The sequence below is a fragment of the Typopeltis vanoorti genome, chromosome 9 (assembly GCF_054136105.1).
Source record: "Typopeltis vanoorti isolate ZY-2024b chromosome 9, IOZ_Tvanoo_1.0, whole genome shotgun sequence".
Classification (NCBI taxonomy): domain Eukaryota; kingdom Metazoa; phylum Arthropoda; class Arachnida; order Uropygi; family Thelyphonidae; genus Typopeltis; species Typopeltis vanoorti.
The window spans coordinates 68,936,548-69,806,573 of NC_143557.1; the positions used below are offsets into that span (position 1 = coordinate 68,936,548).

Sequence of the window (870,026 nt, forward strand, 5' to 3'; positions counted from 1 at the left end):
ATTTACAGTCTAAACAATAATTTAAAATTACAAAACTGAATAAAATTTGACTAACAGGTAAATTTGAAGTAAATGAAATTTTAGAAATGCATCATTAGTTACATGCAAATCTATTTTCCCTATTTTAGATATAGTTGTACTGAGGGGGAAAAAAAGGAAAAAATGCTTAAACTATTTTTATTAAGGCATCTTATTCAAACTTGTTTATGTGGCTAAATCTAGAAAGGACTACACACTTATTTAAAAAAAAAAAAAAAAAGCATGATGAAAGGCTATTAAATGCAGAAGATGTATACATTCTATTTTGATTCAGTTTTGAAAACTAATAACATACCACATATTAACCACAAAAAAAAGTCCTTATAAAGCTACTTTTTTTTTGACGATTGAACAATTTAAAAAGGGAAAAAATTTCAAATTCTCACTACGTAGGCAAACATCTGTATTCCTTTTAATTTCGGCAATGCGAAGAAAACTCATGCCAACAATCACGTAAGCTGCACAAGCTACAATGTGAGATTTTTGAAAGTTTCTTGGACAAACAGTTTAGTTTGTCTACTTGGTAAGAAATGAATAACTTCTATAAAACTTTTGTAACATATCATTTATTTTTTCTTGCTAAAAATTTTTAAAAACTCCTTTCCAAGATGAACTGATACACAAATTTTAATATTTACAGGTGCTAATGGTACATTAAAAAACTTAACATATGCTACTAAGCAATTACCAGAATCACCTCAGCAAAACAAAACCATATTTTAATGCAAAATAACCATATATGGTAATGAAACTAATTTATTAATAATAAAATGAACTGAAAATCATAAATCACTTTAATTTTATACAAGGAATTTTATCACTTATGAAATTAGATCCACTAGCAGTTCATTCATAACTTAAAAGGACACTTTAAATAAATCTAGAACTTCAATTTAGCAGTTTACATCAGAATTTTTTAAATCAGTGTCCAAATCAAATTAAATAATGAAATTTCAGATTTTTAAAAACAAGGTAGATTTATTATATAACTATTGTGAATAACAGCTTACATTTCAAAGATACATCAAATATTAATGAGTACACGAATTTCCTGATGTAATTACAGAAATCAGTAATTATATATACATCAAATATTTTAGAAATCAGTTCTCCCTAGCATAAGCTAATGAAAACTATATTGTGGGGTACCGTTCCAAAGTAATGCCATGAAATTGGACAATGTTTTTCATATTCTCAATTTCTTTATTCCTAAATCCAACATATGAATACTAAATAACCCTAATTTGGGTTCTAGAATATATACTTAAAAACAATTATATTCTTGGAATAATGTTCACACATGATATACAAAAGCACCAAAACTGCTTTTCAATTATTTTTACTATAATACATATTTAAATGCATAATTAGGACTTATGTAATACAACTGACAGTGAGTTTTGATTTTTATCTGTTATATGAATTCTGGATCTGGGAAAGAAGAAATACCAAGTGAAAATACACTTTAATACACAACATCTGCGTTGTACTTCTGAAAGAGCTGGTCAAATAGCTATATTGATGTGACAAGAACAAAAACATTTTCTGAAATTGAAAAAGTAAACAGAAAACGTTTTATAAAAAAAATTACATTTCCAAAAAATGATAAGAACAAATATATAAGCTGCACACTTTTCACTTTTCAAATATAACTGCATAAAAGGCAGGATAAAAAGCATCTTGCAAAATGCATCTAAATCAAATGAAAACAGCAAGAACAAAAACTTAGGGTGCTAATGCTCTTTAATTTTGATGTACTGGATCTTTTAAAATCAGTTAATTTTAATACTACAGGCTAATTTTATGACTATATTAATCAAAATTAATTTTATATTCAAAATAAATATTAATCAGATGAAGTATTTTTATTAATGTTTATGCAACTAGATGTAATACATGATTTCACACTGAATAATAAACATTAATTTTATATACAATATATTAATGCTTGAAAATTTAAAATGAAATGCTGCTTATAAAGTTAAAAAAATAGCATTTTTTTTTTGCGTGTGTGTGTGCATGTGGGAGAAGAGTCAAATTAGTAATCCATTAAAAAAAACTGCACCGTCATAAAAAAGCATTAATGAGACTCAAATAAAAGTGCTTGACCATAGGTTTTACGTATTTAGAAAATAAATTAAACAAGTTATTACCAATCTCTGATGCAAATATGTAACTTTCTAAATTTAAAATAAATGGTTTTGAAAGTAATGTTTCCAATTTCAAAAACTTGAGACATTTTATTCACCTACATGATTTCAAACTATAAAAAAGTTCCTAAATTTTTACTATAAAATAGATGTTACAAAATAAAATATTACAGAATATTTAATGTAGTTCATAAAAAAATTAAAGTATTAGAAAGAATTGTATACTGCAGGTAAACAGCCTTCATTTTTATCTGCCATAAACCACAAATTAGCACTAGATAATAGGTGCAAGCACAATATGATAATATACATTACACATTCATCATTGCATGCATGTAAATAAACTTACACACACACACACCAGTACAAAATGAGAAATACCTTGAATATTGATTGGAAAACTTGTCTAAATGTCTAGTTCATAAAATAAGTGCAAACAGAGTTTGAAAAAACAGCATAACCTGCTAATCATCAGCCCATTTTTTGAGATTTTATTCATAAACAAAAAAAAAATAAATAAAAATATTTGCTTTCATTTTTAATACACTTGAATAGTTTAACTTTTCAATCTATTCTGTAATACTCTGAAAAACTATTTGCATTAAAACTACTTAATATTAAACTTTAAAGCATTTTTACTTGTAATTTAAAAAGTTCAATCACTGCTCAAAAATCCTACAGAAGTTAGAATTCCCTTAATAATATTAATTATATATTAAAATTATTAAGAAAGCATTTTTTTTTAGCTTTGTCTCAAAATTACATAATTAGTTGAAAAATTGAAATTGTAAAGCAGTGATTATTTCCAATTTTAAGATTTAACAATGTTAAATAATATTAAAAATATATATAAACTTGTATATAATACATTTACAAATGCTCCACTTATTGTCTCTTTTAGCTAGTCAAGCGAGATGCAAGTATGGCCTGCAAAACAAAACAAAAGGTTGCCAAGTGGAATGCATGGAAAAAAACTTGCAAGCATGCACTAATTTTTGTATGCAGTCCACTAGTTCAAATGAAACAAACAATTTTTTGTATATGGCCTTTAAAATAGAGACATATGGCAATTCATTATATATTCATCAACTCACTTCATATTATGCTATAATGGATCAGTAAAAATCATTTATTAAAAAAAGTAACTTTATCATATGAAGACAGAATATTTGCATCTCAACATTCAAAGTTAAAAAACATTGCTGAAATCTTAGTTGATTGTTATACATTTTCACATATGTAATAACCTTCTACAGTTCATGAAAAAATATCCAAATTAGGTTATTTAAATAACAAAGGAGATTCTGTTAAAAAAAAAAGTAAGCCTATAAAAAGCATAAAGACATGCAGCCATACAGGGTCATACTCTCTAAAAATACTGTGTTTAACAATGCTTTTATAGTCCTCTAATGGTGTACTCATTATGGGTTCTACTATAACAGCTTTCTGTATCAGAAAAAAAAAAAAATCAAAATATATATTTTTTCCCATTTAACTACTACTAGTCATGTCATTTTCTTGAACCAAATCTGCTTTAAATTTACCATTATTTTATTAAAATGAAATGATCAGGGTTAAATTACAAACTGAATTTCTTTGTATTTCTTTGTAAGAAATACAGGTTTTATTAACATAGCAGTATGTAGACAAGCTTTCACAGATATTTTGAGTATATGTGCACGCATGCATAGATGTCTGTTGCGTGTGTGTGTGTGTGTGTAATGCATACAAAAGGAAGCTACAATGATTTTCTGTCATAAAACTACTTCACCGATTCTTCTTATTTATTCTCCCTCAAATATTTTCTAAACTGAAAACAAACAAGCTGGGTCATCCACAGCTTGTTAAGTTTTATCTGCAATACAACAAATGCATTATGTATGTTACATGTGAGGTATGCAAATAAAACACATGCTGAAGTCCACAATTAGTAAAACATACATAAAAGGGGTAAAAATGTAAGTATACTAGAATGTTGTAGAAAGTGCTGCAGGTGTTGCAGATATTTTCTGCTTTTTTTTTCTTTTTTTTCTTTTTTTTTTTTGTTAACAACTGTTTTAAGCATCCACATATTCAAGTACGATACATGATGACAAGTATGTGGACCTTATTCTTCTTTTAATCTAATATTACCATGTATGCATGCCCCACACCACCAATAATATGAAGGGGCAGCTGCATACCAGTTGAAACTGTCAGGCTTTTATGAGAACAGAAATACTGAGAAAAATATATATAAAAAAATAACACAACAACAACAGAGCATCTGAATTGCATGTCACAAAAGCAACAGTCAGAAATCCCTCCAGAGTAAAGGTTATCTAATAACAGGAGGTAAGTGGAGACAGTTATCTGCCTAGAAATCTGTTCTAACACATTATTTCAATAGAGAAGGAGAAACATTTTTAAAGTCTGCCTGACCAAGGGACGTGGTAGAGCTGCCCCACAGCAGAAAACAATAGTTTTTCTAGTGAACTCCTGAAGGAGCCTGCCATTCAGGCTTGTAAGGTGAAGGTCTAAAATGGCTAGGGCTCAAAGTAGGAGCAAGACTGAGGCTTGGGGGGGGAGCTAGACTCAGGCTGGTACTAGTTGTTGTAGGGTTAGGTGTTGGACTTCCTTCCATCTTGATGCTAGGGCTATTTGAAGTGCTGTTGGTATTATTAGCATTGTTGCTAGGAGCATTATTGGGGACATTATTGTTACCTGCTGGTGACTGGTTAGAAGTACCATGACCCATAGCTCTTCCGTGACGATTTGTACCAGGAGATACTGAAACAGAAAGAATACAATAAAAAAGCTAATTAATGGTAACACCAAAACACTAAAAGTAATACTTCATTTAAAATATTAAAGACCACAAGCAGCAATGAAAATTTCTTTATACAAATAAGGCGTATAGCTTGACAAAGTGCAACCTCTGAGTTCTAATCAACTCATCTATTTGACGTTATAACCTACTCTTCATAATCTGACCACCCAATCTCTGCCTACTTGACCTATCTCCACCATGGCTTGGATTCATCAGAGATGTCCAGGCAAAGCCTCCTGATTTAGATGTTGGATCAAGGAGCACTAGATGTAGGTGGTATTTCACACAAGTATTTGAAGCAAGCTTAATCAGTCTCTGTAAACAACGGAATGCTAACAGTTTCAATTTTATGTAGTTTAACGCAAGTCCCATGGCAAGCTGTGCATCAGCATAGTTGATGTACTCCAATGGGGTTCAATAAGATTCTGAAAGTTTATTTTTCACTTAGTTAGAGTATAATAAATTTAGTTTAATCCTTTATCCAAGTGTGAGCAAACAAAGTTTGCACCTGAAAGTATCTTCAGGACTGGGGTAAGGTGGTACAACACCAGGGCAACTCATTGCAAAGGTGGAGCAAGCTACCAACTCTCCTGTCTTAGTATCTCCTATAATGCAAAACACATCTCCTTGCGGATATGTCTAATGTTATGCATTAAGGGAAGGGCCACTACCCAGACTAGTTTCGACCTTTATTGAGGTCTCTTCAGTGGGAGCCAGGCCCAAGTTGAGATACCAGGCAGAAGCATTAGCAGGTCATCTCCACCTATTGGAGTTGCCAAATGGTGTGCCACCCTTTGAGTTGCCCTAGTGTTGTACCACCTTACCCCAGTCCTGAAGATACTTTCAGGTGCAAACTTTGTTTGCTCACACTTGGATAAAGGATTAAACTAAATTTATTATACTCTAACCAAGTGAAAAATAAACTTTCAACATCTTTCTCTAAATCCAGAGTAATTTATTAAAAAAGGGTGGCACACCATTTGGCAACTCCAATAGATGGAGATGACCTGCTAATGCTTCTGCCTGGTATCTCAACTTGGGCCTGGCTCCCACTGAAGAGACCTCAATAAAGGTCGAAACTAGTCTGGGTAGTGGCCCTTCCCTTAATGCATAACATTAGACATATCCGCAAGGAGATGTGTTTTGCATTATAGGAGATACTAAGACAGGAGTGTTGGTAGCTTGCTCCACCTTTGCAATGAGTTGCCCTGGTGTTGTACCACCTTACCCCAGTTCTGAAGATACTTTCAGGTGCAAACTTTGTTTGCTCACACTTGGATAAAGGATTAAACTAAATTTATTATAATAAGATTCTGTTTGGGAAGAAAGCAGCTCCAAACAAAACCTCTGATTTTGAGTATTAAGAGAAAGTGTAAGGAAGATTTGTTTTCTTTAAAAACAAATGTTCCTGACACATTTTACCTAAAGGCCACAATGTTCAGTTTGTTTTTTAAACCCCATATTATACAAGTATTGGGTTGGCAAATAAGTTCGTTCGGTTGTTCAGAGTGGAATGAAACACATTTTATTTAATATATATAATACATAGTAGTCAGTTATATATTGACCCTCTTTATCAATGACCTCTTGCCCTGTCCACCAACTTCATTATGCTGCGTTCATAAAACTCCTGAGGTTTACTGGCGAAAAACTGATCCAGGTGTCTTTTGACAGCCTCCTCATTAGCGAAGGTTTTCCCGTTCAGAGAATTCTGCAACGATCGGAATAAGTGGTAATCAGAAGGTGCCAGATCCAGTAAATACAGAGGATGCGGCAAAACATCGAAAACAATTTACTCCGGGTTGTTAACGATGTGTGGAGGTCTAGCATTGTCATGGTGAAAGACAACCCTTTCCGATTTGCCAATTCAGGATGTTTTGTGCTAATAGCATGGGCCAGTCGTGTTAACTGTGAGCAATAGACAGTTGAATCAATCGTTCTGCCTGATGGTAACACCTCGTAGTGGACAACACCTTTATAATCCCATCACACACGCAGAGAGCATGATCTTTTTTGAGTAATCCCGCTTTCGAGGTTGTTTGCAGTGGTTCGCTCTTGTGCTCCCATGATCGTTTATGTACCATGTTATCGTACACGACCCATTTTTCATCTCCCGTAATCATCCGCCTCAAAAATGGGTCATTTTCTTGGAGATGTCGCAGCAAATCACAGATGGATCTGCGAGCAGTCAATATTGGCCTCAGTCAATTCATGCGGCATCCAAACATGAGTTTTAAAACATATTCCAGCTTGTGCAAATGGTTTTCAATGTTTGTATGGGTTATGTTCAGTACTGCAGCAATCTCCCGCACTGTTTGTGATGGATTTTTGTCAACGATATCCTTCACAACACTCGAATCAACCTCAGTCAGGCGACCAGCGCAAGGCGCATCACTGACATCGAAATCTCCAAAACGGGATTTGGCAAACCACTTTTATCATGCGCATTCTGTTAAGGCACCATCCCCATATACGCTGCATATTTTTTTATGGGCCTCTGCAGCTCGTTTGCCTTTTTTGAAATAAAAAAGGCAAACGAGCTGCATTCATTCCCTTCCATTTCTAAAAATATGTTATACACATGCAACTGAATTAGTCCGAACGAAAATTCACTGAAAGATTATGTGAAATGTCACCTTTCAACTGCGCAATAGCGTTGCGTGGTAGTGTAACAATAGTGAGAGGTGAAGCGGCATAAAGTTTTACTAACGCATAAACCAAGCGAACTTATTTGCCAACCCAATATATTTCCCTGTACTTGCACACAGAGACAATGTACCATGCATTGTCTCTATGTATTTAATTTTCTACCATGATAATTAGACTGTAATAGTTCTTTGATAAGCAAACTTCCAGGCATCAAACAAAAACATGTCAGATTATTTGGTAGGGATTTTTATTTCATACTATATATGGTTGCCTACATCAAAAGGAAAGCAATGGTTTATTCACTATAAAATATATACTAGGAATAAATGATTTGTAAAATGCACCAGTTGCTGTTCTAACTGACAGGCTGGGTGATGGATAGCATCCAACCATCAGAGTGCACTGTTTCTAGCAGAGACAAACCTGTGACCTGTAATCTAATTTTGACTGGATAAGTGCTCAGTAAATACAGAAAAAAATAATATTAGTTTGTATCCCAAGAGCCCCCCCCCCCCCCCTTAATGTGGCTCCTGGGTGGGAGCTACATTAAAACACAAAATTCCAAGTTGTGTCCTATGCTTTTTTCCATGTCAAAGAAAACTAATTCTAAGTGCTTGTTTTTAGATGATGGATCTATAAATGCTTTCCTAGAGGATATGATTGGTGTTCCGGACTCGGAAAGTAAAGTATTTTTATAAATGTTTCCATAGATTAGGTGATGTAATGCTGAATGATTTTTATGGCATGGAAAAATGTCCTCAGAAACAGTAAAAAAATAAACAAGATTTGACTCCCCTCCCCCCACTAATCAGAGTCACTGGACAATAAGTGAGTGGTTGAAATTTCTGGATCCTTGCCATGAATTAAGAAATTTTCTATAGTTCTGAAGAAGACAGAATGCAAAGGATGTTTGATGACACATAGAGAGTTGAACTGTTAATTTTTTTAACAAATAACTCCAAGAAAATAATCTCAGTTGCATTTGTCACAACTAGGATTACTGTTTACACTAGTCTTAATTTTGGTTTACACTAGTCTTGATTTTGAAGGAGACCAAGTGGCTTGGGAAAATGTCCTCAGAAGCAGTTTAAAAAAAAAAAAAAATCTTACACAAGCATTTAATCAGGTATTCAGAATTATTGGACAGTACATCCAATAACTCTGATTACCTGGTTCCTTGCCATGAATCAAGAAATTTACCCTCACTGAAAATTTTGCTAATAGTTATCACCATCTTACATGGTTTATCACCATGTAAGATGGTGATAAACGTTCCAACGCATTTTCTTCACGGCTCTTCTTCATGGCCAGGAGTGGGGAAGAGTGGGATGATGATGTTGCCAATATTTAGCCAAAGTTCACCCTCAAGAGTATCTGTAATTGCTTTAGGATCAGCAATTGTATATCATATTCCAGAAGATGGTATATCTGCCTTTCATTTTCTGGATGTCTTGTAGACACCTCTTTGATGATGTTGATCCAGCTGCAGAAGATGTTACTGGGTTCTAGGATGGATTTAATGCTTGAAAACAAATTTTTTGGGGGTAGGTTATCTAACAACAAGAAACTTAGTTATTCAAAATTGGGGCATCTATACTTCAATTTTGAACTTTACTTCTGTTAACAATGAAACTTGTGTTCTAGTCACCCTGATTTGTGATACATTATTATTATTATTATGTGACACCTCCAGGGAGTCAAAAGACTCATCAATGGAGATTGTGCCAACAACAACGAATGAATGAACCCTTCCAACTACTAACCATGCTCAAACTTGCTTAACTTTTTGCGAGCCATTAGTAGCAGAGGCTCTACCAATCGACCAACCTTTGCTGGCTACATGCAATGAGAGGAAGGGGAAGAAGTGCATATCATAGGAAAATTCACTCCTGAGGCTGAATGAATGCACTGTAAGCAGATTGAGTCCACAACAGAGAACATTTAGGTAGATATGTGGGAAAAAAGGTGTTACTTTATGTTACAGAGAGAGAGATGTTATTGTTATCAAGTGTGTATTCAATAATTCTCCCCCCCTCACACCCAAAAGTATTTTGGACATATAAATTGCCCATAAGGAGAATGGGTGTGACTGCAAAATGAGATTATCAAAGTTGCCCTGAGAAATATCAGCACTAGATAGTAAACAAATGTTTCATATAGTAATAAGAGGCCCTACTGAAGGGCCACTGGTGGTTACTATATTGGAATAGAGTATGGTTGCCATAAGGATGGCAATTCCTCCATACCTTATCCAGTCCTTACAGATAATCAAGTACCATAATCTAGGGACCTCCGAGTCACTGATGTTTTGCCAACCCACAATTCCACTGCAGGAATGTGTTAATTGTTTCCTGGATTTGTCTAATTTCCAACTTGGGTTCTGCGAGGTTCCTACCTTTATTGATATTTATCTTGTTTTTGGTAACGTGTAAGTGGCTAGTGTCCATATCTTCCTTTTCAGCAAAAATCTCCATGATGTCTTAAATTAAACTCTATCCAGGATGCTGGAAACTTTTATTTTGGATTTTTCTGTAAATGCAGAGGCATCTATTATTTGCCCCCCCCCCCTCCTCCCCCCTGCTGAGGATGCATGGAGACTTTTCTTTGTGTGGTGCTCTTGCCATTATTCGTGTATTTTTTTAACCAACAGATTTTCATTTAATGAGATCATGTTCTGTGTATTTTTGAAGCCATACACATTAAAAGACAATGCACTCTAATGAAAATTAGATCAAATCATAGCATTCAGGAATGATGTAATTGGGAGAAGTTTGACAGCTTCCCAAGTCAATGACCCCTTACATACTTTTTTTGTTACCTTCTTAATATGAAGATTTTCAACTAGATGATGTTGTAAACTTTTTATTTCAAAGAGATCAAAACAGCAAACATCATCCTGATATGGGATGATATTCTACTCTTCTGATCCTTTTCAATCTCTTTCTGATGCTCCTTTAATATGCTCAGGAGTAAGCTGGAATTTTTCCCTCAGCAGATATTTTTCTCTACAGTAGTGTTTAGTTTCATACTCTTTATTGCCACATTATGCCCAGGCTGTAGAACAATGACAGGCATTTTGAGCATTACTGCATTTCTTCCACTTAAAACAACTTCAAGAATTTGGGATGTAAAGCATAATAAGGCAGTTCATATAGACTAAAGTGGATGTTAAATTTAAAGATAATATTCCTGGTTGTTGCTAAATTACTATTCCCATGTATGAGAATTCATTTCAGAGCTGTTACTTCTTGAATCTAATTCAGAGCAAATCTCATCTGAAACATCGAGGAGATTCTATTCTATTACCTCTCTTGAATAATAATTAAAGGTTTTATGAAGAGTTATTGTAACTTATTTTTTTTTGGTAAATTACCCAACAAATGCTGCACAAAAAAGTTTCTTTTTTCGATGCTGTTATCTCTTAAATGGTTTTAACTGGTTCTGGCAATACAGTCAACCTTTCTAAACAGAGAAACGAGACATTTTCCTAATAAGGTATTCATCTGTTGAATAATGCATTATTAGGAAAGATGCCATATGTGCTTGTGGTGTTTTTCATTGCTTATTCTTTGTTCATTTGCTGTTTACGTGATTTCTGAACTGAGCCTTGAGAAGGTATCTGATGAAGGATAAATACTCAAAAGAGATACAGATTGATGGCAAAAGGTTCTTCCACCTAGCATAGAAACTATACATGGAAATTATATATCATAATCAAAAATCATACATGAACACTATCTAGCAAGCAAGCCATAGTTGGGCTCAAAAGGGAGATGACATGCTTGCAACTGAGCCCACTAATTCAGTGATTCTAGTAAGACCATGACTACCCCCCATCTTGCAGAAGCAGAGATCAAAGCATTAACATGCACACCACCAGATCTCACCTCCAGTACACTGCACAGTGCCCCCCCCTCCCCACGTGCCATTCTTCCAGTTAGTGGTGGTCTAAAGAATGGGGGAGGAGAGGGGAAGAGAGAGAGAGAGAGAGAGAGAAGCACATTGTGGAAAGGAAAAAACAGAAAATGAAAAGGGCCAACAACCATTGGGAGATCCCTACCATGAACAGGTGTCCTATATACAAGAAAAAATGTACATAAAAACTGAATAACACTGTTGTCTAGTTCTAATAGCATTTTTAAAAAAAAAAGAGCAAAGAGGCATCTGCATTGTCAATGAGTTAGTATTCTGTTCAAATTATAAATTCCAGTAGAATTAAACCAAATATCTTTCTTCAGAGTTCTAGTATAAAGACCACATAACTACCAATTATATATTTGGTTTAATCCTTTATCCAAATGAAACCAAACAAAGTTTGTGCCTGAAGTATTTTCAGGACTGGGGCAGCTTGTGGTAAAGGTGGAATAAGTTCTGATCACTTGCCTTAGTATCTCCCATAATGCCTCAATGCATAGCATTATACATGTCCACAAAGAGATGTTCTTTGCATTATGGGAGATACTAAGGCAAGTGATCAGAACTTATTCCACTTTTACCATGAGCTGCCCTAGTCCTGAAAATACTCCAGGTACAAACTTTGTTTGCTTACACTTGGATAAAGGATTAAACCAAATATATAATTGGTAGCATAGCCAAGTGAAAAAACTTTTATCAACCATATAACTAATTCAACTAATTCTAAGAAAACACTATTATTACAATTCTGTACTAGTTTTGTATACAGGCAAACTACTATTTACGAACTTTTAAGGAACAAACAATTTGTACTTATAAATGTTGCATGGATTCCTAATTCATTTAATGAATCCAAAACTCTATGATTACAAACATTTCATATTGCTTAAAGTCACCAATATTTTACAATGCACAATGTAAAATGTTTAGTCTGGTAATTCCATCCCCTTTGTATGCCATGCTAAAGATTCTTCAGCTGCTGAACATATTCCACACTTTAATAGTCTGAGTGTATTCAGGGATAATAAAATTCAGAATGCATATTTAAACAAACTGCTCTCTGAAAGCGCTATAAGTATGGGGAGGGGAGAGACTGACTAACTTCAACAAAAACTGAAGTGAATATAATTAAGTGATCTGAAATGGCAAACTGCTTGCATCAACTAGTCACATTTTTAACATCAACCAATGTAACATATTGCAGCAGTTTTAAAAGACAAACAAAAAATTTGTGATTACAATTGAAGCTACAAGTTCAGTTCAGTCAATAATTATTTGTAAAAACGAAATATCAGCATTGTAGAAATGGAACACTAATAGTTTTGACTCAGAAATCATAACAGGAAAGAAAAAAAGGCATTATAGAGCTTCTACAAATGTACAATTAAAAAAATTTATTAATTTTCAAATTATTTATTTTTAAATAAAATTTTATTGTAAAATACATAATTTCATACTAATATGAAAAATAACTTGATATTGGATTGGTCATGCACTAACAATTATTTTGTATCCTGTACTTTATTCCTTTAAAATGAAGAAATCAAAAATGACTGTTTAATTAATCTGGTTTATTAATCAGAATAAAATATTTTAAAATTATTCACTTTTGCTATCTTTTGTATTAAGGTCATTTATTTCAGAAATGCATTAAAAATGTAACAATATCTTATGGGGGGGGGGGGAAGTAAATTCAACTTGCACATTTCCAAGAATGCATGTTCGTAACTTGGAGTTTGCCTGTACTACTGTTTTGTACAATTCAGGGTAGTTTGTTATATACAAGTCAAATGTTAAAAGACATTTACTGTATCAAAGCTAGAATGGTATCAAGTTAAAAATGGTTTAACAATGTAAGTGTGATGGCATTATGTACTAGTTGGAATCACCATATATTTCATAACAATGTGCATCATACACAAGATTCTTGACAAATGATGAACAGACTTCTGATGCAAGATAATGCTTGGACTGGGAGAGGGAAAGTTCACAAATATATCTGACTATATGAGCAAGTTTTCTGTATACTACAAGAGAATTAGAAGATGTACAAAAGATTAGGAAGATGTACTACTAAGGTGTTTAAGGCTAGACTATTCTCCCAGATATCTTGGCAGTCTTTTACATACAAATCTCTTTGGATTATTAATATTTAATCAGAGTGCTTTTCTTGAAAGAAAGAAGCGATTCAAATAAAATATTGAGGGGCATAAATTTTATGCTTCCTTTCTTGTTCACAGTACTCTCTATTTCATGTTTACTGCTATCATGGGAACAACGTGCTGTTACGTCAATAAGTTTAATAAATAACATAAAATGAATTTAGCTTATGTATATATTTTTATTGGTATAAAATTTTTGCTTTAGTATCAAGGGCATCTTCAATATGACTTAAATTAAATAACAAGAACAGAAACTGGTAGATTCAACAATGAAATGCAAACTGTAAGTACATGATGCAGGGTGTCATGGTCTAATTATATTAAGGTTCTTAGTAAAAATAACAAGATTAAAAATAAATTAATTTATTAGAGACTGACTAACTTCAACAAAAACTGAAGTGAATATAATTAAGCGATCTGAAAATGGCAAACTGCTTGCATCAACTAGTCACATTTTTAACATCAACCATTATTTCTAGAATTCGTGAAGAACTATTTCCCATAAGAAGGCTAATTTAAGTCTATCTATTAATGGTTTCTATTTAGATTCTGTCAATGTAGCAAAGTCTCACAATTCTTTGCATAAACATAAAAAAAAATTCGTATATATATTAAAAAAAAACTGTCACATTTAAACTTGCTGCAATGGTTTTTTCGCTACTTGATAATGTAGATGGTTGTCCAAAGAAAGGCCTGATAGACCTAACTATTCCATAATGAATGCTGGTATTTATGTTTTTGTAAGCAGAAGTTGAGTGATCTTATCTTTCAGTCTGCCCACAGTACGCAACATGAAAGAACAAGTAACTTTATAAGCACCAGGAAATGAGAAGAAGGACCAATTCCTTCCTCTCGGGTAGTAATAAATGGAGTAATAAGACAGTGCAGAGATTTTTTTTTTTTTTAAATTCTGGCATTTATTTTTTATTTTTATGTATCCCAGAGAAAGGGAAAGTGACTGCATTACTATAATCTGTATGTAGAATATTGAGGAGGAAAGATTAAGTTGCTATTTCTGTAGAAACTGTAGCTATTAGATAAAGTGTAGTGAATATGGTTAGGTTCAGCTATGAGAGACCTCACTGGAAAAGAGATTGATGGCTTTATTAGTCAGAGTTTTAATGTTACCACACCACTGGGAGATGGAAAGTTCATGAATATATCTGACCATATGAGCAAGTTTTCTGTATACTACAAAAGAATTAGAAGATGTACAAAAGATTACGAAGATGTACTATTAAGGTGTTTAAGGCTAGACTGCTGTTAATCTCTTCTTCCATAGTAAAGCAGATTCTCTGAAATTGATTGGTGAAATAAAGGAGTTGTCTATGCCATGAAGCCAAATTGAAAACACATCATCAGTATATCTTAGCCAGATAACGACTGGCTAAAGTAAGGCTGCATTAAGTAAATAAGTGTCCATTGCAATATGTTACTTCATCACAGTTTTCCAACAAATGCCAAATTAGCAAAACATTATGCAAGCAAATTAAAGCACTGTTTGGGGAAATATCTGGTTATGAAATCTATAGATAAAACTTCAGGATGTAATGTTCTAGAATAATCCACTATAGCTGTGGATGGCCTGCAATTTCTAGTCGAAAGAATCACTAGTTTGAACACATTGAAACAATTACTGCCCTTTTCAGTAATTTATGTGGTCTGCCTAACTGTTACTGGAGTTTCTTCTTACCACCAAGTTTCATCACAGTTGATCCTGGATGTAATAAATGACTAATATGGAAGCCTATAAGAATATCTCACAGGAAGTCACAGATAATTCTAAACCACTCCCCATATCCAATACTATTATCAATGTCACATTTATCTTTACCATCTGTAAACTAATTCTTCACACCTGGGAAAATGCAGAAAAAAATAAGTAATGGTAACACAAAATGCCATAAACACATTTAATTAATGCATAAAATCATTGTTTATAAGAGTAATTTCTGTCAAGTATGCACTAATGTTACAAGATCTTCAGAACCACTAACTAATATATATGGCAACAGTCAGATCCACTTGAACTAGGCTGCCAATATCCTTACTTAGTTGGTCTTAGAGAGAGAGAGAGAGAGGGGGGGGGGGTTAGCAACTCATGCACAAAACAACTCATATTACCAATCCTGTGAATTTAGCTTCAAGGGAGATGGTTTGCTGCACAGGATGCAAACATTATAATGGAGACCTTTACAAATAGTTCAAATAATCAAGCAAGAATAAAAGCAAAAATTAAGCTTAAATCTCTCTTTACTTTCCTAATTATGGAATTAGCATTTCATAAAGAATCAAATATGATAAAATTTCAAGTTACAAAGCTACTTGCAGGTAGTGATCAAAACATCACCTAAGCTGTTGCATGTAACTATTACTTGTTACATTGTACTCACTTGTTAAAATCAAAAATATGTACCAAAAACCTGTTTGCCTCTAGGTGATATGTGGGCAAGTGCAGTTTTTAAGTTACCGAGTAGGGATTTTATGTGCTGTATTTTCATATACCAAAACACATGAGAAAAGTCACATCTTAAAATGTTAAATTTTCCTATACTTAAAATAAAAACAATGATAAATATGGAAATGCTCCAACTGACAAGGAAATAAGCCAGCATTATATGTTTAAAAAAAAAAAAATCGTGAGTTACATATCAGAATTGAACCAATTCAGGTAATTCTCTTTATAATGTATCAAGAATATTCATTGTAATAGTCAGGGCATGTCGACTTTGAATTGAATTAGAAATGTATGAAAAATATATTCAGTTTATAAACTAACCTTAGAATACAGAAGAGTCAAAAATAAAAATTATGGCAATTGAACAATTTTTCAGCAATTTAGCCCACTAACATGTGAAAATAATAATTTTTCCCCCCATTTAATGCCTTATACAAGTATTCATTAAAAATATCGCAGTCATTAAATTGAGAGAGTGACTACAATGCATTTCTCAGTTTATCGTTTACTTTTCATAGTGCTAATAAACGCTAACAAGACTAGTCCTATTAGTGTTTATTAACACTCTCTAAGTTAGTAAATACATTATTATTATTCCATATGGATGAATGATGAACAACAATCTGCTGAACGAAAGCTTCACATTTCATGGTGAATTCATATATCATCAAATGTCAGTATCCTGTGTGAATAGAATATAAAGTGAATTTATGTGAAAATTATCAAAAAAGAAATAATTATTATAAGTTTAGCTTTATAAATATTTATTTGAAATGACTACAGGGAGAATTTTTTTATAAAAAATGTATATGAAAAAAATTTCAGTGATAATTGTGCATAGAAATGCTCTATATATAATTTCACCTCTAACTGGAGAAATTTAGAAATTCCTAAAAACAAAAGCACATCTTTAGATGTCAACTTATCCTCTAAAAAGAAAATATGTTCCTTTTAGAATACATATGAAATAATAAATTCAAAATTTTGGAAAAACTGCATTTTTTAAATAACTTTTCAGCAGTAATTCTAGCAAGTACTTAATGTGTTTTCTAATTACATTAGTGTTCTCAGGTAAAAGAACCTATTTTCATCATTCCATAACATGTTCAGTGATGCACCCTCCCCTTCCATTCACCTATGCACACACCAAGTGAGAAAGTGAAAACGAAACGAACTAAATGATTAGTGCAAAAAATACAGAAGACATTCGTGTAGAAATGCTGTATACCTAACATCAGTAATAATAAAAAATGATTATTTAAACTAGTCACCTGTATGGATACGCCTGTGCCGTGTCAGTTTGTCTTTCCGGTAAAAACCTCGTCCACAAAAATCACAAGGAAATGGTCTCTCCCCTGTGTGGATCATGGAATGGCGAGTTAGGTGATTCTTTTGGGAGAAGCTTTTCCCACAGACATCGCAGTGGAAAGGTTTATCACCTGTATGAGTACGCATATGGTCCAACAACTTGCAACGGTAACTAAAACCACTTCCACAGATGTCGCAGGAACAAGACTTCTCACCATGAGCTGCACGGACATGAATGCGTACTCTTTCTGCAGAAGCAAAGAACTTCCCGCATATCTCACACGGCACCGTCTTCTCTCCTTTGGTATGGGCTGAAAGATGAGCCTGTAGCTCTGAAGCAGCTTTAAATGGGACCTTACATGAGGGACATGGCCATAACTTATCTTTATCATCATCTTCTTGTTTCACTAAGTTTGATGGAATTACTTTCATTCCTCCATCAATACCAGGAAAGGCAGGTGGTGCTGAAGCAGCAGCAGCAAGCAGATTTCTGGCAGAAGCAAAGTCACTATGTGTTGCATTGTGAGGTTGGACTTTCACCCCACCACGATTGTTGGGTTTAGATTTGACAGAGTCTTCTGGGTGTTGTAGTGGAGGTGTCGCACTGGCAGCAGCAGCATGGAAATTAGCCAAATGAGGACGTGGATCAAAGCCTTAAAATAAAAAAGGAAATATTTCTGATATGTATTTATATATAAGTTGTATTTCTCACAAATTAAACATACAATTAAAATTATTTTTTAAGAAAATATTGAAAATCTGCAAACCTTAAAGAAAAGATGAAAAATTTGAGAGCAACACTTCTAAAGTGCAGGCACATGAAAACATTTCCTAAATTTCATAATATAACATAAGTGAACACACAGAAGCCATAAAGATTAGAAAAGCATTGTTTAAGTGTGAAATATGAATCTATACAAAATTTGGATGATCAATTGTGGGGAGGGACATATTCTGATCAATACTTCAGATTTCACATATATTGAACTTTTAGTCTGCTGTTGTGACTATTTTTCAACCTCAGATAAATACAAAATTGCAAGGTGATTCACCATTGTTTGAGGAAATTGCCACAAGAATAGAGATAAATCACTACAACAGCTTGATTTCAAAGCAGATAACTTGTGTTTATTGAAATCTACAAAGCAATTATAGCAACCACGAAGAAAGAAATTCTGTTCACTATTAGATTTACTAGTCTTTAATAAGCATATTACTGATAATTTCTTTTTCAGCTACTATGATAAATGTCTCTGCCATCTAACTAACATGAGGATGTTTATGAAAGTTTTATCAGGTGACACAATTTTTGTGGCTTGTGTATATTCACCACCCTGGCTGCTAGAGGCTGTAACTTGAAACAGTTCCATTTTGTTTCTAGAATAAAGTTCCAGACTATCCAATATTCCCTTTGTATACCCACAGGACTAAATGGCTAACAGGTTACCAAATTTCATGAGTGAGAATGCAAAAAAAACTATGATAAGCTTACTGTTTTATACTTTTGTAATGTAATTATTCAATCAGAAATGCCATAAGCTCATATTATACAAAGTTAAGTGTATATTAATAGAGAAATGTGTGTGTGTATATATGTGTTAAGCTATTCAAGCAAAATGTAATGCTGAGATAGCATAATATGCTGGCTAGTATTTTGAAATGCGTGACCAACACAGAAAAACTGGTAACAAAATTTTAGTTTAAGTAGCCCCCAAAATTTTTGGGACTACTTGAACTCAAATTTTGAATGAATTTTCATGTTCCAAAAATGTTTTCTTTTAACTATAGGATAGGACTTTTAATTCTAATGTATAGAAGGGATATCCAACCTATGGATCTCCAAGTCGGATATCGCTTGAAAGTACTTTCAAATTGGACTCACCAGAAAACATGACACATTATTGGTGTAGGGCATCGGTTCCCAACCGGTGGTACGCGTACCCCTGGGGTGCGTGCTGAGCCGTTCAGGCGTACACGAAAAATAATCAGTAATGGCGGAAAACAAGTAAAGTAAACAAAATGTTAGTTATGGAACAATAAATGTTAAGTTTGAATCACTGCCAGGGGTATTTATAGAAATGAGTTTAAAAGGGGTACACACAAGTGGAAAAAGTTGAGAACCACTGATGTAGGGTATTCCAAATGAAAAAATATCCTATTCATTTTGGAATCTTTTGACCTGCAAAAACTTTCCATTTTTCAAACCATGAAATATTCTGTTTTTTAAAAGGCTAGAATATTGATTGCTGTTTTCAGGTTGTTTTCAAATTATTGTGGTCAAAAAATGTTTTTAAAAAGTAATTTTTAAAAATGTTTTTAAATGTAATGTTAAATAAATTTATTTTTTTTAGTTTAAACGTCCCAAAAAATTTTTTGAAAGTTGGTCACAAAGAATAGTTCTCGTTTTCTGTTGTCCTAAGGTATTGAATCTTACAGCTCTAAACTACTTTTGTGGGTGGACACATACGCATCATATGACTAGCCCAATAAATATATACATATCTACTGATATATGTAATAACATATAATATGTATCTATAATACATATATTATCATATATGTATGATATGTATATCACACACTCACTCACACACACACACACGGCATACAAATTACCCTTCTGTCTATAATATCAAGAGTACAATATAATGTGAGAATATTATGAATAAATAAATAAAATAACATACGGTAGGACTTTGGATTACTGAAAAAAAAAAAAAGCTCCCTCCCCCCTTTTTTTGCATACATGTCATTCTCCAAACTAGTTTGGATTTGGCATTTTCTATATGGAGTAAATTTTATGCAGATATGAGCAAAATCATCTGGAATATGTTCCTCAATCCTGTCATATCTCATTTTCCAAAACAGCATAGATTTCTATAATAATGTCATGATTCAAGATGTTCCCAATCCAGTTATAAAATATTCAAACAAGTAATATTCATTAATCATTCTGATAGCATGTATGGCTACTGGAGTATTTTGTACATATGTATTACTTTTCATTTAAATATATTTAAACATATTGCTAAAACTAAAGAATACAACATGTTATAACAGATAAAGGATATTATAAATTAAAATAGAGCATTGCATTCTTCAAAAGTTTAGGCTCTTTCTTCAGAAAGTTTAATTATGTCATTTTAATTCTTATCTAATAAGATAACTATACAACCAGGGACTATGGATTATTAATCTATAGAACTTCTACTGGTCTTTATAAATAAAATTAATTAATTTTTTTTTCTTGTGGCATACAAAGAAAGTTTTGTGAATGTTTAGAATAAAATTTAAGTAATAAAACAACTATAGTATGCCTCCACTTTCTATAATACTCAGAATTAAGAAAATTCGACACTCCAATAGTAAATGCATTCTTCACCCACCAGCTGTAATGTATAAGATAACAAATGAAGTTACAGCACAACACCACACTGAATTTAAAAAGTACTAAGAACATCCAACAAGTATATAAGGACAAAACAGAAAAACTGATCTAATAATTCAAACTGACTTTGAATTACAACGGTTTGAAAGTGATGAAATAATTCAAGCTGATAAAAGCGATTTTTCCCCCCCCTATAATTTTGTGTATCCATAGTAATGAAACAAAAATTTTTGAGTTTTAAATAATATAAAAAGGATTCACTATATAATTTATTTGTACTATTATTTCTGTGAGTTTCCCTGAATAAAATATTATTAACATTTGACCTCCATGGAGTCAGAGACTTATCGTGGGAGGTACACACTATAGCACATAATGCTCATCCAACTGTGCCTTAAACTGATTTAATGTGTCTACGCCCACAAAACATTCAAGCAATGCATTCCACTCACCAACCACTCTTCATGCAAAGAACCTACTGCTCACACCCTCCTTATACCGTTTCCAGTGATGACCGCTCCCTCATTCTATGAAATATGGAGAACTTAGAATTTAAAAGAAAAAGGTTTACACTAAAATCTTTAAAAAAATTTTGATTAGTTAAATCCTTGCATTTCAAACTGTCCCCCTTTTTTTTTAACCATCTTGGGACTTACTGGTAAAAAAACATGTCAAAAAATAAACCTATTTACTCATCCTTCAATATGACTGTCACAAAGTCACATTGAAGTCACAGCTTTGCTTAAATAATCTTTTAATGCCTAAGACAATGTTATTTAAGCAAGGCTGTGTGTGCACACTACGGAAGTGTGGTAAATTATAGGAAGCCTGTGAATAGATTTCCAGAAACACCAAACCTGTCTATGCCCTCTACACACAAACACACACAACAGTACAGAATCATTAAAACATCAGGGAACAGGATCTGAATATGTATTCTTTATCTCTAATCTACACCCTGGCCAACAGATCCAAAAAATCTCCAAAACACAGACCTATTATCCCAACTGCATGTCCGACTACTGCTGAAAACACAGCTTGAATTTTAAAAAAGTACAACCACCACACAACATATAACATATAGTAAACTGGCATATCTCAGCCTCACAAAAAACTATTTCAACAACAACCACCTATATTTGATGAAGACCCATGTTCTTGAAAACTGACAACAATTAAAGAGATACAGCTAGTAATTAAACTGGGAAATACAAAAAAGTATATCCATTGCCTTCATTTTTATGGCCAGCTCTGGTATTGCAGACAATGCTTTGGATTTGGTGGTAACAGGATTCATTGGAGTGGGGAAGGGGATCCTTCATGAGCAAAACTAAATATAAGCCTTGTTTAAACCCATTACAGCTTGAATACATATGCAACCTACACAAATATGATTTGCTCAGATGTCCTTTAGAAGATGAACCCTAAGATCCATGTCTCCAACTCCTTAATTAATTACAATGTTAATATTTTACCCATTTCACTTCAACATTTTAGTTAGACCTTTGTCTTTAGAAAATTTTCAAGCCCGATGGTCAGGATTGCTTGTCCACTCAGAGGTCATGTTAAGGAACTCAGGATTTTCCAATCAGTCTATGTTCATTCTAGTATAGTGGCTGCATGTATGCTGCCTTATTGTTATCTTCACATACTCTTTGACAATATCTTTATAATAAGGAAAATTATTGGAATATATTAAATTACATTATTTTTTGGGATTAAGTTTCAACATGAAAGATAATCGATGTTTGCACTTTCATTTGTTCTTTCTTAGAACATGAATTTTTTTTAAAACGGAACCCACTGCTCAACTCAGTTTCCTAAATAAAATATATCAGAGTTAATAGCAGAAGAAACCAAACAGTAAAGTAGCAAAGTTTTTTCCTTCACTATCAGATCATGGTATTCTTTCAACAGCTTAAAAATCTTACTATTTCCAACTACCTACACAGATTTCTGTCTGCCAGTCTTGACCTTGGCAACTTGATTTTTTTTTTTAAGCATTTAAATATTTAACATGTTTTCAAATCTACAATTTTTCTTCAGATATACATCAAAGCATTTTAATTTAAATTTTTTGGTTCTGTTTTATTTTTTTTAATCTAAAGCATATTATTGAGCTATTTAATACCACACAGTGTCCAAGAAACTGAAAACACAAATAACACAAACTATAAGCTTAATGGTTAGTGAAAGTACAGAAGAAATTAGTAAACCAAAGGATATGGAATATCTAACATCAGTAATAACATAATAGATTATTTAAATCAGTCACCTGTATGGATACGCCTGTGCCGTGTCAGTTTGTCTTTCCGGTAGAAACCTCGTCCACAAAAATCACAAGGAAATGGTCTCTCCCCTGTGTGGATCATGGAATGGCGAGTTAGGTGATTCCTTTGGGAGAAGCTTTTTCCACAGACATCACAGTGGAAGGGTTTATCACCTGTATGAGTACGCATATGGTCCAACAACTTGTAACGGTAACTAAAACCACTTCCTCAGTTTTATTTATAACATTTACTTTGATTTCCATAATGTTCATTAAACATTGTGAAAATCAAAACAGAAAAAAAGAAAATCAAAAAAGGAAAGCTTGTTAAACACATTGGCCGATTTCCAATTCTTATGTATACTGAGTGAGTGAGTGAGTGTGTGTGTGTGTGTGTGTGTATATATATATATATATATATTTATATAATTCTTCCTTCCTTTTCAGGTTTTCCAAATATAAAATTGTCTACTTGCTCCAGTATCTTGTTACTGAACTACAGCTGCTTCTCAAACTGTTACTTATAAATTCTATTCTTCTTATCTGTTAGTCTTTAAAACCTACTCACATTTAGCTATATTTTTGAAAAAAAGATTTCATTGACATCCTGTTATAGATGATTTTCAATACCTTGTATAATATTATTACTTGCTTAAGAGGCCTGAAGTTGCATTAGAAAGCAATGTTTGGTCTCCAGAGCAGATTTCTTATCAGATTTAATCCTTAGCCAAGCCATAATGCTAATGAACCAGAATGTTTGTTTATCTTTCATTTGTAGAGATAAGAGAAAAATAAATAAATAAATAAAACCACGTACCATGTTAGTAAATATCGATCAATAAATCATGCTACTTTATTGGGGGGGGGGGGGGGGACTTTTCAGCAGTTTATTTTAAATTATAATGCTGAAAAAGTATTAAAACATCATTCACACTATGAAAGCAACAGAGTGGAAATAAACTTTCAGCAATTAAATGCACTTTAACTGTTGAAAGTTTATTTGAATTTAAAAAAAATCAATGCACTTTTTACTCCATCATGTCATGATCAACCAATTTTCTTCCCATTATTCAAGTAAAAGTTAAATACCCCTCCAGCCTCCTGCCCTAACACACACACACACACAGAAAAAAAAAAAAAAAGAAAAAAAACTTAAAAAAATAAAATAAAAATACAGTGGGAGAACACGTGTCTCTGAAAACTATCTTCCTGACCTTCAGTTTTCAAGCACACTTATCTCAAAAAGATAATCCACAAATTCAAATATACCAGTCAATAAAGTAATGAGACCTTAACATTTATAAATGAAAAATTATCTTTATCATATTAAATTAAAAGAAGCTATGCAAGAATTTCAGAACTTTTCACAATTTAAAAATTCATCAAAATAATTTTCTGACATTTAAATGGATTGTTATACTCTGATCAATATTTTCTAAAGAAAAAGTAAAAATGTAATCCTTTGTAAGTTATTTTAAATTTCAGAAAGAGAACGGAGTGAGATGGAAAACTAAATTTGATACAGTTTAAGAATTATTTCCTTCTGTGCCAAAGGTGCTCCTATCACCATTTTCTGATATATATCTTCAAGGGTGCACTAGATGTGAGAGAATTGCAACTTGATTGTGTTAGACTGCCATAATATATGGTATGCAACACCTTTCTTTCAAACTGATAGGTCAGATATCTGATTTGATTAACTTTTACATTTTGATCTTTTAAAGTACTCTAAGGACATCAATTCACCTACACGTTCGTCACTCTATGAGTTTGTCCTGCTATTTTTGCACTGAGTACTTGTTTTAAAAATGTTTGCCATTCTGTTTAAGTATCCATATTTTAAAACAGCTATACGTACACTCTTGATTATTAAAACTATCGAGTTCTTTCTTCTGAATTATTCAATTTCATTACAGTTGACAATTTTCTTCTAATTGTGGTCTTCACACACACACACACACACACATCTGCTAGACCACAGACATGAAAACTTCATATCTACAGTTTCCCAACTTCATTGATCTACACTTCATTTCTAACCCAGCTCTAAAAACCATGTTAAAATTAGTTTGAAACTGCTTTGTATACTGTTAGCCTGACCTTTTGGGTGATTTCTTTCTTGTACATATAAATTTATCCTGCTTGCTTTCCATCATACTAGTTTAATTTATATATTTTCCATCCTACTAGTTTATAAAAAGATAATTCTATTCAAGAATTAACTTTTTAATTTACTATCTTCACTAATAATTTCCTGAATATCACAGGTTGTGCAGAAAGAATAATGTGGAGTTTGTGAACGTGTGTAGTGAATTTAATGGAAGGAAGGACTTCACAAAAGAAATTACTTTTCAGTGGGAGTTCAGAAATGCAGTTAGGGGAGATGCAGGTGAGTGTAGATCCAGGCAACCAAGAGATGAGTAAGTGGGACAGTGATCACAAGCAACTGAATATAGCTCTCAAGGTTCTAACTTTAGTGAAATAATCGACACAAGGTATAGATTGTTTCAGAATAAAGGAAAAGAGTTTTTTGACAGTTAGCTCAACTTAGCCAAAAGTTATAGGCATCAGTGTGATTGCGATGATATAGGAGCAGAATGAAATCAATATAGCATCTTCAGAGAAGACAAAGAACAAGAGAGGAAGGAGGAGTTTTGCTAATGATAGCAGAAGAATTAGAGCCAAAGAGAGTAAAAGAATGTCAGGAGAACATTGGTAGAGAAGGCAGTACATTTGAGGCTATCTGGTGTTAGATAGAAGCCAAAAGCATGAAATACATCATTGGTGGTTACTATTAGGCTGGTGGTATAAGGGAGATTGTAGATGCAGTGCATTGGTAAATTAGCACAATGAGTATAATCGAGTAATTATTATCGAGGATTTCAACTGCTATGGTTGGAAAGAAGTCAACAGAACAAACCAATGGGAAAGGTGCATCTTGCTATGTAACAAGTCAAGTGTTTGTAGCCATTATAAATTGAAGGAATATAATGCTCCCAAGTCAGTGTGCAACTGTCTCTGGGTGAAATGGCTGCAAGAATGAAATTAAGGGAGTTTTAACAAGGTGTTGTGATAGGATACCGTGCTGCAGGTCTATCTGTTCAGCAAATTATTGACAAATTGGACCATCCCAAATCAACAACCGGCGATACCATACTGAGATGGAAGTAGAGGGATTCAACTGCAAGTGTTACCTGCAGTGGATGACCCACCGCACTCGCCAAATGTGACAATAGGGTGCTTTGGTCATGGTTGGTGAGTATAAGGATAATGTGTAAAAACCGCCATTCATCAGCTGACAAAATGAGCATAGAGTTCTGGGCATAGACTGGAAGACAAATCTGCACAAAAGCATTCAGAACTGAGGCTTACAAAATGGGTGTCCATGGCAGAGCACAATATGCAAGTATCATTACCCTAACTAACATGCAGTTGTTTTCAGTGGTGCAAAGAGTAGGTACTGTGGGACATGGAAGCTTGGAAAGCTGTGTTATGGGGCAACAGATCACGTTACACCCTCTATCAAGCAAGTGGCAGGTGTGAGTGTGGCAATGCCAGGTGAATGGCTCTTAACAGAGTGCACAGCGCCAACTATGAAATTCAGAGGTGGTGGTGTGATGATATGGTCCTGTTTTTTCTGGTTTGCCCTCAGACCTGTTTGTGGTGCCATGAACACTAAACTCCATGAGCTATTTGAACATTCTCAACAATACAATGCTTTCTACTTTGTGCCATTTCTATGGAAATGACCATTGTCTTTTTTTAGCAAGACAATGCACTGTGTCATAAGGCTGATGCTGTAACTATGTGGTTTGTGGACATGAACATCACCACACTTGACTGGCCTCCACAGAGCCCTGATCTCAACCTACTGAACATCTATGAGATGAAATGGAGCATCAGGTGAGGTCAAGGGATTCCCCCACTGTGGGACATGGAAACTTGGAAAGCTGTGTTATGGGGCAACAAATCACGTTACACCCTCTACCAAGGTATGAGTGTAAGTTATCATACACTTGTGGAAAGTATGCACCGTAGTATTGCTGCAGTCATCTCAGCGAAAGGAGGTCCTACATCTTATTAAGGTGGGTGCCATGGCTGTTTGTTCCTCACACTGTGGTGTCTATTGAGTTCTTTCCAAGGATATAGATATAGACTGTAGATATGTAGGGATATAGACTGGAAAATAAAATGGTCTTAGGAAACAGAATTTATACAGCTGCTAAGAAATAATTACCTGAGATGGCTTGTAATGGATGAAATATGACATTCAAGAGTGCTGGATTTTATCACAATATCAGTGAAATCAGCAGTAATCAACCAAAACAGCACATCAGATTAAATGATGAACTGTTTTAACAAGCCCATGAGATCTATTCAGATTAGGGTGATGCAAGGTTTCACAGCTTTCTTTTATACAACTGCTCCATCAGAAAAAAGCTTTTATGTAGAGTTGTAGTCTTTTTTCCCAAAGAATGGCATATTCATGCTATCTTCTCCAAATGGTATACAAGATGAATGGCATTGGCCTTTGTTAAAAAGTCCTGAAGTTCAGAGGGAGAACCTTGTCATACTACAAAGGTATCCACAAATGTTATGGAGCAGTTGCTATTCAAACCATTCCATAAAGTAATTCACCATGAAAGGAGAAAGAACTACCCAGAGTGGTACCTTTATACCTAGCTATACTTTGCAGCATAGCAAGGTTTCTTCTATGAACTTAAAAACTTTCTTACAAAAATCATGCTATTCATCTTTGTATATAATCTACTCTATATACTGAAAATGACCAATATGCCTTACTAACTTCCATATTCACCAGCCAGATTGGATCCTTCAGTTTTATCATCTGTAGAAAGAAAATCCACACCACTCTTTATATTCATGCTGTCACACCACTAACCTTATGAAAAATCTAATGTCATTAAAACTCATTCACTAGACTCACTCCTGGTATTCTACCGAAGCATTACTAAGACAAAAAACAATTTTATCAAAACCACCTTGACAACTTCTTTATCAGTTTCCCAAGAAGTTTTCCACTGTATCACCATCCCAAAGATGCATAAGAGTATTAATAATCTTGCCTAATTTTTAGTCTCTGCATAGAACAGAATCCCATCCGCTGGTTAACCTGATATTCAGCAAATTCCTGGAACTGTGGTCTATCATAATTTGACCAAACCAGCATATATGCAGCTGTTGTCGTTAACAACATTCAGCGTATATTTCATGAGATGGAACAGTCTGGACAAGATGAACATACCATCTCTACCAACCACAGAATTCTCTGGAAAAAGACTAAGGTCCTACATAAAACTATTTTCTTATGGAGTGACTCTATTAAAGAAAACTGTGAAACCTTGCAGCACTTAATCTGAACAGGTCTGCTGGGCTTAAGTTATCCCCCCACCTTTATTCTTCTCCACATAGTTTGTCCCAGTTATTCACATACAGGCAGTCTCCGGGTTATGAACGAGATACGTTCCTGAGAACATCTTTAAGTCGGATTTGTATGTAACTAGGATCCCTGATGAACAGCGCATATATGGTAATAATAATAATAATACCCGTGTGCTAGCCGCCGCTAACATAAAGATGCTGTGCCAATGAACTGCTTATGCCATGCGGGTTTGTTTACATGTGCGGAAGGAACTAGTTCCTGAATTATTAATTTAATTATTTAATTATTAATTATCCTTATGGGGAGCCTTGGGAGCCCATTCGTAAGTACGGAACGCTGTGAGTCAGGTCATCCGTAACCCTCTTGTATATAAAAAATGATCCCAACTGCTATATTATGTGACTGATATATTCTTATTGTTGATTCTTCATTTATGTTGCTCATGCCTTGTTCAATTTTGAATTCATACCAAATATGCTTCCCTTGATACTAGGCAGAAATGTTATGCAAATAAAAGTGAATTCTAATGTAGGTGTTCTATTATATTAATTTTTCTTTAAATATCTACTTATGTTTTTAATCTGACAAAATATATATATAAAAAAAAAACCTATCACCACCTGAAACACCATAATACAGACCTATACATCCTAGATAGCATTTAAACTCGCATTCTTACCAATCAAAGGGCATCATTACTGATTGTGCTACAGAGGCTTCATCCAATAATACAGAAATTAATAGAGGAAAAATGAGTCTGAAAACAAGAACAAACATTAGGAACCCAGTAGCAAAATATGAAGCCTGAGCCAAGGAAGCATATAATGAAAAATAAAATATATATAATAAAAAAACTTTATAGTGACTCAAGAAGATGCTCTTTTTTTATTATCATTATTAAAGTCCTGCAGGGAATCAATGACTCATCACCAACACTATCTGTTATACCTTCTCTTAACATGCACTCGCTACACTTCAATGGACAAATTTACTCACTCACTGCTTCTGTAGGAGAAACATCTAGTTTCACCCCTGTCTTAACTGCACACAAACCAAACTTTGATGGATGTTTCTTTATCTTCTCCCTACCTTCCAAATAATGAAAAATTTCATCAACAAAAATCTACAACACCCTTGCAAAAGTTTATAGACTTGAAGTGCATTGAATTCAATAATATGATCCCCATTATTGATCCAGATATTCAAACTCGGCTATTTACTTTAAGAAGATAATGTTTCCTCCTAAATTCAGTATAAGTAATCAGGACTAATTGCGTAACAATTTGGTAAGAGAATTGGCAATAAAAAGAAAAAAAAAGGTTTTAATTAATGACTTTTTTTTTAGTAATTTGTGAACCTTTTTCTTTTAAGTATTAGAAGAATCATGATTATCATAATCATAGTTGCAAGAACGTAGAGATAAATTTGAGCTGTGCTAAAAAGTGTTTTTAAATAGTGTATAGTGTGGCTTTTTATTATAAATTGAGCTGCATTTTTTTTCAGTCTAGATACAGGTGTCCTCCAGTAGTGTTTGTTGTTGGAATTTTTGTTTATTTATATTGTGTTTTGCTACTTGTTTGTTCTTACTGCTTCTGCTTCTAAAAATGGCATCTGTAAAAAAGCATACATCAGCAGCATGGAAAGCTTCGACACGAAGATCAAGTTCTGCCTTGGATTTTTTGCAGTGGGTGTGTTGTGAAAATGCTTCAAGTATGCACCGAAAAATGTCAGAGATTTGTGTGCTATTAGATTACACAAAAAGAAGAAACGCATTAATGTATGTGAAAAGTGTATTTATAGATTAGGGCGATTAAAAATGGGACCAAGAGTCAGGACTATAGTAGAAGAGCTTAGGCAAGAGATAGTGAAAATAAAAAGTGAAATGAAACATCTAGAAGATGATGGTAAAGACAGCAAACATCTAAAGAAGAGCTTAAAGTGCACAAAACATGCTTTCCTAGTGGAATAACAACAAATAATCGATGTGTTGCAGAGAAGGAAAGTGCAGGCATCAAAATTAGTGGTAGGTGTGGATCAAATAACTTAGTTGGTGGGGGGAAAAAAATTTTGATAGAGACTTGAAGTTTTTGCAGCAGGTGAAGGATTAATAGAGTTGTTGGAAAAGTCATTAGTGTGTTACCCATTAGGACAATAGTGAATTGAGAAGGAGAGCAGAGATAATGAATAGAAAGATGGCTGAGTTTGTGAGGCAAACAGGGTTCAGTTTGTAAATCTATTTTATAATATGTATATAATAAAGGTGAATTTGAAGGAAAGATGGAATGGTTTAAAGTTGATGGATTGCATTTGAAAGGGTTTGGTGTTGGCCATTTAAAAAGGCTACTATTTTCTGCAAAGACACAGAATCAAGAAATCAATGTAGCAAATGATTAGCTGACTTGTGAAGCAGGATAGCACAGCTAAACGGATTGTACAACAGGAGGAAAATGTATATGAGGTTGCAGCAATAGAAGGTGATGGAATGCATAAAGGTATGAATGGAAATTAGAGTCAGGATCAGGGAACCAGGAGTGGTCAGTCCAAAGAGAGGTGTGGTATAGCAGAGAATGTTGGTGCTGGTAGAAAGGCCTCAAAGACAAAGGGATGGTTATATTTGTACACAAATGCAAGATGTATTCAAAATAAGAGAGCAGAGCTGGGTTTGCAATGAATAAGTCAGTATGCCCAATGATAATTGGTATAAGTGAAACTTGGTTGCTTGAGGATGATGTGATGTCGGGAATAGAAATGGAAGGATATGGCAGGCCTGGTTGGCTGAGTGGTTAGCATACTTGCTCTGCAACCAACAGGTCGTGAATTCGAAACCTTTTGTGGGCATGGATGTTTGCGATTGTCTTTAGATGAAAAATGAATTTCATTGCCTGGTGTCGGACCACTGCACTGCTTATTGGAGGCTTGAAGTGGAATGAAAAATGTTCCATGTTTGGTGCTAGAACAAGGTTTTCATCCATATGGTCCATATGTTCACTGGGCATCCACAAATGCTCAGTGATGTGCCACACCAGGCCTTGCCATGTAGTCCTGTTGTTTGCTTTTCTGGAGGCCTCAACTCTCTGAAGACCAGTCACTCCACACACACCATCCATCCATCAATCCATCTCATTGATGGTCTACCCCTTTCTCTTTTTCCAGGAACTTTACCTTCTATTAGTGTTCTGAGAAGTTCCCCTTCCATCCTTTCAATGTGTCCAAAATATTTTAACTATCTTCTGTCAATATCCTTAAGAAGCCTTAAAGTTCTACTGATCTTTTCTAACAACCATTCACTTGTACGCCTTTCGGTATATGATATCCTCAACAGCCTTCTGTAACACCACATCTCAAAAGCAGATATCCGTTTCTTATCTGACTTCTTTAGGTTCTAAGTCTCACATCCATAATCCTCAACTTTGTTCCCATGGAGATAGATCCATCCTTCCAGATTTTAGACAAGTCTCTGACTGTTGTTTTAGCCATTCCTAACATTCTTCTGACATCATCTGAACAGCAATTCTTTCACATTAATAATGCATCCCAGGTACTCGAACTTGCTGACTTCCTCAATTCTTTCTCCATTAAGGTACACTTGTTTCTCAAGAGCTTCCCTGTTTGTACTTCCTTTGAGAATTGAGAATCATCATCTTTGTCTTGCTAGGATTCAGTTGAAGTCCTCTGTTATTACTGATCTTATCTTTGTCAAGAATTAGTCCTAGTTCTTCCATGTCATTACAAAGGAGTACTTCATTAACATACCTCAGGTTTCCAAGACCATGTAAAAATAAAATAAAATAAAAAAATCGACAAAAAAAAATTTTTTAGCCCACCTACAAGTGTACTATAGGTTTAGTAATAACCTTCCGTGGATGGTAACCACATAATATATAATTTTCCAGAAGGTGAAAAATGGAGGGAGAGGGTGCTGTTAATGATTGCAGAGGAATTGTGTCAACAAAGTGTGGAAGTGTGTTGATAGTACATGCACAGATATTGAATATGTGATAGATGTAAAGTAGAAATTAACAGGCTAGTATATCTGATAGGATGCTGTTATAGGCCAAGGAATGCAGAGAATAGTGATTATGAAATGTTTAAGCAAATTAGTTAGGCATGTAAAAAGAAAGTAATCCTGATGGGAGACTTTAATTACAGGCATATAGAATGGAAGGAGGAAATAGTGTATGGGAACAAACAGTGAGTTTCTTGAGTTTCTGAGAGATAAATATCTTAAACAGCATGTGACTGAAGCAACTCAAGACTTTTAATGTTTTGGATTTGGTGATAACTTCACAAGATGTAGTTGTTAATGAGGTATTAACATTGCCCACAGTTGGTGAGAGTGATCATGAGGTACTTGTTTGGGAAGTGGTGAAACAAGAAAAAGTTACTGAAAAAAAACAGACATGGTTAACATCAATATGTTGAGTAGATGAGCTGTGCAGAAAAGATGTTGACAGTGCATGGAAATTCATAAGGCAGTATCTCACACAAGCAATTCAGAACTGCACACCAAGGATTAAGCGAGGAAATAGAGTAGGAGTGAAATGGATGAACAGTAAAATCAAGCACGCTATGCTGGAAAATAAAATGCTATGGAGGAGGTCGAGACATTTGGTGGTGATCAGATCCGCGAAAATTATAAAGTGCAAGATAGGAAGTGAGGAGCATGGTAAAGAAAGAAAAGGTGCGGTGTGAGAGGAGACTGGCTGTCAGGATAAGGTTAAGTAAAGGGAATTTTTCTACTATATGACAAGCAAGAGAAAGAATAATTATGGTAGATTGATAGTCATGGCAGCAGAGTGACTGCTGCAAAGGATATAGTGAAATTATTGAACTAGCACTTTATCAGTGTATATCACATTGGTGTCAACGATGCCAGGGAGACAAGTATTAGGGGAATCAGAAGTGAAAAAAAATCAGGTGTTGATTGGGTTAGATGCTAATAAGGCTGTGGGAATGGATGACATATCACCATGTATTCTTAAGAAATGTGCACAACAGTATGACCTTGACCTGGTTGTTTAATGGAAATCCTGCAGTAGGCAGGATTCCTAAGAAGTGGAAAGATGCAAAATAGTATCACTCCAGAAGCATGGTTCTAGGACATAAGTTTTCAATTATACACCAGTCTCTATAACTGCAGCTGTAGTTAAGGTAAGGTGTTGAAGAGAATAGTTAGGAATAAAATATAGGATTGGGTTGAGACATAGGATTCTTTATGATGATCAGCATGGATTTGTTAAAGGTAAGTTTTGTTTTAGCAATCTGCTTACATTTTATGATAAGGTGACAAATGGGTGGGATAAGAGAGATTCATATACAGTAATTTCCTTGGACTTTGCACAGGCATCAGATAGATTACCACATGACAGATTGGTGTATAAGTTGCAGAAGATGGAATTAGATAACAGATTGGTTAGATGGATTGAAGATTAGCTTTCTGAAAGATAACAGAAAGTTGTGTATGATGGAGCACAGTCTCAAAAAAGGAGGATAACCAGTTGCATTCCCCAGGGTTGTTCTTGGACCAGTGCTGTTTAACTTGTTTGTAAATGATATATCATGTAAACTGACTGGGAATCTTCAGTTGTTTTCTGATGATGTGAAGATGGGGAGAATTATAAGTAATACTGATTATGTTAACTCTCTACAGTTATATTTGAATAGACTTTTAGCTTCGACAGCTGAGCAAGGTTGTAGTTTTAATATTGATAAATGCAAGGCATTACACTTTGGGATACAGATAAAGTTACTTATTATATTGGTGGAGATGTATTTCATGAAGTGGATGAGATTCGAGAGTGATGGTTGACAGTAGACTGAAGTTTAGAGAGCATGTTGCTAGTGTTGCAAAGGCTACACATCACAGTGATGCTATGATAAGAAATACTCTAACATGTAAGGATATAAAGGTGGTTGTGTCACTGTATAAAGCACTGGTCAGACAACACTTGGGCTATTGTGCTCAGATTTGGTTACCTGGTAGATGATGTGAAAACATTGGAGAGGATCCACAGAGATGAGTAACTAAGTATATTAGGACTATGGAATGCTGGCTGAGGAGAGAGGTCAAAGAAATGTGGATTGCAGAGTTTAGTGGATAGGAGGAAAAAAGGTAATATGATAGATACGTTTAAGTTAGTAATAGGATTCTGATTCTATCAGATTAATTCAGAAACCATAACTTCCATCACTTGATGTAAAGCTTAGACATTTTTGCAGCTATGGTAGAATGACTTTAAACAACACCCATGGTAAGAAGGTGACTGAACCAAAAGAAATAGTTGAGTTGCTAAGTGATCATTTTGCAAAGGATCCAGGTGGTGATTTCCCAGTTGCCAATGTTACAGAGATGCATATCAACATTGAGGTAGATGAACAGGTGTTCAAGCATATGAAAAAATATGAATGTGAGCAAATCAGTAGGAATAGATGGCATATCAGCCGGTACTATGTAAATGTGCAAGAGAATGGGCATTGCCTCCTACGAAGTTGTTCAGTGTAAGTCCCAGCTCAGGCAGGGTTCCCTTGGAGCCCTACTAGAGGGTAAGATAGTACCATTGCATGAAGGTGGCTCCAAAACAGAGGTAGCAAACTACAGACCAATTAATATATCGGGAGTGGTTGTTAAAGTACTGGAAAAGTTGGTGAAAGGTAAATTACAACAGTGGGTGGATAGGGATGCAATACTGTATAGTGGGCTGCATGGCTTTGTAAAGGGTAGGTCCTGTTTAGTATCTCATACACATTTTATAATAAAGTGACAGCAGAATTGGATAAAGGTAATGGCTACACTATAATACTGCTCGACTTTGCCAAGGCATTTGACAGAATACCACATGGAAAACTATTACAAAAACTGGAAAGGATGGAAATGGATATGACGCTAGTAGCATGGATGGGGGGCTAACAGACACCCGAGAGTAGTAGTATATATGATGGAGAACTAGACATTGGTCTAGGACAGGGGTGGGGAACCTTTTTAGTATCAAGGGCGAAAATTGCTAATTTAAAAACTTCCACGGGCGACTGGTAAATTTTAACTCTTTTATATAGTGTATGTAGTATGCAATATATATCTTACCAGATGTATGACGATCATATTATATGTAATATAGCTATTTTTAGTTTTGTATATTTAATTATTTAAATTTAAATAAATTTAATTATAATAAATTTAAATTATTATAAAATTTCATTTACATGTACATACGAGTACATCAGCAAAGGGGTGAATTGGAATAGACTTGCGGGCAAAATTTCGCCCGCGGGCAAGGGGGTTCCCCGCTCCTGGTCTAGAAGAACAATGGCTAGTGGTCTCAGGGTTCGGTACTAGGGGGCCACTACTCTTTAATTTGTATATCAATGACATTAGGAAAGATTTAAGAGGTCATTATTATTATAATATGACACCTCCAGGGAGTCCACAGCTTCACCAAGGGAGGGCACCTACTCTACAACTGTCTCCACGACTCAAATCGACCAACTATAAAACAAACTGCAACTACCATCATCATCATTATCTACACCAATGCAATCTACTGCCCATCATCACTTCTAGCATTTTCACAGACAATCACAAACATCCATGCCCATGGCAGGATTCGAACCCGCAGCCTTTAGGCTGGAGAGTTTATATACTAACCACTCGGCCAACCAAGCCAGCTATTAAAAATGTGAATATGATGGTGACCAGTTGAGTACCTCAAGGTTCAGTACTAGGGCCACTACTCTGGAATTTGTATATCAATGACATAGGGAAAGATTTAAGAGGGGGATATTTAGTTGTTTGTTGATGCAAAACTGGAGAGAGCAATAACTGATAAAGGTGATGTAGATATTTTGCAAGATGATTTAAATAAATTGGCACTATGGGCAAAGGATAATGATTGTCATGCTTTTCAAGGATTTAGGCCTAGAATGGCCTGTTCCAATCTTAGAAGTCATCGTTGAATCTCTTTAGAGGACGCTCTGGTTTTCTTTTTCCTAATTTTGTTGTAATTTAATACTTGTTTTGGCAATCTTCTTGTTTTCATTCTTTCAACATGCTCCATCCATCCATGTTTACATTTTTTTTTAATTATTTCTATTAATGATTCCTGGTTTAATTCTTTCATAATTTCTCTATTTCTTTTGTGGTTGAATAGAGTATACTTTGCAGTTTTTGTCATAAATTTCATTTCAGCTGTTATTGCTCTTTGTCGTTTTGTTTTGTCCAGATTTCAATTCCATACAATGGGACTGGAAGGGCTAACGTATTGTATACTTTTAATCTAGTTTGTATTTGAACTGGGTTAGGTTTCAATACCGAGTTGATTACACCTGTTGTTTTTACTTTTAATCTAGTTTGTTTTTGAACTAGGTTAGGTTTCAATACAGAGTTTATTACACCTATTATTTTTAAATATTTCACAATATTAGGTTAATAACGTTTCATTTTCATATATGTAATCATACATCCTAGGTAGTTAAATGAATTCATCTGATCTAAAATCTTACCTATTACTATTTTAGTTCTTATTGAATCTTGTCCTTTAAAGATTTTGATTTTTCTGTTGATATTATCATTCCATGATCTTTGGCTATTTCATTTAAATTTAAAATATGCAAGTTATCTTCAGAATTTGTAATTATTATTTGATCATCAGCAAAAAAGGAGTATTTAAGTTCACATTATGATCAGGGCTTACTCCACCTTTACCACGAGTTGCCTCTGTCACGAAAAGTTTGCTTGTGCTTGGATCCACCAAAACTTTTATAGTTTCTATATTTAGCATGAAACTCTTGTAGTTTCTCTATTCAGCTTTGAAATAATGTTGGATTCAATATCCACTTAATTTGAATAATTAAAAAGAGCTACTGAAAGGGGCCATTCCTGTCAGACTCCTTGATTTATCTCTCTCAGATATGATAGTTCATAATTTAAACTTATATTTGATTATTTTCATATATACTTATAGCTTTTAGAATATTATTTGATATTTGTCTTTCTTTTAATATGTTAAATAAAATACTTCTTTGAACTTTATCGAATGCTTTGCAAAGTCGATAAATGTGACATGTGTGTTTCTAAATTGTATTCTCTTCTTTTCTCTATTATTAATTTTAGGCAAAAGGAAAATCATGTCTACACATGATTTTCTTTTTCAAAATCCATTTTTTACTTCTAAAATAAAGCTAAGCCTTCAGAATATTTTATTAATTTGTTTTTCTTTTAAATTCTGCTAAATAACAGGAATTTAGAATTCTTATACCTCTATAATTTTTAGGTCATCTCTACTACCTTTTTTAAAAATAGGGATCACTTGCTTTTTTCCCATTTCTGGTCTCTATTTATGACCCCTCCAAAATCTACTTTTTCCTCTTCTATATATCCTATTTCTCCTATGGGTCTAAATTTGGAAGACAAGTTCAGAAGCCTTCAGGTAGCAGCCCTACCACTGGACTATCCATTGCCAGGCTAGTCACCTGACGTGGAGAACATTAATCTACTTTTAAGCCAACAGAGAAAGGTAATCGAAATGAATCTATGAAAAACAATCCTGGAATAACATATAAAGAAAAAACAGAATTAGATTAAATATTAAATGAAAGAAATTTTCAAATAGCAGTAATCGTTGAAACAAAAAAGATATTAAAAGGAACCATGAGAAATAAAAATTTTAATGTAATATATAGTGGAGTTGACAGAGACCAAAGAGCACAAGAAGGTATCATAATTTTCTTTCAAAACAGTTAAAATATTATAAATTATGGAATGAACAAATAATAGAAGCTAGAATAAAAATTGAGGTTATTTAACAATAAATGGTTTATATGCCCCAGATGAAGGAAGAGAAGATGATAATACTGAATTTTATAATCAATTACAAAATATATATAATAAAATAAATAAAAATGATTATGTAGTATGAGCAGGAGACTTAAATGTAAGAATTGGAAACACGCAAGAATTGAAAAAACGCAAAAGTTTGGAATGAAAATTTCCATAGATAAAACTAAAACAATGGCATTTTGTGGACAAACTCCAGTTAGAAGTAAAATAGTTATTGATAATAAAATAATAGAACAGATAAATACGTTCAGTTATCTTGGATGTGAAATTTATGAAGGAGAAAAAGACAAAATTAAAAACTTCAAAATTTTTACAGATTATAGGCATGATAAATAGCACACTCAACCCAAATATAGTACAAAAAGAAGCACGCTTGAAAATACACAACACTTTAGCAGTGCACACATTATTATATGGCAGTGAAATTTGGGCAATAAACAAACAAGATAAACAAAGAAGAAGAGAAGAAGAAATGAGATTCATGAGAAGAACTGCAAAATACACATTATTAGATCAAAAAAGGAATGAAGACATTTTAAAAGAACTAAAAACAAAATCAATAGAAGAAAAATTAAACAATTATAAACAAAAATGGATTGAACATGTAAATCAAATGGCCACCACCCGACATCCTAAACAAATACTAAAATATAAGCCAACTGTAAAGAGAAGGCAGGATAGACCTCAAAAAAGGATGTTGGATGGATAATGAGATCGGAACAGACAAATATGGTCTATACCCATAATTAGTTATGATGATGATGATGGAAACATGAAAATTAATAATATAGGAATATGTAGAGAACATACTCTAAACAGGAATGGTAAAAAATTGATCCACTTTGTGGTTTATAATAATCTTAAAATAATGAATTTTTCTATAAACAAAGCCATAGATAAATATACTTGGACAGCAAGAGGATGATGGACATCAATATTCTTAAATGACAAGACAGAGTTTTCTATGGATGTTAGAGTCCACAGAGAATATGAAATAAGTAGTGGCCACTTCCTCGTTAAAATAAAATTAAGATTACCTCCTAAATGGCTACAAATAACAAGAACAGAAAGAAAATATAAAACTTTTTTTTAATAAAACTAGATTACTAAACAAATATACAATGGCTATATGAACAAAGAATTAACCAATATTTAGATAAAATAAACAAAATGAAGAAACAAAAATAGAATGGTTTAATATAAAATTATTGTCAATTTAATGCTGCAAAATGTAAGGTTGAAAAGGTTGCATGTGGTGTATAATATTGATGGCATTGGGTTGCAGGAAATTCATGAGGTAAGGCAATTAGGGATAATGGTGGAGAAAGAGTTGAAGTTGAGAGGGCATATTGCAAAAGTTGGTAAAATAGTTCAATGAATTACTTGGATGTTGAAAAACATGCTAAGTAAAGATAAGGAAATTATTATTCCTCTTTATAAGAATCAGCCACATCTTGACTACTGCGCACAGATTTGGTCACTTGGGTTTCTTGGGGACCAGGAGGTTGTTGAGAGGATTATTATTATTCAGGCCTCCATGGAGTCAAAAGACTCATTGCGGGAGATCCTTCCTAAGAAACACAAAGTCTATCATACCACTCCTTAAACTCATTGATCGTTCTCACTCTCACCACTCTATCAGGCCAGGTATTCCATGGTTCAACCACCCTCCATGTAAAGAAACCACTCCTCACCCTGTTCTTCACAGTTTCCTTTCGTAACTTCCAGGGATGGCCCTTTGTCATCACTCTTTCCTGCTGTTCAACCAAGCGAAACAACTCCCTAGTGTCAACCCTGTAACCACCTCTCAACAGTTTTAAAAGTCTCAATCACCTCTCCTTCTATCCATCAAACTCTACAGTCCACATTCCCTCAGCCGATCCTCATAACTAACACTGTACAGTCCTGAAACCATCTTTGTTATCTGCCTTTGTACCCTTTCCATAGTTACATTTTTGAAAATTATGGAGACAACTACCGTGTTTGAATAAAAACTTTAGTTTAATATAACTAAAATCAACATTCGACGTTTCGACCTTTATGTCATGGTCATCTTCTGGAGCATACAACTATACACAGAAAACAAGCTACACTACAATCAAACTGGTTTGTTAAAGATACTGACCAACCACTACAACAATTGTTGGCCTGACCTCTGGTGGAAAAAAAATATATATATACCTCAACACTAGAGTCCTATTGTTAGTGTTATCTGTTGGCTGTAGAAATACATTGGACGCAACAACAAGTATCTATCTATATACATACACATATTAACATCATGATTATACTTGTACATTCCAGCCAGTTGGTATGGAATGGTTTCTAATACTAGCTGAAGATTGGTTAGAGTCCTGACTTATGCTGGATCTTATATATTAGGTAGGCTGAATGTGTGCCATCCAGATCCTTGGAATTTTCATGCCATCTTTGTTGTTGATATTTGGGTGGTTTATCAGGATTTTGCAGGCTTCCTTAAAAATTCTTTCATACCAGGTTTTTGTGTGGTGTAAAGAGCGGGTGCTTTTCCAGTTGATTTGGTGTAAGGTGTTCAGTGCATGGTCTGAGAGGCCTGCTTCACCATAACGGTTATATTTAATGTTTCTAATGTGTTCTTTCTTGCGTATGGGGTTGTCCATCCTGTTTCACCAATGTACGGTAAGTTACAGGTGCAGCAGATGAAATAGACTCCAGGATGTGCTAATGGGAGGAGAGGATCTTTAGAGGAGTTGTATATGGTTTTAAGTTTAGTGGGTGGTTTAAAGGTGGCATTGAGGTTATAATGTTGTAGGATTCTGTTGATTTTTTTCTGATAACCCTTTAATGTATGGGATGGCTAGGGTTTTACTGTAATCTAGATTCGTTTTTGTTGTTGTTTTATGGAGTATTTTATTAATAGTATTTTTGTTATAGCTATTATTTATGAATGTGTCGCTGGTGATTTTTAGTTCTTGTTTCAGGGCTTGTTGGTTAGAGCAAATTGTTGTAGCTCTCTTTTTAAGGGTGTTAATGACTCCATATTTTTGTGATGGGTGGTGGTATGAATTAGCATGTCTGTATTGGCCAGTGTGGGGCGGTTTTCAGTAGACCGTAAAGGATAGACTACCTGAAGGAAGACATGTGACTAGTGTGTCTAGGAACAGGAGCGAATTTTGATTTTCGATTTTGATGGTAAATTGTATGTGTTCGTGTTGTTTGTTCAGGTGGCTAAGGAATGTGTTTAGCGTTTGTCGCCCGTGCGGCCACATCGCGAACACGTCGTCAACATATCTAAGCCAGACTGTCGGTCTTAGCGTGGCAGAATCAAGAGCCCTTTGCTCAAAGGTTTCCATGTAGAAGTTAGCGATTGGGGGGGGGGGGGGGGGAGAGAAGTGGTGATCCCATGGCTGTACCTTCTTTTTTGTAGGTAAAATTTGTTTTGCCACATGAAGCAAACGGACTGTAGTACGTGGGCAAAGAGGGCCGTAATGTCAGGCGGAAATTTGTTCTGTAGTAGGAGAATTGTGTCATTGATGGGGACATTAGTGAAAAGGGCAGAAACGTCGAAACTGACTAATAAGTCATCTTTGTCGAGTGTTATGTTTTTAATTTTGTTTATAAAGTGTTGTGTGTTTTTTTATGTAGGAGGGAGAATGACCTACTAACTCCTTAAGTGTTGCCGCTAATTTTTTGGCTAAGTGGTAATTGGGACTGTCTATTCCTTCCATGATTGGTCGAAGAGGCGCATTTTGTTTGTGTATTTTTGGGACCCCATATATTCTGGGGGGGGGGTTGAGTTTTTTAATTGTGTCTGGTGGCCAAGAAGTGACAGACTTGAGTAGGTTCTCTGTTTTATCCTTTATCCTTTTTGTTGGGTTATAATTTACCAGCTTATATGTGTTGTTATCGGCTACTAGTTGATTCATCTGAAGTACGTGTGTTGACCTGTCAAGGACGACAGTGGCATTGCCTTTATCCGATTTCGTTATTATTATGTTTTGTTTGGCTTTTAATGACTTAACTGCTGCTAGTTTTGTTTTTGTGGGATTGTTCTGCATGGTTTTCTTAGTGTTCAGGACATTACTAGTTTCTAATCGTATTTTATTGGCTATATTGTTAGGTAGGGACCTGATGCCTCTTTCTATGTGGTAGATAAAATCCAATTTGTTTACCTTTTTAGGTGCTATTGCGTAGTTAAGTCCTTTATTCAGTAGCATAAGTTCGGCATTGTTTAGGGTGTGGCTTGATAGGTTGATCACATGGTTCTTGCTTGCCGATGGTTGGTCACTTCTTGTCTCCCTTGTTTGTTGTTCATTGTTGGTGTTTATCGGGGAGGGGGGTCTTCTGATTGGATGGATTCCTGAGATTAGTTGCCATATTTTGCCATTGTTTCAAACTGTGGAATTTGGTCTTGAGTTTTTCTTTATTCTTTTCCAAGGTATATTTGCCCGAATTGTCATTAATTCTTTCAAGTACTTTTAGAATGCCTGGATTAATATAGCTCGATAGTTCAGATTGCAATTTTGAAACCAGATTTTGTTGTTGTTGCTAGGTTTTGGCAGGCTGTTTGGATCTGTTCTCTGAGCATTGCTTTTTCTGTGCGGTTATAAATACAGAGTGCTTTAGTGGACGTACATTTCTTTTTCAGCCTGATGCAGATAGGAATAAGGTTATTGTCTCTGCATCTCTTTAAAAAAGACTGTCGATTGATCAAGAGGGAAATGCGAATCTTTAACTTACCATACCGATTGCATAGCTTGTGGGTATCATTTCCATGGATGATCTGAATCCTTTCTTTTAAAATTACACGGTGATCCACATTTTTGAAAATTATGGAGACAACTACAGTGTTTGAATAAAAACTTTAGTTTAATATAACTAAAATCTACATTCCATGTTTCGACCTTTATGTCACGGTCATCTTCTGGAGCATACAACTATACAGAGAAAACAAGCTACACTACAATCATACTGGTTTGTTAAAGATACTGACCAACCGCTACAACAATTGTTGGCCTGACTTCTGGTGGGGGAAAAAAAAAATTATACATCAAAGCTAGAGTCCTATTGTTAGTGTTATCTGTTGGTTGTAGAAATACATTGGGCACAACAACAAGTATCTATATACATACATATATTAACATCATGATTATACTTGTACATTCCAGCCAGTTGGTATGGAATGGTTTCTAATACTAGCTGAAGATTGGTTAGAGTCCTGAACTTATGCTGGATCTTATATATTAGGTAGGCTGAATGTGTGCCATCCAGTTCCTTGGAATTTTCATGCCATCTTTGTTGTTGATATTTGGGTGGTTTATCAGGATTTTGCAGGCTTCCTTAAATTTCCTTTCATACCAAGTTTTTGTGTGGTGTAAAGAGCAGGTGCGTTTCCAGTTGATTTAGTGTAAGGTGTTGAGCACGTGGTCTGAGAGGCCTGCTTCACCATAATGTTATATTTAATATGTTCTTTCTTGCGTATGGGGATTGTCCGTCCTGTTTCACCAATGTACGGTAAGTTACAGGTGCAGCGAATGAAATAGACTCCAGGATGAGAGGATCCTGGAGTCTAATGGGAGGAGAGGATCCTTAGAGGAGTTGAATATAGTTTAAAGTTTAGTGGATGGTTTAAATGTGGCATTTGAGGTTATAATGTTGTAGGATTCTTCTTGATTTTTCTGATAACCCTTTAATGTATGGAATGGCTATGGTTTTACTGTAATCAAGATTCGTTTTTGTTGTTGTTTTATGGAGTATTTTTGTTATAGCCATTATTTATGAATGTGTCGCTGATGATTTTTAGTTCTTGTTTCAGGGCTTGTTGGTTAGAGCAAATTGTTGTAGCTCTGTTTTTAAGGGTGTTAATGACTCCATATTTTTGTGATGGGTGGCAGTTGTAGTGTAGCTTGTTTTCTGTGTATAGCTGTATGCTCCAGAAGATGACCTTGACATAAAGGTCGAAACATCGAATGTAGATTTTAGTTATATTAAACGAAAGTTTTTATTCAAACACGGTAGTTGTCTCCATAATTTTCAAAAATGCATTTGGATCACCGTGTAAGCTTAAAAGAAAAGCTTTCCACAGTTAATTTATCCCCTTCAAATCCTGGGGACCAAATCTGAGAACAATAGTCTAAGTGTGGTCTGATCAGAGTCTTATACAACGAAATGATAACTCTTATCTCTGCAGGTCAGTGTTCTTCTCATTATTGCAACAATCTTCTGTGTTACCTTCACCACATTTGCAATTGTCCCCTCAATTTCAGGTTGCTATCAGAGACAAGTGACCAAGATGGTGACAGGTCTGTTGAATACACCCTACAAGGATAGGTTGAAGGTTTGTGGGTTAACAAAGTTTAGTTGATAGACAGAAATTAGGGGACATGATAGAAACTTTTAAGATATTAAAGGATTTTTATAAAACTGATGCAAGTGAAAATTTTCAGTGTATGGCAAATAGAGAACTAGGGGCCATCCGTAGAAGTTATGTAAGAACATGGTTAGTAGAGGTGTGTGGACCAGAATTTTTGCATGGAGAGTGATGAGTGAGTGGAATGGATGGCCAAAATTCGTTTTGAGTTCCCTGAAGATGTATGGATTCAAGGAGAGGTTTCATAGGATTTAGAACTCCTGTGATGAGACTCAATGGAGATGCCGTAAAATAATAATAATAATTTATGAAGGAAAGTGGCATTATATAACCTGAGTACAATACATAAAATAGTTGACATATTTCATCCATATGGATGGATAGGTGGCTAAATCTCATAACAATCTTGAAAATATTATACTCAGCTCTACTTTATGCAGACATGTCACATTTCTAAATAAATCTAGTACAAGTTAAAGAATCAGAAAAAGTTAGAATTATTTAACTAAATTAAATAACTGCTGTAACTGATATCGCATGCAAATTTGCAGTAAAAAGATAAATACAAAAATAGAAACATGGGAAACATTAACTACATTCCTAATGGAATATCTAAAGGAGAAGCAAAATATTTCAGTTATTTAGGCAGAAGTTTTAGTGAAAATTATGAATTAAATAATGAAATAGAATGCAGAATAAGTGAAGCTGGTATGGTGAGGAATCCAGATGAGTAAATTCATGTGGAATAAGATATAAATTAGTCAAAACATTAACGTAGCTTTATACAGAACAGTGTTCAAATAATTTTAACCAATGGATATGAGTTGAAATAAAGCAAGTTACATAAAGTTGCGGAATAAACTTGCATAGAATTGGAGGGGAAAGGCTAGCAAAACACATATTTGATGCCAGGATCACAATAAAAGCTCCAGATGAAGACCAAAATATAAGATCTGATGTTTGAGTTCTGACAAATAACAGACTAATTTGAACGAATTAATTGAGGCTACATATCAAGAATTGGATGAATGTTTCACTGATGAACTCCCATTCTTGGTTCTACTTCTCATCATCACTTCCATTCTACATTCCGCCATAAACTGGTACCAGGTTGTGCCTGTTTTTGCCTGTTTCCTGCAAACAGCATACTAAAATTTGTTCTGGTTACACACTCCCAGAAGAAGTTCAAGAAAGAGTGAGCCTGTTGTCTTATTTTAATGTTTTTGAATTTAATATTTTTTTTTTAATCCTGGAGAAGTGTCCCAAAAGAAATGAGAAACCTGTTACAGTTAAGTGACTAATTCAGGCACATCTTTTAAAAATGAATTTAAACCAGAAGCCTAAGAAGACTTTGCAAGGATTAAAAATTCTGAACTTCATAGTGGATACTAAGTTTAGAGAGGCAATTCTGAAAGAGGAAAAAGTATATATAAAGTTTCTAGTGAGTATATCCAAATAGTTTCTATTTAGATTATTTTAACAATGAATAAGTTTATGCATCCTCATTTTGAAGGAAGAAAAATGCTTTGTGAATGTATTTATTCACATATGTGTGGATAAGTACACTGTGTGAGCACTTATTGGAAATGAATGTTGCTGCTACCAGTATGATTTTGAGAAAAAGGCCAAAATGCATAATGGCAATCACAATCCCTGTAGCATTACTTTGATAAGTGATTTTGTTTCTAGAAATCACATATCATAACCACGCTGATTCATTCTTTGATCACAAAGGGATAATCCACAAAGAATTCATTTAAGAATCAAGGGATCTGTAATGATCTGTTAAAGTTATAATCACTAATAATTATAACTTTGGGATACTCTTGGTGAGAATTAAGTGCATGTGAATGTGAAGTGCATGAATCTAGTTCAGTGGTCGACAAAGTGCATGTGCATGTGAATTAAGTGCATGAGTCTAGTTCAATGGTCGCTAAAGTGGTCGATATCGACCCCCAGGGGTCGTATAACATTGTTAGGGGTCGATAAAAAATATTAAATATTAGACATCATTGTACGGGTAATATTTAATTCGATTAATTTGGATTATCTCCATCCTGAATGACAATGCAATAAGAGTGAATCATGGGAACAGTGACATGAATAGGACCTATAAGATGGAGCATGGTCATGAAAATAGTTACGGAGGACAATCAAATAGGCCAAAATGATGTATTTACCAATAAACGGATGTCGGTGGTTCGTGCCCAGCCGGCGCGGCGGGAGCGAGATTGCAACACGCGCGTGGTTGCTTATTTACTTATACTTACACGTATTCGATCCCAGTCTCATTTTTGCGTATAGACATACAAGTGAGCGTTAATTTTCTAAAATTCATCAACATACATATTACGGAATAGTAAAATAAAGGGGGGGGATAAAAAGAAAGATACTCTTGAAGGGGTCGACAGTCAAAAAAGTTTGGCGACCCCCCCCCCTGGTCTAGTTAATGACTAGAAAGAGTCTATAAATGTCTGCTTGTTAACCTTGAACAATTAACAAGGCAGACATTTCTAGTTTAGGAGACTGCAGGCCTCAAATACTATCTGACTGGGCTCCAGCAAAATTCTATTTCCAAAGTTGAAATTGGCATGATCTCCTGTCATCCAGATGATACCACCATAACATTACTTCAAGAGAAACTGACCTTCTGACATCAATCTTCTTCTTGAACTCCTGCATAGATCCTTCCTACCATATCAGGAATTTTGTTGTCTTTAGCCAAAAGGACATTGAAAATTTCAATAACATAGGCACCAAAACACCTTCTGGTCCTGATAGTCTTTCCTCCACAATTAGAACTAATACACATCTCGTATTGTCTTCACAGACTTTTATACTCAGCTGGTTACTAAATTACTGGAGAGGTTTTATAAGATAAATGCCAAATTTTTTTTTCAATACATGACAGGATGGGAGGAACTTGCACACTGCAAGTGTTACAAAGACTGCACTTTGTATTGCTGCTATGATAAAAAAATAAAATAAAATACATAAGGCACTGGTCAACCACACATGAACTACTGTGATCAAATTTGGCTGTTTGATTTTTATTGTGATGTTGAAACACTAGAGAGGATTCAAAGATGAATGACTAAGGTGATATCAGGACTCTGGAGTGTTGGTTATAAAGAGCGTTTCTGGGAATTTCAATTACAAGAATTTGGTGGAGAGGAGAAGGAAAAGAGGAGATAAAACTAGACCTTTCAAATTAGTTAAGGGATTCTACCAGATTAATACAGAAGGAATTATAAAAAGAGTAGATGTTAAGATGGGAAGAACAAGAGAACATCACTAGAAGTTGTAGAAAGATGTGGAGAAGAGTGTGAGGAGCAGCTTTTTTTACATAGAGTTGTGAGTGCAATGCGAATGCAGGAAGTGCAAATAACTTCAGTTCATTATGACAGACATGTTGCTGGCTGACTGGGTTTCCCATGATGAGTCTGTTGACTTCATCAAGGTCACAAGGTATTTAAATCAATCCTCTATGGGTGTATCCTTGAGTAGGATTTTTTTCAGTTTCTGCCACAGCACTTCCTTCTTGGTCAGAAGCACAGGTATTTGTCATTGTTTTTGATTTTTTGATGCTTATGGCTCAGCCATATTTTTTAAGAGTATGAGCTAATTTGGTGATTTCCTGAAGATGCAATTTGTTTTCTGTTAGGAGATCAGTATCATCTAAAAACTTTAGATGGTTTAATTCTTCTTTCTCTTAGTGTCACTCCAATATCACAGTTTCTCAAGGGTTTCATTTACAACATATTCAAGGAAGCAGTTAAACAACATTGGTGATAATATGCACCCCTATCTCGCTCCATTGGAAAGGGAATTATATAGTTCTTAATCTCAACAATGTTTCAGAAGATGAGTTTCTGGTTGAGTGGGCTTCCCACAATGAGTCTGTTGACTTCACGAAGGTAACCAAAATAATAATATTCATATTCTACATTCTATTTTCTCTATTTCTTTCTTATTTCTATATAATTTCCAAAACCTAGGCAATGCTTAATATGAAGAAAAGCAAAAAAGCAAATAGTGCAAACAGTTAATATTAACATATACAATGCCACTTAGCATTTGCTCTAAAACTATAGTGCATTTAGTTTTTTTTTTGTTTGTTTTTTAACCTCTTCCAAACGTCACATGCTCTGACATGACTAATGACACATTTACCAGCCATAGTTCATAAAATGTAATATTTATGTTTTTTAGTGTTAAAATTGGATACTAGATACAATAATGAAGCATGTTTAAGTTGCAACTGGTAAATGTATTTATATGTAACGTTTGCTAAGAAATTATTCGCTTTTACTTATGTTATACAATCAACAATCAATCATTATACTGCTGCTTTTCATTGGAGCCTATAATCTCATTACTTTTATATACTTCTTATAAACTTATATACTTTTTATAAACTTTGTATACTTCTGGTCATAACATATGGAAGTGAAACATGGACTTTGACTAAAAAATTTAATAACAAGTTGGGGATTACCCAGAGGAAAATGGAAAAATCATTACTCAGTATTACTATTCCAGATATCAGGTCATCACAAAAGTAATGTCACTTTTAGCATTGAATTTTGAAAAGATATAAAAGATGAATCACTTGCTAATTTAATCAAGTATATATTCTCCATATGAATCAATAACGCTCTTCCAGTGTTGTGAAAGCTTCATAATGCTATTTCTATGGAATTCAGGAGGCTTGGAAGCAAAGAAGCCACATAGGCTCAATTTCAGTGTCTCTAATGTGTCATATTTTTTATCATCAATGAAATATTGTAAACTTTGAAATGAGTGGTAATCTGAAGGTACAAAATCAGGAGAATACAGAGGATGTGGAAGTTTTCCCCAGCATAGTTCTTCAATCTTGGTACAGGTGTTTCTTGCACTATAAGGGTGTGCATTGTCATGGTGAAAAACAACACCCTTTCGAATGACCAGAGAAAGAGAACACCTCTTTTCTTTCAGTTTCATTCAATTGATCGAGTTATTCACAGTATACTTCAGCTGTGATTGTTTGGTATTGTGGCAGGAGTTCAAAGTGTATATAATACCAGTCATATCCCACCAAATGCTAACAAAGTCATCTGAGGGTGAAAGTCTCGTTTTGGCTGAGGCTTAGCCTGTTACCTGAATGAACTCGCTGTCTTCGGCACTTAACATTCTTGTCAAGTATCCACTTTTCACCATCAGTGACTACATGACTTAAAAACCAGGACTGAACCTCTGAAAGGATAAGAACCACAGATGTTGATATTCCAAGTTCTTGCAAATACTGATGGATGGTTGATGACGATGAATTAAGATATTTTGCTAAATCTTCAACAGTTGTGGCATTTCTTGCAATAGCAGAATCCAGCATATCATTATCAAGAGAGACAGGATGATGCCCAGAGCAAGGGGATCTTCCAAGCTAAAGTCCCTTGTCAAAATTTTTGAAACCATCGTTGACACTTTTGTACATTCAGAACATTATCACCATACACTTCTTGCACATTTTTTTAGTGTTAGCAGCATTGCTACCATTTTGAACTCAAAGTATGATGTGCTCTTCAGTGACCTCCATAGTAATACTGGGTTATTTAAACAACATGTTTTTGCAAGGTGGAATTCCTTATTCTGTACATATCAAGATTTTACAACAAGAACTAGCACACTATGAATGGTCCATCACTGGTATATGTGAGACAAGATAGCCAGAATCTGGAGAATTAACAACAGATGAAAGTTGATTTCTTGATCTAAAAGAATATTAAGCACTGTGCTTAAGCGTCTTTATAACTGTGAATAGCAAACTTGTACTAAGATTAAAAGGTAAACCACTAAAAACATATTATATAAATATATGCATCAACAACTTCATACAATGATCAGGAAGCATATCTCTTTTATGACCAAATCAATAACCTGATCCATGAAACATCCAAGAAAGACTTCCTGATAACACAAAGGAACTGGAATGCAAAATTTGGAAAAAATAGAGGAAGTAATTTTCTCTCCTTTGTCAGCCCTTTTGGATTAGGAGAAACTGACAGGGGTATGAATTTGCTTTGCAGATTCTGGAAAGAGAATGCAGTATTAATAAACTGTGGATTACTCAGAAATATTAGAGATTTCTAATCAGTGGAGAAGATTGCAACCAATTCAGCACACTGTGAACACCAATGAACAGTATAATTATCTAAATAGCAAATTAAAAAAATAAGTGGTTATCCAATGAATGCAATGAAATTGAGGATAATCTTCATAAGAATAACCATACAACAGCATTCAAGTAATTAAGAAATTAACAAAGCTTTTTTTTTTTGTAAGAGCTGGATAATTGGGGATGAGGATGGAATAAATATTCCTGATCATGAAAAGTACTGAAAAGATGGTACGATTATTCAAGTAAGAATGCAGTTTGGACCAACAAAATTAAAAATTGTCCCAATAATAACAGAGAAGAAATTATACTATACTTAGAGAAGTAGAAGAAAGCATTATCTTAAGATCAAAAATGAGAAAAACAGCAGAAATTGAAAACATCCCACTAGAAGTGCTTAAAGAATGTGGAGAACCTATTATGAGTACACCCCTCAAAATTTGTCAGCAAGTGTGGAACATTGAGATCTGGCCAAAAGACCAATGTACAGTTATTCTTATTCCCATTCAAAAAGTGCAATCGTTTGAGGACAATTAGTCTCATCAACCATCTAAGCAAACTTTTTTAGACATCTTACTCTTACATACTGAAGCAAAAATGGAATCCAATTTTTCAGGTTTGCAAACTAGCTTTAGAAAGAGTAGAGTATATAGAGAATAGAATTTAGTATAGTTGACCACATATTTACACTCCATATTATCAGAGAAAAATATGCAGATAATGTGCCATAACATCAATGACCTACAGAAAGCCTTTCACATGATGCTCTCTGGAAAATTCTGCAACGTTATAGAATAGATAGCAAAACAATATGACTAGTGTAATCCCTGTACTCATCTTCTGAAAGATCATTTGAAATCAAGGAGAAGAACATTCCCTTTCCAATGGAGCATGGAATGAGACAGGGGTGCATATTATCACCAATGTTGTTTAACTGCTTCCTTGAATATATTGTAAATGAAACCCTGGAGAAATTGTGATATTGGAGTGACACTAAGAGGAAGAAGAATAAACCATCGAAAGTTTGTAGATGATACTGATCTCCTAGCAGAAAACAAATCACATCTTCAGGAAATCACTACAAAGTTATCTCTTAAAAAATATAGCTGAACCATAAGTATCGAAAAATCAAAAACAATGACAAATACCTGTGCTTCTGACCAAGAAGGAAGAATTGTAAGTGCAATGCATTGCACTTACAATTCTCCATGCAAAAAATTATTCCTCACACTCTTCTTCACCACATCTTCATACAACTTCCAGTGATGGCCTCTTGTTCTTCCCATCTTAACCACTCTTTTTTGTAATTCCTTCTGTATTAATCTGGTAGAATTGCTTAACTTGAAGGTATCTGTCATATCTCCTCTTTTCCTAGCCACCAAACTTTGTAATCCAAATTCCCTGAAACTCTTTATAACCAACACTCCAGTCCTGATATCACTTGTTATTCATCTCCTGTTATTCATCTTTAGACCCTCTATAGTGTTTCCACATCAAACCAGGTGACCAAATTTGAACACAATAATCCACATGTGGTTGGACTAATGTCTTATATAGGTATGGGGGGGAGGGGCATCACCACCTCCTTATCCCTACATGTCAGTGTACTTTTTTTTTTTTTTTTATCATAGACAATAAGATATGAATACAGGAGATCGCTTGGTGGTACACTGATTAGATCGTCGGCTTGTCGAGAGCTCCTGAAAAGATTAGTAGTATTTTGTGTTAACATTGGCAATTTTACTAGAATTTTAAGTAATATTGTTTGCTATTTGTTTCTTGGTGCATCTGTGCAATTTTTGTGTGTTTTCTGTTATTTTAATTATTATTTTTAAGATAAGATAGCGTACATATGGCACCGATAAAGAAAAAAATGGCAGCCAGGTCGCCATGTTTGTTTAAGAGTTTTGAGATGTATGCTTTGCGAAGAGCGGTGGGAGTCTGGTTAGAGGGTGATAGTGGAGTTAATATGTGCAGAAAGTGTAAGGAGAATGAGGATCTCAAGCGTGTTTCGGGTGGCGAGAGTGATATCGTTAACGATAGTCAGAATGTAGAAAATGGCGGTGTGATAGGCAATTGCGTGGTAGTGCCAGATAGTTGTGAGAGTGTCGTTGAAAGTGTAAATGAAGGTAGAAATACAGAATGAATGGATGATTTGATTGATAATGAAAATGGTGAGATAAATGCGAGTAGTGAAATTGCGCGTTTGAACGGTGCAATACACAGAGCAAAAAGGCAACTGGAACGTATGGAAAAATGTGTGCTGAACGTACCAACTAATAACCGGCGAAAGTCTGCGACGATAAATAATAGAATGTTCGTAAACGTCAATAAAATGAAGGAGCGAGTGGTGTATGGGGATTCGCTATTAAGACGTGTGATAGTTGAGAGTTTGACGAAGTCATACCAGCCGGGTGCGAACATAAAGGACGTCAGCGAATCTATTCGAGTGCAAAAACAGAGGATGAAAGAGATGATAATCGTGGCAGAAACAAATTATTTGAAAGAGGACAAAATGGAAATGATAGAGGATGTGAGGGAATTACTTGAGGTAGCAAAAGAGAAGAGTGAGAGAGTTAGGATGGTGAGTATTTTAGGTATGACAGTGAAGTGTTTAGAAGGAGGGCCATAATTGCCAATGACTTTACGCATGGGTTATGCATGGAGAGTGGTATGGAATTTGTGGATGTGTGGAATGAGTTCGATGGGCGAAAGGACTTATATAAGATGGATAGGTTACATTTGAATGGAGTTGGTGTACGGAGGCTTGAAAAAGTGTTGATGAATGATGTGGAAGTGGATGTACAGACTCAGGGAAACTAGATTTATTAAGAGGAGGGGGGGGAGTAGATATGCAGACTTCAGGGAGGCAGTTGAGTGTATGAATGAGTATATTATGCCCGAGCGAGTACGAAGGACAACAAATCAGAATGGGATAATTAGTATAAGTCATCAAAGTAGGGATGGGACTAACGGGCTTCTGCAATTCATGTCCACTAATGCCAGGAGTATTAGTAACAAGGAGGAGGAGTTTTTGGCCTTGGTTGGCACTTCCAGGCCACATGTTGTTGGTATTAGTGAAACATGGCTGACAGAAGATGATAAAGCTAGTGGGATTGAATGTGACGGGTATAGCATGTTCAGGAGTGACAGGGTGAATAAAAAGGGGGGAGGAGTGTTATTGATGATAGCTGATGAGTTGCAGCCAAGGAGTATAGAAGTTGAATTGCAGGATAGAGAAAAGAGCACATTTGAGGCTGTTTGGTGTGAGATAGAATCTAGCAGAACAAAATATACAATTGGGTGCTGCTATAGACTAAGTGATGGAATAGATGGTGGGGATAGTATGCATAGGCAAATAGAAGAAATGAGTGGAAGGAGGGTAATTATTATGGGTGATTTCGATTATGGTAACATTGACTGGAAAGAGGAGAGGGCACATGGGAGGAAGGAATTGGATTTTATGCGGTTATTAAGGGACAACTATCTGTGGCAGCATGTAGTGGAAAATACCAGGGGGAAAAGAGTGCTTGACTTAGTAATTGCAACTGAGAATGTGGCTGTAACGAACATGACCATATTGCCACCAATTGGTGAGAGTGACCATAAGGTCATGACTTGGGAGGTGGCTAAAGTTGGAGTGGAATTTACAATTAAGACAGGGTACATGTGGAATTACCAGGCTGGTAAGTATGACAAGCTTAGGTGTGTGCTTGGCTCAGTGCCATGGCATGTAAAACTGCAAGGGCTGGATGTTGATAGTGCATGAGAGGTGGTTAAGAAGTGTCTGCAGGAGGCAATGATTGACTGTATACCAAGAGTCCGAATAATAAATCAAGTAGGGGTTAAATGGATGAATAACACTATTAAGCTTGAGCTGCAAAAAAAGAAACAATTGTGTGAGGGAATTTAAGGAGAAAGGTGACCAGCAGGCACAGGAACAGTATAAAGCTCAGGCCAGGATGGTAACAAGGGTGGTAAGAAAAGCAGATTACGAAAGAAAATTGGCCATGCAGGCTAAAGAGAATCCCAAACAGTTTTTTCAATATGTTACAAGTAAAAGGAAAAATGCTCATGGTAGAATGATCTTAAAAAATGCTGAGGGTAGGGAGGTAACCGAATCAGTCGATATAGTGGAATTACTGAGCAAGCACTTTGCAAGAGTATATCATCCAGGTGGTGACTTTGCAGGAATGGAAGAACCCACAGCTCATACTGGAATTGTGATGAATGAAGTAGAGGTAACTAGTCTATTACAGAACCTCAATGTTAATACATCTGTGAGATTGGATGGTATACCAGCTCGTGTCGTATGTGAGGCGGCTAAAGAATTGAGTCTCGGATCTGGGTCAGTCCCAAGGGGTTGGAAAGAGGGGAAAATAGTTCCGCTGCATAAAGGTGGTTCCATGGCTGCTGTTGAAAATTACCGGCAAATCAGCATAACAGGAATCATTATCAAGGTCTTGGAGAAAATAGTCAAGAGAAAAATACAAGATTGGATAGAAGAAAATGGGATACAGCATGGTTTTGTGAAGGGTAGGTCATGCCTCGGTAACTTGCTCACGTATTATAACACAGCAACGGCTGAACTGGATAAGGGTAATGGGTTTACAGTGATTCTACTGGACCTTGCTAAGGCCTTTGACAGGATACCACATGGAATTCTAATCAGTAAATTGCAGCATATGGGGATGGATATAGGGTTGGTGAGATGGATAGGAGGGTGGTTGACGGAGAGATATCAGAGAGTGGTTGACGGAGAGATATCAGAGAGTGGTTTATTCAGGAGTAGAGTCCACAAGACGGCCTGTGACTAGTGGTGTGCCACAAGGATCTGTTCTTGGACCACTGCTGTTTAATTTGTTCATTAATGATATAGGAAAGGATCTGAGAGGAACAGTTCATTTGTTTGCGGATGATGCAAAGTTGGGTAGGGCAATAGTGAATGCAGATGACGTCAAAATTTTGCAAGATGATTTGGATAGATTGGAGGTCTGGGCTAAGGAGAATGGATGTCAATTTAATGTGACAAAATGTAAGGTTATACATTTTGGGGTGAAAAGATTAGCAGCAGTTTACTACATTGGTGAAACTGTACTCCAGGAAATTGATGAGGCACAAGATTTAGGAGTGTTGGTGGATAAGGAGTTGAAGTTTAGGGGGCACATTGCAAAAGTGGCCAAATCAGCTCATCAAATCACTTGGTTGCTGAAGAATATGTTGACAAGCAGAGACAAACAGGTTATTGTTCCTCTGTATTGAGCCTTGATAAGATCCCCATCTCGACTACTGTGCCCAGATTTGGTCACCTAGGTTTCTTCTTGATGGGGAGGAGGAGGATCCAGAGATCCAGAGATTCCAAGATGATAGCAGGTCTGTGGAATGAACCTTATGAGAATAGGTTGAGGATTTGTGGGTTGCAAAAATTGGTTGATAGGCGGAGGAGGAGGGGGGGGGATATGATTGAGACATTTAAATTACTGAAGGTTTCTATAAAATTAATTCAGAAGATATTTTTGAGAACAGGGCTGATTGTGGAAGGACTAGGGGACATCCATGGAAACTGGGCAAAAGTGTGGTTAGTAAAGGTGTTAGAGCTGGGTTCTTTACTTTTAGAGTGGTGAATGAGTGGAATGCGCTCCCAGATTCTGTGGTGGATGCTGTGACAGTGAATGAGTTTAAGGCGAGGTATGATAGATACTGTATGAATGTTGAATAGTTGTGATGAATATGATTTGGGGCCTCCCTCGATGAGTCTAATGACTCCCTGGAGTTGCCCGTAATAATAATAATAATAATAATAATATTAGAACAAAACCGCAAAGACAACAGAAATCCAAAAACTGAAACCACTATGAACCTATAGATAAGCTTACAATTACAAACAGATTGCAGCTTATTGACACACACTAGTTAATTCAGTATTTCCATATGGAAGCAAAACTTGCACCTCTTAAAGGAAGTTTCTGGCATTTGAAATGAGATGCAATGACGACTACTAAAGATACTATATACTGATCATGTCAAAAATTTTGAAGAGAAAGAACCTGTCTAAGATATATAAAGATTCAAAGGAAATAACTCAACTCAATTGGTCATATCAGCAGATCTAATGGTCCCCCAATGCAAGTTATTGAAGGACTTATTCCAGGAACTTGAAGAGGCAAACCTAGAATAAACTGGACAGACAATATAAAAAAAGTGACAGGCGCTTCACTTACAGGGCTGAAAGCCAAATGTCAATCAAGGACTGAGTGAAAGATTTCTGTGAGGAATATCATGAAGACTTTGCGATAAGTCTTCAGACTCCACAGAGACACGGTTATAATATTTCACAATACTTCCTAATATTTCCTACAAAACAAACTGACCAGAGAATGCATCTGAGACACAAGTCTATCTAGGAGGCCCAGTGGGTGAGTGGTTAACTTATCAGCTATGGTTCAAATCTCTTGAGCTGTCTTTATTGATAAGTGTACAGTAAGGACAGAATAGATGTTCAGTATGGGAAATGAGAACCGTAACTAACAAAATAGTGCTTATGCTTGTATTGTAAACAAAACGAAAGAGACATAACATTCATGATGATTTGGCAGCAGAAGACATAGAAGAAAGATTTGTAAACTTTGAAAGAATCACTTTTCATTAAAATAATGGGAAGGGGATTCGTTTTATTTTCAACTTTATAGTATTTATTATATTACAATTTGAGATTTTAAAAATGATAGGTTCACCAACAGAAAAAACATACCTCCCCCTACCACAAAAAAACTGCACATTTCAATCACAAATATTACGGAAAATTCTTCAATTTTATAAGAATTTGATTTATATGTTAATTTTCAGAAATGCAACCATGCATATTGAGAACTACTTATATAGTGAATCACATTTGCTTGCACACTTGTAAATGTTTAATAACTACTTAGTAAGTGTGCATTTTTTTTTTAATTCAAGATAATCTCACTAGTTTAAAGTTATAAACCTATAACATATTAGAGTCATAGGTGAGATAAGGATTAGATAATCTAGGGACTGTTCCCAACAAACTAAACATGATAGTAAAATAAAGAGCCAAAAGGCTTAAGTTCGGCAATGCAAAATTATATAAATCAAGTGGATATTAAATCACTAAATAGATAACATTTCTACACTCCAGCCTATAGGCAGCATTTGAATCCCGCTATGGCATGGATAAATGTTTATAATTACGTTCAGATAGTAATTGCTATTATCACCTGGTGTGAGATCTGCTTATTTGGAAATCTGATACTGGCTTGAAAAGTATCATGTTTAATTTTATAAATCAAGTGGATATTAAATCCAGCATTCTTTCAAAGCCTAATGTAGAAACTATGAAAGTTTTGTAAATAAGTTAACCAGAGAGCTTTACGGGAATACACTCACCGGCACTTATGAGTTGACCTAGTGCGAACCTTATAGAAACCATGATCACTTGCCCAAGCATCCATATATTCGCCTTCTATTGGTCCATTTTGATAAGGTTTCACTGGCCTGACAGCTGTTTCAAACTGGTTGGTTCTCCTCAGGAACCAGGTAGAAACATTAAGAGAGCAAAAACTCTAGTTCAAAAACCTCTCTGACACTTCAAGTTCCTTAGTACTTAATGAGAGTTTTTGCTTTCTTAAAGTTTCTGCTTGGTCTCTGAGAAAAACCAACTAGTTCGGAACAGCTGACAGACCAGTGAAATCTTATCAAAATGGACCAATAAAAGGCGAATATATGGATGCTTGGGCAAGCGCTAGTCTTCTATATGGTCTGCCCTAGGACGACTAGTGAATGCCACTGAGTGTATTCCCATAAGCTCTCTGGTCAACTTTTTTTTTTTTTTTTTAAATGAAACTTTCATAGTTTTTACATTCGGCTCTGAAATAATGCTGGATTCCACTTGATTTATAAAATTAAACATGATACTTTTCAAGCCAGTATCAGATTTCCAAATAAGCAGATCTCACACCAGGTGATAATAGCAATTACTATCTGAACGTAATTATAAACATTTATCCATGCCATAGCGGGATTCAAATGCTGCCTATAGGCTGGAGTGTAGAAATGTTATCTATTTAGTGAACTATGCTGCCATAATCCTTGATGCACACTAACTTTTTTTACCATACTTACAACATACACAAGATCAACATAATATATGTTGATTTTGTCTGTGTGGTGGTGAGAGTCACTACAGTGAAAAATAATTCAAGATCGGAAGGGTGAGGGTTAACAGTAGACTGATCTTTAGAGCCAACACTGCAGGTCCTGAAAGACTACAACATTGACTGTTGCTAGGATAAGGAGGTAATTGTGCTATTATATGAAGTACTGGTCATATAACAGTGAAAAGGTGACCAGATTTGAACATAATACATGTATTGTCTGACCAATGCTTTATACAGCATTGGTCAGACAATACCTAGCAAGAGTGCACACTGTGTAGTCCAGTGAAAACATTGGAGGGTCCAGAGATGAGTGACCAGGGCAATAATAGAACTCTGGAATAGTAGGTGTGAAGAGAGATTGAAGGAATACAAACTGCAGAGTTCAAATAGAAAAGCAGAAAAGAAGTGATATAATAGAAATAGTAATGAACATAAGTAAACAGAACAAAAAGAAACAGAACATAAGTAATGTCCATGTTTTGTTTTGTTTTTTCCTCAAAAAATATAATTTATTTATCAATAGATTTCAACAAAATCTCCATTGTCCTCTATGCACTTTTGTCATTGCTGAGCAAGATGCTGTATGTCAGCCCTGTAAGTCTTTACTTAAATGATATTTGTGGGTGATAAGTAACATACTGGCTCCCAAAAATGCTGGACAATAGACAAAAGGCAACCCCAAAAGTCATCTGTAGAGAGCTTCTCCAGCACTACGAGAAGAGGGAGATGAGATTTTCCTGTTGCACATATTTGCAGATGATCCCTTTCTTTTGAGGGATGGATTTGCCACTGTACTTCACTATTCATCATTATCATCAGCAACTGGATGACCACTTCAGTGCTTATCTCTGACTACAGTTTCACCACTCTGGATCAAGTGTCTGATCCAGCATCTAACATTTCTCACGTCAATAGTATCATCTCCGTACACATTTTTTAGACACACTTGTCTAAAAAATGTGTATGGAGTAATTCCTTAGACTCAGAATAAGGAATTCAATCACCACTCCTCCCTGCTTCATACATGAATCTTTAACAGCGGCCATTTTGAACTACTTGTAATGCATATGTGACTGATCACAGCACCACTCACTGTGGTGGACTCGAGATAGTACTTACTACTGTCCACTCAGTGACATGTAAAGCTTCGTACTAGACTCAAATTGAAAGAAAAAAGAGACATTACTCTAGTACTGTCCCTTGTATGTCATATCATCTCCTCTATGGCTCTTCAATAGGAAGGCTATGTTTGGAGCAATCAGATCAATAATCAATCAGTACAATCTGATTTTACAATTTCACATGAGATAGATGTACAACTGAATGGACATCAGAACAATCAATGGAAAGGCTGGATGGTCAGATGTGAAAACATAATGACATGCTTGATAAACAATTTATGTTTATTCCAAGTATGATTTTTTTGGCTTATAGTGAGAACATCCTTGCTAGGTTACTTAAATTTAAAATGAACAAAATGGAATAGAACATTAAATTTAAATATAACAACATGATTTGCATGATGCCTACAGATAGAAAACTTATCCATTTCAATTTATCCAGTATAGAAAGTGAGATATCAGGATTTCATGTAACTCACTAAAAGCATTGGATTCTATACAGAAAAGGGCAGTTAGATTGATTGATGACCCTCTCTCACTAATGCACTCCACTCCCTTTAGCATAGGTGTTCAAGTGTCTGCAGTCTGCATACTTCTATGGCCACTGCTTATCAGAACTGGCATCAATTCTCACACTCCTCTGTCAAATCCACCCAAATGCATGTAGCAGTCAATCAACACCTTATCATAATTCAATCCCAAACTCACAGAACCAATTTCTTCTCCTCTTTGTTCCTTTCCACTACTGTCCTCTGGAACAGTCTCCCACCACGTTTGCCAAGGAATATAATGCACAGCTTTTCAAGTCAAATGTGAACATGTTCCTTATTGTCCTCTCATGGATGGGTTTTCCATAAAAAATCTTGCTGTATTATGAAATAAGCAAGAGATCCAACAAGCTAAAACACTGCTTTTAATATCACAAGCTTACTAAGAACCTGAAACAGGCAGGAAGAAAAGTTTTATTTCTGTCTCTAGAGCAGTGGTTCTTAACCTTCTCAAAGTCACGGAACACTTTTGATTATAAGAAAAATTTGGGGAACACCAAAAACATTAGTCATAAAACTAACAATAAAAATATGCATGGACTTGCCTTTTATAAAAATGGAACCGATTTTAATGCGATACTTGAGCTTGTCGGCTTTTGCAGGTTTCAGCAATATCAGGCCTAATATGTGATATAGCTCTTCTCATCTCTTTGTCAATATCAGTAAGTCTTTCACGCTTTTTCTTTTTTATATGGGTTAATATTGAGAAACCGAGCTCACAGAAATATGATGTTGAAAACTGTAACAAAATTTTCAGTGCTCTTGTGGATAGCTGAGTAATCGGCTTGACAAAAATACAAAATTCCTCAAGAGTTATTTCAGAGAATTTCATTTTTAGAGTGGATCCGTTGACAAGATAACTAACTGTTCTTCTTCTTGCAATGAAACTTCACAACTCGATGTATTAACTGTGACAAATGGATTTCGTATCCAGTCATAATAGTGTGATTTAAGGAAGGAAAGTAACTTGAAATCTTTTCTTCCAACATTGTTAAATGTTCTGTTATAATGGAAATAATTCCATCGATATTTTTATTCAGAGTAGTTAATTATACTCAGAACTGTGTCATGTGACATCTTTCACCAGCAGAACACTTGTGACCAGTTCACGGAACACAAGTGTTCCAGGGAACACCAGTTAATAACCACTGCTCTAGAGCAAGAAAACCAAATTACATAATTACTATCCACATAGGGCTAACATATCATAAGTTTAAACACTTTCGTAGATGGATTTGTCATAAAAACATCGTGAAATTAAAAATCCCTCATGCTTCGAGTGAAAACTCAGTACTGCTTAATATAATACATTTTGAAGCACTAATTTCATCAAAAACTCTTTTTTAATATTAATTAAAAATAGTGCATCATTTCATAGTATGCATAATGAAGGGATGTGCAAGATACCAATAGTACTAAATAAGCTTATTACAGCATTATGACAAAGATTGCTATTAACAACTTTCTTCAAAATTAATGTCAATAGTATTAAACCTTGTGTTCATTTTTAAGGCACTACAAATGACCTAATCCTCACAGACCTTGGTATCTTACTTTGGATTGGTTTTCCCTTCACCTGATATTCTAGCAAAACCTGATTGTTAACCATTATTAACTTCACATTAAATTATCTCTGCTCACATATTCCTGAATGCTAATGATCTCAAATTTGTTTGCAACAACTTCAATTTTTAATATGATTCTAGCACAGATATCCATATGACTTTTTTTTTTTTTTTTTTAATAGCTCCCATCCACGAAAGGTTTATTTGTACACCAATAGTACATTCATACCATGGGCAGGCTAAGGGCTTCTATTTTTATTGTTTTCATTTTTGTATATTTATTTTTTTGCATAGCTAGAAATACTGCTCTAAAGGCCATGGAACTTTCTCAAGCCGCTTCAGGCCGCCATTAAGCAGGGTGGTGGTTTAACACTGGGTAATGAAAATTCATCTCCAACCTAAAGACAATCACAAACATTCATGCCTACAGTAGTATTCAAACTTGCAGTTTGTTGGTTGAAAAGCAGATATGTTAACCATTTGGCCAACCAAGCTAGCAAATTATGTTTTTTGAATTTTTGAATCTATGATATCTAGTCTATAATCACATTTTATTTCTAACCCAACTTTCAGATCTATAAGTTAAAATCAATCTTGTATACTGATAGTTTATAGTTTTGGCAAATTTCTTTTTTACTGCATATAAATTTATTCTACTAGCTTCTTAACAATCATACTAGATTTGCTTATTCCATAAAGTGTTCCATATTTCATAAAATATATGTCTAAATAGATGATATGGTGCTCAACAGGTTCTCCATTAAGAATGCAGTTGGTATTCATGTTTCTGCTTATTTTCATTGTGTATCTTTTTTTATCGATACTTTTCATACTAAATTTGTTACAGCAGTTATATTGTTTCATTATTTCATAAGACTAGCAGTGCTAGACGTATTAATTTTTATGTGAAATCCATCAAAAAGATTGCAAGCTTAACATACATTAATAACATAAATGGGTAAGTTATATGATCTAGAGACTAGATTGCTCTAATACATGGAATATTTCAATTCACTTCAGGGCTCCAAAATAGCATAGTGGCAGTAGCATGCTGAGCAACAAAATGAATATATCACCTAAAGACATACAAATAGCATCCATGCCAACAGTGAGTTTTCAACCACGGCATACTGATTAGAGAGTATTGTCGACTCAAGACTGTCAAAAAGTCTTGAGTCGATGACTTGGCTGATTCCAGATGTGATATCTGGTTCAATGCTCCTTTCTTTCAAAATGTAATCCACGTTGATAATGAATAACAGTTGGATAGCAGACATTCTCTTACACATACTACTCTAAAGAGCACAATTCTAATTATCTGGAATTTGACTCTCTGAATTATGCAGTTTAACACTGTATAAAGTCAAAAGTACTTACATATTTAAGTGTTGGTCAAATGTCAATTCTATCTACACTTCAGTTTTTTTTTTTGTTGTTATTTTGTGACTCCCATCCACAAAAAGGCAGAAACCTACAGTACATTGGTAATGTGGGTGGACTAAAAATTTTTTTTTCTATTTTATTAATTTTTATAATATTTTTGTATTTTTAAATTTATTTTTTACCTGGTCTAGAAACTTTGCTCTGCAGAAAACATGGGAATTTTTCAAGCCTCCAATAAGCAGAACAGCAATCTCAAACCAGGCAATGAAATTCACCTGCCACCTAAAGACAATCACATGGCAGGATTAAAACCCATAGCCTGTTGGTTGCAAAGAAGATACACTAACCACGCGGCCAGAAAGGCCAGCTTTCTAACATTTTCCTTTATTCTGTTAAACCTACAATACGATACGATTAACTCCCATTATAGCAAACTCTCATAGACCACAGGAGTACTTTGTTACTGTGATAATTTGCTAGAGTAAATTTTGTTTAGCAATGCATTGTACTGATACAAAATTAATAACGGAAAATATCTCAGATATAGTTGACTAACTATAGCAGACTGCTGTAACAAGCTATCAGATCTCTGCCCAAAGTTCTATAAGTACAATGCATTAAGTTTTAAAAGAGGTATACCGTGAGTAGACATATCGATACAAAATTAATAACAGAAAACTCACGTACAAAGATTATTTAATAGTACAATTTTCGCCTGTGTGTGTCACAGGCATCTTCAGTACATTTTAAGCTCAAATAAACAATAACTGACAATTCCAAAAAGCGCCACCTAAGTAGCTGGAGTAAGATAACTGAAAATGTCAATAAATTTCCTAACAAAAAAAAAAAAAAATGTATACAATAAAAAGTTAGGCAAGATTAGCTGATTTATAAAGTACTATCTCCCATAAAGGCATTCCATTAGGAACCGACTTTTGTGAAGGACTCTTGTCTTTCTCCAATGAACTTGATTTTGAGAAGGCGCTTGTGAGTCAAGCGCAGTGACATGTATAAGAAGAGCTCCTGATTGAGATAAGTTTTCTAGGAATAATTAAATATATATGCATAATTGTTTGAGTAAGAGAGACTGTAAACGTTGTGCGCTGCCGGTTTTATTAGTGTGGGGGATTTTTTTTTTGCCAAAACTTAATTAAGAAATCATTATTATTAGACTTAGTAACCTGCAAAAAATGGTGACGGCATTGTCATTCCATGACTTTAGTTTAGATTTCAATCGTTTCGTTAAGTGTGAGGACTGTTATATGTATTCTTTCGATTACATAAATGATTTGTCGATATTTGGCAAGGATGGAAGGAGGGTGTGTGCGAAGTGTGACCTGAACAAGGAATTGATGAATACAAATAAGAAATTGATGACAGAAAGTGTTAGTAGCGAGATTGTTGCAGGGAAAATAAGTGCACGTTTGAAAGAGAGGCGAAAAAATGTTAAAAAATCAGTAAAAAAGAAAAAGAATGATTTGAAAATCGTAACGGCTTTCAAATCACTCTTTTTCAAATCATTCTTTCAGTCCAACATGCGTTGAACGAAAGTTCGACACATGTTGGACTGAAAGTACAGAAACAAAGAAAGATGAATGAGTATGAAAATGGGAAGAATGATAGCGAAAGTTGGATGCATGTTGGACCAAAAGTACAGAAACAAAGGATGAATGAGAGTGAAAGTGAGAAGAGGGGGATGAGAGTTAGAACGTTAGAAAGATTGAATGATAGAGAGAATGTGTTGCGAGATTCGGAAGTTGAATTGGATTGGATGAGGCAAGAAATGAAATGGATGCAGTATGAAATTAAGAAAATTCTGGTAAAAACTATTAAAATAAATAATGATGACATGAAAGAGTTAACGAAAGATGAGCGAGTGGTGTTGTATGGCGACTCCATTATTAAAGGTGTGCTGGAGGATAGAATGCACAAGGTATGTTTTCCAGGCACTAAAATGAGTAGAGTGATTGAGGCATTGAATATGAGGCAGGAGCAAGCAAAAGAGTGTGCCAGAATGGATATCAGGAGGCTGCTTAGAAGGATAAAAGAGAATAATGTGACAGGAAGGGTAGTTAGCGTGTTGCCTAGGTATGACTGTGGTGAAAAGAGGCGGAGAGCAAGGATTATGAATGATATGCTGGCTGAAATGTGTGAGGAGACGGGAGTACAGTTTGTTAATGTGTGGAATGAGTTTGAGGGACGAAGTGAGCTGTATGGGAGCAATGGACTGCATTTGAGTGGTTATGGTGTGAGTCGCTTGGAGAGACTGCTGCTGGAAGGTAGAGAAGTGAATAGAGAGAATGAATCAGATCAAGTGGGAAGTGATGTGGAAGAGTAAAACAGGAGAGATTGAAGAGGTGGTTATGAATGGGCAAGTGAGTGGTGTGAGTATAGAAAATGAGAGAATGGGTATGCAAGAGGAGCAGGGAAACAGGGAGGCTCAGGGTGGACAGGAGTACACAGCATGAGAAAGGTGGATGTTTCAAGAGGAGGTAAGCATGTGTAGGCAGAAAGGAATGGGATGACCAGGGATCAAGAGGAAACAGTTGGAATTGAAAAGGGTTTTAAAATGAAGAAGCAGAAAGGGAAATGGCCCCAGTCCAGCATGGAGAGATCACATCAAGTGAGTAGTATCAGTGGAACTAGCTGTAGATCCAGAAATGAGCTGTTGTGTTTGTATACAAATGCTAGAAGTATAAGAAACAAGGCAGATGAAATGGTTGCACTAATTGCGTCTGTTCCCCCAAAGATTGTCGGAATAAGTGAGACATGGTTGGAAGAGGATGACATCCTGACAGGAATAGAGATGGTAGGGTATGATGTGTTTTGTGAGGACAGAAGGGGTAAAAAAAAAGGGGGGGGAGAGTGCTATTGATGATAAGAAAGAGTTATATCAATATAAAGTAGAGATGCAAGAGGGAAATAGTGCCAGTGGTTTTGAGGCAGTATGATGTGAGATAGAGGTCAATGGAATCAAATACTTGGTGGGATGTTGTTATAGACCAGGTAATGTGGAAGGTGGTGATAATGAAATCTACAATCAAATTAGCCAAGTAAATAAGAAAAGGGTGATCATTAGGGGTGATCTTTGAACAGCATGATTTTAATCATATCAATATAGACTGGAATGATGAGATAGCAACTGGAAGTAAAGAAAATGAGTTTCTTGAGTTTTTGAAGGATAACTACCTCAGACAGTATGTAACAGAGGGCACAAGAGGATTAAGGGTCTCGGATCTGGTCATCTCATCAGAGGATGTAATTATAAATGAGGTATCAAATCATCCACCAATTGGTGAGAGTGACCATGAGGTGATTACTTGGGTGGTTGCCAGCAGTGCAAGGACCTCTGTGAGAAAAGGGTATATGTGGAACTACAGGGGGGGGGGGGGATTATGAAGAGCTCAGGAGACAGCTTGCGGGTGTAGCGTGGAATGAGGAGTTAGCTGGAAAAGAGATCAATGCAGCTTGGGGGATTTTCAAAAACTGTTTAGTAGATGCAATGTCTAAATGTATTCCAAGGGTGAGAAGGTTAAATAAGGTGGGTGTGAGATGGATGAATAAAGAGATTAAGCATGCAATACAGAGAAAAAGGGCATTGTGGAGGCAGCATTAGAGAAGTGGAAATAACCAATTCCACGAGGTCTACAAAGACCAAGCAAGGAGGGTGACTTGGTTAGTGAGGGTAGCTAAAGAGAGGTATGAACAGCAGTTGGCTAATGAAGCCAAAAAGAATCCTAAGGAGTTATTTCGATATATAGCCAGCAAAAGAAAGAATAATTATTGAAGGATGACGTGGATTGGAGAAAATGGTATAAAGACAGCTGATGCAGAATGTGTGGTGGATACTTAATGAGAAGTTCATAAAGATCTTTCAATCTTGTGAATGTGACTTCATGGAGGGATTGAGAGCAGTTGATGATGGGGAGGAGAGACTGACTGTAGGTGAGCAAGAAGTGTATGGGGAGTTGAATAAACTAGATGTTAATAAGGCTGTGGGACTTGATAATATATCACCACGTATTCTGAAAGAATGTGCCAGGGAGTTGACACCTGCCTTGACATATTTTTTTAATATGAGTCGTGCACTCGGTCAAGTTCCTAAGGAGTAGAAGGAAGACAAGATTGTGCCACTTCATAAAGAAGGTGATCGAACTCAAGCATCAAACTATAGGCCTATCTATGTGTCAGGTGTTGTGGTTAAGTTGTTGGAGAAGCTTGTGAAAACTAGGATCCAGAGTTGGGTTGATAACAATGGTATTATCTTTGATGAACAGCATGGATTTGCTAAAGGGAGGTCATGTTTTAGTAATCTACTTACTTATTACAATAAAGTGACCGTTTCCTTGGACAGATGAAAAGGATACACAGTAATATACTTGGATTTTGCAAAGGCTTTTGATAGAGTACCTCATGATAGGATGACAGTAAAACTAGAGCAGATGGGGTTGGATACTGGATTGGAGACTGCTATCTGATAGGTATCAACAAGTTGTGTATGGGGGAGCGATATTCAGGAAAAGGAAAGTCACTAGTGGAGTACCTCAGGGGTCTGTTTTAGGTCCATTACTGTTTAACTTGTATATTAATGATATAGGTGAAGATTTGGATGGAGATATTCAGTTGTTTGCAGATGATGCAAAGTTGGGAGGAACCATGAAGTGTAGTGAAGATGTCATGGCCTTACAGGAAGACTTGAATAGATTGAGTGATTGGGCACGGAAATGGGGATGCGAGTTCAATGTTGCAAAATGTAAGGTTTTAAAATTTGGAAAACAAAGATGGGATGCAGAATTTATGCTTGGTAAGAATATATTGTTGGAGGTAGAGGATATAAGAGATCTGGGGGTGATAGTGGATAAGGATCTAAAATTTAGGGCACACATTGCCAAAATTGTGAAGACAACACAAATGCTTCTGGGAATGATGCAGAGGACACTGACGTGAAGAAGTAGGAAGATTCTTGTTCCATTCTATAAGGCTTTGATTAGGTCACACATGGACTATTGTGCCCAGATTTGTTCACTGGGTTTTCAGAAAGATGAAGAGATGTTGGAAAGGGTCCAAAGGATTTTGACTAATGTAGTTTCTGACCTCTGGAATGTCGAGTATGAGGAAAGATTGAGAAGATGTAATTTGCAGTCTGGTGGACAGGAGAAAGAGGGGAGATATGATAGAAACCTACAAGTTGGTAAGGAGTTGTTATAGGATCAATGCTGGAGAAGTTTTACATAAAATAGTGGGAGATAGGGGAGAACCAGAGATCATCCCTGGAAACTGTATAAAGAGGGTGTGAGTAGGGGAGCGAGAGGCAGGTTTTTTTCGTGCAGAGTTGTGAATGATTGGAGTGCCTTGCCTGAGAATGGTGTCTGCAAAGGGTTTGAATGTGTTTAAAACACGGTATGATGAGCTGTGTGTGTGTGATAAAAGGACCTCCCAGATGAGTCCTTGACTCCATGAGGTCTTGGGGTAATAATAATAATAACTCTATGTCTAGTGAAGATGGCATGTTCTGCAAGTCCAGACTTTTCAGGTTTAAAGTATTCAATATAAGATTGGTGTTCTTCTAGCCGAATAGAGGCAGATCTTTCTGTTTGTCCGAAATAAGATAATCCACAAGAGCATGGAATCTGGTAGACACCTGGATAATTAAGATGTGGAAGCTTGTCCTTAGGAGAAGTGAGAAAGGTGGAGATTTTTCTAAACGGTCAAAAGGCAACAAAAATATTCAGTGGTTTTAAAACTTTTGCTATATGTTCATTAATGCCTTGTACGAATGATATAGATAAAGTAATTATAAATGTTTCTGGACGTCCACTAACAGACTGTGAACGTTTTGTTTTATCAAAAGGACATGATTTCGCATTTACGCCAAATAAGGTGCCCCTTATGGATTTTTTTCATAACATAGACAGAAGTATTCGATCCTTATCCCAAAAAATAGCCAACAGGTTACGTTTTGAATGTGCGAAAATTCTTTTTAATGCCAAGCCTTCTTGTCCTATTCTTTCTTACTCTGAGTTTAAAGCATTGAAATCACCGAAGAACAACCATAATTTAATTATTATGAAAGCTGACAAAGCTTTCGTAACTATTCAACTTATAGGCCTCTTACATCGGATCCTACCAGGACTCAATTGAAGAGACTTAATTCTCTTATAGATAATGTATCTACACGGAATGAAGATCAAAAAAAAAAAAAAAACTTAAAACCTTCTTCGGTCGTCCACCTAGATTGTATGGTCTTCCAAAAGTTCATAAACCAGGCATTCTGTTTAAACCAGTCGTAGAGTGTATAGGTTGCCCCACTTACAACATCTCAAAATTTTTATCAAATTTACTCTCCTCTTCAACTCGAAAAACTGATATTTATATAAAAAATACTTCGGATTTCAAAAATAAAATTTCAGATCTTCATTTGGACGTTTCTGATATCATGATCAGTTTAGATGTTTCTTTATTTACAAATGTGCCTCTTTCGGAAAGCATTGAATTACCAACAGAAATTTCCTTCAGACGTAAAATTATTTGATTTTGTAATACATTCTGGTTATTTTTCCTTTAAAAATAAGTTACATCAACAAATTGAAGGAAGAGCAATGGGCAATCCTCTTTCTCCTGCTATCTCCAATTTCTTTATGGAACATTTTGAACAACGTATCTTTGACAACATTTCTCCCAAAATTACTCTTTGGTTCAAACTTGTCGATGACATTTTTGCTGTATGGAATGGCTCTTCTGATGAACTTCAACAGTTTCTCTCTAAGTTCAATGCACTTCATCCTAGGATCCAGTTTACCCTAGAAATAGAATCAAATAAGCAGTTAGCATTTTTTTAGATCTTCTAATTCTTCGTCAATCAGATGGTAACTCTACATTTCTCAGTCTATAGAAAGAAGACTCATACAAGCCATTATATCCATGCTGAATCTCATCACCATCCCATCAAAAGGCAGTAACTATTAAAACACTGATTCATCGGGCCTACTCCTTTTGTTCTTCAGACGATCTTTTACAGAAAGAACTGCAATATATAACTTCTTCCTTTCTATCTAATGGATATAAGAATTGCTTCATTAAAAGAGCTTTGAGTAGTTTTAATATGTCTTCCTCTTCAAATACAGAAGAAACGTGCATTCCTATTCCTTATGTACAAGGCATTAGTGAACGTATAGCAAAAGTTTTAAACCACTGAATATTTTTGTTGCCTTTCGACCATTTTGGAAAATCTCCACCTTTCTCACTTATCCTAAGGACAAGCTTCCACATCTTAATTATCCAGGTATCTACCAGATTCTGTGCTCTTGTGGATTATCTTATTTCGGATAAACAGGAAGATCTGCCTCTATTCAACTAGAAGAACACTAATCTTATATTGAATAATTTAAACCTGAAAAGTCTGGACTTGCAGAACATGCCATCTCAAAAGTCGGTTCCTCATGGATCGCCTTTATAAAGAAACGTGAAACTTTACTTCATTCTCCTAACTTAAACAGATCCGACGGCTTACGTCTATCCCCTTTATGGGAGATAGTACTTTATAAATCAGCTAATCTTTCCTAACTTTTTATTGTATACATTTTTTTTTTTTTCGTTAGGAAATTTATTGACCTTTTCAGTTATCTTACTCCAGCTACTTAGGTGGCACTTTTTGGAATTGTCAGTTATTGTTTAATTTGAGCTTAAAATGTACTGAAGATGCCTGTGATACACAGGCGAAAATTATACTATTAAATAATCTTTGCACGTGAGTTTTCCGTTATTAATTTTGTATCGATATGTCTACTCACGGTATACCTCCTCTTAAAACTTAATGCATTGTACTTATAGAACTTTGGGCAGAGATCTGATAGCTTGTTACAGCAGTCTGCTATAGTTAGAGTCAACTATATCTGAGATATTTTCTCACCACTGCTACCAGACATCGAGAATACTTCATATGACATATTTATCAGTTGCTTCCTTTTATAATAGCATTTTTCATTTCTATGGTTTTTCAACTAAATATGTGATTTTAATGATATTTTCTATATTTTTACCAGTCTTCCTGATGACTTTTATACATAATTTACATGTTTTTCCCCTCTGCATTTTCTAAGGGCCCATGCTGACTTATCAGATACCTCTGATAACTTATTCTTTTTCCAAAACATTCCTGTTTTCACAGAAAATAATATCACAATATTTTCTGTGAAAATATTGTGATATTGTCCTTACTATCTTGTCCTTACAGAAAACTTTGCCAAGAGATAGATAGTTGAATGTAAAATAAGGTGTAAGATGAGGATACTATTTTCCCTGTACTATGTAGTAATGCAGACTTACTAGTATAATCAAATATTAGTCTATGCATTATACAGAACAATTCATAGCTTATGTATTGTTCTGTACAATGTTCCATTTAATCTATAACTAACATTTTGAAAGGCTTTCTTCTTGGTACCTTATCATATGCTTTTTCCATATTTATAAAACCTAAGTACAGATCCATGTTTCATTGCCGTGATTTTAGCTATTTGTTGTAAAGTGAAAATGTGATCCTGAACAACTGTTGGAGGCATGAAGTGGCTTGAAAAGTTTCCTGTTCGGTCTCTAGAGCAGAGTTCCCAGACTATGCAAAAAATAAATTAAAAATACAATATATAATTGATAAAAATTAGGAAAAAACTTCTTAGAACATCCACAGTGCAAAGTATACTATAGATTTGAAAAATAACCTTCCACTGGTGGGAGCAACTATATATATTTGTCCTGTACACAGCTTATGTACAGGAAAAAATGGTCCTTTCCCAAGTTTCTCTTTCCACAATTCTGTAACACTCAGTAGGAAAATTCCAATCATCCAGAATTTTACCTTTTGATCAAGGCTTCTGAATTATATAGTGTAGCTATTACTGTAAAACTTTAATGCATCCAAATTTAAGCTTTTCTAGTTGAATGTAATCTATTCAAGCTGTCTTTCCATACATTTCTGGTTTCTGATGACTTTTCCTACCTCAAGGATTAATACATATTCCTGACTGTATTCCTTTTGAATATTATCCATTACAGTTTTGTCTTGTGGTCTCAATAGCAAACTGAAAAACTTTCTCTTTACTCAGAGAGAGAGAGAGAGTACTGCACCATTTTCTATCTCTCAGAACATTTGCCAACTTACTTGCTAAAAACTTCTATGCTTTTTTCTTTTCTAGGATTGCCTCTATGTTCTTGCATCCACCATGAACATCAGAATTTTTCCAAGAACTTTAAACAACAGTTTCTGACACCTTCACCACCACACATCTCTTTAGATGAATCAAAATTTTCTTCAGTTTGCTACTGAGATCACAAGTTCCGATTCTTGTTTTCAATCTTTCATTTTTTCTTGAATGATATCTGTATGGTTGAGTGTACAAATTCACCTCTAAAAGCTACCCAAATTTTAATTCTTTTTAGAACTTTCTTACAACTCTGCCATTGCAGGTCCCAAGCCCGGATGAGAAAGGAGGAGGGTTGTACTTGTGGATAGCAACCACAATATTGAAAAAACATATTGCTACAGAAACCTCAACCATTGTTGGAAAATTGACACAAAACCAAGAGGGAGAAGTACTGGGGGAAATGAAGCAATCCAGTGAAGGCTTGCTTCATTTTCTGGGGAAGCTGACAGGTGGAAAACTCCAAGAAAACACCACTTTAGCCCAAAACTTTTAACCAGAACTGGATGCTTGAATATTAGGACTTTGTATGAAAGTGGAAAAGCTAATTTACTAACCAGAGAAATGAACAGATACAAAATAGAAACACTAGGTCTAAACGAGACAAGGTGGAACGATAGCAGAGAAATCCAACTAACAACAAACAAATACATTTTATATTCTAGAAACCAAAACGAAGATGACACACATAAACAAAGGTGTAGCTTTCATGCTAAAAACAGATGCTAGAAGAATGGAAACCAGTTTTTGAAAGAATCAAAGCCAGATTTAAACCTAAATACAGAAATGTGACTATAATAAACATATATGGACCAACAAACAATGCAAAAACAGAAGAGAAAGAAGACTTCTATGATATGCTGCAAAAGAAGTAGATGAAGTAAAAAGTAAAGATATGCTTTTAATTATAGGTGATATGAATGTAAAAGTAGGAGATAGTAATGTGGGATGTGAACGAATAATGGGAAAAGGAGGTTTAGGAAACTGTAATGAAAATGGGGAAATCATAAAAGACTTTTGCACTTTCAATGATATGATTGTAGGAGGAACCTTATTTAAATGTAAAGACATCCATAAACAGACTTGGATATCACCTGATAAGAAATCCAAAAACCAAATGGACAATATTTTAATAAACATACCTTGGAGAACCTCTTTGATGGATGTAAGAGTTTGGAGAGGTGCAGATGCCTTTACAGACCGCTTATTATTGATTGCAAAAATAAATATCAAATTAAGAAAAATATTTAAAAGCAAGAACCAAAGAGTTACATACAATATATCCAAACTGAAAAACAAGGATACAAAAGACAAATATAAAGTAACATTAAGGAATAAATATGTAAGCCTTATAGAACAACATAAGGAAATAGACATTGAAGAGAACTGGGAAAAAATAAGGAATGTATATAATAGTACTGCCAAAAAAGTTCTGGGAAGGCAGAGTAGGAATCACAAACAATGGATCTCTGAAAAAACCATCAAATTATGAGAAGAAAGGAAAGCTTTATGGAATACACTTCTGCAAAGTACAGAAGAAAACAAAAGAAATGGGATAAATGAAAGATACAGGCTTAATAATGGACAGGTAAAAAAAAAAAAAAAGTGCAAGGAAAGATAGAAGAAGAGATTTCCTGGAGGAAATGTGTAAAGAGGCCAAAGAAGCAGCTAGTAAATTTGACTCAAAGAGGTTGTTTGAGTTAACAAGAAAGTTAGCTAGGAAGAGTTTTAAAAGAGAAGAACCTGTAAAAAATAAAGGAAAGTTACTCACAAATGAAGCAGACATAGAAAAAAGATGGGTAGAACATTTCCAAGTAATTTTAAATGGAAAAATAGAAAACCTAGGACAAGAAATACCAGAAACACCAGAAGAATAGATACTTAAAATAAATACAGGAACTATAACTAAACTAGAAATAACTCAGGCAATAAAGAAACAAAAAATAATAAAGCAGCTGGGAGTGACAACATACAGGCTAAACTACTTAAAACAGATATAAACACTACTGTTGAAATGCTACATCCACGATTTAATCAAATATGAGAAAAGGAGGAATGGCCAGAAGACTGGACTCCTAGTGAAATTACCAAAAAAGGGAGATATAACACCGTAAAAATTGGAGAGGGATTTCACTTCTAAATGTTGTAAGTATTTAGTAAAATATTGCTAGAAAGAATGAAATAAGAGTGGTAGCCTATATTTGGAATTCATCGACTTTGAACGTGCATTTGATATCATAGACAGAAAGACTATATGGAGGTAATGAAGCACTACAGGATTCCTCAGAAAATCATAAATATAACAAAGAGAACTCATGAAAAATACAAAATACAAATAATAAATAATGGCAAACTATCAGAACCATTTACAACAAACACAGGAGTAAGACAAGGATGTATACTCTCCCCAACAATCTTTCTGATTGTTATTGATTGGGTGATGAGGACAACATCTGAATTAACATCTGGCATTCAATGAGGATGGTCAAATAAAATCAGTGACCTGGATTTTGCAGATGATATATGCCTTTTGACACAAAAACCTCCAAAAGAAAATAGATAATTTAAACCAGGAAGCAAATAAATGTGGATTCAAAATAAATCATAACGACTAAAATAATAAAGATAAACCCAAACAAGGGTTTTTCCCTAGTATTTCAAAGAATTAGTCTTTGAAACAGGTAGATAACTATCTACCTGGGATCAGTGATTAGTACACAAGGAGGAACCAAACAGGACATACAAAATAGAATCCAGAAAGCACATTCAGTATGATGAAGAAAATTTGGGGGTCCAAAGAAATAAAATTAAAAACCAAAATTAGGCTTCTCGACGTTAATGTTAAACCACTTTTACTATACAGAACTGAGACATGGTCACTAACAAAGGAAAACATAAATAAAATACAGATCTACATAAACAAATGCATGAGGAAGATACTAGGAATATACTGGCCAAATAAAATAACAAATATCGAATTTTTTTTTTTGGGGGGGGGGGGGGGTCAAACCAGCATCAGAAACGAAATCACTAAAACAAAAAAGGAATTGAATAGGTCACACAATCAGGAGCCTGGATAAAGAAATAGCAAAAATTGCACTAAAATGGAATCCCCCAGGGCAAGAGGAAAAGAGGTAGACCCAGGATAACATGGAGAAGAGAACTAGAAACAGAGGCAAGATGGCTGGGGTGTTCCTGGAAAGAGATCAAAAAAGAAGCATTGAATAGTCAGGTGGAAGTCGATGATTGAGGCCCTATGCTCTGCAGGGAGCAAAAAGGATAGGTAAGGTAAGAACTTTTTTACCTATCTTATCTTTTCAATATGAGATTCATTTTTATTCTCAAATCTAAATGATACTCACTTCCTATTTCAAATCCCTTGTATACCCTGTATTCTGAACCAGGATGAAGATACTGCTATTAAAAATAGCCTATCAATGAGACTTCTTATTTATTGTCTGTATTCTATGTAAATTTGTGTACATCCTTATGCAAGAACATGGTGTTAATAATGACTAGATCATGGCCTGAACAATCCAGAGAGCAACCACGAAGCATTATTATTACCTCTGTTCTTTTCTCTGAATTTCCCCAAAACATTTCTATATGCCTCGGATTAATTTAGTGTTAGAGATCTATTTAGATCTCTAACACTGACCTGCTTTTTCCATTTTTCTTTATGTCAGCTGCATTCTCTATCTACAATGATTTCAAAACTTCCTCCACTTCTTCCTTAGAAGAAACATCTGTGGGACCAGAGGGACAAATAAGTTTCATTGTCCAATTTTCCATTTTGAAATTTGCCCACACAATTTTACTTGAAATTCACTGCCATTCAAAAATGTTGATCTTTGTGTTTAGTGTATCAAATGATATTGGTACTCTTCCTTTCCATATCCCTATTGCTAAAATATAACACCTATATTCAAAAAGATTCCACTTATCTAGTGCTGCCAGTTCAACTTCTTTTCAGTTTATAAACAATTTATAATTACATATTTAATTCTAAATGATTTATAATAACTTATAACTCTTAACACAACTATTAAATGATTTAAAATTAAGATTTTTAATTATAAATTTCTTTAGAAACTGCAAAAATTGAATTAATGATTTCAGAGCACGTCAATTTTATAGTTTAACTGTGACAAGTTTTTTGCTAGGAAGGGAAGTGAATTATACTTGACAAGAAATTACAACCATATTTTGTCCAAGTAAGTACACCACGGATAATGCAAGTAATTGACCTTATCGATAAAAGAAGAACATGGAAAATGAGAGCAAATGAAGAAAAATATTAAGATATAAAACAATGGATAAGAGAATCAAACAACTATGCAGGAGATTGAAAGAAGAATGGAAAAATAACCAATGTGCCCAGATAGAAGTGTTACAAAAAAAGAACAAAAACAGAGAAGCATTCCTGAAAGTGAAAGAACTTAATGGAAAAGCAAAATGAACATAATCTAACAACATCAAGGACAAAAAAGGAAACAATTGCTGATTGAAAAGATAAATGAGAGATGGGTGGAATATTTATCAAACCTCTATGATGATGATGAGAACATGAGCGACAATTTATGACACTATGACACCTTAGGTTATGTGCAGCAACAGATACCACTCTACCTACAAGAAATGAGCTACCACACATAATCAAGAATCTTCCTAATAGTAAATCCCCTTGGTGTGATAAAATCCCTGCAGAACTGTTGAAAGCTTTGACTGATTACAACGACACCTACTTAGTGGACACCATTTGCATGCATTTAAATCATTTTAACCACTGTTCCCATTCCTCTTCTGAAACAGAAAGGTTTCAGAAGCAGAATGGGAACCATTAATGCTATCCTGGAACTAAAAATATTACGGGAAAAATCACTTGAAAAGAACATATACATATGCTTCATAGACTTTCAGAAAGCCTTTGATCAAGTAAAACACAATACACTTTAATATTCAGAAAAACAAGACTTAGAAGATCATATACATACGAGGTGTGGCTATTAAATAAAGAGACTGGTTACAAAAATGTGGCGAGCTAAGTCTAGTGAGTAAGGGGGGATGGTCCAACACTGGAATCTTCTTATCAGCCAGATACTGTTTTACAGACAGTGCACTGGGCTGGAGCGTTGTCCATTAGGACAACCCTCCAGCCCACATTTTCCATTCCTCTTCGTTGTCCTGATGGACCCTCTGGTACTCATTCAAACATTACCACAGCATTGATATTAAAAAAAAAAAAAGAGAGAGAGAGAGAGAGATTAGCATTGCCTTCAGTTTTAACTTGCTCATTCTTGGTGACATGGGGGGTTCCCAGTGTTGGACCATCTACCTTACTTGCTGGACTTGCAACTTTTACCTTTTTCAAAGGTTGAAATTTGCATTGAAGGGCAGCCATTTTCAGTCAGTGGATGAGGTAAAGGAGAAAACGGCAGCGCTACTGAAGCAGATAACACCTGATGACTTGCAGCACTGATTCCAACAATGGAAAATTCGTATGCAATGGTGTATAGATAGAGGAGGGGAGTATGTTGAAGGGAATAAAATTAAGTTGTACAATTGTAATAATAAACCACATTTTTGCAACCAGTCTTGTTATTTAATAGCCACACACCTTGTAAACATATAAAAATGATTTGCTCCAAGCAGAAAATGCAGCTGTTTAACTCTGAGACTTCTGAAGTGAAAATAAAAAGCAGTTAGACAAAGCTGCATCCTTTCACCAAATCTGTTTAATATTTACAGTGAGACAGTGATGAAAAATATTAAAAAACAAAATATAGGAATCAGTATCAATGGTATAAAATACAACAATCTTAGATATGCTAATGATACCATTCTAACTGCAGAAAACAAACAAATTAATCAAATTACTGCACTTGCTAATTGAAGAAGGTTTAGGTCTACATTTAAATGTAAAAAAGACTAAATTTATGAGAATCTCAAAAGAAAATAAATCCAAGCCAGAAATATTCATAAACAATATAAAAATTGAGCATACAACAGAACACAAATATTTAGGTACCTACTTTACTGCAGATGGAAAACAAGATAAAGAAATAAAAATAAGTATCGCCATAGCTAAAGATGCCCTCTGGAAAAATAAAGATCAGCTCAGAAGTTCTGTGAGTATAGAGACAAAGAAGAGAATGATAAGAACATTAGTTTGGCCAGTTTTCCCATATGGAATGAGACCTGGACATTCAAAAAGAGAGTTAGACAACAGATAGTGGCCTTTGAAATGTGGTGCTACAGAAGAGCGCTGAAAATCTCATGGACAGAGCATGTGACAAATGCAGAGGTATTTGTCAGAGAATGAAAACACCATCTTTATTGCAGGAAATGATCCAGAGAAAGACGAGACTGGCAGGACATGTATTGAGGGGATCAGCAGGACAGAGGACATTAAGAGCTTTAGAAGGAAGGATTACGGAAAGAGGATCAAGAGATAAAAAAGGACACAGTTCGATGATATAATATATGGACAGGATCATGTGACTATGCTGAAACAAAAAGAACAGCTGCCAACAGAGAGGACTGGAAGAACATGATGCTGCATCCTCGCATTGAGGAAGCTACATGAAGAAGAAAGTAAACAAAAGTTCTTCTTCTTCCCTCTTTTACCTTGCTGTGTCAAGGGTTTTCTATTCACAAGGATAAGGTGGTTAGACCTATGCCTCCCAGTATAGCTTATGTCTATAGAAGCATTGAGTTCTCAAGGTCAGTTTGCTTGTTTGCAGGATGAAAAACCCCAGATATACTGGGTAGAAAATGGCTGTGATCCATGCCCAAGACCAGCTAACTTGGCTATGTCTGAGAAAGATCCTAAGCTCCTCACGTCAGTGATGGGAATCGAACCCAGGACACTCCTTTCCCAGGCATGGTTGCGAAGCACATAGGCTAACTGTGCAGACTTGTAAACAAAAGTTTGCATGTGAAACACTATCAACTATAATACTTGGACTTAGTGCTTCATGTCAGGTTTCTACAGTATCTCATAATACACAGTACTTCCTCTTCAGTCATATATAATGTTATGCATCATGAAAAGGGTCACTACCCAGACCAGTCTCCACCTTTCATGTCTCATGAGTCAGAGGTGGAAATTATGAGATCTCAATAAAGGTAGGCATGTCATTAGCATGTCTATTAGATGTGCCAAAGAAGGCTACGAGGGCAATATGATGTGAAATTAACTGATCCATATGCAAGCAGCCTAGCTACCACTAATATCAAAGTGAAAATTGTGACTGCTCATACTTCAGTAAAATAAGGATGGAAACAAAAAAAAGTATAATTCATTGCCAAGTATCAATTCAGTCTATAGTTTAAATTCGGATGCACATCAACATATGAAGTAAAAGCAGTTTACCTTTAATGATGTGCTTTCTCTTTGATCTTCAATGAATCGTTTAATCGCATAATAAATGGACTTAAAAGAGGAAGATAAAACAGGAGAAAGTTGAAAGAATAAGAAATTTAGAAGTATGAGAAAGGAAGTGGGGAAAACAGAGAACATCAGCAGACAGATATAAATAAAATAAAAAAACACTGAAATTTTTTTATGTTTTAAACTATAACTGCAGGCACCCTGAAATCATTAGCACTTTGTATCCTAAAGAATAATTTACCTCAGAAAACACTGATATATTAGAAAAGACTTCTAACATAATATAAATGTCTTTATACAATAAACAGCTTTATTTAAGAGAAAAGTAATAATATAATGATCCCATACCAAAAACATGTTCTACTTCTGTATACCAGGTAGCAGCCAGTGCATGTTTCCCGTTTCAGCATTTTACAGTGAATGTGGCATTATTTTTTGATGGCAGCAGCAAACTGTTTGAATATCCAAGGTGGAAAAGTGATTTACATATATTATCAATGTTATGAAAAATAGGCAACATTTCAGAATGCTACATGTGCCCAAGCTCAGTGTAATTACAAGATTTTTTAAAATTATAAGTGGGAGATGAGATGTGAAAATTAAAGTAACTCATATATAGCAATAACAGGTGGAGGACAACAGCTAAACAGTTTGGAAATCTATATTGTTTCCTCAAAAGAGGTAGGTGTGTCAGCTATAGCTCTCCTGGAGTGACTCCAACCATAACTTCAGCCATGTTCTACAGAATGATGTTCATCTAGTCAATTGCAGCCACACAAGACACTACAAATTGTACCAATTTGGATGACCTCTGATTTCTATGCCTCTTCCCAAGGTCTGATTATGATTGTGTCTACTCTTCTCATCAAACACTGGCTGACTGAATAACTGAAATCTTTGTTAGAGTGAGGGCCTTCATTCTCCATATCCCTCCCTACCCACTATCAAAGCCTTGGTACCCAAACAAGTGAGCCAAAGTCGTCCAAGAACTGAGAAAGTACTATCCATTATGCTTCAATGAAACAAACACAACTTCTTTTTTAAGAATCAGCAGATTTAAAAAAACCACCTAATCTTAATAAATACAGTTGTGTCAAACTTCCCAAGATTTGGGAATCTAATTCTTAGGCCTCCTACTGAACAGCATCAATAGAGGTAGCTTCTCATAGGAGTTGTATATTTTTGTGTGCGCTTTTTACAACTTTAAGGTTATATTCCTGATGATGTCTCTGTGACTGAGATGAAATATAGGATTTATTAAACTTTTATTTAATAGGACGAATATATAGCACTGTGTGCTATATATTCGTCCCATTAAACCTAATTTTATCTCATGTTGTACCATCATATGCATTTGTGTCAGCAATAAAAAGACCAAAACTATGAAATTAGGCAGGAGCAGAGAAAACTTCAGCTGCATTCTAAATTGGAGATCCTACAGAACAAGTAAAATATTTTAGCTATTTAGGCACAGTTTTTAGTGAAGATGACAAGTGGGTGCCAGCTGAATAAACTGAATAAATTTATATGAAATAAGAGAAAAACTAGCTAAAACACCAAACTAGCAGTATACAAAACAGTGTTCAAACAAGTTTTAAGTTATGGATCTGAGAGTTGGGTTAGAAATAAAGCACTTGATCAAAGACTAAAAGGCAACAGATATGAGGGTTCTGAGAAAAATTAAGAGAGTGAACAGTTGGCATCAATGTAGAATCATATTAAAAATGAAGATATTAGAAAGGAACAGGAAATTGCTGGCATTCAAGAATGTGTAGGCAGAGCTAATCTAAGGTGGCATATGGCGACTTAAATAGAATTGGTGAGGAAAGGTTAGCAAAACAGGTGTTTGATGCCAAGATGGCTGGAAATAGACCTAAAGGAAGAGCAAGGTCTAGGTGGATTGATTCAGTCAGAAGTGGCTTAAAAGCATGAAATATTAGATATTACAATATTGGAGTACTCACAAGTAAATTGATTTGGAGGAGAATTGTTGATAGGAGATTAATAATAATGTAAACTTAATCATGTAGTGCTGTCATAGTAACCTGAACACCCCTTGAAGTACATATCACGAAATTGATGATGATAAACCTAATTTTAGTCCAAGATAAATATTCAACATATCTCATATAACTGAAATCAAAATCAAAAATTTCAGTTCCACATTCTGCAACATCAGTTAATAAAACACTATCAACAAATTCAAATATTTGAAATAGCCAAATACCAAAAACAGGCCACTTGCTGGAACTGCTTATGTTTAATGTTTAGAGGCGAGTGGAGGAATATCTGACCAGTAATGATGGTCAGTCCAGAGCAACAACTATGAATACATCTACTGAAAATACAATGCGGAAATGTCTAATGTGAATGAAGAAAGTTCGTTTGTGCAAGAGAGAGAGAGAGAGAGAGAAAGCAAAATGTCATCTTCTGGATAACAGATAGGCCCCTACAGCACCAAAGATCCAATAAAACACCCTCTCCTAATTGAAAGTCACTGTTCTAAGTGGCTACCTACTGGTACTGTGATCAAAGCATGCTGATTGGACACCAGCATGGAAATAGGTATAATGGTCAAGATGTAATTCTTGCTACAACGCATATTAATGACTGTGTATAACACAAACAAATAAATGGATTACTCATGCATAGTTTCCATTCTCCAGACTAGGGAAGATAGTATCATGTTATGGAATATGTGTTAAGAATTAGGATCCCTGTCATATACTGTAATGAATGAAACAGTATGGCTTAACAGGACCATGTGCATTGCCACATTACACTTGTTTCCAAATGACAGTCTTCCAGGATGATAATGTGCTAATTAATGTGTCATGTTGCCAAAGCACGTGCTCTGTTCAAGAAATACAAGACAATTTTGAATAGGTAGCAATTTTGCCACATGTCAAATTAGTCAAAACCCTCTGGGATGTTTGGGAACATGCTGCAAGACATAATGACATTACATCCTCTTCCAATGAGAGCATATGGGATGCCTAGCAAATATTGTGGCTAGATTTGCACCAACATCATTAGATATCATAGAATCAATGTCAAGATGGACAAAGGCTAATTACACTAAGCAAAAGGTATGTCAGATTAAGTTTATTACTAAAATATTCATTTTTGATAATGTCATTAGAAATGCAAATAAATATAAAACAGAATTAATCGCATTCAAATGTGCATTACAAGAACAGCTTATACTCCTTAAATTAATGAATTAAAGAACAACCCATCAGACCCAGAAGCTAATTGCCACCATTTATCAATGAAGCCAATCTTAACTTATGCACTGGCTACCATTACAGATATGGCAAGGGCTGTAGTTCATTACAGCCTTATCTAGATATGCAATGAGTCACTTTTCTGAGCAAATGGAAGCAGAAAACATTCCATTTTTTTTAAATTGCAAAAATATACATATATATATATATTTTTTAAAGTAAGAATATTTACCATCTCTTTTGAATAATATGACAGTAGTGATGGATGTACTAATGAAGACTTCAAAAATAACATTTACAAACCATATATCAAATTAAAGTAAAGTTAAAAAAAAAAAAAAAAAGAATAAAAAAAAAGCACAGCAAACAATCTCACATACCTTGGCACATGGGAAATGGAGGTACAGGGAGATTTGAACTCAGTTTTTTTACTTCTTTCCAATAGTTTAGTTGTAAAATAAAAAAGGGAAGAAAACTTCTTAGTATCCTGTCACAGGTTACATGTGAGTTTCCAGTATTTCATGCATTACAAAAAAATATGTTTCTAGAATTTTGATGGTGGGGAGGAGGAGCTGAATTATGGAGTTCATTCAATTTTTAATGAAAGTTTTAAATAAGGGGGTTATAAAAACATTTGGATAGGTGCAATATTTTAAAAAAACTTTAGGTTAAAAAAAAAAAAAGATTGCCAAATATTAATTCAGTCTTTATAAATAAGTAGTAGTTTTATAGATATTCAAAAAACTGCAGTTCTATAATCCTTCTTTCTATTTTGTAAAAAAAAAAAAAAAAAAAAAAAACCTCTAAAAGAACTTTGAAAACATTTTTAAAGAAGTCTACATGACAATCAGATGGAAACACATGCATATGAATCAAGATACCAGTTCACAAAGGATTGAATCCATTTGCTTGAGGTTAACAATAAGACTGCAGGATGTCAAAATTAGATTACTATGTACCTGCCTTGTGAAATTGATTTTTGCAATAATTAAGTCTAGTAAAATAATTTAAATCAAAACCGGTGAACGTAATCCAAATAATAATACCATAATGCAATAACCGTAAAAAATCAAAAGGAAAACATTCAGTAATTTATTTTTTAATTGTCATTCAGTAGCAATTCTACAAATGTTTCCTTGATAAATTTTCATTAGTTTATCAATGATTACAATATGTATAAGAAACAAGTTCTGGATTTTCTGAAGACACAGTTATGTTTAGGTATTGCTTTTAATTACATGCATGAATGTATAATATAGAGTAACTGTACTTCCACAAGAAGCCTATTCACTGTACAAGCACATGTGAAAAGGAGTATAGGTTTTACTGCAAGAAGAGTGGCACATACGATATTTTTGCATTCTGGTGAAGAATCTTAAAGCTATTATTTCACTGAACTAACTGCACCAATATAAACCATCACAACTGTATCTGTAGAGAAAGATGACTTTTCCCCCACACTTACTGATTGCGGCTGGATATTTCACTGTTGTTGTCAATAGAAGGAGCAATGTTATCACACTGAACTCTTTTAAAAAAATTATAAATTTTGAAAATAGTTAAAAAAAAAAAAAAAAGGAAACCAACTGAACAAGAAACAATCTACCAAGATATTAACACAAGGCATTTATTACTGAATTATACCCCAATTTTATAGAGCTTCATAGGCCTAGAGATTAGGGTACACACACTCGCCAAGAAACAGATAGATGATTCAAATATCCTTATGGGCATGGAGGTTTGTGATTGTCTTTAGGTGAGCGAGGATTTTCACTGTCTGGGGTGTGAGATCACCACCCTGCTTACCAGAAGACTGAAATGGCATTTGAAAAAGTTCTGTCTTTGGTCTGTAGAGTAGGGTTTCCAGATTATGTAAAAATTGAATACAAAATAAATAAATAAATAAAATAATCTTAGCCCAACAATGGTATCAACATACTAGAGGTTTATAACCTTTCATGTGTGGAAGTAAAAAACTTCCTTTGTGTGTGTGTAAGCACTTTTGCAAATGTCCAAGTAAGGAAATTAAGACAATCTCAAAACAGTGCATTTCATCAGCAGTCTTTTGTAGAGACAATTCATTATCACAATCACAACTGAACCCAGAGCCATTTCTGGAATATGTACTACAATTTTGTTTTGTCTAATTTTGGCATTCAAATCATCCAATTTATTTGAATAGCTCTACCAATAAAAAGAAAATTATAATTTGGATAGGAAAGAAATCCTCATCAAGCAGTATTGAGCCCATGACTTTAAAAACTATGGAAATTGCTAACTGTAGAAAACCCATTCAACCATAACCACAGTTATAGCTATTTATATTATCATCATCATCACACCCTCCATAGAATCAGCACTCATCATGGGAGGTTCACTCAATTGACAACATATTATACTGAACCTTAAAATCCTTAATACTCAGCATTCCCAACATGTTCTGATAATATGTTCAACTCATACAATTCTCAATGTAAAAAACTATTCCTCATACCCTTCTTCACCATGCTCTTACACAACTTTCAGGGATGGCCTGTGGTTCTTCGCCTCTCAACATTTATATTAATTTCTGTATTAATCAAATAAAATCCCCTCGTTAAATTAAATGTCTAGAGTTCTAATAGTCTTAGTCACTTGTTTCTGGACCTTCTCAATGTTTCCACATCACAATGAAAACTAGGTGACCAAATTTAAGCATAGTAGTCCAAGCATACTATAAAACACTTGCAAAATGTCCTTTAAACTTCAGTCTGCTCTCAACTGCTCCCTCCAGATCTCAAATCTCATTCACTTCCTTCAGCACAATACCATCAATAATATAGTACAGTCATATAGCTTTGCACTCCAAAATGCAACACCTTTCACTCCAAGCTAAAAGTCTATTCAAATCTTTCTGAAGGAAATTAACATCAGCAATGCTCCTTATAATTTTCCAACTTTGCATCATCAGCAAACAATTGAAGATCCTCAAGTCTATCCACACAAAATATCATTAACAAGTAACTTAAACAGCAAAGGCCTGAGAATAGAATCCTAGGGCACAAAACTGGTTACTCTCCTTTTCTGAGACAACTCTATCATACACAATTTGTTGGTGTCATTCAGAAACTCAATCTCTGATCCATCTACAATACAATATCCATTTCTTTCTTGGTATCTTTAATTTAGAGTATAACCAAGTGGAAAAACTTTATTCAAGAGTATTTTAATAATTACGTGTGACACCTTTCGGCAGCTCATATTTGAAACTATGACTTCTGCATTACTTCAACCTTGGTATCACCTCTGGGTCTGGCTCCCAGTAATGAGACCTCAATAAAGATCGAAACCTGTTTGGGTAGTGACCCTTCTCAACATGCATAGCACTGTACATACCCGTAAGGATATGTGCTTTGCATTATGCAATACTATGCAAGTGATGTGAAGCCATAATCAACTCGTTCTATATATGAGTCGCTCCAGTCCTGAAAATAGTTCAGGCGCAAACTTGTTTGCTTATACTTAGTTAAACCAAGTATATAATTTCTTGGTATCTTTCGTTTATAATATTCATTTCCATCCTCTGCTTGTATGCCAACCTATCATTGTACACTGAGTTAGCTTTGCATTAGGAACACCACTACCCTATTTACATATACTTAGTTCAACTTAGTTATACTTAGTTAATTACATATACTTAGTTAAACCAAGTATATAATTTCTTGGTATCTTTCGTTTATAATATTCATTTCCATCCTCTGCAGCTTGTATGCCAGCCTATCATTGTACACTGAGTTAGCTTTGCATTAGGAACACCACTACCCTATTTACATATTCGGTGTGATAACAAAGTACCACATAATATCAATATCATACGTGGCTAAAATAAATTGGCACACCTATCCTCGGTACATAATCAATAAACGTTTGTCAGTAATGGGGAAATGTGGCGAAGCAAGCCAATTTGATCGCTGGCAGATAGAGTCCAAAGGGCAGGTGCCAGTATTTCAGAACCAGTCGCACTTATTGGTTGCACCCATACCAGTGTATCAAGGGTGTACCAGGACTAGATTAACCATGAAGAGACATTCAGCAGAAGGGCTTGCACTGGTCTGTATCAAGGGTGTACCAGGACTAGATTAACCATGAAGAGACATCCAGCAGAAGGGCTTGCACTGGTCAGCCATAGATGGTTGATCCTAGAGGTGAGTGTTGGGTGTAATAACTGGTATCTCAGTAGCAACAAACAGCAGTCACACAGCTCACACACCAGCGAGGCAGTTCGACCCATTTCCACATGCACCATGTGCCATACCTCGGTTTGCCTGGGGATCCACAGCCAGAAACAAACAAGGGTACCCAAGATGATGATGGCAAGGCATTGCAAACAATACCTTACATGGACCAAGGAACAGCAGCAATGGACCCTTGACAGAGGAAGAAGGTCATCTGGAGTGTTGAGTCCTGTTTCCTGCTGTACCATGCTGATGGAGGTTTGCATTTGGCATGAGGAGCATAAAGCCCTATCTTCTGACAGAGTTGGGGTTCAACAGGCTGGTGAAGGTGGTGTTGGAGTCTGAGGAGCTCTTTCCTGACACACCCTAGGTCTGTTGGTTATCATCCAACAAACACAATAGTGAACACTATAGGGACCTGTTAGCCAATCGTCTTCATCTATATCTGCAGGAGGTCTACCCTGATGACAGTGCCATCTTTTAATATGACAATGCACCTTGTCATTAGACTCGTACAACTACAGAATGGTTGGAGGAACACGACAATGAATTCACCACATTGCCTTGGCCTCCAAACTCCCCTGACTGTAACCCAATTGAAGATGTGTGGGCTATGCTAGAACAAGGTGTGAGAACTGCTGATCCTCCCTCCACGGAATGAGCATGAACTGGTAGAGTTGCTGCAGCGTACATGGGTAGAGTTATGCATGAAGAATGTTCAACACTTTGTGGAATCTGTTCCAAGGCATCTGCGAGCTGTGATTGCACAGAGAGGTGGATTAATGTGCTATTAGGTAGGTGTTTTAATGCAAAGCTAACTCAGTATATATGAATCTCCCTTTATATAACACATCCATTACCTAATCATAAAATTAAAGTAAATTGTCAAAACAAGATCTACCCTTTACCAACCCATGCTGACCATCATAAAAGATCCTATGTGCATCAACCCAATCCTGTATTCTATTCCTAACCCACCTATCTATTACCATGACTAGATCTGCAGGTATGTAGACTGGTCTATAATTAGAAACGTTTGTCCTAGAACCATGCTTGTGGATGGATCCTATTTTGCCTTTTCTCCACACCTTAGGAACATTACCCATTGCAGATTTGCATTAAATAACCAGGTCAAGGGTATATCTAGTCTAGCCATAAATACTGTTACAACTTGAACAGCGCATAAACCTTTAATCTATTAGTAAATCATTTGCAGTTTTTCAGTACATACAAACTACATGTATAATTTGCATATAGCAGCATTCAACATATGAAATGTCTCAATTTTGTCTTCATGCATGCCTGAAGTCTGTCAGCCATACATTAATGGTGGCAAGCACAGCATTTCCAATGGAAACGTTTCCACTACTTACTCCAAATCCACCTTCAGGATAGTGATGCCGGAGTGACGTTTCTTTCAGGCTACTCTCTCAAGCTCTGACCACAATTTGAAGTCCAATAGATTCAGATCAAGACTTCCAGATGGTGATATGTGGTCAGGCACATTCGTCTCCAACCACCATTGTGTGGTCTTTGCCTTGTGTGCAATGGCTGGGTCATGTTAGAAGGTCCACTGTCTACCATGAAACAAGGTGTTGTTCGGGGTCATACCACAGGTTCCAGCACGGTGTCTTGATGCACTTTGGCAGAGGTTTTGAACCCCCCGTTCTCACAGAAATGCAACTTGGATACCCATGATACATTACTCTCCACCAAACCATCACTGACACATGGCGATGACCTCTCTGAATACTGGGTGCCATGGCATGTGCTGTGCAACCATTTAGAGTATATCACTGATCATTTTAGTGGTAAAATGACTCTTCAATGAAATCCTCTATCTGTGAAGAGGATATCTATGTGGCTGTTGTTTATCCCCAGAAAAGTGCCTTTGATTTCATCACCCTCTACCACATAAGTTGTGGTGTTAGAAGTGTCCGTTAGAACGACGATAAGCTCTCATCCCCAGGTCATCAGTTAGTACAAATGACATCATTCTTTGTGAAAAGTTCATCTCTCTCATGACATCGCTTTCTGCATTCTCACAGGATTATGGCAGAGGTGTGCCTTCACAGCCCTCACAAGCTGTTGCATCCTAATGCAGCATAGCTGACCTGTTCTTTGGCAGTTAGATACATTTTCTGTATCGTTATAAATAGTCTGATATACAAACATCCTACTGATCCTGAGTGTTTTTAGCATGCTGAATATAGCAGGTGGCTGAATTACAACTTTGTGAAGTGCTATTACAACTACACGGTTCTCATAATCTCCCCAGTGCATGTTTACCTGTACAGCTAGACAATTCTCTCTCTCTACTGATAAACATGTAAATGTTGGCTGTGCACAGCTCCACTAACAAAACTGGGCTCTTGCAATTCTGTAGGGAAGCAAAGCACTGTGTAGAAGTTGGAACAGTCTTTACAGCAAGACTGTGTAGTTAATTTGTCTTGCACATTACTTAAACATGTGTGATGATATGTGATCCATTCCCCACAGTCTTATTAAGATCCAACCTAATCAACACCTAACACACCTCTGATTCTTTCACATCATTCCAATAATACTGGCTTCACTTCCACATGTTGTACAGCATCATTACACCAATATGATATGCACACTGCTGAAGTGCTCATTAAATAATTCCACTATATCCTGCTGCCATAACTACCCATTAGTGTCAACTGTTATAATTATTCTTCCTCTTGCTTGCAATATAGGGGAAAAATTTCCTTGAATTATCCTTAGCCCGACTTTCCAATCTTCTTTCTAACTGCATTTTTTTTTTTATTTACCATGCTTGTCATATTCCTAGATTGCAGTTTATACTTCTCATGCATCTGATCATCGCCGACTATCATGTACTCTCCTCCACAACATATTTTCCAACACCGCTTGTTTGATTTCACTATTCATCAATTTCACTCCTACTCTATTCACTTAATTCTTAGTATGCAGTTATATAGTGTTAGATACTGCCTTTTGAATTTCCAAGCGCTACAACTTATTTTCTGTACAGCTCATCCACCCAATGTGTTGTTGCAAGCTGATTATAGAACTGTGCATAATCACCTATCTTATACGTCCACATATCCATTTTTGACAGTAACCTCTTCTTGTTTCACCATTTTCCAAACAAATACCTTATGATTACTCTCACCAACTGGCAACACAAGTTTGAAACTGTATAGTGCTGAATTTTCAACTGCCAATATTTTTGTAGTTTTCGCAATAGCTATCAACATTTCACATCTATGATGATCTAATTGTCACAAAACTATGTACTTTTCAATAAAATCCATCCAGATTCCAACATATGAACCATCAAAAACACAATAGATGTTTATGTATTTTGTAAAATGCACCTAAATATTGCTCAAATGGTTTGCCATAAAAAAAGTTAACATGAACAAGTTATTTTGGTCACGTTTTATCATTTTGTTAATTACAGGTGTCATAAACACAAGATAAGTGAGTAAACTTTTAAATTTTAATCCCTTGCAATTTCTGACAGCATTATAGGTTATCTATCAGGTAAAAGGCTATTCCCCCCCCCCACAAACAATCATAACTTCCTGCAGTGTTAAAGGGTATACAGGAAACTATGATAGCACTACACAGGTAACACTCCTCCATACCTCCTGTTCCATCGTTATCATCTCAAGTGAGGAGTGGGAACAGTGCAATTCCATTACAAAATCTCGGGATCAGTCTTAGGCAGTGTCCTCCTTCAGAGTTAGTAGAGTATCATCCTCTACTAACTATCTAGGAGATCCCCGCTTCCCTATTTTCTTCAATTATGTCAATGAAGAGTTTTTTTACTCTCCTCCAAGTTATATTGGCTACTATCTTGACACAACCACTAATAATGCTATGTCATTTGCTGATGACCTTATACATAGCCTCTCCTAGAGAAGGCTTGCAGGCACCCCATCTCAACCAAGTACAGTCATCCCTCGACTTACGTCCGTTCGAGTTACATCCTTTTGAAGATACACCCGTGATCCATAAGGCAGTGTTTCTCAAAGTGTGGTATGCGTACCCCCCCGGGGGGATACATGAAAGGTTGTTAGGGGGGTACGTGGCAATTTTCGGCTATGCATAATTAAAGGAGTCATATTTTTCAATAAACAGTGCAATTAGAGACAACCAGGATAAAACGGCACTGACTAATGAATCACATCCCCTCTCCAATAGAAACTCCTATATAGATCAAGCAAAACCATATGTTGCCTGTAAAACACATGGTTTTGCTCGACATCGCCCCCGTCATTAACATCTTAAAACTAAGAAATATATAGTGAATGTCAGCTCTTTGCTTTATGCGGATGATGTTATACTTCTAAATAAATATGCTACAAGTCTGCAAGATTCTCTGACTAAATTGAATAGCTGTTGTAATAGATATGGTATGAAGGTCAGCAATAAAAAGACAAAGACAATGAAAATAGGCAGAATCATTGAAAATGTCAACTGTGTTGTGAATGGAGAACCTGTGGAACAAGTAAAACATTTCAGCTACTTAGGCACAATTTTTACTGAAGATGGTAAACTAAATATAGAAATAGACAACAGAATCAGCAAAGCTGGTATCGTGGGAAGTCAATTGAATAAATTCATATGGAATAAGAAAGAAATTAGTCGGAACACTAAATTAGCTGTATACAAGACTGTGTTCAAACCAATTTTAACTTATGGATCTGAGAGCTGGGTCAGAAGTAAAACACTTGACCAAAGACTAGAGACCGCAGATATGAGAGTCCTGAGAAAGATTAGAGGCGTGAACAGATGGCATCAATGGCAATATCATATTAAAAATGAGGATATTAGGAAAGAACTTGACATTGTCAGCATCCAGGAATGCATTAGCAGAGCTAATCTCAGATGGTATGGTCACTTAAATAGAATGGGAGAGGAAAGATTAGCAAAACAAGTGTTCTCTGCCAGGTTGGCAGGAAAACGACCCAGAGGAAGACCAAGACATAGGTGGATTGATACGGTACAAAGTGCCTTAGACGATAGAAATATAAGATCTGATAATGTTGGAGTCTTGACAAGTAACAGACTGATTTGGAGGAAAATTGTAGATAGGAAGTTAGTAATGATGTAATTTTTTCATGTAGTACTGTCATATCCTGTACACCCCTTGAGGGTACATGGCAGGAATTTGATGATGATGATAGTGAATGTGTTTCAGATATTACGGAATTCAGTTGAAGGGAATTAGCATTTCAACTCAACTGTTGAAATGCTAATTTGTCTTTGGTTCGCGCGATCTTTTGTACCGCACCAATCATATGCAGTTCTTTGCTGCTCTACGTATCTCAAGTCTTGTAAATTACTGGTAATTTTTGCTTGAAATAGTGGGAAAGAAGATGACGCTATTTGGGTAGATGACTGACGATGCATAAAGAAACTGTTCTCGATGCCAAAATTAGTGATAGCGAGTAGGAGCTTCTTGGTAAGTTGCACCATTTTCAGTTTTTTTCTGAAAACTTTAGTTTCCGAAAATTCCCGCACATATCTCGAACCCGATTTTTTAGCTTTAATTTTGGGAAAAAAGTTAGTTATATTCGAGTAAATACAGTATTTTTTTTTTAGCTTTCAAATTCTTACGTGTGGATCATTGGTTAAAGATTGGATTTATAAAACCCCCAAAAGAGAGCAATATAGCAAATACAAGTAGCTGTAAGCAACAAGAAAATGTTGATATTGCATCTGGATCAAATGAAATTGATGAGTGTGTGACATCTCTAGAGAACCAAAATTTAAAAATAATCATATTTTTTGTTTACATGAACATATAAATTCAAATAAAATAGATATTTAATTTTAATTAATATTTTAAATTAATGTATTAATTTTAATTAATTTATTTTTAATTAATTAATTAGGGATACTTGGTAATAATGAAAATTTAAGAAGGGGTATGCAAATATCTAAAGTTTGAGAAACACTGCCATAAGGGAAAAAATAACATTTTTGGCTATACTTTCGAACAAGTCACAAGCGAGCATAAGGTAAAGCATGCACAGTGGCAACCTCCCTCGGCAGTTGGCACGTGTCTTCAACAGTTCCTCTGTTGATTTTGTGTTTGAGAAATGGGTTATTTATGTATTTATTGTTAAGTATTTTGCAATATTTTGTGCAACATGGCCCCTACATGCACAATCAAAAAACCTAGTGAAGAATCACAGAAAAAGAGGCGAGCAATTGATCTTGAAACAAAGTTTCAAGTTATAAAGCAACATGAAGCTGGTAAGCCCGTCAATGTGATCACACATGACTTCAGATTGTCTCATTCTACAGTGACGACCAAATAAAAATAAAATCATAGAGGCTTGAAAGGATCTGCTTCCATTAAATCGACGAGAGTGACGAAGCAAAGACAAGGTCCTATCGGTGATATGGAAAGCTACTTGCATCATGGATAGAGGACCTGAACCAAGAGCATACACGCCTTAGCACTATGACCATAACCGCTAGGCACTGTCTCTTCAACATGTTGAAGGAGAAAGCAGAACCCAATTATGACTACGAATTCAACGTTTCTTCCAGTTGGTTCATGAGATTAAAGCAGCATTATGCGCTGCTTTAATGTGAAAATATATTGGAATCTGCAAGTGCTTAGAAGGCTGTCAAGGAGTCTGTGGAAAAATTGGATAAAGTTATTACGGAGGAAAATTATTTGCCCCGGCAAATATTTAATATGGATGAGCCATCCTTGTTTCAAAAAAAAAATGCCCGAGCGGACATTCCACAAAAAGCTAAAATCTATACCTAATTTCTTAAAGCTTTTAATGCCTGTATTATGATTCTGTTAGGGGTAATGTGGCTGGATATAAACTAAAACCATTTGTAATATGGAGAATCCACAAATCTTCAAAAAGATTAGGAAGCACACTCCCAGTTCATTATCGGAGCAATAAGAAGTCGTGGATAACTCAAAAATTGTTTGAGGATGCCTTAATCAACTTTTAAGTGAGCAAAATAAAAAGCTATTGTGTGAAAAAAAATGTAGAATTTAAAATTTTATTAATTCTAGATAATGCTCCAGGTCATCTGTCTTATTGCGGTGATCTTCACCAAGTTAAAGGTCATGTTTCTCCCTCCAAACACTACTTGATTGATCCAACTGATGGATCAGGGAGTTCTTGCAGTGCTTAAGGCTTATAATCTACAGATAACTTTTTCACAATCCATTTCTGCCACTGAAGGAAATGACCAGACTCTCATGCAATTCTGGAAAAGATTCAATATTTTTCATGCTATTAAAAATATTGCTGTGGCTTGGGACAAAGTGACCTTGCAATGTATGAGTGGCATATGGAAAGAGACATTAAAAAGTTCTGTAAGTTTGTAATGGTGGGCCTAGAAAACAATCTGAATCTTGAAGTGAATGATGACGACATAATTCAACTCACAGAAAGTCCCCCCCCCCTCCCCCTGAAGAGTTGACCAATGAAGGATTGGTCGGACTGGAGAAACAACGTGTGTTGTAGAAGAGGAAGAACGAGAAAAGGAAGAGGAAAAAGAGAAACAAGGAGAGGAAGTTAAACAATTCACAGTGAAGGGTCTTGCAGAAATGTTCTTTGCAGTTAGCGATGTTCTCAAAATGGCTCAAGACATGGACCCCAATGTTGAATGCTACTTATTAGTAGAAAGGAAAGAACATGATGCGTTTGCTTGCTATGAACAAATTTATGATGAAAAGGAGGAGGAACGAGCAAAGCACATTGGACATTTTCATCAAAAAAAAACAAAGGTTACACCAGAAGAGCCACAGCCTGATCGTTTACACATGGAAGGTAACGAAGATGTGATTGTGCAGGAAGATTTGGGTGATTATTCACGTGTTTTATAGTGGCAGTAACACACAGTACAGTTTTATAATAAGGTTTAAAAATTAAAATGACAGTATACTTATTATGGTTAAGTCCCTAACCCCTATAACTCTGTTGATTTAATGTATTGACTTATGTCCGATTCGACTTACGTCCTGCCAGATGGAACGAAACCCTGACGTAAGTCGAGGGATGACTGTAGTTGACTTCTTATAAGTTCGAGGCTTAAACATCAATGTGACGAAGTTGAGTATGCTTTCTCTTGTTCCCCTCAGGAAGAGACAAGAAATTGAACATTGAGAACTTTGAGCTTTCCCTGCATGGCATTTTCCTTGCATTCCATCTCGGTTCTGAAGGAATGACGATACCTTGGTATTCTCTCAACAGGCTGTTCCTCTTTTTCATCCACTCTAGGTGTTTTTCTTTCATCTCTCCATAAAGTTTCACTTAAACATCAACAGAGGCTCTTCATTCTGATTTGCTTCTTCTTCTTCCTCCTAGACTTTACCACAGGTTAGTCTTTGGTAGAGTCTCTCTCTCTCTCAGTACTATCCCAGATGGATGTGGCAGTTCACTCAGCAGTCCATTCATGGATGTCTTTCTCATGATGAGCCACTAACAGTTTTCCATGCCACTGTAAACTATGGAGGTTTTGAGATTCCCTTATTGAGTTGGTTAGTGCCTAGATTATATCTATCCAGATAACAAAATTCTCTATCTCCACTTCAGAAGTATGCCTTGCCGCCTCTAGGACTTCATGTATTAAGGATTTTTATAGGATGTACCTCTGGATGGGATGTTTGATGAAAGGACACTTATTACGACTGCCTTGGTTGAACAAAGGAGATGGGCTTTAGCGTTGCATCATTCAGTTGATGGAGCTGCATCACAAGAATCTAAGCATGTTCCCTAGGCTATCAGAGCACAGAAACTCTGACTCATGTTGTTCAATGTTATTATTGCACACATGGAGTACATGACAGAAGATATAATACAACAGTGAGGGTGATAGAGAATAGGTTGAAGAACAAAAGTTAGATAACAGCAGTAGAACCTCACTATAGGACTAAAACTAGATTAGGATAGCCTGACACTGCAAAACAAAGATCTCATACTAAACCAGCTTTACTGTATTTTCATGAAAGACCTGAAAGTCACATTACAACAAAGCATTCATGCAACATGTCAGCATAGAATAATATCAAGTATTTTCTTTTTAACAATGGTTTTAATTTAAGAAACTTCTTGTTCCTGGTGAAGAATGCCATAGTATATAGGAAACTAGTAAAATCAAAAAACATTTTACATTTATATATGGTAATACCAGATTTATTCAACAGGATGAACAATAATTGTAGAGCTTACTATGGCTAGTTTTTAAAATGAAGACATAAACATTATGCTTTACAATGTTTAGAGAAACATCTTCAAAATAACATACAGCTATTTTTATATCCACCCAAAAACTGTTTTTAACATATAGAACCTATTTAAAATTAATATATAGCAACTGCTAATACACTATAATTGCTATTAACTGTTGTACAAGATCTTATCTCAGACAGCTTTATTTCACCTTTGATTCTATCCAAACAACCACCTTTCCATTCTATAAGGGAAGTGGATATAATTCATTGCATTTGTAAATCAGCCCTTCAAACTTGTTATTTGTCCTATTGTTCTGCAAAGTTTTAATGCATGTCATAGAATGCGGCCAGCTATATATTAAACCACACTAAACCTTTTGTGCTGATAATGCTACATGTTCCAAGCTTTATAGGAATCTAACATGCTGCCATTTGGTAATGGATATCAAATTTTCCAGATGAAATGTGAAGCTTACCAAAACAGTCACACAGTAAAATTTAGCCAACCAAATTTTCTTTATAACTGACATCTGGACACGCCACCAATTGATTGTCTAGCATGACAAACATCCCATCATGAATCAGGTACTATGTACCAATAAAACTGTCACTTGGTGTGATGTTTTGAGACTACAAAAATCACACAACAGAATGTTCCTTGCATGGACACAGAAGAGACACTATGTTTGGAATGCTGTAATAGGTAATACACTGTCATCGCTTTTAGTAAAAAAAAACATTAAGGATTATTTCATTTGTAGATTCTAAAATGGTTATAAATAGATACATGTTCAATATAAAAAGAATCGGCAATGATTTTTGATTAACTGTTGGTGTTAGAAAGTCTGTAAACACTTGAATGTCCAACTTCATATGAGACTAGCTAACACCAGTTGAAAAGCCACATCAGCACCACAGTGGGTTGCAGTAGAAACTCATGCCACAAGTTGGTGCTTACATATGTTCTACCAAAAATTTAAACTGGAAATAATTTAAATACTATTTAGAAAATAAAAAAATCTTGAAAAGCAAGAAGACAATTCTAATCTGGAGAATAAGTCAAAAAATCAGAAAGTTTTTACAATACAAAGTGAAACTAAAGTCCTATCTAGGTGGTGCGCCCTCTATGGGCATTTGCAGGTGGCCTGGGATGTAAAGAGGGATCTCTGATAATTAAAGTTTCCCAAATTTTGGGAAGTTTAATGCAACTGTATTTGTTTAAATTAGGTTGATTCCTGAGTACAGATTCAAAGAATAGTCTTTCTTTTTTGAATTTACTATGGTGGAGCATGGTAGTTTTTTTCCAGGAGATTCTATGGAATGTATCCAAAACATGGTCTGCAAGGCCAGACTGACCATAATCGTGTTTGCAGATGTAAGAACTGTGTTCTTCTAACCGGATGGATGCTGACCTGCCTGTTTGTCCGAAGTAGGCAAGTTTACAGGAACAAGGTACTATATATATACACCAGGCACTGAAAGAGGAGGCAGCTGGTCTTTAGTGGAGTGGATAAGGGCAAGTTTACGGTGGGGTTTTAAAGCTGTATGGAGGTTGTACTTTTTTAACGATCTGGCTATTTTTTTTTTGAAGTACCACGGATGTAAATAATAGTGATGGCATTTCTGAAGTCCTTCTGAAGAGATGGCCGGGGAATGGAGAAGGACTTGATTATTTTTTTAATTTTGTAGTCATTATAGCATTGGAAAGGAAGGTGTTGTGTATGTGTTTGAGTTCGGTTGACAAGGCAGTTTTACTGGAACAAAGATAGTGGGCCCTATTGGTCAGAGTTTTAATAATACCATATTGTTGGGAGGGGTGGTGGTGGGAGAGTTTGTGAATGTATCTACCTGTATGAGTAGGCTTTCTATATATACAGAGAAAGAAAGGTTACCATTAGGAAGGCGTGTTACTAAGGTGTCTAGGAAGGGTAAACTATTGTTATTTTCCTTTTCCATCGTAAACTGGATTCTTGGATGTAGACTATTGAGGTGACTGAGGAAGGAATCTAATGTGTCTGGGCCATGAGGCCAAATAGAGAACACATCATCTACATAGAGGGGGAAGACTAAATGGCTCGTTTTTCAAAATTTTCCATGTAATAATTGGCAAGAAGGAATGAGAGGGGGGGGAACCCATAGTAAATTCAAAAAAGAAAGACTATTCTTTGAATCTGCATCTGCACTCAGGAATCAACCTAATTTAAACAAATACAGTTGCATTAAACTTCTCAAAATTTGGGAAACTTTAATTATCAGAGATCCCTCTTTACATCCCAGAACACCTGCAAATGCCTATAGAGGGCGCACTACTTAGATAGGACTTTAGTTTCACTTTGTATTGTATTTGTGTTGTTACAAAAAGTTTTTGTAATCCCCGAAGATGTCGCTGTGATGGAGACGAATATTGGAAGTATTAAAATTAGTTTTTAATCCTTTCTCAGTGCTGTTAATATTCCATTAAACCTCTAAAATGAATTCTACACAGCACTGAAGCCTCAACACAAGTACTAGATTTTATGCTTGGTGGGTGGTGAATGGGTGCTTCGTCAGTGAATGAGTTTAAGGAGAAGTATGATAGGTATTGTGTGAATCATGATTAGTGTGTGAATAATGGATCTCCCATGATGAGTCTTCTGACTCCATGGAGATACTTGAATAATAATACCTTCACAAATAGAAATCCATATTAAAGAGTTGAAATTCCCATTGCTTATATCCATACTTTTTTTTTTAACTAATAATTGGAGAAAACCATATTAAAAAAAATAAAAACACTTTATAAAAATCTATGACTAGTTTTGTCATTGATTTTATCAAATGTTTGAACAAACCACAATGAGAGATTCCATACCAAACCAAGATTAAGCCAATGTGGACATCGTTTCCATCATTCGGCCAGGCTCAGAAGAAACTCTTCATAACTTTAATTTCCTTAACAGCTAAAATCATAAAATTGAATTTACAATCAGAAGTAGAAACAGATAGATACATTTCCTTCCTGAATGTTCTCACATCAGTTGAAAATCATAGTAATCTTTCTTTTGAAGTCTTCTATAGAAAAAAATTCAATACCAGTCAGTATCTACTTGCCAGTTTCCACCACCATCTGCATAAAAAATGAGGCATTATCAAAACTCGAAACCATGAAAGAGAGAACCTTTATGATATCCAGAGATAACGATGATAATAATAATAATAAAAAGAAATCTTATACATGAAAAATAAAAAATAGTAGTCCTTGGCTTCTATTAAACAGGGTGGATATCATATCAGCTTGCTTGCTTCCTTAAATTTACATACATTTATTACAATTATTGAATTCTATGTATGGCATTATTGTGAATTGCTTGTTTTCATTGGTGGTGTGAAAAATTAGTCCAAGTTTATATGCTCGTTTCTTCTACACATCTCTGATGTTGAAATTTTTTTCCCCACTTGGTTAGACTATAATAAATTTAGTTTAATCCTTTATCCAAGTATAAGAAAACAAAGTTTGTGCCTGAAGTATCTTCAGGACTGAGGCAACTCGTGGTAAAGGTGGACTAAGCTCTCATCACTTGTCTTATTATCTCCTATGGGCGATAATAAGACAAGACAAGATAATACCTAAAATTTTTCTACCTAAATCTTAAATCAACTCTGGGTGGCAAACCTCAAGGATCTTCACATTAATGAAAGTACACTATATCTTGTAACAATAGCCACTTATATGATTCTCATTCCTACATTCAATATCTGTCACATGCTAAATTAAAAATCGAGTTTGTAATTCTGAAATCTCTTCAATATCTGTCACATGCTAAATTAAAAATTAACAGTTTGTAATTCTGAAATCACTTTATAAGATACCTTTACACACACACACACACACACACACACACACACACACACACACACACACACACAACCAATCGACCAACCTTTGCCGGCAAAGGTTGGTCGATAGGTAGAGCCTCTGCTACTAATGGCTCAGTTAAGTAAGTTCGAGCGTGGTTAGTAGTTGGAAGGGGACAAATCGTTCAATGCTGTCGGCACACTCTCCCTCGATGAGTCTTTGGACTCCCTGGAGGTGTCTAATAATAATAATGATATATATTTTTATCAATATGAAGAAGTATACAATAGGTCTGTACAAAATTAGTCATTAATTTTATTGAAGTTTCTTTACTTTTTTTATGTGGTTTTTCTCCAGTTATTAAAAAGAAATTAACATTGTTTGGGATCATGATTAATGCTACTGAGGCCATTTTTGCCTGTTTTACGAGGAAAGATCTTGAGTTACCAGGTGCAAAATCCATAACAGGTTATTTTGAAATATAACTGAAGTGTGATGTAAGCATAATTATGTATGTTAATTGGGGCTTATATAAGTTCTACCTAAAATTTTTATTATTTTCTAAGACCTCCAGGGAGTCAAGGACCCATCGAGGGAAGCTATAACTCACCCAAACTAGCTGTTATACCTTCCTTTAAATTCATTCATACTAGATGCACTCACTGCCCCTAAAGGAAATTATTCCACTCACTCACTGCTCTGTGAGAGAAAACCTAGCTCTGATCCATCCCTTTGTCTGTGAACAAACTTAACTTCCATGGATGTCCCCCATGTTCTCTCCCCACCTTCCATATAATGAAAAATTTCATCAGACACTATCCTATAATACCTGTTCAAAAGTTATAGACCTCTATCATATCACCCCCTCTTTCTCCAGTTAATCAGTCTGTAATTCACATACTTGTAATCTATCCTCATAATCTAAACACATAATCCAGATATAATATTTGTAACTCTTCTTTGCACCTTTTCCACAGCTTCTTTATTCCCTTGGAATCCAGGAAATCAAATCTGTGCAAAATAATCCAGATATTTCTTATCAAAGCCTTATAAAGAGGCAAAACGACTATTATCCTTACAGGTCAAGGTTCGCTTCAACATCACAATCATCCTGTGAGTTGTATTTGCAACTTTTGCTATATGACCTTTGAACTTCCAATTCCTATCCACCAATACGCCAAGATCCTTTGCCTCTTCAGTTTCTTGTAGCTTAACCCAGCTAATATAATATGCTGCTGGAAAACTAATCACACCAAAGTGCAGAACTTTACAATTACTAACATTAAACTGACAGCATTTTCATTTGCCCAAATTTCCCAAATTTCCAGCCTATTCAAACCATTTTGTAAGTGCTGAATATCAGTGGCATCCCTAATTGCCCTTTCTATCTTCGCATCATCGGCAAACAATTGCACGTCTGATGTTAGACCCTGCCTGACGTCATTAATGTGTAGATTGAACAATAATGACACAAGGATTGAACCCTGAGGTACACCACTGGTCATCTTAAATATGGCAGATTCACACCCACTATATACCACTTTTTGATACCTGTCAACCATCCCTTGATCCAAGTCAACAGCTTATATTCCAATCCCATATTCTCCAGTTTATGCAACAGCCTTTCGTGTGGTATCCTATCAAATGCCTTATAAAAATCCAACATTATTAAAGTGTATCCATTCCTTTTATCCAACTCAGCTGTAACATTGTTATAAAATAGCTTTTAAAAGAGAAAATCCTCATAAACATCACACTAAACTCATGTGACATTGGATGTGTTAGAGACTAGGTAATGAAATGGCATAATACGTTTTTACACATATTCTACACATCCAAAAGATTTAGCCACCAATATCGACTCTTACAGATTGCCCAAAGTACTAATGTAACACAGTTTTACAAGGTTTTTTTTTTTTTTTTTTTTTCCATGGATGGGATTCACAAACAACTGCAATTTGAGAATCTCAAAAATATCATTTGTTTTGGTACAATTTACTTTTGTCCGTAACTTCAGATTTTTTTTTCCTTTTGATAAAGTTAGACAATTCAGTATAATTATGGACTGGCTGCTATGGTTCATCATAGATACATTCAGTGGTTTTATAACAAAAGTAAGAACCATACAGGTGGCTGAACAAGCAATACATCACATCACCATAAAAGAAGAGAGCATATGCCAAATGCAAGTCTGGCTGGCTGAGTGGTTAACATATATGCTCTCCAACCAACAGGCTGTGGGCTTGAATCCTGCCATTGGCATAGATATTTGTGATTTGTCTGAAGAGGGAGAGAAATTTCATTATCCATTGTGCGGCTGCTTCCTGCTTATTAGAAACCTGAAGGGACTTGAAAAAGTTTCATTTTTGGTCTCTAGAGTAAAATTTTCATACAAAGTAAAATATTAATAAAAAATAAAAAACAATACTAATAAAAATGATAAAAACATTTCCTTAGCCTGCCCACAGTATGGATATGCTGTATGTTTACAACCTTTGGTAAGCATGAAAGAGAGAGAGAGAGAGAGAGAGAGAAAAAAACATCATTTAACAAAATTCATGGAGCAAAATACCACTGTACAGAGAGATATCCAGACAAAGCAACCTTAGAGACTAAATTTTGCAAGACACCTAACAAAAATGCATGCTATTTCTTAATTTAATTTGGACACACCTAGACAAGATAGAAATTGAAATAAGTGATAATACTAATGCTTTACAGTACATTTCCATCAAACTGGCAACATAGCTTTAATGCTTCTGGATTCAAAGTGGTAAAGTGTTTATGAAAGGTATTTGTTCCTCTGACTCCAACCACTAATATTTGTTGATGTCAAACTCTGGTTATAATGTAGAGAAATATTTATTTATGCCAGTCTCAAAGCAAGAGACATGTGCTAATATGGTATATCATGGATTAGGAAAAATCTTCCTGTTCAGTTTGTGTCTGCACAACACTTGCATTCTTACAAGAACAGATAATATTCACTAGCTATGAAGACTGGAAATGGAGTGGAGCTGTACTGTTATTTATAAAAATAAGACCTTATATATTACTTATCTAAAAAAATTCAAACATGATTGATACATTATACTCTATAGTTCATCTGCTATACAATTAGCTGTAGTACTGACTCATTTTTATTGCAACTTTTTTTGTTGTTGTTTTGATAAAACTTCAGTAAGCCCAAAACCAGCTTTCTGGGTTATAGCATAGAGCCTGCTATGACAATTTGATGGTATTCGGTGATAAACTGGAGGGATCAAACTGTTATATGTCGAATTTTCATTAATTGCAAAAGTTAACTGAATTCATAAATCCTCAAAATATGAATAACTATATAACTATTTTCAACAAAATCTATTAATGAAGAGCACACAGTCATGAAACTTAGGTATATGAAAGGTGGAAATCTATACTACATTTAGTACTTTCATGTCGCACTTTAATACAATAATTTGCAGCAAAAGGAAATAATTAAACAACAGGTTTAATTGATTTCAATATTTTGTCTCAGTCACAGAGACATCAACAATATACCAATAACACACATAAAAACACAAAAGAAACAATAAGTGGAAGAAATGAGATAGAATACATAAAGACTAAAGTTCTATGAGGGGCACCCTTATGGGTGCTGTTGGCTAGCATTAGATGTTGGGAAGGAGGCCTAAGAATTAAATTTCCCAAATTTTGGGAAGTTTAATACAACCATATTTATTAAGATTACGCTGTTTTTTTAAGTGTGCTGCAGATTCTAAAGAGTCTTTCAAGTTTATACTTGCTGCAATGGAGCATGGTCATTTTCTTCCATCTGATTCCATGTAAGGTATCCAAAGGGTTTGTTAGACCTGAATAACAATAGTTGTGGCAGCAGATGTATTTTTTTGTGTTCTTCTAGAACAAGGAACCTTGAAACCACCTGGAACAGGGGGGGGGGGAAGCAAGATCCTTCGGAGAGCAGAGAAGGGAAGCCAGCTTCAAATGAGGTTTGAAAGCAATGCAGAGATTATATTTCTTCAAAAGTTCTGGTTATTTTTTCTGAAGTGCCGCAGATATAGGGTATTATTATTATTAATGGTCTCTCATCGCAAGAGACCCAAATCAACCATCATACACACAAATCCTATCATACCTCTCCTTGAATCCATTCACCATCAGGAAACTGACAACCAATTCTGGCAATCCATTCGCTCACCACTCTGCACACAAAAAATCTGGTCTGCACACCCCTACACAACTTCTATGGATGGCCCCTAGTTCTGAGACTATTTGTCATATATATTGAAAAATTTCACTTGCTTCAATTTTATACAACTCCTTCAATATTTTAAGTTTCTATCATGTTTCCACTTTTCTACCTATCAACTAAACTCTGTAACCCACAATCCTTCAACCTATCCTCATAAGGAGTATTCCACAGACTTTTCGACATCTTGGTCACTTATCTGAATCTTTTCAATCACCTCCTGGGCCCCAAGAAACCCAGGTAACCAAATCTTGTGCAATAGTCAAGATGTAACCAAATCATAGCCTTATAAAGATGGATAATAACTTCCTTACCATGTTAGTGTTATTTCAACATCCAAGTATTTCGTTGAACTATTTTACCAAATTCTGCAATATGCCCTCTGAACTTGAACTCTTTGTCCACCATTATCCCCAAGCCAATTTCCAGCAAACTAATACATCAATATGATACACCATGTGCAACCTTTTCAACTTGAAGTGCATAGCCTTACATTTTACAACATTAAATTGACAATCAATATCCTTTGCCCACAATGCCAATTTATCTAAATCATCCTGCAGGATATCTACATCACCTTTATCAACTATTGCTCTCCCTAGTTTTGCATCATCAACAAACAGCTAAATATCCCTATGTCATTGATATACAAATTAAAGAGTAGTGGCCTTGTGCTGAAACTTGAGGTACTCCACTATCACCATGTACTACTCTCTGGTGTCTGTCTGTCTGTCAGCCATTTCTCCCCCCCCAATCCATACTACTACCCTCATATCCATTCCTCTCCAGTAAGTTTTCCATGAGGTATTCTGTCAAAGTCGAGCGTTATCATGGTATAGTCATTATATTTAATAGTAATGGCATTACTGTAGTCTTTATGTTGAGAGGGATGCGATGAGGCAGAAGGGACAAATAATTTGTAGATTTTTTTTTGGCAACGTAACCAGGTTTGGCAAATAAAGTTCCACTGTAAGGGAAGCTTGTGTGGAACAGAGGTTGGAGGCTCTATTGACAAGGGTTTAGAATCTGTAGCAGACTTTTAAAAAACAGCCCAATCTTAATAAATATGGTTGCATTAAACTTCCCAAAATTTGGGAAACTTTAATTTTTAGGGCTCCTGCACAACATCTAAGGCTAGCCAACAGCAACCCATAGAGGGCATCCCTCATAAAACTTGAGTATTTATTTATTCCATCTCATTTCTTCCACTTACTGTTTCCTGTGTGTTATTACAATTTTAACATTGTATTCTTGATGATGTCTCTGTGACTAAAATGAAACACTGAAATTGATTAAATGATTAAACCTGTTGTTTAATTATTTCTCTTTGTGCTGTAAATTATTTCATTAAAATGCAATATGAATGTAAACCAGTACCGAAGCATAAATACCCATTTACATTTAGCACTATTGAGAGTTAAAAGTTAGATAATCTGTGAACTCTGTTCTAAATGCTAAACATGCATTTTAAACCACAAGTTACTTTTTTTTTTTTAAATCTCTCAATAAGAAAATAAGACAGCAATTCCACCAAGCAAAGAAAGCATATAAGAGTATTAAATATTCCCAGCGTTTCATTTAATAACTAAATGAATGATATTTTGCAGATATTTTCAATGTACATATGGATTATGTGTATCATAATCTATTTCTTGGGACACTGGCAAGCTGGCCTTGTTGGCCAATGGTTAATGTATATATACGCTCTCCAGACAAGAGGCTGTGGGTTTGAATCCCCAACAGGGGTATGGATGTTTGTGGTTGTCCTACTAACCATTTACCATGAGTACTGTTGTAACCCGTGTGCTGGCGTAGTATGATTTTTGATGTCTTTACCCCATAAAAATCAAAAATAACTAACACTGTTCAAGTGAAGGACAATATTTAATGCATACTGCAGTCAAACCTATGTACCGCTCTCATCCAGGATACCTTAAACATGCTTCTCTCTTAATATCCTTTGCTGGGTCAACCTGTGTTATATAGTTCTTATTTTTCATATATGCACATATATAAAGTAGCCCACAAATGATAAGACAACTGATGGAATGATAATTACTATAATTTCATAATTTACTATATTGATCATTTATTGGTTTTTGATGTTATTGATGATATTGCAAGCGCAAACTTGACTTTTAGTCTGTTTGCTTACTTGGGAAATGGAGTAAAACCAGGTTTAAAATTGCTTGGTATCTTTTACATATTTATACCCAAGGTAAAAATACTTCCTACATTTATATCTCCTCCAGAGATTTATTTAATAAGGTTAAAACACCTTATGGTAACTTGTTTTGGCGAAATACTTACAAGCTCTGTATTGCTAAATCTTGGTATTTCTAGCCTAGCTCCCACTGACGAGACCTCAATAAAGGTCGAAACCGGTCTGGGTAGTGGCCCCTTGCCTTTAATACAAAACATCATACATCCCCTTCTTGGAGATGTGTTTTGGCATTAAGGGTAAATATTAAGATTAGTGATCGGAGCTTGTTCCACCTTTGCCACGACTTGCCCTGGTCCTGCACTACCTGTGGGATCAGTTAGACTTGCATCAATTGCAGGCGCAAACTTGACTTTTAGTCTGTTTGCTTACTTGGGAAATGGAGTAAAACCAGGTTTAAAATTGCTTGGTATCTTTTACATATTTATACCCAAGGTAAAAATACTTCCTACATATATATATATGTTAAGGATACCAAGCAATTTTATAGACTTGGTTTTAATCCTTTTTCCCAAGTAAGCAAATAAGCAGGTAAGTCAAGTTTGCGCCTGAAGTATTTTCAGGTCTGAGGCAACTAGTGGTAAAGGTGGAGTAAGCTCTGATCATTTTCCTTAGTATCTCCCATAATGAAAAGCACATCTCCTTGCAGACATGTATGATGCTATGCATTAAGGAACGGGCCACTACCCAGACTGGTTTTGACCTTTATTGAGGTCTCGTCAGGGGAAGCCAGACCCTGAGATGCCAAGGTTGAAGTAATGCAGAACTTATAAATTTTACCTATACAAGTTGCCACAAAGTGCTTTGACCTTGTTAAATAAAAATCTCAGGATGAGAGAAAGATGTAGAAAATTTTTTACCTCAGGTGTATACTATACGTTAGAGATACCAAGCAATTTTATAAACTTGGTTTTGATCATCCTTTTTCCCAAGTAAGCAAACAAGCAGGTAAGTCAAGTTTGCACCTGAAGTATTTTAAAGTCTGAAGCAACTCGTGGTATAGGTGGAGTAAGCTCTGATCACTTTCCTTAGTATCTCCCATAATGCAAAGCACATCTCCTTGCAGTACCTGCTTGTTTGCTTACTTGGGGGGAAAAAGGATTAAAACCAAGTTTATAAAATTGCTTGGTATCTTTAACGAATAGTATACCCAAGGTAAAAAACTTTCTACATCTTTCTCTTATCCTGAGATTTTTATTTAATAAGGTCAAAACACCTTGTGGCAACTTGTATAGGTAAAAAAAAAAATATAAGTTCTGCCTTGGCATCTCAGGGTCTGGCTTCCACTGATGAGACCTCAATAAAGGTCGAAACCTGTCTGGGTAGTGGCCCTTCCCTTAATGCATAGCATCATACAATAACAACAAAATAAAATTAATTAGAAAATTCGAAGCTCAAAAGCAAGAACAAGAAAAATCATTCAAATGAAAGTTTAAACTCTGTCCTGACAAAATTGTTATAAACAAATCCAGTTACAACTTTTCCAGTGTTGAAAAGAATATTCTTGATAAGGGCTTTAATTTTGTGATATCAAAATCCATTCCAAAGGAGTTGTTACTTACAATTGAAAAGGCTACCTCTTTCCTTCCTACTCAAGAAGCTAATTTACTCCATATGGAATCCACTTTTATCAGCAATGCAAAACCCTCTAATGACAATATTGCTCCAGCAGAACGACAAGCAATAAAAAATTTACAAAAAAAAAAAAAAAAAAAAAAAAGATATAATTCTTCCTGCAGATAAAGGTAACTCCACTGTCATCTGAAGAATATAATAACAAAATGTTCCAATTATTACAGATACTTACTCGATACTTGACAGAGATTCAACTTGTGAACTTCATAACCATACAAACAAACCTTCTAAGAACAACTACAGAGTTTCCAAGAAATATTCGATTGTCTCTTCGTTCACTTCATCCTTTAATCCCTCGATTATATGGATTACCAAAAATTCATAAAGAAAATACACCACTGAGATCAACTGCGGAAGGCATTGATTCACCTACTTATAAACTCTCAAAGCATTTAGCCAAATCTCTAAAATACTTATTCAGCTTGACCTCTTCTTTCATCCAAAATTCTGTTGATTTTGTTATCTAGTGTTAATAACATACATATTCAAAAAGAAGAAATTATGCCTAGTTTTGATGTTGTTTCCCTCTTCACGAATGTGCCTACAGAAGTAGTTCTTATTCTGTTAACAGATAAATTATCAAAAAAAGTATGGGTAATCCTTTATCGCCCATACTGGTGAATTTATATTTGGAATCTTTTGCTATCTCTTCTTTCCCATTGAAACCAAGATTGTGGAAAAGATATAGCGATGACATCTTCCTAATCTGGAGTCATAGACCAGAGTCTTTAAAGAATTTTATAGACCACCTCAACAGTAACACCTGAAAATTCAATTTATTGCAGAATTAGAGATGGCTCTCTTCCATTCCTGGATGTCAAAACTCGCTCGTGTATCTGAGAAATTAAAAATCTCTATTTACAGGAAACCAACTGACACCAATAGATACCTCCATGCACAGTCCCATCGCTATCCAGCACAAAAACTTGGCATTATTTCTATGCTAGGCAAATGTGTTCACTCGCTCCTCTGTGAAGAAGATATTAACAAAGAACTTCTTCAATTTCTCCTTACAACCTTTCAACAAACGGGTTATTCAAAACAAACAGTTAATAAGCTACTATTTAAGCCACCTCTTCACCATATTAAAGACAGAAATAGTGAAAAAGGCTACATATCCCTACCATATATCAGTTTCATTTCACCAAAATTAGCCAAAGCTCTTAAAAAATATAACATCCGGACTTCTTTCATTCCTCTACTTAAACTCTGTTCCTTGTTCAGTACACCCAAACAAAAGCATAACCTAAAATATTCCAGCATTTACCATATTTGGTGCAACTGCAGCATGCCATATTCTGGCCAGATGGAAAAAATCCATTGAATTATAACTAGAAGAACATGAAAGAGATGTGACATATGACAGAACCTTGTCCTGAATTCTGCTGAAGCTAACAAGGAAAACTAACATTCATCCACGTAGACAAGCTTATACGTTGGTTATGCATTATTAAAACATTTAAGGAATAGAACAACGTAGTTAAGGATATAAATTAAATTAACTTTAATAAATATTTTCCAATATTTCGGCAATGTCACATTGCCATCTTCTAAAGGAACTTACAAAAAAAGCACGTGCACGTAGGCACTACAAACACAGTAACTGGGAATGAAGAGATGAAGCTATTGTTCTCCTAAAAGTCCTGATGGTGCCCTCTAGCGGGCTAAGTAGGTGTTCTTGGCCGTTGGGCTGAAGGTCTGCTGATGTAAGCCTCCCAAATTTGGGGCAGTCGCATACAACCAAATTTGTTGAGGTTTGGAGAATTTCTTAGGGCTGAGGCTGATTCCATAAATAGTCTTTCGTATTTGTATTTGCTACGGTGTATTACTGTAGCTTTCTTCCACCGTATTCTGTGGCATGTATCCAGAGCATGGTCCGCAAGACCAGAATGGCTGTACTTGTGAAACCGGATGTAGTCCTTGTGTTCAGAAATTCTGATATTCGCTGTCCTGCCTGTTTGGCCAAAGTAAGACAGATTACAACTGCAAGGGACCTGGTATACACCAGGTAGGTCTAGGGGAAGTGGTTGGTCTTTAGTGGAGCGGATAAGGGATGCCAATTTTCTGTAAGGTTTGTAACAGGAGGTCAGGTCATGCTTTTTTAAGATTTTGGTAATCTTTTCCGAGGTGCCTCGGATGTAGGGAATGGTGATGGATTTAGAGTAATCCTTGTTGTGGAGGGGGGGAGGGGATCTGTAGTTTGTAGGTTCTAATATTTTTTGGACTTTTTTTGGGGGGTAGCCATTGGCTACCAATACCGTAATCAACCTTTCTTCAGTCAGCCTGAAGCAATCAACGCGCTGTCATGTGGCCACAACTTCGCGATTGCTCCCAAAAAAATACCCAGTGAGGATATTATGATCCAGATCGAACGCGGAATCCGCCACCTTCCACATCAAGTCGCCAACAGTGTGAGACTGGATGTAGCTTGTGTCCTTTCCAAAGCAGTCCCACCAAAATCCAACATATCCAACAAATTATTTTTTGGACTTTTTTTGGGGGGTAGCCATTGGCTGAGAAAGTGTTGAGGATGTGATTTAGTTCAGTGTTTAGGGCCAAGTCGTTTAAACAGATTAGTTTAGCCCTGTTGTATAGTGTTTTCACTACTCCATATTGTTGTGTGTGTGTGGGGGGGGGGGGTGATTGTTGGTGAATGTATCTGCCTGTATGGGTGGGTTTTCTGTAAACTGAGAAAACCAAGGTTCCATTAGGCTGGCAGGTGACTAGTGTGTCCAGGAAAGGGAGGCTGTTTTTTTCCTCTTTTTCCAGGGTGAATTTGATTCTGGGGTGTTGGTTGTTTAAGTGTTTCAGAGCCATGTGGCCAAATAGCGAACACATCATCAACGTAGTGAAGCCATATGGTTGGTTTTTGTGGGGCAGAGGCTAAGGCGCTTTTTCTTCAAAGGTCTCCATAAAGAAATTGGCCAAGGGTGGGGAGAGTGGTGAACCCATGGCTGTCCCCTCTATTTGTTTGTAGAATTTTCCTTGCCAAACGAAATAGCCTGAGTTCATTGTGAACTGAAATAAGGCTGAGATATCGGGAGAAAATTTAGCTTGGATTAGCTCTAGAGTTTCCTTGAGTGGGACATTTGTGAATAAAGAGGAGACGTCAAAGCTGACCATTATGTCAGTATGTTGGAGTGTAAGGTTTTCTATGCTGGCTTTGAAATGGGCTGAGTTTTTTATGTGTGATGGTGTGTTGCCAGTATAGTGTGCGAGCTCTTTGGCCAAATGTTTAGCTAATTTATATGTGGGGGAATCAATGCCATCCACTATGGGACGTAATGGCACATTATCTTTATGTATTTTTGGGAGTCCGTAAATATGGGGGGGGGGTATAGAGTTAAATGGCTTTAATCTGTTGGTAACTTCTACAGGCCAAGAAGTGACTCTCTTAAAGAGCCTGTGAAGTTTTCTAATTTGAGAGTTGGTGGGATTGTAATTGATGGGGAGGTAAGTAGCCCGATCTAAGAGAAGAGCATTCAGCTTACCTGTGTAGTCCTTTTGGTTAAGGACTACAGTTGCGTTTCCCTTATCCGCTTTGGTGATAACTATTTCTTTATTATTCTTCATTTCCTGTAGAGCTTTATATTCCTTGTTGGATATGTTGGATTTTGGTGGGACTGCTTTGGAAAGGACACAAGCTACATCCAGTCTCACACTGTTGGCGACTTGATGTGGAAGGTGGCGGATTCCGCGTTCGATCTGGATCATAATATCCTCACTGGGTATTTTTTTGGGAGCAATCGCGAAGTTGTGGCCACATGACAGCGCGTTGATTGCTTCAGGTTGACTGAAGAAAGGTTGATTACGGTATTGGTAGCCAATGGCTACCCCCCAAAAAAAGTCCAAAAAATATTAGAACCTACAAACTACAGATCCCCTCCCCCCCCCTCCACAACAAGGATTACTCTAAATCCATCACCATTCCCTACATCCGAGGCACCTCGGAAAAGATTACCAAAATCTTAAAAAAGCATGACCTGACCTCCTGTTACAAACCTTACAGAAAATTGGCATCCCTTATCCGCTCCACTAAAGACCAACCACTTCCCCTAGACCTACCTGGTGTATACCAGGTCCCTTGCAGTTGTAATCTGTCTTACTTTGGCCAAACAGGCAGGACAGCGAATATCAGAATTTCTGAACACAAGGACTACATCCGGTTTCACAAGTACAGCCATTCTGGTCTTGCGGACCATGCTCTGGATACACGCCACAGAATACGGTGGAAGAAAGCTACAGTAATACACCGTAGCAAATACAAATATGAAAGACTATTTATGGAATCAGCCTCAGCCCTAAGAAATTCTCCAAACCTCAACAAATTTGGTTGTATGCGACTGCCCCAAATTTGGGAGGCTTACATCAGCAGACCTTCAGCCCAACGGCCAAGAACACCTACTTAGCCCGCTAGAGGGCACCATCAGGACTTTTAGGAGAACAATAGCTTCATCTCTTCATTCCCAGTTACTGTGTTTGTAGTGCCTACGTGCACGTGCTTTTTTTGTAAGTTCCTTTAGAAGATGGCAATGTGACATTGCCGAAATATTGGAAAATATTTATTAAAGTTAATTTAATTTATATCCTTAACTACGTTGTTCTATTCCTTAAGTGTTTTAATAATAACATTCATCCAGTCTTACAGAAGAAATTGGAGAATATCTTTTGATGCTATGATGAACTGGAAAGAAGAAATTCTTTAGGATCTAAAGAAATCGTCCTCAATCCAGTACATCTCAACACTAACCTCAGCTATAATTTCTCAGACTATCATTGCACTGCTATCCAACTTTGGCATTCATGAGACCTTGAATGCATGCACATGACAAACAAGGAAGAGATACACAGAACAGCTTCAAATGTTAATGCTTTAATGTATAGATTTTTTGTCTTTCGCAATTTTTGTTAGTGGTTCCCTCTTTTATGCACCTGAAGAAGTCTTCTACAAAGATAAAACTAGTTGTACAGTCTACTTAATTAAAATAGTGTTTCTATTTTTATCTCTCGGATTATAGTCATTTAATCTATTTTTTTTTTAAATATATATACATACATACACACACACATACATAACTTGTTATAACACTACTGAGTTTTGAAGTATGTACTTATGCAGTGATAAACTTCACCGAAGCAAAGGGGGCAGTTTGATACTATTCAGTTGTAGAGTTCTTTTCTCACAGCAAGCACAATAAGATTGGTGCACACTAAAAATAATGAATAATTCCTCCTTGTACATATTGTTTATAATTACTTATAAGAAAATAAGAATAACTGCAAGACATTGCTAAAAAATTTGCTATTAGAAAATAGCTGTTATTCCTTGAAAATGAATCTTAATTTACTGCTAATATTTTTTGTAGTGACTGTTAATCACTCATGAGTTCACAGATTTAAGTTTTAATCTTTTTTTTTTACCATTTTAAATTACTGCAAATAAGTCTAAATTAAATTTTTCCAAAAACAACATGATCTCAAAATTCATTCAGAGGTTAAGAATATTTTGCATACTTAAGAAAATAATTATTTAACTTATTTGATGATATTTCACTAGTATTATATCCATTATCTTCAGAGTGCAAAAACAGTTTGTCACAGTTCACAAACAGCAACAATTTAGTTAGCATTGAGACCAGTTTAAAAAATTGTAATGGACAACAAGGAACTAGTCCCAACTGGCACCATCTATTGTTAAGTTTATGCCACTTCACCTGTTGCTATTGTTCAGTCGAAAGACGACATTTCACATAACCTTTCAGTGAATTTTCATTTGGCCTACTTCAGTTGCATGTGTAACACATTTTTAGAAATGGAAGGAAATAACGTATATTACCGGCATATTTTGCTTTTTTATTTCAAAAAAGGCAAACTAGCTGCGGAGACCCATGAAAAAATATGCAGCATACATGGGGATGATGCCTTAACAGAATGCATATGCCAAATTCCTTTCTGGAGATTTCGACATCAGTGATGCGCCTTGTGCCAGTCGCCTGACCAAGGTTAATTCAAGTGTTGTGAAGGATATCGTTGACAAAAATCCATCACAAACAGTGTGGAAGATTGCTGCAGTACTGAACATATCTCATACAAGCATTGAAAACCATTTGCACAGGCTTTCAAAACTCAATGTTTGGGTGCCACATGAATTTACTGAGGCCAATATGACTGCTCGCATATCCATCTGTGATTCGCTGCGACGTCGCCAAGAAAATGACCCATTTTTGAAGCGGATGATTACGGGAAATGAAAAATGGGTCGTGTACGATAACGTGGTAGGTAAAGATCATGGGGGCACAAGAGCGAACTGCTGCAAACAACCTCAAAAGCAGGATTACATCCAAGGAAGATCATGCTCTCTCTGTGTGGTGGGATTATAAAGGTGTTGGCCACTACGAGGTGTTACCGTCAGGCAGAACGATTGATTCAACTGTCTATTGCTCACAGTTAACGCGAGTAGCCTGTGCAATTAGCACAAAATGTCATTAATTGGCAAATTGGAAAGGAGTTGTCTTTCACCACGACAACACCAGACCCCACATATCGTTAACAACCCGGAGTAAATTGTTCCGTCTTGGCTGGGATGTTTTGCCATATCCTCCGTATTCACAGGACCTGACACCTTCCAATTACCACTTATTCCGATTGTTGCAGAATTCTCTGAACGGGAAAACCTTTGCTAATGAGGAGGCTGTCAAAAGACACCTGGATCAGTTTTTCACCAGTAAACCTCAGGAGTTTTATGAATGCAGCATAATGAAGTTGGTGGACAGACGGCAAGGGGGTCATTGATAAAGAAGGTCAATATATAACTGACTAGTATGTATTATATATATTAAATAAAATGTGTTTCATTCCACTCTGAAAAACCGAACAAACTTATTTGCCAACCCAATATATATATATATATATATAGAGAGAGAGAGAAGTATTTATTTGATCTTAAAATGACTCTCCCAGATCTCTGGTAAATTGATACAGCCATATTTATTGAGGTTTGGGGAATGTATTTAAGCTGCCAATTCATAAAAAACATTCTCTCTAATTTATGACATCTATGTAGCCCTTTAGTTCTGTTTGATCCTGTGTGAAAGGGGGTATCCAAAGCATGGTCCATGTTCTGCTAGTTATGACTTGCCATAATGATAGTGCCAAATGCATTTTTATGTTTCCAAAGCAGGTAACAGTTTTTCCTGTCTATCCATAGTAAGCCAGGTCACTTCATACATTGCTGGATGTGATAAAGGAGAGTATCTGTCCTTAGGTGAATGGATGAGAGTTGCCAATTTCATATATATGATTTAAATGTGGTGAGGAGCTGATATATATTAAGCACTCTAGATATCTTTTCAGATGTGCCCTGAATGTATGGGATAGTAACATTTTTGTTGTAGTCTTGTGTATTAGGCAATGAAAGTGATTTCTGGTAATAATTTGTCTATTTTTGCAGATTATAGGATCTGAATAATTCAAATATGTAGATCGTATAAACAGTCCTACATGCAAACTTGTTAAAAATTTGGCTAAATTATTAGTCCTCCCCTCACATGTAATTCTTCCTCTTTTGTTAAAAGTTCTGTTCACCTAAAAAGTATATTAAAAGACTATCATTATTAGTTTTGATATTACTTCACTATTTATCAATATACAATTAATTGATTCGATTTGTTATACTTCCCCCTAGACTATTTGAATTAGTGAAATTTATAGTACAAGATGGTCATTTTGCATGGAAAAGGAAGATATAAAAACGACTAGTTGGAGAGAATATGAGGCCTCCTTTTCTCTCACGTCAGTTAATTTCTAAATAGAACACTTAGAAAATTAAGCAATGAATACAGCCACTCTCTCAAACCAGTGGTTTGGCTGCACTATGTTGATGATGTGTTTGCTATTTGGCCACATGGTCCAGACACATTAGATACATTTTTAGTAAATTTAAATAGCCAATACCCTAAAATCCATTTCGCAATGGAACAGGAAGCTAATGCATGCTAATGACTGTCTACCTTTCTAGATACACTAGTGACAGGCCTTCCTGATGATTCATTCTATTTTTCTGTTTATAGGAAATCTACACATACTGGGAGATATTTGTACAATCACACCATCATCTAGCTTAGGGTTCGGCAAACCTTTTAGACCATCGACCCCTTCATGGAATCCTTGATCCCTCATCGACCTCCATCATGTTAAATAAATGAATAAAGGTTATCAATAATAAATTTCTCAATTAAAAATTAATTCCTTCATTCTTTTCATTGTTTCATTGGTAAACGATGGTATAAATCCAAATTTTAAATATTCTTGCGAATACTGTTGGCATTTCTAACTATCAGGGGGCTGCCATTATGGGCACTATAACTTAAAAAAAAAAAAAAAATTACACAGTAAATTCAAAGTTATAAGATCACTGAACACCACTCTGAAGCTATGGGCGATAAATGCACACTCCCTGATTGTCTCTGTTATAGATGTCTTCATCAGGGAGAGTGTGTGTGTGTGCTTCTCCCTCGTTGGCTCAGCTGATCAGCCAGTTGGCATTGCATGTTTACTAAGTGTTACTCAAAATTGTTTTAAGTGTTTATTGACCCCTTTTGACCCTTAGACATTTATCGACCCCAAGGGGGTCAAATATTGACCACTTTGCTGACTCCTGATCTAGCTCAACAATTTGGTATCCTAAAAACACAAACTCAGAGCCAGAGCTACCTGTTCTGATGATAATGCTATGCTCTTACCACTACCTGTTCTGATGAGAATGCTATGCTCTTATCACATGTATCGCAATTTTTTTAGCCAATGGCTGTAACCTCAAAATTAGACTATACTTAATGCTCCGTGGAAATCCTCTTCATCACCTAATATGCCAGACTACAGCAAAAATATTACTGTCCCATGCATTCAGGGCAAATCCATAGAGAAATCTAGAGTGTTTAATAAATATCAGCCTCCTCATCACATTTAAACCATATATCTAACTGGCAACTCTCATCCATTCACCTAAGGACAAATTCTCTTCTTTATCACATTCAGAAGCGTACGAAACAACTTTGCTTACTATGGACAGACAAGAACAACTGTTGACATCCACCTTGTTGAATGTAAAAAAACTACATTTGGCACTATCGTTATGGCAAGTCAGGACTAACAGAATATGCCTTGGATAGCCCTTTATACAAGATTAAATGAAAAAAAAAAAAAAGTGCTGCTCAGAAATCTCATTAAGTCAGAGAGATTATTTTTGGAATCAGAAGCTTTAATACATTCCCCAAACCTCAACAAGTATGGCTGTATCGATTTACCAGAAATCTGGGAGACAGTCATTTTAAGATCAATTAAATACCTTTTTTTTTTTTAAATATATATATCCAACCATAGATCATGCCAAATGGGACTTTAGTTCCTTGGGTTGTCCATTACAATTTTTTAAACTGGTCCCAATGTTAACTAAATTGTTGCTGTTTGTGTACTGTGACAAACTATTTTTGTGCTCTGAAGATGCTGGATATAATACCAGTAAAATATAATATCAGCAAATAAGTTAAATAAATATTAATTATTCTTATTTTTGTGTTGTGAATTAATACCATTAAATAAAGCATGAACTGCCAACACATGAGCTTTTCTACTTGTTTGCATACTTATGTATTTTTGTTTACTGGAGAAAGGATATCAGACAGATTTGCAAAAAAAAATGCAAAAATTATTGCTTCTATATGCAAAAAACCTAATCAGTTAAAGATGCCAAGAAATAATATTCTTGGTTTGCTTACACTTGGATAAAGGATGAAACCAAGAATATTATTTCTTGGCATCTTTAACTTATAGTATAACCAAATGAAAAAAAAACTTTCAACAAAAAACAATAATTTTCAATGATTTTTTTAAGGAAAGTTTATTGTATTACATCTGAATGATGCCACATTCAATGAGAATGAAACACCTTAATGAATTATTACATAATTTTTGTATTGTGGATTAAGTTTGCAAATTCTTCAGCATCACTTTGATAAGTGTGGTCAAAGATTTCTCATGAAGTTCTGGACACAGAAATATAAAATATAATCATGAAGATTAAATTAAGTTATATCTGACAAGAAATTATATTCTTGTTTAATCCTTTACCCAAGGTGTTAACAAAATCTGCATGTGAAACATCTTCACTACTGGGCTATTTATGTACAGAATCTGTTGAATTCACATAAATTGACTCAGTTTCCCATAATGCAAAAACATATGGGAAAGGCAACTAATCTGATGAGTTTCGACCTTTACAGAGGTCTTTTGTCAGTGAAAGTCAGAGACCAAAGAAGTTACCAAGGTTGAATTAATGCAGGTCACATACTTTCCATATACAATTCATAAAAAGGCATATCACCTTATTACAATACTCTGGATTAGAGATAGTTAAGTTTTTCAACTTGGTTACAAAGTAAATTACAAGATTCGTGTGTCAAATAAGTCATGTGGAAAATATGACTTCTGCTTTGATTCAATCTTGGCATCTTCCTAGGTGTGGTTCCCACTGACAAAGGCTCAATAAAGGTTAGTAAAGGCTCAAAAACATCATGGGATATTGAAGCAACCAATGTTAAGTTCATCAGCCTCTATATACAAGTAGCTAGTCATGAAGACCCTTCATATGCAAATTTTGTTTGCTTAAGCTTGGGTAAAGGAATGAACAACAATAATTTCTTTTCAAATATAATTTACTTTGTAACCAAGTGAAAAACTTTCAACAACAAAGATCAAAGATGTATATGTTTGAAATATAGATCAAAAGCAGTGAACAACAGAAATCATGAAGTAATGATTAAGATCAATAATCTAAGCTATTTTTCCATATCATTAGATACTTCAAATAACCCGATATCCAAATTCCAGGCAACTGACTTGTCTAGTTATCACTGTTCTTCTGAAATTAATCACCACAGAAGTTATACTCCTGTCAACATGTAATCAGATAAATTATTTTCAGAAAGTGGATATTGTATCATAACTGGAGTTATTCTATGGTATTATTCTTTACTAATGACTGTTAAATGCTATTCTTTTACCAATATATCATCCACGATTTCAGCTAGTGCTTTACAAAACAATCCCAATAAAGCATGCATTTCTTCGCACTGAGCCAAAAATTAACAGGAACCATTGAATAAGCTATAAAGCTCATTTAAAGACAAGCATCAGGTGTAATTCTTTGAATAATTAACTTCCTTCAGACCTAATTTCAGAGACTGCTTGCTGCATCTTTGGCAGTTAAACTAGATCAGATATAATCTTGTTGCACCAAGTGATAAATGATCTGTTAGTTCTTTATGTCTTTTATAATTCAAAACTTGAAAATATTAAAATTTCATATAAATATTTCAAGCACGTTAATTATGTATTCATTAACAATCAAAATTATGACAAGTTCAATAAAAATCTAGCATGCACTAATTTACAAATATGAAATTAATACCATTTATTAATTTAAACTTTAAAAATTTTAATAAAGAAAAAAGGAAAATTCTCTAACCTGTTAACACTTGTACTTCAAAGCTTTGGGGACCTGAAAGTTTTGAAGTACAAGTTTTAACAGTCAATAAAATTATTACATCTATTTTAATCACTTCATATGTTTAGTATACATTTATATGTAACATAATATGAACAATGATTATTCATACTTCAAAAATATCTTATCCATTCTAATTAAAAACACAGTCTAAATGCAAAATTAAGTACATGAAATTTGCAATACTTCTGACATTAAAATACATTTCAGCAATTATAAAGTCGCTTCCCCATTTTGGAAGTGAATATTTGAAAAATGACCAATTTACATAAATGCTAAAGCATTATATAAATCAATTGGACTAGTCTTTTTTTCTTTTCCACAATAAGGATCAAGAAGTTTCATTAACACTGAATTTATAAAACTTTCACAACAAATTCCTTTCCTCCATGCTTACACGGTGATCAGAATACATCATGAAAATTATGAAAACAACTATCGTGCTAGAGTAAAACTTTAGTTTAATATAAACCAAAATAAACACTCAACGTTTTGACCTTCCCATTAAGGTCATCATTGGAGTATACACGTATATATAAAGAAAAACAAGCTGCACTACAATCTACATGGTATATTAAAGTTACTAATTAACTGTTAAAACTACTGGCCTGACCTCTGGTGAAAAAAAAACAATCTTACTACATCAAAGCTAGAGTCCTGTTATTATTATTATCTATTAGGTTACAAAATTAAATTAAGCTGGAGCGCAACATGTTCACATAAAAAATAAATAAAATAATAATAATAAAAAAATTACTTATATAAAAGCATACATATAAATTACAACAAACTGGTATGGATAGTGGCAATAAAAGCTGAAAAATTGCTTAGAGTCCTAAAGCCTGGGTTTGCTGGTAAACAAAAGTGGGCTGAAGCCTGTGAAAGCTTAACCACCCAAATCTTAACAATAATAGTGGCATAAAAATCCCAAGAATTTGGATGGCAAACATCTAAAGGTCCAAGCGCCTCCGTGGCGCATTTGAAAGAACGGCGGTATGTTGCACCCTTCGATTAGAAAAGACCTAAGTTCGATTCGCGTCATGATGAAAGGAATCTTTATATGGACTTTTTTCGATTGAAGGTGTGTTGGCCGATCTCATACAAAGGTTGTAGGATTTTTTCTGCTGGAAATTCGTGTTTTTCATCCCGCATACAGACAAATCGGCCCTTCAGAACACACGCAATTTACTGGTAAACAAAAGTGGGCTGAAGCCTGTGAAAGCTTGATTAACCACCCAAATCTTAACAATAATAGTGGCATAAAAATCCCAAGAATTTGGATGGCAAACATCTAGAGGTCCAAGCGCCTCTGTAGCGCAATTGAAAGAACAGCGGTATATTGCACCCTTCGATTAGAAAAGACCTAAGTTCGATTCGCGTCATGATGGGAGGAATCTTTATATGGACTTTTTCGATTGAAGGAGCGTTGGCCGATCTCATACAGAGGTTGCAGTGTTTTTTTCTGCTGGACATTAGGGTTTTTCATCCCTCATACAGACAAATCGGCCCTTCAGAACACACGCAATTTACAGACAAAAAATACTAGCTGTTGTGGTGGTGGTGGGCAGTAAATGGTGTTAATGTAGGTGATTGGTAGTAAAGGTCCTGTATAGTAGTGGAGACGGAGAGTTGTACAGTGTGTCCTCCGGCGATGAGTCTTCAGACTCCTTGGAGGTGTCACGAATAATAACAACATTCAGCCCACTTAGTTTTCCAGCAAACCCAGACTTTAGGACTCTAAGCAATTTTTCAGTTCTTATTGGCCACTATCCATACCAGTTTGTTGTAATTTATATGTATACTTATATAATTTTATTATTTTTTTGTAAACATGTTGCTCTTCACTTATTTTAATTTTGTAACCTAATAGATAATAATAATAACAGGACTCTAGCTTTGATGTAGTAAGGTTTTTTTTCACCAGAGGTCAGGCCAGTAGTAGTTTTAATGGTTGATCAGTAACTTTAGCATACCATGGAGATTGTACTGCAGCTTGTTTTTTTGTATATGTGTATACTTCAGATAATGAAGTATACTTCATCAGTATGTGAAGTATACTTCAGATGATGCGAAGATCGAAACATCGATATATATATATATATCTCAATATATATATATACCTACTCTATAATATAAAATGATAAACTTTTTTTGTAACGTTTTTGTGTCACGTTTTTTGTCAAGTTATTTGAAACGTTTTGAAACTCAGGGTCTACCCTGAGTGTCGAGTCTTCAAGTCATCAGAATTCAAGGAGAACCGGCCTACCAGTCCACAACTCAGGGGATTGGGCGCCATAGGGGCCGGGGGGGGGTGTCCCCTGGACACAAAGATTGAAGAAATAGCTGAAATGTATGAGCAAATTGAAGATATATGGAACATATTCAAACAAAGAGACAACACAATAATAATGGGAGATTGGAACGCAATCGTAGGAGAAAGAAAGGAGGATAATACTGTAGGAAAAGTTGGCTCAGGACAGAGAAACGACAGAGAACAACATCTGGTAGATTTCTGCAAACAGAAGGAAATAATAATCACAAACACAATATTCCAAACACATAAAAGAAGAAGATACACCTGGTAGGCACCCGGGGATGCAAATAGATACCAAAATGATTATATAATGGTTAAAGCAAGATTTAAAAACCAAGTAAAATTTAGTAAAGCCTTCTCAGGAGCAGATGTTGATAATGATCACAACTTTGTATTAATGAAAACACACTTGGAATTCAAAAAACAACAACACACAAAGATCAACATATTGAAACTAAAAATGAAAACATCAAAAAAGACAATTTCAGGAAACCACCAAAAAACGAATACAAGAAAATACAAACAATAATGATAAGTGGAATCAAATAAAAGACAGCTAGTAACAAAATACTAGGAAGAGAAAAGCAAAATATAAGAAAACCATGGATAACTGAAGAAATATTAGATTTAATGGAGGAAAGGAGGCTATACAGGCTATACAAGAACACAGAAAAAGTAGAACACAAAGAAAAATACAAGTTAAAAAAATCTGATAAGAAATTTTAAGCAAGCAAAAGAAGAATACTTCCATGAAGAATGTAAGAAGACAGAAGAACTGATTAATAAAAGAAATCTAGAAACAGCTTATAACCAAATTACAAAAATCAGAAATTTCCTATTACTGAAAAAGAACAAACTGAAAAAGGACACACTGAACAGATGAGAATGGTAAACTAATTATTTTTTCTGAAGAAATATTACAAGAATGGAAAAAATATCATGAACACCTGTATCAAGGAGAAAAGGAAGAAAACGACACAGAAACTGAAGACAATAGTGGTCCATTAATAATAAAAGAAGTTTGAAAAAGCACTTAAAGACTTAAGCCAGAAGAAAATCCCAGGAACTGATAACATCCCAAGTGTAGCCTTTCAAAATCTGGATGAGGAAACAAAAAATGATATATTTGAAATAGTAGCTAAAAAAGATGAAAATGGAGATCTCCCAGAAGACTTCACAAAATCTCTGATAATACCAATCCCAAATAAAGCAAATGTTCTCCAATGTAACCAACACAAAACAATAGCCCTGATTACACACATTAGCAAAATCCTATTAAAAATAATACAAAACTGAATATATAAAAGAATAGATTCACAACTTGAGGAAGACCAAAATGGATTCAGGAAAGGAAAAGGAACAAGACAAGCAATACTAAGAAGCAAATGTTCTCCAATGTAACTAACACAAAACAATAGCCCTAATTACACACATTAGCAAAATCCTATTAAAAATAATACAAAACTGAATATATATAAAAGAATAGATTCACAACATGAGGAAGACCAATATGGATTCAGGAAAGGAAAAGGAACAAGACAAGTAATACTAAGCCTAAGAACTATAATCAAAAAAAAGAATGGAGCTAAGCCAAAAAACATATGGATTTAGAAAAAGCATTTGACAAAGTTAATTGGAAAATTGGATGTGGAATATTATGAAGAAAAGTCACATTGACTGTAATGATAGAAGAGTAATCAAACATATATGTAAGACAAATGGGATACATAAGAACAAATAATAAGGAAGAAACCGTACATATTAGATGTGGAGTAAGGCAAGGGCACATATTATCACCCTTGCTCTTCAACATATATATTGAAAATGCTATCAGAGAAGTTAAAGAAAAAACAAGCAGTGGCATAAAGATTGGCAGAGAAGAAATATTTTGCCTCAGATTTGCAGATGATATCGCATTTATAGCAAAAAACAGAAGACTAAAAAAGTTAAATCAAAACAACAAATGAAATATTTAATAAATACCACAGTGTTAGGGACCACAAGATGGCAGCACTTGTTGGGCCGTGTCTCTTCACTGCGTGCTGCTTAATTAGTGATAGCCTTGGGGCCAGCTATCTCTGATTGGGAACCAGTGGAGATTGAACTGCCCATTCAGTCTCCAAAAGTTAGATTGGGCTAAAACGGCCTCGCTCACCCCCTATATACGGGAATAGAAAGGCATTAGCTTTTTTTTTTTAACGTGAAAAAAAATGTTGAAAAAAACAAAATTCTACTGGCAAGCAAGAAACCAAAGATCATAAAGAAAATTAAATGGGAAAGAGATAAAACAAGTAAAGAATTACAAATACCTAGGGAGTACAATAAATGAGGAAGGAAGATCAAAAGGGAAAAATTATGGAGTATAGCACTTTAAGGCAGCGAAACATGGACAATGGGAACAGGAGATATTAGAAGACTACAGGCATTTGAAATGTGGTGTTGGAGATGAATGCAAAAGATAAAATGGCCACACAAAAAATCTAATGAAAAAGTGCTTAAGTAAATGAACCCAGAACATTGATAAAAAATATTAATAACAAGAAGAGACAGATGGATTGGACATATCTTACGACATGAAAGTCTGACAAGAAGAATAATAGAAGGCAAAATCAAATGAAAAAGAGAAAGAGGAAGACCAAGGAAAAGATACTTTGATCAAATAAAACAAAGCACTGGACTAAAAACATACTACGAAATAAAGAGGAAAGCAAACGGAAGAGAAGAATGGAAGGAAATGCTGCTGAGCTACCAGTCATAAGACTGATGCAATAGAAGAAGTTCCTATCAGGTGTTTCAACTTTAAAGAATATCATTTGGAAAGCACTGTCTGCAACTTTATGATGCCCTCCTGACAGACAAAAGATGCCACAGAAATTAAAAGATAGTTCATAAAAGATAAACACTGGTAGTGCAACCAGACTCTTAAGATGTTGTGGACAAATCTAGTAAGTAGGAGACAAGTGTCTTAGACAAAAGAGATGCTTATACAGATTTTTCTGGATTTTGCTAAGGCATTTAAGAGTACTTCCATAATAAACTACTGCTGAAATTGAGCAGGATAGGAATGGATAGTTAGTTGGTAGCTTGGATAAAGGAATGGCTGGCTGACAGGAGCCAGTGAGTTGCGTATGAGGATGCAATGCTCTAAAAAAGAAAGGTGAGAAGTGGGATATCAAGGCATTCTGTTCGAAGACCACTACTGAAGCAGGTTCATTCACTTAGTTAAAGTAAATTAAACAGGACAAAAAGTGTAAGGCAAACAAAGTTTGCATGTGAAGATTAACTTGGATAGGGGATTAACATGTACATATCAGAGCAATTGTAGCTCTCTCTCTCTCTCTCTCTCTCTCTCTCGCCATCAGCCTAACTATCTGACGAGGTGAAAGAAAATACTGTGTCCTGCAGAAATTTCATGCTTATTTCAGCAGATGTGCTATATATCATAACAGTTCTTTAAATGTAACCAAATCTGCATAGATGGGGGAGAACAGTGTGTTTATTTTAGAAAACAATATTTGGTTAGTATATTTGAATTACTCAAAAGGTGTAGATATTTTAATAAGTCATGTGAGAATCAGAAATGTAAAGGAAAGAACAAGTGTGAGTAGAAATACTTTCATTACTGGCAAATAAAATATTAATAATTAACATTTATGATATTACACATCCTGTAAGTTGCTGGGTGGAGTGAATAGCACGTGATCCTATAAATTCTAGACATGCATAAGCGAATTTATAATGGCATAATTAAAAAAACTTATGAGAGGAGAGAGAAAGATTTGTTTGCAATGTATAAATCACTATTCAATAATAAACAGCTGCTGAATACATTTAGTATTTCAGTAAGTAACTATAGGGAGGGGGGGATAATCCAACGAACTAATAATGTTGATCAGGCGATTCATTTAGGTGTGGCAGGAATACATGTGGGTTGATGTAGCAGCAAATCATCTTGTACAATTTGTTGTGTTTGCTATGTGTATTTATTTCTCTATTTTATTTATATCTTACTTCATTTTCTAAGAAGCTTGTTTTTTACTAAGGATCCATACATTTTACATAGTGATAGATGATATCCCAAATATCCAATCATTATTGGAATTATCTGCACTTGAGAATCCTACATTCATTGCTTCTTTTTTTTTTTTTTTTGTCAAATGGCTCTTATAGTATTTTGTAGTATGCTGGTATTTTGTTGTAGATCAACCACTTCTTATTAGACATAGAAGTATTTATTTTCATACACAGAAATATCTATTCAAGAATAGATAAATTTTTACTAGGTCTGTTGCTTCTGAAAACTGGAATAAAAATGTTCCTATACTGCAGAAGCAAGAAAAACAAGTAGCATTGTTTATTGCTAAATACAATACATTTACAGTCGGTATACTACACTGAGCAACAATTAGTGTAATTAGAGACAACTGGAATGAAAATCATGGAAAAACACTCTCCTCCACAGACTATGCTGCATGGATGCAAGCAAAACATTTATTGTAACACTAAACATAGCAGCTAAATAAACACATTTGTGCTAACATCTTTCAAATTTTCAGTTCTATAAAATATATATAACAGATGTTTATAATGCACTCCATGGATACAGAAGGCACACAATCCATATAAAGCAAAAAAAAACAATATGGGAAAATATACATAACATGAAATTAGTTCGCATTACATTTGAAATATCATCAAGACACTTCACAAATACTAATTTTACAAATAAAATTCTACTAAAAAAAAGTGGCAACTAATATACTATTATAAGCTTTGTGAAAATGTAACTATTCAATGCAAAAGCAGCATATGTACTTTCCACCAGCAGTTTATGCATATGCAGACACTGCTTGGCATGAACATGTTAAATAATATAATTTGTCAAGTATAATTTACTAAAACCACTGTTGTTTAATTTATCAATGATATAGTTCAAAGTTTGAGAAGTAGAAATTAGAAAGAGCAATGCCAAGAAGCTCTGCTGTGATGATGTATAAGAAAATATAAATGGATTAGTATTTTGGGCTGAAGAATGGGGGATGTAAACTGCATAACTACAAAATCATGCACTCTGGCCACAGAAAAAAGAACAAGTTTATAATATTGGAGGAACTCTGCTCTGGGAAGTGGAGGGATCTGAGGATCTTGGTGGATAGGGAACTGAATTCAGGGAATGCAAAAGTTGTCAAGGTTATCCAGGAAGCTGCTGCTATAATGCAAAGAACCCTGATAAGTAAGGATAAAGAGGTGATAGTTCCATTGTATCGGGCCACATTCAAATTTCTGTGCACAGATATTTATTGAGCAATAAAGAAACATTGGAGCATGAGTAAGACGGTCTCAAGACTCTGGTATGAGAGACTGGCAGATGGGGGGGGGGGTGATACAACTGAGACATAAGTTGGTGAGAGGAGCCTATGAGATAGACATAAAGAATTACTGCAGAGAGAGTAATAGACAATGTGAGAATAAAGCCATTCCTGAAAACTGTACATAGGTCATATGAATAATCAAGTGAAAAGGAGATTTTTCTGCATGGTGAGTGGATAAATGGAATGCACATTGACAAAGTGGGTGATGAATGCTCCTGTTGAATGTTTTCAAGGCAACTTACAATATGTATTGCAGCCTGTGAGTCCATGGCCACCCACTGACAAATCTTGACTCCATGGAGGCCTAGAAAAATAATATAATAAATAAAATGCACATCACCATGCTGTTGAATTGAGGAACATGGTCCTGAAATTAGTATATAATTATATCCATGCATTTGTCAATGATCGAGGTAAGGTACTGTTTTAATTCACGCTATCAGTCATCTTTGAGGAAATGGACCGTATGGATTTTAGAATTGTACAGTATCTAACATCACTGCAGCCTATTATCACAAACATTTTAATTCCAATAACAAAGAATTAAGGTTCATCATCAATATTTATTCCCATGAAACCAATCTTGTAAATTATATTCAAAAAGAACGAGATTACCAAGTATTTTCCCAAAACGTGGCCACCAAAATAATCCTTGTAGATATGGCTGTGACTGAATGAACATATTTATCAAATCTCTATAATTCTATTATGCAATTAAAGAATTCATTATTATTAACAAACCTTAGTGGAATTTCATGATTCACGGTGAAAAGTCTTACATGATTTGTAACATATGTTCATACAATATCTCAAATTGAGTCAGTCTCCACACTCATGTGACAGATTGACAAGTACAACACATTAAGTAAAAAGTATCTACACTTTCATATAACTTCCAGGGCTGGCTTCCTTTCTTTTCCTGCTCTATGGATAATTCCCATCATGTTAATCTGGAAACATCTCCATATCACTTCACACGTCCACCAAGTTCCAAATGACAATCCTCATTAGTCTGAACTGAGATTCAAGAATCCCAGTACCTTAGCCGCTCATCTCTGAACCTTATCCAGTTTCCCCATAAAAATTAGGTTTCACCAAAATAGGGCACAATGCAGTACAGACCAAAGTCCTATATAAGCTTCTTTTCTCTGCTTATAGTAAGCAGAGAAGATGAGGTTATATAAGACTTTGGTTTGCATCTGGTTCTCTGTCTTCAGTAAGAAATATGACATCCAAATTGCACCCGTCCTCTGACTTCTAATTACTCCAAACAATCGAAGAGCTCAGTTGTTTGGGATAATTAGATGATGGAAAGAATGGAGGGTCAATGTTGAGATAATAAAGCTACAAGTGACAGATGCAACAAGTGATTTTTAGAGTTCTAGCGTTGAATAAGTTTGATGTTTCAGATAACAGCAAAACAACAAAGTGAACATCTTAATGATTGATTTTTTGCACTATTCTGATGTTAGATAGTGATTTGATGTTCAAATAATTAGTAAAAACTGTAACATTGAAAAGGATGAATAAAATGTAACCATACTCATTCCTTAACTTTCATACTTAATTTCATTCATCTATTTCGCTTTTTATGTAGCTTCCACCCATAAAAGGCTTTTGAAAACCTAAAACTAAGAAATTTTTTTCTATTTTTATTAATTTTATATATTATTTTGTAATTTTTAATAATTTTGTACAGTATGGAAACATTGCTTTAAAGATCAAACACAGAACTCTGGGTTATTTATGTTTTCCAAATAACCAAGGTTGTGGTCTCATATTGGGTGATGTGATTTACAACCTAAAGACAATCACATACATACATACATCCCTACAGCAGTAGGTGAACCAGCCACCTGTTAGTTGGAGAGCAGATATGCTAACCACTCAACCAGTCAAGCAACAAACTTACTTTACCATCTTTTTTCCTATTACCCCCGAACAATTAAAATACAACTAAATCAAGCAGTAGCACCTGCTTTTTTCAGTATCATTCCATGATACTGTTCCAAGCTGACTATGAAGTTTTGCAAATACAGGCCTTTAAGTAGCAAGATGTAGTTCTGCAGAAAGGATATCGCTTTACTGAAACCCTTGCCTGACTTGACATCTTCTGAGTCAGAAGATCTCTGTACATCCACTTTGCTCTCACCAAAGCAGAATTGGCATATCATTCATAATTATTCTTTTATAGATATCCAAATCCAGTGATTCATGATGCTTCCATCACATGCCAATTAAGATAGTTATTCCTCAAAACTCAAGGAATGCATTCCTTTGCTTCTATATGCTGAACCCTCCTCCCAATCCTTTATTTCCATAATTAAAATAATCCACTGGGATCATCTTTCATTCACCTGCCCAATCAGTCTGCCAAATAAGACTTAAGAAAATAAGATTATTAAAACAAACTATCAAGAAGCTTGAAATCAGTGAAATTAATGAAAATAGAGAAATAACCATAATCATCACCAGACTAAGGATGGAAAACATTTTAAAGGCATGAAAATTCAGCTGGACGATGCTAGAAGCTATGAAATATGCAAGAACTGTCCAGGAGTCAAACTAACACTTGCCCATATCTATTCTTGTCCAGCAACTACCACTGTTCTACAGAAAATTGACAATAACCCCATAGAAAAGCTCTATTCCATCAAAGTCCAACAGATTGCGAAAGCAGTTCTACAGGTTCACATTCATATCTAGAAGCTCTTCAATGGACTCGACAACCAGTTTGCCTAAACATTTCATAATCATTATCCTCTACATTCCTAGACTATCACAACATCCTGAATGTCTTGCTTTATTAATCTCAACCAAATAGCATACTGCCTTTCTTGTACTTCCACTTTGAATGGGCATAATTTCTGTCATTAAAAGTACTCTCCCAAACAGTATGATTTCAAATACGTCAGCGCATTTGCCTTCTGGTTGGAAAGACTGGAGTTTGAATCCCATCTAGAACATGAGAAATCATTATATGACTTTTCAAATTAAATAAGTTAACTGGTTGCATACAAAGGTAATATGGTTTTTCCTCTTAGAAATTACTTTTTTGTTTGTGCCATAAAGCAGATAAACTGGTCAGAAAATGAGCACAATTAATAGACATAACCTACCAACCTCACAGTGGTAGTTACTTTACCCATAATTCCAATCAAAGCCCAGTTCAAAGGAAAGCTGGCTCATTTTGTATATTTGCAAGCACATCTTTTAATATCATTCACATCTCCAAAACCTGCTCAGACTTCTTGCACTTTCATACTTATTTTATCCATCTTGAAGCATTTCTTCTATTCCTGAAGAAATGCTTATATTGTTGGTAGTGTTATATGACTTGGTAATATGAAAGATCCTTTCTTGATCTTTCATATTACAATAGACATGTAGCATTATCACTTCCCTGCTTGCTAAGTTTCCTGACAATCTTGTAATTTTAAGGTATTTCCAAGATAAAGATGAGACTTTATAATTAATCTGTATTTAGCATCAAGTCTTAGTTTCCTAGCCGTAGATTACAGATCAAATATTTCAGAACTGAGTTTATTCACAATAGTGCTTCATGGTATAAAACAACAGAGGAAAAAATAATTTAATAAACTTACTAATATTTTATTGGTTTTCTACACTGCATCTTCAGAGTACAAATTATAACTGTGACAAGCACACATGCACTAAACTAAATCATTAGGAACAGTTCAAATTGTAACTGAAACAGACCTAATGTCCTAATATGGTGCTCTCTATGGGCCAATTTGGAGAAGTCAGGCTATCTGTTTCCTGACAATCTTGTAATTTTAAGGTATTTCCAAGATAAAGATGAGACTTTATAATTAATCTGTATTTAGCATCAAGTCTTAGTTTCCTAGCCGTAGATTACAGATCAAATATTTCAGAACTGAGTTTATTCACAATAGTGCTTCATGGTATAAAACAACAGAGGAAAAAATAATTTAATAAACTTACTAATATTTTGTTGGTTTTCTACACAGCATCTTCAGAGTACAAATTATAACTGTGACAAGCACACATGCACTAAACTAAATCATTAGGAACAGTTCAAATTGTAACTGAAACAGACCTAATGTCCTAATATGGTGCTCTCTATGGGCCAATTTGGAGAAGTCAGGCTATCTGTTTCCTGACAATCTTGTAATTTTAAGGTATTTCCAAGATAAAGATGAGACTTTATAATTAATCTGTATTTAGCATCAAGTCTTAGTTTCCTAGCCGTAGATTACAGATCAAATATTTCAGAACTGAGTTTATTCACAATAGTGCTTCATGGTATAAAACAACAGAGGAAAAAATAATTTAATAAACTTACTAATATTTTGTTGGTTTTCTACACAGCATCTTCAGAGTACAAATTATAACTGTGACAAGCACACATGCACTAAACTAAATCATTAGGAACAGTTCAAATTGTAACTGAAACAGACCTAATGTCCTAATATGGTGCTCTCTATGGGCCAATTTGGAGAAGTCAGGCTATCTGGTCTCAGCAGAATGACTGTCTCTCAGATCTTTGGCAAATTAATACAACCATATCTGTTGAGGTTGGAGGAGTGCTACTTCATAGCAAATGCTGATTATAAAAATAATCTTCTGAACCTACAGCGACTTTGTTTAAAACTAATGTCTTCTTCCATTTAATTCTATGTGAAGGAGTATCCAGAACATTACCTGCTAGTGCTAACTTACCATAAAGATGATCACTGTAATTTTTGTTTGTAACACAACAAACAAAATTACAATGATCATCTTTATGTGTTATCTATAACTATTCCACAGTTATAATTTCTATTCAGAAGATGGATAGAAACTAGCAAAATATTAATCTTCTTCTCTCTTCCATCATCTATGTGGATGATGATGATGACGAATGAACTCTTTCCACTTCTGTCTGTCCCAGGAGAGTCTGAACAATTCTGTTCAGTTTGTTGTCACTTGTTGTGATTTGGTTTTCAGGTCCTCTTTTATTTTGTCTATCCATCTAATTCTGGGCCGTCCTTTGGATCTTTTACCTTCCATCGTTGTATTCAGGGCTTTAGTCTTCTTTCTTGGATTTTGTCTATTATTGTTATTTCTTGTTTTAGTCGTTTCCTTATGTCTTCGTTTCTTAGTCGATCCAGCAGAGATACTCCAAGTAATCTTCAAGCTAACCCATTTCAGTAACTAATAATTTTTTCTCTTCAGCCTTTTTGAGATTCCAGCATTCACTTCCATAGAGGAGTATTGGGAGGACCATTGTTTCAGAGATTCTTACTTTTGTTACTTGTTTGATGTCTCTTGACTTCCATATTTTATTAAGTCACCCAAAAGTCTGGGATGCTTGACTGATTCGTCTGTTTATATCTTTTGTAATTTCACCATTGTACTCAATAACTCCTCCAAGGTAGGTGAAGTTTTCTACCTGCTCTAGATTCTTACTATCAATTTCAATTTTCGGATTGGTGGTGCTTTTTCCTATTTGTATAATTTTTGTTTTGTCTATATTTATGTTTAATCCAGATTTTATACACTCCTCCTTTATTTTATCAGAAATTCGCTGTAGGTTTTCTTCTGTGCTTGCAAGTAAAGCAATGTCATCTGCAAATTTTAAATTTGTCACATTTTCCCCATATATTTTGATTCTTGAGTCTTCATTGTTTAAGGCCTTATTGGTTGCTTCTTCCAGTGTAAGATTGAACAGGTCTGGTGACAGATTGCATCCCTGTCTCTCAGCTCTCTTTGTGGAACCAGTTGGTTAAGGTGTCCTCCATTCGTACTACACTTTCAAATCTCTCATACATATTCTTTATTATTCTTATTGTTTTGTTGGGAATTCCAAATTCTTCCATAGTTTTCCATAGTTCTCTTCTATGGATTGAATGAAATGCCTGAAGAAAGTCTATGAAATTTATGTAGCAACTTTGGTTGTACTCTAGTGTCTTTTCTATTAACTGTCTTAAGGTGAATAGTTGATCAATTGTGATACTGTGAAGCACTATTATGAATAATAAACACCACCTAAGGCTTTCAAGCTCAGAGAACTGAATAAACATTCTACAACTTATTTCTCCGATAACATTAAATTAACAATAAATCTGAACAGAAGCAAAACTCAATTTAATACAATTCTTACTTTTATACATATGAATTCCAAAATATGCATGGAGGAAGTCATAAGTTCTTATTTTATTAACTATCTAACAAACTAACACAGAAGCTGAGAATGAGACAAGTTAATATTTTTGAGTTGGAATAGGCAACATCAATGATTTGTCTATACACTGAAGTAGTGTTAGTTAGAAAAACCAAATGAACGTGTATAAAATGTAAGACATTAATTCATCTTCTGGGAATAAATCATATTCCAATGGTGGGAATCCATTAAGAGCTCCTGGAAGCATACAGCTGGTGTCATGTCAGTGAAATATGAAACAATATAAATGTTCACTTGATTGCAGTGAACAAAAACAAGGACACACACATTCATTCATGTGATCATTTTTGAAATTGCAGTACCATACTTCACATGATGCACTACAAGTCAAAACCATAAATACTTACACAGGTATATAGCATGAGTCAACTTCCATTAGTAGTGTGTTTTGGTTTACCTACAGAAAACAAATTAATGCTTGGATCTCTTTCTTCATACCCACATTCATTCATTCAGAATGAATGTGCATCAGGACGTGGTCTTTGCCAGCAGATGTTACCATACAGGAATTTTTCAGTGCACTGATGGTATATTATAATGGAAAACCCTGTATGGTGGCAGATACTAATGCACATCTACAAGTCATAGCTATCTATAACAGTTCATTAGGAATAAAATGGCAATCATATTATGTGGCTTTATATTATGTAAAAAATGGCAATTACACACTTACACATCTACAAAAAAAAAGTGCTTTAAAAATACACTGTAAAGAAAATAATCATATTTCACATTCTGTTAGCCTTCTTAATCTCTAAACTTGTTAAATTCTAAAATGAAAATTTCAGAAAATGCTAACAATCCTAAACATTTCATATTATGAAACCATGAAAAACTGTTTAACACAAACACTATTTCTTAATTTTCTGAATGTATTTTTTCAAATGTGACAAACTATGCTGCAAAATCTAATAGTAGGACTAATTTTTTTATTATTTTTATTGTGCACGAATTGTTAGCTAACTATTTAAGTGAGAGAAAATGCTTATTAATATGCAACAATCATACTATGCATCTGCACAACATGCTATGCATATTGTTCATGTGCACAATATGCATATTGTGCACATAAACATTATGGGCTATAAAGATCCTATAAATAAAACTGAAGTATTATGCTTCAAAAAGTTCTTATGTTTATATTATATGAATGATTTAATCGTGTAATGAAGCATTCACATATGGAAACAGTTCTTATAATGCATGGAATGTTTAATTTACTAAGCTGTAACCTAATTCATTAAAATAACAATAGACTACTTGAAAGTCAAAAAATTATTTTCACCGTGGCCTTTTATTTTTATGGGCTTTTAATCTTTGTCCCTGAATCTAGTCTGGTATACCTATTATGAGGGAAGGACAATGCAAGCTATTGGCAATGAAGATAATGGAAGTTCACAATTTCTGCCAAAATAAAAGCAGTATGGCAAGAGATGAGGACTCCATTAGGGCTACATGAGACAAAAAATGTTAGTCATGCATCCTACAAGAAGGGCAGACACTAAAACTCATCATGTATTTTAAAACCACCATGATATATATAAGAATGACAAAACTGGAGTAACCTCTTTGGGGAATTCAACATCTACATGATGTAATGAGAAAAAGTGGACCACATATGGCAACATGAATACAAGGACTCAAAAAATATAAATTATAATCTATTTAACAAGAAATGAAACAGATGAAGAACATAACCATCCTTGGAATAAGTCAAGTCAGACAATCTAGAGAAATACGTATTTTAGTATGTTTGCGGGGGAAGTGAGTTTATAATAAAAGTAAGATTTTTATATTTATTCTAGTTGCACTTTAGAATTTTAAACTGCTTCAATTAATGCCACAAATATATGCTCATATCCTGAATCACCCATATGACAAAATTATATTGTAGAAAGAGATATAGAAAAGCATTAAACATTAAAAAAAAAAAAAAAAAAAATTAAGCACCAGGCATGAATTTAGTCATCATCAATTTCCAGTTATGTGCCCTCTTGGGGGGGGGGTAAGGCTACTATAAAAGCACCACATGATTGAGTTTATCTTATTAATCTCCAACAACATTCCTCATCCGCACCCCAATATTGTCGTATCTAACATTTTGATTTGATTGCACTTCTAACAACCAATCCACCTAGGCCCTGGTCTTTTTCATGCAACTTGGCATCAAACACCTGCTTTGCTAACTTTTCTTCTCCCATTCTTTTTAAGTGACCATACCACTTTACATTAGCCATACTCACACATTTTTGAATGTAAACAATGTCACATTATTCCTAATGACTTAATTTTTAATAAGATTCTACCAGTGATGTCATCTGTTCAGGCATCTAACTACTTTTCTCAGAACACTCATATCTGTGATCTGTAATCTTTGATCATGTGCTTTAGTTCTAACCCAACTCTCCAATCAATAATGTAATTGGTTTGAACACTTGTACTCTGCTAGTTTAGTGTATTGGCTAATTTCTCTCTTACTCCATATAAATTTATTCAGTTGACTTCCTGCCACCACACCCAGTTTTGCTAATTCTGTTGTCTAATGCCATATTTAACTTGCCATCTTCACTAAAAACTAATTAAATAGCTGAATTATTTCACTTTTCTGTAGTCTTACTTCTTTTTAGGAAATAGCAACAGATTATATTATTAATTATAAAAACTTTAATTAATAACTACCTATATTTTGAGAATGTTACATCCCCATCTAGTAGCACAGCCAAAGGGGGGCCCCAAGGGGGCCCTTCCCCCCCCCCCCCCAAAAAAAAGAAAAAAAAGAAAAAGGGAAAATAAAAACTACAAAAATTTCCAAAAATCTTTTCCTAATTAAAATTCTTTTTTTTTTTTAATTTATGTTGTGTCATATGTTCTATTTCTATACTGCTTATGAATTAGTGATCATTGCAGATGCTCAGTCATAGGTTGCATGCGATGCAAAATGTGTATTCTCAAATCGTCTACTCAACTCGCCCCCCCACACACACACAAAGATTAAATCCTGAGTGTGCTACTGTTCCCATCTTCAGGGATCACAAAACAATTTAACTTCTTAAGGAGTCCCCTAGCAGACTAAATTGGGTTATCTTGGCCGTTGGACTGATATTCTTAGAATGCAAGCTTCCCTAATTTGAGGCAGTCTCATGCACCAAAATTTGTTCAGGTATGGGAAGTTTTTCAGAGCTGAGGCTGCTTCAAGGAATAATCTTTCATACTTGTAATTGCTGAGATGTAATAAAGTGGCTTTCTTCCCAGCATATTCTGTGGTGGGTGTCCAATGCATGGTCAGCAAGTCCTGAGTGGCTGTATTGGTGAAACCAGATGTAGTCCTTGTGTTCGGATATACTGACATTGGCTGTCCTACCCGTTTGGCCATAGTAGGACAGTTTCCAACTGCAAGCGACCTGGTATACTCTAGGTAGGTCTAGGGGAAGTGGTTGGTCTTTGGTGGAACAGATAAGAGATGCCAATTTCTTATGTGGTTTGTAACTAGTTATGAGGTCATATTTTCTTAATTTTTTGGATGTAACCAGGATATAAGGAATGGTGATAGTTTAGAGTAATCTCTGTTATGAAGAGGGGAGGGTTTGTGATTAACTGCTTTTAATATTTTTTGAAGTCATAGCCATTGGCTAAGGTGTTAAGGATAGGGTTAAGTTCAGTAGTTAGGGCATTGTTATCTGAACTGATTAATTTTGCCCTGTTATATAGGGTTTTTATAATCCCATATTGTTGAAGGGGGGGGGAGAACTGCTGGTGAATGTATCTACCTGTATGTGTAGGTTTTCTGTAAACAGAGAAAGCCAGGGATCCATCAGTAGCATTGATAACTGTAGGCTCTCCATTGACAATGTGGCTGAAGTTCCTGCCTATTTTTATAATTTTGGTCTTTTTATTGATATCTCGATTCTAATGTCAAATTTAATGCCACTTTCTTTTATAATGCAATCCATATAGATGATGTGCATCCCTGTCTTCACCTGTGATTTTACATCAAACCAATACTTCTATGACTAGACTATGTATTGATGTGCATAATGTTTCATTTACTCCTGGTATCTTTTCTCCTGGTACCTTTTTTTGATCTACAAAACTTAAATACAAATCATTGCTATACTCCCATGATTTCTCAACAACTTGTCATAAAGTGAAAATCTGATCTTGACAACCTCTATTTGGCTTTAATCCAGCCTGTCCAGTTTCTTTTCCACAATTTTTCTTAGTCTCTTTTCATGTATTGTTACATAAATCTTACCTGGAAAACTTGTCAATGTAATAAGAAATAAGGCATGATTCTGCAGACTTAATGTCTTTAAGTGACAGATGAATTTCATCATCTGCTGGGAAACCACCATGTGTAAAGAAATTCCTCTGTAATTCTCACATATGCAAAATATGCCTAGTTCTTATCTGAGATAATGACCTTCTCAAATTGTTTTGCATTTCATTTTGTCTTTTTGCCACTGATTTGATGAGTCCCAATGGAAGAAATAGAAATTACCAATTTTAGCGTGACAGAGTTATTTCAAAGGAATTATCACACATTATTTCATGTGTGATAGGAGCACCAACTAAAGTTTTGAACACAGGTGCTGGACACTACTGGCATGCCACTGTTCCCAAGAAAGGTGACAAGTCACTGCCATCCAATTACCATCCTATCTCGCTTACCTCAGTCCTGTCGAAGGTAATGGAAAAAGTTATCAATTCCCAACTCCTACACTATCTTGAAGATACTCACCAAATAAATGACTGCCAGTATGGATTCTGCTACTGCCGATCAACAGGAGATCTACTCACATACGTCACCCATCTCTGGACGAAGGCTATGGAGAGGTTTGGCAAATCTCAAGTGATTGCACTAGATATCTCCAAAGCCTTTGACCGGATCTGGCACAAAGGCCTACTAGGCAAACTACCATCATTCGGTCTGACCCAGGACTTCTGTAGGTGGATCGCCAGTTTTCTGTCTGGACACACACTCTGTGTGATGGTGGACGGCTCCCTATCCTCTCACCACTCAATTAATGCTGGGGTTCTACAAGGTTCTGTCCTCTCACCAACCCTCTTCCTGCTATATATCAATGACCTACTGCAATTGACCTCCAACCCAATACACAGTTTTGCAGATGACAGCACACTACACTCTTCGCTTGCATTTGATAATCCTTACCCTACACAACTCACCTCAACCTACAGAACATCAACCACCGCGACCCTCAACTCCGATCTCCAAGCCATCCTCCAATGGGGTTCAGATAACCTCATAAATTTTAATGCCAATAAAACCCAGTTCTGTACTATTTCCCATAAAAAAAAACAATTTTTTCCCACTATCCTTTTTAATGATACCCAAATCTCCAGACAGTTGGAGATCTCACTCCTTGGAATCACCCTCACATCAAATCTCTCCTAGCATAAGCATATCTCAAACATTGCATCCTCAGCCTCAAAAAAACTAGGATTTCTCTTTTGCTCAAGACATTACTTCACTCCCGAACAGCTATTAACATTATACAAGTCACAAATCCGCCCAACTATTGAATACTGCTCTCGCATATGGGGTGGGGTCCCAAAAAACTCTCTCAAGATGCTCGACTCAATACAGAGGATAGCAATTAGACTTATCAATAATCCATCTCTTACCAACTCCCCCCCCCCCCTCTTTCACACAGACGTATGGTCTCTGCAGTATGTATATTCTACAAATATTTCCATGGGAAATATCATCAATAATTCCTCCGCTCAGTACTAAACTCATCGGAACACGTACAGCTGCTACACAACATCCCTTCACAGTTCACCTAGAAACAAACAGAACAAGTTTCTTTTCCTCTTCCTTCATCCCTGCAACTGCTGCACTGTGGAACTGTCTCCCACCTGCTGTGTTTCCCAGGGAATACAAATTAAAGTCATTCAAATCAAATGTAAACAAATTCCTCCTTTCCCAACCCACCACCCCTACACGGTACTAATGTACTATAGGTTGACCAACCAACCAACCTCCTGTGTATGGGCTCAACATAAAAAAATAAAAAAAAATTAATCTCTTGCTTAATAAGATTATGCATCCATTTCACTCCTACCCTATTTATTCTACGAATTCAACGGGCACATTCAGATACTGGATCATTTCAGCATTTTTTACACTTCCCATGCACTGTCGATATCCTTTGCATCTAACCACTGATAGCATGGTGCAGAACCCAACTCCTCAGTTGATCATAATTTCCTACTTTGTAGTTCATCCTGTAACCTTTTCTGAATGAAACATTCCTAAACTTAGCCACTCCCCAAGTGAGTGTTTCATGATCACTTTGCAGAACCAAGAGACAGAATAGTTACGGCTTTAACTGAAATCCTCTCGAACACTATAATCAGATTTAACACTGTTTGATGTAGAAGTCCTTCTGTCACATGATACTTGAGGAAATTGTCTCACAATAGCTCAATAAATTCAGTTTCATTCATGTTAAAACAATTTTTTTTGTAACTGAAATTAAAGTGCAGCATCACTTTAATTTCAGCAATTTCATGTATTTTAAGATGCTAAATCCAAAAAATTATCATATAAGACTTGTTTTCATAGGGTTTTGAATATTTAATCACAAATCAACCCATACTTCTAAAATTTTAAATTACTGTCATTTAAGTAGTTTTTTGCTGGAGTGATTCAAGGCATGCAGTGGCAGAATGCATGATTTGAACCTGTCAGCTTTTCTGGTTCTTTACTATTGTTATATTTAAAAACAATGGTCAGTAAACCAAGTATGAACTAAAAGCAATTGAAATATTTATGTGCAAGTGTTGTTGCATGGGGAGATGAGCATTAGATTGTGGTCGGAATTACCTAGGGGGCCCACTACATTTACTGTATATTTGGAAGGATCATTGGTGAGGAAGATATCTAGAGTGTTTGGAGAGTGGTTATCTCATATTCTGGTTGGCATGTGAACAATTTGTGTAAAGTCATTGGTTATGGCAAATTTTTCAGCATCACTGCCTGCTAGATCTGTACAACTGGAGGAAGAAAGCCAGTTGGTGTTGTGAACATTAAAATCTCCTAGGAGGATGATTTCACTGTTTGGGAAGTGGGACTGGAGAAAATCAATTTTTTAGGATAGAAAATTAAAGAGCTCTAAGTGATTGGTGGCATTAGTGGAGCAATAGAGACAGCAAATGAATCTGAGTGGGGAAGGGAGATTTTCAACCAAAGAAGGTCAAAGTTGGGAAATTCTAGATTGGGTGCTCTCTGGCAAGATATGTCAGAGCAGATATGACAGCAACATGATTCGGTACATGATAACAACATCATATACCAAAAGAAACTTGCACAAATTGTAAGTTTCCTCCAAGTTTACTGTAGCTGTGACATAAAAAGAATTTGAAAATATGTGAAAGTTTATGGAATTAATAAGATATAAGGACTACCATTAGAACATCTGTGCCAATTTAAAAATAAACGTAACTGCTGCGTATACAAGGATGACTTACAAAATACTGCTATGACATGACAAAGCAACAACAGAACATTGTCAAAAAAATATTTTTACTCTAGGAAGTATAAAAAAATTTCTAGAGCAGGATATCCAGACTGCCTAACTCTTGGCCTGCACACAATACTAATAAGTATAGGTTAACCAGTTAAACATAATACAGACTTTACTTACATAAATTTTTTATTAGAATAAAATTTTTGCCCCAGTATCAAGGGCATCTTCAGTATAACAGCAACCAGTAGATTCATCAATGAAAATTCTTGAACAGCAGCACATAAATGATGTAGAGCAACTTTTTTTTCAAACTACTGGTTGCAACCCAATAGTGGATCATTATTGGCATTTTTTTTAATGAAATATAATAGAAATATCAATGTATCATAGATTTTGTAGCTTTCATATGTTCATGCCAAGAAGCATTACATCTCATGCTTTTAGCTCCTAGAAGGAACTCGCTTGATGGCATAATATGACCTCTTTGTGTTGAGTGGAAATGTCTATCAGTTTTGCTTAAATCAGTTGGTTTCTGTACAATTTGACTGCATTATGAACAGAAGCCACTGCATATTTTATGCAAGTGAAAATTTGAAAGAGGATATTAGGCCATCTACTTAGTTACATACGTGTTTGGGGCCACAATAAAACTGTTTTATGTTGACTGCAGTAGTGCGAGGAGGAAAATGTTTTTCATTATGAAAGGTCATTTTCATTCCAGGGATTTATACTAATTGTCACTACATATAGTACATAGATTGTTTCTGTACTGTATTTAGTGATACAACAAAGCTACTTGTTCTTGCATCTGCAATACTAATAAGTATAGGTTAACCAGTTAAACATATTTCAATTATATCCATTCAGGAGGGATGTTTATCACTATACAGTGACATTTTCATTGTGGTTTTCTGAAAGAATCAAGTGTCATGAGCAAAAATTTGTTTATTCCAGTGAATAAAAATGAATCCTCCTATAAAACAACAAGCATTTTATTTTTTTTTATTTTATTAGAATTTTATTTTATTTTTATTAGAAAATATTTCATTCGTTTTTTTGTTCGAGTTTTTTTTTCTATGTTGTACTTAATTGTTAATAAAATCATATTTATTAATTATGTTAGGATTTTTTTTTAACTTTATCATGTATTAAGGGTAGAGTATTGTTCTCTGAAGCTTTTAAATTTAGTGTATGATTTTTTTTTTACATATAATTTATATATATATACAATCATACATATTATACATGTATAATGCCGGCCTCGAACCTCCATAGCTCAGTCAGTTTTTATTGTAAGCTGTCACATTGGTGGCATGTTCATATGAACCATTGCCACTCAACTGGAGCATACAAAAACAATGGTTGGTGATGTGATCAACAAATGGAGATGTTCTGGCATCACTAGTGAAAGAAAACACCAAGGGTGGCTGCCAAAAATGACTGACAGGGACAGGAGGGTGTTAAAACGAGTGACATGTAAAAACTGGCGACAATCAGCACAGATCATACATGATGAGTTCCAAGGTGCCAGTAACACCATGGTGAACTAATACTGTACGAAAAGAACTCCATGTACTGGGTTTACACAGAAGAGCAGTGTCACACAAGCCGAACATCACAACAACAAACAAGGCAACTCATCTGGAATGGTGTGAAGAGAGTGTGAACTGGACAATTGACGAGTGGAAAATAGTACTCTGGACCAATGAATAAAGGTTCACCTGTTTCCAGTCTGATGAAAGGGTGTGTGGGTGTGGAGGTAGCATGGTGAACCCTTGTTACCACAGCGTGTTTTGTTCTCACAGTAAAGTTTAGTGCTGGAAGAGTAATGGTGTGGGGTGCATTAAGCTGGTTTGGTGTGGGACAACTGGTCCATGGTTCCAAGAAGGCAGCTCTTGACATTCTGGATAATCAGGTGCTGGCTACACTGTGGAGTTTGATGGAATGGACCCCTGTTACTATCAAGACAACAATGCCCCATGCCACAAAGCAGCAGCTGTTAAGGAATGGTATAAAGAGATAGGTGTTAAACAACTGTCTTAGCCTGTGAAGACCCCTCACCTCAACCCCACTGAACACCTGTGTGATGAATTGGAGCACCAATTGAGGTCCAGAGCAACACGTCCTCGATCTGTCCCTGAACTCAGTGCCGCTTTGATGGAGGAATGGAGACAACTTCTACCTGATGTCTGCTGCACATTGGAAAGCCTCCCTCAAAGGGTGCAGGATAATCAGGTGCTAGCTACACTGTGGAGTTTTTGTGGAATTTATTTATTTATGCTTATGACTACATGAAACTGATAAGTGAAAAGTACAATCACAATTTCCAGAAAGAAATTATGAAAATCTTAATATATAAAAGTTCATTACATAAAAGGCACAACCTGCTTTCTAAGTCTTCATTTTTTTTAAAAAAATAAAGCAAAAGTAACTTGTCATAATCAAGAGTGCAGTCCTGCTTGGCATCATAATTCAAATACAAGTTACATGTATCTGTCCAGTTAGCTAGACTATTACCATCCTGGTTGTTAGAGGAATATCCCCACATGGTGTGATGGGAATTGAAGTCACCAACATAGATAGCACGGTGAGGGGGAGGTCGGTCCATCTGACAACTTATTTTTATAATTTTATAAGTTTCACAACTTATTATTATAATTATCTCCACTGAATTTATGGAATGAATCCCTGTTACTATCAAGACAATAATGCCCAATGCCACAAAGCTACAGCTGTTATGGAATGGCATAAAGAGATGGGTGTTAAACAACTGTCCTGGCCTGTGAAGAGCCCCCAAAGGGTGCAGGAGGTGATCAAAGCCAAAGTTGGACATACCAATATTAAGGTTCACCTTCTCTTATCAATTGTAAACTGCTAAAGTGTCCAGACAATTACTGGTAGATAGTGTGATATATATAAATATAATTTGTTGGTCTGTGTCTTGTTAAGGTTATTTTACTAGAACCTAAACACATTAAGGTTCTAGTAAACTTTAACAAGAGATTAAAAAAAAAGTTAATTAAAGAAATTATTCTGGAATATGTGAAGAACTATTTCCCATAAAAGGATAACTTAAGTCCATCACTTCTCTTCAGATTTGTATGATGTAGCAAGATTTCATAACTTATTATTATAATTATGTCCACTGAATCAGAAAAACATTGAGAGATCCATTATTTACACAATACCTATCATACCTCTCCTTAAACTCATTCACTGATGAAGCAATCACTTCCCTCTGGCAAATCATTTGCAACTCTCCAAGCAAAAAATCTAATCCTTACATCCTTACTAACACACTCGTATATTTCCATGGGTGACTCCTTGTTCTCTCCCTTCCTGCCATGTACTGAAAAAAAGTCTTAAGTGTCAATCCTATAAAACCCCTTTAATAACTTATATACTTCTATGTCTCTTCTTTTTTAACACACCATCTGTTTTTCACTTATGGAATTCTCTTAAGGAAAATTCCATAAACCTACCACAATCTGTTACTGACCTCTGGATCCTCTCCATCACTTCTTCATCTCTGTAGAATCTGAGTGTCCAGATCTGCAAGCAGAGGTCCAGATGTGGCCTTAAACTTTATACATCAAAAACAACAATAAGAGAAAACAATCCCTGCTTGTTAGTGTGTTCTTCAACAGCCATGTAATCTGATCGCTGTTTTGATATTTAGAGGGGGGGGGGGGGCCTCAACAGCTCAGTCGTTATAGACAAAGCCCTTTGGTTGAAAAGACCTGGGTTCAATTCCCACCCGTGACATAAGGAACCATCTAGTCTCTTTCGACAAAAGGTGAGTTAGCCGGTCTCATACAGAGGTATGAGGTTTTTTCACCCAGAAACATAGGTTTTTCATCCCAGAACAGAACAGGCAAACTGGTCCAGTGAACACACAAATAACATTAAGGAATACTTAAGACCCAACCATAGGCCTGATTCGTCAGCTATGCCGGTTCCTGAGCCTGGATAAAATGGGGGGGGGGGGTTGAGATGGTGCCATACCTCCCTGTAAAAGGGGCTCACCCTGCCTGCAATCACCCCTAAGTCCCTGGCCTCATTAGTTTCTCGCAGCTCAGTTCTATCAATATAGCACACAGGTTGTGATCTCTTCTTTCCAAAGTGCATCATCTTACACCTGGCCACATTAAACTAGCGTATTTTAAATCTTCCTGAAGGATATCTGTATCACCTTACATTGCTCTTCCCAGTTTAGCATCATCAGCAAACATTCTTGTCAATTCATTTCCTATTTATTTATTTATTTCAGTAATAGTGCAGATGTGGCAGCCCTGCAAGAGGATTTGAATAAACTAGACAGATGGACAAATAAATGGGGTTATTGGTTCAATGCAGCAAATTGTAAAGTCTTGAGGTTTGGGATCAATCGATGGGAGGATGCGTACTCGATTGGAGGAGCTGTACTGGAGGAGGTAGGGGAGACGAGATCTGGGGGTGATGATTGATAAAAAACTGAAATTCTGGGAGCATATTGCAAAGGTGATGAAGGTAACTCAGAGGATTGCTGCAATACTGAGAAGGATGCTGACCTGCAGAGATAAAAGAGTTATCAATCCGTTGTATAAGGCCCTGATCAGACCACACTTAGACTATTGTTCTCAGATTTGGTCCCCAGGATTTGAAGGGCATAAATTGACTGTGGAAAGGATACAGAGGCGAATAACAAAGATGGTTCCAGGACTGTACAATATGAGTTATGAGGATCGACTGAGGGAATGTGGACTGCAGAGTTTGGTGTATAGAAGAAGGAGAGGTAATATGATCGAGACTTTTTAACTGTTGAGAGGCAGTTACAGGGTAAACATTGGAGAGTTCTTTCACTTGGTGGAACGGAGGGAAGGAGCGATGACAAGGGGCCATCCCTGGAAGTTATGAAAGGAGGCTGTGTGCAAGAGGGTGAGGAGTGGTTTCTTTGAGTGGAGGGTGTTTGAACCTTGGAATGCATTGCCTGAGAGAGTGGTTGGAGTGGGGACGGTTAATGGGTTCAGGGAGTGGTATGATAGACTTTGTATTTCCTAAAAACGACCTCCCAGATGAGTCTTTTGACTCCATGGAGGCCTGAATGATAATAATAATAATTTCCTATATCATTGATATACACATCCAAATAAAAAAATAAGAATAATCAAAGAAAACGTGCTGAATGATTTTCAATTCCAATTTATTACATAGAAAATAATTATTATCAATGAATTAGCATCATCTAAATGTATGTACTTTGTAGATTATATAACCATCATGTAAACACATAAAAATGTAATATAAATTACTAATATAAATATAAAAAACTGTAATTTGAAAACATTCACAAAACTAGCATTTTTAACATGGTTCAAAATATTAGAATAATGCAAAAATAAATGCACAAAAATTACAGTCAAAGGGAAACAACATGATAATTAGTGCTTTTTTTGCATTCCCCTTAGCTTTTATGACTATTCATAAATGGTTGGGCATATCATTCACTAGCAGTTCACAGTTTTTTTTTACCAAAACATGTTCATATGGTCTGCAGACTAGAAACAATTTCATTTTTGTCTCTTGGGGCAACTTCTTGAAGACGTTTCTTCATAATTCTCCACAATTCTCAATGGGATTTAAATCTGGTGAGTTTGCTGGCCAAGGAATTACACTGATTTGCCTTTCTTTGAGCCAAGTAGTGATCTTAGATGTGTGTGACAAGAAGCTGAATCTTGCTGAAAAAGGAAATCACCATCACATAAATCTTCCGATCCAGTAACATAAACTGCTCAAGAATTCCTTGGTGCACTTTGGAATTGACCTTTTCGTACACAATACACAGCCTACCTGGACCCTCTGTGTTCATACAAGCCCATACATGACAGAGGTTGCAAATTTCACTGAATATTTCATGCATTCTTTATCAAATGCTTCTTGCTTAAGATGCCAAACACATATTCCTTGAATGACCATGGGACACACAAAACATACTTCCATTGCACTCTAGCTGCCTTTTGCTTGGAAGTCATAAGCGGCTTCGTCTTAGGTACACGTGATTTAAAAGCCAATTTGTGAAGTTGTCACAACTTTAGATTTAGACACAGTCATACCTAGTTCTTTCCATCTCCTATGAAAAGAGCTTATACTTTTGATTGAAGAATATCTTCACGATATTCTTCAATCTCCTCTCATCTGTTGATGGAGCTATTACCTTTTAACTGCTAATGCAGTGATTATTTTGAAAACTCCAGTTATTAGAATACTGTCTCAATATTCTACTTATGCTTGATTGAAAACATTTCAATTCCTTAGCTATAAACTGTTGAGTTTGGTCTTCTTTGTGTAAATACATCATATGAAACTTCTTAGCTTCTGATATGTTGTCACTCATTCAACCCAAGTTTAACAAATGATTAACTGAAATGCATGCACAAACGATTCCTCACATGAGTAAGCCTTGCAGCTGAAATGTATGCTATTTCTATGCTCTCCTCAAAACCAATCGGAAAAATTTGGCATATTCTAATATTTTGAACCACATTAAAAATTATTCTAATTTTGTAAATGTTTTCAAATAATAGTTTTCTTATAATTCATATTACATTTTTATGTGTTTACATGGTTATATAATCTACAAAGTATGTAGATTTAGATTATGCTAATTCATATTTCATAATTATTTTCTATGCAATAAATTAGAATTGCAAATCATTCAAAACATTTTCTTCGATTCTTCTAATTTTTTGAATGGGAGGTGTACAAATTAAACAACGGAGGACCAAAATATTGAGCTCTGTGGTACACCACTTGTCACTTGCTTTTTCCTGGATAACTCCCCTATAAACCGCTCTTTGATATGTCCATCAGCCTCTAATCCAAATCACCAGATTCATATCCATCCCCATTTGCTACAATTTATCAACAGAGTTCTATGTGGAATCTTGTCAAATGGCCTTTGCAAAATCTAGCAGTATCACTAAACAGCCATTTCCTTTATTGCATATTCTGCTGTCACTTTATTATAAAAAATAAGCAAATTACTAAGGCAAGACCTACCCCTCACAAAACTATGTTGTCTTTATAGAGTATCATATTCCAATCCACCAAGTCCTGAATTTTATCCTTCACCAATTTCTGCAATACCTTAATCACCACTCCTGAGATACTGATGTCTATAATTTGCAACTTGTCTTGGAGACTCCTTTATGCAGTGGGACTATTTTGTCCTCTTTCCACTTTATTGGCACCTTCCCTGAGCCTTCACCGAGGAATTCACTTTAAGCCTTCACTGAGACTTAAAATTAAGCAGCTTGGTCATGAGAGCTGATAATTCCCTTGCATTCTCGTAACACGAGCTGATATGCCATCTAATCTCATGGCTATGAGGTGCTGCAATATTTTAACATCTGGCAATGCAACATCACCACCCAGATCGCTCACTCAGTAATTCAATTATCTGAGATGGTAACAAATGCAAAACAATTACCAGCACTTTTTAAAGCCATCCTTTCATAGTCATTACTCCTTTTACTTGCCACATAGCAAAAGAACTCTTTAGGATTTTTTTTTTGGCCTTCATCAGGTTGCTTTCTTTCATAATTAGCTTTGGCCTTCTTTACCATACAGGACATCTTTCTTGCCTGTGCCTCGTACTTCTCGTGAGCATGCTGATCACCTTTTTCTTTATGTTCCCTACAGAACTTTCTTTGTTTGCAACTTTTGCTAAATGATGCTATTCATCCATCTAACTTGTTCTTGACTTATCCTTCTGACTCTGAAAAAAGCAGTATCAGAATCTACACCCAAACACCCCCTTGACCACTTCTTTCCTCCAACTTCTTATGCCATGGCACTGCTGAAAGCTGACTCCTCAGCTTGTCGCAATCATCTGTTTTGTAATTCCACATATACCCCTTCTTAACAGAGAATTCTGAATTTCTGGCAATTCCCCAGGTCAAGACTACATGATCACTTCTTTTTTTTCCAAATGGAGGCAGCATAGATTGGTTACTGTTATGTTCTGATACTGTGATCAGATCCAACATTCTCAAAGCTTGTGTTCCCTCCACTGCACTACATGCTGCCTCAAATAATTATTTCTCAGCAGCTGTCTAAATTTCATGTCTTTCCCTGCCTGTAACCATTTCTACTCCCAATATAAGTATCCATAGTTGAACTCCCTTGTATGCACGTCATCAAATTCTCCCTCATACTCTCTCTCTCTGGATTATAGCAGCAACCAATTACATAGTTCATCCTGCTAGCCTCTAACCCAGGAGATAGCCTCAAATGAACTATACTCTGAATTCCTGTAAGTCCATCACTGCAGCAAGATGTAGCAAGGTTTCACAACTTTCTTTGTATAAATGTTATAAGAAATTTTATGGAGATACCTTAATTTTCTTCCAAAGGATTCGATATCTGGTGGTCATAGCTTGTTCCGCTACTCTTGATTGTTCTAGCTTATGGAACTTAATGTAGTCTAAATGTTCATCATGATATATGACTGCCGATCAACTCGATGATGGTGAAAAGTTTGATATTATTAACTCTTTGTAGATCTGTAGATGATGTTTTTGTGGTTTCGCACTGCCATACATATCAACAAGAGTTCATAAATAAGATCAACACTTTTTCAGATTTCCTGTTACTTCGTCAACCAGATGGTAGCCTTCATTTCTTGGTATATACTTTTTAACAAGATATATACTTTTCTGCTTGGTTTTTAGGAAGAAAATACATACCAAAATTTATATTCTTGCTCTTTCACACTATCATAATTATCAAAAATTTGGCATCATTAAGACGCTGGTACATCGAGCATACTTTCTCTGCTGTACTGAAATGCTGCTCTCTCAGGAAATAAATCACATCAAGTCCATCTTCCTTGCTAATGGCTTTACCGAATCTTATGTCAACAAGATTGATACTTATAATTTTCATATCATCTGCCACTCATCATGATGGTGATAGAGGCGGTTTATCGTTACCATTCCTGATGTTAAAAGGTGTTTCTGAAGCAATAGCTGCCAACAAGATATATACTTTTCTAGACTCAGCTAGAAATAAACTTCCACCTTTGGCCCATCCTAAAGTTTATCAAATTGCTTGCCAGTGTGGATTATCATATTTTGGTCAAACAGACAGATCGGTGACCATGCGTCACAATGAATGGACAACATTAAGTGCCATGAAGCAGAATAATTAGGACTTGCAGAACATGCCATCACTACCAGATATCAAATCCTTTGGAAGAAAATTAACACGTTCGCTGCCAACTACGAGTATACTCATAGTTGGTATATGAGTCCCACAAGCCAGCTGCGAATATACTCGTATGATGCTTACTGCCGGCAACGAGATTACCTGTACTGACCTTGAAGTGAAAATGCTTGGCATGTGGAGCTAGCATCAAAACTGTATACTCGTAGATGGTATATGCGCCCCACAAGCCAGCTACGAATATACTCATTATGATGCTTACTGCCGGCAACAAGATTACCCGTACTGACCTTGAAGAAGTGAAATTGCTTGGCGTACAGTAACAAACTATGCCCGAGTAGCGTGGCAGCGAATGTGTTAAGGTTTTCCATAAAAGTAATAATAATCTCTTACAACATTTATACAAAGAAAGTTGAGAAATCTTGCTACATCGTCTGATCTAAATAGAAGTGATGGACTTAAATTACTCCTTTTATGTGAAATAGTTCTTCTACACAAGTTCCAGAATTATTTTTATTTTTTTAATCTCTTGTTCAAGTTATTTACTAAAGCCTCAATGTATTTAGACTTTGACACTGTAAGTCATGTATGTGCAGTTCGTGTTTTCTTTGTTGAATCTATCGGGGGGTTTTTTCGGTTCTAGTTGTTTAAGTTGAAGTTACTGAAGATGTCCTTGATACTAAGGCCAAAATTTTATGCTAATAAAAAATTTATGTAAGTAAAATCCATGCTTAACTAGTTATGTCATACATTCCAATTCATCAAGCTATTTGTGTATAGGTTACAACTTTTTTGTGGGTGGAATTTATATAAACGAACATTAAATATATACATACCCTTCTATGGTACTGCATAGAAATGACACATTACAATAAAAACATAAAATTTAGTAACAAGTTTGAAAAATTTACTGTATGCAAATAGCATTAATAAACAATAGGCTGGTCTGTTTTGTGTCTGCATTTCAGACACAAAACAAGCAGGATATTAAAATAATTCACTAAACAGAGATGGGAAGTTTCTAGTTCAGGTCATTAAACAGTAATATGACATAGTTGATGGGGATTACTATGACAAGGTCCTTGAATATATTATCAGTTCTACCTTTGTTCCCCTCTAGACAGTCCCAACTTGGGCATTATGTGTAAATGTCATACAGTGATAACTGCTGATGTTTTTTTATAGAGTCCATACATGAGAGGTTGGTTGATCAATCTATAGTCCATTAGCACCATAAGCCTGTATATTGTATTCCTCAGGAAACACAAAGGGGGAAACTGTTCCAGTAGCAGGGATAGAAGAGGAAAAAAAACTTGTTCTATGGGTTTCAAATTGTGCTGTGAAGGGACGTTGTGTAGCAGATGCACGGGTTCCGACATATTTAGTATAGAATAGAGAAATAATTTATGCTATTTCAATGGAAATATATATTTATAGAACATACATATTGCAGAAACTAAACACCTGTGTGAGTAAGTTGGTCAGAGATGGGTTATTAATTAATTTGATTGCCCTCTTCTATATTGAGTCAAGTATTTTCAGGGAGCTCTTAGGAGGCCCAACCCAAATGTGACAGCATATTCAATCGTTGGGAAGATTTGTGTAACAAATCTTCCCAACGATACATATATATATATATCTGACCTACTTCAGTTGACCTCCAACCCAATATATAGTTTTTGCAGATGACACCACACTGCACTCCTCCTGTTCGTTTAACAAACCTTTCCCTACACAAATCACCTCAACCCATAGAACATTAACCACCACAGCCCTCAATTCTGATCTCCGACCCATCCACCAATGGGGGGAAGGGGGTTCAGATAACCTTGTCAGTTTCATTGCTAGCAAAACCCAGTTCTGCCTTATTCTCACAAAAAAGAACCATTTTCTCTCTATTACCTTTGACAACACTCAAATTTCCAGATAAGATTGAGATTTCTCAATGAGATGAGATTTCTCTTCTTGGAATCAACCTGGCAGAAAGCCTCTTCCAGCATAAACACATCACAACCATTGCCTCCTAAGCTTCCAAAAAAACTAGGATAAGGCAGAACTAGATTTTGCTTGCAATGAAACTGATGAGGTTATCTGAACCCCATTGGAAGATGGGTCAGAATTGAGGGATGTGGTGATTGATGTTCTGTGGGTTGACGTGATTTGTGTATGGTAAGGTTTATTAAATGAACGGGAAGAGTGCAATGTGGAGTCATCTGCAAAAACTATGTATTAGGTTGTAGAACTGAAGTAGGTCATAGATATATATAGAAGGAAGAGGGTTGGCGAGAGAACAGAACCATGTGGAATCCCAGTGTTAGATGAACACTGAGAGGGTAAGGAACCCTCCGCCATCACATATAGCATGTGTCCAATTAGAAAGCTGGCAATCCCACTGCAGAAGTTATAGGACAGACTAAATGATAAGAGTTTGCTTAATACGCCTTTGTGCCAGACCCAGTTAAAAGCTTGGAGCTCAAGTGCAGCCACTTCAGATTCACCAATCTTCACCATGGCATTTGTTTGCATATCTTTGAAAAATTTTATACATATACACTTTTCAGTATGTTTTGTATTTTCAGTATTTATATAAAAGAAAAACCATCCCTATATTTGCAATTATAAAACTAAAGATTTTATAATTGCTAAACTAAAGCTTGTAGCAAACCAGCTAACAGCTGAAATTGCAACAACCAGAACACACACATTCATTAGTTCTGTTCATTATAGAGTAGTCCTTTTTATTATCCCCCAAACACATTACAATTAACCTAATGTTTTTCATACTTTGTCAGCTGGGAAAAAAAAAAAAAAGAGTTAACACCTTTTATTCCCTTATAGAAAATAGGTGAGGTCATTTTAGCCCCATCTAACTTTTGAAGACTGAGTGGGCAATTCAATCTCCACTGGTAGCAAATCAGAGATAGCTGACCCAAGGCTATCACTAATTTAAGCACCACACAGTGAAGAGGCTGCTAACAAGAGCCACCATCTCGTGGTCCCTAACACAATATATTTTCAATGTCTGAAATAGTGTGGGTCTAGTCGATTTTCTTGAGTTTACGAGAAGAAAAAGCAGAGTTTCCAGGAGAGGAAAAAGCCTGCTTGTGCCAGAAATTTATTAAGTAGGGAACCAGTCAAAAAAAAAAAAAAAAAAAAGGCTTAGAAACAGTTCTTCTAGTCAGTGAGTAGAATCAAACTCAGGAAGCTCTTTCTTTGGGCGGTTAAGCACCGAGGAGTGCTAACACCACTTCCACTGAGCAACTACACACGGTTTTCATACTTTGTTCCTCAGCATTATTTAGTTTCAAATGAATTTGTAAAAAAAAAAAATAAATAAAATTAAAAATTTATTTTAAAAGGAAGAGGAATGTTCGGCTATAAAATTTAATCCGTGTGTGTTCACGGGCCAGTTTGCCTGTTCTGAGGGATGAAAAACCTGAGTTTCTGAGTGGAAAAAACCCTCTACCTCCATATGAGACTGGCTAGCTCACTTATAGTCGAAGAGACCAGATAAAGGTTCCTCAAGTCATAGATGGGAATCGAACCCAGGTCTTTCCGACCAGAGGGCTTCGTCTATACCGACTGAGCTACAGAGGCTCCCATATAGAGGAATAAGCAATATGCATGGGAGGTCTGAAAAGTTCTCAGCTTAACGATCAAAAAATGAATTTAAAATTTCAAAATTATTTTTATTTTTCAACATAATCTCCCTTAAGACTAATACATTTATTCCAGCGATGCTCCAGCGCCATTATCCCGCCTCCCTGTAGTGATTCTCAGTAAGATCTGCAAAATACCTGTCTACAGCTGCAATCACCTCTTGATTCAAAGAAAAACGCTGACCAGCGAGGAAGAGTTTTAGTTTTGGGAAGAGATAGAAGTAGGAGCGAGCTAAATCTGGGGAATAGGGTGGATGTTCCAACAATTCATAGTGCAGATCCCTTAATTTTCCCAATGCCAAAACACCTTTGTGGGCTGTCCTGATGAAAGATGCTTTTTTTCTTCTGCAAACCTGATCTTTTCTCATGAATTTTTTCATCTAGTCTAGTTAAAAGAGTGGAATAATATTCCCCAGTTATTGTTTTACCCTTTTCAAGATAATTAATAAACAAAATGCCTTTAGCATCCCAAAACATCGATGCCATGACCTCGTCTTCTTTGGTGCTGAACAACTAGCTTCTGTCCACTGTTTTGACTGCTGTTTGGATTCTGGTGTGTAATGGTGAATCCAAGTCTCATCCATAGTAATAAATCGACACACAAAATCAGTTTTATTGTTGTTAAAATGCTCCAAGCACTGTCTGAGATTTTCATGCGATTGCATTTTTGATCTGTGTGTCACCCATCTTGCGCAAAGCTATTTCATTTGCAATTCTTCTGCAAAATGTATCCTACACATTCTTTTGAAATGCCTACAGTCTCAGCAATTTCAAGCACTTTGACTTATCAGTCATCCAATACTATATCGTGCACTGATGAATGATTTCTGGTGTTGTTACACTTTTTAAATGTCCTTCATGTGGATTATCTTCAAGGCTGGTATGGCCACGTTTAAACTTGGCAGCCCATTTCTTAATTGTCGAAAATGAAGGAGAAGAGTGCCCATAAACTTTTATGAACTTCAAATGAATTTCTTTTGGCATTAAACCTTCTTTCACAAAGAATTTTATAACCGCATGATACTCAATTTTATCCATTTCAAGGGATACAGACAACACTTTGGTCTCCGATAGCTGTATAAAAAAAAATTACTTGATAGAATGACTTGCAATTTCACATCAATGCTTCTGAGAGATGTACCAACTTAGATAAAAAAAAATCTTGCCGATGGTGTTGCCATTTATAGTTGAGGCCGAGAACTTTTCAGACTACCCGCGTAGACGGTGGGTTATGTGGTATACAGCATCATGCATCCTCCCATGATCAGTCCTTGAACCCAAAGGAGAAATTTCAGATTAGGGTTCTGAACAACTTTTCAGATTAGGGTTCCCAAAGGAACCCTAATCTGAAAATTTTCTAAGGAAATGGTATTTTGATAAGTCAAATATGTCAAATCTCCCACAATTATCTTACAATAAAAAATTGCAAAAAGTTCTGCCTATCATAATGCAACTGGAAGAGCAATGATATATTGCACCCTTTGATTGAAAAAGGCTCAAGTTCAATTCTCGTCATTATATGGACCTTTACAGAGGAACCTTTATATGGACTTTTTGATTTGAAGGAGAGTTAGTAAATCTCGTACAGAGGTAACTATTTTTTCCTCACAAAAACTTGGGTGTTTCATCCTGAGTACAGGCAAATTGGCCTTCAGAACACATGTAATTCACAAACAATTCAGAACACATGTAATTTAGAAACAAAAAATGCTGTTTATGGTGGTGGTCAGTAGAGGGTGTTGATGGTAGGTGTGTGTGCATTATGAGAATTAAGTAGTAAGGGAGACAGATGTATGTAGCAGAGTGGAGTACAGTGCCCTCCTGCGATGAGTCCTTGGACTCCTTGGGGTGTCAGATAATAACAATAATCATTTAAGTATGATCCCTTAATTATTATAGTCGTTTATATTAAGTTTTATCTCAGCAAATGTAAGCAAACACTAAAATGTTAGTTAATACTACGGACATACAATAACCGCCAATATGCATTCACTCAACAAAACAATCAACATGACTAAATAAAGAATGACACTGGACCAAGAAAACAGCATCTCTATTCTCCAACATATGGAGTTCAAATTCTACAAGCAGCAGTCTTTAGATGATTTACATGGTGAAGTGCAGGTTGAAATTATGTGGGCAATTTGATTTGTGAGAAAACAATGACACCTTCATTGCCTGGAGATGAGTCCTACCCTGCTTATTTGAGGTCAGAAGTAACTTGAAAAAGTAGGATGTTAGGGAGTGGAGCAGGGATTTTGAATTACTTGGTGGAAGTATATAATTCCACCTATGAAAGGTTAAATTTTTTTTTATAGGTTGAACAGCCATAAAATGTAGATAAACATATGTATATCATTATCTTGAGGTTATGTTGTGACAAAACCTGGTACATGACAACTGGGCGATAGCCAGGTGGGTGATGGTTAATTGGGCGACTGTCATGTGAGTGACAGAAACTTACAAATTTTTTTACGCTTAGCAGGCATACGATTTGATGGGATTTTTTTTTTTTTTTTTTGTAAATATTGGTAAAATATATATAAATATAAAGACTTATGAGGTATGAGTTATAAGTTATGAACTATGAATTATGAGTTATTTCCACATAATTGAAAAAATAAATAAAAATAATCCAGACTAACCGACCTGATCTGACCTAAGCTTTCCTGTGTGAATTTGCCTCTAATTTTCGATAAATTAAAAATTTTATTTTTTCGAAGAATTGATCATTCGAAAAACTTACTTTGTAAGAATTCATTTTTGAGGAATTATATCATATATCAAAATTTGTAGGATCATTTAAGAAAGAGATGGTTAAAAAGAAAATGATTTAAAAATGAAAAGATATAATTGCACAATATTAAAATGAAGAAAAAATACATTTTTTAATTCATTTATTAAAATTATTTTGTAATTAACAAACATTTACACATGTTACATATCTGTACACCAGAGGTAAGGAGCACTATGTCCATTTTTTTATGCATCCGAAGTAAAACGGCTACTTGTCCACTTAGTGCTCTTTACCTTGATTCGCTTATTATAATACACAGGAGATGGTGCTTTGCACAACCACAGAGCGCAAAACGAAACATTAAAATATACCTAAAACTCAATTTCATAAAAAAATGGACATAGTGCCCTTTACCTCCAGTATACAGATACATTAAAACAAAAAAGTATATGAAGTTCAAAACAAAATTTTTATTTTAAATTTACTGATTCATATTATAGTTATATGCAATACCACGTAAATATTCTATTATATTTTCCCTATCGTAATTTATAACTTTTTTTCAAAATTCTTTGGTCAGCTTCATCATAACATCTACGTTTCTGCTGATGTTGAAAACCTGCTACTGCTCTTTCATAATCAACATCATATGTTGTTTGAATTTTTTGTAGTCCATTTATAAAAATCCATAAATTTGGATGACTCATGTTGCTGCCAAAGCTCAATTGCAATTTTCGATGAAAGGCTTCGGCAAAAGTTTTTGTCCTATCACTTCCATTTATTGTTCTTTGGTACACAGACCAAATGTTTGAGGGAAAAATCAGAGGTGCACTGGTTCTATTATTCCTTAGACAACCTATGTATGTGTTCGTAAATCATCCTAAAATTGGTTCAAATTCATTGGATAAATGATTCTCAAGTTCAGAAATAGCATAAATTATATCTTGTTCCGGAACGAAAGCAAATGAAGTGAACATTTTTGAATTTAAAGACAAATTGCGCATTCAGAATATATCGGGTTAAAAGTTTGCATGAAGCTAAATGTTTACAAAGATTTTATATGAGATGAAAAAAAAAGCAACCATTTATGTTAGCTTGTGGAAATATTATGCATAAAGTTTGATGAATGGCAATTTCATAATCAACATTTATATTTTTGGGATCTAGTAATGGCCACATTTCATGTATCATATAAAATAATTTTGTGTATGTTTCAAGAGTCTTATTAGGTAGTAAACAATACAAAACAGTGAAAACAGGACCTCCATCCTTTCTAGCCAAAATAACAAAAAATGAGCAAAAAGAGGGGGAGAAAATAAAAATGTGCCATTCAGAATTATTTTCAAATAATTCATTCATGCTTTGACTCCACATTGCAAGACTTTCACAATTAAAAATTGATATTCTCATTATGATATAAACGAAAATATTTATTAACTAGCTGACTCATTTTTTGTATGGGAAATTTCAATATAACTTCTAGATAATTTTGTAATTCTACACAATAAAAACAAATTAATTATAAGTGAGATTTTTCAAATTTTATGTATATACCATTCTTTTAACTCGTTTCTCAAAAAAATATTATTTAAATTTACCGGGTAGTAGATCAATAGAATAGAATAGAATAGCATATTTGATCTATTATTTTGTTGCCCAGCTGTCTGTTGTGCACTTGGCCATCGCCCAGTTGACTGTGCCCCACAAAAACCTGTTACTGCTTGCTGTCAAGAGTTTTTAATTCTTTTACTTGCTCAACTAATTCTATTAAAATATTCATTAAAATTACCTATTTATTCAGATATAGCAGCACTAGCGACCTCAACAGTGCACTACCATTCTGGTGTATATTTCATCATTTATTAACCCAGAAGAGAGAGAGAGTGTGTTCAGAATCCATGCCACTCTCACCACATACACTGATGAATAGAGAAGAAGCATTTACTTTCAGTAACACATCACCTTCAAAGGAAAGCTGGCAGAAAGGCAGACTTATGCCCTTTAAATGGAAAAGATCCGATTTTGATTATCATCATCATCATGAGAGGAATCTTTATATGGACTTTTTCAAATGAACATGATTTAATCCATCTCACAGGTAGTAGTTTTTTCTCCTGCAAATACTCAAATTCAACACAAAACAAATGCAATGGTGATATACAGAGTGAACTATGCTGTGTTGATAGCAGATTATGTAGAGCAGATGGATGATAATAATAATGTAGAGCAGCCTCGTGTGATGAATCCTTGGAGTTCAGAATTTTGGGTTTGAAAATGTCATACACAATAAAATTATATATTTTATTATGTATGACATAATAATAAAAAATTAAATGTGACAAAAATTACTTTTGCTGGCCTGATTAGTCTATTGGTTAACATACTTGCCAACCAACAGGTTGTCAATTCAAATCCCATTGTGGAAAGGGATGTTTGTGAACATCTTCAGATGAGAAATGAATTTCATTACACGGTGTAAGAATATTGCAACTGTTTTAATAATGAATGCTCACTTTAATAAGACTTATCAACCTGGTGTACATAACAGTGTACAGTGCTAACACTATATTGGATGAAGAGATAGTGGTACATGAGAAAGAGGTTTCAGGGCTGTAGACCTTGATAAGAATTGGGCAATGGGGACAGATGAGATATTGGCATGTATACTAAAGGAATGTTCAGCTGAATTGGCTTGGCCATTGACATCTTTGTATGAGTCTCAGCTCAGAAAAGATCCCACAGTAATGGAAGCAATGTATGATAATTCTGTTGTAAAAGGGTGGTGAATAAAACAATGTGTAACTACTGACCTATCAGTATCTCTGGATAGGTGGTGAAGATTTTGGAGAAGCTGGAAGAACTCATATACAGAAATGGATTGACAGACAAGCTACACTCTGCAAAGAACAAGCATGGATTTAATAAAGAGAGGTTTTGTTTTAGCAATTTCCTCATTTTATAAAAATGTTATAACTGAGTTAAATAAACGTAATGGATGCACTATGATACTGCTGAACTTTGCTAAGGCATTTGTTAGAATACCACATGTAAGACTTTTTGAATAAACTGGAGGATTGGAATATAAACTACTGACTTCGTTAAGAGGGTGGACAATGACCAGGTATCAGAAATAGTATGGGTGTGAATCTGCCATATTTAAGGTAATCGGTGGTGTACCCCAGGAATCAGTTCTTGGACCACTGTTATTCAATTTATACATTAATCATATTGAGAAGGACCTCACAGGAGAGTTTAAATTGTTTGCTGATGAAGAATAAATAGGCAGGGCAATTAGGGATGCTGCTGATATACAGCAATTACAGAATAATTTGAATGCTGGAACAGTAGGGAAATCATGGGTCTCAGTTCAATGTTAGCAAGTGTAAAATTATGTACTTTGACATGAGATTCCCAATGCCTTATATATCAGTGGGAAATGGATAAGGCTAAGGATTTTGGAGTTATAGTGGATATGAAACTGATGCTCCAAGGTACACTGTAAAAACTGCAAATATACAACTAAGAAAATAATCTTGATACTGAAACAAACACTGATATGTAAGGACATGGTAACTTTGCCTCTTTGAAAGGCACCCCACACCACTACTGAGCAGATTTCGTCTCCTGGGTTGAGAGGAGATAAAGAAGCTGTAGAAATGGTACAAAGAAGAGTAATAGAGATAGCAGTATTATGAAATGTAGATCATGAGGACAGATTGTGAGTGTGTAAAATGTAGATACTGGTTGATAGGAGAAAGAGAAATAATGTGACAGAGGTCTCTAAACTTCTGAAAGGGTGTTATAGATCAGGGCTACCCAACCTTAGGTAATCCGAGGGCCGCATTACAAAAAAATATTTATCTGAGGGCTGCATCACAATGCATAATCTAGTAATTTAGTGAGCAGCAGCAGCAACACAACCTCGACAGCTGAACAAATGAACAACACTAATTGCAAGCTCATATTTGTGAGTGCCCAAAACATGCATGTTGGAACAAAACAGTATAAGAATGCTTCTTTGACAAATCTAATATTTGAAAAACACGTGGGTATGTACTGTTCAACCACAGATACGAGAACTCAGTTGGCTCGGTGCCAAGAAGGTCAATTCATGTTGAAGGGGAGAAAGAAATAAGGCAATGTACAGGTTGGTCACCAACATGTGAAATCACATGCTTTATACATAAAATTTTCCACCTGTTATACAAGTAAAACAGTTAGCACTTTATAAACTACAATATTCATAAAAGAGAAGTTAATTTTCCCGACATGTAATAATAAATAACTCATTCCACATTACAGACTGATTACCGGAATGGATTTTCCTTCTTCTGACATGCGCAGAAGTGTCGAAATGTCTTGCATCTGTGGGCATACAGTAACGATGTAAAAACAACAAATAAAATTGCCAACATCAAGATTATCAATTAGTGATACAATTAAATATCTAATACGCAATTGATTCAGATTATTTTATTTTTTCGCTCGTGAAAATCAAAACCTACAGGTGGGCCGCACAAAATTGCACTGCAGGCTGGATACGGCCCACGGGCAGTGCTTTGGACAAGCCTGTTATAGATTATTGACTGATGAAAATTTTCATTATATGGATGGCAGGAAAAGGACAAGTCATCTATGGAAGATAAATTTGTGTGTGGTTAAGAAACGGATGAGAGCCAGATTTGTCTACTGCAGAGCAGTGAGTAAGTGGACCAGTTTATCTGTTGAAGACATTAGTCAAGCGAGTGTGAATGAGTTTAAAAAAAGGTATGACAGCTGGTGTGGGTGTTATATAATCTCCGTTGATAAGTCCTTGACTCCTTCTAGGTCTTATGTAATAATAATTATAACTGCAGCTAAGGAAAAGTAAAAAGGAAGGTACAGGATAGGACATTACAATGTACTGTCACCACTAAGTAGTCTTCAGACTGATGCACCTGAGATTATATATATAATCTTTGGACTGATGCACCTGAGAAGATTATATATATAATCTTTGGATTGATACACCTGTAAGGAATCACTTCTATGTTATGCACTTAATGAAGTCATCTAGCAAGAAACAACTAGCTGTACCCTTTTAGAAATAAATAGAACTTTTTCTATTTTTTTTTCCCAACCTCGAATTTATAGTTGCCTGTTTTTAATTTTTTTTCAAATGACTAATGTTTCGTCATACATATATAATTTTTTTAATTAAAGGTTTGAATTATACATTTGAAATGTATTGTTTGTTTATCTGTTTCAGAAAAATTTATAAAAGAGTTTAACAAATCTCACCATATTTGGATTATTTTAAATCTTAATGTAAAACTAAATGTACTCTGAATTAGCCAAATATAATATTACTGGCTGTCATCATAACTATACTTATTCAATGGACTTTTTTTTTAATATCTGACTCACAGATGAAAGGTCAGTAAGTGTCATGCCGTGTGTGTGGGCCTGGCAAACTAAGGTCTACTGTCCATGAAATAATACTGTTTAGATGTTTCTCATCTGCATTTAATCAAAACTAAAGCATGCGAAATTGGTCTCTTTAAATATTATTTGTAAAATTGCTTATACTAAAGGTCAATACATTTTCATATGTCAACCAAGCTTTCCAAAGACCTCTGAATCTCCAGTTGTTCAAAAAACACAGATTCCTGCCTTCTCCTTAACTTCTTTTCCTTGGCACAAGTGCTTTTATAGTATATGTGTGTGTGCGTGCGTGCGTGCACGGGGGGGGTATGATTAAATATCAATATTGACTGAGCTTCCTCCTGTACCATCCATGTTCCTTATATGTACACAAGTTCTGCTGTTGAACATAACTTCGCCAAAAGATTTCACGTCTAGGAGATATCATATTTGTATTTATGCCAAGAGGGTAATCATATAAAAACATTAACAGGCAGTGATTTTTCCCAACACAACCGAATTAATATACATAGTCAAGAACTGCAATGAAGTGTAAAATATTCAAAATCCCTAATGCAGTGAAACGGCAAATGATTTTCGTCACAGTCGTCAGTAATAAGCAAGGATTAGCTCTCCGTTGAAAGAAAAACTCATTACAATCTACTGGGTGCGTCTGTTGACCGCTTTTATATAAACTAAAAATAACATCAACTTGCGAAATAATAATAAATTCAATCAAAACTTCAGATAAGCGCATTTAATGCTACTTATGGTGAAAATTTTGACTATATAAATGAATCGTAAGTGAAGACGATGCAATAGGTCAAACCTCTGAATTCGAAGCCATTTAATTCAACATTATAACTGAAGTTCTCCATTCTCCCCCATTTTCCCCTTCACAGATAGCGTTCACAAATGACCAGTAGGACACTGAGGGCTGTCGGACGCGTCCATTGGTCATACGTCATAGTAAGCTCTCGCGCCTAGGGAAACAAGCACTACAAACGATGAACTATGGGCACAGCAGGGGACCAAGGGTAAGAAACAAAGAGGTTCTCTAGTAGAAGCCATAATACCTCTTCAAAATTCACATTATCACACATAGCACCTATTAAAATCAACCCAAATGATAAATTAATTGCAATAAAGGAAAAAACAATACCAGGAAATGCTGCTGGGAACACAAAAGTCGGAGTGCATACAACCTGTTCTGACGTCGAAGCCATTTTTCGCCCTCATAGTGTGCTGCCACCTAGTTAATGAATAATAATTTTATAGCGCCACCTACCTTTCAAAGACTGACAATTAGACATAAATTGAAATTAAATAGATGAGAACTGTTAAATTCATTTAAAATATTATCTCTTAGGTAATTAATGGGGTTGAAAAGTTACTGCCTTACCATTATTAAAATTTTGCAGTTAAATTATTGTATACAAGTAATAACTAATGTTAATTACTTACACAAAATCACATTGATTGAACTCAAGATATGTTCATGCCCAACATTCCTATTCAGGATATCATTATTATTATTATTATACGAGTATCTCCATGGAGTCAGAAGACTCATCGCGTGAAACCCATACTATCCACAGACTTACAGTATCTATCATAGCTCTTCTTGAACTCCTTCACAGACAAAGCATTCACAACTCAGTCAGGCAGCGCATTCCATCACACCCTTGTTAACCACACCCTTTCTTAATTTCCAGGGATGACCTCTTGTTCTTTCCCCACTAGCCAACAAGTGAAATGTTTCCTCTGAAATATTCCTATAAAATCTTTTTATAAACTTAATTATTTCTATCATATTCCCGCCTCTCCACCTAAAAACAAACTTCTGTTTCTACAACTTTCTACTACTTCCTCAATATACGGAAAATTCCTCAGACAATTCGCCAACTTGGTCACTCGCCTACGAGATAGGCAGCGCATGTTCTCTGAATTTTCTAACACTTCCTCATTTCCAAGCTATCCAGGAATCCAGACCTGTGCCTAGTGATCCATACACAACATATCAACGCCTTATAAAGACGAATAATTTCTATGAGCTATTATTATTAATATTATGTGACACCTCCAGGGAGTCCACAGACTCATCGAGGGAGGGCACCTGTTCTACAGCTCTCTCCACCACCCACTCAACTAACCGCAATTACACTAACGCTATCTGCCGCCAACCACAGCCACTAGTTTTTCCACAGACAATCACAAACATCCATGCCCACGGTGGGATTCGAAACCGCAGCCTTTTGGCTGGAGAGTGGATATGTTAACCACTCGACCAGCCTGGCCCGCCTACCACCATTAGTGATTTCACAGACAATCACAAACATCCATGCCCACGGCGGGATTCGAACACACAACCTTTTGGCTGTAGAGCGGATACACTAGCCACTCGGCCAATCAAGCCGGCAAATCTTGGACACCACAGCTATATGCCCTCTGAACTTCAACTATTTATGCACCAAGAGCCCCAAGTTCTTAACCTCATCAATTTCCTGGAGTACAGTCCCATCATAAATATTTCTTAAGGGAAGTTACCAGTTGCCTAATTTTCCGAATAAAAAGTAACATAGCTTTTTATAAGAAGTTCTAATTCTACAAAGGAGTGAGTATGTATCCTAGCATTTAAGGATCCAAATCCTGGAAGATGAACGCATGGTAAACATACCATCCATTGAATAAGAACCTTTATGCAGATGAACGTCAATGTCACTTATGCAGCATTCATGCAAAATGTATGGTCACAAAGTGTTCAAGACGTCTAATTAAGAACGCTGCAAATCAGTAATCATGAATAGCGTGGAACATAATAGGAAAAACAAAAGAAAGCTTTCGGAGTTCGTAAAATGGCTTATTGTAGGTGATAGTCTGGCTGGAGCCATGATTTTAAAAACAGCATAGTTGGCTGGTTTCTCAAAACGTGAGATACCTGTGGAGTTTAATCAGTGAAAAAATAACTCACTTTGCTTATATAAGAGGCGTAACTGTGGTCCTAAGACAGTCCGTCAGAAACGAGATCGCAGTTGTCTGAGAAGGTTAATATGAATAAACAGAACTTCCTGTATGCAGCAATTGACTGAACCATTTAATGAAGACTGTTCCCCACCCATATCTGATTGATCAGTTCACAGGAAATTGAAAAAGATCAGTATAGGCAGTCGTATGCATACGTGGAAACCAATGATTTCTGAGGGAGTCCCATAAAACAAACGAACCCAAATGTCTTGTAAACACAAATCAAGATTTGGAGGTGATGTCATGGTGTGGGGCATGGTCTGTTAGTATCCAACCGTTCTCCTGATATTGCTGGAAGGTCGATGTCCTCCAAGCTATATTTCGACATCGTTGATGATGACGTCCATCCTGAAATGTTGAGTTTTTATCCAAAAGGTGAAAGTTTTGTGGACCTCGCACAAGAATGGTTCAGGGAGCATGACAACGACTTCCACCATTTTCCTTGACAACCATAAGGCCTGATATGAATCACATTAAGAATGTATGGGACATGTTACAAAAACAGAGCGAGGAGCAAAGTGCTCTTCCATAAAATCTGAGCCAGTTGAAAGACTATCTGGTGAAAGCCTGATATAACATCTTGTGGAATATATGCCAAACTGCATATGTTTGCTGTAATTCGGGCTAATGGATATCCAACGCGGTACTAAATAAAAGTTTCTAATTCGGTGAGCAGTATGTGTAGTAATAGACAAAAGGAGACACACCATCCAGCAAATGAATTTCACTATTTTCTTTTCCTAATTCTAACTAGTATATTATTGGAAGCAATCATTCAGTGAGCCAACTTCGGCGGGGGATGGGTTACAATTACAAGTTTCTTCTGAAAATTATTAATACTTTAGATTGATTCGACTTCATATTAAAACGTTTGGAGACTGAGTAGACAGTTCAATCTCCACTTGTAGCCAATCAGAGACAGCTGGCCTAAAGCTGTCACTAATTTCATCGGCGTATAGTGAAGAGACGGCTAACAAGTGCTATCCATCTTGTGGTCCTTCACCTTACACATTTCTAATATCTGCAAACAGTGTCGGTTCGACAGTCGATTTTTTTAGTTTACGTCACGAAAAACGCGAGTTTCTGGGAGAAAAAAATTCGCTTGCCTGTGCCAGAGATACAATAATGCGAGAACTAGTCAAAAAAATACTTAGAATATGATACTCAAGTCGGTAACTAGATTCAAACACAATTCTTCCGTCTTGTGGTCAATCCCTGTGCAGTGCAAACACCACTTCCACTGAACTACACAAGCTACATGGGTCAGCAGCCAGATCGGTTTGAAAGCACCAGTTCTTGTCAACCCATCTTGCATTATTAAAACTGGAGAAGTCAGATTTTGGCAGATAGGATCGAAAGCAACAAATCCAGCAGTTCAATGTTCGATTTAGCGAATCCATGGGAAAATGTACCATGTAGGGCAAACGCCACTTCTATTGAACTACACAGGCTCTAAATGCGAACCAAAGTTGTTATATTCATAATAGCAGGTGAAAATACATTCAATTAATGATAAGAAAAGTGATCTGATTTTATTCTTGAGCCATTGCTTTTTACATATGATAATGATATTGTGAGGGAGATAATTAACTAGCTCATAATGCAAAGTCGGATAGTGTGACAAACGGTTCTGCAGTTGTACCTAACAATGATTACCCTATTTGTAAATTTGAATCTCATACAGGAAAAGGAGAAGAAGAATATATATATATATATATATATATATATATATATATATATATATATATATATATATATATATATATATATATATATATATATATATATATATATATATATATATATATATATATATATATATATTTAAAGATATATATATATATATATATATATCTTTAAAGACTTTTGAACTCAGGCTGACTTAGTTTCTAAGATTAAATTGACTGCTAAGGAAAGTATTTAACAATGCATATCAACATACTTTACGAAAAAATAACATTGCACAATTTAGTATAAAGATGAAACTTTAGCTGTGCAATGTTATTATTAGAACTCTTTTTCAAAGGTTTTATTGTTATTCATTAAACAGCAATAGATTAAGATAGTGTTTCACCTCTCAACAGATGAAGTGTGTAAGCTGAAAGAAGTTTAATGTTTTACTCAAGTTATGGAAATGCTGCATAAACAGTAGCAATTGCAAAATGCAAAATAGAACTTACGACAATCTTTTTTCAGGAGGTCTAGTGCCATAAACCGCACACAACACATCCACTGAGCTACAGAGGTGCTTAGTACATTGGTTGCCGCTTATAATTATTGATAGTTTTGGGCTGGTATCTCTGAGTAGCTACCATGGAAATTAAACTTCTCACTAAGTCCTCCAAAAGTTACACAGGGTTAAAAGGCGTCACCTAAACCCTATAAGGGAATAAATAGCAGCTATTTTTTTAGTTATAAATAAATCAATAAATCAGCTAACGCCTTTTTATTCCCTTATAGGGAGTACGCGAGGGCTTTATACCCAATCTAGCTTTTGGAGACTGAGTGGGCAGTTCAATCTCCACCGGTAGCAAATCAGAGATAGTTGGCCCATGTCTGTCACTAATTATAGCAGCCACCGATAAAGAGGCTGACAAATAAGTGCTGCCATCTCTGGGTACCTAACTCTAACAAGATATGTTACTGTCTGAAATAATGTGGGTTCTACGGTCGATTTTCTTGAGTTTACGGGATGAAAAACCGGAGTTTCCGGGAGGAAAAAACCCACTTGCCCGTGCCAGAGATAGACTAACTCGAGAATCGGTCGAAGTAAGTCTTAGAAAAAGTTCCTCCAGTTGGTGACTAGACTTGAACTTAAACTTCCAGCAACCAAGCGTAGAGGATGCAATCACCATTTCCACTGAGCTACACAGGCCTCTTCTTATTAGTTATATAACAATAATTACGTTTTTAGCTACCATCAGTTTTGTACACTTATTCGATTTGTTTTACTATTATTAATACTAGATATAGTATTAATAATAAAATATATAATAAAATCAAACCCAAAATCAGCTAACGCCTTTTTCTTCCCATATAGGGAGTAGGCGAGGCGGTTTAGCCCTATCTAACTTTTGAGACTGAGTGGGCAGTTCAATCTCCACTTGCAGCCAATCAGAGATAGCTGTCCCAAGGTTATCACTAATTAAGTGGCACACAGTGAAGACTGTGTGCCACTTAATTAGTGATATTAATTAATCAGATGGCAGCACTCAACAAGTGCCGCCATTTCATCCCTAACACAAATGTGTAAAATAATTTGGGTCTTGATTTTCTTGAGTTACGGGACAAAAACCCGAGTTTCCGGGAGAAAAAACTCCTTGCCATTGCCAGATATCGACTAACTCGGGAACCGGTCGAAAAAAGGCTTAGAATAATTTCCTCTAGTCAACGACTAGTTTCTAAACAAAGTCTTCCATCGTACGGTCAAGCGCCATGGTGTGCAAACGCCACATTCACTGAGCTAAACAGGCTCTAAAATTACACATTATGAGTTATTAATTTTCATTCAGTATTCCGTATATTGTATTGTGACTGATTTCAATTATTTTTTCTAGAGATTTTCTCTCTCTCTCTCTCTCTCTCTCTCTCTCTCTCTGAGGCCTCTGTAGCTTAGTGGAAGTGGCACTTGCATTCTTTACGCTAGGCCTCCCGTAGATAGACTTCAAATCAAGTCTAATCGCAGAGTAGAGTACCTTTTTCTAAGCATTTCTTCTACCGGTTCCCGAGTTGGTAGATTACTGTTATGGGCAAGCAGGGTTTTTTTTTCTCAGAAACTCGAGTTTTTCGTCTAGTAAACTCAAGAAAATCGATATCCGGATTTCATTAGTACCCAAGAGATGGAAGCAAATGTTTGCCCGTATCTTCATACCGGCAAACATGTGCTGCTTATACTTAGTGATAGTCATGGGCCAGCTATCTCTGACTGACTAGTGATGGAGATTGAACTGCCCACACAGTCTCCAAATGCTGAACAGGGTTAAAAGGCCTACCTACCTCTATAAGAAAATAAAGGCACGCTGATTATTATTATTGTTGTTGTTCTTGTTTCTTCTCAGACACGCAACATGTACACATATAAAGTTCTCTACTTCAGCTATCTAGCTGATTGACTTGATTAGTTTGATGGGAAGTAAATCCGTTAGGATTTCTGCATTGATATCTTTTTACATAAAATCTTTTTCTAAAAGGATTCAGATCCTCATTGCACCTTAAAGGTATTGATGGAACTTTATCACGATATTTTCACTGTCTTCTTTTATACATATAATCATACCTGTAATACCAAGTGGTATACTGAACTACACAAGCTTGTTTATTTTTTAATGATTTTAATAAATTATTTAGTTAATTATTAAGGAGCCTGTGTAGCTCAGTGGATGTGGCGTTTGCACGCCACGGCGCTTGATGCCACGGAGGAAGACTTTGTTTCGATCTAGTCGTCGACTAGAAGAAATTTTTCTAAGCCTTTTTTTCGACCGCTTCCCGAGTTACTCGACCTCTGGCACTGACAAGCGTGTTTTTACTCCGGGAAACTCGGATTTTTGTCCCGTAAACTCAAGAAAATCGACCGTAGAACCCACATTATTTCAGAAATTAAATATATTATGTTAGGGATTACGAGATGGCTGCACTTGTTGAGCCGTCTCTATTCACTGAGTGCCACTTAATTAGTGATAGCCTTGGGCTAGCTATCTCTAATTGGCTGCCACTGGAGTTTAAACTGCCCACTCAGTCTCCAAAAGTTACATAGGGCTAAATGGCCTCGCCTACTCCCTGTACGCGATTAAAAAGGCGTTAGCTGATTTGCTGATTTTTGTTTAGTTAATTATTGATGACACACTGGGTGCATCTGTTGACCGCTTTTTTTTTTTATATTGAAGTTAAGCACTTTTTTCTGCTAACATAACCAGCTTTAAATATTACCATCTTAATATATTAAGCTCAGTGTTTTATTTTTCGAGACTGTTTACATATCGACCTCTTTCAAAAAACGACAATTAAAAAAATTAAATCAATTGCAAGATAAGGAGAATTCGCTGGATGATATTACTGTCAAAAGTTAAAAAAGAAAATCAGTGGAAGTGGCACTTGCGTCCTCAGTGCTTGGTCGCTCGAAATCAGACTTAAGTTGAAGTCTAGTCGTCGACTGGAGGAACTTTTTCTAAGCCTTTCTTCGACCGATTCCCGAGTTAGTCGATCTCCGAAAAACCCACTTGCCCGTGGGTTTTTTCGGAAACTCGGTTTTTTTTATCCCTAAACTTAAGAAAAGAAAATTGAACATAGTACCCACATTATTTCAGACAGTAACATATGTTGTTAGGATTAGGTACCAACTCTTCTTCAACCACTCTTCATCAGTGGCTGTTGTAATTAGTGATAGACATGAGCCAGCTTTCTCTGATTGGCTTCCAGTGGAGATTGAACTTCCCACTCAGAATCCAAAAGCTAGATAGGGTATAAAGGCCTCGCCTACTCCACAAAGTGGCTATTTCCTGCCAGCAGAAATTGGTTGTGGATTTTCTTCTCGGTAGAACGTATTAATCAAATATAAGAAACTCTGGTTTTATAGTGTAGCTGATAAATTAACTAGCAGAGACGTGATTAAAGTTATTAAATTACGGATTATACCTTATTTTAGAACAGCAGCACAGGTAAGTGGACTGTAATTGCAACGAGGGCGATTCGTTAGGCCTAATAGCCGTTAGAATCGCCATTGTCAGCTCATCTATTTCAGATACATATATTTGCAGGATTTACTTGCGTAGTCCATCTAGGACTATAGGATACTTATCTGGCAGGCCTCTAGCCCTGTGGTATTATTTATACTGGTATCAACCAATTTCTGCTGGCAGGAAATCGCCAATTTGACATGGAAAACATCAAAGAACAGATCCAGATCCTTAATAAGGAGCAGTCCCTAGAGGTACTGAAACTCATAATAGGCAAGTTAGAATCTCACTGGTCAGGATTTATAAAACAATGTATTCACTCTAATAATCAGGATAGAGAGGAGGAGGAGAATGAGATTTCACAAGATGAATTAATTGTTGCGCTGTCATCAAAATCCCCCTGTCAAAACATCTCTCAAGGGGAGCACTCTAACAAAAGAAGAAGAACAATAGAAGAACAGATGGATGAAGACATACAAACATCAGATGTCCCTAGGAACACCGAAAAGGTTCCACCTGTTATTCTAAGGGACAAGGACAAATGGACCACTGTCAAATCAGCCCTTAGGGAACATAAAATCCCATATTCCTGGGCTAAAAATCAAGATGAAGGAATCAAAATCCAGCCAGCCTCAGTCACTGACTACAGCCAGCTGACAAGGTTAATGGATAACAAAAGCCTACCATATCACACTTTTGCTTTACCCAGTGAAAAAAATCTCAAAATAGTACTTCACAGGGTAATGGAAGGTGTCACCTGTGAAGTAATCACTGCTGATCTTATGAGTCGGAGTCTAACGCCAGTGAAAGTGAGCACGATGCTCAGGGCAGATAAATGGCCAATGCCACTGGTACTCGTAGAAATTGATAAGGACACAGAAAGAGATATATGACTGACAATGATCTGTGGCTTCAGAATTTCTACTGAACCACTAAGGTAAAAGTGGACAGCTGGGCAGTGCCATAGGTGTCAAAGGTTTGGCCATACCCAAAAACTTTTCAAGGCAAATTACAGGTGTTTAAAATGCGACGAAGGCCACCAGACCGTCATGTGTACAAAACCAAGATCCACTCCAGCTAAATGCGCCAATTGTGGAGGACCTAACCCGCTAACTACACGGGATGCATTACACACACCCAAATAACCGAGGGTCATCAAAGACTACCCTTCCAACACATTTCAGCGATGCTCAAGACAGCCGTGCAAGTCACACCACGGTCCGAATTATTTCCAGCTTGACAACTCAAGAAAGGAAACAAATGCCTAAAACTTATGCAGAGGCAGCACGAACAAAGGCTGCTCCATCTCATGATCATACAAGCTCAAATCTAACATCAGTACTAACTTCCTCACTAGCTACCATGTTACAAGAATTCGGTATGAGATATCCTTCGCCGTCCGCCACGAAAAGATTCCTACAAGGTACCCACTCGATTTTGACAGCCTCCAATAATGAATAAAAGAAAATTCCATCCCAACTCTCTCATGATCACTGCTTGGAACGCCAATAGACTTAATAACAAAATCGTAGAACTACAAGAGTTCTCTCACAGACACAATCCTGACATAATACTGGTAAATGAAACACATCTCAGGCCAGCTAATAACTTCAAATTACGGAACTATATTATGTACAAAACAGATAGACTCACCAGCAGCGGAGGAGAAACAGCTACATACATTAAAAACTACCTAAGTCACAATGTTCTGACCAATCTACAAACCAATAACCTAGAGATAACAGGCATTGAAGTTCATACCAACAATGCTGGCAGTATCAAAATCTATGCTGTATATAATTCACCCAGCATTCCATTACTGGTATTTGACACAGACACCATTCTCGGCTTCACAGGCTCCATCATCATTGCTGGTGACTTTAATGCCAAACATACAGCCTAGCATATCTCCACAATTAACGACAAAGGTCGAACTCTAAACCGTTACTCAACGCAACAGTCTATTGCTGTAACTGGACCCACGAAGCCCACCCATCTCAGCTCAACTGGAAATTCAGATGTACTTCACATAGTCGTCCTCAAAAACATGAGATACCAATATCAGCTGGAAACAATAAATGAACTTTCGTTCGATCACAACCCTATTCTGCTTCAACTCGGTACACAAGAACAATTCTCCCCTCCCCACTCTTTCATATCTTGGGACAACGCTCCAGAATCCTACCTGATCACATTGGCCCAGTCCCTGCTATTCACACTAAAGAGGAGATAGAATTGGCTGCAAACAACCTTTCCAGTCCAATCAAAAATGCAATAAAGTCAATTACCCAAATTACAGTCTTTCACCCAAGTGGTCGGATCCCCGAGAAAATCATGGATTTAATCAGACTGAAAAACAAAACCAGAAAGAGGTATCATAACACAAGAGCCCCTCAAGATAAAACAAATTTGAATAAATTAAACAGACAAGTCCGAGAAGCGCTCCAAAAACATTGAAACCAAGAATGGGAATCTAAGCTAACGAAATTAAACCCAGAAGACAACTCCGTTTGGAAGTTTCTGAGAACCTACCGCACTAAAAGACGTTTTTACCCCCAATTCAGACCACGAAAGGAATAGCCCATACTGACAAGGAAAAGGCAGAGGCTCTGGCTGACAGCTTGGAAACTCAATGCAGATCCACTTATGAAAATTTGAACATCAATCTCATCTACAAGATTCACTGCCAAGTCAGGCAGGCCATAACACAACAAAAAGATGACTTAGAACCTCTCACACCCACTTCTCCAACAGAAGTTATAAATATTATAACCCACCTGAACAACAATAAAGCTCCAGGTTCAGATGGAATTACAAACAAAATAATCAAAGTACTCCCTATAAAAGCCATTGTACATCTAGTCAACATAATTTATGCCATACTGAGGCTCAAATATTTCCCCTTTAACATGGAAGATAGCAGATGTCACACCAATCAAAAAGATTGGAAAAAACACCCAACTCCCTGAAAGCTACAGACCTATCAGTCTTCTGTCTAACCTTGGAAAGATCGCAGAAAAAGTAATCCTTACTAGGCTTCAATTACAAACGGATAAACTAGGTATAATCCCAAATGAGCAATTTGTATTTAGAAAAAAACACTCCACCGTTCAGCCGATCCACAGGCTGATCGAATACATCTCCGAAGGCTTCAACCGGAACCTTCATACAGCTGCAGTCTTTTTAGATGCTGCAAAAGCTTTTGATAAGGTGTGGCATCAGGGTCTTCTCTACAAGCTCATCACATTCAATATGCCTACTAATCTAGTTAAAATAATTCACTCTTACCTCAGAGACAGATACATGCAAGTCAAAATAAATGAAACTGTATCAACCAGATGCAAGGTTCTGGCGGGAGTGCCGCAGGGCTCACTCTTGTCCCCCCCCCTTGCTGTTTTCTATCTATATAGCTGATATCCCTCAAAACCCAAGCTCAACAATCACTGCATTATGTGCTGATGATACTGCATTATTAGCAAGACCTCTCAGCTCCCAAACTAGCTATCAAAAGATTCCAAAACAGTATTCACACACTAGAGAAATGGTTGATGGACTGGAGAATCCAAGCCAACCCACAGAAGAGTTCAGCCATACTGTTCACTAGAAAAAAGTCTCAAATCAAAAAACAATATACATTTATTAGGTGTTAAAATCCCATGGCAAAATACTGTCAAATATCTCGGCGTAATTCTCGATACAGGAAACGTAATTCGATACTCAGAACAAACTACTCATATACAAGATGATAATACGCCCCCAGTCATTACTTACACATCTCTTGCATGGAGTCATACTTGGAACACAAATATTCAAAAGCTGCAGAGGATATAGAACAAATGTCTGAGAATGAGTTTGGATGCCCCGTGGTTTATCAGAAACTTTCAAATTCACAGAGAAGTCAACATTCCTTACATCACATCTCTCCTTCACGATCTAGCTGAAAAGTTCTTCATCAAGACAATTAATCATCCGAACCCATTGATCAAGCAAGCTTTAGACTATAATGAAGCAGATTTCTGGAAATACAAGAGACCCAAATCAATTGTATGCTCAGCTGAACACAGCTAATCTCACTGCCCTTTCAGGACGAGCTTAAAGCTCAATAATTCTCCACCCAAAGAACTTTCCTTTTCAGATGGAGGGGAATATGAAAAGCATTTATGCTTCACCCATCAAGTCAGTATCGTTCTGCGTTTAAATCAATAAAAGGCGTTAGCTGATTTATTTTATTTTATTTATTTCTATATAGGGAGTAGGAAAGGCTGTTTTAACCCTATCTAACGTTTGGAAAGTGAGGGGGGGGGACCTAGCATCATGGCATAAAAATCATATCCACAAGGGTATACAGGCAGCCTGAATTCATCTCCATCGGCTAATAATCTCGCTTATGTATTTTCTCGTGCAATCGTTCTTCTAATATCATAAAAGGAGAGGAGTTGGTATTTCGATCTCTCTATTTGCTTTATGTAAAAGAATAGACCATGTGTGATTACAATATAGTACATGTTATGTTTCTAAAAAAACGGTGTTACCCTATTTTTTTAGTGTTGTATGTGCACGCACACACACACACACACAGATTCTGAACCGTCAAGTTATAAAAACACCCACCTAACAATAATTCCTTCCTTTCTTGGCTTAATGACTTCACAAAATATTAAAATCATTCTATAGAGATACTGATCTATGAAGAATTAATCATATTAGCAGTTACCTCATAGTGCAGTGCAAGTGATTCCTGACGTTTTAACTTTAATCTGGAGTTCAATTAAGTTGAGATCTAATAAAGTCAGAGAGCCATTGAAATATAGTATAATCATCATCATACGATTTTAAATATATAAGGATGATATTTTCCTTGTAGCATATGAATACCTCCATTCAGCTGCAATTCAGTGAGAAAATGAATGCAGCTGGTTATTAATTTGAACGAGAAATATAAGCTCTGTCATTGGGATTTTACTACATCTGTATCAGAAAATATAGAGTGTGTTATTATTGTTGTTAAGACACTTTTCACCTCTACATGCAGATTTATTATCTATAACATCTGTTCTTTCGTGCTGCTGCAAATGTATTGCTGTCTGCTGCTATTAGTGAAGCAAAGGGAACAGATGCGATATTCAGCATGCCAGGACCTTCTTCCATTTTTAAGCTTTTTAATATTGTGATTCTGGTGCTCTTCCTTTCATACTTGTTTTATTTCTTCTTTGCGTTCGTACTGAATTAATGACAGAATTTGACGTAAGCGAAATTATTGCCCATCAGATGATTGGCAATAGACCAGATGGTATCTAGGTATCCAACAATTTGATGCATTGTGCACATTATTATTAAGCATAAATACACCACCAGAAGACTGTTTATACGATACTTGCAGCTACACCTCTAGCACTGACTATTATTGTTATTTTCTTCTTTCTTAATCCTCCTCTTTTACCTTTTACGGTGTCAAGGTTTCTTATTCCTGTTACCGTCTCTAGGATGATGGTGTGTCCATGTCTGTAGTTATGTATGTTCCCGTGGCCGGTTTGCCTATTCCTGGGGACGAAAAACCCGAGTTTTTGAAAAAAAAAAAAAAAACCTACTCACGTCTGAGAGCGGTTAACTCACCTTTCTTCGAAAGAGACTAGACAAGTTTCTCATTGATTACCTCACTGAATTGCGGCTGAATGGAGGTATTCATATGCTACAAGGAAAATATCATCCTTATATATTTAAAATTGTATGATGATGATTATACTATATTTCAATGGCTCTCTGACTTTATTAGACCTCAACTTAATTGACTTTATTAGATCTCAACTTAATTGACCACCCACGTCAAACGGGATTGAACCAAGGTGTTTCCAACCAAAGGACTTCGTCTATAATGACTGAGCTAGGGAGGCTACTGAGCATTATACTGTGCTCAAAAGTAGTTTGTCCTGTTTGCCTATTACACTATGCGATTACAGTGTGGACTGAGCATGAAATTGAACATTTTCATGATCCTTTTTATAACATGATAAATATTAACTTAGGATCATGAAAATGTTCAATTAAGATCGTCCTAATTAAAAGGAATTACCATGAGGTAATTGCTCTTAATTAGGACGATCTTTTCCGAATTACGTTGTATTTAGAGGTGGGAACACGTTCTTGCAAGCCGCATTGTCCCAGCTCATAGTTTTTAATGTAATTAAGATGCTCCTCCTATTACACTACGGAATTGTAGAGTTAACCCGCATGGAATTGAACATTTTTACGATCCTTCGTTACCATTTATCGTGCTACAAAAATGATTACGTTATTATTAGAGTATAATATGCAGCTAATAGAAATTCGTACTTTTTTTTCAACTCAAAAAAGTATGCTAAACGGCAATAAAAACGTACTTTATTAAAAGTACGTTTATAATACCTTACCATGTTTTTAATACCTTACCATGCATCCTGAGTTGCTTCATCTAGAATTTATAGACAGCTGTAATAAAGTCGTTGCAAGTATAGGACTTGCTGTATTAACCTAATTTGTTTATATTATGGCTGAAGTGGCTAAAGGAATTAGGGTAATGCATTATGTCTGCTATTGTTGCGTTCATTCCCTGGCACGTTTTTCTGCTTTGTGAGACAAAAGAGAATCTTTGTCCTTCATCACCACAAAGCATAGTCCTTTTAATATCAGGCAAATGTCGGGAGCTCCTCGGAACTGCTGAAAGATACGCCCGGTAAACAGAGACATTATTGTATAGGATGAAGAGATGGATCATAAGAAAGATGAGTTGCATCTAATAAAATAATTGCTCAGTGTACACAAAAGAAAATGTATCTTTTTCCTTTAAAAATAAGGAAGTCAATAAAAATTGCTGATTGCAGAATTATGAAATACATAAGGAAAATGTATAGGGATAAAACAGTTTCTGTGTAGCTCAGTAGAAGTGGCGTTTGCTTGACTGCACGACGAAAGGTGTTCGAATTTAGTCGCCGACTAGAGGAACTTTTTCTAAGCCTTTTCTCGACCGGTTCCTGAGTTAGCCAATCTCTGGCACGGGCTAGCGGGTTTTTCTTCCCGGAAACTCAGGCTTTTCGTCCCGTAAACTCAAGAAAATCTGCCGTCGAACCCACACTATTTCCAGACATTAAAAATATTGTGTTAGGACCACCAGATGGCGGCACTTACTAGCCGCCTTTTTCACTGCATGCCGATTAATTAGTGATAGCCTTGGGCCAGCTATCCCTAATTGGCTACCAGTGGATATTGAACTGCCCACTCAGTCTCCAAAAGTTAGATAGGGCTAAAAAAAAACAGCCTCACCTACTCCCTATACGGAACAAAAAGGCGTTAGCTGATTTTTTTTAAACAGTTTTGATATAAATCGATCTAGAGTGGTTTTGTGAACAAAGTAAAAAACGAAAAATCGATAAGTTCGTCATTAGAAAATTTTTATTTTTTTTGCAAGATATATAAAATTGGAATATATATGCACAAGAAAACAAAAGAAAAAATAGTAAATTCATACTTCATTTTGTACAAATTTGCTAACGATGTCAGAAAAAATTACATAACTGTGGCAAGCAGTAAGAATCCTTAACCCCAAAGGGTATACATGTAATCCCGTAGTTCAATTGAGATTGGGGAAATGTAAAAAGCTTCAGTGTTTGGTATCTAAAATGTTCAACCAGGTTACTGCATTTAATTAGGACTTGATCTTTACAAACGAACATTGTATTTAATTGTGACAACACGTTGTTGCAAGCCACATTGTTCCAGCTCGTAGTTTTCAATTACGATGTTCCTCCACAAAAAGGGCTGTTGATCAACCACAATGGCTAAGGTTAGATAACCAGAGATCGGTGGATGTAATAAACATAATGAAGAGACGTGCAAATTAAGGAAGTGTAGTCTTTAATATTGAGAACCTAGAAAAGAAAAATCTTCTTAAAAAAATCAGCTAACACCTTTTTATTCTCATCTTATGTACAGGAATTTTGTGATCTATTGAAGTAAGGCAACTTAATTATATAATTACCTATTTATACATGAATTCAAATGTGCATTTAGATATGCATTTTCCAGCCTCGTTGGCCAAATAGTTTGCATATTCGCTCTCCAACCAACAAGCTGCAGTTTAAAATGTGCCATGGGTATGGTTTCTTGTGATTGTCTTTAAATGGGAAATAAATTTCATCACTCAGTGCCAGACTACCACAGCACTTAGTGGTGGAGTGTGGCTCTAAGCCTGAAAAGGCTTAACAGTTCCTATTTGATCTCTAAAGCAAATTTCGGAATATAAATATAAATAAATTCGCTAAAGTCTTTTAACTTCTAAAGGAAGTAGGCGAAACCATTCAGCCCTAACTTTTGATCAGTAGTGGGTAGCTAGCTCCACCGTTACACAATAGCTCGCACAAGACTATTTCTGATCAATTAACAGCACAAGAAGAGAGTATCGCTGCCAATTGCACCTATCTCCCAGTGCTTAGTTCTTAACACTATCAGGTGTTGTTGTTGTCTGAAACAGTGTGTTCTATAGTCGACTTTTTGTGTTTACAGGAAGAAAAACCAAAGATTTCCGAGAGGAAGATGTCGTTCCTATTGCCAATGCTAGAGATTGTATGATTCTGCAACTGGTCTAAGCAAAGCTCGGAGATTTTCCCTAATCAGCGACTAGAATTGAACTTGAAACGATTTTTCTATGGGCAGCATACCGCTAGGGATACAAACGTAATTTCCACTTATCTACTAACTACTCGCAGCATCATGTGCCATTAGGCACATGATGCTGAGAGTAGGCAGAAAGACTTCATGATGACTAACTACTCAGCCATCCCTGCTGGCCAAGCGGGTTGATTTGTTCTGATTTTGAGACTCTGTGATATATATATATATATATATATATATATACACACACACACAGACACATACAGCTGTTTCTCTTTTTACAATGTTTTTTTACATGATTTCGAAAACAAAATCAATTTTATTTTTACACTATTTTTTGATTTAATATGGTTTAAATGGAGCTTATTTTTAAAATTTCTGTTCAAAAGGGTATTTCCATTATAACTATCATTTCCTAGAACAGTATATATATATGTAGTCAATCTCGAATTTTGGGGAACCCCTACTCGATGTTTTAAATATCAGAGATTACTCTGCGTTACAGAATATACACAAATGCCAAGTAGAATTTATATATCGAAATAACAAAAAAAGTGTTAGTAGCTTTAAAGCACATAAGGATCGTGTGACTATTATTTTGCAGCAATGCTTCAGGAAATCGTATATTAAAATGATTACTCATTAATCGATCATTAAGACCGCGGGCAACGAAAGGTGTGGATTTTAGTATGTTACCAATACATAAAACTCAGGAAATATTTTTTTTTTATGAAGTTCATTTTTATATGAAATTTTGTACTACGTACTAGGACTACTTGCATTAGCTCACGGTAATTATCGTCGATACTTTTATAGTTTACTATATTCGGCATGAAACTCTGATTCCAATCTTTGAGTTTCTTATTCGGTTTTAAAACAATGTGGGATTTAATATCCCTTAATTTAAATAATGTTTATATCGCCGAAATGAAGCCTATTGGCTCTTTATATTTAAGTAACTTAATGGGTGCACCTTTTTGACAACTCATATGGCAGAGTATATAAGTTCTTTTCGCTATACCCTTTGGTATTAACTTTGTCTAGCTACTCACTGATGAAACTTCAATAAAGACTGAAACTGGTCTGGGTAGTGACCTCCCATGTAATGTAATAACAGCATCCATTTCCTAGGAAATATGTTTTTAAATTATGGAAAATACCAAGAATAGCGATCAGAACTTTACCACCTTTGCTGGGTGTTGCTCGAGATTGTACTACGTACTAGGACTCCTTGCATTAGCTCACGCTAGTAATCGCCGATACCTTTATATAGTTTATTATATTCGGCATTAAACTCTCTGATTCCAATCTTTGAGTTTCTTATTCGTTTTAAAACAATGTAGGATTTAATATCCCCTTAATTTAAATAATGAAATTTTTGTTCTTCAACGAACGTCTACCCAATTCTCAACTTTATATAAAGACTAATTTTGTGAACAAAAATTCTATTCGCAAATGGTTGTAAATCGATATTACAGTTATACCAAGGCTGTAAATGCTAAAGCGGTAGATGATTCACATTTCTTTTTCTAGTCGAAATGTGAAAATTTTCAAAATACTCCAACCCTTTAATATACCTTCTGTTCAAAAAGAAACCGAACTTTTCGAAAATAGAAGAAACTAATGGCGCCACTTATGGTATCTTTCTGTTGTCGAAAGCGGCAACCTTCATTAGTATTGTATCAACTTTTTATGATAATTGTTTCATTAGAAGCCGAGTTATAATGCCAAGAGTGACAGTGTGTTTTGATGAATGGTCAGTCGTCACGATATTCATGCCGTACGCGACGAATTCTCGCTATCCGTCGCTTCAAAACTTCGAGATAAAACTCACCATTGACCACTTGCCCAGGCGGAATGAATTCTTTGTGGATAATGCCCTTGTAATTGTAGAAACAAATCAGCATTGTCTTCACTTAACACTCTGGCGCTTTGTTTCCGGATCATAATCATACACTACGTATCGTCAACAGTACGATCGTTTCAAGGAAGTTTAGGTCCTTGCGAGCGGTTTTAATGAGGTCCTTCCAGTGCTCAATTCGATACATTTTTGGTCGCCGGTCAACTTGTGGGGGAACAAATCGTGAATTCAATTTACGAAGGCCCAAACTCTCGGTCCAAATGTTGTACATAGTTGATTTTGAAATCCCCAATTCATCTTCAATCAATCCCACGGACGATTTCTGGTTTTTTGATGAAATCACGCAATTTTTGGATATTAACTTCGCTCAGTCCAGTTTTTGGACAGCCCGGATTTTCGTCATCCTCAAGCGTTTCACGACCACTTTGAAATATCTTAAAACACTCGTAAACTTTAGTGCGGGATAAGCATTCATCGCCGTATGCTTTTTGAAGCATTTGATGCGTTTTGGTAAAACTTTTAGCAAGTTTAACACAAAAGTCAATCGCAGCTCTCTGTTCGAAACTCGTTTTCGGATCGTTCGTCAAAACACACTGTCACTCTTGGTACTATAACTCGGCTTCTAATGAAACAAATGCCACAAACAGTTGACACAACACTAATGAAGATTGCCACTTTCGAAAAAGATACAACAGGTGGCGCCACTAGTTTCTTCTATGTTCGAAAAGTTCGGTTTCTTTTTGGACAGAGGGTGTACTTATTCAGGGTGGTAATCGAATTGCAAACTGTCGATTGCGAGGAGTTCTTGGCTTTCTGAAAGCCACAGCAATGTCGTATATATAAAAACACATCGACTATAAAATAATTAACTTTAATTGTATTTGAAAGAAGAAGATATTACATTAAAACTTTGTTATTGAGCAAAACGTAGTAGCAGTAATCAGCCCAAAATAATTATTATCCATCTGAAATGAACTAATCTCAATTAGTACTAACTATATGAAGATCGTTTTCATAAGTATTAGTCGTGGGAAGCGTACAACGCTTCAAATACACATAAACAAATATTAAAAACCCTCTGAGAGGTGACTGTCCAATCTTTAGCTGTATGATATGAGAAATCTTAAGAACAATTGATTATTCACAATCTTTACACATCGTAATGTAGTATAATGCAAATGAATGCATTCTACTATACTATACCGTTATTATTTTATTTCGAATATCAGATTAGATATTTTTTCTCGAAACAATACTGTTCACTGAATACGATGACAGAAATTTCAACTTAAAGGACATTCAAAAACATACTACCAACAGGGCATTTAACCAATCAGGCCAACAATTTAGCCATGTTGTATTCCTACTTGTAAAGCTAGACACCCTTGTGAAAGAAAATAATCAAAATGCTTCTGTTTCTACGTTCTGTGAAGATTGTCTTCCTTTCACACAACCAGAAAGAAGTCATTCGATATTTATTTCGCTCATTTTATAAAGTGATATGAAAATCATGCCAAACAGAGTTGATATGCTGCAAGAGGGTAAATCAATGGAGGTCACGTTTAATGTGTTGGCTTTTTTCAGCCGATAGCTAATACAGCATTGTCTTTGGCTGAGCGCAACTGATTTATCGAAAGGTTTCGCACATGATGTGCGATTTTATTTTTCAAATTCGATTCGACGTGAGGAACTTTGCTCCAATATACCATGCTTTTGAGGTAAACCCAATGCCAAAAGTTAGTTTCGTTTCTGGTGAATGTGGCAGCGATTTCTTAGAAAATGAGTGGCTGATTATTCTATCTTCCGTAACATGTTGATGCAATATTTGTTGAATTTCATGTCCTGTGTGTCCAGGTGTTCCATCTTACTTCAACACGTGCCGATAACGCGCAGCTACAAAGGGCCACATATAGTGTTCAATGGATTTCTTCGAAGAAAAGCGTCCCGTTAAGACTTGATCGTAATGTTATCAATTAATGCTGTGACCTTTATCGAATGTAAGGAAACTTTTTGAAATTCCCAAAGATTGGCCGTAGCCCAGATGCGGCAGTTTTAAGTGTTTATCGTTCCACAAACATGAAAAAAAAATACTTGATCACTCTTTGGGATGTACCAAGGCCAATCCTCCTCATTTCATAAAACAGTGATATGAAAAACATACCACACAGAGATGATATGCTACAAGGGGATGAATCAATTTAGGTCACGTTTAATGTATTGGCTTTTTTTCAGTACCAATAACTAATACAGCATTGTCTATGGCTGGGTTAATATTTTTGCACGTGTTTTTGTGCCAGAAATATCAACGCAAACGTTACTCTGCATCTCCGGTTCGTAACCCTTGCTATGGGTCAGTTTATGTGTACCACTGGTACGCTTTACACAAAGTTCACCAAGCTGTGTACGGCTTGTTCAGTCCATGAACTTACAGCATTCCTATTTCCTTTACAACTGCAGTTGCCACATCTTCAGTCATTTGTAGAATTTCAGATATCCACCTTCTTCCTGGTTAGATTGTGAAACTGCCTCTCTTCAAATGAACGAACCATGTGTCGAAATGCATTTAGTATCACTGCACCTTCTTGGACAGTTTTCAGGAGTCTGTACTCGCTAAGGGATAGCCAGCATTTTCCCGAATTCCTATATAAACTTCACAAGGAAGGCAAGTTCATGTAGAGTGAGATCCATCCCACAAGCCGAATGAGTGTGTTGCATTTATATCGTCTTACGTGATATACAAATTAACTATTTTCTTCTCGATCACAGCGCGATATTTCCCTTATCAGTCATTTCATGAACTGTTTTTTTTATTCTCAAAATCTCTTCCCTATGATATATTAAGGTACTAATCAAATTTGAGGGTATTTCGTCTAATGGTTCTATTTACAGATTTCTAAAATGACACAATAATTTTAAACACCCTATATCTTTTCCCATACGTCAGCCAAATTGCGCCTCGAACTGCTGGATTTGTTGCTTTCAACATCTATCTGCCAAAATCTTACTTCTCCAGTTTTGATTTGATATTGCAATATGCAACTTCGTGACTAACGATATCTACGTAGCTCTGGTTTTCCTCATATTTTAACATGAATTTTACTATTAATTGTCTCCTAGATAATACTGTCATTTTCCATTTGAAAAATGTTCTGCTTCCTGCAACTTTTTAAATTGATTATACTAGATATTGTGGATATTTTACTATTATTATTGAAACAGACCTTCAAAGGGTCAAGAACTCATCGAGGGAGGCCACATGCTGCACGCACTATCGTACTTGTTCTTGTATTCATTCACACTGCTTGACCAGCACATGCAATTGCAATCCATTTCAATCACGCACTATTTTATGAGAAAAATCTAGATCTCATCCCCTTCTTACTGGCATTTATTCTTAGCTTCCAAGGATGACCTCTTGTCTTTTCCATACCTTCCATAAAATGAAGAATTCCATCAACTGAAATCCTGTGACCTGTTCAGAAGTTTGCAAGTAAGTCTCAATCATATCGTCCCTCTTGCTCCTGTTTGCTAGTATCTGCAGTCTATAAATTCTCAGTCAGTCTTCGTAATCGGTATTCCACACTCCTGATATCATTTTTAACTCTTCTTTGCACACTCTCTGCATTGTATTAAAATCACTATAGAAACGAGACCTGCACACAGTAGTCCAAGTGAGATCTTATCAGGATCTTGTAAAGAGACAAAATGACACATGGTGCCTGAACTTCAACTTGCTATCTACTAACATTCCGAGAGAGATCGTTTTCTTATAGTATAATTATAGCCGGCCTGGTTGGCCAAGTGTTTAGAGCATCCACTTTTCAACCAAAAGGCTGAGGGTTATAATCCCACCGTGGGCATGGATGTTTGATTGTCTGTGAAAATACTAGTGGTGGTGGTGGTAGATGGCGTTGGTGTAAATGATTAAAGTTGGAGACTGTGCCCTCTGCCAGAGGTGTCTAATAATATATAATCAGCAGAGGCTCGTGCCTAGGCCCCAATTTTTCTCGATATAAAAAAAATCATTTAACGCCTTTCTATTCCCTATATATAGGGAGGAGAGGCCGTTTTAGTCTAACTTTTGGAGACTGAGTGGGCAGTTCAATCTCCACTGGTACCCTATCAGATAGCTGGACCAAGACTTTCACTAATTAAACAGCAAGCAGTGAAGAAAGACGGCTCAACAAGTGCCGCCATTTCGTGGTCCATAACCCTAACACTCGTATTTAATCTGAAATGATGTGGGTTCTACGGTTGATTTTCTTGAGTTTATGGGAAGAAAAACCGGAGTTTCCGGGAGGGAAAAAAACATTGCCTGTGCCAGAGATTGACTAACACGGGAACAGGCTGAAAAAAGACTCAGAAAAATTTCTTCTAGTCGCCGACTAGATTCGAAACCAAGTCTTCTTTCGTGCGGTCAAGCGCTGTGGTATGCAAACGCCACATCCACTGCTACACAGGCTATTTTTTTTTTAAAAAAAATCAGTTAACGCCTTTCTATTCCCTATATATAGAGAGATAAATATATTAATTTATTTATATTTGCTTCTAATATTTAATTTTACCAAAAACAATCCTATACAATTCTCTGATTTTGTATAAAAAAATAAGAGAAATCCATCTTGTAGCACTTAGGAGGGCAAAAGACGCTAGCAGCACTGTTTACCACAGTGCTGCTAGCGTCTTATCATATTGCTACGCGCACAAGCATTGTACGTCATAGTGAGATGCGAGCTGTTAGCATAATGCGGCACTGTCCGTCCAGGAGTCAAGTCATCTTGTGTAAAATCTGAGCCAGTTAAAGGACTGTCTGGTGAATGACTGAAATGTTGCAGGTGCAATTCAAAACCTTTTGGAATTATTGGAATCCGCATACTTGCTGCAATTCGAGCTAAAGTAGGCCCAACATGGTATTAGTTTCAAATACAATGGCTATGCTATACAATATGCTACAATTTCCACGACTTTGTTCTTTAGTATTTACGGGCAACGAACGTGTTCCGACAGCTAAAGTTAAAATGTATTTGAGCTAGATTGTCTACTTCTTTTTTTTTTTTTTTTTAATCCTTGAGCTATTGGAAATGAATCTGTTAAGTCAGTTTGCATTTTAACTTGCGTATCTGAATTTTCCATCTTTATTCTCGCGAATTGTATTAGCTTAACTGGCACAATTTTCCTCTATTAATGCACTTGCTGGAAATCGATAAAAAGCTGAATATTTATATCAAATTCCCCAAACTTCAATACCTGTGTATCTCTGAGTCATGAATTGTAGATTTGCCTTTCTTGAACTCAACGGCTTAGACAGACACCGATTACCTTCTGCGTAAATGAGTTTAACCTGTTTTTGAAAATAGAAGTATGTGTGCTGTACACAACAGAGAAATTTCTTAATTTTCCCAGATTGTTGTCATTCTTTTTAAATATCGGATGCCTTGTCGTAAGCTTTTCACGAACTTTGAGGTTCTTTAACCGTAATTTCACAGCTGCGACCGTCTCGAGGATAAGGTGGTTGGCCCTATGCCTGCCAATGCACGTGTTCACGAGGCGGGTTTGTCTATTCTGAGGGTATAAAAACCAGTTTTCTGGTGAAAAAAAAAAACCCTACCTTCATATGAGACTTGCTAACTCACCTGTAGTCGAAAGAGACCAGATTCCTCGTCTTGGACGGGAATCGAACCCGGGTCTTTCCAACCAAGTGGCTGAACTATGGAGTCTCTAAATATCTGATAGTGTCGAGTATTTTAATTTGCTCATGTGTAAAAGTTTTCTCATTCGATTATATAATCTCACAGAAATTATGTAAGAAAATGGAATATTATTGGATATTAATGCAACAAAGTGAATTTTTAAAAAAGTTATTACATCCAGTTATTGTGTTATACTGAGGTTGCTTGGTTGATTCTGCGTACATCGGGATGTGAAATCAACCTCATTTCATCTCTTAGATGGAATTCGGTAGACAAAACACTGCACAAAAGTTAAATAATTCACCAGTCCAATTGAACACTGATCTTCGTATACCAAGTTGTGAAACGAATCTTTTTACTATCTCTTAGCCCTTGCCAACTTTATAATTTATGTGGCCATAGCCATTGGTGTAGCTAGATCTTTTGCCGCCCCTTTACCTTTTTACAGATAGACACCAATTACCTTTAAGAACGTAATTGGTGTCTATTTATTTTTGAAGTAAAACTTTAATTTCAACATTCTAAAATGTTATTTTTCTTGCTTTTCTGTTAGCAAAATCGTCGATGACATTGTCGAAGTCTATTTCATAGTAATGTAGGTGATTCTTAATTTTATTTAGAAAAACTCCTTTCACAACTAGCAACACTTACAGCAACTGTGAGGAAAATTCACTGTAGTATTACAATAGTTGGAACTGAGTTCTCGAGACTGTATTTTAGAATCAACTGCAAAAGTTCAAAAATGTTCAAAGTGCAGCCTAGGGCAGACCTTCCTCTCTAGCCATAGCTAGAAATAAGACACCGTACTCTTCAAAAGAAACTTGTGTAGCACTGAAGCAAATTGAAGTGGCATTAAAGAAGAGTTTACTTCACTGATTAAAAAATAAATAAACTAACACCTTTTATTCGCGTATAAGGAGTTACGAGGCCGTTTTAGTCCCATCTAAGTTTTGGAGACTGAGGGGGAAGTCGACTAGTTAAATTATAACATAAATTACGATTTAAAACTTTTTTTTTTCACATCACACGTACATTCATTAATATCATAGGATAATTTTACTACTTTAATAATAGCTCACTGTCTATGCGGCACAAATTAGTGAGGCAAGTTGATACTTATCGAGACATAGAACTCCTGTGATTCCCCCCCCACCAAAAAAAAAAAATTTTACCTTTTAAAACGATCACCCCCTCCTGGGAAGTTTGTCACCAAAAAATAAACCTCGAAATAGCCCTATTTGCACTGGCCATCACAAGAGCTGTTGGTAAAGCTAGAAACAGAAGAAACCATCAAAAATAATAGGGTAGTATGTAGAAAATAGGCTATTCGTAAGAGTGAGTGGACATGCGTAAATTATCACTTATAAAACTACCCAAAGGCAGGGTTATAATTGCACGAGAAACTCTACTGTCTGAAAGACTTATGTAGATAGTATGGGTCTCTCATATCTATCGTAACCTTTCAACTCATGAACAGACAATGTGCTCATAAAAATAATTGGTTATTATGACTGTGTAGCTCAGTGGATGTGGCGTTTGCACACCATCGCGCTAGGCCGCACGAAAGAAGTCTTGGTTTCGAGTCTAGTCGGCGACTAGAGGAAATTTTTCTAAGCCTTTTTTCGACCGGTTCCCGAGTTAGTCGATCTCTGGCACGGGCAAGCAGGTTTTTCCTCCCGGAAACTCGGGTTTTTCGTCCTGTAAACTCAAGAAAATCGACCGTAGAACCCACGTTATTTCAGACATTAAATATATTGTGTTAGGGTTAGTCACCACGAGATGGCGGCACATTTGAGCCGTCTCTCTTCACTGCGTACCGCTTAATTAGTGATAGGCTTGGGCCATCTGTCTCTGATTGGGTACCAGTGGAGATTGAACTGCCCACTCAGTCTCCAAAAGTTAGATAGGGCTAAATGGCCTCGCCTACTCCCGTATATACGGGAATAAAAAGGCGTTAGCTGATTTTTTTTTTTTTGATTTTTTTTACTAAATTTCCAGCGATGAATTTCCCCCACTCTGGAAAGTGCGTAAGTTAATGAGAAAGTGATGAGAGCATGTTTCCCAGGTGCGAAGACAAAAAGGATGTAATGAACCTGAAGTTTGCAGATGAAAAAGTGAACGAGTTATTGAAAAAACGAAAAGGAAGGGTAAAAAAGTAAAGATTGAGAGTCTGCTGCCTCAGTATGATAGGAGTTGAAAATAAGGCCAATGATTGCAAAGGAGATTGTGTAGGAGGAATGGTGTGCATTTTACAGATGTGTGGAGCGAAGTTGATTAGCATAATGTTAATTGTGCTAATCTGCCAATTAACACTGTGCCGCCCAAGCAATTCTCATGGGAGACTTCAACTATGTAATATAGATTGGAAGGAAGAAAGGGCACATGGCAAAATGGAAATTATACAGTTACTAAGGGACATACCTGAAATAGTACATGATGGAGGGGTCCAGATTATTGAGAGCATTGGATCTGGTAATAGCATCATAAGATATATCTGCAACTACAGTAACAACTCTACTTCTGATCGTGGAAAGTGACCAGTCAGACTTGTCCTGGGAGGTTGCTCAATATGTGGAATTTTCAGTCAAGAAAGGATTTATGGGGAACTACAAGGCTGGTGATTATGACAAACTTAGAAGGCACCTTGGAGCAGTGCCATGACAAAAGAAGGCCAAGTGGAATAAATGTCATTAATGCATGGGAGCAGAAACGGATTGTTTAAGCTAGGCATTACAACTGCATAACCAGGGTCAGGAGGATAAACTGAAAAGATTAACTGAATGAGCATAATTGAAATGAGAATGGCAAGGCTTGCAAGTGGTGTAACAAGATTGGACAAGATCAAAAACTCACTGATCGGGGGGGGGGGGGGGTCTCAAGTATCTGAGAAGATTAGAGACTCAAGACTGAGGTGGTTTGGTGATGTTATGTGGTGAGACAAAATCTATATGGGAAGGAAAGTGCTGTAGATTAAGCCACCAGTCAAAACATGTAAGGGGAGATCTAAACAATGATGGCTGGATAGTTTGAGAAAGGATCTTGATATTGATAGGTCGATAGTTGGATACATCAGTCTCCATGCCACCCCAGTGCAATGGGATTACCATACATTCTTCCACAAACCTGTGGAATTTTCCCTGTTCTGAGATTCAAATTATATAGCCTGGTCAAAGGAATAGCCAGTTCAGATGAACACTATTTAGCATCAATGTTGATATCCTGCAGCATTCTTATTCAGTTTGTTTGTGCAACAACTATAGGTTCTTTGATAAGGATCTCTCTAGATAGTCCCATCTGTCAAACGTAGCAGATACTGCATACGCAAAAAATTTTGTATTGTTGAGAGGAGAATGAGGCTGTTAGGGTGATCACAGATATAAGATAGCAGAAGTGCTTTAACAGTACTACTTAAGAGGGTAACTTTGAAGTTGTACTCATAACTTAAATAAATTTTTCATATATTTGTCAGCAGTATATGCAAAAGACCATGACATAAAAGCAAGCACTTTGGAGTGAGAACAAAACATTTCAAGATAGCAAAATCCTTTGATATGACTGCAAAATTTCATTTAACTGATGAATTCAGATGGCGAGTTATCATAAAACTAGAGAATGCCCAAAGTCAGGGAGAAGTACCCAGATGATGGCATGTGATTCGTTTGTAGTTCACAAACTGTGGAACCAATTCCGACCACAGTTGATGACTGATATCTCCAATTATCTGCTCACTGAAACAGGAGTGCTACCCAAATCAGTTACGGAAACATTGATATCAGCTTCCACTGTGTGTGTTTGTGTGTAGAAGGCCTCACAAAAGTAGTCTGTATGCCAGACAACTGGTAGTTTGCATGCCCCTATCCCCCATAGCACAGGAGAGAATATTTGAATTGAGCCAAGCTCCATGTCACCTGGATTCAGGACCAATGGGGTCAGTCTGTAAACAATAAAGATCCAAATCTAAAGACCCAATTTACTCTACTATGATTACCAGGTGTGCTCTGATCTGGAGAGAACCAGGGACTTGTTATCATTCCTCTAATATCTGTGAAAGGGGCACTTTTGGTGGAGGTAGTGTGATAGTTTGGAAAAGCCTCTCAATGTGTGGACACATTGACTTATATGCACTTCCCAGTGGAACCATGAATGTAGCAACATGAAAGACAAGTTCCTGGACACTTATGTTCATCTGTATCCAGGTGCAATAGGGTATACATTTATCCTACAAGATGATAATGCTTGTCCAGGTCTCCTCACCTTAATCTTATTGAGAATGTCTAGGATGCTCTAGGTAGATTTGTTGCTGCTCCCAAACTTTGAGGACTTAGGAAAGCGATGCAGAAGCAATGGTTATGACCGAGCTCCTGGACACCATTATAAACAGCATGAAACACTTGAGCAGTGAGGAGTGACCCTATTCCTTATTAAAGGACTCTGATAATCTCATTTTGACCTTTTGTTTTTGGATAGTGTCTTCATGTATCCATTTGTCATTCAACTTTTTATTCTCAAATTTTGTCTTTCACATCATCCTGCTTTCAACTGCTGCATAAAAATCCATCATACAGTCTTTCAGTTGTCATTTTTCTTTGTTCCTTAATTTATGAAAACCAGTAGATTTTAACTTTTATATATATATATATATATATATATATATATATATATATAAAGGTAGAACCACGTGTTCTATCTATATATATCTTCCTAACATCATTTCCATATCCTTCATCCTATTTATTTTGTGTAGTTATGGTCCAAGTTTGTGAATGAACTAAATCTTACATAACAAGGGCATCAAAATTATACTACCTTCCCCTTAGCAGTGGACTATTGCAATAGTCCTTTGCTAAAGTCCATGCCAAATAAACTATAGCTATTTGAAGTTTTTTTTTTTTAAATCAAAATTGATACCATCTTTTGGAAAAATTTTGATAATACTAACAATATTAATATTTCATAAATGTTAAAAAATAAATGCTTTATGGTTATTTTAATATTTTATATATACAGGTACATCATGGAATATCCTATGCACATATATGGTTAGAGCAACCGAGTAATCCACAAACAGTTATACAATTTCAAGAATCAGAGTAGTCCTTGACAAAAAAAAAAAGCCACTTTTCTTCACTGGGCAATCAGGGAAAAAAAAATCCTGTCTTAAAAAAGTAATGCTAAAAACAATCCTTGCTTTATACTCAAACTGGTAGCCTAATTAAACATTGATGAAATCAAGAAATATACAGAGGATGATCGGTTAACGAACATAATCCGTTCAAAGACGATATTCTCTACCCGAATTGTTCGTTAACCGGTCATAGATTTACCATAGATTTTTATGGGAATTTGATTAATTCGTTCTGGATACGCAAAAAAATAAATAAAAAATTATATAATTTCTTACTATGTTTATTTATAATAACAATAATACACACATACACCGTCTTGCATTTTCATCAGTCATGTTTTTTTTCCCGTTTGTGAGGCGTTACAGAATCTGTCCAATGTCAATTGCTTTTCTCTCTTCTTCAGGATTTTTCAGAAGTGATTAATAGCATTGTCGTTGTAGAGATTCTCAAGCCTATTGACCTCAACCTGATTTGGGTGCCATTCTAAGACCATTGTTCTGACATCATCCAACTTCTTCAAAAGATCTTTAATAGCAGATGTTGGCATTGGTCCTCTTTTGTCTTCCTCTTTTTCAGAAGAAAACACATCTCGCAGAGTTTCTTGGTGTTCTTCATTCAACAGTTTTGGAGTACTTCTGTCATCAGATCATTTTCATGTTCTATTATGAGTTCTTCAATGTCAACTTCATTCACCTCCAATTCCAAATCTCTAGCAGTTGTCACAATTTCATCAGCAATTTCATGGACATCATCTCCGTCTCCCTGAATGCAGGATGGACACAGCTTTCGCCAAGCAGAATTCAACTGTTGTTGAGTGACTTCTGACCACGCCTTTTGAATGAGCCAGATAGCTTCAAGAATATCAAATTTTTCTTTCCAAAACGTTTTTAATGTCATCGTTGAGGAGAACTGGCATGCTTCAAAACACCGATGAAACAGCGCACGAGTGTACAATTTCTTGAAACCTGCAGTAACTTCCTGATCGATTGGCTGAACCAACGAAGTGGTATTTGGAGGCAGAAACTGAACTGTCAGCTAGGGAAAGTCTTCAGGCAAATGATCTTCAAGGTCTTTTGGGTGTCCTGGTGCATTGTTCAATAGCAATTCATTGGTCTGAAGGTAATCCTTGATGCTTGGGGCACAAACTTTAAACAGCCATTCTTTGAAAAGAACCTGCATGACCATTGCCCTTTCATTCAATTTCCACAGGCAGTCTTTCTTTAATTATGGAATTTTTGTTGAATGCTCTAGGGTTTTCAGAGTGATAGACAAGTGGTTTAAGCTTCATATCACCACTAGCGTTAGCTCCCAAAAGAAACATCAATTGGTCTTTCATGGGTTTACGCCCAGGAATAATTTTCTCATCTTTCGTGATGTAGGTACGGTTCGGCATGCGCTTCCAAAATAAACCAGTTTCATCACAATTGAAAATTTGTTGTGGACAATATCCTTCTTTTTTAATGAATTCTTGAAATTTGAGACAGAACTTCTCAGCTTCTTTATCTGCACTAGCAGACTCACCGTGCATTACCACATGTTTAACACTTTCATTGCCAAGCTGAAAATTGGAATTTTGTGTGGTGGCCAAATTTTTTTAAATTTTTTTTAGTTAGCAAAGTCCACGCGATAACACGTGATCGGCCGTTTGGTGAGAACTCGCATCGCGTGATCTCGTTCATTGCCAAGCTGAAAATTGGAATTTCGCGTGGTGGGCAATTTTTTATTTATTTTTATTTTTTTTATTTAGTTAGCGACGTCAACGCGATAACGCGTGATCAGCCAAGAGGTGAGAACTCGCATCACGCGATATCGCGTGATTGTCAATGGACGTGTTAATGCCAGATCTCCTTCTAAACTTTGCAAACCAACCATTGAAGTCTATCTCCTCATGTGACGAATGTGGAGTTTGTTTCTTCAGTTCTTCAAAAATTTCTCTAGCCTTCTTTTGAATGATAGTCTTACTAGTTATATCTCTTTTCATTTCCCTTTCTTTTATCCAAACTAAAAGCAATCTCTCCATTTTTTCCATGGATGGCACATCTTCGTTTCTCAGATGCGATTTTCGTTACTCCTTTAGCTGCTTGAGTCTTCTTGATCATATCTTTCTTAGCTAAGATTGTGCCTACTATAGACCTGTTCAAGCCATACTGCCTAGCAACATCAAACATCTTCTGCCCACTCTCTACCTTGGCTATTATCTCTTGCTTGGTTTCTATGGTGAGCATGGTTCTTGATACTCCACTCTTTTTAGGCCCAATAATACATATTATCATCAGTTTTTTTTTTTAAATAAAAAGTTCAGAAAAGCACTTACAAAAATTCAGAGAACAGAAATCAATTAGCACACAAAAAGATTATGTATACAACTGTCAAAGTCTTGTTCCAGAAACCGTTCATAGATGCCAGTTAAATACAGTTCTACAAATCTTACACACAGCGTCGCTTCTTCTTGTGTTTGTTCTGTGAGGTGTTCGTTATCAGAACATGTGTTTGTTGTCCGAACTGTTCGTTAACCGATCACCCACTGTATTATTATTATGTGACACCCTCAAGGATTTATTGTGCAAGGGCACACTACTATGCACAACACATTGTCTCCCCTCCTTAATCTTCAACTACACGACACTATTGCCATCATCATATCAGCACACGCCATTTAATGCCCACCACTGATAGTGTTATTTGTCTATAAATTGCATGTGTTCTCTTGGCTGATTTGCTTGTATGTGGGATGAAAAACCACCGTTTCTAGAAGAAAAAAACCCTGTTACTTCCACATGAGATCAGCTGTATTGAAATCAGGAAGGAAAAAAAAACCTTTCATTATGATGAGAACTGAACTCAGATCTTTTCCAGTTGGAGGGCACAATATCATGTTGCTCCATTGTTCATTCTGTTCGAAGGAACACATGGTTATAAAGTACCCATGAAATGAGTCAGATATGAAATGTGTAAATTTTATGACTCATCTGAATGTGTAACAAATATGATAAAATAAAAGATGAGGTTAATTGTAAGTATATGAGAGTTGTCTGAAAAGTTCTCGACCTAACAATGAAAAAATGAATTCATAATTACAAAATTATTTTTATTCTTCAACATAATCTCCCTTAAGACTAATATATTTATTCCAGCAATGCTCCAGCACAATTATCCTATCCCTGTAGTTGTTCTCAGTAAGATCTGCAAAATACCTCTCTACAGCTGCAATCACCTCTTGATTCAAAGAAAAATGCTGACCAGCGAGGAAGAGTTTTAGTTTTGGGAAAAGATAGAAGTCAGAGGGAGCCAAATCTGGGGAATAGGGTGGATGTTGCAACAATTCATAGTGCAGATCCTTTAATTTTCCCATTGCAAAAACACCTTCGTGGACAGGTGTATAGTCTTGATGAAAGATGATTTTTTCTTCTGCAAACTTCGTCTTTTCTCATCAATTTTTTTGTCTAGTCTGGTTAAAAGATTGGAATGATATTCCCTGGTTATTGTTTTACCCTTTTCAAGATAATTAATAAAAAAATGCCTTTAGCATCCTAAAACATCGATGCCATGACCTTTCCTGCTGATGGAACCGACTGTCTTCTTTGGCGCTGAACAACCGGCTTCTGTCTACTGTTTGGATTCTGGTGTGTAATGGTGAATCCAAGTCTCATCCATAGTAATATATCGATGCACAAAATCAGTTTTATTCTTGTTAAAACGCTCCAAGCACTGTTCAGAGATTTTCATGCGAGTGCGTTTTTGATCTGTTGGAGGGCACATCTTGCACAAAGCTTTTTCATCCTACACATTCTTTTTAAATGTCTATAGTCTCAGCAATTTCACGTACTTTTACTCGCTGGTCATCCAATACCATATCGTGCACTTAATCAATGATTTCTAGTTCTTGTTACACTTTTTGGACGTCCTTCATGTGGCTCATCTTCAAGGCTGGTACGGCTGCGTTTAAACTTCGCAGCCCATTTCTTAATTGTCGAAAATGAAGGAGAAGAATGCCCATAAACTTTTATGAACTTCGAATGAATTTCTTTTGGCATTAAACCTTCTTTTACAAAGAATTTTATATAACCGCACGATACTCAATTTTTATCTATTTCAAGGGATACAGACAACACTTTTGCTTCAGACAGCTGTATAAAACAAACTACTTGATAGAATGACTTGCAATTTCACATGGATGGTTATGACAGATGTACCAGATTAGGAAAAAAAAAAAAAAAAAATCTTGCCAATAGTGTTGCCATCTATGGCCGAGAACTTTTCAGACCACCCTCATACATCTCTAAATGAAGTTGATCCAAACTTTAAATTATTTCAGACAGCTAAAACTTCAAAATACTGAGTATGAAAGACACTAAGGAGAATAGTAAAAACAGCATTATTACTTATATATTTCTTGGAATAATTCAATGCACAAAAAATTTAACAAAATTCATATACAAAAACACTAATTATTAATAATACAAAAACTTGAGAACATCGATAACAAAATCTGTAGCTTTCCGAAAGATCGGAAACAAAGAAATGGCTAATTGCAAAAGGTCTCAATTTCTTAGTATAGTAATGAGAACTTGGCACTTAATGAAATCATGTACTATAGGGGAACAAAAAATATGACAGTAAAATTGGGGAATAATGTAGATTTTACTAAAAATTGTGACTTATTTCTTGCAATGGATTGCAATGCTTATTTTCTTTAAAGGCTCAATGAAAGTACAGATGGGGAAAAAAAAAAAAAAAAAATCTAACTGTTTATGCTTCCAAATTTCTATATATATATCAATGAAATATGCTATACAGTTAACTTAAAAATGCCAAGAAATCATATTCTGTTCAATCCTTTATTCAAGTGTAACCCTTACATGAAGCATGAAGATTCATTGCAAACTAAACTAGATTACTTAAGGTATATAGAGGCTAATTACTTATGACTTCTGCATTATTTCAACCTTGGTATTTCTTCTGGGTCTCGCTCTCATCGATGAGACCTCAATAAAAGTCAAAACCAGTCTGGGTAGTGGTCCATCCCATAATGCAGAGCATTATTGATGCCTGAAAGGATGTGCTTTTCATGATGAGATAATACAGAAATTAATGTGAAGTCATCAGCCTCCATATACAAGAAGCCTAGTCATGAAGAAACCTCACATGCAAACTTTGTTTGCTTATCTATGCGTAAAGCATGGATAAAGAATATAATTATAAAGAAAGAATACAAGAATTTCTTGGCATTTTTGATTTAATTTATAACCAGGGGAAAAAACTTTCTAGAACTAGCTCTAATCCAGAGTTTTTTAGTAAGGTGTTACAATTTTTCGTTACTTGTATATGGGATATATACGACTTCTGCATTACTTCAATCTTGGTATCCCTTCTGGGTCTCTCCCACTAATGAGACCTCAATAAAAGTAGAAAGTACGTGCGCTTCACATTATGGGATACTAAGGCGATTAATGTGAAGTCATTAGCGTCTATATACAAGTGGCCTAGTTATGAAGAACCTTCATGCACAAGCTTTGTTGCTTACATTTGGATAGATAAATTCTTTTCCATTAGTTATTCAGTTGTCTGCTGAAATTGTTCTAAGAAATACAATAGCTGAAATACAAATATGTTTCATGTTATATTTTCCCTATATAAAAATTGTTCATATTTATGTCACAAAAAAGTTTACGTTTTAATATTAGTTTTTTTTTTCTCTCTCTCAAACAAAAAATCTTAAACATTACTAGTATTACTGCAGCCATTTCTGAAATAAGATATGGCTTAGAAATTGTAAGTTATAATCCTCTCTGCAACAGAAAGCCCAATCAGTAGTGGTATTTTTTGTGAAAATTAATTCTGCCTAACCACTCTTATGATCATGAAGATTACATAATGTCTTAATTTATAATCACTTCAGTTTTATCATCATCATCAAATTCCTGCCATGTACCCTCAAGGGGTGTACAGGATATGATAGTACTACATTAAAAAAAATTTACATCATTACTAACTCCCTATTTACAATTTTCCTCCAAATCAGTCTGTTACTTGTCAAGAATCCAACAATATCAGATCTTATATTTCTATCATCTAAGGCACTTTGTACCATATCAATCCACCTATATCTTGGTCTTCCTCTGGATCGTTTTGCTGCCAACCTGGCAGAGAACACTTGTTTTGCTAATCTTTCTTCGTCCATTCTGTTTAAGTGACCATACCACCTGAGATTAGCTCTGCTAACACATTCCTGGATGCTGACAATGTCAAGTTGTTTCCTAATATCCTCATTTTTAATATGATATTGCCATTGATGCCATCTGTTCACGCCTCTAATCTTTCTCAGGACTCTCATGTCTGCGGTCTCTAGTCTTTGGTCAAGTGTTTTACTTCTGACCCAGCTCTCAGATCCATAAGTTAAAACTGGTTTGAACACTGTCTTGTATACAGCTAATTTAGTGTTCCAACTAATTTCTCTCTTATTCCATATGAATTTATTCAATTGACTTCCCACCATACCAGCTTTGCTCATTCTGTTATCTATTTCTATATTTAATTTACCATCTTCACTAAAAATTGTGCCTAAGTAGCTGAAATGTTTTACATGTTCCACAGGTTCTCCATTCACAAAGCACTTGACATTTTCAATGATTCTGCCTATTTTCATTGTCTTTGTCTTTTTATTGCTGACCTTCATACCATATCTATTACAACAGTTATTCAACTACCCCAGGAGGCAAAAAGTTGCAGACCTATTGCTTTATTGAGTTGCACCTATAAAATGTTAGAGCGCCTTCTGTACAATAGATTGTCCACACCAATTATGCAGCATGTCCCGATTGAACAAGCTGGTTTTAGAGAAAAACGTGGTTGCTGTGATCAAGTTCTCACTTTCACATCATACATAGAAGTTGGATTTCAGAAGCAAGAAAAAACATCAGCTGTCTTCTTGGATCTAACAGCAGCCTATGATACAGTATGGCGTGAAGGTCTTATATACAAATTGCTTAGCATTGTCCCATGTAAATGGACTGCATATTTAATTTCCTCCATGCTCACTGAACGTTTCTTTCAAGTTATATTAGGAAATAAAATGTCCCGACAACGAAAACTTAATAATGGTCTTCCACAAGGGTCAGTATTGGCACCCTTACTTTATAACCTATACGCATATGACTTGCCTGCTACCATCTCACGCAAGTTCTGTTATGCTGATGACACTGTAATTGCCATTCGACACAAAAACATGAGTCAGGACGAAGACGTACTTACAAAAGATCTGAAAACTATAGGTGAATATTACAAAAAATGGAGGCTTCAGCTCAATCCAGACAAAACAGAAGTATCAAGCTTTCACCTTAATAATCACATGGCAGATGTCACTTTACATATCTTCTTTGAAGGATGTTTACTACGACACAATAAGTTTCCAAAGTACTTGGGCATTACGCTCTCTTACAAGCAACACCTAACAAACGTTTCTGCTAAGTTAAGAACCCGTAACAACATAATACAAAAACTAATAGGCACGACATGGGGAGCAACAGCCGATAATCTGCGGATTACTGCTCTTGGTCTAGTTTTCTTTGTTGCCGAATATTGCTCACCAGTGTGGCTAAATAGCACACATGTTAAACTTGTTGATAGCCAACTAAATAATACAATGAGACTGATTTCTGGCACAATTAAATCAACGCCCACTCACTCACTGGCTTCCAGCTCTTAGTAACATTGTTCCACCGAATCTGCGCAGGACTAAGGCTCTCTTACATGAGTATAAGAAAATCTTGGAGAACACAGCCTTACCAATACATTTAGATCTCCCAGACTTAAGTGTACAACGGGTGAGATCAAGACATCCACCACTACAATTAGCCCAACTACTACTACATTCTAACTTTGACTTGAAGCAAAAGTGGCAAGAACAGTGGGAGAGCCATACAGATGACATCACAAAATTTTCTCTCAATGAATTACAAGATAGTTTTGATGCTTGCTCACACCTCCCACGAAAATCCTGGACTCAGCTTAATAGAATACGAACTGGTCATGGTGTATGTGCGGACATGCGTTTTAAATGGGGTAAACGACCATCCCCGCATTGTGATTGTGGAGCTCAGAGACAAATTGTGAACCATATTGTGACTCAGTGTTATCTCAGAGCATATTCAGGAGACAAATTGGACTTTTAAAGTGCTACACCCGAAGCCATGAACTATCTGACCAATATGGATGTAACCTTTTAATTTTATTAGTTTTTAAAATGACTTTTGACTTTTAATTTTATATGTTATTAAAGTGTATTGTACTGTATGTTTTGATATTCATGCCATACGAATAAATAAATAAATAAATACCATATCTATTACAACAGTTATTCAATTTAGTCAGAGAATCTTGCAGACTTGTAGCGGATTTATTTAGAAGTATAACATCATCCGCATAAAGCAAAGAGCTGACATTAACATCTCCAATTTTGATATCATGTTTAATACCACTTTCCTTCATAATGTGATCCATATAAATAATGAATAACAGATGGGATAATGTACATCCTTGTCTCACACCAGATTTAACATTAAACCATATTCCTGTACTTCCTTCAATTCTAACTGCTGACTTACAACTCAAATAAAGACTAAGTATTGCTTGATATAATGCCCCATTGACACCATATAACTGTAGCGTATTGAATAGCTTCTCTCTTGGCACCTTGTCATATACCTTTTCCAAATCGACAAAACTTAAATACAGATCTTTGTTATATTCCCATGCTTTCTCGACTATTTGTCGTAAAGTGAAGATCTGATCCTGACAGCCTCTATTTGCCCTGAATCCAGCTTGTTCTTCACCAAGCTTTTCTTCCACAATTCTTCTCAACCATTTCTCAAGTATACTTGCATAGATCTTGCCAGGAACACTCAGTAGGGAAATACCACTGTAATTCTCACATTCAGTTTTATTTCCCTTTTTATATATTGGTACTATGAGAGCTCTACTCCAATCATCAGGAATTCGTCCCTCTGTCCAGGCTTTCTGAACTATGCAGTGCAGCCACTGTAAGACTTTTATACCACCATACTTCAGCATTTCTGGTCGAATATCATCTACTCCTGCTGCCTTTCCACATTTCAAGCCTTTGATGGCTTTTTCTACTTCAAGTATGGATATGTATTCCTGACTGCATGCCTGGTCAGTGTTTTTTTATCACTGTGCTGTCATCACTGCTTGTTTCATTTAGTAGTTTTTCAAAATAATTACTCCATACTTCAAGGATAGCTTTTTCTCCTGTTTTCATGTCACCTTTATCATCTCTAACTCCTTTTACAGCACTCTTTCCTCCATTCCTAAGCTTCTCCAACAACCTCCAGTATATTTTGCCGCCTTCTTGATATTTATTTTCTATATTCTTGCCAAAATCCTCCCATGACTTTTGTTTAGCTAGTTTTACACACTGTTTAGCTTCCTTACATTTGTCTCTGTATTCTGTAAGAGTAAAAGCTGACTTATTTGGCAGGAACTTTTGATATGCTTTCTTCTTTTCCTTCACTGCCTCTTTAACTTCCTGTGTCCACCAGGGAGTTCTGATTTTTTTTATCCTTGCACACAACCTCACCACATGCCTCTCTGGCAGAATCAATCAATGTTTTCTTCAGAGTTTGCCACTGAATCTCCAAGGCTTGATTCCTGTTCTCAAATTCTTTCATTTTCTTTTTCAATAATCTTTTATTTTAGTCTACAGTTCACATCTGAGAGCTGCTCAACTTTTATTCGCTTTAAAACTTTCTTACATGTTATTCTTTTCAATATGAAATTCAATTTTATCCTGCTCAAGACTAAATAGTGATCACTTCCAATTTCAAATCCTCTGTACACTCTGGTGTCCTGCACCAGGGAGAAAACATCACTATCAACAATAACATATTCAATGAGACTTTTCTTATGCCTTGCCTCTTCTCTCCATGTGAATTTGTGCACAATTTTATGTTGGAACATGGTGTTAGTAATAACCAATCCATGTCCTGAGCAGAAAACCAACAGATATTTGCCATTATTATTAGCTTTGCACTTTTCTCCAAATTTTCCCAAAATATTTTTGTATGTCTCACAATCATTTCTAACTCTGCTATTTAGATCCCCAACAAGGACCAACTTTTCCTTCTTCATTGTGTCAGTTGCTTTTTCTAATGCCTCAAAAAATTCCTCCACTTCTACCTTAGTAGAACCTTCTGTGGGACCATAGGCACAATTAAGTCTCATTGTCCAGTTCCCCATTCTCATATTTGCCCACATTACTCTACTTGAGACTGCCTGCCATTCAAGAAGATTAGCCTCGGAATTCAAGGATATTATTGCTCAGAAAGATCTCACCAGTTTTTATCTTTTTTGTTTCAGTCATCCCTATTATGTCGATCTGGTACTTATCTAATTCCTCAGCTAGCTCCATTTCTTTGCCATTCAGGCTTCTTATGTTGATCGTACCGATCTTTAACTCTGGTGATGTTGAGTTGGGGTGTGTTTTCAGATTTGTTCCAGTAGCTGACTTTTCGTTGTTCACCCTGGTTTCCTGGCGAAAACAACGGGGGCCTTGTTTAACCGGGCGACGCCCCAGCCGGCATGAAATTTTGTCATGTTGTACCATCATTTTATATTTTGGTTTAACCAATAAGAATACAATTTGGTCGGCTAAATCCCAAATTGCCAGCCCCTCCTCGTTCATTCAGTATCCAAGTAGATACCCAACAGGGTGCACCATGAGAAGGTGAGGATTGGACATTAAATCAGAAGCCCTGGTCGGTTCTCCGCATTCCTTTAAAGGCTATGCGGAGGTCTCCTCTCAGTTATACAGCTTTGACCCTTCTTGGAAGAAGTGCAGGTATGTTACATAGGTAACAAACTTTTTACCCCCCCCCCTTTGGAAGTGGGAAAGGGGGAATTTACTCACCTATATTCAAAATTGTATATATTTCAGATTATCAATTATTTTAAAAACCATTCACAAAACAACTGAAAATGCAAATCACTTTGAGCACATACTCATACATTTTTTAGTGTAAAATATGAGAAGGGTGGGGGGAGAATGGAAAGTTCTGATAAACACCTAGAGCAAAAATTATATTAAAGCAGCTGATATAACCACAAGAAAGAATATATGAGGACATAAGAACATAAGCTACCTTCATAATTCTGCTACTAGTATGTTCTTTCTTGTGGTTATATTAGTTGCTTTAATATTTTTGTTCTAGATGTTTACCAGAACTTTCCAGTGCTTTCCCCCTCCCTCATAGTAGTTAAAGTATACCTACTTCAAAAATGTCACATATTCAAAACTAGCAATAAATGTATTATTTTTAAATATGTTGCAATTTCTTCTTTTTAGAAGTAGAAAATATCAAATAATAATAGGTGGTATTTTTTTCTTCATTAGGAATGATGACTTCTCCATTACTTTAACCTTAGTATTTGCACCTCTCGGTCTGGCTCCCACCGATGAGACCTCAATAAAGGTTGAAACCGGTCTGGGTAGTGACCCTTCCCTTAATGCATTTATACATGTCTGCAAGGATATGTGCTTTGCTTACACTTGGATAAAGGATTAAACCAAATATATAACTGGACAAAAGATTCTGTTATTTGTTTTTCTTGGCTGATACAAGAGTTATGTGTAATAATTGAATGCAACCATTTTTTGTACACATTGAAGGCAGTATAAAAGTTTCTCTTATTTTGTCCTACCATTAACAATGACCTATATGATAAAAGCTGGAAATATAAAAATATATTGCATATTTTAGTCTTTGTGTGTCTGTTTAAAATTACAGTTACACTGCATGTACTGTAATGAACTACGCATTTCATGCTGCTTAGTAGCATGAACTCTGAGATCCATCTACAAAAGCGAGTTAATCTGGTTAAGAGTTCTCCCGAGTGTGAAGGATTATCACCTGTATTAGCAGAGATAATTGATGGCTTCTTATCCATGTTTCTCTAATTCTACTGTATGTTTCACATCCACATTTTGGTCAATATGTAATTAAACTAATACAACTTCTTTCCTGCTATAATTAACTACTCCACTTCTGTTTCTCTGGCCTTCTCTCATTTTCCTGATGACTGCATCATCATCACAGGAATTTGGTGTCATGATGGTATTTATTAGTTACAAACTTTAAACCGAATACTTAATTTCAGCAATAAAGCAATTGTAGTCATCATAACGCGGACTGGAGGAAAAGCACATATTGAATGCCAGAAGAATATAATTTATTTATATACCAATTATACTATTAGGAGAATGGAAGAAGGGAGTGTGTTACTATATGTTCAAATCTTCAAATTTGTATAATTTTTCCCAATTTCTGCAACCCCCATATAAGCTATGTTCACTTATACATACCCACCTTTCAAAAATAAAATTCTAGAAAAATTAATCTCATTTAAAAGCCACATTAAAATTTCACTCAAATTTGCTATGCTCATAAGTTACTAATCCATCATATCCACCAAACTTAGTTATCAAAACATGAATTTTTATATACACTAGAAAATGACCAACAGCTTCAGCATCAAAAACTTTGCATAACATCTTTAATAACATAAAACTTTAATGCATCTTATTATGGCAACTTGTCTTGAGTTAGAAAGTGTTTCTGATTACTATGTCAGCTTTTATTACTCCTATATTTTCATGCAGTCCATGCGGTTAGTCTAGTGGCTGTGTGCTTCGCAACCATTTGGCTGGGGGAAGAAGGGTCCTAGGTTCGATTCCCGTCGATGATGTGAAGAGCTGAAGGATCTTCCTCAGCCATAGCCAAGTTAGCCGGTCTTGGGCATGTACAGTAGGGTTTTTTCCTCCAGTTTGTCTGGGGTTTATCCCACAAAGCAAGCAAACCAGCCTTGAGAACTCAACACTATAGGACACAGGATACACCAGGGTGTAGGGGTGACCACATTATCCCGTGAACAGTTTGAGGTCCGATGATTAATAAACCCTCGACACCGCAGGATAAAAGAGGGAAAAAAGGAAGATGAGATGAGATATTTTCATGCCAGTAATCATTTATTACTGTATGAGTACTGTAGCATGTATAAGAGACAGTTTCATTAAAGTATTTCATACTGAACTACAATTTTTAGTTGAAATTTTTGTAAAGCTACTTGTCTGAAAGAACTTTTTTTTTTTTTTTAATCATCACTGAGTAATTAGTCATTTATTAATGTTGTGTGTGTCTCATTCAAGAATATTCTAACTGGTTCTCTAACTAAAAACTCTCAAGTTCAGATTAAGCCTTAATTTTTGATTGTCAGTTTTCAGGAAAAAAGTGTGGTTAATGCAAGCCAAAAATGAGGTAATGTTTTCGATGCTAATGTTAAAAAAGAAATGTCTCCAAACAAAGATATAAAAATATATATAATTCAAAAATTTACTTTATACATAATACAAAATACGAGCATAGAAAAAGAAGTACTGTAAAAGTGCATGATCGACACACATCATTTACAAAACTTTCGTTTTTGCATTTAAATACTAATGGAATGTTAAGCATATTTCTACATATCAGATATACATCTATCTCAGGAATTATTACATACATTTACACTTCAAGAGAAAACAGATATAACATCTGTATAATACCTAAGTAATATTATAGGGACGTAACCGCCTCCCCAAGCAAAACTACTGTGATGTTATAGCCAATGTCAGTAATAAATATAAGCTCTTCTTCATAATGGCCAACTCGAACGGGTTTGAAGTGGACAGGCACACATAAGTAATGCTTCTTTCTATAAAATAAACAAATGAAAGAAGGATGTAAATCCCAGTATTTTATTACAGAATTTCCATAAAAGAATACTGCTATTGAAATGCAAATATTCACTGAAAAAATGAAGTTATAGCAGTAACATATATTGTGAATGAAAGCTGAGTGTAGCAATTTTTTTTTTTTATCTGGAAGTGAGCAAGTTCAATGTTCAGCATACATCAAACTTGTAACTCAGGGCTTGCCATTTGCATGTTCTAACACTAATGGATTATGAAAGTTTATTTTTCACTTGGTTAGACCAGTGCTTCCCAAACTTCTGGATGTCAGGGCCCCCTTTGCAAAAATTAAAATATTTCACGGCCCCCCTCGGAAAAAATCGTAATAGAGAGATATATTATTATAATATTTATTGTATTTATATTCAATACAAAACATACGCAGCGAATATTGCAAAAATCAAATGCAAACGGTAAGAGGCAAAAAAAACTTTTTTGCCTCTTACCGTTTGGTTCTGAAAACGATGCGAGCTGTTCTGGAAAATATGAAATACTGTCCTTTTTTTTTTGAGTCTGTTTCTGCTTCTTCTGATTGTTCGCGGGATTTTTTTTTATATTTTTTATCAGCCACTTATCCATCGCAGGGTTAAGCTTTTTATGTAGAATAGATCAAATAATATCACCACTTACCGATAGTGACACACCACAGACTGATAACATGAAATTAGTGAATATTACCTGAATAAGGGAATCCCCGGACCAGGAACATTTTTCTGTTTTGTGACTTTTCTCCCTTTACGGTAATTAAGCGTAACGAGAAACAGACAACAAAGGCAGATTATTAAAACGTGCATATGATTGGTGCAGTATTAACAAAAGATGGCACAACCAAAAGATAAAAGCATAGCTGACAATTGAGTTGAAATGCTAACTCTCTTCAACCGAATTCCATATGTGAAACTGCCATAACATTCATTATATATATATATATATATATTACTTAGTTTTAACACTTTAACGAATTTTAACACGTTCGGCTGAATTTTATTGCTGCCTTGGGAAATCGAACTCACACACATCTAATTAATAACAATAGTTTTTAGTTAGATACTGTGTTTGCCCATGCAACATATGGTTTTGTTTCAGTCTATAGAGCATAGTTTCTGTATGAGGGGATATGTGATTCATTAATTAGTGTGTTTTTATCCCAGTTGTCTCTAATTGCACTATTTGTTGAGAAATATATTACACAGACTGCTCATACCTTATTCACTGGCATAATAAAAGTACTTGTTTTTATTGCCTCTGCAGTATAGTGGCTATTAGGGAGGGGTGTTGTTTACCAATGCAAGCGAGTTACTATCTCTCCACATGAACTTGTTTAAGCTTTTTTTCATGTGTGAAGTATATGTGAAACTTTTATTGGTAACAGAAAACTATCTCGGATGACAGTGATAATACAAAACGTGTTTTGATATGTATATAAAGTCAATATCAACAGTCCCCGATTACGAACGCAACGCGTGATGAAAGGGACAGGAAGATTTGGAGCTTCCCTGTAGAGCATTCGAAGTAAATACAATTAACCACTGCTTTGAAATGAAACATATGAATAAGCAATATTTACTAATATTCATTAAGCGCCGAAATACGCAGGAAGCAAAGTTTCTGAACCAACACCAAAGTGTGAATTTTTCCATTAAAATATAAAAAATAACAAAAAATAAATAAATAATAAAAGTTGAATACGTTTCTTTTAAAAAAAAAAAAAATCTACTTAGTCTTAAAACATTTTAAATTTGTTTTCATTATATCACGGCCCCCCTCAACAAAACCTACGGCCCCCAAGGGGGCCGCGGCCCACAGTTTGGGAAGTGCTGGGTTAGACTATAATAAATTTAGTTTAATCCTTTATCAAAGTGTGAGCAAACAACGATTGCGCCTGAAAATATCTTCAGGACTGAATATAGTGTTGTACTACCTTGCTGGGGTAAGGTAGGTGTTGTACTAAGGTAGTAACAACACCAGGCAACTCGGAGCAAAGGTGAACCAAGCTAACAACACTCCTATCCCAGTATCTCTCATAATGCAAAACACATTTCCTTGTGGATATGTATAATGTTATGCATTAAGGGATTGATTCTCTAAATCCAGAGTGATTTAATAAAAAAAGGTGGCACACCTTTTGGTCTCTAATAGGTAAAGATGACCTCGCTATTGCTTCTGCCTGGTATCTCCACCTCTGGTCCTGGCTCCCACTGAAGAGACCTGAATAAAGGTCGAAACTAGTCTGGGCAGTGGCCAATCCTTTAATGAATAACATTATACATATCCGCAAGGAGATGTGATTTGCATTATGGGAGATACTGGAATAGGAGTGTTGTTAGCTTGGTCCTTCTTTGCTACGCGTTGCCCGGTGTTGTACTACCTTACCCCCAGTAAGGTAGTACAACACCATATTCAGTCCTGAAGATATTTTCAGGTGCAAACTGTGTTTGCTCACACTTGGATAAAGGATTAAACTAATTTATTACAGTCTAACCAAGTGAAAAATAAACTTCCAACATCTTTCTCTAAATCCAGAGTAATTTAATAAACAAGGTGCACACCTTTTGGCAACTCCCATAGGTAAATATTACTTCGCTATTGCTTCTGCCTGGTAACTCCACCTCTGGGCCTGGCTCCCACTGAAGACACCTAAATAAAGGTCGAAACTAGTCTGGGTAGTGGCCAATCCCTTAATGCATAATATTATACATATCCGCAAGGAGATGTGTTTTGCATTATGGGAGATATTCGGATAGGAGTGTTGTTAGCTTGGTCCACCTTTGCAAGGAGTTGCCCGGTGTTGTACTACCTTACTAGAGTAAGGTAGTACAACACCTACCTTACCCCAGTAAGGTAATACAACACCATATTCAGTCCTGAAGATATTTTCAGGCACAAACTTTGTTTGCTCACACTTGGATAAAGGATTAAACTAAATTTATTATAGTAACCAAGTGAAAAAGAAACTTTCAACATCTTTCTCTAAATCCAGAGTAATTTAAAAAAAAAAAGGTGGCACAGCTTTTGGCAAATCCTATAGGTAAAGATGACCTCGCTATTGCTTCTACCTGGTATCTCCACTTCTGGGCCTGGCTCCCACTGAAGAGACCTCAATAAAGGTCAAAACTAGTCTGGGTAGTGGCCAATCCCTTAATGCATAACATTATACATATCTGCAAGGAGATATGTTTTGCATCATTATTATTATTATTATTATTATTCAGGCCTCCATGGAGTCAAAAGACTCATCGTGGGAGGTCCTTCCTAAGAACATAAAGTCTGTCAAGACTCATCGAGGGGAGGTTCCCCCTAAGAAACACAAAATCTATCATACCACTCCTTAAACTCATTGACTGTTCTCACCACTTTATCAGGCAATGCATTCCATGGCTCAACCACCCTCCACGCAAAGAAACCACTCCTCACCCTCTTGCTCACAGTTTCCTTTCGTAACTTCCAGGGATGGCCTCTTGTCATCACTCCTTCCCGCTGTTCAACCAAATGAAAGAACTCCCCAGTGTCAACCCTGTAACCACCTCTCAACAGTTTAAAAATCTCAATCATATCACCTCTCCTCCTCCTATCCGCCAAACTCTGCAGTCCACATTCCCTCAGCCGATTCTCATAACTATCCTTGTACAGTCCTGAGACCATCTTTGTATCTTTTCCACAGTTAATTTATCCCCTTCAAATCCTGGGGACCAAATCTGAGAACAATAATCCAAGTGTGGTCTGATCAGAGACTTATACAACGGAATGAAAACCCTCTTATCTCTGCAGGTCAGTGTCCTCATAATTGCAGCAATCCTCTGTGTTACCTTCACCACCTTTGCAATATGTCCCCTAAACTTCAGGTTTCTATCAATCATCAACCCCAGATCTCTTGTCTCCCCAACTTCCTCCAGTATAACTCCTCCCATAGAGTATGCAGCATCCCATCGATGTTTCCCAAACCTCAAGACCTTACATTTTGCTGCATTAAACTGACACCCCCCATTAATTTGCCCATCTATCTAGCTTATTCAAATCCTCTTGCAGGGCTACCACATCTGCACTATTACTAATAATCCTTCCCAGCTTTGCATCATCTGCAAACAACTGAATATCCCCTTGCAATCCACTGGCAATGTCACTGATATAAAGGTTAAAGAATATAGGTCCCAGTACTGAGCCCTGTGGGACCCCACTTGTAACCTTCTGTCTCCTTGAAACTGCTCCACCATACACAACTCTCTGATACCTATCAGAAAGCCAATCCTGAATCCAGTTGACTAATCTGACATTCGGACCCATGTGTTGCAACTTAAACATCAGCTTATCATGTGGCACCCTGTCAAATGCCTTTGCTAAGTCTAAGAAAATTGCAGTATATGCCTTTCCCTTATCTAATGTTTTTGTAACTTTATTATAAAAGGCTAGCATATTGCTAAAACAAGAGCGCCCTTTCACAAATCCATGTTGACTCTCACAGATAACATTACCCTCATCTGCCCAATGCTGTATACGGTCCCTCACTACTTTCTCCAAGATCTTAACAACTACTGATGACACACAGACTGGTCTATAATTAGACACTTCCAGTCTGTTACCACCCTTATGCAATGGCACTATCTTACCTTCCTTCCATTCCCTGGGCACCTTTCCCACAGCCAGACTTTCATTGAAAAGCCAGGTTAAAGGCACTGTCAGTTCCCTAGCATATTCTCTCAAAACTCATGGTGAAATACCATCCAGTCCAAAAGCTTTATTGACATCTAGAGTTCTCAGTATCTGAAACACACTCTCCTCCTGTACCTCTAAACCTTGAACCTGCCCTATCCCTCTAGCATTAAAACTGACTCCTCCAGGATGAAATACTCCAATAAAGTGGACATTGAACAATTCCACTATGTCCTCTGCATTAGTCACTCTATTCCCATTTTTATCCCACAATATCATTCTTCCACGGTCATTTCTCCTCCTACTGGCCACATAGCTAAAAAATTCCCTAGGATTTTCTTTGGCTCTTAGGGCCAATCTCCTCTCATATTCCAGTTTCGCTTTCCTTACCACACTAGTCACTCTTCTGGCCTGTGTCTTATATTCTTCACGCATCCTCTCCTCACCTGTCTCCTTATATCTCTTCCATAGCCTCTTTTTCACATGCAATTCCTGTTTAATATTGTTTGTCGTCCACTTTACTCCAAATTGTGTCCTCTTCTTCACTCGTGGTATACAACTTACCATTGCTGCTAACAAATATTCTTTCACAATTTCCCATGCACTAACGATATCCTGTCCTTCCAATTCCTCCCTCCATGAAACTTCCCAAAGTCGGCGTCTAAGACTATTATAATCACCTGCATTATAATTCCACATAAGTTCCCATCTCTTTGATACTCCTGCATGTCTATTCATTTTCCAAGTCAAAACCATATGGTCACTCTCTCCAACTGGTGGGAGAGATGTCATCTCAGTTATTATCAACTCTTCTGATGCTATAACCAAATCTAAAACTCTTGAACCTCTTGTTCCCTCTGTTACATGTTGCCTAATATAAAGCATATAAATGCCCCTGTTTCTATACCCAGCATTATCCCTTCTAGACTCCACTGGGCTCAGTGTTACCTGACATCGTCTCCCTTCTCCCAAGTATCCATTCCCACAAGAGGCCACCCCTGCTATCATCCTCCCTGGGACACACTGACTCTTTCAGAACAGCAATCTCTACAGATGCCTACATCCTTCCTCATTCAAATGTAAACGGTCTCTCGCATACAATTCCTCTCTTTCCTCAAACGCACTCCAAGCATCCACATATACCAGTCCTCTCTTGTCACACATTCTTGCTATTATGCCATTCAATATCACCGCTCTTCTGCTCAGCTCATCATTATCATACCTAGGCAACACGCACACTATTTTTCCTCTCTCTGTCTTCTTCCGTACAGTCTCAAGCAAAAACCTCATATCTCTCGCTGCCCGACTTACATTACCACTCAAGTCATTCGTTCCTACCATCACAATCATCTCATCCACCCTTTCACCTCTCTTAATTGCCATAGCCACCCTTTCTATTGTTTCTCCTGGCAAACACTCCTCACGCATTATGGGAGATACTGGGATAGGAATGTTGTCAGCTTGGTCCACCTTTGCTACGAGTTGCCTGGTGTTGTACTACCTTACTCCAGTAAGGTAGTACAACACCATATTCAGTCCTGAAGATATTTTCAGGCGCAAACTTTGTTTGCTCACACTTGGGTAAAGGAATTAAACTAAATATAGCATTTCTAACATTTTTTTTTTGTTGTTGTTGTTTTTAAATTTTGTAGCAAAGTTGCTTTTGATGTACACATTAATCATTAATATAAATAACCTCACAAGAAAAACATCTCAAGGATAAGACTATGGCAGATGTCTTGGAAATTGGACAATCAATTATATTAAGTAATCAAATAAGAACAAGTAATTATACCATTACTTATATATTTCTCATCAGTTACTAACTTGATGGATTTGCAAAATTCTTGCTACATACTTTTTGATCAGGATGAAAGGCACGCACAAAACTGAGTAAGTGAACAACTATTTTAGGTTAGGTAACTTATAACAGTTTGGTTTACAACTTACTTGAATTAAATTAATGGTATTATTTTGTGGAAATCCTGTATATTATTAAACAGAGAATATATTATCATAATCAGTGAAAACTAAGAATAGAGAAGAAAAAAAAAATACTTGCCTTATGGTTACAGAATCATATTTGACAAAAAATGGGGCCAAAGGTTTAACAATATTTACCTAAAAATAACAAAGCAAAATTAGACAGCATATGAAATTTCAGGATGAATCTTCTTACCTCTTTTATATAATATCACAAATTATAAAATGAAATTTAATATCAATATTATGTTATCCTATACCCTTCTTGGAATTTTCTTAAATGTTCAACTATCAAACTACTCAATATTCTCAACCAAAGCCCCATAGATATAGTCTATTCCAAAGGGAACTTGCTGGAGTTCCTATAGGGGGCAGGGGTCTTCAACCTTTCGGACAGTGCAGGTAGCATTAAAAATTTCATTGAAGCCAACGGGCCACTAAGCTATACTGCGGCATAATATCAATATTATGTTATCCTATACCCTTCTTGGAATTTTCTTAAATGTTTGACTATCAAACTACTCAATATTCTCAACCAAAGCACCATAGATATAGTCTATTCCAAAGGGAACTTGCTGGAGTTCCTTTAGGGCAGGGGTCTTCCACCTTTCAGACAGTGCAGGTCGCATTAAAAATTTCAATGAAGCCAACGGGCCGCTAAGCTATACTGAGCATTTAGAATTGCAAGATGCTTTCCAGATTCACAAGCAATGCTGTGCATTTGATACTTTACATAAAATCTTATAAAAATAAACAAACTCAGCTTTAAGAGTCAGGTACATGATAAGTAAATACAATCAATACTTGAAAAAAGATATTAATTTTTTACAATGTCAATGGGCAACTTGGCAATGTTTTTCTTTAACCAGTTTGGCGATGTTGGCATCAATGTTGGAAGTTGCTATGTGCAGAGTATTCTCGAGATGTTAGTCCGTAATGTGAGTTCTTGTCTTGGGCTTCACATGCTTCATTCTAGAGAAGAACTGCTCACATAAGTATGTGTTTCCTAACAAAGCATACATCTCCAAAGCATGCTGGCAAAGATTAGGGAATGCATACTCAGAAATGTAGTCTTTGTAAAATGTAAGCAAGGCATTTTGAATAATTTTTCCCTCAGAAAAGAGTTGTTTTGGAGTTCAAGCAGCTTCATTTGTACTGAGCCTGACATTTTGGCAACATTGACACTGAATGACATTGAAAATAAATCTAAAGAAGATTGTTGGTTACGAAAATCACTAAATCTCTCTTCGAACTAACTTCGCAGCACAGCTAATTTTGTAGCGTATTCATCAAGAGACAAACAGTTGGACTCAGTGAGAAGCTGAAAATGAGTTAAGTCTTTTTTTGTGAGTTGTGCCTCCCAAAGTTTGAGCTTGGCTACAAAAGCTTTGATGTGATAAAACAGAGTGTGCACCAGTTGATCTTTGGATTGTGGCTGTGTATTTAGGTCATCATATGCAACGAGATGTTCAGTCACAAAGGCAAAGTCTGTCATCCACTTCAGATCGGTAAATTCCGCAATCGGATTCCTCCTTGGTTTGCATGAACTCCTATATTTTGCTCCTTAAGTCAAAGACTCTTTTAAAAACCTTCCCTCTACTCAACCAACGCACATCACTATAATAAACCACACGTGATCTGCTTCGCACTGTAAAAACTTGAATGAAAGGAAAACTTGTAATAAATTGCATTTTATCCAGATTTTACAAGTATGCTAAGTCCCACTAAAATACTTGTGTGTTAATAGAAAAACTTGATGTTAATTGAAATGGAAATAATGTTTTTTTTTTTTTTTGAAATTGTTGAATATTGTATTATCAAAAGTTTTGTGTAAGAACAAAGAAAATTATAAGGTAAATTGTGTCTAAGTATACCTCTAGTCAACAAAAATTCCAGACAGAAATTAAGGAATTAAGTCATGACCTGAGGCCACTACAAATGCGAAGGTCAACATTACACAGGTGCAGAACATCTGGGTACCCAGGGGACTACGACATAAGAAAAATGAAGGTCATCGGAACCACATAAATAGCAGTTTGCTGCATCAAGACAGAACTTGCTTGGTTTAATCTGTTCCTGGGAGTTCAAGTTCGAGTATGTTCGGGAGTGGAGTTTCTGTTTGTGGGGCAGGAAGTCAAGTTGAGTTCCAACGAGAGAGTTTAGACTCATGACAGTATCAAGGTCAACGTAAGCTTAGGAGTTTAGAAGAAGGTACGATGATTGTTAACGGCAGCTGAGCTTCACTAGAATCGTAGGTGATGAATCGTTATCCTATTCGGCGAACCTGTATTCACGAAGCAACTAAGGCATGTCATATTAGGTGAAACCAGATGCTGAACTTCCAAGCTGTAGGAATTAAATTGTCTGCCAATAACAAGAAAGAAGTCTTGCAAATTATGAAAAGGATGTTCAGGTACAGTGACGAGGTCTAACGGGAACAAGAAGGGATATTCAGCTATAGAGGACCAGACTTACTGAAGTCTGGTCCTCTATAGCTGAATATCCCTCTATAGCCTCTATAAAAGTAAGAACTTTCCATTATTTAGTCAGAAAGAAACTTAAGATTGTGATGGTGGTTTGAATTGATGGAATTGTTTTAAAATTACAGTTGCAGGACTTCAGACCTTGAGCTAACAATTGAATTAATTTGCTCTATGTAAGAGAAGGCTTAGCTGAATTGTATAGTGAATATACTTGTATTTAATTGTTGTAGTCATTCCTTTAGGCTGAAGTTTTAAATGTTGATGATCTGATTATATGTAAAGTTAAGAAAGGGGGGGGGGTAAATTTCTAGACAAGTAGTCCTGCTGAGATTCAGATGATTGTGAGAAATGATCGTATAAGTTATATTGAGTTGTTAGATATAGCGTACATATTAGATTTAAGTCAAATTAAATTGTGTCATTTGTGTATTTTTTTCTTAGTGATGAATAAATTGTTTTTTTGTCAAAATAACTTGATTGTTCTCTAAGTCCAATGCACTACTCATAAAATTGAACCTATGTGTCTGAAAGTAGATATTACCATGACTGCAGAGTAAGAAATATATGTAATTTGGTATAGAGATAAGTTGGAAAGGAAGGAGCTGTGTGTTCTATTCTTCGGAGGGAGATACACCTCTTATCCTAGAATTTTGGTGGTGCAGCTGACCAACAAACAAATTTTCCAAACTTTAATTTAGAATAAACACCAGTAAATCAAACAAAGTCGAAAGTATAGTAAAGGTTAAGAAGATAAGTTTCAAATGAGAAAACATAGAATTTTACAAAGACGCAGCTGAACAAGAATTAATTAATAGGAATTAGATTTAACAATAAAACGATAGTTTTAACAGCACTCTTGGGTCAAAAACTCTTGGAACTGATGATTCAATCCTCTTGCCCTAATAATGTTGACAACAGTCACAACAACTTTCATGACATTCTCAAATCCAATAGTTTTTGCACACAAATTCTCCTGGTGGATGAAACAGTGGTAATGGATGAAGTCTTTTCCTTCTAGTTCCAGTTCTTTCCGTAGCAGCGCAACAAACCCTTCGTTCTTTCCCATCATCAGTTACCACATCCTCGAGGTTGGTCAAGCTTAGGTCGAAACACTGGAGCGTTTTCTTGGTGACTTCAAGAATATCAGTGCCTTTCATCGTTCCCTTCATAGGTACAAGCGCTAGCAGTTCTTCTGTCACACTGAATTGTTGATCAATGCCACGAACAAAGATAGCCAGTTGTGCTGTATCCTTCACATCTGTGCTCTCATCTAAAGCAAGTGAATATGACATAAATCCAGACGACGGTTTTTTTAAAGTTCCTTCAATGTCATTGGCAAGTTCTTCGACACGTGCTACAGTTATCCCAGACAAACTCTGTTTTTTAAATACTTCCTTATTATTTGGGCACAGAACTTCCCCAGCACTGATGAGACACTCTTTCACAAACTCGTCGTCCAAGAAGGCTTTTGATTTTTTAGCAATTTTTTCACCTATTACATAACTTACTTTGATGCATGCTTCACTCTCTTCCCTCTGCCTTTTAAACTTACCCTGCTGGCATTTTAAATCAATTTGGAGACGGTTCACTTTGTCCACACGAAGCCGCCCTTTGCTTCATGCATTCTTTGCCTGCATGACAAAGCATGCTTTGCCTCAATGTGTTGATTTATATTGTATTCCTTTGATACTGACACTGACTCACGACAAATTAAACACACTGACTTATAGTCGATCAGCACAAAAAAGTACAAATTGGTCTATGTTTCATTAAAAATCCAACAAGAATCACTTGATTTGCGCTTTTTACTTGTAGACTCCATAGTGATGGATGGATGAACCCAAAAAATGATCCAAAATGGCGTGTAACGGTTATTATCCACTGAATATGCCTCATACTAATGAAAAAAGTCTGTCAATATAAAACCACAATAGGCTATGGCTAACACGATGAACCTGCGTGTGCTTATACACAAATATCACACTGTTCATGACTGACTGAGAAGGAGATCCTCTTGTATTTATTTGAAAATAACGAAGTATCAAGAACCTTCGAGATGTATCCGGAAGGCCCTAGACAGTGCACTCGAACGAACTACTGCTTCAGCCATCTAGCTGTGACTTTAGTACTAGTACTTAAGTACCGCTTGGCACTGGTAGATGGCCGAAGAAGCATGTCTATTTAATATTTATTTTTATAGGTTTTATGTAAAGTATCAAATGCACAGCGTTTCTTCTGAATCTAGAAAGCATCTTACAATTCTAAATATCGCAGTATAGCTTAGTGGCTTGGAGGCTTCGTTGAAATTATTTTTTTATTTAATCACGTTTTAATGTTAAGTAGTTATTTTTTCAAAATGGGTGGCGGGCCACAGCAAAGAGCTCCGCAGGCAATGTGTTGAAGACCCCTGCTTTAGGGTTCGCTATGGAGAATCAACTGTAGCTTAAAAAATGTGTTGCTACTTCAAGCTTTACATAAGAAAATTCAACTCAAATAACTTTTCTTCTCTATAGAAAAACTTCTTAATTAAAAGGTACTCACATTTTACTGAAGACACATTTTTATTAAATGTTTCAATAAGATACAATTTGGTGGCATTCTGTTTCTGTCTGACAGGAGTACCTCCATAATGCTGTTGCAAGAACAATTAACTACTTGCCTTCTAGCAGGATCAAACCATATTTAAGGATGTACAGTATCTTTATAAAGGCTTTTCAAATGTAGACAAGTTAGCTAGTTTCATAAATAGGCATTATTTTCCTCCTAGAAACTCAGAATTCTTATATCACAAAATAGGCAAATCAGTAACAGAAAAGACAATTAAGAGAAATAATATACTGGTCTCATAGTCTTAGGCGATTTGGCTGTAATTCCAGCCAACCAACAACAATAATGTATAGAAATTTCTAAGATCTGGTGGCACTGCAAAAAGTTACCATTTTGTAGTAAAAGTTTGACTTATTTTTACATTTATGTACACATTTTTCTGTGAGGAATATTATTATATTATGATTACCTGCCACCTATAATGTCTACACTTATTAAATGCATTTTTGTATGTTAAACTGCACTCAACAGTTCTACTTGCCTTAGTGGATGAAAAACTCCTACCTCTATATGAATGAGACTGACTAACTCACCTACAGCTGAAAATTTTATTATTGTTGTGTCGGAAAAAGTGCCAACTCACTTTCAATGAGTCATCCTATTTCCGACCCAACATAAGGTGACGTTAAAAGCCATGGATATGGACATGCTTATGCCTTCCAGAAGAAAATGTGCATCTTGGTAACTCAGAACTGTGTCTAAACATTCCTTTGTAGATATTAAGTAAATTTTGAGAACCCCAAAATTGAAATAATGTTAGTGGATTATTTAACAGAGAAAAAATATGTATAAATTACTGAAAGATGTATATAAGATAATAAGTGTATTGAGCCATGTCAAAAACAGTTCAGAGCTATGGTAACCAATCGGCCGCCGCTATGTGCGTGACGTAGTCATCAAGAGAGGGCGCTCACATGAGGTATGTAGGTTTCGGCGCCGAATTCAATCGTCCTCTATTTTCTGTTCCTGATTCCTGATTCCAAGTGCTGGATAGCTGTGAAGCTTGCTGCCGTGCCCAAGCAACATTTCCCGTTGCTATATGTGCCGCGATGACCATAGTCACAACTAAGGAATGCAGCCAGAGTTCCAGAAAAGGGCCGTTGGTTAGCCATGCCAAAGTATAAAGTCAGTGAAGAGGTGAACCTCTATCGAAAAGAATAGAAATGTGTCGCAAACGGCATAAGAAATATACGGTGAGAAAACCCAAAGGCCTAGTTAAGGAAGTCCCAATAACAACCAGAAAAAAGCAAGAACGGTAAGATGCAAGTTTTCGTATTATATTGAATAATAACCAAAGAGGGTATAAGAAACAGAACATCAAGGAGCTCCATATACTACTTTATATCTTTACTTCTACTTTATATCTAAAGAACTGTAATCTTTTGCACATTCTGTCTATGTCTAAAGAGCAAGTAACACCCTAAGCTTAAGCTGAGCTGAGAACCAAGGCTTCGGACTGTTTATGTTAGAAGAAACATTGTTATTATTGTATTAAATTTGAACTTAAATATTAACTGAATTTTTGGGGAGGATAAAGCCAGAATATAAGAGAAAATATTGTCTCATGTGAATTTAGCAAGACGGAGTACGTCTAATATGCTTCACACTAGGATTGTAGAATGTATCTATGTATATGTGTTATTCCCATGAATGAGAACTGAGCAACTCAGTAGAAATTAATCGAGCCTGAATATAGTTATACAAAGAAGAGTGTGAAATTGATACCATAAGATTTCAGAGTAAATAATTTTGGATATGTAAATTTAAGAGGGGAGAAATTCAGGCTCCTTAGAATTGAAATTTCTGACTAAAGTGTATATACGTGTTTTGTCTAAATAAATGTATTTCTTTAATTCAAACCACATGAGTCTGTCATTGTTCTGAGAATTGAGTTACCACTTGTTAAAATTCGGACCGTGCATAAGTAATAGGGGAATCCATTAGTAACTAAGAAAGGGGGACCACGACTGCAAACCACTTGATCCCTATATTGTTTTCAGTAGCTTAAAATTGTGTCTCAGACTTCAGTTGCCAGCTGGCGCAGTCAACTTAAAGAATATAAATTTGTCGGCAACGGAAGAGCTGTAAATAAAATAATATAAATGAATAAATAAACAGGGAGAACCAGACATAACATTATAAATATCCAAGTCATGATAAGATTCAAATCTGGATCTTTTCCAAACAAAGGATGTACACTGCAGTCTTCCAACTGCACTAAGTACTCATCTGCATTTACATAAAGTATTTATGGCTGTGCTCAAATTTGGTTTCAAATCATTAGGAGAATGCTTATAAGACAAAGAACGAAATGTGGCCAAATATCAAAATGAGGAACTGGAAAATGAGACCTATTTGTACCTATGGTCCCACAGAAGGGTCTACTAAGGTAGACGTGAAGGAATTTTTTGAGGCTTTTAGCGAAAGCAACTGACACAATGAAAAGGGAAAAGTTGGTCCTTGTTGGGGATCTAAATAGCAGAGTAGGAAATGATTGTGAGACATACAGAAATATTTTGGGAAAATTTGGAGAAAAGAGCAAAGCCAATAATAATGGCAAATACCTGTTGGATTTCTGCTCAGGTCATGGACTGGTTATTACTAACACAATGTTCCAATATAAAAATGTGCACAAATTCACTTGGAGAGAAGAAGCAAGGAATAAGAAAATTCTCACTGACTATGTTATTGTTGATAGTTATGTCTTTCACACTGGTGCAGGACACTAGAGTGTACAGAAGATTTGAAACTGGAAGTGATCACCATTTAGTCTTGAGCAGAATAAAATGGAATTTCATATTGAAAAGAATGACATATAAGAAAGTTTTAAAGCGAATAAAAGTTGAGCAGGCTCTCAGATGTGAACTGTAGACTAAAATGCACAAACATTATTCAAGAAAAAATGAAAGGGTTTGAGTAGAGGAAAATCTCCAAACCTTGGAGATTCAGTGGCATGGCCAGAAGAAAACATTGATTGAAATAAGTTAATTGTGTGATACGCAAATTAATAAAAAATTGCAAGATAATCATTAATTGTGCAATCTCAACACCCTCTGATAGCATTAATGAGTGTTACAAAGTCATGCATATCATGAACTGCCATATTCTCTATCAATTACTATGTTAAAATAATGCTATATGTAACGAAAATTGCTTACATACACACAACATGCTCCAATTTATAGAATTTTTGTGTAAAAACACAAAAATAACACATTTGTGCACTTTACTAAAAAAATTTATTTTTTCATGTTTTCAAAAAACCTTGAAATCAGACCGATCTGTGCTTATTTCCTGTAGTTGTCAAAAAATTTCACACATTTCAGCTCACACTATCCTATGAGCTGTTATATGCAAGCAATTGCTTGTATCGCTACACTGATTTTTTTTTTTTTTTTTTTTTTTTTATGTAGCTACATGGCAGTGCTAATATTAAAACAGTACAAATAAAAAGTTAATCAGGTGATATGTAAATTAATAAAAACTTGCAAGGTAGAGATTGTCTGCAAGGATAGAAAAATAAGAAATCCATGGTGGACACAGGAAGTTAGAGAGTCAGTGAAGGAAAAGAGAAATCAAACCACTGTAAGCTACACACACACACTGTGTAAAACTAGCTAAACGAAAGTCATGGAAAGACTTTGGTAAGAACATAGAAAATAAATATCAGGAAGTTGACAAAATATTCTGGAGGCTGATGAAAGACTCAGAAATGGAGGAAAGAGTGCTGTAAAAGGAATTAGAGATGATAAAGGTGACATGAAAACTGAAGAGAAAGATATCTTTGATATATGCAGTAATTACTTCAAAAAAATCATTAAATGAAACAAGCAGTGACAGCACAGTGGTAAAAAACATTCAACAGGCTTGCAATCAGGAATACATATCCATATTGAAGCAGAAAAAGGCATCAAAAGACTGAAATGCGGATAGGCAGCTGGAGTACATGCTATGACTAGAAATGCTCAAGTATGGAGGTATAAAAGTCTTAAAGTGGCTGCACTACATAGTTCAGAAGGCATGGACAGAGCAACGAATTCAGGATATTTGGAGTAGAGCTATCATAGTACCCATATACAAAAAGGGAAATAAAACTGAATGTGAGAATTACAGAGGTATTTCCCTACTGAGTATTCCTGGCAAGATTTGTGCAAGTATATTTGAGAAACGGTTGAGAAGGACTGTGGAAGGGAAGTTTGGTGAAGAACAAGCTGGATTCAGGCCAAATAGAGGTTATCAAGATCAGATTTTCACTTTCTCACAAATAGTTGAGAAACTGTAAGAATATAACAAAAATCTGAAGTATTTAAAGATCTTCTGTATTTAAGTTTTATAGATTTGCAAAAGGCATATGATAAAGTGCCAAGAGAAAAGCTATTCAAAATGCTACATTTATATGGTGTCAATGGGGCATTACATCAAGCAATACTTAATCTTTGAATTGTAAATCAGTAGTTAGAATTGAAGGAAGTACACTACCCTCTCTGTTATTCATTATTTATATTGATCACATTATGAAGGAGAGTGGTATGAAAATTGGAGATGTTAATGTCAGCTCTTAATTTTATGCAGGTGATGTTATACTTTTAAATAAATCCAGTACAAGTCTGCAAGATTCCCTGACTAAATTGAATAACTGTTGTAATAAATTTGGTATGAAAATCAGCAATAACATCATCATCATCAACTTCCTGACATGTACTTTCAAGGGATGTACAGGATACGATAGTACTACACGAAAAATTTACGTCATTACTAACTTCCTATCTACAATTTTCCACCAAATCAGTCTGTTACTTGACAAGATTCCAACATTATCAGATCTTATATTTCTATCGTCTAAGGCACTTTGTACCGTATCAATCCACCTACATCTTGGTCTTCCTCTTGGTCGTTTTCCTGCCAACCTGGCAGAGAACACTTGTTTTGCTAATCTTTCCTCGCCCATTCCGTTTAAGTGATCATACCACCTGAGATTAGCTCTGCTAACGCATTCCTGGATGCTGACAATGTCAAGTTCTTTCCTAATAACAAGACAATGAAAATAGGCAGAAACATTGAAAATATCAACTGCATTGTGAATGGAGAACCTATAGAACAAGTAAAACATTTCAGTTACTTAGGCACAATTTTTAGTGAAGATGGTAAATTAAAAATGGAAATAGACAACAGAATCAACAAAGCCAGTATTATAGGAAGTCAAATGAATAAATTTATATGGAATAAGAGAGAAATTTCATGCCGCCTTGGGCGTCGCCCGGTTAAACAAGGCCCCCGTTGTTTTCACCAGGGAACCAGGGCGAACTGCGAAAAGTCAGCTACTGGAACAAATCCGAAAACAAACCCCAACTCAACATCACCAGAGTTAAAGATCGGTACTATCAACGTAAGAAGTCTGAATGGCAAAGAAATGGAACTAGCTGAGGAATTAGATAAATACCAGATCGACATAATAGGGGTGACTGAAACAAAAAAGATCAAAACTGGTGAGATCTTTCTGAGTAATAAATACAAAATGTTATATTCAGGCAATGATAATCAAGGAAAAGAAGGAGTAGCCATAGTATTCAACACAAAATATGAGGCTAATCTTCTTGAATGGCAGTCAGTCTCAAGTAGAGTAATGTGAACATATATGAGAATGGGGAACTGGACAATGAGACTTATTTGTGCCTATGGTCTACTAAGGTAGAAGTGGAGGAATTTTTTTGACGCTTTAGAAAAAGCAACTGACACAATGAAAAAGGAAAAGTTGGTCCTTGTTGGGGATCTAAATAGCAGAGTTGGAAATGATTGTCAGACATGCAAAAATATTTTGGGAAAATTTGGAGAAAAGAGCAAAGCTCAGGACATGGACTGGTTATTACTAACACCATGTTCCAACATAAAAATGTGCACAAATTCACATGGAGAGAAGAGGCTAGGAATAAGAAAAATTCTCATTGACTATGTTATTGTTGATAGTGATGTTTTCTCCCTAGTGCAGGACACCAGAGTGTACAGAGGATTTGAAATTGGAAGTGATCACTCTTTAGTCTTGAGTAGGATAAAATTGAATTTCATATTGAAAAAGAATAACATGTAAGAAAGTTTTAAAGCGAATAAAAGTTGAGCAGCTCTCAGATGTGAACTGTAGACTAAAATACACAAAGATTATTGAAGAAAAAATGAAAGAGTTCGAGAACAGGAATCAAACCTTGGAGATTCAATGGCAAGCCTTGAAAATAGCCCTGATTGATTCAACTAGAGAGGCATGTGGTGAGGTTGTCTGCAAGGATAAAAAAAATCAGAACTCCCTGGTGGACACAGGAAGTTAAAGAGGCAGTGAAGGAAAAGAAGAAAGCATATCAAAAGTTCCTGTCAAATAAGTCAGTTTGTGCTCTTAGAGAATATAGAGACAAATGCAAGAATGCTAAACACTGTGTAAAACTAGCTAAACAAAAGTCATGGGTGGACTTTGGCAATATAGAAAATAAATATCAAGAAGGTGGCAAAATATTCTGGAGGTTGTTGAAGAAGCTTAGGAATGGAGGAAAGAGTGCTGTAAAAGGAGTTAGAGATGATAAAGGTGACATGAAAACCGGAGAAAAAAATATCCTTGAAGTATGGAGTAATTACTTTGAAAAACTGCTAAATGAAACAAGCAGTGATGATAGCACAGTGGTAAAAAACACTGACCAGGCATGCAAGCAGGTATACATATCCATACTTGAAGTAGAAAAAGCCATCAAAGGCTTGAAATGTGGAAAGGCAGCTGGAGTAGATGATATTCGACCAGAAATGCTGAAGTATGGTGGTATAAGAGTCTTACATATACTGCATAGTTCAGAAAGCCTGGACAGAGGGACGAATTCCCGATGATTGGAGTAGACTCTCATAGTACCCATATATAAAAAGGGAAATAAAACTGAATGCGAGAATTACAGAGGTATTTCCCTACTGAGTGTTCCTGGCAAAATCTATGCAAGTATACTTGAGAAACGGTTGAGAAGAATTGTGGAAGATAAGCTTGGTGAAGAACAAGCTGGATTCAGGCCAAACAGAAGCTGTCAGGATCAGATCTTCACTTTACGACAAATAGTGGAGAAAGCATGGGAATATAAGAAAGATCTGTATTTAAGTTTTGTCGATTTGGAAAAGGCATATGATAATGTGCCAAGAGAGAAGCTATTCAATACGCTGCACTTATATGGTGTCAATGGGGCATTATATCAAGCAATACTTAGTCTTTATTTGAGTTGTAAGTCAGCAGTTAGAATTGAAGGAAGTACAGGAAGATGGTTTAATGTTAAATCTGGTGTGAGACAAGGATGTACATTATCCCCTCTGTTATTCATTATCTATATGGATCACATTATGAAGGAAAGTGGTATTAAAAATGATATCAAAATTGGAGATGTTAACGTCAGCTCTTTGCTTTATGCGGATGATGTTATACTTCTAAATAAATCTGCTACAAGTCTGCAAGATTCTCTGACTAAATTGAATAGTTGTTGTAATAGATATGGTATGAAGGTCAGCAATAAAAAGACACAGACAATGAAAATAGGCAGAATCATTGAAAATGTCAACTGTGTTGTGAATGGAGAACCTGTGGAACAAGTAAAACATTTCAGCTACTTAGGCACGATTTTTAGTGAAGATGGTAAATTAAATATAGAAATAGACAACAGAATCAGCAAAGCTGGTATGGTGGGAAGTCAATTGAATAAATTCATATGGAATAAGAGAGAAATTAGTCAGAACACTAAATTAGCTGTATACAAGACTGTGTTCAAACCAGTTTTAACTTATGGATCTGAGAGCTGGGTCAGGAGTAAAACACTTGACCAAAGACTAGAGACCGCAGATATGAGAGTCCTGAGAAAGATTATAGGCGTGAACAGATGGCATCAATGGCAATATCATATTAAAAACGAGGATATTAACGCATCCAGGAATGCGTTAGCAGAGCTAATCTAAGGTGGTGTGGTCACCTAAACAGAATGGGCGAGGAAAGATTAGCAAAACAAGTGTTCTCTGCCAGGTTGGCAGCAAAACGACCCAGAGGAAAACCAAGATATAGGTGGATTGATACGGTACAAAGTGCCTTAGACAGAAATATAAGATCTGATAATGTTGGAGTCTTGACAAGTAACAGACTGATTTGGAGGAAAATTGTAGATAGGAAGTTAGTAATGATATAATTTTTTCATGTAGTACTATCATATCCTGTACACCCCTTGTGGGTACATGGCAGGAATTTGATGATGATGATGATGATAAGAGAGAAATTAGTGAAAACACTAAATTAGCTGTATACAAGACAGTGTTCAAACCAATTTTAACTTATGGATCTAAGAGCTGGGTTAGAAATAAAACAGTTGATCAAAGACTAGAGAATACAGATATGAGAGTCCTGAGAAAGATTAGGAGTGTGAATAGATGGCATCAATGGCAATATCATATCAAAAATGAGGATATTAGGAAAGAAATTTGACATTGTTACCATCCAGGATTGTGTTAACAGGCTAACTTCAGATGGTATGGTCATTTAAACAGAATGGGAGAGAAAAGATTAGCAAAACAAGTGTTCTCTGCCAGGTTGGCAGCAAAACGACCCAGAGGAAAACCAAGATATAGGTGGATTGATACGGTACAAAGTGCCTTAGACAGAAATATAAGATCTGATAATGTTGGAGTCTTGACAAGTAACAGACTGATTTGGAGGAAAATTGTAGATAGGAAGTTAGTAATGATATAATTTTTTCATGTAGTACTATCATATCCTGTACACCCCTTGTGGGTACATGGCAGGAATTTGATGATGATGATGATGATAAGAGAGAAATTAGTGAAAACACTAAATTAGCTGTATACAAGACAGTGTTCAAACCAATTTTAACTTATGGATCTAAGAGCTGGGTTAGAAATAAAACAGTTGATCAAAGACTAGAGAATACAGATATGAGAGTCCTGAGAAAGATTAGGAGTGTGAATAGATGGCATCAATGGCAATATCATATCAAAAATGAGGATATTAGGAAAGAAATTTGACATTGTTACCATCCAGGATTGTGTTAACAGGCTAACTTCAGATGGTATGGTCATTTAAACAGAATGGGAGAGAAAAGATTAGCAAAACAAGTGTTCTCTGCTAGGGTGGCAGGAAACAGACCCAGAAGAAGACCAAGATATAGGTGGATTGATACAGTAAAAAGATCTGATAATGTTGGAGTCTTGACAGATAACAGATTGATTTGAAGGAAAATTGTTGATACGAAGTTAGTTACATGTACCCTCAAGAAGGTGTACAGGACAGGAATTTGATGATGATCATAATCTTATAAGTATAAGAGACAGCACCAGACGCTGTGGTGGAAAGCTTGCTTTTATTTATTTATTTTTTTTTTTGCTTCCTACTTTATAAGATATTTTACTCAGGCCTGATTCATCTGTTATCATTGGCATGACTAGGAGAAGGCAAGATGTTCTCTCTCTCACACACACATAGTTCATAGATTTTGGCAGAATGCGATTAATTATGATACTTTTCGCTACAATACTGTACACAGAACCGTGGCAGACAGTTTGGACAAGCCTTTATTTCTGACATTTCAAACTTTAGTAGATTAGGGCTAACGAGTTGCACTAGGCAGTTGAGATATCCTGCTTTGACTGATGGAGGATTAGATGTGTTATAGGATGATATTCTTTTTGTTACCAAAAAATATGTTTTGAATAATGGATTCACACAGGTAAGAGAAAACTAAAAATAATTAATTACTCCTATATATATTTTGCTCAACATGTCATGAGCTTCTTTCTGGGAGAAGATAAAAAAAAAAAAAAAAAACTAGCAACAACATTTAAATTCTGAATACAAGAATGAATCATACAGTATGCATATATTATCATGTGTCTCAGGTGCTGCTGTCCAGCAAGAGGAAACACTATTAAAGTTCAGAGACATGGGAATAGACGTATAATTAATTAATTTAAAAATAATAAATAAAAATATAAACTTATAAACAACAATCACTTTCCAAAACTTAGAAGGTATCCAGTCTGTCCAATTAAGATTAGGACAGTAACATAGGGGTTCACGATTCAAAAAATAGACAATCAAATTTGTCTATTGTAGTGTAGCATCTTGGTATGGTTCTAGTGAACTCTCTGTTTAGTGTTGATGGCATGAGAAGCAAGGCCTAAATCTTCAGAATACAACTTTCCTGGTGTTTATTTGATAAACACCAGGAAAGAACAAAGGAGCCAATGTATCTGTGTATTAATGTATCCATGACATGGCCAGCATATTTTCTCGATCTTCACCTCCAAAAAGAAATCTATCATCTTGCCAACTCAGTGCCCTCAAGAAACAACACAAAGATAGCAGTATAATCATCATCAGAGTTGATAAGGAGAGTGCTAATGTTATTCTTAATACCAGTGAATATAATATAAAAATGGATATCATTCTCAGAGACCACTTCAACTATAGACCTTCAGATTATGATCCTACCAAATCTCAGATCAAAAAATTGAAAAGTCTGCTCAAAAAAAGTTTCTTCCTGGCATACATCAATATTGTCTTATATGATGATACAAAACACTGTACAAGTTATATGTATTACTAACACTAGACATCAAAAATGAAAAGATAATATGAAAAGAAATTCGTATTTATTTACAGGTATAATGATTCATGCACTGTTAACGAAGAAGCAGCAATATGATTGCTTTATGAAAAGTCTGGCCTAGCCTATACACTAATGAATGAATCATAAAATATTTATGCTAATTAATTAAATTAAACTAATTAATAACAGTTAATTTTATGCAGTTGTGATTTTATATTGCATCTTTATGTTTGCTTACATTTCTCTCAACTGTGAATGGCGCTGTGTGTAGTCTGTGAGTGTTTGTGCATGTAAGTTTTGATAGATTTTAACTTTTTATAATAGATTTGTGTATATTTTATGGTAGTAAATGACAAAATAGACTAATATCTGCATATATTTTATGCATTCATGACATACCTAACTTTTTAAAAATTTGTTTTGATATTTCTAAGCTACGCGGTTCATCTACAAATTTTTTCAAATTGTTGCGAATTTCCAAAACATTTTCCAATATATTTATTGAAAAAAATCCACATATATAAGTGGACCCATGCAGTTCAAATCCATGTTGTTCAAAGGTCAACTGCAGTTCTGTTTCAGAGTGAGACCATGTTGCAAAGATGTCATCCACAAAACGTAGCCAGATGCAAGGTTGAAGGGAAATGGTGTTAGAAATCTGATCCTCTATATGCTCCAGAAATTAATCAGCATGTGCTATAAGACTACCCATCACAGTACCTTTGATCTGCTGAAATAATTTATTACACTAAGCAAAATAACCGGCATTGATAGTAAACGTGAATAAACCGATGAAGTGAACAGGAAAATCTACTCATAAAAGTTGTCAAGTTTCTTGAAGTGATATATGTCAAAAAATGAAACTACACAAAGAAAACCATCATTTCAGACTCTTGATGATGAAGATCTTTAATTATTTCTCCAAAGTGAAAACTATTTTTTATATAAGAGGTGGTTTTTCCAGTAAAATTTCGTAGAAGTCTTAAAAGATATTTTGCTAAATAATAAGTAGGAGATTCTATGCAATCAACTATTGGATATAATGAATAACCAGAAGTGTGTGCCTTAGGGAAGGCCATAAATACATGGGGGGACAAGGATGATGAACCTGCAACTTTTCAGTAGTATTGGTATCTAAGGAATATGTTTGATCTAAGAATTTATTCAATTTATTTAGCTGGCTTTGCATAGGATATTTGTCAATTATACTATAAGTGGATATATCACGTAGTAAATATTTCATCATTTTAAATATTAAAAGATCCTATTGTGATATAACTCCTTTAGAATGTTTTATGTAATGGATATTTCATCATCAATATTGCTCAGAGTAGATTTGAGTACTGCTGATTGATACTTCTACAAGAATATCACCAGAATTGAATAAATATGTGATTTGGAAGATCATTCCAATTCCTCAAAAGAAAAAAAAAAAAGGGAAAAAAGTGTGGGGAGGGAGGGGGAAGAATAACATCAGTACTGGGTTGGAGACCCTGTTAAAAATTAAGAATGAAAAAAATTCATGCTCAAAGAGATTTGAATTCAGCAGTGCCAGAAATTTCCACATGGAGTCATGTTCTCAAAAGTGGGAATTATTCCAGATGCTATATTAGCATTAATGACCTTCACTTGCGAGTCCACTATCAACTGACCCCAGGCAAGGCTCTCTACATCTTTCTAAACATGACAAAGCAGTGTATGCATATCACTAGTCCACCTGAAAGGGAGGAAAAAAAACTCAAGCAGAGGAAAAAATAAGGGAAGTATAGAAAAGGATAAATGAAGAATGAAAATTACTAGTATCATCATTCAGAAGTCCCTCTCTACTACCACAAATAAGTGCTCCCACACTGAGTGATTCAAATCTCTGGACAAGAATGGGATTTTCCTTCATGGAATAACTTCTTCTCTTTTTTTTTTTTTTTTTGAGATAATAAACATACCAAGTATTGTCTTGTTAGCATACAAAAGAAATGAGGTTTTCCCATAGATTTCAGTTACCTCAGAACAACTATTAACTCAAATCATAAATCCATCAGATCGAACACTGTTCTCAAATTTGGTGCACCCCAAGAGTTCTCTAAAAATTTCTAAGAGAAAATAGCAATCTGGTTGATTAATGACTCATGACCCACCTCATTATTTCACTGCACCCTTTAAACACATATACATTACATGCTGCTTGAAATTTCTACAGATTCTATTGTTCATGAGAAATGGCATTAGTAATTCCCCACTCTCCTCTATTAAGACTCATACATGAGTATGTTTAATACCTTTCATAGTTCAATCTTTCTTCTCCATTTTCTTCATTGCTGTCTCTTGGAAGAGCTTTCTCTGCTATGGATTTCCTAAAGCGATATAACACAGGACTTCAAATAATACGTTACTAAGTATCATTTTCCCCTATACCAATAGTGAGTTCACTAATAGCAAGGACCAAATTTTCATAACAGTTTACACAATTAAGGTTTAATTAGGACCATGACAAAGGAATTGCACCAATACTAATGCAAAATCCAAATTAAATATTTTATATAAGCCCATCCAGTGTAACTTACCATAAGGAATACAAAAGAATACAATTAAATGTTTATAATAAAAAATAACTCTTTCATATCTATAGAAAAAGAATAAGTTAAAGAATTATTTAAATTGCCAGTTTAGGGTTAACTGGAAAATGAAAGAGGCATAAAAACTAAGTGGATTATCCACTGTCATCTTGCATCATGGCAGATTTCTACTGGATCATTAAACTATTATAGGGTCATGAAGATTAACCTAATGAGGAATTTTGCTATAAAAATCGTATTCAATGCTAGTTGACCTTCCATAATCTCCATTATATTACTCCTTCACATAAGTTTTACTTCAGAATGCTAAGGATTCTGAAGTAAAACTTACATAGTCTTTGCTTCATGATCTTTAGTATTCTTAAGAAGTGTGTGAATTGTCATCTCTGGAATATTGGGACATAGGCAAAGTCCTTTACTTGATCATAATTTTGCTTATGCTTAATAATATATCTTTTAATATCCAGTCCATAGCTAGTACATTTTCTTTTATGCACAAGAACTGCCTTATCTTTTACGATCTACAGAGGTGGGGTAGAATTATAATATGCAAATTAAAAAATATAGCACTGTAAATCCAAGTAAAATGCATTAAGCAAGAGAGAGAGACAGTGCAACTGGAGTGAGTGTAATTCTGGCAAGGGAGGGGAAGGTATTGGAGATTATATGAAGGAAATAATTTGGAAATTATGGAAATAATTTCCATTGTGATGGAAATTATATAAATGCAGGACTCATTTAATGAAGACTAATATAGCAGTAAGAGCCTCCGTAGCTCAGTCAATATAGAAAAAGCCTTTTGGGTGGAAAGACCTGAGTTTGATTCCTGTCAATGACGCAAGGAACCTTTATCTGATCTCTTTCGATGAATGGTGAGTTAGCCAGTTTCATATGGAAGTAGGGGATTTTTTTTTTTCACCCAGAAAGTCGGGTTTTTGCCTGTTCCCCCAGAACAGGCAAACTAGTCCTGTAATTACAGTCATGAATATTGCCCTTAGGGGATGCAGCAGAGGAGTGACAAACCAGCTGCATTAATTCATTGTAAACCCCTCACTAAGGAGGACTCAACCCATCATAAGGGATGAATGAGAAGGATAGGATAAGAATACAGCAGTAACCACTTGTATTAAAGTCCTATAAGTCCAATTAGGTTCAATAAACGTCCTTTTTGGAACTGCCATAAAAATCATGACAGGTTATTCCAATTGCACAGAACTGAGTACCTTACTATTATTATTTATTGCGTTGGGAAAGAGATCATGTTCATAACAAGAGCTAGATTTCATCAGTCGTGAATGTTACATGATCAACTGAAATTCTTTAAAATAATAATATGTTGCTATGTCATCTACAATCTAAAGCAACTGCATGGTGAATAAACTGAAAGATGTTATACTAGTGAAGGTAATGACATCTTGGTTAATGATTTTATTAAGTTAAAAAAGAGAAAGAAGAAGAATGAAGAACTTACTTTATGATCTACAGTTGATCTATTCTTCAACACAAATCGAAAACTTCTATCTTCATTACATTTTGTCGGGTGAAATTCTATCTTATCTGTATCAGTAAAAACCTGAAGGCTACATTTGGCATCACCATGACCACCACACCCTTCATTTAAAGGCACACTGAAATACATACAATGAATAATCAAACAAAATGCCATTTAAACTTCACATTATAGTTATAAGAATATATATAAGCAAGATTTTTCTTTTGAGTGTTACTCTAAACCTTAGGTTCATGTTGCTCCTTAAATTTAAACATATGAATACACACACACAATTGTGTTAATTATCTATTAACTTAGCAAGATGGGAGGAGGGCAATGTGCTACTCCTAGTAGTAAAAAATCACAAAATCAGAATGTAGCACAAAATATGAAATTCACAACAGTACATGTAATTTAGCAAAAGGATTTTACTTAACTGACAATGCTGTTTAAGTTTAGCATAAATTTAAAATGCAATAAACTGATCAGCTTATAGGTCTCAAAAAATGGGGCCACATTGGGACTTCAAAAAGTGTTGTTAGTTTAAAAATCTAGGGGGGGGGGAAGAGAGATCATGCTTAGTATCTAGAATTAATTCCAGAGGAACAACTCCCTTTTCAGCATAATGATCATTTCTTTCTGCTCTCTCATATAAAGCTGTTGGCTTGTGAACATTTTAAAATGAATAACTTATAACAGCACTAATTAGCTGGAAATATTTTTGTTCATGATTAAATCATAATCTTCGTTACTGTTTAGGATATAAAATTACTTCTTTTTTTTTGGAATGAACCTTCCTTATATTGTATACCCTCTTCTCCCCTTACACACACATACACACAAAATAAGGTCCTTACTGCTGTGCTTTTAAGTGTGCAAAGTTTTAGTATTCATCTAGATTGCCTACTAATATATATATATATATATTTTTATATATATATATATATACAGGGTGTTCGGGATAAATTTGACATATTTATAATTAATTATATTTTTCCGTAAGTTACATGTATTAACACACACTTCTCTTCATTTAAAAGTTTGGACCCTTCTTCATTCATATACAAGATGTCAGAAAGGATGGATAGCTGGAACCCACCTGAATCATGGAAGAGAATAACTTGTATCATGATGATTCGTGCCCGCCATCAAAATAAGGATATTACGACTGCTGCCCAATGCTCCCTGAATACAGTAAAAACAATCAGGCATGAACTAGAGACTTGCAATGGTGACTACGAGGATGTAGCAAGAAGAAAGATCCCTAGCAGACGATCTGATTGCGTTCGTACAGCAGAATTCCTCGCAAATCTGCAGGAACAGGTGTTGAAGAACCCTGGCATTGGAATTCGGGCTTTGTTCGTGGAGTTGCTAACTGTAGTCAAGCCCTGGATAACAAGGGTAGCCAATGGTAGGCCGTATGTATGGCAGCAGGATTCGGCCCCTTGCCACACCTCTGGGAAAAGTCAAAAATGGTTGTCTGAAAATTTCTACGACTTCACCAGTCCAAATGTTTGGCCTCCAAACTCCCCAGACCTTAACCCCATGGATTATTTTGTATGGGGCGCAGTTGAAAAAGACACCAATCGCACTTCCAGTAATACAAAAGCCCAGTTAATGGATAAAATTAAAACAGTTTTTGCGGCCCTTCCCAGGGAGACTGTAGCATCAGCTTGTTCGAGGTTCCGAAGCAGAATTGAAGCTGTGATCGATGCTAATGGTGGTTATTTTGAGTAAATCTTGTTGATAGTATTGTAATTAACTCTGCCTGTAATGTTTTTTTGTCAATTCATTAAATTTAATAGATACAAAGAAGATTTTCTTTTTCCTTACGAAACTGTCAAATTTATCCCGAACACCCTGTATATATGTATATCTGACCCTGTTCTGAAGGAACTGAAAGCATAATTTCAGTAGTGTCTGATATTTACTAACAGAAATGTAGGTTATATGATAAGACTTATGGTGAATGAACTTGAACAACATGGCAGATGTGTGCATATATCACCAATACATATCCCATGAAAACAACACTTGCTAGCACACTGCAAATGATGAAATATCAGTTCTTGATGAAAACAGGTTGAAGCTATAGAGCAACTCTTGCTGTATTTATTTAAGTTTGGTGAATATTAAATTAGTTTTTTATGTACCATACTGTTATGAAAATAATTTACATAGACATTGTAGACCACAAATCTTTGTAATTTAAACCTGTGGCTATAAATTACTGAATCTACTTTCATGAAAGAATATAACAAAAATAAATATTTTAACTCTTTGACCTCAATTCTTATTAGGTGACCTGATTGTAACACTAAAGTTTATCGCAAACTTTCAAACACATGAAGTATTTGCACTCCTGATCTTGCCATTTGTAATGCAACATAGCATGCTGTCAAAACAATTTATTAGCAAATATTCTTCTGCAAAAACCACTACTTAAAGCTAGATCAAACAATTTTTTAATTATACTATTCTCAATAAACAAGCTTACACCTATTATGCCACTTACAGAATTAAATTTCTCTTCGGAAATTTTTTTTTTTTTTTTTAACAAATCAAAAATTATAAAATTCTAAGGAATAAAACAATATTAACCAAACAAAGGTTATTGCATGCCCAGAACGCTCAATAATAAAAGAAATGAAAGGCTTCTACAGGAAATAAAAACCATTGAAATGTTAATAGATGCAACACAAACCAAATAAGTCCCAGCTACAGCCCAAGGCTCTTATGATTCAGACAAACAAATGCACTATAAACCATCACAGACTATATGACCTCTCATCTGGCTGATGGCTTGAAGGATGATGAATAGATCCAGGATCAACCATAACATTTGTATAAATATTTCTATAAAATATATGCACCATGCATTGCACAGCTTTTTGAAAATGTATACCAAAATGGCAGTCACACCATATAAGATTGGCTTGGATGAGTGGAGATGCTCATTATATTACAACAAAACAATATTATTCCAAACTCACACAACAGTATCTTGTATGATAGATTTCTGATTTGATTAGCACTCAATTTATCTTCTAAAGTACTGCTAACTGCAAATATCCATCTATATCAAATTCAAAGATTCAAACACCTGTTTTTGAATCTCATCTTCGATTCTAGTTAAGTGATTACACCAAGTCAAATCAAGCTTAATAATTTTAAATATTAAAATTTGTCGTGTTCTTTTCTGATATTCACTTTTAATATGATTCTACCAATGAAAATTTATTCCTTCTCATGATTTTTCTCAGAACTCCTATCTGTGGCATCACACCTCGAGCAATTGTTTCCTTTCTAGTCTCAATGTCAGAGATCTACATGGTAAATTGGTCAGCCCTGTTCTCATTTCTTTCTCTTGTACCATGTAAATTTATCCAACTGACTTCCACTCAGCCTTACTTAATCTATTAAGCATTTCCCTATATAATTTGCCATCTTCATAGAAACTGTTCGATCTCTTTTGCAGGTAGTTCATTTAACATAATATTGTCTACAATGAATAACAAACTAAGCTTAATGTCTCCTATATGAACATCAACATTAATACTGCTTCCCTTAATAACATGATCCACATAGATTATAAATTGTGTGCATCCTCCAGTTCTAACTATGAAATGCAATTTATGTATAAGCTATGTATATCACCCAATATAAGATTCCATTTATACCTAAGCATTCTGAACATTTTATCGCTTGGCACTTTATCACAAGATTTTTCAAGATGACAAAGCATAAACAGAAATCAGTATATTTCCATGACTTTATGAATATTGATAGTAAGGTAAAAATCTGGTCTTGGTGATTCCGCTAGAGAGCCACATAGCGAAAAGCCATTGAAAGTTTGTTGTTGAGAAGATAAGTTTTATTTTTGTAGTAAATTAGTGATTTGGATTTGTGTTCTGGTGTAATTTTATTTTTCATAGCTTAGTTTAACTGAGTGACTGTGTCGCTATTTGTGTGTTTAAAACAGACTTCTCTTTTACTATTTTTTGAAGCCTGCTGTGAATGATGACAAAACAGTGGTACTAATAAGAGCTGTACATTTTGCAGTGCAAAAATCAAAAGTAATTAATGGCAAAGACTTTTTTGGGAATGGTTCATTGTCATGAGTGCAACAGAATGTAGAGAGAGTGATGCAGCTGCAGAGAGAGAGAGAGACTGAACAGGAGGCAAGAGATGGTATGAATATGTTATAAGTGTGATATTTTGTTGGACTTTGAGTTATCATTAATACAAAACTGATCAATGGAAAAAACGAGTTTAATTGCAAGAGCAAATGACTGTATGAATCATACATCAGAAGTGAGGGAGACTATGGAAGTGAGAGAAAGTATAACTGATGAAATGAAAGTGATTGACACTGTGGAAGCAAAGGAAAGCAGAAATGAGGAAACAAAAGCAACAAATCAGACTTACAGATAGTGTAATTGTCAGGATATAAGACTTGAAAAATGAGTTCATCAGAATGAGAAGTGAGATAAAAAAATATGCATAGTGAGATGAAAAGTTTGGTGGACAAGAGAGAAAGACTCAAGAATAGCGTATGTATGGAGATTCCATTATTAGAGATGTGATAAATGAGAGATTCCATAAGGTTTGGTTACAGGAGGAAGAATTAGAAAGATAACTGATGCATTAAATATGAGAAGCAGATTGGCAATGAATTGTTGGTGGTGGTTGTTGGAACAAATGACTCGGTTGGATATAAGAATGTGAGGACTCAGTGTGTTGCTGAGTTACGATAGTGAGAAGCTGAGATGGAGAGTAGGAATCTGAATAGTATGTTAGAGCTATGTGTGTGTGGAAAAGGGATTGGAGTCCATCCCAGATACCAAGCTGAATGGGGGCCAAGAGCATGGAATATCATTGCTATTCACCAGATATTTGTATAAAAATTTCTGTATAATTTTCAGTTCTTAAAAATTATTTAATATTATTGATATTCGTAAATAATTTTTTTTAAAAATTTGGTGCTAAATACGACATACATATACAATATGTAGATAGTTAATTTGAATTCAAACCAAAACGCACAAATTTTGTTTAGTTAGTTTTGTATTATTGCAGCGTCAAAGCTAGAGGGCATGTAACATTCTAATTTACAGTTAGTGGGGATGAAGTGGTGTGGTGTTAAGACAGAAACATGTGTGACCTTGATTGAAAACAACCAATAAACTTGACTATTTTAAAATTTTATTGTTTTAAAGACAATCAAAGCAATGCAAAGACCAGTGGAACAATTTCATAGTAAAATCACACATTATTTATCCAAATGTATAAGTCTACACATTTGTATCTTTGTGTTTATAGTGTGATAGAATACTGTGTGTTGAAAATAGGCCGATTATAAACAAACTTGGAAAAAGTATTTTTGTGTTTGTACTACATAGCAGATACAGTCATAAGTACAGTTTTTAAAAGTACAAATTTAAAACTTTTTTCTACTATTATTTGTTGATTTGCTTCTGATCGATACAATCTATACTAGTCAAACACCAATCAAATCCTATTTAAAAAATTATAGGAACATGAAACGACAAAGACCAAGTGGATATCAAAGAAGAAAAATAAAAAAAATGAAAGAAGCTGTTACAAATATGTCGGGAGCTATTATAAAATACATAATGCCAGCGACATCAGTTTCAACCATAGCAGGTGAAATAGAAGAAATAGTGGCGGAAGAACAGCAAGATGATGAGAGTGATGCAGCTGCAGAGAGAGAGAGACTGAACAGGAGGCAAGAGATGGTATGAATATGTTATAAGTGTGATATTTTGTTGGACTTTGAGTTATCATTAATACAAAACTGATCAATGGAAAAAACGAGTTTAATTGCAAGAGCAAATGACTGTATGAATCATACATCAGAAGTGAGGGAGACTATGGAAGTGAGAGAAAGTATAAATGATGAAATGAAAGTGATTGACACTGTGGAAGCAAAGGAAAGCAGAAATGAGGAAACAAAAGCAACAAATCAGACTTACAGATAGTGTAATTGTCAGGATATAAGACTTGAAAAATGAGTTCATCAGAATGAGAAGTGAGATAAAAAAATATGCATAGTGAGATGAAAAGTTTGGTGGACAAGAGAGAAAGACTCAAGAATAGCGTATGTATGGAGATTCCATTATTAGAGATGTGATAAATGAGAGATTCCATAAGGTTTGGTTACAGGAGGAAGAATTAGAAAGATAACTGATGCATTAAATATGAGAAGCAGATTGGCAATGAATTGTTGGTGGTGGTTGTTGGAACAAATGACTCGGCTGGATATAAGAATGTGAGGACTCAGTGTGTTGCTGAGTTACGATAGTGAGAAGCTGAGATGGAGAGTAGGGATCTGAATAGTATGTTAGAGCTGTGTGTGTGTGGAAAAGGGATTGGAGTCCATCCCAGATACCAAGCTGAATGGGGGCCAAGAGCATGGAATATCATTGCTATTCACCAGATATTTGCATAAAAATTTCTGTATAATTTTCAGTTCTTAAAAATTATTTAATATTATTGATATTCGTAAATAATTTTTTTAAAAATTTGGTGCTAAATACGACATACATATACAATATGTAGATAGTTAATTTGAATTCAAACCAAAACGCACAAATTTTGTTTAGTTAGTTTTGTATTATTGCAGCGTCAAAGCTAGAGGGCATGTAACATTCTAATTTACAGTTAGTGGGGATAAAGTGGTGTGGTGTTAAGACAGAAACATGTGTGACCTTGATTGAAAACAACCAATAAACTTGACTATTTTAAAATTTTATTGTTTTAAAGACAATCAAAGCAATGCAAAGACCAGTGGAACAATTTCATAGTAAAATCACACATTATTTATCCAAATGTATAAGTCTACACATTCGTATCTTTGTGTTTATAGTGTGATAGAATACTGTGTGTTGAAAATAGGCCGATTATAAACAAACTTGGAAAAAGTATTTTTGTGTTTGTACTACATAGCAGATACAGTCATAAGTACAGTTTTTAAAAGTACAAATTTAAAACTTTTTTCTACTATTATTTGTTGATTTGCTTCTGATCGATACAATCTATACTAGTCAAACACCAATCAAATCCTATTTAAAAAATTATAGGAACATGAAACGACAAAGACCAAGTGGATATCAAAGAAGAAAAATAAAAAAAATGAAAGAAGCTGTTACAAATATGTCGGGAGCTATTATAAAATACATAATGCCAGCGACATCAGTTTCAACCATAGCAGGTGAAATAGAAGAAATAGTGGCGGAAGAACAGCAAGAAATCGAAGATACTTTGGAACAAATAGTCCAGCAGGATATGAAAAATATTGATGAAAAGAATATTGAACTCAATACAACAGAAGCAATAGAACAACAAGTAAAGAACGTCATTAGTAAGGAAATGGAATGGACAAATACAAATGAAATATTCTGCGATGCTGCTGCTTGGTCAATCCCAGTACCAGATGAAATTAAAATTGATATTATTAAGCAAGGAAAACACAGATAGATCTGGAATAGGAATTAAAGGAGATCGTTGCCAACTTACAAAATCATGGTTTTATAAAGAACTACCAAATGGTGAAAATGTTCTTAGAACTTGAATGGTTTATTCTCAGACAGCAAAAAAAATTATACTGTTTTTGTTGCTGTCTATTTGCCAGTGGCGATACAACTAGAGTATCGAGTTTTGTGAATGGTTTTAATAAATGGTTTTAATAAATCCAAAGATTTCGCAACATGAAACTTTGGAACAACATCTTAATTGCTTAGAAATGTGGAAAACTTTAGCAAGGTTAAAATTGAATAAGACTATAGATTAAGTTACTTATCTATAGGTAATTATAGATAAGTAACTTGATCAAATAGATCAAATTATTAAGGAAAAGACAAGAATGAAGGATGTTTTGAAGAGAGTTTTGGATAGAATTCTCTTTTCAGCTCGTCAAAATCTTCCTCTTCGAGGTCATAGAGAAGATTCGGCAGCGACAAATTAAGGAAATTTTTTTGGAGTTAATTCAGTTTCTATCTCATTATGACTCTGTTCTAAAAGAACATTCATTAAGAAATGAACATTCTGCTTTACATAATAGGAGATACAACTCATACTTATCTCCCAGAATCCAAAATGAATTCATAAATTTACTAGGAAACCATGTAAAAGACAAAATATTGGAGGATATAAAAAAGGCTAAATATTACGGGATCCTTTTCGACAGTATTCCAGATGTATCTCACGTGGAACAAATGTGCGAAGTTATCAGATATGTGCACATCGAAAATGGAAAAGTTGAAGTAAGGAAGTCATTCTTAGGTTTTTTTTTCTATCTCAGGAAAAAAATGCAAATGATATTACTTCTGACATTCTGAAGAAATTAGAAGAGGACACACTTGACATCAACCTATTCCGTAGCCAGGGATATGATAATGCTGCAACTATGTCTGGAATTCATGGTGGAATTCAAAGTAAAATAAAAAGTATCAATTCTAAAGCATTATTTATGCCATGTGCAAATCATCCACTTAATCTTTGTCGAGTTCATGCTTTTGAAAGCATTTCTACTTGTGTAACATTTTTTGCAGTTTTGGAAAAATTATATTTATTTTTTTCAAGTTCAACTCACCGTTGGAAAGTATTGAAGGAAAATGTAGGACTGAGATTAAAAGATTATCAGACACAAGATGAAGTGCTTACTATGAAGCAGTTCATACAGCAAGATATAATATTGAAAAGTTAAGTATATTATTTCTGGGAAAACTCCCATGTTACTCCTCTTAATAAACTATTATAACCTGCAGATTGACAAGGCCATCATAGTAGACAGACAAGACAATGAAACAATGCTAAGAATATCGGAAACAATAGCCATAAAATGTGACGAACTCTATCAACGTACACAGGCCCTACATAATCTCCGAGGTTTGGACGCTTCACAACATAAAATTGAGGTGACAACCCCGACCAATAGGTGATAACACAAACACTTCAAAAACAGAAGCACCTACCTGACCTGACATATCATCCACTTTCCCAATGTGTTCAGATGACGACCGAGAATAGTCGAAACGGACCACACCCCGTCAACCTCCCTTTCCCCCACCCTATACAATATATATGTTTATATATATATATATATATTACGGGAAAAAAAGCCGCGTTTTTCTAATTTAATTCTCCCAAATTGCCTCCCCCCCCCACGCACTCAATAGTTTCGGACATCGCATAAAGAAGAAAAGCCGCAACACCCAGAAAAAGGTATGTGTAAATTTCTCTTCCTTATGCTACATATACGTTTTGGTAAACTTACATCTACAATGCCCTAAGAATCCGTGAGTAAATAGCCAATGACATTTAAACAGGGGCACTCCTAAACTGAAGCAGGCAAAATAGCCGTAATTATAATAATATTGAAAAGTTAATTTTAAGTTTAGAAGCACTATGTGATATAAAAGAAAATATCGACACATGAGGATCGGCTCAAAATTTACTTGGTACAATTTGCGATTTTACTTTTTTGTGTTATCTGTCTTTTTGGAATGAAGTTCTAGAAGAAGTAAATGGTACTCAAAAATACATGCAAACTAGCGGAATAAGTTTAGAAAAATGTAGTGCGAGACTCAGGGCTGGTTTTATCATTAGGCGAACCTAGGCAATCACCAATGGGTGCCAAGACTTCGGGGCACCAGATTTTGCTACATAAAACTAACAGGAACTCCTGTATTCCATTAAATTCACGTACGTGAGCGTACCATTTCTTTGCTGAACGTATATACACGTCCAGCAAACCTAGATAATATTCTGTTCACCTGCTGAAAGAACATAGATAAGAAGGGTAGTTTGAGAGTCATTTCATTAGAAGGGACAATAATCCTTCACGCTGAAAAGAACACTTAACTAGATTACTTGGCATATGTAGTAGCTATGTTTAGTTGCCTACAGCAAGAAACACAGTTGCTTGCAGTTTGCTCAGTAACCTGGAACTAAGTTATATCAGGCTAAATACCTATGAGTTATATTCATTTTGCTGCTTGTTTTTATTGTATAATTATAGTTTTTAATGCCAGCACAAAATAAGAAATCCTTTCATACTTTCTTCACTTCGTATTGTATCACTATGAAAGATCAATGTCACTAACAATTTTTTGGCTAATTATTTTAATCACCAATATATTTTAAAATTCTCCCAGAACTTGATTGAAGATAATTATTTTTTGCAAACAATTTTTTTATAAATTCATGAAAATCCGAATCTAAAAATGAATACAGCCTCCATCTGTTCCAAATTAAGTTTTCTTTTTTTATTCATAATCTTAGTTCGATATAGTAAATCTTGAATCATATCATGTAATGCATAATTTTTATAAACGTAATCTGTAGGTTTTTGCATTTCAACTTTCTTGGTTTCCCCCAATCACTCCCTATAAATCGAAATAAACGGCAGTTATGAAGTGAACTGTTATGTACATATTTTCGGTATTATGCAACCGTTCTGAAGTAGCGATATTTTCCCTACACTTTATCCTTCGAAACCTGTGTAGGTGCATGCGTCAAAATAAAATTTTATTTCCAAAATTTTCATAAAAGAATTAATTTGCCTTTAATTGCTAACTCCCCCCACTCCCAAAATTATCACCACACACACAAAATACTGCTAGATAACATATGTGCACTTTCTTTTTGTTTGAATTCGTTATTTTTCCAAAGTAATTGTACTGTTGCAGTTTTAAGCAAAAGACAAAGGTGAAGAATCTGTGATAAAATATCACTGGATATAAATTTTTGATATTAAAAAGACTCACAATCGGAAAATCCCGAGTAATGCAGTTCAACATCATTTGTTGTTCATTAAAAAAAAAAAATATCGTTCCTAAAATTGAAATGTGCGACCCATATAATTTTATTTTGCAAGGAAAGAAAGCAAAATGTCATATTTATTTCAATAAATGTTATTTAAAAAATATAAATATTTGACATAATATTTCCAATATAAACAAACGTTTTGATTATTTTCCCACATGTGAAATTCTTTTTTATTTGGGAAGAGACAATAAATATATTGTGCAGCAAAAAAAGGATCGAATATCGTAGGACAGTAAAGAAAATACAGTGCACATAAAGACAATAATCGGTTAAAGGAAGGAGGGGGAGAGTAATTGCATTTTAACAAGATAGAATGTTGAAGTTTCATCAGTATTCTACATTTTTATTAGGTCAAAGGGATTTTGAGTATATTTGCAAACAGATATATTCAACATAACTCAGCCAGTTTTGTTGTAAAAAGTGCTACATTTGAAGAAATATTAGTGGCATAATACAGGGTTGCCAGATTGGCCATTTCATGGCCAAATTTCAAAAATTTGGCACTTTTTTGAACTCCGATGCCATGAAAAAATTAGTTTGGCCATTTATGCAAATGTGGCCACTAATTTGGCCATTTTTACGAAGATTTCAATCATATGCATTATTTACATAGTTTAATAGTGTTGTCGCATTGTAAGGCTAGCTGTTGGTACCCCTTTATGTGGTGTTTGGTTGGCGGTGGAGCGCTTGATGCAAATTGACTGTTACTGAAAAGGTTTGTTCGATGACGTCATAATGAGCTGGCTTATAGTTTGTTACTATGACTCCCTCAATAACACCAAGCATGCTTGAGCTTCATTCTGTACTTGTATAAAACAAGTACACAAAGCTCCCGCTTGCTATTGTTGCTATAAACTTGATCCAGTTCTTTTGATAAATACCACCAACATGATGCAGCTTCGTTTTGTACTCGTATAAAACACGTACGCAACAGCCATACCAGCTTGAGTCCATGTCTGTTTTGATCGTCTCTAGTTAGTTATGGCATAGACTTTCATACTGGGATATTTTGCACAAACTTTACCCGCATTGTGACAATATGCAAGTAATATGTTCGATTTCGTAAGAATGGTAATTAAGTGATTTTAGTATAATTAATGAATAATTTTTTAATATTGTTTATAAACTCGATCTTTATCTTGCCTATATTTTTGTTATTTTCCCTTTACCAGATTAGTATTTGCACTACAAATTTTGTAGTACTATTATTATCTATGATTTGTTTTCTGTTAATTTATTTTCTGAATTGAAATATTTTGTTTTTTTCAAGCCCTTTAAAATGCCTAAGTACAAAAGTGATAATAGAGGTGGAAGAAAATATTTGTGGCTGAAATCTTCTAATGATGAACAACATACATATTGCACGTATTGCAAAACTAACGTGCTGCGAAAACTTTATAACATATCTGTTCACGAAAAATCAAAGAAACGTCAATATAAATCTCCCAGTACATCACAAACAACTCTAGATAAAGTTATCAAATCGTCCATGAATGACCAGGAAAAACAAGCAGAAATAGAACTTAGCCTTGCAATAGCATGTCATTCCTCAATTCGTGCTGTAGATCATATAAGTGAAGTAGTTAAGAAACATTGCCAAAATAGTGTTCTTGGTGGCATTAAACTGCACAGAACCAAATGTATTACAATTATAGAAAATGTAATTGCTGCTTCATTGAAAGAGCAACTGAAGCATGATTCAGAAGGTAAAAAGTATGTATTACTAGTAGATGAATCTACAGATATTGCAATACAAAAGCATTTGTGCATAGTTCTTAGATTATTTTGCAATGAAACAAATAAAATTCACTCAGCTTTCTTGGGTCTTATACCTGTTGTAGAGACAACAGCGGAGGTTTTATTTAATAAAATTTCAGAAGTGTTAGCTTCATATAATCAAACTCTTAAGAACTGTATTGGGTTTGCTAGTGATGGTGCTGCTGTTATGGTTGGAAGTAGCAATTCCCCATGGACTAGGATTAGAAATGAAAATCCGAACTCTATTCAAATGAAATGCATTTGCCACTCTCTGGCAATTTGTATACAGAATGCATTTTCAAAGCTGCCATCCAATGTTGGATTCGTTTTGATTGAAATTCCTTCGTGGTTTTCAAATAGCAATATGAGAAGAGAAGATTTTAAGGCTCTTTTTAAAGTGATGAATTCAGCAGTTGAAAATGACCAGGAACGAGATGCACCCCTTCCATTTATGAAATTGTCAAAGACAAGGTGGTTAGTGAGAGGTAAAATCTTCAATAATATACTGCTAAATTGGAAAGAATTAATTGCCTACTTCACCTGCTGTGAACAATCTGGAGGTCAGGATACAATGTATAAGGCATGGTTGACAAAAGAGATGTTACAAGATAGGATGAATTATTTTTACTTTATAATTGCTACTCCCATTGTTACAGAGTTTGAAAGGCTTAATGTTTTGTTCCAGCAAATCTATGCCGATTCTTACGATCTTGCCAAAGAACTGCACGCACACACACACAGAAATAGTCTTAAACGACATATTTCAGTGATTACACTACATTTTTTATTATTCAGTTATACAATATATTGAAATAATAGTTCCTGACAAGTTTCGTAAATCATGGGATTTACATCTTCAGGGGTAAATAGTATAACTTAAAGTTTAAACAAGAGAAATTAATAAATACAAATCATAACCGTCTGGCTATTCATAAACTCAAATAACAGAATGCAGATATAAAACGTTATTGACGTTGAACAATACTGGACGATGTCACGTGTTCTTGTTCTTGTTCATACAGTCCGAGCTCAGATTGAGGTAGATTAATATGCTGAAAAACCCAATCCAATGCAATAAAAATCAAGGTTTAATTCTCCATCAAGTGTGGTCAGCTCTGATAAAAAATCTACCCCAATCTGAGCTCGAACTGTATGAACGAGAACAAGAACATGTGATATCGTCCAGTATTGTTCAACGTCAATAACGTTTTATATCTGCATTCTGTTATTTGAGTTTATGAATAGCCAGACGGTTATGATTATGATTTGTATTTATTAATTTCTCTTGTTTAAACTTTAAGTTATACTATTTACCCCTGAAGATGTAAATCCTACGATTTACGAAACTTATCAGGAACTATTATTATTTCAGTATATTGTATAACTGAATAATAAAAAATGTGGTGTAATCACTGAAATATGTCTTTTGAACCAATTAGCCACAAAAGTCTACGCCTGCAAGAGATAGTCTTTATCAAAGGCTGTACAACGAAGATGGAACATGCAAAATAGTAGAAAATATAGACTTTGGAATTAAATTTGATCAAGAAATTAAGACGTACTTGATCAGCTTTAGCACTTCTCCTAATATGGAACAAGAAAATAATAAAATAAAGTCTGTGAAATTTAGGTGCCAAGCCATGCTTCAAGAATCATTGAATCAAGTGAACAAGCGGCTCTCTGAGTCAGCTGATATATTTAAAGGTCTGTCACTTTTAAATTCTACTGTTATTCCAAGCCAAACAGAAAAGGGAAAATTTTCTGATCTGCCATTTTTCCACCTAACGATGTTGATGTAGTCGAAGACCAATACAGAAAAATTAGCCTTGTTGCATGGAATGAAGAAGAAAACTTCAAATAAGATGGAATCCCTAAGGAAGCTTTAGAATTTTGGCAAGCAGTATAAAAACACAATAATTTTTATCGTGCCAGCAAGTAACGCAATAGTTGAACGAATTTTTTCTTATGTAACATTATCAAAACTAAACCCAGAAACAGGATGCAAATTAAACTGCTGGATTCAATTGTAAGAATAAGTTCATTCTTAAGTGATAACAATATGTGCTGCCAAAACTTTAAATGTACTCCCAAAATGCTACAAATGCACAACAGCAAAACCCTTTACGAATGGACTGCAGAAAAAGAAGAACAAGATATTCAATATCTTGAGGAAGTGCTGCAAATTAACAGCTGAGTTTCACTGTAAGTATTTTAAGTTTAATTAAAAGTATTTCTGATATGTAATCAAATATATAGGCATAATTTATACACACTTAATTGTTGGTATGTTAATTCACACAATTCAATCATTTTATAACTTTGGCCATATTTTCTTTAAATTTTGGCCATAAGCTGTTGTGTTCATCTGGCAACCCTGGCATAATAATAAAATAGCAAAATTCATAATGCTTCAGAATAACTTGATAATTTTGATAATACCAAAACAAGATGAGACACATCTGTGGAATTCTATTTTCTTCTTCTTATTATTATTAGAGTCCTTTTAATTATGAACTCTATAAAGATATATTTAATAAATTGGTTGTATTTTTGTGTTTTTAATTAAACTAGTTTCATTTTGTCACAGATGGTGGTTTTCGCTTCTGAACTACCTGGACTATTGTTCTTATCAATATTACTAAATTCCAATCTCCTTCTCTGGAAATTTTCTCTTAGTAAATGTTTGACATGTGTTGACCAATCACTGACTTAGCAGTTTAATCCATAGCGTTCTTAAGAATATTTCACCCTGTGATTTCCCAGAATCCTGTTAGGAAAAACAGATCGCTGAGTATTGAATTTTCGATCATTTTGAAACACGTTTCTGAGACAACAGCTGTTTTTTTTTCGTGCGTGCTGCTGCTTTTTGTATTAATTAGTGGGTAAGAGCAGTTTCTATATTACATAAATAGAGCATTTGATTTTCAAGTTTATTATTATTTATAAATTTAATTGATTTTTCAGTTCATTTTTTCTGCATCAAGATTCTAGTTAGTTTAGGGTAAAATGTCGAGTAAAAAAGTGGACGTTAGCGATCATAGCAAGTTATCGTTACTATTGATTGCCTCTACGTTTTAACTAAAGCTGGAATTATTATGCTTATTACTGCAACTTAAAAAAATCAAATCTGGAGTTGAATAAATCTTAATAATTGTGCGATAAAGTTGGAACTGAATTAATCATATATATATATATATTATATGCTTTTTATGTGAATCCCAGGCCTCCAGTAAGTAAGGTGGTCTCGCACTAGGCGACAAAATTTACCTTTCACCTAAAGTTGGATGGTTGGAAAGCAGATACGTTAACCATTCTGTCAACCAGGGAGGTATACTGTGCATGTTACTGTAAACTGAAACGTTTTATATTTCTTTTTTTTTAAATAACTTTTATCATTATACTAAATTATTACCATACCTTTTAATATTTTTTCGGTATTCAGAATTTTTGTAGCAACTATGATCATTTTCAGTTGAAACAAATAAAAAATTATTTAAGAAGCAACTTGCACCAAAATAAAACAAGTGACCTGTTGTTATTATGGACTTGATTAATTATGATGACATTATAGATATACAGTATTTGATAAAACCAAAGCCAAACTAATAATAGCCAAATTAATAATAACTAATATTATTAAAATTAGTTATTATGGAAATGTTGACTTTTATTTTCAATAAACTAAAAAAAAAGTGCTTATTTTTGAGACCTCATAATGATGTTGTGCGTCGGGCCTCCAAAAGTATAAATGTGGCCCTGGACACTGCCTGTTTGTAATGCTAGTGGTGAACGCTCATTTTCTGCACTTAAACGCATTAAAAATATTTACAGAATTCGCTGTCAGATGCATTTGAGAAATTTGTTAATTATGTTCATAGAAAACGATATTGTTGAATTATTAGATTATAAATGTATGATAGATAAGTTATATAGTTATAACTTATAAGGTATATATAATTGATAAATACTTCATTAAGTAAATGTATAAAAATTTATTTGTGAATTACTGAATAGTTTAAAGTCCATATTTTTTATAATTAAGTTTATTTTTATTTATAAATATTTCAGTTACTGGATTTTGAAAATGGATAAAAAGAAAATGGGTTTTCAATATCACAAACGTAAAGCGGAAAAGGAAAAAAGATTGAAAAAACAAGAAGATGGTTTTTAAAATATCTTTGCCAAGAAGATCGTAATCGCATACAAGAAGAAAATCTTCAAGATAATTCGTTGGATAATTCGTCTATAGTTTCGATTAATGAATTGGAGGAGAATTCTACAGATACCAAAAATTGGATTAAAACATCGAAGGAGAAATCTACAGATCATATGAGTATTGTTGATTCTGAAGTTGGTTGTTCCACAGATCCAATCATAAAAGGATTTGGTTTTACAAATTTAAATTATAATGATCCAGCAACTTGGTGTCATGTAAAATTTTCCAATATCAATCATGTCAACTATTAGTTGAACATGGACCTGAACAGATTCATAATTTTGATTTTCCGTAAGTTAACAATAATAGAAGATTTTCAATGACTCATTATACTCGAAGACTATTTAATGGCGAGACAATGCAGCATTTGTGGTTATTATATTCAAAATCCACGGATTCTGCAATTTGCTTCTACTGGTTATTATTTGATCAATGGCAGATTAACCTTGCTGATTCTGGATTGAGGGACTGGAAAAATGCTTCTATTTTAGCTGTGCATGAAAAAAGTCAAAGACACGTTGAAAATTACCATAAGTGGAAATAATTAGAAACTCGAATAAAAGAAAAGAAAACCACTGATGAAGAGAACTTGCTAGTTATTAGAAAAGAAGAGAAACATTGGGGTGTAAGTATTAGAACGACTCTTTGCTTTAGTTCAGACGTTAGCTATTCAAAATTTATCATTTCGTGGAACAAATGAGACATTGTTTTCGCATGGAAACGGAAATGTTTTGAAATTTGTCGAATTTCTAGCCAAGTTTGATCCAAAAATGAATGAACATCTTCGAAGAATAAAAGATATACATATGTGCATTATCTTGGAAAAGATATTCAAAATGAAATAATAAACATCTTCGCTAATGCGATAAAAAAGAAAATTTTAGAATCTGTTGTTGCCGCAAAATATTTTTCCATAATTATTGACTGTACGTCCTACATTGGTCACACGAAACAAATGAGCATAGTACTTTGATTCGTAGACACTAGTAATAGCACGGCTTCTATAAAAGAACACTTTTTGGGATTCATAGAAATAAAAAATACCACTGGAGAATTTTTATCAAATGAAATACTAGGAACTCTAGACAAATTTTCATTACCAATACAAGATTTACAAGTCAAGGATACGATAACACCAGTAATATGAAAGATGATGTAAAAGGTGTGCAGCGACGAATTTCAAATATTAACCCGGCATGTATGTACCCTGTAGTTCACATTCATTAAATTTACTATTGAATTGCACTGCTAATACTTTAGATGCCACAGCATTTTTTGACGGGGTACATTGTCTATATGTATTTTTTTCCGGTTCGACTCGTCGATGGGAATACCTCAAAGACACAAGTAATTTTACACTCAAACCAGTCTGTGATACACGATGGGAGAGTCGAATTGACTCATTAAAGCCCCTAAGATATAATTTGTCCCATGTTTGCAAAGCACTGCAAGAAATATCTCAAGATGATAGTTTATGTGGATTAAGTGGAAATACCATGAAATTAGAAGCAAGTAGTCTTCTTAAAACTTTAAGGAAGTTAAAATTTATTGCATCCTTAGTAATGTGGTATAATATACTTTTTGAAATAAACTTTACAAGTAAACAACTTCAGAATACGAGCCTTGATATAAATGGTGCCATAAATTGTATTAATGATACAAAGAATTTCTTAATGAAAATCCGAAATGAGGATGAATTTGAAAAGATGTTAACAGATGCGGAAAAAATAGCTGAGGTCTTAGGTGTAACGCCTAATTTTGAACAAGAAACAATTTGTGTATGAAGCAGAAGATGAATTCATGACAGATTTTAAAAATTTACACTTGATTTTTATTTTTCAATTATTGATACCACAGTTGCATCTGTTGATGAAAAATTCAAGCACGTCTACAATTAACGAAAAGTTTGGTTTTCTTTTAAATATATATGAATTTCAAAAAATTACTTCAGCAGAACTGCTTAAAAAATGTTTGATATTGGAAAATTATTTAACACATGATAATTCTATAAATATTTCAGTTACTGGATTTTGAAAATGGATAAAAAGAAATCGGGTTTTCAATATCACAAACGTAAAGCGGAAAAGGAAAAAAGATTGAAAAAACAAGGTGCGTTTTTAAAATATCTTTGCCAAGAAGATCGTAATCGCATACAAGAAGAAAATCTTCAAGATAATTCGTTGGATAATTCGTCTATAGTTTATAATTCTAGAGATATTGACGGAACAGATTTATGTAGTGAATTACAAATAATAGCAAGGCGAATTCCAGAAAATACTTCCTCGTTAGATGTTCTGTCATACATATGCAAAAATAATTTAGAAAATAGTGTTCCAAATGTGTTTATTGCTCTGAGAATTTTTTCGACATTGCCAGTATCGGTAGCAAGTTCAGAAAGGAGTTTCTTGAAATTAAAACTTACAAAAACTTACACTCACTCTACGATGGCTCAGTAACGACTCACTGGTCTAGCAGTAATAGCTATAGAACATGAAATTGCATCTACAATCAATATAGACAAATCAATTCAAAACTTTGCCAAAGCAAAAGCCCGAAAGATTAATTTTTCAAAATTTTTGTATTTAAGATGTAATAATTTTCTTGCTATACAGATATTAGGAGTAATCATATATGTATACAAATGTATTGGTTTTGATTAATAAATTTTATATATAAATTTTCATAATGATATTATTTTTATAAATACCCACATGTGTAGGTGTATGTGTGCTTGTGTGAGTATGACAAAATATATACAGCAATCCCTCGATTAGTGCGCCTAATGTGTTCTTTAAAACAGGTGCATTAATCAAATATAATAACCTATGGGAAAAAGTATAATTCATTCCTCAAATTTCTTTTTTGAACCTTAATTTTTTTATAAAAGAATTAAGGTATGTCTCAGGGCCTAGTTCAAGTAAAATCATGAAGCTGAAAGACTGTAAAACATATTCAGAATATACATTTTATTATTCTACTTCTTAAAAAAGAATTGAGCTAATGTAGTTTGGTGGGCATTTTGTTTCTTTTTTTCATACAACCGACGGTATGGCCCTGTTGCCTCTTCTACTCTTTTGCAAATTTTACTGCTTCTCTATTCATCAGGGTCAGCCTCTGCATTGCTGCTTAAAAACTTTGCTTGTATGAAAAATATCATACACCGCCAATTGTTATAATCGCTTGCAGGAAATTTTTATGACCGATCATAAACAGCGGTGTTCTCTTTCCCAAATGTTGAAAGGTTTCGATGTGTGAAAATTAACGATACACAAATGTTATTAGGCGTTCTGGGTCCGAACTTTTCGACATATTATTGAATATTATTCTCCTCAGAATATTTCAACTATAAAATATTTATTCATAAAAAATGCTTAGAAAACTAAAATGACAAATTCCAGAAACTTCTCGCGGAACACTTATTCACCTTCCGCAAACACAGTTTGGGAAACCCTGGTATACAATAGTGTACATGGATGTAGTGTAGTAGTATGCCATTAAAAATAACTGTAAAATGTTTTAAAATCGGTATCTAAATTATTTCATTCCGGTGAGTGATTTTTTAAAATAGTTAGGCATAAAAATGTATAGACAGAAAATCTGTAACATTTATTTTTAAGATGTATATAGGCGCACTAATCGAATTTGGGTATCGAAAAAAATGATGCACTAATTACGGCATAGAGACATTGTATAGGAGCGCCTAAATTTTTTTTGCCTAGGGGCGTCAGATACTCTCGCACTGGCCCTGGCAAGACTTGAAAATGAATGAGAAGGAATGGCCAATAGAGCAATTGAATATGCAATAACAAAATGAGATAAATTGGACATTCGTATAGAAGAAAGGGGAAGAAAAAGGCTAAAAAGAAAAATGCCAGGAGAATTGTTAGATGATGTTGGTCTTACACTTCAAGAGGAGGTGAGAGAATCAATGTTTGTGTGCCTCGATCGCTTTTTTCTAGAATTATGTAGCCATAACAAAGCAATCTATGAAATAATGACAACTTTTAGGATTCTGCAACCCAATATTTTAATACATGGCACAGAAAAAGATTTCGAAAATTGTATCTGCAATTTAACAAATGTCTATGATGAATTTCAAAGCGAAGATATAATTCTGAAATAAAAAGACTTCAGCGACATCCAACAGCTGTTAATATTAGCAAACAAGAAGCAGAAAAATGGACAGCTCTTCAATTATTACAATTCATTGTAGAGTGGGATTTTGTGAAATCTCTTCCAAATATTTCATTGTGTTTAAGATTTTTTTTAACTATTTGTGTATCAGTGGCTTGTGAAAGAAATTTTTCTAATTTAAAATTAATAAAAAGTTACCTGCGGTCCAATATGACAGAAGAGTGACTAAGTAATTTATCCATACTTTCTATAGAAAATAATTATGTCAAAGATAAACTTGGACAAAGTTATTGAACATTGCATAAATGTTACGTGCCACAGAATGTAAAATAAAACGTGTTGAAAGTTAAAACAGATGCGTTTTTTTTTGGGGGGGGGGGAGGGGGCAAAAATGTCACCCCAGGTACCAAAGATTCTGGGTACGCCACTGGCTTAATTATCTGGATTTTCTATGAATATTAGTAAGTAACATCATACCCAAGCTTAGCATATGCAATAAGAACAGGGCCTCACTCTTTACAGCATCTGCTCCATCATCATCACTGCAACATATATACATCATGGGATAATACATACTGATACATAACTCTCTGCTTCTGTTATAGATAGGAAGTCATTGTAATTGGATGAAACATTTACTTTAACAATCATATGAAATGCTTGGATTTGATCTTCAACAATGGAACGTACTCCAGGAATGAAAATCGTTAGTTTTGTGATATATATGGCTTCTAGAGAAATGAAGTTCATGAACTGAAAGACAGTTGCTTGCGGACTCTCCCAAAACAAGCTTAACCTTCCTACCAGCTGAGATGGACGATATAGTGAGACCAAAATTGCACTTCTTATCCATGTTATTCAATAGGTGTTACAGAATCGTATCCAGATTCAGCTCGATGTCTATAGACAACATGACTGGTTGGTGTGTGTGTGTGTGGGGGGGGGGAATTAAAAACAATTTTGTAATATAACATATAAGACTTCTATGCCCACGGCACATGCAAAAACCATGATAGCAACTTTGAAAATGTGTCTAAGTTGAAGAAAAGGATAGGCACAAGGACTACCAGTGGACTATTTATGACAATTTATAAGTACAGTTAGAATTTTATGACTTAAATGGTTCCTGGAAAAGTGGCATTAAGCAAAATCATAAGTGTCATAAATTTACATATTATGCTCTTGTAAATAGTTTGAATTATATAATACCATAACGGCAATTAAAGAATGAAATAATAAAGAAACATTTATTTAATCATGCGAAAAAAAAGTAAAAAAATATTACTTTTTAGAGTTTCTTAAAATAAAAATCCATATGTAGCTTCTTCTGAACTAATCCCCCCCCCCCCCAATAAATTACACCATGGCATTAAAGATATCCCTGATCATGGCTAATTCCTTCAAGCTCTATTTTATTCAAAATTTGATCATCAGTTTTCAGATTTTTCTGATGACAGTCAATTTTTTCAAGATCTGACATTCTGATATGTTCCTCATCAGCAGACTTCTTTTCATGCAGATTCATTTGTCTTCACTAAAGATCCCTAGAGCCAACTGACCTATCTTAGTCATTGCCTTTCCAACAAAGATTCAAAACTTCAGTCTTCAATTAACTATGAGCAGATTTATTTTTATTATTCTCCCCCCCCCCCCCAAATTTCCTTAAGATTAGCATTTATCCTAGGTAACTCTGATTTTGTAGCATCCAAGTGCTAAATTTTAGTCAAAACTCTTGATTATTGGGATATCTTCACAATTCATTGCCTGTATCAGATGCCGTGAATCAATGGTTAAAAAATTATACGTATACAATATCTCATCATCATCGAATTCCTGCCATGTACCCTCAAGGGGTGTATAGGATATGATACATGAAAAATTTACATCATTACTAATTTCCTATCTACAATTTTTCTCCAAATCAGTCTGTTACTTGTCAAGCTCCAACATTATCAGATCTTATATTTCTATCGTCTAAGGCACTTTTTACCGTATCAATCCACTTATATCTTGGTCTTCCTCTTGGTCTTTTTCCTGCCAACCTGACAGAGAACACTTGTTTTGCTAATCTTTCCTCGCCCATTCTGTTTAAGTGGCCATACCACCTGAGATTAGCTCTGCGAACACATTCCTGGATGCTGACAATGTCAAGTTCTTTTCTAATGTCCTCGTTTTTAATATGATATTGCCATTGATACCATCTGTTCGTGCCCCTAATCTTTCTCAAGACTCTCATATCTGTAGTCTCTATTCTTTGGTCAAGTGTTTTACTTCTAATCCAGCACTCAGATCCATAAGTTAAAACTGGTCTGAACACTGTCTTGTATACAGCTAATTTAGTATTCCGACTAATTTCTCTCTTATTCCATATGAATTTATTCAATCAACTAGGGTTCGTATACGTCCCGTATTTTATGGGATTGTCCCTTATTACGAGTTTGTGTCCTGGCATCCTGTAATTTGTGTTAAACATTTCCATTCTTAAACATAAAACATGTAATTGCCAAGAAATCGATATTAGTTATTGATCATAAAATTTCTTATCAATTGACAATACTGACATGTTGCGAGAATAGTGCAACTAGCAGTTGTAATAACTAAGCACAGCTTATTTGATATGACACAGATCTGTTATGAAACATAATTAGTTTTATTATTTTATATGCCTTTAAAATGCCAAAGAGAAAGTGTGTTCTCACAGAAAAGCAAGGACTGAATACCCTTTTATTATACCATGTAATTGTGATGGCAAAGTCGACAAGAAAGTGAAATGTAATGCAATATTCAGCATACAACACAGCAGTCAGTCAGACATCACGCAGCACATCGCTACGAAGAGACACAAATTAGTAGAAAATGCAAGTGTAAGTAGTAAAGTGTCAGATTATTTTTCTAAAAAAACAATGGGTGAAATGGAAAGAAATCTTGCAGCTGATGAAGCTACATTTGCATGTCATGTATGCATGCACAACCAGAGTTTCAGTTCGATGAACTGCGCGTCGAAAATAATCCAGTAACTATATGACAAAAAGTTCACTTGCGGTCAAAAGAAGACTCAAGCTACAATTGTGAGTGTATTAGCACCTTATGCAATGGCCGTTTTCAGAAAGGAACTTGAGAAAGCTAATTATGTGTCAATAATGATAGAAAGTTCTAACCACGGTGCTTTGAAAATAGTTCCAGATCTAGTTCGATACTTCATACCAGAAGAGGCCATCAAAACTATGGTTCTAGAGTTTTTAGATTGACCATATGAAACTGCAGACCAACTTACAGAATATGTATGGCAACTAGTGACAAAGTGGAATATTGAAAAGAAAGTTGTTGCCTTATCAGCAGATAATACTAATACAAATTTCGGTGTAAGTTCCAGAAGAGGAAAGATCAATGTTTTTCATAAAAATTGAATCGTACATTGATAGGAGTTGGTTGTTCATCCCATATTATAAATAATGCTATACAATGTTTATTGTATAGCATTATACAATGATGCCATACATTGCCCATGGACGTTCAAGCTGTCATTGAAAAATTATATCAGCATTTTTATATCTATATTGTTAGAGTGCATACACTCAAAGGTTTTTGTGACTTTTTAAATACTGAGTACAAGACAGTGTTAGGGCACTCAAAAACATGATGGTTGTCTCTGTACTCTGCTCTCAAAAGGATGTATGAGATGTACGAAGTTCTCAAATCATATGTTCTTTCACTTGATAAACCACCATTGCTTCTAAAAAATTTCTTTAGTAATCCAGTTTCAGAGCTAATAGCCACATTTCTAGAATGCCGATCTGAAATGTTTCACACAACAATTTGTGCAATTGAAGGTGAGAAAGTCACTCTTGCTGAAGCAAAATCCATTATTGAAAGCCTCTTAGAGAAACTTCAGCAGAGACGAGATAATGATTTCGCAACAAGGAAAGAACAGTCCTTACTGAAGGCATTAATTGAAGATGGATTCATCACTGAGAAGAATTATGGTAATGATAAAAATGAATTTTATAACACCCGTATAGAATACATCCAAGAATGGTCTTCTGACACTCTTACTTTTGAAAGTGTCTTGGATTTTATTGAAGAATCCAGAAGCCAGTCTCAGCTGGAAAAGTGAATAACAACTATTGAAGAGGTCTGCCCAAACACAAAAATCAATGAACCTGAACTGTTTGATGAGGTGATGATCTTGAAAAAGGCAATTACAGAGAAGAAAGAAAAAATTAAAGCAAAATCTACAGGAGAAATTTGGTATGAATTATTCAACAGTGTTGGAGAAAATGAATTAATAAATTTGAAGAACATTGTTGAGTTCTTCTGCTGCATTCCTGGCACAAATGCTAGTGTTGAAAGACTGTTTTTCTGGATGAACTCCATATGGACAAACGAAAAGAATAGGTTATCTGTAGAAACTGTGAAAGCTATGCTCATTGTTAAAGTGTTTTTCAATAAGGACTGTGTGGAATTTCATAACTTGGTAAAACAATCATTCTTTATTTGAGAAAATACAGTCATCTGAGAAGTATATCACAGGTAAAGATCAATGATTTAGTATTGTTTAAAGTTCAATTTTAAGATTGCTATAATTAATTAAATTATTTTCCCTTTGCTGATGTTCGTAAGTAAGAAAAGCAAAAAAATGTTGTTGGTTTATTCAAACTGAAAGTGTCCTGTACTTTTTTTTCAAAAATATATGAACCCTACAATTGACTTCCTATCACACCAGCTTTGTTGATTCTGTTGTCTATTTCCATATTTAATTTACCATCTTCACTAAAAACCGTGCCTAAGTAGCTGAAATGTTTTACTTGTTCCACAGGTTCTCTATTCACAATGCAGTTGACAATTTCAGTGATTCTGCTTATTTTCATTGTCTTTGTCTTGGTATTGTTGACCTTCATACCATATCTATTACAATAGTTATTCAATTTAGTCAGACAATCTTGCAGACTTGTAGCAGATTTATTTAGAAGTATAACATCATCCGCATAAAGCAAAGAGCTGACATTAACATCTCCAATTTTCATACCACTTTCCTTCATAATGTGATCCATATAGATAATGAATAACAGAGGGGATAATGTACATCCTTGTCTCACACCAGATTTAACATCAAACCATCTTCCTGTATATTTCCTTCAATTCTAACAGCTGACTTACAACTCAAAAGACTAAGTATTGCTTGATATAATGCCCCATTGAGCATTTTGAATAGCTTCTCTCTTGACACCTTCTCAGATCTACAAAACTTAAATACAGATCTTTGTTATATTTCCATGATTTCTCCACTATTTGTCAAAAAGTGAAGATCTGATCCTAACAGCCTCTATTTGACCTGAATCCAGCTTGTTCTTCACCAAGCTTTTCTTTCACAATTCTTCTCAACCGTTTCTCAAGTATACTGGCATAAATCTTACCAGGAACACTCAGTAGGGAAATATCTCTGTAATTCTCACATTCAGTTTTATTTCCCTTTTTATATATGGGTATTATGAGAGCTCTACTCCAATCATCGGGAATTCATCCCTCTGTCCAGGCTTTCTGAACTATGCAAGGCAGCCACTGTAACTCTTATACCACCATACTTCAGCATTTCTGGTCGAATATCATCTACTCCTGCTGCCGTTCCACATTTCAAGCCTTTGATGGCTTTTTCTACTTCAAGTATGGATATGTATTCCTGACTGCATGCCTGGTCAGTGTTTTTTTACCACTGTGCTATCACTGCTTGTTTCATTTAGCAATTTTTCGAAGTAATTACTCCATACTTCAAGGATATCTTTTTCTCCAGTTTTTATGTCACCTTTATCATCTCTAATTCCTTTTACAACACTCTTTCCTCCATTTCCTAGCTTCTTCAACAACATCCAGAATATCTTCAGAATATCATGTTTAAGCGGGCGACGCCCCAGCTGGCATGAAATTCTGTCATGTTGTTCGATCATTTTGTATTTTAATTTAAGCCAATAATAATACAATTTGGTCCGCTAAATTCCATACTGCCAGCCCATCCTCATTCATTCAGTATCCAGGTAGATACCCAACAGGGTGCACCAAGAGAAGGTGAGGATTGGACATTAGGTCAGAAGCCCTAGTCTGTTCTCCACATTCTTTTAAAGCAGTGTTTCTCAACATGGGGCGTATGCCCCACAGCAGGGTAATCTGAATATTTTGAGGGGCAATTAGAAAATGTACATGTACATATTTATATTATACTTTTTCAGAATTTGGCTGCCTATTATGCTAAGGGGGGGGGGACAAAATGATCCAAAAAAAGGTTGAGAAACGCTGCTTTAAAGATGTGGAGGTCTCCTCTCAGTTATACAGCTTTGACCCTTAAGCACCCCGTATACTTTGGGATGCAAAATGTAGTTATTGAATAAAAAATAAACTATGTTGATTCAGGTGTTAGAGATCACATATGCTAGTTAAATTGTTTTGTTTTTGGTTGTTGTTGTATGTATGCTGAGGACTTCAGCACAAACTGCTGTTGATATTGCTGCTAACTCTGAAGCTCAGCATTCCATATAGTTATAACAAAAAAAATATACTTCACAAAAGAAGGTGGGGGTCATAAAGTATGAGGCAAAACAGTAACTATTTTACTATTGGCTATGCAAGGAGAAAATTCACTGTGTCCTTGGGGACAGCAGAGCAAAGACATCAAGAAAATAGGACATTTTGAAAAGATTTTACACCAGAAAGAGAGAAGAACACAAGTCTCTTATTGATCCCACTACAAATCTTTCTTTACTCCAATTGCATATTAAATTAGGTTCATATGAAAAACTTGATTAAAGCAATTAATAAAAATCAACTTGCATTTGACAAGTGAGAGCAATATTTCCAAATCAGAAGTTAAAGAAGTTTGTTGAACCTTAAATAAGTATTAAGATGAATTTGAAATAAGTTTCACTAAAATAAAACTCTTCATCACCATTCTAAGGAAGTTCCTATAACTATGGCGAGTTCATTCTTCTAGGATTCTCTATCTTCAGATTTTCTCTTTATTTCCTTATAACTCCTTCCAGTTAACTGAGGTACATTCTCAAATAACACATTTGGCCTGGTTGGCCGAGTGGTTAGCATATCTGCTTTCTGGCCAAAAGGCTGTGGGGTCGAATCTCGCTGTGGGCATGGATGTTTGTGATTGTCTGTGAAAATACTAGTAGTGGACGGTAGATGGCATTGGTGTAGATGATGATAGTAGTTGTGGAGACAGTTGTAGAGTAGGTGCCCTCCCTCGATGAGTCTTTGGACTCCCTGGAGGTGTCACGTAATAATAATAATAATAATTATTATTATTATTATTATTTCTGGAGCCTGTGTAGCTCAGTGGAAGTAGCATTTGCACTCCACAACACTTGACCACGTGAATGAAGACTTGGGTTCAAATCTAATCACTGACTAAAGGAACATTTTGAGAATCGTACAGCGTGGCCTGTCGAATAGTCCACAGTTATGTTAAATTACTATACTCAGTTACATCAAACAGCATGGGCTGTAGAATAGTCAATGCCAACCTGGTTGGCTGAGTGGTAAGTGTATCTGCTCTCCAGCCAAAAGGCTGTGGGTTCGAATCCCACTGTAGGCATGGATGTTTGTGATTGTCCGTGAAAATACTGTTGGTGGTGGTTGGCAGTAGATGCCGTTTGTGTAGTTGCAGTTGAATTGAGTGGTAGAGACAGAGTTGTAGAGTAGGTGCCTCCCCCTCGATGAATCTTTGGACTCTGGAGGTGTCATGTAATAATAATATCTGGGCCATCTTCCTCTTCTTTTCCCTGCTATCTTCCTATGTTCATAATCCATTTCATTCCCATATGTCTTCCAGAAATTTCATCTTTCTTCCCATGATTGTCTTTTTACTTTTTTTTTTTTTTTTACTATTTCATTTGAGATTTTTTAACCGACCCCTCTCTTCAATTTACTTTTATATAATACTCTTCAACAGCACATTTCAAATATTTCAATTATCTTCCAATCTTCTGTGGTAATAACTCAAGTCTTGCAACCACATAAAAATGCACTTCACACAAATTTTATTTATCTTTTCATGTCCTTACTTATTTTTTGTAATAAATGACCTCTTTTTCTTTAACATTTCTTTTGATATGGTAATTTTTCATATTTCTGACTTGCATCTTCCTTGATAGTTCCTTCAAGGTATGTGAATGATTTTATCTCAACTTCAAATATAATTCAATGTTTTGAGAAGGCTTTTCACTAGATTTTGGTACGTAGCTGCAGAAATTCCCTTACATTCTTCCAGAAGAGCATTAGTGAGGATGTCAAATTTGCCCTGACTCACAATCAGCATTCAGTTCATCCCACAGCATTCAATGGGGTTGAGATCAGTGTTATGCAGGCCAGTCCATCTCTCCAACACACAATCTCATTAATTCCTGAACAGACTGTGCTTTGTGGATGAGGACCATTGTCATGTCAGTACAGGAAAGGACCTTTGGTCTCTTGCCAAAGCAACTGGCAAGAGAGCAAAACTACAACTATGCCCAATACACGATGTCCCCTGTATCGTTTCGCCAGAAAGAGGTCAGAAAAATATTGTCCAAATTAGACACAAAAAGGTCTCCTGGCTCTAATGGCATGCCTTTATCCCAGAGTCTGGAAATTGGTCTATGTCTGACTGCCATCAAACTACTGCCCTATCTCACCCACCTCAGTCCTATGTCAAGTAATGGAGAGAAACATCCAGCTAATAACTGACACCAGTATGGATTCCGTTGCTGCCAATCAACAGGAGATCTTCTCACATATATCATCCATTTCTTGACAAATGCCATGGAGAAGTTTGATGAATCCCAAGTGGTTGCACTTGATATCTCCAAAGCTTTTGAAAGGGTCTGGCACAAAGGTTACTAAACAATTTCCAATCATTTGTTCTGTCTCAGAAGTTCTGCAATTGAATTGTCAGCTTTCTGTCTGAACACACACACTGTATGTTGGTAGATGGTTCCCTATCCTCTCACCATTCAATTAATGCCGAGGTTCCACAAGATTCTGTTCTCTGACCAACCCACTTCCACCTCCTATATATCAATGACCTAGTTCAGTTGACCCCCAACCCCATACACAGTTTTATAGATGACAGCACATTGAACTTTTCCCATTCATTTTATAAACCTAACCCTACACAAATTACCTCAACCTACAGAACATCATTTCCCAAAAATTCTTTGGAAAAATTTTACAGAACATCAAATTTCCAGACAAGATGAGATTTCTTTTCTTGAAATCACCCTGACATCAACTCTCTCCTGGCATAAATATATCACAAGCACTGCATCGTCAGCTTCTAAAAAACTAGGATTTCTCTTTTGCAAGATGTTACTTCACCTCTGAACAGCTGTTAACCTTATATAAATTATGAATCCATCCAGCTACTGAATACTGATCTCACATCTGGAGTTAGGTCCCTAAGAGCTCCCTCAAAATGCTTGACTCAATACAGAGGAGAGCAATTAGATTGATTAATAATCCATCTCTTATGAACTCACTCCTCCCACTTTTGCATAGGCATTTGGTTTCTGCAATGTGTATTCTATATATATTTCTATGACAAATGTTCAGCTGAAATAGCATCAACAATTCCCCCACTAAGTGCTAAGTCCATTGTAACATGTGCAGCTGCCACCCAACCTCCTTTCACAGTATACCCTGAAACCCAAAGAACAAGTTTCTTTTCCTCTTCCTTCATCCCTGCTACTGCTTTATTGTGGAACAGTCTTCTCCCCTTATGTGTTTCCCAAGGAATACAATATACAGGCTTTTAAATCAAATGCAAACAACTTTCTCCTTTCCCAAACCAATACCTATACATGGTACTAATGTACTAGAGGGTGATTACCAACCTCTCGTGACTAAACATAAAAATAAATATATGTATTTTTAAGAATTTTTTTATTTTCTTACTTACTAAACAAAATAAATAAATAAATAAATAAAACCTTGGCCCATAGAAATAAAAAAAATAAAAAAAAAAAAACTGGAACTATACTGTTACACTACCTCAGATATATGGGATTTCAAAAGTTCACAAATTTAACACCCTCCCCCCATCCCAATGTTGATATCATAGACTGGCTTACTTACAAACTCACAAGATAGTTAGCAAAATAAATTTTGTTAACTTTATTCTCAAAAAATCAGAAATCATGATCAGTTTTAATATCACTTTTCTATTTTCTAGTGTCCACGGATAGATATCCTTTATCTGATTAAAATCTCCCTCCCATCCCACCAGCATGTTGAAATTATTAAAATTCACTGCATATGCAAGCTATTTTACAAACTAGATGTGACTGCAATGGTTCTTCCATTGCAGTCACATCTAGTTTGCAGTCACATCACATCACACTCCACTTCAGTTAATTTTTACATATAATACTTGGAACATTGAAAAAGCACACGATAGTGTTTCATTCAAACCAATGGTCTGGCTATCTACACTATCGAGATGATAGATATGTTTGCTACATATTAGATATTTTTTTTGTGCATTTAAACAGCCAACATCCAAAAATACACTTGCAATAGATAAAAACTTTCCTTCCTAATTCCCCAAAGCTTTTGGTTACACACATCTTTCAAATGTTTCATTATTTTCTTGTTTAGAGGAAACCTGTATGCACTGAAAGCTAATTACGTAAGCAGTCACACCATCACCTATTTCAACAGTATGGTATTTTCAAAACACTTGTATACAGAGCCAGGACTACTGCTTCAAATGACACCTCTTGCCATAGAATTCAGAAATCTTTAATCAGTCGGTACCGCTTCTGTAAAATAGATTAAACACCACATCTTCTTCACCATCCTTCCTCCCTAACCTCACACAGATCACAACAAAATTATTTCCATCCCTTATATTTGGAGTAGATCTGAAAAGATAGCTGAAGTTCTTCATTAAATATAATTTCTTTGCCATTTTTAAACCACCACACACATTCTTCTAAAGACAAGTTTCATCCACTTGCACAAGTGGATTTGCCAACAGCATATTTTAGACAGACCAACAAAACTGTTAGCTGAAGAATGTAACAAGCTGCATTCACTATCACCATTATAGCATGTCAGGACCTGGTATACCACAAGAGTAAATGGAAAAAGATTATTGAGCTGTATAAAATTTGCTACAAAATCCAAGAGACTATTTTTTCAATGAACTATGAAATCCCTCCCTCCACAACTTCAATAACTATGGCTGCATTAATTTAGCAAAGATTTGGGGCACAGTCATTTTAAAATCATATTCAGCATAACTTTTTATACAGCACAAGATGGTGCTATGAGAAGACTCTCCCCGCCCCTGGTTACAATGCAGGTGCTTATGCAACTGTGTGAGTACTTCTGTATTCTATAAGATGTTTATGCTCTGAAGATGTTGGTTTGAAATCCAGCAAAATATTATCAATGATCCTAGTTCTAATAAAACTAATAATAATACTATCGTTATTACAAGTTTTTTTTTTTTTTTTGTCAGCTGCCTACTCTAATGACTTAAGAAATTCTTATATCCCATCCATACTAGAACCTTCTAGAACTGTCTTTGTCCAATTTTTCTTTTTTTATTCGTTTTAAATGTGAATCCTAGTGACCAAAGTTGCAAACTTAGAGCACATTAGTATTAATACTGTAGTAGGGTGAGCACTTTGATTAGAGGAATTAGATAACCAGAAACTTTGCTCTAGAGACCAAACAAACTTTTTTTAAAAATTCAAGCCATCTTAGGCTTCCAATAAGCCATGTGATGGTCTCACATGAGATAATGAAATTCATTTTATCGTTTAAAGATATGCGGTGCTTAAGGTTCAAAGCTGTATAACTGAGAGGAGACTTCCACAGAGCCTTTAAAGGAATGTGGAAAACTGACCGGGGCTTCTAACCTAATGTCCAATCCTCAATTTCTCATGGTGCACTCTCTTGGGTATCTACTTGGATACTGAACGAACGAGGATGGCCTGGCAATTTGGGATTTAGCCGACCAAATTGTATTCTTATTGGTTAAATCGAAATAAAAAATGATGGCACAACATGATAAAATTTCATGCCGGCTGAAGCGTCGCCCGGTTAAACAAGGCCCCCATTGTTTTCGCCAGGGAACCAGGGCGAACAGCGAAAAGTCAGCTACTGGAACATATCTGAAAACACATCCCAACTCAACATCACCACAGTTAAAGATTGGTACTATCAACATAAGAAGCCTGAATGGCAAAGAAATGGAGCTAGCTGAGGAATTAGGTAAGTATCAGATTGACATAATAGGGATGACTGAAACAAAAAAGACAAAAACTGGTGAGATCTTTCTGAGCAATAAATATAAAATGTTATATTCAGGCAATGACAGTCAAGGAAAAGAAGGAGTAGCCATAGTATTCATCACAAAATACGAGGCTAATTTTCTTGAATGGCAGTCAGTCTCTAGTGAAGTAATGTGGGCAAATATGAGAATGGGGAACTGGACAATGAGACTTATTTGTGCCTATGGTCGCACAGAAGGTTCTACTAAGGTAGAAGTGGAGGAATTTTTTGAGGCTTTAGAAAAAGCAACTGATACAATGAAAAAGGAAAAGTTGGTCATTGTTGGGGATCTAAATAGCAGAGTAGGAAATGATTGTGAGACATACAAAAATATTTTGGGAAAATTTCGAGAAAAGAGCAAAGCTAATAATAATGGCAAATATCTGTTGGATTTCTTCTCAGGACATAGACTGGTTATTACTAACACCATGTTCCAACATAAAAATGTGCACAAATTCACATGGAGAGAAGAGGCAAGGAATAAGAAAAGTCTCATTGACTATGTCATTGTTGATAGTGATGTTTTCTCCCTGGTGCAGGACACCAGAGTGTACAGAGGATTTGAAACTGGAAGTGATCACTCTTTAGTCTTGAGTAGGATAAAATTGAATTTCATATTGAAAAGAATAACATGTAAGAAAGTTTTAAAGCGAATAAAAGTTGAGCAGCTCTCAGATGTGAACTGTAGACTAAAATACTCAAAGATTATTGAAGAAATAATGAAAGAGTTTGAGAACAGAAACCAAACCTTGGAGATTCAGTGGCAAGCCTTGAAGAAAGCTATGATTGATTCAGCTAGAGAGGCATGTGGTGAAGTTGTCTGCAAGGACAGAAAAATTAGAACTCCACGGTGGACACAGGAAGTTAAAGAGGGAGTGAAGGAAAAGAAGAAAGCATATCAAATGTTCCTGGCAAATAAGTCAGCTTGTGCTCTTTGAGAATACAGAGACAAATGCAAGAATGCTAAACACTGTGTAAAACTAGCTAAACAAAAGTCATGGGAGGACTTGGGCAAGAATATAGAAAATAAATATCAAGAAGGTGGTAAAATATACTGGAGGTTGTTGGAGAAGCTTAGGAATGGAGGAAAGAGTGCTGTAAAAGGAGTTAGAGATGATAAAGGTGACATGAAAACGGGAGAAAAAAGATATCCTTGAATTATGGAGTTATTATTTTGAAAAACTGCTAAATGAAACAAGCAGTGATGACAGCACAGTGGTAAAAAACACTGACCAGGCATGCAGTCAGGAATACATATCCATACTTGAAGTAGAAAAAGCCATCAAAGGCTTGAAATGTGGAATGGCAGCAGGAGTAGATGATATTCGACCAGAAATGTTGAAGTATGGTGGTATAAGAGTCATACAGTGGCTGCATTGCATAGTTCAGAAAGCCTGGACAGAGGGACGAATTCCCGATGATTGGAGTAGAGCTCTCATAGTACCCATATATAAAAAGGGAAATAAAACTGAATGCGAGAATTACAGAGGTATTTCCCTACTGAGTGTTCTTGGCACGATCTATGCAAGTATACTTGAGAAACGGTTGAGAAGAATTGTGGAAGAAAAGCTTGGTGAAGAACAAGCTGGATTCAGGCCAAATAGAGGCCGTCAGGATCAGATCTTCACTTTACGACAAATAGTTGAGAAAGCATGGGAAAACATAACAAAGATCTGTATTTAAATTTTGTCGATTTGGAAAAGGCATATCACTAAGTGCCAAGAGAGAATCTATTCAATACGCTACAGTTATATGGGTGTCAATGGGGCATTATATCAAGCAATACTTAGTCTTTATTTGAGTTGTAAGTCAGCAGTTAGAATTGAAGAAAGTACAGGAAGATGGTTTAATGTTAAATCTGGTGTGAGACAAGGATGTACATTATCCCCTCTGTTATTCATTATCTATATGGATCACATTATGAAGGAAAGTGGTATTAAACATGATATCAAAATTGGAGATGTTAATGTCGGCTCTTTGCTTTATGCGGATGACGTTTAACTTCTAAATAAATCCGCTAAGAGTCTGCAAGATTGTCTGACTAAATTGAATAACTGTTGTAATAGATATGGTATGAAGGTCAGCAATAAAAAGATAAAGACAATGAAAATAGGCAGAATCATTGAAAATGTCAACTGTGTTGTGAATGGAGAACCTGTGGAACAAGTAAAACATTTCAGCTACTTAGGCACAATTTTTAGTGAAGATGGTAAATTAAATATAGAAATAGACAACAGAATCAGCAAAGCTGGTATGGTGGGAAGTCAATTGAATAAATTCATATGGAATAAGAGAGAAATTAGTCGGAACACTAAATTAGCTGTATACAAGACAGTGTTCAAACCAGTTTTAACTTATGGATCTGAGAGCTGGGTCAGAAGTAAAACACTTGACCAAAGACTAGAGACCACAGATATGAGAGTCCTGAGAAAGATTATAGGCATGAACAGATGGCATGAATGGCAATATCATATTAAAAATGAGGATATTAGGAAAGAACTTGACATTGTCAGCATCCAGGAATGCGTTAGCAGAGCTAATCTCAGGTGGTATGGTCACTTAAACAGAATAGGCGAAGAAAGATTAGCAAAACAAGTGTTCTCTGCCAGGTTGGCAGCAAAACGACCCAGAGGAAGACCAAGATATAGGTGGATTGATATGGTACAAAGTGCCTTAGACGATAAAAATATAAGATCTGATAATGTAGGAGTCTTTACAAGTAACAGACTGATTTGGAGGAAAATTGTAGATAGGAAGTTAGTAATGATGTAATTTTTTTCATGTAGTACTATCATATCCTGTACACCCCTTGAGGGTACATGGCAGGAATTTGATGAAGATGTTTAAACATATTCATGAGGATGGAATTCAAAACCTATTAATTGGAAAGCAAGTCAGCTGAATAGCTTGCTTGGTTAGCTGAGTAACTGAAATTAATATTTCTTCATGAAGTTTATGTGAATGTTTAGTGTTGAATATTAATAAATAATAAAAAAATTTCATATAACTAGACATATGGGTAATAGGAATAGGATAAAAAATAAAAGAAAAAAAGGGGCAAACTAAAATGTAGACATAACAGTAATTCAAAATATAACATTTGGCTGTTGCAAAATGAAATGAAAGTGAAAACCAATAATCCAGTTGCTCACTTGAAGTAGTAGTAACCAAAACAGTAATGAAACATAAAAAACATAAATTAGTTTAAAACATGAAACAAAATATTTTTGTAATTTTTGTTTTCAAGAAACAAGTAACAAAGCAGCAAGAACAAACTTCAAGTATAGATGAAATGTTAATTACCTTTGTTGTTCCTGATTAGTAACATTTACTAAACACATCTTTAAATCTGTCACATCTGAGTTCATAGTCAGATCACTGGATTCAGGTTCAATATTTTTTTTTCCTATGGTAGACAAATTTGCAGAAGAAACACTAGATGTGTCTAGACTTTTTCTGCTGAACTGAACAAAGTCAAGTTGTTCTGGAAGCATAAAATTTGATTCAGGGATGAGATTACCATGGAGATTTCTAACACTTGATTTCTTTGGAACAGAATTATCTCTCTCTGGAGGAGAAAAAGCCTGTATATGAGGACTGAAATAAAAAAAATTAAAAATTAGAGGTATAAAATTTATACAAATGAAATGAATACTTAAGTTCATTTGTGAAAAATGTAAACTAGGGTGCTAAGTAATCAATCCTTGGTTGATGAGCTTATGCTTGTATGGCATAAGCAGTTATGCCACACAAACAAGGTGCTGAGGACATAAATTTAACTAATTAAAAATAAAATTTTAGATAATTTGGTTTGATAAAATGGAATTGAAAAATAATGGGCTAGCCAAGTGATTTGTGTATCCCCTCCCCCCACACCTTCCAACCAACAAGCTTTGGATTCAAATCCCTCCACAGATGTTTGTGATTGTCTTTAGATGAGAGATGAATTTGCCTTGTGTGTGTGACCACTGACACAAATATTAGAGGTCTGAAGTGGCATGAAAAAGTTCCATCTTTGGCCTCTAGAGTAGCGTTTCCAAATTATGTAAAGAAATAAAATATGAAATACATAAAATTAAACAAAAAATCCTTAGTCCACAAACAATACAAATGTACCATAGGTTTACCATCTTTCATGGGTAGGAGTCACATAAAAAATGAAATGAAGTACACTAAATTCCCATTAATTGATGCACATCAGGAAAAGGATAATTTGTCCCAATTAAGTGGCTGTCCTAATTACATAAAAAGATACAAATTTAAACAAGTTTTTCTATTGGACAGCAAAATTATTGACTTATAACCATAACCAACTGGGCTTAATTAAAGTAAAATATTTGCATAAAAATAGTTAAATTTCTTCTTTTTTCTCATCTGTGAGCTAACGAGTTAAGTCTCCTATGGAGTCCCCATCTCTCTCTGAAGTTCAATCACTGTGACCATTCCTTCAAAGACCAAGTTCTTTTTGGTCTGCCTCTTGATCATCTTCCTCCAACAACTCTGTTCAAAGCTATGTATGATAATCTCTGAGAGGACATTCTCTGAAGATGTCCAAGCCATCTTCAGAGAATGCCTTCTTTATTGTTTAATTAACTTATGTTTAACTTACTCATTTGTTTTATAATAAATTTAGTTTAATCCTTTATCCAACTGTGAGCAAAGAAAGTTTGCGCATGAAAATATCTTCAAGACTGAGGTAAGATAGTACAACACCAGGCAATTAGTAGCAAAAGTGGCCAAGCTACCATCACTTCTATCTCAGTATCTCCCATAATGCAAAACACATCTCCTTACGGATATGTATAATGTTATGCATTAAGGGAAGGGCCACTACACATACTGGATTCAACCTTTATTGAGGTCTCGTCAGTGGGAGCCAGGCCCTGAAGTGGAGATACCAGGCAGAAGCAACGGAGAGGTCATCTTTACCTATAGGAGTTGCCATAAGGTGTGCCAACTTATTATTAAATTACTCCGGATTTAGAGAAAGATGTTGAAAGATAATTTTGCACTTGGTTAGACTATAATAAATTTAGTTTAATCCTTTATCCAAGTGTGAGCAAACAAAGTTTGCGCCTGAAAATATCTTCAGGACTGAGGTAAGGTAGTACAACACCAGACAACTCTTAATGCATAACCTTACACATATCTGCAAGGAGATGTGATTTGCATTATGCGAGATACTGAGACAAGGAGTGATGGTAGCTTGGCCACCTTTGCTACAAGTTGCACTACCTTATTTAGTGAAATAGATTATATTTTAACCAACAGACAATATCTTGTCCAAGATACAGATGTAATAAATAGTTTCAATATGCAGTGACCACAGATTAGTGAGATCAAAAATTGTCATCAGCAAAAGATTAGAGAGACAGAAACATTAGAATTAAAAGACCCTCTATTAATTTACCAAATCTGGAAGGGAAAGGGGAAGAAAGAAAATCTTCTATAATGAGATAGCAGAAGAGTTTTATAATATTGATATGAATGAAGATCTGGATAAAAACTACCAAATAATAACTGAGGATTGATAATTAACAATGCAGTGAAACCACACCACACTATGACTTTCAGTGAGTGTAAAGGGGGTCTTGATGGGACACGAGTTATTCACAGCCCGAATGTAACAATTGTGTGAGTTAACAGTACTTTTCAGATAAAAATGTGCATCGTCGCTCTGCAAGATTTTCCATGGCCATGCATCATCCATCTCTATTCAAGCTAAGAACGTCAGGGCAAACTGCAGTAGAGTTTCCACATCCCCATGAAGCAAAGTTTGTGTATGGGTGATCTTGTAGGGGAAAACTTCAGCATTTGACGCAGGATTTTCCAATTGCCTTGATATTGCCTGAGCACTGCTGGGCTCTTGTGCATTAATTCCGTGTTTCACAATGGCAATTGCAACTTCGTCAACTTGTTGAGAAATAATTTATTTTCACCCTTGTCCTGGCTTCACTGCTGACGATCTGCTATTTTCAAATCATAAAATCGTTTTTCTAAGATTTGTTATTGACACTGGACCTTGTCTCCTATCCTTCAAACACTGAAATTCTCAAGGTGTAGCATTAGCGTTACCACATTGTTGATAGTAAAGCTCGACTAGCAAGGCATGTTCCATTAAGGTGCGATCCATAGCACTTCTGTCTTATCAGAAAGATGCAAATCCATTTTGGTCTTCCTTATATCTACCAACTTGTCAGTAGAAACAGTGAGATTTTGCAAATATCACATGATTCTAGTGCCAAATGTCCCATGGTGGTGGAATTTTGTACTATTTTTTTTCATCTGTAAATAAAAACCATATATTCCAGAGTGTGTTTATACCAAGTTTGGTTTAATTTCATCCAATACTCAATGCAGTTTTTGCTACACGGCTCTGAACATCTCTTCTTTAATTATGACCACCTTGTATATAAACTTGCTATAATAAAATTATATTCTTTTCTAAGCAGAACTGTTCTGTAATCATTATCACCTTCATCCAGTCTGTGTGCCCTTCAGAGATATACACAGTTCTTTATACTGACTAAGAATTTGTATGTGTATAGTGACTAATGGACTTTATCTCTTTATAAATAAAGGGATAAAGCTTCTCAGCATATATTTTTAGTAGCAGTGAGGTTTTATTCGCCAATTATTATTACACCTACAACAACAACATAGAGCTGAGACATGGAGACTCAATTAGAAAGAAATAGAAAATCAGAGCATTCAAAATGAAATGCTTTAAGAAAAATAAATGACTCACTGATCAGAACATAAAACAAATGTTGAAAGTTTATTTTGCACTTGGTTAGACTATAATAAATTTAGTTTAATCCTTTATCCAAGTGTGAGCAAACAAAGTTTGCGCCTGAAAATATCTTCAGGACTGAGGTAAGGTAGTACAATACCAGGCAACTCGTAGCAAAGGTGGCCAAGCTACCATATTCCTATCTCAGTATCTCCCGTGTCCATTTTTGATTCTTCCATTTTTTGAAGAAAATATCCATTACATAAATACCTCTACTTTCAGCAAATTCTATTTATCTTTCTCCATTTTCATTCCTCAGTCATAGTCAGGGGTTTAAAATGTGTAAAAAAAAGAGTCCAGATTTAAAAAGTGAATTTACAAAGGTGAAAAGTAGTGACCTGAGTGGAAAAGTGAAATGAAGGCTGAAGGCATAAGTCAGCCAATGAAAATTCGATTCAGGTTAGGGGATCTGAGTATAGTGTCCAAGAAATGAAACCTTTCCTGGGAGAAATAGAGTATCCGCTCTCCATCCAAAAGGCTGAGGTTCGAATCCCAGCATGGGCATGGATGTTTGTGATTGTCTGTGAAAATACTAGTGGTGGTGATTGGGGTCAGCAGTAGATGGTGTTGATGCAGATGACGAAGGTGGTTGCAGTTGGTGGATTGGTGGAGAGTTGTAGAGTAGATGCCCTCCGTCGATGAGTCTTTGAACTCCCTGGAGATGTAATAATAATAGTAAGACAGGACTTCATTTTGCTAGGATCGAAGTTCACAAGGTTGTCCTTATTTCAACCTTGGTATGACTTCTGTCTCTAGTTCCTACTAATGAGTCCTCAATAAAGGTTGAAACCAGTCTGTGTAATGGCACTTTCCATAAGGATATGAGCATTGCATTATGGGATACTAAGGCAATTGATGTGAAGTCATTTGCCTCTATATACAAGTAGCCCAGTTATGAAGTGATTTCATGCACAAACTCTTTGTTTACTTACACTTGAATAAAAGATGAAACCAAGAATATAATTTCTTGGCATCTTTAATTTATAGTATAACCAAGTGAAAAAAAAAAAGCTTTCAACATCCTTTTAAATTCTTCTGATGACTTGCTAACAAAAGACCCCAAGGGACACAGCATACTGTTTCTAGTATGGTAAGAGGTGATTTGTCTCGATCCTATATGGGAGATAGACCATTTGTTACTGTAGAATTATAGGAAGCAAGTTTCCTGCAGTTGACCCTTTGAAAGTCAGATTTGGATTTGTTGATGGCTATTTTGCATTTTCTGAATGCTCCAGTGTAGGATGAAAATGAAGCTGAAATACTTCCCTTAAGCCACCTGCAGTATGTGAGTGGGCAGTGAAAAGTTTCACGATTAATTTCTGAAAGCTGTTGGAGCAAGTGTTTACATAAGGAGAGTGGAAGCAGTACTCTACCCATGGAAAGAAAAGAAAGTACCATTGTGTGAAAGGATATGAGGTTTGTTTTAGTGAGTTTGTCATAATAGTATGTGCTACACTCAATTAATATAATCATCAAGAGATGTGAAATGTTCACTACTCAAATTACAGAAAAATTTCATAAGAAATCCATGTATAGCTAATAAAATTCTTATAATTTAGATTTATTTGTGTGGAAAGGACATGGGAAGAAGAAACTGGAATATTTCACTGCAAATTCCACTTTATAAAATTTTGTGACATTTTACATTTAAATGCCACAAAATTTCAGAAATATTCTATAGGATGTAAAATTATAGTGTACCAAATATACTTCTTTTATTACTGAAGGATATATGAAAATTTTAATCATTTATTGATTAAATATATATATATATATATATATATATATATATCGAAAGAATAAAAATAGTTGTCTTTTCAGGAAAAGACGATTCCTTTGAAATTTCAAGTCAATTTCTGTAGAAATTCATCATCAATTAAATTTGAGTCCTTGGAGATGTCATAATAATAGGATGGGAACTTCTACCACATCCTCCATATTTGCCAGATATTGCCCCTAGTGACTATCACTTATTCAGGTCCTTAGAACACAGCATAAGAAATAAAACCTTCCATTCGCAAGATGTCCAAAGGAGTTTGATATCATTTTTTGCCTCCAAAGAAAACACTTTTTTCAAAAAAGGAATTCTAAACATAGTAGATCATCGGAATGAGGTTATAATTAACGATGGCAATTATAGAATTGAATAATGTTAATTTGTTCTTTAATAAAATTTATATTAAAAATGTAGTTCAAAAAATTTATTACTTTCCGGTCCCCCTTATACATTTAAATGCCACAAAATTTCAGAAATATTATGTAGGATGTAAAATTATAGTGCACCAAATATACTTCTTTTATTACTGAAGGATATATATGAAAATTTTAATCATTTATTGATTAAATATCAAATGAATTAGGGGGCAGAATCAGCTGTGTTCTCTTACCAGGATCTTGGCTGACCAGCCATCAGTCATGCCTGGGATGGATTTCCATGGTGGGCTGGCAACCTACAACACGATCAAAAACCCTGATGGAACTGATATAGATGACAGTGCCAATATTTCGGTGAAGTCCGGAGGGCTATACCCAGGAATTCTTAGTATCATGCCTCTACGTGGACCCCCCAGGAAACATGGTGTCGTAATGAGCCATGGCAAAGTTGATACTAAGCAAAGAGCTGGCAGAAAGCTATAAAGTGCATCTCCCAAGACGTTATGTGGCCAGAGTGGGAGATGTTAGGACTGTAATGACATCTGCTGTTTCATCATTGGTGGAAGAATTCATATATCAACGGCAATGTGAAACAGCTGGCAGGCGGAAGATTCTGAATACAGATCAACGGCTGACAGAATGAGCCAAGTTAGCTGGCTATTGCAGACGTGGAGGAGATCGGGGCCTCACCACATTACTATCCTCTATCCTATAGTCGACCATGGAGAAACGGAAATATTTTACAAGCTATGCTTTGGAAGTTGGAACCTCTGAAATGTCCCAAGCTGTAAATAGTTACAGGGAAGAAGACACTGAAACTGTGATTAAAATGAGCACTGCAAGTGCACTCCATGATGATGTCAACTTAAATCCGAAAGGAAGGTTGGCATCTGATATTCCTCGTTTGAAAACAAGAAACAGTCTTGAAAATTGGAACTTGGAACGTGAGAACATTATATAAACTAGGGAATTCTGACAACCTTATACAAGAAATAAAAAGAGTTAAAGTTGATGTGATGGGAATTAGTGAAACAAGATGGCCTAACATGGGAAAAACAAGAAAAAGATGGCTTTACATTTGTATATTCTGGTGGAGAGAAGCATGAATATGGAGTGGGTTTCATGATTAAGAAAGACATCTTTAAATGTGTAATGGGGCTTTGGCCCATAAATGAAAGAATGATACTTATTAAATTAACCGCAAAGTCTTTTAACACCATAATTATCCAGGTTTATGCCTCTACGATGACTCACAATGATGAAGAAAAACAAGATTTTTATAATAATTTACAAAAATCTATAGAACATGTAAAATCAAATGAGATACTCATAGTGATGGGTGACTTGAATGCAAAGGTTGGAGAAGGGGAAGAAAATCCAGTTGTTGGAAAATTTGGACTAGGCAACAGAAATAAAAGAGGTGAGATATTGATACAATTCTGCATTCAAAACAACTTGCGCATAATGAATACTTTCTTTCAACATCCAAAGGGCAGACTATATACTTGGACAAACACAGATAACTCTGTAAGAAACCAAATAGATTTCATAATGATAAAGAATAGATACAAAAATAATATAACCAACATAAAAACATACCCAGGTGCTGATATAGGTTCAGACCATAATCCTTTTGTGTCTACTTTAAAAATTAAACTAAAAAACATTTCTAAAAACAATCATACTGAAAGACTTGACTTCACAGCTCTGAATATATCTGACAACATAATGGAGTTTAACTCAGAAATTAGGAAGAAATTAGATCATGTAGGATATAAAACAGAAGACAATATACTTTGTAATTAAACAGAGGAAATTGAAAACAGGTGGTCATTTTGACAACTTTGAAATCAAAAAAGGAGCAAGGCAAGGATGTGTCTTATTACCCTTACTGTACGATATATATAGTGAGCAAGTTTTTAAAAATATTACAGAAGTGAAGGGTGTAAAAGTCGGAGGTAGGAACTTCACAACTTCAGGTATGCAGATGCCACAGTCATTATAGCTGAATCTGAAGATAACCTTCGAAACTTAGTCACAGAAATTTACAACAGAAGCTTAGACATAGGACTAATTATTACCCTAAAGAAAACAAAGAGCATGATTATATCAAAAGAACCAATAAATAAGAAACTAAACATAACTGTTAACAAAAAGAAAATTGAACAGGTTCAGTCTTTTATATATTTGGGACAAGTTTACAGACAGAAGAAATTCCCTTAAAGAAATAAAAAGAAGAATAGAGATAGCAAGAAAAGCCTTTACTGATATGAAAACTGTTCTAACATCCAGAGACATTAATATATAGACACAAGAAAAAGATTAATGAAATGCTATATCTGGTCAAGCCTTCTCTACAACACTGAAACTTGGACTCTAAATAAAGAAGAAGAGGGGAAAAAAAAAAAAAAAAAATTTAGAAGCTTTCAAAATGTGGACCATCAGAAGAATGTTGAAAATACCATGGACAGAGAAAATGAAAAACGAAGATGTTTTAAAGAAAGCAAAAACAAAAAGAACATTATTGAAAATAATTAAAGAGCGAAAACTTAAATATTTTGGACATCTAACTAAACCAGAAGGCATTCAGAAATTAATATTATAAGGGAAATTGGATGGAAAAAGAGGGAGAGGTAGACCCAGGAGAAGGTGGTTTGAAGACATTAAGGACTGGACTGGCTTACCATAAATGTTCCAGAGCTGCAAAAGAAAGAAAAAGGTTCCGTGACATGGTTGCCAACCTCCTTCTAGGGGATGACACTTGAAGATTAAATATATATATATCAAAAGAATAAAAATAGTTGTATTTTCAGGAAAAGATGATTCCTTTGAAATTTCAAGTCAATTTCTGTAGAAATTCATCATCAATTAAATTTGAGTCCTTGGAGATGTCATAATTCATCATCGTCAACATCAAATTCCTGATACGTAGGCTGTTCAATAAGTAAGACTAATTTTACTGTCATGAAACCAATCATCACAATATTAATTTCTTTGGAATAAAGAAATGTTGCTGTCTGTGTTAACAAAAGAGGTTGATAGATGGCGTATACGGGCTGATGTGCCAAAGTGTCACGTGACTAAACGCAGGCTTGTTTTGGCACGCCTACGAGCGATTAAATTTTGTGTGCGTTTGCAAAAATCAGCATCGGACAAGAGCTTAAGAAGTTGTCGCCTTCTTGTTCCAGTCTTTCTTTCCATTCTGTGCACACATCCACTCGATGCTGCATTTGCTCTGGTGTCAAGAGTTTGGGAATCCATTGGGCGCAAACACGTTTCAGTCCCAAATGAGTGAACACTTCCTACAGAAATATTCAGGACAACATGCAGCTGGCGTACTGTAATTCTGCGATCCCCCTTGATGATAATCGCTGCTGTGTTGATCATTGTCTCTGTGATGGACGTTGAAGGTCTTCTCTCACGTTCAAGATCTTCCACATTTTGCCTTCCTTCCTTAAAAGTTTTATGCCAGCGAAAAACACTTGCCCTCGACATTGCTTCATCGTGGAAAGCTTCGCGTATCATGTTAAAAGTGTCCGATGCCAATTTTTGCAAATGCACACAAAATTTAATCGCATAACGCTGTTCCAAGGGCGTTTCCATTTCGACGACTGGTCGAGGTTCGTAGGCACGCCGAAACAAGCTTGCATTTAGTCACGTGACACTGTGGCACATCAGCTCGTATACGCCATCTATCAACCTCTTTTGTTAATACAAACAGTAACATTTCTTTATTCCAACAAAATTAATATTGTGATGAATTGTTTCGCGACAGTAAAATTAGTCTTATTACTTATTGAACAGCCTCGTATATACCCTCTAGTGCAGTGCTTCCCAAACTTATGGATGCCAGGCACCCTTTGGAAAAATTAAAATATTTCACGGCCCCATCGAAAAATAAATCTTAATATAGACATATATTATTATAATATTTATTGTATTTATATTCAATACAATTTATATTTAAGAATTTGCATTTCTTATCAATACCTTTGAAATGAAACTTATTATGAATAAGCATATATTTACAAATATTCATTAATTGCCGAAATACGCAAGAAGCAAAATTTGTGAACCGACACCAATGTGTGATTTTTTCCATTAAAATATAAAAAAGAAAAAAAAAAAAGAAATAATAAATAATAAAAATTAAATATTTGTTTTAAGATTAAAAAAAATCTACTTAGTCTTAAAACATTTTAAATTTGTTTCATTATTTCATGGCCCCCCTCAACAAAACTTTCAGGCCCCCAAGGGGGCTGCGGCCCACAGTTCGGGAAGCACTGCTCAGGGGGGGAACAGGATATGATAGTCTTCTTCTTCCGTAGTCCGAAATGAACCGTTGGGTCATTCATGGCCGGTAGGTGATACTCTTTGCTAGCCTCCTCCAGTTGCCTCGGTCTCTTGTTCTTGATGTCAGTTGAGAAAGGGAGGAATTTGTCCATTTTTTGATGTTATCAGTCCATTTTAATCGAGGTCGGCCCCTCACCCTAGATCCCAGAACGATTCCTTCTAGTGCTTGCTTTTGAATGCCATTAGCCCTCTCCACATGTCCGAACCATTTCATCCGTTTCATCTGTCCTTCTGATGACTGTCAGAATATTTTCCCTTTTTCTCCGATCTATTGAATCAATCAGTTTTCAGACATTTTCATTGGTTTTGTGAGCGGTATAGGGAATTCTCAAAAATCTTCTGTAAGTTTTCATTTCGAAAGACAGGAGTCTCCTCTCATCTTCTTTCAATGAAGTCCAGGCCTTACAACCATACAAGAGGACAGAATTCACCAAGGTGTCAATTAGTCTTAGTCTGGTTGTGATTGCTATTCTGTTATCTCCCCACAATGGTTTTATCTTCTGTAGGGCCACGGTTGCCTTAGCAATTCGGTTTTTAATGTCGGTTTTTGAACGACCATCTTGACGCAACGTACTTCCTAGATAAGTGAACTTCTTTGCATTCTCAATTTGCTTATTGCCAATTTGTATCTTTAAGAATTCAATGTCTGATTTTGAGGTTTTCATTGTGTTTGTTTTTTGTAGGTTTATGTATAATCCATATTTTTTTAATGTTCTGAAAACACGGCTGGTTATCTCTTGTAATTCTTCTTCACTTTCTGCCAGAAGATCGATATCGTCAACAAAACATAAGTTATTTATTCTTAGTCTGCCAACTACTATTCTAGTGTCATATTCATAAAGAGCTTCATCTATGACATATTCCAGAAAACAATTTAAAAGAAGAGGGGACAAGATGCATCCCTGTCTTACCCCCTGTTCTGCCCGGAACGGTTCGCTGCTGTAATTTTTTAATTTCAATTCTCATATCAGATGAGGAATAAAGAGATTTAATAATCCTAATGATTTTGTTGTCAATTCCATAATGTTCTAAAATTTTCCATAATGCCTCATGCCATATTGAGTCAAAAGCTTTTTGAAGGTCTAAAAAGTTGTGACAGATTATTTTGTTATGTTCTGTATTTTTCGCCTAGTATGTGTATTGTAAAAATATGGTCAATTGTACTTCTGGAAACCTGCTTGTTCATCTGATAGTCTGCTTTCTATTTTCTTTTCAATTCTTGACAGTAGTATTTTTAACAGGATTTTGCTTGGATGACTAATAAGGCTTATTGTTCTACAGTTGCTACATTTATTGTTGTTTCCCTTTTTAGGAATAGGTACAAGGACAGAAGTCAGCCAATCAGAGGGCCAAGTCACTGTGTTTCATATGTCCTGGAATAAATTTAGCAAGGTGATGATGATGTCACCTCCTTCTCGTATCAGTTCCACTGTGACACCATCACTTCCCGGTGATTTTCCTATTTTTGAAGAGCTAACTGCTGCAATTACTTCTTTTAATACCAGGTAATCTCCTTCCTCCGAACATCATGGCAAAATTCCATCTATCAACTATTTTCTGGTTATCTGTGATAGGAGTTCCATCTTCATCTTCTATGCTCCAATTAATTGCGGTAAAAGGTTTGGTTAACTAATTGATAATTTGAAAAGCACTTTTAGAATTATTTTTATTTAAGTCCTCTTCTATATTTTTGCATTCATCCAATATCCATAAGATTCTAGCATGTTTGATTTCTTTTTTAATAATCTTAGTAATATTTTTATACTGTTCTCTATTATCACCGATATTAGTATGAGATTTCAAATATCTTCTTTCATAGCATAGGTCCAAAATATTTTTGGTTACCCATGTTTTATTTATTTATTCCTTTTGTATCCAAGGATTTCTTCGGCTGTCTCGGTTATCTTTTGTGAGAATTATTTGGTTTTAGATTCGATACTATTATATTTCTTGAAACTTGTGTCAAAAATTTGTTTTAATTTGTATTTAAATAGTATATTTATTTGGGGATCTTTTAATTTTTCTTTATTATATCTTTTACGAGTTGATTTGTAAGTAATCTTTCCCTCATATGATAGTACTATATGAAAAATTACATCATTACAAACTTCAATCTAAAATTTTCCTCCAAATCATCTGTTACCTGTCAAGACTCCAACATTATCAGATCTTAACTGGTAATTAATTTACGGAATTAAGTCTTACTACTAGAATTATCAGATCTTATATTTCTATCTTCTAGGGCACTTTTTACTGTATCAATCCACCTATATCTTGGTCCTCCTCTGGGTTTTTTTCCTGCCAACCTGGCAGAGAACACATGTTTTGCTAATCTTTTTTTCTCCCTTTCTGTTTAAGTGACCATACCACCTGAGATTAGCTCTGCTAACACATTCCTGGATGCTGACAATGTCAAGTTCTTTCCTAATATCCTCATTTTTAATATGATATTGCCATTGATGTCATCTGTTCATGCTCCTAATAAAAATATCTGCCGTCGCTAGTCTTTGGTCAAGTGTTTTACTTCTGACCCAGCTCTCAGATCCATAAGTTAAAACTGGTTTGAACACTGTCTCGTATACAGCTAATTTAGTGTTCTGACTAATTTTTCTCTTATTCTATATGCATTTATTCAATTGACTTCCTACAATACTAGCTTTGTTGATCCTGTTGTCTATTTCCATATTTAATTTACCATCTACACTAAAAATAGTGCCTAAGCAGCTGAAATGTTTTACTTGTTCTATAGGTTCTCCATTCACAATCAGTTGATATTTTCAATGCTTCTGACTATTTTTATTGTCTTTGTCTTGTTATTGCTGACCTTCATATCATATCTATTACAACAGTTATTCAATTTGGTCAGGGAATCTTGCAGACTTGTAGCGGATTTATTTAGAAGTATAACATCATCTGCATAAAGTAAAGAGCTGACATTAACATCTCCAATTTTGATATCAGATTTAATACCACTTTCCTTCATAATGTGATTCATATAGATAATAATTTGGATTTATAACTCCCTTTCAAAACTGTTAAAACATTATAAATTATGGAATGAAAGAATAATAGAAGCTAGAATAAAATTAGATAGAGGCTATTTAACAATAATTGATTTATATGCCCCAGAAGAAGGAAGAGAACAGGATAATATTGATTTTTATAATCAGCTATAAAACATATATAATAAAATAAATAAAAATGATTACGTAATTTTAGCAGGAGACTTAAATGCAAGAATTGGAAACACAAAAATTAATAATAATATAGGAATACATGGAGAACATACTCTAAACAGGAATGGTAAAAAATTGATTGACTTTAATAACTTAAAAATAACGAATTCCTTCTATAAACATAAAGACATACATAAAAATACTTGGGCAGCAAGAGGATGGAAATCAATATTAGATTATTTTATATTAAATGAAAAGACATCAAAATTTTCACTAGATGTTAGAGTTCACAGAGGATATGAAATAAGCAGTAATCACTTCCTTGTTGAAATAAAATTAAGATTGCCACCTAAATGGCTACAAGTAACAACAATAGAAAGAAAATTTGAAACATTTGTTTATAAAACTAGACTATTGAATGACACAAATGTACAATGGCTATATGAACAAAGAATTAACCAATATCTAGATAAAATAAAACAAAATGAAGAAATAGAATGGCTTAATATAAAAACGATACTAAATGCAGCAGCAAATGAAAGCTTAGGAAATACCAAAAAATTCAATAAAAGGAAAAAACTGACGATCTGGGATGATACAATCAAAGAAATAATCAAAAAGAAAAAAGAAACCTATCACAAATGGTTAAGCAGTAAAAAATTAGAAGATGAAATAGAATATAAAAGAACAAGAGCCATAGCTAAAAGAGAAGTCAGAAAAAGATAGAGAATCATGGAACAAATTTGTTTCTAATTTAGAACATGATTTATATAAAATAAGACCCAATGTATATAAGATTTTGAAACACTTCAATGCAGATACCAAAGAAAACAAAAGTAAACACCGAATTGAAATTAGAAGAATTTCTAAATTATTACATAGAATTGTGGACAGACAAATGCTTTTAAAAAGACAACTGGCAAACAATTAATGAAAATGAAAAGGAAATAACTAAAGAAGAATTAGAAATCAGCCTAAAAGAAACAAGAAACGGAAAATCACCTGGAGAAGATAAGCTAGGTTCAGAACTATATAAATACGCAGGAACAAGATTCAAAGAAAGACTCTTATTATTTTTAAATAAAATTTATTCAACTGGTATCTCCCCCCCCCCCACACACACACCAATAGAATGGAAAAAAAGCAATTGTGATCCCTATCTTTAAAAAAGGTAATAGAGATGACCCTAAAAACTATAGAGGTATGAGTACACTAAATTCCTGTTACAAAATATATAGCAGAATCTTAAATAACAAACTAATGAAATATTCCGAAAACTTTATTCTAGAGGTACAGAATGGATTTAGAAAAGGACGATCATGTATAGACCCAGCCTTTTGCCTAAAATTAATAATAGAGAAAAGAAGAGAATACAATTTAGAAACACATATTGCATTTATTGACTTTGAAAAAGCATTTGACAAAGTTAAAAGAAACATATTATTTAACATATTAAAAGAAAGACAAATACCAAATAATATCCTAAAACCTATCACAAGTATATATGAAAATAATCAAATACAAATAAGATTAAATCACGAGCTATCATATACGAGAGAGATAAACCAAGGGGTCTGACAGGGATGTCCCCTCTCAGCAACTCTTTTTAATATCTACTTAAATGTAATAATAATAAAATGGAATAAAAATTTACATCAAGGAATTAAACTTTCTCCTACAGTAAATTTAAACACTCTCCTCTTTGCCGACGACCAAATAATAATTACAAATTCTGAAGGTAACTTACAGAAAGCTATTTTAGATCTAAATGAAATAGCCAAAGATTATGATATGATAATATCAACAGAAAATTCAAAAACTAAGGCCTTTAAAGGACAAGATCCAGCAAGAACTAAAATAGTAATAGATAACAAGATCTTAGAACTCATTTAATTACCTAGGATGTATGATCACATATGAAAATGAAAAAGATATAAATGTAAAAATTGCAAAATATTTAAAAATAACAGGTGTAATTAACTCTATATTTAAACCAAACCTAGTACAAAAGCAAACCAGACTAAAAGTATACAATACATTAACCTTACCAGTCTTAATGTATGGAAGAGAAATCTGGACAATAAAACAAAAAGACAAACAAAGATTAATAACAGCTGAAATGAAGTTTATGAGAAAAACTGCAAAGTATACCCTATTTCTATCACAAAAGAAATGAAGAAATTATGAAAGAATTCAACCAAGAACCAGTCATAGAAAAAAATTAAAAAATATAAACAAATGGATGGAACACGTTCAAAGAATGAAAACAGAAAGATTACCAAAACAAGCCTTAAAGTACAAGCCATTAGGAAAAAAGAAAACCAGGACGTCCTCTTAAAAGATTCAACGATGACTTCTAAGGCCGGAACAGGCCGTGCTAGGCCTAAATCCTTGATACGCATGATGATGATATAGATAATGAATAACAGAGAAGATAATGTACATTCTTGTCTGACACCAGATTTAACATTAATCCACTTCCTGTACTTCCTTCAGTTCTAACTGCTGACTTACAACTCAAATAATGACTAAGTATTGCTTGATATAATGCCCCATTAACACCATATAACTGTAGCGTATTGAATAGCTTCTCTCTTGGCACTTTATCGTATGCCTTTTCCAGATCTACAAAACTTAAATACAGATCTTTGTTATATTCCCATGATTTCTCGACTATTTGTCGTAAAGTGAAGATCTGATCCTGACAGCCTCTATTTGGCCTGAATGCAGCTTGTTCTTCAAGCTTCTGTTCCACAATCCACTGTCCAGGCCCTCTGAACTATGCAGTGCAGCCACTATAAGACTTTTATACCTCCATACTTGAGGCATTTATGGTTGAATATCATCTACTTCTGCTGCCTTTGCACATTTCAGACTTTGGTCAGTGTTTTTCACCACTGTGCTGTCATCACTGCTTATTTCATTTAGCAATTTTTCAAAGTAATTACTCCATACTTCAAGGATATCTTTATCTCCTGTTTTGATGTCACCTTTATCATCTCTAATTTCTTTTACAACAGCACTCTTTTCTCCATTTCTGAGCTTCTTCAACAACCTCCAGAATATCCTGCCACCTTATTGATATTTATTTTCTATGTTCTTACCAAAATCCTCCTATGACTTTTGTTTAGCTAGTTTTATACAGTGTTTAGCTTTCTTACATTTGTCTCTGTATTCTCTAAGAGCACAAGCTGATTTATTTGCCAGGAACTCTTGATATGCTTTCTTCTTTTCTTTCACTGCTTCTTTAACTTCCTATGTCATCCATGGATTTCTGATTTTTCTATCCTTACAGACAACCTCACCACATGCCTCTCTGGCAGAATCAATCACTGTTTTCTTCAGGGTTTGCCACCAAATCTCCAAGGTTTGTTTGCTGTTCTCAAACTCTTTCATTTTTTCTGCAATAATCTTTGTATATTTCAGTCTACTGTTCACATCTGAGAGCTGATAAACTTTTATTCACTTTAAAACTTTCTTACATGTCTTCTTTTCAATATGAAATTCAATCTTTTCCTGCTCAAGACTAAATGGTGATCACTTTCAATTTTAAATCCTCTGTACACTCTGATGTCCTGCACCAGGGAGAAAACATCACTATCAATAATAACATACATAGGCTGTTCAATAAGTAATAAGACTATATTTATACAGAAAACAGATTACCTTTAATCGTCATCATTTACATGGTCTTTTTCGAAGTAATTACCGTGAGACGCGATGCATTTGTCCCAACGTTGCGTCCACTTTTTAACACATGTGACAGTCTGTTTTTTGAGAGTTCTTTCAAAACCGCCTCCGCAGCTTTTACACATCTTTGTTGCTTTCGAAATGGCGGCCTCTTATTGGTTTCTTGAGATGAGGAAACAGCCAGAAATCGCACAGTGCGAGATCAGGACTGTATGAAGAATGTGGTAGGATATCTATGTTGTTCTTCTGCAAAACGTCCACTGCACAACCAGCAATATGTGGCCTTGCATTATTTTGGTGTAATAAGAAGCCATTCTTCAGCAATGGACGCTTCCTTTTGAATTGCTGTACCTTCTTGATGATAATCGCTGCTGTGTTGATCATTGTCTCTGTGATGGACGTTGAAGGTCTTCCTTCACGTTCAAGATCTTCCACATTTTGCCTTCCTTCCTTAAAAGTTTTATGCCAGCGAAAAACACTTGCCCTCGACATTGCTTCATCATGGAAAGCTTCGCGTATCATGTTAACAGTGTCCGTTGCCAATTTTTGCAAACGCACACAAAATTTAATCGCATAACACTGTTCCGAGGACGCTTCCATTTCGGCGACTGGTCACGATTTGTAGGCACGCCGAAACAAGCTTGTGTTTAGTCACATGACACTCTGGCACATCAGCCCATATACACCATCTATCAACCTCTTTTGTTAATACAGACAGCAACATTTCTTTATTCCACAGAAATTAATATTGTGATGAGTGGTTTCACGACAGTAAAATTAGTCTTATTACTTATTGAACAGCCCTCGTAGTTAATGAGACTTTTCTTATAACTTGCCTATTCTCTCCATGTGAATTTGTGCACATTTTTATGTTGGAACATTGTGTTAGTAATAATCAGTCTATGTCCTGAGCAGAAATCCAACAGGTATTTGCCATTATTATTATTAGCTTTGCTCTTTTCTCCAAATTTTCCCAATATATTTTTGTATGTCTGATAATCATTTAATACTCTGCTATTTAGATCCCCTACAAGGACCAACTTTTCCTTTTTCATTGTGTCAGTTACTTTCTCTAAAGCCTCAAAAAATTCCTCCACTTTTACCTTAGTAGAATCTTCTGTGGGACATAGGTATAAATAAGTCTCATTGCCCAGTTCAGCATTCTCATATTTGCCCACATCACTCTACATAACTGCCTGCCATTCAAGAAAATTAGCCTCTTATTTAGTGTTGAATACTATGGCTACTCCTTTTCCTTGATTGTCATTGCAGAAAGATCTCACCAGTTTTTGCCTTTTCTGTTTCAGTCACTCCTATTATGTCGATTTGGTGCTTATCTAATTCCTCAGCTAGCTCCATTTCTTTGCCATTCAGGCTTCTTATGTTGATAGTACCGATCTTGAACTCTGGTGATGTTGAGTTGGGTGGGTTTTAGGATTTGTTTCAGCAGCTGACTTTTCGCTGTTTGCCCTGCTTCCCTGGCGAAAACAACAGGGGCATTGTTTAACTGGGTGATGCCCCAGCCAGCATGAAATTCTGTCATGCTGTACCATCATTTATTATTTTGGTTTAAGTGAATAAGAATACAATACAATTTGGCCGGCTAAATCCCAAATTGCCATCCCATCCTTGTTCATTCGATATCCAGAGAGATACCTAACAGGGTGCACCATGAGAAGGTGAGGATTGGACATTAGGTCAGAAACCCTGATGGTTCTCCGCATTCCTTTAAAGGCTATGTAGAGGTCTCCTCTCAGTTATATAGCTTTGACACTTAAGCATAGACACAAATAAATATCACTGTCCAGTTTCCCATTCTCATATTTGCCCACATCACTCTGCTTGAGACTGCCTGCCATTCAAGAAAATTAGTCCTATAAAGAGTTCGTAATGAGGAAAAAGTGAAGGATTAAAATGCAGTTAATAATTTCCAATCTATAATAAGCTATTGCAGAATAGAAAACATAATATGCTAGAAGAAATAGCATTTTCTCCAGTCTAAATTTTGTTTGAAAGGTAATTTTCATAAATAACTTATTTTCATAAGTAGTTGCCTACAAATTTATAAAAAAGTGCATTTTCCAAGCACTGTGATGATTATTCCAGATTTTCATTTCTTTTGGAGAAAGGTGGGTGGGTGGAGGGGGGGCATAGAAGCACAGATGACGTTATACTCCTAAATAAATCCATTACAGGTTTGCAGGATTTTTAACTAAACTGAATAACTGCTATAAAAAATATAGCATGGAAATTGGCAATAAAAACACCAAACTACAAAACAGTTAGGAATATAGACAACTTTAAATGTATTCTGAATGGAGAACCTAAAGAATAAGTAAAACAGTTTAGCTATTTAGGCACAATTTTTCGTGAAGAGAGTAAATTAAATATGGAAATCGACAACAGAATTAGCCAAGCAAGCAAGCACGGGGTGGAGGAATCAAATGAATAAATTTACATGGAATAAGAGAGAAATTTAAAGTTTAATCAGCAGTACACTACACAGTGTTTAAGTTAGTTTTAACAAATTGATCTGAGGTGAGTTAGAAGTAACAGCTGATCAAAATATAGCAAGAAAATCAGCAATAAAAACACCAAACCACCAAAGAGAAAGAACAAAGACGATTTCAACTGTATTCTGAATGGAGAACATCTTATTCTGTAGGTTCTCCATCCAGAATACAGCTGAAGTTGTTTATGTTCTTAGCTGTTTCATAGTTTGGTGTTTTTATTGCCGATTTACATGCTATATTTCTTAGTGCTATTTAGGCACATGCTAAATTTCATGCTATTTAAGCATAGTTATTAGTCAAGAGAGTAAATCAAATATGGAAATTAACAGAATTAGCAAAGCAGGTATGTGTGGGAGAATCAAATGAATAAAATTATATGGAATAAGAGATAAATTAATCAGAACATTAAACTAGCAGTATACTACACAACATTCAAGTCAGTTTTAACATATGGATCTCAGCTGAGTTAGAAGTAACAGCTGAACAAAGACTGGAGACCACAAATATGCAAGTTCCGATGAAAATAGAAGTGAACAGGCATCAATGGAAGGATCATATTATAAATGAAGATATTAGGAAGGAACCTGACATTAGCATTCAGGAATGTGTAAGCAGAAATAATCTCAGGTGGTATCAGATAGGTCTGGTGTAAGATAGATGTGAATAGGAGAAAATATATTGTTAGTTGCTGCTATACACTTGGGGAGTCCACAAGAAGAAGATGTAGTGCCCTATATCAGCAGATTAGCACAATGAGGGCAGGTCAAACAATTATTATGGGAGACTTCAACTATGGGGAAATGGATTGAAGGGAGGAAAGGGGGAATGGCAAGATAGAAGTGGAATTTATACAGTTGCTAAGGGATAATTACTTGAAACAACATGTTATAGAGAGGACCAGGAGTTCGAGAGAGTACTGGATCTGGTAATAGCATCAGAAGATAATCTATAAGCCAGGCAGACACTGTCCCTCCAATTGAAGAACATGACCATGCAGTGTTGTTCTGGGAAGTTACTAAACATGTGGCATTCTCTGTCAAGGAAGGGTTTATGTTGAACTATAAAGATGGTAATTATGACAGACTTAAGAGGCATCTTGGAGCAATGCAATGGCTTTAGAAGCTACAAGGAAAGAATGCAAGTAGTGCATGGGAAGTGGTCAGTGAAATACTGCATACTCAAGATCAAGAGAATAAACCAAACAGGGATTTTAAGCGGTGAGTAGAGATATAAAGCAAAAGCTGGGAAAAAAAAAGACTGTGAAGGGAATATAAAGAAAATGGTGATCAGCATATGTATGAGTGGTACAAAGTGCAAGCAAGAAGGGTGACTACAGTATCGTAAGAAAGGCCAAATCTGATTATGAGAGAAAATTGGCTAAGCAGGCCAAAATAAATAAATCTAAGAGTTTTTTTGATACATAGCAAGTAAGAGGGAAAATGACTGTGGTAGGATAACTTTAATCAATGCCGATGGTAGGAAAGTGACAAAGACAAAAGAATTGCAGTTTATATATATTATCCTACATACTAGAGGTACAATAACTTACAGCACATCAGGGGGTGTGCGAGGTGTGCAGAAGAGGGTTGAAGAAGGAACCTTTTGACATTCAAGAACTATAGGTTGGAACTGTTGGGAAACACATCATGAGGAAGAAAAGAAGCAGGTTCTATGAGTTCGCAGTTGTATCGTAAAGGGATGTGGGACAGCACAGCTGCTCTTGTTTTAACAGGCCTAACAGCAAGTGGAGAAATGATGTTTGCCAATTTACTGAAACAGTGACCATGGAAGTACCTGCAGAAGAGAACAGAGCTGAAATATTGCACCTGTGAGATAGAGGTTGAAGTGAGTCTGTGAGGAAAGGGTCATCTATGAGCTGAATTGCTCTCCTCTGGAAAGCATCAAGAATTTTTAAGGTGGTTTTAGGTGCAGCACCCCAAATGTGTGAACAGTATTCTAAAGATGGATAGATTTGGGATTGGAATAAGGCTAGTAGCTGGATGGATGTAAAATAGCTCCTTGAGTGGAAAAGAATGCCTAGGTTTTTTAGAAGCTATCATTGATGTAACTTGCATCAAGACGTGTTTGTGCGTCTTGGCACAAACACGTCTTGATGCAAGCCACTTGCGGTAAACTAATTTTTTTTTTTTCTTTGACTGCTTTCATAAATCTTCAGTTGAACCAGGGAATGGGGATGGGAATTTTGGATAGAATGAGTGATGAATGCCTTCATGCCAACGAGGATGATTTCTGTGACTTGCTCAATGCAAGTGTCACGAACAGAAGAGAATAAGCAGTAGTCATGCTATGAGAAAGTAGAGTAATTCCAGAGATCATCCCTTTTTACCTTTGTAGTGCCAAAGGACATGAGGTTGAGTGTGGTTAGAGGAGGGATGTTCTGTGAGACTGGAAACTTGCACTACATTGTGGTCTGAGTTGCCCAGAAGAGAGGTAACTTCTACAGTGCCTTTGGAAAGAGAACTAATTAAAAAAAAAATCAAGGATATTAGGAGTGTGGAAGGAATTAACTGGAATTCAGGTAGGGGTAGTTGCACGATTTGCATTAGATCATTGCTTATAGCAAAAATTTCCACATCATGTCAGGCTTGATTTGTACTGTTGAAGAAAGGGAGCCAGTTGGAGTTGTGGACATTCATCCTAGGATGATAGTCTGACTGTTTAGGTAACTGAATTGTAGACGAGTTTCATGGAGAAGGAGGTGAAGAGGAAAAGTTGTAGTTTTCAGAGTTTGGAGACCAGTAAATGCAGCAGATGAATGTTACTAAGTGGGGGGGCAAGGAGACCTTCAGCCAGATGACGTCAAAAGCAGGGGATTCTAAATTCAGCATTCTCTGGCAAAGCAACGTTAGAACATATAAAGGCAGTATGTAATGAAATAAATCATGAAAAGTGTAATTTGGGAATTGAAGGTAAACTGTGGTTGATGTAGTTGTAATTTGGGTTTCTGTTAAGAGAAGATGGTCTGTTTTGGACATGTGTAAGTGGTGATTAACGTCGTTTATGCTATGGTTATTTGTGAAGTAGATGTGGAAATAATATTTTTGGTAGGGATCCTGGTAAATTTGGAATATTGTGTTTGTTTTGAGTTGTCTGGATAACCTGGTTGTTGATGGAGATTAATTATGTTCGTGGTGTTGATGTCATTGTCTGTTTCATTTTAACAGTATGGAGTTGCCAATATGTCAGAGATGCATGTCAAAACTGAGGCAGATGTACAGGTGTTCAGCATATTGAAAAATATCAATGTGAATACAGAAGTGTGATCGGATGGCACGTCAGTCCACGTACTGTGTGAATGCGCAAGCGAACTGATATTGCCTCTGATGAAACTGTTTAATCTAGTCTCAGCTCTGGCAAGGTTCCAAGGGAGTGTAAAGAAGGTAAAACAGTTCCATTACATAAATGTGTCTCTAAGACAGAAGTAGCAAACTGCAGACTAACAAATATATCAGGAGATTGTTGAAGTATTGGAAAAGTTTGTTAAAAAAAATTCAGGAATAGGTAGTTAGGAATATGATATTCTATAGTGGGCAACACGGCTTCGTATAAAGGGTATGTTCTGTCTTAGTAATTTATTTACATTTTATAGTAAAGTGACAGCAGAATTGGATAAAGAAAATGGCTACAGAATGATATTGCTAGACTTTGCAAAGGCATTTGACAGAATGCTACATGGAAAATTATTACAAAAGTTGAAGCAAATGAGAATGGATATGAAGCTAGTAGCATGAATGGGATGGCTGACAGATACCAGAGTAATACAGGGTGGCCATAAAATAACTTTCCCTCTTTGGAGGCATCTGTAGCTAAAACCAATAAACGGAATGAGACCAAATTTTATATTAAGACTTCTGAAGGCATGAGGAGATGATTTCTGCAAAAAAAAGATTTAGTAACAAAGTCGCCTTTAGGGGAAATTTTGGCGCTGATGGAGTCGAAAACAAGCGGATAATTACATTAAAGGCAGATAAAATGGAATAATAACATTTCGACGGTGTAAATGACAGCCATATCACTCATTCCAACTAGATATGTGGCACGTTACAATGATAATAAGAATAAGAATAATTAAACTAAAACAACAACTTGCAAGATACACAGAAATTAATATAGTGACTGAACTCACAGGAAATAATGTTTTATTCATCAGAATCGACAGCAATGTCTGTTACTGTCTATTATTGCACTTCTTTCCGTCCTCTGCCAGGTCTAACTCATAGTGATCCAGTTTCGTCAAGGTTAGAAGGTTTTTAGAATTTAGAAGATTTATAAATTTGGGAATTTAGAAGGTTATGAAGCCTTCTAAATTCCCAAAGGGCCGCTACGGCATTGCACTATTTAAGGTAAAACAACTTAACAAGTAAAGCATGCTGAGGCAAGGTAGGATGCATATTGAGCACAATTCATCAGTTATTCGAATAACTGCCTGAATGTTTCCAATCCCTTTTTAAGTGGAATTGGTGGCGCTGCTGTCACGTATGCACAGTAAAATTTGCATAATCCTTTTTACACGTGTTTACTGCAAATATGCGACTGCTTTCGGCTCTGCCAGTGTCAAAATTTCCCATGTCGGCGATTTTTGGTACTAAATCTTTTTTTCGCGGAAATCATCTCCCCGTGCCTTTGAAAGTGCCAATATAAAATTTGGTCTCATTCCCTTTATTGGTTTTAGCTACAGATGCCTCCAAAGAGGGAAACTTATTTTATGACCACCCTGTATATGGTGGAGTGGAATCTAGGAGAAAAAGGGTGACTAGTGGAGTACCTCAGGGTCTGTACTAGGGCTACTACACTTTAATTTGTATATCAATTATATAGAGAAAGATTTAAGGGGAGGATATTCAGTTGTTTGCTGATGAGGAAAACTGGGGTGGGCAATAGTTGATAAAGGTGATGTATATATCTTGCAGAATAATGATTGTCAATTTAATGTCACAAAATTTAAGGATATGCACTTTGGGTTGAAAAGGTTGCATACTGTGTATCACATGGTTGGGTACTGGATTGCAGGAAACTGATGACGATAAGCACTTGGGGATACTGGTGGAGAGAAAGAGAGAGAGTTGAAGTTCAGAGAGAATATGGCAAAAATTGGTAAAATAGCTCAATGGATTACTTGGATGTTGAAAAGCATGCCAACAAATAAACATAGGAAGTTATTATCCCTCTTTAATAGAACCATGATTCAGCCGCATCTTGATTACTGTGCACAGATTTAGTCACCTGGGTTGCTTGGGGGGGGGGGGGGGATCAGAAGGTTGTCGAGAGGATTCAGAGATGAGTGACCAAGCTGGTTACGATCTGCAGAATGTTCCCTATGAGAACAGGTTGAAGGTGTGTGGGTTACAAAGTTTAGTCAATAGGCAGAAAAGAGGGGACATGATAGAAACTTATAAGATATTAATATCTTCTAAAACTGATGCAAAGGAAAATTTTCAATCCTTTCTTTTAGCATTGCACGGTGATCAGCATTCATATTAGAAATTATAGACTTTACAACCATGTTATAAATAACTCTTTTAATTTCCCGACGTTTCGATCTTCATATTAAGATCATCATCTGGCGCATATACAAATATACAGAAGAAGCTGAGTTACATTACATACAGCAAGCTAGAGAAACAATGATTTGATCATAGGTAATTCTACTGGCATGACCTCTAGTGGGAAAAAAAAAAGAAATTTAGAAACTACATCAAGCTAAATTCTATTTATGATAACGTGATGTTCTATTTTTAGTATTACAATTGTTATTTTTGATTTAGGATCCTGGATTAACTATAGTCCTGTTTATAGTTACTCTTAGAGAGGAAGGTTCCGTGGGTCGAATATGTGTCTTCCATATGTTTGGGATTTTTAGACCATCATTATTGTTCAGATTGGGGTAGTCGATAATAATCTCACAGGCTTCCTTAAATTTGCATTCATACCATGTTCTGGTGTGATGTAGACAACTAGTGCTTTTCCAGTCAATTCTATGTCAGGTGTTCAAGGGCATGATGAGAAAGGCCAGCTTCACCATAATTATTATATTTAATGTGTCGTTTACGTTCTTTTTGTCTGATAGGAATTTTGCTTCCTGTTTCCCCTATATGTAAAAATGGATCTGCTAGTCTCAGACAATAATACATACCAACTCGTTAACTACAACCCAACCAATAGAATAAAAAAGAAAATAGAGAAACTACTTAAGTCAATTACCACATGGCCCGAAGATGCGGTCAAAAAACTATTTCCGCATTGCGCTCGTTCCCCCAGAATTTACGGGCTACCGAAAATACACAAAGAAAACACACCATTCCAGCCAATAGTCGAAGGAATAGATAGCCCGAATTATCACTTAGCCAAGAAATTAGTGGCAACACTCAAGGAGTTGGTAGGTCATTCCCCCTCCTATATCGGAAACACACAACACTTTAAAAACATTATCAAAGACATTACATTACAAAAAGATGATTTAATAATCAGTTTTGACATCTCTGCCCTCTTTACAAATATCCCAATCAATGACACAATCCTTCTTCTACAGAACAAATTCCCTCCAGATATCACGGTGCTCTTTTGCGCATGTATTATGTCTGGTTATTTTGTATGGCAAAACGCTTTCTACTCACAAAAAGAAGGCACAGCCATGGGCTCGTCATTATCCCCCTATTGCTAACTTTTATATGGAACATTTTGAGCAACATGCTTTAGATTCCTCTCCTTTAAAACCCAAAGTCTGGCTTAGATATGTCGATGTTTTCGCTATCTGGTCCCATGGCCGCCAGACACATTCCTTAGCCACCTAAACAAACAACACAAATACATACAGTTCACAATTGAGATTGAAAAACAGAACACACTTCCATTTCTAGATACACTTGTCACACGTCTTCCTTCTGGCAATCTTTCCTTCACTGCATACCGGAAACCAATACATACACATAAACTCCTACCACCACCCAACACAAAAACTAGGTGTCATTAATACTCTAAAAAACAGGGCTCTGAAGATTTGCTTCAGTGAACATGCACTGAAAGACAAATTTAAAGTCATCAGCAATACTTTTCAAAAAAATGGGTACAGCCAAAACACTATTAACAAAATTCTCTACAAGACCTCAATGAAAAACAAAGACAAACCAGACTACAATATAACTATAACCATTCCTTACATTAAAGGGACATCAGATAAACAGAATATTACAAAATACAACCTCAAAGTCACCTTTAAACCTCCTGCAAAATTAAAAAAACTTACTCAACTATCCAAAGACCCACTCCCTCCGCTGGCCCACCCTGGAGTATAACCGTATTTATTGCACCTGTAACATACCTTATATAGGGGAAACAGGATGCACAATTCCTATCAGACAAAAAGAACATAAACGACACATTAAATATAATAATTATGGTGAAGCTGGCCTTTCTCATCATGCCCTTGAACACCTTATATAGAATTGAGTACTAGTTGTCTACATCACACCAGAACATGGTATGAACGCAAATTTAAGGAAGCCTGTGAGATTATTATCAACCACCCCAATCTGAACAATAATGATAGTCTAAAAATCCCAAACATATGGAAGACACATATTCGACCCATGGAACCTTCCTCTCTAAGAGCAACTATAAATAGGACTACAGTTAATCCAGGATCCTAAATCAAAAATAACAATTGTAATACTAAAAATAGGACATCATTGTTACTGAAAGAAAACTATCTATAAGAAAGAATGTTTATTCATGTTATCATAAATAGAATTTAGCTTGATGTAGTTTCTAAATTTTTTTTTTTTTTTCACTAGAGGGCATGGCAGTAGAATAACTATGATCAAATCATTGTTTCTCTAGCTTGCTGTATGTAATGTAACTCAGTTTGTCCTGTATATTTGTATATGCTAGAGATGATGATCTTAATATGGACACTGTTGTAAAGTTCATAATTTCTAATATGAAATTTTTCAATATATAACAGAAAACTAGGGGTCATCTGTGGAAGTTGTGTAAAAGTGTGGTAAGTAAGGGTGAGCAGACTACAACTTTTGCATGGAGAGTGGTAAATGAGTGGAATGAATTGCGAGAATTAGTTGCAAGTGATCTGACAGTGAATGAATTTAAGGAGTGGTCTGATAGATTTTGTGAATAGAAACATTAGTGTGGATCTTCGGACTCCATGGAGATATCGTATAATGATAGCAATTTACAGTATTTGATCCACAGAAGGTAAGATATGAGAGTTGAAAAATTAAACGCATTATGTTAACCCTGAAACATTTTTTCAAGGCTTTTTCCATTTCAAACATACCCACAGTTATTTAGGCACACTTTTTTAGATGACGGCAAAGTGAGTATAGAAATAGATAATAAAATAACAAAAGCTGGTATGGTAAGGAGCCAGATGAATTCATATGAAATAATAGAGAAATTAACCAAACTAGATTAGCAGTATAAAACAGTATTTAAGCCATTTTTAACTCGCAGGTTTGAGAATTAGGTTAGAAATAAAAGAGGTGATCAAAGACTAGAGAGCAGAGATACGACAATTCTTGGAAAAGTTAAAGAAGTGAACTGAGGGCATCGTTAGCAGAATGCTTTAAAAATGAAGACATTAGAAAGGAACGTGACATTGTTAGCAATGAAGATCATGTGTAGAAAAGCGATATGAAAAGGTAGCAAAACAGATCACAAGATGGCAAGACAAAGGTACAAAGGAACACTGTAATCTAGTTAGATTGATGCAATCAGTAGTTTCATAGAAAGCAGAAATGCAAGATCTGACAATACTGGACTCCTAACAATTTGAAGGAAAACTGTTGACAGGAAGGTAATCAGCTATTATAATATTCTAAATGTAATATCTATTACGAAAAAATCATCTCACATCATTTGATATGCTATCAACTCTCAATATAATAAGCTTGTAATGATAAGAAAAACAGTATTATGGTAATAAGTTTGCTATAGTGAATATCCTTTACTATACTGAGACTAATATCACACTGAATTTCATAAAATGAGTGAGAGTTCACTGTAGCAATGAGTGTGGTACATTGAGTTGATTGCAATTTTAAGTTAGGAGAAATGCAGTTATTAATGTAAATTTATACAGATGTACATTTTGCATAAATGTTGACATCAGTGGATTACTCAGATTATTGCTATATGAAAATTCTAAGACTGTATCTAGAAACCAGAAGGGCAAGAGATGAACCTTCATCTCTAGCAAATAACTTCAAGAAAACATCAGTATAGTTTCATTGCCAGTATCATACACATTATTATTTTACCTATATAACTTTTTTTGAAAACAGCAACTCTATGACTTGCTATTAACCATGATTTCTGAAATCTTGTTTTTCTAAGATAGATTTTATCATAAATGCTTATAATTTAGATGCATTAATCTGAACTAAAACTTAAATTTATGGGAATAATATCACTTCACAATACATACGAGCCAATATGAAATGAACTGATATCAGAAAATATACTGTCAATTGTTCTGTCTGGTTGGGCTGACAATGCTGTGAATTCAAGTTTGCTAGCATCATTATCCTCTTGAGAATTGTATAAGTATACTAAAAAGTGGGAAATACTATTACGAAATAGTCCAACATCATTAGATGTAGCGACATAAGCTGCATCTATAGGAAATAAAAAAAATAATAAACAAATATTAATAATCAATTCAATACATAATAATATAATTTCAATTATCTCAATAGAAATAATTACATCAAACCTTAGCATTAAAATTCAGAAGTGTGAGTGTATATGAAAATAATTCTAACCATTTATTTCACACTGATGTCATATGCATAATGCAAAGAGAATATAGGGTGTTCAATTTATTATGCATTGCTTCAATGATGCAGACACTTTTATTATCTTATATCTTCTACATGAGCATGCAAAAACTTAGGTATTCAGTTGACGTGAGCTGCTAAAAAAGATAAGTATTAGTAGTAATTCTTGTAGAAAGGCTTATAGTTGATTATACATGATTACTAAATAACTTAAGGAATTCACAATGTATACTAGAATATAAATTAACTTTTAATATATATTTCCAATATTTCACAACATCACACTGCTATCTTCATGGGAACGTAACATAAAGACACGTGCACGCAGGCACTACAAACAGCAAATGAGGAACGAAGCGAGGAAGCTACTACTTTTCCTAAAGTCCTGATGGTGCCCCCTAGTGGGCTATATTAGGTACTCTTGGCCGTTCAGTTGAAGTTCTGATGTATGTCTCCCAAATTTGGGGCAGACTCACGCATCCAAATTAGTTGAGGTTTGGCATGTTTCTTAGGGCTGAGGCTGATGAATAGTCTTTCAAATTTGAACTTGCTGTGGTGTATTATTGTGGCTTTCTTCCACCGTATTCTGTGTCGTGTATCCAGAGCATGGTTTGCAAGCCCAGAGTGGCTGTGCTGGTGAAACCAGATGTAGTCCTTATGTTCTGAAATTCTGATATTCGCTGTCCTGCCTGTTTGGCCAAAGTAGGACAGCTTACAGCTGCAAGGGACCTGGTATACACCAGGTAGGTCTAGGGGAAGTGGTTGGTCTTTAGTGGGGTGCCCCGGATGTAGGGCATGGTGATGGATCTAGAGTAATCTTTGTTGTGAAGGGTTGTGGTTTACTGGGGGGGGGGAGCCATTGGCTGAGAAAGTGTTAAGGACGTGATTTAGTTCAGTGGTTAGGGCATTGTCATTTGAACAGATTAGTTTAACGCTGTTGTATAGTGTCTTAATAACTCCTTATTGTTGTGAGGGGGGGATGGTGGGATTGTTGGTGAATGTATCTGCCTGTATGGGTGGGTTTTCTATAAGCTGAGAAAACCAAGGTTCCATCAGGCTGGCGGGTGACTAGTGTGTCTAGGAAAGGGAGGCTATCGTTTTCTTCTTTTTTCAGGGTGAACTTGATTCTGGGGTATTGGTTGTTTAAGTGTGTAAGGAAGGAGAGGAGAGAAGTATTAGTAGTAAAAGAGGATAAGAAAGGATTATTGTGTTTATTTTGTTGCCAGTGATCTTTAAGTTTTCACTATTCAACTTGATGAATTTTTTTTTTTTTTGTACGATTGTGGTCTTTTTTCAGGATTTTATTGTCTTAGTATTGTATCAATCATATTCAGCATGGAAGCCCAGTTCTAACATGTTATTGTCCAGTCTACTACCATTTAAAAACTGTTATTCATACTGTAGTTGATGCTATGCATGTGGCATGTATGCATGCTATTGTTTCAAAATTTGGTAGGTGCAGGATGGGAATGTGTAAGTGTGCATGAAATGTAGTGAGTTAGAGATACCGAAGCTAAAAAACTATCTGACCACAGCAGTGGGATTGAATGGGATATCAGCAGTACTTGTTAAAGGAATGGACAAAGGAATTAGCTATTTCTCTGACCTGTTTATTCAACTTGAGGCTCAGCATGAGCACAGTCCCTTGGAAGGAGAGCAAGATAATTCTACTATACAAGGACAGAGCAAAGACAGAAGCAACCAATCTATATATATGTTGAAAGTAGTAATTAAGGTGTTAAGAGGATGATTACAATATGCACCTATGTGAATCTTGGGGACAGATCAATGGCACTTCGATCTTCTATAAGGTTATCATGGTTGTGTTAAAGGCAAGTCTTTTTGCAATTTGTTCCCATTTTATAAAAAAATAATACAAAGTTATATGTTGTGTGTCTCGATGTACTATTTCCTTTGTTCTGTTTCCTGCCAGTTCCTTTGTTTGGTTTCCAGTGATTTTCTTTTGTTATATTTCCTACTATTTTCACTGGTTATATTTCCATTTCCTTTGTTTTCTGATTCTGTCATCATGTGCTAGGAAATTCAAGTCAAGATAGTGAAGATTTCTGTTCTTATTTTTGTAACAGTGAGCTTAAAATAGCATTGGTTATCTCACTAGAGAGCTTCCACCCTCTCTAGTGAGAAATGTCAGATATTACCCATCTCACATTTCTGCACCTCTTTCACTGTCACACACTTCTACCACTTCCCTTCATTATCATGATGTAAGCAGTTTCTTTTTCTCTCCCATAGTCCTAAATGGACCGTTGGATCATTCATGGCTGGTAGATGATGCTCTTTGTTATCCTCCTCCAATTATCTCGGTCTCTTGTTCTTGATGTCAGTTGAGAAAGGGAGGAATTTGTCCATTGATCCCGGAACAATTCCTTCTAATGTTTGCTTTGGAATGCCATTAGCCCTCTCCACATGTCTGAACTATTTCATCTGTCTTCTTCTGATGACTGTCAGAATATTTTCCTTTTTTTTCCCCTCTATTAAATTAATCAGTTTCCAAACATTTTCATTGGTTTCGTGAGCAGTATAGGGAATTCTCAAGCGTCTTCTGTAAGTTTTCATTTCAAAAGACAGGAGTCCCCTCTCATCTTCCCTCAATAAAGTCCAGGCCTCACAACCATACAAGAGGATAGAATTCACCAAGATCAATTAATCTTAGTCTGGTTGTGATTGCTATTCTGTTATCTCTCCACAATGGTTTTAACTTTTGTAGGGCTACAGTTGTCTCAGCATGCTTCCTTCCTAGATAAGTGATCTCAATTTGTTTGTCAATTTGTATCTATAAGGGTTCAATGTCTGCTTTTGAGGTTATCATTATTTTTGTTTTTTGCAGGTTTATGTATAATCCATATTTTAAAAATTTTTTTAATGTTCCGAAAATGCGGCTGGTTATCGCTTGTAATTCTTCTTCACTTTCTGCCAGAAGATCGATATCGTCTGCAAAATGTAAGTTGTTTATTCTTAGTCCGCCAACTACTATTCTAGCGTCATATTCATGAAGAGCTTCATCTATGACATATTCCAGAAAACAATCAAAAAGAAGAGGTGACAAGATGCATCCCCATCTTACCCTCCGTTCTGCCCAGAACAGTTCACTGCTGTAATTTTTAATTTCAATTCTCATATCAGATGAGGAGTAAAGAGATTTAATAATCCTAATGATTTTATTGTCTATACCATAATATTCTCAAATTTTCCATAATGCCTCATGCCATATTGAGTCAAAAGCTTTTTGAAGGTCTAAAAAGTTGTGACAAATTATTTTGTTGTTATTATTGTTTTTATTATGTTATTATTTTTTTTATTAAATTATTTTGTTTTGTAAGCAGTTTACCCCCACTAAAAGAACAGTGATCAGTACATTGCTATTTTAATGAGTATATACTTTTGGACACAGTATATGTGTCAAAAATGTTTCTTAGAAGCTAAAAAAAATAACCCATCTGAAAATCCAAAATGTTTGTTCATATGGTTGGTTTTTAATACATGTTTGTACCATATCTTTGTTTCATAAGATGCACAACCAGAAGTAAAGAATAATAAGGATTTCTAACCAGAGAGACTACAGTAAAAGAGTTATATATGCATGCAAACAACCAAAAACAGGTCTAATTATGTAATCAACATGTTCTGAACACTGAGGGTCGGAAAAAAGTCACATAACTAATGGTCTTATACCTGACCTGATTCTCAGGGTACTTATTTCAGAAGTTCTCTTGATACTTCTTCAAAATGTGTAATGGATACAAATCTCAGCATTAACTTGTGTGACTGTTAAAATAGTTACTTTAAAATGTCGTAAAATTTAATGCAAATGGCATGAATATTAAAACACACCTGACTAGTGGTTTTAGTTAGAATGTTCCTAAGAAAGATGTAACCTAGATGATGTCTGGCAAAGGTGTTAAAAACTCACAAACTCTGCTCCATGTTTTGATGATCAATTTCCATGTATAATCACAAATACTAAAAATAAATGCAGTTAAGCCTCATCATTTAAGTATGTATACTTATATGAAATCCTACTAAATAAAAAGTATAGGACATTATATTCAGGCAATAATAATCAAACTAAGAGGAAGGCGCAGAATTAGCATTCAACACAACACAAAGATAATCTTCTTGTTTGGAAGGCAATTTCAAGTAGAGTAATGTGGACAATCTTTGAAATGGGGAAAAAGAAACTTATTTGTGCCTATGGTCCCACAGAAGACTCTCCTAAGGAAGATTTGGAGAACATTTTTGAATCATAAAACAGGAAGCCAACATACAGATAATGAAAAAAGTGGTCCTTGTTAAAGAATTAAACAAGCAGAGTCTTAATAATCCAAAATAATCACTCGAAGTTCTGACCTTCACATTAACGTCATCATATATACAAAGAAACAAGCTGCTCTACAATCTACATGGTAAGCTAAAGTTACTGGTCAACCGTTAAAACTATTATTGGCCTGACCTCTAGTGAAAAAAAAACCTTGCTACAAAGCTAGAGTCCTGTTATTATTAGTATCTATTAAGTTACAAAATTAAACTAGAGAGCAACATGTTCTCTCTTTCTATCACACACACACACATACACACAAAGTTACTCATATAAATTAAAAAACATACCAGTATGGATGGTGGCCAATAAAAGCTGAAAAATTGCTTAGAGTCCTGAAGTCAGGGGTTTCCTGAAAACTTGAACTAAGTGGGCTGAATGTGTGCCATCCAACAAATGCTGACTTTAGGACTAAGTAATTTTTCAGCTTTTATTGGCCACCATCCATACTGGTTTGTTTTAATTTATATATATACTTATATGAGTAACTTATATGAGGGTTGCTTAAGGGTCAAAGCTGCATAACTGAGAGAAGATCTCCACATAGCCTTTAAAGGAATGCGGAGAACCAACCAGGGGTTCTGACCTAATGTCCAATCCAAACCTTCTCGTGGTGAAGGTTTGGATTGTGCATTAGGTAGATGCCCAACAGGAATCTACCTGGATAGTGAACAAACGAGGATGGACTGAAAATTTGGGATTCAGTCGACATAATTGTATTCTTATTGGCTTAAACCAAAATAAAAAATGATGGTACAACATGATAGAATTTCATTCCGGCTTAGGTGTCGTCCGGTTAAACAAAGCCTCCATTGCTTTCACCAGAGAACCAGGGCAAACAGCAAAAAGTCAGCTACTAGAACAAATCCTGAAACACATCCCAACTCAACATAACCAAGTTCAAGATCAGTACTATCAATATAAGAAGCATGAACACAGAAATGGAGCTAGCTGAGGAACTGGATAAGTACCAGATTGACATAATAGGGGTGATTGAAACAAAAAAGACAGAAACTGGTGAGATCTTTCTGAGCAATAAATACAAAATGTTATATTCAGGCAACGACAATCAAGGAAAAGGAGTAGATATAGTATTCAACACTAAATATGAGGCTAATCTTCTCGAATGGCAGGCAGGCAATATCAAGTAGAGTGATATGGACAAATATCAGAATGAGGGAACCGAACAATGAGACTTATTTGTGCCTATGGTTCCACAGAAGGTTTTCCAACATAAAAATGTGCACATGGCAAGAAGAGGCAAGGAATAAGAAAAGTCTCATTGACTATGTTATTGTTGATAGTGATATTTTTTCAATGGTGCAGGACACCAGAGTGTACAGAAGATTTGAAATTGAAAGTGATCACCATTTAGTCTTGAACAGGATAAAATTGAATTTCATATTGAAAAAGAGAACATTTAAGAAATGTTATAAAGCAAATAAAAGTTGAGCATCTCTTAGATGCGAACTGAAGACTAAAATACACAACATTATTCAAGAAAAAATGACAGAGTAAGAAAACAGGAACCAAACTTTAAAGATTCAGTGGCAAATCCTGAAGAAAACATTGACTGATTCAGCCAAAGAGGCATGTGGTGAAGTTGTCTGCAATGATAGCAAAATCAGAACTTCATGGTGGACACAGGAAGTTAAAAAGGCAGTGAAAGAAAATAAAAAAGGCATATCAAAAGTTCCTGGCAAATCAGTCGGCTTGTGCTCTTAGAGAATACAGAGACAAATGTAAGAAAGCTACAAATTGCATAAAACTAGATGAACAAAATCCATGGGAAGACTTTGGTAAGAACATAGAAAATAAATATCAATAAAGTGGCAAGATATTCTGGAAGCTGTTGAAAAAAGGTCAGAAATGGAGGAAAGAATGCTGTAAAAGGAATTAGAGATGATAAAGGTGACATGAAAACAAATATTCTTGATGTATCGAGTAATTACTTTGAAAAATTGTCAAATGAAACAATCAGTGATAGCACAGTGGTAAAAAAAACACTCAACAGGTATGCACTCAGGAATACATATCCATACTTGAAGCAGAAGAAGCCATCAAAAGCTTGAAATGTGGAAAGGCAGCTGGAAAGTGAAAAGTCTTAGAGTGGCAGCCTGCATAGTTCAGAAGGCCTGGACAGAGGGATGAATTCCAGATGATTGGAGTAGAGTACCAACATATAAAAAGGAGAATAAAACTGAATATGAGAATTATAGTAGGGAAATATTGGGTATTTCCCTACTGACTGTTACTGGTAAAATTTATGCAAGTATACTTGAGAAACAGCTAAGAACAAAGGTGGAAGGGAAATTTAGTGTAAAACAAGCTGGATTCAGGCCAAATAGAGATTGAGATTGTCAGGATGATCAGATTTTCACTTTAAGACCAATAGTCAAGAAATCTTGGGAATATAATGAAGATCTGTAAGTGTTGTAGATATGGAAAAGGCATATGACAAGATACCAAGAGAAAAACTATTCAAAACGCTACAGTTATATGGTATCAATGGGGCATTATATCAAGCAATGTAGTCTTTATTTGACTTGTAAGTCAGCAGCTACAATTGAAGTACATGAAGATGGTTTAATGTTAAATCTGGTGTGAGACAAGGATGTACATTATCCCCTCTGTTATTCATTATCTATATGGATCACATTATGAAGGAAAGTGGTATTAAACTTATCAAAATTGGAGATATTAATCTCAGCTCTTTGCTTTATAGGGATGATGTTATATTTCTAAATAAATCTGCTACAAGTCTGCAAGATTCCCTGACTAAACTGAATAACTGTTGTAATAGATATGGTATGAAGGTCAGCAATAAAAAGACAGATACAATGGAAATAGGCAGAAGCACTGAAAATATCAACTGCATTGTGAATGTTAGTAAAAATGGTAAATTAAATATGGAAATAGACAATTGATCAAAGACTAGAGACACCACAGATATGAGTCCTGATAAAGATTAATAATAACCAAAATAATCACTCGATGTTTTGACCTTCAATGAAGGTCATCATATATACAAAGAAACAAGCTGCAGTACAATCTACATGATAAGGAGCATGAGCAGATAGCATCAATGGCAATATCATATTTAAGAAAGAGCTTGGCATTGTTAACATCCAGGAATGTGTTAGCAGAGCTAACCTCAGGTGGTATGATCATAGAATGGGAGAGGAAATATTAGTAAAATAAGTGTTCTCTGCCAGGTTGGCAGGAAAAAGACCCAGAAATAGGTAGATTGATACAGTAAAAAGCATCATAGAAGACAGAAATATAAGATCTGATAATGGTGGAGTGTTGACAGGTAACAGTTTGATTTGGAGGAAAATTGTTTGTAAGAAGTTAATAATGATTTAAGTTCTTCATGTAATACTATCATAATATCCTGTACACCCCTGAGAGAGGGGGGGGGGGGTGATTGAGACAGCCTTCCCGAAATGAACACTATTTCATCACATCTAGTCGGAGAAGCTGGTCACTTCTGAGAAAATCAGGTGGAGTAGCGTCAACGACACACAAAACAACAGAGATAACTCCTGATCAAATGGCTAACCATTTACTGAAAACCTCCAAGATTCATCCCAGCTTTACCAGAAAAATTGCTGTTCAAACTTCCATCAGACAAATCCTGAAGATGGAACCCGAGCTTCCTGAACTAGTACACCTAGTATCTCGGGAAGATGTACAAATAGCCTTAAAACTTACCAAGAATGGCAAAGCTGCAGGAGTGGATTGTATACTCCCTTAGTTCCTAGAGCATCTTGGTCAACATGGCCAAACATGGCTGGCTGCCCTTTTCTCAGAAATCATCATGACTGGTAAATTACCAAAGCTATGGCGGGAAGCCAAAATAATTGCCATGCCTAAACCAGGGAAAGATCCAAATGATATGAAAAACCTACGACCTATCGCCTTGCTTTGCACCACCTTTAAGCTCTTTGAAAGAATTCTCCTTAAAAGAATTTCACCACTCATCGAAAGAGCACTCCCTACTGAACAAGCTAGCTTCAGGAGAGGAAGAAGTTGCTGTGACCAGGTCATGACAACTCAAATTGAAGCAGGCTTCCAGAAGAAACTTAAATATGAAGCCACTTTCATTGACCTAACATCTGCTTATGACACTGTCTGGATCAGGGGCCTCCTCCTAAAACTAGGAAATATTATAAAGTGTAAAAAAACTTTACAACTTTTTGAATCTATTCTCTCCAACAGAAAGATCCGGGTCCATATTGGTGGAAAAAAGAGCAGGCCCAGATTCCTTCACATAACACAGAGTCCTCAGGGCTCTGTGTTATCCCCTATACTTTTTAATATCTACGTGTATGATCTACCTCATACCAGATCAAGCAAGTAAATGTATGCCGATGACCTAGCGATCTTACATCAATCCACCTCCTTTACCAACCTAGAATCACCTTGAATACAGACCTGAACACCCTGGAAGAGTACTTCAAGCAGTGATACTTGAAGCCAAATCGAACGAAAACAGTGTCCTCAGTATTTCACCTGTACAATGCAGAGGCGAATCGACAACTCAACCTTTCTTTATGTGGAAAATGGTAGAACATGAGCTTCACCCAAAATACCATGGAGTGAGCCTGGACAGAAGCCTAACCTATAAAAGGCACATCATCAACCACTCCAATAAAATTAAAACCAGAAATAATATCATTTCAAGGCTTGTTGGAACAACCTGGGGTTGTGGTTAGAAGTCCTAAGGTTGTCTGCACTAGCCTTCGCATTCTCTGCAGCAGAATATTGTGCCCCTGTCTGGGAAAGGGGTACACACACTAACATTATAGAAACCCAGCTAAACTCTACCATGCACACAATTAGCGGAAACAGTGAGAAGCACCCCTCTCTCCTGGCTGCCTATTCTATCTAACATTGCTCTATCTAACAAAAAAAACAGTACTAAATTCAAAGTAGTATTATTCTCTATAACAGCATTTAAAAACATTTTGCATAAATTGGCTCACACATTAATTTTATTAGCAAGCAGAAAAACACTTTTAGAAAACATATATCTTGGCTTAAAATAATAAAGTAGACAATGTGTGTGTGTAATAATGACCATATACTAGTTTTTGAGTATTTAAGAACAGCAAACATTGTTTAATTCATTTAAAGCAAGAATACTGCACATAGACTTACCATTTGGGACCTTTTCTTCACCAACATATGAGATGCAGAAATTAAATTTCTGAGAAGAATAACCAAGAGGTAGAGGTTCTGATGGATTTTCATCATGAATTCTAATAAAAATTGTATTTGTTATTGAAGTTAAATCATCTGCAATGGTACTTATTAAAAGTCACTGTAAATAAAGTTATTTTTCTTTAGCAAATTGTTTCATAATATAAGAATACTGTTAAATGCTACATAAAAGTCCAAGAATGAATGCCTTCGAGAAATTTGTTTAGCTGAGAGAGAGACTAGTAGTCTAATCGAACGATTCCTGGAAACTTTTAATATTAACCAATATCCTTTGTTAAATCATAGAATATTTACTGCTGGCTTATTTGTAGAAATTAAATACAGAAACGAATTTATTTTCCACAACCAAGACTTCAAACACATTGCTAAAGGTTTCTATTGGATCAATAAACTATAATAAATTTAGTTTAATCCTTTATCCAAGTGTGAGGAAACAAAGTTTGCACCTGAAAGTATCTTCAGGACTAGGGTAAGGTGGTACAACACTGGGCAACTTGTTGCAAAGGTGGAGGAAGATAACATCACTCCTATCTCAGTATCTCCCATAATACAAAACACATCTCCTTGGAGATATGTATAATGTTATGCATTAAGGGAAAGGCCACTACCCAGACTAGTCTCGACCTTTATTGAGGTCTCTTCAGTGGGAGCCTTTTGCATTATGGGAGATACTGAGATAGGAGTGATGTTAGCTTGCTCCACCTTTACAAGGTGGAGCAAGTTGCCCAGTGTTGTACAACACGAGTTGCCCAGTGTTGTACCACCCTACCCCAGTCCTGAAGATACTTTCAGGTGCAAACTTTGCTCACACTTGGATAAAGGATTAAACTAAATTTATTATAGTCTAACCAAGTGAAAAATAAACTTTCAACATCTTTCTCTAAATCCAGAGTAATTTAATAAAAAGGTGGCACACCGTTTGGCAACTCCTATAGGTAGAGATGACCTTGCTAATGCTTCTGCCTGGTATCTCCACTTGGGCCTGGCTCCCACTGAAGAGACCTGAATAAAGGTCAAAACTAGTCTGGGTAGTGGCCAATCCCTTAATGCATAATATTATACATATCCGCAAGGAGATGTGTTTTGCATTATGGGAGATATTCGGATAGGAGTGTTGTTAGCTTGGTCCACCTTTGCAAGGAGTTGCCCGGTGTTGTACTACCTTACTAGAGTAAGGTAGTACAACACCTACCTTACCCCAGTAAGGTAATACAACACCATATTCAGTCCTGAAGATATTTTCAGGCACAAACTTTGTTTGCTCACACTTGGATAAAGGATTAAACTAAATTTATTATAGTAACCAAGTGAAAAAGAAACTTTCAACATCTTTCTCTAAATCCAGAGTAATTTAATAAAAAGGTGGCACACCGTTTGGCAACTCCTATAGGTAGAGATCACCTTGCTAATGCTTCTGCCTGGTATCTCCACTTGGGCCTGGCTCCCACTGAAGAGACCTGAATAAAGGTCAAAACTAGTCTGGATAGTGGAACTTCCCTTAATGCATAACATTATACATATCCGCAAGGAGATATGTTTTGCATTATGGGAGATACTGAGATAGGAGTGATGTTAGCTTACTCCACCTTTGCAACGAGTTGCCCAGTGTTGTACCACTTTACCCCAGTCCTGAAGATACTTTCAGGTGCAAACTTTGTTTGCTCACACTTGGATAAAGGATTAAACTAAATTTATTATGTTGTATAATAACAGAAGGAGATCTGTTAGAAAATAATGAAAAATGTTTTATCATCTCATAATGGATGTTATCAGGCCCTACTGCACAGGCATGAGGGAGTAAAAGAATTCTTTGTAGTTCCTCCTTAATGAATAGCTCATTGTACAGCTCCAGCCCATATGTAGAAAATAATGAAAGATGTTTTATCATCTCATAATGGATGTTATCAGGCCCTACTGCACAGGCATGAGGGAGTAAAAGAATTCTTTGTAGTTCCTCCTTAATGAATAGCTCATTGTACAGCTCCAGCCCATATGTAGAAAAGTTTAGCTGCTGCTGCTGAGACCCCAGAGTATCTGCAGTGGTTTTGGGTTCAGCAACAACACATCGATTATGTTCCATGGTGGACAAATGGTGTGTTCTATTTCTAACTTCCTTTTCCAGATCTTGTCTTATATATTTTTTGAACTGGTTATTTGATTAATAGATTATGTAATTGGATCCAAAATTGTTTTTAACTTGAACATCTAATACAATGCACTTTGGCACAAGGATGTTTAAAAGCTATGACATTGGATGTGGCAGGATATTTATGAAACATACTTCTCTATCTTGATCTTTCTCACTGCTTGGTACTCAGGGTTTCACCAAGGCTTTGCATAGAGTGAAAATTGAGTTGTTTTAGAATTGCAGTTGTTCCTGCCAAGATAACATATAGGTGCACTACTATATTGCCTTAGTAGTGCACCTATATTCCCACATTAAAAGATGTCATGTTTTGACTAGCATCCTTCATTTAAATCCTACCCACTCCTCATCACGGTGGAGAGGTGAATCGGAGATATAGGTGAAGTATGTTGGAAGCTTGATCTTCCAAAAGGCATGAAGGTTGTATCAATATTCTCGGTTATGATGGGAGGCATCTGATGATTGGGTTAGCAATCTGTCATTGAATGTAATACAATACTGCTCGAGAAACCAAGACAAACATGAATCAGATGGAAAAATTGGATATCGATCAGAAATGGAAAAGATACAGAATAATAAAACTGGCAACATGGAATGTAAGAGCGATTAATGGAAAAGAGGAAGAACTTATACAAGAAATAGCCAAAAGAAACATTAAAGTATGCAGCATAACCAAAGGGGAAAAAAAAAAAAAAAAAAAAAAAAATGGAACAATGAATATACAAGACTATATACAGGTATCCCTCGATTAATGCGGTTAATTAATCCCTCGATGTTACTGCATATATCAAAATTGCATTAATCAAATCTAATAATCAATGGTAAAAAGTACAATTTGTCCTTGATCGATTACTGTACTAAGAGTTCGTTTCATATCGTACTCTTTTAGGAAAGATAAAAAATGAATGCAAAGTAAATGTTTAATAAATACTTGTACCTACATTAGTTACTGCAATTTTTTTTAATCAAAAGAAGCTATCAAGAGGAGTTTGAACAGTTTTAGTTTTTTTCTTATCAGCATAAATTCTATAATAACAAATAAAATGACTCTCCAGACCTCGGCAAACAAGAATTCTTCGATTAACATCTGGATCCGTATCCATTACTTGCTGCTTAAGCGATTCTAAACTGCGAAATATTCCATCCAGTTATTTCCTTTGGAACCTCATCTTCACATTCCATTTCTTCATTATCTTCATATGTGCGTTGTTCAATTTCAAGAAGATCGTTGTCACTGAAATCTTTTGAATTTGAATCCAATAATTCTTTAACATCTTCTGCATCAACACCATCAAAACTCAGGTCTTCACCACTTGAAATGATTTCGTTGATCACGTTGTTCACAGGATTTTGAAAACATCCTAAGTCATTTGCGCATTCTGGCAGAAGGTTTTTCCAAACAGCTTTCATGCAACAAGAAGACATTTGCTCCCACGAGTCAAGAAGGTTCTCAATTGTGTGTTTAATGTTAAATTTTTTCCAAAATTCGTGGAGCGTAATCGCATTTTCTCCCGTTGTTGTTTCTACTGCCTTTGAGAATTTCTTTTTAAGAAAATAGGCTTTGAAAGTTGCAATGACGCCCATATCCATGGGTTGTAGCAATGATGTTGTATTTGGTGGGAAAAATAAAACTTTCACATTCTCACACAGATCAAGAAAATTTGGATGACCACGAGGCTAGCAGCCTCATGGCGTGAGCATGATTTTGCAATGTAAATTTAAAGGTGCGTTAATCAAAACTCTTGCTGCGTATATCAAGGGATTGCCGCAATTAATTTTGCTGCGATAATCAAATCCACAGTAAGCAAGGGATACCTGTATTTATATAAAGTGGAGTAAAAAAACAGAGTTGAAGATGGAGTAGGAATAGTAATACATAAAGGGTTAAATAAAAATATAGCAAAATATAAATATATAAACGAAAGAATATTAACAGCTAGAATAAAAGCAGATGGAAGTAAAATAAATATAATTACAGTACTGCCCCAGAAGAAGGAAGAAAAGAAAACAAACAGCTTTCTATGAAGACTTACAACAAGGTGGTAAGATAATCCGTAAGGTTGTTGAAGAAGCTCAGAAATGGAGAAAAGAGTGCTGTAAAAGGAATTAGAGATGATAAAGGTGACTTCAAAACAGGAGATATCCTTGAAGTATGGAGTAATTACTTTGAAAACTTGCTAAATGAAACAAGCAGTGATGACAGCACAGTGGTAAAAAGTATTGACAAGGCATGCAGTCAGGAATATATATATATATATATATATATATATATATACTTGAAGTAGAAAAAGCCATCAAAGGCTTGGAATGTGGAAAGGGCAGCAGGAGTAGATGATATTCGAACCCGAAATGCTGAAGTGTGGTGGTATAAAAGTCTTACAGTGGCTGCACTGCATAGTTCAGAAGGCCTGGACAGAGGGATGAATTCCCGATGATTGGAGTAGAGCTCTCATAATACCCATATATAAAAAGGGAAATAAAACTGAATGTGAGAATTACAGAGGTATTTTCTTACTGAGTGTTCCTGGCAAGATTCATGCAGGTATCCTTGAGAAACGGTCAAGAAGAATTGTGGACGAAAAGCTTGGTGAAGAACAAGCTTGATTCAGGCCAAATAGAGGCTGTCAGGATCAGATCTTTACAACAAATACTTGAGGAATCATGGAAATATAACAAAGATCTGTATTTAAGTTTTGTGGATCTGGAAAAGGCATATGACAAGGTGCCAAGAAAGAAGCTATTCAATACACTACAGTTATATGGTGTCAATGGGGCATTATATCAAGCAATACTTAGTCTTTATTTGAGTTGTAAGTCAGCAGTTAGAATTGAAGAAAGTACATGAAGATGGTTTAATGTTAAATCTGGTGTGAGACAAGGATGTACATTATCCTCTCTGTTATTCATTATCTATATTGATCACATTATGAAGGAAAGTGGTATTAAACATGATATCAAAATTTTAGATGTTAATGTCAGCTCTTTGCTTTATGCGGACGATGTTATACTTCTAAATAAATCCGCTACAAGTCTGCAAGATTCTCTGACTAAATTGAATAACTGTTGTAATAGATATGGTATGAAGGTCAGCAATAAAAAGACACAGACAATGAAAATAGGCAGAATCACTGAAAATGTCAACTGCGTTGTGAACGGAGAACCTGTGGAACAAGTAAAACATTTCAGCTGCTTAGGATGATTTTTAGGGAAGATGGTAAATTAAATATGGAAATAGACAACAGAATCAACAAATCTGAAAGAAATCTGAAACTGGTATGGTAGGAAGTCAATTGAATAAATTCATATGGAATAAGAGAGAAATTAGACGGAACACTAAATTAGCTGTATACAAGACAGTGTTCAAACCAGTTTTAACTTATGGATCTGAGAGCTGAGTCAGAAGTAAAACACTTGACCAAAGACAAGAGACCGGAGATATGAGAGTCCTGAGAAAGACTAGAGGCATGAACAGATGGCATCAATGGCAATATCATATTAAAAGCAAGGATATTAGGGAAGAACTTGACATTGTCAGTATCCAGAAATGCATTAGCAGAGCTAATCTCAGGTGGTATGGTCACTTAAACAGAAGAACGAGTGAGTAAAGATTAGCAAAACAAGTGTTCTCTGCCAGGTTTGCAGGAAAATGACTCAGAGGAAGACCAAGATATAGGTGGATTACTACGGTACAAAGTGCCTTAGACGATAGATATATAAGATCTGATAACGTTGGAGTCTTGATTCAACAGTCTGATTTGGAGGAAAATTGTAGATAGGAAGTTAGTAATGATATAAATTTTTCATGTAGTACTATCATATCCTGTACACCCCTTGAGGGTACATGGCAAGAATTTGATGATGATATTGATGATGATGACTTAAATATAAGAATAGGAAATATACCAATAAATGAAATTATCTAAAGATTTAATGAAGAAATAATAAACAATAATGGAGAAACACTGATACAATTCTGTGCAAATAATAAGTTAAAAATAGTGAATACATTTTATAACAAAAAAAGCAGTATTAAATAACTTTTGGAAACACAAGAGAACAGGAATCAATAATAGATTATATTATATGTAACAAAGTAATACATCCATGAGGAGAAGATGTGGAGAGTTAACATCAGCAGAAATTGGAAGTGATCATAATCTGTTTATATGTAAACTAAGACTTTACAAGAAATGGGGGAAAATAAAATCTAAAGAAAATCAACACAATGCCGAAATAAAATTTAAAGTGGAATTATTAAAAGAATTAAGTATAAAAACATACTACAATAGATTAAAACAAAAGTTCCAAGATAACCCATTAAGGTGCAAACAACATGCAGAAGATAATGGAAGATTTTTAAAACAAATATAACTGCAACAGAAGTATTCAGAGTAAAAAAAAGAATAACAAAATCAAGAAGATGGACTCCATGGTTTAACGAAGAAATAAAAATATTAACAAAAGAATTAGATATATGAAGAGCCAAAGGCTTCAATTTGTTCCACTTTTTGTTGTCTCCTCTTCTCTTTTTGTTCATTTTTTACTGGTAGATTGTGAAGAGATGCGTGGCTCGTGAGCGTTACAAGAGAGAAATTGTCTCCTCTTCTCTTTTTGTTCATTTTTTACTGGTAGATTGTGAAGAGATGCGTGGCTCGTGAGCTTTACAAGAAAGAAAAATATCAAAAATATCTACAAATGAAAACAACAGATAATTGGAACTAATATAAATAAATAAGAAATATAGTTAATCAAAAGAAAATAGAAAGAAAAAAATCAATTTTGGGAATCATATACAAAAGGACCTGAACATTATTTCTATGGCATAAAGAAACAAATGTGGAGATTTATTAATACACAAAAGAAGGAAGAAGCAGAATATATCCCAACATTAAAAGTAGAAATAGAGGAATTAGAAAATTATTTTAAAAACCTTTATATTTTATTTCAACCAAACAGTTGAAATAAAAGTAGAACTATATATAGGTAAATAAACAAATCAAGAAGAATAAATAAATACAACAGAAACGAAAACTGAAATAACAGAGATTGAAAATGCAATTAAAAAATTGAAAAATAGGAAATCACCAGGTCTAGATAATATCAATAATGAATTATTAAAAAATGGTAAAGAAATTATAATTTGGAGTTTAAATATACTATACAACCAAATAATAAATACAAAATAAGATTCCAGTAGAATGGTAAAAAAGTATAACAATACCAAAATTTATAAAAGGAGTAAAAAAAAATAATTACAAAGGGATAAATTTATTAAATACATCATTAAAAATACTAACAAGAATCCTAAATAACAAAATAAAGGAAATTAATTTATTAGATGAACAACAAGGTTTTCAGAGAAGATGCATCATGTACAGATGTAATATTCATAATCAGACAATTGATAGAGGAAAACAATAGAATACAATAAGAAACTATTCATATGCTTTTTAAGACCTCCAGGGAGTCAAGGACTCATCGAGGGAGGCTGTAAATTACCCAACCAGCTATCTGTGTCCCTTTCTTGACAGAGAACAACCTTAACTTCCATGGACCCCCCCTCCCACGTGTTCTCTCCCAGCCATCCATATAACGAAAAATTTCATCATTTGAAATGCTATAACACCCATTCAAAAGTTCATGGATCTCCATCATATCACCCATCTTTCTCCTGCAAACCAGAGTCTGTAATCCACATACTCGCAATCTGTCCTCATAATCTAAATCCCATAATCTGGATATAATCTTCGTAACTCTTCTTTTCACCCTTTCCACAGCTTCTTTATCCCCTTGGAACCTGGGAGACTAAATCTGTGCACAGTAATCCAAGTGTGGTCTTATCAAAGCCTTATAAAGAGGCAAAATTACTTCCTTATCCTTACATGTCAAGGTTCGCTTCAACATAGCAATTTTCCTCTGAGTTGTATTTGCAACTTTTGCTATGTGACCTTTGAACTTTATATTCTTATCCACCAATACACCAAGATCCCTTGCCTCTTCAGTTTCTTGTAGCATAACCCTATTAATATAATATGCTGCTGGAACTCTAATCATGCCAAAGTGCATAATTTTACACTTACTAACATTATAGATCTGGAAAAAGCATTTGACAGAATAATAATTCAAGATGTAATAGAAATATTGCAGAGAAGAAAAGTATCAGAAAACATAATATGAATAATTAAAGAAATATATGATAATAATAGCTGCATAATAAAAACACAAGAAAAAATAAGTCAAGAGATACAAAATAGTAATGGCACTAGACAATTTAAGAGACTCTTTTAGCCCAACAATATTCAATATAATAATGGATCAAATAATACAAAAAGTTAATAAAATACAGGAGTGAAAATAAACAATAGAATAATAAGAACTATATATTTTGTAGATGATGTACTATTAACTCATGGCTTACAAGACAAAAATACATGCAACCAAACAGTACATATTATGATTTGTCATGAATGACAAATCAATGACATAAAAACACTGGTAGTGTGAACCAACTCATCCCATATAACAGGGGTGGCTATAACGTGGCTTGCAAGCCGCATAAAGCTCACGAGCCACGCATCTCTTCACAATCTACCAGTAAAAAATGAACAAAAAGAGAAGAGGAGACAACAAAAAGTGGAACAAATTATAAAAAGAGAGAAGAGAGAGAGAAAAACAGGATTAATAAAAATTACTGCAATAAAAAAGTTTAATTCGAAACACATTAAATGAAGTTTACTTTGAACAATTAGAATAATTCTAAAGTCAAAACACAATAATTTTAGTTACTTATTTACTAGTAGAGGCCTTCCTTGTATCCATTTTCTTAGTAAGCTCCTTAAAATTAGGTGTGTAATTAGTGAAAATCAATAAGTGCGTGTGCACATCGGTCAAAGGTTGTGGCTCTTCTAAGTCTTACCGGAATTATTTTGGCTCCAAAAGGATGTGTAGTTGGCCACTCCTGCTATATAATAATCCAGAAACCAGTTCTAAACACCTAGCAGAACTATTTTCAAGCAACTTCAAGGATTTAGTGAGCAGGGTGATGGTGTAACAATGAGCAATGAAATTCATCTTCCACCTAAAAGATATGTTAGTGAGATATGTTATATATCATTCATGCCACAACAGGATTCAAAAGCTTGAGCTGGTTGGAGAGAGAGAGAGATGCTGTTCATTTTTTTTTTTAATGAAACATTTCGTTCAAAATGATATATTTACCTTCTATCACAAGATACTGGGTGAGTAGTGAGCATTTATAGTGAATTCATTGTCTCTCACTGTTCCTCATTCTCAATGAGAAATGCAATAAGAAATCAAATAGTGTTTGTGAGCATATATGATTATTATTAACATCAATAAATACTCCAGAGAAAGACCATTCATTCACACTTTTCAGTAGAGATCCTACATTACCAGCAACATATCACACTGAACTTGAAACACATACAACACACACACACACACACACACACACACACACACACACACACACAATGCATTCCTCTAACTTACCACTTTTTTTTTTCTTTTTTTTTTGGAAAAAATAATCTACTTTCAATTCTTTCTCAACACACCCTTGTCTAATTTCATGTTTATCCCCCTTCCTTTAACTCTCTATATAATTCTTTTTGTATTAGTCTTGTAAAATCTGCTCACCATTTTCTTGCTGTCCATTATTAAATCTGAAGTTTATAAAAATTTATTTTTCTCACCCTCCTATTGCCATAGCCAATATTTCATAATTTTAACATTACTTAATCATCTCTAGCTCCTTTCCAATTTCTAAACAATGAAAACCAGGTGCATAATTAATTCATACATAGTCTATTTATAGGTTAAAAATTCACTGTGACATTTGCCTCTCCTAAAGATTTCAAATGTCATTCACCTCTTGGAACTTTTCCATGCAAACAGTACGTAGTTCTACACCACTGCAGCTATTAACATTAGGCCTATGTCTCCACTCATCTTTACAAGCTAAAGGTCTATTTAAATCTTCCTAACGAGACCTGATATAAGCATCTCCTTATATCTTTCTCTATCTTCAGATTGTCAGCTCAGTAAGCAATTGAAGGTTTCTCCTGTCAAGCCACATGAAGTATCATTATCAAATAAACTGAATGGTAGTCACCCAAGAAAAGAACCCTACAGCACACCAATTTTTTTTTTTTTTTTTTTTTGAGACACTGCCTCCCACATATACACAATTTATTTGATAGTCAGCTGGATAGGAGACTGGTTCTGAACACCAGTCTCCTATCCATCTAAATACTCTATAATCCATCCCTATCAATCCCAGCTAACACACCAATTTACTATATAACAATTTGTTAATGTTTTTCTTGAAAAGTCCAAAATGTCACTGTAATCCAGACAAAGTTTCGAGTACAGAAATCTCAAGTCAAAACAATGCTGATTATTTTCTTTGACATTCAAGGAATTATTCATAAAAAATTTTGTTCTCAAGGGCCAAACTGTTAACAGTTAGTACTATCTTAGTGTCATGCAATATATGATGTATGTGTGTGTGAGAGAGAATAACATTACAAGAGCTGGCTATTGTTGCATGACAACGTATCTACACATGGTGCGTTAAATATGAAACAATTTCTCATTTCCAAATCCATCAAGTTTTGACACCTATATTCAAAGATTTGATATTTGCATCCCCCCCCCCCCCAAAAAAAGTTAAGAATGAAATTCAAATGATGCCAGTTTGATAGAGTGGAGGTTATTCAGAAGAGTGTGACTACTAATCTCATAGCTACACATTTAGAGGCCTACCAGCAGTGTTTCAAAATCTGTTTGAATGAAGTAAACAATGTACTGAGTTTAGGGTGATTATATTGAAAATAATGATTTATCTTCTTCCTGTGTTACTCTTTATTTTATATGAATTCTATTTCATTATTTAGCAAGCACATTATATCCATCCATTCAAGACTGTAATCTTTCCTGCTCAGCTTCCTATCACTACACAAGACTAAGCCTTGTGTTGCTTTCAAGTACTGCCTAAGGTAGTTATTTATATGAAATATTTCATATTCACTTTTCTGCTTCTATAATCTATCTAATGGGGGAATAATTAATATCCCCCCCATTAGGATTGTCATTTTTTTTTTGTTTGCCCAACCAATCTGTCAAAACATTTTATGATGATTATCCTTAACATTCCAGATCTATAACAACAGTGTATTAAATATACTATTCCATTTATTTCAACTCACATTAAATAGCATGTGTGTGATGTCTCATAAGTCATGCTCATATCGTTACACTCATTTCAAACCTCACTTTTCATCAATATACTTGCGTAGTCTCCTTCATATACATGACTAATCCCACTGTTTAGGGCCATATCATATATACAATCTCTCCACTCCAACTATATCCTTCCCAACTCTGACTACACATATTTTTCTGCTCTTCACCCTCACCTACTCCATATTCTTATGCTCATACATTTGATTACTTTGCCTTACCATAATCACTCTCTCATTCTAGTACCGTCTACCCTCTACTTCTCATACTCTCTGCAATCCTCACTCTCTCACTTTACCAGCCTCTGTGCATTTTCTCTATCACACAAGAGCAGTTGCATCAAATCACCACCAAACCGATTCAAATAAAACCTTTTTCTCTCTATTTTATATTTGCTCCATACATTCATGGACTGCAAACTATCTGTCTCATAAAACTCAGATATAAATTTATTCACCATCTCTGCTCTCCTCAATTCACAACAAGGAAAGATGCTAACCAGTTCTTAACTAAGCCATTATCTTTCAATTACTCAAACAAACTCAAATGATGTGCACGGAAGCCAAATCAATAAGTACAGAAAATTCCAGGTGGCATCTTATAAACAAATTATCTGGTTTTCTTACCCATGCTTATGTCTACTTGTCCAGAAAAACTGAGAAAAACAAATTATCTATGACTTTAGCTACTCATTACTGCAATTAACTTGATTTCTTTTTCTTTTTCAAAATGTCATTTGTACTTGGCCCCTCAGCTTCTAAAGACCTCAAAACCATGTCAAGCATTTAAAAAAAATTTTTTTAAACAACTTTACTAGAAAGTAATTTTTGTTCTACAACCATTCATTCCTTCCAGATAAAGCCTCAGTTATGTCTTGATATACCACTCAGAAAACATGTCTTCCACACACTCATTCACTACACCATTAATAATTAAAACTGGACACAATGCCATTCAGTCATCCTTTGACTGAATGGCATCTATTCTCATTCTTGAAACACTTTAGTTTTCTTCACTGCATTAAACCCCCCCCCCCCCCAAACAACAAACAAACCTCTTTTTATTTGCCATGCCAGCCGAGAGTTCTCTTAAATTTAAAAAAAAAATTTTTTTGACACACAAATAAAGCAATGTTTTGAGCATATTTACTGAATACACTGCAAAAGCAACTAACCAACAACAACAAACTATTTTTGAGTTGAAACTTACTGTGCTGCCAGATTATGGATGCCATTTTTAATTTTTTTATATTCATGTGTTGTAGTTCTTAAAATATTCTAGCTCATTTGAAAATCTGTTGGTATAAGTCCCCTCCTCCCTTAATTATATAATGTAGATTTATATAATAGTATTTTTGTGTGGTAACTAGACTGCATATAATCATTACACTGTGTGGTTCTAAAAGTGTTTGCTTCGGTTGTTATTTTGAGTTGGTGAAGAAGGATGTGAGGAGTAGATTTTTTATGTGGAGTTGTGAGTAGAATACATTGCCAGAGCACACTGTGAATGCAAGCAGTGTAAATAACTTCAAAGATCATTATGACGATCATGTTGCTAGTTGTGTGGATGTCCCACAATGAGTCTATTGACTCCATGGAGGTTACCAAAATAATAGTAATAATAATATTCTAGATCAATTTCATTATAATAAAGTTAATCTTCTATAATGAAAGCTGCTCAGAGGGGAAAAAAAAAGCACACAGCTAAAATCTTAAGCAAGTGGGCTAAGGATTAGATAAGCTTAAGAAACCACGAGCCTACTCATAGTACTAACATTAATATTCTGTAAAGTTGTGCAACTTTTCACGAGTGAGATTCATAAAAAAAGTATATTTTACACACACAAGTATACTATACTTAATAAGAATAACCAATAATCAACAAAACATTCGAATGCAGAATAACTTAATGATATTTGTACTTCATGGCATAAATTACTTATATACATAGAGAGCTGACTTATATAAGAGTAATACAATGAAGTTGGTTTTTATTGGTTGTTAACAAACAAAAACATACAATGAACACCCTACAGTTTTGCTACATGGGATGAATAGTTTCATCATCATCAAATTTCTGACATGTATCCACAAGGAGGGTGGCAACTACATGGAAAGTTACACAAACTTCCTATCAACAATTTTCCTCAAAATTCATCTGTTATCTTTCAAAATCCCAATATTACACATCTTATATTTCTTTCTTCTTAGCCACTTTTTACTCAGGGTGAATAAATATAAAGATAACAAGAAAAATACAAATCATTGCTTAAAAAAAAAAAAACCCTGAGAGAAATCGTTTTATATTAATAATTGAATTAAATTTACAAGATGTCTGGACAATCATCATCATCATCATCATCATCAAATTCCTGCCATGTACCCTCAAGGGGTGTACAGGATATGACAGTACTACATGAAAAAATTACATCATTACTAACTTCCTATCTACAATTTTCCTCCAAATCAGTCTGTTACTTGTCAAGACTCCAACATTATCAGATCTTATATTTCTATCGTCTAAGGCACTTTGTACCGTATCAATCCACCTATATCTTGGTCTTCCTCTGGGTCGTTTTCCTGCCAACCTATAAGAGAACACTTGTTTTGCTAATCTTTCCTCTCCCATTCTATTTAAGTGACCATACCATCTGAGATTAGCTCTGCTAACACATTCCTGGATGCTGACAATGTCAAGTTCTTTCCTAATATCCTCATTTTTAATATGATATTGCCATTGATGCCATCTGTTCACGCCTCTAATCTTTCTCAGGACTCTCATATCTGTGGTCTCTAGTCTTTGGTCAAGTGTTTTACTTCTGACCCAGCTCTCAGATCCATAAGTTAAAATTGGTTTGAACACAGTCTTGTATACAGCTAATTTAGTGTTCCGACTAATTTCTTTCTTATTCCATATTAATTTATTCAATTGACTTCCCACGATACCAGTTTTGCTGATTCTGTTGTCTATTTCTATATTTAGTTTACCATCTTCAGTAAAAATTGTGCCTAAGTAGCTGAAATGTTTTACTTGTTCCACAGGTTCTCCATTCACAACACAGTTGACATTTTCAATGATTCTGCCTATTTTCATTGTCTTTGTCTTTTTATTGCTGACCTTCATACCATATCTATTACAACAGCTATTCAATTTAGTCAGAGAATCTTGCAGACTTGTAGCGGATTTATTTAGAAGTATAACATCATCCGCATAAAGCAAAGAGCTGACATTAACATCTCCAATTTTGATATCAGGTTTAATACCACATTCCTTCATAATGTGATCCATATAGATAATGAATAACAGAGGGGATAATGTACATCCTTGTCTCACACCAGATTTAACATTAAACCATCTTCCTGTACTTCCTTCAATTCTAACTGCTGACTCACAACTCAAATAAAGACTAAGTATTGCTTGATATAATGCCCCATTGACACCATATAACTGCAGCGTATTGAATAGCTTCTCTCTTGGCACCTTGTCATATGCCTTTTCCAAATCGACAAAACTTAAATACAGATCTTTGTTATATTCCCATGCTTTCTCGACTACTTGTCGTAAAGTGAAGATCTGATCCTGACAGCCTCTATTTGGCCTGAATCCAGCTTGTTCTTCACCAAGCTTTTCTTCCACAATTCTTCTCAACCATTTCTCAAGTATACTTGCATAGATCTTGCCAGGAACACTCAGTAGGGAAATACCTCTGTAATTCTCACATTCAGTTTTATTTCCCTTTTTATATATGGGTACTATGAGAGCTCTACTCCAATCATCGGGAATTCGTCCCTCTGTCCAGGCTTTCTGAACTATGCAGTGCAGCCACTGTAAGACTCTTATACCACCATACTTCAGCATTTCTGGTCGAATATCATCTACTCCTGCTGCCTTTCCACATTTCAAGCCTTTGATGGCTTTTTCTACTTCAAGTATGGATATGTATTCCTGACTGCATGCCTGGTCAGTGTTTTTTTATCACTGTGCTGTCATCACTGCTTGTTTCATTTAGCAGTTTTTCAAAGTAAATGTCTGGACAAAAGGTAAATAAATGAGATCAAGGATGCTACTGATATTCAGCACTTATAAAATGATTTGAATAGGCTGGAAATTTAGACAAACGAAAATGGCTGTCAGTTTAATGTTAGTAAGCATAAGGTTATGCATTTGGCATGATTAGAGTTCGAGCGGCATATTATATTAGTGGGTTATGCTACAAGAAACTGAGGAGGCAAGGGATCTTGGTGTATTGGTGGATAGGAATTTGATGTTCAAAGGTCACATAACAAAGTTGGAAATACAACTCAGAAGATATGTTATGTTGAATTTTTTCTTGACAATTATTCATAAGACTATTACACTTTTTTTTAAAATCTTTATCAAGTAGCTTTATTTTTATCCTCCTACATGTTTTGCCAATCTGTTTCTATTAGCATCCTCAGGGAATATAAATCAGTAAGCACAAAATGAAGGTTACAGACTAGGTTATAACCGATGGTTCTAAATCATACAAAAAATTGGTATTGTGCATGACAATGTGCGTGTCTTGTTAACGTGATTTATTCGTGATGACTCATGACGTAATTGTTATGAAAGTTCATTTCTTTGATATTTAATGATCTGATAAAAGTTTTCCAAATTTCTGGTAAAATTAGACCTTGATTCTTGTTTAGGTTTTCAGTTTTATGGACGACTGTAGCTGCTTCTTTAAAGGTTCTTGAATGGTAGTTATCTTCTATGTATGGCATAAGGCTCTTATCCCACTCAATGTGATGGTTAGTAGAGGCAAAGTGGCATGAAAGGCCTGAAATGTCTTGTCTGTTATTTCTGACGTATCCTATGTGTTCTTTCTTTCTCGTTTCGAAGCTTCTAGATGTCTGACCTACGTAACTAATACCACATGAGCAAGGAATATTATATACTCCAGAGTATTTGTAGAATGGATGAGGATCTTTCGGTGATCTTAAAAATTTCCGAATAGTATTGATTGGTTTGAATGCCACTCTGATCTTGTATGGTTTTAAAAGGTTAGCTAATTTTTTGGAAAGGTTGTTGACAAAAGGAATTGTAATTGTACTGATGTATTGGACGTCATCACGTTGTCGATGTGGTATATCAGTAAATAGAATCTTGTTATAGAGTCTTTTAGGGTAACCATTTAAAGAAAGTTCTCTGGATATTGTGGTTAATTCCGTTAGTAGGTCATCCTTGTCTGTCGTATACTGTATAGCTCTTTTCTTGAGACTATGGATAATGCTAAGTTTCTGAGCTATGTGATGAGCTGAGTTGAAATGGAGGTAACGTCCAGTATTTGTAGGTTTTCTGTATACAGATAGGTTGATATTATTATTGGATTGTTTCTTTATTAAAATGTCAAGGAATGGCAGTTTTTTATCTTTTTCCATTTCTAATGTGAATTTGATGGTATTGTGGAAACTATTGATTTGGTTGAGGTAATTCATTAGTTCTTATTTTGTATGATCCCAAATGATAAAGATGTCATCTACATATCTGTACCAAATTTTCGGTTTTGGAAAGATCTGGGTTAAGATTTTTTTCTCTAGATCTTCCATGAATAAGTCAGCACAAGGAGGTGAGAGGGGGCTACCCATAGCTAATCCAGTGAGTTGTTTGTAGATCGTTTCTTGCCAAATGAAATAGAAGTTAAACAGTGATTGAACAAAGTAGTGATGTTTCTTGGGAACAATTTGTCTAAGATGTTGATGACTTCAACCACTGGAATGTTAGTAAACAGAGATGTGATGTCCAGGCTTGCTAGTATATCCTCTTCAAAAATAGGGATGTTTTTTATTTTATCTATAAAATGTTTTGAGTTTTTAATATAAGTATCCGAGACGTGAATGTGTTGTAAAATCTTCGCAAGATACTTGGATAGTTGGTAAGTGGGAGAATAGATTCCATCAACTATTGTTCCCAAGAAACATCACTACTTTGTTCAATCACTGTTTAACTTCTATTTCATTTGGCAAGAAACGATCTACAAACAACTCACTGGATTAGCTATGGGTAGCCCCCTCTCACCTCCTTGTGCTGACTTATTCATGGAAGATCTAGAGAAAAAAATCTTAACCCAGATCTTTCCAAAACCGAAAATTTGGTAGAGATATGTAGATGACATCTTTATCATTTGGGATCATACAAAAGAAGAACTAATGAATTACCTCAACCAAATCAATAGTTTCCACAATACCATCAAATTCACATTAGAAATGGAAAAAGATAAAAAACTGCCATTCCTTGACATTTTAATAAAGAAACAATCCAATAATAGTATCAACCTATCTGTATACAGAAAACCTACAAATACTGGACGTTACCTCCATTTCAACTCAGCTCATCACATAGCTCAGAAACTTAGCATTATCCATAGTCTCAAGAAAAGAGCTATACAGTATACGACAGACAAGGATGACCTACTAACGGAATTAACCACAATATCCAGAGAACTTTCTTTAAATGGTTACCCTAAAAGACTCTATAACAAGATTCTATTTACTGATATACCACATCGACAACGTGATGACGTCCAATACATCAGTACAATTACAATTCCTTCTGTCAACAACCTTTCCAAAAAATTAGCTAACCTTTTAAAACCATACAAGATCAGAGTGGCATTCAAACCAATCAATACTATTCGGAAATTTTTAAGATCACCGAAAGATCCTCATCCATTCTACAAATACTCTGGAGTATATAATATTCCTTGCTCATGTGGTATTAGTTACGTAGGTCAGACATCTAGAAGCTTCGAAACGAGAAAGAAAGAACACATAGGATACGTCAGAAATAACAGACAAGACATTTCAGGCCTTTCATGCCACTTTGCCTCTACTAACCATCACATTGAGTGGGATAAGAGCCTTATGCCATACATAGAAGATAACTACCATTCAAGAACCTTTAAAGAAGCAGCTACAGTCGTCCGTAAAACTGAAAACCTAAACAAGAATCAAGGTCTAATTTTACCAGAAATTTGGAAAACTTTTATCAGATCATTAAATATCAAAGAAATGAACTTTCATAACAATTACGTCATGAGTCATCACGAATAAATCACGTTAACGAGACACGCACATTGTCACGCACAATACCAATTTTTTGTATGATTTAGAACCATCGGTTATAACCTAGTCTGTAACCTTCATTTTGTGCTTACTGATTTATATTCCCTGAGGATGCTAATAGAAACAGATTGGCAAAACATGTAGGAGGATAAAAATAAAGCTACTTGATAAAGATTTTAAAAAAAAGTGTAATAGTCTTATAACTCAGAAGATAATTGCAATGTTGAAGCGAACCCTGACATGTAAGGATAAGGAAGTCATTTTGCCTCTTTATAAGGCTTTGATAAGACCAACCGGGATTATTGCACACATATTTAGTCTTCTCGGTTCCAAGGGGATAAAGAAGCCGTGGAAGGGGTGCAAAGAAGAGTTACAAAGATTATATCCAGATTATGGGATTTAGCTTATGAGGACAGATTGCAAGTATGTAGGCTGCAGACTCTGGTTAACAGGAGAAAGGGGGGGGAGGGAATATGACAGAGGTCTATAAACTTTTGAATGGGTGTTATAGGATATCTTCTGATGAAATTTTTCATTATATGGAAGGTGAGAGAGAACATGGAGGCATCCATGGAAGTTAAGTTTGTTCATAGTCAAGAAAGAGGTAAGAACTAGGTTTTTCTCCCAGAGAGCAGTGAGTGAGTGGAATAGTTTGCCTTTAGGGGTAGTAAGTGCATCTAGTGAGAATGAATTTAAATGAAGGTATGACAGCTGGTTTGGGTGATTTATAGCCTCCCACAATGAGTCCTTGACTCTCTGGAGGTCTCAGATAATAATAATGTTTTGTTGTGGTTATAGCCTTTTGACTGTTTAGGGGCAGCTATATATGCTACCATCTAGGGAAATGACTATGAGCAAGGTGGTTTCCCATTGCCTTCATTGCCGTATTATCATATGACTATGCCCTGTGTGTTCACAGGGCCAGTTTATCTGCTTGCAGGATGAAAAACCCCAGATAAACTGGTGGAAAACACCCTGCTGTCCATGCTCAAGACTGGCTAACTTGGCTATGGCTGAGGAAGATCCTTAAGCTCCTCACATCATCAACAGGAATCAAACCTAAGACATTCCTTCCACAGGCATATGGTTGCAAAGTGCAAAAGCACTAGGCTAACCTTGTGGGCCAATAATAATGTCTTGAAATCTTTGATTAGGTTGCTCAACACATCCATCTTTCAGCTAATTACCTCCAAACAATTCTGGGAAATAGAATGCATATCACACTTGGCTCCTTGTGCTTCAATCGTTAATACAATAAAAGTTTTTTTTTTTTTTTTTTAAAAAATCTTGTCATTTTATATTTATTCACCCTGAAGAAGCTACCTGTACTTCTGGTGAAACTAGTCAATGGTCTTTGCTTTTTGCTTTTTTTTAAAAATTTGTTAATGATCAACAAAAACCCACTTCATTGCATAAACACTAAGTTAACAAAAGACACTGCACTTACTTTCTTATTCTCTGTCTCAAAATTTCATCACCGTGAAATATTCCAAGGACTCCAACTTCATGAGAGTGAAAAACAGGAAGAACTGGATGAGAGATGTGGTCATATGCATATGCTATAAGCACTGTCTAAAATAAATAAATAAATAAATGTAATTTATGTCATTTATAATGAATTACAGTAAGCACTTTTCACATGAGGATCACATGAGAAGTTATTTATATGAGTACACAACTGAGTCAAAAGACCTATAGCAAGAGACACACTTTAACCATTAACACAATACCTATCATACATTTCCTTAAACTTATTCACTGATGGGATATTTACAATCACCTCTGGCAATTTATTCCACTCATTCACCACTCTCTAAATAAAGAACTTAGTCTGCACACCCTTACTAATTACACTCTTAGACAACTTCTCAGTGTGACACGTCGTTTTCCCCTACTCCCCATGTATTGAAAAATTTCTTTTGTGTCGATCATGTAGAATCCCTTTAGCAACTTAAGTTTCTATCATATCCCCTCTCCTTCACCTTTCAGCTAAACTCTGTAATCGATACACCCCAATCTATCCTCGTAGGGAATATTCCACAGAACGGTCACTCGTCTCTGAATCCTCTCCACAAACTCCCGAACCCCAAGAAATGTTGACTACTGTGCACAGTAGTCAACATGTGGCTGAATTAGAGCCTTATAAATAGGAATAATAACCTCCCTATTATTTGTAATTTACTATTACTTCAACAACAAATTACCTCTAATTTGCTACTTCTGTCTTGAAATCAACCTCGATGTAATGGAACTATCTTACCCTCTTTCCACTCCCTTGAAACCTTGCCAAAGCTGAGTTAAAAGCATAAATGGAAAAGAATGTATTAAAAAAAAAAAAAACTGAATTTATTCAAATTATTTAGTATACAATTCAGCTTTTTATTATTGATGTAGTTTATTATTAATTTAGTTTTTTTTTTTTTTTTTGGGGGGGGGGGGTATACAAAATTTATTCAGTGTTGCTTACTAAATTTTAATTCAAATTCACAGTACAAGGCATTCAACTTGTTCTTACCTTACAGGTTTCCTTTTTATCAACATATACCCACATACACACACAATGGAACATGTAGGAATAAATTACCTCCTGGTAGAGTTACTATTAAGAGGAAAACACAAACAAAAACCACCCAAATCTATCCATGAGAATTATGAGAACATTAGGGAAGAAGTATACCCTTTACAAACTTGGGAAGTGGCTAAGTTAATGGATGTTCCATTCAGAAAAGGGTATATGCAGAGCTGACAAGAAGGAAATTATATCCAAATGAAGAGTATACTGAGTTCAATGCAATGGTATCAGTTGCTGGATGGGAAGAATATCGACAGTGCATGAGAAGCATTTAAAAAATACTTAAACGATGCAATGTCAGAATGTATCAAGAGAGTTTGAAGAATAAACAGGATTGGAATCAAATGGATGTGTAATCATATTAAGCAAGAGATTCATAAGAAAAAGATGGTGTAAAAGGAATACAGTGTGCAAGGATGATGTCTGTCATGAAAATTATAAGCAGCAGGCCAGAGGAGTCAACTGTTGTATGGAAAGCTAAGTCTGAGTATGAAAAGAAACTGCTCTGCAAGCTAAAGACAACTCACAAGAATTCTATCAACATGCTGCAAATAAAAGAAAGAATGAAAGTGAAAGAATAACTCTACTGAATGCAGACGGTGCAAGGATGGCAGATACAGAAGAGATTGTTCATCTAATGAGTGCCCATTTTGCTAAAAGCTATCAACTTGGTATATGTAAAATTGAGTTCACTGCTATATCTTCACTGGATGAAGAAGAGATACTAGAACTGTTGCACAAAGTGAATAAGAATTCAGCAATAGGGACTGATGTGATATCAGCAGTGGTGTTAAAAGTGTTCAGCTGAATTGGCTATTCCTTTGACCAGGCTATATAATTTGAGTCTCAGAACAGGGAAGATTCCACAGAAGTGGAAAGAATCTATTGTAATCCCATTGCACAAGAGTGGTGCAAAGACTGATGAATTCAACTATTAACCAATCAGTATCTCAGGAGTGGTGGTGGAAAAGTTGGTTAGGGATGGAATTGAGATATGGGTTGACAGAGAAAAACAATACTTTGCAATGAACAGAATGGGTTTAATAAGGGATCGTCATGTTTTAGCAACTTGCTCACATTCTATAATAATGTTACCACTGAGTTGGACAAGAGAAATGAATACAACGCCATGATACTTTTGGATTTTGCAAAGGGTTTTGATGGAATACAACATGGAAGACTGTTGTATAAACTGGTAAATAATTAGTATTGATAAGAGGATGGCTGACTAACAGATATCAAAAATTTGTATATGTAGGATGTGAGTCTGCAAGATTTAAGGTAATCAGTGGTATACCACAAGGATCAGTCCTTGGTCTGCTGTTATTCAATCTGTACATTAATGACACTGGGAAGGATTTGACAGGTAGCTATTTGCTGCTGATGCAAAGACAGGCAGTGTAATCAGGAATCCAGCTGATATACAGTACTTGCAGAATGACTTCAACAGGCTGAAATTGACATGGGAAAATGGATATCAGTTCAACATTAGAAACTTCAAGTCATACACTCTGGTGTGATGTAATGTCATATTATATTGGTGAGATTATACTAGAAGAAACTGATCAGGCTAGGGATCTTGGAATTTTAGCAGATAGGAAGTTGAAATTCAGGAGTCATGTAGCAAAGATTGCAAATACAACTCAAAAGATAATTGCAATGCTGAAACAAATTTTGACATACAAAGATAAGGATGTCATTTTGCCTCTTTACAAGGCCTTGATAAGATCTCACTTGAGCTATTGTGGACAGGTCTAAACTCCTGGTTTCTGTGGCAATTCTGATAAAGCGGAAAGAGTGCAAAATTATATCAGGTTTGGGGAATACTGATTATGAAGACATATTGAGAATTTGTAGACTCCAGACACATGCCAAACAGCAGAAAGAGGAGGGGGGGGGGTGATATGACTGAGACTTCTGAAAGGGTCATACAGATTTTAGCTAATGGAATTTTTTATTTTATGGAGGGTTGGGGAAAGGATGAGAGGACATTATTCTTGGTAGCTGAGAATGCCATCAAGAAGGGGGTGAGTTCTGGAGTGGTGTGTGTGCAAGTAGTGTGAATAAATTCAAGAACAAGTGACAACTGGTGTGTGTGTGTGTGTGTGTAGCATGTGGCCTCCCTCAATGAGTTCCTGCCTCCTGAAGGTTTCTCTCTCTTAATAATAATATGCAGATCATTAAGGAATGCCAGTAGCATTCAAACATTGTTATTATTATATAGGTTCCTTGAGAGAGTTCCTTTCAGATCCTGTAATACCTGAATATTATTCTTATTATGTAACACATCCAAAGAGACACACACACACACATTTTCTCTCTCTGTCTGTGTGCGGGAGGTGAAATCTACACTGCACAACTCAAACCCATCAACGTACTAGTTGATTCTTCATCTACATACTACAAAACCAATCTACTACAATATCTAACTTATCTTTCTTTAAAAGCATTCACTGAAGATGTGCTCACAATATCCAGTGGCAGTCCATTCTACTTACCCACTACACCATAAAGAGAACATGGTCAGTGCTACCTAACCATACAATAAACATTGGTTTAGGTAGCACATGGTCAGTGCTACCTAAACCAATGATGACTTTGAGTTCTCCCATACCTGCCACAAGCTGTAAAAATTTCATGCGAGTCTATACTTTTAAGATCCCATTACCATTTATTTCTATCATATCTCCTCTCTTTTGTGTCTATTACTGAAACTTTGAATTGTATATAACCTTACTCTGTCCTCATATGTACTAGTCCAAAGGCATTTATCATCTTGGTTGTATATTTATGTATGCTCCAGATGATGATCTTGATATGAAGATTGAAACGTCGGGATAATAAAAAGAGTTATTATAACACGGTTGTAGAATCCATAATTTTGAAAATGAATGCTGATCACCATGTGATCAGCATTCACACTAAAAGAAAAGAAACGAAAATGAATTGGTTGTAGAGAGTTTTTTTCTCTTTTTTACAAAGTAAATTATAATAGACAAGAAATTATGTTCTTGTTTTAAAGCCAAGCACAAGCAAACAAAGCTTAAGTTGCGGCATCTCAACAACTAGATTACTTGTATATGGAAGTATATGACTTCACATCAACTGTTGTAATATCCCATGATGCTAAGGCAACTGATGTGAATCAATTCAGATATGTATATTGCTATGCATTATGAGATACAAGAAGCAAAATGTCACCATATTATTAGAATACTCCAGATTAGATATAGATGTACAAAGTTTTTTTAAAGGTTAAAGCTGGTTTGAGTTAATGATTTCTCATAATGCATAGTAATCTACACATCTGAAAGGAAGTGTGCTGTGCATTATGAAAGAGTATAACAAATGATGTTAAGTCATATGCCTCAATATACAAGTAGCCTAGTAATGAAGATACTTAATGTGCAAATTCTGTTTGCTCACACTTGGGTAAAAAAATTAAAGCAAACTATAATTCTTGTTTATTATAATTTATAACTATCTGATTATAACTGATTCAATTCCTCTGAACCCAGGTGACCATATCTAAGTATAATAGTCAAGATATGGTCTTATCAAAGCCTTGGGAAGGGGGGGGGGAATAACTTCCTTATTCTGCAAGTTAGCATTTTCTTCAACAATACATCTGATGTGATAACCATTTTAAACAATGTGTCCGTTAAACTTCAACTTTCTGCCCACAACCATTCCTATGATAATATTACTTAAGGAAATTAACAACATATGCTATGTTAAAAAGCTTCAACACTTCCAACATTTTGGCAAACTCAAACTGGCATCATCATGGAACAACAAACAAACTGATATGTACTTGCAGGCACTACACTGGGCAAGTATGACTAAAGAAGAAACAACAAAGGCAAGTCTACAGTCCTAAAACAGTGCACCATAGTAGGGTGGGATAGGTGTCTTGGCTGTACAGCTGAAGAAGTTCTGAGGATAAGTTTTTCCTATTTGAGTTTGTTCCTATGGAGTAAGGTGGCTTTCTTTCCATAGTATCTTGTGGTGGATGTCCAAGGCATGGCTGGCAAGCCCTGAGTGGCAGAACTGGATATAGTCTTTTTGTTTGGCAATTCTAATGTTGGCTGTTTTGTCTGTTTGTTCCACAGATTTTGTCAGCTGTCCTGTTATGGCTAAACAGGCAGGACAGCCAACATTAGAATCACCAAACATAAAGACTACATCCATTCTGCTACTACAGCCATTTGGGGCTTGTCAACCATATCATGGAGAAAGGCAACCTTAGTCTATAGGAACAAATTCAAATACGAGAGATGTTTCCTGGAATCTGCCTCGGTCTTAAGGAACCACTGAAACTTCAATAAATTTGGTTATATAAAACTGCCTCAAATGTAGGAAACATTTACCTTGAGAACTTTAGCCAAACAGCTAAAAACACCAATCCTAACCCACCAGGGCGCACTATTTTAGGACTTTTTTTTTTGACTGAGCTTTGCTGTTTCTGCTTCAGTCATACTTCCCAATCCACTGTTTGCATGTACATATTGATTTATTCTTGTTCTCTGAATGGCAATTTGACTCTGCCGAAATAGACTAGCATTTCAAAATCTGACAATTTACTACTTTCCACATTTATAAAGGTTATTCTTCAATGGTTAATTTTTCATTTACTTATCACAGAGCAATAAAATTTTTGTGGATTTCTCTTTGCCTATAAGGCTAACTGCTTTTAACGGTCTAATTTTGCTTTCCTTATTAGGGTAATTACTTTCTTATCCTGCTCTTGATCATCCATTTAACTGCCATGCAAGTTATTCTCCTAGGCATACAGTCTGTCATAGATTATTTCAGATATTATCTGACTATTCTCATGCACAGCTGCTGCAAGCCACCTTCCAAGTTTATCAATATCTCACTATATAGTTCCACATATATCCTCTACTTAGATTGTATGTTTGCTCTTACCTGCAAGTATATGTTGATAGATGAAATCACCCATAACGATAATTCTACTTGTATCCATAAGATTTATCTGTGTATAGCCTTCTTCAGATGAGCCTGGCCATAGCAGCATCCAACTACACATTTTATCATATTAACTTCTACCGCACATGAAGCAACTACCTTGAAACCTGTTACTGTATTACACATTTCCACCTCCAGCATTTGGGATTTCTACTCAGGTTCGATTTAATGCCTATGCAATAATCCCCAAACTTTTTTTATTCTGCTTGTCCTTCCTGAATATGCTATACCATTCTGTTCTTAAAGGATATCCTTTTCTGTCAGCCAGTTCTCACTAATGTCAATGATTTTTGGTCACATATTATTCAGAATCTATATATTCCTGATTTTTTGGATATCAGTGAACAAATACACAATAATCTACATGATCAACTAGAGTTATACATATTCAAATAATCTTCAAAACCTGACTGATTCAAATAAGCAACCTAAGTTCATTCTCTATCCATTGCTTTCCTTGTCTAACAAAACTAGTCCCATCATTTTCATAGTTATCCCCTCCATATCTTTCTTTCTTATTTCTCACAAAGCTGCCCTGTGACATACAGTTTTCTCATTTATATTCACTCATTGAAATATTTACTTATATTTCAATGAACAAAAATTTCTTTGAGTACCTAGCACCATTAAGTGCTACCCATACACGAGTATAAATCCTTTTACCATCAACATACATCATACAACAATATACTGTATACTATTTCTCCTGCAAAGTCTGCACATTGAATCATTAACAATTATGGCTCTCCATCTCAGTTCACTCATATCATACCTTGACAACATGCTTACAACTTACTATTTTGCTCTTCTTTTTAAAGTCTGATTCAATAGCACTTTTCATATCTTCTTCCACATACTATGCTCATCATCTCTTTTCAAATAATTTGTTCGGACTAATACAATCATCATTCACTTGTTCTAACTGCTTGCCTATAGCCTCAGTAATTCTTCATTCTCAGAAAGAACTTTCATTATTCACTCATTCACACTCTTAACACATAATCACCAAATCTTTCTTGAAACATGACGGGAGAAACCCCCAGAATTTTTAATTTTCTTGCTAAGTCTACAAAACTTCTAAACAGGACACATACTGAATAACACAAGAACACAGTAAATGAATTATTGTTACTGAAATTCAAAAACAAAAATGGTGTTATCAAGAGTGATAATCACAAACTGAAATATTTTTTTTAAAGATGATGCAGTCAAAAGAATGTCATACTCAAGTTAAATTCATATTAAATTCAAATTTAGATAGTTTAATGTGAAGTGGATGCATGGTATTCAAAATTGCATCTTGGTTCACTATCAGCAGTCATAAGTAAATTTCTATATTCTTTTTATCTCCCTTTCAGGGGTCCTATTTATCAGATGGTCTGTCTGCTAAGCACAAGTTGCTTGTAATGGCTATTGTTTGCATGTGCCTCCTCTTAGCAATGAGAAAATCATTTAGTTCTACCAGCACACAGCAATTCACAAGTACATGGCAGGAATTTGATGATGATGGATTCCTATACACCCATAAACTGAAATATGTCAAATTGTTATTTAAGTTATTAGGGATTTTGAATATGGGGATGTGTAAGGTAGAGAGTGATTTCTTTAGTATTATGATAAGGAAATCATAGTCATGTGGCATTTGTATTATGTTCATTCTCTGTCCCCACCTCCCCTCTGCGTGAGTGAGCGAGTGGGGGGGTGGGGGTGGAACTGTTACTTCTAGTGTAAGGCTAATATAGTGCTTTCAGATTATGCTAAGCAGATATCATCAACCAAAACATAGTTACAGATATATGTGAACATTTCATACCAAAAATAGCCATGATTCCTGATATATCAAACTGTGAGTATATTGTGTTCAATATTATAGTGTTTAAATTTTTTGTGCAATATTACGATGCTTCATTTCTCTACTGGTGAAAGAATCAGGGAAGGAATAATAATATATCTGATTAAGTGCAAGTCTCTCTTTTTTTTTTCTTTTTTTTTTTTCTTTCACCGTTAAATTAACCATATGCAGCTAGGATAAACTTCTGAAACTGTTAATTGTGAATAATCAAGCAGGTTAACTCACAGCACTTTATTCATTTAAACTTAATGCTGCTTCTACATGTTTTACTAATGTTTTTTTAGCTCACAGCATCATCTGAAAGATATTTAACACAAATAAAAAAGATCTTAAACATTTCCAACAGCCATTATTTTTATAAATTTAAAAATATTTGATTGGCAGTGTAGCCACAGGTATCATTAAAGTACATAATGTGAATTCTATACATTGGTGTGCAAACTTTGTATGTGATTGCTGGCATAAAGTCAAGAACAGATGCCATAAATAAATTTATTATGAATCCAGATTAAGTGAATAACTCCTTTAACAAATTTGATGAAAACCAGCAAAAAAACCTATGAAAACAGATAAGAACCATATTTTCATTCTTGGTGGTGGTGAACATGCAGAGAAGAATAAAAGTTTTTGACCAAAAAAACTATGGAAAGGATTAACTTCAATTGGGTTTATATAGGTCAAATTTATTTGATCTATACAAACCCAATACAACTGTATTTTAAAAAAAAACAGAAGAACACACACATCACACACATGGAGCATGTATGATGTCAATTGTTGTTATGTAGGAATGTTCTGTAATTAGCAGCAAGATTTCACTCTGGCAAGCTTAAAGATCTTATGAGGGTCTTCCAAATATCAGGCAGAATTAATCCTTGGTTTCTATTTAAGTTTAGAACAGATAACTATTATGGCTTCTTTTATGATTCGGGAGCGAAAATCTTCCTCTAAGTAGGGCATGGAGCTTTTTTCCCATTCTATGGTATGGTTTGTCCTGGAGAAATGATGTGCTAACCCCGAATTGTCTTCTCTGTTATTGTTTATGTCTCCTACGTGTCCTTTTTTCTGATTTCCAAACTTCTAGAGGTCTGACCAATATAGTTTAATCTGCATGAACAGGGGATGTTCTAGATGCCGGCATATTTGAAGAAAGCATGACTGTCTTTCGAAGATCTTAAGAATTGGCGGATAGTCTTTAAAGGTTTAAAAGTCACTTGTATTCCATAACAGTAATCTGTTCTAAACACAACTTAAATAGAAACCAAGGATTAATTCTGCCTGATATTTGGAAGACCCTCATAAGATCTTTAAGCTTGCCAGAGTTAAATCTTGCTGCTAATTACAGAATGTTCCTACATAACAACAGTTGACACCATACAAGCTCCATGTGCGTGATGTACGTGTTCTTCTGTTTTTGCAAAAAATACAGTTGTATTCGGTTCTTCCCTTCAAGAACAGTTTTAGTTGTTTTGTATCTATTATTTTTTACCCTGAAGAAGCCAAACAGCTAAGTTGGCAAAACTTGTCGGTATTTCTTACTTAGTTTCAAATAAATTTGACCTATATAAACCCAATTGAAGTCAATCCTTTCCATATAGAGAAGAAGTAAAACATTTCACCTATTTAGGCAAAATTTTAGTGATAATGGGGAAATTAAATTTTTTGAAATAGACAACAGAATAAGCAAAACTGGTATTGTAGGGAATCAGCTGAATAAATTTATATGGTATAAGAGAGAAAATAGCAAAAGCACAAAACTACCAGCACTAAAGAGAGAGTACAAACCCCTTTTAACTTATGGATGTGAGAGTTGGATTAAAAATAAAAGTTTATCAAGTATTATAAACCACAGGTAGAAAAGTTCTGAGACATTAGGGGAGTGAACAGATATACCATCAGTGGCAGAATCATGTTTAAAATGAAGATATTAGAAAGGATCTTGATCCAAAGGAAGACCAAGATCCAAGATCTGCATGAACTGATATTTTTGATGATCTGATAAACAACATATCACTCTGGAAGAAAATGTTAATATGTAACAAATAACACCTTTCTTTTAAGGTTACATGGTGATCAGCATTCATATTTACGAATTTAGGGACACAAAACAGACGTGTTGAAATGATTATTTTACTTCATTAGTAAAATAACACTTGACGTTTCGACCCCTGTATTGAGGTCATCATCAGAAAGATACACGTGTATAGGAAACCAAGCTACATGCTCTTGCACTCTATAAAGGTAAATTAAATCTATGCTTTTAAATGATCTTTTTTTAGCTTGACCTCTAGTGATGAAAAAAAAATAATAATAAAAATAAAATAAATAAATAAAATAAAATAAAAATAATAAATATAATAAATAAAAAACTACAATAAACTCTGCTAAAGTTCTCCTGTACTAAAATTCTTCTGGATTTGTACAGTTCAGATTGTTATACTATGATTTTCTTCTGGACTTGTACAGTTCAAGTTGGTATTGAATGTTGAGAGGAAAAAAAAACTTCACCTTGTATTGAGATTTTTCTTTGGCTTGTTCTGGTTGATATAAAGGTTGCAAATGGTTCCTCCACATTCTTGGAATGGTTCTTCTTCTTAATCCTCTTCACTCCACCAGGGAGCATAGGTCTTCTGTCAGACTCTGTTTTAGGGACTCTAGAGCGTGTTGCTCAAAGTCACATCAGCATCAAATTCCTGCCATGTACCCTCAAGGGGCGTACAGGATATGACAGTACTACATGAAAAAATTACATCATTACTAACTTCCTATCTACAATTTTCCTACAAATCAGTCTGTTACTTGTCAAGACTCCAACATTATCAGATCTTATATTTCTATCATCTAAGGCACTTTGTACCGTATCAATCCACCTATATCTTGGTCTTTCTCTGGGTCGTTTTCCTGCCAACCTGGCAGAGAACACTTGTTCTGCTAATCTTTCCTCTCCCATTCTATTTAAATGACCATACCACCTGAGATTAGCTCTGCTAACGCACTCCTGGATGCTGACAATGTCAAGTTCTTTCCTAATATCCTCATTTTTAATATGATATTGCCATTGATGTCATCTGTTCACGCTTCTAATCTTTCTCAGGACTCTCATATCTGCGGTCTCTAGTCTTTGGTCAAGTGTTTTACTTCTGACCCAGCTCTCAGATCCATAAGTTAAAACTGGTTTGAACACTGTCTTGTATACAGCTAATTTAGTGTTCCGACTAATTTCTCTCTTACTCCATGGAGTAAGAGAGAAATTGACTTCCCACCATACCAGCTTTGCTGATTCTGTTGTCTATTTCTATATTTAATTTACCATCTTAACTAAAAATCATGCCTAAGTAGCTGAAATGTTTTACTTGTTCCACAGGTTCTCCATTCACAACACAGTTGAGATTTTCAATGATTCTGCCTATTTTCATTGTCTTTGTCTTTTTATTGCTGACCTTCATACCATATCTATTACAACAGCTATACAATTTAGTCAGAGAATCTTGCAGACTTGTAGCGGATTTATTTAGAAGTATAACATCATCTGCATAAAGCAAAGAGCTGACATTAACATCTCCAATTTTGATATCATGTTTAATACCACTTTCCTTCATAATGTGATCCATATAGATAATGAATAACAGAGGGGATAATGTACATCCTTGTCTCACACCAGATTTAACATTAAACCATCTTCCTGTACTTCCTTCAATTCTAACTGCTGACTTACAACTCAAATAAAGACTAAGTATTGCTTGATATAATGCCCCATTGACACCATATAACTGCAGCGTATTGAATAGCTTCTCTCTTGGCACCTTGTCATATGCCTTTTCCAAATCGACAAAACTTAAATACAGATCTTTGTTATATTCCCATGCTTTCTCGACTATTTGTCGTAAAGTGAAGATCTGATCCTGACAGCCTCTATTTGGCCTGAATCCAGCTTGTTCTTCACCAAGCTTTTCTTCCACAATTCTTCTCAACCGTTTCTCAAGTATACTTGCATAGATCTTGCCAGGAACACTCAGTAGGGAAATACCTCTGTAATTCTCACATTCAGTTTTATTTCCCTTTTTATATATGGGTACTATGAGAGCTCTACTCCAATCATCAGGAATTCGTCCCTCTGTCCAGGCTTTCTGAACTATGCAGTGCAGCCACTGTAAGACTTTTATACCACCATACTTCAGCATTTCTGGTCGAATATCATCTACTCCTGCTGCCTTTCCACATTTCAAGCCTTTGATGGCTTTTTCTACTTCAAGTATGGATATGTATTCCTGACTGCATGCCTGGTCAGTGTTTTTTTATCACTGTGCTGTCATCACTGCTTGTTTCATTTAGTAGTTTTTCAAAATAATTACTCCATACTTCAAGGATATCTTTTTCTCCTGTTTTCATGTCACCTTTATCATCTCTAACTCCTTTTACAGCACTCTTTCCTCCATTCCTAAGCTTCTTCAACAACCTCCAGAATATTTTGCCGCCTTCTTGATATTTATTTTCTATATTCTTGCCAAAATCCTCCCATGACTTTTGTTTAGCTAGTTTTACACACTGTTTAGCTTCCTTACATTTGTCTCTGTATTCTGTAAGAGTAAAAGCTGACTTATTTGCCAAGAACTTTTGATATGCTTTCTTCTTTTCCTTCACTGCCTCTTTAACTTCCTGTGTCCACCAGGGAGTTCTGATTTTTTTTATCCTTGCACACAACCTCACCACATGCCTCTCTGGCAGAATCAATCAATGTTTTATTCAGAGTTTGCCACTGAATCTCCAAGGCTTGATTCCTGTTCTCAAATTCTTTCATTTTCTTTTTCAATAATCTTTTATTTTAGTCTACAGTTCACATCTGAGAGCTGCTCAACTTTTATTCGCTTTAAAACTTTCTTACATGTTATTCTTTTCAATATGAAATTCAATTTTATCCTGATCAAGACTAAATAGTGATCACTTCCAATTTCAAATCCTCTGTACACTCTGGTGTCCTGCACCAGGGAGAAAACATCACTATCAACAATAACATAGTCAATGAGACTTTTCTTATTCCTAGCCTCTTCTCTCCATGTGAATTTGTGCACATTTTTATGTTGGAACATGGTGTTAGTAATAACCAGTCCATGTCCTGAGCAGAAATCCAACAGATATTTGCTATTATTATTAGCTTTGCTCTTTTCTCCAAATTTTCCCAAAATAATTTTGTATGTCTCACAATCATTTCCTACTCTGCTATTTAGATCCCCAACAAGGACCAACTTTTCCTTTTTTCATTGTGTCAGTTGCTTTTTCTAAACCGTCAAAAAATTCCTCCACTTCTACCTTAGTAGAACCTTCTGTGGGACCATAGGCACAAATAAGTCTCATTGTCCAGTTCTCCATTCTCATATTTGCCCACATTACTCTACTTGAGACTGACTGCCATTCAAGAAGATTAGCCTCGTATTTTGTGTTGAATACTATGGCTACTCGTTCTTTTCCTTGATTGTCATTGCCTGAATATAACATTTTGCATTTATTGCTCAGAAAGATCTCACCACCAGTTTTGGTCTTTTTTGTTTCAGTCACCCCTATTATGTCGATATGGTACTTATCTAATTCCTCAGCTAGCTCGATTTCTTTGCCATTCAGGCTTCTTACATTGATAGTACCGATCTTTAACTCTGGTGATGTTGAGTTGGGGTTTATTTTCAGATTTGTTCCAGTAGCTGACTTTTCGCTGTTCGCCCTGGTTCCCTGGCGAAAACAACGGGGGCCTTGTTTAACCGGGCGACGCCCCAGCCGGCATGAAATTTTGTCATGTTGTACCATCATTTTTTATTTTGGTTTTTTATTTTGGTTTAATCAATAAGAATACAATTTGGTCGGTTAAATACCAAATTGCCAGCCCTTCCTCGTTCATTCAGTATCAAAGTAGATACCCAACAGGGCGCACCATGAGAAGGTGAGGATTAGACATTAGGTCAGAAGCCCTGGTCGGTTCTCCGCATTCCTTTAAAGGCTATGTGGAGGTCTCCTCTCAGTTAAAGAGCTTTGACCCTTAAGCACCCCTCCTTAAGCTTGCTCAAAGTCTTCCATATAAAATGGTAGGTCATTCCCCTTCCTACATAAAAAATACACATTTCATAAACAAAATTAAAAACATTCCACTCAATGCCCAAGATTTATTAGTTAGCTTTAACATAACTTCTCTTTTCACCAATTTCCCAATCAATCATAATATCTTGCTCCTACAGAACATATTTCCACATGACATAATGGCCCTCTTTGCCCATGTACTCTGCTCCGGATATTTCGTGTGGCAAAATAATTTTTAAATTCAAAAAGAGGTTACAGCCATGGGCTCACCACTTTGCCCCAATAGCTAACTTTTATATGGAAGACTTTGAGCAATGACCTCTAGAGTCACCATGTCTAAAGCTCAAAGTTTGGCTCAGATACGTCGACGATATTTTCACCATTTGGCCCCACGGCCACGAAGCACTAAATACATTCCTTAGCCACCTGAATAAACAACACAAACGCATCCAATTCACCATTGAAATGGAAAAAAACAACTCTCTTCCATTCCTAGACACACATTCGTCATGTCTTCCCTCAGGCTGGCTCTCTTTCTCAATCCACCGCAAACCTACACACACAGGCCAGCCATTACACAAAAATTCTTATCACCACCCAACACAAAAACTAGGGGTCATAAGCACCCAAACACAGAGCTCAAACTATTTGTTCAAATGAACAAGCTCTAAACCAGGAATATGAGATTATCAACCATACATTTATAAAAAATGGATATATTAAAAAAACTATTCACAAGATCCTCCACAGAGATACCACTAAAAACAAAAAAGATTTTAAGAATGCTATTTTATACCTTATGTTAGAGGCATTTCTGAAAAAATAGACAAATACAACATCAAAACCACCTTCAAACCCCCGACAAAATTAAGACACCTACTCAGTTCTTCCAAAGATCCTCTTCCACACCTAGCTCACCCAGGGATTTACAAAATACAATGCACCTGTAACCTACCCTACATCAGGGAAACATGGCGAACCATCCCAATTAGGAAGGACAAACACAAACGACACATTAAATACCTCCATTTTGGAAAAACCGGCCTTTCTGACCATGCACTCCAAACATACCACAGAACTGATTGGTAAGGTACCAAGTCCCTACACGGCACAAAAATCTGGTTCGAGAGGAAAGAAGCATGTGAAATGCTCAAACATAATCCAAATCTGAACAAAAATGGTCTAACCATTCCAAGAATGTGGAGAACTCATTTGCAACCTTTATAGCAACCAGAACAAGCCAAAGAAAAATCTCAATACAAGAAGACTTGGTGAAGTTTTTTTTTTTTTTTTCCCCTTAACATTCAATAGCAACTTGAACTGTACAAGTACAGACGAAAATTGTAGTATAACAATCTGAATTGTACAAATCCAGAAGAATCTTAGCACAGGAGGACTTTAGCAGAGTTTTTTTGTAGTTTTTTTATTTATTTCATTTATTTATTTTCATCACTAGAGTTCAGGCTAAGTAAAAGATCTAAGAAAAAGGCTAAGGAAATTAAATCTATTATTAACATAATAGATTTAATTTCCTTTATAGAGTGCAAGAGCATGTAGCTTGGTTTCCTATACACATGTATCTTTCTGATGATGACCTCAGTACAGGGGTCGAAACATCAAGTGTTATTTTACTAATGATAAGTAAAATAATCATTTCAACACGTGTGTTTTGTGTCCCTAAATTTGTAAATATGAATAATGAAACATTTGTGTATTATTATTTTTTAACATTAAGTGAGGGTATATTTCATGAAGTGATCATGTTACCTCAAAGATGAAATATAGAGTGTAACTATCTCTGGTGTCCATAAGAAGAGGCCTAGATGTCAGACTAGATAGACTGAAGACTACACAAAGTTTATTCCATAAACTAAGTTTGGTTTAGGACTCTTACCCTGATATTAACCTTAAAATAAATGAATAGAGATTAGTCCTTAACCTACAGGAAATAGTGAACTCAGAACAACTGTCTAAAGAGTTGGCAGAAATAACATGTAATTTCCCAAATACTAATAAATCTGGTTGCAGATTTATTGCAGAATCTACCAGTAACACTTCTACATTTTCTCAAAAGGAGATTATCAATCCAATAACTGAGTCAACATTAAAGCTTGTGAAATGGTTAAAGATGCTTTGAAAATTACTGCAAGTTGGTCGTATTTTGTGCAACATAATGATCTCCCTGATGAGTTGCTCTAGTAGGAATGAAATGTTATATATACGCATAATTTTTCATTTTCAGAACTGTGTTTTTTGTAATATGTCTAAATGATTAGGCATATTGGGTACAGTTATTATTTTGAGTGGCAGATCACTGGTGCAGAATGGAGATAGATACTCTCTCCCCCCCCCCTCCTCCTGTGTGTGTGTATGCATAGATAAATACATACGTGTCTGCAGGTAGGCACGCACCCACATGCACACAGAATTTAATTTGAATTCAGAATAATGTTAGGATGTTTTAAAATTGTGTTTCTGTGTGTGCGTGCATGTGTGTGTAATCTATGACAAACACACATGTATTGATGCTCAAACATGTGTTTTTCTTTCTTTTAATGGACAATGGATATGTACTACTTTATTGCTGTACTTGTTGTTAGTTGTGATGACATAGAAAAGTAGCATGACTGCACATGACCACGTGTCATGACAATCTATGGTCATCAGCAATTAATTAATAGTTAATATATATTAACATCACATAATAACTTACTCTGCTTTCATTATCCAGGAGGACAAATTCCGAAGGCTGAATAGTGATCAATGTATCTGGTACTGTGTGATGCAATTTATCATCTAATGGAGAAAACATTGAAAGAGGAGAAAAAAATTGAATTAGCATGTATTACAATTCATTAACTAAATTACTTCATATAATTTTATTACTTGTTCTATACTACTAAGATGTCGACAAGTAGTGTAGTGAAGATGAACCTGTCATGATAACATATGCACCAGCCCTATTAGAAATATCTCCATTTCCTAACAGTCATCACTAAACAATGAGCTAAAAACAATACAAGATGACTTTTTAAAATTATAACAATCCTTGAGAACACAATGTAATTTGAATAACTGAAGTAAAAATTTTAATGAAACTTCTGCAAGCTATCTGGTAAAAAAAACTTCACAGAATGCTATTTGAATCACACTAAAAACAAGTGATACAAGAGTTGAAAATTTGAAGATATTGTTCTCTGTAGGTAAGCTGCCAAAATGAAAGCATGTTATTTATGAATTTCCACATAGGTGCAGAAGGTGCTGAGAAGCAGTTCACTCTAAACAAAATGTTTTAAAGTTTACACATCTTCGAGATATATGTTTCTTTACTAAAGAAGATGCAAGTTAAATATACCATCCTACAAAATGTTATGGAAGACTTTTTTTTATTTATTTATTTATTTTTTTTTATGTGACTTCCATCCATAAAAAGTTGGGAATCTGATAATATGTTATTATTGTAGGTATGCTTTATTTTTTTAAATAATCTGGAAATCCTCCACTAGATACCAAATATGGAATCTCAGTGAGAGAGGTTCTGCTCAGTGGTATGGTGAGCCTGTCACCGAGTAATGAGTTAAATGATCCTTCGGATGACTCACTGATTTGGTGATCTGAGGGATCACCTTAGTTTTTGAAGAAGGGCCAGCACTTAAGCTTGTTTCCCAAGGAGTAGAGGTTCTGCTCATTTTGGCTGGTTTTCTGTCCTGGAGTGATTCAGGTCCAGAGTAATGAGATTAGTAGGGATCCTTTAGTGTCACTCAGTGAGATTTAGAGTGATCTTGTAGATCACTCAGAGTTTTTAGAGAAGTATTTCTGCACTGAAAACATACCTTGGAATTTTGGCATGTACTTTGGTTTTTTTTATCTTTAATAAATTTAATTTAATCCTTTATCCAAGTGTAAGCAAACAAAGTTTGTGCCTGAAGTATCTCCAGGACTGAGGCAACTCGTGGTAAAGGTGGACCAAGCTCTCATCACTCCTTGTCTCGGTATCTCCTGTAATGCAAAACACATCTCCTTGCAGACATGTATAATGCTATGCATTAAGGGAAGGGCCACTACCCAGACCAGTTTTGACCTTTATTGAGGTCTCGTCACTGGAAGCCAGAACCAGAAGTGGTGATACTAAGGCAGAAGCAATGGAGAAGTCACATTTACCTGTACGAGTTGCCAAAAGGTGCATCACCTTATTATTAAATTACTCTGGATTTAGAGAAAGATGTTGGAAGTTTTTCCCCACTTGGTTAGACTACAATAAATTTAGTTTAATCCTTTATCCAAGCGTAAGCAAACAAAGTTTGCATCTGAGGTATCTCCAGGACTGAGGCAACTCGTGGTAAAGATGGACCAAGCTCTCCTTTCCTTTGTTTTTCACTCTTATATTTTCATTTTATTTTACTGGTGCTAGAAGTACTTCCACCCACACTGGGTTATTTAAGTAATTATTAAGATTGTTAGTAGTCCAGTTAATATCTGCATTATGGGATTACTTACAGCCACCATTTTATAGTAGCTCAGCTACTATAAATTCATTTGTAGAATTGTTCCTATATCATGAAATTATTTAATTTTCAGTCTTGCGATTGAATGGCTTCTCTTATAATCAAAAGCAAAGGTTTTAACCCCCCTCCTGAAATAATAGCACCAATTCAATTCCTTCAAGGTTGCAAACTCTAGGAATTGAAATTCAAGGATGTGAAGAAGTGAGACAAGTGACTAAGATTTTAAAAGAGATAGTAGGGGCTAGCAAGATTTATTCTTTCAAGTCATATGACAGAGGGAAATATTTAATTGAGTTAAAGATGTGGAAACTAGGGATGAACTACTACAGGGTTTTACATTCCAAGGTAGCACTATAATTCTTGTTATGGTAGGAAGCCAGGTTAAACAGTAAAAATTGAAAGATTTCTAATGGAATATACAGAAAATGAAATGGGGTAAAATCAGTAACATACAAAATGATATATCAGATGAAGATCCAAACTGGTTTTCTGGTAAGGACACCTTCACATGGCTATGAAGCTGTCCATAGCAAATTTTATCAACATTCAATCTTGGAGGAATTGAATTGGTACAGCAAGTTATGGTGAATTATCCTAGAGTGCAGAAGCAGAGTGTGTGTGTGTGTGTGTGTGTGTGTGTGTGTGTGTGTGTGTGTGTGTGTGTGTGTGTGTGTGTGTGTGTGTGTGTGTGTGTGTGTGTTCTGTGATTCATATCACTTAGGTGTCAACTGACTAAAAGGCAACTATCCAACTGTTCTCGGATCTTCCAATTCCATCTAATTAAGATGGTGATTTCAAACAAACTATACTTGGTAAACAAAAAAAATCAACCAAAAAAAAAAAAAATTGCCCTAAAATCCCAGAACTGCAGGAACCACTTTCCCAGTAAAATACAAAAGGAATAGCGTTAGCTGAAATTAACAATAATGAATCTAGTATAATAAGGTGTTGCTGAATAGAAATGAATGGATACAAGACCAAAGGCAAACAAATAAAACTGTTATACAAGGAAAGGAGAAATTGGAGAAGAAACGGAAAAGCAAGCAAACATCAAAAGAACTTCATATGCAGACAAGATCATTAAAAAAGAAAAGATAAATTAATAAAAAAATTGAGGATAAACAAAAAAAAAAAAAAATAAAATAACTAAAAAAAAAAAAGGGAACAAAATCAAAAAGGACAAGAAATGATAAAAAATGTACAGATGGAGAAGCTTGTAGATTGTCAAATGACTCCTCAGGCTCAGAAGAGTTTATGATGAACCAACTTGTACTGATAAAGGGGAAGAGAGAGATACAATTAAAGAAAACATGAAGTTTACTGATGCAAAGTTTTCTCAGCACAATTATCATCTAAATGAAAAGAAAATAACTAGTTTCCAAATCAACAGTAGCCATGAAACTGGCTGTAAAAAAACTGGCAAAGAATTTACAAAGCAGGCTACACAACTGTTCCTTCACAGACTGAAGAGCTTATCAGGTTCATCCAAAATCTAAAGTTAAACAAGAAGCTGTATGAAAACTTATGCTATGCCATAATATCCAATTTTTGTTTCTCCATATGAAAACTTTAACAGATAAATATCAGTCTCTCTAATTGGAGCGTTTGAAGATTTGACAGGACTGGAATAGGGGATTTTTATCCCCTCCCCCATTATTCTGTAATATCCAGAGGGATGCAGATGGGAGAATCTTGACAACAGACTGGACATACTGTGGATGTGTAATAAGGTTCATAAATATTTATGATCCATCCAATGGAACAGTGGGGGAAAAAATTCTTCCAGGAAATGCAGCTGTATTTATATGTTACCCACTACATCATAGCAGCTGGAGACTAGACTGGAATTGAAAACCCCATAGTCAAAATAGGAATACATCCCAGAAGTGGAAAAGTGGGATATGCACAATTAAAAGTATGTCTTGACTATGCTCAACTAGCAAACACATGGAGGATTTGCAACCCCAATCTCCAGGCTTATACCGAATCAAGATATCGGTTCCTGCTTTGAATTTCACAACGAAAGGACTATCACCCAAATCTGTGTGCATGGTGAAGCCATGTCTACCACCCAAAACATCCCTGGCACCTTTCATTGGGAAATTATAACTCTTGGAACATTAATGGCTTTCCGTTAATATCCCAGGATCTGATGTCTAGTGGCAGAAGTTCACCACGAGGCCTAAGATTTATTCTCCTCATTCCAGTTATGATGTTTAATTCTTTTCTCCTCTAGAAGACACACACCACGTAAATTTGTAGCAAGCCATATCATCCTCATTCCAAAAGCTAATAGGGATAATATCTTAATCAACAGCTGGAGATTTATTGCTCTATCTTATACTAACTACAAGATTTTTCCACATTATCAATAACAAGCTCAGAGTAGGAATGAATATATAATTGAAAGCACAAGCATATGGAGTTCCAGGCTGAACAGTAGAATTTAATCTGTTTCTGCTACACAATCTACTCTGCCCAGTCAATGTGAAAAAGCAGCCAATGGCTGTGCTATCAGTGGACCTTGCTCAAGAATTTGACAATGTCTGGCATACCTTTCTGTTCCACATCCTCCAGCAAATTGGTGTGGGCAAAAGGCTGCTATATGTTATTAAAGGAGCCTATGCCACAATTCAACTACTGGCCTCTTAGTTAATGGGTTCCTATCAGACCCAGTCAGAATTTAAAAAAAAAGGAGTCAAGCAATGGACTAAGAGGTTGCCCTCTTAGTCCATTGCACTTTGAGGGATAATGATTCCGCATACATCTTTTTTAGTATTTTGGCAAAATCAATGGATTAACTGCCAATGATGACAAGACAAAATTAAAAATTCTCTTCGGGATAACCCCTAAGTGAGAGAACATCTCACTATACTTGGTATTTCCTTCTCCACTAACCCAGTATGACCTGTTCAAGAACTTATAAACAAAAAAGATGAAGCCTTAGAAGATTGAAAAATTGAGCCACATTCCTTTTCTTCTAAAGCCCATAGTACTTAAAATGTTCCCTGCTCAGTTATATATAATAAATATTATAGACATTACAAAAGCTGAAGGAAAATGCAATGATATAGTAAACACCTGTGCAATTTTTTCAGTCCAGCCAATACCAAGAAGTTAAAAAGGAATTTCTTCAACTATCAAAGAAGCATGGATGCTTTAGTCTTCCAAATGCTATTTCTGCTATTTAAGCAATACAGCTTCAAAAATCCATAAAATATTGGATCAATCACACATGTGCAGACCTTCTTCAGTACTACCTGGGTTTTCATCTCCCGCTATTTGGAGTAAATGATTATAAAGGTACAAAAAGCTTGAGATTGTTCCTGAATACTACCAACATTCTGTGCATAACGCTAAGATTGCTACTCCGTTCTCGCAATTGACATTTTTTCCACTAATAAAAGCAAAACTTGGTATAAAGAAATCTTTGGCATCTTTTGCCAAGAACTGCCACAGTTGGGTACTGAAAATAACACTTGGTTTCATAACTTACTGAAATTCCAAAGATACTGTAACAGGAGGAATCTCGTTTGGAGAATTGCATATGGTCACCTTCCAGTAAATGCCATAAAATGGAGGTACTTTAACATTGGAGTCCAATCGGTTATAGATTAAAAACAGCAGAGCATGCATTCTACAGCTGCCCTCTTGCCCTGCGTATTATGTTATGTGTTGGGCATTCCATTATTTACATCAGAACAGGTTATTTTTTGAAGTACCCTCCACCTGCCAGCAATGGGAAAGAATTTTTATAATTAATGAATTAAAATACCACTTATGGAAAGTTAGGAAAAAATGAATTTGAAAACCAGCAATATGATATACCAATGCTTTACAATATTGTATTGTGGAAATTTTATTGTCTCCAGTCATATGATGTTTGTATTTAGACTAGTTGGTGTAGACCACCCACAGTATGTAATATTTATCAGGGGGGGGGGGGATAAAATTCTATTTGTACTATTAAGTGTTTTAAATGATTCCATCCTCTTAGTTCACTGTGGTCTTAGGGATCAATTGTAGAGAGCAATTCCAGGCAGAGAAGGCCAACTCAAGGTAGTTAATTGAGATAGCTACCTTGAGTTGGTATCAGTCATCTCTGTACTTTAGTTTCAATTGGTCTTTTGGTTGTTCAGCTGCATGACACTGGTGAAAAAGAAATAACCTTTGGCTACATTATGATATAAAGGAGTTCTGAGGCCTCCCCCTCCTTCCCACATACTGTCCATCTGTCTTTTCTTTCTCATAATACTATCCGGCTCTTTTGCATTCCTATACTAAGTATTCTAATACTTAGTATAGGAATACTAAGATGACTTTCAACTTTTATTGAGAATACTCAATAAAAGTTGAAACTGGCCTTAGTGATGGCCTTTCCCATAATGCATAACATTATACACATTCAAAAGGATGTATTCTTTGCATTATGGGATACTAAGGCAAGTAAAGAATGTGAAGTCATTAGCTTCTATATATAAGTAGCTTAGTTGTGAAGATACTTCACATGCAAACTGTGTTCGCTTAAACTTGGTTAAAGAATTACACAAGAATATAGTTTCTTGATATTTTTAATTTAATTTATAACCAAGTGAAAAAATGTTCTACAAGTTGAAAACTGTAATGGCCAGTACCATAAACTGCCAATATAGGACACAACTATCAAGAATCTCAATACAGGAGGCTTACTGCCACCTATAATCTTTCTCACTGGAAAAACAAACTCAGATAAAAAGCATTCTCCATTCAACCTTCCTACTCCTGCACACATGTTGGCTCTAGCATTCCACCAAACAAACTCAGATAAAAAGCATTCTTCGTTCAACCTCCCTACTCTAGCATGCCACCCATTATTGCAAGACCCAGAAGCTAAGGATGATTTTTAAATAAATTTCATGAGAGAATAATAAAATTGCTGTTTCAGGATCCATAAAGCAGTTTTAATGTGATTCTGGCTATGCCCTTCATTTGCATATTCCCTACAGACATTTTTTCCCCAACAACATATGCCACTGCAACAGTGGCCATATATTGCACTGGCATTGAAGTAAGCTGCCACCACTCCCACTTGCACTCAGTTCTTAAGTGCAATGTGTTTCTTAGTCACATCTATGACAAATTTATATGGTTGAATATTGTCTGCATGTTTATGTTAAAATTAGGTTGTTAGGAAAACAAATGTTCTAAGATGAAATACTGAAAATCTTGTTACAGATTAGCCATATGTGATGAGATTTTTGATGATTGGGAACACTATTTTTGAACCCAATTAAGCATAATTATGTCTCATAAAGAATAGAATTCTTTTTTTATTGCCCAACTTTTTTTTATTTTACCCAGCTCGCAGTTAAGGATGGTTATTATATATAGATACATGATATCCTCGATTTTACCTTTTGGCCTGCAAAGCATGAAATATTTATTTTGCCCTTCTCAGAAAAAGTTTGCTGACCCCCTAATCTAGCATATCATGACAAGATGAGTAAATTTGCCTTCTTAAGTAGTCAGCAAGCTTAGTGTCACCTTTGAACTTCCATTTCTTTGGCAAGTTACCATTTCTTGCTTGAGAATGTTTAGCTGCAATACACTTGACTCATGCTACAACAAACATTTAGGGATTCACAAGAATAGTTTATTTTAGTGGATAGTTTGCTACAGTGAATTTCTTTTGTCCTGCAAAGGAGATCACTAATAAAAGAAATTCACTATAGCAAACTATCCACTAAAATAAACTATTCTTGTGATCCCTAAATGTTTGCTATAGGCTGCATCTATTTTTCTGAAATGGAAGAGGAGGGTGCATCTTGTAGCTACTGTTGGGACAGTGGGAATTCAATCCAGGTTTGGATTCATTCGTATTTTTGCAGAAATCCCCCCCCCCCAAACTGTCAGTGTGCTACTTATTGAAGCAAATGCCCAACATGTTTCACTTTTTTTTTTTTCTGAAACAGATCATCAGGATAAACCTTTACAGCACTAAAAAATACAAATATAAAAATTAAACATCTAGAACTTATTGAAAAAAGTTGTTTTTTTAACCAATTAATAATTCAAGCTAAGAAGAGTTAAGAATATATAAACTTTGATATGCACTAGCATGTAGCACATAAGAATATATGCAATAAGCTCAATGAATTACAAATTATTTTTGTGAAAGTCAAATTCATTGCCTACTTAACAAAATGATGCTTATGCAATAATATAAAAATTGCAGCTACATTAACAGTTGAAGCATTGCTTATAAAAGATTACAAGGAGCAAAATATTTAAGCATACAATACTTACCACCAAAACATAGAATTTTGACAAAACCTGCTCTAACACCACTATTATGGACTGTAAATTTAGTAATAATTTTCTCTCCTGGAAAATGGGATTTCAAGTAAAGTGAATGTTTTCCTCCTTTGTTATCTAATTCCTTTATATGAATCTTACTAATGCCTCCATATCCACTTAAAGGTATCTGAAAATAGGTATCAAAAAAATTTATCGTTATAATTAAAATATATTCCAAACTTACTTAACCAATTACTGTTTCTGGTATGTTAATTTCTATCTGTATATTCACATTTTTTGAAATCAATAAATAAAAACTTCTTTCTTGCAAATAATGAAAAAGTGAAACTAGCCTAGGAGAATGGTTTAATTCCCATATTCACCAAACTAAAACTGAATGTAGTGTTAAACATAATTGAAATTTCTTATAGACTCAAGGAATAGTGATGAAGATAGTTCAAGTTTCGTACTCATACCTATCAGACTAAGGTAAAATGCTCAACTGACCACGTTCATGGCCAGCCCTGACCTGGCGATATCTCAATTATAAATAATTAAAAGTGGTTAGGTAAGACTGATAGTCCCTAAGCCATACTATAGTAAAAGCATGAACAGAACAGTTACGTCCTTAATGTGAAATGATGAATGAATGCCTCAAAGTAGGGATATCATCTAGCTCCTGAAGCAATACCATTTGTGTCTCGCAAGTTGGTAGTGCTACTGTAATGGTGGTGGTGGTGATGAGACCACTAGAAAGGAAGCATTAAGGCAGCTACTGCTTCGTATACCATGCCATTCAGTGTGACGTAGGCATCAAATCGTCTGTAGAAGACTTAGGTATTGGTCTGGGTGTCATGCTTAGAAGAGCAGCTACCATACTGCAATTTACTAAGAGTCATCCTCTGAAGTACAAACTGTTATTTGCTCATATTTTATTACAAAATATATTTATTCTTCTTTTATAAGCTTTTGTCAACTGCACAGACCACAGCAACTAAATTGATAAATACTTGCCATATTTGACAATTTAATTGCATTTAATTTATGAAAATGTATACAGAAAATGTACCACAAATGTTCAAGTCACATTTACCACTAAAAATAAATTTATCCACAAAAACTTTCAAAATAGTAAAAACACCAATATTCCTTCCTTGTATTTATTTTTTGAAAGACAATTCTTAACAACTCTAATCTTCTCTTTTCATCCACCTCTGTTCCTCTCTCACTTCTGTCATCCTCATTTCTTCACTCTCATTATATACTGTTCATCAGTTATTCTTCTCATATCATAATATATCATACTCTGTATCACAAACAGCTAAGAGCAGTTCTATAATGGCAGAGAAGGTAATGAACAGAACATTTAATGTAAGAGAAGACTATGCTTCTCTTACATCTGATGCCTATTTAATATAATCTGCAATAAAATACAAGAGTTTCAGTTAAAATGATGTAAAAATGGTAAATATAGTCTGACTACATAAGCAAGAGCTCTCATTGGCAGACTGCCAAGAAGAGTCAATTCATGTTGAAGGGGAAGAAAGAAATAAGGCAATGAACGAATTGGTCAACAACATGTGAAATCACGTGCTTTATAGGTAAAATTTTCCAACTATCGTACAAGTAAAAATAGTTACCACTTTAAAAACTACAATGATCCTAAAAGAGAAGTTAATTTTTCGACGTGTAATAATAAACAACTCATCCCACAATACAGATTGATTACCCTATTATCGGAATGGATTCTCTTTCTGTTGACATGCGCAAAAGTGTCAAAGAGTCTCATATCTGTGGGCGTACTATACAATTGCTTGATTCATCTTGTTGTTAATAAATGAAATGTTCCCATTGATGAATTTTACCATGAGGCATGATTATTTTTTTACAGTCTAGTCAATTTTCTGCATCATTCTTTTATTTGCAATAGGATATGATTCTGACAAGATTGCTTAAAATTGTATCAACAAAATTCAAATGCATCTGATTTTTTATCCTAAATTAATAATTCAACTGATAATAAAATTTGTTCATAGAAAAATTACGTAAAGATGTTTAAAGGAATTTAGACATCTTTATACATCACTGGAAGCTCTTGGCCACTGAGCTGAAGGCAGAGGATTGGTGTTTCTTGGATGAAAGTAGTTTTATACTTTAAATTGACTGAGAATAGAATAGTTTTTAAAGACAGATTAAGTTGTTGGAAGTTTTTCCACTTGGTTATACTATAAATTAAAGATACCAAGAAATTATATACTTGGTTTAATCCTTTTCCAAGTATAAGCAAACATAATTTGCTTTGTCTGAAAATAACTTCTGTTACCTCAGCCTTAGTGGCACTTCTGGGTTTGGCTTCCACTGACAAGACCTCAATAAAGGTCGAAACCGGTCTGGGTAGTGACCCTTCCCATAATGCACAGCATTATACATATCCATAAGGATATGTGCTTTGCATTATGGGATACTAAGACAAGTGATATTAATCACTTGCCTTAGAATCCCATAATTAGTGAAGTCATTAGCTTCTATATACAAGTTGTCCTGTCCTGATTATATTTCAGGCACAAACTTTGTTTGCTTACATTTGGAAAAGAATTAAACCAAGTATATAATTTCTTGGTATCTTTAATTTACAGACTAAAGAAAGATGTACATTTACTTCTGTAAAGTAGTGCAGCCTTTTTCCAATGAGTTTTGTGGTTAGGAGGAGTTTCTGCTACCAACCAACGGAATCACAGCTGTTCACAACTTCGCTGCCACTTTAAATGAAAGAATAATATGTATCACTGAGGAATATTCCTGATTGATGTTTATTAATTCCATTACATCTACATGGCTTCAACATTTAAGTCTGTATACATTCCCAAAGGACAGTAACTGCAACTTCTGCCCATCTATGCATCCATCTGTCCCACATGACATCAGAGTAACAGCACAATATAAACATGGGAACCATGGTCAATAGTGAAAAGCCAGTTACTGGAGGTGGAAACTAAATTAAATTTGTCGACTCACATCAAAGTTTCTGAAACAAAAATAAATACACAAAAACTGGAATGCCTATAAATAATTTACTGACTAAAGAATCACATTATTTATAAGTTTACATTTTGCATTAAGTTAGGAAACTTAATGACCTTTTTTAGATCTTACATGAGCTACTTAGGTGGCACCCTTTGAAATTGTCAGTTATGGTTTAATTAGCATTTTTACATGTACTGAAGATGCTTGTGATACTCAGGCAAAAATTCTACTAATAAATAATATTTTATGTGAGTTAATTCTGTCATTATAATTTTAAGTAACATTTTGCTAGCTCAGGCTAGCATTCCCCCTCTCTCTCTCTCTCTCACACACACACATTTTAACAACACGCAATCAGTGAAGACAGTGAATGAAATTATCTCAAGGAGCAGTCATGTACATGGAGGGCAATAATTGTACTTTGTGGTAATTTCTATTATTAATGCTGATGGGTAGATAGGGCAGTGCATCAAAAAGTATACATCACACAACCATAACATGTCAGATTATAAACATTTGGACAATGAAACTAAAATTCTAAGTGAAGGGTTTAATTTTTCTGTTGCTTTGAAAAAGTTCCACACACACACATATATATAATGGCAAACAATTCGCCATCAAAGCGAATTGTTTGCCATTATATTTGATGTCTGCCTTCCACAAGTTGAAGGCAGACATCATTAGAGTACAAGTCACTGTTTACTTAAAAATTAAATCCCTCCAAGAAGCAATATCTCTTAGGGAGAAAAAGCAGTTCTGAAAAATTTAAAACTAAACCAAAGCATAGTAATAGTGAAAGCATATAAAGGCAATGCTATGGTGATCCTGAACACACACGATTATAATAATAAATTGAAAGAATTGTCTCGACTATTTATTGCTAACTCATACGCGAAATCATCTGAATCTTTGGCATTAAATTCATCCCAAGCTCAAAGTATAGTTAAGGTATGTAGATGATACCTTTGCCATTTAGTAACATAGCCCACAGACTCTTTCTCATCAACAATATCTATCACCCAATTAGTTTTCTGTGGAAGAGGAAAAAGAAGGGTCTTTACTCTTCTTGGATAGTTCAGTTACAAAGCAAGTGGATGGGTCTTGCACATTCATCCAGTCTACAGTAAGCTCCCCCCCCCCCTTCACACACACACACACACACAGATTCCTAAATATCACTTCACATTACTATCCTACCCAGAAACTTCATCATCAAATTCCCGCCATGTACCCTCAAGGGGTGTACAGGATATGACAGTACTACATGAAAAAATTACATCATTACTAACTTCCTATCTACAATTTTCCTCCAAATCAGTCTGTTACTTGTCAAGACTCCAACATTATCAGATCTTATATTTCTATCGTCTAAGGCACTTTGTACTGTATCAATCCACCTATATCTTGGTCTTCCTCTGGGTCGTTTTGCTGCCAACCTGGCAGAGAACACTTGTTTTGCTAATCTTTCCTCTCCCATTCTATTTAAGTGACCATACCACCTAAGATTAGCTCTGCTAACGCATTCCTGGATGTTGACAATGTCAAGTTCTTTCCTATCCTCATTTTTAATATGATATTGCCATTGATGCCATCTGTTCACGCCTATAATCTTTCTCAGGACTCTCATATCTGCGGTCTCTAGTCTTTGGTCAAGTGTTTTACTTCTGACCCAGCTCTCAGATCCATAAGTTAAAACTGGTTTGAACACTGTCTCGTATACAGCTAATTTAGTGTTCCGACTAATTTCTTTCTTATTCCATATGAATTTATTCAATTGACTTCCCACCATACCAGCTTTGCTGATTCTGTTGTCTATTTCTATATTTAATTTACCATCTTCAGTAAAAATCGTGCCTAAGTAGCTGAAATGTTTTACTTGTTCCACAGGTTCTCCATTCACAACACAGTTGAGATTTTCAATGATTCTACCTATTTTCATTGTCTTTGTCTTTTTATTGCTGACCTTCATACCATATCTATTACAACAGCTATTCAATTTAGTCAGAGAATCTTGCAGACTTGTAGCGGATTTATTTAGAAATATAACATCATCTGCATAAAGCAAAGAGCTGACATTAACATCTCCAATTTTGATATCAGGTTTAATACCACATTCCTTCATAATGTGATCCATATAGATAATGAATAACAGAGGGGATAATGTACATCCTTGTCTCACACCAGATTTAACATTAAATCATCTTCCTGTACTTCCTTCAATTCTAACTGCTGACTTACAACTCAAATAAAGACTAAGTATTGCTTGATATAATGCCCCATTGACACCATATAACTGCAGTGTATTGAATAGCTTCTCTCTTGGCACCTTGTCATATGCCTTTTCCAAATCGACAAAACTTAAATACAGATCTTTGTTATATTCCCATGTTTTCTTGACTATTTGTCGTAAAGTGAAGATCTGATCCTGACAGCCTCTATTTAGCCTGAATCCAGCTTGTTCTTCACCAAGCTTTTCTTCCACAATTCTTCTCAACCGTTTCTCAAGTATACTTGCACAGATCGTGCCAGGAACACTCAGTAGGGAAATACCTCTGTAATTCTCACATTCAGTTTTATTTCCCTTTTTATATATGGGTACTATGAGATCTCTACTCCAATCATCGGGAATTCGTCCCTCTGTCCAGGCTTTCTGAACTATGCAGTGCAGCCACTGTAAGACTTTTATACCACCATACTTCAGCATTTCTGGTCGAATATCATCTACTCCTGCTGCCTTTCCACATTTCAAGCCTTTGATGGCTTTTTCTACTTCAAGTATGGATATGTATTCCTGACTGCATGCCTGGTCAGTGTTTTTTTATCACTGTGCTGTTATCACTGCTTGTTTCATTTAGCATTTTTTCAAAGTAATTACTCCATACTTCAAGAATATCTTTTTCTCCTGTTTTCATGTCACCTTTATCATCTCTAACTCCTTTTACAGCACTCTTTCCTCCATTCCTAAGCTTCTTCAACAACCTCCAGAATATTTTGCCACCTTCTTGATATTTATTTTCTATATTCTTGCCAAAGTCCTCCCATGACTTTTGTTTAGCTAGTTTTACACACTGTTTAGCTTTCTTACATTTGTCTCTGTATTCTCTAAGAGCACAAGCAGACTTATTTGCCAGGAACATTTGATATGTTTTCTTCTTTTCCTTCACTGCCTCTTTAACTTCTTGTGTCCACCAGGGAGTTCTGATTTTTTTTATCCTTGCACACAACCTCACCACATGCCTCTCTGGCAGAATCAATCAATGTTTTCTTCAAAGTTTGCCACTGAATCTCCAAAGTTTGATTCCTGTTCTCAAACTCCTTCATTTTCTTTTCAATAATCTTTCTGTATTTTAGTCTACAGTTCACATCTGAGAGCTGCTCAACTTTTATTCGCTTTAAAACTTTCTTACATGTTATTCTTTTCAATATGAAATTCAATTTTATCCTGCTCAAGACTAAATAGTGATCACTTCCAATTTCAAATCCTCTGTACACTCTGGTGTCCTGCACCAGGGAGAAAACATCACTATCAACAATAACATAGTCAATGAGACTTTTCTTATTCCTAGCCTCTTCTCTCCATGTGAATTTGTGCACATTTTTATGTTGGAACATGGTGTTAGTAATAACCAGTCCATGTCCTGAGCAGAAAATATTAACCTCCAGGGCAGAGAAAATTTTGTCTTCAGGACTAGCAATGCACCTGGAATAGGCTCTACTTACTTCATTCCAACAAAGAAACCCTCACCAAACTCCTTAAAAAGACACCCCCCCCCCAAAAAAAACCAGATTATACATACACTTTATCTTTACCCTGCATCAAAGATACAACAGAAAACTGGGTTCCCTCCTGAAACAACACAGGAGAATGAGAAAACAATAAATATACAAATCTCTAGAAAAATTTACACCTGTTTCCTTCTCAGATGTCTATTTCATCTCCTGCCATGCAGAGCTCATTATTTTGGACAGACAGGATGGACTATCCTGGTCAGAAAAACTGCATAAAAAAGTATATCCTTACACAGTATATCCTGACAACCAAGAGGCAGACTAGGCAGAACATGCCTTAGAAAAAGTCAAGCTACTTTACAAATCCCATTTTCAATCAGAGACTGTTTCTGGAAGCTGCACAAGTTTAGAGAACCAGGCTGTATAGAACACAGTTAACTGGCAAGAAACTAATGGTGTGATCTCGCATAGTTTTTTGGTACCTGCCATATATACCTGTCAGAATTAATAACAGAAATTATAATGAAGAGTGGCATTGTCAAAGTCAATGCATGTGACTCTTCTTGTTCTCAAAGTCATATTATTCTGTGTTTTCTTCACTGACCATTTATTATTAAAGTGCCTTTGATGTGAGAGATTTAAACTAGCAAAATGTCAGCATGTAAATAATTGTAGTCAGTAAATTATTTATTTACAATCCAGTTTCTATATAGCTTTTTGTTCTGAATACTTATATATAAATTACAGCAACAGCAAGGAAAATCTGAATATGGAAATATTAAATTAAATATCAGCAGAATTCAAAATAATAATAATAAAATTCATATTTGACATCTGTAGATGCCATATGGTCACTCCCATACCTCACTGGGTTTTGGGAGTAAGGCCTTCTACTAGAAGAAGTGTTAGGGTCGCAGATGCCCTTTTCACATAGACTTAGTAAGAAAATCATAAAAATCCATGCCCGTGGTGGGATTCATGTGCGGATTATGCAGGAGTGGTGTGGAATTTGTGGATGTGTGGAGCGAGTTCGATGGGCGAAAGGATTTATATAAGATGGATGGTTTGCATTTGAATGGATTTGGTGTATGGAGACTCGAAAAGGTGTTGTTGAATAAAGTGGAAGTGGATGTGCATAATCAGGGAAATTAGAGTTATTGGGGGGGGGGGGGGAGGAGTAGATATGCAGACTTTAGGGAGACAGTTGAGTGTATGAAAGTGTGTAATATGCCCGAGCGAGTACGAAGGACAACAAATCAGAATGGGATAGTTAGTATAAGGCATCAAAATAGGGATGGGACAAATGAGCTTCTGCAATTCATGTATGCTAATACCAGAAGTATTAGGAACAAGAAGGAAGAATTTTTGGCCTTGGTTGGCACTTCCAGGCCACAGGTTATTGGCATTAGTGAAACATGGCTGACAGAAGATGATATAGCTAGTGGGATTGAATGTGAGGGGTATGGTGTGTTCAGGAGTGACAGGGAGAATAAAATGGAGTGAGGAGTGTTATTGATGATAGCCGATGAGCTGCAGCCAAGGAGAATAGAAGTGGAACTCAGGATAGAGAAAAGAGCTATTTGGTTGAGATTGAGACTAGCAGAACAAAATATAAAGTTGGGTGCTGCTATAGACCAGGTGATGGAATAGATAGTGGAGATAGTATGCATAAACAAATAGAAAAATGAGTGGAAGGAGGGTAATTATTATGGGAGATTTCAACAATGGTAACATTGATTGGAAGGAGGAGAGGACACATGAGAGGAAGGAATTGGATTTTATGCACTTATTAAGGGATAACTATCTGCAACAGCATGTAATCGAAAATACTAGGGGTCAGAGAGTGCTTGATCTAGTAATTGCATCTGAGAATTTGGCTGTGACAAATATGACCACGTTGCCACCAATTCGTGAGAGTGATCATAGGGTCTTGACTTGGGAGGTGGCTAAAGGTGTGGAATTTACAATTAAGACAGGGTACATGTGGAATTATCGGGCTTCCATGGCATGTAAAACTGCAAGGGCTGGATGTTGATAGAGCATGGGCGGCGGTTAAGAAGTGTTTGCAGGAGGCAATGGCTGACTGTATACCTAGAGTCCGAATAATAAATCAAGTAGGGGTTAAATGGATGAATAACACCATTAAGCTTGGGCTGCAAAAAAAGAAACAACTGTGGAGGGAAATTTAAGGAAAAAGGTGACTGGCAGGCACATGAATGGTATAAAGCGCAGGCCAGAAGGGTAACAAGTGTGGTAAGAAAAGCAAAAGCAGATTATGAAAGAACATTATCTATGCAGGCTAAAGAGAATCCCAAACAGTTTTTTTCAATATGCTGCAAGTAAAAGAAAAAATATATATGGCAGAATGATTTTAAAGAATGCTGATGGTAGGGAGGTAACTGAATCAGCTGATATAGTGGAATTATTGAGCGAGCACTTTGCAAGAATATATCATCCAGGTTGTGACATTGCAGGAATGAATGAACCAAAGCTTATAAGGGAATTGTGGTGAATGAAGTAGAGGTGAATAGTCTATTACAAAACCTCAATGTCAATACATCTGTGGGAATGGATGGTATACCAACGTGTCATACATGAAGCAACTAAAGAATTGTCAGTGCCCTCGACTATTTTGTTTAATTTGAGTCTCAGGTCTGGGTTAGTCCCGAAGGGGTGGAAAGAGGGGAAAATAGTTCCATTGCATAAAGGAGGTTCCAAGACTGCTGTTGTAAATTACTGACCGATCAGCATATCAGGAATTGTTGTCAAGGTCTTGGGAAAAATAGTCAACAGGAAAATACAGAATTGGATAGATGAAAATGGGATACTGTATGGGGGACAGCATGGTTTTGTGAAGGGTAGATCATTCCTCAGTAACTTGCTCAGGTTTTATAACACAGTGACCGCTGAACTAGATAAGGGTAATGGGTTTACAGTGATTCTACTGGACCTTGCTAAGGCCTTTGACAGGATACCGCATGGAATTCTAATCAGTAAACTGCAGCATATGGGGATGAATATAGGGTTGGTTAGATGGATAGGAGGGTGGTTGATGGAGAGATATCAGAGAGTGGTTTATTCAGGAGTAGAATCCAAAAGACGGCCTGTGTCTAGTGGTGTGCTGCAGGGTTCTGTTCTTGGACCACTACTGTTCAATTTGTTCATTAACGATATAGGAAAGGATCTGAGAGGAAGTGTTCATTTGTTTGCTGATGATGCAAAGTTGGGTAGAGCAATAATGAGTGCACAGGATGTCAAAATTTTGCAGGATGATTTGGAGGACTGGGCTAAAGAGAATGGATGACAATTTAATGTGTCAAAATGTAAGGTTATGCATTTTGGGGTGAAAAGATTAGCAGCAGTATACCACATTGGTGGAACGGTACTCCAGGAGATTGATGAGGCCAGGGATTTGGGAGTGTTGGTGGATAGGGAGTTGAAGTTTAGGGGGCACATTGCAAAAGTGGCTAAATAGCTCATCAAATTACTTGGTTACTGAAGAATACTTTGATGAGTAGAGACAAGTTATTGTTCCTCTGTATCGAGCCTTAATAAGACCCCATCTAGACTACTGTGCCTAGATATGGGTGCCAGGGTTTCTTCTCGAAGGGGAGAAGGTAGAGATGATCCAGAGACGAGTGACAAAGATGATATTAGGTCTATGGAATGAACCTTATGAGAACAGATTGAAGATTTGTGGGTAGCCGAAATTGGTTGATAGACAGAAAAGGGGTGATATGATTGAGACATTCAAATTACTGAAGGTTTCTATAAGATTAATTCACAAGATATTTTTGAGAATAGGACTGGTGGTGGGAGGACTAGGGGCCATCCATGGAAGCTGGGCAAGAGTGTGGTTAGTAAGGGTGTTAGAGCTAGGTTTTTTTACTTGGAGAGTGGTGAATGAGTGGAATAAGCTGCCAGAGTCTGTTGTGGATGCCATGACTGTGAATGAGTTCAAGGCGAGGTATGATAGATACTGTGTGAATGTCGAATAGTTGTTCTTGACATGATGTTAGAGCCTCCCTCGATGAGTCTATGGACTCCTTGGAGTTGCCCGTAATAATAATAATAATAATAATATATATATATATATACAGGGTGTTCGGGATAAATTTGACAGTTTCGTAAGGAAAAAGAAAATCTTCTTTGTATCTATTAAATTTAATGAATTGACAAAAAAACATTACAGGCAGAGTTAATTACAATACTATCAACAAGATTTACTCAAAATAACCACCATTAGCATCGATCACAGCTTCAATTCTGCTTCGGAACCTCGAACAAGCTGATGCTACAGTCTCCCTGGGAAGGGCCGTGAAAACTGTTTTAATTTTATCCATTAACTGGGCTTTTGTATTACTGGAAGTGCGATTGGTGTCTTTTTCAACTGCGCCCCATACAAAATAATCCATGGGGTTAAGGTCTGGGGAGTTTGGAGGCCAAATATTTGGACTGGTGAAGTCGTAGAAATTTTCAGACAACCATTTTTGACTTTTCCCAGAGGTGTGGCAAGGGGCCGAATCCTGCTGCCATACATACGGCCTACCATTGGCTACCCTTGTTATCCAGGGCTTGACTACAGTTAGCAACTCCACGAACAAAGCCCGAATTCCAATGCCAGGGTTCTTCAACACCTGTTCCTGCAGATTTGCGAGGAATTCTGCTGTACGAACGCAATCAGATCGTCTGCTAGGGATCTTTCTTCTTGCTACATCCTCGTAGTCACCATTGCAAGTCTCTAGTTCATGCCTGATTGTTTTTACTGTATTCAGGGAGCATTGGGCAGCAGTCGTAATATCCTTATTTTGATGGCGGGCACGAATCATCATGATACAAGTTATTCTCTTCCATGATTCAGGTGGGTTCCAGCTATCCATCCTTTCTGACATCTTGTATATGAATGAAGAAGGGTCCAAACTTTTAAATGAAGAGAAGTGTGTGTTAATACATGTAACTTACGGAAAAATATAATTAATTATAAATATGTCAAATTTATCCCGAACACCCTGTATATATATCATATGATTATGAAGGAAAGTGGCATTGAACCTGATAAAACTGGAAATATTAATCTCAGCTAGAGTTTATAGAGTTGAAGTTGTACTTCTAAATCAATCTGATACAAGTCTTCAAAGATTCTTTAACTAAACTGAATAACTGCCAAAACAAATTTGGCATGAACGTCAACAATAAAAAGGTAAAGCCTATGAAGATGTGCAGGAAATTATCAGATATATCCTGAATGGGAAACCTGTAGAACTTTCAGCTATTTAGGAACAATTTTTGGTGAGGATGGCAAATTAAATATGGAAATAGACAACGGAAGTCAAGTTGGTTCTGTGGGATCCCAACTGAATAAGTTTATATGAAATAACTGAGAAATTAGCAGTAACAAAACATACAAAACAATGAAAAATTAAACAACTGAAAAAGATTTGATGGCAAATGCCTGGGCGATGAATTTCAGTGCCTGTATGAGACCACTACTACTGTTTATTGGAGAGCTCAAGTGGAATGAAAAAGTTTTGCTTGATCTCTATACCAGGATTTCTAGACTACATAAAAAATAAGGAAAAAATCATGGCCCACTCACAGTACTAATAAAGTTATAATAAATTTAGTTTAATCCTTTAAACTGGCCACTACCCAGACTAGTTTCGACCTTTATTGAGGTCTCTTCAGTGGGAGCCAGGCCCAAGTGGAGATATCAGGCAGAAGCATTAGCAGGTCATCTCTACCTATAGGAATTGCCAATTGGTGTGCCACCCTTTTTTAATAATTTACTCTGGATTTAGAGAAAGATGTTGAAAGTTTATTTTTCACTTGGTTAGACTATAATAAATTTAGTGTAATCCTTTATCCAAGTGTGAGTAAACAAAGTTTGCACCTGAAAGTAACTTCAGGACTGGGTTAAGGTGGTACAACACCAGGGCAACTCGTTGCAAAGGTGGAGCAAGCTACCAATACTGCCATCTCAGTATCTCCTACAATGCAAAACACATCTCCTTGTGGATATGTCTAATGTTATGCATTAAGGGGAGGGCCACTACCCAGACTAGTTTCGCCCTTTATTGAGGTCTCTTCAGTGGGAGCCAGGCCCAACTGAAGAGACCTCAATAAAGGTCGAAACTAGTCTGGGTAGTGGCCCTTCCCTTAATGCATAATATTAGACATATCCGCAAGGAGATGTGTTTTGCATTGTAGGAGATACTGAGATGGGAGTGTTGGTAGCTTGCTCCACCTTTGCAACGAGTTGCCCTGGTGTTGTACCACCTTAACCCAGTCCTGAAGTTACTTTCAGGTGCAAACTTTGTTTGCTCACACTTGGATAAAGGATTAAACTAAATTTATTATAGTCTAACCAAGTGAAAAATAAACTTTCAATATATAAAGTTAGAATATATATTTATAACTTTTTGTTGGTGGAAGTGATATTAAAAAATATAATAAATTAATTAAAATTTCTGAAATGCTTCCACTTCACAAAGTGACTCCATTCTAAACATATTCTCTCCTACTATCCGGACCATTTTTTTTTAGCTTAAGCCCTTTATGTAGTCCACGCAGTTAGCCTTGTGGCTGTGCACTTCACACCCATATGCCTGGGGAAGGAGTGTCTTAGGTTCTATTCCCATCAGAGACGTGAGGAGCCGAAGGATCTTCCTCAACCATAGCCAAGTAAGCCAGTCTTGGGTGCGGACAGTAGGGTCCCCCCCCCCCCCAGTTTATTCTGCGAGTTTTCATCCCACAAACAGGACCCATGGATACATAGGATACAGCCATAGGACATAGCATGGCAAGGAAGGCGATGGGAAACCACCTTGCTCATAGTCATTTTCCTAGTATGGTAGCATAGCTGCCCCTACCATCCATAAGGATGAAAAGAAATCATCCTTTAATAAATTTAGTTTAATCCTTTATCCAAGTATGAGCAAACAAAGTTTGCACCTGAAAGTATCTTCAGGACTGGGGTAAGGTAGTACAACACTGGGCAACTCGTCAACAAGTTTCCCGGTGTTGTACTACCTTACCCCAGTCCTGAATATAAGCTTTAAATAGAAAATAAGCTTTCGAAATCATCCTTTCATCCTTACTTTCATTCCTTTATGCAGATTTGAACATTTTAAGAATGAATAAAAGTAGAGATAGTGTGCACTCTTGTGCACACACTATCTCCGCTTTTATTCATCCCCTATATGGACTGCATTATGAAAGAAAGAAAGAGACATTAAACCTCATATTAGAATTTGATATCAAATGTAGCTCTTTGCCTTATACAAATCATGTTACACTTCCAAACAAATCCAGTCATCTCTAGGATTCTCTAACTAAATAGAATAAAAGCTGTAATGAATTTGGCATGGAAATCAGCAATAAATAGACCAAAACCATGAAAATAGGCAGAAACATAGGAAACTTTAGAACCTATAGAAAAAATATTTGCTATTTAAGCACAGTTTCTAGGTAGATGGCAAATTAAATATGGAAATGGAAAACAGACTAAGCAAAACTGGAAACAGTTGAATAAATTTATATGGAATAAGAGAATTTAACCGGAACACTCAGCTAACAGTATACAAGACAGTGTTCAAACCAGTTTTAAGTTATGGAACTTAAGAGTTAGGTAAGAAATAAAACACCTGATCAAAGACTATAGATGACAGATGAAGTTCAAAGAAAAATTAGGAAAGTGAACAGATGGCATTAATGACAATATCATATTAAAAGTGAAGATAAGAATGAGTTTCATACTGTTATCATGTGTGAGCAGAACTTATCTAGGGTGGCATAGTTTATATAAACAGAATGGGACAGGAAAGGTTAGCAAAACAGAAGTTTGAAGACAGCAAGGCAAGAAAAAGACTGAGAAGAAGACTAAAATCTAGGTGGATTGATTTGATCAGAAGTGTCCTAAAAGACCATAAACTAATTTGAAAGAAGAAGACTGCTGATAGGATATTAGTAATAATGTAGTACTGTCAGTATCCTGATGTATCCTCAGGGTACATATCAGGAAATCAATGACGACATTACTTCCAGTATGTACCACAATAAAAAAAAATAAAAAAAAAAAACAGAATAAAAATTGTTTAATTCTAATGGTTTCCTACATTGTGTGGCATATTTCATCAGAAATAAATTCTTTTAATTTGAAAAATGTAAACTAGCTAATTTACCTTCAGCTGAAAACTCCCATGATGGATCTTTGCATTCAGAATTAAAGCCTGCCAAGTGTATTATTATAAATTGGGAATGTGAATAAGCTGTGCAATTTTCACACTCTTCAAACAATTTTAGGGTTTAAAAGGGATTGATGAGTGATTTTTCCCCTATCCCTGTATCATAATTTGTTTTTGATGACATTTTAATTTGAAATGATAAAATGTATTTATTTTTATTTATTTTTTTATGACTGCTTGCAATCATTGCTAGTTTTGTTTATAACCATGTATATACAAAAGGAATATATGGAATTTTGGACTAAATCCTTAAGCCACCTTATAAAATGAATAATACGTATACACAATATTTATCCAACAGAGTTAGAGGCAAAATTATGACTATAGCTAAGGATTCAACTTACACTGAAGTTGATAACCTGTCCAGATATCATGCCTTTTGCTCTTATATTTATATGAGCTTGAGCAGGTTCCACTTCTAAAGGCTTAAACTGCACTTGCATCTCATAAGTTCCTTCGGGTTCCATCTTTACCCGTATCCCAGAGGCGAGATTATTTTCTTTTCCGTCTATTATAAGCTATACCATGGAGAAACATAAAATAGCTAATTTTACACTGAATATAAGTACTAAGCAGTTTCAAAAATAAATTTAATGTTTATTATAAACATCTTCAAAATATGATTTGTTTTATTTGTTACAATACTTTTATTAATAGATCACTATAAAGTTATTAATGTGAACAAATTAAATGTGCAAATAAATTTACTCACATTTGATTGAAGCATTAGTAAGTTATAATTTTTAACAAATGACAATAAAGAAAATGTTAATCTCAAGAACAGTGGTAGACGAGATTACTGAAGAAATGCATAAAGCAGATTTATTTCCGAAATGAAACTGAAAACAGATTATCACTAGTTCCGATCTGCTTTAATACTCCTACTGTTTTTGTGTAATTAATACTAAGCAGAAATAGTGGTAATGGAAAGTACCTTCTGGATTTCTGTTCAGGACATGGACTAATCAATTATTAATACCAAAATAAAAGGTGAACATAAATTTACATTAACACGTTCATTGCCAAGCTGAAAATTGGAATTTCATGTGGTGGCCAAATTTTGTTCACTTGGTAGCGACGTCCACGCGATAACGCGTGATCGACCAGCAGGTGAGAACTCGCATCACGTGATTGGCAATGAACGTGTTGAGAGAAGACATAAAAAACAAAGTTTTATCAACTATGTTATAATTGTTAATGATATTTTCATAGCAACTCAGTATACAAGAGCATACGTGACAATTGAATCAGGAAGTGATCGCTATATAGCTTTGAGCAGGATTAAAATGAGTATTATACTTGGGGGGAATTAAACAGTTTTAAAATAAAGCCTACTTTCACCTCCCCACAACATGCTGGATTAATGTTTGTTGCTTCATTTCAATCCATTTACTTATTATTTATGCCATTGGCATATATCACCGTGACACCTATTATGAGCTGATGAATATTACTGGCCAGTGAAAGGAAACAAAGTTGAATAAAGAGCCTCGAAGTTTTCAGTTTGGCAACATAAACCCTTTAAATGAAAATGTTATTTCAAAGCCAAATATGTGAACTTTAATTAAAAGTTTTGAAATTAATTTCAGAGATTATAAGAATACCACCTAATTGCAGTTGGCTGCATGTGGTACTACTTAAAAGACATGAATGCTCAAGATGACATATGTTCATCTTTTATTAATGCTTTTGATTATAGTTTTGGAGGCCAGACAGCTGTTTCTAATTATCAGTTTTCACCAGAAACCCCATGCAGATTAAGAGAGCTAGAAACTCCACCCTCACCTCATACTGTACCAATTCCATGTCAAAGTTTTATTTTGCATAAGTGAACTCTTGGTCAGTGCATGAATTGTAATAACCAAGATAAACTTAGAAGGCTTCAATTTGATGAAATAAGATCTTGGATCAATTTTGAAGTTTTGATAATTATTGTAATTTTAAACAATTGGTTTTAAAATAATAATGTACTTTTAATATTCTTTCATTTAATAGTTTTACATCACCAAACTGAATCCTTCTAAACTTTCTTACACCTTTATAATTCATATACCAACCAAAATTCCACTTATGAAAAATGCAACCTGCTGACATGGGATTACAACAGTATTGAAAATAAGATTATTCTGCCTTCTTTAATCATCTACCTGGTCTCGGTTAAGAACCAACAGTTCTAAAAAAGTTTATCTTTTATTTGCCAGGCAAGATTTCACTTGCTTGGCAAATAAAAGATAAACACATGGGTTCTTGGGAAAAGTGCATGTCAAGGTAATTCTGATGCCAAAGATTATGTTCTCATACACTCTTAGGTTAATTTTGAAGCTTCTTAGCATTTCAGATATTTGGCTTTGAAATAATGATGGATTTTTAACATCCTTTAATGTGAAATTGAAAGTCTTAAGAGATTAATGCAAGAAAACTGCTGAAGCACAAGCCTTATTTTCTTCACAGCAGTTATACAAAAACAGTTATTGCCAACTAACTAATTAACAAAATTTTGTAATACTGTTAAAAACCAATGAATAAGCTCACTTATAAGTGGGCATTATGCATAAAAAGAAATTATTTGTGACCATTTAAAATCAAATGACAACTTACATATTACTGTATATTTAATATTTCTGTAATTATCAAAATAATAAATTACCTTAAATGCACTGGATCCCTTTATAGATATTTTCAGTCCTAAATATTCTGTAGAAGAACTATTTCTAAGAACTGCACTCTTTATTCTGGAGAGATAAAACAATCAGATGAAATCTGCCACATTAATCTTTATTTTAAAAATTTCTCCAGAATTATTTTCTAATTTTACTTTATCTTTCATTTAGAAAATTATATCTTGACCACACTTAAAAATGTAGTGTTCCCTCCCTTTTCTTCCTTCCTCACTGAAAGGTATATATACATATACACTGGTGTCCAAAAGCTAAGGATGAACTACATTTTTACCAGTATATGAAAAAATGTTCATGACTATAGCCAAATGTCATTTATCAGCAGCACACTAATAAATCATATTACACAAAACATGTGTTATAAATTTCATAGAAATTAAATTGCAATACATTTTTCATGAAAATTACAAATTTCGTAAGGATGTAGCTGTGGAATTAATGTACAGTGCTCACAGAAAACTATACAGAGAAACATTTCAGTAAATATGTCCACCTCTGACTGCAATGTCAGCTCCCACAACATCATTAGCACCAAGTGATTCAAAAGTTTTTGAGGCAAACTGGCCAACACCTCTTTCAGAGCAAGTCTCATTTCTTTTCTGGAGGGGAATTTCAAACAGCAATGCATCTCCCTATTGTGTCTCAAACGTGATCTATGGGGTTGAGATCTGAGCAGTGCGCTGGCCACTCAATTTGATTAATAGATTATATGAGAAGTACTCCACTGCTTGTGTGTGATGTGGTATCATCTTCCATAAAAATGAATTCTTCACAAATAGAACCATGGAACAATCGAACATGATGTTCAAGAACTTCATCACAATATCATTCATCAGTCATAGCCCATTTCTGTAGATAGGTGCATCCATTAAGCATAATGCCCCCCCCACACACACACACCAGTGACCCCAGCACTGCCCTTCTATCCCTTTCAAGAACGTTCCCACAATGGTAAGCAGTACCACTATCACACCAGATCAACTGTCATCTATAATTGAAGAAAAGATAAAATGACTCATCTGTAAAGAGTACATTGGGCCCATTGGTGCCTTGTCCAATTTTTATGGATACAACACCAGTGAAAACATGCTACTCTACAATGAGCTGTGAATAAAGGGATGCAGACTACAGGCTTTTCGGCATACAGGCCTACGTGTTGCAGACACCTTGCCACAGTTTGTCGGGATATTCACATACCTATGCTGAATGGAGCTGCCTTGCAAGCTGACTTGCCATGGTGATTCGATTATGTTATGCTTGCTGTTATAACCAAAAATCTATCTTCATGCTCCATGGTAGAGTGAAGACAATCTCTTAGCAAATATCTGGAACACATTCCATTGGTCTGAAACACTGCACAGGGCTTGGATACAATGCTATGCGAGAATCTAAACCCTGGGGCAATATCAGTAATTCTGGGGCCTTCTTCAAGCTATCTAATAAATCTTCCCTGTGTGAAATCATCTAGATGACATCACTGAGATATTACAAGACATCCAACCAAGTTTGCAACTCTATTCTTTCACAAAAAGAGCTTCCTTCAAACACAATTTGCTTAGCTCAGCCATTTGCCCCGTTATCCTGTTAGAGCACTATCAAGTGATCCTTTGGCATGTGATTTGAAAATTTGAATAGGTATACCTGCTTTCTACTCAAAATCATCAGTTATACAAATTGTCACAAGCTGATTCATCTGAATTTGAAGTTGTAATCTTCAGAAATAGTGTTTGTCCTGAGGTTTTGGACACCAATGTATAACAATTTCTGAATTATGGTCTTTCTCAGAGTAACAAAAATAATCCATAAACTGAAATATAGACTTTTCAATGGATATGTAACTATATTCAAAAAACATTTTCATATTCTTTATAACATTTAATATATATATATACAGGGTGGCAATAATTAAAGAGGTGTTTAGAGTCCTGTAGTGAAAAATGTATTGGACGAAATTCAACCAAACTCGGTGCATGTACACTCTGGAACATGCGATTTTATTTACAGAACATAAAAAAAAAGTACAAAATCCTTCCACCAGTGTACATTTGGTGCTATAATTTTATGGTTTGGAATTAATTAAACAGTGATGGCTAGAAGTAACACAACATCAATTTTTGTGTTTGTCATGACATGTACCCTCAAGGGGTGTGCAGGATATTATGATAGTACTACATGAAAAAATTACATCATTACAAACTTTCTAACTTCATTTTGTGTTTATATAACTAACAAATGTGGTTCGGTATGTCCTCCTTTCTAAGGCGGACATACTGAACCACATGATGTTCTAAAGAACTGCATTCTGTGAATGACATTTTCTAAAGCGTAATGCAACAGATCTGCATAGATTTGTCTCACATGCTGCAATATTCTGTCTTTCAAGGCTACTAAAATCAGGAACATGTCCTTCATACATCACGCATTTCAGATGGCCCCAACCAAAAGCCACAGGGCTTGAGATCAGGCAAACGAGGTGGCCATGTAGTGGGAAATGCATGACTAATCACTGTGTTCTGTGAAGTGCTTTCATCACATTCACTGTGCCAGCAATCCAGTTTGATATGGTGCTCCATCCTGCATGAATATGGTGGAGTCAATGCATCTTCGCTGCTGCAGTTGCAGAACAACAAAGTTCAGCAGCATCTCTTGATACCTAACAGCAGAGACAGTTCAAGTCACTGGTCTTCAGAAAAGTACAGACCGATAATAAACAATGCAGTGAAACCATTCTACACAGACTTTCAGTGAGTTTAAAGCAGTCTGTTGGAACACATGAGGGTTATGAGCAGCCCAAATGAGGCAGCTGTGTGAGTTAACACTACTGTTCAGATAAAAATGTGGCTCATCACTCCACAAGATCTCCAATGGCCATGCATCATCCACCTCCATTTGAGCTATGAACGGCAGGGAAAACTGCAGTCGAGTTTCAACATCACCATGAAGCAAAGCACAAGGATGGGAGATCTTGTAGGGGGAAAAACCTCAGCATTTGACACAGGATTTTCTACACAGTTGAGTATGGCATGTTCGGTTGCCTGAGCACTGCTGGACCCTTATGCATTATTCAATCTGTGTTCTGCAACGACAGTTGCACTTTTTCAACTTGTTCAGGAATAATCCATTTTTGCCCTCGTCCTGGCCTCAATATTAAAGATTCTGCTATTTTCAAATTGTAAAATCATTTTCATAAGATTTGTTGTCATTTTTGGACTTTTTCTCCTATCCTTCAAACGCTGGAATTCTCAAAGTATGGCATTAGCATTACCATGTTGGTGATACTAAAGCTTGACCAGCAATGCATGTTGCAGTATGGTGAGATCCATAACATTTCAGTCTTATCAAAATGACATGCAACTGTTTCAGTCTTCCTTATGTCCACCAACTCATCAGTAAAAACAGTGAGATTATGCAAATATCACATGATTCTAGTGCTAGTCGCTGATGGAATAGAATTTTTTACTTTTTGTTGTTCTTTCTGTAAATCAGTCAAAACCACCCCATGTTCCAGAGTGTACATACACCAAGTTTGGTTGAATTTCATCCAATACATTTTTCTCTACGGGACTCTGAACACCTGTTTAATTATGGCCACCTTATGTGTGGAGGAAAAAAAAAAAAAAAAAAAAAAAAAAAAAAATATATATATATATATATATATATATATATATATATATATATATATATACAGGGTGTTCGGGATAAATTTGACATATTTATAATTAATTATATTTTTCCGTAAGTTACATGTATTAACACACACTTCTCTTCATTTAAAAGTTTGGACCCTTCTTCATTCACATACAAGATGTCAGAAAGGATGGATAGCTGGAACCCACCTGAATCATGGAAGAGAATAACTTGTATCATGATGATTCGTGCCCGCCATCAAAATAAGGATATTACGACTGCTGCCCAATGCTCCCTGAATACAGTAAAAACAATCAGGCATGAACTAGAGACTTGCAATGGTGACTACGAGGATGTAGCAAGAAGAAAGATCCCTAGCAGACGATCTGATTGCGTTCGTACAGCAGAATTCCTCGCAAATCTGCAGGAACAGGTGTTGAAGAACCCTGGCATTGGAATTCGGGCTTTGTTCGTGGAGTTGCTAACTGTAGTCAAGCCCTGGATAACAAGGGTAGCCAATGGTAGGCCGTATGTATGGCAGCAGGATTCGGCCCCTTGCCACACCTCTGGGAAAAGTCAAAAATGGTTGTCTGAAAATTTCTACGACTTCACCAGTCCAAATGTTTGGCCTCCAAACTCCCCAGACCTTAACCCCATGGATTATTTTGTATGGGGCGCAGTTGAAAAAGACACCAATCGCACTTCCAGTAATACAAAAGCCCAGTTAATGGATAAAATTAAAACAGTTTTTGCGGCCCTTCCCAGGGAGACTGTAGCATCAGCTTGTTCGAGGTTCCGAAGCAGAATTGAAGCTGTGATCGATGCTAATGGTGGTTATTTTGAGTAAATCTTGTTGATAGTATTGTAATTAACTCTGCCTGTAATGTTTTTTTTGTCAATTCATTAAATTTAATAGATACAAAGAAGATTTTCTTTTTCCTTACGAAACTGTCAAATTTATCCCGAACACCCTGTATATTATTATTATTATTATTATTTGACACCTCCAGGGAGTTCAAGACTCATCAGTAGATGGCACCTACTCTACAGCTCTCTGTTTCCACCACTCAACCTCATCCACCAATCGCATCATCTAAACTAACGGCATCTACTGCCGACCACCACTACCACTAGTATTTTCACAGACAATAGCAAACATACATGCCCACGGTGGATTCGAACCCACAGTCTTTTGGCTGGAGAGCAGATATGCTAACCACTCGGTCAACCAGGCCAGCAATATATATATACCCTGTTATCTCTGTGTGACACCAGGTAATTCAGCTTCAGTTCAAAAGACCATATAGAGATTATTTGCATCCTAAATAGGATTCAAACCAAAGTCTTTCCTACAAAAAGCTTTCAATTACTAATCTTTATCCCTGGAGGGTCTATCATCCCAGTATTGTATTTTTTAAGAAAATTACAAAGTAGACCAATATTAACTAAAATAAATTTAGGGGTCACATCTGATTAACTGAAATCCTCAAAAAAAAACTTACAACCACTTACATTCATATAAAAAAATTGGCATCCTTCATCTGCTCTATCAAAGTCTAGGAGTGTGGCTGGTCTTTGGCAGAACAGACGGATGTTTTGTAGAGCAGATTGCTAGATGTTTATTAGGTCCCTTGTAGTGGTAAACTACCCTACTATGACTAAATTTACAGGACAGCCAACCTAAGAAATGTTGAACACAAGGACTATATCTGTTTCCACCACTGCAGCCACTCTGGATTTGCTGACCATGCTTTGGATACCTGGTATACGATATGTTGGAAGAAGGCCACTCTACTCCATTACAGCAAATATAAATATGAAAGACTTTTACTTGAATCTGCTTCTGCCTAAAGAAACTACCCAAACCTCAAAACATTTAAGGTTAAGCTAAGGACACCAATTTAAGCCCACTAGGAGACACTATATGGGACTTTAGGCTTACTTTCAGTTGACATACTTTAACCTTATTACTTAATGTAATGCCTGCATGCACATGTCATATTGTGTTCCATGATGATGGCAATGTGACTTTGCCAAAATACTGGAAGAATTAATTAAATTTATTTTCGTTAATATTGGTCTACATTGTAATTTCCTTAAAAAAAAATAATAAAGTTATAAATATAGCCAATGTATAAGCCTTACCACCAGGCCTATTGAAGTAGACAATTTCATAGTCTAATGTCATTATTTGCTGAGAAGCACCTTCTCACTATTACCTTCAGCAAATAATCATATAAATTTTTTCCACTTTATCAAGTAAATTATAATTGACAAAACAATTATACTTAATCCTATATCCAAGCCTCAGCAAACAAAGTTTATGTGTAAAGTATCTTTATAACTTAGCTATTTGTATATAGAGGCTGGTCTGGATAGTGACCGTTCCCATAATTCATAATAATATACACACCCAAAGGGAAGTGTGCTTTGCATTATGGGATACTAAGGTACCTGTTGTGAAGCAAACAGCCTCTGTACAAAAACAGACAAGTCGTCCAGATACTTCACACTCAAACAAGAATATAATTTCTTGTCTGTTATAATTTCCTTCAGCAAAATATAAAAACTAGCAATATGATGTGAGAAAAGTGGTATGATCTCCCCAACCACACACACACAGATCCATGATGGTCTCTGTTGTCAATGACTAGAGGATATATATACCCACAAAACTCTACAAAGAAAAAATGGAAAGAATATCATTAATTATCTAAATATTAAGGAAGCATCTAAAGATTACATAATTTGAATAAATAAACTCGCTGCACTGCTGAATTAAAAACAGCATTATATTTACACTTAAAAGAGAAACACAGTACATGCAGTTAGGAACAACATTCCATCAGATTCTATTTTAATAATATCATGAACCTAAAGAATTATCACAACCATCTAGTGATGATAATCATTGTCAGATTTAGGTATTGAAATTTTCAATCAGCTAGTGATCATTCTGTGACATGCAGGTATCTGCAGGTAGCACACCAGATTTCTTAAAATTTTCTCTAATTATAGTATTCAGCAAATAAATTGAAAAGGCTAGCAATTTGACAGGAGTGAGTTTTAGACCCATTCCACTTATAACAACTAACCCTACACTGGGGTGATGAGGTAGAGGCTGGTCTTAATGCAACAGATTAGACTAACTTTCCAACACCCTCCTATTCAAGATGTTAATATTATACCCACATTCTTCCCCAACACACACACACACAGGGAGCATCAATCTGTTATAGGTTCTGCAACCTCTTGTGTGGGAGTGATAAAAGTAACAGTAAAATAAAGTACACTCCTAAATCCAGATTTTAACATTTTTATCACCAAAATCAGGTTCTCTGGGTTTTACCTAAGACAGTTTTACTAATCGATTGTTATTAACTGCATTTCACTGTATATTCTCAGGCATTTGTCTGTTTGCAGGGGGGGGGGGGAGTTACCATGGAAGAAAGTCTTGCCACTCCAGTATAAGACAATATATCTTACCTTCAGTTGAAGAAGTCATTATTTTTCAGAGAAAAACTCCTCACTTCAAACACAAATATTTTTAATCAAAGGGCATATGTTACATCATCTTATAGATCAGTGGTGTTCAACCTTTTTTTACTACGCAAGCTACTTTTCTATAAAAAGTTATTCAGCGACCTACTCTCTTATATAGATCACGTGCCCCCAACCTGATATCTGATTACGGACAAATAAACAACTAAAAAAAAAATACACAACTAAAAACTTCATTTGTGTATTTAAAAATGTATTTATCACTTTTAATTATTTTAATACAACAAAAATAAATAAATATATATATATATATATTGGAATAAAATATTTATTTCTCTATTTTGGAAAACCAAAGTTAGAAAAAACAACAGATTGATTACTAACTCACACGTTACAGGAAATGCTGGTTGATTAAAAAAAAAAAAGTTAATGTGAAATTTGGCATTGTTTGGACTCCGCAATATTTTCATAGTCGAGTTGATACGAAGAAGTGGCCAATAGCAGACAATCATCCAAATGATCATTTGTCATTTGGTTTCTTAATTGATTTTTTATGATGATCATAATAGAAAAAGCGGATTCTGACAAGTATGTTGATCCGAAACACGACAGAATTTTTCGCGCAATATCAGTTAATACTGGGAATTTTTCATGTGCATACTTCCAAATGACTTCATTGTTTATTGATTTTAAATGTAAACTATTCTGAATGTTTATTATCTCAAGTTCTACTTCGGCTTGGTTTATATCAAACAGCCCACTAATTTTATTTGAAATTTCTGTGATGTTCAAGTTTTCTTGAAATGGATTATTGATAAAAGATACAATCATTTCAGTTTTATTAAAATCTTTAAATCTTGAATTTATTTCTTCCTCAACTAATTCTATTTCACAAATAAATTCTTTTAAATCATAGCGAAGTATTCCTTGATTTTGTTCAAAAAATTTTAATAAATATGGGAGATATCTAGATTTGCGGTCATTTATAATTTATTTAATAAAAGTAAGTATTGTTGGAAAGAAGTTTTTATTGAACTTAACATGTCAATTAAATTTTTATCTCTACCTTGTAACTCTAAATTTAAATTGCTTAATTTCATATAGAAATCTACTAAAAATGATAAGTGCAACAACCATCTTTTATCACTCAACTGTGGATAAATATCTCCTTTTTCATCAAGAAAATTTTTTTATATCGTTAATTAATACAAGAAATCTTTCTAAAAATTGACTTCTGCTGAGCCAGTGAACATTATTGTACAACAGAAGTTCCCTATCATCATCTGGATGTAATTTAAATAATCGCCATTGCAGGGCTTTTCCTCTAACAGAATTTACAATTTTAAATGTAATATCCAAAACATCTTTTGTGTTTAATCTTTTACTACACAGTACTTGCTGGTGAATAATACAGTGGTACGTTAAAAAATCTGGATATTTGTCATCGTTTTTACATAATGAAATGAAGCCTGATTTATTACCTATCATTGCAGGAGCACCATCAGTAGTAATAGACACAAGTTTAAAAAGCGGAAGTTTGTGTTGTTTCACAAATTCATCAAATGCCGAAAAAATGTCTTCTCCCCTAGTTCTTCCCAATAATGGTATAATTTTCAAAAGTAGTAGTTCTTTACTTGAATAATCTTGAAATACCATGTGAATAAATACCATTAACTGAGCAATATCAGTGAAGTCGTTTGATTCATGAAATTGTAATGAAAACGCAACACACTGGTGAATGTCTGACATTAACCTGGCCTGGAAACTTTTCTCCGGCAATTGGAACTCTTCCTTTCGGTAATTCAAAACCTTGTCTGCGGCATAGAAGTAGTCTCTCTCTAGCGACGTCTCGAATCGAGAAGCTCCTTTCTGGAAGCAGGAAACTCCTCTCTTAAGCAACGTGGATCCGGGCAGTCTCTCTGATGGCGACTCTGGACCGGGCGACCTCCCCTCTGACAGCAATTCTGGAACCGGGACCTCTTCTGCTTGCTTCAATCCCTTTTTATTAGGCCTCCTCTGCGACCTTGCATGAAGTTTGGCAACCCCCAAAGAATCGGTATGAGTCTTTCATCTTAAGTTTCAAGTTCAGCATGCCTTTTGTTCTCCTCCGCTTTCTTTTGATTGTAAGTTGCCGGCCACTAGAAAGTTATTTGAAGTTTTTCTGACTGACTTCGGAGATGTTTACACTTAGAGCCTGCAAGCCTTTCTCATACATACAAGTTTCAATAACAATCTTTCTAATGCCGCCATGTACAGCTTCAGCGACAAAAACATTACCTTTGTTTTTAACACTCTAACATATTCTTATTAAAGCAGTATATACAGTTAGCTTCAAAAGAATTATTTACAAAAACATCTGATACAAACTATACTGAAACAAACAAAGTTTATTTTTTTACAATATTCACATGAGACTTCACCTAAGTAATAAAATCGATGTAATGTGCTTTGGAATATTTAATATTTAAGCTACAATCGAGTTTTTACACTTTGCTTATAATTGTATTCACTCGGCTCGCTGTTTGACTTCCACTGATCCAAATTAATTCATTTACCCAGACTTATAAGAAAATTACTGATTTGACAATTTTAATGAAAAATAAATAAACAATAGCAATACACTTAAAGCAAATTAAAAATAATACAAAATAATGATAAATAAAATATTATGTTTTCAGTTTTAATTAAGTTTGTAAGTAAGGAGGAATACACAAGAGATCGACCAAACATCGCTCCGCGATTGACGGGTTGAACACCCCTGTTATAGATGATGCAACATATACCAGCATATGCAGCATAATGAGGGCTTGAAAAATTTTGTGCTAGCTTATCAGTCAGGCAAATATCTCACTCATCAAATGTTAGCTGGGTTCACGGTTGCTTAGTATATCACAATCATGTTTATTCCTGGATCTGGTTTTTAAGCTTTGGTTAATACTATGGCTAATTTTATCCCTGTATAACTATCAGTGTTAAAGCAAATATGCTAACTACTGATGTATTAGTGTATGAAAGAAACATTTTTATGTATCTTATAAGTGATACAAGACCAATCATCTTTTTTTTCTCATACCATTTTTTGCTACACTTTCACTCCTAACATTTATATGAATCATTTTGTGTGTGTGGGGGGGGGGGGGGGGAATTCTTCCTTTCCATTAAAGGACAATGGAAAAAAAGAAATACTTGGGGAAAATCAGGACTTTTTTCTCAACTTTCCAAGTGTTAATATCCACTATTAACAGTCAAATTCCATATGTTCCATACTGAGTAAGAACTAAGCTAAATTATCACTGCCAGCTGGGTTATCTCGTGTTGCTGTGCATGAAAGATTAAATTTTTCAACAATTCACCTTCTATCACTAACTGCAGAGAACTAATGCATGCCACATGCTATTATATTTAATGTCTAGCGTGAACTTGCTTATTTGGTTTAGTGGTTTTTCAGAGTTTAATCAACTTTGTGACCTTTGTATTTAATATTTGTTTAAATGTATCTAGCTCTAAAGAAGACACCAGTTCTCTTTTAGATAGTAAAACTAGTCTGAGTAGTTTATTTAGATAACTAATAAATTCCTGCTTTCTATGTATCATATTTAGTCATAAAACTTTCTTTCATCAAAACATTTTGCACAAAAATTTGCTGCCAAAAAATTACAGTTCAGATCTCTCACTATAGTAAATACCACCGTAATAAATTCTCATTACAACAAACATTCAAAAAGAAGTCACAAAGTTCTAGAGGCATGATGCTATTCTAAAGGAAATTCAATTAAGCCCTCTCTCATCTTTCATCAACCGAACATTTAAGAAATGCAAAAACTGTGCTACACAAGTAAATAAGTATCACTTTGACCATGCTTATAAGTCACTCAAACAAATTAATTCAGTTTAAAACTATTTCACACTTTTATCTTTAAGAGGGAAAGGATTCCTTGTATAACTGAATAAGTTTTCTTATGTTTAAGTAATCAAATTCAACTGCCTATATCAAAAAGGGATACAAAACACTGAATGATTAATATCTTTCAATTTTTTAGTATTTCTCTCTTAAAGAGTTAAGATGTCAAAGTAACATATTCAAATCTTTAAACCAAATTACAACAATCATTTTATTTCCTAAGTTTCTACAATATCCCTGGTGTTGTAGAAACTTAGGAAATAAAATGACTTAGGAAACTTAGGAAATAAAATAAAAAAAAAAATTAAAAAAAAAAAGGTCATCTCACATGAAGAGGACTGAAATTTGGTAATCGTGCCTTATTGTGAAAGAAATCAGTATTAGTGAAAAGACACCAAAATGTGTTATCAGAATGATAGTTTCATTTATATTAGCATTTGCTCATCTACTTTGACCATATCTGATTATAAAAATAATGTTTAATTTCTCATTGCAATACCTCAACAAAATTTACTTTTCACACAAGAGTCACTGCATGATGCCATCTTCTCTTTTCAGCAGACAACATAAGAACAAGGAGCAACCAATCACAAAACAGCAATGTCTCGAGAAGCAACAAACTACAAATCAACAATGTAAGAAGTAGCCAGCTACTAATGTACAACTGTCATCAATCTGTCCGGTCACACCCTCGACAATGGTGGATGCTCACTTCTTCAACAAGACCTAAACGAAGCAACTGCACCAAGGTTAGTTAAGAAACTAATTTATATATATATATACAGTAGTATCTCGCTAATCCAAACCTCTTTAGTCCGAACCCTCCAGTAATCCAAACTGTGGTTTGAAAGAAAAAAAAAAAGGTTTTATTACGTATTATTATATTTTGTGTACTATTATTTTTATTTAATAATTATTATTTTAACCATTATTATTTATTTTATTATTATTACAGTACAGTATTTTTTTTTTAATACTATCGATTGTACGGTTACACTGTAGGCCTATTTTGATTTATTGTGTGTTCACGTTTGCTTTTTTATACTGTACTGTACTATATTGTCGGCATGAATCACCGCTGTCGAGAGTCATGGATAAAACTGTGGCTTTCTAGAATTTATGAAGATAACTACGGTGATACACAAAATGCGGAAATTAAAAATGTGCATAATTTGGTTAAAAATATAAATCCATATGTTGAAATTTCACAAACGGAATGGATTACAAGTAGAACCGAAAGTGAATTCGAAATCAAATTAGATGCTGAAATTATAAATATGATGCTTCAGAATGAATTAGAAGACGATGATGACAATAAAGAACTCTAAGGAAAAAAAAAAAAGTAAAACATGAAGAGGCAGTTGACAGTTACAGTTTTAATATGCGTATAGAATGGGCTAAGCTGAATGATACGCCATTCCACAAAATTTTATTACTAATGCAGCTCCGAGAAGAAGCATTTGAAAAAAGTTTAGCTTCCAAGAAGCAAAAGAAAACCAGTGACTTTTTTACAAAGAAATCAAAAACTTTTTTTTTGGTGTTATTTTGTGATTTTTTTTTTTTTTTTTTGTGTTGTGTACAAGAAAATGATTTTTTTACGTAAATTAAGTTATGTACTGAACTATGCAATTTTCTTAAATCGGAATCCTCAACAATACAGGTACACACAAACTAAATTTTTTTTTCTAAAATAAACTTGTGTACTGTATTATTTTTTAATTTTTATATTACAGTAGATTAGCATTTTTTCTATCAGTTACTTCATTTATTTACAGAATTAAATTGATGTACCATTAGAATCTGATTACTTTTGTCTTAAAAGCTACTTATTGTCGTCTCTTGGGAGAAAATTCGCTAATCCGAACTTTTCGCTACTCCGATCATGGTTTTTATTAGTTCAGATTAGCGATATACCACTGTATATATATATAATACTGAAAGAAGTCTAAACTCCCCTTCTGCTAATATATATATGTGTGTGTGTGTGTAGGAATATGCAGCATCATAAACAATAATAAATCACTAAAAAATAAATAATGGACATTAAATCCCTACTGTTGTTCTTAAACAGCTTACCTTGAAAAAAATAATCAAGTGATATCTGACAACAGATACCAAGAGTGAACTATAACCCAATTAAAAAGGAAACAGAACAGCTTAAGTCACATATAACCACATGGTCAACAGAAATCCTTAAAAATTTACTGCACTATGTGCCCAAAATTTACGAAGTATACTCAGCAGTTTTAAAGATCTCCTTCCACAGAGGTGTATAGTAGATCCATTGCACCTGTAACCTACCATGCATAAGTGAAACAGGATGTACAATCCCAAAATGAAAAGAGGAACACAAATGATATATCACATTACTTCATTATAGACAAGCAGACCTTTCTGACCAAGTACTACAAATGTGCTCAGTCAGAAACAGTTTTTCAAGCAGGAATAACTAATATATTCGATACTAGGAAGAACAGAAATTTAATTTGATAATAATCCAGTGGCTCTCATACAACAAATAGAACTTAAACAGGACTATAGGAAATTAGTAACTGCTCTATTTCTGAAATCCTTCTACCTTAAAAATGAAAAGTAATGAATTTTTTTTTTAAAATCCTTTGTGGTTATATGTCCCTCTGACCAGAGATTTTTAAGGATGAAAAAAATGCATGGATTTGTATTTTCAAAGTTTTATGAGTTCCTCTGTTTGCTATAGCCAATTGTCAAACTCATACATTCCTGTTTTGAAATGTTTTAAATTATTAAAAACTAAATCATTATTTCGCATGAATGAATAACATGGAGGGAAAGATTAAAAGAATGTTTTAAATTAAAATGTTTGTCAGTGCATGCTTGCATTTCATACATACAAGATAAAATTAGTAGCATGTATATATATCCCAATTCTTAAAAGGAATATTGGAAATATAGTGACATAAGAGAAAAATACATACACTTTTCCTTCAAGTGGTATTCCACCCCAAGCAATATATCTTCTGTTGCTTTCAATTAAGGTTGACTTTGTTTTTCCAGTGCTCTTCTTTGATACTGCTCTCAGTCTCTGATACTCTTCATGAAGAGGAGGTATGGCAGGATTTGTCAAACAATCAAGTGTTTCCCCTTTAACAACAAGAAGATTATGGTCCTGAAGCTGCTGGTGAACTGCAGCTTGTAAAATACTGCAGGGAGGAAAATCACCATAACATGTTTGAACATCAGGTATAACAGAAACTGATCAACTTTATTCAAATCAGAGATATTAAGCAGTAAGGAACTAACAGTGGTAAATGAAATGGTAAATTATTGCTAAGCCAAAACAATGAGGTTTTTTTTTATCTATTCATTATCTCAAATGCTTAAGAATGGAAAACACAGAACAGCTAAAAATAAAATATCAATAAAGGCACATATTTTCTTAAGTAGTAATAAAAATTTAGCCAAGTTCATACTTAACTTTATTTATTAACAATCCTAACAAAACAAGTGATTCTTGTTGATAAGCTTATATGTTGGTAAGACATGACTATTAAATTATACTAAATATTAATTAAAAGAAAACTTTAATCAATACTTCCTATATTTCAGCAATGTTACATTGCCATCTTCATGGGAACATGAAGCTATGATAAGTGTACGCAGGCCAAACAAAGGCCAAAGAGGGTAACTATTGTTGTTCCTACACTCCTAAATGCCCCCTAGCAGGCTAAATTGGGTTGTCTTGGCTGTTGAGCTGATGTTCTCATGATACAAGCTTAACAAAATTTGGGATAGTCCATGCACCCAAATTTGTTGAGGTTCGGGAAGTTTTTTAGAGCTGAGGCTGATTCCATGAACAATCTTTCGTATTTATATTTGCTGCAGTGTAGTTAAGTGGCTTTCTTCCATTGTATTCTGTGGCAGGTATCCAGAGCATGGTGCGCAAGCCCAGAATGGCTATATTGATGAAACTGGATGTAGTATTTGTGTTCGGATATCTTGATATTTGCTGTCCTGCCTGTTTGGCCATAGTAGGACAGTTTTACAGCTACAAGGGACCTGGTATACTCCAGGTACGTCTGGGGGAAGTGGCTGGTCTTTGGTGGAGCAGATCAGAGATGCCAATTTTTATATGGTTTGTAACAGGTCGTCAGGTCATATTTCTTTAAGATTTTGGTTAACTTTTCAGAGGTGCTTTCGATGTAAGGGATGGTGATAGATTTAGTGTAATCTTTGTTATGAAGGGGAATTGTGGTTAACTAGTTTTAATATTTTCTGTATTTTTTGGGGATTGCAGCCATTGACTAAGAACGTGTTAAGGATGTGGTTTAGTTCAGAGGTTAGAGCATTGTCATCTGAACAGATTAATTTTGCCCTGTTATATAGGGTTTTTATAACCCCATATTGTTGTGAGGGGTGTGTGTGTGTGGGGGGGGGGGAGGATTGCTGGTGAATGCATCTGCCTGTACGGGTTGGTTTTCTGTAACCAGAGAAAGCCAAGGATCCATCAGGCTGGCATGTAATCAGTGTAGGAAAGGAAGACTTATTTTTTTCTTTTTCCAAGGTGGACTGGATTCTGGGGTGTTGGTTGTTTAAGTGTGTTAAGAAGATGTGGAGTGTATCTGAGCCACGTGGCCAAATAGCGAACACATCATCCACGTAGTGTAGCCAAACAGTGGTTTTTGTGGGGCTGAGTTTAAGGCTTTTTCTTCAAAGTCTCCATAAAGAAGTTGGCCAGGGGGAGGGAGTGGTGAACCCATGATTGTCCCCTCTATTTGTTTGGAATTTTCCTTGCCAAACAAAATAGCATGAGTTCATTGTGAACTGAAATAGGGCTGAGATATCAGGAAGAAATTTAGCTTGGATGAGCTCTAAGGTATTATCTTTGAGTGGGACATTCATGAATAGGGAGGAGACATCAAAACTGACCATTATGTCAGTGTGTTGGAATGAGAAGTTTTCTATACTGGCTTTGAAGTGGGCAACACATCATCACACATGAAAAACTTATCACACGAGTTTTTCGTGTGTGATGATGTGTTGCCAGTATAGTGTGCGAGTGCTTTTGCTAAATGTTTGATATTTTGTATGTGGGAGAATCAATGCCATCCACTATGGGATGAAATGGCACGAGCTGGTGGGATCATATTTAATGGGGAGGTAAGTAGACCGATCTAACAATAAAAAAGTAAGATTACCTGTATAGTTTGGTTGAGAACCACAGTGGCATTTCCTTTATCTGCTTTAGTGATTACTATTTCCTCTGTTGTTCTTCATTTCTTGTAGTGCTTTATATTCTTCCTTGGATAGGTTAGTATTTGATGGTTTTTGCTTTGGTCAGAACACCAGCTACATCCAGTCTGATATTGTTGTAAATATGGTTGGGAAGGTTGCGAATTCCATGTTCTATCTGTATCATAATTTCTTTGGATGGTATTTTCTTAGGAGCTAAGATGAAACTGTGGCCACGTGCAAGTGTGTTGAGAGCTTCAGGCTTCAAGGTAATGGAGGACAGGGTAGTTACTGTGTTGAGCGGTAGTTGGGATTCGGAGGTAGAGTTCCTTTTCATATTTTCAAATTTTTTGATGTGCCAACATCGTATTTTTTGGTTGAGATGAATTCTTTATCTGCTGAAGTGCATGAGATGTCGTAGCAGCAAACTCTTCTTCCAACACCAATGAGGTTGGCAAAAGACCGTGGGTTGCAGCAATCTGTTCTTGTAGTAGGGCGAAGCTAGTGCACTTATAAATATGGAGAGCCTTCTGTGAAGAGAAGCAGTGCTTTAATTTCACACAATTTGAGGTTACCTTATTATCCTGGGAACGTTTTAAGAAGGTCAAACGATTTAGTTGTCTTCATATCTTCAGCTTTAATTTGCCGTATTGGCGAGCCTTGCGTGCAATAGAATCTCCGTGGATGATAGTAATTCTTGTTGATAAGCATATATGTTGGTAACACGACTATTAAATTATTTCCAAAAATTACAACATATACTAAATATTAATTAAAAGAAAACTTTAATCGATACTTACTATATTTTGGCAATGTTACAAGTGGAATTACAGATATTAAGCTGCATAATATCAGTAAACATTAAAGAGAACTAAAATCATTTTATACTAAGCCGATATACATACTGCTTAATCTTGAAGTTGTTCTTTATTAAATGATTAGAATAATGAAGTATAATAAACGAAATTATTCTGTTTTCTTTGCTAATTATTCAATTGGCAAAAAGAATAATTCAATTTATTATTTAGTACAGTATATGATATTATATTGTTTGTTATGATAGAAAAATGGAAATCTTTATATGAATCATACAAACTTTATATATAAATTTACTATTGAGTTTCTATCCATGTGTGTGTGTAGTCTAACCAGATAAAATTTCTTTCTTTTTACTGAATGTAAAATTAATTTATTATTTAAAAGTACTTAAAATTAATTAAAAGTACTTATTCAAATGAAAATATAAAGAGAATAAAATTATTCTCAATTTAATAAGAGAGCTAAAACATATTCCAGTCTTACTCTAAGGCATATTTTGCTCTTACTTTTAACAGCACCTAAATCTCTGGGAAAGATAAGATTTCTCTTTTCTTGGGATAACTCTAACCATAGATCATTCAAGGCATAAATATATATATATATATATATATATATATATATATATAAAAAACTTTATGCATCCAAAAAATTAAGTTCTCTCTTTTGTTCAAGGTTAGTTAGTTACTCTAGTTCTGAACTATTAAATCTAGCTGGCTGATTGGTAATAGATTGCATACCCATTCACCAAACCAATAGGTTGGTTCTTCAAGTTGGATAAGCTGCAGGCACAAGGAATTTTAGCAACTGCAAGATTAGTAAGAGGAAGAAGATCCTTAGGTGGATGGATGAAGGTAGCTAAGCAGGTGTGGAGATCATATTTGTTGAGAACTTTTGGCTATTTTTTTCAGATGTACAATAAAATATAAGGGATATGAATAGTTTTGCTGTGATCTTGTGTGTTGGTTGCAGGGGCATGCAGTATTTTGTCACCCTATCCCTCTTGCAAACACACACAAGATCACAGCCAACTATTTCTAAATGTCTACACGAAAAACAATGAAAAAATGAACAGTCACTAAAATACTAAACCTGCTATATCTTCTTCCCCCAACAGTTGTTCTATCACCATTGATGTAACATAAATGATAACTTTTAAGCATTTTTCTTTCTGTATGAGACTTCATAAATATCTGCTATTGAGTTCCAAAAATCCTCATTTCTCTCATAGCAGTATTATGATGATGATCGTTTCACTCCACACATGCTCCACTATGTGCCATACTTTGGTCCTTGTTTCAGTCATGAAGTGAGAAAAATGACTTACCATTACGTGTTATAGCAATGGTACTTTACTTGAAAACAGTAACCTTGCAAGTTATACAAGAAAACATGCAAGTTTTTTTTTTCATATCATGAATACCTTTAAATGAAATTACAGTTATATTTTCTAATAAGTGCTTAATTATACCAATGCATTCATACAGTACACACAGCATATGTAATAGGCAATCCAACAACTTTACCCCCCCCCCCCCAATGTAGTTGAGCAATTGTAATATAGTATTGTCCAAAATTTTCACAGCTCACAACATAAATTACCCAGTGTAATTAAATGCTTGAAAATTTTACATAATGAAAATGCTTTCATCTTGGCTTTGCAAGATACTCAATGAGTATCTTGCAAAGTGAAGTCAAACACCGAATCATGTGACTGAGCATATCGTGAAGAGTGAGCTACCACAACATCGAGTGCTACCAATTCTCATAAATTTTATTATTTTTCGTCTTGTTAAATTATTGTTTATAGATAATTTATATAAATTCATCCTTCATTATGAACAATAAACAAAAGAAAACACAAACTGAGTTGTGATGGGTTCTGCTGCGATGTACATTTTAAACCAACAATAAAGTGCATCTCTGTATAATTATGTGTAAGGTATAACGAGAATCAAAGAATATGTTATTTTGTTTCATCATCATAACATTTAGTTGATATTACTGGGGGGGGGGGGATGCAAAAAGTTTGAAAAATAAGAAACAAACCTTGGACTCAAGAAAACACTGACTGTTCAGGCCAGACATTCACCAATTGATCTACAAGAAAGAAAAATTAGGACTATATGAAAGACTTAAGCAGTTCCAAAAATAGAAGAAATCTTACTAAAAGTATGTGGTCCACATGATAAACAGAAATCCAGCAGGTATTCACCATTTTTATTAGCTTTGCTCTTTTCTCCAAATTTTTCTCTATGACTGGTATCAATTTCCTAATCTGCTCTTAAGAGTAATAACGAATGGAGTAATAATACAAATGTTTATATTACTACTCCACTGGTGGCACTAGCACAGAGTAAAGCAAAAACTGTATTGCACGTGTCCTACAGATAAGTCTTTTATTTTAGTGATTACTAATAATTATTTTTGATTATATCTTACTTATTTTAGACTAACATTAAGTGTGTATCTGTGTGTTAATAAAATTTAACATGGACTATCGTTTTAGAAAGTGTTTTAATACTTGTCAACAATGCGTACATGGAAAACAGTAGCCAATTTTAACACAAGGGATTTTATAGTGAATATTCTGTGTGTTTATTACCAAGAGAGAATGGATTGTGGTATGAAATTATGAATGGACAGAGAGAATTTGCTGTAAATGTTTTGTGTGCAATGCAAGAATGGCAAGTCATGTAGAAAGCGGGAAAATGAATTGATGAATGTTAATGATGTGAGGAAAGATAGCAAAAGTGGACTGGCAAAAGAGGAAGTAGTGAAATAGTGCATTTACATTACATCCTTAACAGGACAAAATGGGAATTAGAGCAACTAAACAAAATCTTGTTTTGTAATACAGCAGGTGGGAAAATGAAAGAAAATGTGAATTCAGAAAGCATGATAGTGTGAGAAACTGTAAATTAGGATACAGTATTGCATGTAGAATCGATGATAAGATGTATATACTTAATGAGCTAGTGACAAACACGTTTCCCAGGTGCAAAAATCAAGGATGTTAGTGATGCTGTTGGGTTGTAGAGGGGAGATGTGAAAGAGATGATTGTTATGGCAGAAACAAATGATTTGAACAAGGGGGAATTATGAAATGAAAGAAGATATAAAACAGTTGTTGAAAGAAGTTAAGTTGTTAACACTAAAGAAGTAAACATTGTGATTGCTGCCTCAGTATGACAGAACAGAGTTGGAAAGAAGGGTCATGATTGTTAATGACTCAATCAGAAGATTGTACAGGAGAAATGGTGAGCAGTTTGATGTATGGAGTGAATTTGATGGGCGAAAGGACTTCTATTTACCTGATGATACACCAGAGAGTAGTGCATGGTGGAGTACCTCAGAGTTCTGTACTAGAGCCCCTACTCTTTATTTATCAATGTCTTAACTTTCCAGCAAATGTGAAAGGTTGTTTCATCACTGAATAACAACAGACCAAGATAATAGGGATTGTCATCGATATGGCTGATCATCTCAGCAGTGAAATCAGCTCTCAAGCAATGATCATCTGATGGAAAGTGTTGAAGTTGGTATGCACGCAAACAGAGGTGTTTGTCAACAATGTCATGAACTGTTGAACGAGAAATCTGCAGTTCATTACTAGTCTAATTGACTTGCATGGGCTCTTAGAGAATGACACATGCACCCAATCCACATTCTCATCAGTCAAATGCTTTTCTGAGTGTTTCCCAGTTTGTGAAACCAAACTTCCTGTCTCTTTTAGTCTTATCCCACTGAAAAATGGATTTTGATGTGCGAAGACCACATTCCATTCCTGTTGTGCACACAACTGAATATATGTAACTGATTTAAATTCAGCTAACCAAAGCACTCACTGCACCTGCCTCTGTGGTGTCCACATCTCGATTGAAGCAACGCCCACTCTTATGTCATTTTTGTGCATGTGCACTAGTGACCTTGAAAGAGCAACAAAACAAATCTTGAGCTTTAGTTTGAGAAAATGAGTGGTTCTTGCATTATAGGCCATTATTTTTGGATATCTCTAGACCAGACACCCTATGTACATATATACATATATATATATATATATATATATATATATGAGTATCATAAAAATGGAATTCAAGAAAATTTACAGGAAACTTGGTGATCTTTTCATTTGATTCATAAGATGTGCATTTTGTTAAGGTAAATTATCTTCAATATATCAGACAATCCTTTATAATTTTTTTTTTACTGTGTTCAAATCCAATGTTTAAATGATGTTTTACACAGTGGTAATAAGTATAAGTTATTTACAATGAAATTATGTTTATTTACTAGTTAAATATAATATAATAATGCTACCCACTGACAGTGCATGTAATACTACTATTGGTGACATTGCTCTTCTGGGCAGCAAGTGAAATTCATTCATCTGTTATTGACATATGCAAGATATAAGTAGCAAATGAGGTTCATGCAAAGAAAAGTTTCTGTGAAACAGAACTTATTTAGGATACCTCTCAAATTATTATTATTATACAGTATCTCCATGGAGTCCCGACTCATCATGGGAGACCTAAACCAACTATGATACACACAAAACCTATCAAACCTATCATACCGCTCCTTAAATTCATTCACTATCATGGAACTCGCAACTAATTCTGGCAATCCATTCCTCACATTCACCACTCTCCATGCAAAAAATGCGGTCTGCACTCTCTTACACAACTTCCATTGGTGGTCCAGAGTTCTCTGACTATTTGTCATATATTCAAAAATTTCCTTTGCATCAATTTTATAAATCTTTTTTAATATCTTAAAAGTTAATAGTGTTTCCTCTTTTCTGCCTATCAACTAAACTTTGTAAACCCACAATTGCCACATTTGGGGTATACTGAGAATCCTCACCAAGAGATCAAAAATGAAAGGGACACACCAAAAGTCAATGTCTGGTTAGTAGTGCAATAAAATGGTGTCTGGTCCATTTTTTTTTTTTTTTTTTTTTAAATAGCATCCACAGTGATGGGACACACCTTAACATGCTACAGATCTTTGCTATTCCATAGATTTCAACAGGTTTTACATTTCATCAAGATGGTGCTCCACCACACTTCCATCGAGATGTTATTACATTTTTGAACAAGACTTTCGTAGATGTCGGATTGGAAGAGGAGGTCCAACTGCCTGGCCACCTAGATCTCTAGATATGACTCCATTGGACTTTTTTGAATTGGGGCTTTGTACTGTTTATCAGAAAAAATTTTGAGATTTAGATGATTTGAAACCGTGTATCATTGAAGCAGTTACTCTAATAATGCCTCAGATGCTAGAAAACACCTGACAAGAGCTCAAGTATCATTTTGATATTGTTAAACTACAAAAGGTGCCCATATTGAACTTTATAACAATTTGGTGAGTTATACAGATAACTCTCCAAACAAAACAAAAAATTATTTTAATAAACCTTTCAGATGCCAAGAGATATGTGTGTGTATTTTCAGACACCTCTAGCCCAGACATATATATATATATATATATATATAGACAGAGAGAGAGCTTGTTGATAACATTTTCTGGTAGTGTATGTTTTACTTTCAATTCAATGGGAAACATGAGTTACCAAGTCTCAACTTGTGAGAGTATTCTTATTCATTCAGTATACAAGCAGATATTTACTAACAGAATATATGCACTTCAACGAAGAGACTGGCTTGATCAGAAGAAACAGTCACCTCTCTGAATTCCTTGTAGGCTGTATGGAATAGGGTTTATACAAAAATGGACTTTTGAAAAAAACGGTTTTCGAATTCCAGTATTTCCAAAAAAAAAAAAAAAAAAAAAAAAAAAAAAAAAAATATATATACAGGGTGTTCGGGATAAATTTGACAGTTTCGTAAGGAAAAAGAAAATCTTCTTTGTATCTATTAAATTTAATGAATTGACAAAAAAACATTACAGGCAGAGTTAATTACAATACTATCAACAAGATTTACTCAAAATAACCACCATTAGCATCGATCACAGCTTCAATTCTGCTTCGGAACCTCGAACAAGCTGATGCTACAGTCTCACTGGGAAGGGCCGCAAAAACTGTTTTAATTTTATCCATTAACTGGGCTTTTGTATTACTGGAAGTGCGATTGGTGTCTTTTTCAACTGCGCCCCATACAAAATAATCCATGGGGTTAAGGTCTGGGGAGTTTGGAGGCCAAACATTTGGACTGGTGAAGTCGTAGAAATTTTCAGACAACCATTTTTGACTTTTCCCAGAGGTGTGGCAAGGGGCCGAATCCTGCTGCCATACATACGGCCTACCATTGCCTACCCTTGTTATCCAGGGCTTGACTACAGTTAGCAACTCCACGAACAAAGCCCGAATTCCAATGCCAGGGTTCTTCAACACCTGTTCCTGCAGATTTGCGAGGAATTCTGCTGTACGAACGCAATCAGATCGTCTGCTAGGGATCTTTCTTCTTGCTACATCCTCGTAGTCACCATTGCAAGTCTCTAGTTCATGCCTGATTGTTTTTACTGTATTCAGGGAGCATTGGGCAGCAGTCGTAATATCCTTATTTTGATGGCGGGCACGAATCATCATGATACAAGTTATTCTCTTCCATGATTCAGGTGGGTTCCAGCTATCCATCCTTTCTGACATCTTGTATGTGAATGAAGAAGGGTCCAAACTTTTAAATGAAGAGAAGTGTGTGTTAATACATGTAACTTACGGAAAAATATAATTAATTATAAATATGTCAAATTTATCCCGAACACCCTGTATATATATATATATATATATATAATTAAAACAGTAATAAAAAAAAATAAAATTACTCCATACAAAACCAAATTAAAAAAAAAAACTAAAATAACTAAAATCTGTACAAAATATAAATTATTTCATTTAGTATTTTTCTTCAGGAAATGTGATTTCATAAAAACATAAAATATCCACTGAATGATTACTTAATCTCGTTCTTATTCTAGATACAAAATTGCCTGAAATAGAAAATACTCTCTCACTGAACTTGGTTTTATCATTTTCAGAGCATCAAATAATAAATTAAATTATAAGACTATTACACTTTTTTATAAAATCTTTATCAAGTAGCTTTATTTTTATCCTCCTACATGTTTCGCCAATCTGTTTCTATTGGCATCCTCAGGGAATACAAATCAGTAAGCACAAAATGAAGGTTACAGACTAGGTTATAACCGATGGTTCTAAATCATACAAAAAATTGGTATTGTGCGTGACAATGTGCGTGTCTCGTTAACGTGATTTATTCGTGATGACTCATGACGTAATTGTTATGAAAGTTCATTTCTTTGATATTTAATGATCTGATAAAAGTTTTCAAAATTTCTGGTAAAATTAGACCTTGATTCTTGTTTAGGTTTTCAGTTTTACGGACGACTGTAGCTGCTTCTTTAAAGGTTCTTGAATGGTAGTTATCTTCTATGTATGGCATAAGGCTCTTAACCCACTTAATGTGATGGTTAGTAGAGGCAAAGTGGCATGAAAAGCCTGAAATGTCTTGTCTGTTATTTCTGACATATCCTATGTGTTCTTTCTTTCTCGTTTCGAAGCTTCTAGATGTCTGACCTACGTAACTAATACCACATGAGCAAGGAATATTATATACTCCAGAGTATTTGTAGAATGGGTGAGGATCTTGAGGATCTAAATGATAAAGATGTCATCTACATTTGGGATCATACAAAAGAAGAACTAATGAATTACTCAACCAAATCAATAGTTTCCACAATACCATCAAATTCACATTAGAAATGGAAAAAGATAAAAAACTGCCATTCCTTGACATTTTAATAAAGAAACAATCCAATAATAGTATCAACCTATCTGTATACAGAAAACCTACAAATACTGGACGTTACCTCTATTTCAACTCAGCTCATCACATAGCTCAGAAACTTAGCATTATCCATAGTCTCAAGAAAAGAGCTATACAGTATACGACAGACAAGGATGACCTACTAACGGAATTAACCACAATATCCAGAGAACTATCTTTAAATGGTTACCCTAAAAGACTATAACAAGATTCTATTTACTGATATACCACATCGACAATGTGATGACGTCCAATACATCAGTACAATTCCTTTTGTCAACAACCTTTCCAAAAAATTAGCTAACCTTTTAAAACCATACAAGATCAGAGTGGCATTCAAACCAATCAATACTATTCCGAAATTTTATTGTTTATTATGTTCATATATTTTATTATGTAAGGAAGACTGGATGTATAGGTTTCGTACAGACCAAAATTTCAATAGTGCCAGTACAAGTGTTATTGAAGTTTCAGGAAGAGACCCTCTTTGATTCATTCTCAGTAGTGAAGATGACTGGCTGTGCAAGGAGTTAATTTTAACCTGTGGTAATTTTCAATCTCCAAGTGCATCAAACTACAAAAATTCCATTTACGAAGTGAGGCTGTATGTGAAGTTGAAAAAATATGGTACCGAGAAGCTGACTCCACAAGTGTTCCATAAAGTAGTCTGCTAATACAGAAAGGCAAGAATATGCAAGAATAGTAGTAGTTCCTTCAATTTGTCAGTACAACTTTATTTTTTTTTTCCAAGTGAAATAGCCTGTGCCAATTGTGAAGTTAAATTAGTTTCCTACATCTTCAAGGTAGGAAACAAAGCATTTCTTGTAGTGGTACTGTGAATAAGGATAATACATCAAAGAAAATCATTTCAGAGTAAAGTTTTTTTTTTTTTTTTTTTTTTTTGTCTGCGCATGTGTTTCTCACCCATGAAATATTGTTAGCCTATAGTATTAGTACTATGTGCTTAAGGTTAGATAATCTGGAAAAAAACTCGCTTTATTTAGAGACCAAACACAAAACACTTTTTCATGCAATTTCAGGTTACCAAATTTGCAGGTTACACTGGACAACACACAATTTGCATCTGAAATGAAAACAGCGATTTGTTACTAATTTAAATATGCTGAACACGAAAATGACAAAATCTCTTGATTGGCTCTTGTTTGGGAGAGAGACGGTCCGCATTATGTACACAGATATTTGGCAATGTTCTATTTCGATCTCCTAATTGCAACATATTGCATCAGTCAATCATACAAAACCCCAGGAAGTATTGCATCATTGGCTGATGCAATGCATCAATACAATGAGTCATGACATCACTGTTGTAAGATGATGCAATCATCAGTATAAAGTGAAGTCTCATCGGGAAAGCAAATGTTCACGCAACTTCCATGGACTACACTGCCATTTACTCCTGAGTCATACAAATGATCCCTGCAGTGTAAATCCAGGAGTAGTGATGCCTCATTACCTGTGTTAATAGTGCAAATAACTTTTGTTACATTTGTGGGGTGGGGGGATGGGAGTGACATTTGCAAGCTAGAAAAAACAAAAAAGCCATCACCCCATTAGCAAAAAAGGCATATCTGCTTTATTTCGGCTGTAGGATTGGAGATCAGGACAACGCCTTGGCTCCACACATATGCTGCAGTACGTGTGCTAGAAATCTTATGAAGTGGCTGAAAGGCTGTAAAGTGTCAATGCGATCTGCTGTTTGGAGGGAGCAAAGCAATCATGCAAATGACTGCTACTTTTTTCATGTTTCATGAGGCATCACGAGGAAAAAGAAGAGGACAACAGTGTACCTGAATACCATCTGCTCTCCGACCAGTTACACATGCAAAAAACTTCCAAAAGAATTAGCCATCGATTCAGAGGACAATGAGGATGGAGGTGAACAAATATAGGGTTCTCCTGAGCCTTCATCATCTAATGATAGGTGAATAGTCTGCAGCTAGGATACATGAAGTACTGCTTTTTTTTGTGTGGATGGGACAGCTGAGCAAGGACTTTGCACTATGAAAAAAATCGATCCTGACATTGCAGGTGAACTCATTCACAGCCTTGACACTAGTCGACAGAAGAAATGGACTGAAACAGTTGAAAGACTCGATTTTTGGCCCTCCAGTAGAAAAGCATTGAGTCTTCTAAGAAAACTAGGTAGTGGCACCCTGACTGCCCGGGAACAATCGGCTATTTCTCCTAACCAATATGCATCACATATTGTCAACACATCAAGATATACCACCAAGGACAAACAACACACTCTTCAAATAAAAAGAGAACTTACATATTTGACCAGGCTAAAAGTATACAGTACATTAGCCTTACCGGTCTTAATGTATGGAAGCGAAATCTGGACAATAAAACAAAAAGACAAACAAAGATTAACAACAGCTAAAATGAAGTTTATGAGAAAAACTGCAAAGTATACCCTATTTGATCACAAAAGAAACGAAGATATTATGAAAGAATTAAACCATGAACCAGTAATAGAAAAAATTAAAAAATATAAACATAAATGGATGGAACATGTTCAAAGAATGAAAACAGAAAGATTACCAAAACAAGCCTTAAAGTACAAGCCATTAGGAAAAAGAAAACCAGGACATCCTCTTAAACGATTCAACGATGATTCTAAGGGCGGAACAGGCCATGCTAGGCCTAAATCCTTGATACGTATGATGATGATGATGATGACATATTTGAAAAATAACAGACCATCAGACCCTTTATATTCACAACCCTTTATATTCTTTATATTCACTCTTGAAAATATAACACTGCTCTAATAGATCTAATGGATATGAAACCAGGCAAAGCTCCAGATTTCGATGGAATTCATCCTGATTTCCTGTTGAAGATAGGCCAAAAATCTCGACAGTGGTTGGCTTGCTCTTTCTCTGACATTCTCCAGACTGGTAGACTTCCAAAAAAGTTTAAGAGGACAAAAATTATTCCCATCTTAAAACCACAACAAACCAGAAAACTACTACATACCAATCGCCCTGCTTAGCACCTGTTATAAGCTCCTAGAAAGGCTCATCCTCAATAGAATTGCCCCTAAGATAATAGAACAAATCCCAGTGGAACAGGCCAGATTCAGACAAACACAGCTGCTGTGATCAGGTTCTGTCACTCACCACACATATAGAGGCAGGCTACCAACAATGCAGGAAAACAGCTGTAGCTTTTGTGGATCTTACCGCAGCTTATGATACAGTCTGGAGGCATGGTGCAGTCTGCAAGTTGCTCTATGCATTCCCATGCAGAACAATAGCAAAACTAATCGATAACATGCTAAGCAACCGCCTGTTCCAAGTGTGTATGGACGAGAACAAAAGTAAACAAAGAACACTGGATAATGGACTACCACAAGGGTCAGTTCTGACTCCCCTCCTTTTTAACTTATATATCACAGATTTACCTAATACAGCCTCCAAGAAGTTTTGCTACGCTGATAACATTGCTCTAGCCACCAGACACACCAATTTTACTACAATGGAAGATACACTAACAAACGACCTAGCAGTCCTAGATGAGTACTTCAGCAAATGGAGATTATGTCCAAATCCTAGCAAAACAGAAGTTTCATGCTTCCACCTGAACAATAACCAGGCTAATAAAGAACTCATGGTCTACTACAACCACAAATTGCTATGCTACAAAGATTCCCAAAATATCTGGGCGTCACTCTAGATAGAACACTATCTTTTAAACCACATCTCATTAACACAGCATCCAAGCTAAAAACAAGAAACAATACTGCAAAAACTATGTGAAACAACTTGGGGTGCCTCAGCAACAATGCTTCGCTGCACTGCTCTTGGCCTCATTTACTCTACAGCTGAATACTGCTCACCTGTATGGCTGAACAGCACAAGCTTAACACCACTATGTGCCTTATTTCTGGAACTGTAAAAATCAACCCCAACCTACTGGCTCCAAGTGCTAAACAACATTCCGCCTCCACACATCCAACTTTCTTCTACATGACTACAGCAAAATTATGGAAATCCAAAATCTTCCAATCCACAAAGACATCCCACCCCTAGAAATAAACAGGCTAAAGTCAAGGCACCCTCCAATCTTAACAGCAAAAAAATCTTGCAGACAAGTTTCAACATGAAGGAGAAGTGGAAAGAGTCCTGGTGTAACACTTCAACAGGGGGGAGGGGGGGTCTTCCATGAATTAGCAGACCCAACACAGATACCTTCAGGTTTTGACCTACCTTGGAAAACTTGGCCTGCCCTTAACCGAATCCACACCAACCATGGCAGATGTGCAGACCACCTTTACATTGCCTCACCCAGGTGCGACTGTGGATCATCCCGCCAGACAATTAATCATGTTACAGCAGAATGTGTCCAACGTGCATATACAGTGGAAACCTGTCAGACTTCATCTATGCTACACCAAGTGCAGTTGACTGGATAATCAACCTAGGCATTCAGTTGTAGCCTATTCTTGAGTGTGTCTTTTATGACTGTATTATGTCTTATTATTGTACATATGTCTATTACTATGTCCATATATATTAATGTAATGTAACTTTTCATGTGCGAGCCATACGCTAAATAAATATGAAAAAGTTGTCTGGTCCACCCATTTGCCAGATACATAACCATGCTTGCATATCATAGCTAAATTTACATGTCCTCACCATTCCTCCCATCATGTTCTAGTTTTCCTGACTCTCAGCATTAGGTCACACCCCAGTAAATAATTTCTCCAAGCTCTTGATGCAAAATCCATTCAAGTTCAGGCCATCCTTCTTATACCAGTCTTTTCTACGATCAAACTCATCCACACATCCATTTTTCTGCACACTGAATCGCTTTCTATCATAGACCTCGTCCTCCTCAACTTTTTACTGTCGTATAGTAACAAACCAACAATTTTTACTCTCTCACTTCTTCAAACAGTCCTTTCATATCCTCTCATACTATATTCATCACAACTTAAATTATTAGTTCCAACTATAACTACCATCTCTTTTACCTTTTTTTTCTGTTTTTCAATTATGTTTGTCACACCTTTAATTTTCACCCCTGAGAAGCATAAAGTAGTAACTTCATCACCAGGCACAAATTTCGTAAGTAAATTGCCATATCGCATTACTTCTTTTTTATGTTTTAATTGACTTACTTTTTATTATTATTATTTTTAGAACTTCAAGAGCTTTTCTGCTTCTTCTTGTTCCGATTATTTTTCTCATCCTGTCGATGTTTCTTTAAATGTTTCTCAATTTTTTTTAATTTCTCTGGTTGATTTTCTATTAATTTCTTTTAATCTGTATTTTCAAATGTCAAAATTTTCTCACTTTACATTTACACTCACATTAACAACATTGCTGCTCAGCAGGCCAAAGGTTCTCCTCACTAGCACTATTTTTAAGATTATTAAAAATTAAGAAAATTTCTACTAGTATATAACTAAATGCACTAATACAATAAATCCACTAAAAACTGTAATAATATTCTAATTTTAAAAAAAAGTTAATGTAAGAAAATATTCAGTCAATAAAATCAACATCTCCAACTGGTATGAGAAGCCTGCACTTGAATGGATTTGGCATCAGGAGCATGGAGAAATTATTTATTGGGGTGAGACCTAATACTGAGAGTCAGGAAAACTAGAACATCATGGGAGGAATGGTGAGAATGTGCAAATTTACTATGATATGCAAACATGATAATAAAATGAATGTGATTGAACATGGTTACATATCTGGCAAAAGGATGGAAATGTGAGTTTGGGCTGTTTGAGTGTATCTGGAGAGGAAAATATTATCTGACTGGACAACTTTTTCATAGTAAGCACATCTCCATTCAAGATAGCCTTGAACCAGCATCAAATTATAATATATATTTTTACCAGTGATTCATTCGGTAAAACATGTTATTTATATACAGGGTGTTCGGGATAAATTTGACAGTTTCGTAAGGAAAAAGAAAATCTTCTTTGTATCTATTAAATTTAATGAATTGACAAAAAAACATTACAGGCAGAGTTAATTACAATACTATCAACAAGATTTACTCAAAATAACTACCATTAGCATCGATCACAGCTTCAATTCTGCTTCGGAACCTCGAACAAGCTGATGCTACAGTCTCCCTGGGAAGGGCCGCAAAAACTGTTTTAATTTTATCCATTAACTGGGCTTTTGTATTACTGGAAGTGCGATTGGTGTCTTTTTCAACTGCGCCCCATACAAAATAATCCATGGGGTTAAGGTCTGGGGAGTTTGGAGGCCAAACATTTGGACTGGTGAAGTCGTAGAAATTTTCAGACAACCATTTTTGACTTTTCCCAGAGGTGTGGCAAGGGGCCGAATCCTGCTGCCATACATACGGCCTACCATTGGCTACCCTTGTTATCCAGGGCTTGACTACAGTTAGCAACTCCACGAACAAAGCCCGAATTCCAATGCCAGGGTTCTTCAACACCTGTTCCTGCAGATTTGCGAGAAATTCTGCTGTACGAACGCAATCAGATCGTCTGCTAGGGATCTTTCTTCTTGCTACATCCTCGTAGTCACCATTGCAAGTCTCTAGTTCATGCCTGATTGTTTTTACTGTATTCAGGGAGCATTGGGCAGCAGTCGTAATATCCTTATTTTGATGGCGGGCACGAATCATCATGATACAAGTTATTCTCTTCCATGATTCAGGTGGGTTCCAGCTATCCATCCTTTCTGACATCTTGTATGTGAATGAAGAAGGGTCCAAACTTTTAAATGAAGAGAAGTGTGTGTTAATACATGTAACTTACGGAAAAATATAATTAATTATAAATATGTCAAATTTATCCCGAACACCCTGTATATATATATATATATATATATTGCTAACCCACTACATATAACAGTTCAATGTTAATTTTGAAATTATAGCCTCTGCAGCTCAGGCAGTATAGAAAAAGCACTTGTCTGGAAAGGAATTTGTTGTGAAAAGCTACTGAAGAACCATTATCAGGACACCAACACGTTCATTTCCAATCACGCGATATCACGTGATGCAAGTTCTCGCCTCCCAGCCGATCACGCGTTATCATGCGAACGTCGATATCAAGTAAAAAAAATTTGGCCACCACACGAAATTCCAATTTTCAGCTTGGCAATGAATGTGTTAACTGAAAATAAGTTAGTCTTCTACAGAGGTGGTAAGATTTTTCCTCCTGGAAACTAAGGTTTCCCATCTACAAAACAGGCAAACCAACCAAAAGAAAATATGCAATTTATAGCCACACTATTGTTAGAGATATCAGGTTTTCCAGTGGCCTGTAACCTGGCTGCCACAGGCCACTGAGTATAACACAAAAGGAAAGATGTGATGTATTTATTAAAGTTTCACTATCTGGTACCTAGCACAAGACATACCCTTCATAGTTACTTTTTGCAAGAGAAGGACAGAAAGTTATAGAAATAGCTTGCTCTTGTCCAGGAAAAATTTCTAAACTAGATGATGACAATAAAAAAAAATCTTCATCTCCCTGCATTCTTAGATCCAACTTCAGTGAAAGACTTCCCTTATTTTGCAAAGCCACTGAGTGAATGCATTTGGAGCCTTGTTTGGCCTTTAATAACAGCTGTCCCTAGATAAAGGGGAGAGAGAGAAAAAAAAATCATTACAAATTCAGTTTTCTCTATTACAATTTTTTTTTTTTTGTAATCATAGTTCAAAACATATTAATAAAATTTCTTCAAGTCCAAATGCAAGTTAATAAATCTTGATATAAATACTTTCTTCGCAGACCCCTCATTTCACATTCCAAAACTTTTCACACAGCTGTTATGTTAAATTAATGCTACTGCAAAATAAGCATGTATTCAACGTTGCTTAAAAAAACTGAAAATCAATCATTCAATTAATCTGTGCAATTATGATATGGTATAAATTTCAATGTTTCCATCCCAACAAAAAAACAAAACAATAAGCATTGTGTTTTGTCTACCAGTGCATATGGTCAGCAACTAAACATAAAAAGAAAAATTTATAGCTTTGAAGAAAGAGGATGAGGGAATGATTATGGATAGAAGTTCAAACAAACCATATTCATAGACGTATCTACAGAAAAGGTGTAAAGCAGAACCAGGACAACCTGTTTGATGAAAAAGAAAATTAGTCAATAAGAAATCTGTCAGATTTCATGAATTAATCAGAAAGCTACTGTCTAAACAGAGTCAAGAATTTTTAAGTATCCTTTCTAAATGTAAGAAATAGCATTTTGAACAAATTAGAATTTGTATAAAGATAAGACTGTTCAGAAGAGAATAACATCAAGCACACAAAAACTCACAAAGAATCTAGACAATGAAACATCATAGAAAATAAGGGGATAAAACACCTTTTGGCTTTTTATCTTTATTAAAATGAAACATCTGCCTGTGTGTGTGGGTTTTCTGTATACGGTGAAGGTAAGTGTATCATTAGGCAGGTGTGTGACTAAGGTGTCTAGGAAGGGTAAACAATTGTTCTTTTCCTTTTCCATAGTGAACTGGATTCTTGGATGTAGACTATTGAGATGACTGAGGAAGGAGTCTAACGTGTCTAGGCCATGAGGCCAAATAGAGAACACATCATCTACATATCTTATCCAGATAAAAGGTTTGAGTGGGGCTGAGTCTATGGCTTGTTTTTCGAAATCTTCCATATAGAAATTGGCAAGGGGGGGTGAGAGGGGGGAACCCATGGCAGTTCCCTCTATCTGCTTATAGATTTTGTTGTTCCAAGAGAAATACCCAGAGTTAATGGCAAAGGAAAAGAGATCTAAGATGTCAGAGGGAAAAACGTTTTCTAAGAGAGATAAGGTGTCAATTAAGGGAATATTGGTAAACACTGGGAATACATTGTTTACCAATATTCCCTTAATTGACACCTTATCTCTCTTAGAAAACGTTTTTCCCTCTGACATCTTAGATCTCTTTTCCTTTGCCATTAACTCTGGGTATTTCTCTTGGAACAACAAAATCTACAAGCAGATAGAGGGAACTGCCATGGGTTCCCCCCTCTCACCCCCCTTGCCAATTTCTATATGGAAGATTTCAAAAAACGAGCCATAGACTCAGCCCCACTCAAACCTTCTATCTGGCTAAGATATGTAGATGATGTGTTCTCTATTTGGCCTCATGGCCCAGACACGTTAGACTCCTTCCTCAGTCATCTCAATAGTCTACATCCAAGAATCCAGTTCACTATGGAAAAGGAAAAGAACAATTGTTTACCCTTCCTAGACACCTTAGTCACACGCCTGCCTAATGATACACTTACCTTCACCGTATACAGAAAACCCACACACACAGGCGGATCCCACCACCACCCCTCTCAACAATATGGCATTATTAAAACTCTTACCAAGAGAGCCCACAATCTTTGTTCCAGTGGAACCGCCCTCACTAATGAGCTTAACCACATACACAGCACTTTCCTCTCCAATGGCTACAGCGATCACAGTATCAAAAAAATAATCAACTCCTCCCCCATTCCCCTTCCTTCTCGTCAACAAGATTTTAAAAATGCCATCACCATACCCTACATCCATGGCACATCTGAAAAAATAGCCAAGATACTAAAACAGTACAATCTACACACAGCATATAAGCCCCACCGCAAACTGGCTACCCTTATCCGTTCTACGAAAGATCAGCTCCCTCCTCTCTCTCTCTGCCTGGAGTTTACAAAGTACCCTGTTCCTGTAAGCTGGCATACTTTAGACAGACAGGCAGATCAGCATCCATCCGTCTAGAGGAACACAAGTCTTACATCTTCAAACACAACTATGGCCATTCAGGCTTGGCTGACCATGTTTTGGACACCACCCACAGAGTATCATGGAAGAAAACCACCATGCTCCACCACAGCAAATTCAAGAAAGAGATACTTTTCTTAGAAGCAGCAGCAGATCTCAAAAACCAACCAAATCTCAATAAATATGGTTGCATTAAGCTTCCTAAGATTTGGGAAACACTCATCACCAGAGTTCCCACCTTACATTCCAGGCCACCTACTACTGCCCTTAGAGGGCGCTCTACCTAGATAGGACTTTAGTGTCACCCACGTGGTTGGGCTTAGTATTGTTTGTTATTTGTGCATATGTTACATTAATTGTTTTTGTAATCCCCGTAGATGTCCTAGTGACTAGGACGAAATATAGGAAGTATTAAATTCTATTTTAATTCTTTTTGAGTGTTGTAAAAAAATCCATTAAGCCTCCAACATGATGTCCTCACAGCACTTAAGCCTCCACACACGTAGACAATGAAACAGTTATAAATATGAATTTATGCAAAAAAAAAAAAGGTTACTGTTCTGAAGGAGATTCTTTCTGATAAAAGTGAGTAAACAGAACTTTCTTATATATATATATATATATATATATATAAAATTTCTCTCGTCTAGTTGCAAGGCAAATTCAATGAGAGAAAAGTTAAAGGAACCAAACAGAGCAGAATAACAGCTGGAGCAAAGAACAATATAATATTGGAAGTTTATTTTTCACTTGGTTAGACTATGATAAATTTATTTTAATCCTTTTATCCAAGTTTAAGCAAACAAAGTTTGCACCTGAAAATATCTTCAGGACTGAGGTAAGATAGTGCAACACCAGGCAACTCCGAGCAAAGGTGGACCAAGCTCTCATCACTCCTTGTCTCAGTATCTCCCATAATGCAAAGCACATCTCCTTGCAGACATGTATTGCTAAGCATTAAGGGGAGGGCCACTACCCAGACCAGTTTCAATCTTTATTGAGGTCTTGTCAGGGGGAGGCAGACCCAAACATGGAGATACTAATGCAGAAGCAATAGGAGAGGTCATATTTACCTGTAGGAGTTGCCAACAGGTGTACCACCTTATTATTAAATTACTCTGGATTTAGAGAAAGATGTTGGAAGTTTATTTTTCACTTAGTTAGACTATAATAAATTTAGTTTAATTCTTTTATCCAAGTTTAAGCAAACAAAGTTTGTGCCTGAAAATATCTTCAGGACTGAGGTAAGGTAGTGTAAATACCTCAGTCCTGAAGATATTTTCAGGCACAAACTTTTTTGTTTGCTTAAACTTGGATAAAAGGATTAAACTAAATTTATAACAATATAATACATAACTGGATTCAGGCTATATTATGAAAGGTCAGTTTGTTTAGCACTCCTGTAAAATAGGGGATTTTTATCTGTTTCATTGTATTTTTTTTAGAATAATTACTGTTTTATAGCATATTAATGCTGATTTTTGAGTTTTTATTGCATTTGGTATATTTCCTAATATAAATATGTTGAGATATTGAAATATTAAAATCATCATCATCATCAGTGCCCATGGATCCAATGCCCATGTGTCTAATGATTGTTTCACCATTCTTTGCCATTGCCCAGTCCATTGTCAGGTGATTTAAATCCTGCAAACCCTTCCCAAACACTCCTTCACAATATTAAAATAGTGCCATAAAATACCACCAAAACACAAGAACAACAGCATCAACAGAAAGGAATGCTAACCTGAATAGTTGAAACATGAAGGCTTATCCCATAGAAACACCAATACTGAAAATGAATCAAGTTTTTTTGAAATCTCAAGACAAAAAGCATATAATTAGGCAAATAATGCAGGAATTAGAAAAAGCAGAAAGGCATAGGAAGAACAAGAAAGTTTATTTTTATTATACAAATGAATAGATAAACTAAAGAGCACTACTAATTTAAGAAAAAATCTAGTTGTCAAATATTATTTCTAGTTTTCATGCTTGCAATTTCATAAATTTTTTAAAGGATCAACCAGATTTATTGAATATCTTATCTGACAAGGACAATAATTAACACTTGATTTTTACACATGTATTACAATATTAACATATTTGAGTTGTTTTACTTACAAATAATAATAATTTTCACATTTTGACTTAAAATGTGTCTTCAGGTTAAACTAACATATGAATTATTGCTTTATTAATTAAATATTATTGTGCAACTCCAAACTGCAATACTACTATTTTTATTATTTAATTAGAAATTATGAAAAACAGCTTGGAAAGAAGAGGATGAAAGTGTCCCAATATCCCAACATTTATCGACAGATCATATTTTTCTACTAGAAGTGAGCCTCCGTATGAGGCAAATCTGTGAAGTCACTGCCATAACGTACACAAAATTAACATATTTCAGTGGAAAATTAAGACAGCATTTCTCAGCACATTTCTTACAATACCATAACGCAGTGGCTAATTTTATGTACTACTATACGTTTCTATTTATACATTGTGGGCAAAACATCGCAGGAGACCCAACCTATCCACAATCTATCATACCTCTCCTTGAACCCATTAACACCCCAACTACCCATGACGTCTATAGACGTCCAGCAAAATGGATACGATTCTGTAACACTTATTGAATAACATGGATAAGAAGTGCCATTTGGTCTCATTATTTCATCCACCATAGCCAGTAGAGAGGTTAACAAAGTATTCACAACTAACACTGGCAACTCATCCACTCATTCACAACTCCCCAAGCAAAAAATCTAGTTCTCACACCCCCAACTAACCACACCTTTATTTAACTTCCAGGGATAACCCCTTGTTTTGGTCCCTCCCCTGCATTTCCCCTATAAAATCCTTTAAGCAACTTAAATGTTTCTGTCATATCCTTTCTTTTTCTCCTATCAACCAACTTCTGCAATTCACTCAGCTTCAATCTATCCTCATAGAGAACATTCCACAAGTCACTCACCTCTGAATTCTCTCCAATGCTTCCTCAACCCCAAGAAACCCAGGAGTCCAGATTTGAGCACAATAATCCAGATGTGGGCACATCAAGGCCTTATAAAGAAGAATAACAGTGTTCTTATCTCTACTTATTACTGTGTTCTTCAATAGCCAAGTATAATCTTATGGGCTACCTTTAGCAATATGTCCTCTAAACTTTAACTCTCTGTCTACCATCACCCCTAAATCTCTAGCTTCATTATTTCCTGGAGAACATTGCCATCAATGTGATAAGTGGCTTGTAATCTATTTATTTATCCATGAGTCATATGCATAACTTTACGTTTCTCCACATTAAACAGACATCCATTATTTTTTGCCCATACTGACAGTCTATTTAAGTTGTCCTGCAAGCTCTCCACATCGCCTTGATAAACTGTTACTGTACTACATAATTTTGCATAATCAGCAACAATCAGATATTTTCTTTCAGTTTATTTCCTATATCATTTATGTACAAATTAAACAGCAATAGTTCCAGCACTTAACCTTATGGCACACACACCATCACCTGTTTTCACCTTGATTCTGCTCCTCCATATACCACTTTTTTGATATCTGTCCAGCAGCAATCCTCTTATCCATCCAAATTTGTTCTAATTTGCATAACAGACTTTCATGTTGTATTCTGTCAAATGCCTTTGCAAAATCATCATTTAGCCATTATCCTTTATCCAACTCTGCTGCTACTCCATTATAAAAAGTTAGTAAATTACTAAGGCACAACCGATCCTTCACAAAGCATTGTTGCCCTTCATACAGTATCATATTTTTATCCACCCATTCTTGAATTCTCTTTTTGACCAATTTTTCCAGTACTTTTACTGCCATGCCTGAGATACTGATTGGTCTATAATTTGCTACTGCATTCTTAGAACCTCCCTTAGGAATTATTCTGCTCTATTTCCACTCCCTTGGAACTCTACCAGAGCTGAGACTTACATTAAAGAGCCTAGTCAAAAGCATTGGCAGTTCTCTTGCACATTCTCACAAAACCCTAGCTGATATCCCAATCTAATCCCACATATATATTTACATTGAGATTCTGCAATATCCTAAGAACCTCCAATTCATACACCTCTGTTCCCACATTAGTGTCTGTAACAGGTTAAAGCAGTAACCTCACTAGGATGATATACCCTTGCAAAGTGGTCACTCAGTAACTCAACTATTTTATCTGCTTCTGTCTCCTTGTGACCATCATCATTCATTAAGATTAATCTTCCATAGTCATTCTTTCTCTTACTTGCCACATAACGAAAGAACTCTTTGGGATTTCCTTTGTCCTGCTTGGCTAGATTCTTCTCATAATCTGATTTTGCCTTCCTTGCCATGTTCGTCACGTTTCTTGCCTGAAGCTTGCATTGTTCATACGTTTTCTGGTTATCTTTCTCTTTATATACCTTCCACAGCATTTTCTTCTTCTGCAACGTGCACTTAATGATATTACTCATCCATTTAACTCCTACCTGATTAACCCTCCTTAACCTAGGTATACAATTTTAAACTATATTTTAAAAACATAGTTTAAAAACTATATTTTTAAAACTATGTATTTTAAACTATATCCCATACACTTTGCATGGGATATAGTTACGGGTCACTAAAATCCTTATCCAGCAGGGTTTTATGCCATTGTACAGATTTAAACTTCTTCCTAAGCATATCATAATCACCTGCCTTGTGGTTCCATAAATACCCCTTCTTGATAGAATATTTCTCATGTTTTACAAATCTTCCAAGAAATCAAGATCACATTGTCACTTTCACCAATTGGAGGCAATGTGATCACATTGGTTATGGATAGCTCTTCTGATCTTATGACCAGATCCAATACTCTCCCACCCCTAGTCACCTCCATCACATGATGCCTGAAGTAATTATCTCTTAGCAGGGGTATAAATTCTATTTCCTTCCTTCCAGTCTATATCTCCACAGTTGAAGTTCCCCATAATAATCACTCGACCTGTACTCATTGTACTAATTTGGCTATGCATGTCTTCCAGATCATCTGTTGAACTCTCTGGCCTATAGCAACACCCAACTGTATATTTTGTCTTACTGGCCCCAATCTCACACCAGATTGTTTCATATTATGATAGTGAAATTAAATAAATTATGTAAAAGAGTTTTTTAATTAATAGGATTTTGAATATATTTCATTTTAAACTGTATTTGAAAATCTACAAACTAAGATTTAACAAACTAGTGTATTTATTTACTAATAAAATTATCTCATGGCTCACGAGGGCAGGAAAACCATGCAGTCCACCAGTGAGCTGTTGACTACACTTTGAGAAATGCTGACTCAGAGGATAATTGCAATAATGAAATAAACACTGACACATAAGGATATGGAAGTCATTCTGCCTATTTACAAGGCTCTGATTTGACCTCACTTGGGCTAATGTGTGCAGATTTGATGTTCTGATTTCCAAGGTGACAGATACAGTGGATAGGGTCCAAAGGAGAATCTTAAGATTCTCCTTTGGACCCTATCCACAGATGGTAAGATGGTATTGGGACTGAGAAGTATAATTATATGAACAGATTGAGGATTTGTGGACTGTAGATACTAGCAAACAGGAAAAAGATGGAGACAAGGGTCAGACAGGATACTGATAGATGGAATTTTTCATTTCAAGGAGGGTGGGATTTGAGAATAAATGCAGTCCAGAAAGGGATGAGAAGCTAGTTTTTTCTTTCACAGGGTGATACATGATTGGAATGGCTTACCTTTAAAGGTGGCAACTGCAGGTAGTGTAAATGAATTCAAGAAATGGCACGACAGCTGACATGTGTGATATGTAATCTTCCTCAATGAGTGTCTTCCTAGAGGTCTCTGGAAATAATATATTTGTTGCAAGAGGAGAGCCTGATCTGAAACTCTTAGAAATCAAGAAAAGACACTAAAATTATTATCAACTAATAAATTATATAACATAATCATGAGTCTGGAAGAGTTTAAAAGTCATTTTTGTCTCCAGGTTGGAATGTGGCTTTCACAGTTTTCTTTATATAATCTTTCTAATTCTTCCAGACAAATTTGAACAGATCAACCCATACGGCCATCAGGAGGCCACATGAAGCAGGAATTCTGTAAACTGCTGGACAGGAGTGAGAGGAAGAGGAGGAGGAATATTTATCCTTAAGAGAGCAAGGATCGATTTTGTGAAATGGACAGAAGGATACTTGAAAGTTAATTTAGCACATAAGTCTTATAAGCTTCTCTGATAGACCTTTTAGATATGGAATGGAAACTTAAGAAACTTCCTCTGAAGAAAGAATGGGATGATGGCTAAAATTATCAGCTGTTTTTTTAGTGATAAAGTTGGGGTTGTAGTCAATGGAGATGAAAGTGCCTCTGATGAAAGAGAGCTCTGCTTTCAGAAGACAGTCAGTGGAGCATACATGATGGTCTAAGGTTTTGATGATGCCAGATGCTAGAGATAGGTGACAATGCTCCCCTTACTTGTTTTCTTCTTTATACTAAGAGCTAAAGACTACCATTATATGTTGTGTATGGATGAGAATGCCAGAGAATGGAAAGTGATGATTGCTGTCTTCTAATTTAAATTTAATCCTAGGATGAAGTGAATTAATTTTCTGATGAGAGAGAGAGAGAGAGTGAAATAAGAAGAGCTCCAGACTGTGAAAATGTTGTTGAGAAAGCCATAGAGAAGATCTGGAAGAGAAGATGGTAAGTACAAAGACTATTCTAAATGTTTGTATAGTAGTTGGGTAAGGTGGGAGAAACAGATGAACCACTACAGTGCCTTCAATTTGTTTGTAAAAAGAAAAATACTCGGTTTATAGTGAAGTCAAATTATTTCACAATATCTAGATAGAACTCGTTGCATGATAACTCTTAGTTATCTGTAAGATGGATATTTGCAGAGCAAAACAACACACACAAACCAATTAAACGATCCGTTAGTAATAATATAATTTCCAAAATCTGGTTCTTAGCATTTCTGAGTTTTGAATTTCATGAGATTATTTATATTAAAAAAATATATAACTGTTTTAGGAAAAGATGATTAAAAAAAAAAGTGTATTAAGAAATCTTTAAAATAACTTTTAAAGATCTATGTGTGTGTGCCAGATGATCTCTTTTAATCACCCAGTTTCTAAAGTCAAATAGCAGTTGTTTTTCCATAACTCACAATATTACTTTTGCACTGAGCTATGGACTGTTTAACCACCTGAAGATTATAACAGTCTACAGAATTTCCTAGGAATCTACTCACAGGATTTGTATAATAATTAACGTAACATTTATAAATTTCTACTATTATTAAACAAAAAGTTTATTTCCCCTAGTTCTCACTGTGACACCAAAAGAACTGTTATTAATATTTCAGGCCATTAAAAGATGAAATTTTCATGCTTTCCAGGGTGTAGATTTTGCTGTAGCACTGAAACCATTCCCATTATGGATTTCATGTTTAATATCGATAAAAGTCTTTGTAACGTTCCAAAGTCAATTGCAGATTCAGAGGAAATTATATTATAATTAGACTATATTATAATATTTGTAAAGCAAAACACAAAATTCCAATTAAAAGATCCGTTAGTAATAATGTAAGTTCTAAAATCTGGTTCTTAACACTCCTGAGTTTTAACTTTCAAGAGATTTATAAAAATAAATAACTGTTTTAGGAAAAGATCTTCATTCCTTCCTTATAGAAAGGGTATATCTCAGAAGTTCACCAGACTTCTATTACAGATTAACCTTGAACTCCCCTTCTATCCAATCTGCAAACTAAATTCATTCTTACACTCTCATAAGGATAAATATCCTCTTCTTTCCTATCCAGGAATTTAGAGAATTCCTTGCTCAGCTCAGCCTCTCCTATTATGAGCAGACAAGTTAGTCTGCTTGAATCTGTCTAGAACAGTGATGGCAAACCTTTTTACCCAGGTGTGTCAAACATATTTTTTTTTTAAATATTGACATTCTCGATGTGACTCTTGCATACATGCGTTATAAATTTAACTACATAATCATAGATGGTGACGTATACATATCATATCAGGGTATTTATTTAATAGGACATTGATATAAAATCTATGAATTCATATTATACAATTAATTTAATAAAGTGAAATTACAAACTTACATTACATTTAATGACTTTTCTGTTGCTGAATACTGGTAGCAAGTTGCTTTATAGAAGGGCCATAGTGTGTACATTTTAATGCTACACAGAAAACGCTCAAAACATTGCTCATTCTATTTCTCTCTTTCAATTTGATATTATTTAAGGCAGAAAATAGAGTTTCACAAGAGTATGTAGAAGAGATAATTGTTAGAAGAGCTTTAGCAAAGATTTTAAGAGCATGAAAGTTTTCGGGAAGGCTATTCCACACGCTTAGAATTTCACAGACTAAATTTTTACATGCAGTACCATGCAGACGTTCCCGCTCAAGATCTTCTAATTCATTTCTAAAAGTAATAAACTTTCTTTTCCAGATAGAATTACACTGGAAGTTGGCTAGTTGCATTTCTAGATCTTTTAAATCCAACCACTCACAGCCATCTAATTTAAGATCCATAAATTGTTTCATCAGGATACTTTATGAATTAGATTGTTTGTTGCAACATTCGAAATTGCTCAAATCTAGAAGAAAACTGCTCAGTTACTGACTTTAGAACTTCGATAGATTGGTTAATATGTTGTTCACGATTTTTGGGGCTGGTTTCATTAAAAAAAAATTTCACTCTTGGGAAATACTTAAAATTGTTACTTTCTAAATGACGTTCAAATATTTTGAATTTATTCAATATAACATCGACAGATTTTCTGAAACCTTGCAATTGTATATTAAATTCATTCAGGTGCAATGAAAAATCTGTGAAAAACATCAGCTCACTGAGCTAAGCAGAATCGTTCAACTGAGAAAATTCGTGCTCCATGCCCTTCATATTTAAATATAATTTCATTTCATTTAAACATTCAACCAACCGTTCAAATATTTGGCCACAACTCAACCATCGAATATTATTGTACATTAATAGACCATTGTACACTGATTCAACTTCGCTTAAAAGTGAATTGAATTCTCGTTTGTTTAAAGTCCTGGCAGCAATAAATTAGTTACCTTTGTCACAAATCTCATCACATCATCCAAATCCTTTAAGCCTGATTTAACACACAGTGTCTCCTGATGTATAATACAATGAGGGAATGACCAACATATTCTGTAAATTGTTTGATAAAACCGACATTACAGCCAACCATATTAGGCATACCGTCCGTTTGTAATCAAAAATATTTTCGATAAATCTGTTTCTCAAGGAACACTTGAACAATACAGTCGCATATGTCTGTATTGTTCAAGTTTTGAGATAAATTTTCCAACTTTATCAATTCCTCGTGCATAGAATCTCCATGAACACACCTTGCAATAATAGCCAATCGAGCTGATGATGTAATATATGTAGTTCAGTCAAGAAAAATCGAAAAACAATGGTATGAGTTCAAGTCTTGTTGTATTTGATTTTCTATACTAGCATTCATTGATATAACTCTGTCTTTAATAGTATTCCTACTTAATGGTAACTCTTTCATGCGCTTTACAATAGCTTCCTTATTATGAAAGTCCTCAAATAAAAATGGTGCACACTTTACAAAAGCTTCTTTAATATAATCACCATCACTAAGTGGTTTCCCTTGTTCAACAATAGTATGTGAAATACTGTAACTTGTGGCTACTAAATTTGAAGGTCCTGAAACAAATTTAATTAAAGTCCCTGATTGTGATTCTGCCAGTTTTATATGTTGCGATATGTATTCTTTGCATTCTTCAAAAGTTTTTTCTAGTAGTCATTTGTGCTTAGTTTCAAAATGTCTTCTTACATTCCAAGTTCTACTCACAGATAGCACCATATGGTTTACAGAGAACTTTATCCCTCTATCAATAACACCGTATTTTTCAGTCCAGGCATCTTGAAAATTTCTTCCACTTCCTTCCTGTGATAATTTAAGTTTTTTTATTAGTGATAGCTGCCATTGTAAAAGGGTTCACAAATTAAAAAATAGCACAATTATATACAGCAGTAATTAAGCAGCAATAATTAATAAGAACTAACAATTACTGGAAATGAATTATACACCAGCAACTCAAATTACTTAAGTGGCAGACCATGCAAGACTATCACTACTTCTTTCAGTAGGGTTGCCAGATTTATTACCATACGTTCGTAGCAACCTTGTTACGTTTTACTCTCTATCAAGCTACTAAATAGCAGCTATTTAGTGGGTTTTGTTGCGACTCATCATAAGTTGTTACTATTTGCATTATTTAACAAAATTTACTGAATTTATTGCAACTATAAAAATGTTTTCATTATTTACTCAGATCAATTCAAACTTTAATGCTGCAAATTATATTTTCTGTTAAAGTGGTTTTAAATATGTTTAGAACTTGTATTACTCAGTCGAGAAACTTGGAGTGCACGCATGAACGAATTTCACACAGAAGTCAAAGGAAAACTTTAAGTTTATAATATAAAAAGCACATATTTATAAGTTTGTATCATATAATATTGATAATAATTTTTATAAGTTTTTATAATATCATATGACCATGCAGATATTATAATGATTATGAAAGAAAAGGTAAAATTAAAATGCTTGTTGTTTATAGGCTAGTTACAAAATAAAATAGAAATAAGCTAACTACAAAATATAATTCTTTCACTGAACCGAAACCTATCTTCGCCTTAACTGAGTGCAATCTTACATGATTTATCTCAGTTTTTTTTCATCAGAATACCATATTTTCAATATAAGAGTCAGAGTTATTGAATTTGCAATAAACTAGTGAGATATCTGGATAGCAAATAAGTTGGTAAGCTGATACCATCAACTATCAGTCATACTGGAATGTTATTTTTGTGAATTTTACGAGAACCATATAATCTCTGCATTATAAGGTGAAGAGACTTAGGTTTCCATTTTAAATTAGGTGACCAGTTAGGCAGGTTCTGGAGTAATTCATTTGTCAGCATATCTAGTCTAGGTAGGATTCACTACCAAGAGGCAAGTAGGTAGAGAAGTCTGCAAGCATGAGAGATATTTTAAAATATAATCATTGGTGTTCAATAACAAATGCTGCATTGCACTAAGCCTTGACGATAATGATAATTTTGTTTTTACTTAAAGCATAAAGTGCCTTTTCCAAATTGGTAATGTTGATCCTTTACTTGCTCATTTTATTTGGAGAATCAAAAGGAAGATAACTACCTTTTTTCACACTGCATAATATGTCCATTTTTGAAAAAGAGTGAGTGATTGCAAAGTTGAAACCTTTTTTTTTCAAGACAGACAATTTTAAATGTTAGTAATTTGACAGGTTGAGAAAGTTTTGAGTAGTAAGGATAATGCATGACAAGATTTCAAGAAACAATGACTTGTTAAGTATAACTACCGGCCTGGTTGCCTGAGTGGTTAGCGTATCTGCTCTCCAGCCAAAAGGTTGTGGTTTTGAATCCCACCGTGGGCATGGACATTTGTGATTGTCAGCGAAAATACTAGTGATGATGATGATGGGCAGTAGATAGCATTGGTGTAGATGATGCAGTTCGCTGTAGTTCATGGAGACAGAGAGCTGTAGAGCAGGTGCCCTCCCTCGATGAGTCTTTGGACTCCCTGGAGGTGTCGCATAATAATAATAACTTACTATCAAATAATTAAATTTATTTGAAATAAGAAAGAAATTAGCCAAACCAAACCAGCTGTATACAAGATGACATTTAACACGTTCATGCTAGGCTATGTTTTACATGTGCTGCACATCTGGTAGCAGCTCACTTGACTCTGTAACATATCCCTTCCTCTTCTGGCAGACATGCTTTTACACATTGACATTGTGTAATGACATGTCAATTTTAAGTGTTTTTTTTTTTTATAATTTTCCATGTAAAACCAATATTTGTGAACTATCTTCATGGTGCACTTTAAACTTTTAGAAATTTAAAAATACAAACAAAATAAATTATAGAATTTCTCTTAATGATGAGTGAATTTTACAACCAGAAAGAAAAAAGTCTTTCCATTCAAATATAACTTTTGTTTCTCTAGGAATCACATGTAATGATTTGTCGCATCCCAGCCCATGGGTGAGTACCAAATGATACAATTTCTATGTCCAGCAGGCAGTGGTGAGCTATGGAAATTTTAACAAGGGCTCGCATCGTCAAGCAAAAAAAAAAAGAAGAAAAAAAAAGCCGTATTTCACACAAAAACTATTATTAATACAGCTTCTGTACAAATTCCAATCAAAAAGTATGAGAGGACAATCAACCTCTAAAGGCTATCATTATTAAACAAATATTTCATGATCTAAACATGAAATATTTGCACACAATCAACTGTATTAATTTATCTTACATAAGAAAAACATTTTTTAATATAATAAGAATATTAATAATAAGAATAACTATCAAAATATAATAAGAATGAAATCTTTTATAATCTTTTATAAAACATTTGATTGGCTACTGGTTTTACCATACGATTGGCTACAAGAAGAGAGAAGGGTAAAGATAGTGCATGTGCTTATTTTATTTTCAAACTTGGGCACATTCATTATAGAGAAGTTGAAACAATAATTCCAAATAATCTATACACTGCCGAATAGACTAATTTTTGTTAGGTTACGTATGAGTTTGTCGCTTAATATGTTTCAAAAAACAAATTTTTTTTTTTTGAAAAAATAAAAAAGTAAACAAGAAGAACAAGGGGCTCACAAATTTGAGAAAAATTTAACAAAGGGCTCGCACGAGTCCCTTATAGCTCACCACTTCCAGCAGGGATGTTTAAACAGATTTTAACTTATGGATCTGATTGCTGTATTAGAAATAAAACTGCTGCTCAATCCACAGATATGGATAGAAACTATAGGCAGTATGACAGTTCTGAAAGAGGGAATAGAAGGTGTAAATAGCAGTACCACATTAAAATGAATATAAAGGAACTTGACATTCAAAATGTATAGATACAGGAACTTCAATAAATGGGAAATGGTAGTAAAACAGGTAGGTGTGTGTGCGTACACGCACACTATATGCTATACTGATGTACTTCGTAAAAAAATAAATAAAATAAAAATAAACGAGAAGGAGAGATGCAATCATATAATCATTTGGACACAATTTCTTAACTGAATTCTCGAATAGTGATATCATTCATTACTACAGCAACTGACCCTTGAGTTGTTTTTTTTGGCACATATGCTAGACATGATTTTCATTATCATCATTTCCTAATATTATAAACTCTGAGTATATAAGATCCTGTGATAGTGCTGCATAATCAATTTCACATTTGTTACTAGCTTCCTATTGACAGTTTTATCCTAAATAGCAGTCTTCTAATAGCAGTGATTCAGAACAGCAGTGCATTAGAAGACCAAAACATATGACATGATATATAAAGGTTAATGCAGAATAAAACTTAATAGAAAGCTAGCAATAATGTGAAGTTGATTATGTAGTACTGTCAACAGCATCCTATACACCCATTGACTTTACAATATCAGGAAGCAATGATTATACCGAAAATATGCTGGCCTGGTTGGCAAAGTGGCATTCCAACCTGCAAAAGGCTGCAGGTTCGAATCCTGCCATGGACATGGACGTTTGTCATTGTCTGTGGAAATACTAGTGGTGGTGGACAGTAGATGGCATTGGTATAGGTGTGATTAGCTGTAGTCAGTGGATTGAGTGGTGGAGACAGAGTTGTAGAGTAGGTGCGCTCTGTCGATGAGTCTTCTGGACTCCCTGGAGGTGTCACACACTAATAATAATGTCTATAGCACATATGCCTTGGCATTTGTTATTACAGCAGCTGAAAATTCAGCTGCTGTAATAATAAATGATTATTATCCATTACTTTTAAATCTTTTAATTCTGAATTAAGAATGATAAAAATAAATAACAGCACTGATATATAAAAATAAGGAAGAGCAGAAACAAAGAAATGTGTAGGCCCATTATAGATTTATTATTTATATAAATGATAGTAATTTTTATTTATTTATTTTATTTTTGCTTTAGTTCAAAATAGTGAAGTAGCATTATGGTTACTAAAATTAGCTCACTATGAATGTTAACAATATTACTTGTGCAAGGGCTGAACTGTACCTGTGATTCTCCTTTAACTGTAAGTTTCACACTTTCTACTGTGGCAGTTATTACTACAGATGCAACAACTTCTGTAATTATCTGGCTTTCTAGCATTGCAGTTACTGATGAAGAAATCTGTTCACTATCATTTGTTGATGAGACTGCAAAATTGGGAATGTTACACATTAAAAAGCAATCAAAGATTCCTAATAGAACCATGATACCAAAAATTATTAACCTAATTAGGCCTTTTTCAAATATTTCAATCATCAAATGTACCATATTTTTCGCCTTATAAGATGCACCGTTGTACTGGACACATCATTTTTCATGTCGAATTTTTTTTGGGAAAAAAAAATTCTTCGGAGTATAAGATGCACGAATTATGCATCAAATTTTCATGTATTTTTTTTTTAATTTTAATATGTATTATCTGTTTATTAGATTAAAAAATAATTATTCTTAAAAATCAAAAAATACAATCAGAATATATATAATAATATAAACAAAATAAATTGTTTATATTATATATATATATATATATATGAAGATTAATTTTGTTAATCTTCTTTTCGAATCTCTATTCATCTTCACTCAAAATTTTTGGAACTTGATTCGTCATCAGAAACCGAGTCATCGCTGTCTTGAAATAAGTCATCCTCTGTACCATCAAGAGAATTACTAATGCCACTCTTTTGATAAGATTCTATAATAATTGCAGGTTTCACTTCATTTTATGAACTCTTTAGCCATTCACACACCTGCAAGATTGTGACTTTCTTTCTCCTACTTGTAGCTGTTTCTTCAAAAATTTGGAGATTGCATTCAATTGACCCATTTTCTCCTCATAAATCCTTTAAATGGTTTATTTATTGATACATCTAAAGGTTGAAGCGTGCTCCTGGGATTACAGCTATTTTTGAGTTCATTTTGTGAAGTTCATTCTTAACATCTTCAGTTTTATGTCATCTAAACTGATCCCATACTAAAAAAGCAGGTTTCTGATGTAAGCTTTCAGGGCATCTGGCCCACACCTTCTTTATCCATAACTTCATCCCTTCCTCATCCTAATTATTAACCTAATTAGGATGAGGAATTACAGGTTTCACTTCATTCTTAAAAATTATATATATATTATTATTATTATATATTATTATTATTATAAATTATTATTATTAAATTTTTATGCACACATGCATAAAACTTTCCCAGGGGAGATTTCTGCAAATCTCACTTGGGAAATTTTTCTTTGGGCATTGTTTGTCTTTTAAAAATTAAAAAAGTGACAATTTTGTTCAATCTGCATAGCACAACAAAACAGTAGAGTGGGTTTTTTCATGACCAGAAGTTTTAACAATTATTTTTACCTTTGGAGTCAACAGTCTTGTTTGAGGACACATCGAAAGTCAGAGGCACTTCATATTAGCTATCTGTGTAAGTTCTAAATTGTCTTGTTTTCTAGCATTTACGATGAATCTGTGAAATGCAATCATTTTATTTTCGAATTCGTCTGGCATTTTCTGTGATATTTTCATTTTTGCACACGTGCATAAATCATTTCTCTTCACAAATCTAAAGCACCATGATGTCGACTTTGATTTTACAAAGTCAGCATTTCTTTCTCTTGCCAATAAGTTTGCTTTTTGAATAATCATTTTTGTAGATAAGCAGCAACCCGATCTTCTTTGATCCATTATTCAAGTTTTTAATTCATTTTCAATTTCTGGCCATTTTGCCGGTTTTCTGTGGAGATTGTGTTTTTTTTAATTTGCTTCTATTAACTGCTGCTCTTCTTTCCTCCAAGTTCGTACCATTTTTATGTAGGCAGAGGCCTAAAGTGTTCTGCTGCCCTATTGCCATTGTTTATTGCATACTCAATCACACTTTGCTTAAATGCCATCGTATAACTATGTCTATGTTTTGTAGAATCCATGAGTTATACAAAAAATTAAATATAATAATGTATTAATTAATGTAATAATTTAAATGTGTGACCGTTAATGACTGTGTAACTATTCAAACTGATCACACGTTACTGACAAGTGGTGATGCACTGTAACTGATATATATAAAAAACACATCAGTGTATAAGACACATCCTAATTTTCAGTACAAAAAAGCACGTCTTATAAGGTGAAAAATACAGTAATTAGACTTTCACCTCACCTCAAGAGAAAGGAATAATACAAACATTAATGAACAGGCTGAAATCATCATTGGCAATGAAACTTCCAAGTTTTACACACCCCAACTAAAATCGTAAAGAAATATATTGTCTTTTAGTGGTTATGATGACAAGTTACACTAAAATACAAAGGCCTGACAGAGAAGCAGTTTCTATAAAGGAGTCATAATGAATAATCTTGCATAAAATGTTACAGAAATTATATCTTGATCTGAAGCAAAACAACAAAGTCAGCATATATATATATATATATATATATATACACACACACACACACACACACATATACGTGGGATGTTCAATAAGTAATAAGACTAATTTTACTGTGGAGAAACCACTCATCACAATATTAATTTCTGTGGAATAAAGAAATGTTGCTGTCTGTTAACAAAAGAGCTTGATAGATGGCGTATACGGGCTGATGTGCCAGAGTGTCATGTGACTAAATGCAAGCTTGTTTCGCCGTGCCTATGAGGCACGACCAGTCTTCGAAATGGAAGAGTCCTTGGAACAGCGTTATGCGATTAAATTTTGTGTGCATTTGCAAAAATCGACATCGGACACTTTTAACATGATACGCAAAGCTTTCCACGATGAAGCAATGTCGAGGGCACGTGTTTTTCGCTGGCATAAAACTTTTAAGGAAGGAAGGCAAAATGTGGAAGATCTTGAACGTGAGGGAAGACCAACATCCATCACAGAGAACAATGATCAACACAGCAGCAATTATCATCAAGCACATCAAAAGGAAGCATCCATTACTGAAGAATGGCTTCTTATTTCACCACGATAATGCAAGGCCACATATTGCTGGTTGTGTAGTGGACGTTTTGCAGAAGAACAACACAGATATCCTACCACACCCTCCATACAGTCCTGATCTCGCACCGTGCGATTTCTGGCTGTTTCCTCAGCTCAAGGAACCACTAAGAGGCTGCCATTTCGAAAGCCACAAAGCATGTGTAAAAGCTGTGGAGGTGGTTTTAAAAGAACTCTCAAAAAACAGACTTTCACATGTGTTTAAGAAGTTGGTGCAACGTTGGGACAAATGCATCGCGTCTCACGGTTCGAAAAAGACCATGTAAATGATGACGATTAAAGGTAATCTGTTTTCTGTATAAATATAGTCTTATTACTTATTGAACAGCCTACATACACACACACACACACACACACACACACACACACACACACACACACACTGCAATCCCTCGATTAATGTGCCTAATGCATTCTTTAAAACAGGCGCATTAATCAACAATGCACTAATCGAATATAATAACCTATGGGAAAAAGTATAATTTGTTCCCCAATTTCTTTTTTGACCCTCAATTTTTTTTTTTACAAAAGAATTAGGGTATATCTCCGGGCCTAGTTAAAGGAAAACTATGAAGCTGAAAGACAATAAAACATATTCAGAATATCAATTTATTATTCTACTTCTTAGCAAGAATTGAGATAACATAGTTTGGCATGCACTGTTTCTTTTTTTTATACAACTGACGGTATGGCCCTATTGCCTCTTCTAATATTTCTGCAAATTGTACTGCTTCTCTCTTCATCAGGATCAGCCTCTAAGCATTGCTGTTTAAAAACTTCGATTGTACGAAAAATATTTTCAATTTGTTTGTGTGAAATCTCTTTGGGTTTGTCAGTGATTAAATTTTCTTCATATTCTTCAGGATTTTCCAGCTGTGCATCTAAATTTAGCAGGTCGGAATCACACAACCTCAAAATGAGATATAATTGACTTTGTTAGATCCTGAATGAAGGAATCTTGCAAAGAACTCATTCATTCAGAATCTAACATACTGAACTACACAGACAAAGAGAAATACCTGCACATCAGCTGAAATTAAAGTGAAACTTCTTCACATATGTATAAAATTGCATTAATTTCATGTACCATGTATTTAATCTATTGAGATCATACTGAGATCAAATTAGAGAATGTCTTAAAAGAGGAATTTGTTAATATTATTTAAGTCTCGCTTTAGCTGTATAGAGTGATTGTGAGTCACCAGATAGAGATTTAGTAACAATTCTTAGAAGGTATACAACTACGTGTCCAGCGTAACGCCGGAGGCAGTAGCTCATGAGGAAGGTACGTCGATGTGATTTCCGTGAATACAAGAGTATAACAGCAAAGGGGAGAGCAAGGGATGAACCCAAGGGGAGATAAGATATAGGTCGTGTGCAAAAGGGACTCCAAAAAGGGGGCGCTCGATCGAAGAATATAAGGGGATGAGCGCCGTATTGGTTCTCTCTTGTCTATTCGTTTTCCTGGTTCGTGGTTCAGAAGTTACCGGTGGTTCGAGTGAGGGGGATGAAGCGTCAGTGCTATGATGTCGGACGGCAAGTTTTCCTGAGAACGCTGTAGGATTCCACGCAGAGCTGAAGGTGAGATTTCCAGCCCTTGCAGAGAAGTCCCATTGAAAGGAATAGAGATGTTTCGTGAGATGCAGAAAATTGAGTCCGTGATCGGCAGTAATTATGAAGATAGCGTAGCTCCCACACTGGCATAAGGACAGCCAATAAATGAGAGGTAACCAGACATACACGTGGTGCTGAAAGACGTTGGAAAAAGTTCAGTAAAGTAGAATTACTCTATTTTGTGTTTAAAATTCCATAGAAGAGAGAAAATTATTTGTGAATGTAAATTATGAACATTATTCTAAAGAACTTTGTGGACAGACTCTAATTAGATAGTTAAAACCCCTTTGGGAATAAAAAGGATTTGTAAATTTATAGCAGAGTAACATTAGAATGTTTGTTATGTCATCTTATGAATAGCTTGCAGAAGGGAATTTTAGCTTAACATACCATTTGCAATTTATCCCATCTTCCAGTTACTGTGTATTACATGCTTTACAACTTTGATTTAATTTAGAGTATGTTAATCTCTTAACTCGAGCTTCCTTATTTAGCACTGAAACAAAAATTGAATGTATGAATTTCTTTAGTGTATTTTGCTTTGATATTCCAATAAACATGTTTTATTTACCTAAACCTGAGTCATGCCTGACAATGATTCCGATTTACCACTCATAAAAATAGAACCTATTTTGGCGGGAAGGAATTAGAATGTGTATATAATTATAGATTTAGGTCACAACTGCAGTCTGAATCTATATGGCCGTATTAAAGTAAGATATTGTGTAAGAACACCTCAGAATCTAGTATTGTCTCCCTGAGTAAGGATCTTTTCTGCTATAGGATACTGGCTGGCACAGCATAATATAAATTTGCCAGTATCTGAAGAGGAAACAATCCTAGATGTAAGTATATTAGGCCCGATATCTGAAGAAATAAATTAGCGATTAAAAGATAGAATAGGAGGATATAAATCAGTAAAATATAGAGAAAGCAACGACATAACAACTTAGATGCATTTGAAAAGCCTCTAAAATCATTTGCACCATGTGGAAGAATGTGCTTCCAAACGGCTCGCATATCGCTAGTAGTAATTTCATTCGACTTTATAACTATGCTGAGATTTCTCTGATTTGGCCAGAAAAGTATTGGAAAGCATTCACTTCCAAAAAAAGGCCGGTTTCACCGACATTTAATATTTGTTGGTCACAATAGCCCACTTCTTCCACCATTTTCTTGAAAATCTCTGGATAATTTGCGGCCATCTCCTTATCTGCACTTGCAGCTTCGGCTGTGATTAGAACATTATGTAGGCTATTTCTCTTTTTGAAATGCTCAAATCACCCAGCACTAGCGTGGTGCTGAGTGATTTCCATGACTGATAGCCCTTTCTTTCAAGATTGCAAAGAGACTTAATGCTTTTGATTTAATAAGGTCAGTGCTTAGCGGGATCTGTGTTTGGTTACAATCTTCGATTCATGTAGAAAGAAGTCTCTCTAATTCAATCGTTATAATACTTTGATTAATAATACTTTATTAATGTTATAATACTTTGATTTCGATGCATGCATGGTGAACTTGAGGCAGTCTTACCTTTCTTTTTGTATTCAGCAGCTTTGCTTAAAATTGCTCTTATAGTTGATTGATTCGCCGATTTTTGTGTTCTTGTCCTATCTTTGGTCTTGTTCATTTTTCTTTATTATTTCAAGTTATTCTTCCAATGAGATTACTTCTTGAATCATTTTCACACTTCCACATTTTGCTCACTAATTCTTTTACTCAGTGCTTTTTTTTATGGAAAAAAAGGTGCCAGTACTCCCCATGAAGATGTTATTACAGCAACTTCCACACTTTTAACATATCCTCCGGTATACCCTCATTGTCTCGCTTGGTTGGCATGCTTTGTGCGTTGCACTCTCCTTATGATCATAAATCTTTTTTCTTAATGACATTAACTGTTGTTTGCGAGATTCTCTAAAATGACTGATTTTGCCATTTGACCACTCCGCTGAAATTTTCGTTCCCATGTGTTTATCGATGACAAGACTTCCGACATCACAACACATTTTCAGCCCAACATTTTATTCTCGACATACAGCCACTCATTTCTCTCGCAGAAGTCATTTTTCTGCAAAAATGTCCAACATCGGGCTAATCATTATCAGAAGCTGCTTCCTTTTGACCACGTGGATTTTCGTCTTGGTTTCGTGATCCTCTTCACCAAGTGTATTTTCAGTGCTAGTTTTCTGTTTTACAGGATCACAAGTATATTCAACAATTTCTGCTTCTTCAGCCTTTCTGTTTTTCTCATTAGCATAAAGCAACTACTTATTTTTCTCATTTCGAACAATGATTGCACTGATTTAACTTAGATTAATTCAAAACTCACATGAACACCCGCCTGTTGCAGAGTGAATATGGAATTGATAAACCGATACTGGAAGCAATCGGAAGTGAACACAACTTCCTGTTTCTGGTTATGTACCAATCTATGAAACAGGAAAGCAGTATACCAACTTATGAGTAATCAAAACTGAAAATTCAATTCGTAAACACAGTACCACCTAACGGAATATTTATAATACATTTTGCTGTCAATAAATCACAAATTTTTAAAAACTTAAGAAAAAAGGTGCCGATACTGGGTACTGTTGCATACCGCCAGAAAAAAAGCACTGCTTTTACTCATGATGAAAGGTTGGTTAAATGCTTAAAAATAAAAAAAGGAAAACAACTGCATAGGAGGCATGAATGATCATCAAAATGCTATGTAATTAGCAGACAACATAAATTTTGACAGTAAATTTGGAACATAGTGCACATGGAAATAGTGTAGTATGCCATTAAAAAATAACTTTGTAAAATTTTTTAAATCAGTAACTAAATTTTGTGATCCTGGTGAGTGATTTTTTAAAATAGTTAGCCATAAAAATAGTATAAATAGAAAATTTTTAAAATCTGTAACATTTATTTTTAAGATGTACATAGGTGCACTACTCAAAGTTGGGTATAGAAAAAAAAATGATGCACTAATCGAAGGTGCATTAATTGAGGGATTGATGTATATTATTATTATCTTTTGTTGCAGAGTGTAGCAATAATCAGTTCAAGTACTGTCAGCACATGGCAATGGATTGTCAAGTGGCTGACAAAATCACAGGGACAAAAGCTAGTAGAGAAAATATTCAGTGTATAGAGTTCAAAAACCATCAATATCAACAGCAACTATCTCAAAGGATGAATTAGCAAAATGAACATAAGAGAAAAACTTTAGAACATCCTAGATTAGACCATTGGATATTACAAATAATGAAAATCAGAAAAAAGTAAATGAATTAGTCTGTAAATGCCAAAGAACTTTTTTTTTCTTTTTTAAATGCTATGAATGTTTTAAGTAATGTTTACAGTTTATATGTGAATCCCAATCGATAAAAGACCATAAACCCTATTCTAGAAAACTTGGTTCTCTTCAAAGCTAATTTAGACACTAAAAAAGCAGGGTGGCCAGACAATGATATTTGCAAATTATCATTGTCTGGTATGACAGAAAGTAGAATATGAAAATTTGTTGAAAATGAGTACCAGAACTATTTATAGGGACGCAAAGTTAGAATATTCAAGGTTTCAAAATTTGCTTGCATCTTTTAGAGGCCTACTGCAAACAGATCCTAATTTTTTTTAAAGATAGCAGAGAACTGAGTATCACTGTAAATCAGAATCTAACATTAGGAATATAAACAGTAATCTCCCACACCTAAATCGACCAACCTTTTTTAAAGTTGTGCTAAAGCCTCAGAATTATATTCTCAGATAACGAAGGCAATATCATTATTTTTGAAGATATTAAGCCCAAGGTCACTTAAGGGTCAAAGCTAAATAACTGGGAGGAGACTTACACATCGCCTTTTAGGAATGCAGAGAATCGACTGGGGCTTCTGACCTAATGTCCAATCCTCACTTTCACATGGTGTGCCCTGTTAGTAAGGATCCACTGGGTACTGAACAAGCAAGGCTGGGCTGGCAATTTGGGACTTAGCTGACCAAAATGTACTCTCTATTGGCTTAAACCACAAATGCATATGATGGTACAACATGATGAGATTTCATGCTGGTTGGGGCATCACTGGGTTTAACATGGCTCCCCGCTGCTTACATCAGGGAACAAGCTCCAAGAAGAAGAATAAACCAAACATTAGTAGAACTGAAGATATTATTATTATTATTATTATTACGGGCAACTCCAGGGAGTCATTAGACTCATCGAGGGAGGCCCCAAAACATTTTCATCACAACTATTCGACATTCATACAGTATCTATCATACCTCGCCTTAAACTCATTCACTGTCACAGCATCCACCACAGACTCAGGGAGCGCATTCCACTCATTCACTACTCTAAAAGTAAAGAACCCAGCTCTAACACCTTTACTAACCACACTTTTGCCCAGTTTCCATGGATGTCCCCTAGTCCTCCCACAACCAGTCCTGTTCTCAAAAATATCTTCTGAATTAATTTTATAGAAACCCTTCAGTAATTTGAATGTCTCAATCATATCTCCCCTCCTCCGCCTATCAACCAATTTTTGCAACCCACAAATCCTCAACCTGTTCTCATACGGTTCATTCCACAGACCTGCTATCATCTTGGTCACTCGCCTCTGGATCCTCTCCACCTCCTCCCCATCAAGAAGAAACCTAGGTGACCAAATCTGAGCACAGTAGTCGAGATGAGGTCTTATCAAGGCTCGATACAGAGGAACAATAACCTGCTTGTCTCTGCTTGTCAACGTATTCTTCAGCAACCAAGTGATTTGATGAGCTGATTTGGCCACTTTTGCAATGTGTCCCCTAAATTTCAATTCCTTATCCACCAACACTCCTAAATCTCGTGCCTCATCAATTTCCTGGAGCACGGTTAAGATAGGAACCATCAATATAAGTAGTATAAATGAAAAGGAAATTGAACCTGCAGAACTGGAAAAGTACCACATGGACATAATTGGCATTACTGAGATAAAGAAGACAAAAACAGGTGAGATATTACTAAATAATAAGTATAAGATGTTATTTTCAGGCAATAATGATCAAGGAAAGGAAGGAGTAGTGATAGCATTCAACATCAAACATGAAGATAAACTTCTTGATTGGAAGGCAGTTTCAAGTAAAGTTATGTGGACAAACTTCAAAATGGGGACATGGACAAAGTTCCCATTTTTGCCTATGGTCCCAAGGAAGAAGTAAAGGATTTTTTCTTTTTTTTATTTTAGTCATTAGAACAGTTTTGTAGATCTCGAAAAAGGTATAAACAACAAAGTATGCAGAGAAAAGCTGCTCAAAACACTAATTATATGGGGTGAATGGATTATACAGAGCAATATATAGTCAATATTTAAGTTGTCAGTCAGCAGTTAGAATTGAAGGAAATACAGGAAGATGGTTTCATGTAAAATCAGGTGATAAGACAAGGATGCACATTACTTTAACTCTTATTCATCATCTATATGGATCACATTATGAAAGAAAGTAGCATCAAACTTAGCTTTTTGTTTATGCAGATGATGTTGTACTCCTAAGCACATCTAGTGCAAGTCTCCAGGATTCACTAACTAAATTGAATAACAGCAGTAACAAATTTGGCATGAAAATCAGCAATAAAAAGACCAAAACTATGTAAACAGGCCAAACTTCAGCTGCATTCTGAATGGAGAGAGAGAGCCCACAGAACAAGTAAAATATTTAACCTATTTAAGTTCAGTTTTTAATGAAGATGGCAGGCTAAATCTGGAAACAGATAACAGAATAAGCACAGCTCGTATGATGGATAGTCAGCTGAATAAATATATATGGAATAAGAGAGAAATTAGCCAATACACCAAACTAGCAGTATACAAGACAGTGTTAAAACCACTTTTAAGTTATGGATATGAGAGTTGTTTAGAAATAATGCACTTGATCCAAGACTAGAGACCACCGATATGAGGGTTCTGAGAAAAATCAGGAGAGTGAATCTATGGTACCAATGGCAGAATCATATTAAAAATGAAGATGCTAGAAAGGAACTTGACATTGTTAGCATTCAAGAATGTGTCAGCAGAGTTAATCTAAGGTGGTAGTACCGCCACTTAAATGGAATGGGTGAAGAAAGGTTAGCAAAACAAGTGTTTGATGCCTAGATGGCAGGAAAGAGATCCAGAGGAAGACCAAGGTCTAGGTGGAATGATTCAGCCAGAAGATTGGAGTGCTTACAAGTCATAGATTGATTTGGAGGAAAATTATTGATAGGAGATTAATAATAACGTAAACTAAATCATGTAGTGCTGTCATAGTAACCTGAACAACCCTTGTGGGCACATATCAGGAAATAGATAATAATGATATTAAGCCCAACAAGGATAACTATTGTGAAACTAAAAATCTACACAAAAAAGGAACACATAAGAATAGGAAAGAGTACTGCAAAAGGAATCAGAGTTGATAAATATGACAAAAACTGAAAACAGATATTTGAATAGTTGTAATGGAGCATGTGCACTAGACATGTTTAAAGGCCTTTCAGGGCTTAGACACGTAACAAAAATTATACAGAATCTTATTCAAAAACTCCAATATACATCCAATGTACATAATCAGGGAGACAGACCATTAACTACATTCAAAGCATGAATCACGAGTCATATCATATGGATATTAGCTCATGTCTCAGTCGCAGCTGAAGTATTTCTAAAAACTATTAGAGTTGAAAGGAACAACTATAAAAAATTGGTTAGATAAAAATTAATTTTAAATTATTAATTAAAAAACACTTATAAACAATTATTAGTGATCATTTGAACTTGCCAGAATGAAGACGTTTTGTCTGATTCCAAAGAAACTCTGTTGTAGATATTTTGGATTTCTTGAGTAATTACTTTAAAAGATTGCTACATGAGATAAGTGCCAACAAAACGGTTACTTAAGGGTCTAAAGCACATACTTTGCTTGAAAAATTAACAGAACAAAATGTTTTTCAAACGAAAAAAAAAAAAAAAAAACGCTAACGCCTTTTTATTCCCGTATACGGGAGTAGGCAAGGCCATTTAGCCCTAACTTTTGGAGACTGAGTGGGCAGTTCAATCTCCACTGGTACCCAATCAGAGATAGATGGCCCAAGGCTATCACTAATTAAGCGGTATGCAGTGAAGAGAGACGGCTCAAATGTGCCGCAATCTTGGTCCCTAACACAATATATTTAATGTCTGAAATAATGTGGGTTCTACGGTCGATTTTCTTGAGTTTACAGGACGAAAAACCAGAGTTTCTGGGAGGAAAAACCCGCTTGCCCGTGCCAGAGATCGGCTAACTCGGGAACCGGTCGAAAAAAGGCTTAGAAAAATTTCCTCTAGTCGCTGACTAGACGCGAAACCAAGTCTTCCTTCTTGCGGCCAAGCGCCGTGGTGTGCAAACGCCACATCCACTGAGCTACACAGGTTAATGTTTTTCATGAATATTTCATATAATGTAATAATATTTAATTGTAACAGTGTCTGAATGTGAATATTTAGTATAAAGTGGGATGTGGCGTTTGCACACCACGGCCAAACGCTGCGGTGTGCAAACGCCACATCCACTGAGCTACACAGGCTAATGTTTTTCATGAATATTTAATATAATGTAATAATAATAATATTTAATTGTAACAGTGTCCGAATGTGAATATTTAGTATAATGGCCATTATCACATGCAAATTCCAAGTGTTGACTAGAAATTGATCTACCACTCAAAAGATCCGTACACAATGCAAATTAATCATGCCTATGAAAACACGAGTGGCAACCACATCACTTCATTCCTTTTTTTTTTTTTTTTCCTGCTTGCTCAGTGAATTAACCATATCCATGTACACTTGGGTGTCTTTTTATGCGTGTCTTTTTTATGTGGTTTTGAAGTTATGCGGTGCATATTTCATGCAAATTCGAGGTTTCCCCATTGTACATAATGAAAAAACGTGTTGCAGCGCATTCTGGCATAACGTGAGTAAGGTGTAGGCAGTGAGTGTTCATGAAGTTTAATTTTGCATGTGAGTAAGTGTTTGTCTTTTCATTATTGTAAGTCTAAATTTTGCTAATTTTATTTTAAAGATTTCATTTGGCCCAGTGGAGAAAATAAAAAGCACCGAAGAAAAGCAATTTCTTTGGAAATGAAAATTGCAATTTTAGATCACTTAGCAAAAGGAAAGGGATCTGCGGCAATTGGTAAACATTTTAATTTAGGTAAATCTACTATAAGAGCAATTAAAAAGAATGAAGTCGCAATAAGAAAATCTGTCATTTCTGGCACAAATCTAAGTGCCAAATGATCATCATACTCAAGAGATGCTTTATTACAAAAAAACAGAACGAGCATTCGTAATTTGGATTGAAGAATTAACTCAAAGGGGAATTCCTGTAAGTGATTATGTAATTAAAGAAAAAGCTCTTCGGTTTTATGAAGAGATGAAGCATTTGGAGCCATCTACTTCCGTTTCGCAGGCTGATAAAGAATTTTCGGCTAACAAAGGATGGCAACAGGGTTTTTAAAAAAGAATGCACTTTATAACGTGAAGATTACAGGCGAGGTTGCAGCAGCAGATGAAGCAACAGCCAAAAATTTTCAAGAGAAGTTAGCCAAATTTATTGAAGATGGTGGATATTGTCCCGATCAAGTGTTTAATGCTGACGAAACAGGATTGTTTTGGAAGAAAATGCCTAGTCAAACTTACATCGCGAAGTCTGAGAAAAAGGCAAGTGCGTTTAAAGCAAGCAAAGATCAAGTAACGTTGTTACTTTATAGCAATGCATCAGGAGATCGAATGTTGAAATTCCTGCTAGTAAATTGATCTCTGAGACCACGTGTTCTAAAAGGCAAAGATCTAAAACAGCTGCCGGTACACTGGATGGCCAATACAAAGGCCTGGGTAACAACTGCTGTATTTACTGAATGGTTCAATAATTGCTTTGTACCAGAAATGGGAACATATATGAAGCAAAAAGCTCTCAATTTTAAAGTTTTATTAATGGTTGACAATGCACCAAGTCAACCGCATTTAGAACATCCAAATGTGCAGGTAGTGTTTTTTCCACCAAATACAACAAGCATTATTCAGCCATTAGATCAAGGCACAATTGCCACTTTTAAAAAATATTATGTTAAGTACATTTTTCAATTTATATTGGATAAACTAGAAAATGAACCATTAACAGTAACTGACGTTTGGGGAAAAAAATTCTATTTTGGACTGTTTAAATCATTTTGCATTTGCTATTGCTGAAATAAGACCACAAACTTTAAATGCCTGTTGGAAAGGTTGGCCTGGGTGTGTTGCAAACAGTGCAACCATTCAAACATCTACATTATCAGCTAAAATCATTAGTTTGGCACATGAAATTGGTGGAGAAGGTTTTGATACATTTAGCCAGAATGATGCAGACGAATTGCTTGTGGATAATGCCTTAAATGACGATGATATTACTCGATATCGATTAACTTTAGATATCATTGAAGATCCAGAAAACGATAGTGAAGTGGAAGAAAAACCTGTCCCCCTCACTGCAAATATAATTCGAGAAGTTTGTGTACTGTGCTATAATAAACTGGAAAAATCATTTTCTTGTTAATGACACAAATTCTGAACAAGCCTTTAAATTCCAACTTGAGCTGAAGAACCGTATGTCTGGATATTACGAGCTGTATAAAAAATTGGTGAAATCATCATCACAAAGTTTAATCACTGATTACATTGTCAGAAGAAAAAAATCAGCACAGAACAAGGATGAAGCTAATTCTGTTTGTGAAGAACCATCGCCTTTACCATGCAGATCTGATGCGCTGACTATCTCTTCTGGTGATGAAAGTGATTTCGCACCAGCTCACAAACGTTGCCGAATATTATCTAATAGCAACAATAATTCTGATGAAAAAATGTAAAAAAAAATTGTTACTTTTCAATAAAATTAAATGAATAAAGCTATAAAACAAACTTAGACATTCTTATTTTCCTGAATTTTTATAAACTTTTTTAATGCGATTTTAGGTTTATTTTAATTCATTGCTTCGGTTTTATGCGGTTTTAGAAAATTACGGAACATATCCTTAATTTTTCGATGTAAGTTTTTTTTGTGCGGTTTTCTGTGGAACGTATCTACTGCATAAAAAGAGACCTGATTGTACCTTCAAAATGGCAAGTCCTCATCATTTAGATTATTCTTTAAGATGGCAAGCCATTGGACAACCGGTCTCAGATCCGGACAACCTACAAATTCCAGAAGAGATACATTAAAATAATGTCTAGCTGATAAAAGTGAAATTGTCATGGAATTTATTCTTTTTTCCCACCAAAAGGATCAAATATAGAGGGGAGATGTTTTACATTTATGACGAAGCCTACTTCAAACAAATATAATAAAGGCATGCAAGCCATTATGATATACAATAGATTTATGAAATTTAAAACTGAACTTTAGAATTAATACCAATAGGTAACATATATTACAAGTATTATTTATGCAGATATTTTCTCACCATTTGCACTAACTTTTCCTGCATGGAAAAATATGGGTATGGAATATTTTGCTGGTTGGACATCAATATCAGACTTTCTTCCTTGTAAACGACACAATAACACTGATGTAGACAAAAACTGCCAGTCAAACTCTTGGGACACATGTTTATACTTCCTCATGGTTTGAATATCAAAACAGAAAGTATGTTTTTTGCCAATTTCCTTATTAAAAAAAAAAAGAAAAAGGAAAATAGTAAGAATACTATATATAGCATATTAGTGTTTGAAAGTAGCTAACTGTTCTAGGAAATGAGTTTAGACTAGCAGCTGAAACATTTCCAGCCAAATTTGTTTGATACCAAAATTTACCTAACATCACAAAATTATGCACCACACAAAGTATATTAAATGAAATTGCTAAATAGTTTTCTCAACCTTGTTCAACCAAATACTCACTTTTGAATAAAAGTATGTTTTCTTTAAAAAAAAAAAATAATAAAAAATCATCCAGCAAACAGGATGATCCTTTCTTGAGAGTTCACAGTAAGAGAGAATATGAAAAAGAGGTAATTCAATATTACTAGCGATTCACCTAAGGATTATGTAGTTTTTTTTACGGTCATCTTAAGCCAAAAATAGGTGTTACTTTCAATGACTAAAAAAATTGTAGTTAGCTTTCGATAAAAATCATCATACTTAGATAACAATCTTGAGTTAAATTTAAATCAGATTGTTAAATTCCCAATTATTTAGTTCGTGAATGCCCAATAAATACTGCCCACAGTAAAAACAATTGTACTAAATTAACTATTGTTATGCTATCTATCTTGTGGTAGAATAAAATGCAGACTGATGTGTATTTTTGTGATATAGTAATTCATGTATTTGATAACAAAATTGGAGATGTTAATGTCAGCTCTTTGCTTTAGGCGGACGATTTTATACTTCTAAATAAATCAGCTACAAGTCTGCAAGATTCTCTGACTAAATTGAATACCTGTTGTAATAGATATGGTATGAAGGTCAGCAATAACAAGACAAAGACAATGAAAAGAGGTAGAATTGTTGAAAATGTCAACTGCGTTGTGAACGGGGAACCTGTGGAACAAGTAAAACATTTCAGCTACTTAGGCACGATTTTTAGTAAAGATTGTAAATTAAATATGGAAATAGACAACAGAATCAACAAAGCTGATATGGTAGGCAGTCAATTGAATAAATTCATATGGAATAAGAGAGAAATTAGCTGTATACAAGACAGTGTTCAAACCAGTTTTAACTTATGGATCTGAGAGCTGGGTCAGAAGTAAAACACTTGACCAAAGACTAGAGACTGCAGATATGAGAGTCCTGAGAAAGATTAGAGGCGTGAGCAGATGGCATCAATGGCAATAGCATGTTAAAAACGAGGATATTAAGAAAGAACTTGACATTGTCAGCATCCAGGAATGTGTTAGCAGAGCTAATCTCAGGTGGTATGGTCACTTAAACAGAACGGGCGAGGAAAGATTAGCAATACAAGTGTTCTCTGCCAGGTTGGCAGGAAAATGAATGAGAGGAAGACCAAGATATAGGTGGATTGATATGGTTTAGACAATAGAAATGTAAGATCTGATAAAGTTGGAGTCTTGACAAGTAACAGACTGATTTGGAGGAAAATTGTAGATAGATAAGAAGTTAGTAATGATGTAAATTTTTCATGTAGTACTATGATGATGATGTATTATTCAAGTGTCTCTCAAAGCTACCTATCACTGAAACCTTCAGTAAACTTGTTATATCTCATCATCAAATTCCTGATATGTACTATCATGGGAATGCACAGCATAACATGATAGTATGACATGAAAAAGTTACATCATTACTAACTTTCTATCAACAATTTTCCTCCAAATTAATCTGTTATCTGTCAAAACTCCAATATTATCAGATCTTATATTTCAGTCTCAAGTCACGTATTACTGTACCAATCCATTTAAATCTTTCTCTGGGTCTTTTTCCAGCCATCCTGGTAAAGAAAACTTGTTTTGCTAACCTTTCCTCTCCCATTTTATTTAAGTGACCATAACACCTGAGATTTGCTGTGCTAACACATTCCTGAATGATAACAATGTCAAGTTCTTTCCTAATATCCACATTTTTAATATACTGCCATTGATGCCATCTGTCAACTGTTCTAATCTTTCTCAGAACTCTCATGTATTTGCTTTCCAGTCTATGATCAAATGTTTTACTTCTAATCCAGCTTTCAGATCCATGTGTTAAAACTGGTTTAAACACTGTCTTGTATATAGCTAGTTTAGCATTTTGACAAATTTTTCACTTATTCCATATAAATATATTAATTTCACTCCCACGATACCTATTTTGCTAATTCTGTTATCTATTTCCAAATTTAATTTCCCATCTTCACTAAAAATTGTGCTTAAATAGATGAACTGTTTTACTTTTCCTATAGGTTTTCCATTCAGGATGCAGTTGATGACCTTTCAATGCTTCTGCCTATTTCATTGTCTTTATCTTTTTATTGCTGATTTTCATACGAAATTTATTATAGCAGTTATTTAATTTAGTCTGAGAATTTTGCATACATATACTGGATTTCTTTAAGAGTATAACATCATCTTCATATAGTCAAGAGATGAAATTAACACCTCCAAGTTTGATACCATGTTTCATGCCACTTTACTAATATAATCCATATCATCATCAACAACCATGGGTCCAGTGCCTGTAGGTGTCCGATGCCATCTTGACATGATTCCTCCACTGCATTCTATTCTGTGCAAGATGACTTAGTCCGTGCATAGAGCCTCCGCAACATTTGACAATGGCATCGCCCCATTCTCTGTTTGGTCTTCCTTTTTTGTTCTTTCTTTAAATCATCCCAAACAGCAGCATTTTTATTTTCCTCTCATCATTCATTCTACATATATGGCCAAAGAGACGTTGTTTCCTTTTGATTATTTTCTGGATCAGATTTTCTTTTGGTTGTATTCATCTGTAGGTTTCCTCATTGTTCACTTTCTGGATCCAGCTTATTCTCAAGATCTTTCAATAGCACTTCCTCTCAAATGCTAATATCCTCCTTTCAGATTCTCTCAAGAGTACCCAGGCCTCACATCCATAGAGCATGCTGCTGAAGATACAGGTTTCTACAATGCGCAGTTTAGTTTGCATCTTTATAGCTCGGCTCATCAATATTTTGTCCATGGCTTTTAAAATAGTTGTTGCTCTGGCTATTCTAATTTTTATCTCTTTTTTGGGGTCCAAGTCATGCGTCGTGTGGCATCCAAGATATGTGAAGTGTTCCACATTTTCCAGTTGAAATCTGTCTATAATAACTCCTCTGTTCGGTAACTTCTGTTGTCCAAATATCATTGTTTTAGTTTTTTCAAAGTTGACATTTAGTCTGTTATGTTTTATATATATATTTTATATTTCCTCCTTTTTTTTATATATATATTATATTAACTATTTTGTCTACCGGCTATGCCTTTGTTAATAATTATACTATATATTTATGAGGTGATTTATTATATAAAATTCTTTTACTAACAATTATTTTTTATTTTGACTCCGAGTGTCCCTATATGGTATTATATTTGCACAAAGAGTTCACTCCAATTGGTGCAATGACTTTAACTATCTCTTTCAGAATCCAACTAATCATTGACTCAATACCAAGTACAAAATAAACACATTTAATAAAACTTAAAACAATATATATACACTTCTAGTAATAATACATAACTATAACTACAGATTATATGGATCCAAGGCCTTATTAAAAAATATAAACTTACTCTTAAGACTAAACACTTTTTCTTTCACAATCACAAAAAAAATGTTCATAGTCTTTTTCTCTTTCTGTTAAGGCTCTTTTCCAGAAGTTACAAGGCTTCATTATCAGGATCCTTTTCATCAATCAATATAACACACAAAGTCTTCTTGACTATATCCTGTTTTCCTTTTAGTAGTAATACTCATCAGATCAGGCACCTTTAATACCTAAAAATCTTCTTAATCAATATATTATCCAAACTTTCACTTTCAGGCATTCTTAATACTTATAAAACTTCCTTATCAATATTTTCTCTAAGAAAAACATTCACCTTAGAATGTAAGCAACAAGTTCTCCTTTCATTCACAATACTAAATTGACAGTCTTAACTTATTTCACCATAAAAACTTAGTTTCAAGATTTCCTTTTATTCATTACTTATTTCTCCTTGAAACCTAATATTTCCACTATTCCCTTTTCGGAATACACTATAAAATATCTTCCGACTGCCACACACAAAAAAATATCAAGTTCCTTCTAACTTGAATATTTACCGGCCAATTTATAAAAACTTACAGTTTCAAGATTTCCTTTTTATTCCTTACTTATTCCTGCTTGAAACCTATTATTTTCACTATTCCCTTTTCGGAATACATTATGAAATTTCCTTCTGACTGCCGCACAAAAAAATCAAGTTTCTCCCAACTTGAATATATCTCGGCCAGTGTTCTAAAAACTTTCTGAACGCTCTCTTGTTTACAACTGTAACTTGGATACGCAACGCTTTCCTAGTCAGCTGTCAATCACACATCAAGTTCTCTCCGGGAGCATGCGCACTTCACAAAAGTCAGAAACTACGCACTGCAATAAAATGGCTGACTCGCTGCATCCATCAGCGCTAAAAGAAAGTCTTTCACAAACACAAAATTCAACATTTTAAAATACAACAAACTTTCTTATAAGTAACACAAATAATCAGTTTAGTAAGTACTTCAATATTTTTACTTCTTTACATATTACCTCTAATATAATATTTTCATAACGAGCACATCACAATTGCAGACACTACGTGTATGAAAACAAAAACTAACAAGCATAATTAATACGTAAAAATATTCAGAATTTTTAATATGATTATTTTTACAAGTCCATATCTTTTTCCTTCTGTGTATAGTGTTTGCAATGTCTGTTCCAGCCTTGCTGCGTCTTCTTCAATCAGGACGATGCCATCTGCAAAGCAGAGGTAGTTTATTCTCATGCCATTTATTGAAATTCCTCCACCTTCTTCTTTAATCTTATCTAGTGTTCTTCCCAGATGTGTGATTAAGATGATTTGTGATATTGGGTCCCCTTGTCTTGTGCCTTGACTAGTGGCAAACCAATCTCCAGTCTCACCTGCTATTCTGATTTTTGCTTGTGCTCGGCTGTTTATATCTTTCAGCAGATGAATCAATTTATTGTCCACACCATAGGATTCCAAGAAAGCCCATGTTATATTTTGGTCAATATTATCAAATGCTTTTTGGAAGTCCATGAAACAGCAGTATATGTTTTTGTTCTTTCTTAGAGCTTTCTCTGCTATTAGTCTTAGTGCGAGTATCTGTTGCACTGTACTTCGATCTTTTCGAAATCCAGCTTGCTCATCAGAAAGATGTGCCTCCATATAACCCTTTAGGCATTCTGTTAGTGTTTTCATCGGCACTTTGCCAAGATGACTCATTAAAGCAGTAGTTCTATAATTGATGCATTCTAAAGCACTGCCTTTCTTATGAAGAACAACCAAGACCGATTTTTTCCACTCTTTGGGGCCCTGATCTCGATATTTCATTACATAGCTTATGCATTTCTTTTACAACTGATTCCCCCCCATATTTTAGCATCTCACCTATTATGTTGTCATCTCCAGGACTCTTGTTGTTCTTGAGATGTTTTATAGCCTTATTCACTTCCTCTTCCAAGATGTCATTTTCAAAGATCTCTGCTGGTGGAGAGATTGCTTTTAGTTCTTTGATTACTTCTGTTGCAGTATTATTTAGTTGAATTTTATATAGTTCGCTGCAATATCTTGTCCATCTGTGTATGATTTCTGTCTTGTCCATCAATACTTTACCATCTTCATCTTTGACTGCTAATGAGAAATTGTTTGCCACTTCCTATTGACATTTCTTATAAGTTTGTAGACCTCTCTAGTTTTGTGCTCTCCATAGTACTGTTCAATGTCTTTGCACGGGTCCTCCAACCATTTGGCTTTATCAGATCTTGCTGCTTTCCATACTTCATTGTATTTTTGACAGTATAATTCATCTGCTGCCTCTGAATTATCTCTTTTAAGTTTCAGTTCTCTTTTCTCTTGTACCAATTTTAGGGTTTCCTTAGTTATCCATTTCTTGTTGATCTTCTCTTTCAGGAATTACTTCTGCTACTGCTTTTTTTTTTAGCACTGTAGTCAGTCATTCTGCTCTTGTATTTATATTTTGTTTTTCGCTTGGGGTCTTAAGCATAGTTTCCAATATGTTCTGATATGCTGTTCTTAGCCTGTCTTCATTTAGTTTTGAGATGTCTCTAGCTTTTTTGAACTTTCCTTTGTACTTCTGTTTCAGTTTTAGCCTTATATTCGCAATCACTAAGCTGTGGTCTGAATCAATATCAGCTCCTTGGAATGATCTGCACTGTTGAACTGAGGTTCTCCATTTCTGGTCTATTAATGTCAGGTCGATCATATTCTTGTGTTTGCAACTCAAATATAGATTACATATCGCTCAATATATGTCCCATTTACACTATATGACTGCAACACTAAGAACATCTTTTCTCTTGGTACCTTGTCATATGCCTTTTCTAGATCTACCAAACACAGATACAGATGCTCGTTATATTAACATGATTTCTTAACTGTTTGTCTTAAAGTGACAATCTGATCAGGGCTCACATTGGTGAATACAGGTATGGAAAACCTGAGATACCTGAGCTAGACCCAATCTTACTTCCTACAGTATACACTTGGTGTATTATATCTGCAGACTGGTCTCCTACTTCTACACCCGCCCCCCCCAAGTACTATTAGAGCATGTTGAAAGTTTATTTTCCACTTGGTTAGAGTATAATAAATTTAGTTTAATCCTTTATCCAAGTGTGAGCAAACAAAGTTTGCGCCTGAAAGTATCTTCAGGACTGGGGTAAGGTGGTACAACACCAGAGCAACTCGTTGCAAAGGTGGAGCAAGCTACCAACACTCCTGTCTCAGTATCTCCTATAATGCAAAACACATCTCCTTGCGGATATGTCTAATGTTATGCATTAAGGGAAGGGCCACAACCCAGACTAGTTTCGACCTTTATTGAGGTCTCTTCAGTGGGAGACAGGCCCAAGCTGAGATACCAGGCAGAAGCATTCGCAGGTCATCTCTACCTATAAAAGTTGACAAATGGTGTGCCACCCTTTTTTAATAAATTACTCTGGATTTAGAGAAAGATGTTGAAAGTTTATTTTCCACTTGGTTAGAGTACAATAAATTTAGTTTAATCCTTTATCCAAGTGTGAGCAAACAAAGTTTGCGCCTGAAAGTATCTTCAGGACTGGAGTAAGGTGGTACAACACCAGGGCAACTCGTTGCAAAGGACTGGGGTAAGGTTACCCCAGTCCTTTGCAACGTGCTGAAGATACTTTCAGGCGCAAACTTTGTTTGCTCACACTTGGATAAAGGATTAAACTAAATTTATTATACTCTAACCAAGTGGAAAATAAACTTTCAACATCTTTCTCTAAATCCAGAGTGATTTATTAAAAAAGGGTGGCACACCATTTGGCAACTTCTATGGGTAGAGATGACCTGCGAATGCTTCTGCCTGGTATCTCCCAGTCTCCCACTGAAGAGACCTCAATAAAGGTCGAAACTAGTCTGGGTTGTGGCCCTTCCCTTAATGCATAACATTAGACACATCCGCAAGGAGATGTGTTTTGCATTATAGGAGATACTGAGACAGGAGTGTTGGTAGCTTGCTCCACCTTTGCAACGAGTTGTCCTGGTGTTGTACCACCTTACCCCAGTCCTGAAGATACTTTCAGGCGCAAACTTTGTTTGCTCACACTTGGATAAAGGATTAAACTAAATTTATTATACTATTAGAGCAATTCAAGGATGAGGGAGTGACTCTGCTCTCAAACTGTAGTTTCTACTGTCTACTAAAAAAGCATAGTTGTCCTAAGGTGGCATCCCTAATAGGATACCTAATGCCAAGCTAGTAACTTGACATAGGGAAACACATATTACTTTCAAGTCTCAAAGAAATCTAATATGGACAGAAAACATGGGAAAAGACCACAAATTGGAATAGGTTAAAAACTTTGAAAAAAGAAAAATGTGGTGAAATATGCCACATAGAACATTCGAAGCATAGCACATAAGGAAGAATTAGATAAATATTGTAAATGAAGAAAACACAGAAATTGCAGTTCTTACAGAAACAAACTTTAAGGAACACACACACAAAAAAAAAAAAAAAAAAAAAAAAAAAAAAAAAAAAAAAAAAAAAAAAAACCTCAACTAATTATCATATATATAGTGGAGTAGACAAACAAATACAAGCAAAAGATGGTGTAATGATTTGGGATCCATAAATCAATTAAAGCAAAAATAACTCATTATACATACTGGAATGAAACAATATTAGAAGAGTGATTAAAATTAAATAAAGCAAATTTTTAAAGTTGTTGGATTATGTTCCAAAAGAAGGAAAAGAAGAAGAAAATGATGACTTTAGGAAACAGTTACAAGAAAAATATGAAAAATTAAATAAAACAGACAATATAATTATAGCTGGAGATCATAATGCCAGAATAGGAATAAAAAAAAAAAAATAATAATAATATAGAAAAATTTGGAGAACCAACAGTAAACAAAAATGGAAAATGACATTGATTATACAATAATTTAAAAATAATGAATACATTCTACCAACAAAAATATACATGTTTACAAGAGAACAAATATCAATAATAGACTAAAATGGACTGCTTTTTCATTTGCTATAAAGCAAATGAAAAAACAGCAAACCTCTTCCTAGATTATAAAAGTCAGGAGAAACCCTATCCTGACTTTAGAAATAGATACAGATCATTATTTAGTGTACGCAAAATAAAGGTTTCTGCCAAATTGGTTACAAAAAATACAAAAAAAAATAAACTAGAGAAACAAAATCTAATTACTAAGTAAGACTACTAAATGATGTAAATATAAGAAATTTATACCAACAGAGGATTAAAAACTATTTAGAAAAATACAAGAAAATGAAGATATCGAGGAAGAATGGAATTACATTTATTACATAAGCAGCATATGAAGATCTGGGGACACACAAAAAAATAAATAAATAAAAATTTATATATATTGGACAATGAAATAAAAACAATTTAAAACAAAAAGCTATCCTTTAAAAGATAGTTAAGTAGTTTAAAAAAAAAATATATATATATGTGTGTGTGTGTGTGTGAGTGTGTGTGTGTGTGTGTCTGCACGGTTAGCTCAGTGGCTTTGCAACCATATGCCTGGGGAAGGAGTGTCCTAGGTTCGATTTCCATTGACGACGTGAGAAGTTGAAGGATCTTCCTCAGCCATAGCCAAGTTAGCCAGTCTTGGGCATGGACAGCAGGGTTTTTCCCCACCAGTTTATCTGGGGTTTTTCATCCTGCAAACAAGCAAACCAGACCTGTGAACACACAGGCTACAGTCATAGAAATATCGCATGGAAGGCAACGGGAAACCACCTTACGTCATTATCTCCCTAGTAATCAGCTGCAACCCTCTCAAAGAGAGGAAGCCACAGGATCAGATCAGATCAGATATATATATATATATAAAAGACAAGCAATAGCCAAAAGAGCAAGACAGGAAAAATTTGTATCATACCTAGAAAATAATATATACAAAATAAGACCCAATACATGTATAATGCTAAAGTACACAAATGCAGATATAAAAAAAACTGAAAATATAAATTGCAAAATAGATTTAAAAGAATTCTTGGATTACTCTACAGATCTATCGACAGATAATACTAATAAAAACTATGCCAACTTACAAAACTTTAAATGATATAATAACAATGAAAGAATTAAAAGACAGTCTAAGTAAAATTTAAAAAATAAAAAAAAAAATGGCAAATCAGCAGAAGATGAAATAAACTCTGAACTGTATCAATTTACTAGAAAAAAAAATTTCATCAGAGATTATTAAAATTTTTAAATAAAATACATAAAAATGGACAAATACCAATAGAATGGAATAGAAGTATAGTAATACCTATCTTTAAAAAAGGGGGGATAAAAGAAAACCTGCTAATTACAGGGGTATTCCAGGGGATCTTCCATTCTTCATCTTCCTTAATGCTTCAACATCTGCTAGACTTATTTTCCTTATTATCTCTCTCTCATCAGTGCATTCATTCCAATTAATTTCACACTGGCTTTCATCTTTATTTAAAAGATCTTTAAAATAATGCTGCAACATCGTCCTAACCTTTGTTTCACAAGATTTCGATCCCATTTATCGAAAAATTTGATTTTTCATTAGTCCATATGCCTTTTTTTTCTTTTTTCTTTTTTTAAATTTGACTGCTTCTTTAGCTTTCTCTCTCTCTCATTCCATCAGCATGTTTCTTTTCCTTTTTTGTTGTTCCTCACACCTTTTCCGCTGTTCCTGCCATTTACATCTCAAAATTTTTCACATTCCTCATTTACATTATCTGTAGTTAACTCGTTGGCCTTTGACCTAATCAGAGGCTCAAATTCTTGCTTTACTTCAGACAGTTTCAATGTTCATAGCTTCAGTTTTCCATCTCTTTTTTTCTTGTCACATTTATCTTCCATATACACATTAAAAGTGGCCATAACAAGGTCTATGATCTCCATCTAAAGCAAATGAAGGCAAAACTTTGATATACATAACTACCTTCCTCCATCTTTATCAAGGATGAAATACTCTATTTTTGCTCATCATACTAGCTATATCTCGTATTTCTATGGCTTTGTCTTTTCTGAAACTATCTGTTTCCAATTCTGAGATAATTTTTGATGCAAAAATCTAATAACCTTTGTCTTTGGTCTTTCCTCATTTCTTTGACCAAAACCAAATGGTACCAAAATTTCTTATACCCCTTTCTTTCTTCTCCAACCTGTATATTATGATCTAAGATAAACTTATTTTAAATAATACCCTCCAGATGTCCCTGAAATAATGTTTTACTCTATATCTAAACCTTTGTATGGTGCATATGTCTCATTATTATATCACTAATTCCATTGCATTCTATGAATGTCATTTATTTCTTACGCCGACAGTCATCTTCTTCTTTCCAAATCAAAACGTAGTCTCCTCTTAAATTCTTCTATTTGGTCTTGCTCAAAATTCAAAACATCTAATTTCTCTCCATCATAACATCCACTAACTCCTCTTTGCCTGTAAGTGTCAATGTGTTTGTTCCTATTCTCAGTTTCCTTTTTTAGTGCGGGTTGTTTATTATTTATATCCATCCTGATTTGATTCCTTTGTTTAGGAATGTTTAGTGGAACAACTTCTGCAACTAAAATTAAATAACCTAATCAATATTGTTAAAAGCGGTTCATAGTAATTATTTCCCCCAAACTCTGAAATTGGCATATAATCAGAACAGTTAACGTTTGGATGATTTCATGTTTCAAAAATTTCAAGAAAAAGACGATCAAATTTGAATGTGTTGGAATAAAGAATCTTGGTCTGCTCTAAAGAACTCATATATATAGTGTAAACAGCATGGGAAGCCAGACTTGCTGGATTCTAAAAATGCAATGTAGTACTGATGTTCTTGGATTCTAATCTCAGCAGAGCAGGGCACCTGATAAGGAGAGAGGAGATAATCTGTACTTTGTAAATGGCAGAAAAGAAGATGTCTTCTGAACTTTGGTTTGAAGGAAGTGTATAGATTGTACTTGCAAGGAATCCTTGCTATTTGTTCAGATCTTCCTTTAAGGATATGGAAATTCTTTTCAGATCAGACTGTAGTCTGATTGACAGATAAGTGTCCAACATTTTTTGATTAGCAGGTTTGTTGTAACCATTAGTCCAGTGTTTTTATTTTACTTAATTCATTTAACAGAAGAACAGTTTGCACAAGCTCTAGGGACAAGACTTTTGGATAATACCTGTCTTCTATTAAATACAGACAAGTGGATGTGTCTGCCAGTAAAGGAAGGTCTATAAACAGAAAATTCAATACTACTGTAGGGTTATGGTTATTAAGGTTAAAAAAAAAAAATGGAAGACTGTCGGTGGATTCATGTTCAATAGTGAACTTGATATGGGAGTACAAGTTTATTTTATCCAAAACCTGTAGTAATTTCTGTCTCCGAATGGGACAATAATCAGCCAAAGCAGGCGAGATAGAACTGCCCATCACTGTTCCAGCAGATCCTGATACTATGAATGTCTGAAAAGAAAAATAGTTTAAAAGTTTAAAGAAGGATTATAACAAACGTTGTGCTTAATGCAAATAAAACAGATCTATCAAGCTGCTTCTCAAAGAGAACACTTATTTTCTAGAGAATCTCTCCCTGTAGTGGCAGGACAAAAAGTAAAAGAAAGATTTACAATTTTGGTAGCTGCAAACATGATAGGCACACAAAAATTGTTGATCATCAAATGCAAAAATAATAGATGCTTCAAAGGCATTAAAACATTGATGACCAGTGCTTGTTGCCCTGTAAATGATTTTTCCAGATATATAAAAAAACTTAAATACAGATCCTTATTATATTCCCACGATTTCTCATCTATTTATCTTACAAGTGAAAATCTGATCCTGACAATCACTATTTAAACCTGAACCAGCTTATTATTTCAAATTTCCTTTCCACTGGACCTATGTTCAAATATGCTTAAGATCTTCTTCTTCTGCAGCTTCTTCCACTTAAGTGGGGTCACTGTTGATGATGAGTCTCCTTCACATCCTCCTGTCTTGGGCTGTCACCACATCCAAGTTCTTCATCCTCAAGTCCTCTTCTACCAGCTCCCTCCATCTCTTCTTTGGCCGCCCACGCTTCCGCCTTCCTTGCACATCCATCTGCATGACCCTTCTTCCCACATATTCATCCTCCCTCCTCATCACATGACCAAACCATCTCAACCTTGCCTCCTGTATCTTCGCTCCTAAGTTCGTAACTTTCACTGTTCCACTCACAGTCATTTCTCAGACGATCCTTTCTGGTCACACCGCACATCCACCTAAGCATTCTCATCTCTGCTACTTCCATCCTGCCAATGTTATTTTTCCTCAGGGCCACAGTTTCTATAGCATACGTCATAGCTGGCCTCACTACTGTCCTATAGATTTTGCCTTCGGATTGATCAGCACCCTCTTATCGCATAACACTCCAGCCATCTCCCTTCAGTTCCTCCAACCCGCTTGTATCCTGTATCCCACTTCCTTCTCAGCTCCTCCATCTTCTTCCACTGTTGAACCTAAGTATCTAAAGTCCCTCACCTTCCTGATGACATTTCCTTCCAGCTCCAGATCTGTCTCCTGGCTACCGCCCACTATGCAACACATATACTCTGTCTTACTTCTGCTCAGTCTCATACCTCTCTCTTCCAGTACTTTTCTCCATCTTTCCAGTTTAGTTCCCGCTTCTTCTCTTGAATCCGCACACAGCAAGATGTCACCTGCATACAACATTGTCCAAGGCCCATCTTCTCTCACCTCCTCCGTCACCACCTCCATCACAATGTTAAACAGAAACAAACTTAATGCTGATCCTTGATGTAAGCCAACTGTTACTAGAAAACTTTCTGTCTGTCCTAGACAGGTCCGAACACTTGTCTTCACATTTCTGTACATCTCCCGCCCAACCTGACATATTTCTCTGGAACCTTCTTCTCCCTCAGACACCTCCAGACTTCTTGCCTTGGCACTCTATCGTATGCTTTCTCCAGATCAATAAATGCCAGATGTAGCTCCTGTTGTTTCTCTCGAAACTTTTCCATCATCTGCCGTAACCCAAAGATACAGGGTGTTCGGGATAAATTTGACATATTTATAATTAATTATATTTTTCCGTAAGTTACATGTATTAACACACACTTCTCTTCATTTAAAAGTTTGGACCCTTCTTCATTCATATACAAGATGTCAGAAAGGATGGATAGCTGGAACCCACCTGAATCATGGAAGAGAATAACTTGTATCATGATGATTCGTGCCCGCCATCAAAATAAGGATATTACGACTGCTGCCCAATGCTCCCTGAATACAGTAAAAACAATCAGGCATGAACTAGAGACTTGCAATGGTGACTACGAGGATGTAGCAAGAAGAAAGATCCCTAGCAGACGATCTGATTGCGTTCGTACAGCAGAATTCCTCGCAAATCTGCAGGAACAGGTGTTGAAGAACCCTGGCATTGGAATTCGGGCTTTGTTCGTGGAGTTGCTAACTGTAGTCAAGCCCTGGATAACAAGGGTAGCCAATGGTAGGCCGTATGTATGGCAGCAGGATTCGGCCCCTTGCCACACCTCTGGGAAAAGTCAAAAATGGTTGTCTGAAAATTTCTACGACTTCACCAGTCCAAATGTTTGGCCTCCAAACTCCCCAGACCTTAACCCCATGGATTATTTTGTATGGGGCGCAGTTGAAAAAGACACCAATCGCACTTCCAGTAATACAAAAGCCCAGTTAATGGATAAAATTAAAACAGTTTTTGCGGCCCTTTCCAGGGAGACTGTAGCATCAGCTTGTTCGAGGTTCCGAAGCAGAATTGAAGCTGTGATCGATGCTAATGGTGGTTATTTTGAGTAAATCTTGTTGATAGTATTGTAATTAACTCTGCCTGTAATGTTTTTTTGTCAATTCATTAAATTTAATAGATACAAAGAAGATTTTCTTTTTCCTTACGAAACTGTCAAATTTATCCCGAACACCCTGTATGTTAAATATGCTTCGGATAAGAGAGGAAAATGAGTTTTATTTACTCTCTACAGATGTGTACCTTGAGCTCTACTCCAATCATCTGGAATTCAATCTCCGGACAAACCTTTGAAATTATGTAGTTCAGTGTAAAACTTTTATAGTTCCGCATTTCTAATTGAATATCATTCACTCCAACTGCCTTTCCACATGTAAGATTTATGGCTTTTTCTTCCTAAAGTAGTAATTTATACTCATGACTACATTCCTCTTGAATATTTACTATGACTTATCTTTCGCCACCTATTTCATTTAGCAATTTTTAATTGCTAAAGTAATTATTACTCCAAACATGTAAATATCTTCAGTTTTCATATCACCTTTAGCAGTCCTTTTACAGTACTCTTTCTGCCATTTCTAAGCTTTTTCAATAGTCTACAGAATATATTGTGATCTTCTTATTTATCTTCTATATTCTTAAGCAAGTCTTTCCATGACTTTTGTTTAGCTCTTTTTTTTAATACAAAATTGATATTAAAGAAACTGATATAAGAATATAAGTTACCTTCATGCTGAGCATGTTGATTTTTATTAACCAAAAATGAATATATGAATAACACTAGGTTTATAGGTTGTAAGTTATTTAATTAATTAAACTTACCAGTTTCACCACATATGCTTGTGGCTTCATCTGGGTTAGGAAGAACAAACAAATATACAATAAGCAGTAAATATGAATCATTACATAACTAAAAACTGAATATGTAGGACTGTTACACAAAAATAAAAGTAAGTCTTATAGGTCATAATAGTCATTTAATTAAACCTACTAGTTTCACCACATATGCTGGTGGCTTCATCTGGATTAACCAAATATTCCTGTCTTTTTCTGTTTCTCTCAGAGGATGCTATTTCCTAGGAAACTGATACATTTTCTTCTTTTCCAGGACTTTTATTTTTGTCTAACAGTTCTGCATATTCAGTTATTAGTTATTCATATTTGCCACTTATTGTATATTTGTTTGTTCTTCCCAATACACGCAAAGCCATTAGCATATGTGGCAAAACTAGTAGGTTTAATTAAGTACAATTACAACCTATAAACCCAGTGTTAGTTATTTTTGTTACATAAGTGACCTTCATAACTCTGCTACTAGTATGTTCATTCTTGTGGTTATATCAGTTGCTTTCATATCATTTTTGTTCTAGACATTTATCAAAACTTTCCAGACCCCCCCCCCCCAATACATTACTTCACATTCCTATCTTTTTCTCTGTTTCTCTCAGAGGATTTTCACTGTGTTTGTTAGCTGCTTTTCTAGGAAATGTTTGATACATTTTCTTCTTTTCCAGGACTGTCTAACCTTCTTGAGTCCACCATAGAGATCTGATTTTTATATCCTTACAGTCAGCTTTACCATGTGCCTCTCTGGCTGAGTTAATGTTTAATTCAAGGTCTTCCAATGAGTCTCCAAGGTTTGATTCTTATTTTCATACACTTTTATTTTTTCCTGAATAATATTTATATATTTGATTCTATAGGTTACTCCTGAAAACTGCAACACTTTGATTCTCTTTTAAACTTGAACACTTTTCTTTTCAATATGATATTCAATTTTGTCCTACTTAAAAAACTAAACAGTGATCACTTCCAATTTCAAATCACCCAAATATTCTTGTGAACAAGTGTGAAGATGTCACTATCAAAAATAATGCAATCAATGAGACTTATGCACATCTTTATGCTGAAACATAATGTTAGTAATAACTAGTTCTTGTCCCAAAGAGAAATCAAGCAGGTATTTGCCATTATTATTAGCATTATTATTATCTTTTCTGTAAATGCTCTCAACATATGTCTGGCATCCATTTTCTACTCTGCTCTTTATATTTTTTCTGTCAGTTGCTTTCTCTAATGATTTGAAAAATTCCTCCACTTCTTCCTTAGAGACCATAATCACAAATAAGATCATTGTCCAATTCCCCATTATGATGGTTGCACACACTCTACTTGATATTCCCTGCCATTCAAGAAGACCATCCTTGTGTTTAGAATTGAATACCATAGTTAATCTTTTCCTGATCATTATTGTCTGAATATAACATCCTGTGTTTGTTATAAGAATCTTGCTTGTTTTTGTCTTGGCATGAATTATGTTGGCATGGTTTTCTACCTGTTATACTTCCTATGTTGATATTACCTATTTTGAATTCTGCAGCTTCTGAGTTGGAGTTTGCTCCAGTAGCTGACTTTTCATTGTTCATACCAGTTCCCTGACCAAACAGTGGGATTCATGTTTAACTGAATGACACACTAGCCAATTTGGCCAGCTAAATCCCAAATTGCCAGTCCATCCTTGTTTGTTCAGTATTTAGGTAGATACTAAATGGGATGAACCATGAAAAGGTGAGAAGTGGATATTAGGTCAGGAGTACATTCCTGAGAAGAATATGTGAAGGTTTCCCCCCAATAATCTAGCATTAACTCTTAAATGCCCTTTATTTTAAGAACCAGGACTATACTACAACTTCCACTTTACTATACTTACCAGATGTAAATACTAGAAATAGAAACTACCCTGTGCTACATACAGTATTTCTAAATTCTGTTTTATTATATATATATATATTTTTTGAGGAGAGGGGGGGGGGTAGGATTGCTACTGACCAATATAGATATCTTTATATAGTTATTAACAATTGCAGCAGTACACAACATTCATTCATATATGAAATGCTTCTTTTCAGAGGCTTGCCACTATCGAAAAACTCAATATCTCCTGTGTACCTATTTTACAAATTCACAGAATATGAAAATAATAAATTTTATTAACAATATATGCAATATTGACTAAATAGTTAATATCTAAACCTCTCAAAATAACTGCCTATGAAATCCTACCCCCCCTCCTCAAAATACACTAAAATAAAAGCAAAATACACTAATTGCAGGCGTAGACTTCTGTGGCTAATTGGTTCAAAAGATATATTTTAGTGATTACACCACATTTTTTATTATTCAGTTATACAACATACTGAAATAATAGTTCCCAACAAGTTTCATAAATCATAGGATTTACATCTTCAGGGGTAAATAGTATAACTTAAAGTTTAAACAAGAGAAATTAACAAATACAAATCATAACCGTCTGGCTATTCATAAAATCAAATAACAGAATTTGATTTTATGAATACTGTATGTAGATTCTGTTATTTGATTTTATGAATGGCCAGACGGTTATGATTTGTATTTGTTAATTTCTCTTGTTTAAACTTTAAGTTATACTATTTACCCCTGAAGATGTAAATCCTACGATTTACGAAACTTGTTGGGAACTATTATTTCAGTATGTTGTATAACTGTATAATAAAAAATGTGGTGTAATCACCGAAATATATCTTTTAAAATACACTAATGACAAACGTAGAATTTTTCTCCAATCTCTTCCTTCATGTCATGCTGTAAATGAGACAGTGATTTGTTTCAACTAATATGATCTATAAAATGAAACAATGGTTCATTTTATAAATTTTCATTTTGTTTCAATGCTTTTCACCTTAAAACTTTTTTTACACAGTCAATGCCCTATGATTCAAATTTCCACCTTTCAGATTAGAAAGAAACAAAGTCGTCTCATCTGGGTTTTGGTAATGGTTGATATGAAAATGCCAAGTTTATTTCACAGTCTCACTTTTCTTTCGCTGCATTGTATCAAATGTTAAAAGTAATTTGTTTTTTATTAAATGATAGTTGCAAGACCACGAGAACAGTTTATGTTATCCATTTTTTATGCCAAAGCACATATAGTTCTTATATATATTCCCTTAAGGAATCAGCCTCAGCCCTAAGAAACAATCCAAACCTCAACAAATTTGGTTGCATGAGACTGCCCCAAATTTGGGAAACCTACATCAGAAGACCTTCAACCCAATCGGCCAAGAATACCAACATTGCCCGCTAGGGGCACCATCAGGACTTTTAGGAGTAAGAATAGCTTCCTGCTTTGTTCCTCATTTACTGTGTGTTGTGCCTGCATACACTTGTCTTGTATTTAAGTTCCTGTGATAATGGCAATGTGACGTTGCCGAAATATTGGAAGTGTATTAAAATTTATTTTAATGTATATTCTATTGTAAGTTATAATTTCCTTAAGCTATTTAGTAAGAATGTATAACCAACGTCTAAGCCTTTCCACGAGAAATATATTCCCTTAAGTTGATCGATTTGCAGTTTTATGGCACAAGGACAGCAAAGGTCATACTACTCCAGGATACAGGTTACAGCCATACCCAGGATATTAATAAATAGTTATCTACACCAGGTATTAATCAATAGTTATAAAAAGATAAATGAGTGAATAAAATGCATGTACATGGTGTTGGATTCTGATTATATAGAGATTGGAGTAATTATTATTTGTTTCAGAATCCAACATGATCTTCCATCACATAGGCTAGACTTGTAAATATTATTTAATGTAATTCACTTGTTTATAATTTAATATTCATATAACTACCTTTAACCTTATTTAATATTTAATTATTTAATCAAGGATATATGTATTAATAATGAAAAGACTAGGATTAGACCAAATTTTATCTATCCATAACTTTATTCCTCCTCCATCCATCCAGCCTTTTGCGTGAACATGTACAAACACTCCTTTAAGCAGTTTTTTCCTTTGGGTAGCGTCTTCCCTTTAAAAATCAATAGTGGCAGCAATTTTATCCGATCAGCACAGCAGGATAAAACAACCGTGTAGTGAGTTTTTTCGTGCCCAGAAGTTTTAGCAGTAACACTTTTCGTGCCCTTGGAATCTACAGTTTTGTTTGAGGGCACATCAAAAGTCAGCAGAACCTCGTCCATGTTTGCTATTTATGCAAGTTCAAAATTTTCTCATTTCCTTGCGTTAATGACGAATTGATGAAATTCAATTTGTAGACACTGAAAGTCTCGCTTTTCTGTGGTTTAAAATCTAACTATTCAGTTCTGTCTCAAATTCCGGCCATTTTGCAGTTCCACTTCGTAGATTATGTTTATTGTGAGTTGCTATTTTTAGATCCTCTTCCTGATTCCGTCAAGTTCTTATCATTTTCTCAGTTGGGGATAGCCTGAAATGCCTCTCTGCAGTCCTGTTTCCAAGTTCTTTAGCATACGCAATCACACATAGCTTGTATGCAATATTGCAGCAATGCCGATGTTTTTCCGCCATAATTTGCCGAGAAATTTAGAGAAAATTTAACAGCAGAAATTTATCACCATTCACAACAATACCGACAACAATTGGAAAGTTTAAACAAACAGGAAAACAGCTGTGATCGTCTATGACAGCGCATGAGCATCCACTGAATTTTACGTAACTGGAATGCTCTCACACACCTCAAGGAAGCAAGAAAGAAATCGCGTAACTCGGAACAGAGAAAATTTCCAGAAATTAAAGTAATAAAAAACTGAATATCGGTGTATAAGACGCACCCTGTTTTTCAGACCTATTTTCAAAGAAAAAAAGTGAGTCTTATATGCCAGCAAATATGGTATTTCATTATCTGTATTTGTTTGTCAGATTACGTCTGTTAAATCGAGTTTACTGTATAGATATATTTTTTTATTTGTCTGGCTGAGCACTATACAGTTAGGCAGATGTTATCAGACTCAGACAAATTGCATGACGTTTTTAAATTTTTACAAAATTAATTTATTCAAACATTCATAGATACTGCGTTGCAGATACTAAACCATGTACATGCATTTTATTTACTCATTATGTTTTTATAAACATTTATTAATACCTTTAATATGATACCCCACAGGTTTCATTATATATGTAGTGAAACCTGTGGGGTATCACTAACTATAGAACAACACGTTTGCCACAGAAATAACATTATAATGTAAATATTTCATCTTATGTATCATAAGACTCATCAGTACAATTAATGAACAACAATAGGACTTGAATTCCAAAAACAGTATCGCACATGCTTAAATTGGAATCCCACTACATACATAGTCACGTGTTCATGGATTAAAAACTACTGGGATGAAAAACCAACCTTTTCAAATTGTTATATCCATGATACATCAGCTCACCATCCATCTCAAAAATATGGGAAAATATTCATAAAATCCTAAATAACAGAGCATTCAAGATTTGATCTTCTGGAGCATCTCTAAAACAAGAATTGGAAATTATCAAAGAAACAGCCTTACTAAGTGGATATAATCCAATAACAACCCAAAAAAAGAATTAACCACTCTCCTACAAATCAACCCAGATAAGCCTCCTACAAATCAACCCACAGGACTTTTATATCATACACTAAAGGCATCTCTGAACGTGTGGCAAAAATTATGAAAAAATATCAACTCATTGTTACCTATAAGCCCATTAACCAAATTCACAATTTACTACCGTCTACTAAACAAACTCTCACCAATGATGCTACCTGGCTATATGAAGTACCATGCTCATGTAACTTGTCTTACTTTGGACAAACAGGAAGATCTATAAATATACATATCTCTAAATATCAAGACCGCACCCGTCTTATCAAACCCCCCAAATCTAGCCTTGCACAACGTAGAATTGAAAACTCTAGCCACAGGATCCAATGACAAAATGCTAAGCTGCTACATAGATCCATGTAAACATGAATGTTTATATAAAGTGCTGCAGCCTTACTTCATAGACCTAATCTTAATAACTGTTTCACTATTCCAAAAGTTGGGAAATTGTTATTCTCAATTGTATTAAATAATTTATATTATATTTTAATTAATTTAATTAATTTTAATTTCAGTCTAGTAATTTTTAATCCACGAACATGCAACTGTATACATAGAGGGATTCCAATTATAAGCATGCATGCTACTGTTTTCTGAATTCCTATTGTTCTTCATTAATTGTACTGATGATGTCTTATGATACATAAGACAATATTTACATCACAAAAAAAAAGTTTACTATGGTATACATATTATTTTATAGTTCCAGCAGAATGACTATTGGTGAGACGGTTGTTGCATTTCTCACACATAGGTAGGTCCATCAACACTCAGTAAATAACAATGTGTAAGATGACTGTGACATATGCAGAGCCTTGTGAGAACAAATTCCTCTCTTCTGTTCCTTCATTGACTAGACTGCCAATGCTTAATTTCAGGCTTAATCTCATGCAGTTTGTTTGTCAGTGCTTCCTATCAGAAGTAGTGCCACTGGGCAATTACCTTTGCTTTTATAAATTGTATGTAGTCAGCATATGGGACTGTCAAACAGTATATCAAAAAAGTATGAGCTGATCAGAAGCATCTGCAATGCCATTTTCCTTAATTCAAATATGGCTGAAAATCCAACATAACTGAACATCAAACTTAAGGGTCTTTATTTTGTACAAAAGTTGTAATACCTCACCAAGAACTGGATGTGTATTATACACTGGAGAGGAGATAGTGTGTAAAGAAACGAAAAGAGTCTGAATAAATTACACACTTTTGGTAAGGGTGTAATTTATTTATTCATATATGAACAAGTGCAAGCTAAATGGCATGCAACTCTGCTGTAAAATTACTGCAATCGAGTGGGATCTGGTTGGAGACAGTATGTTAGTAAACAGTAGCACAACCAACAAAGATCTCTGATCTTGAACCATCAGTATAGATGGATAGAGTAGGCTGCTCTGTGTGCATTGAACAATTGAAGGTAGACAGGTGAGGGTGCATGAGTCTTCTGTAGTTAACACAGGGTGCGGTTGCAGGATGGGGTGCAAGCTTGCCATGAGGAATGCTATTTTGTTTGGTGCAGTTTGTCAACATTCATGCCAATTAATGCACATACCAAAAGGACAAATGGCAGTCTGGCATGTGTGAAATTGGGCCTCCCAAATTTGAAAAAAAGAGACTAGTCCACGTAGGATAAACAGGAAGGGACTTTATTTTTAGGACATAATTAAGAGACAAATGTTTTCATCTGAGTAAGAGAAGGTTTATTGATTCAATATAAAGACTGAATGGGCAATGTGCAAAAAGCACTGGTAGTTATTCAAATACCCTGATGATGGATAGAGTCCAACTACCAGAGTGTGCTTTCTCTTGCAGAACTGTAAACCTGAGATCCATAATCAAGCTTTGCACATACAAATGCAGGATAAATGTGGAGTAAGGAACATCAATCAGCACCCCATTCTGTAGAGGATCAAGTGAAGAATATTCAATGCTTTTTTTTGCACTTGTCCTGAAGATGATGAATGCATGTAAAGAATGTTAGCTTTCTATCAAAGATGAGTCCCAAAAACTTGGCATCTGGTATGACCAGGATAATAGTTTGTCCTTTTCTTAATTCAGGATCAGAGTGGAGAGTATGTTTCTGGCAGAAGTGTATGCACAGTTTTCTCTGGATGACTGGAATTATTTCAATGTATTAAAATTCTTTTTTAAAGTCCACAAAGAGACATGACTGACTGCTTGTTGGAGTTGTCTTTTAATGACCCTCATATTGCAGGAGTGACAGTAAATTGTGAAGTCATTGACATAACGGCAACTGCCTGTCATGGGAGGAAGCTGTTCAGTAATCGAGTTCACTTTTATAGCAAAGAGGGTCACACAAGACAGAGCCTTGAGCATCCCCCCACCCTGATATGGTCAAAATGACGTGCTTCCCACTCAGACTTAGAAGACACAGCTGGATAGAAAGTTCTCAATAAAAACAGGAAGTTATCCCCTGAGACTTAGATTAAACATGTCTTTTAATATGCCATATTTCTATGATGTCACAAGTTTTTTCCATGTTGAAGAACACTGAAGCCACATATTCTTGTTTCAGGAAAGCATCTCTTGTACATGTTTCTAAATGGACCAAATGGTCCAAGGTTGACCAGTGTCTACAAAAGCCATACTGTGTGCTGGAAAGAAGTTAGTTGCTTTCCAGGCACCAGAGAAGCCTTGTGTTTGCTAATTTTTGTGAGATGTCACAAAGACAGCTAGTCAGAGGAACGGGACAGTAATTGTTGGCCTGGGCTGGATACTGGCATGGCTTTGGGATAGCAATAATAATTGACTTATGCTGAGAATCTGGAAATTCTTTCTCTATTTACAGAGAAATAGATTCTGTTGTATAGTAAGAGAAGTAGATCCATAGAGGATGACTGGAAGTATTTTATCATCTCATAATGGAAGTCATCAGGGCCAACTGCACTAGTGTGAGACAGCAAAAGAACTCTTTTGAGTTTTTCCTTAAGTGGCTGATTGCAAGGCTCGATTCCCATGATATAAAATCTTAGTTGCTATTTCTCTTTTTGCTATTTTAAAATTAAAAAAATCATGAGGATAGGAAACTGTTGCTGAGATTCTGGCAAAGTTTTATCCAAAAGTGTTGGAGAAAATTAATTACAGAACAGTATCATCTGTAGAATCCTTTAAAATATAGAGCTGCTCTTGTTCACTAGCTCTCTCATCTCTTCATAATAACAAAATATCAATTATCTATATACTTTTTTTTTTTAAAATAATGTAAATACTTTAGTGACGCTTTAGAAATAAACGTTGCATCTATCAGATTATACGTGGGCTGTTCAATAAGTAATAAGACTAATTTTACTGTGGCGAAACCACTCATCACAATATTAATTTCTGTGGAATAAAGAAATGTTGCTGGCTGTATTAACAAAAGAGGTTGATAGATGCCGTATATGGGCTGATGTGCCAGAGTGTCACGTGACTAAACGCGAGTGCTCATCGGCGTGCCTACGAGGCACGACCAGTCTTCGAAATGGAAGCGTCCTTGGAACAGCGTTATGCGATTAAATTTTGTGTGCATTTGCAAAAATCGGCATCGGACACTTTTAACATGATACGCAAAGCTTTACACGATGAAGCAATGTCGAGGCAAGTGTTTTTCGCTGGCATAAAACTTTTAAGGAAGGAAGGCAAACTGTGGACGATCTTGAACGTGAGGGAAGACCTTCAACGTCCATCACAGCGACAATGTTCAACACAGCAGTGATTATCATCAAGCACGTCAAAAGGAAGCATCCATTGCTGAAGAATGGCTTCTTATTGCACCACGATAATGCAAGGCCACATATTGCTGGTTGAGTAGCAGACATTTTGCAGAAGAACAACACAGATATCCTACCACACCCTCCATACAGTCCTAATCTGCACCGTGCGATTTCTGGCTGTTTCCTCAGCTCAAGAAACCACTAAGAGGCTGCTATTTCGAAAGCAAGAAAGCATGTGTAAAAGCTGTGGAGGCAGTTTTGAAAGAACTCTCAAAAAACGGACTCTCACATGTGTTTAAGAAGTGGACACAACATTGGGACAAATGCATCGCGTCTCACGGTAGTTATTTCGAAAAAGACCATGTAAATGATGATGATAAAGGTAATCTGTTTTCTGTATAAATATAGTCTTATTACTTATTGAACAGCCTACGTATATTATTTTAATTCAGTTTGTAGTGAAAAATTACATATATACTAAACTTTTTTATCTTTGCTTTTTTATGATATGCACCTTTTTCCTTTAACTTGTGATGCTGGAATTATTTCAATGTATTAAAGCCTTTTTTAAAGTATTTCTATCTTCGACAGAAATTACTGCAATGCACATATTACATTTTCAGCTTTTACTAGTACTGTAAAGAAAAATTTACCCTAGCAAGAACAGACAATATTAATCTTACTCTGTTTAGTCAGAAAATGCATACACTGCTTGGAAAGAAGTTTGGATTGAGCAAGGTGCATGGTGGCATTAACATGTCATGCATTTATAGCTGGTATAAACTACAGGAATATGATGTTCCAAAGTGAGTACAATTGTGTCTGGGTGAAATGGCTGTGAGAAGGGAACTGACAGAGTTTAAAAGAGGTGTTGTGTTCAAGCAAACTGTTAACAAATTGGTCAACATTCAATTATACCATACTGAGATGAAAGTGCAAAGAGTCAACTGCAAGTGCTACCTGTAGTAGATGACCCATCACACTGACCAAATGTGAACTGCAGAGTACTACAAAGGATAATATGCAAAAACTGACATCATTGGCTGACACATTGAATGTGAAGTTCCGGGCAATAACTGGAACACGAATCTGCACAAAAGCATTCAGAAGTGATGCTTACAACAAGGGTTTCCATGGTATGACCACAATATGTAAACCCCACATTACCCAAACCAACATGCAATGTCATCATCAGTAGTGTACATTGGAATTTGGTAAGTTTGAAAGCTGCATTAAGAGTGATGAATCATGCTACACCTTCTTCCAGGCTGATGGACAAGTGTCGGTGTGGCATATGTCTGCTGAACATCTCTTAGCAGGGTGCGTAACCCAAACTATGAAATTCAGAGATATTCGGAGATAATGTCCTTGTTTGGCCTTGTACCAGGATTTGTGGTGCCATGAACACTGAAAGGTATCTGAACATCACAATGCTTCCTACTTTGTGGCATTTCTACAGAACCGACAGCACCATCGCTTTTAGCAATACAATGCACTGTCATAAGGCTGCTGCCGTAACTGCATGGTTTGTGGACATGAATTTCACCACAGTTTACTGGCCTCCACAAAGTCCTTATCTCAACCCTACTGAACATCTGGGATGAACTGGAGTGCTGGTAAGGTCAAGAGACATCCACTTCCACAACAGTCCAGGACCTCATACATACCTATAGGAAGAATGGCCAAAAATTCTCACTGATCGCTATTGTACACTTGTGGAAATTATGTCCCATAGGATTGCTGCAGTCCTGCAGCGAAAGCACCTACATCTTCTTAAGGTGAGCATCATGACTGTCTGTTGACTTCTTTCCAAATGATGTACATGGAATTAATCAGCTTCTATGATAACAACCATATGTAAGACCTCTCAAATTCTAGAGCATAATAATGTACAGTAGTTTACTTTCATTTTCGAAATTATGGATTTTACAACCGTGTTATAACTAACTCTTTTTATTATCCCGACGTTTCGATCTTCATATCAAGATCAACATCTGGAGCATACACAAATATACAAGACAAGCTGAGTTACATTACCAATAAGCTAGAGAAACAATGATTTGATCACATGTTATTCTACTGGCATGGCCTCTAGTGGAAAAAAAAAATAAAAATAAAAACACATCAAGCTAGATTTAATTTAAGATAACAAACATTTTTCTTATAGATAGTTTTCTATCAGTAACAATGATGTCCTATTTTTAGTATTACAATTGTTATTTTTGATTTAGAATCCTGGATTTACTACAGTCCTGTTTATAGTTCCTTAGAGAGGAAGGTTCTGTGGGTCGAATATATGCCTTCCATATGTATAGGATTTTTAGACCTTCATTATTGTTCAGATTGGGGTGGTTGATAATGATCTCACAGACTTCCTTAAATTTGCATTCATACCATGTTTTGGTGTGATGTAGACAACCAGTGCTTTTCCAGTCAATTCTATGAAAGGTGTTCAAGGGCATGATCAGAAAGGCCAGTTTAATCATAATTATTATATTTAATGTGTCGTTTATGTTCTTTTTGTCTGATAGGAATTATGCATCCTGTTTTCCCCTATATAAGGTATTCCCATGTTACAGGTGCAATGAATACGGTATACTCCAGGGTGGGCCAGCGGAGGGAGTGGGTCTTTGGATGAGTTGAGTAAGCTTTTTAATTTTGCAGGTGGTTTAAAGGTGGCTTTTAGGTTGTATTTTTGTAGTATTCTGTTTATTTTGTCCGATGTCCCTTTAATGTAGGGAATGGTTATAGTTTTGTTGTAGTCTGGTTTGTCTTTGTTTTTTTTATTGAGGTCTTGTAGAGAATTTTGTTAATAGTGTTTTGGCTGTACCCATTTTTTTGGAAAGTATTGCTGATCACTTTAAGTTCGTCTTTCAGTGCCTGTTCACTGGAGCAGTTTCGATGAAGATCGAAACATCGGGATAATAAAAATAATTAGTTATAACATGGTTGTAAAATCCATAATTTCAAAAATGAATGCTGATCACCGTGTAACACTAAAAGAAAGGAAGTAGTTTACTTTCTTTGAGCAATGCACAAATTTTATCTCTAACAGTACGACAATGTTTTTCTTTTCAATCTAAACTGTTTATCAGCATTTATTTATTTTGTTCTCAAATTTTAAAAGCACTATTTTATTCTAAATTCTCACATTTATATTCAGGGGCAGCTCATGCATACACTGCGGAAATGCAGCACCCCCAATTTTTCATGATATATAAATATATTTATTAATTTATTTATATTTGCTTGTAATATTTAATTTTATCATCAACAATCATATGCAATTCTCTTATTTTGTATAAAAATTAATAAAAATCCATCTTGAAGCACTTAGGAGGGTGAAGGACGCTAGCAGCACTATGTTTACCAGTGTCATATTGCTACGCTCGCAAGCATATGCACGTCATAGTGAGATGCAAGCTATGACGTGCATTAGCGTAATGCAGCACTGTCCGTCGTGCAGTTCTGCTGTTATTTATATTCAGTTTACGTCAGTAGTAGAGTGTTCGTAGTGCTTATCGTGTTTACTCTGTGTCTTTAAATATTTGGACATTACAATTATGACATAACATTTGTTATAGTTTTAATTTTAGAACATTATTGGGTTTATTGACAATTATGACTTCAGAATTTTTAAGTGATTTTGAATTATACTAAACTGTATAATTTTATCAATAATAAACAATATTATTTCAGGTTTAATTTTTTTTTAAATTTTTACCATAATTTTGATATTTTATACAAACACGTATACACTGTACTTACATTAAGTATACGTGTTTGTATATTTCAAAAGTTGAAGCACCCTCACAATTTCAAGCCATGAGCCGTCACTGTTTATATTCTTATAACAGAAATTAGAATAAAATAGTCAAAAACAATCAAATGCCTTTTCTAGCTTGTTTCTTACTAACAATTACTGGTCATTTAAAGAATTTTAAGTGAAATACAACAGTGCCATTTATGAATCATATAATCCACTTCATACTTTATTATTTCTCTTTTCTTAAAATCTTAATATTCTGCTCCGAGTTAGAATGATTGTTTTTGCTTATGTTCAACTAAGAAATTGGGCTGAACATTTTGCTCTACATAATTGTCAAGATTGAGGATCACCGCTAGAGGGCTATATGGTGTATAATGTTTGTAGAGCGCTCCTGAAAAGATAAGTGTCATTTTGAGTAAAAATTGGCAATATTGCTCGAATCTTATGTAGTATTGTTTACTTTTGATAACTTAGTGTCTGTTGATTGTTGTGTGTTTTCTGCATTATTTAATTAGTATTTTGATAAGATACAACAGACAGCATGCACATGGCACCAATGAGAAGAAAAACAAAGGCATCCAAATCGCCATCTTTGTTCAATAATTTTAACATAAGGGAGTTTGTTCAATGTAACGGCTGCGAGATATAAGGTTTGCGGAGAGCGTTGGAGTTTGGTTCGATAATGATAGTGGAGTGAATATGTGCCGAAAGTGTATATTTGAAGTGTGTCTCAGGTCGCGAGATTAATGTCGATGTTGAAAGACAGAATGTAGAAAATAGATATGATAGCAATTTGCGATGTAGTACCAGATAGCTTTGAGAGCAGTGTTGAAAGTGAGAGTGAAAGTAAAAATACAGAGCGAGAGAATGGTTTAACGGATAAAAAAAATGAAGAGTTAGTTTCAATGAGTGAGATCGCATGGTTACACGGAGTGATACATATGGCAAAGCGGCAGCTTGAGCATTTGCTTTGAGTGTTTACCGAGCGCATCAGCTAATAAAAGGCAAATGTATGATAAGAAAAATAAGAGTATGATCGGGAGTGTAAGAAAAATGAAGGAGCGAGTGTTGTATGGTGATTCTTTAGTAAGAAGTGTAACGGATGAGAGTTTGTTAAAATCGTACTTACCGGGTGCGAAAATTAAGGTTGTAAGTGAGTCTATCAGAGTGCAAAAGAACAGGGTGGAAGAAATTATAGTAGTGGCAGTAACAAATGATTTAAAAGGTGATAAATTTGCTATGAGAGAGGACCTGAAGGAATTACTAGAGGTAGCAAAAGAAAAGTGAGAAAATTAAGATAGTGAGTCTGTTGCCATGGTATGACAGAGGAGTTGAGAAGGAGGACCATAATTGCAAATGACTCTATGCACAGGTTATGCAGGAGGAGTGGTGAGTGGAGTTTGTGGATGTGTGGGGAGAGTTTGATGGGTAAAAGGATTTATATAAGATGGATGGTTTGCATCTGAATGGATTTGGTGTGTGGAGACTGGAAAAGGTGTTGTTGAATGAAGTGCAAGTGGATGTGCAGAATCAGTGAAACTAGAGAAACAAGGTGTGTTTGCAGGAGGCAATGGCTGACTGTATACCTAGTCGAATAGTAAATCAAGTAGGGGTTAAATGGATGAATAACACCATTAACCTTGAGCTGCAAAAAAACAAACAACTGCGGAGGGAATTTAAGGAGAAAGGTGACCTGCAGGCACACGAACAGTATAAAGCGCAAGCTAGAAAGGTAACGAGTGTGGTAAGAAAAGCAATTATGAAAGAAAATTAGCCATGCAGGCTAAAGAGAATCCCAAACAGTTTTTTCGATATGTTGCAAGTAAAAGAAAAAATGTATATGGCAGAATGATTTTAAAGAATTCCGATGGTAGGGAGGTAACCGAATCAGTTGATATAGTGGAATTACTGAGTGAGCACTTTGCAAGAGTATATCATCCAGATGGTGATATTGCAGGAATGAAGGAACAAACGTCTTATATGGGAATTGTGGTGAAGTAGAGGTGAACAGTCTATTACAAAACCTCAATGTGGATACATCTATGGAATTGGATAGTAAACCAGCTCATGTCGTACATGAAGCAGCTAAAGACATGTCAGTGCCCTTGACCATTTTGTTTAATTTGAGTTTCGAGGGGGTGGAAATAGTTCCACTGCATAAAGGGGTTCCAAGACTGCTGTTGTAAATTCGCGACTGATTAGCATATCAGGAGTCGTTGTCAAGGTAGTTGGAGAAAGTAGTCAAGAGGAAAATACAGGAATGGATAGATGAAAATGGTATACTGTATGGGGAACAGCATGGTTTTGTGAAAGGTAGATCATGCCTCAAGTAATTTGCTCATGTTTTATAACACAGTGACAGCTGAGCTAGATAAGGGTAATTGGTTTACAGTGATTCTGCTGGATCTTGCTAAGGCCTTTGACATGATACCACATGGAATTCTAATCAGTAAATTGCAGCATATGGGGATGGATAGGAGGGTGGTTGATGGAGAGATATCAGAGAGTAGTTTATTCAGGAGTAGAGTCCAAAAGAAGGCCTGTGACTACTGGTGTGCCGCAGGGTTCTGTTCTTGGACCACAGCTGTATAATTTGTTCATTAACGATATAGGAAAGGATCTGAGAGGAACTGTTCATTTCTTTGCTGATGATGCAAATTTGAGTAGGGCAATAGTGAATGCACAGGACGTCAAAATTTTGCAGGATGATTTGGATAGTTTGGAGGACTGGGCTAAGGAGAATGGACGTAAATTTCATCATCAAATTCCTGCCATGTACCCTCAAGGGATGTACAGGATGTGATAGTACTACATGAAAAATTTACATCATTGCTAACTTCTATCTACAATTTTCCTCCAAATCAGTCTGTTACTTGTCAAGACTCAAACATTATCAAATCTTATATTTCTATCATCTAAGGCACTTTGTACCGTATCAATCCACCTATATCTTGGTCTTCCTCTCATTCATTTTGCTGCCAACCTGGCAGAGAACACTTGTTTTGCTAATCTTTATTCACCCATTCTATTTAAATGACCATACCACCTGAGATTAGCTATGCTAACGCATTCCTGGATGCTGACAATGTCAAGTTCTTTCCTAATATCCTCATTTTTAATATGATATTGCCATTGATGCCATCTGTTCACGCCTCTAATCTTTCTCTTGACTCTCATATCGGCAGTCTCTAGTCTTAGGTCAAGTGTTTTACTTCTGACCCAGCTCTCAGATCCATAAGTTAAAACTGGTTTGAACACTGTCTTGTATATAGCTAATTTAGTGTTACAACTAATTTCTCTCTTATTCCATATGAATTTATTCAATTGACTGCCTACCATGTTTTATAGCTTTGTTGATTCTGTTGTCTATTTCCATATTTAATTTACAATCTTCACTAAAAATAGTGCCTAAGTGGCTGAAATGTTTTACTTGTTCCACAGGTTCCCCGTTCACAACGCAGTTGACATTTTCAACAATTCTACCTACTTCATTGTCTTTTTAATGCTGACCTTTACACCATATCTATTACAACAGTTATTCAATTTAGTCAGGGAATCTTGCAAACTTGTAGCGGATTTATTTAGAAGTTTAACATCGTCCCCATAAAGCAAAGAGCTGACATTAACATCTCCAATTCAGATATCATGTTTAATACCACTTTCCTTCATAATGTGATCCATATAGATAATGAATAACAGATGGGATAATGTACATCCTTGTCTCACACCAGATTTAACATTAAACCATCTTCCTGTACTTCCTTCAATTCTAACTGCTGACTTACAACCCAAATAAAGACTAAGTATTGCTTGATATAATGCCCCATTGACACCATATAACTGCAGCGTATTGAATAGCTTCTCTCTTGGCACCTTGTTATATGTCTTTTCCAGATCGACAAAACTTTAAATACAGATCTTTGTTATATCCCCATGCTTTCTCAACTATTTGTCTTAAACTGAAGATATGATCCTGACAGCCTCTATTTGGCCTAAATCCAGATTGTTCTTCACCAAGCTTTTCTTCCACAACCGTTTCTCAAGTATACTTGCATAGATCTTGCCAGGAACACTCAGTAGGGAAATACCTCTATAATTCGCACATTCAGTTTTATTTCCCTTTTTATATATATGGGTACTATGAGATCTCTACTCCAATCATTGGGAATTCGTCCCTCTGTCCAGGCTTTCTGAACTATGCAGTGCAGCCACTGTAAGACTTTTATACCACCATACTTCAGCATTTCTGGTCGAATATCATCTACTCCTGCTGCCTTTCCACATTTCAAGCCTTTGATGGCTTTTTCTACTACAAGTATGGATATGTATTCCTGACTGCATGCCTGGTCAGTGTTTTTTTATCACTGTGCTGTCATCACTGCTTGTTTCATTTAGTAGTTTTTCAAAATAATTACTCCATACTTCAAGGATATCTTTTTCTCCTGTTTTCATGTCACCTTTATCATCTCTAACTCCTTTTACAGCACTCTTTCCTCCATTCCTAAGCTTCTTCAACAACCTCCAGAATATTTTGCCGCCTTCTTGATATTTATTTTCTATATTCTTGCCAAAATCCTCCCATGACTTTTGTTTAGCTAGTTTTACACACTGTTTAGCTTCCTTACATTTGTCTCTGTATTCTGTAAGAGTAAAAGCTGACTTATTTGCCAAGAACTTTTGATATGCTTTCTTCTTTTCCTTCACTGCCTCTTTAACTTCCTGTGTCCACCAGGGAGTTCTGATTTTTTTATCCTTGCACACAACCTCACTACATGCCTCTCTGGCAGAATCAATCAATGTTTTATTCAGAGTTTGCCACTGAATCTCCAAGGCTTGATTCCTGTTCTCAAATTCTTTCATTTTCTTTTTCAATAATCTTTTATTTTAGTCTACAGTTCACATCTGAGAGCTGCTCAACTTTTATTCGCTTTAAAACTTTCTTACATGTTATTCTTTTCAATATGAAATTCAATTTTATCCTGCTCAAGACTAAATAGTGATCACTTCCAATTTCAAATCCTCTGTACACTCTGGTGTCCTGCACCAGGGAGAAAACATCACTATCAACAATAACATAGTCAATGAGACTTTTCTTATTCCTAGCCTCTTCTCTCCATGTGAATTTGTGCACATTTTTATGTTGGAACATGGTGTTAGTAATAACCAGTCCATGTCCTGAGCAGAAATCCAACAGATATTTGCTATTATTATTAGCTTTGCTCTTTTCTCCAAATTTTCCCAAAATATTTTTGTTATGTCTCACAATCATTTCCTACTCTGCTATTTAGATCCCCAACAAGGACCAACTTTTCCTTTTTTCATTGTGTCAGTTGCTTTTTCTAAAGCGTCAAAAAAATTCCTCCACTTCTACCTTAGTAGAACCTTCTGTGGGACCAAAGGCACAAATAAGTCTCATTGTCCAGTTCCCCATTCTCATATTTGCCCACATTACTCTACTTGAGACTGACTGCCATTCAAGAAGATTAGTCTCGTATTTTGTGTTGAATACTATGGCTACTCGTTCTTTTCCTTGATTGTTATTGCCTGAATATAACATTTTGTATTTATTGCTCAGAAAGATCTCACCACCAGTTTTGGTCTTTTTTGTTTCAGTCACCCCTATTATGTCGATATGGTACTTATCTAATTCCTCAGCTAGCTCCATTTCTTTGCCATTCAGGCTTCTTACATTGATAGTACCGATCTTTAACTCTGGTGATGTTGAGTTGGGGTTTATTTTCAGATTTGTTGCAGTAGCTGACTTTTCGCTGTTCGCCCTGGTTCCCTGGCGAAAACAACGGGGGGCCTTGTTTAACCGGGCGACGTCCCAGCTGGCATGAAGTTTTGTCATGTTGTACCATCATTTTTTATGTCAATATAATGTGTCAAAATGTAAGGTTATGCATTTTGGGGTGAAAAGATTAGCAGCAGTATACCACATTGGTGGAACTGTACTCCAGGAGATTGATGAGGCCAGGGATTTGGGAGTTGAAGTTTAGGGGGCACATTGCAAAAGTGGCTAAATCAGCTCATCAAATCACTTGGTTACTGAAGAATACTTTGATGAGCAGAGACAAGAAGTTATTGTTCCTCTGTATCGAACCTTGATAACACCCCATCTAGATCATTGTGCCCATATTTGAGTGCCAGTGTTTCTTCTCGATGGGGAAGAGATGGAGAGGATCCAGAGACGAGTGACCAAGAATAGCAGGTCTATGGAATGAACCTTATGAGAACAGGTTGAAGATTTGTGGGTTGCAGAAATTGGTTGATAGGTGGAAGAGGGGTGATATGACTGAGATATTCAAATTACTAAAGGGTTTCTATAAGATTAATTAAAAAGATATTTTTGAAAACAGGACTGGTGGTGGGAGGACTAGGGGCCATCCATGGAAACTGGGTAAGAGTGTGGTTAACAAGGGTGTTAGAGCTAGGTTTTTTACTTGAAGAGTGATGAATGAGTGGAATAAGCTGCCAGAGTCTGTTGTGGGTGCCATGATTGTGAATGAGTTCAAGGCGAAGTATGATAGATACCGTGTGAATGTCGAATAGTTGTTCTTGACATGATGTTAGGGCCTCCCTCGATGAGTCTAAGGACTCCTTGGATTTGCCCGTAATAATAATAATAATACATACTAAATTTTAGTATGTTTTTTCCTAAGGCAAAAGTTTCCTAACAGAAAGCTCTGATTAGGTAGCGAGAAAAAGCTTGCTTTCTGTTGAAACTTTTTTTTTTAAGTAACATGAATAGTGGAATTGATTGTTTATGTTTGTTTACTAAAAAAGATAAGTATGGTATGAAAATGAATATCTTTCTATTGACATTTTCCCTCCTTTCTTTAATGTTTAGCTTAGTGTCCCTCCCGTTTATAAATTCATTGGCTTTCATAAATCTTATAAGATTAATATCTATATACATATATACAATATATGATATTAATTTGTTAGCAGAATGTGCAAATTATATATGTGCTGTTAAAATAATTTATTACTTTTAAAGACTTGAAATATGAAACTACTTTATTAAAGCTGAAAAAAATTACCTCAGAATATTAGTGCTTATAGAGTTGGAATCTGAAACTACTACAAGGGCAGAATATTGGTGCTGAGAACACTCCCTTAGATTGTGATCTGGTTGAAAATCAACAATTTACTGCCTTCCCACTTATGCACATTTTCCATTTGTCATGTAAAACCTCCCAACACCATTCTGATGTAAACAAAAGAGGATGTTAATTTTGGACATATTTGCTGAGTAACTTTATTTCTAAGAATCAGTTGTCCTTATTAAAATGCTAAATTTTCTTTAAGTTCCTAACAAGAAGATATGACTTCTTCCATTCTTAACCAAGCTCATCCATGCATGCCATTTAAATTGCTTTACTGGCTAGCATGGAAGAAACTGACCGATTGTCTGCAGAATATTTCCATTTTAGTTAACTTCTGTATTTACATCTGTATATATATCCATATTATAATATCTTATATCTGTATTATAATATATTTATAGTACCTTTCATATTAGAATTTTAGATTTTAACTTTAGCATTCTTATTCAGTTCTACATGTCTGTTTAATTTTATACCATTTTCTAGCATATAAAACATGGACCAAATTATTATTATATGGGCATCTCCAGAGAGCCCGAAGACTAATCATGGGAGACCCGATCTATCATATCTCTTCTTGAACCCATTAACAGACAAAGCACTCACAAGTGACACTGGCAACTCATTCACAACTCTCCAAGCAAAAAATCTAGTCCTCACCCCCCCCCCCCCTCCTGATTAACCACACCTTTTTTTCAACTTCCAGGGATGACCTCTTGTTCTAGTTGCTCTAGCTTAAGTGCTGAAACATTTCCCCCTGCATCTATCCTATAAAACCCTGAAAGTCGCTTAAATGTTTCTATCGATTTATTCCAAAATGCATAACTTTACATTTCTCGACATTAAACTGACACCTATTGCCCATACTATTTAAATAGTCCTGCAAGCTCTCCACATCACATCACCTATCTAATTTCACATCATCAGCAAACAACGAAATTTACTTTCAAGTTATTTCCTATATCATTTATGTATAAATTAAACAGCAATGGTCCCAGCATTGAACCTTGCGCCACACCACTAGTCACCTGTTTTTGCCTTGATTCTGCCTCTCCATATACCACTTTTTGATATCTGTCCAGCAGCCACCCTCTTATCCACTTAACCAGTGTCATATCTACCCCAATTTGTTCTAATTTGCATAACAGAGTTCTATGTGGTACTCTGTCAAATGCCTTTGCAAAATCCTGCAAAATGATCGTGTAGCCATTTCCTTTATCCAACTGAGCTGTTACTCTATTATAAAAAGTTAGTAAATTACTAAGGCATGACCAACCCTTCACAAAGCCATGTTGATCATCATACGGTATCATATTTTTATCTAGCCATTCTTGAATTCTCATTTTGACAAATTTTTCTAGTACTTTTACCACCACGATGAGATACTGATTGGTCTATAATTTGCTACTCAGTCTCAGAACCTCCCTTATGCAAAGGAATTATTTTGCACTCTTTCCACTCCCTTGGAACTCTTGCTTCCATGCTATCAAGAGAGCTCTTGATATGTTCCAATATGAACCTAATCTAGCATTTGGTTCATATTTTATATTCCTAATAATGAAATATGAATCTGAATTATATTGAAATGCTTTGCATTTAATTTCTAGACAATTACAATCATGTATAATTATTTTAACTGAAGTGAATCTCAAAAATCATAAACATTACTTTAACCACGTTACCAGCCAGGATGTATATATACGTCCAAGTTATCATGGATGCGAAGTGCAAATTAAAATTGGAATACCATTGATATTACGTTCAAATATATGATGGATACGAAGCGTATGAGGATGTGCATTTGATCCATAATGGCCGGTAAGGTGGTTAAGTCTGTTCAATAGTGAAAATTTTCCCCATTTTTGGTAGAGCAATACTGCAGTATGCACAAGCTTCCACTGCAGCTATTACTTCAGGTTTTCCTTGCTGGAGGGAAAAAAAAAACAATATATATATATATATATATATATATATATATTATTAGTATTATTATTACATAACACCTCCAGGGAGTCCAAAGACTCATCGAGGGAGGGCACCTACTCCACAACTTTCCGTCACCACCACTATTATTTTCACAGACAATCACAAACATCGATGCCCACGGCAGGATTCAACCCTGCAGCCTTTTGGCTGGAGAGAAGATACGCTAACCACTCAGCCAACCAGCAGTTCTATATACAGAGTGTTCGGGATAAATTTGACATATTTATAATTAATTATATTTTTCCGTAAGTTACATGTATTAACACACACTTCTCTTCATTTAAAAGTTTGGACCCTTCTTCATTCATATACAAGATGTCAGAAAGGATGGATAGCTGGAACCCACCTGAATCATGGAAGAGAATAACTTGTATCATGATGATTCGTGCCCGCCATCAAAATAAGGATATTACGACTGCTGCCCAATGCTCCCTGAATACAGTAAAAACAATCAGGCATGAACTAGAGACTTGCAATGGTGACTACGAGGATGTAGCAAGAAGAAAGATCCCTAGCAGACGATCTGATTGCGTTCGTACAGCAGAATTCCTTGCAAATCTGTAGGAACAGGTGTTGAAGAACCCTGGCATTGGAATTCGGGCTTTGTTCGTGGAGTTGCTAACTGTAGTCAAGCCCTGGATAACAAGGGTAGCCAATGGTAGGCCGTATGTATGGCAGCAGGATTCGGCCCCTTGCCACACCTCTGGGAAAAGTCAAAAATGGTTGTCTGAAAATTTCTACGACTTCACCAGTCCAAATGTTTGGCCTCCAAACTCCCCAGACCTTAACCCCATGGATTATTTTGTATGGGGCGCAGTTGAAAAAGACACCAATCGCACTTCCAGTAATACAAAAGCCCAGTTAATGGATAAAATTAAAACAGTTTTTGCGGCCCTTCCCAGGGAGACTGTAGCATCAGCTTGTTCGAGGTTCCGAAGCAGAATTGAAGCTGTGATCGATGCTAATGGTGGTTATTTTGAGTAAATCTTGTTGATAGTATTGTAATTAACTCTGCCTGTAATGTTTTTTTGTCAATTCATTAAATTTAATAGATACAAAGAAGATTTTCTTTTTCCTTACGAAACTGTCAAATTTATCCCGAACACCCTGTATATATAGAACATCTCAGAAATATCACCTATGGTAGAACCGCTGCAACACTCTTATCTAGTCACATTCTTATTCTTCTGCTACAATAACCATCAATATATATATATATATATATATATATATATATATATATATATATATATATATATATATATATATATATACAGTGTGTTTCAAAATTCCATGTACAAACTTTGAGGGGGAGGTAGAGAACATCAAAATCAACCATATTTGTGGTTGGAAATAATAAAAAAAAAAAAGGAAAACATGACCAGAAATGCCACCGGAAGGTACTAACAGGGACACAAAGATACAGAAATAACAAAAGGCAGTAAGTCTTTATTGGACATAACTGAACAGTTCAATAGTAGTTGGATACATAATATGGTAAACGAGGTGCATGTCTGCCATCTCAGCGCTCGTAAAACAATGCACGTTCTTCGTGCGACGTCGAAAGCTTGAATGAGGAAGCGCCAATTGCTCATCTGGAGTACGGATGAATAGTGCCACCTATCACTTTCATGTGGCATTTCTGGTCATGCTTTCCTATGTGAATATGGTTGATTTTGATGTTCTCTACCTCTCCTCAAAGCTTGTACGTGGAATTTTGAACCACCCTGTATATTTTTTTTTTATTTATTTTTTTTTTTTTTTAATTCATAGAATTTAAAAGTATATATTCATAGAAGAAATTTCTTCTTTTGCTTTCAATGTATACACATCAGCATCTAACTGGACAATTGCTTTGAGAAGCAAAATTTCAATATATATATATAGAACATCTCAGAAATATCACCTATGGTGAAATACAGTATAATACAATGTATTATACTGTAGTATGAAATCAACTTATTCCACTATCCATCACTAATTTTTCTCTTTCCCTTGCATGATTCAATCTATCAATTTTTCATACCAGTTGTCTATCACCTTTCTTCTCTCTGCGTGACTGAGGTGCCTTATGAACATTAGCTGTCCATCTGTGTAAGTGGAGATGACCAATTACAAAGTTGACTAACTGTCAAAGTTTTCAGGTTACTTTGGATTTTAAATGGCACAAACCACATATTTAGTTCATTGTGAAGATTTCAGGTAAGTGACATTAAGATAAACATAATACTCGGATATTAATCTTATACTTTTACTCTTTTAGTGTTTTTATTAGTTATTGTTTGAATTTGTTCTTTTTCACGTTGTTGTCCGCTTGTGTGTGTGTGTGATTCCTGCCAATCCTTAAGTTTAGTTGTCAGTGTACAATTTCTAGTTTTCAGTGTACAATTTCTCACTATTTCATTTGTTTACTTACACCAACCTAACCTACACTCCCCCCCCCCCCCAAATTTATCACTTTTCAATAGAAAATTATGTTCTCTTGGGTACGATAGCAGACATTTATTAGCTGTTGCCAGCAAAAGTTAATGTCCCTGTCTCCATCCAACAGGCTGCACATCTGAATCCCTCAAAGAACATTTAATGTTTTGTGAATGTCAATTGGGTGAAAGATGAACATTATCACCTAGTGTAAGACCACTACCCTGCTTATTTGGTGACCTGAAATAGTTTGAAATAGTTATGTTTGGCTCTAGGGTAGGGAGGTTTCTGTATTAAAAAAATAAAAATATACCCAAGGTACTAATGTGCTATAGGTTTACAAACTATTGTGGTGGAATGAAAAGTCTCCCATCCCCCTATACATCCAATATAATTTCCAAGTAGCAATGTATACTGTAGAACTGTAGCAATCAAAATTCTTATGCAGTTGCAAGAAGAGTACCACAAATCCCCTAATTTTACAAATCACATCTTTTTTTTTAACTCGCATTTTGCCATATCTAACAAAATGAGATTTAAAGATTACTATAAAAACATGTTTACAGCCTTGTTTTTAAAGCTGATTTAAAATATGAATTAGATTTTACTTCTGTCAAAACAAAAGCTGAGAAACTTTTTTTTTTTACTGAAATAATGCAATACTAAATGTGAATTTACTGTACAAGGTGGAACAAAAAACCTGGTTTTGTCTTTTTATTTTCTAGTTGTAATATACTACACAGAAACTCTATGGAGTACTCTACACAGCATTACTACCAAAAATTGTATTTTGAATTCATGTTTTTTAGGAGCTAATCAGTGCAAACATTATTCCAAAGTGCCCACCCATCTAAAGCATTGATTTCCTTGCACATTTATTGCTGTAAGAAAGTAAGTAGATAATACATGTTGCTGTTGTGCTGAGTAGATAAAGTTAAAATTATATGCATCTATGTTCAGCAAATGAAGATTCTGAGGTACGGATTGTGACATCATTTGCTAGGAAATTCGGTTTGCTGTTGTGATGAATTTGAATCTTCACTCTTTACAATAGTCAGCTTAATATAGCATTAGTTCTATTGGACTTAAAGCTATAACTTATATACTTTGTTACACTGCATCATTTTGCTATAGTGGTGTTTGCTACTGTGGTATGCATCTACCATAAAACTAAACAAAAAAAGAAATAATTGAAGAAACATGATTTAACAGAACTTCTGTCATATCACAATGGGATAATATTAACCTGTAATTCATTTTGCTCCCTTTTCCAAACATTTATAACAAGCATATGATTGTATACTTCTTACTTGTAAATACTTACACTCAACGAAAGTCTAACAGGAACTGTTGTTTTTCCCAAATTGATCAAAGTAATGCTTCGTTCACTGCTACTTTCTTCTGGCACTCTTCCAAATTCAAGCCTATCTTTTTTACTATCAGTTTGAAATATTACTTGTGGCCATTCTGCTTCTGCATGAATAGTAACAATTAGAGCATTTCCTTTTGGAGAGGTGCCAATGGAAACTCTGTCTGAAGCTTTGAAGCTCACAGAGATTTCTAGCCTGGCTTCTATTTTACCTTGTTGCTTAGGTGTGTATATAACCTTAAATTAAGAAAAAAAAATTATATAACTTTTTTACATAAACAAATAAATCTTTTTGAAAAACTATTCCATGCACAGTATAAACAATCAAAGAACATAAACATATAATTAGCAAAGAACAAATAAAAATTGAGAACTGAAATTAACAAGCATGGATGCTTGAGAATGTCTCTAGGTGGTTGATGAATTTCATTGCTCAATTTGAGATCATCACTCTGCTTACTAGAGGCCAGAAGTGGTTTGAAAAAGTTCTATGTTTAGTCTCAAACAGTTTTTGTCTCAGGAGTATTTAACTCCAGAAACAAAAAAAACCTAGAGCTTCTAAACACATATCAAAACAAAACCCATGAGACAAAATTTGGATTATGGGGTGGGGATTACAGATACAATCACTGAAATATTCATATGGAAACTATTAACCCAAGCTCTCACTAATGATTTAAGACATAGAGAATAATATCTAGCACTTGCTATCATCATCACCATCAATTTCTTGATATGTATTCTCAAAAGGGGTGTACAGAATATACTATGACAGTGTGAGATGATTAAATTAGCATTATTACTAATCTCTTAGCAACAATTATCCTTCAAATTAGTCTACTACTACTTGTGAACACTCCAAAATTGTCATGTCTTATATTTCTTTTTCTTCTTGGTCACTTTTGACTTAATGAATTCCATAAATCTTTGTCTTTCACCAAGTCTTTTTTCTGTCATCTTGGTAACCAAGACCTCCTTTGCTAATATTTCCTCTCATTCTGTTTAAGAATGAGAGAAGAAATGATTATCTCTGAACACACATTCCTGAATTTTAACTATCTCAAGTTTCTTCCAAATATCTTTATTTTTAACATGATGCTGTTATCGGTGCCATCTGTTCGCCGCTAATCTTTGATGAATCCAACTTTTCAAATTCATAAATTAAAATTGGTCTGAACACTGTCTTGTATACTGTAGAAAGTTCCTGCATTGTGTATACACACCAAACTTGACATGGATACAAAGCAAATATTAAAATTGTAATATCATTGATATTAATTACTAAAATAAAGAACTAAAAGGCTCTAGTTCGATGATGCAAAATTACACGGCCAAAGCGGATATTAGATCCAGTGTTATTTTAAAGCCGAATGTAGAAACTGTGAAAGTTTCATAAGTTGACTTGATTATGGGAATACATTCCTAAGCATTCATACACTTTTGAAAGGGTATGTGCTTTGCATTATGTGACACTGTGGCAGCTGATATAAAGTTATCAGCCTCTATATGCAAGTAGCCTAGTTGTATAAATACTTCACACATTTTGTTTGCTTATACTAATAATGAATTAACTACAACATCAACATGGATGAAATATATCACTCCTTATTCACTTTGTATCCATCATATATTTCAGTGTAATATCAATGGCAAAGTGGATATTAGATTCAGCATTATTTCAAAGCCAAATGTAGAAACTATGAAAGTTTCGGAAGTTGACCAGAGCTTGAGAGAATACATTCCTCGGCATTTCCGAGTTCCCTTAGTGTGAACTACTTAAAAGACATAGGCGCTGCCCAAGCATCTGTATATTCGCCTTTTATTAGTCCATTTTGATGAGGTTCCAATGACCTGACAGCTGTTTTGAACTGGATGGTTCTCTTCAGAGACCAGGCAGAACCCTTATGAGAACAAAAAACTCTCAAAATACTAAGGAACTTGAATTGTCAGAGAAGTGTATTTTTTCATAAACCAACTCTCAGTCGATGTTTAAAAGTAATAAGTAAAGAGCCAAAAGGTTCCACTTCGGGAATGGAAAATTACATAGGCAAAGTGGATATTAGATCTAGCATTATTTTGAAACCGAATGTAGAAACGAACGTTTCGTAAGTTGACAAGAGAGCTTGCAGGAATACAGCATTCACAAGTTGCCTTAGTGCAGACTGCTTAAAAGGCATAGGTGCTGCCCAAGCATCTATATATTACTATTATACACTGACTGACCACGAGTTCACTTACCAAAAATACACTTTTCTGATATTTCAAGTTCCTTAGTACTGAATGAGAGATTTTTGCTCTCATAAGATTTCTGCCTGGTCTCTGAAGAGAACCAACCAGTTCTAAACAGCTGTCAGGCCAGTGAAATCTTATCAAAATGGACTAATAAAAGGCGAATGTATAGATGCTTGGGCAGCGCCTATGTCTTTTAAGTAGTCCACACTAAGGCAACTCATGAATGCTGTATACCTGCAAGCTCTCTTGTCAACTTATGAAACTTTCATCGTTTCTACATTCGGCTTCAAAATAATGCTAGATCTAATATCCACTTTACCTATATAATTTTGCATTCCCAAAGTGGAACCTTTTGACTCTTTACTTATTACTTTTAAACATCGACTGAGAGTTGGTTTATGAAAAAATACACTTCTCTGACATTTCAAGTTCCTTAGTATTTTATAAGAGTTTTTGTTTTCTTAAGAGTTCTGCCTGGACTCTGAAGAGAACCATCCAGTTCAAAATGCTGTCAGGTCAGTGAAACCTCATCAAAATGGACTAATAAAAGGCGAATATACAGATGCTTGGGCAGTACCTATGTCTATCTCGCAAGCTCTGGTCAACTTACAAAACTTTCATAGTTTCTACATTTTCCTCTGAAATAATGCTGGATCTAATATCCACTTTGCCACTGATATTATACTGAAATATATGATGGATACAAAGTGAATAAGGAGTGATATATTTCATCCATGTTGATGTTGTAGTTAATTTATTATTAGTATAAGCAAACAAAGTGTGTAAAGTATTTTCACAACTAGGCTACTTGTATATAGAGGCTGATAACTTTATATCAGCTGCCTCAGTGTCACATAATGCAAAGCACACACCCTTTCAAAAGTGTATATTGCTATGCATTATGAGAAGTCACCAAGATTGGTTTCGACCTTTATTCAGGTTTCATCAGTGAGAGCCTGATTTATACATACATACATACTTCTTAAAGGAACTGCGCTTTGCATTATGAGATATTAAGGCAATTAATGTGAAGTTATCTGCCTCTATGTACACAAGTAGCCAGTCATGAAGATACTTCATGAGCAAGCTTTAGTTTGCTTACACTTGGATAAAAAATCAAACAAGAATACAATTTCTGGGCAAGTTTAATTATCTTGTATATTGTTTAGTTTGATCATGAATTTCTCTCTTATTCCACATTAATTTATTCAACTGGCTCCCTACCATACGAGCTTTGCATATTCTATTGTCTGTTTCCATATTTTGTCATCTTATAAATTGCGTGCCTAAATAACAAATATTTTATTGTTTAAGTTAAGGGATATTACATCCCATATCGTTTCTTAGCCGAATAAGAAACTCAAAGAGTTTCATGCCGAATATAGTAGAAACTATATAAAGTTCGGCGATTCCAAGCGTAAGCAAATACCTGGATACTGCAGCAATTGACCCTAAAGGTAGTGCAAGCTGAGGCAACTGACGTCTAAGGTGGGGCAAGCTCCGATCACTATTCTTGATATTTACCCATAATGTGAACTGAGCTCCTAGGAGCTGTATTTCTGTTCTACATTATGAGAGAAGGTCACTACCCAGACTGGTTTCAACCTTTATTGAGGTCTCATCAGTGAGTAGACTGATGAGCGAGTACACTCAATAAACGTTGAAACCGGTCTGGGTAGTGTTGTGTCCCAATTTACGATTTTTATTCTATCTAATAATTTCCTCTTATCTATGTTCTTCTATTATCCATGCTCGAGATATCACCAAAATTTTTATTAATACTTAAGTTATTTCTCCCCTTAGTACCCCTAATATTTGTATTTATACTGCGCCTTTTGGGATATTTAGTTTGAGATATTATATACAAAAACAAGGAGAAAGAACTCAAATATGTCTGAAAGTGTAACTATGTTGCAGTCGTGACACTTTATCTCGTTTCTTAACACATTAATTTCCCGCGTGATTAGGTTCGTAATTTTTCAAGTGGTGCATTGGACAGCAATTTCAGACAACTTTTCTTATCATTGAACAAAGGTTTATTAAAAACTTTAACATGGTACAACTCAATTTTTGTTATTACTCAATTCAATGCTAAACTAACTACTTACAAACTAACATTAACTTATTACAAGTAATTAGGCTATGATCCTATAATGGGTATTACGATCATGCCGCCATACACATTCAACACATAACTTCATATGACATGGACATATAAGATTAATTCACACTATTTAACTATTCAAACTTAAGTAGATTAACTAAACCTTTTACTGCACTAACACACAACTATGACTTTTTAACTTTCCCATACATTACAATAGACATGCAAAATTCTCAGGACACTTAATTATTCATATAACATTAACACTAGCTAGCTTACTTTTAATATATTCTGTCAGATACTAAAGTCCTAGTATAAATTTTCCTTGGTCACTTCAACAGTTCCGTATTAGAATAACGATACCTATTACAGACAAATTTTAGTTAACATTAGATATATTTTACAGTACCTTTCTTTCTTGAGTTTTTCATATGGGCCTTTACCTTTTTCTGATTGAACTAGCTTGGTATAACCTCTCCAATAATCTGTTTCTCCTACGTTCCTTTTGGAATTGAATTTTGCTTATGCTGTCTTTTCATATGGGCCTTTACCTTTTTCTGATTGAACTAGCTTGGTATCCGATAATCTGTTTCTCCTACATTCCTTTTGGAATTGAATTTTGCTTACGCGGTCTTAACCTCTCATAACTTAGGACACACTTTGAATCATCTATATAACGGCTGTACAACTCGCGACGTGGATATCGATATCTTTACAGCTTTCCCTTTCTTGTGGTTGTCACTGAAGTTGAAACACAAAGAATGTTTCCTTTTCTTTGACTCTATGGCATTCTTCGCTTCTTACATAGGAAATCCGGAATCGAAATCCCGCTCACTTTTGTTTCCATGTTGTGACGACGGAGATATAACCCCAATCTCCACTCAGGAAAACCACGTGAAACCTATGCCACGGAGCTCGTAGAGAACTCCTCGGGAACAGAACCAAAACAAAAACCAAAAAGCCTCTTGGGGGGGGGGGGGGGGGGTGTCCAACCCTTTTATACTTGCTCTCCTAACGGCACCCTCTAACTTCTTTTCTCTGCCCCCTACTTGTTTTTACTTCACCGACCAATTAGGGTGGCATTTTTTTTTTTGCCAAACGTCCTTTGGTCGGCGAGCCAAACGATGTCTCAAACCGGGAATCGGCCCTCAGCGATAGTCTGGGCCGATTCCCGGATTGAGAATCTTCCGCTAGCCTCTAACTTAATCCCCTTTCCAAAATTTTTTCTATGAATTCATTTAATATTTTAATCTCTAGCCTCTCGCATACCATCTCTTATGACTAATCCTTTTCTGTCTTATTTAGTTAAATTTTCTCTTTTAATCATATTACAACATTAATATATTCTTTCTTTCTTTCTTAGTTAGATCTAAAAAACACCTTTATTTTTTATATATTTTATTAGATGCAAGAATATTTCTTTTTCTTATAAATAATTCATCTATTATTTTATTTTATTTTATTGCAGGGTTTTTAATTTATTTATTCTTCATGTTACACCATGATAGCTGAGAATTCTACATTCTTAAGATATCAGGTGTAACAGTAGTGACCTTCTCTCATAATGTAGAACAGAAATACAGCTCCTAGGAGCTCAGTTCACATTATGGGTAAATATCAAGAATAGTGATGGGAGCTTGCCCCACCTTAGACATGAGTTGCCTCAGCTTGCACTACCTTTAGGGTCAGTTGCTGCAGTATCCAAGTATTTGCTTACGCTTGGAATCGCCGAACTTTATATAGTTTCTACTATATTCGGCATAAAACTCTGAGTTTCTTATTCGGATAAGAAATGATATGGGATGTAATATCCTTTAACTTAAACAAATCATATGTCGCCGAATTGAAGCCTTTGGCTCATCATATATCTAATAATTTATTAGGACACCTCTCGGCAATACTCATAGAAGGGTTGTAAGTTCTGTTCGCTACAAACTTGATATTAACTAGGTCTACCTACTCACTGATGAGACCTCAATAAAGGTTGAAACCGGTCTGGGTTTCAACCTTTATTGAGGTTCTTTAATGACCTTCTCTCATAATGTAGAACAGAAATACAGCTCCTAGGAGCTCAGTTCACATTATTGGTAAATATCAAGAATAGTGATGGGAGCTTGCCCCACCTCAGACATGAGTTGCCTCAGCTTGCACCACCTTTAGGGTCAGTTGCTGCAGTATCCAGGTATTTGCTTACGCTTGGAATCGGCGAACTTTATATAGTTTCTACTACATTCGGCATGAAACTCTTTGAATTTCTTATTCGGCTAAAAAACGATATGGGATGTAATATCCTTTAACTTAAACAAGTCATATGTCGCCGAATTGAAGCCTTTGGCTCTTCATATATCTAATAAATATTTTATTCATTCTATAAATTCTTCACCAATAATGTAATTCAAGTTTTTGATGTTACTGCCAATTTTCATAGTTTTCGTATTTTTATTGCTGATTTTCATACCAAATTTGTTACAGCTGTTATTCAAGTTGGTTCAAAAAAATTCTTGAGATTAGCATTGGTTTTATTTAGGAGTACATCATCTGCCTAAAGCAAGGAGCTAATCTTGATATCTCCGATTCTGATATCAAGTTTAATGATACTTTCTTTTATAATAATATCCATATAGATAATAAATAAGAATGATACTTATTTAGTTTGATGTAAATCAAACTAAATAAGTTTGATTTACATCAAACCATCTTCCTGTACCTCCTTCAATTCTAACCGCATTGTCTTATTTCAGGAAATTGACAATGTAGAGCAGATAACTAAAATATTTTAATTATTACTTCCTATAATAGCCATAGTATTCAACACAAAATACAAGGCTAATCTTCTTGAATGGCAGTCAGTCTCAAGTAGAGTAATGTGGGCAAATATGAAAATGGGTAACTGGACAATGAGACTTATTTGTGCCTATGGTCCTACAGAAGGTTCTACTAAGGTAGAAGTGGAGGAATTTTTGACGCTTTAGAAAAAGCAACTGACACAATGAAAAAGGAAAAGTTGGTCCTTGTTGGGGATCTAAATAGCAGAGTAGGAAATGATTGTGAGACATACAAAATTATTTTGGGAAAATTTGGTGAAAAGAGCAAAGCTAATAATAATGGCAAATATCTGTTGGATTTCTGCTCAGGACATGGACTGGTTATCACTACCACCATGTTCCAAAATAAAAATGTGCACAAATTCACATGGAGAGAAAAGGCAAGGAATAAGAAAAGTCTCATTGACTATGCTATTGTTGATAGTGATGTTTTCTCTCTGGTGCAGGACACCAGAGTGTACAGAGGATTTGAAATTGGAAGTGATCACTATTTAGTCTTGATCAGGATAAAATTGAATTTCATATTGAAAAGAATAACATGTAAGAAAGTTTTAAAGCGAATAAAAGTTGAGCAGTTCTCAGATGTGAACTGTAGACTAAAATACAGAAAGATTATTGAAAAGAAAATGAGAGAGTTTGAGAACAGGAATCAAGCCTTGGAGATTCAGTGGCAAACTCTGAATAAAACATTGATTGATTCTGCCAGAGAGGCATGTGGTGAGGTTGTGTGCAAGGATAAAAAAATCAGAACTCCCTGGTGGACACAGGAAGTTAAAGAGGCAGTGAAGGAAAAGAAGAAAGCATATCAAAAGTTCCTGGCAAATAAGTCAGCTTTTACTCTTACAGAATACAGAAACAAATGTAAGAAAGCTAAACAGTGTGTAAAACTAGCTAAACAAAAGTCATGGGAGGACTTTGGCAAGAATATAGAAAATAAATATCAAGAAGGTTGCAAAATATTCTGGAGGTTGTTGAAGAAGCTTAGGAATGGAGGAAAGAGTGCTGTAAAAGGAGTTAGAGATGATAAAGGTGGCATGAAAACAGGAGAAAAAGATATCCTTGAAGTATGGAGTAATTACTTTGAAAAACTGCTAAATGAAACAAGCAGCGATGACAGCACAGCGATAAAAAACACTGACCAGGCATGCAGTCAGAAATACATATCCATACTTGAAGTAGAAAAAGCCATCAAAGGCTTGAAATGTGGAAAGGCAGCAGGAGTAGATGATATTCGACCAAAAATGCTGAAGTATGGTGATATAAAAGTCTTACAGTGGCTGCACTGCATAGTTCAGAAAGCCTGGACAGAGGGACGAATTCCCAATGATTGGAGTAGAGCTTTCATAGTACCCATATATAAAAATGAAAATAAAACTGAATGTGAGAATTACAGAGGTATTTCCCTACTGAGTGTTCCTGGCAAGATCTATGCAAGTATACTTGAGAAACAGTTGAGAAGAATTGTGGAAGAAAAGCTGGATTTAGGCCAAATAGAGGCTGTCAGGATCAGATCTTCACTTTACGACAAATAGTCGAGAAAGCATGGGAATATAACAAAGATCTGTATTTAAGTTTTGTCGATTTGGAAAAGGCATATGACAAGGTGCCAAGAGAGAAGCTATTTAATACGTTGCAGTTATATGGTGTCAATGGGGCATTATATCAAGCAATACTTAGTCTTTATTTGAGTTGTAAGTCAGCAGTTAGAATTGAAGGAAGTACAGGAAGATGGTTTAATGTTAAATCTGGTGTGAGACAAGGATGTACATTATCCCCTCTGTTATTCATTATCTATATGGATCACATTATGAAGGAAAGTGGTATTAAACCTGATATCAAAATTGGAGATGTTAATGTCAGCTCTTTGCTTTATGCGGATGATGTTATACTTCTAAATAAATCCGCTACAAGTCTGCAAGATTCTCTGACTAAATTGAATAGCTGTTGTAATAGATATGGTATGAAGGTCAGCAATAAAAAGACAAAGACAATGAAAATAGGCAGAATCATTGAAAATGTCAACTGTGTTGTGAATGGAGAACCTGTGGAACAAGTAAAACATTTCAGCTACTTAGGCACGATTTTTACTGAAGATGGTAAATTAAATATAGAAATAGACAACAGAGTCAGCAAAGCTGGTATGGTGGGAAGTCAATTGAATAAATTTATATGGAGTAAGAGAGAAATTAGTCGGAACACTAAATTAGCTGTATACAAGACAGTGTTCAAACCAGTTTTAACTTATGGATCTGAGAGCTGGGTCAGAAGTAAAACACTTGACCAAAGACTAGAGACCGCAGATATGAGAGTCCTGAGAAAGATTATAGGCATGAACAGATGGCATCAATGGCAATATCATATTAAAAATGAGGATATTAGGAAAGAACTTGACATTGTCAGCATTCAGGAATGCGTTAGCAGAGCTAATCTCAGGTGGTATGGTCATTTAAATAGAATGGGAGAGGAAAGATTAGCAAAGCAAGTGTTCTCTGCCAGGTTGGCAGCAAAATGACCCAGAGGAAGACCAAGATATAGGTGGATTGATACGGTACAAAGTGCCTTAGACGATACAAATATAAGATCTGATAATGTTGGAGTCTTGACAAGTAACAGACTGATTTGGAGGAAAATTGTAGATAGGAAGTTAGTAATGATGTAATTTTTTCATGTAGTACTGTCATATCCTGTACACCCCTTGAGGGTACATGGCAGGAATTTGATGATGATGATGATGATGATGATATAATTCGCAAAAGCTATATCAGCATCTTCAGGGATTAATACGCTGTATCAAACACATGAATGCAGACACACTTCAGTGACAAAAATGGCACAGCAAAGATACAGGCTAACATAAAATCCTATAATTATGTCACCTATTACACAGTTCAACACAATTTTTGCTGACTTTCATATGAGACTTGTTTTTTACTAATTTGGGTGCGCTGATTTCAAATATTAAACCCATTTTTCTCTATCACGTCAGGTTTTTCCCCTATGGCATTTTCTTTTTTGTTAATTTGTAAGTTTTTTGTTTCCAAGAAAATTATTCGCAACCATCGTAAATGAAGTCCAGGCCTCTTTCTCGATTTCTTTCATAGAGTTGATGAAATTTGGGTCTCTCGTTAAAGTTCTAATTTGCGGTCCATCAAATACACCGGCTTTAATTTTTTCATAACTAAGTCGTGGAAATTTTTCACATATGTATTGGAAACAGTCAACTTGTAAATCTAAAGTTTTAACATACTGCTTCATAAGACCCAGTTTGATGTGTAGAGGTGGAAAAATGATTTTTTCTCTGTCGATTAAAGGTTGATTTATAACATTCTGTTCCCCAATTTAAGGTTATTCTAAGAGACCAATGTTTCTGACTCCAGTATTGGTTTCTAGCTCGACTATCCCAGAAGCATAGAAAACACGGAAACTTTGTATATCCTCTTTGAAAGCCAAGTAAAAAGTTCACCATTTTAAGATTCACACAGATGATCCAGTTATGGTCTGTATATTTTAATAACTTCAGAACCTTTTTAACGTTCTCATATGTTTCCTTTAAGTGGACTGAATAGCCAATAGGAATTGAGCCATATACATTCCCATTGTGTAGTAAGACACACTTGAGACTTCTGCTTGAACTGTCGATAAATAAACGCCACTCATTTGGATGATATTGTACAACACTCATTTCAGTTAGTAAACCTGACACATTTTACAGTAAACAAACGCACACTTGTGTTTAAAATATTGTACAAGATTACTTTCCCTGCTACGATAAAAAGTTATCTTCGTATCTTGCTCCAGTAAGTTTTTTTCATTTAATCTTGAAGCGAACAATTCCGATGATTCCTTTGATAGGCCCAAATCTCTTACTAAGTCATTCAATTCCGCTTGAGTAAAACGTTGCAGTCCAGAACTAGAAATTAAATTTTCATTGTCTAAATCAACATCCGGGTCTTGCTCCTCAAGAACATCTGCCATATCCCGATCATGCTCGTTCTCAAGTAAAGGAAGTCCTTTATAAATTGGCATGGTTATTTCATTGGAATGAGCAACTGGCCGAATTGCTGAGTCGAGATTTGGATACACAATTTTTTTCTTATTCTTCTTATTATAACCAGAAGTCTGAACTAAACAAAAATAGCAATCATCTATGTGATTTTTCGGTTCACGCCAAATCATTGGAATGCCAAAATCTAATTTTTGGCGTTTTCCCTTGCTCCACTGTCGTAAATTTTCTACACATGACTTTCACACTTTATTTGGAGCCCATGACTTGTCCTGATCTGCAATTTTTATGTCAAAGTATGCAAAGTACACTTTCTTAACGAAATCGGTGATATTTGTCCTTTGACTGGGAACAGTAAAGCTGCCACAAATGTAGCAGAAGGAATCTACACTATTGACACAATTTCGAGTAGTAGACATGATGTATTTTCTTCACTGCCAACTAACATGCAATTAACAAGACAAAAAAAAAACTAGAGACTTTATTGAAACGTTATAAGTGCTCATCATACTTTCACGATCGATTAACGATTGACTGATTTCGATCGTTCTTTGTCCGCTATGACGCATATAGCATTCATTTGTTTTAGGCAGTTGTCATCGCCTACTTTTCATCACCTAAACGTATTAGGTCAGTTATCGGCCTCTCTCGCATTCAAAGCGCCAGTACGTGCCGTTGCAGGTTCTTACGCATTTATTCGTTTACTAACAAGCGAGAGTGGTGAGCGCTCCGATCTGCTCTGCTTTCGGATCTGCGCACTGCTTTGAAAATAGGCTATATCTTCAGGAATTTTTCAAATTTCTTGATAAAAAGTTAGGAACAGATTTTTAAAAGTACATACTTTCAGAAAATAATATTAAAAAATCGATTTCTTTGATCCTCTAAATAGTACTGCCTCCTTAAAACTATCAAAAACTTACAAATTAGCAAAAAGAAAATGCCATAGGGGAAAAACCTGAGATAGAGAAAAATGGGTTTGATGTTTGAAATCAGTGCACCCAAATTAGTAAAAAACAAGTGTCAGGTCATAATCAGCAGAAAAAAAAATTTTTTTTTTGTTGGCCAGTGTTATCTTTGATTGGGTGTACTTGGCCACTGGGCTGAATGTCTACTGATGAGGGTTTCCCATATGAGAGGCAGTTTGAAACAAACATTTATTTAGGTAGGGATAGTTGATAAGAGCTGCAGCAGATTCAAGGAAAAGTCTCTCAAATTTAAATTTGCTTCGGTGGAGTAAAGTGGCTTTTTTTCCAACAAATCCTGTGGAAGGGCAGAGATGTAGTCCTGGTGCTCTAATATACAGATGGTGACTGTCCTGCCTGTTTGACCATAGTGTGAGCAGTTGCAGCTAATCTTTGGGAAAGAAGATATGAGTAGATTGTGCTTTTATAAGATCTTCGCCACTTTATCTGAGATGCCATGAATATAAAGAATGGTGATGGATTTATTGTAATCTATATTTAGAAAGAGAGGATGAACTGCGTATAGTGGGACATCTATTTATCTGGTGGGAGGTGTTGCCATTAGATAAAAAGTGGTTTTTTTTTTTTTTTTTATGTGGATGAGTTCTGCAGTGAGTGCTGTGTTATCTGAGCAAATTAATTTTGCTGGGCGGACTAAAGTTTTTTATAGTTCCATATTGTTCGGAGGGGGTAGGGGGGGATGTGACTGTTCTTGAATGTATGTACCTGTGTGTGTGTGGGGAGATGTTAAGGTGAAGATCAGAGATCCATTTGACTGTCTTGTAATCAGGGTGTCTAGGAAGGGAAGACTGTTGTTACTTTCTATTTCTGTTGTGAACTGGATCCTTTGATGTTAGCTGTTCAAACAGGATAGAAGAGTGTGTAAGTTGTTCAAGGCCATGTGGCCAAATTGGAAGACATTGTCCATAGTGTAGCCAAATGATAGGTTTAAGAGGAAAGAATTAAGGATATTCTTTTCAAATGTCTCCATGAAAAAGTTAGCCAAGGGAAGAGAAAGAAGGGAGCCCATGGCTGTTCCCTCTATTTTTTATAGAATTTTTCTTGCCAAACAAAAAAGCAGGAGTTCATGGTGAACTGAATTAGGGCTGAGATATCAGGAGGAAATTCTATTTGGATAAGAGTCAAGGTGTCCTTAAGTGGGACATTTGTGAATAAGGAAAAACATTAAAACTGACCATTAGGTCAGTGTTGAGGGGCATGAAGTCTTGCATACTGGACATAAAATGGGCTGAGTTTATTATATGTGACGAGGTATAGCCAGTAGTTAGAGAAAGCACTTTGGCTAGTTTGTAGGTGGGCGAGTCAATACCGTCTACAACTGGGCATAGTGGAATTTCCAAAAATCCATAAATCCTATTTACGGATATTTGGAAGTCCATAAATACGAGGGAGTCTGGAATGTAAGGTTTTAGTTTTTATCATATCTGCTGGCCAGGAAGTGAACCTTTTTAGAGTTTATGAATGGTTGGAATCTGTGTTTAAGTGGGATGGGATCGTAATTTAGTTGGCGATAGATGGACCCGTCTTTTAAGAAGGTTGGTCATTTTTTTAATCGTAACCCGTTGTTAGATCTATTGTTGCGTCGTATATCTCTGATATTGATATATCGAGGCAATATATTTAACTTTATCCATTCCTACTTCAGCCACTAAATCAAATTCTATCGCATGTACCTCTTTGTTAAGTCGGTTGCGCCATTGTTATGTGATCTTCATTAATATTAATCTTAACGTTATGTCTCGCTTCTCTTTTACCTTTTCTTACGTAATTTAACCTTCTAAGGGCCACCAGAAATTACCTGTTCCCTGAATTCCATGAGTTATCCTGGTCACTCAGGCAAAATTTATTTTTTTATCTGTGCCAGACTGGGCCTTAAGGTTAGAGATGAACTCAGCCTTTAAGATAATCATAGAATATGGTGCCACTAATAATGTTAATTGAATTCTTAGAAGCCTTGGGTTCTCTGGCTTATTTTATTTACAGTCGTGCCCTACTATTTTCAATTGGGGTATCCCCGCACACACACACACGATCACAGGTTCGATGTTTTATGAAGGGTCAGGGTCAGTCATCATGATCAGAAACACATGTAAGTAAGGAATCAAAATATTTATTAAACTCATTATATAATGCCATACAAGTTAAAGTAGTTATCAAATCTAATTTAAGCTTCTGCCATTCTTTCACTCTCTCACTCTTAAAACCATTATGTATTGATTTCAAAATGTTAGCAAATTCAATAACTCAACATATAATACATTCTTAATTACAGCTCAATTGGACATTTAGGCATTTCAGCACATAAATAATCTCTCTCGGATTAATTACGACAGAATCTCTATCTAACTGAAAGTTCTTAAAGTTCATTTCAAACACATAGTCATTTACATAAATCTTAGTTCTTCACTCTTTCTTCCATTAAATTTTAAGATGCATTCTCTTAACACTGTTAGTCAATTCTCAAAAGGGGCTAGAACAAGTGAGAGTACCTATCTATTCTTTATCAGTTTTCTTCCGTCCTTCCTTCTTTGTTACGACTCTGGTTGTCTTGATCTTATCGCCACATGGGTTACACGTGTTCGCCTGAGCTGGGCACTATCTCTCTGCTAAGGTTTTACGTCAATGACCTTCTCACTGACGGCCTAAGGTTGATCTTGCCGAAATCTGCTGCAGTGTCATGCCGGAACTTTTCGTAAGTCAGCCCTCAAAATGAGAGCTGAACTGCGATGAACTCTTGGAGCACACAAAGAGAAATGCGGGAACAAGAAAAAACAGGGGGATTTACTTCCGTGTCGCGGGTTTTATACGCTCCCCTAGAGCGCCACCTTTCCGAGTTTGAATTTCTCTTATCGTCTCACCCATTGGTCTCAGGCTGGGTGACTTCACCGATCAACATAAGGGACTTCTTGTTTCTGGGAACGTATGCGTCATGATGTCTTCTTAGATGTGATGCCCGCAGGTGCTTATGCTGCTCTTATAGTATTAGGGCAATCTTTGCCTTATGTTGCTGAATAATACACATTCTTTCATTTATAATATTTCACTAATGATTTCTCTCATATCTGCCCCTTTTGCTGACTTACATTCAAGCTAGACAAATAGATACATTAATTTAAATTCACATAATTCACAGTTTATCATACAAGATGTTGTTACAAAAAAACAACAACATAGTTATACTGCGCTGAAAGATAAGTATGCATATATATTTTTTGTTAATTGTTAGATTCTGGAATGGTGACGTCATGTAAAATTTGAAGTCGCCTATTTCAGATCTAACACCGTATAGCTTAAAATGACAGTTGCATTGCCCTGATCTGCTAACTACTGTCAATACTTAATCACATACAAAAAATTCAGCCCATTTTACATTCCTCAACACTGATGTAATGGTCAGTTTTCGATGTCTGATCTGATATCATATTCAATGGCTATGCTATGTGGACAACGTGCTCACAATTTAGCCATACGGCCTGGACACCTTACACACTTTCGTATCCTTTTTGAATAGCTAACATCCAAGGATACCACAGAGACTGTTGTTCCTTTCTGTTTCTGTCCTTCCTTGACACCCTGGTTACAAAACAACCAAATGGATCTCTGAATTCACTCTCTTTCACTTCACTTGCTACAACCCCCCCCCACACACAAGTAACATTGCATACACCCCCCCCCCGCCCCAACAATATGGAAATATCAAAAACTTTAGTCCACCAGGCAAAATCAATCTGCTCCGATAACACTGTGCTCATTACAGAAAAGGCACATAAAAAAACACTTTTTTGGCCAATGGCTACGCCTCCAATCAGATAAAAAGAATTCTATTACCACATACCTACACTTCCAAATATAGATTACAGCAAATCCATCACTATCCCTTATATTTGTGGCATCTCAAAAAAGATAGCCAAGATCTGCATCTTTACTTTTTGCCCAAAAAAGTAAAATCTGGTGATTGCCTATAAATGGCACAGAAAAAAAAAAAAAAAAAAAACAACTAGCAACCTTTATCTGCTCCCCCAAAAACCAGCTACAGCCACTGGATTTACCTGGAGAGTACCAGGTACCCTGCAACTGCAACCACTCATACTATGGCCAAACAGGCAGGACAGCCAATATCCATATAACAGAGCATCAGGACTACATCTGTTTCCACCACTATGGCCACTTAGGATTAGCAGACCATGCCCTGAATACCCAGCACAGGATCTGTTGGAAAATAGCCACTTTACTCCACCAAAGAAAATTTAAACTTGAGAGGCTTTTCCTTGTATCTGTTGCAGCTTTTACAAACTATTCCAACCTGAACAATATGGTTATATCAAATTGCCTCTCATATGGAGAAACACTCATCAGCAGACATTCAGCAAAATGGCCAAGTACACCCGACCGCCAATAAGTGCCATAATTATTGGATTTGAGATCACCCCATCTCTCTCCTGTTGCATTTTTGTTACTGAAGTGTGCCTGCGTGCATATGTTTGATACCACTGTATTAATCTATGAAGATGCTGACTTAGCTTTGGTGAAATATAGGAAGTAATGATTTAAACATTTTAGTTATTATCTACTCTACATTGTTAATTTTCTAAAATAACATGATGCATGAGAATCAACATATAAGGCTAAACACACCAGGATTTCAATTCTAACTGCGCTGATTTACACAGACTATGGATTGTTCGGTAAAATATTACATTTGTCATATAACTGTACCATAGCTTTTCTCTTGGCACTTTGTCATATGCTTTTTTCAGATCTACATACTTAAGTATAGATCGTTGTCACATTCCTCAAAATTTGACATAAATAAGTAGAAGTTGTTTTATGTTAACCTTTTATTCCAGTTCTAGTCATATTAACGTTTCTTTATATATTCATGAAATTGGCAATGTCCACATTCTACTATGCACATTATGATAAAAAATTTAACATGGTTTTCTTTTAAACTGTCCATAACAAAAACTGTACGGCAAGTTATTAGAATTGTTACTCTGAATAATTTTAAAACTTTTTGCCCAATTAAACTAATAACAGTTCGACTGAAATTGAAATGACTAGGATATTTTAGTAGGATTTCTAAATACCAAATTTAATTAAATTTCATTCATTCAGAAAAATTCTAATTTACATAATTCTGAATTATTCTATCAAATTTTGACAAAAATTATCACTTTATATTTCATTATAATGGAAACAGATACAGAATAAACAAAGCAGATATGCTGAAAAGTCAGTTGAAAAACTTATATAAAATGAGAAAAATCACTGAAAACACTTAAGTAGTAGTATACAGAACAGATGTTAGACATATCTCCCTGCTAAACTGACATGCACCAAACAATCATAGAGGAAGCTGGCAATATGCTTGCATGAAAAGAGTAAACCATAATGTGGAACTTGGAAAGAAGGTTGTTGTAATTACACTAAAATGCATTGGAAATATCAGGCAAATACAAGATCTCCAAATCTTTCATTGCCTAAAGTTGGGTAAGGTTATTAAAGAGGTCTTCTGTAAAAAAGAAATGGTGGAATCTCTATTGATGATCATTAATTAACCGATGGGTTTCTACATGGTGAAGTAGCTGGTTGTTGACGACTTTCTATATCATTTTTGAGAGTAAGGTGAGAATAATGATAATTTAATGGGTAACTTTTCTCTCTCTTTTCAGGAAAAGGCCAGATAACAAGAATGTGAAGATAATGCTAATGAGTAGAAAAAGTTGTAAATCTGATACAGGATGGGTGTTAGTTCTGGAGCCATGAGTTCTTAGTAAAACTGGAGAGATGCTATCCAGTAGTAATAGTAGTAGTGTCAACTGTATTGAGTATTTTCCCAATGTCTTTCTGAAGAAAGATCAGAGGAGGTAAACTGAGGATTACACCACCCTCAGTTGGAATAGTAATGGGAGATTTCCCTTCATCCATACTTTTTGTCCTTTAACGCCCTTCTATTTTTAATCACATTTTTTTATCCTTTTTTCTAATATTCAGTTATAATTCTTACCTTTATATTTTGAGTACTTCCTGCTTCTACTTCTACTGAAGATGGAAAAATCAAGCCACAAGCATCCACAGGAAGATCTGAAGCATTGAGGGTCACACTACCAATTTGTAATGCACAACATAAATTATAAGGTGTGGGATTATGCAATGGTAGAATAGTCTGCTTTATATCTCCTACACATACAACATCTGTGAAGCGAAGATCAGAAGGACCAGAAATGCTAGGACAAACTAGATCTTTCATGGGTAAAAAAATTAAAGAAACATTAATATAAAATTAGAATACATTGTTAAATGTGTTAAAATATTTCATTTTGCTACATAAATTTAACATCCCCAATGTAGATGTTAAAAAAAAGAACACGAAATGTTAATAGAATAACTTGATTTTTAACAGTGGAGATGTTAAAATCCTGAAATACCTGATAGAAATCAAGTTATTATATTAACATTTCCTGCTTAACCTTTTATCTTTAATATATAGTAATAAATAAATCATATATAAATTATATTGGTTGTAGATGATCTTGAAGCTTAGGAAGTCTGAGCACTTCCTAAGCTTCAAGATCATTCCTGAGCACTGCAAGGTTTGTCAAATTAACATAATGAATGGAGTAGACCAGTGATGGCGAACATATGACACACTTGAGGGTTTCAGGTGACACTCCTTGGATGTTGAAAAATATTGGTATTCTGATGAAAAAACTGCAATAAATCGTGTAAGATCGCTCTCAGTTATTGCAAAGGTAGGTTTGGGTTCTTTGAAAGAATTATATTTTATAGTTAGCCTATTTCTATTTTATTTTTTAGTTAGCTTTTTCTATTTTATTTTGTAACTAGCCTATAAACAACGAGCGTTTTAAGTTTACATTTTCTTTCTTAATCATTATAATATCTGCATAGTCATATGATATTATAAAAACTTATAAAAATTATTATCAATATTATATGATACAAACTTATAAATACATGCTTTATATATTATATTATAAACTTAAAGTTTTCCTTTGACTTCTGTGTGAAATTCGTTCATGCGAGCATTCCAAGTCTCTCGACTGAGTAATACAAGTTCTAAACATATTTAAAACCACTTTAACAGAAAATATAATTCGCAGCATTAAAGTTTGAATTGATCTGAGTAAATAATGAAAACATTTTTATAGTTGCAATAAATTCAGTAAATTTTGTTAAATAATACAAATAGTAACACCTTACGATGAGTCACAACAAAACCTACTAAATAGCTGCTATTTAGTAGCTTGATAGAGAGTAAAACATAACAAGGTTGCTACGAACGTATCGGTAATAAATCTGGCAACCCTACTGAAAGAAGTAGTGGTAGGCTTGCATGGTCTGCCACTTAAGTAATTTGAGTTGCTGGTGTATAATTCATTTCCAGTAATTGTTAGTTCTTATTAATTATTGCTGCTTAATTACTGCTGTATATAATTGTGCTATTTTTTAATTTGTGAACCCTTTTACAAAGGTAGCTATCACTAATAAAAAAACTTAAATTATCACAGAAAGGAAGTGGAAGAAATTTCCAAGATGCCTGGACTGAAAAATACGGTGTTATTGATAGAGGCTATAAAGTTCTCTGTAAATCATGTGGTGCACTATCTGTGAGTAGAACTTGGAATGTAAGAAATTTTGAAACACAAATGACTCCTAGAAAAATTTTGAAGAATGCAAAGAATACATATCGCAACATCTAAAACTGGCAGAATCACAATCAGGGACTTTAGTTAAATTTGTTTCAGGACCCTCAAATTTAGTAGCCGCAAGTTACAGTATTTCACATACTATTGTTGAACATGGGAAACCACTTAGTGTTGGTGATTATATTAAAGAAGCTTTCGTAAAGTGTGCCATTTTTATTTGAGGATATTCATAATAAGGAAGCTATTGTAAAGCGCACGAAAGAGTTACCATTAAGTAGGAATACTTTTAAAGACAGAGTTATATCAATGAATGCTAGTATAGAAAATTAAATACAACAAGACCTGAACTCATGCCATTGTTTTTCTATTTGTCTCGACGAAACTACAGATATTACGTCATCAGCTAGATTAGCTATTATTGCAAGGTATGTTCACGGTGATTCTATGCATGAGGAATTGACAAAGTTAGAAAATTTACCTCAAAACACGACAGGTAAAGCCATATGCGACTGTGTTGTTAAAGTGTTCCGTGAGAAACAGATAGATTTATCGAAAATATTTTCGATTACAATTGATGGCGCACCTAATATGGTTGGCCGTAATGTCAGTTTTATCAAAGAATTTACAGAATATGTTGGTCATCCCCTGGTTTGTTTCCATTGTATTATACATCAGGAGACACTGTGTGCGAAATCAGGCTTAAAGGATTTGGATGATGTGATGAGAATTGTGACAAAGGTAACTAATTTTATTGCTGCCAGGGCTTTAAGCAAACGAGAATTTAATTCACTTTTAAGCAAAGTTGAATCAGTGTACAATGGTCTATTAATATTAATGTACAATAATATTCGATGGTTGAGTCGTGGCCAAGTACGTGAATGATTTGTTGAATGTTTAAATGAAATTAAATTATATTTAAATACGAAGGGCATGGAGCACGAATTTTCTCATTCGAACGATTCTGCTTGGCTCAGTAAGCTGATGTTTTTCACAGATTTTTCACTGCACCTGAATGAACTTAATATACAATTGCAAGGTTTCGGAAAATCTGTCGATGTTATGTTTGGCACAATCAAGAGCTTTGAGAATGAACTCAAAATATTTCAACGTGATTTAGAAAGTAACAATTTTAAGCATTTCCCAAAAGTGAAATTTTTTTTTTAACGAAACCAGCCCCAAAAATCGTGAACAACATATAAACCAATTTATTGAAGTTCTAAAATCAGTAACTGAGCAGTTTTCTTCTAGATTTAAGCAATTTCGAATGTCGGAACAAACAATCCAATTCATAAAGCTTCCTGATGAAACAGAATTCATGTATCTTAAATTAGATGGCTTTGAGTGGTTGGATTTAAAAGATCTAGAAATGCTAGCCGACTTCCAGTGTAATTCTATCTGGAAAAGAAAGTTTATTGCTGTTAGAAATGAATTAGAATAACTTGAGTGGGAACGTCTGCATGATACCGTGTGTAAAAATTCAAACTGTGAAATTCTAAGCGTGTGGAATAGCCTTCCTGAAAATTTTCATGCTCTTAAAATCTTTGCTAAAGCTCTTCTAATAATTTTCTCTTCTATATACTCTTGTGAAACTCTATTTTCTGCCTTAAATAATATCAAATCGAAAGGGAGAAATAGATTGAGCAAGGTTTTAAGCGCTGCCTGTGTAGCATTAAAATGTACACACTACAGCCCTTCTATAAAGAAACTTTCTACCAGTACTCAGCAACAATTTGATATTGATATAAAATCTATGAATTCATATTATTTCAGTTTATTAAATTAATTGTATAATATGAATTCATAGATTTTATATCACTGTCCTATTAAATAAATAGCCTAATATGATATGTATAAGTCACCATCTATGATTATGTAGTTTAATTTATAATGCATGTAATCAAGTGGCACATCAACAACGTCAATATTTTAAAAAAAATGATGTTTGACACACCTGGGTAAAAAGGTTCGCCATCACTATGATCAGCAAAGCTGTGAATAGAATTAGTGTAAATTGAGAGTAGTCATTCACATTTTGGAAAAAGATGGCAGATAACAGAACAGAGCCATGAGGCACTTCTGAATTGGTGGCAAAGCTCAAAGAAAGGGAGCAAACACCGTGACATACAGTGTACGACCAGAGAGAAAACTGGCTACCCAATTACAGAAGGTGGTAAGATATATCAAATGATAGCAACTTGTTTAGCAGGCCTTAATGCCAGATGCACTCAAAAGCTCTGCAAATGTCATGAGTGAAAGCATGTTCCTGCAAACCTTCCCATGACACATCTAGTGGCAGGTGATGCAGGCTGAGGTTAGCCATGGAAGATGATTGCAGAATCTATACTGATAATCACTAATTAAATAGTGGGCCAATAGACAGTGGAGAAGATGACTGATGACTTTCTCTTATTTTGGAGAAGACTGAGATAATGGCAATTTGTCAGTAATCTCCCTTTTTAGGAAGGGCTGGATACATACTTCTTTCCTTCATGCATTTGGACAAATGACAGTTAAGTATAGAAATCTGTAGAGATAATATAGCACAGGTGTTAGTTCAGGGGCACAGGTTTTAGTTGAAGAGATGCCATGAAGACCAAAAGACTTTTTGGTGTCCAAGTTGTTTAACAAATCTTTCGATGCTTTTTTGCCAAAAAACCACAGGAGGCAAAGGGTGCTTAGATTCTGGTATGGAAGGAGGCAATTTAACATGATCATTTATGCAAAAGTTGGAGGGAAAGAGAGAGATGCTAGAAGCCAGCTGTCTTAGGTGGTTTACTGCAGGCAAGCTATCTGCAGTAAACTAATATTTTTCTTCAAATGATTTGGTACTTCCTGTTGAACCAAAGCTTCGAAAATGAATGAGAATTTTGGGTGGAATGGAGAATTAAGGCCTTCATGAGTGAGGATAATTTCTGTGACAGAAGCAATAGTTAGACCATGAAAAGGAAAAGAGCAGAAGTTTCAGAACTCATCCCAGTTGGTACCTTGGTGCCATTAAGATGGGAGTGGTTGGAGAACAGGTATTCTGTGACAGAGAAGAGGTAACCTTAACAGTATATGGAAGAACTGATTGTAAAGGGATCAAAGGTATCAGGAATATCGGCAGGAAGATGTGCAATTTGCTTTAGTTCACTGCTTATAGAAGGTATCTCATCCAGTTTGGTCAGTGGTGGAGGAAATGGGGTGTCATTTGGAGTTGCAGACATTCATATCACCTAAAACATGACTTCATATTTGGATAGATGGACTGCATACAGTCAAGCTCCATGGAGAGGAAGGTGAAGATGTGAGTGGTTTTCAAGTGAGGAGACAAGTCAATACAGCAAATGAATATTACTAAATAGGATATAAAACTTGGAGCTGGGAAGGGAGTCAGAAGCAGAGGTTGGGATTAGATACTAGATTGGTAAGTTAGATAGATGATTTGCCACCCAATAAGTGTCAGCAAGTTAGCAATGGGGATGCTGTATCTCAAAAGTGGAAAGTCTAGTAGTGTGCCAAAAGGATCTGATTTGGGGCCATTATTGCTTAACCTGTATATTAATCATATTACGATAATTTAACTAGACATGAAGTTAAAAGCCAAACGGCTATTTTTTCTGGTGAAGATAATTAAATTAAGGGGATAAAAATCTCTATTATTTTACAGCCAGTATGCAAAACTCTGAGATCGAAAACTACGATCTAAGAGTTTCATGCCGAAGAACTATCGGCTAATCCAAGCGTAAGTGAACACCTGGTAGTATAACACCAAGGCAACTCGAAGCAAAGGTAGAGCAAGCTCCCTCACTATCCTTGATATTTTCTCATAATGTAAAACACATCTCCTAGAAGATGTAATACTGCCTTACATTATGAGGAGAGGTCACTACCCAGACTGGTTTCAACCTTTTTTGAGGTCTCATCAGTGAGTAGGTGGACCTGGATGATATCAAAGTTTAAGTGAAAAGAACTTGCATACCTTCACTATACGAATGCCAGAAAGGTGTGCCCATATATCTTAGTTATAATATATGGGCACACCTTTCTGGCAGTGCTTTTGGAAGCAAATGCAGTGCATTTGCTTCCAAAAAAGACCGGTTTCATCGACATTAAATATTTCTTGGTCACAATAGTCCTTTTTTCTTCAAATCAAAATCTCTGGATAATTTGCGGCCACCTCCTTATCAGCACTTGCAGCTTCGCCTGTGATTAGAACATTTAGGATATTTCTTTTTTTGAAATGCTCAAACCACACAGAACTTGCGTGGAAATCTTTTCCATAAAAAAAAAAAATCTTTTCTTCCTTAAAATTGCTCTTATAATTGATTCACCCATTTTTATGTTCTTGTCCTATCATTGCTCTGGACTCACCTTGTTCATTTTTCTTTGTCATTTCACGTTTTTCTTCCAATGAGATTACTTTTCAAATCATTTTCACACTTCCACTTTTTTGTTCACTAATTCTTTTACTTGTGATTAAAGGTTGGGAAAATACCTTAAAATAAAACAAAGTAAGGAAAATAATTGCAAAGGAGGCACGAGATTCATCCATGCTCAGGACTGGCATATGGCTGGGTGTATGTAATTAGCAGCCAACAAATGTTGGCAGTAAATTTGGAACATAGTATACATAGAAATAGCGTAGCACTGTATGCGATTAAAAAATAACTTTGTAAAATATTTTAAATCAGTAACTAAATTATTTCATCCTGATGAGTGATTTTTTAAAATAGTTAGCCATAAGAATGTATAGATGGAAAAATTTTTAAATCTGTAACATTTATTTTTAAGATGTATATAGGCACATTAATCGAATTTGGGTATAGAAAAAAAAATGACAAATTGAAAACGAACTAATCGTAAGCGCATTAATCGAGGGATTGCTGTACTAATACTACTACTACTAATAATAATAATAATAATGTCACTTTAAAAGTTTTTCAAAGTAATTCTCACACATCAATGATGTTATTCTTTAGCAACCCATGGCAGTAGATATTATATTTCTGCATGGTATTTCATATGCAACACCACTTTACTGGTATTTCAAAATACATAGTGATATGAGAACAAAAAATCAGAAGATGCACTCAAACCTTTTTTAAGCTCTTCATATTAGCTCCTCTGTAGCGCAATTGGAAGAACGACGGTGCATTGCGCCCTTCGATTGGAATAGGCCTAAGTTCGATTCTCATCGCGACGGGAGGAATCCTTATGTGGACTTTTTTCAATTGAAGGTGAGTTAGCCGATCTCATATGGAGGTAGCAGGGTTTTTTCTCCCGGAAACTTAGGTTTTTCATCCCGCATACAGACAAATCGGCCCTTCAGAACACACGCAATTTACAGACAAAAAATACTAGTTGTAGCGGTGGGCAGTAGATGGTGTTGATAGAGATGATAGGTAGAGGTTCAGTGTAGTGGTGGAAACAGTTGTATAGTAGGTGACCTCCCGCGATGAGTCTTCGGACTCCTTGGAGGTGTCACGAATAATAATAATATTATAGCATGCATGTTTTACTAAGTATTAATATTTTTAAAAAAATTTTTTTTTAAGGAGGTGAAACTACAAGAATAGGATTTAATACATTTGCAGTCCATTTTTCAAGTGAGATTCGTTTCTTTATCCTTTCATAATTTTAACTATAAAACTGAGTGATTGTCACTTCTAATTTCAAATCCTCTGCACACTCTTATATTCTGAACCAGTGAAGATATAAATATCAGAGAGAGTGCTAGCACTGTTTTTAGTAGCAGATGCTGCACAAGATAAGATCTTATTTTTAATAAATACTGGCGATATTGTTAAATATAACTGGTACTGTTTACTTTATTTTTGACTGTGTTTTTAATTGTTGTTTAGTTGCAACTATTATTACACAATATTATTTCAACGCATTCTGTTATGCCACCAATGCATATGAAAAGGAAAAAACCATCGACGTTGAATGATATTAATATGCAGGATATTTAGGGAGTGAAATAGAGTGAATGAATGGTTTGTGGCATGAGAGCGATTTATGGTTGATACTGGTTCTTGGCTAGATGATAATTGGGGCTGTCGATACCTTCAACTATCGGTCAAGAAACTAGTATCAACGAGCTGGTAGGTCATTCCCCCATCCTATGTTAAGTACATGCAAATGCAATTGTGTAAACAAAATTAAAAACAATGCACTTGAAAAATCTGATATATTAGTCAGTTTTGATGTCTCTACTTCTTTCACAAATGTCCCAATCAATGACATAATTCTTCTTTTACAGGATAAATTCCTGCCGATATCACAGTGCTCTTTGCCCATGTATCATGTTTCTGGCTATTTTGTTAATAGCCAGAAACATAATGCCCGTTACTTGCAAAAAAAGAAGTTACAACTATGGGTCCACCATTACCCCCTTCCCCAATTGCTAACTTTGAGATGGAAGCTTTTGAGCAACATGCGCTAGATTTCTTATTTTTAAACTCAAAGTCCGGCTTAGATACATTGACGATGTTTTCATTTTCTGGTCCCATGATCACCAGACATTAGACACTTTCCTCAGCCACCTAAACAAATAACACAATTGCATACAATTCACAACTGAAATTGAAAGTCAGAACACACTTCCTTTTCTAGATACATTTGTCACAAGTCTTCCTTACGGCAGTCTTTCCTTCACTGTTTACCGTAAGCCAACATACACACAAATTCTCACCACCACCCAATACAAAAATTAGGCGTCATGAACATGCTAAAAAAAAACAGGGCTTTAAAGATTTGCTGGTCACTAAACATAAATTAAAAATTATCAGCAAAACCTTCCTGAAAAATCGCTACAGCAAAAATAATCATCAATATTCTTCAAAAAGACTCCACTTAAAACAAAAATAAACTAGATTAAACTAAAACTGTAGCCATTCCATACATTAAACATTGGATAATCAGATAAACAGAATAATACAAATAAACAGAATATTACAGAAATACAATCTTAATGTCACCTTTAAAGACCTGTGAAATTAAAGAATTTATTTAATTCATCCAAGGATCTACTTCCTCCACTGGTTTTCCCTGTATTCATTGCACCTGTAATTTGCCTTATACAGGTGAAACAGGACACACCATTCCTAATAAGAAAATAACTAATATTTTTTGGTTTATAGAAAATCCACACATACTGGGAGATCTGTGCACAAATAGTCACGCCATCATCCAGCTCAATAGTATGGTATCATCCCCCTCTATTGCCTACCACACAAGACTATAGCAAAACTGTTACCATCCCATACATTCAAGGCACATCTGAAAAGATATCCAGAGTGCATAATAAATATCAACTACATATCATATTTAAACCTTATGTCAAATTGGCCATTCATCTAAGGAAAAACTCTCTTCTTAATCACATCCATAAGTTAATGAAGTGCTCTGTTCTTGTTTAGGCTTGCTATGGACAAACAGGAAGAACTTTTGACATCTGGCACAATTGTTATGGCAAGTTGGGTCTAGCAGACCATGCCATGAATACCGCTTCACACAAGATCAATTGAAAAAAAACAAAGTGCTACACAAAAGTTATTATAAATCAGAAAGATTGTTTTTTTGGAATCAACAGAAGCTTTAAAACATACTCCAAAACTCAACAAGTATGGCTGAATAAATTTACCAAAAATCTGGGAGACAGTCATTTTAAGATCTAATTAATATTTGTTTTCTCTATTTTTCTAATATAAATGTCACCTAATTAGGACTTTAGTTCCTTGTGTTGTTTGTTACAATTTTTTTCAATTAGTCCCACTGTTATACCAATTTGTTGTTTTGTGTACTGAGACAAACTGTTTCTGTGTTATGAAGATGCTGGATATAACGTCAGCAAATAAGTTAATAAATATTAGTCATTTTGTTATTATTCTGTGTTGTCATCCCCTAGGAGGTTGGCAACCATGTCACAGAACTTTTTTCTTTCTTTTGCTGCTCTGGAACATTTATGATAATTCAAGCCAGTCCAGTCCTTAATATCTTCAAACCACATTCTCTTGGGTCTACCTCTCCCTCCTTTTACATCCAGTTTCCTTCTAATATTAGTTTCTGAATGCCTTCTTGTCTAGTTAGATGTCCAAAATATTTAAGTTTTCGTTCATTAATTATTTTCATGAATGTTCTTTTCATTTTTGCTTTCTTTAAAACATCTTCGTTTTTCATTTTCTCTGTCCATGGTATTTTCAACATTCTTCTAATGGTCCACATTTCGAAAGCTTTTAATTTTTTCTCTGATTCTTTATTTAGTCCAAGTTTCACTGTTGTAGAGAAGGCTTGACCAGATACAGCATTTTATTAATCTTTATCTTGTGTCTATATTAATGTCTCTGGATGTTAGAACAGTTTTCATATCAATAAAGGCTTTTCCTGCTATCTCTATTCTTCTTTTTATTTCTTTAAGGGAATTTCCTCTGTCTGTAAACATTTGTCCCAAATATATAAAAGACTGAACCTGTTCAATTTTCTTTTTGTTGACAGTTATGTTTAGTTTCTTATTTATTGGTTCTTTTGATATAATCATGCACTATGTTTTCTTTAGGTTAATAATTAATCCCATGTCTAAGCTTCTGTTGTAAATTTCTGTGACTAAGTTTCGAAGATTATCTTCAGATTCAGCTATAAGTACTGTGTTATCTGCATACTTGAAGTATGCGACTTTTACACTCTTCAGTTCTGAAATATTTTTAAAAACTTGCTCGCTATATATATTATACAGTAAAGGCAATAAGACACATCCTTGTCTTACTCCTTTTTTTGATTTCAAAATTGTCAGAATATGCATTTTTATATCTTATTGAGGCCATTTGATTCCAGTATATATTTGTAATTATACGTAGATCTTTTCCTTTTAACCCGTTATTCTGTAGGATAAGTATTAATTTCTTGTGATCTATTGAAACAAATGCTTTGGTGCAATCAATAAAACAAAGATATATGCTTTTCTGGATATCAAGGCTTCTTTCATATAATGTTTTCAAATTGATAATTCCTTCTCCTGTACCTTTGTCTTTTTGAAAACCTGATTTAGTGTCTTCTATTCCTACTGACAATGTGCTTTTTATTCTTTCTATGATTATTCTCAGTAGTAATTTTGTAATAATTTTTGTAATTTTGTTAAACTTATTAGTCTATATTCTGAACATTGAAAAGTTCTTGGAATTTTGGGAATAGTGAAAAAGATGGATTTCCTTAGATCATTAGGGATATATCCTGCATCACTGATGTTATTAAAAATAACCTTTAGGTCATTAAGTGTGTTTTCATTTTGTTGTCATCAATACTGTGAAAATAAATTAACACAATTCCTATCCGAAAAAGGAACATAAACAGCACATTAAATTTAATAAATATGGTAAATCTGGTCTTTCTGATCATGACCTGAATACTCTACATAGAATTGACTGGAAATGCACCTACTATTGGCATCACACCAAAATATGGTATGAGCATAAATTTAAGGAGGCCTGTGAAATTCTTATGAACTACCCAAATCTTAACAATAATGGAGGTCTAAAATTCCTAAGAATATGGATAGCACATATTCTACCCACATGACCTTTTGCTTTAAGAGTTAATTATAATTATAGTAATCTAGGATCTTAGCTCTAATATAACAAAGTTATGTTAAATTATCGATTAGGATACCAATTTTTCTGAATTAAAACTATTTATATGAATTTTTTTCTGATGTTATAAATAGAATTTACATTTGATGTAGTTTTTTTTTTTTCCCACTGAAGGTCAGGCCAGTAGAATAGCAGTTTATTAAATCATTGTCACTCTGGCATACTGTTTGAAATGTAATATAGCTTGTCTTTGTATATATGTATATATACTCCAGATGATGACATTAATATGAAGGTCCAAGCATTGGGAAATTAAAATAATTATTCCTAACATGGTTGTAGTCTCCATAATTTACCAAAGTGAATGCTGATCACCATGTAATACTAAAGGAATGAAGAATATTTTGATGAGCAGTGACAAGTGGATTATTATTCCTCTTTATCGAATCTTGATAAGACCCCCATCTTGACTACTGTGCATAGATCTGGTCACCTGGGGTTAGTGGCAATGAGGAAAAGGTGGAAAGGATCCAGGAGTGTAACCAAGATGATAGCAGGTCTATGGAATGAACCTTATGAGAACAGATTGAAGATTCGTGGGTTACAGAAATGGGTTGACAGGCAGAAAAGGGGTAATATGATTGAGACATACAAATTACTGAAAGGTTTTTACAAGATTAATACAGAGAAAATTTTTCAGAAGAGGTCTGGTGGTGGTAGAACTAGGGACCATCCCAGGAAACTGAACAAGCGTGTAGTTAATAAGTGAAATAGGTTGCCAGAGTCTGTTGCAGGTGCCATGACCATGAATGAGTTCAAAGCGAAGTAGGATACTATGCAAATGTAGGATAGTGCTTAACATGTTTAGGGCCTCTCTCCATGTGTCTAAGGACTCTATGGAGTAGCCCATAATAATAATAACTTAGAATCATCATCATCAACAAATAACTGGATATCCCATTCAAGTCTCCTGCCCAGTATTAATAATATACAAGTTAAATAACAATAGCCCAAGTAAAGAATCCTACAGTATACAACCAGTCATGTTAACTCAGACTTGGCTGCCATACATCATGTCCTGATATCTTCTGGTTAGCCACCATAAGTTTATTTTGCAAAACTTTCTCTTTTAGCTCATGCAACAACTTCCAACATGGAATCCTGTCAAATGCTTTGGCAAGATCCCAAAGAACTGTATATCCATTTCCATTATCTAATTAATAGCCAGTCTGGTTGGCCGAGTGGTTAGTGTATCTGCTCTCCAGCCAAAAAAGGCTGCGGGTTCAAATCCCACCATGGGCATGGATGTTTGTGATTGTCTGTGAAAATACTGGTGAAGGGCAGTAGACAGCGTTGGTGTAGTTGGTAGAATGAGTGAGTGGTGGCGACAGGGTTGTAGAGTAGGTACCCTCCCTCAATGAGTCATTGGACTCCCTGGAGGTGTCACGTAATAATAATAATTCTGCTATCACCATTTGCATTCTCCTCTATAGTGTCTTAGTGTTGTCTGCCCATCTTTGGATTGTGCTTCTTAACCGCCTTTCCAAAACCTTGATTATCATGCCAGAAACCTGCTGCATCAGTTTTACCTCCACTCTTGGATAATGGAATATCTTGCTATCTTTCCACTCTAAGGAATAGTGCATGTGCTAATCTCAAGTTGAGCATTCAAGGTTAGGGCATTGCTAACTCTTCTGCATATTTCTTCAATATCCAGACCATTCCCAAATACTGTATTCAAGTCAAGCTCTTGAAAAAGCTTTCATACTCCTAACGCTTCTCTTTCTATTTTGTCCAGTTCATTCCCAGCATAGAGCTTATGTCTCTCTGAAATATCAACAACTCAGCTATTTCTTGTGCATATAGCATTTTCTATTATCCGTATATTCACCGAGATTATTCTTCCATGGTTATTCTTTCTTTCAGTTGCTACATAGCAAAAAAATTCTGATTTCTTTAGCCAGTGTAGCTAACTTCTTTTCTTTTATCATCATCATCATCATCATCATCAAATTCCTGCCATGTACCCTCAAGGGGTGTACAGGATATGACAGTACTACATGAAAAAATTACATCATTACTAACTTCCTATCTACAATTTTCCTCCAAATCAGTCTGTTACTTGTTAAGACTCCAACATTATCAGATCTTATATTTCTATCATCTAAGGCACTTTGTACCGTATCAATCCACCTATATCTTGGTCTTCCTCTGGGTCGTTTTCCTGCCAACCTGGCAGAGAACACTTGTTTTGCTAATCTTTCCTCTCCCATTCTATTTAAGTGACCATACCATCTGAGATTAGCTCTGCTAACGCATTCCTGGATGCTGACAATGTCAAGTTCTTTCCTAATATCCTCATTTTTAATATGAAATTGCCATTGATGCCATCTGTTCACGCCTCTAATCTTTCTCAGGACTCTCATATCTGCGGTCTCTAGTCTTTGGTCAAGTGTTTTACTTCTGACCCAGCTCTCAGATCCATAAGTTAAAATTGGTTTGAACACAGTCTTGTATACAGCTAATTTAGCGTTCCGACTAATTTCTTTCTTATTCCATATGAATTTATTCAATAGACTTCCCACGATACCAGCTTTGCTGATTCTGTTGTCTATTTCTATATTTAGTTTACCATCTTCAGTAAAAATTGTGCCTAAGTAGCTGAAATGTTTTACTTGTTCCACAGGTTCTCCATTCACAACACAGTTGACATTTTCAATGATTCTGCCTATTTTCATTGTCTTTGTCTTTTTATTGCTGACCTTCATACCATATCTATTACAACAGCTATTCAATTTAGTCAGAGAATCTTGCAGACTTGTAGCGGATTTATTTACAAGTATAACATCATCCGCATAAAGCAAAGAGCTGACATTAACATCTCCAATTTTGATATCAGGTTTAATACCACATTCCTTCATAATGTGATCCATATAGATAATGAATAACAGAGGGGATAATGTACATCCTTGTCTCACACCAGATTTAACATTAAACCATCTTCCTGTACTTCCTTCAATTCTAACTGCTGACTCACAACTCAAATAAAGACTAAGTATTGCTTGATATAATGCCCCATTGACACCGTATAACTGCAGCGTATTGAATAGCTTCTCTCTTGGCACCTTGTCATATGCCTTTTCCAAATCGACAAAACTTAAATACAGATCTTTGTTATATTCCCATGCTTTCTCGACTATTTGTCGTAAAGTGAAGATCTGATCCTGACAGCCTCTATTTGGCCTGAATCCAGCTTGTTCTTCACCAAGCTTTTCTTCCACAATTCTTCTCAACCGTTTCTCAAGTATACTTGCATAGATCTTGCCAAGAACACTCAGTAGGGAAATACCTCTGTAATTCTCACATTCAGTTTTATTTCCCTTTTTATATATGGGTACTATGAGAGCTCTACTCCAATCATCGGGAATTTGTCCCTCTGTCCAGGCTTTCTGAACTATGCAGTGCAGCCACTATAAGACTCTTATACCACCATACTTCAGCATTTCTGGTCGAATATCATCTACTCCTTTTTATAATTCAATTTTTGCTTCCATAGCATGACCATCACTTTCCTGGCCTGCTCTTTATACTGCTCCTGAGCCACAATTACCACTGTTCTTACAATACTGGACACACAATTCTTTTTTTGAATGTGGCTCTGGATTTTAACTCCCATGTCATCATTTCTCCTAACTACAGAGATGTAAGATATAGTTTCTATGAGATGGCCTAATTCCTCATGCACTCTTTATTCTTCTACCATGAAGTTTCTCGTGTCAAGACATTGCCTGTAGCTTCCTTTCCTTTAGTGTTACACAGTGATCGGCATTCATTTTAGACAAATTAGAGGGACTCTACAACCATGTTAAAAATAATTATTTTAATTTCTCGACGTTTCAACCTTCATATTAAGATCATCATCTGGAGTATACACATATATATATAAAAATACAGAGACAAGCTATATTACATTTCACACAGTATGCTAAAGAGAAACTAATTTGATCAACGATTATTTTACTGGCCTGATCTCTAGTGAAAATAAAATAAAATTAAAATAAATAAATGAAATAAAATAACTACATCAAAGCTATATTCTATATAAGAATCAGAGAAAAATGTTTTTTCTCTGATGTTGTCTTGGGGTGTAGCTTCCTTTATACTCATTTGCCTTAGAGTTAACTGAGGCGCCTTCTTCAAAGTTCATATATGCTGCTTCTCAGGTCAAAAACTGTATGATCATTCTCAGCAATTGGAGACAATGGTCAACTCCTTTATTGACAGATTCTCAGACAAATCACTAGAAGTCCTTTCCATCACGTTACTTAAGGCAGTTATCCCTGAATAATAATATTAATTTTATCACACCTTGCATGCTTTTGTCTTCCCATATTTGAGATCACCCATAACAACTGCCTTCCTTATACCCATAACAACTGCCTTCCTTATACCCATAAAATTAACTGTCTATGCAAATTCACAACACTTTTCAGGTGATTATGAACTGTATTTTTGTGTATTTTGTCCCGTTAACATTTATCGTACACCAAACAACCTCAAACCTATTTCTTGTATTACTCAAATCACTTCAGATATTTCTATTCTGGATTTAATTTTACTACAATAATCATCAGCACCATCTCCCATCCATCTTATCTTGTTTGTCCTCTTTGAATAAACTAAAATCATGTTCTATTCACGTAACAATATCCTTCTCTGCCACCTAAGTCTCACTAATCACTATAATTTTTGGTTTCTCTACATCTACCAATGCTAAGAACTTCTTGCCTTTAATTCTCATGCTTCTGGCATTAGTGTATACACAAGACAAGCTGACTACCAAGCTGGCAAGCATTTAGTAGAACCATTTAAACATGACTGGTTAAAATAATGATTTAAAATTGAATCTAGAACCAAATCCCTCCATTAGCGTGTTCGCTCTCCAGTCAAGACGCTGCGGGTTTGAATCTCGCCATGGACACGGATGTTTGTGATTGTCTGTAAGAATACTAGTGGTGGTCGGCAGTAGATGGTGTTTGTGTAGTGTGGTCAGTTGGTGGATTGTGAGTGTGGAAGCAGAGTTGTAGAGTAGATGCCCTCTCTCGATGAGTCTTTGGACTCTCTGGAGCTGACAAATCATAATTTACTGGAACCATCCCTAACATACTCTCATTTTCCATCTTACTAATTGTCATTACACTCACAGTATTGACATCTTAATTGAATGTTCATGCTTACTTTCAGCATCCATTCAAGCACGGCAAGCACAAAACCTCACAACCATCAAAATCACCCCAATGTATCAACATGCTGCACACCATATCTCCTAGACAGCCTGTTCTGAGAATCATTCACAACCATAACACTCTGCCTGAGCTCGCTCCTGTTTATGACAATCAACTCACAATCTTGACCCTTCTGCTCTTGACTTACTAAATAAATCTTCATATCTTCTCTCATACCATACTTCTCTCATACCTTTCAGATTATGTTCTGATCAACACAACCATATCATCATCATGCACTTGTTCCATGTGCATGCAGGTTGCAACAACTATGACTCTGATCATGGAATTGCCACATATCACGATATCCTTTTTTCATCTGTTTGTGCTTTCTTGAACATTCTTTACTACTTACCATGTTTCTTTTCCTTTCTTGGTGATTGCAAAGCATTTTCCTAAACTCTCCAAGTGCCTCATAATATTGTTTGGAACCTATTAGATTCAAAATTTCAAATACTGTGTGCAGTCTTCTCGTTTTTCTATCTATCATCTTTCTCACATTCTCTCACCTTGCTGTAACCATTTTGAATTCTAACACCCTCTCCACTCTACACTTACCTGAATACACCATCCCAATTTCCACTCAGATTTAGCACATTATCGGGTTCCTGAACTAGCCCTAATCAGCATGGATTTCTGACAAATTCTAGAACAATTCTCTCTATTCACATCTATGTATATACATTCCATAAACAAAACTGTGAATGAAGTTTTTATCAAATGATAACAAAAGATTTGCTGTCTCCACACTACTATATCACAACACAGTAGCAAACAACTTAATCTGAAAAAGTCAAATTTTCATCAAGTTTTTGATTTTGGTTTGGCTTTTTGTTTTAGTTCACAATAATTTTGGTTTACTATTTTCGGTTTTAGTTCACCATTTTGGTTGAGTGCTGCATGTTTTAACTGTCTCTACGATGCTTATTAATAGTATTGTGCATTTTTAATAGTGTAAATAAGTTGACATTCATAGTGTTTTATTCATTTTGTAGCTATAAAATGGATACAGCCCCAAAAATGCATTCAAAAATATGTACTCTTTCTCAGTGCACACATCCATGACTCAAAGACAAATTGTTAATTAGTGTGGTGTTGGTTTGGGTACTGTTCATGAGATTGTAAATAGGTTTAGGGAGACAGGTACCTTTTCCCCTGACAGAAAAGCAAAATGTAGGTGAAAAAGGAAAACCACACTTACTCAAGATCATTTACTAGTTAGGAAAAGTAAAATGAATCTAAGGTTGTCTGCTGTATACTTAAATAGAGACTTAGGAGCTAGTGGGAATAATGGTTCTAACATGACAGTTCATCAAAGATTGTTGAAAGCAGAGAGGACTGCCCACAGACCAAAGAAGAAACAATGGTTGACGAAGGCTGTGCAGAAAGAGAGGCTCTAGTGTACAAAGATTGGACTGTTGAGAAGTGGAAGAAGGTCATATTCTCGGATGAGAATATGACCTTCTTCCATTTCTTTGTTCTAAGAGAGAGTGAGTACCCTATGTGGGCAAATCAGTGGTTAAGAAGATTTCTCCCACCTAACCTTTAACAAGCACCTAAACACTATGCTAAAAAGATGCTCTGGGGTTGTTTTACATATGATGGTCCAGAATAATTAGTGCCTGTTGACAATATGATGAAAAGTGACCAATACATAAAAATATTGGAGAAAAGAATGGTCCCATAGATCCAGAAAGACAAAGCACTCATCTTCCAATAGGATCTTGCCCCATGCCACACTTCAAAAAGTGAAAGAGTTCCCCAAAAATCACAACATCCAATTGCTTCAGTGGCCAAGTAACTCTGCTGATATTAACCCAATATAAAATTTGTGTGCCATAATGAAAGACACTTGGAAAACTAAACTGTGATACAAAGGATAACTTAATACAATCTATTATGAAAGGATGGTTTTGAAATGCTGAAATAAGAAAAATGTGTTCTAACGTTGGTAGATTCCATTCCTAAGGAAATTAATGAACTTATTAGGAACAGAGAAGCACATACAAATTATTAGATAAAGTTGGAGATTAATTTTTGTACTTATTTTCTTGAAAAATTAACATTATTCTGTAAAATGTGAGTGTTTGGATTAATTTGTTTGCTACTTGCTACTGTATATACATATATATGACTATAAAATAATCAATTATGCACAGAGGCAATTAAAACAATTAGCTAATTAATAAAACATTCATACAATAATAAGTATTACAAAAAAACTTTTCTTAAGAGAAGCAAGAATGAGCATACAAATAAAACCAACAGTGCCCTACTGTATTACAAGGGCCAAAGCTGTATAACCGAGAAGAGATCCCACACAGCCTTTAAATGAATGCAGAGAACTGACCAGGGCTTCTGACCTCAGGTCCAATCCTCACCTTCTCATGGTGCACCCTGTTAGGTATCTACCTGGATACTGAAAGAACAAGAATGGGCTGGCAATTTGGGATTTAGCTGACCAAATTGTATTCTTATTGCCTGAAATCACAATGTAAAATGATGGTACGACATGACAGATTTTCATGCCAGTTGGGGTGTCACACGGTTAAACAAAGCACCCATTGTTTTTGCAAGGGAACCAGGGTGAATAGATAAGTCAGCTACTGAAACACACCCCAACTCAACATCACCAGAGTTCAAGATCGATATTATCAACATAAGAAGCCTGAATAGCAAAAAAACAGAGCTGACTGAGGAATTGGATGAGTATCAGATTGGCATAATACGGGTGACAAACAAAAGACAAAAACTGGCGAAACCTTTCTAAGCAATAAATACAAAATGTTATGTTCAGGCAATAACAATCAGGGAAATGGAGGTCTAGCTATAGTATTCAACACTAAATACAAGGCTAATCTTCTTTAATGGTAGGCAATATCAAGTAATGATTTTGGCAAATATCAGAATAGGGAATTGAACAAACGAAACTTATTTGTGCCTATGATCCAACAGAAGGTTCTACTAAGGTAGAAGTGCCAGAATTTTTTAAGGCTTTAGAGAAAGCAAGTGACACAATGAAAAAAGAAAAGTTGGTCCTTGTTGGAGATCTAAATAGCAGAGTAGGAAATGATTGTTAGACATAACGAAATCTTTTGGGAAAATTTGGAGAAAAGAGCAAAGCTAATAATAATGGCAAATACCTATTGTATTTCTACTCAGGATATGGACTGGCTATTACTAGCACAATGTTCCAAAAATAAAAAATGTGCACAAATTCACATGAAAAGAAGAGGCAAGGAATAAGAAAAGTCCCATTGACTGTGTTATTGTCGATAGTGATGTTTTCTCCCTAGTGCAGGACACTAGAGTACACAGAGGATTTGAAATGGGAAGTGATCACCACTTAGTCTTGAGCAGGATAAAATTGAATTTCATACTGAAAAGAACATGTAAGAAAGTTTTAAAGCAAATAAAAGTGGAGCAGCTCTCATATGTGAACAGTAGACCAAAATACACAAAGATTATTGAAGAAAAAATGAAAAAGTTTGAAAACAAGAACCAAACCTTGGAGATTCAGTGGCAAATCCTGAAGAAAACAGTGATTCAGCTAGAGAGGCATGTGGTGAAGTTGTCTGCATGGATAGAAAAATCAGAACTCCATGGTGGACACAGGAATTAAAGAGGCAGTGAAGGAAAAGAAGAAAGCATATTGAAAGTTCCTGGCAAATAAATCAGCTTTGCTCTTTGAGAATACAGTCAAATGTAAGAAAGCTAAGCACTGCATAAAACTAGCTGAACAAAAGTCATTGAAGACTTTGGTAAAAAAATAGAAAATAAATATCAGAAAGGTGGCAAGATATTCTGGAGGCTGTTGAAAAAGCTCAGAAATGGAGGAAAGAGTGCTGTAAAAGGAATTAGAGATGATAAAGGTGACATGAAAACTAAAGAAAAAGATATCCTTGAAGTATGGAGTAATTACTTCAAAAAATTCCTAAATTAAAAAAGCAGTGACAGCACAATGATAAAATACACTCAGCAGGCATGCAATCAGGAATACATATGCAAGTATACATTTGGGTCTCTTTTTATGTGGTAGATACGTTCCACAGAAAACCGCATATAAAAAATAGCACAAAAAAGGCCTAACTTACATTGAAAAATCAGGGATACGTTCCATAATTTTCTAAAACTGCATAAAATCGAAGCAATGAATTTAAATAAACCTAAAATTACATAAAAAAAGTTTATGAAAATTCAGGAAAATAAGAATGCCTAAGTTTGTTTTAAAGCTTTATTCATTTAATTTTATTGAAAAATAACTTTTTTTTTTTAACGTGTTGTCATCAGAATTATCATCGCTATTAGACAATATTCGGCAATGTTTGCGAACTGGTGCAAAATCACTTTCATCACCAGAAGAGATAATCAACACATCAGATCTGTATGGTAAACGCAATGGTTCTTCACAAACAGAATTAGCTTCATCCTCATTCTGTGCTGATTTTTTTCTTCTGACAATGTAATCAGTGATTAAACTTTGCGATGATGATTTCACTAATTTTTTATACAGCTCGCGATATCCAGACATACAGTTCTTCAGCTCATTTCGGAATTTAAAGGCTGGTTCAGAATTTGTGTTATTAACAAGAAAATGATTTTCCAATCTATTGCACAGTTCAAGACCTTCTCGAATTATATTTGGAGTGAGGGAAGACAGGTTTTTCTTCCGCTTCACTATCGTTTTCTGGGTCTTCGACGATATCTAAAGTTAATCGATATCCAATAATATCATCATCACTCAAGGCATTATCCACAAGATGCTTGCATAGTTGCACTGTTTGCAATACATCCAGGCCAAGTTGCTTTGCAGCAAGCATTTAAAGTTTGTGGTCTTATTTCAGCGATAGCATATGCAACATGATTTAAGCAGTCCAAAATAGAAAATTTTCTGCAAACGTCAGTTACTGTTAATGATTCATTTTCTAGTTTATCCAATATAAATTGAAAAGTGTGCTTAATGTAATATTTTTTTAAAAGTAACAATTATGCTTTGATCTAATGGCTGAATAATGCTTGTTGTATTGGGTGGAAAAAAACACTACCTGCACATTTGGATGTTCTAAATGTGGATGACTTGGTGCATTGTCAACAATTAATAAAAGTTTAAAATTGAGAGCTTTTTGCTTCATGTATGCTTCCACTTCTGGTACAAAGCAATTATTGAACCATTTAGTAAATACAGCAGTTGTTACCCAGGCCTTTGTATTAGCCATCCAATATACCGGCAGCTGTTTTAGATCTTTGCCTTTTAGAGCACGTGGTTTTAGAAATCGATTTACTAGGAGGGGTTTCAACATTCGATCTCCTAATGCATTGCTACAAAGTAACAACATTACTCAATCTTTGCTTGCTTTTTTCTCAGACTTTGCGATGCAAGTTCGACTAGGCATTTTCTTCCTAAACAATCCTGTTTCATCAGCGTTAAACACTTGATCGGGACAATATCCACTATCTTCAATAAATTAGGCTAACTTCTCTTAAAAATTTTTGCCTGCTTCTTCATCTGCTGCTGCAACCTCACCTGCAATCTTCACGTTATGAAGTGCATTCCTTTTTAAAAATCCGGTTTATCATCCTTTGCTAGCCGAAAATTCTTTTATCAGCGTGGGAAGCGGAAGTAGACGGCTCCAATTGCTTCACCTGTTCATAAAACCGAGGAGCTTTTTCTATAATTATAACCACTTATAGGAATTCCCCTTTGAGTTAATTCTTCAATCCAAATTACAAGCGCTCATTCCATGTTTTCTAATAAAACATCTCTTGAATACGATGATAATTTGGCACTTTGTTTTGTGCCAAAAATGACAGATTTTCTTATTGCAACTGCATTCTTTTTTTAATTGCTCTTATAGTAGATTTGCCTAAATTAAAATGATTGGTAAACATTTTAAGTAGATCCCTCTCCTTTTGCTAAGCAATCTAAAATTGCAATTTTTATTTCCAAAGAAATTGCTTTTCTTCGAAGTGCTTTTTTTCCTCCATTGGGCCAAATTTAATTATTAATTAATAATAAAAATTCAGCTAAATTAACAATTAATTATTAATGAATACATTATAAAAGGATTTGTGAAGTGTTGTAGGAAAAGTTTGGGAAATGCTGGATTACCCTATTATCGGAATGGATTCCCCTTCTGTTCACATGTGCAGAAGTGTCAAAAGGTCTCGTACCTGTGGGCGTGCACTGCATAACTTCAAATCTGCATAAAAAGAGACTCGAGTGTACTTGAGAAACGATTGAGAAGGATTGTCGAAGGGAAGCATTGTGAAGAACAAGCTGTATGCGTTCGTGTTGTTTGTTTAGGTGGCTGAGGAATGTGTTTAGCGTTTGTCATACCTCAGCCACCTAAACAAACAACACGAACGCATACAATTTACCATCGAAATCGAAAACCAAAATTCGCTCCCGTTCCTAGACACACTAGTTACACATCTTCCTTCAGGCAATCTATCCTTCACGGTCTACCGAAAACCGACACACACGGGCCAATACATACATGCGAATTCATATCACCACCCAGCACAAAAATATGGAGTCATAAACACCCTTAAAAACAGAGCCACAACTATTTGCTCTAACCAGCAGGCCCTGAAACAAGAACTAAAAATCATTAGTGACACATTCATAAACAATGGCTATAACAAAAATACTGTCAATAAAATACTCTATAAAACCACAACAAAAACGAATCTAGACTACAGTAAAACCATAGCCATCCCATACATTAAAGGGCTATCAGAAAAAATCAACAGAATCCTACAACATTATAACCTTAATGCCACCTTTAAACCACCCACTAAACTTAAAACCATATTCAGCTCCTCTAAGGACCCTCTCCTCCCATTAGCACATCCTGGAGTCTATTGCATCCGCTGCACCTGTAACTTACCGTACATTGGTGAAACAGGACGGACAATCCCTATACGCAAAAAAGAACACATTAGACACATTAAATATAACCATTATGGTGAAGCAGGCCTCTCAGACCACGCACTCAACACCTTACACCAAATCAACTGGAAAAGCACCTGCTCCTTACACCGTACAAAAACATGGTACGAAAGAAAATTTAAAGAATCCTGCGAAATCCTGATAAACCACCCAAATATCAACAATAAAGATGGTATGAAAATTCCAAGGATCTGGATGGCACACATTCAGCCAACCTAATTTGAAAGATTCAACACAAGTCAGGACTCTAGCCAATCTGCTATTATTAGAAACCATTCCACTCCAACTGGCTGGAATGATGTCAATATAATGTTAATATATGTATATAGTAGACAACACAAATAATAGGACTTTAGCGTTGATGTATAATTTTTAGATCGACATAATAGGGGTGACTGAAACAAAAAAGACCAAAACTGGTGAGATCTTTCTGAGCAATAAATACAAAATGTTATATTCAGGCAATAACAATCAAGGAAAAGAAGGAGTAGCCATAGTATTCAACACAAAATACGAGGCTAATCTTCTTGAATGGCAGTCAGTCTCAAGTAGAGTAATGTGGGCAAATATGAGAATGGGGAACTGGACAATGAGACTTATTTGTGCCTATGGTCCCACAGAAGGTTCTACTAAGGTAGAAGTGGAGGAATTTTTTGAGGCTTTAGAAAAAGCAACTGACACAATGAAAAAGGAAAAGTTGGTCCTTGTTGGGGATCTAAATAGTAGAGTAGGAAATGATTGTGAGACATACAAAAATATTTTGGGAAAATTTGGAGAAAAGAGCAAAGCTAATAATAATGGCAAATATCTGTTGGATTTCTGCTCAGGACATGGACTGGTTATTACTAACACCATGTTCCAACATAAAAATGTTCACAAATTCACATGGAGAGAAGAGACTAGGAATAAGAAAAGTCTCATTGACTATGTTATTGTTGATAGTGATGTTTTCTCCCTGGTGCAGGACACCAGAGTGTACAGAGGATTTGAAATTGGAAGTGATCACTATTTAGTCTTGAGCAGGATAAAATTGAATTTCATATTGAAAAGAATAACATGTAAGAAAGTTTTAAAGTGAATAAAAGTTGAGCAGCTCTCAGATGTAAACTGTAGACTAAAATACAGAAATATTATTGAAAAGAAAATGAAAGAGTTTGAGAACAGGAATCAAACCTTGGAGATTCAGTGGCAAACTCTGAAGGAAACATTGATTGATTCTGCCAGAGAGGCATGTGGTGAGGTTGTGTGCAAAGATAAAAAAATCAGAACTCCCTGGTGGACACAGGAAGTTAAAGAGGCAGTGAAGGAAAAGAAGAAAGCATATCAAAAGTTCCTGGCAAATAAGTCAGCTTTTTCTCTTACAGAATACAGAGACAAATGTAAGAAAGCTAAACAGTGTGTAAAACTAGCTAAACAAAAGTCATGGGAGGACTTTGGCAAGAATATAAAAAATAAATATCAAGAAGGTGGCAAAATATTCTGGAGGTTGTTGAAGAAGCTTAGGAATGGAGGAAAGAGTGCTGTAAAAGGAATTAGAGATGATAAAGGTGAAATGAAAACAGGAGAAAAAGATATCCTCGAAGTATGGAGTAATTACTTTGAAAAACTGCTAAATGAAACAAGCAGTGATGACAGCACAGTGATAAAAAACACTGAACAGGCATGCAGTCAGGAATACATATCCATACTTGAAGTAGAAAAAGCCATCAAAGGCTTGAAATGTGGAAAGGCAGCAGGAGTAGATGATATTCGACCAGAAATGCTGAAGTATGGTGGTATAAGAGTCTTACAGTGGCTGCACTGCATAGTTCAGAAAGCCTGGACAGAGGGACGAATTCCCGATAATTGGAGTAGAGCTCTCATAGTACCCATATATAAAAAGGGAAATAAAACTGAATGTGAGAATTACAGAGGTATTTCCCTACTGAGTGTTCCTGGCAAGATCTATGCAAGTATACTTGAGAAACGGTTGAGAAGAATTGTGGAAGAAAAGCTTGGTGAAGAACAAGCTGGATTCAGGCCAAATAGAGGCTGTCAGGATCAGATCTTCACTTTACGACAAATAGTCGAGAAAGCATGGGAATATAACAAAGTTCTGTATTTAAGTTTTGTCGATTTGGAAGAGGCATATGACAAGGTGCCAAGAGAGAAGCTATTCAATACGCTGCAGTTATATGGTGTCAATGGGGCATTATATCAAGCAATACTTAGTCTTTATTTGAGTTGTGAGTCAGCAGTTAGAATTGAAGGAAGTACAGGAAGATGGTTTAATGTTAAATCTGGTGTGAGACAAGGATGTACATTATCCCCTCTGTTATTCATTATCTATATGGATCACATTATGAAGGAATGTGGTATTAAACCTGATATCAAAATTGGAGATGTTAATGTCAGCTCTTTGCTTTATGCGGATGATGTTATACTTCTAAATAAATCCGCTACAAGTCTGCAAGATTCTCTGACTAAATTGAATAGCTGTTGTAATAGATATGGTATGAAGGTCAGCAATAAAAAGACAAAGACAATGAAAATAGGCAGAATCATTGAAAATGTCAACTGTGTTGTGAATGGAGAACCTGTGGAACAAGTAAAACATTTCAGCTACTTTGGCACAATTTTTACTGAAGATGGTAAACTAAATATAGAAATAGACAACAGAATCAGCAAAGCTGGTATCGTGGGAAGTCAATTGAATAAATTCATATGGAATAAGAAAGAAATTAGTCGGAACACTAAATTAGCTGTATACAAGACTGTGTTCAAACCAATTTTAACTTATGGATCTGAGAGCTGGGTCATAAGTAAAACACTTGACCAAAGACTAGAGACCGCAGATATGAGAGTCCTGAGAAAGATTAGAGGCGTGAACAGATGGCATCAATGGCAATATCATATTAAAAATGAGGATATTAGGAAAGAACTTGACATTGTCAGCATTCAGGAATGCGTTAGCAGAGCTAATCTCAGATGGTATGGTCACTTAAATAGAATGGGAGAGGAAAGATTAGCAAAACAAGTGTTCTCTTCCAGGTTGGCAGGAAAATGACCCAGAGGAAGACCAAGATATAGGTGGATTGATACGGTACAAAGTGCCTTAGATGATAGAAATATAAGATCTGATAATGTTGGAGTCTTGACAAGTAACAGACTGATTTGGAGGAAAATTGTAGATAGGAAGTTAGTAATGATGTAATTTTTTCATGTAGTACTGTCATATCCTGTACACCCCTTGAGGGTACATGGCAGGAATTTGATGATGATGATGATGTATAATATTTTTTTTTTTTTTCCCACCAGAGGTCAGGGCAACAATTGTGGTAGCGGTTAGTCAGTGTCTTTAACGAACCAGTATGATTGTAGTATAGCTTGTTTCCTGTGTATATTTGTACGCTCCAGAAGATGACCTTAACATAAAGGTCGAAACGTCGAATTGTAAAATTTTAGTAATAGTAAACTAAAGTTTTTATTCAAACACGGTAGTTGTCTCCATAATTTCCAAAAATGCATTCGGATCACCGTGCAAGCCTAAAAGAAAGGAGTCTTTATTTGAGTTGTACAACCTCTGTCCAAAAAGAAACCGAACTTTTCAAAAACAGAAGAAACTAGTGGCACCACCTGTTGTATCTTTTTTGTTGTGGAAAGCAGCAACCTTCATTAGTGTTTTGTCAACTATTTATGACATTTGTTTCATTAGAAGCCGAGTTATAGTGCCAAGAGTGATAGTGTGTTTTCACGAACAGTTGAAAAATGAGTTTCAAACAGAGAGCTGTGATTGACTTTTGTGTTAAACTTGGTAAATGTTTTACCAAAACGCATCAAAAAAAGCATACAGTGATGAATGCTTATCCCATACTCAAGTTTGAGTGGTTTAAGTGATTTCAAAGTGATCATGAGACGTTGAGGATGACGAAAAGCCAGGCCATCCAAAAACTGGATTGAGCAAAGTTAACATCCAAAAAAGTGCGCGATTTCATCAAAGAAAACCCAAAATCGTCTGTGAGATTGATTGAAGATGAATTGGGGATTCCAAAATCAACTGTGCACTACATTTTGACCGAGACTTTGGGCTTTCGTAAATTGAATTCACGAAGGCCCAAAGTCTCGGTCAAAATGTTCCCCACAAGTTGACCGACGACTAAAAAAACGTATCGAATTGAACACCGCAAGGACCTCATTAAAACCGCTCGTAAGGACTCAAACTTTCTTGAAACTCGTAAAATCGTTACTGGTGACGAAACATGGTGTTTTGAGTATAAGCCCAAAACAAAGTGTCAGAGTGCTGAATGTAGACCACTAGAAGAGGGGCACCCGAAAAAAAGTCTCTTAGACTTAGAGAAGTCAAAAGTAAAGACAATGCTGATTTATTTCTACAATTCCAAGGGCATTATCCACAAAGAATTTGTTCCGCCTGGCTAAACAGTCAATCGTGAGTTTTATCTCGAAGTTTTTGAAGTGATTGATAGCGAGAATTGGTCGCATACGACATGAATATCGTGATGACCAACCATTAGTCAAAACACACTGTCACTCTTGGCACTATAACTCAGCTTCTAATGAAACAAATGTCATAAACAGTTGATACAACACTGATGAAGGTTGCCGCTTTCGACAACAAAAAGATACAACAGGTGGTGCCACTAGTTTCTTCTATTTTTGAAAAGTTCGGTTTCTTTTGGGACAGAGGGTGTAAGTCAGCAATTAGAAGTGAAGAAAGTATAGGAAGATGGTTTGATGTTAAATCTGATGTCACAATGATGTACATTATCTCCTCTGTTATTCATTACCTATATGGATCACATTATCAAGGAAAGCAGTATTAAACCTGATATCAAAATTGAAGATGTTAATCTCAGTTCTTTGCTTTATACTTTTAAATAAATCCAGTACAAGTCTGCAAGATTCCCTGACTAAATTTAGCTGTTGTAATAGGTTTAGTATAAAAATCAGCAACAAGACAAAGACAATGAAAATATAAACTGCATTGTGAATGGAGAACCTATAGAACAAGTAAAACTTTTCCGCTACATAGCCACAATTTTTAATGAAGATAGTAAATTAAATATCGAAATAGACAACAGAAGAATCAACAAAGCCAGTATGGTAGGAAGTCAACTGAATAAGTTTATATGGAATAAGAGAGAAATTAGCCAAACCACTAAATTAGCTGTATGGATCTGAGAGGGTTAAAAATAAAACACTTGACCAAAGACTAGACACCACAGATATGAGAGTCATGAGAGAGATTAGGGGTGTGAACAGGTGGCATCAATAGTAATAGCATATTAAAAAAGAGAATATTAGGAAAGAGCTTGACATTGTTAGCATCCAGGAGTATGTTAGCAGAACTAATCTCAGGTGGTATGGTCACTTACTGTAAATAGAATCGGAGAGGAAAGATTAACAAAACAAGTGTTCTCTGCCAGGTTGGCAAAAAAAAGATCCAGAGGAAGACCAAGATATAGGTAGATTGATACAGTAAAAAATGCCTGGACTTTTTACTGTATCAAAAGATCTGATATGTACCATATCAGATCTTAATGCAATAAGATCTGATAATGCTGGAGTATTGACAGATAACCAATTGATCTGAAAGAAAATTGTAGATAGGAAGTTAGTAATGATAAAAATTTATCATGTAGTACTATTATAATATCCTGTATACTCCTTGAGAGTAGATGTCAGGAATTTGATGATGATGATACTCTAAACAATCACTAAATATTCGTATCTGTACTAAACCTAATGCACACCATAACACAACTGATAAAAACAAGCAATATTACTTTAACAACTACAATCTTCCATAACACATGCCACCTAGTGGCTGATAATATACAATATTCTAAGTAGGTGTAGAAACAAGAATACACATTATCTCAACGGATAATCATCATCATCATCTACATGGATCATATTACAGGAAAACCTTGCTTAATGTGATTAATTAATCCATCAATTAATGCATGCTAAGCAAAATCGCGATAAGGGAATGCAATAAACAATAGGAATAATTATAATTCATCCATCTGTTAGGGTAAATTTGAGCATAAAGTCATCAAAGTTAATAAAAATCAATAGCTTAAATTTTTATTTAATGTCTAAACATTTGATTAAGCTACCTTAAAAAAAAAAAAAAAAAAAAAAAAGTAAAGATGTATGAATCATGCTAGATTTTTTCATCATGTCATGCAATTTGTGATAGTTGGCGATCAATTTATCAAGATTTGTTCGATATCAGAATCCGCATCGAACAAAATTTCCTCAGCATACTCAATATGATTAAACATTAGCTCAAATTCTTTTGCAGTTAGCTTCTTAGTGGTAACATTCTCTTGTTGTTCGCATTCCTTATCTTCTTCATATGCACACTGTTATTCTAGTTGAAGGAGATTATTCTCACTTAACTGTTCTGAACAGGAATTGAACAAGTTTCTCACATCTTCATTATCTAGTTCATTAAATCCAAGTTCTTTTCTAATTGTGCTGATTTCTTCAATAATGTTAGATCTTGGATTTTGTGTGCAGTAAACCAACATAGGCTTGAATTTAAAGTCACCTTCTGCATTGTCTCCTAATAAAAGCATAACACGATCTCTAGATACTTTGTATCCTGGCTGAGATCCTTCAGTTTTAGCTAGGAAAGTTTTTGTTGGCATATGCTTCCAAAAGAGACCAATTTCATCGATGCTGAATATTTGCTGATCATCATAATCATCCTCCTGAATTACCCTTTGCAATTCTTCAGGAAACTTGGCCACAGAATCTTTATCAGCACTAGCAGATTCCTCAGTTATTCTTATGTTATGCAGTGCAGTTTAGTTTGGTTTTTAAAACAGTCAAACCATCCTGAACTCACAGTAAAGCTTTCACATTCCTCTTGAAATTTGGTCTCTTTCAATGAGGTAAAAATATAGAGAACGTTTGCCTGAATATTCCCGATACTAAGAGGTATTCATTTTTGGTTATAATCATCAATCCAGAGTGATAGAAGGTTCTCCATCTCGATCATTAAAAGGCTCCTATTTCGGGTGATCTGCTTTCTTAAAGTAGTAGTAACAACATTTCCTTGTTCTTTGTATTTTTTGCTCTTATATAATATAGTCCAAACTGTAGATTTGCTATATCCCAGGTATCGCACAATCATTGTATTACTAGTGCTACTTTCATGTCTCTTAATGACCCAGTTTTTCCCGCTCGCTTCAGATTGGCGACAAAAAAAGTTGCGTAATGTGAGATTTGGTATAAAGTAAAAAAAATCACGTTAAATGATTAATCACTCGTTTAAAGCGAGAAATAGTATCATTTTACTCAATCACGCTGATTATCGTGCATATCAAATTCATGTTTTTCCTGTATCATGAAGGAAAGTGGCATTAAATCTGATATTCAAATTTGACATGTTAATCTAATTTTTTTTTTTAAATTTTATGAGATGATGGTATACTCATAAATAAATCCAGAACAATCATTCCTATAAAATTATGGAGATTACATCCACATCAAGAATAATTACTTGAATTTCCCAATGTTTTGACCTTTATATTAAGGTCAACATCTGGAATATACATACATACATATAAAGACAAGCTATATTACATTCAAACAGCATGCCAAAGTGACAATCTGATCAATCCTTATTCTACTAGCCTGACCTCTAGTGAAAATAAAAACACTACATAAGCTATTTCCTATTTATAACATCATCAGAGACCAAGTTCATACTGATACTTTTAATACAGCAGTAATGGTGGCCTAATCAATAATTTAATATATAATTAACAGTCCTAATTATAAATTAAAATGAATTCTTACACCAAAAGGTTATGTCAGTAGAATTTGTCCATCCATATTCTTGGGATTTTTAAACCATCATTATTGTTAAGATTAAGGTGCTGATAAGAAATTCACAGGCACCTTTCCAGTCAATTGTGTGTTGAGTATTCAGGGGTAGATCAAAAAGGCTAGATTTAGTTATTAAACTTAATGTGATATCTATGTTCCTTTTTTTCGGTTCACAGATAATTCATCACAGGGAAAATTCATCGCATGGACTATTCATTACAGAAAAAGTTCACTGAAAATGTTATTTATTTATCATTTACAGAGCTAGTTTAAAATGTAGGTGCACTTTTGAGTAATTATATTAAAGAAAATGATAATATAAAATTACATAAATGCTGTCATAATGATGTAAATCAGCATAAGCTAAATTGACATTTGCAGCTGCAATAGTAGTCTTTACTTTTTCCTCCAGTGCTAGTATTTTCAGATGACGAAATTTATCTCTCACTAATTACAAACATCCATGCCTATTGTGTTTCGAATTCACAGCTCATTGGTGGGAAAGGATATGCTATCTAATCAGTTGTTAATGACATATCTCTGATTACAGTTTATTTTTGAATGGTTCACAAGAGAATTACATATTTCACTTTGGGAGCATCCATCTACACACACACACATACATATTATTTATTTTATTTTTACAGTAAAGAAGACTAAATATAAAATTTAAAATTTCTTAGTGTCATAAAATACTAGTACTGGAGGAAAAGGTAAACTATTGAAGCTGCAGATGGCATAGCATATGCTGGTTTACATCATTATGACAACATTTAAGTAATTTTATTATGATTTTCTTTAATATAATTACTCAAAACTTCACCTATGATCTTCAACTAGCTCTGCAAATGATAGCAGCATACAAGATGTCTTCACTATGCAGGAAAAGTGCAGCGATTTTCAAAATACACGTGTATTCAATAACAAACACTTCACTTTCTGAATTTGTTCAGATAAAAAATATATCACACCTGGATGGATGTCTAAATGCGCAGCACAGAAAAATAGTGAATGGTGAGAAGAATAAACATTCTTAAATATTGTGCCCTTTCTCCTTAACTATTCTTAAATATTTTATTCTCCCTAATAACTATTCTAATTATTAATAGAATAGTTAATAGGAATATGTAAATAGTTAACTATAAATATTAGTTGGAAATAACTATTATCCTTCAATATTCTTAAATATAGTGTCCTTTCTTCCTAAACCACCCTATCCCATTTTTGTAAAAATTAATATTCCATCTTCAGAGCCTGTAGATGGAATATTAATTTTCTAATAGTTTTAATAAAATTTTAGAACACTAAATATACTCGAAATAATAATAATATATAAAATATTTCTTTTTTTTTTCCCATATATGGGAATGACATGAAATAGGATTTCAAATTTTTTTGCAAAGAATTGTCCAGACACATTTTTTCTGATAGGAAGAGAGCTCCAGTTTCATCTATACGAGGCAAATTACAGGTACACTGAATACAGTATACTCCAGGAGAGGCAGTGGATCCTTGGAATTCTTTAATTTGGCAGGAGGTTTAAAGGTGGCATTAAAATTGTATTTCTGTAAAATTCTGTTTTATTTTATCTGACATCTCTTTAATTATGGAATGGCTACAGTTTTATTGTAATCTAGTTTATTTTTATTATTAGATGCAGTCTTGTGAATTATATGCTTTTGTGTTGTTTGTTTGGGTGACTGAGGAAAGCGTGTAATGTCTCGGTGACCATGTGACCAGATAACAAAAGCATCAACATACCTAAGCCAGACTTTGGATTTTAAAGTTAAGGAATCTAAAGCTCAAAAGTTTCATATAAAAGTTAGCAATTGGGGGAGGATAATGACAAGCCCATGGCTGAGCCATGGGCTTGTCAATGTGTTGAAGTGATATTGGGCAAGAATTAGTCTTGTAAAATAATAGTATATTCTTTTACAAGATTCATTACTATCTGATTCCTTTCATAGTAACTCTTTTTTCCATTTTGAAGCTCCTTCAATGACCTGCAGAATATTTTGCCACCTTCATGATATTTGTTTTCCATATTCTTAGCAGTCCTCCGATGACTTTTGTTTAGCCACTTTTTATACATAGCTTAGCTCTCCCCCTGTATGCTAAAAGTTCATCTGCCAAGTTACTTGGTTAGGAACTTTTGATATACCTTCTTTTTGCACAATTGCTTCCAACTTCTGCATCAAAAATACTGACGATGATAATGACAAACACATGATATTTAGTCATTAATGCAAATTTGGTAACAAAATTTGCATTAATGCAAAATTTTATTACTAAACTTTGTGATGTGCTTTCACAGTTATGTTGTAATTATAGCATTTCTATTAAAGTAATAAACTCAAAGCAAATGGAAACTTTAATAAAACCTAAGATATAACAAAGGATTATTACTTACTTGGATAAGAAATAGGAAACTGCTGTTCATTCAACAGATGAGTAGGCCATGTTCCACTCACGCCTTTATTATGCAATTCTGATGAACAACCATACCAAAGATATGGAGCATTATTTGTAGGTAATGCTGTTGTTGAATAAGGTGGAACATGCTGAAAGGGAATACCATTTTGTAGAGAGCTCTGTGGATTTATTAAATCCTTAGGCAACTTAAATGATTGAAGGTACGTTTCAGTTAGAGGAAGATGTGAAATTGGACAGTGCTGAGTTGAAGGTTGCTCATGTTGAAAGCGGGTCACAGATACATGGGTGTCAGTGTGAGATCCTAAATGGTGAGCATGAAAACATGGACACATAACTGTTTCAGGAGTGATGTTTGTTAGTACTGATTTATCCATTTTTTGTACATGCTGAATTTTACTTTTTTTTACATTTTTTCCTGGTGGCTGCTTATTACATTCACCATCAAGAGACTGAACCAAAGTTTCCTTGGAATAAACCTGGTCAAATTTTAAGCTTAACTGAGGTGTATAAACACTTTTTTCTGAACTACTGGAACTTTTTGTTTCTGGAAAAGATAGACTATTTAAAGAGAGTGATCTGGGTATTAAAGCACAACTTGATTTATTTTTATTGGTAGTACTACTGATCCTATATGACTTCTCACATTCTACAATTTCTGTTCGTGAAGGAATTTTGGTCCTTTCTTCTAGATGGCTGTTTGACTCAGAAATAGCAGTTATATCAGATATGTTATTGTTACTTTGTGAAGGCAGTTTAGATTTCTTATCAATGCTTTCCTTCTGCTTTCTAAAAAGATCTTGTTCAACACTATCCTTCTGATCAACTTCAACAATATCAGACAATGCTGAGCATCTAACTTCATTTCCCTTAGGTGGATTTTTTTTCATCACATTTTTACTGTGTTTACTTGATCTTGTTTTCACAGTTGATTTAGCTGTAATATCAAGCATTCCATTTTCTGTTACTTCTGTTTCTTTAATAGTGCTTAATGCACAGGTATTTGCACTAGAAGTTTCATTTAAATGTTTTTTCTCTCTTCCTACATGTTTTGAAGTATTTTTGTGACTCAAAATTTTTTCTGCAAAATATATCGGATCATCAGTTGATTCTGCAAGAAGCCTTGAAATAGCACTTTTACTTAAAAGGCTATCATCATCAGACAAAACACTTGTAGCATCAGATGTGTTATAGGATTTTCCAACCTGTCTTAAATGTTCATCGTGTTTAAAAGATGACACTATGCTGCCCCTTTTGTGTGCTTTTGTGTGAGACATTCCTAGAAAGGAGAGAGAGAGAGAGAGATAGAAAAGAATTAAAATGCAGAAGAATTTAAACATTAAAACAAATCTTATTATCAAGATAATTGTGCAAGAAATAGTGGTTATAAATCCTAAATTACTTAAATAAGCAACCAATGATAAAATTCACAGAACATCTTCAGGGCTTCTTTCATGTTGTTCATTTATACTCCTGCAGAAGTTAAAACAGAGCTGTAGCACTATGGCTATGCCACATAGCAGTTAAATGTGTAAATAGGTATTTTGGAGAATCCTAGTCAATTATCATAAATTTACTCCTGTACCAAATAAACCAGTTATCCTGCTGTAGAAAACAAACAATCTTTTTCGTGCTGCTTCAAATAAGCAAGGTCTCATCAGATTATGAAAAGTAAATGCCCCCTAAACACCTGTGGTACTCAGGCAAACAACAAAAGAATAAATAAGATAATAAAGATTTATCATAAAAGAATCATTTCAGTAGATTTGTAAGTGATAAGAAACATTTACTGAATGTGAATAATAATATTAAAAATATCAGGTAGTGCGAAATCTCATCTTATCTTCCTTTTTCCCTCTTTTACCTTGTGGTGTCGAGGGTTTATTAATCATAGGACCTCAAGCCGCTCACAGGATAAGGTGGTCAGCCCTATGCCCCGGTGTATCTTATGTCCATAGTGTTGAGTTCTCAAGGCCGGTTTGCCTGCTTTGCAGGATGAAAAACCCCAGAATAAACTGGGGGAAAAAACCATACTGTTCACGCCCAAGACCTGCTAACTTGGCTATGGCTGAGGAAGATCCTTCAGCTCCTCACATCACCAACAGGAATCGAACCTAGGACACTCCTTCCCCAGGCATTATGGTTGTGAAGCACACAGCCACTAGGCTAACCATGCGGACAATGAAAGCAATATGAAGGAAAAACAAGTGTTTCATCTGAGTTTTGAATCCCACTGTTGCATGGAGTGCTAAACAACTACAAGTTTATACTTCATGGATGAGACTGTCATAGGAACAAAATGAATATAATACATGTCTATGTACTCTGTATAGCACATGCTTTAAATTTAATAATGATAAATACCTACTGGATTTCAATTCAGCACATGGACTTCAATGTTAATTTATGCTCATATTTATGTTAGCGCAATAACACTTGCGCTAACATAAATATGAGCATAAATTAACATGAAAAGAAATGAAGGTAGAAGAAAAGTCATGAAATTCCTGATATATATACACTCTAGGGGATGTACAAGATGCTATTATAGTTCATACTAGCACTTCACAGTATTAACACCACCAACAGATGAAAAATTAACATTTCACTGGTTTTTCTAACCAGCATCTTCAGAGCATAAATAATAACTGCGACAAGCACAGGCACTCAACTACTGCATTGAAACCAATTCAAATATAACGAAACTAATGTCCTCTCTGGACCAGATAATTATAAAGTTAATTTGGAGAAGTCCAATTACCTAGTCTTAGAATGACTGTCTCAGATCTTTGGCAAATCATGCAACCATATTTGTTCAGGTTGGGGGAGTGCTTCATAGCTGATCTTTTCCTAGCCATCCTGGCATCAAAAACTCAATTTGGCAACCTCTCTACTCCATTCCCATTCTGTTTAACTAACCATGCCACCTCAGATTAGCTCTGCTCACACATTCTTCAATGCTAACAAAGTTTTTTTCCTAATATGACTCTGCCATTTGTATCATCTGTTTACTCCCATAATTTCAGAACTCTCATTATCTATTGTTTCCAGTCTCTGAATGACTGATTTCCAAACTAGCTCTCAGATCCATAAGTTAAAATTGGTTTGAACACTGCCATGTAATCTGCTTATTTAGTGTTTTTACTAAATTCACTGTTATTCCATATATTTGCATAATTATTATGCATTTTCTAATTTAAGCTGATACCTATACTAAAATTATGCTTTTAGCTGAAAAATCACTTCTACAGTTTTTCCACTGAGAATGCAGTTTGTTTTCCATGTTCCTGCCTATTTTCATTTTCCTTATTTTCAAAAACTTGCTACAACAGTTATTCACTTCAGTTAATGAACCCTGAAAGACCTGTAATATTCCAGATGATATGTTCCATCATCTGGAACATATGCAGATAATGGAATATCATCTGCATAAAGCAGAGTTCAGTTGAATACCTTTGATCTCAATGACATCGTGATGAGAAATGAAGGTAACAAGAAAATTCATCAAACTCTTGATATGTACACTCAAAGGGATGTACAATGTCACCTCAGGGATGCACTGAAACATGAATAACTGAATACCAAATATACGGTTTGAAATTTGGCCAAAGTACGGAGTGAATATGAAACTGAAGCATGAACCGAAAACTGAAAATTAAATTTTATAAATACAGGTATATCCCTTGCTTAACGTGGGATTTGATTAATGCAGCGAAATTAATTGACAATCCCTTTATATATGCAGCAAGAGTTTTAATTAACGTGCCTTTAAATTTACTACGCAAAAACATGCAAGCTCGAGGAGTGTTTCCTGGCCGAGAGAAAGAAAGTTGTGAGCATGATGACATCATTCATCCCATTAAGCATTAAGAGTGGGTGTATTACAAGCTCCAATTGTTCTGCTATATTTACAAATTATGTTCTTCATAAATTTTTTCCCAATCAAAAGAGAATTCCAATTAGTGCCTATAATATCACGGCCAAAACTCTAAGCTTCTTTTCAAGACTTAAAGAGACTAAATATAAAGAAAACAATTCAAAATTTGCAGCTAGCAAAGCCTGGCTTGAAAAATTTAAATCTAGGGCTGGACTAAAGAATGTGAAAATAACAGGTGAAGCTGCAAGTGTTGATGAAGATGTTGCATCTACATTTCCTGCTGAGCTGAGAAAATTATCATAGAAAATTCTTACAATTACCGCCAAATTTTCAATGAAACTTGCCTCTTTTGGAAAAAAATGCCATCTAAAACTTTTATATCAAAAAGAAGCAGCGCAGCCTGCTATAAAGTATCAAAAGATCGCTTAACTGTTATGCTTGGAGGGAATGCTAACGGAGATTTTAAATTGAAGCCGCTGCTTGTCTATCGAACTCAGAACCAATGGGCTTTAAAAGGATGTAACAAGAACTCTTTACCTGTAATTTGGTGGACGAATCAGAAGGCTTGGGTTACCCAAAGCCTATTCAAAGATTGGTTTAATCGTATTTTTGATCGATAGTTGAAGCTTATTACAAGAGAAATAACTTAACTTTCAAAGTTCTTTTGCTTTTAGATAATGCACCTGGTCATCCAAAATCTCTTAATGATCTGTGTGAATATATGAAAGTTGTTTTTTTTTCCCACCAAATGCGACATCATTGCTACAACCCATGGACATGGGCATCATTGCAAATTTCAAAGGCTATTTTCTTAAAAAGACATTCTCAAAGGCAGTAGAAACAACAACAACAATGGGAGAAAATGCAATAATGCTCCAAGAATTTTGGAAAAATTTTAACATTAAACATGCATTTGAAAACATTCATGACTCGTGGGAGCAAGTGTCTTCTAGCTGCATGAGGGCTGTTTGGAAAAACCTTTGACCAGAATGCACTAATGACTTAGGTGGTTTTCAAAATCCTATGGGCAACGTGGTTGTGGAAATCTTGATAACTGGTTGATAATTTTTTTGATAAAAAAATGTCAGTAACTAATGTAGGTACAAGCATTTAATAAACATTTACTTTGCATTCATTTTTTATCTTTCCTAAAAGAGTACCATATAAAACGAATTATTAATACAGAAATCGATCATGGACGAATTGTAAGTTTTACCATTGATTATTATATTTGATTAACGCAATTTTGATATATGCAGTAACATCGAGGGATTAATTAATCGCGTTAATCAAGAGACCTGTAATTGTTTTGGTGGCAAAAAAGGATTTTTCATGTTTGTTATCTGCATCCCATATTTTATTTTTTAGATTATTCCTTAACATCTAATGCTTTTGTTTTGGTGGATTTATTTTAGATTCTGACTGCTTACTAGTTCTTGTATTATGGTTTGATGTTTCAGTTTCATCTTATTTTACAAATTCATTCCTATGCTAATGTTTTACAGTTAGTCAGAGATGTGTACATCTTTTTTCTTGCAGTATCCAGATATTTTGTTTTTGCATGTTTTACATTATACAAATTCTGAATTTTCAGATAAATCATAAAACTTCCAAATATTGCATTATTATTATTTATGGCTAAAACTATTCTTTTTCAATATTTAAAGAGAAATTTTGATACTTCATACTATAAACTAAAATAAAACACCAAAGAAAATGCAACAAGCTTTTGTATGCAGTCATACAGGATAAGGAGAGACTTTTCCAATTACTTGCATCTGTTATAGTGCATGTAATAGGAATTTTTCTGCATCAGTCAGCAGATACTGAATCTTTCTACTGATTCTGCCAAAGTTGAATATCTGAGAAATATGCCAAATACTGAAGCAAAATCAAATATTTGGCACATACATAAATACTACTACTACTACATGAAAACATTACATCATTAGTAACTTATTGGCAATTCTCCTCGAACTTAATCTTTTATCTGTCGAGACTCCAATATTATCAGATTTCATATTTTTGCCCTCTAAGGCACTTTTGTGCTGTATCAATTGACCTAGCTTTTGGTGGGTCTTTTCCTGACATCCTGGCAGAGAACACTTGTTCTGTTAATCTTTCCTCTCCCAGTCTGTTTAAGCAGCCATACCACCTGAGATTACTGCCAACATATTCCTGAATGCCAACAATGTTAAGTTTTTTTCCCTAATATCCTCATTTTCAATATGATACTGTCATTGATACCATCTGTTCACTCTCCTAATCTTTCTCAGAAGAGTCATAGTTGTAGTCTCCAGTCTTTGATCTAGTGTGTTATTTCTAATGTAGTGAATTTGAGAGGAGGGGGGGGGGGGGCTGCTCCATCTATAGTCCTATAAAGATTGTTGAGGCATTATAAAGGTGACAGTCCTAACATATTCCCTCCCTCCAGTTGTTTATGTCTTGTGATCTCCTTAACAAGGAGATCACAAGACATATTCTCCATGCAAATGGAGAACAAAGAATTAGTACTTTTCTAATATTATCTATCTAGGTGATTCTAAGTCACCCATAGTGGTTTTTTTTTTAACAGAAGTTAAGCCCTTTAGTGCTATTTTAGGTAAACTATCTGATCTAGCCACATGGCGCCACTAGAGCTGTTTCCAACGTATTTTAGTGATGTTTTCTTGTGTTCTAGTAATGCAATGGATTTTCCTTCTAACCTTATCATTTGTTATATGCACCTCCCTCCATTACTAGGAAATATATAGCCAAGATGATAATGGCATTCAGTTGGGCAACTATGCTTCCCCCCTCCCTCAGAAGCACATTAACTGGTCCTTCATTTCCCGCTAGTATTGCAGAGTTTCAAACATTGATAGCTCAAGATTATGAAGCATTATCAACTTTGAACATCTGAAGACTAAAGTAGATTAAGTGGTCATTTTATAATTTCACATAATATTATTTCAATAACAAACAGTTTAGATTTTAAATCAGAGACATTACTAATCTTTAGATTTCTGTACTGAAAAATGCATAAATCCAATTATTTTATATATATATATATATATATATATATAAAAGACTGAAAAATACCTAACAATGAAAAAATGGATTTATAATTTCAAAATTATTTTCAACATAATCTCCCTTAAGACGAATACATTTATTTCAGCGATGCTCCAACACCGTTATCCCATCCCTGTAGTGGTTCTCAGGTAAGATCTGCAAAATACTCCTCTACAGCTGCAATTGCCTCTTGATTCGAAGAAAAACACTGACCAGCGAGGAAGAGTTTTAGTTTTTGGAAGAGATAGAAGTCAGAGAGAGCCAAATCTGGGGAATAGGGTGGATGTTACAACAATTCACAGATCCCTTAATTTCCCCATTGCCAAAATACCTTTGTGGGGCAGGTGCAATGTCCTGACAAAAGATGATTTTTTCTTCTGCAAACCGGGGCTTTTCTTATGAATTTTTTCATCTAGTTTTGTTAAAAGATCGGAATAATATTCCCCGATTATTGTTTATCCTTTTCAAGATAATTAATAAATAAAATGCCTTTAGCATCCCAAAACACTGATGCCATACCTTTCCTGCTGATGGAACCAACTTAGTCTTCTTTGGTGCTGAACAACCGGCTTCTGTACACTGTTTTGACCGATGTTTGGATTCTGGTGCATAATAGAGAATACAAGTCTCATCCATAGTAATAAATCGACGCATAAAATCAGTTTTATTCTTGTTAAAACGCTCGAAGCACTGTTCAGAGATTTTCATACGAATGCATTTTTGATCTGCTGTGAGCAAGCGCAGCACCCATCATGCGCAAAGCTTTTTCATTTGCAATTCTTCATGCAAAATATATCCTACACGTTCTTTTGAAATGCCTATAGTCTCAGCAATTTCATGCACTTTGACTCGCCAGTCATCCAGTACCATATTGTGCACTTGATCAATGATTTCTGGTGTTGTTACATTTTATGGACGTCCTTCACGTAGATCATCTTCAAAGCTGGTACGGCCACGTTTCAACTTGGCAGCCCATTTTTTATTGTCAAAAATAAAGGAGAAAAGTGCCCATAAATTTGTATAAACTTTGAATGAATTTCTTTTGGCATTAAACCTTCTTTTAGAAAGAATTTTATAACTGCACAATACTCAATTTTATCCATTTCAAAGGATACTGACAACGCTTTTGCTTCCGACAGCTGTATAAAACAAATTATTTGATAGAATGACTTGCAATTTCACATGGATGCTTATGATAGATGTACCAACTTAGAAAAATAAAATCGTGCCAACAGTGTTGCCATCGAGGCCAAGAACTATTCAGACCACCCTCGTATATGGAATTAAAGTAGAGGATGAGAAGTCGATTTGGTGAATTCGTAGCTGAATGGTCTATGGATGTTGAACAGCAACAGCTTATGTTTATACATGAATATAGGAAGCTGAGGGAATGGTGATGGATAGTTTAGTGGAGCAGTGTCCATGGAAATACCTACAGAAGAACAGAGCATAAACACGAAAGTAAGTGAATAGCTCTCCTCTAAATACAACCAAGCAATTCTGATAAATGTTTTTGGTGTACCACCGCAGATCTGAGATTTATAAAGTGCTATGAATTGAGCAGAAGAGGCTATGGACGTGATGTGTTTATGCCAGGATATGCTAGATATGGAAGTCAGCCCAAGAAGAAAAAAATTATCTTGGTAGGTTGCAGAATGTTATCAAAAGTAAGGAAGAGTAAGGCACAGTCTTTCACCTGGAAAATAACAAAAGAATGTATTTTAGTAGGATTAAAGTTTAATAAATTAGCTTTGCTCCACTTGAGAATGGCAAGAAGATCAGTGATGCACTGGAAATAGAAGATATTGAATCTTGAGTCATCTGAGTACTACAATGTGCTGAGAATAATGAAGAAGAATGGAGTGTATTGTCATCAGCAAAGCTATGAACAGGACTGGACATTAGTGAGATAAGATCACACACACACACATATATATATATATACACACACATACATACACATCCCCATGGGACTTGCAACTTGCAGGCACGGGCATGGCCACCATGGGGTTTCAGAGCTAAGTATGATCCATTTCAAAGCTTTTGGTCATATATTTTTTTTTTATTTAAAGCTTTCTATCTGTCTCTTTTCTTTCTTACTAACCCCAGGAGGAGGTCCTCCATTCTCCCTGAAGCTACTAGAGTATTCGAGAAGTGTTTTTTCTTCCTCTTTCAACTAGCCACTAACATTCCTAGTAGTGGGTAGCAGTGCTACTAGTATTAACCTCTTGTAGCATACATGCTACAATACTGCAGTGTGGAAAGCAAGGGGAAACCACCACATTACATTCCCAAGTAAAAGCAGCAATGGAAGTTAAAAATGAAGTCAAGATTGGCGATGGAGCCTTCACTGAAAGAGTCATGTCCAGCAGGTTTCTCAGGTCGACAGCCAATGAAATCTGGTACTTATTCAAAAATGAAGACAAGCAATAAGCTGAATATTGGTACATGGAATACAAAAATCAGATTATGAAAATAGTGAATATTGAAAACCAATGGAATATGATTAAGGAGTCTATTACAAATGCATAAAATTAATTATTGAAAAATACAGAAAAAAATAAAACATTGGATAACAGATGAAATACTTGGCCTTATGAATGAAAGAAGAAAATATAAAAATGCTGTTAAAGAAGATGTGGCCAAATACAAATATCTTAAAAATCAAATTACAAGAAAATGTAGACGAGCCAAAAAAAATATCTGGAAAATAATGTAATAACATAGATGAATTATTTAAAAAAGAAAGGAGAGAGAGAGCCCATAAAGAAATTAACAAATTGATTTTCAAATTTAATAACAGCAAAAACAATGCCATCAAAAAGAAAATATTCATAGAATCTGAGGATATATTAATGGAATGGAAGAATTATCTTGAAAAATTCTATAATGGTGATGAACTACATGTCAATATTAACACAGAAAATCAAAATGAAGATAATCTAGCCCCCCCCCCACCCAAGTAATGCGAGAAGAATTTAATAAAGCATCATCAGAAATGACTACAAAATTTAGGTCATGAGACAAAAACCTTACTCTATCAATTAATAGCCCAAATCTATGATAGAGGAGAAATAACAAAGGAGTTTATGAAATCAACTATAATACCAATAAAGAATAATGCTAATAAATGCAGCCAATTTCTAGCAGCAAAATTCTGCTAGAAATTATTCAAAATAGAATTTATTCAAAAATAGATTGTCTAGTGCAGAGCTTCCCAAACTGTGGGCTGCAGCTCTCCTTGGGGGTTGTAAGTTTTGTTAAGGGGATGCGTTAAATAATCAAAACAAATTTTAAAATGTTTTAAGATTAAGTAGATTTTTTTTTAATCTTAAAAGAAACGTATTTAATTTTCATTATTTATTATTTCTTTTTCGTTCTTTTTTTATATTTTAATGGAAAAAATCACGCATTAGTGTTGGTTAACAAATTTTGCTTCCTGTGTATTTCGGCGATTAATGAATTTTAGTAAATATATGCTTATTCATGTTTCATTTCAAAGGTATTGATAAGCAACACAAAAAAGATTACAAACCAAAATCTTCAATATAAATTGAAAGGGGTGCTTAAGGGTCAAAGCTGTATAACTGAGAGGAGACCTCTATGTAGCCTTTAAAGGAATGCGGAAAACCGACCAGGGCTTCTGACCTAATGTCCAATCCTCACCTTCTCGTGGTGCACCCTGTTGGGTATCTACTTGGATACTGAACGGACGAGGATGGGCTGGCAATTTGGGATTTAGCCGACCAAATTGTATTCTTATTGGTTAAACCAAAATATAGAATGATGGTACAACATGACAAAATTTCATGCTGGCTGGGGCGTCGCCCGGTTAAACAAGGCCCCTGTTGTTTTCGCCAGGGAACCAGGGCGAACAGCGAAAAGTCAGCTACTGGAACAAATCTGAAAATAAACCCCAACTCAACATCACCAGAGTTAAAGATCGGTACTATCAACGTAAGAAGCCTGAATGGCAAAGAAATCGAGCTAGCTGAGGAATTAGATAAGTACCATATCGACATAATAGGGGTGACTGAAACAAAAAAGACCAAAACTGGTGGTGAGATCTTTCTGAGCAATAAATACAAAATGTTATATTCAGGCAATGACAATCAAGGAAAAGAAGGAGTAGCCATAGTATTCAACACAAAATACGAGGCTAATCTTCTTGAATGGCAGTCAGTCTCAAGTAGAGTAATGTGGGCAAATATGAGAATGGGGAACTGGACAATGAGACTTATTTGTGCCTATGGTCCCACAGAAGATTCTACTAAGGTAGAAGTGGAGGAATTTTTTAAGGCTTTAGAAAAAGCAACTGACACAATGAAAAATGAAAAGTTGGTCCTTGTTGGGGATCTAAATAGCAGAGTAGGAAATGATTGTGAGACATACAAAAATATTTTGGGAAAATTTGGAGAAAAGAGCAAAGCTAATAATAATGGTAAATATCTGTTGGATTTCTGCTCAGGACATGGACTGGTTATTACTAACACCATGTTCCAACATAAAAATGTGCACAAATTCACATGGAGAGAAGAGGCGAGGAATAAGAAAAGTCTCATTGACTATGTTATTGTTGATAGTGATGTTTTCTCCCTGGTGCAGGACACCAGAGTGTACAGAGGATTTGAAATTGGAAGTGATCACTATTTAGTCTTGAGCAGGATAAAATTGAATTTCATATTGAAAAGAAGAACATGTAAGAAAGTTTTAAAGCGAATAAAAGTTGAGCAGCTCTCAGATGTGAACTGCAGGCTAAAATACAGAAAGATTATTGAAGAAAAAATGAAAGAGTTTGAGAACAGGAATCAAACCTTGGAGATTCAGTGGCAAACTCTGAAGAAAACTGATTGATTCTGCCAGAGAGGCATGTGGTGAGGTTATCTGTAAGGATAAAAAAAATCAGAACTCCCTGGTGGACACAGGAAGTTAAAGAGGCAGTGAAGGAAAAGAAGAAAGCATACTAAAAGTTCCTGTCAAATAAGTCAGCTTGTGCTCTTAGAGAATATAGAGACAAATGCAAGAATACTAAACACTGTGTAAAACTAGCTAAACAAAAGTCATGGGAGGACTTTGGCAAGAATATAGAAAATAAATATCAAGAAGGTGGCAAAATATTCTGGAGGTTGTTGAAGAAGCTTAAGAATGGAGGAAAGAATGCTGTAAAAGGAATTAGAGATGATAAAGGTGATATGAAAATGGGAGAAAAAGATATCCTTGAAGTATGGAGTAATTACTTTGAAAAACTGCTAAATGAAACAAGCAGTGATGACAGCACAGTGGTAAAAAACACTGACCAGGCATGCAGTCAGAAATACATATCCATACTAGAAGTAGAAAAAGCCATCAAAGGCTTGAAATGTGGAAAGGCAGCAGGAGTAGATGATATTCGACCAGAAATACTGAAGTATGGTGGTATAAGAGTCCGCGCGGTTAGCCTAGTGGCTTTGCGCTTCGCAACCATATGCCTGGGGAAGGAGTGTCCTAGGTTCGATTCCCGTCAGAGACGTGAGGAGCTGAAGGATCTTCCTCAGCCATAGCCAAGTTAGCCGGTCTTGGGCGCGGGCAGTAGGGTTTTTTCCGCCAGTTTATCTGGTGTTTTTCATCCCGCAAGCAGACAAACCGGCCCCGTGAACACACAGGGATACAGCCAAGAATACCTTGCGGCATAGGAGTGACCATTCTATCCTCGTATTTCGGTTATGAAATCCAAGCATGCTTGGAAGGTTGTGGGCCTTAAAGGCCTGTTAAAGCCATTGGGATAGATGGTGGTATAAGAGTCTTACAGTGGCTGCACTGCATAGTTCAGAAAGCCTGGACAGAGGGACGAATTCCCGATGACTGGAGTAGAGCTCGCATAGTACCCATATATAAAAAGGGAAATAAAACTGCATGTGAGAATTACAGAGGTATTTCCCTACTGAGTGTTCCTGGCAAGATCTATGCAAGTATACTTGAGAAACGGTTGAGAAGAATTGTGGAAGAAAAGCTTGGTGAAGAACAAGCTGGATTCAGGCCAAATAGAGGCTGTCAGGATCAGATCTTCACTTTACGACAAATAGTCGAGAAAGCATGGGAATATAACAAAGATCTGTATTTAAGTTTTGTCGATCTGGAAAAGGCATATGACAAGGTGCCAAGAGAGAAGCTATTCAATACGCTGCAGTTATATGGTGTCAATGGGGCATTATATCAAGCAATACTTAGTCTTTATTTGAGTTGTAAGTCAGCAGTTAGAATTGAAGGAAGTACAGGAAGATGGTTTAATGTTAAATCTGGTGTGAGACAAGGATGTACATTATCCCCTCTGTTATTCATTATCTATATGGATCACATTATGAAGGAAAGTGGTATTAAACATGATATCAAAATTGGAGAAGTTAATGTCAGCTCTTTGCTTTATGCAGATGATGCTATACTTCTAAATAAATCTGCTACAAGTCTGCAAGATTCTCTGACTAAATTGAATAGCTGTTGTAATAGATATGGTATGAAGGTCAGCAATAAAAAGACAAAGACAATGAAAATAGGCAGAATCATTGAAAATGTCAACTGTGTTGTGAATGGAGAACCTGTGGAACAAGTAAAATATTTCAGCTATTTAGGCACGATTTTTACTGAAGATGGTAAATTAAATATAGAAATAGACAACAGAATAAGCAAAGCTGGTATGGTGGGAAGTCAATTGAATAAATTCATATGGAATAAGAGAGAAATTAGTCGGAACACTAAATTAGCTGTATACAAGACAGTGTTCAAACCAGTTTTAACTTATGGATCTGAGAGCTGGGTCAGAAGTAAAACACTTGACCAAAGACTAGAGACCACAGATATGAGAGTCCTGAGAAAGATTATAGGCGTGAACAGATGGCATCAATGGCAATATCATATTAAAAACGAGGATATTAGGAAAGAACTTGACATTGTCAGCATCCAGGAATGTGTTAGCAGAGCTAATCTCAGGTGGTATGGTCACTTAAACAGAATGGGCGAGGAAAGATTAGCAAAACAAGTGTTCTCTGCCAGGTTGGCAGCAAAACGACCTAGAGGAAGACCAAGATATAGGTGGATTGATACTGTACAAAGTGCTTTAGACGATAGAAATATAAGATCTGATAATGTTGGAGTCTTGACAAGTAACAGACTGATTTGGAGGAAAATTGTAGATAGGAAATTAATAATGATGTAAATTTTTTCATGTAGTACTATCATATCCTGTACACCCCTTGAGGGTACATGGCAGGAATTTGATGATGATGATATATGTCTATAATAATGAAGGGGATACAAATCCTTTGATGTTTTTTTGCCAGTAAGCGAAACTCTAAGAACTAGAGTTTCTAATTCTTTTCACTTAAACCTTGTTATCTTCCAGGTCTACCTACTCACTGATGAGACCTCAAAAAAGGTTGAAACCGGTCTGGGTAGTGACCTCTCCTCATAATGTAATTACAGTATTACATCCCCTAGGGGCTGTGTTTTTACATTATGAGAAAATATCAAGGATAGTGAGGAAGCTTGCTCCACCTTTGATACGAGTTGCCTTGGTGTTGTACTACTAAGTGGTTAATTACACTTGGATTTGCCGATAGTTTTTTCCATATGAAACTCATGGATCTTAGTCCTAGTTCTTAGAGTTTCACTTACTGGCAGATAAACATCAAAGGATTTGTATTCCCTTCAATATTATTAAGGTTGCCAGAAAAATAGCCTTTTGGCTTTTATTCCAATATATGTCTATATTATGATTTTTTTTATGGGGGGGGCATGAAATATTTTAATTTTTACAAAGGGAGCCTTGGTATACATAAGTTTGGGAAGCACTGGTCTAGTGGATGAAGACCAATTTGAATTCAGAAAGAATAAAGGATTGATTTAGAGAAAGTGTTTGATTAAGTAAACCAAGAAATACTCCTAAATTGCCTAACTAATATCAGTATAGACTCGAGGGATAGAAAAATAATTTATCAAATATATAAAAATCAAAATGGACAAATTAAAATAATAAATATAACAAGTGGAGTAAGACAAGAATGCATACTTTCACCACTTTTATTTGATTTATATATTGAAAATGCCATTCAAGAAACTAAAAATAAAATAAATAGCGGCATAAAGATAAATGGTCATGTTTGAAATTTGCCATAATAACCTCAAAAAATATAAAATGAAAATCAACACAGATAAGTACCCCCGAATAATCTTATTGAGTAACAAAATCCTTGTTACAGGCAAAATCCTATCAATATAGAGTATATAGACATCAACGGGAAACAAATAAAAAGCTTTAAATACTTAGGAAACCTAATAACAGAAGGTGGCAGAGCAAGAGAAGACATAAGGTCAAAAATAAATACTGCAAAAACCCAAATCTTTAAAATAAAAAGCAGTTTAACAGGAAACCTCAACCTGCAATTGAAAAAAAAAAAAAATTAATAAAGACATTGATATGGAGTATCGCACTATATGGATATGAAACCTGGATTCTAGGCAGAGAAGATATAAGAAGATTGGAGGCTTTTGAAATGTGGTGCTGGCAATGCATGAAACTGAAGGCAAAATAGAGGAGTAAAGAGGTAGGGGAAGACCAAGAAAAAACTTTGTTGACCAAGTCAAAGAAAGCATGGGCCTGAAGAGTTACCAGGAGATTAAGAAGAAAGCCAATGACAGAGTGGAATAGAGGAAATTGCTGTTGAGCTACTAGTCCCAAGACTGATAATGATGACACACACACACACACACACACACACAGAGAGAGAGAGGGAGGCAGGTGAGGGCATAGATCCTTGCAGTACTCTGGAATTGATGAAAAAATCAGAGAAAACCAACTCTCATGGAATGTACTGAACAATTAGAGAGGAAGCTGGCAATATGCTCACAAAAATTAGGAGAGACCATAAGATGGCACTTGGAAACAAGAGCACAGTGTCAGATTCAGTCAAATACCTTAGAAATATCAAGAGTGATTACATGCAATTCTTCAAATCATTCCATGACTTCTGTCCAAAGAGGAGGTAAGGTTATTGAGGGGTACTGTATATCAAAAATGGCAGAATCCATACTGATCACTAATTAATGGGTTTCTAGGTAGTGAAGAAAATGGCTATAGTTGACAACCTCCTCCATCGCATAAAGGTACTGAGGCTAAGGCAATGGAATGATAGTTTAATAACTATCTCTCTTATGAGGAATAGGCTGGATAACAACTTGCTTTCCTTCTACCAGATAGATGTAGATGAGTATGACAGCTTGTAAAGGAGATATAGGATGGGTATTAGTACAACTGAAGGGGAAAAAAAAAAAAAAAAAAAAAAAAAAAAAAAAAAAAAAAATCAGTGGATGTATAATGTATTTGGTTTAAGAAATAGTAAGTGGAGAGAAGACTGATAACAAGAGGTGTGCCTTATCTTGAGATGTTGTCAATGCTCCATCAAGATGAAAGAGGAATCAGGGTAGAAAGCTCAATTGCCACTTGAGTAGGGGGCAAACACAGTGCATTTTCCTTTATATTTGCTGATGATTTTTTTTTTATAGTTGTTACGAGCTGGAATTTTTAATTTGAACTACCGTAGCTGCATTTTTAGCTTGGGCTGCTCTGGCACATTTGTTAGAAAACAAAGACTTAGATGAGAATCAGGTATTTTGAGTAGAATGGGAAATAAAGGCACCCATTCCTAGAAAGAATTATTTCTGTTATTAGATCAGTCCAAGTATGTGGATTAGAAGAGTAGAAGAAATAACAGATTATGGAAAAGAGGAATGTAAATTTTGAAGGTCACCTCAATTTGCAATACTGTAGTACCATAGGGTCTGTGCAGTTAGCCTAGTGGCTTTGTGCTTCGCAACCATATGCCTGAGAGAAGGAGTGTCCTAGGTCGATTCCTGTCGATGACATGAGGAGTTGAAGGATCTTCTTCAGCCAGAGCCAAGTTAGCCGGTCTTGGGTGTGGACAGCAGGGTTTTTCATCCCACAAGCAGGTAAACCAGCCCCGTGAACACACAGGATACAGTCATAGGATAGAGTACATCAAGGAGGGCAACGGGAAACCACCTTGCTCGTAATCATTTCCTTAGTGGTCCTTCAGTCCATGGACTGGTTGCACTATTCCCGTCATTTATTCCTCTCTTGGCGATTCTCTTCATTTCTTCATATCTTCTTGTTCCTGAATCTTCACATAGTTGTCTACTGAAGTTCGTTCTTTGTCTTCTAGCTCATTCTTTTATCCAGGATTTTCCTTTCTATTACTGTTTTGAGGAAACTGTTATGCCTTAGTAGGTGTCCTATCCATTTAAGTCACCTCTTCTTTATGGTCTCCAATATACCAATATACAAGGGGTCTGACAGGGATGTTCCCTCTCAGCAATTCTTTTTAATATTTACCTAAATGAAATAATAATAAAATGGAATAAAAATTTCCATCAAGGTATTAAACTTTCTCCTACTGTGAACTTAAACACTCATTTTTGCCGACGACCAAATACTAATTACAAATTCTGAAGATAACTTACAGAAAGATTTAAATGTCAATATGAATTTCCACTGTCTTTTTTTTCTTACCTGTGGATTAGCGCCCTTCTCAGATTTTTAGATCTAAATGAGATAGCCAAAGATTATGGTATGATAATATCAACAGAATAATCAAAAACTATGGCCTTTAAAGGACAAGATCCAGCAAGAACTAAGATAATAATAGATAAGATATTAGAACAGGTGAATTCATTTAACTAAGATGTATGATCACATATGAAAATGGAAAAGATATAAATGTAAAAATAGCAAAATATTTAAAAATAACAGGTGTAATTAACTCTATACTTAAACCAAACCTAGTTCAAAAACAAACCAGACTAAAAGTATACAATACATTAGCCCTACCAGTCTTATTGTATGGAAGTGAAATCTGGACAATAAAACAAAAAGACAAACGAAAATTAATAACAGTAGAAATGAAGTTTATAAGAAAAACTGCAAAGTATACTCTATTTGATCACAAAAGAAACGAAGAAATTATGAAAGAATTAAACCAAGAATCAGTAATAGAAAAAATTAAAAAATATAAACATAAATGGATGGAACACGTTCAAAGAATGTAAATAGAAAGATTACCAAAACAAGCCTTAAATTAAAAGCCATTAGGAAAAAGAAAACCAGGACATCCTCTTAAAAGATTCAACGATGACTTCTAAGGCCAGAACAGGCCATGCTAGGCCTAAATCCTTGATATGCATGATGATGATAATGAATATACTTCTACAACTTTTTTGAGAACATTTTTGAAATATGTTAGTTTTTCTGGGAGATTTTTTTAAACCAAAGTAACACAAATTTTTATGGTGTATATCATGTTAGTAGGGTACTGAGAAAACTTTCAGAAAGGGACATGTAACAGCAATGAAGACTACTGGACACAGCTCACAGGCAGTGCCAAGACTCCAATCCAAGCATGGCCTTCATAGTGGCCACCTGCAAGCTGCTATATTCAGGCAGAGTAAGCAGCAATAGGCTTATTTTGCCAGCTGATCAGGAAGCTTCCATAACTGTTACCAACTGAACGGGTCAGTTCAGTGTACTATATTAGTCCATAGAAACCACTCAACTGCTTCTCTAGTCATGTAGATAATGCTGAGAAGGGCGCTAATCCACAGGTAAGAAAAAAAAAGACAGAAGAAATTCATACTGACATGGCTGAAAACATCCCATTAGCTATAGTGAAAATTTTACACTGCTATAATTTTACAAAATGAACCCTGTTACTTAAAGAGGGGAAAAAAAAACGGGAGGGTGAAGGAAACCAATATCCAATATTTTGTAGCAAAGATAAAAATTAAGAGAGATAAATTTTGGGAGAAACAGAAGGTATTTTTCCTTTTTATAATGAATCTATATTATAAAACCAAAAATAAATATAAACAAGTATGTCTTTAGCACACAACAAATCAAATTGTAAACGACAAAAGAACTGAAGTTCTAATTTGTCATCCTCTAATGTTGAACAGAACAAGTTTTCACAGTTTTCACCCAAAAAATCTGGGAGATTTTTTTAAACCAAAGTAACACAAATTTTTATGATGTATATCATGTTAGTAGGGTACTGAGAAAACTTTCAGAAAGGGACATGTAACAGCAATGAAGACTACTGGACACAGCTCACAGGCAGTGCCAATCTTAAAGCTCATCTTAAGATGACTGTTCAAAATTTTTAGCACATTAATGCAGCCAATACTTGCTGTGGTTAGTAAATTGTTTACTGCCACTGCTAAATAAAAATAGTCCCTCTGACATGTAATGGCCTTTACACACACACTGGTATTCTTCTATCTAATTTTGGATAAAGAGGTATCCAAAGCATGATCTGCCAGTCCTGACTTGCCATAATAATGGTAGCAAATGTATTTCTTGTGTTCTCCAAGACAGACATTAACAGATCTTCCTGTCTGTGTAGAGTTCACAATGTTACAATTTATGCAAAAAATTATGGCACTTCTACCTTAGTAGAACCCTCTGTCAGAGGATTTACCATAGGCACAAATATGTCTCATTGTCCAGATCCCCATTCTGATATTTGCCCACATCACTCTGCTTGAAACTGCCTGCCATTCAAGAAGATTAACCTCGTATTTAGTGTTGAATACTATTGCTACTCCTTTTCATTGAGTGTCATTGACTGAATATAACATTTTGTATTTATTGCTCAGAAGCTTGTGTTCTCCAAGACAGACATTAACAGATCTTCCTGTCTGTCTAGAGTTCACAATGTTACAATTTATGCAAAAAATTATGGCACTTCTACCTTAGTAGAACCCTCTGTCAGAGGATTTACCATAGGCACAAATATGTCTCATTGTCCAGATCCCCATTCTGATATTTGCCCACATCACTCTGCTTGAAACTGCCTGTCATTCAAGAAGATTAACCTCGTATTTAGTGTTGAATACTATTGCTACTCCTTTTCATTGAGTGTCATTGACTGAATATAACATTTTGTATTTATTGCTCAGAAAGATCTCACTAGTTTTTGTCTTTTTTGTTTCAGTCATCCCTATTATGTTGATCTGGTACTTATCCAATTCCTCAGCTAACTCCATTTCTTTGCCATTCAGGCTTCTTTATGTTGACAGTACCGATCTTGAACTCTGATGATGTTGAGTTGGGGGTGTGCTTTAGGATTTGTTCCAACAGCTTACTTTTTGCTGTTTGCCCTGGTTTCCTGGCAAAAGCAATGAAGGGGCCCTTGTTTAACAAGGAAATGCCCCATCCATCATGAAATTCTCTTATGTTTATCAGTAATTCTCTTTTTTTAATTATTAGTGAATTATTACCAGTTTTTCTTATTTAAATACTCATGTTCCTGACTTCTCCAGTTCTAAATTTATCAGTAGGGACTAAGAACTGTCCGTAAAATCACGAATCTTAGGAATAGTATTGAAAATAAAACGCTTTCAGCGGTATAATATATTTTAATGAGAACATTTTTATGTAAATACCATTTTACTGAGGATTGGGCTTGAATAAAGCATCAAGTTTCAGTTGCTTTCCACTTTTATATCGTTTCTTAATAATTAACGATTGAAATTGCCAAAAATGTTTGTAATAAACAATCACCTCTGGATCTGAAGATGCGCCTATGAATGAGATGATGTCGTCCATGTGTTCTCTAACCACCGCTAGTTTCAAATAAGCTGGAACTGCTTCTTCTTCCTCGTTGTCAACCTCCTGATCGCCCCATAGAACATCTTCAGCAATCTCTTCCTGGGTGAGAATTTAGAAGCCTGGGCTAGACTGAGTGAACAATGGCTAGACATCGCCCTCATCAATGCCTAGCCATTTTTCAATGTCATTCTCACTGACATTATCACCAGCTCATATCAATGTTTCAATGAAATAAGAGGTCTCAAAACCTCTGAAATCATATTTTGGTTCACTCCCGTTCAGTAACTTGGTCCATTAGCCAATGTTGTAGTCTTTATCTCCTTCCAAGCAGCAGCAATAAAGATGATGAACTTGTATGCACACAAATTCTGTAGTGTCCTGGCTCCTCTTGTATCTTCTTTGGGATCATTTTCGTTCTCCAAGACAACTATGACCTCTTCAAGAAACAACTTCTTATACAACCTCTTGCAGGCAACAGTGGCTCCCTGGTCGATGGCTGTATTACAGAAGTGGTGTTTGGAGGAAGGAAGATACATTTTAGTCTTCCATTCCTAATCATCAATTTCTCGGCATTAGGATGGGCTGATATGTTATCAAGAAGTAAAACAGCTTTTGCACAGGAGAGATTTTCAAGACCTCTTCTTGGTAGTTTTGCACTTCAGGTATGAAGTGATTGAAAAACCAGTTGGAAAAAATGTCACGTGTAAACCAGGCATTCCTTGAGCTGGAACAGATGACAGGCAACTGATTCATAACATTCTTCAAAGCAAGAGGCTTTCGTTCTCTTCCAGCTACCATCGGCTTCAGGTGATGCGTGCCATTAGCAGAAAGTAGGATTGAAATGCACTCCTTGTTTAATTTGCAGCCAGACATGTTAATCTCATGTTTGTTCGCAAGGGTATTTTTGGGAACAGCATGATAGAACAGGCCGGTCTGCATTGTAAACTTAAGACAAAATAACACTCTCACATTCAATGACTTCATTGATGTATTTTCTGAAGGGCTCAACTTGTTCAATATTGGCACTCAGTGATTCACCACGGTTGCCTGTTCGTAATGCCATGGCATTTACGAAAGCACCAAAGCCACCCATCACTTGCCTGTGGCAGTTTTTCAGCAGCTGACCTTAGTTCAACACCACAAACAACAATGCTACTAGACTGTTGCTGAACAAACAACTTGTAAACTCTTTCTTCTAAATTCTTATGGTTGGTTAACTTCACGTTTCTTATCCGACACAGTGAAACCACTTGGAGCTCTCAGCGCTATATTTTTGCAAAAACTGAGTAAATTTGTCTTTATTTTTGTGTATGTCTGAAACTGTTTGCTTTTTTTCATTCCATAAAGTTCACAAACATGAGAATAGATGCACCAATTTCCCACTTATTAACTCAAGTTTCTATGACATCATCGTTTACTCGTTTTCATTTACCTCCACATATTGACTGATATCAATAATGATTAATAACAGTTTAAAAAAAAAATTACTCCAGCAACAGCCTAATGCCACGTATTTTGTGCTAGCAACACTACTGACACTATGCTACCGAACCAAAGTACATGCACGTGTCAAACTATTACAAGTACGGACGAAACATCATGAATATATGCAAATGTATCCAAAGATGCAATTTATAAACACTACTGATCGCTTCCGATTAACCACCGTATTATATATTTTTTATTAATTATTTCATTATCTGTATTTATTTGTCAAATTATGTCCGTTAAATCCGAAGTCCATTGAATTGGGGTCCATTAAATCGAGATTTCACTGTATCAGATTCATCATCTTATTTTTAGCCATCTGGCATTTGGTTCATATATGTCCAAAATGTGAATGTGTGTTATTTTGAAATGTCTTGTGCATGACTGCTAGACAATATGATCACTTGAAATTATTTTAAGTGATGTAAGTACAGCTCAAAGATCTAAAAATGCATAATTACATCTCTGTTCAATCATTCCTGAAACAATATTCAAATCAAATAACATTTATAAATGGAACTATGCTGCTGGCAATTTGAAAACAAAATATGCATTCACTTGTATTATTTCATTGATCCCACCATCATCATCATCACACAGCAAGAATAATTCTGATGACAGGCCATATTTTTGGTGGCATAAATTATGCCTGGTAAAATATTGTTATCAGATTTTCAAAGATTTCAGGAATTATGTGGGAATACTTTCAGTAGCAGAATTCATACATTCCATTTGATATCTATAAAAATGTGAAAATATCCAGCTTATTAACTTCAAAAGAAAAACGTTAACTTTACAACCCTGCAGTCAAAAATTATGTACAACCTTAAAAATGCAAAGTGATAATACTGAATTAACAGAAAACAGTCTCCAAAAGGTCTGTTTTAATCAACTTTTTTGATTATTATTTCATTTTTTTATAAGTTCCATTACCAGGCAATATTATTAACTGCAAGAGGAGCTATATATCAACACTATCAGAACAAGAAAAGTGATATTAATCTATAGAATTGTACATGTTCCTACTAAATGACTGCAAGCTAATATTTTTTGTGAAATTATGTTTCAACTAAAAAAAATAAAAGAAGCTGAACTGTTACAGAAGACTTTTAGATTTCAAATGCAACACATTTAATTCCAGAATCATGTTTTGGCTCAAACAGTGAATACAATGTAATGTAACCAAGGTAAATAAAATGAAATGCAAACACTTAATACTGCACAAGTTTAACATCTTTGATGCAATTGTAGCACTACGAGGTTCTACTGAACCTCAAAACAGAAAAGCTGATAATAAGAATGAACTGCTGATGTAATCAGTTCATAAAACTATAAATTTGAAGCTCAGCAAAATTTCTCACATGCATATATATAACTCAATGTCTTATATTAAAAATTTCATGCAGACCCTAAATACTAAAGAACATCAACTTCAATGGAAGTTAATCATTGTTTCCTTTGACTGTGAAAGAAGCCTGATGCAGTTAATCTATTTAAGTAGTGCTTACATGCATATGCAAACATACTAATGCCATTCTTTAAATGTAGTAACAAAATTTATAACCAAAAATATGAACAGTAAATGGAATTCACCTTCCAGTTGTAATTATGTTTCAGAAATTCTTTGATAATTCAGCATTGCAAAATTTTGTAGCCAGACCAAAAATGATTATGCTAACTGCTACATCAATCACATCATCCTAATATGACAGCATGGTTTCTTGCTGTTTTGGGAAGGAAACTACAACATAGAAGATATAATAACTCCATCATCATCATCATCATCATCAAATTCCTGCCATGTACCCTCAAGGGGTGTACAGGATATGACAGTACTACATGAAAAAATTACATCATTACTAACTTCCAATCTACAATTTTCCTCCAAATCAGTCTGTTACTTGTCAAGACTCCAACATTATCAGATCTTATATTTCTATCGTCTAAGGCACTTTGTACCGTATCAATCCACCTATATCTTGGTCTTCCTCTGGGTCGTTTTCCTGCCAACCTGGCAGAGAATACTTGTTTTGCTAATCTTTCCTCTCCCATTCTATTTAAGTGACCATACCATCTGAGATTAGCTCTGCTAACGCATTCCTGGATGCTGACAATGTCAAGTTCTTTCCTAATATCCTCATTTTTAATATGATATTGCCATTGATGCCATCTGTTCACGCCTCTAATCTTTCTCAGGACTCTCATATCTGCGGTCTCTAGTCTTTGGTCAAGTGTTTTACTTCTGACCCAGCTCTCAGATCCATAAGTTAAAATTGGTTTGAACACAGTCTTGTATACAGCTAATTTAGTGTTCCGACTAATTTCTTTCTTATTCCATATGAATTTATTCAATTGACTTCCCACCATACCAGCTTTGCTGATTCTGTTGTCTATTTCTATATTTAGTTTACCATCTTCAGTAAAAATTGTGCCTAAGTAGCTGAAATGTTTTACTTGTTCCACAGGTTCTCCATTCACAACACAGTTGACATTTTCAATGATTCTGCCTATTTTCATTGTCTTTGTCTTTTTATTGCTGACCTTCATACCATATCTATTACAACAGCTATTCAATTTAGTCAGAGAATCTTGCAGACTTGTAGCGGATTTATTTAGAAGTATAACATCATCCGCATAAAGCAAAGAGCTGACATTAACATCTCCAATTTTGATATCAGGTTTAATACCACATTCCTTCATAATGTGATCCATATAGATAATGAATAACAGAGGGGATAATGTACATCCTTGTCTCACACCAGATTTAACATTAAACCATCTTCCTGTACTTCCTTCAATTCTAACTGCTGACTCACAACTCAAATAAAGACTAAGTATTGCTTGATATAATGCCCCATTGACACCATATAACTGCAGCGTATTGAATAGCTTCTCTCTTGGCACCTTGTCATATGCCTTTTCCAAATCGACAAAACTTAAATACAGATCTTTGTTATATTCCCATGCTTTCTCGACTATTTGTCGTAAAGTGAAGATCTGATCCTGACAGCCTCTATTTGGCCTGAATCCAGCTTGTTCTTCACCAAGCTTTTCTTCCACAATTCTTCTCAACCGTTTCTCAAGTATACTTGCATACATCTTGCCAGGAACACTCAGTAGGGAAATACCTCTGTAATTCTCACATTCAGTTTTATTTCCCTTTTTATATATGGGTACTATGAGAGCTCTACTCCAATCATCGGGAATTCGTCCCTCTGTCCAGGCTTTCTGAACTATGCAGTGCAGCCACTGTAAGACTCTTATACCACCATACTTCAGCATTTCTGGTCGAATATCATCTACTCCTGCTGCCTTTCCACATTTCAAGCCTTTGATGGCTTTTTCTACTTCAAGTATGGATATGTATTCCTGACTGCATGCCTGGTCAGTGTTTTTTATCACTGTGTTGTCATCACTGCTTGTTTCATTTAGCAGTTTTTCAAAGTAATTACTCCATACTTCAAGGATATCTTTTTCTCCTGTTTTCATTTCACCTTTATCATCTCTAATTCCTTTTACAGCACTCTTTCCTCCATTCCTAAGCTTCTTCAACAACCTCCAGAATATTTTGCCACCTTCTTGATATTTATTTTCTATATTCTTGCCAAAGTCCTCCCATGACTTTTGTTTAGCTAGTTTTACACACTGTTTAGATATAATAACTAAACAGATTTAATTATTACTATCTCTTATCTAGCATGATCACATACCAAGACTCATTGTTGCTAGAGGTACTTTATTTGGTATTATTATCTGAGTTTTTATTTTAGTTTATATTATTCAGTCATAAAATTTGTATTGAAGAGCAGAAATATTGCTTTAATTCTGGAAGTGCTCCTGACTATCACAGCTCTGAATATGGATTTATCTAAAGATAAAAATAAATCATCTCCAGCTTAGAAATTTATCTTAAATTTCTCTATGAAGAAATTAATAGATGTTATTTTATTCAAAAATATTAGATCTGAGATTTAATCTAGCATATATTGAAGTTAGAGAAAACTAAGTTTGTTACATGTTCTAATTAACGAGAAATATGAATCTGATTTGGAAATCTCAAGTGATGAAGCAAGTATCAATCCTCCATTGAGTCAAACGACTCACTGTAGGAGGTCTTCCATTACACACCCACACAGCTCATCATACAGTGGCTTGAATGCATTCACGGTCTTTATGCTCATCACACTTCTGGGGAACGTATATCAACCATCCACAATTCTCTAAACAAAAAATCCACTCCGCTCCCCCCTTGCTCACCCTCCTATAGCTTCCAGGGATGGCCACTTGTTCTCTCTCTTCCACCCTCCCAATCACCGCCCATTCTATGAAAAATTTGATGGGTGATTGACAGCTGACAGAGAGAGTGTTCGGTATCATGGTAACAGAGAAAACAAGAGAACGTTTGGAAAGAAAAGAGAATGCAGGCAGGCAAATATTTGGATTCTGAGAAAAAAATTAAGTTCTCTTTTTATGTGACAGTCAGAGGAAAATTAATAGTATTTTCTGAAAAAGGAATCGTAGAACTGCAAGTTTTAAAGTGGGAAATGTCAATAAGTATTGGTAAATAAAAGAAGATATTGCAACTGACGTTCTAAAGGAATGTTCGAGGAAATGCTGATCGGAAGATTAGTAGTAGATTCCGAAAAGTGAATCACAGAACTGCAAGTTTTTTTTAAAAGTGGAGGAGTTAAGACTGTCAATAAGTACTGGTAAATAAAAGAAGATATTGCAATTGATGTTCTAAAGGAATGTTCAAGGAAATGCTGATCGAAAGATTAATAGTAGATTCTGAAAAGGAAATCGTAGAACTGCGAGTTTTTTCAAAAGTGGAGGAGTTAAGACTGTCAATAAGTATTGGTAAATAAAAGAAGATATTGCAATTGATGTGATAAAGGAATGTTCGAGGAAATGTTGATGGAAAATTTCATCTGTCTTAAGGATGCCAGATCTAACTGTTATTTCTACTGGAAAAGGAGACAGAATTGAGTCAGGAAGAATTAATATGTGCTACATGAGAGTGATGAGAAAGGATCCTATGAAAAAGAAGAAAAGAGATATCTTCGGAAAAGGGCGTTAACAGAGAAACTGGCTATGAACATTTTGTTATTGTGTAAACAAAGTGTTTAGTCTAGTGGATGTGATGAAGTATATGTTAAACAAATCAGAAATAGAATGAGTTAGAAAATGGGTGATCTCTTAAGTGTAAGTTTATTTTGAAAAGCCTTGGATCCATTTAATTTTGTAGTTAGTTATGTAAATTTGTTTGAAGTGTATATATATTGTTTTTGTTTTATTAAATATCTAATTTTTGTATTTTGGTCTTGGTACCAATCGGAGTGAACCCTTGTGCATAAATAAAAACACGCAGAAATAGAAATAATTGTTATAGAGAAAATCTGATAAAATTGAGGATAGAATGAATAAAAATTAATAATATCCTATCTAAACACTATCCTCGATTTTAGCAAAATGCTCCAAAATTTCAGGACCCTATCACCAATTCCTCCAGACCCCCTCATCTCCTCCACCTCTAAGATATCCCCACCCATATTATACTCTGAACTCCCCCATCTGTGCTTTTAGAACTTTAAAACTTTACACTTCTACGCTGAACTGGCAGCCCCATCTAAAAAGTAATTCAAGTTCCCTTGCAACTACAATATTCATTGTACTCCTAAATTAGCTGTATACAATGGTGTTCAAACCAATTTTAACTTATGGACCTAAGAATGCTGGATTAGAAATAAAACACTTGATCAAAAATTAGAGATTTAAGATATGAGATTTCTAAGAAAGATTAGTAGAGTGAACAGATGCATCAATGGCAGTATCACATTAAATATGTGGATATTAGGAAAGAACTTGCCATTGTTGGTATTTAGGAATGTGTTAGTAGAAATAATCTCTGCTAGTATGGTCACTTAAACAGAATGGGAGAGAAAAGATTATTAAAACAATTGTTCTTTTCCAGGTTGACAGGAAAAAGACACAGAGGAAAACCAAGATGTAGGTGGATTAATACAGTAAAATGTGACTTAAAAGCTAGAAATATAAGATCTGATTGGTTCGTGACAGGATAAGATTAATTTTGAGGAAAATTTATTGGAAGTTAGTAATGGTATAACTTTTTTTTTTATGTAATACTATCATAATTATCCTGTACACTCCCTGAGGGGGACATATCAGGAATTTTATGATGATCAATCTTCTCTCTTATTCAACGGAAGTAGGTAGAATTATTTTATTGTGGCATATTATGATAATATAAATGTTTTCATTTTCATCTATAAAAGCATTTTTAATATCATTCAGAACTTATACTCAAAAATGTTTTGATTTGTCCTTTGCATGCATTACTATTTTCAGTTAAATATAACACAACAATACTGAATTTCACTTTGGAGAAATTTTTCATAGCAACCCCCTCTGTAATGCTGGTTCTTCTTGGTCAAGATAATTCACTTAAGCTAAGCTACCTTTTCCTTATCTCAGTTTATCAAAAGTCTGTGATGGTGTAGTTCTCATTTCTGAAGTTAAACTGGTTGTCAGCATTTATGTACAGTGTTACATTGTACTGAAATTTGACAACTGTTTATTCAGGTCATTTTTAGAATTAACTTTTATATTGTTATACTATTTTCTTTTGTTGTTAATGTCTTTGCTGGCCTGTTTCTCACTGTCTAACAATTAGGATCCTTTAAATTTTTTAAATGAAACAAGTCATTGCAGTTACATATCATATAAATTGCATCAAGGCAGTTTTCTTAAATCTTCAGAATAATTCATTCTGATTTTGTATGATTATTCAGTTCTAGATGATGACTGAAAATCCTTCTGGCAATTTTTTTTTCTCCTCAATAATGAAAGTTTATATAAAAATTGAGAACGCCACAGCAATCTTTTTAGAAAAGTAGTTTAAAACTGAATATTATGCAACTTATTATGCATGCTATTATACATACTATTGCAGAGCTAATTGTAGATATGCATATTAAATATCATCTTATAAAAAAAATACAGAAACTAATTTCATATTTTCTAGTTGCATTTTTCCCTAATGGTGCATGTTAGATGTAATGCAACACTCCATTATAAATGTTGCATACCACTAAAGGCAAGTTTCATCTTGGTAACATCCCAATTTGTGAATAGTGTTTATTGCAATAATACTAAACTTGAAATTATAAGGTGACAAAATAATCTGGCTTAATCCTTGACTATTCAATGTTTAAAATACTTCGTAACTGCTGCCTATCAATATTTCAAACTATGCAATACATGAAAGGGATATTTTAAAGACCAGTTAAAGTGGCTGGTGTGTGTGTGGGGGGGAGATGATCCAAAATATGCTCAAGAATTCATAGTTACCTAAATGAATGCCAATATCTTCTTGGGTATTTATATTTCAGTCTCCCCCCCCCCCCCCCACACACACACTACTATAGCAGACCTTGCATTAAAACAAGCTATTTCTCTCTCTAAGGTTTGCTACAGTGAGTACTGTACAAGCTAGCTGTCCATTACTTGTGTGTTCAGAGCAACCAATTAAGATGCTGATTTGATTGGAAGATTTTTTCCTTTCTAGTGAGACAAATTACAAACATTCAGTGCATCTTGAAGATGTCATCAGGTAAGTGAAATTTAAAGTATAAATATCAAAATATTTTGAAACTTAATTCTTCTTTGTGCACTAATGTAATGCATGCACCAATTTTTGACATTCTATTTTCATATCATATCATAAAAACTCTTTATGATATGAAACTTCTTTAACTTAATAAACCATAATATCACTTTTAGTAATTCATGTCATATGTAATTATTTGTAAAAGACAAAATGGAACTGTAAAAACTATGTCAATTAGCAAGAGGGTTTATATTCTAAATAACAAAAATCCACAATGTCAGTCCAAATTATGTATCATATAAAAATGCATTACTCTATAATACATGGCAAAAGAATTTAAATAAAAAAAATACCTGCTACTTCCTTTATATGGGTTTTCTTAGCAAGATTAATGCTTTCATCTGTACAGATGACACTGGTATTTTTGTCATGTTTTGATAAAGTCAAAGCTCTTTTCCCAAAAGATGGCTAAAAAATGAAAACAACTTAATTTTTTAATAATACTCGGCATTACTTTTACTCTATATTTAGATACTAAAAGAGCATATTCTACAAGAAAACAGAGCACTTTAGTTCTACTTATCTTACATAAATGATTCATGACTGTTGTTGTTTCTGTTAATCTACTGATTTTCATTTTGAAGAATTTTACTTATGTATATATCACAGGCATTGTTTTGAAAATTAAGAAGAGAAAATCTCTCAGCTTTGGCTATACAAAAAAAAATTAGATCAATTAAGACAGTGATATAAAAGTTGCCTAATAAATGCTGATCAAAGAAAATCAACTTTCATTGTAGCTATCATTTTCCAAATAGTTCCCTTCTGTGCCTATAAGGAAATTATCATTTGCTATCTTTGAAACAAACATAAAAACCTACTGAACTGAACTACAGACAACAAATAAAAATTACAATAAGATTTAATCAGAGTTTTATTGTAAAAATAATAAACAAAATCTATACGTTTCACTAATTACTACTAACAACTTCATTAGGAAGATAACTATACTAGCAAACATATAAACCTGAACCTTTCTAAACAGTTTTTTTTGAAAAACATTAATAATAATGTAGTTAGTTATGCACATCAGTTGAATAATGACAGTTCAATATTAGAACTGTTTTTAAACCTGCTTACATAACAGGCTTTTTTTTTTCTTTTTTTTCCCCAAATCACCAAAAACCACTGTTCCTTTTTAAAAACATCCTGGAGTACACAAAATTTTGCATACCTGTAAACAAAGCTTACACTGGACATATGTTCCAAGAACATCATGAATGGCCTGGTTATTGTCTCAATTCCTTACCCTGAAGACAATCTTTTTAAGGACATTTAGCACGTTCACATCTAGGGGATTGCAGCTCTCTCACCATCACCTTAACTATCTGAAGGGCAAGAAAAAACACTGTTGTCCTGAGGAAGCTTTGTGCTTGTACTCGTGTTTCAGCAGCCATGTTATGTATCATAACGGTTCTTTAATTGCACCCAAATCTGTGAGAGGGGTTGCCCTACCCCCCTCACAGATATTCAATATCACCCAGACACTTCCCAAATGTTAATTTTACGAACACCTAACATGTCATTCTTATAAGCTTTGTAAAAAGTTGACTGTGGAATGTGGAAGCAGCATACATACATATGCTAAAGCTAGTCAATTCTATTTAATGTATAAATTACCAGTTCCTGCCAGCAGTTTACACATGCACAGACACTGATAGCATGAAAGTGTTCAGGAATCCTATGAAATAATACTATTGCATGGCACCTTAAATAGGAACAACCTGGACTTTATAGTTTATGACATGTGAAAGTTTCTTATATGTTTATGTCCTATTACACCTCTATTTTGCCAATAACCATTTTTCTAAAAACCTTGGACAATAATGAACATTTCAGGCTTGATATGACAAATGATGTGAACAACTAATCTACATTATTATTGTATTTCAAAATAACTGCTATTAGAAGTGACTGGGGTTTATTGTGTAATTCTCCAGTGCAATTATCTTGCTTACAAAGCTGTGTTAGTAGACAGCAAAACACGTACAAGTTTAGTTTATTATTTTACCAATAAAGCTATGAGTAAATTCTGTTACTGTAGTTTTGTTACACATGAAAATCATTTTCTATCAAGCAGTATAAAAAGACATACTTTCTCTGGATATCTGTATTATACTACTTAATAAATCTATTATATTTTGCAAATAATGCTACTTTCTTGTTCTGTCAGAATTTGCTTACAGCCTTTAACCTGAGTCATTACTATTGCTGGTTCCTGGCTACCACCATTAAAGAAAACCAATAGTTTGAAATGGTAGCATTCGACAGCAAACAGATCATTAAATGAACTAATAAAAGTATTACTCTTATTAGTTCATTTTATAATGAACTAATAAAATATAATGAATAACGAACTAAAAGTATTACTTTTATTAGTTCATTATACACTTATTACAATTTTGCATTTCCAGTATTCCAAACTGGAATACTGGAATGTTAATATTATTTTACTTCACACTTCTGTTTAAAGTAAAACTCTGTTTATTTATAGACCTTACGATTGCAAATGAAATTAGAATATGGACTGGAAGATCTCTCAGAGCAGATTGTTATTTAGTTAAGGCTACATCAGATATGGCATTTATCTCTCTAGGTTTTTTTTTTTTTTTGAAAAAAATCAATTTCTGCACCCATCTTTTCACTAACTTGTTATGCCCGAATTACAAATAAAATTAAACAACTGGTCTCTTTGTCAATGTGTAGTTCCACAACTATCATTTTAGCAACTAAAAGCTTATAGGCATAATTAAACATTTTGTTTCTTTTGTTAAAAAAAGTGTTGACTTTCATCATAATGCAATGTTATTACTGTCCAATCACTTGTAATAATTAATATTTTCTCTGCATTGAGAAAAGCATTTCAAGATGCATTCAAAAACCAGGTCTGGTAATTGTGTCATCTCCATAAGAGATGTTCAATAATTTTGGAATCCTATATTTTACAACAAAGTGCATATTAGATTCATTTTTCTAGTGCATGCATGCATGCATGAACATAACTCTGATCTAGTGTTAATGAAATACAACATTGGAATCTTGACTATGATTAGCCGAACAGTTTGGCTAATTTAGACAATTTCATGTCAAAAAAAAAAAAAAAAAAAAAAAATTGAAATGACAATAAGTTGGAAATAAATTAAAGTGCAGTCATTCTATGTGATGTATAAAGCTCCAAGAATTTCAGCACAATTGGACTTAAATTTACAAAGAGAGGAAGTTAGATGGAAGTAAAATGCTGCAGATTCCTCTGCAAGTAACATTTTTTAATCAATTTCACTGGTTACCGACTGGTTAACTTCATTCTCTTCAAGAAGAATTTTAATTAAAAACATTCAGTCAGTTAAAAACAAAAAATAGTGAGAAAGCTGTGATTTAGAAGCTCTTTGTTTGGTGATATTGTCATATTGTTTCAGATGGAATGCAGATTCCCATCTGAAATTTAAGCAACACAACAGCAGTAGAATAATACCACTAAAAATAACACCAACCAAGTCACCACTCCTGAAGTCAATCTCTTACTTACTCGATACTTGACTTTTTTTTTTTTTTTTAGGTATAAATATTACCACAAAATTAAAAATCTCAAGACTGTTTATCTAAAGTTTTTTAAAGGTATTCAATTTTAAAATGCCTGAAATATTATGCATTACACATGCCATAAACATTTTATATATACTGATGGGAAAACTTTTTTTTTGCTAAACTTCTACAGGTTTTTGAAGTATTCTCAAATAACTCATTTGGTTTCTCTATCTTTGAAGAAATATTTTATTTTCAACTATTTTTATACTTTTAGGATTTTTGAAGTATGGGCAAATCCATGACAAGAGCATTTTTATGACTCATCTGATCTTTAATTTCATGGATGTTTGTAAATTTTTATCTTTCATAATCTGTCAAAGTTGACTTTTTAACTGATTGAATGTTTTTTAAGGAAATTAAAAAACAACTTGTGAAGTGTTCTTAGGATATGTCTAAGAACACTTCACAAATACTGAAATTTTCACGGAACACCTTGTTTATTTTGTAATGTATTAATTAATAATTGGTAATTTAGCTGATTTGTAGTATTAATTAATAAGTGATAATTAATAATTAATTAAACGTTAATTAAAGCTAAACTTGATGTTTTAATTAATTTAATTAAAGCATCAATTAACCATCATTCAATTAATTTGTGCTGATTTTCTTAGACATATCCTATTCTGATCACCAAATATATTTATAATCTACTCTATAATATAAAATGATAAGCTTTTTTTGTAATGTTTTTGTGTCACTTTTTTTGTCAAGATATTTGAAACGTTTTGAAACTCAGGGCTACCCTGAGTGTCGAGTCTTCAAAATTCGAGTCATCAGAATTCAATGAGAACAGGCCTACCAGTCTGGAACTCAGGGCGGTTGGGCACCATATGCGCCAGGGGGGGGGGGGGGGGGGGGGGATTTTGAGTCATCTGAATTTAAAGAGAACCAACCTACCAGTCCAGAACTCTGGGGGGATTGGGCACCATATGCGCCAGGGGGCGATACCCCTCCCTTCGCGTCATCAGAATTCAAGGAGAACTGGCCTACCAGTCTGGAACTCGGGAGTTAGCGCTGTAGGCACCAGAGCCCTCTAGTATTATTATAAGTACTTACAAGTGAATGCAGACTTTTTTTCTCCTATGTGCTGGTAGTTTTCCTCTCCTTGTGTACATCCTGGAGATCTTTGTAGGCTTGAGGTTCTGTTCCATCACAAACACCTTCAATAAGAGATTTCTTAGTACCAAAATTAAACAAAAGTGCCCTGTCTCTTATTCATATTAGAATTTAAATCTGTATTCCTATTACTTTTAAAAAAATCGTGGCACTCCGGTTTCAGAACAAGCACTTACACACTGCAATACGAACTTGCAAAGAAAGTATTCAGTATTAATAGATTTGAGAACCGGATACAGATTACCTTGATCTTCAATTTCAGTGGGAAAATTTTCTTTACACTTCCTTGCTGATTGGTCACAGACATTTGCAACACAGATGTTATTTCGTTCAGTTTTGAGAACATGCTGCCCATTGTTGTCATCGACTTACAGGCAATTTTTATAATTGGTCATAAAACGCAGTTTATGACCAATTCTCTTTCTCGGTTGTTGAAAGATTTTGATGTGTGAAAATTAACGATAATTCATGAATGTTCCCACGTTTAAAAATATGCCACTTGGTCACTTACATTTGCTACACAGATGTCATTTCCTTCAGTTTTGAGAACAGAGGATATGCCCACCATTGTTATAATCCGCTTGCAGGCAATTTTTATGACCCATCATAAACAGCGGTATTTCCTTTCCCAAATTTTGAAAGGTTTCAATGTGTGAAAACTAACAATACACAGATGATATTAGGCATTCTGGGTCTGAGCTTTTCGACATATTCACGAATATTATTCTCCTCAGAATATTTCTACTATGAAATATTTATTCATGAAAAATGCTTAGAAAACTAAAATGACAAATTCCAGAACTTCTCAGAACACCTTCCGCGGAACACAGTTTGAGAAACCCTGCAATAGGAGATGAATATATGGACGCATGGGCAAAGCGATCATGTCTCTTATAAGGTCTGGCTATGGTAACTCATAAATGGCAGCGAGTGTATTCCCGTAAGCTCCCTAATCAAATTTCATACAAAACTTTTATAGTTTCTATATTCGGCTTGGAAATAATGTTGGATTTAAAAATCCGCTTGATTTATATAATTTTGCATCGCCAAAATGAAGCCTTTTGACTCCTTATTTTAGTAAATTGTTAGATAGTCTTAAAAATGGTACTAAAAACTCATCTAAACAAAGTGGTGTCAAAATCACATAGTTAACATAAGTGCAGGTAAAGGAGAACCTTTGTCCAGGTAAGCAGAAATGTCACAGCCCGATGTCAATAACATAAGCAAGGATAATTTGATATATGAAATATCCCAATTAAAACATATTAGACAACTGGCCTGATAAGTAGAAAAAAGTCAAGAAGAATTTAAAGAAACTTATAGAGGATAAGAAAAATAACAGGAACAAGAAATAATAAATTTAGTTTAATCCTTTATCCAAGTGTGTGCAAACAAAGTTTGCGCCTGAAAGTATCTTCAGTACTGGGGTAAAGTGGTACAACACCAGGCAACTCCTTGCAAAGGTGGAGCAAGCTAACAACACTCCTATCTCAGTATCTTTCAATAGGAACAAGAAGAAGCATGAAATTACTGAATTTGGTAATAATAACAAGGTAAGTGAATTAGAACATAAGGGAAAAATAAATAATATAGTATGGCAATTCAATCATGAAATTTGCAGTACCTAGAGAGCTACTATTTTGGGCTTCCCATGAGGAAGAGAGGATTAAAGATGTAATAAATGTAACTGAGAAAAGAAAAGAGATAATAGTGCTTTTTGTGAATAATAATTTAAATAGCAACAAATATAGTATGAGAGGATATGAAAGGACTGTTAGAATATGTGTAATTTTAATTACACATATTCCAAAGAGTAAGGTAACACTTTTTTTTTCTTCCCCTTGAGGATGTTTAATGATAGGAAGTTGAAATTATGCACCTAGAATTAAGTGAACATACACTACTACTTCACAAAGTCTCCAAATTTATTGATGCACTTGACCCAATGAGAGCACTTTATGACTACCAGTACTGAAGAAGTCCATGCCCGCAGCCAGTAATCAACATTGCACTGCCTGATTAACTTCCTCATCTGTAGTGAAATGCCTTCTGGAAAGGTGTTTCTTGAGGGGAGGGGAGCAAACAAATGGATGTCTGAAGGGAGATAAGCAGTGTGTGGAGTAGTATTGTCATGCACCAAATGTTGGCTTTCAGTTTGTCAAACATTGCATAGTAAAACTCTGCATTGATTGTTCCTCCCTTCAGCAAGAAGTCCACCAACAGAACACCTTGGTGATTCCAGAACACTGTGCTCATGACTCTGAACAGTGGTGGGAACAGTTTTGAATTTTTTGTGCACAGGAGATTGTGAATATTTCCAGATCATGGAGACCTGTTTGCCAGGACAAAGTGATGAACCCGCATTTCATCTTCTTCATCAGGCGAGCGAGATAATCCTCACCCTTGTCACTGTATTGCAACAGATCATCCCCATGCGTGTGGCCTTGTGCTCCTCTGACAATTGTAGGTAGCATCCAGCAGTAGCACACCTTTCGAAAGCCAAGGACATCATGAACCATTTCATAAACAGAATTACTCAAGTTCACCACTTGTGCAATTTCACTTAATTTCACTCGTGGTCTTCAAGAATGATGCCATTAATACACAAAATACTGCTTTCTGTCTTGCTCAATGAAGATCTGCCCTTCCACTGCTGATCTTCAGTGTCACCACAGCCTACTTAATATTCATTGCACCAAAAACACATCTGCTTCTTTGATAACACCATTTTGCCATACAAGCAACCAGTTCACAGTGAATGTAACTTGGTGAAGCCCCATTTTGCTTGGAAAAAAAATAAGGAACAACTTCAACAACACCTGTTTTGGACCATACTCACATGATAGCTGCTATCTTGCACTGGAATTAGATGTGAGGCAATAGTAGTGGTGCCGCACTGTAATGGCAGTCATTTTGAACATTATTAACGAGCACTGTATTTTATCTCATTCCCTTTCACCATTATTAAGAAAAAAATGTGTTATCTTACTTTTAGAAAACTCCTTGTGTGTGCGATATTCATCCAAGCTTGATTTGCTTCCTCAGCCTTAAGTAAAAGGCTGGTTATATTCCACTAATTCTAGTCCTACCCAAGGGTCTATGAATTCTGGAAATACTACCTTTTGCAACTGCCCTGTTTTTAACCCATCTAACTCGAGTGCTTCTAGATGTTTTTTCAGTTTTTTGGGGATGGTGCCTAAATCACCCATTATTATGGGAACAACTTTCGTTTTCTTTTGCCAAATTCGTTCAACTTCGACTTGCAACTCGCAATACTTTACAATTTTTTCAGTTTCTTTTTCATCAATTCAGCTATCTCCTGGTACTGATATTTCGATAAACTGAACACCCTTGTTTTCACTTTTTTCACATTGGGAGCTTTTATCTGTCTACATTTTGAAATCCCAGAGTATTTTCATTCACAATCACCTTTTGGTCAACTTCATTCTTCCAATAGTCTTTAGATACTTTAAACCCATACTTTTTACATAAATGATACTGAATTATCTTAGCTATATTACTGTGCCTTTTCAGTATACTCAATTCGTGTGATTTTGCTGCACCCACTTTTCACGTTGTCTATCATTACTTCCTTCTCTTTGCACAATCTGCATTTACTGTTTTCTTGAATTTTTTGTATTTTTGCCTTCATAATGTTGGTTTTAATGAACTGTTCTTGTGATGCAAAAATTACTGACTGTTTCTTTCTTTAGTACTCCATTCCTCAACCACTGCCAGCGATGTCCTCTATACTGTGAAGGTATTTTCCATGCAATGCTTCATTTTTCCATCTTTCAGTTCTCACTTTTACTTGGTTTGTCTTGTACTCCAATTTTGTCTCCATAGGTTTAAATAAACCCTCTTTCCTTGCCTTAATTAGAAATTTTTCCATTGTTTGCTGCAGATAATCATTCAGATTTTGTTTTTCTTCAACAACTTTATTTGTAGTAATCCTCTGCCTCCTTTTTTTGCATGATAGGTAGAGCCTATCAATTTCACTGAGGATTGAGGGCATGGTACATTGTCATTAATTTTCAAGTTTTTCAGTCTTTCTCCAAATCTAGCTGGGTCCATTCAATAATGCCTAATAAATATTAGAAGCAATTAACACCTGGCCATACCTGTTCTGAGATAACCTCAGAACAGGTATGGCCCAGGTGTTAATTGCTTTTATAAAGTTTCCAGCATTAAGCATTGACTTAAGGAGTTTTCTTAGCTACCTTATATATTCTGCTCTAGTTTTTTCTTTGACCTTATTGTGAAGAATTTGATGCTTCTAAAATTCCCAAATATTTATTTATATGTATCACACCCACACAACAAAATGCAAAGCTTATTGCACATCAGCGTCGTAGGTGGGCAGCGGTCACAAGAAAAGTAATCTGCTGATATTATTTGATTAGAGTTTTGTAGCCTTGGGGAAATACTACAATGGGAAAGGATGTTAGACAGCTGTTGCTTATGTTATTGTAAGTTTAGAAGAAATGGGGGATATGATGAATCCCAGTTTTCCTGAATAGATCTATGAAAATATGTATAAAGGACAAAAGGCAAATATCAGTAAGCCCCTTGACTTACAATTGTTTGTTTTGCATTTAATGACAAAAGGACAGCTATGGTCATGCTGCATCAGTACACCAGGTAATAAACAAGTAGCATATATGAGGGTGGTCTGAAAAGTTCTCAGTCTAACAATGAAACATCTACAAATTTATAATTTCAAAATTATTTTCAGAATTATTTTCAACATAATTTCCCTTAAGACTAATACATTTATTCCAACGATGCTCCAGCACCATTATCCCGTCCCTGTAGTGGTTCTCATAAGATCTGCAAAATACCCCTCTACAGCTGCAATCACCTCTTGATTCGAAGAAAAACGCTGACCAGCAAGGAAGAGATAGAAGTCAGAGGGAGCCAAACCTGGGGAATAGGGTGGATGTTCCAACAATTCATAGTGCAGATCCCTTAATTTTCCCGTCAAAACACCTTAGTGGGTGGTGCATTGTCCTAATGAAAGATGATTTTTTTCTTCTATAAAGCAGGTCTTTTTTCACTTCACGTAGTCTGGTTAAAAGATCAGAATAATATTCCCTAGTTATTGTTTTACCATTTTCAAGATAATTAATAAACAAAATGCCTACAGCATCCCAAAACACCGATGCCATGACCTTGCCTGATGATGGAACCAACTTTGTCTTTTTTGGTGCTGAACAACCGGCTTCTGTCCACTGTTTTGACCGATGTTTGGATTCTGGTGCATAATAGAGAATACAAGTCTCATCCATAGTAATAAATCGACGCATAAAATCAGTTTTATTCTTGTTAAAACGCTCGAAGCACTGTTCAGAGATTTTCATACGAATGCATTTTTGATCTGCTGTGAGCAAGCGCAGCACCCATCATGCGCAAAGCTTTTTCATTTGCAATTCTTCATGCAAAATATATCCTACACGTTCTTTTGAAATGCCTATAGTCTCAGCAATTTCATGCACTTTGACTCGCCAGTCATCCAGTACCATATTGTGCACTTGATCAATGATTTCTGGTGTTGTTACATTTTATGGACGTCCTTCACGTAGATCATCTTCAAAGCTGGTACGGCCACGTTTCAACTTGGCAGCCCATTTTTTATTGTCAAAAATGAAGGAGAAAAGTGCCCATAAATTTGTATGAACTTTGAATGAATTTCTTTTGGCATTAAACCTTCTTTTAGAAAGAATTTTATAACTGCACAATACTCAATTTTATCCATTTCAAAGGATACCGACAACACTTTTGCTTCTGACAGCTGTATAAAACGAATTATTTGATAGAATGACTTGCAATTTCACATGGATGCTTATGATAGATGTACCAACTTAGAAAAATAAAATCGTGCCAACAGTGTTGCCATCTATGGTCAAGGCCGAGAACTTTTCAAACAAATATAAAAAGGCATGTAGAGAAAAATACAGTAAGACCTTATCTTTCAATGCTCTGTGCTGATATGAAACTTTTCAATTATGACCAATGCCCCATTTATATGACAATGCTTTCACTCATACAACAGTATTAGTGACATGACACTGCCATGAATCAACAGATGTGCAGTATTTATGAACTCAGTTTAGTTACGGCATCGTTGCTCACTACATCTCGCTGTTTTGGTGTTTAGCTGTGAATTATAAACTATTTATAATAATAATAATGGCAAGTGAAATTCAAAGTAAAGGCACTGTTGCTCCAGCAAAAAGAAGATGCATAAACCTTATTACATTACATGGTAAGATTAAAATATCATTATTATTCAATTTAGTGATGATGGTGCCTCAAACACAGAGAGGCCATGGGCTAAATTTATCTTCTACTACTATTATTACAGTCGTTAAAAAACAAAGATAAAGTATAGCGAAAAGTGCTAGTCTCATGCAAACTGGTTAGCATGTTCCCTTAAGCCAAACTATTCTGAATAACTTTTTTTGTTTGCAAAAATTATTCTAAAACTTTTATTTCCATATATCATCACCATCATGCTAAACAAACAAATCTGGATTTGGCTTCTTTTCAGGAGAGCAAAAAAAAAGTTTCATTCTTGAATTAAAATCAATGCCTTCAAGTTTTGGAATTTACTGCTGCAATTATTACTTTAGAACTAAATTTTGACAATCAGTTATAGATAATTAATAGATATTCATTTTTCGCATTAAATATTCATTTAATATGGAAAATATGTTTTTTCATATTCACTAGTTTGGCATGTTAGTGACAATATAACAAATGCTTTATGTCATTTATGCATGACTGCTTAAAAATATTAAACCATCACATGCAGCTACAAAGTTTACAAAAAAAAAAAAAAAAAAAAAAAGGGGGGGGGGGGGGGAGCAGTGATTTACTATACTGCAAAATTCCCTATACAACAGCGGTTTGGAACCTAACAAGACCAACATGACCTACACATGCCTGTATAAAAGGTGCGCAGAACACATGTAAAAAGGAGAATAAAAAGTGTAGAAAAATTCATAACACATTCATCATCATCAAATTTCTGCCATGTACCCTCAAGGGGTGTACAGGATATGATAGTACTACATGAAAAAATTACATCATTATTAATTTCCTATCTACAATTTTCCTCCAAATCAGTCTGTTACTTGTCAAGACTCCAACATTATCAGATCTTATATTTCTATCGTCTAAAGCACTTTGTACAGTATCAATCCACCTATATCTTGGTCTTCCTCTAGGTTGTTTTGCTGCCAACCTGGCAGAAAACACTTGTTTTGCTAATCTTTGCTCGCCCATTCTGTTTAAGTGACCATACCACCTGAGATTAGCTCTGCTAACACATTCCTGGATGCTGACAATGTCAAGTTCTTTCCTAATATCCTCGTTTTTAATATGATATTGACATTGATGCCATTTGTTCACACCTATAATCTTTCTCAGGACTCTCATATCTGCGGTCTCTAGTCTTTGGTCAAGTGTTTTACTTCTGACCGAGCTCTCAGATCCATAAGTTAAAACTGGTTTGAACACTGTCTTGTACACAGCTAATTTAGTGTTCCGACTAATTTCTCTCTTTTTCCATATGAATTTATTCAATTGACTTCCCACCATACCAGCTTTGCTTATTCTGTTGTCTATTTCTATATTTAATTTACCATCTTCAGTAAAAATCGTGCCTAAATAGCTGAAATGTTTTACTTGTTCCACAGGTTCTCCATTCACAACACAGTTGACATTTTCAATGATTCTGCCTATTTTCATTGTCTTTGTCTTTTTATTGTTGACCTTCATACCATATCTATTACAACAGCTATTCAATTTAGTCAGAGAATCTTGCAGACTTGTAGCATATTTATTTAGAAGTATAACATCATCTGAATAAAGCAAAGAGCTGACATTAACATCTCTAATTTTGATACCACGTTTAATACCACTTTCCTTCATAATGTGATCCATATAGATAATGAATAACAGAGGGGATAATGTACATCCTTGTCTCACACCAGATTTAACATTAAACCATCTTCCTGTACGTCCTTCAATTCTAACTGCTGACTTACAACTCAAAGACTAAGTATTGCTTGATATAATGCCCCACTGATACCATAGAACTGCAGCGTATTGAATAGCTTCTCTCTTGGCACCTTGTCATATACCTTTTCCAGATCGACAAAACTTAAATACAGATCTTTGTTGTATTCCCATGCTTTCTCGACTATTTGTTGTAAAGTGAAGATCTGATCCTGACAGCCTCTATTTGGCCTGAATCCAGCTTTTTCTTCACCAAGCTTTTCTTCCACAATTCTTCTCGACCGTTTCTCAAGTATACTTGCATAGATCTTGCCAGGAACACTCAGTAGGGAAATACCTCTGTAATTCTCACATGCAGTTTTATTTCCCTTTTTATATATGGGTACTATGAGAGCTCTACTCCAGTCATCGGGAATTCGTCCCTCTGTCCAGGCTTTCTGAACTATGCAGTGCAGCCACTGTAAGACTCTTATACCACCATACTTCAGCATTTCTGGTCGAATATCATCTACTCCTGCTGCCTTTCCACATTTCAAGCCTTTGATGGCTTTTTCTACTTCTAGTATGGATATGTATTTCTGACTGCATGCCAGGTCAGTGTTTTTTACCACTGTGCTGTCATCACTGCTTGTTTCATTTAGCAGTTTTTCAAAGTAATTACTCCATACTTCAAGGATATCTTTTTCTCCCATTTTCATGCCACCTTTAGCATCTCTAATTCCTTTTGCAGCACTCTTTCCTCCATTCCTAAGCTTCTTCAACAACCTCCAGAATATTTTGCCACCTTCTTGATATTTATTTTCTATATTCTTGCCAAAGTCCTCCCATGACTTTTGTTTAGCTAGTTTTACACAGTGTTTAGCATTCTTGCATTTGTCTCTATATTCTCTAAGAGCACAAGCTGACTTATTTGACAGGAACTTTTGGTATGCTTTCTTCTTTTCCTTCACTGCCTCTTTAACTTCCTGTGTCCACCAGGGAGTTCTGATTTTTTTATCCTTACAGATAACCTCACCACATGCCTCTCTGGCAGAATCAATCAAACTCTTTCATTTTTTCTTCAATAATCTTTGTGTATTTTAGCCTACAGTTCACATCTGAGAGCTGCTCAACTTTTATTCGCTTTAAAACTTTCTTACATGTTCTTCTTTTCAATATGAAATTCAATTTTATCCTGCTCAAGACTAAATAGTGATGACTTCCAATTTCAAATCCTCTGTACACTCTGGTGTCCTGCACCAGGGAGAAAACATCACTATCAACAATAACATAGTCAATGAGACTTTTCTTATTCCTAGCCTCTTCTCTCCATGTGAATTTGTGCACATTTTTATGTTGCAACATGGTGTTAGTAATAACCAGTTCATGTCCTGAGCAGAAATCCAATAGATATTTGCCATTATTATTAGCTTTGCTCTTTTCTCCAAATTTTCCCAAAATATTTTTGTATGTCTCACAATCATTTCCTACTCTGCTATTTAGATCCCCAACAAGGACCAACTTTTCATTTTTCATTGTGTCAATTGCTTTTTCTAAAGCCTCAAAAAATTCCTCCACTTCTACTTTAGTAGAACCTTCTGTGGGGCCATAGGCATAAATAAGTCTCATTGTCCAGTTCCCCATTCTCATATTTGCCCACATTACTCTACTTGAGATTGACTGCCATTCAAGAAGATTAGCCTCGTATTTTGTGTTGAATACTATGGCTAACTCCTTCTTTTCCCTGATTGTCATTGCCTGAATATAACATTTTGTATTTATTGCTCAGAAGGATCTCACCAGTTTTGGTTTTTTTTGTTTCAGTCACCCCTATTATGTCGATCTGGTACTTATCTAATTCCTCAGCTAGCTCCATTTCTTTGCCATTCAGGCTTCTTACGTTGATAGTACCGATCTTTAACTCTGGTGATATTGAGTTGGGGTTTATTTTCAGATTTGTTCCAGTAGCTGACTTTTCGCTGTTGGCCCTGGTTCCCTGGCGAAAACAACGGGGGCCTTGTTTAACCGGGCGACGCCCCAGCCAGCATGAAATTTTGTCATGTTGTACCATCATTCTATATTTTGATTTAACCAATAAGAATACAATTTGTTCGGCTAAATCCCAAATTGCCAGCCCATCCTCGTCCGTTCAGTATCCAAGTAGATACCCAACAGGGTGCACCACGAGAAGGTGAAGATTGGACAGTAGGTCAGAAGCCCTGGTCGGTTCTCTGCATTCCTTTAAAGGCTATGTGGAGGTCTCCTCTCAGTTATACAGCTTTGACCCTTAAGCACCCCTAACACATTCATTAGAAACCATATTTCAAAAGCTATGTACATAATTTATATAAAATGGTAAACATAGATATTCCATAAAAAATTAAAAACTGAGGTTACACTTGATGAATGTGATAAAATCTGAATACCCATGTGACTAAAATAATTACTGTGCTCACTGCCAAAACAAGGACAGTGAATTAAAATATGATAGTGTGGTATCACACAACTCACACAGGCATTTCATCACTTCTCAAGAGGAAGGAATATGCAGGATGATTATAACCTATACAGAGTCAAGCAAGAACAACTTCTTTACAGTTCCTGCATTAACTAGGCTATCACAATTTTATTTCAGGCTTGATTTGATATTGCTTATTATTGGTCTCTCTATTCCAAGATGTCTGCCACTGGGATAAAAGAGTATTTTATGATCTGATTACAATCAGTGTATGGGGGACAGGCAGATGGAAGCTTGAGAAATGAGTTAACCTAGTTGTAGTATCTGCAGCCTTGTTTCCCTTAATCCCAATGTGGCTTGAAACCCAATAGAAGTATACATCAAAGCATAGCTTGCATGAGAGGGCATGTCAGATTCAAGAGAGAGCTCTGGATATTTCTGCAGCTCTAGATATCTTATTTTAGAGAACGTCATGAATCTAAATATGTTATGCACCTTTGGTAGAAATTAGGGATTGCAAATTTAGCAACTTTTCAATTACTGGTAGTATTTTTACATTTTCAAAAATGTTATATGGAAATTAAAAAAATAAACACACACACACACACACACACACACAGAGAGAGAGAGAGAGAGAGAGAGAGCCAATGCACTGTATAATCAGAGATAACAAATCCATGCCCTTGTATAGTAAAAAAACATCCTTTCTCCCACAGCAATCACAGAATAAGACAATTACATATGGGATTTTCTACATCATTAAGATGGTTCACAAAAACTATTTTCAGAAATAAATGTTTACTGGATTGAAACTGGCATGCCATATGGTATATATATTTAACAATTTGTAAAAATGTGCCTGCCATATGCAGAAAGGACATATGATCAAGAGAGTTTCCACCTGACATGCATCTCACACAAGACAGCTTGGATTAACGTGTTAACTTTAGGAGTTACTAGTACTGTATTATATTAATTAATCAAGAAACTATATATTAATAATGAAATATTTGAGATAATACAAGCAGTTGACTGCTAACATATGCATGTGGTTACAATGTGTCATGAGACTCATTAAGATCTGAGCAGTTATTCAGACAAGGAACCATGTTTTAAAAATTTGTCAACAAAATTATGGCATGCATTAAAAATATTTTTGATTTATCGAAATAGCAATAGAAAACTGTGAATTACCAGTAAACATTTAAAGCATTTTTGTTCCATTAATTGGTAATGTAAGCTCTATCACATACAGCTCAGCAATAAAGTTTTTACATTCTAGTGGATTCTGAGGAGATATTATGCTGTCTAGGAAGATAGCAGAAGATCACACTAGGGTCACGAATCTTGAACCGTCAGTGTAAACAGATGCAAAATCAAAGTATTTGATTCTATGAGCTTGAAAGAGCTGTTGATACACAACAGGAAAGGTGGAATGTTTGGGTGGAAGTGTATTTAGTGGTGCTGTGTTGATATTGTCTACCCCAATATCTAGAGCTTTTATTCACAAAACTAAGGGTAATATAATAGTCTGGTGGGTGTTGTACAAATTCTCCCACTGGGACAAAAAAATAAAATTAAATAATAAAATTTAAAAAAATAATAGTTAGCCATGCAGAATGGTTTTTTCAAAATGCTCCAGTTACAATTCTTATGGTTTGATGGTGAACAGGGTCCAGCCATCGTAGAGTACTGTTACTGGCAGAAGCAGCATAGACTTGCAACCCGAAATCAAGTTGTGATCATATTGTAAAATCTTGCATCCAAGCTCGATTTTACAAGGGTCTCAAATCAGAATATTGAATAAATTATAATGTAGAGTGATGTAAAATATAAATGAAAAATCAGTTGTATTGTATATGTATGATTTAATGTTATCTGTAAAACCATTATGTTCAAAACAAAGGAAAAGGATTATTCTTTGAAATGAGTCAGCAGACAAGTTAATAGAGAACAAAAGAAACAAAAGGAACTTGCGAAAGTTGAAAATAGCCAAAAAAAAGGGCGCGAAAGTGACATCAGCATGCCTGGGGATAGGTGCAAAATTTACAGAGAAGACAAAGAATGGAAAGGATATTTAAGAAATTTGTAAGTAGGAGATGACGTTCACCTGAGTTCGCTGAGGTTCCCAGGAGTTCCTGAGTGTTCCGAGAAGTTCTGAAGTTGCCATGTCTCTCTGCGACCACCGGCACCTGTGGCTTGGAACCAATGGAAAGATCTCGAAAGTGAAGAGTCTCCCCAGTAATTTATTCATAAAAAAAGCATCCAGTCGTCAACTACAGAGGAAAAGAAAAGGAAAGATATTGCTCAAGTCGCCACTAAAAATGAACAGCAGCGACAATCAAGTGTGAACAAGAAGGAAGCATCCTAATCAAGACAAAGGTATGAGGTGTCCTAACGGAACTTCACTTAATACAATGGACTGTTTGTAAGGGAAGATCTGTGAGTAGCTGTAATATATTGATACTCTTGTGCTAGGGATATATACAACTGTGTGAAGGAAAGAAAAAGTGTTTGTCTCAATTATGTATAACACTGTGTTGTATAATAGAGCAGTGTATGATAGTGTGTGATATTTAATAGAGTGTAATAATCAGGATTTAGGTAAGCTAGGAAGGATAGCCATAACTAATTACTTGTCAAATATGTACTTACATTTTTTTGGTTAAAATAAATGACTTGTTAAACAACACTCGGATCTGAGTCTTGCTAATGCACTGTCTCGAAAAAAATTACGAACCTGTGTGCTGATAGGATATTGCCACAAGTAGCTTAAGTGTTAAGTAGGATGAATAGAAGTTTCAGTTATAGTTAGGAGCCCTTGTATTGCCCATATTCCAAAACTTCAATCCCTCATTCTCGGAAATTCAGTCGAAAAAATAAATTTGCCAGGCTAAAGAGCTTAAGGGACTGAATAAGTCACAGACGTATGGCTGGCAGCAATTGAAATTAGAGCCAGTCATGTTTACGACAAGGATTAAGGCAAGGCAGAAAAGGAGGGAGGGGGGGGGGATGTCAATTCAGCGTAAGTTAGTGAGTTAGAAATATAAAGGAAAAGCATTAGCTCTAGGTAGCATAGATTTGTATGTACAATAATTGAGGTAAAATTAAAATAAAGACAAATTTTACAAATGATGCAGCCGACACAGATATAAAAGAAGTAGCCTTAATTGTTACAATATCAATGCTCTATATAAATAAAGAACATCTGTCAGCTTCCTAAAAGGTGAAAGATAGGGTGTGTGTAGAATGTTCATTGTTATAGCAGTTATCTTGCAATTGACATATGTGGTAAAGTAAACTGAATTTTCCTCCAAGAACTTGGCTTCTGGGATTAAAGTTTTTCTTAGACAGAATTATGGATCTGGACGAAGATCACATCTGTGGCAATAATGCACAAAAACTTCCTTCTGCAGTGAAAATCAGAACCCATTTTAAAAAACATTCAATGGCTTGCTGTAGCTGTATTTCTATGGCTCTCATATTACATGAATGATAGAATAGCATCATTTACAGCTGGAGGAAGTTATTCAGCTGTTTGCAAAAAGCTTGACACTTAAAACTGAACCTTGTGGGACTCCCTTCTCTTAAGTCTAAGATCAGAAGAAAGCAGTACACAAACAGATTTAGAAGGCATCTTTAATGAAGGTTCCAGCCAGACTAGATCAGTACTAGAATAATATTTGCAGAAACCAGATTGTGTTCTGGAAATAAACTATTCTGACTGTTTTTCTCTCCAGAAACCATGAAAAGCTGAGAGTTAACCTTCACCCCCCCCCCTCACACACACACAGAATCTTACCCAAATAGCTGGTCAAAGCTTGTTGAATTGGATTTAAACGGTATTCATGTGAACAAGATAAGAAAATAATTATTTATTAACTTAAAAGCTAATATTTCGCTGGTATTATATCCAGCATCTTCAGAGCACGCAGACAAAGTTTGTTACAAATGCGAGACAACCACAATTCAGTGTAACAGTGGAGCTAGTATAAGTAATTGCAGCGTGCAACACAAGACTCAAGTCCTAATATGGTGCCATCTGAAAAGATATCTAGCGTACTTAACAAATGCGCACTGTATTTAAACCTTATGTGAAATTGGCAACTCTCATCCATTCACCTAAGGACAGATTCACTCCTTTATCACATTCAGGAGTCTATGAAGTGCCTTGTTCTTGTCATCGAGCCTAGTACGGACAGATAGGAAGAACTGTGGACATCCGCCTCAGTGAACACAAAAAACATATCCGGCACTTTCGTTGTGGCAAGTCAGGTCTGGCAGACCATGCTTTGGATACCCCAGCACACAGGATCAATTGAAAAAAAACAAAAGTACTGCACAGAAGCTTCTACAAGTCAGAGAGGTTGTTCCTGGAATCAACAGAAGCCTTAAAACTCCAAACCTTAACAAGTATGGCTGTATAAATCTACCAAAGATTTGGGAGACAGTCACCCTAAGACCAAATTAATATTTATTTTTTTATTTTTTTTTTCTTTCAAACTTTGGACTACTATTTTTCAAAAGTTTCAAGGACTACTATTTGGACTACTATATTTTTTTCAAAACTTTGGACTATTGTTCTTTTTTTTTTTTTTAAATAACTTAGATGGCACTACATTAGGACTTGAGTCTTGTGTTGCACGCTGCAATTACTTATACTATCCCCACTATTACACTGAATTGTGGTTGTCTCGCATTTGTAACAAACTTTGTTTGTGTGCTCTGAAGATGCTGGATATAATACCAGCGAAATATTAGCTAATAAATAAAGTTAATAAATTAGTTATTTATTAACTTTATTAGTTAAAACTAATAAAGTTAATAAATAGTTATTTTCTTATCAATCTGTGTTCGCATCAATACCGTTTAAATCCAATTCAACATGTGTGACGAACACATAAGCCTATCCACACGTTTAATTACAATAGCTTATTGAGGATTTTGGATCTTCTCTGACTTAGGAAAGGCTTTTGCCAAGTATCCAGAAACCCATTCTCACAGAAGATTCTGTTGAAAAGGTGTGCACCAGTTGGGGAGGAAGGGGGAGTGGGGACATTTAAGCAAGGTAACTTTATTTTGTGAATGGCCTGTTAAAGAAAACAATGTTTTCCTGCTTGAATTTTTGGGCAAGGAATTTGAGGATGGGATAAGAAGATAATGCTGATGTTTTAACAAGAATCTCCCAGAGTGTGTTGGTAATTACCATCAGGTCAACAACTGTGCAGTGGGTAGCATATCTTCCTTTCCTCTTCCTGATTTTATTCCATACTTCTTTGCTTTTGGTTGATCTTGTTATAAAAGATATATATTAGATCCAGAATTTTTTCTGGCTCTGCAGATGAATGCATCTTATTCAGGCTTGAGCAAGTTTGAAAGCAATGAGGTTTGTTGTTGTGGGATATCTGCAGAAGATACTCCATGCTTTCTTCTGAGATTCACTGGCTACTGTGCAAACATTCCTCCATGGCTTAAGAAAATGTGGAAACTGACTAGATGTTTTAGGAACTGCAGTTGTTGCAGCTGGTCTAATAAACTCTGTCACGTGGTTCACTCCATCACTGACAGGGCTGTCACAGAACTGAATTCTGCTAAAGCAAAGAAGGTAGGTGGGCCCAGTCATCTCACTTAATTTTCCATCGTGATATCTGATGTAGCACATGGAAGGATATCATATCACAAGGGAAACGGTCATTCCATATATATGTTGTGTTGTCTTCAGTTTCCCCACTTGAACAGTGGGAAGAGGGAGGGTGAGCAGACAGTTAAATCAACGGCAGTTAATGTTCAGATAGGCATGTGGAGGGTGTTGCATCCAGTGTTAAAGAGGGAGAATTGTCAAACATAAAAGGCATGTTCAAAAAAAGAAAAAATTTTGCTATAAAAACTTTATTGCTCATTTTACAGCATTTTAAGCACTGTCCACTTCAAAGTAGTCCCCCTCTACTGCTAATACACTGTTCCCATTGTTGGAATGCTTCCTGGAACTCACTTTCTGTGATGGCATGCAGTTCTCTTATTGCATTTTCCTGAATCTCCTCTATGGTTTGGAAATGATATCCTTTCAAAGTGGTTATTGAAAGGATATCATTTAAAGTTTGGAAAACAGGAAAAAGTCTGCTGGGGCTAAATCCAGAGAATAGGAGGGGATGGGGCACAACAGATGTTTGATGTTTTTCCATATAACTGCAGGTGAGGAGTGACACATAAGCTGGTGCATTGTCGTAGTGCAACATCCAAGCCTGGTTTCCCCCACAATTCGGGCCTCTTCGTGCACACAGCATCCCTCAAATGTGCTAAAACTTCCTGGTACAACTCTTTGTTTACCATCTGACCACATGGTACAAATTCATAATGGACAATGCCTTTCCAATCAAAAAACACAACCAACATCACCGTTCTGCCCTTTATAAAATGCTTAAACAACTCGTAGAACTGCGTTTGGCTCATACAGTCCTCCCCGTATGCTTGATTAACCAATTGAAATGTCTCTGTAAAATATTTACTAAGTTCGCAGCAAAATTTCACACAAAAGTTGTTTAAGCTCTTTCATTAATCCAGCAAACAGCTTGTGCATGTGCTCACTTCAGCGGATGTAACTCGATGACTTATGCTCATAGCAGAATGGGGGAAAATGGCAGTTTCTTGTCAAAACCTGCCACTAGATGTGCTCATTAGCCATAGTGAGTCTCTGTGCCAGTCAGCATGTTATTTTAAAAAGTTTGGTCTTTCCTCATATACTCAACTCTTCCTCTGATGTTTGTGCAGGAACTATCCCATAGAGTTGTGTCCATTTAAATCTTCCATTAAAAATAAGGGGATGGTAACTGCAGTACGACATCATGATCATCTTGATAAATATCTGTTGCAGGAGGAAGGTGAATGCAGCATACTCTTATAAGAGCTTTGACCAAGAGTTGGATGGCAACTGCTTCTACAGTGGTACTAAGTGGGACTTGCTGGAAGAGAGATGTGATTGAGCACTAGGATGTGACTCCCCTGTGGGTAGGTCTTGTCCATGTGCATGATATTTATGTTTTGTAATGTTGGATTGTCACAGGCTTCAAGTATGTTTGCTGCATGCAGAAGCATGTTAAACTAACATGTTGTATAAACTATACAACAATTCCATTGGTGGTACCATCTGGCTTCCTATTACAAGATTTTGTTTACATTAGCGTTGGGTCCCACCCCCTTTTTGGAGAATTGTGGATGGCCAGTGTCCATTTCTTTTTCATCATGAAAAATATCCAAAACATCAAACTGGACTCCCCCTAGGGTACTAGGTATATTAATTGTTTATTTTCCTGTGATGGGAGCAGAGGTATCATGCTATTAAATGTCTTCTTTGGTTCTCTAGGGTGAATGTCTCCCTTTTTTTTTTTTTTTAATTAACAGGATATTTTCATGCAGTGGGAACATTTTTGGCATGTCCTCAGGAGTGAAACCATATTGGTTTTGCTCTTTGATTCCCTCTAAGGAGATAATGAACAAGTCAATTCAGGGATGTTGTAATTGTGAGAAGGCAGGAATGACATGTGTCAATGCCCCTACTGACACTTTCATTATTGTTGTCTTTTTGGCATAAGTTTTCCAAGGTTTAACAGTTTTCTGCTACTATTATTAGTAACAGATATTGCTGCTATTTTTGTGGTATACTGCCTTTTCACTTCCTAAGTGATGCACAATTCCGTTTTTATTTTTTTGGATCACCTTTTCAGTCTTCCAACTCTGGCATACTCAAGAGTACTGTATGGTCTTCTTCAGTTACAGCATTTCAGTGGTTTGCTCTTAGTCTGTATTCTCATGATTTTTAGAGGCATACATTGGGCAAAACAGCAACAGAATCACTCCAGGCAGATTGGTTAAACAATCTGTTTAACCAATCTGCCTGGAGTGAGAAAATGACCATCTTTTTTGACATTTAATGCAATGCAAAGGGTTTGGTATATATCAAGCCTTACTGGGCAGCTGAGATAACAAGCTTTGACAGATGTTATTCGTTTTAATATGTTGAAGGTAAGGATGATGTCCTTGGTAGGAACCAGGTGCCTATCACTACGTATACAGATTCTTCTCAGGCTGTCACTCCTTGATCTTTCAGTTCAGAGCAGATTTCATTGTAAGCATCGAACAGGTCCCATTCTGATAATACACCTCTAGAAAAGTTAAAGGTTTTTGTGTGTGCATGTGTGTGAGAGAGAGAGGGGAGTAACCACGATTCTCTTCTTCTTCTTCTTCTGCAGCTTCTCCCACTTAAGTGGGGTCACTGTTTGTTATGAGTCTCCTCCACACCTTCCTGTCTTGGGCTGTCACCACATCCAAGTTCTTCATCTTCAAGTCCTCTTCTACCAGCTCCCTCCATCTCTTCTTTGGCCGCCCACGCTTCCGCCTTCCTTGCACATCCATCTGCATGACCCTTCTTCCCACATATTCGTCCTCCCTCCTCATCACATGACCAAACCATCTCAACCTTGCCTCCTGTATTTTCGCTCCTAAGTTCGTAACTTTCACTGTTCCCCTGACATAGTCATTTCTCAGATGATCCTTTCTGGTCACACCGCACATCCACCTAAGCATTCTCATCTCTGCTACTTCCATCCTGCTGATGTTATTTTTCCTCAGGGCCACAGTTTCTATAGCATATGTCATAGCTGGCCTCACTACTGTCCTATAAATTTTGCCTTTCAGATTGATCGGCACCCTCTTATCACATAACACTCCAGCCATCTCCCTCCAGTTCCTCCAACCTGCTTGTATCCTGCATCCCACTTCCTTCTCACCTCCTCCATCTTCTTCCACTGTCGAACCTAAGTATCTAAAGTCTCTCACCTTCCTGATGACATTTCCTTCCAGCTCCAGGTCTGTCTCCTGGCCACCGCCCACTGCGCAACACATATACTCTGTCTTACTTCTGCTCAGTCTCATACCTCTCTCTTCCAGTACTTTTCTCCATCTTTCCAGTTTAGTTTCCGCTTCTTCTCTTGTATCTACACACAGCAAGATGTCATCTGCATACAACATTGTCCAAGGTGCATCTTCTCTCACCTCCTCCATCACAATATTAAACAGAAACGGACTTAATGCTGACCCTTGATGCAAGCCAACTGTTACTTGAAAACTTTCTGTCTGTCCCAAACAGGTCCGAACACTTGTCTTCACATTTCTGTACATTTCCTGCACCAACCTGACATATTTCTCCGGCACCTTCTTCTCCCTCAGACACCTCCAGACTTCTTGCCTTGGCACTCTATCGTATGCTTTCTCCAGATCAATAAATACCAGATGTAGCTCCCTTTGTTTCTCTCGATATTTTTCCATCATCTGTCGTAACCCAAAGATAGCATCTGTTGTTGATCTACCAGGCATGAAGCCAAATTGTTCCTTTGCAATCTCCACCTCCTCCCTCAATCTACCATCAAGAACCCTTTCTAGGATCTTCATTGTGTGGGACATCAACTTTATTCCTCTGTAATTTTTACAGTCTTGTGCATCCCCTTTACCCTTGTAGATGGGAACAAGAGTACTCTCCCTCCATTCCTCGGGTATATTTTCCTGTTGGCAAACTTTCATGAACAGGTCCCACAGCAGGTCAATTCCCTCTTCCCCCAGTGCCTTCCATGCCTCCACTGGAATTTCTGTCGGGGCCCACCGCTTTTCCATTCCTCATCCTCTTCATGGCCTCCGTCACTTCCATTCTACTGATGTTCTGCACCATCCCCTCAGAAGGCTGCCCATCTCCTCTGTGAGTCCTTGCATTTTCCTCATTCAGAAGTCCCTCAAAGTATATTTTCCATCTGTTTCTTATGTCCACATCCCTCCATAATACTCTTCCTTCAGCATCTTTGATCTGCCTCACATGTAAGATGTCCTTAGCTGCTTTATTTCTACATTTCGCTAGTTGGTAAATTTTTCTCTGTCCTTCCTTTGTTTCTAATTGATCATACAGATCTTGATATGCCATGGCCTTCGCCTGTGCCACAACTCTCTTGGCTTCTTGCTTTCTCTCTTTGTACACCTCTCTGTCCTCTTCCACTCTTGACTCATCCCACTTCTGCTTTGCCTTCCTCTTAGCTGTCACTGCCACTTGTACATCATTATTCCACCACCAACCCTCCTTCTGCTCTCTAATCTTTCCAGATGTCTCACCAAGCACCTCGATTGCACAGCTCAGGATTACTTTTGAATTATGTTTCCACCAATCTTGTACACTTTCCAGTCCATCCGAAATCCTCTCTAACACTCTCTCCCTAAAACGATTCCTCACACTCTCTTCTTTTAAGCGAAACCCCTTCATCCCATGGCAACCAGAAGTTCTTATCTTCGATCTTAATTTAAAGTCTGCGCACAGCAGTCGGTGTTGTTGTGCTACTTGATCTGTTGGAATTACCTTACAATTTGTCACAACCTTAAGATGTTTTCTTCTAGTCAAAATGTAGTCAATTTGTGAGCTGTTGTTACCACTTCTAAATGTTATCAAATGTTCTTCCCTCTTGAAGAAAAACGAGTTCACAATTGCCAGATCAAACGCTACTGCAAAGTCCACAACCCTCTCTCCTTCCTGGTTCATCATTCCCACTCCGTGGCCACCATGCACCCTTTCACAGTCTCTATTCTGTCTTCCTATGTGCCCGTTCAAGTCTCCTCCGACAATCACCATCTCATTTTCTTCCAATTCCCTCATTTCTTCATCTAACACGTTCCAGAACTCATCTTTTTCCTCTGCTGTACAACCAACTTGCGGGGCATATACACATAATACGACCACCCACTCTTCTCCAAGACCCAATTTCATTCACATGATCCTGTCGTTTCTTCTACCCACGTCCAGTACTTCACCCTTCATTCTGCCACACACCACAATTCCTACACCATTTCTTCCCTCGTTATTCGCTCCAGAGTAGAACAATTTATATCCATCTCCCAGTTCCTTTGCCTTTCCCCCTTTCCACCTTGTCTCCTGCACACATAAAATGTCCAACTTCCTCTTCCTCATCATGTCTGCCACCTCTCTTCCCCTTCCAGTCATGCTTCCAACATTCAGTGTTCCCACTCGCAACATCCTCTCCACCTGCTGGGCTCGCTTCTTTAACCGCACCCGCCCTTGATGCGGTAGCCCTCGTCCACTTCTCACAGCTGTAGGGTGATGGGGCTGCGCGTCGCTTAAGGGGTACGCCCTAGCCCTTATATCATTTTCTCTTAGACTCATAATCATAGTTTGAGTTGGCACTGAAGTTTTACGACCGGATGCCCTTCCTGACATCAACCCTCGCATTTATCCGGTTCCCCGGATAAATGCGAGGGTTGATGGTAACATAATTCCCAATTATGTCAATTGTGTCACTGTTATTGCTTCAATAAGAATTTGCCTAATACAGTTTCTTTACAGATTTTGGAGATCCTGTTAATCTTCTGAACCTTTTTGGATGAAGATTGACATTTTCCAAGAGGATGTTCCCCTGTTGAATGCAGAAGGAAAGTGGCATATTTTTTCAGCTTCTATTTTTTTTTGCTTATTTTGGTTTTCTATTGGTACTTCTATGCTTTCTTTCTGAACATAGTTGGGGTTTGTTGTGAGCCTTGATAAGCAAGAGGATGAAAAATTATTCATTCTCAAGAGTTTGATTCAGCGCCAAAGCTCTCTAACCACCACAGAGCCACACATGAATGTCCAGTCTCAGGCAAGGAATGACTATGCTCAGGAGTGGAAAGCCAGAGTTACACTAGCAGTTTGGCTATTTGAGGAAATGAATCCCAACATGGAAAGACTTATTAAATTACACAAAATGATGCAAGCTAAAACTGCTTGCTAACAGAAGCCTACTGTTACCTCATCTCCTGAAGATGAGCCTAGACCTCCCACAAGTTATGAATCTAGAGGACTATCCTCAGAATGCTTTGTTGCATTTCCTGTATTTGGAATTCGTTGTCGATTACCTAATCTCTCCTAATTGTCCAATTTAATAAATCAGTTACTTTGAACAATTACTCTTGGTTCATGTGTTTCGATGTGAATGTTTTACTGGTAAGTGCACAGAAGGACTGTACACTCATTTTTCATTATTTCTTACAGTACAGTATGTACATAGAAAGTTTGCTATAATTTGTACATTCTATTACTTCTCTATAGACAGAGTAAAATTAGTTAAAAATATAACAAATCAGACCTACACAATTTAGCATTTAGGCATATCAATCGTTAATATTGATTCATATAGTGATTTTCAAATAATGAAAGAATCACTGGAATGGAACCCCATTGTAAGTTGGGGAATGAATGTAGTAGTCTAAGGTTAGGTAGATTGTGGTTGAGTCACTAGCTGGACAAATAAAAAGTATTGTTTTATGCAAAACAGGATTCCAAAGTTTTTTGGAAGACAAGGATATCATATCAAATAAGATATGTCTTGTGTGATATGGCCTGTTAAACTGAGCATTTTCAAAGATAAGAGAGAAGAAGAGAACAAAGACAACTGTGTTTTTGGAAACATTGAAGATCACTAGGCTATGGCCACTGAAAGATGGTATGGAAATCAGTGTTTAGGTGTGAACAGGTGATCTCAATGTTTGAACAAGCAAGGTTTATTGTATGAGTAGGAGGAATGGAGAATGCTATAATCAACAGAAGTGTGAAAAGTTTGATATCAGTGAGGAAGAGGAAGCATGAAACAACATGCACCCTGAAGAACACTACATTAATAAAAAAATCTGAAGAAAGGACACTGTCCAAGACAGTACAAAGTGAATGATCCAAGAGAAACCTAACAAAGGGTGGAAAGGCAGACCATAAGATAGTGATTTTCTGAGAAGCCCAATGCCAAATTTACATTATGTGAACAAAATTTATATCATAGTACATGTTCAGAGATGGGTAATGTTAATTAGGAGATCTGTGGATCTTGCATGGTGAAATCCATATTGGTGATAACAGATTAGTTAACAGTTTTCAGGTGGTGAAGAAGATGACCTTTTCTATTACTTTAAATAATGCAGATGTGAGAGAAATAGGTCATAGTTTGATGATAAAAATAGAAGATGCAGAAGCTGCACCCCAACAGCATTGCTGCTATTGATGTGAGGAGTGGTTTCTAAATTTAGTGCTTTCAAACTTGGACACAGCAATGTTTGTGATTGTTTTGCAAGTGTTGCTGGCTTCAGTGTAGATTATAAATAAGCTAAAGCTTTTGTCTCAAGCTGCTTACATTATGACACCCCCCCCTAAAAAAACCACAACAAAAAAGCAAAATTGGCATAACACTGTATTTGGAAAACCATGAATATTGAACAAGAATTTTGAACAGAGTGGAGGAATAAGGGCCTTCTTCCAACATGGATAATTTCTGTAACATAACTATCTGAATCTGAAGAACAGAAACAGTGGTCTGACACCCTTGAAATGAAAAGGGAGAATCTCAGAGATCTTCCTACCTGGTACTGTTGTGCCAAAGGGTAAAAGATTATGTGAATGGCTGGGGAAAGGGCATTCCACTAGAGATGAAACTTGTATGAGATTATGATCTGATTTACCAAGAGGAGAAGTCATCTGAATAATACTTAGAAAGAAAAACCGGTTAAAAAAAATTCATAGCACTGGATAAGTGGAGGTGATTGTCAGATTACTCGTTGGTAATAAAAAAAAAATTACTTTACGTCATTACTTACAGCAGATACTTCAGCTTCTCTTTCAGCTTGGCCAATGGAACTGGAAAAAAGATTGTGAATATATAAAGTCACCAAGGAAGCCGACTTCATTATTAGGGTAGTTTGAAAGTAAAAAACTAAAAACAGATAAATGATACATAATGAAACAAAGAAATCTTAAGTCACAGAAGATTTTCAAAAAAGAGATTCAAGATTAGGCATCTTCTGGCAAGGAATATCCGACTGTATGCACAAGCACATTCCATGTGACAGAACAATTCATGAAGAGTGTTGTTTTGACAGTGAAGATGGATCAGGTTATGGCGACAGTAATCTGTAGGTGATGGTGAACATAATTTAAACTGGTATTTATGCTATCAATGTTGGTAAAGTGTTTTTTTTTTTTTATTGATTTTTTTTGGAATTTTACTACTATGACAATATCTGAGTTTACTGTCAGGTTAGTGTTCAAGAATTGTAAAGGAAAAGCACATACATTAGTGAGCCTAAAGGCAGAGATTAGCACAGCTTATGAATGAAATGTGAATAAGATCAGCTTCTTCAGTTGACAAAAACAGTGATTAACATTAAGTCTCTGTCCAATTAGGAAGCTGATTTATTCACACCATGCCCCCCTTAGGATGACTAATGTAGGCTAGCTATATATCAATTATGTTCATTCCATCTCTGTAACTGACCAAAAGTTGACTGCTGAAGTTTTCAGGTTATTTTTTATACTAATGGTACCCACTACATCTCTTTAGTTCATTATGATTTCAAGTAAATGATATTAACTTAAGCTAATGTAGCATCATCATCAAATTCCTGCCATGTACCCTCAAGGAGTGTACAGGATATGATAGTAATACATGAAAAAAATTACATCATCACTAACTTCCTATCTACAATTTTCCTCCAAATCAGTCTGTTACTTGTCAAGACTCCAACATTATCAGATCTTATATTTCCATCGTCTAAGGCACTTTGTACTGTATCAATCCACCTATATCTTGGTCTTCCTCTGGGTCGTTTTGCTGCCAACCTGGCAGAGAACACTCTTTCTTCACCCATTCTGTTTAAGTGACCATACCACCTGAGATTAGCTCTGCTAACACATTCCTGGATGCTGACAATGTCAAGTTCTTTCCTAATATTCTCGTTTTTAATATGTTGCCATTGATGCCATCTGTTCACGCCTCTAATCTTTCTCAGGACTCTCATATCTGCGGTCTCTAGTCTTTGGTCAAGTGTTTTACTTCTGATCCAGCTCTCAGATCCATAAGTTAAAACCGATTCGAACACGGTCTTGTATACAGCTAATTTAGTGTTCCGACTAATTTCTCTCTCATTCCATATGAATTTATTCAGTTGACTTCCTACTGTAAAAACAATCATATTAAAAATTCTGAATATTTTTACGTATTAATTATGCTTGTTAGTTTTGTTTTCATACACGCAGTGTCTGCACTTGTGATGTGCTCGTTATGAAAATGTTATATTAGAAGTCACATGTAAAGAAGTAAAAAAAATTGATATACTTACTAAACTGAATATTTGTGTTACTTATAAGAAAGTTTGTTGTGGTTTAAAAATGTTGAATTTTGTGTTTTGTGAAAGACTTTCTCTTAGCGCTAATGGATACAGCGAGTCAGCCATTTTTATTGCAGTGCGTAGTTTCTGACTTTTGTGGAGTGCGCATGCTCCCGGAGAGGATTTGATGTGTGATTGACAGCTGACAAGGAAAGCGTTGCGTATCCAAGTAACAGTTGTAAACAAGAGAGCATTCGGAAGTTTTTTAGAACACTGGCCAGTAAATATTCAAGTTGGAAGGAACTTGATTTTTTTTGTGTGTGGCAGTCAGAAGAAATTTTATAGTGTATTCTGAAAAAGGAATAGTGGAAATAATAGGTTTCAAGGAGGAATAAGTAATGAATAGAGGGAACTTGATTTTTTTGTGTGTGGCAGTCAGAAGAAATTTTATAGTGTATTCCGAAAAAGGAATAGTGGAAATAATAGGTTTCAAGGAGGAATAAGTAATGAATAAAAGGAAATCTTGAAACTAAGTTTTTAAAGTGGAAAAAGTTAAGACTGTCATTTAATATTGTGAATGAAAGGAGAACTTGTAGCTTGCATTCTAAAGTGAATGTTTTTCTTAGAGAAAATATTGATAAGGAAGTTCTATAAGTATTAAGGATGCCTGAAAGTGAATGTTTAGAAAATATATTGATTAAGAAGATTTTTAGGTATTAAGGATGCCTGATCTGATGAGTATTGCTACCAAAAGGAACAAGATTTAGTCAAGAAGACTTTTATGTGTGTTACATTGATTGATGAAAAGGATCCTGAAAGTGAAGTACAGAGCTGTATAACTTCTGGAAAAGAGCCTTAACAGAAAGAGAAAAAGACTATGAACATTTTTTTTGTGATTGTGAAAGAAAAAGTGTTTAGTCTTAAGAGTAAGTTTATATATTTTAAATAAGGCCTTGGATCCATATAATCTGTAGTTATAGTTATGTATTATTGCTAGAAGTGTATATATATTGTTTTAGTTTCATTAAATGTGTTTATTTTGTACTTGGTATTGAGTCAATGATTAGTTGGATTCTGAAAGAGATAGTTAAAGTCATTGCACCAATTGGAGTGAACTTTTGTGCAATACAATAACATATAGGGACACTCAGAGTCAAAATAAAAATAATTGTTAGTAAAAGAATTTTATAATAAATCACCTCATAAGTATATAGTATAATTATTAAAGGCACAGCCGGTAGACAAAATAGTTAATATAATATATATATAAAAAAAGGAGGGAATATAAAATATAAAATATATATATAAAAAATAACACTACCATACCATCTTTGTTGATTCTGTTGTCTATTTCTATATTGAATTTACCATCTTCACTAAAAATCGTGCCTAAGTAGCTGAAATGTTTTACTTGTTTCACGGGTTCTCCATTCACAACACAGTTGACATTTTCAATGATTCTGCCTATTTTCATTGTCTTTGTCTTTTTATTGCTGACCTTCATACCATATCTATTACAACAATTATTCAATTTAGTCAGACAATCTTGCAGACTTGTAGCGGATTTATTTAGAAGTATAACGTCATCCGCACAAAGCAAAGAGCTAACATTAACATCTCCAATTTTGATATCATGTTTAATACCACTTTCCTTCATAATGTGATCCATATAGATAATGAATAACAGAGGGGATAATGTACATCCTTGTCTCACACCAGATTTAACATTAAACCATCTTCCTGTACTCCCTTCAATTCTAACTGCTGACTTACAACTCAAATAAAGACTAAGTATTGCTTGATATAATGCCCCATTGACACCATAGAACTGTAGCATATCGAATGGCTTCTCTCTTGGCACCTTGTCATATGCCTTTTCCAAATCGACAAAACTTTAAATACAGATCTTTGTTATATTCCCATGCTTTCTCGTATATATATATCAGATCTTCACTTTACGACTATTTGTCGTAAAGTGAAGATCTGATCCTGACAGCCTCTATTTGGCCTGAAACCAGCTTGTTCTTCCACAATGTTCTTTCACCCAGCTTTTCTTCCACAATGTAGCATTTCAAAATTTAAACGTCAATTCTGGATTTTCATTTTTATAATTTCACTCATCTAGTTTTTCTTCTTCCTTATGTCTCACATTATTTTTTGCATTTGTACTTTTCATGTTGTCAGTTGCAAGCTTTATGGCTCATAAATCTAAGTATGGCCCCTGCCAATCCTTTGTATTCTTTGTCAATGTACAATTTCCCACCATTTCCTTTGTTTCTGACCTCAGCATGGCTTTCTCCTTTTCTAAATTTATTACTCTTTTTAGTAGATATAAAATATTAGGTATTTATTAGCTCCCCCCCCCCTCCCTCAAAAGTACTGCATGCTGAAAGTGTCAGTCAAAATTCTGCATAATGCTTTACCTTGACTTTTCTCTCCCCCCACTCAATTTTTTCCTCTTCACTTTGTTATTGTTAATAAAATGTTTTCATCTGTCCTTACAGTTAAATTACAACATGAACCTAATTTAGTTTCTGTCAATGAAACATCAAAAGCAAAGATAGTGTTTTTTAAACTGAAATCATACTAAATTATACGAAATTACTGTATAATACAAAAATATCCTGCAATGTGGAATATGACATATGTCAGGAAATTCAGTTTGCTATTGTGAAAGTTTTTGTTTTTACAGTATGCAAGAGCTTAAAATAGCATTGGTCCTATAGGACTTAGGTCAGGATCTTAGTGTAGTTCATCATAGCACATCACTACATCTCCTCTAGGGTGTCTACTGTTATTTTGAAAACTGACAATAAGAAGCTGACAATAAGAAGACTAGAGGAAATTTTTCTAAGCCTTTTTTCGACCGGTTCCCGAGTTAGTCGATCTCTGGCACGGGCAAGCAGGTTTTTCCTCCCGGAAACTCGGGTTTTTCATCCTGTAAACTCAAGAAAATCGACCGTAGAACCCACATTATTTCAGACATTAAATATATTGTGTTAGGGTAAGGGACCACGAGATGGCGGCACATTTGAGCCGTCTCTCTTCACTGAGTACCGCTTAATTAGTGATAGCCTTGGGCCATCTATCTCCGATTGGTACCAGTGGAGATTGAACTGCCCACTCAGTCTCCAAAAGTTAGATAGGGCTAAATGGCCTCGCCTACTCCCCGTATACGGGGAATAAAAAGGCGTTAGCTGAGCTGAGCAATAAGAAGCTAGTAATAATGTAAACATAATCATGTAATATCACAGTATCTTGTATGACTCTTCAGGATACACATCAAGAATTTGATGAAATATGCTTAGAGCTGATCAGACTGAATAGTTCATCACGTAATATCTCTCATATTCCTGATAGCTCTAACACTTTAGGAATGGGTAGTATCTTGCCTACTTTTTCACCTTACAGATGTAATGTGCTATTAAGATTTTATCTATACCAGATTTTCACTACTCTGGATATCAGTAATAGATATTTATATATAGTGCATCTTTTCACATTAATGTTATAGCAAGAAGTTTGGAAACAACCATTATATTTTCCATAAGCAGGCTCTTTTAGGTTTGTTATTTGATAAATAACATTTAAATTCTTAAATTATAAAACAACAAAATAAAATAATAAATAACTAAAAATAAATGAAACATTTTTGAGATATGTACATCGTTCCATGTGCACACGCAGCTACAATAAAATCTTATATATTTCTTAATGACATACCCTTTCCACTTCTTCATCATCCAAAGAGCCTAAAGCTTCTGTTTTTGCTCTCATAAACTGTCCAATAGAAATTTTAACATTTTTAGCATCTTCATCAGCTATGTCAGACCACCAAGATGGTCGTGTAATTTCCTGGGGATCATTTGGAAATGCCCAACTATTTCCTAAGCTAGCCATTGTCATATCAGATGTGATGTCAACAGACTATAATATAAACATGTATTTTATTAACTTCTGAATAAAATTTATAATCAAAGCAAGATAATAAACAATTTAACTGAAAAATGTGTCAACCGACTACAATTTTTACTTGTTACTTGCTTGCCCATGTAGCATTTAAACAAAATTGTAACATAACAAACACCCTATTATGAAAAAGATTTAAGATACAATCAACAGCCTAATTTTTCAATACCAAGTGCTACACAAAAGTTCCTAGACTAACTGAAAAACAAAGTTGGGCATAACTTATCATTGTTGTACCCATCAAAGTAATTACCAGAAATCAAGCATCTCTGTTTTGATGGAAAAACTTACAATAGTCTTTCTTTGAGATCACATTTAGCATTGCTTGCTGTGACTCAGTCTGAACCTCTGAAATCTGCCCTTTGATGCAATTTCATTGCAGGGAATGAAATGTTGGAGGGACTATGATGTTCTTGGCTGAAATCTGTCAGAATGAGACACCAAATAAAGCAACCAGTTCTGCATGTTCCACTTCTCTGGTCATTTTTAAAAGATATTTTTTCTCAAATCCCTTAGGACAATAAGTAATATTGTTATTTGACATTCAGACTTGAAAGAATGAATTTCTGATTTACTATTACTTCAAAATCAGAGTAAACAATCATGTTCTTAAATAAAACTCAAACAGATCTTATTTCTACAGCTAAACTCTACCATGCACACAATTAGTGGGACACTGAGAAGCATTCCTCTCTCCTGGCTGCCAGTCCTATCTAACATTGCTCCACCAAATATATGGAGAAGACAAGCCTCGATTAAAGAATTTAATAAAGTAATGAGCAACCCACTTCAGCCCCTGCACCAGACCCTCATAAATCCACCTAGTCTTCGTCTAAAATCAAGAAACCCTTTCTGGTCCATGGACGAACTCTCTTCAGCTGCCTTACCGTCAACAACTGACATGTGGAGAGAACATTGATCAAACAATCTTCCAACAAATGACTTCCTGGTTGAAGATCCCAGTGCTCTGCAGCCTGATTTTGCTCTTCCTAGTATGATTGGTTATTTATCAACAGGATCAGAACTAACGTACTACATAAATGGAGACTGTCAGACCACCCTTATTGTGACTGCTCCCCCATGGCCCAGATGATCACTCGTATTGTGAATGACTGCCCAAGGCACCAATTTCATGGTGGTGGCCTCCAGGACATCCATGAGGTGACGGATGAGGCCCTGGATTGGCTTTCTAGACTGGACATTGACCTATAGCTGCTTTGTATTCCTTTTGCCATAAGAATAAATAAATAAATTGAAAAGTTGACAGTATGCAATACACAACTGAGCAATTAAGTTCCAGTGATATAAATAATGATCTGGGTATATGTTTATGATACCCCCCCCCTCCAATAAATGAATTATGATGTACAGCACATTAATACCAGGTGGGCTAAAGGCTAAACAATCTAAGAGCTGATCTACAGCCCACACATGAAACTATTTTTTTTTTTTAAATATTTTACACCTCAAAATAAACTGAGTAGTCATACACTAGGCAATAAAAATGATCTACCACCGAAAGATATTTATATACATCTACGCCACAGCAATATTTGTCCCTGCTCCTCCCAGTTTGCAGGTCAAAAAGTAGAAAAAACATCTACTCAGCCAACAGCTAATAATGTGGGAACACTGCAAGCACAAATAGCATTAACTCAGTGGATTAACACAAAGAAGCAATATACCACAACTAACAGAAATAATTATGATTTGCATGCTATAATGACAGCCCAAAGACCTCAAATTGGCTCTACCTGTGGTTAGTCCATAAACTGGAATAGCACTTCACACCTATAAAAAAAAAATTTATTTGATAGTGTAAGACATAAAATGACATTACACACACTATTTTTACATGGTCTGCAAATGTATTCATGTTATTTCTCTTGAAATTAACATTTTTCTTCTCTATAATTCAATATTTTGAATAATATTTTCTAAAACTAAAAACACAACTTTCTCATAGTGTAGTATTCTAAAACCTTTCTGAAGACATTTTCTTTCCTCTTCATCTGGCATGGCTCCTTATTGGCTATAAATACAATTAAACTTCCAAAATTCAAAATATTTAACTTTAAAAAAAAAAAAAAAACTTCCAACAATTGCATAGTTTTATGAAGCACTGATTAATGGCAGAAAAAACTTTTTTTTGCCATTCATGTGATAAAGTAAAAACTGCAGTCATTTTCATCTTCACACTTCCCTATGCACACATTAGCAAACAATCATGGATTACAATTGCTCCTCTAAGTTGCTATGCTTATTGTACTTCTTAAGTTATTTTTTTTTTCTTCCCATCTGTCTCCCTTTCACACACTTCAATGGCTTATCAAAATGAATATGAAGCAGATGTGGAAAACTAGTCAATTAGTAAGAGGCCAGAATTAAAAATGTGTAAAATTTATACTTTATTCACTTGTAGAAAATATACTATTATATAATTCCCATTACCGAGTTTGATACAATTTCCACTGACATGCTCAGTGTGAGTGTCAGTGGAAATCATGTCAAGCTCTATCCTTCCATGTTTTCTATCCCTCTTCATTACTTCCATATCAAGCTCTATTCTTCCAAACAACTTCACCACATGCCTCCATAGTTGAATCAATGTTTTCTTCATAGTTTGCTACGGAGACTCCAAGGTTTGGTTCTCGAATTTTAATTATTTCATTTTTTCCTAGATAATGTGTGTGTCTCTACAGTTTACCTGTAAAAGCAGCTCAACTTTAATTATGTGAACTTTCTTACCTATTGTTCTTTTCAACATGATCATATTTTTGTCCTACTTAAAACTAATTGATGATCATTTCCAATTTCAAAACCTCTGTATACTTATGTATCCTGAACTGACATGAAGAATCACCATCAACAAAACAGTCTAAGAGGCTTTTCTTATTTCTTGTTTAATCTCCATGTGAATTTGTACAAATATTTATGTTGAAATGTGTTAGAAATGACTAGTCTATATCCTGAGCAAAAACCAGCAGGTACTTATTAGTCTTGCCCTTTTCTCCAAATTTTGCATAAAGGTTTCTGTATGCCTGGTGGGATTCATGTTCTGCTTTGCTGTTTACATCACCAACAATGACCACTTTTTCCATTTTTGTCTAGATGCCTGCTCTAATGGTGGAAAAAATTCCTACACTTCTTAGAACAACTTTCTGTGGGACATAGACACAAATAAGTTTCATTATCCATTTCCCCATTTTGAAATTTGTTCACATATCTGCTTAAAACTGGCTTCCAATCAAGAAGTTTATCTTCACGTTTGGTGTTGAATACTATAGCTACTCCTTCCTTTCCTTGATCATCATTGCCTGAATATAACATCCTATCCTTATGATTTAGTAAAACCTCAGCTGTTTGTGTTCTCCTTTGTTTCAGTAACGCCAATTATGTCCATGTAGTACTTTTTCAATTCTGCAAGTTCAATTTCCTTTCCATTAATATTCTTTATATTGATGGTATATATTCAGTATCTACTCGGATACTGAATGAACAAGGGTGGAATGGCAATTTGGGATTTAGCTGATCAAATTGCATTCTTATTGGCTTAAGCCACAATATGAAATGATGGTACAACATGACACAATTTCATGCTGGCTGGTTAAACATGACCCTATGTTGTTTTCATTAGGGAACATTGTTGCAAACAATGCAAAGTCAACTTCTGAAACAAATCCCAGAACACATCCCAACTCAATATCAGCAGAGTTCATGATTGGAACTATCAATGTAAGAAGCATCAATGGAAAAGTAATAGGTGTGACTGAAACAAAAAAAAGCTATATTTTCAGTTAATAACAATCAGGGAAAAAAGGAGTAGCTATAGGATTCAACACCAAATATGAGAATAATCTTCTTGAATTGCAGGCAATATCAAATAGAGTAATGTTTGAAATATCAAAATAGGGAACTGGACAACGAGATATTTGTGCTTATGGTCCCACAGAAGGTTCTACTACCAAGAAAGAAATGGAAGAATTTTTTTTTGAGGCAATAGAGTGACAGGTTGAATGCAGAAGAGTGACATTTTCCTTATTGGCTTTTCAACTGTAGCATGGATGATCAGAAAAACTCGTACATTTATACCGGTATCACGTCTTTTGTTTCTTGCTTCTGTTGTCAAAACGTGTATAAATGCTATTAATACTTGGAAGCTTTGTTAAGGCCCATGAAATAATTCAGGATGAAGGATTTGTGCATAAGTGTTTTTTGTTTTAGTGCTAGAGCTACACATGGACACACACTTGCTGCCAAGCAATGACTGTGCTCAGGAGTGGAATGCCAGGGTTATCCCAGATACCATATGAGCACCACAGCAAACTTTGGGCCCTTTCCCTGAAACATTGGGGAAGGAGACTTACTGCAAAATCCTTAACCCTTGGCTGGCAAGCCCACTAACCAACTGATCTTGGCCACGCCATCCAGGAGTGTCCATCTTGCCAAAGCAGAGGCCATAGTAATGCAAGACTACTAGGATCCCCCCCCCCTTTCCAGATATCCATAGTTCGCACCACACAACAAACATGGTGGCAAGATGTTGGATCCCCAGCAATAGTAGTCTGGAAGATAGGTTAGTAAAAGATGTGAAGAATAGATGAAGAAAAGCAAAGAAAAAGAGGAAGAATAAAATGGGCCAGTACCATCACTGGGTGGTCCCCTACACCATTAACAGGTGCCACACATTGAGGGGAAATATGAGAGAAGAGACTCTTCAAAGAATGCTATTAAGTTGTTGTAATCAAACCAAATCTAAATCACAGTAATGGTCTTAACATTTCAAACTTCTGGGAAATGGCGACTTTGAACGCTGACTACTAATCTAAAATTAATCGATAATGTAATTCTTGCACAAACAGTTGTAATTATATATATATATATATATATATATATTTCTCAACTTCTTTTCAAGTATGCTTGCATAAATCTTACTAAGTGTTCTAGGTAAAATTTATGCAAACATACTTCAAAAGAGGTTAAGAAATATCGTGGAAGAGAAACTTGAAGAACCAGCTGGGTACAGGCCAAATAGAGGTTGTCAAGATCAGATTTTCACTTTAAGACAAATAATTGAGAAATCATGGGAATATGACAAGGATCTCTACTGAAGTTTTGTAGATCTGGAAAAGGCATATAAGACAAGGTGGCCAGAGAAAAGCTTTTCAAAACACTTCAATTATATGGGGTGAAGGAAATACAGGAAGATGGTTTGATGTAAAATCAAGGGTAAGACAAGGATGCACATTATCTCCACTGTTATTCATCATCTATATGGAGATGATGAATAAGAGCGTTAGATATGACACTCTTATTCATGACATGACACTACTAAGATATGACACTGGTATCTTATTAGATATGAATAAATGTTAGATATAACATTATGAAAAAAGTGGCATTAAGCCTGATATTAGAATTGGAGATGTCAAACTAACCTCTTTGCTTTATGCAGATGTACTTCTAAACACATGTAATGAAAGTCTTCAAGATTCTTTAACTAAACTGAATAACAGCTATCACAAATTGGCATGAAAATCAGCAATAAAAAGACAAACTATGAAAATGGGACAACACTAAAAACTTCAGCTGCATTCTGAATGGAGAGTCTACAGAACAAGTAACATATTTAATCTATTTAGGCACAGTTTTTAGTAAAGGTGGGAGGTTAAATCTGGAAACAGACAACAGAATAAGCAAAGCTTGTATGGTGGGTAGCCAGCTGAATAAATTTACATGGAATAAGAGAGAAATTAGCCAAAACATCAAACTGGCAATATACAAGACAGTGTTCAATCCGGTTAAGTTATGGATATGAGAGTTTGTTAGAAATAAAGCACTTGATCCAAGACTAGAGACCACAGATATAAGGGTTTTGAGAAAATTAGGGGAGTGAACCGATAGCATCAATGGCAGAATCATATTAATAATGAAGATATTGGAAAGAAACTTGACATTATTACCATTCAAGAATGTGTCAGCAGAGTTAATCTAAGGTAGTATTGGTTACTTAAATCGAATGGATGAGGAAAGGATAGTAAAACAGGTGTTTGATGCCAAGATGGCAGGATCATATTAATAATAAAGAAATGCATCATGGCAGAATCATATTAATAATGAAGATATTGGAAAGAAACTTGACATTATTACCATTCAAGAATGTGTCAGCAGAGTTAATCTAAGGTGGTATTGGTTACTTAAATCGAATGGATGAGGAAAGGATAGTAAAACAGGTGTTTGATGCCAAGATGGCAGGAAAGAGACCGGGAAGAGCAAGGTCTAGGTGGATTGATGACTGATTCGGTCAGAAGTGCCTTAGAGGCACGAAATGTTAAATACGACGATAGGAGATTAATAATAATGTAAACTTAATCATGTAGTGCTGTAATAGAACCTGAACACTCCTTCGGGGGGGAGGGGTACATATCAGGAAGCATGATGATATATATATATATATATATATATATATATACTTCACATACATGCACGTATTCTTAGGTCAATTCAGTTCTTTTTAGCATACATTTTTATATTCACTTTATATGAATAATTATTAGTTGTATATGTACTCCAAATGCAATCTTTATGCAAGTGTTATAAGTTTTATTTTACTATTAATTTAGTAAATTTTTTTTATAAAACTTTCTCTTTACTTCACTTTCTCTGTCTAATTAAACTTATGAAGATTCTTACAAACAATAACAGTGACACTGCAACAAAAGTGAATCTCCCTTATAAAAGTCACATCACAACCAGCCATAACATACAACCACTTCTCTTCACTAAAATCTCACTTTCACATCCACTTGACTATCATCTGCGACATTAACCATTACCTTCAGTCTTCCAGACCAGACATCTTATTCCTGACAGAAACCTCAGATCACAGCTACATCTACTATTCTCCAGTGCCCAAACTACACACTTCTTTTTACCACAAGGGTGGCATGTGAAATCTGAAGCAGCCTACCATAGAATGGCTAATTTAGAATCCCCTGCTTTTGACCTTCTCTGGTTCAAGGTCTCCTTACCCCATTTAGCAACTTTCATTTTTTTCATTTAACTAGATCTTTAAACACTAATAACCAACTTCCTAATTATCACCTTTCTGGGCAACCTTAATGTCCACAATTCCAAGTGGCTCCTGCTTTTAGAGCAAAAGCAGGAGCCAGTTGGAATTGTGGCTTCTGCAACTGCCTAGAGCCACCTACTGGTGGAAAAGGATAAGAAGCAGAAGTCTTTGCTATAAGTAATGACCCAACATAAAATTGTAGATCTACCCACTCGAATCCTGGATAACCCCTCTTCACTTTCCAAATAATATGGATCTCTATTTGACCAGTTCTCTGTCCAGATACACCATAGAGGTCATCTCCCCTCTTGGCAACTCAGACCAAAATCTTGTAGAAGTCTCTCTTTCACAGAATGTCCCTCCTCCACCCACTCCCAATCTTGCATTCTCTGGCACTACAAAGGAGCCAATTGGGATTACTTCTGGAATTTCTACTCGTCCTTTATTTAGTCTAACTATTGCTTCCACTGTCCTGACCCTCACACTTGCTGTGAAGGATACAGAGAAATTATTCTCACTTGTATGAAGGGACTTCATCCCCATTTAACCCATAATACCCATTCGCTTTCCAAGCCCTGATTCAACAGAAAATATGTCAAAGCATTTGAAGAAATGTAGCTCAACATCAAGAACTCCAGCTTTATACTCTGCTTATACCAAATCCTGCAACATATGCAAATCAGTCATCAGCAGATCTGAATATGATTTCATAAAGGCTGCCAGAAGAAAACTTGCCTCTAATCTAAAATGGAAGCCATGCCTTCTAGTTGCTTGTTAAAGGCCATTGGACACAACTTCTGCTCTCCTGCACTTCCATCTCTCTCTCTCTCTCTCTCTCTCATTCTGATGAGATCACTGTTACTTCACCCAAAGATATGCTGACCTCCTAGCATCACTCTTTTCCTCAAACTCCCAAAGCGGACCAAGAGAAATCTCCTACCATACCGGAATCCAAGCACTATATGCTTCCTATAATTTTTTGACAAAGAGTCATCAGAAAATTACTAAATAACTTGGATACTAAAAAAGTCTAATGGTCCTATTGGTATCTCTCCAATTGTTCTTAAACATTGTGCTCCAGAGCTAACACCCATTCTCCAATGTCCTTATAATTTATTATATTCATCTGGTACTTATCTCAATGCATAGAGGTAATCTCACATTCATTCTATTCCAAAAAAGGACAGTAAAGGTTTACATCAACCTACCAACCAGTGGTCATCACTTCTGTCCTCCAAAATAATGGAGAAAGTCATCAATAGCCAATTCCTCCACCATTTAGAAGCCCATCAATTAATCAGCAAACCACTAGTATGGATTCCACAATTCAAGATCCACAGCTGACCTAGCAGCTTACATCACCCATCACCAGACACGTACCAAGGAAAGGTTCAGAAACACATATGCTGCCTCTCTTGACATTTCCAAAGCTTTCGATGATGTGTGGCATTGAGGCCTACTAAATAAATTGCCATCCTTTGGTCTCCCTGCCACTCTCTGTAATTGGGTAGCCAGCATTATACTTTATATGTCATTTTCTGCGAGTCATGATAGAAAGCTCCCTCTCTTCCAAGCTTCACTACCAATGCAAGAGTACCTCAAGCCTCTGTCCTATAACCTACTCTTTCTCCTGTACATAAATGACCCACTCACAATAACCACAAATCCTATCCACAGCTTTTCAGATGATAGTACTATCGACGCATCCTACTCATTTGACAAACCATGCAGTACTCTGCCATCCCAGGCAACAACTAGTGCCTTAAACATTGATCTACACAGTATCCTTCAATGGGACAAGGAAAAACCTTATGTTCAACACTAGCAAAACACAATCTTGCCTTTTCTTGTGCAAAAGGATTCCTGCTCACCTACCCTTACCCTCAGTAAAACACAAATCACCAGACAAGATCAGATCTATTTGCTTGTTTGAACTAAAGTTTATCTCCAGTCATTCTTGGCATGAACACATCACACCATGAGCCTCTTCAGCATCTAAAAAACTTGGCATTCTCTTTTGTTCAGGAGCCTATTTTACACCCAAACAACTCTGAACTACATACAAATCTCAAATCTGCCCATGTTTAGAATACTGCTCACACATTTGGAGTGGTGCACCTAAAACTTCCCTTAAAATCCTTGCCACTCAGAGGCGAGCAATTTGGCTTATAAATGATCCCTCTCTCTCACAGATCCACTTCAACATCTATCTCATAGCACAGTGTTTCAGAACTGTGTATTCTACAGGTACCTCTGACCAATCAGCAACCATCATTCCTCCACTTTCTGTTGCACCTGTTAATACAAGAGCTGCAGTTGCCCAGCACCCCTTTACCATGCAGCTGTAAACACACCAAACATGCTCCTATTCACCCCTCTTTCATTCTGTCCACCCGTGTCCTCTAGAACATCCTTCCTCATAAAGTTCTGAAACAACTACAACCTACAACTCTTCAAAAAAAAAAATCAATAAACTTCTATCTCAGTCCTCATCTACACCCCACACATGGCACTGATATGCTTATAGGTTCCTCAATCCTTTGTGTATGGTATCAATATAAAAAAAGCTGCATTCCTGTAAGGAGCCTTGCTTCTCTACAGGAATGCATTATGTGCTACTAAATTAATATATTCTACATTGGCTAAGTTTGTTTATAACTGTGTTAGTGACTATGTTTACAGTTTCCCACAAGTCTTATATGACTAGCTGAAGAGCAGCAGAAAGAAAACACTCTCTGTTGTCATTCTATTCTCACTTCATGTAACTATCCATTCACTTTTTTGCATGTTCACTCTGATGGTGTGATGTGTTTTACATTAAACTTTGTTTTATATTAAATACTCTATTTTTCTTCACATAATTTACATTTATATTATGTTCATTTATGTATTCATCAGTTTTATATTTAAAAAAATACCATCAATCACGTAAATGTCACCTGAATAATAAATCTGTCTCACCACACAACATTGAAAATGACAAACATAAGTACAATGAAAAAACTATAGAAAACTATTCTTGTGGTTGCTACAAGTTTACTGAAGTGAAAATCTACTGTATGTGAAATACATCCTCACTCTCGCATTCAGATTGTGCCTTGATATTTTAGAGTTATAGTAATAAATAACCATTTTTTACAGATTATTATTAACATGCAAAAGTAAGATGTTAATTTTGGCAATTTCTCATCATTAAAGTTTTATTTCAGTTATTACCTATTTAGAAACAGTAATCACCTCATTACAATAAGTACTTCTTGATTATGAGTTGTGTAAATCACACACACACAGTTTTTTTTGTTGTGTTTTTTTCATGCAGTCAATACAATGTGAAATACAGTAACACTTTTCAGTTGTAATGAAAGTACTAATTCTTTACTATAAGCATTGCTGATGATTAGTTATGTAAATAATATGTCTGTCATGTGGAATAGTTGTGTGGATTGCCACATGAAATGTTGGCTAACAAGGCTAAAATGCAATAATGTACTATTTATTAACTTTATTTCTGATAGTCTTTGTACTTATCCATTATGTGCTACCAAATTAATATGTTCAATTAGTCATTCTCCTCAATGGATTGATTTTCCATTTATGGGAGAACTCTGTGAACCAACTTTTACTGTTATAAACTTTACTGCTTAGCATAAATATGTCAAAGTGCAAGAATTATAAAAAAATTTCAGTACAGATAAGTTGAGCATAACATAGAAACTAACAAAATTGCCTATAAGATAAATACACTGTTTAATTTATTTCACTGTTGCAATATAAATAGTACTATGAAAGAAACTTATATTTTGCTAAATAATAAAGTAACACGTAAAAACCACAGTGATATCTTTAATTAGTAAAAGGACTCCCCAACTTATCAGATTGCAAAAGTATTATCACGTTCCTTAAGTGCTCTCACTGGTCATTCCAGATCCTATATAAAAAACTAAACAGATTTTCTTGAAAAAATCAAGGATATAAAAATTACAGATTCTGAAATGTTAGTCAGTTTTGACATAATTTCTCTGTTCACAAATATCCTATTAACCAACACAGTCAATTCTTTATATGAAGATTACTCTCCAGATATCGCAAGGATATTCGAATATGTCATCCATTCAGGTTATTTCAGTTGGAAAAACAAAATCTACAAACAAATTGAAGGTACTGCCATGGGTAGCCCTCTGTCTCCACCTTTGGCAAACCACTATTTGAAACAATTTGAAGATACTATGTTCTCATCCATTCGTCCTCAACCATCTCTTTGGTACCGTTACGTCGATGATGTTTTTGCTGTTTGGCCACACACTGTAGATGAACTTTCCACTTTTCTACAACAGATAAATAACCTTCACCCACGCATCTAATTCACTATGGAAAAAGAAAACTCTGGTACTTTACCATTTTTGGACATCCTCCTTACTAGAAGGTCTTCTGGTACCTTATCTACAAGAGTCTTTCGAAAACCCACATTTACTGGCAGATACATTTGCAAAAAGTCTGTGCACCACGTCTCAAAAATTTGGCATTCTTAAATCTCTAATTCATAGAGCACATAAAGTTTGCTCTTCCCCAATAATCTTACAGCAAGAACTTTCCATCATTAAAAAGTTAATGGAATCAGATGATTACTACTCCAATCAAATCCAACAGATACTTAACTCTTATGTTCCAACACCTACAGTTTCTTCAACTGTCCGCATTCCAGGAATCTCAGAACCTAAAGGTAGAATTCTGAAAAAGTATCAATTGATTCCAACATATATTCCTATCAACAAAATTTCTTCTTTTATTACCTTCTACAAAGGATAAACTGTCTTCTCTATCTTTGGCTGGCATTTATCAAATACCTTGCGAATGTGATGTCTCTTATTTTGGACAAACTAGCCATTCTTTGGAAAAAAGAATAAAAGAACATCAATATTATATTGATTATAACAAACCTCTGAAGTCTGGTCTGACGTAGCACACTATTGACTCTACTCAGTGTCCAGTGGGATAAAGCAGTTCTCCTCCATAGATGCAGATTCAAATATGAATGCTTATTCAAAGAAAGTTGTGAAACTATCTTACACCGACCAAATTTAAATAGAAATGACTGTATGTCTCTCTCTCAAAGATCTGGGAGACTTTTATCTTACGTAAAAAAACATTTATCTTAACAGATTAAATTTGTTATTTCTATTATTTTCTAGCACGCAGTAACAATTGTATTTTAATAGGTGATCCACCAAAACGTTTTGCTTGTATTCCATTCCTATTACTGTTACAGACACTGAAGATGAACTCATTAAAGATATCTGTGGATTTTACGTGTTACCTTATTATTTAATTACTATGCCACAGGTTCCACTAAAAATCAGAATTATATTTTGCTGTTTGATTTGGAAACAGTGCTTTACTTTTCCACATGTTAAATTGGTTATTTAACACATACATTTGTTGTGAATTTCTGTTATAATGGATTTCTAATGTATATCAAAAAATACACTTTCCTCCAAAATAAAACTTAACACTATGAACTAGAATAATCTTACCGGCAAAATATTTTCTTCATTAAACTTATTTTCATCTTCTTGTAAAAGCTTTTCAAGCTGTTCTAATTATGTCAAAGACAAAATTGGGAAAGTAATTTTAAAACCATTACAGGTTATGATAGCATGATTATAAAAAGTTTCAGATAGAAATTTAAATACATCCATAAAGTATACACATTTTCACAAATGCATTTCACAAAAGTAACTAACTGCACAAAAACAAAGTGGGTGAAAATTGATTTTGGCACTGACTGTCATATTTGTAGTTAAAGTCAAAGAAAAACTGAAAAAATACTTCTTTTCAAAACAGACTGCACTTTTTGTGGCAAATGCATGTTTTTTTTCCTTTTAATTTTTTTATGTAATACTTACACATTTTATTATAATTCAGAATATAATTACATGCAAAAAATATATGATAATCAGTAGGAAAAAGTATATATATATTTTTTTATTTTAAATAAAGGTCAGGATATGATAAAATGCCACAGCACTCAACATTGCAGTAATGAAATTCACATAACCAAGTATGAGAATGTGCTAACATGATGCCATGTCAGCATATGCTCATACTTTACAGAAGTTGCAAGAAAAATATATGAAACAAAGTTATCTAAAGATGGTCTTATTTCCCAAGCTAATAAGATAAACACACCAGTTACTGTATGAAATAAGACTATACAGTAAATAACACAAGGTACAAGAAAAAAACATACATCATAATTTAAACATGACGCAAGAGACTAAAGGTTTATTTAAGCGAGAAATGTGTAGACATGCTTGGTATTGGAATAAGTAAAATTATTCTGCCCCCCCCCCCCAACTCAGGGATAATCTCTCTTTTATAAAACAAGTTCTTTTAACAATAAATCCTCTAAGAATTTTAATTCCCCAAAGAGCAACTAAATACATTAGAAAAGTGATGTCAGCCTAACGAGGCAGAGCTCTTTTAGCCCCAAGTGATTTTTAATTCTTCTCTGTTTGAAAATCAAGAGGGAGAGGAGGTATCCCTTATCATTAAAAGCTATCAATGATTACAGAAATTTTTATGGATGAGAGCTGTAGGCAAATGCAACCCTCTTATGACCCTAATCTCTGACAATCTGAAAACTGTCTATGATCCCCTGTTTTCCCTAACACTTGCAGTGATAGGATTACAAGATGAATTACAGACTCATGAATGATATCATGATCCTATAGAGCATAGCATTTAGGATCATGAGATGAATAGTAGCCTAAATTCTACAGTAAGCTATCCTGAGATACAGAATTAAAAACCAATTTCCAGGAAAAAAAAGGGGGGGATACTTGCCTGTGCTGAAATCAACTAACTTGGGAACCAGCTAGGAAAAAAAGTTCCTCTAGTTTGCAACTAGAATCTAACTTATAACAGTCTTTCTTCTGGCAATCTAGCATTATGATATAAGAAATGTTGCCACTGGGCTACACAAGAACTTAAAAAAATTCTGTTTATTTTGAAACTATATTAAAAACCTCACCCTTAAATATTCAAACAACTGTGATTAGATATGCTTATTAATGTAGTATTAAGAGACTAATGCATCATTCGTATTAATGTTCTATTAAGAAATCATTGCACAGTAATTCTATAATTTTCCTCCTGCTACTGTAAATTTATCTGAATTTGTCACAAATCCAAGTTACTTCAGTTGTCAAAACAAATTGTACAGGCATACAGAAGGTGCTATGGGTTCTCCTATTCTCTACTCTAGCAAATTATTTGATGGAACATTTTGAACAGCACATTTTCAATGTGTTTTTTCTACTAAGCCATCTTTTGGTAGAGATATGTTGATAACGTTTTTGCTGTATGGAACTCTTGAACTTCATGAGTTTCTTGAGAAAATTAATTCAGTAAGCCCAAGAATTAAATTTGCACTCCAAGTAGAAGATAACAATTGTATCCTCTTTCTAGATGTTCTTATTCTACATTAACTTAATGGCAGTCTAAAGTTCTCAATATACAAGAAACAAATTCATACTGTTAAATATATTAATGGTGCTTATCATCACTCCTGTCAAAAATATGGTGTGATTAAAACTTTAGTTCACCATGCACATTAACAAAATGTTCAACTGATTCTCTTTTAAATAATGAACTGTCATTTATAAGAACCACTTTCATCTCTAATGTTTATAATACAAAAATAATTGATAAAATAATAATTATGGCCTTCATCTTAATCCTCCTCAAGAAGAAGTTTCTAGAATTTCAATAGCACATAAAGACCGCATATTAAAAGAACAATCAGAGAAAATTACAATACTCTTTTTCACCAGATTGACCTACAAGTTTTTTTTCCATCCAGTGTGTAAACTAAATTCATTTCTAGCCTCTCTGAAAGACAAATATCCTCCTGTCACCCCACCTAGAGTTTACAGAATCTCTTGCTTGTGCAGCACTTGTTATTATGGGCAGATGGGTCATTCTACTCAGATTTATCTAGAAGAACATCCAGAGTATATTTTACTTTACAGGTGTCTGGTAAGTCTGGTTTAACTAGCCAAGCCTTATCCACTAAACATAAGTAATTCACTGGAACAAAACAAAGAAGAAAGTCTCTTACATAAGTTATTTTCTTCCTGAAAGATAATATAAAGAAAGTTGTGAAGCTCACATTCACAGTTCAAACCTCAACAAAAACAACTGGCTTAAACTTTCCTAATTTTGGAAAGTCATCCTAAGTAAAACTCCATATTCCTGTTTCTTAATATTGTAAGTATTTAAATTTATTTCTCTGAATTCTAATAGTTCACAGATGGAGTTATCCACAACAGTTGATAGCATATATTGCCAGACACTTGCAATTTAAAGTGTTGTTTGTATTGTGTTTTCTCTCTTTTTAACTGTGTGTATTGACAATTGCCAGAAAACCTCGTAGATAAGCTTAACATTGGTTATACATATTTCTAATTTTTTAGGAAATGGCAACATTGACTAAATTATTAATTATATAAAACTAATTAATAACTACTTATATTTCAGCAATGTTACATTGCCATCTTCAGGGATCAAAAAACAATGATATTTGCAAGCAGAGAGGCACTTACACTAAGCAAATGAGGCTGAAGAAAGGCAACTGAAGTTGGTCCTAGAGTCCTAAAAGTGCCCCCTAGTGAGCTAAAACGGGTTATCTTGGGCATTGGACTGACAATCTTAGAATGTATGCTTCCCAAATTTGGGACAGTCTCATTCACCCAAATGTGTTGAGGTTTGAAAAGTTTTTCAGAGCTGAGGCTGATTCAAGGAATAATCTTTCATACTTTTACTTGCTGCAGTGAAATAAAGTGACCTTCTTCCAGCTTATTCTGTGGTGGGTGTCCAATGCATGGTCAGCAAGTCATGAGTGGCTGTATTGGTGGAATCAGATGTCATCCTTGTGTTCAGATACCCTGATATTGGCTATCCTGCCTGATTGGCTGTAGTAGGACAGTTTGCAACTGCAAGGGACCAGGTAGGTTTAGAGAAAGTGGCTGATCTTTGGTGGAGCAGATAAGAGATGCTAATTTCTTATGTGGTTTGTAACTAGTTGTGATGTAATATTTTCTTAGGATTTTTGTTAGTTATTTGGAAGTACCCCAGATATAAGAAATGGTGATAGATTTAGAGTAATCTCTTATGAAGGGAAGGAGGGTGTGGTTAACTGGTTTTAATATATTTTGGATTTTTTGGAGGTTGTAGCCATAGGCTAAGGTGTTAAGGATATGGTTAAGTTCAGTAGTTAGGGACCTGTTATCTGAACAGATTAACTTTGCTCTGATATACAGGGTTTTTATAATCCCATACTGTTGGGTGGGGGGGGGGGGGAGGTGCGACTGCTGGTGACTATATCTACCTGTATGTGTAGAGTTTTCTGTAAACAGAGAAAGCCACGGATCTATCAGGCTAGCATGTAATCAGAGTGTCTAGGAAAGAGAGAATGTTGTTGTTTGCCTTTTCCTGGGTAAAGAGGCAACCTTACCTGTGTAATATGATCTGTAATCAGGCATGGCCACAACTTTGTTATAGCACTGACAAAGATCCCACAAAAGAAATAATGATACAGGTAGAATGAGGTATCTGCAGCCTTTCCAACCATATTGCCAATGATATCAGACTGGATGTAGCCAGTGTTCTTACTCAAGCCAACCTATCAAAAGAGGAATTCAAAGTTCTATAAGAAATGAAAAAGAAGAGAAAAATAATAATTACTGAAGTGGATAAGGAAAATGCCACATTGGTTAAAAACCAATCAGATTACACAGGTAAGGCTTGCCTCTTTACTTTTGGATCGGTCTACCTACTTCCCTATAGAATATGATCCCACCAGCTCCCAAATCAGAACACTTCATGGGATCCTTAAGGTTACCTCTTGGCCTGTGGAAGTGACTAACAGACTAAAATCTTTTAAATCTAGACCCCACTCACCTTCCGAATATATGGACTACCAAACATCCGTAAGCAAAATGTACCATTATGTCCCATTGTGGATGGCATTGATTTCCTCACATACAAATTAGCCAAACATTTAGCCAAAGTGCTCACACAATATACTGGCAACACACCTTCACACACAAAAAACTCAGCCCAGCTTAAAGCCAGTATAGAAAACCTATCACTCCAAACACATCGACATAATGGTCAATTTTCATGTCTCACCTTATTCACCTATGTCCCACTCAAAGATACTTTAGACCTCATCTAAGCCAAATTTCCTCCTGATATCTCAGCTCTGTTTCAATTCACTATGAACTCAGGCTATTTCATTGGCAAGGAAAATTCTACAAACAGACAGAGGGGACAGACATGGGGTTCTCCACTCTCTCCACCCCTGGCTAACTTCTTTATGGAGACCCCCTGAAGAAAAAGCATTATAAAATCTGCCCAACATAGACCAACTGTTTGGCTATGCTATGTGGATGATGTGTTCACAATTTGGCTACATAGCCCTGGATTACACTCTACAATTTCTCAACACACTTAAACAGTAGCGCACTCAGGATTTAATCTGGGGGGGGGGGGGAATTGAGTAGATGATTTGAGAATATGCACTACGCTTTGCATACGACCTATGACTGAGCATATGCAATGATCGCTAATTCATAAGTAGTATAGAAATAGAAGACACGACACAACATAAATAAAAAAATGAATTTTAATTAGGAAAAGATTTTTGGAAAATTTTCTAGTGTTTTATTCCTTTCTTTCTTTCAGGGGGCCAGGGCCCTTTGGTCCCTATGGGTGAGCCACTGCACTTAAACAATCAACACTATAGAATTCAGCTTATCTTGGAAAAGGAAAACAACAAGTCTCCCCCTTTCCTAGACACTCTGATTGTATGCAGTCTGATGGATCCCTGGCTTTCTGTTTATAGAAAACCTACACATACAGGTAGATACATTCACCAGCAGTCACCCCCCCCATCCCAAAAAAATATATGGAATTATCTATATAACAGGGAAAAATTAATCAGTTCAGATAACAATGCCCTAAATACTGAGCTTAACCATAACTTTAACACCTTCTTAACAAATGACAACCTGAAAAAAAAAAAAAAATATATATATATATATATTAAAACCATTTAACCACAACCCCCCCCCCCCCCCATCCATAACAGATTATTCTAAATCTATCACCATTTCACATATCATGGGTAAATCTGAAAAACTAACAAAAAATCTCAAGAAAATATTACCTCACAATTAGTTACAAACCACATAAGAAACTGGCATCTCTTATCTGCTCCACCAAAGACCAGCCACTTTCCCTAAACCTACCTGGAGTATACCTGGTCCCTTGCAGTTTGCAAACTATCCTACTACAGCCAATCAGGCAGGATAGCCAATATCAGGATATCTGAACACAAGGACTACATCTGGTTTCACCAATATAGCCACTCAGGACTTGCTGCCCATGCATTGGACATTCATCACAGAATAAGCTGGAAGAAGGCCACTTTATTACACCGTAGCTAGTCAAATACAAAATATTATTCCTTGAATCAGCCTCAGCTCTGAAAAACACTTCCCAAACCTCAATAAATTTGGGTGTATAAGACTGCCACAAATTTGGAAAGCTTACATTCTAAGATAATCAGCTCAATGGCCAAGACAACCCATTTTAGCCCACTAGAGGAAACCTTTAAGAGTCTAGGACTGACTTCAGTTTCCTTTCTTCAGCTTAATTTGTTTAGTGCGAGTGCATGCTTGCATATATCATTGTTTTGTGATCGCTGAAGATGGCAATGTAACATTGCTGAAATATGGGTTATTAATTAAAGTCTTTTATAATTAATAATTTAGTTTATGTTGTCATTTCCTAAAAAATTAGAAGCCAGGAAACGAAACCTAGCCAAAAATCCTACAAATAAAAAATATTTTCCTAACATAAGTGTCATTCTGTTAGTGTGTAATAATTTGATTATGTTGTCTGCTTACACTTCGATATTTAGATATATTCTTTGCTAGTGTGTAGTCATTTCTTGTAATGTCCATGATACTAATGTTGTTGGCATTTGAAGAGATGTAGCTGCACCTAACCTGAAAGACATTCGCTGTTGTTGATCTTTGGATCTTCCCAGTGATATGCTTATCTAATGACATTGTGGATCACATATCATACTGTCATCTTTCGGTTCTGTGCATTTTAGTTTGATTGGCCTTAGGAGAGTCCACTCCCCCACCCTTGATGCCAATGCCGATGTTGGTGAGATCTACTTATTCTTCAGGATGGCTTGCTTTATTCTGCAGTTGCCCTCCATATCTGGGGATTATCTGCCACCTGTGGACCCATCCGGTTGTGGTCAGCTCCATGAATAACAAATCATGCAAAACAGCACAGTGTACAGTAGGGAAACTGACCAAAATGATTACATTATTGTTTCAAAAGCAATTCACCATCACTTCTCATATAGAAAGGAGGAGGGATAGTTCACACTGTGCTCAACATCTACTTCTCTCAGGTGTAACAGGAACATTCATCTGTGATAATGCCATCAAACATCCATTCCCATTACACTGATAAAACAATACATATTACACATTAAATACAATACAACACACACACACACGCACACACACACACAGAGATCTGATCATTTGTTTGTGATTTTTTAAAAAAAAAATCTTTATGCTACTGCCTTGTAATGCAAGATTATAGACATCATATCAAATTCTGTACTAAATGTAAAGATCAGCAATGTTATATTAGCTATTTTAAGTGGCAGAAACTGCAAATTTCAACGTGTTGAAGTTCTTGGTCAACCAGATCTCTCTCTCTCTCTCTCTCTCTCTCTCTCTGTATCAATGAGATCTGTTTACACATATTCCAAACTGCTAAACTTCACAATTCATTATCCAGCATGATGACTATTTCTCCAGCTGTTCAGGGATCATCTGCCAATAAATATCACTTGGTGTGACATTCTGAAATAAAAAGAAAATGCACAAAAGAAGTCTAGAAAAGGTTCAAAAACAAAAGAATTTTAACAAACTGTTAAATGCTGATTTCAAACGAAAGCAGACTCAGTCTTTCCAGGACTAACTAGCTATTAATGCTGAAAAAGTAAGACACTATCTTCAGAGATTATCCATTCTTGAATCACAAAATCCTTCATTTGTGGTGTCCACATGTTGAAGAAACTGTTAATGTGACCTAATTTTTTATTTAGTTCTAGAATCTACACAGATGCTTCTGATGCATTATCACTTCAGGAGAGCAAAGTACCAATATCATTTAGTAAAAATGTTTGCCAAAAGGAATAATTTTCAATTAATACAACATATACCAAATTAAATACAAAATTATAAATACATTAACAGAGTATAGGATTAATAAAGTCAAGACTATGTATATGTAAAATATACATAATAAAAATATAAACTTTTCATTAAAATTAATGTAAATACATGTAATGTATACACTGTATGCAGTGAATGCATGTAGAAAATAAAACTATCTCTGATATGGCTGCTATTGGGAGGAACATACACGGAATGGTTTGTGACCAAAGCCGGAGGAAACAGGATATGTTATATAAACACAATTGCTTTCATTCTTAATTCGAAAAAACTTCTTTGGGTGTGCCAAATTACATAAGCTGCATATAAAAAACAATACATAGATATCACTAGAGTTAACAAATGCAGTTTCGGAAGTCTTCCTCATTATTGGTCTCTTCAAGTCATGACAACAGATACTTGAGAAATAAACAATGCAATAAGTGAAGCAAACAATTTTCTTACTAAACCTGCAAAGACTTTGCGGTGTAATAAGAAAATTGCATATGATAAGAAAGAAACTGTTTTTATAAGTCTCATATAGAGAAATAAAGTTGCCATAAGAATGACAAGAAAGAAAAGTGCATCCAACAAAATGTCTCTGCCAGAGTAACTGAACCCTTTCTTACAGGAAAGTGAAGATGTTTCATTATGAACTTTTCGGCATATCTGAATATGTTTCAAGAAGATTCCAGAAAACAGAAGTGTTCTTTAATTAATAGAGAAAGCAGAAAATTTCTTATTCTTTCCACTTCAATGTTCAGAATAATAATTCTCCTTATAATTTGAGCTTGAAAAATATAAGATTTTGTACAAATCAAGATTTTATATTTTGAAAGAGAGAGAGAAAGGAGACTTTACTGTTGAACAGTAAAATATGCAAATAAGGAACTTTAATGATCAATGAGGAATTTCTTTGTCTGAAGCTTACAACTAATACAAAAGAATAATTTTTTTTGATATTTAGTTATGACTATTTTTTTTTACTTTTTTTTTGTATTGAAAGCACTTTACTGGTTAATGGTTTTCAATGCAGGAATCTCTATAATTACTTTATGGTGAGTCATTCCTCAAAACTAGAAGTCTATTTTATTTTGCTATTTTCTTTTTTTTTATAAAAAAATGTTTCCCTTAATGAGTTATCTATAACTATTACAGAACAGCTACAGATAATTCAACATATTTTGCTTGCACTATAAAAGATGACTTCTTAAAACTAATTTCTACATTCTCTGATGATTTTGCAGATGCATTTTTCAAAGAGACTGAAAAGTTAGAAATTTTGGTAAATGGTCAAATTTTCAATAGTTAATGATTATTCACATGAATAAACTACAATCTTTTGTTAATATCTCCTCTTCTAAGGAACACAGATGATTATGATTATTAGCCAATGAATTTTCTAGATTAGGAAAGACAAGTTCTAATATCTGAAAGATTTATGTGTACTCAGGAAAATAAAGAATCTCTGCTAATATAATGTATTACTTAGTATCACTCACACTCAATGTCACATGAGGAAAAGCCTTCGCTAAATTGTATGCCATTCCACTCATTTAAATCTGACTTGAAAGAGAGCTGAAGGAAGCAGCATATGAAAACTTATGATAAATCAAAAGCAGTGTATTGAGGGAAAAACAGTGCCATAAGAAAAGGGAGGCTAGATTGGGAGATTTTAACCTTAAGTACATTATCTACATGCTGACATAAAGAAATAAACAAAAATGGAGTTCATGTAGAAGATAAATGAAAGGGGCACATTAAGTCAAACAGTTCGAACTTCACAAAATTGCAGAGCATCATTTTGTTACACTGCGTTAGAAGTCTAAGCATGTTTGCAGCTTCCTTAACTTTCCTTATGTAACATTTTTTTGCAATGTAAGACATGTTTGCTTTTTGCCAGAGTACATTATGGCCGGTGGAAGTTGTATGATATGCTAGGCCTGATTTGTGTTCTCTTCTTTTTTGTACGTCTTTTTCGTGTTCGTTCATGCGAATTTCCCCTGATCTTCCCATCTGGCCTACATAGCAGATGCCACAGGAACAATGAATTTTATATAGAACTGGTTTTTTTAAAGGATGATGTGGAGGTTTTGGGGGATGTAGAAATCTTGAAATTTTTTCCAGCAGTAGAAAAGCCACTTTGATGTTATGTTTGTTTAGTATTTTGGCAATTTTGTCTGTAACATTCTTGATGTATAGAAGCGTGATTGCGATTCTTGAAATCTTGTTTTTGTGAGATGCTTGTAGAAGGTGTTTTGAGGATTCTTTTTATTGTCTTAGCTTCATAACCATTTTTTTTTTGAGGATCTGTATTAAATATTGAAATTCTTCATTTCTCTGTTTTTCTGTGCTGGAAATATTATAAGCTCTGTCCCTCAAGGTTTTAATTAAACCTATTTTTTGCAAGGGATGGTGGTGTGAGGCTGCATTAAGAAATCTTCGTGTGTTGGTGGGTTTTCTATAGATGGAGAAAGATAATTTATTATCTTTTTCATTCACTTCTATTAGGATATCAAGAAAGGGAAGTTTTTTATGTTCTTCTTGTTTCAAAGTAAATTTTATGTTGTGTATATTATTCAGGTAATTTTTGTAAGCAGTTAGTTCCTATGTTGTTTTTCCTGGTCATGTGATGAAAATATCGTCTACATAGCGTAGCCAAACTTTCGGTTTTTTTTATGATAATTGTTTAAAGCATTATTTTCAAAAGTTCCATATATAGGTTTACTAAAGCCTGGGAGAGGGGGGGGGGAGCCCATAGCCAGTCCTTTTTGTCCCCAAAATTTATTTTGATACATGAGTGACCATACCATGTCAAAATGACATATGTGAATAACTAACTAACATTCACCATGATTTCTTATTCTGGTAAATCTCCCTCAATCATAAATTCATCTAAATTGCCAAGAGAAATAAATTTTTCTTGATTAGCTAAACAAGGGTTTTTTGCCATCCTGACAAGGAAGACTTGTTCAGCTAATCGTCTTTCTCCCATTCTGTTAAAGTGCCCATACACCTGAGATTAGCTCTGCTAACACAAAACACTCTTGAATGTGAACAATGGCAAGTTCTTTCCTAATATCCTCATTTTTAATATGATACTGCCACTGATGCAATCTGTTCAGTCCCTTAATCTTTCTCAAGACTCTCATATCTGTGGTCTCCAGTCTTTGATCGGGAGTTTTATTTCTAACTCTCAGATCTCAGATCCATAAGTTAAAATTGGTTTTAACTTATGGATCTGAGATTTGAACTTATGGATAGATTGAACACTGTCTTGTATATAGCTAATTTAGTGCTTTGACTAATCTTTCTCTCTTATTCCATATAAATTTATTCAGTTGACTTCCTACCGTACCAGCTTTGCTAATTCTGCTGTCTATTTTCAAATTTAATTTGCCATCTTCAATAAAAATTGTGCCTAAATTGCTGAAAAATTTTACTTACTCTATAGGTTCTCCATTCAAGATGTAGTTGATATTTTCAATGTTTATGCCTATTTTCACTGTCTTTGTCTATTTAATGCTTATTTTCATACAAAACTTATTACAGCAGTTATTCAATTTGATCAGGGAATCCTGCAGACTTGTCCAGGATTTATTCAGAAATATATTCATCATCTGCATAAAGTAAAAAGTTGAGATTAACATCTCCAATTTTAATATCAGGTTTAATATAGATGATGAATAATAGTGGAGATAATGTACATTCTTGTTGCACATATCACTTAACATCAAACCATCTTTCTGCACTTCCTTCAATTCTAACTGCTGATTTTTAACTCAAATAGAGACTATTATTGCTTGATATAATGTTCAATTAACACTATATAACTAGAGTGTTTCAGGCAGTTTTCCTCTTGGCACCTTGTCATATGCCTTTTCCAGATCTAAAAAACAAATACAGATCCTTGTTATATTCCTATGATTTCTCAACTATTTGTCTTAAAGTGAAAATCTGATCATGACAGCCTCTATTTTGCCTGAATCCAGCTTGTTCTTCACCAAGCTTCTCTATCACAATAATTCTCAACCGTTTCTCAAGTATACTTGCATTATTATTATTTGTTTATTATTATTATTAACATCACGTATACAAATTATACATATTATACTATTCAACTTGTATAATTATGAATATTTCACAATACAATTCAATGCACAGTACAATGTTACAAAATAAAATTCTAGTATTACTATCATATTCTGTTGGTACTAACACTTATTATGGCTATTATTTTATTATGGTTAATAAAAAGTTCTCATATATGCAAGAATCTCATAGAATATATTTCGAATGGTTTCAAAGTTATGATAAGTAATTGGTTTAGAGTAATGTAAGTTAGTTAATGCAAATATGTGTAACCAAGGGCCGTAGCCATACTGGTTACTAGAAAAGTAATTAGCTTAAAACAGACACTGAGAGTCCGGGGACCGCATCTAAGAGGGCTCCCTTACTAGTTATAATAATGTACATGTTGATATTTTAATTCCTAATTGAATGAACCAATTTGTAAATCAATACCGTAATTGGTTATGATATATGAGTTATAATGATCTCTTATACTATACATTTAAAATAATTGTCAACAGTCTTTAATCCTATAAGGTATAACTGGTAATTAGTTTACGGAATTAACAACGCATATAAAGTATATTAATTAAAGGTAACTTTAATGAAAAACTTCTATATTTCGGCAATGTCACATTGCCATCTTCGGGAACATAAAGATATGGTATGTGCACTCAGGAACTAACACAAAGCAAATGAGGAAGAAAGCAAGAAACTAATATTGTTCCTAAAGTCCTAATGGTGCCCTCTTGTGGGCTAATTTGGTAGTCTTGGCAGTTGGGCTGAAGTTCTCATAATGAAAGTCTCCCAAATTTGGGGCAGTTTCATGCACCCAAATTTGTTGAGGTTAGGAACGTTTTTTAGAGCTGCTGAAGATTCTTTGAATAATCTTTCGTATTTAAACTTGCTGCGATGGATTATTTTTGTTTTCTTCCAACGAATTTTATGGTGGATATCTAAGGCATGGTCTGCCAGCCCAGAGCGGCTGTACTGGTGAAACCGGATGTAGTCTTGGTGTTCTGAAATCCTGATATTTGTTGTTCTGCCTGTTTGGCCAAAGTAGGACAATTTGCAGCTGCAAGGGACCTGGTATACACCAGGTAGGTCTAGGGGAAGTGGTTGGTCTTTGGTAGAGCGGATAAGGGATGCCAACTTTTTATATGGTCTGTAATAGGAAGTAAGGTCATATTTTTTGAGGATATTGGTTATTTTTTCAGAGGTGCCCTGGATGTAGGGGATGGTGATAGACTTGGTGTAATCTTTATTGTGGAGGGGGGTTGTGGTTTACAGGTTTTAGTATTTTTTGGATTTTTTTGGGGTTATAGCCATTGGCTAAGAAAGTGTTGAGGATGTGGTTTAGTTCAATAGTCAGGGCCTTGTCATCTGAGCAGATTAATTTTGCCCTGTTATATAGTGTTTTTATCACCCCATATTGTTGTGAGGGGGGGTGGGTGGGATTGCTGGTGAATGTATCTGCCAGTGTGGGTGGGTTTTCTGTAAACAGAGAAAACCAAAGATCCATCAAGCTGGCGGGTGATTAAAGTGTCTAGGAAGGGGAGGGTGTTGTTTTTCTCTTTTTCTAAGGTGAACTGGACTCTGGGATGTTGGTTGTTTAAGTGTGTTAGGAAGGAGTGGAGTGTGTCTGAGCCATGTGGCCAAATAGCATACACATCATCCACATAACGAAGCCAAATAGTGGGTTTTTGTGAGGCAGAGTTTAAGGCTTTCTCTTCAAATGTCTCCATATAGAAATTGGCCAAGGGTGGGGAAAGTGGTGAAACCATGGCTGTCCCCTCTATCTGTTTGTAGAACTTTCCTTGCCAAACAAAATAGCCTGAGTTCGTTGTGAACTGAAATAGGGCTGAGATATCGGGAGGAAACTTGGCTTGGATGAGCTCAAGGGTTTCTTTGAGTGGGACATTAGTGAATAGGGAGGAGACGTCAAAACTGACCATTATGTCAGTGTGTTGGAGTGTGAGGTTTTCTATACTGGCTTTAAAGTGGGTCGAGTTTTTTGTGTGTGATGGTGTGTTGCCAGTGTAGTGTGTGAGTGTTTTGGCTAAATGTTTGGCTAATTTATATGTGGGGGGAATCAGTGCCATCCACTATGGGACGCAATGGCACATTTTGTTTATGTATTTTTGGGAGTCCATATAATCGGGGGGGTTTAGAGTTATAAGGTTTAAGTTTGTTGGTGACTTCCACAGGCCAAGAAGTGCCTTTCTTAAGGAGTCTGTGGATAGTTCTAATCTGAGAGCTAGTCGGATTATATTCAATGGGGAGGTAAGTAGTACGGTCTCGTACTAAAGAATTTAGCTTACCTTTGTAGTCTTTTTGATTGAGTACCACAGTGGCGCTTCCCTTATCAGCTTTGATGATTACTATTTTTTTGTTGTTTTTCAATTCTTGTAGGGCTGTATATTCGTTTTTGGATAAGTTGGATTTTGGAAGTTTGGCTTTAGTGAGAACACCGACTACCTCCAGTCTCACGTTGTTGGCGATATGGTTAGGCAGGTTGCGAATTCCACGCTCTATTTGGATCATGATTTCTTCAGCAGGTATCCTTTTAGGAGCTAGGGCGAAATTGTGACCACGTGAAAGTGCGGTGAGTGCTTCAGGCTTTAAAACTGCCGACGAGAGGTTGACTACAGTGTTGAGTGGTGGCTGGGGTACATAAGTAGAAGTCTTTGTCAGGTTTTCGTATTTTTTCACGTGCCGACTACGTATTTTTTCGAATTCCTTTTTTGCCAATGTGCATGAAAGCTGATAAGGGAAGCGCCACTGTGGTACTCAATCAAAAAGACTACAAAGGTAAGCTAAATTCTTTAGTACGAGACCGTACTACTTACCTCCCCATTGAATATAATCTGACCAGCTCTCAGATTAGAACTATCCACAGACTCCTTAAGAAAGTCACTTCTTGGCCTGTGGAAGTCACCAACAAACTTTAACCTTATAACTCTAGACTCCCCCCCCGATTATATGGACTCCCAAAAATACATAAACAAAATGTGCCATTGCGTCCCATAGTGGATGGCACTGATTCCCCCCACATATAAATTAGCCAAACATTTAGCCAAAACACTCACACACTACACTGGCAACACACCATCACACATAAAAAACTCGACCCACTTTAAAGCCAGTATAGAAAACCTCACACTCCAACACACTGACATAATGGTCAGTTTTGACGTCTCCTCCCTATTCACTAATGTCCCACTCAAAGAAACCCTTGAGCTCATCCAAGCCAAGTTTCCTCCCGATATCTCAGCCCTATTTCAGTTCACAATGAACTCAGGCTATTTTGTTTGGCAAGGAAAGTTCTACAAACAGATAGAGGGGACAGCCATGGGTTCACCACTTTCCCCACCCTTGGCCAATTTCTTTATGGAGACATTTGAAGAAAAAGCCTTAAACTCTGCCCCACAAAAAACCACTATTTGGCTTCGTTATGTGGATGATGTGTTTGCTATTTGGCCACATGGCTCAGACACACTCCACTCCTTCCTAACACACTTAAACAACCAACATCCCAGAGACCAGTTCACCTTAGAAAAAGAGGAAAACAACACCCTCCCCTTCCTAGACACTTTAATCACCCGCCAGCTTGATGGATCTTTGGTTTTCTCTGTTTACAGAAAACCCACCCACACTGGCAGATACATTCACCAGCAATTCCCCCCCCCCCTCACAACAATATGGGGTGATAAAAACACACTATATAACAGGGCAAAATTAATCTGCTCAGATGACAAGGCCCTGACTATTGAACTAAACCACATCCTCAACACTTTCTTAGCCAATGGCTATAACCCAAAAAAATCCAAAAAATACTAAAACCTGTAAACCACAACCCCCCTCCCCAATAAAGATTACACCAAGTCTATCACCATCCCCTACATCCAGGGCACCTCTGAAAAAATAACCAATATCCTCAAAAAATATGACCTTACTTCCTGTTACAGACCATATAAAAAGTTGGCATCCCTTATCCGCTCTACCAAAGACCAACCACTTCCCCTAGACCTACCTGGTGTATACCAGGTCCCTTGCAGCTGCAAATTGTCCTACTTTGGCCAAACAGGCAGAACAACAAATATCAGGATTTCAGAACACCAAGACTACATCCGGTTTCACCAGTACAGCCGCTCTGGGCTGGCAGACCATGCCTTAGATACCCACCATAAAATTCGTTGGAAGAAACAAAAATAATCCATCGCAGCAAGTTTAAATACGAAAGATTATTCAAAGAATCTTCAGCAGCTCTAGAAAACATTCCTAACCTCAACAAATTTGGGTGCATGAAACTGCCCCAAATTTGGGAGACTTTCATTATGAGAACTTCAGCCCAACTGCCAAGACTACCAAATTAGCCCGCAAGAGGGCACCATTAGGACTTTAGGAACAACATTAGTTTCTTGCTTTCTTCCTCATTTGCTTTGTGTTAGTTCCTGAGTGCACATACCATATCTTTATGTTCCCGAAGATGGCAATGTGACATTGCCGAAATATAGAAGTTATTCATTAAAGTTACCTTTAATTGATATACTTTATATGCATTGTTAATTGCGTAAACTAATTACCAGTTATGTCTAACCAACGTATAAGTCTTACTACTAGAATCCCATAAGGTAGTTTCTCAATCTTTTTCTGAATACATATTCTGAGGTTATAGATTTAATTTCATTCAGAAGTTTATTATAGTTGCTCACCATGATGCACTCGAAAGATTTATGAAAAATTTTTTTGTTAACCTTAGGTACTTCCAGCGTGTTTCGACCGCAGCGCAATCCATAGTCTACATTATATACCAAGAAACTTTCAGTGTTTCTTTTTACATATAACAGACAACCATAGAGAGATAGTTTCTGAAATGGTATAATATTATGAACGATATACAGATCATTGGTTGAATGTGCAAAGTCGGTAGTAGTTTTATGGCTCTAATTATTCTGTTTTGTATTCTTATTAATGGAAGCAGATTGTTATAATAGTCTCCTCCCCAACAGGTAATGCTATATTGCAGTTAAGAATTTACCCAAGAATAGTATAAACATCTTAAGAATGCTGCATTTACAAATTTTTTAACATAATATATTCTGTTAATTATGAACCTAAACTTATTTGTTAAGAAAGTGGTGTGGGAGTTCCACTTCAAATTGCTATCGATATGGAGGCCCAAATACTTGACGGTTTTTGTTTTTTTGATTAAGCTACATTTACAATATCACTACATTTCCTTTCATGCCATTTTATAGTTATACTTTGATCTAATTTTCTGTTAATGTTAAGTACATATATCTTGTTTTGTCGGTATTAATGTTAAATCCGTTCTTGCTAAACCATATACTTAGTTTTAACATATTGCTATTAATCTGATTTTTTTTAGATTTTCAAGGGTTGTTTCGGTGTATACTAAAGCCGTCGTCAGCAAAGGATATCATTTTGCCAAAAAGTTTGTATTTACATAGATCATTAACATATATTATGAATAGGATGGGTCCTAGTACAGACCCTTGTGGGACTCCGTATTTTATTATGTTTGTTGTGGTTTTAAATATATCATAGCTGGTATATTGTTTTCTATTATTCAGATAGGATCTGAACCAGTCATTAGTAATTCCCCTAATGCCGTATTTGGATATTTTTAATAGCAATAGATCATGATGAACACAGTCGAACGCTTTAGATATATCAAGAAAAACAGCTGCCGTGTGCATTCCTTCATTTATTCCACTATAGACCTTTTTATGAAACTCTAGTAGCGCTTTTTCAGTATTGCTTCTGGATCTGAACCCATATTGATTAGTAGCGTAAAAGGATATTGTATTTAAATAGCTATTTAAGCATTTTTTTTATCAGAATTTCAATAACCTTTGAGATTGTGGATAGTATAGATATTGGTCTGTAATTTTTGATTTAATTTCTATTTCCTCCTTTAAATAACGGTAGAACTGAAGCAGTCTTTAGGTGTTCTATAAATTGACCATGTTCAAAGGATTTATTAATGATATTTGTAAAGAATAGAAAGTTATGTCTAATGATAATGTTTAACTTTTTATCATTTATGTTGTCACATCCAACTTTTTTTCCCTTTTTTTAATCCGATTACTACTCTTCACTTCATCTTCGTTTACTGCATGTAGATACATAGAATTCTTAATCCACGGAAGATGACTGACATACTTTGCCCTTTCTGCAGGGTCGAAAACACAACTGCCATAGTTGGTAAAGTGGTTGTTCATTTTGTTAAGTATATCAGTGATGTCATTGCCCTCTGGAAATTCTCGCGTTTTCTGTTTTGTGTTACCTATTATCATATTGACTAACCTCCATTCTTTACTTTTATTTACAACAAGAAAGAAATTTCAATAGCAGAGAATGTTCTTTTGCCTGTTTTATTTTTTCCTTTAGATATTTAACGAAATTTTTATAGTCATATTCAAAATTTAAATTGTATGGATTTTTTTTATGCTTATAGTAGAGCTTCTCTTTTGTCTTTATCATATTTTTTAGTTCATCTGTTATCCAGCGTGTGCGAACGTCCTTTTTTGTAGTAACTGTTTTATGATATTGAGATTTAGTGTCTGCATATTTAATCATTTTGATAAATTCATCATATAACTGAAACTGATTTGTGTCTAATAAGTCAGTTTGTGGCAGTTGATAATGTTTTATGTATCTTTCAAATTTTTTATAATTAGTGCCAATTACAAATTTATTCTGACTACCTGTGCAACTCATGTTAACACTATCAGGTATAGATAGTTTCAAAAGTATCGAATGGTGATCTGTTATATTACTAATGTAGACTGCAGTGGATACCTCATAGGCCATTCTGTTTCTTATGAATATGTGATCAATGCAACTAGTCGAGTTGTACACTTCTCTCATATTGCCATCGATGTAAGCAAGAAACCCATGAGTAGATAATATATGTTTATATTCTTCAGTTTTACTATTACTCTTATGAAGGTCCAAATTTATATCCCCCCACTAGTATGATATTGTCATATTTTAAGGTTTTTAAGACATTATTTAGCTCTTTTAAAAAGATATCTACTGGGCCATCGCATGCACGGTAAATAGCAATTATAAGTATATTCATTGCTGTATAGTAAATCATTACAGTTTCAGCACTTTGCAATTTTAATTCCAGTCTGTGAAATTTATAAATATTTTTTTTTAGCATATAGAATTAATCCACCTGAATGATTATAATCACGACAATCATAATACATATCGTAATCTGTGAGAGAATAATGATCAACCTCAAGCTGTTTGATCAATACTTCACTTAAGACTAGTACATCTATATATTATTGGATCTCTGTAAAACGTAACATTAAATTATCAAAATTTGACCTTATAGATCTGATATTAATGTGATATATATTGAAATTCTTGGATGAATTTATAGTAGTGTCAAAAAATTTCTTAACAGAAGTTAAATTATATATATTTTTACAGTTTACAGGTGTATAAGAATCTAAATTATGTTAAATCCTAAATCCATTAGGTTTATACTGCTCCAATTATTCATAGGTAACATTTAGATTTACTGCCTTCTTTGTTTGAGTTCGTTGAGATAGTCCGGTGTTTTTATCCGTATCACTTTAGTGTTGTCATTCATTCTCATCTTACCAGGAAAACACTCAGAAATACCTCTGTAATTCTCACATTCAATTTTATTTCCCTTTTTATATATTGATATTATGAGAGCTCTACTCAAATCAGCTGGAATTCGTCCCTCTGTCCAGGCTTTCTGAACTACGCAGTGCAGCCACTGTAAGACTTATACCTCCATACTTGAGCATTTCTGGTCGAATATCATCTACTCCTGCTGCCTTTCCACATTTCAGCCTTTTGATGGCTTTTTTCTACTTCAAGCATGGATATGTATTCCTGACTGCATGCCTGGTCAATGCTTTTTACCACTGTGCTGTCATCATTGCTTGTTTCATTTAGCAATTTTTCAAAGTAATTACTCCATACTTCAAGGATATTTTTCTCCTGTTTTCATGTCACCTTTATCATTTCTAGTTCCTTTTACAGCACTCTTTCCTCCATTCCTAAGCTTCAACAACCTCCAAAATATCTTGCCACCTTCTTGATATTTATTTTCTATATTCTTGCCAAAGTCCTCCCATGACTTTTGTTTAGCTAGTTTTACACAGTGTTTAGCTTTCTTACATTTGTCTCTGTCTTCTCTAAGACTTATTTGCCAGGAACGTTTGATATGCTTTCTTCTTTTCTTTGACTGCCACTAACTTCCCGTGTCCAGGGGAGTTCTGATTTTTCTATCCTTACAGACAACCTCCCCACATGCCTCTCTGGCTGAATCAATCAGGGTTTTCTATAAGGCTTGCCACTGAATCTCAAAGGTTTGGTTCCTGTTCTCAAACTCTTTCATTTTTTTCCAATAATGTTTGTGTATTTTAGTGTACAGTTCACATCTGAGAGCTGTTCAACTTTTATTACTTTAAAACTTTCTTACATGTTCTTCTTTTCAATATGAAATTCAATTTTATCCTGCTCAGGACCGAATGGTGATCACTTCCAATTTCAAATCCTCTGTATACTCTGGTGTCCTGCAACAGGGAGAAAACATCACTATCAAAATAACATAGTCAATGAGACTTTTCTTATTCCTTGACTCTTCTCTCCATGTGAATTTGTGCACATTTTTATGTTGGAACATTGTGTTAGTAATAATCAGTCCATGTTCTGAGCAGTAATCCAACAGGTATTTGTCATTATTATTAGCTTTGCTCTTTTTTCCAAATTTTCCCAAAATATTTTTGTATGTCTCACAATCATTTCCTACTCTGTTATTTAGATCCCCAACAAGGACTAACTTTTCCTTTTTCATTGTGTCAGTTGCTTTTTCCAAAGCATCAAAAAATTCCTCTACTTCTACCTTAGAACTTTCTGTGGGACCATAGGCACAAATACGTCTCATTCTCCAGTTCCCCATTCTGATATTTGCCTACATCACTCTACTTGAGACTGCCTGTTCATTCAAGAAGATTAGCCTCATATTTAGTGTGAATACCATGGCTACTCCTTTTCCATGATTGTCATTGCCTGAATATAACATTTTGTATTTATTTGCTCAGAAAGATCTCACCAATTTTTGGCTTTTTTGTTTTAGTCACCCCTGTTATGTCGATCTGGTACTTATCCAATTCCTCAGCTAGCTCCATTTTTTTGCCATTCAGGCTTCTTATGTTGATAGTACCGATCTTGAACTCTGGTGATGTTGAGTTGGGGTGGGTTTTAGGATTTGTAAAAAAAATGCCACTTCCTTCAGATATCTTGGAACATTGATTCAAGAAAAAATAATACAAAAACACAAACCAGAATATATGACTCCAATAGATCTTATCATTCACTATATCATTTACTATCTTCAAAAATTTAGAGTTAAAACAAAAATACACAAGTCAATCATTAGACCTATTGTTTTATATAGAGCAGAAACTTGGAGCATAAGAGACTAAGATGCAAAAGTGTAGAAGATCTTTCAAAATAAAATCCTCAGAAAAGTCTTTGGACCTATAAGAGATCACACAACAGGTGAATGGAGAAAAAGACATCAAGAACCATATGAACTCTGTAGTTCTTCACTTCTATATGATGAAATCTGAGCTTGCAGACTGGGATGACTTGGACATGTAGAAAGAATGGATGAGGAGAGAATGGCTAAACAAGCATTCAAGATGAGGGCTAAAGGAAAGTGACCTAGAAGAAGACTGTGGCAGTGGGAGGATAACATCCATAACAGACATAGCTAAGATGGGAATCTTGGAATGGATTAAAAGAGCTCAAGACAAAAAAGGAAAGAAGTTGGTATTTGCAGCAAAGAACCTTAGAGGTTCAGTAAATGGTAGCAGCAGTAGTATATATAAGCTAGCAACATGAATGATGGTGTTTGACCATAGTAAATTTGTCAGCTCACAGGAGGTTAAACTGAGATTGTTGTATAGCTCACAAGATAACCAGTTCTCTCGACCTATTATTAAGTCTAGTGTTAAATAAGAAAAAATAAAAATCGTCAATGTAACTATTTTGAAAATTTTGATAAATATAGCAATCCTCTTTCCCTTTGAGAATATGTTTTCTGGTCAATATTCTTTCTAATATAAATTTTAATTAATAAATATTTTGAATTTTTAGTTTTACACCTGTAAAACAGGTTATATAGGAACAATTCTATTTCCACTAAGCTTTGTTATCTGGCACTGTTTTTCAAATAATTTGGAGTTTTTAGAAATGCAAATACTGATATACATTATATCTAGTCATCTATTCTATACAAAACATCTAGATTAAAAATTCATCCCCAATAGTATTCGAGGCTAACTACAATATCTGTCATGTCGATCCGACCCACAACAGGATGTAAACCTACAGTACACCATCTGATCAAAAATATCTGGATACCTCCTTTGCAGCAGTGGATATTATTATTATTGTGACATCTCCAAGAATTCCAAAGACTCATCAAGGGAGGGCACCTACTCCAACAACTCTCCATCTCCACTCAAATCCGGCAACTACAGCGAACTGCATCATACACCAATGACATCTACTGCCTACCACTAATATTTTCACAGACAATCACAAACATCCATGCCCACAGCAGGATTCAAAACCACAGCCTTTTGGCTGGAGAGCAGATATGCTAACCACTCAGCCAACTAGGACAACGTTGCTGCGATGTATATGGCTATATACACTATCTAATCAAAAGTATCTGGACACCTACTTGAAACTGTAATCAGACTTTCTCTGTGACACACTTTCCAACAGTGAACATTAATAAGGGGTGAGTCCACCCTTTGCTTCTATGACAGCTCTAACTCTGCTGGGAAGACTTCTTACCAGGTGTTGGAATGTCTCTGGAGGAATGGCAGTCCATTCTTCCTGAAGAGCTGTAGCCAGAGCAGTTCGTGATGTGGTCGTTGGGATCTGGAGTGAAGTCGGCATTCTAATGCATTCCAAAGGTGTTCTATGAGATTCAGGTCAGGGCTCTGGGCCGGCCAGCCCATTTCTGGAACGTTATTGTCCACAAACCATTTCCTCGCAGACATTGCTTTATGGCAGGTAGCAGTGTCATGCTGATACAGACAATAGTCATTGGCTAATTGATCTTCTACCATAGACAGTACGCAATGGGTCAAAATGTCCTTGTACCCTTCCACATTTAGATTTCCATGTAGTGTTACGAGAAGGTTAAGTCCATTCCATGAAAAACGCCGCCACACTGTAATGCCACCTCCTCCAAATTGCACTGTTGGCACTACACATGCTTGCAGAATCGTTCTCCAGGCATTCGCCACACTCAGACCCTCCCATTGGACTGCCACACGGTAAAGCATGATTCATCACTCCAAATCACATTTCCAGTTGACCATTGTTTGGTGGCATCACTCTTTACACCACAGCAGGTGGTGCTTAGTGTTCACAGGAGAAATGTTTGGTTAATGGCAAGCTGCTTGACCATGGAACCTCATTCCTCTTAACGCTTGACGCATAGTCATGGTGCTGGACAGACAGTTAGTAGCACTGTGGAACTCCCAGGGGATTGTTTCACTCAATGTCTGGTGATTTCTATACACCACCTTCTTCAACGCTCATTAAATGCAGCCTACCCGACAGTGGTTTTGTTGTGCCTTCACGTTTCCACTTCACAATCACATCAACTGTTGACTTGGGCAACTTGAGGAGGGTTGAAATGTCTCTGACAGATTTCTTACTGATGTGGCAACCAATAACTAGTCCACGTTCAAAGTCACTGAGCTCCCTTGACCTACTCATTCTGCTCGTACTTCTTATCACTTAACACACAGCTCCGTGCCTCCTTTTATAATGGTAAGTGAGGTCATAGTGACATCCAGATGTCAGTTTACGAATTGCAGAGGGGTGTCCAGATACTTTTGATCAGATAGTGTACATCACAACAATGGTAGATAAAAATATAGAAGGAAGCATATGGTACTGCATTCATAGACAAACATTAACAGTAAAATGGGCCATACCAAGAGTTCAGCAACTTTTGACATGGCACTATCATAGGATGCACCTTTGTAACAACTCAGTTCGGGAAATTTCTGTCCAGGTGCATGCCCTGATCCACTGTAAGTGGAGATATTGTGAAGAGGAAGAGCAACAATAGCACAACTGCAATCTTGTAGGACACAAAATCACAGTGCAGGACTGACAAATGCTGAAACATGTGGCGCAAAAAACTGTCCTGGATTGGGAAAATTCACTATTGAGTTCCAAAATGCCTCTGCAAGCAACATCAGTCCAACAGAGTCCAACTGTTTATCAGGAACTAAAGAACTTGGGTTTCCATGGCCATACACAAGCCTAACATCAACACCAAGTATCATATGGAGTGGTGTAAAGCTCACTGCCACTGGATTCTAGAACAGTGGAAAGAAACGCATTCTCGAGTGATGAATCATGCTTCATCTGGTAATTTGCCAAACAAGTCTTGGCAAATGCAAGGAGAAAGCAGGTAGTGACATTAATGACATTTTAGACAATTCTGTGCTTCAAACTTTATGGTAACAGTTCAGTGAAGGTCTTTTCTTGTAGCAACATGACAATGCTCCATGTATACAAAGCAAGGTCTGTGTAGGAATGGTTTGATGAGATGGGTGTTGAAGAACTTGAATGGCCTGCACAGAGTCCTAATCTCAACCACACCGAACACCTATGAGATGAACTGAAACAGTGATTGTGAGCAGAGTGAATAATCAGACTGAAATCACTCAAAGCAATGTGCCAAAATCTAGGCAAGCCTTCCCAGAAGACTGAAGATTTAGTGACAAAGGGTGGACCAACTCCATATTAATGCCTTTCATATTAGAGTAAGAGTTGGATTGAGCAGATGTCATGATATTTCTCTCTTTAATTTTATTTTCTTATATTTTTATTTTATTTATTTTCACAGTCCAGATACCCCATTCTAGAAACCAAAGAAGGAACTTTGTAAAGCTTCCAATAAAAGAGATAGTAATCTCACAACACAAGTAATAAATTTTATCTCCCACCTAAGACAATCACAAACATCCATTCCCATGATGGGGATTTTATCCTACAGCATGTTAGTTGGAGGTTTGGTTTATTTGGATTTATGACTGAAGCAACTCAGTCTATAAGGCTAGTGTATTATATCTATTAATTGCATATGTTGTAATGGCTAGTTTCCTAGTTTCTGGTAGGAAGTTGGTTGAAGATCAGATATTATTCAGTCAGCATAAGTGACAATTCAGCCCTTCTGTGATGGTCAAGGGGAATTTGGTTGGGCTTGACAGGGCAGGGGTCAATTTAATGCAAATGTATGAAAGGTCTTGAAGCATAGGATCCATTAGTGGGATTCTGCATACTCCAATGGGGAGCTGTGCTGGGGGTGAGGGCATATCAGAAAGGTGTTGAAGGCAATCCAGAGAATTGCTGAAATACTGAGAAAGACTCGTAATTCTATTGAGTAGGGGGACCTCCCCCAATCGGAACACATCTGATTTGTGCTCAAGATTGGAGGGGGGGAGGGTGATTGATCTCGGAGAAGGCACGAGGACAGATGACAGAACTGTGTAGTGTTGGCTGTGAGGAGGGACTGAAGGCTCTGGACTGGAGAGTTTGATAGATAGGATGATTGAGATATTTCACCTGTTGAGGGGTAGTTACATGGTTGACAATAGGCAGTTCTTTTGTCTAGTAGAACCCCCTGGTAACTTCCAGGGGGTCATCCCTGGAAGTTACAAATACAGTGTTGAGGAAGAGGGTGAGAGTGGCTTCTTTTGCATGGAGAATGGATGGACCGTGGAATGCATTGCCTGAGGAGGATGAGAGCATGAACAATGAATGAGTTTAAGGAGTAGTATGTTAGACTGTACTGTTTAAGATGAGTCTCGCATGATGAGTCATGGCACTAAGGAAGTCCTGAATAATAATAATTTTAGCTTTAAGGTCCAAGTTATTTAGAAAAATTCAGGATACTGTTTTATTTCTGCATGCTTGACTTTAGGAGGAGCAAAAGAGGTACACCTGTAGTCCACTACTGAATATCACTAAATGATAAGATTGCCTTTTTCATGGAAGAAAATTAACTTAGATAATAAACTAAAAATTTTCCAACTAATGACAATACACATTGTATATCAAAACGCCAATATGAAATCTGAACGACAAGCTGCATGCTCTCTAGCTGAAGAATACGCAATTTGTTTCAACACTGATTTTAATGTTTTACAACGACAATACACATATTTTTCATTATTCTATGTTATGTCATTTAGATATTATGATCTTGAAAGTGACATTAAGTGGTAAAGGAATAATGTATATTGCCAATTATATATGGCCAATTTTAATTTCCATGCTTTTTTTTTATTATTATCTGTTTAATTTTGTGATAAAGAACAAACATCTATGCTTTATTCTTATAAAGCATTTCAGCCACCACTATATGGTTGATGATATTGAATTTTTACTATGAGTTATGTTTATTGATTCTGCTCTGAGAAAGCTAATCTGATATTAAACAAATCACTTAAGGAATTGACAACGTACATAAGAATATAAATTAAATTACACTTTAATAAATATTTCCGATATTTCGGGAACGTCACGTTGCCATCTTCAAAAGGAACTTACAAAAAAAGGCACATGCACGTAGGCACTACAACACAGTAACTGAGAATGAAGTGATGAAGCTATTGTTCTCCTAAAAGTCCTGATGGTGCCCCTTAGCGGGCTATGTAGGTGTTCTTGGCCGTTGGGCTGAAGGTTTGCTGATGTAAGCCTCCCAAATTTGGGGCAGTCTCATGCAACCAAATTTGTGGAGGTTTAGAGAGTTTCTTAGGGCTGAGGCTGATTCCATAAATAGTCTTTCGAATTTGAACTTGCTACGGTGTATTACTGTAGCTTTCTTCCACCATATTCTGTGGCATGTATCCATCAGAGTATCCAAGACCAGAGCATGGTCTTGCAGACAATGCTCTGGATACATGCCACAGAATTACTGTAGCTTTACTTCATTACTTTAATACTACTTTTCATTAAAAGTAGTATTAAAGTAATTTATTTTATATATATTTAAAATAAATTTAAAAGCTACTTTTCGTTACAGCAATACTTTACTGTAGCATTCTTCCACCGTATTCTGTGGCGTGTATCCACCAGAGTATCCAAGTGTATCCAAGACCAGAGCATGGTCTGCAAGACCATGCTCTGGATACACGCCACAGAATATGGTGGAAGAAAGCTACAGTAATACATCGTAACAAGTTCAAATTCAAATGACTATTCATGGAATCAGCCTCAGCCCTAAGAAACTCTCTAAACCTCCACAAATTTGATTGCATGAGACTGCCCCAAATTTGGGAGGCTTACATCAGCAAACTTTCAGCCCAACGGCCAAGAACACCTACATAGCCCGCTAAGGGGCACCATTAGGACTTTTAGGAGAACAATAGCTTCATCACTTCATTCTCAGTTACTGTGTTGTAGTGCCTACATGCACGTGCCTTTTTTGTAAGTTCCTTTTGAAGATGGCAACATGACGTTGCCGAAATATCAGAAATATTTATTAAAGTGTAATTTAATTTATATTCTTATGTACGTTGTCAATTCCTTAAGTGATTTAGTAATGCATAACCAAGTATAAGCTTGTCTATGAGATATTAGACAAAATACAGAATAATTTCATATAAATAAAGAAATAATTTTAATCTGATACCTACCCATTCAGAAAGCTATAAAGAAATAGGAAAAAAGTCACTGCTGAAAACTGAACAATCTTTGTTTCATAGATTTCTTGTCCATAAGTTTAGTGCTATCACAGCATTGATCTCATGAAAAGACTATTGCTACTAATGAAGACATTCACAATTAACATATTCCAGCATGATAGCATAAAAATTATTATAATTTATAATTATGAATCTTTTTACAATTCTCTATTATGTATATACACCTAAACCTCTTTTTACACAATAGATACGTGCCTAAAAATTACACGTAAATAGAATTCGCGTAAAAAGAACTACTGACTCCATAGAAAAAGTAAAAATTCGTTCCAAACCTGAAATAAGCAAAATAATGAAAGAAAAAAAGATTGAATTCATTAGGATCATAAGATTTTTATTTACATTTCATGGAGAACACACATACATAATGAATTTTAATAACTTAAAAAAAAACATTCATTTCAATTGTTTGCTAAGGATTCTATAAAAAAAAAAAGTTATTCGCTATCAGTTTCTGACAATAAACGCGAAAGCTTTCGTTTTCGTGTGACCGTAATATCACTAGAACTACTAGACATGGTATTATCATCATTGACTTCCACCTCAACTAGTGTCATGTCTTGAACAAAAGTACCACTGGTTGTTTCAGTAGTTTTAGGCATGAACTCAGTTATTAATCGCTGTGTTGATGCTTTAGATAAGTCACGATATAATTCTCTGTGTGAAGACGTTAACAACTTAAGCTCACGTGAAAATTTCCCAGCACGTTCTTCATTTGGATCATGTCGGGCAAAATAATTGCCTAAATTACTGGCCAGTTTAAGACCTCCTTTAATAATATCAGCAGTAAAAGTAGGATTAATCATTATCATTAACTTCTTCGCTTTCAGGAGTCTCAGACAAACTCTCCACTATTTCGTCTTCGCTAAGAGGTTTATCAATTAACAATTCGTTATCTGCCGACATAAGATCATCGAATTAGGATCCAATTTCACATGCCAAACTTATTATATTGGGGAATTCTGCAGTATGATTAACGGGAACAGGAGTATTCTCTTTAACACATGAGGACCAAATAGCTTTCCAGCATGCATTCATAGTTTCTGGTCTCAATTCAGATAACAATAATCGAACCTGATCAATACAATCCATAATTGAAAATTTTTTCACACATCCATAACTGACAGTGTTTCATCATCATTTAGCTTGTTCAAAACGTACTGAAATGTTTGTCTGACATAATATGTTTTAAAAGTCGCAATTATATCCTGATCTAGAAGTTTTAGCAATGATATGGTATTGGGCGACAGAAAAAAAAATTGCACATTTGGGTGTTCTATGACAGGATGACTGGGTGCATTATCAAGAATCAAAAGCACTTTAAATTCGAGACCCTTGTCATTCAAATAGTGTCTAACTTCTGGCACAAAATGTTTGTGGAACCACTCAGTGAAAATATCAATGGTCACCCAAGCTTTTTTGTTAGCCATCGAATGAACTGGCAATTTTTGAAAATCTACGCCTTTCATTGGCCATGGTGTTAACGATCTATTTATGAGCAGTGGTTTTAACATCCGATCTCCAAAAGCGTTTGAACAAAATAGGAGTGTTATGCTGCTTTGAACCCACCAACAGTTTTTTTTTTTTTTTTTTTTTTTTTTTTTTTGATACACAAGTTCTGTTTGGCATTTTTTTTCAGAAAAGGCCAGTTTCATCCATATTCCAAACTTGTTCACGAGTGTAACCTCCATCTTCAAATATTTTAGCAAGTTTTTGTGGAAATGCTTTAGCAGCTGTTTCATTAGCAGAAGCCGTTTTACCTTTAATTTTTATATTATGAAGAGCATGTCTTTTAATAAACTTAGCCAGCCAACCATTGCTTGCATGAAATTCATATTTTTTCCTTGATTGAGATGAAGTATCTGGCTGCAGTTTTTTAATCTGTTCTCAATGCTGATTGCTTGATGGAATTTCCGTCAACTGGCATTCTTTTTTGTACATTATCTTCTATCCACATCACTAAAGCTTTTTCGGCCTTTTCTAGAACAACATCTCTTGTGTATGATGACAATTTCGCACTCGATTTTGTACCAGAACATACTGCTTTTCTAATAACTTCTTCATTTTTCTTTATAGATCTGCCAGTTGATTCACAGACTCCAAAATGCTTACCCACAGCACTCACACCTTCCCCAGTTTGAAGACGATCTAAAATTTGAATTTTTATATCCAAGGAAACAGTTTTCCTTTTTTTTTTTTTTTTGTTATCGGCAATATCATGTGAGGGTTGGATTAAAATCTTCGGTTAATGAAACGAAAGTCTGAAAATTACATATAGCTTACCATTTATTATTTCTTAGCAAAATTATTAATTTTATAACACGATTTTTATTTTGATTTCACTTAAAAAATGCAAATGCAAAAAATGCGGTAACTGTGTTGTCTACTCAAACACCAAATTCAAACTGCTAAGAACTGCTTTTTTATGCGCAGTCAGTTATGTAATTCAGGGAATTCCCAATAAATGAAATTCGTAAGAATTTAGAATTTTCTTAATTGAAACGAGAATGCAAAAAAAAAAAAAAAATCTCAAATTTTCTAGAATTTTTTATGTCATGTTGTACCATCATTTTTTATTTTGGTTTAACCAATAAGAATACAATTTGGTCGGCTAAATCCCAAATTGCCAGCCCATCCTCGTTCGTTCAGTATCAAAGTAGATACCCAACAGGGTGCACCACGAGAAGGTGAGGAATGGACGTTAGGTCAGAAGCCCTGGTCGGTTCTCCGCATTCCTTTAAAGGCGACGTGGAGGTCTCCTCTCAGTTATACAGCTTTGACCCTTAAGCACCCCCTTAAGTACAGGATATGACAGTACTACATTTTTATGTAGTACTGTCATATCCTGTACACCCCTTGAGGGTAATGGCAGGAATTTGATGATGATGATAGAATTTTTTAATTGAAATGAGAATGATATTCTACAAAATTCTCAGAATTTTCTTGAATTACGGATTTTTTTCTAACTTAGACTTTAGGTTGGTCGCGTAAAAGTGAATAAAAACAGCGTAAAAAATTAATTATTTTTGATTTCCCAATTCGTGTGACTCTAAATTCGCATAAAAAGAGGTTTAGGTAAATAGGTTTTGGTTTCATAACATGTGCATCGGCACTTGCAATATGCCTGTTAATGATGTTATTTTGTCAAAATGAAATGTAAAGCAATTAAAAAATGTATGTATTTACGGGATTTGGATAGTGGTGTTACTTTAAGAAATTTTATTGCAGTTTAACATGTTCGCTGCCATGCTCCTCAGGCATAGTTTGTTACCGCATGTCAAGCAATTTCACTTCTTCAAGGTCAATACGAGTATATTCGTAGTTAGCTTGTGAGGCTCATATACCAACTACGAGTATACACACTTTCGCTGCTACGCTCTGCTCACCAAGCACTTTCACTTCTTCAAAGTCAGTACAAGTAATCTCATTGCCGGTGGTAAGCGTCATACAAGTATATTCGTAGTTGGCTTGTGAGGCTCATATACCAACTACGAGTATACACACTTTCGCTGCTACGCTCTGCTCACCAAGCACTTTCACTTCTTCAAAGTCAGTACGAGTAATCTCGTTGCCAGTGGTAAGCGTCATACAAGTATATTCGTAGTTGGCTTGTGAGGCTCATATACCAACTACAAGTATACTCGTAGTTGACAGCAAACGTGTTAAAATTATTAAGTGTTGTGTTTTATAAAGACATTCTCATTATGTTAACGGAAATAACATAACACGTCAGCCATTATACGTAACTTCTTGCTTGCCACTCACATATAGCGTGCATGCTCGCCAAGGAGTTTGATGCATGATTGACAACTGCCAGAGCATTCTGTATTGAAGTAATGAGAAAACAACAAGTGAGCGCTAATGGAAGTTTAAGAATGCAGACTGGAGAAATTTTGTTCTTATGAAGTTTATTTAGTTTTATGTGACAGTTGGAAGAATATTAACAGTAGATTCAGAAAAGGAATAGTAAAACTATGAGTCTTTAAACTGGAGGAGTTGAGACAGTCAACAAGTAATTAGTAAATAAAAGAAGATATTGCATTTGGTGTTCTAAAGGAATGTTTGAGGAAACATTGATTGGAAAGTTTCATGTTTTAAGGATGCCAGATATATTTGTTATTTCTACTGAACTGCAAGAGTTCAGTAGAAATAACCTCTTGCAGTTCAGTTTGAGTATTTATACTTCAGTGAGGAACAATATTGTATACTACGTGGGCTGTTCAATAAGTAATAAGACTAATTTTACTGTGGCGAAACCACTCATCACAATATTAATTTCTGTGGAATAAAGAAATGTTGCTGTCTGTATTAACAAAAGAGGTTGATAGATGGCATATATGGGCTGATGTGCCAGAGTATCACATGACTAAATGCAAGTGCTCATCGGTGCACCTACAAGGCGCGACCAGTCTTTGAAATGGAAGCATCCTTGGAACAGCGGTATGCGATTAAATTTTGTGTGCGTTTGCAAAAATTGGCATCGACACTTTTAACATGATACGCGAAGCTTTCCACGATGAAGCAATGTCGAGGGCAAGTGTTTTTTGCTGGCATAAAACTTTTAAGGAAGGAAGGCAAAATGTGGAAGATCTTGAACATGAGGGAAGACCTTCAACATCCATCACAGAGACAATGATCAACACAGCAGCGATTATCATCAAGCACGTCAAAAGGAAGTGTCCATTGCTGAAGAATGGCTTCTTATTGCACCACGATAATGCAAGGCCATATATTGCTGGTGGTGGACATTTTGCAGAAGAACAACACAAATATCCTACCACACCCTCCATACAGTCCTGATCTTGCACCGTGCAATTTCTGGCTGTTTCCTCAGCTCAAGAAACCACTAAGAGGCCTCCATTTTGAAAGCAACAAAGCATGTGTAAAAGCTGCAGAGGCGGTTTTAAAAGAACTTTCAAAAAACGGACTCTCACATGTGTTTAAGAAGTGGACGCAACGTTGGGACAAATGCGTCGCGTCTCAAGGTAGTTACTTCGAAAAAGACCATGACGATTAAAGGTAATCTGTTTTCTGTATAAATAGAGTCTTATTACTTATTGAACAGCTTACGTACATAACGATAATAACAAAGGATCCCATGGAAAAGAAGAAGAAATGTTTATTATTTCAGAAAAGGCACTAACAAGAAATTGACTATGAACATTTTTGTTGTTGTGAAAACAAGGTGTTTAGTCTTGTAGACATGATTATGTATATGTTAAACCAGTGATTTTCAACCCTTTTCATAATATGGCACACCTAGACTAATTATTAAAATTCTGCAGCACACTAAAAATATATTCTTTTAATTTTTTTGACGATCTGGCAAAAAATAGGCATAATTTTGATTGATTTACACACACAAGATATTAATAACAGTAATTTCTTATCCTTTATGCTCCAAAAAAATGTAAACTATATTTTTGACATTTTGAGGAAGAAAAACAATATTCAAAATTATTTTTAAAAATTTTGTTGATTTTTTCAAATGAATATATAATATCCATTTTAAAGGAATACTATTGAATAAAATTAACTGAATGGAAAAAAAGAATAAAAAAAAACAATAAAAGAACTATTACCAGTTACCTTAAAAATAAGAGAATTAAATGAAGTTATTTGTGAACACACTTATCAAAAGATTAAAGCTAATTAACACACAATTTTAAACCGGTTCAGCAATCATAAGTTTCGTGAAATATAAATAAGGGAGCTTCAGGTGCGGATGGAAGACTAGACACTAATAAATAAATGCTCCGCAGAGAAATATTCCACCATTTTATACAGAACAAATTACGACATTTCTTTCAATTAATTTGTTTTCACAAATCTTGCGGTACACAGGTTGAAAATCACTGTTATAAACAATCCAGTAATAGAATTAGTCAGAGAATGGGTGATTTTAATAATTTTGAATAAGAAAATCTCTAAAGTGTAGATTTATTATAGCAGGCCATGGATCCAGTTATTTTGTAATTATGTAATTTTATGTAAATTGTATATATTGTTTTAGTTTTATTAAATGTGTATATTTTTTGTATTTGGTCTTGAGTCAGTGATTTTGAGGATTCTAAAAGAAACAGTTAAAGGCCATTGCACTAATCGGAATTGAACCCTTGGGTAAATAATAATAAACACTCGGGATATAAAATAATCCGAATAGAGATAATCTCATAACAAATGGCAATTAATAATCTCCTCTCTAAACAATATGATTACATCACTTATAACAGACAAACTGCATTCTAGCTAAATTCTTTGCATTTCAAGGAGATCATGTCAAAGAAATTTCATTATCAAAGAAAAACATTGAATTTATATAAGTAATAAAACCACATTTTTCAATGGGTGTATGTGCTATGTCCTTTTCAGTGATTAAAAATAATAATAATAAAAAAATATAAAAATAAAAATAGCATATTCAAAAATCATTACCTCCACTGCAATAAACTTCTGATTGAAAGTCTTTATGCCAGCCAATGCCCGAATTTTCTAAACAATTTTTAAACGATATCGAAGCACTGGTGCATTTAGCTGAATCTGCACTATCTGAAAGAGACAGAAATACTAACCTTACCCAGAAGAAATTTTAAAGGAAATATACTCTTCAAAACAAATATTCAATCAACAATTACAAATTTAAAGAAGTATAATTTTTTTCAGATTTCTTTATATTTTTATGTCAAACTATATATTAATTTTCATGTGAATATGTCTGTACACCTGTGCAAGTCTAAAAAATAAGATTTATATGGATCCTTCATTGAATAAAAGTCCAAGGGATGAAGACCCATCATAAAAAATATCAAAATCTCAATTTTCAAACATTTTTCATTAGAAAGAAAAACTTCTATTCAAAAATAACAAGAACAGTCTTTTTAGACATGATATCTTTCAAGAACACAGGAGTATATTCAAACTACAATGAATAAGAAAAGCAATATTATGGCAAAAGTCAATAGGTCTTTAATCAGATCCACAGTTTTCATTTTCATCCTGTCCATACAAGGTGATGTCGGAGCATGACAGTTAGCCAACGATCACATTATTACTTTAAGCTTTGAATAAGTAAAGGTTTTATACATGGCATTATTTCTGTAAAAGTAATTTTTTCTATGTTGAAAATTGCTTACAACAGAGATCAATAAAAATGTAATACTGGGTTTATTGTTATTCCTATGAATTAAAATAATACTAAACAAGTTTTTCTACCGAAACATCTGTTAGCATCATTTAGATAGTTATAAGTGAATGATACAAAGAAGTAACACAGAAGCAAAGAAAATAGTGCAATTGGAGATGCAATAAGCGAGCCATTAATGTTAAAAAAAAAAAAAACAGAAAGCCTATGTTTGCAAAATGTTATTTATTTGTAATCAGTTCTCTCTCATTATTTGCAAGTTTTTACTAGAATAATTAAGGTTGAAATATTACACAATTTAATATACAAATTTCATATAGGCTGGTTTATCTTTGTATAGTCATGTGCAAGAGTATTTCCTCTTGCTAGATATCCATAATTTCTTTTCAACCATTTCCAAATCAACAACAAAACAACAGTGACAATGTTGCTACAATTAAAAAAAAAAAACTCCCATGAAAACCAATTGCAACAAAATAATGAATCAAACACAATATACAAAACATGTCAAAAAGTCCCTACAAAAAAATAATAAGTAAATACAATCACTTTCACAACAAGCTTAACACCTGTGGATTAAATGTCAATATAAATGATGTACACCTTGATTTACAGACATCTAGACTAGACCTATTCTTGACAGAAATTCAGTTTTCAGCAACAGCCACAACCACATCTTCCATGTCTAAAACATATGCATGGTTCCTTTCATTATAATGGTGGCACCTGTGCCTTTGTGAGGTCCAATGAGAGAATGCCAAAAATTAGAATCCTCTGCTTTTGACCTGATCTGGCTTAAGGTTTTCATGCCTCATTCCACATTCCCATGCCCCATTACCACTCTCCAAATTCTAAAGGCCACTCTGGCCTCATCATCTTATCTTGAATTTTAACATCAATCCCTTATGCAAGAAACAGAAAAAACTATAACACATCAGTGCAATGGGGGGGAGAATAATCTTAATGGTTCATAACTGGCTTTTCCTTTCCAATTCCAGTAACTGGATGGCACAAGATCTATTTACTACAATGACTAATGCAAACGGTAGATCTGCCAACACAAATACTGATAATCCTCTCCATTCTTCCATATTAATCTGCATTATACCTTTCAGATATAATGCAGATCACCTCACCTTTCAATAATTCAGACATTCTTGCACATGTTTCTTCTTTGCTATAATTAAAATGATTTCCCTCCAAGTCACAGAAATTATTCTCATTAGTATGAATACTTTCATTCCATATTCCATCCAAAATTCCCACTCTCTTTCCAAACCATGGTTGAACAAAAGGTTTACCAAAAAAGTTAGGAAAAAAAAAAAAAAAGAAAGAAAACAAATTCAGCATACTACATGTATCTTACTAAAGGAACTCCAGATTAATATACAGCCTATGCTGAAGCATGCAATAAATGCAAAACAATCATCAGTAAATCTAGATTTGACTTTGTAAGGGCCAATGCAGAACATTGACTTCTTTTCCAAACGAAAGTCATGTCTTTTAGTCCCTTGCAAAGATAAAAGAATCTGATATCAGATTCTTTTCCTCCAACTCCAGCACTGATAAACAAAGCAAACTATCTCTATCATAACAGAAAGAGGGTACCATTATACCTCTTGTATTATTATTAAAAAGAGAGGTCTCCAGGAAGTCAGGGGACTTATCAAGGGGGGGGGGCACATACCACACGAACCAGCTGTGATACTTGTCGAGTTCATTCTTACTGCTTGCACAGACACACAACATCCAATGGAAATCCATTCCAATCACACACCACTCTATGAGAGAAAAATCTAGATCTCACCCCCTTCTCGGCAGCATTCATTCTCAACTTCCAAGGATGCCCTCTCATACTTTCCCCATCTTCCATAAAATGAAAAATTCCATCAACTGAAATCCTGTATGACCCTTTCAAAAGTTTGTACATCTCAATCATATTACCCCCTTTCTCCTGTTTGGTAATGTCTACAGTCTACAAATTCTCAATCTGTCTTCAGTATTCCACAATTCTGATATAATTTTTAACACTCACCTTTGCACACTCTCTCTCTCTCTCTCTCTCTCTACCGTATCAGAATCACAATGGAAACCAAGATCAGACCTGTCCACAATAGTCCAAGTGAGATCTTACCAAGACCTTATAAAGAGGCAAAATGACGTCTTTATTTTTATATGTCAAAGTTCATCTCAGCATTGCAATTCTATTTCGAGTTGTATTGGCAATCTTTGCTACATAGCCATTGAACTTCAATTTCCTATCTACTAACAATCCATGATTCCTAGCCTGATCAGTTTCTTCTAGCATAATCCCACAAATATACAGTAATACGACATTGGATATCTGATCACACCAAAGTGCATGACTTTACTGACATCCATTTTTCCATGCCCACAATTCCAGCCTATTCAAATCATTCTGCAAGTACTGCATATCAGCAGCAGCATTCCTGACTGCCCTATCTATCTTTGCATAATCATCAAATAGCTGTTTGTCGTATGTCAAATACTTTCCAATGTCATTAATGTACAGATTGAATAACAATGGACCGATGACTGATCCTTGTGGTACATACACCACTAGTTACCTTAAATCTTGCACTCACATCCCCCATATACCACTTTTTGATATGTCAGTCAACCATCTTCTTATCCATGCTAATATTTTATAATCCAAATCTACATTCTCCAATTCATGATAGTCTTCCATGCTGTATTCATCAAAAGTCTTAGCAAAATCCAGAAATATCATCGTGTATCCATTCCCCTTGTCTAGTTCAATGGCAACATTATAGAATGTGAACCAGTTGCAAAACATAACTTTCCCATAATAAACCCATGCTCATTGCAAAGTAGATTCACTGTCAATGCATTTCTGAATGCGAGCCTTACCCAATTTTTCCAAAATCTTCACTACCACTGCAGATACTGATTGGTCAACAGTCAGATGCATCAGTCTTTGCACCACACTTGTGCATTGGGATACCATACATTCCTTCCACTCCTGCAGAATCTTCCCTGTTTTTAAGCTCAAATTATATAGCCTGGTCAAAGAAATTGCCAGTTCACTGAACACACTTTAAGCATCCATGCTGATATCCCATCAGTCCCTATTGCTGAATTTTTATTCAGTTTGTGCAATTGCTCTAATACCTCTTCCTCATGTCAGTAAGTTCAATGTTGCATACACAAAGTTGATAGATTTTTAGCAAAATGGCCACTCATTAGCTTGTCTTTTGTGTCTTCTGCATCTGTAACCCTAACACTATCTGCATTCAATAGTTATTCCTTCATATTCATTCATTCTTTTATTTATAGCATAATGACAAAATTCTTTGGGGATGTCTTTAACTTACAGTTTTCTTTTATACTCAGATTAGCTTTTACTTATCCAATTCTTTTGATACTTCAAATTTTTTTCCACTGTCGGTTCTTATCAGGAGCGAATGCTGGTCTTGAAAATCACGCTTGCTCTTGCTATCATTCAGGTGAGAGGTGTGATTTAAGTCTGATTAGCAGAATAATGAATTACTGACCATTTAAAATTATATATTTAGAAATTTATGTACATTTAATCATACAAATACAACATTTATTTTACAAATGATATTCTATCTTTTTCAATTTAGCTACTTGAATACAAATTCTATCCTACAGTTCTTCTTTATGAACTGGTCAATAACATTCTCATAAAAAGTTGGTTGTAACTTAATTTTCCCAAGCAACACACACACACTTGTAAAGGCTGGCTGAAGCTCACTGGCTAGAGCTACTTTCATTGCGTATGGCCTGTGTTTAAGGTGACGTGAAGGGAGCAGAAATGACTATGCGCACGCATGAAATTGTAGTGCTCTAGTGAAAGACCTGGAAGTTCCCACAACCGAGCAAGCCAAGGTAGTCAATTCTGCAAAATTTGTTTGCAGAATTGACACAACATTGAGTAGACAAATTAAAGATACCAAGAAATTATATACTTGGGTTAATCCTATATTCAGGTGTAAGCAAAGTTTGTACCCCAAGTATTTTCAGGACTGGGGCAACTCGCAACTCGTATATAGAAGCTAATGACTTCACATCACTTGCCTTAGTATCTCATAATGCAAAGAACATATCCTTGCAGACATGTATAATGCTCTGCATTGTGGGAAGGGTCACTACCCAGACTGGTTTCAACCTTTACTGAGGTCTCATCAGTGGGACCAGATGCAGAGGGTGATACTAAGGTTGATGTAATGCAGAAGTCATATTTTCATATACGAGTAGCCAAAAGGTGTCACACCTTATTAAAATACTCCGGATTAGAGATAGGTGTTAGAAGTTTTTCCAACTTGGTTATACTATAAATTAAAGATACCAAGAAATTATATACTGGGTTTAATCCTTTATCATTACTTCAACCTTACTATCACCTCTGGGTCTGGCTCCCACTGATGAGACCTCAATAAAGGTCGAAACCAGTCTGCATAGTGACCCTTTCCCATAATGCATAGCATTATATATGTCAGCAAGGATACATATTTTGCATTATGGGATACCAAGGCAAATGATGTGAAGTCATTAGTTTCTATATGCAAGTTGCCTCAGTCCTGAAAATACTTAAGGTGCAAGCTTTGTTTGCTTACACATGGATAAAGGATTAAACCAAGTATATAATTTCTTGGGGTGCAATTCTGGCTCGCCTCCTCGTGGTGTACCCTGGGTCATGCTAAAGAGCTAGAGCAACTGACGGCCAGATCATTGTGCAATCTCCTGACCATACTTACACACGGAAACTCAAAACCTTCACAACAGTTCTTCTTCGAACCAGCTTATAAGGAATATTGGACATAATACCTGTATCTTTCAGTTAAATGTTGAGGGTATTAGCGCATCAAAATGTTAGTCTTTCTAAACTTCTATGAGGAAAAAACATCGATCCGATCTACTTCTTATTCAAGAATCACATATCGAAACTGAAGATTAAGTTAAATCTAAAGCAATAATCCCTGGCTACGACATTCTCGGGATTACTTACAGTTGTAGCTATGGCAACATAACATATGTCCGAAATGGTATTGAGAATGCTGTGCTGATATTTTCTTTGACTGATGACAAAATCCACAGGATCACTGTTAAAATAGCAGACATTATGATTGTGAATGTATATAAACCACCTGCAACTGTTTGGCCAAATGATGTTCTACAGACATACTCCCACCCAACGGTGTACTCTGGAGACTTCAATGTCATCATAGTTCTTGGAAAAATGATCGGAATGATCAAAACAAGGAAATATTAGCTGAAGGGGCAGATCAACACCGTCTTCACTGGGTTTTTGATGACAAGGAAAAAGGCATCTTTAAATCAAGATCATGGAATAAGGAATATAACCCAGATTTGACATTCGTTTCCACTGATAGTGAAAATCAGCCTCTACAGACTTTCAGACATACTCTTGAGGTTTTTCCAAATAGCCAGCACCGTCCCATCTTTATGGAATTAGGAGCCAAAATTCCAGTGATAACATCATTTCCTAGACCAAGATGGAATTTCCAAAAAGCAAATTGGGAAACTTCACTGCAGATCTAGATGCACATCTTAGAATTCTCCCAACTTACAAAAACTATACATGGTTCACTGGAGTAGTTATAGCGATGGCAAAAATACACATTCCTCGAGGCTACCAAAAAGAATAAGTGCCTGGATGGACCAATGAAAGCGAATCCCTGTATCGTGAATTCCTTGAAAGTAAGAATCCTGAGATAGGAGAAGAACTGCTCCATAGTCTCAATGCTGCTCGTTGGGAAAAGTGTTTTCAAATAACTGAAAACATCATCATCATCATCAAATTCCTGCCATATACCCTCAAGGGGTGTACAGGATATGATAGCACTACATGAAAAATTTACATCATTACTAACTTCCTATCTACAATTTTCCTCCAAATCAGTCTGTTACTTGCCAAGACTAAAACATTATAAGATCTTATATTTCCATCATCTAAGGCACTTTGTACTGTATCAATCCACCTATATCTTGGTCTTCCTCTGGGTCGTTTTGCTGCCAACCTGGCAGAGAACACTTATTTTGCTAATCTTTCTTCATCCATTCTGTTTAAGTGACCAAACCACCTGAGATTAGCTCTGCTAACGCATTCCTGGATGCTGACAATGTCAAGTTCTTTCCTAATATCCTCGTTTTTAATATGATATTGCCATTGATGTCATCTGTTCACGCCTCTAATCTTTCTCAGGACCCTCATACTCCTGGATATTTGTAGAACGGAACTTTATCTTTTGGAGTTCCTAAAACTTGTCTGATGATGGTGGTTGGTTTGAAGACCACTCTGATGTTGTGGGCTCTTAGTATTCTTGCTATTTGATAAGAAATTGACTTGATGAAAGGTATCACTACAGTAGATATGTGCTGACAAGTAAAGTTTTAGGATCTCCAAAAGATAAAGTTCCGTTCTACAAATATCCAGGAGTATATTATATTCCCTGCTCCTGTGGTCTTGCCTACATCGGACAAACTTCACGAAGTTTAGAAATCAGACAAAAAGAACATGTTCGTGATGTAAACCACAACAGAAGCATCTCTTACGGCTTAACACATCATTTCTGCATGTCTAACCACACGATAGATTGACAAAACAGCTCCATGCCATATCTCGATGACAACTACAGGCATCGTGTATTTAAGGAAGCCACAATAGTATTAATAACCGGCGGAAACCTCAACAGAAATCAGGGTGTAATTCTAAACAGTTCGTGGAAAAACTTGATCCTCTCTCTCAATCAATCTGAACTACAGCTAGCCAGTAATCACATTACAAGTCTACAACAAACAAGCATGCGTAATAATGAATAAGAACAATAAGTCATCTCTGTCACGCGAAATGTGTAACTATAGCTACTAGTTTGGTTTACAACGTTTTTTATGTTCCTTTTAATTTGCATTAGCTAGCTTTCATATCTCCGTAATGCCTTGAAAAAGCCAGACAGTTTGCTGGCGAAACTGGTAGGTTTTAATAAATGTTTTATTGTAAACTGGTCTGTATTAATAAAATTGTATTTCTATTATAAAACGACCAAAAATATATAATTTAAATAGTTTAATGAAACAAAGTTCGGTGCATGGAAAGAGAAAAATGCAGAAAGGCCAAACTTTTGAACCACTTAACGTTCCTCAAACGTTGCAGGGAATTCTCCATCATTCCTAAGTTCCTTATAGTCAGAGGTCATATCAGCTAAAAAAATTTATCTACGCACTTCATTGGCGCTTGTTAGAGAAAGGATTCAACACATGAGATACGAACTTAATAAAAGTGATATTAATTGCCGCAAGTTCTTTGATGAAATTTCCAACAACTTAGAATACACCATATGGAATCAATTAGATCAAATGATACAATGCAGTTAAGAAAAAACTTTCAAACTTTATAAGGACAAACAAATTAGGAAATTCAATGAACTTTACAAGAAAAAATATCGGACACAAAACAACCTCCCAGATGACAAAGTGATTTTCAATTTGTCAAATCATAGCCTCACAAAAAATGAATCTAATATTCTCAAAAAAGGTTTTAATTTCGCGATTATGCCCAAACACATTCCTAAAATGGATTTTATGTGTGGAATTGAAAAAGGCCTATATCCACTACCAAAAAACGTTCCCGACACTATTAGATTCAAAAGTACAATAATCCTAGCCAAAGCCAAACAACCTGTTCTCAACACGTCTCCTTATGATAGAAAGGCAATTCTCAACTTGAAGAAAAATAAAGATATCATTATTACAAAAGCTGATAAAGGAAATTCTACAGTTATCCTCAACTCTAAAGATTATTATGATAAGTTAAACGTATTACAATCAGACACCTCAACTTATAAAATCCTAGACAGAGACCTCACAATAAAAAATCATAATGAAACAAACCAACTAATCAGAAATTGTAACAATTGGCCAGAAGAAGTGAAGAGAACACTAAAATCCTCACATCCTATAACTCCAAGACTAAAATCAACTCAATACATAGCAAGATAAAATTCACTCTGGAAGTAGAAAACAACAACCAACTGCATTTTTTAGATATCTTGATAAAAAAAACAACCTAACAGTGTCAAATTATCCATTTACAGAAAGCCCACAGATACTGGAAGATATCTTCATTATACTTCAAACCATCACAAGACACACAAACTGAGTATTATCCACATGTTGAAACATAGAGCCAAAAAGTTTATATCAGAAGAGGAGGATACACAGAATGAACTCTCACTAATAGCCAACACATTATCACAAAATGGATATCCTCAAAACATCATCAAAAAATATCTATACAATGACAACCCCCAGACAAGAAGAATCCCACTGTCAGCACATTTCTACTGTAGTGATACCTTTCATCAAGTCAATTTCTTATCAAATAGCAAGAATACTAAGAGCCACAACATCAGAGTGGTCTTCAAACCAACCACCAACATCAGACAAGTTTTAGGATCTCCAAAAGATAAAGTTCCATTCTACAAATATCCAGGAGTAGGAGTATATTACATTCCCTGCTCCTGTGGTCTTGCCTACATCAGACAGACTTCACGAAGTTTAGAAATCAGACAAAAAGAACATGTTGGTGATGTAAACCACAACAGAAGCATCTCTTCCGGCTTAGCACATCATTTCTGCACGTCTAACCACACGATAGATTGGCAAAACAGCTCCATGCCATATCTCGATGATGACTACAGGCATCATGTATTTAAGGAAGCCACAATAGTATTAATAACCGGCGGAAACCTCAACAGAAATCAGGGTGTAATTCTAAACAGTTCATGGAAAAACTTGATCCTCTCTCTCAATCAATCTGAACTACAGCTAGCCAGTAATCACATTACAAGTCTACAACAAACACGCATGCGTGATAATGAATAAGAACAATAAGTCATCTCTGTCACACGAAACGTGTAACCATAGCTGCTAGTTTGGTTTACAACGTTTTTTATGTTCCTTTTAATTTGCATTTACTAGCTTTCATATCTCTGTAATCCCTTGAAAAGCCAGACAGTTTGCTGGCGAAACTGATAGGTTTAATAAATGTTTTACTGTAAACTGGTCTGTATTAATAAAATTGTATTTCTGTCCCATAGCTCTTTTAAGTGCATCCTTCAATTTGTTGGAGAGACTAATATTGAACAGGATCAGTGATAAAATTTTGGAACGTGTTCCAATACAACAAGCAGGGTTCAGAAGAGATCGCAGCTGCACAGATCAAGTTCTCAGCTTAACAACCTACACTGAAGCAGGATTTCAAAGATGCCTGAAGCCTACTGCAGTCTTTATTGACTTAAAAGCAGCTTATGATACTGTTTGGAGGGAGGGACTCATATATAAATTTCTTGAAGTCATCCCATGTAAAATATTGGGTCATCTCCTAAACAACTTACTGTGTGATCGATATTTCAGGGTAGTCAACCAGAGGAAGCATCAGTAAACAGAGAGTGCTTAAGAATGTATTACCTCAGGGCTCAGTGCTCGCACCACTGATTTTTTATAGCCTTTACATCAGAGATATTCCTGAAACAGGAAGTTTGCTTATGCAGATGAGCGATCAGCAACAAGTCTGTCAAAAGAACTGAAGAAATATTAACAAATGATCTGTCAGCTTTATGGCAATTCTATAAAAAATGGAGATTAACACCAAATTCTGGTAAAACCGAATATTCTTGCTTTCACCTGAACAATAGTCTTGTAAATCAAAAACCAGAGATATATGCTGATGGAACATTAATTTCATTTAATCCGACACCTAAATATCTGGGAATAACTCTGACATATAAACAACATATGATTAATATCGCTGCTAAAGTTCAGACCAGAAATAACATAGTTCAGAAGCTTTGTGGTACTATGTGTGGCTCAAGTGCCACAACTCTGTGGTGCACTGCAATGGGTCTAGTTTACAGGAGCACCATGCAGAGTATGGTGCTCCTGTCTGGCTCAATAGTTACCATGTCAATAAACTAAATACTCAACTTAACTCCACTCTGCATTTAATAACAAATTGCATTAGGAGTACAATGGCTCCTCACTTTGAGACATATTGCTCATGCGGAACTGCGATGACAGGAAGCCCTGCTTCGTGAATATAAAAGAATTTTAAATAACCAAAATCTCCCAATACATGAATTTATTCCATGTATGAATATAAAAGAATTTTAAATAACAAAAATCTCCCAATACATGAATTTATTCCAGATGCTTTATCTAATAGACTAAAATCCAGAAGACCTACCATAAAAACCACCCGTTTTTATGGCAGCCAGAATGACAGTATGGTGAGTAGGTGGGATGTACTATGGTCCCAAGCAGTATCACCTGAAGTTCGCAATCACATAAACATCTTCCAAAAACCATCTGGATTTGACCTGCCCAGGAATATATGGATGACGGCTAACAGGATTCGTACAGGCTATGGTGTATGTGGAGACTTACTTTCAAAGTGGGGTAAGATACCAAATCCCCACTCTCTGTGGAGCTGAGACCCAAACCATTTACCATATAGCACAGGAATGCGAGCTGCCAGCATATCCAGGTGACTTTAAGGATATCTTTGACCTATCCCCAGAGGCGATCAACTGGATCAAAAACCTAAATGTTAAAATATGACTAATCTTCTGTCTGATGCTTGTCATAAATTTCATATTTGTATTTGCCTGAATGTAGACTTATTTATTTTATTTATTTATTTTTTATTTTATTTATTTTTATCATATATGTGTATCTTATCTATACTCATGTGTATTATATCTTATTGTCTTTTAACCATGTGTACAAGCCATACGATTAACAAATACTATAGTGAAATACCAAGTAAAAAAACTCCTAACAACTATCTGTAATTCAGATATTTTAATAGGATATGACACCTTTTGGTTACTCGTATATGAAAATATGACTTCTGCATTACTTCAACCTTAGTATCACCTCTGGGTCTAGCTCCATCTGATGGTCAATAAAGTTGTTTTCAAAAGAAAATTTGTTTGCAGAATTGACATCAACATTGAATAGAAAATTATCTTGAATTGACCACAAAGTGGTCATTTCAGGATTATTTGTACTCATTGTTGCTTTTCAGTTATACAAATGCATAATATATAACTGACTTTTATGACTTTTGCTTATGAGAAGTCCAATTTCTAATTAATATTTATCTTAAGCTTTTTCACAACTATTTCTTTAATCAAAACTCAAAATTGGGTCCCCCCCCACTTGTATTGCATATCAAGAGAGTCATATCAGTGACTCTTAAACAAGTAATATATTGATCTGTTGACTGCTGTCATTACAAGAATCATTAGGACCCAAAATTTGACCTTCTTTAACTTTGGTACCAAATTGAGTATTTGGATATTTTTGAATATAATAGACATGCCACTTTATTTAACACAGTTATTCAAAACAATATTACAGATTCAAAGCAACTAGAGCATTTTGAAAATAGTGAAAAATGCTTTAAAAGCACGATTCTTTTCTCTTCTTACGCACAACTGATTTTGAATAAATCTGAATATAGTTTTCTTTTATAGGTGCTTAATGGTCGAAGCTGGATAACTGGAGGAGACTTCTATATAGCCTTTTAAGGGATGCAGAGAAATGACCAGAGCTTCTCATCTAATGTCCAATCTTCACCTTCTCATGGTAGTACACCTTGTCTGGTATCTACCTGGATACTGAACGAATGAGAATGGGCAGAAAGGCCCTTTTTCATTCGTTCAAAATACATCTCATTCAGATGTATTCTGAATGGCTTAAACCATAATGCAAAATGGTGGTACAACATGACAGAATTTCATACTGGCTGGGGTGTTACCTAGTTAAATAGCCCCCCCACCTCAATTGTTTTCATCAGGGGGAAAAAAGGATGAACAGCAAAAAGTCATCTACAGAATCCCAAATCACCATCACCATAAGAACTAGGAGCGAATTCTCCATGCTTGCTGTGCAAGCTCATTACTTGAGAAAGAAGTAATATTTATTTGTTAATAAATGCATACATTTATAAGCATTCCATTTAGGCTTTTATTTTTGTAGACAGAAGACATCTTAAGCTTGCGCAGCAATAATTGGGCTTTGTGTTGTGTATCGAAGGCCGATGCTTGCTCGTCTAGGCTTGACAATTTTTTGCACTAAGAAACAGTTGGCTTCTTGAGGAATGCAGAATAAGAAAGGAAAAAATTCAGATAAACGATAAGAACAGAAAAAATGAAAACTAGGCATTGGTGATGTGGCATGTGTGAACTGCCTATTTGGATACTGGAGGTGACTGCTGAAAAAGATGGATTGTAGTATGCTGAGAGAGCTGATTAATGATTTCCTAATGGCATTTAATATTAGACTGATTTCTGTTCAGGAACCATATAAGTAAATAGCCACAGTGGATTCCTCAATCAATGTGAATGGAAGTTGTACTCTAGATAAGGCATGGTTGGTGTATCCCAATCGATGGTGTGATTTGTAGCAGATGATGTGCAAGCCCAAATTTTTCTTCTCTTGTGCATTCCACAATCTGAGATATTCCTTTTTTTCACACTTCTGTTTGTATGAACTATGGATAATATTTTCTGATACTCCTTCCTGCCAAAATCCTAACATTCAGCAAAGATATTGTTTTCATTCCAAAAATCAGAAATCTTTCCATTGCTGCCTTATTAAGGAGTCATAATATTAGAGTCATAAAATTATCCTAACTGTTCATAGCCTCCTCAGATGAGACCTCCATAACCTTTAAAAAAATGCAGACCTGAGCTTCTGATCTAATGTCCAATCTCATCTTCATTCTGGTAGTGTGTCCCATTAGTAGGTATTATTATATCTCTGTGGAGTCAGAAGACTCATTGCAGGAGATCCATTATTTGCTCAATACCCATCATACTTCTCCTTAAACTCATTCACTGATGAAGCACTCACAATCACCTCTGAAAACCCATGGTCTTAACACCTTGCTAACTACACTCTTAAAACAATTTCCATAGGTGACCCTCATTCTCTTCCTTCTTGTCATGTACTAAAAAAAATGTCTTCAGTATTAACTCCATAGAACCTTTTAATAACTTATATGCTTCTATCATGTCTCTTCTTTTCTGCCTATCAGATAGTTTTGGAAGTCCAGATCTTCAATCTATTCTCATTGGGAGCATTTCATAATGCTTGCCACAATCTTTGTCACTTGTTGCTGAATCCTCTCCACCACTTTTTCATCCCCATGGAATTTGGGTGACCAGATCTCCATGGACTAGTCCAGATGTGGCCTTATAAAGGGGAACAATAACTTAGCTATTCCTCCTTGTTAGCGTTCTTTAACAAAAACAATCAAATGTGGTTTTTTTGGGGACTACCGTTGCAATATGCCCTCTAAATTTCAACTTCCTATCCATAATCATCCCCAAATCCCTGACCTCATCAGTTTCCTGCAATTCAGTGTTATCAATATAGTGCACAGTTTGTAACTTCTTCTTCTTCCCAAAGTGCATCACCTTACACTTGACTACATTAAACTGGCAGCCATTTATCTTTGCTCTAGCTAGTCTAAGTCATCATATAGATCTCTATATCACCTTCATTTACTACTGCTCTTCCGTTTTACATCAACAGCAGCAAACAACTGAATATTTCCCTCGAATCATTTCCTATATTGATGATGTACAATAAACAACGGGAGACCAAGTACTGAGCCCTGTGGTATACTACTGGTCACTTGCCTTCTGCTGGACTTAAGCCACTCTTTGATATCTGTCTATCAGCCACCCTGTAATCCAAATCACCAGATTCAGATTCATATCTAACCCCATTTACTCCAATTTATGTAATAGAGTTATGTGGAATCCTGTCAAATGCCTTTACAAAGTCCAGCAGTATCACTGGATTTCCATTTCCCTTACCCAACTCCATTGTCACTTGATTATAAAAAAGCAAGCAAATTACAGAAGCAAGACCTGCCCTTTACAAAACTATGTTATCCCTTATAAAGATCATATTCCTCTCCATCCAGTCCTTAATTTTGTTTCTCTCCAATTTCTTCAATAACTTAACCACCACTCCTGGGATTCTGACTGGCCTATAATTTGCTACTTCTGTCTTGGAGTCTCCTTTAATCTTCCCAGTAGTATCTCTTTGAATAAGGAACAGAAGTTAACTTGGACTTACCAACTAACTGCATCAGTACTAGTGACATGACATTCCATCACAACATTATGGAATGTCATGCGAGCTCGTGTCACACAGGGGAAAGTCCTGTTTCCATCAAGGAATCAGGGAAAACAGTGAAAGTCAACTAATGGAACAAAACTCAATATCTGCAGAACTGAAGATAGGTATCAGCATAAGTATAACTAGCAGAAGAATTAGAGAAGTGCCACGTTGTCATAATTCGGTTCTTGAGTGAAGGAATACAAAACCAGGTGAAATTCAGCCAAATAATAACTCTAAGATGCTACAGTGATCAGAGAAAGGAAGGAATAGGCATTTAACACAAAACACAAGGATAAACTTCTTGAATGGCCAAAAATTTAATGTAAAATATTCTAGAACAATTTCTATATGAGGGAAAGGAACAATGACACTTATTTGTACCTATAGTCACACAGACGATTCTAATAAAAAATAAGTGGGATTTTTCAAATCATTAGAGAAAATGAAGAACAAAGAAAAATGAAAAGCAGTTCATTTGGAGAACTAAACAGCAGAGTAGGAGATAAATACCAGACATATAAGGAAATATTCTGGAATATTTGCAGAAAAGAGTAAAACTAATAATAATAATGGTAAATATACCTACAACATTTCTGATCACGGCAAGACCTAGTTACACAAACCAGCCACTGAATTAGAAACCTTCATGCAGATGTACGTACATATTACTTATGCAACATATACATGTAACATACTTATGAAGAACTTGTGTTGTGAAGAACATATGCATCACCACATGTTCTTTACAACTATTTGATAATGCTGCTGGTTAGTAATCATCGATAGATAAGTGTTGATCACAATGGGAAAAACAAAGGATCTTTCAGAGTTGAATAAAGGACTTATTGTTTGTGTCAGCTGGCTGGAGCCACGATTTCAGAAACAGCAGAGCTGAACTAGTTTCTCAAAAGTTGAGCTGTCCTAGGTATTAATCAGTGGACAAATAACCTACATTCTCTAAGAGGTGTAACTGTGGTCCTAAGATAGTGTCTCCTGACAATCTTAGGACTACAGTCTAGTATGGACAAACAGAACTTCCTGTGGCCAGTAACTGACTGAAGCATTTAATGAAAACTGTTTGCGACCCATATCTCACCGAACTAAGGATCAGTATTGGCAGTTGATAAAGGAGGTCCAAAACAGTATTAAATAAAAATTTCTAATTCAGTAGCCAATATGTGTATTAACATAAGTGGGAACAAATTCAAATGGAGAAAAGATGCAAGAAATAAAAGTCAGTAATCATCAATTTCCTGACACATACTCTCAAGAGCTGTACTGGATACTGGAAGTTTTTACCACTTGGGTTAGACTATAATAAATTTAGTTTAATCCTTTATCCAAGTGTAAGCAAACAAAGTTTGTGCCTGAAGTATCTTCAGGATCAAGGAAATTCGTGGTAAAGGTGGACTAAGCTCTCATCACTTGTCTTAGTGTCTCCCATAATGCAAAGGTGTCTGGCTCCCACTGACAAGACCTCAATAAAGGTCGAAACCAGTCTGGGTAGTGGCCCTTCCCTTAATGCATAGCATTATATATGTCCACAAGGAGATGTGCTTTGCATTATGGGAGACACTAAGACAAGTGATGAAAGCTTAGTCCACCTTTACCACGAGTTGTCTCAGTCCTGAAGATACTTCATGCACAAACTTTGTCTGCTTGCACTTGGGTAAAGGATTAAACTAAATTTATTATAGTCTAACCAAGTGGGAAAAAACTTCCAACATCTTTCTCTAAATCCAGAGTAATTTAATAATAAGGTGAGACACCGTTTGGCAACTTGTATAGGTAAATATGACTTCTCTATTACTTCCACCTTAGTGTCACCACCTCTGGGTCTGGCTCGCACCGACAAGACCTCAATAAAGGTCGAAATCAGTCTGGGTAGTGGCCCTTCCCTTAATGCATAGCATTATACATCTGCAAGTAGATGTGCTTTGCATTATAGGAGACACCAAGACAAGCGATGAGAGCTTAGTCCACCTTACCACGAGTTGTCTCAGTCCTAAAGATACTTAATGCACAAACTTTGTTTGCTTACACTTGGATAAAGGATTAAACTAAATTTATTATGGTGTACCGGATACTACTACATAATGTTTACATTATAACTAACTGCCTATCGACAATTTTCCTCCAAATGAGTCTATTACTTGTCACTCCAATATTGTTGTATCTCACATTTCACTCTTCCAAAGCACTTCTAACCATGGTCCAATCATCTAATCATGGTCTTTTTCCTGCCATCTGGACATCAAAAACCTGTTTTGCTAACCTTTCCTCTCCCATTCTGTTTAAGTGACCATATCACATCAGATTAGCTCTGTTCACACATTTTTGAGTGCTAGCAATGTCAAGCATTCATTTTGGCAAACAGTAACAATATTTATTTTGAATATGATTCAACAATCTATTTAGGCCTCTAATTTTTCTTAGTACTCTCATCCTTGTAGAAAGTTTTTTCACTTATAAATTAAATTTAAAATGCAAAGAAATTGTATTCTTATTTAATCCTTTATCCAAGTGTAAGCAAAGTTTGTGCATGAAGTTTCTTCATGACTAGGCTGCAAACATATGAGTGCATGGTTTATGGACACGAATGCCACAATATTTGACTGGCCTCCAGAGTCCTCAGGAAGAACCTGAGCATCGGGTGATGTCAAGGGATGTCTGCCCCACAACAGTCCAGATCTCATTACATGCATACAGTAAGAATGGTCCAATATTCTCACTGATTGCTATCATATGCTTGCAGAAAGTATGTTCCATAAGTTGCTATGGTCATCTCAGCAAAAGGAGGTTCTACATTTTATTAAGTTGGATGCCATGGCTGTCATGGAACCTACAACAACCACCACTGCATACAGTTCTTTCTTTTATAGCATATTTCTTGTAAATTCCTGTAAACATCCAATTGTTATTCTCAAGGATATAAAAAATAGATTCAAAAATTATAATTGATTTTATGTACAAAGGTGAAGTGAACATTTCACAGGACAAGCTTTCTAAGCTACTTAATACAGCTGAAAACCTGAATGTGCAGATTTTTACAGAGGTTGCACATTGAAACAATGCCAACATTAATCTTCAGGAGAACCATGAACACAATTAATGTGCGTGTTGACTTCTTTTCAAGCAGTATATATATATATACACACACACACACACACACACACACAGCAGAATCTGGTTAAATGGGGCAGCCTGTTATTTGGGATAAATCTTAAAGAACAAAACAAAATCAATAGAACTGCCAGTTTTCTTTGCTTATTTGGCACAGGAGACTGCAGCATTCAAGATTATCCCTTTGAGGTAATCACTTGTAAATGGTCGGTGGTTTGATTATTATTGGCACAAGGAGAGCAAAGGTCATACTTTGCCAAAGTACAACTTATGACTCATCAGCTTTGCCCTGTATGTGCTTTAGATAACACATGTGAATGACTCAGGTTATATAGCACCTTCTTAGAGGGAAGAGTTTCTAACATAGCGCCACTTGCATACACTTAACTTTCATGTTGAGCAATGCCTAATCAGAAAAGTGTAGAGATTTTTCAGGGCTCTGTTTTTGGATAATTTTAATTTTGTAAAATTTGGGACCTTTACCAAGATGCGTAAAAGTTTGTCATTAACTGAAAATACTGCATTACTAGACCAACAGTCATTCATCCAATATCAGTCATCGTCGTCTGGCAGAGATAACTGGAGTAACAAAATCTACAATCTACAACAGCAAGATAAACTGCGAGAGGAATGGACATGCCATGGAAAACAAAGAACATCCCAAAAACAGAAGTGTGAAGGATCCTGACATTGAGAAACCCTAAATCAGTGGGTTTCTCTATTATAACTGGAAGAGGAGTGTGTCAGTGATCCAAGGTTAAAAAAAGAAGTCAGAGGAGCTAGCAAAGAAGCTGGGTCATGATGGTTTTAAATAGGATCACAGTGAAGGACTTCAAGGACAACAGATCATTGTCTCTGTTGACATTGATGACGGAAATTCAAATATGTACATATTTTGCTATTATAATTAATTTAAATGATTTATTGCTTAGTAAAATGTTAGTTTGTCTTTTTATATCTTTTTAATTATTAACATGAACTTCACATAATTGGGCCAAAAGTTCTAGTCCTGATGTGTTCCAATTAAGTGTATACATCAGGAATTTGATGATAAAGCAAAGCATCATTCAATATATATTAATGAAAATAACATCTATGTTTTAAGGTTTTAATAATAAAGCAATTCACTTCTTATAATCAGAACCAGCTGCTTCCCCTAGACCTACCAGGTCCCTTGCAGTTGCAAACTGTCCTACTATGGTCAAACAGGTCAGCCAATATCAGGATATCCGAACAAGGACTACATCCAGTTCCACCAATACAGCCACTCGGGACTTGTTGACCATACATTGGACACCCACCACAGAACACACTGGATGAAAGCCACTACTCTGCAGCAAGTACAAGTATGAAAGATTATTCCTTGAATCAGTCTCAGCTCTAAAAAAACTTCCCAAACCTCAACAAATTTAGGTGCATGAGACCGCTCCATATTTCAGAAGCTTACATTCTAAGATCATCAGCCTAACAGCCAAGACAACCCAATTTAGCCCGCTAGGGGGCACCTTTAGGACTCTAGGACTGAGTTCAGTTGCTTTTCTTCAGCCTCATTTGCTTAGTGTGTGTGTGAGTGCCTGCATGCACATATCATTGATTTGTGATCCCTGAAGATAGCAATGTAACATTGCCAAAATACAGGTAGTTATTACTTATGGTTTTTATAATTAATAATTTAGTTTACACTGTCATTTCCTAAAAAATTAGAAGTAATCAGAACTTTTTTTTTATGTGAATCCCACCAACAAAATGGGTGTAAATGTACTGTATATTAGTACCACAGATGTGTTAATGATTTACTGAAAACCCCTACTAAAGAAAAAAAAATGGAAATTTTGCCTAGCCACTTCAGGCCTCCAATAAGCATGGTACTGTTCTCACACACACTGGATGACAAAATTCATCCACATAAAGATGTGTGTGTGTTTATCAGTGAGTGAGTTTAAAGAAAGGCACATGCAAATAATGATTAGTAAAGGCTTCCCATGAAGGCTTTGGAATCCAACAAGGATTGCACGTGGAATAATTATTCCTAAAGATTAGAGGCGAGTATTATTTTTTGATAATTCAATTGGAAAAATGACATTATGTTGCATCCTTTAATTGGAAAAGGTCTAAGTTCGATTCTCATCATGATAAGAGGAATCTTTATATGGGTTTTTATTAAATGAAAGTGAGGTAGCCGATCTCATATGGAGGTAGCAAGGTCCCCCCCCCCCCCCCAGAAGCTTGGGTTTTTCATCCTGCATACATACAAATCAGCTGTGAGAGTGCACACAATTCACAGAAGAAAAAAAAAAATACTAGTGTTGGTGGGCAGTAGATGACATTGTGCGTAGATGATGGTAGCAGCGTTTTGTGTAGCTGGTAGATTAAGCAGTGGAGATGGACAGCTGTAGAATAGAATGCCCTCCTGCGACGAGTCTTTGGACTGCTTGGAAGTGTCATTTAACAATAATTTCAGATATTTCCAATATGATTTAGGTCTTCCTATAAATTAATCTAGCCTATTCCCTTTGAGCAGGGAAACAATACACACAACTATAGTAAAGCTTGTAGGCGTAGACTTCTGTGGCTAATTGGTTCAAAAGACATTTCGATGATTACACCACATTTTTTATTAATCAGTTATATTAATATTTACTAACTTGTAAATAATAGTTCCTGACAAGTTTCGTAAATCATAGGATTTACATCTTCAGGGGTAAATAGTATAACTTAAAGTTTAAACAAGAGAAATTAATAACTACAAATCATAACTGTCTGGCTATTCATAAACTCAAATAACAGAATGCAGATATAAAACGTTATTGACGTTGAACAATGCTGGACGATGTCATGTGTTCTTGTTTTCATTCATACAGTCCGAGCTCAGATTGAGGTTGATTTTTTATTAGAGCTGACCACACTTGATGGAGAATTAAACCTTCATTTTTATTGCATTGCGTTGGGTTTTTCAGCATATTAGCAGCTTCTTTAAATTTTCTTATGTAGCTGTTGTTTTCTATGTATGACAATGTCGTTTTTTGCCAGAGTACATCGTGTCCAGTGGAAGTGGTATGAAAAGCAAGACCTGTTTTTTCTCCTTTGTATTGTACGTCTTTTTGGTGTTCAGCCATGCATATTTCTCGAGATCTTCCTGTCTGTCCTACGTAGCAAATCCCGCAAGAGCAATGGATTTTGTAGACTCCTGGTTTTTTAAGAGGATGATGAGGTGGTTTTGGTGGATGTAGGAATCTTGAGATTTTTTTCCATAGGAAGGAAGGCTACTTTTACGTTGTGTTTGTTCATTAATTTGGCTAGCTTGTCTGTAATATTTTTGATATAAGGAAGCAAGATTGCATTTTTGTAATCCTGTTTTATTGTGTTGTTAGTTGGAGGCATTTTGAGGATTCTCTTGATGATTTTTGTTTCATATCCATTCTGTTGGAGGATTTGTGTTAAGTATTTTAGTTCTTCATTACATCTTTCTTGTGTGCTTGAGATATTGTATGTTCTGTCTCGAAGAGTTTTAATTAAGCTTATTTTTTGTGAAGGATGATGGTGTGAGGATGCATTTTGAAATCTTCCTGTGTTGGTTGGCTTCCTATATACTGAGAAAGAGAGTTTATTTTCTTCATTAACTTCTAATAGAATATCTAGAAAAGGAAGTTTTCTATTTTCTTCTTGTTCTAAAGTGAATTTTATGGTGTTGTGCAAATTGTTGAGATAATCTTTAAAGTTGATAAGTTCATCTGTTGTTCCATTCCATATGATGAAAATATCATCTACATAGCATAGCCATATTTTTGGTTTTTTATGGTAATTCTTTAGAGCATTGTTTTCAAATTTTTCCATAAATAGGTTTGCTAATACTGGTGATAATGATGAACCCATTGCTAGTCCTTTTTGTTCCCAGATTCTGTCTTGATAGGTGAAGAAAGTATTGTTTATACAATGTTTAAAAAGATCTAAGATGTCTGGAGGGAAGAGGTCTTCTAGAAGACTCAAAATTTCTTGTCTTGGGACGTTTGTAAACAAGCTGATAATGTCTAAACTTGCTAAGATGTCTGATGGACCAATATGTATATCTTTCACTTTTTCTATGAAATGTGTACTATTTTTTATGAAGGAAGATGTTTTTCCTATAGGATGCGAGATCATGTTGGTGAGGTATTTCGCCAAGTTGGAAGTTGGTGAATCTCTTCCATCTACTATTGGTCTTAAAGGTATATCTGTCTTGTGGATCTTTGGAACACCATAGATTCTTGGTATCAAAGGATGTTTTGATTGTAAGTATTTTTTAAGTTCTTCCATCCACAGAGGCACTTTTTTTATGAGATCATTTGTTTTTTTGTGTGTATGCCAAGTCGGGTCCCTGTCTAAGGGTTTGTAGGTGTTTGTATCCTCCAGGAGACTTTTCATTTTATTATCATATTCTGTGACATTTAAAAAGACAGTTGCGTTGCCTTTATCCGCTTTGATTATGACTATTTTTGTCATCCTTTAATTTTTTAAGGCAAGCATATTCATTGTAAGGTAGATTCCTATGAGGTAATCTGCTTTTTAATAGTAAAGCTGCACTCTCTGTATGGATAAGATCTGCCGTGTTGTTCAGTAGATTTCTAATTCCTTTTTCTATTTGTGCTATGATATCAATTTTTGGTAGGAAACGTGGGGTTAAGGCAAAGTTAAAACCCTTAAGTAAAAGGTTGTTCTTTTGTTAGGACTCTCGAAGAAAGGTTAATAACCACTTTTGAATAATCTAGTTGTTTTTTATGTATTTCTTTCTTCTGAAGGAGTAGGTTGAACTTATGAATTAATGTATGTTTCTTCTGTTCTGAGATTGCTATTGCTTTGTTGAATGTAACACTATCTATGTTGTCCCATAGGTAGGATGGAAGAGATGTGGCCAGTTCATTATGAAGAGAAAAAGAAATGCACATGTAATAAATAAAATATTCTGTTTTCAATTTTACCAGAAAAGGAACGTGGTGGTGTTTTAATTTTGGACTCTTCATTCTTACCGCTTTGGATACCCAATGTTGAGCGTGCTAGAAACATTGCATCTATATTTTCAACATCAGTATAGTAAAGCTGCCAATTTATGCAGGCCTATATATTTTAGTAGAAAGGGCAATACAATTTCTTAGCAACTTTCCCAATTTTTAATTTTTTTTTTTCATGTATTTATAAGCAATAGAAGGTGAGATATAGGTAAAAGTACTAAACATGTGAAACTGAGGATATAGTTGTATGGACTTTGATATGTTAAATGTAAGATTTTTATTCATCACAAATTTAGATTTGGCTATTCTTATCAATCACAAAGCTGTTTTTAGCTTTGAATACTTTTAACTCACTGCTCATTTCCTATCTCACACACGGGGTTGTATTTTTAAAAAGATAAGGTATGGTTACTGAGAACTTAGTCTGTTTTCCTGCCTTATGATATTCACTGGAAATATTCGATGGAAAACGATACCAATGCATGGTTCATTAAGTTATCATCACTACATTGCTTTGTCACTGCCAACATAACAGAATGTGTAATGAACCATATATATACAAAAATTATAATGCTGCTAATCCTTCATTCAAAAAAAAAGTAATTCGATTTCTTTAAGTTATTATTCTTTAACTAAGAATATCAGAAATGCACATGTAATAAATAAAATATTCTGTTTTCAATTTTACCAGTAAAGGAATGTGGTGGTGTTTTAATTTTGGACTCTTCATCCTTATCGCTTTGGATACCCAATGATGAGCGTGCTAGAAACATTGCCTCTATATTTTCAACATCAGTATTTAGATTTTCATGAGATGTATTGGGATAAGAAGTCTTTTTGGATATGTTCTCTTTAGCTGAATGCTGAGAAATTACTGTTTGGAGTGATGAGTTCTGGGATGCTCCTTGAGAACTAAATGAAGAAGATCGGGCAGATATCTGATCATCTTGAAACATTACCTATGGTTTTCATCAAAAGTAAATGATATGTTATTTTAAATACCATGTAAAATAAAAGGTTGAGAATGAATAACAAAATTAATAGAGACTAGAAGTAAACAAGCACTTTAAATTTGCATAATCTAGTAATCTCCCAATTATCCAGTTTTTAAATAACCAGGGAATTCTTAAACAAGCTAGCAAATGAACCAACTCCTGGAACAGCACTTTTTAATTATATACTCAGCAAAAAAAGTCAACAAATGAATTTCTTTATGCAACTGAATAATTAGGAAATTATTATATTTTAACTTAAGATGGATTCAAAGCTAAAAACCTTACATGCTAACATATCAAACTCCAGACAACTATAACCTCATTTTCACATGTTTAGTACTTTTACCTATGATTACAATTTGCCATGGTACTGTACTGTTTATAAATAATACTATCATTAAAAGGAAATAAAATGAACAGTCTAATTAATGAGAAGGGGAAACCATAATGTCAGTTCCACATACTAAATTCACACATGAATTTAATATGTGGAACGGATATTATACTTCAGCAACTGATTCTACCCATCATCCTCTCTCAATGTACTTCCACTCCTTTCTTTACAGCATTCTTATACAACTTCCAGTATCTCTGCTCCTTCCCCACACATAATTCCTCCACATTAGTCTTGTAAAATTTCCTCAGTAACTTAAAGGTCTTAATCATATTGCGACTTTTCTGTCTATTTACAAAACTATAAGAATCACATTTCACACATCACAATTCTTCCTCATAACCAACATACCTGAATGCTGATATTGCCTTAGTTGTTCTTCATGGGACTCTTTCTAAAAATCCCACATCACAACAAAATACAGGTGGCCAAATGTGTGCACATAAGTATGTGGTCAGTTCATGATCATGTATAGAGGGACAGCAACTTTTTTTTATCTTTGTGTACCAGTTTCCTCCTTGTCAATAGCTGTACTGAGCTGAACAGCCTTTGCAATTAAATTTACTTAACTGTTATGCTAATATTTCAGCTTGGATACCAAAGTGTCTTGACAAGCAAACATAGAGGTAATGCAATTCAGGTAAAGGTAGGCATATAAAAGGAAAACAAAGGTTTCCAAGGTTTTTGGCAGCTATATTTGTATAAGGTAGGAAGAATGGCTAGAGTTATTGCAAATTCTAAAAGCAGTCTCTGATAATTTTAACAAATGCTTGTTAAAAAAAAAATATGAATGTTAAAATCTGTAATTACTTATATTGAGTCATAAATTTGAATTTCTCTAAATACATTATATAAGGATGAAAAGTTAGCAAACCTCACAACTGAAATGACTTGAAAAGAAACAATAACTCATATCTGGTCTCATTTTAACAATATTGTTCCAGATGGTCACCACCACAGGAATTCTTTTTTAAATACTAAATCATATAAAAATTATAAAATGATTGCAATAAATTCCTTTTTAATTGCCTGTATGCTAATATCCAAGTTCTGGGAAGAATGATGTATCCAACTAATGACCAATCAGTATCAGTGGTAGTGAAGATTTTGGAAAAGTTGGTTGGGGCTTGCATTCAGAAATGGGTTGTCAGAGAATCTTTACTTTGCAATGAACAGCATGGGTTTACTAAGGGAAGGTCATGTTTTAGCAACTTGTTCACATTCTATAATAATGTTACCATTGAGCTAGACAAGGATATGAATGTGCCAATGATACTTTTGGATTTTTTGGTAAGGCTATTGACAGAATACAGCATCTATTGCATAAATTGGAGAATATGGACTAGATTATAAAATAGCATGGATAAAAGGATGGCTAACTGACATATCAAAAAATGGTATACGGAGGATATGAGTGCAGGATTTAAAGTACTAGTAGTGTACCACAAGGAGCCTTGGGCCACTGTTGGCTGATATGCAGTAGTTGCAGAAGAATGATTTGAATGGGCTGGAATTCTGGGCATGGGAAAATGGCTGTCAGATCAATGCTAGTAAATGTAAAGTCATGCACTTTGGTTAATGAGATGGTGAGATTATGCTAGAAGAAACTGATCAGGCTAGAGATCTTCGAGGTTTAGTAGGTAGGAAGTTGAAATTCAATGGTTATATAGCAAAAACTGCAAATATAACTGAGAGTATAACTACAATGCTGAAACGAACTTTGATATGCAAGGATCAGGAAGTCATTTTGCCTCTTTACAAGACTTTGATAAGACCTCACAGACTACTGTGCACAGGTCAGGTCTGCGTGTTTTCATAGTGTTTCTGCTACAGTGGAGAGAGTGCAAAGGAAAGTGTTAAAAAGTGTATCAGGATTACGGAAACTGATTATGAAAACAGATTGAGAATTTGTAGACTGCAAACACTGACAAACAGGAGAAAGAGGTGTAATATAATTGAGATTTACAAACTTCTGAAAGTATCATAACAGATATTATTAGAGATTTGGTCTTGTTGAGCTCAGCATTATCAAAAGAAGTGGAGAAGATGTGAGGTCTTTTTTTCTTTTTATATAGAAAAACAAAACTGTTTCAGAAGCAATGAAGTTGACTAGGCTGCTTTCACCTTCAATCAAGGATACTGTGAAGCTCAGTGTCCAGGGCACTTATCATATAATCATCTTGAAGCATGAGATGTTGGAGCAATGCAAGGCCTGTCATATGGGTAGGATGAACAAAGTGTGCTATCATCAGCAAAAAAACTATGAATAGAGTTTGCAGTGAATGAGAGCAGGTCATTTACATAAATCAGGAAAAGGTGGATAAAATGACAGAGCCCTGAGGGACAGCAGCATTGACAGGAAATCTGAGGAGAGAACATCATCCACCATTACATGTATGATCAATCTGAGAGAAAACTGATGATCCATTTACACAAGGACAAAAGCAGCCCAAAATGATGGTAACTTGCTGAGAAGCACTCGATGCATGGCCTCTTATCAAAAGCCATGGATATGTCAAGAGCAATAGCACAGGTTTCTCTAAACCTTTCCATGGAATGTGAGTGATATAGGCCATGAGATCTGTCGATCTGGAGTGGTGAAATCCATACTGTTCACTAAATAGATAGCAATTCTCAAAGTGTTGAAGAAGTTGATTGTTGATAATCTTCTCCATTACTTTAGACAAAACTAATATAAGAGCAATAGCTTGATAATAAACATTTATCTTCTTGTAGGAACAGGTTATGTATGAGCTTTCTTCCATGCTGAAGGGCAGATGCCAGCCGAGTGCAGTTTAGTGAACAGATGATAGAGAACAGGTGTTAGTTCAGAAGCACATCTCTTGAGCATAATGGGTGGAATTCCATCAGAATTGGCTGCCTTTGTAGTATCCAAGTTATTAAAGATTCTTCTGATGTCTTTCTGGTAAAAGGTCACAGGAGGCATGAGATACTGTGTAATTTCCCATGGTCATCTATGTAGAAGTTGGAAGAGAAAAATGAAGCCAAGACATCAAGCCTCATCTTCAGATGATGTTACAATGTTAGGGTGAGATAAAGGAAGCACAGATGGACAAAAGTTGCACATGAGAGCTTTGGCGAGGGACTAGAAGGCACAACTGTTAGTGACTCAGGCAGTGAGTTTTGTACATTATCCTTGTTGAATTCAGACTTTGACCTTTTAATGGTGGTTTTACAAGTGTTGCAGGCAACCATGTAGGCTGTGAATGAATCTGGTGTTTTGGTCTTAAGCCACTTGTGAAAGACTGTTTGCTTTTCTTGAACAACCCTAGCACACTTTTTAGAAAATCATGGTTTAGATATGGGTTGGAGAATTTGAACAGAGTGAGGAATGAAAGTTTCCATTCCAATATGGATTATTTCTTTAACAAGGTCACAACAGATATCTGGATCTGACGAATTAAAAGAGCAGTCATGCACATAAAAGAGGAGTCATGCAAGTCCCACTGGGCATTGTTGTAATGCCAGAGCATGCAATGCTATGAACGGCTAAAGGAAAGATATTCCACCAGACTCAAAGCTGGAAAGATATTCCATCAAACTCAAAGCTGGAAAGATATTCTATTCTGACCACAAGATTGTGGTCAGAATTGAGAAGAGGCGGAGTCACTTGAACAGAGTACCTGGAAAGACTAGTTAAGAAAAGATCTATGCTGTTGGATGAGTGAAGAGGATTGTCAGAAATTCAGGTAGAGAGATGAATGATCGTCATTGTTTAAGTCATTGTTTACAGCAAAAATATCTCTCTCTCTCTCTCTCTCTTCTTGCTTGCTCAGTGAAAGTTGAAAATGGGATTCAATTGAAATTATGGACATTGAAATCACCAAGAAGGATGACCTCACTGTTTGGAAATTTTGATTGTATGAAATCGAGCTTTAAAGATAGGAAATCAAAAAAGTCAATGCTTTTCAGAAATGGAAGAGGCAACAGATGAATGAAACAAAATACGGAAAAGAAATTTTAAGCCCAGGAGGTCACAAAGGTGAGATTCTAGGTTAGATATCTTTTGGCAAGGAATATCAGAATTCGGATGTTTGTCAAGTGAATATGAATGATCTTTTGTGTGATATTTAAGTTTCTTTTTGGGGGGGGGTTAGAGGGAGGTTTGTCTTTTGTTTAAGTGATTAAGCATTAAAGCTCCCACATTCCTGAAACTAACAATATCAAGCTTCTTCTTAATACAGACATACTCCAGTTATACAACAAGTTAGGTTCCAGAACACTTCCCCCACCCGTTTTCCCCACTTGTAGATGCATATAATGGTTTAGTAACATTTTTAAGCAGTCATATAAATGATATAAATAAAACATTTATGTCATATATGCAAACGAAAAATTCAGAATATTTTTTGCAAACTAAAATTCGGAATAGATTGGCTTAAGGGAACACACTAACCAGTTTGGTCATCAATCTACACCAAGTCTTCCCAATTCGGCAATATGCCACATTTACAGATAACAGTAGTATTAACTACAGGGTGGCCCATAAGTCACAGAATATTTCGTAGAAAGGTTAAGATCAAAATTATGTAGGTCTTTCACTATTCCATATCTCCAAGCAGTACTGTATGCTTTGTGTATATCAAAGAAAACTGATACTAGATGCTCACGTTTTAGGAATTCATCTCAAATGAATGCCTCCTGCCAGACTAGATGATCATTAGTAGAATGATATTCTCGGAAGCTAGTTTGTTTCTCTCCGGAAACCATAAAAGACAAGAGCATATTTTTCCAGAATCTTGCAGAAGCATGTGGTCAGAGCAATTGGACCAGAGTTATTTGGAGATTCTGAATCCTTCCCTGTCTTAAGAAATGCAATAATAATTGCCTTCTGCCAGGTATCTGGAAATATGCTCTCAGAGAAAATTCTATTCTAAAGGTGCAACAGTTGAAGTTGATCCATGGATGATGACAACAGATGTTTTACCATTTCATAATGAATATTATTTGGTCCAACAGTAGTTGGACAGCAATTAAGCAAAACAGCTTTCATTTCTTCTTTGGTAAATGGTCTGTCATATTCTTCTAAGCCATTCAAAAAAACTGGATTTGTTTTTTCTGCTTTGCTTTTTTGGGCAAGAAACTCAGAAATATAAAATGTTCCAATATTTCTAAATGCAAAAAATCTCCCTGAGTGTGTCAGCAATTGCTGTTGGGTTAGCAACTGTGCAACCATTATGTTCTAGGATAGAGAGCTGAAGAGTAGCATATCTGCTGTTCATTTTCTGGATTCCCCCCCATCCTTTTTTGCAGTTGGTGGATCTTGATATAGAAGTATATTGGATCCAGGATTCCTTCTGGCTTGAGCACGTTTGAAAGCAATCATGTGTAATTGTTGTGGACATCTGTGAAAAATACCCCAAGCTTTCTTCTGGGCTTGTTTGGATGATGTGCAATTATTACTCCACCATGGCTTAAGGAAATGACTAGATGTTTTAGGAATTGCTCCTATAATGCACTGTTATGTGCTTCCCTGCATTATTGATAGGAGATCAGTTGACCACCACAGAACTCAATTCAGTTAATGAGGAAAATGTCAGCTTGCTCAATTTTCCACTGACATCTGTAATGTAGTACATAGTTGCCCATGCAGGAAAGTGGATATCAGGGGAATGTGATCACTCCTAATTAGGGTTGTCATCAGTTTATCTACTTAAATAGTGAGAAAAGGGAAGGTGAGCAGATAGTTCAGTCAATGGCAGTAAATGTTCAAATAGGTCTATGGAAGAAGGTGTTATTTCCTGTGTTTAAGAGGGAGAGATTGTCGTCAAACATATGCTCTACAATTCCTCCTCCTGTTGTTCAGGCACTACCCTACATAGTGTCATGTCCATTTAAATCCCTCATTAAAAGTAAAGGAACTGCAATATGACATCAAGGTTATCTCAAGAAACATGTCATGAAGAAGACAGATGCAGCATACTGTTATTATATTTCCAATTGAGAGTGAAATAGCAACTGCTTCTATGTTGGTATTAATTTTGATTTGTTGGAAGGGGATATTTACTCACAAGGATGACAACTCCTCCGTGGGCAGGTCCATCCCATCCTTAGAATGATGGTAACATTATGGAGAGCTGGATCACTGCTTGGCTTCAAATGTTTCCTGCAGGTAGAAATATACTGGTTTATACTTCTGCAAAAGAGCCTTGCCTTGATGTTGTCTATGTTTTGTTGGAATCCATGACAGTTCCATTGTGGGAATGTTTCCATTATTTCATTTTGGTGGCATCATGTAGTCTCTTATGTTGAGCGGCTTTGTTCTCATCTGTCTTAGATTTTTTTCTTTTTTGAGAACTGTAGAAAGCCAGAGCATATCTCTTCACTGGGAACATATCAAAGAGGTCCCACTCAGACATTATGACTCTAGAAAAGTTTAGTTTTGTGGAAGTAATTGTAATCAGTATTCCCCCAACAGATGTTGCACATAGTAATTTTTTGATTGTGCTATTGTAGCTGCTTCAATAAGACTATCTCCTGAATGCTTTTTCTTTACATATATTAGAAATTCTGCTAATCCTTCTGGCTGAAAAGAGTTACATTTTGCTAACTGGTTGTTCACCTGTTGAGTGTAAGATTAAGAAGAGTGGTGTACTTATTTCACCTTCTGATGTTTTTTTTTCTTACTTTGGTTTTCTGTTGGTGATAGTATGGTTTCTGAACTTGCTTGGGGTTTGTTGAGGGCTCCTGATAAACAAGAAGATGGACAAGTGTTCATTCTCAGGAGGAGTTTAGTTCATCACCAGAGCTCTCCCCACCCATCAAAGAGCCACAAATAGATACCCACTCTCCAGCAAGCAATGCTACACTTGGGAGTGGAATGCCAGGGCTATCCTAGCCTTGAGCCCTGTTCCTGGACCATGGTGAAGAAGGAGACTTAATGCAACACCCTTGACCCTTGCAGGTAAGCCCACTAGCCAACTGATCTTGGCTAGGCCGTCCAGGACCATCCGTCTTGACAAAGTAATGCAAGACTATCAGGTTCCCTTTTCAGGATATCCATGGGTCACACTACACGGCAAGCATAGTATATTAGATCCCAGTGATGGTGATATGAAATATGAGTTAGTAATAAAGACTCAGGAGAAGTAGAGCAAAGAATATGGGAAGAAAAGAACAGAAATAGAAGAACAAAAAGGGGTCAGTACCATCATTGGGTAATCCCCTCCACCTTGAACATGTGCCTCATGTCACTAAAACTGCCATATGAGCAAATGCAGCCTCGTATAAATGGACACTGATAATAGTTGAAAAACTTCGTATAAACAGGCTCTGGTAATAATTCAAAAGGGTTGTATGAACAGATTGTAGTAGTCAACCAAAGCATCATAAGGTGGTGTATTAATTTATCTTCATTTTTAATATGATTGTTGCTAATGCCATCTCTTCACTCTCTCGTTTCTTCTCGTAACTCTCATATCTGTAGTCTAGTCTTTCATCAACTATTTTATTTCTATTCTGACTCTCAGATCCATAAGTTAACCCTCGATGAGCCTATGAATATCCTGATGAGTATATGGACTCCATGGGGGGTTGCCTGTGTAATAACAAGTTAATATTGGTTTGATCATCGCCTTGCATACATCTAGTTTAATGTTTTGACTAATTTCTCTTGCATTTCATATACATTTATTCAACTGACCCTCAACTAAACCAAAAGTTTGCTGATTCTGATGCCTATTTCCAAATTTAATTTGTCATCTTAACTAAACATGTTACCTAAACAGCTTAAATATTTTGCATTTTTGTAGGCTCTCTGCTTAGGATACAATAACATTTCTTTGTGTTACTGTATATTCCATGGTTTGTCTACTTACTGCAGATTTTCTTGCCAACTTTGGTATTGCAAATATTCAATTTAGTTAAGGAATCCTGAAGGCCTATGCTGGATTTATTTAAGAGTACATCATCTACATAAAGTAAACAGCTGAGATTAACATTCCCAATTTTGATGTTAGGTTTAATGCAATTTTCCTTCATAATGCAAACCATATATGATGCGTATCCTTGTTCTACACCTTATTTTATAAACCATCTTCTTACATCTTCCTGTACCTCTTTCAATATAACTGCTCATATAACTTGAATAGAGACTATCCAACTCAAATTTTGAAACTGTCTCAACTCATCAACCTACAAACAATTTAATGCCTTGCAATGGAAAGCCCTCTATCTCCTCCTTGTGTGGACTTATTCATGGAAAAGTTCAAAAATGATGTCTTGTTATCTACAAATCCTAAACCATCAATTTGGTTTAGGATTTATTCATATTCATAATATGAACAAATATTGTGAATATTTGTTCATAATATTTTCATAATATGGAAACATATTCATAATATGGAAACACAGTGTAGCTGAGTTATATGATTTTCTGGCATCTATTAACTCCTTCCACCAAAAATCAAATTCACCTTAGAACTTGAGAATGAAGGAAAATTACCTTTTCTAGACATTTTAATTACGAAACAAGCAGATAAAAGCATTTCTCTTAGTGTGTACCATAAGCCAACCCACACAGGTTGTTATCTACATTTCTCCTCGTTACACCATATTTCACAAATGGGCATTGTACATACGCTGAAAAAAGAGGTGATCTCTATTATAAGAGATGAAGGAACATTAACAGAAGAATTACATTCTATTCTCCAACTATTGATCAGCAATGGATATCCTAAAAAAAAAAAAAAGCAAAAAGAATACTACTCTCTAATCCCTCTCTACAACAAATCAGTGACATTCATTACAGAACTTCAATTTCCACTCCTTTTGTTAACGAACATTCACAAAAAATTGCTAACTCCTGAAATCTCATGACATCAGAGTAGCCTTCAAACCAATTATGACAGTATGAAATCTGTTACACTCACCCAAGGACCACAACTCTTTCAACAAACATCCTGGAGTTTAGATCATCCCATGTTCTTGTGGCCATAATTACTTAGGACAAACTTGGAGAAGTTTAGAAATAAGAAAAAAGGAACATATTGGAGACGTCAACAACAACAGAGAGGACAACTCAGAGTTGGCATTTCATTTCTCCAACACTCAGCACAGCATTGAATGGGATAAGAGCTTCATGCCATACATAGAAGAAAACTACAGCTCCCACAACATAAGAGGCTACAGTTGTAATCCACTGACAAGGTACCCTAAACAGAAACCAAAGGATGATTCTGTGTGACATTTGGAAGTCACTCATCAGATCGCTAAACATATCAGAGTTTAATCTCTCTGCTAACTATCAGAAGCACCTGCTGAACACTGACTGACCATGTGCCAGCATCCCTGCTCCACGTGTTTCTATTGTACTTGTATAACAGTTCCTATGCATTCGGTATTTTTTTTTAGTAATGTATTGATTCATAATCAAAGCTTGTTGTTTATTTATATTTGTATGTTCATCCAAACCCAGATGAAACAACCAGTTTATGTGGCGAAACTAGTAGTATGAAATCTTTATGACGAATAAAGCAGTGTCAGTAATTTTTATTTTTATTACGTTTTGTGGTCGAAAATAACATACTGATATTGAATAGAGACTATTTTTGCTTTGTATAATATTCCATTTATACCATATAACTTTCAATGCTTTGAACATCTTTTTTCTTGGCACTCTTCAACATATAGGCAACAACTGAAAATCCTACTGTGGGCATGGATATTTGTGATCATGTTCAGGTGGGAGATAAATTTCAATGTGCTATGTAAAACTTACCACCTTACTTATTAAAAGCCTCACGTGGCTTGAAAAAGTTATATTTTTGGTCTCTACAGATTAGATTATGTAAAAAATTAAATAATAAACATTTAAAAAAATATAAAAATCCTTTGCCAATCTTGGTAACAATGTACTGTAAGTTTACAATCTGGGGATGGGAGTAAAAAAAACGTTTCCCAGATCTACAAACTTAAATTCAAAACTTCGTTTTATTAGCATTTGTCTTATGGTGAAAATTTGATCATCTTGACAACCTGTCTTTGGCTTGAATCTAGTTTATTTTTCTAAAGTTTCTCTGCCACAATTTTTTTTAGCTTCTTCTCAAGTATGCCAAAAAACAGTGGCAGATCTATAGAATGTTCCTTATGAGTATACTGCAAATTTGTGGGTTACGAAAATTGGCTGATAAGAGGAAAAGTGATGATATTATAGATACAAAAATTACAGTTTTATAGGATTAATAGAGGAAATTTTTTGTACAAGTCTCGTGGGGGGAAGGGGGGGGCGCGAAATCATCCCTGGAAATTGAGTAAGAGTGTGGTTGGGTGTACGGACTAAAGTTTTTGCTCGGAGAGTGGTAAATGAGCAGAATAGGTTGCCAGAGACTGTTGTGAGTGCCATGTCAATGACATGAGTTTGCAAAGTATAACAGATGTTGTGCAAATGTTAATACTTGGTATCATGTTTAAGACTTCCCTTGAGTGTACAGACTATGGAGTGGTCCATGTGATAATAAATTTTACCTTGGTACCTCAGTTGGGATATTCCTTTAATTCCCCCATTCAAAAAAATGGGTACTATGAGATTCCCCATTCCATTCATTCAAAAGTTAAATTTTCTGAATTATGTTTGTGAAATCTGCGAGTATCCATCCCTCTGCCCTATTCAATTCACAAGTTAGCATCTTTCCTACATTTCAGGTTTCTGATGGCAATGGCAAACTCAAGTATTGTTATGTATTTTTGATTGTTCTCTGAATATTTTTGCTGCTGTTCTTATTACTGTCATGCTTGTTTCATCTAACAATTTTTCAAAGTAATTACTGAGACAACCAGATTATCTAGTTTTTATGTTATCCTTTTCATCTGATTCCTGCTAAAGTTCTCTTCCTATCATTTCTAAGCTTGTTCAACAGTCTAAACATTTTGCCATCTTCATGATACTTATCCCACTTACTTTACCAGTCATCCCATAACTTTTATTTAGCTACTTTTGTATATTGCACTGAGAGCCTACAGAAAAAAATGTATTTTTCTCTGTATTCTCTCATGACAAATGCTGACTTACTTGAAGGAACTCTAAATATATTTCCTTTCTTTCTTCCTTCCTTCCCACAATTGCCTCTTTAATTACTTATGTCTACCATGAAGTTTTTTTGTTTTTTTTATCTTTGCAGCCTTCAGTGGCTGAATCTGTTTTTTTTTTTTAATCTGTCACTAAGTCTCCAAGGTTTGTTTCTTCTTTTCAAACTTTCTTTTTCTTGAATAACATTTGTGCATTTGAGTCTACAGACTATTAGCAAATTCTTCTTCCTTTTTTCCCCTCTTTTACCTTGCAGTGTCGAGGGTTTTCTATTCATTTAACCGCAACCGTACACAAGGATAAGGTGGTTAGCTATGCCTCCCTGTATATCCTATGTTTGTAGAAGTGTTCAGTTCTCAAGGACAGTTTGCCTGCTTGCAGGATGAAAAACCCCAGATAAACTGGGGAGAAAAACCCTGCAGTCCACACTTAAGACAGGCTAACTTGGCTATGTCTGAGAAGGATCCTAAGCTCCTCACATCAGCAACAGGAATTGAACCCAGGACACTCCTTTCCCAGGCATATGGTTGCGAAGCGGATAGCCACTCGACTAACAGTGCAGACATAGTTCACATAACAAACATTACTGCATTTGATCAGAATAAAAGCAGCTGATGAGCCAAATTCAACTCGCATTCCTTAATTATATTGTGCATCACTGCCTTTGTAGGTTACAGGCTATGAGAAAGTGAAATGAAAATTCTCTCCAACTTAGTACTGTATATAGATAGATAGATAGATAGATACTGTAGATGATAAACAGTAATCAGAGAGTGGTGTATAGTGGAGTGAAAGCAAATAAGGGTGACTAGTGAATACTGAACAGGTTTAAGGAGATGTATGATATGTATTGTGTTAATTGATAGAGTGGGTCTCTGGCAATGTGTCTTGACTTCATGGAGTGCCCATATAAATAATAATAAGAAATGGACATGTAAATAGTCTGACATAAACTAAGTAAACTTTAGATCTGTTTCTTCATTCCTTTTTTAATCTACACTTTCATCATGTTTCTAGTTGACAACTTGTGTGGCCAATTGTGTGAAATATTTCTCATACAGTTTATCTATTGGCACATTGCTATTAATATTGCTGTGGACTGTTGCTAAATTTTTTACCTTTTCTTGCTCAAGTAAGTTTTCTTTTTCATTCATCTTATTCTTTATAAGGCTAAAGATAAGAACTAAAGCGATTATCAGCAGGTCTTACCAATCAGCTGTAGTTATTTATTAGTACAAAACAGATCATAGCATTCAGCAGCATAATCATTAGGCTTAAGAACATCAGCTCCTAAGCCTAACGATTATGCAAAATTGTATAATACAACACAACCTTTATCTTGAAACATAAATACCACTAAATACAATCAAGGTGAGAGGTATATTTCATTTATGGTCCATCTTTGGTCTCTAGAACTGAGTTCCTAGATTATAACCCTCAATTCACCAACAGTATTAATGTATTACATGCTTCCAAATTTTCATGGATAGGATTATCAAAAAATCTAATTTCTTCATAAACAGTTCTATTTGTTTTATGTATAATATATCATCTTGCTCACGCTTTTCTCCTATGTGTATTTCTCTACCTATATCTTGGCCTTTTTATTCCCTGTTGTATTGTGCTTCAAATCTGCTTTGCAAATCCTTCATCTCTCATTTCATTTATAATCTTAATTAGTTACACAAATGACAAATGCTGACATTTCATCTATCATTCTGAAAGTGATGCAAAATACAGCTTACTATATCAAGTTACCAATATTTAGGTAAATGAATGACCCCCTCCCCCATCTCCTAACCACAAGTACACTAAAGCGAACCTTGTATTATACTAGTTTGGTGTTTTTGCTAATTACTACTCGTTTCCTGTGACTTCTCTTATTCCATACATATGATCCACACAAATGCATACCTACATACTACTGTGTTGGTAAAGTAGATTGCCACAATACAGACTATTATACTGTGAATAATGGCAATCCAGATGCTCACCTGTTAAGCACTTAGTTCTCATTTTTGTTGATTTCATATCCCCTCCTCCCCAAAGATAAATATCATCACCTTTTTCCTCTTTTTTTTGACAACTACTCTATTAATACTAAGCTGTAACAATGCCATACAGTTCTCCCTTCACTACAGGAAGTGAAGGGAGAACATTTAAAATTAGTGCAGTGCACATTTCCCCACCACTCTTTATTACATGCTGAATCAGCAGGTATGCTATATTTCCAAATAGTAAATCCAAGCAATATTTGCAAAGATTAAACTGTTCTTTATGTAAAAACTGACTGCACTTGGTCCATTAAGTGAATAATGCCTGTATTCTAATCAGCATCTAGTAGACTGTCTGTGAGCCTTCAGGTTGTAGATGATTTTGCCAGTGTAAAACTTTTCATAGTGACTACAAAAGCACCTATATAGGCAGCTACATAAGAAATTTTTTTTTCATCCCCATGCAACACAGAAACCTGTTTTCAAACATCAATGAAACTCTTTTCCAAGAAACCAAAATGTCAATTTCTAATCTTTTTGATCCATAACATGAATCAAAAATTTAAACATATGAATGAGAGCATTCATAAACAGCTTTGCTTAGCTGTCTGTTCAATGCAAACCTGTTCAAGTAATGGTAGTGAATAGCACTTTCTTGCTCCTACCTCCAATTAAAAAAGTCAGTATGATTATTATTAGCACTAGATTATTATTTTTGATTAATAGTAGAACTAGATTATTTTGTATATATCTTTCTCTGTTTGTCAGCTGGCATTTCTGGGTCAAATCTTTGTACATTTCATAATTAGTAATTTAAGTTTTGCAATGATTATTTTGATGATGCCTTTGTTCTCAGTTAAATAGTTTATGCTTGCACCTAAGTTAACTAATTGACAAATGACTAAATTAAGAGATGCCCTGATTAAGTTGATCTGGTTAACTGCATGTGAAGGTAAAAAGCAGTTTCAAACAAAGAAAAGACTTTTCAAATCATTGTTAAGGTTTCATTGAATTTGATTAAGCATGACAGCCAATCTTAGAACTATAGAGACAAACTGGAGAGCTAGCCACTTGAATTAGCAAGATAATCATTAGGCTTAATGATTCCTTACGTGATGTCAGCAAGAACCTTTGTTAAAAAATAAAATAATTTCCTTAATTAAATCAGGTATAAGCTAAAATTACAAGTTCAACTTTTTAATGTTTTAAATTTTAATTTAAAAAAAAGGGGGGAAAAAGGGGAAAAAAAGGGTTTTAAAAAAAGGGGAAACTGGACAAAGACTGGTGTCTATGATTTCACAGAAAGTTCTAGTAGGGAAGAAATAAAGAAATGTGCAGGTTCATAGAGAATTTCTTTATTTCAGATGAAATAAAGAAAAAGTTGCTTCTTGTTTCTAAGAAAAATTTGGATAAAAGAGTAGAACTATAATAAGTATCAGTTGGATTTCTGTTCAAGACATATGGACTAGTCATTAACATGCAAATTCCAACATAAAAATATTCATAAGTTCCAATGGAAAGAAAAGACAATAAGTCTTATTAATTATTATTGTTGATAATATCTTTACACTGGTTCAGGAAACAAGAATGTACAGTGGATTTGAAAAAGAATGGATGCCATTTAGTTTTGAGCTGAATAAAAATAAATACTATACAGAGGGAAAAAAAAAAAAAAATACACACACACACACACATACGAGACTTTGATTCCTTTTGAAAGCTAAATAGGTTTCTAATGTGAACCACAGATGCAAAGATGTATATATTACTGTAGAAAAAATGAGAACCAGATCTGAGTTTAAATGGAAAATTTAAAAGAAAACATTGATTCAATCAACTAGAATAGCACTTCCCAAACTGTGAGCCACGGCCCACTTGGGGCCTATTAGTTTTGTTGAGGGGCCGTGAAATAATGAAAACAAATTTAAAATGTTTTACAACTAAGTGTGCCATGTCAAATGTGTACGTAAGATGCTAAAAATGTAATACAGGTATCCCTCGATTAACGCGGTTAATTAATCACTCGATGTTACCGCATATATCAAAATCGCGCTAATCAAATCTAATAATCAATGGTAAAAATTATAATTGATCCATGATCTATTACTGTATTAATAATTCGTTTTATATGGTACTTTTTTAGGAAAGATAAAAAATGAAAATGCAAAGTAAATGTTTAATAAATACTTGTACCTACATTAGTTACTGCAATTTTTTTTTATCAAAACAAGTTATCAAGAGTCTTGTGAACAGTTTTAGTTTTTTTCTTATCAGCATAAATTCTACGATAACAAGCAAAATTACTCTCTCCAGGCCTCGGCAAACAATAGAACAATAAATTCTGCACGAAACTACAAGAGTTTCATTCCAAATATATAGAAACTACAAGAGTTTCATGTCGAATATATAATAACTAAAAGTTTCGGCTGATGCAAGCATAAGCAACCTTATGGGCAAATCATAGTAAAGGTGGAGTAATCTCCAGATCACTTTGCTTGGTATTTTCCATAATGTAAAGCATATCTCCTAGAGGACATATATGATAAATAAGCCTTTGGCTCAGTATTTCAGTGATACATGGTTTATTTATTTTCAGTTACAAATTATTGAACAAAGAATAAAAAAAAAAAAAAACACACCTAAACCATACTATACTGACATCGGAGATTGTGGTATATATACAGTTTATTTATACAGTTTACTGTCAAATATCACAAACCTTTACATAACATGTGTTAAACCAAACTGACAGCAAAAAACAGTGCGGAATATCACTAGTAACATTTGAATGCACACTACTCATGACCTCCAAGCTATACACTGAAATGTGTAAGAATATTTATATTAAATATTTTGCATGTATCTGTCAGATCAGCTGCGAGCTCTGCATGGTTAAAGGCACGTTAATCAAAACTCTTGCCACATATATCAAGGGATTGCCGCAATTAATTTCGGCATGTTAATCAAATTCCACGTTAAGCAAGGGATACCTGTATTTGCATTTGATTTTTTCAATATTCGCTGTGTATGTTTTGTGTTGAATATAAATACAATAAATATTATAATAATATATGTCTGTATTATGATTTTTTTCCCCCTGGACCATGAAATATTTTAATTTTTCCAGAGGGGCCTTTACATCCATAAGTTTGGGAAGCACTGAGCTAGAGGATGTGGTGAAATTATCTGTAAGAATAGAAAACTCAGAAGAAAACTTCATGACTGACTAAAGAAGTTAAAGATGTAGACCTGGAAAACATACTCCAAGTTCTTGGAAAGCAAGGGATAAGGCCTAAGGGAATCCAGAGAAAAATGTAAGAAACCTGTGTGTAAAAGTAATTAAACAAGTCATAGAAGAATTTGGGATGAATACAGAAAATAATACAACAGATGAACATCTGTTGTATTATTTTCTGTATTGTTCACTATAACAAATCCCTAGGGACCACAGAAATAGCTTGCTGTACTGCAGAGTTCACGATAGTAAATTTAGAGAAGGGGAAAAACTGACCTCCCCCACTCCAATTCCCAGGATATAAAGAACATGGCAGAAAACAGAACACAAAGAATGGTAGGAAATACAAGGATGAAAACTGTGGAAGGCAAAACACAAAGGAAATGGAAGAGAACAAAAGAAATGGCGAGAAATAGAAAGGAATTGGCAAGAAACTAAACAAAGATAAAAGGAGAGAAAAAAAAAGCAAGAAAGAACCCAAATCGAACCAAGGGAATTGTGGAAATTGTAACTGACAACAAAACAACTGAGTGGCAGGAGCCATACATAAGTAACGGTTGGTATCAAAGCATTCAAAACAACAACAAAAAAAAGCACAAATTCAAACAGTAATGGGAGACATAACAGAACTAGAAGAGTGGGAAATTATAAAAACAAAAAAATCCAGAATTGACATTTAAATTTTAAACTGCGTATTAAGGTGTTTCTTTCTCATTTTTCAATTTTAGTTTTTTCTATGGGGTTCTTACTGTTCTATAGGCATAAAAAAATTCAACAAAAATTTTAACAAAATTGTTGAATGCTTAGGGATTGTAATAGTATGTCAAACTTTGCATATTGAAATAGCATAATAAGCAAACTACAATGTGCATATTGACAATCCAAACATGTTTTAATAAGTCTGTTCTTAAATTTTCAAGCTGCTTTTCTCTACATGTATTCATGTAATCATAACAGATTACATGAATCTGTTATGTTAAGTCTTCAATTATGCTATAAAAATGATGAGCAGCATTGCCACCTGGAAGACAATGCAAATATGGCTTATTGGACAGATGTCAACCGCATTGTCCCATTCAAAAATCTCTTCCACAAAATAAGATTTTGCATTGTTTTTCATTACAAAAAAACAATTAAACAAATAACAAGGGCCATACCACAACTCAGAATGTTTTGGCAATCTGAGAAAGAAAAAAAAAGTTGAAAAAGCATGTTTTGGACCAAATCGAAAGCATGTTTAAAATATGGGAAAATCTTGGGAAAGAGCAAGAAAAAGACAAAGAATTTCTAGGCAAAAAGGGAGAAGAAACTAAAAGACATTTACCTGTCCAAGGAAGTAAATGAAGCAATTGCAAATACTGCATTTTAAAAATTCCTAGGACACCACTGGTATCTTGCAGGGGAATTAATTGCATTTGCTATTTTTGATGACAAAGTTTCGTTTGAGACAAAGAGAAAAATTGTCAAAGCTTTGAAGAAATCAAGAGAAAACAGCCCAATGAACTAGCTACACTTGCTGAAGTAGACCAAGCTGCAACTGTTTCTATGTAACTGGAAAGCTTTGTGACATCAAACGTTTGTGGTTATTTTCTATCATCGGACTTCCCACTAATTTGCTGAACAAAGACGCTACTGACTGGAATGAAGATGAGCCATGAAGTCAGTAAAAGAAGACTGTTCAATGCATGGGAGTTGTCAACAACACTGCAGAAAGACGAGTCATTCTAGTCAGTAAAAAAGACCAATGCATGAGAGTTGTCAATGACATTACAGAAATAGGTATGACCCTGAGACAAATACAACAAACAGCACACCAACAATGAAGACAAGAAACACTTTCATTTGTTGGTTGTAAGTGATTACAGGAAGAAGTATCCAGACCACAAGAAAGCAATGCTACTAATTGTAAATCTGTAAATTTGTTAATCTGTTTGAATAATAAGGTTTCATTTTGTCATTTCTTCTATAACTGAAAGTTGATAGTCATTTGAAAAAATAACTTAGAAATTACTAATAAAAAATTAAAAATTTTCATTTTGGGCACTAAAATATAAAATAAAAAAAAAGCGAAGTATATAATTTTATTGAGAATGATATTAAAAACTAACCATCATGACCACTAAATGTACTGTAAATCATTTCAAATTCTCACTGATTTTTTTTTTATTATTATTGCAAAAACAATCAGCAGGTGCTTCATGCAATATTCAAAACATTTAAAATTTGCTGTTTTTAACAAACACTCAAGGGTGCTTTTCAAGGGCTCACTCTAGTGAGCATGGCAAACCCAAGGTACCTGATGCTAGACCATGCCTTATTTCATGTAATATATATATCTGTTATACTATCTGTAGACTGGTCCCTCCACTTTTTTCTTACCCCTCCCCCCAATGCTATTAGAGTACTCGAGGGTGAATCTTTTCTATTTTGCCATTTCTTTTTGCTTTATGTAGTAAAGATGGTGTAACCCTGTTGGGTTAGACTTGTAACCCTGGTGAGATTAGACCAAAAAACTTCAAGACATGTTTCGTGTCAAAGAGATAAAAAAAAAGGCCACATTGTCCACAACCAAAAAGGAGATTTACTGATTTTGACAAATCACACCAGGTGAATGAAGATGCAAACTCAAATCCTGAAGGGAGGTCTGCCTCTGATAAAAGAACTGGGAAAACCATTACGAAAACTTCTACTAAAACTATAACTAAATCAATCACTAAAATGTATACAATAAAAAATTGCCTCATTGAAAGTCCATACATTACAATCAGAGGACAGATTAGTGGAACTAGAAGCCCTGGAAAAAATCAACTGGGACATCATTGAAATTTCAGAGGTTAGAGGTGACAGCAAAAAAATTATCGAAAGAGACAATGGCCTTCTATTTCACCATAATGAAGGCAAAAAATGGACTTAATGGAGTCTATTTCTTAATTAATAGTAAATGGAAAAAGCATATTGCTGAAGTTATACAAGCAGAATTAAACAAATTACACGATAACCACAGTAATCAACTTTAATGCAATGAAATTACAGATATTTTGTACTGAAAATAACAGTGCATCATCAGTGCATAGAAACAAGCAAATCAAAGAAAATGGGAATACAAAGTACACATAACAATCAGTGATTTACCAATTAAAAACTGTGGCTGCATGCTAGAAATTAATATATTAATAAATAATATTATTAAAGCTACTATTTTTGATGGTTATATAAAATGAGAATTTCCCAAACTTTTAGGAGAGAGAGACAATCGTTCCGATTCAGATTTGGCCTATATATAAAAGGGATTTGCAACTTTCTTTGAAAAGGCGTTCATATTTAAAACTGCTTCTATGGAGAAGACAAGCTTCATATCACTTGATATTGTGTTTAGTGTCAATACTATGTTGTGCCAGACCAGAATTTTGATGTTTCAGAATTTTGGCATTTCAGCAAAAACATCACCAACATAACAAAACTAAAGAGAGGATCGTGGGATGAATGGATGAGAACAGTTATGTTGATGATGATTTTGCTGTTTGGACTCATTCTAAAAATGAACTTGCCACTTTCCTACAATGGATCAATAGCCATCTTCCAAGCATTTAATTCACCATGGAAAAGACTGGTAGTTTACCATTCTTGGACATTCTTCTTATGCGAACAACCTCTGGTAATTTATCAACCAGTGTTTATTGAAACCTAACTTTACTGGAAGATATATTCAAGTCTCTCATCACACTTCCCCAAAAAAATTTGATGTTATCAAGTCTTTAATAGAGCACATAATGTGTGCTCCTCTCCCTCAAGCTTCAAAACTTTAATGGAATTTAATGGTTATGATACTAATCAAATCCAGCAGATAATTGACTCCTATGTTCCAACACCTCAGGATTCTTTAAGACGCAGGGTTCCAATCCCTTATATTTCTGGTATCTCCAAACCAATTGGTAGAATTTTAAAGAGGTAACACCTTATTCCCAAATATTTTCCTATTAATAAAATTTCTCATCTGTTGCCATCTACAAAAGATAAACTGTCACCTCTATCATTAGCTGGCATTTACTAAATACCTTGTGAATGTAACTGACATACTTTGGGAAGACAAGCTGTTCTGTGGAAAGAAGAATTAATGAATATCAATATTATATTGAATACATGAAACCTCAAAAGTCTGGTCTGGCATAACATAGTATTGACACTAAACACAGGTGATATGAAGCTTGTCTTCTCCATAGAAGCAATTTTCAATATGAACACCTCTTCAAAGAAAGTTGCAAATCCCTTTTACATAGGCCAAATCTGAATCGGAAAGATTGTCTCTCTCCCCCAAAAGTTTGGAAGATTCTCATTTTATGTAACCATCAAAATTAGTAGTTTTAATAATATTATTTATTAATATATTAATTTCTAGCATGCAGCAACAGTTGTCAATTGGTAAACTACCGATTGTTATGTGTAGCTTGTATTCCCGTTTCTTTGACTTGCTTGTTTCTATGCACTGATGATGTACTATCATTTTCAGTATGAAATATCTGTACTTTCATTTCATTAAAGTTAATTACTGTGGTTGTCATGTAATTTGTTTATAGTCATGCCACAGGTACAAAGGTTAGAAAAGCAGAATTGTATCCTTAAAGTTAGAATTAGGAAAAAACAAATCACTAACAATAATACAGGCTTACACTCCCACCACAAGTTCTGCTCAGGAAAAAATAGAGAAGTTCTAGGATGAACTTGCACTAGCAATAACACCCCACAACTCCCAGGCCAATATAATGGGAGACTTTAATGCCCAGGTATGCATTAACAAAAATTAACAAAAGGCAAAAGATTTAGCTATTGGAAACTATGGTAGCCAGCTGGAAATAGAAAATTCCTTCTTTAGGAAAAGAGAAAAAAGAATATGGACATGGATTTCACTGAACGGAAAAACAAGAAATGAAATAGAACATATATTATTAAAAGAGGGTAGAAATATAAATATCAGATTTATATTTCTACCATCTAAGGCACTTTGTACCCTATCAATCCACCTATATCTTGGTCTTCCTCTGGGTCATTTTGCTGCCAACCTGGCAGAGAACACTTGTTTTGCTAATCTTCCCTCGCTCATTCTGTTTAAGTGACCATACCACCTGAGATCAGCTCTGCTAACGCATTCCTGGATGCTGACAATGCCAAGTTCTTTCCTAATATTCTCGTTTTTAATATGATATTGCCATTGATGCCATCTGTTCACGCCTCTAATCTTTCTCAGGACTCTCATATCTGCAGTCTCTAGTCTTTGGTCAAGTGTTTTACTTCTGATCCAGCTCTCAGATCCATAAGTTAAAACTAGTGTGAACACTGTCTTGTATACAGCTAATTTAGTGTTCCGACTAATTTCTTTCCTATTCCATATGAATTTATTCAATTGACTTCCTACCATACCAACTTTGTTGATTCTGTTGTCTATTTCCATATTTAATTTACCATCTTCACTAAAATCGTGCCTAAGTAGCTGAAATGTTTTACTTGTTCCACAGGTTCTCCATTCACAACACAGTTGATATTTTCAATGATTCTACCTATTTTCATTGTCTTTGTCTTTTTATTGCTGACCTTCATACCATATCTATTACAACAGTTACTCAATTTAGTCAGAGAATCTTGCAGATTTGTAGCGGATTTATTTAGAAGTATAACATCGTCCGCATAAAGCAAAGAGCTGACATTAACATATCCAATTCTGATATCATGTTTAATACCACTTTCCTTCATAATGTGATCCATATAGATAATGAATAACAGAGGGGATAATGTACATCCTTGTCTCACACCAGATTTAACATTAAACCATCTTCCTGTACTTCCTTCAATTTTAACTGCTAACTTACAACTCAAATAAAGACTAAGTATTGCTCGATATAATGCCCCATTAAAAACCATATAACTGTAGCGTATTGAACAGCTTCTCTCTTGGCACTTTGTCATAAGCCTTTTCCAAATCGACAAAACTTAAATACAGATCTTTTTTATATTCCATGATTTCTCTACTATTTGTCGTAAAGCGAAGATCTCATCCTGACAACCTCTATTTGACCTGAATCCAGCTTGTTCTTCACCAAGCTTTTCTTCCACAATTCTTCTCAACCGTTTCTCAAGTATACTTGCATATATCTTACCAGGAACACTCAGTAGGGAAATACCTCTTTAATTCTCACATTCAGTTTTATTTCCCTTTTTATATATGGGTACTATGAGAGCTCTACTCCAATCATCGGGAATTCGTCCCTCTGTCCAGGCTTTCTGAACTATGCAGTGCAGCCACGACTTTTATACCACCATACTTTAGCATTTCTGGTCGAATATCATCTACTGCTGCTGCCTTTACACATTTCAAGCCTTGGATGGCTTTTTCTACTTCAAGTATGGATATATATTTCTGACTGCATGCCTGGTCAGTGTTTTTTACCATTGTGCTGTCATCACTGCTTGTTTCATTTAGCAGTTTTTCAATGTAATTACTCCATACTTCAAGGATATCCTTTTCTTCCGTTTTCATGTCGCCTTTATCATCTCTAACTCCTTTTACAGCACTCTTTCCTCCATTCCTAAGCTTCTTCAACAATCTCCAGAATATTTTGCCACCTCCTTGATATTTATTTTCTATATTCTTGCCAAAGTCCTCTCATGACTTTTGTTTAGCTAGTTTTACACAGTGTTTAGCATTCTTGCATTTGTCGCTGTATTCTTTAAGAGCACAAGCTGACTTATTTGCCAGGAATTTTGATATGCTTTCTTCTTTTCCTTCACTGCCTCTTTAACTTCCTGTGTCCACCATGGAGTTCTGATTTTTCTATCCTTACAGGCAACCTTACCACATGCCTCTCTGGCTGAATCAATCAGTGTTTTCTTCAAGGCTTGCCACTGAATCTCCAAGGTTTGGTCCCTGTTCTCAAACTCTCATTTTTTCTTCAATAATCTTTGTGCATTTTAGGCTACAGTTCACATCTGAGAGCTGCTCAACTTTTATTCGCTTTAAAACTTTCTTACATGTTATTCTTTTCAATATGAAATTCAATTTTATCCTGATCAAGACTAAATAGTGATCACTTCCAATTTCAAATCCTCTGTACACTCTGGTGTCCTGCACCAGGGAGAAAACATCACTATCAACAATAACATAGTCAATGAGACTTTTCTTAATCCTTACCTTTTCTCTCCATGTGAATTTGTGCACATTTTTATGTTGGAACATGGTGTTAGTAATAACCAATCCATGTCCTGAGCAGAAATCCAACAGATATTTGACATTATTGTTAGCTTTGCTCTTTTTTCCAAATTTTCCCAAAATATTTTTGTATGTCTCACAATCATTTCCTACTCTGCTATTTAGATCCCTAACAAGGACCAACTTTTCCTTTTTCATTGTGTTAGTAGCTTTCTCTAGAGCCTCAAAAAATTCCTCGATTTCTACCTTACTAGAACCTTCTGTGGGACCATAGGCACAAATAAGTCTCATTGTCCAGTTCCCCATTCTCATATATGCCCAAATCACTCTACTTGACACTGCCTGCCATTCAAGAAGTTGAGCCTCGTATTTTGTGTTGAATACTATGGCTACTCCTTTTCCTTTATTGTCATTGCCTGAATATAACATTTTGTATTTATTGCTCAAAAAGGTCTCACCAGTTTTTGTCTTTTGAGCAATAAATACAAAACAAATACAAAATAAATACAAAAATGACTCTTAAACACACCCCTATTATGTCGATCTGGTACTTATCTAATTCCTCTGCTAGCTTCATTTCTTTGCCATTCAGGCTTCTGTTGATAGTACCGATCTTTAACTCTGGTGATGTTGAGTTGGGGTGTGTTTAAGAGTCAAAAATAACTGAGAATACCAAAAACTTAATAAATCAAAGAGAACTACTAAAGAAAAAAGATTCCAATCAATACAAAACAAAATTGAGTTTGTTGAACTAAACAAATTAATCAAAAGAGAAATTAGAAAAGATCTAAGGAATTTCAACATAAATAAAATGAAACCCTAGAACAAGGCACATCTTTAAAAATAGCAAAAAAATGGCAAATCCTAGATCCCTTCCTTAGTAGATGAATTTGGTCAATAAAACAAATAACGGATCCAAAATTCTCAAAATAACAATAAAATTCTATCAAAAATTATACTCAAGTAATCAAGCAAATGGTTTAATACACAACCAAACAAACAGAACATGATATCCCATCTTGGAAATCACTGGAGAAGAAATAAAACAGGCAGTCATACAAATGAAAAATGGCAAAGCACGGGGCAGTGATCAAATTCCAGCAGAATTCTTCAAAGTAGGACTCGTGGAACCATTATCAGAACTTCTCAAACTATACAATGGCATCCTACACACAGAAACAGTACCAAGGGAGTGGTTAAACTCAGAAATAATACTACTTCATAAGAAGAGTGATAGATCAAATATAAGCAACTACAGACCTACAAGTCTCATCTCACATAATTATGAAATATTTATTAGGATTATCCAAAATAGAATTACAAGACAACTAGATCAGAACCACTTGATCATATGGGTGGTTCTGATCTAGTTGGCCTGTAATTCTATTTTGGATAATCCTAATAGATGTAGAAAAGGATTTTCAACTATCAACCAAATTATTGAAAAATATCACGAATATAATAAGCCTCTATACATAGAATTCATACTTCCAGGAAGCATTTGACTTGAATAGAACACAAGCTGCTGTTCTTGGGATTCCAAAATCAAGGTATAGAAAATAAATATATCAGAATATCAAAAAATATTTATAATAGTAGCACAACAGAAATCAAATTTGAACAACAGGACCATCCAACCTATGAAGAGAAGTTAAACAGGGAGACCCAGTAGCACCCAAGCTATTCGCCTCATTATTGGAAATGTTATTTAGAGAACTGAACTGGAATAATTAATTTTTAAACAAATTAGGCAAAAATTTAAGCAAGCTTAGATTTGCCAATGACATAGGCCGAAAACAGATCAGAACTGGAAACAACGATTGTTGATCTAAGTAATAAAAGTAAAGTATATGGATTAAACATAAACTACAGCAAATCTAAACTAATGACTAACCACACAGAAATTCCAATAACTGCTGAAAATAGAATACTAAGTTACGAAGATTTTAAATATTTGGCCAGATATCATTTTAAAACAGGATGGAAAAAGAAACTGATGACAGAATCATCAATACTTGGAGTTTAAATTAGTGGGTGAAGGGAGACCTACCAATCAGTCTAAAATGCAAACTTCATAATATGATCATACTACTCATTCTAACCTATGGATCACAAAAACATGGTCACTAACAACTAAACAAGTGACCAAGCTAAGAACATGCCAAAGAGAAATGAAAGTATGTTAAACATCTAAAGGATAGAAAATATAGGAGCCCTAGAAATAAGACAGAAAACAAAAGTCACTGATGTCGTAAGAACAGTAAATCTCTAAAATAGAAATGGGCAGGACACTTGATGAGAAAACAAGATGATACATGGGATAAACTCACCACTTACTGGATACCTAGAGAGGGAAAGAGAAGTAGAGGTAGACAGAAGACCAGATGGAGAGATGAACTTACTCTAACAGCAGGACCAACTTCTCAAACTATACAATGGCATTCTACACACAGAAACAGTACCAAGGCAGTGGTTAAACTCAGAAATAATACTACTTTATAAGAAGAGTTATAGATCAAATATAAGCAATTAAGTCTCATCTCACATAATTATAAAATATTTATTACGATTATCCAAAATAGAATTACAAACCAACTAGATCAGAACCACCCATATGATCAAGCAGGATTTAGAAAAGGATTTTCAACTATTGATCATTTACATGCTATCAACCTGGTCAAGAACAGCCCAAACTAGAGCCAAATGGAATAACACGGAGGAGACCTTTGCCCAGCGGTGAGATTCTACAGGCTGACAAACAACAACAAGCACACTACTGTTTATGTTAGCTAAAATTAACTTCACTTACCAGAAATCTTCATTGTGAACTAAATATGTGCCATCCATATCATTACAATCAAAAATAACCTAAAAACTGTGGCAGTCACTTTATAACTGGTCACCTCCAGAGAGGAAACAAGTGATGAAACAGGTAGCTTGCATTACTCAGCCTAGGAGTATACACCAGCACAAATGGTGTGACGAGCTAGCTTCATAAATGAACAGAGACCTAATGATCACCATTACGTCTCTTTCTACAATCTCTTCCAAACGATAATCATTAGCAACTTGGAAAAGAAGGGAGGGGGGGAGAAGATACCACTTTTCCTTGTCAGAAGGTAAAACAGAAGAGTTTATTGATAGAAAAGAAAGAAGGCATCTATTTATACTTTTTTCAGGATCCCTATATCTGGTTCAGATTCCAGTGATGTAAGGGATAAGAAATCTATGTATAGAAACAGATCTCTTTGGAACAGGCTTCCATGTATGTATGCACTGAATCTTTGAGTTAAAGGTGGTTGTTACATGATTCATCAGCATCCAGTTCTAGTTTACAATGAGTGAGGAGTCAGAGCAGACGATGCCCTGTTCTATTGAGAAGTATTTTAATAGTGTCAGTTTTCTGAGAAAGATGAGCCAAGTTATGTATATTCATATCAGCCAGTGAAGGTAGGTTTATGATATACTGAAGTTGTAAGCATACCAGATAAAGAACAGTGAGGAAGATATCAAGGAAAGCTAATTTTTCATCATTTTCCTATTTCAAAGGTGATTTGAGGGTGTAGACTGTTGACCTTGATTAGGAAGAATGAAGGAAGCAGGTTTAGGATGTGACTATACATCCTAAAGTATAGTCACATCCTATAGTTGCAAAAATGTTATGTACACAGTGATACAGAAAGACGATTACAACTGCAAGGAGATAAACAGGCTTCATGATATTCTGGGTAGAAATATGTAGGAGAGGGAGAGTGGACCTTCCTAAATTTCATTTTCACAGCTAAAGCAGCCTGAATGAACAAATGATGAAATCAAAGAATTTAACATCAGGAGGGAAAGCTTGTGATGAAGTTTCAGAAAGTAGAACATCAGCGAATAAGGACTAAATGTCAAACTGATCGCGGTATACTTAAGTTATATTTTTATTTTTGCCAAGAAATCTGATGTATTTTTAATAACCTAGCAGGAATGGCAGTGAGACAGCTCAAGAGCCTCAACAGAAACTGTGCTATATGATAGGTGGGAGAGTCTACAGCATACAATTGGTCTAAGAGAAATATTTGCTTTAGGTATTTTTGGTAGACCATAGAAATGAGAGGTTCGACCAAAATTGAGTTTTCAATTTCTGGATAGCATCCTCACATCTCATCTTATCTCATCTGACAATTGTCAAGTTTGAACAGTTTCTTGACTTGGCTCTTTGTGGAACTATGTTCAAACTTGTCTTTACCATTTACAGATAACATAGCCATTTTGACATTCAGTCCTTATTCACTAATGTTCCACTTTCTGAATTGATGTGGAATGTACACCACTTCAGGACATATCTGAGATTGGTGACATAAAATGAATTTTTAAAAAGCTATAATTTTACTGATTTACTAAATAAAGCAGTTTTTAAATGAAATATAAATGATAACTGGTTCTTTTCTTACTTCACTCTCCCTGAGTAACATTTCAAGTCTATTGTTCATCTCTGAATTTAAGGATGGAGTCTTTAATATACCATATATATTCTCAACATTAAAAGAGCTGGCATCAAAATTTGACAACTTGGATACAGTGCCATTTTCATCATCATCATGTAGAAATGATTTTTCACCTGATTGAAGAGTCTTTAAAAAAGATTCAGATATTATGTGACCAACAGAACTCTGCAAATGAAATAAAATCAAAATTATAAGTCACTGTTAATGTCTGATTGCATGCTTCTGATATAACACACTAAAATTATAAAATGAAGTACACATCATATATTACTGGTACTGGGAGAGCTTGCAGATGATCCATGGTTAGCAAGTACCATTAAAAATCCCATCTAAAAGTTAGATACTGTGTAACCTATGGACAGCCAATGATAAATCTCTGGATCTCACACTGCAAATGAGTGCTAATTCATAAGGAGAGAATTAAATGTATTAAAGTTGTTTAAGTTAAGGGATATTACATCCCATATAGTTTCTTAGCCGAATAAGAAACTCAAAGAGTTTCATGCCGAATATAGTAAACTATATATAAAGTTCGGCGATTCCAAGCGTAAGCAAATACCTGGATACTGCAGCACTGATCCCAAAGGGTAGTGCAAGCTGGGGCAACTCGTGGTAGAGGTGGAGAGAGCTCCGATCACTCTTCTTGATATTTGCCCATAATGTGAACTTAGCTCCTAGGAACTGTATTTTTGTTCACATTATGAGAGAAGGCCACTACCCAGACCGGTTTCGACCTTTATTGAGGTCTCATCAGTGAGTAGCCAGACCTAGTTAATATCAAGTTTGTAGCGAACAGAACTTGTATTAAAGTTGAATTCTAAAATAGTAATATTTTCAAACAATTATTCTTCTTCCACCTTAGATCAGTTGTGATAACACTCATTGTAATCCATCCCCCTACCACTTCTGTTTTTTTTAATAGGTCTTCTAATACTTTATCAAATGCCTAATATGTACATTCAGGGAGTGTACAGGATAATTATGATAATACTATATGAAAAAGTTACACCATTACTAACTTCCAATCAACAATTTTCCTCCAAATTAATCTGTTATCTGTCAAGACTCCAACACTATCAGATCTTATATTTCTGTCTTTTGAGCCACATTTTACTGTTCAATCCTTCTACATCTTGGTCTTCCACTGGGTCCTTTTCCTGCCAACCTGCCAAAGAATACTTGTTTTGCTAATTTTTCCTCTCTTATTCTATTCAAGTGACCATACCACCTGAGATTAGTTCTGCTAACACACTCCTGGATGCTAACAATGGCAAGTTCTTTCCTGATATCCTCATTCTGTCATTGGTGCCATTTGTTCACTCCACTAATTTCTTAGCACTCTCATATCTATAGTCTCTAACCTTTGATCAAGTGTCTTATTTCTAACCCAGCTCTCAGATCCATAAGTTAAAATTGGTTTGAACACTGTCTTGTATACAGCTAATTTAGTGTTTTGACTAATTTCTTTCTTATTCCATATAAATTTATTCAGCTGACTCCCTACCATACTTTACTAATTTTGTTGTCTATTTCCATATCTAATTTGCCATCTTCACAAAAAATTGTGCCTAAATAACTTAGATGTTTTACTTGTTCTATAAGTTCACCATTCAAGATACAGCTGAGGTTTTCAATTTTTCTGCCTATTTTCATTGTCTTTCACTTTTTATTGCTAATTTTCATACCAAATTTATTACAACAGTTATTCAATTTATTCAGGGAATATTGCACACGTGTGCTGAATTTATTCAGAAGTATAGCACTATTTGCATAAAGTAAAGAGCTAACATTATCATCATCAATTTTGATATCAGATTTAATACCACTTTCCTTCATAATGTGATCCATATAGATAATGAATAACAATAGATATAATGTGCATCCTCGTTGCACACCTGACTTTACATCAAACCATCTTCTTGTACCTGCTTCAACTGCTGACTTACAACTCAAATAGAGACTATGTATTGCTTGATATAATGTCCCATTTACACCATATAACTGGTAATGTTTTGAAGAACTTGGAACTTTGTCATATGCCTTTTCCAGATGAACAGAACTTAAATACAAATCCTGGTTATATTCCCAAGTTTATTTGTCTTAAAGTGAAAATCTGATCCTGACAATCTATCTGGCATGAATCCAGCTTGTTTTTCAAACTTCCCTTCCACAATTGTTCTTAGCCATTTCTCAAGTATACTTGCATAAATTTTACCAGGAACACTCAGTAGGGAAATACCCCTGTATAATTCTAAAACTTGGTATTCCATTTTTATATCCATCTAATTAGTCTAGCTTCTTGCATTTTTAACCTGCATTTGCCACTCCTTTTACTTGTTTGCTATCTATTCAGTTACTGGTTATAAGGCACACTTTTTTGGGGTAATCTATAAAACACACAAAAACTGGAGTGTCATATTCCAGTTTTTGTGTGTTTTTTAAGTTGTTTCACTGTAATTGTATCTGTCGAAATTGTTCAGATCTAAAACCATATTTATCACTTAATATCAGAGATTCATTTATGATCACAGTATTTTTGTATAGGTTTGTAACATGATTGGTAATGAATTAATCACTCCATAATTATTTGAATCTGTTTTATCTTTTAAAATAAATGACACCAAAATACTTTAATTCTATCATGTTTATTTTTTTTTTAATACTTTAGTTGAAGTATTATTTCTCTTCCTCCCTATTTTAACTCATTCAGCATTTTCTGATAATTTTTTTTAAAATGTTTTCTATTTCTTGTGACATTATTTTTAAATTTTCATCAAGATATCAGGTAAAGGTCCCCCCACCCGATCCTTTTTTTCAAGTAAAAGTTGGAGAACCTTCACTTGAAAAGGTTTTTCCCATAATGTTCTTCAATCTCCATATTAGCTTCTGTGTATCTTAAAAATCATGTTCAATCTGTTTTGAATAGTTCTCAGAATACTTTTATATTTGTCATATTTTTCTGCCTGTAAATTTATCTTGTAGTTATTCTAGAAAGGATTTATCTATTGTGCCAATGACTTACTTGATTCTCTGAATACCAAAGGGTCTATCTCTTCAATTTCAAACTGTTTTCATTCTGTCTCCTCTACCTCCTTTCATTTGCTTTTCATTTTTATATATTTCCCAGCTTTGATTCAGTTGTGTTTTCTTTAGATTTTTTTTTTTTTTGTTTATTCTTCATTCTTTGTGTACGGCAGTTTAATACTTTCTTCATCTAATAGTTCAACTTGTTTTCTTTCTTTTCTTATTATATCTATAGGTCCCTTTTTTGAAATACCTCCCTTTTCCCAAATGCAATTTTTCAATCAGTAATGCATGGACAGTTTCCACATCGCCACTGCTAGAATACTGGTATCAACAATTTTTTCAGGCCTAAATGTTTCTATTTGTTGGTCTGTAGTGGATAAAGATTTTATGTTGAAGCAATGTGTTATTTATTCTCAGTTTGCTGTCTCTACAGATCTGCCATAATTTAATTACATTTTTATTTTGCAATGGTTCATCAAATCTTATGTTCCTGGTACTGTCATATCTGGTTTCTAATTCATGCATTTAAATCCCCAGCTCTAATAACAATTTCTGTTGGTTTTATTTTATCTAGCATTTCTTGTAATTCTTTGCAAAATGCTTTTATTTCTATTTGATTTCCCCTCCTCAAAACTTATAAAAAATTCCTCAAAACACCTATGAAATAATACAAATAAAATTCTTTAATTAAATCAAAATTATATATATTGTAATTTAAGGCTAATATGACGAGTTAACACAAAATTAAATTTTTTTTTTTACTTATCTAATATTTTGCTACTATTTTAAGTAAAATCAGGGGAAGATCAACATAGAGAGCACAGTACTATGATGGGTGATGACAGTTTTGGTTAATGTGAGGCTCAATAAATGAACTGCATGGAAAGAAGTCAACAGACAACCAATGGGCAAGGTGCATTGTGCCATGTAATAAGTCACGTGCTTGTAGCATGACTCAACACCATCCAATGTGAAACCACTGCAGGTCTGAAATAGCTTGAAAAATTCCAAGTTTGATTTCTAGAACAGTATTTCTGAATTACATCTTACCCCACCCATGATACTAATAAAAACATGTTACAAATTTACAACTGTTTGTGGAAGAGACCAATCTCAGGTTTTATTTTAACATTACCATTAATTTTTAAAACGTACTTGGAGATTTTGGATAGCTTGAAAGTCCTTTTTCTCATTTCTCTGAATCTCTAAAGATTCTTTTGCTGAGGAGACTGAATTTTTTCTGAAAAAGAAACAGCATTATATTGTTCGTCTTCAGAGGAAATAAATCCAACTTACTCAATAACTTAAAATAACAAAATAACAATAGCTATTTAACTTTTCAGTAAACAATATACAACAAAAGATGTGTGACGAATTTCATCACTTGGTGTGAGACTGCTGCCATGCTTATCAGAAGCCTGAAGTGGCTGAAAAAAAGTTCCATGTTGGGTCTCTAGAGCAGGGTTTTCAGATCTGTAAAAAAATCATTAAAAATATAAATTAATAAAGTAACAGAAAAAATTCATAATTCATTTAAGATATTAATGTACTATAGGCTTACAACCTTTTGTGAGTGGAAGTCACAAAAAACATGTCACCAGACAGCATTTTCTTTTGATAAGATTAACTAAAAACCATCCAGAAATTTCAGTTATCTGCATCATGAATATCACCAGTGCAAAAGCTCTCAGAGGTAACCAAGAGATGTTATGGTAACAACTACTTTATGCATGTATGCTGGTGTTTGAGTCTGTTTAGAAATTCTGGATAAATTCCATCTCTTCACTTTTCTAGTACTATTTATCTTTATTTTTTGTTCGAGAAAGACTGTTCTTAAATTCAAAATTTTAAGAAAATGTGCACCACTTAAATCATAGTGACATTACAACAAAAGAGAAACTGAGAAATAAAACAATACAATAAAAAATCTTGTAGAAATGCAGTGATGAGTAATTTCTATACTGACAGCAGAAATGCTATTAAAAATCTGAAATGTGGGAAATTTTAGAGCAGATCCTGCATAATTAAGAAAGCTTAGAAGAGCAAAGACAGGGGGGGCTGGAGAGAAGCTCTCACTGTGCTAATATACAAAATGTTTGTTCATTGATTGCAAGACAATTTCATTTGCTCTTATAAAGCTGATGTGATACTTGTCTTAGGCTATATGAAAAGAGGATAACAAACCTGAAAAATAAACATGGAAAAAAACAAACTCATACTGAATACAAAATTCTACGATTCTACCATCTATTTCCACTTAAATCAAAATTTGAGTTCAAGCAAAGCAAGAAAATATTTGTCACATTATGTTATTCAAATACTTTGGTGGGGTACACTGTTCATAATTGAGAAAGCAAACACACATCATCCAAAAAAAAACCATTAAAAGCTGTTTTTTCGATGATGACTACTTAGTTGTTTCAATATTATAGTAGGGCAATTAAATTAAGGCCATGATATAAATTCACTATCATATATTATGTATGCAAAGTGCTTGTGTAATCTGGTCAGTTATGCAAAATCCTACCACCTGCATATGAAACAAGCTAACTAGCATCTTCAACTTCACTGCATTCTAAACAGGGTAGATTTATGTAACCAGCTGTACAGCATTATGATGTATTGTACAGCATTTACCGGTCCTGTGCAGCAGTAGTACGTGTACAGCATTTAAAATATTTTATTCACCTTAAGAGAAAGAGTAAACTATGAACATACATTAGTTGTTTATTCGGAGGAACTTTTTCATGTAAAATTATTTTTTTGATTATATGTCCAACTTTTATTTTAAAGTTCGACAAAATTATCGTCAATCAATGTAATCTAAATTTATGTAATACCAACGTTTTATGTTTTGTTTTTACTACTATAATTTACATAGTGTATGTTTAATGCATGTAATTTGTATTCTGTTTTGTAAAAATATTACCTATTTTTATTGTGCAATTCACAACCAAACTGTAATTGGGCTAATGTATGATAAACATTATTATCTCATCTCATTTTCTTTTTACTTTCTTTTACCTTACAGTGTCGAGGGTTTATTAATCATCAGACCTCAAACCATTCACAGGATAAGGTGGTCAGCCCTATGCCCTGGTGTATCCTATGTCCTGCAGTGTCAAGTTCTCAAGGCTGGTTTGCCTGCTTTGCGGAATGAAAAACCCCAGGATAAACTGGGATAAAAACCCTGCCCAAGACTGGCTAACTTGGCTATGGCTGAGGAAGATCCTTCAACTCCTCACGTCACCGACGGGAATCGAATCTAGGACACTCCTTCCCCAGGCATATGGTTGCGAAGCGCACAGTCACTAAGCTAACCATGCAGAATATTATTATTATTATTATTATCATAAAACAAAGTTTAGATAATATCTGTTGTTTTTAAATTTCATTCATAAAATAAACAATTATGCATAACAGAAAAAGCTGCATTTTCCCTTTTTTAATAATAAAGGTAATTTAAGTTATTGTTAGTTTGATGTCTTTCAGTACCTCATTTCGATACAAAATCGATTGTGGAGCAAAGAAAACCGTGAAACAATATATATCAACCATGGTTATAGTAATGGTAATTTAAAGAATGATATTTTGTTGTATGTTTCAAAATCAAAGTTTTACCTGTAGACATAGTATTACAATTGTTGTTTTTGATGTTTGCTGATGCATCAAACCATAAAAATGTAAAACATTTTCCTATTATCATTCATGATTTTTTATTCAAAAAGTGGTGTGAAGAATAAGATTATTGATTTTTTTGTCTCTACCTGGGGAAACTGTAGAGCTTATCATCAATTCTATCTAAACCGTTCTTGAAAAAACAATTTATCTAAGTAGGTTGTTGCATATGGTGCTGATAATGCAAATGCAAACTACGCCAATTTTGGTGGTGTAGCTGGGAAGGGTATTAACAATGTCTTTGCTATAGTGAACAGAAGTTTAGAGCAAAGTATCACCGGAATAGGTCGTGCAGCTCATATAGTTCACAATGCCATTCAAACTGCTGCTGATCTTTTACCACTAGACAGTCTATTGTAACAAAAATTTATAGCCATTTTTATATTTACACTGTCAGAGTAGAATCTTTGAAAGAACTCTGTGAAGAAGCAGAAGTTGAATATCGCAAAATACTAGGCTGCAGTAAAACTAGATGGCTAGCTTTAATGACTGTGACTGAGAGGATTCTGAAATTATATAGTTCATTGAAATCATATTTCTTATCCCTTGATAAGTGTCCAAGAATAATTGAACTATTTTTCAATAATACCTCTCAGTTGTGGTTAACATTTCTTCATAGTCTGGATTAGTCTTTGAGGCAATAGTTAGAAACAGTGAAGGAAATGATTGTACAATAACAGAAGTCTCAGAGGAACTTGATATGCTAAAAACAAAATACATATATGTATTTTGTTTTTAGCATATTTTTGAATCAATTTTTGATTCAAAAATTCATTTTTGAACAATTATAGGTTTCTTGTTTAAAGAAGTATATAATTGATTCAAAAATTGAAGAATGGAAGGAGAAAAGAAACTCCTACAGGAGATAGATGGATTGAGATATTTGCATTTTTTGAGAAACAAAAAGTTCCTATGGTAATATAAAAAAAAGTGGAATTTGCCCTTTGCTTACCTGGCACAAATGCTGTTACAAAAAGATATTTTCAGTTGTGAATAAATTATGGACTGCAGAGAAAACAATTAAAATTTGAGACAAAGGCCATTCTTATTGTGAAATATATGGTTGATTCCTGCGAAGATTTTATAGGTGAAATATCAGAGGATGACGAATTATTGAAAAAAATTCATTCTTCTGAAAAATATGTTTAAATTGTTCATTTGGAGAGTTTTAATAGATATTCATTGAATAAGATAAATAAGTTTTGTGTGATATTTACTTTGGCATATATTATTAAGAATTGAAATAAAAGTTGCTTTTAATAAATATCTATTCATTGTATAACATAAAATATAAGTTTTTTTGGGATATTTACTTTTGCATCCATTATTGAGAATTTAAATAAAAGTTTCTTGATAGTTTAGCAGTAACAATATTATTAATTAGTAATAATAACAAGAATGAAAGTAGAATATTTTATTGAAAAGGTATGATTATGTTTTTGTTGGGATAAGAAGAAATACAGCAATTTTAGAATATATGCCTGAAGGGAAGGCAAACCTGCAAAGCAGGACACAAAAGTTATGCAACCAGTAGAACATGTCCAGCATTCGTCCTTGGATAATCTGGTCACTATAGGGTAGATGTGTGGACATTGTTCCAACTTAGAGACACTATTTCTTGGATGATGCATTATTGGTTATGTAAGCCTACTATTCCAGAAGTAATTTGATTTTAGCCTTTCTGTACCCCACCTCCCACCACCACAAGATAATACATCATTAAAATATTAGTCCCCTGGAAAACAGCTCAAGACAATCTAGAAATCAATGACCTTGTTAGTATATATTTTTGTTGCCTATCCATTAAGCTCTTAACTGTATTAACTTCATTTTCTTAATCCAATCAGGATGAGGATATAATTCAAAACTTGATCAGTATAACGAAGCAATGAGCAAACTCGGCACTCAAAAGATCCGTCAATGAATTTTAGACAGAATTTACGATGAATAGGGGAATACCAAATATAGCCAGATTTCTGAAAAATAATTATCAATTATGAACATACAGATAGGAGACCCTCTGTGACCAACATGTTTTGCAAGTCATCTTCTTTAAACCATGGAAGACAACAGAGATAGTTATTCTTCAGATCGGAAAACCATTAAAAAATAATCCAACCATAACAAACAACAAATATGTAACAAAAAAAAAAAAAAATCAATGCATGAAAACAAAATATGTCTTATAGGGCACTTAAACATTTTTGGTCTTAACGGTAACATAAATGATGTGCACCACTACAGTTGCCCAAACCAGACATGTTATTCCTAAGAGAATCTCAATAATGACCAACAACTACACTACTTCAGCTGTCTAGATACATCTCAAAAGAATACCTTCTATTACAGTTTCTTCTGTAAATCTGACAACTGCACATGAACTGTGCATTTATCAGATCTAACATTTTTTGTCAGAAAATGCAAAACTACAATACCCTCTTATAATCAGCTGTGGATCAAAATTTCCTTAAAGTATTTCAATCCAAAATTCATTTGCAGTCTTTATCACTTGCCAAATTTAAATAACCACTCTGATCTAACTGAAATCCTAAAGGAAGTTTGAAGAAATTGAAGTCCTTGATTTTCCTTGAGGACTTCAATGTCCACAGCCCATATTGGATTTGCATCTTCAATTCCACTCAAACTGAAAAATGCTGAGACATTTGCTATTAGTAATGACCCAACAAAAATTATCTACCTACCCACAGGAATACAAGATAATTTTTACCATCCTACCAGCACACTTGAATTTTTCTTAACCAGTTCTTCAAAATACACTGCAGATATCAGTCATACACTTGATTGTTTACTCCAATTATCTTCGTTTCTGGGTTTACTATAGAAAAATATCATAAACCATAAAAGATTAAACTATAAACACAACTACAAAAACAGCCTTAAACACCAATTTTCTAGCCATTCTCAGGTGGGGTGAATATAATTTAGTAAATTTCAGTGCTACCAAAACATGGTCCTAATTTATTTTCTTTCATATTTCACTCTCCCTCACATTCTGTTCATCCATCTTAGTTCGCTCTCTCTTTTCTTGGGCTGACTTTCACATCCAGCCTATCCTAGTATATGTACATTATGGTCATAGCCTTTTAGGCCTCTAAAAAGACTGCTTGCTTTTTTTTTTTTTTTTCATTCTGAATATTACTTCCCTTCTTCACCCCTAGCACCTCATAAATCCTACATCCTTCTCCTCCCACCCCCACACACTAAAATACTGAATGTTACACTAAAAACATCTCTTGTTATGAACTTGATTGTATCTAGAGTAGAGCTATTTGAATTAACACACACACACACTTTCAATAGCATTTTTCTGTTATATACTTTGTTTCTGCATTAAGTCTTTTCTATAGGTATTTCCATGGTTTGTGCTTCGCAAACATATGCTTAGGGAATGAGTGTCCTTGGTTCGATTCCCGCCGATGACATGAATTGACCATCTCAGTTCTTCCATTCTCTTCTAATCATGTACAAACAGGGACATATGTGGTTGAGTTCAAAATTCACTGAACTAGCTTCTCATCCTCTTCCTTCATTCCATATACATTTGGCCTCCAACTCTTCAAGAAATACATAACCTAAACTCAGATCTCCTTGCTTTTTTTTCCAGTGGACTGAGGATAATCTTATGAACTTTAATGGCAATGAACTTCACCATCTTTTTTTTCTTTTTTCCTTCCCTTGCAAGAAAGATCTTACATCTTCCTACTGCTCTTGATTTGTTTTTGAAATCAAGAGCAGTAGGAAGGCTGACTTGCACTTCTTTTTGGTACAAACACATCTCAGCATAGTTTCTTTAGTCTCCAAAAAATTGGATGCACTTTTCCACTCAAGACACTTCTCAAGTGGTACATCATCTACAAATGTGTGAGCATATTTCAAGTTTGGATGGTTCTGGGATAGTATCAGCAGTTGTGCATCAAAACCTTCCTAAGAATGCTTAACACTATCCAGCAAGGCAATCTATTTAAATGATGACCTCTCTAACAAACTGACTCCAATCACACTCATATGTTCAGTTTTTGCCTTATGCCTCTTCTAGTTTCACTTCCTTCTAAGACTGTAAGAAGGTAAGCAGCTGCAAGTCGGCATCTTTGCTGTTCTGCTAACCTACCATACCAACTTACTTTCTTCCTCTTTCATGCCATACCTACTTCTAGTCTTTGGAACATCCTCCTTATGATGTCATTCCCCCAAAAAAAGTACAACTTCAGCTCTTCAAGAAATAGACATATTCCTCTCTCCTTAATTGCGTATTCACACGACATGAATGCTATAAGTTTTGCAATCTTTCTTGAGTAGGGTTAATATGGATATTTCTAATTTTTATTTTATTTTTTACAAGACTTTTCTTTTTTATACTGTCATCATCTCACCATACAGAAGTGGCAGAGGGTTTTTTTTTTTTTTTACTTGAAAACTGGTTTTTATTTTAACAGATATAATACACTCTCCTCATAGCTTCAGTTGTTTTCGTAAATCCAAAACAATCCAACACAACTCTCCACTTCTCCACAATGATTATTCTAGGCTTTCTGCACTATCTCTTATTCATTTTAGGAAAGTAAAATAAGTTTGAAATTCAACATATAGCAATATTAAAATTAAACTATCTGCAAGGTTAGCCTAGTGGCTATGTGCTTCCCAACCATATGCCTAGGGAATGAGTGTCCTAGGTTCGATTCCCATCGACGACATGAGGATCTTCCTCAGCCATAGCCAAGTTAGCCGGTCTTGAGTGTGGATAGCAGGATTTTTTCCAGAGTTTTTCTGTTTTTTTTTTTTATCCCACAAGCAAGTAAAACGGCCTCATGAACACACAGATTACAGTCAAAAATACATGCTTAGTCCCTCATTAGGAGGGCTCAACCAGTCCAGAGGGGCAGTCGAGGAACGAAGGAACCCCACACGAATAAATAAAAATTAAATTGAAATGTAAATAAACACTAGACTGTAAGAAACTATAAGAAACTAGCCAGCAAAGGTTGGTCGATTGGTAGAACCTCTGCTACTAATGGCTCAGTTAAGTAAGTTTGAGCGCGGTTAGTAGTTGGAAGGGAACCAATCGTTCGATGCTGTTGGCACACTCTCCCTCGATGAGTCTTTGGACTCCCTGGAAGTGTCAAATAATAATAATAATAATAATAATGTGTAATTTTTAAGAAAAAACAGTTTCATTTATCAAAAAATGTTTGTTTACCGAGTTCATTTGTCTTAGTCTCTCTAGAAGAGAGACTAAGACAAATTTAAGTAATTAGACTTTCACTACAGTGAACAATGCAATTCATTATAATGTAGAGTTTGCTATAGTAAACATCCTTTATGCTAGAATCAACTATGTTTTTAGCCATAACTTTTCAGTAATCTGTTACAATTAGGAAGTTCACTGTAATATTTACTATAATGAAAGTTCAGAGTAGACGATGACAGTCAAAGAAAGCATTAAGATGTAATTAAATAACTCATTGCACTAAGCTTTTAATATAGAGTTAACAGAAAATATGTTGAAAAATACTACTGCTCTGAAATATAATAAAGTGGCATTATCTATGTAGTCAGTAGCAGGAGAAATAACTTAGCTGCACACATGCTCACCACTAATCAAAGGTCTAGTTTCATGTTACTTTGAAAGAAGTTACCTTTGACTGGGCAAACCAGTCAAAAATAATAAAAATCTAGTTTTATTTAAATAGTTAAACATTACCTGTTAAGTTTCTTTTTTACGGAATCTTGACACTCTGAACTATACTCATGAATTCCATTCTGAGCAACATCCTTTTGGCTGCCTTCCCAAGATTCAGTATTTTCTCGATCACTTGATTCAGTTACAGCTTTTTCTTGCTTAGCTTCTGTTTCTGTTAAATTCAAAGTATCAGAGTGTATTATTTCTATTCAATTACTTAAAATTTTCCATTTATGTAGTTTTTAAATAATGTGATCATTTAACAAATATTACAAACTAGGATATATGAGGCCTAGATTCTTTTTTAGCTCAGGTGCACTCTTTTACTGTCTACTAGTGATTCATACAAAGCTCAGCAATCAATAACACTAAGTCATAGAAACTGTATGTCACCTTCAAAAATCACCATTTGCTAGAAAAGGACTGGCTTCATTTATTGCATGAGTGACTGTGTTAATGCATAACAAAAAGTCTTTAAAAAATACTTCTAAGCAAAATTAAATGCAAGATACAAATACGTAGTAATAGTTCAACTTAGAATAAAATGAAGCTGTCCTAGTGTAACCAACTCACAAGGCTAATGAAGACTGGGTCAACTCCATTTTCCATTAAGCTTAGGCACCAAACTTTAGTTTTAGAAATTCCAAATAGTGAAATATGTTTTAAAAATTCATGAGCTGTTATGCCTTTCTGGACTTTCTCATCAAAATAAGATGCAATATTGGTTCTATTTGCTCAAGCAGACTTAATTTCATGCAATCAATTCCAGAGTTAATCCTTCATACTAATATAGTATAAGTTTAAAACCTCTTACTGGTGGGATCTGCAAAAATAATCCACTGGCTAGTTTACTGTAGTGAGAATTTATTGTAATAAATAAAACTGTTTGTTTACTAACAAGGGAACCATTAACATGTGGAAACCTCATCCCAGTTTATCAGTTCCCAGGTACTATCTAAGGGTAAGCTAGAGAAAACTACTACTACTGTATCCTCAAATGAGAGATATCACTACAGAATGTTAGGCATGGCCTCGAATGATGTCATTTATGCTGCATGAAAGAAAAAGAGGCAGAAAAACCAAAGGGCCTACTCTTTGGGCACAAACATTCAAGGCACCTCAGACTCCCATTCACAGGACAAAAACCAACAGGCAGAACAATTTAAGTTAAGACAGCAGAAGGAGTACTTTGCAGGATTCCACAAAGAACAAACAAATTCTTCATAGTATATATATATTTTTTGTAACTTTTATAAGATATCTTCATTTGATACCAGCAAATTCTATCTAATGCTGATGACTTGGAATGCAAGGCCAGATTTATAAATTAAGAATATTTGATGTAATCCTCATGTTCCTTGATTCTACAGTTTGATCAAAATAAAACAACTAGCAGGAACAAGGGTTGGTTTGTTGGAATTACAGCAAAAACAAGTAAAGCTAGGAGGCTGGCATATTAGTCTGTAACCAGCAAGTATTCTCCAGTAGGTATACCTGCTTTGCAGAATGAACAAACCCAAGATTATAAAGAGAAAAATCATGCTACTATGACACCTGCTGACTCATCTTCAGTTGGAATAACCTTTATCAAGACTTCTCATATCTAGATGGATTTGAACTTATTTTCAACCCAAATAGCAAATAAAACAAACTTCTTCGGCAGTGTGAAGAACTTGGGAGACAAAGAACCTGGGAAAGGAAAGAGGAGATAATTTATCATGAATATAGCTATTAAAGCTGAGAGTTTTCACATGTAGGTTTGAAGTGCAGTGCAGTGCAAACAACTTTGTCTAAAATAAATTCCATCATTTAGAGATCCCTTTTATGTAAGATATGGAAATGCAGTATCTAAAGGTGATCTAGCAAATGGACAGTGATTAAAATTTATTTACTGAAAATTTAAAGGATTGTATCTAATGGAAAATTCCATTCCTCAGTAAGGCTTGATCCTTGAAAATAAGAATTCTCTCTCTCTCTTTTTTATATTATGGCAGGAAATCTGACAAATATAACCTGTGGATGGGGACTTCTAATATAGAGTGAATGAACTGAACGTTCTGTCAGTGTGGTTCTCGAGGATCAAGAAATCAAAGACAGTTATTTCTCCATTTCAATCATATATCTGATATATGTAAAACTTATGTCATCTATGAATGATATAATCACGTAATCACAAGAAAGATATTTATTTAACCAAATATTTCGGTCTGGAAATAGCAGACCATCGTCGGTGGTATTACAAGAACAGTTTAAAAAATATACAAGCTAGAATACTAACAATAGATCGTTGAAATTAGAACATGCCGCGTGATGTTATATCACTAAGTATGAAACGAAATATTTTGAAGTAGAAACATGATTGAATTTGCTATTAAAAAAAAAAAAAAAAAAAAAAAAAAAAAAAAAAAAAAATTAATGAGTAATCTTGATTAGGCTTTCCCAGATTTTTGATATAGATATGCAGTCATTACGATTCAGGTTGGGATGATGGAGCAAGGCCTCCGCGCTTTCCTTGAACAAACGTTCGAACCTATAACGGGATCTATGTAAGAGGCGCGTTTTGGACCAAAGGATGCTGTGGTCAGTTTCAATCCCGTGTTGAGCCAAACCAGACTTTTCAGGTTTATTGTGAAGAATGGATGATTGATGTTCTTGGATTCTTTTTTCAAGAGAACGTCCAGTCTGTCCAAAGTAAGAGAGATCACAGTTGCAAGGAATTTGATAAACTCCAGGAAGAGATAAAGTTGAGCGTTTGTCTTTAGGAGAAGGAAAATGAGAAGACAATTTGTTAATAGGAGAATACGTAGCTGTTAAATCATATTTCTTCAAAATTCTTGCGATAGGTTCTGAAATACCGGAGATATAAGGAATAGGTACTCGACGTATTGAATCTTTGTTGTTTTGTGGAGGATTATAAGATGTAAGAAGACGTTGAATACTTTTTTCAGAAAAGCCATTGAGTTTCATGTGTTGCTGGATAGTAGAAAGTTCTTTCTGTAGATAATCAAAAGTAGAACAATTAGTTTTGGCTCTTTTGATGAGACATTTTATAATTCCTGTTTTAAGACAAACGCTCAACTTTATCTCTTCCTGGAGTTTATCAAATTCCTTGCAACTGTGATCTCTCTTACTTTGGACAGACTGGACGTTCTCTTGAAAAAAGAATCCAAGAACATCAATCATCCATTCTTCACAATAAACCTGAAAAGTCTGGTTTGGCTCAACACGGGATTGAAACTGACCACAGCATCCTTTGGTCCAAAACGCGCCTCTTACATAGATCCCGTTATAGGTTCGAACGTTTGTTCAAGGAAAGCGCGGAGGCCTTGCTCCATCATCCCAACCTGAATCGTAATGACTGCATATCTATATCAAAAATCTGGGAAAGCCTAATCAAGATTACTCATTAATTTTTTTTTTTTTTTTTTTTTTTTTTTTTTTTTTTTTTTTTTAATAGCAAATTCAATCATGTTTCTACTTCAAAATATTTCGTTTCATACTTAGTGATATAACATCACGCGGCATGTTCTAATTTCAACGATCTATTGTTAGTATTCTAGCTTGTATATTTTTTAAACTGTTCTTGTAATACCACCGACGATGGTCTGCTATTTCCAGACCGAAATATTTGGTTAAATAAATATCTTTCTTGTGATTACGTGATTATATCATTCAGTCTTATGTCGCAAGTATCCTTAAAACAACAAACTTATGTCATCTATATTTATTCATATTTTAACATGTTTATTAGACCATTAGTAACCAAAATTTCAATGTTTCTCACCTTGCTCGATGATATTCTTTTAAGCATTCTATACAAACATATAAAACAAGTAAAATACTTCAGCTATTTAGGTATAATTTTTACTGAAAATGTCATTTAAATTTGGAAATAGATAACAGAATAAGCAAAGCTGATATATGATACAAGTATGGTGGGTGAGCCAACTGAATAAATTGAAGTAGTAACATATAAGGATAACTTTAAAACTAATTTATAGATGTACAGCTTTTGATTAAAAGATATAAGAGTTGGGTTAGAAATAAATTTGAAAGATCACAGACATCAGAATTCTGAGAAAATTAGGTATGTGAACAGATTGGCTTGGCATCAATGGCAGAATCATTAAAAATTATGTTAAAAATGCACTATTAGCATTCAAGAATGTGTGAACATAACTAATCTAAGGTCGTGTAGGTTACTTAAATAGTTACAGAATATGAGAAGAAAGACCAAACAGGTGTTTGGAGCCAGGATAGCAGGGCAAAGATGGAGAGGATGAAGAATAGCTAGAAACTAACGCAGTTAAAAGTATTTTAGAAAATGAAATGTTAAATGTGACCATACTGGAGATGTGACAAATAATAGATCTGAAAGTAAACTGTTCATAGGTAGTTAGTAATAATGCAAACTTAATCAGACAGTATAATATTACAGTAACATGTACACCCCTCAAGGGCACATATCAAGAATTCGATGAGTAATAAGAGAAAGAGTTTATTAAAGCTCAATTTAAAGCACTCTGATAATAAAATAATTTTATTTCAATAAAAAAGCAATCATTTAATATAAAGTAGTAATAACAAATTAATTAAATAACAAAATAAGACACTACACTAATTACCTGTTCTTTCCAAGGAAATGAAGTTTTCATCTAAATCACAGTCATTAGGAATTTCAATATTAAGAGTTTGCTTAAGATAATCAATCATGGAATTTATTCGAAACACTGTCAAATCAGATTCTTCACTGTTCCTGCCTGTATAAAAAGAAAAAGTTGACTTCAGTTCCGCAAATAAAAAATATTTCTTTAGGGAAGAGAGTAACAGGAGAGAACTTAAATAATCTGTGGTATACTAAGAAATTTCCATACCACCTTTCAAGAAATACTGACAATGGAATGGAGATAATATGGAGATAATAGCTCAATTTTACACCTACCAACACAATCCACACCTTGGGGTGCAAACTCCCAGCAGGTTACCCCCCCACACACACACACAAGGTACAAAAACCTACAGAACATCAGTGCACATAAGAAATGAAAAAGAAAATATCTATTGACATTTTTCTTAAAGAACTGGAGGATGAAGTTGTCGGGAAACACATTATCAGGAACATTGTTTCAGATGACAGAGGTAGTGGAATAAATGAAGAGAAGCTAGTTCAATATGTCTGCAGTTGTACTGAAAAAGGATGTTGGGCAGCAGCAGCTACTTGTTTCAACAGGACCAACATTAAGCAAAGGAATGATTTTTGCTAGTTCACTGGAGCAGTGACCATGGAAGTGGCTGGAAGAGACAGAGCTGAAACTAGCTCGTGCCTATGAGCCGTCCTCTGGACAGCATCAAAAATTTTAGGAGAGTTTTAGGTACACCACCCCAAATATGTGAACATTATTCTAAGGATGGGTGGATTTGATATTTAAAGAAGGTTAGTAGCTGAGTAGACATAAAATAACTCCTTGAGCAAAAAGAATGAGGAAGCTACTGATATGTGCTTATGCTAAGAGGGGCTGGAGGTAAAAAGTCAGAATGAGAGAGATCTGTTACTGCCTGGTGATGTGTGTATTACTGAAGCCAAGAGAAAGTAAGCTCTATCCTTGCCTCACTGATGGTATGAAGATCACCTTGAAGCTTGAGATGTCTGAGAACTACACACGGTTTGTCAAAGGAGTAAGATGAACGAAGCATGTTGTTGACAGGGTTGATGATGATAGAGATGAGAGAACAAAGCCCTAAGGCACTCCTGCCTAGGTGGCAAAGATCAAAGAAAATATGCCATCCAAAATGACCAGGGAGAAAGCTGATTATCCAATCAGAGGGCAGAAGACAGACTGAAGAAAGACAGTTTTGCCTATAGTCAAGGCAGAAAGGTGTCTTGACTATAGCCTATTTATTTCTAGGCACAAGATGTCTTTGCTGATTGGGAGATCTTGGATTTCCATGATTTTGCTATATTTAAGTAGAAGAACGTTGAATCTGCAAAGATGAGGTGGAATGTAACTTAGCACTGAGAGCCAGTAGGTTGGGATTGATGTCAGTTCCAGAACTGAGGCACATAGTGGTGTTAAGCTGAACATCGACTAAGTACACATGTGAGCAGTACTCAGCTACAGAGTAAACGAGAGCAAGAGCAGTGCATCAAAGCACTGCTGCTGAGGCACTGCAATTTGTTCCACAAAGTTTTTGCAGTATGTTATTTCAAGTTTTTAACTTGGATGCTATATTAATGAGATGCAGTATAACGGATAGAGTTCTATCCAAAGTGATGTCCAGATATTTCAAGAATCTGTTGTAGCATAGTAGTTTGTGGTTGAAATAGATGAAATAGACCATCAGTTCTTTGCTAGCCTGATTATTGTTCAAGTGGAAGCATAAAACTTCTGTTGAAACTTCTAGTAATATTCTCACACCAGGTGATGAAATTAATCTCCCACAGCATGTAATTTATTATATGCTATGAAAGAAAAATAAGAAGAGTTTTTTTTTTAAATCTTACCAGAAATTTGCAGAACGTCTCCTCAAGGAATACATACAGAAATGCTAAGCTATGCATAAAAGCAGCTAAACAAATTAAATGTTCATAAGCTACGAAACTTACAGGGAAATGTTACAAAATGAATAAAAGATTACTATTATACAGGCACCTCCATGGAGTCCAAAGATTCATCGTAGGAGATCCAATCTATCCACACAATCTATCATACCTCTCCTTGAACCCATTAACAGACAAAGAACTCACAAGTGACTCTGGCAATCCATTTCCCCTCATTCACAACTCTCCAAGCAAAAAATCTAGTCCTCACACCCCTACTAACCACACCTTTATTCAACTTCCAGAGATGATTCCTTGTTCTGGTCCCTCTAGCCAAGTGCTGAAACATTTCCCCTGCATCTATCCTATAAAATCCTGAAAGAAATTAAATGTTTCTATCATATCCCCTCTTTTTCTCCTATCAACCAACTTCTGCAATTCACACACCTTCAATCTAACCTCATAGGGAACATTCCACAGGCCACTTACCTCTGAATCCTCAACCCCAAGAAACCCTGGGACTAGACTTGATCACAGTGTTCCAGATGTGGGCATATCATGGCCTTATAAAAGAGGAATAACAACTTCCTTATCTCTTCTTGTTAATGTGTTCTTCAATAGCCAAATAATCTTATGGGCTACCTTAGCAAGCTTATCAATATATGTTCTCTAAAATTTGACTCTGTCTACCACCACTCCTAAATCTCTAGCTTCATCTATTTCTCTGAGTACAGTGCCATTAAGGTGATACACAGCTTATAATCTATTTATTCCGAAATGCATAACTTGACATTTCTCAACATTAAACTGACACCCATTAACTTTTACCCATATTGACATCCTATTTAAATTGTCCTCCAAGCTCTCAATATCGCCTTGATTGATTAACTACTACTGAACCTAATTTCACATCATCAACAAACAACTGAATATTTCATTGAGATTATTTCCTATAGCATTTATGTACAAATTAAACAGTAATGGCCCAAACACTGAACATTGCAGTACATCACTAGTCATCTGTTTTTTGCCTCAATTCTGCCCCGCCATATACCACGTTTTGATATATGTCCAGCAGCCACCCTCTTATGCACTTAACCAGTGTCATACACATCCCCATCTGTATAATTTGCATTACAGAGTTCAATATAGTATTCTGTTAAATGCCTTTGCAAAATCATCATGTAGCCATTTCCTTTATCCAACTCAGCTGTTACTCTATTATAAAAAGTTAGTAAATTACTAAGACATGGCTGATCCTTCACAAAATCATGCTGACCCTAATACAGTATCATATTTTTATCTACCCATTCTTAAATATATATATATATATATATATATATATTTTTTTTTTTTTTTTACAATTTTTCTAGTACTTTTACCACCATGCCTGACATACTGATCAGTGTATAATTTGCTACTGCAGTCTTCATGTTGAAAGTTTATTTTTCACTTGGTTAGAGTATAATAAATTTAGTTTAATCCTTTATCCAAGTGTGAGCAAACAAAGTTTGCTCCTGAAAGTATCTTCAGGACTGGGGTACGGTGGAACAACACCAGGGCACTCCTTGCAAAGGTGGAGCAAGCTACCAACGCTCCTATCTCAGTATCTCCCATAATGCAAAACACATCTCCTTGCAGATATGTCTAATATTATGCATTAAGGTTAGGGCCACAACCCAGACTAGTTTCGAACTTTATTGAGGTCTCTTCAGTGGGAGCCAGGCCCAAGTGGAGATACCAGGCATTAGCAGGTCATCTCTACCTATAGGAGTTGACAAATGGTGTGTAACCCTTTTTTAATAAATTACTCCGAATTTAGAGAAAGATGTTGAAAGTTTATTTTTCACTTGGTTAGAGTATAATAAATTTAGTTTAATCCTTTATCCAAGTGTGAGCAAACAAAGTTTGCACCTGAAAGTATCTTCAGGACTGGGGTAAGGTGGTACAACACCACCACCTTACAACATCTTTCTCTAAATCCTGAGTAATTTATTAAAAAAGGGTGGCACACCATTTGGCAATTCCTATAGGTAGAGATGACCTGCTAATGCTTCTGCCTGGTATCTCCACTTGGGCCTGGCTCCCACTGAAGAGACCTCAATAAAGGTCGAAACTAGTCTGGGTTGTGACCCTTCCCTTAATGCACAACATTAGACATATCCATATCCGCAAGGAGATGTGTTTTGCATTATGGGAGATACTGAGATAGGAGTGTTGGTAGCTTGCTCCACCTTTGCAAGGAGTGCCCTGGTGTTGTACCACCTTACCCCAGTCCTGAAGATACTTTCAGGTGCAAACTTTGTTTGCTCACACTTGGATAAAGGATTAAACTAAATTTATTATACCGCAGTCTTAGAACCTCCCTTATGCAAAGGAATTATTTTGCCCTATTTTCACTCCCTTGGAACTCTACCAGAGTTGAAACTTAAAGAGCCTAGTCAAAGGCATTGCCAGTTCCTTTACAGATTCTCACAAAACTTTAGCTGATATCCCAATCTAATCCCACAGCTGCATTTATAATGAGATTCTGCAATATCCTAAGAACCTCCAATTCATCCACCTCTGTTCCCATATTGTCTGTCACATAGGTTAAAGCAGTAACCTCACTACGATGATATACCCTTGCAAAGTGGTCACTCAGTAACTCAACTATTTTATCCACTTCTGTCTCCTCATGACCATCATCACTCATTAAGGTTAATCTTCCATAGTTATTATTTCTCTTACTTGCCACATAACAAAAGAACACTTTGGGATTTCCTTTGCTCTGCTCAGCTAGATTCTTCTCATAATCTGATTTTGCTTTCCTTGCCATGCTAGTCATCTTTCTTGTTTGAGCCTTGTACTGTTCATGAGTTTGCTGATCACCTTTCTCTTTATATATCCTCAACAGCATCTTCTTTTGCAGCTCATGCTTAATGATATTACTCAACCATCTAATTCCTACCCAATTAACCCTCCTTACCCTAGGTATACAATTTAACACTGCTTCCTCTAGATGACCCTTAACTATATCCAACGCACTACTAACCCTGCAATGTTTTATGCCAAGGTACAGATATAAGCTTTTCCCTAAGCATGTCATATTCACCTGTCTTGTAGTTCCACAAATATCCCTTCTTGATAGAATATTCCTCATGTTTTACAATCTCCCAAGTCAAGACTGCATGGTTACTTTCGCCAATTAGAGGCAATTTTTGTAACCTTGGTTGCCATCCCTAGTCCCCTTCATCACATGCTGCCGTAAGTAATTCTCTTAGCATAATCATCAAATTCCTGCCATGTACCCTCAAGGGGTGTACAGGATATGATAGTACTACATGAAAAATTTACATCATTACTAACTTCCTATCTACAATTTTTCTCCAAATCAGTCTGCTGCTTGTCAAGACTCCAATATTACCAGATATTATATTTCGATCGTCTAAGGTACTTTGTACCATATCAATCCACCTATATCTTGGTCTTCCTCTGGGTTGTTTTCCTGCAAACTTGGCAGAGAACACTTGTTTTCCTAATCTTTCCTCGCCCATGCTGTTTAAGTGGCTATACCACGAGATTGGCTCTGCTAACACATTCCTGGATGCTGACAATGTCAAGTTCTTTCCTAATATTCTCGTTTTAAATATGATGTTGCCATTGATGCCATCCACGCCTCTAATCTTTCTCAGGACTCTCATATCTGCGGTCTCTAGTCTTTGGTCAAGTGTTTTATTTCTGATCCAGCTCTCAGATCCATAAGTTAAAACCGGTTTGAACACGGTCTTGTATACAGCTAATTTAGTGATCCGACTAATTTCTCTCTTATTCCATATAAATTTATTCAATTGACTTCCTACCATACCAGGTTTGTTGATTCTGTTGTCTATTTCCATATTTAACTAACCATCTTCAGTAAAAATTGTGCCTAAGTAGCTGAAATGTTTTACTTGTTCCACAGGTTCCCCATTCACAACACAGTTGACATTTTCAATGATTCTGCCTATTTTCATTGTCTTTATCTTTTTATTGCTGACCTTCATACCATATCTATTACAACAGTTATTCAATTTAGTCAGAGAATCTTGTAGATTTGTAGCGGATTTATTTAGAAGTATAACATCATCCGCATAAAGCAAAGAGTTGACATTAACATCTCCAATTCCGATATCATGTTTAATACCACTTTCCTTCATAATGTGATCCATATAGATAATGAATAACAGAGGGGATAATGTACATCCTTGTCTGACACCAGATTTAACATTAAACCATCTTCCTGTACTTCCTTCAATTTAACTGCTGACTTACAACTCAAATAAAGACTAAGTATTGCTTGATATAATGCCCCATTGACACCATATAACTGTAGCATATTGAATAGCTTCTCTCTTGGTACCTTGTCATATGCCTTTTCCAAATCGAGAAAACTTAAATACAGATCTTGGTTATATTCCCATGCTTTCTCGACTATTTGTCGTAAAGTTAAAATCTGATCCCGACAGCCTCTATTTGACCTTAATCCAACTTGTTCTACACCCAGCTTTTTTTCCCACAATTTTTGTCAACCGTTTCTCAAGTATACTTGCATAGATCTTGCCAGAAACACTCAGTAGGGAAATACCTCTGTAATTCTCACATTCAGTTTTATTTCATTTTTATATATGGGTACTATGAGAGCTCTACTCCAATCGTCTGGAATTCGTCCCTGTCCAGGCATTCTGAACTATGCAGTGCAGCCATTGTAAGACATTTATACCACCATACTTCAGCATTTCTGGTCGAATATAATCTACTCCTGCTGCCTTTACTCATTTCAAGCCTTTGATGGCTTTTTTCTACTTCAAGTATGGATATGTATTCCTGACTGCATGCCTGGTCAGTGTTTTTTATCATTATGCTGTCATCACTGCTTCTTTCATTTCAGCAAATTTTCAAAGTAATTACTCCATACTTCAAGGATATCTTTTTCTGCTTTCTTCTTTTCTTTCACTTCCTATGTCCACCATGAAGTTCTAAATTTTCTATCCTTGCAGACAACTTCACCACATGCCTCTCTAGCTGAATCAATCAGGGCTTTCTTCAAGGCTTGCCACTGAATCTCCAACGTTTCGTTTATGTTCTCAAACTCTTTCAGTTTTCCTTCAATAATCTTTGTGTATTTTAGTCTACAGTTCACATCTGAGAGCTGCTCAACTTTTATTCGCTTTAAAACTTTCTTACGTCATTCTTTTCAATATGAAATTCAATTTTATCCTGATCAAGACTAAATAGTGATCACTTCCAATTTCTCTGTACACTCTGGTGTCCTGCACCAGGGAGAAAACATCACTATCAACAATAGCATAGTCAATGAGACTTTTCTTATTCCTTGCCTTTTCTCTCCATGTGAATTTGTGCACATTTTTATGTTGGAACACGGTGTTAGTAATAACCAATCCATGTCCTGAGCAGAAATCCAACAGATATTTGCCATTATTATTAGCTTTGCTCTTTTCTCCAAATTTTCCCAAAATATATTTGTATGTCTGACAATCACTTCCTACTCTGCTATTTAGATCCCTAACAAGGACCAACTTTTCCTTTTTCATTGTGTCAGTAGCTTTCTCTAGAGCCTCAAAAAATTCCTCCATTTCTAGCTTACTAGAACCTTCTGTGGGATCATAGGCACAAATAAGTCTCATTGTCCAGTTCCCCATTCTGATATTTGCCCAAATCACTCTCCTTGACACTGCCTGCCATTCAAGAAGTTGAGCCTTGTATTTTGTGTTGAATACGGCTACTCCTTTTCCTTTATTGTCATTGCCTGAATATAACATTTTGTATTTATTGCTCAAAAAGATCTCACCAGTTTTTGTCTTTTTTGTTTCAGTCACCCCTATTATGTCGATCTGGTACTTATCTAATTACTCTGCTAGCTCCATTTCTTTGCCATTCAGGCTTCTTATGTTGATAGTACCGATCTTTAACTCTGGTGATATTGTGTTGGGGTGCGTTTTCAGATTTGTTCCAGTAGCTGACTTTTCACTGTTTGCCCTGGTTCCCTGGTGAAAACAACGGGGGCCTTGTTTAACTGGGCAACGACCTAGCAGGCATGAAATTTTGTCATGTTGTACCATTATTTTTATTTTGGTTTAACCAATAGGAATACAATTAAGTCGACTAAATCCCAAATTGCCAGCCCATCCTCGTTCGTTCAGTACTAGGTAGATACCCAACAGGGTGCACCACGAGAAGGTGAGAATTGAACATTAGGTCAGAAGCCCTGTGCGGTTCTCCGCATTCCTTTAAAGGCTATGTGGAAGTCTCCTCTCAGTTTTACAGCTTTGACCCTTAAGCACCCCAATTCTCTTTGCAGGTCTATAAATTCTATTTCCTTCCTGTCATGCAATATTTCTTCCTTCCAGTCTATATCTCCATAGTTGAATTCTACCATAATAATCACTTGACCTGAATTCATTATACTAATTTGACGATGCACGTCCTCCAGATGATACGTGGAACTCACTAGTCAACAACCAACTGTATATTTTGTCTTACTGGCCTTAATCTTATACCAGATTTCTTCAAATGAACAACTACCCTCCTGCATGTCTCCTATTCTTTTTGGCTGCAACTCATCTGCTATCATCAGTAGTACCCCCCCCCTTCTCCCTGATTCTATCTTCCCTGAAAATACTAAACACTTCACATTCAATCCCTGTAACTATATCATTTTCTGTTAGCCAAGTCTCACTAATGCCTATAACTTTTGGCAAACTAGCACTAGAGGGAGGAGTTTTTGGCATTGGTTAATGCCAAAAACTCCTCCCTCTTGTTCCTGATTCTTTTGGCATTAGTATATACAAACTGCAGCATCCCTTTAGTCCCCCCCTCCACACACACACACCTTTACTTTCTGAATCGACTACCCTATTCAATATTTTTGCTCAAGAGATTAGATTCCTCACTTGGTCATTCTCACACTCACTCGCTTCTACCCTAATTGCTCAAGTTTCCCTGAATTTGCACTTCAGCATACTTGGTGAACAAAGCATTGTCCAGGACACCTAACACCAAATCCATTTAGATGCAGCCATCAGCACTGAACAAATTCTTCTTTCTGTCAGACAGAGACCACGATCCACATATTCTAAATCATTCCCTTTGCACAATCTATGTATAGACTCATTGGCTAGACATCCTCCTCCTTGGTTCACCTCTATCATAGTGTAGTAGGAGACTTACAATTTTCAACTTCTCACTCTTCAGTTTTGCCTCTTCTAACAACATTTTTACATCCTCCCTCATAGAATTGACCAAAGGTGACCAAGGAGATATATAAAAAAGTGAAACAAATACTGGATGTTGACTGCAATTTAAAAATAGCATTTTCATTAGCATTTTATTAGTGGTATTGTTATGGTGCTGGAATTTTAGAGGGGAATTTACATTTACAAATAAAGAGCCAAAAGGCTTCATTTTATTTTGGTAAATGCTATACACACCAACTGAGAGTTCGCTTACGAAAAATACACCTCTCCGACACTTCAAGTTCCTTAGTACTGAATGAGAGTATTTGCTCTCTTAAGGTTTCTGCCTGGTCTCTGAGGAGAACCAACCAGTTCGAAACAGCTGTGAAGTCAGTGAAACCTTAACAAAACGGACCAATAGAAGGCAAATATATGGACGACGCTTGGGCAAAGCAATCATGTCTCCTATAAGGTCCACACTAGGCAACTGGTAAATGCTGGCAAGAGTACTCCAGTAAGCTCTCTGGTCAAATTTTATACGAAACTTTCATAATTTCTGCATTCGGCTTTGAAATAATGTTGGATTTATATAATTTTGCATCGCCGAATGAAGCTTCTGGCTCTTTATTTTAGTAAATTGCATTAAATAATTTGACTGAAGACTAATATAAGATATATTAATTTTTAATTGAAGCTTCAAGAAAATAAATGTTATCAACTTTTGAATTAAATAAATTCAAGTAATATGAACATTTCCATAAAGTTGTCTATGTCAACCTAGCCTAGAAATCCTTCCCTAAAAAACTATTTATGTATTTTTGCCATGTGACATTCACAAGAGGGGGCTTAAGGGTCAAAGCTATATAACTTAGAGGAGACCTCCATATAGCTATCAAAAGAATGCAGATAACCGATCAGTGCTTCTGATCTAATATTTAATCCTCATCTTTCCGTGGGGCACCTTCTTAGGTATCTACCTTGATACTAAACGGACAAGGATGGGCTGGCAATTTGGGATTTAGCCGACCAAATTGTATTCTTATTGGCTTAAACCAAAATTTCAAAATGATGGTACAAGATAACAGAATTTCATACCGGCTGGGGTGTTGCCCAGTTAAACAACAGAATCAACAAAGCTGGTATGGTAGTAAGTCAACTAAATAAATTTATATGGAATAAGAATGAAATTGGCCAAAACATAAACTTAAAATTACAGCATTTAAACCAATTTTAACTTATGGATCTGATAGCTGGGTTAGAAGTGCAACACTTGACCAAAGACTAGAGACCGCAGATATGAGAGTCCTGAGAAAGATCAGGGGCATGAACAGATGGCATCAATGGCAATATCATATTAAAAATGAGGATATTAGGAAAGAAACTTGATATTGTCAGCATCCAAGAATGCATTAGCAGAGCTAATCTCAGGTGGTACGGTCACTTAAGCAGAATGCTTAAGTGACCATATGGGAGAGGAAAGATTAGCAAAACAAGTGTTCTCTGCCAGGTTGGCAGGAAAAAGACCCAGAAGAAGACAAGATGTAGGTGGATTGATACAGTAAAAAGTGCCTTAGAAGACAGAAATATAAGACCTGATAATATTGGATTCTTGACATTTAACAGACTCATTTGGAGGAAAATTGTAGATAGGAAGTTAGTAATGATGTAAATTTTTCATGTAGTATTATCATATCCTATACACCCCTGGAGTGTATATATATCAGAAATTTGATGATGATCCCCATAATAATTAATGGGTGGAGTGAATATTAATTGATATTTATCAGATTTGCTACAGTATGCCTAAATTATTTTCCAAATCATTTTAATAATACATTAATAATTGAGATGGCAATTGAATCTGAAATCACACCCCAACTCAACATCACCAGAGTTAAAGATCGGTACTATCAACATAAGAAGCCTGAATGGCAAAGAAATGGAGCTAGCTGAGGAATTAGATAAGTACCAGATCGACATAATAGGGATGACTGAAACAAAAAAGACAAAAACTGGTGAGATATTTCTGAGCAATAAATACAAAATGTTATATTCAGGAAATGAAATCAAGGAAATGAAGGAGTAGCCATAGTATTCAACACTAAATACGAGGCTAATCTTCTTGAATGGCAGTCTGAAGTAGAGTGATGTGGGCAAATATCAGAATGGGGAACTGGACAATGAGACTTATTTGTGCCTATGGTCCCACACAAGGCTCTACTAAGGTAGAAGTGGAGGAATTTTTTGAGGCTCTAGAGAAAGCTACTGACAAAACGAAAAAGAAAAAGTTGGTCCTTGCTATTGTTGATAGTGATGTTTTCTCCCTGGTGCAGGACACCAGAGTGTACAGAGGATTTGAAATTGGAAGTGATCACTATTTAGTCTTGATCAGGATGAAATTCGATTTCATATTGAAAAGAATGACATGTAAGAAAGTTTTTAAAGTGAATAAAAGTTGAGCAGCTCTCAGATGTGAACTGTAGACTAAAATACACAAAGATTATCGAAGGAAAACTGAAAGAGTTTGAGAACAGGAACCAAACCTTGGCAATTCAGTGGCAAGCCTTGAAGAAAAGCCCTGATTGATTCAGCTAGAGATGCATATGGTGAAGTTGTCTGCAAAGATAAAAAAATCAAAACTCCATGGTGGACACAAGAAGCTAGAAAGACAGTGAAGGAAAAGAAGAAAGCATATCAAAAGTTCCTGGCAAATAAGTCAGCTTGTGTTCTTAGAGAATACAGAGACAAATGTAAGAAAGTGAAACACTGTGTAAAACTAGCTAAACAAAAGTCATGGGAGGACTTTGGCAAGAACATAGAAAATAAATATCAAGAATGTGGTAAGATATTCTGGAGGTTGTTGAAGAAGCTTAGAAATGGAGGAAAGAGTGTTGTAAAAGGAGTTAGAGATGATAAAGGTGACATGAAAACTGGAGAAAAAGATATCCTTGAAGTATGAAGTAATTACTTTGAAAAATTGCTAAATGAAACAAGCAGTGATAGCACAGTGGTAAAATATACTCAACAGGCATACAGTCAGGAATACATATCGATACTTGAAGTAGAAAAAGCCATCAAAGGCTTGAAATGTGGAATGGCTGCAGGAGAAGATGATATTCGACCAGAAATGGTGATGCATGGTGGTATAAAAGTCTTACAATGGCTGCACTGCATAGTGGAACCAATTCCTGATGATTGTAGAAGAGCTCTAATAGTACTCATATATAAAAAGTAAAATAAAACTGAATGTGAGAATTACAGAGGTATTTCCTTACTGAGTGTTCCTGGCAAGATCTATGCAAGTATACTTGAGAAACGGTTGACAAGAATTGTGGAAAAAAAAGCTGGGTGAAGAACAAGCTGGATTAAGGTCAAATAGAGGCTGTCAGGATCAGATTTTCACTTTACGACAAATAGTCGAGAAATCATGGGAATATAACAAAGATCTGTATTTTGTAGATCTGGAAACGGCATATGACAAGGTGCAAAGAGAGAAGCTATTCAATATGCTACAGTTATATGGTGTCAATGGGGTATTATATCAAGCATTACTTAGTCTTTATTTGAGTTGTAAGTCAGCAGTTAGAATTGAAAGAAGTACAGGAAGATGGGTTAATGTTAAATCTGGTGTGAGACAAGGATGTACATTATCCCCTCTGTCATTAATTATCTATATGGATACCATTATGAAGGAAAGTGGTATTAAACATGATATCAGAATTGGAGATGTTAATGTCAGCTCTTTGCTTTATGCTGGCGATGATATACTTTTAAATAAATCCGCTAGAAGTTTGCAAGATTCCCTGATTACATTGAATAACTGTTGTAATAGATATGGTATGAAGATCAGCAATAAAAAGACAAAGACAATGAAAATAGGTAGAATCGTTGAAAATGTCGACTGTGTTTTGAACGTATAACCTGTGGAACAAGTAAAACTTTTCAGCTACTTATACACAATTTTTAGTGAGGATGGTAAATTAAATATGGAAATAGACAACAGAATCAACAAAGCTGGTATGGTAGGAATTCAATTGAATAAATTCATATGGAATAAGAGAGAAATTAGTTGGAACGCTAAGTTAGCTGTACAAGACAGTATTCAAACCAGTTTTAAGTTTTGGATCTGAGAGCTGGTTCAGAAGTAAAACACTTGACCAAAGACTAGAGACTGCAGATATGAGAGTCCTGAGAAAGATTAGAGGAATGAACAGATGGCATCAATGGCAATATCATATTAAAAACGAGGATATTAGGAAAGAACTTGACATTGTCAGCATCCAGGAATGCATTACCAGAGCTAATCTCAGGTAGTATGGTCACTTAAACATAATGGGCAAGGAAAGATTAGAAAACAAGTGTTCTCTATCAGGTTGGCAGAAAAACAACCCAGAGGAAGACCAAGATATAGGTGGATTGACACGGTACAAAGTGCCATAGACGATAGAAATATAAGATCTGAAAATGTTGGAATCTTGCCAAGTAATAGACTGATTTGGAGAAAAATTGTAGATAGGAAGTTAGTAATGATGTAAATTTTTCATGTAATACTATCATATCCTGTACATCCCTTGAGGATACATGTCAGGAATTTGATGATGATGATGATGATGATGATTGAGTAACACAACTTGAAACTTTTATTCCCTTGGAATTGCATGAATAAGATGATACCACACCTGCCCAATGTGCTTCGCAACCATTGTATCATCATACATTAATAAATAAGTCTTAAAGCTATACCCTTGAAAAGAAAGAAAATATTGGTTTGGTTCATATTCTGACACAATTCTCAAAATTTTTTTTTTTTTTTTTTTTTTTTGTGACGAAATTTGAAATTTAGAAGTCAGGCAGAAGCACTTGCAAGGAATTTGTAGAAATTATTGATAGAAATTAAAAAGCATGTGTGTGTGTTTATGCTATTTTCTTATCTTCTAGAAAAGAACACCAGTATAAATAAGAACATAACATAATATACAGGGTGTTCGGGATAAATTTGACATATTTATAATTAATTATATTTTTCCGTAAGTTACATGTATTAACACACACTTCTCTTCATTTAAAAGTTTGGACCCTTCTTCATTCATATATAAGATGTCAGAAAGGATGGATAGCTGGAACCCACCTGAATCATGGAAGAGAATAACTTGTATCATGATGATTCGTGCCCGCCATCAAAATAAGGATATTACGACTGCTGCCCAATGCTCCCTGAATACAGTAAAAACAATCAGGCATGAACTAGAGACTTGCAATGGTGACTACAAGGATGTAGCAAGAAGAAAGATCCCTAGCAGACGATCTGATTGCGTTCGTACAGCAGAATTCCTCGCAAATCTGCAGGAACAGGTGTTGAAGAACCCTGGCATTGGAATTCGGGCTTTGTTCGTGGAGTTGCTAACTGTAGTCAAGCCTTTATAACAAGGGTAGCCAATGGTAGGCCGTATGTATGGCAGCAGGATTCGGCCCCTTGCCACACCTCTGGGAAAAGTCAAAAATGGTTGTCTGAAAATTTCTACGACTTCACCAGTCCAAATGTTTGGCCTCCAAACTCCCCAGACCTTAACCCCATGGATTATTTTGTATGGGGCGCAGTTGAAAAAGACACCAATCGCACTTCCAGTAATACAAAAGCCCAGTTAATGGATAAAATTAAAACAGTTTTTGCGGCCCTTCCCAGGGAGACTGTAGCATCAGCTTGTTCGAGGTTCCGAAGCAGAATTGAAGCTGTGATCGATGCTAATGGTGGTTATTTTGAGTAAATCTTGTTGATAGTATTGTAATTAACTCTGCCTGTAATGTTTTTTTGTCAATTCATTAAATTTAATAGATACAAAGAAGATTTTCTTTTTCCTTACGAAACTGTCAAATTTATCCCGAACACCCTGTAGATGCAATAATATTAAGTAATGTAATCTAAATGAGAATGGAAATTATACTAAATTAGAAACTCTGCCTGATTAATACTGGGCTAAAGAGAGTCAAACATATATATATATATATATAAACATAAGCAAAGAATCTGACTTTTTCAGTTTAATATATCTATGATGTATGCCAATTCAATGATATATATATACACACACACACGTGGCAAATTACTTTTATGTTCTGTAGATCTTTTTATGAAAAGTATTACCTGTTTTCTCAGAAGTGTCATATGCTTCTGGCATATATACCCCATGTTTATTGACTTCCCCAGACTTAACCTAAAAAGAAAAGAAAAAAAAAACATACTCAACAATTTTAACTTGAAATGACATTAAGTCATGATGATGCAATTTTATTTAATGCAAGTTTGATTCAATTCAAGGTTAGCGTCACTATGGTTTACAGAGTGCATTAATTCAAGAATTGTACAAGACAAAAAGGAATCACACTGTGAAAACACCCATTAAAAGATGTAAACGTATTCACATTTAGCATCATGAGAGAAGGATAAAGGTTAAATAATCCAGAAATCCTCTTCCACAGATCAAACACGCAACATTTTTAAGCCACTTCAAGCCACCAAGTAGATTGGTCTCACACAGAATACCAAATCATCTACCACCTAAAGGCATTCACAAACATTTGGTGGAATTTGAACCTAGTAGCCTAATGATTAAAGAGTTGAAAGCTCTATCCACTAGTTCAACCATACAACCGATACTCAGCTGTCTGCTACTGCAATAGGATATTTGCATAATTAAGATTAATTCTGTAAACATATAATTGTAAGCTTATAGTTTAAAACTGTGAGAGACGTAGAATTGAAAGGTAAACACCTGCCTCACAAATGATAAATGGCCAGAAACTGTAAAAAAGCAGAATATGGTAATAATACAGAGATGAGAGGGACTTCAAGTTGCAACTACTTATACCCACAACAGCCATCTAATAATCAGTTTACCAAATACCATCTCACTCCTCTAACCCACGGACCAGTGTTAGTGCTGTCCTCAAGGCATATTATTGCTACTGAGGGTGAGAAAAACCCTCAGAAACTTTTTGAAGGGATATATATCATATCTTGAATTGTATAGCGACTATAGGTGCAACATGTAGAGAAGATGACAGAAGAGTGTATGAATGATGTTTACTGTGTGAAAATATATGTTCACACAGTCCTAGAATTTGACAAACACAAAGTCCTGCGAGAGATTGGTGACAAGATAATAGTTGATGAAAGGCATGGAAGAAGAGAACATTATTGGGGAGGGGGCGGGAGAACATCACAGGAAGAAAAAAAAAAAAAGAAAAATCACAGAAGCTAATCCCCCCCTCAAAAAAAAGCTTACAGTGAAATAACTGGCAGAGGCAATTCCCAGTGTTAATAAGATTACTATTGTGAAAACAGATCTTAACATGGAAAGATTTAGTAAATTAAACAGAATTATGCATAATTGCTTGCGAAAGAAATTTATGCAGAAAGGAAAGGCAAACTATGCAGATTTTAAAGGCATCATTAAAGAGGCCCACTCCTGCAGTCATGCCATCCTCTGAAGATGAGTGTAGTCCAATGGTTCCTACACTTATTTGGCTTACTGCCCCCCTTTTCAAAAAAAAATTTATTCAGCACCCCCTGAAAACTACTTTCTAAGACCTGACTAGCTCTAACTGATACATATAAAAGAAAATCATATGCAAATCAGATCAGCAGTTTGAGTTTTAAGCGAGCAAACAGATAGATACAGAAACAAATTTGTGTTTTATTATGCATCTAGTAGAGATTTTTGAAATTTGGAAATAAGACACCTTGGAACTGAAATTTTAAAACTATTGCACATAGGGCAAGTTAGAGTTGAAAATTAAAATTAAGAAAACAAACAAACTGCATATGTAAAAATCACACATAAAATAGTAAATAACAATCAGTAATATTAAAAACAATCTTAATGAGAAGGATGAGCCTGGTGTGCTGCTACCAATTTAATGATATTTGACTCTATATTTGTCAGCAGCATTCTTAAATCACCACAATCAGCTACTTGCAGTCAGTTTTTTATTAGTTAAAAGATTTGTGACTGTACTGAACCGACATTCCACTAAATATGATGATGGAAATGCGAATAAAAACTTTTTTACTACAGCCCACAATCCAGGATGAAGTATGGGCGCTTTTGCAACCAGAACTGTTGGTCCCATTTTTGAATTTTAATTTCAATTCTTCATTTGTTGTTACTTCTATCAGTTCTTGTAATTGTAAAGATTCTTCTGTGTTTGTACTTGAAAATGGTACCAACACAATCAGGTATTTTCATTTCAAGAATATCTTTATATCGTTTGTTGAAATCGCAACGGAGAGCCTCCAAGTGCTGACAATAATAATAAATTTAGTTTAATCCTTTATCCAAGTGTAAGCAAACAAAGTTTGCACCTGAAAATATCTTCAGGACTGAGGTAAGGTGGTACATCCCTTGGCAACTTGTAGCAAAGTTGGACCAAGCTCTCATCACTCCTTGTCTCAGTATCTCCCATATAGCTGAGCACGTCTTCATCACATTTTTCCATTGCTGACAGCTTTGGAAACTAGCTGAATTCTCGTCACAAGTTTAGTTTGTACAGAACAAGTTTTGACACAAACACAAAAATAACAGCTTTTGTTTTTATTAAATTCAGCTCATCTCCTTGGAGTTGTGGATTTGTTTACTTAAATTTGTTAGTCAAATAAGCTATGTCACTTTTGAAATTAATCAAGTTGGCTCATAAAGAATCATCTGTTTTCTAAAAACTATAGCACTGAGTAAAAGAGTTCATAAAATCGATTCAAATAGGCACCTTTTGACAGCCAACGAACTTCTGTATGGAGCAGCAAGCTATTGAATTCTTCATCACTTTCAATACAAAGTTGTCCAAACAATCTATCATTCAATGAATGACTTGATTTTTGTTGACTGCTGTAATTACATAATGTAATGACTTGTGTAGGCAATCACTCAGGTATTTGGCAACTAAATGTTGACGATGAATCACAAAGTGTACAGTGAATACGTTTGGCACTGCCTCTTTGAAATATGCAATAAAACCGTGACAGTGCCCTACCATTGCTGGAGCACCATCAGTAGCAACTGACAGGATATTATTCAGAGGGATTTCTTTTTCTTTAAAACACTCTTCCAATGCATGAAACATCAATTTTCCTTTAGTGTCAGTTAGCAAATAATTCTTGACAAATTTTTTCTTCTTTTATGTATCGTACATATGCTAAAATCAAGGCTTCATTTCCTGGTAAAGTACTCATCAAGTTGTATAGAGTGCTGGGTTGTTTTTAAATACTCACATAATGAATCTTCAACATCCTGGACCATTTCATCAATTCTTCGTTGCACTGTATTATAGCTCAAAGGAATTTTCTTATCAGAGACTGGCTTGTGCAGTACAGTTCATATGACCTCACTAACAGCTGATAGGATTAGTTCTTCGCCAACATTATGCTGTTTTCCCAATTTAGCAATCAGTAAGGAAATGTTGATGCAACCCATCATCTAGTTTGGATGCTGCTGAAAACATACCTACCAATACTGGTTGTTTCAAATATTTTTCTTTAAGTGCTTTGAAAATACGATAAATTCTTATCTTTTTTATTAGCATGAATCTTTGACAAATGTTTTTCTAGTCTTGAAGACTTCATAGATTTATTTGAAAAAAAATTTTGGCAAATCAAGCACATTGGTAATGTTTTATTTGTAGGCGACTGAATAAAGTCGTATTTCAAATATTTGATACTATATTGTCTCCATTTCTTTTGGGTTCAGCCATGATATTATCTGTAAAAAAAAAGTTAAATTTACAAAATTGCTAGAATGCAATTTCTCATGTACCCTAAGCCAAATTATTTTTACAAGAAAAGGTATAAAATTACTCGTGTGAAACCCGCTGTTTTATTGGAACAACAATAATTTGCTTTGTGTGTAATCCGTGTAAGGTACCGACTAGATATTGAATATGCACTAAAATTTTTATGAACTACATCAAATTGCTAACTGCTTGTCACACAACTCAGAAACCATCTAAAAATTATTTCATACATCTCACATATTTATAGTATTATACAGTGAACAAATCATAACATGCACATGTTCCTACCAAAGTGTACTGGACTTGTAAAATCCCAATCACTTGAAAGCGCATACCTACCAACACTTTGCTTATTAAGACCTGTCATCGGACTTATGATCGAGTGTAACTTGCGTTTTGTGCATTTCTTTAGAAAATAAAGCAACCATTATGACCTTTACTTACGTTATACAACAGTAATATCATCATTATATCATATAACGTTATATCATCAAAATTTTTTATGATAACATTTTTTCAGCACCTAATTTTTGTCCTCTATACTTTCACCACCCCCTTACTTCAATTCAACATTCCCTTTTGGTCATGGGGCCACTACTGCCCCCCACAGATCGTACCAGTGCCCCAAGGGGGGGGGTCGTACCACCCACTTTGGGAACCACTGGTCTAGTGGTTCAATTTGATGCAGTTTGATGCAATTTGATGTAGTGCATAACTTTCCACAAGTTATGCATCTCATCAGCCATCCTCAGAGTGCTTATCGTTGCCTTCACTGAATTTGAAGTCATTAATTATTACAGTACCATATACTGAAATTATGTTATAATGCTGGTATTATTTCACTATGAACAAAGATTAAAATTCATTTTAAAATGTAACACCAGCAGACATAATTTAGCATTCAGACAAGTCCAAAGCGTTAACATATCCTTATGGTTCACAATGATTGCCAACTTACAATGGGATTGTCAGAATGGAACTGCATTATGAGTTGAGGATTGACTGTTTGTATGTCTTATAATGGATATTAGTAAACAATTATGTCACCTCACTTTTGAAAAGAAGTTTCCTCCTAATATTGCTCAACTTTGATTTCATTATTCATGCAAAATATTTTACATACAACTGCAATGGATATTCCTATTTCATGAAACCTGAGACATTTTTATCTGATATAATTTTAAGAACTATTTTCTAGCATTCTCCAACTACACCTGTTGGTTCTGATTTGTGGAGGTTGTGTTTGCTATCTAGATATCCTCTAAAACAACTGAGCAAATTTCCTGGATAAAAATCAAAAATATGTATCACCACATAAAGTTCTCTACTGAAAAAGAAAGAATTCAATAATTAATTGGGATTCCTTGGGAGGTTAATAAACTGGCTTTCATAGCTTCAGCTTTTCAATTTATAAAAACCCATTTTTACACAAGATGCAAAGATTCCCAACATGCTATTAATCCAGACATTTGTATTATCAAAACCGTAGCTCTTCAAGTAAATAATATCTACTCTACAAAGTCTTAAGACAACCACATTTACATAGATCTTTGCCCCAATGGATATAACATTTCTGAAATGCAACAGGAGTTGAATAAATTACATTTCCAAACAGTCTTCCCATAAAACTTTCATTTGCTAGGATGGTTAGCCAAATGGATGCCATATTCATTCTCCAACCAACAGCCTGTGAGTTTGAATCCCATTGTGGATATGATTATCTGCGATGTCTGCTTTATAAGTGCTCAAAATGATACACATTTCTCCTGACTTACACTGTTAGAATACACAATGGTAGAAATGACCTGAAAAAAAATCAAAATCCACTTTCAGCTTCTCTACTGTAGGCAGTTTATATTTAATTCATATCATTTTGTATAATTTCTTTCTGAATTTGCTTTGCCAAATTGTGCCACTAAAAATGGTCTAATTTAAACATAAATTCATAACTCAAATTTTAGTAAAGATTCCAAATTTCAATAAAATCTACAATGCAGAGTATACAGTATATAAGATAGTTAAATGATAGAATAAATTATGATATAGGATAAAAGATTAGAGAAGTAAGCACTTTTTGCAAATATATAACCTCTAGTTACTGGAGCATTCTCAAGATATAGTAATCACATCATCACAAAAAACACTCCATAAAAAAAAAATGTATTACAGTATAAAACACTCAAATTTATATCCTAATTGCATTTAGGACAGGTTTGTAGAAGACAGTTTTCATTCTTTGCCAGTTTGGTGCTGCTAAATTTATCCAAATTATAAGTGTTCTTCTATGAAACATATGCTTTAAAAAGTTTTTCTTTTGAAAAAACTTCTTTTTAGCATAAGGGCTGAAGACAGATAATGGAGAAGGGACCACATAGCCTGTTAAACAATGCAGATAACTAACAGGGACTCCTGATGTCTAATCCTCACAGCTCATTCATTTCATTAGTAAGTATCTACTTGGATACTGAATGAATCAGGACAGGTTGGGAATCTGGGATTGAACCAACCAAAAGTGTATTCTTATTGGCTTAATCAAAACAAAATGGTACAACATGATGGAATTTCATACCAGATGAGGCAATGTACAGTTAAACACCAGGACAGTCTCAGGATGGAACAAGGGCAAAGAGTAAAAAGATAGCTACTGGAACAAACTCCAATTCAGCATCAGCAGAATTCAAAATAGGCACCATCAACTCAAGAAGCATCAATGAAAAGAAGTAGAATTGGCAAATTTGGAATTAGCAAAATACAATGTTGACATAATTGGTGTTCACAAAATGTTGATGCCAAAATCAGGCGAGATTCTACTAATAACAAATACAACGTTATACTGAGGCAATAATGATCAGGGAAAGGAAGAAATAGCTCTAGTACTCAACACTAAACATGAGGATAGGCTTCTTGAATGGCAGACAATATCAAGTACTGTGATGTGCACAAACATCAAAATAGGAAGCTGGAGAAAGACAACATTTATGCCTATGAGCACATAGTAGATTCCACCAAAGAAGCAGTGGACGAATTTTCCAAGTCATTTGAGAAAAGGCAACTGACAAAGGAAAAGTCAGTCCTTGTTAGAGATCTAAACTGCATGGTAAGAAATTAATCTAGAGAAAAAAATGGATGGAACAAATCTGAAGAAAATATCTAAGAAATAAGTGTTAAAAGCCCTGCTGAATCTCTGTCTAGAACAAAAATCCAGAAGTAATTAGGGACTAGTCACAACCAACACAAATATACCAACATAAAGATGTGCACAAATTCACATGGAGAGAAGACAAAAAATGAGAAAAAGTCTCATTAACTATGTTATTGGTAAAAGTAATTTTTGTATAATGGTTTAGGACATAAGAATACACAGGTTAGAAATATGAAGTGATGATCATTGAATTTGGACAGAATAAAAAATGAAAGATGAAAACAATAATCAAACTTTGGAGAGTCATTGGCAGACTGAAAAATAAATGTCAACTCAGGCAGAGAATCTCATGGGGAAATTGCCTGTAAGGACAGAAAGAGACGGTCGTGGAAAAGAAATACAGAAAGTTTGTAAGTTAGCATGTGCTCTGAGAGAATGTAGAGAAAAATGTAAGAAATCAAAGCAGTATGTGAAACTAAAGAAAAGTCAATCTTTGGTAAGAATATAAAAGATAAATATGAAAAAGATGGCAACTTGTTCTGAAAGCTATTGAAAAAAAAAAAAAAAAAGCTTAGAAATGGAGGAAAGCATGCTGTAAAAGGAATTAGAGATGATAAACATGAAAAAATGAAAATATTCTGGAGTAATTACTTAAAAAATCCTAAATAAAAAAAGAGAACAGAACTGGGATAAAAAAATGTTTAAGAGAAATGAACTTAGGAATTATTTCATTTAAGTAGATATTTAAAAGAGTTGCTGAGAGGGGACATCCCTGTCGGACCCCTTGGTTTATCTCTCTTGTATATGATAGCTCATGATTTAATCTTATTTGTATTTGATTATTTTCATATATACTTGTGACAGCTTTTAGGATATTATTTGGTATTTGTCTTTCTTTTAATATGTTAAATAATATGTTTCTTTTAACTTTGTCAAATGTTTTTTCAAAGTCAATAAATGCAATATGTGTTTCTAAATTATATTCTCTTCTTTTCTCTATTATTAATTTTAGGCAGAAGGCTGGGTCTATACATGATCGTCCTTTTCTAAATCCATTTTGTACCTCTAGAATAAAGTTTTCGGAATATTTCATTAGTTTGTTATTTAAGATTCTGCTGTATATTTTGTAACATGAATTTAGTATACTGATACCTCTATAGTTTTTAGGGTCATCTTACCTTTCTTAAAGATAGGAATCACAATTGCTTTTTTCCATTCTATTGGGGAGATACCAGTTGAGTAAATTTTATTTAAAAATAATAAGAGTCTTCCTTTGAATCTTGTTCCTGCGTATTTATATAGTTCTGAACCTAGCTTATCTTCTCCAGGTGATTTTCCGTTTCTTGTTTCTTTCAGGCTGATTTCTAATTCTTCTTCAGTTATTTCCTTTTCATTTTCGTTAATTGTTTGCCAGTTGTCTTTTTTAAAATATTTGTCTGTCCACAGTTCTGTGTAGTAATTTAGAAATTCTTCTAATTTCAATTCAGTGTTTAATTTTATGTTTTCTTTGGTATCTGCATTTAGGTGTTTCAAAATCTTATATACATTGGGTCTTATTTTATATAAATCATGTTCTAAATTAGAAACAAATTTATTCCATGATTCTCTATGTCTTTTTCTGACTTCTCTTTTAGCTATGGCTCTTATTCTTTTATATTCTATTTCATCTTCTAATCTTTTACTGCTTAACTATTTGTGATAGGCTTCTTTTTTCTTTTTGATTATTTCTTTGATTGTATCATGCCAGATCTTCAGTTTTTTTCTTTTATTGAATTTTTTGGTCTTTCCTAAACTTTCATTTGCTGCTGCATTTAGTATCGTTTTTATATTAAGCCATTCTATTTCTATTTCTTCATTTTGTTTTATTTTATCTAGATAATGGTTAATTCTTTGTTCATATAGCCATTGTACATTTGTGTCATTCAATAGTCTAGTTTTATAAACAAATGTTTCAATTTTTCTTTCTGTTCTTGTTACTTGTAGCCATTTAGGTGGTAATCTTAATTTTATTTTAACAAGGAAATGGTCACTGCTTATTTCATATCCTCTGTGAACTCTAACATCTAGTGAAAATTTTGATGTCTTTTCATTTAGTATAAAGTAATCTAATATTGATTTTCATCCACTTGCTGCCCAAATATATTTATGTATGTCTTTATGTTTATAGAAGGAATTCATTATTTTTAGGTTATTATAAACTACAAAGTCAATCAATTTTTTACCATTTCTGTTTAGAGTGTGTTCTCCATGTATTCCTATATTATTATTAATTTTCGTGTTTCCAATTCTTGCATTTAAGTCTCCTGCTAAAATTATGTAATCATTTTTATTTATTTTATTATATATGTTTTGTAGCTGGTTATAAAAATCAATATTATCCTGTTCTCTTCCTTCTTCTGGGGCATATAAACCAATTATTGTTAAATAGCCTCTATCTATTTTTATTCTAGCTTCTATTATTCTTTCATTCCATAATTCATAATGTTTTAACTGTTTTGAAAGGGAGTTATGAATCCAAATCATGACTCCTGCTTGTGCTCTTTGGTCTCTGTCGACTCCACTGTATATCACATTAAAATTTTCAGTTCTCATAGTTATTTTTAATTTCTTTTTTGTTTCAGTGATTACTTCTATTTTAAAATTTCTTTCACTTAATAACTGGTCTAATTCTATTTCTTTATATGCTATTCCTCTTACATTCCAGTTTGCTATGTGTATTATATTTTGTCATTTCCATTTTCGTTTTCCCTTTTCCATTCCAGGGTCGTTTCCCATAGATTCAATCCGATTATCTTTTTCTGTCAGCTTACAAGTATGGTTATGTTCTCCATGTCAGGGGACTAGCCTGACAATGGAATAGTTCAGTGGTAGGGCTGCTACCTTAAGGCTTCTGAACTCGCCTTCTTCCGAATTTAAACCCATAGGAGGAATAGGGTATATTGAAGGGGAAAGGGTAGATTATAGAAGAAATATAGTAAGGTTTATAGAGAGGACATAGTTGTAAGGCCAGAAATGAAAAGACCCCATGGCCCTCGAGTACTCTAATAGCACAAGAGTTGGCTGATAAGGCCTTATAGGAAAGATTAAAGTAAGTGGGTCTTCCTCAAAGTAGAAGAAGGAGAGGATAGATCCAGCTAGGGGTCCATGGGAGTGCCGCTTCCCTTACAATCAAGATGATTGCCCCTTATGGCCCTGTTGGTCCACGAGTCCTGATTCAGTATATTCGGACCACCCCCACCATATATATATACACACACACACGCGCGCGCGCGCGCGCATGTACACACACACACATGGTGGGCTCCACTATCCGCCACCCAGGGGACGCGCTCTCTAGGGGTTACAGGGTCCCCTGAGAGACTATAATTCAAAAACAAACCAGGCTAAAAGTATACAATACATTAGCCCTACCAGTCTTAATGTATGGAAGCGAAATCTGGACAATAAAACAAAAAGACAAACGAAAATTAATAACAGTAGAAATGAAGTTTATGAGAAAAACTGCAAAGTATACCCTATTTGATCACAAAAGAAACGAAGATATTATGAAAGAATTAAACCAAGAACCAGTAATTGAAAAAATTAAAAAATATAAACATAGATGGATGGAACACGTTCAAAGAATGAAAACAGAAAGATTACCAAAACAAGCCTTAAAGTACAAGCCATTAGGAAAAAGAAAACCAGGACGTCCTCTTAAACGATTCAACGATGACTTCTAAGGCCGGAACAGGCCATACTAGGCCTAAATCCTTGATACGTATGATGATGATGATGAACTTAGGAGTACATATTAATACTTGATCTTAGAAAAATGACAGGTTAAGTATATATGTGAGCAGAAATGTTTAAATATGGAAATATAAAAGTTTCACAGTGGCTACAATGCATAATTCAGAAAGCCTGGTCAACAGATCAAATTCCAGATGACTGGAGTCAAGTTATCATCTTTTAAAAAGGGAAATAAAATTGAATATGGGAAGTACTGAGTGTTCCTGGTAAGATTTATGTAACCATACCTAAAAATTGGGCAAGAAAAACTTAAAAAGAACAAGGTGGGTTGACTTTAGACAAATAGTTCAGAAATCATACCAAAGTTGTGTATTTATAAGTTTTTAACTAGAAAAAAATATATGACAAGATACCAAGGGAAAAGTTGTACAAAATGCTACAATAATATGGTATAAATTGGAATTAAGCAATATGTGATCTATATTTATTAGAATTGTAAGTTAATTATTAGAATTTAAGATCATTAAAGCAGTCTTATGTAAAACCAGGGATTAATAACTCCACTGTTATTAATCATCTATTAATCATCACATGATGAAGGAAGGTGGCATTAAATGTTAATGCTTAACATCATCTTCATGCAAATATTATACCTCTCAAATCAGTACAAATCTGATTTGAGAGGTATAATAATGGTATAATCCAACCATAAATGGAATAACTGCTGTTACAAATTTGGCATGAAAATCAGCAATAAATCAGATTGTTAAAATATTCAGGAACACTGAAAACTTTGGCTGCATCCTGAATAGAGAATTTTTAGAACAAATAAAACATTTCAACTATTCAGGTGCAATTTTTAGCAAGCATGGAAAATTAAATATGGAAACAAACAGAATAAGCAAAACAGAGATGACAATGTGGGAAGTCAAATGAATAAATTTATACAGAATAAGAGAGAATTAGCCAAAACACTAAACTAGCAGTATACAAGAGTGTTGCACCTGTTTTCAGTTAATCTGAGAGTTGAGTTAGAAATAAAGCACAGACCATAGCACAGATATTAGAGGTCTGAGAAAAATTAGGTGAGTGAACAGATGGAATCAGTGGCAGAATCATATTAAAAATGAAGATATTAGAAAGGAACCTGACAATGTTAGCATTCAAGAACATGTGAGCAGAATATAATTTCAGGTGGTATCATTACTTAAACAGAATAAGAAAAGATTAGATGTTTGATACTGTGATGGAAAAGAAAAGACCAATATCTTAGACATGCAGTTAGAAATGCCTTGAAAAGACCAAAACATACGATTTGACAATACTGGAATCATGACAGGTAACAGACTAGAGATAAACTCCCAAGACAAAGTTAGTACTCACGTAGTACTATTACAGAATCCTGTACACCCCTTGAGGATACATATCAAATATACAAAGATGATTATTCTTTTTTGATGCTGTAGTTTTTCTCCATCTTATTTGATACATACATAGCTCATGGCAAAAACATGTTAAAAAGAAGAATCATGATGTCATTATATATTAACAGGATTGAAAAGTTTAAAATATTTTAAGTTAAAACTTTGAAAGAAAACAGATCTAATCCAAGGAATTAAAAAATTAAAATAAAGATAAAATAAATAAAAGTTAAAAATAAAAGTCTTAATATGTTATAATAATAAAAAAAAAAACATTGTTATTAATTCAGATCTAAATTTGTAATCAAGGTCACAGCTTCAGGAGCAGCTTGTAAAAAGTCATTCCAGTCATTCTGATAAACATGAAAGGTGCATTCTTTTACAATATGTTGCACAGTGTAATGGAGCACCACAGTCACATATTGGAGATGATCGTCTCTTCCATTTATAGAGAGTATCTCCACATAGGCCATGGTTTGTCCGAATCCTATTTAGTATTGTCCAGGTTTTGCAAGGTAGATCCGATCCTGTAATGATTTGATCACCTTTAAAGATGTTATGCAAATGTCTTTTGTATTTTCTTTCCATATTTCCTCCAACTTTGATAAAGGGTTAAAATTATTTGGAACTAATTCTTCAGCTGCTCGTAGTGATGGATAGCAAGATTTCAATCTATTGACATTAAGAGTTGGGAGATCATGATGAATAGGTAGGTTTGGATTACCAGCAATTTTTTGAAATTCACAGACTAAAGAATTCAATCTACATAATTCTATAGGAATAATGCCTGCTAAAAGAGGTAACCAATAAGTTGGAGTCGATCTAATAGAGCCTGTAATTAATCTTAAGTTATTATTCAATTGAGAACCATAATCCTTATGCAAGGGCTCTTTAGTCACACAGGAGCACAATATTCAGCACTTGAGAATACCAAAGCAAGGTCTATGGTCCGAAGGGTAGAGGCTCTTGAGCCCCCAAGCAGTGCCACAGAGTCTCTGTAGAATATTATTATGTATCCTTAGTTTATGTGCCTAGTTTGAAAGATGTTGCCTGAAAGTGGGAGAACAGTCAAGTGTAACTCCCAAGTACTTAGGGAATTTATTATATGGAAGATTACTGTTGTTCAATTCAATTTTTAGTTACACATTGCAAAGTTATTATTTAGATGAAAAACAAGATATTACTGTTTTGCTCCTATTCAAACAGCGTCTCCATCTATTAAAATATTCATCCAGTATGGTTAAGTCGTCTTTTAGAATTTCTTCTGTACAACAAATGCATTTATGCTGTATAGGAAGGTGGTCTGAAAAGTTCTCAGCCTAACATGAAAAAACGAATTTATAATTTCAAAATTATTTTTATTTTTCAACATAATCTCCCTTAAGGCTAATGTTTATTCCAGCAATGCTCTAGGGCCATTACCCCATCCCTGCAGTGATTCTCAGTAAGATCGACAAAATATCCCTCTACAACTGCAATCACCTCTTGATTCAAAGAAAAACGCTGACCAGCGAGGAAGAGTTTTAGTTTTGGGAAGAGAGAGAGAACTCAGAGGGAGCCAAATCTGGCAGATGTTCCAACAATTCATAGTGCAGATCCCTTAATTTTCCCATTGCCAAAACACCTTTGTGGGCAGATGCATTGTCCCGATGAAAGATGATTTTTTTTTTTCTTCTGCAAACCATGTATTTTCTCACAAATTTTTTTGGTCTAGTTAAAAGATCAGAATAATATTCCCCAGTTATTGTTTTATCCTTTTCAAGATAATTAATAAACAAAATGCCTTTAGCATCCCAACACACTGATGCTATGACCTTTCCTGCTGATGGAACCGACTGTTTTCTTTGGTGCTGAACAACCAGCTTCTGTCCACTGTTTCGACTGCTGTTTGGATTATGGTGTGTAATGTGAATCCAAGTCTCATCCATAGTAATAAATTGATGCACAAAATCAGTTTTATTCTGGTTAAAACGCTCCAAGCACTGTTCAGAGATTTTCATGCAAGCATGATGGGTGCCATGCTTGCTCACAGCAAGTGTGGCACCAATCTTGCGCAAAGCTTTTTCATTTGCAATTCTTCATGCAAAATATATCCTACACGTTAATGAACGTGTAGGATATATTTTGCATGAAGATATGCCTATAGTCTTAGTAATTTCACCACTTTGATTTGCCAGTCATCCAATACCATATCATGCACTTGATCAATGATTTCTGGTGTTGTTATTACACTTTTTGGACATCCTTCACATGGATCATCTTCAAAGCTGGTACTGCCATGTTTAAACTTGGCAGCCAATTTCTTAATTGCCGAAAACGAAGAAGAAGAGTGCCCATAAACTTTTATGAACTTCGAATGAATTTCTTTTGGCATTAAACCTTCTTTTACAAAGAATTTTATAACCGCACGATACTCAATTTTATCCATTTCAAAGGATACAGACAACACTTTTGTTTCAGACAGCTGTATAAAACAAACTTTCTGGATAGAATGACTCGCAATTTCACATGGATGCTTATGACAGATGTACCAACTTAGAAAAAAAAATATCTTGCCAATAGTGTTGCAATCTATGGTCAAGGCCGAGAACTTTACAGACCACCCTCGTAGTTATTGTCAGCATAACAAAATTTCCTTGATGAAGTGACGGAAAAATCAGATATATATAGATTGAATAATAAGGAAGATAAAACAGATCCCAATGGCAATCCATTATTTAACTTCCTTTTGCTGCTAATTTATAGCCACTATAAATCCCCTTAGCATATTGTTAATGATATGGACTATTGTTTTACATGGGATGATTTTATATAATTTATATAGAAGAACTTGTCTCCAGACGTTGTTGAAGGCTGCTGACAAATCGATAAATGCTGCTGATGTTTTAAACATTTTTGAAAACCAGCTTCTATGCGAGTTACTAAAGAGAGAACCTGGTCACAACACCCACGATTTGGTCTGAAGCCAGCTTGTTCTATTGGAACATACTTAAATTGTGGAGCTTATTCTATTATAAATAAGTCTTTCAAAAAGTTTATAACAACTGAGGAGAGTAAATTCTTTTAATTTTCTCTTAATATATCTCGTATGCTTTTTATTGATAGGGATACATGATGTGTTAACAATATGTATAGCTAGTTGATCTGGGGAAATTCTTGGTTGTTCTTTAATCTTGGAAGTTTTTTTCCCCACTCAGTTAAACTATAAATTATATATTTAGTTCAATTCTTTATCCAAGTGTAAACAAACAAACTTTGCGCCTGAAGTATCTTCAGGACTGGGGCAACTCGTGACAAAGGTGGACTAAGTTCTCATCATTTTCCTTAGTATTCCATAATGCAAAGCACATCTCCTTGCAGACATGTATAATGCTATGTATCATGGGAAGGGTCACTACCCAGACCAGTTTCGGCCTTTGTCTTCAGTGGGAGCAGGACCAAGAGGTGATACCATGGTTGAAGCAATACAGAACTCATATTTCCATATGCCAGTTGTGCAAAAGGTGTCACACCTTATTATTAAATTACTCTGCATTAAAGAAAGATGTTGGAAGTTTTTTCTCACTTGGTTAGACTATAAACTTAGTCCACCTTTGCCACAAGTTGCCCCAGTCCTGAAGATACTTCAAACGCAAACTTGTTTGCTTACACTTGGATAAAGGATTAAACTAAACATATAATTTATAGTCTAACCAAGTGAGAAAAAACTTCCATCTTTCTCTAATCCAGAGTAATTTCACAATAAGGTGTAACACTTTTGGCAACTGGCATATGGAAATGAGTTCTGCATTGCTTCAACCTTAGTATCACCTCTGAGTCTGGCTCCCACTGAAGAGATCTCAATAAAGGTCAAAACTGGTCTGGGTGGTGACCCTTCTCATAATGCATAGCATTATACATGTCTGCAAGGAAATGTGCTTTGCATTATGGGATACTAAGGAAAGTGATGAGAACTTAGTCCACCTTTGCCACGAGTTGCCCCAGTCCTGAAGGTACTTCAGGCACAAACTTTGTTTGCTTACACTTAGATAAAGGATTAAATTAAATATACAATTTATGTTCTTTAATCAATGGAGCACTATCACCTAGTTTCCTAAGAAGGCTCCAAGCTTTACGGGTAGAATGAGTAAAATCTATACCTTCAACTTTATTTACCAATTTTTTCGTTCAGGATATATCCAATTTTGCTAGAAGTTCATCTGCTGTTTTGGGATCATTGTTCATCTGATATTCCTTAGAGTAATTCACATTCTTCGCTCCAACCATGTATATAGTTATGCATATAATTCCTAGAGGTATGCCTAATACCTCTAGGAATACTTTTCATGGCAGCAAGCAGGACTTTTGTAAGACTTATTATAGAAGTATATTACAATAAAAGCTCACAATGCGTATATAAATGCCATCATAATAAATGAAATGTTATAATCAATTAAATAGCAGCTAAAAAAAATAAAAACTTGTCCGTGAACACCTATAAATCAATTAAACTTGCTACTTATTGGAGATATTCAGAGAATAAGTTTGTCAAGTTCATTTGCATATTTATTCCAGCCAGCCTTTTTAAAATTCCAGTATGGAAAAGGCATTGATCTTACAAGTGGATCTTATTAGATGAATATCATTGATTACGTAGAAATTATTTACATAGCCCACAATTTTCACATAGCTGCTGTTAACTCACTTTTTGCATATAGGCTCATCATTATGTAGTTTTTTTACTACTTTTTTTGTTATTCTTCTAAAACATACATAATAGAAAAATCTACACTGTAAAGGATCCTGTACATCAGGTAAATAATGGGTGGATTTTATTCTTTGGAGAGGGGATAAGGAAGGCTAGTTTTGATACTGGTTTTTAAGTGATTTGTAAATGATATCTTTTGAGGTTTTTTTGTTTTTTTTAAGACGTTCCCCAAATGTGAATGTCTATTATAATTTTAAAATGGGAGCAGCATTCAGCAAATTAGAACATGATAATTCAACAATTCCATGAGTTGAAGATCAACAATACTGGAAAATACACCTTTTTTTTTTTTTAATGGGTGTTGTAAACAGAATTATAATAATCACTTTTTTACTCAACTGCTAGTTTATTATTAAATACTTTCTTGTTTGCATGCAAGTGCAGCCAGTGGGAAATTATCTGCATATGCATATCAAACCCAACATTTGATTAGGTGTTTATGATTCAGAGTCAGTGTAAAATAGTTTTTCATCGAAACTGCATTATACTGGTTTGGTATACAGTCATCTGTATACATTCAGCTTATGGTGTCGATGCAATGATATGCATGCACATAAATTTCTCTTTTAAATGACTCAGATATTCAGATCGTATTGGAGAAAAAGTGGGAGTTTGAAGCATGAACTGAAAAAAATGCTCTGTTCTTCTGTTGTGGCAAAAATTTTCACATCCTTGATATCATTAAAGAAAAATCTTTAGAAACCTCCAAACTGAATTCATATTTTCCTATTCCCTAAGAATAGCTGAATTTAAAATCCATTTCTTCAAATAGGATCAGATGAAACTATTTTGCCACAACAAAAGAACAGAGCATTTTTTTCAGTTCATGCTTCAAACTGCCACTTTTTCTCCAATATGATCTGAATATCTGAGTTGACAGCTCACATCTAAATGCCAGTAGTCACTGATTCATTGATAATGACCTGGTCTAAAGTTATCACTATCATCTTTATCAACTCCTGACCCTCAAGGGGTGTACAGGATACTACTCTGACATTACTATACAATTAAATTTATATTCTAACTGCCTATCTTCCAAATTAATGTGTTATTTTTGTCAGGTCTTACCATAATGTCAGATCTTGTTAGTCTAAGACACCACTAACTACATCAGTTCACTTCCTCTAGTCTTTTTTTCTGCCAGCAAACACCTATTTTGCTAAACCTTCCTCACCTGTTCTGTTGAAGTGACCATCCTACCCTAGATTAGCAGAGCACATTCAGGAATGCCAATGATGTCAAGTTACTTTCTAATGCTCCATTTGTAACACGATTCTGCCACTGTTCTATTCCCCTCCCCTTTTTTTCATACTCTTATCTTTGGCCTCTAGCCTCTTTGATTAACTATTATTTCCAAGTTAATTCTTAGATCCATAAGACTGTCATATACTACTAGTTTAGTGTGTTTGCTAATTCCACATTTATTCCAAATAAATTTATTCAACTTGCTTCCATTCATACTAGCTTTCTATTATCTATTTCTATATTTAATTTGCCATTTTCATTAAATTCATCTTGAATTTCATAGTTTGTCTTTTTATTGTCGTTTTGTATTCCAAATTTGTTATACATTTATTTAATTTAGTTACAGTTCTGAAGAACTATCTTCAGAACTGCAACTTCAATATGAGGTTTATTGCCAGTTTCTTGCATAATGTGATCCATACAAATGAGCAAGTGTAAGTAGCATGCTCCTTATCTTATAACTGAATTTAGACAAACCCATCTTCCTGCATAACCTCCAATTCTTGCAGCTGACTTACAACTCATGTACATTATATATATATATTACACTGTCCCATTTGCATCATATAACATGTTGAACAGGGTCCCCCCCACCTCCTACTGGCACTTCCCATGATTTCTCAACTACTCAAAAGTGAAAATTGAATTCTGACAACACCTAACTGGTCTGAATCTAGTTTGTTCTTCCCTTAAATTTCACTTCCACAATTTTCCATTTACCCTTTTCAAGTATAGATGCATAAATCTGGTATACTCAATAGGCAGATTCCTTTAATTCCCACATTCAATTTTATTTCCATTTCTACATATGGGTGTTATGATAGCTGCACTCTAAACATCTAATCATCAGAACAGTTCATACATAAAGAAATTTTAATAGATTTTTTAATTAAGGTCTCTCTCTCTCTCAGCCTCCTCCCCCCACAATCAAATCTACTTACAGAATGACTATGTGGTATCATGTATACTCAATGATTACTAGATCTACTTACAGAATTTTGTTTTTCTATCTCATGTGAACTTTGCAGGGCAGCTTCTTCACTTTCCAAAGCATTACTAAAAACTTCAATCTGTCCTTTCTTTTCTGTATTTTCTACATCAACTGCACTATCATTCATTTCTAAAATAAAACAAATGTAACATTAACTAACTGAAGTTATTACAGAAGTATATTACAATAAAAGCTCAATATGTATATAAATGCCATCATAATAAATGAATGTTATAATCAATTAAACAGCAGCTAAAAAAATAACTTGTCCAGAAGCAAACAAAAATTCCATATTACCATTTACACCACAGTCACTTAATTAAAAAAGCATATGTACCATAAAATAATTTGATTCACAAAAGAAATACATTAAAATGCAAGTGTAGCAAATCATATTTTAAACATGGTAGTACAAACACTACAAAAAATACGGTATCTACATAGTGTGAACAAAAGTGAAAAATAGTTTTACTTAATACACAAGTTGCCTGTAAAAGAGTTTTATCATAACTCAGCATATCAGGAGTTGTTGTCGAAATATTACAGAAGTTGGTCAAGAGCAAAATACAGGAATGGATAGATGGAAATGGGATACTGTATGGGGGGTATAGCATGGTTTTGTGAAGGGTATGTCATGCCTCAGTAACTTGCTCAAGTATTATAATACAGTGAAAGCTGAGTTGGATAAAGGTAATGGGTTTACAGTGATGCTACTGAACTTTGCAAAGGCCTTTGACAACATACCAAATGGAATTTTAATCAGTAAACTGTAGTGTATGGGAATAGATATAGGGTTGGTAAGATGGATAGGAGGGTGGTTGATGGAGATATATCAGAGTAGTTGATTCAAGAGTAGAGTCCAAGAAAAGGCCTGTGACTAGTGGCATGCCACACAGTTCTGTTCTTGGACAACTGCTGTTTAATTTGTTCATTAATGATATAGGAAAGGATGTCAGAGGAACTGTTAGTAATTTGCTGATGATGCAAAGTTGAGGAGAGAAACAGTTAATACAGATGATGTCAAAACTTTGCAGGATGATTTGGATAGATTGGCAGACTGGACAAAGGAGAATGGATGTCAGTTTAATGTGGTTATGCATTTTGGGGTAAAAAGATTACCAGCTGTATACCACATTGATATAGGAAAGGATCAGATGGACAGACCTCCTCCTCACCCTGCTATCTATGTTGGTGACTTCAATTCCCATCATACCATGTGGGGGTTATTCCTCTAACAACCAGGATGGTAATAATCTAGCAAACTGGATGGATACATATAATTTGCATTTGAATAATGATGCCAAGCAGTATGGCACTCTTTACTCAGCCAGATGGAACAGAACCTACACCCCAGATCTGTGCATAGTCACTAAAGACTCCGAAGACCACCCTCTTCCATCAACCAGAACCATCCTTAACAGATTCCCTAATAGTCAACACCGTCCTACATTAATAGATAGGAACATCAATCCCAGTCATCAACGGAACACCAATCATTAGATGGAATCTCTGCAGGTCCAACTGGTCTGCATTTCAGAAACAAATCGAGTAAACCATTAGAACAATTCCACCCACTCCTAATTGCTATCTTAGATTTGTTAAACTACTCAAATCTGTAGCAAAAGCCTCTATCCCTAGAGGCTACAGAAAACAATATATCCCATGTTGGAGTAGAGAAAGTGAGGAACTCCTAGCCAAATATGAGGAAACTGAAGATCTAGCTATTGCTAAGGAGCTCATCTCAACCCTGGATAAAAACAGAAAGGAAAGATGGATCTCAACCATCAATGAACTCTATTTCGTCACATCTAGTCAGAGAAGCTGGTCACTTTTGAGAAAATTAGGTGAAGCAGAGCCATGACATACAAAACAACAGAGATAACTCCTGATCAAATGGCTAACCATTTATTGAAAACCTCCAAGATTCATCTCAGCTCTACCAGGAAAATTGCTGTACAAGCTTCTATCAGACAAATCCTGAAGACAGAACCCGAGCTTCCTGAACTCGTATACACCCAATATCTCGGAAGAGGTACAAATAGCTTTAAAACTTACCAAGAATGGCAAAGCTGCAGGAGTGGATGGTATACTCCCTGAATTCCTAAAACATCTTGATCAACATGGCTGGCTGCCCTTTTCTCAGAAATCATCATGACTGGTAAATTACCACAGCTGTTGCGGGAAGCCAAAATAATTGCCTTGCCCAAACCAGGGAAAGATCCAAATGAAGTGAAAAACCTACGATCTATCTCCTTGCTTTGCACCTTTAAGCTCTTTGAAAGAATATTTCTTAAAAGAATTTCACCACTCATCGAAAGAGCACTCCCGACTGAACAAGCTGGCTTCAGGCCAGGAAGAAGTTGCTGTGACCAGGTCCTGGCCCTGACAATCAAACTGAAGCAGGCTTCCAGAAGAAACTTAAATCTGGGACTACTTTCATTGAGCTAACATCTGCTTATGACACTGCCTGGATCAGGGGCCTCCTCCTAAAACTAGGAAATGTTATAAAGTGTAAAAAAACTCTACAACTTTTTGAACAACAGAAAGATCCGGGTCCATATTGGCGGAAAAAAGAGCAGGCCCAGATTCCTTCACAACGGTTTTCCTCAGGGCTCTGTGTTATCCTCCATACTTTTTAACATCTATGTGAATGATCTACCTCATAACTGATCAAGCAAGTATATGTACACCGATGACCTAGGGATCTTACATCAATCCACCTCCTTTACCAACCTAGAATCAACCTTGAATACAGACCTAAACACCCTGGAAGAGTACTTCAAGCAGTGGTACTTGAAGCCAAATCCAACGAAAACAGTGTCCTCAGTATTTCACCTGTACAATGTAGAGGCGAATCAACAACTCAACCTTTTCTTCTGTGGAAAAATGGTAGAACATGAGCCTCATCCAAAATACCTTGGAGTGAGCCTGAACAGAAGCTTAACCTATAAAAGGCACATCATCAACCTCTCCAATAAAATTAAAACCAGAAATAACATCATTTCAAGGCTTGCTGGAACAACCTGGGGTTGTGGTGCAGGCCCTAAGGTCGTCTGCACTAGCCCTCGCATTCTCTGCAGCAGAATATTGTGCCCCTGTCTGGGAAAGAAGTACACACTCTAACATTATAGACATCCAGCTGAATTCTACCATGCGCACAATTGGTGGGACAGTAAGAAGCACCCCTCTCTCCTGGTAGCCTGTTCTATCTAGCATTGCTCCACCACACACATATGGAGAAGACAAGCCTCGATTAAGGAATTTAATAAAGCAATGAGCAACCCACTCCTACCCCCTACACCAGACTCTCATAAACCCACCTAGTCTTTGCCTCAAATCTAGAAAGCCTCCCTGGTCCATGGATGAACTCTTCAGCTGTGCTGCCATCAATATCTGACATATGGAGAGAATACTGGTCCAACAATCTCCCAACAAACGGCTTCCTGGTAGAAGATCCCTGTGCTCCGCTGCCTGGTTTTGATCTTCCTAGGAAGATTTGGTCATCCATAAACAGGATCAGAACTAGTCAGGACAGATGTGGCTATCTTCTACATAAATGGGGGCTGTCAGATCACCCTTATTGTGATTGTTCTCCTGTGGCTCAGACGATTACTCATATTGTGTACGACTGTCCAAGGCACCAATTTCACGATGGTAGCCTACAGGACATCCACAAGGTGACGAATGACGCCTTGAATTGGCTTTCCAGCCTGGACCTTGACCTGTAGTTGGTATGATGGTGGCGGTGGTTATGGAGGAAACAGAAGATCACGGTCCCGTCTCACCACGAAGACGTTATTCTCTTAGTTACTCTCATAGTCCTCGTCATAGTATCAGCAGAACTCCTCATGTTAGAAGATGATGATACAGTGTGAAATGGGCCTCCTCTAATGGATCAAGTTTTCTCACACAAGACACAACTGCTCTCTACTTAAACCTCGGATACAGCTACTTTTATGTTGTGAAGTGTTGTGAGAACATGCAGCCTTGTCATACTTGGTGCAGTAGAATGATAATTGTCCCTGCCTTAATTATGACAAGTTACTTTTGTTTTATATTTAAAAAAAAAAAGGAAAGACTTAGAAAGTAGGTTGTGCCTTTTATGTAATGAACTTTTATATGTTACAATTTCGTCATTTGTTTCTTGAAATTGTGATTGCACTTTTCACTTACTAGTTTTCATGTAGCCATAAGCATAAATAAAATAACCACATTGATGGAACTGTACTCCAGGAAACGGATGAAGGCAGAAACTTGGGAGTGTTAGTGGATAGGGAGTTAAAGTTTAGTGGCACATAGCAAAAGTAGCTCATCAGATCACTTGGTTACTGAAGAATACTTTGACAAGCAGAGACAAGAAGGTTATTGGTCCTCTTTATCAATCCTTGATAAGACCTCATCTTGACTACTGAGCATAGATCTGGGTGCCAGGGTTTCTTGGTGATGAGGAGGTGGAGAGAATCCAGAGGCAACTGACAAAGATGGTAGCAGGTCTATGGAATGAATCTTTTGAAAACAGGTTGAAGATTTGTGGGTTACAGCAACTGGTTGATAGACACAAATTACTGAGGGGTTTTTGCAAGATTAATTCAGAGGAAATTTTTCAGAACAGGTGTGGTGGTGGGAGAACTAGGAATTATCCATGGAAACTGAGTAAGATTATAGTTAGCAAGGGTGTTAGAACTAGGTTTTTTGCTTGGAGAGTAGAGAATGAGTGGACTAGGTTGCAAGAGTCGGTTGTGGGTGCTATGACTATGAATTGAGTTCAAAGCAGAGTATGATAGATACTGCGCAAAGTTCTTGACATGATGTTTAGGGCCTCTCTCAATGAGTGTCTAAGGACTCCTTGGAGTTGCCCGTAATAAGAATAATTATAAACTGATACTTCTAATATGCTTATTTATACAAAGTAACAACAGTTATTTCACAAAGCACACATTGCTTATCAAAGACATGCTACATTTGGTTTCTAGAGCAGAGGATGGCCAATGTTTTGGGGTAAAATCAAGTGACAAATGTTTCCAGGTAAAATCATAATATCCTTAATTGTACCAACAGGTAAAATCGAGGATATCAGGTACTTTTATAATAAAAAGAAAATAAATAAAAAATGTCTAGATTTTGTGTAAATATTTTACATTTTCTAACAAGATGTAAGTTGTTCAGCTTACTATGATAGCACTACAAGATTCAGTTTACATTATTATTAATCTCCTATCAACAAATTTCCTCCAAATCAGTCTATTACTTGTGAACACTCCAATATTGTCATAATTAACATGTCATGCTTCTGAGGCACTTCTGACCAAATCAATCCACCTACACCTTGGTTTTCCTCTGAGCTTGTTTCCTGCCATCTTAGCATCAAACACCTGTTTTGCTAACCTTTCTTCACCCATTCTATTTAAGTGGCCATATTACAACCTTAGATTAGCTCTACTGACACATTCTTGAATGCTAATAATGTCAAGTTCCTTTCTAATATCTTCATTTTTAATATGATTCTGCCACTGATGCCATCAATTCACTCTCCTAATGTTTCTTAGAACCATCATATCTGTGATCTCTGGTCTTTGATCAAGTGCTTTATTTCTAACCCAACTCTCAGATCTATAATTTAAAACTGATTTGAACAACCATCTTATATGCTGCTAGTTTGGTGCTTTGTCTAATTTCTTTCTTATTATAAAGTTATTCAAATGGCTCCCCACATGTAAAATGTAAAATATTTCATGTAAAAAAACTTAACATACACAAATGTGTCAATAAATAATTTTAATGGAAGAACATGTGAACTAAACATGTTAAAATAAATTTCATGGCTTACACATGTAATCAAAATTATATAAAATGTTATTCAAAGACTCCAATATATTTCATCCAATGTTATGTGAACACTGTCAGGGAGACAGACTTAACTACGTTCAAAATGTCAAGTATACTTCAGCTGCAACTCACGTCTCAGTTGCAGCTGAAGTATATCATATTACACCATTAGAGTTCAAACAATTATTGAAAGTGGTATAGATAACAATTATGTAAAATAACTATTAATTAAAAAAAACACTTATGAACAATTAATAGTGATCACTTCTTAAAATTAATGTGGTGCTAATGTGATGCCTAAGTAGCCATAGATAATATACAAATGAATGGGCAATATCAACATTTCTCTATTAATACTGAATCAGCAATTTCATAATTCTGTTGCAAAATTCATTTAAAAACATCCTTAAGTTCATAGGCTGTACAATAGTCAGTAAACTGGATTTAGACTGTTGGCTGTAGTTTTCTCAACCTTGCTCTAGAGCAAAGTTTCAAGGTTATCTTTAGTCCACTCAAAGTATTAATATGATACAGCTTAATTCCAAGGATGGAATTATCACATTTGTTTTAAATTTAGAAAACCAGTAGATTGTAAAGAATAACATTAATTGGTAGTGTAAGCTGAACATATGGAGAGAGAACAAAATGATTTGGCAAAATTCATTCTCCCTTGAAACTCACTGTAATATGTTTACATAATAAACATAATAAAATCGTTTGTTTGTAATAAAAATGTAATTTTTGTATGTAAACATATAATTTATTACAAACAAATAATTACACTCAATTAGATTCAACTATCTTGATACTTCAGGAGTATATGAGACTACTCAACAAGCACACTGGGTTATAACACAGCAAGTGGCAATCTGTAGGAATTCTGCAAATTATAGTAAAATCCTGCCTTTTATGAGTGACATACAAAAAAGAACCATACTCAACACACACACACACAAAAAAACTTAATCATCTCTTATCAGCACTTATGTATAAATAAAATATATTAATAAAAAATAAATAGCCTAGAAATAAATAATTTTGGAGAGTTTTACATCAACCTAGTCAGTAGTTAAAAGCCTATATATATTCCTGATGAACTAGAGGGAATTAGTAAGGAAATTCCCATTATGAAATATCCTTCACTACCTAATCCTAAAGTATGTGAGCTAAATTGTCAACAGAAACAAAATTTTTGAAAAAATTGTTAATTAAGTATACAGCTAAAGCCCTTATTGTTTTTTTTTTCTCATATATACATATTTTAAGGAAAATCACATATTACCAAATGTTAAAATAGAAAATTATTTTTAAAGGCACTACTAGTTTCATCTTTCTAGAAGACAATTTCATTATCCACCTAATATCCTCTGTTGAACTCAGAGGATGTCTACTCAGCCTTCCTCTTTCCAATTGATTTATATTTTATTAATTGTTTAGATATCGAGTTGGCCATTTGGTTTAGATGTTCTATCCAATTTTGTTTGTAACTGTTTAGTTTTTCTTCTATCGATTTTATGTTTAGTTCTTTTAAAATATCTTCATTCTATTTTTTTTGTCTAATAATGTGTATTATGCAGTTGTTAAATTAATCTCATTTCACTTGTTTTTATTCTTTATCTCATTTGTTTATTGTCCAATTTTCACTGCTAACTAATAACATAGGCACTTTAGCAGTGCCTATGTTATTAGATATTTGTAGATATCTAATAACATAGGCACTGCTTAAACATGCTTGAAAATATACAAATAAATATTTGTATATTTTCAAGCATGTTTTTTTTTTTGGTACAATATTTAGATTAAGTGTTCTATTTATCAGGCCTATAATCTGTAAAAATGTTTAAGTTTTTAATTTTATGTCCTTTTCTCCTTCATATGATATTTCACATCCAACATAAAAGTACTTATCTGTTTCGATTATTTTATTATTAATAACTATTTTACTTCTCTTTGTCCATAAATTGTCAGTGTTTTAGTTTTATCTATGGATATTTTCATTCCAAACTGAATTTGATAATGTTTAAATTATCAAATTCCTGACTTGTATCCTCAAGAGGTGCACAGGATATGATAGTATTACAGGAAAACCTTACATCATTACTAACATCCTATCAACAATTTTCCTCCAAATTAATCTCTTATCTGTCAAGACTCCAACATTATTAGAGCTTATATTTCTGTTTTGTAAGGCAATTTTAACTGTAGCAATCCACTTATATCTTGGTCTTCCTCTGGGTCTTTTTTCTGCCAACTTGGTAGAGAACACTTATTTTGCTAATCTTTCCTCTTCGATTCTGTTTAAGTGACCACTACCACCTGAGATTAGAACTGCTAATACATTTCTGGATGCTAACAATGTCAAATTCTTTCCTAAAATCCTCATTTTTAACACAATATTGCCACTGATGCCATCTCTTCACACACCCCAAATCTTTCTCATCATCATCATCATCAAATTCCTGCCATGTACCCTCAAGGGGTGTACAGGATATGACAGTACTACATGAAAAAATTACATCATTACTAACTTCCTATCTACAATTTTCCTCCAAATCAGTCTGTTACTTGTCAAGACTCCAACATTATCAGATCTTATATTTCTATCGTCTAAGGCACTTTGTACTGTATCAATCCACCTATATCTTGGTCTTTCTCTGGGTCGTTTTCCTGCCAACCTGGCAGAGAACACTTGTTTTGCTAATCTTTCCTCTCCCATTCTATTTAAGTGACCATACCATCTGAGATTAGCTCTGCTAACGCATTCCTGGATGCTGACAATGTCAAGTTCTTTCCTAATATCCTCATTTTTAATATGATATTGCCATTGATGCCATCTGTTCATGCCTCTAATCTTTCTCAGGACTCTCATATCTGCGGTCTCTAGTCTTTGGTCAAGTGTTTTACTTCTGACCGAGCTCTCAGATCCATAAGTTAAAATTGGTTTGAACACAGTCTTGTATACAGCTAATTTAGTGTTCCGACTAATTTCTTTCTTATTCCATATGAATTTATTCAATTGACTTCCCACGATACCAGCTTTGCTGATTCTGTTGTCTATTTCTATATTTAGTTTACCATCTTCAGTAAAAATTGTGCCTAAGTAGCTGAAATGTTTTACTTGTTCCACAGGTTCTCCATTCACAACACAGTTGACATTTTCAATGATTCTGCCTATTTTCATTGTCTTTATCTTTTTATTGCTGACCTTCATACCATATCTATTACAACAGCTATTCAATTTAGTCAGAGAATCTTGCAGACTTGTAGCGGATTTATTTAGAAGTATAACATCATCCGCATAAAGCAAAGAGCTGACATTAACATCTCCAATTTTGATATCAGGTTTAATACCACATTCCTTCATAATGTGATCCATATAGATAATGAATAACAGAGGGGATAATGTACATCCTTGTCTCACACCAGATTTAATATTAAACCATCTTCCTGTACTTCCTTCAATTCTAACTGCTGACTCACAACTCAAATAAAGACTAAGTATTGCTTGATATAATGCCCCATTGACACCATATAACTGCAGCGTATTGAATAGCTTCTCTCTTGGCACCTTGTCATATGCCTTTTCCAAATCGACAAAACTTAAATACAGATCTTTGTTATATTCCCATGCTTTCTCGACTATTTGTCGTAAAGTGAAGATCTGATCCTGACAGCCTCTATTTGGCCTGAATCCAGCTTGTTCTTCACCAAGCTTTTCTTCCACAATTCTTCTCAACCGTTTCTCAAGTATACTTGCATAGATCTTGCCAGGAACACTCAGTACGGAAATACCTCTGTAATTCTCACATTCAGTTTTTATTTCCCTTTTTATATATGGGTACTATGAGAGCTCTACTCCAATCATCGGGAATTCGTCCCTCTGTCCAGGCTTTCTGAACTATGCAGTGCAGCCACTGTAAGACTCTTATACCACCATACTTCAGCATTTCTGGTCGAATATCATCTCCTCCTGCTGCCTTTCCACATTTCAAGCCTTTGATGGCTTTTTCTACTTCAAGTATGGATATGTATTCCTGACTGCATGACTGGTCAGTGTTTTTTATCACTGTGCTGTCATCACTGCTTGTTTCATTTAGCAGTTTTTCAAAGTAATTACTCCATACTTCAAGGATATCTTTTACTCCTGTTTTCATTTCACCTTTATCATCTCTAATTCCTTTTACAGCACTCTTTCCTCCATTCCTAAGTTTCTTCAACAACCTCCAGAATATTTTGCCACCTTCTTGATATTTATTTTCTATATTCTTCCCAAAGTCTTCCCATGACTTTTGTTTAGCTAGTTTTACACACTGTTTAGCTTTCTTACATTTGTCTCTGTATTCTGTAAGAGTAAAAGCTGACTTATTTGCCAGGAACTTTTGATATGCTTTCTTCTTTTCCTTCACTGCCTCTTTAACTTCCTGTGTCCACCAGGGAGTTCTGATTTTTTTATCTTTGCACACAACCTCACCACATGCCTCTCTGGCAGAATCAATCAATGTTTCCTTCAGAGTTTGCCACTGAATCTCCAAGGTTTGATTCCTGTTCTCAAACTCTTTCATTTTCTTTTCAATAATATTTCTGTATTTTAGTCTACAGTTTACATCTGAGAGCTGCTCAACTTTTATTCGCTTTAAAACTTTCTTACATGTTATTCTTTTCAATATGAAATTCAATTTTATCCTGCTCAAGACTAAATAGTGATCACTTCCAATTTCAAATCCTCTGTACACTCTGGTGTCCTGCACCAGGGAGAAAACATCACTATCAACAATAACATAGTCAATGAGACTTTTCTTATTCCTAGCCTCTTCTCTCCATGTGAATTTGTGCACATTTTTCTCTTGGAATATAGTGTTAGTAATAACCAGTCCATGTCCTGAGCAGAAATCCAACAGATATTTGCCATTATTATTAGCTTTGCTCTTTTCTCCAAATTTTCCCAAAATATTTTTGTATGTCTCACAATCATTTCCTACTCTACTATTTAGATCCCCAACAAGGACCAACTTTTCCTTTTTCATTGTGTCAGTTGCTTTTTCTAAAGCCTCAAAAAATTCCTCCACTTCTACCTTAGTAGAACCTTCTGTGGGACCATAGGCACAAATAAGTCTCATTGTCCAGTTCCCCATTCTCATATCTGCCCACATTACTCTACTTGAGACTGACTGCCATTCAAGAAGATTAGCCTCATATTTTGTGTTGAATACTATGGCTACTCCTTCTTTTCCTTGATTATCATTGCCTGAATATAACATTTTGTATTTATTGCTCAGAAAGATCTCACCAGTTTTGGTCTTTTTTGTTTCAGTCACCCCTATTATGTCGATCTGGTACTTATCTAATTCCTCAGCTAGCTTTCTCAGCAAATCTTTCTCAAGACTCTCATATCTGTGGTCTCTAGTCTTTGATCAAGTGTTTTATTTCTAACCCAGCTCTCAGATCCATAACTTAAAATTGGTTTGAACACTGCCTTGCATACAGCTAATTTAGTGTGGCTAATCTCTCTTATTCCATATAAACGTATTCAGTTGACTTCCTACCATGCCAGCTTTGTGGATTCTGTTGTCTATTTTCTACCATCTTCACTAAAAATTATGCCTAAGTAGCTGATATGCTTTACTTGTTTTATAGGTTCTCCATTCATGATGCAGTTGATATTTTCAATGTTTCTGCTTATTTTCATTGTCTTTATCTTGAATGCTAACAATGTCAAGTTCTTGCTGATTTTCATACCAACTTATTACAACATTATTCAATTTAGTCAGGGTATCTTGCAGACTTGTACTAGATTTATTTAAAAGTATAACATCTGCATAAAGTGCTGAAATTAACATCTCCAATTTTGATATTAGGTTTAATACTGCTTTTCTTCATAATGTGATCCACATAGATAATGAATAACAGAAGATAATGAACATCCTTGCCTGACACTAGATTTAACATCGAATCATCTTCCTGTACTTCCTTCAATTCTAACTGCTGACTTATAATTCAAAGACTAAGTATTGCTTGATATAATGCCACAAACACCATATAACTGTAGCATTTAAAATAGCTTTTCTCGTAGCAATCTGTAATATGCCTTTTGCAGGTCTAAAAAATTAAATACAGATCTTTGTTATTTTTCCATCATTTCTCGACTATCTGTTGTAAACAGAAAATCTGATCCTAAAAGCGTCTATTTACCCTGAATCCAGCTTTCTTCAAGCTTCCCTTCCACAATCCTTCTCAGCTGTTTCTCAAGTTTACTTGCATAAATCTTACCAGGAACACTCAGTAGGGAAATATCTCTAATTCTCACATTTAGTTTTATTTTACTTTTTGTATATGGGTACTATGAGCTCTACTCCAATCATCTGGAAATCATCCCTCTATTCAGGCATTCTGAACTGTGCAGTGCAGCCACTGCAAGATTTTTATACCTCCATACTTGAGCATTTCTGGTTGAATATCACCTACTGCTGCTGCCTTTCCACATTTGAGGCTTTTAATGACTTTTTTTCTACTTGGATGTGTATTCCTGATTGTATGCTTATTGGGTGTTTTTTTTTTTTTTAACACTGTGCTGTCACTGCTTATTTTGTTTAGCAATTTTTGGAAGTAATTACTCCATACATCAAGGATATCTTTTTCTCCAGTTTCAAGTCACCTTTATCATCTCTAATTTCTTTTGCAGCACTCTTTCTTCCATTTCTGAGCTTTTCAACACCTTCCTGATATTTATTTTCAATGCTCTTATCAAAGTCTTCCATGACATTTGTTTAGCTAGTTTGATGCAGTCTTTAGCTTTCTTATATTTGTCTCTGTAATTCTCTAAAAGCAGAGCTGACTTATTTTCCAGGAACTTTTGATTTGCTTTCTTCTTTTCCTTCACTGCCTCTTTAACTTCCCGTGTCAACCATGGAGTTCTGATTTTTCTATCCTAGCAGACACTTTCACCACATGCCTCTCTGGCTGAATCAATCAATGTTTCCTTTAGCGCTTGCCACTGAATCTCCAAGGTTTGGTTCCTGTTCTCAAACTCTTTTTTTTTTCTTTAATAATGTTTGTGTATTTTGGTCTACAGTTCACATCTCAGAGCTGCTCAACTTTTATTTGCTTTATAACTTTCTTACATGTTCTTTTTTTAGTATGAAATTCAATTTTATCCTGCTCAAGATGATCACTTCCAATTTCAAATCCTTTGTACACTCTAGTGTACTCCACCAGTGAGAAAAAATCACTATCAACAATAACATAGTCAATGAGACTTTTCTTATTCCTTGCCTCTTCTTTCCATGTGAATTTGTGCACATTTTTATGTTGGAACATTGTGCTAGTAATAACCAGTCCATGTCCTAAGCAGAAATCCAACAGGTATTTGCCATTTTATTGGCTTTGCTCTTTTCTCCAAATTTTCCCAAAATATTTCTGTATGTATGACAATCATTTCCTACTTTGCTATTCAGATCTTCAACAAGGACCAACTTTTCTTTTTTCATTGTGTCAGCTGCTTTCTCTACAGCCTCAAAAAATTCTGACACTTCTACCTTAGTAGAACCTTCTGTGGGACCATAGGCACAAATAAGGTTCATTGTCCAGTTCCCCATTCTGATATTTGCTCACATTACTCTACTTGATATTGCCTACAATTCAGAAGATTAGCTTCATATTTAGTGTTGAATACTATAGCTACTCCTTTTCCCTGATTGTTATTGCCTGAATATAATATTTTGTATTTATTGCTTAGAAAGATTTCACCAGTTTTTGTCTTTTTTGTTTCAGTCACCCCTATTATGTCGATCTGGTACTTATTCCAATTCCTCACCTAGCTCCATCTCTTTGTCATTCAGTCTTATGTTGATAGCACTGATCTGGAACTCTGGTGAAGTTGAGTTGGGGGATTTGTTTTAGGATTTGTTCCACTAGCTGACTTTTCGCTGTTCGCCCTGGCAAAAACAACAGGGGAGGGGGCCTTGTTTAACCGGGCGACACCCCAGCCAGCGTGAAATTCTGTCACGTCATACCATCATTTTACATTGTGGTTTAAGCCAATAAGAATACAATTTGGATGGTTAAATCCCAAATTGCCAGCCCATCCTCATTCGTTCAGTATCCAGGTAGATACCTAACAGGATGTACCATGAGAATGCGAGGATTGAACATTAGGTTAGAAGCCCTGGTCAGTTTTCTGCATTCCTTTAAAGGCTATGTGGAGGTCTCCTCTCAGTCATACAGCTTAGACCCTTGAGCTCTTTGTAAACTGTCTTCATTATCTGATATTTGCAGATGATATCTGCTGATCATCTGCAAAAAATAGCATTTTACTTAGTTATTCCAAGAAATTTCTATACCTGGATTATTTTAGTTGTTCCACTGTATTAATATTTCATTAATATAAATATTCAAGTGTTGGAGACAGAGGGCATCCCTTGTCTTACTACTTGGTTTATAGATTGTTTTTCAGACATTTTTTCATTTATTGTTATTTTATTATCTTTGTGTGTGTATTCAACATTGCATGTAGCAAACTATTTGGCATATTTATTCTTTGTAATATATCGAACAATATACAGGAAAACTTCGCTTAAAGCAATTAATTCATCAATTAATGCGTGCTAAGCAAAATTACATTAAGCAAATACAGTAAACAGTAGGAATAATTGTAAATCATCCATTAGTTAGCATAAATTTGAAAAAAAAAATTATAAGCTATATTAGAGAATCAAATCATCTAAGTTAATAAAAATTAATTGCTTAAATTTTTATTTAATGTCTTAACATTTCATTGAGTTACTTTTTTACAACAAAAAAATTAAGTACAATTAAGTAATGATGTTTGAATAGTGCTCAACTTTTTCATCTCGTCATGCAATTTGCAATAGCTGGAGATCGCTTTATCAAGATTTTGGTGCATTTCGTAGTTTCGTTCCATATCAGGATCGGCATCAAACAAAATTTCCTTAGCATGCTCAACGTGATTGAAAATTAGCTCCTTTGTTTTTTTTGCAGATAGCTTCTTAGTTGTACCATTCTCTTCGTACTCCTTATCTTCTTCTTCATATGCATGCTATTCTTCTAGGTGAAGGAGATTATTCTTGCTTAGCTGTTCTGAATGAGAATCGATTTATTCAATAATGTTATCAGCTGGGTTTCTGAACAATGAAATCATTTGCACAGTGAGGTAAGACCTGCCACACGGCTCTCATATTGCTGGCAGTATACTTCAAATGATGATATGACCCCTTGGTCCATCGGCTGAAGTAAAGAAGTTGTATTTCAGAGCAAAAAAAAAAAAAAAAAATCTTCACATTTTCATTAAGATCAGCAAGCCCCCTAGGATGACCAGGAGTGTTATCCAATAACAAAAGGGCTATAAAGGTAAAATTTTTCTTGCAGCAGTCTGCAACCGAAAGACAAAAATAACAGTTGAACCACTACTCAAAAAGAGTTTTGGTTACCCAAGCCTTCTTATTTGATTTCCACATTACTGTCAGTTTTTGTTGGTTACATCCTCTTAATGATTTTGGATTTTGCACACAATAAACTAACATAGGCTTGAGTTTAAAAGTCACCTTCTGCATTGCCTCCTAATAAAAGCATAAGACAATCTTTAGATACTTTGTATCTTGGTTAAGATGTTTCAGTTTTAGCTAGGAAAGTTTTTGTTGGTATACGCTTCCAAAAGAGACCAGTTTTGTCGACGTTGAATATTTGACGATTGTCATAAACGCCCTCCTGAATTACCCTTTGCAATTCTTTGGGAAACTTGGCCACAGAGTCTTTATCAACACTAGCAGATTCCCCAGTTATTCTTGCATTATGCAGTGCAGCTCGACTTTTAAAACAGTCAAATCATTCTAAACTCACAGTAAAGCTTTCACGCTACTCTTGAAATTTGGTCTCTTTCAATGATATTGAGAGCTTTGCCTTAATATTCTTTGTGCACCACAGGGTATCCAAAAGGTCTTCCCCATTTGAATACAGTAGTAAAATAGTTGATTCCATATGCTCACCACTAGACATGAACTAATTTGTTCCGTTTTAAATTCTTGTAAGTCAAGACTTGTAAGACAAGTCAAGTTTGTGCCTGCAAGTGTTGCAAGTCTAGCTGATCCTGCACATAGTGCAAGACCAAGGCAACGCATGGTAAAAGTAGAATAAGCTCTGATCACTAATCTTAATATTTACCCTTAATGCAAAGCACATCTCCTGGAGGAGATGTATGATGCTTTGTATTAAAGGCAAGGGACCACTACCCAGACCGGTTTCGACCTTTATTGAGGTCTCATCAGTAAAAATATATAGGTGTTCTTACATTGGAGATAGTACTACTGAAAATTTTTTTTCACTTAGAACAGAGATTAAGCAAGTTGATTAATGACCTATCCCTCACTAATTCACTACCTGCATAAGTACACATAGACATTCAGTTGGTAACTGCTTGCATTTTCTATAGATGTTACAATGATCCCTATTCATCAGAACTGGTATCAGCAATTTCTCTCCTTTAAATCTTTTGAAAAACACGTGAAATGGCTGCTCAACATATTTTCATAAACTCTAAACTGTGAAACGTGGTGTTTCTACTACCAATCCTTGGCACATTCTTCCAACTTATTTACTGAAAAGTGCAATCTGTTGGCGTTCAAATCACTACAAATTTAAGATTTTTCTTTTATTTCAACTTTCTGCCCTTCTGCAGTACTAATATACTATAGGTTGAAATAACCTCTTGATTGTGTAGGATTATCATTTAAACAAAAAGGTTACATTTGGTAAGTCCTTTAGGTAGTAAGGGATTTTCACTGGCTGATGTGCCGTATATTATCGTGTATAATGCGAAATATTTATGGTAAAAAATACTACTTAAAGTTAGGGGTTTGCATTACATGCGGATCCTAAAAAATATAACATCTTATTAGACTTGCACACACAATATATACTACCTAATGCCTATGCAACCAAATTTACTTGACCCACTTGCATTGGCAACCGAGCCGCATCGTATCTGTACATAAAGCTACTTACATTAATGGCTTTATGCGCAGATACGATGCACACTCGGTTGCCGAATGATAGAGCACAGTGAGATAGATAGACCACAGTTAGGTATATCGGTTTAACCACAGTTCATTTTAAATATTATTCTTTAAACAAACCTAGCCTGAAAATGAGCCAACAGAAACGTAAATGTTCATCTTTTGAAGCAGGATTTAAATTCTGTGTCGTGCAGTTTACAGAAGAACATAATAAGTGTTACTATGAGAGAATTTGGTGTAGCAGAGAGTGATATTAGACTTTGCCGTAAGCAAAAAGACAGGTCTTGAAAAAATTCCCAAAACGAAACGTACCCGTCGTGGAGATGTAGAATCCTTTCCAGAACTCAAAGAAGAGCTAAATGAATGGATTTTGATGCAATGACAAGATGGCATTATAGTAACAAGAAATGCAATTCGTTTTCGAACTCTACAACTCAAGAATGGTAAATTCAAGGACACACCAGGTATTTCATCTTTTCTTGCTTTGCCTGGGCTGGTGCAACAGATTTATGGAACGCAAAGCATTAACATTAGGACACCGAACAAAAATTGCGCAGCAGTTACCAAAGCAGCTTGAAGAAAAAGTGCAGTCCTTCCATAAATTTATCATAAAATTATGGAAGTGTCACGGATACGAACTTTCCCGAATTGGCAATACGAATGAGATGCCCATGTACTTTGATATGCCTGGGAATCGAACAGTAAACTCAGTTGGTGAAAAGGGTGCCTTCATAAAAACAACGGGACATGAAAAAACGCATTTTACCGTTGTTCTAGCATGCATGGCAGACGGAAACAAATTAAAGCCGACAGTGATATTTAAAAGGAAGAAAATTCCGAAGCATATGAAATTTCCACCAGGTGTAATTGTTCGTGCCAATCAGAAATGTAGGATGGATGAAGGTGGTGTACAATTGTGGCTGGATCAAGTATGGAACATACGTCCAGGTAGCTTGTTATGTCAACAAAGCATGCTAGTCTGGAATATGTTCCAGGCGCATTTAACGGAGGCAAGCAAAGAGAAAGCATGTGAGCTACGTACAGACCTAGCAGTCATACCGGGTGGTCTAACTTCCGTTTTGCAGCCGCTTGATGTCAGCTTGAATAAGCCGTTTAAAGATCACTTACATGAAAAATGGAGAGAATGGATGTCATCTGGTTTGGTGAAGATGACAAAGGGTGGGAATTTTCAAAAGTCTGAGATCACCCTAGTCACCAGCTGGGTAAAAGAAGCATGGGAATTGATACCATCTGAAATGATTCAACGCTCATTTCTTAAATGCGGAACAAGTAATTCAATGGATGGTTCCGAAGATCACGTCATATACGAAAGAGAGGATGATGCACAACAAAATGGAGAACATGAAGACGATGACGACAACTGCTACACTGATGATGCAATCCCTACAGATGAATTTATAAATGAAATATTTGATGACTCAAAAGATGAAGAATTTAAAGAATTTTGACATTGTTTTAAAATAAATATTTCTTTCGTTAATTCGTATTGTTTTGACAGTTTGTTTTAAAATAAATATTTCTTTCGATAATTCATATTGTATTATTTATAATGTTATGGAACAAGATTAACAGATCGCATTATACGTGGACATGGCATTTTAGGGCTAGTTTTCAAACAAAATTTCTAGTTCGCATTATACGTGGATCACATTATACGCGATAATATACGGTAATTGCACAACCCTGCCTTCCAAAGACCTAAAGTAGCATGAAAAAGGTATTTCTCTCTGGAAGAATATTCCTTCATTATCTGGTGGCTCATACAATGTGCTATACATTTCCTACTTTCTGTGAATTTTTCGTTAAAAACACTGATGTCTAAACTTCCCATGTTTTGATATATTTATAATAAATGGTAAATTACCTGATAAATTATCAAGAGACAAAAGTTCCAGAGATGAGTTTTCATCATTAACAGAATTTAATCTTGAGTTGCTGAAAACATTAGATACTGATGGAAAACAAGGCAGCATAGATGTTCTACTAAAATCTCTAAGCTGGTTAGGCATTAGGTCATGATTAACTTTATCTGAAATCAGTGGACTGAATTCCAGTTGCTTGAGAAGAGATGGTTCCAGCCAGTTTGTAACATGTTCTTTAAATATATCTTTATTTCTGCAATAAAAAAAAAGTGTTTCTGATCAAGTGACATTCAGATACTATAAATAATACATTCCTCTGCACAAATAATGAAGATTAATAGACAAAAAAAAAAAAAACCTTAATAAAGCATGAGATATAACATGCAAGAAAAATCAGTAGCAAATTGTCTGATATAGTCTACTCTCACTAATGAATGTAAGAGGATAGGAGTAGCTTGATGAATGACAAATGACTTTTTTTATATATTAATTTCACAGAAGAGGTCACAGAATACTGATTTCATGCATCATTATAAATTTCTTGATATGTATCCCTAAGGGGTGTTCAGGTTACTATGACAGAACTACATGACTGAGTTTACATTATTTATCTCATACAAACAATTTTCCTTCAAATCAGTCTTTTACTTGTTACATGGCATCAGTCTATTATTAATATGAATGATTGCAAGAACTAAAGAAAGAGGTGAAGAACTGGAAAAGTGAAGATAGTTTGGAAATATTTCATAATAAAGGATGCTACAGATAACAGATGCAAATGGAGTTCAGTAAGTCTAAAACTGAACTGCAAAAGGAAGCTGGAAGCTACTCATGTTCTGTTTTACTGGAAAGTGGAAGAATGGTGAATGCCATATCAGGAAGGCAATGCCCATGAAAGTACTTGAAGAGACATAATAGTGAGACTGGTCAAAGTGAATTAAGTGAGAGGTTCACTAATTAGCCAAATCACCCTTCCCAGCACTTCCTCAAGAATTTTTAAGGAGGCCATTTGTACACTGCCTGAACATGAGAATGGGTTGAATGGATTTCGGATCTGTATAATCACCAGTTGTGACTATACAAATAAAAGGATACAAAACTGTTTCAAGACTGGAATACTGTGAGTAGGCATACTAAGAATAAAATACAAAAAAAATGGAAAACTCACATGGAAAATTATGTTCATTGTAAAAGTTTGCTTATGCTTCACAGACATCTTCAGTACAAAAATGAAATAGCAATTAAACAATAAGAGAAAATTCTAATAAGCATCATATTAGTAGCTAATGTAAGACAACAAAAACAGTCAATATTTTCCTAACAAAAAAAAAAAAAGATCATAAAATAAAATGTAATTCTATATAACTAAGTTAGGAAAGATCAGCTGATTTAAAAAAGTATTATCTCCAATAAAAGAGATAAATGTAGACCATCGGATGGTAACCTAATTTTCAGTTTTTTGGAAGAAGACGTGTACAGGGTGTTATATCCAAGCAGAATCACACTATCATCCTAGTCAAAAAATTGGGACTATCAAGCATCCTTTGTGTTCTTCGGATGCACTCTTACAGAAAGAATTACAACACATTAGATAACAATGACAACTGTCATCCTCACCCATTGAAGTGGCACTGACTGCAGAAGTTTGAGACTGAAGTTTGAGGTGATCAAGAACTCAAGGTTTGTCAAACAAGTAGAAATAATGGAATGTACTATCATCAGCAAACTATAGACAGGGTTATCTGTTATTTGTGTAAGTCATTCGGGAAAAAGAAGGTAAGTAGTAGAAGTAGAACAACCCTGGTGTATACTCCTGCACTGTCTGAGAAGTCTGAACCATGACCATAATGCATAATCAAAATGAAAACTGACTACTTAAATAGAGTGAGATGGACCATAGGATAGTAATTTGCTAAAAACGTTTTGATACCAGGCACCATGAAATACTACAAACATGTTGAGTAACAGCACAGATTTTATCAAATCTTTAAATGGCATGTGTCCAGAAGTGTATTATGTAGGTAGGAGATCTGCCATGCATCTATAGTAGCAGATTCCATACTAGCAGTTGCAGTGCCATAACTACCTTTTCATTGGTCCTGTGCAAGTTTTTATTTTTGCCCCCCCTTTTTTTGAAAATTAAAAATTAAAAACAATAGAAATAGATCGGTTAATTTTTAACTTTAACCAAAAACATTATGGAAACGGCCCCCTGCAGCGGAAAAATTTAAAATTTGAAAATTAAAATATAATACTTATTTTTTTGATACCCCATTTCAGGCTCCCTTCATCCTGGGCCCTGTGCTCCCATTGCACCTGCTTAGTTACAGCACTGAGCAGTTGTGAATCTCCAGGTAGTGAAGGGTGATATTGATGATGACTTCCATGATTATTTTAAAGAGAATTGAGGTAAGAACAATGGCTTGATAATTTAACTGCAAACTTTCGTTCTTTTTTTTTAACCCCCACCCCTCAACCGGCCATGACATTGATAGGCGTCCAACTAAATCTGGATATGATTCTGTAACACCCATTGAATAACATGGATAAGAAGTGCAATTTGGTCTCACTGTTTCATTCACCTCTGCTGGTAGGCAGGTTTATATAAGCTGCCTTCATGTACTGGAATAAATGTCAGTTCTGGAGAATTGAATTCAAGCTTTTGAATTCAATTAGTCTTCACAAGGGATTTGAAGGCAGAATACTATTTAAACAAAGCAAATTTCAGCATTTGGCCACTTCAAAATCGATTTCGATCTGTTTTTCAACTGTTGCTGTTGCATGTCTGATACTAGGCTGAGAATGAAACTGGAGTTCTCATCTTAAGATAGTTGTGGTATAATGTTAAATCTTGGAGAGTGAGCAGGGATTATGAACAGAGTGAGGAGTGAAATATAATTTCAGTAACTTGCCTGAAGCTCTGATCATGCAAAGGAAGATTATAATTTCCAGAGATCATTCTACTTAGCACTGTTGTAATAGCAAAGAACATGAGGATGAGAATAGTTGAGTGAAGGGTGTCTTGTGGAACAGAAAACTTACATAAGATTATGGTCTGAATTATTAATAAGAGGGATGACCTTTAGATTATATTTAGGAGGAAAATATTAGGGTGCCGAGAGAGTGGAGTTACCTAGTATTATGGTAGATAAATAAACCATGTGCATTAGATCAGTGCTTTGAGAAAATATAGCATGGTTAGTGGAATCTAAAAAGCAAAGCCAATTAGAGTTGTCAACATTGAAGTCAATTAGGAAGACAACTTGATTACATGGATAGTTAGTGCAGATAATCAAGCTTCAAAGGTCAAAGATGTCACAGTGATTTTCAGAATTTGGAGAACAGTAAAGATAGTAGATGAATCTAACTGAATGGGATAAGAAACCTTAATCCACAACAGGTTCAAAACAGAGAATTCTAGATTAAGCAGTCTCTGGCATGGGGAACGAAGGCACAGTTGTCACATGTGGTGGAAGGTATCACAGAGTACAGTTTGGACAGTAAACATTGTACATTTGTTGGTAAGATTAATATCTGAAGTTCAGCGAAAATTTTCACTAGCACTCATGGCATCAACACAAATTTTGAAATTTTGTATTGATGCCATGAATTCTAGTGAAGTAGATACAGAAAATATTTTTTGTTGGATTTTTTTTTTCTTTTCTAATTTTCTTTGTGAGAACTTTTTTCAGCTGCAGTGACTGTTTTATTCAGTTCATTTTGGTGACCAGTTCAGAAATTAAAGGATAGATAATGAGAATAAGCATTTCTATATCATGTCCATAATGAGAGCATTATCTCCCTAACATATGGCCTTTACAGCTACTTCCCACCATTATTTGGATCCCCCTCTCCAAAGACGATCTGACAGTATGTAGCTTTCCCAAACAGCTGGTTGAGAAGCTTCTTTATGTTTTACTACAGTGCAGAGACCTTGGATCTCTACAGTATTTTTGCCATGTCCTTAAAGGATTGTTCATGCTGCAGAGAAAGAAGTGCAAACAAAAAATGAATCCCTCCCCTTAATTATCGAGACCAATTATGGCATCAACAACTTCAGGTCCCCAGTAAGCATGGTAATGTTTCACCAGATATGAAGATCATCTACCACTTAGGTCTAACTGGCATTTCCTCCACCTATAAAGATATACGTTTACAACAATAATACCCACTGAATTTGTCAGAAACGTCTCCTATGACAGGAAGAGGATGCATTTTCTACTTCAGACTCTCAGAATTATCACAAACAGCAATCTCAGTTTTCTCTTAACCTGTTAGGAATGCAATGACCTGTCACTACCAAATAACTTGGCTTCATATAAACTAAATTATTGCTCTAATAGGAAGGTGTCAACTGCATCTGGATAGTCTTATTTTTTACCACATATATTCTCAGGTCCATTCTCAGTTTGTAGGATGAAAACCAAAGATTTCTGGAAGGAAAAATCCATACCTCCATTGAGACTGGTCAACTCACTCTCAATGTGTGTTCTCCAAGAAAGAAATCCGAAGAATCCTTAATAACCCCAACACGAACAAGGCATCCAAGTCCTGTGGTATTTTACCTATTGTGTTAAAAACTTATGCCCAGAACTAATACCTGTCCCATATCGCCTCTTCAATCTATTCTACAGGATGGAAAGAGTCCGACATCCAACCCACCCTAAAGAAAGGTGATAAAAGTCAGCTGATGACACAACAATCATTTTAGTGATGAAATGAGCTTAAAAGAATCAAAACCATTTCTCACAAGAACAAGATAAAAAAACAGAAATTAAAAGAAGCACGTCAACAGAAATGAAAAAGGATACAAAAATTAGAATTCAATCCTCTTAATAACCCATCATCTGATATTACTGCGTGGTATTTAGTGTGATGTAGTATATGTTTATTATATTCATTGCCAAGAGTTAATGGTTTGATATGAGAGTGAGAACGAAGAATATATTTGCCGGAAATGTTTTGTAAGAGAGTATAAGAAATGAGAGTCATGTTGGGAGCGAAAAATAATGAAGTGACTGATATTATGGCAGGCAGGATTGTCAAAGTGTTGTGGAGAATGTAACAGAAACAGTGAATGATAGTGCACAAAATACGAATGAATTTGAAGAAGTGGTTGAATGAATTTTGTCACAGGACAAAATGTGAGCTCGAGCAACTGCAGAAATGTGGACGGAGATTGAAAGAAAGAGTGGATGGGAAAAGCATAAAAGTGCAAGAAACTGGAAAACCATATGGGGAATCAATGATAAGAGGTATACTTAATGAAAAAGTAAAAAAAAAAAACATGTTTTCCAGATGAAGATAAAGGATGTTAGTGAAACTTTAAATTTGCAGAAGAAAGCAGCAAATGAATAAATTGTTTATTGTTTTGGCAGGCACAAATTATTTCAAAGGTGAGAAATATGCAATAAGAGAGGATTTAAAGGAGTTATTAGAATAAGCAAGAAATAAAGAGTAAGAAAGTAAAGATCGTGAATCTGCTGCCTCGGTATGATAGGATAGAATTGAGAAGAACCATGATTGCCAATGAGAATATTGTGCAGAAAAAATGTGTGGAGTGAATTTAATGGAAGTAAGGACCTGTATATGCCTGATGGACTGCCCTTAAATGGTTTTGGAGTTAGGTACTTGGAGAAAGTGTATTTCAGTGAGATTTTGGAAGTGCAAAATCAGGGAAACTAGAGATGTTGGCAAGGGGGGGGGGGGGGGGAATCAAGCACATGTCTAGCCATTCCCTGGGATAGATGATTGGGTGTATGTGTAGGAATGATTATAAAGAGCAAGGTGGGTGCCGTTTTTCAGATTTCAAACTGAATGGGCAGGTAATGACATTACGTAAGGATAACTGTGGTCCCAAGAGGATGTTGAAATGCATGTACACGAATGCCCAAAGTATCAGAAATAAAAGAAAGGAGTTTTTAGCATTGGTCAGCTCGACTTGGCTAAAAATTACTGGCATCAGCAAGACCCAGTTGTCAGAGAAAGGTGTAATTACACAGATAGAATGTAATGAATATTGTATTTTCAGAAGATAGAAGAAATATGGAAGGAGGATGGGTATTATTAATGACAACTCAAGAACTTCAACAAAGACTGTAGATCTGGGAAATGGCTCATTTGAGGCTGTCACTGGTGTAAGACAGAGGCGAACAGGGAAAAATACAGTGTTGGTTGCTGCTATAGACTTGGGAGTCAAGAAGAAAATGTGGACGACATGCATCAGCAGATTAGCACAATGAGTGCATGCTGAACAGTAACCTTGGGAGACTAACTGTGGTGATATAGATTGGAAGGAGAAAAGGGCACATGGCAAAATGGAACCAGAATTACTAAGGATCATTAAAAACAACACATGATGGAAGGGACCAGAAGTTTAAGAGTGTTGCATCTGTTAATAGCATCAGAAGATGCTATCTATAACTACAGTAGCAACTCTACCTCTGATCAGGGAAAGTGAATGTGTGGTCTTGTCCTGGGAGGTTGCTCAACATGTGGGAATTTTAATCAAGAAAGGGTTTATATGGAACTACAAAGCTGGAAATTATGAAAAATTTAAGGGGCAACTTGGAGCAGTGCCATGGCATAAGAAACTACATGGAATGAATATCATAAGTGCATAGGAAGTGGTCAAGGATTGTTTGAGCAAGGCAGTTTCAGAGAAAAGTGCTGAAGCCCTACGTCACAGACCCAAGTTGAACTGTAATGACATTCTTACTATCATTACTGGGAAATTGTCATCCTAAATTGTGTGAAATAATTTTTATATATGTTATCACATTTTTATGTAATTTTTTTTTCCAGATTTTAATTTAATTCTATAGCACACCACTGCACGCATAGAGGGAATCCATAAGGTGCAGAAAAAAAAAAAAGAGATTCTTATTAAGCTAATAGCCATTAGGAAATGAACTGACTCACAAGGAAGTGTATTAAGAAAAATTTGGTGTATAGACTAGAGCTTTCTTGATAGCAAATTTTTGTTGGATTTCTGCTCAGGATACACACTAATTATAACCAATATCTTGTTCTAGTACAAGTCTTCATAAATTCATAATGGGAGAACAAACTAAGTATATTATTGATTACATAAACTATTGATATCTAGCAACTTCTCAGTCTGTCATTTCTCATGTGTTTTATTATTAACACAATTATTTCTATGTTTTTCGTTCTCCTATTACTATATCCCCTGTTATACAGATCCAGAAGTCAAATGAGGCTGCCCACAAGGTTCTTTTTGCTATTGATATTATGATAATGACTAAACATACACACTTAACCACAGCAATAAAATTTTTTTTAATAAGTAAATATTTCGTCCTAAGTATCATAAGACATCTTCAGTACAGTTAATCAAACAATACTAGGAATCACATACAGTTAGGGCACATGCTTAATAAGAATCTCTTTTTTTTTTTTTTTTTTCTGCACCTTATGTCAGTTACTTTTCTGTCTAGTTAAATAAATTCTTTTGCTTTCACTGGCATCTTGAAATTATCTACATTATTCTAATTGAAACTGACTTCTAATGAGGATATTTAACTTCATATTTAGTCTAAATATCACAGCAATTTACTATTTTCCTTTTTGTGATAAGGAACATGGTTAATAGAATTAGCATCATGATAAACAAGGAATTGATGTACTATATGACAATGCATGTATTCAAAGTCAAGTCTAAATCTTCTGCTAATCAACATATTTTGTAGGATCCTATCTACTTTAATAATAATAATAACAGCAAAGATATTAATATATACCCAATTTCTTTTATAGCAGTGGAAGTTTGAAATGGTGGCTTTGGAGTTTTAGAAAGTGAAGTATCATCCAAAAATCCAATTCTACTTCTTGAGATATCCTGGGCCATCCTGAATAAGATAAATTAATAAAAGCAAATTACATAATGCAGATGTGCATGCTTACCATATTTACTTGAATATAACTCACTTTTTTCCTCAAAATTAAAGTTAAAAAATTGTGATGCGAGATACATGTAGGATTCTCAGAAACTAAAGTTTTTCAGGAAAAAATTCAACTGACATTTATAATTAAATTCTCAGTATTCATCATAATTTATAATTGTTCACATTTATAAAATGAATACAATGAATTTTTAATTATCAAAGTTATTTATGCGATCAGCCACTCACCGTCATTGCATAATATTAGATTTAGCGACAATGCTTCTGCAATTAAATTAAAACAAGCAGTTTCATTATTGCTTGCCCTTTTATCATTTCAGCATCATCTTCACCATGATTTAAAAAAATGAAAATGCATCATCAACAAACAACTGAAGATTTTAACTTCTTTTTTACATAAAGTAAAATCAGGGGTGCGAGATATATGTGAGGGAGAGTTATATTCGAGTAAATACGGTATTAATTTGTTATAGTATTATTCATTTCACTCATGTCAAAATTCTAAAAATGCTATTATAATTGTCAGAACATGTTCATTTTGACTACTTCATCTGTTTCTCTCTTTTCCAAAATAAATAATAAAAAAAGGAATTCTGTCATTCAATTTATTAACTCGTGTTTATTTAATATCCAAATTCATTATTCTAAAAAATACAATGAAAATAATTCAAAAGATTTATAACTACTAATCAAGTTCCTGCCAGGCTGGTTGGCTAAGTGATTACCATATCCACTCTCCAGTCAAGAGGCCGCATGTTCAAATCCAACCAGTTGCATGAATGTTTGTGATTGTCCTACTAACTCTTTGTGGAAAAGATAACTGCAACCTTACCACTTCTAGCAAAAGACTTCCCTCCCAAAACCCAATGGTACGGGAATGACAACAGGGTGTCAAAATGACATCACATGTGACTAACTAATCAAGTTCCTATATCATTAATTTAATGGCAGTATTAGAAAGAACCACTGGTAATCTTACCCTTAAAAAAAATAAGTTTGTTCAATAATCTCTCTAATATGAGATATTAGAGATTATTGAACTGATAAATTTTAAATGACTATAAACGTGTGGACAGACTTATGTGTTCGTCGAACATGTTGTTTATTATTTTAACGGTATAATAGAACACAGAAACTAAGTAAATAATTAATTTATTGACTTGATGCTGATATTTCGCTGGTATTATAACCAGCATCTTCAGAGCACAAAAACACTGTTTGTCACAATACGCGAGACTAAAACAACATGGTGTACTTAACCAAAATTGTAGCAGCAACACAAAGACTAGAGTCCTGATTTTGGCGCCCTCTATCTGAAAAAAAAAAAAAAAAAAACGCTATCATATATTACTAGAGTCCTAGAAAAGTGCTAGTTTTTTCTTAATATGACTGTCTTCCAGATCTTCGGCAAGTTAATACAGCCATATTTGTTGAGATTTGGAGTGTGTTTTAGGGCTTCTGTCGCCTCTAAGAACAATCTCTCTGATTTATATGGGTTTCTGTGTAGTACTTTTGTGTTTTTCCAGTTGATCCTGTGTGCAGGGGTATCCAGAGCATGGTCTGCTAGGCCCGACTTCCCATAATGATATTTCCGGACGTATCGTTTATGTTCGCTGATGCGGATATTCACAGTTCTTCCTGTTTGACCGTAGTAGGCTTGATTGCATGAGCAGGGTACTTGGTAGACTCCTGGATGTGATAAAGGAGGAATGCTGTCCTTGGGTGAGCGGATGAGGGTGGCTAATTTGCTATATGGTCTGAATGTAGTGCGTAGTTTATGTTTATTGAGATTTAAATGACTATAAATGAATTTAAATGACTATACATTAAACATACTGTACAATAATAAAATTTGCTTTAAAATAGCAATGAGAGTATAGAGAAATTAAATTAATATGGTCAGTTTTCCAACTAAGTTATCTAATTTTTTAATGGAACTTGTGGCATGATAACATTTATTAGACACATAGACATTAGACAAACACAATATAGTAATTTTATTATTGCAAATATTTCGACCAGAAAGTAACTAGACATTATCAGTGCATCAGCATAATCACAAGGTGAAGCTACAACAAAAGAATATTAATCCTATTTACAAAGCTGAACCACATGCCATGAATGTTTGTGATTATTCCCAAGCTCTCCAACAAAAACTGAACACCATCCAGTACATCTTACTACAGAATGGTTTCACCTCAAAGTTTAAATGCATCTTAGACTCTTACAAACTCATTGCCCATAGGATACCAGATACCACCTAGTGGGTAGTTACAATAAATAAGATTACGATTAAGGCTCAAATTTAAAATTAACTGATTTGAAATAAAATTAAATTTAATTAGATAATGAAATGAACAGCATTAAATTAAAAATAATAATTAAAATGGAAGAAGTGAACTGTATTGCTTGCCATTTATGAGGATGAGATTGTCCCATATCTTGGCAATAAAAAGAGTCATGCAAATTTAAATTTTGGTAGTGTAGAAGTGCTTCACTCTTTAAATAACCACTCAACCCTAAACTTTCAGCAATGTAAAAGGCAAGTATTGGGCCACAGGATATTGTATTCAGTGTCCAATCTATTCAGAGCATACCTGTTTGTCCAAAGTACAAGAGAAGGCACTCACTGAACTTGGTCAACACCAGGGAGGAAGGGCAGGGGTATATTTTGTAGATGGTAACCAAGAGGAGATTTTGTTGATAGGGAAAAAAGTAGAAACTAAATTTTATCTTTTCAGAATCCTAGCAATTGTCTCAGAGATGTCTGTGATATATATGGATAGGGAGTCATTGTACGGGTTCAGGGTTTTTGACGATGGGCTTGTAAGAGTCTAAGATACGTTAAACTTTAGGGTGAAATCATTATGTAGTAAGATGCACTAAATGGTGCTCAATTCTTTTTGGAGAGCATAGGAATTGGAACAGATAACACATGTTCTGTTGAGCCAAATCTTGCTGTATGCAGTGGCTTGTGAAGGTAGGTTTAAGGTGAACAGATGTAGCAAGTATTCCAAAAGGGGCATGGGAAAGGAGGACATCCAGGAAGGCTAATTGTCCATCTTTTTTCTTTTTTTTTTCCCCCAAGTGAAGGCTGTTGATTTTGGTTAAAACAGCAAGTATAGATTCTGAGTCTGTCCAGATGACAAACACATCATCTGCATATCGAACCCAAAAGGAAGTGCTGACGGTAGTTTAGTGACAGAAACAGACAAATACACTACTAAGAAACCTTTGGAAGGATCTATTATCAAAGTAATACTGCTGTGACAGGAACTGATATAAGAATAGAGGTTGGAAGTACTTAAGATATTGCAAAATCTCAATGCAAATACTGCTAAGATTAAATGGGATATCGGCTGGTATATTACGAGAATGTGCAAAGGAATTTGCACTGCCTCTGGTGAGGCTATTCAACTTGGCTCAGTCAGTTCTGGTTAAGTCTCAAGGTAGTAGAAGGGCTCAATAGTTCCACTGCACAAAGAAGCCTCTGTGGCTGTAGTAACAAATTACAGACCAATCAGTATCTCAGGAGCAACGATAAAGATACTGGAAAAGTTGTTCAAAGATAGAATTCTGGAACGGATGGTTAAGAATGATTCTCTATTTCCCCTAGAGTATCATTTGAAGCAAAGCTATGCTATCCCCCTCCCCTTCCCAGGGAGGATAACATGGTTTTGCAAATAGGTGATACATGGGATATATGGGATAGGGAGTCATTGTATAGGTTCAGGGTTTGGGCGATGGGCTTGTAAGAGTCTAAGATACATTAAACTTTAGGGTGAAACCATTATGTAGTAAGGTGCACTAAATGGTGCTCAATTCTTTTTGGAACGTGGGAATTGGAGCAGATAACATGTGTTCTGTTGAGCAAAGATGCCTATTTTTTCAGATGTATTGATGTGCCGAATCTTTCAGTATGTAGTGGCCTGTGAACAGATGTAGCAAGTATTCCAAAAGGGGCACTTTGCATATATTACATGCCTTTGTAATATATTATTTTTTTTTATAATAGCATAAGAGCAAAAATGGATAAAGGGCATGACTACATAATGATATTATTGCATTCTGCAAAACATCACACAAACTCAAATGCTGATGCATGTGAAGAAGCTGGTGATATGGATACAAAGGTGGCTGATGGACAGAAAGCAGAGTAATATAGGGAGGAGAAGAATCCAGGAGAAGACAAATGACTAGCAGTATGCCACATGAATAAGCCTGGATCACTGTTATTGGTCTAAGGAGTCATCTCTGGAATTTTAAATATGAGTGTGGTTAGTAAGAGTATGAGGACTAGATTTTTCACCTGGAGAGTAGTGAATGTGTAGAATAGATGGATGGAGTCTGTTGTCAGTGCTTTGATAGTGAAGTTGCCGGCAAAGGTTGGTCGATTGGTAGAGCCTCTGCTACTAATGGCTCAATTAAGTAAGTTTGAGCGCGGTTAGTAGTTGGAAGGGGGCCAATCGTTCGATGCTGTCGGCACACTCTCCCTCGATGAGTCTTTGGACTCCCTGGAGGTGTCAAAATAATAATAATAATAATAATAATAATAATAGTGAAGGCATCCAAAAGAGGTTAAGAAAAGCAGTTGATATTGTGAGTCTCCTGCAATCCTTTCTTCTAAAACAGCCTAGCACAAGAGATAATTTCCAAACTACAACCTACAACTCTTCAAAAAAAAAAGTCAAACTCCTGAGTCCTCATCTACACCCCAGATACGGCACTGATGTGCTTATACACTTATCGACCTCTCATGTGTGGGATTAACATAACAAAAGTCTAAGCTCCCTACAGATTCCCCTGTAATAATATAGAAGTGGATGGTGTTTAAGATTATTAAATAAACATCATGCTAATAAGCTTATCTTGTTGGGAATGGATGGAATATCATATGTATAAGCTGGGCAAATATGAATTATGACCAAAATAATGCCATGACACCAATACAGGGTGTTCGGGATAAATTTGACATATTTATAATTAATTATATTTTTCCGTAAGTTACATGTCACACTTCTCTTCATTTAAAAGTTTGGACCCTTCTTCATTCACATACAAGATGTCAGAAAGGATGGATAGCTGGAACCCACCTGAATCATGGAAGAGAATAACTTGTATCATGATGATTCGTGCCCGCCATCAAAATAAGGATATTACGACTGCTGCCCAATGCTCCCTGAATACAGTAAAAACAATCAGGCATGAACTAGAGACTTGCAATGGTAACTACGAGGATGTAGCAAGAAGAAAGATCCCTAGCAGACGATCTGATTGCGTTCGTACAGCAGAATTCCTCGCAAATCTGCAGGAACAGGTGTTGAAGAACCCTGGCATTGGAATTCGGGCTTTGTTCGTGGAGTTGCTAACTGTAGTCAAGCCCTGGATAACAAGGGTAGCCAATGGTAGGCCGTATGTATGGCAGCAGGATTCGGCCCCTTGCCACACCTCTGGGAAAAGTCAAAAATGGTTGTCTGAAAATTTCTACGACTTCACCAGTCCAAATGTTTGGCCTCCAAACTCCCCAGACCTTAACCCCATGGATTATTTTGTATGGGGCGCAGTTGAAAAAGACACCAATCGCACTTCCAGTAATACAAAAGCCCAGTTAATGGATAAAATTAAAACAGTTTTTGCGGCCCTTCCCAGGGAGACTGTAGCATCAGCTTGTTCGAGGTTCCGAAGCAGAATTGAAGCTGTGATCGATGCTAATGGTGGTTATTTTGAGTAAATCTTGTTGATAGTATTGTAATTAACTCTGCCTGTAATGTTTTTTTGTCAATTCATTAAATTTAATAGATACAAAGAAGATTTTCTTTTTCCTTACGAAACTGTCAAATTTATCCCGAACACCCTGTATATTATATTTGTTAATGTAAAAAATTACTTCCACATCCACTTCACAAACATTCAGGACTTCAACATAAACATTAATGACATATACACCATCATTTCTTTGCATCTAACATACAAAAAAAAAAAAAAGAGAGAGAGAGAGAAAAAACATGCATTTGTGGATCAGATATTCTCTGCCAGAGACTACTAATCCTTGAATCTCCATCCCTATAGGATCTGCTCTCACTGAAAATTTCCCTGCCTTATTTTGTTACTTTCACTCTCATCAACTGCCTTTACCACTCTCCTAATTATGATAATCAGGCTCACCTATTTGATAGTTTATCCCTAAAGATCATTTCCTGTAGTTTAATTACTCAAAGCAACATAAACTGGAAAGGAAATGAAATTTTTTTTTTTTCATACTCCAGAAACTGTTCTAGAAAAACAGCTTTTTCAAGTCTCCAATAAGTGGGACAGTGATCTTGTATTGGGCAATGAAATTCATCTCATTCTGTACACATCCACCACAAAAATCCATACCCATATCAGGATTTGAACCTTGCAGCCAGATGGTCAGAGGGCAGATATGCTTAGTCATTCAGTCAATCAATCAGGACAGTCTTTGGCTGAATGGTTAGCATGCCTGCTTTCCAACCAGAAGGCTGCAGGTTTAAAACCTGCAATGGACATGGGTGTTTGTAATTGTCTTTAGGTAGGAGATAAATTTCATTGACTGTTGTGAGACCACTACTAAACTTATTGAAGGATTGAAAAAGTCAATGTTTGGTTCTCTAGAGCAGGATTTCCATATTATATAAAAAATAAATAAAATTAATAAAAACAGAAAAAAATTCTTATCTCATTCGTGGCTAATGTACTGTAGGTTTATAACCTTTTATGGGTTATACATTTGTGGGAATCACATACATAAAAATCATGTCAACAACTCATTATTCTAACACCCTGGATCCCTCACCAATAAACACACTGTGTGTGTGTGTCAATTGTCCTCGTCAAATCTAACTATAATCTTTCCGTGTTTTCTTTCTACAGCTAAACCTTCTCCCAGCCAATTTCTAATTTCTGTCCTACATCACTAAAATGGTGATGATTTCTAGGCCTATCTTCCATGCCTGATTACTGTTTCCATTCTCCCTGATCATTCTCTAATTATTCCTATTTGGTAAAACATCTGCTTCACCAAATAAGAAATAATCCACTGAAATGAAGGCTTTTGTTATCCACAAAAGCAATCAAACAACTATCCAAGACCTGGTTCTTCTTTTGGAAAACCAGATAACATAGCAATCAGTCAAAGATCAGCATACATTAAATGGCTCAAGTCAAAACCCCAGCTTGGCACTTGGACTACACTACACCCTGCAACAGATGTTGCAGGGTGTAGTGTAGTCCAAGTGCTAAAGACTGCTAGTGATAAATGCAGAAAATTTATCTCCTGCTCAGAGAGCACTCAATTATTGTCCCTTGCTAAGACTATTGGTAGCAATTTTTTTCTGTCCTTCCATGCTTCCACTTGTCTCCCATCCAAATGCTGCCACACAGTAACATCACCTAATGACATGGCTATCTCTTGTCAATTTTAACCTCTAGCAATTGTAAAGACTAATGAAAATTACACTACCACAATACTCCCCCTTGAAAAACTCATTTTATATGTACTCTGATCTTTTGAAGGAAAGGCATCAGAGTCTTATGGTATCCTTACAATCATGATAAAAATTAGTGCTCCAGAATTAACACTAATAATGCAGTGCCTATACAAGCTGTCATATTTATATTTTTAAAGACTGCATCTACCTAGCATCATGAAAACAAGCCTTTCTCCAACTTGTCACTAAAAAGGGAGATGAAAATCAAACTATAATCCTATTACCTTCACTTAAATACTCCTGAAGTTAAAACTCATTAATAGCCAACTTCTTCACTGCTAATAAGTGGACATCCGTTAATTAGTGATCAATACTGATTATAACTCTTGCTCTAGAGCAGATGTCCTAGTCACTGTTACCAATCTTTAGGCACAAGCCATGGATAAATTTGGAGAAAATGATGTATTCACCCTTGATATTTCCAAAGCATTTCATTGAGTAGAGAAGCATTCTTACCAAGCTGTCATCTTATGATCTTCCTCCTGCTCTTGGTGACTGGATCACTAGTTTCCTCTCTGATACCCACATTTTTCCTCCTACACATTAACAACCTTCTCTCATTAATCTCAAATTGTCTCAGCAGTTATTTTTTGTTGAAGACAGTACACTTTATTCCTATTCTTTGAGAAACCTTGTAGTGCTCAAGCATCATTCATCTTCCATGTCATCTATAAATGTCTTAAATGACTCCTTACTGTTCTCTAGCAGGGTGAAGATAATCTAAGCAATCCAATGTTACCAAAACAGAATCCTATTTTTTAACAGAAAGCTCTTATTCCACTTCCTTACTTCTGATAATATTATGATGTAATCAACAATGGTTCTTTTCTAACTTTCACAACTAGCTTGTTCTCTTTCATTCAAAACATAACTTCTTTAACATGAGCAGATTTCTTTCTTCCTTCTCATCACTTATCAACACACAGCATGACTGTACTGTGATGTATCTTCAATGATCTCTTATGTGCAAGATATTTTATAAAAATTGTGTGCATTCTGACTGAGACTATGAAAAAAAAACTACCATCAACGTATGATACAAGCTAACTCATTCAACTGAAAAGCACATCATAGAAGATGATTAAAAACCAGAGGGTGTTGTTGCTACTGAATTATAGACACTCCCTATGTGCACAAAGGAAATATATGCAAGATCTAACTGTCCTTGAATTCATTAACAAGCCTTGCAATAAAGAGTTCCTCAAGTGTGAAAGACCCCACAAATATTTTTGAAGGATTACTTACAGAAAACCTGACTCTTATAATTTATTATCTATTTTATGTGACTCCCACCAATGAAAAGGTGTAAACTTATATTACATAAGTACTTTAGTAGGCTAAGGATTTTTTTAATGAATTTTTTATATTTTTTTTGTATTTTTTATTCTTATTATTTTTATTATTTATGGTCTGGAAACCATGCTCTCAAGACCAATCGTGGAACTTTTTTTCAGACCTCCAATATGTGGGGCAGTGATCTGAGACCGAACAATGAAATTTATCTCCCACCTAAAGACAGTCGAACATCTATGTCCATGGCATAATATTTGTGAATAAATGCCTCGAAACAAATCTCAATAAAATTCTTTGTAACAAGCAATTGTAGCTTGCATCATTCTACTTTGCTAAATCTCTCCATGCTGGGGTCCATTTCCTCAAACAACTAAATTGCCTTATTAACAGTGGCAAAGGCATTGCCACTTTTTTTGCTGTAAACACTTGGGGGGGGGGGAGAAGTTTGGCTTCATGTTTTTCTCTTTTTATGTCACTTTCTCTGCTTCTAGCTCTAGAAGGTTTTAATTTTTTAACTATTTTTCTACAGCTTCCACCAATACAACTCTATATCTTCTCACTTCTAACCTCTTATAAGGCTTGTACAATCCTGGAATCATGTAAACATATTTTCAGAAGATGCTTCCAAACACCATTTATACACTTTGCTGTTCTAAGAATCTATAAAATAAAGATGCCAAGAAATTATATTCTTGGTTTCATCCTTTATCCAAGTTTAGGCAAACAAAATTTGCACATGAAGTAACTTCATGACTAGGCTACTTGTATATAGGGAGCTAATGACTTCACATCAATTGCCTTAGTAACCCATAATACATTGTACATATCCTTAGACATGTATAATGCTATGCATTATGGCAGGGGCCACTACCCAGACTGGTTTCAACCTTGATTGATTTCTTCAGGTCTCATCAGTGGGAGCCAGACTGAGAAGTGATACTACCAAGTAATAAAAAAACAGGAATTTTTTTTTAAAATCATGGACAAAATAACCTAGTTGAAGAAATTTATACCAAATAAACTACAGACACTGAAATTTAATGCCATCTCATGGCAAGGGAAGATCTCTGAGACAATCTTTTCCATGGTCAGATTACTGTTTCCATTCTCCAGATCTAGAAATTTGTGATTTTGTTTTCAGAAATTCTCTCTATTGGAATGAATGCCTTTATTCTCTTCTGTTCAAAATTCCTTCCCTATATCCAAGACTTTCCCAAAGAAAAATGTGTCATGGCAGTCCAAAAAAAGAAAGAAAAAATTATTGTAAGTGTTCTGAGACAAAAACTCCAGTTTCATTCAGGTGGTATATCAACAACTTTCCAGGTGGGAGATGCTCTTCATTGCCTAGTAAAATACACCACCACTTGGCTTATTAGAGGACTAAAGTGGTAAACGCCACATTTGGTCTCCAGAGCCGGAGTTCCTTTTCTGCTCTCTCTCACCCCTTCCCAACTTCTCCATGCAGTGCGAAGTGAGTGGTACACTTTAAGGGCATGTTAAACATCAAGGAGATATTTGTATCAAACATGACGTATCAAGGACATCAATAAAATCTTTAGTGCCACAGGCTAGCTACCAGATAATGTGTGGATCAAAACGTCAGGATGAATCAGGAGGAGGCTTCCTAGTCAAGTGGTGCATAATTCCATTGCCAAGCCGTGCCTAGAGAGGAAGTCCAAGTAATGGTGTGTGGGGGGGGGGGAGGCACACTGCCAAGTAGTCTGGTCACTCTGTCACAATCTGTATGGGTGTCATTTTCAAGAATATCTCCTCTTGCAGCATGTCTCTACTTTCTCTTTCCATCTAACCATAAATGCATCTATAATGAAACAAATAAATATTGACTGTGTCAGTGCAACAAAAAGCAATCTCCCTCGAAAACCAATTTCAGCAAAAAAAAAAAAAAAAAAAGGCAGACCAGGCACATCATACAAATCATGCCATAATTTCCAAAAAAAAAAAAAAAACTTGCTTTGATACCCACTTTACTAACATCTCGGGTATTAACACCAAGATAAATGACATTACCATCACTTACAGTCATCCAGACAAGACCTCTTAATTTTGACAAAAACTCTTATTGCATTTATATCAATCACTCTGTCTTCAAAGTCCAAGTTACACACTCAATTCCTTTTGCTATAAGGGTGGCACTTGTGCCTTCGTGAGATCTGACACTGACTACCAAAGTGGCTAATTTAGAATCCCCTGCTTCTGACATCTATTCAAGATTTTTTTCACCCATTCAGTAATATTCACCTACTGCATTTACCAGTCTCCAAGCTCCAAAAATCACTCTGACCTTCTTACCTTCCTCTCAATGAAACTGGACAATCTGCAATGCAGCTATGCAAATTGTGAAATCATCTTCCCAGGTGACTTTTAATAGCCACAATTCCAAACTGACTCCTTTTTCCAACACCACTGACCAAGCTGGATGACATGCATAAGTATGTTATAAGCAATGACCTAACACAAATCACGCATCTACCTGAATTCCTGATAGCCTCCTAACTCTCCCAATATTCTAAATCTCTTTTTAAAAAGTTTGCCTTCCAGATACACTGTAGAGTTCATCTCTTCTCTGGGTAATGATCACAATCTGGTATAAGTCTTCTTTCAGAGAAGATCCTTCCTCCAACCACTCCCAACTTCATATCCTCTTGGCACTACAAAATTGCCAAGTGGGATGACCTCTGAATTTCCACTCATTCTTTCTATGGCCTGACTATTGAGTCTGCTCCTCTGATCTAAACATCCACTCCAAACAAATTACAGAAATAATCCTCGATGGTATGAAGGCCTTCATTCTCCTTTCTACCCAATATTCTCATCCATTTTCCAAGTCCTAGTTCAAAAGAAAGTATATCAAAACAGTTGAAGAAAAAAAAATGCTTGGAGCAGGTAGCTTGCATCATGAACCCCATCTTCAATGCTTACACCATACTGAAGCACACAATAAATGCAAAACAGTCATCAGAAGAGCTAAATCCAATTTCATAAAGTCCAACAGCAGAAAACTTTCCTATCCAAACAGAAGCTGTGTCTTTTGGTCCCTTACAAAAGCCATTGGATGTTACTTTTCATTTGTGCTTCCACCTCTCTCTCTCACACACACACATATGGATAGCACCACTATTACAGCAAAACAAAAAGCTAACCTTCTGCAAGACTTTTCCTCCACCTACTGAATGAATACTGAAGGCAAATCTCCTCCTCCTATCATTCTAGTAACTGGGCAACATGTCTGGTTTCTCTGCCAAAATACATAAGAACACTAAATAACTTCGATACTAAAAAAAATCTCCTAGGTATTATTTCTGGGAAAATTCCCATGTTAAAAATCTCCTAGTCCCAATGCATATCTCCAGTTATACTCAAACATGGTGCTCCAAAGCTAACACCTGCCCTCTATCATCTACACTTAGCTTATTCTTATCCCAGCACATGGAATAATAGGATATTGTTAATCAGGAGTAAGATGGATGAGTAACATCATTAAGCATGAGCTGCAGAAAAAGAAAATGCTGTGGAGGGGATATAAAGACAAAACTGACCAGCAAACTCATTAACAGTACAAGTCTCAGGTGAGAAAGGTGACCAGTAAAGTATAGTATGTAAGGTCAAGTCAGATTACAAGAAAAAACTAGCTGACAAGCTAAAGGAAATCACAAAGAGTTTTCATTAAGTAGCAAGTAAGAGGAAGAAATGGCTATGGAAGAATGACCTTAATGAGTGCTGATGGTCAAAAGATGACAGAAGCAGATAAAATAGTTGAGTTACCAAGAGATCACTTAGCAAGGGTATATCATCCAAGTTAGGTTAATGCAGTGTTTCTCAAGGGTGTATGCCCCACAGGGGGGGGGGGGGGGGCAATTTGAATGTTTTGGGGGGGAAATTAGAAAATGTACATGTACATATTTATATTATACTTTTTCAGAACTTGGCTGACTATTATATAAGCCGGCAAAGGTTGGTCAATTGGTAGAGCCTCTGCTACTAATGGCTCAGTTAAGTAAGTTTGAGCGCGGTTAGTAGTTGGAAGGGGAACAATCGTTCGATGCTGTTGGCACACTCTCCCTCGATGAGTCTTTGGACTCCCTGGAGGTGTCAAATAATAATAATAATAATAATAATAATAATAATTATGCTAGAAGGGGGGTATCAAAATGTTTGAGACGTTGAGGTGGGGCATGATCCAAAAAACGTTGAGAAACACTGGGTTAATATCATGACAGACTTATGTGGGAACACAGGTGGATGAACTGGAAGTTCATAGGAGATTGCAGAATCTTGATGTAAATACAGGTGGGATTAGATGGGATATCAGCTCACATTTTGTGAGAATGCAAGGGAATTGTCAATGTCTCTGACTAGGCTCGTTAAGTCTCAGTTCTGGTAGAGTTCCAAGGGAGTGGAAAGGTGGCAGAATAATTCGCTTGTATAAGGGAGGTTCTGGACACTGCAGTAGCAAATTATAGACCAATCAGTATCTCAGGCATTAGTCAAAAAGAGAATTCAAGAATGGGTGGATAAGAATATGATACTGTATCATATAAGGGATACCATGGCTTTGTGAAGTGTCAGTCATGCCTTAGTAATTTAACTAATTTTTTTTTTAATAACGTCACAGCTGAGTTAGATAAAGGAAATGGCTACCTGATGATTCTGCTGGATTTTGCAAAGCTGCTTCATACCACAATGGAAATGGATATGACAATGGTTATGTGGATAAGAGATTAGTTACTGGACAAATATTCAAGTCATATGTGGAGGAGTAGAGTTCAGGCAAAAGCAGGTGACCAATGGCATGCTGGAACGTTCAGTGCTAGGACTACTACTACTTAATTTGAACATAAGTGATATAGGAAATAACCTTAAAGGAAATATTCAGTTATTTGATTGTGATATGCAGAGTTTGCAAGATGATTTAAATAGGCTGTCAGTACAGGTAAAAGATAATGCAGTTTAATGTGGCAAAAAGGATGCAGGTTCAAATTCCACAGCCAATTAATTGTCTGTGGAAATACTAGTGGTGGTGGTCAGTGGTAGATGCCATTGGTGGATTGAGTGGAGGAGACAGTTATAGAAGGTGCCCTCCCTCAATGAGTCTTTGGACTCCCTGGAGGTGTCAAATAATAATAATAATAAAATGTAAAGTTATACATTTTGGGATAAATAGATTATAAGCTGTGTACCACATTGATGGAACTGTACTCCAAGAAATAGATGAAGCTATGGATTTAGATGTGGTTGTAGAGAGAGTGCTGGAGTTAAAAGAATATATTGCTAAAGCAGATTATAAGATTTTGCTATTGAAGAACATGTTAACAAGTAGAGATAGGGAAGTTATTTTTCATTATAAGGCTTTGATGCATCCTCTAAATTACTGTGCTCAAGTCTGGTCTCCTGGGTTTCTTGAGGAAATGGCGGAGAGGATTTGGAGGCAAGCAACCAAGATGATGAGTGGTCTGTGGAAAGTTCCCTATGAGGATAGATTGAGGGTGTATGGACTGCAGAAGTTGGTTGATGGGCAAAATCGAGGGGATATGATAGACATTTAAGTTAAAGTGTTTTATAGGATTGATGCAGGGGAAATGTTTCAGCACTAGACTAGAGAGAGAGAGAGATGGGGGCAGAACAACAGGTCATCCTTAGAAGATGAGTAAAATTTGGTTACTAGGAGTCTGAGGTCTAGATTTTTCACTTGGAGAAATGTGAATGAATGGAATGGATTACCAAAGGCCAAAGTCAGCTGTTAGTACTTTGTCTGTAAATGGGTTCAAGGAGAGATATAATAGATTGTGTCAACAGGTGTTGCCTGTACAATAATAACAATAATGGAAGCAAGCAATCATCCAACCTATTCCAAAAAAAAGAGATGGACATTTGCTGTTAAACCACCAACCAATTGCCATCAACTCAAGCCTCTCCAAAATAATGGAGAAAGTTATCAACAGTCAACTTCACACTACTTAGAGGTCCACCAGTTAATCAGTGACAACTAGTAAAAATTCCACAATCTATATCTACAATCAATAGGCTTTTGATCATGTTTGGTATCATAGCAGGGCTGGCTCTACTAATGGTACATGCATTTGCATGGGGCAACAAGTTTTTGGGAGCGGCAAAATCTGCCTAAAGTGTAAGAAAAATAAATCATAAAAAAAAGTCATTTATCCCTTCTCTGTTGAAACCAGACTTCAGGAAGTCGTTAGTTAAATTTTTATATAATAAAAATTCATTGTACTGCATATTTTTTTAAAAAATCAATCATTTAAAATAATGTAGTATTATGTTGCATTTAATATCGCACAGACAACATGACTATAGTAGAACACTTATTTTGCATTTATTTCCAATTCCATTGTTGGCCGTGAGTTGACCTTGACTGAGGGTAAATCTCATTTAACCAATGACACCAAACGATCATAATGAGATAATTGGTTAAGAGTAAACCAGTTAAAGAAATAGAATCAAAACACATAAATACAAACTTTTTTAAATAACCTTCTTTCTTTTTTAAATTAACCTTCTTCATCATCGCATCAACTTTACGTTAGAAAAAGAATCTCCACAGGGTATCTCATTTTTGGATTTACACATACAAAGAAAAGAAGACGGTTCCATCGCCACGTCTGTCTTTCGCAAGCCTACATTCTCAGGTCGCTACATTCACAATTCTTCTGCTCATCATCCATCTCAGAAATCTGGCATTATTAAATCACTAGTTTCCAGAGCACACAAATTCTGTTCCTCTGAAGAATCTTTAAACCAGGAATTAGAAGTAATCAAAAATACAGCCATCCTAAATGGATATAATCCTAAAACAACTCAAAAAACATCAGTCACTTCTCCACCCATCAAACCAGACAGGAAGAAGTCCATAAGATTCCCATACCTTACGTCAAAGGCATCTCCGAAAGTCTTTCTAAAATTATGAAGAAATACAATTTTGCCACTACTTACAAACCTATCAACCAAATTTACAACTTGTTACCTTCTCCTAAGGACACACTCTCACTTTTGATGTTGCCTGGCGTTTAGGAGATTCCATGCTCATGCAAATTGTCTTATTTTGGACAGACAGGAAGGTCTGTTCAGAAATGCATCTCGGAACATCAGGACCACATTCGTCTTTTTAAACCGCAGAAATCTGGCCTCTCTCAACATGGAATTGAAAATCCAAACCACAGGCTCCATTAGAAAAAATCTAAACTTTTATATAGATCTTTATATAAACATGAACGTTTATACAAAGAAAGTTCCGAAGCCCTATTACACAGATCAAATTTAAACCGCGATGTTCTTACTATTCTTAAAGTATGGGAAATTGTCATACAAAATTGTGTTAAATAATAATTTTTTTTTTATATTTATTTTTTTTTTTTTTTTTTTTTTTTACTTCTGTAACATGTTACGCACGTTTCATGAGATTCTATTGTAATCAAGCGCCCTAACTGTATGTAATTCCTATTATTGTTTTAAACTACTATACTGATGTCCTAAGATACTTAGGATGAAATATTTACAATTAAATAATTTTCACTGTGGTTAATACGTGTGTTTCTTTCAATTATAAATACAAACTGTATTTATGTATTTTGATAATACAGTTGTGCAGTGATTGTCAATAATACTTTTTTTGATACAGTTATTAGGATTTGGATTTTAAAATAATTTTAACATTCCAATATGTTTGATAAAATTCAATATAAATTTTTAAATTCATACTGAAGAGATCCTTTAAAAAAAAAAAAAACCTATCAGGCACAGAATATTGCAAACAAAAATCGGAAAAAGAATGTGATATTCAGAAACAAAGCGGGGATTTGCATAAATATCTAAAAACAAAACTGAAAGAGCTAATGTAGTACAAGAGAAAATAAGCGAAAGGACTGAAACCAAAAATTCTGAGCTCATGGCAAGTACTTCTCATTGCGATCCCAGTAATGTTGATATTAGTAGCAATTGATTTTAATTATCCATGCAGATGCACATTTTCAGAACAAAATTCCAACGTTAAAGGGTTAATTATCTCTCTCTTTCTGTAAAGAAATATAGTTTATGATAATTTTTCATTAACTTAAGAATTTTCATTAGCTGATGTTACTATTTAGAATTTATGATCAGATATGTTGAAGCCTAGCTTAACATCGTGGCTTTTAAGACGTCATTAAAAGAATTTTTTTTAGGGGAAAGGGGCGGCAAAATTCCTAGGGCCAGCACTGTATCGTGGCCTGATTAGCCAAATGCCTTCTTTTGTCTACATCCCCCCCCACACACTTCTGTAAATGTATACCAGCTTTCTCTTTCTGGTTCATTCACTGAATGAACAGTGAATAGCATCCTCTCCTCGAGCTTTGCCGCGAATATAGCAAGTGCCACAGGGTGCAGTGGCACTTGCTCATCACCAACCCTATCAAAAGCTTTGCTGACAACAGCATACTCGAATCATCCTACTCTTTCAACAAACCGTGTAATTCTCAAATATCCCAATCATCAAAATCATCTGCAACCGTAGTGCTTTACTGATCTCCATACCAACCTTTAGTGAGGCAAGGATAATCTGGTCAACTTCAATGACCAAAACAGTCTTGCCTTTTTCTTGCAAAAGGGATCTTGGCTCACCTATCCTTATTCTCAGTAATACACAAATGATTGAACAGGATCAGATCTATCCCTGGACTGATATTTGCTTCGAGCCTCTCCTGGCATAAACCAGATTGCACCAACAGTTGTTACTAACCCTACAAATTCCAAATTCACCCATCCTTATAAGATTCACAAGAAAAAGGATAAGAACAAACAGGATAGTAATGAATTTCATAATCATATGTTGAAGATATGTTGAAGCCTAGCTTAACATCGTGGCTTTTAAGACGTCATTAAAAGAGTTTTTTTTAGGGGAAAGGGGCGGCAAAATTCCTAGGGCCAGCACTGTATCGTGGCCTGATTAGCCAAACGCCTTCTTTTGTCTACATTCCCCCCCCCCCACACACACACACTTCTGTAAATGTATACCAGCTTTCTCTTTCTGGTTCATTCACTGAATGAACAGTGAATAGCATCCTCTCCTCGAGCTTTGCCGCGAATATAGCAAGTGCCACAGGGTGCAGTGGCACTTGCTCATCACCAACCCTATCAAAAGCTTTGCTGACAACAGCATAAACTCGAATCATCCTACTCTTTCAACAAACCGTGTAATTCTCAAATATCCCAATCATCAAAATCATCTGCAACCGTAGTGCTTTACTGATCTCCATACCAACCTTTAGTGAGGCAAGGATAATCTGGTCAACTTCAATGACCAAAACAGTCTTGCCTTTTTCTTGCAAAAGGGATCTTGGCTCACCTATCCTTATTCTCAGTAATACACAAATGATTGAACAGGATCAGATCTATCCCTGGACTGATATTTGCTTCGAGCCTCTCCTGGCATAAACCAGGTTGCACCAACAGTTGTTACTAACCCTACAAATTCCAAATTCACCCATCCTTATAAGATTCACAAGAAAAAGGATAAGAACACACAGGATAGTAATGAATTTCATAATCATAATAACGTAAATCAGTTAAAAATCCAAGAAAAAAGAGGTGATATGGTATGGTGACTCAATCTTAAAATTTGCACTTGCTGCAGAAGTCACCACTTGTTTCCCTGTGAAAAAAATTAAAAATATGACAAATCTAATTGAAAACCAAAAAAAAAAAAAGTAAAAGAGATGGTAGTTCTGGTAGATACTAATAATTTAAGTAGTGACAAATATAGTATGAGAGAAGACATGAAAGGTCTGTTGGAAGAAGTGAAAAAGAAATGTGAGAGAGAGTAAAAATTGTAGGCTTGCTACCCAGATAAGACAGTACTGAGTCAAGGAGAGTGATTATAGCAAATGATTTCATGTGCAGGCTGTGTAGAAAAAATGGATACCAGTTTTTAGATGTGTGGAGAGAGAGTGTTTAACTACCTCACCAGCCATTATGGATCACATACACATCCATCATATATTTCAATGTAATATCAATGGTATTACAATTTTAATATGCACTTCGCATCCATGATAAACTTGACATCTATAGACGTCTTGGCCGGTAGCATGGTAATGGCAGAAAAGACTTGTATAAGAAGGATAGCCTGCACTTGAACTCATTATGCAGGAAACTGGAGAAATTACTTCTTGGTAAGACCTAATGCAGAGAGTCAAGTGAGAATGGGAAAAAATGTGGAACAATGTGGCCTAATATTGTTGGCATTAGTGAAACCTGATTATCAGAATCAGATATGGTAAGTGGAATTGAGTGTAATTGGTATACTATTTTTAGAAATGGCAGAAGAGATACAAGAGGAGGAGTACTACTAATAATATCAGATGACTTAAGTCCTGTTAGGGTAGAAACACAAGGAAACAATTATGGTAACAATGTCCCACGTAGCAGTGAGTTTGAGTCTATTTGATATGGAGTTAGCAGAATGAAAAATATGATGGGGTGTAGTACAGACCTGGTGGCTCAGTTACAGGGGATGAAGAAATGCATCACCAATTTAGCCTTAATGAGTATCAAACGAATAATCATTATGGGTGACTTTAATTTTCCAAACATTGATTGGGTAGAAGAGAAATCGCATGATAAGAAAGAAGAGGAATTTATTGAATTGTTGTGAGCCAACTTTCTCAAGCAGCATGTGAAAGAAGGAACTCAAGATCAAAGAGTGTTAGATTTGTTTATAGCATCAGAAGGAGTGTCTGTTAAGAATATGACTATTTTACACCCCAGTTGGTTCATACTGTGCTTTCTTGAGAAGTATCTAATTGTATTGATGCTCCATTAAAACAGGTTACATGTTGAACTACAAAGCTGAAAATTATGATCAAATTAGGAGAATACTATCTTTGGTCCCATGGTATCAGTTACTGAATGGGAATAATGTCAGTAATGCATGGAAATCTTTCAAAAAGTGCTAAAATGAGACCGTATCTGAATGTACCCCTAGTATTTGAAAAATAAATAGGTTGAGAGTGAAATGGATGTGCAACCTTATTAAGCAAGATATCCACAAGAAGATGATATGGAAAGAATATTGTGAGAATAAGAGTCATGAAATATATAAAGCTTGGCCATACAAGCTAAAAGCAATCTGAAAGAATTTCATCGTTATACCGCAAGCAAAAGAAACAATGAATGTGAAAGAATAACTTTATTGAAAGCAGATGGCACTCGAGAGTCAGAAGCTAATGAGATTGTTCAGTTAATGAGTGCTCAATTGCCAAGATATATCAACCAGGTGTATGTAACATGGTGCACACTGTTACTGCTATATTGGATGAAGAGTTAGAGGTGAATGAAAATGAGGTTGAAGAGCTGTTGCATAACCTAGATAAGAATTTGTCTTTATGGACAGATGGAATATCAGCCCATTTGCTAAAGGAATGTTCAGCCAAAATGGCTAGGCCTTTCACATGTTTGTACAACTTGAGTCTCGGTTCAGTAATTATACCACAGGAATGGAAGGAATATACGATAGTTCCATTGCACAAGGGTCGTGCAAAAACTGATGTGTAACTAACGACCTGTCAGCATAAAAGTTGCAAATACAACTCAGAGGATAATCGCAATGTTGAAGCAAACCTTGACATGTAATGATAAGGCTTGATAAGACGTCACCTGGATTATTGTGCACAGATTTGGTCTCCTTGGTAAGGATGTAAAGAAGAGTTACAAAGATTATATCCAGATTATGCCATCCTGGTTGGCCGATGGTCAGCATATCTGCTCTCCCACCATGGGCATGGATGTTTGCGATTGTCTGTGAAAATACTAGTGGTGATGTTGGGCGGTAGATGCCGTTGTTGGAGATGATGATAGTTGCGGTTCGTTGTAGCTGGTTGATTCAGTGGTGGAGACAGAGTTGTAGAGTAGGTGCCCTCCTTCGATGGGGCTTTGGACTCCCTGGAGGTTTTTTGTAATAATAATAATTATGGGATTTAGATTATGAAGACAGATTGTGAGTATGTGGATTGCAAACTCTGGTTAACAGGAGAAAGAGGTCTATAAACTTTTGAATGGGTGTTCTAGGATATTGTCTGATGAAATTTTTCATTATATGGAATGTGGGGAGAGAACACGGGGAGCATCCATGGAAGTTACATTCGTTCACAGTCAAGAAAGGGTTAAGATCTAAGTTTCTCTCCAAGAGAGCAGTGAGTGAGTGGAATAATTTGCCTTTAAGGGTAGTGAGCACATCTAGTGTGAATGAATTTAAGGGAAGGTATGACAGTTGGTTTGGGTGATTTATAGCCTCCCTTGAGTCCTTGACTCCCTGGAGGTCTCAGATAATAATAATATTAACACAATAACCACAGTAATAAATTTTAATGAAAAGCATAGATATTTCAAACTGATATCAGTACATTATCAGTGGGTGTAAAACAACAAGCAGATCAAAGAACAGGAATATCCCTTAAATATAACAGGTTTACCTATTAGAAATAGCTGCTGCATGCTAGAAAAATATTATTAAAATATATTAAAACTGTTTTTGATATTTACATAAGATGAGAATCTCCTAAACATCTGGGAGAAAGAGAATCATTTTGATTCAGGTTAAGCCAGTGTAAACAGGCTTCACAACTTTCTTTGTAAAGATTCATATTTAAAACTGCTTCTATGGAGAAGATGAGCTTCATCCCACAAGATACTGTAATGGTCAGTCAAACCATTATAGTATCTTGTGGGATGAAGCTCATCTTCTCCATAGAAGCAGTTTTAAATATGGATCTTTACAAAGAAAGTTGTGAAGCCTGTTTACACTGGAGTTGTGAAGCCTGTTTACTTTTGAGGTTTCAGGTATTCGATGTAGTACTGATGTTGATTAATTATTTTTTCCACAGAACAACTTATCTTCCCTGTGAATGTAATTTGACATACTAAAGTATGTCAAATTACATTCACAAGGGATCTAGTAAACCCCAGCTAAAGATAGAAGTCACATTCATATGGACTTTACAACCGTGTTATAAATAACTCTTTTAATTTCCCGACGTTTCAATCTTCATATTAAGATCATCTGGAGCATATACAAATATACAAGACAAGCTGAGTTACATTACATACAGTAAGTTAGAGAAACAATGATTCGATCATAGGTTATTCTACTGGCATGACCTCTAGTGGGAAAAAAATTTTAATTATTTAGAAACTACATCAAGCTAAATTCTATTTTTGATAACATGAATAAACGTTCTTTCTAATAGATAGTTTTCTTTCAGTAACAATGATGTCCTAAATCAAAAATAGCAATTGTAATGCTATTTTTGATTTAGGATCCTGAATTAACTACAGTCTTGTTTAGCTGTTACTCAAAACCAGCTAGAAAATGTAAAATCAGAATTTTCAAGCAACTTAAATGCAGATATCTGGATGATCCTGGAAAAGATTACGGACAACATGGCGAACCATGCTGTCCATAATCTTTTATGAATAATTTCAAACGAAATTAAATTTCAAACGAAGAAAGAAAACCTAATTTCATAGACTAAAAGATGAACAAAACCAACGGCCATATTCAAATTTCTCCACGATGATGATAACAACCAACCAGAAGCAAGAAACAACAGGAGCCACCAATCACCTGCAGGTAACAGTAATGTAGTGAACCTATCCAACCACGCTTTAAACAAAGATGAATTCTCAGTATTTAACAAAGGTCTAAATTTTGCCATAGCACCCAGATCAATAAACAAACTGGGATTTATTTGTATTATTGAAAAAAGCTTAAGATTCATCCCAAATAGCATAACAGACAAAATACGTTTAGAAACCACCAAAATTTTAAATCATAACAAAACAATAACAAGCAATTTAACAAAATACGAATTAGCAGTAGTAAAATCATTAAAATCAAATGCGAACATCGTAATAACTAGAGCAAATAAAGGAAGTGCCACCGTTATTTTAAACCGAACCACTTATTTAGAAAAAATGAATCTGCTAGTCTCTGACAATAATACATACCAACTCGTTAACTACAACCCAACCAATAGAATAAAAAAGAAAACAGAGAAACTACTCAAGTCAATTACTACATGGCCCGCAGATATGATCAAAAAACTATTTCCACACTACGCTCGTTCCACAAGAATTTATGGGCTACCGAAAATAAACAAAGAAAGCACACCACTCTGGCCGATAGTGGAAGGGATAGATATCCCGAATTACCACTTAGCCAAGAAATTAGCAGCAACACTCAAGGAGTTGATAGGTCATTCCCCCCCTCCTATATCAGAAACACACAACACTTCATAAACATTATCAAAGACATTACATTGCATTAGAAAAACATGATTTATTAGTCAGTTTTGACATCTCTGCCCTCTTTACGAATGTCCCAATCAATGACAATCCTTCTTTTACAGAACAAATTCCCTCCAGATATCACAGTGCTCTTAGCGCACGTATTACGTTCTGTTATTTTGTATGGCAAAAATATATACTACAATAAAACTATATAACCATTCCTTACATTAAAGGGACATCAGATAAAATAAACAGAATACTACAAAATTACAACCTCAAAGCCACCTTTAAACCTCCTGCAAAATTAAAAAGCTTACTCAACTCATCCAAAGACCCACTTCCTCCACTGGAGTATACCGTATTTATTGCACATGTAACATACCATATATAGGAGAAACAGGATGCATAATTCCTATCAGACAAAAAGAACATAAACGACACGTTAAATATAATGAGTATGGTGAAGTTGGCCTTTCTGATCATGCCCTGAACACCTTACATAGAATTGACTGGAAAAGCACTAGTTGTCTACATCACACCAAAACATGGTGTGATGTAATTTAAGGAACCCTGTGAGATTATTATCAAGCACCACTATCTGAAAAATAATGATGGTCTAAAAATCCCAAACATATGGAAGGCACATATTCGACCCACGGAACCTTCCTCTCTAAGAGTAACTATAAACAGGACTGTAGTTAATCCAGGATCCTAAATCAAAAATAACAATTGTAATGCTAAAAATAGGACATCATTGTTACTGAAAGAAAACTATCTATAAGAAAGAATGTTTATTCATGTTATCATAAATAGAATTTAGCTTGATGTAGTTTCTAAATAATTTCATTTTTTTTTTCACTAGAGGTCATACCAGTAGAATAACCTATGATCAAATCATTGTTTCTCTAGCTTACTGTAGCTTGTCCTGTATATTTGTATATGCTCCAGATGATAATCTTAATATGAAGATTGAAGCGTCGGGAAATTAAAAGTTATTTATAACACGGTTGTAAAGTCCATAATTCCTAATATGAATGCTGATCACCATGCAACACTAAAAGGATAGAAGTGACAGTTTGTTTTCTTTGCAGATGGTAAAAGATGAGATATTTTATTGTTAGGAAAATACATTGGATTAAGGTGAAATTTCTTCAAAATTCTACCAATAGGTTCAGAGAGACCAGAAATATAAAGAATTGGAACCCTGCAGTCTATAGACGAATCCATTTTCGAAATTATGGATTTTACAACCGTGTTATAACTAACCCTTTGTATTATCCTGGCATTTCGAACTTCATATCAAGATCATCATCTGGAGCATACACATATATACAAGAGAAGCTGAGTTACATTACAAACCGTAAGCTTGAGAAACAATGATTTGATCACGTTATTCTGCTGCCATGACCTCTAGTGGGAAAAAAAAAAAAAATTTATAAATTACATCAAGCTAGATTTAATTTAAGATAACATGAATAAACATTTTTTCTTATAGTTTTCTTTCAGTAACAATGATATCCTAATTTTAGTATTACAACTGTTATTTTTGATTTAGGATCCTGGATTTACTACAGTCCTGTTTACAGTTGTTCTTAGAGGGGAAGGTTCCGTGGGCCGAATATATGCCTTCCATATGTATGGGATTTTTAGACCTTCATTATTGTTCAGATTGGGGTGGTTGATAATGATTTCACCAGCTTCCTTAAATTTGCGTTCATACGATGTTTTGGTGTGATGTAGACAACTAGTGCTTTTCCAGTCAATTCTATGTAAGGTGTTCACAGGGCATGATCAGAAAGGCCAGCTTCACCATAATTATTATATTTAACGTGTCGTTTATGTTCTTTTTGTCTGATAGGAATCGTGCATCCTGTTTCTCCTATATATGGTATGTTACAGGTGCAATGAATATGGTATACTCCAGGGTGGGCCAGCGGGGGAGTGGGTCTTTGGATGAGTTGAGTAAGCTTTTTTTAATTTTGCAGGGGGTTTAAAGGTGGCTTTAAAGGAAACATCGGGATAATAAAAAAGAGTTAGTTATAATACGGTTGTAAAATCCACAATTTTGAAAATGAATGAATAGCAATTAAAAAAAAATTAGCGTTTACCACCAAACTATCAATCCATTGTTTCCACAGTGCTGTGAGGACATCATTAATCAACAACTTCAACAGCTGGAAACTATAAACTAATCAATGATCATCAGTATGGATTTTGCTAATCAAGATCAATGGCAGATCTCATGGCCTACATCATGTGCTGCTGGACATGGGCCAAGGAAATATTTGGAGAAACCTGTGATGTTGCATCTGACATTTCAAAGGCATCTGATAGTATTTGGCATCAAGGACTTCTCAGCAAATTGTGATCTTATATGCCTTCCAACCTGTATAAATAGATTGCTCACTTTTCTCTCGTCATTTACTACCTGTAGGTTCTATTATTTTCCACCCTCTTCCTGATGTTACATAAATGACCTCTTCTCAATGACTTCACAGCCTATTTCATTTTCAATGAAAATCTTGCAGTGCTCAAACATCAAGCTTCAAGATCTAAAGTAAGTGCCCAAAACTAGGGGCTTACTTTTTAAAAGTGGTGGCTATAATCCATTAGTGAGTCACACCAGCTTGCACTGATTACCAAAAATGAATTTTTATAGTCTTATTAATTGGAAGGACCAACAGTAGCTATTTTCATACTTTTAAACTCGGTAGTGACATTTTGATGAAACTAGGAACACTTTCTTGGTTTGCTTAAATTAAATGTGACATTGCAATCACTTGGTAAAAGTTTCCTGATTGATCTACAAATCCTTTCTTGCTATCTGAAAGAACCAACACAAAATGTGATGTTTCTTTTTGGTACTGTTTCCCTTCTGTATAAAATGTCTTTCCTGTGGCAGTTCGAAATCAGTAAAGTTTCAAAAACACTGCCCTAAACTGATAGGGAGATAAACCTGGTCCCTTTCAGTGCTTCTTTTTCTTGTTAAAAAAAAAAAAATCTCAGTTCTTCTCCACTTGCATTTGATAATGCTCAAATGAACAAATCCAGACAAGACTGCTTCTCTTTCCTAACTCATATTCCAACCCTTTCCTGATATAATTACATCACTTCTACAGCACTCTCAGCTTCCAAAACACTTAGCATCCTTTTTCACTTAAGATGTCTTTCCTTTCTTCTAACCAGTTACTTGCTCTATACAAATCCAAAATCTACCCAACCTTGGAATACTGCTCAACATTTGGGGTGGAGCACATCAAACGTCTCTGAAAATCCTCAATGCTATTTAGAAGAGAGCAGTACAATAGAATGACAATCCCTCTCTTTCTACTCTTTACAGCCACTTTCTCACAGTATCAGTTTCTGCAGGATCTTTTTTTTTTCAGATATTTCCATGGTGCTATTCAGAAGAACTATCATCTGTTATACCTCCCATTTTCTCTAAACCTACATCAACCCAAGCAACAGCTGCCCAATATCCTTTTATAATTTAACTGTTGACTCAACCTGTTATTGCCAGTTGTCTTTCATTCCATCTAGGTCAGCTCTATCAAATTGCCTTCCCCATGAAATATTTTCCAAGCATTACACAACCTCCAGTTATTAAAAGAGGAATGCCAACAGATTGCTTTGCTCTTGACTCCAGCCCACACAAGGCATTTATTTGCTATAAGCGCTGTGGCCTCTCACACATGAGTGATAAAAATTAGATCTTTGAAAAATAGTTGCATAATTGATTGATGATGCACTGAGGCAAAATCAAGTGGTTTGTGTCCATTTGCTCATTTGCTGTACTGTTTAACAACCCAAAAATAGTATTTACTGTAACCTAATAGTCAAGTCAGGAATGAAGACAATATACCAAAAGGATTCTTATCTCATAAAAAAGTCTAGTTAATAAGAGATGAGAGACTAGTTGAAAAGGAGCACTGTCCTTAGAAGTGGCTGTCATACATGTTGTTTAGCTAAGTTCTTATTTTTAGTAAATATTCATGATATTGTTAAACATTAACAGAGATATTTTCTTTATTTTGGACTGTGTTAAGTGTGTTGTTTAATGGAAACCATTATTACACAATATTGTTTCAACCATGTTCCACATTTATGACAGTGATGTGTATGAGAAAAATGGAAGCCAAGACATCAGTGCCGAATGATATTAATGTGTTTCTCGTAAAAGGGCTTATACATTGGTTATACATGATTATTAATTAACTTAAGGCATTCACAACGTACGCTAGAATATAAATTAAATTAAACTTTAATATATATTTCTAATATTTCGGCAACGTCACGTTGCCATCTTCAAAGGAACTTAAAATAAAGACACGTGCACGCAGGCACTACACACAGTAAATGAGGACGAAGAAAGAAAGGTATTGTTTCTACTAAAAGTCATGATAGTGCTGCCACCTAGCAGGCTATATAGGTATTCTTGGCCGTTGGGCTGAAGGTCTCCTGATGTACGTCTCCCAAATTTGGGGCAGTCTCATGCAACTAAATTTGTTGAGGTTTGGCATGTTTCTTAGGGCTAAGGCCAATTCCATGAAAAGTCTTTCAAATTTGAACTTGCTACGGTGTATTATTGTGGCTTTCTTCCACTGTATTCTATGGCGTGTATCCAGAGCATGGTCTGCAAGACCAGAGTGGCTATACTGGTGAAAACGGATGTAGTCCTTGTGTTCTGAAATTCTGATATTCGCTGTCCTGCCTGTTTGGCCAAAGTAGGACAGCTTACAGCTGCGAGGGACCTGGTATACACCAGGTAGGTCTAGGGGAAGTGGTTGGTATAACAAATTTAGCTTAATCCTTTAGTTTGCACCTGAAAGTATCTTCAGGACTGGGGTAAGGTGGTACAACACCAGGACAACTCGTTGCAAAGGTGGAGCAAGATACTAACAATCCTATCTCAGTATCTCCTATAATGCAAAACACATCTCCTTGCGGATATGTCTAATGTTATGCATTAACTTTCAGGCACAAACTTTGTTTGCACACACTTGGATAAAGGATTAAATTAAATTTATTATACTCTAACCAAGTGAAAAATAAACTTTCAACAGGAAGTGGTTGGTCTTTAGTGGAGTGGATAAGGGATGCCAATTTTCTATATGGTCTGTAACAAGAGGTTAAGTCATGCTTTTTTAAGATTTTGGTAATTTTTTCCGAGGTGCTTCGGATGTAGGGAATGGTGATGGGTTTAGAGTAATCCTTGTTGTGAAGGGGGGGGGGTGAAGGTTGTGGTTTACTGGTTTCAATATTTTTTTTGGATTTTTTGAGGGGGTAGCCATTGGTTGAGAAAGTGTTGAGGATGTGATTTAGTTCAGTGGTTAGGGCACTGTCATTTGAACAGATTAGTTTAGCCCTGTTGTATAGTCTTAATTACTAAATATTGTTGTGTGTGGGGGGGGGGGATTGTTGGTGAATGTATCTGCCTGTATGGGTGGGTTTTCTATAAACTAAGAAAACCATTCATCTGGCAGGGAAAATTCTACAAACAAATAGAGAGGACAGCGATGGGTTCCCCACTCTCCCACCCTTGGCCAACTTCTTTATGGAGACTTTTGAAGAGAAAGCCTTAAACTCTGCCCCACAAAAACCAACCATATGGCTTTGCAATGTTGATGATGTGTTTGCTATTTGGCCACATGGCTCTGATACACTCCTCTCCTTCTTAGCACACTTAAACAACCAACACCCCAGAATCAAGTTCATCCTGGAAAAAAGGAAAACAACAGCCTCCCTTACCTAGACACACTAGTCACCTGCCAGTCTGATGGAACCTTGGTTTTCTCAGTTTATAAAAAACCCACCCATACAGGCAGATATATTCACCAACAATCCCTCTCCTACAACAATATGGAGTTATTAAACACTATACAACAGGGCTAAAATAATCTGTTCAACTAACAAAGCCCTAACTAAATCACATTCTCAACACTTGCTCAGCCAATGGCTACCCCCCCAAAAAATCCAAAAAATATTGAACCCAATAAACCACAACCCCCCCCTTCACAACAAGGATTACTCTAAATCCATCACCATTCACTATATCCGAGGCACACCTCGGAAAAAATTACAAAAATCTTAAAAAAACATGACTTGACCTCTTGTTACAGACCATATAGAAAATTGACATCTCTTATCTGCTCCACTAAAGACCAACCACTTCCCCTAGACCTACCTGGTGTATACCAGCTCCCTTGCAGTTGTAAGCTGTCCTACTTTGGCCAAACAATCAGGACAGCGAATATCAGAATTTCAGAACACAAGGACTACATCCATTTTCACCAGTATAGCCACTCTGGTCTTGCAGACCATGCTCTGGATACATGCCACAGAATACAGTGGAAGAAAGCCACAATACACCATAGCAAGTTCAAATTTGAAAGACTTTTCATGGAATCGGCCTCAGCCCTAAGAAACATGCCAAACCTCAACAAATTTGGTTGCATGAGACTGTCCCAAATTTGGGAGACATACATCAGAAGACCTTCAGCCCAATGGCCAAGAATATCTACATAGCCCACTAGTGGGCAACATCAGGACTTTTAGGAGAAACAATAGCTTCCTCACTTCGTCCTCATTTACTGTGTGTAGTGTCTGTGTGCACATCTTTATTTTAAGTTCCTTTGAAGTTGGCAACATGACTTTGCTGAAATATTGGAAATATATATTAAAGTTTAATTTAATTTATATTCTAGTGTACATTGTAAATTCCTTAAGTTAATTAATAATCAGATATTAATGTGTGATTTAATGTGATGTAGCATGCATTTAATGTATTCATCGCCAAGAGTGAGTGGTTTATGATACAAGATCCAGAATGGAGAGAATGTGTCGTAATTGTTTCATGAACAAATGCAAGTCACGTCAGGAGTGGAAGAGTGAAGTGAATGATAATAAGGATAAACGGCATGACTGTGGAGAACATAGAAGCAGTGAATGATAGTGTATGAAATACAAATGAGAGATTGAAGAACATGGATAAAAGTAATAATGTGGATGATGAGATGCCAGTGTGGGAAGAAACAGCACACTTATGTAGACTCCTTCACAGGATAAAATGTGACCTCAAGTGACTGAAGAAACGATTGACATATGTGGTGAGAAAGAGGGAGAAAGAAAGAAAGCATAAGAGAAAAGCATAAAAGTGTGAGAAACTGGGAGAAAAGAGAAAGTATGTATGGAAATTCGACGATAAGAGGTACACTTAATGAAAAAGTGATACAAGCACATTTCCCAAGTGCGAAGATAAAGGATGTTAGTGAAGCTGTAAGTTTGCAGAAGAAAAAAATGGATGAGTTAATTGTTTGGGCAGGCACAAATTTTTTGAAAGGTGAGAAATATGCAATAAGACAGAATATAAAAGGAGTTGTTAGAAAATGCAAAAAACGAATATTAAGAAAGTGAGGACTGTGAATCTGCTATCTCGGTACGATAAGATGAAAATGAGAAGAAGGGCCATAATTGCTAATGAGTCAATGAGAAGATTGTGCAGGAGGATTGGTATGCAGTTTGTAGAGTGAATTTGATTGATGAAAGGACTTGTATAAACTGCACTTGAATGGTTTTGGAGTTAGATACTTGGAGAAAGTGATGTTCAGTGAGAGTTTGGAAGTGCAAAATCAGGTTAACTACAGATGATGGGGGGGGGGGGTCTAGCCACCCCTGGGATAGATCAGTATGTGTGTAAGAATGATTGTAAAGAGCTGGCTGGGTGCATTTTCCCAGCTTTTGTAATGTCATTATGTAAGAGTAACTGTGGGCCCAAGGGGATTTCTTGGGCATTCGTGTACAGGCATTTTCAACATCCCAAGGAGATGTTGAAATGCATGTACACGAATGCCCAAAGTATCAGAAAAAAAGGAGAAAAGTTGCAGGAATTGTCATCTTGACTGAGCCAGAAATTATTGGCATCAGCGAGACCTGGTTGTCAGAGAATGTAGTTACAGGGATAGAATGTAATGGATAATGTATTTTCAGAGAAGATAGAAGAAATAGGGCAGGAGAAGGGGTATTATTAATGATAGCTGAATAACTTCAACCAACAAAAATAGAAGTTAAGGAAGATTGTAGATCAGAATAAAATAGTTTATTTGAGATCGTCTGGTGTAAGAGGCCAGTAAGAAAAAATATATTTTTGGTTGTTACTATAGACCTGGGAGGGGGGGGGGGTCAGAAGACGTGGGTGGTATCAGCAGATTAATACTATGAGTGCAAGCTGAGAAATTATCATGGGATACTTCAACTATGAGGATATAGACTGGAAGGAGGAAAGGACAACTGTATAAAATCCATGGAAATGGATTTTATACAGTTACTAAAGGTATGACCACCTTAAACAGTATGTGATGAAAGGGACAAGAGGTGTTGGATCTGATAACAGCATCAGACTATAAATACAGTAGCAACTTTGCCTCCAACTAGGGAAAATGATCATGCAGTCTCGTTATGGTAGGTTGCTCAATATGTAGAAATTTTCAAAATTTTCAAAAAAGGATTTTTATATGCAACTACAAAGCTCGTGATTATGATAAAGATGGCTACTTGGTGCAGTGCCATGGAATAAGAAGCTACATGCAATGAACATCATTAGTGCGTGCGAAGTGGTCGGGGATTGTCTGAGCCAGGCAGTATCAGACTGTATACCCAGGGTTAGGAAGATAAACCAAGTATGTTGGTATTAAGTGGATGACTAGCAATATAAGCCAGGAGCTGCAAAACAAGAAAGCAGTATGGAAGGAATATAAACAAAAAGGTAATCAGCATGCTCAGAAGAAATATAAAGCACATGCAAAAAGGGTAACTAGTATGGTAAGGAAGGTTTAAAACAGATTTCCAGAGAAAATTAGCTAAGCAAACCAAAGTGAATCCAAAAGAGTTTTGTCACTATGTACAAGTAAGAGAAAGAATGATTATGGAAAGATAACTTTACCCAGTGCTGATGGTAGGAAAGTGACGGAAGCAAAAGAAACAGTTCAGTTACTAAGTGATCACACTGCAAAGGCTTATCATCCAGGTGGTGACTTTGCAGTTACTGAAGTGACAGATGTGAGCACTGAGGTAGATGAACTGGAGGAACTCAGTATAATAAAAAATATCAATGTGAATACAGCAGTGGGCCTGTGCAGTATGTATGCTCGCATGCTATGAGAATGTGCAAGTGAACAGGCAGTGGTTCTGACGAAGTTATTTAATCTAATTCTCAGTTCTGGCAAGGTTCTAAGTAGAGTGAAAAGAGGGTAAGATAGTTCCATTACATAAAGGTGGCTCCAAAACAGAAGTAGGAAGTTTATTTTCCACTTGGTTAGACTATAAAATTTAGTTTAATCCTTTACCCAAGTGTAAGCAAACAAAGTTTGCGCTGAAGTATCTTCAGGACTGAGGCAATTCGTAGTAAATGTGGACCAAGTTCTCATCACTCCTTAACTCAGCATCTCCCATAATGCAAAGCACATCTCCTTGCAGATATGTATAATGCTACGCATTAAGAGAAGGACCACTACCCAGAGACCAGTTTCGACCTTTATTGAGGTCTCATCAGTGGGAGCCAGACCCAAAAGTGGTGATACTAAGGCAGAAGCAATGGAGAGGTCATATTTACTTATACGAGTTGCCAAAAGGTGTACCACCTTATTAATTTACTCTGGATTTAGAGAACACTGTTGGAAGTTTATTTTCCACTTGGTTAGACAATAATAAATTTAGTTTAATCCTTTACCCAAGTGTAAGCAAACAAAGTTTGCGTCTGAAGCATCTTCAGGACTGAGGCAACTCGTGGTAAGGCACATCTCCCTGCAAACATGTATAATTCTATGCATTCAGTGAAGGGCCACTACCCAGACTGGTTCCAACCTTTATTGAATGTTCAAGTACAGGTCAAACTCCAAAAACTCAGTGTTGTTCCCCTCAGTAACAGGCTTACCCTGCTACTGAGAAGAACTCTCAAAACCGGTTGGCTCTACACCATGGCAGGCTCATCCCACCACTGAGCAGAGCCACTCATTTGCTCATATCTCATATGAGGAGTAACAGCAGTGCCTCACTTAACTTCGTGGGCTACAGCATTGCCATTCATTACCCCCCACACACACTGAGGGTGACAGCAACAGCTGAGCCTCCGTTAAAACTTCATGGGCTACATCATGAAGTTTTAACTATATAATATAAATACAAATCATTACCCAAGGTTTTGACCTTCATATTAAGGTAATTATCTGGAGTAGAGTAGACACACAAAGAGACAGGCAAAACATACTATGCCAAAGTAACTAATTCAGTCAACCATTAAATACTGCTGTCCTGTTTTAGTGAGGGAGAAAAAAAAAACACTACATTAAAGCTAGAGGTTTGTGATCTGTTTGGCTAGATGTTTTTGACAAATAAATTAAAAGAAAAACTATTGGTCATGGTGGTGGTGGTAGCCAGTGTATTGCCTTCCATATTCTTGGGATTTTAGGCAATCATTATTGTTTTGATTAGGATGATTAAACTAAATTTCACAGTCCTCCTTAAATTTGCATTCATACAAGTTTCAGTGTGTTGTAAGGAACAGATTTCAAAGGTCTGATTTATCAAAATTGATGTGTTGCTTGTCCCCCCCCCAAGATTGGAATCATGTGTCCTGTTTCATCAATATAAGGCAAGTTGTTAAATTTTGACAGTAGTCTATTTAATTTTTTTTTTAAAATATTAAATAGAATTATAAGTAAATAATTATTCATAATACTTATTGCTGATATTTTGCTGGTGTTATAACCAGCATCTTCAGAGCACAAAACACAGTTTGTCACAGTACACAAGACTATAACAACACAGTGTAACAAAGGGATTAGTTTAACAAAATTGTAGCAACAATACAAAGACTAAAGTCCTAAAAAAAAATAAAAATAAAAAAGAGAGAGAGAGAAAGCAGGTACTAGTTATGTCTTAAGATAACTGTTTCCCAAATCTTAGGCAAATTTCTACAGCCATATTTGTTGAGATTCAGAGTATGATTTAAGGCTTTTGTTGCTTCTAAAAACAATCTTTCTGACTTGTAAAAGCTTCTGTGCAGTACTTTTTTCTTCCAGTTGATCCTGTGTGCAGAGGGGGGGGGGGTATCCAAAGCATGGTCTGCTAGGCCCGACTTGTCATAGTGCTGGATGTATCTTCATTCACTGATGCAGATGTTCACAGTTCTTCCTGTTTGACTGTAGCAGGCTTGATCACATGAGCAGAAAACTTCGTAGACTCCTGGATGTGATAAAGGAGGGATGCTGTCCTTGGGTGAACGTATGAGAGTTGCTAATTTGACACACAGTCTGAATACAGTGCTTAGTTGATGTTTATTGAGAATTCTAGATATCTTTTCCGATGTGCCTTTAATGTATGGGATGGTGACTATTTGTTGTAGTTCTTCGTAGTGGATAGTGGGAGGGGTTTCTTAGGAGCATTTAGTATTTTTTTATCTTATGAGGATTATAGCCATTGGCCAAGAAGGTGTGGCATAAGTGAGCCAGTTCAGCAGCAAGAGCATTGTCATTGGAACAGATTGCTCTCCCTCTGTGGGTTAGCATTTTTAAGATACCATACTGTTGAGAAGGGTGATGGTGATTGTTCAAATATCTCCCTGTATATTCTCAGTTTTTAGAAAACCACATATTATTATTATAATAATAATAATAATATGTGGTTTTCTAAAAACTGAGAATGATAAGGAATCATCTGGAAGATGTGTGATTGTGTATCCAGGAAAGGCAGACAGTAATTAGCTTCCAGTTCCATTGTAAAGTGGATTTTTGGATGTTGGCTATTTAAATGTGCCAAGAATGTATCCAATGTGCCAGTACTAGCCACTCTCACAAACAATTCTACCTCCTTTGTCAAGAATTCTTCCCACCTAAAAAGTATTTTAGAATACCATACCTTAAGAAGCTCAGACTTAATGGTGAGCTTTGATATCACCTCACTATTCATAAATGTACCAATAATTGAAATCCTTAATCTGCTAAAGTCACATTTTCCCCCCTGATATATTTGAACTATTTAAATTCAAAATACATACAGGATATTTCACATGGAAAGGGAAAATATACAAAGAATTAGATGGGACAGCGATGGGCTCATCCCTTAGCCAACTTCTACATAGAACACCTGGAAAAACTAGCTATCAGTACAGCCACTCTTAAACCAACACTTTGGCTACACTATGTTGACAATATGTCCATAAGGAGATGTGCTTTGCATTATGGGAGATACTGAGACAAGGAGTGATGAGAGCTTGGTCCACCTTTACCACGAGTTGCCTCAGTCCTGAAGATACTTCAGGTGCAAACTTTGTTTGCTTACACTTGGATAAAGGACAAAACTAAATTTATTATAGTCTAACCAAGTGGGGAAAAAACTTCCAACATCCTTCACACCAGATGCACTTACTACCCCCCCCAAAAGCAAATTATTTCACTCATTCACTGCTCTGTGAAAAAAAACCTAGCTCTTATCTCTTTCTTGACTGCAAACAAACTTAACTTCCGTAGATGATCCCACATGTTCTCTCCAGACCGTTCATATAATGAAAAATTTTCAGACAATATCCTATAACACCCATTCGAAAGTTTATAGATCTCTATCATATCATCCCCCCCCCCCTTTCTCTTAACCAGAATCCCTAATCCACATACTCTCAATCTGTCCTCATAATCTAAATCCCATAATCCAGATATAATTTTTTTAAACTCTTCTTTGCACCCTTTCAACAATTTCTTTATCCCCTTGGAACCTGGGAGACAAAACCTGCACACAGTAATCAAGATGCAGTCTTATCAAGGCCTTATAAAAGAGGCAAAATTACTTCCTTATCCTAACATGCCAATATTCACTTCAACATCACAATTATCCTCTGGGCTGTATTTGCAACTTTTGCTATGTGACCTTTGAACTTCAAATTCCTATCAACCATTATGGCAAGATCCCTAGACTCATCAGTTTCTTGTAGCATAACCCCACTAATATAATATGGAGAAGGAAAGCTCATCATGCCAAAGTGCATAACTTTATACTTACTAACATTTAACGGACGACCATTTTTTTTCCCCAAATTTCCAGCCTATTCAAATCTTTTGTAAGTGCTGGATATCAGTAGCATACCTGATTGCTCTGTATATCTTTGCATTATCAGCAAACAAATGCACATCCCCTTTTAGACCCTTCCTAATGTCATTAATGTATAGATTAAACAACAATGGTCCAAGGACTGAACCCTGAGGTACACCACTAGTCACCTTCAATCTGGCATATTCACAGCCACCGTATACCACATTTTGATATGTCTGTCAATCATCACTGATCCAGTCAACAGTTTATATTCCAATCCTATATTCTCCAATACTGTCTGAAGAAATAATGATATAAGTAGAACGCAGTATCTGCAACCTGCCCATTCATATTGCTAACAATATCAGACTGGATGTAGCCAGAGTTCTTACCAAAGCTAAACCACCAAAAACCAACCTATAAAGAAAAAGTAAAAGCTCTATGAAAAAAAATGAAGAACAACAGCAAAACAGTAATCACTGAAACGGATAAGGAAAATACCACCGTGGCTCTCAACCAAACAGACTACACAGGTAAGCTTTCAACTTGACTGTTAGATCGTTCTACCTACCTCCCCAGAAAATATGATCCCACCAGCTCCCAAATGAGAACACTCCAAAGGCTCCTTAAGAAGGTTACTTCTTGGCCTGAAGAAGTTATGAACAAACTAAAACCTTTTAACTGTAGACCCTCCCCCCTCCTCCGAATATGGACTACCAAAAATCCATAAGCAGAATGTGCCATTACATCCCATTGTGGATGGCAATGATTCCCCCCACATACAAATTAGCCAAACATTTAGCCAAAGTGCTCATACATTATACTGGCAACATACCATAACACATTAAAAACTCAGCCAACTTTAAAGTCAGTATAGAGAACCTCTCACTGCAACACACTGACATAATGGTCAGTTTTGATATCTCCTCCTTATTCACAAATGTCCCACTCAAAGATACCTTAGAGCTCATCCAAGTCAAATTTCCTCCCGATATCTCAGCCCTATTCCAGTTCACCATGAACTCAGGCTATTTCATTTGGCAGGGAAAATTCTACAAACAGATAGAGGGTACAGCCATGGATTCTCCACTCTCCCCCCCCCCAGCAAACTTCTTTATAGAGACTTTTGAAGAAAAGCCCCACAAAAACCCACTGTCTGGCTTTGCTACATGGATGATGTGTTCTCTATTTGGCTACATGGCTTAGACAAACTCCACAACTTCCTAACACACTTAAACAATCAACACCCCAGAATCCAGTTCACCTTGGAAAAAGAAAACAACAACAGTCTCCCTTTTCTAGACACTGATTACATGCTAGCCTGATAGATCCCTGGCTTTCTCTGTTTACAGAAAACCGACCCATACATTGAAGGTAGATACAGTCACCAACAATCTCACACACCCCTTCACAACAATATGGGATTATAAAAAAACCCTATATAACAGGGCTAAATTAATCTGTTCAGACAATGCCCAACTACTGAACTTAAGCATATCCTTAACACCTTCTTAGCCAATAGTTACAACCCCCAAAAAATCCAGGAAATATAAAAAACAGTTACCCCTTCCTAACAGATTACACTAAATCTATCACCATTCCGTATATCTGGGACACATCTGAAAATCTCACAAAAATCCTAAAAAAAATATGAGCTGACTACCTGTCACAAACCACATAAGAAATTGGTATCCCTGATCTGCTTCAAAGACCATCCACTTCCCCTACACCTACCTGGTGTATACCAGGTCCCTTGCAGCTGTAAACTGTCCTACTATGGCCAAACAAGCAAGAAAGCTAATATCAGGATTTCCAAGCACAAAAACTACATCCAGTTTTACCAATACAGCTGTTCAGGACTTGCAGATCATGCACTAGATTCCCACCATAAAATACGCTGGAAGAAAGCCACTTTACTACACCAGAGCAAATATAAATATGAAAGATTGTTCTTGGAATTAGACTCAGCTCTATAAAACTTCCCAAATCTCAACAAATTTGGGTGCATGAGACTGTCCCAAATTTGGGAAGCTCGCATCCTTATAACATCAGCCTAACAGCCAAGACAATTTAGCCTGCTAGGGGGCACCTTTAGGACTCTAGGACCAACACCACTTGCCTTCTTCAGCCTCATTTGCTCATTGTTAGTGCCTGCATGCACATATCATAGTTTAATATTCCCAGAAGATGGCAATGCAACATTGCTGAAATATAGAAAGGTATTGATTAAAGTTTTTTTAAATAATTTTAGTACACGTTGTCATTTCTTCAAATACTTAAAGTCATGTGTAACCAACATATAAGTTTATCTACAAGAATGACCTATATTCTCCAGTTCATGAAACAGCCTTTTGTGTAGTATCCTATCAAATGCCTTAGAAAAATCCAATACAGTAAACCTTCGATTTAACGGACAAAATTTCCGATCCGTTTGTCACATGTGAAAATTAACACCCTGTTAATTTTAAAATTCTTTTAACCTAGATTTGCTTATAATTAAATTAACAGGTTATTTTTTGTTATTAATTTCCTGTTATTTTTAACAAATTTTGGCAAATAGGCCATCATATGTTGGAAAAACACTGTAGTAATTTAGCCGATATAAATGAGTCACAGCTCATAAAACATGTTCGGCGAATGATTAGGATGTGATCGCACCAATCACACTATAATTGGTTCTTTTGTCGCATGGTGTGACTTTCTGCAGCAGTTTTATTACATACATTTTCGTAATTTTAGGGAGTTAATTATAAAAAACAGCAGAATTCAAAAGTTCAAAAAAAAAATTGATAGTTTTATCAAAGCAGGATTATCTAAACCATGTGCCTCAACATTGAACATTAACTTATCTAAAAGTGCGAAAATTGTGTGTAAAACAATTTTTTTGTTATAATATTGATAAAATTGCAGTATAATGTTAAAGATATTTTTATTTTAAAAAATTGCAATTTAACGGACACCCCTTAGCCCCTATTAGTCCGTTAAATCGAGGGTTTACTGTATTATCATAGCATATCTTCGTGGAAAGGCTTAGACGTTGGTTATACATTCTTACTAAATAGCTTAAGGAAATTACAATGTACAATAGAATATACATTAAAATAAATTTTAATACACTTCCAACATTTCGACAACGTGACGTTGCCATTTTCACAGGAACCTGAAAAAAGACAAGTGCACGCAAGTACAACACAGTAAATGAGGACGAAGCAGGAAACTATTCTTTCTCCAAAAAGTCCTGATGGCGTCCCCTAGCAGGCGATATTGGTATTCTTGGCCGAACGGGCTGAAGGTCTTCTGATGTAGGTTTCCCAAATTTGGGACAGTCTCATGCAACCAAATTTGTTGAGGTCTGGATTGTTTCTTAGGGCTGAGGCCGATTCCTTGAATAGCCTTTCATATTTGAATTTACTACGGTGTATTATAGTGACTTTCTTCCACCATATTCTATGGCAGGTATCCAGTGCATGGTCTGCAAGACCAGAGTGGCTGTATTGGTGAAATCAGATGTAGTCCTGTGTTCTGAAATTCTGATATAAGCTGTCCTGACTGTTTGGCCAAAGTAGGACAGTTTACAGCTGCAAGGGACCTGGTATACACCAGGTAGGTCTAGGGGAGGGGGGTCTTTAGTGGAGCGGATAAGGGATGCCAATTTTTTATATGGTCTGTAACAAGAAGTCATGTTTTTTTTTAGGATTTTTGTAATTTTTTCCGAGGTGCCTCAGATATAGGGAATGGTGATGGATTTAGAGAAATCCTTGTTTTGAAGGGGGGGGGGGGTTTGTGGTTTATTGGTTTCAATATTTTTTGGATTTTTTTTTGGGGGGGGGGGGGGGATAGCCATTGGCTGAGAAAGTGTTGAGAATGTGATTTAGTTCAGTGGTTAGGGCATTGTCATTTGAACAGACTAGTTTAGCCCTGTTGTATAGTGTTTAATAACTCCATATTGTTGTGGGAGGGAGATTGTTGGTGAATGTATCTGCCTGCATGGGTGGGTTTTCTATAAACTGAGAAAACCAAGGTTCCATCAGGCTGGCGGGTGACTAGTGTGCCTAAGAAAGGAAGGCAGTTGTTTTTTTCTTCTTCCAGGGTGAACTTGATTCTGGGATGTTGGTTGTTTAAATGTGTTAGGAAGGAGAGGAGTGCATCGAAGCCATGTGGCCAAATAGCGAACACATATCAACATAGCGAAGCCATATGGTTGATTTTTGTGGGGCAGAGTTTAAGGCTTTCTCTTCAAAAGTCTCCATATAAAATTTGGCCGAGGGTGAGGAGAGTGGAGAAGCCATGGCTGTCTCCTCTTATCTGTTTGTAGAATTTTCCTTGCCAAACAAAATAGCCTGAGTTCATTGTGAACTGAAATAGGGCTGTGATATCAGGAGGAAACTTAGCTTGGATAAGCTCTAAGGACTCTTTGAGTGGGACATTTGTGAATAAGGTGGAGACATCAAAACTGACCATTACGTCAGTGTGTTTGAGTGTAAGGTTTTCTATGCTGGCTTTGAAGCGGGCTGAGTTTTTTATGTGTGAAGGTGTGTTGCTAGTATAGTGTGTGAGAGCTTGGGCCAAATGTTTAGCTAGTTTGCATGTAGGGAAATCAATGCCATCCACCATGGGACATAATGGCACATTTTCTTTATGTATTTTTGGGAGTCCATATATACAGGGAGGGGGGGGTATGGAGTTAAACGGTTTTACTTCTACAGACCAAGAAGTAAGTAACCTTCTTAAGGAGCCTGTGGAGTTTTCTAATTTGTGAGTTTGTGGGATTGTACTCGATAGTGAGGTAAGTGGCCCAATCTAACAATAGAGCATTCAGCTTACCTGTGTAATCCATTTGGTTAAACAATACTGTGGTGTTTCCTTTATCCACTTTGGCGAATATTATTTCCTTGTTTTTCTTTAATTCTCATAGATTTAATTTCCTTATTGGGCATGTTGGTTTTTGGAGGTTTGCTTTGGTCAGAACACAAGCCACATCCAGTCTAATATCGTTGGAGACATGGTTTGAAGGTGTCGTATCCCACGTTCAATTTGTATCATAATGTCTTCAGCAGGTATTTTTCTGGGCGCAATGGTGAAGTTGTGGCCACCTGAGAAAGCGTCGAGGGCTTCAGGTTTCAAACTAATTGACGAAAGGTTGACTACCATGTCGGTAGGAAGTTGTGGTTTCGAGTTTGAGTTCTTTTTTAAATTCTCAAATTTTTTGACGTGTCATACTCGTACTTTTTTTAATTCTTTATCCGCAGCAATGCACAAAATATCGTATAAAATGGACCAAATTTCGTGGTTTAAAAAAATGAGCAAATTGCTAAAACATGACCTTCCTTTAGTAAACCCATGTTGCTTCTGGCAGAGTACAGCTTGTTTACCCATTTCTGTATGTTAGCTCTTACCAACTTCTCTAAAATCTTCACTACCACATCAGAGATACTGAGAGGTCAACAGTTAGATACATCAAATTTGACACCACCCTTGTACAATGGAACTATTATACATTCCTACCATTCCTGAGGTATCATTCTTGAGCTGAGACTCCAGTTATACAAACATGTGAAAGCCAATAAAGTTAAATATTCCTTTAGCAAACGTGCGGATATTCCATCTGTCCCTATTGACAAATTCTTATCCAGGTTATGCAAACAGCTTCAAACTCATTTTCATACACCTCTAACCCTTCACCCAATGTAGCAGTAGCACTGTGCACCATGTTACATACACCTGGTTGATATATGTTAGCAAAGTGAGCACTCATTAACTGAACAACCTCATTAGCTTCTGACACTAGAGTACCATCTGCATTCAATAAAATTATTCTTCCACATTCATTCTTCCTTTTGCTTGTGGCATAACAATAAAATTCTTTTGGATTGCCTTTAGCTTGAATAGCCAATTTCTTGTCATACTCTGATTTAGCTTTCCACACAATACTCGGTACTTTTCTGGCCTGAGCTTAATATATTTCATAATTCTTCTCAATCTTATTCTCACAATATTCTCTCCACATCATCTTCGTGTATATCTCTTGGTTAATAAGTGTGCAAATTCATTTCACTCCCAATCTATTTATTCTTCGAACACTAGGGATACATTCAGATACCGCCTCATTTAAGTACTTTTTCAAAGATTCCCATACATTGCTGACATTTTTCCAATTAGTAACTGATACCATGAGCCCAAAGATAGTATTCTCCTAAGTTGATCATAATTTCCAGCTTTGTAGTTCAGCGTGTAATCTGTTCTAACAAGAACATCAATATAATTATATACTTCCCAAGAAAGCACAGCATGATCACTCACTAAATGAGAATAAATTAGTCATTCTTAACAGACACTCCTTCTAACACTACGAACAAATTAACACTCTTTGACCCTGAGTTCCTTCTTTCACATGCTACTTGAGAAAGTTGTCTCGTGACAATTCAATAAATTCCTTTTCAACCCAATCAATGTTTGGATAACTAAAGTCACTCATAACGATCACTCATTTAGTACCAATAAGGCTAAATTGGTGATGCATTTCTTCATTCCCTGCAACCGAGACACCAGGTCTGTAGCAACATCCTACCATATATTTCATTTTGTTAACCTCCACTTCACACCAGATAGCCTCAAACTCACTGCTACATGGGACATTGTTACCTTCATGGTTACCATAACTGCTTGTGAAAGTCAGATTTCACAATGCCAACAATCTAGGCCATAATGTATTCTATAAAGAAACAAACTCAACCCCTTAGTTTCTGATGGTACTGGCATTTGTGTATAGACTTAACAAATTACCATCTAGATTATTATTTATAATTAGTTATATAATCCATTTGGCATTGTTGAACTTTTCTTTTTCATCCCGACATATACTCAAAATTTTCAAATCCAAAGCACATTTTCCCACCCCCTCGCCATGTTCAAAGCCATTCATATCTTTATCGTGTTTGCATACCATAGCTGACATTTTTCCCATTCCTTCCTTGATTATCCAGTTTCCCCAACTCTCTGCATTGTCTCATAACAATAAATACCTTTTCCAGGCTCCTGATGCCAAATGAATTCAATATTAAAACATCACAACTGCCACGTTCAAACATTTTTAATTTCACAAAACTTAAACAGCATTTATGTTATTATTACTGTTCTTTATAATTCTCAGTGATGTGTGTATTCTATTCCCATATTGTTCTTAAATAAATGAAAAAAATGTTCAGATGCTATTTTAAAGAAAAGGGCAGTTCTTATAAAATAATTAACAGCTCATAATATATTTCTACGTAAAATGCATGAATAAAATAAGAGAGAACAGCTCTCTGTTTTCAGAGAGTTACATGAAGAGGAACTTCATTAAACTGTATTACATGACTTAAATATATGGAATTTTTGATGTCAGCATTCCTTCCAGTTCCTTGAATGTATCATGTAATTATCATCATGGGTAGTCAGCTTCCTGAATTCTAATACAAATACATCTTGATCTCGTCTCTGCTTCCTTTACACAATAATCCAACAGAAGGCTATAACAGAATGAATGACTACTATGTGGATTTTTTTTGGTCAAATTTATTTTAAAACTAAGTTATACTAACTTTTTTTAAAAATAAATTTGACTAAAAAACCCAAACAGTAGTCATTCATTCTCCTATAGTTCTTGTGGTCAAAAATAATTTTGATTTTTGTCATCAAAATTTTATCATCACCAACAGGCTATCAAAGTGTGAATAAGTATAGGAAGCGTGATCTAGTCCTCTATAAATAGGCCTTTAAAAATAAACTGACCACCACTCATTCGCTCAAATGCTCACTATTCTTTTATATGTACTGTCTAAGCATATGTTATACATTTTGAAATACACATGTAAAACCTGTTATCTTCCCAAAGCAGCAAACATCACAGCACATCGAGCAAATGCTTCGATTTCATGTTGCTTACTAACAATACTAAACAAATAATTCAGTGAAAAATATTAAATTAATAGCGTGAAACAAATGTAAACGGAAATGTAAATTCCTGGAGTTATTATAATACCTTCTTTCGAATATTCTGATTTAATTAATGTTCAACATTTAAAAAATAAAACATTAAAAACACAACTTATACAAATAACATTACAACATAAGCAAACAGTTCATACTCGCCGCCTTTCAACTGGATTAATTAGCATACCCTCTACCGGTAAAAAAATACAGTTTACACCTAAATTTGTTCAATATACAGGTTAAAGCGAAGATTAGTAATTTAAAATTTTTGATTTCAACTTCATCATCTAAGACACTTTAATGGGGAACAAAAAATCAACGCAAATGCAATATAAATGGGACAAATATATATTCAGATATAAATTTTCTCAGCAACTTAAAAACAAAAATTAACAGAATTACCTTGGATTCTCAAATATCATAGAATAAATATACAAATTTCGTAAAGCAGCTCATATTACCACAAAAAAGTAAAAAAATAAAAAAAAAATCAGCTAATGCCTTTTTTATTCCCGTATATACGGGAGTAGGCGAGGCCATTTAGCCCTATCTAACTTTTTGGAGACTGAGTGGGCAGTTCAATCTCCACTGGTACCCAATCAGAGACAGATGGCCCAAGGCTATCACTAATTAAGCGGTACGCAGTGAAGAGAGACGGCTCAAATGTGCCGCCATCTCGTGGTCTCTAACCCTAACACAATATATTTTAATGTCTGAAATAATGTGGGTTCTACGGTCGATTTTCTTGAGTTTACAGGACGAAAAACCCGAGTTTCCGGGAGGAAAAACCTGCTTGCCCGTGCCAGAGATCGACTAACTCGGGAACCGGTCGAAAAAAGGCTTAGAAAAATTTCCTCTAGTCGCCGACTAGACTCGAAACCAAGACTTCCTTCGTGCGGCCTAGCGCGATGGTGTGCAAACGCCACATCCACTGAGCTACACAGGCCCTACACAAAAAAGTAATAATAATAAAAGAACTAGGGAGAAACTGCAGAAGTTGCATTAAAAATGGGCTATCTGGTTTAATAAATAAGAAAAAATAAGACAAAATGCTATCAAAAGTCTGGCTGTAAACAAAGAAACTTGAAAACAGAAGATTTTATGACATATGCTCTACACGAGGTTTCAATTATTTTTCTGAAAGATTAAATAATATACAAGAAAGCTTACTATCGAAACTTCACGGGATTTTATAGGTCGACTGATTGTTATGGGAGACTTCAACTAGAGATATAGACTGGAAGGAAGAAAGAGCACTTTGCAGGAAGGAAATACAATTTATACACCTGCAAAGAGATAATACTTAAGGCAGAAGGTGCTAAAGGGGACTAGGAGTAAGAGAGTATTGGACATGGTCATTGAATCAGAAGAGCTATCGATAACTAAGGTGACCACATTTCCTCTAATTGATGAAATTGACCATGCGGCCATGACTTGGGAGATTGTAAAACATGAGGAATATTCTACCAAGAAGGGGTATTTGTGTAACTACAAGATTTTATCTGTACAATTGCATAAAACACTCCTTGATAAGGATATTAGTAGTGGATGGGATATAGTTAAGGGTAGGCTGACCATACATACCGTTTTGAATGGGACAGTACCATTTTTTTCGTATTTCCCGGTAGTCCCGTCGTTTTAATAAAAATGTCAGTTTTATCTCATTTTTAGTTAAAAACTATAAATATACTTTAATATTGGTCAATCATAAATTATTCTTAATAACCTATAATCGTATATCTATATCATGGATACCAGTAATTTGTATAAACATGGAGTCGCGTTGTTCGATACTAAATATTGATATCTGCAGTGATTTATTCAGAGAAAATAAAAAAAATACATGTTGGCAACACTTGCGCGTCTCAGACGCGGGGTCTGTTCTGCTGTAGCTTTCGTTTTTGTTTTGCCCTTATGCTAACCGGTGGGTTGGTTATTCAATGCCGGTGGTTTAAATTTCATATTTTTAAAAGTTTTAAGTCTTATTTTTTAAAGCTTTAAATCTATCCTTGCAATGTCAAAGAGGCGAAACTGCAGTTTTAATGACGATCTCCTGAAAGAATTCAAATTTATTAAACTGGACAAACTGTGTAGTGATGGAACAAAAGTGGTATGCCAATATTGTAATGTCCATTTTTCCGTTTCTCATGGAGGCAGAAGTGACATAAAAACCAACATCTATATAGCCAGAAACATGAGGATGCTGCAAAGACTCTGGCTTCGGTTAAAAACATCAGCTAATTTATGGTGAGACGTGATGGTGATAGTGAAAGCGATAAAATTGCAGCAAGTGAAGCTCCTGTTGCTTATCATACTGTGTGTCACAACCAAAGTTTTCGCGCAAATGACTGCTTGTCGACATTTATAAATAAAATTTATAAACCAAAATATTCTTCCGCACGTGCCAAATCAGAATATTTCGGCTACAGAAGTAGGCATGAACACTGAAAATCTTGTAAACAATTTAGATTCCAGAAAAAAGTAAAGTGTTTGTAACTACTGATATCAAAGAACAACTGAAAATGTTTGTAGATTCAGGAGAAATTAACGAGAGTAAGTTTTTTGAGGTAGTTGATGTTGAGAATTTCTATGAAACCAGCTAGAATATGTCAACAAGTGGAAGTGCAGTTTAAGAAACACTGAGAAATTCATGTGGGTGTTACTAAGAAAGACACCTAAATGGAACGAAATACAGGACAGCCGAAACGAGGAACTCATCACACACACAGAGAGAGAAACAGGAAAAACTCATGTATTCGATCAGTAGACCCTCATAATATCTATAATTGTGAGGCAGTTGGATACATGGAATAAAGACGCGTTACTGTATCTGATAGATGGGTACAGATTTTTTTCTGAAATGAGCGAAAAACGCCTAGACTTTAAAGACTTTTGTAATATTGTAGAGTTTATTCTTTGTCTTCCAGAAAGTACAGCACCTGTTGAGAGAATATTTTTTGTTATGAACAGTATATGGTCAAAGAAGAAATCTAGATTTAGTGTTGAGACAATGAGGGCTATGTTAGTTGTAAGACAAAATTGTGTCATGGAGTCAGTGGCGTAGCTAGAGCTTTTGCCGCACTGGGCGGACCGGCGCCTCTGCACCCCTAGCTACGTCGCTGCGTGGAGTGTGAGTAGTTTTATGATTAAGGTGTTGAAAGACGAAATTTGCTGCATAAGATCACTTCATTGGAGAAGTATTCATTTCACGATATACAGTTCCCACTCTTGACGTCAACCTAAATTTTTGTATCAGTTCTGTAACTGAAGAATAATGGTAAGCTCAATATGTTTATGTAATAAAACAATTTTTACTTTTCTTAGTCTTTCATGAATACAAAATATTACATAACCCCCGTCCCGTTTTTGCCATCCCGATGTCCCGTTTTCGTGCCAAGGAAATATGGTCAGCCTAGTTAAGGGTCATAATATATGTAGAGACATTTAGAGGAAGTAGAATTACATAGTATAGCCAGGGAAGGGGTAAGGAGGGTTAATCGGGTGAGAGTTAGATGGATAAGTGATATCATTATACACTTATACACGAGCTGCAGAAGAAGAAAATGCTGTGATCAGAATGGCAAATAAGGCAAAATCAGATTGTGAAAAGAATAGAAAAGCAGGCCAAAGGAAATCGCAAAGAGTTGTTTCGTAATGTGGCAAGTAAGAGGAAGATGAACCTTAATGAGTGATGAGGATCAGCAGGAGACAAATGCGGATAAAATAGTTTAGTTACTGATTGACTGTTTTGCAAGGGCATATCATCCTTGTCATGTTACTGCTTTAAGCAATGTGACAGATACTAATGTGGGAACAGAGGTGATGAATTGGAGGTTCTTAGGATATTGTAGCATCTCAATGTAAATACAGCTGTGTATGATTAGATGGGATATTAGCTAGTGTTTTGCGAAATGTGCAAAGGAACTGGCAGTACCTTTGACTAGAATGCTTAAGTCTCAGCACTTGCAGAGTTCCAAGGGAGTGGAAAGAAAGCAAAACAATTCCTTTGCATGGGAAGTTCTAAGACTGCAGTAGCAAATGATTATATTATGAGATCCTTAATCAATATCTCACGCGTGGTGGTAAAAGCACTAGAAAAATTGATAAAAATAAAACATGATACTGTATAAAGGTCAACATGGCTTTCTGGTGAAGGGTCGGTCATGCCTTAGTAATTTACTAACTTTTCGTGATAGATTAAGAGCTGAGTTAGATGAAGGAAATGATTATACAATGATTTTGCAAAGGCATTTGACACAATACCACATTTAACACTTTACGCGAATTAGAACAAATGGGAATGGATATGACACCTGGTTAAGTGGATAAAAGGGTGGCTAGCCACTGAACAGATATCAAAAAGTGGTGTACTGAGGAGCAGAATCGAGGGGGAAACATGTGAGTAGTGGTGTGCCCTAGTTCAGTATTGGGACCATTGTTGTTTAATTTGTACATAAATGATATAGATAAAAATCTGTAAGGAAGTATTCAGTTGTTTGCTGATTATGCGAAATTAGGTAGAGTAATAGTTAATCAGAGCGTTGGGAAGAGCTTTCAGGACTATTTAAATAGGCTGTCAATATGGGAAAACTTTAATGGGTGTCAGTTTAATGTTGAGAAATGTAAACTTATGCATTTTAGGATAAATAGAATACAAGCCGTGTAAGACATTGACGGTCCTGTACTTCAGGAATTAGATGAATCTGGAGATTTAGGGATGGTGTTAGACAGACAGTTAAAGTTTAGAGGACATAATGCTAAGGTAGCCCCTTAGATTACTTGGCTATTATTGAATACGTTAATAAGTAGAGATATGGAATTATTTTACCTTTTTATAAGAATTGAGACACCCACATCTCGATTACTGCACTCAAGTCTGGTCCCCTGGGTTTCTTGGGGATGATGAAGTGGTAGAGAGGATTAAGAGGCAAGTGACCAAGGTGATGAGTGGTCTGCGGAATATTCTCTGTGAGGTTAGATTGTGTAGATTGCAGAAGTTGGTTGAGAGGGAAAGAAGAGGGGATATAATAGAATCATTTAAGTTAGCTGTGAAGACTAGATTTTTTGCTTGGAGAGATGTGAATGAGTGGAATGTTTTGCCATAGTCACTTGTGAGTCCTTTGTCTGTTAATGGATTCAAGAAGAGGTATGATAGATTGTGCGGATAGACTGGGTCTCCCACGATGAGTCTTCAGACTCCATTAAAGTACCCGTATAATAATAATAATAACGGTAAACGGTTTATGCTCCCCCCCCCGAAGTATCAACACTTACCTTTCCTATTGTGTTGTCATTCTTTTATTTTATTTTTATTTTTTTTTAAAGATTTTGAATCTCCAAAAAATTAATGTTTCTGTCATTAAACGAGCAAACTTATAACAGCTAAATTTACCTACCACTTAACCTACATTCAGAATCCTCAGCCGCCCTTTATTCCCAAATAAAATGCATTAGAGGAGACGGAGATCTTGTAGCCCTAATTACTCGCTTAAGTAACTTAATCTATAATTTTCATAATTTTATTTCATTTCTTTAGTTATATTGATGAGAATAAATTACTCCTTCACAGATGATTAAGAATTTTCTTATCTTCTTTTTTTTTTTTCTTAATAACAAACAAATATTTACCGAATGTTTACAATACAAGTTACAACAACAACAGCAAAAAAAAAAACCCGAGAATTTCGTCTTCTTTTTAGCAAATCATAAAAAGTTGCTTTCTAATCTGAAATTACGTAATTCGTGAACGAAACCTCAACTATGGTAGATGTTAATAAAAATTAAATAAACAGGTTTTTAAAAAAAAATAGTAATAATAAAATATGTTCGATATTAGACACAGGAAACTGAAGATCTCGAGACTCTCGAGATCTTACCTTACTTTACAATTTAATAAATACACTGTACATCATGCGCAACCTTTATACAATTATACTAGTTCAGATTGCAAACACAGGATTTCTGAAAATATCTGTCGTATTCAGGTCTAGAATACAGAAGAAATGGTCTTCTTCATCTACAGATCAACAGAAAGCAAATGTCACATAGAGTTTTCTTAAAGATATGGCTAACATGAGGTCGATTATTACTTCCCTGCAATGGAATAAAGTGGTGTGAATTTATTATTATTATTATTATTATTATTATTATTATTATTATTATTATTATTATTATTATTATTATTATTATTATTATTATTATTATTATTATTATTAGAGCTTGTGTAGCTCAGTGGATATGGCGTTTGCACACCACGGCGCTTGGCCGCACGAAGAAAGAGACGTGGTTTTGAGTCTAGTCGGCGACTAGAGGAAATTTTTCTAAGCCTTTTTTCGACCGGTTCCCGAGTTAGTCGATCTCTGGTACGGGCAAGAGGGTTTTCCTCCCGGAAACTCGGGTTTTTCGTCCCGTAAACTCAAGAAAATCGACCGTAGAACCCACATTCTTTCAGACATTAAATATATTGTGTTAGGGTTAGGGACCACGAGATGGCGGCACATCTGAGCCGTCTCGGTGTACCGCTTAAGGCCAAGTGGAATCCAAAATCTGAGTGTGCTGAAAATTGAAGAGTTCACCGTGGTCGCTAACGAGTATAGAACAAAGGACGTTGCCATCTTTACAGCTATCCAAGGGAAGAAACGTGAGTCATGAAGTGCAACAAGTGCCAGAAGGAATTGTCGTCCGACAGAAGTCATATAACCTGCAGGAAATGCCATAGAAATCTTCACCATGTTCCGGACTTTCAGAAACAACCTCGCAACGCAAATCCAATGCCAAATGAGAAGAATGGAAGTGCCTAAACTGCAGAAAGAACAAAGAAACGCCGCCACCCACGGCACAACTGATTACGCTGGACACAGAATCGGACGACGAACTGAACAGACAACAAAATACCGGTGAGTCTGATCATTTGAATTCCGTAAATTTTACTAGAAAAAGGTTTAGAAAATATAAAAGCCAGCTTAGTAGATCTGGTCCAAAAACTATTTGATAAACAGAATAAACAAATAACAAAAAAAATTAGCGAATATGAAAAGTGTGTTAAATTTAATAATACAACAGACGAAGAAGTCTTACAAACGGTAAAATACATTAAAACCAGAACGTACTAACTGACAGGCAACACAAATTGATAAAAGACACATCCGAACTCCGTCAAGAATTTAATTCCCTAAAACTACAATACGAACTTTTAAATCAACAACAACATAAAGAAGACCATGTCATAAACGGTCTTCCAGAAACTGAATCCACAGAAACTCTCAGAGATGTAGTTTTAAAGTTAGGCCATGCAACTGATATCCCCCTACAGCATAATGATATTCAGACCATAAATCGGATTCCCAGGAAGAACAAAAAACAAGGCTCGCCACGACCTGCACCAGTCGTAGTTCGTCTGACAAGCAAGGCTACAAGAGACAATCTTATAAAAACCAACAGACTGAAAAAACCAGTTGTCAAGGACTTTAACGCAACGCAAGACAATACACCACTCTTTCGCTCTGAGTATTTAACACCTTTCAATCAGAATCTGTTGTACCAAGCAAGAAAAGCAAAAAACAGAAAAAAATTATCAATTTTTGTGGATCAAAGATGGCAAGATACTCTTGAGAAAGTCACAAACTTCAAAGTCAATACAAGTAAAAAGCTCGGAAGACATAGATAGGCTGCCAGAGTGAAACAAAAAACTCCAATTTAGTTCAAAAAGAAGACCTCAACACAACAAAAATGAATGTGAACCATCAGATAGATGTAATTACACCAGTACGTCAGCAATTGTACTTTCGACTCGCTTGATGCATGGAAACAACACATAGTACAAGCGAGAGGACTCTCAATCTTGCATATTAACATCAGAAGCATCCGAAAACATTGGTTATTGTTACAGGCTTATCTGAAATTACACCGGTATTATTGATATATTGGTCCTAACAGAAGTATCCATAACTAATGACGAAGCGACTGCTTTCCAAATTTCAGGCTTCTAACAACATAGATCATGCCGCCAAACAAAAAGAGGGGGTGGAATATTAATATTTATCGAACATAAATTAATAGCAAAAGAAACGGCCTATCAATTTGGGCATGCTGAAACCTTTGCTTCCAAATCACTAATACCACAAATAGACAGCATCCCATAATTCTAAATGCAATTTACAGGCCACCAAACTTAAACACGATAAAATTCTTGCACTGACTCAATTGCTGGCTTTCACGCCAAGAAATATGCTCAACTGAATACCTAATGATAATCGGCGACATAAACATAAATATTGCAAACGAAAATCAGAACAATACTGTACAAGACCTAGACACCCTAATCTAATACCAACAATAACATCATGTACTAGAGAGGAAATATTCGGAAATACTATCACTGCTTCCTGCCTAGATCATATAAACATCCGAGCACCACCAAACAGTTATGCTGCATCAGTCATAAAATGCAAAGTAGCAGATCATTACTTCACGTCTCTAAACCTGCACACCAAGACAATATCCCTGCAATGCCCCACAGAAGAAAAGCAACACAAAACAATAATAGACGAAGAAATAGTCATCATCATCATCATACGTATCAAGGATTTAGGCCTAGTATGGCCTGTTCCGGCCTTAGAAGTCATCGTTGAATCGTTTAAGAGGACGTCCTGGTTTTCTTTTTCCTAATGGCTTGTACTTTAAGGCTTGTTTTGGTAATCTTTCTGTTTTCATTCTTTGAACGTGTTCCATCCATCTATGTTTATATTTTTTAATTTTTTCAATTACTGGTTCTTGGTTTAATTCTTTCATAATATCTTCGTTTCTTTTGTGATCAAAAATAGGGTATACTTTGCAGTTTTTCTCATAAACTTCATTTCTGCTGTTGTTAATCTTTGTTTGTCTTTTTGTTTTATTGTCCAGATTTCGCTTCCATACATTAAGACCGGTAGCGCTAATGTATTGTATACTTTTAGCCTGGTTTGTTTTTGAACTAGGTTTGGTTTAAATATAGAGTTAATTACTCCTGTTATTTTTAAATATTTTGCAATTTTTATGTTTATATCTCTTTTTCATTTTCATAAGTGATCATACATCCTAGGTAGTTAAATGAATTCACCTGTTCTAAGATCTTGTTATCTAATACTATTTTAGTTCTTGCTGGATCTTGTCCTTTAAAGGCCATAGCTTTTGATTTTTCCGTTGATATTATCATACAATAATCTTTGGATATCTCATTTAGATTTAAAATAGCTTTCTGTAAGTTATCTTCAGAATTTGTAATTATTATTTGGTCGTCTGCAAAGAGGAGAGTGTTTAAGTTAACTGTAGGTGAAAGTTTAATTCCTTGATGTAAATTTTTACTCCATTTTATTATTATTTCATTTAAGTAGATATTAAAAAGAGTTGCTGAGAGGGGACATCCCTGTCGGACCCCTTGGTTTATCTCTCTTGTATATGATAGCTCATGATTTAATCTTATTTGTATTTGATTATTTTCATATATACTTGTGAGAGCTTTTAGGATATTATTTGGTATTTGTCTTTCTTTTAATATGTTAAATAATGCATAAAGGACGCTCTATGGAAAGAATTAAAGCAATATCCAAATAACAGAGCCCTTAAAAACCGAATATAAGATAACAAGGAATCGTCTTACAACACAAATAGGAAATGCAAAAAGAAACTACTACAGAGACAAATTAACCTCTGCACAAAACAACATGAAACAAGTCTGGCATCTGATCAACGAGATGTTAGATTGTGCTCCCAACATCACCGCCTCCGAAACCATAAAACACAGCTTAATGAAAGACGCAAAACCTATCCAACAACTAGCAAATGACTTTAACCAATACTTTGCAGACTCTCTACAAGAACTACACAGAAATATTCCCTCAATTCACAAAACGTGATCCACCGCTTGGACCACAATCAAAACAGTCATTATGGTTCCCAAGCATAAAAGAAGCAGAACTTTTCTCTGCAATACTTCAAATCAAACCAAACAAAGGCCCAGGAATTCATGGTATAAGACCTAAGGATATAAAGCAACATGCAACTTGCTTAGGTCCTATCCTACTAAAATTAATAAATAAAATATTTAAAACAGGACAGATACCAAGTATGCTAAAGACCGCCATAATCACACCCATATACAAACATGGAAAAATAAATTTAATCAGCAATTACAGACCCATAGCAACATTACCAATTATCAATCAAATTATGGAGTGGATCGTACTGAAGAAACTCACAGCATACACAGAGACCTTTCATATTATCCCCAAAACACAATATGGTTTTCAGAAAAATAACGGAACAGCATCTCTCTTGGAAGACTTTACAGACGTAATTAATACCGCCTTACACAAAAACAAAATTCCTATGGTAGCTTTATTGATCTGTCTAGAGCTGGGGTGTCCAACCTTTTAGCTTCCCTGGGCCACATTGGAAGAAGACGAGTTGTTTTGGGCCACACATAAAATACACTAACGATAGCTGATGAGCAAAAAAACATAGAATGTATAGTTAACATATTTAAGTAATTTAAACTTCATTAATTCATGAATTTTTTATTATAAAAGTAAAAGACAAGACAGCAACATGAAATTAGTGAGCTGTTTGACATTGTTTTTGAGACACTAATGCTTCGATATTTGGTTCGATGGAAGTAGTTGCAATTCTCAGTGAGTTCTCAAGGTGCTCATCAGATATTTTGGTTCTAGTTTTATTCTTCGTGTGCTTTATCCTTGAAAATAGCTGCTCACAAATATAGGTTCCAAAGAGCGATGACATGAATAAGGCATGATTGTGAGCGAGGGATATTTTTCCCTGCGAAGATATAGCTTATAGAAGTCCAGTAAAGAGACTTTTCTTTAAGTTGAATGTCAGATTGTAGCTCTATGCATTCCATTTGAAAATTGGCAGGTAATATGTTTATGTCGACTGAAAATGGAGTCGCAAATATATCAAAAGATTGATGATTTTTCCGGAAATCTTGAAACTTCTTCTCAAATTCCTGTATCAAATCTAAAAGCAAGGGTGCATATTTTTCATTGTTCACAAGACCGTGTTTAACCATCGTGTCGAAATGCATAAAATTGTTTGCCTTAATTTGAGATTGCCATAGTTTCAGTTTCATTTCGAACGCTCTTATAGTTTGAAACATTGTATTGATCAGTTGGTTTTCACCTTGAAGACGCTTGTTTAATTCATTTAAATGAGCGGTCAAGTCTACTAAAAATGCCAAATCTGTGAACTAGTTTTCATCGTCAAGTTCTGGCACAAATTTTGTTTTTGATTCCATAAACGACTTGATTTCATTTCGCAAATCATAAAATCTTTTCAACATTTTACCTCGACTTAACCATCTTACTTCCGAAAATTAAATTATGTCCCCATAGTCAGCATCCATAAATTTAAGGAATTCCTGGAATTGGCGATGATTTAATCCCTTGGCCCTTATGAAATTTACAGCATTGATGACAATCTGCATGACGTTATCCAACTTTAAAGCTTTTGTGCATAAATATTCTTGGTGTACTATGCAGTGATATTTCATCATACTTAAATTTTGGGAGGCAATTGCCTCGCCTTCTATTAATTTTACAAGTCCATCTCTTTTACCTATCATTGCCGGGGCACCATCAGTAGCTATACCAGACAGGTTCACAATGAACAAAGAAAATCGCTTTAACGTATTTTTCACTGCTTCGTATAAATCTCTTGATTTAGTTGTGTCTTTTAATGGCACTAATGAAGCCATTTCTTCAGTGATATTATATTCGCCATCAATACCTCTAATAAAAATTGCCAATTGAGCTGTATTAGTAGCATCAGTTCTTTCGTCTATCGCCAAAGCATAAAATTTAAAATTAGCAGCTCTACTCTCCAAACCTTTTTCGACAGATTTTCCTATTTCATCAATTCGCCTGGCTATAGTCTGGTGAGACAAACTGATTTTAGAAAAATCTCCTTTTTTATCAGGGAAAATTATATCTGCCACGCTTTCCATACATTGCTTAATAAATTCACCATCGCCATACAGTTATGATTTTTTTGCTATCAAGTTTGCAACCACATAACTAGCTTTTACAATAGAATCCGCTTCAGTTGTTATTTTTTTTAAAAAAAACTTTTTTGAGATGATAGACTTTTTTCCAGTTCCGCTATTTTGTCTTTACGACACATTCCTTGATACGCACTAAATTTCGCAGTATGTTTTTGCGTGTAATGCCTTTTCAAATTGTAGTCTTTGAAAACTGGCACAAATTCCCTACAAATTAAGCAGATTGCCTTAGTATTTGCCTCGACAAAAAAGTAGTTGTCTGTCCACTTTTCGTTGAACAATCTTCCTTCTTCTATAATTTTTTTTTTTGGTTCGGTTTTCTTTTGAGACGCTGTGGAAGCCATGCTGGAATTCAAAAAAAAAAAAAATAGATTGAAAACAAAGCTAGGTTTAATAATCACCAAATCGCCAAATTTTTACTACTAAAAAAATTACTCGCCAAATCGCCACAGACACACGTAACGTCTGCACCTTTCTTCGGTGTCAACTCGACTGTTTACAATTGCACATTGAAAGCCGTACCAGCGTATCCATGGCGCACATAGAGAGACATCTATTGCGTGGTAAAAGTAGGAAGCAAGAGCGCTAGCGCCATTTATTATGTCGAGAAGTAACTACTCGCATGAGCGGCAATTTTGAATAAATACAGTTATTCGAGAATGATTTTATGAATCTCTCATTGCTAAAGAACGTGTTAAATTCAAACGTTCATTGCTTATAAATTAATAGCATGTTAAAATTGCATTTGTAGTATTATTAATGCTATTTTTTAGTCACAATCTCATAAAGTTTGTCAGTTTACGATTTTTTGTTAGGCCGCATTCACAGCCGTCCTGGGCCGCGGGTTGTACAAACATTTATGTCACTATGCAGCTTTGCTAAAACATTATTTCGATGCCAACTACAGGACAGTCAGAAATACATACCGTATAACAAGACCTCAGACAACTAATTATATCATATATAAATACAATAATCACTACGGAAAGGCCACACCAAACTTCTACATCCCAGACATGTTAAACAAATTACCTTTTGAATACAGAAAAATTACAAACTACAATAGCCTGAAAAGAGCTCTAAGGACATGCTATAAACAAGAAATATGTACCCAAAATATCATACAAACGCAATGAAACACAATATATTCGTTCAGCGACGCATCAAGACATTCCATGTTGTTGTTGGTGGTGGTGTGTGTGTGTGTGTGTGTGTGTGTGTGCGCGCGCGCGCGTGTGTGTGCGTGCGTACGTGCGTGCGTGCGTGCACCGGAATTTCTCAATCATAGATTTCGTACCTTCTTAACGCAGCAAACAAAACCAATAAATAATAACCAACTGGTGTCATCCTCAGATAAGCTTACAAATAAGCTTCGAGGATGAAAGTTGAGAAATTACATCTCATCCAAGACAAAAAAAAAAAAAGTATGTATCATATGTAACCAAATGCATGTAAAGTACTTATCACATGAAAACCAATGTATGTAATGTATGTATTATATGTAAACAAATGTACGTAATGTAAGTATCGTATGTAATCAAATGTATGTAATGTATGTAATAACTGTAACAAATGTATGTAATGTAATAAAAAATATACATATATTATTATTATTATTATTATTATTATTATTATTATTATTATTATTATTATTATTATTATTATTATTATTATTATTATTTGTTGTTGTTGTTGTTGTTGTTGTTAATTTTGAAATAGAAATGTAATAGATAAAATGTAAAAAAAACTAGTAGATATATTTATGTATATATACAGATAACCCTGGTATAACTCGGTACTTAGACAACGCGGTCTACAATTTCTAGTAACCCTTTATTTTTATTTATTTATTTTTCATATTTTTCACCGCGGGATTTAAAAATCAAATTTTATCTTCGTTAAATTTGTGTCTGCCCGTATCGCGCGAGTAGTTATAAGTATCGAATTTAGTTTTATTGTATCACTGAATAAAGTACTGTACAGAAGGCTTTTGCAGTCTGTGTCATTCTCAACAAATAGTGCAATTAGAGACAGAATAAAAACGGCGCTAACTAATAAATCACATCTCCCCTCTTACGGAAACTACGCTGTATAGACTTAAGCAAACCATATATTACACCAAAACACAGTATCTAATTAAAAACTATTGTCCAATTTTTCAATTATGAAATAAGTGTTTTTTTATTGCATTTGAAGTTCTCGATGTCATTATGACAGATCACAAAGGCAACTAAAAATAAAAGACTACCAAGAATTGAAACATGCCATATAATGAATGTGTGAGTTCGCCGCCACCTCAAACGCAAACAAGAAGCCATAAAATTCAACCAAGGGTTGAAACGTTTGTGTGATTTGAGCCAGTCAGTAATGAGACGTTCCATCGGAACGATAAATGACACCCTGTTGTGAATGTGTTAAAACTAATAGTGAATATTGTTATGACAGTTTCAGGTGTTATGGAATTTGATCGAAGAGAATTAGCATTTCAACTCAACACTTGTCGGTTGCTTTTGTCTTTGGGTCGCGCGATCTTTTGTTAATACCGCACCAACACACGTCTTTGGTGTAAAACACCAAAGAAGTTTTGGTGTAAAGCATTTTGTGTAAAACAAAATTCAGTTTGTACGTATTGCAACAATTAAAAAAAACTTGAATAATTTATAAGCGTATAAAAGGATATCACGTGTAAATCGTTGACGTGCCACCTCTGGCACGAGTGGCATAGGTTCGCCATCTAGGGTTTACTGAATAAAATGTTTATTGTTGAAAATTGTCTTCGTTTTCTGCCAGGAAAGCGCATTTAAAATCATAAGTGTGTTTTTCTCAAGCAGAGCAGTTTATTTTCTGGTGAGTTACATACATATGTAATGCTTTTTTTTAATGTAAAAGTTTATTTTTATTGTAATGGCCAACATTGAAGAGGAATTTAATTTCTCTCGAAGAAAAAATTAAAATCTTGGATCGGTTGAAAATTGGAGAAAAACCAGGAGTTGTTGCAAGGACTCTGAATTTAAATGACTCAATTCGAAATCAAACAAAATGAACATAAAATCCGAAAAAGTGTTATTGCTGGGTCAACGGTAAGTGCAAAGCGCGTTGCTTGTGCTCGCGATATTCTAATAGAAAAAATGGAGAAATCTCTAATGATTTGGATAGAAGATTGCACTCAAAAGAAACTTCCTTCGGATGGACACCTTATTAAGTAAAACGCTCTCAAAGTTTATAAACATTTAAAAGAACTTGATCAAGATTCTTCAGAAGAAATCTCTCAACATGGATTTTCTGTCAGTAAGGGCTGGTTCGAAAACTTTAAAAAGCGGTTTTCTTTGTATAATCTTAAAATCCAGGGAGAATCAGCATCAGCAGATGTTGAAGCTGCCCGGAGATACCGAGCGGAACTTCAAAAATGATTAAAGAAGGTGGTTACAGTGCAGACCAGGTGTTCAATGCGGATGAATCTGGGTTACATTGGGAAAAAATGCCAAAACGCACCTATATTTCGAAAACTGAAAGATCAGCTCCTGGATTCAAAGCTTCCAAAGATAGAATTACTCTACTGCTTTGTAGTAATGCATCAGGTGATTACATGATAAAACCAGTGTTTATTAACCGATCTGCAAATCCTCGTGCGATGAAGCTCGACAAGTCCATCCTACCTGTTTATTGGTGGGAACAACAAAAAGGCATGGGTTACAGCTAGCATGTTTGAAAATTGGTTTTTCAAGTGTTTTGTACCCGATGTAGAAAGTTACACAAACAAGAAGAATATGGACTTCAAAATTCTACTAATTTTAGATAACGCACCAGGCCACCCAACAAATTTAAGCCATCCGAATATTAAAATAACTTCTTTTGCTGCCTAATACTACTTCACTTATTCAACCACTCGACCAAGGAATAATATCAACATTTAAGTCATATTATATTCGCGAACATTTCAAATAATTTTGGAATAAATGGAATCTAATCCAAGCATGACACTGCCTCAAGCGTGGAAAGAGTTTTCAATATTGAATTGTGTAAAAATTATTTCTCTGTATATTAAGGAATTGCAACTCTACGCTGAATGCTTACTGGCAAAAAAATATGGCCTGAAGCCGTAATGGAACAAAATTTCGTACCTTCAGTGGATGCCGAGCTACGTCGTATAATAAATATCGCACACATTTTTGGTGGAGAGGGCTTTTGCGATATGGTTGAAAACGAAATTAGTGAATTAATTGATGCAGAAACAGATTTAAAAGAAGAGGAACTGGTACAATTAATAGATGGCGTCGAACCAATTGGCGGGTAAAGTTCTGCCGAAGATTCTGATTGTGATGAATCCGTTAAAGAATTCAGTTTAAAAAATTAGCAGAAGGATTGGACTTGGCAAGAAAGTTAGGAAGTTATTTTACGGATAATGATCCCTCAATGAAGCGCTCGGGAAAATTCACGAGACAATTAGATATTTGTTTAGCGCCATATTATGAACTTAATAAAAAATTGCAACATAGTGGAAAGCAAAGTCTTATTATTGACTTCTTGATGACTAAACCAGCCGAAGTATGCAATGAGGATTATGCAAATGATGTCCAAGAGATTTCAAGTGGTGACAACTTCCGGCCAATTAAAGAACATCTACGAAATGTAGATGTTCTTTAAATTTTCTGAAGACTGATTACGATTAAAATATGCGCTTTATTTTATTGTGTCTAAAACATTTATGCATTATGTGCAATGAAATTTATGTACAATTTGTAATTTTTAGAATTTTATACTACGTATTTGTCATAGTTTGTTTTCTTAACTTACATGAATTACCTGAATTAAATAAAAATATTGTTTTAGTTGGATATGTCATTGTTGATTATAATTTTAAAAAAAAACGATTTCGGAACCTAACCCTACTTTTTCTATGTGATCTATATCTTGTATAACGCGATTTATATAACGCGGCATTTCTATGGAACCTAACATCCGCGTTATACGAGGGTTACCTGTATATATAACCAAGCTATTTTAAACTTGGTGTTACTCCATAAACAGACAAGTAAGCCAAGTTTGCGCCTGCAAGTATTGCAAGTCTAGGTGACCCCACAAGTAGTGCAAGTCAAGGCAACTCGTGGTAAAGGTGGATAAGCTCTGATCACTATTCTTATTATTTACCCTTAATGCAAAGCACATCTCCTGGAGGAGATGAATGATGCTATGTATTAAAGGCAAGAGACCACTACCCAAACCGGTTTCGACCTTATTTCTAGCCTGGCTCCCACTGATGAGACCTCAATAAAGGTCGAAACCGGTCTGGGTAGTGGCCCCTTGATGTATTTTCTCCTGGAGGAGATGTATGATACATAGCATCATACATCTCCTCCAGGAGATGTGCTTTACTTTAAGGGTAAATATTAAGAATAGTGATCAGAGCTATTCTTAATAAAACTATCCACTTTTACCACGAGTTGCCTTGACTTGCACTACGTGTTGGATCACCTACTAGAGTTGCAATACTTGCAGGCGCAAATTTGACTTACTTGTCTGTTTGCTTACTTGGGAAATGGAGTAAAACCAGCTTTAAAATAGCTTGGTATCTTTAACATTTATTATACCCAAGGTAAAATACTTTCTACATATATATATATAAATGTGTGTGTGTGTGTGTGTGTGTGTGTGTGTGTGTGTGTGTGTGTGTGTGTGTGTGTGTGTGTGTGTGTGTGTGTGTGTGTGTGTGTGTGTGTGTGTGTGTGTGTGTGTGTGTGTGCGTGCGTGCGTGCGTGCGTGCGTGCGTGCGTGCGTGCGTGCGTGCGTGTGTGTGTGTGTGTGTGTGTGTGTTTAATCCATAACCAATATTGTCAAAATGAAACCGATCACTCTTAGCATATTATATTAATCATTGTAAATATGTATGTGAAAAAAACGTAAAATACAGTGTTATTATTAATAAAAAAAATATTATTAATATTATTTTCAATTTAAAAATAGCATTGTGAAAAAGTGAAATGAATCCATTCAGCATTCCCTGCTGATACCAAAAAAGAAACTATGAATATAATTTCAGAATTACTTGAACTGCAGATGAAAAATAAAAACGTAAATGACAAAATGCTGGAAAAACAAATTATGTATATTTATCTAAAAAAAAAAAAAAACATTATTATTCCACAACCAATATCGTTAATATGAAAAATATCTCTCTCTTAACATATGAAATGAATAATTGTAAATATGTATGGAAAAATGGAAAATACATTGTTAGTTATTATTATTTATGTATTTAAATAAGATATTCACTTAACATTAAATACTTAATATTTGTAGTGAACAAAAATGTAATAGTAATACTTCAATTGTATATTTGTAAACATTTTGTATAAATGAAGAGGATAATAAACTTTGTCAAAAAAAAAAATTATTATTATTATTATTAATCACAGACATTGCCTCTATTAACTGAGGCCCAGAAAACACAAAGAGAGACTGCCACCAATCATCGCTCGTTTTTACCAGAAGAAGTCTGAGAGACTCCATTCTTGCAGCAAGTAAGAAAACAAGGCCGACTACATCGATCCTAACTGACAAGAAACTCCCAACACCAATCTATATAACTGAATACTGGACTCCATACTTTAAAAATCTTTTATTCCAAGCTAGGAAGACAAAAACAGAGAAAAAACTAAAAGTTTCTGTGGACTAAGGATTCACAGATATTTATGAGAAAGAATGAAAACACTCGAGTTTATATAATTGCAAGAGAATCCGACGTACACAGCCTACCAATATAAAACACTAACTCTTCACATCCTTAAGAACAAGATTTAGAAATCACTTAAAAACTATATAATGGAGATCTCAAATATAGCCGAACATATCCGATAGACATATTCGAATATAGTCAGATAATATAAACTTCAAGGTCTTTGACTCTTTGAAGAACTGGTGAGACAACATTTCCACCAATACCGACTTCACTATCGTACATACAAACATAAGAAGTATAAAAAAACACTGGCTAACATTGATAACACAGCTCAATTATACCATGATAAACATAGATGCGCTAATATTGACCGAAATTTCAATGAACGACACAGAACTCAACGCATACAACATTTATAATTACCAAACCTATAACTTATGTAGACTAAACAAAAGAGGAGGAGGAGGCACCGTGGCATTTATCAAAGAAAAATACAATGTGACTGAAAAAAAAAAAAAAAACTCATTTCGAACATCGCAAATAGCCACAAACGTAGTATCAAATACGTAATAAACATAATATACAGACCCCCAGATAATAATCCACTCAGCTTTCTTCATGAGTTAGAAGCATGGCTAAGCGGCATCGAACCCCATACAACACATAGGCTCATCCTAATAGGAGACATTAATATAAATTCTCTTGACCACGCTTCTTCAACCACTAACACATACCTTCATATACTAAGTCAGTACAACATAAACCCTGCCATTAACTCACCAACAAGAGAAGAAATACTCAACAATTCACTAACACAGTCATTCACTGATCATAGCAACATACGGGCTCCCATCCATACATATACATAATCTGTAATTAACGTCAAAATTGCCGATCACTACTTTGTCTCAACTTCGTTTTATTACGTTACATACCCCCCCCCTCCCACCACCACAAAAATCGACAAAATTCGGTCATATTAAACAGCATTGCCGATAACCATTTAAAAAATACAGACGGGAATTGCCTACTTAAAATAAATGATCCTGTAACATTATATGAGAATTTTCAACTAAAGTTCACAGAAATATACAAAAAAAAAGCAACAAAACCTACACAAACGAGGCGACAAACAAACAACATTCCATGGATAAATGACGACATACTAAATAGTATTACTGTAAAAGGAAATCTATGGAAAAAACTAAAAAGTCACCCAGTAACACACATTTACAAACCTTATACAAAAACACAAGAAATCAACTAACAACAAAAATTCGTAGGGCAAAAAGACGATACTACTTCCAAAAATTCATGGAACATAACGACAACATGAAGCATACAAAGGCTACACTCAACGAATTAGTAATTCGAAAAAGGAAAACTTTCGCACAAGATTTTATGGCAAAAAGCTTCGGGCAGGACACAAACCAAGAGGAACTAGCAGACTCATTCAATCATGCCTTCACAAACAATATCATACAACTCAAAAAAAGACAATCTACCAACGATCAACAAAAAACTACTGCCACAAAGTCAACAACAAACGATGTATTTTCCACCGTAACAAAACAGGAACTGAAAGAAGCACTCTTACAACTGAAACCAAAGACCACTCCAGGAATAGACAAAATAAGACTCACAGACCTTATTGAATAAATAAATCCAATACTTTTGAGACTCTTGAACATAATATTCGACACTGGAATTATTCCACAACAACTAAAAACTGCAGTAATTACTCTAATTTACAAAATGGTAAAAGAAACGATGCTCAGAACTACAGACTAATAGCTATCCTACCAGTCATTTCAAAAATTCTAGGAAAAAATAACACACACCAGACATCTCACAAAACCAATACGGCTTTCAGAAAACAAAAAGCACCATCACTTTATTAGAAGACATCGCCGACGCAATAAACAAAGCTCTCGACAAAAACGAGTACACCGTCCTTATACTGCTTGACTTAACCAAAGCATTCGATACACTTGAACATGACATACTACTCACCAAACTATACTCAATAGGTATAAGAGGAACACTGCATACATGGTTCAGGAACTACCTCTCAAACAGAGCACAAGTAACAAAAATAGGTACATGTCACAGCCAGAGTATACAAATTAAACACGGTGTCCCTCAAGGCGCCATATTATCACCCACTCTATTCAACAGATACATTAATGATGTTCATAACATGGCCATAAGAAATAAAATATTTCAGTGCACAGGTGACATCGCACTACTAGCAATCCACACAGATATCAACACGGCTCTCTCCAAAGCACAACAAGACCTAAACAAAATCACAACATACTTCTACCAAAACGCAATTGTAATCAACGGCACCAAAACACAGATGTTGATAATACACAACCCAAGAATCATGCGCTCCGCACCACTATCGATACACTGTCACACATACCGCTGCATTAACAACAAAAAAACCTGCCAATGTCCCGAAATCAAACCTGTAACACATGCAAAATACTTTGGTCTCTACATAGATTGCTACCTTAAATGGACAAAACACATAGAATACCTACATACCAAACTCCGGATCATCGCAGCAAAACTCTTCCAAGTAAAAGACGTTACTCCATCCAACATAAAAAAACTCCAATGTCACGGTATCTGCGAATTCCTACTAAAATACGGTATAACAGTCTATGCAAACACATCAAACAGCCACCTAACAAAATTAGAAATATCACATAGGAAAATTGTATCAACAATGATTTGGACACCTTATATGCAACAACTAATATCCGACCAGCACATGGCGACACACAGAATCCTGAGCATTAAAAACCTGAAACACTACATAGCATTAATAAGGATTTACTTCAACATCACCTATCGAAACAACAGAGACACATATCGTATAACACGACCTACAACAACTCTCTACATCCCCACACCCTTCAACAACTCATACGGTTGTTTTGTGAGATCACATCAGATACCCACCCAACTCAACAACCTACCAAGAAATTTAAAATACATTGATAACTACAGAACATTAAAACACGAACTCTGGAAAATATACCAACAAAGTTAATATACCATTAACACCAATATACACATCACAAATCACCAGCTCCAATGCCTACATCCCATACATAAACTGTAGCAACAACGTGAATAGTGAAGGCTAATTCCACTGTCTTCATAAAAGCTAACCTAAGCTTCGAAGTAGGTGGAACTAATTCGTTTCACTCATCTACACGTAATCCTCATAACTGCAGATTATGTAACAAAACAGTCAGTAAGGTCAGAGCCGGCGCTAGGGTCTTTGTCGCCAGCATGCATGTCTATCTAAGCGCCCCTGTAACGATCCGGGCTTGTGTGGTTCTTTTACGATAATAAAAATCTAAATTATTCGAAATTTCTTACATAAATTTTGACAGAAGAGCCACACGTTGGTTCGCTAAATGTAACGAACCGCGGTTGTTGACTAGGCAGGATAATCGTTAAAAACCCGAATATTCAAAAAATTCTCAAAAGTTAAAGCAAATTCTGATAAAGCCACTTCACTTTAATCGTTTAATATAATAATACAGGGATTATAGCCTTCTAACCGACCCGAATCGCTAACAAAATTAAAATGAATTTTAATTAAAGTTAAAATTTATTTGAACTAAAGTTTAAAAAATTCTTGCATTTTACAAGTTACTAAATTCTTAGTAACTTGTAAAAGGTTTCAATAATTTTTATAAGTTTAACTATCTTTTAGGAAAATAAAAGAAACTCAAGATAGATGAGAAAATAAGAAAAGAATTCAGAAATAATTAGAACATTTAATATAAGTATTCGAAAAAATAACATCTTTACAGAATAACAGAAAATAAATTAAATTACATAAATATACTTGAATTTTTTTTAATTAAAATTTTAGCGTTTTTGATTTCATATTCATAAAATGAGAAATAATGGTCTTAACGTCTAATTCCGCACACACATCATTTTCAATAGCTATTAACGGGAAACTAACAAGCCATTTTTGTGACATAGTTGTTCTTAAGTAGGTTTTAATCAATTTCAACTTGGAAAAGGAACGTTCACCGCTCGCTACACTAACAGGTAAGGTTAATAATATTCTTAAAGCAATTGAAAAGTTAGGGAAAGATAAATTATTGGACACAATAAAATTAAGAATATCGAGAGGATTTTGAATATTTAAATTATCCTTCCGAAATATATCCCGGAAAGCACATAACTTGTTATATAGTTCTATTGCATTTACGTCTTTATTGTCGCCATATCCTTCAAGAGAATCTCTAAATCGTCACAATTTTGTCGTAAATCTTCGTTATTAATTTGTGGTAATCTATACAGGAAATTGATATTATCATAATATGTTTTTAGTTGTTGAAAACGTTCTATTAACGAACACATTGCAACGTCTAGAAGTGTATAAAACACATTCACTCTAAATTTATCTTCTGGCGATTGTGGCGTTTCGTCATGATGCTCGTAGTGAAATTGTCGTGTCTTCTTTCGTCGTCGAACTTCCGTACCAGTTTTAAATTCTTGTTCTCCATCCACTTCTTCACTTAGTTCTTTTGCCGTTTTAGAACTTCTTTAAAATTTGTATCCGATCGATACTCTTGTAATAATATTTTTAAGTTTTCGATAGATTCTAAAGGAAGTGTAAAGCTCATATTTTTGTCTTGAAGCATTTTACTCACAGGGTTTATTCTGTTAAGTAAATCATGCCCAGTTATAAGAGTGCGAATAAATTTGTAGTCCTTTATTTTAGCATATAATGTTTTTGCTTCATGCTGAGTTTCTTTATTAAAATTTTCATTATTTAAAATTTCAAAAAGTACATCGTAAATTTCTCGTAACTGATATCGTAGAGGGCGGATTCCCATCGCGTTTCTGATGGCTGTTTCAATGTTAATTTTTTACGAACTTTAAAAGGATCCCAAGAGAATGAAAAGAAATTGTGTATTTCTTGAATAATTGCAAAGAAACTAATTGTATCTGCATTCACTTTGGCTGCATCGTTAATGATTAAATTTAAAGTATGAGCAGCACATGGCACGTAAAAATCTCGAGGATTTTTGTTTAAAAGCAAAGTTTGGAGCCCATATTTTTTCCCTTTCATATTTTCCCTATTGTCATACCCTTGACCTAGCATGTCTTCAATGGGAATGTTCCATTTTTCCAGTTGTTCCATTATTGTTGCACATAAACCACGTCCTGTGGAATCTGATACATCTGCAAAACCTAAAATGTTTTCCCTGTTCTTAACAATTCCATTGTCACAGGAAACAAAGCGAATAATAATGGTCATTTGTTCTGTTTTATTTACATCAGGTGTGCAGTCTAAAATTATGGAATAATATTTAGATTTTCGAATTGATAATAAAATTGTATCCCTGATTGCATTACTTAAAGTTTCTAATATTTCATTTTGAAAGTCTTTACTCAAATAGTGTACTCTATTGTTTCCTTGTAATTTTTTTAAAAAACGTAATATAGAAGACAAGTAAAAAAAAAAAAAAAGAGTGTTTCCATAGCATACATTGTGAACAGAATACAATACAGTATTATTTAACATTTCCTGTTGAGTTAGATTACGCAGTATTTCAAATACAGAAAAATAACACGAGCCAGCCTCGAATATGCGTAATAAAGAATTAATATTTTAATAACTGCAGTCTTCTGTATCTAGTCCGAATTCAGGATTAAAACTCAAAAGCAAAGTTGTATTAATTTCTGTAAAAAATAACCTTGAAGTTTTTCACTGTAGTCTCTTCCATAGTTTACAAACGATATTAAAAACAACATTAATAAAATTATTATCTGAGACCTCCAAAGAGTCAAGGACTCATCGAGGGAGGCTGTAAATTACCCAACCCAGCTATCATACCTTCCCTTAAATTCATTTACACTAGATGCATTCTCTGCTCCTAAGGGAAATTTATTCCACTCACTCACTGCTCTCTGAGAGAAAAATCTAGCTCTTACCCCTTTCTTGACTGAGAACAACCTTAACTTCCATGGATGCCCCCGTGTTCTCTCTCCGCCTTCCATATAACGAAAAATTTCATCATTTGAAATGCTATAACACCCATTCAAAAGTTTATAGACCTCTATCATATCACCCCTCTTTCTCCTGTTAACCAGAGTCTGTAATTCACATACACGCAAGCTATCCTCATAATCTAAATCCCATAATCCAGATATAATCTTTGAAACTCTTCTTTGCACCCTTTCCACAGCTTCTTTATCCCCTTGGAACCCGGGAGACCAAATCTGCGCACGTAATCCAAGTGTGGTCTTATCAAAGCCTTATAAAGAGGCAAAATTACTTCCTTATCCTTAAATGTCAAGGTTCGCTTCAACATAGCAATTATCCTCAGAGTTGTATTTGCAACTTTTGCTAAGTGACCTTTGAACTTTAAATTCTTATCCACCAATACGCCAAGATCCCTTGCCTCTTCACTTTCTTCTAGCATAACCCCGCTAATATAATATGCCGCTGGAACTCTAATCACGCCAAAGTGCATGATTAGATTAACTTTACACTTACTAACATTAAACTGACAGCCATTTTCGTTTGCCCAGATTTCTAGTCTATTTAAATCATTTTGTAATTGCTGAATATCAGTAGCATCCCTGATTGCCCTGCCTATCTTCACATCATCAGCAAACAATTGCAAATCTGATGATAGACCCTGTTTGAAGTCATTAATGTATAGATTGAACAATAATGACTCAAGGACTGAACCCTGAGGTACACCACTGGTTACCTTAAATCTGGTAGATTCACACCCACTGTATACCACTTTTTTTTATATCTGTCTGTTAGCCATCCCCTGATCCAAGTCAACAGCTTATGTTCCAATCCCATATTCTCCCATTGCATATCACAACAGCGTATCGTGTGGTATCCTATCAAATGCCTTAGAAAAATTCAACATTATCATAGTGTATCCGTTCCCTTTATCCAACGCGTCCGTAACATTGTTATAAAATATGAGCAAATTGCTGAAACAAGACTTTCCTTTAGTAAACCCATGCTGTTCCCTGAAGAGTATAGAATGCTTGTCTACCCATTTCTGTATGCAAGTTCTTACTAAATTCTCTAAAATCTTCACTACCACACCAGAAATACTAATAGGTCGGTAGTTAGACACATCAGTTTTTGCACCACCCTTGTGCAATGGAACTATATTACATTCCTGTGGTATCATTCCTGAGCTGAGACTCAAGTTATACAAATGTGAGAAAGGACTAGCCAATTCAGCTGAACATTCCTTTAACGGGCAGATATTCCATCTGTCCCTGTTGACAAATTTTTATCCAGGTTATGCAAAAGCTCTTCAACCTCATTTTCATGAACCTCTAACTCTTCATCCAACGTAGCAGTAGCACTGTGCACCATACTACATAGACCTGATTGATATATCTTTGCAAAGTGAGCACTGATTAACTGAACAATCTCGTTAGCTTCCGACACTCGTGTACCATCTGCATTCAATAAAGTTATTCTTCCACATTCATCCTTTCCTTTGCTTGCGGCATAACAACAAAATTCTTTTGGATTGCCTTTAGCTTGCATGGGCAATTTCTTTTCATACTCCTTTTTAGCTTTTCTCACAATACTCGTTACTTTTCTGCCCTGAGTTTTATATATTTCATAACTCCTCTCACTCTTATTCTCACGATACTCTTTTCACATCATATTCTTCTTGTGGATTTCTAGCTTAATAAGGTTGCATATCCATTACATACCCGCGAATTTTGTTTTTTACATTTAATTTCTGTTGCTTTAATTCAGTTAATATTTTTATCCATAATTATGTTAAATAGAGACGGACTTAAAGGGTTGCCTTACCTGATGATTTTTTTGCAGTGGAACATTTCTTGATGCCAGTACTTTCAGGATATCTTGTAATCTAACAATCTTGTAATCTTGTAATTAAAACAGGCTACATACTGAACTACAAAGCTGGAAATTATGATCAACTTAGAAGAATAGTATACTATCTTCGAACACTAGGGATACATTCAGATACCGCCTCATTCAAGCACTTTTTCAAAGATTTCCATGCATTGCTGACATTTTTCCCATTTTCAGTAATTGATACCATGGGACCAAAGATAGTATACTATTCTTCTAAGTTGATCATAATTTCCAGCTTTGTAGTTCAGCATGTAGCCTGTTTTAATCCGAGCTTTAATACAAGTAGATACTTCCCAAGAAAGAGCAGCATGATCACTGTCACCAATTGGTGGTAAAATAGCCATATTCTTGACAGAGATCCCTTCTCACGCTATGAGCAAATCCAACACTTTTGACCTCGAGTTCCTTCTTTCACATGCTGCTTGAGAAAGTTATCCCGCAACAATTCAATAAATTCCTGTTCTTTCTGATCATGAGATTTCTCTTCTACCCAATCAATGTTTGGAAAATTAAAGTCATCCATAATGATCGTTCGCTTGGTACCCATAAGGTTAAATTGGCGATGCATTTCTTTGTCCCCTACAACTGAGCTGCCAGATCTATAGCAACACCTCCACCATATATTCCATTCTGTTAACCTCCACTTCACACCAAATAGACTCAAACTCATCGCTACATGGGACATTGTTACCATCATTGTTTTCTTGTATTTCTACCCTAACTGGACTTAAGTCATCTGATATCATTAGGAGCACTCCTCCTCCTCTCCTATCTCGTCTGTCATTCCTAAAAATAGTATATCCGTTACACTCGATCCCACTTACCATATCTGATTCTGATAACCAGGTTTCACTAATGCCAACAATCTTAGGCCACATCGTATTCAAGAAAGCAACAAACTCAACCCTTTTGTTTTTAATGCTCCTGGTATTTGTGTAAACATAATAAACTACGACCTAGCCTATTCTTATAATTAGATATGCAATGTATTTGGTCTTGTTCTAGAATTTTCTGTTTTCCCTCCCCAGACATACTTAAAAGGTCCGAACCAAAAGCATATTTTTCCACTCCTACGCCACATACATAACCATGTTCAAAGGCATTTATATCTTTATCACATTTGTATACCATAGCTGAACTTTCACACACATTTTCCCCATTCCTCCTTTGATGATCTAGTTTTCCTGACTCTCTGCATTAAGTCTCATACCAAGAAGTAATTTCTCCAGGCTTCTGCCGCCAAATGAATTCAAGTGCAGGCCATCGTTCTTATACAAATCTTTTCTGCCATCAAACACACCCCACACACGTCTAAAAACTCAGATCCATATATTCTACATAGCCTGCGCGTGGAATCATTTGCTATCATCGCCATCCTTCTTAACTCGGTACTATCATATCTAGGTAGTAATCCTACAATTTTTACTCTCTTTCACGTTTCTTTCTCGCTTCTTCTAACAGACCTTTCATATCTTGTCTCATACTATGTTTGTCACCACTTAAATTATTAGTTCCTACCAACACTACCATTTCTTTTACATTTCTTTTTTGGTTTTCAATTACGTTTGTCATATTTTTAATTTTCGCTCCGGGGAAACTAGAAGTGGTGACTCTCTCAATTTTAAAATTGAGTCACCATACCATATTACTTCTTTTTTCTTAGCTATTAACTGACTTACCTCGTTGGTTGTTATTAATATTTTGATTACCAAGTTCAGTATTTTCCTGCCTATTCTTGTTCTTATCCTTTTTCTTATCCTGTCGAAGTTTAAACAAACGTTTTTCCACGTTTTCCAATTCCCTGGTGGATGTCCTAATAATTTCTTTTAGCAGAGCTATTTCTAAGGTCAGCGCATCCTGAGATAAATTGTTATCATCCCTGCAGCAGTGTTTTTGTTCAGGACAAACGATCTCCTCAGTGGCAATTTGAGCTTTATTCACTGCCTTGTTACGACGAGTTTTTGGCGCCAATTTTAAGAGTAGTAAAAACTAATAATTTTTCTGAAATTATGTTATAAAACACTTTAGTACAATAACTACACTAATAAAACTACAATAATATACTAAAATACACAATTAAATCCAAGAAAACACTTAATAAATCAACAAAAATCACAAATCTTTCAGGAGCTCTCTGACAGTACGTCTTTTCACCTGCTAGCCTCAATACTAAAAGTCGTTTTTCAAGTATGAAATTTGAAGAAAATTAAGTATGAAATTTCATAATTGTATTTGTAAGAACGACAACTTAAATTTAATCTCTCGAAAAAATTGAATTGTTTACTTATAAATTAAAATGTATAAGAGAACTATAATGAGTTGTGGATGGTCTAACGTTAGGAAAATTTTTCTACGTATCTCAGGAGATTCTAAGCAGAGGACCGACATCAATAAATTGTTTTTCTCGATTTATTGTTCGGAGCAATAAAATACGTTTATTTTATTGCTCCAACTTTCTCTGCAGAGGCGGTTTTTATCCTTTTCAAATAGTATTTTAAAAATAATAATAATTCTTACTTTGAAGTAATCTCCCTCTGTGGGTCTTTTTATTCTCCACCATTAAGATGTACTATTTAATGCGTGTAATAGTGCTTACGAAACATTTTTTTCATCAGTTTGCAAAATAGGTTGATAAGTTTTCTCTAAAAATATGACCAGAAGCAGCTAATCTTGAAATTTTGATGTTTTCTTTAATAAAAATGCTTGTTATGTGGGACTTTTATTTTTATTTGACTCCATGCCTAATGCTTGTAGTGGGTTTATTTTCATAATATTTTTAAATTCTGAGAATATTTAACATGCGTTATATATTGTTTATTTAATATAAACGTAATGAATTGTTTTAGCCAAGGGCTATCAGACTTAATTTTTAATGAATTTCTTTAAGAAATCAAAAACATATTGCACTACAAATTAAATATTGTATAATATATATTGAAATGAATAAATCATTGAAGTGGAACATTTATATCAATTGATACATGCGTTTCACCTCACTAGTATAAAATAATAAATGAAAATCAATCTATTATTATGGACTATATTAGCGCATATTCCGACTTAATTTTCTTATTGCTCATTGATTATTTAATATAATCGTTTGGTGAAATTGTGATTTTGACATTTCCTAATAGATGGCAGCACGAGTACCGCATATTAGATAAGTTGTATACAAAAGGCCAGTGCTCCTTTGAAATTCATGTCTGGTAGGTTATTGATTGTTTCGCAAATGTAACGGGTTTTTTTTTTTTTTTTTTTTTTTTTGCCCCTTTCTATTTTTCTTTTTTTACGAACAATCGAGATATACTCGTCATCCACCAGAGATGGAATGCAAAAATGATGCAATTCTTAGCGTGTGCACTTCCCCACAAAACGGCGCCAGGAGAATATGAATATCTACTGTTTTCCATTTTATCTGCTGACGAATCGATTTGGATTTTTGCATCGTTATACAGACATGTCAGCGAAATTTTACATACCATCCACTAAACCTATTTCGAATACGCATATATATTTGAAACTCGGAATGGAGAAATAACGAGGAATTTTAGTACGGCATAATATGTCATTTGAAAATACGGTACATGCAACGGAGTTTAAGTTAGTCGTCCGTGACAGTTGGAAAAGGCTTTACTAAGTGAAATATTGCCGGAATAAATAATAGACAATTTTTATATCTTTGTTTTGGTAGAAAGCCTTTCGAAGATATCTACGCATTTGGTGTCGAGAGTGGAAGTGAAGGTCGTTCGTTTAAGAAGTCCATTACGGTGCGTGTTTTGTTACTTTGCCTGCAGACCGAAGGCAAATAAATTAAACATAAATCCGACATAAAAGGAAATGAAAAATGCAACGTTATAATAAATGGGACAACTGATTCAGGTTTTAGATTATGGATGCGTGCATTGTCGCCTATAAATCGATTACATGAAAGCAGTACAGTTTGGAGAACTAAATGGTGATTATTATATACACTGACTTGGCAATGTATTTTGGTCACGTAAGGATGGAAATTAGTTAAGATTACCAAATTTAAGGTTATATTTCCATCCAAAATAGTAGGACTTTTTTTTATTATAAATAAAAATGTAGGTATGGAGTTTATATTAAATAAACAATGACCATGTAGTTTATCTAGCAGATGGCACGGCAACAGCTGACATTGCGAAAAAAAAATAAATAAATTAGAGATTACCCATTTAGAGAGGCCAAAAAAAGGATAATAGCTTATCGCGAGAGGACGCTAAAACAGTAGTTATGATACTGTTCGCCCATTTTTTAATATTGTGACTTCACCTTTTCATCTTTTACTTATTTTGGAACGAATAGATTCTCGTTTTTTTATCTGCTGGGAATACCTGAACTATTCTGTCGTCTTCGATGAGTCTGTCGATTTCAAACAGACATTTTTATATGTTACACTCAAGATATTAAATGTAGGTGTCCTCGTAGATTTGTGGTAAGCTATATAACCTCAAACTCGCAATAGGAACTACTTTTAGGTTTCATTCTGTTCGCTGATTTCAAGAATCTTCTCTCTCTCTCTCTCTCTCTCTCTCTCTCTCTCTCTCTCTCTCTCTCTCTCTCTCTCTCTCTCTCTCTCTCGTCTTTATCCGCACAAAGAGTCTTCCTTTATAAGTCCAGTCTTGCAATCATCCAATAGGTTTACTGTTGTTGTCATTATATTATTGGCAAATGTTATTCTCTTATTATTAGTAGTTGCTGAATCGTGTCAAAGACATAAGGAATTCTATGCCACTGTTTCAGGCCACATCTCGTGGTCCGCATGTAGTTTGGAAGTCGTCCGAGAACTTTTTCCCCTATCAAAAAAAAAAAAAAAAAAAAAAAAAAACTTGAGTCCGCCTTCACCTGAATTTATATTTCCATTCCAAATTCCCAGCTTTTGTATTATATTCCATCACATATTGTATCGATTTTATCCAAGATATCGAGTTTTTTTTTTTTCTTTCATTAATATTGCAATTCTTTCATTTGGTTACAAGCAACCGGAATTCTTTCTCCCCTCCACATAGCTTCAGTTTTATTCAAGTAACTCATATTGCACTTACGACTTGCCTTTAAATATGCCAGACTAATTGCTGCACACTAATTAACGATCCTCTTTGCAGAATTATTCTCCGTGTGGAACAGCTTTATTTAACAGAGCAAGCGTCACCATGAGTTAACGTAACTCGTTGTGATAGGGTTACCTGTTTTTATCTTCATTCAAAATCATCATCTTTTATAAAATTATGCGGGCTGTGTGTTCTGTTAGTGTTTCGTTCCATTTCATTTTTATTTTGTTTTATTTTTTTCATTTCGTATGGTGATTCAACGGCCGTGAGCCCCTTTTACATGAGATATAACTGGTTGCATAACGTTAATTGCTTCGACCATAATTCCAAAGAAACCAACCGAACGCATAATGACTAGCGTAAGATGCTTCAAATTATCTACAACTGTAGGAACATAATTTGTTTAAAGAACAGGCTTTTTCAAATGTATAGTGTTGTTTTGTTTCCTGAAAGTGTGAGCTTAAATCTGTTGAAATATCAAACATGTCACTAATTAGTTGTTAAATGAATTTGTGACATTTTACTATCTTCTTTTTTCCAGAAGCATTGACGAAACTACTTCAGCTATGAAGATCAATGAGTGAATAATACGTCTATTACATTCATTAACCCATAACAGTAGGTGTCGAAATAGGGGAACTGTGGACACCGTAACAAAGTTCCTTTGTGGCGGTGTCCACAGTTACTCTTTCAGCTATTCACTAACTGAATTGAATAGCTGAAAGAGTAGTTACTTGTATTTTACGTAGGACTAAAATCAATATTTCAGAAATAACAAATAAATAAATCCGCTAATGCCTTTTATTCCCAAAAGAGAGTAGATCAGGCCATTTAGTTTTTACTGACTTTTTTTAAAGGCGAGTTGCCAGCCAATTTGTGACGGCCACCATTAGCCGTCACAGGTAGCTGGCCGAAGGCTATCACTGATTTTCCGAGAGACAACTACCGTCTTTATTGCCATAATATTAGAAATTAAGCAAACTGTCTTTTAATGTGTACATTATTTGTTTTCCTTTAAAGTTAAATCATTCTGGTTTTTTTTTTCAGGAAACATTTTTAATTTATTATTAATTTATTAATTGGCCCACTCTCTTTGTATTCGTTGCAAAGGATTTGTTTTCCTTTGATTGTTAAATTTTGTTTTTTTTAAATTCCTTACATATGTTACTAAGAAAAAGAGCCGGAGGGGGGGGGGATAATTAAAAAAATCTTAATCTTTAACAAGAAGAGAGAGTCTTCATGTTTTTATTTTTAACTGCATAGAACAACTTATTATATCTGCGAAGCCACCCATTTAAAAAAAAAAATACAACCAATGCACATTTTCAGTACGTTTTAATTTAAACAAAATGAAGATTTCGATGGGAAAAAAATTGCAATAAAATATTTATTTGTTAAACAATATTTTCAGCTCAGTCGCACGTGTTTTTCGGATCGATCACTTGGAAAAGTATCTCTTTTATGACAAAAGGGTCCGTTTTTCTAGTAGACACTCAACATCAATCGTAAAGTCCTTAAAAAAAAGTTAATAATCTGTTCAAGAAAACTTTTTTTTTTGCGCAAAGCACTAAGTTCTTCTGGCAAAAAATTAATTATTCACCGTTTTTATTTGTTTATTTAATTTAAGTTAGTAGCGATTAATTGAGAAACTGGAGCACATCCCAAATCCTTTTAACATTTTGTGTGGTGCACCAGAAATCTTCCTGAGAATGCTTGATGCTATCCAGAGGAGGTCCGTCTGATTAGCTGATGATCCCTCGCTTACAGATTCGGTCCTATCATTCTGTCTTAGTCAATCTTTCTGCCTTATGTCTCTTTAAATATTTTTGGCCAGTTTTCTACTGAATTGGTTATCATCATTCCTCCACTTTCTTCCAAGACTGCACCAATATTAGTAACTGCTGGTCAGCATCTATTACTGTCTATAGCTTCAAACTTGCCGAACCAAGTTTGAAAACTACACCCCTTTCGGTATTCAAAAACACACACGTTCCTTCCTTTGCAATTATTTTATCATCGCCCACTCAAGGTACTGATGTGCTATACACCCTCTGTTCAAAAAGAAACCGAACTTTTCGAAAATATGAGAAACTAGTGGCGCCACCTGTTATATCTTTTTGTTGTCGAAAGCAGCAGCATTCATTAGTGTTGTGTCAACTGTTTATGGCATTTGTTTCATTAGAAGCCGAGTTATAGTGCCAAGAATGACAGTGTGTTTTGACGAACGGTCGGTCGTCACGATATTCATGCCGTACGCGACGAATTCTCGCTATCAATCGCTTCAAAACTTGGAGATAAAACTCACCATTGACCGATTGGTCAGGCGGAACGAATTCTTTGTGGATAATGTCCTTGAATCGTAGAAACAAATCACCATTGTCTTTACTTTTGACTTCTCCAAGCGACGTTTTTTTGGATGCCCTTCTTCTGGTGGTCTCCACTCAGCACTCTGGCGATTTGTTTCCGCTTCATTCTCAAAACATCACGTTTCGTCACCAGTAATGATCATTTCAAGAAAGTTTGAGTCCTTACGAACACTTTTAATGAGGTCCTTGCAGTGTTCAATTTGATTTTTGGTCGTTGGTCGTTGGGGAACAAATCGCGAATTCAATTTACGAAGGGCCAAACTCTCGGTGAAAATGTTGTTAACAGTTAATTTTAGAATCCCCAATTCATCTTCAATCAATCTCACGGACGAATTCGGGGTTTTCTTTGATGAAATCGCGCACTTTTTGGATGTTAACTTCGCTCAGTCCAGTTTTTGGACGGCCCGGCTTTTTGTCGTCCTCAAGCGTCTCACGACCACTTTGAAATCGCTTAAACCACTCGTAAACTTCAGTACGGGATAAGCATTCCGTACTGAATGATCAGCGTATGCTTTTTGAAGCATTTGATGCGTTTCGGTAACTTTTACCAAGTTTAACACAAAAGTCAATCGCAGCTCTCTATTTGAAACTCATTTTTCGGCCGTTCGTCAAAACACACTGTCACTCTTGATACTATAACTCGGCTTCTAATGAAACAAATGTCATAAACAGTTGACACAACACTAACGAAAGTTGCCGCTTTCGACAACAAAAAGATACAACAGGTGGCGCCACTAGTTTCTCCTATTTTGGAAAAGTTCGGTTTCTTTTTGGACAGAGAGTGTAGGTTCTAGAACCTTTCGTGTGAAATTATTTCTAATATTAAAAACGACGCTTTACTTGTCCAACCTTAAAGTTCATGCCACTGAGATATTAAATATGCTTTCGCGAACAAATAGTTCAATCGCTTTGCATTTTTAATATCCATAATAAAAGATATTAACATTAAAAAAACTGTTTATGTAGTTTGTCCCGACTACTATATTCAGAATAAAAAAAATAGCAGCATCTTTTTAATAATTGTCCATAAAATAAAAGAGGGTTAATACTTAAATAAAAGAGCCAATAGGCTTCACTTCGGCGATGTAACATTAAGGGGATATTAAATCCCACATTATTTCAAAGGCAAATAAAAAACTCAAAGATCGGAATCAAAGAGTTTCATGCCGAATATAGTAAACTATAAAAATTTTGGCGGATTGTAGCGTAAGCTAAGGCACATAGTTCAACACTAAGGCAACTCGTTGCAAAGGTGGGTGAAGTTCTGATCACTATTCTTAGTATTACCCATAATGTAAAACCCATCTCCTAGGAGATGTATGATGTTATACATTATGGTGGAAGGTCACTATCCAGACCGGTTTCGACCTTTATTGAGGTCTCATCAGTGAGTGGGCCTAGTGTTGTACTGCAACGCGTTGCCCTAGTGTTGAACTATGTGCTTTAGCTTACGCTACAATCCGCCGAAATTTTTGTAGTGTGATATATTCGGCATGAAACTCTTTGATTCCGATCTTTGAGTTTTTTATTCCGCTTTGAAATAATGTGGAATTTAATATCCCCTTAATTGAAATAAAGAGGATTAATACTTGGTAAACTATTCAAAGTACATATTCCAATGCGAAGAGAGATGCTAACAAAGCTCATGATCACCTTTTTAAGATGAGTTGGTTTTTATTAGCGATAAAATTCAGAATGCAACTCTTTAAATAAATAAACCCTAAATAAGAATAAAATGGAATTTAATTCAAATTCTTTCTTTATTTAGTTGAACATTAAAATAAAAGAGGCATTCTACTCTAAACGCAATTATTTTATCGCTGATATCGCCTATTGTTCTGGATGACAAATATTCCTATAACGAACAATGCAGACATAACAGTAGTATAATAATGATGATGGTGTCACTGTTTCTTTTGATGAGTGGGATAACAGGCTACAGCAGAATGCTATTCCATTTAGTCAAGACAGTAGTCATGATCTTCAGCGTTGGCTCTAAAATGGGTGTAAAACTCAAGAGTTATGATCAATATTTGTAACTGAACTGCAAGTCTGTAGTAGTTGTTTTTTTTTTTGGGGGGGGATTAAGAACTGCTCGGCGTCGTTCAAGTTCTAACTCAGATTTTATTTTTCTTCATTTTGATCTTCCTTGAAAACTTCCGTCTGAACTAGTTTATCATTAAAAGTTATCTATGGTGACTTATCTGTTTTACATGTAAATAAAAGCGTTTTTCCTATAAATTTTCAGATTTTTTTCAAAAAAAAAATTATTATTATTAAGGGAGACCTTCAGGGAGTCAGGGTCTCGTCAAGGAAGAGCACATATCAACCGCAAAAGAGTTGTCATGCCTTTTCTTGAATTCATTCATACTATCTGCACTCACAACTTCCAAAGACAATCCATTCCACTCACGCACCACCCTATGAGAAAAAATATCTAGTTTTCACTTCACCGCATTCATTCTCAATTTCTAAGCATTCCCTCTCGTCTTCTCCTCACCCTCCACAAATAAATCGAAATGGTATCTTGTGTCATCCTTTCAGAATTTTGCAATCATATCACCCCTATTTCACCTGTTTTCTAGCGTCTCAGCCCACAAATTCTCGTTTGATCTTCAAAATCTATATTCCATAATTCTGATATCGTCTTTAACACTCTCCTTTGCACTTTTTCCACTATATCACCATCACGGAAACCAGGAGACCAGAACTGCGCACAAAAGTCCAAGTGGAGTTGTATCAAGGCCTTGTAAAGAACCAAAATGACTTCCTTTTATATTAAATCTCGTTACAGCACTGCAGTTAGCATTTGAGCTGTACTTGCAATCTTTGCTATATGGCCCTTGAACTTCAACTTCCTATCACTAAAACTCTACGAGTAAAATCCTTAGCCTGATCAGTTTCTTCTAGCATAATCCCACCAGTATAATATGACGTTGGATATCGCATTAACCAAAGTGCATGACTTTTTATTTACTAACATTGAACTGATGGACATTTTCCCATGCCCACAATTCCAACCTATTCAAATCATTGTGCAAGTACTGCATGTCAACCGATTCCTGATGATGCAAAGATGCCTATCTTTACATCATGATCATCATGATCAACAGCAAATAGTTGTATGTCTCCTGTCAAATCCTTTTCAATGGTATTAATATGGAAAAAGACTGATCCTTGTGGTATACCACCTTAAATCTTGGACTCACATCCTCCATATAACCACTTTTTGATATCTTTCGGTTATCCATCTTGTTATCCACGCTAATATTTCCCCATATTGTCCATATAATTTAATCTCATATTCTCCATAATCATTAGACGGACCACAAGGTCATCAATCGCATGTTTTGTGATTGAATCTCCATACCATACAATATCCTTCTTTTTTATAATCGATTTTACTGACCTGGTTATCTTTACGTGAAATCGTACCTGGTTCAATGCGTTTTTGTTTCTTCTTTTGCTGCTAATTCTTCTTGTCCTTCCGCTGCCGATCTGATCTCTTTCAATTTTTTTTTCAGTTCCCTTGTTGTCTGCCTAATGATTTTCTTTAGTCTACATATTTCGAAAGTTAATTCGTATTCGAATATCCTCGTTAGAAATGGCGTGAAAAGGGGAACAAAGCCACAAAGGAACAACAATACCTCTTGCAAAGTATTTTTTTTTTCTTTTACTCGTTACTTTGAAATTTAACGGTAACGTTGTTATAAGAAATTTACGCTCTTTTAAATAATCGTGTTGCAACTGTTAATTTAAATGTCTATTGGCTATCATAGTTCTAATAACTTTTTCTCTGGTTATAAAACACGGTGCGAACTAACATAAACAATTGGCATTCTGATATAACAGTAGCATCCCAAGAACGGAATCCCATCCCTATTCATGCGAGGACCATGATCGGTGCTTTATCTTGAAGTAAGAAATACATCCGTTAATATTCATGGAAAGAGGTTGCGTAATGAGTCAGATGCTTTTAAAAATATCCGACTGTGGAGGGTTCAACGCACACCAAAGGAAAATACGTTCTTGTAAACAGGTGGAGTCGAGACAAAACGCATGCGAATGTTAATAATGTTTCAGCATCATTAACTAAATTCTAGCGAAGTTTATTTTCTAACTTACTTAAAGATTAACAGAAAGTTTTCGTAAACAAAGAAATTTCACGTGAACTCACTAATAACTCATTATAATTAATGAGTTGCAAGCAGAGGATTCTTTCAAAGTGCTTGGAATTCTAGTTGCAACCAGGTTAGGCCGACTGGAAAGTTTCTAGTGTGTAAACAATCAAAACACGCTGCCTTGCAGTAGTGATCGCCAGCCTTTTTTTTTAAGAGGATGAACAGTATTTCATTTTTATTAGAAATCGTCTTCTCACTGCATCCCTTTATTGCTTGCTTCAAAAATAATACAATAAAAATGAATAGAAAGCTGTACATGGATTTGGTAAGCTCCATCTACTAGTCACTGTACAAGTAAATGGGTAGCTAAAACAAATCTGTTTTTATTTTTGTTGACGAGCATGTCAGCACGTTCTTAGACAGAGAGAGAGAGAGAAAGAGTCATGAAATTATCTGAAATGACTGCTGAAGTTACATCATCGCAAACTGGTGAGGTAATATTAAAGAAGAGGTGGATAAGATGATAAAGAAGATAGAATTGGGGATTATTACGATTCTTAGATGACAATCAGAACTTTTCTTATAGAATTTAAAGATATATATATATATATATATATATATATATATATATATATATATATATATTACTATTATTATTATTATTATTATTATGTGACACCTCCAGGGAGTCCAAAGACTCATCGAGGGAGAGTGTGCTAACAGCATTGAACGATTGAACCCCTTCCAACTACTTATCGCGCTCAACCTTGCTTAACTTTTTGCGAGCCATTAGTAGCAGAGGCTCTACCAATTGGATAGTGTAGCGGAACAGTGTAGTTTTGGATATCGTAAACGTCCAAAACTAGAATAAAACTATGCTTTTTTTTTTACGCCTCATTAATTGCAATGTGATCAGTGGCGGCTCGTGGCTTGAAATCGTGGGAGTGCTGCAATTTTCGAAATATACATACACACTGTAAGTACAGTGTAATGTCCAAATATTTAGAGAGACGGAGTAAACACGACAAGCACTACGAACAAACACTCTGCTACTGGCGCAAACTGCATATAAACTACAGTGGAACTGCGCGACGGACAGTGCCGCATTACCCTAATAGCTCGCATCTCACTATGATTGCATATTCTTGAGCGCGTAGCAATATGACTGTTAATGTCCTTCGCCCTCCTAAGTGCTAAAAGATGGATTTTTATTAATTTTTTTACAAAATAAGAGAATTGTATAGGATTGTTGATGATAAAATTAAATATTACAAGCAAATATAAATAAATTAATAAATATATTTATATATCGAGAAAAATTGGGGGTGCTGCAGTTCCGCAGTGCCTATGCACGAGCCGCCCCTGAATGTGAATTCAAGATTTTATAACGAATGTAAAATTACTATCAGTGCACGGCTTCTGTTATTTCTTTTCACCGTGAACAGCAAGTAATATTTTATAAGGTAACTCCTATATCTTTCGTGATTTCTTCATGCCATGCTAACAAGGAAAATCGGCTAGCATCCATTAAGTGTTTTTCTCTTTTATGACGTCATTACTTGTCGTATTGGATATTTCTTGCTGATCCTCTTGTGATTTTGTAAAATTCTCTTTTAAATTTTGTCTTCGACTCAACTAGTGAGGTTTATTAAGCATACTGCATTGGTTCTTGTTCACTCCACATCTTGTGTGGAGTAACCTCCCCAACAAATTTTGTTTTATAAGACTTATGTATTTGTTTTGTTTATTTATTATTTTTTAAACTTCATATTTGAAGTTTAAATTGTGTGGGTGCGCGCGCACAGAAGCGCACACACCTACACAGGTGTTTTTCTGTCCGATTTATCTGTCTTAGGGGATGAAAAATCCCAATCCTTAGAGGGAAAGCTTTTGCCAAATCTACATGAGACAAGTTAATTTTTTCTTTTAACGAAGAATGTCTTCGTATGGACGTTCATATAACGCAGCTCCACTCGTGACTTCTAGTTATTATGCTTCCTACTGATTATGATTATTATTTAAAAGATACTAATTATTATTATAAAGTACTTTGTTGATAATTTTAGATCCTAATAATATATTTGACTAGTTATCAAGCCTGGTATTTTTATAAATGAATGAAATTTGACGTATCAGAATAGCATTTAATAAACATTTCCCAAATAAGACTAATACATTCAAATATGAAGTTTAAAAAATAATAAATAAACAAAACAAATACATAAGTCTTATAAAACAAACTTTATTCGGGAAGTTCAGGAACTCCGAACAGCTGGAATATGACTTTTAAGGAGCACAGAAAGCAATACGGAAAAGGATCCGAAATAAAAGGGGAAAGAAGATATGCGAATAGATCAGTCATAGAAAGAGAGCAATGGGGAAATCATTTGATTAAATTGTACGAAAGTGAATAAGAACTACAAATGTCAAAAATATTTTACCAAAAGAAAACACAGAGGAAATTGAAAAACAACAATTTAATAGAATCAGTCATCTGAAAATTGAAAATGGGAAATTATGGAATTTATAAATGAAATGCTAATACGGTGGTAAAAATACTGAAAATATGAGAAATTTCATTAAAATTATTTTTAAAAAAAGAAAAATTCCCAACGAATTGAGGATGAATATTACGATACTAGTATATTAAAAAAAATGAATAAAGTCCAAATACCTAAACTACTAAACCTAAAGGAATAAACTTTGGTGTATTGCTTTAAAATATTCACAAGAATCAAAAATTGTAACGAGAACCAGCAAAGATGCGTTAAGAAAAATATCGTGTATGATTCCCCTCTTCACGGAACCTCCCGTTCCACTTACTGATGCTAATTTGTTTACAGCAAATAATAAAAAAATAGGTAGATAACAAACCAATATTTATTGTGCGTTTTATTGACTTAGAGAAGACTTTTGATAGAATTAGATTACAAGATATCCTGAAAGTACTGGCATCAAGAAATGTTCCACTGCAAAAAAAATCATCAGATAAGGCAACCCTTTAAGTCCGTCTCTATTTAACATAATTATGGATGAAAATATTAACTGAATTAAAGCAACAGAAATTAAATGTAAAAAACAAAATAAAAAATTTACATTTGGTTGGATATGTATGAAGTAGAATTACTTGCGGAACTTGGGTAGCCTGGAGTAGTAGGGTAGGCACTAGTGACCAGATCAAGATCAAGATAAGATAAGGAATCGTGACGTGTTGGTTGTTCTTTTGATGACGTCATTGTATATGACATCATGAGTTTGGAATGTTTGGAATTTCCCTGGGGGCATATGTGTCAATGGGTTCAGTTCTCGTGTTTTGGTTCGCGTATGGAATTAAGGGTGATGGTTGAGATAAGGATTCGTGTTGTGATTGGTGGGGCACTTTGAACAAGATCAAGATCAAGATAAGGTAAAGAATCGTGATGTAGGTGTGTGCTGTTATCAGATATAGATAAATGACGTCATTTGTTATTTGTAAATAAGTGACGTTGTTTTGAATGGAAAATGGAGATATATTAGTCGATAAGGATTCGTGTCGTGATTGGTGGGACACTATGAACCAAATAGGGGTAGGGTGAAAGGCAAAGCAACGTCAGTGTCTTGGATGTGTATTGTTATGAGTTGTAGATAAGTAAATGGTTTGCATATGGCATTGTGGGCATTGGATAGTGATAAGATAAATTTTGGAATGTTTGGAATTTCGCTGGGTCACCCCTTCTGTCAGGGACATCACATAATGTGTTGGGTTCGCGTAAAGCATTGTGGGTATTATTTAGAGATAAGCAATCGTGACATTATGTGTTTGGAAACTTCTGGGGAACATATGTCTCTCTGTGATATCACATGGTGTTTTGGTTTGCCTATGGAATTGTGGGCTATGTTTTTGAGATAAGATATCTTGGAATTTTCCCAGGGTGACACACATCCCTCATTGTCATCATGTTTTGTCTTTGGTTGTCTATAGATGGCTGTACTAATTTTTCAATACATTTTGGGGTATTTCTTTCCTGTTAAAGGTTGGGAATTCTTAGATTAGAGTCGTGATGGCGGCAGTGATTAGGCTTTTTTGAATAATTTAATTATATGCTAGTGTCCCTCAAACACACACACATTAGACATGAAAAGTCGCTAATGTATCCATGTTGATACTCTAATATGTACCCTATGATTATTCTTATGAAAAAAAACTATTCAATATTAGAATTACGCTTACTGAAACATACAAGCACTGATTATTGAAATTACAATTTTCAATTATTATGTTTAAGTTAAAAAAAATTAACTTACATTTCTTTCCAGAATGGGAACATCTTGGTTCTATCTAGGTTTTCTGAATATTCCAAATTGTTGATTTTTAACATATATTCGCAGCACAGAACAAAAACACAAGTCTGAAAATGCAGTTGACTTTTTCATTATAGGTCAGTGGGCCTAACATATATTCACAGCACAAAACACACAAAACATAGGAGTTGAAAGATATTTCTGTAAATAACAAGAAAATATAGTTGAGACACCGTTTAGATTACCACCAGTTTGGTTCCGTTCGTTTTCTTGGAGATGACTCATTAATTTCCGGTCTTAGTTTACGGTTCTCTTTTCAGACTATGGAACTATAGTTACTCATTTTGAATACAACTAATCACATCCTGTATTTGATGATGTTCAAAAAGTATAATTTCCCACTTTTTTTTTCCCACGCTTCTGGAGCTTCTCTGATTACGACATCGTGGAAGAAAAGTAAACTCAGTGCTTGCCTTTCTGATAATCTCATTTATTTCCAGTATAAGTCTGTAGTTTAATCTGTTTTTATTAATCACATTCTGTAATATATGAGTTATGGTATTGTTCAATAGGTATCATTTTCCCATGGTTGGATGTTTCTCAAATACTTACATATGACTAAGTGATTAACTTTCACATGATTCTGATGACCCATTATCCTAAAATTATTCATTCCTGATTAAGGATTTTATACACTTATTGTTTTCATGTAGATGGCTTGTTTGTTTGTTTACATTTTGTGTAGCTAGGAACCGGAATTTATTTTAAATGAAAATTAGCTCTGTAATATATACTTTGTTAATTTCTATGTTACCTTTTATTTGACTGTAATATTATTAACAAATTGTATTTACTGAATCTAACATACAGAAATTAAATAAAGTGAAAAAGACTATTTTTTTTCTTATTCTTCTGATTTCACATTTGCAGCTGATGTTCATAGTGTATGATTTCCCACTGGTGCTTATGAATAATTCACGTGATTTTTCTCCATGTGACATTTCAAAACAAGTTGAACTATGGTTTTTACAGTTCAAATATGTAAAACTCTTTTCCCTTAGTCCCAATTGACTGTTATCCTCTCAGTCTGATATTTATTTCACAGTAGGGATATTTATATATATATATTTAACACAATTATTATATTAGATATTCTTTGCAATACAAATAAATAATTATTTATTCTTATTTCAAATGAAAATTAGCTCAAAAAGAAAGAAAGAAATTAAGAAAAAAAAATGTTTACCCTCAAATAAAAATTTATGATCACAGCAAAACTTTTTCAAAGTTTTGAAATTCATGCAAATATTGTTTTCATCATTTGGTATCATCTAAATGAAAAACGGGTCTGGCTATTAAGTTCGTTAATGTGTTTTTTTTTATTTTTCTCTTCCAGTGACGTGTGTTATTTGATATATGCATGTTGATTAACTTGATGTTATCTGCACACAATAATATATTTTTTCTACAGCAATCTTTTTAAGAGCTTTAGTAACGTGTTGGTTTAAAATATCTAATGTCTCTCTTTAAAATAACCAAATTCTAACGGTCATACTGAAACTACGACTGTTGGAGGTATCTACAGATATAATAACAAAATTGTGACTTTTCAGGTGAAATCTTCTAAACTAAAATTCTGGCTATTAATTTAACACCCGATTCCTTTTGCTTCCAAGAGCTGACAGTTTCTTGAAATATTTGAGGGCTTGCATGAACAAATAAGACTTTTAATTCACTGAGTCAATAAAAAAATGTTATGATCTTACTTAAATTTGTATACACATCAACGACACCCAATTTGTTCATTTAAATTTACACATTTTATTTGAGTGAAATATTATTTACAAATTGTATTTACTGAATCTAACATACAGAAAATAAATAAAGTGAAAAATACAATCTATTTTTTTTGTTCCTTAATCTTCTTATTGTTAAATTTGCACTGTTGTTCAAACGTTCTTCCCATGCTCATGGAATTGCCATCATGTGGTTTTTGACAATGTGACTCTCATCTTAAAGTTAATTTTCATTTGGTGATCATTGGGAATTTATTACTGTAGTAAAATTAAGGGTTGCATATTCATTTTTTTGAAACCAATACATATACGAGGCTGTTCAATAAGTAATAAGACTAATTTTACTGTGGCGAAACCACTCATCACAATATTAATTTCTGTGGAATAAAGAAATGTTGCTGTCTGTATTAACAAAAGAGGTTGATAGATGGCGTATACAGGCTGATGTGCCAGAGTGTCACGTGACTAAATGCAAGCTTGTTTCGGCATGCCTATGAGCCACGACCAGTCGTCAAAATGGAAGCATCCTTGGAACAGAGTTATTCGATTAAATTTTGTGTGCGTTTGCAAAAATCGGCATTGGACACTTTTAACATGATACGCGAAGCTTTCCACGATGAAGCAATGTCGAGGGCAAGTGTTTTTCGCTGGCATAAAACTTTTAAGGAAGAAAGGCAAAATGTAGAAGATCTTGAACGTGAGGGAAGACCTTCAACGTCCATCACAGAGACAATGATCAACACAGCAGTGATTATCATCAAGGAGGATCGCAGAATTACAGTATCCCAGCTGCACGTTGTCCTGAATATTTCTGTGGGAAGTGTTCACTCAATCATGGCTGAACATTTGGGACTGAAACGTGTTTGTGCCGATGGATTCCCAAACTCTTGACACCAGAGCAAATGCAGCATCGAGTGGATGTGTGCACAGAATGGAAAGAAAGACTGGAACAACAAGGCGACAACTTCTTAAAATGCATCATTATAGCAGATGAAGCTTGGTTGTATCACTATGACCCTACAATGAAACAACAAAGCAGTGAATGGAAGCATCCATCTTTGCCTATCCCCAAGAAAGCAAAAACTGTAAAATCGGCTAGTAAAGTTATGACCATAATGTTTTTCGACTATGAAGGCATTGTTTATCAACATGCTGTAGAACCCAGGAATACTGTAAATGGCTCATACTATGCTAATGTTTTACAGACAATGGTACAGCATGTCAAAAGGAAGTGCTCATTGCTGAAGAATGGCTTCTTATTGCACCACGATAATGCATGGCCACGTGTTGCTGGTTGTGTAGTGGACGTTTTGAAGAACAATATAGATATCCTACTACACCCTCCATACAGTCCTGGTCTCACACCGTGCGGTTTCTGGCTGTTTCCTCAGCTCAAGAAACCACTAAGAGGCCGCCATTTCGAAAGCAACAAAGCATGTGTAAAAACTGCAGAGGCGGTTTTGAAAGAACTCTCAAAAAACGGACTTTCATATGTGTTTAAGAAGTGGATGCAACGTTGGGACAAATGCATTGCGTCTTACGGTAGTTACTTTGAAAAAGACCATGTAAATGATGACAATTAAAGGTAATCTGTTTTCTGTATAAATATAGTCTTATAACTTATTGAACAGCCTCCGTATTTCTGAACATTATTAAAAGCACATAATCTTTCGTTATGTTTCCAAAAGCATTTAAAAGTACACATTATGTTTTCACGTTTTAGGCATCCAATTTCATTTAAATCAAAAACAGGCCTCCCTAGTAACTTCGTTAATGTTTTTGATTTTTCTCTTCCTTTGGCAAGCAATATTTGATATTTGCATGTTGATTCTATCATCCAATTTCTTAGTTTGTCCAGGGATAGTGAATCAATTTCCCACTTCAGCTGATGGTTATATTCTATTAAACAAGAATTCTGTTTTTTAACTCTTTCGGGTAATTCTTTCCAAATACAAGCTGATTTTGTCAATGCATATCTTACACTAATTCCATCAGAAATACAAATTTCTTTAGGAAATAAATTTGAAGTCTTATTCAAAAGAAATTCACAATCAATTATACCAATGATAACTGAAAATTAGTATTTTTAACCACCTGTCGATTATTCATATTCGTTTTCCTTCATTCTTATTACATTACTTCATATGGAACCACAAATAAATAGTTAATTATTATTATTATTATTTCACTGATTATTAGCTCTGATCTTATATTTTATGTTAACTTTCTGTTACAAAATTCTAAACGATTAGAACTTTTCACAAAGAAACTTTCAAAGAATTTTGTGGCTCACTCATTATTTTTACATTACCAGACACACAACACAATACAGCAGTCGCAGTGGATGAATGATTACCTTAAGTCCAAAGTCACTCGACTCTATAGTATTTTCTTATAGTACTGTTTACATTTACCATGCCCTACCCTGACTGTTCCTTCAAAAATGAACCTTTTGCACAGATGACTCAATGACATGTTTTCGCATGCTGCAGCTGGATATACTGTTGGTGCGTTTTTATCTTACTTTGTGTGGGGAAAGGCAAAATTTGTATTTGTGTTATCTGGAGAGTACAAACATTTTTTCTATACCAAACTTTAAGGGTTTAAGTCACGTTTTGGGTTAAATTATCGGCTGTCTCTCTGTAAAACCATCAAATTCTAAGAACACGAATTGCCGATTATGTGAACGAATTGTTTTCAGATAACTCAAAGAATGTCAATAGGTAGCATTAGACAATTTCTAACATAATCAATTGCATGGATATCAGTTTTCAACACTTTTTTCCCGTTCCTGGCATTAATTTCACCGTAGTGATTTTTTTAAATAATTAAACAGAATTGCATTAAGATATAAAGTTGTGGATTTGAATATCAATTTCTAATCAGAATAACAGAGTAAAAAAGTTACTGTGGAAAAACACAACAACAAACATACACATCTTTGTTCGTTTAAGTTTATAAATGCATATTCTATTTTGCTGAAATACTATTTACAAGTATATTTGCAGAGAAAAATTCGAAAAAACATGTTATTACCTAAAATTATTTCACAATGTTTAGTTTAGACTCTTAACATTTTCCAAAGAGTTCAATGAATAAAATTTTTGTTACTCACTGTTTCTTGGTTACATTACATCAAAATAGCTGGTCACGCAAAAGAGTTTTTAACTCAGATGCCATGGTAACCACACTTCCATACATTTGATATTGTGTCAGTCTGGAAATGACACCATGCCTCACTAAGCATTCTGTGTATTCTTTTGTCACCAAATATACAAAAACAGTTTTTGTAAAGTGTTCGTAAATGTCCCAAAATAAAGAATCTTTATCGAATTGGATAAAATCTTGAAAGTCTAATTTTACCATTCGTGAATTTAAATGATTAGCAATAATTTTCCCCATGATATGGATAGCTGGTAATTTAGTTTCCGAAATAGTAAATGATTATCAATGTCGTATATTTTTAGTGAAAATCTCTCAGCTTCTTCACAACTAATAGAAAAAACTTTACTTCGATCATCTCCTGTATCATCAAGTATTAGTTCCCCATCTTGGCATTTCAGAATACAACACTCACTGAGGTCCATTTCGTAGTCAACTTTTCTTTGCAAGTAGCCGAGGATGTCAGACCACTTCCTGCATAACTTTTCCCAAGTGGTCCTGGATAAATACATCACAATGTACGTGTCTTCTAAAATAATAATCGGTTTCCTTCCTTTCAGAGCTTTTGTGAAGAGTTTTGTCTCATGCTATTTTCCTGAAGAAAGAAAATATCAATGACTCTTTTGGCTCACCCATGATTTTACTTTACTTTCCTGGACACAAAACACCACAACAAAATACGATAGCTGCACTGGATGAACGAATTGCAGTAACTGCAAAGACACTTGACTCATTTGTTTTTCCTTATAGTACTGTTTACCTGACCCTTAACCCTGACTGTTCCTTCCAAAATGAAACTTTTGCACAGATGATTCACGGACATGTTTCTACATGCTATTGGATAATGTTGATGTGAGATTATCTTACTTTGAGACATCATAGGGCAAATCTTATCTCTGTGGCTCGAAGGGTATTCTATATTATTTGTCCTTATTATGTTAAGAATTTTATCTTCAAAAAGTGTTTTTGATGTTAGACCATGTGACTAGTTCTCTCACTCATATGTCCGAAATTGTTGGGATGGGAAAAAAAATAGCATTAGGTGGTGGAAGTGAAAAGATCATCAAGAGGGTGACAGAGGTCTTCCCTGCAATGCTTCCCCCCACCCCCTAACCCCATCATCCCCCCTATTCTTCCCCTCTCCTCCAGAAGATGTCTGTTCAGGCTAGTGGAGATGAACGAGCTCATCATTTGCGGATATCTTTTAGTGATGTCACCTCCAACTGACTGATAACTTTGGAGGAAAAAAACAAATAACCTCCAACTGACACTGATAAATGCAGAGCGAAAAAAAACAAAAAACGTTTCCTTACAATGCTCCCCCACCCCATACTCTAACCCCACATCCCTCTCTCCTCCAGAAAATGTCTGCTGAGCCTAGCGGAGATGAGCAAGCTCCTCATTTGCGGATATCTTTTAGTGATGTCACTTCCAACTGATACTGATAACTTTGGAGGGGGGAAAAAACGCATTTTTTTTTCCAATCAATTCGCCGAATAAACAATTCATCGAAAATCATTTCATCGAACAACAGTTAATCGGAAAAGCAATTCATCGAAAGGAAATTCCCCGAAAAATCAATTCGCTGATCAGCAGTTAATCGAAAACACGATTCATCGAAACGCAATTGATCGAAAAACAACAATTCATCGTAAAATCACAATTGCCTTTTCGACGAATTGCCATTCGTTAAATTGTCGTTCGATGAATTGTTTATTCGGTGAACTTTCATGTAACCGGTAGCCCGGATAGCCTGGAAAGACCCGGATTCGAATTCAGTCTATGACTTTAGGAACGTTTTCAGGTCTTTTCAATCAAAATGGTGAGTTGGCTAATCTCGTACGGTTGTAGAGGGTTTTTCTCCCTCAGAACAGGCGTACCGACCCAGTGAACACAAAGCTATAGCCAAAAAATACTTGCCCTTGGGGGGGGGATGCAACAGAGGAATGACTTCCCGGCTGCATTTATTCGTCGTGACCTACTAGAAGAAGTATTACTTGCAATAAATAAAGGTTACCCCGCAAAGGCGATTATTTAAATGGATATGCAGCAGTTTTAACATGTTTCCCGTATCAACGAAGAAAATAAACACAATGGTAATTGCAGAAGAACCGATAGGATCTAAAATGGAACTAAATGGGAAAATATTAGAAAGAGAAACAGAATTTAAATTGCTAGGAGTTACTTTTAATATCGAGTTAAAGAACAATCTGGTAAGGCGAATGTTTAAATTCGACAATATTGGGAAAAATAAAGTTCTGACCAAAGAAAGAAAAGTTCAAAATCCATAAATCAGTAGTTCGATCAATATTAACTTATGCACGTGAAACTAGAATAGAAACATCAGAAATACGAGAATTAAATGCAACGTGTGAAATGAAAACCTTAAGAAAATAGTTAAGAAAATAAAATTTGATAGTATAAAAAATGAAAACGTTAATGAAGAATGTCATTTACAACCTATAAACGAACGAATAAAAAACAGAAGGTTAGAATGAAATGAACATGTTAATAGAATGGATGCAAAAAATAATAGTTAAAGTAGCAAGAAATTGGAAACACAATACAAAAAGACCAAAAATAAACGATGACAGATCGCCTAAATTGAATTATTAGAAATGCAACAAGTTTAAGTTTAAAGCAAGAAGAAGAAGAAGAAAAAGACAAGTTCAGTTGTAAAAAGTAATTACAAAGAGAGATCAACCTTTCCCTTACGAAGTGCACCATCCCTCGGTAATAAAATTGTTTTTTTATTTGATTATGCTGTAAAAAACACTGTAAAACACTCAGGGGCGAATGCTAGTCTTGAAATTCACGCTTGCTCTTGTTATCATTCAGGGAGTGAGAGGTGTGATTGAAGTCTAGATTAGAGGAATAGTGAATTACTGACCATTTAAAACTATATATTTAGAAATTTATGGACATTTACACATACAAATACAACATTTATTTTACAAATGATATTCTATCTTTTTCAATTTAGCTACTTGAATACAAATTCTACCCTACGGTTCTTCTTTATGAACTGGTCAATAACATCGTCATAAAAAGTTGGTTGTAACTTAATTTTCCCAAGCAACACGCACACTTGTAAAGGCTGGTTGAAGCTCACTAGCTAGAGCTACGTTGACTGCGTATGGCCTGTGTTTAAGACGACGTGAAGGGAGCGGAAATGGCTATGTGCGCGCATGAAATCAGAGTGCTGCTGCGAGGACCTGGAAGCTCCTACAACCGAGCAAGCCAAGACGAGCAAGCATTGACCTTCGATACACAACGCAAAGCTCAATTATTGCCGCCCAAGCTTAAGACGTCTTCTGTCTACAAAAAATAAAAGTCTAAATGGAATGCTTATAAATGCATGCATTTATTAACAAATAAATATTCCTTCTTTCTCAATTAATGAGCTTGCGCAGTAAGCATGGAGAATTCGCCCCTGAAAACACTCTAATATCAAACATTTGGAGCATCCGTAGACTTACATTGTATTATCATCATCCTTCCCCGGAATTGTTAATGTTTTTTTATTTACGAAAAACATATAATATTGTTTCGACAAATAGAATCAGACGCTTCCCGTAAAGAAATGCTTGTTAAACTTCTCAACTGAGATAAAAAAAAAAAAAAAAAAAAAAGATATTTAGCATTCCTTTTAGGTGAATAAAGAGATTTATATGCGCATTATCGACGTGAAAACGCATCTACAGTTATAGCATTATTACCAGTTCGTAGTTTGCAGAACCTATTCGTCGAGTGAATCTCAGCACCACTCGCTTACAGAATTATTGCACAATGAGAGATGTATCATTACATATGAATTATCATTCCGCTCGTCACTAAACTGGCAGAATAGATATTCGTTTGTGAAAGCTCGGCTGTTGTTCAGACCATTACGGAATCCCATATAATAAGAGAGATTATTATATATGGACGTTATTAGCGTTACGTCATCACATCAGTCAGACGTCATAAGCATGCCAGCAAGAAACAAACATCGAACGCTAGGCCGCATTACATACAGACAGCGTCTGACTCATGCTCATTGCATTGTTGACATACAGTCGAACTTGGCCACGCTCGAATTAGTCCTAACGCAGCAACGGGCCCAGGCAACTAGAGAATTAATACGACAGATGGTTAACGCCGATCCAAAGAGATGTGGTCATTGCGAGAGAACAGTGGGACGAATGGGAAACATTTAGGGCTACGTGTTTCATAGTTTGTTGGGGGTTATTAACGTCCAATCGATGGAGAGAACTTCCGGCATTTTGAATGGGTGTTGTGAATCTTGTACGTTGGTTTATAGTGAATAGGGTTTTGTGCAAAACAACTTAGTCCGCTGGGAGAAAAGGTGAACGGTACAGCGGATAGAAGTGCTACATCGAGGTTTTGGTTGTTTAGGGAAGAAGCTATGAACACTAACAGCAAAGCAATACAAACTGTACTTTAGTTACGCAAAAGCTAGCGAATATTGCTCTGGGAACTGCAAAGCGTAGCTAGCGTGGATGAATGGGGATGCAGCAAGGTATTAAAACCGCGACTACTGGTAGCAGAGGACATATTTGAAACAGGAAAGGATTATTTGTAAAATCGAACACCGAATAACTATCAGTCTTCATCTGTTCCCCTCCCCAGTATGGGGGAATGTGACTGATATTTATTCCCCTAAATATCATTGGATGAACCCTCGTGTGCCGTTTGCAAACACCTTGTCTTTGTATAGAACATCCTTTATGACATAATAATGAACGTACTGGCGAGCGCTTTATGATTTTTCCATTGAACAAAAGGTGAATCCATCTCCCTATACTACCAGCGCCAGTGGTATGAAGTTAATATTTATATTTCCAGGAATAAATTTCAGTGATAACCACTGCTGGAAATATCTGCTAATTAATAGCAGGCAAGAATCATTTCATCGACTTTAGAACTACATAAAAATATTCATAGAAATTAAATAAAAAAAAATACAGCGATGTCATTTATTGCCAGAGGGGAGAATTGTCGCTGTTTTTTGTGTTAGGTTTTTTTTTACATTAACAAAAAACGTAACAAATGAAGTATTTTTTATAAATTGTTTACCAGGCACTATGGCTTCGAATCAGCTTTTTTTTTTTTTTTTTTTTTTTGAAACTGAAGTTATTTTCGTAAATTTTGCGAGATGAATGAGATGTTTTTTAATCGGTGATGATGGAATGAATTTTAAGATAGTTTTGATTCTACCTACTTTTTATATCTCAATTTTCAGGTATGTTTCGCAAAACGTTAAGCACCTATAAGATTCGTGTACTGTCCGTACATAAGCATTGTCCGTAAATTTGCATAAAATAATATTGCAATTTGTGTTTCTGTTGGACCATTTTCAGGGACACAAAGAAGCAATATGTTGGGCGTCGAAATTATATATTGAAATACCATCGTTCTGGCAGCATGGATGAATGAAAGGGATATACACGAGAAGATTCGTCCTTAGCCTAGTTTTGGTTTCATTTTGGTGTATTTTTATATGTGGGAAAAATTGGCAGAACGACTGGAACTAATATTAAGAATTCCGTATCACCTGGCCAGGTGGAAGGCCATAACGAAATCTGATTTATGATCGCTGTTGAAATCTGATTACGCATTTTAATATTTTTTTTTTCAGACAGACCATTTGTAGTGGCAGAATTAACAAAATTATGTTCTAGAGTACATAATCCAAAACCGAATCAAATTTAAAAAACGCTTTATAATTTTTGCCACATTCATCGGTTTTTTACAACCGTAGTAGTACCAACGCTCGATAAAGTTCTTTAAATAACGTAATTTTGTCGCAGATCATCATCATCAGAGTCATCAACAAACAATAACTTTCTTCAGTCTGCTGGACAAATGCCTTTCCCTGTTGCTTTCATGTTATCCGAAGTTGTTAATCTCTACTCCATAAATGTAATGTTTTTTTGTTTTGTTTTTAATCTCCTCGTCTCATCTTTCTGCTGGTCTACCCGTTTTCAATATCCAGCTCCTGGTGTCCATTCTGTTGTTCTCTTTGCTCATCTGTTGTCAGATATTCTCATCACATAGGACCTGTCCAGCGCCATTTTATTGCCTTTTTATTATTGTTTCCCTATTCATCACCTTTCTCTCTTCATCCTTTTCATTTAGCTTTATTACTCCTAGAATTGCTCTTTCCGTGTTTTGCTGAATTTTTTTTACTTTCTCCAACTGTGGGGGGTTTAAAATTTCACTATCATACGTCATTGCTGGGAATACACTGGTTGTAAATTTATCCTTTTAACTGATTTAAAACTTTCCATCCTGTTTTTATTCTATCCAATTTCATTCTTTCTTACAGATATCATGATAATTCTTCGAAAACATTGGAAATAAAGACAGTCGAAAAATTCTGCTGTGGAGAATTTCAAGACCTGTATTGTCTGTAAGTTTAAAGAGCTCACCAGCGTAATGCTCATTTGGTGTAGAGCACAGAAATAGTTTTACTTGGTAAGGTATTTCTAGGGTTTGGTAGGGCTTGATTGAAAATAATATTTTTTTTTTCCCTTTTCTTTCTTTCTTTCTTTCAATCAGGCCCTGCTGAACTCTAGAACTAGTTTACTAATAAAAACTATTTCTATATTCCTTTCGTTTTAAAATTTCGTTATAATGCCAGTATGCTTCAGTCAAGAGACAAAATATATCCCCAAGCATCTTCATCGTGCTTTTGGAAAGATTAATGGATGTTATAATGGAGAATATGAGAGAAATTTCAATTCAAGGTACAAAAATCAATAATTTACGATTTGCAGATAACAAAATCATTAGTGAAGAAGTAGAAAGAACGGGGCTGAAGTTGTGAGACAGATAATGGTCAAAGTCTCGTGTGACAAATGTTGGCTTTTGAAAGAGCATATTATAGAAAGATTCTACGAATTAGATCGGCGCAAATGATAACAAATGAAGATGCATAAAAAGTAAACTGCAAAAAGAATCTAATGCTGAAAATAATTCAAAGAAAAGCTCTTTGGAAATATCTGCACGATGGATGACAGTAGAAAGATCAACATCCTGATGTTTGGTACAATGGCCGATATAATCAGAAAAGGACGGCCATAATGCGAAGGAGTTGTGCTGAAAGAGTTTGCAGGATTTGAGTCGCCTGGCAATGGTCAAAGAGAAATGGCAAAGAATGGTGAAAAGAGCATGACACCAATGAGTATTGGACACATAAGCACTGATGATGATGATGATGATTCTGTCGAGTGATTCCTTTGTCAAACTAGGTTCAGGACTGATGAATGAATGAATTATTTTTTTTATTATAATTCCATTTCTGTTGGCCACACTAATCGAAATAGGAATATAGTTTTTCTTTATTGCTATAATTATCGTTCTTTTATTGGTAGAACGATATGAAATGATACATGTCAAGGTAAGGATATAAAATGATTAATATTCTTTTTTTAGTCTTGGTAGAATTTAACGAAATTTGGGATTTAAGGTGTGCACGAGAAAGTGTCTATACTAAAAATGTCTATACTGGATATTTTTGGAATGAAATGTTGCTTAGGTTGTGTGTTAAAATTTTTCTATTTTAGTTTAAATCAGACTATTTGCAGCAGCAAAAATTAGACAACAGGTGGCTATGTCAAGTCTCCATAAGGATACATAAGCCCAAAACAGACTGAAGAGGCATAAACGTGCTATAACATCTGTCACATTAGCGTCTGAGTTTTAGAAAAGTATCCAGTAGGTCTCTGACTAATGGTCTTTGAATGACGTAGCTTAAACTAGTTCTCGATCAATTTCCATGTTCAAGAGATTGATTAATAAAAGGCTGATTTTAGTTATTTTCTTTTTGTTGGCAGAATGATTTGAAATTATAATGATTTCTTTTTTTAATGATTTCTTTTTTTTTATTTATTTATTTATTTATTTATTTTTTGCTTCCTCTAAAATTTTTTATTGGCTTCGTGGAGAACGATTTCACTATACAAAAATGCTGTTAAGAAGCACACCTTTGATTGTCTGAGATTATTTCCTTGCTTGTTTTTCATTCATTTCGGAATATAATTATTTGAGATAATTGGTGTTTATATAAATCTAAGAATGTAACTTTTGTAATACATAAAAACTTGCAGAACTTCTTGAAAGCAAAACTGGTGTAAAAATATTGCTGGATGATGCCTTGAAATGTCACAACGAACAAGTAATGAGCAGCTGACAACCGAAGTTGATTGCATTGACGTTGACATGATTTCGATAGTTTTCAAAGCTATAAATATTACTACAAGTAATTAAATTGAGAAAATAAAGAAAAATATATCATGTGAAGTTATGTGTTGGATGACCCACAAGTGTTGATTTGATGTATTTATCTTTTTATTTTACTTTTTACGAGTATTTTCATTTTTATTGCTTGGAAAGATAATTAAGCCTTCACTGTATCAAATGATATTCAAATAATTAAATAACTCTTGTTCTTGAGAACAAAATGATTTTTATTTAATTCTAAACGATTTGTTATTGTTTATAACGAATTCGGCTACTCATGGGATGCTGCAGCCGAAGTAGTAGAAAGCAGGAAAATATCAGAAACCAGTGAATTAGAGTCCTGCGCTTGACTGGTTGTTGTTGCTGTTTTTGTTTGTGTTTGGATTTATAGCCGAAACAAGTAGAAGGCTAGTGGTCGTCTGTTAATTGTGTGTTTTGAAACATTCAAGTTTCCAAAAGAACCTCTGTCTTCATATGAGATCTGAAAATCGACCTTCAACCCAGATACAAGCCTAGGTTTATCCTACCAAATTACCGACCGAGCTACGGAGGTTTGCATTTGACTGGTTCAAACCGTTCAAGGCCAGGTGCGTAGCTCTTCATGGGTACTCTCATTCGATCCCGAGACACTGATGTTTCAAATCGTCAAAGCCAGTCCTACTACAAGCCTTGTAGAATGTCAGTGAACTCTGTACTTCAAAGGAACATAAGATGTCTTCTCTCATGAAAAGGTCAACCGAAGCTGTCGAAATGCTTTGCAAGAATTAACACTAGCGCAAGCTCAGCATCAAGCCGGTTATGTAAAAAATAGCTGTACTATACTATACTGTACTATACTGTTATAACTATGAGAACGGATAACTCTTAGAATAGTTATCCGGTCTCATAGGCCTTAGTTTAGTTTGTCTGTAATTCCACCCTATACTATAATTGGGTTCTGGGGTACTCTTCCAACAATGTATATCGAGTAGTGGATTTGACGTAGACACTTTTCCTGTCTTATCTACTTCTTCAGACTCTCCTTTGTGCGTGCGTACGATAAGACTTAAATTAACACCGGTTTTGGCTATAATACATTTTGGAATTCATGCTTCATAATTTGTGGTTGAAATCCCGAAAGATGTGGGTGCATGGGACAGTAGCACAGCCATCATACGTTGAGCCTGGTAGTTTGGAGTCGTGTGTATGGCTACAGCGATCATTCAATGTTACTTCAGCACATTGTCCTCCCAAACAAAGCACTCCCTCCAGATTATGATAG

At 35.3% G+C, this 870,026-nt stretch overlaps 3 protein-coding genes across 12 annotated transcripts; all 3 read right to left on the minus strand.

Moving 5' to 3' along the window:
* Positions 1–997: 997 nt before the first annotated feature.
* LOC150103129 (uncharacterized) lies at positions 998–164,057 on the minus strand. 10 transcript variants are annotated; one of them, XM_090397811.1, is made up of 6 exons: positions 163,975–164,038; positions 120,387–120,419; positions 83,878–83,928; positions 23,154–23,321; positions 17,454–18,143; positions 998–4,958 (listed from the first exon to the last, which is right to left on the minus strand). In XM_090397811.1, the coding sequence occupies exons 1-6, from the start codon at positions 164,036–164,038 to the stop codon at positions 4,657–4,659; spliced, it is 1,308 nt and encodes a 435-aa protein (XP_090253937.1). In that variant the 3' UTR covers positions 998–4,656. The 10 variants fall into 10 exon arrangements, with proteins under 10 accessions (XP_090253937.1, XP_090253936.1, XP_090253939.1 ...); XM_090397810.1 differs by having other exon boundaries at positions 83,878–83,931; XM_090397813.1 differs by lacking the exon at positions 120,387–120,419.
* A 42,144-nt stretch (positions 164,058–206,201) lies between these two features.
* LOC150103130 (uncharacterized) lies at positions 206,202–813,233 on the minus strand. The gene is made up of 32 exons (XM_090397550.1): positions 813,121–813,233; positions 768,766–768,873; positions 761,005–761,255; positions 742,271–742,398; positions 723,351–723,420; positions 708,082–708,216; positions 703,478–703,628; positions 695,236–695,320; positions 691,000–691,218; positions 662,392–662,662; positions 638,664–638,777; positions 604,546–604,607; positions 591,697–591,900; positions 557,936–558,050; positions 527,866–529,164; positions 494,151–494,386; positions 475,952–476,233; positions 434,652–434,853; positions 419,575–419,717; positions 403,042–403,256; positions 384,767–384,991; positions 370,753–370,837; positions 368,450–368,623; positions 353,119–353,296; positions 345,042–345,124; positions 328,300–328,424; positions 308,298–308,398; positions 298,447–298,636; positions 269,611–269,904; positions 233,013–233,169; positions 213,339–213,397; positions 206,202–206,592 (listed from the first exon to the last, which is right to left on the minus strand). The coding sequence occupies exons 2-32, from the start codon at positions 768,870–768,872 to the stop codon at positions 206,454–206,456; spliced, it is 6,099 nt and encodes a 2,032-aa protein (XP_090253676.1). The 5' UTR covers position 768,873; positions 813,121–813,233; the 3' UTR covers positions 206,202–206,453.
* On the minus strand, positions 783,723–825,066 carry LOC150103131 (general transcription factor II-I repeat domain-containing protein 2-like). Its single transcript, XM_090398102.1, has 2 exons — positions 824,527–825,066; positions 783,723–783,866 (listed from the first exon to the last, which is right to left on the minus strand). Exons 1-2 carry the CDS (start codon positions 825,064–825,066, stop codon positions 783,723–783,725), a joined length of 684 nt encoding a protein of 227 aa, XP_090254228.1.
* Between the last annotated feature and the right edge of the window lie 44,960 nt (positions 825,067–870,026).

Bases quoted from the DNA above. Each gene is read 5' to 3' on its own strand.
- LOC150103129 (XM_090397810.1), bottom strand. From the start codon at position 164,038: ATGGCTTCGACGTCAGAACAGGTTGTATGCACTCCGACTTTTGTGTTC. The intron at 83,932-120,386 runs GTTAGAGAATTT...ACTATTGGAAAG, and splicing joins TGAAGTACAAGTGTTAACAG to AAGTAAAAAAACTGAGTTCA. The intron at 18,144-23,153 runs GTGACTGATTTA...TTTTATTTTAAG, and splicing joins GCACAGGCGTATCCATACAG to GCTTTGATCCACGTCCTCAT.
- LOC150103130 (XM_090397550.1), bottom strand. From the start codon at position 768,872: ATGGCCCAGGATATCTCAAGAAGTAGAATTGGATTTTTGGATGATACT. The intron at 476,234-494,150 runs GTAAGAATTATA...TCTTAATTTAAG, and splicing joins GAAGTACTCAAAATATAAAG to GTTATATACACACCTAAGCA. The intron at 353,297-368,449 runs GTAAGTTGAATC...ACCTATTTTCAG, and splicing joins GACAGGTTATCAACTTCAGT to ATACCTTTAAGTGGATATGG.
- LOC150103131 (XM_090398102.1), bottom strand. From the start codon at position 825,066: ATGGAAAGCGTGGCAGATATAATTTTCCCTGATAAAAAAGGAGATTTT. The intron at 783,867-824,526 runs GTAAATTTCATA...CTTACACTTTAG, and splicing joins TGCAGATTGTCATCAATGCT to GCAGATTTTGCCGCTCCCAA.